The 958,053-nt window shown below is 36.3% G+C and overlaps 2 protein-coding genes, 1 long non-coding RNA gene and 2 pseudogenes across 35 annotated transcripts; 2 read left to right on the top strand and 3 right to left on the bottom strand.

Annotated features, from left to right (window-relative positions):
* Window positions 1–761: 761 nt before the first annotated feature.
* VPS13B (vacuolar protein sorting 13 homolog B) lies at window positions 762–778,300 on the bottom strand. 22 transcript variants are annotated; one of them, XM_005613228.4, is made up of 62 exons: window positions 778,009–778,300; window positions 777,395–777,573; window positions 761,170–761,313; window positions 735,778–735,898; window positions 724,362–724,529; window positions 717,949–718,130; window positions 714,205–714,379; window positions 706,579–706,847; window positions 703,618–703,713; window positions 703,014–703,136; window positions 702,410–702,547; window positions 701,386–701,473; window positions 687,754–687,945; window positions 682,552–682,721; window positions 679,175–679,369; window positions 671,914–672,038; window positions 635,742–635,923; window positions 560,845–560,979; window positions 559,895–560,068; window positions 459,959–460,068; window positions 448,126–448,273; window positions 418,824–418,951; window positions 408,634–408,868; window positions 368,528–368,748; window positions 349,472–349,672; window positions 336,763–336,934; window positions 336,116–336,230; window positions 334,344–334,410; window positions 330,006–330,414; window positions 319,825–319,936; window positions 279,223–279,426; window positions 267,739–267,865; window positions 265,536–265,679; window positions 209,253–209,940; window positions 188,336–188,473; window positions 172,340–172,735; window positions 154,985–155,187; window positions 152,379–152,586; window positions 145,548–145,732; window positions 101,930–102,126; window positions 92,734–92,915; window positions 91,123–91,472; window positions 85,753–85,914; window positions 60,411–60,566; window positions 51,789–52,052; window positions 51,024–51,107; window positions 50,671–50,846; window positions 50,031–50,201; window positions 49,479–49,680; window positions 48,164–48,352; window positions 45,136–45,282; window positions 42,866–43,149; window positions 40,582–40,709; window positions 40,168–40,367; window positions 26,740–26,858; window positions 22,506–23,308; window positions 18,261–18,437; window positions 16,090–16,260; window positions 9,463–9,639; window positions 7,202–7,304; window positions 6,505–6,754; window positions 762–2,592 (listed from the first exon to the last, which is right to left on the bottom strand). In XM_005613228.4, the coding sequence occupies exons 2-62, from the start codon at window positions 777,539–777,541 to the stop codon at window positions 2,344–2,346; spliced, it is 11,976 nt and encodes a 3,991-aa protein (XP_005613285.2). In that variant the 5' UTR covers window positions 777,542–777,573; window positions 778,009–778,300; the 3' UTR covers window positions 762–2,343. The 22 variants fall into 22 exon arrangements, 18 of the variants coding, with proteins under 18 accessions (XP_005613285.2, XP_070078494.1, XP_023504956.1 ...); XM_070222393.1 differs by having other exon boundaries at window positions 172,340–172,732; XM_023649188.2 differs by lacking the exon at window positions 334,344–334,410 and adding an exon at window positions 333,652–333,793.
* Window positions 509,493–511,829, top strand: LOC102148453 (aconitate hydratase, mitochondrial-like; annotated as a pseudogene).
* An 8-nt stretch (window positions 778,301–778,308) lies between the features above and the next one.
* LOC102147517 (uncharacterized) lies at window positions 778,309–802,466 on the top strand. Of its 4 annotated transcripts, XR_011421648.1 has the most exons (5): window positions 778,309–778,544; window positions 778,975–779,172; window positions 780,936–781,129; window positions 787,155–787,254; window positions 787,336–787,606. It is a non-coding gene; the product is annotated as an uncharacterized lncRNA (long non-coding RNA). The 4 variants fall into 4 exon arrangements; XR_011421650.1 differs by lacking the exons at window positions 787,155–787,254; window positions 787,336–787,606 and adding an exon at window positions 802,246–802,466; XR_011421649.1 differs by lacking the exon at window positions 787,155–787,254.
* Window positions 802,467–831,959: 29,493 nt separating this feature from the next.
* Window positions 831,960–832,695, bottom strand: LOC102147470 (bcl-2-like protein 13; annotated as a pseudogene).
* A 12,334-nt stretch (window positions 832,696–845,029) lies between these two features.
* On the bottom strand, window positions 845,030–852,835 carry OSR2 (odd-skipped related transciption factor 2). 9 transcript variants are annotated; one of them, XM_070222388.1, is made up of 5 exons: window positions 852,381–852,751; window positions 849,591–849,727; window positions 847,523–848,291; window positions 846,361–846,460; window positions 845,030–845,528 (listed from the first exon to the last, which is right to left on the bottom strand). In XM_070222388.1, the coding sequence occupies exons 3-5, from the start codon at window positions 848,176–848,178 to the stop codon at window positions 845,454–845,456; spliced, it is 831 nt and encodes a 276-aa protein (XP_070078489.1). In that variant the 5' UTR covers window positions 848,179–848,291; window positions 849,591–849,727; window positions 852,381–852,751; the 3' UTR covers window positions 845,030–845,453. The 9 variants fall into 9 exon arrangements, with proteins under 9 accessions (XP_070078489.1, XP_023504525.1, XP_023504527.1 ...); XM_023648757.2 differs by having other exon boundaries at window positions 845,030–845,610; window positions 852,381–852,735; XM_023648759.2 differs by lacking the exon at window positions 849,591–849,727 and having other exon boundaries at window positions 852,381–852,835.
* Between the last annotated feature and the right edge of the window lie 105,218 nt (window positions 852,836–958,053).

The following is a 958,053-nucleotide window of genomic DNA, read 5'->3' as shown; positions in this document are numbered from 1 at the left end:
TGGATTTAAGGCCTGCATGAGCCTACATGACTGCAGTCATCCCTTGGTATCCACAGGGGATTGGTTCCAGGACATCCCCCCCCCATACAAGAATCCAAGGATGCTCAAGTCCCTTAAACCTCCATATTGACACATTCCCCATCTGCAGATTCAACCAGCATAATCAACACAGGACATAATCCTTGGGCGTCACCATCACCGTTTGGTAGTTCTGCTCGATCAACCACCAGACAGATATAATAGATAATTGAAATTTAAGGATCTTTACTCAGTATTGCTTTACTAAAGAGTATGTATATGCATTTGCATTTCGGAATATGTATCTATCTAGTCCAGAAAAAACTGTTACTTAACTGGAATTAAGTAATGTCTACTAATGACCAACAGAGTATAGTAACTAACTAACTTTTTTTAGAGGAGGTCTTAGGACCTTTATTAATTATGCTTTTTTTTTGTTGAGATCAAAGTGATACCACTGAGAGCTTTAAAAATGGTTTATTTTAGGGGCTGGCCCTGTGGTGCAGGAGTTAGGTTCGCACGCTCTGCTTAGGTGGCCTGGGGTTGGCTGTTGGACCCTAGGTGCAGATGTATGCACCGCTTATTGAGCCATGCTGTGGCAGGCATCCCACGTATAAAGTGGAGAAAGATGGGCATGGATGTTAGCTCAGGGCCAGTCTTCCTCAGCAAAAAGAGGGGATTGGTGGCAGATGTTAGCTCAGGGCTAATCTTCCTTTAAAAAAAATTATTTTAGGCACAGCTAATTTAATCACTGATTGTCACTTTATTATTAGGATAACAAAAGCTGTTTCTTACCCTTTTTAACTCGTGCAAAATTCTTGAGTCCCAGTAAATAATGTCAGCTGTATTACACTCAGGTATCACTGAAAAACTGCATTTAAAAACCCTTGGTGACAATACACGTTTATGTGTGATAATTTAAGAATTTCTTTTATTTTAAGCAGTTTTATATAATAATAATTCTTAGAAGTAGTATGCAAAATTGCCATAAAAGAAGAATTAGTACATATTTACATTCTTAAAAGTAGTTACTCTTGAGGTTAGTTGACAAAACTGTCACTTTCCTAAATGAGTATGACACAACAAACTAATGGAGGAACCATTTCTTCATATTCAGCCTGAGTTGTCCATTAAGTCTTGCTTTCCAGAAACAATTATGCAGAGACTTCTTATACCCAATGACATGTGAGGCATAAAGATCAGTGGGCATGTGAAATGAATTTTCTTAGCATCTCACAATTGTAGGTTAGTTATAGGTTGCAGGCCCAAGTTTGGATGTAATCAGTAAAAATGTGTTTTAATAGGAGTATGAGGAGACATTTACTGAATATTAAGGATGATATCTGGTGACCCAGGGTGTTAAGCCAAACCCATCCTTAAATGCAAAATTATATCAGACACTGGGAGTATGTTTGTACTTTATCAAGTCAATTCAGCCAAAAAAAGTATTCGGACGGGTTCACTCTTAAGATCAATGCTGGGGTTCTTGACTCCCCTCCAGTGCACCAGGGCAGTATGAATTCTGCTCTACCCCTTCCACGAGGGAGTGTCAAAGTGAGTTCCTAGTAGTGTTTGTTTTGTTTATGAAACTAAAGAAACTCACCTGAGCTCTTTGGGTTTGTTTTCATCAGCAGACACAAAAGATTTACTCCAAGCTTGCCTAATAAAGCCTAAACTGGAAAAACATTTTTCCAGCGTGTACATGAACAGTCATCAGAATGTCCTGTAAATTTTCAGTAAAACGCAGACTTTAAACTATGAATATACATAGCAGCTTTCACTTAAAGAACAGCATCACATTAAAGTAACAAATTCAATAGGTTAAAAACAACAAAATCGTAAACATTTAATTTCATTTAAAGAATCTGAACCTTTGCAGACAAGGGTATTACTGGAAAGATGATGTCTTAGCCTGAAAACAGATATATCTGGGAATGAAGTTTTAATCTGTCTCTCTATTCTAAGGTCTTGACCACATTTTGCATTAGAGCAGAGAGTTAACGGATCCTAATTGTAGTTGAAATGTTAGCAAATATAGAGCCAAAAGGAATGCATTTTCTATGTGTGAGAAGACTACAACATATAGGATTCTATTAACCATTGTCCCCAAATGGGAAAGGAACAAGTTTTTAATCACTCCGTTATAAATTATCTCCTTAGTTTCAGGGAGAAGGAAGAATCTGAATTTTAGAAGAGGCTAGAAAATTACTCTACCTACAGCTGTAGATAAGTGTTGGCCTTGCGTCCATATTACATGTTAGAACTAGTTAGGTTTCTCTTTCAAAAATAAATTGCACAAGCAGGAATCAATACCTTAGAGGGGACTCAAGGGAACCCTTTCCTCAGGGCTTTATTTTTCACCATGGTAAATTTACTGATGAAGACTTGAGCAAAATGTGGATCAACCATGTAATGGTATGTTTTCATGGTGGAGGGGAGAGGTTCCACAGCCACCACAGGACATGGTGTCTGCATGGAGGAACAGCTGGGGGCCAGGTGACATGATGTCTTTGTGACGTAGTCTACAAGTCTGTTGTACTGTTGTTCTGACAGTCTCTCTCGGGCTCCATCCACCTGGTATGCAAAAATAAAGATTGTTTAGTTGCCAAACCATGAGAAGGAGACGTCTGTAACAAACTAACTTATTCTTTATCTTTTGCCTTGATACATTTGTACATTATGCCTTTTAGGTATCTAATAAAGCCATTTTATCTAAAACAGTGCTTTTATTTTCTTCTGAACTGTGGCAGTGATAACTGCAACTTCAGCAGTATAACAAAAGCTCTGCATGAGAATGTTAGGACAGCCTCCTCTGAATAAGCTTTTGCTGTTGTGTAAAATTCCCATGTTTGAAGTTGATGATTTGATAACACTTTACTCAACTATTAAAACATCTGTCACTGCTCTTTACTAACCAGCCCAGGAACAAAGGAGAAAAGCGTCTTTCCCTTGCCTAAATCTAATCAACATTAAACTCAGCACCCTGAAATAAAAGCTCTCTTTCCTGCTTCCTCAGACCTCTTCAGACAGAACCTCTTCAGTTGGATAGGAAAAAAGTGGAGAAGAGCAGCTCCTTCAAACTAGTGGCTTTGGACAGAGCATTAAAAAAAAAAAAAACCTTTTGAACTGTAACATTTTCTGTTTTTATAAATACTAGGATTTAAAGCCAGAAGAAATAAATAAAAAAAACTGGGCAGAGGAAGGGGAAATTTTTATGGAAAAAAAGGGAGGATGCAAAGTACATTTATGGTTCATAAAAGTCTGGCTCATCTTCAGTGGAACTCAAACAGGAGAACTGAGATATACTACCTAACTTCTTAAGTGAGATTTTCTGAGAAAGCACCCATCAAAGGCAGTTGGAGCTATAAATTCTTCCCACCCTGAAATTCTGTAGCTATCTAGTGTGTAGATCAAGTGGAGTGGGAAGTTTCTAATGTAAGCCACTGGATCTGTGGGAATCAGGTAGCCACTGACCTTTCAGTGGTCTTTACCTACCAAATGTTGGCAAGACCACTCCGGAAGAATTATAAACATTTCAACGAGTAGTAATATAAGGAATTTCTATGTATTTCTGTAGGGCACAGAAACAATGCAGCCAAAAGCACCTTAAAAGCTGCAGAAAGCCAGAGGGATGGTAAAGACACAGAAAAGGGGCCTGCCAGAGGAATGAGGGCATCTGTTCGAGTTCGGGTCTCATATTTTTAAGCTTGGGAAAGAAAATAAAGGCCCCCAAAGTATTCACTGACAGATGAAAGCTGTGCACCACCAGGCAAAAGCCAGAGCTCTGATGATATCATTTGATGGGGTCAGGATTCAGCTGGAAAGCTTTGAATACACAGAAAATCTTAATTGCTCCTCCTGAACAGCAGCACAGGAAAGCCTGTGTTGTGAAAGGAACCTGGCCAAGGAATAAATTGACCTTCTGACTCATTTTGAGCCTCTCATAAGGGATTTCAATAATGTGCCAGGCATATTAAGCAATTATTACCCTAAAAATGGCTACATTTAACCAAGAAAAGCAAACGCTAATTTAAAAATATCTGAATCCTGCCATATTTGAATATACTGAATGATGTCATCTACAAATTAGTTCCTTCCAAAATTCAAAGGAGCCGTGTTTCCTAGCATCTAAAGCAAAAAACAAGAAAAGCCATTTTATATAAAAATCTTAAAATACTGTTCTTAGTTTTCCCTGAAAGACAGCAGGTAGGCTTCTTAACCCAGCTTTATGTCTGAGGATTAGGTCGGTATGCACTGACATGAGCATGCAATTGAGGGGAATTCACTGTCAAGCAGGGTCCTTGCATGACACCTCCCCCCCCCCCCCCATTTTGAAAATACATTGGATTACAGCCCTTTTAAGGAATGGTTTACTGTCTCAAACAAAAGAAATATGCATTTTGTTCTGCAGCTTGGGTATCCTTTGGGGTGAGTGGCAGAGGTTAGGGTTTGGACACAGGACTGAGTGGGCAGCTGTTTCTTATGAGGAGTCGAGGGGAGAGGAATAGTGGAATAGATGTAGAGAAAGAATTTGGAGGCTGAAGGCATACTGATATCCACCCTTTCTGTCCAGTGCCAGGTGCTCCTGTGAACGTTCAATATCTGTCTCTAATAGCTACCCTGCTCTCAGTCATCTTTTCCTCTCTGATTTAACCATCCCTTAATTCCAACCCTTTGTTATCCCTGAAACAACGGAAAACCAGTGTTGAGCATGATGTCCAGAGTATCAGTGCTTCTGCCTCTAACTCAGGGATCCTATGGTCTCAGTTAGCCTTGCCAACTTCTAGGGGTAGTGACTCCAGCTATCATCTTAACCCCTAGAGAAACTGAAGTCTGTTCCCCTCCAGCTATGATAATTCTCCACAGTACCCTCCTCAAACAGAAAAGCCAAAGAGAGAAGGATTGCAATTGAAGACAGTGGAGACAGTTTAACAGCAAAAGATGAATCTCTAGTCTCAACTAAGATCTCAAGTATTTTCCAAGCAGCTAAGGAATAATGGTCACAGATATTCCTCAGGGCCTTGGAAGTTTCTCTAAGGACCAAGGACTTGAAGATAATGATACTATCCCTTGCCAAATCTTGTAGCCAGATCACTGCTGCTTTATTGTTAACTGGATCAGAAGATTTTGGCAGATCTAATAAAGGCAGCCTGGACATCTGACCTCCGTTTATTCCCAGAAAGTCATCAACTTGAAGAGGCAGTGTAGTCCTAGTGCCAAGCCCCAGCTTAAAGCCTGACTGATTATGATCCAAGAAACTAGGGAAATCTCGGAGTTGTTGTGGTTGGCTGCCTTCCATCTTCTCAGATAATTTTACCCAAACAGTGGTGTGAGGGAGATGCAGGCTCCCATAACCAGGAAGGAAATAAAGGAGAAATGGGCAGGACCTGCTGGAGGCAGGTTTGCTGTCCTTTCCTGGGGCCACTCAGTCCCGAGGTTAGCACCAGCAGGCTCCAGCTTGCCAGGGATCCATCTTGCCGTGTGGGAAATGACGTTTGTTTCTGAAGTCAACACTGCCCGTTCAGAAGATCAACTGCCCGTTGATGAGGCAGTTACTGGGGAGGCAGGGACAAAGAGCAATTTTCCAGTGGGCACACCTGCTTACCGTGGGATAGAGTGCAGGAAGCGGTGCCACTCTTTTCAGGGCTCACCTTTGACCCCTGACAGCATGCCCCATCTGAGCATCCGTTCTACATCAACTTGTGTGTGGCCAGGAGCCAGCAGTCGGCACATCTCAGAAGCCATGTGGCCAGGGAGCTGTCTCAAGAGCCTAAGCAGCATCCCCAGGAGGTACCCTCTGGTACTTAGGGGATGGGAACCTGTCCATGGGAAAGGGAACATAGAGCCACACAGAATACAGGGCAGTGGGTAGGAGAGAGATCTGTTCACAAAACTTGGACCCCTGAAGTCTCAGGGGCTGGGAATGGCAGAGGCAGTGGGTTAGACCTCCTGATTTGTGAACTTTCAAAGGTCCAGCCTACTGCCTGTGCCTTGTTTCACTTGACACCCCTCACTTCTATGGTGGTCCTCTCCTATACTCCCAGACTGCTGCGGGCACTCTCAGGCCTCGTGTAGCCATGGGCCTGCTTTGTGAGTAGTTGCATGGAATTGCTGCCTTTGTCCTGGCTCTTGTACAGACCTACTTGTTTTGGAGCTCTACTGTCCTGTCCTGTCCACTCTAGCACTGCAGCCCATGATAACCAAGCCTTGTTCAATTCATACGGTTGCTTAGCCCCAGGCTGTGGGTCCATCTAGCTTACTGCTGGGCTCTCCTGTGGAAGGTTCACATGAACACCTATGTAAGGACTTCACAACCCCTTTCTGCAATGGCCCTCTCACCTCCCATACTCTTTTCTCTGGTAGCCCTCCTGGTCTCTGGCAGCCACTCCAGAGGCTGCAGGCTCATAAATGCCTGGTACCAGTGGTTGGCCTGCATCTTGACCTTACCAGCAGCTAGCCTTGGTCACCCCATTTTCTGAAATGTACCTCCACATCACATGCCACTCTTGGCTGCTTGAGCTGTACGATGAGCAGGTTGTTTTGCTTGCTGTCCTGGGCACAGTCGATCTCCGTGATGGGAAAGGCCTGCTGCTGTGTATCCTCGCTGACACTCACCACGAAGAGCACTTCCGATGTCAGCAGCAAGCACCCTTCGTGCTCCTGGCCTGAGCCCCTCACCAGAACCACATCCAGGGCCATGTGGACTTCTGGTCTGCCCAGAGACTGTAGCATTTTCCTGTTTCAAAGGAGAAAAGTAAGACCAGGAGCCAGCTTGGAAAAGATAGTCACATATCAGTGCTCACTGTTTGTACCAGGGGTTGGGGCAATCCTACACAAAGCTCCCCAAGGGCAAAGGGCCCTCACCAATCTGATTATTAATTTTAGCTTGAAATGTAATTGTCACTTTAATTATCAAATGCTCATTCCAAGGGAACGTCTGCCAATGTGCATCCTTCCCTGAGTGGCACACATGGGGCAAGGGAGTTCTGCTGCCAGTCCCAGATCTGGGGATGGCAGGCAGCCTTTCCTTGGCTCTAGGATGCCCTTGTGCTGCCTGAGATGCTGAAAATGGCTGCTCCTCTTGGGCTTCCCTGGAAGCATGACCTCTTAGCTTGAGAGCAAGCCAGGCCCTGTTAACATACAGTGTGCATGTACGGTTGACAAGCATCTAGATAAATTTTACCAGACATATTTGACATGGCCATTCAGAGCCTGGTCAGCAGGTAGATCACTTGGCTGATAGCGCTGTTTAGGAAGCTGAGAAAGTCCGGCTCCGTGTAGAATACCTGTGGTAAGAGAAGTAAGGGAGTTTTACTAGTTGCTTTCTGGAAAACAGTTCCATGCTATAGTGATGTCATCTGCTTAGAGCCATCCATAAACTGTTACAGATCCAAAATGATGTCATGTCTTTGGAAGCAAGTATATAGATAATTATTAAACATTGCAATGCTCTTAACCCTGGTGATCTTACTTTAGCTACAAACTGAAATATGAATGAGCTACAGTTCAAGCATAGACTGGCAATTAGAGAAAGCATAATGCTCCTGGGAGTAATTGGTCCTGAGCAACAGTTTACACATCATTGATAATTTATGTGACAAAAAAGTCAAGATTGTTAGTTGACTTCCTTGCTTAATATTACAATACTTCTGTATCTGTGCTGTGGCTGGTCAAATAATGAAAAATACAACACACACAGAAACACACAAAGGCACAAGTTTTGCCTAGATACATTATTTAAGTGACTTAATCCAGCTGTTAAAAATGAATCCAAATACATTTATGAGCACTCTTGGGGCCTCTGGTTTATTACATGCTCTCCCTGGTGCCAGCACCAAATGAGGGCACCAAGCAGCAGCCATGCAGGCCTCCAAAGAGACTCTCCAGAACCAAAGATGGTACAGCATGTGTGCTTTCTGAGGGCTTGTAAATGTTTATAAATGAAGCACAGTCATTAGACTAAGAGTTAGTGGTTTGTAAAACCTTCAGTGTAGTAGTAAAAGTTTTACAAGAATGATGGAAACCAACGAGGCCATGTGAAGCTCTGTTCTGAGAAGCTCTTACACAAGGGAGCGTGCCCCAGCCCTGGGAAACACACCGCGAGGGACAACGGCATTTCCAAAACTAAAGGAATTTATGAAGTATGACTTGACTTCACTGGAGTCAATAGCAAAAGGAATACTGTTTTTATTGATGTGTAAGCATTTGATAAAGGAGCATTTAACTTCGTCCACTTACAAGTTATAGCAGTTCTTTTAGTCAGTTTCCCTCTGAGTGAAAATGTCATTCACAGAAGGAGAGAGAGAGAGAAATGGGGAGGGAGGAGGCGAGGGGAAAAGCGAAGAGGAACACATGTTCATGTCTGTGTGGTCTCTCATAACCTCTCCGGATGGTTGCCTGAGTGTGGGCATTCATCTCCCGCTCTCTTCCTTTCAGACACTATTTTTATGCCCTGATCTGGCTGCCTCTTGTCAGATCTGCTGAGGTGTTGGATGCCTGCAGTGAAATGTACCCCACAGACTTTATGGCCAGATGCAGATGCAGAGCGCTCACATGTCTGACAAACGGGAGGGCTCTCCTGTAGTTTGCAGTACTAGCTAGACAGCCTGCTTTGTGACCAAAATGATGACACTGATTTTAGGTAATAAGGTAACAATTCCAGTTACCTGTTTATTTAAAATCACCTTAATGTGCTCAGCCAAGAATGCAGAAAATAAGCATGGGAAGAGGTGCTTCCTTTCACACCCACCCATTACTCCTGTGCACACCCACGCTTGGGGAGCGATCCTGGCACTCTGTCTATTTGGGGAAAGGGTTTTCGGTTGCAGATCATGCACCTTTGCTGCCACTGGCCAGGAGACTCGGCCTGGCTGTATCCGCAGCATGGAGTCTGCAGGTGAGAAAGCCACGCCAAACACAAAGCTATGTGGGCAAGTGTGTGCACACCCACATACACACACACATGCATGCTCCTCTCTTTCTCTCATTTTGTCCAAATACATACACGCTGTCATTTAAAGATAGCTTCCTGCCTTATAACCTAGTTTTCCTTTCAAATTGCTCACCAGAAAAAGTAGTAATTCTATTCTCTGCTTCGATATATTCTACATATTGCCCTCAACCTCTAATGGGTTATCTTTCATTAAATTGTTATTAAATGTACTGTAAAAAGATTCTGTGACATACGTATACTGAAATTACTAATTGATTTCCTGGTTCTATAATTTTATTATTATAATTTATTATTAGCACAATTCTACTTTTTGTGTAAATAAGCAGGAGGAGGTGAGAAAGATAGCTATTTATCTATTTATAGATTTATCCATTTTATTTTTCACTCCTTTGCCATGTGAAGGGCTACACTATCTTTGGGAATCGTTGGTATAATAATGCAAATTAACTGGTGATGTCTGAGTTGGCCTGACAGGATTTTCACTGACTCACCGTAGCCAGTCTGTGACACAAACTCAGCAGCTCCTCCGATGGGCTTTGTGAACACCCCCATGATTCCTTTCCCCACGCCTGAGATAACACCCTTGGCCTTGTGTCGTGCTGAAGCATGAGCCTCAGATGTTTTCTGGAAGTTCTGCATTGGTTGATCGACTATACCAGCAATTGCACCTGAAAAACAAAAAACCCCAGTAAGGACTGAGGCTTAAAATTCTGAGAAAGTGAAAATCTTCAATCTGGAACACAGTTTTATTTGGATTGAAAATGAAACTCCAGCCTCATTGTAAAGTTCTTTACTATACATGTATTTACCAATTATCTAAGTACACTGAGGGCTCTTTAAGGCAGTCATTTATTTTCTTCATCAAAGCACAATGTTCGGGCTGGGTTTGGTCCATCACAGTCAGGATCTGTAAAGTTCAGCTCAGAATGTAATAAACATGTCAGACTACTCCAAAGTGACATCCACACACCTTTCTCCCCAAACCAGGCAACACAGTTTAGGAAAGAGAGTAACAATTCCTTAGGAGGAGAGAGAGCCTGCTCAGCCTAATAAATTTTCACTGAATCAGGAGGATGAAAATACTGGAAGGGAGTAGCCCCTTTCTGGGTTCTCTCTTTTAATAATAATAAGATCAATTATTTAAGAACAGTTTAATATTAATAATTATTTAATAAAAAGTGGTGATATAGTCATTATTTCTATTATAGCTAATTTATTTTGAGTGCTTACTATGTACTGGTGACTGTGCTAAGAGCTTTACTTGTATGAGATCATTAATCCTCATAATCCTAAAAGTCAGGCATGATTTTTATCCTCAGTTCCCAGATAAGGCCACTGAGGCACAGAGAAGTTAAGGAGTTTTTCCCAAGGTCACGCAGCTGTCCTATGCTTGAGCCGGGATTTCAGTCTTGGGAGTCAGAGTCACAGCCTAGCTCTTAACCACCAAGCTATTCACTGATTCTGTTTATAAAATAGGCTCTTCCCTTTGCAAGTCTTGGAAAAACTTCCTTCTCTTTCACTTCAACTAAAGTTTGGCCACTTACTCTTCACTTGAGAACAGCTACAAAACCCTGCCTCACCACTCTCTGCTCTAACGGCGTTCTGGAGGGGCAGCCAGGTCATATACTGAGTGTAGGGTGAATCCCTCAGCCTCTTTTGTGGGTCCATCCTCCTTGCTCCTCTCACTCTGAGGGGCCAATGATGAGATCTAGTAAAGGCCCCACCAGTCCTATTTTTTTCCCATGATGGAGTAACTCTAACTCAGTAAGAGGTAAAAATTTCATTACAATTCTTGATAGAATTCTTTGTTTTCAACTCAGACCTGCTGGAATTAATGAAAATGCACAGTCCCCCTGGTAGAAATTTTAGTATATGTCAAATCTCATTATTCCAAATGCCACTAACTCAAAGTCTCTGGGGTAAACGGAGATTTCCAGGCCTCAGTTAATGACCTGCTAATTTCAAGCAATATTCCATTGAACAAAATCCAGTAAAACAAAAGGCCAGTTCCTTGAGGTCAATTGTAAAGGGAATGTTCTTCATGGATTCCATTCCTCTAAGATTGACAGAGCCATTTAAGTTTATGGATTGACAGATTAAGAATGATCTGAGGCAACAGGTCTGTTTCCCAGCCTAGACCAACGCTTCCCAAACCTAAGAAATGATGTGGGAGATGGAGGAAGCTGCTCACAGCCGGCCCTGGCACCCTGCTCTCAAGGGCTGGGGAGTGCTGCTTCAGTGCCTCCAGGACACCTAGTCTTGGCACTCAGGCTGGGGAGCTCACCTTGCGTTTTCAGCCTGAGGAATCTGAGCTCTGCTCTCCCCATCTATAAGATCGGGAGTCAGAGAGCTGAGAAGTGTACAGGGAACCAGCCACACTGGGGTGGTGGCTGCCATCAGTGCTTGAGAGAGGCAAGAACCCTGGTGTCTTCTCAGCAAATCATTTCACAGCAGACATTCAAAGTGAATAGCATCAAACCAAAGAATAAAGCTTTTGTGGTTTCATTATCTGATTTCTTCGAAAGGTCTCCATGCTTAAGAGTAGAAAAACAGGGGTAAATAATTACAAATTCACCAATAAATTAAGTTATTGCCTGTATTTCTGGCAGAAATGTCTTTCTCAAGTACAGATTTCTATTAAATCTATTAAAATTGAGTTGGGGGGGCAGTGGTTAGGTCTTTGAGAGTCTACCATTTCCCTTTAATAGGCCAGGCCTAACCTGAACAAGGAACATGGAGCCTTCACGGCTGTGACTGTCCACACAGGACTCTGACTTCCGGCTGCCTAACTGCAAACAGGTATCGCGGTGAAGCTCCCCTTTGATCTTCCACTTTCTCCAGCCACCGGCCACAGTGAAGGCTCAGTTACTGTGGCTTTGATAGATAAACTATTGGGGCAGCCTGAAAAGTGGAAAGCCTGAAGCCCATGACAAGGTGTCAGGTTCTAAGAGGGAGAGAAGGAGCTGTCAGATCACACACCCTCGCCCACACCAGACCCTGGAGGGGGGAAAGCTGGCCCGTCACACACACCGGCACCTCACTGGTCACCAGGTGTGCGCTGGGGAACAGAGGCTGTGAGAGACTAACAGCCATTTCATGGTGTCTGCAGCCGTGCCGAGAGAGGCAGCTTCTTTAGGGCTCAGAAGGCTCTCTTCTTCAGTATAATCCAGCTAAATCCCTCAACTGGTAAATTATTTACTGTCATATACTCAAACTCTGCTCTAAGGCTTTAAGTAGTGGAAACCGATCCCAAAACTTGTATGTTGGCGTCAGGCCCATAGGGTGGGCGGCCACATGGAGACGGCTGTGATGTGATGAAGTGAGGCAGGAAGGAAAAGCATGCCTCAGCGGGGAGTCTCCATGGACTCTCCGTGTGCCGGGTGAGGGAGAAGTCGGGGAGGCGTTTCCCTTCGTGCCCTTCAGTTGAGGAGGAAGTCTTTCTTTGTGAAGCAAGGGACCTAAAAGGGCCTTTCCTCACTTCTTCCCTCACTTGCTCCCCAGCCTCAGGCAAAAACACTGGGACACTGATCTGTGAAAGCTCCTGCCTGGGTGGCTCTTTTGGTGCTGCCCTTACGACATGGTGTGATTTTTTATTTTGGGCACCTTTTTTTTATCACAATAGCAGAGGCGCAGGCCTAAGCTGGGACACCACTCACAGCTCACCATTCCAGAGACAAATGAGACCCACAGAATGTATTAGGTATTCCAGCTCAAGCCTAGCTTTTTTTGATCAGAACAGATTAGCAAAAATTATTAGGAAGCACTTCTGTTATTCCTGAATTCCCTACTAACTGCAAACCATTCTGCTAATGGCTGAAAGTGGTATCAGGGGACTACTTATAGCTCTGCACTTACTCACTTGAGGGCAACTGTCCTGATTCACCTGGTCAAGGCCTATTTTGTTAGGATTCCCAATGGCATACCAAGAGTGGCCGTGAAGACAGGGTGTGGCTGCTGGGAAATCTAGCAATGCTTCATAAGTCAGGCAGCAGCCCAAAAGAAGCGTGGGTCAGAGAAGCAAGTTCTGACGTCCTGCCTTTGGTATTCACGAGAGAGAAGTCACTTCTGGGAGGGAACGTGGACTATAGCCATGACATGGAGCTCATATCCTCTCTCAGCAGACCCAGGGTGTAGTAGAAAGTGGGGGTGTTTGGGGAACGGATCTGGTAAATGTGGGCAAGGCTGATGCCAATTCTGCAGGCTAAGCAGAATTTTTCCAAAATCTACTGCTTTCCAAAAACTGTTGTGGAGCTCATCCAAGAGCCTCTGCGGCATCCGTCTGCCAGCCGGCACTTCTCCTTGCTGACCTGGGCCAATGTGGCTGGGCATGGCAGCTCAAGACTTCCTTTGATTTTCGAGTGCCTCATAACGCTCCACAACGTCCCCATGAGAGGCAAGAAGGCCCCCAAACCCATAAACATTGTGGGAAATGTATTTTTCCTACTCTGGAACTTTCAATTGTTCTGTCTCCCTACATCCTGATTGTTTCCAGGCTTGGAGTGTGGAGAGGCCCAGCATCTTGTCCTGGCTGGAGGTCTGACCAGGGCGTCACTTAACCTCATCCATGCCTAGGGTTTGAAGGCCAAATAAGATGACATATGTGAAAATGCTTTGTCAACCTGAAATGTTCTTTAAATGTATTTTTACTAACTGAGTTGTTAATGTTTCTTTCTTGTAAAGGAAGAAACTGAGGAGCTAGCATTTTGATTTCACTAAGCGTGGGTTTCAAACTGTTGTATGATAATAGCTCTAACTTCAATTAGGCACTTAAGTGCATTTAGCCTTTTAAACACCATTTCTGGGGGATGGATCGAATGATGATGAATCTACACTTTCCCAGATGAGAGGACTGGGTTGGTCCTACTCTTCCTTCTCTTCTTCCTGACACAGATCAGGTAGTTCTAGGACCAGACATTTGAGATGACCCAGAGATTACGTGGGATAGAGACAGTTCTCGAACTCTCAGAGAAAAGGAAGCTGGTTTAGGCCAACCTGAGTCTAAGGATCACAGAAGTGGACATGCGGCTCAGGTGTGCTGCTGGGATGGAGTTCCTGGGGGCCCAGAGTCAGGCCAGCGTTTGCAGGTGCAGTCAGGACACACTGAGGAGGGATTTACATTACCCCAGAACTCCCAGGTTTTTGGAAATTACCAGAGATGCAGAAAGACTCGCTGAGCCCACTGCAGTAGACAGACTAAATGATTCCCTTGCATAGATGAGGATGTACAAGACACAATGACTATAGCAAAGATCGAAGCTTTATGACTTTTTACCCTGGCTAACAACAGGAGTCATGCTCAAAACGGCAACATCACAAAGGCAGAATCATGGCTCCTCACACAACTGATTTCTACCATCAGGCACAATTTGATACAGTGGAAACTGGGTAGTGGGTGTGGGCTTTTCTGGGTGGGAAGAGAATGGGTTAGTCAGGATGGAAACAGCCACATGCAAGCCAGCTCAGGTCTCCTCTGCTGAGCAACTGTAAGCTCCAAGAAGAACTTGCATGGAGGGAAGGAAGCTCTCCTGCCCAGAGTGGAGGGCATGTAAGCCCATAATTCGTAGCAAAAAGAGGTTCCACAGTCCCTAAACAATGACCTGAGGCCTCCACGATAACCTCATTGTCACTTCCGGTGGTTAGAGCAACTTAACCCATTGGACTAAAACTAAAGGAAAAATGCTCCTGCCATTGCTCACATGTCACTCTTTGCTGGGACACTCTGAAATCAGGCAACTCTTATAGTTCCTTTGCTATCATAATATAATAATGAGAGGTGCTGTTTACTAAACATGGACGCTATGTGCAGCACACTACCGACCATCATTACTTCCAATAATGGTATCACCAGCTCTACTTTACAAAACAGAAACCCAGGTTCAGAGAAGATAAGGACTCGCCTGATGTCACAAAGAAAGGACCTGGACACCCTAGCCTGGGGTCTGCTGGCTCCTGAGGAATGCGGCCCCCCTACATGACCTTCCCCAGAGCAGTGACCATTGCTTTGGGGGTTTTTCCTTTATCCAGCAGTTCCATCCCAGGTCATTAGGTTCCCAATTTCCATGCATTATCAAATGACAGTGCCCCACACCACCGAATGTTATGACAAACAATTTCTAGTAACTTAACGTGAACTTGTAACATCTTACTACTTCCTCTCTGAGCCTCAGCTGCCTGCTCTGCGAGTTGAGGGTTATGTATAGAACTGCAGACTCGAAAGAGGACAAATCCTTTCAAGCTCATCTTTTCTGACCTCTACTCTCCCTGCTTTGGGGCACTTTGATCTCTAAGAGATGCATACTCCTTCAGATGCTCGGCAGGCATGCTGCCAAGCAATACAGTTTTAAATTCCTTTGCAAACAAATAAACAAAAGATACCCTTGAAAATCCTGCTCTGCAAAATTTCAGCTCTGAAGCTTCCTTTTTATAGACTTTTCCAGAGCAATCTATTTTTTAAACATTTGTAATATTTGTAAATATCCACAGCAATCTTCATCTCTAACTATACTACCTGGCTGCACGACAAACGATAATTACTCTGAGTCATGCTGATCCAGCACTCTTAAAAAAATAAAAGGAAAAAGTGGGCTCCTCACTGAAGTTTACGTGACATTTGCACATTGCTCAAGTGCTTCTCAAACAAAAGCAAGCGGCCGCAGCGTCTGTGAGTGAAGGGCAAGTGCTGCAGGTTTGCCTGTTGCTCACTTTCATGAGCAAACAGCTGTATGTCGCTGCCTCATGTTGACACCCCCACACTCAGGGGTCTGCCTATGGAATGATGCTTTTTTAGAGAGCCATGCTGAGGCCAGAGATACGTTTGTACTAGAAGCAATGGAAAGGCAGAACACAGGCATTTGTGCAGGGGAGCCTCCTACCAGGCTGGTCCTGGGATGGCCCCTGTCATAGCTGCACAGTGGCTCTAGAAGGGGGCTCCTGTTCCAGGGCCTTATGGATTCAGGAACTAGAGCGAGTGCCTTATCCTCTCTGAGCCTCACCTTTGTCTGCAGAAAGGATGTAAACTTCACAACCACCCCCAGTCCTGGGAGCCTGCACACCTGGGCCTGCCTGCAGAGCCAGAGTGCAGACAGATGTGAGTGCACAGGTCCCCGGCAGCCCCTTACCAAGCAGGCTGATGCCCAGCCGGGACAGGCCCTGTCGGAGCCCCTCGCCCAGGCTCTCTGGGAGCTGCCGCCGCCACTCCTCCTGCCGGTTGTAGTGCTCCTCATCCAGGGAGAGCCGGTCCATGTTCCGGGCCAGGCTTGTGGCCAAGTTGGTGATGGAGGTGAGGGTACCTGAGGGCACAAGAACATGTGGGTGGGTTGGCCTCCTGGTCACATACATGGTGGACCCCAGGGGAGTGAACCCTGGGGGGCGGTGGGGGAGGGGAAAAGGGTAGTGGAAGCCCATCTGTGCCTTCTGGACATGCCTAGGTGGTGAGTGATGGTGGCTTCCTCTTGGAAAGTTTGAAGCAACAGCCTTAAGAAAATGAGGTGAAGATTAGCATTTGCTCATGAGGGTGATGGCACTCCTCAAAAAGGGTATGATAAGAATCTCTGTCACCAGAAAAATGCTTAGAGTTTCACAAGAAACTGTCATTCACTACCATTTGATTGTCAAGGCTTGGCTAAAACAGTTAGTTTTGAAATCCTCATTAAGGCCCAGTTTTGAAGGTTAAAATTTTCCTGCTCTGATTTTAAAGGTTAAGGTTATGTTGCTGAATTTTTGACAGATTGTAAAGAAATGTTTCCACTTTAGGAATAAAGTTTACTCCCTCCTTATCACTCCAGTCATAGTAAAGGGAGACACTAAACTTTATCATTTGACATTCCGAGAAAATAATTATTGTGCCACAGCGATCACGTGCAATTTCAATGTTCAGGATGTTAACTGAAAAAAGTGAGGATGATAAAGGGAATAAATCATGAGAAAGCCATGAGTCTGTCTGGGTTTCCTAAGAAAGGCTATTTCAGAATCTTGCTCAAGACAGTCCTAATCTCCTCTAGCAAGTCTGCATTGGTCTCCACGAAGCCAAACTGGACAGCGGCGATGCACACATCCTGAAGCTAAGGAATTAGCTCCTCTGTTGCTGGAGGTCTAGCTCCAAGAAGAAACAGAAGATGTCATTTTTGCAGCTGTATCTTTATCAGTAATCTAAAAAGAAAAAAAAAATCATGCGCACACACACACACACACCAACCAAAGAGATTTTTTAAGAGAAGGAGAGAACAAGTGTAAAAAACATTCAGTCAGTCAGTATGCTACAATTACCACTGGAGTTCAAGTTAGCAGGTGTTGGGTGTATTATTTTAAAATAAAAACAACAGAACCACAAAGATTCAAGTGTCAAGAGTGAGAAATCCACCAGTGACTCATCTGAGTTCCTGCAGCTCAGCTCACAGGCCTCCTGGACGACTGGGGCTCGGGGGAGAGGTCCTGTCACTGTCCATAGAATTTGGTTTATTGCTCTTGCTGTTCTCTTGCCAGGCCCCATCTCTGGATCATGGTCTCATATTTCAAGCTCAAGTCTTCTTTTGAGCCTTCTAGAGACTTCTATAACCTGCCCACTCATCACAGAGTTGCAGCACTGTTGACAGTAAAAAGCTTTTTATGGGGGAGAAGCCCTTTGCCCTGTTTTCCCTGCCTCCTGCTGAGAAGAAAAAGGGACTCAGATGGCCCTTGTTAGTTCTCGAGTCACTGCCAACCTGACCAAAATATCGTCAAGCAAACACACGGATAAAAATGAAAACATTCTCCTTCTTGCGGGCAGCAGTTTGGCTTCTGTGCCTGATGACCTAGCTGGGCCACAAGATGGCACTGTTTACGTGGCGTGCAACAGAAAAGTTGGCTGTTTCACCTCCAACTCGGCTTCCATGTCAAAATGTATCCATATCCTTACAAAAGTTATGACAACTGTATCTACATTAAAAAAATATATGATGAGGCAACACAGTGTAGGGTTTCTGATGTTTAGCAGAAGTCCTGAACACCTTTAATATTTCTGTATTTATCACATGGACTAACAGTTGAGCCAATCCTTGTTTTCCCCGTGGGAGGTTTAAAGTTCTGAAGTTTCTGAAACATTTTCACACACTACAGCCTGGAGTGATCTGTTTAAAACATAAGACATTATATATGAGCTTTGTTATAAATCCAACATTTCACTGCAATTTAGCCAAACAAAGCTCAAGGCAAACTTAATGCATTTAAAACTTTAACACATTCTTTAAAAATAAAAAATAAGACAGGGAAGAAACGAAAATAAGGCATCATTACAAGGAAACAAAATAGCTACCTTTGGAAATGTGCTTTACAAATGATGTTGTCCCTCTGGAAACGCCACTCACAAAGGCTCCCGGGCCTCGCGTCAGCCCCTCATACGGAAGCCTGAAGAAGTCAGCGATCCCATTCCCGATGCTTCGCACCAGACTTGCCGGGCTGCCAAGGATTTCCAGAGATCCAACCACCCAGCCTGTAACGGACCAAAGGGAAAGGCTTCCTCATCCCTTGAATACAGCACTTTCAACATTTGGGAAAAGTGGCCCATTTTCCCTGCAATTCATTTTTCACACTAGAATTGAGAACGTAATAAGCTTCTTTGGAGCAAAATATGGGAAATAACTCATTCACTGTGAATTCATAAACGGCAAACTTTCATACTTTGTAAATCAAAGTGATCCTTTTGGCAGCTTCACAAATAGCTTTAATATGATTTTCCTGCCTGCTTCCCATATTCCTGCTAAAAGGGACCCGTGTACCGGGGGATGCACATTCCCATCTGCCCAAGGAAAGGTGGTCCCTTAGGCTGCAGGTGTTTCTAGGCTGGGAAGTTACCCTCAAAACTTCCTTGGGGCAGTGGGGGCACCAGGATGAGGAGGAGATGCTTGGTCAGGGGAGGAGGGCAGATGCTAAATGGGGTGTTGCAAAGAGGATGCAAAGTTCTGACAAGGATGGAGGAGTTATTTTTAATCTTTCCCAATCCTACCAAGCTGAGTGCTTCTCTTTGGAGCAAAGCTGGAGCCAGACAAACATCTCCCCCTCAACCCCAGTTTCAGTTGTGTAAACATCGGGACATGGACACACTGATTAGGCTGGTGAGAGGACAGTGTTCCCTGAGAAGGTCCCAGGAGGGGAGCTTGGATCTGGTTTCCTATTGTAGCTGGAGTTTGCCAGGAGCTGGCCTGCTCAGTGGCCTGGTTGCCATGTGTACTGCCTCGTGGGAACGTGGCTGTGGTGTGGATTCCAGCAGTGGCTTCCCTTCGCCTTCCTCCCCAGGGTGGGGCTTGGGGCTCTTGGCCCAGATGCCTGGAGGTGCAGGCCAGGGCCAAAGGCTAAGGTGAGGAGGACTGCCAACAGGCGACTTCCTCCCGGAACCCACTGAGCTCTCCAGCCTGGGGCTGAGAGCACTCTAATGGCGAGGCCGTGGGGACAGGACCCATGTGGGAGCCAACTCTCCTTCACCAGCAGGTTCTTGGAGTACAGGCCTGTGACAGAGATCCCCAGTCAAGTCACTGATCCCAGGGGACTGGGAAGGCCTGGGTGCAAGAGCTATGCCAGCACCCTGAAGGTTCTCAGGCCCAGCCCTTGTAAAGAGTGACATTCTTAAATTTTGAGCTCACCTCCCTTCTCTGATAGGATGATATCATCATCAGGATGATAACACTAGGGTTTAGAATAAAAGAGGGAATAACTTCCAGAAGGTGAAGATTATAAATGGGAGGGCCTATGGGTGCCTGGCATTTAACTTATTTAATTGTCACAAGAACTGTGCAAGGGAAGTACTATTACCTCCCTTCAAATAATTTCAGGTTAGCTAATGAGTGAGCCCCTCCCTGGGGTCAGCGACGGTACCGGGCATGCTCCTGACATGGTGTTAACGCTGTCTCCACCGTCTCGCAGGCAGGCAGGAAGGAGGAGATCATCTCCCTGCTGGTCAAGACATGTGGGCTGGGTTTCCAACCCAGCTGACTTGATTCCAAAGCCACCCCCCTACCCCCGTCATGTTTTCTGTGAGTCCAGGCTGCAGCAAGTAGGCAATGTACCCTGGAAGGTTGTGGAATATTCTTCCTTGGAGGACCCACTCTGGAGGTAAAGAAATAGCAGATTCTATTTAGCTTAAAATAGTTGTAAGGTTTGCTTGGAGGCAGAAGTTTGGTCCAGAAACATCTTAATTCCCCTTCATTCCAAAGATTCCATATAGAGATAAAGAGAGGAGAGTAGCTACTGCCAGGCAAAGACCGCTCTACAATGCGCCCATTCAGGCAGAACGAGCAGAAACCACCCCGCCCGGTGATGCAGCTCGCCCCTGCCACGTGAGGGTGGGCTCAGGATCTCTCAGCTTGGGGCCACTGGCTGATGGGAGGCCTATGCGTGGACTAGAGCGACTTCTCAGTGGCATCTGAGCTGGCCAGAAATGGGCCCAAAGTAACTGAGGGCACTCCTTTTTAAATTATTTTCCTCCAAAAGCAAATATATCTTTTGCTTGCTTCTTTGGAAATTTTGTTGAAAAGGGGTGTTTGTCTGACTTCCCATCAAACTGAGACTTGTGGATAGAGAGAGACCCCAGGAAATTATAAAGCCCACATTCTTTTGTTCAAATAGGGTTAGTTCCTCATTTCTAATTACTTTACTATTTCTTTGTTTTTAAAAACTCTTCAAGGTGACTCCACAAACTTCCCTAGAAATGATGTCAGGGTATTTTGAGCCTCCCAGTCAGGAACCTTATAACCAAGTCCAGTGGGTTCATCCTGACCCACAGGAGATGCAGATGCAACTTGATCACCCCCAGGCCAGCCCTCTCTCTTTCTCCACAAGAGTACTAGTACACCGTGGGCCGGTAACCTCCTACCATCTTCCCATTTCCAACTCTTTCAATCACCACTTTCCTCCAGATAACCTTCAGACTGTCCACAGATATTTAGCGACAGAATTCCCAACAGGTTCTAAAAACTTGGCCCTCTAAATTAGAATTTCTTGTCTCAGCATATAATAAGGTTGGGACAACAGCTTAGAGGATTTTTAGGTGGATTACAAAAAATCCAAACAGAATGTTCTTGTGAAAGCTCATTAAAAACATAAAACAAAACAAAGAAAGATCGTTTTTAGCACACAGGCTGCAGGGACGTGGTTCGCTGGTGCCACAGTTGGAGCTTCTCTGCCAGCTCATTACACAGTGGGTGCTCCCACACCTCAGCGCTGTGCGGTGCTGGGTGGGGCCTCTTCCCCCCAGGCCCCAGATCAGAGCTCAGTAACCTGCATGCCTGCTTCTCGTGTTAAAAGCAAAAACTGCCTGAAAGGGCAAGTTTCTGGAGTTGTTTATAAATATACCCATCTATTAAATGTGAAATGTTAACTGCTTATTTTTAAATGATTTCTTAGCAAGAGGGAAATATTTTCTTTATTGTTGTGCAAGCTATCAAAACAGTTCCGGCAGGGTGCTCTCTGAATCTTGTCATATTCAGTTAAGAGTTCGGGTAGCCCTATTAACTCTATGAATTACATTACAGAGAAAATGTAATCTTACCCATATGGCAACAACATGGGTCATTTGCTGCTACAATGTTAATCATATATGGGAATTCATTCACCAAATACAATGTTACAAAGGCTCTCTCCTTTTACTTTCAGAAAGTAAGACTTGTTTTTTACCAGAAAGGGCCCACAAGACCAACTCTGGCTGCTGTTCCTTACTTGAATTCATGGGAACATGAGGAGCCGCTTTATCAAATTGAAACTGCTTTAGAGTGAATTCAGGTCAGGAATGCGTTTTTTGAAGCCTTACCTTAGAGTATTCTGAGACAACTTGGTCCTCAACACTCAATCTTTAGCGCACAGGACTCCTCATACATTTTGCACACATATTCAAACCACCCCCTGCAGACTTTTCCAGCTCAGGTCTGTGGAGAGGCTGAGACACCGACAGCCTTCTCTCAGCAATCTGTCTAGACAGGCAGGGCCGCACTGGGTAGGTAGAAGGCTCTTTATGCATCTTATGAGCACACAAATCCTCTGAATTTCTCACCTACAGCTATTCATGGCCTGTAATGAAGAAAGCTAACAACCTAGGACTGGATTTCTTTTAGGCTCAGGGGCTCAGGGCCTGGGCTGGTTTTCCTGGCTGCACCAGAGAGCTAACATAAAGCCTTGTACCTGCAAGGAGCTAAAGAAGTGTTTGCTAAATGGAATTAAAATTCTAAGTTACCTAACAGTGAATATAACAGCTACTATTGCTTGGTTATTTATTAAGTGCCAAGTAGAATGCAGGGTACTTTACATACTTTCATTTCGCCTTCTCCAAATTAAAACCCATTTTATAGATAAGGACACTGAGACGTGGGGAGGTTCGGTAATGCTGTCAGCCTTATAGTCAGCAGTGGCAGAGCCTAGATTTAAATCCATTGCTGTCTAATGACAAAGCCCATGTTCTTCACCTCTCACCATATTACTTCCCTATGAATTGAAGTCAATAAGGTACTACCCCGAAGTATTTCCTTTTTGCCCAGGCCCTAGCTCATCACAGACCCTTAGCTTGTGTCCTCACCTGCTCTGAAAAGAGCCCCAGCAGCATAGTGCATCGCCAGGGCATGGACGAGCTGCCTGGCCGTGGTGAAGATGGGGCCTCTTTCAAACACCGAGAAGGACAGCGGAGTGTGGTCGGAGGCTATGTACAGCTTGAGGGAAGCATGGATGCTCACGAGGAGATTCACCGGCTGTATGACCAGCTTCCGTAACTTCACAGGATTCACCAAGGCCATCGCGTGCTGTCTGACCTGCATGGGCAACACCTGTTTGCCACCTGAGAGCACTGTGGGGTGACCAGCCGGGTTGCTGTTAGGAAGGTAAGTCTCAAACAAAGTTTTGATGTAGTACACAAACGTATCTTCCACGTATAACCGGGCAGGTTTCAATTCAAAACTGAACTCGTTAATATCAAATAAGCTCCTGCTCTCAGTTAAGGTGAGGCGAAGTTTGATAAAACAGTTTTCCTTGTATTCTTCCAAATCTTTGCTAGATATAAGGAGACTCTGCATTTTGGAACACTGGGTAGGTTCTGTTTTTTCTCCCTGGCAGACCAAGACAGCAAAGTGGAAATTGGACCTGTTATATAGCTGGTTATCCAACTGGAGGTCCCCACAGTAGACCTCCACACAGTAAAGCTGAAAGAGGGCTGCAGCTGTCTCTTCCCCAAGGAGGTGACCAGCCACTGGGGCCATTTGGAGAAAAACATTATCCAGTGTGAGTCTCAGAAGTTCAGATGATGCTTTGTGGTGGGTGAGGTCATCAAACACTGCCAGGCTCAACTGAGTGATGAACATTTTAAACGTCACAGTCTTCTCCAGAGTTCTAGAGGAGAAAGAGAAAAGACCATTAGTCTCCCCCTGCTTTTCTTTCTTTCCTTTTTTTTTTGATGACAGTGCCTTACTAAGCAACTCCTGATGTCCCTTCAGATTCTCAAGGAAACAAATAAGAACTCAACTTTCAGTACATCGTGTATGGACAGAGCCAGTCACACTCCAACAGTATTGGGAAATGTTCCCACTGGGACCATTACAAGTTCTTGCCACGTTTATGTGTTTCCCTTACCAACACTAGATTTTTACTGCAAAATCCCCCAAGTTTTTTGTGCACTAATTCTCTATCATGATCATCACAGAGCAGAAAGACATAATAAAATAACCAAGCCTCCTTAAATGGAAAAAGTAAAGCTAGCAGAAGAAAATCAGCAGGAACTCCCACCACAATGGCCCACTTACCAGCATCTCCGCCCCTGTGCTCTGCTCTCCCAACATTTCTAGGGCTCAACTGCCTGTGAACCCCTCTATTGTGCACTGCATCACTCTGCTCTCACCTCCTCAAGGTCATCACTCCAGCAATTCACCTCTCTTCTACATCATCATTGTTTTAGTCATTACTAGCAGCTTATAAACATGCTGTTATTGCTCCTACTTAAAAAAAACCCCCTTGTAACTCTACTTTGTCCTCTCGCTACCATTCATTTTTCTGATCCCCTTTACATAAAAACTCCAAAGCATTTTCTATACACTTTGCCTCCTATTCCTCTCCTTTCATTCTCTCTTAACCTTGCTCCAAGCAGGCTTCTGCCCCCCACCAGTTTACCAAAGCAACTCTTGTCAAAGCCACCAGTGACTTCCATGTGGCTAAATCCAATGGTGGATTTTCAGTTTGTGGCTCACCTGATCTACAATGGCATTTTGACACTGTCGATAACTCCCTCCTCCTGGAAACACTTTCTTTGCACACTCTCTCAGCTCTTCTACCTCTGGTCACTCATCCTCAGTCACTCAGGAGTCTCCCCCCTCTTCTCCCAGATCTCTTAAAGTTAAGGTGCCCTTGGTCCTCTTCTCTTCCCATCTCCACTCACTCTCCTTGGAGATCTCATCCAGTCTCATGGCTTGACATACCATCTATATGCTGACGGCATATGACATAGTACCATAATGTACCATAAATATACCTTCCACAGTCACATAATTAACCTGGAACTCCCCCTGAACTCCAATCTTACACCTCTAACTGCCAATCCACATGGTCACTTGTATGTCTAAAAGACATTTCAACTTGCCAGGTCTGTAATCAAACTCTTGATCTTACCCCTAAACCTACATATGGCCTTTCCCATCTCTGTTAAGGGCAACCACATCCTACCAGTTGCTTAGACCAAAAATTTTGGAGTCTTCCTGGATGCCTCTATTTTCACCCCTTATCCAATGTGTCAGGGAAGTCTCATTGGCTTTTCCTGAAAAGGCTATCCAGGATCTGACCATTTCTTACCACTTCCACTGATATCACTATAATCTAAGCCATCAGCATCTCTAGTGAGAATAACTGTAATAATCTCCTAACTAGTCTCCTTACTTCTACCTTGCTTCTTTACAATCTACTTCAGCAAAGCAGCCAACAATCTTCTCAAAATTCAGGTCAGGTCATGTAACTTCTCCACTTAAAATGCTCCAATGACTTCCTCATTTCACTCAGAATGAAAACTAAGCTCTACACAATGTGTCCCCTCCTTCCAGCCTTCCCTTTTGACCTCAGGTACTACTGCTTCCACTTTCACTTACCTCATTTTGCCCACAGCTGCCTTTTCCCTGCTCCTCCAATATGCCAGGCACACTGCTTCATACCTTTGAAGTGGCTGTGCCCTCTGTCTGCAAAGCTCTTCCTCCAGATTATTAACCCTCTGCTGCTTTCAAGTCTGTGCTCAAATGTCAATTTCTTGGTGAGGCTTACCTATACCTGTCTTTTTAAAACTGTGCTCTCTCTGTCCCTATGCCCTGGCACTCCTGATCCTTCTTACTGGGATCTATTTTTCTATTTGCAGAATACCAACCTCTTTTATATTTTATTATGATAAAATACATTTAGATTTATGATGCACCATAAAATTTCCTTTTTTTATTATTTTTGTTCTCTGTCCTCCCATTCCACACTTAGGAGAATGTGAGCATGGATTTTGGTCTTTTTATTCACTGATGTATTATCCCCAGAACAGTACCTGGCATCCAGGAAACACTTGAAAAGCGTGTGTTGAATAAACGAATTGAGGAAGTACAAGGAACTAATGAGCCTTCTCCACTTCTACTGCTCAGTGTGCAGTCTGTTGCTGTTGTCATCAACGATACCCTACTAATGCCCTCGATAAAATGTTTCTAAAATGGTTGTGTAGGCTTGAAATTTTGTCTTATGCAATTTAAATTTAGTCTCCAATTTTGTTATACTATTAGTGTTTTACAAACACTTCTGGGCAAAGAAAACATTCTACTCAACCTTGTTTGAAACGTTATAAATTCAAATTAATAATAATTTGGCATGGTCCAGATTAATGAGTTCCTAACCATATATGAGAAGCAAGGAACTTTTTTTAAAAAAGGGCTTAGATAGCCCTTTTTTTAGCTCTCTACCCACATCTATTAACAATTTTGTTTCTTTCTTTTCTTTTTAGTCTTATTTCTAGGAAAGTTTTCTGTGTATGTGTGTGAGAATGTGCATGCATATATGTATTTATGTGGGTGTGTATGTATATATGACACATAACTAGGATCATATTTACATATTCCACTTTATATTGTTTGCTTTATTTTAGATTTATCATATGCATTTTTGCTGTATATGATGTATATGATGGAACATTACTGTTAATTTGATAAGCAATATCTTATTTAAATTTGCATTTTCTTGATTACTTGTATTTCCTCTTCCTAGAATTTTCTGTTGATGTCTTTTGCCCTTAGTTTATTTTTGGAAGGAAGGGTTATCTTCATATTATTCCTACTGAATTATACGAGTTCTTTTGAATTAAGGATATTAACTCTTTGGTTCATGTTTGTAAAACCTGATGGCAACAGTCAGGTTGAAGGGGGAAAAATGTGGCTCTAATAAGTGAATTTATTGTTGATGTAGCTCTAATTTTTAAGTCTAATTACTAATTACTAGGTTGTCATGTGGATACAGAAGTATTAATTTGCATTTCATGCTAATGATAATGTATAATTCTAAGATGCATGTCTTAGTTCGTAAATCAGTTTGTTAAACTTACCACAGAAGAACTGGAAGAGGTACCCACGGAAGATGATATATTGCTAAATATTATAGGTATGATTTAATGTGAATAACCATATCCTGATAGATTACACGATAGTTAACCCAAAGCTTTAATGGATACGTAGGGATGACAAAGAATGGTAAATAGTAGGTTTACAACTTTATAATGAGAAAGCTTACTATACTGCTACTGGGATAATAATTAAACCCACCTGTTGGTATTGGTTAAAAGGGGTCCTGCTTTTCCTTCTGGGGCCACAGTGATGAAGACTGTGCCACAGTGATGGCCAATGTCCACATATACATAGCCAAAGCCAGTCAGGAACACAACCTGCAAAACAACATTCAAAATCCGATTTTGAAAATCGAAAAGAAGTAAAAAACACTACTGAAATGGTTAACTTCAAATGTCTCAAGTTCTGATTCAATACCACAAACACTTCCTGGTTATATTTCTTTATATCCATGTGTACAGGCTATTCAGCTGACTTGAAATGAAAAAAAAAGAAAGAAAGAAAGATCAAATCCAGATTTCTCAATATCCAGCTGTAAGGTTCATAGGAAAAAAAAAATGATGGATGACGGGGCATGAGTGTCTTCATTCTCTGCTTCTCTGGAATTGGCAAGTAACTCTGCATGGGCTGGAGCCCAGCCATGGGCCAGCTTTATGTCTGCATGTGAATCTCTGTGGGAAAAAACTCTAAAACTCAGGACTTGAAATGCAATGTGCAAAAAACTTTCAGGCTCTTGAGTGTTGACTTACTACCACGAGGATGCCCTTCTGTGCTGGGGACACAAAAACACACCCAAAAACCTACCAACAAGATGTATTATAATCCAGGGCACTCACATCACTTGTAACAGGAACATCAGATAGCTTCATTTGCTTGGAGTCAAAATTAATTTTTCTACCATGAGAAGGTAGACTAAGACCTAAAAGCACTTCTATCTCAGAAGCCAAGTGCCAGGCCAGCAGAACAGATGTCCTTTCACCATTAAATACCCATGTTGCTTAAATGGAGAAATATTTGAAAACAGAACAGAACTATTTGAAAAACAGCTCCAAGAACATCGTGTTCACAGCCAACATTACCTGAGGGTAGGGGCAATAACCTCCTTAGGTTTGGGAACGTTGACTCTGAGCATTTGCAATATCAATTCAGTCCAAGTCTGGGTGCTTTATTATTATTAGGACAGCAAATAAAAGAAGAAAGACTGAAATTCCTGCATGAAGGAACAAAGCTAGGTGCCTGCTTGACAGGTAGTGAATGTATTTGCATTCTGAGCATACTAAGAGGTACCAGAAGGAGTGTACACAGAACCACAGGAGAGAGTTACAGACTCAAATTTGGATGAGACTTTGAAGTCACTGGGCTGTTTTCTTAAACAATAGCTCTTCCTTCAGAAATCCTGACCAACTTCAGCATCCGGGGCACCTGGATGTTATCTCTGCCTCCTCCCTCTCCTCACCCTCTGCAGCCCAGCAACCATTAGATCCTCCAGCTCTGCCGGCTCTTCCACTAGTGGCTTCTTTTTCTTTCCACAGCCACTGCTCTAGCGTAGGCCCCTGTCTGCCACTCAGTACTCCCTGTGCCTCAAATACAACTTTTCTCCATAAAGTCCTTTCAAAATCCAATGTTTCTTTGCATATACGGCTTAAGGACACCTTATTCCATGAAGGTATTCTATAATTTTTCTATTCCTTTCCTTGGCTTGATACCTACACCTACATTCCAAAGTACTTTAACCATATTTCTACTTGATCACAAATTGTACTGTTCATCTTATAGTCACCTATTTATATATCTGACTCAATCACTAGATTGTCAACTTCTTGAGGGCAGGAGTGGAGTCAATTTGTACTCTCTATGGACGTATTTCCTAAATGGACTGCTTTGCAAAAATATCTGTTTCAAAAAACTCTGTATCCTGAATCTGCCCTATTTGTTCCAAGGTAAGAAGTGAACTTGACTATGATAAAATTCAGAATGCAGCCAACTTGAAAAATGGCTTAGCTCATGAATCTAAAACAAACTGGTATTCTTTGAGGAACATTCACATTTATGAAAGCCATTATTTTGTATGATATGTAAAGTAAGTCAATTGGTCTTTTACTAGGCTTACAGACACGGGATTATTCACTCGGCACAAATCTTTTAAAGGCCCTATGCTCCCATATATATTCCCTTCTCTCAATGACTGTCCATACTTCAGTGTGTACCCCAGGATTTTAGCAGAGTGTTAAAAACCAGAACTACCACCCCTCAAAGGAGGGAAGGAGGGGATCAGAAGAGGGAAATATTTATTTTCTGCTCATTCTCAAAGTAATCTTCAGACATTACGAAAGGAGGATACTTGTACTTTCTAAGATAGTAAAAATAAGCCAAGTTGATGGTTTCTGTTGACTGCTCAAGGGATTGTGAAAGAAAGCAAATTAATCTAAATCTTTAAGGTACTTCTTCTGCCCAAAAACCTAGACTCTGGAGAGAAAGTTTTGCTGGGTCCCTTTCACTCACCACTAGAATGGAAGAAACACAGATTGTAAGTCTTGGAGCCTATCATTGTCTCTTCACATATAGAGCAACAACTCACAACACCAAGCCTTGTGTACAGCGGCTCTAGGGATTAGGGAGTTAGGAACCTACGTGCCAGAGAAATTAGGCACCAATACCCAGGTCTCCCAGAAGTTTAAAGTAAATCCTTGTTTTGGTCTGATGGTTTGAACATTCAATCATTCAATTACTCAATACTCAAAGAGTACTTACAAAGAGTCAGTCACTGTATTAGGCACCGAGAAGATATAACCATACCCTCAAGTTGCTCACAGCTCAGCTGGTGAAAAAGCCAAGTGTGCAAATAATAGTAAATAACTAACAGTTCCAGGGCAGAGATATATAAAATGCTCCTCCCTCTTAGTGTACCAACCATCACGGTCTCTGAATAAGCTCATGAGGGCGATAGTTTTGTGCCCATTTTCTTCAGTACTTATAACCAGTGCCTGGTACTCAGTAAAGATCTAAATGGACATCATCTCAATGTGGGTCCTGTGGTAAAGACTTCTAGTGTCCACTCATGTCTAGCTGCCCTCTCCTTCCAAGCACAGGGCAGGATTATACTCCTCATCCCATTGCAGTTAGGTATGGCCACATGACTAGTTTTGGTCAATGGGCTAAAGGCAGAACTGACATGTGCTACTTCTGAGCCAAAGCATAAAAGAGCCAGCTTTCTTTCCTTGCTGCAGAGACTGAATAAAGGCTTTATGATCCAGATCAATGGTGGACTAAATATGATCTGCTGCTCGTTACTGTAAATAAAGTTTTATTAGAACGTAGCTACACATTTCTTTATATATTGTCTCTGTCTAATAGCAGAGTTGAGAAGTTGTGACAGAGACTGTATGGCCTGCAAAGCTTAAAATATTTACTATCTAGATACTAAAGAAAAAGTTTGCCGACTCCTGCTCTAGATGGTCATGACAGATTGTTACGCAATCAGGGAACTGCTCATCCCAGTATCCATTCCCTTGTTTAGGCCCTTCCTATACTGACACAAGAGCTTGGCTATGTGACTTTCTTCAGATAACGGGGTATTAGCAAACATAAGGCAAGAAGAAGCTTGATAAAGCTTCTTGGGTTTGCCCTCTTGCTACCATGTGAGGAAGCCTGGTCTAGCCTTCTTAAGGAGGAAAGATCACATGGCAAGAGAATTGCCCAGACTTCATCCCTCAGCCTACTTTCCAGCTGAAAGCAGCTGCATAAGTGATCCCAGACTCATCCTGCAGAAAAATCACCCAACCAAACCCTCAGAATCACGAGAAGTTAATTATTGTTGTTTCAAGCCTCTAGGTTTTGGGATGGTTTGTTACAATGGGGCAAATAGAACATGATGGAGCTTCCATCAATCTGGGTCCTTGAATGACCATGTAGAACAGAGCCCCCAAATGACAAAGACTGGGCACATAGCATGAACAAGAAGTAAATTCTAGAATTATGACAGGCAGAATAATCTAGCCTGTACTAGCCAATACAGATATTGGTAATAGGAGCAGGGTTCTAGCAAAAACCTAAAATATGAGCCCTTGGCTTAACAATCAGGCAGTAGAAACTGATACTGAAAACTAAAAAAAAGAAAATTCATGTTATGAAGTAGCAAGACATTTAGTAAAACCGTTGTCTGGGATTACTTGGGAGGTAGATCATAAACCAAATAAATTTGTAGGTCTGGAAGATGAGGTTTGGAAACAAAATATTAGTAGTGTGTTTTGGTTGCTGTTGGCTGTGTCTGGCAATGTATTATGAAGAAGAAGTGAGCTCAGGGAAAAGTTGGGCCAGTGTGCAATAAAAATGAAAGAGAATAGAGAGATTCCAGAAATTCAGGGCCTTGCAAACTTAGAAATGCTTTTAAACCCCAAACAGCAAGAGATAAAATTTAGTCTTCAAACATGAAGATAGATTAATACTCAGCCTTAGGGATATATATAGGCATTACACTCTCTGATAAAACTTCTTAATTGTTAAAGTGACTCAGGAAAATATTTAGATTAAGAGTATAACTTTCCCACAGAAGCCCTCTTAAATCCAGAAAGAGGTAAGGAAGCAAGATAGCACAGAAATATGTCTCAAAAAAGGACCATGGATGTGGTTATTAGTACCTGGAATTCTCTGGAATCAAATAAATAAGAAGTCTACTGAGTTTCTGAGAAATTACTACTGCCCAATAAACTCATGAACCTAGACTAAAAGAGACTGTCATTATTTGAGACTCAACATAAGCTTCAATTGCAGCCAAGGAAGATCTCTGAGGGAGATCCAGGAACTAGAAGAATAATGGTAAGAGAGCTCTTCCAAGAGCAGAACAGGGGTCGGAGACTTCATTGCTTCCAGAGTATAGACCCCGCAGGATGCACCCAGAAAAAACTGCAGAATTTTTATGGAAGAGAGGCTGCTCTATGTGTCTCATTCTTCCTCTTTCCAATTTGGAGGGGCTATTACTGCTATCCCATCCATTAACATGGCGAGGAGATAGGGAGCAGATGAGTTCATAGGTTTCCAGATGGAAAGAAGTCAGGTCCAGACTAAGAGACGAACACTCAGAAGTACTGGATTTCCAGTGCGCTGTGTTGACTGGTTAGGACCCTGGGAAGGAGATTTGTTTGTTGTGTGTATAGTTCGAAAAAGAATGAATGAAATGACTGATGGCTATGGGGATTTTTCCTTTTTTGAGTTGTTTGTTATTGCAGGAGGAGCTAGCCAGTCCTGATCAATGCGGTCATTTAGTTATTTTTTACTTTCTTCACTTCACACTGGCAGTGTGGGGGTGTGTGTGGAAGGCTATAGGCAACATATAGTCAGACACTTGCTGCTTTAACCATAAAACATTTGGGGGATACTCCATTTTGCCATTTGTGTCTGTGTTAGAGCACTTTGATCAGTAAGACTTCCCCTTACATATGTGGGTATAGAATACCATTTGAGGCCAAAGTCCTGCCTTCCCCTTCCACACTGTCTTTTACTACAATTACAAGTAAAAAACACCTTAATATAACATGTGCTCTTCTGTATATTCAGTTATCTTTATTAAAATGATTAGTTATCGGGGCCAGCCCAGTGGTGTAGGGGTTAAGTTTACACACTCTGCTTCAGTGGCCCAGGATTCATTGGTTCAGATCCCAGGTGCAGACCTACACAGTGCTTAAGCCATGCTGTGGTGGCATGCCACATACAAAACAGAGGAAGACTGGCACAGATGTTAGCTCAGTGCCAATCTTTGTCACACAAAAAAATTATAAATAAAAATAAAATGATTAGTTATCATATTTATGTTCAACAAATAATATTTTAAAAATTACACCAGTTTAATTTTACTGTGTAAATAAGTTACAAGGTGACATAGGAAATAATTGAAAGTACTCCTGAAAGTCTGTCTCTCTTGCTTTCTTTCCCTCTTTCTGCTCCCCCCCGCCCCCCTCCCCCCTGCCAAATAGGATACATGTGACAATCCAGGGATAATAAAGAAAGAGTTATAATGCAGCCCAGCATTGCAGCTGAGTTAAACTCAAATCACAGGTATCCCTGTTATTAAAAGTCTTTAAGCTGTCCCCTCCTCCAATTTTAACTGATTCCCTCTTCAAATGGGCTCCAATTCCCATTATGGTACCTCTTGCTGGGCTTCTCTCTCCAACTCTCTTTCTTCTACCTGACTCATTTTGCCCCCACCTTAAATTTTCACTTCCTTTCTTGATGGTTAATTCTGTGTCAACTTGACTGGCCACGGGGTGCCCAGATTCAAACACTCTTTCTGGATGTGTCTGTGAGGGTATTTCCAGATGAGATTAGCATTTGAGTTGGTGGACTCAGTAGACTGCTCTCCCCAATGTGAGTGGGCATTATCCAATCCGTTGAGGGCCTGAATAGAACAAAGCGGGGAAGAAGGAAGAATTTGCCCCTTTTTTTCCTGTATCACTGTTTGAGCTGGGACATTTCATCTTGTCTTCTCCTGCCCTTGGAACGGAATTTATACTATCAGCTCCTCTGGTTCTCAGGCCTTTGGACTGGGACTGACTTGCACTATGGCTTTCCTGGGTCTCCAGCTTGTCTACAGCATATCATGGGACGTCTCAGCCTCCATCAATTGATCTGAAGATATGCTAATTAAGCATCGTATTTGTTCTGCTGACTTTTGGCTAAAAATCAAAAAACATTTCAGTTCCTATTTTGGGAAGGAATAAATTTGAAATTTACTACTTATATCTGCAGACTCAGCAGTTTGTAAAATAATATCTTAAGAAGAAAAACCATGATATGGAAGAATTCAAGACTTAGACTTTGAAGGGAAAAAGAGATTTCCATGTGTGCTATGGGATTGAACCCTAACCTGTAGAGGGAGTAATATGTAGCCTGCTTGGTCTCAGGGAGTGGTCTGTTTTAAGCAGTCTACTGGACTAGAGAACCTTTTCTGGGCTGGACTCTGTGTTTTAGTAATCACTTTGGTGATAGTGGTGGAGATAGACTTGAGGGTGGAGAGGCTGACAACAGAGACACACTTTAAGGGGCTACCACTAAAATCTAGGAGAGGGATGACAAATAAAAGGCCTGAAGTAGACCCTGGTCAGAGAGAAGGGGTAGATACAGAGACATTTCTGAGGAATCTCTCCCAGAACTTGGTGACTTACTGGATGTGAGGGTGAAGAGAGAGAAAGGAAGGCAGTGGGATGCAGTCAGAAAAGAAAGGCTTCGAAGCAAGACCGTTGGGTTTGAATCCCAGGTCCACTTGCTCTGTGTAAGTTCACCTCTTTGAGCTTCAGATAGCATCTGCCTTTAAGGGATACGATAGGACTAATGACAATATTTGTAGAGGACTGGACATAAAGCAGGCATTCAATATGAATTTATATCAATATTATGTAAAGTTTTTACACTGGGAAAATGGTGATGACATTAACTGAAGTAGAGACTCTAGGAGAAGCTGGCTCAGGGAATAGAAAAGGATCACTTTGATTTCAGTGTGTTGAGTTTGAGATGATCATAGATCTTTCGGGTGGAGATGTCTGGTGGGAAGCTGGAAACACAAATTTGGAGTTTGGGAGGGATGTGGGGACCAGAGATACATCTCTGGGGGTGAATGGGTGATAGCTGGTAGCTAAAGCTATTAGATGAATTAGATCTCCCAGAAAGGAAGAGAAAGGAGATGAATTTCTAAGATGACCAAGTTAGAAAAGGTTGGATAAGGATGAAAAGAAAATAGCAGATATTCTGGATGTAATTCTTCCCTCTGTACATTTACTGAAAAATATTTTAGGGGAATCCCTAAACACAGCACGTTCTCTTTAAGCATTAACGCTCAGTGTTACTTCTGTCTGATCTGCACCAAATGGACTGATTACATATTTAAGTCCTGGTTCATCAAGGCACTTACCAAAGTGTCTCATGACATTCTTGTAAGCAAGATAAGAAATATCTTATCCAGTATAGTTTAAAAAGTGCTTTTAGATGCATTTTCTTATTTAAGAAATGTAGAGTTTGGTGTGTTAGTGGCTGACTGAACCCACGCATTAGGGAAGTGTTTAGTGATTCACTACAGCACGTAGACCTTGGACTTGTCCTGTTCAACATGTTATTAACGACTTGGATGAATAAGTAGAATGCATGCTTACCACATCTACAGATGACGTAAAGCTACCAGGGAGGGATACTTCATATGTTGGATGACAGCATCACAAATTTTTTTTAAAAAGTGATTCCAACTAGCTGGACTAGGCCAATAGCAACAAGATTTAATTTATTGGGGATAAATGTAAAGTCCTGTCATAGGGTTCAAAAAGTCAACTGTACAGCAAATCATATGATAAAGATGTGGGGGATGTTGTTGACCACAGTTCTATAATAACAAAGTCTCAACTCGTTAATAAAATGCTAACTCAATCTTCTACTTTATTAATGCAAGCATAGGGAAGTAATAGCTGGTTAGACCACATTTAGAATACTATGTGTAATTCCGGCTGCCAGATTTTTAAAAGGGAACATAACACACTAGAGTGCTCAGACAAGGGTAACTTGGTGATGGGTCTGGAAATCACATTTACTGAAGGAATGATTCAAGGAACTAGAAATGTTTGGCCCAGATAAGGGAACACTTGGAGAAGATGTTGAAGCTGCCTTCATGTAATTGTAATATTGCTGTATTAAAGGGGAAGTAAATAATCTATGATGCCTCAGAGGGCAAAACAAGGATGAATGAGTGGATGCTACAGAGGGAGATATGAGCAGAAACTTTCTGATAGTCACTGCTGGAATAAGCCATGACTATGACACTGGGAGTCTTCTGAGGTGAGACGTCATGGGACTCTTGCACAAGGTAAAGGGGGAAATTAGAAAACCTCTTCTAACCTGTGCTTTCATGAACTTCCAGGTAGCAATATTTGTAGCTAGGGCGGGACTGCAAAGGCCAGACAGTGACCCAGCTTGGTGTAGGAAAAACAAGACTGGGCCATGTGTGAGCAGATCCAGGTGCCAGCTTGATCTTACTTAGTTATAAAAGACCCAGCTGATCACTCTTTATGCCTCAATCCCCTCATCAGTAAAAGAAACACGAAAATTATTGCCCTATCTTAGAATTTTTGAGGTGATCAGGGGCTCTATCTTATGACTTACTACACTTGAGTGCATTTATTTAGTCACTCAGGTCCTTGAAGGCAGGAATTAGGCCTTATTCAGGGCAAAGGGTTTGGCCCTTGATAGGCCCTCAATAAAAGTTTGTTGAATAAATGAACGCAAGAATGGAGACTGTGGCTGTGAAAGCACTTTGTAAGTGGTACAAAGCTAATACAAACATGGACTGTCATTCCCCAGCCCCGCCACACCCCCTACATTATTTGAGATGAAAACTTCAATGACAATGACCCCACTGAACACTTCTGCTAAGAGTCAAAGATCATGAGAATTTACTGGATCTTTTTAGAAGAGAATTCACCTGCAAAGGGATAATTTTAATTTGCTTTTTGGGGTTCAAACAGCTCATTCTTATTGCTATTTCAATGGCTCAGAAATTGCTTTTCATAAACAATTCAATGACTTCCCATGGCTCTTAAGATAAAAACAAAATCCTTGATTGGAGATACAGGATCTTGCCAGGTTTGGCCTTGAATTACCTCACTAGTGTCCTCTCCTACCCTCTTTTCCTTCATCTGGCACTATGGCCACACTGGCCTTTAGATCCTCAAAAGGACCATGATCCCTCTCTGAGCACCAAAGTTTCAAATATGTTGCTCTTTCTGCCAAGAAAAATCTCCCACTCTCTTGTCTACTTAATGCCTGTTCCTCCTTGAAGGCGTAGATGCCAGGTCTCATACCAAGAAACACAACCTTTGGCCTCTCAAACTAGTCTGCTGTACACTCTAACAACACAAGTGTGTCTTTCCTTCATAGCTCTTATCAGAGTTCACAATAATACAATGACCTATATGATTACTTTCACTATCTCCTCCTCACATAATCTCCTTGAGGGCAAGAGCAGTGTTTCACATTGTTCACTATATTTTATGGAGTCCCAGCACTAAGTTATAATGTCTGGCACAGATTATAAACTCAGTAAGTATTTGTTGATTGAATAAGTAAAGTGTGCTTCACAATGTTTATATTAGTTAAATAGTAACTACTATGTTTTTATCTTTTTGTTTTGAATTTTTCATAAGAATGTTGCCTAACTTTGATAAAAATAAGGCTTCTGACTACCAGAAATTGAAATCCCATACACTATAACAGGATTCTAAACTATTTCCCTGATAGGATCAAAATTATGACTTAAAATGAACAATGTAAGCTTATTTTTTATGCCTCACTTATTTATTGACAATTTTTTCCTCCCTACAGTCAGGCTACCACCCACTGTCAAATCATGGATAAGAGTACCAGCTACCACTTCAGGGCCTCTGGCTGAGATGTCTTCTAACCAGATGCAGGCCAGGGACACAACCCCAGAAAATCCATACCAACTTTACAATCAGAATTTTGTGATTCTTACATGCTATCAGGTCTTCCCAATAACTCTTGATCCAAAGAAAACTTCTTTGTGTGATTATAAGGTTATTTTGTGCATATTCCCTCTCATATTCCATTTCAAAATTATATAACATGACACCTGTCCTATTTATAAAATCGAGGCAAGGGGTATATCTATGGCTGACAAAAGCTAAAGGAGTTTTCTTCCTTGTGGCATAATAGGGATTTTACGATGTTTTAAGTCTACTTTTTTAGGTGAGCTTTGAAATTCACATCTCGTGCCTCAGACCCAGGGCTGAGGAAAGGCTCCTGGCAGACAAACTCACTCCTACAGGAGGTGCTTCCTTTCATCAGAGGACACAGCTCCCTTCACTCCCCAGTGATTTATATGTCCTGGTGTATTACTGAGAAGATGTCGATGAGGGTCTGAAACAAATCTTCCTCCAGAATAGGAAGTAAACCATGGTCTGCAGGACATATGGCACACAGCTCCTCCAAGATTAATGGGAACATGAGATTTTGCTGGGTCCTCAGATGAGGGATGATAAAGGTGTTGGAAAGAGTAACTCCCCTTAGCTTTGAAGTATTCCTGACTACAGAGATTTGAAGAAATTTAGAGTGAATGGGAATCCCCCACATAAGGTTTGGCAGGCAGAATGCCTGTGGTAAAGAATTCCCTAGACATATATAAGCACGGTTTCAAAAATCTTCACACTGATGCAGGAGAGTTCAGGGACGCTTGAGAAGCTTGCAATATTTATTTGTAAATTAGTATTGGAGACCAGGAACATCTCCTGAGGCTACACAGATCCATGAGATTTTCATTGTTCATTAAATGAGCACTGCGGATGGAAATCATACCCCTGGATAGTTTGGGACCACTACAAATGCAGGTCTCCAAGGTGAGCGTGGCCCCCAGGCCGCTGGGCCATTCTTGTACCTGTGCCTGGCCATGTCCTTCACCTGTTTCCAGAGCTACTGTTCTCCCCAGGCCCCCACCCCTTTCCCTCCCTCTCTTATAGATGATTCATTCCATGCTTCACAATAAACTTAAAGCCACTGAGTATCAATTCACGCAATTTTCCAGCCCTATCCCTCCAAACATCTCTACCTACACCTGTGCCCATCTCCACCTCTTTTCTACTGTCAGACAAGAGGACGTGGCCCTTCTGTTCAAGCAGAATTACACTCCTTGTGCCTTGGATTTGTCTCTCTGGGCAACTCCCTGACTGACTCCTTTCCTACAGTATATAAGTAACTTCCTCCCCACTGATCTCATTTGCTTCATGGCCACACTCCTTGAAAGAACAATTCTCACTTGTTCCTCCACTTCCTCACTTCCATTCACTCTGAACTTGTAATTTAATTGTTACCTTGCTTCCGTCTTTCCACCATCTGACAGCCTGTAAACTTTCTCTTTCAGGGGCTTCCACATTTCGACCCTGCCCAGGTCCTTTCCCTCCCACTCTGCTCGTTCCTTCTCAGTCTCTCTTACTGCAATATTTACTTACATGTTGGAGTTTCCCAAGGTTAGGCCTGGGACCCTTCTTTCTTCTTTTACATGATCTCTCTTAGTAACCTACCTTCTCATTCATTCATTCAGTCATTTATTTATTCATTTGATATCTATTAAGATCTTACTGTGTTGACAGGCACTCTGCTGTAGGCTGAGGATGAATAAGGCTGGTATCTGAGTGCCAGGAATCTTGACTTGGTAGGAAATCATTTAAAGAAATAAGTGCAATTAAATATCACTAATATTCTATGAGTATGTAGAGGGTCCCAGGGGTGGGGAGGAGACTTCACAGGAGTGAAAAGAGAGACTCTCGTGAGAGCTGAGAAAGAACGTGCCAGCATTACTGGGGAAGAAGGGAGGAATCCCAGGTAAGGCAGTAGCATTCAGAGCACAGGCTTTGGAATTGGGTAGGTCTGGATAAAACCCTAGTTCCTTCTCTTATAATATATGGGAATATATTAGGCCATGTTACATCTGGAGGTCTCAGTTTTCACTTCTATCACATAGAGATGATAGACTTATCTTGTATGGCTGTTGTCAAGGTTAGAGAAGAATGACTGTAAAGTGCTCAGCACAATGCCTGGCATATAGTTAAGTGATCATTAAATGACAGTCGTTATTATTACTATAAATATATTTATAAATTTAATATGTGTGTTGTAGCCAATACAATGGGACCTATTTCACAGGCTTGTTGTGAAGATCAAATGAACTAATAGATGTGAAAGAACATTGAAAAAGTACAGAACAACATTATTCAGCCATAAAATGGAATGAAGTTCTGATACACGCTACGACATGGATGAACCCTGAAAATATTACACTAAGTGAAATAAGCCAGACACAAAAGGACAACTATTGTTTGATTCCACGTATATGAGGTGCTTAGAATAGGCAAATTCAGAGCCAGAAAGTATAATAGAAGTTACCAGAGGTTGAGTGGAGGGGAGAATGGGGAGTTATTGCTTAACGGGTACAGAGTTTCTGTTTGGGATGACGAAATAGATCGTGGTGACGGCTGTACGACACTGTGAATGTACTCAATACCACTGAATCATACACTTAAAAATGGTAAATTTTACCTACACAGAAATGAAGTGCTAGGTTCAACAAAAATAATACCACTAACATCCAGAGTAAGACAGAGACAAATCAGAACATTTAATCTGTTCAAGTTTTTAAAATTGTACTTATATTTCTAGAGTTCTATGTACTACTAGTACAAGTATATATATTTTAAAATTAGTAAACTTTCAAAAGATAGCATTACTCTAAGGTTGGTATTATGATTGTCCTAAAATCTGGACAGACTACCTTCTATACAGAGAAGTCTAACAATTTTATTTTGTTTTTGAGCTTGGATTAGACCCAAGATGAGCTTGCTTTTACCAAGTGCTCCTCTCTAGTAAACAGTTGTATAGTATACTTTGGAGATACATACTTGTGTTTGAGAATTTCTAACATAATGAGGACATTATGGATAATATAAAAATGGATACACACGAACCCTTGCAAAGAGACAAAAAGTTCAGCATTTAGAAAACTATGCTTAAAAACAGACAATCAGCAAAATTTTAGAAAAGGGAGTTTTTCTGTGGGCCTTGGCAGGACACACATGGCTCACTGACCTGTGTTCCCTGATTATTGATGTCAATGGCATCACTCCACTCAGTTGTTATTTCATCCAGCAATTCTACTCTCAAAAGGAGGCTAGGAAGTAAGTCTCTGGTCTTGCAGTCTGGATAACTGGAAATCTGATGATACAGTTCATGATGAATTGAGCACTCAGAAGGAATTTTTCTGCAATAAACCTCAAACTTTGGAATATCTAAAATTAAAAAAAAAGGCATATACAAACTTAGGCCTTGAAGACAAAGACTTAGGAATATTAAACATAATGTGGCAAGAGAAACTTCTCAAAGAGGGATGAATAATACTTTTATTTAAACATTCTTCATAGGATCACAGGTAACTACTGAATCAAAAATCTCGGGAAAAAACATAGGTTTTGTATTATTTAAATTAAATGCTATAAAATATACCTCTAATATTTTCCCTTATAAGTATTGTTACTGGACATCTGTTGTGGAAAATTATTCGAGGACTAGGGTCTTCTGAGAGGGTTAAATAAATCACTCCAAAATGTTCTTGATATGTCAGTGCAATGGCCCTAGAAGAGAATCAGATTAAATGACAGAAATGGTTTAGAAAAAAATGAATGCTTTCTCTCATGGTACATGCTTATTTAGGTTTGCAATATTCAGAACCCTATGACAGCTTCTCTTTCACAGATCAGAAGAAACGTTTTCCAGAGAAAGGAGACCATCCTCTCATCTACTAACTGCTATATACTAATTATATGGTTTACTGATTTTTTCCAACAATATAACATATATTTATCAAAAAATATTCAAAAAGTGGGGAAATTATTTAAAAGAAAATAAAGCATAACTTCTACTACTCAGAGAGAGTTACAGCTAACCTGTGCTAACTTTTCCTCCTGCTGTTTTTCCCTCTATGCATATGTGCCTTAAACTCTTCAGATAGGGTGCCTTCTTCCTCAAAAGTGCTTGATAAATTTTGGCAAAGGAGGAGCTGATGTGCTTTTAGAAGGACTACTAGAGAATTTGGGTACTTGCTCTTTTTTTATTCTAAAGGCTTATAATGTTTGTTGTTAATTTTCACAAGATCATCATTCTTTACAGGATCTCCATTTTGACTACCAAGAACAAACCTGTATTGTTTGGCATTAGAAAAACTGCTATCTAGGCACAGGCTGCCCTTTACAATGGAGAGAGAGAAATTTTCCAATTCAGACCAATAGACTGCCAAATAATATTCCATATCAAAGCCGGAAAAACAAATTCTCTCTGAAGTTTCAATTACATGGACTGATTGTTCCAATTAATCAAGCAGATTAGGTATTTGCCAAACATGGCCCTCAGTTTAAAATGCTGATTAAAAAGGGTCAATGAAGCACTAAAGAATTTCTCATTCACCATTTATCCTGTTCACCAGTGTGAGTCCTTCCCAAAGACTGTATCTGTCTGAAATGTCAAAGTGAACTGTCCATTAGCATTTGGAGAAATCACATTCATCATATCATCAATGTACACTATTGGGCTGAGGGGAGAAGAGAGGAGGAGATGGGACAGTAGGAAGTGAATTCACTTTCAGAATGCAGTCCTTGGATTAACACCAAAGTTGTTTCCCCAGCCTAATTTTGAAAGAGCTGGGCAAGCCACCCTTAGAGAATTTCTTTTCGATAGCCAAGAAAGCTGGGGGCCAGGACTAACATATGGTGCTTTCAATCTAATAACTAGCTTAATGTTTATAGATAAGATTAAATTATATTAATGAAATCCTGTCCTATAATTCTTAGAATTTTAAACATAATTTCCAAATGAAATTTTATTTTAAATTTTGTCTTTCAGTTTTAAAACTAAGTTTTGTTTTTTAGACATAGGTTCACATCACTTTGAAAAATACTTCCTTAAACTCACCACACTTAAACTCTCCAATCAGAATATAGGGATAACCACTTCTCTCCAGAGTTAGGGATAAAAAGTGTATAAAATCAGGGATGTTTGTGAATGTTGTGAAAGAAGAGAGATGCGTGTAGCAAACAAACCCTTACGATAATGTTATCTTTTAAAACATTACTATTAGAAATCTCTGTATACATCAGCACGTCAGGATGGCTAAAATCTCAAATGAAACCTATAAATTCATAATCACGAGAATAAGGTACTTCTCATAACATCACAATATGTTTTCTATTGCACTTTTTACATATACCATAAATAAGGTATTCCTGACAGCTACAGAAAGGATATACTGCATGCAAAACAACCACAAAATTAAAAGTCCAGTATGAACAAACCATTACATGTCTCTGGCTTGATTCTGTGGTTGTTACTTGCATAACTGGTAATTGGTAATTGGAGTAACTTGCATGAAGGAACAGCCACAGAATAGAGTCTTCTGTGACTTGTGTTTATCTAAGTTATCTCTCTTAATGACTTTTTGAGAAAAACTCCATTTTGAAGTAAAAGTAAAATATGGGGGGAAAAAAGGTTTTCCAACTTAACTCTCTCATATTTTAACCCTTACTTCTTATCATCTGACAACGGCTAAGAAATCGTAAAAGAAAGGTAACCTTTTTATTACTATATATCGCTGCTATTCTACAGTCCAAACATCATCTTTTTCCCCCAATATATGCTGCACAAGAGAAAATCTCATCAGTAGTACACTGGGGCAACCCATATGTGATCATAACATTTGCCCAATTGTATACAATATCCTAAGCCATTAAAAATGTACCTGGTACAGAATCCATTTCCCCTACAATTCCTGAAGGGCACTGCCACACTCTGTCTGGGAAACTCTTGTCTAACTATAGCTGGCAGGCTCCAGCACTGCGAGCTGTCGGCACCTGCAGTAGGAGAAAACGCCAGCAGGATCTGTTTTTGAAGCAGAGATGCATCCAGTGGTGACTGACTGATGTCAGGCATTAAGTCCCAGCAAGGAAGGGAGCTGGATTTCACAGCAGGCTGCTCACCACCGGGGCAAATGCTGAAAGTAGCACTGTCTGGAACGTGAAAACACTGAAAAAAGAAAAGACAATATAGAGAGAGAACATTCACTGCAGTAATACAGAGAAGTCAAGCTTTTTAAAGTACAACTTCTATCAAGCCATAACTATGTATTCTCAGGAGGTGGCCAGGTGGGGGACATGAGAATATTAGAAATCCTGTTCCCATGAGAAAGCCCTAATGACACAATTATAAGCAGTGAGAGCAGGGTCTGCTTTTTTAGGCATAATGAAACATGATAGTGCTGAGGTGGTTTAAAAGGTGATGCAAAGTTCTCAATATCCCTCAGGTATCACAAAACCCTAGATGCTGAAGGGGTAGAAATGCCATGTGTTGGAGAGGGAGTCCTCTTGGGCAGGTATGGCTGAACTGAAAGGTTGCAGCACCCTGGGGAACCTTGGGAAGAGGAGATCTGATTGGGATATGGAACTCAGAAGACTAAATTTGTTGAAGGCCCATCCTGAGGAAGGAGGAAACTCTGATCCCAACTTTCAGCTGGAATTCCACCTGGTTTCTAACACCTTAGGGAGTGTCAGAATTTGAGACTTAAAAAGGACCTTTAGAGACAGTTTACTTGAACCTCCTCTTTCACAGCTAAGGAAGCTGATTTCCAGAGAGCTGATGACTTGTCCAAAATCAGAAAGCCAGTGAGTGGCAAAGCCCAGGCAGAAGCCAGGCCTCCTGCCTCCTGTTTAGTGTGTTTCCCACTGCCTCACACAGTCTTCCTAAGAGGCTAGGGATTCTCATGTCTTTAAAAAATTCCCTGAAGCAGGTCAGGGCTGAAACAGTGGACACTCCTCGGCTGCAGGGAAGAACATGGGCCTTCCCCTTCTCTCCAGGAAGCCGAGGAAATGAGGAGTTCATTGTGATGCTGGTGTTGTGGTGGCTGCTGGCGACTATCATTTCCTGAAAGCCTAGCCTTTTAACTCATATTTTCTCATTTAATCTTCACCAAAAACCTGCAAGAATACAAAATTATACCCATTTTCAGATGAGGAAACGTCAGTGTGGAAAGCCCTGACCCAGTGTCTCAGGAAGCCCCCCGGTGGGGAGAAGCAGAACTATCAGGACACATGCTGATTCTCTGTTGGGTCCTCACTACGAGGCAAACACTGTTGACCTGCGTTTCCCAACTGCGTACTGCTGGTCACCTATTTATTTTATTAATACTTCAATGAACCAAGATGAAATTCTACTGTTCTGACATTTTTGTAAATACTACAATGCACTCTAAGTTCAGAAGAATGAGATTTTTATCCTATTTTATTGTTCTAATGTAATTTTGGGGGGGTGAGAGTAAGGGATAACAATAAACACAGACAAAGTGAAAGAAAGATAATACTTTCCTATATGAGAGTTTCAATAGCATAAAACAATAGCATCACTTAGCATATTCTGTTTTGAAGTCCTTTTAAAATATCTCCTTACTCTCTCAAAATTTAACGGTTCACTTTAATTGTATAAAGAACTGAACCAAAAATCCTTCTTGGATTCATTTTCCGTGTATTCTGCCATTGAGATGTTAATATAAATCAGCTGGTACATTTTCATATTACTCTCCTTGTGGACACAGAGCTCAATGCTCCCAGATCTGTGGCTCAGTTGGGGCTGAGCTTTCTGTCCACGTGGCTCCTCCAGGCACCTCTGCCTGTGAGGCAGATGTTCTTTTCCACGAGACTTGAGACTCAAGAACCAGTCCTCAGGACCACTTCCCTTTGGTTTAGTGAGCATGCTGCAGCCTCTGAGCAGATGGAGTGCAGGCAGCACTAACCCAGCACTGTGTCAGGATCTGCTGCTTTGTAGAATTTCTGCTCATTAGTTACCTTGGAAGTGCTGATGATGACATCCATGGTTTTAATTAAACCAAAAATAAATGAATTTCTCTTTACCTATATTCAGTGTTAGCTTTTTATTTGTTCTAGGTTAGAAAAAGTTTATGCTATTTATTGTTCATGTATCAAAACTTACGAAAAATCAGTCATGTTATGAATTGCTTACCTCCTTTCCAGAATGGGGTTTGGAGACAGATAACTGTGGTTTATAAAATATTTGATATGGAGTATTATTGACTATTGTAGTCTTGTCTTCAATCTGAATAATTTGTATACCTTGCTGTACCATGGAGGAAATGCAGAATTGACACAACTGCAAGACAATTGATGACAGAGTAATTTTTAAAATATTATAAGGCATATAAAAACCTCTTCATTACACAACTAAAAATATACAACTATGCACTGGGGGGATTTGGGGAGAAAAAGCCAAAAAAAAAAAAGAAGATTGGCAACAGTTGTTAGCTTAGGTGCCAATCTTTAAAAAAAAAAAAAAACCTCTTTATTTTTCTTTATTTTTCAATGTATTTATTATTTTTATTACACACACACACACACACACATATATATATATATATTTTGTTTTTGAGGGAGATTAGCCCTGAGCTAGTATCCACTGCCAATCCTCCTCTTTTTGCTGAGGAAGACTGACCCTGAGCTAACATCCGTGCCCATCTTCCTCTATTTTATATGTGGGATGCATGCCACAGCATGGCTTGATAAGCACTGTGTAGGTCTGCATCCGGGATCCAAACCAGCAAACCCCAGGCTGCCAAAAGGGAATGTGTGAACTGAACTGCTGCGCCACCTGGCCGGCCCATAGAGAAAAAAAAAAAAACCTCTTGATTACTTTTAAAAGGTCATTTTATCTATTAGTTTGCTCAGGACAGTACCAATTTTACTTCTTGTTTCAGAGTACTCAAAGTCCCCTTTCAGTCTCAAAAATGTCCTAACCCCTAAACGGGGCCACTATTTACTCTACAACAGGGTACTTTACAAAGAAGTTACTTTCACTGTTACTCTAGAGTAACAGAGACTTGTTTTCAAGTTATTTAACCAATTCTCTCACAAAATACTTATCTATAAAGCACTTATAATGTAAACAGATGCCAATCTTTTTTTTTCAACATAAAGAATTCTGTTAAGCATTCCTCCTCCTCTTTCTCATGCTCATCACGGCAGCTATCTCACTGAATGTCTAATATAGACTGAGGCGAGTTCTGAGAACTTCAACAATGATGATGACGATGAAGAAAACAATAATGATGGACCCTCATATATTGCTTTCTCATGCTCCACATGTGTTAAGTGTCTCATGCATATTAACTCACAGAATCCTCACAACACCCAAATGGGGTAGCTACTATGACCCCCATTTTACAGAAGGTGAAAATGAGGCACAAAAAGCTTAAGTAACTTGCCCAAGGTCATAAAGATAAAGCAAAGTATAGTTGGGGTTGGAAATCACGCAGTCTGGTTCTATGGTGCTGCTGTTTATCACTAATATGTATTATCTCATTACCTTACCACGTTACAGGAGGAACTGATGCTTAGAGAAGATATTACTCCCCTAAAGATACCCATCTAGTAAGTGGTAATGTCAGGTCAGCAGTTCTCAAAGTGTGGTCTGGGGACTCTTGGGTGAGGGGTCTTTGAGATCCTTTCATGGGGTCCAAAGGTCAAAACTATTTTTATAATAATAATAAGATGCTATTTGTCTTTTTCACTCTAATTCTCTCATGAGTGTACAGTGGCGTTTTCCAGAGGTTATATGATATATGATGTCATCGTTCTCACAGCTAATGGAATGTATGTTTATCTATTCTTGTATTTTAAAAGTTTTTCGTTTTAATTTCTAATTTGATAAATATCAATAGATACAACCCACATTAAAAAAAAAAAAGGTTTTCGGAGGTCCTCAATAATTTTTAAGAGTATAAAGGGACTCTGAGACTAAAAAGTCTAAGACTCACTACTAAAGAATAATGAGATATAAATATATAATAATATATACATTTTCCAACAGTTCATTCATTCATTCACAAACATTTATTCAGCACTTGCTGTGGCCACTTGTGAGGTGTTGGAGGTATAGGCTGTTTGTATATCATAACATTCTTTCCAGGTTTTGATGGTAGTTCTCAACTTACAACTATTCAACTTTGGGTGATTCACAAAGAGCTTACAGCTCTTTGCCATTTATACCCATGTTACAGTATTTTGGCCAGCAGAGCATAAACATGTGTTGCCCAGACAACTTTGAGGAAATGGATACCAGCCTTGAATACTAAAGAAAGATCAACTTCTTTGTATCAGAGAAATTTATTTTTAAAAAGTCACCAAATGACCCTAACTTTTCTTAAGAGGTTCTTCAAAGATGCCTGTCAAAATCTAACTTCTCCCCAGAGAAAGGCCATTCTGAATTATACTACTCTGATGTCATATCCCTTCTTTTTCTGATTTGGGACAGTTAAAATAATGAAGCTATTACTAAGCACAGCATGAGACCTCTACATGGTACACTATGATATTGTACTTTCATACATACAGTTTAATGTGATTTGTTACTATATTATTCAGCTTAATTGGTTTTCATAGACTTCAGAAAAGATTTATGCTGAAAAGCACACACCATTCATATTAGTTAAATAACTGATTATGTTTTTTGTATTCCTATCTTTAAAAACATGGGTACCAGTCCCCTGTTCAAACATACAACTCCCTCTTTATAACACTGGTTCTATGGGAAAATCAGAATTGATCCACATCATTTTGCTCAGGATGCCCTTTCCAGGAACATAAACTTTGCTGCAGGAGTCTTTGTCTTTTTACCCAGTGCTCAGAATGTTAGCAACTCTACTTCCTGCTCTTAAAAAAGGAGGCCAAGTATAATTTGTGGATATTTTGGAATAAGTTCATTTTTCCCCTCACCTATGATATATCAAGTGACTGCTGAGTGTTTTGAAATAGAGCCGTTATTGGATAAATTATGTGACACAGCTTTTGTCACTGTTAAAGGGAAAAAAACCCCCTGTAAAACAGAGAGGTCTCAGAAATCATGTGTTTCACTGTTATAAATTGTCTAGAACAAGTAATACCAAAAAGGGATTAAAAAAGAAAAGGGTAGATTCATTTTATATAGGTTGAGGGGATGGTATGCTATTTCTTCCGAGCCACAGAGACTTTGAGCCTACCTTCTGATGGCCTGGGAAAGCACCAAGTCTTATTTCGGCATCAACAAACCCTTCTTCGTCCAATGACACAACTTCACCATTACCTCCATCTTTCCACTTTGGAGATGTCAGGTTATGGACCAGTTTAATTGCTACTGACTTGTGCACAGTGTTGGTATTTGCCCAGTATATTCCAATTTGAAAAGCTTCCTGGAAAAATAATGTTTCAATTATGAAATATTTTTCTTAACTTTGATATTTTTACCTCAATTCACAGGAAATTTTTAAAATATTCTATAATAGGTCTACTTAGGCAACCAAATCTATTATTATTATTTTTTGTAATGGCAATATATATTTTATTTTAGACCCAAAAGTTTCCTTTGATTCACAATAGAACTCATATTTATGGAAGGGGGAACAAAAACAAACCCCAACTGTGACTACTCTGTAAATACCAAAGATTTAAAAACTAAGTTTCATTTCATTTGACAAAAGAATAATATGCAACATTAGGTCCATGTAGGTCAACATTCCAGTTCCATAAGGTAACATCATCTGATTATTTTTTTAAAAAAAGGAAAAATACAATTGAATAAAGATGTTTATGAACTGGAGCTCAAAAAAAGACTCTCAAATTATTCTATATCAGGAAAACATTTTGTGTAGGAGTTCCTTGTACTCTATTTTCTTATAGATTTATGTGTCTTCTTAAAATGAGCCAGGCTTATCAAGAAAATTCTCTTATGATGGAATATAAAATCTTCCTGTGAAATTTTGCTTTGCAATTAGGTTTCCCCCTTGAGTCAGTAATGATTCCATGTCGTTATTATTAACAACTGGGTAGACATCATGATTATGGACATCCATCCAAGTTCACATATAAAGGAAAGAAGGCCCTGACAAAAATGGTTGCTCAGAAATCCTCAATTCTTACCCATCTTGCAGATCTCAGAGAATTTCTGTAGGAACCACAAAAATATCTAGGAGATGGGTAAGCACAAAATATGGATGGCTCTACAACCTTACTATATCCTGAGTAGACCGGTCCTAATGCACGTCAAATATCCTGTATACAATGGAAATGAGAATGTAACTAGTACAAGTTACTGAATTTAACAATAACTCAAACGTGAATACTGCTGATGGGCAAAAGGAAAAAAAGACATCTGAAATGTCTTTGAATATCAAAGAACATTCCATACCCCTTACATATGCATCTAAGAGGACAGTTTTCCACAACTGATTCATTCTGTTAAGAACATAAATGCAACCTCAGAATAAAAGCTCGTTGTTGAAAGAAAAGAATTCATATTAGTTAAAAAAATTATAATACCTGAAAATTAGGAGGGATAATAATTTTGCCAGCAGGAACCTGCAGAACAATCTTCTCTCCTTCAAATAGCCAGAGGTCCCACTTGGACAGATTGATAAGCAGGGCCCAGGGTAGAAGTTCTATCAACAAGGTTCTAACATATGGCTTCCAGACTGACAGCTTCACTCGCATTGGGCTATCCCACTGACTCAGCTGTTCATTCCTGTTCAAATAGCACATCCAAGAGACTCAATAAAATATGATAACTTCAGTATTCATGAAATATGTTTAAGGATTCCACACATACCACGCTCCTATCTGACACCTCTTCACACCAGAGTCATCTAATGCTGAATGTGCATCCAGGGGAAAGAACTTTTCATGCAATTATGTTCTAGATTATGAGTAAAGCAATCCAACATCTACTAGATGGTAAAAGGTCAGAATCTGATATAACATACAAATATCTTCTTTTTTTAACCACTTTTTATGGTAGCTAACATTTTTGTGAATCGTCATTTATTTCTTAATATTGAGAAATGTTTGTAGAAAAATAATGCTGGAGAACATTACCTGTCATAATCCTTTTTATTATAGGGCCATATGGGTTGAAGGGACTTTTCCGGCCCATAGAATTCATCCAGGATCTGATTAACTGTGCCCCTAGGATGTATCTTAGTGGCTATTTGCTTAATGAGGGATGTTGAGATGGGAACGGCACAATGTGAAGGATCTTCTTCTTCTCTAGGAAATGGAAAGAAAAAAAAAAGAATAAATATTAGACTTCTAAAGTGGTCTACAATTTATTGAAAAAATCTGACTACAAATGTATTATAGACCGATACTTTTTTGAGATTGAGTCCACTTTTGGTGACTTAAACACAGTTTTTGGATCTGGGCCCTGGCTTTTCCCCTTTTTCCCCATTTCTCCCCACCAAGCTTGGGTGAGATTTCTGTTCATCTCTTCTTCCACAAAAGAAATTGTGCGAATTACATTTTCTGATGATCTCTCTTGTTTATTTCTAAGCTTAATGAAAGAGGCTGAATTTTATCTAAAACTATAGAAGCGAATACTAGGCAGGGCAATTAAAAAATAACATTCTCATAAGATACGTCATACAAAAAAAACTCTATCCTCCCCCTCCCCCTCAATAGTACAAGGTTACTTTTCTACTGAATTTCTCTTAGGAAAATGTAAGGACTGTTTCAGTACCTTGCTTGAAATGTCAGGTGATGTACAAGGTCAGGTTCTATGTTTTGCAGTGGTTTTTCCTGCCCTTTTCCTGGAATAATTTGTGTTTCACTCAATCCCAGACTCCTTTTCTCCAAATGTATGATAATGGGGTCTGGAAGATGACTCCTCATGATAAAAAGAGGGCTGAACACAATCTATAAAAATAAAAAGACAGAACAACTTTCATATTTGCTCTGTTGCAGTATTCCAGCTGTTTGAAGCTGAAACAAACTTGTAATAAATCTCTTCCCTGGGTCACTCTGACCTTAATTTATTTCAGAACAGGAAGGGTCAGGGTCATATACCATATTTTAGGATTGGAAAGCACTCACCATTCGTTGTTGCACTTGAGAGTTGGGTTCTAAAGTCAAAACTGTGCACCAGACATAAATAATGGAACTGTTTGAAGTTGGCACCTGCACATGATAAAGAAAAGGGTCCTATTAAATACTAAACAGTTTACTAATTAATCAAAATAAGGCACAGATACAGTATCAGTTTAGAGGATTAAAAAGTTTGAAGTTATAGAAAAAAGCCATTAAAAAAAAGAATAACTAAGCAAAAACAGACTTCATTATGGCATAAAGTGAATGTATAATGAGTCAATGGGGCCAGTTCTTTCCATAAAGACAAAAGGATTTGTATGAGGAAAAACTGATACAAGACTGAGTGGGAGAATGACAGAGAGGATCTGATCATTAAGGGAACAAAAGTGATGATAGTGGAGATTAAGGAAGAGATAAAAAAGTAACAGACCATCACAAAAATTCACAAGTGAGGATGACTTCCTTCACCACTGCCCTCACCCCCCCAAGCCCTGGTGCATCAGAATCTTTTTCAAGATATAGCTTGCCTCCTTCTGGGAAGGACAGTATCTTGGCTATAAGAACTACTGGAACTGATACAACCGTGTTGTCATGGGATAGGGAGGTAACAGTTTCAGAAATAATGTTCAAAGCCTTTTCATACCATTTCAGGTCTCCTCTCTTTTGTATATATCACATTTTAATAAATTAAGTGCTGTACTGAATAAAGAACATAATCAGAAATTTTTAATTTTAAAGCTGCTCTATTCTAGACTGTGCTACTTCTCATACCTGAATGACAATGCTATACTCAGGGGCTTTGGATTCCAGGCACACGTCTCTTGACCAATCTTCATCTCCTTTGGCCTTCACACACAACTCTGTCAGTTCACTGTTTTCTAGTATGTATGAAGGCAATTTCTGTTTGGCTGTGAGGCAGTCAAAATGTTCTCGAACCACAGCTTGTCCATCTTGACCAAAGTAATGCTGAACAACTTTTAGTTCTATGCTTTGAGACAAGTAACTACAGATGATCTGTCTTCCACAAATGATAATCTAATAGATAAAATAAATAAGGTTTCATCAATTCAGAATTCACAAGTTGGGAATTGTGCAAACAGAGTAAACTATGTTGATTTCAATGGAAAGAAAATGAAGTCATTAGCTTATTTAGAGAGTGCAAGAAGAAAAAGAGGCTTGGAAGGAGAGGAGGGATTTTGCTCTGGTCATGTTGAATTTGCAGTATTCAAAGGACAGACACACAGGCAGAGTCCGTGCCCACCTAGAAATTACTGGTCATGTGTTTGAGAGCGAAGGTGCGGCTAGAAATAAAAGCCTTGCAAATGTGCACAGACAGAAGATAGTTTACCTGGAAGAGAGGGTGGAGGTTCAAACCCAGCAACTGAGTAACACTTCAGGGGCAGAGGAAGGGTGAGAAGCCAGAGAAGAAGGGGTGAAGGAGTCTGGAGGTGAATCAGGAGAAGGTGTTGCTGAAGCCATAAGAGAAAAGACTGACCAGGAGGGGTGAACTACCAGTATCAAATAATGTAGCAGTCAAAAAGGATGGGGATGGAAAACGAGACTTCATCTCTCAAAGCCAAGAGGACAATAGTGATCAATTTATTTCCTGAAGCTGATTTCCAAGGGTTTATCGCACACTTACACAATAAGAGGTCTCTACATAAACTGATAATACAAACAAATTTTAACTTGGATATCTAACTATATTTTATTTTATTCAGCTTTTTCTTACAGTGTGGAAGCATGTATCTTTATAAAACACACAGAATTATCCATTAAACCCAGGAATTATCCAATTTTTTATCCAGCTAAGAGTATAGTTCATAGAGGCATTAAGAAGTATCTCTTAAATTGGTTGAAATTGAAAAGATAATGCAAAATTTATTCTCATGCAATAAATACTTTTAGAAAGCAAATCCTTCTGTAATATGAATATTCACCATGATTGGGGAAAATAGGACGTTCACATCTGGATTTCCTTATTTGTAATATTTTTCTGATGATAAAATAAAAATAACTAATATATATATATATAATATATTTACAGGTCTAAGCATGTGATGGTTAATTTTCTGTGTCAACTTGAAGGGGCCACGGGATGCACAGATACTTGGTCAAACATTATTCTGGGTGTGTCTGTGAGGGTGTTTCTGGATGAGATTAACATTTGAATTGGTAGACTGAGTAAAGCTGACTGCCCTCCCTGATGTGAGTGGCACTCATCCTATCAACTGAAGACCTGAATAGAACAAAGAGACTGAGTAAGAGAGAACTCCTGCCTAATTGCTTGAGCTGGGACATTGGTCTTTCCCAGCCTTTGGACTCAGACTGAAACATCAGGTCTTACTGGATCTCTAGCTTACTGGCTTTTGAACTGGAACTACACATCAGCTCTTCTGGGTCTCCAACTTGCAGATGGCAGATCTTGGGACTTCTCAGCCTCTATAATTGTTTGAGCCAATTTATAATAAATCTCTCCCTCTCCTTCTCTATGTACACATATGTGTGTGTGTGTGTATATATATATATGGTATACACACCCCCACACATCCCACTGGTTCTGTTTCTTTGGAGAACTCTGACTAATACAGAGCATTTTCACAAATTAACTCTTTTAATCTCACGGCAATGTTATAAAACTGGTGCTACTATGATTCCTTGTCTTAACAAGGGGAAAATAGGCACAAAAATATTGAATAACTTGCCCAATGATACCCAGACTGTCTGGCCCAGAGTCTGTGTTGATATCACCCTGACAGTCTGTCTCTCATTAAATTAATACCTACTAATTAAGAAAACTTAGAAATCATAAAAAAGAGAATAAAGTCTGCCCTTCATAAGATAAATGTGGCAGACACCACTGGTTCCATTCCAAATAGCTGGTCCTTTCTTTTCCCTTGCTATTAAAAACTCTGATTTGGTTTAGGTCTCAAAAAGCAGCAAAGTACCCTGGGAAGGTGGACACTGCCCCTGGCTCCCAGAGGCTGTACTATAACTGGTACAAGCTAATTTTGGTAATTCCATTTCCCTTTTGCCAATGATTAGTTTAGGGGTGAACATGGAACTCTGTTTTGGCTAATAATATGAAAAGGGAAGACTGTTAAAAGGCTCTGGGATAGATTTTACTCCTTGATAATAAGGGAGACAATTTGAGAATAAAAAGCCCTCCTTCCTTTCTCTCATGGCAGATGTTATGAAAGGATATATATATCCTTTTGCAGCCGTCTTGAAACCAGGAAGGCAAATCTAAGAGGATGGCAGAGAAGCAGATATAGCACTGAGTTGCATGACTAACCAACACCAAACCTGCCTTCTTCCTTCTTGTTAGGAGATAGTAAATGTAAAATAGGAATAATAATAGCATCTGCCTCATTAACTTGCTATGAAGATTAAAAAGCCCAATTTGTAACTTGAAGCTGAAAGCATCCTAAATGAAATATTTTCCTATATCATTAAGAATACTTTGTAATCCTCATTTTTAACACATCTTTACACAAATAAATATTAATAACTATTTATGAATGAACTATGATTTACCCAAAACAAACCTGCTACATTGATAGATCAAAAATTGTCATTGTTGTTTCAACTTGCATTATTTGAATAGTGAGGTTTAGCATTTTATCAAAGATTTATTTTCCAATGATCTATTCTTTTGAATTTTCTTTAGAAGGAACACATGTATAAAAATCAAGCTGTGCTTAACTGTTATATTTCCCCTAGATACTCTGGCCATTATCATCTTTAAAAACAACGTTTTCACAATAACAAAAGTCAACCAAACTATGAGTCCTAAATTAGCAGCAAGCTTTTCTTTAGTATATGCTAAGGGTTACTAGACACTCAAGATAAGTCTTACCATGCCAGAGCATCGCCTAAATTTAAATAAACATTTGGAAGCTCTGAGGCAGTACTTCACTCTGTTCTGACTCTGGATATGCCCACTCCTCTTGCTTCAAAACCTTTGGGCCCCATGAGATTTAGAAGAGAATTTTGCTGTCTCTCACAGAAACCACAGAATCTGTGCAACCATCTGGGACTCACTTTGTTTAAAGACAAAGATCCTCTTGGTGGGTTTTTATAGTTTCATTTTCAACTAAAAATCCTGTTAAATAGGTTTTCAAATTTGATAAAAAGAAAACCCTTAAAAGTGGCCAGGGAGGGAAGGCTACTTAGATGAAGGAAAATCCAAAATGGCTACTTCCTCAGAGTGGTGCTCTTCATGGCTGCTCCCACGTAGGGTTCAGTGAGAACCATGTCTGCTTTTCTTCAAAGTGGCAACACTCACAATACCTTTATTTTGAAAATTATGGTTAGAATTTCAAGATTAATTTATCAGTTGAAGACAGCTACTTAATTTTTTCTAATGTAGGGTTTCTCTTTAATACATATTTCCAGGTTTCACACTAATTCCTCTCTTTCCCCAAAGCCACAAAGATGTGTATTGAAGATTTCCACATATGATTTTACTTAGCAGGTTTCAGAACTCTTATTAGATCAGTGCCAAGAGTAGTAGTGATATTAAAGAATAACTCCAGAGCACCAGATGCACTGGAAAATGATACCTTAACCATGATTAAAAGTGTATGTATAAAGATACAAAAATATATATATATATACATACATATATACATTTAAGTTTTTAGAGTGGTACAGCTTTCTTCAGTGAAGAGATGGGAAACATGGAAGCAAATACCTGTACATGAGTAGTTGTATAATGTACAAAATTCCTGAGAAATTTTATATGTGATCAATTTTCATTCAATTGGAGAAATGAGAGAGGTATAGGAAAGGCAGGGTACAGATAACCAAACGTCATTGTTCACATGAGCTTTAGCCAATTCTCCACTATCCAGGGGCATACTACTGTGGTTAAAGTACATCAGGGAGCTGCACACATTCACTTCCCCAAATGGGGCTTGGTAATTAATTAGGCAGCTGTGGTTTATTGCAAATTTCCAGGCCCAGGTGGGGTAGAAGGAAAGAAGCCAAGATATGAGGGAGGCAGAAATCCATGAAGCTCTTCTGGAAGCTTGGTTCCTGTCTTCCTTCCTATCCTGACTTGTTGAGGAGATCCTATGTCTCTGATGTACTCTAACTGGAGCTAATCTGAATATTAGTTAATCTACCCTGACAATAAAAAATTAAACCCAATTCAAAAGACATTATAAATTTTTGCTTGTGTGTGTGTGTGAGAGAGAGAGAGCGACAGAGAGAGAAAGACAGACACAGGAAGGGGAAAGAGAGAGAGATGAGAGACTAAATATCACTGACTACAAAGGTTTTTCACAGCTTGGATACATGTGGCAGTTGTCTTGAAGCTGGCATGGCGGCCTGCTAAACCTTTCACTATTACCTGCATTCAGTATACAGCACTTTCCGTTTGCTTCATTCTAGTTTAACTGAATTGCTGTTTCTCTGTTCCACTTTTCAGTACTCTGCTAAGGTTTCAAATGGCCCTAATATAGAGCTCAATCTCATTTGACTAGGACAAGAAATGCTAAAACTCACAATATGAATTGTGTATGTGCCTTCCATGATAGTGGGAATGAAAAATGGACTTTCCCAGCTCTTGTGGGAGAAGAGGACACTTCCTTTTAGAAAGGTAAATACAATGTGAGGGCCACTTATGCTGCTATTATTGCTCTTCAAATAGTCCTTTCCTCTTTGGCTAGATTCTACCTATTACTTTTTTTTAAGAGTATTTATTATAAATAGGGTAGAAGCAGTGAAAAATGTGAGAGGCAGTCCCTATAGAAAAGGATTATTAACATTCAACAGTACAAATAACATTTGGAAGAATCCTGAAAGTGATTTGGCACCAGATGCCTTAAAATCTGTGTATTTGACAATAACAGAGAGGAAGATTAAAAAGATTCCTTAAACTTGCAATGTATGGAAATTTTTTGTTTTGGTCCTGCTCTGAACCCCTCTTTACAAAATCAAGATTTAAAAAAGAATGCTAATGGTTTGAAAAACTCAGAAATTCAGCAGAAGTTTTGGGACAAATACATATTTAGTTATTTGAAAGATTAGTGTAGCCCTAACAAGAATTTGGTGAGAAAAAACTATGAATTTTGGTTAAAGAATAAAATACATCTTTTCAGTTGGGGAATATGCATCAAGCACTGCAAAAACACTCATATCCTTTGCTCAATAATTAAATTTCATAGCAAGTTATTTTAAGGACAGATTCAGAAATTGGGACATATATTTATACACAACGATGTTTATTTAAGGATTTACTATAGCAACAGATTAGAAATTATCTAAAAGCCCAACAAGGGAACGTCTGAATGTGTTTCAATATACCATATGGTAGATTATTATGTAACCATTAAAAGGATAATTTCAGGAAGTTTAGATACCATGAGAAGATAAGCATTATACAGTGTTAAGTGAACACAACAAGTTGAAAAACATTTCAAGTAGGTTAAAAAAATATCTGCATAGAAAAAAAGAGTAGAAAAAGCACACAAAACTAACAATAGTATTTATTTTTGGGTGGCAGAATTAAGGGTAATTTTTATTTTCTTCATTAGACTTCTCTGTGTTTTCAGAAATATTTTATAACAATTAACAAAAATAATAGTAAACTAATATTTATTGGGTGTTTTCTTTTACAAAAGGAATATGAAGCATGGAAAGGTTAAGAAATTTATTTAAGATCATATAGGTAATAAGTACTAGGGCTGGGAAATATTTTACAATCAGAAAAAAAAGGTAACATTTTGTGATAATTAAAAAAAAATTTTTGCCCACCACTAACTCTTTCCATTTATGGTATACTGTTGCAATGTATAATATCTGATCAGGAACACAATATATATTAATTTATTCCTGAAACTTAATATCATTCCTTGAAAATAGATAATATCTGTGCAAAAATGAGGCCCCATTGTTGTTACACAAAGAAGTCCAACAAGTGTTAGTCATGTCCGGGAATATTTCATTATTGTACTTGTAACTAAAGTTTATTGGGTTATGATAGTGGGCCAGGCAGACTGCAAGCACTTTACACATTCAAACTCATTTAACCCTCACACTAACTTGGTGAGAAAGGCATTATTACTATCCTGATTTTACCTATGAGGAAAATGATTCACAAAGGTTAAATAACTTGCTGAAGATTACACAGCTAGCAAGGGGATAGAGCCAGTTGCCCATGATCTTTACCATATGACTTACCATGAAAACCATTTCTCCATGGAAGGACTCCGCCATTCTACTAATTGGTAAATGTTCTAGCAACCACATGCAAAAGAGTGGAATAAATTGGCAAAGTTTAGACCAGAGCTATGGCAGTCAAAGTGCGGCCCCTGGAACAGCAGCATCACCATCCCTTGAGAACTTGTTAGAAATACAAATTATCACGTAACACCCAAGACCTACTGGATCTGGAATTCTGGGGGTGGGACCCAGAAATCTGTGTTTTAACAAGCCCTCAAGAGGATTCTGATATACGTTCGAGTTTGAGAAAAACCACTGGCCTAGAGAGAAGAAAACTAAAGGGAAACATCCTAGCTTCCCTCATGTTTTTGAAGGGCTGTAACATAGAGGAGTAGAGGCCTCACAATAAGTGGTTGTGTGCTTGTTGTGTACATTTCACAAGTTCTGAGGAATCGTAAAAACTGGGTGAATGGTGATAGATTTTAGCTCAAAATTAGGAGAGAACTTCATTAAGAGCTGGAAGTAATCAACAACGGAAGGGGCTGCCATGTGAGGGAATGAGCCTCTCATCTGGAGTATTGAAACAGATGCTGAGTGACCATTTCTCAGGCATGCTGTTGAATGGGAAGGTAGATAAGACATTCTTGAAAGACCATGAGTGACAGAATCAGAAAAACAGCATGTATTAACTGGCAGATATCTATTTAGAGCATATCCATGTAAGAGAGTTCTGAGGGCAGATGGCAGTCAGTGATACTTCTTGTTCTTATGACTTTCCAGCTCAAAGCTCACACTAGCTAGGCTGGTCCCCTCATGAGTCCTTGAGTACGACCCATTTGTCCCACATTTATATCTTTGTTTATGCTATACTGCTACTTGGAATGCCCTCTCTTAATCCAAATTCTACTTTTTCCTAAGCTTAGTTCAAGTCATATTTTCTTAGTGAAACCTCTAAATTCCCTTCACATTTACTGTCAATTGTATAATCTTGGGTTTATATAAATTTACAATTTAAGAGCAAAGACTGTGTCACATACTTAGTGTCTTTCATTTTACCCTGTTCCACTGCAGGCAAAAACCAAATACTTAGAGGAATGGTCAGTTGATTAGGAAGACTCATAAGCTTCTTTTCTGAGACTCCTCTGCTGTAGTTCTCCTTTCACTTGCGTTGCCCACAATAATGAGAACATGAAGTCCAGCTCCCTGATTAGGTGCAGACCAAGAATGCACATGGTACGGGTCCTACTGTTCACCTCACCAGTTGCTTCCTGTTTGTTCTGGCATACAGCAATGGAGTAGCCCCTGCTGCTCCATACGGAAAGCTCTCCTTTTCCTTTTCCAGGGACCAAGTGCTGTTTCTATCATGTCCTCAGTTCACATAAACTCTGAATAGACTGTTACAATCCAGATGCAGATGTGTATGTTAAAACTCTTATGACAAATCCAGCTATTATGTGTGCAGGGAAGCCAGTTTTCAGATTTTAATACTTCCTTTTTTTCCCTACTTTTGTCATATGCTCCACGCTTGAAAAACATCTTTTAAAAACCACATTTTCACATCTTAAGAACACAAAAAAAGCGTCAGATACTTTTTTTCCCCTTTGCAGTCTTAGAACTTCAAAAACAGCCAAAAGGAAGTTTTATAAAATACGTAAAAATATGTGCTGAGAGCTGAGGTTTTATATGCCAAGAGTTAGACTGCAGCGAATTTTTACTGCAGTTAATATTAACTCCTAGGAAAAGAAAAGCTTGCTGGAGACCCAGGCCCACTCCGTCATGGGTGAGTATAACACTTTCTCACGGATTATTCTCACATGCATGAGAACCTCCTCCTGGTTATCCGCTGTTGGATTATCCAGAGTCCCCACCATCCTTTGCTTCTTTTCCTTTTCAATAAAGGCCTTTTGGCCATTTCACAGCTCGTTAGCACCTCCACCAGAAGGTAGGTGGTGACAGGGAGAAGAGGTGAAACTAAAATCAGTAAATTTTACTGCTCGTTAGCAGCTCTTGTAAAAGATGTGGGACAAGGGATTTGAAGCCATCGTGATCATCAGGATCATCAATAAGCTCTACTAAGTGCTCATGTGCATGGTAGTAGTAGGCATATCTAGTCATACCACTGTAATTTTTATTATTAATTATTTTCATTTCTTTAAGTGTCCCTTCCGTTAACTACATCAAATAATTAAGTGTTGTCCAAGTTGTGAACACAAAGGAACGTACCTGTTTTTGCACTCCACTGAGTTGCTGAACCTTGATGATGAGTGAAGCAGTTCGACCCTTGTATTGAATAGTTCTAATAAAAGTCCCAGCATGGTCCACACTGAAGGGCTCTGACCAACGCCAGTTGCCCCAACCTTCAATACAGATGTGTAACAGCTGGAGAGAGAAACAATAATCGTCATAATGCCAAAAGTGCCAACAAAAATTTAGTCCTAAAATGAAAGTCTCATTGCTGGAAAACCTTCCGATTTGTAATATTTAGCATCTGTTTTCTTTCTAACCTGCATTATTCATCCACTTCCAGCCTATTCAACCAGGCTAAGAATAGCAAATATGCCACATAGAGTCAATGTGATTTTCCAGATTGTATTTTTAAACCTTCTTAAAAATAAGTGTCCTATCAAATGGTAAAAGGCCTGTTAAACATTTGGGAAAAGATCATTTCATTCATCTGGAGGACAAGAAAGTTGAAAAGTAAGAAAAAACCTTGGTCTTGGCTGTTAGTTTATTCCTTCTTATGAGAAGACAGTAATTAAAGTTAAATTTGGTTTGTGGCATTATTTTTGACCCTAAATTGCCATTCTTCATGTTTTGTTTCAATAAAGAACAAAATAGCAATTTGAGAATGTAGTTCATTTAATATATTTTCCTTATGAGCTCATACATCAAATTAGAAATACCTTCAACATGTTGAATGTACAAGAAAATGTCTTTGTTCTTTGTAGTTTTTTCCCCCACTTATTGTAACTTTTACCAGTTGAGTAACGTGATTCATATTCATATTTAACCATATAGAATTGCCACTGTTGGTAATATTTGGATTTCTTTCGCGGTCATCAAATATTTCCTCTTTCCACTTCTCCCAACTAACTGCAACTAAGAAAATCAGTTTAACTGAACAAGTATTCCAAAACAACATAATAATTACTGCTTCTTTAGGACACATGTTTAAATAAAAATAAACAGTGTTTATACAATTACTAAGTATAAGGAAATAAAACTGATATTTTAGGAAAAATATTTATATGATACAAAACATACTTTCCTTCATATCATATATAATTTTTTAGAAGAGCTAACTAAAGGCTAATTGTATGAAACATTTTTCCAATTAAGAGAATCAATAAAACTGAAAATGTTCTGTAAGGGCTATCATAATAGGTCCTTAAAATAAATACATTAAGAATTTACATGGGAATTGCCATAATAATAAAAGTCTTTTGATGGAAAGATTATTTTTTAGTTTTAGCATTAGGAGGAGCACTTATAAAGTGTTTAAATTTAAAAATTTCCCAAGGTCATTGGTTACCACAATATGATTTTTCATGCATAATTAAGGGAGGGCTTTTTTCAATTTTTAAATATCTTAATAAAATATTTTTTAAAAACCTCCTAACTCATCTCTGTGTTTTTAATATAGCCCCATTCCAGTATAGCCCCCTCCACATAATTGCCAGTGATCCTATGAAATCAAAAGGCTACCATTCAGATGACTTCCAAAAAGAAAGCTAATGACTAAAAAACAAAACAAATACAAAAAGCATACTGGACAGCAAATACCTTTAGGGAAAATTTGGTCTTATATGCACTCTACAAGATAAAAGCATCAGTATATCTTTGATGTTTAAATATCAGTTATAGGAAAAAAAAAACACTAGCGGTGTTTGGAATCATTTCAGTTTTTTTGTAGCAGCCATTGGGAATAAAGCTCAGGGCACAGACAAAACTAAAAGAAACAAGAAAGTTGTTTTCTTTAGAGAGACTAGTAGCTGGGAGTGACAAAAAAATAATGAGGCAAGGTATTTAAGGTCAAGCTCAGCTATATTTTTCCTGAAAATTCCATAGCCTCTAAAGAAAGTTTAAATATACACAATGTAATTTGAATTGAGGAGTGTTCACATTTGCATATGAGCTCAGTTTTAAGTAGCTGCTCACACTGTGTAGATAGCTTTTAATGACTGAATGCCACCAAGGAATATGCTGTCAGGTTTCAGTTGGCAGCTATTTGTTCTCAGAATGTTGGTGCAGATATTTTCTTTGAATTATGAAAATTCAGATAACTTGTTCACATAGAAAAGTTAAGTGGGAGAAAAACATAACTTCTCCCCACATGCATCATCAGTTGAGTATTTTCATTCTTTGGTCTACTGTTAAAAAGCATCTAAATATCATTGGCAATTAGATGTATATAATTTATTAGGAAAGGCATCATATTCCTAAGAGAGGAAATCTACCAAAAGGAATTCAGGAGGCGCAGCAGTACTTGGTCTTTCTCATGGTGTAACTGATTCAGGCACTAGACAGCCGTGCTCAGGCACCATGGACATCAAGTGAGGCTGGGAAGTTTTGTTCTTACTGGACCCACTGACTAAATTTCACTGCCACAGCTTCTGAAAAGTTTTTATTTAATAACAAACACTCATATCTATTTTCATTTCTATGTCAAAGGCATGAAAGTGTGAAATTTGTGTTGGACTACCTGATCATAATGAGATTTCTTTCTATCATTCATCCAATATATTTTTATTACTCAGGTACTACAAGGAAGGCACTATGCTAGGCGGAAACAAGGAAGAAGAGTTGTTCTTTGCCCCACAAGGAGTTTAAGATTTTATATGGAAACTGAGATGTGCAAATAGCTAACAAGGCATTAGGAGAGGTACAAAAGTGATACTGGAGTCTAGAGAAGGGAGGGCTTGTTCTAGGCTGCTGTGATGAGGAAAGATTTATGAAGCAGTTGAGTTCAGAGTTTGGGCAGGAGTTCAACTGGCAAAGAGATGACCCCTCATTTCTGGGCCAAAGTGGCAATCTGAGATGTGAAAGTTTGAAGGTATGCTTGGGGCAAAGTTAATAGTCTCGACTGGTTGGAGAAAAGGGAATAGGAAAAAAGAAGTGAGGGATAAGGTCAGATGATAGATCTAGATTGTGGCCAGCCCTGCTTTACTAAGCTAAGTCATTGTGCTTCATTCAGGAATTAGTGGGTAGCCACTGAAGCCTTCTGTCTAGGCAAGCGATGTGTTGAAAGGATGGTCTTAAGAGTGGAGTTTGGAGGTGGGAGGACAACTGCAATAGTCAGGCTGAGAGGTAAAGTGGGCCAGAAAAATGGGGGGGAGGAAGCAATGGGCTTAGCCCAAAATCACTATCCCTTCGCCTGGAGCCCAAGGTATTTTTATATTCCTTATCAATTTGGAAATTTTCTTTCCCTCTTTTCTATTAAGTTTCTCTTACTGACTCACTTCCTTTACCATCTTTTCCATTAAGGCTTTTCATTCTCCTTAGCCTACTTAACTGGTGCCTAATATCTTCCACTGGGGGAAAAAAGTCAAATAGGAACCGCTCTTGTTCGAACTTTTCAATGGGAACTGAACCTAAGTAATAAGGCAGGTTGTACAGTGGCCACACTTGTTGGAAGATCCCAAGGGGCTACATTTTCTTTTTCTCCAGCAGACCCCCCCAGTGCTGCAGTGGCAGCCAGACTAAATTTGTAGTTTTTCCACTGAAGATCTCAAATGGGAGCATATACAGCTTTCCATTCATTTTTTTTCAATACAAAATAAAACTAAATTACTCATCAGGGGATTTGGGATCAGCTCTCAGGACCACCCACAGACAGATCCAAAGAGAGAATTCCTGATTTGATATATTACAAAGGAAAGAAAAACAAGATGAAATCTAGGAAAACAGGGTACAATAAGGAAGAGAAAGTGATGGTTAAGAAATTAAAAAAAATTGTATCTTAAATATAAATGAAGGTACCAGATCCTTTTCTGTTAACTTTATTTCACTACTCATTTTAAAACTGTTATCAAGATTATTTCTACCTATACAACCATAAATTAAAAATTTGTCTTCAGATTCACATGCATTTTTTTGCATTTCATAATAATTTACTGTGCAATAATATGTAATGTTCTAAAAAAGAAACTGAAAATTTAAATAACTTCAAAAAATTTCCCATTCCATTGTATTCTTTGTAGAAATTTTAGGAGTTCTAAAAAATAAACATGCAATCCAAGTGAAATAACTACTGAATATATGTATATATTAATATACATTAATATTTATCTGTTATGCATTACCATACATATTAAAGCTTAGGCACCATATTTATTTTTTAAATTTCTAAAATTATCACTATATCCCAAGAGCCCAGTGCATAGGAGGCATTCAATACTTGTTGAATAAATGAATTAGGATTATTAAAAATTAACCCAAAGTTGATATTCAAAAATTTCAGTGGTTGTATTTCTGCAGAAAATAGCATAAAATGAGTATCAAATCCAAATATTTAGGAACAATTCCTATTTTGAATGATCTTTCAACACAGGAGATTTGCTTTATTTATGCAGATAATGATACTAAATTAAACTACAAATTAATGTAATCCCTTAGAGCCATAATTCAGACATTGCAATATTGATATTAAGGCATAAAGCAGACCTCAAATGATATACTAGGTAACCATCATGAGTGCAAATTCAGTTAAAATATTAAAAAAAAATTCTTGTCTATCTGGAAAGCTATAGACCAAATTAAACAGATCAAAGTTAAACTGCTATTTTGGAATGCATAATTGGAACTGATAGTACATTTTATACCAATAAATTAACATAAAAATAAAATGAAATATGTCATCATGATTGTTTTTTCAAAGCAGTTGAATTTCAGGATGTTCAGAGTATCTGAAATAATGTAAAAAGCAAGTAGAAAAATCTCTAGATAATGGCCAATGCTTGGTGTCACCTTGATTCACTTCTGGATCTCTTAGGACCCTACATATCCTTTCACATTTATAGAATACAATCTTGCACCTAAAAGAATGGTAAAGTGGAAAAAATCAAACAATTATTTTCTAGTGGATAACTTGGACTCTTTGATGCAGCGTATTCTGAAAGAAAAAAGGAGAAAGAGAAAGAAAGCTTTCCAAATCAATCTTTCAGGAGGTGATAGAATGGAGGCTTTACTGTCATCACACAAGTGTCGGGCAGTTTATTCATCCACAAAATATGCATGCTTGTAGGTTTCCCCTCAAGACTGTGTGAATTCAATGAAGGCCACAAATACTGCACAGTCAGCATAAAACAACCTCTTAGAAAAGAAGGAAACCTGGCGCACTTACAAAGTGTTAGTTAGAAGGAAAATTGTAGCTGGAGAGTAATCCTTGTATCAAAAATCTTAGTTTCAGATATTCATTAACTCATCAATTCTACATAGGAATTTATTCCAAGGCAATAATTATAGATATGTGCAAAGATTCACCTAGATGTATGCTTATTCCAGCACTGATTTAGTAGTGAAAATTTGGCATTACCAGGATATTGGTCAAATAAAATACAGTAAAACAATAAGAGCTATCAGTTATTATACATACACTCTGTGCCAAGCACTGGGCTAAGTGCTTTTTATATATTTCCTTGTTTATTCCTTACAACAATCTTACAAGCTAGATACTTTTGTGTCATTTTATAGATGAAAAAACTGAGTTACAGAGAGGTTGAGTGACCTGTTCAGGGCTATGGTGCTGGGGAGGGCAAGGTATAAGTTTTGAACTGAGGTCTGTTTACTCAGACCCTCTATTCTTAACCACACTTATACTGTAAAATCCTCTCAAGCCACTGAAAAAAAATCCCGGGACAAAAAAGCGTTAACAGTATTAGTTAGCAATAGATTAACTAAAAAAAAAAGCAGACTACAAAAAGATACGTAGGTATATATCCCAACTTTTGTACAATGAACAAAAAGTATATATGCCTATTCTTAAGGGAGAAAATGGCTAGAAATATGCCAGAATGCTAACAGCGGTTATCTTCGGGTTACAGATTATGTGTTTTGTTTCCTTTTTGTGTGTAAGTTTTGTGTGCTTTTATGTAATTTCCAAATTTCATACTATAAATATGTATTATTTTGCAATCAGGTAAAAATTAATATTACTAAAATGAGAAGTATCTAATAGAAGACATACAGCACTTGCTTTTCAAATAAAAAGAAATACATTTCTGTTTTAAAAACTCAAATTCAGTCTGCTGCATGAAATCTCCCCATATGTCCCAGGCAGTGGCACAGCTTTCCCATGTGCATTGCTGGCACATTCCTAAAAGGGGGACAGATCCTCAGTTCGTCTCTGTAGCCTCACCGCTCCTTGCACAGGATCTGGCTTGCTATATTACTTATTCACATGATTCTTGGAGCAGTTTAATGTAATTATTTGAGACTTTTTCCTAGGGCAATAATTTTTTTTTTCAATTTAGCAAATATTTTTAGGGTCTACATCTATTAAATGTTTACCATAAGCCAACTAACGATACTACACATAGTGGATATAGAGACAACTGGGACACATTACTTGCACTGAAAATTCTCACAACATAGTGGAAGAAACAGATATTTAACAAGAAAGTTATACTGCAAAATTTTATGAGAGGAAGAAAAAAACTGTTGTAGGACTCCAGACGTATTCTGCTTAGGGAAGTTAAAAGATTGACCAGAGGACATATTTTACTTATTCCCAAAAAATAACATGAAAAAAGGCACATTGAAATAGAGTAAAAGACATAGGGGACTGTGATTTCTGATAAAAGCAGGTGACAGCCTAACTTGGAGTCATTCTTTCCGTACAAAATTAATGTCTACAAAGCACACTGATTCCATTACAAAGACAAGTCGTAGCAGCAAGCTCTGGCTTCAAATCATTTGTGCAAATAGCTTCTCATCAACGTAATTTGGAAGATTAACTTTATATTATGAACGCATTAGCTTACATGATTCTAATAGCTTTGATCATAACCCAAATGGAACTTATTGAATTTTGATCCTGGCAAGGAAAGAGTCATACTGCAATAAAACCACTGTTTCGGATGTCAGATCTTGGTCTTGGGGAGCCAAGAGCCATATGTATAGATTCTTAGGGATGAGGAGAGGTGAGAGTTAGGGAGGGGACCTGCCCTAGACAGAGTGGTACAGAAAGGGAGGTTGAAGAGGCAGGGAACTCTTAGGTTAGTACCTGCCATTTCCCTTTGGAGCGTCAATCATCAATAAACAGCAGGGACTGAAGGGTTAAAGACATCAAAACAAAGTATCTGACAATTGTTGGGCTGTTTGAAATAATGCTATTCACTACCTCTCTGGTCTTTCTACATCTATTCAGAGATAATAGCTTGTAGGAAACAAAAGATTCCAGCAGCAGCCACTGTTTTTTTATGAGTGGTCATCACAAGACAAACATCATAGATGAACTTTCTTCAGGAAAAACAAACAACAAAAACAGTAGCTGTGAACAAAAGAAACTAGTTTTCTTGGATTTTGACAGTTTGGGATAGCCGAGAAGCATGAAAGGATGCAGGAGAAGCTTTCACCTCTGTATCATTGAGAAATATTAGGAAATGCCAGCTAAAAAATGGGAAGTGAAATAGGAACTGACTTTATCATCCTGCCCGGTAGCTGGGGATACGAGAATAAAAATCTCACCATTCCTCAAGTGATAATAGAGTCTAACCAAGGGCAATCCTTGTAATATAATCATTAATAAACAGCAAAAATGATATGAAAATGAGCCATGAGACCTATGAAAAAACACTGCAAAGAAAAGGAAAGAGAATATCATGTTAAAAAAAGAGGGAAAGTGGGGCTGGCCCCGTGGCCGAGTGGTTAAGTTCGCGCGCTCCGCTGCAGGCGGCCCAGTGTTTCGGCGGTTCGAATCCTGGGTGCGGACATGGCACTGCTCGTCAGACCACGCTGAGGCAGCGTCCCACATGCCACAACTAGAGGAACCCACAACGAAGAATACACAACTATGTACCGGGGGGCTTTGGAGAGAAAAAGGAAAAAATAAAATCTTTAAAAAAAAAAAAAAAAAAAAAAAGAGGGAAAGAAGCGCTGGCCCTGTGGCCGAGTGGTTAAGCTTGCGTGCTCCGCTGCAGGTGGCCCAGTGTTTCATTGGTTCGAATCCTGGGCGCAGACATGGCACTGCTCATCAAACCATGCTGAGGCAGCGTCCCATATGCCACAACTAGAAGGACCCACAACTAAGAGTATACAACTATGTACCGGGGGGCTTTGGGGAGAAAAAGGAAAAAAATAAAATCTTTAAAAAAAAAAAAAAGGGGAAGAAGAGACTAGTTAATGTAAGCACACTGTTGCAGAATTCAGGAAAAAAGTCTCAGGAAAGTTTTTCATTTTCTCTAAAAATACATGATTTCTATAAAACTGTAGAAAAATATAGAGAGGAAAGAACAGTCTGCTATAAACAGAAAACAGCCTGAGGTTAAAAAAAACTAGATGATAGAAAAAGGGAATTAGATAAGAAATAAATGCAAAGAAACTGAAAATGCATTGGCAGAATAGCAATCTACACTGATGGAAATAGAGCAAGTATGAATAACTGTTACAGGATAAAAACTTGAAAACCTTTACAATTATGCAGAACAAAAAGACAACTAGATGAAGAAACATGGGAGAAAATGTCATAGGTATGAAAGAAAAACAACATACATATAATCAATATAAAAAAGAAACAATGTCATTCATATCTTATAAGTGTTCATAGTTTTAAAACAGTGCATTGTGTCTTTTCACCATATAGTTTATGATACATCATTTGAATTTCTATGGGCAAACTGGATGTTGAATCTTACACATTTCTAGCAAAGATTAAGGCTTAAAATGTTTCAATATATCTATAATCAAGTCATAGAATCATTTTAAAATTAAAAAAGATTTATTTTTCATAAATAACTATGAACAGACATCTGAAGTCAAGAATTAATTTATGGTTTTTCACTGTTCAGGCATTAGTCTCTGTTCAATCTCTGGCTGAAATTTACATACTTAGAGAAAAATAATTTAAAAAGAAGCAAGAGTAGTATGAAGAGTATGGCACTTTTGACTTACACATTATCTACAAAACAATGGGATGCTTAATAGGTATTCTTTGCTAAAAAATTATCTAAATCTAAATTATCTAAATTAGGGAAAAATAATTTACTTCACAAAAGTTTTTGCAGAAAGATTTAATGAGCAAATTCTCTCATATATTAAAACATATAATTTTATGCATAACTTTTTTGGAACATATCAATCACGAAATCAGATATAAATGCATACAGCAAAAAAAGTATGAAATGATATATAGGCTTGTTTTAAAGAGATCATTTCACTACTACACATATCTATTATTTTCATGCTTCTAAAGGGTGTGGGCTTACCTATATTTAAATGACACGTGGCTGAAAAAACATGAGCTGTGATATTAACAGCTGCCTTACGTCTAGAATTGTGTAACAGTCTTTGGGACTGTTCACCTTTGATACTATCACCAAGAGTTGAAAAGTGAAAATTCAGAGAGATTTGATATGTATGTGTATGTGTGTGTATAGAAAAGGATGGTCTGTCTATAAAATATGAAATAATTCATATTTCTTTTTAAATAATTAAGTAAGATAAATAAAAACTTTAACTGCTTAATTGAGTTCCACTAACAGCCAGGAGACTTTGGTGCTGTGTAGACACACTCTCCTGACAGCATGATAGTCCATGGTCATCATGTTTTTGGTTGGACCCAACTCTTCAATGGAAGAGATAAAAGTATGTTGGATGGAAATAATAAAGCAACTGGAGACACTCTTTGATAGTCATTCAGATTTGGAAAAATATTCTGAGTTTGTAAGCCAAATTGTCAGGTTTTGTTTGTTTGAAAAACAATTTTGACTAAACACAAATATAAATAATAGAGAAACCTAACCAAAGTTTGAATAAAATTTTTTTTTAAATTGTTCTCACATGTAACGTTCATCATTGAGCAAAATTTAGTTGAATGTAAAACAGAAGACACGCCAACACGTATCCTAAGAAGAAATCAAATAGTTTTATGCAATCTTTAATTTATTTTTAGTCATTATGGCAATTTAGACAATTATAATTGTTATCCCTAATTTTTAATTAGAAAAAAAGAAGTCAACAGATAGATATAAAAGAAATCCACAATTTTTACAGTTATTTATTTTCATTTAACTAAACTGCCTTGCCATACTAAGAAAACATTTTTGTAAAGGTTAAATAAAGTATTTCATGGCAACCGCTGCTTCTTAGGGCCTGTATAACAAGAAACATGACCCAGCCAAAGTTGTGCAAGTTGGTTTTCTTTCCCAGTAAGGGAATGTGGTATCTAAGACCTTGTCCTAACTCATTTTATCCCCAAGTGTAAGTCAAGCAAGTCAAATATGAACTAATGCCTGAAGGGAAGTCCCTGACTCCAAAAGTATGGATTATTTCACATTTATCTTAAAATCTGCTCTCAGAGTTCTTAAAATTCACTAACTTGGCAAGTGAGGAATTATCATGAGAAATGAAATAATTTCATAACTATGAAGTCATCCAACATTCCATGCATCTGACACTCATTGGGCTTGGCCATGTCTTGGGCATTATTCTGACCTTTAGATAATAAGTTCTTCAATATCCTGTTCAGCATGGAAATAATTTAAAAAGTGCCACAGTATAATAGGTATGCCATTGTCTTTAATAGAGCTAATGCTTTTGTTTCACAGACTTGCGGTAATAGGTTATGATTAAAGATAATCACATTATGTACACTGAAATCTTTATAACATTCTTAATCAGTATTTCCCATTACTTAAAAATGGCAAAATACCATGCTTTAATGGTCCAGCTGCATTCTCTTTCTCCAAGTACTCCGTATTAAAAATCACATTTAAAATTAGTTCAGTAAAGGACCTTTATGTTTAGACATCAAGAATTCACATTTGCAAAGCACTGGCTTGTGAAAAGCTTTTGAGTGTCTTGTAAAAAGCTTAAGGAATCTTCAGTATATTTTCCTCCAAAGCTATATTCCAATATCTAAAATTTATTGCCAGAGGAGGGACAGAGAGACCATTAGCAGCACCAGCAGCATTCCTCTGGGTGCTTCATAGCTGAAATAATCCCCAGTCACTCCCTTTCATTCAGGTTTGTAGAAAACTCCAGAAATCAGCCCTGGGACTGGGTAAAGTGCTCTATCACAATCCTTTCTTTGCCATTTCTTGTGAAAGACTTAAAAAGTCTTAACCAGGTCACATTGCAAACTGTTTTTAAAAAGAAATTTTGCAATATACAGGAAAAAGAAAACTCAATTCCAAACTTCTGCCTCTCATTTAAATAGAGAAAACGTATTTCCCAACAGAAAATGAAGAAATTCCAAATATGCTCTATCCACTAGATACTTAATGACCGAAACTGTTAGGGCCCCATTTACTTCTACTGGTGACTTTATAAGGCACTATAAGCTTCCTCAGAGAATGCTAAGTTTCTTGGAATCTCTCACGAAACTAAAAATATTTTAAAAGAGAAAGGTAAAGGGACCAAGTCTACAGTCTACTATTTTGCTGTTTCAATTACTGCTTAAAACTGAAATAACAATGCAGTTAATAGAGACTGGACAGTAGGTCCTGGGTATTCAAATGGAGTCAGTGTTTACAGAATATTTTGGATTAAAAATCCTTGCCAGATGGTCCCAAGAACTGTTTACCTCACTGTTGACTTTAGCTATCTTAATGTCAGCAACAATAAAAGAAGCTTGTTATTGCCACTGGGGAGCAAAGACATACAATCCTTCCTCCCCAAATGGAATTGCTAGTTGCAGACAGCTGTGATCTACACAATACTAAGGGTGATATTGTTGGTTTCTGGGAATGTATTTTCATGATTAAAGAAAGAGACAGTATATGGCAAACTTAACTTCAATGATGTCTACTTTTTTTTTTTTGAGGAAGATTAACCCTACGCTAACTGTTGCCAATTCTCCTCTTTCTGCTGAGGAAGACTGGTCCTGAGCTAACATCCGTGCCCATCTTACTCTACTTTCTATGTGGGATGCTTACCACAGCATGGCCTGTCAAGTGGTGCCATGTCTGCACCCGGGATCCGAACTGGTGAACCCCAGGCCGCGGAAGTGGAACGTGTGCATTTAACTGCTGCACCACTGGGCCGGCCCCGATGTCTACTTTAAATCAATAATATTTGGTAATTGTATGATGTACTTTCAGTTTATGATAGTAAGAATTTTTCACAGTTAAACAAGTGTGAAGAGTTGGACACACATCTGGATCTGAAAGTTGGTCTCATGTGAAGTATACTGCTAATCCCATCTTGTAGCATTCTCCTATTTTATAACAGTTTTCATTAGAGGCCATCAGGCGGCCAAAGGCGTGGAGAGATGGAGGCCAGAAGCTACTCTTAATTAAGATGCCAACTGTATTGACAGTATACTGAAAAATACATTTTTGAGATCAGAGGACCTTTTTCTGTGTCTATATAGTATACACAATAACATCCAACATCATGCAGAGAATACTGTTTATAATTTCCATATTATTAAAATAATTAAGTTTTTAAATTTATCTTCTTGAGAAATGCCAGAAACGTTACGAGAAATCTCAACATTTACTCAGTGAACATTTATCAAATGCCTATTATGAATAAGATGCAGGATTAGGGGCTGGCCCGGTGGCGCAGTGGTTAAGTGCGCACGTTCCGCTTCTCGGCGGCCTGGGGTTCGCTGGTTTGGATCTTGGGTGTGGACATGGCACTGCTTGGCACGCCATGCTTTGGTAGGCGTCCCACATAGAAAGTAGAGGAAGATGGGCACGGATGTTAGCTCAGGGCCAGGCTTCCTCAGGAAAAAAGAGGAGGACTGGCAGTAGTTAGCTCAGGGCTAATCTTCCTCAAAAGAAAAAAAAAAGATACAGGACTAGACATGGTAGAAAACTACTTGTTTAAAATCCCCTACTCTTTTTTCTTCCTTTTACTTTCAGCAAATACCCACTACAGCCTCATCTACATTCACACTCATCCTCTTTCTTTCTCTCCTATCTCAAAGAACGAGGTTGCAAATGGCCACAAATTATCTCAGCAACTCTCACCAAGAGGTAAAATCTAGTTTCTTATCCTTTCTGGGCTAGCCTACGGGAGAAGTCGCATGGAAGAGAACCAAGAGTACCCTGGCCAACAGCCTGGCAGCTACCAAATATGTAGGTGAGGCCATCTTGGACCACTCAGCCCCAGCCTCAAGAGTGAGCCCAGCTGGGTCTGCCAGAAGAACCTCCTAACTGAGAGCACCTGCATCTCTGACCAACAGAGTCATGAGCTAATAATTTTTTTTTTTTAAGTCATCAACTTTTGGGGTAGTTTGTTAAGCAGCAATAGATATCTGGTATAAACCTCTTCTCATTCAGGGTCAATGCTTCTACCTGCAATCTGGATTCCTTTCTCTTCTCCCCTTCTAAGATCCTATGCCATTAATCATTATTCCTCCCCTCTGCATCATTATCTCTGCTACTTATTTCTTCTCATATATAAACATGTCTACGTTTCTTCCATTTAAAACCCTTGCTAGACCCTGCAGCTTTCTCTAGCTAACATCCAATCAAGATTCAAAAAGTAAAATTCATGTTCATTTTCTCCATTTCCTCACCTCCCATTCATTTTTCAACTCACTTCAATCTGGCTTCTATCCCTGTCTTGCCCCCCAAAATGCTTTCCTTGAGGTATCAGTGAACTCTCAATTGCCAAATACAATGTTCTCTTCAGTTCTTGTCTCACTCAATCTTCTTAAGGCATCTGACATCACTGATCATTCTGTCCCTCTAGATATACTCCTTTCTTGGCTTTTAGAACACTATTATGTCCTAGTTTTCCTGCTGTGTGTTAGTTTTCCTCATAACTCTTATTCCTCTTCAACAGATCCCATTCCTCAGCCTAACCCCTAAATTCTAACTATTAGTCCTTATGGTAGCCTGCCTTCAAGGTAGCCCCAATGATTTTGCCTCCCGTTCTCTGTGCCTTTGTGTAGTTCCCTCCCACACTGAATAGGGCTTATCTGTGTAACCACTAGGATATTACAGACATGACAGTGAATGACTTCTAAGCCTAGGTAATGAAAGACACTGTGGCTTCTGTCTTATGCTATCTTGGGTCACTTGATCTGGGGGAAGCCAGCTGCTATGTCACGAGAATACTCAAACAACTCTATGAAGAGATCTTTGTAGCAAGGAGCTGAGGCCTCCTGCCAAGAGCCACGTGAGTGAACCATTTTGTAAATGGATCTTCCAGCTCAGTCAGGCCTTTACAGCTCCAACTGATGTCTTTACCACAGCCTTATCAAAGACTCTGAGCTACAGCCACCCAGTTAAACCACTCCTGAAATTCCTGGCTAATGAAACTGAGATAATAAATGTTTGTTGTTTTATCTACTCAAGTTTTGGGGTAATTTGTTAATCAGCAATATGTAATTAACAGAGATTTTGCTATCTGCAAGTGGGATGCTACTGTAACAAAAGCCTAAAATGTGGGAGGGGCTTTTGAGCAGACAACTGGGCAGGAGACTTGAGGAGAGTGTTAGTGAATGTCTAAGGTGCTTCAAAAGATAATAATAGAAACTTAGATGGCCTTAGATGAGGCTGCCAGTGAGAAGTGAGGAAAATGTTACTGGAAACTGGAAGAAAGGGGATCCTTGTTAAGTAGTAGCAGAGAGTTTAGCAACACTATAACCTCTGTTATAGTAACATGGAAAGTAGAAAATGTGCCTAATAAACTATGTGATTTAGCTAAGGAGATTTCCAGGCAGTGTTGATGTGCTTCCTGGCTTCTATCTGCTGCTTATATTAAAGTCCAAGATGCGCGCTATAAGATTAAGGAAGGATTTTTAGACAAAAAGGAGCCAGGACTTGCTAGTTTTGAAAATTCCTAGCCTTTCAGATGGCAAATGATGCTAAAATCAAGAAATGGATTTCAGGCAAAGATCAAATCCAAGAGATAGCCAGGAAAGCTGGGTTTAGGGATGAACCTAGGGATGTGGCTGTAAAATCTTTTGTAAAGATCTCAGAAAGATCTAAGCTGGTGTCTCAGTAAACTATTCAAACAACAGGGCTTCTAAGACATTTAAGGGTGATGTCCCTCAGCAGTGTCAGCAGAATCCCAAAGAAGAGAAGGAATTATCTTGAAGATGTACATGGGTGTGATTTTGTCTACTGTAGTGAACCTCAATAAGACTAACGAGAGATCCACAAAGTTGTTTAAAGAGTTACATTGGCAGAAACACTGCCAACTTATACTGAAAGAGACAAAGATAGCACAAAATGTAGATGCCTTTGGACCTTCAAAATTCTACTGGTAGAAAGCAAGCTGAGAAAACTATAAAGTGCAAACAAAGAATACTTTTTATGGAAAAGGATAGATGATTCAGAGGCTTGAACCAAGCGTCCAAAGCCATGAGCCACAGAGAATTATTCCCAAGCAGGAGTATGAATGATTATTAATCAATAAACTTCCAACATTTATCTGATTAGATTTCAGAATTTCTATGGAGCAGTAACTTCTACACGTCTCTCATTTTCTCCTTATGTGAATGAGTGTTCACAGGAGTTATCCTATGCCTGTACCACCATTGTACATTGTTCTGCAGTGAGAGATAACTAATAAAATCTTCTTCTCTTAGCATTCTCTCCTTAGGCATTCTTATCTATTCCTACTGCTACCTAGGCACTGATGATAGGTCAAATTTTTACCTCCAGGCCAGACTATTCTTTTGAGCTCTAGACACTTACATTCAATTTACCTATTCTACATAACCACTTGGATGTCTGATTAGAAAGGGAAAAAGGAGGGAAAGGAATCTTTGGTTATGGAGAGCCAAGTTCTTTACTAGGCACTTTATACATGTTATTTCATGGAATATTCACAATAATCTCTTAATTTTGTGGAAGAGGAAGCTGAAGCTCCAAGTGATTAAGAAACTGTGCAGTCTTACACAGATAACAAACCTTAAGAGTGAAACCCAGGTATTTATGGCTTCAAATTTGTGCTTTTTTCTAATACATCATCCTTCCTGCCCTCCAAAGTTACCTAAAATTCAATGTGTCCAAAATGGAATTTAGGATCACTGTGGTGTGCTCGCACATCCTCCCTTTTGTCTCAAAAACATTGCCCTTCCATTCACTTCCCTGTCTTGGCCAATAGTAACACTATCAACTTGTCCCCTAAGTCTGAAACCTCAGAGTCAAACTAGGCCCTTCTCTTCCATGATCAATAACCAAATCCTGGTGATTACAACCTTCTAAATATCTTCCAAACAGATCTCTCCCAATCTAAACCTCTCAGCACTTTTAAGATTTTGTTCCACTGTCTTCTAGTCTCCATTATATCTAAAGAGCAGTTAGTAGTCATTTAAATCATTGTTTCTCCTATAGTTTTCCTCCGGCTGCTTTCAAGATTTTCTCTTTATCTTTGGTTTTTAATAGTTTCATTATGATGTGTCTGGGTATGAGTTTCCTTGAAACACCTGTTTGGAATCTTCTGAGCTTCTTGGGTCTGAAAATTCCTCCCTTTCACAAAATTTGGGAAGTTTTCTGGGATTATTTACTTTTTTTTGGCTCTATTCTCTCTCTCCCCTCTCATTCTTGGTTTGCAATTACTTATATATTATAGACTATTTGAAATTGTCCCACAGGTCCTTGTGTTCTATGTATTTTGTCTCTGCAGTTCTATTCATTGTGTTTGAACCTTTTTTTCTCTTTCTTCTTCAGATTGGGTGATTTCTATTGATTTATCTTCAAGTTTGCTAACTTTTTTTCTTCTGTCATGTTGTATTACATTTTTACTGCTGAGTAACAAATTACCACAAATTTAGCAGCTTAAAACAACACATGTTTACTATCTCACAGTGCCTGTGGGTCAGGAGTCCAAGCACAGCTTAGCTGGGTCATCTGCTCAGGGTCCCAAAAGACTGCAATTGAGCTGTCAGCTGGGCTGCAGCCTTATCTGGAGGCTCGACTTGGGAAGAATCTACTTCCAAGCTCACTCAGGTTGTTGGCAGAATTTATTGCCCTGTGGCTATATGATGAAGGCTCTGACTTCTTAATGACTGGTGCTGGCAGCCACCTACACGCCCTGGGATTTCCTACAGCTCCCTGTCCTATGGCCCTGTTCATAGGAGGTCACAAGATGGTTATTTGCTTGTTCAAGGACAGTAGGAGTGTATCTGTCTCTCCTCACAAAAGGGTCCAGTCCCTCTTTTAGGGCTTTTACCTGATTAACTTAGGCCCACTCAGGAATTTCTCTCTTTTGATTAACTCATAATCAACTAGATTGGGATCCTAATTACATCTGTAAAATCTCTTTACTTTTACCATAGTTACTTTAAAGTATATGTCTAATAATTCATATGTTAATTATCTTTCCCTTGAAATTCAGTAATTTTTTTTATAGACTTCTGAGATCTGTCAAGTAATTTAGGGTTATATTGTGGACACTGTAAATGTTAAGTTGTGGAGACTGTAGATTCTCTTATAATTGCTCCATAGTGTTAACGTTTCTGACTTAACAGGTAATTAACTTGTTTAGATTCAAACCGAAAACTCTCACACCTGCGTGAGTGGCAGCTCAGATTAGTTCAGTTCTTTAAGCCTTGGGTACAAGCTGCTTTCATTTTGTCTCACGTATATGTGGTTCAGTAATCAGAAGACAGTTGGGCCAAATTTAAACATATTATCTTTCCACTGTCTGGCTTTCCCTTTTCCAAAGTTTTCTTCTACTCTCTAGCAGCCTTGGTTGCTTGAGCTCTTTCCCCTGGTGCCTCGGGCCAGAAAGATGATGGCCACTGCTGCACTGCTACCACTACAGTTGCCCTCAAGGCAAAGCCACAAAAAGTGGGGAATTCACTTGGTGCAGATCACTTACTCAAAGTTTCAATTCTCCAACAAAATCTGCCTGCCTTTGTTCAGTCTCCAGAGGTAGTTGTTTTTGTGTTTTACTCAGAATTTATAGCTGTTATTCACAGAAAGATCAGTTTGTCAGGCATTTACACCACACTATGACTTCTACTCTGTCTTGGGTCAGTTACTATCACCTCTCTCACTCCTGGACTATGCAGCAGTGCCTATGCTACTCTCTGCTTGTATTCTCAATCTCCTCTAGACTGTCTTTTCAACTACATCAAAGAAATCTTTCCAAAATGCAACTGTGATCCTGTGACTCCTCTACTTAAAACCCTTCAGTAGCCAAAAGCTGCCCTATCACATATAGGAATATCTCCTCAAAATGGATTGCCAGGTTATTCAGAACATACCTCCTCCAAACACTGGTGGGCCATAGCGGGCTTGGACTTGTTTATGAAAAAGAATTGCTAAATATTCAGAACTTTTGCAAGCTGGTTGTTAAATCATTGGTAGCTTGAAATCAGCTATGGTGGGAGTATTTACACCAGGATAATTGGCTAACCCTACAAATCAAGGCTTCCCCACCACCACCAAAGAGCCAGTTTACTAGCACACACCACTTCAGCATGGCATGCGATTTTTATGCCTGAGTTATTCTGAACAAAACCTGAATTCCCTTAAACGTGACAAGCTGTTTATCGGTCTATGTATCTATCTACATATGTATCTTTCTCTCTCTCCCCCTGGTTCTGCCTTGTGTGCTTCTTCCACTATTGTCCTCTAGCCCAACTTCTACTCATCCTTCAAACCCAGTCTCTGTGGAAAGCCAACTTTGACCTCTCTAGGTATGTAGTTTAACCTGCCTTTGTGTTACCATTACCTCAAGACAGCATTAAAACTGCTTACCACACCACAAGAGCCCTCAAGGCCTTGTGTACTTTCCCCTGTTGCAGGTCCATAGATGTACTCTACATTGTAGCCAAAGTGGTCAAGTTGTCCTACCATGCCATGTTGTTTCATGCCTCTGTGGCTTTCACATATGTTGGTTCCCTTCTCTGGAACACCACACCTACTCTCACTTCATTGGCCTAACTCTTATTTAAACATTAAAATTCAAAACAAACATCTCTTCCACCGGGAAGCCTTGCCAGATTCCCAACCTCATGTTAGATTTAGAAACATTTTCTTTGAGTTCCATTAAGACTTTGTCCATATCCAGATGGAACTGATTTTACTTCCTGACTCTCTTGCTTTTCTTCCCTATGGCCAGTGTTTTAATTCAGTTACCCATCATTTCTCCCTGTTTTGAACTACTGCAATAATATCCTGATGGATACTGATCATGTCTATGATAATCTGTTACTTTTCTGACTCTCCCATTAGATATAAGTTCCTTAGAAGAATGTACATATTTAATTACACACAGTAGGTCACAATGAATGAACATTTATTGATTAAAAATGAATGGGGGGGGGGGCTGGCCCCGTGGCCGAGTGGTTAAGTTCATATGCTCCGCTGCAGCCGGCCCAGTGTTTTGTTGGTTCGAATCCTGGGTGCGGACATGGCACTGCTCATCAAACGACGCTGAGGCAGTGTCCCACATGCTACAACTAGAAGGACCCACAACGAAGAATATACAACTATGTACCAGGGGGCTTTGGGGAGAAAAAGGAAAAAATAAAATCTTTAAAAAAAAAAATGAATGGGAGGGAAGGAGAGTAAATAAGCAGCTAGAGAGAAATAATGGCAGACAGGAGGGCTTGTGGACTGAGTCAGGCTTTGAATGCCAGATAATTTGGATATATTTAATAGATAATGGAGGAGGCTGTGAAGATTTTTGGACAGGAAAGTGTAATAATTAAAACACTATTTAGGAAAATTACTCGAGATATAGTATGCAAGATAGAGAGGGGCAAAGCTGTAATTAAGAGAATAATTGAGAAAAACTATTGTAATAGTTCATATGATAAGTAAAAAAGATAACCATTCTTGCTATATCATTACACTTGCCACTATTCTACTTAGCATTTCAAATTCCTGTCTTTCAGTCTGTATATAAATTGTTTCAGGGTTTTTACTTAACTTCTTTCCAATTTAATAATCCATATCCCTTATTTTAAAAAGTTGAGAAGTATATAAACATGTAATCAAGTAGAAAAATATCACCTTAACCCACCACTAAGAGGCAACCACTGGTAACATTCTGACATATCTCCTTCTCATATTTTTCTATGCATTTGTTCTTATTGTTAAAATCATTATATATATGTATATATATATATATATATATATATAAAAAATGCTTTTCTAATTGATATGTGGTGGCACTTCCCTTTTCTATGTCAAAATTTAAAGGTCCCATAATAATTCATCTTACACATATGCCAGATTTTACTTAACTATTTCCTTAAAAGTGAGTATATTGGTTTTTAACTTTTTGATAGTATAAATACAATTTTGATAAATATTTTTGTGCATAAACCTTTGTTTTAATTTGGATTGTTTCCTGAGAGTGGATTACTAGTAGGAGATTTACTGGTTCAAAGGCTATGACCATTTTAATAGCTTTGATGCTTCATATCAAATTGCTTTCTAGAAATGAAGGATCAATCCCACTGCACCTTCAGTGCGTAAGAGTGTTGTTTCACTTGCCCTTTCTAAACAAACTGTAACGTGTATGCCATGTGCCATATAACAGCAGAGGCAAATGCTTGACAAATTTATCAGTTTGAACAGTTTTGCCAACACAGAATATTTCCTTGCCTCCATAAGTCTGCTTTTAAATTTTTAAAATTGTGACTGTGGCAAAAGGAATGTGCTGTTTCTCCAGAGACATGTGCACACATGCATTATCTAAATGGATATGGAAAGAGTGGTAACTGAGTAAGAATTACAGTCTAGTTAATGGAACTGACAACTGGCTGGAATTATCATAAGATAGGTAGATACTCAAAACCCGTTACTTTCCCTTTAGACAAGAGGAAAAATGATCAGATCTCACTTAAAACATTTTTACATTAAAAAGAGAACTGGAGAACTTTCTGTTTACATAGGCCCACAACGAGTACAAAAAAAATATTTTACTGTTATGTGGTGAGTACGGGTTGATTATATTAGTGTTAGGTTTAAACTATTACCTGTCATTTCTTAACTTGTGAAACATTTTACCAAGTTTCAAGTGATAGGAATACCACTTAGATCAGAGGGAAAAAATTTTAATATCAAACCTTTAGTCTCTTGAATTTTGTTAATTGAGAGATCTTAAAGCAGGGGTTAGCAAACAATTGCTTGTGGGCCAAATTTGGTGCACTGCTTATTTTTGTATAGCCTGTGAGCTAAGAACGGCTTTTATATGCTTAAATGGCTAAAAGAAATCAAAAGAAGATTACTATTTCATGACATGTGAAAATTACTGAAATTCAAATTTCATTGTCTATAAAGTTATTTTATTTTTATTATTTTTAAAATACAGTGGGAAGTCTTTTTTTAAAAAATTTTTTTTAAAGATTGGCACCTGAGCTAACATCTGTTGCCAGTCTTGTCTTTTTTTTTCCTTCTTCCCAAAGCCCACCAGTACATAGTTGTATATTCTAGCTGTAGATCCTTCTGGTTGTGCTATGTGGGATGCTGTCTCAACACGGCCTGATGAGCAGAGCCATGTCTGCACCCAGGATCTGAACTGGCGAAACCCTGGGCCATCGATGCAGAGTCCAAACTTACCCCCTCGGCCACGGGGCCGGCCCCTGTCTATGAAGTTCTACTGGGACACAGTTGCACTCATTCATGATGGCTGCTTGTGTGCAGAGTGGAACAGCTGTGAGAGAGACTGTAAGTCCCTAAAAGCCTCAAATATCTGCTCTCTGGCCCTACACAGAAAAAGGATGCCAACCTCTGCGTTAAAGGAATGTATGACATATTTTTCTTCACTAAATCTGATTTCTTTAATGACTATTTCCCAGATACTCAGCTGCTCTACAAAATTAATTCTTACCCTGTTACATTTTGCACTTTTAAATATCTGCCATTTTTCACGAGCTTATGGAACTTCCTATTATATCCATTTTGGAGAACTATTTTCTTGTTTTCTATATGGGCTCTGCCTAGAGCCCATTTTCACCTTGCTTGATGATTTGATTACAAAAATTAAGTCACTGGTAGGTAGAATTCTGCAACTCTAAAAAAAATGCATAATCTACGAATTGTACATGCTTTGAGGGTAAAAGCAAATGTAATTCCTTACATACAAGTTAGAGGCATTCCTATTTCAAGCAGTTTAATTAGCCAACAGTGCTCTCTATTAACCAGAAAGTTAACTTGAACAGCCTGTAAACAAATCCTACTAGTTGATGGAAGTGTCACTATGTTTGGTTTGGCTAAATTAAATAAAACTTCCCTGACTCTCCGCTGCACATACTGCCCATATTCTGGGGAAAGATTCCATAAACTCAAATTTCCAGTCTTTAGATTCAACTTCAGATAATGTGAAGCACTTCTTTGAAGACCAGTCCCTTGCTGGTTATTGTTCTCATCCAACCTGATCTTAAGTCTACTGAATTGGAATATTTAAGAACTCTTTGTCGTGGCATATATGACTGTGTAGCTGAATATGTTCAATTATTGCCTAGGAAATAGTTTTGTTCTCCCTTTGTTTGTTTAGGCAAGCAACTGTTGTGGGATATCCAGCATTTGAAGTGATTCTACCTCAGAGCATGTGTTAGAAACTATAAGGAGAGTTTATAACTTTTCAATTCTAAAAGATTTTTCAGCTTTGGATTTCTGGAATTGGTTGTGTCCATGTTTCTTCCCATCCTGTTGGGACTTACTGTTGTTAGCAACCTCCTGTGTGGTTCTAAGATATGTTGACCTCTTTGAAACCTTTCCAGGTGTCATTGCCACTTTCTTGATCTCTGCAATATAAGCTACATTGTTTAGTGGAGTTAAGTTCTATGAACTTTAGAAATCCTCCCTGAGACTATGAATTGACTAACACCCAAGGTAGCATAAACACGCAGACACAAATGTTCCTAAAGCCCAGCCTGCTGGGCAGTGCAGGATATGACTTGGAGTCTGGAAAAAAGAACAGTTTGCTCACTTGTGAGTCTATGACTACCTCCAGGTGCAGTTTGAAGCTAAGTGGCTAGTTTTTTGATCCTTAGATGTAACCTCTCATTAGAACACAGCAGAATTTGCAATTGTGGATACAAGGAATTCCACAAAGACCCTCTGGGCCCATTAAGACTCTGGCTTCAGAAGGTTCTGAAACACACTTCCTTCAGCATATGTAGCTATAGTAAAGAGACACTGTTTTTTACAAATTTGACCTAAGTTTTAGCCTAAAGAATATAATGACTACAGTTCATCTTAAAACTTATATCCAGAGGATGCAATTACAGATTAAAAAGAAAAAAATAAAGTTTAACAGATACCTTTCTTATGTTTCTAGTTTGTCATTAAAATGTTCTTATTGTTTTTGGTAATATAGTTAAGGCTTTGCAAGGGTTCATACTTGGACTCAGAATCTCATATCAGTCTAGGTTTAAATGTGGAGTATTATATTAGTGATTTCTCAGCCCTTCTCTCAAAACCTCATGGGTTGGCTATTCTTACAGACAAATCAAGCTGCCAAAACCTAGGAGAGTTTGACAATGTTGTGGAAATAACACTATATTGAGAATCAGAAGATACAGAATTCAGTCTCAACTCTACCAGTATCTTAGCTTAACATTTCTATTTGTCTCCTTATCTATAAAATATGCACAACAAATAATACAAATCACACAGGGATATTGTGAAAACAAAACTAGTAGTAATACAAAAAGACCTTGAAAAAGTGAAAAAGAGTATAAATATGAAGGGTGTTGTGGTGGCAGTGCTCGTCCATTCTTTCCTGTTGATCTCCTTCCCACTCAGAAACTGTATGTCTACAACATGAAGACTACTGTTCCTCCACACCCCTAAGCCAGCTGTGCTTATGATCACTCTTCCCATCTTGGCTCCAGTGTCCAGGGAATCTTGAGGGTCACTGAGGGCCATGTAGTCTATGCATCTTAAAATGACTGTGAGGGGAGTTAAGCTTCCTCAGCTTTGCTTTCTTTTGCTAAGGTCTTATGTGTGAATGGGTGAGGTGGCTACAGGCACAGTGTATGATTACACCTTAGAGCAGCTTCTCAGAGGTTTCTTTCCTGTCACTAACAGTTCATTGCTGGGAATGCAATTACCATGGACACATTTCAAAGATCTGAAAGGCTATACAAGTATTAATACAGGTTGTCTCTGGGTGGTTGGAATTATAGGTGGTCTTTTTTTTTTTTTTTTTGGTCTGTATATTTGTAGGTTCTCACTTTTGCAATTAAAAAGAAAAAATAACAAAGAAAAACTTAATTTTGAAACAAACAAACAGCCCTTTAACTATGTTAGAAGGGGCATACAACCAAACGACTTAACAACTCTCTAACATGGAAATTTCTCAAGAGGAAAATTAGAAAATAAGGGCAAGTCATTTACTCCAGAAATATGACTGCAATATTATATAAAAGAGAAATTTTTGTAAGAACTTTTATTAAAAAAGGATTTATGTAGTTTTAATGTCCTGTCAGATTAACTAGAATTAAATAAATATACCTAAATAAGAAGAATTGCACTGTATCTACTTTTCCAAATTTTTTACTAATCGTGTGGCAATACGATGGAAAAAGCAAGTAAAAAATCAGAATCTAGCTATGGAAAAAAAAGAAAGACAAGAGGGAGTCTGAGGGTATAACATATTCTGAAGCTGGTCAATAGAGCGGATGGGAAAACTTGTTCTCTAATCTAATGACTTTCTTATAATCACAAGCAGACAGTAGTTTCCTTATTACCCAGAGTTTTAGAAATACATTATTCTTGAGAATACTTCCTAGGATTTCTTTCACTCATTTGAGACCACAACTTTGTATTTAATTCGTATTATTCCTGCCGGGCACATCCCTCTAATCATTCCCATCTAAAGTGACAGGAAAATGGAATTATATTACTTGGAAAACACACATCCTTTGGTATATCTTTTCCCAGTGCTCCTTTGGGCATATCTTGTCATTGTAATCACATCATCACAGATCTTGAGCTGTCCCTGACTTTGAATTTCCAGCAGCTAGTAGTACCTGCCTGGCACAGAGTATGTACACAGAAAAAATCTGAAAAAACGAATGAATAATACCCAACACATAATGCTTACAGTACATCAAGCACTATTCTAGTGCCTTATATGTATTAACTCATTTAGTTGTCACAACCCTAAGAAACAGGTACTATTATCATCCCCATTTTGAAGAGAAACTGAAGCACAGAAAGCAAAGCAAACTTACACAGAGCCAGAATCCAAGCCTATGTACTTGGACTTTAGAGTCCAACCTCATAACCAGCACACCATGTAGCCTCAACAGCACCCAAGCTACACAGGAGAATGTTCCCTTTCAAGAAAGGCATGGGTGCACTGTGTTTCTATCTCTAAACATTTCTGGGTTTCTGTCAGATGTAGCTACACTGTGTGGTTCCTTGGGAGACTTAAAAAGAGAAATAACTGGACACAGGCACACAAATGCAGAATAACTGAATCCCCAATCTTAACAATTGCTGTGTTTGTAAGGCTGTTTCTTTTATACCTGTGGGGATTTGTGCGAGCGCCAGCTGTACTGGTGACCGTGGAGACTCGCCAGCAGAATATTTTCATCAGTATCCACCTGGCCAAACCGCAGTGTCTCCTGTGTGTCATTACAGATCACAAAATGGCTGAAGACCAACTCCTCTACCTCAGGGCATTTGTTCTGAAAGAAAAAGAATATGAAAGCCAATGTGCATCAGATTAATTGCAAGATGTTTGGCAGCTGTCTGCCCAGTGGCGATTGTTACAACAGAGAAACACACTAAAAGATCTGTTGTCATTAGCTCTGGTATACAAACTATTCTATACTTCCAGGATAAGCACAGAAAATACCTTAAAGAGATCTGAAATGTTCCAAGAATATGTTTTGATTTATACTCCTGCAAAATAAATCACACACATGGAAGAGTAAAAGAACAATGAGATCCCTCAAACTTTTAACATTTTAAAATGAATTAACATGCTACAAAGAATGCTGTACTGGGTAGTGCATGTTTTTGAGCAGAGTACTGGAGGCTAGAATTACCATGTTCCCGGTCTTCTAAACTCAACAATCAGGACCAATTACCAAAGCCACAGCTTGTACCCTACAGAAAGTAAGGATCACTTAGGTAATACATCCCCAGATCCCTTAAGGGGGAGGGGGTGTGTGTGTAAATCTGCTCAGGGAGAGATGTAAATAAAACCATAACTTTCCCTCTATTGTTAAGAAGCTGAACACAGAAAACAGATCAACTGCAGAGTCAGTGTAAGCCAAGTTGCAGTTTTCAAGAGAAATAATGTTAGTTGAAAAACGGTTGTTGGTGTCTATTTCAGCTAATAGTCATCAAGCAGCTAATGTCTTCCGTTAATCTGCTAAAGCTCAACAAATTAGTAATACATTCTTGTGTTGATATCTCCTTCTCTACTTAATGGTGTCTCCATCGGCTGCTGTTATATCAAAACACTGGCAAGTGACAGAGCATTTCTGTGCTTACTCTTTTATCACTCTGGTTAGGTTATGACTTAAAAATCGATAAACATATTTGTGGTAAACTAAATGAATAGCTAAATAAACGATTAACTTGAGAATGCAAGAAAAAAAATCTTAATTAGCCAATCAATTGGCAGACAATGGGAGGTAATATGCAAGTGATGCTTCTCCAGTTGGCTTCCACTTGGCTGTGGATCTAAATAATGCAATGCCTCACTCCATTGTTAGCCATTTTACTGAGGGGAGGGAGAATAAAAGGAACTATCACTTATGAGCATGGTAATTTAAGTGATTATGAGGCCTGAAGCCAAGAAGTCTATGGATGAACATACCTAGACCAACACCAGACTTAGAACCTCATCTAGAACAGTTATCTCGGGAGGCAGAATTTGCTTCTAATTTATCAGAAGGCCTCCAAAGTGGGTGGGAAGTGCTCCGTGGTTGAAGTTGGGATAGAGACCTTGAAAGACTTCATTTTTCCAGCATCCCATGAGGACTTCTAAACCCTCTCTCTATCATCCATCTATTCTCGTCAAACCTCTCTATTCTCACAGAGCGGAACCTTGCACGCTAATCACAAGCGTCTCTGGCCAAGTGAGACCAAAGCAATTATAGCCAACAATTACCTGTTGTCTAACATAATCGTCTCTGTTGTGGCTTTTAATCATGAGCTGAATTCAAAACTTGACTGCCGGCAGGTTTTAGAAGTTCTGCCTGATCTGGCCCCTGCCACATCTTGAGCCACTCTCCACCTGCTCACCACACTCCGGCTCTGCCAGCCTTTTTCAGCTCCTCCAATACTACACTGGCCCCTTTCAACTCATCCAATACATCAAACTCTTTCCTGCCTCAGTGCCTTTCCTCTGATTGGACCTCTTTTCATCCATGCCTGACTAATTTCTTTCTACTCTGTTTTCAGTTCACTTCCTCAGAGTAGCCTTCTGAGATCCTCCCCAGACAAGGTTAGGTGCCCCTATTTTATGCTCACATAACACTTTATATTTCACCTTCACAGCACTATCCCTACTGGGACTAAGTAATTATTTATATGATTATGGGTTCAGTATTGTCTCCGTCATTAGACTCTGTGCTGCATAAAGGCAGGAACCAGGTATGTGTTATTTACAACTTGAATCTCCAGTAATCAGCATAATGCCTGATGTGTAACTACTCAATAAACACTTAGGAAATAAATAAATGAGTAAATTTAATTTTTAAAATTATAACTGTAATATATGTTCACAGTAGAAAAATTAGAAAGTACTGAAAGCATGGACTTTATTTTTTAAAAGTCTCTAATTTTACACTGTGAGATAACTGCTATTAAGACATTTTGGTGAATTTTCTTCCAACAATTTTTCTCTTGTGAGTATCCTGCCTGTTCTTATTGTAGTCTATCCTATTGAATTCTATCTTATATATCTTATATATTTAAAGGTTTGTAAACCTTCAATCAAATTGGAGTCACAGCATATAATTAGTTTTGATGAAATTTTTCCATTAGTATTATATAATCAACATAGACTGCTCTTCTTATAAACATTTTTCTCTCCTATAGGTCCAAGAATACAAACGTGAAGAAGGGGATACGATTCCAAACTCCCACTTAGATAGACATCCTGAGATTAAAATTCAGTTTTCATAATGAATTGGGATCAATCTGCTGGTAACACAGAGGTTAAGTTACCAGATGGGGCTTGAGTAGAAAAAAAAATCGTATTACTTTCTTCAACTCTAAAAATTGACCTTTAATAAATGATGAGGGTTTTAGGAAAAAATGTAAATGAAAGAACACAAGGGGGTTGTTTACATTTTTCTGAAGAATACTCAAAGTCCTCAGGGAACTGTTTCCCTCCTGCTCCTTCATCTGTGGAGTTCATTAGAACTGTTGTAAGTTTAAGCATTTCTTGGAATGTCTAAATGTTGCTATACTATAAAAAAATTCATACACATATTATATGACATCATGTAGGCTAAACCTCAGAAAGCTCACTCAGATTTGTAATTAAAGGACGGCTTATTTAAATTTAAGATTCATGCTGAGTGTTGCAATTAAACATATATATCATTTTGGTGTAAGATAAAACACATGAGCATAACCTTGATTTTTAAGTAAAAATTTCCATTAAATGCTATTTTGTCCAAATGTGGGAATGTGACATAGAAATATAAAGCAAACTGTAAGAGCCATCTTGGGTCCTTAATCTGGTTTCACAAAACATTAATCATTTACAAAAGAGAGAAAAAAGTCTATAGCCAGAAAAATCAGACAATGATGAAGGCTCTGTCAATCTTGAACTCGTGACCTAAAGGTGAAAGGCCAAACTGTTTTATGCTTCAACTGTCTGCTCCATTCACACTGAATACAAATGACTTGTCTCAGATGTGAACCCAATAAAAAGTATGTGGAGAACTCAAATAACTTATCCTGCTTATTAAATTCATATTTCTCATTGGGAACAATTTTACTGTATATGAGCATTATACACACAATAAAATCCAAGCTTGGAAAACTAAGCTTCTCCTCTAAAGGGGATAAACCACATTCAGAACATCTTAGAAACAAGAACTTAATAACATTCTGTAAGCCCACTGTAATGTTAAATGTCCTCTAATTTCAAAGTAGTGCATTTTTGTATTTACTTTAGAATACATAGGGTTAGATGCCTACTACATTAAAACTTGGTGGCAAGTACCCTTGACATGGGAGGAAACAAGAAAATTACAGCAACAATTACAGAAGTATATCCTCTTGTGGCTCATGTTAACATTGCCAAATCCCTGTATAAATCAGAACCAACTATTCATAGAATGTACCTGTCAGCAATATGCTACGTGACATATGGCTCTACTTAATCAAATATACAATTCCATTTTTAAAAAAACTTAGAATATTCCTTCAAGGCACTGTGTTAGCCAGTCAGTCATTCACACTCTGATGTGGTTAAAACATTTAAATATTTATGCACCGTATTTTATTTATATGTATAGCTGTGTCTAAGAGAATACTTTTACCCTGGGAGGAAACTGGTATTTCTGAAGGCCATTTTGCAGTAGTTGCTACACATGAGTCCTCTTATAATGGCCCTGATACCAGGACAAAAATATCCTGGGCTTAAGTGCTCTATCAATGACTCTTTTATATTTTCTAGGTTTGTTTTTTATTAAATGCATTGTCCAAAATATGACAAAAAACAGAAATTGGAGCCATGGAGGTTTTTTTCACATTGCTATTCAAACCAGCTGCAAAGATTTAGATCACACTAGCTCTTATTCTACGCATGTCCTTTGCAACAAGAAAACCATGGAATGCCCTTAAAAAAGAATTTTAAAATATAAAACAGATGTGTTATCTTTTTTCCCTTTGCTATTGCAGTGCCATGTTAGGTAATTAATTCCTTAGTCTAGTATAGGTCTTCACGCATATAAAGAAAAGAGTTTATTCCCATAAAAATTCCTCAGTTAGAGAATCCAAGCCCCTCCTCCACTCCACTGCCACTGTCCCCACATGAGGTCAGTGTGGGATGAAGGACCATTTCTCTTGGTGAGCCAGCCAGCTTCACACAAATGCATGTAACACACACAACATGTGGGGAAAGGTCTTGGCTTAAATAGCAACACAATACTATGGAAATACACTATTCTACTGAAAATCATTAAGGGAAGCAGAAGTGATTTGTTGTTAAATCTCTGAGCATATTATTATCCAAACATTCTGTGAAATTATTTTCATGACAGTGTACATGGACAGGTTCCTCATTTTAAATATGCTGTTCAGCATAGACTTATATTTCATCTCTTTTTTGATATGGTTAATTTCTGACAAGAGATAAAAGTAAAAAATTATTAATCAAGAGTCTTTAACTGATTAAAAAAATTCATTATCAAGTGCTTTTTAGTGAATCACAATGGCAGAATGGTAGTAAGGGGAAAGACTAAGACGATATGTGCTCACATATTTCCTCTCACTGCTTTTTCTCTTTGAAAAGACGAAATGCTTATTTTCAGAAAGGCTCACATAGGTTCTTCGTTTCTGCAGCGGATGCTTAGACAATCCGATCCATAGCTAAGTTCAAGCTTTGGCAAACTAAAGCCATAATACTTGGAAAAAATTTCTGGGAATATGTTACTTTCCACACAGATGTGGTACATTAGTCACAAAAATGTGGGCATGATCTCCAATGCCTGTGTAGAGAACCCATATTCTCCAAAGTTTTTAAAAATAACATGCATCACTTCGCCAAAACAGAGAAGGTCCCAAATATTATGGTGCCCATCAAATTCTTCATTCCCTCACCTTTTTGTTTGTGCTTAACTTATTACTAGAAGTGATAACATAGAGTGCCTAGTAAAAGATCACACGCAGACAAACTGTAAACCATTCTAGAATGTTCATACCTGTTGCCAAGCTTGTATTGCAGTGTTTAGAGAATGAACTACGTGTTGCCCAAAGTTTACAAATACAGACTCAACCATGATGGTGCAGTCAAGCAGCTTTTCTACTGCATCGCTGGAAACCGCAATCTGTCCAAAGATGCTGAAGGGTTTCACCATGCTTTGCATTGTAAGATTTCTGCATTCCAGAAGTTTACAGTCTGCTTGAGCTGAGAATCGGATCTCCTGACAGACAGAACTATTATTCCACTGTCGAAGATACATGTGTGGTTCTCTGAAGGAAATAATCATGTATTCCAGTTCAGATGGCATATTTTTATCAGAAATAAATGGCTGTAGGTGTTGCGGTGGAGCTGTTGAGAAAACAAAAGGAAAACAGCAATTGAGATGAGCCAATACTTTATGGAAATAAAGAGATGACATTTAAATCATTAAACTTTTTGGTTACTGAATTTGATATTTGCTGTTTAATAAATTCAAACATTCTCTTTAAGATATTACAATATCTGAATCACCATTTTACATTTGCAAACAAAACTGTTTTGTTCAGTCAGCAGGTCTCTTAAACATATATTGTCCAAAGGTTACATTCACTTTCACAGACAAAAATTTGATCACAGGAGACAACATATAAAATGACGAGGAGGTAAATATCTAAGGAGAGTTTTATAGAAGTGCTCTGTATCTACCAACCAAATCACAAAAACAAAAACATGACTCAAATAGAGTTAGAAAAAAGCAGGTTAAACTCCATTTTTGCTGAAAAGGCAAGATGCTTAACAGCAGCTGTGTTTAGTTTTAATCTGATTTTTTTCCCTTTTTCCATTACGTGTAGGTTGAAAACCTAATACCTGAATCAAAACGTATTAACTAGAAAAGGCTCAGCACAGACTTTTAGGAATGATTTTTCATGTAACATTAGTAAATTCATAAAAGGCTACTCTTGGTGTGTGGAACAATTTAATCTTCTACCTTACAAACTTGTAAAAATGCTAGTCCTTTAAATTATTGGCAAATTTGCCTATCTTTAGTAGAAGGTAGTCGTACTTTTGAAATCAGGTAATATCAACTACTTTTGGAATCTATTGCCATTAATGTGATGGCTCAGAATACAGAACAAAAACAGACACATTTCTTTCAAAAAGATCATAATTGGAACAACAGTAAAACCTGCAATTTTGTAACTTCCTTGAAAATTCTCATTGGGAAGCATGTAGAATCATGTCAGTTCAATACAACTGGTAACCCATATAATAAGTCCACAGCATGGTTCAAAAATAAGGGGTGCATCTGTTATACGAAATCAACTTGTGAATAACTTTGCCAGTGCTCGTTGTTACAGGAAATGAATGCTGCTTCTAAAAATTTCCACGGCCATATGGGTGTGAGTGGTGATTAGTAGTGAAGGAGCTTTGGGTGGGGAAAGTGATTAGCAACCATGGAACTTTGAGACATCACTAATATTGTAAAACACAGAATAGAAACCCCTCCAAGCCTTTTTACTTCCTGAAATTAAATTATCTGGGTAAAAATTGATGAATTGTGTCTGAGAACACTCAAGACAAAACACTAAGTATTAAGTGGACGTTATTTTGATACTAAAATAAAGAGTACCTGTGCCTAGTTGGTCAAGGTGATGACAAAGATGAAACTCCAGGTGAGCAAACTGGAAGGAAATGCAAAGAGATGGGACAAACCATGGGGTAAAACAGGAGTCGACTCTGGTACAGGCAGCCAGGGCTGTGGGAGTTACAAGTTGGTCACAAGCGCTTTGAGAACCAGATTCACTTGCAGAACTATGGGAAATAAATAATAAAAGAAGTTCAATAACCTGAATTTCCCAATATATAAGTGAAATCTCTTTCTATAAGAGTTTTTAAAGCTGGCACCCACAATCCTATAGTCAATATGTTATCATCAAATCTTCTATATTTACTCACATAAACTAGTTGTTTTTAAAAATTAGGTTCATGTTGATTGTTTTCTATAAGTTATTAGCAGAAAAATTTTGAAAGATTCCTCAAACCCCAAGCCATGTTGACCTACCTCCAACCCAATTTTCTTCCACCCACATCTCACGTACAGACAACTTGTTCTCATATCAGTTTAAGACCAACACAATTCAGAGCATGATTCTGCTGGTCAAAAAACTCAATACTTTCAGCGTCACCGTAAATGTTTCACTTTTGTTTTACTTCTCCAGATTGTCCATATCCATATTTCCATATGAATTGGTCAATACTCTTTATGAACGCCCAGTGAATACTGTACGAGGTGCCATAAAAGTTATGACCATGTCCAGAAGAACCAAGGTCCCATGGGCAATTACACTGCATAGGTCCTCTTTTCACTTGCCCACCCTCTTAACACCATTTTATACAATATCTGATTAAATGGAATAATGAAGGAATTCACAGGAGGGGGGAAGTTTGTACCTGGTGGCTACTGGTGTGCATGAGAAACATGCTACCTAGTTTCCTTGCTTCAGTGCTAGTAGAAGCATGAGAGCTGGGGATTGGGAGGGGGCAAGGTATATATCCTGGTGACTATAGATCACTGAACAAATGCTGCCCTATTTCCCCTCAGCATCCTTCACCCTCTTCTTTCCAAATCTGAAATTTGCTCTGACTCCCAAATCCTTGAGGAGCCTAGAGAAGAAACACTGTAATTTACAGTACCATAGGGAGAACTATGACAGGAAAAACTAAAGAAATAAATCCTAGGTTTTCACAGAACTCACAGTCTAACTGGTGATATAAAATATGTAGACATTTAGAAACATTATAAAACAGAACAACCACGCAGGAATAGGAAAATTGGAAGGGCTGCCAGAGGGGAAACATTAAGAGGTACTCAGAATGGTGTGGGGTGAATCATGGGAGGTTCTCACAGTGCGAATCTTCAGCTGAGTTTAGAAAGAAGTTGTGAAAAGGCTGGTGAAAATGAAAGCTAGGAGCATTCCAACATGTTTACTGAGTGTTTAACTTGAAAGAGTTTAGTTTTGTGGTAGTATTTACTGCAATGTTAGTAAATCTCCATCACATACAAAGAAAACACAAACTCTGGTGCAGTATGTTATTGACTAAACGCTATGTGCAAAACTGCAGCTAAGCATAGTCTTAAAACTTTCTATAAATGGACATACTAATCCAAATAGCTTTCTAGGAATTTCTGTGGAGTTACAAATAAAAGATTTCATTGGCAAGGTAAAAGTTAAAGCTTGCATTTATTCAGAAAGAGCAAAATGTATTAGTTGCACATGTGTTTTACACATATGAATTCTTTTTCTTATACTACTTTAAGAAGTTGTTAGAAATATGGTACAGTGTTAGCCAAGATGTTATTAAAAAGCCAGGTAAGGGTTCTATGAGATCAGTTCTAAAACAGCGAGTACAAAATTTGAGGTATTTATCTGAAGCATTTTTCTTGCCAACTACGATTTTTGACACTCTTGAGAGTTTCCAAAATTTATTTTTCTCTCTCTTGAGAGTAGCAGATACCATATCATATTAAAAAAGGTTGCTAAAACATCATGAGTTTGTGCTGCCAACTTTATTTGTAACAAATAGATTAATTCTTCATTTTTCCTAAATTAAATGCACAAATAAAAGGTTAAAAAGAGTATTTTTAGGTATATATAGTAACTCCCAACATACTCAAGTGGTCAGCAATACTCTTTCAATCTTGAAATCCTGACTACAATGGTTAGTAGGTTAATCCATATTTAAAAATTTAGACTTTTATATAAAAACTGGAGTTATATCAAAATAAAAATTCCTTAAATACAAAAGTAACATGGTATATATAATCTGACTATCCTTAAACTATCTTTTGAATCACTAAAATTACAGAGTTTAAAAAATTTTTTATTATTTTTTTTTACGGGAAGCTTAGCCCTGAGCTAATATCTGTTGCCAAACTTCCTATTTTTGCCTGAGGAAGATTGTCACTCAGCTAACATCTGTGCCAATCTTCCTCTATTTATGTGGGATGCCGCCACAGCATGGCTTGATGAGCAGTGCTAGGTCTGTGCCTGGGATCTGAACCTATGAACCCTGGCTGCCTAAGCAGAGCACATGAACTTAACCACTATGCCACCGGGCTGGCCCCCAAATTATAGTTTTTTGATACTTAACTTAATTTGATCATCATTAGATACTACAAAAGTAGTATACATATGTTTACCTTTTACATAAGGATTAAAAAGATCTAATTGGATTAGAGCTAAACAGTCATAAATATGAGAGTGATGACTCTGCTAGGGACACTTATGGAAGCTGCATGTGTGTAATTTCCTCACTTAAGTACAATGGAGTTTGCTTTGATTGAGATATCAAAAGGAAAAACATAATTTATGAGATGTGCATTAAGCAGAAAGAGGAAAGTAAAAATGGCTCCTAGGAGCAACACCTGTCAAATAGCAGTACACAGAACTCAAGATTCAGTAGTTAGGTCACATATCAATAAGTTCCTAATAGAAATTCAAATTTTTAGAATAGTGGAAATATCCTGAAAAGTGGAAAGTATGGCAGGAGTTTTACATATCCATACTTTCATTTTACCTAAAGCATACTTATCAAATGTCCTGAGTCAACTGCAGAGAGGTATCAATTCTTAAAACAAGGAGTGTTTTAGTTAGTCTAGATCTTGATTGACCCATAGGCTTTACAGGGACCCAGGCATAATGCTTAAAGATTCACCCCCGGATGTCATTCTGTGGTGAACTCCTAAAGCACTGCAGGTATTCAACAAGGATCTGACTTGTTGATGAAGGCTTGAGTTTTTCTCTGGACTCTTCTGTGGTAATAAGAGTTTTATAATATAGTATAGCATACCATAGAGATTAAGCAGAGGATGACTAGGGTGAGAGAACCAGAAGAAAACACTTGCACTGCTCTCACTTATATTGCAATCGTGGGCAGGTTATTTCATCTGGCTAAATATTAGTTTTCTCATCTGTAAAATGAGTATAGTAATTGGACCTATTTTTTGAGTATTAAATGAGATACTGCAAACAATCTACTTAGCACAATGTCTAGCACTCCATAATAAAATCCCATCCCTCTTTTTCTGGCTGGCAAACAGAATACACCATACTGGTTACATAATTTACGTTAATTGTTGGTGATTACCTTTAGCACCCAAGAGGGACTTCACAATATCGCACTGACTCTCACCTCAGGGTGGCATTGTCTCTCGGCACTGGTTCACCTAAACTCTCTCCTGCCTAGTAAACAACGCTGCTTTGTCCACCCTGGGAGAGTGCCGTGCGGGTGAACAGACTGGCAAGACGGTGCGCCTGCTGCACCAAGTTCTCTCAACTTTTTAATTAATTAATTAATTATTTTAAAGATTTTATTTTTCCTTTTTCTCCCCAAAGCCCCCAGTACATAGTTGCATATTTTTAGTTGTGGATCCTTCTAGTTGTGGCACGTGGGATGCTGCCTCAGCGTGGCTTGATGAGTGGTGCCATGCCCACGCCCAGGATCCGAACTGGCAAAACCCTGGGCCACCGCAGCAGAACGCATGAACTTAATCACTTGGCCACGGGCCGGCCTCTGTCTTAACTTTTTAGAATCACCATTTTGTAAATGTTTTAACTCTAACCCCAAATAAGAAATAGACTTTTATCGTAATCTAGTACACACACTAAACGGGGCAGGGGTTACTGTAAATATGACACACTCTGATATTTTAAAAATTGTGGTAAAATATACATAAAATAAAATTTGCTATTTTAACCCATTACAAGTGTAGAGTTCAGTGGCATTAAGTACACTTAACAGTGTTGTGCAACTATCAACACAATTGATCTCCGGAATTTTTTTATCTTTCCAAACTGAAACTCCATACCCATTAAACAATAACTCCCCGTTCCCCTCTCGCTCGGCCCCTGGCAACCACCATTCTGCTTTGCCTCTATAAATTTGGCTACTCTTGGTATCTCATGTAAGTGGAGTTACACAATATTTGTCCTTTTCACACTGATAATTTCTATTTTTTTTAAAAAAATTCTAGCTGCAACTTGCTACATTGATATCATGACCCACTAATGGGTTGCAATCTGAGGTTTAAAAAACAGGCTTAAGTGGGCCCTCAGGTAAAACACTCCTTTATATATGACTTTAAAAAACAGAGACAGAGAAGGAGAAATCTCCCATGGTTCAGAGAATAAGTGCCATAACAAAGAGACTTCATTAATACCATCAGCCTAGAACTTTAGGTGAGACTTGAGGAAGGCTCAGTACTTTGGGGAATGTGTATGGGGAGAAGGACCACCTGGCAAAAGACTAACTCTCTGGAGGGGTTGTTCTATAGAGTTCAATCACCAACTAAAAGGAAACAGTAAGAGGCTTCAAAAAGACACTTGGGGAAAAACACAAGAATCCCTTCTACCCTAGGGGGAGAAGGCAAAAACTCACATTTAGCCCTAGGAAAGAATTTTCTGGATAAATCCTGGATTATATCATTGTATGACTAGAAAGATAGGTGACAAAGTGGTTCCAAATGTCAAGATTTCTATCTGAATGGTTTATGAAAGTCAAAAGATTTTAAAAAATGGTACCCAACAAATTTGGGTACATCTAAAAGTGCAGATCCCAGTATTCAAATGGAGGGGAACAATATCTGGAGGCCAGAATCACCTTCTGGTAAGAGAAGGTTCAACCAGTGAGAGAAAAGAAAGATGGTCCAGGGACTTGACCATCACAACGCTCTTTATCTGATCCTTCCACTGTCTCTAGACGCAAGAATCAAGGCTTTGGGAAATGAAAAGTGTCTGCTCTTCAAAAAAAAGCTGTGGACCACTGTCTCAAAGACAACCAAATATGAGCAATGACTCCTTTTATAGCATCTTTAGGGAGTAGGAGAAATTTTTTTTTTTTGGCACATACAAAGATGAAACTACTCCAAAAAACTCACCAGGGTTTCAAATTTCATTGTATGAAGAAAAAGCCATATACTCTTAAGCCACTTCTCTTTCCAGGATGCCTTCTTCCACGAACCAGCATTTTGGGGGAGGGGATAAAAAGTCCCTAGAAGCAATCTGCTCTCAGATGTTTAATGTTGTGAGAAAATGATAATGCAATATGGACAACAAACCACTAAAGACTTGGCACAGGCGAATAGAGCTTAGCATTGTCATCAAACCCCTTGTAATAAAGATTAACTGGACATATATATATCAAGATCTGCACAGTAACTATTGTGCTACATGATAATTTGCCTGTAATTTGGGTGACTTTACATAGTCACCTACTTCTGAAGTTAGCCATTTGGGGTGAGGTTAAGAGAGGGAAACAAAGTAGAAAGTTGTTCTGGTATTTCACAAGACATCTGATTGATACCAGACCCAGGGAACCTAGCAGGGTGGCCCGAAGACTGAGGGTTGGGCCCAATACTCTGTTTCCCTTTTTTTCCTCCTAGGGCTAGTCACTGGGTAAGAAACTATAAATTCCAAATACAGTGAGTGCTTGCTGGCTATCTTCTGCCTGCTCTCTAGATCTACTTTCTACCCTTCCCCATTTTCTTCTCTGCCACTGGACAGTGTCAACAAGCTGCTTTGTGCTCTGACCTGTCCTTTGGTTCAGCCAGTGGGAAGTACTCACCAGAGATTAGAAGGTGGGAGGAGAGTGGGGTAAGGATATGTATTCCCCTGGCTCCTTCTTGGCCATATCTCTGTACATTGCTGTGTCCCTTCAGCAAAAGCAGCTACAATTACCCACTCTGAGTTACTTTTGGTAATGGCTCTATCATCTGGCTCCTTCAGGCCTAAGAATGGGATGGTTCCCCAGGCTTCCTAGCCCCAGGGTACTGAACCATCCCTTAACCCTGCCCACACTTTTCTAAATAGTTCTTTCATTAAATTCTTCTCAACTACCCAGTTTGAGTGTGCTGTTTCTTGTCAGGACCTAACTGATAAACGGGGTTTATTTAGGCTTTGGCAATAAGCAATGGGTGGAGGCAAATATACATATGGTGAGACTAAAGATAAATAGCTGAAATGGATATCCTGATCAGGGCTTATATGTTGTATCTCTTGCCTCCAGTCTACTGCACAGCAAACAGAAGTCTCCTATAGGTCAATACTGTTGTAGAAATTAAGCTTGAAGTTACTCAACTTCAAATGCTACCTTCAAAAAAACATAATCATTACCAATCATTCATGTTCATATGATCAAGCAAACCATTAGTTAAAGATGGTAGAAAGTAATTATTACAAATACACAGGGACTGAATTAAAGATAACACACCTGTATGGGATAAACAGGCCAGGGTTTAAGAGAAGACTGAATCTTTTGTCTCCAGTCTTTTCTATTGAAGGCTACCTGCCACCCCTTGGACTAGTTAGCATCCTATTCTTAAGCAAGACCTCAGATTAGAAATCAATTTCTCAAGGCCAAATAGTTACTTGGCGATAAAGCTAGGACTTAAACCTAGGTCTCCTAACTTGAAATTCTCTATTACATAGTGCTTCTATTTACTTACACACAGTGATGCTATTACTACTCAGCTCCCCACACTGTTGCAACTTTATGCCAATTACGGGCAATATGTTCCGTTTGTTTTTTTTAAGATTAAACTTCATGGGACTTAATTTTATGAGCTTTCTTTCAGTAATATATAACAGTCTGATACATATCCTTCTCAAACTAATGAGACGACTAGTTATGATAAGACAATCTCTAATCATAAAAGTGTCAGGTTTTTGTCCAGTTCTAGATTTCTCATGACAGAATATGCTAAAGCTAACTGTAGCAGTTTTCTTTCTGCATGAAATGTTGACATTATCAAATCACTGATGTTTTCTTTCAAGAAATTGGATGAAATTTATTTACTGTCCCTTTTGAAAAATGTCTTAATAGTATTTATTTATGTTGACTTTTAAACCAACTCTTTAAATTTACTTCCATTAATATCAATTTCTACACGAAAAATGACTAATGTCAAACAATTTAAAGCAAGATCAATTGGGAAATATTAGGTAAATGGAAAAATCCCAGGTGAAGACAAAAGATCTGTGATTACAATGTCAAAAGCTTGGTGAAAAATTGCCTGAATTTGATTGTCGGCATAAATTTCCATTCCCTAAAGGTTCCACATTTCTGTAGTGCTAAGCTTACCACAAAAGTAATTTTTATGAATGTTTCAGATTCAGAAGAATTAACTTTGTCTAAAATGCTTCTTTCAATGATGAAAATGTATTCTTTCATAATTAGAATCGAGAAATGATTTCTAACTCGATACTATTAATGAAATTCAGATTTTAAAAAATAAATTTCATTAGCCATAGCTCTATTTTCTGAGATTTCCTGGTTTCTGATTAGGTAATCTATATCAAGAATAGGCAATCTTTCTATCTATCTGCTAACTCATCACAGGATGGGTGTTCTTTTCATTGCTGCATTACATATAGATAAAATCAAGATCCCACTTCTCTAATATATTAATTGTATACTACTAGATAACATACTAGGAAGGCAATTATTTTTAAAGAGTCCAAATGATCTAGAAATAGAATATATAAAGTATAAAACATATTATTAAGCATACAAAGTAATCAACGAAAAAGACTGTGAGGCTACAGGCTAAAATGTTGACAGACGTTATCTCAGTATGGTATGATTATGGGTGGTGTTATTTTCTTTATTTCCCAAATGTTCTCCAATGAACACATATTATTGATAAATAAAAAAAAAAGCATTCACAGCTATTTATAACATACAGTTGGAATCAGAACACAAAATGGTGTGCTATGATTATAACCTTGAAAAGGCATACAATAATGGGCAAACATAAAGGTAACATAGAAAAGAAATAGTTGATTTACAGGGTGTTGGAATGGTGGATGTGTTTTTTCTCTTGTTAGTCTGAGAATGTTGTTTGGGGAAAAAAAAGGAGAGATTATATAAAAAGAATAAGATAATGCTAAAGCCAACTCATCAGGAGAATCTGAAGGTAAGACACTGAAAGTGATGGATAGCAAGATGGGCACAGGCCCGCAGTATGCATAATATATGACAAGAGAATATTGTTCTACTGATTGTGATTTAGTATCTTCTAATATCTGGATGTTTGTCTTTTAAAGTTTTCTTTAAACCATGTAAGAAGGAAATATCTCCAAAATTTAGAATGAGATAATTCAATTTATTAACCTTTCTTTAAATGCCCCAGGGCTATCATTACATGTATTGATTACTGTGTCATTAAGAGTCTATTGAGGTGTGTATGGCTCTTTTCTTCTATAGTTTTTGGTTCAGGATGACTGAACTTTTTTTGTGGTTTGTATTTTGCACTTTTTTCTTTTTATATTTATTTATTTATTTATTTTTTTAAGGAAGATTAGCCCTGAGCTAACTACTGCCAGTCCTCCTTCTTTTGCTGAGGAAGCCTGTCCCTGAGCTAACATCCGTACCCATCTTCCTCTACTTTATACGTGGGATGCCTACCACAGCATGGCGTGCCAAGTGGTGCCATGTCCGCACCCAGGATCCGAACCAGCGAACCCCGGGCCGCCGAGAAGGGGAATGTGTGAACTTAACCACTGCACCACCGGGCCGGCCCCCCTCTTTTTATATTTAAGCAGCAAGTTCGTAGTGGGGGCTCACAGGGCCGTATTATGAGTAAAACACAGGACTTTTAGTATACAGACTTTGAAACATGAGCTTCTGTCTTGTTTCCTGGTTATTATCTGTTCAGACAGATGCAGCTACTCGGCAGCGGAGAGAGAGCTAAGTGAGGGTCACTAGATGAGATGACTTGATGACTGTTTCCTAGAACAGTGTCACTATTTCATTTTTCACTAAGTTACCTTTGGTCATCAGCTCCATTTTGACTGCTGTTCAAGACAATTCTCCAAAGATCCGAGGATACTAGTTTCTTCTGGTCATTCACAAGATTGACATCTGGCAATTGCAGTTCACAAACTTTACTTTCAGACAGACTAAATTCTTGAAATGCAACAAAAATCTTCTGGAGTTCATCCCAGTATTCCAAACTACAAGGAATCTATATTAAAATAAAGAAGATTTTAGAAATTGCAAACAGAAACTATGTTCCTATATTTGTTGAAATGCAAATTAAATCTTCATAAAAGTTATAACATTAATTAGACTTTTAAAATGGAATAAGGTTATAAAAGTAGTTTAGAATTTCTTTCCACAGTTATACTCATCCTGTTTACCTACTTTATTTTAAAAGATCCATTCAAAAAAATAAATAAAAACATAAAAGACCGATTCAAGAATAATATGTAAAAACAGTCAGGAAAGTTTGTAAATAAAAGAGAAACAATGGGGAACAAATTCTACCAGGTGTTAAGTGTATTATAAAGCTACTGCAATTAAATGATAAGGTTGGAGTAGTAACACACAAATAGATTAGTAAGACTAGAATAAAAAAATAGTATAAGGGGCCAGCCTGGGGGCACAGCGGTTAAGTTCGCGCGTTCCACTTTGGTGGCCCAGGGTTTGCCGGTTCAGATCCTGGGTGCAAACCTATGTACTGTTTGTCTTGCCATGCTGTGGTGGGCATCCCATATATAAAGTAGAGGAAGAAGGGCACAGATGTTAGCTCAGGGTCAGTCTTCCTCAGCAAAAAAAGAGGAGGATTGGCAGCACATGTTAGCTCAGGGCTAATCGTCCTTAAAAAAAAAAAAAAGTATAAGATCTAAGTACACATAAATTTTAGTATGTTATGAAGGTGGTATTTCAAACAAGTAGGGAAAAGGTGGGAAAAGAGGTTGCAGGAACTGGATAACCATTTGGTAAAATCAAAGTGAGTCCTTACATCATTCCTACATGAAAGTAAATTCCAAAAGGATCAAAACGTTAAAGGCTAAAAACTGAAAGCATAAAAGAAAAAATCAGTTAATATTTTTATCATAATAGGGCAGCCCTTTCTTTGTATGGCATGAAACCCACGTATGGGAAAAAAAAATCCCACAACTGACAAAATCATATTTAAAAAAAAAAGGAGGGCCAGCCCTTTGGCCTAGTGATTAAGTTTGGCACGCTCTGCTTTGGTGGCCCAGGTTCAGTTCCCAAGCACAGACCTACACCACTTGTCAGCTGTCATGCTGCGGTGGCAACCCACATACAATATAGAGGAAGACTGGCACAGACGTTAGCTCAGGGCCAATCTTCCTCAGCACACACACATACACACAGAAGGAAAATTAGGATAAGACAGGTAACGTTAAATGATAGATCTAGGAATAATTGTTGTGATAGCAGACAGCTCTTAACAAATCAATGAGAAAAAGGTAACCATATAGAAAAATAAGCAAAAACAGTTGTTGGAAGAGGCAATTAGCCATGGACCCTGCATGTCCCTGCATGTTCCTGCTAGGTAAGCAAAGGATGCAGGGCTCTGAAAGCTGTTAACTGGGGCCATTTCTCAGGTTGTGTTTGCAGAGAGCAGCCTTGAGGGATGAGGTCCCTCCAGGACAAAGAGCAGACTTGCTCTAAAAGAGGTGGATTTGACAAGCTCTATGTTCCTCAGCTGTGTCATTTCCCCTGGAGGCCCTTCTGCATCACCTCATGGGACCTGGGAGCAAGAGGAACCAATGCAAACATGATGCCCATGCTGCTTGCCTTGCCATGAGCAATAACGTTTTTTGTTTCTGAACCAAGAGTCTTATGTCTTCTGCCAGTGCCCATGAAATGCTAACAGGCTAATTTATTAGTTTCCAAAAGGTAAAATCCCAGACTCCGACAACAATTAGTTCAGAAAAGAAATATAACCAGACAGTAAACATGAAAAGATCTTCAACTTCACTAAAACAAAGAAATTCAAATTAAAGCAATAATGTAGTATTTTTGTTTATTAATCTAGCAGTTTTAAAAGACTGACAATTCCAATTTCTGTATAGGTGTGGGAAAAAGCATGTTTACCCAATATTTTTGGAGGGTAATTTGGCACTATCTATTGAATGCTTGGAAGTATACATCTAAGAATGTTTTACAGAGATTCCAATGCCAGTGTGTGTGTGTTTGTGCATATTTACTTCAGCAAGAAATTGGTAACAACTCAAATATCCATCAATAGGGGATCAGTTAAATACAGCATGCAGATCTATAGAATGGACTATTGTACAACCATTAAAACGAATAAGGAATAGCTATATATACTAACACAAAAGACAACCAAAATTTATTACTAAATTTAAAAACGTAAGCTTTAAAATAGAACATGTGAGCTGATCCCATTTGTCTTAAAAAGAAAAAAAAAAAAAAAAAGACTGGGCTCAGAGGCATCTGCTTTTTTGGGAAGCATTCCCCAATTACCATCCTTAAAGCTTATCCCTGCCTCTCTTGTGTCACTTCCATATCTAATAAATTCCTCTATCGTAGAACTAATTACACTTTGCAATTGCTTATTTACATGTTTGCCTCCTTTAGCTGACCCAGAGGTCCCTGAGGCAAAAATGGCACATTATTCTTAGCATCGCACACAGTTTTAGGGACATAATAAGATCTTGATAAAAAGCTCCCTGAATGAATAGATTTCTCCTTAACTCTTCTTTCCTAAAAAAGTGATTCTTAATCTTTCAATGGGAATAAATTTTACCTCCACCTATAACAAAGTTTCTTTTCTTTAAACAGGGACTTGAACATCCATATGTAGAGAGATGCTAGATAGAAGAAAGGGGAACAAAATGGACATGCATAAGAGGCTAACAGTGTGATGAAATAAAAGCATATGTTCTGGTTAGTGATAAGGACAAGTAACACATAATATTCCACTTTTGGCCACATTTCTTGAAATTCTCTCTCTTCTTGCTTTCTATGATATACTTTTTTCTAACTTTCCTTTCTCTGGGTCTTTGTTCCTATATTCTCTTTCAGCCTGAAATACCCATACATTCTCTAGTTTCTCATTGTCTCATGTTTAAATCTTTCCCATTTATCAAGGTCCAAATGAAATACCACCTTTCTTTGAGCCTTTTCAACTTCCCAGATGGGAAAATTCTCTCCCTTTTCTGAACTCCAATAGTTTTTTGAAATGGGAATCTGTTTCATAGCTCTTATCACTGTATACCTCACGTTACAGTTATTTCTATACATGACATCTTTCTTAGTAGACACATTCCTTGAGGGAATGATTTCCATTTGGCTAAGCTTTGGATTTTCAAAGCACCTGGCAAAGTGTATACAGAGAGTGTTCAAAAAAAGTCGCTGAATGAATGAATGAATAATTCATGAATGAATGAACGAATATACACATACTGGGTGATTCAGCCCATTTACGGCACATTAAAAATTCTCCACAAAGAAATATACAAGATGAAAGCATGAACTTTGCAGTTAGACCTAATGGGTTTCAAATCCTAGTTCCATTAGCTATGAGTTCTTGGGCAAATTAATTTCTCTAACATCAGTTCCCGTTATCTCTAAAAAGGGGATGATAACAGAACTACTCTCATGAACTGTTGTAAGGATTAAATGAGACGTTTTGTTTCATTTAAAATCACATAGCAAAAGCTTAAGAAATGTTAGCTACTAATTATTTATCCTTCTCATGCTCAAAGAACACTTCTGAAGCTGGAAGTTGTTACCAGAATCAGGAAGGTTGTGATAGAGTTCTGCTTGTTAGATTTCTTAACAACGGGTTGGACTTGTGGGACGAAAATAATAAACCTTGAACCTGGACGTTCAGGAACATTGTAATATAGTTTAATATGGTTTTGTGCTGCATACCTATTAAAATGTGGCCTGCTCCCATGTTGGCTATGACTTGAGAGAGAAAAGAGTATCTCATTGTTTAACTCCTCTCTTGACTGCCAGTGAGTTCAGTCCTTTGGATGAGGACACTCATAACCAGAGGTAGATAAGATATGGGAAGTGGGATAAGACATATAAGAATATAAAAATCTCAGTGGAAGAGGGCAAATGAGTTTAGAAAAAGTGTATTTAAATACCTATTTTTTTTTGTAATACAAATAACAGAATGTAAATTCAAAATTATCTTCTTGGTCGAGAGGTTACACAGAAAATAGAGCGAAAAAATACTTGTTTCTGGTATTGTCTCCAGAAGTTCTCCATTAAAATTAATATGAAATAGCTTATGAAAATTATCCGTCACACTGGAAAGCAGAGTGGGGCTCTTGAGGAAAAAGTACTAGTAAATTTTGATTTACAAGGCGAGGGTTGGAATAGGTCCATAATATAAGGCAATCCAAGCTGCGAACCATTGTGGGAAGCCATTACACAGTTTAAGGGCAACGAAAGTGGACTGTACCAACACTGGGGCTTAGGGAAGGAGGAACTGAAGGAGTTCAAAAGGACAGATTTGGAAAAAAGCCAAATCAAAACTTTATTTGGTTCACAACGTTGTGTGAGGTGTGTTCTGTGGTTATATACTTCAATTGGAACATTCCAGGCTACTCTGAAAATTCAGAAAGCAATAGAAAACTAGTATAGAAGTACATCCCAAAACATAGTCAGTTATATGTTTGTCAGGATTTTCCTTTATACACCTTCTTTTCCTTGGTTAATAAAGGAGTATTAATAAATTCACTCCAAATAAAACTTCTCTTGAAAAAATTTTAAATTGTATGACTGTAAGTGTGTTTGCAAACGTTACATATTAATCCTTTCCCCATTATAAGAATATATTTGACTTAAAAACTTCAAAAGAAAAGCTAATAATAACACTGAGTGCAATTAGTATTTAGTCAATTGTCCATTCAAATGTACATTGAGCCATCAATTTATAAAAAATATAGATATGATCTGTTTTTTTTTAGATTGATACCTAACAACTGTTGCCAATCTTCTTTTTTTCCCTGCTTTTTCTCCCCAAGTCCCCCCAGTACATAGTTGTATATTTTAGTTGTGGGTCCTTCTAGTTGTGGCATGGGGGACGCCACCTCAGCATGGCCTGATGAGCGGTGCCATGTCCACATCCAGGATCCGAACCTGTGAAACCCTGGGCCGCCAAAGCGAAGTGCGCGAACTTAACCATTCGGTCATGGGGCCGGCCCTGATATAATCTTTATATATTCTTATTTCTCCATCATAAAAAAATATTGTTGGTATTGCACTCAGGATAAAATCTTGATTCTGACACTTAAATCACTGCTCTACAACCTTGAGCAACTTATTTAATGACTGAGCCTCAAGTCTCTCATTTGTGAAATGCGGGTAATTAAAACTATATTGTTTTTAGGCTGCGTTAAGGATTTTGGACTTTATCTTAATGTCAGTGGGATATCTTTGAAGTGTTTTAAGCAAAAAAATAATACAGTCAAATTTATCTTTTTAAAAGCTTTCGGATACTGTAGAGAAAGGACTAAAAGGGGCAAGCATGGATGTGAAAAGACCAATTAGGAGCCTAGTGCAGTGGTTTAAGCTAGAAGTGTAAATGGCTTAGAGTATGGCTGGTGTCAGTAGAGAGGTATGTAGGAGATTCTTGGGACATAAAAACTTGTTAACTGATCAGAAACGAGAGGGAGGTGTCAAGGATGACTCCCAGGTTTCTAGCCTGAGCAACTGTTTGGATGCTGATGTCATTTACTGGGATGGGTAAGAATGATTTGTCTTGCTGGGGAGTAGGTTTGTGGTATGTGTGGGGTAGAGGAGGGTAGATCATGAGTTCATTTTTAGACAAGATGAGTTGGAGGCACCAATGAGCCATCCAACTGAAAATCTTGAGTAAGGAGTTGGCTATTCTGGAGAGTGGGAGAGGAAGTTAACCGTGTTGATACATAGCTATAGGTTTGTCTAGTTTTTGTCAGGAGAGTGTAATGGAAGGACAAAGAGCAATGAAGTTTAGGGTAATTATTTGCAAAAGGGTGTTTTAAATGATGAATTAATAATATAAACTGGCTAAAAGGGGATGTGAAAACAGAGTAAGCTGATGGATATGGAGAAAAAAGAGAACTATAGGTCTACATATAGTTAATAAATGACTATAGTGGGGCTTGTTGAGTAAGCAGGCTAGAGAGACTGAGAGAGTGTGAGGGAGATTAGGATGCTGGAATGAATGATTTAAGAGGCAGAGCAGTTTTGGATGATGACAAGGTCCAGGGCTTGTGTGGAGACATGAGTAGTTAGATGCAGTGGAGGTGAAGATCAGTAGTGTAAAGAGATCAAGCTGGGGTTTTGGCTGGGTCATTTACGTGGATGTTGATGGCAGTGAAGAAAAACGCTGGAAACCATGAGCCAAAGGCTTCTGAAATGAGGGAAAGTGGCCAAAAAGTTAGTAGATGGCCACAACAAAGAGAGGTGAGGATGATATAATTAGATGGAGTGAGTCTCAAAGAAGCAGGAGGGTTTTACAGGAGGGTAGATGGTAAATGGCATTGGTGAGCAAGAAGAACATCTCATCTCCTGTCCTTGAGGTAAAAGGGATGTAAGAGAATAAACAGCCTCCATCTCAGAGGGTTAAAATGGCGCAGAGTTCCAGGAGACAGCAGGATTTCATTTAAGGTTAAAGGGGTAAAGGAAATGCTTGAAGATGAGGTTGAGGTTTAGGGGAGTTCACTAATCACAGAGCAGGTGTTCCAGAGGGCTCAGTGGAAGGGTTCGGGAGGTAGAGGAGGAAGGTTTGTGAGAGGAGGAAAAAGGGATACAAATCAGTATCTAGACAAGAGAGGATAAATCTTATAGTTTGGGTAGTGACTAGGAAAGAGGGAAGCGAAGCATGTGTTGGAATTTAGTCCTAGTTTAGGAGGGGTAGGGACAATGGTTGTGGTTCTAACTTAAGTAGCCTACTGCTCCTTCCTGAGGCCTGATTTACATTCTGTGTGTTTTCTGACAAGTATCCTTAAAGAACTCCAGCTATATCTCCAATAAACTCATAGCACAGAGTCCTGTATGTGGCATATGCTTAATAAAGTTTTAAAATTAATGAATGAAGATGAGTGCTGAAAAGACAACGATCTTACCTTCTTTAACAGTCTTCTATTAAAAAAATATCTTGTTTTATATACTAAGTCCTTCCTTCAAATTATTTTACATTCACTTCCACTTTTAACAAACTTTGCATTAGCTTCACTTTCAGTTAGAAGCTGACATTGCCCAGCTAATCTCTAGCTTAGCAGTAACATCATTAAACTAAAAATCTAATGCAGTCATATTGTGCTTCATATGGTAGCAATTAGTTATTCTCAAGGAATAACTCTGAACTCTATTTTGTGTGATCTATTTAAAATAACTTTATTACATGCTCTTACGTTTGAAAGAGATGATGTGAATGATCTTTAGTTACATATCTATAACTGAGGATTTATTATTAATGCCTGCACTGAATAACTTGAAGGAAAGATAACTATTCCAAGAAAGTCTGGTTAGCAAAAAATAGTTTATAAAGCCTGAATATCTAGTACTGAGTCATGGGAAGTGGGAACAAGTAAATTGGTTTCATTGGAAAACATTCCACATGTAACACATGGTACATTTCAAACGACTGTCAAGATTATATATATTTTTATTACATTTTGTTTTCCTATCCATTATTTGACAGGACTTAAAAAAATTAGCCAGCCATACATAATAAACTGTACTCTAGGCATATGTGGTCTTTGTATATGAATGTATTTTAGGTTGTATATCTGCCAGTTGGTAAGAGCATATGTATTTTTGCATTTAAAATGTTATTTCACAATTTGTTTCCATTTAATGGCTAATTTGGGAAGATTTGCATGTGTGTTGGCCATTTAAAAATATTTTTGGTACAAAGAATATTCTGGCACTTAATTTGTTTTTATTACTTAACAGTACTGCCAAGACTATTAGCAGAGTTGCAAGTGCCCATCTGTCCTCATAGATAAATAGCTCTGATTTCTCTGTGCAGGGGCTGCTGATGCTGGGCCATTGCCTCTTTGTCCTGTCAGTCCTGTAAACAATGCAAAAAAAGGAACACTGAGGAAGTGTTTTCCCTGTACTATGAGCATAATAAAGAGCCGGTAGGTAGGGAGAGGAGAGATCTAGCAAGAGATATATTCTATCAGTCAGCTTCAATTGTCCTTTCCTATATGACAAAATAGAGGCAGGGTAGCTTACTGTAGGGCTAGTTAGTGAGTACAAAGCTACAGCTTCCATTCAGGACTAAGTTATTAAAGTCTGGTTACAGCAGAGGATGCCATCTTTATCACTCCTCCCATCACACTTCCAGATTTCCCAGGATGCCAAATCAACAGGTAAGTATAGTAGTGGGGGAAGAACAGCTGCTTTCCCACAATCACCCATGTTTTTTGGATCAGCAGTAATAACAGCACTGATGGTAGCTGTGGTAGAAGAAACTATCTTGTGAATAGGCCTTTACAATTTATAAAGATTTTTCTTATACATTACCTTAGTGAGGAGAATATTATTTCCATTTTACAGATACATTAACTGTGCTTCAGAGAAGTTAGGTAATGTTTCCAAGATTATACATTCAGTAAGTGTAACCTTTTGGCTATAAATCCTATGCTCTTTAAGCTAATTACCTTTAGATTTAAAAATATAAACATAGCCCATAATGTGTCATTTACAATTTCCAGTTCCAGTTTCTTTAAAGTGAATTCTCAGGAAGAAATCTGAATGCAGAATACAGTTTGATCTTTACCATTTATCCCAGCCATGTACAGTTAGTTAATTTGGGAAATTTTTGGTTTAGCAGCCTTTTTCTTTTAGCACTTTGAAAATGTTATCTCTCTCCCTCTGGCCTGCATCATTGCTGATGAGAAATCGGCTGTTAATCTTATTGCATATTTCTTACATATGATGAGTCAGTTCTCTCTAGTTGCATTCAAAATTGTCTTTTGACAGTTTGATTGTGTTTGGTGTGGAAATCTTTGAGTTTATTCTACTTGGAGCTCACTGAGCTTCTTGGATGTGTAGATTAATGTTTTTCATCAAATTTGGAAAGTGTTCAGCCATTATTTCTTCAAATATTCTTTCTTCCTCTTTCTCTTTCTCCTCTCCTTCTAGGACTCCTGTCATGCATATATTGATATACTTGATGGTATTCCAGAGGTCTCTGAGCCTCTGTTTATTTGTGTTCATTCTTTTTCTTTCTGTTCTTCAGACTCAGTATTCTCAATTGACCTATCTTTAAGCTTACTGATTCTTTCCTCCACCTGTTCAAATCTGCTGTTGAGCCTCTCTAGTGAATTTTTTATTGTGGTTATTAGATTTTTCAACTCTGGGACTTCTATTTAGTTATTTTTTCTTTATAATTTCTATCTATTGATATTCTCTATTTGGTGAGATGTCATTCTCTTATTTCTCTTTAGTTCTTTAGACACGGCCTTCCTTAGATTCTTTGGACAAATTTCAAATAGGTGGTTAAAGTCTTTTTCCAGTAAAGTTAACATCTGGGCTTCTCAGGAATAGTTTCTAGTGATTGCTTTTTTCCTTTCTATGGGCCATACATTCTTGTTTCTTTGCATATCTCATACTTTTTTTGTTGAAAACTGGACATTTTAAAAAGACATATTTTAGGAGTGATGTCAGTGACATGGCAGATTGAGCTCACCCAGGACTCCATCCCCTCCAAGTTACAACCAAAAACAGCAACCGCTTTCCAACCAAAAACAAAATCCTAAGAACAGAAATTGTCAGAGACCCACAGCAGCCAAACGATGGAGGGCGGAGAGGCTCAAGCCCTTGCAGAGCTGGGACAGGATAAGAGAGAACTTCACTCCCTCCCCTAGAGACTGGGATTGCTGCCGCAGGTGAGGCAAGGAGTTGGGGAGGGGCCAGGTGTCCTCGGGATCATCCAGGACTCCCACTGCCCATGCAGTGGAAACCCTCTAACGGAGGAAAGCTTTCGCGTGGCAGGACCCCATCAAGCCAGGGCCCCAGGAAACCAGAGAGTGAGAGCTGATCAGAATCCAGGTCGGCGCTTGAGAGAAAGTGTCCCTTCTCCCTCAACCCACGCGGCGTGCCGCCATCGCAGCAGAAGGTGGAGGGCTTAGAACGCATGGTTCTCGATCCCCATCTAGTGGCAGCAATCTGTAACTGCAACTGAATAACAGTATCATGTGCAAAAACCGCTCCTCTACCATCCAGCAATTTATAAAAGCTCGAATCCTCAAGGAAAACAATAAAAACACAGAAGTATGTCCTGAGGACTTGGAAATAGGTAAACTAAGTGAAAATGAGTTCAGAAAAGCTATCATCGAAAAACTCAATGAGGTAAAGGGAAATACAGAGAAACAAGTCAACGAGTTCTGGAGTTACTTTGCAAAAGAGATTGAAACTATAAAGAAGAATCAATCAGAAATACTAGAGATGAAAAATACAATGGGCCAGATAAAAAAGAATAGGGAGTCCCTGAATGCCCGTGTAGACACCATAGAGGAGAAAATTAGCATAATTAAAGATAGACAGGCTGAATGGCTCCAGACAGAGGAAGAAAGAGAACTAAGAATTAAAAACACTGAAGAAAATCTCTGAGAAATAGCTGACTCAATGAGAAAATGCAACTTAAGAATAATCAGAATTCCTGAGGGCGTGGAAAAGGAAAATGGAGCAGAAAGTGTGCTCAACAAATTATAGAAGAGAACTTCCCAAACCTAGGGATTGAGAGAGAAATGTCTGTGGAGGAAGCTTTCAGATTTCCTAGATTTGTCAACGTAAAAAGACCTACTGCAAGGCACATAGTAGTAAAAATGGAAAAATGAAGGACAGAGAAAGAATACTCAGAGCAGCCAGGCAGAAGAAAATAACCTACAAAGGAACCCCATCAGACTTTCAGTGGATTTTTCTACAGAAGCCTTACAAGCTAGGAGAGATTGGAATGACATATTCAAAACTTTAAAGGATAAAAATCTTCAGCCAAGAATACTCTATCCAGCAAAAATACCCTTCAGATATGAGGGAGAAATTAATCTTTTCCAGACAAACAAAAGCTAAGGGACTTCGTAGCCACAAGACCTCCACTACAAGAAATCCTCAAGAAGGCTCTCATACCTGAAAAAAGAAAAAAAGGGAGAAAGGGGTCACAAAACACAGACTAGGGAGACAGACAGATAGAATCAGAATAGGATAGCAAATATTTAACTATAGCATTAGGATAAAGGGAAGGAAATCAGCAAAGCAAAGACACTCTTATCACTCTAACCACAAACTCACAACACAAGTTGGAATAAGAGATGAAAATAATAATTTAGGAGGTAAGGAGGAAAGGGACTGAATCAGTCTAGGCTAAGGAAGTAAGAGACCACCAGAAAATGGACTATGTTATACACGAGATTCTGAATAAAAACTTCAGGGTAGCCACTAAACTAAAAAACAGAACAGAGACACAAAACATAAATAAGGAAAAATCTAAGAAACCCAGCATAAGAAATTGCAGAAGTCAATGGGTAGGCTAAAACACACAGGACAAGAAACAAAGGAAACACAGGAAAACCACAAAATGAGCAAGAGAATGATAGCATTATGCCCTCATGCATCAATAATCACCCTCAATGTAAAAGGGTTGAACTCTCCAATAAAAAGACACAGAGTGGCAAAATGGATTAAAGAACAACATTCAACAATTTCTTGCCTCCAGGAAACACACGTCAGCTCCAAGGACAAAGACAGGCTCAGAGTGAAAGGGTGGAAGACAATACTCCAAGCTGATAGCAAACAAAAGAAAGCAGGTGTCGCAATACTTATATCAGGCAAAGCAGACTTCAAGATAAGGCAGGTAAAGAGAGATAGAGGGCCAATATATAATGAACAAAGGGACACTTCATCAAGAAGAAATAATGCTTATAAATATCTATGCAGCACCCAACACAGGAGCACCAAAGTTCATAAAGCAACTATTAACAAACCTAAAAGGAGATATCAAAAATAACACAATAATAGTAGGAGACATCAACACCCCACTCACATCAATGGACAGATCATTCAGACAGAAAATCAACAAAGAAACAGTGGAGCTAAATGAAAAGCTAAAACAGTTGGACTTAATAGACATATATAGAACACTCCATGCCAAAACAGCAGAATACACATTCTTCTCAAGTGTACATGGAACATTCTCAAGGGTAGACCATATGTTGGGAAATAAGGCAAGCCTCTACAAATTTAAAAAAATTGAAATAATAACAAGTATCTTCTCTGATCATAATGCTATAAAGCTAGAAATTAATTACAAGAAAAAAGCTGAGAAAGGCAAAAGGATGTGGAGACTAAACAATATGCTATTGAACAAGCAATGGATCATTGAAGAAATTAAAGAAGAAATCAAAAAATACCTGGAGACAAATGAAAATGATAACAAGCCATACCAACTCATATGGGATACAGTAAAAGCTGTATTAAGAGGAAAATTCATCGCAATACAGGCACATCTTAACAAACAAGAAAAGTCCCAAATAAACAATCTTAAACTACAACTAACTGAACTAGAGAAAGAAGAACAAACAAAGCCCAAAGTCAGCAGAAGGAGAGAAATAATATAAATCAGAGCAGAAATAAATGCTATGGAAAGAAAAAAGGCAGTAGAAAGGGTCAATGAAACAAAGAGCTTGTTCTTTGAGAAGATAAATAAAATTGACAAACCCCTAGCCAGACTTACAAAGAAAAAAAGAGAGAAAGCTCAAATAAACAAAATCAGAAATGGAAGAGGAGAAATAACAACAGACTCTGCAGAAATACAACAGATTATAAGAGAACACTATGAAAACTATATGCAAGCAAAATGGATAGCCTAGAGGAAATGGATAAATTCTTGGACTCCTACAATCTCCCAAAGCTTAGTCAAGAAGAAGCAGACAATTTGAACAGACCAATCACAAGGACAGAGATTGAAACAGCAATCAAAAGCATCCCAAAGAATAAAACTCCAGGACCAGATGGCTTTCCTGGGGAATTCTACCAATCTTTCAGAGACGATTTAATACCTATCCTTTTCAAGCTATTCCAAAAAATTAGGGAGGATTGAACACTTCCTAACACATTCTATGAGGCCAACATCATGCTGATACCAAAGCCTGACAAGGACAGCACGAAAAAGGAGAACTACAGGCCAATATCACTGATGAACATAGATGCAAAAATTCTCAACAAAATTTTGGCAACCTGAATTCATCAATTCATCAAAAGGATCATACATCATGATCAAGTGGGATTCAGACCATGGGCACAGGGATGGTTTAACGTCCGCAAATCAATCAATGTGATACACCACATCAACAAACTGAGGAATAAAAACCACATGATCATCTGAATAGATGCAGAGAAAGCATTTGACAAGATCCAACAGCCATTTATGATAAAACTCTGAACAAAATGAGGACAGGAGGGAACTACCTCAACATAATAAAGGCCATATATGACAAACCCACAGCCAACATCATACTCAATGGGAAAAAATGAGCGCCATCCCCCTGAAAACAGGAACAAGACAAGGATGCCCTCTATCACCACTCTTATTTAACATAGTACTCAAGGTCTCGGCCAGAGCAATTAGGCAAGAAAACGGAATAAAAGGAATCCAAATAGGGAGGGAAGAAGTGAAACTCTCACTGTTTGCAGACGACATGATCTTATATATAGGAAACCCCGAAGAATCCATTGGAAAACTTTTAGAAGTAATCAACCACTACAGCAAAGTTGCAGGGTATAAAATCAATTTACATAAATCAGTAGCATTTCTATACTGTAATAACGAACTAACAGAAAAAGAACTCAAGAACACAATACCATTCACAATTGCAACAAAAAGAATAAAATACCTTGGAATGAATTTAACTAAGGAAGTGAAAGACCTATAGAACGAAAATTACAAGGCTTTTCTGAAAGAAATGGATGATGACATAAAGAGATGGAAATACATTCCATGTACATGGATTGGAAGAATAAACATAGTTAAAATGTCCATTCTACCTAAAGCAATCTACAGATTCAATGCCATCCCAATCAGAATCCCACTGATATTCTTTATAGAAATAGAATAAAGAATCCTAAAATTCATATGGGGCAACAAAAGACCCCGAATTGCTAAAGCAATCCTGAGAAAGAAGAACAAAGCTGGAGGCATCACAATCCCTGATTTCAAAACATACTACAAAGCTACAGTAATCAAAACAGCATGGTACTGGTACAAAAACAGGTGCACAGATCAATGGAACGGAATTGAAAGCCCAGAAATAAAACCACACATTTATGGACAGCTAATCTTCGACAAAGGAGCTGAGGGCGTACAATGGAGAAAAGAAAGTCTTTTCAACAAATGGTGCTGAGAAAACTGGAAAGCCACATGTAAAAGAATGAAAATTGACCATTCTTTTTCACCATTCACCAGAATAAATTCAAAGTGGATCAAAGACCTAAAGCTGAGACCTGAAACCATAAGCCTTCTAGAAGAAAATGTAGGCAGTACACTCTTTGGCATCAGTATTAAAAGGATCTTTTCAGACACCATGTCTTCTCAGATAAGGAAAACAATAGAAAGAATAAACAAATGGGACTTCATCAGACTAAAGAGCTTCTTCAAGGCAAAGGAAAACAGGATTGAAACAAAAAAACAACCCACTAACTGGGAAAAAATATTTTCAAGTCACACATCAGACAAAGGCTTAATATCCATAATATATAAAGAACTCTCACAACTCAACAACAAAAAATCAAACAACCCGATCAAAAAATGGGCTGGAGACATGAACAGCCATTTCTCCAAAGAAGATATATGGATGGCCAATAGGCCCATGGAAAGATGTTCATTATCACTCATCATGAGGGAAATGCAAATCAAAACTACACTAAGGTGTCACCTTACACCCATTAGAATGACAAAAATAACTAAAACTAATAGTAACAAATGTTGGAGAGGTTGTGGAGAAAAAGAAACCCTCATACACTGCTGGTGGGAATGCAAACTGGTGCAGCCACTATGGAAAGCAGTACGGAGATTCCTCAAAAAATTAAAAATAGAACTACCACGCGACCCAGCTATCCCACTACTGGGTATCTATCCACAGAGCTTGAAGTCAGCAATTCCAAAAGTCCCATGCACCCCAATGATCATTGCAGCATTATTTACAATAGCCAAGATGTGGAAGCAACCTAAGTGCCCATCAACAGATGAATGGATAAAGAAGATGTGGTACATATATACAATGGAATACTACTCAGCCACAAAACAGAACAAAATCGTCCCATTTGCAACAACATGGATGGACCTTGAGGGAATTATGTTAAGTGAAATAAGCCAGATAGAGAAGGACAATCTCTGTATGACTCCACTCATATGAGGAATTTAAAAATGTAGACAAAGAGAACAGATTAGTGGCTACCAGGGGAAAGGTGGGGTGGGGGTGGGCACAAAGGCTGAAGGGGTGCACCGAGAACACGACTGACAGACAATAATATACAACTGAAATTTCACAAGCTGGTAACCTATCATTAACTCAATAAAAAAGACACATTTTATTCTATTAATGAATATTAACTATATTAGTATTATTGTATTATTAATAAATAATGGCAAATGTGGAAATCAGATTCTTTCCCTTCCCCAGGGCTTCTTCTTGTTGCTGTCTGTTGTAGTCGTTGTTTGTTTAGTAACTTTTATGAACTAATTCTAAAAAGTATGTATTCTTTGTTGTGTGGCAACTGAAGTCTCTACTCTGTGAGCTTAGTGGTCAATTAATGATTAGACAGAGATTTCCTTAAAAGTCTGAAAGCAATAAGCCCCCCCCAGTCTTTGCTGAGGGGTTCTCTGTGCCTGTTGAGGCATGCCTTCAACTCTGCCTTCGCCTTCCCCTTCATGCTTGCGCAGAGCCTTAAGTCAGCCAGAGAGCATAGAGCCTCCTTAGGTCAATCTTGAGCACGTGCAAAGTCCAGGGCAAGTGAATAGCCCTATGCATGTGCATGTCCTTCTAGTTTCCCAGGAATCTGGTGGAGCTTTTCAAAGCCTCTGTGGACATCTCATTCTCCAGCTTTTCCTTTTAAGCTTTACATTTAGCTTAAAAGTTTATCCATTATCCACTGCCTCAGGCAGCCTTAAAATTAATCAATGTCCTTGAATTCTTTCTGACATACACCCCTGAGGGGATGGCTTTTCACACTGGAACATTCCTAGTTGTTAACTTCTGAAAGAGTAATTGTGAAACTCTTATTTTGTTAAGAGAAAATTACTTTACCTCATTAACCAAGTAAAAGTATACACTGCATTTATAACAATGTCAAGATGGTAATAAGACCAAATATATTCCCCAGTAGGGAATGCACTGGCAAGATTAGAAGTAAACAGTTTGAAGAGTTTTTAATAATGACTGGAAGAAAGTAGGTGAGTGGATAGTTAAAACATAAAAAGTGAAGTGCGAGCATGAAATAGTGGATTGACGGGTGACTGAAGGAGACAATGTACACGTAGAAATTAGGATACACGAAGAGCAATATAAACATTAAAACCTAATAAGTGAAATAAATAGCTTTGCCTCTCTACAATACAGAAGAGATTTCTATTTACAATTGTGATTGGCCTTAACTGTCCTTTTAAACATGAAGAACATTTCTTACAATCAGTTATTTATAATTACAACAGGAGAAACATATTCAACACACAGAACAAATTCAATTAAGACGTTTCAGTAGTTAATAATTAAAAATAAAATGTATTCTGATAATGGCATTTGTTGCTTTTTTGTGTGTTTCTACTTCAAAGTATAAATCTACCATTTAATAAGGACATGAAATACAAATGTGTTTACAGTCTCAAGTGTTTTAGCTTATATTATTACTTCTTTTTATATATATATTTTGAGTTGATTTTGAGGATGGAAAATAAAAGCTTCTATACATTTTCAACTAATAGAAGTCATACCAAAAAAACCCCAAAACTGAAAATATTGGAACCAGTTGAGAAACCACAAGCATTCAAATGCAGGAAATCATGATTTTATAACATTTTAATGTGATCTACTCTTGGGAAACACAGTTAACCAAAGCCTATTTCTGTACAGGAAATATTCCAGCATACAGTTGTAATACATTGTGGTGAAGGGGTACAGCTGCAGATTTTTCACCTGTAATGCCCCACTGGTATTGTGGCTTACTGCATTGCATCAAGACTGCCTTCCTGTCCGGAAAACCCTCTAAGTACAAACAAGACTCTAAGTCCAGATTTTATTTTCCCTTGGTATCAGAATATGGTAATTTAAGAGCCCTGAGAAATACTTTTTAGGCTTTAAAAGGAAATACGTAACATTCTTTTATTAGGATCTATGTTTGGGTTGGTTTCTCAAAAAACAACATCTGACCCAGTTATCTTATCAATTAATCAAGCTACCAAGTTTCAAGTAAATGCAGGTGTGTAATATGACATCTTTCAAGATAATATTTTCCCTTAAAGAGAAATAATAAAAATACCTTAAGAAGTTCTGAGTCAAAACTAACTTAGAGTAGGGACAACTTTACTACTTTATGGTTTCTTTTAATGAGACTACAAACCCTAAACTAAATATTGTGTTCTAGTCTCATTTCTAACTATTCAGGTATTTACTCATTTGTATGAAAGAGTCAAATGTATATGGTATACTGCAAAGAACACTAACTGGGAATCAGGGAGAGCTTAACTATAGTCTAAATTTAGTTACCAACTAATTTTGTCACTTTGAGGTGAAGTCACTTAACCAATCTGAGCCTCAATTTTCTTTTCCACAAAAAATTAGGAGGATGGGATAAGATTACTCCAGCTCTTTCCAACTCTAAAGTGTTATACAAATATACATTATGCTTTTTTTAAAGTCCATATTTTAGGAAGAGAGTTTATATTTTAAAGTGCATACTACACACCAAGATTTATATTATTTTATTTAATCTTAATGGTAATTCTGTAATTAGTAAGAATATATCTATTTTACAGATGAGGACAATAAAGCTCAGTCAGCAGCATTAAACAACTTTCTAAGGGTCTCAATGACAACAGGTTATAGAGCCTGGACTGTTGGATTCTAGAATCCAGGGAGCTCATCCACTTCATTATACTGACTTTCATATTTTTTAGTAAGCTGATTGTGGCAGGGTTTCAAAAGTATGCAACCTGACAAGTATTGTTCATAAACCAAATACTTATAATGCGATAATTTGCTATATGATTGTTTTAAAACTAAAAAAGTTTAAAATACAGGGGCTGGCCCCATGGCCGAGTGGTTAAGTTCGCGCGCTCCACTGCAGGCAGCCCAGTGTTTCGTTGGTTTGAATCCTGGGCGTGAACGTGGCACTGCTCATCAAACCATGCTGAGGCAGCGTCCCACATGCCACAACTAGAAGGACCCACAATGAAGAATATACAACTATGTACCAGGGGGCTTTGGGAAGAAAAAGGAAAAAAAATAAAATCTTTAAAAAAAAAAAAAGTTTAAAATACAGAAATAACTGACAACAGCTCTTAACAACTCTTTATAATAAGAAGGAGAACTATAGTACAGATAGGGTAACCCTTAATAGTTGAGAAGAAGTCAATAGAAATTACAGAATAACTTAAAAATCTGAAAATATTTTAGAACACAAAGCAAGTTTATCATATTTTATAAAGGCTGTCATAAAGTTAAATGTTTAGACTAGATCAGGGGTCAATCAACTTTTTCTGTAAAGGGCTAGACACCAAACACTTGGGGCTTTGTGTGCTATGTGCTCTGTGTTCTAACCACTTGACTTTGCCTATCATTGCATGTAGATAATACCTAAATGTATGCCTGTGTTCCAATAAAATTTTACTTAGAAAAACAGGTGGTGGGCTGGATTTGGCCTGCAGGATGTAGTTTGCTGATGCCTTAACTAGATGAAAAGTGTTACCCCTTTAGAGGCCCTTTACAGACTATGTCTATTGGGAGATAATTCTCCATGGGTCTATCACATTTTCACACATCTTAGGTTAAAGGGCATTGTTTTTGTTTCAGACTATCTTTTCAAAAATATATGTACAGGAAACAACTACGGAAGACAGAGAGAGTGTCTTCCTACAAAGAAAAGAGCAGGCATGCTTATTGCCCATTATAAAAGATTCAGGTTCCTCAAGTTCAGGGTTCCTTCCCTGTAATGTAACTCACTGTGTGTGCAAGTCTCACCGGGTTCTCTTCTTGTCACCCTAAGGGAACTGAGGATTGGGGAACTGGCACACATGTAGACACTCTGTTGGAGGTAATAAACTATCCTTCATCTATGATCAAGAACTCTCATATTATCTATCAGCATCCACAAGATTGTGGCAGGTTAAGTTGTTAACTTGCAAATGGGGTAAAATTCACGTTCTTCACAACTTTTGACAATATCCATACTTTATTTAATACATATTTTAAATGTAACATGTATATCACACACATATATAAATGTATGTATATGAATGAGATTATTTAGCTTATTGATTATACTTAATTTATACACCAAATATTTATTGTTTCTATGGTAAGGGCAAGCTAGGGATACAATGGTCAGCAAGATAGACAGACATGGTTCCTGACTTCACGGAACTTACAAATAATACATAAATAGTTACGTACCTGGCATTGCCAGAAACTATTTAAAGTTTTTTAAAAAAGTATACATATATTTTTCACCAATTACTCCATACTTTTCTGTAAATTTGAATCTATCTTTATAGTTCAAATTAATGTGGCTTAACAACTTACCAGGAGAAGAGTTCATTTTCGCAAAGCATAAGTCCATAATTTCATACTATCTTTTCACCAAATCTTCTATAGAGCTGCTAATACATAGGCAAGAGTGACTCATGTGATTGTGACTGTGATTGAGGTATGATGGAAGGACAATTATTTGTAGGCAGATAACAGGAGGAAAAAAGAAGAAAAAGTATGAAAAATTAAGCCTGCCTAATCAGGCTCTGAGTAAGGGGCAGACTGTATAGTGTAGTTTTCAAAACAGTAACCTTGGTTGAGCTCTGGTATTCTGGATAAGCGTCCTAGGAGAATAAATTTCAGTGTGGTAAAAATGAAATTGTATGCAAATTCTATTAATATTCCTAAGGAATTAGCTCCTAATTCTGGCCCCTCCCCACCTCCGCAGACTAACCTTCTATTTTTATATACAGAGGCCTTTAGCTGCCATCAGTTTGTCTCCACCAGTGCTTCTTGAAATCTCATCCATCTTTCAAAACTATTCTTTTCACCTCCTCCCAGAAAAACAAACAAAACAAATCTAACAAAAAGACTCTCTCTAATCATCCAAATTAGAAGTGATTTCTCTTCTGAACTCCCCAAACACACACGGCTCAAACTGTTCTTATGGCGCTTAGTAACATTATCTTCTGTTGTCATTATCTGTGCGTATCTGTGTCTACGAAACTCCAGCTTTGTAACTCTCTACCTCTCCTCAATGGAACCCTATGCAGAATAAGCATTAATCCCAGCTGCTACTCTCTTTCTTTAAACCTCTTAACAGAAATATTGAAAGAGTCTCCTTGTCTTCAGCCTGCTCATTCAGTAGGCTTTACAGGTCTACAAAGCAGATCATGACAGCACTATGTAAAGCCCAGACTACAACGAATATGCAGGCAGGGCCTTACTTTGGCAATTACCTTTAGGAGAGTCAAAATGCATTAAGCTAATCTTATTCTATTTCATTTTAAGCTTTCACACAGTCACAGTCAACATCCACTAAGTAATATGTTAGGCACTGGAAATCAAAGATAAATATCATACAAACTCTGCCTTCAAGATGCCCAAAGTGAAGGAGTGAATCAGTAATATAACAGGCCCAGGGTAATATGGGGGTCCTAAAGAGGGGTAACTTTTCCAGCCTGGGTGGAAACAGACGATATCAGGGAAGGCTTCCTGGAGGAAGGGTCAAGAAATGAACATATAAAAACAACAAATTCATACAGGTACAAGATGTGTTTTATCTTTTCAGGATTCAACTTAAGGCCCTCCCTACATTGCAAATATTAAATTATGAATGAATACAAAATACATACCATTAAACTAAATGTTAACTGTCATATTTCCAAATATACATAAATCCAACTGATAAGAATAAGCATGTAATTGGCACACACCATTGTGGAGTATCCATTTTAAAAAATATATAAGATGTATTTGAATATAAACTTGAAAATCAGGAAACATTATTTTTGTCATTATGTATATAATTAAGTGTTCACAAAACATAAAACTATTTGGAATTTCAAAATATATGTTCAAATCTGATAAAGCAAACATGAATAAAGTGTATAGTTTCCAAAGATAATCATATTCTCAAATGACCACCTCAACACTGTAGCCTCAAAGAGGAATGCAAAAGAAAAGTAGTCAGGCACATCTATGACACATATCCTTACAAGGAAACATGAATGTCTTTGACATTGATTATAACTCTTTTCCTATTATCTGTCATGTCAAATTTGCCTGAAATAATGACGTACAGTAGTTTAATGCCAATCACTTTTAACCTTATACTTCCCTGATTTACCATTAAGAACTGCCACAGGGTGTTAGAAAACATGTCTATTTACCTACTAACTGAACATATCAAACCACAGCTCTGTTCATGTGGTTTGTTTTCAGGTTTCAGGTGGCTAAGGAAACAAAGAAGGCTCTCACAGATATCTATAATTTTCTAAGTCTTGCAAAATCATCTCTTAGAAGATCTACAGAGAAGCAAATTTCCTGGGCTGGAATGACTGGCTCTTTCTTCATGAATTTGCAGATAGAATTTCTGGCTTTACTGACTACCATTATTTGGTGGTGACCTATGTCCTGTTAAGCGAATCATCATGTAGAAAGAATGTAATGTGGAAAAGATGAGTTTTGGGAGTGCTTTTTAGACAATTTAGTTAAATTCATAACATATCATAGATTAGAATAAAAGCCACAGACACCTAATTTGTTGTTTAGGGGTACATTACAGACTTTATGTGGCAAATTTTTCTCTTGGGATTCATAGAAAGAAAAAAATAAAAATGTAAAATAGAAAACTAAGAAATAGTACGAGCAGGGGTTAAAAAATACCCAACAACCAGTTTTGCCCATAGATCAGTTTTTATATTCACACAGAATGATCAGGAACCTTCTTGGGTGTTCCCTACTCTGATCCTCTTCCCCTGACCCTGTTGCCCAAGGGAAAGAAGTATTCTTGGAACATGTCATGCTTCAAAAAGTAAAAAAACACAAGGAACAAATTCTTTTATATTCCCCAATATACGCAATTCTTAAAAATTTAGTAAGCAATGAAAATAAATAGCATTAATTTTAGAGACTTTTCCACCAAAAATAACATAAAATATGTTTTAGGGCTAAAAATTATAAACATTTCTGCTATATCTTATATAATTATTCAATATTTTAAAGATTTTGACTTTCATTTATAATTCTTGATATGCAAAAACTGACAATTCCAAAGAGCATCAGAATGATTTTATTCCTGAATGAAAAATATAGGATTATAGATTCTCTAAAAGGTACAATCTGGCACAGGTCTGAGGAGCTGAGAGCTGGTTTGTGTTTCCTTGAATGTAATGAACTATGATTTTCTTTTCAAATATATGTCCTCAACCACAGGACTTTATTGTACCTCAACTGAATCTGTGGATTAATAGTTTGACCTAAGTATTCAAAAAAAATTCTTCTGGCTAAAAGCCAAATTCAAAACTTTTTTTTTGGTACAACATATCTATTTCTAACTTCTGGCCTGCTTCTCCCTTTGGACCTCATCCCTGACAGACATCTGTATTTTGTAACTTTTCCTACATTCTGGCTCTGAAGACACTCTGAGTTTTGGCCCAATAATCCTTTTCAGTTTGAAATCATTAGCGTGAGAATCACAGGACTGGAAAGGACTTTGGGAGGTCATATAGACATCAACTTGTTTCTCTGGATAAGACTAACTCCAAACAATGAAGACAAATTATATTCAAAGACTTGTAGAGGAGATCTCAAGATTTCTCTTATCAACATGGTAGTGCTTAGCATGCCTCACTATTAGAAAATGCTTTATGATATAGTTTTCATTTTATAAAAATGTCATTTGGCAGATATGACTTTCTATAAATGAACTACCATATAGCTTATATTTTTGGTCCATTAAAGGGATATTTAAGACTTAAGTAAATTATTTGCTGGGCTCCAATGCTCCAGAATTGAGAGAAGGCAAGTACTTAGCTATATGACATTAACATCACTTTATCACAGTAATACAAAAGCTACAAATGTTGTTACTCTCATTAGTTTTGAGTTACATCTCAATTCGGTCTTTAGTTTTAGGATGTACGTTGGGGAAATTGCTGACAAACCATGGTACACATCAATGGATGCTAAAACCAATGTGTCAAAGGTTAATGGAGGACTTTTCATGATAGATCAGACTGACACCACCTGATCAATTTTAATATTGCTAAAAGTAAAATAAGCAGACAGCATGTGCCTCCTGTTGTGATGCAACAGGAAAAATATTGTGTCATTTGGGGAGTATTTTTGTTTTTTAAAAAGCACAATTCAAATCTAATCAAGCCTTCATATCAACTACTAGATTACAGAAAATATGAGGGATAGAGGAAAATGTTAAACACTATTATAAGGATAAAGTGAGCCAAAATTCAGAATGCAGGAAATTCTACAGTTCAAATGATCTAATTTCTTCAATAAATAAATGACATAGGTGAGGAAAAAAGAGAAGGAACTGTTATAGAGTAAAAGAGACTTAAGAACCATATTTATCAAATGTAATGTGTGAACCTTAGTGGGATCTTGATTCAAATAAATCAACTCTAAAAAAATATTTTTGAGACGATGGGGAGAATAAAATATAGACTATTATATGATATTAAAGAATTATTATTAATTTGTTGGCTATGATAGATATTAAAAATATGTTTAAAAATATTTACCTGTTAGCAATGCTGACTGAAGTATTACGGGTGAGATAATATGTATCTGGGACTTCCTTTAAAATACTCCAGAGAAACAATAACAGCATCAACAGAAAGTGGTGAGGGGAACAGATGTAACAATGACATCAGGATACTGATAATTACTAAAGACGTGTGAGAGACACACAAAATTTATTATACCGGTCTCTCTGCTTTTTTATATTTGAAATTTTTCAGGACAGAAACTTAGAATTTTTTTCAAGGGGAATCATCAGATTTTTTTCCCCAAATAAAACTGATTAAATGATAGAAGTCTTTGTTAGAAATAATAGCATATCAATCAAGAAAATTTTTAAAAATTGCTTGAAGTTTCCTTCAAAATTAGTTTGAGAAATTTTAGAAGGTGGAGCTCATATAAAACAAATAATTGCAATGAAGCCATGCACATAACTTAGAAAAGGCCAGATTTGTATGGAATAAAAAAAAGGAAAAAGGGAAAAAAGAGAGCTAAAAAAGCACCATCAAGGGAGAAAATATTTTGAAGGCATATATCTGATAAGGGGTTAATATCCAAAATGCATAAAGAACTCATACAACTCAATAGCAAAAAACCAAACAACCTGATTAAAATATAGGCAGTAGATCTGACTAGACATTTTTCCAAAGAAGACATACAGATGGCCAACAGATACATGAAATGATGCTCAACATCACTAATCATCAGGGAAATGCAAATCAAAACCACAATGAGGTATTACCTCACACCAGTTAGAATGGCTACTACAAAAAAGACAAGAAATAAGTGTTGGTGAGGATGTGGAGAAAAGGGAAGCCTTGTGCACTGTTGGTGGAAATGTAAATTGATGCAACTACTATGGGAAACAGCATGAAGGTTCTTCAAAAAATTAAAATAGAACTACCATATGATTTAGCAATTGCACTTCTGGTTATTTATCTGAAGAAAATGAAAACACTAACTCAAAAAGATATAGGCATGACCAAAGACATGGTCATTGTAGCATTATTTACAATAGCCAAGATACAAAGACAACCTAAGTATTCATTGATAGATGAATGGATAAAGAAGATGTGGCATATATATATATATATATATATATATATGGAATATTATTCAGCCATAAAAAGAATGAAATCTTGCCATTTGTGACAACATGAGGGCATTATACTAAGTGAAATAAGTCAGACAGAGAAAGACAAATACCACATGATCTCACTCATATGCGGAAACTAAAACAAAACAAAACAAAACCAGCTTCACAGATCAGAAAACAGATGAGTGGCTGCCAGAGGAGGTGGGTGGGGGTGGGCAAAATTGATGAAGGGGGTCAAAAGGTACAAACTTTCAGTTATAAAATAAATAAGTCATGGGAATGTAATGTATAGCATAGCAAAAATTTTCCTTGTAACTATGTATGCTGATGGATGTTAACTAGACTTATCGTGCTGATCATGTCACAATACATACAAATATCAAAGTGTTATATTGTATACTTAACACTAATATAATTTATACGTCAATTATACCTCAATAAAAAATGCCATCACCAATAGATATGATAAAAATGATATACTTTAGTATACTCACAATATATACTTGAATAATTGCTTGATAGACTGAGGTTCTTTGCCTTCCCATTAGATGACGGCGCTGACACTAGTTATTTGGTTATTTTATTGGTCTATGTTGACTATATTAATATGATGGTATTTCTGAAGGTCTATTTTATACTCGATGGCAAAAAAACTAGTGAAGATTTTCAACATAGAATATGAATGTTAAAGAGATCAAGGTATTGCTTGGGGAAAAATGTAAGGTTGCGTGTCTAGATGGAGCTCTATCTACAACAGGCTAAACAGTGGCAAAGTTGATTCTTCAAGACCATTTTTTAATTTGAATATACTAAAATACACTATAACAATCATTAAAAGTACCTTACATTAAATTTCCTCTGAATTTTCTTATTGTGTTCAATACAAAAAGATAAAAAATTCAGTAATTTGAGTACTCATCTTTTTAGATAAATTTTTAATGAAATAGGAAGCAACTTTGAAAGTTTACTATTTTACACAGATGTGCTATGACTTAGAAAAAGATACTGGTCAATGTTCATAATTGACTTTTCCTGATGGAGAACAAAAGGATGTCACGATAAAGGGTAAAAATATGGGTAAAATTAATGGAATCACTGCTTATTTATTTTTTTTCCTAAAGATTCGCACCTGAGCTAACAACTGTTGCCAATCTTCTTTTTTTTTCTCCCCAAATCCCCCCAGTACACAGTTGTATATTTTAGCTGTGAGTCCTTCTAGTTGTGGGATGTGGGACGCTGCCTCAACATGGCCTAATGGGTGGTGCCATGTCCGTGCCCAGGATCCGAACCCTGGGCCGACGAAGCGCAGCGCGTGAACTTAACCACTCGGCCATGGGGCCTGTCCCTCACTGCTTATTTTTAAAGAATTGTTCAAAGTTGGCTTATGTAGCAAACGTTTTTCTAAGGCTAAATATTTTTCAATCAACAAATGTGAGATAAAACCGTGAATGCACTTTATGTAGATTTCAAGATCACTAGAGTAAAACCAAGTTTGAAAGCTGTGTTAAAACTGGTTGTGGTGAAAATGAATCCTTTGAGAATCTTGGTTCAGCTTACATATAGCAAGACTCACAAAAGTAAAGGACAACCACATCAGTCATGTTTCTTCACTGAAAATGCCCTTCGATGAATATTATTTCCCTGAAATAGTTAAAAGAGGCTGTCTCCTGTATTACACATTGAATAAGTAACCATTCTGGTTCAATGTATGATACAAGAGAACTGTTAACAAGAAAACACACTTATCAAAATTTCTTCTAATAGTAGCTTGAAACCAACATATTATTTAGCTGCTTTGGCAGCACTGTGAGTATTTCTACTTAGTGATTCACCACCATGTGGTTGATAAAGCAGTGAAAAAATGGTTGTCATCTACAGTTACTTATTTACATAAGTCTAGGCTTTCAAAACATCATGACACCAAGATAGAGAAAACTGCCTGACACATACTTTGGTTTAGATTGATTTTATAAAATGCAAGAGGATTTCTCCCATTAACTAATAGAATTGGTAATGAGATAGACAGAATACTCTTTTGTAACAGTAAAACTAATAAAAATGCATTATAGAATAGATATAGAATTTGGATGGAAAACGAGGTGATTTCAAAAAACGTTTGTGCTCAAAGGAGGCTGCTGCTTTGGATCATATCCACAGAAAGGCAAAATTTAAGAAACACTGATTATATGTGAAAGCATTTTTCACGAAGAACATCTTCAATAGGACACCCTGAAGTACCTCAGATTCAATATGACATAGACTTTTTTTCATCAGTCTACAAGTATATATCCTTCCCTGTAGTTAAGAATGTAGGTTCTGGAATCAGAATGCCTAAGATTCTTGGCTTTACTATTTAGTAGTGGTATGCCCTTGGGGAAATTATTTCAGCTCTTTGAGCCTTAGTTTCCTCATCTGTAAAATGTGAACGACAACAGTTTTTGTAGCATTGTGAATATTAAGTGAGCTAATCATATGATGCTCTTAGCACAATGGCTGGCACTAAGTTAGGAAACAATATATGAGGGAAAAAAAGGTAAAAAATTACCTCTTCTAATCCTGAAACCTTGGGTCTTTGCCCAAGTTTGTTTTTTGTCCTTGGTAGACTACCATTTATCAAGGTTTGTTGGCTAGTATACAACAGCATATGGATATAGGCCAAACCTTCATTAAGGCCTTGTCATTGTCATCTTGTGACCTTTTGTAAAAAATTGACATCTTGCCTTAATTTTTTCTATCTCTAAGGAACGAATCTTACCACTTAACTCTACTTATAAGCTCTCCTACCAATAACTTCCTCCATAGAATCATATAAGCTAAATTAACAACTTCTTTTCTAATTCTTAACTTCTTTCCATCTTTCAATTCCTTCCACAAATACTTACTGAGCAACTACTGTGTTCAGTCTCTAGACAACTGAGAAACATTGATGAACAAGGGATGAGGCTCCTGTTCTTACGGGACTTACAGTCTAGTGAGGATGTCAAACAATGAAGCCTAATGTGATGCAAACGTGGAATCCAAGAAGTGGACAGGTCATTGGAGGAGAAAGGCTTTGCCATGGTGTCCTGGTGACTAAAATTTCTCTCCAAGTCAACAGTGACCTCAAGGTCGTCAAATTCACAGCTCTCTATTTTCCCAGTCCACAATATACTCTGTCTGTTTGTAGCCATGATGCTGCTGAGTTCCTCAAGCTTCCTAAAGTTTTCACTATGCCTGGATTTGCTGACACTGTACTCTTCTGAGCCTTTCTCTCTGACCACTCCCTTTGTTGATTCCTGTATGAGTTTCCTACGGCTTCCGTACCAAATTATCACAAACTTGGGGCTTTAAAACAATAGAAACTTATTCTCTTACAGTTCTAAAGGATAGAAATCCAAAATCAAGATGTCAGCAGGGCCATGCTCCTCTGAAGGCTCTAGGGAATCCTGCCTTGCCTCTTCCGAGCTTCTGGCAGCTCTTGGCAATCCCTGGCTTTCCTTGGCAGGTAGCTGTATCCTTTCACTCTCTGCCTCTGTCTTTTCCCCTATGTGTCTTTGTCTCTGTCCAGATTACTCTCTTCTTATAAGGATACAAGCCATTGGATTATGGATCATCCTAATCTAATATGACCTCACAGTAACTTAATTACAGTTGCAAAGACCCTATTTCCACATAAAGTCACATTCTAATGTTCTGAGTGGAAATGAATTATGGGGGGACAACTATTCAACTCACCAGAATTCCTTATCTACTATTTAATTACTGAACGTAGTGAGATTCCTCATGGTTCTATTCTCAGTTCTCTTATCTTTGAACTCTTCACTCTCTCTGAGAGTGAGTTCTCTCTATTCTACTTTCATGGCTTCAATTTTTACTTCTATGAAGATGATTCCCAAAACCATTTTTTAAATAACCTGACCCTTTTCTGAATTGTCAGCCTATATTTCCAAACTTGTGGTAGGCATTTCATAATGATTATTCCTCTAAAATCTTAATTTGTAAGTGTTCAGTGCAGAACTTAGTATCTCTTCCACACAACCTGATTACCTCATGTTTTCTCTGACATTTCCAGTTTCCCTTAATGGTGGTTCATCTATCCAGTCACCTAGGCTAGGGGCACAGAGTCATTTAATTTTCCCTTCTTATCATCCCCATTCAAGCATTGAAATCTATTTATTTTACCTCCAGATGTCTCTCTCTTACATTCATTTCCTTGTTCCCTTTGCAACTTTCATTCTCATTGTGCTGAGTAATAGTGCTCTGAATAGGTCTCCATACAGTTGACCTATAGTATCCTCTAATTCATCCTTCCTTCTATAATCAGCCATGGTTGTTGCTCAGCCCAATAACTTTAATGACTACCCTCACAGCATAAAGTGCTTATGGAATAAAGCCCAAATGTCTCAGTGTCACATTTAAAATCCCCCACTATCTGGCTTTAAGCCTACTTTTCAAGCTCATAACTATTATACAGTCATGTGCCATATAACGACATTTCAATCAACAACAGACCTCATATATGACGGTGATCCCATAAGAATTAGGACCAGATAGCCCAGGTGTGTAGTAAGCTATACCATCTAGGTTTGTGTAACTACACTTTGTGATGTTCGCACAACAATGAAATCACCTAATGACGCATTTCTCAGAATGTATCTCCATCGTTAAATGACGCACGACTGTATTAACTTCCTTCTCTGAACTTCCATGAACACTTATTGTACAATACTGGGTGATGGTTGCCTATGTATTTGTTTCATGAAGCTTGGATTGTAAGCTCTTTGAGATAATGCCTGTAAGAACACCTTGTTAATAGTATTAATCATCATCATTACCTTTTGGTCCTTCCCCTCAAGTTTGCAGGACAGAACTAAGTAAAGCGGGTAAGGATTCAAAAAGTGCTAACACCCAAATGTCCAACAACTGATGAATGGTAAGTAAGTAAACTGTGGTATATCCATACAATAAAATATTATTTGACAAAAAAAAAGGAATGAAATACTGATCCATGACATAACATGGGTGAACTTTGAAAACATCATGCTAAATAACAGAAGCCAGTCACAAAAGACCACAAATTATATGATTCCATTCATATGAAATGTCCAGAATAGGTAAATGTATACAGACAGAAAATAAATTCGTAGTTGCTTAGGGCTGGGGGAGGGGGTACTGGGGGTGATAGCTAAAGGGTACCAGGTTTCTTTCTGAGATGATGGAAGTGTTCTGAAATTGATTGTGGTGATGACTGCACAACTCTGTGAATATACTAAAAACCACTGAACTGTACCCTTTAAATGGGAGAATTGTATGATATGTGAATTGTATCTCAATAAAGCTGCTAAAGGAGTGCTAATAGCATAAGAGAACAAAGATTCTTAATTTTGATGTAGCATTTGAAGATGTTGCTACAAAACATTTAAGGTTCTCAAGTTTGATTTTTTTCCTAACTAGGAGTTGAATACAAAGATTGGGAGGCATGTATCCTTGAAAATATATGACAAAATGAAGTTTTCAGATCAATGCCTTTATGAAGAGCATGGGTAAAGGGATAAAGAATTTCTTGTAATCAAAACTCAGTTTTTCTCCAACTTCAAAATCTAGAGCAGAACAAGAGGCAAATTGGCACCTGGAGACGATAAGCACTTCAAGGAAAGTAATAACTGATAACATTTATAAAGCACTAACTATGTGCTAGTCACTGTTCAAAGGGTTCTGTACACCTAGCAATCATGTTTTCTTCCCAAGAATTTAAAGAGGTATGAACTATTATTTTTTATTTATTTATTTTTTTTTGGTGAGGCACATTGTCCCTGAGCTAACATCTTCCTCATTTTTTTTGTATGTGCCTCAGCATGGCTTGATAAGCAGTGTGTAGGTCCACGCCCGGGATCCAAACCCTTGACCCCAGGCCACTGAAGCAGAGTGCACAAACTTAACCACTATGCCACTGGGCTGGCCACAGATGAACTATTATTATGCCTAATTTACAGATGAGAAAGCTGAAGCACAGAGAAGGTAAGTATCTTGCCTGAGGTCACCCAGCAGACCCTGGATCTGGACTCAGAGACTTTAGTCCAGAATCTTTGCTTTAACAACTGGGCTATATTGCCTCTCTGTACTTCATGTTTCTCCTTCTATTTGTTACTCTCTTCAACAATGTAGCTTTCAAGAAATAACTTACACATCATGAATAATGGTTTTTACTGTGACTCTCATGGGGAAAATACTTCACTCATGGAGGAGAATAACTCACAAAAAGATGATCATAGACCATCAATTCATACTTACCATCCTTTCATTTTTTTTGTACCCCAAACATTTTTAATACTGAGCAATAAACATCAAACACATTGAATTCTAAGCACAGTTTCTTTGTTTCCAGAAAGAAATGTCCCCCCCCCCTTTTTAATACAAGAGTGTTTAATAGGAAAAGAGAAATAGGCTAATAAAATTTCTACCACCAAATAAAGTGACAGGACAAAAATGACTTCAGTATTCTTCCAGTTTGCAAACGTTTTCCATTTACTTTAAAAGCATGTCTTATTGACAGATTCCTTCCCCACCTCTTACTTTTTTGAAGGGCAAAGAATGCTAGCATTTCAAACTATTTACTTATTTATATTTCAGAAATCTCATTTGCTTTTTAAGTTTTCTCTGCGAATTCTGCTTCAGCATACCATTCACTAATGACTAGAAAGTGAGTTCTCTGACTGCATCATAGGCTAAATGACGAATTTCACAGGCAGGCAGGGAGCAGAAATGGGTCACAGCAGAGACTGTGGACACTAGCTCTTTGGGAGCCCCTGGCTGTGAGGCCAGCAGAGACTGCTAGCCGTTTCCCAATAGCTCTCCTTCCCTTCTGCCTCAGCAAATGAGTCCCAATTTCCCCTTTAACTAAGCGTATCCGTGAGACACAATTCTCAACTCTGGATGTTGGCAGCAGTGTGCAGGGTGTGGATTCCAAGAAATATCCTTAAAGGGTGGGGGTATGCTCTTTTTTGGTCCCTTCCTCTTTCCACGGCTAGAATGGGGATAAGATGCTTGAAGCTTGTGCTGCCATCTTGGACCATGAAGGAAAAGCAAATGCTGGGGACAGCAGAGCAGCAGGAAGCAAGAAGGTATCCGGGCCCTCACGACTTTGAAGACCATACTTACAGTCCTAGACCGTCTACCTTCAGACTGTTCTCATGTGTGACAGGAAAAGAAACTTCTGTTTTGTTTAAGCTGCTGTTATTTTGTAGTTTCTGTCTCTCATATCTGAACCTAGTCTCAATTGACACAGAGCTCAGTAGCTCTGGCAGCGTTTCTTGCATTGTTGGGATTCTTCATCAAAGATCCATAAATAGTTTCCAGGAATCTGTAAACTTCTTTCAATTTTAAGTTAATCTTGTGTGCATTCGTCCACTTTTCTGGGAGAAGAGGCCCATGGCAACTCATTTAACTTTTCAGATCGTCAGCTTGCTTGTCTGTAATAGGGGAGAACAACACTCATCTCTGCAGAGTTGATTTCAGGAGTAGGTATAACCTGGATACAGGGGTGGCATAGTGAATAGTGCCTAGCATAAGAGGCACTCCTCCTGATTTCCAGAATTTTGTAACCAGTCTCATCATACTTCCCATTGAGCTTAAATCCAGCACTCAGCTGTGACTTCTCTTACTCCCTCTCATAAAATTACCATATTAGCTGTCAGGAGCATAAATTTTTCCTCTACAAAGTCTCCTTCATTCATTTCTTTTTACCCCTCCCCACCCCCTACCTCCAGCTTACAGGCTTTGTCGTCTCCTCTCTGAGACTCCTAACAGGTCCTGAAGTCCTGGCCTGCCAACGGTTCTCCAGTGTCCATCAAACGAAATACAAACTTCATACTATAAAAGTAATCAACGTAGCAAAACACAGAAGAAAAAATTATGGACTCATACAAACCTAGGTTTGAGTCACGTTTTACCTCTCTCCTTGCTTTGCGATCTTCGGAAAATTATATACCTTTTTAGAACTTGAGTTACCTTAGCTCTAAAGTAGAGATAATGGTACCTACTACACAGGATTATAGTGAGGATAGAAGAGACATGACATATAAAAGGGTAAGTTTGGTGCCTGGCACATACTAGGTGCTCAATAAATGTGTTACCTTCTTCTTTCCCTCCATGAAATGGATGCAGACTAAAAAAGCCGTGTCGGTGGCTTATCACTCTTCCGTTCATCCCTTACTTGTATAACCTGTACTAGTCAAACAAGATTATTTGCCACTTCCCAGACATATGTTCTGTCTTCTCTTCTTCAGTTCTGAAATTTTGCTCAGACTGATTTTTTCTTCATATACCCTTTGCCCCCATCTTATCTGTTGAAATTCCACTCAACATTCAAGAATCCCCTCAATTGTCATCTCCTCCATGAAGCCTTTTTCTGCTGTGTCCAGTAAGATGTACACTTTCCTTGTTTAAAAAGGCATTCTCTGTGTGCCTTCTGTGGAACTTCACAGCCTGCCTTGCCTTAGTTTGTGTACTGGTTATCTCTTGTAAAAACTATAGGTGCCTTAAGAGCAGAACTAGAGCCCTATCCACCTTTGTATCTCCCATGGCCCCAGCCCAGGTCCTTTAACCTCAAAATTCTCAGGCAGAGCTCTTTTCAATATAGTCCTAGATCCTTTTTTCATACTTTTACAACACTAAGAAGACAGAATGATTAAAAGTGTATTCAGGGAATACTCTATTTTAGGCTTCCCTTCATTGTCCAAAAAAGGAGGCAATGGCTTCTGGACACAAAACACTTAGTAGTTGATCCAGCATTGTTACCCATCATTCAAAACCATTTATTCTTGTGTCCATTGGGTACATAGGACTTCTTCCTTTCCTGTATTTCCTAAGAGTCTGGCCCTGCCTCTTACTTCTCCAAAGCTCCCAAGACTTCTTTTTCTTTTCTGCATTTCAACAGCAATGAATCTCGTATCTGGCTCTGAGCACTTCTCCTACAGATGATGGATAGGAGCAAAGCCTTCTGGGACACATTAGTACAGCTGCCAGTGGGCAGGAGGTACTTATAAAATAAAAAGGCTCAGGATTCTGGGAACATATTTGCAGCTATAAGTGAACCAACTAACACAGCTGAAAAGAAACACCCAAGAATACTTTTTATTCTGTTTAAGCTGTGCATGGAAGAGGCATATTATATTGGTTTGCAAGTCACTCTCAGAAGGATTTTCTTTCTGTAGTGTCAGCATGTGCTAATATCATAATCTTTGCCTATCAGGTCCATGTGCTTTAGAATTATAGGAAGCTTGTAAAGTCAAGTTTAAAACAGCAAAAGTCTAGTTTTTAATTTATTGGGTAATATCGAGTATTACTATCTGACTTGGAACATTTTTCCAAGTAATTATGAAAAAGAATAAAATCAGCACAACTATAAGGTTCAATGAAACTTTAGCCCATGAGAAGACAAAATTTATTAGAAAACTAAACACAATTAAATCACCACTAAGCTACAGACATTAAGTATCACACTGTAAACAATTTCAAAAATAGAAAATTATTTTATATGTAAAGCTCTCATGTATTTATAGAATCTGTGAAGTTGCTAATATGCTATACTGTCATTGCATTAAAAAGGAGGCACTGACCAAGAAAGGTATTGATTTTAAGCATCTTGGGGACAAGAAAATATCTCATATGTGTCAGCAAGACATAGGAGCTTGCCTAACCTATATTTTGGGAGGATGCTTGGGGAGGACAACGAGAAGATTTAAAAAGTGATATGAGGCTTTTATCCAGATGCAGACAGGCTTTGATGTGCAGAGAGGAACAGCTATGCAAGATATTAGCAAAGGGAAAAGCTGGAAGAACCATAGCAAAAAGGACCAAATTTTTTTAGTGAACCAGTCTTTCTAGAGACTCTCTGACTGTGTTGATTCTTCTCCAAAAGCACAGACCATATACAAAAGGCTTCCCTCTTGGAAGAGCAGAATACGCTGTGCAGACCTTCAGAGTCAGGCCAGAAGGAAGCAGCTGACACTGTGAGGCCAGTACTGACCATGTTTGGTTAAGCTTGCCAGGGTGGAAAACGAGAGCAGTAAGAGAGGTAAGATACAGAATGGATCCTTTTGGGGGTATCTGCAAAGCTCACAGTGACCCCTAACTCACAGCCATGTTGGTGAATGTGACTCCACCCGATAGCCATGGTTGAATGGGCCTAGAGCATCTGACACCACGCTAGGTCAATCAGGAATGCGGAACTGAACTGGAGGTTGGACTTGTAAATGTGACTCTGGGAGCTCTGGGAGTTGTAGAGAGACTACCGGGTGGCCTGAGAAGTGGGGGTGGGGATGGGAGGTGGGGGCGGTTTGGGCGCAAAGCTAATCTATTGAAAAGGAAGAGTAAAATGAATATGGAGAAAGAAGCAAAGAAAAGAGATAGTAAGTACTCTCCTTGGTTCCTATCTTCCATTCCTGGCCCCGTCCTTCTAGAGGCCCAGCTGCATTTTGCCCTTGGCCTCTAGAACTCCCCACTGGATCTTGATACTACATCTCTGTATTTTTTGCTAAGCCAGCTTCAATGGGGTTTCTGCCACCTGCAACCTAGAGGACATACTGACATACCACCTCAGAGGCCACTGACTGTGTAGCTGTGGGAACGTGGTGTCTCTTATAGCAGCTGTTCTCAGTTGTTGGAAACATTCCATTAATCACATCCAGAGCCAGCATTCATCACAGTTATTATGACATTAACAGACTATAAACACAAAAAACACCTTTCTCAGAAAACAGGGCTTTCTTGGTCTAATACACAGTAGGATCCAGGTTCTTTGATCAATTTATAGAATTACGATGATGATGATAATGATAGCAGCTACCATTTATTAAGTGTCCTAATAATAATTTACTAAGACTTTAACTATGTAAGGCACTATGCTAGGTGCTTTACATACATTATCTCTACTCCTTACAACTCTTCAAGAGAGTGAGAGGAGAATTTTGTTCGGAAAGAACTTTGTTGATGCGTTGCACAACAGAGATATCATCTGGGAAAGGCCAGCATTCTGGGAAGGCAGGTAGCCACAAGAGGGTACTTAGTGTGATGGCTTCACCATGATTCAAGATCTTACTGTTGGTCTTACAGTCTCAAAAAATTTCCATGGTGTCCTAGCACTGAGTAGACTTAGGAATGCTGAGTCATGCAACAAAGTTCACTAGAGATTGATATATAAACCAGATGCCAAGCTATTAATTTACCATGAGATATAAAACCGCCAAGCAGCGTGGATACTGGTACTGGGCTGAGCAGTGTATGATACTTTCTCAATTGACAGACTGCATTGGCAGTCAAACTATTAGAAGGTTTTTTGGTTGTTTAGATGATTTTAACGTTAGACACAGAGATCTGACAGCTGCTACATTCATCTTCATAAAAGGGATTTAACTACCAGGTGAACCAGATATTTGGACACCACTTCTTTGGATGCTGCCAGGAGGGCTTCTGCCAATAAATGCTTCCGTGACCCTCCTAGGTTTCTAGAGCTGACCGGTTCTCCTTGTGAAGGAAACATTCTTTCTTTAGATATCTTAATATTCAGTCTGTCTTGTGTGTCGATGAGTCCTTTCATTTATTTAAGATTATTTTGCATATCTCTGGTCTGATTAATTATTTCATGATTTAACAGTTTGACGTAAAAGGATAATTTTATTTTCCTTCTTTCCATATTTCTCAATATAGTAGCTCACTATCACCCAAATGTAGCATCAACAATATTATCCCAATGTTTTACAATTAGGGTAAAGAACATAGGATTTGGAGTCAGAAAGACCTAGGATGAAATTCTGGCTCTCCTTTTTTAAGTGTTATGACTCAAGATCAGTTAATTTCTTTTGGCCTCAGTTTCCCCCTTATAAAATGAAGATAATGCCTACTTCACAGAATAAAGTGAGATTTAATGAGGTTATGCATGCAAAGCACCTAGCACAGGGCTGGGTGTAAAACACAAAGACGATTGCAACACATTAGAGCAAAAATAACAGATCTCAACCATTTAGATTCTCTTTGGTTTCCAAGTATGCAATTTTTTGTTCATTCTTCTTCCAATGTGGTTTCACTTTGATTTTTATAATCATATTAATGTTATTTTAAAAACTAGTTTCCTTGACTTTTGAACTGGATAAACAAAAGTGAATTAGTCTTGAGTGCACTGATTTCTTTGGCTTACTGTTCTCCTTCTCCACCAGAAATAAACAAATGACACAGTTTGCTTTTGTCTTTTTTCTTCCTGTTATCCTTGTGAAGATGTCTTTTTAAGGACTCTAGTCATGATTTTTTCATATTAAGAAATCTTCACCAAATTCTGAAGCTTAAAAATGCTTTTGTAACTGAGAGAGTGCTATGAAATCATACAGTTTTAGTAACAAATTTCTTTTTTTTCCAATTAATTCAACTTACTCTTCAGATGTCAGAATTCCCCAAGTTACATGATTCCTCCTAAATAAATATATATTCATATCTTAATATACACTCAGCTATTCTATCTTATGAGTTTGCATATGCAATTATGCCCTCTCTTTTCAAATAGATTATAACTCTCAAGGGCTGCTCTGTGGCTGAGTGGTTAAGTTTGTGTGCTCTGCTTCAGCAGCCTGGGGTTCACTGGTTCGGATCCCAGGTGTGGACTTACACACTGCTCATCAAGCCATGCTGTGGCAGCATCCCACACAGAAGAACTAGAATGACCTACAACTAGGATATAAAACGATGTACTGGGGCTTTGGGGAGAAAAAAACAAAAAAGAGGAAGATTGGCAACAGATGTCAGCTTAGGGCCAAGCTTCCTCACCAAAAAAAGCATACTTAAAAAAAAAAGACTCTAATTCCATGAAACTTAAGTCCTGATGAGTATGTCCAGGGTCTGAAAATCCAGCCTGCCTTGTAACCTTCATCATCTGCCAACTTTAAAAACAAAACCCAAAAAACCTTATAAGAGTAGGAACAGATCTATTTCTTTATATCCTCACTGTCTATACATTGTAGTACCCTACAGTGACACTGAGAAGTATCCTACACGGATATTGATATTGAGAAAATATTCAATAATTATTTGCTGATGAGAAATGCTATGAAGTGGAAATAAAAATAACAGATATGTTTCTCTCTTCATAGGTTAACTTACATTTTATGAAGGTGTAGATCTGATTTTTTGTAATGTAAAGTTTTGTGAACCTGTGTTAACTTTTCCCTAAATTACTTAAACATTTTCTTTCCTGACTTCAACAACAGGAATTTTATGTACACCCTAGATATTTCTTGCATTAGAGAAATTCCTGACTTTAAGTCTTATATCCTTCCTTTTAGTCCATATAGTAGGTTATTTAACTTTGCTCCCCATCTGTTTATATTGCTTCAGTGATCCCAATCTATTCAGTGTTTGCCTTGAATTGTAATGCTCAAGCCTTATACTCTTCAGATCCTTGGGGAAGGATGATATTTAGTTTGGCCTATTATCACATACCAAATGAAGATATCTAAAAATTTAGTGCAATATACGAATTAAAACAAGAATAATATAGTATTGAGAGAACAAGACCAAGCACCATGACAGATCTGTGTGAGAATTAAAATATCCATTATCAATTCTACGACAAAGGATGGATTAAAATTTTATAATCTGGGAACATAGCTATTTCTAAAATGGAATCCTCCATAGGGAGTGTACACAATAGGATGAGGAGAGGGGAAAATCTGGGATGTGCCAAACACAGTGCCAGAAATTTCTTATATTTAAACTCATTTAAAGCACACAACATTCCTTCTAGGTTAATGGCATTATTCTACTTTACAGATCCAAATTTTATTGACATCTAAATATACTACCAACACTTAAAATTTAACATAATAAAATTATAAACTGACCACAAAATAAGCTCCTTTTGATTTCTATGAACATTAACTTAAGGGTCTTTATTCAGAAGCCATGGTTAGTTTAATATTATAGACACGTTTTCCAAATTTTTCAGTACAATTGCAAAATAAACCCCATAAAATATGGGGAGCCTGTTTATAAATCCCATTACTAATCATGGAAAGATATATAAGCAGACAAATTTGAGGGTTCTGTATAAGTGAACTCTATACGGTCAGTTTTTTATGAACCAAATGGTCCTGAAGGAAAAAGTTATCCAAACTCAATTCTGTTTTTAGGACTGAAATCAAGGAGATCAACTTATCTTTGTATTTAAGAACTAGCCTCTGACTAGGGGGCAGTGGGCTTGGCAGAATATTCAATGATCTCACCAAGAGCCCGTGTAACGTAATGACATTAGATGGTGTATTTATGTTAGATAATATTACTGAAGCATAACACAATGCATCCTGACATAATTCAGTTTGTAAAACCAAAACTCATTCAATAGTGTCATAAAATAATGACAAACAGTTTTGAATAATACAAAATAGGAACATGGACATTCATGCATTCATTCATTCATTCAGTATACTGAGTATTTCCACTTCAGTAGATACCGTAAGGGACATAATGAAAAACTACATATGATCATTTCCTTTGGAAATCTAGAGTCTAAGGGGGAGACAAGATATGGACACATAGATAAAATGTGAGGAATAAAGTGAGAAATAGCATAAAAGTGGTGCTATGAAGTGCTGTTATAGGACTTCAGAGGAAGGCAATATCATATTTGGAGACAGTGTCTGGGAAAGGCTTCATGAAATAGATGGCATTTGAGCTGTTTGGAAGTGTGGATAGGATTTCAGCAGAGAAGAGAGAGATTCAACTGAAGAGGGAGTGGTATGGAAGTGGGATGTCATAGGCTGGCTTGGGGAATGCTGAATAGGCCAGTTTAACTAAAGCATAGATCATGTATAAGGGAGTGAAAGGCAAAACTGGGTTAGGGGTTGGGAAGGTTATGCAGGGCCCTCAAGGTCAGTCTAGTAGGGTGATAGAACCACTGAAGGTTTTTCTCAGGGAAGTGATACAATCTACTAGTTCCTTTAAGAATTTATTAGGATAGATTGGAAGGAAGAGATTGAAGAATGGAATTCCATTTAGGAGGCTCTTTTAGCAGTCCAGGCACTAGCTTGTGTAGGTGGAGCACAGAGGAGGAAATTAACATTTATTAAGAATGCACTATGTGTAAGGCATTTGATTGATTTAGCTATAATACTTCATCTAATTCTTGCAACAACTCTGAAAGGTAAACAACATTAACTCCAGTGTTCACTTGAGGACATTAAGGCTCAAGAGATCAGTTTGCCTAAGTTCACTGAGTCAGTAAAATAAAAAGGGGAGGGGAGAAGTCAGCAGCTGAGACTTCAAAGTCTACATTATCCGCACTAAACCATGTTGATAAAGGGCCTTCTTTTCATAAGCTCCCTGCTATTCAGGATAAGCAGTTCAATATTTTAGCTCTGCCTCTGGTATAGACCTAGAGATAATCACATCTAGCGGGAGAACGAGTCTGACAACAGAGAGGTTCTCCTTGAAAGCTGAAATTAGGGGGACTCTTCTACCCCCAACCAACCAGAGAAACTTCCCTGCTAGAGTGAGAGCTTCTCATCAGTGGACAGTGTCTCACCTGTATCTGAATCCCCAGGAGCAAGCCCACGGTCTGGCACTGCAAGTGCTCAAAAAAAACCAGCTGTTGTATTGAATCAAACCTGTGATTCATGCAACATATCTTCTGTTCTCAACAAGCTCCAAGGAAACAAAATAGTTTGTATGGTTCTAAGATTGTGACCCAGAGAGTTATTTCCACAGATGGGGCTCACCTCAACCCCTGGGACAAATTCTGCTCCTAGTCAGGGGAAAACAAGGATTGAACCAGGAGTTCAGCAGCACGGCAACCTTCTGCCAGTCCTGCTCTGTTCTTTCATCCCAGTTGTCGATTCCAGGTGTTTCTTCTCACCACTGGGATCAAGCTCTCCCTTTCAATTCACAGTAGGTACAACCCTGTCTTTCTTGTTAGGCCAGTATCCCAGCCTTTGAACTCTGCCCACACCTAGCTCCTATTTCTCCAACAAGATATGAAACATAGCAGGACCTCTCTGACACCAACTCTTTGCTGTTGAAACCTGCCAGGCTTCCTTCATGCAGTGCTTTGCTTATGTGCCAAGTCCACTGTCTAGGCCCCAGGGACTGTCCCAGATCTCTTGGACTACTCCAGCAGGTCTGTAGAGTCATCACACACCAGCTCTCTCTGGTCCAGCCTGTGCTTCCTCTTCATGAAAAGAGTTTTGACAATGGTCATCATAGGAGTGATAGTATACTCATACTTATGTAGTACTTGCTATGTGCCAGGCATTGTTCTATGTGTCTTACAAATATTAATTCCTATAATCATCACATTATTAATATCCTCATTTTATTGATTAAAAAAAGCAAAACAAAAAACCTGAGACTGAGGGATTAAGTTACATTTTTAAGGTGACAAAGTTTGCAAGAGGCAGAGCCAGAATTTGAACCCAGGCATTCTGGCTATAGTTCATTCTCTCAACCACTATATTCTCTGCCTCTCCAACAGCAGTGAGAAGATAAAGAACATGTCACTAGTGAATGTACTTACCATTTTAAATGTCCTATTTAATACATCTAGCATAATACTGACATTAGTAGTTAGTTATTAGACTTATGTTAAATGTATTAACATGTACCTATAAGTCTGAACCCCAAAATCAGAAAGAAGCCCTTACATGATGCTCAAACACTGATATATGAGTATCTTCATGTTGACTGAAAATACTACAGATGTTCTGCATTTAGGCAAGTCTAATAAGACAAGGAGTCAAAGATACTGTTATTTTACTTAGCAAAAATAATCCAAGAATATTGGTAGAGAAGATAATCATGAACATGATCTTGATAGGTTGGGAAACAACTCTGAGAATTTAAGAATCAAAGTAGATTTGCCGTGAGAGTAGACCTTAAAAGTTTTCATCACAAGAAAAAAAAAAGACTATTGACATTTGGCAAATTGGATAGTTCTGCACACTCTAGTTCACTTGACAAAATGACACATTTTATTGTTATCAATCCAGAAGGTAAACATCTGATTAAATATATTATGATAAGAAATTGAAACAAGAATTAAATAAGACTATAATTATACCTATGTTAATGTGCATCTTGGATTCTTCTGATTTCTATTATTACTCTAAATTATTAAGTATAAAGCACTAATTAAAAAAAAATTGGTGAACATCTCTACATACCAGGTGCTGGAGATAAGTGATCAAGACATAGAAGAAGGTTATTTTCTAACAGTAGAGAGACAAAGACCATAAGCAAGTAGTAAATAAACACATGGCATAATTCTGAATAGTGCTAAGAGCTATGAAGAAAGTAAAACAAGGTAATGCAATACAAAATAAAGTAGTGGTAGTGAGCGAGCAAGGATATGATGTGTGAGCTAGTACCTGACTGAAAAAGATAAGGGGCAGAGCAAGAGAAATGACTTTGAACTGGTATGCACAAGGAGAAAAAGGAGGATGGTGTGGCTAGAGTACAGTGAGAAATGGGGAGACTGGCATGAGATCAAGTCAGAGAGGTGGGCAGGGCAAGGTCATAGGTCCTTGTAGGCCACAGCAAGATATTTGAATTTCGTTCTTTCTAAGTATAAGAGGAAGCCATTGTCAGGTTTTAAGTTAGGAAAGTGATGTGACCTCATCTCCATTTTTAGAAGACCGCTTTAGCTGCTATTTGAAAAATGCATTACAGGGAGTCAAGAAGGGAATCATAGAGACCACTTAGGAAGCTACTGTGGTAGGGAATAGAAGATGGTGGCTTGGACTCAAGTTGTACCAGAAAAAACAGAGAGAAGTAGATGGAATAGGGAGATATTTTGGAGGTAGAACTGACAAGACTTGTTGATGAATTAGATGTGGGGAGTTAGGGAAAGACAGCAATCAGGAATGACTCCTAGGCTTTGAGTGGATAGCTGTGTGATATAGTAACAGATGGAAGACTGAGAGCAAAACAAATTTTAGGAGAAATTCAGATCCATAGAATATTAACAAGTAGAAGGACAATATACCAATACCTCCAACGACATTTACATCAAACTCAGGGAAATGAAAAGAAACAAACTTTCACAAAATCATATGGAATATGATCACTGGTTAGATGGTTCTCCTATCAGCCTACCTCAAGACCCCAGACCATTTTCAGCTCTGGAAATCAAAGGAAAACTCAGGCCATTCTGGCCTTCTGTGGATATTTTATTTCATAGAGCACTTCTAGAAATGCTGTGTGAGCACTCAAAAAATGTGTGGTAGGTACTCAAAAAAAAAAAAAAAGGTACCGAATGACACCTGTTTGTTCCATTACAGTTAGAGCCCATGTAACCTATCTACAACAGGAGTAAGAGTAGAATTGAGAACTCTCAAAATTGCCATGTACCATGAATCTGAATTACGTTATTTCCATATTTTAAAATTTCTGTTGTGTGTGTGTATGTATGCACGCATATGTACATATGTGCGTATTTCTCTCTAATACTACTGATGGGAAAAATAAGTATGCTCCAAATATTTTTCCTAGTATATAATCAGCGCTTTCCCACAATGTTTTTATTTTAAATGAATAGTCATTACATACCTGTAGCATATCACCAAGGTCTGCTGTGCTAATATCTGGATCTTCTGTGGTGTTGAAGGGCACCGGAGTTATTCGTACAAGGGTGAGCACTCTTGGTTCTGGATATCTCCATAACATCATCCCTGGGCTATCTTCAGTTTCATTGTAAAACAAAACTTCATAGACACCAGGCATTTTCAAAGGTTCTGTTAAATGAAAATACCGTTAACTGTATGCTTTTGAAGGAGAACATGTTGCTTTATTACAACAAGAAAAAATTAGGAGGATAAAAGAAAAGATCATGAGGCTGGACCCAAGGCCGAGTGGTTAAGTTCGTGTGCTCCACTTTGGCGGCTCAGGGTTTCTCTGGTTCAGATCCTGGGCGCGGACATGGCACCACTCATCAGGCCATGCTGAGGTGGCGTCCCACAGAGCACACCCAGAGGCACTCACAACTAGAATACACAACTATGTACCGGGAGCTTTGGGGAGAAAAAGAAGAAAAAAAGGAAAAGAATATAAAGAAGCTGGTTGATCATTTTATATGGTTTGAGACAAGAACAAACTAAGAATTCTCCCTTATGAGACTGAATGGTAATGTATTATTTTTTTTAATTGAGGTAACACTGGTTTATAACATTATATAGATTTCAGGTGTACACCATTATAATTTGACTTACATATACATTACATCAAATTCACCACCAAAAGTCTAGTTTCCATCCATCACTGTACAAATGACCTTCTTAACTCATTTTGTCATCCTCCTATCCCCATTCCCCTTGGGTAACCAGTCTGTTCTCTGTATCTATGTGTTTGTTTGTTGTTATCGTCTACATATGAGTTGACGCATATGGTATTTATCTTTCTCTGTCTGACTTATTTAACTTAGCATAATACCCTCAAGGTCCGTCTATGTTGTTGCAAATGGTAAAGTTTCATCTTTTCATGGCTGAGTAGTATTCCATTATGTACATAAACCATATCTTCTTTATCCATTCATCCATCAATGGGCACTTAGGTTGTTTCCATGTGTTGGCCATTGGAAATAATGCCACATTGAACATAGGAGTGCATATCTCTTTTCAAATTAGTGTTTTCATATTCTTTGGATAAATACCCAGCAGTGGAATAGCTGGATCATAAGGTAGTTCTATTCTTAATTTTCTGAAGAATCTCCATACTGTTTTCCATAGTGGGTGCACCAATTTACATTCTCACCAGCAGTGTCTGAGGGTTCCCTTTTTCCCACATCCGACCCAACACTTGTTATTTCTTGTATTTGTAGTTAACAGCCATTCTGCCAGGAATGAGGTGATAATCTCACTGTGGTTTTGCCTTGAATTTCCCTAATAAATAGTGTGTTGAACATCTTTTCATGTGCCTGTTGGCGATCTGGATATCTTCTTTGGAAGAATGTCTATTCAGATCCTCTGCTCATTCTTTTGGTTGTTAAGTTATATGAGTTCTTATATATTTTAGATATTAATCCCTTATTGTATGTATGATTTGCAAATATCTGCTCATAATTGGTAGCTTGTCTTTTTGTTTTGTTGATGGTTTCCTTTGCTGTGCAGAAGCTTTTTAGTTTGATGTAGTCTGATTTGTTTATTTTTGCTTTTGTTTCCTTTGCCTGAGGAGTCATACTCAAAAAGATATTGCTAAGACTGATATGAAAGGGCATACTGCCTGTGTTTTCTTCTAAGAGTTTTATGGTTTCAGGTCTTACATTCAAGTCTTTAATCCATTTTGAGTTAATTTTTGTGTATGGTGTAACATAGTAGTCTAATTTCATTCTTTTGCATGTGGCTGTCCAGTTTTCCCAACACCATTTATTGAAGAGACTTTGCTTTCTCCACCGTATGTTCTTGCCTCCTTTTTTCAAAATTAGCTATCTATATATATATGTGGGTTTGTTTCTGGGTGTTTGATTCTTTTTGGTTGATCTGTGTTTTTTCTGCCAATATCATGCTGCTTTGATTACTATGACTTTGTAGTGTATTTTGAAATCAGGGAGTGTGATAGCCCCAGCTTCGTTTTGTTTTCTCAGAACTGCTTTGGCTATTCAGGGTCTTTTGTCCATACAAATCTTAGAACTCTTTGTTCTATTTCTGTGAAAAATGTCATTGGGATTTTGATAGGGATTGCATTGAAACTGTACATTGCTTTAGGTAATATGGACATTTTTAACTATGTTAATTCTTCCAATCCATGAGCATGGAATGTCTTCCCTTTTCTTTGAGTCTTCCTTGATCTCTTTCAATAATACCTTATAGTTTTCAGTGTACAGATCTTTCACTTCCTTGGTTAAATTTATTCCTAGGTTTTTTATTCTTTTTGTTGCAACTGTAAATGGGATTGTTTTCTTAATTTCTCTTTCTGCTAGTTTGTGGTTACTGCCCAGAAACGCAACTGATTTTTGTGTGTTGATTTTGAACCCTGCAACTTTACTGTATTCGTTTATTATTCCCAATAGTTCTTTGGTGGATTCTCTAGGGTTTTCTACATATAAAATCACGTCATCTGCAAATGGTGACAGCTTTACCTTTTCTTTTACACTCTGGATGCCTTTTATTTCTTTTTCTGTCTAACTGCTCTGGCTAGGACTTCCAATACTATGTTGAATCAGAGTGGTTAGAGTGGGCATCCTTGTTTTGTTCCTGTTCTTAGAGGGTTAGCTTTCAGTTTTGCACCATTGAGTACGACGTTGGCTGTGGGTCTGTCATAAGTGGCCTTTATTATGTTGAGGTACTTTCCTTCTATACCCATTTTATTCAGAGTTTTTGATCATAAATGACTGTTGAATCTTGCCAAATGCTTTCTCTGCATCTATTGAGATGATCATACAATTTTGGTATTTCATTTTGTTAATGTGGCATATGATATTGATTGGTTTGCAGATGTTGAACCATCTCTGCATCACTGGGATAAATTCCACTTGATCATGGTGCATGACCCTTTTAATGTATTGTTGTATTCAGTTTGCTAGTATTTTGTTAAAGATTTTTGCTGTATTTTATCAGTGATATTGGCCTGTAATTTTCTTTTTGTGTGTTGTCCTTGTCTGGTTTGCGTATAGTTAATGTTGGCTTTATGAGTTAGAAGGCATCCTCTCCTCTTCAATTTTTTGGAAGAGTTTGAGAGGATAGGTATTAGATCTTCTTTGAATGTTTGGCAGAATTCATCAGAGAAGTCATCTGGTCCTGTACTTTTGTTTTTTGGGAGGTGTTTGATTACCATTTCAATCTCCTTAACAGTGATTGGTCTATTCAGATTCTCTATTTCTTCTTGATCTAGTTTTGGAAGGTTGTATGATTATAAGAATTTATCCATTTTATTCTAGGTTATCTAATTTGTTGGTGTACAGCTTTTCATAGTAGTCTCTTATAATCTTTTGTATTTCTATGGTATCTGTTGTAATTTCTCCTCTTTTGTTTCTGATTTTATTTATTTGAGCCTCCACTCTTTTTTTCTTAGTGAATCTAGATAAAGGTTGTCAATTTTGTTCATCTTTTCAAAGAACAAGCTTTTAGTTTCTATTGTCTTTTTAGTCTCTATTTCATTTATTTCTACTCTGATTTTTATTATTTCCTTCTTTCTACTGACTTTGGGCTTTGTTTATTCTTTTTTGTGCAACGTTAGATTGTTTATTTGAGATTTTTCTTATTTCTTAAGGTAGGCCTGTATTGCTATGTACTTCCCTTATAGCACCACTTTAGCTGCAGCCCATAGATTTTGGCATGTCATATTTTCATTTATCTCCAGGTATTTTTTTGATTTCTCCTTTGATTTCTTCGTTAACCCCAATAGTTGTTCAGTAGCATGTTGTTTAGTCTCCACATATTTGTGACTTATCCAGCTGTCTTCTTATAGTTGAATTCTAGTTTCATACCTCTGTGGTTGAAAAAGCTGCTTAATATGATTTCAATCTTCTTAAATTTATTGAGACTTGTTTCATGACCTCATGTGATCCATCCTGAAGAATGTTCCATGTGTACTTGAAAAGAATATGTATTCTTCAGTTTTTGAATGGAATTTTCTGTATATATCTCTATTAAGTCCATTTGCTCTAATGTGTCATATAAGGCCATTGTTTCCCTACGGATTTTCTGTCTAGATGATCTCTTCATTGATGTAAGTTGCGTATACTTATTGTATTACTGTCAATTTCTCCTTTTATGTCTGTTGATATTTGCTTTATATATTTGGGTGCTCCTATGTTAGCTGCATACATATTTATGAATGCTATATTCCTTTTTTGGATTATCCCTTTATCATTATGTAATGTCCTTCTTTGTCTTTTGTTACAATCTTTGTTTTCAAGTCTATTTTGCCTGATTTGAGTATCGCTACCCAGCTTTCTTTTTGTTTCCATTTGCATGGAATATATTTTTCCATCCTTTCACTTTCAGTCTCTGTGTGTCTTTAGATTTGAAGTGAGTCTCTCATAGGCAGCATATAGATGGGTCTTGTTTTTTTAATCCATTCAGCAACCTCATGTCTTTTGTTTGAAGCATCTAGTCCATTTACATTTTAAATAATTATTTATAGGTATATATTTATTGCCATTTTGTCAGTTGTTTTCTGTTTTTTTTTTTGTAGTTCTTCTCTATTCCTTTCTTCTTTTCTCGGTCTCTTCCCTTGTGGTTTGGTGGTTTTCTTTAGTGTTATATTTGGGTTCCTTTCTCTTTATTTTTTGTGTATCTATTGTGGGTTTTTGGTTTAGGGTTACCATGAGGTTCACATATATCAACCTATATATATATATAGCAGTCTATTTTAAGGTGATAGTTGCTTAAGTTCAAAGGCATTCTAAAACCACTACACTTTTACTCCTCCCTCCCACATTTTATGTTTTTGATTCATATTTTACATCTTTTTATTTTGTATATCCTTTAACCACTTATTGTAGTTATAGTTAATTTTACTAGCTTTGTCTTTCAACGTTCATATTGGCTTTTTAGTGGCGATCTATTGCCTTTACTTAATATTTGCTTTTACCAGTGATATTTTTTCTTTCACATATTTTCTTATTCCTAGTTATGGCCTTTTCTTTCCCACTTAAAGAAGACCCTTTAACATTTCTTTTAAGGCCGGTTTAGTGATGAATTTCTTTAGTTTTTACTTGTCTGGGAAACTCAATCTCTCCTTAAATTCTGAATGATAACCTTGACGAGTAGAGTATTCTTGGTTGTAAATTTTTTCCTTTCAGCACTTTAAACATATCATGCCACTATCTTACGGCCTACAAAGTTTCCACTGAAAAATCAGCTGGTAGGCCTATGGGTTCCTTTGTATATGACTTGTTTTTCTCTTGCTCCCTTTAAGATTCTGTCTTTATTTTTAACTTTTGCCATTTTAATTATATCTTGGTGTGAATCTCTTCAAGTTCATCTTGTTTGGGACACTCTGTGCTTCCTGGACCTGGATGTTTGTTTCCTTCCTCAAGTTAGGGAAGTTTTCAGGCATTATTCCTTCAAATAAGTTTCCCGCCCCTTTCTCTCGCTTCTCCTTTGGGACTCATACAGTGCTAATGTTACTGCGTTTGATGCTGTCTCAGAGTTCCCTTAAACCGTCCTCATTTTCTAAAATTCTTTTTTCTTTTTGCTGTTCTGACTGGGTGATTTCCACTATTTTGTCTATTCTTCCTTATCATCTAACATCTGTTATTCATTCCTTTTAGCATAGTTTTCATTTCAGTTATTGTATTTTTCAGCTCTGATTGGTTCTTTCTTATATTTTCTAATTCTTTGTTGAAGTTCTCACTGTGTTCCTCCATTCTTCTCCCGAGTTTGCTGAGCATTTTTATGATCATTACTTTGAACTCTTTGTCAGGTAAATTACTTATCTCCATTTCACTATGGTTTTTGTTTTCTGGAGCTTTATCTTGTTCTTTTGTTTGGAACATATTCTTCGATCTTTTCATTTTGTTGGACTTTCTGTGTTTGTTTCTATGAATTAGGCAAAACAGCTAACTCTCCCACTCTTGAAGGAGTGGCCTTGTGTGGGAGGATCCCCTGTGTAGACTGCATGTTATGGGTGGCTTTGGCAGAACAGCTTTAGCTGGAGTGGGGCCCCAATCAGGGAGTCCCAGGCTGCTTGATGCCTGGGGATGTCCCAGCAGTGCAGCTGGAGTGGGGCACTGGCAGGAGATTCCCAGGCCCCTGGGTGGCTGGGGGTGCCCCAGCGCAGGGGCTGGAGCTGGACTGGGCAATGGCTGGGGTCTGTGCCTGGGGGTGTGCTGGGGCAGCCTTAGTAGGCTGGCAGTATCTGGACCATGCTCCCACCCTTGCTCTCAAGGTGGAGGGGGGATGCAAAGAACGGCGCCCACCAGCACTTCACTCCAGAGAGAGTGCTAGTAGTTACCTGCTCATTCAGCTAATATTCTAGGGTTAGTAAATGGATTTCCTGCCTGTAGAGTCTAGGTGCCCTTTAAATCACAGGTTTTTCACTGTGCCCCAGAGCAGGCAAGCTTGTGCACAGCCCCTCAGTGTTATCCCTCCCTACAGCAGGTCATCAGCATTGGGGGTGGGTGCCTTCAATACCATGTCTCTGTGTCTCCTACCCATTTTTATGTGGTCTCTCTATGTGCAGAATCATTTTAACCATCCCTCAGCTCTTCTTCAGGAGGAAGTGCTCTATCCCTAGGTGTAGATCCAGTGTGTTCTGAGAGGAGGTGAGTTTGGGGTCTTCCTACACCAGCGTCTTGGAGCCTCTGACAATGAACTATTTCTGTACTGCAGGTATTAATGTACTTTTCAAGTGATCTTAATGTGTTACCATTTAATGACTGTGCAGTTAAAACAAACACACATGCACACACACACTCATACTGAAGCTGTTGCTACTCACCAGCATCTTGTATATACTGAAATAGACCTGTCCGTAGGTCATCTGAGCTTTGCTCACTTTTAAACGTCAGAGTCTTTTCCATAGGAGATGGCATTTGTGGCACTGCTTCACAAGTTTGTACTTCAAAGTTTTGCTCTTCATTAAGGTATCCACTGAGTAATTCATGTAGAAGAACTAAACAATTCAAATGTTCTTGACCCCAGAAAACCTTTAAAATCATATGAAAAATTTTAGTGGCTTTTAAATACAAATATTTCATGAGGATAATTAGGTACAATCATATTTGAATTACTGCAAGACTGTAATTACATTCAGTTTAATTACTGACAATAACTAAATTATAATTTCTAAGAAGTAATCGACCTGTGGGATAAAATTCTATTACTTGAGTAAATATATAAAAATAAAAAAATCAATTACATCATAGACTGTGTGAATAACAGTCAATTTTAAAAGCTGAACAGTGATGAAATTATGTTGATGTGAAGTAATGTTTATGAATTAACTTAGGTAAGAGGGAAAAGAATACCTATTATGGTCTGAGAGAAGGCAATGAAGATCCTCCAGACCAAAATATTTATAAAATAACAATAATCACCTTGTGGAATAGCTTCCTACATTTTGTCATGGGATTAAATAAACATGTCTTGATTACATGGTTCCTTTCTTTGCACTTTTACTCTTCAGAGAGAAAGAGAGGGAAGATGCTCAATGAACATGAATTTAGAAGGCTCTCAACTTCTGTGTTTAGTGAGAATGTGCCAGCACACAGTTTTCCACAGCCCTTGAGAATCAATTGTACAGTAGCTACAACAGAGTTTCACTAAAAGGCCTTGGTGTTTCCTCTAACAGAGAAAAAGTTCTGCATGGGAAGAATGTTAGTCTCTAACAGAAGTATGACCGGTGGGTATTAATGATTAATGTCAGAAGACTCAAAATTTCAGTAATGCTAAATTTCTCTGAATATATTGGATAAAGGCAATACAATCTTTACGTCTAAGAGAAACAGAAAAGAAAAAAAGGAATATATGGAGGCAGAAAAAAATAACTCTATACTTTGTGGGTAAGTTTTAAACCCTAAGCTTAGATCCTACTCTCTGGAATTAAGGCATCTCAGAAATGAAGGTAAGAGATATGGTACTAAATCTACTTTTATTCTCATTAATCTTATTTTTATTGGATCCTGAAAAAATAGAGATGGGTGAAAAGTCAAGCTGGGGAATGGAACACTGCTCCAGCCTTTAAATTGTCAAGAGACAGTCAGTGACTGAATAATATAGAGATGATATACTTTGTTTTTTCTCTTACTGTTGTTTTTAATGTAGCATTACTTTGCTGCATTGGAAAAATGATAATATGACTAATATTCTTGATAAAACAACACGATACCATATGCTTCTTGTTAAATGTATGAAGATTTCTGATAGATGCCAAAAATCTCCAAAGCAATACAAAGCAATAAATTATTAGGATACCCCCACATCTAGCTCTGTGTCAGTAAGAAAATTGGTAAAAAAACTTGACGCAACACAACTTTTAGATGAAAAGAAGAAACTTATATATAACATGTATCCATTATTAAAAAATTAGTTGTTTCCATTTTCTACAACTGTGAATTTCTCAAGTTTTTTGGGTTCATGTCAAATTTGGGGGACATTAAATCATATAAAGAATACAGTCACATCTATCCAAATAGAAAATTATCAAGAAATAAGTTGGATACTCTCACACATTCCATACTTGGGTGTAAATCAAATGCATAAAAGGTTGCAATGTGATCATATGTCAAGTGTGTCTTCAAACATCACAATATCTAAGGAATCTGCCATTAGGAAATTGTTCTTATACATTACTGATGACACTGTGCTTGAGACAGACTGACTGCTTTGTAACTAGAAAAGTCTATACATTAGAAAAGGTTTAATGACCCAGCAATTCCACTCCTAGTCATATATCCAAGAGGAATGAAAACACAGGTCCACATAAAAAACTCGTACACAAATATTCATGGCAGTATTATTCATAATAGCCCAAAGTGGAAAGAACAAAAATGTCCATCAATTGATGAATGGATAAATAAAATGTGGTATATCCATACAATGGAATATTTAGCCATAAAAAAGAATGAAGTACTGGCACCTGCTAAAACATGGACGAACCTTGAAAACACTATGCTAAGTGAAAGAAGCCAGTCACAAAAGAGGACTTATTGTATGATTCCATTTACATGAAATATCCAGAACAGTCAACTACGTAGAGACAGAAAATAGACTGGAGAGGAGACTAAAGGATAATGGGGAGCAAATGCGAATGGGTACAGGGTTCTGTAGGGGGGTGTGTGTGTGTGAAAAATGTTCTAAAATGGATTATAGTGACGATCACATAATTCTGTAAAAACTGAAAAATCATTGAATCATATACTTTAAGTGAATTTTATGGTATATGAATTGCATTTCAATAAAGCTGTTAAAAACAGTTTAATAAGACAGCAATCTGACAATATCCTTTCTTACCACATCATAATTTAAAATTTAGTGAAACAGTTCAAAAAATGAACAAAGGCGAGTTAAAAACTTATGGGAAAAATGCAGCCAATCCCCACAGACCTGTAGCAGACCTCCTCTTAAATCGATGGATATTTTTGGTATGGACTGTTCTGGGCCTGGATTGCCACTGTGTTTACACCATTTAGCTTCCAGATTGGCAGTAGCACAACATGGTCCTAGGAGAATTCGACTTCTTTCTTTGAGACTTGTTTTAAGGAGAAAATCATTTATGCTGAGTAGAAATGATGACCCAAGAATTATGCCTGAGGAAAAAAAAGAAATGGAGAGAGGTACATAACTCCTCCTTGTCAAAAAACTATATTTAGACAAGAACTATCTATACTTTTTAAGAGCATTAGTTTACCCTTTGTCAGAGTCTTTTTCAGTTGGCTTTTCCCCACAGTTTTATGCCATTTCTATAGAATTCTAGATATGAAGCAGGTATACCTCATTCACATTCCTAACAAAGCAATATTTGCCAAAACATTATGACTTTCCATGTGTGAGCATTTTAAGTTTTATGAGTAGAGACATTTTCATTAAATTGTGCAAGTTTTTCAAACAACTACATTAAGAATAAGAACAGCTGCTTCATTTGTCTATTGTTAACATGACGGGAAAGGGCAATTTTCTGTGATTTCTTACAGTAAGAGAGTATAGTATATTACTTTGCTACACGCTCAAGTTTTTGACTGGCTCATGTTAAAATTCAAAACAATCAAAATATATAACATGTGTTTTCTAAAAATTTTAGTTTAATCCAAACTTCACACATCATAACCACTTGAAGTTTACAAAGTCTTAAAAACAGATAGTGGCAGCTTAGATTTATGAGAAAAACTATATGCTATAGTTCAAAGTAAATATACTCATGAAAGGAATACACTTTAAAATGTAGGTTTTCTTTTGAACTTAAACTAGAAGTGCAGATCAAAACCTTTTCATAAAACCAATGGCACACTTTAAGATATTTGGATGCAAAGTTAGAGTGGTGGCTTAATTTTCCCCTAAGGACCTCATATTCCGAATTGTCATTGTGAATATTGAATTTCACCAGACCACGTTTGCAATGCCCATGGCTTATTTTTCTAATGATATTTGACCCTTAAAAGAGATGAAAGATTAAGAAACACCTTAGGCCCACAGTATACATGTTTCAAAGTATAGTACCCACATTGACTTTTCAACTTGGTGAAGACTTGAAAACTTCATATATGTTGTATATTCCTACTGCAGAAATAAGATGCATTACTTCTAATCTTCCACAGTGACATCACACCCCCAAAAGGGTTTGGGCTGACTTTTGTTAAAAATTTTGATGGTGAAAATCAGTTTCTTAAATTTTTTCATCAAATATATTGTAGCACTAAGACTTCCATTTCATTCACACAATTTTCTTGATTCAAGGCTACACTTCACTTAGACTAAAAAAAAAAAAAATAAACAGAAAATAGAAGAATAGAAACAGACCCCAAATACCCAAGAATCAAAAATCATCTTTATTAATGGAGTTTAGAACTTAAGTCATAACTTCCTGACTTAACTGCATTACATTTTCTGAAATATTTACTTCTCAACACTAAACATCTGCTAAATGAAACATGCCAATTCATTATTCAGAAATTTGCCGTAATAGGATTATAAGAGTATAGGATTAACCCAGTACAATCATCCAGCAAATTAGCATTAGGGGAATGTCAGGATTGCATCACCCTTTAATCTCAAATACATGCATCTTCATACTACCCTATAACAAAATACTCAATTATCTGGTGGTAATTTTAATATGAACATCCTATTGGTCACTAATACACAGTGTTTAATACCAAAGGCCTCCTAGGTTGCTTATCTTATTTAATGTTTACCATTATCTTGTCAGGCACCCAGATTGAAAAATCTTGAGGCTCTCTTTAGGGGCTCTTACTTTCTTGGATATATTTACAAGATTTATCAATTTCTCTATCATTCTACCCAACTCCATTATTTTATTTTTTTTTTTTGGAATTTTTTTTTTTTCCTTTTTCTCCCCAAAGCCCCCCGGTACATAGTTGTGTCTTCTTCGTTGTGGGTCCTTTCTAGTTGTGGCATGTGGGACGCTGCCTCAGCGTGGTTTGATGAGCAGTGCCATGTCCGTGCCCAGGATTCGAACCAACGAAACACTGGGCCGCCTGCAGCGGAGCGCGCGAACTTAACCACTTGGCCACGGGGCCAGCCCCCAACTCCATTATTTTAAAACATCAAAGAAGAGAGACCTTAGTAATCTAAGTGATTGAAAGGAAAGACCACATCATCTTCAAGCTCCAACAGACTGTGAGCATCCTGGAGGCAAGGACCATCTTCTTCCGTATAGTACTGAGCACAATAGTAGCTATTCAGGACATATCTCACTGAACTGAATCAACAATTTAGAATCTGATCCTATTTTCAGCTGTCTCAATATATTTCTAGATAGCTAAAAAAGTGCTTAAGTCTTTGCCATTCTTCATTTTGCATCACTATGTCACAGAATAATAAGGCTGGATAGAAGAGACCTTAGAAGCCATCCCAAGTCCCCTTCCTCTAAAAAGTCACACAAAAACCTTTTTATTTTGAAATAACACTAGACCTACCTAAAAGTTGCAAAAATATACAGAGTTCTCATATACCCTTCAGCTATGTAACCATAGTACAAATATTGAAATCAGGAAATTCACATTGATATAATACTATTAAGTAATCTACTGATCTTATTTGTCATTTTCTCCACTGAGGTTCTTTTTCTGGTCGAGGAGCCAACCTAGAATCCCCACTGAATTTAGTTATCAAGTCTCCTTAGTCTTCTATAATCTGTGACAGACCCTCCAGCTTTGTCTTTCATGACCCTCATACTCTCGAATAGTCCAGGTCAATTATTTTGCAGCATGTCTCTAAATTTGGGTTTATCTGATGTTTTCTCATTAGAATGAGGTTATGCATTTTTGGCAAGAGTACCAGAGAAGTGATGCCCTTCTCAATGCATTATATCAGAGTAAGAGATATGCATGTTTTATTATCGGCAATATTAACTCTGATGGCACGGCTAAAGTTATGTCTGCCAGGTTTCACCACTGTAAAGTTATTTTTCCGTTTGTAAATATCTTGTGGGGAGATATTTGGAGACCATGCAAGTATCCTCTGTACATCAAACTTTTACCCACTAATGTTAGCATCCATCAATGGTTGTTGCCTACAACGATTATTAGTGTGGTGTGTGATAATGCTGATTTCCTATTTCTCACGTTCTTCTACATCTATTAATTAGTATTCTATGGTACATTAAAAATCATGAATTCATACTGATGCTTCTGGTTCTAATCCAACACCACAGGGTGGTTTCCAGCTTTCTGCCTTTCCTTATTTGTAATCTCTTCCTACCTTACCAAGTACCCCTTCTGATGTGTTGATTTCTAATCATCCCTAAAACATCACTTTGAAGCAAATGGTAAAAATTAAAGCAAAATAACTAAGACAGACATAAAGGACAACTTTATGGAAGCAAATGTAATTATCTATCAAAGAAAAGACTATCAAAAGAAAGGGCTGACTCCCTAGAAGTCTCGTTAAGGATGCGTTTGACAACATTTTGTCGGGAGCATAGAGATGAATGAGATTACCTTTCTCACTCTACAGCAGCTTTCATTTATACAAAGAAATTTGTAAGCATATGATAAAATCTTCTTTGTAGAAGTAATTTAATACATACAGAATTTGGATCTTACTAGATATTTCTACTATGCAGGAACTACTTCAAAATACTGATATTGTACTGTCTAAATTAGTTTCTGAAGTTTTGCCTAAAAAAGACTAGTACTGGAATGGCAAAATTTGCATCATTATACTTTATGAATATTCCTCAGAAAGTGCCCATCTCTTCTCAAAGAATAATTTAACTAGGGTTTATGGGAGGATCTTCTTAAACTCCCAAAAGTTATATAATTAGAAGCATTTATTGACTGGGGTGAGGAGGGATGTAAGAAAAAAATTCTAGACTTGAATTATTACAAAAACAAATATAGAAATGTTGATAGCTTTTGTGTCACTGTATACACTGTTTAACACATGGACATTTCCCTCCTGTCATACAAATCCTATTCTATTCTTTTCTTTCTTTTTTTTTTTTTTTTTGAAGATTAGCCCTGAGCTAACATCCGCCACCAATCCTCCTCTTTTTGCCGAGGAAGACTGGCCCTGAACTAACATCCATGCCCATCTTACTCTACTTTATATGTGGGACATCTGCTACAGCATGGCTTGAGAAGTGGTGCACAAGTCTGCATCCAGGATCTGAACCTGTGAACCCTGGGCAGGCTGGCTTCCAAATCCTAATCTTTTTTCCTTGGGTAGAGAGAATAGGATACCTCAAATTCTTGGGAGAGTAAAGATAAAGGTGGGGACTGAAAGCTCCAGAAAATGGCCTAGAATTAGGAAACCAATGGTCAGGCCAACATTTGGGGGCCTGGAACAAGAACAAGAAAGAAAGTGGGTCAGACTCAGGTGAGCACTGGGAGGGCAGGAGGAGGCACAATGTACCTGAGATACAAAGAGCTTGCACTTGCAGCAGGCACTGACCCAACTATGGCTATCTTCCAGCAACAGCAGAATCTAAAAGACTGGTTTTCCAGTAAATAGACTAGTAAGGCTGAGAACTTGCCATACTTCCCAGATTTTCATGTTTGATACTCTCTGGAGTTTGATTTGGCTTAGGAATGAGCACGAGATCCAATGAAAGCCAGTGAGGTACAATAATGCTTTGGGAAAGTGACTTTTCCTCTTGCTCCCTGGTTTTGAAGTTAAGAAAATGAAGGTACTAGAGCTGCTTGCAGCTACCCTGAAGAGCCTGAGGCTCAAGCTGTGTAATACAGAAGGAAGATCTAATGGATTCTGCCATGGCTAAGGACAGCACTGGTCCCAAGCTTTTCACTTACATGAGTTAAATCAGTGTAGGTTGGATTTTCTACCATTTATGATCCAAAGCATCCCAATTAATATACATTCTCTAACTAAAGGGATTTCCAAGGGCAATCCTCAGTCTTCTATCTACAACCCCCACCCTCCAATCTCTTATCTCTGTGAACTTCTCTACTTTCACTGCTTCAAGGGTAATTTTTTTATGACAGTATCCATAAGCACACCTAATTTCTTAACCAAGTGCCACTCCCACGCCTCTGTCTATAAGGAAATCTGGATATCTTGGATCACCTCCAGCTTAATATTTATGCATGCATGTATTCATTATTTGACCAACATTTACTGGTTATCTATCATATACTAGGAACAAAAAGGTAAAGTGAATAATACGTAATTTTCTTTCACATCAGATTTTTCCCTGGCAACCGTTAGCCTCAAGTTATAAGATCTCAGTAAATACTAGGGGAAAAGAAAAGACAACCAACAACATTTATAATATTAACTCTGTTAAGCAAGTGAGCTGTTGAAAAACATGAACACTTCCCTGTTACCATACAAATCCTATTCTTTTTTTTTTATTCACTTTATGTGCTGTCATTTGTTTCACTCTAATCAAGTATTTAATTGAGCACCTATGTGTAAGTCACCTTTCATTTTTTCTTTTCTTTCCCCTTTCATTCTTTTTCCCAATAGCCTACCCCTCACTCTAGTCTTACCTTTTCTAATCCTTTTACAGTTTGTACTTGCCTATAACTTAGGTCTACCAGCATTGATCATGGGCTAGTTTAAACACATAGGTGGCATTGAGAAATTAAGATGCTACCAGTTGGCAGTGAGGAGAAAGGAACAGGCACTGCCTGTAGGCATTAAGGAAACACATGACCTATAGAGATAAATGTGCCCTGCCTGGTCTCTTTTGTTCCCTTTCTTTCCTTTTGTGCCATACACCTACAAGGAAATTAGGGGTGGTTCATTTTTGAGACTTACACAAATAACTGAACTCATCCCCTAGTGCCTACCTGCCCACTACAGTTGCTACACACACCAGTCTGCTGTGGCTTTGCTCCTCAATGAGGGGATCCAGATATCTGTGGCACCAAAGTAAGGATCACTCCCAAGTAACAGGTTTTAAGTTTGAAATAGAGTATCCATTTCCTTTTGAACATTTCCTACTACATTTTTAAAAAGCTACAACAAAATAATAGAAAAACATGTTAGTTCAAATGGTTTTAATCTTGGTGTAAATGACCAGCAATAAGAGATTATGGTGGTCACTTAATAATAAAGGGTAGTGATGAATTTCACAAAGGGTCATTTACAAATGATAAACCAAACTTTACACTTTTACCACAAAATATGAAAATAATCCCTGGGACTCATGACAGGGTTATTAATTCTCCTTTCCCCTTTCTTTCACTCTGTGAGAAGCTGGCCTATGGGACATCATCCCCTCCTTTTAGTTTTTTTCGTGAGGAAACATACTAAATATCTTCCTTGGGATAAAATGAATCTTACCTTTATATATCACCACACACATAAACCCAGGGCCACAGAGAATACTCAGAGTTCATGTAAGCTGGATACTTATACATTCAAAATCCAGTATAAATGGCAATAGAAAACGAGTTAAGACTTGTGTTCTTCTTCTTCCTAATGGACTAATGCACTGTTGGACAAAAGTACTACAAATGAAAATTATAAAGAGCTATCTTCTTAGCACTGGAACATTGGAAAAGGTTGAATAATTTTGTGAAGTTTTATCTCTATGTGTGTATATGCATTGCAAATATGACAAAATGTTTACATTTGTTCTAGCTGGTGAGAATACAGGCATTTGATATGTTATCCTTTACATTTTCTTTACTTTTAATTTTTCCCCTAAATTTCCAAAAATAAGAAGGAGAGAAGAAAGAAAAAAATTCAAGAAATATGCTGTGAAAGTGTAAGATTTAAATGTTCACTTAAACTTTAAAAGTATGAATATGTATTATTAAAGTTATTTACTCAATCACTCATCAGGTTACTTTTTAAAAACTTTAATTTTGAAATAATTTTAGGCTTTCAGCAAAGTTGATATCCTCACCCATCTTCCCTTAATGTTAACAACTTACATAAACTATAGTATGATTCCCAAAAGCCAATAAATTAACATTGATATACTACTACTAATTTATAGACTTTATTTGAATTTCACCAATTTCTCTCCTCATGTCCTTTTCCAGTTCCAGGATCTAATCCAGGACTCCACATTGAATTTAGTGATTGTGTGATCAGGTCATTTTGACCAAGTATATAAACTGTTCTCTCTACCTCCTTCCATTCAACACACTGCTTTTCTGTGGATTTTTCCACTGGCCTCTTTCAAAAATCTGTGTTTATATTTTTAACTTCAGCTTTAGCAAACTAATGGCAGATATTTAATTAAACTAAATGAGGTGTAGCAACATTGAGAAGCAATTTCAGAGACAACTAGGTGATACACAGAAAAAATCTTGCTTTGCATACTGACGTAATTTTCAGTGAGTGTAAAAATTTATATCAAGGAATAAATAGTTTCATGACCATTAAAGTACTCTTACAGAAGACTAATAAATGCAAACCACTTGTTTTGGAGAATATTTACAAAATGCTGCCAGTCCTACATCATCAGTTTCTACTAGACCCTTAGTAAAGCTCCTACTCTCTGCATGCTGACTGTGCAAAATGCAATCTAAATCATGCTTCTGTATGTCATTAGAAAGAGTACTCAATGATGACATATGCTAGCAAAGCACATCCAGGTATTTTCTTATCCAGCTGGAAACAATCTAAGACTACTAGAAAATCAGCAAGCATGTGTTAGATACATTCACAAGTCAATTTGCCTAACAGTGAAACATCAAGATGCCTCAAAAAGTGAGGAAGAAAAAATTTTTATAAGTATGATCCATAAAGAGATGACCAGAAATATTTCCATTTCTAGTTCCTTCAATTAATTATGTTGAAGCACATAAAAATGGCACTTGGATATTTTAACCATGAAAAAAAACTTATCTTTCTCTCCTTGATCAGAATACGTCAGTTGATCAGATCCTATTTACACTCTATTTTGTAATAAGCCTATATAGTTGTATCTATTCCTACAGTAAAGTAAAATATAGGACAAGATTAACATATGGAACAAACCATAACAAAACTATCAGAGAACAACATGGATATCGATGTTTAAGCTGAAAGGGAGGACAGCGCTCCCCAACAAATTTACTGAAAAGTCTAGTTGTCAAATGAGAGCCCAGTTGGGTGATCCACCTGCTAACACGTGTCCCTTCTCTAAAGCACCTAATGATTTCTCATAGGTGAGATTTCCAGTCTCCAGGAACTCTTATCCACTTCTCAAGGTGAGACCCATAGTCCAATCCAAACCTCTTCTTTTGGACATAAGAAAATGAGAAGTATCAGGAATAGGATTTTTTTTTCTTTCACAGAAAGAAAGGGAGAATTACTCATGAAAGATGAAAATGGCTACTGAGTTGGCTATTTATACTTATACTTGGCCCTTGTCTGGGAAGGGTATTTTTTAAGAAGAGTTTTAAAACTCTTGGATCCTAGAAAAACTAAACTAAAAATACCAAACAGTGACTGAGGATATGCTTTGCCTCTTTCTTCCCCTCCAATATGCCACCGTACTTACTGTTATTACAGTTGTGTCAGTTTATTGGAAAAATAAAACTTGATTGGCTCTTGCGGCTATGTTTAAATAAAAAAATCAGACTGGCAGATCTGACTGTGCATATTGGAAAGTGTATCACAACCTTCCTACAGAGGAAAGAACAACAGTAAATACATACTTCAAAAGTTTCTTAGATGGATACAGTAGCTGCTTAATTTAATTACACGAGGAAACTGCAGATAAATCTATCCTTATTTTAAGTCACATGGATAGAAGAATTGGTATAAACTTAAACAATGATGAAAGCAAAATGACTTGCTAACAAGTAATTTACTGCAATGGCTTAGAAACAAGTCTTGATCTACTCAATCCAGGGTTTTTGTTTTTAAAGGAAGATTAGCCCTGAGCTAACATCTGCTGCCAACCCTCCTCTTTTTGCTGAGGAAGACTGGCCCTGAGCTAACATCCGTGCCCATCTTCCTCTACTTTATACGTGGGACGCCTACCACAGCATGGCCCGCCAAGTGGTGTCATGTCCGCATCCGAAGCGGCGAACCCCAGGCCACCGAAGCGGAATGTGAGAACTTAATTGCTGTGCCACCGGGCCGGCCCAATCCAGGATTTTTAAGATTGGTATAACAGAAAGACCAGAAGCCAGAAGATATGTGGTATAGTCCCCTCCCTATCCTTGCTCAGAATATCTCTGGGCAAAAGCACTTAATCTCTCCACCCTTAACTCAATCAGGGAGTTGGGACTAGCTCAGAGGGCCTCAACCCAGGGTTCTTTGACACGTAGGGAGTCCCACATAGTAATAATGTTCCAGGAGGCATTTTCAGTATTTCAAAGAGCCAGAAAGAAATCATGAATTTGTCTGAGACAGGGCTGGGGAGGCATACTAAAGCTTTTATTTGGGGTTATAGTCATATTAAGTTGTGTAGTCATATTAGCTATCTAATCCTAAATGCAGTGTGTTTGGATCATGAGGTCCATGAGAGAAAAGGATAAAAAATGTTCTTGATAAAGAAAAGCATGATCCTTAAGACAGTTTTCAGCTCTAAAACTTAGTGATCTATAACCTCAGTCTCATAGGGTATGACTGAGTTGGGAGAGGAAGAGGGAGGAAGATATAAAAAGACCAATATTTACTGAGGAATTTAATACATAAATTTGTGCCATGGAATGTGTAGGGTACTCTGCATATATTATCTCACCTAATCCTCTCAACAGCCCTGAGAATTAAGTATTTTTGCCTTCATTTTGGAAATGAGTTATGTGGTAACTTTTACCACAATCAACTGCCAGTAAGTAGCTGGGCTGGGATTCAGATTCTGTCTGCCTCCTTCCAGCACCAATGCTTTAGAAAAACTATTGCTATTAGTTAGTTCTTAGTAATTTCATTTTTCCAATTGGTGACAGAGTTGTGAATAAATGCTTTTTCCTGTCCCCAGCTGTCTTGCACAGCCTCAGTATGTTATGCCAACATAGCCTTCAGGTCCAGGGGCCCAGCCAGAGAGGAAAAGAACATCTAAGATGTGTCTTCAGTCACTCATCACTGACAGGGTTGCTTTGCCAGAAACTTTCCTAGCAAATAGCCTCTGGCTGATATGGATGAGAGGGCAATTTGCTGTGATCACAGGCAAAACTAAATGCTGTCATAAATTAAGTAAAGTGGGGAACAGAGATCTACTTCTAACCTTCTCTTTTTCTGCAGTCCCAGTGCTGGGGGCTACAACAATTCTTGTCCACTTTCCCTAATACTAACCTATAAGGTGCTATCATCAGGATACAGAGGAGAAACTATTAAGAAAAAGACCTCTAGTATTTAATTACTAGGACTGGAAACTTTCTTCTCCAATGGCACTTTGCACAGTGAGGTATCTTCATGTTAACTGATAGCATTTTTGTTGTCTCAAAGGTCTTTTCCTCTCCTGCCCAAGGAACACTCTGTTTTAATATGTGTATATGTGAAATTTTTATCAGTTGTCCTTTTTCTCCCCTGAATGTATCTGAAACTAGAGAAATGGTTCTTTACCATACCTTTGTTAAAACTAGGAGAAGAAATAAAAAGAACTGACTTTTTTCTAGTACGTAAGACACACAAAGTCCAGTGCAATGATACACAATTCTAAAATATATAACCCAAGGCCAAAAGTTTTCTAGTAGTTTAGATTAAGTTTGGAATTTGGTAACTAAAAACAATATGGAGAAACAGACTAATTTAGATAAAGACAAGATCTGAAGGCAGATATACTTGGAAGAGCATAATAACTGTAGTGGATTTCTCATTAGAAGGGAACAGAGGCTTATGAAGACTTCAAATTCCCCAGGAGAACCATATTTACACAATTAACAATTCTTTTGTTGAAAACAAGCTTTCATTATTGCATGTGGACACACGTGGGCTGTGTAAAAATATAAGAGATGAGTAACACACGTAAACAGAAAGTAATGATCTTAAACAGGCCAAATCCTTGAACTCGTCATTAATAAATGTCTCTCCTGTATTCAGCTACCCGGGCTGCTGGGAGCCTGTTTTCTTCAAGTACTTCAAACACTGAAATCCAGGAACATTTATTATTTTAATCCATCACAGGCAGTGCTTGATTTAACTTTATTGGTTGTGGTGGTGGTAGTAGTTATAAGTGGGGGTACAGCAATGTTCTTTTACACATCATTTCAAAAGGGCTTAATTATATTTTATAGTGTGGGCCAGGAATTCTGCTTGTTTTTTGTCTAACAAGGTTCAAATGGAGTTCAGGTCAGTGATGAATCAGAAGAAAAAGTCAGAGATGGTTATCTCTCTGAGATGAGCTCATCTCCCTCTACGAAAGGCTGGGCAGGTACACCATGTTCACTACACCACAGCGCAGGAGAGCGCTCTCACAGCCTAAGGTGGTTGATTTTTAGATGATTTTTACTTTTCATGCAGCCTAGACATTAACACATCTGAAATTCAACCTAGTGGTTATCTTCTAAATTTCCGAAATTACCATCTTACGTATTTTAAAGGCTTCCCATTGGAATCCAAAACAGATATAGTAACTACACAGCACTGAAACAAAAAATGTACATGAAGAACAATAATCACATAACAGACATTTAAAAAATTGCATAAACCCTTTATCTCAGAAAAATTTAAATATCCCAAATGCAAGATGTAGAAAACTGAATTAACATAATTTAGTTAAATGAAAGAATAAGTGACTACGTAAACATGGTGTGAGCACATATTTCTACCAGTGGGGTTTTTTTAAACCTTCATAATATTTTACCTCTGTTTTTGAGGATGTGAAAAAAGATCATTTCTAAGATATTAGTATTAATATTGCTTATTATTGTCCTAACTTCTATCTAATCATGTATTCAATAACAATCACAGCAAAAAGAATAAAACTTATATGTTGGAATTTCTTCTTCACTGCATACGATTTCTAAGAAGAATAATACAGCAGAATTACTCCCCAAGTGAGTACCTTAAACATTTATGGGATTTATTTCCAACTATAATAGAGAAATAACACGGGACATTATTTTGAAAAAAAAAGTTAGTAGAATTTTACTTTTTCTACTTATTTCCCATTCAATTTTTAGAACTTCCTATTCCACTTTTTTTTTAATACCTCAATAGTCCACCAGATAGAAAAATATCACTGTTGAAAAACATCAAGTGATCTACGGGCAATTTAAGAGTGAAAAAAGAAGGGCATGCCAGTTCATCAGTAGCAACTTTGGACCTTGTTATAAAGTAATAGGAGGGAATCTGACCAGGATTAATAGTGGTACTCAGTTCTGGGATGAGGGGTGTCATGTTTCACGGACTCTAGGCCATCTGTTCTGCCTGCCTACATTTTACTTCTGCAAAACTATAAACCCACCTCTACCTCTGGGACTACAGAAAGGCATTAGAATTCCTCTGCTTTTCATTATCACAAGATTCAGTAACTCATTTCATTGTCAAGATAATCGCCTTTTACTCTTTCTTTTGCGCTTGCAGGGTATGCCAAAATGACAAATAAAATCCCAGATGTTACACACCCAATGAGGTCTCCACCTTTCCTTGAGTGTTGGGTTTAAGCTACTTGGGACACAGTGTCAAAAATGACAAGACCCTAAGGCCCACACCCAATATTCATTAAGGTTTGTTAGTGATTTGTATAGCTGTCTACAAGCTGTACTTCCACTTCAATCCTCAGTGGCTGCTTAAAAGTTAAAGTTTGTCCTCTGGCTTTAACTGTCAAAGAATTCATTTCCTATTGTTCAGGCATTGGAAAGAGACCCTATTTCTTCTAAAAGTAACAGAAGTCTTTGGGGTGTTGTAAATGGCTTGTTATTGCAACATATTATTTTAGGTAGTCATATCTAATTTAATGTTTTATTTCCCCTTAGGCTTACTTGCATTTCTGCAGCATCCAACAGCTATGACAACGCCTTAAGAAATTTTTCTCAGGAGATCCAGTTAACTATGGAATGAAAAGCTGGAGCTCCACTTTGTATCAATTAACGACCTGGTTTCACTTTCCAGTACATGAAAAGGAACTTTAGGTTCTTTACATTTTATTGGTCCTGAATTTGGTGTACATGAGAAGAGGCATTTGTATATGTGAAAAATAATGTGGTTATGCCTTCTTGCTCTCTACTTTTGTTTATACACAAAGATAAGTACATCTGGATCACAGAGGCTTGGGTAGTGAAAGTTATTTAAACCACAGCTCTCTGACTAGAAGGAGTTCAACTTATTGTTTTCTGCATGGATGAAAAGTCCCCTAAGTCCCTATAAAAAGGGAATCCTTGCAACTTTTTCCCAATTCTGATTAACATGCCAGTCAAGATGGCCTCACTTAGGCTCTTCCTCCAACCCTCTGTGACACCTAACTTGCTCATATCCCATTTCCCTTTTCCTTTTCCACATAGAGGTGCTAATCTAAGTGCCCCTGAGAAACAGCACAGCAGCCTAAAGTACACCTATTTCACAGCCTAAATTGTGTACCCTTGTTTGCCGAAATCTAAGGAGTGCCGCCCTGATAGAGCCATAATTTACTCTGACAAGGGGAGCTAAAGTCTGCAGCTCACTCCCCACCCTGCCTGTGGAAAGTGCTACACTGCTAGTTCAGAATTTATAGCTACACACTTATGGTTTCTCCAACGACATACTTCAAACAGCAAAAAAGATTGTGTTGCATGTGTATGTGGGGGTGAAGGGGTTATTTTTAAAAAGAACATACTACAGAAAGGGACGGATTTAATGGATAGCAAAAGAAATATTATCTGCCTTAAAATGTTTCAGAAAATAAGATATAATTTCTAAATGAGATTAATTTTGTTATTAAAAGCACAATCATAAGGTTTCTTGCAATATTATGCCAACTTTAAAAATATAAGCATTGCTGTCTACTAAAATCAGAACTTTAGAACCATTTTACCAAAGACATATGGGAGAACGTAAGTATTCTAGCAGAAATACAAGTTGGGTTATTATAAGTCACTGTTATACTAGCATCTGCAGAGTGGAATTAAATAAAAAACCACGTCCCTTGAAACTCTCATAGTTTAGGGTCGCAGAATAGTACAGGAAGCTAAGAAGAACTTGTAGACTCTTTCTTTAAGTAAAAAATATTTAACCATTTTGTTTCAAATGATGAAAACATTTCCGCAATAATCTGTTTATATTTAGCTGTAAAAACCAGTAAATAAATATGAAAGCATTTCAGATTTAAATGTATTGACAATGTCTTAGGAAGAAAATTAACTTTCTCCTTTTACTCTTTTATTATTCCCTTTTCCCATACACTTCTCGTAAGCTAATGACAGTTTAGATAATAAAAAATATACTCATTAGGCGAACTCAAATATTTTTTGTACCTTTCGGAACTGAGGAAACATGCCTACAACACATTCCCAATTGTGTTTCTCTAAATATTACTTAGAACATAGATTCTTCTAGCATTACAAATCTATTTCAGCTCCTAAATTAAAACTCATCTGGAAAGGGCCATTTTACCCTGTTTATATAACATTGTCACATAAAGAGTGTTAAAAAAAATATTTCACTAAAAATAGCTTGCGTAAGTTAGGGATTAGAGTAGTTTCTGCTGCTATAATTGTGCCTTTGTAGTTTTTTCCATGATGTTTTTGCACAGTGTTTTGGACTGTGTTTATTAAAGTCAGCACATCAAAAAGGATCAAAGAGAAAGTAAGTGAGAACCAAAGAAACCCCAAGTGTGTTGTCTCATTGGGGAGTTATGCAGATTCGCATAAACAAGTGCAAATTGTTGAGGTTTTAATGAAAATTTTCTACAATTATTTTATCTTGAGTCATTCTATACAACAACATCTGTACAGCAGATGGCTATACTGTACCAAGGCAATGCTCCTTTTTCTTTCTCTGTTTAATAGTACATCTGAGATGACTACTTTTGTCACTGTGCTCAATTTGGTTCAGCAAATAATCTGAAAAGTGCAGCTGCTGCAGATGGTCACAATAGTTATATAAACTGTAAAATCAAAGACACAGTTAAGTATTTCTGTATTAGATTCAAACGGTAAAAATCTGACATTAGGTCCGTTGAGCTCAAAGATATACTATAAAATTTTTGGTTGAATCCAGAATGTTGCCACTTGAAAGACACAAAAAGAAATATGACTACTGGTAGGAGGTTTCTTTGCAGGGGGTGGAAATACTTTTTACCAGTTACCAAAAACACACCTTGAACATACATTTGCATATACTTCATCTAAGTTGCAAAGCATACATTTTTAAGATTCAACTGTACAATGAAATTAATGCTCAAAGCTTAAATTATATTTTACTTTTACAAAGTTTTGCTTAGTTAAAATTTATTTTTGAAAATTATGTAGTAATCTCTCAATTACAATTTCTTAGAAATCAGCCTTCAGCAATAACTAGAACTTAACACAATCTTATTTCACTTAATTATAATTTTTTATTATTATTTTGCTGACTTTATCTTCTTAAACTGAGCAATGTAGAAATGTAGAGAAAACAGATTTGGTGTTCACCATGCTCTCATAATAAAATTGTTCCTATTAAATGGCTAATTTCAACTTGATTTGTTGACACAACCATTTTAGAATGTTTGCTGGACCCTACGCATTTGAGTTGTATAAAGTATATCTTAGTCAAAGCTATAGTTTCTATTTCTGTGTTTAACTAGATTTAAGAGCATAATTGTAAAAGGACTAAGACCAAGAAGTTTTTCTAGCACGAACAGAAAAAAAAGTTACAAAAACAGAATAAGTCTACTACCATGTATAGCTCAGTGAGAGGATTTTAATTATATTTTAGAGATGTTTAATGAGGACAGACACCATTAAAAGTGGATAAAATATGAGTGGTAAATGAATAAAACAAGAAATGAGGATGAAAAAAGAAAAGGGCCTAGAATTGAGTACAGTACACTTAAATCCTTTCATTCTGTTTAACCTTTTCCTGCTATGATTAAGATACAACTAGAAAGGCATGGGAACCGGCCCAGTGTTGTCTGGGTAGCAATTTATTTGTGGATAAATCAGACATTGTAGCCTCCAGTGTTTTACAGGCTTTCATGTCCCACGGACCTTACATTTTTCATTTCTAACTTTTAAGACAATAAAAAAAAATACAGTGCTTTTAGCTGGCTTGGTCACAAATATTTCTAGTGAGAAAGAAATAGTCTATTTTTTGGCCTAAAATTCATACTTCTTGACTATAAACTTTTTCTTTCTCTCTTAAACTACTGTGACCAAGCTGGCTACTTGGAACAAAGCTACAGTCTCCAGCTGCCACTTAATTACTTTTTAGTAAGCAACTAAGTTGCAATAGTTTCAGGATTTACTTTATCCCCTGTACTACCCACCTCTAGCCCCAATTCTTTCCTGCAAATTAAAGTGGAAAAAAATTTTCCCTTTTGCTTTTACTTTCAAAGTAAAATTTCTGGCATTGTGCCCTGAACTTTTACAGTAGCAGTTTCTGTGATTGAAAATTGTTATTTCCCTCCTGAACCTTGTCTTTTCTCTTCTCCTTCTCATATTCCTTCTGCCTACCCTTTTCGATTCAGTGTGAAAAAGCACGTAACAATTTAGCTATGGTAACAAAGAGGAAAATGAAGATGTCACTGCCTGTTAATTTCTCACCTCTCCACCAATCAACAACATTCAGTTTGGAGGGTCCACACCTCTCCTTGCTAGGCTGGCACAGAAGCACAGCCTTTTCTTGCCAGCTCTTGCTGCCTGATAATCCTCAATGGCATTGTCCTAGAAAAGCTGAACCTTGGCTTTTATTACACTTTGTGCAGCATGCCTGCCACCAGAGCAATTTTTCTTTTTAAAATAATTAGTAACCAGTGACTTAATTTAGTGCATCGGAATCACCTGTAGGGCTTGTTGGACACAGATTTCTGGGCTCCATGCCCAGAGTTTCTGATTCAGTAGGTCAGCGTAGGGTCTGAGAATTTGCATTTCTAACAAGTTCCCAGGTGATGCTGATGTTGTTGGTTCTGAGACCACACTTTGAGAACCATTGCTCTAAAGGTTCACAAAACTTGATACTCCATTGTTTCAGTACAGCAATTTTAGGTGAAAAGAAATTTAGGAATGAACAGTTCTACAGACATTTGTAGGAAGACATTTGAAGAGGTAGATAGAACAGTTTACTTTCAGGCATTAAAATAGGCTCAAAGGACTGTTATAAAATGATCTCTTAAAGTCACAAACCAGAAATGTCCTCATCTCTAATGGCCCTTAAAACTTTTAACCTCTACATAATATAAATCTTCAAAATTACACATTTCCAGTTGTTAACAAGTCATATCGTCATCTCCCTCTCCCCTTTTCTGTGACTTACCAGGTACTTTCTGTGCTGCTTTGACGTTAAGGCTTCCATGGAGGGTTGATAAAGATGCTAACAGGCATGGTTTATTAGGATGAGGGACAGTTTCCATGGAGACCACAATCTGAGTAGTATGGACAGAAATTTTTTGAAAGCAGGAAACAGTTCTCCACACGTTTTCTTGAAATGGAATCTTTTGTGCTCCATCACCATGAACTTTAGGTTTAGACAACTTTCCACGGTAACATTTGGAGGCTGGTAACTCATCCTTATTCAGCATGGTGTATGACAGGGCCGAAGTCTCTTTGTTGTGTACACTTTTTATCTTTTTTAAAAAATGGTTTATCTGATCCAGCTTAGTAAAACTCAGGTTTGCTTTCAAAGGCTTTGATATATCCAAGTTGATGTCTGCTATAGAATTGAAAAAGAGAAGAAAATCATTGAAGCTCTCTTATCGAATATAAGCCTTTACTTCCCTGTCAAGCTCCTATTTAAGTTTCCCAACACCTGTATTATGGACTCATTAGGATGCCAGATGTTGTAATTCTTTTACTCATCACCTAACTATTCTTTCCATGTAAATTACTTGAAGAAATACTTTCCCTTTACTACTTACATGACTTCATTCCCATCTCAATCCATGTGACTGTCAGTTTCTGATAGAGCAAAAGCCACACTTGGACATTTACTTCTGCCCTCCCACCTTGAGGCAAAATCAAATAACCTTTCCAGTTTGTTACTGGAACTGGCTTTCTTTCTTCTAAGGTAAAAGTACTTCCCCTAGTATCTAGCACAGTGTTTGACACAAATATCGGTATTTATAAATATTTGTCCAACCGACTAATTGAAGTAGCCTCCCCTACCACTCTCTGATCAAGTATATGTAGAAAATGTTTTCCCTTTGTGACTTGCTAAAAATCAGAAAGGTCCCTATATCTTTACCTACATTTGCATTGATAAAATTCAAATACCTCATCCAACATAACATGGGTAAAATGAGATTTCTTAAAATCTGCAATGTTCCCTGCTCCCCATATTTTTTAAACAGGAAAAAGTACCCTAACTTAAAGGAATTATTATTTTAAACATCTCATTGACATATTAACTCACATACCATACAATTTACCTATTTGAAGTGTACAATTCAATGGTTTTTAGTATACAAACAAGATTGTGCAATCACCACCAGTATTTAACGCCAGAACATTATTATCACCACAAGAAGAAATCTTACACCACTTAGGGGTCACTCCCCACCCACTTCAGACAACCAGTAATCTAATTTCTGTCTCTATAGATTTGCCTAGTCTGGACATTTCATATAAATGGAATCATAAGATATGTGGCCTTTTGTGTCTGGTTTCTTTGTTAGCATAATAAAAGTTTTTAAGGTTCATTCCTGTTGAAACACGTATCATCAGTACTTCATTCCTTTTTGTCATTGAATACTACTCCATCACATGGATATACCACATTTTGTTTATCCATTATCAGTTTCTAGACATCTGGGTTGTTTCCACTTTTTAGCTATTATGAATGATGCTGCTATGAACATTCATGTGCAGATTTTTATGTGAACATGTTTTCAATTCTCTTAGGTATTTACCTAGCAGTGGGCTTCCGGAGTCACATTTGATATAGCCATCCTAGCGGGTATGAAGTGGTGTCCTATAGTGATTTTGATTTTGACTTCTCTAATGACTAACAATGTTGAGCATTTTTCATGTGCTTATTGGCCATGTGTATATACATATATTCTTGGAGAAATGTCTATTCACATTCTTTGCTCATTTTTAAATTGTGTTGTCTTTTTATTATTGAATTGTATGAATTCTTTATATATCCTGGATACAAGTCCCTATCAGAGATAGGATTTGCAAATATTTCTTCCCATTCTGTGGATTATCTTTTCAGTTTTTTTGATGGTATAATTTGGAGCATAAAAGATCTTAATTTTTGTGAAATCTAATATATCTACTACTTTGCTTGTGCTTTTCGTGTCATATCAAGAAACAATTGCTTAACTCAAGGTCACAAAGTTTTACACCTATGTTTTCTTTTATGAGTTTTATAGTTTTACCTCTTACATTTAGGTGTATGATGATTCTTAATTAACTTCTGTGTATTGTGTGAGGTAGGGGTCCAACTTCATTCTTTTGCATGGGGATATCCAATTATATCAGCACAATTTGTTGAAAGGCACTTTTTAAATTTTTTTTTATTGAGGTTATGATAGTTTAAACCTTGTGAAATTTCAGTTGTACATTATTATTTGTCAGTCATATTATAGGTGCACCACTTCACCTTTGTGCCCACTCCCCACTCCCCTTTCCCCTGGTAACCCCTAATCTGTTCTCTTTGTTCATGTGTTTCTTTATCTTCTACATATGAGTGGAGTCATACAGAGATTGTCTTTCTCTATCTGGCTTATTTCGCTTAACATAATAGAAAGGTATTATTTTTGACTTGTAGAATTTGGGGTACTGAAAGAGGCTGGCGGGAAAAATATTTTAGAGAAATTGAATGGTTCAAACAACCCACACATTTACCTGTTTTGCCTACATACCCTTTTATGTGGCCTTCCAAATTCTGTGGCCTCAGAGAAAATAACACCACCTTATACTACAATAATAAAAAAGGAACCATCTTAACAGATGATAGCAACAACAGAAAAACAAAACAAAGCTAAAGCTAAAAAAGAAACAAAAAAGCTAAAGCTAAAAAAGCTTTAGCTTTTAGCTTGAAGCTAAAAAAGAAAATTATTTCAATCACTTTGTCGTACGAAAGACAGGATAGTTTTTTCCATTCCATTTCATTATTCTTTACCCTCACATGTGTTTCTCAAAAGGATAAAAGGGCTTGCGTGTGTCCATGGCTCTTCTAAGTAGGGAAGCCCACTTTAGGCCTAAGTGTTAAATAACTGTGTTTACTTTCCACTCTCCGTAGCCCCTCCAATAAGGGAGTAGAACATTTATACTAATACCTTTATTGGTGAAATCAGGGTGGCCCCTTCCGTAGAAGGTGAAAAAGATGGAATGTTACTCCTAAATATTAGGGAAGCCACAGATAATCCTGATCTTATTAATATCAAACATTGTGATCTAATTAATATCAAATAAAAATTAGGGTCTTTAACAGCTAGACTAGAGTCAGTTAAGTCAGTAAAACTCAAAGCACAAGTTAGTTTGGCACCATCCAAAGTAGTTTAATTACAAGAGAGAATATATTCTATTATATGACTTGGCTTGTATTACAAAATAAATTTTTAAAATAAGGTTCCTTTTTACCAGTAGAGGTCAAATGCTGATAATTCAGAAAAAGAAATGTGTACTAAAAATCAAATCATATTGGTGAATTTCAACCATGGATCTATTTAAGTTATTAATCTTATCCTACCAAATGTAATTTCTTTGAATAGTCTGAAATCAGAAAGATCCATTTCCCAAAGCTACATCAAGGAGAGCTCACGATATTTATTCAGTACAAGTCTAATACCTCAAAATGGAGACAGCAAATACGTAATTAATTACAGTTGCCTGTCTTGTTCTGTCTTTCAGAGTCATGAATCTCTATTAGGCCACTAGTTTGTACATGCATAATGATTAACCAGGACTCAACACATTTTAGGAATAAGAAAATCTGAAGCAATTTCTTGGATCTCCCTTTCTTGTACAGTTTATCCCAAAGAGTGTCAGTGTGATTTTAAACTTTAATAACTTCAGAAGTATAAATGCTACAGAATTATTCTAAAAATAATTTGAAACTTTAATTATTTAAATTTCTTATACATTACTTTTGTTTCATGAATTTGAAATGTGACTTTTTAATGTTAATTTTTTGGGATTTGGTTTCTGGATGACTCTTTCTCAGACAAGTAGATTGGTAAAGGAAGTCGTCTTATTTGGATGCTTCAGTCACTTTCCTGTGGAGTTATGTCAAAACTGTTATGCATGCATCAAAACTTCATTCTTTGGGTGATTTTAAACCTAGGAGTACAAATTCAATCACTCAGTCACTGAACAGCAGCTGATGAAAGGTTTTAAAAAGTTCAAAAATCTAGTAGAGCTATATACTTAGCACAAGACAAGTGTTAACTTTTATAAGATACAAATTGATATTAAAACATTCAAATAATTTACCTTTTAAATGTTTTCTTGTACGTTTGTTTGCATATAGTGCAACCTCTGTGTAACGTGCTCTCCACACAGCCACAGAGTCCCTCACTCCCTCTCCCCTAGAGCTAGAGTGTTGAGCCACATTCCTTGCAGAACACATCCTATTCTATGTGTAAACTGAAGATCTGGGGCAGTCTCCTTTGGGTAAGTTGGACAATACTATATGCCAAGAGCCCAAAAAGCGAGTTGAAACAAGGCTATACTGTAATACTACGTATTCGTTTCAAAAGTACCAGGTCGATGGGCCAGCCTGGTGGCATAGTGGTTGAGTTCGCATGCTCTGCTTTGGCGGCTGGCCCCGGGGACCTACATACCACTCATCAAGCTATGCTGAGGCAACATCCCACATACAAAATACAGTAAGATTGGCAGAGATGTTAGCCCAGCAACAATCTTCCTCAGCAAAAAAAACAAGGAAGATTGGCAACAGATGCTAGCTCAGAGCCAATCTTCCTCACTTAAAAAAAAAAAAAATGTACCAGGTACATCAAGAGACAGGAAGCATGCACCAGAATGAGAAACATTACAAATGAAACAGTGTCCTTTATTTGCTGCATGAAGTCCATTAATATGTGCAAATCCTTCAACTAAAATCATGAAGTCATTTGTCACATCTGATAAGTCAACATATCTGTACTACTACTTTTATTATCCAGCATCTCTAGACTTTCCCATCCTTGAGCTAGCCAGGCACTGTTTTTGGCAGAAAATTAGTACCTTTATTGTAAATATTTTCAGTCTCATAACGATAGGAAGGTTATTTTTATAAATGGGAAAAATTATGCAACAAAAAAACTCTGGCATTTTTAAATATAAAAAATAAAAATAAAAATTGAGCAATGTATTTTCTGGTCTTCTTTTATGCTTTTAAAAATAATGATGAAAAACCTTAACCTTATTATTAAGATGAAAACATTAAAGAAATAAACTAGAAAAGTTTTATTCAATAGAGACAAGTGGGAGCTATATAAAATAATGTCTTACAAGAACTGGAAATACATGGATAAAGAACCAGGCATAGATTGTTAATATGGATTTAGTCCGATTATTATCAGATTCTTATTTTAAAGGGTTCAGACTTTTTTCATAATCCTCACTGAACTTTAATAAAGGGATGATTTTCAAAGTTTAGATTTTAAGAATATGCAGTAATAGAGAATCTCCCAGCTGAGTCACCTATTTCTCTGCCAGATCTAATTTCTCACCATCCCCAGAACATATTCTGTATCTTTAAGTTACCAAGTAAACACTGCCTGTCAATTATTAGATTCTAATTACCCTTCAAAACTTTCAGAACAGTACCAGGAAACAGAATGATGGAATGACTATTGAGTTAAAAGGAAATTAGATAAATACAAATAAATTACACTTATTTTATGTCCCCATCACCCTAGGAGATGACTTAATAGTCAAAGAAAAAGAATCATATTGTAGTAATGAAATCAGAGAGGGAATTCAAGCCCCAGAGGTGATTCCCCTAAGTTTATGTTAATGCACACCTTGTAGGGGACGAGACATCAACTGGAAAAGTTTCCTGAAAACTGTTCCAGCTATTTTCTCATTTACAATGTTCCAACTTTACTTGACCCATTAGTCATCATATTACTTACTTTCATAATGTATTTTGAAATCTATTACCAAAAACCCAATGGATTCAATATGGCTTGTTATACCCAAATCATAACATTTATGAAAGAAAACTTCTTTGTTAAGTGTTTCTTCCTTTGGAATTTTATTTGTAAGAGACAAAAAATTTTTTAGACAAGGAAGGCTTGCTAGGAAAACAGTCAGTGGCTACGGGTGGCTATGTATAGACACAGGAATGATGGCGTTCCCCACCCCCCACCGGCTGCCCAACCTTGGAGAAGTAAACGCAAAACACAGAACAAATCTACAATCAAGCTTGACTTGACGCATTATAGTAAGTCTAGTAAAAAAAAATCTTTTTATTATTAGGTATAGTACATTTTTTTCTTTTATTCAGTAATTCAAATTCGGATTTTTGTTACAGTGTCCAAGTAAAGGTATTCATGATGACGGCCAGTAGAGACTGAGTATTCACAGGTTTGAGAGCTAGAAAGCCTGGAAAGTTGCCCATGACAATGAGATCAACACGTTCTCATTGAAGGTGTGAAGTGTAAAGACCTCAGTGGTAGGGGACATGAGTGCTAATTAACAATGGTGTACCAAGTGGAACTGGGTATAAGCTGTCCCACCTGCTGCTGAGGCTCAGCGCCATGAACCGACACAAACCCTTGACTGGGTCAGCCAGTAGCAGTTCATGGTGCTTATCTCTGGGATTTGGGCATCATCAATAACTAGCATAATTAGTCATGCACATATTCTTATGATCAAGCATTGATTTTTTTGACTACATTGTATCCCCCAAAATCACAGCATAAAAGTTCTGATTATAGGGTAATTGTACCGGTTTTCTAAAATGAATGTACTGAACTGAACTCATCTAAATGAGCTTTTCTTCTAAGTAGTCATCATAGAAGGCTAAGTACATTCCACTGGTCCAACAATTTTGGCAGCGTTTTTGGTGCCTATGTCCTCCTTTTCTGGCTATTCTCAATGGCATATACTCATTCTTGGTTGGAGACAGTGGATCCAATTTTTGGCAACAGTCAAATGTTTTTTGAGATAAGGAAGCAAGGATTCCAGAGTGAGGGAAAATTAAAAACACGGAGAAGCCAATTTACAGAGCCTCCCACTGCCAACGATGAGACAATTTGAGCATTATTAAAAATAATGAGTTCAAAACAATATCAAACAACAACTAACTGACCACCATTCGAATATGCTAGAAAACAACTCATCTTTTTCCAGCTTTACTGAGGTATAACTGACAAATGAAATTGTAAGATATTTAAAGTGGACACTGTGATGATACATGCATACATTGTGAAAAAATTGCTCCCACCTAGAAAACCAACTCATTTTTCAAAATAGGTAAATAAAGAGAAAGAATTAAGTTATCCTACCATTCTTAGATGACCAGTATTACTGAGTAAACAGGCAGGAGATGAGGGAATATTTTTCTTTATAGAAGTATTCTAGCTAATATATGAAACAGGAATACTAGAATTAAAATATTACTGTTTTCAACCTCCAATGAATTTAGGCATTGAGCATCAACAGCTGTTAACATCACAAAAAGGGACCTTCAGAAATTCTGTGCCTCCTGATGGAACAATACAAAACCTTAACAGTCTTGCTAAAAACAAAACAAAACCAAAAAACAAACCTGAATAGATTAAGCCAACTACCAATTCATATGTAGGAAATATAGAGAACAGGGGCACAGACAAAATCCAAACTGTGGTAAACTCTATGGGGTAAACGATCTGGTTTCTTCAATAAATTACAAGAGATGAAAAAAGATAAGGAGGGGAAACCTATTGATTAAAAGAAACTTGAAAGACATATCAACCAAAAGTGATGCATAGACCTTATCTGGCTCCCAGGTCCAAAAAAAAACCATGCATACAAACACCCACACTTCCACACATGTTATGATATTCATTGAGATCACTGGAAATTTGAACACTGGGTATTTGGTGATATTGAAGAATTTTTAGGTTTAGGTTTGATAATAGTATTGTAGTTATGTTTTTAAATGTTATCTTTTAGAGATACATATTGAAATATTACAGATGATATAATATAATGCATGGGATTTGCTTCAACATAATACAGGAGGTGAGGAAGTAGGACAGGGGCATATAAGAAACAATATTGCCATAAGCTGACAATTGTTTAAGCAGGAGGTTCCATATAATATTCAGTCTACTTTTGTATATATTTAAAATTTTCCAGTTTTGTCTTCCCAATATCTACCAGATCTTTTACTTCTGTCACCATTCCCTGATCCAACTTACCATTACCTCTTACCAGTACAACGGCAATATTCTCCCAATTGGTCCCTTGCATCTACTCTATCCCCTCTTATTTATTCTCCATCATGCAACTAGAATCATCTTTTCAAAATGCAAATATAACCATATCAGCGCACACACACACTTCCCCCACTCCTCCACCACATACATGTCCTGTGTAAAGGTCCTCAATGGTTCCCTATCACTCTTAAGGCAAAAATCCTAAAATCCTTTATTATGGCCAGCAAGGCCTGGCCTATGCCTCTCTCTACAGCCTCAGCTCATACCACTGTTCCTTCATTCTTCCCTGTTTTCACTTCCTTCAATGTGCCATGATCCTTCTCCCTACAGCGTCTTTTGCACACATTCTCCCAGAAACCTACCCTCCCGTCCAAGGTTAACTCCTTTTCATCCTGTGCAATTCAGCTCAAGTGTCAGTTACTCAGAGAAGCTTCCCTAACTCTCTACTCCTTTATGAATCCACAGAAATTCATGACACTTATATTAACTTACATTACATATTACTTTGTGCGACTATTTGGTAATCAAATTCTGTCTTTTTCACTAGACTGTGTACATTTCTTCAGAGAAGCAACCATCTATCTTTTGCTCAACACCGTATTTCCAGTGCTTAGAACAACACTTGTAAAGTGGTAATTGCTCATAAATACTTGTTGTGAAAATAAATGAAAAGTTCCATTGGGAATTATAGCCATCATTTTAGAACTTGAAGGCATCTTAGAATACTCTTATGTTATAGAAGAAAACATGGAAGCTTAATGAAGTACAATGATCTTACTTAGGATCGCTTACTTGGTGACACCCAAGCCTGGATCGTCCACATGACATAAGATTACAGAGAGTCTTGAGGGCTGCGGAGAGCTCTGTCTTGACAAACTGAGGGAGGTGAGTGGTCAAGATTATATGAGTTTGGTAGGGGAGGCTAATTTAGCAACGGCATAAGGGACAGGATTATTGAGTAAAGGAGAATCTGAAATGAGGCTGCCAGTAGGCAGGCTGAGGAAGTAATCAAGGCATACTAAACCAGGGAGGTAGTATACATAATGGAGAACCATTTCAAAGGAAAAACTGAAAGGACCTGGAATAAAAAGAAGGATGAATCGAAGGTGATAGTAAAATTGTGAGGACATGATTGGAATAATGTTGCTATCACTAACACATGTAAAAAAATGGGGTGAATAAGGAGAGGGGAGAAAAATGGTTTAATTTAATGTGAGTGTGTTGAATTTTACATAACTAAACATATCTAATAGGCAGAAGGAGAAATGGCCCTGGAGTTGGATAAGTCAAAACTAGAGCTAGACATTTGGGAGTTGTTAGCAGAAAAGAGACAGCTGAGGTTACTGTTTGTACAGAGATATGAACAGAAGGCTCAAGACTGTGTCCTTGGGAAGGCAAAGGGCTAGAAAGTCAGGGAAAGGAGAGCTGTATGCAAGCACAAAGGTGGGAAGTTAGAGTTAGGAGAAGCCAGATAATCTTCTTTGTCTCTTCTACCTCAGCCTACTCTATGTTCACAGAAAGACACCGCCCAATTGCCTTCATTTTCTTCTGTAGAGGAAACAATTCTGACAGAATTAGACCACGTGAAGAAATAAAGAATCTAAATAACTGCCAGAACACTGACTTCCCTGCAGCAGACTTTCTGCTGGCCTCTTACCGTCTCGCCACGCCCGCAAACCAGCTTCTCTAACTCTTTGGGTCCTTGTACTTAGGCAAGTGTAGTCCCCTGGAGGCACCACCATCAGCCAGACCTTCAAAGAAGGTTTAAAGTCCCTTCATTCTACAGTGCTAGAAAGTAATGAGTATGGCTTACTGATTCGACAATGACAAATTTGGTATTAAAATCAGGTTGTTACCTGAATAAAAAAGTTTATTAAAAAATAAATTAGTTGGGGCCGGCCTGGTGGTATAGTGGCGAAGTTCGTGTACTCTGCTTCTGCAGCCTGGGGTTTGGAGGTTCACACCCCAGGTCCGGACCTATGCACCGGCCAACAAGCCACACTATGGTGGCATGCCACATAAAATAGAGGAAGACTGGCACAGATGTTAGCTCAGTGACAATCTTCCTAAGCAAAAAGAGGAAGATGGGCAACAGATTTTAGCTCAGGGCCAATCTTCCTCAAACACACACAAAAAGCTAGTTAAAAATCATCCATTTCTCATTTCTTCCAAAAATATGTTATAATTGAAAAAATAAGGTTGAAATAATGAAAGCCTTTCCCGCATTTTAAAATTCTTGGTCCATTCCCTATTTGACATCCTGACATCAACTTTACTGATTCATGTTGATAAATCATGGAGAAAATAAACTATGATAATGTAATGCTGACACTGCAAATTGGAACCCATAAAACTCAGGAAATGTAAAAATCAAGGTTCTTACAGTTTTATAACCTAGTTTACATTTCTTAAATGTAGAAGATAGCCTGGTAGGATGGCTATAAAACTGAATTAAGACAGAGACAGGACTCTATGATTAGGGTATGGGACTTGGCCTTATTTCTGAGAAGAAAAGAGGCAAAGGTTAACTAGTGGGGCAACATTGTGATAAATAAATTCATTATAATTAGCTTCTTAAGATGCTTTCATTCACTTTGAATCTTCTTGCATTTAAAAACTGTATAACTTATTCCTCATTTTCCACTCCAGAGAATGTCAGGAGGTATTTGGGTCATTTTTTTCAGGTATCTTAATTCTCCTGAACCAATCACCTTCAAGATATGCCTGAATTAATCCCCACTGAGTAATGAATTCAGTAATAGAGCATAATAGCAGAGTTCACCAAGAAAAGTAAAAACTTTAAAAAATACACATATCTGGCAGTAAACAACTTAAAATTTCTACATTATATTCATATAAATAAATATATTTGAATGGTGTGTTATTGTATCTGAGGTGTATTTGTGTGTGTGTGTGTGTGTGTGTGTGTGTGTGTGTGAGGAAGATTGGTCCTGAGCTTACATCTGTTGCCAATCTTCTTCTTTTTGCTTGAGGAAGATTGTCCTTGAACTACATCGGTGCCAATCTTCTTCTATTTTGTACTCGGGATGCTGCCACAGTGTGGCTTGAGGAGCTATGTGTAGGTCTGTGCCCATGATCTGAACCTGAGAACCCCGGGCCGCCAAAGCATAGTATGCGAACTCAACCACTACAACACCAGGCTGGCCTCATATCTGTTTTTTAAAGTAATGCTTTATTTAGGTATATATTTTCATTCAAATCAAGATGCTTGTGGAAATGGGATATTCTAGGATACTGAGGGTTTTTTTTTTCTTGTGAGGAAGATTGGCCCTGAGCTAATATCTATTGCCAAACTTTTTCTTTTTGGCTTGAGGAAGATTGTCACTGAGCTAATATCTGTGCCAATCCTCTATTTTGTATGTGGGATGCCGCCAGAGCCTGGCTTGATGAGTGGTGTGTAGGTCCGCTCCTAGGATCTGAAGCTGTGAACCCTGGGCCACTGAAGCAGAGCGTGTGAATGTAACCACTATGCCACCAGGCCAGCCCAGGAATTTTTTTTTTAAAGCAATTTTATTTTTTAAAGATTTTATTCCTTTCCTTTTCTCCCCCCAAAACCTCCCGGTACATAGCTGTACATTCTCCGTTGTGGGTCCTTGTAGCCGTGGCATGTGGGACGCTATCCCAGCATGGCCCGATGAGCAGCGCCATGTCCACGTCCAAGACCTGAACCAACGAAACACCAGGCCACCTGCAGCAGAGCGCGCGAACCCAACCACTCAGCCACGGAGCCAACCCCCAGCCCAGGAATTTTTAAAAGTAAAAAGAATTAAAATCATTGCAACCTATAAGACAGTAAGTTAATTTATAAAATATAAGAAGAAAACAGTATTCAAAATAGGATTACAGCAATTAAAAGTCAAATAAATTTTTAAAATGAAAACCAAAATCAGAGATGAAAGCCATCCAAAGGTAGAATGAAATCAGAAAAACTGAAAACTACATATGTAAATTAATGAACAGGTTAAACAAGGAGAAACTAAAGAAATGATTTTATTAACAGAAAAAAAATATCAGTGGCTTTGTGTTTCAACCAGAGACACAAAGTATACTAAAAGAAATGTGAAATTGCAGTTATAACTTTGTTTGATATAACCACATTACTTAAATTATATGAGGATTGTGTTATGCTAATTAATTTATAATAAAACATAAATGATGTGGGAATGTTCTCCCAATTTGGCATATTTTTTTCTTTGTTGTCATTTAAATGTCATTTCATGGCTACAATGACAGTGTTCAAAAATACATCTGCAAAGGAACAATGAAAAAATACCAGGGAGCTCAAACGTTTTTGCAAATGACCCTGAGTTAATTAGAAAAATCTGCACCCTTCCCAGTTCTTCTTCTCACGTGTCAATTCTCATTAAATTTAAAAAAAAAATTCTCATTTCAAAGTTAAGAAATCCTATGGTTAACAAAACTTTTAAACTGGGATCAAGTGGGCACATTCCTACATCTCTGTATGATGTCATACCAACCAGTTCACAGCTGAATTTGAATTTGCAAGAAGTATGAATGATTTTTCAATCTACGAAGTATCTGATCTAATGCTAATTTTTTCTCTATAGGCTGACTGTGCTGGGAACAGGTGGCCCTGCTTTCAATTATGGAGGGCTAGCATGCCAGTGTGAGGCCTGGATTAGTTCATCTTCTCACGGGGAATTTTCCTCGGTTGGGAATGGATTTATTATGGCTTCACACATGGAATAGAGCTCATGTCAGCTGAGGGCAGTGACACATCATATGATTCAAATTAACCTGCTGTGGACTGTTCCACAGGGCTTAGATTGTGTATTAAAATGACGACATTTTAAAAACAGCTTGAAAGAAACCAGGATTGCTGAATTGCAATGGTTCCAATTTGTTCCAACTAATCTATCACCTGCTGGAGATATTATTCTAGTGGGTTTCTGGTAGCTGCTGTTTTCCAGGTTTCTCCAAGCCACTGACCTTGCTAATGGGTACAATTCTTGCCTCTGAAGGAAGGGGGTGGAAGTTGAGAGAACTTTGAAGGGGTTTTTGATGTAGAAGTTGGGACCTACCATTTGCTCTAAGGTACTATTAAGTGAACAGATGAAACAAGGGAACACTCAAGAACTTTGAATTATTTTTCCAAAAACAAATGCTAAAGAGCAGAATTTGTATCACCTTGTTTAGGTAAAATAATTCCTGAAAAATAATTCTGAAAGGCTGAATTCAAAAGCTATTAAGTTTGCACTTTTATGAAGAAAATTTAAGATTAGGTAATTATAATCAGTATTTCCTCTACTCTTCATGGTCGCAACTTTTATTGTTACCGCAGTCTTAATTCAAGAGCAAAAAGGTAATCAATGAAAATATACTATTTTAGAGATGTAGCATAAAACATTCTTTGGGAATGATACTTAGATAAGATGTGCATATAGTTTAAATTAATGGTAGCAAAAGATTCTTAATACTGCATGGAAGTTAGAAGCATTATTTGCAATACTAAAAAAGTCTCTTTATTTTTCAAAGGAAAGGAATAGTATTGGGGAATACTATAAAGCTGAAGTTTGTGCCCCCAAAATACCTGCAGTTTGGCTCTCACTAACTGTAGCTACTGGTGTTAAGAAAATCATATATATATATTTTCATGTATGAGCCATATAAAACCTTGGTAGAAAAAGTTTAGTCCCCAGACCAATAGCATCCACTTCACCTTGGAGCTTGTTAGAAATGTAGACTTCCACCCCTACTTTCTAGAACTATTAAATCACGTTTGCATTTTAACAAGCTCCCCAGAGAAGCTTCACATACACACTCAAGTTTGAGAAGCACTGCTGTAAAATACTACTTCAATTCATTTATTTAAAAGTTTGAATCTCTAGGTAGATTTATCACTATTATTTAATGAACATAAAATTAGAAATGGCATATATGTAATTTCCAATTTAAAAAAGTATAAGAAACACAAAGGTACAACTATTTAAAAAATCACATTTCTACTATATAGTCATATTAAATGCTAGAATTATAAACACCTAATTTTTCTTTCATTCCTTGACATTTCTCTTAAATTCAACTTATTTGGTTGCCATGAAAATATGGTACACAACTTATCAATGATTTGCAGATCCCATCCCTTTTAAAAACAAATCAATCAAATATAAACTAAAAGAGAACTTTCTAGCCAGAGTAAGTGAAAGACTTCCAAAACACAAAAGAAATGTGAAACTAGAAAAGAGAAATAAGAGGTAAACCCAAGTTTCCCTGTCACATCTCCATGAACGAACCATGTGTTCTTAACCTATTTCATCCATTCTAACATGTTCAGTCTTTACATGTGAACAACTCTGAAGTCAGGAAGTATCCTACAACTGATGTAAGAAGATGCACTGTCTCATAGTTTAAATAGCAGCTATTTTTTCTTTTTTCTGAGTGGTACATAAATGTTTTTTCCTACAATAGATGGTGGCTTGGATTCAGTGAAATATGGTACTTCACATCACTAACCAAGTAATGGGACTCTTACTCCACTCAATCCATCCATTATCTCATTCCAAAGGCTTCTTCCAACATTAATGACTCCCTTAGCCTTCATCATCAGCTTCTCGCTTTCCTTTGAGTCTTTACAACTATGTCTGGATAATTATTATGATTAGAAATAGTTCATACTTCTATACCTTTTAAATCCCAGCATTGGAGAAACATGCTTAAGAAGATCTGGGCCCCCGTAAAAGGGCCAGTGTAGGTGGCTTCAGACTCCGTGTACTCCAGCCTTGACGATGACCACCTTCTCCATGTGTAGTCGTGGATCATAAGCACATTGGCATGCCACGGCACACAAACTTAACCAGGTCCACATACGAATATTTTTCACTCATCAAAATTCATGCCTTGCAAAGTATTGTTAGAGATCTTAAGACAGTGTAACATCATTGTTTTAAATTTTTAATGAAGAAACTAGCATTCCTTTTATGAGTAATATATTCTAAAGTACTATAAGTATAAAATAACAAAAGAAAAAGTGAAATGTAGTAATTTCTGTTAAATAAATAGCTAAGATCTCACTGAGGTGAGGAAAGAATAATAAAGAGGAGAGGACGAGGAAGATGAGATGAAGGAAAATAAACAGAGCAGGAAAAAGAAAGCGGAGGAAGAAGATAAGGAGAGGAGAGGAAAAACCTTGTGTGATGCTAAAATTAGTGTAGTACAAAAGTGACCTAGGTCTTTGGAGTCATAAAGACCTAGGTTTGAATGGTTCCTCTGCCACTACGACCTTGGGTAATTTACCTCACTTTTCTAAGTCTTAGCTTCCTCATTCATAAAATAGGGATAATTATAGTGCCCACTCCTTGGATCTATATGAGTACGTAAAGCACTTAGTACCTGGGACACAATTAGCATTCAATACATTTTGATATCTGTATTTATCTATCAAACCGAGTGTTGGTGTATCTCAAACACTTTGCTAAGCATTTGAAATAAGTGTATTTATCTATCTAATCAAATCTATCTACAGATACTATCTATTGGATGTATATCATGTATCACCTATCCATCCATTCATCCCATCCATCCACCCACCCACCCATTCATTTTATTCTCTTCACTTATAGGTAAGGAGACTGATGTACAGGAGATTAGATCAACTGCCTAAGATCACACAGTCAATTAGCAGAAAAGGTAAAAATAAAATCTTGGGTCTTTGGCTTACAGTCAATTATCTTTAAGTGATAACTACTTTTTGTAAGACTAAAGGTAATTTTAATGCATATTAATATTTTCCTTTTGATCTCTGGAGTGGGCAGCCTGAGAAGAGTACACTTCTGGAAAAAAATGAACTGTTCGTTTTCGGCAGGGAATGTCAAGATTACTAACAGACTCTATGTACGTGTTAATATACTCACATGAAAAAAAATGTATGCACATTTGAATTATCACTCTCTTACCTGGTCCATTAAGAAAGTCTTTAATTTGTAGCATTACAAGGGAAGGTGGAATACCACTTTTGCTGTCTATTTCTCCAGGCACCGTCTGCAGCCAAACTGTGCAGTAATCAAGGGCTTCAGGCAGAGTCTTCCCAGGATCTGAAGTGACAAAATTGAAATTAAAAATGTCAATTACATCACAACATCTCATTTTGGTGTAAGATAAAAAAGAGGAAAAATTATCATATGTGACCTTCATTGATTCATTTGTTTGTACACATACAGTACACAAGCACTTGTGTGGAGAAAGAGAAGCTCTCTCTGTACAAGGTGGAACGATGAAACCATGTTTTCCAGAACCAGGCCAAAAAGGAAAAGACATTTCAAATCTTGTAACATCTTTGAGTGAAGGTAAAGCTTCCGTACTCTGAACTGCTGACTGTTAACAGTTGAATAGTTGGATTTTTTTTTAATGGGGTGTTGGAAACAAATTAAAGAAAAAAAGGGCAACCTTTTCAGCTTTAGAAAAGGCATATACATGTTCAAAGATGCAGTGGATTAGTAGTACTTACGGGCTATTTGATCTGTTTCAGAGTTTTACTGACATTACAATCACTTTTTACCACTAGGCTTTGGAATTGAACTTCAGTAGCTTTCCCATAACCTTTAATGATAAAAATTGGTCAATCTTTTAACAGTCTCAATCATGACTAAAACTTGACTTTTTTCTGTTTTGACTTTTTATATTAAATACTGTGTAGTTTTTTACTTTTTTCTGGTTAATACTGTATATTTTTTTAAAAGTATTTTTTAGCTATTGGTGATGGCAAATGGAATTTGCTTTTTAATGCTTAGAAACCCATAGTTTTTATTGAAATAGCTCTTTAAATAAAAATGATCGCTGTATCTTGGCATATAACATAGAAGGTTTTTTTAAAACTTCTAAATATTTATAGTTTTCTTTAGTTTCAAAATTGTTTTTCTCTCTGTGTTTTAATGGCCTCTGAATGTCAATTTTATAGGGATGTTCTTGCCATGGAGTCCATCTACTCTATTTTCAGTTGATTTGAAACGTGTTATTAAAGTGTTATTTATTTTAGGTTTTACTGATTGGATTACTTTCAAGAATAGCATTTACATGTAGTGTATTATATTCAACATATGGTTATACAGTATTACTGTCATATGTGAACCGGGCATATAAATTTTGCCTTGGAATTTGTATTTCTTGACCTTATCATGTGATCTTTATGAAATTTGGCACATATGAACCCTTATGTGATTTCAAAGAAAATATTGAAAGCAATTGATCGTGACGTTAGATCTATGTGGTAAAGATCAAACACTAGGCTAGTGCATTCTTTTCTTTTTATATGATCAGTGAATTTAAAGCAGTGAGAATATGCATAGTAGATCCATTACATTGTAACGCTACACTATTCTTTCACATATAATAGTCAAGTCTGGTGAAAGGATGGCTAAAGTCTGTTTGGTAGGATCTATAATCAGCTTGTAGGAGCTACATAACCAGACAGCCAGGACCTGACTGGTTATTTCTAGGGTCTCACCTATTTAGCCATCATCGAGAAGCTGTTATTATTAAGTAAATGGTACCGTGCCAGACCTATAAAAGGGACATAATTCTTCATTTTGAGGAGACTACATACAATCTAGAGAGAGAACAGTGATCTAACAGAGAAAACAGATATAAGTGATGTAAATAAGTAATGAACAGAAATGAATTAAATTGATATAGAAATATTAATGTGTAAAAAACTGGCAAGTATAACTTAGGATAAGTAAAACAAGTTATAGGAATCACATATTCAAACTTTTATGACAGAAAGTGGATATCATTAATATATAAAGAGTTCATATAATCAATATAGATACTAATAGAAAAATGGGTAGAGGGTAGAATGAGCAATTATTAAATGAAGAAAATTAATAAAAAAGAAGTAATTAATAAATGAAGAAAAACAAATGGCATATAAACATTTAAAATATAAACACTGAGACACTAAATCTTAGCAATAATCAAAGAGAAAAACCTTTTACAATAAGAATTTTTCACCTATCAGGCTGAGAGTAAAAGATTGATAATGCCTGTGTAACACACATACACACATTGTAGAATTGTTTATCAGAGCAAAAAGTAGAAAACAACCTAGATGTCTATCAACAGATTAACAGAACCAAGACAATTTATATGTATTGACATAATAAGATAGGCATCTTATATTGTTAACAGTAAAAAACAAAGCAGGTTAAGCATCTTTTCATTTATTGGCCATTTAGAACTCTTCCACAAAATATTTCTTTACTCATTTTTAATGTGTTTTAACCAGATTCTGATGCTTTTTGCATGCATACTTTTTTATAGATGTGGTAAAAAATCTATTAACTTTTATTTTATGGATTTATCCCTAGCTGACTATATATTTTCCTATAGTTTCTTGAAGCATTTTTAAGATTGTGTTTTCACCATAAGCTGTTTAATCTTTCTGGGGAATATTGTTTTATGAAAAATAAGAAAAATCTGCTCAGCCTATTAGTCAAGCATATACAAATTAAAACAAGAAATACAATATTTCATTCATCAGATTAGCATAAATCAGAAATATTGATAATATTTTGTATGGGGAAGGAAGAGGAGAGACAGATCCTCCCATGTATGGTGGATAAAAGTGGAAATACAGTATTTTTGCATGGGTAGGACAGAGGGTTGAAAATGAGTATCTACCAAAATTCTAAATATCCATGACCTTATAATCAGAAAGGCCATATGTAGGACTCTATCTTTAAGGAATACTTAAGAATACATAGATAAATGCCCAAAGAAGTTGACTGCAGCATCATTTGAAATATTAAAAATCTGGGAAAAATAAAACTAAATATCCATCTATAGAGAAATGGTAACATAAATTATAACTATACTAGAATACTACGCTACTGATAAAAGGGACTGAATTTGATATACTGATATCGAACTTCAAAATATCTTGTTAAGTGAATAAAACAAAGAAATAGGACATTAGGATTAATAAATTCAAACATAAAACAAATCTATCTGCAAACATACATACATATACACATTTTTTTTTTTAAGTAATAGCGGATGACCATCTTTAGAATGATCCTAAGCACATACTGACATATGGATCTATAATATATTCAGACCTGAAGAAAAAATAGGACTACACACCAAGCATTTACAAAAATTAAAATAAAGGGAGAGAAAAAAAGCACTTCAAAGGATATTTGATTTCTTACCTTCATCAAAGTATAGACTAGGGGAGCAGAAAATTCTGATAATGTGAATGAGAGTTTTCCAAGTAGGGGAGATAGGTTTTGTGCAGCTTGCCTCCTTTTTGGTAGAAGTTAGAGGGCCTGGCCATCTGGCCCCCCACCTAGGAGTCTGCACTGGGGCAATTACAGGGGAATATGACATAACAGAGATAAAATAGACAGGCAATAGTAAGAAGCTGAAGAGGAATTAGGAATTAAAGAAAATGTAAAAGTCTAGGAAATCTATCCAAGGAAGTCAAAATTTCAATGACTATTTCCCAAGAAAATATTACTAGTGTAACGATATTATTGGTTTAATATTACTACACAATTGGTTTAAAATGTTCAGCTATGTTTATAAGGCTGACAGAACAAAATAACTGAAATCAGGAATATCCAGGAAAATACAGATTGTATGGTTGATGAATATCAAATGTATGACACACTAGTGGCTACGCCCCCAGTTTTAGCTAAAATTTCTTTGGATACGCCTGTAGTCACTGTGGTTAGATGAAGCAGCAGTAGTAGCAAAAAGGTTATGTCAGAATCCCAGAAAAATAGCTCAGGTGTGCAAGTTACTATTCAGTCCCTTATGCTCCAATAGTTAGAAGATGAGGGGCATGACCTCTAGACTTTCTGTACTGTCTTCAATTTAACTCCTCCTTACTTCCATCATCAGGTCTAGAAAATAGAATTCATATTACACATTCCTCAGGGTCAATACAGCTGGGAAAGCACCAGAAAAACTAAAACTAAAGGAGCCTGTAAATATAATATAAATGAATTGACAAATAGGGATGACTGTTTCATACTGGAAGCTCCTTCAGACTTTGCTAGCTTTCTTCTCCATACTTATCAAACACCTACTTGAGTAGAGGAAGTTCCCAAAAAGAATAAGCTCCCACTCATGTTGATAAGCACATTTATGCTCTTGTCTCTAAGCCTAAAAAACAGGAGAAAGTTTTGTCTTGTTAGGAGTAACAGCGTGGGAAATGGGTCAGAACAAATGACAAACTGCTCATAGCCATGAATCTTTTTCAAAGTCAGTTAGAATTCACTTCATTAAGACACTGGTACTGACAAAGTTATAATATTTGTTTTTCTTCAAGGTTGACCTGGCCTCCAAAAGAAAATACTTCATTATATCACATCACAAGGAATATCCAAAGACAAGATTCAGAAAGTCTCAAGTCTGTTCCCAGATGGATCAAGGTATTATTGGCTTTCATAGAGACTTGATTCAGACTGTATTCTTTGTGCCTGTAGATTACTTTGTTCTTCTTCAAAAAACTTTCATTTCACTTAACTGCTTGGGAGATCTTCCTTTGAATCTGATAAAAGTGGTCTTTGTATTGCTGCTCATTATTATTATTTTTTAACTCTTAGCAAATATCCACAGAGTTAAGTATGTCTTTGCTTAACATTTGAATTATATAAAATATAACATGATTCACTGTGGCCAACTCAAAATGTAACTTTGAAAATGAACTCGTTTACTTGTTTTGCAATCCTCTACTGAAGAAATTTATTTTCCAAGCTCATATGGAACAGCTGAATGCTACATATTTTGTAAGCTTTCTTACTATTCTGCTTTGTTCTACTATGTGACAGGGTATTTCTTTTTTTTAAAACTAAGTTGAATTTTTACTAAGGTCCCAATGAGAAGACATTTTCCCACAGATTTCACTGATAACTTTCTCATTTTACGATTGATATAACACTGAATATATAACGAAGTCCAGTTACTTTTATGTCAGGTACTTCTAAGTGCTTCCCATCTTAGAACCAAAATATTTTCATTTCTTTTGCCAAATGAATAAAGAACTTTGAATTCTAAAAAGCCTAGTCCATAAGAATCTGTTTATTTGAAAGCTAAATATCTATTATAAAGTGGATGAGAGGAAGACCGTAAACACACCACTTTCTTCCTCACTCTTCCCTCTCTTCTCTAACAGTTACTTTTATCAAGCACAAGTTTACAAAGGAGTTGATAATTTGTGCCTTTTTCTGCTTTCTCTTGGCCACTTTTGTGCTCAAGAATACTTCTACACGTGGATTGGTTAAGGAAGGTCAGAAAGAAGAGTTAGCCCAAAAGTTATTTTCCCTGGCAGTTCTAGGCAAAGCTTTTGCTTTGGAAGATGCAAGTTAACTAAAGTCACAGTGTTTTTGACCCTTTGATTCAATTTTCTCATAATACCCTTGTCTTTTACATTTCTGTGGAAAATGAGTGCTTACTTAAATATGGAGCAACGCCAAGGAAACAAAATTTTCCCATGATGGAGAGTTCTTGTAAACTTGGGTTACTGGAAAAAATCTTATTAATTGAAATTTGGGGGATGAGCCCTGAAAAATAAACTTTTGATTAACTAGATTTTGGTGCACCTCATTTTAACCATGTATTCTTCAGTGAGCAAATAGTTTGTCATCTTGTGAAACAGTTTGTCACTGACCCAGGATTTACCAAACACACCTTTACTTTCATGGTGCTTTCTCACATTTCGTTATATAGGAGAGTTTATACCAGTTTATAACACAGGAGAAAATGCAGGGTAACGAAAAGAACACAGACTTTGGAGGTAGACAGATCTGGGTATAAGAAATGATTCCTTTTACTGGGGAAATTTAATTTTAACCTCACTGAGTCCCAGTTTCTTTATTTCCAAAATGTGGATAATAAACTAAATTGTGGGGCTGTTGAGCATATTATATCAGATAATATGTGTAATATGGTTTGTATGGGACATGTAATGGTATGAGTTCAATAGGCAGTTAGTATTTGTTTCTTAAACACAAACTCTGAACAAAATAGGAGTATGTGTATGTGGTATGTCTTTCAAGAGTCTACTCTTCCTAGTTTTCTGGTTTTGTTTTTTAATTAAAAAAAATCTTTTTTATTGCCAATCTAAAATAAGAGGAATATAATATAAAAGGTAAAAAATAAGAACCTTTGCTTATTAATGAAAATTATACCCAATTTTGATTTTAAAAACTAGTAAGTTTATTTATATTTAATTTTTAAAATAGTAATTATTGAGGCTTGAAATAGTAGTCAACAAATTTTACTTCCCTATTAAATACTTCTGGCTGGGGAGAAATTATAGACCAGATAACTTACCTGCACTTCGATTCTGATAATTATCAAAATTATATTTTTACCTTCTTTCCCGTCCCTTAGAAATATTTGGCCTACATACGAATCAAGGAAGTAAGTAATCTGCAAGCCAAAGCAGGCTCCTTTCCATTTTTTAAACTAGAAGTTAGAGGAGAGACTCCTTTTACAAAGGTGTTTGGGTATATCAACCTTTATATAAAGAAGAGACTGAAATGACACTTTAAAATAGTCTACAAGAAAACATGGTGAGTTTATCAGGATTTCAATTTCACACAGCTTTCTCTTTTAAGGAAGATCAAGCCAAGTTCACAGCTAGCCAGAGGAGAGAGGGAGAAACTACTTAAAGAGGAATCAGGGCAGCAGGTGAGGGCTTAGATACTCCCTACTCTCCCTTCCTCTCACTTCACTGACAAGATGTTCCTAGATGGTCCTTCAGCTTCATCCTTCTATGCCCAGCCAAGAATACAAAAAGGTATTTCTTAATAAAGCCTGAATAAAATTTAAAGAAAAGCATTTTGAGAGGATTTATTGTACTTAGGTCTATTTGCCTCTATCTATGAAACTGCTATTGTTAAAGCTCCCAAGGGGCTTCTTTGGGAAGCCATGGTTGTGATTGGTTTCGTCTATGCTCAATGGCTGGAAGTGTAACTCCTGCAATGAGAGGTCGATATCAGGACAGTCACCTTCTGATCTCCAGATACGTAAAAGGCAAAGCTACAGGCCTACTGGGTTTCTTATATTTTTCTATATTTCTTTTACGATCCTTAGTTTAAACGGCTTTTTCTTTTTCTTTTTTTTTTTCAGTGTAGCCATGGAAGCAAATGTAGTTCCATGAGGCCCCTACAATGTCTGAAAATTACATCATGAAGGAGCCCAGATCCATAAAATACAGTAACAATTCATTGTCAGGACAGCAAAATCAACCAAGAAACCAATTCTAAGTTGCCCTGGATGCAAGGTAAATACCACCATCTCCTTATTGATATTCAGGCATTTGGCTAACTCCATAAGCATTTTTTCCCATGCTATGTACCCTTCACCTCATAAGATGGGATGGGAAGGGGAAGAGGAGATTTTCTGGTCTGAAGTCCCAAGCCTGGAGCCTATAGAAAGAGGAAGAGGAAAGGATTAACGTGGCTGCTGGGATGTGTGATCATCAGTGTTGGCTGGCTCTTACTTTTAGAAGCAAGTCTTCTATATCTTGCTACAAGGAAGTGCATTCTTTCTACTTAATGAGGCTAACCAGCAGATAATATGTGAAATATTATTTCAATGAATTCTTTTACATTTATCTTCTATGCTGTTCTATGGTGTTCTTGATCTCTTTCCTATTTGGTTGTTTTCATGTTAAATTCTAATGTAGGTTTCAGATATTTTACAGGACACCATTTGACTAAGATTCAGTACAAGTAAACACAGGATGCTGTCCAATAAAAAAAAAAATGTAGTTATATATATCTAAGGAAAATTTACTTAATCCCAATTGTAAGCCTCTTCTCTGCTCTGAGCAAAGTCTGGGTTCTGTAACATTGAAAGCCAACTCAGTGGCTTTAGATGATTCCTCCCATTTTTCATTCATTTTAAATAAATGCTGATGATTAAAATGTGTCAAAAGGGCCAGGGCACTAATCTCTTCCTCACGTCCAAAAAGGAAGATCAATTAACCTCTCCCTTCTGCTACTAATAACTACAGAAGTCCCAACTTACAGTTGAATAATATTTCATAGTTCCAAGGCATTTCATAATGTTACCTCATTTGGAGCTCAGATTAAACCATTAAACTACAAAGACCAGATATTATTAAACCCATTTTAGAGATAAGGAAACTAAAGCACCAAAAAATTTAGTTATTCACATTAAAAGTCTTGACATTATAGCCAAAACTAAAACTCAAAATTTCTGACTTCCATTCCAATACCCTTCCCCACACGTTAATTCCCCCTACTGGCTGGGCCACTTCTTATTTGACCTTCTCACCACAACTCTCCCTGAGCAATGCACTAGAGTGCCTCTCATTTAAGACCTACTTACTTGCTGATTCCTGTCAAAGTAATAATTTCATTTTACATTATTGGCCAGCAAGAAATGTTCCCAGCAGCTAAATTTTCAGATAAATGTTCAAGTTGTGATCATTATGACATTAAAGTCACAGGTTAATTCTAAGCCTTTCCAGGGACATTAGCAAAACCTTTAATTCTAAAGAGAAATGTAATTCAATCCTTCTCTTAAAGTCACAATAACTAAATGAAATCAAGATATGATTTATGAGGTGTAAGAAGCCAGTTTATGATTTTCCAACTGTTGGTTTACTCAAATGTCTTTGGCACATTTTCTGTAGACCTATTCATGAAAGGGTAAAGAAGCCAATTTCTGTAACTGAAACTTTTCAAACTACACAATAGCTATAATTGCATTGAAATGATGTGAATTTTTTTACATGACAAGCTGATTACAACCGTTACTTTAAAATTGGCTTAAAGAGATTAATGATGATAAAAAGCAACAACAACAATATTAACATTCACTGAGCCCTGCGCTACACAGTTAGCTAAGAGCTTCATATACATCATTTAATTCTCACAGCAACCCCAGGAGACTGCTACCCATATTATCCTCATATGATAGATAAGGAATTGAAGCTTAGAGAGATTAAATAAGTTGCCCAAGGTCACACAGCTGTAAGTAGCAGACCTGGGATTAGAACTCAGGACTGACTGACTCCAAATCTTGAGTTCTTATTGAACTCTAGTCCATGTTTGCCTCTTAATTGGACCTTAAGTCATATCTGTAACATTTACAAAACATTAAAATCGAGAAAGTGTCCCAAACTAGAGATATTATCTCATGGATGTTTCTGTCCTATATAGATGTGTATTATTAACTGCTTTTTTAGTACGATAAGTTCTAATCAACTTTAATTTCTATATTTTTGTCTAGCTGATGCTCAAGAAATTACAATAAGGTAAAGAAGTTGCAAGAGGCAGAAGCAATTGTTTGAAATCGGTTTATTAGTTCCTAGCACACAGTAATGAGTAATAAGATACTGGACTAACTGTGTACTGAGGAAATACGGGGGTTAGTTAAATTCCCTCAGAATCGTTCAACTCCATCACAATTGACCAGATGGTACAGTCATTTCTTCAAAAACAAACAAAAAGCCCCAAACAAACAAGAAGAAAAACGACTTTTTGAGACTGCCTTGGGCTGCATAGTCAGGATATGAGGCAATTTCAAATCTGGACTCCATTACCTTAAACAAAACAAATACCAATTTTTAAATATTTATAAACACAACTAATACGACTATGTTAAAAACAACTACATACATCTTTATTTAAATGAGAATTGCCAATAATACAGCTGCTACATATAAAGGTGCTGGCAGAAGATCTCATTCCTGTTAGAGGTTGCTCCAGGTGAGAAAGGCATAGAAAAGCCCATTGCCACATTATTTTAGTATTTTAAGAAGAAACCTGTTAACTCACAGACGTATTATCTACCTGGACTAGATGGAAAATAATTTATATGTTATTAATATTAATAGTCACAAAAAATTCAAGTTGATAATTTAGTCTTTAAATAATCTGCCATTTTTTAAATTAAAGAGAGTAAAACAAAGCACTATAGATACACTTACAAGTATAGCTGGCATAATTTAAGATCACTAAATTATACAGATTGGAAATCACACTTTATTAATAACACTTTCAAAATTATGAGCAACTGTCATCATTTTTACTTTGCTTCAGGTTTCTAAAAAAGATGTAAAAATAGGTATAAATATAGATTCCATTTATCATCTATTTTGGGTAGCATTTCATATAGAATTCCAGTTTTTTAATATACATGCATATAAATGGTATATATAATACACACACATATGTATATATATATCAGTCACATGTGCTGAGAAGGCAGATTGACATGAGGGACAACGAGTTTCACAGCATTTCCCCTTCTAATTTGATTTTATAATATATGAAAGGATATCCCCAAGGAAGACAGAGAGAGAATGCTATTACCACCCTTTGAGTATTTGGGCATGTTCGTTGCTTAATGCTGACACGGGCAGAATCAAGTTAATGCCGACAACTCCCTGGGAGCAGTAATTATTCATTACAATATATTTAACTGATCTGTGCTCATAGATGTAAAGATACTAAAGTAACAGTTTCGGAGGAAATCCTGTATTAAGTTTCTCAAAAAACCATGTCTCGGCTAATGGACTAGAAAACATTTTTATTACTTTAAAACTGCAGGATTTCTGGTGCCAGCCAAAATTGGAATAAGCTCACTGCAGCCTAACTCTCATCCTGCTTACAATTAAAAACTCGAGAAAAAACACAAAAAACAAATGCCTGAGGACTCAGAAGTAAACAAGAACAATGCGGACTGGGGAGGTGAGTCAAACTTGCAAATATGACCCACACAGTGGTGAGTTTCCCATTTTGTTTTATTTTATATTTCCTCTTTTCTCTTATAACTTTGACTTGAGAATGAATCCTAAGTTGTGGTACACAGTGAAGGCAAGAAGAGCCAAAAGTCCAACAGAAACCCTGCCTGGGAAATAAGGCCCCTGTGTTTTAAGAGTGTAGGGGAGGGCCAGGCCAGGTTGCCTAGTGGTTAAGTTTGGCATGCTCTGCTTTGGTGGCTCGGGTTCGATTCCTGGGAATGGACCTACACCATTTGTCTGTCAGTGGCCATGGTTTGGCGTGGCTCACATACAAAAAGAGGAGGGTTGGCAACACATGTTAGCTCAGGGTGAATCCTCCTCAGCCAAAAAAAAAAGAAAAAAAAAATGTGTGGGGGAAAACTGCTTTTTCTTTTTTTTTTTTTCCTGGTTTTTCCCCAAGAATGGACTCAATGTGTGTGTGTGTGTATGTGTGTGTGTGTAATGACAGGTAGTACAGTGGCTGTGCTGTGGTGGCAGTGACACAAGCATTTAAGACTTTAAGCAGGTGTTACAACTGTTTCCTGAGGTAAAGGTGAAAATGCCTGAAATGAATGGAAATATAGAAGTTCTCAGAAGAGAAATGAAAACTACAAAAAAGACAAATGGAAATTTTAGAACTGAAAAATTCAACAGAAATTATTCAATATGAAGAATAGAGGGGAAAAAAGAAAAACAAAGGAATTTTAGAGATCTGTGGTACAATATAAAAAAGTTTAACACTGGAGTCCCAAAAGGAGAGAAGAAAGATTGGTGCAGAAAAAATATTAAAAGAAATAGCCAAAAATTTAATAAATTTAGTTTTAAAAAACCCATATATTTACAGAGCCAGGAAGTTCAGGGAACCTCAAACAGGATAAATTCAAATAAACCAAGTTCAGACACATCATTATCGACCTACAAAAAATCAAAGATAAAGAAAAAGATCTTGAAAGCAGCTAGAGAAAAACAACACGTTACATACATGCAAACAAGGATTGGAATTGTCATGGATTTCTCATCAGAAAGCGCAAAGAATAAAAAACAGTGGAACAATATCTTTAAAGTGCTGAAAGAAATGTCAATCCAGAATTCTCCATAAAGCAAGAATATCCTTCAGAAATGAGAGAGATGGAAAAAAACACCTTTCAGATGATAGAAAACTAAGAGAATTCATTGCCAGCAGGCCTTCTCTAAGAAATGCTAAAGGAAGTTCTTAATGCTGCAGGAAAATGTACCAGAGGAAAACCTAGAACTTCAGAAATGAAGATGAGCTCTGGACATGGTAGATACTTGGGAAATATAAAAGACTAGGTTTTTCCCTCTCCAATTCTTTAAAATATGTAAGATTATTGAAACAAAGATCAAAATTTTATCTGGTAGGGTTTTCAATATATGTAGATATAATATATACAATAATTATGACATAAATAGGGAAGGATAATGGGACCAACATGACTGTAAGGCTACATTTTACTTTACGTGATAAAATATTACTGCTAAATGGACTGTGAAATATTAGGCATATACATTCAAAACCCCAAAGCAACCACTAAAATACATTACAAATAGCCAAAATGCAAATCGATAAAATAAACAGAATACTAAAAATTATTCTGAATGACAGCTAGAGCTCAATCCACTACTAATAAAAAAAAATAAATTTGAAGAGTAGTCCTATTTCATTCCTCTATACTCAGGCAGTTTTCCATAAACCATTCCATACAACTGACACTAAGCTTTTCTAAATTGCTTCAATGGAAGTAGAAGTTACAGGTTTTACTTTACACATTTCAGTGTTTCACAGCCCTCCATTTCATGAAGATCCATACTCTGCTAAACTTTCATCATTAATCACCGTAAGTAAAATATTAAATGAGGAGAGGTGCCTGAGGGCAGAAACTGGGTCAGATTACTGTTTCCTCAGCATCTTGAACATGTCTGACGAATAGCTGCTGTTCAAATGGAATGAATGAGTATTCCCAAAGATTGTCTGAATGAAAGCACAATAGGGATAAGAGGTTCATTCTAAAATAATGCCAAGTTGATTGTACAAGACAGGAGGGTAAGTGTGATTTTAAAAACCATGTTGATTAATTTAAAGTAGTCAGCTTGAGATATTACACCATATTCCAATAATGCTCAAAGGATTTCTAGTATTTGCTTTCAGGGTCTTCACTGCAGTTTCCTGAATATGCCAAAGGAAACCAAATCTTCATAATTTAATGTTAAAAATATTTCCATCTTTCTAGATTCACCCATAGCCACGCTTTAACACTAAATAAAGTAAATGACCAAGTGGCTCTTACCATTTTTAGGACCCTAATGAATTAGAGCATCAAAGTTTCTGAGATAAGCAGGGCCTTAGAGGTTTCCCGTGTATGAATTCTTTTTTAACATTCTTACTGGTTCCTTTACTAATTAATGAGTTTAATAAAATCTTTGACATGTTTATCTTATTTTTATATAAGAATTAAGATTTTTTTTGAAAACTATCCTCTGAATAGGATGTCTTTTCAAAGAGAGAAACAAAAATCCTTTGTTTACTTTTTGTTATATATGATTTCCATACAAAGGAACATGAGCACATGTAATAATGGTTTATGACTTGCATAGACAACAGTAAACAACTACAAGTCACGTTGTACTAGAAATTTTTTTTCAATAAAATGTTTTTCTCCTCTCAAAAATACAATCCATTATCTCTATAACAACCTCAGGCGCATGTGAAATGATGAATTAAGGCAATCATTGAGATGCACACATATGCTAAAACTAGTATTGGTTGGCTGCCACTTGAATTACCTTACAGAAAAGGACTAATTTTAGTATCAAGACAAAAAGTATGAACACTGCAGAAGGACATAATATGTCACTTATTTCACTTTTAACTTATGATGCCTTTAACTTTTCCTTGATCTTTCTTAGAAAGTTAGCTTCATGGCAATGCCCCTTTTTCATCTCTCCAGTTAAGACATTGCAATGACTTCTCTGTCACTTTAGAATCCAGAAATGGAACTGGCCACCTCCAGCTTATTGCTCCTCATCCTCATGAATATTAACATTATAGCCATTCATATTTTACTCTTTTTCTTACTCACACATTTACTATTTCAGGGCTTCAAAAGAATCCTGGATATGGAACAGTGCTTTCCTCAGGACGGAAAAGTGCTACATGAAGTGTTTCTGCGTAAATAAATTGGTAATGGGACTTGAATAGTTCATTCAGGTGGACCAATTTAAAACAGAAGTCTCCCAGATCAGTTTTCAAAAAAATAACTTCATTAACATTTAATAAAATTTATGTATTTAAAACATTGAATAAACTAATTAGTGCTCCACTAGAAGATCAAAAGAAAAGTTGCATCTTTAAAAGAAGTCGAAATAATTTTTTTTTTTGGCGAGGAAAATTGGCCCTGAGCTAACATTGGTTGCTAATCTTCCTCCTTTTGCTTGAGTAAGATTATCCCTGAGCTAACATCTGTGACAATTTCCTCTGTTTTGTATGTGGGACACCATCACAGCATGGCTTGATGAGCAGTGTGTAGGTCTGTGCCCGGGATCTGAACTTGCAAACCCCAGGCCACCAAAGCGGAGAATGTGAACTTAACCACTAGGCCACTGGGCTGGCCCCAAAATACATTTTAATCTGATAAGGTAGTGGCTTACAAATGTCAACTCCCTGAGGACAAAGCAGTATAGTTTAAATATTTTTAGAAAGGTGAGTGTGCAGAGATGAATTCCAAATTACAGAAAGATAAAACTTTATACTAAAATTACCTATTTCAATAATAAGAGGGTAATGGATATACACACACAAAACAAGAGATTAGATATGATTTAAAAAACATAAAATGTGGGAGGAGGGGAGTGAAAAAGCAGAGCTTTAAGAAAGAGGTCAAGCTAAAGAGTCTATCGACTCAATATAGACTGTTATATACATAGAATATTATATAGGATCCTCACGGTAATCACAAATCAGAAACCTATAATAAGTAAGAAAATGAGTAAGACAAAAGAAATCAAAGATATTACTAAAGAAAGCCATCAAACCACAAGGGAAGAGAGCAAGAGAAAAAGAAAGGAAAAGAGAAGAACTACTAAAGCACCCAGAAAAAACAGTAACAAAATGGCAATAAACACATATTTATCAATAGCTACTTTAAATGTCAATGGACTAAATGCTCCAATCAAAAGGAATAGGGTGGCCAATTGGATGAAAAAACAAGAACCCATATATATGCTGCATACAAGAGACACACTTCAGACTTTAAGATACTCACAAGCCGAAAGTAAAAGGATGGAAAAAAATACACCATGCAAATAGCAAAGAAAAGAAAGCAGGGGTAGCAATACTTATATCAGACAAAATAGACTTTGAAACAAAAAGTGTAACAAGAGGCAAAGAAGGGCACTACATAATGATAAAGGGAACAATACAGCAAGAAGGTATAACACTTGTAAATATCTATGCACCCAACATAGGAGCACCTAAATATATAAAGCAATTATTAACAGACATAAAAGGAGAAATAGACAGTAACACAATAATAGTAGGAGACTTTAACACTCCACTTACACCAGTGGATCCAAACAGAAGATCAATAAGGAAACACTGGCCTTAAACGACGCGTTTGACCAGATAGACTTAGTGGATATATATGGAACATTCCATCTAAAAACCACAGAATACACATTCTTTTCAAATACACATGGAACATTCTCCAGGATGGATCACATATTAGCCCACAAAATGAGTCTCAATAAATTTAAGAAGATTGAAATAATACCATGCATCTTTTCTGACCACAAAGGTATGAAACTAGAAATCAACTACAGGAAGAAAACCAGAAAAGCCACAAAAATGTGGAGATTAAACAAAATGCTACTGAACAATGATTGGGTCAATGAAGAACTCAAAGGAGAAATCAAAAAATCCTGGAGACAAATGAAAATGAAAATATGACATGCCAAAATCTATGGGATACAGCAAAAGTTGTTTGGAAGTTTATAGCAATTCAGGTCTACCTCAACAAAGAAGAAAAATCCCAAATAAAGAATCTAACAGCGCATCTAAAGGTATTGGAAAAAGAAGATCAAAGCAAGACCAAAATCAGCAGAAAGAAGGGAATAATAAAAATCAGAGCAGAAATAAACAAAATAGAGACTAATGAAACAATAGAAAGAATTAATGAAACCAAGAGCTGGTTCTTTGAAAAGATAAACAAAATTGACAAACCCTTAGCTAGACTCACCAAGAAAAAAAAGAGAGAAGGCTCAAAGAAATAAAATCAGAAGAAGAGGAAAAATTACAATGGACACCTCAGACATACAAAAGATAATAAGAGAATACTATGAAAAGCTATACACCAACAAATTGGATAATCTAGCAGAAATGGATAAATTCTTAGAAACATAGAACCTTCCAAAACTGGACCAAGAAGAAGTAGAAAATTTGAATAGACCAATCACCAGTAAGGAGATCAAAACAGCAATCAAAACCTCCCAAAAAATAAAAGTCCAGGACCAGATGGCTTCCCTGGTGAAGTCTACCAAACATTCAAAGAAGACTTAATACCTATCCTTCTCAAACTCTTCCAAAAAATTGAAGAGGAGGGGAGGCTTCCTAACTCATTCTACGAAGCCAACATTATTCTGATATCAAAACCAGACGACGACAACACAAAAAAAGAAAATTACAGGCCAATATCACTGATGAACAGCGATGCAAAAATCCTCAACAGAATAATAGTAAATTGAATACAACACTACATTAAAAAGATCAAACATCATGATCAAGTGGGTTTCATTTCAGGGATGCAGTGAAGGTTCAACATTCACAAATCTATCAATGTGATACATCACATTAATAAAATGAATAATAAAAATCACATGATCATATCAATAGACGCAGAGAGAGCATTTGACAAGATACAACACCCATTTATGACAAAAACTCTAAATAAAATGGGTATAGAAGGAAAATACCTCAACATAATAAAGGCCATATATGACAAACCCCACAGCTAATATCATTCTCAATGGAGAAAAACTGAAAGCTATCCTGCTAAGAACAGGAACTAGACAAGGATGCCCACTGTCACGACTCTTATTTAACATAGTATTGGAAGTCCTAGCCAGAGCAATCAGGCAAGAAAAGAAATAAAAGGGATCCACATTGGAAAAGAAGAAGTGAAACTGTCACTCTTTGCATGATTTTATATATAGAAAACCAGAATGGCTATAATTAACAAGACAGGAAACAACAAGTGTTGGAGAGGATGTGGAGAGAAGGGAACCCTTGTAGACTGCTGGTGGGAGTGCAAACTGGTGCAGAATCCACTAAAAAACTTTTAGAAATAACAAATGAATACAGTCAAATTGCGGGATACAAAATCAACATACAAAAATTGGTTGCGTTTATATACACTAATAACGAAGTAGCAGAAAGAGAAATTAAGAATACAATCCCATTTACAATTGCAACAAAAAGAATAAAATACCTGGGAATAAACTTAACCAAAGAGGTGAAAGATCTGTACATGGAAAATTACAAAACATTGTTGAAGAAAACACAAAGAAATGGAAAGAGATTCTGTGCTCTTGGATTGGAAAATTAACATAGTCAAAATGTCCATACTTCCTAAAGCAATCTATAGATTCAACGCAATCCATATCAAAGTTCCAACAACATGTTTCACAGAAACAGAACAAAGAATCCTAAAATTTATATGGAACAACAAAAGACCCCAAATAGCCAAAGGAATTCTGAGGAAAGAGAACAAAGCTGGAGGTATCACACTCCCTGATTTCAAAATATACTACAAAGCCAGAGTAACCAAAACAGCATGGTACTGGCACAAAAACAGACACACAGATCAATGGGACAGAATCAAGAGCCCAGAAATAAACCCACACATTTATGGACAGCTAATATTCGACAAGGGAGCCAAGAACATACAATGGAGAAAGGAGAGTCTCTTATATAAATGGTGTTGGGAAAACTGGACAGCCACATGCAAAAGAATGAAGGTAGACCATTCCCTTACACCATGCACAAAAATCAACTCAAAATGGATGAAAGACTTGAATGTAAGACCCGAAACCATGAAACTTCTAGAAGAAAACATAAGCAGTACGCTCTTTGACATTGGTCTTAGCAGCATATTTTCAAGTACCATGTCTGACTGGGCAAGGGAAACAAACAAACAAAATGAACAAATAGGACTACATCAAACTAAAAAGCTTCTGCACAGCAAAGGAAACCATCAACAAAACGAAAAGACAACCTAACAATTGGGAGAAGATATGGCAAACCATATCTCAGATAAGGTGTTATTATCCAAAATATACAAAGAACTCATACAGCTCAACAACAAGAAAACCAACAAACCAATTAGGAAATGGACAAAATATTTGAACAGAGATTTCCCCAAAGAAGATATATGCATGGCCAACAGGCATAGCAAAAGATGCTCAACATCATTAGCTGTCAGGGAAATGCCAATCAAAACTACAATGAGCTATCACCTCAATCTGGTCAGAATGGCTATAATTAACAAGACAGGAAACAACAAGTGTTGGAGAGGATGTGGAGAGAAGGGAACCCTTGTAGACTGCTGGTGGGAGTGCAAACTGGTGCAGCCACTATGGAAAGCAGTATGCAGTATCCTCAGGAAATTAAGAATAGATCTACCATATGATTCCACTGCTGGGTATTTATCCAAAGAACTTGAAAACACAAATGCATAAAGATACATGCGCCCCTATGTTCACTGCAGCATTATTCACAACAGCCAAGACTTGGAAGCAACCTAGGTGCCCATCAAGGGACGAATGGATACAGAAGATGTGGTATATATACACAATGGAATACTACTCAGCCATAAGAAATGATGAAATCTGGCCATTTGTGACAACATGGATGGACCTTGAGGGTATTATGCTAAGTGAAATACGTCAGAGAGAGAAAGTCGTGTATCATATGATCTCACTCATAAGTAGAAGACAAAAACAATGACAAACAAACACATAGGAACGGAGACTGGATTGGTGGTTACCATAGGGGAAGGGGGGAGGGGGGAGGGCAAAAGGGGTGATTAGGCTCACATGCGAGGTGATGGAGTATAATTAGTTTTTGGGTGGTGAACATGATGTAATCTACACAGAATTCGAAATATATTACAATGTACATCTGAAAGCTATATAATGTTATAATCCAATGTTACTGCAATAAAACAAATAAATAAATATTTAAAAAAAAGAAAGTATGTAATCCTTTTTCCTTCCACATGTAATCCTCTATATTGAATCTGGCCCATTGCTTTCACTCTAAGTTTCATCTACTGAAATTAGGTTCCACATTGGTCTACAAAGAAGGATTTTTTATTAAACAAAAGTACTTTATTATTTCAATCTAGGAAATGATTATAATTCAAATACGCATCTTTCACATGAGCCCTGATAACTTTGCTGAACTTCATATCAATATTTCTTAATAGAGGCCACTGAAGCCACCCACGTATAAAGTGACTGCAGCCAAAAGAACTTAAAGAGGGGTTTGGAATTAAGATTTGTTCTCCCAATCCTGCACCTAGTTTTGGCCAATGCTAAGCAGACCCTGTAACAGTTATCAGGTATACAGCCATGAGTCCTTCAATCACATAACATCAACTACCTCAGCACCACTCCCATCTCCAGTGCTCCTAAAGTACCTATTTTATTGCAGGCACTGATAAATGAGAACATGTTTGGGGAAGGGAGGCAGTGGTTACTGGTAAATATTTAACTCTCAGAATAGGAGAGCTGGCTGATAGCATTTGCCAATATCTGTGGCGTAAATATTCACACTATGGCCAATTTAAACTACCAGTGGTTTAACAGCTGTCTTTCAAAGTTCTTAAAAATTTAACAGTTGGCTCTTGAGAGTCAGTGTGAGCCAGTTCCAGCACACCAATGGAGACAGGGCCAGCAGGCAGTCTAGGAGGTAACCCCAGGTTACTCCTCCTCAGCAACTGGCCAGTTACTCCTTTCTAAAGCACAAGACTTGCAGTATACCTCAGCAAGAGCCAAGGGCTCCTTTGATCCTACTTCCTTAGGCTAAATCCTGATCCTCACACCTGCCACCTACTCTCCAGGAGTCTGCTGTGTAAAATGGTTCTCCTTAATGCCAAGAATGAACCAGCCTGACTTCCAGATTGGACAAATTCTCCAAATGCCTCATTGCTGGCTTCCATCTGCTAGGTGGGATCACCTGATAGCAATTAAATGCCTGCATTATACCTGAGCTTGCTAGGGCCGGCTGCCAATGCCAAGTCTTAGATGACCCATCTATCCTCTGCAGTCTTTCTGGCCAAATCTCTAATTCTCCACTAACTCAGGGAAAAGGTCTCTATCCTTTGTTTGACCCTGTTTCCATTAGCCCTTGTTACTTAATAGCTAGTATGTCTTAAATCTGAACCCCTGATCACTTTCCTAGTCTCAGAAGAAGTTCAATAGAATTAGTATAATGGATGCTCTCTGGTTATAAGGAACGTATGGGTGGGGCAACAAGAGTCAGTTGGCCAATACCACTAATAAATGTGTTTGTTGTAGATGTATAAAAATCTTTACATCATCTTACTTTACTAATAAACCTTCTCAAATACATTTAGTATCATGCTCCTACAGCAAGATGATTAAATCAAAAGAATATCGAAACAAACTTCATTTTCTAAAGTTTTTATTTTTTTAATCTAAATTGCTAATGCATAAACCTGGAAAGTATACCTATGGGCCAATAATATGAAAAAAAGCTTTGCTTCCCAATCATTGGAAATTGTTAAGCATTTCTATTGTCCAGAAAGAGTCCCTGTTTCATTCAGCTCCTGAAAAAAAAAAATATTCAGAGGCACGGTAAAAATGCTAAGGCTAAACCTTGATACATTTCAAACATTTACTTAAACACGATTCAGCTGTGGGACATGAACTTTACATATTTACATATTCTATACAGAAAAGAAGGCTTGTCTGGTCTGCCAGCTGTTTTCTGTTTGACCAATCTTGAAACTTCGGGAATAACATTTAATATGTAGTAATAATTATTAGCATTCCAGTAAATTTGCTCTTACCTGTGCATTTGTAGTCAGAGGCGACCCCTTTAAGCACAGCATCAAAAATGGATATTTCCACTCGTTGCTTTCTGTGATGACAACTCAGAAGCAAAGAAGGTTGGGACACAATAAAGTACAAAAACGGTTCTAGCTGCAAGTCACCAGTTCCTCTTCGTCCAGGCTGCCGAACAATCGTTATACCAAGTGCTTGTCTAGCAGATGACCTTGTGGATGCATGAAGACTTTGAAGAGAGATGACCCCTAATTTTTTCCCTGAAGGAAAAGATACGCTACTGCTTAAGAGATCTTCTGCTGTTACCGTGGAAATACATGCCTGGCTGGGCTTAGCAACATCTGCATCAACTTCTGGGAGATTTAACGAACTCTTGCCTATTTTTTCGTTATCCTTCTGTTCTTGTGATTTCGACTTGGGCAAGGCTGTACAGGAATAGGTCATTAGTGAGATTCTACTTGCAGTAATAAATATGTCAAAAGGAATAAAATTCAGATTTTTTACAATTGATGATTGGCGTGAAGGACGGGCAATGCGATGCTGACTGGTACCACTGTGCTGCTCTATTTGCACTATTCTGATTTTAACGCTGTCACTGCCAATTCCACTATCTTGAGCACCACTGTACCGAGATGAGGTTTCAGCCATGCTTCCATCAAACGTATCCATTTTTTTCTGTTCTTGCTTAGAAATCTGTAAGGAAAAATTATATTTTAAACTAGTTACATTCCCAGTATTACTGTATAAATGATGTTATGCAAATATGTTAAAAATGGGTCTAGTATAACCTGTAACACGGTAATCATAAAAACAAAGTAGGTGCCCATTCAAGAAAATTATTCATATTAAAATGCCAAGGAAATACTTGAGAAAAAGCATCAAATGTGCATTTCTTTTTAAAATTTTTTTAAAGATTTTATTTTTACTTTTTTCTCCTAAAGCCCCCAGGTACATAGTTGCGTATTTTTAGTTGTGGGTCCTTCTAGTTGTGGTATGTGGGATGCCGCCTCAGCATGGCTTGATGAGTGGTGCCATGTCCGCGCCCAGGATTCAAACTGGTGAAACCCTGGGCCGCTGAAGCACAGTGCGCGAACTCAACCACTCAGCCACGGAGCTGACCCCTCAAATGTGCATTTCTATCTTTAAAATTACTTTTGAGTGTCCGACTTTCTTTGGACTAATACAAAGTAATGTATAATTTAAAAAATGCCTCTTTAAAGAATTATACTAATTAGCATTCTTTACAGTGATTTTCCAAGTAGTACAATAAACTGTTTCCAAATCATGATTACTATTAGTTGAAATTATATTTTAAGTAGGAGTAGTTTACATTGTTTACCTTTATCATTATAAAATTGATTTTCAGGTTTTGGATAGTAAGAAAGAGAAGGAAAACTCAGTAGTCCTAAATTATGAAGGACAAAGAAAAGTAATCTAAAATAATTGTATGCCATTCAAACTGATGTTTATTTTCCTCTACTACAATAGGTTTGAAACAACGGTAAATGTAAGTGATCAAGCAAAACATAAGTAATTAAAGTCCTTGAAGGTGGATTTTTCCTTTGTACACTAAAGGCTATTAGTTCTCAAAATTTCCCATCAATGACTCCCTATGTAGAGAACAAAGAACAACGTGGTAGCAGTGGAAGTTATGATCATTTTGGCAGCACAACTCCACAATCTCCAGTTTGATTCTTTGGTCTCCCCCTTTCTTAGGTCTCCTAACCATCAGTTTGCTATTTAAGACCTAGATCTTTCACTTGTTTTTTTCTTGAAGTAGTAACACAGATTCACTAAAGAAACCAAGGAAACTCTGAGAAAAAACCAAAATCCCCCCAACTCCCATCTTATCACCAAACATAATCAATGGTAATATTTTAGTGCATTTCCTTTTAGTCTTTTTTATCTACCTGCACATAGGTTCCCTCCGCCCTCACCCCTTTATGGTTATAATCATACTGTAGAGACAAATCTGTAACCCTTTTTACATACTAATATACTCTTCATAAATGTCATTTTAAAAAGATGTATAATATTTCATTTAGTGTTAGAAACAATTTTTTCAGCTATTTCCATATAATTGGACATTCAAATTTTTAATTTTTGCCAACAAACATCTATGACAAACATCTAATAATATTTCCTTAGGACAGGCTCCTAGAAGTGGAATTACTAGGTAAATGGTATGAAAAAGTTTAAGGTTATGGAAAATCTCCAACACCTTTCCAAAAATGCTACACTAATTTTATATTACCACCAGCAACGGAAAAATATTCCCCAAAGTACTAGGTATTGCTTATCATTTTTCAGGCTCTTCCTTAATTTGGTTGGTAAATATAGTATCATTTTCTCACATGCTACAAATTATTATAGGTTTCTTGTGAAAGTGTTAAAGGACTGTTAAATAATTCAAGACAATGATCTGTCATTAAAATTTTTCAAATAACATTTGTTAATTGATTTAAAGTTGTTGAGGAAGATACATTGTTGTTAGAAAAATCCATCATTAGCTATTTGAAACAAAAACAACTTGTCTGTGTTCTGTGAAGATACCACCTTTTTTAAAACACCTCTATCTATACTATACCACTTCCCTGCCTGGAGCACCCCTTCTGAGCTTGCTGTAGCTGGCAACCATTTAGCTATCTATCAAAACTCAGAACCATTTAGCTATCTATCAAAACTCAGAACAAACGAACTCTGAGAAGTGTTCTCTCACTCTTTTACTTCTTGGTGATCCTAGTACTTTACTCATACTTCTATTTTAGTATGTTTTATTTTCTATAAAATGTTTTGTGGTGGTAGTATCAGATAGTGTTAAAATAACCTATAGCCTTTGGAGTCAGACAGAGATGGGGTCAAGTCTAACACTTTCTAATTGTATCATTTTGGACAAATTAAACCTCTTGAAGGCTACATAATCTCACGTATAAAATACAGATAATAAATCCAACCTGAAAGGGTTAGTATGAGGATTCAATGAACTAATCTACCTAAAGAAGTCAGCACAGTGCCTGACATATAGTAAATACCCCAAAATGGGCAGCTGTTATGTGTGTCTCTTTTACCAGTTGAAGGGCTGCTGGAGGTACTGGGCCATATCATTTTGCTTCTGAGTATCACTAAAGAGTAGTGTAGTGCCTGCTACACTGAAGAGAAGTTCCATAAATGTTTGATGATATGTTAGTTTCTGATACAACATTAAACGAAAAAAATTGCTCTGCAGACTAGAAATACACGATTGCTAATGTGTAAATATACATGGACACAGACTTCCCCGTATACTGTACTCTTTAAGGTCTTTCGAGACACATGCATGGACTTTTTACTGATCTGCATCCTCCACCTTGGGGGCTTGATCACACTTCAAGCAATTCTCTCAGTCTCTGATGGGTTCTCATCCTCACATTGGGAACATTAATACCCAACCCACAGAGTTCCTGCAGCATCAAATTAGTTAACGTATTGAACACACACAGTAGGCACTCAACAAAGGGTAAGTTAAAGAAAGAAGTCACGTTCTCTGTGAAGACTTCTTCAACCCTTCCACATGGTGCTAGTCTTTCCAGCTTCTGTGCTTTTATAACAAACTAATATTATTATAGCATTTTCACACTGTGCTCTGTCTCAGAGATTGCGAGCAACTGAAGATTAAAAAAATAAGATACCACTGAGTATGTTTATTATTTGCCAAACATTGTTAGCACATTACACACATTTTCTTTACTAAGTGTGGCAGTCTTTTCAAGGGAGTACTGTTACCTCCATTTTATAGCTGAAGAAACTGAAGCTTGGAGAGATTAAACAACAGGTCCAAGGTCAGACAGCTAGTAGGCTATGGGTAAGAGGGAATGCCATTACTGTTCCTAGCACACATTATACCGCTTGTTATATAGTAGATTTCAATAACTGTGTGCTGACTGAATAAATGAATAAACATATTTAATTTAAAAATTCAGTAAAATAAATTAAGGCAATTATCAAAATGACAGTTTAATTTTAAAGCTTTCAGTTATTCCTATTATAAAAATTTCAAATATACCTCCAAATCTATTACCAACTAGGAATTATCAAGTAATATGTGAAAAAATAATAAAATCAAGTACAGAAGTAGTCTAGGATTTATTGCTCACATTTTGAGGCATTATAAACTAAATATCTGTATACAGCATAACTAAAAAAATCCTTTAGGTTGAGTTCAATGGCAAAGCTCAAATCAAGAACTCAACTAGTTTTATTCTCTCAATCAGTAGAGGCAACCACAATTAACTATATGAGACTATATTTTACACGCACGGAGCATTATATTTTCTTCTGATTTACATATTTGTATTTAAAATCTAGCCTCTCCTTCTTTGAAGTGAATTGTTTCCCCCTTTGGTGTTAATGTGACAAAACCAAATACCTGTAGGTAAAGATAAAGAGATTTAGTTGTCCAGCCCTATTCCTTGTTGAGAGTGACACATTAGACTCTAGTGAATGTCAAGTGGCCCAATTTTGAGATATAAATAACCAGCAGGGGCAGGATGGCAGCTATCAGCTCAGGTCATGTGGGTTACTGAACAGAAGTCAGATGGTAACTAATTCTAGTCACTACTGAGCAGAATGGAATTTGAATCAATGACCCAGAGATGAAAGACTCTGACCCTTACTGAAAGGAAAAACAAAACAAAACAACTTTCCCCACACTAGAAAACTAAATTCTAAAAATTGGGTTAAAAGCAAACATTTCCTCCACTTTTCTAAGCTTCCACACTATTCGTAGAACTGAAATAAATAAGCTGGTGATTTTTCAGACATATTAAAAACCCACTGGTTTGTCACCAGTCTACTGCAGATTCATCTATTATATTGAAGAGTATCTGGCCTGCTATTGAGAGAAGTTTTATAATTAATTATATGTGCTAAACTCTAAACTTGGGCATCAATTTACTATTCCTTTGTGGAAAGAAAAGTTCACAAAGTACAAACTCTGAAAATAACTTTTGCTTTATTACTGTCCAAGGGGACTAATCATTTAAGTTGTCAAAATAGCAGTGTCTGCTAGCTCTTAGTGACTGCAGAAGAAACGTGTATCTCTGGTCAGTGCTGTTACATCAGCTCTCCTACTCTTTACCTAACTCATTTAAAATGAACAATAAAAGTTTTCTTTAATTAGCTACTGGTGTGCATTAACATGATCATGATTAAACCATAAAAACCAACTGTACATTACTCTGGTCCCCTCTTCCATATGTTTTAAATTATTCTGTTTGAAAATGTACTTTGCGTCCCTTTTAAAAGTTTGACCTTCTCCTTTCAGAGAATTAAATGCATATTACTGTAGTGAAGAAGATAATGTTTCAGACCTCCAGGCATATATTAAACACACTGGCAGCACTTGAGACAAAATGCTTTACTTATTAGATACTTCCTATTCTAAACAGTGTCATCAAAGGCTAAAAACAAAATCCATATAAAAGCTGCACAATGCTTCCACACAGAACCTGTGCCAAAATCCCTGTACTTTCCAACTAATGAGGAAAGGATGTGTACTCTTAACATATGAATGTAAGATTTTCCAAGCATTCACTTTAGGAAACTGGGCTATTGATTCCATATGGGTTATGTTAAAAGAAACTGTATTGGTAAAATAACCTTTAAGATATCTGGCATGATAACTATAATTAAACAATATTCAAAAGACTAAAACAAAAGGGAATTTGGTTCCACAATGGCTAATTAAAATAAAATGAAAAAACACACCATGCCATCTATCAAGATAAATTGTTATTGTTTAAGACCTATTTAAATACTGTTAAAATATACTTTTAGATAAAATCTGAAAGAGCGGGAAAAATATTTGTGGCTTAAAAATGGATAGTTTGGTGAAGAAAAAAGTTTAGGACTCTGAAATTTTATGCAGAGATAACAGCTTTAAAGCCTTGAGCACAACCAGATGGTACGTAAATCAGAGGAATTCTACAGTTTCACTATCAATGAGTTTCAATATGAGAAGGTTTTCAATAGCTAGGAAAACATGTCAAGTTGATAGTTTACTTCTTAGATCATTTCAGCGCATTTTCCCATCCTTTCACAGCCATGTATGGCACAGATAGAGCCACCACGGAAAAGGCGCTGAAAGCCGTACTAGTAGCTAGGGAACTGTAGCTAATTCCTCCTTTGAATGTATCGAGATAGGTAAATTTACTAGCTCACCCTGGAGTCTGGTAAGAACCAAAGTATTTCAGGAGTTGTGGCTAAAACCACACTTGAATATGTGACAATACCAAAGATGCATTAAAATAATTTCAAATGACATTAATTAGACATCCTTCAGTAGCATTTTAGAATGGAGAAAGATAAACTTGATTGATTGAAACTTCTTGTTTGGCCATATCAACATTTTTATGAGTACATGAAAAAGTCATTCTCATTAATAAAAATGCTGCAAATAAATGGCTATTTAAATTTTAAAGAAAAATACGTGGAAACCAACCTCTTGAGAATTAGCAAGGGCTAAAACAAATACAATTTTTGTTTTGATGGCTGACAACAAAGGATAATTCAGCATTTATTCCAGTATGTTAATTCACATGATTTCTTTTAATTTCTCTGTCTTTTTAAGGAAACCTTAACTATACACCAAACATGAACATATCTGCATATTTTTCCATCCTCTTATCATAATTATGGTTATATAACAGCAACACCGAAGTAATATTTCCAATGTGCAACAGTTATACTGTAACCTTGATCAAAATATCTTCTGCCAATCATGAGATCCTTTTTCATATCTTATAAATTATGGAAAAGTGTGAAACCACAAAATCAAAGTGACAATCACATCTGTATATCACTGTGACATTTATTCTAATTTTTTACTGCTCTTGCAAAAATGTAGTAGTGTTTTCAAAGGACGTCTTCTCTATCTCACAAAATTAAATACAATAAAAAAATTGGCTACAGTATTTTAATGGTTTCACATATTGGAATTACAAAGGAGAATTTTTATAAATGAAAAAATTACATGCCTCATTGATTAAACATTTGCAAACATACTTGTCTAGCTGTATCTTTTATAAGTTTGGTTTTGGGGATGGGGTGTGGTGGTACTGCTGGGAGAGGGTGTTGTTTGCCTTTAGCAGAGACACATTCTACACTGGAAGCTTTACATAAATAGCAAATTGTTGTAACAACCAGAAACAATTTCAATAGATAATTTAATCAAGTAAACAAAAAAAGTATATTTTTAAGTCTCAAATATTCAGTGATTTCAGCATTACGCTTCATAAACTTTTATCATTTTATGCATGAATTACCACTGTCAGTGATCTGTTAGGTAAAACTTATCTAAGTACATTAAGTTAAATAAAAAACATCATAAAGAACAAATTGACTTCGATATGAAACATCTCCTTCAGTGTCAGCAATCCATTATTTTTTATTTAAAAAACGAACTTGAACAAGCACTGTATGCCTTTGGGTATTACAGATACAGACTGCTAGAAAACAAGGCCTTTTTATATTTTATTCTCTAAGCCAAATGTTATACAAGATCCCACACAATATAATTGTTCCCAGTTGGATGGCAAAAAAAGTTTTCACAAGACTGCAGTAATTATGCAAAAGAGCAGAACTAATGATACCCATCACTGCTTAACAGATAGAACGGTAAAGAGAACTATAGTTTCAAGTTTTCCCTTTCATGAAGTTACTTTCCGGCTCTTTGAAGTAACAGTGTGAGGCCACCACTGCCTGCTAAGTATCAGTTCAAATATTCACATTTCAAGAGCAGTGCTAACTGCAATAAAAGCAGCCTGGAGAGAGTTTAGGCAAGATTGTGTTTTACTGTAGTCCGTATTTGGTCTACTGTTCTCATTTGGGTGGCAAATTACAAAGAGAGACCAGTTCTAGTGCTAAACTGACTATTACACCTCGATCATTATCAGTGTATGTTTCAATATGAGAAACCAAACAAAAAGAATAATACACACCAACCTTCCCACACAAGTAAGTTCAGATCCTACTTACTGAGATTTTATCTGTAGTTTTGACCTTTAGACTTTTGTGTCTGTCTGTCCTTTGATACATATATGATTTCACAGCATAAGCTTATTTTCAAGGGTTTCTAAATTCATGGAAAAAAATTAGTTCCAGGCAAAACTTTGCATACAAGGTCTTAACTCAGAAACAGTTCTCATTCTTTCCCCCTTTCTTTTTCAACGTTGCTCATATATAAAATCGGAAGAGGTTGGTCATTTTTGTTCAAGGACACTAAATCTAATTGATTTATACTAACTTCCGAGTTTAAGTTTGACTTGTTAGCTTTTTTGTAATGAATTCAGTTTTAAAAAAATAAAACTTGACACACTCCAGGAACTTGGATCTTAATCAAAACAGATGCCTCTACATCAGAAACAACAACCTGCTTTGAAATGGCCATGATGTTCATTCTTAAAAAGTGGCTACTGTGTGTACAAGGTAACTACTCTTCATACTGATGAAATCCAAGGTTCATTCCACTGATGTCAATGTGGAAACCATTTTGTCTCATGGCTGCTTGAAGATTTTCAATAGGATTAAATCAGCTCCAAGTCCTCATTATAACAGGGTTTACAATTGTGTCTGAGTTGGAGTCTGTTTCTCATAGAATTTTACTAAGAGACTGACTTAGATTGGCTCCTTAGAGCTAGCCTGATTTTACTAGAAACAACTGTATCGCATCAGCCACTCTCATAAACTTGCCGTAAGATTGAATCAGCCCTGACCCTGAAGCAGATGAAAGTTTACCAAGGCTATGCATTCTCTGTAAGAGTCACAGAAAAATTTGCGTTTAGTTTCTGCAGCAATGCAGAAGCAGAATATGCTGATTACTATTCCAGTGGGCCTTCGCGTTGCAACTATGAACCTGATATTCTGATAAGAAAACTACAGCTGAACTTGGAGAAATTTCTATCGATAAAAATACAAACAAATCCTTATTTGATTATTTTATTCCTCATATCACATATGTTCTTTTAAAGAGACTATGTAGGGTTTATGGAAATGAATCAAGAACACGCTTTAAAAACTAATTTTTCCCTAATATTCAGTGCAAGTTGAAAAATAATGAAAATGACTTAAGTATATCCATAATTATGCAGTAGCTGGTTTTCACTGGCAAACAGAATATACTTATTTAACAAAAACACTGAGCTGATTTTCATTATTATATATTTTATTTACTAAATCTAAACAAACCTGGTTCAGTTAACGGTAAATTCTCTTCAAAGTAAACCTGAATCTAAGCATTCTCTACTATGTATCTGATTTTATTGAAGTCCATCAAGACATTACAGAATAGAGGGTCATTTACAAACTTTTATTGACTACCCTTGAACTTCACGTGGAGATCAAATTCAAACTGAAATAAAGCTACATACTGATTCTCTGTGTGTCACATGTTATCAATACCTTAATGATGCAATGGGCTTGAAATGCAAAATGGTCAAGAAGTTAGCGAGAAACATTTGTTTCTGCCCTGCAGCCAATTCTTCTTCTCCATTAGAAGAACTTTGTTCTTCTCTACTACTCCATAAAAATAATCACTAGGCCAAAATGACCTTCCACACAAACTGCTTTGATCATGTCAACCCTCTCTCTTCAGTCCTTAGAAATTTGAAGTATTCTCTAAATCAGGTAAATATCTCTAATAGCAGCTCTGGTCAGCTAGCCCTACAACTTCAGTAAATTTTCATGTGCTGATATGCCCCAAATAATTCTTGCTGGTCTAAGAAAGCAACTTTCTGAGTATTAATGAAGGTAATCCAACCTATACCTTAAGAATATTCTTGGTCACATAGGACTGCTCGAATAAAAGTTTAAGTCAGAAAGAAAATGTAGATTAGCTCCTCCTAAATATCAAGCATCATCTCTACAAACATTAAAATAGTAACCACGTCTGAAAACTCCTGAGAAGACTTTCTCAAAAAGCTATGAATGAGAAAATAAATTTTAATCATAGCTGGTATGTGATTACTAGCTGATCTTATCAGAACGTCTCTTGTTAACACTAAATTTTAGAAGATCACATTCACAAGTGTCATCAAATTAGCATTATTAAAGAGAAGAGTTCTTACCCTTTAAAACTTACATCTCTCTAAACTAAATAAGGAGTAAAGTTTCATTTTTTAAATGATATTATTTTTAAGGTAACATTTTCAGTCAAGTATGGTTAATGTTTGGACTTTAGCTATAATAATTTTATTGGGATAAAATATTTCTTAAGCTTCTTAAAGACAGAGCCAATGTCAAAATTGCTGAGCAAAATATGGAATAAAATTTTATTTCACATTATCCATTCATACAACAAATTCTTACTGAGCATCTACTATGTTCTAGGCACTCGCTGGAGATATAGCAGAAACAAAGCCTTTGCCTTCATGGAATTTACATTCTAGTGGGGAAGTCACACGGTAATTTTTGTTTGTTTGTTTTTGGTGAGGAAGAATGGCCCTGAGCTAACAGCTGTTGCCAATCTTCCTCTTTTTTTTTTTCTCCCTAAAGCCCCAGAACATAGTTCTATATCCTAGTTGTAAGTCCTTCTAGTTCTTCTATATGGGATGCTGCCACAGCATGGCTTGATGAGTGGTGTGTAGTGCATGCTCAGGATCCAAAGCTGTGAACCCCGGGCCACCAAAGTAGAGTGTGTGAACTTAACCACTACACCATGGGGCCGGCCCTTAGACAATAAAATTTTATATAACACATACACACATACAAACCATTTTTACCGATGAATTGGATGTGTTATAGAGAAAGACAGAAGTAAAAAGTGATTTTTGAGTTTTGTGGCCTGAGCAGCTACAAGAATGGAGAAAGATGATTTTCCAGGCTATGCAAACAGCTTCCCAATCTGTCTATGTGTTATGCCAATGCTTTACTGATCTTTCTTTCCAATCTTTGCCTGTTTTTTTTTCTGCTTTTTCTCTCCAAATCTCCCCAATACATAGTTGTATATTTTAGTTGTGGGTCCTTCTAGCTGTGGCATATGGGACGCAGCCTCAACGTGGCCCAACGAGTGGTGCCATGTTTGCGCCCAGGATTGGAACCAGTGAAACCTTGGGCCGCCTCAGCGGAGTGCGTGAACTTAACCACTGGGCCATGGCACCGGCCCCCAATCTTTGCCTGTTTTCTGAAGAATCATAAATAACCACAGTGATCTTCACATAGAGAGATGATGACACTCACCACGATACTCAATTTTAAAAGACTCTCTAGTTCAATTATGATGTCTTCCTAGTTCCTCCAGCAAGCCAAACCCCCAATCAGCTAAGATCCATTCAAGTGAGGTCTATGATTAATGATGGTTTTCTGGGGCTGGGGCTAGGCCTCATTCTAAACAAACACTTGGAGAACAGAGAAATGGGGCCAAGACATGGAGTCATGCCACATCTCCAGAAAATCAAATGAATGAGACAGAATATTTCTTGGGAGGATTTTGGCCCTGGAACAGCTAAGATTGACAGAATACTGTGAGTTGAGCTGGAATGGGAAAAAGGACAGGATTGGGCTCTTACAAGACCTTCACAGCTCTAATTGCTACTGAGCATTTCTATTTGGATGTTCCATTACCAACATCACCACCCAAAGCATCACCATAATATTTTAAAATATCTTTTCCCAAAAATAACACCTCTGGGGCCAGCCCGGTGGCATAGTAGTTAAGTTCATAGGCTTTGCTTTGGTGGCCTGGGGTTCATGGGTTTGGATCCCAGGTGCAGATCTATATATAGATCTATATATATAGCTATGCTTCATGAGCGTCCCACATACAAAATAGAGAAGACTGGTACAGATGTTAGCGCACAGACAATTTTCCTTAACCAAAAGAGGAAGACTGACAACAGATATTAGCTCAGGACCAATCTTCCTCACCAAAAAATTAAAAAAAAAAAAACACCTCCACATCTTAACTTTTTATTTATGTGTTCCCTCTCAAAAGGCTCAAACATTAAATATACCTTCCTAGTCCCTACCGAGTACTGCTGGTCATTCCTTCATTTCATTATTACTCTTGCTCTTTCTTTCGTATTTTCTATTCTTACTGACCCTTTCCATTCTTCATTGGCTGATTACCAGAGTTCCTTAATTAGTATCTTTCACTGGTCTCTTTCTTTCCTAACCTATCCCATACAGCACTGCCAGGTTACTCTTCTCAAAACACTTTCAATATTTACTTACAAACATTTGTCCCACTAGAATGTAAGGTCCATGAAAACAGAGACTTTTGAGTATTTTGTGTTTCTACTTTATCACCAGCACCCGAAACAGTGCTTGGTACCTAGTAGGCACTCAATAAATATTTAACGAATGAGTTACGGATGGAACAAATGAACTGAATCATTTGCAAGGTGCTCATTTAGGTCCCTGGGTGGCAGAGCGGATAGAAAGATTAGTTAAAGTTGCCTGCCTTCTAGGTTAGAGATACTTATTTACTAAAGATGCTTTCAGGACACATCTGAACCAGGACTGAAAGAAGCCAGGATCTAAACTTGTTGAAACGGCAGTAAGGACCCTGAGGCTGAGGGAAACACATAAATGAAACAGAGACACAAGACAAAAAAACAGTATGGGTAAACGTACGGAAAAGGAAATGTCCCATTTGGCTCAAACAAAAGATGTATTAATGGGAATAGTGGAAGACTAGGTTGAAAAGGCAGGATAAAGGAAGATTCTAGGTGGCCGGTTAAGAAATTTGAACTCTTAGTTTTAGGCCAGTTTTCCTCAAAGCAGAGCTGCTTGACCACCTGAATGAGAATCCCACTTACTGGATGCTAAGAATGTGTCAGGTACTTTGCTATCTGCACTTAGTATATGTTAGGCACTTTTCCATATCAACTCATTTAATCCTCGGAACAACTCTATAAAGTAGGTACTATTATCCCCATTTTAAGATAAAGATACTAAGGCTCAGAGAAATTAAGTAACTTGTTCAAAATCACACAGCTAGTAAATGGTGAAGTTGGGATCTGAACATTAGCAATATGATTCCAGAGCTCATTTTAAAATCACAACTACATAGTCTCTATCTCAGAACATTATTTGTTTCTTTCACAGCCCTTACTACAATTTGAAATTTTAAAAATTTGTTGTTGTTGTTGTTAATATATATCTTCCTACTAGATGGCAAGATCCATAATTGTGGGGACTAGTTAATTTTGTTCACTGCTACATACCTAGTGCTGGGCACATCGTAGATGCCTCAGAAATATATGCTTTGTAGATAAATAAGCGAATGAAAAAATAAGAAAAAAGAACAGGAGAAAGGAGTAGAGGAGTAAAGAAACAGATACCATTATGAATATCTAAGGGACTAGGAAAGTTTTTTATTACTGCATATTTCAGACAGATGGCTTCCCAGAGAAAGCCTTCATCAGTATATGAATGTAGTTTGAAATGCTGAAAGGAAAAATCCATTTGCAAGGTGCTGGGACCAGGTGTCTCTATTTCAGCAATCACTGTATTCAAGGACAGGAAGCAGAGCCTGGAGAAAGAGCACTACACCAGGGAACTGAAGACCTGGCTGAGGGCCACAGTTTCCACTAAGTCACACCTGTGTGCAGCTACGTGGGGGAAAAACTCTTTGTTCACAGCTTTCCTTTTGTCGACATGAAGTTAAAATGGAGTAATCTAGGCCAAATTCAAATTCTCAGTTCAATGCATCAGAATCATGGCTTATTAGAGCTGGAAGAGGTTCTGGAGCTCATTGTTTCCAGAGATTTTCAAGCTACTTTTTAGATGGGGTACAGCGTAAAGGGCAGGTGGGGGAGTGGGGATTTACAATATATAAAACAGATAAAAGCAAAGTTGCCATAGGATGTTTGTGTCATGAATGTGTATGCACGTGATTTGAGGGCCACAAAGCTCAAATCTGCTACAGGTTCCACCACTTCTTGATATAATTTTTAACTATATGCTTTCTTGAGATAATAATTCACATACCAAATAATTAATCTATTTAAAGTGTACAAATCAATGTTTTTTGGCATATTTACAGAGTTGTGCAACCGCCACCACAATCAATTTTAGAATATTTTTATCACTCCCCAAAGAAACCCCATACCCATTAGCAGTCACTTTCCTTCACTACCTCACTTTCCTCCCTCTCCACCAGCCCCTAGCAACCATTAATCTACTTTCTTTCTCTCTATATTTGCCTATTCTAGACATTTCATATAAATGGAATCATACAATATGTGGCCTTTTGTGACTGGCTTCTTTCACTTTGCACAATGTTTGCAAGCTTCATCTATGTTGTAGCATGCATTAGTACTGCATTCCTTTTAATGCTGAGTAATATTCCATTCTATAGATATACTATATTTTATTTCTTCATGCATTAATTGATGGACATTTGGGTTGCTTCCACTTTTTAGCGATTATGCAAAGTGCTGCTTTAAATATTCAAGTACAAGTTTTTGTGTGTACATATGTTTTCATTTCTCTTCATTATATACCTAGCAGTGGAATTAATGGGTTAGATATAACTCTATGTTTAATCTTTTGAGGAACTGCCAGACTGTTTTCTGAAACAGCCTCAACAGTTTACGTTCCCACCAAGCGTATGAAGGTTCCAATTTCTCCACATCTTCATCAACACTTGTTATTATCTGTCTTTATCATCACAGTCATCCTAGTGGGTGTGAAATGGTATCTCATGGTGATGCTGATTTGCAGTTCCCTGATGGCTAATGATATTGATAATCTTTTCTCATATTCATCAGCCATTTGTATATCTTCTTTGGAATCTATTCATATCTGTTGCCCATTTTTAAACTGTCTTTTTATTATTGTCTATTTATTATTGACATGTATTATTTATATATTCTAGATAAAAGCCCCTTAACAGACACATAATTTGAAAATATTTTCACTCGTTCTGTGGGTTGTCTTTTCACTTTCTTAATTTTGATGAAGTTCTATTAATTAATTAATTAAATTGCTTGTGCTTTTTGTGTCATATCTAAGAAATCATTGTCTAATTTAAGGTCACAAAAATTTACTCCTATGTTTTCTTCTAAGAGTTTCATAGTTTTGGCTCTTACATCTAGGTCTTGATGTATTTTGTGTTAATTTTTGTATATAGTGCATGATAGTATTTTCTTCTAATCCTTTTTTTCTATAAGGTTGATATTAATTTCTCCTCTTTTATTTCAAATTTTAATAATTTGAATCTTCTTTTTCTTGGCCAATCTAGCTAAGGGTTTGTCAATTTTGCTGATCTTTTCAAAGAACCAGGTTTATGGTTGTGTTGAGTTCTTCTACTGTTTTTCTATTTCCCGTTGACATTTTACAGAGGCCTTAGAAAAAGTTAAGCGTTTGGGGGTGAAGCAATAGCAGTTTCCTACCCATCCCTCCATTCAAATGATCACCTGTCTGGGATGGCCTAAGACAGTCCAATGTCACACCTATTGTCTTATTTATTATTAGTGTCCAGTGTTACTCTCAAAATTTTCCTGTTCAGATGATAAATTACATGGTCACTCTACCAAGATCCCTGGTCCGAAACAGGATTTCCTATAGGTTCTATTCAGCTTCCTCCAAGCCCCTTCTGTTTGAGTGTTCCTTGTGGTTCTGGCCTCAGGTATAAAATAAATTTAAAAAGTGAAATAAGGACAATATAAACATCAGATCAAAGAATCAATACACTTGACAATCCCTTGCCATCAGATTGGTAGGAAAAAGAAGCTTTTTGAGAATGCTCACAAACTAAGAAAAAAGTAAAAGAGTTAGTCTTCATTTGTGTCTCTCTCTTACTCTGTTCTCTTATTCTTTTATAAACAAGTAAAAACTGTGGTAGAGATAGTAGGGAAATATTCCCAAGAACTGTTGTGGATAAAGCAGCTTGTGATGGGTTACTGACTTTCCCACGGGGCAGGGCTCTGTATTGTATTCTCCAACTATGCCTGTGCACACACTCTTCCTCAATGAAGATGGCATGCTCTAGCACAATGCCTCTATTGAAGGGGAAGGAATATCCCTTCCCTCAAAAGAGAGGTTCCAGGTCCAAGGGCTTTTTAAAAAAAAAAAGGGACCACACCACTTCCTTTTGCTACCCACCTCCAACATCCTAACCAGTGTACCCAAATCTATCAGATGCCAATACTTCACTTTCTCTTCTATCTGTCTGTTCCCCATTCTGCTCCAGACACGTACTCTTCCAAAGAGCAGGAGACGGTTCTGGGATTCCACCTACTTCAGCACCTGTGCTTCTCCTAACACAGCTCAAGCACACATGAAAACAAACAAATACATTGTACCAATTATTGAGGTATACTTCATTCAAAAAGGGAGTCAGGGAATCGTACATTCAATATTTCTAGAAGTATCCTGCACTGACCAGGGAGAATTAAACATATTTTAATATACTTTGAGTTCTAAAATCTTTTTTTTGTACTTTATTAGTCTAGAAATCTGATCTGTTTTGTTGGCCTGATTATTGCATGTTACTCACGAAATTCCATTTCATTTTAACCAAACGTGCTTATTTTTTCTCTGCTATATTGGTCTGTAGATTTTATTTGACGGAGGATATTTTAGAAACTGCAGGTTTAAAACACTTTACGAGAGTTCATCTGTTAATAAGAATTTGGTTGATATCAAAGTTAAATCATAATGAAAAATCTGGTAGGTTCAAGGTTTTCACTGGAAAAAAATACTCATTAAAAGTCACGGAAAAATATCACTGCTGTTTTTGGAAATAAAACACAATGATGAAACAAAGCTTCCTTAACAATGTAAAGACAGTGGGACAGTGACTCAAGGCCCTGGCAGCTATTTTATTTTGATACTTAATGTAGTTCACAGAATACCAGTTGACTTTATTCTTAGGAACACATTTAAAAATGGCAGTGATGGATTTTCAGGCCTGGTTACACCTACCAGGAAAATGACGCAACCATTATTCACCTCTTCCAACTATGGTTTTTACTGGCATCTTCTATGAGTTACACTTTGGCACTCTTCTAAACATCATCAGGCCGCAAGCTTAGTCTAAATCAAATATTTTTACAAACTAAACAACCCAGTGCTAAAAACTACCCGAGTTACAAAGACCTAATGCTGTTTCCGTTCTAAAGAATGGCCTATTTTATAGGGGAAAAAGTGCTTACTACATTAAAAGGGAAATGGAACTTTAACCCAAAAGAACTGGGCTGGCCAGAGTATTAGAAAAACACTGTTAGGACCAAACTGCACTGGCCACCAACTGACACACATAACCCACTAGTGACCTTTTCCAATCTCTGTATCTCATGATCCCATATAATGGATTGCCTAAGCAAGTTAGTTCATTCAGAATAAGGTCAGTTAAGTCAGCTTTATACAGAAAAAAATTCTGTTTCATAGCCTACACACCCTAATTCTGGCTAACACTCTTGCAAATGCAAGGCACTATTCACATTATTATTGCAAAAGAACAATTCCAAGTCCTAGTGCACGTCCTACTGATGACAGGTGAGTTGCATGTCCTACTGATGATAGGTGAGTAGCATTATCTCCACAGGTGCAAAGTATCTGATTTGCAACACGCTGAGGGAATATGTGAAAGCAACGCTGGCAAGCTAACCTAACAAATCAGTGAAAATATTTTCTACATTAAATATACATATACTAAAGCATACTCTTTGTAGTTGCTGCAAGTTTCAACTTGAAATTAGTTACATAGTGCCTGGCACATAATAGGTATATTGAAAGATATGTGAATGAATAAATGCAGATTATCTGGTTCCCTTACTGATGTGCGAAAGCCATATAATGGCAAGTGCTATATAAGTAATATTTAGGAAGCCACAAGCAATTTCATTATACATCTCCTTTCCCTTTAAAAACCATGACCATTAGTCTTTACTTGAGCAGTTTTCTAACTGGACTAACTCTGTTCAACTCTATTGTCTCTCTCACTTCTATCACGTCTATCGGTAGTTTTATCACATAGAGCCTTATGTGGGTCAACTGCTGTCGGAAACAGCATAGTTTTACCTCCTCAATAACTGTCAAGTCTTTGCTTAGAGGCATTCATTAAATATATCCATTGTTTATTCATTTAACAAATTGGTACTGACCTCCTACTACGTGCCCAGAAATTTTAGGCACTGGGGATATATCAGTGAAGCAAAAATGAAAACAAAACAAACTCCAGAAACTTGCCCTTGTGGAGCCTATATTCCGAGAAAGTGGGAGAAGTAATAAACAGAAAAAATAAGTAAATCATACATGCAAGTAAATCACAAGTGGTATGAGAAAAACAGGAGCAGGTTAAAGGAGACCAGGAGTTCTGAGGAAGGACTGCAATTTTAAATAGGGTAGTCATGGCAGGCCTCATTAAGGAGGAGATATTTGAGTAAGGACTGAGGAGCTGCTGGGAAAGAGCCCCTGCAAAGGCCTGGTCACAGGAATCATGCCAGTGACGCTCAAGAAACAGCAAAGAGGCCAGTGTGGCTGAAGCAAAGTAAGCAATGGGGAGTGCAGTAGGATGGGAAATCAGAGAGAAAGGGAGGGGCCAGATCTTATAGGACCTGGTAAGATGTCTTTGTAAAGACTTTGGCGTTTCTCTGAGAGAAATAGGAGCCAGTGAAGAAAGCTTTCGAGGAGACGACAGAATCATTTAGCTTAGGTTTAAAAGGATCACTCTGGCTGCTGTGTTGAGAATATGAGGCAGGGAGAACAGGGTGCAAAAAGGAGATGAGTCAGGAGGCTACCTACTTAGTAGTAATCCAGGTGAGAGATGATGGTGGCTTGGGCCAGGGCAAAACAGTGAAGGTGGTGAGAAGTTGAATTCTGGATATATTTTGAAGGTAGAGCCAACAGGGTTTCCTGACAGATTAGATGTGACGTATAATAGAAAAAGAGGTGAGCATGACTTCATAAATCTTCATAAATCTTGCTTTAGCAACTGGAAAAATGGGAGTTGTCAATGACTGACATGAACAAAGACTATGGGTGGAACAAGTTTGGAGGAGGAGAAAGATCAGGAGTTCCATTTTGAACACGTTAACCTTACACAACGAAATGCCATAATCCTTACATTACAATCTCAGTTCATTCTCCATCATACATTTATTTGTAGATTAAAAATAAATCCATGGCCCTTTATTTTTTAGGCATTCTAGCTAGAATTGTCTTGGAGATCTCATATTAAATAGCTTTTATTGTTTAGAGCCAACATTTCTCTCACTGCAGTAGCTGGAAATTCTAGTCTACCAAATAAGAATTAAGAAAAGTTCCTGCCTGTCTTTCACTTACTAAAAACAAATGTGTTTATAGCTTCTGGTTCCCTAGATTCAAGAACAATTTGGGCAGAATAAAATGGCTCTGGAATTAGAATAAGAAGATCTGTAGGTCGAACTTTGGCTCTTCCACTTACCTATGATGGGAACTAATATCTTTGGATCTCACTGATGACAACATAGAATGGAGAAAATATCTACCTTATAGGAATGGTGTGAGATTAAATGATTCAAGTGAAAAAGTTTCAAGGATTGTAGAGTTATACTAATGTTAGAACCTAATAATATTATTGTCCATAGCTTGCCAAAAAATTGGGACATGACTTTTCTATTGTTTTTGCTCATTCATTTATTCACTCATGCATCTCAACGTCTTACAAAAGGGAATGAATGTAGATAAAAGATCTTTGAATAATCTCTTAACAAACTGCTGAAAGACTTCTGAGAAGGTTTTTCACCTTTTTCACCCCATGCCCTTCTAAGAGCTGCCTAGACAATGGTTACAAAAATGACATCTTATAGGTCTAATTCCACTATAATGAGTTTTGCAAGAAAACATTCACTAAACTGAAAACAAAAAGCCCTTGCAAAGGAATAGGAGGCAGCATGGTAAAGCAGAAACAGCAACGAAAAGTGGGCCATGTTATATGTTACTAGAAGAGTCAACTGGACTGTTTCAACGTACTGGGGTCAGAACAGAGCAGGCTCTTAAGATATAACCTGTAGGAGACGAGACTGATGACACATGGCAGGAGAGTGAAAAGAGAGGGTGGTGGAGATTAATGTCAAGGTCTTGGCCTTGACTACTGTCATTTTATTTTGTAAGAATTATGGCCTGCCCTTGATGGCCCTTCAATTTTATTTATGGAGAAGGGAGGGTATGGTGGTAATTTTTCTCAACCATATTACCACATTGCAGGGAGACTGGGAATTCTGTTGCCAAAGGAAGGTAGGTGCCCAATTTTTGGAGGTAAAGTCTAGGTTTCTTATGAATCTTACTGAGTTAGTAACAGAACAGGCTAGTGTACTCTTAAACAAACAACAAAACTGCATGGGAAATAATCTCAAACTTTTAACAGCTTTTCCCTAACTAACTGACGGAGTCTGGAAGACCTATGAGGATCCCTTAGTAATTCTTTCTCCACTATGCTCTCAGATACAATTTATTATGGTGTTTCTTGCTGTGTACCATAATTTACTAATGGGAGTAGCTCCTGACATAAGGTGTGAGCTCTCTCAGGGTTGGGAAGATATTTATTCATCCTTGTAAACACAGATGTAAACATCTGGCATAGACATAACAGAGAGTTAATAAAAGTCACTTTGCTGATTCTCCTTCTCTGTACTGCTTTCCTCCAACCCCTTTATTTCTGAATGGTTAACTCCAGAGCTCTTTTAGTGAGACCTCACATGTACTTCATTATCCTTTTGTGTTACAGGCTTCTCACACAAAATGGTTAATGCCAAGCAGTTTCATGGCAGGACACTCAGTATTTCAGACCATGTATTTCCTCATAAAGAAATGGAATGCTTGAGATGTAAGAGGACAGTCTCATTCCAGCAGCAATTTACCAAAACTGTCATTTAGGTTATACTAGTGCTGTCATGAGAAGAGGAATTTTGGCTTCTAGTTCTTCTGAGTCATCCTTAGTGGTTTTTATTGCAACACTGTCATTCTTATAAATTCATTTTTTTTTAACATCATCATTAAAATATTCAAACACAAAAAAAGATGAAAGAATTTTATGGTAAGTATCTATATACCTACCATCTAGATTCTCTAATGAACATTTTCTTATTCACTTGTTTTAATAACTATCTAGGGATGGAATGGGTCTCAGCAGGAAAAAAAGGCACTTTTATTTCACTTACTGTTTACAATCCAAAAAATTAACAAAAATGTTATTAACAACCATACTTATTTATCGAGTCCTTATGTGCCAAGCCCCTTACCTACATTATGTTTAGTCATTACAAAATTCCTACAGGGAAACTGAGGCTTAGAGGGTTAAAGAACCTGGCCAAGTGCCAGAGAAAGTCTCTGAAAGCTCAACTTACACCAAAACTCTCAATTGTTAATATTCCAGGCTAATCCTAAAAGCCAAAAGAGGAAAAAACCAAAACAAAATCAAAGAATTGAAATAGACATTGGTCACCTGCCCATGATCCATTCTAATTTTCCCCATTCTAAGAGAAATCTCATTTTTCACAAGCCCCCTCAGCCCATCCTGTGTGTCTCAGAGAAAGTTAACCCCAGTCCTAGGATCCAGGGGCATAACAGGTCCCTTTCTGTGATTGGTTCAGAAATTTAGGTCTAAGCCAACCAGAGTGGAACTGTATAAATCATAGGGCTTGGTTCAGGAATGGGCATGTAACCCAATTTGGTCTAATAATTCATGGAAAGAAATTTTCTCAGGGTTTCTGAGGAAAAGCTTCCTCACCCCTATAAGCTAGCTTTGGGAAACAAATGGATGCCATGAAGTGCAGACATGTAGCTAGGAACTATTATAGCCACAATGCCACATGAGGAAAGCAGTTTAAGGATGAAGCCAAGGAGAGCATAGGAGAGGAAGTAAAGAGAAAAGAAGCTGTATTAGACTGAGATAACTCTCAAGTCTCCCCTAAGTCTGGAGTTCAAGTTATGAGAGCCAATAAATTTCCTCACTGTATAATACTCTTTAGGTTTTCTGTCATTTACAGCCATAGACATCATAGCTAATAGGGAAAACCAGTCAAAAGAATAACCCTTTAAAGAAAAAATTAATAGCTAAAAGAGTACACAGTTAAAGAGCTATATGCACAGAGCTGTATGAAGGATCCACTGAGTTGAGGAGGCTGCAGTGAATAGTAAGTTTTCCGTGGAAATTCATTCCCAACGTTGGGTTTAGCAACAGCAGCAGCAGCAGTTTCCTGAAGTTGTTCATGCACAAAACTCTTAGGCCTTTCTTGAAGTGGAGACTTTGTATTTCCATCAAAGATTATAAAGGAATGAATTCTAGTCAGACTTGAAAAAGTCTAGATGAGTTCTTGCCAGCAACCCCCCACATGCAGCCAACCCCTCTATCACCTAATCCCAAGACTTTTCCTTCTGCTTTTGGGACTACAATTAACTAGGGGTCAACGGACCTAGGTTCTAGTTCAGGTTCTATCTGATTAACCTTGTCATTTGCCTTTCTAGGTTTCAGTTTCCAAACCTAAAAATTCCTGGGATTATTCTGAGGAGCAACTGATACAAGACTTGTGAAATACAAACAGGAGAAATTATTATTAAGGAAATATAATATGTTAGCTACTTCTCATTAGTATAAGAGTTTTTTATCAGCCACTATTAAATAAGAAAAAATACTAAGGAGATTGCCAAAATAACATGCAGTGGAAGAAGTAAATCACTTTCTCTTTGCCTTTTCTCAGCAGGTTGGCAGATGGTGCTGATGGAGCAAAGTGCAGTTCTCCAAGGAGCTATGTTATTAAGGTTATAACTAATATTTACTACATTGGAAAGCAAAGTGCAGCTTACCAAGATGGGTACATTGTTGGGGAACACAGCATCAGAAATAACACAGTGCAACAGCTGAGAGATCATGGATCAGCTGCCAGGAGTGAGTATAAAGTTGGTAACCAACAAAAGTGGGAGAGGAGAGGTAATGGACGATACATTTCTTCTGCTTAACAATTTTGCCTGCACTGGGACTGGCACTATTTATTTACTTTCCCTTCTTAAAACAACAAATCCTAGCAGAAATGAGGGAAGAAAAGTTGTTTATAAATCTTTCAATGTGATTGATATACAAGTACAGGCTCATATAGTCCTCCTGTTTCTTATAGGAGTTAAACCCAACTCTATCCAAAGCAAGTTACGTGTTAAAAAAAAAATCTAGGTTTTACTATTTCAAAGCAATATTATTTGTAGATATACAAATATCTAGATATCAACCTTCATTTTTAGTCTCAAAATAGATCAAATACGTGAGGAATCATTTTTGAGATATAGGAAAGATGTAATACTTCACTCCAAATTTATTTACCCATCCAAGTTGTCAAATCTTATGACTCTTCAACTGCTATTTGTATGTATCTGTGTTGAAGTTATTTTTTAAAATTTAACTTATCATAATCTGCCTTCAAGTAATTTATACCACTTTGCATACAGTCTAAGAAACTTACAACAGTAGACTTCCATTCCTCTTCATTCAGCTTTGTGTCATTGTTGTCATACGTTTTACTTCCACATATGTTATAAACCCCCTACTACACTGTTATTATTTTTGCTTCAAATAATCATCTGTCTTTGAAAGAGATTTAAAAAGTGAGGGGGGAAATCTTTTAGAGTCACCCACATGGTTATTATCTCCAGTGGTTTCATTCTTTTGTGGAGAGACAGATTTCTACTTGGCTAAAGAACTTCCCTTAACATTCTCTGCAGTTCAGGTCCGCCAGCGATGAATTAGTTCAGCTTATATGTATGTCTGAAAAAACCATTATATTGCCTCAGTTTTTAATTTTTTATTTATTTATTTTGGGTGAGGAAGACTGGCCCCGAGCTAACATCTGTGCCCATCTTCCTCTACTTTGTGTGTGGGATGCTGCCACAGCATGGCTTGACAAACGGTGCATGGGTCTGCACCTGGGATCCAAACCCGTGAACTCCAGGCAACCCAAGCATAATGTGTGAACTTAACAACTATACCACTGGGCCAACCCTATGCCTCAGTTCTTTAAAAGATATTTTGTCTAGATGTAGAATTCTAGGTTGGCACGTTTTGTTTTTCTGTGCTTCAAAGATGCTGCTCCACTGTCTTTTGGCTTGCATTTTCAACAAGAAGTTTGCTGTCCTTATTATCTTTGTGTCTTTTTTTTCCTCTGGCTACTGTAAAGATTGTTTCTTTATCAGCGGTTTTAAGCAACTTGATGATGGTACAGTTTTCTTCATGTTTCTGGTATTTAGGATTTATGAACTTCTTGGATTTCTCAGGTTTATGGTTTTCATCAAATTTGGAAAATGTTCAGACACTATTTCTTCAAAATGTTTTTTCTTTCTCTGCCTTTTGGGTATCACAATTACACATCTACTAGGCTAATTGAAGTTTCTCACAGTTTATGATGCGGTTCCTTTTTTTTCTCTCCCCTTTTACTGTGTGTTTTATTTTAGATAGTTTCTATTGCTATGTCTTAAAGATCATTAATATTTCTTTCTATGTACCTAATCTGCTGTAAATTCCATTTATTTTAGTTTTTTATTTCCAATATTGTACTTTTCATCTCTAGAAGTTCAATTTTTAAGATATCTTTCATGTTTTTCTTCAGTGTGTTCATGCTTTCCTTTACCACCTTGTACAGATGACATAAGCTATAATAACTCTTTTAATGCCTGTCTATAAATTTTATCACCTTTGCCATTTCTGGGTCTATCTGTATTGACTAATTTTTCTCATTATGGGTCATATTTTCTTGCTTGTTTTCATGTTTTTTTTTTTTTTGGTGAGGAAGATTGTCGCTAACATCTGTGCTAATCTTCCTCTATTTTATGGGGGATGCTGCCACAGCATAGCTTGACAAGTAGTACTAGGTCCATGCCTGGGATCTGAACCTGCAAACCCCAGGCCACCGAAGTGGAGTGTGTGAACCCAACCACTATACCACCGGGCTGGCCCCATGCCTCATTTTTTAACGGATGCTAGATATTATTAATTTAATTTTAATTGAAGGAAGGTATTTCTGTATGCTTCTAAGTATGGATATTTTAAAAAACATTTCTTTACATATTTGTGCTGGGATGCACAAATATTACATTACTTGGAAATAGTTTGATCTTTTAGTTCTTGCTTTTAAACTTTTGTGGATGGGACTAGAGCTGTGTTAGACTGTGGCTAATTTTTCACCACTACTGGGGCACATATCCTTTGGAGTACTTTACTTGCTGCCCCATGTACTGTGAGATTTTCAACTGTGGCTGGTGGGAAACAGAAAATTCCTAGCCCAGTATGGGCTCCAAGGAGTGTTTACCCTGGTCCTTTCCAGCGGTCATCCCCAACCTCAGGTAGTTTCCTCACATTCACACTCTGATCAGCACTCAGCTGAAGATTCTCCACTGGATTTAACATCTCCAAGCTCGCATAGTCTTATGAGCTCTCTCTTTTTCTCTCTGTCTCTGTCCACCTCCATTCTACCTGTGCAACTCTTTCCCTCCAGTATCTGTTCTGTGAATTCTGGCTATCTTGGCTTTCCTAAATTCTCAACTCTGTTTCCTCAGGGAGACAGCTGGGCTCTGTTTGGGTTCCTTCACTTTCTGTACCATGGTGTGGAAACTCTCCTGGCTTACAGGGCTTATCTCCTTTGATCTCTTTCTCTCAGAGGTCACTGTCCTGAGCTGCCAGTTGTCCAATGACTCAAAGCTGTTTTTCATGTATTTTGTCCAGGCTTTCAGTTACTTAAGGAAGGAGAGTAAGTCTGGTCCCTTTTACTCCATTGTGGCTAGAAGATGAAAACAGAAGTCCTCCCTTTTTTAAAAAAATGTAGTGGTACTAGTGCTAAGAAAGAACTTGAATCAAGAGGTTCAAGGAAAAAATACATATTACAAAATATACCAAAATGTGGTTTTGTCCTTAGTGCTCCATTTATGGAGCATCTGCTATGCAATACCACTACAGGTAGAAGATTTTTTCTTTTAACTTAGTTTTCAGGATAGAAAAGGGTACCCCAAGTGTGAGGTTTTAGAAATACCGGGAATCTTTACTCCAGTGACTGAAGCAGCCACAGAAGTTTCTCTACTTTTATAGTTCGGATGAGTAATGAAAATTTTCCCTTAAATAACTGAAATTCCTTCTTAAGATTCTTTATAGTTTCACTCCACCTATATAGTGTTTTCATGCTCTGAAAAGCCAAATATGGGCTGAAACAAAAATATGATGCTTCTTTCCTTTTACCAACTGTCTGTAGCTTTTGTCTTACCAAATGGAGGCTGAAAATAAGGCATCTGTGCTATTGGGGAATACAAAACACTTGAAAAACTAACATAGTATTTTGTTTACCCTGATTATCCAATTTTGCCTTATTAAAAAAAGAGTGCCAGTCTTCAGTAAATTAATTCAATAGCTAGGTGCAAATAAAATTATACTGGCTCACTTTTTATTTTGGATGGATGGATGTACGGACAAATGGATACATGAACAGATATATGATAAGGCAGAGGAGAATCTGGAAGGAAATATATGAAAATATTCTAATAGTTTTCCAGGGGAGGTAAAATTATAGGTCATAGTTTCTTTTTTAAATTCCCTGAATTTTCAACATTGAAATATACTGTGCTGGTTGTTGTTTCAATAAAGAAGAATTATCCTTTAAAACTCTCATTGCCAAATTTTATTTTAACGAGCCATTTCAGTGTACAGATTTTACCTGTTTTATTTCCAATAAATACTTGTTAAATAAATTTAAATTATATTATGTGTTTATATATATTACATGTATATGTACATATATAAATTATTTAGTTAATCTACTTTCTATAATGCATTTGAGCACTTAATATGTACTTATATTAGGGGCTGGCCCAGTGGCTGAGTGGTTAAGTTTACATGCTCCGCTGCAGCGGCCCAGGGTTTTGGGGGTTCGGATCCTGGGTGAGGACACGGCATCGCTCATCAGGCCATGCTGAGGTGGCGTCCCACACAGCACAACCAGAGGCACTCACAACCAGAATCTACAACTATGTACTGGGGGGCTCTGGGGAGAAGAATTAAAAAAAAAAAAAGAGTGGCAACAGTTGTTAGCTAAGGTGCCAATCTTAAAAAAAATACATATATATACATTTTTATATATAAATATAAACACATATTGAAATAGTATGCTTTGTAAATACATATTGAAATAGTATGCTTTGTAAATACTTTATAAATGATAACATTATACATAAACACTTTAAGCATAACTTTATACATAAAAACCCTATATTTCTAATTATTGCTTAAGTTATTTTCTTGGAAGCAAAATTACTAGACAAAAATATGAGAATTTTACTGCTCTTGATACACTACTAAAATACATTCTAAAAAGTTTGTACCAATTGATATTATCACTTGTAAGGCATGATTATTAGTTAGATCAAATAGCTTTTTTATATATTTACTACCTACTTTTATTCCCTCTTGCTTTTGCATATCTTTTACCCATTTTTCTATTGGGGTCATGACGGATGTTTATAGTTATATGAACTCTATAAAGAATGCTATTAACCCTTTATCATACTGTTTGTCTATTTCTTTCCATGCAGGATTTCTGGTTTTCCTCAAATGTTAGGCTCGTTGATTAGAGAAGAGTGTTCCTTGGACTCAGAGCACCTAGACTCTAGTTCTGCATCTGTCCTCAGTAGCTGTAATAATTTTTAATTTGTAATCTCAGTGTCAATGTCTTCATCTGTAAATAGAGCATTAAATTAAATATTTAAGGGTTCTTCTAGTTCAAAGATTCTAAGAGTTTAAGAATAACAATAATTCTCAGGGTAGTTTTAATAATTAAATTAGTCTAATAAAATTTTCTCTGAAATAGAATGTGATTGATGGTGCAGCTGCGACTCTATGCAGCACTGAACACATGAGCTAACGTGTTTATGAAATATCATTTTTTTAATGAAATATCATTTTTGAATGACTGGAACGTGCTAGATCGTATCCAATCACTCAAACTAAAAAACTTGATTATCTTTGACTCATCTGTCCATCAACCTTCACATATTTAAAATATCACCAAGTCCCTGAAAATCTGTTCTTTGTTACTTTTACTTCTTTTCTTTTCTTGCTTCCTCTAGTCTAATCATGGCCCTTATAATCCTGAATAAACAACAGCAACAACTCTAATGGCAGCAGGTAACATGACCAAGTGTTTAGTATAGGTACCATTTCAAGTGCTTTAAACATATTATCTTATTTCACCCCTACAAGAACAAATTACATCCCAGTTTATAGATGAGAAAATTTAGGCACATAAATATACAGATGAGAAAATTTAGGAATCTGCTAGTAAGTGGCAGAATGAGAATTTAAGGCCAGGCAGTCTGACTCTAGCGGTTGGGCCCTTCGCAATAATTAGTACTGCTTCTGGTAGAGACTATAGTTGCCTTGTAACTGGGTCTTCTTGTTTGTTGTCACTCCTGAAATGCACACTTCACACCTGGGCAGAGGGAACTTTAGAAAACACATATTCCTATGCACCTCTCCGTTCCTCCCATCACACTATCCTCAGAATGAAGTCCAACCCTTTTAGCATTATATTACAGCCCTTTCTACTCTGAAGGCCACTTTTCCTCCAGCCTATCTCTCCTGTCCCATCTATCTTATTTCTCAACAATGTCCAGCTACATCTGGCATTCTTACATCTTCTTGTTCACACTGTTCTCTCTTCCTGTAATATCCTCCCTCACAGTTTCTGCTGAGGAGATGTCTATTTATCCTTCAAAGTCCACCCCAAGTGTCACTTCTTCTTACAAGTTTTAGCCCGGCAGCTCTTCCACCCCTATAAGCAGAACTGATTGCTTCTTTCTCTCTGCTCCTCATCCTTTTTTTCATACATCTATTATTCACTATCCTGTAAGTTTTTTAAATTCTCCAACTAGCTAGCACACTCCTTTAATATATGGCACTATAGATGTAAAATAAACACTTTTTGAATGAAGTAAATGTCCACAGATTGGATCTCAGCATCCCCAAATATAGAATCTTCCTCTTCCCAGAAAAAGAGTAGAAAATTCCAACTAGCTTTTGGATAAAATATAGTAAAAGAACACAGCAGTTTAAACTTGGTTGGTGATAATCACCTGGGAAATTTATTAAACTAATGATTCCTGGGGCCCTCTCCAGACCTACTGAATCAGAATCTCTAGAGATTTTTAACCAGTTTTCATGAGCACCTCTGGTGATTATCATTATCAAGTTTAGAAAACACCTATTTACACATATACATATATGTATTAAGTATAATATACGTATATTAGCATCAAATAAAAAACAAGGACAATAGAAAATTGAAAAGAAGTTGGACTTTTAGAATGAATCAGAATAATGTTCTAAAAATAATCACTGAATTCTAGAACTGAAGGGGGCTTTCATTTCATTTATCATTGCTTCCTTGCCTTAACTCTCCCATTTTATACAGGAGGAAACTAAAGCCCACAGTGGTAAAGTGAAATGACCAAGATTCTGTCCCTAGTGGTGAAGCAAATTTTACACCAATTTCCCTGCTGGCTAATTCAGATTTATTTCCATAATATCACAGTGTGCAAGCTCCAATTTAGTTTAGATTTATGGAAAAATCCAGAGGAAATTTAGAAAATTATCAATTGTAAACTGCCTAAACATACTTAAGTGTATATTTTTTCTTATCAAAGGAATAAACCTTTGAAAAAACTTTTAAATTAACCTAAGGTAGCAAATTCCAGCAGTGATAACTACTACAACATTTGAGAGGTATCTACCAAGAGTCAAGCTTACGTGTTTTTGTTTTTGTTTTAATCACATAATTCACCTAGGCCTCACCATAAGATTAAGAATTAAGGAGAATTATTCCAAATGAAGAAACAGGCTCAGAGAAATCAAACAGTTTGTCTACTTTCAAAGCCAATAAGTGGTTGTGCCAGGATTTGAACCCAGTTTTTCTGACTGTAGAATGCTTTTGGCATTATGCTGTATTACTTCGTTTAGAAGATGACTAATAATATAATTACTAATATAATAAAAGGACTAATTATTGAATTGAAACAAAAGCAAATTTCAATAGATCTAAAAAACATCCTGATATTGATTTTGGCAAGCAAGAATTTTACAATGAAACTTAGTAAAGGCATCTGCCTTTTTTTCTAGACTATCACTTCACTATGAGACAAAATAAAATAAATTTATATGTAATACAAACAATGAAAGCACAAAGTTCTGTTTTAAATAATCAAGCTATTTTTAAATGATCTGGATCAAGTCCAAATCCCCATATAACACTCAGGTTAAAATCACCCTAGCCCATGAGACTTCTTTCCCATATCGAAACACTTTTAAAAGAATAATAATTTAAAACAAGATAAAAGATTCTTTATGGAGTTATTTTTCTCTAGTGAACTCATATTAGCCTACAAAGACTTAAGTGATCTCTAAGTGTAAATCTATGTATTCCCTTGAATTTGTCATTTAATTTACTCTTGTTTATGTGATTGAGGAAGAGTAGAAATTAAGTAAGTACTAAAAGGCTCCCATATACATACAGACAAAGCCAATATTTTCTTGGGTCTTTTTTTCTAGGACAAAAAGTGGTTTGTTCAGAGTATATACTTTTTGATAGGATGCCAACATGTTAAAATAAACCGTATCCAGCTTTACATTTACATAACCTATCATTCAGGTCCTGAGGTGCTTTGACATCCATGGTACTTTACCACCAAACAGTATGAAGGCATGGAAACATTTTCACCTTTAAATTACGCTCCAGGCTACCAACCAGCCCATGCAACAAAACATATTAAGCACTTAGTAGATAAAAGGAATTATGCTGTCTCCTGCTTGATAGACAGAGTGAAGTAAAGATGCTGCTCCTGCCAGCATTTTCAGTCTTGTCTGAATGAAAAAGGAGATGGGTGAATGGATAGATAGTCAGAGAAGAATGTAAGTAAACAAACAAATAATAATTGTTGCCCTCATTGCCTCAAAAAACTGCTAGTCTATTAAGAGGAGAACATCAATTTAGAAAAACATGAATTTATCACCAATTATTGGCCTGGTTCTATGCAAGGCACCAGCAATGCTGAAATAAATACGGTAATGTTTATTATCCCCCAAATTAAAATAGGGTCTCTACCCTTCAGAAATACCTGCAAGGTATAACACACAGTGCTATACATTTCGAGACACTCGAAGATGAATCAGACTTTGAGCCCGTCTTCAAAAAGAGGTTGCAGGGTAGTAAATGATCTTCTTCACTAAAAATAATTATAGACAGGTGTAAAGAGTAAAGAGGTTTAAGAAATAAACATTTAAAAAATATATGGGTTCAGGTAGAAACTGGAAGGATCTGGGAATATAAGTGATATTTAAGCTTGGCCTTGAAGGCCAGATAAGATGACAACAGCTGCAGATTTAGGAGGAGAGGCAGAAAATCTCAAATAAATATCAGGATAAAGGAATGATGATAGGAAAATAGGGAGTGCACTCAGGAAGCAGGAGGTAGAACAAGTTGTCTACCTACATGTGGGTGAGCCCCTTTGTGTGTGAGACTGTTACACTCACGGAAGGACTGGGAGCATCCCTGGCCCCAGCACTCTAAAGCCAGGTTGTGGATCCTTAGTAACTCTGACAACCTCAAATATTTCCAAACAACTCTATCTCTACCCCAAATGAGAACTACACAGGTTCCATTGTAGGAAAGATAAAGCAAGACAGATAAGCTGGAGCCTTCGGTATCAGGTTGAGTTCTTATTTAATTCAGTAGGCAAAGGGAAAGCACCAAAGGTTTTCAAACAAAGGAGTCGTATGACCCTAAATAAACTTCAGGATAATTACACCTGGCTGCTGTGTATATTGGACTGGCTTAAAATGTGATAGAAGGCAGAGTCAGTTAGAAGGATATTTAGTATTGTTGCACAGGAGTAAGGGTCATGTGGCTGGAAATGAGGCAATGAATAAGAGAGATTTTATTTCATTATTATCATTGCCATAGACATTATCATTTACTGAGCACTTCTATGTACCAAGAATTTTGCTGAGCACTTTACTTTCTCATTTATCCTCACAACAAGGCCCTAAAAGCCCCCAGAACAAAAAGTGACCGTCAAAAAATTATGAAAAGCTAAGACCTTCTACTCTTATTCCTATTTTATAGATGTGGAAATTGAAGTTTAAAGAAGTTAAGAAACATGCCCACGGACATGATTAGTAAGTGGTAAAGCTAGGATAAGGAATTCAGACTGCTAGCCCAATGGCAAATGCAGCAAGTCCTTTGGACACACAATCTAGGTTAGAATCTGAGCTTCATCACTTACCAATTATATGATCTTGGGAAAATAACTTTAAAAAAATATGAGCCTCAGTTTCCCCTTTTGAAAAATGGGAATAAGAACAGTACCTATATTTTATGGGGTTATAGAGAGAACTGAGATAATGCTCATATAGTACTCACCATACTTAGCTAATAATAAGTATATAATGAGCAACTGTCATCATCACCATTTTTATTATTTTGAGTTCTTAGATAAGGACTCCTAAAATTCTTACACATCACATGTTATCTTTCCTCCATTTATATTTCGTATGGAAAAATTCAATCAAACTCATTCTATAAGAACATTTTTCTAAAACGAAAAGAAATTTTAAGTTTATAGAAAGGCTAGGAGACTTTCCAGTCCATTTTTCTAGTGTTACAATAGAAACTAAAGTCAGATGATGCTAAGAAACTGACTTAGAAAATTAAAAAACATCCACCACAAAACAATTCCTGCTCTCAAACAGAAGACTGCTTAGAAGACTGCTTAGAGAGTCAAAAGCATGTTTGAGGGTAGTGAAATTACTCCTATGACAAATAAATATATGTCAGTGATTACCAAACCCAAAGCTCTTTTTTTCAGTCTTATTATTCTTAGTAATATAAGTATCTTTCTAATGTAAGAATTTAAGAATTAAATGAGATAATGAATATAATAACACAGTATAGTACCTGGCACATGGTAAGTACGTAATGAATATTATCTATTGCTATTATCTTCATCATCACTACTGATAACATGCGATCCTTGAGAATTTTAAGATATACAAATATGCATTTTAAAAGTCTTCCCAGTAGCATCATTTCTGCCAAAATACAACACAAATAAGGCACTGACAAAAATCAATCGGATTTCAACCAGCTAATAAAATATTTACACGCAATTTATTTGATGTTTATTATATTTTATATTGAAAGTTAACTTGTAGCTTTTTATATAACTAATTCATTCAGCTTATTGCAAAATGTCTTAAGTATATTTGCAGTAGTAAGAGGTTTTATAATTAAAGGTACACCTCATTCTTAAAATATTTCTTTAATCTGTTTAAATGAATTCATTTCCCATCGAACATGGTTAGACTGTCAGCATAATTCATATCCAATTTTTAACCTAGGAGTATTTTTCCAGCTTAAGATATAACTGACATTATCACATTGTGTAAGTTTAAGGTGAACAATTAGAGGATTTGATACACACACATATATAATGAAATGATTACCACAATAAAGTTAGTTATCACCTCACATAGTTATCAATTTTTTGTGTGTAATGAGAACACTTAAGATCTACTCTTAGCAACTTTGTAGTATACAATATAATATTGTTATCTATAGTCACCATGCTGTACATTAGAGCTCCAGAACTTACTCATTTAATAACTGTAAGTTTTGTATCCTTTGACCACCATCACCCACTCCTCCCAAACCTCTTCTAAGAGTATTTATATAATCCCTTTTCAAGCCTGAAAGACGATTATCTGAAGATTATTCAATATGACAAACAAATTAAGCCTACACTTTGGACTTTACTAAAGTATCATGATATTCACATAGATATGCCAGTAAAGTAGCCTATAAAAGCTAAAGTACTGGTGTTAACAATCAGAAGGCTTGGATTTCAACTTAAAATGTACAGCAAGTTAACTGGTCAGCCTTAGGCAAATAAATAAAAACTGATTTCCAATGTTTCCCCATTTTAAAATGATGGTGAAGATTATTTACTTTCTGAATTTCTTTAAATTATGAAACTACTAAAAGTAGTTCAGATAGGAGAAAAAAATTTAAAAAACAGTATATTCCCAAATAACAAAAATATATTTGTTTCTGGCCAAAATGACATATGATTTTTTTATTAATCTTAACATTTCTGGGAAATACTTTTTGAGACAGAAACAGTTCTGGGCAGTGTCTGAGCAGCAGTACTCAAAGTGTGGTCCACAGATACGTCAAGGTCTCAGAGACCCTATCAAGAACCCCTAAGGTCAAACTAATTTTTTAATAACACTAAGACATAATTTGTCTTTTTCACCATGTTGACATTTGCGACGATGGTGCAAAAGCAATGAGAGCCTTAGCATGAATCCACAGTAGCACCAAAATGAACTATACACTTACAGTTCTCCACCATACACTTAGAGTAAAAAATGCATCAAATGAGTTTCAGGTAAGAATGTTCTTGATAAAATAGTAAAGTGATTAATTTTATTAAATCTTGACCACTGAATAGATATCTTTTTAACATTCAGTGTTGACAAAATGGGAAGCGGGTGTAAAGCACTTCTGCTGCATACCACAGAAGGACAGCTGTATTGAGAAAAAGCAGATATGCAACTGAATTGCAAGTTATACTAGTTGATTTCTTTATGAAAAAATATTTTTATGTGAAGTAGTGACTGACAAAATTATGGTTATTCAGAATTGGATATTTCACAAATATTTTATCTAACATAAACTATAACTTCAAGGAAAACAATAGACAGTATTTATTGCCAATGACAAAATTTAAACGTTCAAGCAAAAATTAGCATTTTGGAAAACCTGTATTTGCTATCATGAACCTGACAACTTCTTGATATTTAGGCTTTTCTGATGAGATCAGCAGTAATATTAGCCAATGTGAGTTTTGATGTTATGTAACAAAATGTGTCAACTTTTGGAAGATCTGCATAGCTAAGTAGACAAATATTTTCCAAATGACCAACGTATGATGTTACAAAATCAAGCACGGGTAAAAGATTCATTATGAAAAGTCTAGACAAACCAATGAATTGTAACATTACAGAATAAGAAAAGTCCATTGTTATGGTTTCAAATTTCACATTGTAACTCACCTCTTAAGAAATTACCATGGTTAAACTTAGAGTTACCATATGATCCAGCAATTGCACTCCTAGGTATATTCTCAAGACAAATGAAAATACCCACAAAAAAAGTGCATGTGAGTGTTTATAGCAGCACTATTCATAATAGCCAAAAAGTGGAAACAACCCAAAGGTTCATCAACTGAATAATCGATTTTTAAAAATGTGGCGTATGTCTATAAAGTGGAATATTATTTAATAGTAAAAAAGAAATGAAGCACTATTACAGGCTAAAATATAGATGAATGATATAAACATTATGTGAAGTAAAAGGAGCCAGTTATAAAGGACCACATACAGTCTGATTCTATTTATATAAAACGTCCTGAATTGACAAATCTGTAGAGAAAGAAAGATTAGTGGTTGCCTGGGTCTGCAGCGGATGGGAGAATTGGGAGGTGATAGCTAAGGGGTGCAAGATTTCTTTTGGGGTGAAGAAAATCTTCTAAAATTGAGTGTGGTAGTGGTTACACAATTCTAAATATAGTAAGAGCCATGATTTGTATATTTTAAATGGGTTAATTGTACAATATGTGGATTATATCTAAAAAAACCTGTTAAAAATATAAAGTCAAGGGGCCAGCCAGGTGGCATGATGGTTAAGTTCACGTGCTCTGCTTCAGTGGCCCAGGGTTCACATGTTTGGATCCCAGGTACAGACCTACACATTGGTTATCAAGCCATGCTGTGGTGGCATCCCATATACAAAGTAGAGGAAGACTGGCACGGATGTTAGTTCAGGGACTATCTTCCTCACAAAATAACTAACTAACTAACTAAATAAATAAATAAAGTAGATAAAAAAAGAAACATTGTATACCAAAGAAGAATACCTACAATTATCTTAAAGGTTATTAAAATACTCCTTTTCTGACTACATACCTGTGTGAGGCTGGATTTTTCTTCCTATATTTCAACCAAAACAACATATTGCAAAAGTTTGAATACAGAAGTAGATATGAGAACCTAGCTGTCTTCCACTAAGCCACACATTAAAGAGATTTACAAAAAATAAGGCAATGAGAGTAAACACTTTTGTTTTGGAAAATATAGTTATTTTCATAAAAACTATTACTTTAAGTCAAGGGCAAACTGCTACAACAGCCTAATACTAACTTCAAAATTCAAACTGGATATACAATAAGTGATCTCTAACACTTTTCTCTGTACCATGTCTTCTCCCAACAGATACACTTAGGCTTTTTATTGTGTTTGACTCTGGACAAGATGCCTAGATTTGTCTGAGTTTGGTAGCTCACGCTGGCTTTTTGTTCATAAGACTATCATTTGTCATTATCATTCAGTGGAAAGAAGACAGAGACTATACTCCTATGTTGTTGTGTTAGGCAGAATAATGGCCCCCTGAAGATGTCCACGTCCTAACCCCCAGAACCTGTGAATATGTTACCTTACATGGCAAAAGGGACTTTACAGAAGTGATTAAGGTTACAGATCTTGAAATGGGGAGATTATGCTGGAGTATCTGGATGGGCCCAATCTAATCACATGAGTTCTTAAGAACTGACAATTGTTCCTTGCTGAGGTTAGAGAGAGATACAATGACACAAGAAAGGCCATAGAGATGTGATGTAAGGATCTGATCGACCATTGTTGGCATTGGAGATGGAGGGAAGAGACTATGAGCCGTGGAATGCAGGAGGCTTCTAGAAGCTAGAAAAGGCAAGGAAATGGATCCTTCCCTAAGACCTCCAGAAACAAACAGCATGGCTACCACTGAAGGTCATTCTTGGGCTTTCCCTCAGGTCACCAAAAATACCAATGAACAACTAGAAAGGGAGGTGAAGGCCAACTAGTATAGTCCACATCTCTCATTTTGCAGATGAAGATGCTAAAGCTCTAAGAGACTAAAGAAATGCTTGGCACATAAGAGATTAACTACAGTTGCAATCCATACTATTAATTGATTCTTACAATTTTTGAGTGTTAAAGGGACATCAATTCTCTTTATAATATATATCCTAAATGAAGGAGGATAGACAAATCTCTTGTACAGAATTCCAAATGATTTATGTAGATACTCGCTCCTCAACATCAGACAAATCCAAATTAAAGGACATTCTAAAAAACACCTGACCAGTACTCCTCAAAACTATTAAGGCCATCAAAAACAAGAAAAATATAAGAAACTAGAGTCAAAAGGAGCCTATGAAGACATAACAAATGTAATAACAACTCAATGGGACCCTGGAACAGAAAAAGGACACTAGTAAAATGTTCTTAGTAAAACTGAAAAAATCTGAATAAAGTATAGACTTTAGTCAATAATCACGTATCAATATTGGCTCATTTGTTGTGACAAATATACTATACTAATATAAGATATTAATAATAGGTAAAACTGGGTGCAGGCTATATGGGAATTCTCCATACTACTTTTGCAACTTTTCTGTCTATCTAAAACTATTTAAAATTAAAAACTTATTTAAAAACATCTATACATTCTAAAAATCAGTAAAACCTTTAAACAATTTAGTAGTATCGGAATCTCCCTTTTTTTTTGACTGCCAGGATGTTAAGAGCTAAATCTGAGGTTCAGGCTGTGTCGCCTGAATTTATGTTGTGTTTTTGTCCCTCTGGTCTTAATTTTTAGAAATTTTTATATTTTACCATTATTTATGGGCATCCTTTTAGATTCCAGTCTATATTTACTAGGTAAAAAATTAAAATTTAAAGATAATAAGCAGCTTCTTGTCCCCCATCTCAAATTTCTGAGCCCTATACTGTTCCTTAATAGATGTCCTTACATCCTATTTTATGGAGTAAAAAATCATCAAACGGGCACCTCCTCAACTCCCTATTACTAAACTCTTGAATCTACTTGCATCTGTGACTATCCTTTCTTTCTTCCCTTCTGTTACATTAGAAGAGATGTCCTTCATGCTAATGTCAACTCCTCTGCCTTTTATTCATGGAATATTACTTTCTCATCATTTGGGGAATGTTACCCTACTGATTTTTCCTTCTCATCCCAATATATTTCAACCTCTGTTCCAACTGAATCCTTCTCATTGACATTTAAACATGCTTGTCTTTTCTATATTTAAAAATAAAACCAATAAACAAATAATAACCTTCTCTTGAACCTTTAAAAAGACAACAGTTTGGTCCAACATTTTTATTTGGGGGCATAAATGAAATACTGAGCTGATGAAGAGTCAAGAAGGTGCAAAGTGCAGGGAGTTCCCAATCTGTGGCCTTCAAATTCGGGAATCCTTGATGCTGATAAGCAAACATGTAGCAGGAGAGTCACTGCCTTTGTTATCCAATTTAGAACAGCTGGGTAAAGAGCGATCTAGAGCACTATCCTTCAACACGTGCACTGAGATGAACCAGCTCATTTATCATATTTTTACTCAGAAAGGATAATAATGAATTAGTTACAACCTATTTTCCTAGGGCTTTCCTCCTTATATACATCCTTTCAAATAAGTGCAGTTAGCCCATTATTGGTTTTCCTCCTCTTCTTTCCTAAATCAATGCTTCAAATTAGGCTCTCATCATGTGCATTACTGCTAGAGCTTCCAGTGGTCTCCCTACCTGATCTGTCAGCCACTATTCCAAATGTGAATCTATCATCTCATGCTCTTGTTTTAGATCCTTCGATGGCTTACTACTCCAATACAATAAAAGGTAAATTTTATATAAGAACAATTAAGGTCTTGTATAAACTAGTTTTTGCTTAATTCTCCTGTGAAACACCCATATCCATACCAGTTAGGTCACTGAACTACCTCTAACAGTTCTTCTAACCAATACATTCTCAGGGTGGGGGAGTAGGGAAATAGCCTGGCTTTGGCACTTATGAACTATATAACCTTGGGCAAATTACGGGACTTTCTTTAGACTCAGTTTCTCTATCTGTACAATCTGAAAAACAGCCCCCAACTCAGAGGGTTATTGTGAGGACTAAAGGAGTTAAACTATATAAAACACTTAGACCACCTGGCACACACTGAGTGCTCAGTAAGTGTTAGCTGGTGTTAAAGATTCTGGGTAGCTACCTCAGTAATAGACACTCTGACATTAATGGAAATCACTGTTGCCAGGGGACTTTTGCGTCTTTTAGAGGTGTGATACTGAATGGTCAAACATTTTTTTAGGTCAGGTTTACTGGACTATATGGAAATAATAAAATTCACTCTTTAAAAATGTACAGTTGGATGGGCTTTGACAAATGCGTACAGTTGTGTAACCACCACCACAATCAAGACATAGAATATGCCCATCTCTCCAGTGTACTTTTGTGTCTTCCAAAGGTGCATTACTGAATTGATCAATTTTTAGAAAGAAAGGTGGTAGCCACCTAATGGCACATTTGCTTAAGTCTAGGAATCTTAAAAAATACAGAAGGAAGATTATTGGGCTTAGACTTTGGTGTTTATTTTATATACCCCCATATTCTGTGAGAGGAGTTTTAGTCACTTGCTGCAGAAAACCTTTGATGAAGAGCCAAAGTTCTAGAAGTAAGCAATTTAAAAATATATGAAATCTTAGATGAGAATTATATACATTCCCAAGGCTCTTATGTTAATATTTTTTAAAAGTTGATTCTTTTATGTAATAGTAACTGAAAACCCAGAAGTTTGCCTCTTAGAAAATTACCAACTGTCAGATAGGAAACCCAGTAAACCATGGGTCCTCAGTTATTTTGAACAGCCAACTCATCTATTATATTTTTGCTGAGAAAATATAATAATGAATTAGTTATGAACTATTTTCCTAGAACTTTCATCCTTATATACAAGCATTTTTGTTGGTCACAAGGAATATGGTATTAAAAGACAGCACTGGAAATTTGAGAAAAATAGGTAAGAAAGGAGCAGTTATGGAAGAGCCAGAATTCAAGGTCAGAGAGAAGACTTATGACTTACCACGGACAAGAAGTATAAATATAGAAGAAAGATTGGGGAGGCCTGGGGAGAACAGATGAGAGGGGACAGCAGTCTTGAGAGGACAGGAGCTGACTAAAGACGGAGATGTAGCTGGAGCTAAGGGGGTTTTACCTGTTCTGACCAGCTTGATTGTAACATTATTTTTTTTTTAATGTAACTATCATGCTTCGTAGACAGTGGATATAGTACTTTATGTAGTTCTTTATTCTTTAGAAAGTTGTAGAGAAGCCAAATACAATAAACAATAGTGAAAAGTCTGGGGAAATAGAAACCTTACTTTGCTGGAAATATCCATTACTTTAGAAATATTGAAGAAACATGGAATAAGTACTGCATATTTTATGATAGCTAAAGTAAATTTTTTGTAAGTGAGATTTTTTTGTAAGTGAGATTTATATATATAAAAATATATAATTTTTAGCTATTAATGAGAGTATAAGAACAGATACCAAGCATGCCTGGGACAGGTTACCAAGTGAGTCATTACCAGAGACGAACGGAAAGGAGAGAAAGGAAGTGCCTAAAACCAAGTGGTTAAGTGGAGGAGGAGCAGGAAGGAGAGAAGGCAAAGGAAGAAATGCTCAATTAGTGCTATAAGTTGTCCACATTCTTCTCCAGGATATGTAGTATGTGGATCAAAGAACTCCCACTTTCAGATCATCAATGATGTGGTTCTATTCTTTGCCCCTAAAAATATGGTTTTTATTTTGCTACAAAAGTTTTATTTATTCTAAAACACTGATTTGAAAATGAGCATGTGTTACTCCTTACATACAAGACCTCTGTAAGCAGGCTTAATAAGATGATTACTTGCTATTCAGGAATAACAGGGTAATTACTGTAACCAAATGAACATAACCCAGGGCAAACTTAGCCCTCTCACACTTCTATTTAGTCAATTTTAAAAGTGTGTCATTGGTTTTTTTTTTTTTTTTTTTTTTTAAGTAGGATTGTAGCTTCTGGAAACAATGGGTTATATTACACGCTACAGATATTTCAAATCCTAACAGATAATCTGATACTATATTAGAATACAATATATTCTATTAGAGTAGAGGAAAATGTAACTATGATTTTTATGTTTGAATATCATATACCTACTACCAACGTGTGAGTAAAACTGAGAGGTTCAGTCTAAAATGGATCTGAGCTTCAAAGCACACCTAAGTCATGCTTTAGTTCAATTAACTTCAACTCCTCTCCATTGCCTACCTACTTAAACAAAACATTTCATACTAGTATTCAAAGCCATGTATAGTATGCACCCAACCTGTCTCCATCAAACATACAGTTAATCATCAATTTCTTCCAAATTTTTTGAAGTATATGTTGCATACATCTTTTCTATTTCTTGAACAGAAATGGGAATTTCTATGACTTAAGGAATCCATTTATTAATTCACACTGCATGCATTTATTCAGAATCAAATTCTATTGTGCATATAGCACTTTTCCTAGGTTTTATCACTTTCATTTTAGAATACTCTACGTGCCCATATCAATGAGGATTGTGTTTGGCCTTATGTAATAGAAAGCCAAATATTAATGGCTTAACAATTTGCTTATTTTCCTCATATAACCTAAATTCCAGGGCTGGTTGCAGCGGCTCCATGATGTCACTCACATCACAAGATCATTTTATCTATCCACTTTGCTATCCTAAGTATGCGGCTTTTGTCTTCATGTTTGTCATCACATGGTTGCAAGTGGCCAGTCACTTCCATAATTGTTATTCCAAGAAGGAAAAGGAAGATAGTGAAGACTTTCCCAGAAATTTGTAGAAACACCTCTTTATATCTCATTGACTAGAACTGTGTCAAGGGAATTGGATGATGTCAGACTCTCCATCTTTCAGCTTTGATTATTTCTGTGAGTTCAACTCTTTCTCTTTTTTAACACAGACTGGTTTTCTTTATGTGATAGTGGTGAAGGAGAAGAGTGGGGTATAGTCACAGAAAGCTTCAGTATGACAATATCTAAACTTAATGATCCACAGGAAAGAGAGTTTATTCTTCTCAGTGTCTTCACATGAAATACTCCTTGCCTAAGTAGTGTGTCCATATCTGAACCAATAACTGGGTCGGGGGATGGAGTACAATGACTGGACAGGCCTGTGTCTCATGACTACCCTGTAATAGGAATCCCCATCGAAACCACATAGAATAGGAGAATGTTGTTTAGCCAAAGGAAGGGCAGTTCTATTATCAGATGAAAAGGGTTAGAACACGGGGCAACGACAATATTTGTCCTGATAGCAGCACTGAACAATTTACAAAGCTAACATTATTTCTGCCATATTATACGGTACAGAACTTTAGGTTCTAATTGAGGACATGTTCAAAGTATTGAAGAGAGAGCCAAAGCTGCTTTCTGAGGAATATCCTAGCTTTGGCTACCAGGTAACCCTGAAGTCTCTGTAGTTGAGGCTGTCAGTTGTAACTCAATATTCATTATCCCCTTCTTTCATAGTAAAATAATTTTTAGTGGGGCACATAGCCATGTATTAGAAAGAGTACACTTCTCAGCCTCCCTTGCAGGTAGGGTTGACCACATGACTAACTTCAGGCTAATGGAAAGTGAACATAACTGATGTACACCACTAGTTGTGTGTATATATATATATAGTGTGTGTGTGTGTGTACATACTGATCTAGCTCCAATTATTTGTTTATTATTGCCTATCTTCCTCATCAAACATATGAGCACTAGAGCACGAAAGCAGAAACTTCATCTCTCTTGTTTAATTCTGTCACCCTAGTATCCGTAATAGTGTTTGACACATAAGAAGGGTTCAGTATTTAACTGAGTAAATAAATAGGTCACTCTTCTCTGCCTATTCAATTCCAACTTGTCTGTGAAGCTAGATCTCTGACCACCTGGCCTACAGTCTTTTCCTCCTATTCTAAATAGTTTGTATAGCACTAATTTTCCACAGAGCATATTTAACACTTTTCATTTACTGCTCAGAGTTCTTAGTTATAAATTCATTTGTCTAGGTTTTACTTCTCACCCAGATTATAAAATTCTAGAGGGCAGGATCACAGTGAATCTATTTTTCATACCTCTGTCAGTCTGTAGCCAGTATATCTGGTATATAGTAAGCCCTCAGTGAAAACTGCTGAGTAAGAGTAGGAAAGACAGTTGAATAGTGCCTTAATGCATTCACTGGATTTCTGGTCAAGAAATCTATATGAGATAAACATCGGCAAGACTGGAAAATTAAATTTTTTATTGTTTTCTTGATGTTTAGCATCTATCTTGAGGCAACTATTACATGTTTCTCTCTAAGCATAAGCTTGTTTATCAGGAGAAAATAATACTATTTTTAACATTTACAAGGCCTAATGAAAACTCAGACAGGTATGACAGTTCAATGTACCTAAGAAGTCTTTCTCTTCGAGAGGATAAATGGTAAAATACTTAACATCTTTTCCAGGTCTAGATTTTACTTCAAGGTATTTCCTCACAGACTCTCGTCCACTTAAGACTCTGCTTGAATCTATATTTTATTGGAGCCTGTGTTTATTGCCTGGTTACATGTAGTTGATCCATGTGTCACTGAAGGGAAACAAATACCCAGCATAGCAACACCGATGGAAAGTCACCACATGCACATTGTCCAAAATTCCCAACTCCTTTTATAAATATAGAAATATGTAACCTCTGATACAGCCTCTCCTATTCATGCCTACCTCAAGATAGAAAGCATTGAGATAGACCAGAACATCAGCATCCCTCTCCCATACCAGTTTCATTTCCTGCTTTCAAACTTTATTCCCACTCATATGTGTTCTCAGGGTATACTTTGCCTACTTTCCTCATCTCTCCAAAAAACATCTCTACTACACCATGACTTAAAGTCCCTTCCCCTCTTCTTTACTCTCAAGTTCCTAGTTCCAATTATTTGTAGCAATCCTTAGGTTAGTCACATATGCCCTGCAAGAATTTTTCACCATCAACTAAAAACAAGAATTTCCATTCCTAAAATGAAGCACAATTCCAAAGGAGATTATTTCCAAGCTAAAAAATAATAATATCACCAAAAAAAGCAACCTCCACCACTGCTCCATAGGGCACACACTCAATCACAGTTCATAGCAATAAAATACAACATATTCTATTCTATTTCATAGCAAACTGTAAAAACACCCAAGCACACTATAATAGTCATGTATAATAAACACTATTACAACATTTTCCTATACTCTTATACTATTTCTATATAGGAACTCAAAATCCTTAGTATTTTAGAATGGTAGGACAAAGATATTGAAAATTTTACGAATTTATATTGATTAAAAAACACTACTTAACTTGATATCCTCTAATTTCTCCAACACTCTTTACATTAACCTCAAAAATCACAATATTCTTTCATCTGGCTCTTTTGTGTCAAGTGTGCAACAGGTCTAGAAACCTACCCATCAGTCGAGACTAGAGAAGGCTAAAAGAAGATATGAGGAAAAACGGTTCCGAGGTGAAAAATAGAGTTGACATTATTTTATAAGTTTCAAAGTGTGAAAAATTAAATTGCTGGGTATTATGTAGAGTCATTGGTAGGCATTGAAAATGAGGTAGAGAGAAAGAGAGAAGCAGTAGAGATTAAAAAGAAACTGAGCAAATAAAGAATGTGGCAATGATTAACTTCAGGAAAAGCAAGAGTATAAAAGACAGGAAATATAATCACATATTACCTGACTAAGCAATGAACAATATTTACACAGTCTTTATAATGAAAACAATTTATATTGACTTAAAAAATATGATACAAGGAGCTGGCCTGGTGGTAGTGGTTAAGTTCGCATGCTCCACTTTGGCACCCAGAGGTTCGTGGGTTCGCATCACAGGTGTGGATCTACACACTGCTCACCAAGCCATGCTGTAGTGATGTCCCACATACAAAATAGAGGAAGACTGGCATGGATGTTAGCTCAGGGACAATCTTCCTCAAGCAAAAAGAGGAAGACTGGCAACAGATGTTAGCTCAGGGCCAATCTTTCTGCCCCCCAAAAAGAAAAAAAAAATGACACATGAATGAGTGGAAGGGAAGTGTAAAAGAGATGGAATCCTCATCTACAATAAATATCAAGTTAATAGGTAATAATAAAATAAATAAATCAAGAGAGAGTAGTCTATTCATTTCACTCAGAAGTATGGCGTTAACTCCCAGAAGCAGCAATGGCTGGGTAGAATTAGGCGGGAGTATTAGAGGACTGATACTATTTTGATATATTTAGTTGAACAACATTAGCAACATTTGGTTGTTAAAATTCATGTATTACTTTGATAAAGATAACATTACATTATAAAAAACAAATTAACCATTTCAAGTTAACAGGCTAGTTTTAGTATGTTATCTATATTGTTTATGATTTTACAGATTTCAGACAAATTGCTCACCTTTAATATTCTCAGTTTAAATCACTCATACTTTAAAAATTTTACACAAATTATCATTCTTTATATTGTATTTTTTTGTGTGACTGCAACTGAAATAAAATGATACAAAGGTAGGATTTCTTGCTTGTTTTGTTTTTGAACAATTCCTTATAATGTTCTGCATACCAATAGCTGTAGGACAACTTACAATGATTTTTAGTTTTCTTTTCTTATCATATAAAAGTGGCTTGCATGATTACCCCATAAACAAACTTACACAAATTAAAACTCCTTAACTCTTTATTTATTCACATTCTCTTTCAAAAGTTTCCTGACATTTATTAGTACATGTAACTAAACTATCTCTCTTGTTAATTCTTATTGCATGAACGTTATGATTATATTATGAATAACTACTTTCATATAATTGGGCTTTATGGAACCAAGACCATCTTGTAAGAAGGTAAAGAATCTTCTAAAGAATAAACCAACTGTGTCAATCACCACAGCCCTGCTCAACACTGGGAAAGAAATCAAGGATGAGTAGTGGAACTCTATTTTTGGAGAGAAGTTAGAATTGTACATTTGGATTTGAGTATGAAGTTATCTAGGAGGGTGACTCCCACCTCATGTAAATGACAGGGAACTAAGATGTAAGAAATCCAAATGACATTCCTGTTGTACTCAAACTATAGAGCCAGATGTTGTAATAGAGACATGAACTACAAAACGGAATATGGAAAGAAATGTACTTTGTAATACGGAACGCATTTTGGCTTTTTGATTATTAAATGTGTATTTCTCTTATTTACTTTCTCTATACATATCATGTATAGAGAAACAGAATATGTATAGAGAAACAAGAAAAGGTTAATGTAAAAGGGGGAACTGAATATTCTGGGAGCCAGCAATCACAGAAGACATAGTACTTGGAGACACTGAAAATCAAAGAATACGAATAAATGCTGCTTGATCCAGTGTCTTTATCCCATCTAGAGTACATTTATCTGAGCAAAAATATTGGGAAACTTATAATCAACATGGGAGGCAATGTGCCTAAACCACCAGCTGGTCATTTTGTTACCTGAAGTGCTTGTATTCTAGCTATGCACTTGAAAGTTTCATTATGTGTTAGTTGTCCATATAATTAAAATTAATATTAAATGGGTCTAGTAATAGTCCTTAGTTTGTTCCATTGTTTTCACTTTCATTTCCAAAGATCTGCCCATCTTCCTTCCCCTTTGCTTATGGTGTAGACATGTTTCCTGTACTAACAAAAATCCCCCTATCGCATTCCGGAATAATTTTTAAAATTAACCTTTCAAATGAAACCCTTGTCAAAGATAGTATGAAAATATTGACACCATCCAAAGGAAGCAGAAGAAAAGAACTACTAAGAATTAGAGGAGAATCATTGAAACTGAAAACAGAAAATCAATGAAAACAAAAGCTGATTCCTTAAAAGAATCAATAATAAGGTCTGGCCTGTTGGCATAGTTACTAAGTTTGTGTGGTCTGCTTTGGAGGCCCAGGATCGTGGGTTTGGATCCTGGGCATGGACCTACACAGCACTAATCAAGCCACGCTGTGGTAGCATCCCACATGCAGAATGGAGGAAGACTGGCACAGATGTTAGCTCAGGGATAATCTTACTCAAGCAAAAAGAGGAAGACTGACACCATAGGTTAGCTCAGGGCCAATCTAACTCAACAACAACAACAACAAAAGATCAATAATACTGATATGCCTCTAACTGGGTTAACTAAAAAAAAAAAAAAAGAAGAAATCAAATTACTAATATCAAAAATGAAAGAGAGGACATTACTACAGATCCTATGGAAATTAAAAGGATAATAAATATTATGAACAAGTGTATTCCCACAATTTTGATAAGCATTTCAAGGAAAGGGACCCAATTCCTTGAAAGACACAATCTGACAAAACTCACACAAGAAGAAATATGGGATCTAAATAGGGCTATATCTATTAAAGAAATTGAATGAATCAATAACCTGCCAAAACAGAAAGCGTCAGCCCTAAGAAGGTTCACTGGTGAATTCTAGCAAACATTTAAGGAAGAAATTATAACAATTCTCTACAATCTCTTTCAGAGGATAGAAGCAGAGGGAATACTTCCTAACTCATTTTATGAAGCCAGCATTACTCTAACATGAAAACTGGAGAAACACATTACAAGAAGAGGAAACTACATAGATATACACACAACATTCCATCCAAAAACTGCAGAATACACATTCTTTTCAAATGCACATGGAACATTCTCCAGGACTGATTACATATTAGGACACAAAACAAGTCTCAATAAATTTAAGGAGATTGAAATAATACCAAGCTTCTTTTGTGACCACAATGATATGAAACTAGAAATCAACTACAGAAAGAAAACCAGAAAAGCCACAAATATGTAGAGATTAAACAAAATGCTACCGAATGATTGGGTCAACAAAGAAATCAAAGGAGAAATCAAAAAACACCTGGAGACAAATGAAAATGAAAATATGACATGCCAAAATCTGTGAGATACAGCAAAAGGGGTTCTAAGAGGGAAGTTTATAGCAATACAGGCCTACCTCCAACAAACAAGAAAAACCTCAAGTAAACAATCTAACAGTGCACCTAAAGAAACTGGAGAAAGAACAAACAAAGCCCAAAATCAGTAGAAGGAAGGAAATAACAAAATCGGAGCAAAAATAAATCAAACAGAGACAAATAAAACAATAGAAAAATATCAATGAAACCAAGAGCTGGTTCTTTGAAAAGATAAACAACACTGACAAACCTTTAGCTAGACTCACCAGGAAAGAAAAGAGAGGAGGCTCAAATAAATAAAATCAGAAATGAAAGAGGAGAAATTACAATGGACACCTCAGAAATACAAAAGATTTTAAGAGAATACTAAAAAATGTTATACATCAACAAATTGAACAATCTAGAGGAAATGGATAAATCCTTAGAAACATACAACCTTCTGAAAGTGAATCAAGAAGAAATAGAGAATGTGAATAGACCAATCAACGGTAAGGAGATCAAAACAGTAATCAAAAACCTCCCTCAAAATAAAAGTCCAGGAACAGACTGCTTGCCTGGTGAATTCCACCAAACTTTCAAAGAAGACTTAATACCTATCCTTCTCAAACTGTTCCAAAAATTGAAGAGGAGGGGAGGCTTGCTAAATTCAGTCTACTAAGCTACCATTACCCTGATAGCAAAACCAGACAAGGACAACACACACAAAAGAAAATTACAGGCAAATATCACTGATGAACAACGATGCAAAAATCTTCAACAAAATACCAGCAAATCGAATACACTAATACATTAAAAATATTATACACCATGATCAAGTGGGATTTATTAAAGGGATGCAGGGATGGTTCAACATCCATGAATCAATCAATGTGATACATCACATTAACAAAATGAAGAATAAAAATCATATGATCATCTCAATAGATGCAGAGAAAATATTTGACAAGACAAAGCATCCATTTATGATAAAAAGTCTGAATAAAATGGGCATGGAAGGAATGTACCTTAACATAATAAAGGCCATATATGAAAAACCCACAGCTAATATCATTCTCAATGGAGAAAAACTGAAAGCTATCCTGCTAAGAACAGGACCAGACAAGGATGCCCACTTTCACCACTCTTATTTAACACAGTATTGGAAGGCTTAGCCAAAGCAATTGGGCAAGAAAAAGAAATAAAAGAGATCCAAATTGGAAAGGAAGAAGGGAACCTGTTACTATTTGCACAAGACAGGATTTTACATATAGAAAACCCTAAAGAATCCACTAAAAAACTTTTAGAAATAATAAATGAATATGGTAAAGTTGCAGGATACCAAATCAACATACAAAAATCAGTTGTGTTTCTGTACACTAGCAATGAAGTAGCAGAAAGAGAAATTAAGAATACAATCTCATTTACAATTGTAACAAAAAGATTAAAATAGCTATGAATAAACTTAACCAAAGAGGTAAAAGTTTTGTACACTGAAAACTCTAAAACATTGTTGAAGGAAATTGAAGAAGACACAAAGAAATGGAAAGAGATTCTGTGCTCTTGGATTGGACAAACTAACATAGTTATAATGTCCATACTTCCTAAAGCAATCTATAGATTCAATGCAATCCCTATCAAAGTTCCAACAACATTTTTCACAGAAACAGAACAAAGAATCCCAAAATTTATATAGAACAACAAAAGAGCCCAAATAGCCAAAGGAATCCTAAAGAACAAAGCTGGAGGTATCACACTCCGTGATTTCAAAATATACTACAAAGCCACAGTAACCAAAACACCATGGTACTGGCACAAAAACAGACACACAGATCAATGGAACAGAATCGAAAGCCCAGAAACAAACCCACAGATCTATGGACAGCTAATTTTTGACAAGGGAGCCAAGAACATACAATGGAGAAAGGAAGATCCCTTCGATAAATGGTGTTGGGAAAACTGGACACCACGTACAAAAGAATGAAAGTAGACCATTATCTTACACCATATACACAAATTAACTCAAAATGCATTAAATACTTGAATGTAAGACCTGAAACCATGAACCTTTTAGAAGAAACCATATATCTTATAAGTGGTTAATATCCAAAATATACAAAGAACTCATATATCTCAACAACAACAAAAAAACTAACAACCCAATTAAAAAATGGGCAAAAGATCTGAACAGACATTTCTCCAAAGAAGATATACAGATGGCCAACAGGCACATGAAGAGATATTCAACATCATCGACTATCAGGGAAATGCAAATCAAAACTACAATGAGGTATCACCTCACTCCCATCAGAATGCCTACAATTACCAAGACAGGAAACAAGTGTTGGAGAGGATGTGGAGAGAAGGGAACTCTCAGGCACTGCTGGTGGGAGTGCAAATTGGTGCAGCCACTATGGAAAACACTATTCTCAAAAATTTAAGAATAGAACTACTATACGATCCAGCTATTCCACTGCTGGTTATGTATCCAAAGAACATGAAAATACGAATCTGTAAAGATACATGCATCCTTATGTTCATCACAGCATTATTCACAATAGCCAAGACTTGGAAGCAACCTAGATGCCCATCAGGGGACTAATGGATAAAGAAGATGTGGTATATATAATACAATGGAATATTAGCCATAAGAAATGAGGAAATCCAGCCACTTGTGACAACATGGATGGACCTCCAGAGTATTATGCTAAGCGACACAAGTCAGAGGGAGAAAGTCAAATACCGTGTGATCTCATTCATAAGTAGAAGATTAAAACAAGTACAAACAATCACATAAAGAGCGAGATTGGATTGGTAGTTACCAGAGGGGAAGGAGGGGGAGGAAGTGAAAGGCCTGATTAGGCACATGAGTTTGATGATCGATTGTAATTAGTCTTTGGGTGGTAAACATGATGTAATCTAGACAGAAATCGAAATATAATGATGTACTCCTGAAATTTAAACAATGTTATAAACAAATGTTACCACAATGAAAAATAAAAACAAATTAAAAAAAAGAAAAGGAAACTACAGACAAATATCCTTCATGAACATAAATGAAAAATATTTAACAAAATACTAGTAAATATAATCCAAAATGTATAAAAAGAATTATACACCACTACCAAGTGGGATTTATTCCATGCATGCAAGGCTGATTTAACATTCAAATATCAATTAAAGTAACCATCACATCAAGAGACTAAAAGAGAAAAATTACATGGTCTTATCAATAGATGCAGAAAAAGCATTTGACAAAATCCAAACCCATTCATGAAAATAACCCTCAGTAAACCAGGAATAGAGGGGAACTTACTCAGCTTGATAAACATCATCTACAAAAAATCTACAGCGAAAAACTCAAAGCTGCCCCACTAAAATCAGGTAGAAGGCAAGGATGTCCTCTCCCACCACTAGTTTTTAACAACATACTGAAAGTCCTTGCTGATACAGTAAGTCAAGCAAAGGAAATAAAAGTATACATATTGAGAACGAAGACATGAAACTATCTTTGTTCACAGATGACATGACTGCCTACATAGAAAATCTGAAAGAATCGACATAAAAACTCCTGGAATGAATAAGAAATTATAGCAAGGTTGCAGGATATAAAGTTAATATACAAAAGTCAATTGCTTTCCTATATACCAACAATGAAGGAGTTGAATTTGAAATTAAAAACACAATACCATTTACATTAGCACACCAAAAAAAGAAATACATAAATCTAACAAAATATGTACAAGATCTACGTAAGGAAAACTACAAAATTCTGATGAATAGACTCAAAGAAGAACTAAATAAATGGAAAGCTATTCTATGTTTAGGGACAGGAAGACACAATATTGTTAAGACGTCACTTCTTTCCAATTTGATCTGTGGATTCAATTCAATCCCAATCAAAATCCCAGGATATTATTTAATGGATATTGCCAAATGAAATCTAAAGTTTATAGGAAGTGGCAAAAGACCCAGGATAGCCTATACAACATTGAAGGAGAAGAACGAAGCTGGAGGACTGACATTACCAGATTTCTGGAGTTACTATAATGCTATAGTAATCAAGACAGTGTGGTACTGGAGACAGAACAGAGAAATAGATAAATGGAACACAACAGAGAGCCCAGAAATAGACCCGCATAAATACAGTCAACTATCTTTGACAAAGGAGCAAAGGGAATAGAATGAAGCAAAAGACAGTCTCTTCAACAAATGGTGCTGGAACAACTGGATACCCACATGCAAAAAAAAATGTATCTACACATAGACTTTACCCCCTTCACCAAAATGAACTCAAAATGGACCATTGACTTAAATGTAAAACACAAAGCTATAAAACTCTGAGAAGATAACATAGGACAAAACCTAGATAATCTGATATGATGATGCCTTTTCAGATACAACACCAAAGACATGATCAATGAAAGAAATAACTGATAAACTGGACTTCACTACTGAAATTAAAAACTTCTGCGAAAGACGTATCAAGAGAATTAGAAGACAAGACTGGGAGAAAATATTTGCAAAAGACACATTTGATAAAGGAATGTTGTCTGTCCAAAATATACAAAGAACTCTTAAGACTCAACCATAAGGAAACAAACAACCCGATTAAAAAAATGGGCCAAAGACCTTTATAGCACCTCACCAAAGAAGATATACTGAAGGCAAATAAGCATGTGAAAAGATGCTCCAAATCATATGGCATCAGGGAAATGCAAATTAAAACAAGAGATACCATTACACATCTATTAGAATGGCTAAAATCTGGACACTGACAACACCAATTGCTAGCAGATGTGGAGCAACAGGAACTCTCATTCATTGCTGGTGGGAATGCAAAACGGTACAAGCCAGTTTCGAAGACAGTTTGGTAGTTTCTTACAAAACTAAACAAACGCTTACCATATGATCCAGCAATCACACTCCTTGGTGTTTGCCCAAAGGAACTGAAAACTTATACGTACACAAAAATCTGCACATGGATGTTTAAAGCAGCTTTATTCATAATTGGCAAAACTTGGAAGCAAGCAAGATGTCCTTCAGTATGTGAATGGATAAAAAACTGGTACATCCAGACAATGGAATGTTATTCAGTGCTAAAAAGAAATGAGCTATCAAGCCATGAAAAGCTATGGAGAAATATTAAGGGCATATTACTAAGTGAAAGAAACCAATCGGAAAAGGCTACATACTATATGATTCCAACTGTATGACATTCCGGAAAAGGCACAAATAAGAAGACAGTAACAAGATCATTAGTTGCCAGGGGTGGAGAGTAGGGGGAGATGAATAGGCAGAGCACAGAGGATTTCTAGGACAGTAAAAATACTTTGTATGATATTGTTACGAGGGATATATCATTATACATTTGTCCAAACCCATAGAATATACACCAAAAGTGAACCCCAAGGTAAAGTATGGACTTTAGATGATTATGACGTGTTAATATAGATTCATCTTTGGTAAAAAATGTACCATTCTGGTGAGTGATGTTGATAACGGGGGAGATATGCACGTGTTGGGACAAAGGGTATTTGGGAAATCTCTATACCCTCCTCTCAATTTTGTTGTACACCTAAAACTGGTCTAAAAAAATAAATTCTTAAAAAAATACTAACACCCTCAAAAGATAGCAATAAATATATATGATGTCTTCTTATTGAAATATGTTACATACCTACTGCCATCAATAAGTCAGATGGTAGGCTTAGAACAGATATGACATTTACTGGTCTGTAATTCAGAGTTCTTTCTAGATTCCTGATGAATGGGATTTCCATTATTATCATTCTTATGAAATAGTAGTTATTCATAATGTCAGAATATACATTTTTAAATAACACATACCCCTTCCTCCACTTCCCCAATAACTGAGCCATATTCAATTTTTCTATTCTTTAAATTCTCAAATAGAATTAAAACAAAATTATAGCAGTGTGATTGCTTTAAAGATAACCACAAGTGAAAGGGATTAAGACGCACAAACTTCTAGTTATAAAATAAATAAGTCATGGGGATGCAATGTACAGCATAAGGAATATAATCAATAATATTATAACAACTTTGTTTGGTGAAAGATAGTAACTAGACTTATCGTGGTGATCATTTTGTAATGTAGACCTGAAACTAATATAATATTGTATGTAAATTATACTTCAATTAAAAATAAATAAATGAATAAAGGTAACCAGCTATTTCCAAATATATCATGACTTATTATAAGCAGCATATTCTACAGTTAAAATGTCTTTATGTTCTTAGACTATCAGATGTAAGTTCTGCTAATCATTTATGAATGGAAAATTATTCCTCCAGTTCACTGATGGTCTTTTTGTAATACTGAAATTTTCACAGACATACCTCACTGAGGCTGGGGATAGGGCCAAATTGTCCTCCCTCATTAGAATCTGTACTGTTTTTTTTAAATTGTGGTAAATTGCACATAAAATAAAATTTACCATCTTAACCATTTTTCAGCGTATTGTGTATACTGTTAATATCATCTCCAAGAAGAAACAAAGGGTCGCAGACACATTTTTTAAAACAGCAAAAACAGTGCCTAGCTCATTTATGGAACTCTGAGGGATCACTCAACATTCAGGTAGGGGTTGTTAGTAATCTAACTCTGAGTGTCCCTTTATTTACTGAAATCAGCTCCTACTAATAGGCATTAGAAGTAGGTAGGTAAATAGTTAACAATCAATTTGCTAAGTTGTATAAATTCCTAAAATGCACCAGAAATCTATGATTTAGATTTCAGTGAGGTGAGAGATTCATAAAATTGGCACAAATAATATAGGAATGTAAAATACTGTTTCCAACCCAACTTACTCCAAGGACTTCATCGAAAATGCCATGGGGAATTATTTTTTGCTGTGCTTATTTTTATGTCACATAATTGTATTCTTATGAATTGTCTAAAGTATATTGGGAAAAAGATGATATTTTGGAGACTATATAGCTCTATAGTCCTTTTAAAGATTTTATTTTTTTTTCCCTTTTCTCCCCAAAGCCCCCCAGTACATAGTTGTATGTTCTTCGTTGTGGGTCCTTCTAGTTGTGGCATGCGGGACGCTGCCTCAGCGTGGCCTGATGAGCAGTGCCATGTCCGCGCCCAGGATTCGAACCAACGAAACACTGGGCCGCCTGCAGCGGAGTGCGCGAACCCACCACTTGGCCACGGGGCCAGCCCCTCTATAGTCCTTTTAAAAAAGATACTGAGCAAACAGAAATCATGGATGGTAAAAGATAGCTAGTTAGAGGATCTTCATTTATGAAAGTTAAGAGCTTTATCATTTTTAAATAATTTTTTTAAAATAAAGAAGATTGAGAAACTATTGTAAAAGTTATGGCACATGAACTGTGGCAGAATGGAAAGAGCATTGACTTGAAAAACTTAAAATCCCAGATCCACCATTTTTTAGATATATATATACGATTTCAGGCAGGTCACTTACCATCTCTGAGAGCCCAAAGATCCTAATCTGTAAAATGGTGTTAATTCCCATATCTACTTCACAGGGCTGTTGTGATAACATGCTTGAAGATATATGAGTTAACTTACATAAAAATACCTGGCACACTGCCTATCATCAAGTGGCTCTCAGTGAATATCTCTTTCTTCTCAATAAACAGAACTTAGAGTCTTCTGCATAACTCAGGACAAAATAAAAGCAACGTCGTTTTCATAGATAAATGGTTTCTTTACTTGAGTTTTTATAAAAGGTTTACTCTAAGTACAGATACGTTTACAGAAGTAGGAAAACAACAAGCAAAGAAAACATATCTTGAGAAGCATCTAACAAGCAGCTTTCTTTGTTTCACGCTGACATGCTTTGTAGTTACAATGCAGGCTTCCAGTGAACACTGGATTAAAATTAAAATTCTAGGCAGTCATTCAACTTTACAGTTGTGTCCATTCTTCACTGAGCATGGGAAACGAATGCCTTAGAAGTTATTTATTGAAGATATCCCCATAGTACTCTTACAAAGTTCACTTTCAAAAGAGGCCCTATCCCTGTTAAGTAACTGAGTGAAAGCTAGACCAGGTTTCTTGCATTACTTTAAAAATTGCAGCAGGCTAATAAAATCATGTTTTTAACAGAGGCTTTTCTGAGGGTAGGCTACAGCAGTTTTGCAAAGGTGCATGATAAATTATAGGAAAAGAGACCAAAGAAATTTCAAAAATAAAGAACACCAATCCAAAATGACTTATGACCATACTTTGAACAAAATTAAATGTAGAATAACTAGCAAAAAGCATTTAATTTAACTATGGTTTTCCTATAATGAATGTGAAGTTGGCACTAATGCAGCAAGCCTAATCAAAATCAGGTAATAGTTACCTCTGTGGCCTTGCTTGATGGTTCCAGTCCAGTCATGTTTGCTACTATTAACTGATGTAAGAGTTGAACTTGAGCCACACTTAGGAAGAAGTCCAGGTTTGTGGTTATATTCACTTCCAAGGAATGGCCACACACTAAAATCTCCTGAAAGGAAAAAAAGGTTGAATACAGATAAAGAAACATGATAGCCATTAGACAATAATTATCATTCTTACTTATTTGACCTTTACTATGTCGATGAATTCTCCTGAGACTCAAGTTCATATGTTAATGAGAATAGCAGAAATGGTGAGCACAGCCCCTCGACATAGTTTTATGGATTCATTTAATAAACATTTATGAGGGCCTGTTGTGCACCAGGCCATGTGCTAGCTACAGAGCAACAAATTAACAGTAAGAATTTTTCACCATTTCATATATATTTGGCTTTTGTATATCTCAAACTACTATCATTGTTTCAATATGTACGGGATGATGTAATTCTTTAACATTATCTTGATCACTCATTTAAACTAATAAATATTTACTGAGCATCTTCTAAGTACCATGCACTAGAGTGCTAGGAATATCACAAAGAATAAGGTTGGCCTTAAAGGACGCTCTTAAGGAGGTTACAATCTAGTTGTGCAGACAGATGGAAACAGGCAACTCTAGGCAGGCAATTACAATCACAAGTGGTGTGGCCTGAGTATTCTCCAGAGGACATACTCCAAATGATTTATGACAAACTAGAGTGCTGAAGCCAAAGATAGCTAGACTAATTAATTTCACTTCTTCAAACTGCTAAAATCTTGGCAGCATTAGGTAGATGTCCACTACTTAACTGGTGCTGTTCTGCATAACTGAGTCACTTGAACACTCATGTTGGAAAACCACTCAGAGAAGCAAAACAGAGATAAAAAACAATCCAGAAGCTTCACTTAATAAGCAGAAGTCCTGCCTCTTGTCGTGAAGCTCATGTGGACAATGTTCAAATGCTTTGAAACGTCCAACAAACCTTCTCCTCGTCATCCAAGGGAATGGATTTAAGGAGACTTACGACTGGTCCAAATACTAACTACAAAGCTTAGAGCAGCTTTTAATAAAGCCATAAAGAACAGCATGTTGGAAATGATTATCCTCATTTTTTGGATAAATAACTTTTCCCCAACAAGTTCCCTGAACTTACTCGTGATAGGTAGAATTCTTATTTTATTCCTCAAGTAACGATGAAAAGGAATATATATGTGTATTTTAAACCAATTGTGTTACTAAGTAACTGTAAGATATTAGTAGACAATTTTTATACACCTTTTGTGGATATCTAAGATACCACGCCTAACCTAACTTTCCCTATAGGGTTATTATAAACATCAAATAAGATAACAAATACAAAAACACTGTTTTTTAAAAATTCAGAAAAGGAATGTAAAGTTTTATCAGATTGGATTAATACATTAATCTTTACCTAATTTTTCTGAACTTTTCATAACAACCGCCTATAACTCTGTGAATAATAAAAAAAGTTTGTGATTTTTAGCATAATAAATTTCCATGAAGAATAATTTTTAAGTAATGATGGACCACATTATTATTACATTTCTATTCTAGGCAGGCATGGAGGCAGAATACCATAGTGATCAGACTTGAAACCTGGAACCACTAGAAACTGGCCAGTAACATTGGTCAAGTTACTTAATCTCTTTTCATCTCAGTTTCCTCAACTATAAAATATGGCTACTAATGATATCCATCTCACAATGATGTTGTGAAGACTAAATAAGGTAATCTACGTAGAACTCTCTATGTAAGGTAATCCACATGAGAACTGTGAGTATTATTGTTGCTTTCATTATAAAGAGGTTTTAGAGGTTAGGAGTGTATCGTCTGGAGCCAGACCAGTTGGGTCCCTACCATGGTACTTACTACTTGTGAAAATTTGGACAAGTTATTTGGGTTAGCCTCTTCATGTTTCAGTTTCCTCATCTATAAAATGAGGATAGTAGGAGAAGCTAATAGGATTATTATGAGGATTAAATGCAGTATCACATGAAAAGCAAAAACTGAACAATACTGGAAAGTGCTGAATTATTAGTTATAATAGTAACTTATTAATAATAAACTAACTTGATAACCTGTGCACCGAAACTATGACAACCCCTAACATACAAAGAGAAGGTGCTCCATTATTTAGACCAAAATGAAACTTAAATTAAATTCTAACCTCAGTCTGCAGATTTTCTGGAGAAATTATTTTGGTGAAAGTGATGGCAGGTGCTCCAGTTATTCGGACAGAAAAATCTGTTAAAATGGGAGTCAAAATTGCTCTTCTTTCTTGATGTCGCCGTATGCTAAAATATAAAGTACAAAATTATTAGCCAGTTCATTTTTTTCAAGGATAATTTTCATTAAATTTGTACAAATCTTTGTACTACAAACAGGTATGACAAAATTACATTATTACTTTGAGAGTGCCTATTTGTACATTTACAGTCATAATTTCGTAACTTTAGCTCTTAACTTCAGATTTCTGGAAGACAGCAAAAACATCACTGAGAAATTCAGATGTAATTAATCCATTTCATATTAGTAGCATCCTAGGGACCTTCCAACAAATTACTTTGTCTGTTTTTAATTCCTTTTGTTCTCGTAAATAGTTTAGTATCTCTTTTGTTACCAACAATAATTTTACTATTTTGTGATAATTTTTAATTTTCTATCTCTAATATTTCTGACCTTCTACTTGACAATCGACATTTTTCCAATCTCATTAGGTTCACAAATGTACTGTCTTTATAGTTAGTGAAATGGCTTTTGTGACTTTAATACTGAATGCTTCTTCACAAAACCCTGTATGTGAAGTAAGGATCATTACTAGCCCCACATTACCTATGGGGAAATGAGGTTCAGGACAGGGCTAAGGCTACCCAGTGGGAACAAAGGTTCCAGAATTGGGCCTCCGGGACAAGTTGATACCAGAGCAGCATTTGGCCTCTACTTTAATTCTTCTTTATACATTCTCACCTTTGAGCAGCTATTTAGCATAATATTTCTACTCTACATTCAAAGTTGCTAATTGCTAATAATTTCAGAGGACATATTGCATACATGGTAGAAGATGAAATTGGGAAACATCAGAGAGAAGTCAAAGCTTGTGCTAGTGCAAATCTTCAAGTCTATTATCCACATTCTTAGTTTCATTTTATAAAATAATATGGTTCTATGCTTTACTAGCAAGCTATACCTCAAAAGTTTCTTGGAACCATTAATTTAATATTCCTTATAAATATGTCCCTATTAATCCCTTATATTCTAAAATGATAAAGTTGAGATCAGAAAATTGGCATAAGTTATCTCATCAAGAAGCCCAGATAAAACTCAAGACTTTCTATATCCCTGTTTACCAGAGTAGTCCAGTGAGTACTAATATCTTTTGCTGAACTTTGTAATGAGCAGAGCTTTACATGGTGTCTGCCAAAAAAGCAAATTGGATCATCTGTGACACGTAAGTATTGGATTTCAAGAAAGTCAATTTTAAAGAATTAAGAGATCTGGTGAATAGAGGGTAAGAGGAAGAAGTATTAAAATCTATGAATACAGAGGAAGGGCTGAGATCCTAAGAGAGACCATAATTACAGCCTAATAGCTCAAATTCCATAAAATGACCAATGTGAGAAACATGTAACATCTCATATGCTCTCATAGGGAGTGCTAAAATATATGATGTCTTAAAAATACCTTAAAATGGAAAAGATGGCAGGGAACCAAATAAAAGAAAACATTAACTAAAGCACTGATGGGGAAAAAAAAGCACTCATCCATATCATATTCTTTCCCCATTATGTGATGAATTAAATCAATAACACCACATGTGAAAGCTCTATGACCTTAGAAATTAAAAAAAAAATTAATAAGTCAACAGTACTATAAACTTATAACTTATCTGGTACATACTGCTAACTTTTCTTTCGTATTAGCTCTGAATAGCACTTGGGGTGATGATACGTACTGTTAAAACCATTAAAATTTTTTGTAGATTCAAATATTTCCAAGGATGAATTCAAAAGAAAGAAAAAATAAACATTGAAGAAATAGCTACAACAAGAACTAAATTCTGCCAATATTTTACTAGATAATAGTCTACGGTTTAAAATAACAAAAGAAGGAAGTAAAACTCAAAGTATTAACTGACACTATTAATGATTTCAGGGTCTTAGCCACTCTCAGTAAACCAAGGGAATTGATTTTTAAGATACTGAGACAGCAAGCTAATCCTTATACCCCTGATAGAGAAGGATGTTGAAATGAGCTGCCTACCTAGATCTGGGGCCGTTAAACGGCTGGAAAAACATCTTCCTATCTGCAAAGCGGAAGAACAAGAAAGTTTGTCTGTCTTGGCAAGGGAGCTAGTTCAAAAAACAGAGATCTCCTTGGAAAATTTAAAATAATGAGAAATCCCCCTTTGTGTGTTTGGTAGCTATAATTTATATTACCTGTGATGGTCTAGAAATAACCATTTTGACTTATATAAAAGTTGCAACAGACCTTTCATAACCCTGTGGCATTCTCAGGGACAAAGACCACAGAAGACAAGCTCCTAAGCACAGATTATTTTATATTACCCTCCCCCCGAAATAATTCTTTATTAGCAAGAGGAGAGTTCAACTCCATTATAGAAATCATTACCAAGAAGTTTGGATAATGGGAATACCACATATGGACAATATAATAAATTTGTTTAAAACCATTAAAGACATATAGATTGGAATAAAAACACACAGAACTTCTAGAAATGAAAAATATAGTTACTAAAATTGAAGTGCATAATAGTTGGATAAACAACATTTTAGATACACCTTAATAAAAAATAAGTAAACTTGGAATACAGATTTGAGAAAATTCCTAGAAGTGAATTTTAAAATGGAAAGTTTAAAAGAAATGAGACACAGAAGGGCAAGTCTGACATTTAATTGGCATTCCAAAATGTGAGAACAGAAAGTAAGGAAAAGGGACAGGATTAAAGAGATCATGGCTCAGAATTCTCCAGAACTGATGAAATATGGGAATTCACAGATTCAGCAAGCACAATAAGTCCTGGTTCAGATAAATACAATAAAATCCACAATTAGACATATCTTGGTGAAACAGCTGATGACCTATGATGAATAAAAGATATTAAAATTAGCTAGAAAAAACATTATCTATAGCACGTTAAGGCATAAGAGGTTAGGAGATCTGTGGAAGAAATATTTTTCTGATATACTCTAAAATAACAACAATTTAAGGTATCTCTACATTGCCCATAGAAACAAAGAAACGGTACAGTGATTTGCACCTATCACCTAACATGGAAGATTAAATGCATAGAAACTTATTAAACACTCTTTGAAGATTAAAAAAACACTGAAAATCCTAAGGTGCTAATGAACTAACAGAAAAGTAATCATATGTGTTAACAAAGCTATTCTGCTACGCTTTGGGAGGAGTAGATTATAAATAAGGAAAGGTATAGTTCTCTGAAACTGTTACTAAGCAAGAAGGTGTAGGTAAATGCCACACACACTTATGAAAATATATGTTTCGGAAGGCCGCGGTCATTTTTCTTGGGCTCAGCATATATATGCTAAGGTTCTTCTGCCCATCTTCCATACATTTTGGCATGACTTTGTGGGAAATATTAAAGCAGTGTAAGAAGGCTACTTTAAAAATTGCACATTATGAAAAACTGGAAGTAGGAATAATGGTGCTAAGGTTTCCAAAATATTCCACCAAAAAGACAGAATAAAAAGTGCTAGACGGTCTGTGTGTGCACCTAACATTCCTTATGTAACATGAAGACTTTCTTGGTATGGTATTACAGCTGAGCTTCAGATAGAAGATACTTGACCAGAAGAAACTTAAGACTTGTGGTAATCAACTGAGATAATCCCTTTCAGAGGATATTCCTAAATAGGAAAAACAGTAATATTCACAAACATTTATTATAAACAATCTGCTATTTGGAAAATTATTATAATTTGATTAACTATGACTATTTATTTTGATTTACTCCTCCTATTTTTAGATAGACAGTCATAAGGATAATTTGAATTCTATAGTAACTTTAAAAATCAAATATTTAGTTTCAAGTTTAAACCTATTTTTCCCCCAAGAGGAACACTATCCAGTGACTTTCTAATGCAATTAAAATGACATCCAAATTCCCTTTGACCAATAAGACCAGTCATAATTTAGTCCTTCTCTACCCAAAACTTCATCTATTATTTCTCTCCTGCCAGCCAGGTATGATCCTTAAATGTGCTAAACTTATTCCTACTCAAGGGTCTTTGCTCTGCCCAGAACCCTCTTGGCAGAAAGACTCCATGAGTATTTGCATGGTTAGCTCCTCCTTGTCACTCAAGTATTAGAAGAGTCCTTACCTGAGACCTAATTAAGAAAATCTCCCAGTTACCCATATCACACTATACTGTCATATCGTTTCCATAAATTTATCACTCTGAAATTTTGAGAACATGGACTGAGTGTCCACCATTATGGCAGGCCTTTTGCTGGGTGCTGGGAATACAATGGCAAAGACGGATGCATGGATCTCAGTTTGCAGAAAAAATAACTAAACAAAAAATCCTAAGGTAGGACAAGTATAATGATAAGGAAAGTACAGAGAGGTATGGAAATGTTTGATAGAGGACATAATCTTTTATCAAGGTTCTAAACTTACCCAAGAAATTAATTTGTAAAAACATATAAATCTATGAACAATGCTACAAGAACTACAACTTGAAATAACGATGATTTTTAAGGTACATTTAAATAAAATGCTAGTGCAAATTTAGATCAGCAAAATTAAATAACGTTAAAATATTCTCATTATTTTAAAAAAATTCAAAACAAAAAATCTCTCCCAAAAAACAAACAAACCCAAACTATGGTTAATGGTATATCTGTGATGGAGATCACAGGTGCTACCTTTATTACAGCCTCTAAAAGAAAGTCTTACGGGCGTATCTATATTGAAATATCAACTCAGTTGAACTGAGATGGTCAATGGATAATAGCTTTGGTTACAGTTTCCAGTTGTTTATATCTATAGTCTGGAACTCCTGCATCTAATTCTACTTAATAGCTCTTTTTCCAAAGAAAAACTTCAAAATGCAGTTCATGGAAGAGGAGAAACCAGGGGAATTGCTGAAAGTTCCTCAGAGAAAGGACATTCAGAAATTGCATGTTGAGAATATATACACAAATCCACCAAGGGACAGATGGTCAGAAAATTTACTCCATTTTTAAAGCTGTGATAACAGGTATTGATGTATCAGGCAAAGTGCTCAGAGATTTATACAGGATAATATATAAAAGTTACGTATTGTATACATACTTTTAAGTAAATTTTGATATAATCTTCTTTGGGGGCCAGCCCCGTGGCCGAGTGGTTGTTAGTGCGCTCCACTTTGGCGGCCTGGGGTTCTCCAGTTTGGACCCTGGGCGTGGACCTATGCACAGTTCATCAAGCCATCTGTGGCGGCATCCCACATAGAAGAACTAGTATGACTTACAACTAGAATATACAACTATTTACTGGGGCTTTGGGGAAAAAGAAGGAAAACAAGAGGAAGATTGGCAAGCGATGTTAGCTCAGGGCTGATCTTCTTCACCAAAAAGAAAAACACCTAGTTTGGCTCCTTCTGTTAAAAATAAAATGTTGAAGAAGGGTAACCTGGCTATTTAGGGCTTGGTCAGTTGGGTTTGGATCAATCAGGGCATTATTATCTATACTGATATATTTATAACAATTATGATGTTATGCGCTATAAGAAGACCGCAAAGTAACTGAAGATATGGGAGGCCTCAGAGTGGTATATATAATTTGGTACATGTCATATCAAAATATTTAAACAAATAAGCTGTAATTATTTCTTTGACAATAAAGTCTGAAAGATAAATTACCCACGGAAATCAAAAATAGACAGTAATAGGGACAAATAAAAGTACTGTGATAAAAACTAAATTATTTATTTTTCAAGTGTAGTTTTCAAGTCCATTCAAGTTATATCTTTAAATATTACAAACAAGAAAGTTATATTAATATTAACTTGGAGAATTAAAGCGTACTGGCATTTTCAGGAAATTACAAGATAAACTTTCCACCACTTCCCTGCACACACACACAAATCACTAATCATTATGTAAAACAGCAATAGTGATTTGAAAGTGTAACCTGCATATAGCAGTACAGGTTATTTTAGTTCTCAGCACTTCATTTCTTCTGATTATAAAATAAACTCAGATGTGGTAAAAATGATTGCTAAGAGAAAAAGAAAAAAAGGTATTAATTAACAACGAACTTTAGCATAAGTGCAAGGGTTCAGAGCATTGAGTAGAAACAAAAAGTAGTAGATTAAGAGGAAGCAAACCAGGCTTCTATTCTTAGGTCTATTTTCAAGACACATTGGACAAGCCAAAAACCCGCCTCAAACTTAGTTTTTGTAGTGGTTTTGTTCTATAGCAACTTGCTAAGGATGGTTCAGAGTTTAGAGAGAAATTTGCATGAGATTTGGAAGGTGGAAGGGAAATAGTGGCTAATATTCTCTGAAAGTCATGCTGTTTAAATTCAGTGAAATCCTGATGCAGAGATGCTGGAAGATTCCAGCTTGCCCTCACTCTTCCCAGCTCTGTGACCAGTTCTTCACCTGGCTGATCAACAGCAACTGCAGGTTCACCCTCAGACACAGAGCAACAGCCTCCCATGGACTTCTCTACCAGCCTCCTACGATCCCTCCAGCTGGACGTGTCTGGCTTCCCAGATTCCCGAGGAAGCTACAAATTTTTTACCCAGGTCACCTGGTCAAGAGAATTTGGTAGTGACATCTCTCTAATCCACCACCTCCCTCCTTTAGATCCTTACTTCCCAGCTTATTCCATAATTGAATAAGGTCTTATTCCTAAAATAAACCCCTTATACTACAATACTTACAGTGGTTCTGCTGGCCTGACTAAGCCCTGATATATTTCCTCAGCTGAAAAATTAAGGGATTGGAAGAAGACCTAAAGTTATAAAATTTGATGATTCTTTATGCTTAACTTCCCTGCTCCCCCTGCTCGAGCATATACACAGAAACACATGATGATTAAACACAAAATTTGAGTAATGTACCCAGGAAAAATGAATGAAAACCATTACAAAGGCTGCCATTTAATACTGGTCAGGGGAGGGAGCAAATTGTTCTTCACTGTGTATCTTTTGAATTTTACCTGCAATACCTATTGAAAAACAAAAATATATTAAGGTTCTGTTTATATTTCTGTCAAGATTAATCAACAGAACTAAGCTACATAAGGTCTCAAATTTCTCCTCTTCATTTGAACGAATCTCTCCCAGAAACACATTTGGACACATGATTTGCTAGCTCTACTTAATCATCTAATCATTCAATCTCACATTAATTCACCCAAATCTTTATTAAGTACCTATTATGTACCAAGCATATCACGTGCTGGGTATTCAAGTGAATAAAACACACAATTTTTTTATACTCCTAGCCTTTGGATTTATTGCTTTCTTAGTTCAAAATGCTCCCTCTCCTGCCACTCATACTCTGTGGAAACAAATTCAGAAGCTACGTTCTCTGTAAAACCTTCCCTGAAAACCCAGCCATAGAGTTAATCATTCATTTCTTTCTTTAAATTCTCTATTTTGTACCTATGTTGATTTTAGATTATTGTTCTCTTCATGTGTCTGTCACATCTATTAACATGAGATGTCCTATGTGCACAAGAATGCGTTTATTCTGATTTTGAGGGTTTCTTCTTTAATCCTAAGTATCCTGTATTTATGTCTATCATAGCACTTTCCACATTGCACTCTAACAGTTAATTAATTACTGTCTCTTTTGATTGGATGCTGTGCTCTGTAAGGGATAGGCACATATCAGAAATTATTTTGTTTTGTTTCTCTACTGTAAAGGCATTTCATGGCATATACTGAACATTCAGAAGTCTCCTGACTTTCAACAAAGGTGCTAAGACCATTCAATGGTGAAAAAACAATCTCTTCAACAAATGGTGCTGGAATAACTGGATATCCACAAGCAAAAGAATGTAACCGGACTTTTACCTCATACCATATACAAAAACAAACAAAAAAAGCAGACACAAAAATCCTCGAAATGGATCAACAACCTAACTATAAGAGCTAAGCCCATAAAACTCTTAGAATAAAACAGGTAAATATCTTCACGACCTTGGATTTGGCAATAGATTCTTAGATATGATACCAAAAGCACAGGAAACAAGAAAAAATAGATCAATTAGACTTCATCAAAATTAAAAACTTGTGCATCAAACATCATTATCAAGAAAATGAGACGATCATTTATATATCATATATCTGATGGGGTATAGTACCCAGAATAAATAAAGACCTTCAAATCTTCAACAAAAAGACAAACAACTCAATTAAACAATGGGCAAAAGACTTGAATAAATATTTTTACAAAGAAGATATACAAATGGCCAACAAGCCCATGAAGAGTCGCTCAGTATCAGTTATCACAATGGAAATACAAATCAAAATGACACCCAGTAGGATGGCTATAGTCAAAAAAATGGAAAATAAGTATTGGTGAGAATGTGGAGAAATAGTTCAGCTGCTGAGGAAAACAGTTTGGCAGCTCCTCAAAGTTAAACATTAAATTACCAGATGACCCTGTAATTCTACTTTTAGGTATATATCCCAAATACCTGAAAACAAGTACCTGTACACAAATGTCCACAGAAACCAAAAGTGGAAACAGCTCAAATGTCCAACAGATGAATGGATAAACAAACTGTGGTATGTACATACAATGGAATATTATCCAGCAATAAAAAAGAATGAAGAACTGATACATGCTACAAGGTAGATAAACGTCCAAAACACTATGTTAAGTGAATGAGCCAGACACAAAAGGTCATATATTATATGATTCCATTTATAAGAAATATCCAGAATAGGTAAATCCATGGAGACAGAAAGCTCACTGGAGGTTGCCAGGGGCCATGAGGGGCTGGGAGGGGATGTGGACAAACTGCTTAGTGAGGAAGAGGTTTTACTTTGGGGTGAGTAAAATGTTTTGGAACAAGATAGAGGTGGTGGTTATAGAAGTGGTGGTTACATAACATTATGAATGTACAAAATGCCACTAAACTGTTCATGTTAAACGGCTAATTTTGTGTGAATTTCAACTCAATCAATTATTAAACACGCACGCAAACTATTTATTAAATAAATTAATGAATAAATAGGAGAGATATAGCTGAGTTAAGCCCAGATGATCATAAAATTTCCTAGGAAAATAAGGCTCATCATCTTTGTTGATGATGGAATTTGTAGTTCTTAAGAAATGATGACCTATAAGTTTTGCAAGCTGGTACTTCCTAAATCTGAAAACTGAGTGAAGTGGAGGAAATGAGGGGACTTGATCCTGGCTGATATCATGTGATGTCTGGAGATCAGGACTTGAGTAGTGGATGTGTGGTGTGCATCCAGATGCTTCCCTCAGGGCCAAATCACCACTCATCGCAGCTGCCAGGACTATTGCCTGCTGATGGCTCGATAATTGCATCCTGCTCCTGAAACGTACCTTGGCCACCGGTGGGAGATTTGTCACCCAAATTTATACCCTTTCCTCAGGGGCACATTTGATCACTTGTCAATGAAGGGCTATGCTAATATATTTTATCATAAAAGTGCTTTGCGTTAGGGATAAGTTGCTGGACAGAATGGTGATGATCTCTGCCCTCAGGACCCAGACAGAGTATACAGACAAATTAAATATGCTAAGTGATACAATAAGAGCACACAGATGGGAAACCTAAGCTACTCGGTGGTTATTCAGAGAAGACTTCCTGGAAAACGTGATGTCTACTCTGAGATTTGATGAATGATAAAAGTTAGGCAAATGAAAACAGTGGGTTAAAGAGTTCCAGGCAAAGAGAAGATCATATACAAAGGCCTACTAGCAAGCAGTGAATCATATCTGCAGGAAGCTAAAAGAAGCTTATAATGAATAAAGCACATGTTAGAAAAGAATGTGGGTACTTGAAGAAGAATCTTTTAAGGAGTACAAACTACCACTTAGCACTTGGTTTCAGGCAAGTTATTTACCTTGTCTATGTCTTAGCATGTATAATTAGGGAAAACAGTTCTTACCTCATAACATTATTGTGAAAATCAAGTTAAATAAGTCAGGTAAAGTGATAAGTATTATATAATCTATTGTTAAAGTTGTTGCTATTATTAGCGCCAAGATGTGGTACATACAGCCAGCCATGGTGGGGTAGTGGTTAAGATTCAGGGCTCTCACTGCTCTGGCCTGAGTTTGTTTCCCAGTCAGGGAACCACACCACCCATCTGTCAGTTGTCATCCTGTTGTGGCTTTGTGTTGCTGTAATGCTGAATGCTATGCCACTGGTATCTCCAATTCCAGGAGGGTCACTTATAGTGGACAGCTTTTCAGCAGAGCTTCCAGACTCAGGCAGACTAGGAAGAAGGACCTGGCCACCCACTTGTGGAAAGATTGGTCATGAAAACCCTATGAAAAGAAGGGGAGCACTGTCTGATATAGTGCTGGAAGGTAAGAGGATGGGGTTAAAAGACTAGGCAGGGTTGTGCTCTGCTGTACACAGGGTCACCAGGAGTTGGAATCAACTCGATGGCACTAAACAACAACAAATGGATAAACACAGTTTTGGTGGTAAAAGGGCAGAACCCCAAAGCAATCAGCATTGTGAAAGGCATATAATAAAGTCTACATACAATGTTTTAAAGAAATCCAATCAACAAACCACCATGGTGTTATAAGCAACAGATGCTACTGAATCTTATAAAGAAAAAAAAAGGATTAAAAATAATTAACTCTTCCTTAAAATAATAAAGATCTCCAATTTTACAATATAAAAGTATCTTTAGGGGCTGGCCCTGTGATGCAGTGGTTAAGTTCATGCACTCTACTTCAGTGGCCCGGAGTTCATGGGTTCTGATCCCAGGAATGGACTTATGCAAAGCTCATCGAGCCATGCTGTGGCAGCGTCCCACAAACAAAAAAGAGGAAGATTGGCAACAGATGTTAGCTCACGGCCAATCTTCCTCACCGCCCCCTCCCCTGCCCCCAAAGTACCTTTAATTCCTAGTACCTTCATTCTAGCAAACAATCCTAATTCACTGATGAGAACCATGAATAGCCTGGGTAAGATGGCAGCAGCCCTTTACAAATATTATAGTTCACATTCAAGACTAATTCCTTTAAAAATGTTCTCTGTGAATATAGCTGCTTTTAGTTAAAGTAAACTAAAAAAATCCCAGAGCCTTTGTTACTTTTCTCTTCTTTATAAGTAGAAAAGAGAGATTAAAAAAAATCTGACCTTGAATACAATGCATTTCAAGGGAAAAATGTGACTGTATCCTTAACTAGAAGAGGAACCTTTCATCAAATAGCAAGCTTTTCAAAAAAAATGCTGACATAATCTTAAATTTGTAATAATTAAGGTGTAACAGTGGTAAGACTAGCAGGTTTCCAAGTAAAACCACCAGCTATAATTACAAAATATATTTTATGTTTGACATGAAATGCAGAAGCAATACCAAAACACTTAGGTTGCAAAAGATTATATCACCTCCTGTTCTGGCAATGAAATATTAGAAAGTGTAGAAAGTTTCTCAGTCATTACTCACCTGCTGGCCATATTCCATTCAAGGGCTGGATTTTGAGAATTTCTTTCACTCTCTGTTAGCACCCCTCCTGTGCCACTTTCCTTCTCTGGTTTTAGTTGATCCCATTGTGCAGTACCAATATTGATGGACTGCAGGTCTATTTGGTATTGTCTATCTTCAATTTCTGATCCAGGGTCTCGAAGAATTCCTAGGTTCAAGGCTCTCCTGTAAAAGCAGTGAAAAAAAGTAAATAGATTATAAATAAATATTCCATGTTTATTTTGTTCACTAACATAGTATAATTACCGTTTTTTTCTTTGAATTACTGAAGAATAAACTGGGTTAATCAAATCTATGAAAATTACCACATATTATGACTTGAAAATGTATCCAAAACTTATCACTTACAGTAATCTATACTATAATGATTTCTTGTGGTGTCCTCAGCATTGTACTGTCTTTCTAAGTACTTTCACATACATGATTTCAATCCTTGAGGTGCTGTGAGGTTCTATTATCATCTCCATTTTTACTAAACAGTAAATAATTCAGAGAGGTTGAAAGATTTAGCCAAAGTTACGGAGCTAGTATGTGACAAACAAAACTATAACTTAAATCCAGGTTTTCTGACTCAAAACCTAGTCTTCTTTCCAATGCTAATCACCGATCTTCCTCAGTCCTTTGCTGTCTTGTTAGGAAAGGTGATAGAGCCTTGTTAAACTATTTCACTCCCCTACCCCTTGTCTTTGGTTCTTTATATAAACCAACTGTCACATAGACTAAATTTTTGAGAAGACTACATTGTTTACTGATGTATAAACACAGTGATGATTACTGGCCCACATAGAGTTGGAACGTTGATCTTCCTAGACCCAAGGCTATGCAGATGAATAAAATTAGCAGTAGCTTAAAGCTAAATTAGAGAAAGTAAATGGTTAAATTTTTAATGAATCTTTTAGAATGAAAATAGCAAGGTGGTATGGTATGGTAGTAAGAACAGCATTCAGAGTTCTGGAGCCAGATAAACCTAAGTTTGTGCAAGTTTGGGAACTTTTTACAAAGTTCATTAATGCTTTAAAGTGAGTTATCAAAAGGATACTAATATTTGGCTATGAAAGATTCAATCAACACAAAAATTGAAATAACACAGAAGATAAAAATAGTTTTACTAGTGGAGATACTGAAAAAAGCTACAATTGCAGATATTAGAAAAAATACAATTAAATTACTTATATCAACTGAACACTAATGAAACTAATTAGTCAGGGGGGTTAACTAACTAACCTAATTAGTTTGGGTCCCAGTGTGAAAACTACAGAAAGAGGTAAGAATCTGATTAAGACTAGGCTTTGGCTAACCAAGCAGTGTAAGTCAGACCATATGCAGAGTCTGGCCAAATACTGATGGAAGGTGGAAGACTATTGACACTCAAGATGGCAGATGTCTGGGCCAACGCTCAGGAATGGATATGGCATGCATTGGGCCAGGCAAGGTGAGGACTGAGGCTAACAAATTCAAGTGAAGAGGGGAGCAGGGAGAGGACTGGAATTGAATGAGCAGACAACTGAGGTGGGGAAGTATCAGAGGGAGTCAAAATAAGGTAACAGGGAAACAAACAAGCATTGGTCAAGAAGACATAGTAGGAGCCAGAGAAACAGAGACAGATGAATTCTCATTATTCCTAAGATAACAGCTGAACCTGGTTTTCTTTTTCTCTTTTCTAACTCAGAAAAACTACAGTCTAGGAATGGGTATGCAAAGAAAGGTGGCCTAAAGAATTACATGAGCCCAAGAATTGCATTAGAAATAGGGGCCATAAAATTGAACCATTTCAATTTGCCCTAATGAAGATAAAGAAAACAGAAATGAATGACGGTGCAGGTGGGAGGGAGAAACATTTTGAGTGTCCCTATTTTGGGAGAATGCTCTCATTTCATTTGAATATTGATGTAATTCTGCTGATTCTTAAAAGCCCAGCTCAAACTTCACTTTCTATGAAGCCTTTACTGACCACCCTTTTTCCAAACTCCCTCTCTCCCAAATCGGTGCTCTTAGGGTCTCTCTATACGTATAAGTCCAATAACTTGTCACTCCTTCCCAATATACCATAAATTTCTTTGAGTTGAGAACTAACTCTCCTATCAAGCAATCAGTAAACTCTGTTTCAATTCACTGATTTGAACTGACACAAGTGGAGAACCTATCTGCTCACAGCAAAAAGAACACACAGTCTTTAAACAGGAAATTTTTGATTCAGGTCCACATAAATTCTGACACACAGCAAACATCTTAGACAGTGGTGGCCTAGCCTATATTCCTAGATTACTATTCCCCATATAAAAGTTATGTTTACTTATTTAAAACTAGGCAATGCTTTCTACCTTTTAAACAAATTCCCTAAACACATTTTTAAGGTGAACTAGAATACTTTAAGAACCTTAAAGGAAGGAAAAGTATGTTTGGAAATATAATTAGCGTTATATCAAAAGGCAAACAAAGCAATTTAACCCAGGATTAACATCAGTCTTTCCATTTCCCTTGGCACATGGAGAAACTGCATAATCACAAGATTACAACCACAAAAACGCGGAGTTTCATCAGAGTTTTTCATTTAGGCTTGAAATTCCCCATATTTTGTCTTGGCCTTAAGTTGAGCTATATTCCTCCTATCATCTATCTGTGGAAAACATGACTTCCCATAGGCTCTTCCCTATGCAAAAGGAGTTTGTATATTGAGCAATAGCCAGATACTTCTAAACATGCTAATTTTAAAATTTCAAACTTTCTAAAAATCAAAATTGGATTTTCTTTTCTCTTTTTGTTTGCTTTTGAAATTAAATTATATATTTGCCTTTTTAACCTGACTTGAAAGATCAGAGAAATTTATAATAGTTGGGTGTATAAATCCAACTTAAAAGTTAATTGCAAAACCATTTAAATCTGAGTTGTAGAAAACAGGATAAGATTATAGCAAAAAATTCATGTGAGCTTTGGTCTCAGACTTTCCAATGATTATGAGCTTGGGGAAATTATTTAACTTCTCTGTGTTTTAGTTATTTCAATATTAAGATTAGAATAGAGACAAATAAAATATATGTCTAAAATTAAACTATTCATAAAGAGGCCCATTATAAATTGTATGACCATTCCTGAATTACATTATCTTACATGGTTCCGTATGAAAAGCATATCTAATCACGAACTAATCATAGGTGCACAGGCACCAAGATAAAACAAAGTTCACTTTTCTAATTACAAAAAAACTATAATGAAAACCATAAAGATAAATGTTCTTTAACATGTCCAGAGTCAACTGTTTCCAAAACATGGCATATTAGAAACCTTGAATGAACCTTCTGACTGAAACAACTAAAAGGCTTGGAAAAAACTTAAAATACCTTTTTAAACACATCTAAGAGCTGGCACCAGAGAAGAGAAACTGCAAAATCCCCCCAAAAAAGTAAAACCAGGAACACTAATAAATAGGCAGCCGTCAAAGCCAGTTTTTGCTCTTAAGTGTTCTGCTGAATCCTGCAGACACTGATTTTCTGCTCTGATAACTCCACAGGAGGAGATAAAGCTCAAGGCCCACCCAAGGTGATGAATCTACTCAATAGGAGACCCTGCATGTAAAGTGGGGTCATGAAGGGCTACCTCAGCAGTGAATGGGTGAAGTAAAAACAGTGCTAGTAGGGAGCCTTTTGGTGGTAGAACAGTTCTGTATCTTGATGGTGATGGCATTACATGAATCTACATATGTGGTAAAATTGCACAGAACTATACACACAAACACAAATGAGTGCATGTAAAACTGGTGAAATTTGAATATGCTGTGGATAGTAATGATGTCAATTTCCTGGTTTTGATATCGTGCTACAGTTATGCAAGAAATTATGCAAGACCTGAAACCATAAAACTCCTAGAAGAAAACACAGGCGGTAAGCTCCTTGACATGAGTCTTGGCAATGAGTTTTTGGATTTGACACCAAAAGTAAAATCAACAAAAGCAAAAAGAAACAAATGGGACTACAGTGACCTAAAAAGCTTCTGTTTCGCAAAGCAAACCATCAATAAAATGAAAAGGCAACCTCTGGAATACAAGAAAATATTTGCAAACCATATATCTGATAAGGGGTTATATCCAAAATATACAAGGAACTCATACAATTCAATAGCAAAACAACCAAACAACCCAGTTAAAAGATGGGCAAAGGATCTGAAGAGACATTTTGCCAAAGACATATAAATGGCCAACAGGTACATGAAAAAGTGTGTAACATCACTAATAGAAAATGCTAATCAAAACCACAATGACATAGGACCTTAAACTGTTAGGATGTCTCTTAGCAAAAAGACAAGAGATAACGAATGCTGGCAAAGATGTAGAGAAAATGGAACCCCTTACACAACTGGTGGAATATAAACTGGTATAGCCATTATGGAAAACAGTATGGAGGTTCCTCAAGAAATTAAAAATAGAACTACCATGTGATCCACCAATCCCACTTCTGGGTATATATCCAAAGGAAACAAAGCACTATCTTGAAGGGTCATCTATAGTCCAATGTTAATTGCAGCATATTCACAATAGCCAAGGTATGGGAAGAACAATGGTGTCCTTGGGCAGATGAATATATAAGAAAATGTGGTGCATGTGTGTGTATATATAACGGAATATTATTCAGCCTTAGAAAAGAAGGAAATCCTGTCATTTGTGACAATGTGGATGAACCTGGAGGGCATTTCACTAAGTGAAATAAGCCAAAGAAAGACAAATACTGCATAGTATCACTTATACGTGGAATCTAAAAAAAACGTCAAAACTCATAGAAACAGAAAACAGAAAAGTGGTTGCCAGAGACTGAGAGGTGGGGGAAATAGGGAGAGGCTGATAAAAGGGTACAAACTTTCAGTTATAAGATGAGTACGATCTGAGGCTCTAATGTAAAACATGGTGACTAGAACTGATAACACTGTATTGTGTAACTGAAATTTGCTAAGAGAATAGAATTCAAACATTTTCACCAAGAAAAAAAAGGTAAATATGTGAGGTGAGGTGATGAATGTGATAATTAACTTGATGGGGGAAATCCTTTCACATGTATATGTATATCAAGTCATCATGTTGTACACTTTAAATATCTTACAGTTTTGTCAATTATACCTCAATAAAGCTGGAAAAAAAGTTATATTGAGGGCAACTAGGTAGAGGGCACAATGGACTTCCATTTATATATTTATATATTTGCAACTTCCTGTGAATGTGTAAGTATCTCAGATTAAAAATTTTTTTTAAAAATGCCTTTCTAATGCCCATGCAGAAAGGGACAAGGTAACTTACCAAGTTATCTATCTTGACCTTTGCCTTAGCAATGAGTGAAGAGGAAAAAGAAAATCCCCCAATGATTTTGCAATCTCAAGGTATCACGTGGGGTTTGAGTTTCAAATCTGGTATGAAATCTGGAGAGGTAGATAGTGCCACCAGATGACAGGTAAAAGCAAAGGTAAAAGAAAATTCTCCTGAGATGAACTCAATTTCCACTCAAAGAATTTCTGAAGATTAAGTTCCAAGCAAAATGAGAGACTAACAGACAAAATTCATAATTCACACAAGATAATATAGCATCCTGAGTGAGACACAGCAGAAACAACAGACAGAAGAAATAGATCCTCAAGACTTCACAAACTGGCTTAGCACAAATGAAATACAAAATACTTGTTTGAAAGTTAAAAAAAAATCTTCAAACTACGAGCAGGACCAAAGAAGATATACAGATGGCAAATAAGCATACGAAAAGATGTTCCACATCAGGTATTAATAGGGAAATGCAAACTAAAACAACAAGAGATACCACTGAATATCTATTAGAATGGCCAAAATCTGGACCACTGACAACACCAAATGCTGGTGAGGACGTGGAGCAACAGGAACTCTCATTCATTGCCAGTGGGAATGCAAAATGGTACAGCCATTTTGGAAAACAATTTGGTGGTTTCTTACAAAACTAAACATACTCTTACCATATAACCCAGCAATTGTACTCCTTGGCATTTATTCAAAAAAGTTGAAAACTTATGTCCATACAAAAACCTGCACACAGATGTTTCTTGCAGCTTTATTTATAAGTGGCAAAACTTGGAAGCAAGCCAGATGTCCTTCAGTATGTGAATGGATAAATAAACTGTGGTGCATCCAGACAATGGAATATTATTCAGCATGAAAAAAAATGCTATCAAGCCAAGAAAAAACATGGAGGAACTTTAAAGACATATTACTAGGTGAAAAAAGCCAATCTGAAAAAGTTACATACTGTATAATTTCAACTATATGTCATTCTGGAAAAAGTAAAATTAAGGAGACAGTAAAAAGATCAGTGGTTGTCAGGGGTTGGTCAGGGGAAAGGATGAATAGGCACAGCTAAGAGGATTTTAAGGTCAGTAAAAATACTCTATATGATACTATAATGATGGATACATGTCCTACTTTTCCAAAGCTACAGAATGTATAATACCAAGAGTGAACCCTGAGGTAAACTATGGACTTCGGTGATTATGATGTGTCAATGCAGGTTCATCAATTGTAAAAATGTACTACTATGGTGGGGAATGTTGATAATACAGAGGCTATGTACGTGTGGGGAAGGAGGCATAAGGGAAATCTCTGTCCCTTCCCCTCAATTTTGTTGTAAATCTATAACTGATTTAAAAAAAAAAAGTCTTTCAAAGAAAATATAAGCAGAGATCAAGATTTTAATAAGAACCACATAAAACTACAAATGAGAACAGAATTATTTACACTTAAAACTCAAGCAGACTAAACTTAACTGAAAAGATAATTAGCTAACTGAAAGAAAGATCCAAAGAAATCCAGAGTGTAATCCAAAGTGACAAAGAAATATTGTAGATGAAAGAGAACCAAAATACATGGAGGACAGAGGGAGAAAGTCTAAACTATACCTAATTGGAGATTTCAGGGAGATAATACAGTGAATGGGGAGGAGGCACTATTTGAAGAGATAATGTTATTCTACAATTGTTGAAAAATGCCACACCTTAGATCCAGGTAGCCTGAAGAATCCCAAGAATTAACGATAAGGAAGAAATTGCTAAATATGTGGGTAAAGCTAAACAAAAATTATCTTTAAATATTAAATGATGCCAAAATTGTGAGGAGAAAACAAGCTAAAAATAAGACACTGGACAATGATATACATAAAATAGAGGACCACGTAATTTCAGGTAAAGTGTTCTAAAGTCCTCATATTCTGGAGGAGGAAAACAAAGATATTGATTAACTTCAGACTTTAAGTAAGCACATTAAAATAGCTAGAGTAACTACTAAAGTAACAGACACTGAACATACAGCTTTTAAATAAATACAATAAAAATTAGAATGCAAGAAAAGAAAAAAATTTTTTAAAGTTGGAAGAATAACATAATAAAAAGAATAAATCCAAATGTAACTATAATCATAGTAAATATAAATGATTCAAACTGTTTGGTTAAAAGATAAAACTATGAGAATGGATTTAACAAATCACAGTTTTATTGTTTTTTATGAAACGCACCTAAAACTTAAGTGCACAGGAAGATTAGGAGTCAACAAATGGAAAAATATATACTAGGCAAATTGCCAAAAGACAGTTGGAGTAGTCATAGTGATATTTGACAACATAGACTTCAGGAAAAAAATTATTAAAATAGAGTTACTACCTGAATATAAAAGATCCAATTCGCCTACAAGTTAAGACAATCCTAAATTTATCTGTAATTATAACATAATCTCGAAACATATAAAAGAAAAACTGACAGATCTACAAGGAGAAATTGACAAACATATCATTCATGGTGGAAAATTTTAACTCACCTCCCTCAGTAACGGATTAACTAAGCACATCAAAAAAAGGATATATAAAATGTGAAAAAGATAATAAATATGAGGAAATGGACATTTATAGAACACAGTATCCAACAACTGGAGAATATATATTTTTCTTAAGTACATAGGAACATTTATAAAAATTGGTCACCTGATAAGCAATAAAGCTAGCCTCAACACATTTCAGTGAGTTAGTATCCTGTAGACTATATCCTCTGAGCATAATACAATTAAGTTCGATATTTTATTTAAAAAGAGAACTTGCAAAACTGCCCATTTTCAGAAATCTAGAAACATACTCCTAAGTTAGTCACTCACTGGTTAAAAAAAATCATAGTAAAAATTAAGAAATACTTAACAACAAAATGTTATGCATTAAAGGTTGTGGGATGCAGTTAAAGTGACACTTAGAGGGGAATTCATTGTCTAAAATGTTTGTTTTAGTAAATAAAAGAAAGGTTCAAAATAATAGGCTAAACATAAAAAAGGCAGAATAAACTCAAAAAAAAAAGGAAAGGAAATAAGAGCAGAAATTAATGAAATAAAAATGACAGAGAACATCAACAAAGCCAAAAATAGACAATCCTCCAGCATTCAAGGGAAAAAAAAAAAGAGATAAAGATAGAAGGCCTAATAAACTATATTTGCAATAAAAAAAGGAAATATTAAGTATGATGCTGTGGAGACTGAACAGATAATAAGAGGCTATCAGGAAGATTTATAGGAACAAAGATTTTACAATTTATTGTGGAAAAAAATCTCTCCTATACTTACCACTGTTCCTAGAAGACATTTCTTATCCTTTTCACCATGGGATTAATAGAAAAGCTGTCCTCTCATTTCTTCCACCAAATATAACATCACTTCTCCTTTTATAGCTCTTTTTCTACATAAAAATGACTATTTAAAAACTATACTCTGACAGTATAAAACTGTTGGCAATATAACAACTGGTGAAAAGCAACCAAGTTCTTCCCTATTCCTTGCCTCAGTCAAGACTATGAAAACTATATTGCTCTCTCTAAATAGTCCTTTCTCCAAGGAGCTAACTTGCATCCCTTCAAAGGATATTTGGTGGGCACTGCACGCTAGGCCTCATGGTGACAGGCCTTAGGGATACTGGGTCCCTGTGTAGTCCCTGCCCTCATACAGTTTACTCACAGGCAATTGCAAAACAGTTCAACTATACAAGGTTAGGTATAGAAAGCAATTGGAAGCACACAGTAGGGACACCTAACCCAGATCTGGAGAGCCCAGGAAAGAAGAAGCAATGTTTAAAAGAGTTCAAAAAAGCCCAATCTCATTTCATACAATGAAGAAAGTATTTAGGCAGGGAAAAATGGGTTCAAAGGCCCAAAGGTATGAGAGAACAGCACATCCAGAAAACTTGAAGAGGCTCTAAATGGTTGGCATGAAGAGAGGCATGGAAGGAAATACAGCCATAAGCCTAGTAAGGCTTCAAGCCAAAGACAGGCCCTTCTTCACAGTGTCAGAGGCCCACACTAGGCCAAGCCTCTGGGGGTGAAGGGGTGTGGCCCACAGCTCAGGTTCATCTGGCAAATTAGCATTTTCTCCTCTGCCAAAAAGGTTACAGAAATTAGGTAGGCAGCACAGTAGTCAAGAGTGAAGAAAGAACTTTATGACTTCAGTGAGGACCAAAATGCCTAATATTAACAACGTCCACCTTAAAAAATACAATGAAAATATCTTAACAATAAGAAAAGCTTTACATTGTTTCATTTCCTAACTAAATTTTTCCTAGAAATGTTTGATATCACAAGCAGCAATCAAATTTTCTTGTCTCAAATTCTCTACTTCTAAAAGCTCTATGAACTTCGCTCTCCCTCCTTACTGCAGTCTTTAAAACCTTTTAGCAATTCAAATCAGGAAAGGGGGTGAGTGAAGATACCCATAACTTCCTTACCATTAACACAAAAAGCTGCTTTATTGGCTAAAATGTAGGAGTTATAATTGTAATTGCTTTGCCCTTCCGAAACTCATCTCCCATAGCATTTGAACCATTCAGCAGGTGGTGTAGGAGGAAAAACTAAAGTCTGCAAGAGTTGGTCAATAATATAATCATAAGGAACCAAAGAAGACTTTAAGTATATAACAGGAAACATAGCTTTAATGTTTTCCTTTTTAAATTGATTTAGTCTGGGTCAGGCCTTTTGTATGTTTACGTAAGGAACAGCTCATGTTGAACCATTTACTGCTCACTGCTGAACAGGCATATCTCGGAAACTCACTGTAAAGAAGTAAAATTCATTACTTACAGCTCAATTGAGATCTACAAAATGTTAAACAAGCCAGAAAATAGGAATGTAAAAAGAAGTAAAATTTATATGTCTTGATTAAATTAAATGTCTACACTTTTATTAGCTGAGTCTCCAAAAGTGACAGTAATTTTGAAAGTAAAATACGGCAGTGGATACAAAGGGTTGACCATTAGGCTGAGACCTAATGCCGATTTCCATGACCAATGACTTAGGGCAGGGTTCTCATCTTAGAGTGCAGAAGAATCACCTGGGGAGCTTGTTAAAAATGTTAAATTCCACTTGCAGAGATTCTGATTCTGCAGGTCTAGACTATGGCTGAGGAATATGCCCACTCCCTTATTTGTTTTTTTAATCTAAACTAGCAACCTTATGAATTCTAAAAACTGCTTTCTGATACTTAGAGCGTCACATCTCTTTGATTTGGAACATCATATCTCTGCTATCCAAACTGAGGGTAGCAGGGAGAAGGACGAGTAAATCTAGGGCTATTTCACTTATGAAACAGAGAAATTAATACTTGTCCAGCCTCCTTCACTGAGATGTTTAGAGGAAGAATCTCTCCTATTCAAGGCGAAGATCTTTGTTAATTCACTTCACCCTTGAAGGCTGGGTCAGTGTCCGTTTTCTCATCTCCATGTACTTAGCCACAGGCTTGGCACATGGTGGGTTTTTATACATGAAAGTTGAATAAATAACAAACATTCTTCTTTATTCCCTTCACTTCCCTTGGGGACTTTACTCAATTACTTTTTCTTTTCATAAGACCCTGCATCCCCCTCTAGCTACCACCTTTTCTGTCACATTCCCTTTTAACCAGAAGCTTACTTTTCTCGCAGTTTCTACTTCCTCACAATTTATTTTCTCCTCTTACCAAGAAAAACCAGGTGTCATTCCTACTTCTCCGCTGAGATTCTCCTGGAAAAGATCTCCAATTAATTTTCTAATTACTAGATCCAATGGATGATTTTTCAGTCATTAACTCGCCTGACGTTTCCGGGCATTTGACAATTCAAAATGGCAGTATTAACATGCTAGTGAATAGCACAGACTGCCCATTTAGCCTCGCTGGATCCATAATTCTAGCTGTCCACCTACCACTGAGAGCCTTCTAGGAAATTAAAGTTTTAATGCTTCATTTTATTCATCCTAAAAGTGAAGTCACTGAGGGGAGTCAAATGAGTTAGTGCATGCAAAGCAGTATCTGACACAAAGTAAATGATTAATATATTTGAAGCTATTATTATCACAATCATTTCCTTTTTTTTTTTTGAGGAAGACTAGCCCTGAGCTAACATCTGCTGCCAATCCTCCTCGTTTTGCTGAGGAAGCCTGGCCCTGAGCTAACATCCGTGCCCATTTTCCTCTACTTTATATGTGGGATGCCTACCACAGCACGGCGTGCCAAGCAGTGCCATGTCCGCACCCGGGATCCGAACCGGTGAATCCTGGGCCAGCAAGAAGCGGAACGTGAGCACTTAACCACTGTGCCAGCGGGCCAGCCCCTCACAATCTTGCTCATTCTTGAAATTTTCCTCCTTGAGCTTGTGTGGCTCTACACTTCCTCAACTGTCCTTCTTTGATCCCCTTTAAAAAATTCCTTTGTTCACCCCTTTAATATTAGTGATCTTCAGGGCTTCATCTTCAGTTTTATTTTATGCTTTATATGCATTAAGTTGCACAACTGATTCACAAATGCCAGTATATGTACTTCTCAATTATATCTCCAATGAAGGAGATAGGTTTCCTAGGATTCCCTTACATTTTCTGGCCCAGTCCATTCCATGATGAATGGCACACATCTGCAAGACAGTTGGTTACCATTAAGGTTCCATGTTCAAGGACAATGCAGCATAATAACACTGTATTAAGAGCATGAATTTTAATGTCACAATTATACTCAAATTCTGGTTCTACCACTTATAACCTTTGTACCTTGGAGAAGTCAACTAATTCAATGCATATCAGGTTCCTCCATAAGGGATAATGGTACGTAGTTACATAGGTTTTCTTTGGGAGTAAATGTGGTAACTTTAGTCAACAAGCTTAGTATCTCTAAAATGACACCTGGTTAGTGTTATTACTACACTGGATAAGAAAGAGGCTGACTTGCCTGCTTTTGGACTGAATCCAATGGTCTTACTCTGTACTATAAAATCCAAAAGTACACTGAGGATACAGAGACTTCATTCTAAATAAATGGGCCCTATAATAAATACTTGAGTTGAAACAGAACATTATGTAAGAAAATGGTCTCTCTATATTTCTAGTCTAAGTGATAAATTAATACTAAAGCATTCATCATATATTTCACATTCTCAAAAGAAAGTTTATAAAAGTAAAGTAGCAAAAATAGTTATCCAATTATTAAATTATTTTATAAGAATTTCATACCTTCCAGAAACTAAAATTAATTTTTAATTAATACAAACTTTTCAATAAACAAGCAATTTTACATTAAATGGTTTAGGATGGGGCAATAATAAAACTCACCAATTTTTCAGTTATACAAATATTAAATGGTTCATGTGTACAAATCTACATGAGTATAAAGTAATAATGACATAGCAGTATTTACCAATTCTTTCCTTTTTGATGGCTGAATTATAGGCAATTTGATTAGAATATAAAATAGTCATCTCTTTCTGCTTGAAAATTCTCAAAATCTTCTCACTGGTTAACCAAATAAGAAACTAGATTTTCATAGCCTATCTTCAGGAAACAGGAGCTTTGAAAAAGTTTTTTTTTCTTCAGCAAACAGTCACAGACTTGAGATGGTAAGTCCTCATTTGCTCATTAATGTTATAAATGGGGTAATATTTGCAAGATGATTGAAGAAGATATAGCGTATACAATGTATGGTCAGTGTGAAAAGTATACCAAACTATAACAAACAACTGTCATCTCATTAGAAATATGTTCAAAAGAAATGTACTAACTGAATATGCACTGTATTGAAAAGTTTGTTGATGTGATCAAAGAAACCATGTGTGGTCTCAAAGAAATTACTGAGAAACAGACGTATTAGAATATGGAGACATGGAAATGCTATTTCAGTTTTGTAAAAAATTTCATTATGATGTTAATCTTCACTTATCAGAAAGTTTTTGAGAGCTTAGAATAAAAAGTAGTATGTATTAGGAGTCATATGAATTAACTAAGAATAAATCAAGCCAAACCAAAACCATTTCACTTTTTGGTTGTATTACCATGATAACAAATGAGAAAACAGCATCAATATTATGGAAATTGATAATATAAGATACGTATATGACTAAGTTAAGATACTTTATTATAATAGAGAAATACGAACTTGAAGAAAACATAGTAAAATGGATTTAGAGCTGGTTTAATACCAGATCCAAGTATTATCTATTTGAAGTCAGGTCTCTAGTAACATGCCAGAGGATTTGGCTCTATTCAATAGTTTTTATCATTAATTCAAATGAATTCATATAAATCAGTCTCACTAGATTTGCAGATGACAAAGTTGGGAAGTACAGCTAAGATGGTGAATGAGAGAATCAGGATTCTACAATCTAAAATATTGGAACAAAGAGTCAAAACTAATAAGATGAAATTTAACAGGAACAAATGCAAAATTCCACATGTAGGTTCAAATAGCCAACTCTATAAGCATAGAATGTGAAAGAGATGGCTTGACAACACTTCACATTAAAAAAGAAGGATAATGACAACAAAAGAAGCCTAGAAAAGGCAGGCTCCCTCATGAGAAAGAAAAGAACTATCAAAAGCATTGTCAAAAGTCATTTCCATTTTTAGCCTTTAAATTTTTAAATAACATAACACACCCCGCAACACATAGTATAAAGTTTCACAGGATTAGGCAATCTCTTCCTTATTACACTAATAAAATAGGCCAATTCTCAAATACTATTCTTTCATTAATATTCCACCATTATGTTTTAGAATGAGTGCATTTTATTTGCATAGACTTCAAATAATAATACATAGTAATTCATTGACAAAATGGGATCACAGAGATTTTTTCAAATTATTTTAACAATATATTACAGGTGTGTTTACATAAAATCCTCATGGATTTCTAAAACAAGCAAGTACTTGGCGTAAAAGTTAACTTCTTATATATATTAGAGTCCAGAATGGTCTCACTTAGCAGTGAACTTTATTGCAATTCCCACATAGGTGACTTTGAAAGACTAACTGTAAATTTAGTAAAACCCCTGCATTCTTTAGGTTTCTGAAGATGGTGATAAAATAAATAGATCAAATTTATAATGTGTCCTTATTGAGAGATTGTCAGACCTCCTACCTGCTTCTAATGTTTCTGTAACATATCTTTGGCACCACTCCTGATTTAGGATTCTTCTATAAAATCTACCATGGCTGCAAGTCAACTCCTATTATATAAATCATGAACCACCCAGACTTTATTCCAACTGTGCTAGCATCCGTTCTCATTCAGCTGTTTTTTTCATATCTTTAGTTTTTCTCATTTCATTTACTCCAAGCAACTGGTTTTGGTAGTTAACAGTCTCCTTATTCATTTCCAAATCCAGTTTGAGTATCCTATTTGAAGATTGCTATGAAATTCTCTTAGTGTTTGTACATTCCCTCTTTTTATACTTAGCAATCAATACTCATCATCTCCTACTCCTAAATTATGTTTACAAAAAAGACTTCCTTTCAGAAATTATCAGTTAAATCAGGATTCAGAATTGGCTCCCTTTTATTCAAAATCTCAGCTAAAGATTGTCAGCAATAATAATGGTATTTAAACACAATGGTGAGTAATTAAAAATGAGGTGTTAAAAGACTATTTAATGACTTGGAGGAAAAAATGTTTATAGTGTATCATTAAACAGGAAAGGCAGATTCTTTTTAATTTTCAAAATACCTTCTATAATAAGAAAAAACACTATAACTCTATAAAAGTATTTATAAAATGCAAATTGCAGCTGAATTAGTTGGACTACATGTACACTAGTCCTAATTCTAAATTCCCTGGGAAAATTTTAATAAAATTTTACCAAAGATATCTCCCTTTATCTTTTACCAAATTTATTTTTATTTAGTATTTCTCTAATTTAAACTTTTTTCTTTTTAATTACATTCTTTTATTCCACATTTCAATTCTCCTACCAAGTATAAAGTGCTTTGTAATGCAAAATACATAAATATACACATGATAGTAATATTAATACTACTACTTTAAATTTGTATACAGTTTAATGGTTTGCAAAAAACTTTCCTATATCATCTCAGGTAAATCACCACCCATAGGGTGCATTAGGTAGACTCCATTTTACAAATGCTGACGCTTTAGGTAAGGAGGTTGAGAAACAACCAGAGTTCAAACTGGAAACCACCCCTTCTGACTACAAATTCAGTCCTGTCTTGTCTCTTGTCTACACTTAACAATACGAGAACTGGTTTTCAAAATAAAACATAAGATTATACTTTATTAAAATGTATATGTGTGATACATAGTTGGGTAAAAAATGGAGAGATTGCAAATTAAACTTAATAAAGATAATATTTCGGAGAGTGCAGACTAGAGTGGATTTAAAATAAGAAATTTGATAACTTTAGATTTGGTACATTACAAGTCAACTCCTTTGTTAAAAAAATGAATCACTTTATATAGTTTATAATGTATAGAGTTGCTTCAGATCCACAAATATTTCAAAATTGGTCAAAAAGAATGGGGACCAGAAGTCAAATTTACATACAATAATCATTAACTCTGTTTATTTGTAAAGGAAAATAGTAGTTTTTAAAAATGCAGCAATAGTTCAGGAAATCTCAATTCAGGGTGATAAACATATGAATATCTCAACATGTAAAATAATCAGAATAAAGATGGTTTCTTTAAGCAAAGGAACCAATCAAGAATGTTATGGTGTTAAAAATATGAATATCTCAACATGCAAAATAATCAGAATAAAGATGGTTTCTTTAAGCAAACGAACCAATTAAGAATATTCTAGTCAGCAGTAAGTACATAGTATAACATTTGATTTAAAAATTTGGTATATTTTCTCTATGGTACATATAGTAGGGTAGTGTTTGTCTATCACCATACATTAGAGGGCACATATCTATATATCTAATTATATTAGGGCATCACAGTATTAAATTATTGCCTCCAGTTGTAGAGAGCAAATATTTTTCCTAAAGGGTCTTCCACTCACATCCAGTCATAAGACAATCCTGATTGTAGCGTCTAATACAACAGTATTAATGTTAAGTGTCTGCCAGAATGTAAAGCAATGACAACTCTCACACTCTGCTATTGGGAATGTAAATCTGATAGAATCATTTTGGAGAACCAATTGGTGACAACTAGCAGTGCTGAAGGTACGCATAACCTGACTTAGCAATTCCACTCCTATATATATCCCCTATAGCCATGTTGACCAATACAATAGCCACCAGCTACATGTGTCTATTGAAAATTAAGTCACTTAAAATTCAATACAATTAAAAACAGTTTAGTTCCTTAGTCACAGTAGTCACAGTTTTAGTGTTCAATAGACACAGTTGGCTAGTGGTTACTGTACTGGATGGTACAGATATAAAACATTTCCAACATCGCGGGAAATTCTTTTGTAAAGCACTGCTGTAGAGAAACTATTATATATGTCTACAAGGAGAATGTTGAATATTCATTTTAACACTATATGTGATAGGGAAAAATTAAAAACTTAAATGTCCATTAATAGAAGGAAAGATAAATAACCTACTATATTCATGCAGTGCACTACTAAATAGCAGTAACAATCTACAAATGGGGTTATGAATACCCCAGTGATGAGTCTTAAATGCACAAGATAGAGTTAAAAAAGCAAGTTGAAAAACAGAGATAGCTGGTAGGTATAGGATGTATTTTCTTATTCTCTACATTGTTCTGATACAGTTGTTTTAATAAAAAGGCTAAGAAGGATTAGAATGTAGTGGTTCTCAAGCTAGCTCTGTGATCATGGGCAACACTGATCTTCATCTTTCTGCTATAAAATGTGAATAATAGTACCAAGTAGTCCCTAGAGCTGTAGCAAAATCTGAAGGAGGTAAGATATGTGAAAGTACTCTGTAAACTAGAAAATGCTATGCAAATGTTAAACAGTATTTAAAAAGGGCTTAAAACTACAAACTGAAAATTATCTGGGAATTTTAACTGATATTACCTCTTGGGATAAGGTAGAAAACGTTTTTTTGCGCTACATAAAAAATTACAATTTTTTTAGTTTGTAATATTTTACCTATTTAGTTTTGCATAAGCAAGGACTAGAGGTGGAATCCTTTCCTCAATTTAATCAATATAGTAGAGCTAGACTAAGTAATTATTCCAAAAATATTCATCAATTATAATAATTATGACAGCTAATACAAATAGGTATTCAGTAAATATTTCTGAATACTTCTATGTGCCAGTCCAGTTCTAAATACTCTACATGCAATAACTTACATAATCCTCATAACGACCCTATGAGGTAGGTAGTATTATCCCTACATTCAGATACGGAAATTTAGGTAGTCAAGTATCTTGTGTTGGCCAAGGTCATTTGGCTATTGAGCAGGAAGGCTGGAACTTGGATCCAGGCAGCTTGGTACCAGAATCTGTGCTCTTTAAGTATGCCTGGCACTATATTTAATCCCCCTCACAAAAAATTGAAACTTGATAAAAAATGCTCAGGACCTCCCCATTCACCCAGGCAACAAAGTACAAATTCTTTAACCAGGAATTCAAAGCTTCCACAATCTGATCTCAATCACTTTTCCCCTCCTCTCTCATTATGCCCCTTTAATCATTTCTCTGATACAGAGAGAAGCCTGCTCAGGTCTCCAAATGTACCTGCCTCTCTTCATTGACCCCTTCTTACCCTGCACCTTGCAAATTTGCTACAATTCAACATATCCTTCAAGGGTCTTACCCAGTTCTAACTCTTCTATTGAGATTCCATCTGGCTACCACAGCCCCAAAAGACTTCTATGAGAAAAATCTCCCTTACCTAACATCTACAATCAAGATGTGATTAATTACATGGGTACGAATTAGGATACTCCTATGATTCTAAATAGCAATGCTATGACAAAAATTCTGAGGATATCCCTGTCAATAATAAATGTACTTACTGTCAAGCCATGTGCTAACTGTCTTCCAAGGTTTGGTATTAGAATTTTCCTCTTTTGAAAACTTTCCCCTACGGAAACTTCATCTCGTGAGATGATGTTCTAGAAAGACCTCCATTAAATCTAGGATTGAACACCATCCAGATTTCCAGAAATAATTAAGTTTAAAAGATTATACAGTACTATAGATAATAATTCCAAACAGTATTTTATCCACGCAATCAGGAATTAATGAAGCTGAAAATAAATCACCACCTATTTCACTCAGGAAGTGAAACCCTCATGCCATTCCAAATACAAAAATATTTTTCTTCTTCAGGGTAATAAGAACATAAAAATCTCTCCCCCTATCTTATTCTCCAAAGTATGGAGATTTTTATTTATTTATTTATTTATTTATTTTGGTGAGGAAGACTGGCCCTGAGCTACCATCTGTTGCCAATCTTCTTTTTGCTTGAGGAAGATGTCCATGAGCTAACATCTGTGCCAATCTTCTTCTATTTTGCATGTGGGACATTGCCACAGCATGGCTTGATGAGTGGTGTGTAGGTCCATGCCCAGGATCTGAACCTATGAACCTGGGACACTGAAGTGGAGTGCGCAAACTCAACCACTATGCCACTGGGCTGGCCCCCAAGATATTTTTATTTACTTTGGGCATCAATGTCTTAACATGGCAAGAAATATAAAAATATGGGGATAATAAATGCAATATGCTATACTTAATAGTATACCAAAAGTTAAGCATCATGCCATAATAAGTGTTTACTTTAGAAAGCAAAATATAAATTACTTGACCAAAATATTTGTTATACTGTTTATTCTACTAATAAATTTTATAAAAGCTTTAATTGATACCAGAGAACAATATTCTTTTATAATTTTAAAATCAGATAATTAACATTAGTATGCAGTATAGTTTCTAAGTACCTTATCCCTCGACATTTTGTCAGCTATAATTAAAACAGAAAAGACAAAAGAGAAAATTAAGGCAACATATAAACAATCTAACAATGTACATTTGGCACCTTTTATAAACAAAATAATGACTACAAAATATATTTAAACTTTTGTATTTATGCTTCTATGCCATGGCATTTTAAGAAAATAACTTTGTAATAGAAAAAAAACTGTTGAGTAATAGCAGAGACAAACATATAAAAGTATAGTTATTCAAAATAGAGACTCAAGACCACAGTAAAAATTCAAAGAACAATTACATAATTTTTAGATTTTGGTGACAAAATAAATATAAAAACAAAAAAGTTTTTGTAGCATTCAAAGGGAATACAAAGAAATTGATTTAGATAAAATAAAATTTTATTTTACCTATGAATTCTTCAAATTCAAAAACTGAGTTCTGAAAAAGCCATGGTCAAAAGTGGGAGAAGAGCCAGCAAATATCTTCCCAATAAAACTGAGACATGAAAGCAGTAGGAAAAAAGAGATATTTTTCACACCTTAGCATGTGTGTCGAGGCAAAAGCATTCAAAATAAAATTTATGAACTGAGAAATAATGAGGTCAAACAGCTGTTAAAGAGATGCTACAAAAATGACTCCCAACTTAGCTAGTGATGAATTTTAAATCTCTTCTCTTTGTGAGAACACCATAAAGCATTCCTTAAAAATACAACTGTTTATAGAATTAAAGATGTGTTTTCTGCTTTAGAGTACCAAAAAGAAGACACAATATACCTTCACTAGGAGTGGCTGCTTCTCATAAGAGGAGGCATATTATACTTACTTCTAACCATCTTTTCTATCGCCAATTCCTCTAACAATTATCTACTACATTTATTCATTACATAGGTTTTCTTTTTTACGTATAAATACTTCCTTCTCCGAATGTTCACACTATTTGCTATTCATATTTTGTGTGTATTAATAAAATATACTTTAACAGAGTTTTCATTCAATATTAAGACATTTTTGAATTACACATGCTGTATATCTATATCTTAACATGTTGCAAAAAATGCAAGAGAATGTACAGAAAATTATTGCACTTTTTTGTTAAAGGCCAACTGAATAATTGTCTACAAATTACTGGTGAAAGTTCTTAGTTATTTAAAAAATTTTTTTCACTTTGTACACTGTTATGCTTACAATATAATTATGATTATTTTGACCTTAAATATTAACATCATAAGCCATGACCTGAAAATGAGTGAAGCTATAGTGAGAGTAACTTTAACTTACAAAACTAGTGAAATATTTTCTTATAAGGTGAAATAAATGCAGATGCTATATTAATGCACTAAGAATATAAAAAAAAAATTCAGTGAGCTCTTCCTTTATATTTTAAATGTACCTTATATTTTTTTACCTAGAGAAAATGATGTTTAAAAAACCAACCAATTAATATACTTTAAGTATAATTATAAAGATGATTTAATTATGTTTCATGATGGTAAAGACTGAATATTTTTATCACCAGTGCAGCCCTACATCTAGCAAATAGCTGGTAAATGGTAAGCATTCACAAATATTTTTGAGGAAATAAATGATATAATAAGACTGATTTACTATGTAACGAAGAAGGACAACATTATTTCACTATTACAGAAAAAGGCTGTTTGGAAGCTAGCACATGCTTGTAGTCTTAGTCAAATTAATGTATTAAAGATTAATTCAGCATCAGCACTGAACAGAGATGAAAGACAAACACTGAAAATATCCAGTTAGTCATATGAGAGGAAAAGATGAAACTGGTTCCTCAAATGAATAGACAAAATAACTCAACATTCACCGCATACACACACCACAATAGCGCGTGTATTTCCTTAGAACCACCACTGTCGAGTGCTTAATGACTAACGGGTGAGCTAATGAAGTCATACTAAAAAAAATTTTAAAACATTCACAAAGTAAATATAAAGGTCATAGAAAAGATGAATATGAAAGAATAAAGGACCTATTTTCACATATTTTACACTGAGTAGATAGGAAAAAACTCTAAAAATTTAATACAGTATCTGAAGACTTAAAGATATCATGAATACAAAACTGCCATTTTTTCTACTTTTTACAACTGCAATTACAGAATTCAAATTTTCAGACTAATTCAAATTAGTCTGAAAAATCTAGAAAATATCTACAGAGAAAAACAACTTCTCGTAGACTGATAATCACAGGTAACCTTTGACAGTTTGGTGTGTAACCATCGAAGCTATTTTCTGTTCACACGTAAACATGTACAAAGATAAGATCATACTATACATGCAGTTTTTAAAACCCTTTTGTTCATATTTCAAGTTAATAAATAGGCACACATATCACCTCTGTGATGGTTGCTTAGAATTTCACTGTATGGATATACCATTATTATATTAACCGATCCTCTATGGCTGAGCATTTAGATTGTCATCAAATCTTTGCCATTATATATAATCAGCCACTATTGCTCATTTACGTTTAAAAAACAGCCTAAACGTATAGTAGTTTAGCACTTTGCTTTTGACTATGTGATCTTAGAATAGTAAAGAACATGTGTAATCGTCAACTTTGTTTCATCAAAGGTATATAATATTGCTGATAGCTTTTGTCAATACTTACTGCCTTTAAGACTCACACAGCCTGGAAAACTACACTGTAAAGCTAGTTTCCACCTTGAACTATATATGCCCACAGGAGACTGTGGGAAGAAAACGCTGATTTAAAAACCAGGTATACAAGGTAAAGTGAGGGAACCTAAAGAGCATCTACCTACAGTAACGTTAGTATTGGCAGTCTCTAAACACTGAATCAGCTCCTTCATGAAGAGTCACAGTCTCTAGGAGGACTATCCAATTACGAAAAATAAATATTTTAATGAAAATAAAGGCTGCTATTTAAAAGAAAACAGTATCCTTAATTATAATAATGCTGCTAGGTATAGTTAATGACCCTATACATTAAGGAAGGTCGAACTTTAATGACCTGGACCACACCAGGGTCACAATTGGTAGCAGAACATTGATCAACATATAAAAGCCACTGAACACATGAAAGGAATTACAGTACATCACACATCAAACATTTTGGCCTGGTGCTTCCTTCCTCTAATCCTCCTGGCAGGAAATGCTCTACGTATCCTTTGAGGTGACCAGACACATTTAAAAGTAGTCCCTGGTTAAAAAAGCTTGTGGATACTGCAGTTTTCTCCAAAGAGGAGAGCAACTTCTGCTCAGCACTGCTGCACTACATGTCTACTTGCAGCACAGAAACGGAGCTCCACTGCTGAGGTACTGTAACCGCATACGGCACTTTCTTCTCTGAAGGGTTCAAGAAGTATAGAAGATAAATCTGGAAAATATGTTTTCACGTTTGATATGACATAATATCAGGTAAACTAACCCAGAAATGTTATAGATTTAACTACTTTATTATAGATATACGTAAGCAAAGTTAAAATTATATAAGTAAACATGTTTTGACCTACACTACTCCGTAAGTTAGCTTTTCACCAGAATATATTTATGGCACTAAGAATAAATTTTAAAAGAGTCTCTTTTTAATATGCCCATCCTTCAGCTGGAAAAAGTACAAATGATTCTAGCACACTATTCAAAATGAAGGCTGCTAAATTTTTGAGGATGAATTGTTTTCAAATAAAATAATTAAATGAGGTTGTAAAAAATTAGTGAGAGATTCAGATTGAAGGATAACTTTCCCAGGAGAATATTTGTTGTGATATGAACTAGAATAAAAAAAATCAAAACATACCAGATTTTATTGTTTTATTCTATAGGATAAATATGTTTCCAGCATAATTTGACACTGTTTACCAGAATGACAGAATATTAAGTACTGTTTATTTCACTAATATCTATTCTGCCATCAAACTGAACAAATGACATTGCAATTCTATAATTCCATGCGTGTTATTTCTTTCCTAGTTTTTGGATAACTCTTAAAGTTTAGTGGTACTATACCTCAGTTTTATCAGGTGTTCTTTAAAATCACCTGGAAATACTGAGGTTGCGTTTCACTGAACATGAGCTTCGTGACTTCTGTTCATAACTTAAATGACTGGGAATGTGTTCACTGCCACAGACATGCTGTCCACAGTGTGTTTGATAAGCTGACATGGGACAGGGACTCTTTTCACTGTTGTGTCAGTTTATCAAACCCATACCTGGACGACTGTCAGTTCAGTTAGAGGACAATGGAGTCCTGGAATACAAAGTGTTATTTCCCTTTGAGAAGCTAAGTACTCACATAATGTACAAACACCACATATATACGTATATGACAATATGACCTAAATAACTGTAGTAATACATAAAATTTATGGAAATTGGTTCCAAAGCTCAGACTATAACCACAGTTATTAAGATATAAGCTAGGAATTTGTCTAATACATAGAGATGTGTATTAATGAAATTTTTAATCTTCATATATGGAGTTTTAACTTTTTCCTCATATTCATTAGAAATTTACATGGAAATTGTATAGCGGATGAACATACTATTTGATATTAAGGGATGACCAACTGAGGTTAGAAATTGCACTTTAATTCTGATCAAATTCATTTATATTTTGAATCGTATAAGATTTAACATTGGCACCGAAATTATGTCAAGTAGACTTATAGATGATAAATTACACTAAGAAAAGAGTTTTCACAACTTAAAAATTCATTTTAACATTTAGTTATGTCAAAACAAATCCACGGTTTTAGAGGTCAGAATAGTGGTTATCTCTGGAGTGCAGGGTACTGGTTGGGTTGGGAATGAGGACGATTTCTGGGGTGCTGGGTGGTGGTAACATGGCTATATAGATACATAAAAGTTCACTGAGCTGTAATACAAATAATTAATGCACTTCCTGGTATGTAAGTTGTAACTCAATGAAAAAATTAAAAGATACGAAAAAAATACAAACCAGAAAAAATCGCTATGTGCTGATTTGATTTTTATCTATTTTTGCAATCACATTTGTATTTTTCATCACCTTTGTCAATGTGGAATGATTTTCAGGTATCTAGTTTTTGCTCAAAGCTCACTGTTAAAAATGATGGGCGAGAAAAGTATTTCAGATTAAGGAAACGTGTCTTCAACACAGAGGACACGTGGTCTCCAAACAGAGGATAAGTATTTCTAGCACATAAAATAGGTAAAACTGTCCTATTTTTGGAGAGTGACCTCAGGAGACACAGAATAAAGATATAAAGATAAGTATGTATATTTTATAGCTATTGTTTAAATTGGCACTTCAGAAAATAATAATTTACTTGACTTCATGCAAAAAACCAAGGACCTTTTTGTTAGTAGCATCTTATTAGTGGTCAGGAAGTACTCTTACACAGTGTGTGGAGGTAACATTATTAATCATACATATTAAATGAATGCAGAGATGCTTGCTTCCTATCTTGCTTTCTGATTAGCTTCTATATTTGTGAAGGGGATGACAAGGGCTTGGCTGAAAAGAGACACCAGTCAACAAAGGGTAAAATGGGTCTTTCTCAGATTGCAATTACAAAGTCAACACTGCAGCTCACACTAATTTTCTTAAATTCAAAGCAGGTTAAACATTTTTTGTCCATCCGTCTGTCCGTCCGTCCGTCCGTCCGTCCATCCATCCATCCATCCACCCCCCTCTCCACCCATCCATCTCTCTCTCTTGTTTAATCCTTTTAGGATGATGAGTAGGGCACCTTATACAAATAACTATAAGAATAAACATGCAGGTTACTCTTTAGTTACAATATTTAATTTTCGTTATGAATGAGAAAAAACAATTTTTCCTTTACTTCAGACACTTAAGAGAGTAGCACAATGTTTTACTATTTCTTAAAGAGTTGTCTTGTTTGTCAGCTCTGGTGAACAGCCATTATATTCCGGAAACTCTGGAGATGTATCTTAAAGGTACACTATGCTTTCTCTCACTTGTCTGTAAGTCCAGAGGTGTTTAGATAATAATTTCACATAATGTTAGTGCCTCAACGAAAACACACAATCAGGAATGCATATAATATTACATATCTAGCATAGTTTATACAACCAGAACATTTTTGAAGGAAGTATAAGATAGGTTTTCCAAGTTCACAATAAAAACTATTCTCTTATTCTGCAGCTTCTTTCCAACATGAACTTCTAGAGGGAAGCATCAAAAATATCAATAAAAAGAGTTAAGTACTTTTAATATAACATTCCAAAATTTATGACAGTAGAACTTATAGTCATTTTCAACATTGTTATTGAGGTAGTTTTTGGCAGCAAACAGAAACACATTCATGGAAACCTACATCCTGCTACAGGAAGCCGCAAAAGACGCAGTTACTTTGGTGAGGGCCAAATATAAATCCAAAGCCTTCACACTAGATCAGCTGAAGAACATGACAAGGACCAAAAGTCGGCCAATAGTATTTTCAAACAAAGCTTTTAGGCAAGTTACTCTAAACGCCTACTATCCCAATCTCTCTGATTTGCTAACAGGGAGTTATGTGAAACCAACACTAAGCATTATAGGATTAAGGACATAAAGTCACTAGATATGAAACATACCTTGCCAAAAACCAACACAATGGTTATTTTGAGAACATTTATACAGAAAGAAATTTAGGAAGAAACTAAAGGTCAGAAGGAGGAGAGTATAGTTTTGTGGAGATTTGTAGACTTTAATCTTTACAATGTATCTGGAAACTATAGAGCTCAGTGTTAAAGTAGATGACAAGCTAGGTTTTAAGAGAAACTGCAAAAATATAGAGACGAGAATTGCCATACTTTGAACTACATATGCATCAGGAATAAAGAAAGGCTATTATTAATATTTACAGAAAAAGAATAATCTTCCTGTTTTTAAGATAAATTTTCAAAGCATACATGCACAATTGTTAATGATTTAAGCTCATCTGTGAAAGGATGCTAATTTCATCTATGAATTTCTATTGTTCATATGCTTCAATTACCAATTGTTTGAGCCTATATATATTGTTGAAGTATACACATGAAACAATATAAAAAATTAGGCAATCTCAACCATGAATTTCACCGGTCACATCAATTAAATGTTAGTATATACTGGTAACATTAACCCTTTGAGAAGTCAGGACAACCATTAGGAGATTAAAAATTAGAAAAAGATACTGCCAAAGTTTTAATGTATGAAATAATTTTGTTATTTGAAAATATCTATATCTTGGATTGCATCAAGGTTGATTTATTTCAAACCTGAAACAAGATACTTGTTTCCTGATTTATAGTAAACTATGATTTAAAAAATCTCAGTAAATTGACTCTACATCAAAGTCAATAAAAAAAATTAAAAGACATTTTATAGCGGTTTAAAAAAATCCTACTTAGTTTAACAAGCATTCAGTAAAGCTTCCATTTAGGAAATGTGCATTTTTTATGTTGAACATTCACGCTACTGAAATATTAGTCATAAAGTGAATTTTTAAAATGAAACTAAATTTTCTCATCAACTATATAAGAACAAAGCATGTTTTTGCACTCTCCCTGTGACTCATGGTGTCACATCAGGCTCACAGTGAGAAATGGAGAACAATCCCTGTTGCAAAAGATGCCCATAAAAAGGCAAGAACCAGGTAGAAAACAAATTCTGTATATAATGCTAGAAGAATTCTACTAATGCAAGTCTTGTAAGAGTGAAAATGAATCAGCTTTAACTTTTATAACTCTTTAAAGGTAAAATTCCATGAATTAAACTGCCCCAGACAGGGTACACCTGTCAGAAGATTCATTTATAGAAGATGTCTTTAAAAAGTTTGCCAAAATTACCACGGACTTTTTATATTTTAAGAGAATAAAATTCTCTATGGAAAAAACCTGAAACCCAATACTAGATTCAAATCTATTAAGTACTGAATGCACTAAAAAGGATTAGCAAATGTCTGCAAAAAAGAAATGGCTGAAAAATTCAACTGACAAAGTTCCTAAAGAGCTATGGGATAAATTAGTCACAGATAAAATCCCAAAAGCGACATCAGAAGACCCACAAATATTTGGCACGAACCGAAAACTATATGCAGAAGTTGACAAACATCCAATTACAAGAAGGATATAATTCTCTCAAGCAAAAGATGAAAATTAAAAAACTTTGTAATTAAAAATACTATAAAAGAAAAAAGTTCCGTTTTGAATATTCTAAAATTCTTTTAACACATAAAAGATTTTGAAAAAAATATGAAGTAAATTTTGTCACAATCACTACTTTATTTTTAAATCTTTTAGAGCAGATATTAAAAGATTTTGAGAATTCTTAGACAATATGACAGAGTAATGCTATAGGGAGTCAACATACAATCTTAAATGGCTTCCAAATTTACATCTAACTCTATATGCCTATTTTCAGATACATAGCTTAAACACAATAGTTCTCAACTGTGCAGGATTAGGGAGAAAAAGTCCAAGTTACCAGAAAGTTTCATAACAGGCTTATATTCAATTTTGACATAATTTTGGTGTATGAAAAATACATGTAAACAAATAATGCTTAGTTGTTTGAAAATAAAATCAGTATCTTCTTCAACACAATTTAGAGAAAAATAATGATATGTAAGAACACTCCGGGAAAAATAGAAATATAACAAAGAAATTTTAACTTATCTCCTTTTCTTTCATAACTTTGAGATAGGACTAGAGTAATAACTAAATTATAATAAAGTAAAAAGAGGAAGAGCTTTATAAATATTCATATTTGATAATTATTTAAAATATCTCTTAGGAAATAAAAATCACAAAAGTACACTGAGATATTAATGAGACAAATCTGTTAACATTTGTTTATAATAGCTGAAGAATATTTAAAATAAATATTTAATATAATATTTAATATTTATTAATCAGACAAATCTATGTTAATATTTATATCTGGTCATGACTGACTTTGGAGCTTATAATAGATGTGAGAAGAAGCTTGATGACAGTCAAAATCATTAGCTAGGGATCTATTTTCTGCAGATTAAATGCAGTTATTAAGTATATCCTAATGCGAAAATTCTTTTAAAATATATTGTATGTTTAAGTACCCTCAAAGACCAACGAACTCAAACACTAGAATTATGAATTTTCACCATAAATTATGACTCTGATGTCTACAATATTAAGTTCACCCAAGCTTAGAATATTTTAGGGAACCTAAGGAAACTAAAATTGGTACCTGACAGTTCAAGTTATTCACTGTTAATAAGAATGTTGTTAGAAAAAAAAAAATCTAACATATAAACAGTAATAAAATGTAATGGAACAAATGTGAAACTTCAGAAAACGTAAGTTTCAAACAATGTTATATGTTATATACTGGTTAACTGTAAGTTCGTTAAATTAAAACCAGTCTGTCTTACAAGAAACTCAGTTACAAGCAGGAAGATGTAGTGATAAAGAGCATAGGCAATGGGAACTGGTTCCATCACTTATTTTATGTATAACCCAGGAGAAATTATTTAATGTCTATAGATTCAGGTTTTGTTTCTAAAATACAGATAATCATAATACCTGACTCTTAGGTTATCATGAGGTAAACACTGTGAAAGCATCAAGTAGAATCCTTGACACAGAGGAAGCACTCAAGACGTTAGCTTTTACTGCTGCTGCTACTACCACTACTATACTGCAATTGCAGAAAGGTAAGTCAGACACTGGTATAGAAGGCCAAAGAAAAGGGATATTACTTTTAAGTAAAATGGCTATGAAAGGTTTCAAAAAGAGAGCAAGAGTTAAGTGAAACATTAAAAGACAGATGTTATTCTTATGAATTTTTTTAAATTAATAATGTTGAACACCAAAGAATAAGATTTTTAAAAGATCCCTAACTTCACCAATGTAAAGTTTTTATAACAAAAAAAAAGGCTGAGCTGCAAGAAAGCTGTATTTCAAAAAAGTTGAAAATGCATATACAAACAGGGCCATAGAAAAAGAACATACAAAGAATTACTGGGACAAACAAAATATTTAACTTGAACAAGTGTCTTATGTAAGAAAGCAATTGGTGATAAGATTTGAAGCATATATTGAGGTCAGATCACAGAGAAAGATGCATGTTGGGTTAAAAGGTTTTGTCATGTTAAAAATTAAGCACTTTGACAGATGTTGAACAGAGAGTTGCTATCATCAAATAATGTTTTAAAGTGGTACATTTAAGCCAAAATGCCTACAATACTTTAATTCACACAGTAGTGTTGAATTGTGAATTATATGGCCTTTACAATTCAAACGGTAACAAAGAACACTTTAGCTATAATAATCTCAGTTTCCTATTGGTACTGATACATTTGTTTCTCAAGGAACACCCCAGTAGATATCTCAGTGAAGGAAATAACTGAGTTTCCTTTTATAGTTTCTCAGGTATGATAATTGTTTTGAAGTCTGGGAAGTCTTGGTCACAGTACGTTCTACAAAAGTTTTTGTTTTCATGGAGCCTTTTATTAATGGAGAATATTTTGTTGGTTAGAAACAAAAAAGTAGTCTTTAAATAGTCTTTTGATCTATGCCGTCTAAAACCATTAGTTCAAAAACAGGCAAACATTTCTGAACACGATGACACTGAAGGATGCCCACCATGTATTACTGAGTTAAAACAAATGCAAATTGCAGAACACTATGTAGAGTACAATCCTATTATTTAAGACAGAGACAGTCACACACACACCCCACAAAGAAAAATGGTCTAAATGAGTGTCAACCTAATTATTAACAACAGTCATAGCGTAAGGAAGTGCCTGGCACCGAGGGTAAGCCCTGGTAGGGAGAGGAATTCTATTTTCTATGCACATACTTTGGTACTATTTAATTTTTAAAAAATGAACATGACTACACTTTTATTTAAAAAAATCTTAGTAATATGGGTTTATTAATAGATTAAAATAAAGTTAGATTTATTATAAAAAAGGTGTCATTCTACCAATTTACTTATAATTTTTTAAAATCTTATTTTAACTTTTCGTATTTTAACTTGATAACAAGATGAGTGAATAATTATAAACTAAATTGTAAACAATATTTTTTAAAACTTGGATTATAAAAAGAATTTTACAAAATAGACCATTAAAATGTACTTAAAAAGCAATGCATTTACTTAAATACACTCCCGAATAATTAATGTTAACATTTTCACTCACTCTGGTACTTTTAAAAAGAAAAAAATTTGAACAGAAATGAAGTTTTCTCTATTCCCTCTTGTGAAAACTGAAAATTTGGATGGAACTTCTGGAATCATTCTTTCCTCTTATAATAATTTTCAGAAGACATAGGATGCAACACTGTAAGGACACTTACAATAAAAATGGAACCACAAAAAAGTTTAGAGTGCAAGTTCATAACTTCTGATTTTGCTTATTTCATCCATCTAAACATTGTGTGAGGCGTTGTAGAGAAAGCACGCATTATTATGATCTGGAATCTATCAGAACTTCACAATGTAATTTCACTGACTCAAATGATGTGGTTGAGGTCTTGAGTTCCATGAAGGGAGGTAGCATAAGTTCTAGTCAAAAATAAATATCTATCATTAGTATTTAGTACATTGTAGGCACTCAATAAATATGTGCTGAATAACTGAAATAATTAATGTATACTTAATAAACAAATGAATTAATGCATATATGCACATATGCAATGGAATGGCATAAATGTCTCAAAGATCCCTACAGTTCTAACGGCTGATATAGGGCTATTTATTCTATTTCTCATATAAAAAGCCATTTTTAGGAAATCATTTAAAACAATGAAAATCAAGTCACACTACTTATAGATAGTATTCAGGATCACAGTCAATGAAATTTTTAGACAAGTCTTAGGAATAGAAATAATACAAATCCAAGGTAATCTTCAGATAGCAATTATACTGTAAAATAGCTTATGGTCTTCAATAAATAGAAACAACCATAAACACTGTAGTTAATGAGCTGCAGATGATGCACCAGCATTTGTATAACATAAAGTTTCTAAAAAGTATATAAATCATTTACATAAAAGTGTAATCAAATTTATTAGGTTCTTAATATGCTTAAGTTAAAAACATATTTAAACATTTTAATTTTACTTTTTTATAATCCCTATTTTAATTTCCTTAAATCAGTCTATGAAGGAACACTTTCAACATAGGTAATTTAAAAAAATTTGCCTTTATACCTTTTATCCTTAATTGTTTCTCTGCTTCTTTTTTAGCTTGAGACAAGAACCTGAATCATCTCTCAGGAGAAGAGGTTGTGTAAGATAAAGGAAAATCAGGTCAGATTGTGCTTCAGAACTATGGTATAAGTCAGGGAAATGGTTGAACACATCATTGAATAGGAGACTCTCAGACTGAAGTGAAAGGAAACAGAGAGATCATCTTGTCCAGGAATTAGAGTTGTAAGCTACGTAAATCAGTAACAAGGAGGAGGCAGGTAAAGAGGGTAGAGGGTTAAAAGAGGGGCTAATGATGATATATAGCTGAGCATAAACAACGAATAAATAATATGGTGTATATGACATATTTCACTGTTTTCTAGTGGATCAGATGCTTTTGAGAGTAATAAAGTACAAATTCACATAAGGTTTTAGTAAGTTAACAGAACTTTTATTATTTTACATTTTCTGAATCATAGATTCCAAAAGTAGCAACCACTATGATCTAAAAGTTTATGAAAAATCTGAACTTAAAAAAAAGATTCCTCTGAGGACGATCTTGTTAGGAAGGGGGAAAGCCTGGGAAAGGAGGATACTCTCTTTTTGTCCTATCCTTTTACAATGTTTGGATTTTTAGCATTAAAATTTACTAGCATTTTTAATTAATTAATTTAATTAATATTTTTATATAAAATCTTCTCTTTTAAAAAGGTTTGGAGGGGGCTGGCCCAGTGGCATAGTGGTTAAGTTCGCATGCTCTGCTGTGTTGGCCCAGGGTTCCTCCGTTCAAATCCTGGGCATAGACCTACACACCACTTATCAAGCCATGCTGTGGCAGTGTCCCACATACAAAATAGAGGAAGATTGGCACTGATGTTAGCTCAGTGACAATCTTCTTCAAGCACAAAGAGGAAGACGGGAAACAGATGTTAGCTCAGGGCCAATCTTCCTCACCAAAAATAAATAAATAAAAAGGCTTGGCAACCAATGATCTAATCTGCTACACATGGTGTGGTCCTTCACCCAGCACATCAGTATCACTCAGTATCAGTGTTCATACCCAATCACTCAAGAGGTTGGTAGAAATGCAGAATTTCAAGCCTCCTCCCAGATCTCCCAAGTCAAAACTTGCATTTTTACAAATCCCCAGGTGACCTGTACACATATGAAATTTAAGAAGCACTGATTTAATTCAACATAAATCACAACCCCCTCTAAACCTTCTAAGTGGGTTTCAGCCTCTGCTACAACAGTGATGAGCAGCTCACCACCTCCTGAGATAGTCAACATTTTCAAAAAGAAACTCCTGCTATCCACCTGCCCAACTCCCCAAAAAACCCTCCCAGTTTTCCTTCCCTCAGTTAATTTCTTCCTTCCATTTGCTCAGGCCAAACAACTGAATTATCCTTATCTCCTTTGTCTCAAACCCCACATGCAATCCATGTGCAAATTCTCTTGGCTCTACCTCTAAAATATTTCCAGAATCTGACCACTTCTCATCACCTCTACAGCCACTACCCTGGGCCAAACCACCATCACCTCCTGCCAAGATTATTGCAATAGTCACAAACCTTTGCCTTTCCCTGCCTGCAGTTTATTCTTTACGTCTTGGCCTGAACTATCTGCCTAAATATAAATTGAGTCATGCCATTTCTCTGCTCAAATTCTCTGAGGGCTTCTCATTTGATGAAAAAATCAACCCCTCAATAATCAAAAGAATTTCGTATCACATATTTGGTTAAGTCAAATAGTAGAAATAATCCTTAACATGACACTTTTAGAGATCAATAGGAAACTCCCATTTGTTCTTCTGAACTATGACTCCCTTTGTTTTTAAGTGCATATCTCACCTCTTTTCAAATGTATATCTTTAGTCCCTCCTGTTGATCCCTTCATTTCTTTATGCGGGTAGATATTTAGTAAACAACAAAAGCATTACTCCAAAATTATGCATGTGTGGATTATTTTCCCCCACCACTACATCTCACTTAAAATAAGAGCCAAGGTCCTCACAAAGGCCTACAAGGCTCCTCCACAAAGTCTCTTACCTCACAGCCTACTACATTTCCCTTGGCACATACTGCTTCAGCTGCCACTGGCTTCTTTTGCACACTTGCTTCAGGATCCTTGTGCTTTCTCAGTGAGGTGTCCTCTCTTATTAGGCCATGTTATCCACCTCTAACTCCCCATTTTCTATCCTGCTGTGTTGCCTCCATAGCACTTATTGCATTCTAATATACCTGAATATTTATTTATTTGTAATTGTCTTTCTCCCCCATCAAAAGCAAAAAGTTCCATGACAGCAAGGATTTTTGTCTTGTTCACTGATGTACACTCAATACCTAGAATAGTACCTGGTGACCAGCAGCTTCTCAATAAACATTTGTTCAACAATGAATAATGAACCAATAGCCTCTTTTATTATTAGACTTTTATAATTTGACAGATCTTCATTCTATGGAGCTCCAATTAGTGTCAATGTAATATCCACTAATTTAATGGTTTAATAAGCTACTGTTAGCTTCAGAAGGAATGAAGCTATTCCCTATGACACATGATAGGCCAAGTATTTGAAGAATGGTCCCAGGTCCCCTAGGAGTTTTCTCACAGTCAAAATTTAAGATCTTCAGTTATTTTAGTCTTACTATTGTTCCTTCAAAGGTAATATGTCTTTTTTTACTGGCTGTATTTAAGATTTTTCTCTTAATTTTTTTTTTGCTGAGTAAGATTACTCCTGAGCTAACATCTGATGCCAATCTTCCCCTTTTTTTGCTTGAGGAAGAATAGCCCTGAGCTAACATCTGTACCAGTCTTCCTCTATTTTGTATGTGGGTTGCTGCCACAACATGGCTGACAAGTGGTGTAGGTCTGAGCCAGGGATCCAAACCAGCAAACCCTGGCTGCTGAAACAGAGTGTGCCAAATTTAACCACTAGGCCATGGGGCCAGCCCCTAATGCAATTTTTTTAAATCAAAATGTAAAACTTTATTAAGGATAAAAGATTCTCTTCTTTTCTGAGTACTGTCTTAGCCTTAAAACCTGTGTTGGTGGAAGCAGATATTTTTGCATTCTCTGTTTGCTTAGCATCCCCCATCAGCCCATCAGGGAGGAGTCTCTTTATCTTTGATTTTCAATAATTTGACCACCTTGTGTTTAGATGTAGTTTTCTTTGCACTTATTTTGCTTGGATTGAGAACAGGATACTGAGCTTCCTGAGTCTGCCAGTTAATGGCTATGGTTAATTTTAGATAAGTCTCAAGGGCTATCTCTTTAACGATTCCTTTTGTTCCACTCTATCCTTCTTCTACTCCTTGAATTCTCATTACACATATGTTAGACCATTTGACAGTGCCCCACATATTTTTATGTTTGTTCTCCTCCTTGTTCCTTTCTTTCTTTTCTACTCTTTTTTTCCCCTCTCTGTGCTTCAGTTTGGGTAATTACTCTTCAGCTATCTCTAAGCTCACTAATTCCATCTTCTGCTTTGTCCATCTGCTATTATGGCTATCCAATGAGTCCTTAATTTCAGATATTGTATTATTCAGATTTAGAGTTTATTTTAAATAGAGCCCATTTTAATGAAATCCTCCATCTTTTAACAGTTTTCTTTAAAATATTAATAACAGTTATTTCAAATTCCTGTCTACTAATTCCAACATCTCAGTCATCTGTGAATCTTTTTCTACTAGCTAAATTTTCTCCTGATAATGGGTCAAATTTTCCTGCTTCTTTGATATCTTATAATATTTTATTATATATCAAACATCATGTATAAAAAGACTAAGAAAATAGAATGTTATTTTCTCCCAGAGAAGGCACACCTTTTCCTGCCAGGCAGAACGGGTAAGGGGTGCATCATTTCAATCTAGTTAGAAATTGAGGTAGGCTGGGATTTGCAACTTTCATTAAAACTCAATTCACCTTTGGTTTCAAATGTCTCAAGAATGAAACTTGACGTGTTTGTTGCAGGCTTCTTTGTTCAACAGAAATATAACACCAATCACAAATGTGAGCCACCTATGTAAATTAAAATTTGCTAGTAGTTACATTGAAAAAAGGTTTAAAAAACAGTGGAAAATGGTCGTAATAACATATTTAATTGAATTTATCTAAAATATTGTCATTGCAATGTATAATTGATATAAAGATTATTAAAGATATTTTACCTTGTTTTCTTCCCAGTTCATCAAAATCCTGTGTATACTTTATACTTATAGAACATCTCAGTTTGGACTAGCCACATTTCAAAAGCACAACAGCTACAAGTAGGGAGCGGCTACGGTATTGAACAGTGCATCTCTAGCATGGCTTTATCTTTTAAGGAATGTGAAACTTTGAGAAACTCAACTTCTTCTTGTCAGCTTAACTTCCTCTCCTCACCCAACACTCAGAAAAAGCACTATGGAGAACTGACTGTATGCTTGACGCTCTTCCAGATTCAAATATGTCACTCATCACTCTCAATATGTCACTCACCACATGACTGATAAAATGTCTCTTGATTTCTCCTTCCCACAACAAAATCCCTCTGCTTATAGCCAGACAAAGCAAATATCCAGAGTTGAAAGAGCACCCAGTCTCCACTCACCTAGGAAGGGTATTTCTCTCTCTGGAATTTAACTCCTCTGGACCTCTTTGTGACACCAACCTTTGATTTTTTTTTTTTTTTAAATCAGCTTTATTGAGATCTAAGTGACATCTCATAAAATTTACCCTTTTGAGGTATACAATTCAGTGTTTTTTGGTATATTCTCATTGTACTCACTATACATCATTCATTGTATAATTACGCACTGTACATCTCATTGTACATCACTACTATCTAATTGCAGAACATTTTTATCTCCCCCAAAAGAAATCCTATGTCATTAGTAGTCATTCTTCTTTCCTTTCCTAGCAACCACTGCTCTACTTTCTATCTCTATAGGTTTGTCCATTATGAACATTTCATATAAATGGAATCATATAATATGCGGCTTTTTATGTCTGGCTTCTTTCATTTTGCATGTTTCCAAGGTTGATCCATGTATATTTGATTCCTTTCTATGGCAGAATAATATTCTATTGTATTGGGTACACCACATTTTGTTTAGCCATTTACCACCTGATGAACCTTTGAGCAGTTGTCACTTCTTGGCTATTATGAATAACACTGCTATAAACATTGGTGTACGTGCTTTTATGTGGACATATGTTTTCAATTCTCCTTGGGAACATACCTAAGAATAGAATTGCTGCATCATATAGTAACTCTATGAGGAATTGCCAAACAGTTTTCCATATCATCTGCACCATTTTACATTCCCACTAGAAATGTATGAGGTTCCAATTTCTCCACATCTGTTGTCTTTTTGATTATAGCCATTCTAGCAGGTGTAGTTTTGCCTTGCATTTCCCTAATGACTAATTGGGTTGAACATCTTTACACACACTTACTGGCCATGTTTATATTTTCTTTGGATACATATCTATTCAAATTCTTTGCCCAGTTGTCCTATTATTGAGTCGTAAGTATTCTTAACATATTCTGGATACAAGTCTCTTAGCAGATTTGTGATTTGTAAATATTTTCTCACATCCTGTAGATTGCCACTTTCTTGATAGAGTCCTTTGCAACACAAAAGTTTATAATTTTGATAAAATCCAATTTATCTATTTTTCTTTTGTCTCCTGTGCTTTTAGTGTCATTTTTAAGAAACCATTACCTAGTTCAAGGTCACAAAGATTTACTCCTATGTTTTCTGCTATAAGTTTCAGAATTTTGGCTTTCATATTTAGGTCTCTGATCCATTTTGAGTTACTTTTTGTGTATGGTGTCAGGTAAGGGTCCAGCTTCATGTGCATATCAAGTAGTCTGACAAGCATCTGTTGAAAAGATTACTTTTTACCAAGGAATTATCTTGGCTCCTTTATCAAAAACCAATTGATAATAAATGTGATGGTTTATTTCTGAATTCTCAATTCTATCCTTTGATCTATATGCCTATCTTTATGCCAGTACTCCACTCTCTTGATTACTATTATTCTGCCATAAGTTTTGAAATCAGGAAGTATAAGTCCTCCAACGTTGTTCTTCTTTTTCAAGATTATTTTGGTATTCTGGATCCCTTGAATTTCCATATGAATTTTAGGATAAGTTTGCCAATTTCTGCAAAGAAGCTAGGCTGGAATTTGTACGGAGATTCTGTTGACTCTGTAGATCATTTTGAGAAGCACTGCCAACTAACAATACTAAGTCTTTTGATACATGTACATAGGGTATGATTCTATGTATTTAGATCTTCTTCAATTTCCTTCACCAATGTTTTGCAGTTTTCAGAGTGTAAGTTTTATACTTCTTTTGGTGAATTTATTCATAAGTATTTAATTCTTTTTGATGCTATTATAAATGGAATTGTTTTCTTAATTTCACTTTTAGATTGTTCATGGCTCATTGTTATTGTGAACTGATTTTTAAATAGTGATTTTGTATCCTGCAACCTTGTTGAACTTGTCTATTTGCCCAATAATTTTTCAGCGAATTTCTTATGATTGTCTATATACAAGATCATGTCATCTGCAAAAAGACAGTTTTATTTCTTCTTTACAATCTGGTTGTTGTTTATTTTATTTTCTTGCCTAACTACCCTGGCTAGAACCTCCAGTATACTGCTGAATAGAAGTGGTGAGAGCAGATATCCTTGTTTTGTTCCTGCTCATAGGGGAAAACCATCCAGTCTTTCACCATCAACTATGTTAGCTGTGGGTTTTTTATGAATGCCACTTATCAGAAGAAGAAGGTAGAAGAAACTAGAAAAACCAACAGAGAAGAAACACAAAGAGCAGACTAAAAGAAAGAGGAAGTAAAACATATGGAAAGGGGGGCCGACCTGGTGGCACAGCAGTTAAGTTCGTGCGCTCTGCTTTGGTGGCTGGGGGTTCACCAGTTCAGATCCCGGGTGCAGATCCACACACTGCTTATCAGGCCATGCTGAGCAGGCATCCCACATATAAAAAGTAGAGGAAGATGGGCATAGATAGTAGCTCAGGGCTAATCTTCCTCAAAAAAACCCAACAAAACAAAACATGGAAAGGGAGCAGGACAGTGAAATGACTAAACTGCATAACCAGGGGGAAATTAGAAAAATGAATTTAAAAAGAACTCTGAAAGGAATTAATAAGAAACAGATTCGGAAATGCTCTGCCATTAGTTAAGTATATGCTTTTGGCAAAACATGTAAAAATTCTGTGTGCCTTGGTGTTGTCAGTTAAAAAAAGAAAAGGCTGGCCCCGTGGCCGAGTGGTTAAGTTCACGCGCTCCGCTGCAGGCAGCCCAGTGTTTCATTGGTTCAAATCCTGGGCGTGGACATGGCACTGCTCGTTGGGCCATGCTGAGGTGGCGTCCCACATGCCACAAATGGAAGGACCCACAATGAAGAATATACAACTACGTACCAGGGTGCTTTGGGGAGAAAAAGGAAAAAAAATAAAAACCTTGAAAAAAAAAAAAGAAAAGACATTTATTCTATAAACACACAGTACTTCTTATATACTTTTTGTGTTCATATTTTTATGTGTTTTGTGTAAGGCAGGATGTGAGACACTGAAGATCTATAGACAAAATACATGATTTTCTTTACACTTAATTTACTCTTTGGCATTATATTTCTATATTCTATAAAATAAATCAAACAAAGTAGTTAGAGAAGGAAATAAAATAGGGAAAGAAGGTAAAAAGTAAAGAAAAACATAGAAAATAGGTAAAGAATGAAAGAAGACACAGAAAGGGAAGGAAAAACTAGTTACAAAGAAAACAGGGAAAGTAAATAAGAAGAGAGACTGAGAAAAAAAGTTCAGGAAGGGAGCAGGGAAGGAAGCAATGCCAGCAGGAATATGAGAGCCACAGCTCCACAAATGACTGCTGAAGAGGCAGAGAGTGGAAAGGACAGAGGAGGAAAAGAAGTCTCAGTGGTTCACTTTATTGATGGTGATAGGCTTTTTTAATATGAAACATATTTCTTTCACCAAAAGTGAAAGAGCACCCTCTTTGAGGACCACTATTTCTGAAGTGAAAAGAAAAGATAAATATACCTGAAAGAATTTCCAAATGTTAGAAAATTAAATTATTTTCATCCAGAAAGGATTCTACTGTAATCTTTTCCCTGGATACTGAGGGAATCAGAAGATCTGAATTCTGGCTCTATCTTTATTTGATTAGAGACAACTACTCTTTTAGATCTTCAGTTTCCTAATCTAAAAATAAGGAAGTTGGATTACATAATTCCTAAAGCCTCCTACACTTCTGACATCTAAGATTTTACATAAGCTAGCAAAATAAAAACTTATTTAAGGGATAAATACTATAAGCTACCAAAAAAATTAATATGAGAAAGAGTATGATATATAATTCACAGGAAAAAATATAAACTCAAATATCAGAAAAATTTGAAAAAATAAAATCCCCAGGTCCACTTAAAGTAAAAATAGCTGTCACCCTCTAGGTGGTAAATGCATTAAAAAAATCATAATCTCTTCCTAGCAGCAACATCTATTAGAGAACAGTAGGAATTTATTTTTTAAAAGAGTGAGCCTACGACATCTGAAAAACAGACTAGCACAAAGAATAAGATACTTGTTCATCTGTATTTTTGCGACTCTTCTCACTTGGTTTATTTGCAACTGTACTTTTTTGTCTGGCAGCAGTGCCAACTTCAGTATGAATGATATATTATTTTTATCATGTTGATTACATATGTTCACCAGTCCAGTTGTCCATGTATGCTTGGTGTGGTTTGCAAATACTTGGTGACAAAATCCAGAGCGTGGCATTTTCACAGAAAGTGTTTACTGTGAAATTTCTACTTAGAAGTTTTGCTTTTCTTTACAGCTTTGATCCACATGACATGCACAGTTCTACATTTCAAATAACAGCTTATAGTTAAATTAAGAAAATGCTTCAATTTGCTAGAACACGAATATAGTAGGATATGGTAGTGCTAGAGAGAACCTCATTTTCTTACGTGATTAGAGATTTGGTCAAATTTAAAGTCTGCTAAAATTTTCCAAACTGTGCTTCTTCAGTTTTATGGTGACTTGTTACTTACATTCTGTTATTCATCAACACTTCACAGAAATACTTGATTTGTCTGAATGAATTTAAAAACCCACAACTGAAGAAAATCAGAAAAACCTGGTTTTAAATATCAAAAGATTCCGAATGAAAACTATTTCTACAGGCCACATTAAGCAAGTTTTATTGATCAGTGTACTTCTTTGCAGGATGAAATTGTTGCAAGATTGAGCTTAAGAAAATAAACTTACTGGTAAATATCTTTCCTGAGGACAGATCTGCCGAGGGGATTGTCAGCCTGGGGAGCCATAGCAACAGAGCCAATCTTCAAAACCATGGTGTCTTCTTTTGCTGCCTGATTAACTGTAACAAAAGAAATAGATTTATGAGGTATACAGTGGATCTGTGTGTAACTTCATGCACAAGGAGATCTTTGAGTAATGCGGTAAAGACATAAAAGATAAGACTAATAAATGGGGAGAAGGAAAAAATTGTTTAAAATAAATATATTTGATGATTTTCTTAACTATTTCCTTTATATCCCATTAAGTAGTTTTTTCTTATACACAATTAAAATGGCAATAAAAATAACTCCACCCGAACATTAAAATATCTAATATTAAACATATGTAAGTAGTACTGAAGTGGTATGTTTATCTAATTTCATAATGCTTTACTGCTGCATCTTTCTCTCAAGTGATTTTCAGCCCTGAGTTTTTAACACTGCACTGCTGCCTATATATACATATTAAAGGATACCACAAAGTCAGCAACAAATTCTCAAAGCCACTTAAATTTACAGGATTAATAATAACTAAATACAACACACACACACACACACACACAGGATAGGAGTATAAGCTGTAACTTGTCAGAAAATCCAAAACAAATATAATGCCTACAATAATTTAATAATTTCTACCATGAAATTGCTTGAGAAATACTAATTTCACACCTGTCTAAAAGTTCTACCTCCTAACGCAATCTAAAACTAAGGTAAGCAATCTCAGAAAAGAATAGAAGGTAAAAAGTTACATCAATCAATTCTAATTCTCTGTACTAAATAAAACAATATTTTACCATAACATTCATCTTATAAAGTTCAATAATTTTTCTATAAGTCACTGGCTAATTCAATGTCTTTTCTAAGGACTGTTTAGAATGGACTGGGGTTCTTGATAGCTCCATTAATATAGATTAAATTTTACTCTCTCTCCTACAATAGATGATTCTACGGTAGTAGCTGTTTAAAATTGTTTAAAAATTGTAAACAATGTACAACTTTCGGGATTTTAAAGAAAACATATACTAAAACTCATAATTTCTCTCAAGGAACTATTATCTGCCACAAATGGAACAGAAAAGGACTGGCTGCAAGACCTCAGGAATATCCTGAACAGAACATGCCTACAAAGGTACACAATCCATATTTCCCAAACTGTGGTGCCCAAAGAATGCAAAAGCTAAGAGATTATTTCCAGCTGCTTCAGCAGTACACTCAGTATGGTCTGACTTAGATTAGTCTAAAAAAGAAAGTCAGAATTAACAAAATCAGAAAAAGCAAAAAGAAAGATATTCAGTGAGGAAAAGAAGGAACCAGAGTAAGACGTACATAAAGGGAGTGGAAAAGGGCAGGGGGCTGGGGGAGGAAGGACAGCAAAAGGGGGAAAAAGAGATGAGCTATCATTGTAAATATTAGCATGTGGATGCCACAATAAAGACAGTACTTTTAAATGTCCACAGCAAAAAAAGATCAAATAGAAAACTACTTCTTATGCAGCTGCACTATTTTCAAATGACTAGAGGTCTGGCTTGATTATAGGTCCTTATACTATGAACATTGTTTACATTTCACAGATCTTGCATTTTATGCCAAGCTTATCAAATAGTTCCATGTGGGTAAAACCTCTGATTAAGCAGCAGGCATCAATTAAATCAATAAATAGTAAGCCTGGAGAATAGACCATACCACAAAAGTGCAATTAGTGTACTTGCTAAGTGTCCTTCCAGGCTACAGATACTACCCACCATATGAAAGTCTGAAATATAATAGAAACACTACAGTAAATGAGGTACATATGGAAGAAAAATGACGTACTTGGTGTTACATACAAAGCCAGACCCAAGAACAGAATTCTGTTTCTGCTAGAGCCAAAAATGTTCTCACTAGATTACACTGACTATGAAGTTATAATTTTAAAAAAATCACTTAATGTAGATCATTTACAAACTAAATTAAAATAATCAATTTTATTATAGAAAGTATTCAGCTTATCAAAACGTATCTTTGAGATATAAGAAAAAGTAATAAAAATATGTATTTATACAAGAAAGTGCCTTGAGTCATTTCTTCAGTTACTTTATGGTTGGAAAAAAACAAGCTTCCTTTTTTGGTTTATTTCACCTGCATTTAATAGTCGGACCATATGAGGAAATGTTCCCTCTAAGAAGCATTTTCAACACGAAAATGAATGCCTTCCTTCTTTGTTTTAACTGTATTTAAAAAAATTAAGCCTCACGAGGAACTACTCATTCTAGAAGCAAATCTAAAAAACAGTCCTCTATTCTGAAATAAATAGCTTAAGCTAGAAGTAAAACACCTGTAGATTCAGAATCTTGATAATAATTGCACATAACGCAAACAATACTCAAGTTGAAAACCAGACTTTCAGGACACTTCTTTAAATAAAATATTAGAATGTCAAATATATTTTTCTTATCGTTATTAACTAAATTTTACACAAGAACTATTAAAAACTTTTACATTTAATGTAACATGAAATATAAGTCTGAACGATTTTATTTTTGGGGGAGGGCAAGACGGTGCTGTATTGAAAATGAAAAGACTATAAGCAACTTTGAAATTTTAAGCTTATATAAGTAACCAAAAACTTAAATAAAGAACAGAATTTTCATGCAATAATTGTCAGATAATGTAAGACTGTTGCTTATAACAAAGTTTTCTTAAATCCAACATGAAATAAAAGTGTTTTGGAGACTTCAACTTTCCTTTCCTTTAAGATTCTCAATAATAACTCGATATAGTAAAATATCTAAAGTCTCAGGTTATTTGAACTTGCCACTGTGCAATCTTCTACTTTCACAAAGCTGTAACTGTAGACACAGTCCTACATAAAGCTATTAACAAAAGGTTTTATTATTTATTGCCATATTTGCAGTTGAAGACAGGAAGAAGGTTCATAAATGTGTAATCTAATGACTGTTACATATATTGATGGGAAATACAGTTGCATCTAGTTTTCCAATCATCTCTGACCTACAGGCACAAATTGTTTGGAGTTATTTTATAATACAGTTTATTCTGAGAAGTAAGACATAGCAACATTTAGCCATGCTATCATACTCATTAAGACAACTTAAAAATACATTTTCAGTTTAATCTGATAAAAATATCACTCAAGTAAACTTTGCAGAGTCTTACTGGAGTAAAATGAATACTATGGTTTTGACTCTTACTAAATCTTACTGGAGTCATTTAAGTAATCATATTTATTTCTAATGGAATTGCTCCTTCAATTATGTTTTTCTTATTTAATCATATTATATATTTTAAAATGTATTAAATGGCAACATTTAATCTTCTATATAAAATATACATTTAAAAATTTGTCTATACGTTGAAATGGTTAAAATGGTGAATTTTATGTTATATGAATTTTACTGCCAAAAATAATTTTTCATAGGTGAATTATGATCATTTCAATTAAGAGTAGCAATGATCAAAGATCAAGTGTTAAAAAAATCTAACACAATAGGGGCTGGCCCTGTGGCCGAGTGGTTAAGTTCACACGCTCTGCTGCAGGCGGCCCAGGGTTTCGTTGGTTCGAACCCTGGGCGCGGACATGGCACTGCTCATCAGGCCACGCTGGGGTGGCGTCCCACATGCCACAACTAGAGGGACCCACAACAAAGAATATACAACTATGTACCATAGGGCTTTGGGGAGAAAAAGGAAAAAATAAAATCTTGAAAAAAAAAAAAATCTAACACAATATAATGTGCCAAAACTTTTGAATTTTTAGCATGCATCTTTGTATTTTATGGACAAGCACACATTCTGGCAATTCATAACATCTCAGATAGACATATAGATACCAAAGTATAGGTATAAGTAAAGATATATACATGTAGATATAAAAATAGACATAGACTGACTGACACACACAGGCAGAGGGCAAAAAAACAAAATGAAAAGATGTATGCAATACAATGTAGGTAAGACAAAAGGCTTAATACCCAAAGAGCTCTTATTAATTGATAAGAAAAAGACGAGCAGCTCCTTAAAAAGAGTGCACTTTTCATTATGAGACAGACAAAAGACCAAAAAGTTTGATAAACTTCTGTTAGGATGAGAGTGAGGAATCAGTATAAACTGGTGCAGCCATTTAAAAGTGCAATTAGACATCCCCTAATATTTGAAAGCTACATGCCCTTTGATCTAGCAGTCCTTATGCCAGGAATTTATTCTATACATATAATCACCCAAGTCAGGAGAAATACGACTAAAAAGGGGTTTATGGCAAAAGTGTTCATATAAGCAAAGGATTAAAATTAATAGAAATGTGGCAAACTGTATTTTCCACAGATGGCTATAACAATATCTCCCCATCCCATATGCTTGCATTCAAGGTGATCTACTTAGGAAGTACTCAGGCAATTGAATTTTGGAATTATACCTTAAAAATCCCATCACAACCACCACCAAAACAGGGGGGAAAAACAGCTTTAAAAATAAGATAGCAAGGGGCTGGCCCCATGGCATAGTGGTTAAGTTTGGTGCACTTCACTTTGGCAGCCCAGGTTCATGGGTTCAGATCCCCGGCTTGGACCTACACCACTTGTCAGCAATGCTGTGGCAGCGAACCACATATAAACTGAAGGAAGACTGGCACAGATGTTAGCTCAGGGCTAATCTTCCTCAAGCAAAAAAAAAAAAAAAAAAAGAGGAAGATTGGCAATGGATGTTAGCTCAGGGCTAAACTTCCTCAGCAAAAGAAAAAAAAAAAAGATAGCAAACGGCCGGAAATATTTTTGCAATTATAATCAATTGGGGGATCTTCCTAGTTATAGCAGCCAAATGGGAAATTTAAAACAACATCAACAAAACTATGTGCTTTGTGTATAATACAATAAGCCAAAAACAATAAACAAACAAACCAACACACACACACACACAGAAGAAATAAAGTGGTTTTTTTCTTTCCCTTTTCTCCAATAGCCAGATTCTTACTCCTGCTGACATGTACACAAATCAATGAAGCACGGAACCTGTTTCAATAAGCCACTGCTGAGTATGATAGACAAATAAAACTAGAGTTAACCAATGAACCTCTGACCTCATTACAGAGGTGCTCAGGTACTCAGGGTACAGGTGGTACCACTGCTCTTCTCATTGAATAATGCCTGCACATTAGTGTTGTTCAGAAAATACCACAAATCCTGCCCTAGGCAAAATGGCTTGCAAGCAGATTGATGGTTCCTCACAAACAGAATTCTACACATAGAATTATCATATGACCCAACACTACTACTCCTAAGTATATACCCAAAAGAACTGAAAACGAGCTTGAATAGACACTTATATGCTAGTGTTCATAGCAGCATTACTCATAATAGCCAATCCAAAGGTAGACACAATCCAAATGTCTGACAGATGAATGGATAAACAAAATGTGGTACATCCGTACAATGGAATATTATTTAGCCATAAAAAGGAATGCAGTTCTGATATGTGCTACAACATGGATGGATCCTGAAAACATTATGCTAAGAGAAATAAACCAGATACAATGGGACAAATATTGTATGACTCACTTATATGAAATATCTAGAAAAGACAAATTCATAAAGACAGAAAGTAGATTAGAGGTTACCAAGAACTAGGGGGAGTTATTGCTCAATGGGTATGGAGTTTCTGTTTGGGATGATGGAAACGTTTAGAAATAGATAGTGATGATGGTTGCACAACATTGTAAATGTAATCTCTGCTATTAATGTACATTTAAAAATGATTAAAAAAATATACATTTGTTATATATATTTTACCACAATAAAAATAATGGGGGAAAAAGACTTTCGATTCAGTATTTGAGACATTGTACATTTTATAGGCAAATTCTGCCTTAAAGGACACATTTAACACCATAAATAACATCCTTCTAGTGATGCCACCTAAGGGCTACGACACTGACACGGATTGTGAAAATAAGTTAGTCACATAAGTTTTTCTCACACATATGGCCAATCTCAAGAATTTCATTCAAAGGAGTTCTGCAATGAAAATCTAACTAAAATGAAAGAGGAGTTTTCCCAGCACCATTTACTGAAGAGACTTTTCCCATGGTATGTTCCTGGCTGCTTTGTCGATGATTAGCTGTCCATAAATGTGTGGGTTTATTTCTGGGCTCTCAATTCTGTATGTCTGTTTTTATGCCAGTAGCCATGCTGTTTTGATTACTACAGCTTTACAGTATTATTTTGAAATCAGGAAATGTGATGCCACTAGCCGCCTTCTTTTTTCTAAGATTGCTTTGGTTATTTGGGGTCTTTTGTTGGAGACAATGCAGAAAAAAGGGAACTCTCACACACTGCTGGTGGGAATGTAAATCAGTGCAGTCACTATGGAAAACAGTATCGAGATTCCTAAAAATTAAAAATAGAACTACCATATGATCCAGCTGTTTCACTTCTGGGTATTTAACCGAAGAATACAAAAACACTAATTTGAAACAATACATACACTCCTATGTTCATTGCATCACTATCCACAATAGCCAAGACTTGGAAACAACCTAAGTGCCCTTGATAGATGAATAGGTAAAGAAGATGTGGTATATACACAATGGAACACTACTCAGCTATAATAAAAGATAAAACCTTGCCATCTGGGACAACACAGATTTAACTTGAGGGTATCATGCTAAGCAAAATAAGTCAGATGGAGAAAGCCAAATACAATATGATCTCACTCATCTGGAAGATAAAAAAACAACAGAAACACACACAAAGATACAAAGATTAGACTGGTGTTTACCGCAGGGGAAGAGGGTGGGAGGAGGGTAAAAGGGGTAAAGGGGCGGATGGTAACTAGACTTTTGGTGGTGAACATGATATAGCCTACATAAAAGTCAAAACATTGATGTACACCTGAAATTTATATAATGTTATAAACCAATATCACCCCAATATAAAATAAATTAATTAATTTAAAAAATGAAAGAATACTTCACTGTAAAAATGTCCCCTCTACTAAAAAATACTAGTCAAAGACAACAGAAGTATTCTGCATATCAAATAGATAAAATATTGTAGTATAAATGAGCAAATTTTGAATGCACATCAAATACCTACATTGAGGAACAGCTATGTCTGATTCAGGAAGATTTGCCAGTATAAACACTACTGTATACCTATTGAAAAGTCAGAGCTGACTGGCTCATGTAGGGAAAGCAACATACTGATATTGCTTTATATTGTAGACCCAACTTTAAAACTTAATAAGTGGGAGATGAAGCATATATATTTGTTGTTTTCTTTTTACTTGTATTTGTGACCAATATTGATATTTCATGGTGTGAAATTTAAGGTGTGTAACCTTAAATTAAAACAGTAGAGGGGATATTAAAGAAAAAAGGACTCAACTTAGGGTTAAACAATTACTGTCTAAAGACAATTAAGTCATATAATTTGAGGATCATTTGTAATTCCTGAACACTTCCATATTACTACAAAAGCACAATCAGAGATGTTGCCTTTCTTTCTGATCTGTCTGCAAGATCTTTCCCTGTCTTTTCATAGAGCATTCTCCCTGTATTTTCCTCCACCTCACCCTAACCTCTCACTTCCAATATCACTTTGTTTCTTATGTTTCAATGAAATTTTGGCCTTAGCAATTATTTACAATCAAATGAAAATAATTAGAAAATTATGGAATGGAGAACATAAAATATATGTTACAAGGAATTTTCAGGAAATCACAAAAGCTTACTAACATATCTTATTTTAATGAAATTACAGGAACTCACTCTATTTAGGAAAATGAATGCTTTTATTCCAACCAGAGAGATGTTTATGGAAAATATCTTGGTTAAAAAACAGAATTTTTAAAATATAGATATCATAAGCTTTTGTTTATTCTTATTTTTCTCTAGATACAAAATATCTGTAATTTTAATGGAAAAAGTTACAGATAACACAATATGATGTTTTTCAAATGTGATGTACTACCCTAATTCTTTTCCCAACATAAAAAACTTTCCATAATAAAGCCGAACTGCTTCTGTTTCCATAGTGTTTTCCCCCTATTCTCAGCTGGAAGATCAAAAAGATGGTTTGAAAATCTCAGTGACCTTATGCGTCTGTTCCTCTTCTCTTATGGTTATGAGAAAATGTTGACTCTCAAACTGGTTCACAGAGAACTATATTGCATAAAAATGTAGGTTTCTTTTTTTACCCTATGTAACTTTAATATGTCATATTACCTAAATATTAGATATTTATATAATAAAGGATAATAAGGAAAAAGCATAAAGTTCATTGGCTCTGCAATGAATATGTAGCCTCTTTTCTGGTTAGTGGTTTGTCTCTCATGTCACTTGTAATTGCTCGATAAAGACTAACTCTTTATTCTCTACCATTCATGTGTTTCCACAAACTATCTGAACAGATGAAAACAACTGTGTAGTGCTGTCAGAATATAGCATATGCAGAGAATACTAATTTCGCATCTCAAAGTAATCAATTTTATGACAGTCTCTAGCAAAAATTAGAATGAAAAGAACAGGAACTGGTTTGTATTGAGAATTCATAAGTATAACACACTGAATTTATCTCTAGACATCTTGATAACTAAGGACTACAAAACTCTACAAAAATTTCTTATTTAAAGAAATGTTAAAAAAGAGAACCATTACTTTGAATAAAGCTTAATTATTGATAATATTAAACAGAATACCTTCCCTAATCAAGATCATCTGTCTACGGGAGACAGAACAAGAGACAGACTAGACTGAGAAGAAAGAGAATAGAACCAGGTGCTTTTCTTTTGTTATTTACCATCACTGACCATTCAACGTCTTCTTCCTCCACATCATAACTAAAAGAAAAAAGTTATGCTGTTTTCATGAGTCAGTCATAATCATCTATCCCTCAAATATCCATTCTCTCTTCTCTCTCAAATTCACAGGCACTAATTTATTAGCTGGGTACACTACCACATAGGTAAACATTGTTACTCAGCCTCTCTTACTAAGTTTTGGCCAGTGAGGTGTTAAGCAGTAGTGAAATGTGAGACTTCCAGAAATTCTACTTGAAAAGAAAGGGCACAACCTTCTCCTGGTAAGACCTCCATTTGCTGAGAGCTTACTACGGGACTGGCACCACGCACATAGTCTTCAGGTAGTCATCACTTGAAAGTAAGCTATCAGTAAGGCCTACTACCAAGCTAGTTACTACTATTATCGATTTATACATAAAAACTTAGATTAACTTGCTCAAGATTTCACAGTTCATAACTGGTAAAGCTGGGATTTGAACTTAGGTCTGCGTAACTCCAAAGTCTATATCATTAACTACTCTGCTATAACCTCACTTAAAATTCTTTTTTTCTTTTTTTTTTTTTTAACAGAGTAAGCCTCTGCTTTATTTTTATTTTTTGAGGAAGATTAGCCCTGAGCTAACTACTGCCAGTCCTCCTCTTGTTTGCTGTGGAAGCCTGGCCCTGAGCTAACATCCGTGCCCATATTCCTCTACTTTATATGTGGGACACCTACCACAGCATGGTGTCCCAAGTGGTGCCATGTCTGCAGCCAGGATCCAAACCGGCGAGCCTCGGGCTGCCGAGAAGCGGAATGAGTGAACTTAACCACTGCGCCACGGGGCCGGCCCCTTAAAATTCTTAAAGTTCTTCATTTTTTTATAGCATATGGAAAACTAAAATTTTAAAAGTCACTCTTGTAGATGGAGGCAGTGGCATTATCAATTTGCCTCATTTTAAAACCTAGAATAATTTCAGAGGACACTGAAAAGCCTGGAAGAAGCCACAGGAGCCTTGATGTATAGACTAATTTTTTAAACTAATTTTTAATTACCTTAGGTATACAGAACCCAACATATGAATTTAATAAAACAAAAGACAGAAAGAATAAGGTTTATTAGCAAAAACCCTGAAGAAAAAAATCTCATATTTCTTACTCCAGTAACTGAGTCAGAAACATACCCAATATTCTGACATAACTACTAAAGATTTAGTTGTAGAATGACTACAACATATTTGCTCTTCCTAAAACACATGAAACTGAAACTACAACCAGCTATCATAGTAAAAAAAGAAAAAAAAGGAGAAAGAAAGAAAACTAAGATCTCTAGAAGAAAGTTACTTAAAATCAGACCAAAAAAATTATGAAGACAATACCTTCAATACTTGGCTGCATTTCTTCTGTTTTTGGAACAAAAATTCTGATTATGCTTGTGTTGATATAAATCAAGGGTAAATTGCGTGAAGTCAGTGTATGGGTCCTCATGGGCTGACCAGGAGATTTTGTTTTCTCCTTTTGGGTCCTTGGTAGTTTTGCTTGAAATATACTTGCAATGGCATTAAGTAAAGGAAAACAAAGGACAATATCAAAAGCTTGTGCTGAAAGAAGAATTTCATGAAGAAAATGAGGGGAACCATCCATTAAACTCTCAGATAATTTATGAAAACTTCTTCGTTCATTTCTTGATATTAACTTGTGGCGGACATTTTTTGTTACGGCTTTTGTATATGTCAAAGAGAGAAATCCATGCTGCTGATGAGCGCCATCTAGAAGTTTTGCAGTTGTCTGTTCCAGAAAAAGGAAATGACAATACACATTTCATTAAAAAAAGAAAAAAACAACTATTTGAAAGCAGAAATGATTTCAGTTGGTAGTATAACCTTTTATTATATCTACACCTCTTAATGACTACAATACTGATGAATTCTGCAGATGGGGCAAAAGCTTCTAAGACTGTTAGAATGACTAAACTGTAAGTCAGGAATCCTGAGTTCTAGATCCTGAGAGAGGTAATTAACCTCTCTGTGCCTGTTTCTATGATCTACCTTTTCTGCAAAATTCAGAATTAGGAACAGATCATCGTTAGATTTTATCTTTTCATTTTTCATAATTTTCCATTAAGAGTACCAATATGCTGTCATAATATGGGTCACAGAGAGTTGCTTAAGCAGGTGAAATTGAAATAACCATGTTACGTATTTTCATTTGTGAAGCCCATAAAAAGAGCCTCATTGATACCATACTCTGATAACTGAACTATTTAATGCATGTTTCTTGGAAACGGTAACATGACATAAAACTAAAACGTGACTTTCAGAACTTTCCTATTTTCAGTGGCTATCATAATTATCAAGTCTCCTAAAAATCACATTCCTTGGATTTAATGCTTGATTAATATACACACAACATCTGATTAAGACTAAAAACTGTATCATTGTAATTTCAATATTTCTGACAAAACTTGTCTAATTAACTCTCATACCCCAATTGCACAGTATAAACAAATTATGGTAAGACCGTATACTTGTAAGATTAAATTAAAATGCATACTTTTTATTGCTCAACACATGAAAAGGATAGCTTTTGAAAAAAGTTTTCCAGAACCAATTTTATGTGCATAAAATTCTATTTTGCAAATTACTCAACACAAACTTAGAGTAAAGTTGTTATACTCCACATTCCCAACCCCTCTTCCCAAGGCCTGATAAAGTTTTTTAGTTATTAGGGTTCAAAGAATGATATTAAGAAAGGAAGTGAACTGGGGCTGGCCCCGTGGCCGAGCGGTTAAGTTCGCCCGCGCCGTTGCAGGCGGCCCAGTGTTTCGTTAGTTCGAATCCTGGGCGCGGACATGGCACTGCTCATCAAGCCTTGCTGAGGCAGCATCCCACATGCCACAACTGGAAGGACCCACAACGAAGAATATACAACTATGTACCAGGGGGCTTTGGGGAGAAAAAGGAAAAAAAATAAAATTAAAAAAAAAAAAGGAAGTGAACTGAGGGAAAAAAAAGAAGGAAATATAGTCACATAAACAGGCAAAAAGTGAGAGGTGGCAAAGCAGCAAGGGGTCTGAGCCTACACTGTCCCATTACTAGTAAACCTCTTTTGCTTCCATTTTCTTCCTCTTATGTTATTGCCTATTGCCCAATGACATGGTGGGAAGAAAAAAGTATGCCATTCAGCTATCACTGTTCATTTTGTTTTTAATCTGAACTTTACAATGAAGAAAGCTAAGATAAAATTTACCTTCGTATTTGTTCTTTTTTAAAAAGTTAACTTTCTGACCGTTAAAAAAAAACTTGGAAAGTAGGCATTAAATAGATGTGCAATATAATCATTTTTCATATAATTATCCTGCCTTCAGAATGTATTTTATTGTTTCCAACTTTCTCACTGCCTCTCATCTGATTTCCCTTTCACTTTGCTTTCTACACTCAACACAAAAGGACACATGGTAAAGCAAGAAAAAGTGCTCCCAGTCTTATCACCACGTTGCTGCAACAGCGGATGGAGAAGGGTGGCTATGGTCTGGCCCCAGCAGAAGAGGCCACAGCAACACTGTCTGTCTCTAGGTGCGCAAACTGGACTTTGGGGAAGGGAGTGGAATCAATCACTAATCTAAATAACCCAACTCAAATCTTCATTAATGGTAACACTTGAATGCCGGAAGTAGTATAAAAGGGGTTTCAATGTATAAATGTTTTGATTTGGAAAAAATATTTTTAAATATATTGAATGTTGGTACTCCTGAAAGGTAAACTCCCATGAGAGAAAGTTTGTTTGTTCATCCCTCACTCCCTTAATATAAGGGGAAAGAAGTGAAATGAATGGATACCAGCTGGAGTTTAGATAATATAAATATTACTTTTTATGAGGTAATAAAGAATCTTTTGTACTATTTAAAATAAAGAGTTAGAAAAAAGCTGATAATAAAAGAAATGTTAGTAAAACAAAAAAACGTAGAAAAATTGCTGAAGAAAAATTTTAAAAAGCAATAATAATTTTGGGGTTTTTCACAAATAATGTTAAAATTGAGAATGTTTCTCATGGACACTAATGAACATTCAAAGAGAAGAAAATAAGTCTAAACAGAACTTCCACTGACATAAAAGCCACATTTAGAGACATCTTTTTCCAGACAAGGCTAGAAAAAATTCAGAAATCAAATCAGAAACTAGCACTTGCTATGCAAATACTATAATAAACATTAAATCTAGGAACACAATTATTTAAAATAATTGGGTAATTTTTATAATGCTAGAGATATATGTCTCAAATTCCTTTTGAGCTATAAAAAAGAATAGATAAATAATAGTTCACACATGCTGAGAAAATATCTAATAATGTTTGCAATGATTTAATAAATTAAGAGAATCGCTATTACTGTTGTGACATGTCCTTGATATTTTAAAATTACATGCATTTTTATTGACTTTAAGAATGGCACTTAAAAGAATTAGCTTAATAACGCGTTCAGATATATTGTACCATTAGAAAAAACAAAGCTCTAAACTTCTAAAAGCCACTGCTGTACAGTAGTAGTGCTCATCTTGTATCCACTCAATGACAGATGTACAGCCTTGTCTAGATTCAAGAGGGCACCAAATAAGATACTTTGAATTAGTTGTTAGAAGGAAATGGAATAGAAAAAAAAAAAGGCAATCTAAGTAAGATTCATAAAAGGAATGACAAAAGCAGCATGGTCAACTCTTGATCATTCAATACACGCACAATTTAAAAACGCTATATTTAACGTCGCACTTTGATTTTCTTATGCTGACGGTAAAATTAGTTTGTGTTCACAAAACCAGAGTGACAAATAGCATACGCAAGTAACCCAGAAACAAATTAGAGTACAGTGGAAAACCAGTCTATAATTTAAAAATTCATTATAGTTCATTTACAAAGTGGATGATACAGAGGAAGATGAAAATCAAGAGTTGACTCTATGGATAGTTCAATTCCGTCTCTGGGTTCTTGTTAATGGGAGTTCTGTAGCATAATTTAAAAATGATTTCTTACAGAAGGAAAGAAGCCAGAGCAATTACTGAAAGGGTCCTGCTTGCTGATGGGTCGAACCAACAAGGTGCGTCTGTTCAGCTTGTCAGTACAGGAAAGGAAGACACCTCCACATTGCCCCAGAGACCAACACTCTTCCCCAAGGCTTGAGGTGATGGACAGGAGCAAAGAAGGTGAAAAGACAAAAAGCAATAAAAGCCATAAGCAAAAAACTCTAGATAGTTTTAATTTTGCTCAAGTTTGCATAGGTTTAGGTTTGAGCCACTGCAGGTATGGCCTCTGTTGGGAATATCTTCTGCAAAAGCATTGTTAATGGAAGTAAACAAAAAATAATTGCTTTCAGTGTAAAATGACTACACTAGTTTATGATAAAGGACAACCCACATGAACTCACTTATGAATGGAAAAACTGCTAAAAAGTCAACATAATACATTAATGATAAAGTATAATAACAAAAGAAATCCTACCTTTGCCTTTTTGAAACATGTATTTAATTGCTATATAGGAAAATGGTTACAAAACACAAGCAGCTTAAAGAAATAAATAGTTTTATTTTATTAAGTAATTTTGGAAGTATAAGTCAAAAAGAATTTATTATGAGCTCTAATTCTTGTAACCATTAGTCCTATTGCATGAAAGAACAAAAATAAACAGTTTATATTTCCAAAAAGCATAATTACTAAATGAATCTCACCACAGGTTTTTCCTTGCACTGTAGAAATACTCCTTCAAAATGTCCTGACTGCCAACCTTCCCCTGGCCTGGAAAACATAAGTTCACCTTATCTGTTCTCTTCAATTTTTCTGAATTAAAAAATTGAGCATATAAAACTATTTCAAATAGTTATGATGTAAACAACACCACACTAAACTAAAACATGCATCTGACAATGCAATCAATGGAACCATTTACATTAGCACTAAACCCTGGTAGTTCTGCATGGAAGTGTTTGTCTTAATGGTAAATTGTATATTTAATTTTTTGTTTAATTCTGTCTTACCCATGAGACTATGAGGTCCACAAGGGCACAATTTATGTCTATTTCTGTTAAACACTATATCCCCAGGGCTTAGTGTAGTGCTTGGCACATAATACTCAATAAATATTTTGATTAAATGAATGAATAAATAATTATCCAATATTTAAAACTTACATAAACTTAACAGTAAAGTCACTGATGATCTAGAACACAGATTGTAATATTCACATCATCAAGAAATTAGTTCATCTACAATGTAATATTCATATATCACTTGCAAGGATCATTTTGAATATAGACATACACCATTCAAAACAAACTAAAGAGCTAAACATTCCATTATCAAAAATCAATTAATGGTCCACTGTTAATACAACAAAATCAATTATCATATGCTTGGTAAGATAAGACTATTACAATAGGTCTTAATATATATGCAGCAAAATATTTTGAACTTCACGATTATGACAATTTTTTGGCTGTGACAGATTTGATATTTACTGACACAAGCAATATGATATATGCAATAAAGGATAAAAATTCAAATGTTTTTAATGTAGAATTAGAAGCCTTTTTTAAATAAAAAAAAGACTGTTTTTAGGGTATATAATGCATCACTAAAGGTACAGATACATACGTGCATCCGCTGGCACTCAATAAATAATTGTTGAATGAATATTATGAATCCAGAAAGAAATGAACTTTAAGGCTCTTTCTATGCCAAAATAGTATGAAGTTAAAAATACGATGCCATTTAAAAAACAATTTTTAAAAAGTATGTGTGAGTTTTACGGTATGTGAATTATATTTCAATTAAAAAAACTCCAAGGTAGTATTATAAAGCAAAAAACCCAAAAAGTATTTGTGTTTTTATTTGGGAAAAATTAATGACAAAATTGCTATATAGCTTTGTAAAAATATCTAAAACTTTACTTTTTTACTACCATTACTTGTTGTTATAAACAAATCACATTTGCTTATAATCATACTTTTGATAGAAATTTATTAGAGATGAAAAAATACGGTTCTAGGAACATTCACCACACGTATATCAATCATCTGTGAGATAAGAAAGTCTGCAAAGTGCAAAGAGACAGAGATGTTGCTCCATTTCAACCTATGTTATACTGGCATAGGGAGTAGATGGCGAGCCTACAACAAAAACCAAAGCCATCAACCGTGTTCCAGGCATCTTAGCAAATATACAACGTTTGTAACAAATTGTGGGAGATGATTAGTAAAAGTAGCTGATTATCATTTAATATGGCGTTGTGGATATTTATGAACAGATTTGCCACCTTATAAAACAAAGCATTATATTCCATATATAAATGTATACCAAATAGAATTAATCAATTTATCTGTTAAGAACTCTGGGAATAAGTATAGTATTTTTTAAAAATAATTAATCAAATTAAAATATAAAAATTCTTATATAGGCTTTGTTCAAAGAAAATATAGCTTTTCCCATATTAATTATTATTTACCTGCTTCTATAGTGATCAATATTGAAACTTTCTACTTTACATTTCACTTTGGTATACACATCCTGGACATCTATGGATGCACTGAGATCTTCTAGTTCACTGACCATACAAAGCTCTGCAAGAAGAAGCAACATTAATACCAACATAGGGCCTACAATCAATATTAAAACTTTCCATTTTACATTTCATGTTGGCATATATATCCTTGACATCTACAAAGGGACTGAGACTTTCTATTCATTAACCACATAAGATTCTACAAGAATAAGCAAAATTGATATCAATATGGGCCTCACAATTAAGATAGGATACCTATTTCAAGACAGGGGAAATTCTAGTTAATATGTGAAATGCTATATCTGATAGTCAACAAACTCTGCAGTACTTTTAGTGACAATGATATAATGCATCAATATGACCAGTGAAGAAATTAGCTCATGGCTTTTGGAATGAATTTTAATACAAACAAGACAAAATTTAGGTATTACGTGTAACATGCTGGTATTGCCAAGAGAAATCACTTGAATTAGATCTAATGTTTACTTAATTTAAATGACAATGATAAATAAAACTAAGTCTACTATATCTTCTAAAAATAGTCTTTAATATTTTTATCTTTTCAGTAGAGAAGACAAGTCATCCTGTACCTGTGCCTTTATTTTCAGGATCTGGAGCAAAGAGCTTTATAGTAATTTTGGGGAGCACCCACTGCATCCACAGACTAACACGTCCACTGGATCCACCAATGTTACTTGTAGTTTGTTCCAAGGTAACAGAATCTGAGAATGGTGAATCATCACCTGCTTGTACAGAATCTCCCTGGGTTGAGAAAAAACAACAATACAACACTTTGTAACTTAAAGAAAAACAAATAAAAAATTATAATTTAAAATGTGCAATTATTACTTATAGCTTCTCTATATTATACATGCTAATCATATAAATGTTTATGCTAATACATACTGCTAATAATATAAACATATACTAAACAAATGGTTTTTATGGTTACAACATACGTGCCATCTCAATTTCCTCTGAAAGTACATAAGATCCAGAACAAGTTAGGGTCACACCAACGAGTATTTCCTTCTAGAGTAGGGTCTGCAAACTATAGCCAAGGGCCAAATGCGGCTCCATTTTTGGAAATAAAGTTTTACTAGATCACAGCCATGTCCATTATTTTGTCTGTGGCTGCTATTTCGCAGGGTTGAGTAGTGCCTATAGAGATGCTACGGTTCACAAAGCCTAAAATATTTACCACCCTGCCATTTACAGAAAAGTTTGTCTATTTCTGTAGAGTATTTACGTATGAATGTATAATAACCATAGAAAAGTGATTAGCATAATTAGCATGGTTGAAGAAATAGCAAAAACATTCATCATGCCTCATATATTTTAATATAAAGACATTAAAAAATTAGTAGATTTGATAATAGATTTTTAAAGTTATTTGTGAGGTTAAAAGTCTCTTAATTAGAGGTACAGAGCATGAGCCTATTCAATTCAACAAATCCCTACTGAATTCTGGATATGTACAAGGTCCTAAATTTGGTACTAATAAACTTTCTGTAAAAGATTTGTTGGGTTGTTTTTTTACCTTTTCAGGGCTTTTAGTGGCCTGGGGAAAAATAAATCCTGATTTGGAGTGGAATAGCTTTAGTCTCAAAGGCAGGAAGAGATGGTGCCAGAGATAGTGATCACTCACTCATGTATTCTGCACTTCTAGGATTAGCTACCAAGTATTTGGGATTTTAAAATGCCAAACTTTGCTATCTATTTAAGACTCCCAAAAATCTTGGAAGCCTAAACCCATTCCCTGAGAACTGACCAAATTAACTACAGCATGCTTATTTCTTTAAAAGATGGGTATATGTATTTAAACATAAATTATATGTACTTAAGCTTAGTCTGGTGGGTAGCAAGATGTACCAGGTTAAAGACTTCAGACACTAGCCACGTGACTTAAGCTCTCAGCGTTTGTTTTTTCTTCTAAAACGATTATCATAATGATGTTTATCTCTTAAGAGCTGTTAAGATTAAATAAGAATAAGAATGCAAAGTGGTTACACACAATAAATAATTCATAAATAGTAGGTATAATTATCACCATCAAGGTGAACCACTACTTAGAAATTGTACACTAACGTTCTTACAGAATTTGGTGTCTTATTACCTTTTGACTTTCTCATTTTGTCATCTAACTTTAACACATTTTCCTTTGCCATATATTCTCAATTTCTAACTTCTAACTTCTTCTATGTTAAGGCATCATGACCAGCAGTCAACAGTCAGAACAAAACATCCCTTAAAATTTAATAGAAAACAATACAACATGGTCACTATACCATTTTGTATGGATAGTTTCTCAGAGTAGAAGCCACTAATCTCTTAGCCTATTCATGAGCCTGGTACCTAAAAGCAGGCAACATAAGTAAAGCCTCATACAAAACAAAATAAAAAACCCTGCTCTGATTACCACAGACATACTATCTAGACTGAATATACTTGAATAGGTACATTCAGTTCCTATATTAAGTTTTTACCTTGACCTCAGTTTTACATCTTTCAATCAGAAGAAGATTTAATTTCCTTGAATCCTCAGAGGGAGAACAAACAGGGAAGATTTTCACAAAACAAGGCAAGTATTTATTGTTGAAATTCTTAGGTACTAAGCACAGCAAAGCAATAGTGTCCTGTGATTGACTGCAACAGAAAATTATACACTTAAACCTGAAGATAGTACAGTTCTTCCTTGTTCTAATTACATCAAGCAAACTACATCACAAGCTCACTGCCTGTGATGTTTTCACATAAATGCTTCTCCAAAATAAGTGGTCCTAAATCTGCTATAATTGAAATTCCTAGAATTTGTGAAGCTATAAAAATTCCAGGTTTTTGGTTAGCTGTCTAAAGTAATACAACATCTAATGAAAAGCACAAACTAATCCCAGAAAAGGATGCATTTTACGAAGTAAAATTCAATAAAAGACAACATAATATAGTAAGTGTGCCTTTCTTTATGAATAGGTTCTTGGGCAGAAGCATTTATAAATTAAATTCTCCCTCCAACAGTGGGAAGGAGCTTAAGTCACGTGGCTAGTGTCTGAAGTCTTTAACCTGGTACATTTTTCTGCAGAGAAAACAGCAACTCAAATCAATGAGACTTCAATTTTTAACACTATTAGCTATATTCAGTAGGAATGCTAAGAAAACTGTGGCTTCAAATTTAGTCTTAAGTAAGCACTCCTGAGAAAACATTTTGCTCTCCTTCTTCATGCAGTTTCAAGTTTCATTTTAGGTTTACAACATTTGGTGTGGTGTTGTTAAATATGTTTGTACATTAATTTTCTGCTCTATTTCCAAAGCTATAGCAAAAATCAAGCCAGAATTGGAGATGCTGAACTATTTTCCCATACCTCTTTATGCCAAGTTCTAAAATATACAATTCAATTCTTTCGCCATTTTGTTGCAAATTGACCAAAATATTGAGTTTATTTTCCTAGCTGAATTTATCTTTGTTCATCTGGAAGAGCAAACACTTCAGCCCTTCATCCTTGGCCTGCTTCAGAGCTCAGGGATGATCACAGTTTTGGCCACATTGCTACTCTCCCTTATCAAAATAACTCCAGCGTTCTTGTCCAATCACAAAACTTCCCAAAGGGCTAAACACTTCCACCACTGTTTGTACTTAAGTCAACAGTAACAAGTGGCCTGCTGCGGTTTCCACTACCTTTACTCTCACTATTTCAGTACAAGGGCGGGAAAAATGATTAACTGTTTCTAAGCTCAGTACTTAAGCCTCTCACTCATATTTCCCCCTCTATCACCACCCAGATTCGTACTCAGGAAATTAAAAGCTGTATTCACTGAAAAGTATGGAGCTTCCTATCAACATGCTGACATGAAAAGAATTACTCATAGTTTAAATTATAAACATCCAAGGATCATATAAGCAAATAATTATCTTCTACTTAATACAAACAATTGTTGAGAGGGTGCTTTTTAAAACTATAGTCATTTGTAGCAAATTCTTTTTAGTTGAAACAGTTTAAAAATAATAGCTTTGAACCAACTCAGCAAGAAAAACAATACTTTACATAGCATATGTTTCAAAATTTTCATGAACTTTTTTAAAGGCTAATATTAATTAACAATTTAAAAAATTCAAAATTTCAGTGGTTCCCAGATATATAATTGACATAAAAAAAAGCACCACAAATGTAAAGTAACCTCAGATTAATAGGATATATTTACACAATAAAAACATTTGAATTTTAAAAACAAAATCAAGTAAGCCAATAATTGAGAACTAGAGAAATTTTATGATATGACTATCTTGAAACAGGAAAAGCATTACAAACAAAATATTTTGTTGATTGGTATTTGAAAGTAAACAATAACCTTCATTTCTCTAACCTACTTTGAAATATCTTTGTTCTTTCAACAGCTATTCAATTGATTAGATGACAATCTAAATGCCAAGATTTCCACATTTTGAATAAAAGTTTCTTTCTAAATGTTGAAGATAAAACCATTTAAAGACAAATATTAAATGAAATAGTCTATTTTCAGGAGGAGGTATAAAATTATTATAAGACATTTAAAATAGTAACTAAGTAAAAAGTTCAAAGTAAATTTACTTTCTAAAGGATCGTTTAGAATAATAATTTGAGGTAGATTACTGCTTAGGTTAACTACCCTTGAATAACTGAAAAACTGACAAAAGTTTTGCTATAGCAGTTCATGCCAAACAACTTCTTAGTCTAATATTCACCTTTTTTTATTGAGATATAATATAATATATAATATATTATAATATATAATGTATTATAATATATAATGTATTATAACATTATATATAATATATAATGATATAATATAACATTACATTTGTTTCAGGTATAGAACATAGTGATTCAATATTTGTATATATTCTAAAATGATCACCATAATAAGTCTACTTAACATCCATTGCCACACAGTTACAAATTATTTTTTCTTGTGATGAGAACTTTTAAGATCTACTCTGTTAGCAACTTTTAAAAGTACAATACAGTATTATTAACTATAGTCATCATACTGTACAGTACACCCTCATGACTCATTTATTTTATAATAAAGTCTGTATCTTTTGACCATTTTCACTCATTTTGCCCACCCCCCATCCCCCAATATTCACTTACAATTTCACTGAAAATTAATGGATTTTAAACAATTACTGGACACTAAGAAATGAACCACTTTATGCTGGATTTTTTTGAGAACTAGTACGCCAAAAGCAACTTTAATTTCTAAATCAATAAAGACCAAGGCAAATTTTGCCTGGAAAATAAGATTCCAAATATTGGGGGTTAATCTGTCAATTTTTACCTTAGGTTGAGCTGTAAATCAATATTCTAGCTTTCACTCAGCATTTCAGATTTTTCTAAAGCTTTAAAATTATTTCCTACACCAATAATGCTATGAATAAGGATGGCAATATTAAACATATTATTCATATATACGAGAATGCTAAAATGCAAAAATGCTAAATGGTTTGCCTATAATCACAACTAAGCTGGAAGGACTTAATTTCACGAGGGCGATATAGCCACCCATAATAACTGCCCTTTCTATATCAGCTTTATGGAAACTACCGAAAATCCAGAAGTTCAGAATATCATTTTATGTAATTACAACAGCTTCCCAAAGTCTCACAGTTTATGAATTTGCCCTGAAATGGAAGTACGTGAATGTGCATATATTTGTGTATGTGTATTATGTTTGTTTTGTTTATGTGTTATGAAAACAAATCATTAGGTGTTATGAAAACAAATGTTAGTGCTTTCAAAGATAGTTTTTATTGTTGGGCTGTCCTGTAAACAAAATAACATAAAAATTTTAATGAACACAATTATATAATGCTTCGCTTTCCTGAATATCAACCTGAGAACAAATATTTAACAACCTTAACTAGCTGAAATACAGTGGAGTTCTTCAGTGTACTTCAGCGTACAGGTAAAGTCTTATTTATCTCTGGGCCCATGATAACAACTTGCGTGGCAGAGACAGCATTGTGTATACCAAAATTTTTGCTCCTCCTTCCATACAACAGAGAATTGTCTCTGGGAAGCAACAATCCAGTTATGGGCTAAATTTCCCAGCCCATAACTGGATATATATATATATATACACACATATCCATGCCCCAATTCAAATATTATAAATTCTTCTAAGGATAAAGGCCTGTGTCTTAAATGCTTACATTTTTTAAAAAGCTGAACATGATTAAGCTATGTGTCCAATTTAAGAAATTAGAAAAACAACAAAATAAACCTGAGAAAAAAACATTATATATCTTAGTAGACTAAGATAGACGGGAAAACAGTTACCCTTGAGACTTTTTAAACAGAACTCTGTGGTACATGTAGGTTTGAGGGCTTGATTTTATACTGCTGTAATGTTTCAAAATACTTATAGCTATGAAATTAACAGGAAAGGGGTCCCAAGATAGTGACGATAGCCCCTGGAGTCCCTCAGAGAAGCAAACACATAAAATCTCTTTGGATAACCAGGCCATCAATCACTATGTGAGAGTCTCATAGATAAAGTTCCACTAATGAACAACTCCCAATATAAAATTATGTAACATATAAGGAAACAATCTACTATGAGCAAGAGTTAAGAACACCACAAACAGTAGGTCTCAAGAAATTCAGATAACAGATCTGATAAAAAATATAAAATAATTATGTTTAAAACAGTTAAAGATATAAAAACAAACCAAAAATATAAACTCAAATATAGTTTTATGTATTTCCATCAAAATGTATTTGTAGTGATTTAATAAACATACACATTTCTATGTCCTGCACCACAACGAATCAGATTAAATTTAATCACAATGTGAGTTGATAGTCCCAAATCATTTAACAACCATATATTCAAGAACAATATGTTTAAAATCTACTCTGTACCAAGCACTGTACTGGCTGCTTAAATTAGGGTTATCCTTTGATAATAAGGATAACAGATGAGGGATGGTGGTGGAAAGTTTAAATTTCATATCCAGTATGGCATTGAAGCAATATAATCATTACCTGACACCTTTACGTTTGAGCCAATGGAAACCACTCAGTCTAAATCATTTTACTTCTAACATGTTATGTTTGACTTCACATGTTTTTCAGATGAAAAACAAAGGGCATAAAAATACAACTAATATGGAAATAGAAAAAAGCAATAAGGGATCAATTTTTCATCTCTTGCTATTTGTACAAAATTTATTAGAGCTGAAACAGTGCTAGAAGTTTTCCTTCACACAAAAATTTTGTCAAGAGAGAAATTTATATTCAACTTAAAAATACTGCCTAATATTTTAAAAATTAAGTGGCACATTTACTCAGCATAGTACTAGAAGTCCTAGCAAGAGCCATTAGGAAAGAAAAACATAAAAGGCATCCACGTTGGAAATGAAGTAAAACATCTCTGTTCACAGAGAATTGACCTTATATGTAGAAAACCCTTAAGATTCCACAAAAAAACTGTCCGAACTAACAAATGAATTCAGCAAACTTTCAGGATACAAAACTACAGGCAAATATCAGTTGTGTTTATACACACTAACACTGAACAATTCAAAAAGGAAATTAATAAAACAATTCTATTTACAACAGCTTCAAAAAGAATGAAATACCTAAGAATAAACTTAAGAAAGGAAGTGAAAGACTTGTATGTTGCAAACTACAAAATATTGCTAAAAGAAATTACAGAACACGTAAATAGATAAGAAGATGTCCCATGTTCATGGATCAGAAGATTTAATATTAAGATAGAGAGTTATCATTCAATCCGTAGAGAAGTTCAGTTAGGGAAGATGAAAAAGTTTTGGAGATGGATGATGGTGATGGTTGCAAAACAATGTGAATGTACTTAATGACACGGAATAGTACACTTAAAAATGATTACAAGGGCAGTTTTACGTTGTGTATATTTTACCACAATTAAAAAATGGACATAAAAAGTTAACTAAAACATAAAATCATAATTGCACAGTAACAAAAATATGTTATATTTATTTAGCATCTATAATAAATATGTTCATTAGTTTTATTTGATATAGATTGGGAGTGGGATTCAAATCTTTATTTTATCATTAAGTATTATTTTGTCAATGAGTAATATAAAATTCTCTTTCTTGGAATACAGCAATACTAGTGTTAGAGTTGGGAGCAGGATCAAGGTGCTTGCCTGTATTCCCTTTACATTAATTACACGAGTGTCCTTTGTCCATCCGGTCCTTACCATTCATTCTCCTCCTTTTCTAATAATCTTCTAATTTAAAACTTGTTCCATATCCAAATAACACCTAAACCAACCCCCTCCAATTTAGATGAGATATGTGTTATACCCAAGTGCCGTTTCAGTTAGAATTACCTTGTTGATTACCATAGGAATATATAATGACTGTGAGAATTTTCATATGAAATGTATACTTTTCCAGAGAGGAAAACAGGAAGAAACACTTGACATCTCATTTTATGATGACAGTATATTCTTGATGCCAAAATATAACAAAGGTATGGGAAAGAAAAGTTAAAGACCAGTATCGCTCATAACTATAGATGCCAAAATCCTAAATAAAATGTTAGCAAATACAATCCAGCAAGAAATAAAATGGAAAATATATCACAACCAAGTTGGGTTTGTTCTAGAAATGCCAGATCGGCTTAACATTTGAAAATCAATCAACGTAATTAGCTATATTAAAAGAATAAAGGAGAAAAAACAACCAAATAATTATCTCAATTGAATAAAAAGTATCAAGTATTGAAGAATACATCTATTATAAAAGGGGCAAGACCGCTTAAAAGAAAACTAAAATCTTATTGAAATTAAAGGACACAAATAAATGGAAGGATATACCACCTTCACAGGGTATATGGGCAAATTGTTACATACATAGTTAATATTTGTACTAACATATTGAGATGGATATTAATATTATCCCCATTTTTACAAATGATGAAGCTATGGCAAAGAAGTTAAATAATGTGATCATAAGTTGCAAAGATAAAAACTCAAGTTGTCTGACTCCAGAGTCACTTCCACAGCTCCATTAACTTAGAATCACCCTAGGATAAGTTGGCCCAGTCCCTACTTTTTGCGACATTAACTCCAATTTACTATGTTTCACCTTTCTAGTACATAAAATGCCGATGCTGGTCTAAATGATCTCTCCAACAACTCCTTTCAATAATATAGCTGTAAGTTGATGAAATTAAGGGAAACATCTTTGCTCATTTGTCAAACTCTGCAAAATTATTATACTAAGGCAGAGGAAGGCAATTCTTAGGGCTGATAAAAGAGTCTATGACAAGGAGTTGGGGAGTAGCAGACACAATTTAGCTATTATTTCACAGGAGGAAAAAAAAATACACCTTAGAGAAAATAAACTACTAACATTTCATTTTTCTGTTTGAAAGGTTACTATGGAAACCAAACACACTACTCTGATTTTCCCTTTTCTCCCTTTGGTACCCACATTCTCTGCCAAAACTTTGAAATATGCTTGAACACATTTGGGGATAATATTAACTGTCACTCTGCTTCTAGACCATCCACACTAGTACTAAGCAAATCACACTAAAATGACAGACAGTGCTCTTCTGAGTCAGAAAATCAGCACTGAATAAATTATCTTGAAAGACTCTGGATTCACTTTCTTCCTCTTACCCTGTAGTTTTTATACCAAATACTTCGGTTATCAACATATTTCAAGAGGTAAAGAAAAATTAAAATAGAATTTCTGGTATTACATTAATTTTGAAATGAGTTGTCAGGCACAAGTCATATTAGATGCATATAATTTCTTCAGGGCAAAATTATTTCATTAAAAGTTACTCAACCCCTGTACACCAATGTTCACAGCAGCATTATTCATTATAGCTTAAAGGTGGAAACCCAGATGACCATTAACAGATCAATGGGTAAAGAAAATACGCTATATACATATAACAGAATATTAATCAGACATAAATTCTGATACATGCTATTACATGAATGAACCTTAAAAACATTGCGCTAAGGGAAATAAGCCAGACACAAAAAGGACAAATATGCTATGATTCCTTTTATGTAAGATATCCAGAATAGGCAAATTCATAGGGACAGAAAGTACATTAGAAGTTACCAGGGACAGGGATGAGAGAATGGATGGATGGTGAGTCTTTGTTTAACACGTACAGAGTTTTGGTTTGAAATAATGAAAAAATTCTGGAAGTGGATAGCAGTTACTTGCACAACACTGTGAATATACTTAACATCACTGAGCTGTACATTTAAAAATGGTTAAAATGGTAAATTTTATGTTACTTATATTTTACTACAAAAAAAAAATCACCAAAAAAACCTTAATTAATGGTATTGAGAACCTAATATAATATGTACAAGGCAGAGTGAGCAAAACAAAGACTGATTCAACAGTCAAAAGACTAGTTCTTAGTACTCAATGATGTTAAAGAAATTTTAATTCAGGCAACATGGCAAACTAAGCTGAAATGAACATTTTCCTTTTCTACTACAAAAGCACAGAAATTCTGGATAAAATATAATAAGAATTTCTTTTAATACATTAAAGTGCTGTCTATCTTCTCTTTGGCCTTGTAGATCTACTCTCCACCCTTTACCACCCCACCTTCTGTACCTGAGAGGCTAACCAGTATGAACAATTTATACAAATACTCTTGCCCTCTGGTTTCCGGTTGGTTTCAGCTAATGAGGAACAGTGGCAGGAGACAGGAAGGAGGGAGAAGAATGAAGTCAGGGTATTTACTCCCTGTTCTGATAATTCCCTTCCCACCTTTAAGCCTATTGGTAGCAAGAACATCCTAGTGTTACCAGTTCCAGGTACCCTACTATCTCCTGTGGTTTCCCTTTTCGGTCAACACGTTTGCCCTTTTATTAAACTCTCCTAAAACTGCCCAATTTGAGAATGTCATCTTTTTCTGATTAATAGCATAGCCAAATTTGAAATACATAAAGGCAAATCTCGAGGTGTCAGAAATGAAAAGAGAAATGAAAAGGAAACACAGTCAGGGTTAATGAGTAGAAACTGAGTCCAGGTGGCAAACAGAGGTGTCAAACTCAAGTAAGGGTTTAGAGGTCAGCAAAGACATTTGAACACTCACTTAGGGGCTTGAGATAAGGCTTAGAGCCTGAGTTAAAGAGCCCTTTGCATGAGAGCCATAAAGAGCTGCTTCTTCAGCAAAAGAGACAATCCACATAAGGCTTCATCAGACTGAAGAATGCCATGGATGCCTTCCAGATAGGGCACCAAAGTAGGGAGGGAACAAGAAAGGAAAACACCAACCTCTCTCTCCTCTCACACTCTAATCTCCTGTTTTTATTACCCACTGATTGAAGTCAAGTAGATTAGAAATAGCTAAAGGAAGAGTTTATAAAATGGAATAAAGAAAGGGAATTGAAGAAATAACCTGCAAAGAAAACAGAGAGAGTTAATGAGAATGGAAAAAAAGAGGGAGGGGGGCAGAAAAAAGAGCAAAACAAAAAAGCAGTCCAAAGACATGGAAAGAGAAAACGAGACAGGGACAACACTAGGATTTATTCAGAACTGAGTAGAGTAGTCGGTCACACGTGCCACAGCTTTCACAAAGTACCAAAGTACTTCACAAAGTGTATTCTGTGTAATATTAATATGTAGGTCATGAAAAAACGGTCTTTGGTTAAATAAGTTTGGAAACTACTGTATTCAATACAGTTAAATGGTTTTCTTTATGGCAGCAGCTTTTTACTCTAACAACATTAGGAATCTCCAAGAAAGAATTCACTGCTTTTATCCTAGCAGGGGTATGCCTCAATGACTTCATAAGGGCACATTTCTGGATTCCCCACCTTTGTCTCATTTAGGAGAAGAAAAAAAGTAATCCCATCACTTAGGTCACTGTATTTCTTAAGATCTGGAATGAGCAGGGATAGAAAAGGAGGTCAAAGAGATCTACAACGTATGTTGAAGCCTCAAAGCAAGTAAAAAACAACTGCCCTTTTAACTGAGTTTGTTTGCCTTTACTCATTTGTAAGAAAAAAAAGTTAACATCCTTTTTACTGGATTCTTTTTGCCATTCTGTATTTGTTTCCAGAGGAAATTATGCCTTCATGCAAAAACAAAAACAGAACTTCTACTTCCATCGATTATAGTAGTTCTCAGAGGTGAAAGTTCAGTCCCTTAGGGTGTGTTCTGGAAATGTATTAGGGTGTCTTTGGTTGACTCAATAATCGGGTGTCACTACTAGCATTTAAGGGTTAGGAGTTAAGGAACCAAGTGGTCCTATGATGAATAGGACAATCTTGAAAAATGAAGATTATCTCACATATTCACATAGATGAAAATCCTGTTTATAAATATTTGGGCATAAAACTGAATTTTAAATTAAATCTAAACATAATTTTTTTTGGCATTTCTGCATGGTTTTATTATACACTGAGTGTTCCAGAAATACAAGCACTGAAATAAAAGGAAGATTGAATTTTGTTTTGTTTGAAACTTTACCAAGAGTTTGCCACTATTTCAGAAAATCACACCACCACCAACAATACCACTTGGGGTATTTAACAGGCCTGCACAAGTCTATTTGTATCAGTCACATTCACAGTAATTATATTCACCTGACTACTTCATTATATCTTCTAAGGCAGTCATGCCTGAGCATTTATATATTGAAATATACATTATTAAATCTTAAATTACTTTCCTTTTATCTTTATACTTTAAGACATAGATCTTTGAAATTATATGTATCTAGGTTATATTATTTTTTATTTTCATTTCAGAGTAGTAAAGGAGGCATTACAAAATACTTGTTATAAAAAAGGGGCACTGGCATGTGGTGTGATGTTACAGTGTTAAAAATGAAAAGAAAGGCTTTTATAATCAGAAGGAAGGAAGAAGACTTTGAGTCCAACAGGACTGAAAAGAACTAATCTAAAGAAAACAATAACACTCTGGTTCAAAAAACGGGTAGAGGCAAAGAGGGTAGGGGAAGGAGGAACATGAGCCACTTTTTCACTCAGCTTCTAAGTTTCCATACTTCTGAGGAAACATACCTTTACTGTGTCTCAGTTTTTACTATTTCACAGAATCCCACTGTCCTGAACTACCCCACTACCTACTGAAAGTGATTAAAATACTTGGTAATAAAGGTAACAGTAATACACAGCCACTGCTACCACAGTTCCTCATGAGCCTTCTGACCCTGCCAGCTTCCAGAGGTGAGGTCATCCTTGTTTTCAATCCTAATACGGAATTCTGTGGTATACATCACTCTTCACGTGGTAACAGAATGCTGCAGAAACACTTACCTCAGTCGTAGTTCCAATGTCAGCAGATGGGCTGCATGTGCTGGTGTCTGGAGGAGCTGTGCCGACACTGCTTCTAACCGGAGAACCAGGGATAGGCCCTGCCAAGGCCTCTGGATAGGCTGAAGGACTGAGACTGCCTCTCTTCTGAATCTTATTCCAGACCTTATTCATGTTATCAGTTAGTTCATATAAGAGCTGCACCTGAGCAGAAGGGAACAAAAGGGAAAATAAGTTTTTCAACTTCTAGTCACAATTGACTAAAATACTAAATGTGAGAAAATTAAAACAACTCTTGGCAAACAAGAATATATATGGGAAAAAATCTATCAGTGTATCAGTGATCATGATATTACATCATGATTTATAATGTACAATACATAATTATTATATATTACATATATAATTATTACATACATGATGAGGAATATTTTATCATGACACTATGATACTGATGAGATATACAGAGAAAAAGAATTCATATAATGAATTTACAATTTTAAGTATTTTATCATTTGAATTTGAAATAGATATGAATTTATTCACACTTGAAATTTGTCACATATTTACAGTGTGATATTTCATAAGCAATTTAGCATTTCTGTGGGAAAATAATGCTAATATGATAATATTTCTAATATAACATTACTATGGGACAGTAGACTTCTTTTAATATGAATAATAAAACAAACACAAAGAAATGCCTCAAACAGAGGTCAGGATCAAAATTATAAGTCAAATATATCCTAGTAAATATGATTATTTAGTTACATATGACATAATTACCATTCTTATTTACAAATGATTTAAACATTTAAATTCTATTTTTCTGAGGAATAAATGTGAAACTGGATTTATTACTCAGCAAAATAAAGTGAAAAAGAATGATACAGAATATCAGACTTTTTTATAGATAAAGAACATAAACCATTCAACCTACTATTCCCCTCAGATTTGTCATTCCAATATTCAGAGAAAAAACTATTTAACTTGCTACATTGTTTGACTAAGTTCTAAGATATTTACACAAGATTTCATAAATAAGCATTAATCATGGAAATTGTATGACAACATATTGCCATATACTGTATAAAACAAGCCCAGGAAAAAAATGCAAACACAATATATAAGCAAATCCACAGCTGGATACCATATTCTGCTTGCCATTAAAAAAAAAAAGTGAAATTCTCATATTTATAAGAAGTTTCAGCCCCAGGATACATCCAGATGATAAAGCTGGCTTCTTATGTGGGCAGAACAGATGCATAAAAACACTGTTGTCAATCCTTACTTGATAGAAAACAGTACTTGGGTTACAGTTTTCTCATGCTTTTTGTGTGATGAAGTCTCAAATCTCAGGTTATAGTTCTTTTGATTAAAAAGAAAAATCTAATGGCTAGAAATCTTAGAAAAAACTTCTTAGAAAAATTTTAGTTCAAATTCTTTTGTCCTTCATAATCATCAATAAGTTCTCTCTGAAAAGAAACAATTTTATTGTAAGCCAAATTTTTTAAAAAGGTTATTTTACTTTTTCTTAAACAACTAGAACTGACACATAAAGGAAGCACAAACCAAAGAAAACAGGTTCTAAATATTGCTAAGAGCATAAGGTTTATTTACTTAAGAGAACTGATGATCTTATTGTCACTACTTCTGATTTTCTTTAATTGTTACCATTGAATAATTGTGTATGAATATCACCAAGCACATGTGTATTTAACATGCCAAGCAAACAGTGACACAAACTTTAAATACATTTTAATTTTCACAGAAGAAAGTTGCTATTGCAGAATGCAGACTTCCCAAATACAGAGGTTTAAAAAAATAAGGCAAACAATTTGAAGATAAATGTCCAACTCTTAGCCTTCAAGCTGTACTGAAAACTATGCCAACTAAAGTCACAATTAGCTACCACTACAGATCTCATAAAATGTCTAAAATTAAAAAGCCTAACCATACCAAGTGTACTGGCGAGGATGTAGAACAACTGAAACTCTCATTTACTGCTGATTTGTTGTTAGTGCTGTTGGGTTGATTTTGACTCCTGGCGACCCTCTGTACAGCAGCATGGAACTCTGCCCAGTCCTTTTTTGTGCCATCCTTTCATCTTCCAGCACTGTACCAGATAAAGCTCCATTGCTATTCATAGGATTTTCATGGCTAATTTTTCAGAAATGAGTAGCCAGGTCCTTCTTCCTAGTCTGGAAGCTCTGCTGAAACCTGTCCACTATGGGAGCACCCAGCTGGTATTTGAAATACCAGTAGCACAGCTTTCCAGCATCATAGCAACATGCAGCTGCCATAGTATGACAACCAACAGTAACTGCTGATCGGAATGCAAAATTTAAACCTAACATATGATCCAGTCATTTCACTCCTGTTTCCCCAAGAAAAATGAAAGTCTGCGTACACAAAGACCTGTATACAAATACTTATAGCAGATTCATTTGTAATAGTCTAAAACTAAAAATATATTTCAAATGTTCATCAATTAGTGGATGACCAATTTATAGTATATCCATACAACAGAATGATACTTAGCAATATAAAGAAACAAACTATGGATTCATGCAAAAACAAAGATTAATCTCTAATTATGTTGAATAAAAGAAGCTGGGCAAAAAGAGAAAGACAGAGAATATAACTGTATGATTCCATTTATAAAGAATCCTAGCAAATGAAAACTAACCTATAATGACAGAATGAGTGGTTCCCTGGGATGGAAAGGAGGAATGAAAGGGAGGATTACTAAGAGGAACAAAGAAACTTTTGAGGAGGATGGATTTATGCATTATGTGGGGGATGGTTTCATTTCATGGATGTACATATGCCAAACTTTATCAAATTAGGTAATTTAAATATGCGCAGTCTATTATATTTAAGTATGACCCAATAAAACTTACAAAAAACTCTAAAAAATGAATATCTTGTAAGATAGCTTTATGTGGATTATATATGAAGGCGACTAAATATAAATGATATTTTGAACATCAAATATTGATAGAATACCAAAAAAACATAACATTTTATTGTTTAAAAATTAATTTCAAAAACATTTTCTCATTTAATCTATGACCAATCAGAAAGGAGACTTAATTGGACTGGAGAAGCCAAGATAAACCTCAAGAAGATACATTCCTAAAGGATGGACAGGATTTAGGCAGGTGCAAAATGTCACTCCAGTCATAACAATAGCAAGAGCAAAAGCTAAGAGCAGGAAATGATCAAGCCATCATGTAGAGACAATGAAAAGTCCTATCAAGTTAGGGAGGAAGAACTCGTTTTGCAGGATATTATGAGAGTGAGTCAGAAAAGTAATCATAAAGGTAGAGCGGAAGAAGAAAGACCATGGATATACAATGTCAATGGAAACCAAGGAGGAATGGAATTTCAACAAGCAATTACTGATCCGTGTTGAAGAGTGCAAAGAGCTCTAAGTGAATATGAATTTACAAAGGCTATTTCATTTGGCAGGCTGCTTGTTAGGAAACATTAAAACTCAGTTCCAGAAGAAAGAGTTTTTGCCAAAAAAATAAAAACCCCAAACAACTTTTCATATAGTCTATTTACACTTACCACGTCTAATTTGGTTTAAAAGATAAAAATGAAAATCAGCAGCTCAGAGAAATTAAAACTGAGAGAGTGGTGCAAGAATACAAATCCAGTTGTCTCTGAACTCAGTGCTTGTGGTCTTAAGACAATAATGCCAAATTCCTTTGCCTTGGTGAAAACTAAACAAAACTTACAGCAATAAAAACTATAAATAAATGGATAGGAAAGGAGCATAAAACCCTCTCTTTCTCTAGTTCCACACACTTAAAACCCAAAAATGCAAAGACAGTTTTATGTTCCTGGGAATGCCTTTTCGGAGGACAAAATATATCAACTTATTGGCTGAGGGAAAACTGAAATTTTATTATATTAAAGAGAGAATTTTACAGGCTCATTTAATTTTGGAAGGAATACAGTTTTTAAGTTCTGAGAGACTAGTGTCTAAAGGCATGAAAGGGAATTGGGTAACTTTGGTAAAACAGTTAAGATGAAGGAAGAGTTGATGGAAATGACTCCAGGGAACAAGAACTGTGAATATTCAACCAGGTTAAATATTTATAGTGTCTAAGGCCCTTGAATGGCAATGAGTTCTAGGAAGCAACATAGTAGTTTTGGTCTCCATAGTTGATACAAAGACCTGCAACAATGTCTCACATGACAATGACTTGGCTCCGGGCCTGCCCTACAGATTGAGCTTACATCTCAAATATGTAAACTACTTGAGGGCTCTGTATCTGAGCAATAATGAACCAAATTAATTAAAGTACAAGGGTCAACCCTTCTGATGTCACTCTAATGGAAAAACAAAAGAATGGTATTTAAGTAGAAATTATTTCCCTAAAATGGAATCAAGAAATTTATATACTGGCTGCAATCGAAAGTCCACAAAGCTTCTGATTGTATATGAAAAATTTAGGGGGTAGATACATTGTTCTGGGGAAAAGGCTCAGAGCTTTTATCAGATTCTCAAAGAAGGCCATGGAACACAAAAGGACAAGATGTATTGTCCTTCACAAAAACACAAAAAACAAAACAAAAAAACAGGGGTTAGTGAGCAACCACTCACAAGAAAGAAGTTTATTTTGAGTCATTAATCTTAAAAGACAAAATAAAAATAAGGAAATTTTAAGATCCTATATGCACATGGAAGTTCGTATTTTAGAGGCCCACGATAGTCTTTTTTTTTTTGAGGAAGATTAGCCCTGAGCTAACTGCTGCCAATCCTCCTCTTTTTGCTGAGGAAGACTGACCCTGAGCTAACATCTGTGTCCATCTTCCTCTACTTTATATGTGGGACGTCTGCCACAGCATGGCTTGCCAAACAGTGCCATGTCCGCACCCAGGATCTGAACCGGTGAACCCTGGGCCCCCAAAGTGGAACGTGAGAACTTAACTGCTGCGCCACTGGGCCGGCCCCCCACGATAGTCTTTTTGTAAGGTAGGACACCCCAAAAACAAAAAGAGACATATAGATTTCACTAAGAAACATTAAACATTTTGTCAAAAGATGCCATAAAGTTTAAAGGCAACCCTGTATCTGTAATACAGCTATTTGCTTTTTAGAGTATAAGGGAAGCTCTTCAAATTGCTAAGAAATTTAATAGAAAATTGGGCAGACATGACTTATTGTCAATTCACAAAAGAGCAAATTCAATGGCCAATAAGCATTTGAAAAGATGCTCAAACATCTGGTTTCACTTCCCTTAAGCATGAAGGACCTCCTTTAGGAATTCTTGAGTGCACTTCTACTGGTGATAGATTCTTCTATGTAAAAATGTCTTCATTTAGTCTTCATTCATAAAAGCTACATTTTTTGTAAATTTAGAATTCTGGTCAGGAGACTTTTTCCCCCCACAATTTAAAGAAACTGCTATTCTGATCTCTAAAGTTTCTTATGAGATGTAAGCTAATAATCAAATCTAGATTCTCTCGCATGTAATGTGTCATTTTTCTCATGATACTTTGAAGATTTGCTCTTTATCTGTGGCTTTCAACAGTTGGATTATGATGTGTGTAGGCACGGCCTTCTTTGTGTGTTTATCTTATTCATCTTTGTTTCCCTCATCTCCGGCTGATAAGTACTACACAACAAATCTTTGCTGAATTCACTTGGGGAAAAACAATCAAGTCATCATTTGTTATTTTGACAGAATCCGGCGGGAGTCTAGAAGCAGAGGCTAAAGCAACCACTCACAAGAAAGATTTATTTGGAGTTTCATGTTTTATCTTTAAAATTTAGGTTAATCTGGCACACAAGGATATTAACTCCTTACCAAATCTTTGAGTACACATGGATTCTTCAAAGTGCTATATTGTTCTGTGGCTTCCTATCCCTTCAGGAATACCACTACATTCTACCAAGGAATTCATTCAATTTGCAAGAGGGTCTCATCTCACATTTTATATGAGTCAATCTAAACTAAGAAAATGACATTCATATAACATTTCAGAGTTTACAAAGTATTTTTCTAAATATTTCACTTAAACTTCCCAACAACCTTGTGATCAACTTTGGTTATAGCAGCTGGTAATAATTTAACAGAAGTTGGTTTATGAGGACGTCTCAAGAAGATAAAGTACAATTAAGTGAACAGGTAAGAATTTATTACATTTTGGGTGAAAAGGGATTCTCGGGGCATGAGGTTCACTCAGCCTTGGTTTAATTCTCAAAAAAGGTCCTTATTATATGTGGAGCAGCAGCAGTGAGGCCTTGGGAGGTAGGTGTTGGAGGAAAGGCTAAAAGTAGAGAGCAGACACAAGAAAATAACCAGGCTCAACATAAGCTCTATCTTTGTGAAGACTTTGCTTAGAACTAGTTTATATTTAAACAACAACAAGAAAATCTGACCTTAGTTCCAAACAAGGTAGATATTGGAATACAATTCCATAGAAATCACAATACTGTTGAGTATCTCAAAGGAAAAGAAAAATTGTTTTTAAAAATTAATAGAGTCCCAGGCTAAAACATTCACGGCTCCAGAATTTATTTTCAGCTGGGATAGCTATGGATAACCAGAACATGAGGAGTAGCACAATCCGCCCAAGGCTATAGTGATCTTTCATAAATCCCTAAAATAGAAGGTCTCTGGTAGAGAACCCCAAGCAGCAGTTAGCTGTCTGTTAGAGGGATTGCACTACTACTGCTAAATATAAACCAGGAATAAAAAACTTCTATTATCTCCCGAAGTTTCTTCTTATCACTTTATAGTCAGTCCTTCCCATCACTCCCTGATCCTCCTCTCTCCTTGTCCTGCCTCCAGGCAACAAGGAACCAGCTTTCTGTCACAAGGTAGTAGTTTGCATATTCTAGCATTTTATAGAAATAGAATTACACAGTAAGCAGTCTCTTCTGTCTGGGTTCCTTCACTCAGCATAACGATTGCAATATTCATCCCTGATGTGGCATTTTATCAATAATTCAGACCTTTTTACGGCTGAGTAGTATTACATTATATGAACAGGCCATAATTTGTCTAATTATTCACCTATTGATGAACATTTGGGTTGTGTTCAGTTTTTAGCTATACAACTAAAGCTGCTAAAACACATCTGTGTAAACGTTTCTGCATGGACATAAACTTTTGTTTCTCTGAGAAAATACTTAGGAAGGAATAGCTGGGTTGTATGGTGAGTGTGTGTTGTTCTTTTTCAGAAATTTCCAAATTGTTTCCAAAGTTGTTGTGTAATTATTACTTTCCTACCAGCAGTATACAAGGAGTTCCAGTTGGTTCCCAATACTCAGTCTATTTTATTTTAGCCAATCTAATAGGTGTACAGTGGTATGTCTTCATGTTTTAGTTTGTTTTTCCCTGATGAGTAATAATGTTGAGTATCTTTTCATGTGCTCATTGACCAGTCACATATCTTGTGGGATGAATGTCTGTTCAGATCTTTTTTCCATTATCTATCTTCACGTCATTTTACTTATGGTTTTTGTCTTCATGTTATCGAGTAGAAGGAATTCTTTAAATATTCTGGACAACAGTTTGATAAATGTGTTGCAAATACTTTCTCCAAGTGTCTGACTTTCTGCTACCTTAATGTGACTTTCAAAGAGAAAATGGTTTTAAACTTGGTTATGCCCAATATAAAGAGCAATTTAGGGAGAGCTGTCATCTTAACAATATTGAGGCTTCCAATCTATGAACAGGTGTAACTCTCCAGTTAGGCGTTCTTTAAGTTCTCTTAGCAATGCTTCGTGATTTTCAGGGTAGAGATATCGGACATCTTTTGTTAGATTCATTTGTTTATGTTTCTTGGCACCAACATAAATGTAACTGATTTCATGCCATTTTCCAATTGCTTGCTGCTAGTATATAAAAATACAATTGATTTTATACATTAATCTTATTTCCTGCAAGCTTGATAAGTATATTAGTTCTAGTAACAGCTTCTTAGATTCCTCTAGAATTTTTTTTTTTTTGAGGAAGATTAGCCCTGAGCTAACTACTGCCAGTCCTCCGCTTTTTTTTTTTTTTTTTTCCCCGAGGAAGCCTGGCCCTGAGCTAACACCCATGCCCATCTTCCTCTACTTTATATGTGGGATGCCTGCCACAGCATAGCGTGCCAAGCAGCCATGTCCGCACCTGGGATTCAAACGGGTGAACCCCGGGTGCTGAGACGCAGAACATGCGAACTTAACTGCTGCGCCACCAGGCCGGCCCCTAGAACTTTCTATAAAGTATTTTGATACATGCATATAGGAACAGTTTTACTTCTTTTCTTATCTTTATGCCTTTTATTTAATTTTCTTGGTTTATTGAAATGGCTAGGATGTCCAGTATGATATAGAACAGGTGGTGAAAGCAGGTATTCTGGGCTTTTTCCTGATCTCAGTAGGAAACAATTCAGTATTTCACCAGCAAGTATGGTATTTGGTTTCTCATATATGTCCTTTGTCAGTTTGAAAAAGTTCTCTAATACTTGTAATTCGCTGAGAGATTTTATTACAAATGGGTGTTAAATTTTGTCAAATGTTTTACCTGCATCTATTGAGATTACGATATTTTTTTCTGTTGTTTTTATTTCTATGATGGATTACATGATTTTTTAATATTAAACCAACCTCCATTTCTAAGATGAATCCTACTATTATCATTTTTATTTATTGTTATATTGATTTGCTAACATTTGATTAAGAATTTTGACACCTACTTTCATGAGGGATATTGATTTCTAATTCCTTCTGTAAAGTCTTTTTCAGGATTTGGTAATAGGATTACGCTGGCTTCATAAAACAAGTTGGGCAGGAATCTTTCAGTCTTTATTTCTGGGGAAAAAAATGTTAAAATTTTCTATTATTTTTTTCCTTGAGTATTTGATAGAATTCACCCATCTGGGCCTAAAGTTTTCTTTACATTCAATTTCTTCAGAAGATATATAGGACTATGAGATTTTGTATTCCTTCTCATATGATTTTTTGCAGTTGTTTTTCAATAAAAATCTCTATTTCACCTAAACTATTGCATTTCTTGGCATAAATTTGTTCATTATTCTCTTATTATACTTTTAATGTCTGTGGGATCTGCAGTGATAACCCCTGTCATTCCAGATATTGGTGATTTGTATTTCTCTCTTTTTTTTTTTTGAGGACGATTAGCCCTGAGCTAACATACACTGCCAATCCTCCTCTTTGTTTGCTGAAGAAGAGTGACCCTGAGCTAACATCTGCGCCCATTTGCCTCTATTTTATATGTGGGATGCCTGCCACAGCATGGCTTGATAAGTGGTGCATAGGTCTGCACCCAGGATCCAAACTGGTGAACCCTGGGCCGACGAAGCAGAGCACGTGAACTTAACCGCTAAGCCACTGGGCAAGCCCCTCTCTCTCTTTTTTCACTGTTCCAGTCATCTCTGCTCTTATATTCATTACCTTCTTCCTTTTATTTACTTTGAGTTTACCTTGTTCTCTTCTTAGCTTCCTAAAGTAGAGCCTTAAGATCTTTCTTTCTTTCTAATATAAGCATTTAAAATTGTTTCCCTCTAAATACTACTTTAGCTGTGCCACTTTTTTAATTGTCATTCAAACAAAATATTTTCTGATTTCCAAGTAATTTTGTATTTGATTCACAGATTTAGAAGCATGTTGTTTAATGTCCCGATATTTATAATTTTTCTAGTTAATTTATCATTGATTTTAATATAATTTGACTGTGGTTAAGTAATACACTTTATTGATTTTGATCCCTCTTAAGCATAACGAGACCATGTACACCTGAATAAAATGTGCATTTCATGGTTGTTGGTTATAGTGTTCTATAAACGCCAACTAGATAAAGGTGACTTCATAGTATTTTTCATATCTTCTATGTTGTTGTTAGTGCTGTTGATTCCGACTCCTAGTGACCCTGTGTACAGCAGAGTGGAACTCAGCCAGGTCTTTTTGCGCCATTTTCTCACCTTCCAGTGCTATATCAGACAATGCTCTGCTGCTATTCATAGGGTTTCATGGCCAACTTCTTCAGAAGTGGGTGGCCAGCTAGGTCCTTCTTCCTGGTCTGACTTAGTCTGGAAGCTCTGCTGAAACCTGTCCACTACGGGTGACTCTGCTGGTATCTGAAATACCAGTGGCATAACTTTTAGCATTATAGCAACATGCAGCTGCCACACTATGACAACTGACAGATGAGTAGCATATGGTTTCCCTTACTGAGAAACCCAGGCCAGGTGGTGAAAGCACAGAATCTCAACCACTAGACCACCAGGGCTGGCATCTTTTATATCTCCAATTATTTATTTATTTTTCCAGTTATTTTATCAATTGCTGAGAAAGGTGTTAAAAAATTTCCTACTATGACTGTTATTATCTACTTTTTTCAGATCTTTTATATCTCCAATTTTTTATTTTTCATCTAGTTGTTTTATAATCAGACAGGGATGGTATAAAAATTTCCTACTATGATTGAATAGAATTATCTATTTTTTTCTTCTGTCCATTTCTGTTTCATGTCCCTTTTTATCTCTGGTAATACCTTTTTCTTTATGTCTATTTTATTTGACATTAAAATAAGCAAGTGCAGCCTTCTTATACAAACTGTTTCCACAATATATTTTTTTCCTATGCATTTATTTATATTCTGTTCCTTTACATTTCAGGTGTTTCTCTTTTATGTAGTCTTGCTTTTTTCCCCGCTTCATAAATTGTTGCCTTGTAATAGTAGTATTTAAACAAGGGGTCAGCAAACACTTTCCGTAAAGGGTCAGATAGTAAATATTCTAAGCTTTGTGAGCCATATTATTCTCTGTTGCTGCTACTTAGTTCTGCAGTTGTAGTACGACAGCAACCTTAGAAAACATGCAAACAATGGACTGACTCAATTTGGCCCACAAGCCTCGGTTTGCTGACTCCTGCTCTAAACACTCCTAGTTAAGATCACCAACATTTAATGTAATCGCTGATAAAGCTGGCTCAGCCCTACCATTTTATTTTTTCTTTCTATTTCTACCCTGTTTTTTGTAATTCTGTTACCATTTCTTGACTTTAGATTATTTGATTATTTTTTAGTATTTCATTTTAACTTATCTATTGTATTTTTGGCTATATCTCTTTGTATTTTTGCTATATTTACTATATTTACTCTTTGTGTTTTATTTTTAGTAGTTATTCTAGGAGATTATAATATTTATAGAAAAACTTTTACAGTCTAATTAGAGTTTAAACTGTAACACTTCAGACGGTATTTAGAAATCTGGCGACCATGTAGGTACCTTTAAGGAATCTCTCGCTAACATTAATGATATAGTTATCTTGTATATTAAATCTAGTTACATTGAAAGCTCCAGAAGACAATGTTTTCTATTTTGCTTTCCACAGCCATACATAATTTTTTTATTGAGGCATAAATGACATATAACATCATATTGGTTTTGGTTATACAACATATGACTTGATATTTGTGTACACTGCAAAATGATCACCACAATAAAGTCTAGTTACCATCCATCATCATACAACGTTAACTTTTAGGATTTACTCTCTTGGCAAATTTCAAGTATGCTCTAAAATATTATTGACTATAATCACCATGCTGTATATTACATTCCTAGGACTTACTTATTTTACAACAGTAAGCTTCTACCTCTTGATCTCCTTCACCCATTTCGTCCAATCCCCAACCCCCATCCCCTCTGGCAAGCACCATTATGTTCTCTGTATCTAAGATTCTGGTTTTGTTTTGTCTTTCTTTTTACATTCCACACATAGGTGAAATCATACAGTATTTGTCTTTCTCTGTCTCACTTATTTCACTTAGCAGAATTCCCTCAAGGTCCATGCATGTTGTTGCAAATGGCAAGATTTCATTCTTTTTATGGCGGAGTAGTATTCCATTACGTATATACATTTTGTGTGTGTACATATACGTGTGTGTGTGTGTATATATATACATTCTGTATACATATATATACATTTATATGTATATATACATACACACTCTAAATCTTCTTATCTGTTTTTCCATCAATGCACACAGGTTATTTCTGTATCTGGGCTATTGTAAATAATGCTACAATGAACATGCGTGTGTATGTGTTTTTTAGAATTAGTGTTTTTATATTCTTCAGAGAAATACATAGAAGTAGAATTGCTGGATCATATGACAGTTCTATTTTTAACTTTTTGAGAAACCTCCATACAGTTTTCCATATTGACTGCACCAATTTACATTCCCACCCACAGTGCATGAGTATCACCTTTTCTTCATATTCTTGTCAACACGCTGTTTCTTGTCTTTTTGACAACGGCCATTCTAGGAGGCTTCAGGTGACATCTCATTGTGGTTTTGATGATGATTAGCAATGTTGAGCATTTTTGTGTGTCTGTTGGCCACCTGTAAGTCTTCTTTGGGAAATGTCTATTCAGATCGTCTACCCTTTTTTGGGCTTGATTGTTTTTTTGCAATTAAGTTTTATGGGTGCTTTATATATTTTGGTGGGCTTTATATATTTTGGATATTAAGCCCTTATTGGATACATGATTTGCAAATATTTTCTCCCATTCGGTAGGTTGTCTTTTTATTTTATTGATGGTTTCCTTTGCTGTACAGAAACTTTTTAGTTTGATGTAGTCCCACTTGTTTATTTTTGGTTTTGTTGCCTCTGCTTTTGGAGTCAAATCCAAAACTTAAATGCCAAGACCCATGTCAAGTAGCTTATTGCCTATGTTTTCTTCTAGGAGTTTTATGGTTTCAGGTCTTACATTCCAGTCTAATCCATTTTGAGTCAATTTCTGTATATGGTGAAAAATTTTTTCATTCTTTTGCATGTGGCTGTCCAGTTTTCCCAACACCACTTATTGAAGATACCATCCTTTCCCCACTGTTTATCTTGGCTCCTCTGTCATAAATTAATTGACCATATATGCATGGGTTTACTTCTGGGTTCTCTATTATGTTCCATTGATTTCTGTGTCTGTTTTTATGACAATGCCATACTGTTTTGATTACTAAAGCTTCATAACATAGTTTGAAATCAGAGAGTGTGATGCCTCCAGCTTTGTTCATCTTTCTCAAGATTGCTTTGGCTATTCAGCTATGTATTGTGGTTCCATAGAAATTTTAAAATTGTTTGTTCTATTTCTGTGATAAATGTCATTGAAATTTTGATAGGAGTTGCATTGAATCTGTATATTCCTTTGGGAAACATGGACATTTTAACAACATTAATTGTTCCAAATCATGAGCATGGAGTTTCTTTCCATTTTTCTGTGCCTTCTTCAATTTCATTCATCAATGACTACACTTTTTGGTGTACAAGTCTTTCACCTCCTTGGTTAAATTTATTCCTAGGTATTTTATTCTCTTTGATACGATTGTAAGTGGGATTGTTTTCTTAATTTCTCAGATGATTCACTGCTAGTGTATAGAAACACAACCAATTTTTGTATATTGATTTTGTACCCTGCCACTTTATTGAATTTGTTTATTTGTCTTAACACGTTTTTGGCAGAGTCTTTAGTATTTTCTATATACAGAATCATGTCATCCATAAATAGCGACAGTTTTACTTCTTCCTTTTTTCTTGTTTAATTGCTCTGGCAAGAACTTGCAAGACTATGTTCGATAGAAGTTGGGAGTAGGCATCCCTGTCTTCTTCATGATCTTAGAGGGACAGCTTTCAGCTTTTCACCATTGAGTATGATGTTAGCTGTGGGCTTGTCGTATATGGCTTCTATTATGTTGAGGTACATTCCCCCTATTCCAATTGTGTTGAGAGCTTTTATCATAAAGGGATGTTGAATTTTGTCAAGTGCTTTTTCTGCATCTATTGAGATGATCTTATGATTTTTATCCTTCATTTTGCTAGTGTGGTATATGACATTGATTGATTTGCAGAGGTTGAACCACCCTTGCATCCCTAAATCTCACTTGATTGTGGTGTATGATCCTTTTAACATATTGTTGAATTCGGTTTGTTAATATTTTGTTGAGGATTTTTGCATCTATGTTCTTCAGGGATATTGACCAGTAATTTTTTTTTATGTCCTTTTCTGATTTTAGTATCAGGGTAATGCTGGCCTTGTAAAATAAGTTTGGAAGCATTCACTCTTCTTCAATTTTTGTGGAAGAGTTTGAGAAGGATAGGTATTAAATCTTCTTTGAATGTTTGGTAGAATTCACCAGTGTAGCCGTCTGGTCCTGGATTTTTATTTGTGGGGAGGTTTTTGATTACTGATTCAATCTCTTTACTAGCAATTGGTCTGTTCAGATTTTCTACTTCTTCCTGATTCAGTCTTGGAAGATTCTAAGATTCCAAAAATTTATTCATTACTTCTAGGTTGTCCAAGTGGGTGCTGTATAATTGTTCACCGTAGTCTTCTCACTTTTGGATTTGGTTGTTCTTTTTCTAGTTCCTTTGAGTATAAAGTTAGATTGTTAATTTGAGATTTTCCTTGTTTCTTCAGGTAGGCCTGTGCTGCTATGAACTTTCCTCTTAGAACTGCTTTTGCTGCATCTCAGATTTTGGTAAGTCATATTTCCATTTTCATTTGTTTCTAGGTCTTTTTGATTTTTCCTTTAATTTCTTCATTGACCCAATGGTTGTTCAGTCGCATGTGGTTTAATCTCCACATATCTGATTTTTCTAGTTTTGATATTGTAATTGACTTCAAGTTTCATACCACTGTTGTCAGAAAAGATGCTTTATATGATTTCAATCTTCTTAAATTTACTGAGACTTGTTTTGTAGCCTAACATGTAACCTATCCTGGAGAAGGTTCCAGGTATACCTGAGAAGAATGTGTATTCTGCTGCTTTTGGATGAAATGTTCTACATTTACATATTAAATACATCTGGTCTAATGTGTTGTTTAAGGCTGATGTTTCCTTATTGATTTTCTGTCTGGATAATCTATCCGTTGATGGAGCCTATAGTTGTCTTTCCAACTTTTACAGTCCTATGGAGCCCAAGAATGCAAGTCCCCTTGGCCCACGGGGCCAGGTGATCAAGGAGTGTCTCCCTGTGTGTAATGCATAGCCTCCTGGCTTTAGAGAGGCAGCTGGAGAGTGTAGGGAGTGAGGCATACTTGCCAGCTTCAGAGGGGAGTGGGAAAATGTCTGGACTGTGTATGTCCACCAGCTTTAGCAAGAGACTAGGAGGATGCCATGGCCACTTGCACTTGCTAGTCTTACTTTAGCAAGGCAGTGGGAAGGTGTCATGTTTGCACACACTTGCCTGTGCTAGGAGGGTAGAGGGAGAGTGCACAAATGATGTCCACTAGTGCCTCAGTCCTCAGAGAGTCCAAACTGTTCCCTGCTCCTCCAGCAGATGTTTTAATACTAGCAAGTGAATCTCTTTCACATATAGTCTAGGTGCTTTTCAAACTGTTGCTTTTGTGCTGTGTCCCAGGGCAAGTGAGACCACATGCGAGCCATTTAAAAGGAGAATCTCAGTTCCCTATTGCCCTTTGTGTCCTTTGGATGTAAACCATATTTATTTTCTAAACCAGACAATTTGGGGGCTCATCCCTCTAGTGCAAATCACAAGGGTTAGGGTGACTGATGTAGGGCAAAAACTCCTTGTTCCTCTAGGAGAAGCTCTGGACTTCTGAGATCCCTCCCTATTGTGAGGTGCTATGCTAGGGATGGGGTTTTGGTGAGACTGCATCTCTGCCTCTCCTATCTCAATGTGGTCCTTTTATTTGTTGTTGCAGAGGAGCAGTTTGACTAATTTTCAGTTCTATTTCAGACGGAATTGTCCCATATGTAGTTGTAGATTTGGTGTGCCCATGGGAGGAGGTGAGTTCAGGCTAAGACACCATCTTAGACAGCTCCCCACTCATACATATCTTTTTTAATAGTTTTTTAAAGAAAACTTACCAAGCTATTCACCATTTCTATTAGTTTTCCTTTTTTTTTGAAGATACAAGTTTTCATCTGGTATCATTCTCCTTTATCCTGAAAACTTCCTTTAGTATTTCTTGTGAAACACAGCTGGTCATGACAAATTCTCTTAGTTTCCCTTCATCTACAGTGTCTTCATTTCACTGTGATTTCTGTGGGATATCTTCACTGTCTTGACATTTATTTTCTGTTAGCATTTTAAAGATATTGTTCCAATGTCTTCCTCTATGGCTTTTAATGAGAAATCTGCACTCATTCAAATGATCGTAAACCTATGTATCGTGTCTTCTTGTAGCTGCTTTCAAGATTTTTAAAAAGTTATCTTTGGTTTTCAGTATTTTAAGCACAATGTGCTGAAGAATGTTTTTGTTTGAGTTTATACTCAAAGATAAATATGCTTTGGATTCAGTGAACTTCTTGAATATGTAAAAGCCTATCTTTTTCTGCAAATTTGGGAAGTTTTCTGCAAATATTTGTTCACCTTTTTTGCCCCAATCTTTTTCTTGTTTCCTTCTGGAACTCCAATTATACATATGTTAGAGTATTTTGTTCTCACAGCTGCTGAGACTCTTGCCATTTTTAAAATACCTTTCTTTCTCTCTGTTTTTCAAATTCAGTAATTTCTATGCTCTATGTTCAAGCTCAGTGACTCTTTCTTCTGTCATATGCAGGCCACCACTAACCCCATATGGCATGGTATTTTTCTTTCAGGTATTGTATTTTCAAATCTGAAATTCCATTTCATTCTCTTTATACTTATTATTTCCCTATTGAGAATTCTTATCTTTTTCATTCAGCGTGCTTTCCTTTACACCCCACGAAAAAAATTATAGGAGCTACTTTAAAGTCTTATTTGTAATTCAATTACAGTCATTTGTCACTTAATGATGGGGATATGTTCTGAGATACACGTCATTAGGTGATTCTGTTGTTGTGTGAATATCATAGAGTGTACTTACACAAACCTAGTTGGTACAGTCTACTACATACCTAGGCTATATGGTACTAATCTTATGCGACCACTGCCACATATGCTGTCTGTTGTTGACTGAAACTTTGTTATGTGGCACATGACTGTATTTTAAAACAAACTGGGAATGTTCATTTTGTAGTTAGCTTTTGCTTTTTTCCCCCAGAGTGTATAGAAATAATCAGTGGGATGGATGGGCTGAGGTGGGCTTCAGCTGTTATGTTAGAACTGGATTTCTTATGCTTTCCTTTCTAACAACTTCTGTGACAAAGGGTCAAAAGAAAGTGAATCTAATTTCTCTGCAATCTTTTTGACAGAGCTGCCATACAAGGGTATCATAATCTGGGTGTCTTAAAACAACAGAAATTTACTGTTTCACGGTTCTAGGGTTTAGAGTCCATAATCAAGGTATCAGCAGAGCCATGTTCTCTCTGAGACTCTTGAATAGAATCCTTTATTGCCTCTCTTCCTGGCTTCTGGTGGTAGCTAGCAATCCTTGTATTCTTTGGTTTGAAGCTGGATCAGTTCAATTTCTGCCTCCATCTTCACATGACACTCTGTGTGTCTTCACATCTACTTCCTTCTGTGTGTGTCTGCATCCAAAGTTCCCCTTTTCATAAGGATATCAGTCACATTAGATTAGGGATCACCCTAATGGCCCCACTTTAACTTGATTACCTCTGTAATGACCCTGTTACCAAATAAATCACATCCTGAGATACTGGGGATTAGGAACTCAACATATCTTTTGAGAGGGACACAATTTAATCCATAACAGTTTCCCTTCCTCTTGGAAATGTTTTTCAGCAACCATCAGCAGCAGCATTCAGAGAATAATCTAAGAGAGAGTAAGTCATTTCAAGATTATCCTCTTTTATACCACTATGCGTCATAAGAGAAAGGTAAATGGCCATTAAACTGGAATATTAATATTGTTCAAAAGTATTTACTACTAATTATAAAAGAAATGATTTTTATAATAGAGGACAAGCTTTCAGATGTTACAACAGTGTTCATTTAATGTAGCTGCCTCATCATAATTCTAATTATATGCATTTTTACAATAAGGCCATCCCCAATATATTAGCAGGTCCAATCTTTTCACAATGAACAAACATATACTAAAATTAAACCAAACTGCATAGTATACAATAGGGGGAAGAGGCAAACAGAAAAGGAGAAAGAATAAAGATGGTAAGGAGGCTCTATAAAATATGGAATAGTATTTGAACCAACTTGAAAAAATACATTTTAAAAACTACCTTGTAACCACTAATGCTGGGATAAATACAGATTATCAACATTGACCTGTCAGATTTAATAATATTCTAAAAAGTACTGTTTTAAAAATATAATTTCGAATAGTATTCAACATTGACCATCTATGTAGAAAATATACTACAGTCTGCTTAAGGTCAGAGAAACAAGTATTTAATTGTACGTGATTAATAATTTGTACAAAATTATTAGGTGATCTGAATTCATATTAAATTGTAAAACTGCAGAATACAACATGTTTGGCTTATACCAACTGAAATGTTATACAATTAACAAAATGCCTTTTTAAATAGCAAACAGCACTATTTTTAAAAAAATATTACATGTTGAGCAAAAGAAGTTCTGAGAGACAATCTGAATGGAAATTACATCTGATCACTTACACAGACTCTTCCAGTCTGACAGGAAAGCAGTTCTTCAGCATTTAAAAAACTCTACATCTGCAACTGATTTCATTCCATCGGTCAAAAGATGCATTTATACTGCCACCATTACATTTTCAGAAGAGTTTAAAGATTCTATTTTTTTCCTTTTTCTCCCCAAAGCCCCCTGGTACATAGTTGTATATTCTTAGTTGTGGGTCCTTCTAGTTGTGGCATGTGGGACGCTGCCTCAGCGTGGTTTGATGAGCAGTGCCATGTCTGCGCCCAGGATTCGAACCAACAAAACACTGAGCCGCTTGCAGTGGAGCGTGCGAACTTAACCACTCAGCCACGGGGCCAGCCCCCCTTCAGAAGAGTTTAAATTACAAAACTTGAGAGAGCTTCAAAGCAATTCTTAATCTAACCATTCTGATCTTGATGGCACTGTTCAAAATAACTTAGGACACTTAATAGAAGAGAAATCCTGCAACAAAATGGATAACAATTGTTCTTAAATCACATCATTTTAAATTTCCTTTCAAATATCAAATGTACCAACCTGCGGGTTCGAGCATTTTATCTCAAGTGACTCCAGGTCAACATGGAGGCAAACAACAAATGAATGTCTTGTATCAGGTCCTGTAGCAAGTAGTTTTTGAGAGGTAACAGCTAGTGTAGAGGTGCAACCCATAGGTTCCACTAGGCAAAGTGTCACCTGTTTTCCAAAAAGGGTATATACGCTGAAATGATGCAAGCTGACAGTCCAAGGAAAAGCATCACCTGATGAAGGGAATGAAGGGGGTAGGAAAGCACAGATATAAAGATTCAGTTCATTGTCACTTGATACTAAGTTGTCTATTGTCTAAATTTGAAATATAAAACATTTAATATGGCATCATAAAAAGTGAAGATAGTATCCCAGAGACCAATGTGCTAAAAAATTTACATACTACTTAAAAGCTATCTTTGAAAAATGTTTATATTTGTGTTTATTATAATATACTACTATATCAATAATTATGTATATTATAAAAATACAGAAATAGAAATTAAGGAAATGACATAAAATATAAATAGAAGTTCTAGCTTTCTCTTCCCGTACTCTAGTGGGTTGTGCTGTGCAACTGCTGGGGATGTGTGCAGTACACCTTGCAGACCATAGAAAATGTGTTAAATTAGGAAAATGCAACAATCTTTGTATGGACTGAAGGTGACCACAAATCTGAGTGAAGAATGAGACAGGAAAAGAATAAACAATCTACTATGGTCTGTTGGACCACCTGCACCAGAATCCTCTGAGTACTTATGTAAAATACAGATTCTTGGTTTCTACTTCAGAACTACTTAATCCGAACCTCTGGTGGTAAAACCCAGGATGCATTTCGGTCTTCCCTTGGTGATTCCTATGTATAATATGTTATTTTCAAATAAGTATACTTGATTAAAAAAATCACTCATAAATTTCAGGATTAAAAGCAATATTCTTTTCCTCCTTTATAAATTTATTAGAGATGAATTCATTAATATAAATTTATGAGCTAAAACCATCTTATGTTTTCTGGCTATCGATAAAGTACTTTGCGAAATAATTTTTAAAACCATACTCCATATTACAATACAGTAAACATTTACTATTGGGAAGCCAATTTGATGGAAAATATGTTCCTATGACTTATATTTTGACTTTGCAACTCTAGTAGCACTTATCAGTATAGACTGTACAGTATCAACTTCTTTTTAAGTAAGTTTTTTTTAAGTTCTTTTTAAGTAAGCTACTTTTTAAGTAACTCAATTATTTTAAAACAAATGAAAATATTTATTTATTTTCTAATTAGAGAGGTACTAGTACCGTACTGAAGATAATTCAGAAAACGTAACATACGAAAAGGTCAAAACCAGTCATAATCTACCTTTCACCCTGCCACTCACGATAATAAGCACTATACATTGTGTATTTCCTTGAAGTCTTTTTTTTTCCCCCTGTAGTTTTGGACATGCCCTCACAGAATCAGAACCAGGATCACATTGTACTTTTAGCTTCACATTATTTTTCAGGAACAAAAAAAATATCAAATAAATTACTAAGTGGGTCATACTACAAATATATATATTAAAGAAATCTAAAAATGCATTTGAATTGTGAATGGTGATACTTAGTGGGTACAAGGTAGAGTATCATAAATTCCAAAATTCAAAATGTCTTGACCAAATATAGTTAATAAAATCAAAACAGAAACTTTGAAATTGAGACTTGAATAACAGAATCAATCTAGCTACATAGTAGTCCACAATAACTTGACTGGAAACAATGAAAACTGCATAATTATATGTGGTCAGCATTGTGGTACTCTGTCTGTTTTAAGACAAAATATTTTGCCCCCAAGAAAGAATGACAAACTTTAAATCATCTGTAACTAATTCTAAGATTATTTTTAAACCTACACAAAGTTCCATGCTATTTACAAAACAAAGGCTTTGCCAAATTGGTCTTAAAATATTTTGGAATGATTTCAGGTTACATATTTTAAAACTGGTAGTGAGCTATATACATAGTTCTGCAAATTTTATGTTATCCAAGAAATGCTAAATGGTGGTTAGGCTGGATGAAGAGCACCAGATTTAAATTTGTTAAATTAAAAAAAAAATCACAAATAATGTTGGTACTATCTCAGATACGTGTCTCTGCTGCTTCTTTGTAATCACACCAACAAACTGAAATTGGGTATATCATATTCTAAGTGTTGAAAAGAACCTCTTAAGGTAATATTTTTATGTCCATTTACTTAGCATGCAGACTGTTTTAAAAAGCACATTCTACCTAGAAGACAAGATCTTAACAAGTAATGACAAAAATTCTCAGAATTAATCATTATGAAAAAAATTACCAAAACACAGCAAATCATTAACTACATACTCTTTTCAAGTACCTATCAACATACATGAGCTCAAAACAAAATAAAAACACCTTATCTCCTGGTAATATAATGTTCTGGGGACTTCCTAAAATATGCTCGGGCATGCATGACAGGCTAGAACAGGCTAGAACTATGTACTATTCTGAGAGCTTGAAGATTAGTAGTTTTACTCTAATTGGAAAGTTCTAATGCTGTAACATGGAGTTGTTTATTTTAGAGAAACTATTTATTCCGGGCAGAATTCAGAAAGTTTCAGATTCTCTAAAGAACAAAAATAAAAACAAAGCAAGGAGACTGACAACTCCACTTGTGAACCCTCTACACTATCAAGAGAAAAGAACATCAATAAAATAATTCTCAAGAAAATGATAACCAAACACTGCTGTAACTCAGATGAAATAATGTGCAACAGAGCGAATATGACAGAGCTTTGGGACAAAATGAGCAAATAAAGAAAATTCAGTAAGACTATGCTGCATGTGTCAACAACGGAGGGAGGGACTTCATTAGCTAATATTAACTCACAACTGAGTGAAATTTTAAAAAATGTATAGTGTGGATTTCCTTACATGTTACTGATTTTGTACAACACTAGAAGCAGAACATAAATCACTGGTCAATATTGGAGATACTGTCCCTCAGTTTTCTTTGCCTTTATAGCCTTAGTCATTAAATGTCTTTAGAAACAAACAAAAAAGTGCCTTTCTCTTCTCACTAATATTTTCCCCTCATGTTCCACAATCCAGTATGACTCAGGCAGGGTTTTATTTCAAATACGAATTAGTGTAACCAGGAATATTTTACCACCTATTACAAGAGTTAACACTTTGAGACAGATATACTGTATTCTACAAATACAAATGACCCAAAATTGCTGACATTGTTTCCCCAAACCACTCAGCACTTAATTGATTTAAAGATAGCTAAGATAAAGGGTTCTTTAATTCTAAGTGATATTAATTAAGTAATGGGTACTTTCAAGGAATTAAGGCATTCAAAATAATGTAAAGTGTAATCAATTTTCCTGACAGCTGAAATGCCTAAAAGAGAGGAAAATGAAAATGAGCAACCTATAGTTTTATTTGCTCTGTAACCACAATTCTACATTTGGAACAAAATACTGCTTTGTGTTAGCAAATGTGAAATGTATTGCATGTATAAAACTTAGCAATTGTGACAAAAATAATGGATAATTGATTTCAAACTTGTGAAGTATTTTCTTCACATCTAGAAACATAAGTATTTACTGCTAAAACTACTGTTCACTTCTGAAAGTTATTACTGGTTTAATCATAACTTAATCATCAAAATTTCATTATTGCATAAAGAAATATAAGCTAGTTTTTAAGATTCTCTGAAACTTATTATTTCAATTATAAACAATGCAAAACTAGAACATTTATTGCTTTAAAAACTAGAAGGGACCTCAAAGAATAGCACTATCCTTCAAGGAATTAAGGTATTAATAACCACTTTACACTTTTGAAAGAGATGTCAACATTATAACAATGCAGGACTTATTTAGGGTCATATGGTCAGCTAGCAAGAAACACTTTTGGTTTCTATAGGTTGTCTTAGGACTATTACAATTCCACATATTTTTTAAAGGAACTTCCCATTAATTAGTATCACTCCTCACCTTGCCTAAACTATTATATGAAACTTCTACACAATTAATAAAACATTATCATAACCAGGAGGAGGGAGAGTGAAAGGGGGTAAAGGGCACATATATATGGTGACGGATGGAGACTAGACTATTGGTGGTGAACATATGTAGTCTATACAGAAGTTGAAATATAATGTTGTACACCTGAAATTTACACGTTATAAACCAACGTGACATCAATAAAAAAATTAAATTAAATTAAAAAGAAAACATTATCATAAAAATACTTCTTGTTTTCACAGCTCAGTGATATATGAGTTATAACTAGGAAAAGAAAACATAGGGTATTTTAAATATTTCTATTTAAAAATGCTGTTTGTTTTTGTTTTTTGATTATGTACCTTAGCTTTTTCTTAAATAACTGAACAGCAAAATTGTCCCTTGTTAAGCTATGTAATTGAATATGTATTTTATAAACATGTCAAACTTTAATAACAGATAAAAAACATGCTTAAGACACTAATCCCTTTCCAAAACAATTTCAGCTATACACATTACATTTGTAACAGTAATAAAAATACTTACAAATGTTTGCTACAAAAACATCCTACATATTAAATAGATTTAATCATTTTTCTTAAATGCATTTTTAACATGCTGCATTTTCTATGCAACACAGTACATGTAGTCATTTTAGTCAATTTGAGTCAACTCTATTACCTTCCAAGATTTCTAACAAAAGAATTGTTTATAGCTGTTCAATGAAACTCAGGATTAACTAATGACATAAAAGCTTTGCAATGTTAATTCTCCTAATAAATGAGTATTCTTTAGGAATAAAAGATATACATTTGTACATTCATTTTATATTATTGACAGACAATACTAATTTACTCAAGTTTATAAATTAATTTATTGAGTGCATCAGAACACTATGACACTGCCTGGTACAGAAAAATGAGCCTGGATTTTGCATCAGGTAGATCTGGGTAATAAGCGTAGCTTTACCTGTTCTTTAGTGTTAGGGGAGAAATGCTTATTCCTAAATCCTCTGCTTTTCCACATGAAGTCTTTAGCCATTTCAGGCCTTTTCTGTCAGCAAGAATTAAGTGGAATATTTCATTATGGTGAAAGAACCAACTTAGTGACAAAACGAAAAAGATAGGAACAAAGAGTAAAGCAAAAAGTAAAAAGTAAAGCTGTGATGAGTTTCATTTTTTCATTATTTGGTTTTATTACTTAAAGAAGATATTTGAAAGGTAGGAAGTTCATGGATGGCCCTAGGGCTCTTTCAGTTCATGAAACTATTCCAAATTCTAAATGAAGGAGTTTGAATTAATGAATTCTACTTCCTGAAAACCTCATCTAGATGGGAATTGGATGGGAGGAAACCTGAGTTCTGGAGATCATGTCTATCTATAACTTAGGAAAAGTGTGGTTTCATGCCCTGGGGTTCAGATGACCACTTCAAAGAATTCTAACGCTGACAAGTGTTACCTGAAAATTAGGAATGAGCAATTAGGAATTAAGAAAAAAGCAGTTTTTGGTATTGAAGATTCCTGCTGCTCTGTAACACAAGATTCTATCCTATTATCAATGCCATATGATGGACAGTCTAGGCCAAACAGTACCTGGGCATATAAGAAAGAAGCCAGGTAATAATCTTATAGATTTGTAAGTCATCAGTGAAAAACTGATAGCTAAAACATAAGTATAGATAAGTCCAGGGGAGCTATAAATATGAACACCTATATTTAAGGAAAGGGCGGAGGAAAAGGAGCTCACAAAGGATATTCAGAAGTGGCCATGATCCACAGAAAACAAACCAAAGAGAATGGTTATCCAGAAGTTAAGAAAGAATCTCAAGAAGGAATCAACCAACAATGCCAAGGATTAAAAGGTTTCCATTGAATTTGGCATCTAAGAGGTGTGTTTTGTAACTTAATATGATGAAAAGAAATGTTAGCCTTTTTATATGTCAACCAAGGGTTACATAAAGAGGTTATAATTGAGGAAGCAAGCTCCTTAAAAACACAATACACAGCATAGAGTATATATTCAATATATATTTGTTTTATGAAGGAAGGAGGGAAGGGAGGAAGGAAGATGAATGAATGAATAGTAAAACGGCTGGGTCCTAAGCACTGGAAGCAGAATAAAGACTACTTCCATTAAGGTAGATTCATTTGTTCAACAAATATTTACTAAGATAAAAACTATGCTAGAGATTATTCTAGGAACTAGGGATAGAACAGTAAATAATATAAACTCACTATTCTCAAGGACCTTGCATTTTAGTTGTGGAAAGAAATAAATTAATAATTAAATGATACATAGTATGTTCAAAGTGCACTGAACAACAATTAAGCAGGGTAATGGAACAGGTGATACTATCATTTTAAGAGAGATAGTCCAGTAAAGCCCTTCTGATAAAATTATAGTCTGCAGAGCCGTAAGCCATGAGGCTATTAGGAAGAAAAGTGTTCTAGAAGGGCAAGAGTAAGCACAAAGGTCCTGCAGTGGGAACATGCTTGGATGGGACATTGTCAATGCCTTGTTAAAGTAATAAGGAGGTTGTATGTGGAGTAGAAGAAATAACAGATAACCTTGAGGAAAGAGATGCAAGTTTATAATAGCTATTATGAATTGAAAGACACCAAAGGAATTATAAAAAGCTTATGAAATTACCAATGAGGCCAGAAGTAATTTTTTCCAAAAAATTGTCAGAAACTTCAGAGAAGCTCAGATGTCAAATAGTTGGAATGATCCAAGACTGCATTTCATTCCCAGAAACTGAGAACCCATGAGAGTATGTAACTATACATTTGTCTTATTAATTATACACAGACTGTGTACTAGACAGTGATTAAAACTCTAATTGCCCTCCACACTCACAGTCTTCTTCTGTAAAAAGCAGTCATTGGTAATTCTCTTTGCATAAGTCACAATGCATTGTGTTGTCTGACTCTTAATGGGGCCAAACTAAGGAGATAATGAAATGCAACCACCTCCAGGCTAAATACGAAGAAAATTAGTAGCCTATGAAGTGGCTTGACAAAAGAAGAGAACCTGGGAGTTAGGACCAAGATGGCGGCATGAGTAGTCTTCTTTGTCTCTCCCCCTTCGAATCTACAACTAATTGGACATTCATCGCTTCACAAAAGGATATCTATATAGCATCTCAGGATGCCTGAGAGACCCGTGCTACTATGCATCGGAAGGCGGACGGACTTCACCCCGGGAAGAGGTGGAGATAGGTGAAAACTCTCTGACCCCAACCCTTGAACAGCCTAGTACCTGCAAGCGGCTTTCTTCCAGCGGATGCCCCCAGAACATCGCCACACACCAAGGGCAGAAGGGTGCGCACACCAGAGGAGCGACGGTGGAAGGAGGTGACAACAGCCCTACCTAAGCCCCCTGGGATTACACCTAAGCCCAGGGGGAAACTCCACAGTTCCACACCAGAGGCGGCAGGGAAAACCTCTACTCGCCATTAGCAGAGAGGCCCCACCCAGCATCCACAACGCCGGGAGTCTCCCGGAGAGAATCCCGAATGGGGGAGCAGCCCGCCAGCTGCTGCCGCTGGCCTCACAGACTGCAGCTGTCACCCGGTCAGGGCATGGGGCTACCGGAGAGCTCCTGGGAGAGGACTGGGGCTGGGTGGAGTTCCAGCGGATGGCTCCGCGGCCCAGGGGGAAACTTCAGGCTTCCATCCTGGCAGCAGGCAAAGCCTCTACCTGCCATTAGCAGAGAGGCCCCACCCAGCATCCACAACACAGAGAGGCTCCTGGAGAGAATCCCAAATGGGGCAGCAGCCCGCCAGCTGCTGCCGCCGGTCTCACAGACTGTGGCCGTCACCTGGTCGGGGCACAGGGCTACCGGAGATCTCCTGGGAGAGGACTGGGGCTGGGAGGAGTTACAGCGGCCAGATCCACGGCCCAGGGGGAAACTTGAGGCTTCCGTCCCAGAAGCAGGCAAGGCCTCTACCTGCCATTAGCGAAGAGGCCCCGCCCAGCATTCAGAACACCAGGAGGGTCCCAAAGAGGAGAATCCCAGGCAGGGCAGCAGGCGGCCAGCTGCCACTGAGCTCACAGTCTCCGGCTGTCCCCCAGACAGGGCAAGGGGCTCCCACAGATCCTGGGGGAGAGGACTGGGGCTGAGTGGAGTTCCAGCAGCCAAGCTCCATGGCCCAGGGGGAAACTCTACAGTCTCACAGCAGCCTCAGCGAAAACCTCTGCACAGCACTAGTAGACAGCCCCCGCCCGGCAACCACAAGGCTGGAAGACCCTGGGACAAAAGTAGCATAGCTAGGTGAGGTAACCACAGACTGCAGAAGATGCCCATAGCTCTGCTGTGACCTATAGTGGACAAGTGAGATTTTGTGGGTGCCGACTGTGACAGAACTGCAAATATAGGTGATCCTACCCATGGCTGCTGGGAAAGCCTATAATACTGCTGCAGAACCTAAGGAGGGAGCATGTCTAGCTGGTCTGCAAAAGTAGGCATCAGCAGCCTGAAGCCCCCTTGTGACTGCCCCCACAGCTGAAGAGGGACCCCACAGGACCACTGTGACTACGAGGAGGGACCCAGGCCCAGTTAGCAACAGCTCATAGGGTTCATGGTCAGTGCAGTATAAACAGCTGTTCCCCCACCAGACCAGTAGAAACAAGTGGAAGCAGTAACTAAACTCTATCTCTATGCGGAGGCACAAATCTACCCCATCAAGCAATATGAAAAAATATATTAAATCTCCAGAACAGAAGGAAAATGACAAATACCCAGAAAATAATCCCAAAGACAATGAAATATATAACCTAAATGGTGATGAATTCAAAACAGCCACCATTAAAAAACTCAATGAGTTGAAAGAGAATTCAGCTAGACAACTCAACGAGTTCAGGAGCTATGTCACAAAAGAGTTTGATACCATAAAGAAGAACCAAACAGAAATACTGGAAATGAAGAACACAATAGAGAAGATTAAGAAAAATCTAGACGCACTGAACAGTAGGGCTGATAATATGGAGGAAAGAATTAGCAATTTGGAAGACAGGAATATAGAAATGCTGCAGGCAGAGGAGGAGAGAGAACTAAGACTAAAAAGAAATGAAGAAACTCTCCGAGAATTATCTGACTCAATTAGGAAATGCAACGTAAGGATTATAGGTATACCAGAGGGAGAAGAGAAGGAGAAGGAGGCAGAAAGCCTGTTCAATGAAATAATGGCTGAGAACTTCCCACACCTGGGGAGAGAGATGGAACTTCATGTGACAGAAGCCAATAGATCTCCAAACTTTATCAATGCAAGAAGACCAACCGCAAGGCATATAGTAGTGAAGCTAGCAAAGGTCATCGACAAGGAGAAAATACTAAGGGCAGCCAGGGAGAAGAAAATAGCCTACAAAGGAACCCCGATAAGGCTATCAGCAGATTTCTCAGCAGAAACTTTACAGGCTAAAAGAGAGTGGAATGATATATTCAAAACTCTGAAGGACAAAAACCTGCAGCCAAGAATACTCTACCCAGCAAAAATATCCTTTAAATACGATGGAGAAATAAAAACTTTCCCAGCTAAGCAAAAATTAAGGGAGTTCATTGCCATAAAACCTCCTCTTGAAGACATGCTCAGGAAAATCCTCATACCTGAAAAATAAAAAAAAAGAAAAAAAGCAAAGGGGCTACAAAACCAAGAGCAAAGGAGATAAAGAGAAGGACAATAACAGAAAGTAGAAGCTCTCCATCAGAACAGGTTAGCAAAAGTCAAATAAAACATTAAAGATTAAAGGAAGAGAAACAGCAAGAATAAATATAACCCTGTCATTTGAACCACAAACTCACAACACAAGAAGGGGAAAAAAAAAATCTGACAGTAACAACCTAGAAGGGGAAGAGAAAAGGAATAGAAGGTTTTAATTTAAGGAAATAAGAGGCTATCAGAAAACAGACTATCTCATCTATGAGATGTTCTATACTAACCATATGGTAACCACTAAACAAATAACAAGAATAAAGACACAAATTACAAATAAGAAGACACCCAATACAGAAATTTACATGCCTGAATTAGTAATCCAAAAACCAAGGGACGAGAAACAAAGGAAATGCAAGAGAACCGGAAAACAAGAGATAAAATGACAGCGGTAGGCCCCCACATTTTAATAATCACTCTAAATGTAAATGGATTGAACTCTCCAATCAAAAGACACAGCGTGGCAGGATGGATCAAAGAACAAGACCCAATAATATGCTGGCTCCAGGAAACAAACCTCAGCCCCAAAGACAAACACAGACTCAGAGTGAAGGGATGGAAGACAATACTTCAAGCTAATAATGAACAAAAGAAAGCAGGTGTCGCTATACTAATATCAAAGTAGACTTCAAAGTAAAACAGATAAAGAAAGACAAAGAGGGACAGTACATAATGATAAAAGGGACACTCCACCAAGATGACATAACACTTATAAATATATATGCACCCAACACAGGAGCAGCAAAATTTGTAAAGCAACTCTTAACAGAACTAAAAGGAGACATCAACAACAATACAATAATAGCAGGGGACCTCAATACCCCATTAACACCAATGGATAGATCATCCAGACAGAAAATAAACAAGGAAATTATATAATTAAATGAAAAATTAGGCCAGATGGACTTAATAGATAACACTTCATCCTAAAACAGCAGGTTACACATTCTTCTCAAGTGCACATGGAACATTCTCATGGATAGACCATATCTTGGGAAACAAAGCAAGCATCAATAAATACAAGAGAGTTGAAATAATATCAAGCATCTCTTCTGATCCTACTGCTAAGAAACTAGAAATCAACTACAAGAATAAAGCAGGGAAAGGTGCAAAAATGTGGAGACTAAACAACACGCTACTGAACAAACAATGGATTATTGAAGATATTAAAGAAGAAATCAAATATTATCTGGAGACAAATGAAAAAGAAAACATGCCATACCAACTCCTTTGGGATGCAGCAAAAGCAGTCCCAAGAGGGAAATTCATTGCAATACAGGCTCACCTCATTAAACAAGAAAAATCTCACATAAGCAACCACAAACAACACCTAACAGAATTAGGAAAAAGAAGAACAAACAAAGCCCAAAGTCAGTAGAAGGAGAGAAATAATAAAAATTCGAGCAGAAATAAATGATACTGAAACAAAAAAGACAGTAGAATGGATCAACGAAACAAAGAGTTGGTTCTTTGAAAAAATTAACAAAATTGACAAACCCTTAGCCAGACTCACTAAGAAAAGAAGAGAGAAATCTCAAATAAATAAAATTAGGAATGAGAGAGGAGAAATCACAGCCGATACCAAAGAAATACAAGGGATCATAAGAGAATACTACGAAAAACTATATGCCAACAAACTGAACAACCTAGAAGAAATGGACAACTTCCTAGACTCTTACAACCTCCCCAAAGTGAAGCAGGAAGAAATTGAGAATCTGAATAGCCCAATCACAATTAAAGAAATAGAAACAGTAATCAAAAACCGCCCCTAAAATAAGAGTCCAGGACCAGACGGTTTCTCTGGAGAATTCTACCAAACACTCAAAGAAGACTTAATACCTATCCTTCTCAAACTATTCCAGAAAATTGAGGAAGATGGAGCACTCCCTAACACATTCTATGAAGCCAACATCACTCTGATCCCCAAACCTGACAAAGGACAACACAAAGAAGGAAAACTACAGGCCGATATCACTGATGAACATAGATGCAAAAATCCTCAACAAAATTCTGGCAAACCGAATACAGCAATACATCAAAAAGATTATACACTATGATCAAGTGGGATTTATACCAGGGACACAGGGATGGTTCAACATTCGCAAATCAATCAACGTGATACACTACCTTAACAAAATGAGAAACAAAAACCAAATGATCATCTCAATAGATGCAGAGAAAGCATTTGACAAGATCCAACAGCCATTTATGATAAAAACCCTCAATAAAATGGGTATAGAAGGAAAGTACCTCAACATATTAAAGGCCATATATGACAAACCCACAGCCAACATCATACTCAATGGACAAAAACTGAAAGCCTTCCCTCTGAGAACAGGAAAAGGCAAGGGTGCCCGCTTTCACCACTCCTATTCAACATACTACTGGAGGTGTTGGCCAGAGCAATTCAGCAAGAAAAAGAAATAAAAGGAATCCAAATAGGCAATGAAGAAGTAAAACTCTCACTGTTTGCACACGACATGATCTTATATATAGAAAACCCCAAAGAATCCATAGGAAAACTATTAGAAACAATCAACAGCTATAGCAAAGTTGCAGGATATAAAATCAACATACATAAATCAGTAGCATTTCTATACACTAACAATAAACTAACAGATAAAGAACTCAAGAACTCAATCCCATTCACAATTGCAACAAAAAGAATAAAATATGTTGGGATAAATTTAACCAAGGAAGTGAAAGATTTATACAATGAAAACTACAAGACTTTCTTGAAAGAAATTGATGACGACATAAAGAGATAGAAAGACATTCCATGCACATGGGTTGGAAGAATAAACATAGTTAAAATGTCCATACTACCTAAAGCAATCTACAAATTCAAAGCTATCCCAATCAGAATCCCAATGACATTCTTTACAGAAATTGAACAAAGAATCCTAAAATTCATATGGGGCAACAAAAGACGGCGAATTGCTAAAGCAATCCTGTGTAAGAAAAACAAAGCCGGAGGCATCACAATCCCTGATTTCAAAACATACTACAAAGCTACAGTAATCAAAACAGCATGGTACTGGTATAAAAACAGGTGCACAGATCAATGGAACAGAATCGAAAGCCCAGAAATAAAACCACACATCTATGGACAGCTAATCTTTGACAACGGAGCTGAGGGCCTACAATGGAGAAAAGAAAGTCTCTTTAACAAATGGTGCTGGGAAAACTGGACAGCCACATGTAAAAGATTGAAAATTGACCATTCTTTTTCACCACTCACCAAAATAAACTCAAAATGGATCAAAGACCTAAAGATTAGGCTGAAACAATAAGTCTTCTAGAAGAGAATATAGGCAGTACACTCTTTGACATCAGTTTCCAAAGAATCTTTTTGGACACCATAACTCCTCAGATGAGGGAAACAATAGAAAGAATAAACAAATGGGACTTCATCAGACTAAAGAGCTTCTTCAAGGCAAGGGAAAACAGGATTGAAACAAAAAAACAGCTCACGAATTGGGAAAAAATATTTACAAGCTACTTATCCAACAAAGGGTTAATCTCCATAATATATAAAGAGGTGACACAGCTCAACAACAGAAAACCAAACAACCCGATCAAAAATGAGCAGAGGACATAAACAGAAATTTCTCCAAAGAAGATATAAGGATGGCCAATGGAAACATGAAAAGATGCTCATCATCACTAACCATTAGGGAAATGCAAATCAAAACTACACTAAGATATCACCTTACACTCAAAATATCCAAAACCAAGAGTGACAAATGTTGGAGAGGTTGTGGAGAAAAAGGAACCCTCATACACTGTTGGTGGGAATGCAAACTGGTGCAGCCACTATGGAAAACAGTATGGAGGTTTCTCAAAAAGTTAAAAATAGAAATTCCATATGACCCAGCCATCCCACTACTGGGTATCTATCCTAAGAACCTGAAATCAGCAATTCCAAGAGTCCCATGCACCCCTATGTTCATCGCAGCATTATTTACAATAGCCAAGACGTGGAAGCAACCTAAGTGCCCAGCAACTGATGATTGGATAAAGAAGATATGGTATATACACACAATGGAATACTACTCAGCCATAAAAAGGACAAAATCGTCCCATTCGTATCAACATGGATGGACCTTGAGGGTATTATGTTAAGTGAAATAAGCCAGACAGAGAAAGACAAACTCTGCATGACTCCACTCATAGGTGGTAGTTAACATAGACAAGGAAAACTGATCGCTGGTTACGACGGAAAAGGGGGGGGTAGGGGGAGGGCACAAAGGGTGAAGTGGTGTTCCCACAACATGACTAACAATAATGTACTGAAATCTCACAAGGCTGTAATCTATCACAACCTTAATTAAAAAAAAAAAAAAAAAGGAAGAGAACCTGTGTGAGATTTGCAGTTATAGTCAAATGAGGAGGTTAACAAATCCTCTTCCCAAAAATAAACCATAAAGCTGGGCATAGTTGATTTAAAAAACAAAACAAAATATTTCAGCACTGTGTAAAGCAAAGAAGGGAATACAACCATCTAAAAACCATTTATGCTTAAAAAACTACTGAACTTTGGGTAAGAAGAGTTAGAGTCTGTGATATTCTTGCATGAGGCCACACCTATCTTCTCAAGAGATTGCTCAGTATGGAGGTTCTAACAGGGCAAGGAAGATCACAAGGACTGGAAGCATTGCTGCCATGGTCATAGAAAAGTCACTTGTGTGGTGAACAACAACCACATCAGCAGTGCTGTCAGTGAAATGATGATCTCAGCTTGGTTGAACAGGAAGAGCCAACAACTCTACTAGCCTGAGACTGTGGATGTGATTGGGGCAATCATTTTTCTGACTGACATGGCACACATGCACAGGGGACGCAGAAGAACTGAGTTATCAGATACTCCTGAGTAACCTTGAGACTGCACATATGTACAGAGGATGTGTGGAAGGGCTCAGAGGAAAGTAAAAGTGTGGCAGATTTGAAAATGGCCAGAACACTGAATGCACAGTTTTATACAATAGAGATCCATCAGTAGAGGATAAAAGCCTTACTTGAAAACAACCTCTGTTCAAATTTTGGCTTAATACTAAGACAAGACGACACAGGAGTGATACCTAAGAAGTCAGGGTTAAAAATAAAACCAAGAATAATAGGAACAAAACAAAATGGAGCAGAGACATCACTGGTCACACAGTTGGGAAGAAACAGATTTAGCCTAAGGAAGTCACCATACAAAGAAGTAAACAGGTGCTGGCCCCGTGGCCGAGTGGTAAAGTTCGCACGTTCTGCTTCGGCAGCCCAGGGTTTTGCCAGTTTGGATCCTGGGCACGAACATGGCACCACTTATCAGGCCATGCTGAGGCGGCATCCCACATGCCACAACTAGAAGGACTCACAACTAAAATATACAACTACGTACTGGGGGGATTTGAGGGGAGAAGAATGAAACAAAAAAAAGGGAGATTGGCAACAGTTGTTAGCTCAGGTGCCAATCTTAAAAAAAAAAAAAGAAGTAAACAGACATAAAAGAACAACAACCTATAGGGGAAAAAAAATATATGCACTTAAAATGTTCAATATTTTAAAAAATTTAGACATATAAAGAAACAAGAAAGTGTGCTCTATTTCAGAAAAGGGAAAAACGTAGTCAATAGAAACTTTGAGTGTCCACAGATGTTGGATGCAGCACAACAAAAAACTGCAATGAAGCTATTATAAATGTATTCAAAGAATTAAAGAAAAAACCATTTTTAAAAATTAAAGGAAAGTATGATAACAATGAATCAACAAATAATCTCATAAGAAAGAAAATTAGAAAAGAAACAAATCAAATTTTAAAGTCAAAAAGTACAATGAATGAAATGAAAAATTTAGTAAGTAGCTCAACAGCAGACTCAACATGGCATAAGAAAAAAAATCAATGAACCTGAAGACAGATCAATAAAAATTATCCAACCTGAAAAACAAAAAGAAAAACTAACAGAGACACAGAAACTTGAAGAACAAGATCAATGTACTAACATAAATGTAATGGAAGTCCCAGAAGGAGAGGAGAGAGAAGAGCAGAAAAATATTTGAAGAAATAATGGCTGAAAAATCCCCAAATTCATAAATAATATTAATACTTACATCCAAGCAGCTTAACCAAGCTTAAAGAGAATGAATACTAAGACATAAATACCTAGATACATTATAGTTGAATTGTTGAAAGCTAAAGAACAAGAGAATATCTTGAAAGCAGAAAAAGAAAACTAATTCATCACATACAGTAGAAAAGTAATATGTTTAAAAGCTAACTTTTATGTGAAATAATGGAGTTGATAAGTCAGTAGGAAAGCACATTGAAATACATGAAAGGAAAAAATAAACTATCCACAAAGAATTCTATACCCAGAAAGACTATATTCCAAATATTAAGGTAAAATAAAAACATTCTCAGATAAACAAGGACTGAGAATTCACTGCTAGCAAAGCTGCCTTATGAGAAATATTAACATCCTACAGGTGGTAATTCAAACACACAGAAAGAAATGAAGATCACTTGATATGACAAATATTTGGGTTAATATAAAAGAGTCTATAAGTGTGTTATTTCTCATTTCTTCTCTTAAGTACTTTAAAAGGAAATTGATTATATAAAGCAATAAATATAACTGTATTGTTGGGTTATGATATATAGAGATGTAATATATGTATGAATTAGAAGGGGGTAGAGAAAAGAACTATGCTAGAACAAATTTTCTATCATTTGCCAGAATTAAGTTAGAATATATCTGATGTAGAGTGTAACAAATTTAGATGCGTAATATAATCCCTAGAGGCATCACTTACAAAATATATAACAAAAAAATCAGTAAAAGAAATGAAATGCTACACCAAAATACACATTTAAAACAAAGGACATAGTAAATGAGAAACAGAAGAATAAAAAACACAAGAGACAGAAATAGCTAATGACCAATTTAATTCAAACATATCAATATTACATGAAATATAGATACTCTGAACACTTCAGGTTAAGAATAAGAGATTGTTAGACTACATAAAAAGGCAAGATCTAACTAAAGACTGTCTAAATGAGAAACACCTTCATCCTAAAAGACAACTATGTTTAAGTAAAAGGATAGAAAAGATATACCATAAAAACTATAACCATAAAAAGCTGGAGTAGCTATAACAAACAGATAAAAAAGATACAAAAAAATTAAGTATTATAGAGACAAAGAGGGACAATTCATAATGGCAACAGGGTCAACACTTTAGAAAGGTATAACAATTAAGTGTACATATACATCTAACAACAGAGCTTCAAAACATACAAAGCAAAAATTCACAGAATTTAAAGAAAAAATAGACAACCAAACAATAATACTTGAGTATTTCAATACTCCACTTTCAATAATAGATAGAATAACTAGACAGAAAGTCAGTATGGCTATAGAAGAGGTGAGTAACAATATCATCCAACTCTAAAATATATAGAATGTTGCACCCAACTATGGCAGAATACACATTCAAGCACATATGGAACATTCTTCCAAATAGATCATACACTAGACTATAAAGTAAGTCTTAATAAATTTAAAAGGATTAAAGTCATACAATCTATGTTCTAAACCACAAGGGAATTAGATCAGAAAACAGAAACAAAAAGAAATCTGTAGAATTTTCAAATATTTGGATTTAAACTATACACTTGTAAATAACCCAGGGGCCAGAGAAGAAATCATAAGGAAAATTATAAAATATTGTGAGTAAATGAAAATAAAAACATATGAAAGTCTCTGGGATGCAGTTAAAGCAGTATTTAAAGAGAAATTTATAGTATTAAATGCCTATATCATACAAGAATAAATTTCTCAAATCAGTAACTGAAATTTTTCCCTGAAGAAACTAGAAAAAAATAAGATGAAACTAAAACAAAGCAAGCAGAAAAAAAAAAATAAAGATTAGGGCAAAAATTAATGAAACAAAAAGCAGAAAAATAGGAAAAAAATCAATGAAACTACAAATTGGTTCGATGAATAGATCAGCAACCTGACAACACTTTAGGTAGGCTAACCTTGAATAAAGGAGAGAAGCCACAAATACCAAAATCAGGAATGAAAGAAGGAATATTACTATCAACCCCAGCGAAATTAAAAAAGATTAAAAGGCAGTATTATGAACAACACTATACGTCCCAACAAATTAGACAACTTAGATGAATGGATAATTTTAAATTTAAGTTGACATTATTATTGGGGAGATGATGTTAAAGGGAACAGACTTGCAACTAGAAGATGAATAAGTTCTGGAGATCTAAAGCACAGCACAGTGATTATAATCCACAATATTGCACTGTATATCTCAAAGTTGCTAAGAGACTAGATCTGAAATATTCTTGCCACAATAAAGAAATAATTATGTGATATGTCAATTATATTTCAATAAAATAAACAAATTTCCTCTAATGAGAACGTTACCTTGGTATCATTTGAAAATCAAATTTTTAAGATCTTAAGACAATATAAATTACATAGTTTATTTAAAAAGATGATCAGGAAAAATACGACAGCCTATCAGATCTGTCATATTGGTTTTTGTTTTTAAAATAAGTGTGTGGTGGGAGATGGGAAATGCAAAATTGATTAACAGGAAATAAATAACGTAAGGTTCCTTTTCCAGCCTTTAAAAATCACAGACTCCACAGATAAACAGCTGATGGAGCAGGCCAGATGTGAGCTACCAAGAGAATCATGTCTACAGCAACTGCATTAACTACGTTTAGGCAGTTCAACAGCTTAATTTCATGTGTAATACAGATATGATAGCTTCCATGAGATTTATTTAAAAACAACATCATCACCAAGAACAAATCTGAAGCTCTTTTCTGAGCTTCCTCTTTTCCCCAAGAAATCTCATTTACATATGGTTTAAGGTTTAAATTCAAAGGCATTGGGTAAAACTGGAAATAAACTATTGCAGTAGTACCTCCCCATCTTTCAGAACAAGTGGAAATTATGATTATCAAATTATGATATCAAAAAAATCTAAAATGGAACAATACATATGAACTACTAAAATGAATCAGAATTATATGGAAAAATAGTCCTGATGTTTTTCATAGATGCTCAACAATTTTCACCTCAGTTTCTATTAAAACTCACTAAATCCAACAACAGCAAAGTTTCAATTTATAAACAATCTCAATATTCCATTTCTGTCAAAATATTTTATTAAAGTTGCAGATAACTCTTTCAAAGAAGAAAAAACAAACCTCTGTTAAGCAATGTAGAAATCCATCTGCTCAGAGGTGTAAGCTGGATGTAGCAAATTATATCTGCAAGCCTCACTACAAGTGTTTCCTAATGAAACTCAAGATGTTGATTTTTACTCAAAACCCTACACAGATTGAATCTGGCTATATTAGAGTATATTAGAGATCATCTCTCCTCTTCCATGGCAATTGAAATCAGATGACACATTTCAACAAACGGTTCCTCATTGTGAACTTTAGAAGTCCAAGTTCAGTACACAAGGAGCCTCAAATCCATCTTGCTCATCCTATTGATCACCTTTGTAATGATGGTTGGCTTTCTTTTTTCCATGTTTTACATATCATAATGACTAGGAATTCTTTTTCAATTGTTTATGAACCTGAAGATAAGTCAAAAGTTGACCTTTTCATTTTTAAGTTTTTTCTCCTATAGTAACCAACAACTACTTACTGAAGAGTATACTCTATAATTATTTAGTGAGCTCTAATTGTACCATGAATTGTGCTAGATGACAGGAATAGAACACTGAACTAGACAGATATGTTTCCTGCCCTTTTCACTCTACTAAGGGAATGTGCTGCTAAACCAAAATTATTATCGGGCTAAGGGCAGTGAAAGTGATGAGTCAAGTACAGTGAGAACAGAGAACAGGGGGATGTGGCATGTGAAATACCCTGAAGCCTGAAGGATAAAAAGGAGAAGGAAGCCTAGAGAGGAGCTCAAGAAGGAGGAAGTCACATTTGTATCATATGCTAAAGCTTTGTGATAGGACAGAGCTGTGCTCGTTCAAGGAACACAGAAAAGGCTACTGGGGCTGGAGTTGGCAACAGTTAGCAGTGGGGAGAGTGGCAGAAAGTAAGGCTGGAGAGGTGGGTAGGGCCAACTCATTCAGGATCTTGCTGGTCACGTTAAGGAATATTTACTTACTTACTTACTTATTTATTTATTTATTTATTTAGCTGAGGAAGATTCACACTGAGCTAACATCCACTGCCAATTTTGCTGTTTTTGGTATGTGAGGTGCCACCACACCATGGCCACTGACAGACAAGTGGTGTTAAGTCCATGCCTGGGAACCGAACTCAGGCCACTGAGGTGCAGTGGGCTGAACTTAAACACTAGGCCACTAGGGCTGGCCCTGGTCATGTAAAGGATTTTAAAATTTACCCAAAGATTGATGGGAAGCCATGAAAGGGATTTCAGTCAAAAATAACTAAATTATTCCACCTGACAAATGGAGAAGAATTTGAAATTCCTTTGGTCAGGAGATCAAAGAGGGACAAAACAGAGCCTGGGAGAGAAACCTCTTCTGGCAGTGTTGCTAAGTAAGAATTTTAAAGCACAAAAATGTCTAAGAGACTAATAGAGATTTAAACATTGTTTGATACAGGGTGTCCCAGTACCACGTTTGCCCTTAGTAGGAAATCTTCAGCAAACTCTACTTTATTCTTTAATGCTATTATGTAACTGGATACTATAAGACAATTAAAAGAAGTGAAGAATTTTAAGTCTATTTCAGAGATAGGGTCCCATACATGGTTCCAGGAACACAGCAGCAGAAGAAACCAGGAAGGAAAACTCTATCTGGAAAACAGCAGAGACTGGAAGCCAGGCCATAGAATTTGGAAGTCCTACTCAGATATCAGTAACTGTAAGCTTTTACTGAGCACTTGTCATTTACTGAGCACTTGTCATCTGACAGACACTTTTTAAAGTGCTCATACATTAACTGATTTAATCCTCACAACCTTTTCAAAAAGATATTAAGTTTGTTTATGGCACTATCCCCCTCAATAGCTTGTAAAATACGAGAGAGGAGGCACCACCTATCTGTCTGGTTCAAATCTGTATTCTCTGTGTCTGTTACATGGCAAGTGCTCAATACATATTTGTTGAATAAATGGGACAGATATGGAGACAGACGGAAGATGAGGAAATAAGAAAAGAGTCTGGAGCTAGACAGCAAGGAGAGATGATTGATGAAAAAGTCAGCCTAGGTTTTAGGAATTAAAAAAAATAGATATCTTCAAAATGCTGTGCCAAGTAACTCCCTCATCTATAAAGATGCACATTATGTTTCAAGGCTTACTAGAGTTAACTTTATGTCTCTTTTGGATGTCTTAGAACATTGAGAAAGCTTTAAGGCACCAGGAAAAAGGTCTCATTTTACTTTTACCCTGGTTGCATTTTAATGATAATCCTAAATTGAAGAAGACACGAATAAATGGAAAGATACTCTGTGCTCATGGGTTAGAAGAATTAATACTCTTAAAACATCAATAGCACCCAAAGCAATCAACAGAGTCAATGCAGTTCCTATCAAATTTCCAATGGCATTTTTCACAGAAATAGAATAAGCAAGTCTAAATTTTATATGGAACCACAAAGGACCCCAAATAGCCAAAGCAATCTTGAGAAAGAAAAATAAAGCTGGATGCATCATACTTCCTGATTTCAAACTACATCAGAAAGCTACAGTAACCAAAGCAGTATGGTATTAGCATAAAAACAGACACATAGATCAATGGAACAGAGAGTCCAGAAATAAACCCATGCATACAAGGTCAATTAATTTACGACAAAGAAGCCAAGAATACACAACGGGAAAAGGACAGTCTCCTCAATAAATTGTGTTTGGAAAAGTGGACAGCTACATGCAAAAGAATGACACTAGAACCCTATGTTACTCCATACACAAAAATCAACTCAAAATGGATTAAAGATTTGAACATAAACCCTGAAACCATAAGACTCCTACAAGAAAATGTAGAGGGAAAGCTCCTTGACGTTGGCCTTGGCGACCACTTTTTCATCAAATTTTTTGATTTGACACCAAAAGCAAAGGAAATAAAAGCAAAAATAAACACATACAGCTAAATAAAACTAAAAACCTTCTGCAAAGCAAAGGAAACAATCAACAAAGTGAAAAGGCAACCTGTGGAATGGAAGAAAATACTTTCAAATCATGAAACTAATAATGGGTTAATACCCAAAATATAGAGAGAACTCATACAACTCAATAGCAAAAAGCCAAACAATTCAACTAAAAAATGGGCAGAGGATCTGCATAGACACTTTTCCAAAGACAACATACAAAGGGTCAACAGGTATATGAAAGGATGCTCAACATCACTAGTTATCAAGAAAATGCAAATCAAAACCACGAGATTATCACCTCACACTTGTTAGGATGGTTATTATCAAAAAGACAAGAAATAACATGTGTTGGCAAAGACACGCAGAAAACGGAACCCTTGTGCACTGTTGGTGGGAATGTAAATTTGTGCAGCCGCTAAGGAAAACAGTATGGAAGTTCTTCAAAAAGTTAAAAGTACAGAGCAACATGGTGGAGTGAGCAGTTTTCTTTGTCTCTCCTTCTTCGAACTACAACTAATTGAACATTCATTGATCAACAAAGGATACCCACACAGCACCTCAGGATGCCTGAGAGACCCATGCTACTATACATCAGAAGGTGGATGGACTACACCCAAGGAAAAGGTGGAGATAGGTGAAAACTCCCTGGACCCCAGACAGCCTAGTACCTGCAAGCGACTCTCCCCCAGCTAACATGCTCATAGCAGCACCACGGGACCAAGGGTGGGTGTGTGCATCAGTGGTGTGACTGGAAACAGATGACTACAGCCCTCAGGCCCCCACGATTGCTCCTTAGTCCACTGGGAAAATCCATGGTCCCACAGCAGCCACAGGGAATCTCTGGTTGGCCCTAGTGGAGAGGCCCCGCGCTCCAAACACAAAGGCTGGGTGGCCCTGGGGCAGAAGTGGCTTGGTCAGTTGAGCAACCCACTGGCTGCATTAAACACGCACAGCCCTGCTGTGGCCTGGAGGGGGTAAGTGAGATCCAGCAGGACCATGCAAGTGGGTGGAGACAACCTGGAGCCCCCCGTGACTGCTCCTTGGTCCAGGGGAAAATCCATGGTCCCACAACAGCTACAGGGAAAGTCTCTGGTTGGGCCTAGCAGAGAGGCCCTGCCCTCCAAACACAAAGGATGGGAGGCCCTAGGGCAGAAGTGGCTAGGCCAGTTGAGCAACTCGCCTGCTGCATTAAACACACACAGCCCTGCTGCGGCTCCAAGCGGGCAAGCGAGACCAGTGTGAGTGGGTAGTGACAATCCTGAGCCCCAGTGTGACCGCTCCTTAGGTCAGGGGGAAAATCCATGGCCCCACAGCGGCCACAGGGAAAGACTCCGAGACTCTGATTGGCCTTAGTGGAGAGGCCCTGCACACCAAGCACAAAGGCTGGGCGATCTAAGAGCAGAAGGGGTGTGGCTGAGTGAGCTAACCAATGGCTGCATTAGGTACCCATAGCTCTGCTGTGGCCCAGAGTGGACAAGTGAGATCCTGCGGGACCTGACGGTGGCAGAGATACGAGTCTAGGTGAATCAGCTCAGCTCCTGGCTGCAGTGAAAGCCCATAACACTGCTGCAGACCCTAAGGAGGGAGTGTGTCTTGGTGGTGTGTGAGAGCAAGCACCAGCAACCCGAAGTCCCCTTGATATTATTCCCACAGCTGACAGGAGATCTCACAGTGCCACTGTGATCCCAAGGACAGGCCCAGGATCAGTCAGGAACAGCTGACAGTGATCCTGGTTGGTGTAGATTACAAGCTCCTGCCTCCTCCCCCCACAGTGGAAGCGAACCAAAGCAGTAATCAAACTCTATCTCTATGGAGAGGCACAAGTCCTCACCATCAAGCAGCATGAAACAATAGATTAAATCTCCAGAACAGAACAAAAATGACAAGTACCCAGAAAACAATTCCAAAGACACAGAAATATACAACCTAAATGACAAAGAATTCAAAATAGCCATCATTAAAAAGCTCAGTGAGTTAAAAGAGAATCCAGATAGACAACAAGTTCAAGAGCTACATCACAAAAGAGCTGCATACTATAAAGAAGAAACAATCAGAAATGTTGGAATGAAAAAGACAATGGAGGAGACTAAGAAAAATCTGGACTCTCTGCACAATAGGGCTGATAATATGGAGGACAGAATTAGCAATTTGGAGGATAGGAATAGATAAATGCTTCAGATAGAGGAGCAGAGAGAACTAAGACTAAAAAGAAATAAAGAAACTCTCCAAGAAATATCCGACTCAACTAGGAAATGCAACATAAGGATTATAGGATCCCAGAGGGAGACAGGAAGGAGAAGGGGGCAGAAAGCCTGTTCAAAGAAATAATGGCTGAGAACTTCCCAAACCTGGGGAAAAAGATGTAAATCCATGTGACAGAAGCTAATAGATCTCCAAACTTTATCAATGTAAAAATACCAACCCCAAGGCATATAGCAGTGAAGCTTGCAAAAGTCAACAACAAAGAGAAAATATTAAGGGCAGCAAGCCAGAAGAAAATAACCTAGAAAGGAACCCCCAACAGATTGTCAGAAGATTTCTCAGCAGATACCCTACAGGCTAGGAGAGTGGAATGATATATTCAAAACTCTGAAGGACAAAAACTAGCAGCCAAGAATACTCTATCCAGTGAAAATATCCTTCAAATATGATGGAGATATAGAAAATTTCCCAGATAAACAAAAGTTAAGGGAGTTCACTGCCACAAGACACCCCTACAAGAAATGCTCAGGAAGACCCTCATACTTGAAAGAAAAAAAAAAGGAAAGGGGTTACAAAACCCAGAGCAAAGAAGATAAGCAGAAAGACAAAAGCAGAAAATTGTAGCTCTCCTTCAGAACAGGTTAGCAAATGCTTAAGTATAACATTAAAGAAAAAGGAAGAGAAACACCATGAATAAATATAATCTTGTGATTTTAACCACAAACTCACAACACAGGAAAGAAAGAAAAAAAAGGATCTAACAATAACAACCTCAAAGGGGAAAAGGGACGGGATGGAACAGCTTAATCTAAGGAAATAAAAGGCTATCAGAAAATGGACTACCTCATCTATGAGATGTTTTATACAAACCACATGGTAACCAATAAACAAATAACTAGAATAGACACACAAATTATGAATACGAAGAAAACCAACATAGAAAACTACCTACCTGAATAGGTAGTCCAAAATTCATGGGACGAGAAAGAAAGGAAATGCATGAGAATGGGAAAACAAGTGATAAAAAGGAACATTAGGCCCCCACATTTCAATAATCACTCTAAATGTAAATGGATTGAACTCTCCAATCAAAAGACACAGAGTGGCAGGATGGACTAAAGAACAAGACCCAACAATATGCTGCCTTCAGGAAACACACTTTAGTCCCAAAGACAAACACAAACTCAGAGTGAAGGGATGGAAGACAATACTCCAAGCTAATAGTCAACATAATCAAGCAGGTGTCACCATACTTATATCAGACAAAGCGGACTTCAAGGAAAAACAGGGAAAGAGAGACAAAGAGGGGCAGTATACAATGATAAAAGTGGCATTCCACCAAGAAGAGATAACACTTCTAAATATATATGCACCCAACAGAGGAGCACCAAAGTACGTAAAGCAACTATTAACAAACCTAAAAGGAGATATCAACAACAAGACAATAATAGTAGGGGACCTCAACATCCCACTAACACCAATGGATAGATCTTCCAGACAGAAAGTCAACAAGGAAATTGTAGAATTAAATGAAAAACTAGACCACATGGACTAAATAGATATATATGGAAGACTCCATCCAAAAACAGCAGGTTACACATTCTTCTCAAGTGCACATAGAACATTGTGAAGGACAGACCATATGTTGGGAAACAAAGTAAACCTCAACAAATTCAAGAGGATTGGAATAATATCAAGCATCTCTTCTGGCCATAATGCTATGAAACTAGAAAGCAATTACAAGAATAAAGGTGGGAAAGAGGCAAAGATGTGGAGATTAAATAATATGCTAATGAAAAACCAGTGGATCATTGAAGAAATTAAAGGAGAAATCAAACATTATCTGGAGACAAATGAAAATGATAACATGTCATACCAACTCAGCTGGGATGCAGCAAAAGCAGTCCTAAGAGGGAAATTCATCACAATACAGGTTTACCTCAATCAACAAGAAAAATCTCAGATAAGCAATCTCAAACTACACATAACAGAATTAGAAAAAGAAGAACAAACAAAACCCAAAGTCAGTAGAAGGAGGGAAATAATAAAAATTAGAGCAGAAATAAATGAAACGGAAACAAAAACGACATTAGAAAGGATCAATGAAACAAGAGTGGGTTCTTTGAGAAGATAAAATTGACAAACCCTTAGCCAGACTCACTAAGAAAAAAAGAGAGAAGATTTGAATAAATAAAATTAGAAATGAAAGAGGAGAAATCACAATGGACACCACAGAAATAGAAAGAATTATAAGAGAATACTATGAAAAACTGTATGTCAACAAATTGGACAACCTAGAAGAAATAGGCAAGTTCTTAGACTCTTACAACTTCCCAAAACTGAATCAGTAAGAAATAGAGAATCTGAATCTACCAATCACAAGAGATTGAAACAGTAATCAAAAACCTCCCCTAAAATAAAAGTCCAGGACCAGATGGCTTCTCTGGAGAATTCTACCAAACACTCAAAGAAGATTTAATATCTATTTTTCTCAAACTATTCCAGAAAATTGAGGAAGATGGAGCACTTCCTAACACATTCTACAAAGCCAACATCACCCTGTTCCCAAAACCAGACAAGGACAACACAAAGAAGGAAAACTACAGGCCGATATCACTGATGAACATAGATGCAAAAATCCTCAACAAAATTTTGGCAAACTGAATACAGCAACACATTAAAAAGATCGTACACCATGACCAAGTGGGATTTATACCAGAGACACAGGGATGGTTCAACATCCACAAGTCAATCAATGTGATACAACACATTAACAAAATGAGAAACAAAAACCACATGATCATCTCAATAGACACAGATAAAGCATTTGACAAGATCCAACATCCATTTATGATAAAAACTTTCAATAAAATAGGTATAGAAGGAAAGTACTTCAACATAATAAAGCCCATATATGACAAACCCACAGCCAACATCATACTCAATGGGGAAAAACTGAACACCACCCCTGTGAGAACAGGAACAAGACAAGGCTGTCCACTCTCATCACTCATATTAAACACAGTACTGGAGGTTTTGGCCAGAGCAATTAGGCAGGAAAAAGAAATAAAAGGAATCCAAATATGCAGTGAAAAGTGAAACTCTCACTGTTTGCAGAGGTCATGATCTTATATCCAGAAAAACCCCAAAGAATCCATTGGAAAACTATTAGAAATAATCAACAACTACAGCAAAGTTGCAGGGTATAAAACCAACTTACATAAATCAGTGGCATTTCTATAGTCTAACAACTAACAGAAAGAGAACTCATGAACACAACCCCATTCACAACTGCAACAAAAAGAATAAAACATCTTGGAATAAATTTAACCAAGAGAGTGAAAGATCTATACAATGAAAACTACAGGACTTTCCCGAAAGAAATTGATGATGACACAAAGAGAGGGAAAGACATTCCATGCACATGGATTGGAAGAATAAACATGGTTAAAATGTCCATACTACCTAAAGCAATCTACAGATTCAACATATCCCAATCAGAATCCCAATGACATTCTTCACACAAATAGAACAAAGAATCCTAAAATTCATATGGGGCAACAAAAGACCCCAAATTGCTAAAGCAATCCTGAGAAAAAAAGAACAAAGCTGAAGGCATCACAATCTCTGACTTCAAAACATACTACAAAGCTACAGTAATCAAAACACCATGGAACTGGTACAAAAACAGGTGCACAGATCAATGGAACAGAATTGAAAGCACAAAAATAAACCACACATCTATGGACAGCTAATTTTCAAAAAACGAGCTCAGAATGGAGAAAGGAAAGTCTCTTCAACAAATGGTGTTGGGAAAACTGGACAGCCCCATGTAAAAGAATGAAAATCGACCATTCTTTCATGCCATTCACAAAAATAAACTCAAAATGGATCAAAGACTTAAAGGTAAGACCTTAAAGACTTCTATAAGAAAATATAGGCAGTACACTCTTTGACATCAGTCTTAAAAGGATCTTTTCAGACACCATGTCTTCTCAGACAAGGGAAACAATAGAAAGAACAAACAAGTGGGACTTCATCAGACTAAAGAGCTTCTTCAAGGCAAGGGAAAACAGGATTGAAACAAAAAAACAACCCACCAATTGGGAAAAAATATTTGCAAATCATATATCCAACAAAAGGTTAATCTCCATAATATACAAAGAGTTCACACAACTCAACAACAAAAAAATTAAACAACCTGGTCAAAAAATGGGCAGGGAACATGAATAGACATTTCTCCAAAGAAGATATACGGATGGCCAATAGGAACATGAAGAGATGCTCATTGTCACTGATCATCAGGGAAATGCAAATAAAAACTACACTAAGATATCACCTTACACACATTAGAATGGCTAAAATAACAAAAACAAAAAATAGCAAATGTTGGAGAGGTTGTGGAGAAAAAGGAACCCTCATACCCTGCTGGTAGGAATGCCAATTGGTGCAGCCACTGTGGAAAACAGTATGGAGATTCTTCAAAAGATTAAAAATAGAAACACCATATGACCCAGCCATCCCACTACTGGGTGTCTATCCAAAGAATTTGAAATCAGCAATTCAAAAAGACCACGAATGTTCATTGCAGCATTATTTATAATAGTCAAACCTGGAAGCAACCTTAGTGCCCATCAACTGATGACTGGATAAAGAAGATATGGTATATATATATATATACAATGGAATGCTACTCAGCCAGAAAAAAGGATAAAATTGCCCCATTCACAACATGGATGGACCTTGAGGGTATTATGTTGAGTGAAATAAGCCAGATAGAGAAAGAAAATCTCTGTATGACTCCACTCATATTTGGAAATTAAACACGTGGACAAAGAGAACAGATTAGTGGTTACCAAGGGAAAGGGGGGGTGGGCACAAAGGGTGAAGTGGTGCACCTACAATATGACTGACAAATAATAATGTACATCTGAAATTTCACAAGGTTGTAAACTATCATAATCTCAATAAAAAGTAAAAAAAAAAGACTGTGAAACTAAAAAAAAAAAAAAAAGTTAAAAATAGAACTACCATATGATCCAGCAATTCCACTTCTGGGTATATATCTCACAGAAATGAAATCACTATCTCAAAGAGATATCTGAACCCCCATGTTCATGCAGCATTATTTACAGTAGCCAAAACACAGAAACAACCTAAGTGTCCACTGTTGAATGAATGGACAAAGAAAATGTCATACACACACACACACGTGCACGTGCGTGTGCATGTGTGCATACACTGGAATATTATTTATCCATAAAAAAGAAGGAAATCCTCCCATTTGGGACAACATGGATGGACCTTGAGGGTATTATGCTAAGTCAGACAAAGACAAATACTATATAATCTCACTTACATGTGGAATCTAAAAAAAACCAAACTCAGATACAGACACCAGATTCGTGGTTGCTAGAAGCAGTAGCTGAGGGCGTCAGCAAAATGGCTGAAGGTGGTCAAAGGGTACAAATTTGTAGAAAGAAGATAAATAGGTTGTGGAAATGTAATGTACAGCATGGTGACCAAAGTTAACAATATTGCATCATATATTTGAATGTTGCTAAAAGAGGAGATCTTAAAAGTTCTCATCATGAGAAAAAAATTTGTAATTGTGTGTCATAATGGATTTTAACTAAAGTTATTGTAGTAATCATTTTGCAATATATACATATATCAAATCATCATGTTGTACACCTAAAACTAATAAATGTTATATGTCAATTATAACTCAATAAAACTGGAAAATATCATAATCCTGAGTAATTATTTAAAAGGTTAGATTTTGTGCCATATTTCCTGTTTAAGAAGGCAAAGAAATATCTACTATATATGTTGTATATATGTATGTATATACACATACAATATAGTAAAATATTTCCATAAAAATAAAAGGTTTGAAGTATAAAACCTTAGTATATAGGAAACTTTATTCTTTGTAGTTTATTCCATCACGAATCTAAATAAGTGCTTTCAATAAATTATGGTTTTAACAGGAATTTACAACTCCAGAGTGATAACCAAGCAATACCAAAAATAAAGAGCAAGAGAAAAATAATTTCACGGGAGTTGTGAGGACAAGTCAAAAAAAAAAGACAAAGAAATAAAAGCAAGCTTTAATTGAAAACATGGTCTTCATAACCACCAGAGTCAAACGGAATTAATATAAAAATTTTAATTAAAAGTCAAAGTTGTTTTCTATAGTAGGATATAGACAATGAGTCATTAAATTCCATTCTTGCTTAAACTCTCCTGCCTTGGTTTCTGTTGCTTGCAACCAAAGAATATCAAGGCATATTTACATCTGAATACCATCCTCTCTCTGCTGTCTTTCTCAAATAATTTTTTAAAAAACACTGTAGATTTGTTGTGTCAATTCTTCATTTTCTCTTTAGTCCTTAAGTTACCATTATCTGACTTGTGTTGACATCATTCTTCTGAAAGTATTATGATAAGAAACCAATCACCTAAAATTGTCAAATTCCTTTCACACCTTTAAGTCCTTATCTTATTGGGCATCTCTGCTATATTTAAGATGATCTAATCATTTGCCTTCCAAGATATTATTTCCTCATGGCTTTTCCTTTATTTCCACTACCTTTTATTTTAATTTTTTTCTTTTTAGGAAGATTAGCCCTGAGCTAATATCTGTGCCCATCTTCCTCCATTTTATATGTGGGACGCCTGCCACAGCATGGCTTGATAAGCAGTGTGTAGGTCCACGCCCAGGATCCGAACCAGTGAATCCCGGGCCCAGAAGAAGAATGTGCAAACTTAACTAGTGCGCCACCAGGCTAGCCCTACCCTACCTTTTATTTGCAGTTTCTATCACAGATTATTCCTTTCCTTCTCATCCAATAAACATTAGTGTTCCCCCCCTTTTCTATCTGGATTTCACTTATTTCTCACTATATAAGTGACGTTAGGAGATCACATCTTTTCTCCTGGTTTGTCCTGCTGTCATGATGTATCTCTAACAATGATCCTTCTTTTGAGCTCTAGACCCATATAAGCAACAGCTCATTAGATAATTTTACCTGAATGTCCCACAAGCACTTCACAATATGTTCCAACCTAAATTTGTCCTTCTCACCTTCCACAACAAAAACTGACCCTCTTTCTTAACTCATACTAACAACATTAACTATATAAATGTCTACATAGACCTCCAAGTTAGGAACCATGGAGCTATTCTACACATTTATTTCTCCTCTACTATCCATAACTAATCCAGTGACAAAGTTTTGCCAATTTTTTCTTAACTGTTTCTTTATTCTTCCCAGTATCTTCATCCCTATCATCACTACCCTGCTTTTTTTAATTTTTTATATTTTATTCTCTGTTTTGAGGAAGATTAGCCCCGAGCTAATATCCACTGCCAATCCTCTTTCTGCTGAGGAAGACTGGCCCTGAGATAACATCTATGCCCATCTTCCTCTACTTTTTTGTGGGACACCTGCCACCACGTGGCTTGCCAAGCTGTGCACAGGTCCGCCCCCCGGGATCTGGGATCTGAACCAGCAAACCCTGGGCTGCTGAAGTGGAACGTGTGAACTTAACCACTGCGCCACCCTGCTGTCCCCCATCATGCTCCTGGTTTTGACAGTCACGTTTCTTTACAACTATAAGAGCTAATCATAATACCTAATTAATTTCCTTGCGTCTAGTTTTCCTACCTTCCCCTATGTTCCCTGCCCCCGCCACCAAATCCATCTTCTATATTTATCAAAAAACATTTACTGAACAAAAATGAGCTACATATAAAACAATATTATCAGAGAAGGAGACTAGAAAGGAGTACAATGGGATGGTAGTATGGACTTGGGCATATTTCATATCTGGTTGAACATAAACGACTGAAGATATTTGTCTACGTTCTAAAACCAGCAAAATGACAGTGAGAAAGTGAAAAAGCATTATAGGGGCCGGCCTGGTGGCCCAGTGGTTAAGTTCGCACGTTCTGCTTCTCGGCTCGGGGGCTCACTGTTTCGGATCCGGGTGTGGACCTGTGTACCGCTTGTCAAGCCATGCTGTGGTAGGCATCCCACACATAAAGCAGAGGAAGATGGGCACAGATGTTACCTCAGGGTCAGTCTTCCTCAGCAAAAAAGAGGTGGATTGGTGGCAGATGTTAGCTCAGGGCTAACCTTCCCCAAAAGGAAATAAAAACCATTATAAATGAAAAAGGACTATGACAACAGGAGAGAACATGACAGCAGATAAGAAATACCACAAAATTTTTAAACATGAAAAGATAATAGATTCACAGCGAGTGACTGAGGCCCAGAGAGGTAAGCTATAAAAGATCGATCTGATTCATGGCATCCATTCTCAATAGGTTCTAATACTCAAGTATGTTTGAAAAAGACCATGCAAAGTGACACTGAAACCAGCAGGACTAGTTGAAAACTGATAAAATGAATAAATAAACCTTCAGATTCTTTCTCCATCTATGCACAGGTGTAAAGACAAAGAGTAAACTGCTCTTTACACATATGCATCAATTACTCAAATATTTTTACAAACAACCTTTAATATGAATAAAAAAATTAAATTTCATTCCTTCATTAGAAGTTAATATCTATAATTTTTAATACATAAAGAAGATTTAAATATCTTGAAATAATCTTTCCTCAGGTAAGGTTTGGCCAATGAAAAGAACCATAACGTTAAAAAATTGTTTCTACTTTAGGTTTCAATGTTGATTATACAGTCACTCTATATTCTCCTAGGGAGTATGAAAAATAGACTTTAGAAGCTTCTATTTGAATCTAGCTCTCTCCATCTGGTATGCAATTTTTTAAAAAGTTTAAAACAAACTTTTGCTATGCTAACTCAGTTTTAGAAGAAAAACTTCAGAGAATATAACATCGTATGCTTTAAAGATGGAGACTTCTGTAGTTCTTAAGTCATTCATAATGTATTTGAAAAACAAGATGAGAATAAAATAACTTATCATATGAAAAGGACAAACAGTAGAAGTTGGCATGAGTGTTTTAGGAATAAGAGAGATTTTAAATGAATATTGAAGAAATAAAGAATAGTAGGGCAGTATATGTTAGTCCTTTCATAAAGTCCATTAGAAAAAAGGAGGTATAATCATATCACAACATCTTTAAATCACTGAGGGATTCTATTTCCAGCAACATGGTAGAGTTAGTGTCCTGAATGACCCTTGTAATAAAAACAAATAAAAATGATGAATATATTTATAAAATGTTTATATATAACACATATTATGAATAAATTTTATATAGATTGGTTAACACACACACGATATCTTCTTAAATTCATTAATGACTAATGATTAAATTCATTAATCTGGTGAAATTAAACATCCTTGTTCACAACTAAGGCTGATAAAAGATAAAGCCCTAGGCCTATTAGCGGTGTAGAACCTAACAGAAAATAAGGCTCATGTGCAAATGGCTACAATATGAAGGGTGAGGGTAACGTAAGGGTAAACTAGAAACAAAACTGCCCTGTTTTTCCCCTGCCTACATAACCCTACCATAAACTCTACCAGAAAACTGAACACTGAACGGAAGAACAAAAATACTCATAACCACAAGCCAGGACTCATACGAAGCTGTAACTTGAATTTTATTATCTGAGTGGCATAAAAACCTCTAACCAACAATTTAGTTTCAAATGGTCCTAAAGTGGTAATTCTCCCAATATGTCAGAAGTAAATTGAAATGTGCACAGGAGGAATCTTTTGGTCTTCGAAAAATTTCTAGAGAGACATTGCCAAGGAAAGTAAGTAGACGCGCCACCGCCCCCCGCCCCCAAAAGGAAGGAACAAAGAAACAAAAATTGCACAAGGAATACGAGGCATAGTAGGCAAAAGTCAGCAGGAATTAGACAATAATATAAAATAAACGATTCATCTATCAAGAAAAAGAAGCCCTGAAAATTATTAGTAAAAAGTAAGGAGTTTCAGAAATCAATCAAAGTGAAAAGAATATCATAAGTAAAATTTTTAACTTAATACAGGGGCCAGCCCTGTGGCATAGTGATTAAGTCCGGCACGGTCTGCTTCAGTGGCCCAGGGTTGCAGGCTTGAATCTCAGGTGTGGACATATACCACTCATTAAGCCATTTTGTGGCCGCAACACACATGCAAAATAGAGGAAGACTGGCACAGATGTTAGCTCAGAGCTAATCTTCCTCAGCAAAAACCCCCAAAAAGTAACATATAAAGTATTATAAAAGTTAAAAACGAGGAAAATTAATTTATGGATTTAGATGTCAAGTTTGCCTCTAAAGAAACAGTGGTTAGCAAGGGGCCAGAGAAAATCTCCTGGGTACTGATGATATTCTTGATCTTGATTCAGATGCTGGAAACACAGGTGGGTTTATTTCATAAAATGTATTAATCTGTACACTAAGAGTAGTGCAGTTTTCTGTACAATGTATTAGAATTCTATAAAGCTTATTAAAAAAATTCAATTAACTTTAACAGCATATTAGACTCAATTAAAAAAAAATAAATGAATTGGAGGATCCAATTAAAGAAACCGCTCAGAATGTAAGTCAGCAAGTTGAAGAAAAAAAATACAAAAGCACAAGAAGAGACCAAAAAAATACAGTGAAAAAGCAAAAAGGTCTAACGTACATAGAAAGAAGGCGGCAGAGGCAATATCTGGAGATAATGCCAAAAAAAGATGCAGAACTCATAAAAGACACCAGTACTAAACCTTTAATAGACAAAGATCAAACAGATTCTTAAAGCTGCCAGAGAGAAAGGCAAAAAAACTTTATGGAAACACAAACTAACAGTGGATCTCTCAAAAGGACAATGAAAAGCAAGAGTTAGCACAACAGTATCTTTAATGGGCCAAACAAAAATAACTACCAACAAGAAATTGTATACCCAGCAAAATATCTTTCGAAAGGGAAGGCAAAATAAAGACATTTTCAAATAAACAAGTCTGCTAACAGACTTCATCACAAAAAGGCAGAAGGAAAATAATTTGAGATAGAAGAAAGGATTGAGCTGTGAGAAGGAATGACTAGTAAGGCACTAATATATGAATCAGCAAATATGGTCCATGACCAAAACCAGTGGACTATCAGATTTTGTGAATAAAGTTCTACTGGAATACAGTCACACGCATTCACTGATATACTGTCTATGGCTGCTTCTGCACTACAAAGTAGAATTGAGTAGTTGTGACGGAAACCATATAGCTGATAAAACTGAAAATATTTACTATCTGGCCCTTTACTGAATAACTTGTCCAAACCTTGCCCTAGTTACATATATGCAATATATCAACAATATAAATAAGCAATTATTTTTTAAATGATAATATCTTATGAAGTGTAAAGAATAAAAGATAGAATTACATATACAATAATAATAACTGGTTAATCTGGAGAGGATGATTAAAGTATTTTAAGGCTTACAGCCAGAGCAATCAAGCAAGGAAAAGAAATAAAAGGGATCTAAATTAGAAAAGAAGTGAAACAGTCATTATTTGTAGATGAGATTTTTTTTTAAAAGATTTTATTTTTTCCTTTTTCTCCCCAAGTCTCACCAGTACATAGTTGTATATTCTTCGTTGTGGGTCCTTCTAGTTGTGGCATGTGGGACACTGCCTCAGCGTGGCTTGGTGAGCAGTGCCATGTCCACGCCCAGGATTCGAACCAACGAAACACTGGGCCACCTGTACCAGAGCATGCGAACTTAACCACTCGACCATGGGGCCAGCCCCAGATGTGATTTTATATACATAGAAACTTTTCAAAAGAACAAATGAATAGAGGATACAAAGTCAACATACAAAAATCAATTGAGTTTCTATACACTAACAACAAAGAGGCAGAAAGAGAAATTAAAATACAATCCTATTTACAATTGCAACAAAAAGAATAAAATACCTAGGAATAAACTTAACCAAAGAGGGGAAAGATCTGCACACTGAAAACTATAAAAGATTGTTGAAAGAAACTGAAGTAGACACAAAGAAATGGAAAGATATTCTGTCTCTTAGACTGGAAGAATTAACATAGTTAAAATGTCCATACTTCCCAAAGCAATCTACAGATTCAATGATATCCCTATCAACGTTTCAATGACATTTTTCACAGAAATAGAACAAAAAATCCTAAAATGTATATGGAACAACAAAAGACCACAAATAACCAAAGCAATCCTGAGAAAAAGGAACAAAGATGGAGGTATCACACTCCCTGATCTCAAAATATACTACAAAGCCATACTAACCAAAACAGCATGGTGCTGGCACAAAAACAGACACACAGATCAACGGAACAGAATCGAGAGCCCAGAAATAAACGCACACGTCTATGAACAGCTAATTTCGACAAGGAGCCAAGAACATACAATGGAGAAAGGAAAGTCTTTTCGATAAATGGTGTTGTGAAAACTGGACAGCCACATCCAAAAGAATGAAAGCAGACCATTACCTTACACCATACACAAAAATTAACTCAAAATGGATTAAAGACTTGTACATAAGAACTGAAACCATGAAACTTGTAGAAGAAAACATAGGCAGTAGACTCTTCAATATGGGTCTTAACACCATATTTTCAAGTACCATGCCTGTTTGGGCAAGAGAAACAATATAAAACATAAACAAATGGGACTACAGCAAACGAAAAAACTTCTTAACAGCAAAGGAAACCATAAACAAAACAAAAAGACAACCTAAGAATTGGGAGAAGATATTTGCAAATCATACATCAGATAACAGGTTACTATCCAAAATATACAAAGAACTCATACACCTCAACAACAAAAAAACTAACAATCCAATTAAAAAATGGACAAAAGATCTAAGCAGATATTTCTCCAAAGATATACAGATGGACAACAGGCAAGTGAAAGGGTGTTCAACATCATTAACTATCAGAGAAATGCAAATCAAAACAACAATAAGATAGCACCTCACTCCCATGAGAATGGCTATAATTAACAAGACAGGAAACAAAAGTGTTAGAGAGGATATGGAGAGAAGGGAATCCTCATACACTGCTGGTGAGAGTGCAAGATGGTGCAGCCACTATGGAAAACAGTATGGAGACTCCTCAAAAAATTAAGAACAGATCTACCATATGATCCAACTATTCCGTGGCTGGGTATTTATCCAAAGAACATGAAAACGCAAATGCATAAAGATACATGTACCCATATGTTCAGTGCAGCATTATTCACAATAGCCAAGACTTGGAACCAACCTAGGTGCCCATCAAGAGACAAATGGATAAAGATGTGGTATATACACACAATGGAACACTACTTGGCTGTAAGAAAGAATGAAATCCAGCCTTTTATGACAATATGGATGGACCTTGAGGGTATTATGCTAAGTGAAATAAGTCAGAGGGAGAAAGTCAAATATGATCTCACTTATAAGTAGAAGATACAAACAACGACAAACAACCACATAAAGACAGAGATTGGATTGGTGGTTAACAGAGGGGAAGAGAGGAGCAGGGAGGGCAAAAGTGGTGATTTAGGCACATGTGTGTAGTGATGGATGGTCATTAGTCTTTGGGTGGTGAACATGATGTAATCTATGCAGAAATCAAAATATACAACGATGTACACCTGAGATTTATATAATGTTATAAACCAATGTTACCGCAATAAAAAAAATAATAATAACTGGTTAATCTGGAGAGGATAATTAAAGTCTTTTAAGGCTTGTGTGCTGTTCAGGAGCAGAGTAAATAAAGTAAATGTGCATCTTAATATTTCCAGGACCAGAGTTTATTTTGTGGAAAGAGCATTAATTTCTAAAACTAAAAAAAACAGAATAGTGAGTAATTTCCAATATAGCAGGGGAAAAACTGGAATTAAAAATATACTATGAAAGAAACAATCAAGATAATGAAAAGATAACCCGTAGAATGGGAGAAAAAAATTTGCAAATCACATTTCTAATAAGGGTCTAATATCCAGAATATATAAAGAATTTCTACAACTCAACAAGAGGAAGACAAATAACCCAACTAAAAATTGGGCGAAGGATTTGAGTAGAAAAAGAAAATACAAAATAAGGTCCATAAACGGCCAACGAGCACATGAAAAGATGCTCAACATCATTAGACATACAGGAAATTCAAAACAAAACTAAAAGATACCACGTCAAACCCACTGGGATGGTTAGAATCAAACGACAGACAAAAACATATAGTGACACAGATGTGCATAAATTATAACCTTCATACATTGACGTAGGACTGTAAAATGGCAAGGACATTTTGGAAAACAATCTGTTAATTCCTCAAAATCCTAACCACAGAGTTACCACATGACCCAAAATCTCTACTCCTAGGTATATATCTAAGAGACATTAAAACATACATCCATGAAAAACATGCACAGGAATGATCATAGCAGCATTATTCAAAAAAGCCAAAAAGTGGAAATGACTGAAATGTCCATCAACTGATGAATGGATAAAGAAAATGTGGTATATCCACAAAATGGATTATTATTCAGCCATAAAAAGGAATGAAGACATACATGCTATAATAAAAATCAACCTTGAAAATACTGTGGTTAAGTGAAAGAAGGCAGTCATGAAAGACCACATATTGTGGTATTCCATTCATATGAAATATGTAGAATAGGCAAATTCATAAAGAGAGGAAGATTACTGGTTACTAGGGGCTGAGGAGAAGGGGGAATGAGGAGTAACTGCTAACAGTCTAACAATTGTTTGAAGGGCAACAAATAAAACCAGTCTAACATTTAATAGTGGTGATGGTTGCACAAAACTGTAAATATACTAAAAGTTATCTAATCGTATATCTTAAAAGGAAGAATTTTATAATATACAAGTTAGATCCTAAAAAGTTACTATACAAATATTGAGTTTTAACAAAAAATCAAGGTAGAGACCATTTTAATCTCACAAAAATTATTCCAAAGTTAAAACAACAAAAAAAGAGGGAGAACCCCTCAGCTCACTTTATGAGGTCAGCATATCCTTAATATGATACACAGTGCAATTGTGATAATAAAGAATTCCCTATAACCAAAAGTGAATAGCAAAAAATGGATATGTCCAATATGCTAGAGAAAGGATCCTTGCACCAAGGATCACACAAGAAGAATTCTAAGTAAGTTCCTTCCAAACCTTAGAATTCTACGATTTTATGATAATGTTATTCATATTATTAAATATTAATATTAATTTCTGGCAGTAAAATCACGTTTACTTCTGACAAATCTAGGAAAACTAGATTTCAATGTAAATTTCAACACAGAGAAAAGGAGAGAGAAATAAACATAAAGCCAAAGTTAAGAGTTGTGCAGACTGTATCTGCTTTTCAATAACAGTGTGCAATAATCTGAATGATATCAGGATTCAAATACTTACATCATAATAATATGAACAAGGTGTTGACCTGTTTAGCACTGTCAAAAATTTGAGCCTTGTTATTAAAATATAGATTCACATTATTTATTTTGCGACTCAAAACTTCTCCAGGTTCACATATTGTTTGAAATGAATATGTCAAAGTTCAAAAGGGTATGAATTTGCAACTGAAAACACTGCAATATTAGAAATCAAGTATATATATTAAAGAAAGAGTCATGGCTCCAGTTTTCACATAATTACTTACTTTATTTAAATAAATGAGAAATCTAGAAATATACTATGCTTGATGTAAATAATATAATTATTTGATTATTTATATACGTTATAATACATCCACTCATAACTCAAGTGGCTTAAATTAAAATCTACATATAATTCTTCGTTCAGCCTAATACAAACATCTGAACCCAACTTTCTTCCAAACAATTTTATCTATGTTTAGCATTTTAGTAATTGTTCTATGTTGCACATGATCTTTTATAGATAGTCTTCATTTATATACAGATATGAATATGATTAAAAGGTGTGGATGTCAATAAACAGCATCACTTAGTTCACTTACATTTAGGTCTCTCCTTTTAGATCTACTTTGTGGATCACTTAGTTCATTTTCATGTAGAGCTTTCAAGGAGAAGACTGATTTACAGATGCATTGGCATATTATTAATAGTAAAACTATCAATACAAAATATAATAACCACAGGAAGAATTTTTTTAAATGTACCTTCTTCAAGAATGGGTCGTGGGATGACAAAAGGAATCTCCTGCAGGGGTTCCATATACTTGTGGCCAGCACTAATAATCTTTATTTGAGGCAAACAGAGGACAAGTGTTCCTGGCATGCTGGTTTGTCCGTGGTACCAGCTTCTCACTGTTCCAGGAATGTCACCAGATACAATTGTACTCGGGGAAGGCAGGCTATTGTTTGGAATGAAGACACAACAAGATTGTACTTCAAGCTAGAAAAGAAAAGCAGAATTAAAATATTTCGATCAGACTTCATTTGAGAGTAAACATACCCTCAAATACTTAATATCTTTACGAGAACAAACAGGCAAGCCAAAAAAGAAAATGTCCCATACTTGTGTCTCTACGAGTTACTTTTACCAAAGAACACAACAAATACTTTAAAAGGTGTTGTTTCTTGCTATGAATTTGATCAAAAGAGCACAGTGACTTGAGAAGAAAACATATCTGCCTTTCCATAGTTCTTTCCAAGAAATAGGATTGAGTTAGAAAATGTGCTGGCAAAACAAGGTGAGAAAATCCTCCTCCTTTCGCAGTTCATTAGATTTTGTTAACACCAGCTAAGGCCTTAGAACTGACTAGCATTTTATTGCCTTTCCTTAAAAAAAAAAAAAAAAAAAAAAAGCAAAACAAAAAAACCCCATAAACAGCTATTTCCACACGAATTTGGATCTTCCTTTTTCACCTTATAGACTAAAATAGAAGAAAAAAATGTTTAACATGTTCAGATTATATCTCTAGACAAACAGTAAAGGAGAACATGTTTATGTTACCTACTTTCTCTTTTTTATATACATGTATATTAAGATTTAAATGTGTATGTGTATGTGTGAATATATATACATATATACAAGGTTCGCTGTATTTAAACAGATGTATGGTAATGAAGGTAATTCAGAAGACAAAAATCAGTGTTATTCCTTGCTTTTATCATGCTTCAAATTATTACCTAAATTGTGGTTTCATGCGAAAGTTTTATGTTTCCCTATCCCCAGTGTAATAACTTAGGTTGCCAGGCCCTTACAGAGTTAAAATAAGACTACTCAAGACCAAATCAAAAACTGAATCCATTAAGAGTTCTTAGTTCAAAACCAATGTAGGTTAAAGTCTATTAGTCTTCGTTGGCTTTTACAAGGTAACAGTCTATACCTGGCTAGTAAAGTGCCCAAACAGCCTACCACACTTGAATTATTTTTAAAAAAATAAGAAATATTTGGCATACAAACGTATTATGTGAAAGTGTAATAAAAACTAAAATTTGTTTGCCTGATAAATGCTTGGATATTCTAGCAAACTATATTCCTTAGTGAGACCTTAATACGTAACAGGTCTGGAATTCCTTGAAACAATAAATAATTTGCCAGCCGTATAAATAAGCAACTATTCATCTTTGCTTCAACATGGCTCTGCATAGACAAACTTCTGAATTCAGTGAAAATAATCTAAGTAAAATTCTGCAAAAATAAATACACTGGTTCATAGAGTATGAACTCACTTTTTAGTTCTACAATTTTATCTCGCAGCTTAGATAATTTAAGCATGTATACGCTAAAAAATTCATTGATCTAAGGTCACAACATTTTAAAATTCTGAAATAGAAGTGTCTATTGTCTTAGGTGTATTACAATTATGTTTTCAAATATTTAACATAATTCATTAGTGATGTTCAAGTGCACAACTTAAAGTGGCACCTTGAGAGCATGGTTTTAAGGTCAAACTATGAAGAGTCATATTTAACATTTCATGTAGGTATTGATCCTATGTTGAAAAATGCTTTCAACAATGTGAGGTAATTAGTTTAATATGCCACAATTGAGAAGGAAATTTAAATTGCGTGAAAATTTGATAATATATTCCAAAATTCCACTAATTCTGAAATAACTTCATCAAGTTTAAACGACCTGAGCAATGTATACCGAATCAACACTGTATTAGCCTGAGATATATAACAAGTCTAAAAAATAAACTTTCTAAAATATGATATATGCTGAGAGGATTCCTTTAATGATAAGAACCAAAACATATACATAATCCAAATTGCTCAAACTTATTATAATGTTACACCTATTATATATAAAGCTATCATATAAATCGTTTTACACTTTTAAAATGACTGTTAAACTGTATGTCTAAAATTGTGGTTTTAATGTAAAATGTTGAGTGATTTATGTAAGTGAATATAAATCTGCAGCAGTAAATTTTGCATTAATGCACGGATCTGACAATCCAAGGGAAAGAAAATGAAGTAATCTGCCAGTAAGAAGTCCTCCAATCGGGGGTCAGATCATGTTCATGGAAACCATCTGGTTGGGACCCTCTGAGCCACACCAAACACAAATGATCTTTTAAAAAAATATCCTATTCATTAATGCATCACAGCTGCACTGAGTGTTACTTCATTTTTCCATGGCAACATCCTTTCTGTTTCAAGGATCTAATTTCAGTTTTGGTAGCAACATGTTCTTTTGCCAATATTGAACACATTCATGTGTTAAAGTGAAGGGATTATTACAAATTCTTGAAGTAGAACCACCTCTATTTTGATTCCTATTAGGTCAAGGGTTACATATCTAAGTGAGATATACTAAGGATAAACCAATAAAGTAGAAATTATTTGGTGTTCTTATTTTAATAAATGAAAAGATTGTCACGCATTTTTTTTTCTGAAGTTTCAAGTGCCATTTGAAAAGCTATGTGCCGTTGTGTTCCCTCCGTGCCCCATATGTAAGGTTTGGTAAACTGGGATTTTTCTAATTTGGGGACTCTCTACCTGTAATCACAACTCAGTTAAAAAGAAGAGACTAAGATAGGTTTCTTTTATACATTAATATAAGCATTTTAACTAGCCCACTGTCTATCATATAGAACACTTCATAAAAAAATGCTTTAAAATGTTGTACCACATTTTCTGCCCTTTTAAATAAGGTTGCTATTTCCTATTCCCAAATAACATGTTTTCCTTTTTTTAAAACTTGAAACTTTAATGATAATTACACTATTTTGCAAAATTTCTACAGAATGAAATGTTCTCTGTATCAATGTATTTTATTCTTCAGGAAACAGTTTCAAATAAAATTTTAAAATGAGGAAACACTGCAGGTTGCATTTTCATTCATTTTTCTTTTCTTCATGCATTCTTTAATGTCTACCATGAACTGAGCTGAAAGTCAGGAATACAGAGACAAAAGACATAATCTTAGTGCTTAAAAAACGTGAAACAAAAGGGTTTTGAAATACTAATAGCCTTACAGAATTTTCACTAGAACATAAGGTCTATAATGCCAGACACTTTGCCTATTTTGTTCACTCTACAGTCTTAGGACATAGTACAGTACCTAGCATGTAGTAGGTACTAAATAAACAATTATTAAATAAATGATGTTAATAAAAATAATTGTTTAATGCGTGTTGTTCAGCATTTCATTCCACGGAGACAAATTAGTAGGGTAATTAATGAAATTGACTTGTCAGCTAGATGGGTTCAATTCCAGCTGTGGAACCTCTGACAAGTTACTTAATCTCTCCATGAGTTCAGTTTCCTGATCTGTAAATGGGGGAAAACTGGCTTTGACATTAAGATGTAACACATTAACTGCCGCCTAAATGTTTGCTAAATAAATAAAGTCAGTAAACATACACTGACTATCTATTATATGCCAGATCCAAACATTAGCCCTCATGGATTTATAAAAGATATTCACAGTCCTTTTATTGAAAAATGCTACTGCTTATGGTTTAATGACCTGTGTATACAGAGCCCACCAAAACAAGCACTATATTAATTGCACTATAAAATATGTCCCAAATCACAGTTTTCCTATGCTACAAATTCTCAATACATTATGAAATATATTATGAAAACAGTTTAGCTATCTTCACATGTAGTAGAAATCTAAAGATACTCAATTTAGGGCATTAGTTAAAAACCTCAGAAGTAAACCTTGGTTCTCTTCTTTTCCAGAGTAAGTGTTATAAATCTCCACGCTTTCCCCATAAAAACTTGTCAAGGGAAGACACGAAAAAATTCCTAGATTTGTATTCCAGACTTCCTCCTTCTAAAAACTACCATGATATTGCTGTCACTTTCTCAATGTCTATAAATAAAAACATGGTCCTATGTGCAAAATTTTAAGCATTAAATGTAAATAATTACATTTACAATTAAGGTGATTGACAGTTGCTCTGTGTAGCCTGAAATGTCTGTTCTTCAGAAGACTTCAGAAACTACAACAGGGGCCGGCCCAGTGGCGTATTGGTTAAGTTTGCACACTCGGCTTCAGTGGCCCAGGGTTTGCTGGTTCAGATCCTGGGTACAGACCTACACACGGCTCATCAAGCCATGCTGAGGCAGCATCCCACATAGAAGAACCAGAATGACCTACAACTAGGATATACAACAATGTACTGGGGCTTTGGGGAGAAAAAAGAAAAAGAGGAAGGTTAGCAACAGATGTTAGCTCAGAGCCCATCTTCCTCATCAAAAAAAAAAAAAGAGAGAGAGAGAGAAACTATAACAAACACCCAGGAAATGCCACTGGACAGCAACATGATCTTGAATGTAAAAGACAAGAAAACTGAGTTTGGCCAAAACCAGGGTAACACTCTCCTTTACTAGTGAATTCCAGGCCAGAGTATTCCTATTTTGTCAACTGCATGCCATGGCCAAGTACGTGCTTCTGAAATAAAAACGTAGCTTTTTGAAGTTTAATAGACAGGATCTTTGTTGATAAGAGAAAAGCTGCAAAGAATAATGGAGATTATGCTAATCTATTGTGAAAAGGCCCCCACACCAAGTTCATATTAAAAAAAATTGTTCAAGACTACATATAGTACTATAAAATAATCCATTACAAAGAAGTGTGGAAGTTCCTTTTTCTATTGAAAACAGGTTATAGCAAATACTGTCTATGTCCTTATGCAATGGTAGTCTTTCTATCATAAGTGAAAAAGAAAATGGACTTAGCAAATACCAACTTTGGCTCCAAAATCAACTTTCCAGAAACTCTGATTCTAAACACATTTACCTGCTCAAACTTCCACTAAAAGAATAATCCTTTGATGGCTTTAAGTTATGATGTTCTGTTTCATCTGACGGCAACTTCAGGTTTTTCTGTTTTACATTTTGGTTCATAAAACATCTTGGAAAATGGAAACTAGTTTTAAAAAAACTCAATTTTAGGGCCTAGATTTTAATCATTTATTCAGAACGTAGTTTTATCTTGAAACTTTTTCAGAATACATTAACATCTGGAAATGTTTAAATATATAGCATGTATAACACAGGATTGGGACTAAAGGTGAGGCAAGCAAGGTGCCTAGATAATATTTAAAATAAGCTATACAAAGATGAATCATTTAGTACTAGTGTAATCATGTATTAATTTATACTCAATATGCTTAGTCAAATGAGGAACATCAGACTAGACTGTACACTTAAAAATGGTTAAGATGGTAAACTTTATGAGTATTTTACCACAACTAAAAATAAAAAAAGAGGGGCTGGCCCAGTGGTGTAGTGGTTAAATTGGTGCACTCCACTTCAGCGGCCAAGGGTTTGTGGGTTCAGATCCTGGGCACAGACCCACACACCGCTCCTCAAGCCATGTTGTGGCAGTGTCCCACATACAAAATAGAGGAAGATTGGCAACAGATGTTAGCTCAGGGCCAATCTTCCTCACCAAAAACATTTTTAAAAAAATAAAAGAAGAAAGAAGAAACAAATTAGGAACATCAGTATCTCTACTTATAACTAATCTATAATGTCATATAAGATTAAGTTCACTGTTGGTAATAAAGCTAATGAAGGTACTGCATCATTATAAAACAAGCAAAAGAACCAAAAGAATCACATAAGAATGCCAGAATTGGAAATAGCCTCAAACATTATTTAATCTAACCATTTCACATAGCAGATTAGTGAAGTAAAGTCCATAGTTAACATGCAGTTTTGATACTGCTGACCATTGGCTCCTTGAAATTCTATACATCTTGGCTTCCATGAACTCCCCAGCCTTTCCTCCTATATTTTGGATAACTCCATTACAGTTTCCTTCCAGGACACTTTCTCTTCTACTAACCACTTGAGAAATGGTATTCCCTTTGCCCACTGCTCTTTCAACTTAATATGTTTTTTTTTTTAAAGAAGATTAGCCCTGAGCTAACATCCACCATCAGTCCTCCTCTCTTCACTGAGAAAGGGTGGTCCTGAGCTAACATCCGTGCCTATCTTCTTCTACTTTATATGTAGGATGCCTGCCACAGCATGGCTTGATAAGTGGTGTGTAGGTCCGTGCCCAGGATCTGAACCCACAAACCCCAGGCCACCAAAGCGGAGCACACGAACTTAACTGCTACGCCAAGGGGCTGGCCACTTAAGATACTTTTTGAACGACCCATTCATAAAATGTCTTATGTCACTTGGAATCTTAAATTGGAAGATTTTCCTAGAGCTGTCAAATACTCACGTAACCTAATACTATTTTCTCATCTCGTTACACAACTATTCAAAATGATATCAATAAAAGGTAATTACACTAAATTAGTCCATTTGTTTTGTGAAATGGATAAAAGAGAATGAGGTTACTTTTAATATAACTATTAATATCATCATGAAGTAACATTTAGGACCAAAGTAAACTTCAAACTGCTAAATATTCTTGATAGCTATTATATTCTAAATAATGCTATGATGTCATCTAGTTCTTGTACAAATCAATAAATAGTAATCAAGGATAGTACCTAAATTCATCATGAACCAGGCAGTGTATACCCTGGAAATCCTTCAAGTAAATGGCATTTACCTTGATATCCCCATTTCTCTTTTGGATCTTAAGAGTTTTCTAAAAGATGTCTCTAAGAGACGTTCCCCACAAGATGCTTCACAGAATGGCTGTTTGCCTTTTTCCTGCTAGATCAAAAGAACTATTATGTTTCTTTTGTCTTCTTAGTATCTAGCATGATATATAAATAAAACTAAGTGCTGAATGTGAGAATGGATAAAAGAATAATAAATGGGGGGAAAACAGCATTCTGTAATGCATTACTACATAACTAGCAGTTTTAAAAAATAAACAAGCTTACACTAGGGTATTAAAAGGTTAACATGCTTATGATTATTCAGTAAACACGTATATTTTAACAGGATGTTTTTAGAAATGTGATATTTGTCAGAAAGGATATAAGGAATTTCAGAAAGCCAAGGAGGGTATATTAAAGGGCAGTGGGGCTTTGGAGCAATCCCTTAAATGATAGTCTACATTATTCATCAACTCCAGGACTATCCCTGAGGAAAGTACAAGGCAATTAATTTTAAAAAGACACATAAGCTCCAAGAGATCTGCTATATCCACTAGAGTAGAACTTTTATATATATTTCATGCATATGAAATGAATGAATGCTACAGAAGCTTATTTTGGTATCAAAGCATTTTCACTAGAATAGAGAAGGAAAATAGCGCAAAAGAAGAAAGGAATTCTGTTGCTTAGAAGACAAAGCTGTAAATAAGTTAGCTTTGTCAAAAAAGGGCAAATTTTGTGTTAAGAGGTTAGACATCAAAATTCACGGGAGATACTGTCCATTAAGATCTATTTTAGAATAAATAAGTCTCAGAAAAGACACAAAGAAAAATATACCCTCCTGCCAAAGTTCTTAGTTCCAATTTAGTGAAACCAAAATACCACAAACTCCTGAATACAGCTGGCTTAAGGCAAGGTGCTAAAGAAAAGCACGATATATAAGGTAATATGCTAGAGAGAGATCTGATAATATTTGCATTATCCCTTTTTCCATAAACATTATTTGTGTCAAGCCATAATTCAGAACTTCAGATTGTACTATAATCAGATAAATTCATTATTATTTATGCAATCATTAGAGTAGAAACACGTGCTCTTAAGTAGTTACTCATCCTAACTACTTACTAATCACTTTAGTATTTACGTTATTGATACTAAATACACCACAAATTACCTCTTTCTAGATGATTACTAAAATAATATACAATAAGCTGATGGGTAGTATTCATCATTTCTTTTATTGGTGACTTCAATGGTAGAAACAGAATGCATTAAATCAGTAAAATGAGAAGAGTGCATAGGTCAGTAAGGAATTATGTAGAAACACAAGAAATAAGAAAGAAAACTTCTCAAATTTATGTTCTTGTGACCACACATTAGAATAAACCAAGAATACAGACTGAGTTTAATGAAATTGAGAAAGAGAATACAACTGAGAATTACCCATGTACCATTCTCATTCCCATGAATAATGGGTCTCCCCTGAGATTAAAAATTTTATCATAAGAAAAGCTACAAGCAATGAAGTGAATAAATATAAATAGTCATCAGGAGCACAAACACACATAATCTAGTTAGCTCTACCACGAAGGAGGGCATGGGTAAGTGTTTAGAGGAGGACTGAGTGATACACAAGGAAAACCATCATAAGGAGACAGAGTTTTATATAGATTAAAGAGACTAACACTGAACATAAATGTTTAGCAACATCTTGAAAGTACTGTGTATTTTCTGCTTCTACAATCACAGACAATGTAAAGGCACTAAATGTTCCTGCATTCATGTTGTCTCATCTGTCCTATCTGATGCCCCCACAGCATAAAAGGAAACGCTACAGGAGGAGGATAGGTGAGTCAACACAAGCAACAATAGGGTAATATTAATAGTAAAAGGCCTCATCCTGACTGAGATTGGTGAGACACAGCTGGTATCTGTGAAAAAGTCATATTTCCGGCCAACTAAGAGTTAAAACAACAACAAAAGAATGACAAGACATGCTCTCTGTCTCCCACTCTTAATTTTCTTATAAGCTGCCTGCTCAGAAAAGACAAGCTGTAAAGGAATGCCAAAATCCAGGTTACTGACTCTTGTATTAGACAGCATGTATTAGTCAATTAATCACATTCACTGACTGATACTAAGCAACTAGAGCTGTTTGTAGATATATTTCTAAAAACTGTCTTTGTTCTGTCTTTTTTTTACTGAGGAAGATTTGCCCTGAGCTAACATCTGTTGCCAATCTTCCTCTTTTTGCTTGACAAAGATTCACCCTGAGCTAACATCTGTGCCAGTCTTCCTCTACTTTGTATGTGGGTCACTGCTTCAGCGTGGCCGGCAACAAGCAGTATAGGTCCATGCCTGGGAACCAGACCCAAGGTGCCAAAGAAGAGCACACCAAACTTAAGCACGAGGCCATGGAGCTGACCCCTAAAAACTGTTTTTGACAGGTAAGTGTTCATTATACTGATCACACTATATTATAGCCATGCATAAGATGTCTATATCTGTCTGTATTAATTTTCTATGTTGTGTAACAAATTATCACCAATATAGCAGGTAAAAACAGTACATATGTATTATCTTGCAGTTCCTGTCGATAAAGTATCCTAGCATAATTTGTACATCATCTACCTTGCTCTTGTTCTTAAAGTGGGAGCAACTTTCCTTCACAATTTTCTACAACTTAAACAGAAGTGAAAGGCTCCAGTACTGAGATATTACTGTCCGGTACAGACAAAATTCTATAAAGATGCCTCTAATATCAGTCTTTTACATCATATTTCAAAGAGGAAAAATTCTACACAAAAACTTAAAACTTAAAAATTGCTGAGTTACTTTTACCTAAATCCTATGAAATTAGATAAGCATTTAATTGTGTATTTTCATCAGGTAAAATATGATTGGGGAGGAGGGTAATTCAATAAGATTAAATTATGTGTACTTTAAAGTGAAAATAAGTGTGAAGAAAATTTAATAACAATAAAATAATTTTCATATTTAATTTGTGATTAGGTATGGAAAATAAGTAAGTAGATAATCCTTTTAATTCCAACTAAGATTTTATCTCAGCAGTGAGAGAAAAATGTGAATTATATGGTGAACATTTAAAATCTTTTAAATAATGCTTAAAAGAAACAAAAAGTAGAATTAATTTTTTTAATTCAAGGAACATCTCAAAATTTGTGTATTTTTATAACTATATCAGGAATAGCATATAATATGTTTCATATAATTTTGTTAATAATATACAAAGTGCACCAACAGTTTTCATCTAAATTATGGAAATGAGATAGTATACATGCATGTTACTAGTGAGAAAATTAGAAAGGATGATAGAAATTAAAACCATGATATTTTTAACTTTTATTTTACCTGCAGTGTGAGACTCTTTACCGCATTCCATATTACTCCAATAAATTCTTTCATTCTTTCTTCAGGACTTCTACCTCCTTCAGATATATTCAGCATGGCTTTAACAGGAACTGACAATGGTCTGGATTCTAAGTATGAGAAGAACTAGTTATTTAACAGAAATGTACCTTAGAGTTTCACAAATATATACAGAAAATATTTTCAAGACTATTTCTTTCCTCGCTTAAAATTAAAACTTTTATATGAGATTATAAAATATCATATTACATTGTTTTATCTTACACAATTACTGATAAGCAAAACTAATCTGTTAAAAGTCAGGAGCGCACTGGTTACTCTTGTCAGGGATAAGTGATTGGGAAGTGGATTTGTGGAGCAAAAGTAATGTTCTCCATGTTCACTTTGTGAAAATTCATTATGTTGTAACCTAACAATCAGTCCATTTCTCAGCATAAAGTTAATACCTCAATAAAAATTTTACTTGAAAAAAAGGAAATTCATCTACAAAGCACTTGATTCATCCAAAATTGATAGGAAATGGGTTTTCTCATATGTGAATTTTCCTGATAACAAAAGCTGATGTAAACAATTTCTCAATTTTAAAAACTGATTTTGATGGTACCCAAAAGAAATATGTCATTACATAAAAGAAAAAGTTATACAGTAAAAAAATCAAATTTTAAATTCCATTCTCTACTGTATTTATTAAAAATTTTGCTAATTTAAAACAAACTAGAAAATTAATTTTATAATGTAAAATCCTGCCACAGTTCTTAGTTGCAATTTAGTGAAACCAACAATCATTTCTTAGGCATGCACCAACCAACTTGATATCACCTTATTCCTTCATTTCTGTGCCATGGAAAAAGCACAGTACCAGAAGTCAACTTGAATTAATACTCTAGCTGTGCCACTTGCCATATGATCTGGGGAAAGCAATTCAATCCAAGTAACAGAAGTTTATAATACTTCTATCTAAAGTCAAGAATACTATTCACTTCAAATGTTTTAATGTACACAAAAACAGTTCATGAAAGTACTTCAAATACAAGGAATAGTGATCATAAAAATTAACTGATTATAATGTATAGAAACAAACTTGAAGGTTACTAGATCTGAAACACAGTTACCCTCCTCTTCTACCACAATCAACCTATTGCTTTTGTTCTACCTTAAATGCCATTTCCTCTGAGAAATGGTCACTGATTTCCCTAAATTAGACTTGGTCCTTCCTCTCTAATCTCACAGAATTTTGACATAATTCTGTATAATATATTTAATTCTTCATGGTATAATATTAAACATTTGAATATTTGTCTCTCCAAAAGTAACAGCAGACCATAGTGATATGGTACAGCAGTAAGTGGGAGTGGTTAATGGTGGACCTTGAAGATACATTCTGGGTTCTACCTCCTACTAATCTTACTCTTCCAATAAGAAATAACCTTTATGTACGTATTTATTAACATAACACCAATTAGACAGAGTTGACTGAAAAAGCCTAAAGCTAGAGACCCCAAGACACAGAATTAAATGACTATATTTTTTGTCTGTACATATCAATCAATGATTTATATCAGACCATTCCTTCACCTTCTTATGGTAGAACTGGAACCTGGTAACAATTACTCAATGACAGTATGTCAAAAACCTCTGTTCTTATTTTGAAGATTTGAGTAATAATGTCATTGGTTAAATGATAACTTCTACAGTATGCATGAACCAATGGTACCAAATACTGACATTTGATATCGAATGGCTTATGTTCTTGAAGTTCAAGATTCTCACAATAACAGGGTTACTTCATGATATGCAAGAACCAAAAAACATCTGTTCAGCTACAATAATAAAATTCAGTTCTCATAGTAAGTGCTTCTCAGAATTAAGTCCTTTCTATTTCAGGTTTTTAACATCTGCTGTGTAAAAGCTTATAGAGGTGCTATCGTAAAAACAGGTCCAGTTTAGTCCTTGGTCAATAGGGAGGATAACTTCTAATAGGAGAGTAACAAAAAAAAATTCCTATAGCAATTTTTCCTTTAAACATAAGACTTCTAACAATAAATTTATATGTTTATGCACTTTATTCAGTATAGTGCTGACACCAGGATAGTATTCATTTCACTGAAAGGACAATTCAGGTTTACTTTGTCTTTTTATTTCATGTAGCACCTTGAAATAATATAGTATTGATAAGTAAATATTAGTCGAATCAATCAATCACTATCTTTTAAAAAAGAAAAAAAGTCATATGTGTACCTTCTTAAAACCATTCCTTAACAGCACATTATTTGACATTTTTTTTAATGAGTTAATGATAGGTTACAATCTTGCGAAATTTCAGTTGTACATTAATGTTTGTCATTCGTGTTGTAGGTGCACCACTTCACCCTTTGTGCCCACCCCCCACCCCACCTTTCCCCTGGCATCCACTAAACTGTTCTTAGTCCATAATTTTAAATTCCTCATGTGAGCGGAGTCATACACAGATCATCCTTCTCTAGCTGGCTTATTTCACTTAACATAATTCACTCAAGGTCCATCCACGTTATTGCAAATGGAATGATTTTGTTCTGTTTTGCAGCTGAGTAGTATTCCATTGTATATATGTACCACATCTTCTTTATCCATTCGTCTGTTGATGGCCACTTAGGTTGCTTCCACGTCTTGGTTATTGTAAATAATGCTGCAATGAACATTGGGGTGCATAGGATATTTGGGATTGCTGACTTCAAGCTCTCTGGATAAATACTCAGTAGTGGGATGGCTGGATCGTATGGTAGTTCTATTTTTAGTTTTTTGAGGAATCTCCATACTGTTTTCCATAGTGGCTGCACCAGTTTGCATGCCCACCAGCAGTGTATGAGGGTTCCTTTTTCTCCGCAACCTCTCCAACATTTGTTACTATTAGTTTTAGATATTTTTGTCATTCTAACGAGTGTAAGGTGATATCTCAGTGTAGTTTTGATTTGCATTTCCCTGATGATCAGCGATGATGAGCATCTTTTCATGTGCCTATTGGCCATCTGGATATCTTCTTTGGAGAAATGTCTGTTCATGTCTCCAGCCCATTTTTTGATTGGGTTGTTTGATGTTTTGTGGTTGAGTTGTGAGAGTTTTTTATATATTATGGATATTAAGCCTTTGTCAGATATATGACTTGCAAATATTTTTTCCCAGTTAGTGGGTTGTTTTTTTGTTTCAATCCTGTTTTCATTTGCCTTGAAGAAGCTCTTTAGTCTGATGAAGTCCAATTTGTTTATTCTTTCTATTGTTTCCCTTCTCTGAGAAGGCATGTCTGAAAAGATCCTTTTAAGACTGATGTCAAAGAGTGTACTGCCTTCGTTTTCTTCCAGAAGCCTTATAGTTTCAGGTCTCACCTTTAGGTCTTTGATCCATTTTGAGTTTATTTTGGTGAATGGTGAAAAAGAATGGTCAATTTTCATTCTTTTACATGTGGCTTTCCAGTTTTCCCAGCACCATTTGCTGAAAAGACTTTCTTTTCTCCATTGTATGCCCTCAGCTCCTTTGTCAAAGATAAGCTGTCCATAGATGTGTGGTTTTATTTCTGGGCTTTCAATTCTGTTCCATTGATCTGTGCACCTGTTTTTGTACCAGTACCATGCTGTTTTGATGACTGTAGCTTTGTAGTATGTTTTGAAGTCAGGGATTGTGATGCCTCCCGTTTTGTTCTTTTTTCTCAGGACTGCTTTAGCAATTCGGGGTCTTTTGTTGCCCCATATGAATTTTAGGATTCTTTGTTCTAATTCTGTAAAGAATGTCATTGGGATTCTGATTGGGATGGCGTTGAATCTGTAGATTGCTTTACGTAGAATGGACATTTTAACTATGTTTATTCTTCCAATCCATGTACATGGAATGTCTTTCTATCTCCTTATGTCGTCATCCCATTCTCTCAGAAAGGCCTTGTAATTTTCATTATATAGGTCCTTCACTTCCCTAGTTAAATTTACCCCAAGGTATTTTATTCTTTTTTTGCGATTGTGAATTGTATTGTATTCTTGAGTTCTTTTTCTGTTGGTTCATTACTGGAGTATAGAAATGCTACTGATTTATGCAAATTGATTTTGTACCCTGCAACTTTGCTGTAGCTGTTGATTACTTCTAACAGTTTTCCAGTGGATTCTTTGGGGTTTTCTATATGTAAGATCATGTCGTCTGCAAACAGCGAGAGTTTCACTTCTTCCCTCCCTATTTGGATTCCTTTCATTCCTTTTTCTTGCCTGATTGCTCTGGCCAGGACCTCCAGTACTGTGTTAAATAAGAGTGGTGATAGAGGGCATCCTTGTCTCGTTCCTGTTTTCAGGGGGATGGTGTTCAGTTTTTGCCCATTGAGTATGATGTTGGCTATGGGTTTGTCGTATATGGCCTTTATTATGTTGAGGTAGTTTCCCTCTACGCCCATTTTGTTCATAGTTTTCATCATAAATGGCTGTTGGATCTTGTCAAATGCCTTCTCTGCATCTATTGAGATGATCATGTGGTTTTTATTCCTCAGTTTGTTGATGTGCTGTACCACATTGATTGATTTGCGGATGTTGAACCATCCCTGTGTCCTTGGTATGAATCCCACCTGATCATGATGTATGAATCTTTTGATGTATTGCTGAATTCTGGTTGCCAAAATTTTGTTTAGAATTTTTGCATCTATATTCATCAGTGATACTGGCCTGTAGTTCTCTTTTTTCGTGGTGTCCTTGTCCGGTTTTGGTATCAGCGTGATGTTGGCCTCATAGAATGTGTTAGGAAGTGTTCCATCTTCCCTAATTTTTTGGAATAGCTTGAAAAGGATAGGTATTAAATCCTCTCTGAAAGTTTGGTAGAATTCCCCAGGAAAGCCATCTGGTCCTGAGGTTTTATTCTTTGGGATGTTTTTGATTGCTGTTTCAATCTCTTTCCTTGTGATTGGTCTGTTCAAATTGTCTGCCTCTTCTTGAGTGAGCTTTGGGAGATTGTAGGAGTCCAAGAATTTATCCATTTCCTCTAGGTTATCCATTCTGTTGGCATATAGTTTTTCGTAGTATTCTCTTATAATCTGTTGTATTTCCGCAGAGTCTGTTGTTATTTCTCCTCGCTCATTTCTGATTTTGTTTATTTGAGCTTTCTCCCTTTTTTTCTTTGTAAGTCTGGCCAGTGGTTTGTCAATTTTATTTATCTTCTCAAAAAACCAGCTCTTTGTCTCATTGATCCTTTCTACTGCCTTTTTCGTTTCAATAGTATTTATTTCTGCTCTGATTTTTATTAATTCTCTCCTTCTGCTGACTTGGGCTTTATCTGTTCTTTTTTCTCTAGTTCAGTTACGTGTACTTTAAGATTGCTTATTTGGGATTTTTCTTGTTTGTTAAGATGTGCCTGTATTACGATGAATTTTCCTCTTAATACAGCTTTTGCTGTATCCCATATGAGTTGGTATGGCATGCCATCATTTTCATTTGTTTCCAGGTATTTTTTTATTTCTTCTTTAATTTCTTCAATGATCCGTAGCTTGTTCAGTAGTGTGTTGTCTTTGTGCCTTTCTCAGCTTTTTTCTTGTAATTAATTTCTAGCCTTATAGCACTATGATCGGAGAAGATGCTGGTTATTATTCCAATTTTTTAAATTTGTAGAGGCATGCCTTGTTTCCCAACATATGGTCTATCCTTGAGAATGTTCCATGTGCACTTAAGAAGAATGTGTATTCAGCTGTTTTAGGGTGAAGTGATCTATATATGTCTATTAAGTCCAATTGTTTTAGTGTTTCATTTAACTCCACTATTTCCTTGTTGATTTTCTGTCTGGATGATCTGTCCATTGATGTGAGTGGGGTGTTGAGGTCCCCTACTATTATTGTGTTGTTTTTAACATCTTCCTTTAGGTCTGTTAATAATTGCTTTATGAATCTTGGTGCTCCTGTGTTGGGTGCATAGATGTTTATAAGCGTTATTTCTTCTTGATGAAGTGTCCCTTTGATCATTATATATTGTCCCTCTGTGTCTCTCTTTACCTGTCTTATTTTGAAATCCACTTGGTCTGATATAAGAATTGAAACACTTGCCTTTTTTTCCTTGCTATTAGCTTGAAGTATTGTCCTCCACCCCTTCACCCTGAGCCTGTGGTTTGTCCTTGGGGCTGAGGTGTGTTTCTTGGAGGCAACAAATTGTTGGATATTGTTCTTTAATCCATTTTGCCACTCTGTGTCTTTTTATTGGAGAGTTCAATCCGTTCACATTGAGAGTGATTATTTATGCATGTGGACTTAATGCTGTCAATCTGTCGCTCATTATCTTGTTTTCCTGTGTTTCTTTTCCTGTGTGCTTTAGACTACCCATTTAATACTGCAATTTCTTATGCTGGGTTTCTTAGATTTTTCCTTATTTATGATTTGTGACTCTGTTCTGTACTTTATTTTAGTGTCTACCTTGAAGTTTCTATTTAGAATCTTGTGTATAATATAGTCTATTCTCTGGTGGTCTCTTACTTACTTGACCAATACTGATTTAGACCCTTTGCTCTTCCCCTCCTAAATAATTATTTTCATTTCATATTCCAACTCGTCTTATTAATTGGTAGTTAGAGTGATAAGATCATCCTTGCTTTTGTAGTTTCCTTACCTTTACCCTAATGCTATAGTTGAATATTTGCTATCCTGTTCTGGTTCTACCCATCGGTCTCCCTAGTCTGTGGATTGTGACCCCTTTCTCCCTTTTTTCTTTTTTCAGGTATGAGAGACTTCTTGAGGATTTCTTGTAGTAGAGGGCTTTTAGTTACAAATTCCCTTAACTTTTGTTTGTCTGGAAAAGATTTAATTTCTCCCTCATATCTGAAGGAAATTCTTGCTGGATAGAGTATTCTTGGCTGAAGCTTTTTATCTTTTAAAGCTTTGAATATGTCACTCCATTCTCTCCTAGCTTGTAAGGTTTCTGTAGAGAAATCCGCTGACAGTCTGATAGGGGCTCCTTTAAAGGTTATTCTCTTCTTTTTTCGTACTTCCCTGAGTATTCTTTCCTTATCTTTCCTTCTTGCCAATTTTACTACTATGTGCCTTACAGTAGGTCTTTTTACATTGGCAAATCTAGGAGATCTGAAATCTTCCTTTACGCACATTTCTGTGTCTGTCCCTAGATTTGGGAAGTTCTCTTCAATAATATCGTTAAGCACACTTTCTGCTCCATTTTCCTTTTCCATATTCTTGGGAATTCCTATGATCCTTATGTTCTTACTCCTCATTGAATCCACTATCTCTTGGAGATTTTCCTCGTTTTTTTAATTCTTAGTTCTCTTTCTTCCTCTGTCTGGAGCCACTCAGCCTGTCTTTCTTCAATTATGTTAATTTGCTCTTCTATGGTGTCTACATGGGCATTCAGGGAATCCGTATTCTTTTTTATCTGGTCCATTGTGTTTTTCATCTCAAGTAATTCTGTTTGATTCTTCTTTATGATTTCAATCTCTTTTGTGAAGTAACTCCAGAACGTGGCTTGTTTCTCTATCTTTCTCTCTACCTCATTGAGTATTTTTATTATAGTTGCTCTGAACTCATAATCACTGTTTACCTAATTCCAAGTCCTCAGGACTTAATTCTAGGTTTTTATTGTTCTCCTTCTGGTCTGGGGCTTTTATAAATTGCTGGATGGTAGAGGAGCAGTTTTTTCGCATGGTGGTAGAATTCGGTTGCAGTTACAGACTGTAGCCACCAGATGGTGGTCGAGAGCCACATGTTATGAGCTCTCTGCCTTCAGGCAAGATGGCTGCGCCCAGTGGCTTTGCCGGGAGGGAGGGCCTGCTATTCTCCAGCGCTGATCTGGATTCAGATCAGTTCTGTTCTCTGGTCTCCCGAGGCCCTGGGTTTATGGGGTCCCCACGGCCGGAAGCTTTCCCCGCATAAGCGGGTTTCCACTGAACCAGCAGCAGGAGTCCTGGATGATCCCCGGTCGCGTGGCCACTTCCTCGCTCCTTCCCAACCCATGCAGCAGCAATCGCAGACTCTAGGGGAGGGAACGATGTTCTCTCCTACCGTTCCAGCGCCTCTGAGGCCGGAAGTAAGGTTTATGATCTCTGCCTTCTTGGTATTGTAGGTCTCTAACGTGTCGGCATTAGATTTATTCTCTGAAATTCAGTTTTTCCAATCCTTTGTTGTATTTTGGAAGGGAGAGAATCCCGGGTCAGCTCACCCCGCCATTTTGCTCCACCCCTTCTATTTGACATTTTTTTTAAAAAATGTACCTTGTGTAAAGTACACATTTATGGCTTATGTTTTTGAAATTGTCAGTAATCACCAAGAAGAAAAGTGTGCCAATCTTTATTTCTCTTTTATATTCATGGGAAATCAAGCTGTTCAGCCATGTATTCATAGCCAAGACAACATAATGCCAGAGGCCAGGTGCCTTAACCAAAGTTGAATTACCTAAAAGGAAACTTAAACAATAAAAATAAAAAACCTGAGAATAGGCCTTGCAAATTCAAGTTGTAGATCATCCTGGAGAACCAGCATGCTTTAAACAATCATAGGCAAAGAGAGAAGACGACTATCAAAAAGAGCTCATAAGAGAAATTGAGGCTTACTAAGAGATAAAGAGTTGTAAGCTTGGGAAAGAGAGAAATGATTTAGTGGGATCTGAAGCAGAGCTATAGAGTAGTTTCATCGCAAGTTTTCAGAAGCTATAAACTGAGTGGTGGACCCTAGGCTGTGTAGAAAGGCATACTTTCTCAGGTTTTGTGCAGGCATCTGAAGGAGAAAGAAGGGTAAAGCCCTTGAAGAGAAACCAGGCCTTGGCATGAGTGGTATGCACCATCATATTTCATGATCTTGTTTACAAAGATGTCATAAAAGACTAGGATAAAGTGTTACTTGTTCATGGGCTTAAGGTGTTCTCTTGCCAATGTATGGTATATTTTTTGAAACACTTTTATTACAGAATTAATAAATGTTAATAGGGAAAAATCAGAGAATTCTGCTCACCAAAAAAGGAAGGAAGGAAGGAAGGGAGGAAAGGAGGGAGAAAGGCAGGGAGAAAGGGAGGAAGAGAGGAAAGAAGCTAAGGAGGGAGGAAGGCAGAAAATATCTCAATTTCAACATGCAAAACAATCATTCAAAAACTACTTATGGAAAACCTACTATGTTTTAGAGTCCATATTAGGAAGTGGGAGTTCCATGGTGAACAAAATACACATGGTCTCAGTCCTCATGGAGCTTACAAATATATGTGCAAAACTTTAAGATTTAAAAAACAAAACAAAAAACTCTCTAGTGGTAGAATTTCAGACACCACTGGGATAAATACTTTTAATAAAGTTTCCTCAAAGCATGAACTAGGAAGCAGGAAAGCTAGGTACTGTTTTTTATTCTACCAATTCAGGATATGTGATCTTAGAATCATTTCAGCTATTCAGGTTTCCATTTTCTCATCCATGACTTCCAGAAGGTAAACATTAAAGGCTGCCTAAATCTCACTGGAAAACCATGGGCTGGGGCGGGGATTAGACTGTCTCTTAAGCAAGTATAAAGATGAAGAAGGAAGAAGAGAAAAAAAGAGAGAGAGGGATCACTGATCCATCTCATTGTAAGTAGTAAAGCAAAGATATGAATGTCTCCAGAATCTACCCTTCAGGTTATATATAGATTACCACATTGACCCACTGAGACCATTAACATTCTTCCACCCTGGCCTCAATTCCAAAATAAAACAACAACAAAAAGTTTGAACTTCCCTAACTTTCTTAGTGTGTGTACACCCACAACCAACACTATCCACCACCAGAAATCACAGCACAGGGCAGACTAAGAGCTAAAGCTCTTCCAGATAATGTCATAAGGTCTTGGACGAGCATCAAGAATTTTTAGGTTGAAAGAGGTAGTCTTTCTGCATATAGCTGCAACTCTTGCCCAGACTGGTAGTGTTTTCCACATATTTTACACCCAGGACTAAGGTTCAATAAAAAGATCAAATTATTCAAAGTTCAACTCTAAAATAATGAAGCTGATTTTCACGTAGTACTTTGAAACTAGTGTCGATATTTTGTTCACCATTCACAGGTACCTTCACACTGTTTCCCCTTCTGCAGGTAAGTCCTTACCAGAACTTCGGTCTTTATACTTATAAGAGTTCAGAGAGAAACTGAAGATGAGCTGACCAGGGGGATTATAGAAAAATGAATTTTAAAAGGTGGTTAATCAGATTGCTGCTAGAATTTGAACCTTCACATATATTTTGGAAAGTGAAAGGAGAAAAAAGGGAAGAGAGAAGGGGAAGGAAGGTGGAAAGGAATCTTCATCAAAAACTCAAAAATTTTATTCAATGTCCATTTACTAAATACCAGGGCACTGTAGTAAGGTCTGAAAAAAATGACACAATCCCTGTCCTCCAAGAGCTTACAATCTAGGAGGGAGACACAGACTTAATTAAATAATATGATTATCATAGAGTATGATGAATGCTACACTATAAAATATTCTCGGAACACAAGACTGACTTAATTCAATCAAGTATCAGCAGGAAAGCCTTCACAAAGGAAGTGACACAGAATTGGGTTGGGGTGGAATTCTTAAATCAAAGGAGGAAGGAATTGCAGGCAGAGAGAACAGAGGCACAAAGTGCATGTCAAATAGTTTGGTGTTAGCGAAGTATACTGTACATCAAATGAAACTAGTATACTAGAGGTAGTGCTGGAAAGGTAAGTTAAGGCCCAGTTGTGAAAGACCATAAATATCATGCTGAGAAACATAAAGTTTATCCTGAAGATACCAAGAAAATGGTGGAAAGTTTTAAGCAGGGAAGTGTAATAAAATTTTGACTTTATAAGTGAAAATTCTGATGTTAACAAAGAATATATCATTGGAAAAGGGAGAGAGTAAAAATATAAGACCAGGGGCTGGCCTGGTGGCTCAGAGGTTAAGTTCGCACGTTCTGCCCAGGTTCACCAGTTCAGATGCCAGCTGCGGACCTACACACCGCTTATCAGGCCATGTTGTGGCAGGCATCCCACATATACAGTGGAGTAATATGGACACGAACGTTAGCTCAGGGCCATTCTTCCTCAGCAAAAAGAGGAGGATTGGCGGCAGATGTTAGCTCATGGCTAATCTTCCTCAAAAAATAAATAAATAAATAAATACATAAATAGATAAATAAATAAATAAAATACGACCAATTAGGAGCTGTTTTGCTAACACCCCAAACTCTTCTCATTTTATTTGATTGCTGGTACAGAAGTTGTCAGTTGATCTATTATGACCACAGTACATAGTCTGAATATTAACATAAATAAATTCATGAAATGTATTTATTTGATCTGCATTTGATCCTTTTTCCTTTAAGTGGAGAGCAGGAAAAATAAGTTCTGATCCTTGACTAATCTGTGGGGGTCCTGCAGTGCAAAGAAAAAAACTCCAGGCCTAAAAATGTCATTATTCTTTTGTCTGGTGACTTAGGTTGGCATATATAATTGCAATCATTTTAAGTACCCACAAGTACTAACTTTAATTATTTATTGAATAGATCACTTAAGTTTCATTTCTTCAAATTTGTTTCAAATACTCAGAGAGAAAGAGATCAATTCAGGTTCCCACTTCTAAAGATACTTCCAGCATTCCACTCTCACTGCCTGAGAGAAGGGATGATGCCAGAGAACCCAGTAAACAAGGGTCAGCTTCTTTTCTCAATATCCTCCCCCTGAAAAACAGACACAACTCTAGGCAACCCTGAATTGACTTTCATTACTCTACTTCTTTAATCCAGCAGAATTGAGGATCAAAAATAAATTCTGTATCTCTGCTACAGAAAAATAAAGGTACATTTTGCACACCTGATTATAGACTGAGAATTGTACCTGATACACATACATATATTATAAAATTGGAATAATACTATACAACCTGAGTGATCCTGGAAAGACCATGTCCCTCCTGCCCCCAACACTTAGAGCTTTGCTACCTAAATCTGCCTGACAAACTCCAGGGTTAATACCTTCACACCCTTTATCTCCATTTACACCAGCCACCAGGAAAAGCAAAAATTTCTAAGAACACTCCTTATCATCCAGACTCTTATCACCAAAAAGATCTGTACAATCCCTATGTAACTCCATGTCTTATTCCACAATAACACTGAAATCTCTTCCCATTCTGCCCTCTAGAATACATGATACATCATTAGCAAAATCTCCTGTATCTTCCTAAAACTTTTCCCTGAATTTACTCTTCATCTTCTTGTTCTAAGCAATCTGAGGACACTGCTTTCTGCGGAGTCCACTTAAGTAGCTGATGTTTTCTCTCCCATAACCCTGCACAGAATTGCACCTGGAAGCGGGGTATATGGCTTCCCTGATCCTCGTTGCCATCTCCAGTCTATTTTTCTACCTCCTCCCTAAAAAAAGAGCTTCATTTTGAATTTCATGTCATCCAAGAAACACACCCATCATCCCATCTTATTGCAAAAATCTATCTGATCCTGAGGTCAGCACTTTCACACTTTCATTCTTTGAAAATTTTTAGTTCCTGGATCACTGTCACTCTGTAAGTCCGACAATAATGCCCATGAAACAGTTCTCCTGCTCCCCTATATTACCCAGTCTGTGGCTAGGCAAGACAGTGTGAATGATTCTCAACAATAAAATGTGACCTAAACTGAGGTGGTGCTTCTAAGTTTTGGGGACAAGTAAGAGCAGGTGTGCTTTTCTCATTTATCTTTCTCTTTGTTTATCTACTGGCTGGAATGCAGAACATCCAGATCAGTAGTATGACTAAATGGAAAGTGCCTGAGTTACTGACTGGAGGAGAGGTACCGAAATGTGAATACAACAATGGATTTTCCTTGAACAAGAAATGAATTCTATTGTGTAAACTCTCTTCTTAGATGATCTCACTCAATGTCATGGCTTTAAGTAAACTCTACATGGTGACAATTCCCAGGGAAGAGTCTGAATCTATCCTCTAAACTTCAGACTATTTGTCCAACTATCCACTCAACATCTCCATTTAATAGGAATCTGAAACTTAACATGGCCAAAGCAAAACTGAAGTCTCCATCTGCCCCTACACCTTGTCTTTTATATTCCTTCCTGTCTCAGTATATAGCAAATCTACCTTTCCAATTGCTCAGGTGAAAAAACCCAATCCTTCTCTCTCTCACAGCACCCATCCAGACAATTGGCATAATTTGATTGGCTCTATCTCAAAATACATCCTGAATTTGACCATGATTCCTCTAGTGATACTATCCTAGTCCAGGTCACCAATATTACAGGCATACATTATGGCAACAGCCACGTGGCAACTGGTCTAGCTGTTTCTATACTTTCCTCCCTAGAGTCCATTTTCAACACAGCACCCAGAGTGATAAATACTGTTAAAATAGCCCAAAAAAGCCATATCTCTCCTCCTACCAAAACTTTTCTATGGCATCCCATCTGACTCACTTTTATTGGTCAAAGTCCTTACAATGGCCTAGAAGCCCCTACAGGATCTGGTTTCCCCATTGTCTTTTGGACTTCCCCTTCCATCCCTTTTCCCAGTGCTCTTTCTGCTCCATCCAGGTTGTCCTCCTTGCTGTTCCCTGAAGGCAAGAATACTGGCAAAAAAACTAGGCTGAGGAACACAGTAGAAGAGTAATCACATCCCTCTACCTTTCTTTCAATCCTCCATTTCCTCGAGTCTATAGGAGACACACAAGGATTTAGGTAATTGCAGCAAAGTAGGAATAAAGGCAGACAGATGCCAATTTGTGAATTTTACTATATTGCTATTCTTCCATTCAGTTGGTGTGGCTTGGAAAACCTTAATTTTCGATGAGTAAAGGAAAATGCTGGCCTCTTCCAAGCCTTACAAGCTATGGAGAAGCTGCTTAGTTCAATTCAGTAAGCATTACTGAGTGCCTACTTATGCTAGGACCTAGGGAAACAAAGAGGTATAAGACTGGGGTCACGTCTTCGAGGAGCTTACATTCAAAAGCGGGAACTGCATGAGTAACAGATTTACTAAATGGATAGGTCGCAAAGACCTGTTTTAGAAAATTTTATCATAATGTGGAGTGTAATAATTGTAGAAGCATTGTCTTATAGTGACTTTCACTCTTTTCTAAACAACATATGTATAGCTATGGAAAAGAAGCTATTACTCATTCAAATCCTAATAATGATTTTTGGTATCACTGGAAAGAAATATAAACATACCTCTTGCAAAAGGTAAGGGGAAAAAAGGGTCGATTTTCAGGTTCAAAAATAATCTAAATCTGTACTTTTTTCTCCCCATTCCATGGCCACCAATCTGTTGAAAATCTGCATCACTATAGAGTAACTCACTTTTCTGCAAAGGGTCTTCCTCTTTCAGATCCATCCTACAGACTACTCTCAACCATAGGATACTATTTAAGAATGAAGAGCATCTAAGATAGAAAACCTAAGTTCCCTATCTGGTTTTCAAAGCCCTGTATACTCTGGTCTTGCCTCTCTGAATCTGTTCAGCTTTGTTTTCTACTACTTCTACTAAAGAAACTCCACTCCAATTCAATGTCTTCCCTCTACTGTTCCCATCCAAGTAAACTGCTCCCTCTTGACTACTGCCAATCCTATTTAAGATCTACCTCAAGTTGTACCTCTTCAATGAAAACTTTTCCAATTCCTAAAGTCTATAGTAATTGCTCCTTTCCCTAAATTTTCCTCAGTTCTATAATGCCTACCACACTGCACACTACTTTTTTTCTCCTCAGTTAGAACTAAAGCCCATCAGAACAGAGCTATGTCATGTCATATACTATTTTCAATTTCTCAAAGCACTTAGTACAGAGTTAAGAACACTGCAAGAACTCAAGGTTATATTTACTGCTTATCTGACTAAAGATAAAATTCTACCTCAATATCCTGGGTTGTACTTGGACTATTATCATAATTCAATATTTTAAAACACACCTAAATGTCTAACATAGCAGGAATACCCTGAAAGATTATGTGTACCAATTTAAAATGTACCACAAGCTGCTAACTTCTCCTAAACATTTGATCAATATCCCTGGGAAATCTGGACAGATACGAAAAGTTAGAGATCAAATTAAATCAATTAGAGGACAAGAGGCAAAAAAGGTGAAGAAATGTGATTGTTAAACCTCTAAATAAAAATAACAGGAGAGAAAAAGGTTTTATTCATTTGTGCAAAACTTATTTATTACATATTTGCTCAAGACCAACAACAGTTGTTAGATCCTGGGAATACAAAAGTGAGCAGTCAGATATAGTCCTTGACAAACATTCTAGACAAAGAGGCAGAAAAAAAGAATGGAAAACAATGATAAAAAGACAGGTGCTAAGGCAGAGAATCCTGGGGGGCGGTACAGGCCTATTTTAGAAAGACTGAATAGGGAAGGTTTCTTTACCAAAAGAGGAACATCTAAACTAAGACTTGGACTATAAAAAGTACATAGCTATGAAAAGAGCAATAGAACAAGTAGAAACAGCATATGCAAGACTCTAGGCAACAAAAAGCATGGAGTGTGTGAAGAAATGAAAGAGGATAAGTGTAAGGAAAAATGATATAAATAGAATGAAAGAAACTGACAGACCAGCTAGATCGAGTCAAACTTTGTAGGCCTCGGTAAGAAGTTTGGATTTTATCTTGGGTCCAAAAAGAAGTCACTAAAGCATTTTAAACAGGGAATAAAATGATCCAATTTAGAGTTTTAATAAGATGACTCTTGCTGTCATCTGGACAATGTATTAGGATAACTGATATCAGAGATGAGATAATTTGGAAATAACATCAGTGAGACTAGTTAGGATACCCTTACATTACTCTCTACTAGAAAATTATGTGATTCTGTCTAGGGATGCAGCATACAAACAGACTGAAAGAAAAAGATTCAAGATATAACTTGAAGGCAGAATGGACAGGAAAAGGAGACTAAGAATGAATCTTAGGTTTCAGTCTTGAGCAAACAGTCAACAGTGGTGGGGAGAGAGGTACACAGGTGTGCTGATTTGATACATGTTAGGCTTGAGCAGCCTGTAAGATACCTAAACAGAGATGTCTACGCAATTGGATATGAGATACCTCTAAAAGAAAAAATAAATGACTGGTATAACAAAGCATGTCATAAATCTATCTTATTATATAGCCATGAATGGAAATATTGGGTTTTAAGATAGCTTTAAAATGATTAAGATCAAACAGAGAAAAGAAAGATAAAATTATCCGGCAGGGTTAGGAGCTAACAGATAAAATAAGCTTCACCTCGCTTAAAGCCTATAGCTTTCCTTTTAAAATGCAAACATGGGGCCAGCCTGGTGGCGCAGCAGTTAAGTTTGTATGTTCCGCTTTGGCGGCCCAGGGTTCTCTGGTTCAGATCCTGGGCGCGGACGTGGCACTGCTTGGTAAGCCATGCTGTGGTAGGCGTCCCACATATAAAGTAGAGGAAGATGGGCACGGATGTTAGCTCAGGGCCAGTCTTCCTCAGCAAAAAGAGGAGGATTGCCAGTAGTTAGCTCAGGACTAATCTTCCTCAAAAAAAAAAAAAAAAAGCAAACACATAAAAAATGTGCACTTTACTTTCTATCTGAATTGTATTTTATCATTTTATAAAACTTTCACATATTTTATTTGTCTTATTATAAGACTTATAAGTCTTTTAATAATAAGACAAATCTGTGAGATATTATTGGATATACTTATTAACATTTTATAAATGAAGAAACTGTGGCTGTCTGAGGTTAGCCTGACATGAAAATGCAGATAGGGTCAAAACCTAGGTTTTTCGGTCCCTAGTTTACTGGTTTTTCTATCAGACTTTCCTAATTCTTGATCCATATTTTACACTGATCATTATTTTTGGCAACTTTATTTGGCAATATAAATTTAAATAACTTGAAGAAAAGAGACTTTTACATAGTAATACTATTTTTAAATTTCTGGAGTTTAGATAATATATAAAACTTTAAGTAACCTACAATAACGTCTGAGACTTTTCATCAAAATACAAACTACATTTGATACTATCATCCTGAAGCGCCTTGGGAAATAATGGCTTTTGGATTCTGCAAGTCAGCGTGACATGGCATGCAAAATTGTATCTCATGCTGAGCCAACCAGGAAAATATATGTCATCACTATGTGACATTCAGAATTTCATCTGGAAACTATAATCTTATTCTGACTGCTAAAGGGGGTGGGGGATGTGGGGAACGCTGCATATAAAACAATTTGGTTGAATTTTTGCTGAATTATTGCCAGTTCGTATAAAAACTAGAATAACTTACTTATTTCCAAAGAAAAATTCTATATTCCAAAGCCTTTCAATGTACTTATTAATATCACAATGTTTTTCTCAAAGAACTCTAAAATTAACTGACATATTTTAAACCATGTTATGATAACTCAAATTAATGAACCTCTAGAAAAAATTCTTATAATAAAACAAAGTTACAAAATTAATAAGTGTAAAGCAGAAGTGTTTTGCTCAAAATTGTATGCAACAAAAACACCTCCTAATTCCTTTCCCCCAACTGAACAAACTCTAGGTCAAGAAACAAACAGACAAAAATCTGTTGTAAAATCTGCAATCTGTCTTATGCACCCCATGTCTTTCTCTTCTAGATTCTTTTTCCCTCTGCCTTCTAGTTCATGTGTGTAATACTTTCATAATCCATTTACCTTACTCCTATCAAAATATAAATGTGTAAATGTAATTTAGTCTAAGTGTTATATAATCAACATGTTGTGTTTTAAACCTGCTGTGACTAATTGTAAAATGAAAACTTATTAGACATAATCAGGAATAGCTGACTGACTCTCAAAAACTATCCCCAGGAGCCATGCTTCTGCTATCCCTACATTTTCTGGTATCACATCTCACGCCCCTGAACACAGAGGTGGATACATAATCCAACCCAGGCTGTCATTGGGCTAATCATAGTAACTAACCTCCCTGGTCACAGTGATTGTCTGCGATATACACACGATCCAAGACAGGCCAAACAAAATCCTTCTCAGATATGTTTTCAACAGATAATGCACCAGATCTCTTTCTCTTTGATCACAGAGAGTTAAAAATGTGAGTCTAGAGGTACCACAGCCATGTACACTGCTAAGTCAAGAAACCTGTGTTCAGTAAGAGAAAGTTGAAAAGACAACACAAAAAGACAAGAGTCTTGATGATGTGGAGTCTTTGGTTCTAAGTCATTCCAAAGAAAAGATCTATCTTTGCCTTTTTTTACCATTTTGACTATGGGAATCAATAAATATTCCTTTTTTTTAAACTTAAAATCATTTGAATACAGTTTCTATTTCTTCTGATCAGAGAGGCCTTTCTAATTCAGAAATGTAATCTTCCCTAGTAAAGGAATCACATATCAACTAGGGGGAAAATCAGGGAATATATTAGTAGCTGTACCTGCTCAGCCCTCACAATACCGTTACACAGCCTGTATAGGCTCCAAAACGCCCCCAAATGTTTTAAGCATATCATGGTGCTTCCCAATTTCCCAGGCTTACTTCCTCAAGAACTGTTCAACTTTAGTGCCTGCCTAGCTCACCTGGCTCTCATTCCTTCCATTACCATATTCGCTGGTCATTATCCCAAGGACTCTCTTGCCTGAGCCTGCATATTTGGAAATGCTATTAATATTTTATTCTTCTAATCTTTTCTCCACCTCAGATTTCTTAAGTTGCATTACCCAATATCTTCCTCAGTTTAACCTGGCTTTTTGGGACCCTCCTACCTGGGCCCTATATGAGGGTCTTTCTCTAGGTAACCCTAAGCTTCCAGATAACATCCCAGTACAGCAGTGACCTCCAGAAAAGTAGTGAACAAAACTACAAGACTATCCATCGAGCTGTTGGGACAAATATGAGATTTTTTACTTTTATTCAAAAATGAGAAAAGACACAGTTTGTTAATGTTTAGTAGAGTAGAATGACATTGAGGCCCTTCTCCATGTCAGAAGGCCACAGATAATACTATGGTAAGTATCCTGAAAGAAGAGCAGACAGTCAATAATAAGAAGGAACTGGAGGGGCCCTTCGCTCTTCCATTTGTTTCCAGTTAACTGCAGCATATTACAATTTACATAGACACAGTTAATCAGATTATCTTCTACTTTTAACTGAATTAATCCTCACAATTTGGATACACACTTTTAAAAGATTCCTGTAAAAAACACATACCCAAACATATGGATTAAAGATACTACTAATTTATTTAAAAGAAAAAGGCAACACCTTTCCATTAATTTGGAAGAATATCTTATTGATATAAGGAATATGGAAATTTACTAGCCTGATGTCAACAAGACCTTTGAAAAATGGATGGGATTGAAAAATTAAGTCCCCTGAGTGCATCAATTATGCCCTTTCCCCTCTTAGATCTACATATCTCAGTGAGGTGGCTTTTCAATTATGATAGCCACTAAAATCAACTATTGAAATAAACTTAAGTACTAAACCTTTAAGATATCATGACAAAGTATTAAACTGTATTTTAAAAATGAGGCGCAATAATTTATTCTCACTGAAACATTGATATGATTAAAATTGTCAGAATAAGATTTCACTGTTAATAAAATTAAAAGTATTTTGCATGCTTTATAATATATTAATATAGTGACACACATATTTAACGCATAAATCAATAAATGATAGACTACAGAAGCTTACTCAAAAATTTTTACTGATAAGAATACACTAAGAAAAAAGATTGAAGACTACTACTTTGAAGATTAACTATTTTCAAATAGTTTGTGTTCTCTGTACTTGTAATTCATTCTCTCTCACTATTAAGTAATACCTTTAAAAAAATGTGAGCCTGCCTCAGCTGTGCTCAAGGAAACCAAAAACAGTGGTTATGTTTTTTTTTCCTTTGTTTTGTTTTGTTTTGTTTTCATCCAGGCTTGGGCTAAGACATCTAATAAGGGGAAGGAGTGAGATAGTGGTACAGTAATAAAAGAAGAATAACTCCAACAGGATGTAGAATTTAAAAGTAATTTCTCAACATTAAAATAATTTACCTTGCAAAGCTACCTCCACTGAGAAAATTCAGTCAAGTCTATATACTAATTTCAAAGCAAAATGAGAGTAAAATTTGAACATGTTAAAAGAAACCATACATAAATAATTTTATGCTGGGGCTGGCCTAGTGGTTACGTTTGCATGCTCCACTTCAGTGGCCTGGGGTTCGTGGGTTTGGATCCTGGGTGTGGACCTACACATTGCTCATTAAGCAATGCTAAGGTGGCGTCTCACACAGAAGAACTAGAAGGACTTACAACTAGGATATACAAGTATGTACTAGGGCTTTGGGGAGGGGAAAAAAAACAAAAACAGGAAGGTTGGCAAGAGATGTTAGCTCAGAGCCAATCTTCCTCACCAAGAAAAAGAAAAAAACACAAAAGCATACCTTTAAAAATAAATAAATAAATAAATATTCTGCTTTGCAGTCCTAGAGAAATAAAAAACGAGCAAGGAGGTACAGGAATAAGAATTTTTTTTTAATTAAATATGAAATAATTACTGGTCTAATTCTAGGGAATTAAGGTTCCAAGAAGAAAAGATATTACATACATGCTATACAAATTGTAGTGTATTTAAAAATAAAAATCATCCCACAACTAGAAGGACCTGGAAATAAGATATACAACTGTGTACAGGGGGGGTTTGGGGAGATAAAGCAGAAAAAAAAATAAAAATCAATAAACCTAGTTTGCTTAACAAACTGAACACATCCTTGGAATTAATCAACAAACTAACTGTAAGACATTCTGCCAGACAAACTGGGAGACACTAAAAAAGTATAAATTACATTTCTTTATGACCTCATGATTTACTTGAGGGGTCTTCATATGAACACTAGCAATACAAGAAATTCAGGTATGTGGTAGAGCCAAGCGAGTACTGCAATTATCAGACATGCCAATAAAAGATTCTCATCCAATGATCTAGGGATGTTTCATGAAACAAACAAAAAAATCAGTGTTAAACTCTGGTCTATGGCTACAACCATGCAGCCTATGGCTAATACATCAAATGATCATCCGGCATCTGTTGAAATCCTTTAGAAAACTAAGTTTAGAAATGTTGTCTGACTATAAATTATGTTCATTGCCCAGAACAGTGTAGAAACAAATTATAAGATAATTTAAATATTAAGTATCATTTTAAGCTCTGTAGACTGCTAGTACTTTTTCCCATAAATTTTAGGTTTAGAAATAAAAATAATTTTCTTATAAAGTACAAAAAAGAAAAAGCAATTTATTAAATCTATATTTCCATTAAGTTCTCTGATTACTTTCTGAATATTTTCAAATTTTTAAATTTTAGACAGACTTCATTAGACATACTTCATTTTATTTTAAACCTTTTTCTATTCCAAAGGGGAAAATATTTTCTAAACCACATTTTATCCCTGAGAGAATAAAACCAATTGCATATTATGCATTAGTGTCTACTCTCATGCTTTAATATTTTCTACTGAAATTAAATATCTAATCACAAAGGAATGGAATTTTATGTTAAACTACATGATTAAAGTGAACAACTTCGAATATACATAAATCCACAAAAAATGTATTTCTTGTACATAATACTAATTCCACATTGTAATTAGGAACATACCTGCTCAACATCCAAATTTAATCAAATTAAGGATGCTTAAACATTTTTAGATGAGTAACTATATTGGTGTGAACTATTTTACTTACAACCCACAATTCTTAAAAATTAAGAAATACATCAGTGCCTTTAGGAGCAACTATTACTAGCAAAAATCGGAAATCTCCCTACTTAAAACCATCCCACAATTTATACTGCCTGTGGTAGAACGATTTTTTTAAAGACTTGGAATTTCAAACTTGGAGTAACATGTTAAACTGATTAAAAAATATAAAAACAACCCTGAAGGTAAAGTGTAATGTCATGTCTTGCTTTCTTAAAAGGAACATATTCCTTGTACATGAAAAACAAGGGGCTTGCTTTGAAAAAATTATACATTTCCTAATCTCTTACATTCTCTGAAACAGTGCAAGGCAAACAATACTCATCCTGCATAAACACTTGTTTACACAGAGAAAATTAACTCAACTGACCTATAACGGTACATACTTTTATCTTCTTACCTCTAACTCAAAGAAAGAGGCAATTCTCCTGTTAAATCTTAGACCTGTTTATAAGATCTTATATTCTGCTTCACCTGTGATCTCACTGTATAAATTATCTCCAATTTTATTGTATCTCCAAGTTTTCCTTCTCTCTTCTTTACCTCTCTACAGCTATTGACATACCCAAGTGTCTGTACAGTCAAATTTCTTGAAAGAGTGATGCACACAGGCTTGTCTCTATGTGCTCAACTCCCATTTATTCCCCAACAATTAAAGCTCCTCTAGCCAAGTGACCTTGCCAACTGAAGTTTTTCAGCCTCATTGTCCATGATGACTCTACAGCATATCATACAGTTACCCACCCTCATTTTGAAACTCTTTTCAATTGTGTCATACGTATAGTACACATGTTCCCTTGTTGCCTACTTTTCAGAATGACGCTTCTCAATCTCCTCCATTGCTTCCTTCTCCTTACTCTTTACAGAAAAAGTTACTCAGAATTAAATTTGGGGCTTTCTTCTCGTCTTGCTGTGTATGGTCTCCCTGAGACATCACGCACTCTGTGGTTCTGACTATGATCCATATGCTGAAGACTCCCAAACCTGTGTCTCCCATTGTGAAAAATCTAAGCCACACCAGAGACGTGAAAACACTTTGACCAGCTTGGTCTTCTGACATCCCCACTTAAAAGGAAAATTTTTATTTCCTAATTTACTTCCAAAACTCAGCTTGTGACATTCCATTTTAAGTTACTGTAGCAGAGATTGTTAAATAACCGCTAATATCCACTCTCTCCTTTTTTCTTAGAACCCACACGTTTTGACTAGACATATGGACTTAAAGATTAGAGACTACATTACTGAGACCCTATACAGTTAAATATGATAAAGTGACTAGCTGCTGGCGGAGGGTTTATAAGTAAAAGTGCGCAACTTCTGTACAGTTTTTAAAGAGCCAGGGAATTCCCTTTTCTTTACTCATTTCTGCTCACTGAAATGCAAATATGATAAACTGTTGAAGCACCCACTGTGGATCATGAGGCAAGCCTGGCAACAGAGGCCAGTAATAGCACAGTAAAAATGTACCTGATCTTAGAGGACCGTAACTCCTTGGGGTGCCTACCCTAAGCTTTCACATGAGAGACAAAAAGCAATTCCATCTTGTTTAAACCACTGTTATCAGGAGTTTTCTAATATTTTTAGCCAAATGTAACTCAATCTTAAATATTATAGCTACATTATTGAACTCTTCCTTAGCTTAAAAGTACTATATTTTGAAATGAGGTCAGAAAAAAATGCAATTAGAAATAGTCTACCTAATAACCTAAGTGCATTGTCAAAAGAAAGATTCTCTCAAAGGAAAAAAAAAGTCTGAAACCTTTCACTATCTGTAGTATAAACAAAGTCCTTTTTAAAATTTAAGGATTTCTCATATTTAATTCTCTTTGAGAACTAAATAAGAGAGAATTTCCATATGTCTGACCAAAAATTTAAACACCTGAAACATCATAATTTTTTTTATTTTGTTAGAAGCAGCAATGACTCTGGGATATATTTAAGGATATATAAGAAAAGAAAAAATATGTCAATAGTACTGGTTCACTTTTGAGTTTCATACAGAAACTTAACTGCATCATCAAAGTGACACCCAAACAAAGTGTCAGAACCTTTCGTGTTCATCGCAAAGGTTAGGGGTGGCCCAGTACAGCCATGTTGGTAGCTCTAATGCAAAATTCTTCGCTATCTTAGTCCTGTGGGACTCAACTGAAAATTTAGAACAATTCCTTGACCAAAAAAAAGACAGTGAAGTTGGCTGGTTATATATTAGATATTAGAGGGGAAATAACAGATAACTGAATTTGTATAGACTTGATTTTTAGAGCTGTTTATGCCACTAAGGAATGAAAGAAGGCAACTAATAATCACAGAATTACTACAATAATCTGGAATTTTCATTTAAAAATAATCTCATTAAGTATTTTTTAACCTTGGCTAAGTTGCTTGACCTCTTTTTGACTCAATCTCCTTAGTTATAAAGTGAAGGGATTTAATTAGATAGTTTATTCCTAGAAATACGTGTGCGTGTGTGTGTGTGTGTGCGTGTGTGTGCGTGTGCATGCACGCGCGTAATTCCATATAATTTTTCTACAGATATTCACATGGCTCACTCCCTCACCTGCTTCAAGTGTCTGGTCAAATATGAACTTGCAGTGAGACCTACCCTGACTACCCTAATTAATTATCATCCCACAGTTCACTAAAGCTCTGTACATTGTTTTCCCTTTATTCTCTTTGTGTTTCATTTTGGCAAGTTTCTTTTTTGTTTTTAAAGACTGGCACCTGAGCTAGTTGTATATTTTAGCTGTGGGTGCTTCTAGTTGTGACATGTGGGATGCTGCCTCAACATGGCCTGATGAGTGGTGCCATGTCCGCACCCAGTCTCCGAACTGGTGAAACCCTGGGACGCCAAAGCAGAGTGGGTGAACCACTTGGCCACAGGGCCGGACCCCTCATTTTGGCAAGTTTCTATCTCTTCATCTTCAAGTTTATTGATTTCTTCTTCTGCAGTGTCTACTCTACTGCTAATTCCACCCAGTGAGTTTCTCATTTCAGATATTATATTTTTCATCTCTAGAGTTGGGCTTCGATCTTTTTTATATCTTCCATTTCTCTCCAGAATGTATTCATCTTTCCTTAAATACCCGAACATAGTTTAAGCCTATTCTAATGTTCAAGTATTTAATATACCTGACAATTCTATGTTATTTCTCAGTATATTTCTATTGGCTAGTTTTTCTTCTGGTCAAGGTTTCCTGAATCCTTGTATACCTAATAGTTTTTGACTGAATGCTTGACTTAAGTTGTTACATGTCTACATCTTGTTGTATTTCTCGTAATAGTGTTAGGCTTCATTTTGCCAGCAGTTAACTTACTCACTGTTTTGGTTCCTTCAGAGGCTTTTTTTAACCTTGTTTACAGCAGGTCTGGGGTAGCCCTTACTCTACGGACAGTTTAGCTCCACTACTGAGGCATGCCCTTTCTGGGGTCTCTGCTGAATGTTCTGAATCCTCAATGGGAATTTTATAGTATGGACAGTAGGAATCTGAATCCCTTCCAGTCCCTGTTTTGCTGTGTAGTTTTTCTCTCTGGAACTTTGTCCCATAATTCCTAGTCATCTCTCTGCTTTCTTATACTTCAATCTTTCTGCCTCCCTGAACTTCAATTCAGTAAGACAGCTGAGCTTACCTTGACATATCCCACCCTGCTCTGTGGTCTGGAATGTGCCTTCAGCCAGAAAGCCAGGGCAATCCTAGGGCTCAACTCACTTGTTTCCGTTCTTTGAGGGATTACAGTCCTGCACTGCATATTGTCCAATGTCTTGAAACTTTTTTTTCTCTCATACATTTTGATCAGTTTGTTAGTTATTTGCATCAGGAATATAAATCTAGTCCCTGTTACTCCATCATGGTCAGAAGCTAAAGTTCCATACTTTTAATCTGGGGCATTATCTACTAAAATTTACATCATTAATCATCACGTTTTTTATTATCTTGGTAGTATTTGAGGAGTCAAATTAAAAAGCCTTCTATTATTTTAGCTGTGTACTTATAATGCTTTAGACTTTAAAAATAATATATAAACATGTAAGATAAAAATGGCTACTACTTTTTAAAGAGCTATCACTTACGGAGTATCCGGCTTTTTAAAGTTTTCATCTCCATTACAGACATTTTCATCGAGTTCCAAATTAATGTTCTTAACATTTCCAAAACATAGGGTAAACAGATGTTATAGCTTTTAGAGGTTTCCTTGTTTTGAAGGATATACAGATTCCCTAGATGATTATTTAGAATTTCACATGATAATATATTATCTTCATGTAAAACATGCTTTTATTCTGGCTTAGCCTGCCCTATGTGCCTGTATCACTGAAATAGTGTTGTTCTGCTGTCGACACATTCCCAGCCATCATGCACATGTTCTCCCTGCAACCACCTACTTAACACTGTTTAATTGAGACTGGAAGAGGAAGATGCCTGCTTCGTGTTGAATAATTAAAAAGAAAAATCAAGCCCAGTGCAGTATCACCAAGCCTTGGTTTTCATGTGTCAAAAATACTACATATGGGGCCGGCTGTGTGGCCAAGTGGTTAAGTTTGCGAGCTCCGCTGCGACGGCCCAGGGTTCAGATCCTGGGCACCGACATGGCACCGCTCTTCAGGCCACGTTGAGGCGCATCCCACATCCGACAACTAGAAGGACCTGCAACTAAGATATACAACTATGTACAGGGGGAGTTTGGGGAGATAAAGCAGAAAAAAAAAAATACTACATAACTTGTTGGGGATGAACTTCAGACTAACATTGGACCTTAAGTTAACAATATAAAAATAAAAAATTATTTTAATAAGAATTCAGGCATAAATTAACACTAATATTTCTCCACTGTAAGTTCAGTTAAAAAATTAAAATATGCATTTCACAATAATATGAATATACTTAATACTACTGAATTGTACACTTAAAAGGGTTATGATGGTAAAAGTGAAACAAAAACAACAAAAAACATGGGTAAAAGGCTGTGAATACCTTACCAAATTCCTTACAGTTTATCATGCAGTGTAAATAATAATTAAAACAGGGATAACTACATTTAGAAGTAAGTACAAATTCAGAGGACTCATAAAACATTTTTCAAATTAAAACCAAAACAGAAACTGTATAGTCTAATAAAAAATAAAACAAATTTTCAAAACAATTCTAAGTACAGAAAATGGTTAGCAAAGATCATTCTCAAGAAAAGAGAGCACTACCACCTATGTTTCCAGACAAGTGAAAATGGTGGGCATCCAAGGGGGAAGATATGTAAGTCATAAAGAATAAATTCTGCACTCAGGGCTTTTTACCTTCTATAAATCTTACAGTCCCCAAACAAGGTAAGCACAGGCATTAGTCTGATAACCGTTCATTGTTATGCTAGCTTGAGTGAGAATTTATATTTGGTGAAATAACTTATTTCTTACCTAGAAAGAGAATACATATAGGGTATGTAACCTAAGGGCTCTAGAGATGGGGAAACTCTTAAAACAGAAAAAGCAAATATCTACAAGTCAACAGCAAAAAACACAGTTCACATTTGTAATTTGAAATAAAGAACAATTTGTTATTTGTATATGTCTTCATAGTTTATAATGTAATAATTAGTGACGGGAAATTATGTTTTCAGGTTTTAATACTTTCCTCAATATAAAATTAATATTAATTTCTTATAAAAAATGGGAAAGTATAGGAAAGCAAAATAAATCTCAGATCTTAATTGATATCATTTGCGAATTGATATGTAATTGTTATGAGATATGAATTTATATATAAAACTTCTCAAGTGTACCAAATACATTCTAAAATGTATGATCTTATTTTCTATAGTTCTATGCCATACAATTTCATTTAAATCATAAACATCTCCTGTCATCTTTACTCATTCTTAAGAATTACTTTAAATCAATTATCAAGTACAATTTAAAGAAAAGGACTAAAGAGTAAAGCAGAAGGTCAGAATATGCGGTTAATATACATATTGAGATTAAATTTATTTTAATCAATTGACAGTTGGTGGATATTTATTTTATTTTATTTACAGGTGATCTTTTAAACCTCTTTATGTAAATTACCAGTTCAAAAAATCTGAAGTCTGAAACTCTAGTATAGTATCTAAAGGAAATAATATCTAATTTTATACTAAAAACTCAATACAAGTTACAGATCATCTTCCTATGATACAAAAACTAAGCATAGGCATTTTTGTTAACTGATAAAATCTCAACAAAGTAAAAGGCTTGTGGATGCTGACAGGTGGAAGTCTAATGATTCCACAAAATAAACATAGCACCACATTTTAGGAAAAGTAAGAGCAGAGAAGAATAATAGTTATGTATAAAACTCCAGGGGCCGGCCTGGTGGCGCAGCAGTTAAGTGCACACGTTCCATTTCAGCAGCCCAGGGTTTGCCAGTTCAAATCACAGGTGGGAACATGGCACTGCTTGGCAAGCCATCCTGTGGTAGGCGTCCCACATATAAACTAGAGGAAGTTGGGCAGAGAGTTAGCTCAGGGCCAGTCTTCCTCAGCAAAAAGAGGAGGATTGGCAGGTGTTAGCTCAGGGCTAGTCTTCCTCCAAAAAAACCAAATAAAATTAAAAAAAAAAAAACTCCACAAAAACTTATGTTAGCATTTTTATTGCTGCTATTGTTAAATATGGTAAGGAAATAATACCAAGTTTTCCTCTAAATCACAAATTTTAGTTGGAACTTCCTTATGATCATATTTTAAATTCCTTAGGGAAGGGATTATGTCTTAATATTTCTACCCTCAATATCAATTACAACAGAGTCTTGCCCATTAAAAACAATTAATAAGTGATTTTTGATTTACTGAAAATATAAAACCTTTTTCAATATGGTTGGGAATATATGAGTTATACGAAATAAAGCTGAACATCTAAGGAAAAATATAAAATCAACTGAAGGTAAGTGGCCCATCATCACAAACATTAGAAGTTAAAGAGAAGAACACCACTTAAAGTGAAATCATAAAGTATTTTTTTATTACACAAAAACAAATAAAAGAAATTGTCTTATGGAAGAATATTTATGTTCTATATTTGCACAGATGATCTAGCTGAGAAAATGAGAGAAGGGGGAGGAAAGAAGATTGAGATGTATTGTGGTTTGCCAGAATTCACTTTAAGAAAGAAGATACTATTAGCAGACATTCTTCATGGGTCTCTTGTGTTTTTGTACGTCTTTCAAGTAGAGACAGTGAATGCCTTTGTTCTCAATTGTGTTTTCAAGGGTATTGACAGTGTACAGCCTCAGAAGGTAGAGATACTGTCCTCCTCCTGAGCAAAGGGCAAGTTTACTTTCAGTCTTGCCAGGTACATATAGTGTACCTTATGCTTTCTACCCATTACGTTTAAAAGGTTCAAGTTCTCTAAATTGAGGGCTCCTCTCCTGTAAGAGTATCACCTGGCCCTCTTCATGCCACCCTGTGGGAATCAGGCTTAGGGTAGGGACAAAAGAAAACGCTAATACTCATTACTGCTAATGCTGTAGATAATGAAGTCCTTTGTCTCCATTCTGGGAGTCTCGTGTCTTTGGCCAGCACTCATGAAATTGTGGCCTGGCTAACTTGTTAGCTTAAAGGCAGGTTAAAATCACAGACCCTTTAGAGTTCTTGACACTTACCTGTTACTGTTTTTGTTTTTACAGGGCTGCTGGCATATTCAGAGGCCTGATATGACTGTTGCTTTGCCAAGGGTGCACTTCCAATGGACACCTCATCGTCTTTCCTTCTGCTAATTGGCATCACAAGAGGAACAGCTATCACAGGCTGCTGGAAAAAGTCAAATGAAAAACTGAATTATTTAATTTCTTAAGCAGTGAAGATTAAACATGGCATCACTGAGGAAAGTCCTTCAGAAGTTGGAGTTGAGGCTTTATTATTTTAAAGCAATGAAAGAATGAATGAAGGCTCTCTAGCCTTCTCCATCTCTGTCTCTCTCACACACACACTCACATAGGGAAGCTTAATTCAATTTTAAATTACAATTGTATATGAAAACCAAGAGAGCTTGGAAATAATTAAAATTTAACATAAATTTTACTAAGAAGTATAAAGATAATATGTTACGGACAAATCAAAACTAAAATTGACTTTGAAAATTATGATTACTAGAAAATAAAAAGTTATGCTTATAAAATGATATTTTTAGGAGGCTGGTTAGCTTAGTTGGTTAGACTGTGGTACTGTTAAAATGACATTTTTAGCAACATACTTCTAGCAACTGATTATGTACATGTTAATATGGACAGTCCAATTTTTGTTAAGAATTACTAAAAATCTCTATATTTTATCTGACATAGTGATATCCACAGCATATTTGGAAAGCACAGGAAAATATCTATAGTTATAGAAAGCTGGAAAACATGATCCTATATTGAATGCATGAGTGCTGAACTGGACAATAAAGCAGCTCTTTCATCTTTATTCACGGAAATAAAGTGTGATGTTACTGCTGATAACACCCAATACAATCTTGTCAGATTTTTGGCAAAAAAAATAAACAGGTATTTTTAAGTTTGCTACACGATCAAAGATCAATGTTGAACTGAGTAGAAAACAGTCATCAAATGTTGGGTTTTAGCCACAAATTGAGAAGGAAATTACAGCTGGGGTAACAATAGATGATAACTATTATACAGCTGCATCAGATGATGAATCTGGAGGGGGCTGGTCAGGCAGCAGCCTGGTGTAATGTTACCCTCAGCAGCACAACAACCACAGTTTTAGAGACCTAACTTTAAGCCTCACCCAACTTATAATACATATTTAATATTATTTAGATTATGAAACAATTTCAATTAGAATATGTGTACATTACATAATTAAGTAATATAATCAATCAAGTTATGAGCTAGAGGGGAAAAGGCATATTATTTTACAAGTTGCTACTTAGCCTGAGTAAAATGACAAGAAAGTTGATAAGAAAATAACAAGATTGGGAGTGGGCGGAGCAAAATGGCAGGGTGAGCTGACCCGGGATTCTCTCCCCTCCAAAATACAACAAAAGATTGGAAGAACTGAATTTCAGAGAATAAACATAATGCCAGCTCGTTAGAGACATACAATACCAAGAAGGCGGAGATCATAACCTTGCTTACACCCTCGGAGGCGCTGGAACGGTAGGAGAGAACATCACTCCCTCCCCTAGAGTCTGCGATAGCTGCGGCGTGGGTCGGGAAGGAGCGGGGGAGGGGCCGTGTGACCGGGGGATCATCCAGGACTCCTGCCGCTGATTCAGTGGAGACCCGCTGATGGGGGAAAGCTTCCGTCCCAGGGACCCTATAAATCAAGGGCCTTGGGAGACCAGAGAACAGAACTGATCTGAACCCAGACCTGTGAGAGTGAGTAACAGCCCCTCCCCCCCAGCAAAGCCAGTGGGCACAGCCATCTTGCCCCAAGGTGGAGAGCTAACACGCTGCTCTCGACCCCCATCTAGTGGCGACAGGCTGTAACTGCAACGGAATTCTACCACCATGAGAAAAAACCGCTCCTCTACCATCCAGCAATTTATAAAAGCCCCAGACCAGAAGGAAACCAATAAAAATACAGAATTGAGACCTGAGGACTTGGAATTAGGTAAACTAAGTGATAATGAATTCAGAGCAGCTATAATCAGAAAACTCAATGAGGTAGAGAGAAAGATAGAGAAGCAAGCCAAGTTCTGGAGTTACTTCACAAAAGAGATTGAAATCATAAAGAAGAATCAAACAGAATTACTTGAGATGAAAAACACAATGGACCAGATAGAATACAGATTCCCTGAATGCCCGTATAGACAACATAGAGGAGAAAATTAGCATAATCGAGGACAGACAGTCTGAATGGCACCAGACAGAGGAAGAAAGAGAACTAACAATTAAAAAAAATGAGGAAAATCTCACAGAGATAATGGATTCAATGAGGAGTAAGAACATAAGGATCATAGGAATTCCCGAGAATATGGAAAAGGAAAATGGAGCACAAAGTGTACTTAACAAAATTATTGAAGAGAACTTCCCAAATCTAGGGATCAATGGAGAAATGTGTGTAGAGGAGGGTTTTAGATCTCCTAGATTTGTCAATGTAAAAAGACCTACCGCAAGGGACATCGTAGTAAAGTTGGCAAATAGGAATGATAAGGAGAGAATACTCAGGGAAGTAAGGAAAAAAAAGTGAATAACCTATAAAGGGGCCCCGATCAGACTGTCAGTGGATTTCTCTACAGAAACCTGACAAGCTAGGAGAGAATGGAGTTATATATTCAAAGCTTTGAAGGATAAAAACCTTCAGCCAAGAATACTCTATCCAGCAAGAATTTCCTTCAGATATGAGGGAGAAATTAAATCTTTTCCAGACAAACAAAAGTTAAGGGAATTTGTAACTAAAAGCCCTCCATTACAAGAAATCCTCAAGAAGGGTCTCATACTTGAAAAAAGAAAGAAGGGAGAAAGGGGACACAATCCACAGACTAGGGAGACCGATGGATAGAACCAGAACAGGATAGCAAATATTCAATTATAGCATTAGGGTAAAAGTAAGGAAACTACCAAAACAAGGACGATCTTAGCACTCTAACTACAAATTAATAAGCTGAGTTGGAATAAAAAATGAAAATAATTATTTAGGAGGGGAAGAGCAAAGGGTCTAAATCAGTATTGTTCAAGTAGGTAAGAGACCACCAGAGAATAGACTATATTTTACACAAGATTCTAAATACAAACTTCAAGGTAGACACTAAAATAAAGTACAGAACAGAGTCACAAATCATAGATAGGGAAAAATCTAAGAAACCCAGCATAAGAAATTGCAGTATTAAATGGGTAGTCTAAAGCACACAGGAAAAGAAACACAGGAAAACAAGATAATGAGCGACAGATTGACAGCATTAAGTCCACATACATCGATAATCACTATCAATGTGAACGGATTGAACTCTCCAATAAAAAGACACACAGTGGCAAAATGGATTAAAGAACAAGATCCAACAATTTGTTGCCTCCAGGAAACACACCTCAGCCCCAAGGACAAACCACAGGCTCAGGGTGAAGGTGTGGAGGACAATACTTCAAGCAAACAGCAAGGAAAAAAAGGCAGGTGTTGCAATTCTCATATCAGACCAAGTGGATTTCAAAATAAGACAGGTAAAGAGAGACACAGAGGGACAATATATAATGATCAAAGGGACACTTCATCAAGAAGAAATAACGCTTATAAACATCTATGCACCCAACACAAGAGCACCAAGATTCATAAAGCAATTATTAACAGACCTAAAGGAAGATGTTAAAAACAACACAATAATAGTAGGGGACCTCAACACCCCACTCACATCAATGGACAGATCATCCAGACAGAAAATCAACAAAGAAATAGTGGAGTTAAATGAAAAACTAAAACAATTGGACTTAATAGACATAAATAGGTCACTCCACAATGAAAGTGCTGAATACACATTCTTCTCAAGTGCACATGGAACATTCTCTAGGATAGACCATATGTTGGGAAACAAGTCGAGCCTCTACAAATTTAAAAAAATTGAAATAATAACAAGCATCTTCTCAGATCATAGTGCTATAAGGCTAGAAATTAATTACAAGAAAAAAGGTGAGAAAGGCACAAAGATCTGGAGACTAAACAACACACTACTGAACAAGCTACGGATCATTGAAGAAATTAAAGAAGAAATAAAAAAATACCTGGAAACAAATGAAAATGATGGCATGCCATACCAACTCATATGGGATACAGCAAAAGCTGTATTAAGAGGAAAATTCATCGCAATACAGGCACATCTTAATAAACAAGAAAAATCCCAAATAAGCAACCTTAAAACACACCTAAGTGAACTAGAGAAAAAAGAACACATGAAGCCCAAAGTCAGCAGAAGGAGAGAATTAATAAAAATCAGAGCAGAAATAAAAACTATTGAAACAAAAAAGATAGTATAAACGATCAATGAGACAAAGAGCTGGTTTTTTGAGAAGATAAATAAAATTGACAAACCCCTAGCCAGACTTACAAAGAAAAAAAGGGAGAAAGCTCAAATAAACAAAATCAGAAATGAGGGGGGAGAAATAACAACAGACTCTGCAGAAATACAACGGATTATAAGAGAATACTACGAAAAACTATATGCCAACAGAATGATAACCTGGAGGAAATGGATAAATTCTTGAACTCCTACAATCTCCCAAAGCTCACTCAAGAAGAGGCAGACAATTTGAAGAGACCAATCACAAGGAAAGAGATTGAAACAGCAATCAAAAACATCCCAAAGCATAAAACCCCAGGACCAGATGGCTTTCCTGAGGAATTCTACCAAACTTTCAGAGAGGATTTAATACCTATCCTTTTCAAGCTATTCCAAAAAATTAGGGAAGATGGAACACTTCCTAACACATTCTATGAGGCCAACATCACGCTGATACCAAAACCGGACAAGGACAACACGAAAAAAGAGAACTACAGGCCAGTATCACTGATGAACATAGATGCAAAAATTCTAAACAAAATTTTGGCAACCAGAATTCAGCAATTCATCAAAAGAATCAGACATCATGATCAGCTGGGATTCATACCAGGGACACAGGGATGGTTCAACATCCGCAAATCAATCAACATGATACACCACATCAACAAACTGAGGAATAAAAACCACATGATCATCTCAATAGATGCAGAGAAGGCATTTGACAAGATCCAACAGCCATTTATGATAAAAACTATGAACAAAATGGGCATAGAGGGAAACTACCTCAACATAATAAAGGCCATATACGACAAACCCATAGCCAACATCATACTCAATGGGCAAAAACTGAATGCCATCCCCCTGAAATCAGGAACGAGACAAGGATGCCCTCTATCACCACTCTTATTTAACACAGTACTGGAGGTCCTGGCCAGAGCAATCAGGCAAGAAAAAGGAATGAAAGGAATCCAAATAGGGAGGGAAGAAGTGAAACTCTCGCTGTTTGCAGACGACATGATCTTACATATAGAAAACCCCAAAGAATCCACTGGAAAACTGTTAGAAGTAATCAACAGCTACAGCAAAGTTGCAGGGTACAAAATCAATTTGCATAAATCAGTAGCATTTCTATACTCCAGTAATGAACCAACAGAAAAAGAACTCAAGAATACAATACAATTCACAATCGCAAAAAAAGAATAAAATACCTTGGGGTAAATTTAACTAGGGAAGTGAAGGACCTATATAATGAAAATTACAAGGCCTTTCTGAGAGAATTGGACGACGACATAAGGAGATGGAAAGACATTCCATGTATATGGATTGGAAGAATAAACATAGTTAAAGTGTCCGTTCTACCTAAAGCAATCTACAGATTCAACGCCATCCCAATCAGAATCCCACTGACATTCTTTACAGAATTAGAACAAAGAATCCTAAAATTCATATGGGGCAACAAAAGACCCCGAATTGCTAAAGCAATCCTTAGAAAAAAGAACAAAACGGGAGGCATCACAATCCCTGACTTCAAAACATACTACAAAGCTACAGTCATCAAAACAGCATGGTACTGGTACAAAAACAGGTGCACAGATCAATGGAACAGAATTGAAAGCCCAGAAATAAAACCACACATCTATGGACAGCTTATCTTTGACAAAGGAGCTGAGGGCATACAATGGAGAAAAGAAAGTCTTTTCAACAAATGGTGCTGGGAAAACTGGAAAGCCACATGTAAAAGAATGAAAATTGACCATTCTTTTTCACCATTCACCAAAATAAACTCAAAATGGATCAAAGACCTAAAGGTGAGACCTGAAACCATAAGGCTTCTGGAAGAAAACGAAGGCAGTACACTCTTTGACATCAGTCTTAAAAGGATCTTTTCGGACACCATGCCTTCTCAGAGAAGGGAAACAATAGAAAGAATAAACAAATGGGACTTCATCAGATTAAAGAGCTTCTTCAAGGCAAATGAAAACAGGATTGAAACAAAAAAACAACCCACTAACTGGGAAAAAATATTTGCAAGTCATATATCTGACAAAGGCTTAATATCCATAATATATAAAGAACTCTCACAACTCAACCACAAAACATCAAACAACCCAATCAAAAAATGGGCTGGAGACATGAACAGACATTTCTCCAAAGAAGATATCCAGATGGCCAATAGGCACATGAAAAGATGCTCATCATCGCTGATCATCAGGGAAATGCAAATCAAAACTACACTAAGATATCACCTTACACTCGTTAGAATGACAAAAATATCTAAAACTAATAGTAACAAATGTTGGAGAGGTTGTGGAGAAAAAGGAACCCTCATACATTGCTGGTGGGCATGCAAACTGGTGCAGCCACTATGGAAAACAGTATGGAGATTCCTCAAAAAACTAAAAATAGAACTACCATACGATCCAGCCATCCCACTACTGAGTATTTATCCAAAGAGCTTGAAGTCAGCAATCCCAAATGTCCTGTGCACCCCAATGTTCATTGCAGCATTATTTACAATAACCAAGACGTGGAAGCAACCTAAGTGTCCAGCAACAGACGAATGGATAAAGAAGATGTGGTACATATATACAATGGAATACTACTCAGCTGCAAAACAGAACAAAATCATTCCATTTGCAATAACATGGATGGACCTTGAGGGAATTATGTTAAGTGAAATAAGCCAGCAAGAGAAAGATGATCTGTGTATGACTCCACTCATATGAGGAATTTAAAATTATGGACCAAGAATAGTTTAGTGGATACCAGGGGAAAGGTGGGGTGGGGGGTGGGCACAAAGGCTGAAGTGGTGCACCTACAACATGACTGACAAACATTAATGTACAACTGAAATTTCACAAGATTGTAACCTATCAATAACTCAATAAAAAAAATTGAAGAAAAAAAAAGAAAATAACAAGATTAAATGTATTGTACAAACCTTCACAATGCAGAATATCTGCTTTTATATTAAATAGTCAAACTGATAATATTTATACAATTTGAAACAGGAAATAGTATTTAAGTCCTACATGAGAAATGCAGAGCATAATCTAAGTTTTGATTCATTTAACTTCCTCATCTATAAAATAAGGGAGTTGAGATGTCTACTAGAAATCCCCTTTATGCTGTATCATTTAGTGATTCCATAATCCCTTAAATTTCTTGGCCATCATTTATAAACCTAGAACATGACCACGCACTCTACGAAATTAGAACCAAGTTCAGGATCAAAACTAAATTACAGAAAAATTATGTGCTGCATAGTGTGATACTGAATTCAAGCACAACGGTGGAAAGATGAGATTAATGAAAGCAATGATATTGACAATACCCAACAACAAACAAACAAACAAAATCTCCCTTTTGATGGCTCAAACTCTGGGTGCATTTTCACATAGGTAAAAAAACACAACAAAAACAAACAGAAACCCTTTCTAACAAGAGATCAAGGACCTCAAACGTCTTCTACAGAGTTGTATTCCAAATACTTACAATGGTGTCCAACAGATCCTTGATAAATATTTGCTGAATGATTGCTAATATAGGTGCTACGTGTCAGGCATGAAGAGATACTGCACGAAGAGGAAGATGAGTGATTCCCTCCACTTTTCTGGAAATATGTTTACTCCAGCCAAAAACATCAAAATAAGCAGTATTCATATTTAGCAACCTCCCATTGCTCTGTTTACATTCTTCCACCTTTTGGTGCTGGATATTCTCTCAAATTTCAGTTAATCTCTAGCCCAAATGTGTCCTGTCCCATGATTCTCAAGTACCTAAAGCCTTTGGTCCCTCTTCCTATAAAATTTTCAATCCTTTAATTTATTATTAATTTAATAAATGTAAAAATACAGAAAATTATAAAGAATAAAACAACATCCATATTTTCATTAGGACTAATACTTACTGGCTATCAACATTTTATCATATTTGCTTTTTTAAAAAAAGGAGATAAAGTATTGCAGATAAAGATAAAATTCCCTCTGACTGCCAACCAACTGCACGTTCCTCCCAGTCAACCACTATTACATTACTGATACAATCCTTCAAATTGATTTTCAACACCTATATTTAGTTACACATATTGCATATATGCATTTATTTTTTTTTTTTTTGAGGAAGATTAGCCCTGAACTAACATCTGCTGCCAATCCTTTTCTTTTTGCTGAGGAAGGCTGGCCCTGAGCTAACATCCGTGCCCATCTTCCTCTACTTTATACATGGGATGCCTACCACAACATGGCTTGCCAAACGGTGCCATGTCCATACCCGGGATCTGAACTGGCAAACGCTGGGCCACTGAAGCAGAACGTGCGCACTTAACCGCTGCACCAGTGGGCCGGCCCCTACGTTTATTTATTTTAAGGGTGGTTTTGGAAAAATACACATAGACACTCATATTGCACATATCCTTGGGAAATTGGTTTTTGTATGAAATATAATTTTGAGATATCCATATTAAGACCTATTGTATACTTTTTAACAATAAAGTATTACATCATGTGACTATGCCATGCTTTACCCACTTCAATAGAGACAGTAATGTAGGTTGTCTCTAATTTTATACTATCACAATGACAGGCTTGTACATGACTCGTTATGCTCATGAGTGTCACTCTAAGGGAACAGCTACATCAAAAAGTGGGATTTGGCGGTCATAGGGTATTATGCTCATTTTCAATTTTATTAGGTATTGCGAAATTTCTCAATTTTCACTTACAACAGTAGTATATGAGTTCATCCATTTTCTACATTTTCATCACTACTGAATATTGGCATTTTTTCACACGACAGATTTTAAAAGTGAAGATGATTAGTCATGAATTGATAAGTATTGAAGCTAGGTGACAAGGTCACAAGGTTCAACTATACTATTCTTCCAATTTCCATGTTAAAGAAAATGTAAGACTAAAGTGGTAGATTACAGACTTTTAAAAAGTATATTTTTGAGATATGCTGAACTATAGTAAAATAGTAATACTATACAGTGCTGATGAAAATGTAAACTGTACACCAATTCTAGAAGCAAACTGGCAATATAACAAAGGCCTTAAAATATGCTAAACTACACGCGTTGAACTACTAATTACACTTTTAAAAATAATTCTAAGTGAATAATTAAAGGAAAAGTACAAAGATGTAGCTATGAAGATCTTTACCCCAATATTATTGTAACTCTGGATGAGCAGGATTATGGGTATTTGTTAGTTTGTCTTTTAAATAAAGCTACTACTTTGGAAGTTATAAACATATATTTAATTTTAAAGTAATTATAAAACAATATAATAAAAAAATTAAAAATAATCTTTGAAAGTGCTTGCTATCAGTCAAAAGAATGTTTAATTTACTTAAGGTGCTAGAATACTATTTAACCTTCAGGGATATCTATGGTGTACTGGAGATAAATGCATCACTTATAAAATAACCAGTGAAGACCTTACAATACAATGGAATATGATTCAGCCATAAAAAAAAAAAGAAGAAAATCTTGCCACTGGCAACAACATGGATGGACGCTGAAGTCACTATGATAAGTGAAATAAGTCAGACAAAGATAAATACCATATGATCTCACTTATATGTGGAATCTAAACAAAACAAAAAAGCCAAACACAGAGACACAGAGAACAGATGGGTGGTTGCCAGAGGCAGAGGGTGGGAGAAATGGGTGAAGAGGGTCAAAAGTAAAAACTTCTAGTTATAAAATAAATAAGTTATGGGATGTAATGTACAGCATGATGACTATAGGTAATAATGCTATATTGTATGTTTGAAAATTGCTAAGAGTAAATCTTAAAAGTTCTCAACAGAAGGAAAGAAATGTGTAACTATGTGTGGTGATGAATTTGATCTAGACATTGTGGTGATCATTTTGCAATATATACAAATATCAAATCATTATGTTGCAGACCTGAAACTAATATAACATTATATGTCAATTATATCTCAATAAGGAAAAAGAAATTTACAACTAAAATGTTTTTCAAATGGTCCCTGCCACTAGTCTTACTTCCCCATCACTCACACTCTACATTCTGCTAGAGTAAACTTTCTAAAATCCAAATCTATTTATATCAGTTTCCTGTACTTCCTCTTTACCCTTCAGGATAAAGTATCAAACACTTAGCACCATAAATAAAATCTTTTATAAATTGGTTTCTAATTTCTATCAGTTTCTAAAGGACTCTTGCCTCTAGTCTGGAAAAACTGAAGGTCCCTTTCTTGTCAAGTGTTTGCATATTCTTTGCCTCTGCTCACACACTTCAGTCTAGAACAACCTTCCCTGTCTGGCTTACTCCTATGATGCTCAGCTCAACTGTCAATTCCTCTTTTTAACACTCTTATCTGCTTGTGAGAACTCCTCCTCCTTTTTGTTTCCATATAATCCTATACATACATCTAATGTAGCAATTACTAAGAACGGCATTACTATATTCCTTCATATTCTCAAATACGCTAAATACCTCTAGAGGGAAGGATATTCTCAACCATGAGTTTTATTTCTGTAGCCCCAGTATCTAGCATATTGCCTCATATTCTGTATCTACTTGATAAAAAGGAAGGAAGGAGTGGGGGAGGGATGGCAGGAGTTTCAAATTAAATTAGGAGAAAGTGAAGAAAAAACCTTTAAAACATGCTCCTTGAGACATGGGTTGTAGTTTTTGGACAATTTTTTATATTCTTATGTAATTATATAATTGTGTATTTTTCTCCTATCAACTAGCTTAAATTTACTTAGCAAAAAAGATATAATGCTATTCCAAGTAGAATATTACAAAACCACAATTAAGACAATGGGAAAATGCAATTCAATATAGCATAAATTTGGCCTTAAAAATTCTTAGTTCTGCCGTTTACTACATATATGACAACAGGTAAGTAAATCTCAATAAGCATCAGTTTCTTCATCTTTAAGATGGGAATAATAAACCCATCTATCAGAATTACATTTAAGTGACATGACGTAGAGAATTATATTTAAGTATTCTAGAAAGTACAGTTAGTTACTTTTTATTTTGTAATTTATATTCTTTTAAACTAACAAATACCCCAACTCTCTTGCACCAACAGTCCCAATCCCAGAGTTAGGCACACAAAGCACATCCGTTGAATAAACTTAAAGATGAAGAGGAAATATAGAGATAATAAAAATGAAAGCTAACATTTACTAAGTAATTCTTACGTATCAAATACTCTGAGAACAAACATGTTGGTACTATGAGGGAAAACAGGCCAGTGAACCAGGACTATTTAAACTAGGCCGTCTTTTGGATCTCCTTTACAAGCAATTGTACAGAAAGCCCTTTAATAGTCAATGAAACTCTACTTTGAGCTACAATTTCTTGTACAGAAATTAAGGAATAGAACTGCTTGAAAGGGCAGAGTGGGGGACCAAAAAATTTTAGCACATCTAAAAATAAAATCAATAGAAGAAATATATAACTCTAATAAATGAGAAAAGGATTTTTTCATTTAGAGAATAAATTATAAAAATTTCTCACCTGCTGCATATGTCTATTGGTTCGTTTCTGAGGCTGATAAATGAGCCAAGTGTATAAGACTGGATCAATATTAACTGCTAGTCCTTGTACACTACAAAGAAGTACGGCACCTAAAAAACAAGATTTTAAATTCTTATAATTCGTCATTAAAAATAATAAGCTTGATGTCACTTCAAACCAATTAGGATAGCTATAATAAAAAAGACAACAACAAGTGTTGACAAGGATTTGGAGGAACTCAAAGCCTCATACATTGCTGGTGGGAATATAAAATCGTGCAAATACTTTGGAAAATGGATTGGCATTTCCTCAAAAAGCAAAACATACAATATAACCCAACAATTCTATTCCTAAGTATATACCAAAAGAACTGAAATCATATGTCCACACAAAATCTTGCACATAAATTTTCAGAGCATTATTCATAAAAAAAGTGGGAAGAACATGAATGTCCATGAACAATATGAACTGTCCATGGGTAAACAACATGTAGTCATAGAATGCAAACTTATCTGTAAAAAGGAATGAAGTATGGATACACGCTACAACATGGATAAACCTTGAAAATAAGCTAAGTGAAAGAAGCTAGTGACAGAAAACCACATATTGTATGATTCCACTTACATGAAATGGCCACAACAGGCAAAACCATAGAGGAGAAAAGATAGACTGGTGGATGCCAGGGACTGGCGGGAGGGAAGAATGGAAAATAACTGCTAATAGATGTGCAGTTCTTTTGGGAGTGATGAAAATTTTCTGGAATTAGAAAATGGTGACCGTTGTACACCCTGGCAAACACATTAAAAACCACTCAATTATGCACTTTAAAGTAATAAATTTTTTTGAATGTGAATTGTATCTCATCAAAAGTGCATTCATCTTTTAAAAATAGGACTAAGCTTAATTTTTTTAACTTTTTATTGAGATTATGATAGTTTACAACCTTGTGAAATTTCAGTTGTACATTATTGTTTGTCAGTCGTGTTGTAGGTGCACCACTTCACCCTTTGTGCCCACCTCAACCCTCCCTTTCCTCTGGTAGCCACCAATTTGTTCTCTTTGTCTAGATGTTCAACTTCCACATAGGAGTAGAGTCATACAGAGATTGTTTTTCTCTATCTGGCTGTAATAAGTTTAATTTTTTAAGCAAATAGCAATTTCTATACTTGCCATAAGAACGGAGTATTATCTTCCTTTTGTTTCTATTACAAAACTAATTCATGATGTGAAAGGAAACATTGTTATAACCACTCAACGAATCATTGTAAATTACAGCTTTAAATGTTAGAAAGCAAAGGGAGAGAGCTGCCTAGAGGAAATGCAGGCTAACATTCTGACATAAAACACAAAGCTGAAGTGTAACAAGTTGCAATTCCATCCTACTAAAATGTTTTTGTCCCTCTCTAATAAAAAGCAGCTATCATAGAACTTAACTAAGGCAGACTATCCCATTCTTAATTTATACGCAGGTTACGTATATCCATAAGTAAGTTTTTGGATTTCTACATATATTTTTGATAAAAATATTATTGGCACCACCAGGATGTATGGAATATGAAGGGAGGGGTATTTGCCAGTTTTTCTCTCAATTATATCTCCAGGATCTAGAAAAGTATCTGTTGCATGGTAGGAGATGAAAAAAAAATTCAGAATAAATGGTAGATACGTTCTCAGGTTAGCTGAAAAAAGCCCATTTGTTCTATAATATTGCAGATTATTTAAACAATTAGTAAAATTAGCATTAATACCAGATCCTATGAAAAGTGAACTACACAGAGATGGAGGTAGAAGGATGGAAGAGAAGAAAGAGAAAAAGAAACTTCCCCTTTTCTCAAATCTTTGCACAGAATTTTCAAACAAGTGAAACCATGTATACTCCTATTCCACCTTACAGTGCTCCTTCTCTCAGGGACCCAGATCAGTACAGGTTCCTATGCAGAATGCTAAGATAACATAAGCAATCCCTCCTTCATGTACCAATGCATGTGCTGGTGAGCAATGATTTGCTCAAATACATAACAGCAGGGATGATGGGGAATACAAGATGATTGCAAAAGAGGAGTCATAATTGAAGTCGACTGGAAAATAGAATTTAGCATATATTTTAAATATATATATTTTCCTATAATAGAACACAAATTCCTCATAAGAATTTAAATTCTTCTATTTCTCAAATACCACTAGTGTACAGAATAAAGGCTTAAAAATGCTATGTTATATTAAGGGAAATAAAATTGAACCTTCCCAAAATAATATCCAGTTTTTAAACAATTCTAGCAGCTCTCCACAAACCAACAAAAATACAGTATTACAGTATGCAGCAAGAGTTAACTTGAAAGGTGTTCTTGTTTTATAAGACCTCATTCTCTCCAAAAATGTTATTAGGTAAGAAATAGAATTTGTCTCCAAACATGAAAAAGTATTTATTAAAACCTTTTTATTTTAAAGAAATAAGTTGCACACATTTAAATGGAGAGTTTTAAAAATTTATTTAAATTCAAGAATATATAATTCAATCTTAAAGGTTAAAAGGCTTTTCTAAAATCGATGCAGAAATGAAATTCCAATTAGATTTAAACTACTATGGACTGTTTCCTGCCACATGAGCCCACTGTAATAGAATTTGTTTTATAATTAACATCACATAAATATTAAAGACACCACAAATAATATATGATTAACAATAAATAATGCCTTCCACCAAAAGAAGGAATTACAAAAAGAAAGAAGACACTGGGATCCTGAAGACAAAGGATCCAACACAGGAGGAAAATGATGGGAATCCCCAAGACAACAACAATTAATTAGGGACAGGTATAGGGAAAACCTAGTAACAACAAACACAATTATGAAATACAGGAAAACTAACGTTATAAAGGAAAGGATAACTGATCATAAAATACAACATGACTGTGCCATGAACAACATATATAGACAGACTATGTCAATTCTGAAAAAATAAATGAGTTAATCAAAGTTATGATATAAAAATATTGGGACTATACGTATATAAAGAATGTGTGATGGGAGCTGGAAAAGGTAAGGTTTGGCCAATTGTCATTTTCCACAGTAAGACATCAATAAACAATGCTCCAAGATGAACAATCAAGAAGGAGTAAGAAAAGCTATGTTATTTAAAAATACGGAAGTAAATACCAAAATAATTACTGAAAAGATGTGAAACTAGCCATCTCTTGAAGATGGAACATTATAAAACAGGTGCAGTTGCTTTGAGGAAGAATATAATTAGGATTCTCAAACTAAGGACAACAGAAAAGAGAGGCAGATGAGTCTTAGATTTTCTTGCTGAGGAATATCCCTCTAGCTGCTAGCAAAAAGCAGAAAATTTTCTCTTTGAAAAAGTCTCCAATTAATTGTCATGTGACAGCCACAAATGAAGATCTGTGAATGGTTCCCATAACAAAAAATCAGCAAGCAGTGCAGAAGGCAAGCTACATTAAGTGAGAGTCCAAAAAATCAACAAACAATAAATTTCGACCTTCAAACACTGGAAATATTTGAACACAGAACACAAAACAAACATGTATAAAATCTTTAAAACACAAAAGTATAAAAGCATGAAAACGAGCACACAAGGAGAAAGAATCAGCAAAGAACATATTTTAAAGAAAAATGGAAATTATAGAAATGACATTTAATTGTTCAAGTAAAAAACTCATCAAACAGGTTAAAAACAGCAGATTAGATATAGTAGAAGAGAAAATTAGTGAAATGGAATAAGCAGAATTAGATAACTTAGAATACATCTGAGATAGAAAAATGAAAGTACACTATTAAAATGAGACTAAGAGATATCAGAACTGAGTATGAACACCAAACATATGTCTAATTAGATTCTAGAGGGAGATACTAAGGAATGCAGACGAGGTAATACTGTGAAAAAGATAACAGCTGAGAATTTTACAGAATTGTTGAAAGAGAGCAAGCATCAAACCCAAGACTCCCAACAAATCCAAACTTCATAATTAAAAATAAACCTATATTAAGCAAAAAAAACCCAAAAGCTACAAAACACTTAAAAGAAAGAGAAGATGAGAAAAGCACTCCAAATGAAAAGAAAGATCACCTATGGAATAAAAAAGGAAATAAACTGACACTCAACTCCTTAGCAAATAGTCAATGGTATTCATTATATGATTTTACTTCAAAACGTACATAGATATTACACATATTCTTTTGTATGTACCAAGTTTTATATTTAAAAAATAATAAAAAGAAATTAAATGGATTTTTTTAAAATAAATCAGAACAAGTTTTGCTCTATTATTAAATATCTCAAGTCCAAGCCCCAATTTTTTTTCAGTCACAATGAAAAATACACATAACATCTATATAAACAAAGCACTATATGAATTTAGAAGCATGCAAACTGAAAAAGACAAAAGTAAACTAAGAAATTACAGACATTCTCCATTTGGGGGAAGTTATTATAAAAGATTTTTCAGATGTGCCAAAAACTAAAAGTGTTGACTAAATTTTTAAAAACCTTCTCAGTAAGTTATCATTACACCTTTTTAACTGAAATTTTAGAGAAAGAAAAAGGAAAACAAATGTAACAAATATGTTCACATAGAAAACCTAATCTTAAAAGCCTTATTTTATTATAATACAGTTAAAAAGTATTCACAAACATTCCTATTAACTTATATAATTACATTATTCCAAATATGACTAAGTGACTTATAGCCAGGCTTAAACTTTATGAATGTTAAATAGGTGATCAAAGAGAATAATCTTAATTTAACATCAATTCAGTTGAAATTATAATTTAGAGATAGTGTTCTTTTAAATTACAATTTAGAGATAGTGTTCTTTTAAATTTAAAGGGATATTTTCATATTATACTCAATTTAAGAGACACAGCCTTTAAAAATAACACAAGATCTGACATATAAGCATGTAATTAGTCTGATACTGAGTTGACTCAAAACAGATCCCCCACAAATAACTAAATTTTCGCAAAAATATTATTCTGTTCAATTTTAGCTGGGAGACAACTAATGAGAAAATTGTACTTTACTTCTCTGTTCACTGCCAAAATGGGTCACTTATCCACATTCCACTCAGGCTTCACCAATTAGTTAAACCAAGGCATTACAGTCATTTGCAGTTAAATCCCAAGCTAAAGAATGAGAACTGAAATTGGGGTTAGAGAAAAAGTTGCAGAGCATTAAAATTAAACATACATGCTTCTCATCACCTATAGAAATCTTGTCAACCGATGAGATTGTCTTGTAAAATATCAAGTCATAAACAGGAAAAAGTGCCCTGCACTTTATCTTGAACCAATGAATGAGATAAGAAACACAGACATATTAATCTTCATGTGAGTAGCTAAAACTCACTATTTTTCTATTATGCAGTTATAGTAAAGTAAGAAGTTTTTAGATTCGTATAGTTCTTAAGAAAATATTTGCTATTTTTATTTTTAAGAATAATTTCAAGAATTTTGGCTAAACAGTTAAGTAAACAAAAAAGGAAGAATCAATATTTCAAAAACAATGGTGGAGAATAAAGGAAAGACACAGTAATCAGAGGCTAAGAAATAACAGAGCAGAGATGAGCTGACAACTATTGGCAACTTTAACAAAGGTAATCGTCAAATTTAGTATAAATGACTCTGATTTTTAGGTATGTGTGTACGGGAGCTCATGTTACTTAATTAACAATTACTTCCCCTTCTCTTAGGATATAGAAAATCACAAGAGAATTCTATTCCATCATAACAACAAGAACAAGCCATATAACCTATCGAAGCTTTTCAATTCATCAGACAGCAGTGTTCACAAAGAAACCTAATGAATGAAAATACTAAAAGTGAAAAGTCCCTCACAGGAGAGAAGGAATGAATAGAGGCTTTCATTCTTGGCACAGCAGTAGGAGGAGAAGAAAGCTGATAAGAAGAAAACAAGTGAACTTTTAACAAATGTTTAAAGACATTTTGGGGGCTGGCCTGACAGCTTAAAATCTTTGAGAACCCTAGACACAAGAGGAGTCCACTCACCTTCATCTCTTTTCAACAAGCCTCCATCAAACGCTCACGAGATGACAGGAGACAGGACTGGATGAGTAAAACCCCTCTGAGCTGGAGGCACATGGAGCCTGATGAAGTCTGAGTGTAAAGAAGGAGAACTGAAAGCAATCTCACGAGGCACTCTTAAGTTTTCTGTGAGCACCAAGCAGGGCAATCTGTGACTAGGAGAGGGGAAGAGAAACTAAGAAAGATCCCTCCATAAGGACAGGTGAACAAGGCCTGCTGAAGTCTGAGGGTAGGTCAGGTGAACTGAGAGAAAATCACGAACCATACTAAAGGAAAGATTCTGACCCTGCTGTCCAAAAAATTCGAAGGCTGCAGTAACTTAATATAAGCAAGCAAGAAGCAGACCCAGCTCAACCACCCAACAGAAAGCAAAGGCCAGATTCAACTCAACTATTCCAATAACATGACAAAAGAAGAGGTATGCCCTTTTGTGAACATAAACATTATTTACCATAGGCTTTATTATACTTTTTACACACAATGTCTCGTATTCAATAAAAAAAATTATGAAACATACAGTAAAACAAGAACTGACTCATTATCAAAAGAGACAAGAGTCAATAGAACTAGTCCCAAAGGTGATGCAAATATTGGAATTATCAAACAGGGATGATAAAACAACTCTGATAAACATGCTAAAGAACATAGTGAAAAAGTTAGGCCACAAGCATGAGCTGAAGAGAAAGTGTAGCAAAGAGACAGAAACTATTATCAAGAGCCAAATGGAAATAAAAGAACTTTAAAAATACACTATCAGAGGTGAAAAAGTCTTTCAAGAACTCTTTCCAAAACTGATGAATGTTATCAACTGACAGATTAAAAAAACTCAGGAAATTCCAAGAAGAATAAATAAAAAGAAAACTAGATGTAGACACATCACGATCAAAATGTAGAAAACCAAAGGTAGAAAAAGTTTTGAAATTACCCAGAGCAAAAAGAGACACAATACATATAAAGGAACCATGATAACGATAACTTCTCACCAGAAATAATGGTGGTCAAAATACTATGGAATGACATCTTTAAAGTGCTAAATAAAAAAACAACCTAGATTTCTATATCCATTGAAAATATCCTTTAAAAATGAAGGCAAAATAAAACCAACAAAAACAATTTGTCTCCAAAGACGTGTACTACTAGAAATTATTAGACAAGTGCTAAATTCAGGCCAAAAGAAAATTATACCAAATAGAAACTCAATTCTAGAAAAGGAATTGAAGGACACCAGAAAGAGTAAATACATCGGTAAATAAAGAGGACTTCCTAAAAATATTCTTTCTTTCTTCCTTACTGTATACATACAGTCACAGTTTTAAATATATATAGGCATATATATGTGTATTTTTTAAATCTCTTTAAAAACACTCTTGACTGTTTAAAGTAAAAATAACTACAATGTAATATAGGGTTCATATTGCATATACAAGTAAAATACATGCCCACAGAGAAGAAAGAACAGGATGGTGGTAACTTGAAGTAAAATAGTGTAACAATGTATTCATCTTATTTTTTAGCTCATCAATTCCTTCCCTGTCCTCTGAACTTGCCATTTTACTGTCAAGCCCAATTCAGATCTGACACAAAATATTTACTAAATACCTATTTATATACTTTCTTCTTTCCATCTATCCAAATTCTGCACATCCTTTGATTCAAATTAGCCTCCACCATTAAGACTTCCTACTACCATTGATCTTTCCATTCTCTGGCCAACTACAATACTGAGTATTACAGAATTCATTTTAGCTACTGACTCAGTTTAGTTTTCTCAGTAAATAAGAATGTCATCAACTAAGAATAAGAATGACAGAGGACGTTATGAGTGCTTTAGGAAACTGCAGAATGTGCGAAATAGTGACATTGTTTTACAACATTAAAGACCCATCTGTGCTCCTTGGTCACGAATTCAAAGGGAGTCAACTCATACTGGTTGAGTACTTTTTTCCAGTCCAGTTCAGGCACAGAGAGGGCAGAAGATTTGGATTTCAACAAGGCTGTGTGCTTCTTGATTTTTTCCTGCTGTTGTTCTTTCTTCTCCCCAGATCAAATAGTTAATCAGTTTTATCAGATATTAAGTTAATAATTAGTCTCTTTCTACCTTACCCATGTGTATTATTTGTTAGTTGGCCCAGAATACACAAATGAGATTTAATGGTAACTCCAAACCATAAGTGTCACTAATTAATACTTTGTGCTGTTTCAAAGTTTTCTCCTCTAACTTTATATTCATGACATAAAACCTAAAACCATAAAGATAATTATACACAGCTTTGACAATGAAAAGCTTAATTAGAACTTCTAAATGATAAAAGATAACAAACACAATTAAAGCAAAAAGTCAGACTAGAAGAAAATATTAGAAAAACACATAACAAAGATAATATTCATGGCATAGGATGATCTCCTAAAACTTACTAAGAAAAAAAATATACACTCAAGGGCAAACAATATAACTAGACAAATCACAGAATAAATACAACCAGCTTTCACTAATGCTCAGCATCACTAGGAGCCAAATAAGTGCAAACTAAAACAATAAGATAATTTTTCAGTGATAGATTAACAAAAGCTTAAACGAATGAAATTCTACTAGATTAACAAAAGCTTAAATGAATGAAATTCTACTACTGATAAGGCTATGAAGGATAAAGCACTCTTAGGCTCTGCTGAAAGAAGTGGAAATTGGTACAATCTTTTTGAAGGCCATTTTGGAATTACCTATTAAAATTTTAAGTACACAACTCAATGACCCAGCAATTTTAGTTCTTGTAATCCTACAGTAACACTCATAGATGCTTTTAAAGGTATATGGACAAAGATGCTCATTTGTAGCACTATTTACAGTAAAAATATGTAAGTAACATCAGCATATATGGTCAAATTATGATAATTTATTTAATGGAACACCATTCAGCTATTAAATGATGAAGTAGAGATGTACGTAATGACACAAAAATAAGTGCAGAATAGCATATTTAAAGTGAAAAAAGTAAAGTGCAGATACAAGTGTACTGCACAGAAATTTCAGGTATAACAGGTATGTATGTATATTTTAACATAAAATATGCTTATATACAATATACATGTATATTTACACATAAAATAGTGATATGTCTGAGTGTATGTGGGTGAATATACAAATGATAATACTATAGAAAAAGATGTGCAAGTATATGAGTGATGCTGGATACAAGGTAGAACAAACATATCACTTAATGATTTAAAAACATTACTATATTATTATTTATATTCTAAAATCAAGAAACTATTTCAAGCAGTTTTCCTGATCAGAATTTTGAATTTCAATGAAAACTTTGATTCATATAAGAAACTAAAGCAAATACTTTATTCATCACAAAGAAAAATCATTTAGAAAATTACCAGATCTCATAAAAGTCTTTTATTTATCTTTATTTGTTACTGTTCTTTATTCAGAATCCTCATCCCAGTGATCCTGCACCAAATCAGTATGAACAAATCTAGGATCCATAACTAAAAAATAATTTTTAAAACAAATTCTTCAATTTAAACTGAACTTAGTTTTATAGGAAAATATAATCAAAACATAGATTAAAACTCAACATTAATCTTACTTATAATAGTTATTACTAATTGACTCATATCACAGTAAAATATTTTCTGTCTAATATTATGATACTCATAATTCCAAATATTTCTATATATCTTTTGCAAATAGGCCCCAAACTCACATATATATCTCAAATGTATTTGCATATATCAAATAACTTAAGGCTCTGAGCATTGTAAAGACACTGTAAACAATATGACAGAATTACGTTTTGAATTAACGATGCATAAAATAAGAACTGATGTACAATAATTTGGAATAAACCAGTATTTAGTTTGGTTTAACTAACTTAAAGCCAGTACTAACAATCTCTAATCATGCTTAATTCTAAATACTTAATTTATAATGTACTAAGCATTTTAATTTTGCTGACTATATGAATTTCCACATATGGCTTAAATTTTAAGCACACAGAGTAAAGGATCATATGCATGTATTTTTCTTTATAGATTCTAGCAGGAAGCTTAATAAATGTTTTTTATTATAATGATCCTTAAAATGAAATGGAAGAAGAATCTTCAGTCATTCACACTAGACGGTATCTGTGGTTTTTAAATACCACATACTAGTAGAGGTGGGAAAGGACTCTTTCAAAACCATGATAATATTCAACAGACTAACTAGGAGATAGAATATACATTTTGACTTAAGTATGAAATCTTCAAATACTAAAATTTTTACTACTAATAATAAATCTTAACTTGGAAATTAAAAGTAATGCTTTTTTAATCAAGACCAGACAAGCATGCATTTTCTGATACTTAACATCATTACTTCTCATTTCATCTGAGATCTCATATCATAAATCATAGGATAGATTTCTAGCATTCCTAACTTGAGAATACTGCCCTCCATTCCACCAGTCATCCTTCTCCAACCAAGTTATTTCATTCAATTTTTCAAAAATTAAGGTTGTTTTAATACAAGAATCCTAGGATCACTGCATTCCAAAAAAAAAAAAAAAAAATTTAGAAAACTGCTTTTCTGAATGTACCCAAAAAAAAGCAAACAAAAAACACCCATTATTTATGTTTTTCACAAGTAAACTGAAACTAAAATGACTTTTTCCCCTAATGTGGCTTGCCTTTGTGGGGGGAAAACTGATGGCTGAGGCAAAAAATAAAACTGCATGTTTAATTCACCTCACTTACTATTTTCCAAAAATACTTACTAGAGCACCTGATGATTATCGAGAATCTTACTCTACTTGCACCATATAGAACACCGTAAAGAGGAACAGATCTCTGAAACATGCCAATGCTTTATTCTACCTGATCACGGTTCCAGTTTTTCACATCCTTCCTCTGTAACACAGGCACAAAACACTATAAGATACATGTATATCGAAGAGCAGGCTATACTAAGCCTATGCAGAGTTCTCAAGGTTACGAAGTTTACATGAGTTGACAATTAGTTGACAAAGTCAGAGGCTTTAAAACTCAAAGAGTCTGGTTTCCGAACAGCATCCAGTATTAAACCAAATTCATGGCTGCAACTATTAAAAGGGTTAAGAAGTTATTACCATTCCCAGAGTTCAAATTAGATTAGAGTCTTCTGTAACATCAAAGACTAATATGGAGCAACCATACAGAATATAGAACATGAAGAAAGTTAATGAATTACTGCTATAGCTATTAAAACCAATCACAATTATATGCTTATTAATTTCTACCTTACTTTAAAAAATAACAATGGAGCTTTAAGTGACATGTGATTTAAAATTATTTTAAAGTTTGTCAAATTTATTTAATTTTAAAACTCCTGGACATACAGTTTTAAAGGGTTAAAGCCAAATAATACCAAGGCATAATTAATAGTATAACACAGGCTTCAGTCCACAAACTGTGAGATATTTTTGTAAAATTTTTTTAATAAATAAAGTATTTTGGAATACAGCCATGCTCATTTATTTACATTGTCTATAGCTGTTTTTGCACTGAAACAGGAGAACTGAGTAGTCCCCACAGACATTATATGGAGCACAGCCTCAAATACATCCTACCTGAGCTTCTTAAGAAAAAGTTTGCAGGGGCCAGCCCAGTGGCATGGTGGTTAAGTTTGTGCACTCTGCTTTGGTGGCTGGGGTTTGCTGGTTCCGATCCTGGGTGCAGACCTACACAGTGCTCATCAAGCCATGCTGTGGTGGCACCCCACATAGAAGGACTTAGAACTAGGATATATAACTACGTACTGGGACTTTGGGGAGGAAAAAATAAATGAAAAAAAGAAAAAGAAAAAGTTTGCAGACCCATGGTAGGAGTTTAAATTAACATAATAGTTTTGCATACAAATTTGGTAATAAAAAGTTACTACTTTTTAACTAGTTAATTTCATTTCCAAAAATCTATACTAAAGAAATACAGGAGTTGCTTAATATTAAGAATTTCATGTATAGTTATTTATAATAGAAAATATTTGAAAGGCTCTATCTCCAAAAATTAGGAATGGTTAAGCAAACTATGATGTATTTAAGCGATAAAATAGTACATAATCTTTAAAATGATGGTTATGAAGGCTATGTGATAATGGGAAAATTCTTATGATATAAACAAAAATTTTAAATAAAATTTAATACAAGGTAAAATAAAAGCAGAGAAAAAGCTAGAAGGATAAATGAAAAAATTTTAATGGTTTGTGATTGTGTTAAATTTTTTCTCCTGCTTTCTAGACTTTTTAACTTTCCAAATTTTACTTATTAAAGATACAATTACTTTTATAAGAAAAACTTAAAACAACATATATAAACATCTAGAGTTTTCACGTGTTTAGGTGATAAATCAGATTATGTTACTCCTCTGCTTAAAGACTGCCTTACCAATCCTGTTTGAATTAAATCTAAAGTTCCTCTCACAGCCGACAAAGCCATGTCCATCTGACTCACCTCTCTCTGCAGTCTCATCTCTTGCACTCTCCCTCTGGCAACTGTACTCCAGCTACCCTTGAACACATCGAATTTTTTGCTATTCCTTCAGTCACCTCTCTGTTATCCCTCACAGAGGCCTATCTCTGACTGCCCTATTAAATTAGGTTTTTCCACTATATTTTTCATCACAATACCTTTGTTTTTTATTTAACATTTATGACTATATATTTTATTTACTCATCATCTACCTCCACAGACGGAATGTAAGCTCATGACTTCAGGGACCAACTCTCTACTGTTCACATATGTCCAATTCCAAGCACAGTGTTTGGTACATGGAAAATACTAAATGTTATGAATAAATAAATTATTACATTTATCTTTAATCTTTCAAGCACTTATTATAAAATGTAGCTTCATTTCATCCAGAAGCATTTATTTGAAAACCTGCTTCAAATCAAAGAATACTCCAAATACTTCTCAATATAAGACACATTTTGATTACTCATAACAAATAGATGTTTCCTGGCCTGGCTTCCAATATTCCAATGTGATACTATTTCACATATGCTCTTTGTGTTTAGCTTTTTAACTGACTATATAAATATAGGATAGAGACATTTTATAGTCAACAAAGAAGTAGGAAGAAGAAAATATTTTTAATCAATATTTACACTTTGCTATAGATGAGACTCCCAATATTTGAAGACTTAAATCCCACCTGTTTCAACATGTCTGTCTATACTGTAGCCACAAGAAGATGGTATCCAAAACAAGTTTATTTTCTAAAAATATAGTAATTGGCATCACATTCTATATACACTTTCGCTTTGATGTTTTATGATGAGCCTTTTCCTGTGTCATTTTTAGTGGATAGCTATTGATTTTTATTCTCTAGCATTCCTTTCTCCTATCTCAGATACGTCTAATTCTCCACTTGAGCCTAATTGTCTCTTCTTCCAGCAGTTGCAGTGGTGACCAGTTCTACGCAGGTTCTCATCAACTCTATACAAGGCCAAACTAACAGAGCCTAGACTTGTGCCCATCCAACATGTCTTTTGCCTCTGGACCTGGAGTCCCCCAGCTGACTCCTGTGATATGGAACAGTAATACCTCACTCAGTGTCCACAAATACATGCATGAGCTGGGTGAGCAGCAAAGTTAGCACCCTGAGGAGTGGAACCTCGACCAATGGAATATGGAGCTAGCGGAAACGATCTTTCCCAGAAAGAACTGTCCTGGGAATTAGTGTTGGGCCAACTAGATGATACACATCTCTATATAGCTCTCACTCCTTTCCTAACTCATAACCTTAATCCTGAGACTACAATCCCTAATAATAGTCACATAAGCCTTTCTCTTAGGCTATGCTTTCTGAGAAACCCAAGACACTCCTCTTTTGTTTCTTTTGGCAAAAGCACTCCAGTTGCCTTTGGGTAATTATCACACTTCCCCTGAAACCACATATGTAGTTTAATGGGATTATCAATTGAGGTGTTCTATACTTCCCTGACAAAGGATATGCATGTGACTGAAACCAGGTATATTAAATTGATCTTAAATTGCCTATTTAAATCTATGTCTATTACACTTTTACCTCACGCATTTAATTTGGTCAACACCACCCTCTCTCCTTCCCTCCCTCCTTTTCTTCCATTCTTTAGGTATCATTTACAGACCTAATATGTACAAGATACTGTACTAGGTACTCAAGGTGCAGAGATAAAAAAACAAATAGAACTCTTAAGATGTTCAGGATTCTTGTAGAGATGGGGTGGGAAAGAGGGAGAATAAAAAACTAACAACTATAAAAAAGGGGAAAAGTAACAGTTTTAGAAATATGGAAAAAAGAAGAATAAATGTTTCAAAATAAGAGGGAAAGCTACACAGTACACGTGATTTCTATGTGGAATTCTAAACAAGGAGTAGGATTCGGCCAACTGGACAAGAAGCTGGAAAGGACATTCCAGGAACAGAGACCAAGTTGTGCAAAAATATGTATAAGAAAGAATATGGTATATCTAGGAATATACAAGTAGTTTAAAAAGGCTGGAGCTGAAGATATGTAGAGCGCATGACTAGATCATGAATGCCCATTCTAAGGAGTGAATATTCTATTCTGAGGGTGTTAAATACCACTGAAGACTTTCAAGCTGGAGAAAGTGGTGCATTTAAGAAAGATCAAAATGAATGGAGCACAGACTAAGGACAGGGGGTTGAAGGCAAAATAGGTAAACAATACTATTTGGTAACACTACTTTTCGTATTAGTCAGGCATTCAGGACATAAACCACAAAGGCATACCTCAGACAGTAAAAGTCAGATAGAAATATTTTACTTGAGAGATAGAAATAACATTTCATAACTAAATTAGATGTCAGACACAGGAAAGACTGGTTTGAGCGACTTAGAGGATATCATGGTACAATTATTGATGAAATGGACTAAAATAAGAAATGGGTTTGAAAAGAAAGATGAAGACAGCAATTTGGAAAATGGCGAATTCGGGTGTCTATAGGACACCAAGGTAAAGACATTTATTAGCAGTCAAAATATATAAGGTAATATTTTTTGTGGGACTCGTGGGGCTAAAATTGTAATTGAACTAGAGAGAAGGAAGAGTTATATTAATCAAATTACAATCATAAAGTAAAATAAAAATAGACACAAATTTAAATATGCTACAATAAACAATTAAAGTAATGAATACATATATTCATATATAGAAATGAACATGTATATAGAGCTAAGACTGTGGCCAAAGAAAAAAATAACCTAGGGACTATATTCACCAAGAAAATGAGATGGCTATGGACAGAACACCAAAAGAAAAGAGAAATTTGAAAAGGAAATTAAAGAATGCTCTGAAAGATAGAATCAGGACACAAAAAAATCAAGACATACCATATCTCTTTTTCTTCAGCATTTAAAGGGAATAGTCCAAAGCACCAAATGCTGATCAAATCAAGCTTTCAAAAACATTTGATTTTATGCATATAACAACAGTCTTACTGAGGTTTTATTTCTGTTGGTTCTCTTTCCTCTAAACTAATGTCATTGTTCTCAGGTAAACTCTTATAATAAACAGTGGCAAGTGGCTGCAATACAGTTCACGATTATAACCTACTTACTTGGAAACACAGTGGTAGCTTCCCTTTCCCAATAATTTCAACAGAAGCCTTGGAAATAAATCTCCTTGGACTGGTTTAGTTCTTATGATCATCCCTGAAGCAATCACTCCAAAAAAGGAACAAAATAGGACTTCCAGGCATGACTCACAGGTTCAGTCCTAGAACTATCCTGTGAAATCAATCTCACCTGACTTGTATGGTCTAGAGCTATTATCAGATAACAGAGCTATTATCAGAACAGGCAAAAACAAAAGAAACGTCAAATGACATCTAATAGTCAGTACAGTAACTGATCATGATACTGTTATTATTTTAAATTTGATAACTTTTTAATTTAATATAACATCAAACTTCAGTGTCACAAAAACAGCGCAAAGAACTCCAAAACACCCTTCAACCAAATCCCCCAATTGTCTAAATTTGGACCCAATTGCTTTGCACACACCAATGCACACACACATCTGTGTATGTGTGTGCCTGCATGTGCGTGTGTAGAATCTTTTACTGATCCATTTTGAGGGTACATGGTGTCCATTAACCTCTAAATATGTCAGCATGTATTTACTAAGAACAAGGACATGCTCTTACATAAACGTTGTGATTTTGAAAAAACGTTGTGAATAATTTTAAAATTTTTCCTAATATTGAAAGCTTCTTAATTAGAAAGAAAAAAATGTCCATCTCACAAAATCTCTTAATATTCCTGGAAAGAAGAGATAGTTCCATTACAAATAAAGAGAAAATGCAACATCACTAAAACAATCTAAGTATTCTCATTCCATTTCTTTTAAAACATGTGATTTTCATTATTGAGAATGTTTCAGTTCTTGCCAGTAGTCATTGAAGAGATTCAAATTTCATTTAGAAAGTTCTCCACTCCCAGGTGAATAATAATCAATGTCCACAATCCCCGACAAAGTAAACCAATTGATTACACATCCTCCCCCACCCCCTACACCTACAGAGTCAGCCAAGTCTGGCCAGTAGAATGCCAAAGCACTAATGTTTAACATCCAAGATGGTGACGGTACATGGAAAAATAACATGAATTCTTCACATGAATCTCAGCAGAGTTCATTTGAATTTGGCATACTCCAAGCCTCATTTTCTCCATTTTAAAGATGAAAGGGTTCCACAACAGGCCAAGATAGAGTAACAAGACCAAATTTACCCTCCTTTTTGAAACAACCAAAATATTAGGAAGAAAAATATATGAAACAAAGGTACGCAAGACACTGGATATCAAGCATCAAAGGACTGTAGACCTTGACATATGAAAACAAATGAGGTAAGCCCTACAATTGTGCCAGCTTACTGCCTTGAGAGAATTTCCAGGATATGGTGCAGAAAGAGTAACCAAGCAAAGCCCAGCACTCTCTCCAAGTAGACGAGACAAAGCTGAGACTACAAGGAGATCAGAGAGGCTGAAGTTCTCAGGTAAGGGTACCAAAGAGGAGAGACAGCTGCAGAGATAGAGAACTCCATAGACCTTCAAAGGGTCTCCTCAAGTATCCAAGAAAGAGAAGAAAGAGGAATAGATAAACAAATGGCCAATAAACACATGAAAAACTGCTCAACATCATTAATCATCAGGGAAATGCAAATCAAAACCACAAAGTAGTACCACTTCACACTCACTAGGACGGCTATACTCATTAAAAAAACCCAGAAAATAACAAATGTTGGCTAAGATGTGGAAAAACTGCAACCCTAGTACACTGCTGGTGGACATACAAAATGGTTCAGCTGCTGTGGCACCAATTTGGAGGTCCCACAAAGAAATAAACATAGACTTACCATATGACCCAGGAATTCCACTCCTAGGTATATTCCCCAAATAACTGAAAACAGGTAGTCAAACCAATATATGTATACACGTTTAGAACAGCACTATTTACAAGTACAAAAAGGTGGAAACAATTCAGATGTCCATAACAGATGAACGGATAAACAAATAGAGGTACACACATACAATGGAATATTATTTGGCCACAAATATTATTTGATATATACGACAATGTGAACAAACCTTGAAAACATGCTAAGCGAAAAGAAACCAGACCAAAAAGGTCACGTATTTCAAGAGGGAAATGAGGAGGAACCAGACAACAAGAAAGAGAAGCACTCAGAGAAACAGAAACCAAGAGAAGAAGCAAATGGAAAAAAGTATTCAAGGAACAAAGAGTGACAAACTTTGTTAAATACTGCTTCCAAGTCAGATAAAATGAGCATAGTGAACTGCCAATTGAATATAACAATGTTTGGATCACTAGTAACCTGGACAAGAGCAGTTTTAATCTAGCTGGAGGAGCAAAAGACTGACTGGAGTGAATGCAGAAGCAAGAGGAGAAGCAATGGAGACACAAGGTAGAGACAATTCTTTCGACAGGTTTTACTATAGAGGACAAAGAAACACAGTGGTAGCTGGTGAGGGGAAAGTGGGATCCAAGGAAAGTTTTATTTCATTTTTTTAAGATGGGAGAAAAAAACAGCATGTTTATAGACTGGAGGGATTGATCAAGCAAAGAGGGCAAAGTGAATGATACAAGGGAAAGAGTACAGATTTAAAGAAGTGAAGTCCTTGAGTAGGGAGAAGAGATGGGATGTAGTGAACAAGCTTTAGATGAGAGCACGGCTATTTCACCTATAGTCACAGTTAGGAAGGAAAAGTACTGGTATAGATACTGAGAGGTAGGTAAAGGTGGTTGTGTGCATATAGGAGAGTCTCTTCTTATCACTCTTTTCAGAGAAGTAGGAAACAAAGTCATCATCCATGAAATGGCTTTGAAAGATCTAAGAATTAGGATGGGAGAGGATTTGAAGAGAGGATAAAGTGAGAAAGAGTGGTTTAAAATGCAGTGCTTCACAGGGGCCGGCCCAGTGGCATAGCGGTTAAGTTCATATGCTCAACTTTGGCAGTCCAGGGTTCGCGTGTTTGGATCCTGGGCACAGGCCTCCACACAGCTTGCTGAGCCATGCTGCGGCAGCATCTGACATACAAAAGAAGATTGGCATGGATGTTAGCTGAGGTACAATCTTCCTCAAGCAAAAAGAGGAAGATGGGGAACAGATGATAGCACCGGATCAATCTTCCTCACCAAAAACAAAAAACAAAAAAAAGGACAGTGCTTCTCAGAGATTTCTGGGAAGACAGCAGCATAGGAGGACTCTGAACTCACCTCCCACAGACACAACAAATTTACATCCATCCTTGGAACAATTCTGCCTGAGAGAGAACTGGAACCTGGACAGAAAGAATCCTCACAACAAGGGACATCTCTGACTGAGGTGGAAGAGGCAGAAATACCTTTCTAGAAAGGAAAAAGGCACATTCTACTTGTGATGTTTCATGGCCAGGAGCAATCCCAAGGTAGGAAGGTTTTCCTGGAAGAGCAGAGGAACTGACAAGGAGAGCTTTGCCACAATAAGCAGCTTTTGAACTCAGCACAACTGAGATGAGTGTCATAATATCTGGCTTTGCTGGCTATTAAAAACAAGGGGAAAGGCCAGCCCCAGTGGCGCAGTGGTTAAGTTTGGCATGCTACACTTCAGCACTCCAGGTTCAGTTCCCAGGTGCGTACCTACACCACCTATCCATCAGTGGCCATGCTGTGGAGGCGACTCCCATACAAAAAGAGGAAGACTGGCAGCAGATGTTAGCTGGGGGTGAATCTTCCTTAGGAAAAAAAAATAAATAAAATGAGGAATATCCCCAGAAAAGCTCTCAAACATATGAGAAAGAAAAGCCTGCTGTTAAAGGGACCAAACACAAATACACCTGTTCTGGAAAAGAACACAATCAACAGAAAGAGGGGCCAGCTAGGTGGCATAGCAGTTAAGTTCGCACACTCCACTTCAGCAGCCCAGGGTTCACCGGTTAAGATCCCAGGTGCTGACCTACAGACTGATTATCAAGCCATGCTGTGGCAGGCATCCCACATATAAAACAGAGGAGGATGGGCACAGATGTTAGCCCAGGGCCACTCTTCCTCAGCAAAAAAGAGGAGGGTTGGTGGAGAATATTAGCTCAGGGCTAATCTTCCTTAAAAAGAAAAAATCACCAGAAAGACGCATAGTCCTTTGATGAAACCTACAGCCAAGAATATTCTACACAGCAAGGTTATCATTCAGAATGGAAGGAGAGATAAAGAGTTTCCAGACAAGCAAAAATTAAAAAGAGTTTATCAACAATAAATCAGCCTTACAAGAAATGTTAAAGGGACATATTTGAGTGGAAAAGAAAAGACTACAAAGAGGAATAAGAAAAGTATGAAAAAATAAAATAAAATCATTGGTAAAGGCAAATATACAGTAAAGGTAGCAGATTAACCACCTATCAAGCTAATATGAAGGTCAAAAGACAAAAGTATTAAAATTATCTATTTCCATAAAAGGTTCATGGATACACACAGACACAAAAGAAGTTAAAATTTGATATCAAAAACATAAAATGTGGTGGGGGGGAGTAAAAGAGTAGAGCTTTTAGCAAGAGGTAAAACTTAAGAGACTATAAACTTAATATAGTTTGCTATTTACATAGGTTATTATATATGAACCTCACAGTAATCACAAACCAGAAACTTGTAATAAATACACAAAAACTTAAGAGAGAGGAACCAAAACAATACTAAAGACAGTCATCAAATGACAAAGGAAGGGAACAAGAGAAGAAGAAAGGAAGACAAAAAACTATGAAAACACCAGGAAAAAAATGTTAGAATATGGCTATAAGTACATACTTATCAATAGCCACTTTAAATGTCAATGCACTAAATGCTTCAATCAAAAAACATAGGGTGGCTGATTGGATAAAAAAACAAGATGTACATATACACTGCATACAACAGACAAATTTCAGACCTAAAGACCCTCACAAACTGAAAGTAAAGAGATGGAAGAAGATACTAGATGCATATGGAAATGAAAAGGAAACTGAGGTAGCAATACTTACCACACAAAATAGACTTTAAAACAAAAACTATAACAAGCGATAAAGACGGTCAGTACGTAATGATAAAGGGAACAATACAACAAGATGATATAACACTTGCAAATATCTATGCATCAAACATAGGAGCACTTAAATATATAAAGCAATTATTAACAGACATAAAAGAAGAAGTAAACAGTAAAAAAATAATAGTAGGGGACTTAAATACTCTACTTTCATGAATGGATAGATCATCCAAACAGAAGATCAATAAGCAAACATTAAACTTAAATGACACATTAGACCAGATGGACTTAGTAGATATATACAAAACATTCCATCCAAAATGCACAGAAGGGCCGGCTCCGTGGCTGAGTGGTTAAGTTGGCGCACTCTGCTGCGGCAGCCCAGGGTTCGGATCCTGGATGCGGACATGGCACCGCACGTCAGGCCACGTTGAGGCGGTGTCCCACATCCCACAACTAGAAGGATGTGCAACTAAGATATACAACTGTGTACAGGGGGGGTTGGGGGAGATAAAGCAGAAAAAAAAAAAAAAAGATTGGCAACAGTTGTTAGCCCAGGTGCCAATCTTTAAAAAAAAAAAAAAAAAAACGCACAGAACACACATTCTTTTCGAATGCTCATGGAATATTCAGCAGGATAGATTACATATTAGGCCACAAAACAAGTCTCAATAAATTTCAGAAGACTGAAATAATACCAAGCATCATTTCTAAGCACAATGTTATGAAAGTAGAAATCAATTACAAGAAGACAATTGGAAAAATACGTGGAGATTAAACAAAATGCTACTGAACAACTATCGGGCCAACAAAGAAGTCAAAGGAGGCATCAATAAAATACCTGGAAACAAATGAAAATGAAAACACAACATGCCAAAATTTATGGGACACAGTAAAAGGAGTGTTAAGAGGGAACTTTATAGCAACACAAGCCTAGCTCAACAAAGAAGAAAGATCTCAAATAAACAATTGAACAGTGCCCCTAAAGGAACTATAAAAAGAAGAACAAAGCCCAAAATCAGTAATGGAAGGAAATAATAAAATCCAAGGCAGAAATAAATGAAAAAGAGACTAACAAGCAACAGAAAAAAATCAGCGAACCTAAGGGCTGGTTCTTTGAAAAGTAAACAAAATTGACAGACTTTCAGGTAGATTCACATACACACAAATAAAGCAAGAAGGCTTGAAAAAGTAAAAACAGAAAGGAAAGAGGAGAAATTACAACAGACACCTCAGAAATACAAAAGATTATAAGAGAATACTATGAAAACCTACATGCCAACAAACTGGCTAATCTAGAAGAAATAGATAAATTCTTAGAATCATACAACCTTTCAAAACTGAATCAAGAAGAAACAGAGAATCTATTTCTCGATCACCAGTAAGGAGATTGAAATAGTAATCAAAAACCTCCCCAAAAGTAAAAGTCCAGGACCAGATGGCTTCTCTAGTGGAGTCTACCAAACACTCAAAGAAGGCTTAATACCTAGACTTCTCAAACTCTTCTAAAATACTGAAGAGGAAGCTTCCTAACTCATTCTATGAGGCCAACATTACCCTAACACCAAAACCAGACAAGGACAACACAAAAAAGAAAATTACAGGCCAGTAGTACTGATGAATATTGATGCAAAGAAAACACTAGCAAATTGAATACAACAATACATTAAAAAGATCATATACCATGATCAAGTGGGATTTATTCCAAGGATGCAGGGATGGTTTAACATCCACAAATCAATGTGATATAACACATTAACAAAAATAAGGGGGAAAAAATCACATGATCATCTCAATAGATGCAGAGAAAGCATTCAAGAAGACACAGCAACCATTTATGATTAAAACTCCAAATAAAATGGGTATAGAAGGAAAGTACCTCAACATAATAAAGGTCATATATGACATAATCCACAGCTAATATCATACTCAAAGGAGAAAAACTGAAAGCTATCCCTCTAAGCACAGGAAGCAGACAAGGATGCCCACTGTCACCACTCTTATGTAACACAATATTGGAAGTCCTAGCCAGAGAAATCAGGCAAGAAAAAGAAATAAAAGGGATCCAAACTGGAGAGGAAGAAGTAAAACCGCCACTATTTGTAGACGACATGATTTTATTTATATATAGAAATTTATATATAGAAAACCCTAAAGAATCCACCATAAAACTATCAGAAATAATAAATAAATACAGTAAAGTTGTAGGATACAAAATCAACATATAAAAAGCAGTTGTGCTTCTATGCACTAACAATGAAGTAGCAGAAAGAGAAATTAAGAACATAATCCCATTTACAATTGTAACAAAAAGAACAAAATATCTAGGAGTAAATTTAACAAAAGAGGTAAAAGACCTGTACACTGAAAACTATAAAACATTGTTGAAAGAAATCGAAGAAGACACAAAGAAACAGAAAGAAATTGCATGTTCTCGGACTGGAAGAATTAACATAGTTAAAATATCCATACTTCCTAAAGCAATCTACAGATTCAATGCCATCCCTATCAAAGTTCCAATGACATTTTTCACAGAAATAGAACAAAGAATCCTAAAATTTATATGGAACAACAAAAGACCACAAATAGCCAAAGCAATCCTGAGAAAAAAGAACAAAGCTGGAGGTATCACACTCACTGATTTCAAAATATACTACAAAGCTATAGTAACCAAAACAGCATGGTACTGACACAAAAACAGACACAAAGATCACACACAATGGAACAAAATCGAGAGCTCAGAAATAAACCCACACATCTAAGAACAGCTAATTTGTGACAAGGGAGCCAAGAACATACAATGGAGAAAGGAAAGTCTCTTCAATAAATGGTGTTGGGAAAACTGTGCAGCCACATGCAAAACAATGAAAGTACCATTATCTTATATCATATACAAAAATTATCTTGAAATGGATTAAAGACTTAAAAAGAAGACCTGAAAACATGAGACGTCTAGAAGAAAACTAGGCAGTATGCTCTTTGACATCAATCTTAGCAGTGTATTTTTAAATACCATGTCTGACCAGGCAAGGCAAACAAAAGCAAAAATAAACAAATGGAACTATATCAAACTACCAAGCTTCTGCACAGCAAAGAAAACCATCAACGAAATGAAAAGACAACCTAATAAATGGAAGAAGATATTTGTAAATCATGTCTTATAAGGGGTTAATATCTAAAATCTATAAAGAACTCATACATCTCTACAACAAAAAGACAAACAATCCAATTAAAAAATAGGCAAAAGATGTGAACAGACATTTTTCCAAAAAAGATATACAGATGGCCAACAGGCACATGAAAAGATGTTCAACATCACTAATCACTAGGGAAATGCAAATGAAAACTACAATGAGATATCACCTCACACCCTTCAGAATGGCTATAATTAACAAGACAAGAATTAACAAGTGCTGGAGAGGATGTGGAGAAAAGGGAACTCTCATACACTCCTGGTGGTAATGTAAACTGATGACGCCACGATGGAAAACAGTATTGAGATTCCTCAAAAAATTAAAATAGAACTACCACATGATCCAGCTATTCCACTGCTGGGTATTGATCGAAAGAAAATAAAATCACAAATGTGTAAAGATATATGCAACCCTGTGTTCACTGTAGCATTATTCACAATAGCCAAGAGTTGGAAACAACCTAAGTGCCCCATCAAGGGACAAATGGATAAAGAAGATATGATGCATATACACAATGGAATACTAGTCAGCTATACAAAAAGATAAAATCTTGCCATTTGCAACATAGATGCACCTTAAAGGTATTATGCTAAGTGAAATAAGTCAAATGGAGAAAGTCAAATACCATATGATCTCAATCATAAATAGAAGATAAAAACAAAAACAACAAACAAAGACATAGATACAGAGATTAGACTGGTGGTTACCAGAGGGGAAGAGGGGAAGGAGGAGGACAAACAGGGTGACTGGGCACATGTAGTATGGTGATGGATTGTCATTAGTCTTTGGGTGGTGAACATGATGAATCCACACAGAAGTTGAAATATAATGTTGTACACCTGAAATTTATATAATGTTATAAACCAATGTTACCTCAATTAAATAATACATAAAATAGATAAAGACAGTGCTTCTGAAACTTGAAGGTGCATAAGAATCACCTGGGGAATTTTATTAAAATACAGATTGTGATTCTATAGCTCTAATTAGTGGAACCTGAAATGGTGCATTTCTAACCAGCTCTCAGATGATGCTAGTGCTCTGCTCCAAAGTGACCACACCTGGAGTAGCAAGGGTCTGTAGAGCACAGGACAGATAAATGATTTAGAGAACAAAAGGATGATTGCCAATAAGCAGTAAGAGCCTGCTTTTAGGACAGTGGTCATGAAATTACCAGTAAGATCAGTCAACAGGACTATGTATTTTTCTGATCTCAAAAAGTTATTTTGTTGCCTGGGACAATAAGGATCTCACCTTAAACTGCTGTTGTTTTTATCATTATATCTCAATGCAAAAAAAGGGTAATCAAGCTATGGTTCTTATGATCTTCTTGAAGGTTGCAAAATAAAAATAGTAGCACTGTTCACGTACTAGGCACTACTCTAAACACTTCTAAGACTTTATCTCATTAATTTTAACAACTCAAGGAAGTAGGTTATACATTAAACTCATTTTACTAGATGTTAAAATTGAGCCCTGGAAAAATGAACTAACATGTGTAAGATCATAAAAGCAAATAAGCTTAGTAGATAGGATTCATAACCAAATGTGTTTGACTACAAAGCCCTACACTTATAACTTTTGTTCTATAATACCTCTCAAAGAAGTTCTCTCTCTTCAGAGTACCCACTAATGGCTTTTTATAAAACATGTAATTCATGTAAATATCCTATTCTCCCCATACCCCTTAATGTCTCAGTCTTATTATTTCTTCCATTTATACTTAAATTTTACTGGAACCTTTTTTCATTGCCGTCTTTTAACTTTATGACTATTCACATTATTTTCTATCATCTAATGCTATACAGCAGGCCGTGACTAGATGTTTATTAGTTATCATAAAGAATGAAAAAAGACAGTGATAGGACTTTTCCTATTTTGGAGTCAGAATAAAGTGAAAGTCAATATCTACTTACTTTGAGCTAAAAACCTACATTTAAACAGTCTGTTATACTATAATTTGTTTCTTTAGAGCAAACTAGCTTAATTGTGACTGGTAAATAGGCAATGATATCAGCCAACACATATAACCATAAGGTTGTGCTATGTTGTATTGACTCAGATACAGCTTTTCTCAGCATATTTTGAAGCTATCAGCTTTCTCACAATTAAAGCTTTTGCAATATCTTAAGGAAAAGGCTGAACATCTCATAAAAGTGCTTTCCTTCCATGCAAGTAGTGACTGATTCACGGGATTCATGAATCACTACACATCCCATATGTCAAGCTATCTGAAGATGGGAGTGCAAATTAAGAAGATACTAACACATTTACCCTATGTTTAAAAAAAACTGATGAAAAAGTCCATACACTGGTTCATATTTTTTTCATTTTAATGAAACTGATCACTCTTAAAGGCAAATTTCCTCAAAGATCTACATCTCAAACAAATCATGAGCCCAGGATTTAAGGCCAACCTGACAATGATGCTGACTGCAACTGCCAGAGGAGATTTAACTGTGCTAGTATTTTTACTAAAAATGCTATTGTTTTTCTTAGTATTCTGGTTATAAAGTTCCATATGTTTTGAGTAGTAACTGTTTCTAACTCCATTTTCCCTATAAGCTCTGTTAATTTTATGTGCCAAATGCAAGGATTTTCAGGAATGGCATTATTGGAGAAATGCTTGTAATATAGAAAGCCTTTACAATCACACACACACACATATGTATGTGTGTGTATGGGATACCATTCACAGGATCTTCTCACAAAGTTTCAATGCATATCTTATTTTAATAATTGTGACCTATTAATTTTGTACTGCTTATAAGCTTAAGTATATACATATATATGCATATGTGTATATACACATAAATACAGAGAGAGAGAAAAAAGCGAAGTAAGAAGGGGGAAGGTGGGCAAGAGGACACTTATCATGTACCTGGCACTCTCCTAAGCCTGACTGTGACTCATCTACTTCAAAAGGGTATAAAAAAAAAAAAAAAAATCACCTAGAGTGATAACTTTAGAGACCTAATGATTTGATGATAGAAATAGTCTTAGCAGAAAATAATGATATATAATGCCACTAGAACTCTTGAATGGGTCATAGGAAAAACCCAGTTTACATTAAATGCCCCTCTTTATTCATACTACAGAACTAATGGAGACTTCCTAATTTACATGAGCCCATTCTTCCCTTACTTAACTATTATATTGAAGCTGTCCTCAGTCATTAAATCATTACTTCAATCAATATTCCTGAGGCACCTACTATAACAGGAACTGAAGGTAAAAAGACAAATTAACACAGAATCACTGCCCTTATCAATATTTATTTAGTAGAGACCCGGAGGTAAATAAATAAGAAAAGAAATGCCCTAGACACATACAAAATTTATAGAAACACTGAGGGGCAAGAGGCTTTGGAGTCAAAAGTGAAGGTCTGGATGTGACACTGATACCGACATATCACTGACCATAGCATTTCACTACAGATTCTCAAATGTAAAATGAGACTAACATGATCTAATTTAGAGCTGTTATAAAGACTGAATGAGACAATATTTATAAAATGCCCATTCACAATAGAAACTTATAAACTGAAAGCTGTTGCAATCATCACCATCATCATTATAATATCTTAGAGATGAAATTAGATGAAGAACTAAGAATAGTTCTGTCTTTAGATTTCCTAGAACTAGAAATATCATTTAACAGCACCAAAAGTTTGTTGAATTATCTGGCTAAGATAACCAATCCTACAAAACGGTCTTCTAAGAGATAGATCTAAGGGAAGAAAGATTCGGCATCCTGTCGGGGAGATGATACAGCGATCTGACAGGCATATTCAAGAAATGAAAATCTAGTAGAGTTACAATGATAGACAATAGTGAGGTGTACCTTAATCAAACAGGCCTTTGTAGGAGGTCTTTGAGAACCCTGGCTTCTACATATATGCCTAAAGAGAGCCACGCCAAATAGCACACCCGTTTTCCATTTATGTATGTCTTCATGACAGTTGACAGAGAGAGAACCACTCTGTCCCTAACTGCTAATATCTGAGTAGGATTAATTCTGCACATTAGGCACCCAGTGTAAAAAAACTCATTTATCTAATAACCCAAGGAGGCAAGACTGATAATTATGTGTGACATTATTCTCCAACTGCTGTCTTAATTAGGATCAGAACACTTAACAGTTGCACCAAAGTACAACTCTGATATCCCTCATTTATGGGAGATAATGTCTCTGATGCTGTCTGAAGACTGTCCTGCTCTCACGTGTTTCTACTCTAAGAAAGGGGTCAGTAAATCAAGTCTGCAGGCCAAAATCAGCCTATTGTCTGTTTTTATACAGATTACAAGCTAAGAAAGACTTTTATATTTTTAAATAATTGAAAAGGATCAAAAGAATGATATTGCATGATGTGAAGATTACATTAAATTCAAATTTGAGTGTCTATAGATAAAGTTTTATTGAAACACAGCCACATTCTTTCATTTACATATTGTCTACAGCTGCTTTCCTGCTACAACAACAGAATTAAGGAATTGAAACAAAAATGTATGGTCTGCAAAGCCTAAAATATTTATTATTGGGCCTTTTATAAAAAGTTGGCCAAATCTTGATATAAGACAATGTATGAGAGGTATGGCTGCAAGCCTCAATACTGAGAACCACTGAATGCCTATCAGTTTCATAATAGAGTAATAAGTGTCTAATGGCGTTTTCAATAAGACTTTGTCTGGTAAGATCACTCAGAAGTCTGTTTCTGGTGATAATACCAGTAACAGCCATTTTTACTAAGAGCTTATTATTAAATGCCAGGTATTATCATCTTCATTTTACAGATGAGGAAACTGAAGATCATTTAGAGGTGGTAACTTGTTCAAGTTTACTATTGCTAGTAAGTCAATCTGAATACTGTCTCCACCAAAGCCCATGGGTGCAAACAATACTGCCTGGAAGAAGACTAAAGAGAATAAAAGAATTGGAAATAATGATCCCCTTCAAAAGAAAATAACTTTCCACAGTGAAATGGATTATCAAATAATAAACACTCTACAGAAACCAATGCCCTAAGAGGAAGGGATAATTGATCCAAGAAAACCTTGTGAAAGTGGCTAACAACTTATTTCCCTGGCTTCTGTCAATGGTACCACAATTCTCTCAATTTTCCAAGTTATGTAATAGACCACCTACACTACCTTCTGTTCTTGTCAGTAGATCATATTCAAACAGGCATAAATCCATGAAAAAAGTATAATTAAAAAACATTATATGTCTTTATTCTAAAATTATGCCCCTCCTATTTTTAAAATGTTAGCATGTCCTTTGTTTTTATGAAATGAAGGGAATTCTAAATAGTGAAGATTTTTAAAATTTCTGTACCTGACAAAATAAAGTTAGTATTCAAAAAAGGACAACAGGAGTGATGTCAGCATCATGGTGGAGTGAGTTGTTCCCTTAGTCTCTCCCCTTTAAGTTACAATGGACATTCATTAACCAGCAGAGGATTTCCTGCACAGCAAAACAGGACATCTGAGAGATCCATGCAGCTAAACATCTGAAGGTATGAGGACTGGATCCCCGGGAAGGCAGTGGAACTAGATGAGAGCACCCCTCCACCTTCCAGATGGCAATGAGCTAGGTCACAGATCCTCACACAGTAGCTGGCATGACTGTAAGAGGAGGCAAAAATAGCCCAGTCTCTGCAAATGCCTTGGGAATTACAGCCTCACCTGCAGAAGGGCCCATCAAGCTGCAGCAACCCCACTGGTCGGAACACTCTACACCGAGTGGCAGCAGCTCAGCCCCTGCAAAGGCACCCGCCAACTGAGCACAGCACAGGCAAGAAGGTGCCCCACCTGCTCAGAAGGCACCCCTGGCCTGCAAAGCACAGCAACCCACAGGAACAACCAAGTGGGAGCTCAGCCTCTTCATGGGCACCCCTCGTCTCTAGTGCAGCACAGGCAAGAAGGCATACAGGAGCCCATGGGATCCATGGAGTGGTGGCTCAGCTGCCACGTAGGCGCCCTTCCCACCTAGCGTGCAGCAGCTCACCCTGTCCCCTCTCAAGTACAGAGCCTTGGCCTATGTTTCCTGACACACCTGCCCATTACAGAGGCCCTGACCTCATGAGCACAACCTGTAGAGTAGCTACAGCCAGCCAGGGCAAACAAAGAATATCCCTACCCACTCAACTTTCAGCAGACAGGGTGGGATCAGAAAACACATCTCCTGCTCCCCAAAGTAGTGACAGTTGGAATCTGCAATCTGATACTACCACAGATACGTTAGCCAAGGATCAATTTATCAAACAATATGAAGAACTACAGTAACACTTCAGATTGGAATGAAAATGACAAGTCTCCAGAAACAAATCCTAAAGTCACAGACGCTTAAAATCTACATGACAGAGAATTCAAAACAGTTGTCATAAAGAAACTCAAGTTAAAAGAAAACTCAGAAAAACAGTTCAATGAGCTCAGGAATAAAATTAATGAGCAGAAGGAATACTTCACCAAAGAGACTGAAACTTGAAAAAAACAAATAGAAATTCTAGGTATGAACATCACAATTAATGAGATAAAAAATAATTTAGAAACCATAAAAAATAGAACTTATGGAGGACAGAATTAGTGAATTAGAGGACACAAACACAGAAATGTTTCAGGTAGAGGAGAGAGAACCAACATTTTAAAAATAAAGAAATTCTTTGAGAAATATCCGACTCAATTAGGAAAAGCAATATAAAGATTATACGTATTCCAGACAGAGGAGAATGGGAGAAAGAAGCAGAGAGCTTGTTCAAGCAAATAATAGCTGAGAAATCCCCAAACATGAGGAAAGAACTGGACTTACAAGCACATGAAGCCAATATAACTCCTAAATACATCAATGCAAAAAGACCTTCTCCAAGGCATATAATATTAAAACTGGCGAAAGTCAATGACAAAAAATATTAAGGCCAGGAAAGCAGAAGAAAAAGAACTGCAAAGGAACTCTAATCAAACTTTCAGCAGATTTCTCAGTAGAAACCTTACAGCCTAGGAGACAATGGAATGATATATTCAAAAGACTGAAAGAAAAAACTTTCAGCCAAGAATACTCTATCCAGGGAAATTATCCTTTGGATATGATGGAGAAATAAAAGCTTTCCCAGACAAACAAAAGCAGAGGGAGTTCATTGCCAGTAGATCCCCCTTATAAGAAATGATGTAGGAAGCCCTCCTAAGAGAAACAAAAAGGCAAAAGTTTACAAAGCTTTGAGCAAGGAGATAAATAGATAAACAGAACCAGAAAACTACAGCTCTCTACCAGATAAGGTTAGTAAACACTTAATTATAAAAGATAAAGGGAAGGAAAGCATCGAAAATAACTATAAACACTTCAGTTAGGCCACAAGCTCACAACACAGAAAAGAATTTGTGACAACAATAATTAGAAAGAGAAAAGGAGAGGGATGAAGTCTGCTTAGGCTAATGCAGATAAGAGGCTATAAGAAAACCGACTGTCTCATCTATGAGATCTTTTATACAAACCTCAGGATGACCACTAAATAAAAAATGAGAATATAGTGACGACTCATAAATAAAGAGAAAACAGAATAACATCACAGAGAACCAACAAACTGAAATTGCAGTCAGAAATACAAGGGAAGAGAAACAATGGAAATTTAGAACAGGAAAAAGATAAAATGGCAGTATGAAGCCCTCATATATCAATAATCACTCTAAATATAAACAGATTGAATTCTCCAATAAAAGACACAGAGTGGCTGGATGGATTAAAACACAAGACCCAACAATATGCTGCCTCCAGGAAACACATCTCAGCTCTCAAGACAAATATAGGTTCAGAGGGAAGGGATGGAAGATGGTACTCCAAGCAAATGGTAAGCAAAAGAAAGCAGGTGTCACCATACTTATATTGGACAAAGCAGACTTCAAGATAAAAAAGACAGTAAGAGACAAATAGGGGCAGTATATAATGATAAAAAGGACATTCCACCAAGAGGAAATAACACAAGAATATATATGTCCCTAACACAGGAGCACCAAAGTATATAAAGCAACTACTAACACACCTAAACGCAGAAATTCACAGCAAGACAATAATAGTAGGAGACCTCAACACCCCATTTATATCAATGACTAGATGATCCAGGCAGAAAGTCAACAAGGAAACACTGGCATTAAATGAAACACTAGAATAGATGGACTTGATAGATATAGATACAACATTCCATCAAAGAAAGCAGAATACACATGCTTCTCAAGTGCACATGGAACATTCTCAAAGACAGACCATACATTGGGAAACAAGGTAAGCCTCAATAAAGTTAAGACAACTGGACATCATAGCAAGAATCTTTTCTGACCAAAATGCTATGAAACTAAAAAAAACTACAAGAAAAAAGCTAGGAAAGTCACAAATACGCAGAGAATAAACAACATGCTAGTGAACAACAATGGGATCGATGAAGAAATCAAAGGAGAAATAAAAAAACGCCTTTAGACAAATGAAAAAGAAAATACAACATACCAACTCTTATGGAACACAGCAAAAGCAGTCCTAAGAGGGAAATTTATAGCAATATAGGCCACCTCAATAAACAAAAAAAAACCTCAAACAAGTAATCTTAAACTACACCTAATAGAACTAAAAGAAGAAGAACAAAGCCCAAAGCAGGCTTTGTTTTCTTTTCTTTGGCAGCAAAAGGAGGAAAATAATAAAAATTAGAGCAGAAATAAATGAAATAGAGACTTAGAAAACAGTACAAAGGATCACTAAAACTAAGAGCTGATCCTTTGAGAAGATAAACTAAATTGACAAACCCTTAGCCAGACTCACTAAGAAAAAAAGAGAGAAGGCTCAAATAAATGAAATTAGAAGTGAAAGAGGAGAAACGACAATGGATACCACAGAAATACAAAACATTATAAAAGAATAACATGAAAAACAATATGCCAACAAACTGGACAACCTAGAAGAAATGGATAAATTCTTAGATACTTACAACCTCCCAAATCTGAATCAAGAAGAAATAGAGAATCTGAAAAGACCAATCACAAGGAGCAGATTGAAACAGTAATCAAAAACCTCCTAAAAAACAAAAATCCGGGACCAGGTGGCTTCTCTGGAGAACTCTACCAAACATTTAAAGAAGATTTAACACCTACCCTTCTTGAACTCTTCCTAAATATTGAAGAAGATGGAACAATTCCTAACTCATTCTATGAGGTCATTATTAACCTGATACCAAAGTCAGACAAGGACAACACAAAGAAGGAAAATTACGGGCCAATATCAGTGATGAACATCAATACAAAATTCTCAAGAAAATACTGGCAAATCAAATACAGCAATACATTAAAAGGATCCACATAATGGTCAAGTGGGATTTATACCAGGGACACAGAGATGGTTCAACATATGCAAATCAATGTGATACACCACATCAACAAAATGAGGAATAAAAATCACATGATCATCTCAATAGGTGCAAAGAAAGCATCTGACAATATCCAAAATACATTTATGTTAAAAAAAACTCTCAAATAAAACGGGTATAGAAGGAAAGTACCTCAGCATAATAATGGCCATGTATGAGAAACCCACAGACAACACCATACTTAACAGTGAAAAACTGAAAGCCATCCTTCTGAGAACAGGAACAAGACAAGGGTGCCCACTCTCACCACTCCTATTTAACATAGTACTTGAAGTTTTGGCCAGAGAAATTAGGCAAGAAAAAGAAATAAAAGGTATCCAAATTGGGAAGGAAGAAGTGAACTTCTCACTGTTTGCAGAAGACATGACTCTATATAGAGAAACCCCTAAAGAATCTATTGGAAAACTATTATAAATAATCTACAACTACAGCAAAGTTGCAGGGTACAAAATCAATTTACAATAATCAATTGCATTTCTATACTCTTAATAATGAACTAACAGAAGGAGAACTCAAGAATAATTCCATTTACAATCCCAACAAAAAGAATGAGATATCTAGGGATAAATTTAATCAAGGAGGTGAAAGACTTATACAATGAAAACTATAAGACATTACTGAAAGAAATCAAAGATGACATAAAGAAATGGAAAGATATTCCATGCACATGGACTGGATGAATAAACATAGTTAAAATGTCCATATTACCTAAAGCAATCTACAGATTTGATGCAGTCTCAATCAGAATACCAGTGACATTCTTCATGGAAATAGAAAAATTCTTTTCTATCTAAATTTTTCTACCCAAAATTGATATGGAACAACCATAAACGGCAAGTAGCCAAAGCAATCCTGAGAAAAAAAAACAACAAAGCTGGAGGCATCACAATCCCTGACTTTAAAATATACTAAAAAGCTATACTAATCAAAACAACATGGTACTGGCACAAAAACAGACACAAAGATCAATGGAACAGAATTGAAAGCCCAGAAATAAAACCACACATGTACAGAAAACTAATCTTCGACAAAGGTGCCAACACCATACAACGGAGAAAGGAAAGTCTCTTTAATAAATGCTGTTGGGAAAACTAGAGAGCCACATGCAAAAGAATGAAAGTAGACCATTATCTATGCCACATACAAAATTAACTAAAAATGGATTAACAACTTGAAGGTAAGACGTGAAACCATAAAACTCCCATAAAAAACATAGGTAGTATATGCTTTGACGTTGGTCTTAGCAGCATCTTTTCAAATACCATGGCTACTCAAGCAAGCAAAGTAAAAGAAAAAATAAACAAATAGGACTACATCAGGGGGCTGGCCCAGTGGCAAAGCGGTTAAGTGCACACGTTCCGCTTTGGCGGCCCGGGGTTCACCAGTTCTAAGCCCAGGTGCAGACATGGCAACGCTTGGCAAGCCATGCTGTGGTGGGCGTCCCACATATAAAGTAGAGGAAGTTGGGCACGGATGTTAGCTCAGGGCCAGTCTTCCTGAGCAAAAAGAGGAAGATTGGCAGCAGATGTTAGCTCAGGGCTAATCTTCCTCAAAAAAAAAAAAAAAAAAAAAAAAAGAGACTACATCAGATTAAAAAGCTTCTGCAAGGCAAAGGAAACTATGAAGAAAACGAAAAGACAACCCACCAACGGGGGGAAATATTTGCAAATCATATATCCGATAAGGGGTTAATTTCCAAAATATATAAAGAACTCATACAACTCAACAACAACAAAAAAAACAACCCAGTCAAAAAATGGGCAGAGGATGTGAACAGACATTTTTCCAAAGAAGACATACAGATGACCAATGGGCACATGAAAAGATGTTCAACATCACTAATTACTAGGGAAATGCAAATCAAAACTACAAAGAGATATCACCTCATGCCCTTCAAAATGGCTATAATTAACAAGTCAAGAAATAACAAGTGCTGGAGCGAATGCAGAAAAAAGAGAACCCTCGTACACTGCTGGTGGGAATGCAAACTGGGGCAGCCACTACGGAAAACAGTATGGAGATTTCTCAAAAAATTAAAAATAGAAATACCATGTGACACATATATCCCACTAGTGGGTATTTTTCCAAAGAACATGAAATCAACAATTCAAAGAGATTTATGCACCCCTATGTTCATTGCAGCATTATTCACAATAGCCAAGACATGGAAGCAATCTACATGCTGGTCAACTGATGAATGGATAAAGAAGATGTGGTATGGATATACAATAGAATACTACTCAACTATGAAAAAAGACAAAATCATCCCATTTGCAACAACATGGATAGACCTTGAGGGTATTATGTTAAGTGAAATACTCCAGACAAAGAAAGACAAACACCATATGATTTCACTCATATGTGGAGGATAAACATATGGATAAAGAGAACAGATTAGTGGTTACCAGAGGGGAAGAGGGCAGGGTGGGTGAAAGGCATAAAGGGGCACATATGTACGGTGACACATAAAAATTAGACTATTGGTGGTCAACATGATGCAGTCTATATAGAAACTGATACATAATAATGTACACCTGAAATTACACACTGTTATAAACCAATATGACCTCAATAAATTAAGTGGAAAAAAATTCTATAATAAAACAATATAAAGCTACATTAATTAAGAATTCAGCATTGTCTTAGTTATAATACCTACAAGTTTACAGCATAATGTTTTGAAAGAAAAAAACTTTTTCCTTTGTAATCAAGCGATACTAATGCAAGGTTTTCGTTGTACACTGATTCGTAACCTAGAGGACACACTTTTCAATTAGACTGAGCACACTGCTTACTGCTATGTGGTTAATCCATGTATTGAATTAGACAAATTCTATTTAAGTCTACACGTAAGCTGTTCTTTAATTTTTATTACAAATATTCAAGGTTGAGCAATACAGTCAACTTTGGAAATTTACATTTTTTTTAAAGTGCACATTTTTTAACTACATGGAAGACTCAGGATATGTGGTATATTTTCCTTTATTGTCTAAAATAAAAAATGTCTTCATTATGATATGCATATTATTGTGCTTACTATTCTTTATATTTGTCCATCACCATTAACACTGAATTCTTTTTTAGAAATTACATAGAACTCATAATCCTGAATATAACTGATATATTTTGCTTTCCAGTCAAATTAGAAAAACCTAAAATTATTCTAATGAAGAATAAAATTAAAGAACCATGTGTTTGAATTATAAAAGTATAAAATTAACCCTTGAAAGAAAATTAATACTGACTTTTATGAAAATGTGGCTTTTAAAAGTCAATGTTATTTTATATGACTACAAAATTTTGTTCAAGAAATACTAAAAATGTATTTTAAGGTTATTTGCAAAGAACTATATTTTAAAAATCAGTTTACATACTGTATTACAACAGCAATCAAGACAAAATTCAACAAAATATTTGTTTCTAAAATAATTTTAAAATACGAAAGGACTTATTTTACAATAATCTTATTAATTCAGAGGAAAACAAAGTAATTATCTTCCAGAGTAGTCTCAAATATTATTCCTACACTTTTAAAGCTATCTTGGTATATATGCCTAAGAATTTGAAGCATGTAAGTCAATTATTACCATAATAGTCAAGATCTGAAATTGAAAATCTTATGGAAATGTGAAGAGTTCAACAGTAAACAGTGACCAATGATCAGAATGTGTATGTGCTCTGGAAAGATAAAGACAAAATTGAGGTCTTCCTTATTTTTCCTTTCCTGATTATCAAGATGTGTGTAATAATGTCAGGGCACTAAAAGTAAATGGCAGGGTATGGCAGACACCACAAGGTGGTGCTAATATCCTCTCATAACTGGCTGGATAGACCAATGCTGCTAGCTAGTCTTCAGAAGTGGCCTAAGGTGAAACTATGCAACCCACAAGGTAGATACCCAACTATAACATTCTCTCGTGTAAGAGAAAAAGCAAACCAAAAACAATTTTGGGATGTTTGATTATTTGTTGTAGAAAAAAATGTTTGAATTTATAATTCTCTAGAATTAACATTTGGTTTGCATCAACATTCTTCTCATGTAGTTACAATATTTTACATGAAAAGAAGGTAACTCTATAAGCAACTGTCTTCACACTACTGTCAGACGAAATGATCAATTTACACTCAATGAGTAAACTACCATCATGACAAATCAAGACTTCTTTATCTGGTACAAGTGATAATAAAACAGTCCAATATTATGAAACCTATATTTATACTGCCAAAATCTGTTTCCCAGATTAACATCTTACTCATTTCTTTATACTTACTCATATTCTGAATGTAATATACTCTTAGGGAAACACGTTAGTGTATCCTACAATTCAGGTTCTAAAGGCACTAAACCAACTGCTAGAGGCATCTTTCCTTGGGTTGATTTTAGTCTCTGTCAGACAGACACACAGATGGATGAATGAATGACTGTATGGAGGGAGGAAGGGAGGGGAGGAGAAAGGAAGGAGGGAAGGAAAGAAGGAAAGAAAGAAGAAGGAAAGAGAAAGAGAGAAGGGTGGGGAGGGAGGAAGTGGTCTTGCTCTAGAAATACAACAGCAATTGCATTTGTTGAGAGTTGCTCAGAGTGTTAATATACATACATATTAACTATACGTAATACATATAAACTATATATATGTATAATATATTAATTATATATAATATAATACATATCACTTCTATATGTGCCCAGTGCATATATATTTATGTTGTATGTATATGTGTGTCCGTATATGTATATATTCATATATATAATAACATTTAATCTTCAAAACAAATAACCCCTATTTTACCAATGTCCAAATTAGAGAGGTAAAGACAGTTGCCCAAGGTCACATAAGGACTATCTGACTTCAAAGCCTCTTTCCACAATGTCATAAAATAATCATGCTAATATTGATGAGGATAGCTAGTATACACTGAGTGGCAACTATGTGCCAAGCAATGTGTTAAGCATTTTATATCTATTTTCTCAGTTAATACACATGACAATCCTAAAAGGTATTATTTTCTTCATTACAGATGAGAAACTGAGGCACAGAGAGCCTGAATGACTTTCCCAAGGTCCTACAACTATCAAGTGGTAAAGCTGAGATTCAAATCTAAGCAATGTGGCTGTAATAAGTCTGCCACTTAACATAACCACTTCACAATATTGTCACTCATAAAATACACAACTATCTCCTTTGGAAGTAAAATAAATGGCTATTTAATGAGGAGTAAAAAACAAAACCAAAAAACTTTAAGCATATAGAATGAATAAAAATGCTATAGCAGACACCACGGAAAGAGACCTCAAAGAGCTTGAAACCTAGATAGAAATGTACAGTTCATTAACTTGAAAGATATAATAGTTACAAACCACAAAATAAGATAGTAGAAAAGGTAAAATGATTACCAATGACTAAAGAAAAGAAAATAAGATACTATAAAGGGTAAAATATGATAAATTACAAACAATAGCTGACGTAAGATTTAAAAAAATAAGCAATCACTTCAGATACAGCAGGTTGGGAAAGTCACTAGAAAAAAGATAGATTTTAACTGAATCTTTACAGAGAGATAGGTTTCAACAGGTGGAGGAGGAGGAAGAAAGGGCATCTGAACAGTTTAGTGAGGGATCAGTGAAAGTGTGGACTCGGGAAAGTGCAAATTGGTGGTCAGGAGTTGATGAATGTGACCAAATATGGCTTTGAAGTCAGAAAAAATTAACTTAGAAAACCTGAATGGGCTTTATTCTTCCACAGTCCTCGAAGCCTAAAGATGAATAACTATATCTGTTTCTAGCTAGTTAATTACATTTTCTATAATATATATTTCAAGAAGTGAAAAGGAACTGGATTTCAAACTACATGAAGAACCAATCCAAAGGAAATTGGCTGATTGTGACAGAAAGGAAAAGAAGAAATACAGCAATGAAAGAACAAAAGGGGAAAATGTTGAAGAACTTTTTCAACCAATTTGCAATTTATAAAATATTCAACAGCAACACTAGAGATTCTCTAAGGTATTTAATTTTAAGTTACACCTCTGTATAGTACATGTAGTAAAATTATAATATAAAACTAAGACATCTTTTAAAATTACTTCATTATTAAAAGATAGGTAAAAGTATTTGATTTCTTTTGGGGAGGATAAGGGAAAACTTAATCTGTATAGTGCTCATGAAAAACTCCTAAATATACCAATTCATTTAAACCTCAGAATACCCTAAGAGAAGTTACACCACAGAAGAAGGAACACAGTCACAGAAGTATAGTGACTAAGCCTAATTTATATTATACCTGAAAGTGCTAAGATTCAAACCCAGTTTTTCAGACTTCAACCTGAAAATTCTTTTTCACTGGAACTATTAGGTCTCTATTTTCATTATAATAAAACTTATAGTGTAAACAAGTAAAGTTTCTGAAAATTATGGGCAGTATTACTTGGACCAGATACACTGATATTACATGGGTAGCATACCTTCACCCAACAAATATTGAGCGCCAATCATAGGCCAAGCACTGTTCTAGGCTCTAAAGATACAGTAGGTAGTAAAGAAATAAACAAAAAGGCAGGCACACAAGAAAACATCAGATAGCGGTAAGTATAATGAAAAGAATTATAATACTGTAATAGGAAAGAGAGCGACTGGGTGACTCCTTAATATTGGGTGGTCATGAAGACCTCTCGGTGAAACCGACATGTAAGCTGACATAGAGCCAACCACATGCAAAGCAATATGACAAACATTCCAAACAGAAGGCACGGCTAGAACAATAGCCCTAAACGGAAACACAAATACAGTGCAGCCAAAACATAGTGGGAAAGGGGTAGCATGGTAGATTAAGTCAGAAAGGTAGGTATGGGATTTTGAAGTTAGGAAAAATAGTTGGAACTTTCTGTTCTCAACACGAAAAGAGAGGGTAGGGAATAACATAAGCTTATGTATATTACAGAAGAAAAACATCACTCTGAATGCGATGTAAAGAATACAGCAAAGCAAGGTTGGAAGCAGAGACACCAATTAGAGTTAAAGTAGTCTAGCAGTTTGTATTTTTTTATAAAGATTGGCAGCTGAGCTAACAACTTGCCAATCTTTTTTTAGTTTGTTTCTCCCCAAATCCCCCCCAGTAGATAGTTGTATATTTTAGTTGTGGGTCCTTCTAGTTGTGACATGTGGGATGCCGCCTCAACATGGCCTGATGAGTGGTGCTATGTCCACGCCCAGGATCCGAACCGGGGAAACCCTGGGCCGCCATAGCGGAGCGCACAAATTTAACCACTCTGCCACGGGGCCAGCCGCCAGTCTAGCAGTTTTTAACCTTCTCCCCACCCCAAATACCTGAGGGAAATTACACTCTCCAACAAACAACAGCAATGGAAAGGCGGTTCTGATAAAACTCCTTGCCCTTGTTCGGAGGTTCTATTCTAGGACTATGGGCAGCATTCTTCTACTGCACACTATCCAACTTCCCTTCTTCCAAAACTAGACATTTTTTCCTTTCTTTGTTCTATTCTTTTTCCTTTTCTCCTGCCTAGGATAAAAGTCCACTCTGGATGCTACTCATTCGGAGGTGGATTTCTGTCTCAAAAGATTATTGACATTGCCTGAATTAAACATCTTGATACTTTAAATAAAACTTTGATCTGGATAGAGGCAACTAAAAAGACATTTCCACAAATAAACAGATTTCTGAACAATATGATTTGGCCTATATTAAAAAACTCTAAAGATAATCTAGACTACAATAGGCAATTTCCATTAAAAAATCCAATTTTGACATGCTTTCTGAATGTAGGGAAATTTTTATACAGTTTGAGAATAAACATTTAAAGATATTCAAATTCCTAGCATGTGAACACACAAAAAACATCTATGGAAAATTAAGGCCACTCTCTGGAATCTGATGAAATGTCCAATTTTAGTTTAAGTTTCATTTCTGTGTATTTTGGGATATTTCTTCTCCATTGTTTAGAAAGCACAGACTTTGAAATACAAAAGGGAAAAAAAGGCCTGGAGTAACAAGCTCATAATGATTTCCCCCCAAAGTTATAAGTTTTCAATTAAGACTGACAATTAAAATTAATTTCTCAACTTAACCAAATGACTCCCAAAACTGTCTGAGTCTCGGAAAGCAATCTGTGCTGCTATTTTTATTCCTCTAAAAAAGAATTCTTCATCATTACGGCATGTTGGAAAATTAGAAAATAAAACAGTAAGTTGAAATGACTTAAGTCACATCTCATTTTCTCAGAGAAACAAGGGTAATACATAGGAAGTTATTTTCTTAATCATGGATCTTTATTAATTTTGGAAATCAATATCATCAAATGTAATCAATTATTAGTGACACTCCTATATTCTACAAAATAAAGATTTTTAGAATTGAAAAAACAACCACATAAAATCATAGATAATATTACACAATAATATAGTGTACTCACGAAAGTTCTTATCTTGTCTTTCATAATTGTTTTAACTGTACAAATCATTAAGAAGCCTTCCTCAAGGATATGGAGTCCAGGACTTATTTGGAAATACATTCAATCACTTTTTAAAAAGAGACTTTGGAGGAGACTTAGGTCAATTAAATGGAACGACATGAGACAGATCCAGGATGCCTCTACTGCTATCATTTCTTAACAAGTGATAACATTAGCAAACAAGTGCTGTGCATTCTATTGTTTTGAAAGAAGCTTGCTATATTAAGAACGCATCTCCTCAAAATGAGCAATTCAACTTACACCTGAGGTATGCCTGCCTTTAAAATCATTTTTAATCTTTATTTGTCCTAAAATTCATCTTTTAACCCCTCACTACATTCTGCTTTACAATGTCAAAGGACTAGAGTACTGAGGTTATTTCTTATAACTTTGCTTGATTAAAATGCTTGACTATATAAGCTTCTATCAGGCAATTTTCCTTAGCATACTCAATAGAACCGCTTTTCCATTTTATCAGTTTTTTTTCCCCAGGACTGATACATGTGCGACTATCAAAAACAAAGGTTTTTTGTTTGTCTGGTTTTTTAGCTTTTAAGTAAATTCATTAGAACTTAGAATTTGGAAGAAAAAGCATTTAATTAAGTTATGCTCTTACTGCATAAAATTTTTAGAATTTGCCTTTAGGAATTTCTTAAAAGAAAAATCTGCTCTTCAATCACATAAAAAGTAACTCTCTTTTACTTCTTAGCCAAAGCCCAAGTTTTCTCGGTCACATACAATTTTTCCTTTCATCTTTTTAAATTTAGCTTCTTTCTTATTACTTATTTCTTGGAATAGCCTCTATGGAGATATTTATGAACCAAGAGATTTTTGTGCTGAGGAGGAAGGCTGCAGAAGCAAACTAAGGTTGGGAATAAGGTGGTGGAACTCTTCAGAAGACACTGGATGAGATCATTTCATTTGTGTAAAGCCTGCCTACCTCTCAGTAACAGAATTACAGCATGGTATATAACCTGTCACCTTCTATACATCTGAAATTATGGGAAACAAAATTACTTAAGGGGAAGACTGCCTGTAATCTAATGGTATAACTTGGAAATCAGTGGTTTTAAAGTAGGGAGGTAAATTCATTTTAATAGTCCCTACTCTATTTCCTTTATAAATGTTTGGGAATGCCAAGATTCCACAGAAAGAAGGTAGGAAAAAAATAATCCATCTGAGATAACAGAAGCATGATGAATAATAACCTTACATTAAAATAAGTTAAGATCAGCTGAGCTCCCTATGAAGACGAACCGATCCCCCTAGTCAGAATTGACCATTCCCTCTTCCACACTCCCAAGAATATTTTCATCCCTTATAATACTACCACACTGATTTGTAATAAAACATGTCTATGTCTCTTTTCCCTCTAGAGATTAAGATATTTGATGACTTTTTCGATCTTTTTTTCTTTTTTAAACTTTATTTTTCCTTTTTCTTCCCAAAGCCCCCTGGTACACAGTTGTGTATTTTTAGTTGTGGGTCCTTCTAGTTGTGGCATGTGGGATGCTGCCTCAGCATGGCCTGACGAGCGGTGCCACGACCGCGCCCAGCATCCGAACCGTGAAACCCTCGGCCGCCAAAGCGGAGCAGTGAACTTAAACCACTCAGCCACAGGGCCGGCCCCTGATGACTTTTTCAACCCCACCCTTACAACAGGACTCATATGTAACAAAGGTTAACTGAACAACCATCATATGCCAGTTTCCTTGAAAACTCACATTTAATGGGAATAAATATTTAAACAAGTCATTAAAGTACGTGTGATATTATGAAGTACACATATAAATAAGATGCTATGCAATTTTAGAGAAATATGACAGAGGAAACTGCTAAGTCTCCTAGGGAGTGGCCATGTTCTAAGAGAGAGAATGTTTAATCTGGGTCTAAAAAGTTCAGTCAGTATTTACTAGACTAAAAAGAAATTTCAGAAAGAAAAGTGAGCAAACTCAAAGATACCAACGCACTAAAACACACACATGATTCAGAAAAGGAACCATGAATGTAAACTAGACAAGAGGTGGAAGGTGATGCCTCCCTTAAGTTAAGTTTAAACTTAAGTCTTGCGGGCAATAGGGATCCATAGAAGATTCTGAAGCAAAGGAGTTTACCTGATTAGAATCTGTGTGGGAGGATGGATAAATAAGTGAAACAGGTTGATTAACTGGAGACAGAGAAACTCAACAAAAGGCTACAAATACTATAGAATAAACAAGAGAATGAATACATTTAGGATTCATTAGTTAACAAATGGTCTTATTTAAGAACAGTATTTTCAAATCAAGAATCTATTTTTCCAATAGAATAAATTATTAAAAGTAGAGATGTCTCCCTGGGAAAAGTTGAGAAGAGACCTTCAACTTTTTATTTTATATTTACCATGATCATAGTTCTCTTTTTTCAAGAATACTGAAATATTTCATAATTTAAAAAACTAATTTAAAATTGGATCTATTTGAACATGAATAGAACTACTGGATAACCAAAGTAATTTCAAAATATGTAATTCTTAAAAAGACATTCATATTACAATCTGTTAATCCACCTACCTCCATATATAATTTCACTTTGAGAAAACTCTCCAGGTGATTTGATTTTAATTGCTAACCTGCCTTTCTAGATAACTATTTTAAAATTTGTATTAGCTTGCTATTATTTTTAATTGCATCTACTGTGCAATCAGAAACCCAGATGTAATCCTTAATATTTCCCTCTTGGTGACTGCCATACATCATCACTAAACATTGAGAATTTTAGCTCCTAAATAATCCTCAAATTTTCTACTCCTCTCCGTCTTCAGCCTCCCTAACAAGATCAAACTCCTAGTTATCTTTCACACGAACTACTACCATATCCCAACACCACCAGTACTGAGCCCTTCAATGGCTTCACATTGCTTTAAGGATGAAAATATGACTCCCTACAAGGAGTACAAATCTCAGCAACATGGCCCCTTCCTTTCTCTCCAGCTTCATCTTGCACTATTCTCCCTCTTGCTCTCTCCCCTTCAGTTTCTCCTACTCACCGGATCACCCCTCAGACATCATTCTGTTAGAAAGCTATCCTCTTGGGAATGGGGAGAGACTGCCTATGGAGTTTCTTTTTGGGGTGATAAAAATGTCCTAAAATTAGACAATCATGATGGTCACATAACCTTGTGAATATACCAAAAACCACTGAATGGTACACTTTAAAAGGGTGTGCAACCATCACGACTGTATATGAATTACATCTCAATAAAAGTAAACACACACACACAAAAAGAAAGCTATCCTGTTTACCTAGTTAACACCTATACTAACTTCTTCACATCCAGACTCAAACTTCACTTCTTCAGGAAAGCTTTCTGATTTTCCAAACCAAGTCAAATCCTCCTATTATATAATCTCATAACATTATGATTCTTTCTTCTGTGACACTATTGCAATTTCAATTTCATATTTATTTGTGTGATTACTTGTCCTTTCCACCTGTAAGCTAAATAAGAGTATCAGAAATATTTGTGATCCTCTGTATCTTTACACTTCAACCAAAATTTGTTAAACAAATGTATGAACAATAAAAAAAAAATACATGCATGCCGCAATATATTAAAACAATAGAGAGAGCATAAAGAAAGAATTCAAAATCTTCCTTCCTTCCTCTAGTCAACAAAAATAATAACTATTAACACTCTGCTGTGTTCTTGGAGACTTTTTTCCAGAATTATAGGAAAGTATGTATCTACAACTATACTTTTCACAAAAATTGAATCATATTTAGGGCTGCCAGATTTAGCAAATGAAATACAGGATGCCCAGCTAAATTCAAATTTCAGATGAACAATGAGAATTTCTTTTAATACAGGTATGTATCAAACATTACTTGTTCTTTATCTGAAATTCAAATTTAATTAGGCATCCTGTATTTTATCTGGCAACTCTAATCATATAACATACATTATTCTGCATTTGATATTCTCCATTATGGATTTTACATTCTGTGTCAGATATATTCAAAAGAGGTACTGAGTTGTATCTCCAACAAGAAACTATTAGTCTAAGTAATAATAAGAAGAAATTAAAAAAATGCTATATTCAAGTATGAAAAGTGTCTCACATCCTCTAAAAATAAATTTCTGCTCTCCTTTTCATCAGACAGAAAATAATCTATTTTAAGTATGAAAAACTGGCAAGATTTGAGAGTTGCAAATTTTCTCTAAACAACATTCAAAGATGGGCTTTTGGCAGAATGATGTCATCCTATGAAAAAACTCCTCTAATTCAACTTCATGTGCACTTCAAAATACTTAAACTATAGATTAACATTTTATCATTAAAATTATGGGAGAAATACAAATAATTTATACTTAAGAACAAAACATTCTATGAATAACTGAAAAAATAAAGGCATTTTTCAGAAGCTTCCACACTACAAGTAGTAGATCATGATGATTATACTTTATTATTCCATGACGATAAAATGATATGGCCATTCTTACATCATTTAAAGCAAATTTTAAAATGTGTAATGCCAAGCCTAGTTCTCTGATCAAAATCAGCTTATTTGAATTTTAGAACAGAGAGTTGTTTTAAATGGTTCCATAGGTGAAATAGCATCATCTAATTTATGTCTGTGGTGTTTAGCACTGCAGAAGTAAAACAAATAACTTCTGCACGTCATCTTAAAAAGTTTATTTTCGTGATCGCCTTATTTAGCAATATGATTTCATCTATAATCAGAAATGTGGTATGCTAAACATGGGCTAGAAACAGGGTTTATTTTGCTAGCAACTTAAAAACATAAGTCCATTTATTTGTTAAATTATACTTCAATAATGCTGAGGGAAAAAGCACACAAGGCCATAAAATTAATCTTAGTAACACATAGAGAAATCTTATGACATGCAACTCAAAGGCATTATAGTTCAAGTTTTACCACAGTTAGGTCAGTAGATTATAACAATAAAATGACAATTGTCTGGTATAAGCAATAGCACCAGTTCAGCCAACCCAAACTTACTGAAATGAACAGAAGCAAGTTATATCATGATCTGAACAATATTTCCTAACTTATAAATGGAGTTATTTAAAAATGAGACTTAAAACTTAAAAAATTATTGAAATTTTTGCACATGTGTATAAGGAGACATGTACAAGAATGTTTACAAGAGCGCTATTTGTGATAATTTTAAAAAATGGAAACAATTAGTAAAAGAAAAATGAAAACACTGTGGTACATTTATATAATGGAATAATATAAGCAGAGAAAATGAATGAACTACAGTTACACAGCTATGAGATATACATCATAAGATGAAAAAAGGAAATGAAATTGGAGAAAGAATGTAAATGGCAGGACACCTATAACAGCTAATTCTTGATACGTGACACACCACCTCAAAACTAAGAAGCTTAAGACAGCTATCATTATTAGCTTATTATTCTTGAGGTCACCCATTTGAGGTTGCCCCAGATGAAAGGTCCTCGTGATAGCCTTGGGTGATCTCAACTGACGGTGACCCTGACATGTGCAGTCAGTTGCCAGGTCAGCTGGCATCTTAACTCTCAATATGTTTTCCCATATTCTAGCGCAAATTTGTTCACATGGTGGTGCCAGAGTTCCAAATGCAGCAGAAAAGCAAGCTCTAAAATGCAAGTCTTTTCAAACCTCTGTTCTGTTATTTGCTACTGTCTTTTTGGCCGTGGCAAGTCACATGCCCAAGACAAATTAAAGGGATAAGGAAAGAGACTACACTTTAAGGGAGGATATATAATGTGACACTGCAAGAGTCACAGGAAGCAGAGAAATTTCTATCAATTCTTCTACTCTACCACAATATCACTTCTAAAATGCTAAATCATGCAAAATAACACTACGTATATGTATTGTTGAATGAAAAATACATATATACACACATACCAAAAGTATGAAAATATGCATAGTAATGGTAAATGCCAGGTTCTGGATGGTGACTATCTCTTGGTTTGGAGAAGGGAAATGAGAAAATGGAAAAATATAGAAGGAGCTTTAACTACATTTGTAGTTTTTCATTTCATTAGCGGAAAAAAGGGTTTATGGGTGTTCTTATAAAATAAATTGTTATGCCTTTTAGCGTATCTAAATTCATAGGAAAAAATAACAAAGGAATTAAAAGAGAATTCCCAGAAAATAAGGGTATTGTAAAGGGCCTTCAACATGTTACCAAACATAGAATGCAAAATACAATCTGGCATAAATTTTTAAAAGCCCAGTGAATTGGAGGATCAATTTTACATTATTTGCATAATCAGAAAAAGCAGAAAAACATTGAAATAAAAAGTAATTGGATTGGTAACTCTGGTATGTGGTAGGAAGTAAAAAAAAAAAACTGGTAAAAGATATATATGTTCAACACAGATTACAAAATACCCATTTAGATATTGCAGAAACAGACTTGCCAAAACTTTCAATAACAGCATTATTAAATGTAGACTACAACATAATAATGTTTGGATTAATTAAAGAATTAAAAGATGGAATGCAAACCTTAAGAATCAAATACAGGGGCTGGCCCTGTGGCTCCGTGGTTAAGGTCGCATGCTCTGCTTTGGCGGCCCAGGGTTTGCTGGTTCAGGTCCTGGGCACAGAACTGGCACCACTCATCAGGCCATGCTGAGGCAGTGGCCCACACAGCAGAACCAGAAGGGCATACAACTAGAATGTACAACTATGTACTGGGGAAACTTGGGGGAGAATAAGAAAGAAAAAAAAAGATTGGCAACAGATGTTAGCTCAGATGCCAATCTTTAAAAAAAAAAAAACAATCTAAAAATACTAAAGAGCTAAAAGAGGTTCAAAATGAACTGTTTTAAAAAACATATTCACTGAAATTACAAGCACAGTGGATAAGTTAAATAGCAATTATACAAGAAAGAATTAGTGAACCCAAAAAGATACCAAAAGAAATCACTGTGTAACACAAAAGGAAAAAGAGATTAAAAATATTAAAGAGGAGGGGCTGGCCCCGTGGCTGAGTGGTTAAGTTCGCGTGCTCCGCTGCAGGCGGCCCAGTGTTTCGTTGGTTCGAGTCCTGGGCGCGGACATGGCACTGCTCATCAAACCACGCTGAGGCAGCGTCCCACATGCCACAACTAGAAGGACCCACAACGAAGACTATGCAACTATGTACCGGGGGGAGCTTTGGAGAGAAAAAGGAAAAAATAAAATCTTAAAAAAAAAAAAAAAAAAAATTAAAGAGGAGTGCAGAGACAAGAATGATGGAATGATAGGATCCAACATACGTTTTATTAAAGTTTCAGAAGGAGAGAAGAGGGAGAGAGGACTATTTGAGGAAATAACAGCTGAGAATTTTCCAGAATTGATGAAAGACGGAAATTCTCAGATTCTGGCAAAAAAATGATTCCCAAGTCAGAGAAATAAAATAAAAACCACAACTAGATGAATTGGGCTTAAATTACATAAAATAAATATAAACAAAAAGATACAAAGGCAAGTAGAGAGAACAGAGAAATTAACTAAAAAGGAAGGACAATTAAACTAACAGCAGACTTCTCAAATGAAAAAAGAAAGTAACTATTAAGGCAGATTTTAATATCCAGATAAACTATCAATCAAGTCTGAAATAATGATAAATTAAATAAGGCAAAACTTTCTAGACAGCTTTCTAGAAAAAGTAAACATCAAAACTAACTCAACAAAAAGTAGGAAGTATAAATATCCTAAACCTATTAGAGGAATTGAAACAGTAGTCTAAAACTCTTTCTAAAAGGACAAGGAGGAGGGGAAGGAGAAGGAAGAGGGGGAAAGGGCAGAGGAGGCTACAGTGGTGGAAAGGAAGAAGCACAAAGATAAGTTTTTTTAAAAAAGGAAGGAAAGAGGGAGAGAAGGTAAGAATGGTAGGAGGAAAAGTGAGAGGGAAGGGGAGGACCAAATAGTTCTAAGGAAAATTCCATGACAGTTTTAAAGATCATTCCTATCTTTTACAAACTCTTCTAGAAAGAAAATTTTTTTTACCATGTAAGTTAACTTTCAAGCACTATGTTAGCTACCTTTCACAAAATTTGACATACACCATTTCATTATCATTTAATAATATAAAAATAAATTAAATCATGACTAAGATAGCCTTGTTGCAGGACTGCAAATATACTTTAGTAATAGAAATTCCTTAACCTGATTAAGGTATTTGCCAGATAGATACTTATCACATCATATTTAATATAATAAAATATCACAACTAATGAGGAAACATTAGGATTTCTTTTAATCATGCAAAATAGAAGATGCTGACCATCACCACTATCCATGCTAAAGATCTTAGCCAGTGAATTAAAACACAAAAAAGAAATAAAAAATATTAAAATTATATGCATAGGGCATGATAAAATGGACACTCACACACACACTCACATACACATAAGAGAAAACACAGACAAGGTTGGTAAAGTTTCAATTAAAATCCAAATACATATTCTCCTGGAACTTGAAAACTTAACTTAAAAAAAACATATATGTAAGATGTGACCTCATCTTTGTGAGTCCACAAAATAATGCCTAAAATTGGCCTGGCCACAGAAAGCCCTGAGTGTGCTGCCATTGCCATCAGTCCTGTGCTAAGAGGACAAGGTGGCCATGAGCCAATTTGAGCCCAACAAGTACATCCACTCTGACCTGATACAGAAGAACACTAATGCTGTTCACAAACGACTGAACTGGTTCCTCATCCTCTCAAGAAGACTGTGTATGGAAACCTAGATGACCCCAGCCAACTAGGAGATTGAGTGGGGCAAGATATATCTGTGGCTGCAGCCCAACTACAAAGCTATGCAGGATGTCATGGCCAATATGGTCATGATGCAGTTCATCAACGGCGGGGTGCCCAAAATGGCTATGCCATCTACCATCCACTGTAACCATGTGATCAAGGCCCAGCTTAAGGGAGAGAAGGATCTATGTCAGGCCAAAGTGTATAACTTCCTGGCAAGTGAAGCTTCCAAGTATAGCATGGGCTTCTGGAGACCTGGATCTGGAATCATTCACCTTATCATTTTGGAAAACTATGCATAGCCTGGGATTCTTCTGATTAGCACTTACTCTCACATCTCCAATAGTGTGGCCTGCAGGGCATCTGCATTGGAATTGGGGGTGCTGAAGCTGTGGATGGCAAGTTTGGGATTCCTGAGAAGTTAAATTCCCCAAGGTGACTAGTGTGAAGCTGATGGGTACACTCTCTGTCTAGACCTCACCCACACATGTGATCCTGAAAGTGGCAGGCATCCTTGCTGTAAAAAGCGGTATGAATGCTATTTGGAGTTCTATGGGCCCGGTGTAGACTCCGTCTCCTACACTGCCATGATGACAATTTGCAACATGGGCACAGAAATTGGGGTCATCAGTGTTCTTTTACAAGCACAGAATGAGGAAATATCTGAGGAAGACCAGGCAAAGAGACATGGCCAATTTGGCATATAAAATCAAAATTGCGGTGATCCTGAACCTGGCTGCCATTATAACCAACTGATTGAAATTAACCTCAATAAGATGAAGCAGCATGTTAATGAGCCCTTTATCCTGACTGGCCCACTCTAGAGCAGAAGTGGATACTGTGACAGAGAAGGAAGAATAGCCTCTGGACATCCAAGAGGTCTGACCAGCAGCTGCACCAACTCAAGCTATAAGGACATGGGGTGTTCAGCCTGTGTGGCCAAGCAGGGCTGGCTCACAGGCTCAAGTTAACGTCCCAGTTCACCACTGCACTGGGATCTGAGCAGATCTACACCACTATTGAGCAGGATGTGGGTAGCACTGTCTAAGCCAACGCCTGTGGCCACCATATTGGCTGGTAGAACAGAAAGGACATCAACGAGAGGGAGAACACAATCGTCACCTCCTACAACAAGAACTTCACAGGCCACAACAATATGAAGCCTAAGATCTATACCTTCATCACATCCCCAGAGACTGTCACAAACCTGGCTATTCCTGGTGCCCTCAAGTTCAACCCGGAGACTGACTTCCAGACAGGCAAGAATGGCAAGAAGTTCAAGCTGGAGGCTCTAGATGCAGATGAGCTTCCCTTAGTGGAGTTCAACCCTGGGGAAGGCCATCTACCAGCACCCTCTCCTCAAGGACAGCAGTGGGCAGGGGGTGGATGTGAGCCCCACCAGCCAGGGCATGCAGCTCCTAGAGCCTTTTGACAAGTGGATGGCAAAGACCTGGATGACCTATAGATCCTTATAAAGGTCAAAGCACAGGGGCTGGCCCTGTGGTGAAGTCGTTAAATTCAGCACATTCCACTTTGGCAGCTTGGGTTCGTGGGTTCGGATCCCGGGCGCCAACCCACATCACTCATCAGCCACACCATGGCATCAACCTACATATAAAGCACAGGAAGACTGGCACAGATGTTAGCTCAGGGCTAATCTTCCTTGGCAAAAAAAAGAAAAAGAAAAAGAAAGGTGAAAGGACGGTATACCTCTGACCACATCTTGACCGCCAGTACCTGGCTCTTCTGCGGACACCTGGACAACATCTCTAACAGTCTGCTTACTGGTGCCATCAACATCAAAAAAGAACAAGGCTAACTCCATGTGCAACATCGTCACCCAGGAGCTTTGTCCTCTACCTGACACTCCCCACTACTACAAGAAACATGGCATCAGATGTGTCATGATCAGGCACGAGAACCATGGCAAGAAAATAAACTGTGTATTCATAAAAGAGATTACTACATGGCAGTTAAATGATCAAACAAGAGTTAAAGGAATAAAAACTTATTGAATAAAGAGGGCAATTTTCAAAAAGCAAAAACAAACAAATCAAAACATGCAAAACAATATGAAACAAATATTTTTTAAATGATACATATATATATTAAAAGTATAAAGTTATATGACGGGACAGGAACAATGATCACTAACTTTAGAACAATGGCCAACTCTGATATGGTAGAGAGGGAGAAGAATATGACTAGAAGAGAGAAAACGGAGGCTTAAAATATATTTGTAATGATTTTGATTTAAAGCTGGGATACGCAATATATTATTCTCTCTTTGTATGTCTGATATATTTCATAATGAAAAGAAAAAGGAATAACCATTGATCTATTACAGATAGAGTAGAATAATATATGTCTTCTGGTCATGGGTCTCATTATTAATCAAAGGTATTAAAATGCTATCATGGTAACAATCTAGATCAATTGTTACAAAGTAATGGAACACCAGACCTTCAAAAATGATAAAATTCTGCAATACAGAAGTTTGAAAATCATTATCAGGAGACATTGGATTTCAAAATAATGTTTCCATGGGAAACTATAAATATCATAAGGTAACAAAATAATTTGGCATGTTATTAATTTCATTTACTAGCTCTAAATTTGACCTCATTTTTTTTTTGTTTTTTAAAGATTGGCACCTGGGCTAACAACTGTTGCCAATCTTCCCTTTTATTTTCTCCCCCAAAGACTGGCACCTGGGGTAACAACTGTTGCCAATCTTTTTTTTTTTCTGCTTTTATCTCCCCAACCCCACCCCCCCCCCCCCCCCGTACACAGTTGTATATCTTAGTTGCACGTCCTTCTAGTTGTGGGATGTGGGACGCCGCCCCAACGTGGCCTGACGAACTGTGCCATGTCTGCGTCCAGGATCTGAACCCTGGGCCACCGCAGCAGAGCGAGCGAACTTAACCACTCAGCCATGGAGCCGGCCCCCAACCTCATTTTTATATTCTAAGCAAAATAAAAAGCTTAAATATAAAGTACATAGAATAGGTATTTTTTAACACATGAATCATATCTTCAAAACTATCAATTCTTGTAACCGAAATCTTTTTTTCACTAAATATAATTATAAATTTGAAATACAAGTATATCCTAATAGAAAAATATTCTGTAGGTGCTCTAACAGATTATGAAATAAACAATTAGGAGAGGAAGAAAATACAATGTAGTCAGGCAAGAAATAAGTAGAAAACCTACTGAGGAAAACTAAAGACCTAAATAAATGGAGAGAGATACTACATTCAGGGATGAAAGACTCAATATTGTCAAGGTGTCAGTTTCTCCCCAAGTTCATCTACAGATTCAGTGAAATCCCAATCAAAATCTAACAGTGTTTTAAACAGAAACTGACAAGTTGACTCTAAAATTTACATAGCAAACAAAGAACTTAGAATAACCAAAACAATCTTCAAAAAGGACAAAGTTAGAGGACTCACACTATCTGATTTCAAGATTCAGGATACAGCTACAGCAAACAAGACCAAGAGTACTGGTATAAACATAGATAAATCATGAAACAGAATAGACATTACAGAAACAGATCCACAAATATAATGTCAACTGATTCTCAACAAAGATGCCAATGCAACTCAGTGAGGAAAAAAAGAAGTTTTTTCAACAAATGGTGCTTTAACAACTGGTTAAACAAATGGGGGGAAAAAAATCCCAAACCTTGATCCCTACTAAACACTATTCATAAAAATCAATTTAAGATGTGTCACAGGAGCCGGCCCAGTGGTGCAGCGGTTAAGTGTGCACGTTCCACTTTGGCAGCCCAGGGTTCACCAGTTCAGATCCCGGGTGTGGACATGGCACCATGTGGCAAGCCATGCTGTGGCAGGTGTTCCACATATAAAGTAGAGGAAGATGGGCAAGGATGTTAGCTCAGGGCCAGTCTTCCTCAGCAAAAAGCTAAGGACTGGCAGCAGATGTTAGCTCAGGGCTAAACTTCCTCAAAAAAAAAAAAAACATCATGGACCCAAAAATAAAAGCTAACCTAGAAAATTTTAGAGGAAATTATAGAAGACTATCATAGATTTCTTAGAAAATCTAAAGCACAAACAGCACTAATTATTTAAAATACTGATATATCTGAGTTCATCAAAATTTTAACACTTATGAAAATAAAAAACAAGGCCAGACTAGGAAAAAGTTTTTCCACACATATATCTGACATATCCAGAACATATAAGGAACTCTTACAACTCAATAAAAAGACAAACTACCAATATAAAACAGGCAAAAGACTAGAACAAACATTTCACAAAAGAAGGTATCAAATGCCAAAAAGTACGTGAAAGATTAATATTATTAGTTATCAGATTAAAACAAGTTAAAATCAGAATGACATACCATTTTTCAATTACTAGAACAGATAAAGTCAAAATGATTACACCAAATATTGACAATGATATAAATGTAACAACTGTAACTCGCATACATTGTTGGTGGGAGTGTTACATCACAAAACCACATTGGTAAAAAGTTCCCTTTCTTGCATGAAATAGCCATTTTATGAAAAGACTAATGAGGTACCTGTAAATCTTAACCTTACTGATTTCTGATTTGTCTATTTCCTTGCAAATATTTGAGACTTGTTAAAATAATCTTTTAATCCAATCATCTCAGGTTTAAAATTTAGCCATTTCCTCTGTGAATCACAATACAATACTAGAAAAAGGGTAAGTCACAGGCTATTATTTAAGTGATCCAATGAGTCTTTACGTTGAGTTTCACATAATTTCATATGTCAAAATATAAGATGGGACAAATTTCTTCCACTTGATTTATCAACGTTGTTGAAACTCAATTAAATATAGAACTTTGTTAACGGACAAGAAACAAAGCTCCATTCTAATATAGGTTGTTTGTTGGAGTTGTCAAAATGCTCCTATAAAGATCTCCAAACTTCTAAAAAATGACTGTGAAATTAGGTTTCAAATACTTAATAATCACTGTTTTTGTTTAGTCCTCCCAAAGGGGTCAAAATGTAGTAAGAAATACATAAATGAAGACTTGTTAGCAAAAGAATCAGGAAAAAAGGGTAAGATATTCTAATTTTGCCTTTTAATTACCTAATTGTAGAGCACAAGGAAAAGTATATAGCTTCTTATCTCAAAATTATTTCTAAGATGACTTAACAAAAATCTCACATAGGCTTTAGGATGTTAACTTTTTTTGCCTTAAAAAAATCATTTTAAATAAAAAAAAAACCCTTAAATAAAATGGAATTTAAACTACATATACTGTGTTAATTATTCCTGTCCCCTAAATTGTTAAAGTTACCCTTGTGGTGAGCTCAAACATTGACAATTTCTTGTCAATCACCTATAAAAATGTCATAAGATCACTCAATGTATTCTTCTGCCTCATGTACACATGCAATACTTTAAATGAAATTACATTATTTCTATAGCAGCTTTCATATTTCATTTCCATCCTTAAATTAAACAATTTAATCTACATAAAACAAACTTCACTAAAGTCAAAAGGCATTAAGAACTTTGTGTTGGATTTGTACAAAAACGCACAAATACAATCCAGATGTTTTATATGTTAATAACATAATCAACTCTTACAGATTTTATTTCTTAATTTTCTAGCAAAGTATCACTTTTTAGCAATTCAGAATTTTAAAATTCATATTTCAATATAACTACTAGTGCCATTTATGCTAATGAGAGCATAAATCTATTCAAACAGAGAAGTTCCTCATAAATCTTAGCGGCCCTATAGCTGTAAACTGCAAGATTCTAGAATTAGGCCACAAATAATGTTGCTACATAGTCTGACAGTTCTATTGTTATTTAGCACCCATTGTTGTAATTTCTGTGGTAAATGACTAGCTTGCAATGCAATGGTAAAAATCGCTGCTTAAAATGAACAAAGTTGATCACTACAATAGGTTCAACCAACATCCTATTGTAATCATTCCACAATATATGTAAATCAAACTATCATGCTGCATGCCTTAAACTTATACAGTGATGTAAGTCAATTATTTCTCAATAAAACTGAGGAAAAAATGAACAAAGTTGATCCCTGAAGTAAAGTTTTCAGGGCACTTTACAGAACTAATCCATGACCAAAAAACAGCTAAGTAAATTGTTAGCACTTTTCACTTAAGTTTAATTTTTCTTCTGTTGGCCTTATCCCCTGTCACAAACTACATAAATAAGAGTTTAGCGGAAACATCTATCCTTATTCCGAAACAATATTAAAAACATTAGAGGAAGTACAGTGGATGTGCAGTAAAATAATCTATGATTAAAGAATCTGAAGGAGCATTTTTAATATATATGAGAATGAAAGCTGAAAAGTAATTGCAACAATCTTTACCAGGAATAATATGAATCTTCTTTAAGAGAATGAACTCCACCAAATACTTTAATTCAATACAGGACTAAATAGTCCTAAATTGCTTGAATACAAGGGGGAAAAAGAATAAATTTTTGACTAATGGCTTTTAGATACTAAAAGAAAGTTACCATGGGAACTTGGAGACTCTGTGAAAGCCACTAAAAAACAAGATAGTGATGGTCTCAGTCCTATTTGGGGACAATGACTAGGTCAATTAACTTCTTAAGGTAGCCCCTCATACCACTATGATTTCCTTCTAACTCCTTCACTTTTCAACCCAGCACTCAATGTAGGGATAAAGGAGAAAATACTTAAGAAGTACAATTAATTCAGACTGAGGGTAGGGGTAAGGGTAGAAAGAGGAAAAGACAACAGGAGGAATAATGCTTGTGTCCAGGGGTAAGAAATAAGTATTTTAAGTGACGCTCACAAAGTGCAATACTATTCTTTGACTTTGTTTACTCAGTACTTGATTAAATTCCCCAAATTTAATTCTTCTTTCTCTTCCAAAGCCCCAGCTTCAAATTAAGAAGTTGATTAAACATACACACAAACGCCGTAACTGGTCCCTGACTAGGACTTCATATTTTCTATGAATGGCAATAATAATACAATAATGAGGGCAATACTCTTATTGTTTAGTATTCCAATGTGACCAAAAAGTTTTGATAAGGGGTACTTTGACTTTTATAAAACAATTCTAATACAGTGCATTCTGAAAAAGTAGCCCCAAGAAACTACTCCAAATAATATGTTCATATTTTAAACTCTTTTCTAAAATCCTAGGGAAACTCTTCTAAACAGGCATCTCTTAATGGGTTAACATAAATTACAGAATAAAACATACACACTAAAGAAGTGGTTCTCAAACGGAGGTGATTTTTTTGGCATTACCTGGAAACATTTTTGGTTGTCACAACTTGGAGGGTACTACTGGTATCTAATGGGTACAGATTAGGGATGTTGCAAAACATCCTAAAATGCACAAGACAGTCCCCTAGAAAAAGTCCAAAATGTCATTAGAGCCGCTGTCAAAAAAAATTTTTTGCTCTAAAGGAACACTGAAGGTTAGTAAATTATTTACTGTTAGAATTTCTGTGTTGTAGTTTGTTATCAGAATCTGTCAAGATGATAAGAAAGACTATTCAGTGAAATCCCAGAGGGAGTATTGTCATGGCACAGAACAGGAAGGCAAAAATCACTGAGAATGCTTAGTGGTTATGTTTAACGTAATCTACTGCAGCTGATGGCTCAGAAAGAAATAAGCTGCTTTAAAACTGAATTGCAAAATTGCAAAAAGATCAATTTTATTTATAATCTGAAACTAATAGAGTTTCCCCCCTTAAAGTACATGGATTTCCTTGAACCACTGACAACACGCACTGGATGTCACAGCAAAAAATACAGACATAAAGTTTTGATCAGCATTCTGTAAGGTGATTTTGTCAAACAAGATATATATAGAGATCATACTGTCCTTCCAGAATACCTTAAAAATATATCTTTTCAAAATTAGTTGTTCATTTTACTAAAACACATGCATGGAAATAGCATACATTCTAATTCACAGTAGTTGCTTAAGTAATGCTTATTGAAATGAATGTTTAAAACAATATGCCCAAAATGAAAATACAGGGTTTAGACCTCTCAAAAAATGCCAAGAATTAAAATTTCACTATGTTTCACATAAAAACTGGTAAGGTAATACTTCACAAGTAGAAAAGTCCTACAATCCAAGAACAGCCAAACTGTTAGAAATCATCCTGAGCTGATCCTCTCAAAGGAGGGTATTTAAACTCCTAGGCACACACAATGATAAGCCAAGGAGTACTCAAAGTGACAAAATAGAGACTGTAATTTTAAGTCAGGAGCAACCTAACCTATTAATTAAACAGAATGGCAAAGGTAGTAAATCCTTTGCAGTAACCTACCACCCCACCAGTGCCATTCCACTGGATTGTTTATTTTGGACTTCCTTCCCTCCACCCTTCAGAGGTTCTAGATTACCTAACAATGACCACTTGGTTTACTGTATACCAATCCATTCTCACTGCTGTGTTCCCTCCTCTGTTTGGGATTTGTATCTGGTTAAAAGCATGAGCACTGCTATTAAACTTCCTAGATTAAAGTATTTATCCATAACTGACTAGCTATAATTTGACCTCAGGTAAGTTAATTAGCTTCTATGTGCCATAGTTTTCTCATCTGAAAAAAAAGAAGAGTGGGCATACCTCACAGGATAGTTGTGATATTTACATAATCTAACATATGCAAAAAGCATGGGATGGTGTCTGGAACACAGTAGTGCTCAATAATAACTACTTGTTGTTGTTCAAAAAAGAACTGAATCAATTTAGAAAAATTTAATTTCAAGTAGAACATTTGGTGGATCTATGTCAACCTAAGCTAGAACTATATTTCTTAAAATTCTCTTCTCTGGACAGCTCAAAGTTGGCCTTGGCTACCAAAGATGTTTTCAGCAAGACTTGGAAGGTGGAAGTGGAGTAGCAGCCATATTCTTTTCATACCCAGAATGTCAGCATGGTATGAGGTGATACTGCTGTTCATGCATGTTGCTGCTTATCTGCTGGCCCACCTAGTTGACACAAGTAGCAGCCAGCCTCGTAGCAACACCTGCTTTTGCCAAATCTCCTTCAACTTTTCTGACTCCTGAGTCTGGAGCATTATTCATTGTTAGCTTTGTGATGAAGGATGCTATATTCTCTCACGAGATACCTACATCATCAAAGTTGGAAATAGCGTGAGACCAAGTTCCACTAACCCTCACAGGTTCCCGTTTGGCCTTGCTTCCCCCCTCACTTCATGTCCATCTTCCCTTCTTGACTTTCTGCCTTGCTAACTTCAAATAACACTACCAAACACAGAAGAAACAATTCCCACAACTGAGTATGAAGAAATCTCTATAATAAAACTCTTACATGTATATCTCCTAGTGGTCTGCTTCTCTGACTAAACCTTGACTGATACAGAATTTCTTCAAGATGCATTTTTGTATTCTTTGAGAATATTCAATATAAATCAAGAAAAACAGGATGGATAAAACTCATAAGAAGTGTTAACCACAGACAGTAAATTAACTAATATCTTATGAGATACAGGTAGAATTCACAAAGTGTGAGTAAGCAAGCAGCTTATGAAACATACGTAGGATTCAAAAAATGTATTAAATATACATAGTAAATCAGTAATCTGTAAGGACGAGGGGAGAGAAACATAAACATTGCATGCAGCAGGACGCAGGTAGTTTGATCTGTCTTGCTTGCATTCTATCCTCAGTGTGCTGACTGTCTTTCTCTCTTTCCTCTTGCTTCTCACTTGTGTTGTGATTAATCTTGATTGCGCTCTGATGCAAATTTTTGCCTTTACTTGACTTACAACCTGCTTTAGAGAGTTAGTGATTTATTGACTATCTTGGAAGTAAGTCCACGACACGCAGTATTTTAAGGTGAAACTGTAGTGCGAGGATTTTGTTAACCTGACACTTTATGAAAAGATTAAGTATACACTGTAAGACCCTACTTATGTAAACAGTCTAACCACCAAGTTTCTAAAAAGTTTGATATGTCTCTTTCATAAAATAGGGGAGGAAATCAAAAATAAACACAGCCATGACTTTTTTGTTCCTCTTTATTTCTCAAGGGGTCTACTACTATTACAGAAGATACAAATTTATCAGCCAATCCTTAAAACATATTTATACCAACTTAATTTATAGTATGTGAAGCTCAACATGTATTTAGGATCAACAAAATCAAAATAGAAAGGTTCAGTACTGATATTACACCACAGCGAGGGGGCCAGCCCCATGGCTGAATGGTTAAGTTCGCGTGCTCTGCTGCAGCGGCCCAGGGTTTCGCCGGTTCGAATCCTGGGCACAGACACGGCACCGCTCATCAGACTATGCTGAGGCGGCATCCCATATGCCACAACTAGAAGGACCCACAACTAAGAATATACACTATGTACCAGGGGGCTTTGGGGAGAAAAAGGAAAAAATTTTAAAAAAAGAAATTATACCACAGCAAGAGACACAATTAAAAGAAAAGTCCATATCAACTAAGAGTGTTTAATATTATCTAGAAGATGGTAATTTCTTCAAAGAAATTTAAGGCAGTGAAACAAAGTGTTTATATAAGTATTGAGCCCTTTACAGGATCCCTGGTTCCTCTCCAGTAGCCACTCTCCTCTTCTTCCTTCTGAATAGAATCCCCTTTATTCAGAAACGAAAAAGTTAGTGCAACCTCCACTCCAAGTCCAAGCTTGTCATGGTAATTCCATCCCCCTCGACTGGTCCAAGAACCAGAACTAAAGCCAATCAATATACAGCATTTCATGGCAATTGTTCCTGATTCAAAGGTGGGTATGAGGCCTAAGATGTCCCAATCACACTGAATGAAAGAAGTTTTTATTCCACAGAAAGAAAACAGTATCTGTTTCTGTCTATCTAGCATACACATGATGTTAATTTAAATTAACAGAAGTTTCTTATATTCAAGGTAATGGTTCTTAAAAAAATTAAGACTTTGTAAGAAAATTATTAAAGGTACTAAAGCAAAATTTATCTGGAAAACATGAGCTATTTCAAATAATTGAGACAATATTACTTTTTATAACTAAGGATACAGTTAATACATCAAGTTTAAAGACTCCACCAATTTCCATCTTGAAAGAGAAATCCCAAATAAAAAGATCACTATTCTTTAATAATATTTGCATTTCTAGTGATTGACAAACTTCAAAATTCAAATTGAATTGGGCTGACTCAATTTCACACTGTTGCCATTTTACCCAATTATGTTGATTATAATGCTGTATTGCTTCTTATTAAAGACACTAGCAGGGGCCAGCCCCAGTGGCCTAGTGGTTAAGTTCAGCATGCTCCACTTTGGCAGCCAGGGTTTGGTCCTAGGTATGGACCTACACCAGTCTGTTAGTGGCCATGCTTTGCTGGTGGCCCACATACTAAAAATAGAGGAAGATTAGCACAGATGTTAGCACAGGGTGGAGATTCCTCAGTGAAAAAAAAGACACCATCAAGTATAACATTACTTCATATGTGCATAGAATTGGAACACCCCAGAAGTATACCTTTGTGTAAGATTAAAGACAAATAAGCCCTTCTGGTTGATGGGAATAGCAACAAAACTCATGAATTAACCTTTGCCCTGGGTGAAAGGTGGGGGACAAAACCTCCCCAAAGAATTTAAACAACTCAATACTCACACAGTTAAGGCAGTCTAAATTCACACTAACAGTAAAGTCCAAATATCATCTAACAGATAACTTAATTCAAAATGGTGTCAGGTTGATGGTATCTGAGATGACTGGCAGAAGCAAACATGAACTCCCTCTCTAAGATCAGGACTTCAGCTAAGGCCAAGAGTAGTAGCAAAAGGCCATTTATTTTAAGATGCAGGCTAATTTCAGAAACGTTAAAACTGGGGGGGAAAATGTACCTCAGAATTGACAAAAGATGCTATAAATTAAATATGATAAATGATATATTTTAAAGAGAATAATAAATACATGAAATTTAATTATAAATATGGGGAGGAGCCCATAAAAATATTTTTTAATTACTGCAACATGTAGTTTTAAATCTGGCTGCTGATGAAATCACTCTCTCCATACATTCAAAACAAACCTTTTGAAATACATGAATTTCTAATACATCCATCCGAATCTTCGTTTTAACCATCTTAACACTTTAACACATGGCTAAAAGCAGCTTAATTTTTATCCTATTTGTTCTTCTCTTTGTAATCTTAAGATTCTGGCCACAGAAGAGAGTAAAGCCTTAGGCATTTATTTGTATATAATTTAATTGTACTATACTTTCGAGATGTCCACTAATCAGAATGTATTGCATATCAGAAAATTTTAATATCTTAAGTTCTTTTTCAACTCTTACAAGTAATATTTTTGTCAAACTGTCAACTTCCATTTTGAGCAAAATTACTTTCACAGTCTAATCTTAACCAATGGGGTAGAAAGAAATTCTGCCTTATTCCAAATTATTTAAGTTTATCATAAACTATTTACTTACTCAACAACTGGAAACATTCACATACCAGAAGAAGACATTGTCTTACCTCTCGTGAAGCTTAGAAGCTAGTTGGAAACAAGATATACATCTCAAACATTAAACGTGAATAACACAAGTTTATTCATCGAATTTATATACTGAGTACCTGTTACATATGTCAGGAAACATGTAGTCTTTTCAACCAGGGTTCCTCATTTGAACCATAAAACACAGAAAATTACTTGGGTAATTATTTTCTCAATTCTTCGAGATGTGGTACATAATTATTATTCTAGATGCACAGGATAAAAGGGATCCCAGAAGAGAATGGATGAGAAGGAAAAGTGATGAGTAAGATATAGATACATATATTTGTGTGTGAGTGTATGTGTGTGGGTGTGTGTGAGGAAGACTGGCCCTGAGCTAACATCTCTTGCTAATCTTCCTCTTTTATTTGCTTGAGGAAGACTGTCACTGAGCTAACATCTGTGCCAATCTTCCTCTATTTTATGTGGGATGCCACCACAGTGTGGTTTGACAAGCAGTGCTAGCTCTGGGCCGGCCCCAGAGTAAGATGTATTTTTTGTTTATAATAAACAAGTGGCAAAGATAAATAATTAAACCAGTCATTAAGGTACAACTATGGAAACATACAGTAATGGCCCCCAAAAGCCATTTCCTATGGGGAACAAATAAATAATTTAATGAGGGCAAAAAATCCAAATAAAGAAAATATTATTTTTGTTGAGATAGAAAGACCTTGAAAAGAACGCATGATTTAAATATTTGAAAGTAGATACAGAGGGATAATATAAAAAGTATTATAAGAGTTGATAGGCATTGGTATAAAGACCTAACCAGGAAATTGGCTGATACTTCAAAGTCGATAGACCTGTTTCCTACCAAAAGCAACCCTTTCTCGATGAGGAACTAACATCTTGATTAGGTCCTTGCCAATCATGTAAAATCATGCTGTTAAGAGAACTCAATCACAACTCTCCCTCACCCTCAAGATAGCAGATTTATGTTGATTGAAATTTTAACCTGAGCCATACAGACAGACAGATCAGAATTACTCTGTTAAGGTTTCTCTTAACAATAAATTTTACGAAACTGCCTTTGAGAGGTAGGCTAAAGTGTCAATACTTTTTAGCCTAGAAGGTAATATTTTGAAGAACAAACAAAGTAGTTAAACAGTTTATTTCACTACATTAGATAATACATGAGCAGTTGCAAAGACTGAAATATTTGGATTTCATCTGATAGACAATAGGGAATCTCTGTGGGGTTTCACACAAAATCATTTGGCAATTTATACAGCATAAAATAAGAAAGAAGGCAAAATTAACAAGAGAACATTCAAACTATCCAAACCATTCTGTGATTAATGCTGCCCATCTAGTCTAAAATATGGGAGGTGGGAATAAACAGCAAGAGATAAATTTAAAAGAAACTTAAAAAAAATTTAAGACCTGTTGACTAATTAAATAAGCAGTAAAGGAGAGAATAGATAAAACATACGTCATTAGCCATTTGAGAAGAACAATACTAGTTTACATGTTCAGGACCTAAATGAAAATGAGAATGGTTAAAACAATGTTTCAGATTTGATATCTTAATAGCTTATCTAGTGGAGGGAGAAAGTCTTTAATTAAATGTAAAATATCAAAACATAAGAAAACAATTATTTTTAAAACCACTTATAATCTCTGCAACTAGAGATAATTCTACAAAACTGATTCTATTATGGTAACAAGTTTCAAAAATTCCCCTCAACCTATAAACAACCATTTCTCTTCTTTAGAATAAAAGATTCAAGGTAATCTACACCCTTTTGCTCATCACTGGAAATACATGAGCAGAAAAACTGAAAATATATTTTAAAACTAATACGCTTTCAAATTAAATAGCAGCTGAATATATAGCTTTAAAACTTTCTTAGGAGCAGAACCGATTTTTCAAACAGAATCTTTCAGGGTAGTCCAACAAACAAATCAGAAAAAAAAAAGTTGCTCTTATGGAAGCTAGAAATGAGAGTCCAGAAACCCACCCTAATGGCAACTCTAAAAAACCTTTGGGCTCTGCAGAACACAGTTTTAAAATAAAATTAAATGGAAAAGAGAACCGTGTATCACTTTGGTCCAGTGAAATAAAATCCGCACAACTAACACTAAATTAAATTAGTTATCTTATTGACAGATTGAGATATACAAGTGAAATAGGCAGTACTTAAAAACTGAATGGAATAAAAAGGCTAATATTTGGTTAAAAGAGAAGGCACTCAATAATTATTTACTTCAACAGCTTGAGAAAGTAAAAAATTATCATGAGAGATTATACTTGCTTAACTTTAATAACTTTCCCATGTTCATACTGATGCTTGGTTTCTAAGCCTAAATTTCAGAAAAACGGTTTGATCAACTGCTGAGTTAAAAGATCTCCTACTGCTTTTGTCTTTTAGTCTCCTACTGTCTACAAGGACCTCCCCCAAGAATCATGGAGTACGAACTATAGGATTGCTCATGTCTGGTTGCTTGTCTCCCAGCCTGCACTCATTACTTCACCCCATTAACATTCCATGCTGGGAGTCCTTTGCCAGTTTTATGAGGCGAAACCACAAAATGTCAGGTTAACCAAATCCTCACACAGCAATTTCACCTTGAAATACTGCCTGTCAAGGACTTGCTTCCAAGATATTCAATAAATCACTAACTCTATAAAGCAGGTTGTAAGTCAAATAAAGGCCAAAATTTGCATCAGAGCGCAATCAAGATTAATCACAACACAAGCTGATGATTTAGAACTACAACCTAAGGGGGAGAGAGAGTACAGCAGTATGATTTCAAGTGTACCTGGTAGCCTATGTCAGTTTTTAGTTGCGCTTACAGTTATACTTACCTCTCTATTATAACCATTTCCAACCATTCAGATACCTAATTTGAGACAGTATGTCATAGAGAGCTTTGGAGACATGAATATACTGGCTCAATTCTTGGTTCTGCCACTTACTATGTGTCTTTCAGATGGTTAATACCCTCCCAAGCTTGTTTTCTCAACGTAAAAATAAAGCAAGTAATTCTTTATTCATAGGGATATTCTTGTTTTAAAAAGATGTAAGACAAAAGCACTAAGCACAGAGCCTGATAATAGTAATTATAATAAATGTTCAGTAATAGTAATAATAATAAATGTTTAATAATTGCTAGTTATCTTCCCTCTATCCTTTGTAGAGACAGAAAATTGCCAACTTTAGTACGAGTTACTGTTCAAACTCTCTACACTCTCTAAGGAGATCATAAGTAATAAATCTCACCTCTGCATGTACAGTCATGGAGTTAAGAAAGTCAGGGTGGGTAGGAAAGGGAAAAAGAAAGTGAAACGGACAGTTTGTGGCATACACATAAGTGAAAATACACCCATTAAACACATCCACCTGCACTCCTTTATCCTTTGCCCAACAGAAACAACAGAGTATGAACCATCTGAGCTGATGCTTATTGTCATTGCTAGTATTTGGCTCTCAGGACAATTTTAAACCATGTCAGATAACTATGTTCTAAGCAAGATCTTAAGTAGAACAGCCCATGCTTGAATATATCTTTACACTCTCTTGTTGACCATGCTACAGACCTTCTGAAGAAGCTTCACAGTAGACTTTAACTACTCTCAGACTGCCAAAATGAACAGAAATTAATCCCAGTGAAACCTGAAACCTACATTCTATTCTGGGCTGGAGTTAGTTACCAAAGAGCTCCCTCATTAAATATTTACTGGACAATTACTGAGTACCAGGCATACAGCTTTCTCAGAAAATTTCTCAGAATTGTCATCAAGACTTGGAGAGGATGACCACTTTTTCAGGTCTGAAACTGTCTCTACCAGAAAAATGCATAGGAAAGGCAGGGACCCAAACCAAACAATTTGTATAGTCTAGGGAACTGACATGAGAGCAGGTCAAGTACACACTGTCCAACACTAGTTTCCTAAAGCAAAGTTAACTCGTACTCTGATTCTGTTCCATCCTTTTCTGATAAAAAAATTATTTCTATAGGTCATGTTAATGACCTTTGTGACTTAGTACAGGGTGCAGAGGATAACAAACATCAGGGTGAACTATCAAGGAATTAAGACAAAAATGTTTAAGAACCATTGCTGTAGGTTTTCCACATGTCCTCATTACCATCCTAATAATTATCACTATTCCTTTTCTTTGAATAGATTCCAATTTCTCCAAATCCCTTTGTAAATGCAGATAACAAACAGAACAGGGAAAGGAACCAACATAGGACTTTTCCAATAGCTAAAGCCTTTGCCTATTTATGCTTCTTGCCTCCAGTAAAAAATACACAAATCTTTGACACAAATGTGGATTCCATTCAAATTAAATTCTCAATTCAAAGAATTAAATGAGCATTCATGTTCTCAATTTCATAAACAAAACAAATTTAAAGGAAAATTGCTTAATATTAAAAATTCAATTAAGACATTGTAATCATTGTCCACTAGACTAATATGACCAAAAACCATGACCAATCCTCAAATTAAAAATTTACTTTAGATTTTTTTTTTTTTTGGGTCTCTTTTTTCTCCCCAAAGTCCCCCAGTACATAGTTGTATATTCTTCATTGTGGGTCCTTCTAGTTGTGGTATGTGGGACGCTGCCTCAGCGTGGTTTGATGAGCAGTACCACGTCCGCGCCCAGAATTCGAACCAACGAAACACTGCGCCACCTGCAGCAGAGTGCGCGAACTTAACCACTTGGCCACGGGGCCAGGCCCTAAAAATTTACTTTAATTGTTCTCTTCTGTTCTCTTCAGTAAAGATTTGGAGACCTTTTTTTATGCAAATTTACATTTATAAATCCAGATCAACATAAACAGCAGCAGCATAGTCTTGGGTCCTCAAAACCTCAAAAGACAGAGTCTCTCCTCAGGAATAAACTGTTACCTTTATTAAGTGAAAACACTAGTGATCAAGTTAAAACTCTAAATTGAACACTTCAATTTGATCTTATTAACTGAATATATTTTAAGAGAGCACCTATACATTTTAGTGGTGTAGGAGATCTCAAGCATCTCACAAAAAAAGATAGTTATTTTGCTCTATACTATTAGTAAAGAGCAGTAACAACAAACGGCTCTAAGATAAGAACAAAGTTTTATAAATAAAGACAAAAGCAAAGAAACCAACAACCAGGTCTCTCATAGAATCACACAACTAAAGGAACACACAGTCTTTGGACACAGGCAAATAGGCCCTGATTTTATTGTGTTTTCCAACACTTGAGGGCAGCCTGTTTGGCTTCCTACAATAATGTAACACAGAAGGCAAAGAGAGCTTCCTAGGAATTTACTCTTTGATCAGCAACTCAAAGAATACAAAAGTCTCACCTTCTTTCCTGCATATTCAAAAGAGATCTAAGAAGTCTAGAAATCTCTTGCATTGAAAAGAGGAGAAATGAGATTGAATAAAATTAATTATGTATTATGGCTGTCTTAATCCTTTTGCTATCCCACATCACATGTCTTGTATGACAGAAGTTAAATGAATGGTCCATAACCTTACTAAACAAAAAAAGTTATTTGCAAGTAAAACAAAATTATAAATGCTTTCAAATGAAAATTTTAAATTTACCATTTCAGCACTGGAAACGAAGAAAAAGTTTATCTGATATATGTGTAATAGAGAATAGATTAAAAAAAATTTTTAACTTTTTACAGGAAAAAAAACATGGTCATTAATATAGTCATCAATCTTAATTATTTAAGCAGATTCAAAAAATTGTGCATAAAAGAATCTTCAGTTTTTAAGATAACCTAAAACCATCTGAACCAATCTGAATTATAATCAGATAGGTTTTCAGCAATTTTATAGAATGCTTCAGAATTAGACTTTGAGAATGGAGTCTGTAACCGACAATAGTTACTTGTGGAAGTGACTGAATGTTTATTTAAAGAGGACAATTTGTTAAATCACATGAATGCTAAACATTTATTTAGTTTTAAAGATTTCAGCACTCACTGGCTCAGAACCAAACTTAAACTCTGAATAATCAAAGGCCAAGAGCAAGCAGATTTGCAAAAGCAGCAATGCTTGACCTAAAGGTGAGCTGGTGGAATAAAAGGGAGAAAAAACAGAAAAATTTAGCTTTTTCACACTGTAAATGTCAAAGCAAAGTGACTGCTTTAAAAATTTTTGTTCATAATCATCATTATATATTTAGGTGAGTTGCAATTTTAATAAACATTTACTTGAGGAAAACCTCAATAGTTGTTAAGATTCACCATTCTATAAAATGTTGAGCAGCATTTGCAAATTAAATGCTTCCTCTTTTAAATAAATTGTATGGCAATTTAAAAAGGAAGACTAGGGGTCCCTTCCAACATTTTCAAAGTAATTAGTCTCATTAAAATTGCCAGAAGTAATTATTCTATCTTAGTCTATTAGTAAATGGTTTGAATTGACTAAGATGAAAGTTAAACAAGTCAAATAACAGGACAAAGATAGCAAATATTTACTGAGAAAACACAAAGTGTAAACTTTAGTTGGCCAAAATCACAGAAGGAGGAAACAGAGGGTTGAAAAAGAGGAAGAAATTATTGATGCTATATTTTTAAAAATCTATGTAACAGAAAAACTATTAGAAATAATCAACAACTACAGCAAAGTAGCAGGGTATAAAATTAACGTGCATAAATCAGTAGCATTTCTATACACTAACAATAAACTAACAGAAAAAGAACTCAAGAACTCTATCCCATTCACAATCGCAACGAAAAGAATAAAATACCTTGGGATAAACTTAACCAAGGAAGTGAAGGATCTATACAATGAAAACTACAAGACTTTCTTGAAAGAAATAGGCGATGACATAAAGAGATGGAAAAACATTCCTTGTACATGGATTGGAAGAATAAACATAGTTAAAATGTCCATACTACCTAAAGCAATATACAGATTCAATGCTATCCCAATCAGAATCCCAAGAACATTCTTCACAGAAATTGAACAAACAATCCTAAAATTCATATGGGGGAACAAAATTCCGCGAATTGCTAAAGCAATCCTGAGCAAGAAAAACAAAGCCGGCGGAATCACAATCCCCGATTTCAAAACATACTACAAAGCTACAGTGATCAAAACAGCATGGTACTGGTACAAAAACAGGTCCACAGATCAATGGAACAGAATTGAAAGCCCAGAGATAAAACCACACATCTATGGACAGCTAATCTTCGACAAAGGAGCAGAGGGCCTACAATGGAGAAAAGAAAGTCTCTTCAACAAATGGTGCTGGGAAAACTGGACAGCCACATGCAAAAGATTGAAAATTGACCAGTCTTTTTCACCACACACCAAAATAAACTCAAAATGGATCAAAGACCTAAAGATTAGGCCTGAGACAATAAGTCTTTTGGAAGAGAATATAGGCAGTACACTCTTTGACATCAGTTTCAAAAGAATCTTTTCGGACACTGCAACTCCTCAGCTGAGGGAAACAATAGAACGAATAAACAAATGGGACTTCATCAGACTAAAGAGCTTCTTCAAGGCAAGGCAAAACAGAATTGAAACAAAAAAACAGCTCACTAATTGGGAAAAAATATTTACAAGCCACTTATCCGACAAAGGGTTAATCTCCATAATATACAAAGAACTCACACTGCTTAACAACAAAAAAACAAACAACCCGATCAAAAAATGGGCAGAGGACATGAACAGACATTTCTCAAAAGAAGATATGAATATGGCCAATAGACACATGAAAAGATGTTCATCATCGCTAATCATCAGGGAAATGCAAATCAAAACTACACTAAGATATCACCTTACCCCCGTTAGATTGGCAAAAACATCCAAAACCAAGAACGACAAATGTTGGAGAGGTTGTGGAGAAAGAGGAACCCTCATACACTGTTGGTGGGAATGCAAACTGGTACAGCCACTATGGAAAACAGTATGGAGATTTCTCAAAAAGTTAAAAATAGAAATACCCTATGACCCAGCCATCCCATTACTGTGTATCTATCCTAAGAACCTGATAACAGATATCTCAAGAGTCCGTTGCACCCCTATGTTCATTGCAGCATTATTTACAATAGCCAAGACGTGGAAACAGCCTACATGCCCAGAAACTGATGACTGGATAAAGAAGATGTGGTATATATACACAATGGAATACTACTCAGCCATAAAAAAAGACGAAATTGGCCCATTCACAACAACGTGGATGGACCTCAAGGGCATTATGTTAAGCGAAATAAGTCAGTCAGAGAAAGACGATCTCTATATGACTCCACTCATAGGTGGAAATTAGTATATTGAGAAGGAGATCTGATCGGTGGTTACCAGGGAAAAGGGGGGGTGGGGGGAGGGTACGAAGGGGGAAGTGGTGTACCCACAACATGACTAACAAAAATGTACAACTGAAATCTCACAAGCTTGTAATCTATCATAACATTAATAAAAAAAAAAAAAAAAACCAAAAAAAAAAAAAAAATCTATGTAACAAAGATCAGGATTAACAAGGGAAGGAAGGTCCTTAGTTTTTTACCACAATCCCAACTAATACCCTGACATTAGCAAAGCAACATAAATAAATAAGAAAAACATTAGGATTCTGAGAAAGGAACAGCTTACTGATGTAGACCCTTATCCTACAGGTCTCTTTCAAACAGAAAGAAAACTATCATATTTTTAATTTAATACTCTCTGGGACATTGGAGGCCATAATCCTAAAGAGCTAGCATTCTCAGCTAAGATTCACAAGTTACAAAACAGGAGAGAAAAGACACAGATGACAGTCCTGGTCTCTATAATAAGCAATCACTCTCTCACATACTTTTAATATTGGAACATAATGTGACACACAAGAGTTAAATAATAGTAAGAGTAAGCAAGTATTTATTAAATGCCTACTAGTATTGGACAATAAAGCGGTGAATAAAAAAGAGTTCCATCCCACATGAAGCAAGTGTCAGGTACCTAAAATATATAATAATATTTTATCTACTCAACAAGTCTGTAAAATATTATCTTCCCAGTTTTACAGAAAGGAAACTGAGGCTATGAAAGGTTAACTAACTTACCCAACATCACAAGGTCAATAAGAAGTCAGTAAGCAGAAGAACTTAGAATTGAACCCAAGACTGTGACTCCTGCCTACACCTGTGCTCTTTGTCCTAGAACCAGCAGCTTCTATATGAGAGTTGCACCACCCTCTAGAGGTATTTTTGTAAATCATCTTTCTGGTTGTCACAATGATTAGGTGACACTACTGACATTAGACATCAACTAAGAATGTTAAAGTTGTTCAATACTCAAAACAGTCCCTGCACAACAAAGAATGGTTCTGCATCCTTCACAATTTTCAAATACCCTGCCAGACATTCATGAGTGAAAAATTTGTCCATAACTACTTGAACCTAGAATCGAACTCCATTTTACATCTAAACACACAGTGGTTTTCACCCACTTCAATAAACCCCAAAGTTCCAGAAATTTAGCTATTAAGAATATCGGAGAAATATTATGAATCATTGAGAATTTGACCAAGAGCTATTTATCATTTCATAAAATCACATCACTCATGGATACTGCATTTGAGTATTTGCACTGCCAATTTATCAGACATGTAAGCAGGCAAGATAGGTAATTGTGCAGAGGTGGCAGGCTCAATGTCTTACCTGAGCACTTCATCATGTCTTCTAGTCATCAAATTACACTCTAAATATTGAAAATATATGTTTCTATTATAAATTTCTGTCCTCTTATTTCTCCCTTACTATGATTATGGCATTAGATTGCTTTCTTCATAAGTAATCAGCTTAAAAAGGTATATTAACTATGAATTTCATATTGAGATAGTAAAAGACCATTAGAAAATAAATGTTTTAGAGAGGAGCACTAGATTTGAGAGGGTTGAGAACCACTACACTATATCATTGTGCCCCTAACTGTGAGACTATCCAGGCTATATCCTTGGCCTTAATATAACACAACTGAAACCAACCCAATTATAAGATTCAACTCTACTCATGAAGACTTTCATATAGGTTACTCTTGATGGCAGGATTTCCTTATATTGAACTAAAGTTCCTTAATCTACAAATTCAAATTTGTTTATTCTTTTCTTTCTCTTAAAATAAGATTACTATGCAGGACAGGAATAGCTACACCAGAAGTACCATTTGGAGGCTATATTTTATCATTGAAATTTATTTATCAATAGCTCTCTTTTATTTACTATATTTCCCAGTAAGCTCAATGAATGTTGGTTCAAAGAATGATAACTGATTCTTTGTTCATGTATGTTCACAAACTGAATAATCCAATACATCAACCATTTTATAAATGTTTTCTGCTTATCATTTTTTGATTCAGTATATAGAGTCAATATTACTCCCATCCAATAGGAAAATTCACAAAAAGAAGGCTTAATTTGCAAAGATAGTAAATTAGAGCAGGTATCCAATGGCATTAGTTTAATATCTGAGTTTGAAAACTAAAATTAAGGTTTAAAATGTTAATTGTTAATTCAAGTTTTCCAAGGATACCTAATTTTCCTAACATAAAACACAATAGTTGTTTGGAAAATAGGAAACAGGTATCCTCTACTAGCTTATGTACTGTATGGACTACACAGTACCTTGACGCATGCACCTAGATTCATGACAAAACTCTTTTAAAAGAATGAGTTGGATAATTCTTGCCCCACTGCAAATCCTTTTTAATAGTGAACAAGCCCTCCAATACCTCTCACCTCAAAGATAAGACAAAGATGCCACTGGTTATATAATAACTGAACGCTTCAGCTTCTCTAGACCTTTTTCTAAAGTTCAGGTCAAGGGCTGCTCACTAAATGATTATGCAAGATATAACACTATGTTGGACTGTCAGATCTAGGATAATGGTCAAAGAGGTCTTCCTTATAAATATGGCAAGCAATACAGCAGATGAATTGATTACCACTTTTAGCCACAAAAGATGGCCCTACAAAGTCCATTCTATACCACCTGTGAAGTACCTCCAAGGGTATGTACCATTTCCTGTTGCCTACATGCAGTTGTTTTTCAGTTACATCACTGCCCCTACATTTCATTATATCTAAGACATTATTAGTTATAAGACTCAGAATTATTTAATGTATCACTAAATAAGAAAAAAATTCCCAACAAAAGTCTAATAGGAAAGTCCTGCATAAAGTTGATACATCAAAGCTGTCAGTGTAATGAGAAATAAGAAATAAGCCACACCAAGCAGAAAGGTAACTTGTTTGACTTAAGCTTTACATTGGGTAGAGAAACAAATAAAAATCTTTGGGAATTTGAACCATCAGCTGATATTCATTTAGATTTGCCGTCTGAATCCACATTATCAATGAAGTCCAAAAAATTCTCAAGCAGATAATTTAACTTATGGTAGTCTCAAGTTCTAGTGACACCAGATGAGCAACAGAAGCAAACAGATATCCTCTCTGATAGAACTTGACCTCAATTCAGGCCATCAGCAACTGTAAGATATCACTGACTATGCAAGAACTCCTAATTTCAGAGATGTTAAGATATGGAAAATTACAAAACTAATAATCAACGAACTAGCATAGAAATGCTTTCAGAATTAACAAAACAAATGAAATTATACTTAGGGAATAGAACAAAAAGGATTCAGTATCTCAATACTTTCAAAGAAGAAAAAAACACAAAGTTTTCAAATGAGGCAAAAAAAAACAGTTTCCAGCTGGGGATTACAGCTTCTTGCTCATAAACTGGAAGCACCTCTTTCTTAAGGAGGACTTGAAGTAAGTTTCAAAACTTTTCTTTGCTTTTACATGTGTCACTAAAATTATATAACTGCACAAGCTGTAAAGCCCAAGGATAGTAATTACTAATATTTTAAAAGAGCCGAACTAACTGAAAAGTTAATATTTTCAAATATAGTTAAAAAGGAAATTTAAAGCTTAATCCCATTACCTCTGATGTCAAATAAATAATACAAACATATATAGACATATACATACAGATATATGGAACCCTGAATTAGTGTCACTCTTTATCAAAACATTAAAGATGACAGGTGAATTTTTGTATGCTCTTTGATGTTAACCAGATTCAGATTCACAATTTTATCAGTACTGAATCCATTAGTACCTCTTTGACAGATCCATAAGAAAGTATACTTTTTACTCATATACTAATACTTGTTTAATTGAGTTAATTAATCACAGCCTAACCAAAATATCTCAAACAGACCTCACACAGCATTCAAAGTGTAGCTTGAAATCTAACCCTCCCTCCCTTTCTTTAAACTAGCTTGGGGGATGAAGTCAATAAATTGCCAATTAATAACATACTTGCTTTGATGATTCTTCAGTAATTTACTGTCATCCCACTTCATAAATTTTTTAGTAAAAGTTCTGGGATTTCAAAAAAGATATCGTTTCCATGGGAAAACTCAGTTTAAGAATTTTCTGCTGCCAATAAACCAATAAGACAAACTAGCTGATAATCCTCCCACACTATACTGTGTAAGTATAAGCACTCAACCAGTGAAAGTTTAATTTGTTCCGCCAATGGCACAGAAAACTACTCAAATATATTCACTAAATAGATCTGAACATTAGTCTCTTGCTTTGGGGTAAGGCCTAGGTTAAACTAGGTTGTTCACAGGCAAAAACAAATAGTCTTGAACCTAGTAGTGTCAGTGCAATAAACATAACTAGTATCCCACTACCAGAGCCAAAGTGCTCTGCTCTTTATATGCTCTATCAATTTCTAATGAGAATTCATTGCTACGCAAGGCCAGCCTCCCCCAAACAGCATTCTCTTCTCACTTAAAAGTCAGATACCCCTAAACAATGAAGGCATATAACCCCTACCACACTAGCCTTGCTGGCACTCTAGATATCACTTTTACCTCCTGTTCACATAGTCCTGACCTCTGTATAATTAGATTCTTGGTCTCTTAACTAACTCTCAGGGAAAACTCCCTAACTGACATATTTATCCTGTCCACCCAGGTCTCTGGCCTCTTATCCTGTGAATGACACATTCCTGTCTTCATGCCCTCCAAGCACTAGTCCTCCTAACCAATTTGCCAAATGCCCTTAAATCAGCTCACTGAACCTACTTCACATTGATTACAATGAGTATGCAAAAAACGGGGGGAAACTTTTATATTTCTAGTTATCTGATAAAACAAAAATAAATAGTATTAATAAAATAAAACATTTAGAACTAAAAAGAGTGCTGCCGTAAGCAGGTTAAGTGAGAGGCAGGCACTTTTTGACATAGTGACTAGTACAAACAAGAAAGAAGACAAGAGTCAGGCCTGTTTGCCTAGTGGTTAAGTTAGGCAGGCTCCACTTCGGCAGCCCAGGTTGTTCCTGGGCACAGACCTACACCACTCTGTCAGTGGCCATGTGTGCCAGAGGCACACACACTAAAAAATAGAGGAAGACTGGCATGGATGTTATCTCAGGGTGAATCTTCCTCGGAAGAAAAAAAACAAAGAAAGAAGACAAAACCAAACAGTTATCGCCAAAGTAGTAAATACATAAGAGGAAGAAACTAGCAGAATGACTAATGTCAAATAGGTAAAAGCTTGGATTTCAGTCCATTTCCTTATTTTTGCCTTTTAAGAATAATTATTAACAATTAATTCTCATTCTTTACCATTAAATACAGGTTTACCATGTGACTGTCACCAAAGATTTGGTTCTCATTCAAAACCATTTATTAATTCAACAAACTTTTATTGAACACCAACCATACGTCTAAAACCAAATATTAAGCATTCAAAGATAGATAAGAAATAGTCTCTGTATTTGAGCTGCTCACAATTTAGTGGAAGACACTGACAAAAATTAATCATCAAATTTTGATAAGCGCTTTAATAAAATATTCAAAAGAGGTTATAGAATGCAGAGAAGCAAACATGAGGGACACCTAATTTGTCTTGGGAAGGAAATTTGCAAATGAATTTACAATGGAAATAATGCTTCAGTCAAAAAGCATGGTAATGTTTCAGCTTAATAGTGGAGAGGAGAAAAGCAGGGAGCTTCCTATGCACTGAAATTTGTATACATGAATGGAAATGGTAAGAGAGAATGGCATGTTCATGGAATTGAAAATAGTTCCACATAGTGGGAGGATAGTGTGCATATGATAACACTACAAATGCTACATGGTAGCACAAATTTAACACTTTATTTTTACAGAACTGATTGGAACTATCCAAAGCTGGGCACACTATATCAATTTCTTTTCATTGGGTATGATGCTTTATTCCATTTAAGAAAAAGTTTTCTTTTAAAGCAATCACATTTCCCAACAGAAAATATGAACTTCATCAAAATTTTCCTTCTTTCCTTATATCTGAATATCCTCTGATAGGAAAGTAATTTCTGATAAACCAGAAAATAAAGATTACTTTATTTCTGTTTTTTGGGTTCCAGTCACAAACTTTTGCCATTACAATAACTACTAACATTTTTATGTGCCAAATCTTATTCTAAAGGCTTTACTCACATGAATTCACTTAATCTTCATGCAAATTCTATGAGACAGATACCATTATTATTCCCATCTTACCAAAAAGATAACAAAGTTACTGATGAGTCCAGAAACTTGCCTATGATCACAGACGTAATATGTAGTGGAGCCAGGAAACAGTCTGATTTCAAAGTTCATGCTTTTAACCACTATACTATGCCATCTGTCATAAATGATATTATTCTAACAAAGTATTATTATGCAAACATTTAAATTTATTCAGAAGCTGTGGAGAACTACAGATAGAAACAAATAAGTGGATATGAATGTAAGTGAAAAAGCAGATCTCCTTAGCGTGACTTCTGTAGTATAAATTTCCTTTCAGACACTGAACCACACCCTGCACTAACTAGTCACACAAAATAAATAAGCATGCTAAAGATGCATTGTGGGGGGCTAAGCACAGGACTTCTGAAGCTGCTTCAAAATCTTGTTATTACTGGAATTTCACTTTTGGATTTACTGATCCTAGCATGAACCAGCCTTTAAAATATTTGAAATATTCTTCATTCCTAATGTCACCTCAATTCCTTTAATGGTGGTATCACTATAGAGACAATATAGCGGGTTAGTTACAAAGTTAAGGCACAGTATGAATTACAGGGAAATCTGAACCATATGAGAAATGTGTGCCTATTGCCTCTAGCATCAATTTTGTGAAATAATGACGCTTTATCTCTTCTCTTTCTCAATTGCTTAAACAACAAAGTAAGACCTTTTCATCATGTTACTCAGGTAACAAAATTGCTACTGGTATTTAGCATCAAAATGCTGAAGTGCTAATCTGCAGCACTAGGGATTGCCCTAGTAATCTGGCTAGAGAGCATAAGGCAATAGCTAGATAACTCTAGTAAGAGGCATAAAATTCAACATCTTCAAAACCCTGAATGATGACTTGATAGCAGCCTGGGTGCAGCAGAAAATCTGGATGGCCCTGCTTTCTTAGACCGAGTCCCCTTAGAGACAGCCGAAGCAAGGAGCTATAGAGAGACAGAACTACAACAGAAGCCCTCTAATTTGACAGTACGAGTACTGTCTCAGTTAATGGGGAAAAAAAACAAAGTGAGAAATCATAAGAATACATCTATACCCTAAACATTTTCTTTAAAAATAAGACACAAATGCATATTCACTCACTGATCTTTTTTTTTTCTTTTTAAAGATTTTATTTTTTTTCCTTTTTCTTCCAAAGCCCCTCGGTACGCAGTTGTATATTTTTCAGTTGTGGGTCCTTCTAGCTGTGGCACGTGGGATGCCGCCTCAGCATGGCTTGATTAGTGGTGCCATGTCCGCAGCCAGGATTCAAACTGGTGAAACCCTGGGCTGCCAAAGCAGAACATGCGCACTTAACCACTCGGCCAAGGGGCTGGTCCCCACTAATCTTTTGATGTAGATACGGCCAACAACTTCGAATTCAAGTTCTGCCTCATCTTACATAACCACCTTTAATGGATCATCTACAATAACTACTTTCAACTTTTCAAAAAATAGAGGAAATTGCTGTTCCACAGTTACTGTGAGGATACAATGAGACAGTACCCTTAAAACAGTGCCCGCCACAAATGAGCACCCAGTAAAAGCTAACATTTTCATTACATGCCCAGAACTTAATTTACAAAAAATGACACCTATATTAATTCATCTGATCTTTTAAATAACCCTATGAGGGAAACTAGTATTTATTAATATTCCCATTTCCCAAATGAGAGTACCTAAGATACACAGTACATAAGTGACAAATATCCAATAAATGATACAGCTGAGACTTGAATCCTGCTCGAGAGTAATGCAGGCAATCCCTCTTGAATAGCTAAGTGAAGGAAAAGGAGAACTAGTGAGGGAACACAGGAAGACTCACCACATCTCCCAGTAAATGCCCTTGTACAACTAACACCAAGGCTGGAAGGAACAAAGCAGTAAGGACCTGGAAAACTGTAATCTTAACCAAACATGTATTGGGGCTGGTCACAGACTGACTTGGGGTTATAGCAATAACTTTAAGCTCCTACCCATTGAGTTCAGAAAGGTCTAAGCAGATGTTAAGGAATCATTGGTTTAGGATACAGAAGACACCCCACATAGCAATGTTACTATGTTGCAGTTGCACGCTTTTACAGTATTTACTCTACAACCAATGTTTTCTTGAGAAATATATTTTTGTAAAACTGACAAATTATTTTTCAAAAGTTGACAGGAAATTATCTAGAATAAGTGAACTACTGTTTATCAAAGAGCAAACTAATGCCATATGTGCTATTCACTCAGGTTTAACCAGAAATAAAGCAGCCCAGGTCGTTATTTCGAAACTGGAGATAAGAAAAGGACATATGAAACAAACAAGGGCATATGAACTAATATTATGCTGGAGGGGAGCCCAGTACGACTGTGCTCACCCTTGGCTTTACAGACAGACACACACACACACAATGGTTTGCACAAAGGGGTCTAAATAAGGCAGCTGTAGGGAAGGACATCAAAAGATAGGATTAGAAAGAAAGATATTCAAAGATTTAGAAACATACACACGTCCCATTTGTAAATAAAACTTTTCTTTGTGGCACATGCTCCTTTTAGATGAGCAGGTTGTAGTTATACAATCATATATCAAAAGACAGTAAAGTATACTACTTAGCTCGTGTTGATCATAAATTTATTTTTTTATATGTAAGGATAGACAAAGAATCTTTTCTTTGAAAGCACAATAGAACAATAAACAAGTGAAACATAAATTCATATTAAGTGTGGATTCATTCTGCTGATGAAAATAAAAATACTAGTAGTAACAAAAAAATTATTTGCCAAACTGCACTAAGTATTTCACATACATAATTTCATATAAGCCTACAAAAACTTAAGTGGTAGGTGCTAGCTCTTTACCTTGGCTACCTTTAATCTCTAAAACAAACCCTATAAGGCAGTGGATTTGTTTTACAAATTTTACAGATGAGAAAATGAGACTTGGAGATTTAAGTAAATTTCTCAAATCACAAAGACAGTTAAAGCCAATAGTTATTTGAAAACAGGTTTGCCTGATTCCAAAGTCTAATCGCTTTCTCCTAAATAGTGTTAAGCAAACGAAATTGAAGAAATGATTTGTGAAATAATTTTGAGAGTAGAATTAAAGCATTAAAACCTTCTAGGAAAAATAAACTTACATGTCAATGACTGAGCTATTCTCATGACATCTCAGAAATTTCCAAGTAAAGAGAACCTTACTTTTAAACTAAAATGTATTAATTATGATACACACAGGAAAGACCCATTTTAATTCTCTACAAAGTTAACCATTTGCGTTTTAAAATTTGTAGTTATACTTGTTTAACAAGAATTAAGTAATTGAAAAATAAACTTTAATGGTTCTCAAGTGCAAAACAACACAGCAAAACATGCTTTAATAATTTATTTTGTTAGGCAAGTTCACAAAGATGAATGTTAACAAAATTGTTCACATCACTTTTAATATTAGTAAAAAATAAGAAAAATCCTAATATCCACTAATAATAATATCCACTGAGAAGACACTTATATTCATTTCAATGTAGGCACACAACAGAAGGGTACAGTGTCATTTAAAATTAGGATGAAAAGCTGTATTCATTAGCATACAAAGATGGCTTTAATACACTGGGGAGTGAGAAAGCAGTTATATAAGAGAATGTATGGTATGAAATCATTCATGTACGATTGTATATTTATATATCTAAGCACAGAAAAATTATCTGAAAGGATGTTCGCCGCAATATTAACACTAGTTAATCTTTAGGTCATAGTATATCAGGTGAATGCTAATACTTCTGTATATTTTTCTGCTTTGCTTGAATTTTTGCATTAAGCATTTATCATAACAAGAATAAAAGCGTATTCTCATTTTGGAAAAAGAAAAAAGAAGAATGAATCAGTACATAATTTTACATATTATTCAATATGAACATGGTGAGTAATGATGTCTGTTATGTAAACCCTTAGAAACCTAGGTAATCCGTACACCGATTTTTTAAAAAAACCTGTTTAACAACAAAAATAGCTGGGAAAGTCTCCAAATTTTCCCAAAACAAATTTACAAAGACAAATTTACAAGTTTATTAAAAATTTATGGGTACTAGAACAACATATGCTCTTCATACCCTTGACTTGGTCTGGCACAGAAATGCTATGTGCACATGTAATATCTGAATACATAATTAAAAGAGTCACAAAAAAGGCAAGTGAATCAACTCTAAACCTATTTTTAGTCTTAATAAATAATTACACTCTGCACATATATCAGTGTTTTGTTCCTTTTATTTTAACATGATTTATGACCACTCAGATTCTTCCTCTTTCAAATTCAGAACAGGTCCCTTCCGATCATAAAAATCTATTAATGAACCTTTTTTATAACACATTTAAAAGTACACTTCTCTCATTACCTCTTTTCCAAGTACACTGTTCATAGGTATATTATTAATCTATGCATGAAGTTACTACATAAGTAAAAAACTACAAATGTATTAACAATGTACTAAATCCTGGTATATCTCCATAATTCTTTTTCTATGGCTTAGTTATGAATATCTGTGAAATCTCAGTATGTCGCCAGCATAATGTCTCTAAATATATGATCATTAATTGTTTGTCAGTGAGGATGCTATCTTATACTTTTACCATGAGAAATATTTTTAACACATCAACTTAAAAAAAGAAACTAGTCAAATATGGTATCATCAATACTGCCTACAGCAATTAACCAGCCACATGGTGCTTTCCTCAATTTTACTTCCATCCTTCTAATGCTGTGATAATACACCAATTTTATTAGAATAATAATTTTACTGTCACCTGCCTGAAAATCACTGCAATAAATAATAACAGTAATATTAATGAACATATTCACTTGGTTCATGATGTGACTGGTGACCTCTTTATACAATGGACAATCAATATAAAAGTATTCTGTGCCTGGTATTACACTTATTTAATAGATTGAGAAACAATCAAAGTGAGATCAAGTGATTTATACAAAGATTGAGTTCCAGAGTTAAAATTAGAATTCAAGAGTAGCAGGCTGGAAGTTACAGACACATTTCTTCCTTCATAACATGAATCTTTTCTCAGTTATGCTCTATTATTTCATGACATTTCCTAAAAATCCTCTTTGGACATCAAAATGGTAGAGAAAATAAACAAGAAGCACAAATAATTAGTTGCTTTCTTTATAAGTAGTTGTGATTCAGAATAAACCACAGCCTATATTTTAGGAAAAATATAAAAAGTTTGCACATGAATCGATTTAATATATAAAATTTACCCCAGAACAGCAATATGTGGAGCATCATATTTTGTGACCCTTAGACATAAACACATTTTAGACTTCATTTAAAGAAGACAAATGAATTTCTATTATATATAGAAATTAGTTTATATTTTTAGTGATCTCAGCATATGCAATAAACTTAAGCAAAGTAAGTCTATGTGTTTAATTTTTGTAAATTTAAATATACAATATCTAAACACGATCTTTTAAGCTATAAACTTCAGAGGCTTACTTCAGAGGCTATAATCATTAAAAGTAATGGACAAAGCTGTTCAGTAATTAAATTGATCACACCTCCCTGAAGGCCAAAAACCTAGTGGATGACAACAGAACTCAACATTTTCCAGCTGCTGGGGAGTCAAGGCTTTCAACATTCGGATGTGTGCAGGCATCTTATTTTCCCAGGATTTCAAAGTACACATGCAGGCTGCTGTTCAGCTATTATAAATGAGTAATTCAAGTAGGGCATGGCTGCTTCTTGTCTTAACTTGATAAAGACGTTTCACTCTAAATGCATCAACAGTTAGGTTAAGTCATCCTTTCACAGGCTGACTGAGACTTACTTATGCCATGCTTTGTTAACAATGAATCGAATAAAAACAGGTTTATTAACATGTGCATCTGTTTTTCTAAGGCTAAAAATCAAGTTCTACTTAATAATTAACTCCAAGCTAAACCACATAAACTAAATACAATCTAACAATCCCAATATTTATTTTAATTTTAAAAATTTGGCTTAGAAAACAAAAGCAGTAATAACAAGTATTCCAAATATTTTATATTTTACATCACATTGTAAAATTTTAAAATTTAATACAATTTTCTGATTACACTTATCTGAAAATACTGAAATATTTTGAAGCGAAACTACCTTAACATAAACATGTACTAATTGCTTTTCAAAAACAATTATACAATTTATACTTTTACAACAATATGAACTTGAACTAATAATTACTAAACATTTAAAACAAAATAATATAAGCCAATTGAAAGTATTTGCAATGCTTAAATACTAAGAATTTCCAACTCAAATAGAGTCTTTTATCATTTCAGGCTTAAATATCAATGCTTCTCTGAGAAAACTTTCCAGAAACATTCAAGCCTCCCTTCTTCTATTGAAATTAATCTCGCCCCTCCATTTTCAGATAGAAGTACTTTTCCCCCAATCAAATATAGCATTTGTTAAAGCTAAGCTGGTTTCTAGAATTAGCTGTATGTGTATACTGCTCAATGGGGACCTGCATTGAATACCCTTTTACACCAGCCTCTAGCAGTGTCATGCCTGCAGCTAGCAGCCAATAAATAAAATTAAATAGAATTCACTGAACTGAATAATCAACGATTTGGTGTCTGAATTTCTCCAGTCTTTGCTCTTTGTTGTAATGGTAAAGAGCATAAGTTCCAGAGTCAAACCAACTGGGTTCTATTTAAAACACTTAGAATAATACCTGGCACATAGGAAGAACTAGAAAAATATTAATATTATACTGATTGCCTCTATCACCCTAAATAAAACTGGCTTCTTATTCCTTTGTTTTTCATCTCAGTGAAAGGCATTCCACTGTGTACCCAGCTCTCCAAACCAGAACACTGGGTACTTGCCTCTGTGCCCTTTCTCTTAGCCATCATATTTAATTAACCATCAATCCTGTTGATTCTAACACACTACAATCCCACAAATTTGTGTAATTCCCTCCATTGACATTATCATTTTTTTCACTGCAACATGCTCCTACCTGATCTTCCTGACTCCATCCGGTCTTTTACCCTCATCCACACTGCTGCCTAAGCTGGTTTCCAAATCATAAATACGAGGATAGAAACTTTCAATTGCTCCATTTGGAACTCAGTACAAAACTTTTAAAATGACTTTCAAGGCCTTTCATAATCTGAGGGGGCTTGCTGATCTCATCAGGCATTAACTCTTATCATGTTCCCATTCCATTCTAAACTGCAGGTGTACAGAACTTATTTGCAGTTTCCCCAAACCTGACCCATTGATCTCCTCTAGCTCATAATAGAGGTCTCAGACATCTGGGACGTGACTGATTCCAGGAATCCTTTCCCAAGTCTGGGTAAAGGGTTTCCTTCAATGTGAACCCATGCTACCTTGTTTTATGGCAACATTTTAACTATCTTTTGGTTATCTGCTTACCTATATGTCTCCCTCAATGAACTGTAAACTGATTGATAAGTAAAACGGTCTTTTCTATCTTTATATCCCAAGGTTCTAGCGCAAAAAAAATAAGTGCTGAATGAATGAAGGTAACTACCAGGTTACCTGAAAAGGGTAAAGACTTAAAAGAATATACATAATGCAAACAACAACAGACAAGAAGAGTCAGTCTTACCTCTTCCATTCACTAGCTGCTTGACTCTGATGACAACATTTGACCAGCTGTAAAACATTTGCTTTATTCTTTTCTTCTGAACTAGAAATGACCTTGAAAGTCTCTCCTTCTTAAAATATTTGTATTCTTCTACACAGGATTAGTAATTACAACAAAACCTTATTTTAAGGATAAATGGTAATTGATGATTTAATAATATCAAATTGATTTTTTCTTAAACTTTTACCCAATAACTGCTAGTTTAATGTTGCCTATTCTTTCTTCCCTCTTTCCTCTCCATTCAGTGGCTGCCCATAATCCTGTCAGAGGGTTTTAGATGCATCATGTCCTTTCTTCCCCCAAAGATGATTCACTAAGCTCTGCCTGCCTTTCATCATCTATAACTCATTATTTCAGAAAATTTCATGCCCACATATATAAATGAATACTCTTTAAATTCTTGACTTTACTTCTCCTGTCCCTCTGTCAACTCTTATCCAATCACCTCAAGAAAATGTTCTGTTTCTCTGCTTGAGTCCAGAAGTAACCCTAATCATAGCAAAAAATCATAAGTACTGCTTGAATGAAGAAAAAAGGAGCTATTTGGAAATGAGAGTAAAAACAAGAAACAGCAGCATTATTATCAACCTCTAATGTCCTGGAAATGCCAACAAATATCTCTAAGTGTCTCTAAAAGTATCTCTTTACTATTCCATTCTCCAAAGTCTACTTTTATCTGAAGTAGAATAATTTCACATATTAAGTTTATTGATTTTTTACTTATTCTTCCATTAAAGTACTATTTTTTTACTTATTCTTCCATTAAAGTACTATTTCTAACATATTACCCCTTATTAGTTTTCATTTAAAATTTAGCGTATTTCAACTTCATTGTGAGTTCAACAAAAAAAGAATTTTATCAGTTGGCTTTGGATTTTAACTGTGACAATTCTTTGTTCCTACATAAAAATGCATTCAAATATTCAAAGAACTAACTTTCAAGTGAACACTTAAATCAAAACTCATTGAAGGTTTTCTGTTTTGTACTATTCCAAATAGTTGACCAATGATAAAATAAAATTTCAAACTATATTTTGAAAAGACATATTTTAATTATAAATAGAAAACAAATTAAAGGAAAAATAAAGTCTTTTTTTTTTAAAGATTGGCACCTGAGCTAACAACTCTTGCCAAAATATTTTTTTTTCTTTCTGCTTTTTCTCCCCAAATCCACCCAGCACACAGTTGCACACTCTAGTTGTGGGTCCTTCTAGTTGTGGCATGTGGGACGCCGCCTCAATGTGGCCCAATGAGTGGTGCCATGTCCGAGCCTAGGATCCGAACCAGCAAAACCCTGGGCCGCCACAGTGGAGTGCACAAACCTAACCACTCGGCCATGGGGCTGGCCCCAATAAAGTCATTTTAAATATTTTAGTCACTAGACTAACACTATCTAAGGAGAAAGGAAAATTATGCTATCTTGAAATCTGATATTTTATTCAGATATGCACTAAGACCCCAAACAACTTTAAAAACTAAGCTGTAGATTCTGTGGCTTTCAGGACATATGTGTTTTCAAAGTGAAATTTTATTTAAATATTAAAGGTTATATAAGAATTATTGTACAAGAATGCCTACTTGTGCTCAAAATAACCATAATAATCCATAAATAACTTAGTTAAAAATAAGTATTTTGGAAAAGAAATAGTTAAAAATGTTTATATTTGCAGAAAATATCAAATACCACAGAAGAGTAAAAATATGAAGGGGAAATGACTCATTCCATCAAGCACTGATAATCACTGTTAAAAAGGAATTTCTTGGGGCCAGCCAGGTGGTATACTGGTTAAGTTTGAGCACTCTGCTTCAGCGGCCTGGGGTTCATGGGTTTGGATCCCAAGCATGGACCTACACACCCACTCATCAAACCATGCTGTGGTGGTGTCCCACATAAAAAATTGAGGAAGATTAGCACAGATGTTAGCTCAGCAACAATCTTTCCCAAGCAAAAAGAGAAGATTGGCAACAGATGTTAAACTCAGGGCCAATCTCCCTCATCAAAAAAGGGAAAGTAATTTCTCAAAATAAAAAGTAATTTTTCCATGAATACATAAATATATATTAAATATACATTCATACACATACATTGAAATTTTGTAAAACTAGAATATTAGATGTAAGTTTATATTTTTATTTTTTCACACAAGCTTTTAATATGAACTTTTCCTATGATATATATTTTCTATTGGCTGATTTAAAAAATGCTCTTCCTATGAATATACACTAATTTATTTTATAATTTGTCTATTATTGGACAAAGATGATTTGTGATTATTATAAATAAGCTGACATGAATACCCTTACATTTTAAATAAAAGCCTTTAAATGCATCTCGTGTTATTCCTTTAGGATATAGTCTTGAAAGTGGGATTACAAAGAATGACCACTCCTAAGGTCTTTAATAAATTTTGCCAAGCTGATCTCTACAGAGTTTGTACTGATTAAAAGTCCCACCAGACTTTTCTGAAAGTGCTTATCTCATAAATTCCTCAGCTTTTAGTTTTATAATTTCTTAAATATCAATTTCACAGATAAAAATTCTTCCTTATTATTGTTTTAATATTCATTACTTTGACTACTTGTTAGTTTGAATTTTTTTATGTGTTTTTGATCATTTATATTTTTTACTTTTGCCTCCTTTGGCCTTTTTCCTGTGATGTATTTTTATTTTTGTTTCTATAATTGAGTTCTAGACAACTTTGTCTACTATATTCTTGCAAATACTTTCACGGTATTTTAGAATTCCATCTTTTAAGTGGAAAAAAATCAGGTAAGATGTAACTTTTACATTTGAAGGAAAGCTTCTAATAGTTTAGCTAATACTACATAAAGCATTTAATTCTTGTAAGAAATATAATAAATTATCCACTAAAATAAAAATGTCATAATCAAGAAAATGTTACTTTTGTGAGGTTTGGGAACACCTCTTTCTTGTGTGTACCTAAAGCAGTGCCTGATATAGAGTAGGTATTTAAATACTTGTTGTATGAATACTTTTCCCAGGAAAGCTTTTTTTAAGTTACAACACATTATTTACTTAAAAACCAGGTTAGAACATTTTATTTATTTACTCAATAAAAAACAAAAAGGCTTTTTCTGGAAAGTTGTAGATACTGACAAAGCACCTGGCTAAAGGGAACTTAATATCACAAGATTTCAAAAGTTAAACTCAAGGTCTACAGAAATTAGCCCAGAATTATTCAGCAATCAATACCTCCTTCAGACATGAGGAAACTGTTACTTCATCACTGCCCTCTGCCGGTGGTATTATTTCCCTCTAATTTTCCCTCCATGTACTGAATCTCTGTCTCACAAAATTACTTCTGACCTGCCACTATATTTAAACCAACCACAGCTAAAAATAGCCTTACCATCTGGAACTTAGTAAGGTTTATAGGAAAAAAAATTGTGCTTCAATGGAAAGTTCTGCATTGTTTAGAGTACACCCTTCCAGGTTATGAGAGATTCTAGGGGAACTCTGCACCTTTCATTGTCTTTGAGCTATCTTACAAATCTGTAAGTCGTAGATAACTGATAGCAAGGCAGAGTAATTCTTGACTATAGATGCAAATAAATTCTGTCAGGTATAAATTCAATTGACTTCCCTTCCGCACTGTAGAAGAGGCTGGTTTTGAGTCCAGTTCCAAGTTTGTTACAGTATTACTGGTCTATAAATGTCTTTTTGTGTGTGTGTGTGTGAGAAAGATTGGCCCTGAGCTAACACCCACCAATCTTCCTCTTTTTGCTTGAGGAAGATGGCCCCTGAGCTAACATCTATGCGAATCGTCCTCTATTTTTCATGTGGGACACTGCCACAGCACGGCTTGATGAGTGGTGTGTAGGTCTGTGCCAGGGATCTGAACCTGCAAACCCTGGGCCACTGGAGTGGAAGGCATGAACTTAACCACTACGTCACCGGGCTGACCCCAATGCGCCCATTTTTTTTAATTCTCCTTTGATCTGGTTGTAATATCTGCCTGGCTCTCTCACTGATAAAGATGTTACTAATTTTTAACATTTGTCTATTTTGTATCTGTAAGAGCAATGATTTTACTTTTTTCTTTAAATTATTCCTTATCAGGCTGAAGTCAGAGTACATTTTTCGTCCAGAGATCAATTGAGAAATAAAATGATATGGGCCTGTAGACAATAGGGCTATGCCCAAATGACAAAAATCATTTTCTTTGAGTCATCCTGTATCTACCAAATACTTATCATGTGCTTGTCATGACTCCCTGCCCTTAGGAACTCCTAGTTTCATGGGGAAGGAATCTATAAATAGGACTGTTTGCCATGTGATATGGTGAAAGTGCTGTGGTACTCCTTAGAAGGGAGTAATCACTTGGGAAGGGAGAAGAAAGGAAAGGGAGGATGAGGAGGAAGAGAAGGGAGAGGAGTAAGGTCGAAAGTCAGAGGAAGGTGAAAATAAAACAAACAAAAACACTCTCAAAAAAGTGTTTAAACTCTTACATGTTAATGGACAACTGACTCACATCGTTTATTTACAAAACAAAGCAATGGCACAAGGATAATTCCTATGTACACTATACTGACTAAAAGGGAATGCAAAACCTATCAAGTTTCTTCTGGAAGAGATAAAACAATTAGGGAAAGAGTCAGGTAGCCAAGACTGATATGAATTCCACTCATAAGCGTCTTGTAAATCAACTGCTACTGGTTCAGTAAGGCTTCTACTTCTCTTTTGGCCCATATGACAGCTACTATACAGCCAACTTCAAAATCTGGACAGGAAATGCAAAAATAAAAACTCAGAAGACGTATCATTTTCTAAAATAGAAAACAAACTGAAGCAATAACGGTAGTTTTTTGATCCATACAAAACTATACAAAACATTACATATTTTATGGTGAAGTTCACTTGAAGCCCATTACAATCTGAAATACTTCTTGTATAATAATTTACTATTGACAAATAAGCTACTACTTACTTACTTACTTTGAATATAAATTTCCTTTTACTATAAAAACAGTATATATAAAAAAAAAAGCAAAAATTTTGGCCTTGTGCTATAAATGAGGGAAACAACTGGGTCACCCACAAGGCTCAAGAGATTTCTCCCATTGGCTCGCTTCCAGAATCTGGGACCTTTCAAAGGAGCAAGCTAAGTAATTTCCTGTTGCTATTGAAACTGTTCTTGACTCCTAGCATCATGGCATTCAGGACAAAATCTAACCTGGAAGGAGGTTAGATTCTGGGACTAGGTAAAGGATTTGCTCCTAGTTTCAGAACTGCATATCCACAGGTTTATAGAGTTAACTTGAAGAAAAACTGAAAGTGGATAGGGATCAGTTAACACATAGAGAACGAGGTAGGAAAGGAAAGGACTCAAGAGAAAAACCTTCAGTTTTGAATGAAAAAAATGATTAATATAGGGAGTATTTTGGACGGAGTAATTAACACCTAAAGTTTACATTCTCTTTTATAGTTACAGTGTACCTGAGGGTAGAGTATTTATATAACAATCGGAGCAATCCATAAGAATATTCTCATTTTACAGGTGAGAAACCAATATTCACAGAGGTTGATTTGTTTAAAGTAATATAGCTTATAATGGATAAAGTTGAACTCAGAATATAAGCCTTTTCATCATTCATTCATTCAGCCTTGGTGTTTATATGCCTATCTCCTCAATATATTAGAAGTTTCTTTACAGAAGAGACTTTGATGTATCATTATATTTCTACACAAAGAAAACTTGCAATAAATATTTGTTAAATGAACGAATAAATGAATGATCGTACTAAAAAAAAGTGGCAATAAAAATATTAGAATGGCTGAGAAATACTGAAAAGTATTCATTTACTTAAATAAAGATGAATTTGAGAATAAACCACAACACAAAGTAACCTCATGATCTGGAAAACAAAAAATGTTTCAATATGTATCTGCGTTAATATATATGAATATGTTTTATATATCTGTAAATTCCCTTAATTACTATTCTACGTAGAAATTTATATTTCTTGTACTTGAAGACATTGTGCTACGTTATTACAAGATATTTATTATTTAAACTTCTTCCCAAAAAATTATAATCGAAATGCACTTGGCAAATATTTTACCGAACCTTTTGTGTGCGTATGTGTATGTCTAAACGGAAATAAAAACAAATAAATAAAAAAAAATTTTGAACTAATTGGTAGGACAAGAAATTCTCTGTGCTACAAATGCAAAGTTCTCAAAAGGCTATGTCCTGGTAACCATCATAATCTTTTAGAAATTGTTTACATTATGATTAAAAATCACTTTGCTCCTATATTCCCAGAACTAGTTCGTATGGTAAAGAGATCAGTAAACTTACTTTTATGCGTAACATCTTTAACATTTGCTCCCCTTTCTGTGCTTGTGATTAAATGTAACATTTTGAAATCCCAAAGTTCTGAGAAAAACATAAATCCTTGTCTCACAGCTGCTGTTTGACTCTGGAAACACATGCATTTTCTTTTCAAGCATCTAACATCAAAACTCCCAAAGGGCTTGGACTGGAGAACACCTGCATCTCTTCATTTAGTTCCAATAACAGAGCCTAAACTCCAAAATTACAAAAATAGACTCTCTGTTCAGCTGTAGTTACATTTTGCCCCTAATTCCCGTGAACAAAAATGCTAGGAGCATGAAATCATTCAGGCAAGCTCTGTCATCAAGAGGATAAGATTTTTTGCACCAGAAGCCCAGTGGGAACATGATAGAAAACTGGCAACAATTACAGATAAAGTATATAGTCAAGTCCTCAGGGAGGAGAAAGGAAATGTAATAAGATAGATGGGTATAATTTTTACACATTTATGCCCAAACCACAAATGTGAATTGTCTTTAATTGCTACAATATATAAGCATTCTTATTCATGCATCCTGTCAAAAATACGAAAAACATAACTTCAAGGCAATTCCCTTAATTCTACATTATGAAGAGAATTTTTCTGAACAAAAAACATTTCCCATAATTTAAAATTTACAATCTAAAATACGGTTCCCATTTTAAAAACTCCTTAACAATTCATATTCCAACCAACCAACTCTGAATGGTGAAATAAGAGTGTGTGCGTTAGCTGGTCTGTTTTAATGAAGAGAATTAGCCCCCAATTTAACTATGAATTTTCAGACAGTAGAACTATAACTCTGACTTTCCTTGCCAATAATGATCAAAAGTTGCCTATATTTGATGGATAAAATATAAAATAACTTTTACTATATGACAATTCAGTAAAGTTAAAAACTTCGTATTTCTGAAACTGATTACCCCAGGGAATAGGAAGATTGACTTAAATTGTATTATATTTAAATGACATTTTAAGAAGAATACTTATTTTACATTATTTTAAAATAACATCATAATCACATAATTCTATTTTTCTAGTCTTAGGAAGAAAAAGTTACTTTAAGTTTTATTTATTAAAAGCAAATACAGCACATTCATCTTATTTGCACAAGCAACTACAGCCAAACAGATACCTTAAAAGATACCTTCTTTATTATTGGTGGACCAAAATCAATTAGATGAAATTTCATAGGAATAAGTGTGAAGTTCTTCAAGTAAATTCATAAACTAATGTAGACATATAAAATATGCAAAACTGTCTTAAGAGTAGTTTATGTCAAAAAGAACTCTGGTTTCCAGTGGCACATAAGCTCAAAACAAATAGTAACTAAATAGGAGTTCACTACTCAAATCTGGGAAATACACTCTGTACTTTGTGCTATGCAGAAGATTGTGGTAAATTTTAAAAGAGACGTTTTCAAACATGTAGTGGAAGTAATCAGTACGGCAATGCATCTGAAGACAAATCACATGGGAAATGACTAAATCTATTATGTTTAGCCTGGACTATTCAGTTTTTTAAAAAAAACACTTTTGAGGAACATCTACCATATACAAGGGAGAAAAAAGGAGCAATAGAGCTAGTTCTAAAATTTACAGCATTAAGAGAAACGCAGCACCATTAATTGAAATAGTGAGCAATAGAATACAAAATGGGGTAGGGGAGATTACATTGAGCTTCGTTGTAAACGTGTTAGGCACCGGTAAAACATCCATAGGGAAACAGTCAAGAAGTGGCTGAAATCTGGAATCTGGATTTCAAAAGAAAATAAATGTACACAGAGATATAAACATACGGTTGGTTGCTACAAACAGGACTGCTGATTAGATCATCCTAATAGTAAAAAGAGGACCAAGAACATAATCTCAGGAACAATGTATATTTAAGGCACAAAGGAAATAAATGTAGGGTAGTCCCCCTTATCTGAGGTTTTGCTTTCTGTGGTTTCAGTTTCTGGCAGTCAACCATGGTCCGAAAATATTAAATGGAAAATTACAGAAATAAACAATTTATAAATTTTAAATTGCATGTCATTCTGAACAGCATGATGAAATCTCACACCATCCCACTCCATCCCAACAGGGACATGAATCATCCTTTTGTCCAGCCCATCCACTTAGTCACAGATAACCATCAGTAATCAGTTCGACTGTCATAGTGTTGCCATGCTTGTGCTCAAGTAGCCCTTATTTTACGTAATAACGGCCCCAAAGCTCAAGAGCAGTGATGCTGGCAATTCCAATATGCCAAAGAGAAGATGGAGTCCTTCCTTTAAGTGAGACGGTGAAAGTTCTCAACTTAAGAAAAAAATCATACACTGAGGTTGCTAAGATCTATGGTAACTTTCATTACAGTACATTGTTATAACTGTTCTATTTTATTATTAGCTATTCTTGTTAATCTCTTACTGTGCCTAATTTACAAATTAAACTTTATCACAGATATGTATATACAGGAAAAATAGTATATACAGGGTTTGGTACTATCCACAGTTGCAGGCATCTACAGGGGGTCTTGGAAAGTATCCCTCATGAATAAGGGGGGACTACTGTATTTGAGGAAGGAAATGAAGATGGTTCAGCAAGGAGAACCAAGAAACTACATTGTTCTGGTGTCAATAATTGTGAACCTAAGATTTTACTCTATCACAGTTTCATGAATGATATAGAAGACAGCAGACTCCTGAGTCAGAGACAAAGGACTTTATTACTCATGGCATAGCAAGCAGTATGAGTATCAGCATATTGGCATCAGTTCCCTTTGCCCCCAAGTTCCACAGAGGTGACGACAAAGATGTATCCAATGGATGCCTGCACATGCAGTAGGATGTATAATAAGAGATGAACTCTGAGTTGAGGAACCAAATTTTTTACAAAGGGCAGTAAGCATGCCTTTTATTGGCTCCAGAGGGACAGTAGATTTATCTTCCAAGTCTGTTCACCATACAAATTTCCTTGAAAAGACAGTCCAGAACAAAGGGCAGTCAGTGCCTCTATTCACAAGATGAAAGCCCTATAGAGAGTGATCTTAAAACTTGGAGGCCAAGAGAGACTAAAGTTTCAACAGGAAAGGTATGGTTATACAGTAAATGCCAAAGACTAAAGAGGATGAACACTGAGAAAAGGAAATAAAATTAAGAAACATAAGAAAGTAATAAGTTTTATCAGGTATATTTAGGGCTAATATATTATTTCACATCACTTACAAGACTAAAACCAGACCAAGAAATGGAAAGTTACAGTCCAACAAATAGAGGATCTAACAGTAATTAGAACTGTCTAACAAAGAAAGATACTGGTAGATATTGTCTCCAATGGAAGATATGTACATAAGGGGAAGAAACACAGGGAGAGGAAGGAGAAGGTGGCTAACACATATTAAGGACTTACTCTTTATCTGTCAAACACCTGCATACCTTTGACCATCTGTCATAAATGTTCATTTATTCATTCATTCAACAAACAATTTCTCAAGCATGCCCTGTGTCAGGCAATGTTAGGCCCTAGAGATAAAATGATAAGCAACCAGTGACTAACTCTACCCTCCTGGAACTCACTGTCAAGTGGTGAAGATAGACAGTATTCAAATCACACAGCTATATAAATAAACACTGTCATTAAATGCTATGAAAGAAGAGCACAGTGAACTATGAACATGAATGTAACAGAGGTACTTAATCAAATTGGGTGGTGGGTGATAGGGTAAAGGAAGGTTTCCTTAAAGAGGTAGTAGATGAGCTAAGAGCTTAAGACTAAGCAGGAATTAAACAGGGATAAGGTAAAATGGTAAGGATAGTTGTAAGAATCCTAGTCAGAAAAGAACAAGATATGCAAAAGTATAACCATCATAGAGAAAATGAAAGGTGGTCAAGAGATTTGTAGCACACTGAGAGAGGGAGACATATAAAAAGGACTCCGAAGACTGGCTTAGAAATTGAAATGGAGGGCCTCTAAGTTCCTTTGATTCTAAGTTTATAGTACTTTGTGATCATTCCATATTCCTAAATAGCAGACCTCCCGAAATTTATTTATACATTAATACCAGGATTAACAGAGACTCAGAACTTTTTAACAAGCAGAACATGCTATAAATCATAGGCAAAATATAGCTTATGAAGAAGAGCCAAAGTCTATACTTAAAAGGGAAGAAAAATGTTTAGAACCCATTTTAAAATATTTTACATATCAGTTATAGTCACCCAGTGCTCCTATCTCTGAAGGAGCCAAAGAAGCATCTAGTTTCTCTATTTGACCCCTAATACCTACATAAGTATAAGAAATAGAAGCATCAATAAATGGTTCCCACGAATAGTAACAATGAATACAGAACATGGGCTGGCACACTGAAGGCTCCCACAAGAGCCTTCAGCTACTTCATTGTAATCAGAGTCAGTCAAGTAGAGAATGCAATCAAGGAGGGGAGAGGAAAAAATGCAAAGGGAGTTGCTGTGATTCCAAACACAAAGCAATGCTGTGACATCATGAAAGTGTGGCTCTTTTCACAGTGCTTAATATGAAGAAAGGAAGGAGCTCCTCATAGTTAAGGGCTTTTAGGGCTGGGGGATGCAATGTTTAGCAATATGGACCGTAAGTTTAAGAGACAACGTGATAAATAGCCTAGGACTGTGGGAAAATGTTATACAGTTAGAAGCCCCAGGTTCAAGTTCAGAGTCTGACTTGCTGGGCAACTGGACAAGTTCTGGGCCTCTATTTCCTCCTCTGTAAGACAGAAATAACATTTGCTCTGTTGGAAATGGTCTTGTTTTCTAAACAAATAAAAGAATTTATATGTAAGTGATCTTTAAATTGTAAAATACTATTTTTATAATGATTTTTACTAATGCCATTAATATTTCTCTCAGTCACATTAATACATAATTCCTATTAACAAAGCTGTCCATTCCCTCACATTCTGCAGTCAGAGTCAAAAAACTCTGCCTCTTTATCTAACTGAGCTTCTCTCAAAACTCACTTCCTAAATGACTTCTATATAATATTCACAACATTTGCTGGTCCCCAGTTTTAATCTCCCACCTTCGGTTTGGGAGCATACGCACAAAGCCAGCTGTCTTCCACATGTCATGCCCTGATATTCAGAAGCCAGTTAGAACGATCACTAAACTCCTCTGAAACACACAATTTGCCTCAAATCACTTAGCTGATCACTTACTACTCTACATTCCAATACTTCCCATTCAAATTCTATAAACCTATGAAAAACGTTCATTAACAACTTCATCTGGATATCTGTTTGAAGAAAAGGCAATAGGGATTATTTGTGCTTCCCTTTAATTGTTCATCTAGGATTTAATTACCCAGCATCATTTTTATTAAACATCAGGAAAGACTCTTGTTCTCTGTCATTTCCCTTCAGTGCTCCAGTCTCAAAACGAAAGAAAAGTAAATGTAATCATCACTCACTGGCTCATTCATTCACTAAATATTTGTTGATAGCCTACTATATGTGAGATATTGTTCTAGATACTAGGAATACAGCAGTGAGCAAAAAAGACAAAAATTCCTGCCCCAATGAAGCATAAATTCTAATAGCAGGAAAAAAAATCAACAAGATAAATCAGTAATATATATAGTATGATAGACTGTGATAAGTACTAAGAAAAACTAAAGAGTAGAGAAATAAGAAATATGTGTGAATGTGTGTGTGCATGTGCATGTGTGCAAGAAAGAGAAAAAAAATTATATACAGTGGCAAGGAAAGTACTTGCTCAAAGGACGATATTTCAGTAAAGTGTTGAAGGATTGTTACGAATTGTTTCATTTAAAATTCATTTGTTTATAATTTGTCTATACCATCAGTCATACATACACACACACACACACACACACACACACACACACACACACACACAAACATCTCCACTTTAAATCTTGTTACAGGAACATAAGATTAATCAGTATTATTTTAAAACTGGCTTTAAAAACATAATACATATGAGCTCTCTCATAACCATATCATAAATACCATATCATAAATTCCTAAACCATGAATGTGGGTGGCAGTTCAAGGTGGATGGAAAATTTAAATTTAAAAATGCCCTAAAGTATGTGAATGTAGTTTAAGTAAAAACACATTACAACTTAGGATTAAAACATACCCAAAGGAATATTTTCAAAGCACCAAATACATGATCATATTAAAATTTTACACACAAATCCATAAACATACCACTAAACGTAACACTAATGTTGAAGATTAGGTGAATTTCCTTAACAGCAAGAAAAAACGTAAAACTTTATCCTAGAAATATCACAGGTATAATTTTTTTTATAATTGGTTACTTTAAGGCCCATATAAAAGGTTAAGAAATGCAAACATATTTTTGTGACCCTAGAAATGCATTTAAATTACAAAGAATAATATGAATATTGTTATAAGAAAGATCAGATTATTGTTTAAACAAGCTAGACTCATTAATTCATTCTGTGTACATCGCAAAACAAAAAAATGAGACTGTAGAATTTAAGAATATGTAGTAGATTCAAATAAGCTTAGTTATTTCTTAGGTGTCAAAATTCTAACCAGACACTTTGGTCATTTTAGGAACATTTTAATGATGTGATGATTTGAAGACAAAACCTACCAAAAACTACTATATGGATAATTACACAATGGAGTTTACCAAACAACATATTAAAGGAATATGATTAAACAGCCATTAACAAAAGCATGATATTTATTTAATCAACAATCCCTTCTCTCTAAAACAAGGGTAGGCAAACTACATAGGCTGAATCTGGCCCACCTCCTATTTTTGTGAGTAAAATTTTATTGGAACACAGTCACCTCCATTCATTTACATATTGTCTATAGCTGTTTGTGTGCTATCACAGCAGAACTGAATAGTTAACACAGAGACCGCATGGCTCACAAAGCCTAAAACATTAGTTATCTTGCTCTTTATTAAAATGTTTACCAACCACTACCTTAAAAGATTGGTAAGGGGCCAGGCAGGTGGTGCAGTGGTTAAGTTCGTGCATTCCACTTTGGCTGGTGGCCCCGGGGTTCACCTGGGTGTGGACCTAGGTACTGCTCATCAAGCCATGCTGTGACAGACATCCCACATATAAAGTAGAGGAAGATGGGCACAGATGCTGGCGGATGTTAGCTCAGGGCCAATCTTCCTCAAAAAAAAAAAAAGATTGGTAAAATCTTTTTCTTTCTTTCTTTCTTTTTTCGTGAGGAAGATTGGCCCTGAGCTAACATCCAGGCCAGTCTTCCTCTACTTTGTATATGGGATGCTGCCACAGAATGGCTTGATGAGCAGCACGTAGGTCTGTACCCAGGATCCGAACCCACGAATCCCAGGCCGCTGAAGCAGAGTGCATGAACTTAACCACTACACCACAGGGCCAGCCCCAAAAGATTGCTAAAATCTTTTACCCATAGTCACAGTCTTAGTCCGTTAACATTTGAAACCACTTCCTCACTGGCCAATTAATTCTAAAGAAAAAAAATCAGACCCCTTTCCCTTTTAAGAAACCTGTAAATAGCCATCTTATTTCTAGCCTCAGTGAAGGACCATCTTGGCTTTACTAACCTCATACTGACTAGGAAACTCATTGCTGGTATTGGTCTCTACTTGCCGTACATTTTTTACTCTTCCTTGATCCTTCTGGTATCTCCTCTCAACATGAGAGGTGTGGCTCTGCTATTAGGGTGTGAAACAAAATGAGACAGATTCTAGGCAAAGTGCTATTAGATAAAAATATAACTCTAAAAAGTAGCATCTTGACCTCAGAGTTGTCTTGGTTCCACCATCAACATCTTTTCTTTTTTGCAAAACTACAGAAGGCCCAAATATCTAATTTTAATAAAGCAAACTGTGGGTCACAAGGTGCTACTATTCCAAGAAAAATATTTTCTCTTTCCAATGTTTTAAATTTCTTTTACTCCTTTCTATGTATTACATGATACAGTATATTTTAAAACTCAGTTGGATTTGGTAGATATGAATCTCAGATTGTTATACATACAACAAAATTATCTCTCATAATTAATAAATACCTCTCATAATTAATTATAATAAAATAGGGGCTGGCCCAGTGGCACAGCAGTTAAGTTCACACGTTCTGCTTCGGTTGCCTGGGATTCACCAGTTTGGATCCCTGGTGTGGACCTACACACTGCTAGTCAAGACATGCTGTGGCAAGCATCCTACATATAAAGTAGAGAAAGATGGGCACGGATGTTAGCTGAGGGCCAGTCTTCCTCAGCAAAAAGAGGAGGATTGGCAGCAGATGTTAACTCAGGGCTAATCTTCCTCAAAGAAAAAAGAATAATAAAATAAAATCACTATTGTTTGTAAACAAACGTCCATTTATCAAAAATGATACAAAAATGCTTCATTTGACTTCCCAAAGGGCACAACTCCAGAGATTATCCCAATGGATACAAATTGTTTAAAAAAAAAAAAAAAAAAAAAGGAAGAAAAAAAAAGTCCAATTTTAAAAGCCTTACTGGAAAAGGAAATGCAAAATAAATGAATAATGATAAGTTTGTACTTACCGGAATTGTGGCAGTAGTCCATATACTGTGGAACTTGGACTGTGAAGGCTAACAAATCTGGAGCTAAGAGAGATTCTGGCTTTCTACTCTCATTGAGCCACTTGCTGCTATGAAGATCTTTAGTGTCAGAGGGACCCTGAAGCAATGGAATCAACTTCTCTTTTCCACTATCACCTGAAGAGAAACATTTAGGAAAAAAATCATAAAATAAAATATAGGAGTAACTTGAGGAAGCTTGATCTTAAAATATTTTACTAACATTATAATATTTCAACTATATTTGGTAATTTTAGCTGTACATTTAGCTATAGTCTAAAGAGTATGACTGATAAAATTAAAAGCACTTTAACTCTTAAGAAATTAAGCTTTAGTATCTAGCTAATGAATGTACCACATGTTCAGAAAAGCTTATAAAAGGAAACAACATGAACACACTGTATTCTAAACATTCAAGGGAATCTATACCTCTTTAAACTTATCTAGAAATTTAGTTTTGCCCTGGAAAAAATTAAATTACAAATAGTTTAAGAAAAATATTATGAAATAAAGTTTTCGTAGAAAGGTGAAGTCAATTACAACCTTAAATTGAAAAACAGCTGGGTTTTCTGTTTATTATACTAACAATATTTTAATTTAATTGTTAAGTGTCATATATATCTATATCTCCTATTCCCCAAAAAAGTATGAGAATAAACTTTCCTTTAATTTTTATCCCTCATAACCACTCTTAAAATCATGCAGTTTTTTTTCTTAAATACAAATCAATTTACTAAAGTAAAGAAGTATCATCCTGCCACAATTAAAATTTTTTTTAGTAAAATAAAAAAATTTAAAACCTCTGATTCATAGGAACAATGAGTAAATTCTTGTTTCAGTAACGCTCCTTGTAAAACGCAAGGCCAATTCTCCTATACAGGCAATAAAGTTTTACACGGTCCAGCTGCACATACCTGGGGCTTTGGCACCAATTTTTATTGATCCCAGGGTCCCAGAGGCACATCTGACCAACGACGTGCTGCAGTACTTCAGCTCCACGTTCTGGACTGAGCCCTCAAGAGTTGGCAGCGGATTCTTAGATTTCACACCTAATAAAAGAAAACTGCAAATGTACTAGCCGATTGAATTTAAATAATTTTTATACTCCTTCACCAAGGCATTTAAACTTAATTATACTTTAATTATCTACCTCAGATGTTCTTACAGTATTTGTGTTAGGTTTCATAGTTTAGTGTTTAGGAGGTGAAAGGATGCAATTTTAAAAGAAATGGGCTAAACTCTCATAACTATATTTATGCAGTCAGCTCTTCATTAGTCAAGCTCAAGAAATAAAAGTAAATATTTTAAACAAATATTTGCTTAAAAAACAGGAGACTTTAAAAAATATTTGGTTTTAGAATATAGAATAAGATTTTCATTTCTGAAACAAATTTAACTTATAAATTGAGTTTCATTTAGGCAGAGACATTTAATTTAAACAGTAAACTTCTTAAATAAACAGATCCCTCAAAACATCTTGGTCAGGTAGAGTGGGGAGAGAGAAACAAGATAGCTCGAAACAGCTCCTAAGGTTAAAATACAATAGCTTATAAGCAAAACTGACATGCCACATATAGATAAAAGTCAAAGGGATTCTATATCAATTAACCAAAAAAGTGAATACTAACGTCTCTACTCCATGCTACTTGCTGAAGAACATAAAAGCACAGAAGGGAACAATTACCATGAAATAAATGGTAGGGAAATTTAATTCAAAAGGGAGAAATTCATTTTGGCCCTGGAGAGTAGGTGACAATTAAACAGGCAGAGAAACCTTAAGAACATTATACCCACAATATTGCGAATCACTAAAATGATAATGACGACGATGAAGAACTCTAATCAACTAACATTTACTGAGGACATACTATGTGTTATGCATGTTATTTCATTCAATCCTCACAACAGGCCTATAGTAAAGATGTATATTATCCTCATTTTCAGATTAGGATACATGGATTAGAAGAGTTACGTAATTTTCTTTTTTTTTTTGGAAGATTAGCCCTGAGCTAACTGCTGCCAATCCTCTTCTTTTTGTTGAGGAAGACTGGCCCTGAGCTAACATCCATGCCCATCTTCCTCCACTTTATATGTGAGACTCCTACTACAGTATGGCGTGCCAAGCGGTGCCATGTACACACCCAGGATCTGAACCGGCAAACCCTGGGCCACCAAGAAGCAGAACGTTCAAACTTAACCGCTGCACCCCTGGGCTGGCCCCAAGTTACATAATTTTTACTCAAAATCCTACAGTTAGCAATCAAAGAGTTAGAGTGTTTAACACAATGTGACCCCATCACAGAACACTGTACAACTCATTTTGCCTATATTCGTACATCTACCAACATAATTTCCCTTCTTTTACCCATTCCACACTTTGATCAAATATATACTATCCTTCATATTTGAAACTCCTTTCAGCAAAACTACATGTGAATAATTAAGAAAACCATAAACTATGATAGCTATATTAAACATTATTAGGAAATCTTTGATCTAAACTTTAGTGTGCTCAAGAAGCCCCATAATCCTCCAAGAGTCTTCCTGAGTTGTGGCCCAGGAATCTGCAGCCTGGTTAAATGGTTTGCAAACGGTTAGAGGACATCATCTTAAGACACCTTCTCACACAGTAAGCCTTACTTCAGAAGGACCTACTATTAATTTACTAATTTCCATTTGGCTGTTATACAAACCTGTATTCATTGGTTAATATTTTCCAACATTCACTACTTAGGTTGTTTCCATTTGAAGTGGTATCCGTTATCCTCAGAGTAGGAGTCTAAAATGTGTATTTTACATTTTTATATATTTTTCTATGTTTTTATCAAATTCTCAAAATCCCTAACTCAAAAAACTTAAGAGGCAGTATCTCAGAAAATTTGAGGATGCCAACAATACTTATACAAACATAGTAGTAGTAATAATAGTAGTAGCAGTGATACTAGTTATCATAGCACTAGCTATCAATGAGCACTTACCAAGTGCCATGCACTATGTCTAGTTTGTTATTTTATTTATTCATCACATGGGGAAAAAAAAACCCAAGGTGGTAATTACTATTCCCATTTTACAAACGGGAAAACCAAGACTTAGAGAAATAAGGATTTTGCCCAAGGCTCAAGTTAGAAAGTGGCAAGGCCTGGATCACATTTCTTCTTATAAGAAAGGAAGCTGAGCTATCCTACACCTACTGAGGTTGCAAGAAATTACCATCAGTCGGTAATTTACCCTGCTCCGATCATTATGTTAGATGATGATGTTGTTAGTGCCGTCAAGTTGATTCTGACTCCTAGCGACCCTGTGTACAGCAGAGTGGAAAGCTCCGGGCAGTCTTTTTGCCCCATCCTCTCACCTTCTGGCACTTTGTATCAGACAATGCTTCACTGCTATTCATAGGGTTTTCATGGCCAATTTGTTCTGAAGTGAGTGACCAGGTCCTTCTTCCTAGTCTGTCTTAGCCTGGAAGCTCCACTGAAATCTATCCATCATGGGTGACCCCGCTGATATTTCAAATACGGGTGGCACAGCTTTCAGCAACACGCAGCCACCACAGTATGACAACTGACACACAGGTGGTATAAAACCTGAGCCTCAGCAGTGAGAGTGCCAAATCCTAACCACTAGACCACTAGGGCTAGCTATCATTAGATGAGGACAGGGACACAAACTGGAGTACTATATTCCCCTAGCCCTCAAGTCCCTCAGTCAGACTCTCATTCTATGCCAATTTTTCAAAAAATATAAAGAGCCTACACAGCAGTCAGCAGACAAGAGCTACTGAAAGATGCTCTCAAGGGTTGCTGATAGTGTTCAGAACCAAAAGAATTGAATTAGTTTTTGGTAGGTGCAAAAAGCAAAAGAATATAAATAGGTCAAAATGGCTTTGCTTTTAAATTATTTTATAGCACTGCTCTTTTACAGTTTAAAAAGTTTGGGACTCTATCGTGAATCACAAATAGTAGGTCTGTGTTAATATCTAATGAATGCTATATATAAGACTCTTCTCAGAAGAAGTTGCCTGAAACTTCTTCTAATAAAAATCTCATATCCTTAAATAAAGCATCTTGGTTTAGACTAATACTATCAAGAACTTAGTTCACATTTTTATGATCACTACATTTCTCATATATTTTAAAACTTGTTTTAATAACTACAACGTCATTACACATAATTTCTTCAGAAATTCTTTATAAAGTAATTAGTTTTTAATGCCACAAGCTCAGATTTTAAAAAAATTATAGTTATCTCTTGATAAATTTCAACAAGATTGGTACCATATTATTTTTTACTAGTAAAAGTAATATTGGTACCATAAACTATGGACTTTGGGTGATTATGATGTGTCAACATAGGTTCACCAATTTTAACAAATGTACCACTCTGGTGGGGGATATTAATTTTGGGGGAGGCTCGAAGGTATAGGGGCAGAAGATATAAGGAATATCTCTGAATTTTCCCTTCAATTTTGCTGTGAACCTAAAACTTCTCTAAAAACAACAAAGCATTTATAAAAAAACAATCTTGTTTACTTCCCACTCCACCTTCAAACCAAAATTTGTAAAGCACCCCACACATAAGCACTAGGAAGGGAGAGAGGAGAGGTGTCTTGGCAATACACAACTCAGGGCACCACTCGCATTGTGCTCTACATGAAAGCTGCTTTCTGAGACTGTGAAAGGAAATTTCCTGTTAGGGACACAACATGGAGAAACAAAAAGAGCAATTGCTCTGAAACTAAAAAAGCATGGCTTTGGCTATAGGCTACATTAAGTATCTAGTAAGTAGGTAGCTTAAGGCAAGCTAGTATTTAGTATTGTTACATGTGGAGGCCAAAATACTGTAAACACTGTAGCTACTGTTTAAGGTATTTAACTCTGAGAAATCAGCTGAACTTTATACAGAACTTAATTTAGAGAAGAGGTGGAATATTTTGGTAAGAGGTACACTCAGCTGACATGAGTCAATAGGACCATTACAAGGCATTGACAATATCTTACATTTGAAATGATGCCTTTACAAAGCATTGTTACAAATATTTACTCAAATCTTGCTGTTACAGTCCACTAGAGGAAGAGAAAAGGGAATCCCTAAGGCACTGCAGTTGAAATACAATTTAACATTGTACACACTATCGATGGAATAATTTAAAAGAATTTTTGTGTTACAATTTAATATGAAATAATGTACTGCTATTTCTTCTCCTTGTAGTACTTTTCTGAAAAATATCAACTCCTAACAAATATTCTTAGCCCTATGGTGCACCATTAACCCTAATTCTTTTTCCACCAACTTTCTTCCCTGCCATAATTCTTCCATCCTCACTGAGACCTTAACCCTCAACATCTACTCTCCAGTGTTCAGTCATCAACTTATGATCACTCCTATAATTACCATGTACAAATTAAAAGACAAACTAATGAGAATGACCTGTACATCTGTGTGGAAGTAAAAGATTAAGGAGTCAAACCATATGTAAGTGTACCTTTGTTCCTTCCTTAACCACCACCAAAAGACTGTTAAGAAAAATTTTTAGGGCTCTAAACCAATAAATAAATAAAAATGAAAAGACAAAAGCTGAATGTGCAGCTCTCGAAGAGGCAGGAGCTGTCATAAAAATTTTGGAGGATGGATATTTGATGAACAAGTAGCAATGAGATGACTTAGTAGAACACAGAAAAGTGTCCGTGAGTAAACTAAGAAGCAAGTTGATCTTCAGTAAGCCCTGGAAAGATAAGATTTAAAGAAAACAGGCAGATCAGAGGGCATGAATGCAGATGAGGCTAAAAAGATGAGTAACTGAAACTCCAATGACCACAGATCCTTTGCCTCAATCCATGCAGCCATGCAACTATCCCACACTCATCCTGGCAAAAGACTGAGGGATTCACTCTGGAGAGGTTAAAGCAGAAGGACTTTGGACTAAGGGATACAACCAAAGAAGAGGGTGCAAGCTAAAACATGGGAGATTATCTAAAAAATCTATACAGAGTATATGTACTGGAAAGAAGATCTCCTTTTCTTTTACTCTCTAAGAACTCTGTACTTCCAAGAAGGAAATGGAAGGATTTCCTTCTGCTGAAACTGGCCACTCCAAGAAAAGGGAACCAGAGATACTGATAACTGATAATCCCCCAGCAAAAAATGGGTTAGTGCCCAATTTCACGACACCAGTCATTCAACAAGCTCCAGCATTACACACAGGTTCCAACTAGTTATTTAGTATTTTATTCTACAATATGAAGGATCATCAGATATTAGGTAGAAATCTCTAATATGAAAGGTTGAGATTAAAAAAACCACACACATACACACACAGAAAAGGACATTGGGATAAAGAGACAATGTCAGGAAGAGAAAACTTAAAATAATAATAATTACTACCTTCAGGGAGACTACAGAAGAACAGGATGATCAGTTAAAATTTTAAAAGAACAAACAATAGCTCTTAGAAATTAAAAACATGATGTTAATTCTTAAATTAATAAGAAGATTGGAAAATAAAGTTGGGAACTCCACCATAAATTAAAACAAAAAATCTCAAGAGATTGAAAATGGGAGAGAAATAACAGTAAAATGAAAGGATCGACCTAAACAATAAAATATCTGAAAACCAAAAGTTCTACAAAGAACTTTTGAAAATGGAGAAAATAATCAGAGAAATAATTCAAGATTTCCCCAAACTGAAGAATAAGACTTTCAAATTAACAGGTTATACCATATATCCAGCACAACAAATGAAAAAACATACACATAGAAGCCCACCACCTGAACATCAGGACTAAACAGAAGCTCCTAAAAGCTTCTGAGATTAAAAAACAAACAGATACATAAAAACAGAAATATGTCACATATAAACAAACAGAATGGCATCAAACTCCTCAAGAGCAATACTGGAAACAATAAGACAAAAAAGCAACACTTTTAAATTCTCTAGGAAAACAATTCCCAATCTACAAATCTATATACATGCCAAACCATCAATCACATATGAAGGTAGAATAAAAATTCATTCAGACACGCCAGACCTGAAAAATGTTTACTTCCTGTCCGGGAAAGATAATTAGAGAAATTGTGCTCCACCAAAAAGAAGGAGTAAATCAGTGAAGAATAACATATGTGATCTAAGAAACAAGGGGTCCAACCTAAGAGAAAAGGGAATTCCGAGGACAATGATAAAGGAAAACTTTAAGACATTTCTATAGTAGGATTAGAAGCAAATGGAGATTGAAACAGGAGGAAAGTGCACTAAAAGAATAATGATTACAGAAATTAAAACTAATTATCTCATGGATTAGAACATATTGAGAGAATACATGCTTCCGTAAGCGTTTTGGCGAATTAATTAATAATAAGTACCTAGAACACTAATCAAACCAAAAAACTCAGTTATTAACTCCAAGAATAAAAGTTGCATAAGAAAAACATATTTAATGATAGTATATTATTATTAATACATACGTGGTCATAATGTATGAATATTAAATATTAAGCAAACCTTAATGTTAAGCAAAAATTGTGAGATATTAGATGATTTGGGAGACTAAAGATAGAGATAGCGAGTGTTGGCCCTAAAAGCTAAATCCTCTGTGGTAAGCAGAATAATGTCCCTCCCCACAAAGATGTCCACATCCTAATGCTAGGACCTGTGAACAGGTTACCTTACATGGCAAAGGAGAATTACGTTGGAGATGGAATTAAGATTGCTAATCAGCTGATCTGAAATAGGGAAATTATCCTGTATTATCCCGGTGGACCCAATGTAATCACCAGGGTTCTTAAAGAAAGAGGCAGAAGAAGAGAGAGAAAGATGTGTAGTGACAGAAGCACTGTCCGAGAAATGCTATGCTGCTGGCTTTGAAGATGGAGGATTAGGGCCACTGGCCAAGGAATGCAGGTGGCCTCTAGAAGGTGGGAAAGGCAAAAAAACAGATTCTCTCCTATAAAATTCAAAAAGGAACACAGCCATGCTGACATCTTGATTTTAGTATGAGTCTCATTTCAGACTTCTAAACTGTAGAACTGTAAGAAAATAAATTTATGTTGTTTTAAGGCACTACTTGTGGTAGTAGAAAGTATGTAAATAATATCTAAACACGGAAGATAAGAAAATTGCACTATAAGCATTTCACTTAAAAATTTGCAGGTAAATATCTAAGAATGTGCTGAAAATAACTGTCTCTACAAAAGCAGTGAAGATGACAGGGGCCCAGAGGACTGCCCTTTTTTGTTGCAAGCCTTTCAAAACTATCATTTAATAAAATAAAACAAACATCATTCAGGACACTCAAGCAGCCAAGATCATGCTACAGACACAAAAATAATAAAGTCACAGGATAATGAACCAATGATAAAATTTTCTGAAAGAGGGAAGAGGTAAATTCTTTTAAAATACACAGTGAAGGGACAGCCATCTTAGCAAAGTTATTAAGGAACATTTAGACAAAATAACAATAGTGAAGAGCTTCCAAACAGTTGATATTATAGTAAAAAGTAAGCATTATCCTTTCAGGGGAAGAATAAAGGGAGAAAGTGAAATGAGAGGAAGATTGATCACATAAGAAGAAAATGGAAGTCTGAACAAGAGAAGCTGGGTAGGCAAGGACAAATAAGATAGGCATACCAAGAAAACAGGTTAGTTCTAAAACTCAGTAAGTGACAACGACTGCAAATGGCTCCCTCTAATAAGACAAGCAAATAGAAGATAGCAAACTGTAAAAGGTAGTGGTTGTTTTGTTATTGTTGATGCTGATAAACAATTTTGTTGTTTTCAACATGGAAAAGCAAATGAACTACCATTTTAGGGTTGAGTTAAGCCAAAATATCTGGGGAAAAAATCACAATATTTTCAACAGAATCTAAAATTGAACTATAACCAATTAAACATCATGAAATAAAAAGTAATCTCAGAAGTGTGGCTCACAGTGATAACTGACAGAATTGAACTTTAAATATTCACAAGGAACAAAACACAAAGTCTTCTATAGCAAGACCTTACTTTTCATAGTTCCACCCTCACTTGCCTCTCAGCAATCCCTGTCCACGTTGCTGTAAATACCAGCCAAAATAGAGTCAACAAGCATTTACTAACCAAGATGTATCTACAGAGCTCCTTCTCTGTTAACTTTTTTTAACATCAACAGTGGCAAATAAATATTTGAAAAATAAAGACTCAGATTCATACTGATAGAATGATAAAAAGAGATGCCTTAATTTAAAGCAACATATTCTGCCACCTAGTTTATGACAACTCTTGATATATAGATTAACAAAATAACATTTGCTTCTAACTCTAAATTTCTGTGAATCAGAGTCTGATTTCTACATGTCTTTGTCATACTAACCACGTACATTCTTGGAAGACTAATTTGTGTTATTAAGAATTAACCTGCTCCTCTTCAAGCTTGCTTACTTAACTTTGATAGCTGTATGTTATGATCACAGGTGTGGAAATTTGGACATTTCTAGGTAGTATCAGGAACTAGAACAATAAATCTTTTCATTTGGGAGGGGCAGAGCGTGGTTAAAATACTGAAGAACCTGCAACTTCCGGATATAGTCTGAGAAGAAGATCAGTAACTCATTTTAGTTGGAAAGGGGAGGGTTACAGTCTAGTGATTGTAAGCGGTTAAAAGAAGAGAATTCCAGATAGCTCAGCACACTGCCTCAAATATAACAGATGTTCAAGAAGAAATAATTTTCTTTATCCTTCACATCTTCATTACCAAGTATGGGAAACTAAATAACTAACATCAATATTGGCAGATCATGTTACCAATTTCTTTTCCCTTGGGCTGCTTTTAAAGGTTTATATTTGTCTTTAGCACACTGGGGTTTCACTTAGAGAAACTACTTAGAGATTTACCTTAGGGATCTACTTAGAGATTTAGGTTTATTTTTCCTGTTAGGGATTTATTATTGTTTTTTCTTTAATGTTTTAATATTTATATTTTTAAGATTGGCACCTGAGCCAATATCTGTTGCAAATCTTCTTTCCTCCTCCTCCCCCTCCCCGTCCTCCTCTTCCTTCTTCGCCAAAGGCCCCAGTATATAGTTGTATATTCTAGTTGTAGGTCCTTTTGGTTGTGCTATGTGGGGCACCGCCTCACCACGGCCTGATGAGCGATGCCACGTCTGCGCCCAGGATCCGAACCTGCGAAACCCTGGTTGGCCGAAGCAAAGCGCACAAACTTAACCACTCAGCCACAGAGCCAGCCCAGGACTTATTATTCTTAAGTCTGAAGACTTGCATCTTGCATCAGTTTTGTGGAGTAAAAACAGTCTGTAAATATTGCCTCTCTCCTAGATTCTCATTCTGAGAGTCTTATTAGACATACAAAGAATCAATTCATTCTAGTGTCCAGATATACTGATCTGTATTTCACATTTTCATCTCTATTTTCAGTGCTACATTCAGTATAATTTCTTTATGTCCATCTGCAAGTTCACTAACAGTGTCTTTGGCTGTGTCTAATCTGCTATTTAATCTACTCAATGACTTCTGACTGGTTCCAAAGATATTTTTCTTTTTCACATTCTCTAGTCTCTATTGATAATATCTGTCCCTCTCTCATAATTTCAACTCCATCTTTTGCTTCTTTAATAATTTTAAACAGTCATTTTATACTCTGCTGATAACTATATTATCTGAAATTCTAGGAGTCTACAACGGCCATTGGAGGTCTCTGCTAACTCTTGCTCTTGGTGGATTATTTCCAAGTTCTGGGTAATTTTGGATTCTGAGTTTACATTTCTCAAGGCTTTCTTTTTCAAATATATTGCCAGAGTTGAAGGTATATGTCACAACAAATACCTATGTTTACTACTAGATATCCAGAGATGTAACCGGTCCACCCAGGATCAAATTTTAAGATAATTTATTGGTTTGATGGTTCCTAGACCATGAAAGAAATTACAATCTGAGCGATGAGAGGACTGTGGTGACAAATTCTAAGGGAATGCAGCCCTCACCCTCGTCATCAAGACCAAAGCAAAGAAGCTTCTTTGTCAAATTAAGAGGAGGGCAGGTTTTTGAAACAGTTCACCTTCCACTAGTCCTTAGAAGTTACGAGCTTAGAGAAATGGAGCATCACTTCTCAATTCCTCTCTTCTTGTTCTCACCCTTTTTTGGTAACTAAAAGCCAAGACCAAAGATAACTGAGGTTGCCAGAGCCCACTACAGCTAAAGCTTGAGGGCCTGCTTACCACTCTGGTTTTCGGTTTCCTCCTTGTTTTGGACTTTGTTTTTTGTTTTCTTGCAGGTTCAGCAATTCACTTAGAACTATACGAGTTATATACTATCCAGCATGAATGTTTATAGAGGAAAGGTTTTCAGGTTAACTAGTATGCCATGCAGCCAGGCAGAGAAGTCATGTCATGCTATGCTATATGTTTCTTAAGTAAATGTAGCTTATGAATGAATTTTCTCCTCCCTAACATTTCATCCATCAAAGACAAAGAAGCAACAAGTATTTTTTTATGTTAAGCAAAGCAGAGTATACGGAGATATTAAACACATTATGAACCCCAAAGTGTACTTAACTACATTGCTTCAGGTACCTTACAGAGTAATCATGAGCATTGAAATGATAAATGGACAGTGGTTAACAGACCATTTGGCATGTAAGCATTCAGTAAGTGTTAGCTAATATATTCTCATTATTGTCATTATTATTATAAACAACAGAAGCTCATATTGGGGAAGTTCAATTTACATATATTAAGAAGTAATAAGGGAGTTTACTGAAAGATACAATAAACATTAAACCTTTATTCTAGTATAAACTCTGCCATCAAATAGCTGTGTAATTTTGGATTTAAAAGCTCTGTGGCTCAGTTTCTTCATCTGAAAAAAGTGTATGGTTGGACTTGATTATGACTAAGATCTCTTTTAGCTCTAAAAGCCAATGATTAGCTGCAGTGGAAGGAGATTAAATACTACATGATCAGATACAGAAAAATGGCCCTTGAAGGAAGCAATATTGTCACATACCATTAGTTCTTTTTTAAAGGCAAAGAAAACTTAAATTAACCAAATGAAGCAGTTATTATGTCTTTGTAACTATGGTAGAAAAAGAATAGAGATTCAGTAAAGTCAATTAGTGACTTTAGTGAAAGATAAAAAAAATTAAAGGAATAACTATAAATCTGTTTACAAACTGATATTGCAAGGATAACTTTTGAAATCTTTTTATATCTCCCCCTAGCCTTTAGAGCTATAATACCAGGTGAAGAATGATAATTATTTCTTTGTGACAAAAATTAGAAAGTAGTGCAATATTAAAGTATTTTTTCCCTGCATATAAAAGTTCTTGGTTGAAATAAAACAACATCTAATTACTAATTATGATAACTTAGTATTAGCCCCATACATGAACTTAAAAAAATAATACTTAGGATAAGATATGAAAATAAGATGCTTAGCAAAAACAGAGTCCCTGCTTCTTAGATTAGGTAGTTTCATAACACATATGGGAAGGAAATATATGAAACTTAATTCTCAGTAATAACCACTGGTACAAATATGCGAAGAAGGACTACCATGTAAAAGTTGTACTATATGAAACCCTATATTCTGACAGCTAAAGTGGGAAAGGGGAAGAGGAAGGCATCACTCTTAGGCACTAAATTAAGCAAAAAACAGAGCAACTATGTAGACTTTATGGCAAAAATGAAATGAGATCACTTAAAAATACCACACAGGAAGTCTAGAGTCTATTTTAAAATAGCTTATTGCAAACCCAAGAGGGAAATTGTGGCAGAGATTTTTAAAAAAATTTTTTTAACGTGGATAAGGATGCTAAATGAAGCCATAGTGGTCACAGTAAAAGGCAAACTATCTTTTAAATAAAGGAAGCATCGTGTATGTCTATGTGTGTGTGCACATGTGTGTGTGTTTAGAGGGAGTTGGTAAAGGGCACACTAGAATAAAAATAAAACAGCATTCACTCACTCTGCACAGGACAAGATCACTCTTCTTTCCTTAGTTTAATTCACATTCTGCCATAAGGCACTCTCAATTCTACCACAAGGTAAAATTGCCAACCTAATTATTTGACCACTATGAAACCTTGACTCTGACTGCATGCAACCAAGATTCAGTCTCGCTACTTCAATCACTGACCTCCAACAATCCATGACAAAAATCAAAGGCCCACTGCATATATCTCTGGACTGTTTCTCAGTGTGGAGAGCTACTGTCCTGGTTTAAAGATGCAAGTTTTTGTCTACACTTAAGCATGATCATCTGTTGATGGTCCCGGTCCCTCGTGCATACACTAACTTTGATGTCTCATTCTTTCACTCACTTATTCATTAAGTTTTTACTATACACTACTATATACCAAGCACAATCTGGGGCTCTAGGGGCGAACAACACTGATTCAAGCTCTTCTCTCATGAAGTCCACAATAATTACTTATGGGTCATTAAACCAGTAACTACATAAATATGTACCTACTTAACATTGTGAAAAATGTCAAAAAACAGAAGCACAGAGTGCTATGAAAATATAAGGAAGGGAGAGATTGAACTAGTCTGGGGAGTCTAAAGAAAACATCACTTAAGCTATGACAAAGCAGTTAGCCAAAGGAAGGAACTGGGAAGAATGTTTCACACTCAAGGAATATTGTCTCTACCAAGACACAATGTCACAACCCAGGATAGCTAACAGATGGCCAGTGTGGACATCATTCACTCAAACGGTCATATACCAAAGTTTCATTTTTATAAAGGTAATAATAATAATAGGTGAGGTCACTGACTATTTAGTACACAAAACCTGTTGGGAAAAGTTATTGTGTGGCCCTCTTTGATACTTTAACATGTCTTTATTTATTTATTTATTTATTTTTTTTAAGATTGGCACCTGAGCTAACATCCATCGTCAATCTTTTTTTTTCTTCTTCTTCTTCTTCCCCTCAAAGCCCCCCAGTACACAGTTGTATATTTTATTTGTAGGTCCTTCTGAGTCTGCTACGTGGGACGCCACCTCAGCATGGCTTGATGAGCAGTGCTAGGTCTGCGCCCAGGATCCTAACCAGAGAAACCTTGGGCTGCCAAAGCAGAGCGTGTGAGTTTAACCACTTGGCAACAGGACCAGCCCCATGTTTTTATTTTGTTTGTATAAAAATTGACAGAGTGCAGCCCAAGACTTTAGTTTACAGAAACCTTCAAAATTTATTTACCAAATACACTATGAGTTTAATGAATCATTTAATAAAGCACTCAGATATCTGTTGAATGAATAAATAAATCCATAAATCAGTGAATGGTAAAGAATACAAAAGAAGGGGGCCAGCTCGGAGGCCGAGTGGTTAAGTTCATGTGCTCTGCTTCAGCAGCCCAGGATCTCGCCAGTTCGAATCCTGGGTACGGACATGGCACCGCTGGTCAACCCATGCTAAGGCGGCATCCCACATGCCACAACTAGAAGGACCCACAACTATGTACTGGGGCCTTTGGGAGAAAAAGGAAAAATAAAACCTTAAAACAAAAAAAAAAAATACAAAAGCAAATTCACATAAGAGGAAATATAGATAATAAAGAGATATATGACAAAAGATCAATTTTGCTGTAACTAAAGGAAAGTGATTTAAAGGAAAAGTGAAGCATCATTTATATGTACAATCTACAATATTTAACGTTTTTGAGGCTTTATTAAAAGTCATTAGCCTTCATCACCAGTTATATTACATATTCATGGAATGATTTGGGAAAGCAACAATACTATATGTTATTTTTAAAAGTTTATAATCCATCACCAAGTTATTCAGTCCTACGAATTCATTTCAAAGAAATAACCAAAAAAAAGGGGAAAAAATGCTTATAGCAATATTAATTACACCAGCAAAAATCACAAAACACTTTAAATGTCACAGACGAGGAGAATGGTTAGGTGCATTATGAAATATCAGCATCTTATTATTATTAAAAACCTGTTACTTGATGTTTATGTAAAAAGCACAAAAAATGTATTTATTAAGAAATATTAAATCAAAGAACAGAACATAAATGGTATATGCAATATGGTTACAACTATGTGAAAACTACACATTGAAAAATATTAGAAATTATAAATAAATTGTCATTAATATAGAAAAATAAAATTTTGTAAAACTTCATATATAATCTAAAAATTGACTTACTAATAGTTTGGAAACTTAAATACTATTATATAATAAGGTTTCACATTAAAGACTAAAGACAAAGAATGTTCTGTAATCACTGTAGGTAGAATCAGGAGGCAACAACAAAAACTCCCCATTAATTTTGGTATATACATCCAGACTTATAAATGAAACAAAAAAGGACAAACAGAGTATGCTCTATAAATTTAAAAATAACACTAAGCTTTTCCAATAAATCACCCAAATATAAAAATAAAATGGAGTAATATCTGAAGACTCTAATATATTTAAAAGATATGTGCAAGGAGAGGAAGAATAGAAATGATAATGCAATATATACACAAACTGAGCTCCAAATTATTCACAAGTCGGTGCAAGCCACATCCCTAAAAAACAAATGCTGTTAGTACAGCCAAATTCAGAGTAAGATACCATTTCAGGTAGCTTAGGTATGGTTAAGCTAAGAAATAATAGTATCAAAAAACAGAAGACTACTCAAAGTCACAGTCACCCTTACTCTAATCACAGAGAAACGTAATTAAGATTTTTAAAAACCCACTTTTTCTCAATTTGATGTAGAAATAAACTAGGTCCACTTCCAGGAAGACAGGGTAGACTCTTCCGTATTTCTCAAGCTAACTACAACTAAAAACCCAACATTATGTATAAAAAAAAAAGGCAAATCTGATGGGGGAAAGAAGGCAAACCAGTTAGGGACCTCAGGCACCAAAGAAAGACACAAGGGTGAGGTGCATAGGTTTTGTTTTTGCCTAATATATCCCAGACTTAAAGCTGAAGAAGCCAGAAATCCAAAAAGGCCAACAGGTACAGACATAAAAAGTCCCAACAAAAGCCAGTTCTCCCTAGCCAAAGGACCTAAAAGAGGCATTCCAGTAAGACACAAAATTTTTAGACAATAACTGTTCTACTCCATGCAAAAAGTACACAGAAAACTGTGGTCATACCCCAACCAACACCAGCAAAGATCAGCAGGAAGCCTAGACTTCCACCTTCAACATGCTCTAATAACGAACCCCAATACCCACACTCAGCTAGTTGACGAGGCTGAATAGAGAACCTGGACTTCCAACCCAACCTGGCAGTAAGGAGACACCCCTCAACCTTCCAGCTGGGGTGGTGTCAAAGGAGGCCTAGTGGAGAGTCAGGACCTTCACCAACCCCCAGCAATAATGAGCCACGACCCCACCATCACCACCATGGTGTCAGCAGAGACCTCGTGGGGAACAGTAATGAGGCAATATAACCACCTCAAGCCAGGGAGGTATCAATGGAGGTCTAAATGAGAGCAAGAATTTCCACCACTGGGCCAGAAGTCACAAGGAACCCCTGCCCTTTAATACAATGGAAGCCAAGCGGAAAATCTGGACTTTCACCTCTACCTGGCAGTAACAAGGGTGCATGTTCCCTTCCACTGCTGGGGCATTATCAGATGAAGCCAGATAAAACAGAAGGTTTAAATAGGATCCAGAGTCTCAAAAAACAATATCCAAAATATCCAGATTTCAATCAAAAATCACTAATCATACGAAAAATCAAGATCCCAAACTGAATGAAAAAACACAATTAATAGATGCCACTGAGATGAAAGAGATCTTAGAACTATCTGAAAAAGACTTTTATTTTTTTTAATTTTTAATTTAATTGCAGCAACATTGGATTATAACATCATATAGCTTTCAGATGTACATCGTAATATATTTCAAGTCTGTGTAGATTACATCATGTTCACCACCCAAAGACTAATTATAGTCCATCATCTCACATGTGAGCCTAATCACCCCTTTTGTCCTCCCCCCTTTCCCCTATGGTAACCACCAATCCAATCTCCATTGCTATGTGTTTGTTTCTTGTTGTTTTTATTTTCTACTTATGGGTGAAATTATACAGTCTTGGACTTTCTCCCTCTGACTAATTTCACTAAGCATAATACCCTCAAGGACCATCCATGTTGTCACAAATGGCCAGATTTCATCATTTCTTATGGCTGAGTAGTACTCCATTGTGCATATATAACACATCTTCTTTATCCATTCATCCCTTGATGAGCACGTAGGTTGCTTCCAAGTCTTGGCTATTGTGTATAATGCTGTAATGAACACAGGGGTGCATGTATCTTTATGCTTTTGCGTTTTCAAGTTCTTTGGGTAAATATCCAGCAGCAGGATAGCTGGATCATATGGTAGATCTATTCTTAATTCTCTGAGGAAGCTCCATACTGCTTTCCATAGTGGCTGCACCAGTTTGCACTCCCACCAGCAGTGTACAAGGGTTCCCTTTTCTCCACATCCTCTCCAACATTTGTTGTTTCCTGTCTTGTTAATTATAACCATTCTGACCAGGGTGAGGTGATACCTCATTGTAGTTTTGATTTGCATTTCCCTGATAGCTAATGATGTTGAGCATCTTTTCATACGCCTGTTGGCCATCCGTATATCTTCTTTGGAGAAATCTCTGTTCCGATCTTTTGCCCATTTTTTAATTGGACTGTTGGTTTTTTGATGTTGAGCTGTATGTGTTCTTTATATATTTTGGATATTAACCCTTTATCTGACATATGGTTTGCAAATATCTTCTCCCATTTGTTAGGTTGTCTTTTTGTTTTGTTGACAGTTTCCTTTGTTGTGTAGAAGCTTTTTAGTTTGATGTAGTCCCATTTGTTCATTTTTTCTTTTGTTTCCCTTGCCCGGTCAGACATGGGACTTGAAAATATGCTGCAAAGACAGATGTCAAAGAGCATACTGCCTATGTTTTCTTCTAGAAGTTTCATGGTTTCGGGTCTTAGATTCAAGTCTTTAATCCGTTTTGAGTTGATTTTGTGCATGTTGTAAGGGAATGATCTACTTTCATTCTTTTGCATGTGGCTGTCCAGTTTTCCCAGCACCATTTATTGAAGAGACTTTCCTTCCTCCATCACATGCTCTTGGCTCCCTTGTCGAATATTAGCTGTCCATAAACATGTGGGTTTATTTCTGGGCTCTCCATTCTGTTCCATTGATCTATGTGTCTGTTTTTGTGCCAGTACCATGCTGTTTCGGTTACTCTGGCTTTGTAGTATATTTTGAAATCAGGGAGTGTGATACCTTCAGCTTTGTTCTTTTTTCTCAGGATTCCTTTGGCTATTCAGGGTCTTTTGTTGTTCCACATAAATTTTAGGATTCTTTGTTCTGTTTCTGTGAAAAATGTTGTTGGAACTTTGATAGGGATTGCGTTGAATCTATAGATTGCTTTAGGAAGTATGGACATTTTGACTATGTTAATTCTTCCCATCCAAGACCATGGAATATCCTTCCATTTCTTTGTGTCTTTGATTTCTTTCAACAATGTTTTGTAGTTTTCGGTGTACAGATCTTTCATCTCTTTGGTTAAGTTTATTCCTAGGTATTTTATTCTTCTTGTTACAATTGTAAATGGGACTGTATTCCTAATTTCTCTTTCTGCTACTTCGTTGTTAGTGTATAGAAACACAACCAATTTTTGTATGTTGATTTTGTATCCTGCAACTTGACTATATTCATTTATTGTTTCTAAAAGTTTTTTAGTGGATTCTTTAGGGTTTTCTATATATAAAATCATGTCGTCTGCAAAGAGTGACAGTTCAAATACAACGATACATTAAAAAGATCACACATCATGATCAAATGGGTTTCATTCCAAGGATTCAGGGATGGTTCAACATCCGCAAATCTATCAATGTGATATACCATATTAACGAAATAAAGAATAAAAATCACATGATCATCTCAATAGATTCAGAGAAAGCATTTGACAAAATACAGCATCCATTTATGATAGAAACGCTAAATAAAATGTGTATAGAAGGAAAATACCTCAACATAATAAAGGCCATATATGACAAACCCACAGCAAATATCACCCTCAATGGAGAAAAACTGAAAGCTATCCCTCTAAGAACAGGAACCAAACAAGGATGCCCACTGTCACCACTCCTATTTAACATAGTATTAGAAGTCCTAGCCAGAGCAGTCAGGCAAGAAAAAGAAATAAAAGGGATCCATATTGGAAATGAAAAAGACTTTTAAAGAGTCATCATAAAAATGTTTCAATAAGCAATTATAGGCAAGCTTGAAACAAATGAAAACAGAAAGATTTAGCAAAGAAATAGGAAGTTAGGGTAAGAGAAGAAGAGGAGGAAGAGGATAAAGAAGAAGAAAAAGACATAACAAGGAACCAAATAGAAATTTTAGAATTGGAAGATGCAATAACAGATATAAGAAAGTCAATGGATGGGTTCGATGGAATGGAAAAGACAAAGGAAAGAATCACTAAAGTGGAAGACAGAACAACAGGAATTATCCAATCTGAACTTAGAGAAAATAGAAAAAAAAATGAACAGAATCTCAGATATCACTGGGAGCATAACAAAAGATCTAACATTCACGTCATCAGAATCCCAGAAGCACAGGAGAAAGGTGTGGCTGAAAAAGTACTCGAAGAAATAATGGCTAAAATCTTCCCAAATTAGGCAAAAGACATAAACCTGAAGATTTAGAAGCTGAGCTAACCTCAAAGAGACTACTCAAAGAAATCAAAACACAGTATAGACAAATTTCTGAAAACTAAAGACAGAGAAAAACTCTTGAAAGGAGCAGAAGAGAAATGACACCTTAGCAATACAGGAAAAACAATTCAAATGACAGCAGATTTTTCATTAGAAACCATAAAGTTGAGTAGAAAGTGGCACAAAATTTTTCAAATGCTGAAAATATCCTTCAGGATTTGAGGGGAAAACCAGATGAAGGAAAACTAAGAAAATGTGTAATACTTTGATAAGTATTTAACTTAATGGAAGTTTTAGGTTTGGAACTTTTACTCCAAAAGAAATGAACTTTTAGGTAGCAGGCTTACCCTAAAAGAATAGTTGAAGTAATTTCTCCGAACAGAAAGGATAAAATAAACTCTGGAATATTAGAAAAAAAGAAAGAATACAATAAGTAAAAATAGGGTAAACATAGACTTTTTTCAAGTTTTCTAAACTATGTTTCATGTTGAAGCAAAAATAAGAATATCTGATGTGGTTCACAAGACACATAGAGGAAATATTTAAGACAATTATAAACAGAAGAAGGTAAAGAAACAAAGGTATTTATGGTTTCTATATATAACGAACTGGAAAAACGATGATACCAGTAGACTGTAATAAGTTAAATTTATGAAATGTAAACTTAAAACAATCACTAAAAAAGCTTCACAACAAGACACATACAAAACTACACATAAATCAAAATAGAATTCTAAATAATGTTCAGGTAACCAACAAGAAGGCAGAAAAAGAAAACAGAAATTAAAAACAGAGAGATAAAATAGAAAGCAAGAACTAAAAATTAAAATGGCAGACTTATGGCATACCATACCAACAGTTACAATAAATGTAAATAGTCTAAATCCAGCAATTAAAAGACAAGATTGGCAGACTGGATTAAAAATATGACCCAAATATATGTTGTTTACAAGAAACTCACTTCAAATATAATTATGTAGGCCAAGTTGAAAGCAAAAGTATAGAAGAAAGCTTGTTGTTAGTGCTGATGAGTTCATTCTGACTCCTAGTGACCGTGTGTACAGCAGAGCAGAACCCTGCCTAGTCTTTTTGCACCATCTTCTCTTCTTCCAGTGCTATTTCAGAAAAAGCTCTGCTGCCATTCATAAGGTTTTCAAGGCCAATTTTTTCAGAAGTAGGTGGCCAGGTCCTTCTTCCTAGGCTGTCTAGCCTGGAAGCTCCACTGGAACCTGTCCACCATGGGTGACCCTCCTGATATTCGAAATACCAGTGGCATAGCTTTCAGCATCACAGCAACATGCATCCACCAAAGTACGACAATGGTGAGCTGGTTCCATGACCAGAAAACAAACCTGGGCCAGGGCAGTGAGACCACTGAATCTTAACCACTAGACCACTAGGGCTGGCTAGAGAAAAAGGCAGATTCTACAAATTTTAATCAAAAGAAAGCAGACCATAGTAAGATATCACTTCACACCAACTAGAACAGCTATTAAAAAGAGAGAGACAATAACAAGTATTGGCAAGGATATGGAGAAATTGGAACTCTCACCCATTGCTAGTAGGAATGCAAAATGGTGCAGCGGCTGTGGAAAACAATTTGGCAGTTCCTCAAAAAGTTAAACACAGAGATACTACATGACCTGGGGACTTCCACTCCTAGTTAAATACTGAAAATATGAGTCCACACAAAAGCTTATACAAGGATGTTTATAACAGCATTGTTCTTAGTAGTCAAAAAGTGGAAAGAACTCAAATGTCCACAAACTGATGAACGGATAAACAAAATGTAGTATACCAATATTATGGAATACTATTCAGCAATAAAAAGAAGTACTGATACATGCTACATGTATGATCCTTGAAAACATCACGCTAACTGAAATAAGTCAGATAAAAAAGGTCACATATTGCACGATTCCACTCAGAGGAAATATCGAGAATAGGTGCATCCATAGAGACACAAAGCAGATTACTGGTTGCCAGGGGTTAGGCTTAAGTGGAAATGGAGAGTGACTAATAAATAGATATGGGTTTCTTTTTGGGTAAAAGAAAATGTTCTAAAACTAGACAATGGTGATCATTGCACAACTTTATGAATATAATAAAAACTCCTGAATTGCACACTTTAAAATGGTTAAGTGATAAACATTTTGTTATGTGAATTTAATCTCAATTTTTTTAAAAAGCAGGAATGGTTATTTTAACATCAGAAAAAGTAGACTTAAGAGAAAAGAAAATTACCAGAGTAGATACTCCACAAAGGCATAGCAATCCTAAAAGTGCACAGAACTAATAACATAGCTGCAAAAGCCATAGCTCCTAGCTGATAAAAAGAAATCAACAAATCTACAATTCTAGTTGGAGACTTCAATACCTCACTCAGCAATTGACAAAAAAATTAGACAAATTATCAACAAAGATATAGAAGAGGTCAAAAACACTAGCAACCAATAACCTCTTCTCAGTATTACAAAACTACAACAGAATATACAGTCTTTTCAAGTGTCTACAGAACATATAACAAGATAGAGGATATTATTCTGGGACGTAAATGAACGTCAACAAATTTAAAAGAACTGAAGTCAAGAGAGTTTGTTCTCTGACCACAATAGACTCAAATTGGAAATCAGTAAGAAAAAGATAACAAGAAAATCTCCAAATACTTAGAAATTAAACATACCTAAATATTCCACAAGTCAAAGATGAATACTCAAGGGAAATTAAAAAAAAATACACTGAACTGAATAAAAATACAACATATCAAAATTTGTGGAACACAACTAAAGCAGTACAGAGAGGAAATTTTATAGGACTAAATGCACACGTTAGAAAAGTAAAAGTCTCAAGTCACTAATCTAGGCTCTCACCTAAAAAACATATAAAAAGAGCAAAATAAACCTAAAGCAGTCAGAGGAAGGACATAATCAAGATAGCAGAAATCAATTAAATTTATTGAAACTGCTTTTTTTAAAAAAATCAATAAAATTGACAAACTTTTAGCAAGACGAGCAAAGAAAAAAAACAGAGAGAATTCATAAATTGCCAATATCAGGAATGAAAGGGGATACCACTACAGACTCTGCAGACATCAAAGGGTAAATAAGGAAAACAATTCTGCTCACAGAATTTGACAACTTTGATGATATGAAGCAACATATCAAGAAAAAACAAAAACACTTCCAAAAAAGTAAATCTCCAGCAACAAATGGAGAATTATACCAAATCTTTAAAGAGGAATTAATAGCCCTCCTACACAATCTCTTCCAGGACACAGAAGAGGAAGAAACACTTCCCGTTTCATTCTATGAAGCTAGAATTACCCTGATTCCAAAACAAAGACACTACAAATAAGGAAAACTACATACAAATATTCCTCATCAATATACATGTAAAAACACAAAATATTAGAAAATGTAATTCAGCAATGAGTTTGTGTGTGTATAAATATAAATAATACACCAGGACAAGCAGGGTTTACTCCAGGAACAGATATTTAGTTCAATAGGAGAAAATCAATGTAATCCACCATATTATCTATCAATGCAGAAAATGCATTTGACAAAATTCAACTTACTCATGATAAAGACTTTGAATGAAGCAGGAATAGAGAGGAACTTCCTTAACATGAGAAAGAGTATCTACAAAAACACCCAAAGCTACTTGATGGTGAAAGACTGAATGCTTTCACACTAAGATTGGGATAAAGCCAAGGATGTCAGCTCTCAGTGCTGGTACTCAACACAATGCTGGAAGTTCCAGCCCATGCAATAAAACAAGAAAGAGAAGTGGGAATTACACAGATGGAAAAGAAAAAAAAACAAAGAACGCTATCCCTCTGTGCAGTTGACATAATTTTGTATAAAGCCCAAAGAATCTTTTAAAAAACTTTTAGAACTAGTAAGTGAGTTTAGTAAGGTTGCAGGAAATAAAATAAAACTTTTAAAAGTCAGTGTATTCATATATACTAGTAATGAATATATGTGCACACTAAAATTAAAAGTACAGTATCATTTACAATCACTGAAAAAAATGAGATAGGAGTAAAGTTAATAAAACACATACAGAACTTATATGCTGAAAACTATAAAATGCTGATGAAAGAAATCAACAAAGATCTTCATAAATGAAAAGATATAGAATGTTCATAGATGAGAAGATTCAACACAACAAAGATTTTTTTGTAGATATAGGCAATATTTTTCTAAAACATTTATGGAAAAACAAAGGAACTAGAACATCGAACAACAATTCCAAAAAAAGAAGAAAGTGGAGTCAGTCCACCTAATTTTAAGACTTATTATACAGATACAGTAATCAAGACTATAAAGCACTGATGGAAGAATAAACACAAAGATCAGAGGAAAAGAATGGAGAACCCAGAAACAGACACACAAATATGCCAAATAACTTTGATACAGCTGCAAATACAAGTAAATGAAAGAAAGAGAGCGTTTTCAACAAACGGTGCTGGACTAGGTAGACATCCACGGGCAAAAAAATGAAGCTCAACTTGGGTCTAACATTTCATAAGAAAATAAGTCAAAATGAATCACGGACTTAAATGCAAATGTAAAACTACAAACATTCAGAAAAAAGACAGGAGAAAAATCTTTGGAATATAGGGCAAGACAAAGAGTTCCTTAAATTAACAACAGACGCACGATCCACAAAAGAAAAATTGTGCCCGCATCAAAATTAAAAATTTTGCTTTGTGCAACATCCTGTTAAGAGGATGAAAAGGAAAGCTACAGATTGAGAAAATACATCTGTAAACTACATACCTGACAAAGGACTAGTATTTAAAACATATAAAAAACTCTCAACACTCAAGAGTAAAAACACAAACAACTCAATTAGAAAATGGGCTAAAAACATAAACAGCCATTTCACTGAGGGGATAGACAGATAGCAACTAAGCATCTAAAAAAATATTCATGGGGCCGGCCCCATGGCCTAGTGGTTAGGTTCACACCCTCCGCTTTGGCGGCCCAGGGTTTCGCCAATTCAGATCCTGGGCGCAGACATGATACCACTCATCAGGCCATGCTGAGGCAGCGTCCCACATAGCACAAACAGAGGCACTCACAACTAGAATATACGACTATGTACTGGGGGACTTTGGGGAGAAGAAGAAGAAGAAAAAAAAGATTGCCAACAGATGTTAGCTCAGGTGCCAATCTTTAAAAAAAAATACAAATGCAGCATTCAAGTTAATAAAAGATAAAAAGATATTCAACATTATTTGTATTGCCATAAGGGAAATGCAAATTACAACCACAATGAGATATCACTATACACCTATCTAACAAGCTAAAATAAAACACAGTGACAAAATCATATGCTGGTGAGTATGTGGAGAAAATGGATCACTCATACACTGCTGACGGGAATACAAAATGGTTCAGCCATTCCTGAAAACAGTTTGGGAGTTTCTTTCAAAACTAAACACGCAACTACCATAGAGGCCAGCAACTACACTCCTGGATTTTTATCCTAGAGAAATAAAAACTTATGTTCACACAAAAACCGGTAAACAAAATGCTTATAGCAGCTTTATTAGCAATAGCCAAAAACTGGAAACAACCCATAAGTCTTTCAACAGATACACGGCTAAACAAACTGTGATATATGTATACCATGGAAGACGATGCAGCAATAAAAATAAACAAACTATTACACACCACAATTGATAGATCTCCAGAGAATTGTGCTGAGAGAAAAAAGCCAATCCCAAACCATCACATATTATGATTCCTTTCACATAGTATGTCCAGAAGAGGCAAATCCACAGAAAGAGAAAGCAGATTAGAGGTTACTAGGGGGTGGGGCAGATGAGGGGCAACTGGGGAGTGATTACTTAAAGGGTATGGGGATTTTTAATGAGTTATGAAAAGGTTTTTAAACCACAGAGTGTTGGCAGTTACATCACATTGTAAATACACTAAATACAATTGAATTGTACACATTAAAATAGTTAACTGTATGTCATGAGAACTTCACCTCTAATACAGAGAGAAAGAAAGGAGAAGAGAGAGAATTCAATCAATCTACAGCACGATTAAAAAGAAAACCCACTGGTTCACATATTTAAAACTCAAAACAAATCTGAGCAACACCTATTTTTTACCCTTTCAATCTCCCTTTTGGGTCATGTTTATGAAAATTCATTTGTGGAAGAATGTTGTGTTTAAACTATAAACAGGTGCCTGTTCTAAAAATTGAAGGGAAGAAATATATAGGCACTTGTATATGTAGGTGGGACCACAATAAACCTTTATGGACTAATTAATATACTTTTTAATTCTTCATGATGTTCATCAACTAATTGCAGAGCTATCTTAAAAAGAGTTATTTTACATTCCAAAGGTTTATCCAATCTTAATGCCTATAAAATACTCCATAGTTCTTGGAGTACAAATACTGAAAACTACAAAGAAATATTATTTAAGAAGTTCTTCAAAAATATCTTTAAATGTATATATGTATCTTAAAAAGAAATTCTGGTAAGTGGCATTTCTTGACCATTAACAAAGAAAAACTAGAAAACTATTCATGTGCCCCTGAAAACAATTTTTCATAACCAAGTCACAGACAAATTTCATATACTATACAATGCTTATCGTGACAGGTTATTACACCAAGAGAATATTAACCTTCAATCCCTGAATGATTAAAAAAATGTCTGCAAGAATACTTTTAGCCTCTTTATCTGGTCAAAGCACGAGAAGCTGAGTAGTGTCTGTACAAACCAATCATTTCACCAGCAGTTTTATATTTCTTTAAAGCCTCATATAAAAAGCACCTGCCTAAAGTGAGTAATGGAGTTTTATATTCATTGCACTTAGGAACAGCGTATGTAACCTATTCCGTTTTCCTCCCTTGTGGAATATATTTCAGCTTATATTGCACAACACATTACCAATGCATATAAAGACTCTCTGATCAGCCATTTGGACTGCAGTCAGCAACCTGCCTGAGTGCCTCATTTTTTTTCCTTGCTCTAAATAACATACTCACTTCATTCAACAACTCAAATGAAAAAATCTTTTTAAAATGGTGATCCTAACTTTCTTAATAAATATATAACACATGTACGTGTACTAACCATATTTGGCTAACAAATACTGAGACACAATCCTTGAACAAAATTTCTGCAGAAATAGTTGAAAACTAGTTGGACACCTCATTCCAGGGGAAGAAAACAAAAGCTATGTCTATTCTCTCCTGAGCAACCTACAATTAAAAAATTATTGTAACTACACTAGCAACAAATACTAATTTCGACCCATTAAAGGCCTAGAAGTAGGGCAAAACTATTGGCATAAATACCCCAGTCAACGCCAAGACTTCCTGAAATAGGAAAGAAGGCAAATTTTAAAAAGAGTAATGATGAAAATGTGGTATGCTATTCTGTAGCTGAGATAGACCCAAAAATTAAGTATAACTGATAAAAAGAGTAACGAAGATTGAAGGGAATTAAAGAAATAGAAAAGATTAGGAGATTTGCCATAATCATAAAATTATGGCTTTTTAATATTGTAAAATACTACAGTATCTATTTTAACACATGGTAATATTACATATCAATGAAGAAAAAACAAATAACTGAAAGTGTGCAAGGGAAAAGCTCCATGCTGCCCCTTGCTGGTACCCTCATGCAATGACCTAAGGCCAATAGCTAGCATCAATTAATGAACCATTACTTAGACCCAACTTTGCAAAATTAACTACATTTAGCACTGAGGTATTCAAAGAGCTATAAAATACAGTGCCTGCTATCCTATAGCTCACAATCCATTAGGAAAGAAATAAAAAAGATAATAAAAAATCTAGCTAATTCAGCAATAGATTACATCAAATACTAACATGAAATCTAGGAAACCGGCAAAACTGTGATAATCAGAGCTCAAACCTAAAGCAGAGGTTGGCAAACTTTTCCTGGAAAGGGCCAGATAGCAAATATTTTAGGCTTTGTAAGCCATAAGGTCTCTCTGGCACTTATTCAACTCCATAGCTGTAGTACAGTAGAGCCATAGACAATAACTAAACAAATAACCGTGGGCATGTACCAGTGAAAAGCAGGTAGTGGGATAGATTTGGCTAGTGGGCCATGCGTTGTCAATCTCCGTTCTAGAGCAGCTATTCTCAACCCTGGATCCACATTAGATTGACATAAACAGTTGTTGTTGGTTTTTTTTTAATGACCAACATCCAGGCCCCACCCTTAGATATTTCAAAATAAGAGGTCTGGTGTAGAGCCTGCACATCAGTGCACTTTAAAAGCTCTAACTACTGTTCTAGAGACAGAGAGGTTTTGAAATGAGAAACCTTCAGAACCTCAAGTTAAGGCTTGTATTCTTACAATTTTTGTGTTCTATAAACTTTGGGCCTAAGAACGGAGAGAAAGAGGAACAATGCTGGGCCAGTCTGGAGACCAAGAGGCTTATATTCACAAAATAATCTGGCATTAAAAATCAATGATATTTGAATCAAAGACATATCTGCACTCTCATGTCCACTGCAGAATTACTTACAACAGTCAAGATCTGGAAACAGCCTAAGTGTCTATCAATAGATAATTGGATAAAGAAGATGGGGTATATATATACAATGGAATATTATTCAGCCATAAGAAAAGGAAATCCTGCCATTTGCAACAACATGGATAGACCTCGAGGGCATTATGCTAAGTGAAATAAACCAGACAGAGAAAGAGAAATACTGCCTGGTATCACTCATCTGTAGAATCTAAAAGAAAGTCAAACTCAGAAACAGAGACTAAAAAAGTGGTTGCCAGGAGTTGGAGGGTGGGGAAAATAGGGAGAAGTTGGTAAAAGGGTACAAACTTGTAGCTGTAAGCTGAATAAGGTCTGAGGATCTAACGTGGTAACTCTAGGTGATAACACTGTATTGTATAACTGAAATTTGCAAAGAGTTGAATTTAAATGTTCTCATGCGTGTGTGATTAATTAATCCTTTCACAAGGTATACATACATCAAATCCTCACAATTTTCAAATATACGATATGTCAAATGTTACTATTTTATTTCAATTATACCTCAGTAAAGTTCAAAAACTGACATTTGAAAAATATCTACAATCAAGAATAATTTCTTAGTGTTAAGTAAACTGAAATAAGAAAAATTAAAATATTCACATCCCTTCATTTTTTTCTGTACTCAAAAATTAAATCAGAATTGTTCTAATTTCTAAAGTCAAGGTCTTTGGCAAGTAAGTAGAGAAAATCAGCAAAGTGGACTCTGAAATTTACAGAACCAATTATAAACTCATTCTGATTAGTTACTGAGTTCTTACAGCATTCAAGGCATGATGAAAAATGCTTAGGAAGCACCCAGGAGCAAGACAAACATATTCCCTCTCCTTGGGATATTTAAATTCTAGCAGAAATTAGCTAAGGCTTATTGAACCTTTAAATATGTTCAAGGCACCATGCACAATGCTTCACATTATTTTTTCCGAAATATCACAAAAACAACATGAGTTAGATAAATAGTGCTATCATCACTGAAAAACTGAGGATTTGGGAGGTTAAGTAACTTGTCCAAGGTCACACAATATGACCGAACTGGGACTTAAACCCAGTTTGACACTGAAGACTATATTCTTAAACACTATGTTCAAAGATTCATTATCCATTAAAAACAATCACAATACTAAAGTGATTGTGAAACAAGAGAGAAAGCACAAGAGACCCAGAGAACAAGAGAGAATAAATCAGTCACATTAATTTACAGTTGTTCTCTATATCACAGACATCAGTTCTGGTAGACAATAACAAAGAAGGACTAATCTTTGACATCTCATATGCTACACACACATGCAGACGTGTGCACGCACACATATATTTTAAATATTTGAATGTCTGTACATACCTTCTCCAGCAGTCTTCCATGATAAAGTATTCATAAAGTTAATGTAATATAGTCCTTCTTCCTATTTATTTTAGTGAGTAAGCACTCATACTGACAAGTAATACACTGCTGATTTAGGATCTTGTGAGACAGTTTACCAATTTTGAGATACATGGATAAAATGATGAATATTGTTAATGCTATTGTGGAACAATCTTCTAAAATGTGACTATCTTACAGATAGATTAAGAAATCTTTCAGAGTCATACTCTAGTAACTCCCAGGAAAATAAAATGTGAGGATAACTTTTTTAAATGCATAAATCCTTGAAAATTTCTTTCTCCATAAGAATGTTTGTTCTGTAACCATGATAGATCCTTATGTACTGAAAAGTGTGATATATCTGGCATATGCTACTTTTAAAACCTACCTTAATAAAGTTTCAAGGGAAACACTAAATCTATGAGAAAAGCAAGTTATAACATTCACAAATTAACAAATAACTCTAGAAATCAAAATACTTATTATAAAAACTGTATGGGTTCAAGTTTCATTGTTTTTTTAATATCAGTAATTCTTAATGCAACTTGAAACATTTATAATCTTGTAAGTTTCAAAGAATTATTTTATAACTTGGCTTAATTTGTGAGAAAATAGCTTATATGAATATGCCAGTTGTACTTCTTTGGAAAGACAAATGTAAACCTATTTAGTGATCTGATTTTCTCTTTCATCTTGTCTCCAGTTTCTGTGTAGATTTATAATGTTCATTGTTTCCAATTTTAACAAATCACCTAATGGCAGAAAGGAAAATATGTTAACCTTGGAATTATTTGCAGTTGGAGAAATCCCTTTTGTCTGGCCCATACAGGGCCTGCAATCTGTTTTAAACACAGATTGTCTGTCTTTCGTCTGACAGCCACCAAGCTGCACAAATTACTTTCTGCCTGTTCACCTGTTTGCAGCTGCGTCTGTAAGCTAAAGATTCTGCAGTTTGACTTGAGCAACCACTTCAGGATTGATGACATGTGCTGCTGATAAAGTGAGCAATTTGAAGAAATTACTGGCTATAGTTATTGAAAGACATCTGGGCATGAGCTGAGAACTAGAGCCTTCAATCATGTGCTTGCAACCTGCAGTGGCGGCAGCCGTGTTTGAAGTGATACCCTACTAAAAAGAAGTTGGCCCTGGCACTAAATAACCAAGCAAAGTATGGAACATAATCTCTCAAATGAGTAATAAAAGGTTCTGTCTTGTAGCTGTAAAAATTTGAGGTTTGGTTCTTTCTTTAAAATATTCTTTGAGAAAAAATATAACGCAACAATTAATCTTTCCTCTTTTTATTCTCTTCTGAGTTAACTTTACATAAATCTCTTCTTTCCTATGTAATTAATTTATTTCAAACTACTACTACTACTACTGCTATAAAAAAAAGTCAACGTTTATTGAATACCTACTACACGCTCTACACTCTAACCCTAAAATGAGCTTTATGTCTATCATGTTAGCAATACTCACATCAACTTTACTAAACCAGAATTACTATTCTCTATCTCCGGTGGAAAAACTAAAGCTCCAGGATACTAGCCTAATGTCACACAACTGTAAGTAGCAAAGCTAGGGTTTGCCTCTGCCCTGATCGAGAGCTCATTCAACTATACTAACTGCCTTTCTGCTCTGCCTTTTTCTGGAATTTTCTGGTCTCTTGATATACTTCGGATGTGTGATTAAGTATACATTTTGCCAGAACCATTCTCTCTCTCAAATTAGCCTTTAGGAGATGTGGTTTCTATTCCACCTTTCTGTCTCATTATATAAAACTTATTCTAAATCAAGCTGTCTTTATGAATTAAGAAGCCTGACTCAATCAAAATTCATACTTTTAAGGCTAGGCGACAATGCTAAAAGTGCAGAACTTTCCTATATTTGTTGAAATCAGATGACAGTAAAATCTCAAGTAAAATTATGCCGGAAATAATAGCAAATGCACATCCTTTTATGAAGAAATAATGTCTTTCATTGAAGAAAACAAAATCTTGCCTGCTAAGGTGCTACTTAATTAAAAAAAAGGTATTATCAAAAATATTTACCAGTTTGATGTTATCAATAACAATGAATAATGGGTAATTAGTAAGGCATAAAAAACATTAGCACAAATATAATCAAATAAGGAACTATAAGAAGGCAGTTTTAGAAATACAAAGTTGGAACAAACTTATAACTTTACATCAATGCCAGATGAAGAATCAATTAATATATTTAGACGTACATGTGGGGAACACATTTAGTGTGTTTCAAATGCAAAATTGGATGGAAGATTATAGGTCAAAATATTTATAGCATCATTAAATTTTTCTAATTAAAATTAATATGATTTTGGATAAGCACTTGAACTCCTTCTCTCCACTTGCAAATATTTATAAACCTGTACAGACCAAGTAGAGTGAGGTAAAAACCATTAGGAAATCATAGGTAAAGCAAAAACAAATATAACCATCCAGATAACCATTTCTCATTGTGCAACGTCCAAAAATTCTTAATTTGTACACATATATCAAATATAGTAAAAGTCAATACTTGTGAAAATAGTTCAATTGAAACATGCCTATTAATACCAGAAACTATATACTGAGAAAATTCATTAGCTAGTAAGCTGATAGTTCTTAGAGAAAATGACTATATCAAATACTAATCAAAAGAAGAATTCCAACTCTACAAGAAGTCTGCAGTTAAGTAAAAGATATGAGAAGTCTAATTTGCAAATATTAATTTGAAAATCAATTTTCCAACTATCAAATCATTCTTCTTCCTTAGGGTGGACACATTAAATAAAATGGATTTCTTCATTTGGTTACAGGAGATATGCAAGGAAACAAAAGAAAATTGCCTCTTTCAAAGGTTCCTTTAAACAAATGGCTTTTCTATTATTTTTATGTTCATGTTTAAATTTCCACAACCTTGGAAAATATTATCCCTGTAAATACTGCTATTTCTTTTAGAGAAAATTTAAATACTTTGGTAAAAATGCTACCCAAAATATACTATCACTTCAAATTGCTAAAATTAAGTATACTGAAAAAATAGAAAGGCTAAAGCCATCAAGTTAAGTAACTACATAAACTTGGCTTTCATATTTCAGTATTCATAAATTGGATTAAACACAGACTCGATTGACTCTAGCCACAAAAGAGGATATATACCATTGATTATCATAAATCAAGCCTTTAGTTATTTATATAATGATATAGCAATAACATTCTTCCACACAAAGATAATAGTCAAAAAATACCATCTATGTCACTATCCCCTTTCCTAGTCATGTCATGAGTTCATATTTTTAACAGCACCTTTTATTTTAAAAAACCTAAATCGTGAGAACATTCTTATGTACCACTTCATAACTTTGACACAAAGTACGTATAAAAAGATTAGACTTTATTTGGTATAAAATCAGTTGGCAGTTTTACATCTGTGCATGCAACATAAATACACCAGCTGGCATCTCAAGCACACACACATATGGACTTCAAAACAGAAACTTCCTTATTTGCAACACTGCCAGGGTAATTTTGTATCCTCTGCATACTACAGCTATTTGTCAGGCCCCTGCAGGTGTGCAATGCACATAAACACACAGCTGTAGTCCAGCAAGCCAAGTGTTCCATCAAACACATAAAGGGAGACCTCAGCAGTTGGATTCGTCATCTCTACAACAGGTCCAGGGAGAACAATATGGGTTAGTATTTTTGGAAAAAGCATGGATGGGAAATTTATGATTATGCTAGTCTTACCAAATAACTGGTGGATTGTGTCATTTTTAAAGCAATGCCTACTTATTAAGCTTTTGTTAGGATAGCTGGAGAAAAGTGAAATTTGTTTTTCAGTTTTTAAATATAAGCAATAATCTATAAATTAGTTTACAGAGTACAAAATGTGAAAAGGCTTTCAAATTCACCTTTGGTTTTGAGAAGTTGTTGCAATTGCATGCCTCAGCTATAATATTTACAAATCATAATCAGTATACCTCAAAATATTTCTATATTACATTTTATTGTATTTATAATTATACATTTCAATTCATATACATTTAAAATGAACTTGCCAATGCAAATTATTTTGTTCAAAATTATGTATGACAACTTTTAACTCTCAAAAGTTACATGCTATCTTAAACTTGAAACAAATACTTAATTCTAAAATATGATATAAAAGTACATTAACCTACAAATGCTTAGCAAAATCAATGAAAATATAAGACAGGATCACTTTGCAATCATGCGAAAGCTCCCAACCAAATTAAATGTGACCTTATTAATATTCTTTAAAATAGCAGGTAAGCACTTCAGGCAATTGATAATTATGACTATTTTAACCACATTTCCCCCTAAATGCTCAAAGTCCACCTGGCAGTTGACAAAACATGAAAGATAACTTAGAAAATGAGCTTGAATGCATTATGCCTAATATACTAATCTTCAGTGAACTTGAGGTCAAAGAGTTAGTAATCAAGAAACACTAGCAGTCTCTGACATCAGGGGATTCATGTTTTATTGTATCTGGAAGGTATAAAGGTACTTAAAAATTATGTTAGTCTGATACAAATCCCACCCTTCTACGTGAAGCCTAACTTTATTAAGTACTACTCAACTTTAGTTGAGCCACAAAAATAGGATATAGATATAAAGTAGGAAAAGATAAAGTAGGGGGAAGGAGTGAAGGGCTTATACTTATTTAATTAGATTCCTTTAAAGTAAATTATCTCATGTCTTATTTTGTTCTTTTATGTAAGTATATATAGGAAATATTTAGAATTAAACCTGGATCCCCATATTACTGATGGGTCCCTGAGGTGTGATTCATAGCTCTTTAAAGCTTTCTAGTAGCCTTAAATGCTCTAGGTTAGATCCAGCTGAGTTTTGATTCTGAACTTCAGAATGTCTTTATCGGCAATCTGTCTCAAACATTTACATCAGTGTCTTCTGACCCAAAATACTGTCATCGAGAAAGGTGTCAAATGGTAAGGGTGAGTAGAATATCTTGGCCTTTAATGTCCACAATAAAACACATTTAAAATAAATTTTAGTTAACAGTTTCTGTTCCAGTTATTTATTGCTATGGAAATACTCCAAAACCTAATGGCTTAAAACAACAATCTGTTTTTATCTCTTACAGTTTTGTGGATTTTCTGGACTCCTCTTGGTGGTTCTTGCTCGGGTCTCTCTCATGCAGCTGCAGTCAGATGGTGACTGGGGCTGGAATCATCTTAAGTCTCAAATGAGCTACAGATCCAAGATAGTTTCATCACTCATATGTCAGATCCCTCAGCTGAGATGACTGGGAACAGCTGGAAGCTAGATAAGCATCTCTCTCTCTCCTCCATACATTAGCCTCTCTATGTGCCTAGCTTGGGCTTCCTCACAATATGACAGTCTCAGGGACACTGGACTTCTTACATGGTGGCTAGCTTCACCCAGAGCAAATATTCCAAGTGACTCAAGCAGAAGCTACAAAGATTTTTAACACCCAGCCTCAGAAGTCATACAGTATCACCTCACCACAATCTACCAGTCAAAAGCAAGTCATCACCTAGCCCAAACTCAAGGGGATGAGCCTACAGAATGATATAAATACTGAGAAGCATGACTCATGGCCACCTTTGGAGACTAGCTACCTCAGGATAGTAATAATATCATTTTTAAAAAGACTTTTCTACTTTTTGCTAGCAATTAATCTGTTAATGATTTAATTTTTTGTAATTATTTTCCTATTTACTAGTGATATAAATATGCATGGATTTGATTATAAACTACAGTCACTAAGGGATAGCAAGGTATGATACACATTTCATTTTTTCAAGGTGGTTACACTGACTCCTTAGAAATTAAATCTTTACCCCAAACTAATCCTGTTTATATTTTTAAACATCCAAATACAAACACTGGAAGTTTGCCCTCTACAAAAATGATCAATCTTTAAGAGTTTAAAATATTCACTACCACCCAATATTGAAAAGTTTGTCATTTACCTAAATGAATTATATCTCCCTTGCTTAAAAGTACTATACTTATTAAATAATTACTAGGACTTTTTAGAGACTTCTTAAAGAAAATGAATTGGGAGTCAGACGGATCAGGATTAATTATAACAGAGAGAAACAGCCAGCTATCTACACACACATACCACACATGCACAGACAACACACACACAAAACCACAATGGGCATAATACTCTTGTTTATGGAAGGTTAACAGCAATTCTTGTAATGACAAGAGCCAAATAAAAGGATACATTTCCCCATACAATTAGAAAGAATTTTCAAGAGACAGTAGAATAAGGGGGAGAACAGGAAAAAAAAAAAAAAGAGGAATCTTTAAAGTTTTTGTCTATTTGACATGGGGATATTTTACCCTCTTCCCATTTAAAAAATACTAAAGAAAATAAAAAGGCATAACTCTCCATAATTACATGGATTTTTTTTTTTTTGAGGAAGATTAGCCCTGAGCTAACATCTGCTGCCAATCCTCCTCTTTTTGCTGAGGAAGACTGGCCCTAAGCTAACATACGTGCCCATCTTCCTTTAGTTTATATGTGGGATGCCTACCACAGCATGGCTTGCCAAGCGGTGCCATGTCCATACCCAGGAGCCTAACCAGCAAACCCTGGGCCGCCAAAGCAGAATGTGAGAACTTAACCACTGCACCACCAGGCCAGCCCCTACATGGATTTTTTAAAGTTTATAAAGAAGTGGGCCTAACATACTCCATTCTCCATCTCATTCATGCCCTACACTTTCCCAAGAGGTAACAACTAGCACTTATTTTATATGCAAAAACTTTTTCCCCACAAAACTATCAATCTACCTACCTATCTGACCTACCTACATATCCATTTAACAATAGACACGCGTGCGCACATGCATGCACACACATAATGAATACACACATCCTTCTCTTAAAAATAAAGGTGTTGTGGTGCTGTACAAATTGATCTGCAACTTACTTTTTACTTAGAACCTATCAACCTATCCTACATATTTTAATTGATGACTGATATTAAGTCGCACAGCATAATATTGCATAGCATAGATATATAGTATACTCATACAACAGCATCAATGAATCACATAAACATTCTGTTGAAAGAAAGAAACCAGATACAAAAGAGTATATACTGCATAAAACCACTTATGTAAATTTCAAAAATAGGCAAGACTCACCTATGGTAATAGAAATCAGAACAAGAACTGCCTACAGGACTGACTTCCAAGGGGGCATAAAGAAACTTCCTGATATTGAGTCTGAAAAACTGAAATTATTTCTGGTCCTAAGACATTGAATAAGACCATGTATCAACAGACCATTTAATATCTCTGCTTCTTTTTCTTCAACTGCAAATAAATTAACTCTCTCAAAATACTAAGTCATTATGTTCCACATTTGGAAACAGTAGAGGAAACTGAGGTTCTGAGACGTCAAGAACTTAACCAAAGTCCCATGACTAATCAGGCAGAAACCACATCTAGAACTCAAGCTTTCTCAGTCCTAATTGAGAGCTATCGTTCCTTTATCTTTTAATAGTGTACTTTCTAGATTGTATTACAAATTTTACTGGAAGTTTTCAGCTGTTCTCTCTAAGCAAAAGCAGTAGAAAAAAACCAAAGATAAATCTACGTTTAAAACTTACGGGTCTTAAAAGAAAGAATACCTATAAATTAGGAACTTGAAATTACTCTACAAAATCTTCCTCCTGAGGTAAGAATAAACCTTAGCTGCTTACAACACAATTGACGTAATGAATTGAAAAAACTCGATAATGAGAAAAAACAGTTAGAAAGTTCTGTTTCAATTTATCACACTGATAATGTTTTGATGGTAGACTTATGGATGATTTTTACTTCATCCTATATGTTTTCTATTAATTCCCATATTCTGCAATCTATTTTTGTAATAAAAAGGTATATAAAATGTTATATATCTTATAAAGGAAATTCATGAAACTGAAATACACATTCTCTTTGACCTAAAATCCCACATTTTAGATCCACCTTATAGAAATAAAAACAAAAATATGTAGATACTTATATGCAAAGTTATCTGTTGCACAATGATGAGTAGTGGCAAAAAGGAGTAAACATCCTAAATGTTCATCAAAAGGGGAATGACTCTATAATAGTATTCCTATACTATAAAATAGTATGCAGCTATTAAGAAGAACAAGTTATATTTGTACTATTATGCTGGAATAGTAATCATAACATGGTATTAAGTGATAAGGGCAGATTCCAGAATATGCATACAATCTCACTGAAATACCCATACATACTCAACACAAATCTACAAATGTGTTTATTTCTGTACAAGCATAGAGAAAATGAGGGAGGGGAGAAGAAATGGAAAGGAAATTAACTTTTTAAAAAATACCTCTTTACATATCCATAAATTGCTTCACAAGTTAAAGTGAACGTGTATTACGTTTTTAACTTAATAGAAAATTTAAAGATAAAAAAGAAAATGTCTAAGCTTTGTATCTTTTACAAGCAATATATAATCAAAGAATAACCAAGATTAAAAAGTAAGTTATTCTCTTACAAAGTCAGTTAGGGAAATAATGTACTATATTACAACTTTTTTTATTGATTATTCTTAAAAAACCAAATTGACAGTTTATCACAGAAGTTAAGATATACTTACTATCAGGATATGGCATAGGTGGAATGCCAGAAACACCCAAGTAAACTATACAGTTAAATAAAGATAAATTATTATTACTTCTATTATTCAGATTATTGAACATTTTAGACATTAATAATAATATTATTCATTATTTTTCCACAGACTATAATAAACAAAACTGCTTATAACACAGTTTATTTTGCAAAGTTGGTAACACACAGTATGAGTATAAAGTAATTTGACTGATTTTATCAATCCATATATAAAGCCTCATGCATTCAAATAAGTAACATCCCATTTAATGTACCTTCTAGCTTTCAAAATTCATGACAGAATGGATTTAACTGCTCAAAAGAACTTCAGATTTATATAGATTGTATCAGTCCTGCCACTAAATGGTCAGGAGAGTAATAGTCAATCACTAGTATCAAAATCATCTGGATGCCTATTAAAAGTCAGATGCAAAGGCCTTGCCTATGAAATAAGATGGGCCTGACAACCCGCATTTGAGCAGCACCTCCAAGTGATTCTGATGCAGATCAAAGTTTGAGATATTTTCTCCCTGAGTTGAATTTTTTGAGAGGAAGAGAAATGTATTGTAAAATCCTAAAAACAAGTTTTATCACAGAACAAATATATCTAAAACATACTGTTATCATTCACAAGACTAAGCAAATCATTATAGAACAGCAAATAGCCACCACAAGGCACATTACGTGTCCTGTAAATAATGCTATACATTCATCAATACCCAGTTAATCTTAGTGCTTAAGTTAACTGTTTTAATTCTTTTCATTTTACTACGAAGTGAAATAAGATAAACTGGCCAATAACTATCAATATTAATATGAAGCATCTGCACACTTTAGACTCTGTTTAGATTTTTCATATGAAATTAATTTCTTATGAAATTTTAATTTTTTCCAATATAAATTTTATTATAGTCTAACATCCTCTCACTTCTTTTTTATTCTACTAAAAAAGTGCCAGAATACACAGAAGGAAAAATTTCTACGAAAATTTAATCTATTTTTACCAGCTACCAAGTCCAGATTCATGCATCCTTCAAAACTCAGTACAAGCATCATATTTGCACCTAACCTTGCCTCATGGCCACTTGTTCTCCCCCTCTCCCCACCAGGCTGGCCTAAAAGGTAATATTTAAATATTTAATGAATGTTTCCTAAATTTAAAAACTGGTAAATACTAGAACCAGAACCCAAGCATTGATTTTATGCTAACCACAGACATCGTCTTTTCCCACAAAAACTATCTTAAACTCATTTAGGGAAATGGATAATTAAATAAGGAATTACAGTAAAATGTGATAGGTACTATGACAGGAGAAGTATAGGGTACTTTAAATATATAAAAAGGAGCCCCTGGACTGATCTAGAGAAATGAGACTAAAACATAAAGTAAACCAGAAAAAGGAGTGAGGGTAGAGTGAATTGGAGTACTCCGGGCAATGAAAAAACATGAGCCACGAACCCAAGGAAAGAACTAAGACTGTTTACAAGGGCTATTATAGAAGCTCAGTCGGAGTGGAACCTATTGGAGGATGGGTGTGAGATTGACAGGAGACGAAACTGGAGAAATGGGGACCATTAAGAGTTTTGTAAGAGGTTTAGCCATTCCTAAGTAAAAAATAATGATCACCCAAAACTTCATAGTGTAGTCAAGGAACAGAAATATTTCCTAAATTACAGGCATACCTCAGAGATGTCACAGGTTCGGTTCCAGACCAGCACAATAACGCAAGTCACATCAATTAGCTGGTTTCCCAGTGCATATAAAAATTATGTTTACACTATAGTGTAGTCTATTAAATGTGCAATCACATTATGTCTAAAAAAACAATGTATATACCTAATTAAAAAATACTTTATTGGGGGCGTGGGGGCCGGTCCTCTAGCCAAGTGATTAAAGTTCCATGCTTTGGTGGCCCAGGTTCGCAAATTCGGTTCCTGGGCGCGGACTTACACATCATTCATGAAGCCATGCTGAGATGGCATCCCATATACAAAAAATAGAATAATGTTGGCCCAGATGTTATCTCAGAGACAATCTTCCTCAAGCAAAAAGAGGAAGATTGGCAACAGATGTTAGCTCATGACCAATCTTCCTTACAAAAAAAAATACTTTATTGCTAAAAAATGCTAACCATCATCTTTAAGCCTTCAATGAGTTGTAATCTTTTGCTGGTAAAGGGTCTTGTCTCAATACTGATGACTGCTGACTGATCAGGGTGGTGACTGCTGAAGTCTGGGGTGGCTGTGGCAATTTCTTAAAGTAAAACAACAAGGAAGCTTGCCACATAGATTGACTCTTCATTTCACACATGATTTCTTTGTAGCATGCAATGATGTTTGGTACAATTTTACCCACAGAAGAACTCCTTTGAAAATTGAAATCAATCCTCTCAAACCCTGCTGCTGCTTTATTAACCAAGTTTATGTAATATTCAAATCCCTTGCTGTCATTTCAACAATCTTCACAGTATCTTCGCCAAGAGCAGGTTCCATCTTAAGAAACCACTTTCTTCTACACATCCATAAGAAGCAACTCCTCATCCATGAAAGTTTTATCATGAGATTGCAGGAATTCAGAGACATCTTCAGGCTCCAATTTTAATTCTAGCTCGTTTGCTATTTGCACCACATCTACAGTTCCTTCTCCACTCGAGTCTTGAGTCCCTAAAAGTCATCCATGAGGGGTGGAATCCACTTCTTCCAATCTCCTGTGAATGTTGATAGTTGGATCTCTTCCTATGAATCACAAATACTCTTAAGGGCATCTAGAATAATGAATCCTTTCCCGAAGGTTTTCAATTTACTTTGCCTAGATCCATCAGAGGAATCACTATTTATGGCGGCTATAGCCTTACGAAATGCATTTTCTTAAGTAATAAGACTCGAAAGTTGATGATATTCCTTGATCCATAGGCTGCAGAATGGATGTTGTGTTAGTCAGCATGAAAACAACTTTAATCTCAATGTACATCTCCATCAGAGCTCTGAGGTGACTAGGTGCACTGTCAATGAGCAGTAATATTTCGAAAGGAATCTTTTTTTCTGAAGAGTAGGTCTCCACAGTGGGCTTAAAATATTCAGTGAGCCATGTTAGAAACAGATGCACTGTCATTCACGCTTTGTTGTTCCATTTATAGAGCACAGGAAGAGGAGATTTAGCATAATTCTTAAGGGCCCTAGGATTTTTGGAATGGTAAATAAATGAGCATTGGCTTCAACTTAGTCACCAGCTACATTAGCCCCTAACAAGAGACTCAGCCAGTCCTTTGAAGCTCTGAAGCCAGGCACTGACTTCTCCTCTCTAGCTATGAAAGTCCTAAATGGTATCTTCTTGCAATATAAGGCTATTTTGTCCACTGAAAATCTGTGGTTTAGTGGAGCCGCTTTCATGAATTATCTGAGCTAGATCTTCTGGATAACTTGCTGCAGCTTCTACATCAGCACTTGCTTCTTCACCTTGCACTTTTATGTTATGGGGATGGTTTCTTTCCTTTAACCTCATGAACCAACCTCTGCTAGCTTCAAACTTTTCCTCTGCAGCTTCCTCACCTCTATCAGCCTTCATAAAATTGAAGAGTTAGGACCTTGCTCTGGATTAGGCTTTGGCTTAAGGGAATGTGGGTGTTTTGAACCTCTATCCAGACCACTAAAACTTTCTCCATATCAGCAATAAGGCTGTTTCACTTTCTTACCATTTTTGTGTTGACTGGAGTAGCACTTTTAATTTCCTTCAAGAACTTTTCCTTTGCATCCACAACCTGGCTAACTGGCACAAGAGGCCTAACTTTTGGCTTATCTTGGCTTTCAACGTGCCTTCCTCACTAAGCTTGATCATTCTAGCTTTTGATTTAAAGTGAGAGATACACATCTCTTCCTTTCACTTGAACACTTAGAGGTCATTATAAGGTTATTAATTGGCCTAATTTCAATATTGTTATGTCTCAGGGAACAGGGAAGCCCGAGGAGAGGGGGAGAGATGGAGGGAAGGCCAGTCGGTGGAGCAGTCAGAACACACACAACATTTACCAATTCAGTTCACTGTCTTATATAGTGTGTTTTGTGGTGCTCCAAAACAACTACAATAGTAACATCAAAGATCACTGGTCACAGATCACCATAACAGATATAATAATAACGAAAAAGTCTGAAATATTGCGAGAATTACCAAAATGTGACATAGATATGAAGTAAGCAAATGCTGTTGGAAAAATGGTGCCTACAGACTTGCTCAACGCAGGGTTGCCACAAACCTTCAATTTGCAAAAAAATAGTATCGGCAAAGCTTGTAACTCCATATCCCTATAGTGTAGCCTATAGTCCAAAGACATTCGTGGTATTTTTCTGTTTTAATCATGACTTTTTATTAAATATTTATTTATTCAATTCTCATTTCTCACTGACAATACATTTTCATGTCCTGTTTTTCTATTTGCCAAAATAAACCTACGAACCCGGTCGCTTACACCCACAATTTTCACCGAAGACCTCAATTGTTAACCTTCCATTGGCAACATACTGAAAGCTAATGGTGATAGAACGTCAGTTATATCCTCTATTTTCATAGCAATTTTTAAAGTTCTTATCAAGCAATCCAAAAAGCACCTGTAAAAGCAAACACTAAACATTTAAGGGCAAAAGAAATTACCATCAGGTATCTCATTTACTCCAAAAGTTAAAATATGGTTATAGAACTGAAATTTTTTATAAAACTGCTAAGACAGTTGACACAGCACTATGAAATGGTAAGAATTTCCAGAATATTCTACACATAAGAAATGCCATTCTTTCTTCTCCATTCTCCACTTGTCTTCTTTTAGCAATATAGACTATTTTATAGGGTAAATGTAATAGATCATGATGATCATTGCTGACAGTAGCTAGAAACAAATCCTCTAATTCATCTGCTCTCTGCTTCAGCAAACATGGTAAAATCATTACAGTCTCATACTTAAAAGTCATTAAGAACAGATTTTAGAAATTCCACTGAATTGGTATCAACAAATGAACTATATATTAGACTTATTATTAAAGCAAAATCCATGAGAACTGTTTTCCAGACCTTAGATAATGCCTCTAAGACTCATTTGGCTAAAGAAAGTGGATGAAAAACAGTAGTGCTTTGAAGCATCAGCCAGTAAATGCCACTGTGGTTTACCATGAGTGGGATGTACACCATATCAGACCAAAGTTAATTATATTAAACCAGTTCTTGTATTGTTAATATGTGTCCTGTATTACTTATTTAAATACTACACAGCTGCTTTTAAACTTTAAAGTCTCCATCCCCCACAGATAGTAAACACTATTGTGTTTAATCTATTGGTAACGGAATCAATAAATGATTACCACAGTGTTCTACTGTAGCAAAAACAAAAAGGCAAAATTTTGTTTTATTTATGTATCACCCTCTATTTCATAGTAAGTGGTTTTAATAATTCTATCTTACAAAAGAACTGAGAGTAAATATTGCATGCATTGACCTAAGGGGAACACGAAATAACACATATAGAAAACGTTTACATGGTAGTATTCTTTGTGTAGAAATTACATTGGAAAGTACTTCAGTTTCTTTTTTTAATGTGGATTTAACGTGATGCATTACTTAGATAAGAAGAAAAATATTTGGCAAGGTTCTGATTGTACATGTTGAAACCTGTAAGAAATCCTTCAAATTCTATACATAATATTCAAACTACTGAGTTATTAATTAAAATAGAAACTAGTCTTTGAAAAACTTTGGGATAAAAATGCAAGATTTTGATGTTAAAAATCCTTTCTTCTAAAATTACCCAACATTCTATATACTTTGGGTAAACTGATAAAGGTTAGGCACACAGAAGGCAAAAAAAAAAGGATTTTACTACTCTCCTATATTATTAAAATATAGCATACTACTCAGCTGTGGCCAAAGCCAAAAATCATCATAATATCATGAATTTCTGGAATATAAGAGTAAATATACATTCTAATAAAAAAAGTAATTATCATTATAAGTTTTTATTAAGCATCTTAAGAGCTGACTTTTAATTTGACAGTACGGTACACAAACGCTTTCCCACCTATTGTTAGCTGCTAGGTTATTTCTGTAGTCTACAGTCTACACATTTGCAATACTAAATAACTGCTCAATTCCAACTGAAGTAGATGGGAGAACAAGACTTTTTTTTGGCTAATATTACTGTTGCTGATGTTTCTACCAAGTTATTAAGTTTTCCTTCCTCTATAATAATAATTAATTTAAAACCTCCATAGGAATGGTAATAAAGTATTCTTGTAAAAGTCTTTAATTTTGACTGGGAAAATACAATTTGTTCTAGATATCTCATTTTTCTCTAACACTTTCTTCTTTTCATCATTCTCTATATTTTTTATATTTGAATCAAAGATTCTTTTCTTAGGTATTATTGAACATCATTTTGAGTTATCCCTTCTCAACCATTCTAATTTCTGCCTTTAATTCAACCTTATAAAATATGAAGAATTCCCATACAGGAGCTTATCTTGAGAGACCTGTTGCTAAAATAAAATTAAATAACTAGAAAATGAATACAATTTTAAAGTTTTATTAATGCTAGCACATTAAACAATTCTATAGATTCTACAAAGAATGAGAATATAACCCAACCTCTATTAATGTCTTTTATTTTTATTTAAATGTTTAAGAACATTTTTAACTTAAAAAAATTATAAAGACCTTCATAAAGCTATCCAACTAAGGTATTCTGTTAATATTTATGTTAACTATCAATTTCTTTACCCAATCACTGAACTTTTGAAATAATAATTACTTTTGTACATAAAATTAACAGCTTTTACAACTATTGGTATTTCTAGTATTTTACTCTTGTAATAATAAATACTTATACTTCAAGTCACTGACAGAATTTCAATACATAAAACCTATGAGGAAATGCTCATTCTCAGTTACACAGAGAATGCTTACCTGTAACTGAAAGTTAAAAATGACACAATAATAAATCCAAGTGACGTGCCTCACTTATTAAACTGATCCTGTTAGGCTATTAGATATGATCATAAGCATTTTTACACATAAATTCAAGGATGCCAGAAATGTCACTGAAGTGGCTATTCTGCTTTTCAATCTCTCAAAGGCTGAGGCCAGAGCTGAAGCCAAAAAGCAGATTTTAGATGAATCTGTACTTTCATATATCACTAATAAAGTAATCATCACATTTAAAGTAACAGTAAAAACTGCAACAATTTTCATTTATAGAACAGTCATGGTATGCCAGACATTCTATATTACTTCAGTTACTTCTCACTACAGACCTGTAAAGCAGGTACTACTGGGCTTCCTCATTCTATAGAGAAGGAAATTAAGTCTTAAAGAGGTAAAGAGACTTGCCTAAGTCACATGGTTAATAAATGGTGAGGCCAAGGTTCAAACTTTAGCATTGAAAAGACGTTTCTCAGAATGGGAACTTAATTTTCAGTAAACAATACAAAAGCCTCAAATAAGAGTCATAGATAACCAAAATCATTCTCAATCAGGAAAGTCACTATTTGGGTGGAGACAGAGTCCTGAAAATTCCTTTGGGAAGAGGGCAAACTTCTGATCTCAAGAAAAATAAGAGCAGTTCTGGAAGCCAGCAACGTGCAGGTCTCTGATGTATGCAAGAAACCTGGGATCTTTAAATTTTGTCCTGCACTACACCAGAGAGCTGAATGGATTCAGTGAGGGACTAGTTAAACTTTAAAGACTCGCAACACATTCTCATGAAGGGTTTTAAATGCCTAAATAAAATTCCTACAAAGAAGTTTACCTGCTTTTTTCAGAGCTAAGAATAGGCCAAAACCCAAAAAAGTTCTATAAAGTCCACTAAAAATTAAAATGTGGTTCTTGCAATTGAGTAATGAATAGTTACTAAAAACAAAGGAATTGATTAATGAGTTACTATAGAAACATGGGACATGGGTAAAATAGACTCTGATAATGGAATTGACATACATGTGTATGTGTGTGTATTTTTTTCTGCAGATGTTATACTATTGCCAGCAATGTAAAAGAATTCTCCAAGTGACTACATAGTATATCCTAAGTCAGAAGTCAAATCATATTTGCATTGTGACTATTAAATGTGGAAACTGGTAAGCAGGAGCAAACTTTCAAACCATAAAGTCAACTGGTGTCACTCCTCTGGCTAACACCCTCCAATAAGCTCCCATTGCAACTAGAATAAAATCTCAAGTCCTTACTGTGGCTTGCAAGGCTCTCGTGCTCCCATCAAACTCTCTGACCTCATTTCCCTTCTTCTCTCTCTCTCATCCTCTCCCTCTCTCTTTTTCAGAACTCTCCAAAGTGGCCTTTCTTTCTCTCCTCTTTGCCAAGCTGTTGCCTATAACAGAGCAACCCAAAGTTCCTTTAGTTTGGAATATTCTTCCTCCAGATCTTTGCCCTACATGAGAACAGGGACATATCTGCTTTGCTCACATCACCCATGCCCAGCATTATTCCTAGCACATAGTAAGTGTTCAGTGATATTTATTGACCGACTAAATGAATGAATCATTAGTATCATCCCAAGGTCCATGCCACTCAGATTTCTTATGGCAGACACATTATTATGCCCTTAGAACACCCTTCAACAAAGGACACACTTTCCATCTGCAAGGAATGTGATTAGCTGACAGCCTCCAGCTGTTAGCTTCTTTAGAATTTGCCTCAGCTTTCCACCCAAGGACATGCTCCTCTCAGGGAAGCCCACAGCCAATTCCCGAGTAATGGTGGCAGAAAGGCCTAGTCACTTCCACCCAGTGTAGGACTCCTCCAACAACCTTTGTTCCACAGGTCCCTGTTGGGTTGGCAGAGACTTTGTCAAGTCGGCTTCACAGTGTGATGACTGCTCTGACCAATCCTACTCCCACTCTTTTCTTTTCACAGTTTACTCCCCAGTAAACTGCATTCCTAACTCCATCTCAGTATCTGATTCCGGGAGAACCCCCACCCAGAACTGTTTCCATTCAAAAATCACTCCTTATGCCTAAAAATTAAAATGGCCATTTTTTTTCTTTTCAAAATAATTTTGAGAGCCACCATTTAGGATCCCTTTCTCCTTAAAATCACAGAGGGTCTGTGATGCAAGTATCTCCAAAGTCACCTGGTCCAGCTTCCCTCTTTGTTTTTTTTTTTAGGAAGATTGCCCTGAGCTAACATCTGTTGAAAATGGCCATTTTTAACAGTGCACAGAGCATTCATTATACATCAAGAATCTGATTAAACAGCTACCACCACCCTCATTCCCCATAAACATTCATGCACACACACACACTACCCCAAACTCCTAACCACACAGCACTTAGTAGATCCTTTCTTTATTTATATGTGTCTTAATTCAAATGTTACATCCTCTGTGAAGCCTTCAAATAGAATCAACTGCTCATTTTTTGTGGCTCCCTTTGAACACCTAGTGATGAGGATTTTTAGGCTGCTTAATTTTAAAACGGTTTATGATGAGGATCTTTAGGCCGGTTACTTTTAAAACTGCAGATGAGAAGCAGGCTCGGAGGACTGGAATTTTGCCTGCCCTTTTGAGAGACTTTTGCGTTTGTGAAGGAAGGGGGGATGACCTTGTAGGGACCTGAAATTGGCCACCCCAGGATGTGTCTCTTTGGCATCGGGACTGTTTGGGGCTGATTGCTTTTGATAACAGGGACAGGGAAGGAGGCTCTGGGGAATGGAACTTGCCCTTGTTGGGACACATTTACATTTGTAAGGTAAATCTCTATCTGTAAAAGATGCCTCTCTCTCTGTACCAGGGAGAAGAAGGGAGATGACCTTGTCCCTAGAAACTCTTAATGGGGAAGGCAAGAACTTAAGCTGGTTGCTGTGTGGCAATCTCATGTAACTGATATACGGGGGTGGCTTCTAACCTCTCTAAGCTTTACTTAATCCGATTTGATTCTTGTCTAAAAGTCATGGGATCACCCAATGACCAGACCCCACCTGCACTGATACCATTTTAACTTTTTTCATGTTCTTTCCTTTGTCTTGTAAAGAGATGAATCACATACCTATGCCTTAAATTTAGCTCTAACCCTCAACTTGGGGGAGCAGAAGCTCTGACTGCCCATGGCCCCTGTCCCCATGCTATTCTATACTATTCTCTAAATAAAAGAGCACTACTGCCAGATCTTAAGAGTCTAAGAAATCTTTCTTTCAACTCCTCAGCTCACCGACCCCGCACCATTAGCAGTACCTACCATACTATATTATAATTATGTTTTATATGTCTGTTTCCCTACTATGGATGGAGCTCCTTCAATCTGTGCCTGCCATATTAATAACCCCAAGAGCCTTATAATGCACCTGGTTCAAGTAAGATGTTCTATAAATTTCTGATGAAGAAAGGAAATGAACTAAAATAAGAGTAATTTTTTTAAAAAACACCTTAAAAACATATGATTTTTACATAGTTTTATCTGTAAGGTTGAGTAGCTAGGGCCAGCATATTCAAGCCCCAAATATTCACATATTCTAAAAATAAAATAACTCTTCTTAGTGAATAAACTTCATTTTGTTTTCAAGAGTCAGTTATTAATGTTAAAATTGAACAACTAGTAGGCAATTTAGAGGCCTACTCACATTTTGAACTTTTTAAGACACTACCTTATAAGTAACATATTAGCTACGAAGGAAAAATGAAGCACTGGTTTTTACAACTCATTAAATTTCTTTTCAACTTCATATAATCTGTCAGTTCTCAATTACACCCTCCTGGGACAAAAATAAGGCCAAACATTCCTAGCATATATGCATAAAATAAAACTAAATCATGAAAAACACACAGAATAAAGTGTCTACTAAAAAAGCATTTTATTTTTATTTTGAGAATTGTTTAACACCAATGTTGTTAAGCCATACTAATTTTTTTTTTAATTCAGGGAATTAAAATGGGCAAGCAGCATTTTTCCTCTACTGAGTAATCAAAGAATAGGTGAACAATTTAAAAATCCTAGTACTTTAAAGGAAGGCTAAGCCTCCCATAGGAAATAAAAGTGGAAATGAGTCCAAGGGAGAAAATGGCTTGGTTCCACACCCTTAAAATTGCCTACAGCAAGGCATCAAAAAATAAAATAAAATAAGCCCCTAGAGTCTGGGTCAGCAGCATAGTGTTACAACTTAAGCATTGGGTCATCAGTGGCAATGGTAGCCTGATTAAGGGGTGAGGTAATATATTTACTTACTGCAGTAAGGAACTGTGTAACAGTAACACCAACAGTATAAAGAGTTCTTATGTGGACATCATATACAAAGAAATACTACAAACATCTGCTTATATATATGTGTTTTTTTTTTTGGAAGAATAGCCCTGAGCTAACATCCACTGCCACTCCTCTTCTTTTTGCTGAGGAAGGTAGGCCCTGAGCTAACCACTTTGCCCATCCTCCTCTATTTTATATGTGGGATGCCTGCCACAGCATGGCTTGATAAGCGGTGCATAGGTCCATGCCCAGGATCCGAACTGGCAAACACCTGGCTACCAAAGCGGAGCACATGAACTCAACTACTACGCCACCAGGCCAGCCCCCATCTCTTATATTTTAATATTGAAATACAAAACATACCAGGACAACAGTTTAAATAATGAAATAAACACAGATAAACTACGTTCTAAATACTAATAGTTCAACTTACTAAAAAAACTGAAGTTCATTCAGCAATCTATTAACTATATTTTCCAAGAAAAAAAATACTTTTCATTACTCGTTAAAATCTGATCGCAATTGAAACAACCTTCCTCTAATATAAGGGATAAAAGCAAATATACAATGCTAATATGGAAAAAGGTAATTTTTCAAGTAATGAAGCCACTCTCAACTATAAATAACAAAATTTGTTAAACTTATGTCATTAATAGGTAACTTTAACATTGATTTGTCTTTATATTTAACAGGCAGCTCCAATCAGTGAAGCAAATGTGTATGAATTATATTATGCATATTACTGTTGAAAGCTCTCAGAAAATCTATTTTGCAATTAAACAAGAAAAAAATCAGGGAGGAGAAGAGACTTCCCACATTTGTGTTTCCAGTGCCTGGCACAAAGAGTAGCATACAACAGCACCCCCTATGTTTACTAAAAGCAAAAATTAATGACTATCCTAAGGTCAGTTTTTTTGGTAAGGATAAAAAATTTCTTCAAAAGGAGAAAATATTATCAGTACCAATAATCTTGATTTCTGAAAAACACTATACCTATCCTATAACATATATTCTGGGAAAGACTGATACTAAGAATCACTACCCAATGGATGATTTCCAAGAATCAAAGAAAGTGTACCTACCTTTGATTCAATATTTCTTAGGATATTTTTGCAGGGAAAAGAACTTTTAAAAATATTAACATGTGTGAAGATGCAAAATGCTTTATTTAATATAAACAATTATTAATCACCTAAATTCCAAGTGTTAATGAATTCCCAAAAAATTAATTCAGTAGAATATTTAATAATTCAATTTAAAAACACTTTGAGGCATATATTAAATATCTGGCATCATGTTAGACAGCATACTCTAGGAATATAAAAGATCTAATACACCTAACTCAAACCAAAAGATATAAAGCTTCACTTAAAGGAAAAGTAGTTAAGCAGACAAGAGGAGGAAACACTTATTAGGGTAGGAAAGGTGTTCCAGGCAGATGCAAGCAATATTATGTGCACCAGCAAGAAGGTATGAGAGAGTATGTGTGTTTGGGAACCCAGAAGTTCAAAACAGCTAACGGAAGAGGTTTGAAGAAAGTTTCCAGAGATAAGTCTGAGAGATCGTGAAATAATCTTGCACTGACATGCAAAGAAGTTCCAATTTTATCTTGAAGACAAAAGGGAAACCACTGAAGGACATAATCAGAATTCCATTTTATAAAGATTACTGAGACTGCAATGGAGAGAAAGAATTGGAAAAGAACAAGAGAGGACTGGGAGATCACTTGGTAAGATACTACAACAATCCCATTTGGAAATAAAGACATGGTAACACAAAGTAGAGGCCAGAGGTCACGAAGATTTAAGAGGAAAAATTGACAAAACATGATGACTCCCAGGTGTTTTGCATAAGATACTGAATGAGTGGCGATACCATTAGCCATGATTAGAGGCAAAAAAAAAGCTAAGTTTCATTTTGAATAGAGTATGTTTTAGAAACTTTGACATATCCAAATGAATGTATCAGTCTCAGGAAGAGGTTCTGAGCTAGAAAATTAAATGAAGTAGTTGTCAGTGTATAGGTGGCAGCTGAAGACACAGAGGCGGAAGAGATTACTCCAAGTACTGCCTCAAGGTCAAGGAGAAAGGAGAAAGGAGATGAGCCCACAAATCAAGAAAACAGTTCTCTGTATATCAAATACGTAGTCAAGGAAGATAAAAACTACAAAATATACACTGATTCAGCATCAAAGCTAAGTGGAAAGGCAACAGATATCATTCTAAGTTACTACTCTGTGAAGGAAAAGAAAAAGATAAAATGAGAGATTGAGAGAGACTTAGAATCTAAGGAAATTTTCTTTGTATACTTTTCACAATGGGAGAGACAAAAGTATGTGACCACCAAAAAGAAAAATATTTTAATGTCACGTTATAAAAGAAAAGCATAACATAAAATGGTATATACATAATAAAGAGAGCAATGTAAAGCTTCACATACAAGGACATGGGTTAGAAGGACACACGGAAAATTAAAAACAGCCTTATTATACTCGTGGTATTTTTTTCCTTTTACGAGTTCCGTTAATGCTGTCCTAAGCTTTTATAATTTAAAAATGAATAAAAAGAGAATAACCACTCTATACATCTCCTCACCAAATCCCATCTTAATGTTAAAATAATTAATTAGAGATGGATAGCCTTATGATTAATAATTTAATGAAAAACATAAATGTGATTCAATCCTAATTTTCTAGTAATTATCTAATTCTAAAATGTGCATTCCTAAAAGTGATCTGGTCGTTTCAAAACATACCAGTTCTATAAGACTTCCATGTCTCACTAAACTTGGAAAATATGAGGCAAATGACATATTAACTTGAACAATCATAAAAATGTTTAGAAAGTAAAAGGCTCATTTAACGAAAAAAACTTAGAAATGTTTCCATATGTTTCTATGAAGTATTCTTTCCCCACTAAATGAACACATTCAAGATTTTGTTTCTGGCTTTGTTTCAGAAAAAAACCCATCTGCATAGTACAGCACTTACAAGTACATCGCAGTCATGCAACAGTTATGTCACAGCTCATATATCAAATAAAAATCACATTCAAGCCCACACAACCTCACAGACCCAAAGTCTTCCTTTCTATTAGGAGTATTCCTGAGAGAGCTTTCATTGCACCTCGCCGCTGATGTCACATGACTTTTGTTAGGAAGTTAAATCCTGAAACTAAAATATCAAACAGTTTGGAGTACAGTTGTGAATGATCTAAAACACCAACTTTCTCCAGTTATAAACTATGAATATTTCCTTTTCACAGAAACAGGTGCAGAAGTGGTGAAAAAACTGTTACTATACTTGACCATACTGTGATTTTTTTTAATAAATGATTATTTTATTACATTAAAGATGATTAAATGGTGCCTCATTTAATACTTAGAATAACCTTGATAGATATTTTGAATGCATCTCTATTTAATTCCATATGCGTATATGGAAATATATTCATTATAGATTAAAAATATTTTATTACCTAAAGCAGTTTCATAAACTTCATGTATTTGTGTACCAACGTGATTACTGCTACCCTATCCATGTACCATTTGTACTATTATTTACTTAGTAAAGTAAAGAAGCAGCAGTATTGTACAATGGCTAGCTGTCAGAACACACGGATTGTGCTCTCCCGCTTACTAGAGCTATAACCAATCATCTCTCTGTGCTTCAGTTCATTTGTGCAATGAGAATAAGTATCTTCTTCTCAAAACAGTTGTGAGGATTAAAGGACTCAATAGATAGCAAGCATTAGAAGAGTACTTGGCACAGAGCAAGCACTAAGTAAGTAATTAGCTAATAGTATTACTAATTTTCTTTAAATTTACCCACAATTTTTTAATTTTACTTCATGATAAATTTATTTCACGAGCAAACTCTTATTCTACTACTATCTTAAGCAATAATATCTGAAATCATGTGTATAATGTTGGATATATTTTTTCCTAATACTCAGTAAAATAAATAATTTTCATAGTTAAAAACAAAGTTTCCAACATCCTACTTAAATTATCTCCAATTTCAACAGTGATACTGCACCAACAATGAACACTTAATTATATAAGGGCCATCTTTTATAGCAGACATAAAAACTATGTGCCCCAGAAAAAAATTAAAAATCCATAAAGAAAATGGAAACATTTAAATAACTGACATCCTATGACAAGTACATTGCTAGGTATTACAAGAAAAATACACCATGCTTTCTGTAGGGAAAAAGTATTAGAAAACAAATAAATAATGCAATGTCATTCAATGAATAACTGTCATCCTGTTCCATTCTAGTTTCAGAGATTTAAAAATTCCACTGGTTCTTCTTTCCATCAAACTGAATTCCTCCTAGTTTTAGCTCATTTCTTTCCTCTATAGAATTAGAAAACCCTGTTACCTTTCATAAAATCATGAAATAATCCAAGATATATTTTATCATTGCTGTCAATATAATTAGTAATAGTAGCCACCAATTATCAAGCCAGGCACTGTGATGCATGTAATTCATCACCACAAAACCATGAAAAATGTATTATCAACCATATTTTACAATTAAGAAACCGAAACTTCAAGAATCTAAGCAATATGCCTAAGCTCTCAGAACTAGGAGACAATGTGAAAGAGGGGGATGCATGGGAGCAGAATTTAAACCATAAGGCCCTGACTATTCTACAGTGAATTAGCAGACAAACAGGAACTGTCCTTCAAAGTATTTATAGGCTAACTACAACAACGTTTCATTGATCAAAACATTTTTGGTACTCCTCATTTACAACCACATCTGTGGCCTATAAGTCATTCTTCTGAATTGCCCCAATGATGACAAATCTTGATCATTTGAGGGATGACTGAATGTTCGAAAGAAATAAATACCACTCACGGTGAAAGGTGAGTGACGCTGAATCTCAACAAAGCTTTATATTCTAACACAAGGAAGGTTCTAGATACATACTCAAAATCGCATTTTGTTTCTCTCTCTGACACTCAGTCTTTAAAAGAAAAGAAAGTGTGTATTTAAAGTTAAGGTACTCCTCATGTTTGCTAAATTGACTACAAAAACAATTCCAAAGAAGTTTTAAAAATCTGTGAACAGGGCAATGTCTAGGATTGGAAAGCAATGGCCAAAAGAATTACTTAGAAAAGCAAGAGTCATTTGGATATACAAGTTTTGTTTTCAGTGTAACAGAATAAGCTTCAAAGATATTCTTTAGAGAATCATCATTAAAGCCTCTCTTTGACTTTAAAAAACTGTAACATTTTCCTCATTTCATAATTTTCTTCTTCTTCAAATAGCTTATCTGAAAACTGTTTGGTATTTTTAAAAATATTTTCTAATGTGTAATCAGCAATACTGCTCAAAATTCTGATTAGTAAAGAATAAAATTAAGAGTTTCTCAGTTCTTCCTGGTGAATCTTTCAATTTAGAATCAATCCAAAATCATGTTAGCTCGCTTACCAATGTACTGACTCATGTTCAAGCTACAGATTCATATTCCCTAGGTGTCCAGTATAACCCATAAGTTTTCTTGTTTATTCCAATAAAATGTTTGCTTTCTAATTTTATTATTTTTAATCCAAAGCACATTTTAATCTTTTATAATTCTTCCTGGTCTTAGAGATTCACTTTGTATGAATAACAGCTCTGACCAACTAGGGATAACACTTAGTTTATAAATATTTGTCATTCCTTCCTCCATGACATCAATATAAACAAACAGAAATGGATCTAAGTGAAATACCAAGTAATATATCTCCGATGAAAATGCCAAAGCATCAGTAATCATACTTTGCAGAAGACAATGATATGCATTTCTTAGGACTTATATTGCTCAGAAACAGAAATCCAACTTAAGCTGGCTTAAACAAAAAGCTGGGATGAATTAGCTTATAGAATACAAAGAAGGGATGAAAATCCAGTGTTGACATGGAAAAGACAAGGCCTCAGAGACAACTGGTACCTGAGTCTCAGAAAACTCCAGAATTCTGTTTCCTTGTCTCTTTAGATCACTTTAATTCTCTGCAGACCTGATTTCTCATCATGGCAGAAAACATAAACAATGATAACTCCCAATTTCTACATTTTACGTGTTTTGCCTTTAAAAAAAACTAAACTCATTTTCTCTGGTTCCAAGTTCAAAAATCCCAGAGAAGGATTCTGAATGGCCCAATGTGGACTTGTGGACTTTTAACTCACAGGTAGGCACCACAACTGACTCAGCTTGGGTAAGGTGCCTCCCCTAGTCAAATGAAAACAGCCAATTAAAGAGCATATCAGGCTTGGGTTTTGCAGCATTTTGGATTTACATGAAAAAGTGGCAGCTACCCCTTGGGGGGAACCTTAACCTCTACTCTACCACTTGAAGCAAAGCTGCAGGCTGAATGGGGCATTTGATGCAGAGAGGCTCCCCGGTTCCCCAAAACGCCTGGATCTGATGCACTGATAGTTCAACTAACCTGAAACATAATGGTGTCCACTCTGCTACTGCTGCTGTTCAACCTCAGCTACAGCAATGTGTAAACAACCTCAGTGGGCTGAATTCAAGGCCATTCTCATAATTCAGCCTAATACTCCCCTTGACAAATCTTGTTTTAATTTACTGACCCTTGGGCTGTTGCCAATGGCATGGCTGTTTGATCTGCCACTTGGAAAACTACAGACTGAGAGACTAAAGACTAAAGATCAGGGGCCACAAACTACAGTAACATGTTGCTTAACGATGGCGATATGTTCTGAAAAATGCAGCATTAGGCAATTTAGTCGTTGCGCGAACATGATAGAGTGTACTTACAAAAACCTAGATGGTATAGCCTACTACACACCTAGATTATATGATACAAATCTTATGGGACCACCGTCATATATGTGGTCTGTCATTGACCAAAACGTCATTGTGCGGCACACGACTGTATAGAAAAAAGAAACTATGGGGAAAAAAACTGTAGAAAAAAATCACAACCGATCAAATCATCTAGGTTACTCACGCTGATGCCCACAGCAGGGGCCCTTTCTCTGATCAAACCAACTGAAATCAAACTGCACCACCCAGATTGCCACCACTGCTGCCTGCATCCATCATTTTATCAAACATAGCAAAACATCCATTACAGATTGGGCATAAAGTAAAGGACTCTGTTTCTGATGCAGAGGTTGCCAGAGAATGGCCAACTCATGACTACCGAAAGTCAACCAGTTTATAATGTGGTGAAGAAGACCGCATTGCACTTGGCATTGTCACCTCACCTGTCTAGCCTACTCCGGGCAAACTCACTACATCTGATCTTTAACCCCTACCTTCCATTCAGTCTCATCAGCTAACTCTGGTCACACCAATGTGGACATCAAAATTAAGCTGTTACATATTTTTGGCCTTTTGAGACCATTTACCAGCTAACAATGGTGTGCCTTCTATTATAAAGGGCACACAACAGGTCAAAAGTTGGAATATTTGATGGACATTCCATGCTCCCCATCAAATCCATAGGCATCTAATAATGTTGCCTAGCACTTGAATCGCCTCCTAATAAATCAACTCAAAGAGATTTCTGACACTACCTCTCACTTTCTTTTGGTCCACATAACTCAGTGAAGTAGTAGGGTACTAAATGCAGCTATCCTAACAAAGGATTCATCTCCTCTTGGCTCCCTCCAAGGTAATGGTCAGGAAAAAAGCAGTGGGGATTATCAAGATCAGGGGTCAGAAAACATTTCCCATAAAGTGCCAGAAAGTAAACATTTTAGGCTTTGTGGGCTACATATGATCTCTGTCACATTCTTCTTCTTGTTTTCAACCTTAAAAATTGTAAAACACAGTGTTAGCTGGTGCACTATATAAGAACAGCCACAGGCGAGATTTGGCCTGGGAACTTTAGTTTGCCAATCTCTAGTATATACTTACTTTGAAACCTCAGGATTCTATTCTGACCATTTCTGAGCAGGATGCACCTTACTTTCCCCTAACAGCTATCCCAACCAAGCATAATTAGCATACCTTCCAGGTAGCAGCCCAGCCAAAGGAAACCCAGGATTCAAATGGTCCAGTCACCAGGATTCTCTTATTGGACTGATATGATCCTGGATCAGGAGTTGGCAAATATTTTACGAAAAAGACTAGATACTAAGTGTTGTAAGCTTTGTGAATCAAAGGATCTCTACTGCAACTAGTCAAATCCAGCATCATGGTGCCAACGCAGCCACAGACAATAAGTAAACAAATGGGTACAATTAGATTTGGCCTAAAGCAAGCCTAGTAGCTTTCTTTTTCTGTTGTGCATTTTTTGGTTTTTTTCTTTGGTAATAACAGCAGCTCTATTTCTATCCTGGAAGGACTTGCCTAGAAAAGGAGTCAACTCATATATCTTTTATAATAGTAAGGCTCATAAGTTTCATATTTGTGTTCTTTTGTATTCTGAGATTGAACACTATATTATTAAGAATAAAGGAAATAAAAACACCCACATACACTATAGCTGAAAAGTATAAACTAAAAACTACATATAATCAATTTGTCTCAAATTAAAAATACTTGGGGCTGGCCCCATGACATAGTGGCAAGCTCCGCTTCAGCAGCCCAGGTTCATAGGTTGGATCCTGGGTGTGGACCTACACCACTCATCAGCCATGCTGTGGTGGTGACCCACATATAAAGTGGAAGAAGACTGGCACAGATGTTAGCTCAGGGCTAATCTCCCTCAACCAAAAGAAGAGGAAGATTGGCAACAGATGTTAGCTCAGAGATAATCTTCCTCAGCCCCCCCCAAAAAAACATACTATTGAATACCTGGTATGTGGTAAGCCACATGCCAGAGATCTGAAAGTATATTATCTCATTTAATCCTCCAAATCACCTTCTGAGATACTATCACTACCAGATCTGGAAATTAAGATTCAAACATGCTGTCTTCTTGAGCTTATTTCTTAATGTCTCTGTGCCCTAGTTTCCTCATCTGGAAAAAGGGAATAACAATTGTATATCTAAGAAAAGAGTTATTCTAAGGATTAAATGAATTAATATATATAAAACACTTAGAAAATTGCTAGGCACACATTAATCACTTGTATATTAGCAATTATCATTATTATAAATATTATTAAAGGTGTTATACATGGACTACTACATTTTAATAAACCTGCCAAGTGACCCCTTATTATTGTTTTGATCATTTACATAAATGGTGGAAAAAGTAAGTAGCAAATTTTGTGTCAATTTTGCCCCCAAACTAATTCCATTACAATATTTTTAAAAACCTCAAGTGTTCTTTTTCAGTTAGTTACTTTTTCTTGATAAGAGCCAAACGTTTAAACTCGTAAGACCCCACACTAAGGTAAAACATCTATGTCTCACGTTCTAGCAAGTGCTAATAGAAATATAATTTAAGCCACATATATAATTTAAAATTTTGTAGTAACCACATTAAAAAAGTAAAACTAGACAAATTAATTTTAATATTTTAATTTAACCAAATATATCTGTTATCATCTAATATTTAATTGATGCAAAAAAATTAATATTTTACATTCTTTTGTTTTATAATGTGTTTGACCCCAGTAAGTATTTTATACTTATAGCCATCTCAGTTCAGACTAGCCACATGTAAATACTCAATAGCCACATGTGGCTTCCAGCAACTACCATACTGGACAGCACAACTCTAGAGTTATTAGATACATGATTCTCAAAAATGTTATACAAATTTTAATCTCTCCCTCCCTCCTCCTCCTTTTCCTCCTCCTCCCCCTCCTCCAGCACTCTACTTTCCTCCCCCACTCAAATTCTAATTCATTCATTCATGTTATGTGCTGAGAATATATTCCTCTGAAAAAGGAGAGAGGCAAGTAAACAATCTTAACACAGTTGAAAAGTGATCAGGGAGCAGCTACCCTAAGAGATCTAGGGGGAGAAGGTAGTGAGGTACAGAGAGATGAAATCCAAATTAAAACACAAAAGATAAGTGGGGATAAGACAAGCAAAAAAAAAGGAAATGACATGACAGGCAAAGAGAATAAAAATGGTATAACCCCTGAAGTAGAAGAAAGGTTGGTGTATTTGAAAAGAAGAATGAAGATCAACGTGGCTTAAGCATAGTAAACAAGCAGGCATTCAAATTTTCCCTAGGAGGGTATAAAAAAAAAATCTTAGAATAAAGGATTGGTAGCTGTCCACCTAAAACTCATTCCCCTTTCTTAGTTATTAACAGAACTCTAACTGTGTTCAGAGTAGGAATATATCTATCTAAAAATAAAAGGCTAAAAAGCACATATTGTTACCTAACATAAATATTGTTTTAAGAACTGTGCAGAAAAGACTTAACAATAGCAAGCCTAAGGCAGCTATCCTTAGAAAGGCCCACTTAGAAAGTTGGCCCTTGACTGGCAGCATCTGGGAAACTGGCTTGCCTCCATCCTCTAACTGATAAGATGTGCTTAGACTTTTGTACAAAAAATTTGGTTTACACTAAACATCTACTTTTCTTCTAGGAGTCTGGAATTTTGGTATGTGCTAGGCAGAGGTTGCTTACATGATCAGCCCCTAATAAAAACCTGGGCATTGAATCACTAATGGACTTTCCTGGGCAGAAACAGGACATGTTACTGTATTTTTTGTTGCTGGAGAAAAGAGCACGCTCAAGTTTATCCCCTTACAGGAGGTAAGGGGCATAAGGAAGCTTGTGTATGGATTTCTCCAAACTACCTGTGTCTTCTCACCTCATGATCTGATATGTATCCTTACTACCTTGGTATATAAATCTTACCCATGAGTACAACCATATGCTGAGTCCACTGAGTTCTTCTAGAGAATCTCCAAATGTAGGGGTCTTGGGGACCCCAGACATGAGAACCCAAATAACAATTCTATTTTAACAATTTTTCATAGGTAACTTAAATCACAGTATTTTCTTACTAACAATTATCTCTCATAATTTAATTAGATCCTTTATTCTAAGTGGTTGACTTTGCTCATTCACTAGCAAAGACAGATCTCCTAGCTCCCATCCAATATACTGCAGACAGTATCAGAGTGGGGGGAAAAAGGGGGGTAATCTTAAGAACTGCTAGAATTTGTAAACCATTTAACATTCTGAATGTTCACCACAAAAAAAGGAGACATACAAACACTTGTCATCTTTACACATTCTCCAAAGTAAATATTAGCTTACTTGTTGTTAGGGATATAGCAGGGGACTAAATGAGACATGGTAACTGCCCTTGTGGAACCTATTTTCTACATAAAGAGGGATCCTCTGAGGAACTAACATTTGAACTGGGCTCTGAAGGATAAGTTGATATAAACAGGTGAAATAGAGTGAAAAAAGCATTGCAGAAACATGGAATAGCTTGAGAACAGCCCTAAGAGGAAAAGCAGCACAGTTCTTCAGAGAAGCTGAAAGGTTAATGGAATACAGAGCCAGATTTGAGTCTTTATCCTACAATTAACAGGAAGTCAATGAAGAGTGTGTGCTATGATCACATCTGAATTTTTCAAGCTCACTCTGGTACACGGCAGACAATGGATTGGAAGGGGAAAAATAAATCATGGAGTTGCCCTAGAGAGATAAAGTAAAGATGGAGAGAAACGGAAGTATTGTAAAAACATTTAGAAAATAAATTTGATAATACTTGGTAATTGATTTACTATGGGTATGTGATTAAACACAAGTAAAAAGTGTCAATTACCATTATCGCTTAATCCTATCTATTTCAGATGAGACACTTTCATTTAACAAAATGATGGTTAAAAAAATGAAAAAAAGTTAACAACGATGATTATCTAAAGTCCAGGATCTCTTCTGCCAAGCATTTAATTAAGTGAACTGAAAAATTACATTGAAATCACATGAATAAATATGCTAATTTTTTCAGAAAATCTCTAAAACATGAAAAGTACAATGTTTTAAATAGGCACCAAATGAGAAGTACACAGCTATAAATTATACCAGATGTTGGCAAAATTTTTCTGGTAAAGGGCCAGATAGTAAATATTTTTGGATTTGGTCTCTGTTGCAACTACTCAGTCCTGCCATTGTAGGTCAAAAGCAGCCATAGACAATATTTAAAGGAAGAAGTATAGTTATGTTCCAATAAAATTTTATTTAATGAAACAAGTAGTGAGTCAGATTTGCCAACCTCTGACCTAGGAAATGGGAAAAATGCAAAAGTTGAGACAAGTGGTCAGATCAGACACCTGTCCAATAAGAAACAATGCAGTAGGTATCCCAGCGGGTAAATGTAGTATAATCAATAATTACCTTTAAAAAAAAAGGTAAAATGTAAAATGGGAAGTCAGCAGGTAGATGCCTTTAAGTAGGTCTAACAACAGTTAGTACGGAGTGCCACATCCACAGGGCTGAAATTAAAGAAAAGCTTCCAAAATCTATGGCAGTCTGGAAAGGGAAATTCATGATCTTGGTTTCTGATGAGACAGGAAATGTGGCCCAGAAGAACAAACAGGAATCCAGCATCTGAAATGGAGTTTAACATGGCAGCATGGTCAACTCAAGTAGCTCAATCAACAGAGCTAAGGCACTCGGTCAAAGAAAAATTAACTACAAAGTTGAGTAGATATTCCTGGGTTACCTGGATGTCTATTTCTTAAATCATCCCCAGATTAATGATAGGATCAGACCCAGACCCAGAGCCTGAGGGAGGGCTGAAAAAACAGGCAGAGATCAAGTGGTTCCAGGTGTAGACAAGAGTAAGGTAGGTATGGAGTATCAAGGAGACTCTTAGAGAAATGGAGAATCACTAAAAAAAAAAGTGACTACTTCTTATGGGAAAAGATCTACAAAAGCAGGTAAAGTCAAACAGGGAAGAAATTATTAGCTATTTTACTGATGAGTTCTGCTTTCCAATTTACAAATCATATTAACCTAAGATCACATGAAATTTTCTGTTTTCTTCTCATAGTCAATTAACTTTTAATAAAATAAAATAAAGCCATTTCTAATTACTTACTAATAAATATTTTTGTCTGAGGACTATCTATTACTTACTTTTGACATTAAAATCTGGAGCAAATGTTATTGTATTTGATAATTAAAACCAATGACATTGAATTTATTTTAATTGAATATTTCCAATACATTTTTAATCCAGTTATTACGATTAAGTAGTAATAACTGAAAGATACTTCATAAAATGTGTCTAAACAGTATGATCTATTACAGCACACTAGATTTTATCAGGAAAACCTCAGTACAAAAGTAACTACACTGTAGAATGACATGTGTAAACAAATATTAAATACTACATTTCCCAGGTAGACTGACAGATCTTTGAAAACAGGGTCCAAATCTAGGGGTTATTAGGTACTAAATATCTGTTGAACTAGCTGAAGTATTAAACAAAATGATATCACAAAGAGGAAAATAATTCTGCTTGGGTGAATGAAAGTAGTATTTGCAGAGGAAATACTAAAGCTAAAATTACCATCATATTTCAAATAGGAAAGAGGTAATCAATCAGCGTTTTTTTGCGGGGGGTTTTGGTTGGTCTGTTTGTTTGTTTGTTTTGCAAAGGCAAGGAAATATGAAGAACAAGGCATGCGAGATTTGATTTAGCCAGAGGTGAGGCGGGGGAGGGCCCAGGTCCTAAAGGACCATGTCAGGTCCTTTAGGTCGTTTAAGTTTATCCCTAGGGCAATGGGGAGCCACTGACAATTCTTAAGGAGAAAAGTGATGGGATCCCTCTTGCCTTCTTGGTGCAGAGCTTGGCAGGAACATCATCTAAAGGATGAAGGGCTTCAGGGGAAGGGGGGCAACAGAGCATGAGGCCACCTCCCCAGGAGTCTTCCAACCCCAATCCACTGATCTGCTCCCAGCCGCAATCCCACCACCAGGGTCTGCCACGGTCTTGTCAAGGGGCCCCATAGGACATGATTTCGGTTACTCAACTTGCTCAATGTCTTACTGAACCAAGGCCCTAATTTATATGGAACCACAAAAGACAGTGAATAGCCAAAGCAACCCTGAGAGAGAAGAACAAAGCAGGAGGCATCACACTTCCTGATTTCAAGCTATACTATAAAGCTATAGTAATCAAAACAGCATGGTACTGGCAAAAAACAGACACATAGGCCAATGGAACAGAATCGAGAGCCCAGAAATAAACCCATCCATATATGGTCAACTAATATTTGGCAAGGTAGCCTAGAATACTCAATGGGTTAAAGATAGCCTCTTCAATAAATGATGCTGGGAAAATTGGATAGTCACATGTAAAAGAATAAAACTAGACCCCTATCTTACACCACTCATAAAAATTAACTCAAAATGGATTAAAGACTTAATTGTAAGACCTGAAACCATAAAACTCCTAGAAGAAAACTTAGGGGGGCAGAAAGTTCCTTGACATGGATCTTGGCAACAATTTTTTGGATATAAAACCTCAAATAAAAGCAACAAAATCAAAAACAAGTGGGACTACATCAAACTAAAAAGGTTCTGCACAGCAAAAGAAATAACCAACAAAATGAAGAGGCAACCTACAGAATGGGAGAAAATACTTGCATGTCATCTATCTGATAAGGGGTTAATAATGAAAATATATAAAGAACTCATACAACTCACCAGCAGAAAAACAAACAATCCAAATTAAAAAATGGGCAAAGGACCTGAAGAGACATTTTTCCAAAGATGTACAACTGCCAATAGGTACATGAAAAGGTGCTCAACATCTCTAATCATTAGGGAATTGCAATCAAAACCAAAAGGAGATAGCACCTCACACCTGTTAGAATGGCTATCATCAAAAAACAATAGATAACAAATGCCGGCAAGAATGTGCAGAAGAGGGAAACCTTGTGCACTGTTGGTGAGATTGTAAATTGGTACAGCCACTTTGGAAAACAGTATGGAAGTTCCTCAAAAAAATAAAAATGGAACTACCATATGCTCCAGCAATTCCACTTCTGGGTATATACCCAAAGGAAACAAAATCCCTATGTCAAAGAGGTATCTGCACTCCCATGTTCACTGCAGTATTATTTACAATAGCCAAGACATAGGAAGAACCTAAGTGGACATCAACAGATGAATGGATGAAAAAAATGTGACATATGTATACAGTCATGTATCACTTCATGATGGGGAAACATTCCGAGAAATGTGTCTTTAGGCCACTTTGCCATTGTCCGAACACCATAGAGTGTACTTACACAAACCCAGGTGGTTTAGCCTACTACACATTCAAGCTATATGGTACTAATCTTTTGGGACTATCATCACATATGCAGTCCGTCATTGATAGAAACATCATTATGCAGTGTGTGACTGTATACAACACAATATTAGTCAGCCACAAAAAAAGAAGGAAACCTTGCCATTTGCAACATGGATGGACCTTGAGGGCATTATCCTAAGTGAAGTAAGTCAAACAGAGAAAGAGAAATACCATTTGGTCTCTTTCATATATGGAATCTGCAAAAAACAAAGAAAAAACACACCAAACTCATAGAAAAGGAGATCAGATTTGTGGTTATCAGAGGTGGGGTTTGGGAGGGTGGGCGGTATTGGATGAAGATGGTCAAAATGTACAAACTCCCAGTTAAGAGATAAATAAGTACTGGAGAAGTAATGTACAACATGACAATAGTTAACCCTCCTGTATGGTGTATTTGAAAGTTGCTAAGAGTAAATCTTAAAAGTTCTCATCACAGGGAAAAAAATATTTTTTTTTCTATCTATATGAGGTGATGGATGTTAACTAAACTTACTGTGGTAATCATTTTGCAATATAAGTTAAGTCATTATGCTGTACACCTTAAACTTATACAGTGCTATGTGCCAATTACATCTCAATAAAACTGAAAGAAAAAGTAAAATTAAATGAGAGGAAAAAAATCACTGTACTAGCATATTAACAGAGAAGTCCCATAGCCTTCATACATCATACAAGCATATCTCTAAAATTACCTTTTATGTGATAAAGTTAGTCCTTTCTGCATCTGCTGACTAAAGATAGTCATCTAATTCGTTCTATGGCAGTGGCTGTCACACCTTATAATCTAGGCAACAAGGATGAGAGTAAGGGTAAGAACCAATGGGCCTGTGGGAAATGGAGAGATCTGTCTGGTAGGTTTCCACAACCAAGCACCAACTTCCTGTCACTTAGTCACCTGAGACAGTTCTCACATATACTCTTAATTTCCTAGCCCAAAGAATGCCATACCTATAGGAAAGACAGTTAAGCATTAAGTTTTATTTTTTAAGTCCTTATCACATTGAACTTTATTATTCAAATTCCAGACATTCAATTTTCAAACAGTTTCAGGAATGCTCTATGTCTAACATCAGGGCACTGAATGTGACTTGTATAATATGTGTACACACAAACACTGTAAAAACAACTTGAGATCTAACCCAGGGAAATCCAATGGTGGCCAAGATGGAAATACACTAAGAATAATGTAGAGTGCTACTGAAGTATATCCCAAGAGAATGTAGCTCAATAAGAGGTGAGTCTCAGAACACCACGGTTAATAAAAGAATTCTGTGACTGAAGGATTAGAGGTGAGGTGCATAAATTTCCTAGTGTAAAATGAGCTTCTCTGTTTAGGAAAATTACTCATAGGATAGGGAACGCTGATTCCAAAACATATATGTACAAGTGAGACTAAATAAAGCAAATGGGATTCTGGTGGAGTATTCATCTGCCCTCTTCTTTTTATTCACTTAAACATACAGACCATCTAATTTATTACTCAGGATTGTGCTCATATTCAGAAAACATCTAGCACATTCTTAATTCATTAAACTACAAAGAAAAATGAATGACTATGCTTGTGGCTATTCTTTTCTTAATAATTATCACATATATTGTAAATAAGCTCAATACCTTGACATGAATTCAAGTGAAATGGATCTTTAAATTCAACAAACATTCATATTACACAAAATTCAAATAAGGGTACTTTAAATCTCAAGATTTGCAAAAGTAATATCTTTTTACTCCAATTTAAATGTCAAGAAATTTGATTGGTAGTTCTTAATGCAAAATCTAACTCAACTCATTTTTACTTTTAGACAAGGACAGATTTATAGTTAATGCCTCTATCTGGAAAGAAAATTTTATAACAGCTCAAAAATATATATTTTAGAATATATTAGAGGTGTTTTTCGAATGTGGGGAAAAAAAGTAGTTTAAAAACAGAGGAATATAAAAAGCACATTACAATACCTCAATCTTTTTCCTAAATGGTTAAAGAACTATTCCACAACTCCAAAACCCTTTTTATATGCACACCTGGGAAGAATACCAAATCCGTAACTTTGCTCAGAGTTACACTGATGTGGTTTTAGACCAGATGTTTAAATGTTACAGTATGTACATTTTCTTTCCCTCTTCTAAGGCAGAAGTAAAGTAAGAGGAATATTTGACTTCACTCCACAAGAGACCTATTTAATAGTTTGGCGGTTATGTAAGTAAAGGTAGCTTGGCTAAGTCAATGTTGACGACATACAGAACGACATGATCCTAATGAGTTGGAAAATATTGGCTCTCACGAGAATAAACCAGATGCTACTGAGCTGAGAAAGCTACTGTATTATTGAATTTCATTTTTATGAGGTAAAATTTATTATTCAACCATTAAGGTATCCCACATGAAATCTTGCATAAAATACTTTTACAGTTACATTCTGGAAAGTAGACTTTTATTTTAACATTAAGACATCACTTAAATGAGGGATTCAAATATCCATTTGATCACCTTCAGCACAGATTTTAAAGTAATTTCCCTGCAAATACCAGATTAATGAAACTAGACTGTCAACAAAACAATGAACTACCTAACAAGGAAAAAGTGGTAGCAAGTCCTGTTTTCTTGAGCAAAGACCATGTGTGACTTTGTATTTTATCTTCTGGCAAAACAACAAGGGTTAGAATTTCTCAGGTTTGAGAACTATCAGAAAAATGAACAACAAAAACATGTAATTCGATAGTCCCGATTAATAATATATATTTAGTCCAAACTTTAACCTCTCCGCTTTATTCTTTATAATTTATTATTTTAAATGAAATTTCCAATATTTGCTATTCTTTCAATACATAATTTCTAATGAAGTAGCAAACTTTAATTATCTTACTCTGTTTCTGGTCCCATTCACCAGAGAGGTAGTTTGAAGTAGCAGAAATAATAGTAAGAGAAAGGTCCAAAGACCTGGCTTCAAAAGCCACCTTAATCAGTGACTATCTGAGGGATGATATTTAAGAAAAACGCTAAATTGTTCTGAGCATAAATTTTCACATATATAACACAGGATATATAACCTGCCAACATCAATACTACTGGTAAAAAGCCAGTGAAATTAATGCAAGAGAAACATCAACCTTAAAAAGGTGAGCCAATTTAGACTATTCAAGTAAGCTTCATGGATATTTGTATTATCCCATTGCATTGCAACATCCATTTATAGGTCTGTTGCCCCACTCCCCGTTGGAATCCCTAGCAGAAGAGAGGTATATGGTACAACATAGGTTTCTGCAAACCTGGTGTGGCCCCTTATAAACAGCTATATTAAAGGGGCACGATGCACAGTTTCTTCAATAAGTCCAAACAACTAGACCTAACCAATGTCTTGAATTTTGTTCTTCTCTCATCACATTTGCTACTCATTATCCTATTTACCTTCTTGCCTTACCACTTGAATTTATCTTTGCCCTATATCTTCTCAGCTAAAAGAAGATCACTGAGACTCCAATTCTGACAGAGGTGAGCTCAGTCTCCAAGAAACTCATACCCTAGAACCACCTCCATAGGTGATAACCCCATATGTATGATTCCAGCAGGATTCTATATTCAGGAGAGGAACAACAAATCAACTCCACAAACAATACTATATTTGGCACTCAAGAGGAATTCTATGAGTAGCTATAAAGATATTATCACCATTTTACAGATGAGAAAGGTAACTGAAATTCAATGAAACAAACAGAGCTTCCTTTAGACTTGTAACTAGTTACTAACAGAATTTCCACACTACAATTCAATCCTCTTTCCTAAATTTCCATAGTTAAAAAGGGAAAATAATCTTATTAACTGACAGAGATAGCAAGACATTCATGAATCATACCAATATCTACATGTAACACACAGATTAATAAAGTTCAGTGCACAAAAATAAATCTAAATGAAGCATTAGCATAGAAGATTTTTATAATTTTTCTAATATCTTTTAATTTTAGTTTTATTTTCGCCAGAGCCAAGGAAGAAAAAGTCAACACTGCAGCTTTAAAGAACATGTAATGTAATTCAATATTCACATAAATATTCTCTTAAAGCTTCTTAGATAAACTCAGTCACAAATAGAAACTAATAATGGATTCAAACAAAAATTATCTCAGTTTTGTGACATTTTTATAACAGTTTATTAAAGAAAACATCTTTTCTTCCTAAAGGCATTTTGTAGTTTTGATGCTTGAAATTAAACTTGATATCACATTTCTGAAGCACCATTTTTAATCCAACATTTAGATTGAGAAGACTGAAGCACAAAGTTGTTGCATATTCTGTTTTAAGACTCAATGAAATCCAATGACCTAACATTACTTGATTTTATATACACAGAGCTGTTTAATAGCTTCAGTTATTAAAAGGAAAAAATAAAGTAAAATAAATATGTATTTTAAAAAACTAATCAAGTTAATGAAATAGTGAAATAATTCTGTACCTGTAAAACAAGAATAGAAGATCTTTCTGTGCATAGTTTTCCTTATATAAAAATGTAGCATAAATAGGACATATATAAAACTTAACTGTCAAATTAATTTATTTCCTTTGAATGGCAAAATTATTTAATTATTTCACAACTTGATATTGGTCACTCTTCACTAAGTCTTGTGTTATTATAATCCACGAATCAATAACCATGTTTTCTTGGATATCAAGATTTCAAAATAAACATTTTTCACATTTAAAATTTTACAGGAGTGTCTTATGCTTTACATGTACATGTATTTTGCCAGTCACCTTGTGCCATCCCCCTGCTAGAACATCTAAAATGGCATAAAAATCAATGCTGCACCTTCCAGCTAAGGAATTTTAGAATTTGAAAAGCACATTATAATTATTTATTATCAAATTCTTTTAGTTCTCTTTCCTTGGAGAAAGACTAGATTTTCTCCTTTTTGTTATTCAGGCATTTCTCACATGCTCTCAGTTTCTAAAACTCAAATATTCAAGAAGCAATTGCACAGAATTTTAATTCCTATTCTCACCAATAAAAAAAATTGGAGTAATACCTATATTTACTAACAATGTACACCTTTCATGTTTATAAATATAATAAACAATACTTTCTCTTACTATATTATATACATTCTATTTGATTCTTTTCAGATACTTAATAGTAATGAAGTTGATCTCAAATCCCACTCATAAGTCACAACCCACAATTAATAAAACAGTAAAATAGGAACTCAATTATAAATGAATTTTTCTAAAAATATCAAAAATTAGTAACAGTTCAGTCCAGATAGAACAGTGTTGTTTTGTTGGTAGCAGAGGTAACAGATACAGAAATTTCTTATTTGCAAGCAGAACAGGCATGGATAAAACAAAGATGAAAAGAGAAAGGAAGAATGAATCTGGAAGGTCAGCATCACTGAAATTGTTGGCCTTGGGAATCAAGTTGAGTAATAAGAGTAGGAAGGATTCTGTTATACAAAAAAATCTGAAAATGGGGCCAGCCCCATGGCGTAGTGGTTAAGTTTGCACAGTCTGCTTTGGCAGCCCAGGGTTCATGGGTTCGGATCCCGGGCATGGACCTACGTATCACCATCAAGCCATGCTGTGTCAGAGTCCCACATACAAAATAGAGGAAGGCTCACACAGATGTTAGTTCAGGGACAACCTTCCTCAAACAAAAGGAGGAAGATTGGCAAGAGATGCTAGCTCAGGGCCAATCTTCCTCATCAAAAAAAAAAAAGTTTGAAAAATTAAAAGGGTTAAAATTAATGATGAAGACCAAGAATCAGTAACAAAGACTAAACAAACCATTTCTAAGTGATAACAAAGTCCAATGTAAAGATGTACTTGAGGCTACAATTTAGGAACAAATTAGACAAAAAGTCATCACCAGGAAAGTGAAAAGACAACCCACAGAATTGCAGAAATCATTTGCAAACCAAATATCTGATAAGAGCTATGTATCTAGAATATAGAGAGAATTCTCACAACAACAAAAAAAAGATAAACAGGCCAATTAAAAAATGAACAAAGGGCTTAGATATATAAATAGCAAATAAGCACATGAAAAGATGCTCAACATCATTAGCCATGAGGGAAATGCAAATCCAAACCACAATGAGACACCACTTCACACCCACTTGGATGGCTAGAACCAAAAAGACAAGTAAAAACAGCATGTTGAGGATGTAGAAAAACTGGAACCCTCCTACACTGCAGGTGGGAATATACAATGGTGCAGCTGCTTTGGAAAACAGCCTGGCAATTCTTCAAAAGGTTAAATATAGTTACCATATGACCCAGCAATTCTACTCCCAGACACACACCCAAGAGAAATAAAAGCATATGCCTACCCAAAAACTTATACATGAATGTTTATAGCAGCATTATTCATAACTGTCAAAAGAATAAACAACCCAAACGTCCGTCAACTCATGAACGGATGAATACAATGTGGTATATACATACAACGGAATACTACCTGACAATAAAAAGAAATCAAGTACTGATACATGCTATGATATGGATGAACTTAGAAAACAGTATGCTAAGTAAAAGAACTCAGTCACAAAGGATTGTATTTTACATGATCCACTTAAATGAAATGCCCAGAACAGGCAAATCCATAGAAACAAAAAGCAAAATTAGTGTTTGCCTAGGGCTGGGGAGATGGAAGACTTGGGGAGTGATAGCTAAAGAATGTGGAACTTCCTTTTTTAGGGTAATGAAAATATTCTAAAATTGTGGTGATGGATACAGAACTCTGAATATAGTACAAGCTAAATACTGTGTACCTGAAAAGGATGAATTGTTTCGTACGTGAATTATATCTCAATGAAGCTGTTTTTTAAAAAAAGATTGGACAGAAGGAATGGGAAGGAAGAGGGAGATCAAGATAAAGCATTCCTGGCATGCAGGAGGGGGATAAACCTAGGCAAGCATAAATGTGAAAAAGAATGTAATTTTTTTTCAGGAACAAGTAGACCACAATTAGTACAGTGTTTAGTCTAAAGGAAAAGACTGATGTTCACTTGCGTTAAAGAACTAGTTATCAAAGAAAAGAGGATAATGCAGGAGAGTGTTATCAAATCAGAATTATGTTCAACAGAGACAGAGGGAAATGCCAGTAAGGTAAAGAATATGAGAAAACTGGATGCTGTGGGTTAGTAACTATCAATAATAAGACAGCAAGAACTAGAAAGGTAGGCTAGAGGCACAAGATTATGATGGAAGGTGAGGCAGGAACATTGAAGAGAAGTGTTTGGCTTACAGTCAATTGCAGAATAGAAGAATAATGGTTCTTGTTCCACACAATATCAGAATAGAAGTCTGAGAGGTCCAAGAATGTACATAGTCTGAATAATCACTTCATTAATGCAGTAAATGAGAACTAGGTATAATGTAAAGCAAAGGATCACATGCTTAAACCAAACATATTAAACAAAGCTTAACAGAGTTGAGTATCGTCTATTGACATCCCATAGATGGAAGATAATAAAATGCTGTAACCTTACACCTTAAATATATACTTCTTGCATCTTAAGACAGAAAATTTGAAGACACAACACTATAAGCACTCTACTAAGAAGAAAACAAACAGAATGATTTGTGGGGAGCAAAAACAGATAAGAAAATTGGACGGTTGGAAAGTTGGCTTATTTTTAAAAAGGCCCTAATCCGCTAAAAATTAGTTCACTAATTTTAGGTTTCTCAATAATAGAACATCAGGTTATGAATCACTTAATCTGTGGTTACTTGTCTGGTCCATTTTTTTAATATGTGTGGCAGCATTCTGTTAGGACAGAATATTTCCAGAATAAAAAATTTTAAATAAAATGTTTTTTCATAGCACAGTCCATTTGATAAATTTAGAAGAGGAAATATGGAATTTCCGGGCTATCTAAGCCAGTTGGGTAAAACAAAAATTTAAAATAAGGAAAGACAGATTAATATTGTGAGACAGTAAACCAAAAGAACTCTGAAGAGAACATCACAGGAAACAGAAATTTGACAAATAAACAAAAAAATGAACTAGATAATTTCAGACAGTGATAAATGCTATTGCCAATGAAGGCCTCACTAAAGGCCTTATGGATGAGGATCTGAAAAAAGAATTTATATAATAACTCCACATAAAACAATGGCCATATGAATGGCAATAATATAATGTCTTGGTCCATTCAGGCTGCTATAACAAAATACTACAGACTAGGTAGCTATAAACAACACAAATTTATTTCTTATAGTTCTGGAGACTGGAAGTCTAAGATCAGGATGCCAGCATAATCAGGTTCTGGTGAGAACCTCTTCTGGGTTGCAGACTGCCAACTTCTCTATGGGTCCTCAGATGGTGGAAGGGGCAAGGAAGCTCTCTCTGGCCTCTTTTTATAAACAAATTTTTCTCATTCATAAGGACTCCACCCTCATGATCTAATCACCTCCCAAAGGCCTCATGTCCTAATACCATCACATTGGGCAACAGAATTTCAATACATGAATTTTGGGGGAGTACAAACATTCATATCATAGCACATAATTTACTCTACTTAAATATTCATCAATTAAAAAGTTTTTTTGGGGGGCCAGCCCAGTGACATAGTGGTTAAGTTCACATGCTATGCTTTGGTGGCCCAGTGTTTGCAGGTTCAGATCCCAGGCATGGACCTACACACCACTCATCAAACCATGCTGTGGCAGCATCCCGCATATAAAACAGAGGAAGACTGGCACAGATGTGAGCTCAGCAACAACCTTCTTCAAGCAAAAAGAAGACTGGCAACAGATGTTAGCTCAGGGTCAATCTTCCTCGCCAAAAAAAAAAAAAGAAGTTTTTTGAATGAGATAAAAAATTCACATAACATAAAATTCACCCTTTTAACGTGTACAATTAAGTGGAATTTAGCATATTCAGAAGTGTAAAAACATCACCACTATCTAATTCCAGAACATTTTCATCACCCAAAAGAAACTCATATCCATTAGCAGTCACTCCTCATTACTCCTTTTTCCCAGAATCAGGCAACCATTAATCTACTTTGTATCTCTATGGATTTGCCTGTTCTAATCATTTCATATAAATGAAATCATAACATGTGACTTTTCTGCACCTGATTTCTTTCACTTAGCACACTGTTTTCAAGGTTCATCCATACTGTAGCTATCAGTACTTCATTCCTTTTTATGTCTTAATAGTCTATTGTACACATATAACACGTTCTGTTTATGCTTTCATCAGTTAGCAGACATTCGAGTTGTTTCCACCTTTTGGCTATTGAGAATAATTCCATGCGATCTCCTTTATATGTGGAATCTAAAAAAGTTGAATTCATAGAAGCAGAGAGTAGAACAGTGGTTACAGAGGCAGGGAGGTGGGGGAAACGAGAAACGCTGGAAATTTGCTAAGAGAGTAGATTTCAAGTGCTCTCACTACAAAAAAAAAAAGGTAATTATGTGAGGAGATACATGTTAATTAGCTTGACTGCAGTAATCATTTCACTATGAATATCAAAACATCATGTTGCATACCTTAAAAATAAAAATTTCTGTAAAAAAATAAACACGCTAAATGCAAAGAGAAAAAAAGAATAATGCTATGAACATTCAGGTACATGATTTTGTGTGAGGACATAGACTTTCAATTCTTGGGTGTATAACTAAGAGTAAAATTGCTGGGTCAGAAAATAACTCTACATTTTACTTTTTGAAGAACTACCAAATTGTTTTCCAAAGCAACATCAGTTATTTTTCAAGTTAGTAATTCAATGAATATACAAATTCCAAACAAGTAGAAAGAGAAAAATGAAATAAGAAATAATAGCAATTTTTTAAAGTAGCATATCTAAAACAGTATAAAAGAAAACAAAACAGTTAGATGATAGAAACAAAGGCAAAAAACAACAATCACACTAATATAAATGGATTGAATTTACTAGCTAAAAGGCAGATTATAAAACCTGACCTAAAATATCCACTTATATTGCTATTTCCAAGACATATACTTAAAGCATAAAAACAGACAGGTTTTAATTAAAGTAATGCAAAAGGAAGTAAAGGCAAATACCAACCAAAAGAAAGTTAATTGTAACTATGTTAATATAAAAAAAAATAGATGTCAAAAGATTATCTGAGGGATAGACTCACTATATGTAATAAAAGAATTCAAAAAGTGAATATAAATATTTATACGTATATTTTTATACATACACTAAAATTTGCATACTATTTCCGGGGATTCAGAAAATTCAAAGCCCTTTCATAAGCCCCAAGTTAAGAGCCTCTAGGCTAACAAAACACTTGTCTTATTCTTTATAGAATCCTAAAACTTGACACAAAATAACTATAAAATTTTACATTCATCACTGGGTATACCAAATAAAAAGACTAGTTATAATGCACGTTTTTAGAATTTATAATATATTCCCCATAGTAAGGTATGAAATTAAAATCTTCAAAAGCATCATATATGAGAACAAAAAAAAACAATGATTTTAATAGACAAATGAAGTAGAAGATAAAAATGTTATTTTAAGCATGATTACACTTAATAAAAAATATATCCTTCTCTTAAAAATTATTTTGTTACTAAGTAACATGATTATTTTGAACTGAAACAACTACAAAAAGCAAGCCTTCTGTAAGTTTTTTTGTTTACATGCAAAATAAGTGAAAAGATGAAGACACTATCTCTTATACTGGCATCAAAGCAGATTTTTTATTTTTAGTAATTCATTCATTCAGGGTATAAGAGTAATGTTTTCCACACAAAAAGGATAATTTGCTTACCAAGTCTTAAAGTATTATGATCAAGAATTTTATTTCACTTTATCAGCATAATCAAATATACTGTATTTACACTTGACTTGGTTATCATTTCAAACATACACATTGATACCGTCAAAAGTTATCCATGTAAGGCCAAATGGTCAATTGTACAAGGAGTTGGTGGAAAATAATCTCCTCCAACTGTAAAATACATCCAGAAATTGGTAGTGGGGAACAAAACTGAATAGTTTAACTCATATCCTGGATTTTACCCGGGAGCTATAAAAATCCACTCTCACAAAAATATACTACAATTTAAGTCGGGCATGCTATAAATATGAACTTGAATGAAAAAATATTAGTCACCTCTAATAAGAATTTTCCATGTACCTGTCAAGAAGGCTGTTCTCTTACCTACAGTTTGGAAAACTTCATTCATCAAAGCTTCATTCACTGCTGAAGAGCTGACATTTCCAATATGAGACCAACTTTGACATATTGCTTGCAGCAGAAGCGTCTGTGCTCTTGTAGCTTGAATTGTGAGATTTGGAAGTTCAAATATACCCTCAGTTACAGAAATCTGAGATCTTTTGGTCCTGCATAACATAACAGAAAGAATAATAATAGAGTAAACAGCATTTACAAACAACAACATATAAAATGAATTAGTTTGCAAGGGGAGAAATATTTTAAAATAAAATTACCTCAAGTAGATATGCAGTTCTACTAATTTTAAATAAGTTTCACCATTTCAGAATAGTGAATAATGAAATATACAATAATAAATTACAATAATACAAAATACAGAACACAAAAAATAATAAAAAATAAAGACAAACTAGAATAATGTCCATGCATACACAATTATATACATATATTCTGCTCAAGCTATTACACTTTTCCAATCAAGTCAATCACCAAAAATAACAATGAAAATAATACTAGTTAACACTTAAAGAGAAATCACTAGTAGATCTGCATTGTTCTAAATGTCTTGTATTTATTAACTCACTGAATCCTGGCATAATACTCTTTGAGTGAGGTATTATCATTACCTTCATTTTTCAGATAGGGAAACTAATACACAAAGAGAGAAATTAACATATCAAATATCATACAAGTAACAAGTAAGAAACAAAAAATCAGAAATTTAAGTCCAGGCAATCTGATCCAGAATCCTCTATCCTATACTTCCTCTCTCATGAGTACTTATGAAGTATTTACATTACACTCAGGTTCCTACTTGACAGTAACACAGAACAATGATTTTTACAATCTCTGCCCTGGAAGATCTAATTCATTGACTCCTTATTCATCTGGTTCTGTCTCTCAAAGAGGTGCCTTACCTAAATTTTCCAAAAAGCAAAGCTTCAAAGAAAGGAAACATTTAAATGTCTGTGAGCAACAAGTTGACAGTAAAGATTAATGAAATATGCAAGATAATGTGGACAAAGAAAAACAAGAGACAGGAAAAAGAAATATCAGGATGCTACTATAGTAGATTCAGTCACCTCGCTCTTACCCCAACCTGTAAACCTCCAACTTTTACCGTTTTTCCAACCATATCCACACAGAGAGTATTGGACATCTCTTATATATCACTTCAAAAGCCTTTCAACCCCACCTCTTATTCCAGCCACTGCCATGGAGGCCAATTCAATGCAGATTTTCACTAGCATTGCCTAAGCCACTGTACACCATGAGACTCTAATTGGAACTATTTTGTGTTCATGTATGCAAAATCAGGACATATAGGAATAAATGCTTCTCTCGTTTTGCTTTCCTGGCTGACAACTTTGAGATGCATTTCGTAAGCCTCTTGGAAAGGTCCCAGGAGATCGAGGATAAGGAAGGGAAAAAAGACCGGAATAATTGGAAAAAGCCTTAACGAGCTTTGGGACAATATCAAGCAACCTCAAACATGTGTAACCGAAGTTCCAGAAGAGAGGAGTGAAAAAGTGGAACTGAGAAATATTTAAGGAAATAATGGCCAAAATTTTTCTCAATTTGAAGAAAACTATAAACTCAAAGATCTAAGAAGTTCAACAAACCCCAAACAGAAGAAACTTAAAACCATACCAAAGGCACAATCAAATTGCTGAAAACCAGTGTTAAAGAGAAAAATTCTTAAAAGCAGACAGACGGTAGAAAAATACACTCCATAGAAAGAAACACAGATGAAAGCAGACTTCTCATCAGAAATCATGCACAATAGAAAACAACAGAATAAGGTTATTGAAATGATGAAGCAAACAAGAAAAACTGTCAATGTAGAATTCAAAATTTAGAAAAAATATCTTTCAAAACTGTAGGCAAAATAAAGGCTTTTCCAGACTAAAAGCTGGGAATTTCTCACCAGCATACATGCACTACAAAAAATGTTAAAGAAAATTATTCAAGCTAAATAAATGTGATATCAGATAGAAGTCTTTGTGAATCTACACAAAGAAATGTCAAGAGTGCCTGGAATGGGTATGAGTGCATTTTATAAAAAACAAAAGGAGACATTCTTTCTCAGTATCTCCAAAGACATTTAAAGAGTAACTGATTAAGGCAAAAAATAATACACTTTGGGGCTCAAAACACATGTAAAAGTAAAACAGATAACAATAGAATAAAGAACAGAAGGGAAGAAAGGAGAAGGATACTACTAGGAAATTCTTACACAATGTGTGAAGTGGCATAATATTATTTGAAGGTAACTGTGATAACGTAAAAGATGTAAACTCTAAACTTTAGAACTAAAGCCATAAAACAAAAAGGTAGAGCTAATAAAGGGAACAGCGGAGACAGAATGGAATCATAAGAAATATTCAATCCAAAAGAAGTTAGGAAAAGAAAAAAAGGGAACAAAGAACAGATGGGACAATTAGAAAACAAATAGGAAGATGAAAGTCTTAAGCTCAAAAATATAAATAATTACATTAAATGTCAAAAGTCTAAGAATATTGGTTAAAGGCAGAGATTATTAGATTGCATTAAAAAACCAAGACCCAACTATATTCTATCAATAAGAAACCCACTTTAAACATAAAGAAAATAGGTTAAAAATAAGGGATGGAAAAAAATATCCCTTGTAAATCTAATCAAAAAAGAGTATATGTTAATATCAGACAAAGTAGACTTTAGAACAAGGAATTTTACCAGGGATAAACAGAGACGTTGCATTATGATAAAAGGATTAGTTAGGTTTCTATGCACTACAGGCCTTCAAAATATATAAATCAAAATAACACATAACTGAAAATAGAAACATAAAGAAAAAGTGAGTAATGATAAAAAAGACAATACAATCAACTTGGCCTAATTGACATTTATAGCACACCCCTCCCATCAGCAGCAAAATACACATTTATCAAGGCAGACTACATTCTGGGTCACAAAAACAAGTCTCAATAAAATGAAAAGGACTGAAATCATACAGACTATATGTTCTGATCACAATGTAATTAAACTACAAACTAATAAAAGGTATTTGTTAAATCATCAAATATTTGTTAATTAAAGAAAACATAACTCAAAATACAGTCAGAAACAGTAGATAAAATTCAGATAGTCACACAAAATGAAATTTTTGAAAAATTATAGTTATTTTACAAAAGGATATTAATATATAAATAATGTGATACACTCTATTAACAAAATGAGAAATACAAATCACATGATCAGCTCAATAGACACAGAGAAAGCATTTGCCAAGATCCAACAGCCGTTTATGACAAAAACTCCCAATGAAATGGATATAGAAGGAAAGTACCTCAACATAATAAAGGCCATGTGACAAACCCACAGCCAACATCATACTCAACAGTGAAAAACTGAAAGCCATCCTTCTGAGAACAGGAACAAGACAAGGGTACACTCTTGCCACTCCTATTCAACATAGCACTGGAGGTTTTGGCCACAGCAGTTAGGCAAGAAAAGGAAATAAAAGGTATCCAAATTAGAAAGGAAGAAATGAAACTCTCACTGCTTGCAGATGACATGATTCAATATATAGAAAACCCTAAAGAATCTATCAGAAAACTATTAGTTTACTTACAAAAATCAGTTGCATTTCTATACTCTAATAACGAACAAGCAGAAAGAGAACTTAAGATAGAATCTCATCTATAATTGCAACAAACAAAAGAAAATATCGAGGAATAAATTTAACCAAGGAGGTGAAAGACCCATATACTGAAAACCATAAGACATTATTGAAAGAAATTGAAGATGACATAAAGAAACGGAAAGATATTCCATGCACATGGATTGGAAGAATAAACATATTTTAAAAGTCCATATTACCTACAGCAATCTACAGATTCAACGCAATCCCAATCATAATCCCAATCACATTCTTCACAGAAATAGAACAAAGAATCCTAAAATTTATATGGAACAACAAAAGACCCCAAATAGCCAAAGCAATCCTGAGAAAAAAGGACAAAGCTGGAGACATCACAATCCCTGACTTCAAAATATACTACAAAGCTATAGTAATCAAAACAGCATGGTACTGGTACAAAAACAGACACACAGATCAATGGAAGAGAATTCAAAGCCCAGAAATAAAACCACATATCTGTGGACAGCTAATCTTCCACAAAGGAGCTAACAATATAATATGGAGAAAGGAAAGTCTCTTCAATAAACGGTCCTGGGAAAACTGGACAGCCACATGCAAAAGAATGAAAGTAGATCACTTACACCATACACAAAATTTAACTCAAAAGGGATTAAAGACTTGAAGGTAAGACCTGAAACCATAACATTCCTAGAAGAAAACACAGGCAGTACACTCTTTGACATTGGTCTTAGTAGCATCTTTTCGAATACCATGTCCTTTCAGGCATGGGAAACAAAAGAAAAAGTAAACAAACGGGACTATGTCAGATGAAAGAGCTTCTGCAAGGCAAAGGAAACCATGAACAAAACAAAAAGACAACACACCAACCGGGAGAAAATATTTGCAAATCATATATCCGATAAGGAGTTAATCTCCAAAATATGTGAAGAACTCAGACACCTCAACAACATAAAAAGCAAACAACCTGATCAAAAAATGGACAGAGGATATGAACAGACATTTTTCCAAAGAAGATACACAGATGACCAATGGGCACATGAAAAGATGTTCAAGATCACTAATCATTAGGGAAATGCAAATCAAAACTACAATGAGATATCACCTTACACCTCTTAGAATGGCTATTATCACCAAGACAAAATATTAAAAATGTTGGAAAGGATATAGAGAAAAGGGAACCCTCATACACTGCTGGTGGGAATGTAAACTGGTATAGCCACTGTGTAAAGAGTATGGAGATTTCTCACAAAATTAAAAATAGAAATACCATATGATTCAGCTATACAACTACTGGGTATTATTTATCCAAAGAACTTGAAATCAACAATTCAAAGAGACTTATGCACCCCTATGTTCACTGCAGCATTATTCACAATAGCCAAGACATGGAAGCAACCCAAGTGCCCATCAACTGATGAAAAGATAAAGAAGATGTGGTATATTTATACATATACAATGGAATACTACTCAACCATAAAAATAGACAAAATCATCCCATTTGCAACAACATGGATAGACCTTGAGGGTATTAGGTTAAGCGAAATAAGCCACACAGAGAAAGACAAACAACACTTGATTTCACTCATATGTGGAATAAACATGGACAAAGATAACAGATCAGTGGTTACCAGAGGGGAAGTGGGGTGGGGGGTGGGCAAAAGGGGTAAAAAGGGGCACATATGTATGGTGACAGATAAAAATTAGACTATTGGTGGTAAGCACAACGCAGTCTATACAGAATACTAATAAATAATAATGTACACCTGAAATTTCACAATGTTATAAACCATTATAACCTCAATAATTCAAAAAAGAAAAGAAAAGGACATGGATATAGACGACAGCAAAGGGTAATCTAAAATATATACAATCAATGTTCCTAGAGAAGACAGCAAAACGAATAGAAAAGAAATAGTATATAGAAATACCTAACAAAATAAATCTTCCCTAACATAAAGACTTAAATATACACACAAAATGCACAATGCATATAGAAAACATTAAGAATCATCATTATCCTAATAACGTTATACCAAGAAAGACAAAGAAAAAAGTTCTATGAGCAGTTACTCAGATAAAGTAATGTGGAGGTACCAGGATTTCTCCAGAATTCCCCCTACTTTCTATTAACTCCCTAACCTGTCCACTACAGTCTAGTAAAAACAATCAACATGTGTATACAACTCAGCATTAGAAGAATATAAAGGGATTTCAAGCATTGGCCCTATATAGTTGAGATACTGATAGAGTCTCATGCCAATTAGTTACCTTTGTATTTTCCAAGCATGCTTTTATTTCAGTCATCTTTCTAGTCAATTGGCTCCTTTTCTAGCCATTGGTAGTACAGCCAGGACCACCTTGCTAATAAACCTAATATCCCTCAAAGTCTAGACTGGGTTTTTACTTTGCAGTTCCTAGGTCTATAAAAAATGAGCTGTAATGTGCTGTGACTTTAACTTTATAGGTCCCAGATTAGGCCTAATTGTCTTCAAGCTTCATGTTGAAGCTGTTCTCTAGAAAATCTATAAAATCAGCAAATATTTATTAACTGCCTACTCTGTAGCAGTCATGTACTGGCTACTTAGGAAATATCTTAGCCATTTTAAGCTATCAATAAACAAAACAGAAAAAGTAAAACCTCAGTGTCCTCATAAAGCTTACATTATAACAAGGAGGGGAGGAAGATAAAAATCAATAAATACACTAAGTAAGTAAATAAATTATATAATAGCAAGTTAGAAGACAAATGCTACTGGAAATAGAAAAAGTAGAACATGGAATAGGGTCTGTGGAAGAGGGGGAAATTTCATATCCAGTGGGTAGATCGTATTAAAAGGATACATTTAATTCCAAGCAAAACTTGAGCAGGCTCGAAGGAGATAAGAGACAGCTATGTGAGTATCTCTGGAAAGTGACTCAGGCAGATGGAACAGTCTGTGAAAAGGTCCTGAGGTAGAACTGGGCCTGGTAAGTCCAAGCAATGGCAAGAAGGCCAGTGTGGCCGCAGCGGTTTGATAATAACCTAATTCACTAATTCACTTGGTTTTCCATGCATTCCACCCACAACAAACATCTGAACAGGGTTTACACAGCCTTCATCCGCGATTCCATCTAAGTCAAACTCCACAGGATTCAATTTCCCAAATTTATTTATATGTTTAAATCTCTTATCTTTTTCCCTACTTTCAGAGTTTTTCACTTAAGGTATGGGATGTAGGACACAAAATTTTAAAAATATAAGTTCCACTTTTGGCTAAATCATTTATTTGTTTTATGCTTTTTTTAAAAAAATTACATAACTTTTCTGAGCTTCACCTTCCTCTTTAAAAAACAAGTGTAATAACCCCTTCCCAATCTACCACAGATGACTACAGTGAAAAACAATTACACTGAATATTTAAAGCTTAATAGATACAAGGTTCTTTGCTAGAATCTGAAAAGAAAGGAAGTGTCTTCATACTCAAAGAATTCGGAGGCCAGTTGTGAGACAAAGTAAACCGATAATTATAATTTAACATAGTAAGTGCTAAAACAATATTATGTAGAGGTTCCTGTGAGATACACTGAGCAGAGTGAGGAAAAAATGCAGTTATATAATTAAGTTGAATCCTGAAGAACAAATATGAATCATTTCAGGAAAAAAAATTTTATAAATCCTTTAAGGAAAAAAAAGATAACAATATAAAAATGTTCCAAGAACATAAATAGGAAACTCACAGAATATGAAAACAGAAATGACCCATAAACATGAAAGACTCTAAACCTCATCAGCAAAAAAGGAAAATTCAAATTCTAACAACATATGATTCTTAACCTCTCTCAGATTAGCAAAACCTCTCAGCCTCTAACTCATCTTGAAGGAGCCTATCTGAAAGGAATTCTCATGTAAATCTGAAAGAATATTTAATACAATGACAGTGTCTGCAGCATTATTTAAAACAGCCTTAACCTGAGACGATCTCATTGTTGAATAAATTCTGGTACCTTGACTTCATGCAAAACTACTCAGATTTTAAAAGAATGTAGGTAGATGAAACTACCGACATGAAAGGATACCATGAAATATGGATGAGTAAAAATATATATTGTTGCATTATGATATGGTCCAACGTAATGGCAGGAAGTGGTGGGTTACCCACACATAAAAGTATGTCTGCATTGTGTTTGTATGTCAAGATAAAAGTTCTGGATAGAACTATTCTTAGTAATCATTCCTGGAAGACGAGACTAGGATGACTTTTATGTGATCTTTTCCCTTTTTTCCCTATATAAATGTCTGTATTGTTTTGCTTGGTCCTTTGAGAAATCTCTATTATTTTTTGAGAAATCTATACTATCATTTTTACAAAACATTTTAAGAAACTGCAATATTTTAAGAATGAACTAAGGAAACCAGAAACTATGTCAAATTAATTCCATAAAGCATATAAAAATGTTAAGGTAAGATAATCAGCATTATCAACGTATCCAACTACTTTCCCTCCCTGCTCTGAGACTGGAATATCAAATGATTTCTTACTTCTTTGAAATAAACTTCATTTAAAACCTCCCTATAGAGGAACAACGTGAGCAAAATTGACAGAGTAAAGGTACCCCAAAAGTCTGTGCCTCCATAAAAGCAACACAAAAGCTGGAAAAAAACTGTCAAGAATTAACTTTTTCAGAATTCTGAAAACTAATAACCAAAAGCCTGCAGCAAAGGGGAATGCTTAATTAAAAAAAAGAAGACAAAGGGGCCCACCCAGTGGCATAGTGGTTATGTTCGCACACTCCACTTTGGTGGCCTAGAGTTCACTGGTTCAGATCCCAAGCGTGGGCCTACACACCGCTCATCAAACCACACTGTGGCAGATGTCCCACATACAAAACAGAGGCAGATGGGCACAGATTTAGCTCAGCGACAATCTTCCTCAAGCAAAAAGAGGAAGATTGGCAGCAGACGTTAGCTCAGAGCCAATCTTCCTCACCAAAAAACCCCAAAAGAACAAAAAACAAAAAGGCAAAAAAACCCCAAGCTGACTCTCAGTAGGAGCAATAAGCTCTGTGGCATTTTCATTTACCCATGCTGCATCCCCTGCCCCCACAGCTCAGCAGTGGGCTGAATAGCCCACATTCTCAGTACAGGTAGCAGTAACAGAAAAAGCAAAACAGACCTTATTCACAAGGAACCATGGTAGTATGTTTTGACCTGTCTGCTGGCTACCTAGAACACGTGCTTTCTCTCTCGTAATTCAGAACTTTCCCAATACTAAAACAACTACCCAGAAGCATTTGTAAAACACATTTACAGGTGAATGTATTGCTTAGTCCTTGCTGCCTGGAACAATGGACAAGAGAAGGGGCAAAAGGCAGACTAACCAAAATCTTGGAAGGAAAGTCTGGAAAATGATAACTTTGGGGAACAAAACTGTTGAAATGATCCAAAATCTTCCTGGGAATACAGAAAGCCATACACATGCTCAGGGAGCACTTGCAGAGGAAAGAACAGAGAAAGGCCTTAAGCTTTTACCTCTGGCTAATTTTTAGTGTCTGCACAACAAGAAAAAGAGGCAGAGTCTGCACAACAACAAAAGAAGCCGGTAAACTGCCTGGTTGAGTTTTGAAGGCATTCTCTATCAGAAATCATGGAGACAATGCAGCTGTGGGATGAAATATTCAAAGTGCTGAAAGAAAGAATTGTCGATCAATAATTATAATTCTGGCAAAACTGTCCTTCAAAAATGAAGTAGAAATCTCCAAAGAATGAAAAGTTCAGGACCAGAAGGCTTCACTGGTGAATTCTACCAAACATTTAAAGAAGAATAAATACAAACCCTTTTCAAATTCTTGCAAAAAAAAAAGAGGAGGGAATCCTTCCTAATTCCTTCCATAAAGCCAGTTTTGATACCAAAGTTTTGAAACCAAAACCAGAGAAAGACAACACAAGAAAACTACAGAACAATACCCCTTGTGAACAAAAATGCAAAAATCCTCAGTAAAATACCAGCAAATCAATTTCAAAAGAATATTAAAAGCATTATACACCATGACAACTGGAATTTATCCCAGAAATGAAACAGTGGCTCAATGTAAGAAAATCAATCAATGCAATACACCATATCTATGGAATGAAGCGGGGGAAAAAGCATGTTCATCTCAACTGACACAGAAAAAGCACTGACAAAATTGAATACTCTTTCATGATAAAAACACTAGACATACTAAGAACATACTAAGAATAATAAGAACTTCCTCACTATGATATAGAACATTTATGAAAAACACATGAAATCATCCTCAGTGGTGAAAGACTGAAAGCTTTGCAAGATCAGGAAGAAGAAAAGGATGTCTGCTCTTGACATTCTATTCAACACTGTGGTAGAGGTTCCAGCCAAGAAATCAGACAAGAAAAATAAGTCCAAGGCCTTCAGACTGCAGAGGAAGAAGTAAAGCTATCGCTGCTCACAGACAACATGATCTTATACACTAAAAACCCTAAAGAAAGCACACACACAAAACACTACTAAAGGTAATAAACAAGTTCAACTAAGTTGCAAGATACAAAGAAATTACAGAAAAATCAGTTTCATATCTATATACACTTACAGTGAACAATCTAAAAAGGAAATTAAGAAAATAACTCCAAATACAATAACAAAAAGAACACTTAGGAAAAACTGAACAAAGAAGTGTAAGACTTTTACAATGAAAACTACCAAACATTGTTGAAAGAAATTAGAGAGCTAAATAAATAATAAGACATCCTATGCTTATGAACTGAAAAATTTAATATTACTAACATGGCAATACTCCCCAAATTGATCTATAGATTCAATAAAATCCCTATCAAAATTCCAGCTATTTTGAATAAATGAAGAAACTAATCCTAAAGTTTATGTGGACTTGCAAGGGACCCTGAATAGACAAAATAATCTTGAAAAAGAAGAACAAAGTTGGAAGACTCACACTTCCCAATTTCAAAACTTACTGCTAAGGTACAGTAATCAAAGCATATCATACTAGCATAAAGAAACACACATAAATCAGTGCACTAGAACTGAGAGTCTAGAAATAAACCCATACATCTACGGTCAATTGATTTCTGATAAGGGTGTCAAGACCAATCAATGAGAAATGAATAGTCTTTTGAACAAATAGTTTTGGAACAATTAGATATCCAAATACAAAGGAATGAGTTTGGACCTCTACTTCATACCATACACCAAAATTAACGCAAAATTGACCAAAAACTTAAAACTATAAAACTCTCAGCAAAAGATAAAGAAGATACACAAATGACCAACAAGCACATGAAAAGATACTCAATATCATTAAGGAAATGAAAATCAAAACCACAATGAGATACCACTCACTTCACATCTAATCAGATGGCTTTAATAAAAGGAAAAAAAAACAAAACAGCAAGTGTTAGCAAAGATGGGGAGGAGCTGGAATCCTCATACATTGGAAGTAGGAATGTGCAATGGTACAGCTACTGTGTAAAACAATTTGCCAATTCATCAAACAGATAAACAGAAAGTTACTATATGACCAGCCAACTATATTGCTAGGTATATACCCAAAAGAATTAAAAACACATTCATATAAAAGCTTACACATGCATAAATCACAGCAGCATTATTCTTAACAGCCAAAAAGCAGACACAACTCAATTGTACAACTTTATGAATGGATAAACAAAATGTGGTAAATATTATTCAGCCATAAAAAGGAATGAAGTACTAATACATGCTACAACATGAATGAACCTTGAAAACATGCTAAGTCAAAGAAGCCAGGCAGAAAATGCTACATATTTTATGATTCTGTTTATATGAAATGTTCAGAATCATAGATAGAGACAAGGTTTCTTTTTAGGAGTTTTGAAAAAGTTCTGGGATTAGATAGTGATAACTGCACAACAATGTGAATATACTAAAAACCAGTGAGTTGTACAGTTTAAAGTAATTAAAATGGTGACTTTTACGGTATGTGGATTTTATCTCAATTAAAACAAAATATCTTCCCAAAGTATTCAGAACTCCATTCCTAGGAATACTGGTCCAAGTGACTAACCATTGCCTTCTCTCACTCAAAAATATTAAAACAATAAAAATAAAATCCTAGGATCACTCGTCTCTCTTAATTAGCATGTCAGGTAATTTAAATATACAGTTGCACATTAAGACATCTGCCACCTTGTCCATACAACTTTCAAATATTTAATAGCAATATGTGGCTCCACGTAGATTTATCCTTCAATCCACAATCCTGGTCATATTTTACCATAAAACAAAAGGAGTGGAATGAACAGACCAGGAAATAAATATGCAATGAATAAAAGATTCTTTAAACCAAACAGGTAAAATAGTACAGAACAAAAAAGACAGGAGGAAAAACAAATCGGACCAAACTCATAAATTTATATTTCATTATCATTATTGTTTCCTTTCACTTTTCCAACATTGCAGCCAAATCATTTTCTTTTTTTTATTAAGGGTTTAAAAATTGAGAGGTAGTTCTCTACTATGTTCTCAAATTTCTGTTCAAAATTCGTGACCAAAAAAAATCAGCTTATTAGTAGTGATAGTAAGTAAAGAAAACAGACATTTGGAACACCTACAGTATAAAAATGTACAGTTAACCTAGCCACTCTATCTTCAGCCAGATACTCTGTGGCATATAGGAAGTCCTATGGTATAGCAAGAGCCATGTTCTTATAACTATGGCAATAATTATTTATAAAGTCAAACTATAGTCAGGATTCTTTTTATAAGTGGGTCTTTACTATCTCATAACAAATTCAGCTACTGTATATGGTACTGTAACTTTCATGCAATCATATGTCACATAAAATAGTTCCCAAATGGATAACAAAGACTTGAATAAAAACTTAAACATATGCAAATTCAAAAAGATTAATTTATTCTACATTTTAATAATGCCCAAGGGTAGGGGGCAATTCTCTCCTTCAGATTCAATTTAATTTAACATCAAAGGAAATAATTCCCTTTGTACAGAAGCCAGAATTCAATAATAAACAAGTAAATTCTATCATACACATAGGACATATTTTTGTGGTTTTTCTCTTCCAGCTGTAACTGACTACAAATAAAAGTACATTTTATTACACTTCTGTTAAGTACTCCAGCAGCATTTGAACTAAAATAAACCATTTTACAACGATTTGGTAATAGGTTGTAGCTTACATAACGTATCTGTTAGTGAAATGATACCAAAGAAGAGGATTTTTCTTTCTCTTCTTTTTGTCAATTTGGAAATAGTTCCAACAGGTTAACACGTATAGGAAATAATAAAGACCTTTGTATCCAGTTCATCAAACCATAACATTATACCATATTTGCTCAGAAATTTTTAAATAGATAAATAGTTTTTACAACTTTATTTAAGCTATTTGGGGGGCTTGTTAAAATGTCAATGAAAATGCACAATAAAAGTATAATTTTCCTTGTGATTTATACCACTACAAATTTATTTAAACTTTGTTTAAAATAAAACAGCTCAATAAAATTCATACTAAAAACATCTAACTACTTCTGGACTTACCTACTTTTTTTGAAATATCACTATTCCTACATTTTAACAATTAAGATGGTAAAAATAAAATAATTTCTTTGACAAATGCCTATTTCACATATCCAGAAGTTCTAGTCTGAACATATGTTCATTTTACAGAATAGATTTTAAAACTATCAATTCAAACATTTCTCTAGGGAAAAATAAATCCCAATGTAACTAGTGGGATAAACAACTCATTAAAACTCAACTTGGACAAACTCCAGGATAAATTTAAGGAAACAGAAACAAGCAGGTCTTGATTGTGTAGTAGCAAAGACTAAAAATGAATATGCCCTAATTAACAAATACTTTAAAAGACTCTGCTTGTACCATCTGCTGACAAATTATAATACAGACCTGATGAAGTTTCTAAACCAGTCTGGAATTTCTATAAAGAAAATTCTTCCTTCAAATTTTTAAATAATAAACATGAAAATGGTTCTTACTACTCAATGCAAAGGAGTTAACTTAAACTATCCGATCGTGTTCATAGGAATAGCATAAAATTTTTGCCATACATACACTTGAGGAACAGCCTTCCATTCTTTTAAAATCAACACACCTCACAGCAATTGAAAGAATATCCTCAACAACAGCTGGATCTAAAGATTTATATAAAGTCCCCAAATGCAAAGTTTAAACCTACAAATTGGTTCCAAAAATGTATTTTTGTTATTACTCATATCCTGTACAGTTAAATGAGATTAGATCACTTTTTCCAAAATAAAATGAGTACAAAACTTCACTAACTCAACGTAGAAATGGAAGCAATTTAAAAAGCTAAGAAAGTTGCATTTAGTTCTGTATACGACTCTTTAACTTATGCAATTCATCAATACTCAATGAAAAGAAAAAAAATTTTTAATTGAATGGTAGATAAAATGAAAGGCTAAAAACCCTCTTTTCTCGTTCAGATCCCACTCCACTACCCACAGATAACCACTTTTTATGAGTTTAGCATACACACCTACAGACCTGTCTATTAATTTTATGCATTCATAGGTACACATAATTTTAACGGATATGTATATGTATGTGTATATATGTCTACAGCCTGCTTTTTATGACTAAATGACATATCTTAGAGATCATCACTATCTTTCCACATCAGTACACATGCTTCTACATTGGTCCTTTGCATGTATGCTTGATATTATACTGTTTGAATAAAGTTTTACATTCATCAGCACTGTATCAGAATACTCCTTTCTCAACATCCCCACCAGTATTAACTATTATATGTTTTAATTACAATGATTTTAGCATTTGTAAATAGCTGTAAAATACAAACTATATACTGTTATGTTGAGATATAAAAATATTTCACTATTTTTCAAATTTCTAAAATAAATAATATTGTTCAAACTTAAACATCAGACAACAGATAGAGAAAATGGGAAGTAAAACTTGCCTATCACTAAAATAAAAATATAATGAATATCTTGATTATTATAACATATAAAGTCCAAAATCTTATAATGAACTATGGGTGGGAGCAAATAAACAAAATATAAAAGGAGCAAAATGTTGTCCCTTCATTTATCTCATCATCTCCTAAAGAAGTTACTCAATATAGATAATTTATCTACGTAAGGAAAAATGTTTACCTAGTCAGGAAAAAAGACAGAGGAAGTGTGTTTATGCAATATATTTTATATTTGTACTAAATAACATTCATATAATTTTGAGAATTCTGCTTAGGAAAATCACTAAAATTTTAGCTCAATTTCAGTAATTAATTATTAAAGTCACTGGCTTTTCCTTTGGCCAAGAGCACATTTTACATGTATTATATAAGTAAACAGGAGACAGATTTGGTTGTCAAAAAAAAGTATACAATCTAAAACCTCATCAATCAGACAACCAAAAAACATGAAATCGCAGAAGTAATTACCAGCTGCATGTCAATAAAGACTTCTGCCTACCACAGATTCAAAGTTTTGAAGATAAATGTCTTCTATAGAAAAAGAAATGGTCCTTACGGAGCTTAAAGTAAAAAGAATGGAAAAAGCTACTAAATAATCACATGAACCAGTGTAAAATCATTTGTATGAAAAGTACAGTGAAAAGCAGGAACAATATCCCATAGAAGAATATTTTAGGGAGATACGACCTGGACAGAGCAAGTAGCAATTGAGCCAATATCTGAGGGGTCAGTAAAGATTTTATTTAGGCTACTGACTAGTGAAACAATACGGTGAAAGACTTAGCTGAAAGAAGACAAACTGAAAAAAGGCAAGAAGGTGGGATAGGGAGAAAGATATTCAGATGAATCTATACAGCCAAGAAGGGGCCAGACCATGGAGGGCATTGCAGAATGTTTTAAAGATTTTAATCTTTACTGTAAAATCTATGAGAAGCAAAGTATTTTAGGCAGGAGAAGGGCATAATTAGAACCATCTTCCAAAACCAAACCAACCAAACAAACTGGCTGCAGATGTATAAGATAGCTGGTAATTAAGAACACCTCTCTAAATACATAGAGAATCAAGGAAGAAAAGCAAAGACCACATCTTATTCATATTGAAACTCAAAAGCCTATAACACAACAGTTTTCACATGAGAGGGCCAAAAAAGTATTTTTAAAACAAATGAACGACTCACTAACATATTGAAACTTGAAAAATACTAAGTCTTAACAGATTCATCTAGGAAACTGGTAATATTTTTTGAAGTTATAACTCATAATGAAGAATACAGGCAAAGTTATTATCAAGAACTCGAGAACAGTTACCAACATACAATTAACGGCTCTGTCAAGAACTAATTAAAAGATGTCTACAACAAGTGACTACATCTCTCTAGATCCACCATATCATCTTCCCTAATCCTCCATTTCCACATCCATAAAATAGAGATGATAATAATATCTGACTTGTTTATTCCAAAGGTTGTTTGTGAGGTTCAAATAAATCCCTGTACGTAATGGAATTAGTTAAGTACAAAATGCTAGACGAGAGCATATGCTTTCTTAGAGATTTCCAAGAGATGTTTTCCTTAGCCATTTCATCTGAAACTAAATATGCACTGCATGATCTTTTGAATATGGAGATCTCCAATGATTATTTGTTCCTAAATTTCACGTTAATTTATTAAAAAGAGATTAAATCAAAGGAGAGGGGGTGGAGCAAAATGGCGGGGTGAGCTGACCCGGGATTCTCTCCCCTCCAAAATACAACAAAAGACGGGAAGAACTGAATTTCAGAGAATAAACATAATGCCAGCTCGTTAGACACCTACAATACCAAGAAGGTGGAGATCATAAACCTTGCTTGCACCCTCGGAGGTGCTGGAAAGGTAGGAGAGCACATTGCTCCCTCCCCTAGAGTCTGCAAACGCTGCGGCGTGGGTCGGGAAGGAGCGGGAGAGGGGCCGCGCGACCGGGGGACCATCCAGGACTCCTGCCGCTGATTCAGTGGAGACCCGCTGACGGGGGGAAAGCGTCCGTCCGCAGGGACCCCATAAATCAAGGGCCTTGGGAGACCAGAGAACAGAACTGATCTGAACCCAGACCAGCACGTGTGAGTATTACCCCTCCCCCACAGCAAAGCCAGTGGCCACAGCCATCTTGCCCCAAGGCAGAGAGCTCATAACACGCGGCTCTTGACCCCCATCTAGTGGCGACAGGCTGTAACTGCAACTGAATTCTACCACCATGTGAAAAAACCACTCCTCTACCATCCAGCAATTTATAAAAGCCCCAGACCAGAAGGAAAACAATAAAAACATAGAATTGAGTCCTGAGGACTTGGAATTAGGTAAACTAAGTGATACTGAGTTCAGAGCAGCTATAATCAAAAAACTCAATGAGGTAGAGAGAAAGATAGAGAAACAAGCCGAGTTCTGGAGTTACTTCACAAAAGAGATTGAAATCATAAAGAAGAATCAAACAGAATTACTTGAGATGAAAAACACAATGGACCAGGTAAAACAGAATATGGATTCCCTGAATGCCCGTGTAGACAACATAGAGGACCAAATTAGCATAATCGAAGACAGACAGGCTGAATGGTGCCAGACAGAGGAAGAAAGACAACTAAGAATCAAAAAAAATGAGGAAAATCTCCGAGAGATAATGGATTCAATGAGGAGTAAGAACATAGGGATCACAGGAATTCCCAAGAATATGGAAAAGGAAAATGGAGCACAAAGTGTGCTTAACGAAATTATTGAAGACAACTTCCCAAATCTAGGGATCGACGGAGAAATGTGTGTAGAGGAGGTTTTAGGTCTCCTAGGTTTGTCAATGTAAAAAGACCTACTGCAAGGCACATAGTAGTAAACTTGGCAAAAAGGAAAGATAAGGAAAGAATATTCAGGGAAGTAAGAAAAAAAAGCAGAATAACCTATAAAGGAGCCCCTATCAGACTGTCAGCGGATTTCTCTACAGAAACCCTACAAGCTAGGAGAGAAGAGAGTGACATAGTCAAAGCTTTAAAAGATAAAAAGCTTCAGCCAAGAATACTCTATCCAGCAAGAATTTCCTTCAGATATGAGGGAGAAATTAAATCTTTTCCAGACAAACAAAAGTTAAGGGAATTTGTAACCAAAAGCCCTCCATTACAAGAAGTCCTCAAAAAGGCTCTCATACCTGAAAAAAGAAAAAAGGGAGAGAGGGAACACAATCCACAGACTAGGGAGACCGATGGATAGAACCAGAACAGGATAGCAAATATTCAATTATAGCATTAGGGTAAAGGTAAGGAAACTACCAAAACAAGGACGATCTTAGCACTCTAACTACCGATTAATAAGACGAGTTGGAATACAAAATGAAAATAATTATTTAGGAGGGGAAGAGCAAAGGGTCTAAATCAGTATTGGTCAAGTAAGTAAGAGACCAGCAGAGAATAGACTATATTATACACGAGATTCTAAATACAAACTTCAAGGTAGACACTAAAATAAAGTACAGAACAGAGTCACAAAACATAAATAAAGAAAAATCTGAGAAACCCAGCATAAGAAACTGCAGTATTAAATGGTAGTCTAAAGCAAACAGGAAAAGAAACACAGGAAAACAAGATAATGAGCAACAGACTGACAGCACTAAGACCGCATGCATCAATAATCACTCTCAATGTGAACAGATTGAACTCTCCAATAAAAAGACACACAGTGGCAAAACGGATTAAAGAACGAGATCCAACAATTTGTTGCCTCCAGGAAACACACCTCAGCCCCAAGGACAAACACAGACTCAGGGTGAACGGGTGGAGGACAATACTTCAAGCAAATAGCAAGGAAAAAAAGGCAGGTGTTGCAATTCTCATATCAGACCAAGTGGATTTCAGAATAAGACAGGTAAAGAGAGACACAGAGGGACAATATATAATGATCAAAGGGACACTTCATCAAGAAGAAATAACGCTGAGAAATATCTATGCACCCAACACAGGAGCACCAAGATTCATAAAGCAACTATTAACAGACCTAAAGGAAGATGTTAAAAACAACACAATAATAGTAGGGGACCTCAACACCCCACTCACATCAATGGACAGATCATCCAGACAGAAAATCAACAAGGAAATAGTGGAGCTGAATTAAAAACTAAAAGAATTAGAATTAATAGACATATATAGATCACTCCACCCTGAAAGAGCTGAATACACATTCTTCTCAAGTGCACATGGAACATTCTCTAGGATAGACCATATGTTGGGAAACAAGGCAAGCCTCTACAAATTTAAAAAAATTGAAATAATAACAAGCATCTTCTCAGATCATAGTGCTATAAGGCTAGAAATTAATTACAAAAAAAAAAGCTGAGAAAGGAACAAAGATGTGGAGACTAAACAACACACTACTGAACAAGCTACGGATCATTGAAGAAATTAAAGAAGAAATAAAAAAATACCTGGAAACAAATGAAAATGATAACATGCCATACCAACTCATATGGGATACAGCAAAAGCTGTATTAAGAGGAAAATTCATCGCAATACAGGCACATCTTAACAAGCAAGAAAAATCCCAAATAAGCAACCTTAAAGCACACATAAATGAACTAGAGAAAAAAGAACACATGAAGCCCAAAGTCAGCAGAAGGAGAGAATTAATAAAAATCAGAGCAGAAATAAATACTATTGAAACGAAAAAGGCAGTAGAAAGGATCAATGAGACAAAGAGCTGGTTTTTTGAGAAGATAAATAAAATTGACAAACCACTAGCCAGACTTACAAAGAAAAAAAGGGAGAAAGCTCAAATAAACAAAATCAGAAATGAGCAAGGAGAAATAACAACAGACTCTGCAGAAATAGAACAGATTATAAGAGAATACTACAAAAAACTATATGCCAACAGAATGGATAACCTAGAGGAAATGGATAAATTCTTGGACTCCTACAATCCCCCAAAGCTCACTCAAGAAGAGGCAGACAATTTGAAGAGACCAATCACAAGGAAAGAGATTGAAACAGCAATCAAGAGCATCCCAAAAAATAAAACCCCAGGACCAGATGGCTTTCCTGAGGAATTCTACCAAACTTTCAGAGAGGATTTAATACCTATCCTTTTCAAGCTATTCCAAAAAATTAGGGAAGATGGAACACTTCCTAACACATTCTATGAGGCCAACATCACGCTGATACCAAAACCGGACAAGGACAACACGAAAAAAGAGAACTACAGGCCAGTATCACTGATGAACATAGATGCAAAAATTCTAAACAAAATTTTGGCAACAAGAATTCAGCAATTCATCAAAAGATTCATACATCATGATCAGCTGGGATTAATACCAGGGACACAGGGATGGTTCAACATCCGCAAATCAATCAACATGATACACCACATCAACAAACTGAGGAATAAAAACCACATGATCATCTCAATAGATGCAGAGAAGGCATTTGACAAGATGCAACAGCCATTTATGATAAAAACTATGAACAAAATGGGCATAGAGGGAAACTACCTCAACATAATAAAGGCCATATACAACAAACCCATAGCCAACATCATACTCAATGGGCAAAAACTGAACGCCATCCCCCTGAAAACAGGAATGAGACAAGGATGCCCTCTATCACCACTCTTATTTAACATAGTACTGGAGGTCCTGGCCAGAGCAATCAGGCAAGAAAAAGGAATAAAAGGAATCCAAATAGGGAGGGAAGAAGTGAAACTCTCGCTGTTTGCAGACGACATGATCTTACATATAGAAAACCCCAGAGAATCCACTGGAAAACTGTTAGAAGTAATCAACAGCTACAGCAAAGTTGCAGGGTACAAAATCAATTTGCATAAATCAGTAGCATTTCTATACTCCAGTAATGAACCAACAGAAAAAGAACTCAAGAATACAATATCATTCACAATCGCAACAAAAAGAATAAAATACCTTGGGGTAAATTTAACTAAGGAAGTGAAGGACCTATATAATGAAAATTACAAGGCCTTTCTGAGAGAATTGGATGATGACATAAGGAGATGGAAAGACATTCCATGTACATGGATTGGAAGGCTAAACATAGTTAAAATGTCCGTTCTACCGAAAGCAATCTACAGATTCAACGCCATCCCAATCAGAATCCCAATGACATTCTTTACAGAATTAGAACAAAGAATCCTAAAATTCATATGGGGCAACAAAAGACCCCGAATTGCTAAAGCAATCCTGAGAAAAAAGAACAAAACGGGAGGCATCACAATCCCTGACTTCAAAACATACTACAAAGCTACAGTCATCAAAACAGCATGGTACTGGTACAAAAACAGGTGCACAGATCAATGGGACAGAATTGAAAGCCCAGAAATAAAACCACACATCTATGGACAGCTTATCTTTGACAAAGGAGCTGAGGGCATACAATGGAGAAAAGAAAGTCTTTTCAACAAATGGTGCTGGGAAAACTGGAAAGCCACATGTAAAAGAATGAAAATTGACCATTCTTTTTCACCATTCACCAAAATAAACTCAAAATGGATCAAAGACCTAAAGGTGAGACCTGAAACCATAAGGCTTCTGGAAGAAAACGTAGGCAGTACACTCTTCGACATCAGTATTAAAAGGATCTTTTTGGACACCATGCCTTCTCAGAGAAGGGAAACAATAGAAAGAATAAACAAATGGGACTTCATCAGATTAAAGAGCTTCTTCAAGGCAAATGAAAACAGGATTGAAACAAAAAAACAGCCCACTAACTGGGAAAAAATATTTGCAAGTCATATATCTGACAAAGGCTTAATATCCATAATATATAAAGAACTCTCACAACTCAACCACAAAACATCAAACAACCCAATCAAAAAATGGGCTGGAGACATGAACAGACATTTCTCCAAAGACGATATACTGATGGCCAATAGGGCACATGAAAAGATGCTCATCATCGCTGATCATCAGGGAAATGCAAATCAAAACTACACTAAGCTATCACCTTACACCCGTTAGAATGACAAAAATATCTAAAACTAATAGCAACAAATGTTGGAGAGGTTGCGGAGAAAAAGGAACCCTCATACACTTCTGGTGGGAATGCAAACTGGTGCAGTCATTATGGAAAACAGTATGGAGATTCCTCAAAAAATTAAAAATAGAACTACCATACCATCCAGCCATCCCACTACTGGGTATTTAGCCAAAGAGCTTGAAGTCAGCAATCCCAAAAGTCCCATGCACCCCAATGTTTATTGCAGCACTGTTTACAATAGCCAAGATATGGAAGCAACCTAAGTGTCCAGTAACAGACGAATGGATAGAGAAGATGTGGTACATATATACAATGGAATACTACTCAGCTACAAAACAGAACAAAATCATTCCATTTGCAATAACATGGATGGACCTTGAGAGAATTATGTTAAGTGAAATAAGCCAGCGAGAGAAGGATAATCTGTGTATGACTCCACTCATATGAGGAATTTAAAATTACGGACTAAGAACAGTTTAGTGGATACCAGGGGAAAGGTGGGGTGGGGGGTGGGCACAAAAGGTGAAGTGGTGCACCTACAACATGACTGACAAACATTAATGTACAACTGAAATTTCACAAGATTGTAACCTATCAATAACTCAATAAAAAAAAAATCAGTGACACAAGCATCAAAAAAGAAAAAAAAGAGATTAAATCATCAAATACAATTAAGTAAGAAATTCAGAGGCAATGATAAAAAAAAAATCTTAAGCTAAATTTAGTGATTTCTAACCAAGACATTTCCCTTTTAATAAATATACTAGTAACTTAGAAATTTTTTTGAATATACTGAAGTTTCAGTTCCCAAAAAATAGTGAAATAGATGTATTTAAAAGATACTGTCACTAGAATAAAACATTATCACAGGATAATATTCTTCCACTATTGTACACAGACAAAAGTAAATACTGAGAAAAAAAATTAGTATAATTCTTCTCACAGAAAGAGACATAGGTCTTATAATAATATTCTCCAATATTCAAAAACAGATGTAAAGGCAAAAATCTAAGACTGAATTATAAATGTTCTTTTGGGTACCACTAAACTATTTTACTAAATTTAAAACTTTTAACGAGGGAAATAGATGGATCATATTTGCCTATACAACTTCACGCCCAACTGTTCATAAAATTGCTCGTGGAAAATATCAAATTTTCCAAAATCAAAATCAAAGAAAATCTTCTGTTCTCATTGGACCAACACTGTCTCTGGTTGTTAACATGTCACTTGCTCTTCCTGCCCTTACTAAAAAAATCAAAGGGAAAAATCTAACTGATATAAAGATAGATGCAATAGTTGTGTTCTTCACATCTTTTTTTTTTTTTTAAAGATTTTATTTTTTCCTTTTTCTCCCCAAAGCCCCCCAGTACACAGTTGTATATTCTTTGTTGTGTGTCCTTCTAGTTGTGGCATGTGGGACGCTGCCTCAGCGTGGCTTGATGAGCAGTGCCATGTCCGCGCCCAGGATTTGAACCAACGAAACACTGGGTCGCCTGCAGCGGAGCGCGCGAACTTAACCACTCGGCCACGGGGCCAGCCCCTTCACATCTTTTTAATTCCATACACATACACACTCTATAAAAAACTATAAAAATAGGTATTTTTCAACCAGTCATTTATTTAAACACATTATAAAATCAGAACCAAAACATGATGAAAAACAAAAATTGGTAGGACTATTAATATATACAAAAATTGGTCACTCTTTCTAGGGAATTTTTTTCAAACAATGCACTAATATTCTAAATAAATGTACTTTATTAGTAAAATATAAAAGCATTAGTAATACAATGATTGACAATATTTATAATTTCATAACTGAATATTTTTACCTACAGTGTGGCAAAGTGTTGAAAGTAACCAAACTAAATCCCAAAAGAGCACAACTAGAGACTTTAAAAGTTAGTACTAAGAGACAAATAGAACATCTGAGAAAAACATGTTTAGAACCACTATTATTCATATAAAGATTATTTATGAGGTATTATTTCTTTAAAATTTTAAAATATAAGTGTTATTGAAAAATCATTCAATCAAGACAAATTCACAGAAAAATCAATAACACATTTGGGAGGAAAACATCGTTAATCAAAATAAAGCCTAGGGGCTGGTCCAGTGGTGCAACAGTTAAGTTCGCACGTTCTGCTTCTCGGTGGCCCGGGGTTCCCCAGTTTCGATCCCGGGTGCCGACAAGGCAGCGCTTGGCAAAAGCCATGCTGTGGTAGGCGTCCCACATATAAAGTAGGGGAAGATGGGCATGGATGTTAGCTCAGGGCCAGTCTTCCTCAGCAAAAAGAGGAGGATTGGCAGTAGTTAGCTCAGTGCTAATCTTCCTCAAAAAAACAAAAAAAAATAAAGCCTAGATTAATTTCTATTCTATATTTCCCAACTCTCAAAAAGAAATATAAATTTAAATAGATATATATGCATTTATATATTAAAACTATTCTTCCTGATATGAACAAACTGGTATTTCAGACTTGGAATACAATTTAGGTAAAATTTTCACCTTGATACAAATACAAGGCTGTAAATAAATTAATCAAATTAAATAAAATGCAAAGAACCACAGTAAAATAAGCTTTTAAAAAATGTTACGTTAATCTTGTTTAAGAGTTAGACCTCTAATGCTTGTTGTCACAAGATACATTAGAGTCCTACGATATCTCACGTTAAAATTACATTTCTATTTTCCTATTTTTATTACTTTTTAAACTATCTTTTAAAAAAGTTACCTAAGCAAAAGACGCTCAATAAAATAAAATGAAAATATGTTAATGTGTGTATATAAAATGTAGTTACAAAATCTTTTATTATGCAACCGAAAATACTACATGCCTCAGCCCTGTAGGTGAAAGAAATCCCAGAAGCCCTAGTGAAGAGAACCAGTCATCTGATGTGTTTGGGTGAAGGATGGAACAACAACACAAGGAATAGTAGGTTGCTAGCTAACAAGCTGCCAAGCAGTCATTCCTTGCTCACCCTACAACTGGGGAATCGAGATAGGCATTACCTTTACCAGGGGCCAAATCCCCTCACCAAGAGCTGACACACTCCAGGAGGATGGAAAGAGACTGATTGCAATGGGACAAGAGAGAAATTTGGGGGGGCAACAGAAATGTTCTATATCTTGATTCTGTTTTTTGGTTTTTTTTTTCAGGGAAAGATTTGCCCTGAGCTAACATGTGTTGCCATTCTTCCTCTTTTTCTTTTTTCCCTCCCCAAAGCCCCAGTACTTGGTTGTATATCCTAGTTGTAAGTTGTTCTAGTTCTTCTATGTGAGCCGCCACCACAGCATGGCAACTGACAGACAGGTGGTGTGGTTCTGGGACTGGGAAGTGAACCCAGGCCACCAAAGCAGTAAGCGCCAAACTTTAACCACTAGGCCATCAGGGTTGGCTCTCTATATCTTGATTTTGATGGGGGCTCTACGACTGCATATACCTGTCAAAAATCATTGAGTTGTACACATAAAATTGTTAAATTTTGCTATATTTAAATTATACTCTAATTTTAAAATGAAAACAGTGTTACTGAAAACACTGGTATAATTCATATAATAAACCATTATGGAGAACTTGATAAACCACATTCTACACAACTTTAAAGTACTATGAAAGCTTGCTATTGTTATATAGCACTTTCAGGTGTAGCCAAGCCATTAAGTACTCTTGTCATTTTTTAAATTATTCATAGGATTTTATGAGAATAAAATAAGAACACTTTGAGAAATAAATTAAATATAAAAAATTAAGTATGCACCTTGAAACATTATTCCTCTCAAAAAAAATAGTAATGAGAAAGAACACTGTAAGACTAAAGAAACAAACATCTAGAAGAAGAAACCCCAAAGGCACTCATATATCTCAATATTTGCATTTATTAGGATGAATTAAAATTGAAGATATTCAAGAATGGTACATCCAACATATTTCTCTTCAGATGCTAGAATATAAGAGAATACTTGCTTTAGAATATTAAAGCTTCATTTGTTAAAAAATTAGATTAACAAAAAAGGAAACTGAGTTTGGGCACTTTAGCTACCTTTTCTTCCTTAAACATTAATATGATTGAATATATCTGTTCTTTTTCTAAAGTCTTCAAAATTTAAGTTAGCTTGTCTAAAAATGTTTACAGAATTAATTAAATTCTAGTTCTGTTCATTTTAATTAACATTTACTAAAAACCAACTATATGCAATATCCTGGAGCACAAATGCAAATGTGAAAAATAAAACTAGTCAAGCTGCAAAAATGATAAAGTCCTATAAAGATAAGACTAGACATTTCCAAAACGAGTTAATTTATCAAAGATTTAAATTTCAAAAAAGGCCCAGTACCAGCTACTCATCTTCCTGAGAAAGGCAGATAAGTCTAGAGTTAAATTCTGTTTAAATGAGTTTTAATACCAATAATCATAGAGCAAGAAGGAGCTCAAACACCATTCCCACCCCTCTAATTTCTCAAAAATTATGGCAAAAGCTTATGTCTATTTGAGGTTGAAGAAGGGGCTAATGACATAAAAGGATATTCTTAGAACATCCTAAGACACAGTTACAGCAGCAAATGTAACAAGATTTGGAAACCCCTCATGCAACTCTGGAATTTAAACATCTCTGGATAGGATTAAGGATAGTTATTTGTAAGCATGAATACATTTACTCCATTAAGGAAAGCCACACACAGACGTAGAATAAAAAAACAAATTAGCTACTAATACATGCTATGTCAAGGATGAACCTCAAAAACACTATGCTAAGTAAAGAAGCAAAACACAGGGTACCACATACTGTATGATTCTACTTATATGCCATAAAACATAAGTTTACAAAGAAAATAAAGTAGTGGCTCCCTGGGGCTAGAAATGGAAATTAACTGTAAATGGTCATAAAGGATCTTATTGGGGGAATGAAAATGTTCTAAAACTGATTTACAGTAACAGTCGCATCACTGAGTAAAGTTACTAGAAAACATTGAATTGTACACTTGGGCGAATTTTATGGTACATAAAGTATACCTTAATAAAGCTGTTTATAAAAAAATACATACAAGTTAGCAAAGCTATTCCTATGGAAGAATGTCTAAGGACACAAACTTAACACCAACTTATAATAACACTCCCTCATCAATGGCGGAAGGGACTGCTAATCTTGGGTCTTGATTCAGACAGACAGATCTAAAAGTGAATTCCAACTTCACTATTTATTATATGTTTAAGCATCAATAAGTTAAGACAAAGATATGCATAAAATGGGTATAACAGTATCTCTCTCATAAGGTTATTAAGAAGATTAAACGAGATAATGCACGTAAGATTCCTAGCACTATTCCTGGCAAACATATGCTATTACTATTACTAATATTAATCCTGTATTATTAAAACTCTCCTCACAAATTTCTCATATGTCACGTACAGAAGTTGAAAAATAATTCTGTTCATGGGTTTTTAAAATATAACTTACATGCAAGTTAGAAATATAAGTATTTCTCAATGAATATAAAGAGTTAACCTCTATAAATATTGGAGATTGTAATACATGTTAAAGTAACCGCCGAGAAGTCAGTCTTTAGAAAAGCTTACATTAAGTCCAGAATTACCAAGTATGTTCTATAAAATCATTCAACAATAACTAGAAAACGTTTTCAAAAATCTGGAAAATCAAACAATAATATATTTAATTGATTTATTCAGTGAATTTTCATTAATCTGTAGGAACCTATATTTCAGTTCCTAGCACTTGGCATATAGTAGACAGTCATCACATATCTGTGGAACAGATCTGAACGAATGAACAAAGAAGAATCTCAAGTGTGTGAAAAGGCTGACAAATATAGTTGAAAAAACTCACTGGAGTTTAAAAAACAAAAATTGAAACTGACTGGAGAACACTCTTCACAAAATTAAAGAAAATATGCACCTGGTCTATTCTGGTCATCCTCCTCTGCTTTAATCATCCTAAGAAGTATACAAAAGAAGAATAAAGTATGACAGTTAGAAGACTAAAACAGAAAGTATGAGCAAAACAAAAAAAGGTTCTAAGCAATACGCAAGGAAATGCCTGATTAATAATGGAAAGATAGTTTCATTAACAAGACAGGGCAAGTGTGCCCCAAGTCACACAACACACAGTCCCATAAGATGGAAACTAAGTTACATCATGCACAGAGCCATCTGGTTTTTGGTCCACTGTTGTATGCCTGACCTGAGATTACAACTCAAACAAAAATTTCACATCTTAATAGACAGCAATACTAGTAAGGCCTAACCATTTGCTTTAAAAAGTTTGGTTTAAACTGAACTAATTTGCTACAAAGGGAGTTATTACAATATAAAAGGGAAAAAAATACTTCAATAACTTATCCAAATCAAAAGAAAAAGCTGGTAAGAGAACAGTTTGCACTATGAACTTTCCAAATCAAATTTACTATATGATGTAATGGAGAAATTGACCAAGATGGGATATTCTCATTTTGATCATGCTTAACCACCTCTAATGTGTAGGCTAAGGAGATAAAATAAAGCATGCGTATTTTGTCTCAAGGCAGTAAAATCTGGACTTAACATCCCACCCTTAGAGTCTCACAAGATAGCACATTCTTACACGTCCAATCTAAAGCTTTGGGTGGGCAAAAAAGAGCATTTTTTAAGGAAATTCTAGTTCAGGCATGAAATGGATATATGAATTGAGCCAAAAACAAATTAAGATTGCTGTTTTTCTCACTCTCAACTGCCCCTAAGCTTCTTTAAAAGATCTATAACTTTTTAAGAACTATAGAGCCATTTGATTGAAACAAGGCCACACTTTCAGAAATCATTCACACACTTTGATAAATGAATCATTCTTTGATTCATCTATCTTTGAAGTAGAAATGTGCACCAGTAGTGTATGTCAGTTTCAAGAGAATGTGACTGAACTAAAAAGCAAAAAATGCTGACTTTTTCAGACTAACATATGAATCCCAGTCTATCCTGAAATGTCTAGCTATGCGACCATACACAGAACAGTGTTCATATCTGCTTCTATTTGTTAAAATATATTTTCTTTCATCAGATTGTTAAAATTAATGTTAACATCTATCATTAGAAAAATAATCTTGTAACCAGAACAATAAGTGCCTGGGCTGAATCGATTTACCACTTAATACCCCAAGAGTTATATTTCAGTATTCTCTTAGATTTCAAATTGAATATCAGTGAGCACTAGGCCTATGATAGTATATTTTTAATGAATAATGCTTCCAAAAATAATTTTAGATTCCTTTAGTATTACTGCTTTTTTAAAAAAATCCCATTTTCAAATAATTAATAAGCACTATTGCTAATAACAAAAAGGTGACAAAGCCAATATGTACATGGACTTCAAAACATATATATATATAAATCAGCCCAGATGTATGGGGACCATGAGGTGTTTACAAATTCATGTCACTTTCTAATGTTTCCGAAACCTTCTATGTCCTCCTAAAGTCTATCCTGAATAAAACAAAAGAACCAGGTGAATGGTCATTTTATTTAATTGGTTGTTCATCTGCTTTAATTTTTATTCTATTAAGTAGTATTGAACTTCTCTATAATCTAAATACTGTCAAGTACTATATCTAGCCTCTGAAGAGTTTAACAGATATGTATTTTTAAAACATGTTTAAAATGAGAAGAAAATTAAGCAGGAAAATATTTCCCTATACTGTAGAAAGTCACAAAATCTTTCTGCAGAAAAACAATCTCTTATAAGTCAGCCATCCCTGTAAACAGCAAAACAAAAACTACTGTGAAGATAAACTTGTAAGCAATCCGAAGAATTTTAACAAACTTGCCTTTCTCTTCCTCTCCAAATGAAGGAGAAATATTATAAACATGCACTTGACCACTTTTTTCATGCTCAAGCTATACAAATGTTTTAGAAAAACTGTGTCAAATCTAAAGGATAACTACTTCAAACAAACAGCAAAAAATATAAAAGAGGTACACTCAGATTCTGGCTTTGGAGTTAGATTAAGATAGAGAGACAACATTAAAAAGCAATGTGGTCCCACGGAATTGGAGAAAAAACTTGCAAATCATACACATAATAAGGAATTAATATATAGAATATATAAGGAACACCCACAACTCAACAAAAACAATCCAATTTAAAAATAGGCAAGGGACTCAAATATATATTTCTCCAAAGGAGACACATAAATGGCCAATAAGTACTTGAAAAGATGCTCAACATCTCTAATCATTAGAGAACTACGAATCAAAACCACAATGAGACACCATTCCATAATCGTTAGGATGGCTATTATCAAAAAAAACAAAATAACAACTGTTAGTAAGGATGTAGAAAAACTGGAACCCTTATGCATTGTTGGTGAGAATGTAAAATGGTACAGCTGCTGTGGAAAACAGAATGATGGTTTCTCAGAAAACTAAACATAGAATTACCATATGATGCAGCAATTCCACCTCTAGGTGTATATCCAAAAGAATTAAAAGCAGGGACTTGGACAGATATTTGTACACCCATGTTCATAGCAGCACTAGTCCCAACGGCTAAAAAGTGGAAACAACCCAAATGTCCACTGATGGATGAACGGATGAACAAAATGTGGTATATACATACAATGGAATGTTATCCAACCTTCAAAAGGAATGAAATAAGGGAAAGAGGGAAGAAAGTGAAGAAGGGGAGGAGGGAGGGAGAAGGGGAGGAGGAATTCTGATATACCCTACAGCATGGATGAATTCTGAAAACTTTACGCTAAGTGAAATGAGCCTGACACAAAAGGACAAATATTGAATGATTCCACTTATATGAGGTACCTAGAATAGTCAAATTCATAGAGAAAGAAAGTAAAACAGCAGTTCTGAGAGGGTGAAGGTAGGGAGTAATGGAGATTTATTCTTTTAAGGGGTACAGGATATAAAATATATGGAAATGAATAGTGGTGACAGTAGCACAACAATGTGAAGTAACTAATGCCACTGAATTGTACATTTCAAAATGGTTAAAATGGTAAATTTTATATTATGTATATTTTACCACAATAAAATAATAATAATAATTTTTAAGGCATTGTGGTACAGTTGAAGGAGCCCTGAATCAAGAAAATGAGGATCAAATTGAGGCACTGCTACTAATCAGTATGCCCTTAGGTAAGTAATTTGACCTCTACAATAAAAAGATTGTAATAGATGATGTCAGTGTTTCTTTTCAGTTCAAAACATTCATGAAAGGACATTCCATATGCCAGATGAACCAAAGCTGAAAATCAGGCTGTTGCCACTCAAGTGAAGAGAATTAACATCCCAGTTAAGTCTTACCAGTTTTAAGAGTTTCTGTTAAAGAGAATGTTAATCATAAAAGCAGACAGCTGAAAATAAACATAGCTTTGGAAACAAGGGAATTAAAAAGATCTATTTCCAGGAGGATTAAAGACACCCAACTCTATGTTCCTGAGGCCTCAAACTGTGGAGTTATAAAGGAGAGGGCAGTTGAGCAAACATCATTCTGAGCCCTGTGGGGTGGGTTACTTATTGCTAATAAACAAACATTACTGGCAATTTTGTTAGACTTGAAGGGCCTAGCTTCCATTAAAGCTGAAAGCATTTACTCTGGTGTCATTCTGAGCTAGGGCAGAAAAACGGCTGCTTCAGTTTCTGTTTCAGGCAGGCAAAACGATCAGTATCTACCTCACCTCACCTTTAGACACCACACCATGCCACGAGCCTACTAGCACCAAATCCTATATTTCCTAATTAACACAATTCAAACACAGATTCCACAAAAGCATCTTCCTCCCACAAATGAACTGTTCAATAACTTCACTAGTCAAAAATCAAGCTGGCACCATGCTAAGTAGGGAATGGATACTCAGAGGGATCCCTCAATCTTGTAAAGAAAGATGTATTTTCCCACATTCCTATGAGCATGAAAATGGCTCACGAAACATATAAGCAATAATTATGAAAGAGAAGAAACATGAAAGCAGATTTTAATTCAATAGAAGAAGGAACTTTAGAGCTGCCCAACAATGAAGCTGGCTGCCTCACAAACTAGCTAACTTCCTGTCAATAAAATGTGGATAAATGCCTATAAATCAAAGATGTCTTAGACTCAGAAATTGAGGTAACACCTAAGAGTCCACCTAACACTGTATCTACAATTTTATGAGAGCAGCATCACAATAACATCCATATACTATTAACTGATACTACGAGAGTTCAGATTTATTAGCTGTACCATCATATAATTAGCTTCTCAATACATGGAAATCCACTTTTACTATAAGGCAAGAAGCACACTGAACCCTCAAAAATGATTAACAAAAGATAATGTACGCCTTCACTCCTTCAGGTAAGAAAGTGATCAAGGGTTTTAGAATCAGTTAACCCTCCATCAGAATCCCTGTCCAGCCACTGTGTGACTTTGGACAAGTTATGTAACCTCTCTGAGTTTTAGTTTTATAGGAAGGAATACTATCTTACCCCACAGGGTTGTTATGAAAACTTAAACTACCTAATACTGTATAAAAAAAGTACAACACCCTCTTTCAAATCCTACCCATTCTTTAATAACCTGCTTTAAAAAGTTACCTTCTTCATGTTCTCTGTGACTTTCTAAGCCAAAGTAATTTTTCTCTGAACTTCCAAAGTATGTTGCATATCTCTATGAAAAGGATCACATCTTTGAACCCTCAATTATAGAAGAAAGTGAACTTGAGACAGACTATGGTTGCAGTTTAACAAGCTTCATCAGGAAGAAATGGGGTTAATGAATACTCGATCAACTGGTTTAACTATTTTTAACTATTCATATTAAAAAGCTTAGACATCCTTATTCATGTACGAGTCCAAATTCCTCCCCCACTGTATCCACTCACAGATCCAATGGACTAACTCTGACTTTATTCAGACAATATTATGTATCCCCTAGAAGCCTCCACACCCCAACCAACCTCTTGTTCCCTGGATATCTATCTGATTCAGCCAGTCAAGCCCAATTCTAATGTCACTTCTTCTCTGAAGCCATCCCAAATTTTCTACTTTCTTTAAACTAACAGGATATTCCACTTAAGCCTCAACTTGGTGAAGACAACTATTTTCATATATGTCTAGTGTCCTCCTCCTCCTCCACTAGACTGTAAGTTTTCGTGGTCAGGGAATGTCTCTCACCCTCACTGCATTCTACTTTATTATTCCCCCAATCCCAACACTGAGCACAACGCCTATCAAAATAAAGAAAATCAAAAAATATTTCATGACTAACATCTAATCTCCCCTAACACAACTGAAGCTTCTTAAGGAAAAGGGAAAATGCCAGGGAAAATGCCAAAGGAATAAAAAAGAAATTCACATAAACTTCAGGTACTTATTTTTAAATTAAAATTGCACATCAAAAATGTATAAATTGTCAATGTTCATATAATAGAATACCAGATAGTGACAAAAGCGAACAATCTAAAAACGTCATTCTACACTATAAATGAATCTCACACTGTTTTCAGTGACAGAAGCAGTCAAAAAGAAATATATCTTGTGTGATTCCATTTATATTAAATCTAAGAACAGAAAAAACTGTATCTATGCTACCAGAAATCACAATAATAGTTAACCTTGGAGGAGGGTGAATGAGAGAAGCTTTTGGGATGCTACTCTTTTCTTGATCTTTCCAGTTGGTTACCAAAAGTTTAGTTCAGTTATGAAATATCATAATATATGCACTTTTCTATAAGATATTACTATTTCAACTAAAAATATAAGAAACAGAGTTAAAATATTTATCATTTCTCTGTTCTGAAAAAAAATGTTAAATGCAACAATATATCTAGAAGCCTAAAAGCATTACCACTGTGGAAATTCTAAAAATAACTATCAACAGGAGACCAATGTTTAATTCTGCTGGTGATAATAAGGTTATAATACGTTCTTACTCTTTAACCAATCCCTTTACTGCCCCTTTTTAAAACAACTTCTTACTAAAAAAAGAGAGGTAAATTAAAATTTAAATTAATTGCTTAAGATTTCTTGTGTCTTTCCCACCATATCCTACATATTTCAATCCTGTTCTAAGGGACTAAAAGAACTAAATGTTAACCTGATGTAAAATAATGAGGAATAAAAAGTCTTTGAAAAGTTTATGTTTGAAAACTGTGTAATACAGAATGAAAGATAAAATATAACCAAAATATTTTGAAAGAATAAATTCTAAGAAACTGGATTGTAGTAATATAATAGCTTGCTCAGTGAGGCTAAAATATATTAATAGAAACATTTAAATGTGAGAAAAATAATTTATTTTCAATGTTACTTAAACTACGTATTTTTAAAAATTTGTTAGCAAATCTGATTAAAGTATGTTAGTTTGCTCAATTTAGAAATACTTTTAAACAAAAAGTATAAACTAATTTGCTGATTTATATAAAATCTAAAATCTAGATTTTCATTGTTAACTCAAACATACCAACTAAAATTTTTTTCCAATGTGCTATAAAATGTCTTTTTGAAAAGCTGTGGACTGTAATTACTATACTCTTCTCATTATTGAATGAAATATATACATAGCATCAAGAAACTCTGGAATGTGAATTTTAAAAATCCAAAGGAAACAGCTTGTATAATTTGAGGAAGGGAGAGACCATGAATGGGAACAGAGTTGACATTTAATGACATAACCATAGTGCCTTACTAAAATAATCCTCACTCACTGCATGGGTTAAATAAAATTCTCAGTTCTCAAGTGATTTTGATTTAATTAAAGTGCTATATAATGTATTTTATCTAGTATTTTATTCATTTAACTAGATACATCTCAATTTCTTGAGTTTTGTATTTATTTAGAGTCACAATTTAGAGTCACTAGGAATGGATTAATTATAGTTTACTTTCTATTTATTAAGGAAAACAATTTAAAGAAACTATTTTCAAAGCAATACACTTCTGTAAAGTATAGCAAAAATATCTGAAATAATGCAGAAGTGGTCTTAACTACAAAAGAGCAAATCATATCCAAATAAATATTAGAATTCTGTGATCTCATGCTTTTAGTATTTAATTGGAATATTTTCTTTTAGATGTTAGCAGACATATTTTAAATCACATTTGACAATATTTATAGTAAGGCTTAGACATCCTTAAAATAAGCCTTGCCTATATAAATATTCAATTCTTTTCATATGAAGGCTATAATTCATTTTGGAAATTTTGGCTTTTTGTTTTTAAAAAAGTATTAAGCATTTTCTATAGTAAACTGTACTGTTTCCAATAAAATTTCAGTGTCATGAATGACAAGTAAATCAGCACATAACTGAGATAACAGTATTCACAAATATCTATTAAAGTTGATAGTGACATATCAACTGGGACATATCCCATGGTATTACTTAATAGATCAGAAAATAAAACTTGGCTCAAATGCAACATCCTATGTATACACAAAGAAAAAGGTAAAAAGTGAATCTCTACACAACATAATAACATACGGATGACTAAGGACAAAATTAAGCATATCAAGAGAAATTAAGAATAATCATTTAAATAATGGTTTCATTTTACATAATAACTGGTTCCAAAACTTAACTGCAACTTCTGTATTTTTTAATTTTCTAGATCAAAAGGCAAACTTCTTGGAAAATGTGAACATTTACTTTACAAATTTCATTTTAAAATGTGTATATTACTAAAGGAAAGTATTTTTAGCAGAAGAAGTACTTTAAAAAATATCTATTTCCTGAAATTTATATTGCTTTACATAAATAACTAATGGAAAACATCCTGTAAAAATAAGGTTTGCTAATTAGGATGAGAAAGCAAAAGTATATTCCAAATAATTAAATCTACATTTTAAAATGGAGAAATATTTCACTAGAATACACTTTAATATATTTAAACCTTATTATATGTATTTAAATAATGATTTCTTTAATATATTAAAAGTATTGCTTTCAACTAAAAGAAAGGTATGATTAGTAACTATTGGCTTTCTTTCTATAAATCTCTTTGAATTTAAGGAAATATGACCCATAAATAAAGTAACTCAATACTGAACAAAAATAAGAACTATAATCAATTTCTTCCAAAATGCAGCCATTATACATAGACTTGTCAAATATTCTAAATCTATGTCATGGGTATATTTTTCTCAGTAGCTATGAATACACATAAAATTGTTATTTAGGTAATAAATACTTTGGCCTTGATATTAATTTGTAACTTTTAAAAAAATCTTTGTCTGTATCCTCTCAAAAAGGAAAAAAGAGGCATTTGCCCTCACAGTTCCTATTACAGTATGAGGCAGAAACATTTTACTATATCTCCAACATGGGTTAACAGTTATTACTCCAATAACAGTTATTACTATCACAAAAGATTCTGTGACTTCAGACATTAAAAAGAGATTTTCAGTGTCTAAGTAAAAGACAATATAACATCAGATATTTTTCTAAGGTTTTGCATTAAACTAACACACTGGCATGAGACAGATACAATTGGTCTTTTCCCCTCCTAAGATAATAAACGAAAATTACCAAAAACCATATTTTGACATAATACTTACCAGCATGCGGGTAGTTTCAGAAGTTTACCATAAAGAGCAGTGCTGAAAGAGGGAATAATCGGGACAGGTAAGGAGTAAGATCCCCTACAATCCAAAGACGTCAGTCCTGCCTGGAAACCAAATATCTGAAACAAAAAGAAAAGATCCAAATGTTCACAGAGACAAAATTTTAATAAGCACAGGATGAAATACGTCAGTTTCAATTTGCTCTACAACAGCTGCACACTAAATATGTTCCAATGCCTTTTACCACTTCCCAAACATGAGCATTTTCTTTTATTCAATTTGACATTAACTAAATCAGAATTAAGAGATTTAAACATACAGTATTTCTTTCACATCCCAGAAAGATCATTGCTTTTTTTTTACTAACTTTATGTTTCACATTTTATTTGTATACATAATTCTCATTTAGTGTTTCGTCTGCTAAAACACACATATTTTATTTTAATATAAGCCAACTACATTATATACATTGTAGATACTAACTTTAATAAATTACTGTTAATATTATTTTATGCCTAAAAGAACACTCAGTACAACAAGAAAAATCTTTAAAACGTATTTTACCCTCAACTAACATTACACACACGAAGAAAGATATCCAAATATATCCTAAAATGTTACATCTTTTCCCTTTCTTTCATGAAAACAATTGTAGGGCTGAGGTTTTTCACCCCAGGAAATTTGGTACATGGCATAAATTACTCTGCATATGTTTATACTTAAAATGAGCAGATTACACTCAAAAATTTTACAAGCATTCCCTGAAATTCCTGAACACTGTATTTGCCTTAGTAGGAAGAATAAACATAACATCACACTTTATATGAAACATTGCAGAGAACTGAATATGATATTTCTGTTCCAATTATTTCCAATAAGGTAGAAGATAAACATCTCAAACAGGAAACACTAACACACAGGGATACAAAAAAAAGGAGATACTGTTTTCCAACAACATGCAAAAGCAGCTCAACCTCAACATTTATCTCTCATTATTATTTTTTATTTCTTGAATTTATAAAACACTGACTTTCCTATCTCCAGGATTAATATTAACTTCCAGTTCTACAGTGAAACATACTGAAAATTTCACAGTCACTAATTTTCAAAGCAAAATACTTCCATTTAATAAATACAAACTAATGATCAATTTCTTAGAAAGTATTAAGCTACTTCCAAATGGTTTCAACAAGCTATTATGCCCCTATCATTCATCAAACTGATAATGTTAAATCCTTTCCTCTAAAGTCAGTTTTTAGTGAACAAATAATTTTGTGGAAATAAGACATTAGTTAGAATTATATATTTTCAGACAAAATTGCATTTCAAAGAACCTACCTACCTAATTACTATCAAGAAAAATGAAAGTGATATACTTATTAATTCCTATCAGTTCTGCTATTAACCAAGTGGCAGGAAATACAGAATTGAGAGGAAAAAGAAAAAAATCTAAAAACATGTTTCTGATACTTTAATGGTTGATCTTAAAAATTAAGTTATTCCACATTTATTCTCTTTGAAGATTTGTTATGAGCAATACTCTATAAAAAGAACTTCCGGGCATTCTGAAATGTGCAATTTCAGCATTTCATATTTCCTCTCAAAGGCCCATTATCTTAAAAATTCTGAAATTTACAATTATTAATACCACTCAATATAAAACATGATTATTAAAACAATGCCCAACCTCCAAGTTTTTCTAAAGTATGAATAAAGGTAATATTTTATCATATAGGATTATCTACCTTCAACTAAGCACCCTCTCAAGCCACTTTCTAATATTCTATAAAATTCTCCAACAATATAATCACAGACACTATCATTAACTGTACTCAGATGGAAATTGGGTGTAGAGGAGATCCCCTGCTGGTTGTTTGCAGAACTGCAAAGGACTTTGGGGAAATTGCATATCATTCTGTAATTTTTTTTAAACTTTTACTAAATTTACATGTTGTCCCAAGATGCTTCTAAGAGAACAAAGAAGTACAAAGTATAATGAAAGATGTCCTATCTACCACATCAAAAATAATTATTTCAAAATAACCAATTTTCAGCTCTCTCTTTTCAACTACAGCAATGAGATACACAGATTTACAACACCTATATAATCTAAAAACTTGTCAACAGCCCTTAGCCAAGATTACAAATACTTGATCTAGAAAAAGAAAAACCAGCACAATATGAATTTAGGTGCTTTTACCAAGGATAGTTCATATAATCAGAAATAGAATAAAAGTACACTGCAAACTGACGGTCTGAAGCAGTAAGAATGTATGAAGCAGTAACTACTAATATAAATTTTAGCCAAAGCAAATGTCAACTTGAACAAGATGACTTACACATTATATTAAATAAAAAGTTAAACGTGTAGTGCCGCCTTTAAAAAATCCAATTAGAAAACAATAAAAATAAGTACATCATCTATATTTTAACACATTACAACAAATGTTCTTGAATTAACATCTCAAACAGATGAAGCCATAGTAGATTTAGAAACATAAAACAACTTAGTTCTAATAAATTTTTAATAAAAATTAGTTTGCAAAGTTAGGATTTGCAATGGTAGAAAGACAAAAACTATAAAAAGCACAAACCGTAAAACAACAATGAAAACACATAATTGTGATGTAAAATAAATCATTTTATGCTGTTGCCATTATAAGACACTCAGTATAACAGTATAACCACATCCTAAAGATGTGTCCTTTTCTTAAAAGAACAAAAAAAAATCAAGCATTACTTTCATGTAAAAAATTAATCTGTATACAGTAACATATTGGAACATACAAAAATTGAAGAAAGAATTATTCTAACTGCAATTCTACAGCATAATAATGAACATTTTAGAAAGAAAAAGCCATCAAGGGAAAAGGATGGAACCGATCTAGTTGATAAAAATTTAGAATTTCAGAGCTAAAACTGCTTTGAGATTATTTAACTAAATCACCTCATTTCACATATGGGAAAAATGAAGTATAAAAAGGATAAAGAACTTCCTCAAAATTACATATTGCTAGAACAGCAATATCATGCTTCATTTGATTTAGAGCTCATCCATTAGCTCACAATTTTTCACTCTGCCTTGCTTCCTTCCTCCATTTCCTCCTTCTTCTCTCCAAAAAAGTAAGGTTGATTCTCTCTACTTATTCTTAAAGAAAAAACAGACAAACAATCTTTCTCACCACCACCTCTCCTCCAACCATCAGTAAAATTCTACTTCTCACCTTGATCAGCAAACATCTTGAAAGAGTAACCTGGAGAATGCTACATTTTTTTTCATTGTCTAGGCATTCCTTAAACCTTCTAAATCTAGTTTCTGTTCGTGTATCCATTAAAACAAAAAGAAACTCTGGACTGAAACTGATACTTACATTCTTTTCTTATGGAAAGAAATTAAGTATTTTCTCTTGATTTTTTTTTCACTAACAATTTAAGCGAGGAAACAATAAATAATAAACGATTTTTCCATCACCCAGAATTTTCAAAATATGAATACTGTGATTCCGTCACCTATACTTTTAAAGAAATAAAACCCTCCAGAATACATAAGGAATGCTTACAGCTGAACAATAAAAAGACAAATAACTCAATTTAAAAATAGGCAAAAGATCTGAATAGCTATTTCTCAAAAAAAGATGTATAAGTGTCCAATAAGCACATGAAAAAAATGCTCAATATCATTAGTCTTTTTGGAAACATGAATCAAAACCACGAGATAGATACCACTTAACAACCACTAATATAACCAAAATCAAAAACACAAACAAAAACAAGTGTTAGTGAGGATATAGAGAAATAAGAATCCTCATTTGCTGCTAGTGGGACAGCAAAACAATGTAATAATCCCTTTGGAAAAAAGTTTGGCAGTTCCTAAAAATGTTAAAAATAGAGTTACCATATGACCAGGCAACTCCACACTTGTGTCCACACAAAAACCTAATCACAAATGTTTGTAGCTATATTAATTCACAAGAGCCAAAAAGTGGAAACAACACAAATGTCCATCAACAGATAAAGAGAGAAACAAAATACAATATATTCATACAATGGAATATTATTATTAATATGGAATATCAAAAGGAATAAAGTACTGATACATGCTACAACACGAATGAACCTTGCAAATATTACTAGTGAAAGAAGTCAGTCAAAAAAGACCGTATGTTGTATGATTCCATTTATATGAAATGTCCAGAATAGGCAAATACATAGAGACAAAGTAGACCAGTGGTTGCAAGGGGCAGGAGGAGAGGAGTAAATGGGGAGTGAATGCTAATGGTAGAGAGTTTCCTGTTAGGGTGATAAAAAAGTTATGAAAGTAGATCGTGGTGATGGCTGCATTAACTCTGTGAAAATATTAAAAGTCACTAATTCTATTGTTCATAAAAGGTGAATTTATGGTATATAAATTATCTCAGTAAAGTTGTTATTTAAAAAATAAAAAGCCTTACAACATAGCTAAAGTCTATTTTAACCATGACCCTCACACTAGTCCTACTGGGCCAACCTCAACCATGTCCAGACCACATAAATCCACTTTCAGCAGTTTAGAATGTATCTTATCCATTTGTTATACAAGTATAGACCCTTTCTTATCTGGGAACAATCTTTAGCATTATTATGTTTTCTTAATTTACATAAATGGCATAATACTATATATACACCATTATGCTTCCTGGTATTCCCACCAAAAATTATGTTGTAGAGAGCTATCCATGTAAGCATAGATAGACCTCTAGTTGTATACATCTCCTTATGCAAAAATTTCTCTGGGGCAGAGATCAGCAAATTATAGCCCAGAGGTCAAATTCTATCATGGTCTGTTTTTGTATTGTCTACAAGCTAAGAATAATTTTGACATATGAACATTTATAATCAATTTGATGCTAGGGAATACTAAGTTGGAACCCCAATGAGGTGAAATATTATCCCAAGAAAAAGAATACCACTCTTCTGATTAGTAAAACTGTATTACAAAAAATGAGTACTCTATTATATTTTGAATCTCATCAACTCAAATGATACCAATTTATACACCCACCAACTGTGTATGAAAGGACCATTCCTCCAAATCTCCAGGGAAAATTGTTTACTTGAGGTCAAAAATTGCCAAATCTAAAAAATCCAAAGGGCTTTGATTCTACTACAACCTTCTTCATCTCTCTGAAGCATGTGCCATAGCTGAGCCTTGAAGTAACAAGGCCTTAAATTTACAAATACTTTTATAGTTTAAAGGTATTTTCACTAACTTATTTTCTACATATGTTTCAAACACCAGATGCTTTGCAATGCCTTAGCTACTTGATGCCATACATATTCAAAGGATGAGTTTGGCAGTTAAATAAAGAGAACTTGGTTAAGATATATGAAAGTTCACCTGCATGTTTTCTTCACATATCCATGACAACTCTCTTACATAATAAATTTCATTACATGAAATAGGAACTACATATTATTTCATCGTATCATCAATACAGTCAAATTTAGGCACACAAAATTAAAACTTGAGCATTTGTTTGAGTATTCAACTGAAAATTACTTAGGGTCCAATACTCCACACACACATGAAGTAGACATTTAAATCCTCTACTATTCCCACTCTGTCCAACACCTAACTTCCTGGGACATTTAACGTGCCCATTATAGCAACAGTCAAACTAACCAAAATATAAAAGACAACTAGACAGCATGTGTAGCAAAAGTCCTTTTCCCAAAACATAACTTTATTGGGACTACACTGTAACTAACTTTGACATTACCCTGGAAATTTAAGTGAGCTTTTAACATGCTAACAAATAGTAGTGGTAAACAACTATTCCAATAACTTTTATGTCAGTATGGATGACAACCATATTGGTGACCAACAGCTTTGGTGACCATTCTCCTTGAGGATGGGGTATGCCCTATTCATCTTTAATGCTGAGTGTCTGCAATATGGAAAGAACTTAATATTTGCCAAATTGATGAATCCTACCTGAGTAGAATATCTTGGAAAGATTAGTGAACTGCCTAAAATTAGACCTGTTTCAACAAAACAAGGCATATATCTTAACATTACAATCTGATATTCAAGTTGCATCAACATTAAAAAAAAAAATACACCTCAGTGTACTAATTGTGGTAATGAATTAAAAAACATAAGTGTAAAATATTATCTAAATATCTAGCTTTCAAAAATATCTTCTGGTACTCTCCACACGACATAAAACACTATGACAGATCATTATAATAACAGCCTAATGAATCACACTTCCCTGTGTCCACACCCCTTTGAAACATCATACTGTCACTCCTCCATCCTCTTAAAAATGGGCTTTGCATGGACATCTAGGAAAACATGTTCTAATACCCTACATGGTTCAAAAGCAGTCAAATTTTAACATCTTAAAAACCCCTGGAGACGATCTAAACTGGTATTTCCTTTTACTTTACAAATAAGCAAATAGATAAGAACTTTAAAACATCAAACAATAAAGTATGAACTAATAAACTCAGGAGTCTATTTTTGGAGTCCTCTAATTTTTTAGTACTTTACATAAAATTTAGTGCATTTTCAGTACTTATTCTCGAATTCAACTTTGTATAGTTGCCTTTAGTCCATAAAACAATTTGATTAGGTATACACTGTCTCTATGTAGACTACACACTTGTGTTTGCTTAGCAAAAATACTTATTACTCAACATTTGAGTTTATCTTTTTGTATGTAGCTATACTGGGATGTATTATTTATTTAAAACAAAAGATATGGAAGAGTGAGTAAAGCCTCCAATAATTAACTTTACATAACGTGATTTAAAGCAATAAGAGAGTTTTCCCTTTGTATCAAGAAATTAACATGAATTCAATAAGAGGAAAGTGACTAAAAAGCAGATGTGTTAAACTCTTTATAAAACATTGTCTCACATAAACATTCACCTCAAAGAAATCAGGAGTCTTTTAAAGCTTCCTTATAAACTACGTGCTTTTCATACTGCTTATAAATATCATCATGGATGATACATAAAATCTTCAAAAATTATAATTACCATTATCTTAGAAATAGCAAGCTATTAATCCCAAATAATTGAAGAAATATCTTTAAAATAGATACTTTTATTTATTTTAATTATAATGAGTATCTCTCTCATATTTTACTTAAATCTCACCATATGGGGTACTAATTCTGTGAAATTACAACTCCAGGATAAAAGAGATCTATTTAATTCTCCCAAAGCCAACCAAACACTAATGAACAAGAAAATTCACTTTTCATACCTTAAGGTAGCAGTGTGCATAGCAATAATGAAGCAGATTATCAGAAGGTTGAGTAAGGCTGCTGACCACACGCACCAACTGTTCAGCATACATTGGAACAGAATGTTCCAGATTAATTTTATCCACCAATATCTGAATAGATGGCAAAGGCCGAAGAGACTGGAAGTTTGTAGTATTCATGAAGTTACTTGAATTCTGGAAAATAACAGTGTTCACTTTATACTTTAGGAGAACAGTGACTGATGTGCAATGCCCTCTATACAAGCTTCAGACTGGCACATTTTGTAGCGATAGCAAACCAATCTAGAAATGATGCCTTTATGTGGGACTCTATTACCACAACCAAATACAAACAGCTTCTGCATATTTTTTAAGTATGTTCCAGATTTCAAAGAATGCATATTTACTGCACAATTATCACTGCCTTTTTAGCTAAAGCTTTTTATTTCTTCAATCAACTAGAATAGTGTCTTTGTGTGCCTCAGTACATTTTCTTAAACTCAATCATTCCAAAAAAATTTCCTAGATAATCTCAGAGCCAGCCACCCTTTATCTTCTTTCCTTTAACTCACATTTAGATGACTAATAGACTAAATGCACCACTCCAGACAGTTTCAAGATACTCACAAAAAGCAAAGTTTGCAGGATAAAAAAATTTCTGATCCATATCACATCTACTAAGATACATGCTAAAGGTTCATAAAGTCCTAAGAATTTCAAGGTGGGCTTGATATTTTCAGTGTTACAGAACATTCCTAAACTTCCAAATAAATGCTTCAAAATAAACTCCCTTAAAATGCCATACCTGTAGTTCTCAATGAGGAACAGTATGACCTTCCATCCAGAAGTACATAAAAATATGTGGAAAGAGCAGTTTCTTTGGGGTTTTTTTGCCTGTCTTTCATTGTCACAATAATTGGGGAACAGTACTAGCCTTTAGCAAGAATTAGCTGAAGATGGTAAATCCTACATAATACTTCTCCAGCCCCAAAAGACAACAATGCCATTATTGAGAAACACTGTGCCTAAAATTGACTAAGCTGAATATATAATCCTGCTTTTTTGACTCCTTATTAGCAATTTTTAAACCACCACTTATTAACCAATTACTTTACTTTTTTAAGAGACTTTATTTTGGATTATTGAGGTACAACACATAGTAGAACACATAAATTTTAACTGTAGAGCTCAAAAAATTTTTACTTCTGTAACCATCAGGCATTTCAAGCTGAAGGCTATGAAGGCCTAGAAGGCTATGCCCCTTTTCAGAAAATGCTGAATCCCCACCAGCAGGAACCAATATTCTCTCTTCAATCACCATAGATTAATTTTGTCTGTTCTTGAACTTCATGTAAATAGAATCATACAGTATATTCTCACATCTCCCTGCTTTCATTTAACTTAACATCTGGGAGAATTACCAATGTTGTTCATTCTTTGAGCTGACACTTTTGTCTTTATGAAGTGGCTCTCTTTATTTCTAATAATACTTTTTTTTTTTAAGCAAGGCCTGTACCTGGTTTTTGTTGTTTTGCTTTTTTTTTAAGATTGACACCTGAGCTAACATCTGTTGCCAATCTTTTTTCCCCCTCCTCAAAGCCTCCCAGTACATAGTTGCATATTCTAGTTGTAGGTCCTTCTGGTTGTGCTATGTGGGACGCCGCCTCAGCATGGTTTGATGAACAGTGCCATGTCCGTGCCCAGGATCCAAACTGGCGAAACACTGGGCCACTGAAGTGGAGCACGTGAACTTAACCACTCGACCATGGGGCTGGCCCCTCTAACAGTACTTCTTGTCCTAAGCTCTCTAGTTTCTGGTATTAAAATAGTCACGCTATCTTACCTTTGATTAGTACTTAAATTGCATATCTTTTTCTATGCTTTTACTTTTAACCTGTGCCATAGTTTTCCATTCCAGAATTTCATTTGGTTCCTTTTTCATGGATTGAAGTGTCTTTTAAAATCTTCTACCTTTTTGTCTCTTTCTTGAACTTATTAATCACAGTTACTTTAAAGTTCATGTCTAATGCTGACATAATTTTTATTTTCTCCACTGAAATTTTCCCCAGATGATCTCTTAACCCAGCAACGCAATAATTATGAGTGGCCCATAGAGGGTAAATATACAAAATGAAACTACTGCATCATAGTCAACTCCCTGCCATACTTCCATAAGTTCATGTTATCTAAAGTTAGGACAGTTTTTACTTCTATAATCTTCATCATTATGCAGATATCAAAAGAAATATTACCAAAAAAATACTAAATTAAGGAGACAATACCCTATATGTATACAACAAAGTCAGAAAGCAATACATTGTATATGAACCTTAAACAAATATTAAGCATCTAGTAAGTCCTCATTAACAATAACAGCAGTAACCACTGGGTTCCTAATATGGGCAAAACGGTTTACATGCATTATCTCATTGAATATTCAAAATAATTCCAGAAGCTAGGTACTGTAGGGGACTGCTCTGTGCCAGCACCCTGACAATCTTACACAAATCCATTTAGACCACCAAAGGCAAGGCCCAACCACAGCAGACCTAATTCTTGGTAGAACATCCTTGTGATACTCTCAGGGGAAGATAAGTGCTCTTGTGAGGAGCTGCTAAAAGACCATTTCTGACCCACCATCTCATTTTGAGGGAGGCTGCTATGAGACATCTTCTCATTAGCATCCCTCATGCAGGTGAGATATGGGGCTTTCAACCCACCCATCTTAGAGTACAGCTGTAGGCTATATAACTGCTTAGGTGCAGTGTGGAATTGAATCCTCGCCAACAAGGTACCCTACCATATGTATTGCATGTCATTTGGCCTTGGGTTGTCCTGAAAGGGACATGGCGAGCTGACACCATTACCAATTTGCTTTTGCTGTCTATGTAAAACTATCTGAATCTATCTGGGTTTCTTGCTTCTTTACTGGCTGAATCTGTCAGCCCACTTGAAAAATATAATTTTCTTTTGTTTTTCAGAAAAGGAAAACAAGGCTTAGGGATATAATGCAAGGTATCATAAGGTGTCTAGTTAGTATACGGTCTGACCTGTAGGCCCATGCTCTTCAACATTTCTTTACACAGCCTTAGTTTGAGGTTATTTTACTTAAAAATATATTTTTATACATGTTTATATGTTATATAATAATAATACAAAATTTATAAATCATATCTTTATATAATTTTATATACTATAAATATAAATAAATATAAATTATTTTCTAAGAATTAACAATCATAGTTACATTGCTTTAACTTCATCACAGATAACTATATAAGCAGATATCCTTTTACTTAATCACATTCCTCTTATAATATCATAGAACCAACAAATATGCATAGATGAGAAAACAAGTAGTAAATTGCAAAATATACCTTATCTCCCATAATGACAGGTAGCAAATGATCTAGCAAGTTGAACTCAGCCATGAAAATCGTGCAGGTGCATTTAAGGAGAGTAACACTTGTATGTCGAGTAGGAATATATTCCTCCAAAGATGCCACTTCTTCAGGATTCAGTATTGTTTCATTTTCATACTTAATATCTAAAATGAAATGATGAAAATTTAATGAAAAATTATTTTTAAACAATTCACTTTATTTTTTAAAATTTTTCCTACTTCTCCCCAAAGTCCTCAGTACACAGTTGTACATTTTAGTTGTCAGTACTTCTAATTGGCTTGATGAGCAGTGCTAGATCCGTGCCCAGGATTCAAACCGGTGAAACCTTGGGCTGCTAAAGAAGAGTGCACGAACTTAACCCACCTGACCATAGGGCTGGCCCCAATAATTCACTTTCTTAAATAACCTAAAAACTAATTAATTGGTTCCCCAAATTTTAAGGTCAAATTCTATTTTTTTCAACAATGAAGCAGTTGTAAAACAATGTGTTACCTTTAACAGATACAAATTACACCACTCCAGAATGTATATGTATGTCTTTACTATACAAAAATACACATTTTCTATTTTTAAATATTCTAAAGAAATTCCTAATCTTTTTCATTAAAAGAATAATAGATTCTGTTCATACAAATACCACTAAAGTAATGTAAAAGCAAGCCACAGACTGGGAGGAAATATTTGCCACAGATAGATAAGATATATAGATATAGATATCTCCACAAAGAACTTGGACCCACAGCATTTAAAAAAACAAAATTTAAAACTTCTTAAAAATCAATAATAAATAATTCAATTTTAAAAAAATGGGTAAAAAAAACCTTAAACAAGCAAAAGATAATATATCCAAATGGCCAAAAATTATATCAAAAGATAATTAACATCACTAGGCATCAGATAACTACAAATAAAGTCACAATGTGATAACACTACAGACCCACTGGAATGGCTAAAATAAAAAAGACTAAGAATATTAAATGTTGACAAGCATGTAGACCAAACATCAGCAAACTTTTTCTATGAAGAGCCATAAAGAAAATATTTTAGGCTTTGTGGGCCAAATAGTCTTTGTCACAATTACTCAACTCTGCCACTGTAGTACAAAAGCAGCCACAAACAACACATAACTGAATGAGCACGACTATGTTCCAATAAAACTTTATCTATGAAAACTGAAAATTAAATTTCATATAGTTTTCATGTGTCACAAAATATGATTCTTCTTTGTATTTTTTTCAAACTATTTATAATGCAAAACCCATTATCAGCTCATCAGCTGTGCAAAAAGAGGCAGTGAGTCTTGGTTTGCCAAGTGCTGGTCAAGAGCAAGTAAACTCTCCTACATTGCTGATAGGAGAGTAAAGTGGTTTGGGAGAATAAAGTGGTTCAATCACTTTGGAAAACAGTTTGGAAATATCTACTACAGGTAAACATCTGCAATCCTTTTACCTAAGCGATTCCAGTCTTAAATATCCAAAAGAAATGGTACATATGTTTACCAAAAGGCATTTACTAGATTGTTTGTAGCAACACTACCACAATAACTAACAACTAGAAGCCAACCAAATATTCATCAACAGTAAAATGGATAAATAAGTTATGGTATATTCACACCATGGGATACTACACAACGAGAATGAATCTCATAAACATAATGTAAGCTAAAGCCAGAGACCTAAGACTACATACTATGTGATTCCATTTGCATGAATTCTAAAATAAGCAAAACTAAATCTGTGATATTAGAAGTAAGGAGAGTGGCTAGCCTGGAGGTCAGAGTAGTAACCAAAAGAGGGCACAAAGGGGAGTTCTGAAGTGCTGGTAAGGTTCCATTTCTTCAACAGTTAGTTACATAGATGTGGTTAAGTTTGCAAAATTCACAGAACTATACCCTTAGGTTTTGTGTGCTTTCCAATATGCATATTAGACTTCAGTAAATAGTTAAAAAAAAAAAAAAGAGTAGAGCAGAACTGCTAACTGAAGATTTAATACATACGCACCCATATATATGTATATATGTATGTACAGGAGCTCTCACTTTGCACAGTTCTGATATGCATGAATTTCAGTTATCTTCTTTTAGTTAAAAAATGCCAGTTCCCAAAAAACACAGTTCAAATATCAGTTACCACAGTATAATAACTGTAAATAACTGCATGAAGTGCAAACTTCGCTGCTAGTTCTTCAGTCCCAAAATCATTACATAAGTAAGAGCTGAGCATCACAATCAGTGACCAATCATGTCACTTCTTTCAAAGTCTGTCAGGTTTGGTTACTGGTTACTAGTATCTGTTATTTAGTTCATGCATAGACAGCAAAGCATGTACTAGTTGAACTGGCTCCTTGTTTAGTGGTGATAAACTCATGTGACGTTTTACAAAAATGGATAATTCAAACAGAGAATTGGCAATCAAAGATGAAAGTGCAGCAAAGAAATAAAACTGCTAATGCTGGAAGTGAAATTCTAAACAAACATAAACGGAGTTACAGAAGAAACAGCTGACCATGGGAATATAAACACTGCACCTCTGGAGAGACTCTCGATATGCAGCCAGGGAAACATAGTAAAGATAAACTTATCAATGTAGGTGAGGAAAGTGGTTGTGACAAAAAGGATGAAGCTGTCTCAGAGGAAGCGATGCAAGCCAAATACTTCCTATTAAAGGAACTCTCAGAGGTTTTCACGCATTGAAAGTGTATAGGATGAAATGTTGGAATCTGATCCAAACTTAGGAGTATGACAATTTGTCAAAGCATGGGAAAGACACCCTCACTCCATGATGTAAGTTATATGAGGAGACAAGAACTATTCAAGCTACTCGATAAATTTTTTACAAAGAAATAAAACCTTTAACTTTTTACTATTCCTTTTACTATTATTTTCATTTCTATATACATTTATATCAAGAGTAAGAGGAGTTTTTAGTGTTTTGACAAAAATATCGAAAAGTGTGGAACAACTGCAATTTGTCCCTCTGAATATCATCACTTTGCATAATTTCAGCTTGCACATTTTTATGGTCCCTAACTACCATGCAAAGTGAAAAGTGCCTATATATTAAAGTCAGTTAACAATAGTTTCTTTATATATATCACATTTTTGACATGAGAAACTGCTTCAAATAAAAATTCATGTTATATGTTGGACTCTGACATGAGAAAAACAAATTATGCACTGTTTTTTGTGTAAACATAAATTTTCATTTTTCTGGGATAAAAGCCCAGGAGTACAGTTGCTGGGTTATATGGCAGTTGCATGTCTAGTTTTCAAAGAAACTACCAAACTGTTTTCAGGAGTGGCTGTACCATTTCACATTCCCACCAGCAATGAATGAGTGATCCAGTTTCTTCACATTCTTCCCAACATTTGGTGTTGTCACTGTTTTTTATTTTAGCCATTCTGTACGTACCATTCTAGCACTTACAGGAGTGTCTGGCATGGAGTACGCATTCAAGCAAGGTGCAAAAAATGAATGCATGGGGGCCGGCCCTGTGGTGGAGTGGTTAAGTTTGCACACTCTGCTTCGGCAGCCCAGGGTTTCACGGGTTCAAATCCTGGGCACGGACATAGCACCGCTCATCAAGCCATGCTAAGGCGGGATCCCACATGCCACAACTAGAAGGACCCACAACTAAAAATGTACAACTATGTACGGGGGGGCTTTGGGGAGAAAAAGGAAAAATAAAATCTTAAAAAAAAAAAATGAATGTATGAACATGTCAAGCACTTATTATGCACTACCCACTCTGTTACATGTTTTTATATGCAATAACCTTTAGGAGGTCCTATTAGTGTATCATTAAGAATAATGGTAAATTTTCTGTGACAAAAATAAAATAAAAGAAGATTCAACAAAAACAGCAGCTTATTTCTCTTTCACATAATCTGAGTCTAAAGGCTCCAGATCTGACATGGTGCTTCTACACTACCTAAGACCTAGGTTCTTTCTATCTTGCTGCTGTGTCATCCTCAGAATGCAGTTTTCATCTCAGGGTCTAAGATGAGACCCTGTCTCCCGTCCTGTCATTATAATTGCTTTCCAGCCATTATAATGCGGGAAGTGGAGGAGAAGGTATGCTCTTTTCCTTTTAAAGTCATGGCCCAAAAATTCACATTAAGTTCTGCTCCCATCACAGTAGCCAGAACCTAGTCATATGACTCTACTTGGGATGTGTATTCTTTATTCCCATGATGAAAATTTCTATCATGGAAATTTCTATTACTATAAGAGAAGAATGGATATTAGGGAGACAACCATTCCTGTCACAATAATTAAACTTGTTATACAGATAGAGAAATGAAAAATCAGTTATGTTAGTTAAACTTCCTAAGGTCAATAAGAAGTGGGGAGTCAGAATTCAAACCACAGTCTGACCACATAGGCTGAGTTACCATCCTATTCTCCCTCATTATGCTATCATGTCCTACTCTACAGGACTTTATTGCATAAAAAAGGAATTTGCATTTTATGAAACTGTGATAACCAAATCTTCATACCATGAAGAAAAAAATTAGTTGTACACCAAATTCTTTTTTACCAGTAAGACCTAAGTTTTCTTGAATGTTAAATTTGTATGTTTAGAGCCCATCTTCATGGGGTTCATGTCTCCTCCTTAGAATCCACTAAGGTGGAAAAATGGTCATATTTCAAGAGTATATATTAGAAAAAGTATCAAAAAGGTGTGACAATAAAATACTGCCGGTACTGGGCCCGGCCCTGTGGCCAAGTGGTTAAAGTTCAGCATCAGTTAGCTGGGTTCGCAGGTTCAGATCCTGGGCGCAGACCTACTTCACATATCAGTCAAACTGTAGAGGTGTCCCACATATAAAAGAATAGACGAGGATTGGCACGGATGTTAGCTCAGGGCTAATCTTCCTCAAACCAAAAAGAAGAGGATTGGCAATAGATGTTGGCTCAGGGCAGCTCTTTCTCAGAAAATACTGACAATACTGGCAAATAGCTTCTAAATCTTGATCTCTCCCATAACTTCCACACACAAGTTTACTCTCCCATAACTTCCACACACAAGCTTATTCTTTATATTAACAACTAAATACATGAAAGTCAGACAGGCAAAATATACTACAAAGTATAAGTTGGCAAAATACAACAAATTGGATTATATACTTATTCAAATCAACTGGTAAGAGATTCAAAATTAAGCCAAACAGACCTGGTTTTAGCCTGCTATATGGTTCATATTCATGTTCCAAGGCACAAACAATCATTTTCAAAATTCTGTGTACTGCACTGCTATCCAAGCGAAAATCAAGAGGACCTATAACAAGGCTTTTGGTAGACCTCTCCTGAACGGTTCCTAAATCTTCACTTTTCCCTGAAGAAAAGTCTTGTTGATTTGCAGAACCTACAAGAAGCCAAATTTTATGTTAATATTTTAAGCATCAATCAGACATACCAAGCATATATTTTAATATTACTCTTTTCTCATCTTTTCAGCTTTTAGCTTAATGCCTTAAAACCAATCCACCATCAGCTGGATACACAGAATCCTGCCAATCTATATTTTTCTCTCTGCAGATGAGAAGATATTATCAACAAAAAACAATTATTCCTATTATCCATTTAATGTTATAAGAAGTGCTATACAATTGAAATGGTCATTGTCGGAAAATTATTCTGTAAAATCTAATTGTTTAATATTCAATAATTCTATACACAATGCTATTAAGTTGACTTGGAAGAGGAACACTGGAGGAAGTTACACTTTACTACTATTTTATCTTAAAGTTCCACAGAAAAATCGATTGTTTAAAATTACATGTTCATAGGGTGCCTTGAGAATTTCATAATGACCACGAAAGTGAAGAGCAGGTATTATCTTCTTTGAACTTTTTCCAGAATTAAACTATTATGGCCGCGCTCCATGGTGCAGAACCCAAGTTCTTCAATCCCTTATCTGCCCATATATTGAAGAGAAACCAAGGCTATCTTCTAACGGAAATCTTGGCCCTACCTACAGGTATTTCTCCTTATCTAATATGGACACTCTATATTAGAGACATGGTTTTAATACATAAATCTACTACTATAATTGACAACATACAGTAATTTTTAATTCTTAAGCCATTTTGTTTACTTAAACAAAAGCAGAAAAGCAAGGCTTTCCAGCATTTAATAACTTTAGAATCTAGGAAGGCCCAATTAAACACAAAAATTCTATATCTAGACCTTCTAACAACTTTTTCAGAAATATATTTCCTTCATTTCAAACAAAAGAGTTCAGTTCAATTTTTAGTCTTGATACAACAGACAAAAAAATAAATTTATTATTCATATATTCTTAACAAGATTACCATACACAGACTTAAATATCCTACCAAATAAAACAAAGTTAATCTTATACATATTTTATGACGCACATAAATAACACTCAGTTGCATTAGAAATCGGGTATAAATAATGTACCATTCACACAAAACAACGTTACTTTCCACAGCTAAACCAGGCATTTTTAGAGTTACCTGTTAGGATACAGTAACTTGAAAACAAGAACTTCAGGTGCAAATCACAACATTCAAAAAGAAGGAAAATGCCCTGCTTTGAATCCTGTAGGGGCTTATCAGTCTTCCTAAACAAATGCCACTTTATAAGAAGACCTTTCTTTTAGATGTCAAATTGTCTCTAAAATAATAAAAGCCTACGGGGCTTCTATTTTTTTCCACAGATAATGCAACTTAATTATAATGCAGTTTAAATTTAGATGCCACTGGCTTGTCAAATGAAATATTGCAACTGGCTTTAGCCATGTCTTTTCAGCAAGGTATATCTACTCGTGCCCACCCTTAACATGTTTAATCACTCCAGCCCCCTGAATGTTTGACTGCTCTTATTAAGAGTCAGGACAATATCCAGGTAGCCTAATAAAAAGGAAGGACTTGTCAGTCTCCCCAGGACAACGAGAGACAAAAGAACCTACACTGCCCATATCCCCCTGTACTTTTATACCTACCAATAGAAAATTATTCTTCTTCCTATCTGAAGAAGAAACCTGAAAGCTATCAAAACAACTCCACCAACCATGTGTGCTGTCACTGTGCAAGGAAGTCTGCTTTCATTGGTGAGAAACTATATATCCCTAGTTTTCCTCTTTGACTAGAGATTTCTCTCTCCCATTGGTTCTCATTAAAGTTTGCTTGTATAACTTAGACATTATGAGTCTGAGTGTCTGTATAAAACTCATAGCTTTAAAGAAAAAAAGAGCCTGCTTTAGTTCTATTCCAGGAACTAGAAAGTTAATCCTTAAACAGAATAAGGTAAGAATCAAGAATCCTTCTATTCCAGTATTCCCCTAAATTGACACCAACTCTCTCCCCAGACATCCAGATTCAAAAGGGCAACGACACCCAGATTCAAAAGGGCAATGAACCATGATACCCCTCTCTCATCTTTTTACTCAATCCAATAACTGAATTGTTTCAATCTGATCTCTTTTTATGTCTCTAAAAATCTTCCTATTGTGGATTACATTTTCAGCTATCTACTTTAGGTCCATAAAAACATTTGCAATGACTTCCTAAATAAAAAGACTAGAAAAGTAATAGTTAGAACAATAGCAAATATTTAAAGTTATATTAATAAGAACTATTTCAATTCCTTTTTTTTTTTTTTTAAAGATTTTATTTTTTCCTTTTTCTCCCCAAAGCCCCCCGGTACATAGTTGTGTATTCTTCGTTGTGGGTTCTTCTAGTTGTGGCATGTGGGATGCTGCCTCAGCGTGGTCTGATGAGCAGTGCCATGTCTGCGCCCAGGATTCGAACTAACAAAACACTGGGCCGCCTGCAGTGGAGCACGCAAACTTAACCACTCGGCCACGGGGCCAGCCCCCTCAATTCCATTTTTAAAACATGGTTTGAGTGCTTTCAAGTAGGATAACAAAAACAAAACAATTATCAGAAGATGTTTATCAATATCAAGCACTAGCACAGAAAATTTAACTAAATTTTAATTTATATGCCATTTTATAATGTGAGTAAAGCACTATATCACTTATCACAACAAAAATAAATAATACAAGCTCTTTTTCTTAATGCATTTACTAGTTTCTTACATTAATTAGGATACTATCATGAACTTAAAACACAGCAATCAAATCTTTCAAAATTTCAGAATTCACTACAAACTTTGTGAAATTATTAGTTTAATATGCTTTTAAATACTTAGATAAAACTTAGGGCACTTTTTGATAATTTGGTCTATGGAAACAAATAAATGTCAAGTCACAACAAGCCAAGAATTTTAGATAAAATATTTCTTTAAAGTATTTCAAATAAACCTCTTATAAAATTTGAAAATACCTCTCTCAGGTTCATAAACACTAAAACTACTACAAATTTCTTGTTTCAGGTAATCAAGAAAGAAGAAAATCTTAACACAGTAGTTATGAATGCAGGCTGAAGAGTTAGAGTGGCTGGGTTCAAATCCCACATAATACGTGTGTGATCTTGGCCAAGTTACTTAACCTGTACAGGACTGGCTGATTCCTCAGCTATAACATGGAAATAATGTTATCTATCTAATAGGGTTATTATGAGGATTAAATAAGCTAGTATACATAAAATACCTAGAAGAGCGCCTTGCAGTTAAAACCATTCCATAAATATTAGCTATTATCACATCACTATCACTGTATTACAAGTGAATATAGATTCACAATGAGAAACACATATGAACACAGCTACCTAAGAGCAGGCAAGGAATAACTGAACTGATTATTGAGAGAAAGAATGAATACATTTTTAAAGTACATGTGACATTCACAATTTAAATTAACGATGGAATTTTATTATTTTCTCAAAAAAAATTATCTGCTTGCACAATTGAGAAAGTAGATGTGTAAGTCATGAAACAAAAGCAAGAAAGGGATTAACACAAATCTCAGAATAGCAGTTTCCCCTAGGGAGGGAGGGAGGAGAGTGTGATAGAAAAGGAACACACAGGGGCCACCCCAGTGGCACAGCGGTTAAGTTTGCATGTTCTGCTTCTCGGCAGCCCAGGGTTCACCAGTTCGGATCCCGGGTGCGGACATGGCCCCACTTGGCAAAAGCCATGCTGTGGTAGGCATCCCACATATAAAGTAGAGGAAGATGGGCACAGATGTTAGCTCAGGGCCAGTCTTCCTCAGCAAAAAATGAGGAGGATTGGCAGTAGTTAGCTCAGGGCTAATCTTCCTCAAAAAAAAAAAGAAAAAAAGGAAAAGAAACACACAGGAGGCTTATCAGATGCTGACATTGTCTTATTTCTTGGCTTGTGTAGAGAATACATAGGTGTTTATAACTTTTTGTTATTCTGTACGTAAATATATAGAACTTGTCTGTTTGTATGTTATGATCTAACATCTTGTCAAAAAAAACCTTAAGGACTAAGATATATACGAGATTGTATACTATTCACAGAAATGGAAAATGTGATAAACTTAAAAGCTAAGCTATCAGCCTCTCAGATAGAAAATATATAAGCATCCTAGCAAATGTAAATCATCTTTCTATCATTTAAAAAGCGTAGAAGCAGGAGAGATCTCATCCAGATGGCAGCATAGGCATACTCTGAACTCACCTCCTCCCAAGAACACAACCAGGTTACAACTATTCTTGGAAAAATTACCCTGAAGAGAACACTGAAAACTGGACAAAAAGAACCGCCATAACAAGGGACAGTCCTGACTGAGGTGGAAGAGGCAGAAATTCCTTCTGGAGAGAAAGAAAGCCACCTTTGTGAGCCACGGAGCTTCACAGCCAGCCAGGCAGGAGCCACGCTAAGGTACACAGCCCCCGCTGGAGAAGTGGGGACCTTAGCAGGGGCACATTACCACTATAAGTATCCTTCAGACTCAGCACAACTAAGACGACTGTCCTACTATCTGGCTTGGCTGGCTATTAAGTGCAATGGGAATACCCCCAGAAAAGGTATCAGATGAAAGCTGATAACATTCGGCTCTTAGAGGGCCCATGCACAAATTCATTGGTCTCAGAGAGCAACCTAAAATCACCAGAAAGAAGGCTGCACAGGCCTTTGGTGAAAAGAGACTCACCGGGTAGGCTCTGAGTGCATACCAGTGAGAGGTGAGACCTCTCCAGAGACTGAAACATTGATGGCGGCTATTGTAGTGATGTAGAACAGCCATGCTGACACAGATGCTGGCAGACAACATTGAAGTTCTTCCCCTTCCAACAGACCATGTTGGCTCAGGGGTCTGCCACATCAAATAGAGCACAGATTTAATCCAGTTCAGCCAGGGCAGGCAGCCTGCCATAGGGACCAGCCCCACCCAACAGCAAGCCCTCAGGCTACCTGTCGGCCTGCATAGACTGGGTGCCTTGATCCTCTACAGGTAGGCAAGTGTGTCTGTCCCTGTGGGGCAGGGCCTGTGTGAGGAGGAGGTGAACTGTGGGAGGTGTTGGTGGAGAGGTGGGGGCCTCTGCAGTGGGACAACGGGGTAGACTCCATGCGGTCAGGAAGTGTGCACAGACCAGAGTGTGCTGATGGTGTGTGTGGACCTGTGGGGGGTGGGGTTTATCAGCAGCAGAACACCTGTGCTTCACAAACAGCACAAATAGGATTGACGCCACGTTCCATATCCTGAAACAATTGGGTGCTCCTGTGTCTAGGGCCAACGCAATTCAGCTGCAACCCTAAGAGAGCTGACAACAGCCTTGCAGACCTGAGGTTACAGCAACTGTAAGCACCTGAGCCTAGCAACCAACTCCACTGGGTAACTACCCAGTTAACAGGAAAACTGCAACACAAGTATGCTATTATAGACTTTGTAGACGATGGTACTGGGGCTCGCCAAACCTGATTTATGAACAGCTGGCCAGGGAGGGAAAGACTAGACTCCTTGGGTACCTGCAGTAAGAGCAACTCTGCACCAGCAGAAGGACACAAGTTAGCCCACGGGGTCACTCCTGGGTCATTTGGACTGGTGACAAGAGGAAAGCACATTGCTGGGCTTCAAAAGGCATCTCTTACATAAGGCCACTTCTCCAAGATCAGGAGACATAGGTGACTCACCTAATACATAGATATAAGCACAGAGAAAGAGGCATAATGAGGAGGCAAAGGAATACACTGCAAGCAAGGGAACAGGACAAAACCCCAGAAAAAGAACTAAATGGGAGAAAAATAAGCAATGCAGACGACAAAGAGTTCAAACAAAAACTCATAAGGATGCGCAACAATATTGGGAGAAGACTGGATGAACACAGTGAGAAAGTCAACAAAGACTTAGAAAATATAAAAAAGAACCAATCAGAAATGAAGAATACCATACTGGAAATGCAAAATTCACTAGGGGGACTCAATAGCAGAGCAGATGATACAGAAGAAGAGATCAGCAAGCTGTAAGAAAGACTAGAGGAAGTCACACAAGCTGAACAGATAAAAGAAAAAAGAATTAAAAAGAATGAGAACAGTCTAAGGGGACTCTGGGACAATATCAAGTGCACTAACATTCGTATTATAGGTGTCCCAGAAAGAGAAGACAGATATAAAGGGGCAGAGAATCTATTTGAAGAAATAATAACTGAATACTTTCCTAATCTAAAGAAGGAAAGAGACATCCAAGTACAGGAAGCACAGAGAGCACCAAACAATATAATCCCAAAGATACATTATATTTAAAATGTCCAAAACTAAAGATAAAGAGAGAATCCTAAAAGCAGCAAGGGAAAGGCAACAAGTAACATACAATGGAAAGTCCATAAACCTATCAGCAGACTTCTCAGGCAAAACTCTACAGGCTAGAAGAGAGTGGCATGACATATTTCAAGTGCTGAAAGGAAAAAACCTACAACCAAGAATACTCTATTCAGCAAGGTTATCATTCAGAATGGAAAGAGAGATAAAGAGCCTCCCAGACAAGCAAAAATTAAAGGAGTTTATCACCAAGAAACCAGTTCTACAAGAAATGCTGAAGGGACTTATTTAAGTGGGAAGAAGACCACAAATAAGGATAATAAAGTTATCAAAAAAGAAAAAAACAGGCAATAAAATTACTGGTAAAGGCAAAAATACAGTAAAGGTAGCAGATCAACCATCTATGAAGATAATATGAAGGTTAAAAGACAAAAGGACCAAAATTACCCATTTCAATGATAAGAGGGTAATGGATAGACACACACAAAACAAGAGATTAGATATGATTTTGAAAACATAAAATGTGGGAGGAGGGGAGTAAAGAGTAGAGCTTTTAAAAAGAGGTCAAGCTCAAGAGACTATCAACTCAATACAGACTGCTATATAGGTAGAATTATTATACAGGAAACTCAAGGTAATCAAAAACCAGAAACCTTTAATAAGTAAACAAATAAGTAAGAGGGAAAAAATGAAATATATTACTAAAGAAAGCCATCAAACCACAAGGGAAGACAGCAAGAGAAGAAGAAAGGAGCAGAGAAGAACTACTAAAACACACAGAACAAAAGTAACGAAATGGCAATAAATACATATTTATCAACATCTATTTTAAAGGTCAATGGAATAAATCCTCCAATCAAAAGACATAGGGTGGTCGACTGAATAAAGAAACAATACCCACATATATGCTGCATACAAGAGACACACTTCAGACCTAAAGATACTCACAAATTTCAAGTGAAAGGATGGAAAAAGATACTCGATGCAAATGGCGAAGAAAAGAAAGCGGAGGCAGCAATACTTATATCAAACAAAATAGACTGTAAAACAAAAACTGTAACAAGAGACAAAGAAAGGCACTTCATAATGATAAAGGGAACAATCCAAAAAGAGGATATAACACTTGTAAATATCTATGCACTCAACACAGGAGCACCTAAATATATAAATCAATTATTAACAGACATAAAAGGAGAAATCTACACCAACACAATAATAGTAGGGGATTTTAACACCTGACTTACACCTATGGATAGATCATCCAAACAGAAGATCAACAAGGAAACAACGGCCTTAAATGACACATTAGACCAGTTGGACTTAGTAAATATATGTAGAACATTCCATCCAAAAACCACAGAATACACATTCTTTTCAAATGTACATGGAATATTCTCCAGGACTGATCACATATTAGGTCACAAAGCAAGTCTCAATAAATTTAAGAAGATCGAAATAATACCAAGCATCTTTTCTGACCACAAAAGAGTGAAACCAGAAATCAACTATGGGAATAAAATAAGAAAAGCCACAATTATGTGGAAATTAAACAAAATGCTACTAACAACAATTGGAGTCAATGAAGAAATCAAAGGAGAAATCAGAAATTACCTGGAGACACATGATAGTGAAAATATCACTTGCCAAAATCTATAGGATACAGCAAAAGTGGTTCTAGGAGGGAATTTTATAGCAATTCAGGCCTACTTCAGCAAGCAGGCAAACTCCCAAATAAACAATCTAATAGAGCATCTAAAGGAACTGGAAAAAGAAGAACAAAGCCCAAAATCAGCGGAAGAAAGGAAATAATAAAAATCAGAGCAGAAATAAATGAAATAGAGACTAAAAAAAATTAGAAAAAATTAATAAAATCAAGAGTGGATTCATTGAAAAGATAAATGAAAGTGACAAGCCTTTAGGTAAACTCACCAAGAAAAAAAGAGATAAGGATTAAATAAATAACATCAGAAGTGAAAGAGGAGAAATTGCAATGGACACCTCAGAAATACAAAAGTTTATAAGAGAAGACTATGAAAAGCTATACACCAACAAACTAGATAATCTAGAAGAAATGGATAAATTCTTAGAATCATACAACCTGCCACAACTGGATCAAGAAGAAGTGGAGAATATGAATAAACCAATCGCCAGTAAGGAGATTGAAACAGTAAACAAAAACCTCCCAAAAAATAAAAGTCCAGGAACAGATGGCTTCCCTGGTGAATTCTACCAAACATTTAAAGGAGACTTAATACCTATCTTTCTCAAACTGTTCCAAAAAATTGAAGAGGAAGGGAAGCTTCCCAACTCATTCTACCAAGCCAAGATTATCCTGATACCAAAACCAGACAAGGACAACACAAAGAAAATTACAGGCCAATATCACTGATGAACATCAATGCAAAAATCCTCAACAATACTAGCAAATCAAATACAATACATTAAAAACATCATACATCATGGTCGACTGGGTTTCATTCCAGGGATGCAGGGATGGTTCAACATCCACAAATCAATCAACTTGATACACTACATTAACAAAATGAAGAACAAAAATCACATGATCATCTCAATAGATGCAGAGAAAGCATTTGACAAGATACAGCACCCACTTATGATGACAACTCTAAATAAAATGGGTATAGAAGGAAAAGACCTCAACATAATAAAGGCCATATATGACAAACCCACAGCTAATATCATTCTCAATGAAGAAAAACTGAAAGCTATCCCTCTAAGAACAGGACCAGACAAGGATGCCCATTTTCACCACTCTTATTTAACACAGTATTGGAAGTCCTAGGCAGAACAATCGGGCAAGAAAAAGAAATAAAAGGGATCCATAGTGGAAAAGAAAAAGTCAAACTGTCATTATTGGCAGACGATATGATTTTATATATAGAACACCCTAAAGAAACCACTAAAAACCTTTAAGAAATAATAAATGAAAACAGTCAAGTCACAGGATACAAAATCAAGATACAAAAGACAGTTGTGCTTCCATACACTAACAACAAAGTAACAGAAAGAGAAATTAAGAATACAATTCCATTTACAATTGCAACAAAAAGAATAAAATATCCAGGGATAAACTTAACCAAAGAGGAGAAAGATCTGTACACCAATAACTGTAAAACACTGTTGAAAGAAATTGAAGACACAAAGAAATGGAAAGATATTCTGTGCTCTTGGATGGGAAGAATTAACATTGCTAAAATGTCCATACTTCCTAAAGCAATCTAGACATTCAACGCAATCCCTACCAAAGTTCCAACAACAGTTTTCAGAGAAATAGAACAAAGAATCCTAAAATTGATATAGAACAACACAAGACCCCAAATAGTCCAAGGAATCCTGAGGAAAAAGATCAAAGCTGGAGGTATCACACTCTCTGATTCCAAAATATATTACAAAGCTATAGTAACCAAATAGCATGGTACTGGTACAAAAACAGACACACAGAACAATGGAACAGAATCAAGAGCCCAGAAATAAACCCACACATATATGGATAGCTAATTTTCAACAAGTGAGCCAGGAGCATGCAATGGAGAAAGAAGAGTCTCTTCAATAAATGGTGTTGGGAAAACTGGACAGCCATACGCAAAAGAATGAAAGTAGGCCATTATCTTAGACCATGTACAAAAATTAACTCAAAATGGGTTAAAGACTTGAATGTAAGACCTTAAACCATAAAATGTCTAGAAGGAAAAATAGGCAGTACATTCTTTCACATTGGTCTTAGGAGCATATTTTCAAGTACCATGTCTGACTAGGCAAGGGAAACAAAAGAAAAAATAAACAGATGGGACTATCAAACTAAAAAGCTTCTGCACAGCAAGGGAAACCATCAACAAAACGAAAAGACAACCTAACAAAAGGGAGAAGATATTTGCAAACCATGTATCAGATAAGGGGTTAATATCCAAAATATACAAGGAACTCATCCATCTCAACAACAAAAAAACCAATAACCCAATTAAAAGATGGACAAAAGGTCTGAACAGACATTTCTGTGAAGAAGATATACGGATGACCAACAGGCATATGAAAACATGTTCAACGTCATTAACTCTCAGGAAAATGCAAATCAAAACTACAATGAGATATCAACTCACTCCCATCAGAATGGCTATAAGTAACAAGGCGGGAAACAACAGGTGTTGGAGAGGATGTGGAGAGATAGGAACCCTTGTACACTGTTGGTGGGAGTGCAAACTGGTGCAGCCACTATGGAAAACAGTATGGAGTTTCCTCAGAAAATTAAGAATAGATCTACCACATGATCCAGCTATTCCTCTGCTGGTTATTTATCCAAAGAACTTGAAAACACAAATGCGTAAAGACACATGCACCCCTATGTTCATTGCAGCATTATTCACAATAGCCAAGAGTTGGAAGCAACCTAGGTGTCCATCAAGGGATGAATGGATAAAGAAAATGTGGTATATATACACAATGGAATACTACTCAACCATAATAAATGATGGGGCTGGCCCAGCAACGCAGCGGTTAAGTTCGCACGTTCCGCTTCTCGGCAGCCTGGGGTTCACCAGTTCGGATCTCGGGTGCGGACATGGCACTGCTTGGCACACCACGCTGTAGTAGGCATCCCACATATAAAGTACAGGAAGATGGGCATGGATGTTAGCTCAGGGCCAAGCTTCCTTAGCAAAAAGAGGAGGACTGGCAGTAGTTAGCTCAGGGCTATCCTTCCTCAAAAAAAAAAAAAGAAAGAAAAGAAATGATGAAATCCAGCCATTTGTGACAACATGGATGGACCTCAAGGATATTACGCTGAGTGAAATAAGTCAGAGGGAGAAAGTCAGATACTGTATGATCTCACTCATAAGTAGAAGATAAAAACAATGACAAACACACACATAGCAACAGAGATTGGATTGGTGGTTACCAGAGGGGAAGGTGGGAAGAAGGAGGGCAAAAGAGATGATTAGGCACAAGTGTGGTGATAGATTGTAATTAGTCTTTGGGTGGTGAACAGGATGTAACCTACACAGAATTCGAAATAAATTAAGATGTACACCTAATAAAATAAAATAAAATTCAAGAAAAAATAAATTTTAAAAAACAAATATAGAAGGTGCTTAAATCCATGGAAAAGAATGAGATTACTTCAGGAAAGAGTTTAGGAAAAGAAGGGAATCCAAGGTTTGATCAGTGAGAACGCCAACATTTAGAAATCCATTACAAAACTGGTGCAGCCACTAAGGAAAGGAGTATGAAGATTCCTCAAAAAATTAAGAATAGAACTGTTATATGATCCAGCTATTCTACTTCCAGGTAGTTATCCAAAGAGCATGAAAACATGAATGTGTAAAGACGTTTGCATTCTTATGTTCACTGCAGCATTATTCACAATAGCCAAGAACTGGAAACAACCTTAAGTGCCCAGTAATGGATGAATGGATAAAGAAGATGTAGTACATGTATACAATGGACTAATATTCAGCCATAAAAAAGATGAAATCTTGCCATTTGGAACAACATGGACGGACCTTGAGGGTATTACTCTAAGCGAAATAACTGAGATGGAGAAAGTCAAATATTGTATGATTTCACTCGTAAGTAGAAGATAAAAACAACAACAACAACAAACACACAGATACAGAGATTAGATTGGTAGTTACCAGAGGGGAAATGGGGAGGGAGGAGGGAGAAAGAGGTAGTAGGACATGTGTACAGTAACAAATGGTAGGTAGTTTTTGGGTGATGAACACGACATAGTCTACACAGAAATTGAAATATAATGATGTACACCTGAAATTTATATAATGTTATAAACCAGTGTTACTTCAATAAAAAAGAAAAAAATTTACAAAAAAGAAGGAAGCAGCAAATTTCTTCTCTTTTTTCTCTTTTTATCTAAAAAAACTTAATGATCCTTCAAGGTCAACTCTTCTGTAAAGTCTTCAACCACACAGACAAAAGTAGTCACTGTCTTACCTGTACCTCTCTTAGCTCTCTATTAATACTACTGTTCTTAATGTGATGTATCATAATCATTTATTTAAGTGCACAGTTAAACATTACTTATTGGTTTCTTGAGAAATGCTTTGGTGGTCTTTGCATTCACAGTAGCTACCTCATCACCTAAAACATAGTAATCATTTATTAAAATATTAAAAATTAACAAAAAATGGCAAACCTATTTCACTAAGTTTTCAATATGAAAAAAGATTGGAATAATAAGCACAACATAGTACACTGATGTGCACATAAAATATCAAATAGTCAAGTTTTTGAAAACATCATTTGATTGCTAACATAATAAAATAAGGATAAAACATGTAATAAAATAATAAAAGACTCTATGTTCATATCCAGCCTTGGTGGTTAAGATTTGGTGCTCTCACTGAGACCTGGGTTTGTTTCCTGGTTATGGAACCACTCCACCCATCTGTCAGTTGTCATACTGCGGCAGTTGTGTGTTGCTGTGATGCTGAAAGCTATGCCATCAGTATTTCAAATACCAGCAGAGTCACCTATGGTGGACTTTCATGGGAGCTTCGAGACTAAGACAGACTAAGAATAAGAACCTGGCCACCCACTTTCGAAAAAGCTGGCCATGAAAGCCCTATGAACAGCAGCGCAGCATTGTCTGATACAGCACCAGAAGGTGAGAGGATGGGGCAAAAAGACTGGGCAAGGTTCTGCTCTGCTGTACACAGGGTTGCTAGAAGTCAGAATTGACTCCACAGCACTAACAAAACTGTGTCCATAGTTTCCAGAAGAATTTATTTCCACTTTTCTGCTTGAAACAACAAACTCTTTTTTTAATAAAAAGATCTACATGACTTTCAAAATGTATTTAATAAAGAAAAGGAAAAGTTTATGCTTTTTGACAACTTAACGTAATATGAAATTTGATGTAGCACAATTTTAATATTTGGTACATATTAGAACTAATATGATTAGATAAAATGCCTTTTCAATCAGCCACACAAAGAAAGGATTAAAAGTGTCCAGAATCTAAGGAAATTCTAACATGACATTAAAATTAAACCATAACTCAAAGTAACAGAAGGTAAATCTGATGCAACACAGCACAACAAGTCAAGGACCAACTGATTCTGAAGAAGCCTTTGTTTCTGTTGTTCAAGGAAAAGCAAACATAAAGGAAAGAAACAAGTACCTTTGCAACCGTTATTCTCCATCGTATACAAGTAATCCATATAAAAAGCCCCAAACCTCTGCATTCCAGCTATCTCAGTGTATGTCTCCTGCCAACAAAGCAAAGCAAACAGAACACATATTGGATAGAAGACACTTTTGAGTGTAAAACCTGATAGGTCAAGAATCAGATACACATCCTTACGCAGAATGTGTACCAACTCAAAGGATTATCAAAACAAAAGAACGTAGGTTATTCAAAGAATTCACTTCTAAGCAAAGGTAATGTTACCTCTACTATAGACCACACAAAAGGACATCCATAATTCTACTAGACATTCTGACTACTTCATCAATAATGTCCAGTTAATGAATACCTATAATGGAGTAGGATTATACACTCCTGACGTTTATCACCATCACAAAACTGTCTAATAATGTATACTCTCAAATAGAGTTAATCCTTAAATATTTAAGTAGACTTATGAAACAAACACTAATATATACTAAAAGATCTGAAATGTATGATAGTTATGCAGGTCAAAATTAAATTCTTTACTTTCAACTATAAACCTAAGTCTGTAGTGAAAAGACTTAAAATGTAAATTATTTATTCTATTATACTAATCTTCAGGTACATTTTTTCAGTTTTTAAATTTATTCCATAAAAAGTTCATTAATATAATCTTACATGAAAAATTTAAATAATACCAAGACATATACATAGTAAAATGTGAAATTCTTCATCTCTTCCCATAGAAGTAACTGGAATTAAGAGAGATAACTCTATGTTTCTTCCATGACTATTTCAAAAGTAGAGAATGCATACACAAACTAACTATGGTTACATGCTATAGAAAAGTAGAGAACTTGTGCATTCCTCAAACCTCTAGATGTAGAAGCTGGATGAAAATACTCCAAACGTTTGAATAAACAACTAGCACTCAGAATATATTATTTGAGAAGAAAGATGGCAATCATAGGTATTCACATGAAGTGTCTCCCCATCACAGCCTAGAATTTGGCTCCAATTTATATTCTCTCACCTTATGATGAGCTGCATCCAAGATAAATTCTGCACGAGTACCATTATTTTCTGGGCTTCGGTAATCAAACAACGAATTTGTAAGGTATGTCAAACCTTTCATACTCAAATTTTCACCACAAATGAAGAAACAGGCTTCCTGAAAATGAATGCAAAATTTCTGAACAGGAGGAAAAATCATTAGATTGTTAAAGAAAATAAAATCTTGGTTTTATAACACCCATTCAGTAGTCCATAGAAATCACTACAACTTGAAGTCCTGTAAAAAGACAAGGAATGCTGTCTCCATTTTCACTGCCTATTTTGGCAAAGAACATTTTAACAAACCAAAAAGGAACTCCAAGTAGCTGCCATAAACAAGAAAGAAGAACATTTATGAATTGGAAAGTATTTGAAACTACTGTCCAGGTGTTAAGTGCTACCAACTTTCTAAATTCCCCTAAGCTCTATAATTTCTTACAGGGGAAAACAGTAAAGTTCCTCTCTGAAGCCAAAGATATATGAAATCTAACAGATTTTTTGGTAAGGTTAAACACTTCAATAAGTACTTCATTATCCCCGCATTCTATCCAAAAAAGGGAGGAAAAGGGGAAATTTTGACTTACAGTTTCACTTCGACTCATATTCTCTTCAAAATCTTTGACACCCATAATTCCTTTAAGGCACATGGCTCTGCAACCTACAAAACCAATCTGGCAATCAAAGAAAGGCTCTCCCATCATAAGGGCCTATAAGAGAAAGGAAACATTAGAACTAAGAACTTGAATTTCATAAAAATGTTACAGGCCCTCCTTTTAGAATTTCTAAAGTCGAAACATCTTCAGGATTATGGCCTTTGCAAATTTATTCTCCTAAGATTATAAGCCCTATTAAGGTAAGAAACATCTTACTTGTCTCCATATCCTCACATCTTTGTATCCTCAATGACCAGCACTTCATGAAACATTAATTCACACAAACATATGAATGCACATATGAAACATACGAACATAGGAAAGTTAAATGAAAGAACAAATTGATGTTGCATATTACTGTAAAACCTTTGTTAACGGAATAATTATTTCAACCAATGCTACTGACCACTAAAATACAAATATAAAACTATAAATACATTTTCAAACATAGTAATGATAAAAAACTGTTTATTAAATATTAATTTTAAAGACCATTCAAAAGTTTAAAAATATATGTTCAATGTTGAAAGATTACCTCAACTGTAGTTCCTTCTTGTTCCCAACACAATACTTCTTTAGATTTGACTTTCTGAGGGCTGTAATAACTACTCTCAGCTTGCATTTCAGTAAGCTAAGAGACAACATAAGAATATTAAGAAAGTCAAATTAGTATTAAATGGCAATAAACTGTCATTATTATGATGAATTGATGGAAACAAGGCCAAGTTTAAGATGCCGGAAAATTAATTACTAAGCAGGAAAACAGGTGCAACAAAAACAGCTGTAACAGATTATCCATGGTATAAAAGTTGAATACACTAGTCTAAGCTGATATAGAGAATTTAAATCCCACCTTATTTTATTTAACTACTTTTTCTTAACAACATTGCTTTAAAAAGTGAAAGCTGTGTAGCTATAACAGACTCATAGTCATAAAATGGCTCAAATATCCTGCCAAAAATTTACATATGTTTTAACCTCATCTCATTTTTCTATCCACTAATATATTCAGCCAGGTTTAGTTTAATCATTTCAAAGTAATCAAACAGAAAACTGTGAAGAAAACACAAATAGATTCAACAAAACTTTTTCTAGTTCTGAGGGGAGTAGCTTCACGAGTGTTTACTTACAAAGTATGCATCTTGTATTTCTCATAGATTCATTCAATAATGCAAATATTGAGTGTCTGCGAGATAAAAGTACTAATCTAGACGCTGACAAAAAAAAAATTCTTGCTCCTCTGAAGCTTACAACGTATTATTTGTATGTATCCAAAAATTAGATAATTTAAATTATTTTTAGAAGATACTTTTCTAAATGCAATGTGGTATCCTGGTTTGGATCATGTTACAGAAAAAGGACATTATGAAAAACTCAATTAAAGTCTGGAATTTAAAAGTAATCCACCAGTGCTGGCTTCCTAGTTTTGACAAATGACAGTGTAAGACATTAACAATATGGGATACTGGGTAAGTAGTATATGTGAACTCTCTGCACTATGTTTGCAACTTTTCTGTAAATCTAAAACTATTCCAAAATAAAGATGTTATTTTTTAAAAAAAGGTATTCTGCCCATGTTTGCTATGATTCAGCAACCCTTATTCTTATGAAATGGATATATTCTTCAAACTTAAATAAAAAGTCAAAGATCACATTTTTAAAAAAACAATAACTTGGGTTAAATACAACTTATTGAACTGAAAAGTTATAATTTTAAGCATGATAATCTCTTTATACTGAGAATCAACTAATTATTCTCATTTTTTCTAACAGTTTTTTATATAAGCTCTATTTCTTGGATGCTTCTAGAAGTAGTGCACACAATGTTGCTGTTTTAAAGAACAACTCTATAATCTAAAATGCTACAGTAAAATTGAGTATTTTAAACTTGATCACCCCTCAGCTGTCTACAATTATTGTAGAGAAAAAGCAATTAATTGATTAAAAGGACTCAGGCATTACAAGAATAATTTTCAACATTATTGAAAAATGCTACATATAATTTGGCATGATTTTGTTGGATTGGTATCAACTGTTCAGAATGCTAATGCAGAAACCTGACCTTATTTTCTGACCAAAATACGAACCACAAATTAATTCCATACATTCTTCAAATCCAAGCTGAACAATGAATTCTAATGTTTTCCTCCTAAATATCAACATATTTCCCTTAGAGAAATCTTAGAGAGATCTAAATGTTTCAAATTTTTAAAAAGATGTATTAACTAATGACACGGTTTTACAATTTATGGACCTCTCCCAACTGTATTATCTCTCTGACCTGATTTTGTACTACTTCCACACTAGCTCACTTTGCTCTGACCCCACTGGCCTCCTTGCTATTCCTTGAACTTTTGGAGCCTTTATATTTTCTATTTCTAGAATGTTCATTACCACGTATCTACAAAGCTTCCTCTTTCACTGGTCTTTGCTTCAATATCCCCTTCCTATTCAGGCTTTCCCCGATCACCCAACTTTAAATTGCATAATCCCCTCCCCTCTAGTGGTGGCATCCACTATTCCTCTTCCCTCTCTATTTTTTCTACACAGCCTTTGGTACCAATGGGTATACTATATATCTCATTTGTTTATAATAACAATTTATGTTTTAAGAGGCAGGGCTTTATATCTGATCTGTTCACTGTGATATCTCTAGAGACAGAACAGTGCCTAGCACATAGATGGTATTAATATACATTTGTTGATGAATTAGATACTGTTCAGGAATATTACATGTGTAGTAATACTATCGTAAAAAGCCAAGGAATAAATAACCCCAAATTAAAGTTGGAGTGTATTTGAGGGGCAGAGAAGACAATATATAATCAAAGAACAACACATAAGGGGTAGCAAAGTACTAGTAATTTTATATTTCTGAAAATAAAAGGGTAATAAAAAAAACTTTATTAATCTTTAACCTGAAAATAACTATTACATAATCTCTTTTGAGCATATATTTTACACGCATTGTTGACAGAGGAAGTGGTCAAAGTAGGTTATGCAATGCTGAAAAACAGAGCTAGATGAGGATCTGGATAAGAAACTGGACTGTCTTAAAGAGTGAAAGAGAGGTGAGGAAAGAGAGAAGCTGTATACGAACAACCCTTTAAAGAAATTCTGTAATGAAAGAGAGGACAGAGATGAAACAGTAGCCGGAGGGGTGTATGAATTCACAGGAGATTTTTAATGTGCATTTCTTTTTTGATGGAAATATTAAGGCATCTTTGTATGCCAATTGAAAGATCAAGTAGGGAGAGAAAAACTTTCCGTGAAGCTGATAAAAAATGAAAGTAGAGAAAGCCTTAAGAAGATAGGAAGAGATCAGAATTCAAAGATTTCAGATGAGGGGACATATAATTTTATAAAGTAATGACCGTAAGACTCTATCTTACATCTACTGAGCAAAAAACAATTTTTAAGCTAGATCCTTACTAGAAATCAAAATTTAAGCATTAAAGTTCAGAGAGACATGAACAGCAAGAAAAAGGAAACCTACTTTGAAAGTCACAGTTGCCTTTGTACAATAAAATCCTATAGAAACAATAGGATCCTTCAACGTCTGTGCTTTTTGCTGATGTGTGGTTGATGTAGGATCATTCCCAAGGTGGTCTTCCTCACCATCATCATAACTCACAATTGCAGGCACAAATGACCAGGCCCATGATACCCATCCCTGTGGCTGCTCATCCTCTTGCTGTGAATATAGCTCTTGTCCTTTGTACTGAGAAGGATACTGCATATCTATTCTTGTTTCATCTTCAGCACCTATCAATCAAAATAAAGTCATTTTAAATAAATCAAGAGGATTTAACTAAGAGGAAAATTAGGAACATAAATTCTATAAAAATGTTTCTCCCACCTCCTTCTTTCTACATATAAAGTATGAACAAATCACACATTTGGTTGTTATTTAGCATTACCACTTTCAAGTGTCTATACGTTGGACTGTGTCAATCTCCTTTCATAGGCCATAATTAAGGTTATATGGGGAGCAGTTTATCACACAATTTTAAATGTATCTGATAAACACAAGAATAAATTCATTCCTTAGCATTTTACTCATTAATTTTAAAAATTTACACCAAAGAAACCACCTCCCAAAAACAGGGCTAAAGTGATGAAAAACTGACTTTTCTCAGAAACATACCATCAGAAAGATCCAAGAAAAGTTCTTGATTTCATGATGCACCCAAGGGAGAAAGAGAATAGCAAGTGCTCCTAGGCAAAATGCACCCCCTCAAAAAAAGAATTAGCCCAAAGGATGAAAGTAAATATTATAATAAAACTATTTTTATATATAGTTAAGAAAAACAATAGTGTTGGGGACTCTTTCTTATTGGGAGGTGACATAAATTAGTATCTTTCCTAGTCTATAGATAAAGAAGTTATAGCAAAGAACTTTTATTTGGTTACAAAATTGCAGACTAAGGATTTAAATTCCAACCACTCATTTCATCTTTGTAAAAACAAACTCCATCAGAATTCCTTAACATTATTCTAATGATACAAACAAAAGAGGCATATGATCATGGAATTTAGGGAAAAAATAACTTTTTAAAAAATTCAAGGTATAAGTGGTCTCTAGTAGATTAAGGCATATCTACTCTTCAGTGATAAATCTATAAACCACATATTCTATTAAATATTATCCTCATTCAGATCCACTTCTAGGTTTTCTGGCTAGAAAAACTTCATAACTTTTTTAATCTTTATGACAGAAGACTCTTGGAACATCCTACACTTACAGGTTACAACACATGGCCATTTACCTTCTTTCGTCTGGTAAGGAAAAGACTTTATAAGTAGAAATTAGAGTAACTGGTACTAAACTATAGTACCAACAGACCTCAGCCATCTTACTTCAAAATAAATTGTAAAGGTTACAAATCCAGAAAATTGTTTACATAATCTTTATATCTTGCTGTTTAACCATAAACATAGAAGATTCTATTGGGGAATAAATAAAGCCTATTATTAACCGTCCCTAGTAAGAGCTCGAATTGGACATGATTAGTGAATATCATCTTGGTTATAAAACAAGAACTCAGGTCACCTCAACCCAAGAAGCAGCGTCCAAGCTGGGTCCATAGAGCTGGACTCTGGACCCCTTGTCTAAATCATTAAAACAGAAGGGGTATCCACTGCTTCATCTTTTGAAACAAAAGAAAGAAACATCACTAAGAGAGGTCTGAGAAACTGATCACTATAATTTATACTTAATATTAATTAAAAAGAGGGGTTTTGATGAAAGATGCTTTAAAAGTTCCAAATCTTTGTTCACTGCCTTGTAAAAAGAATGAACTAGGGCCTGGAAAATAAAAAAGCATTTCCTTGATCTCTGGTCAGAATTTCCTAAAATACTCTTTTCCTTTGGAACAGTGCATCTTAATCTGGGGCCCTTTAATAGAATTCAGGAACTCCATGAATTTCATTGGAAAAATATATGTTAAGTACTTAACTAAAATGTAGCATTCTTTTAATTATGAATGTAGATAACAAACCACAGTTGCATCAGCAGTACCTTCAACTCTAAAACCTACAGAAATCACAAATAAATCAAATAACAGCTGTGAAGCTATCTCAAAATAGCATCTACACACATTACATATACTGTGAAACTATGAGAGCTATTAGAATTCCTGCTATTTCATTATGTAATGTGTTAACATAGAAGCACATATAAAACAAAAATAAAAAAATACATGAAATAATGGTTTTCAGACACTGGATATCAGGCTATGGAGACCAGTGAGTCCAGAGAAATGGAAAACAAGAGAAGTGAGCTCTATGATTGCCCCAGCTTACTCCCTGGAATGAGTTCCTAAGCCACAGCCAAGAAAGAGGGAATCCAAGAAGAGCTCAGCAGACTCCTTATATGAGAAGACAGGAGTGAATCCAGGTAACCTAAGGTGCCTAGAGTTTGCAGGGCAGAGCAGCAAACAAGAAAGACTTGCTCAGAGAGAGCACTCCTGAGATCTGTAGAGGATCCTGCACCAGTCCTCAGCTGAGTATTAATCAGTTTCATGTAAGGAAACTACTGAAGCCATGAAAAGAACCACCACAAAGGAGCAAAGGGACAATCCCTAAGACTCAGAATTTGGAATAGTCTGAGTCCCCACCAGCAAACAAGAAAGAAACCTTTAATTCACAGGGCACCTGGCAAAGTACTCAAAAGGATAATTGTCTCTGTAGTGAGACACAACTGGGCTTAACCTAATGGTTGCTCTGATCCCATCTGAAAAACCTCTAAAGCAAGACAAGTTAATTAAATTGTTTCCAAGTAACTAAACTGTTTGCTAGAATACAAAAACATCCAGCACCCACAAGATAAAATTCACAATGTCTAGCATCGAATTAAAAATTATCAGGCATGTAAAGAAGCAGGAAAATACAACACGGAATAAAGAAAAAAGTTAGTATATAGAAAAAGACCTAGGAATGACACAGTTCATAGCATTAGTAAGGAGGACATAAAACAGCTACAGAAACAAAATGCAATATTCAAGAAAGCATAAACAAGGAGAGATATGACAGATATACATTTTAAAAAATCCAAATTGAAGGTCTAGAGAGGAAAAATACAGTATTCGAGATGAAATATAAACCAGATGGGATTAATAGCAGATTAGATACACAAGATTAGTGAACTTGAATAGAAATAGAAACTATCAAAAATGAAACACAGAAAAGGAAAAAGAAAAAAAAATGAACAGAGCATCAGAGAGCTCTGTTAAACTTCAAGCAGCCTAATATATATGTAATTGGAGTCCCCATAGGAGGAGAGAGAGGAACTGAAAAAGATATTTGAAGAAATAATGCCCCCAACTTTTCTAAGTATATATGAAAACAACCCACAGACCTAAAAACCTTAATGTATTCCAAGCACAAGTAACATGAAGAAAAGACACGAAGGCATATCAAAATTAGGATGCTTAAAATCTTCTACAAAGAGGTTCACAGGGTTTACCAGAGTGTCAAAGGACTCCACAGCACAAACAATAAAAGGTTAAGGATTCCTGCTTTAGAGAGATGATAAAAGTAACTCAGACTTCTCTGGAAGCAAATAGTGGAGCTGCTTCCTCCCTTTTTTAATACACACAAAAAATGACCTTCTTAGATCACAGAAAGCAATAGCCATACAGGAAAAATTTGAAAGTCACCTTTCATCAAAATTTAAAACTTTGGTCAAGAGACACTTATTAAAAAATGAAACAGGCAAGTCACAGACTGGCAAAAAATATTCCCAAAACTTGTATATGACAAAGCACTTGAATTCAGAATATATAAAGAACTACAAATCAGGAATGAAACCAAAAAAAGGTTTAAAAATAGGCAAGTATTTAACATATACTTCACAAAGGTAGATATATTAATAACCACATGAAAAAGTTCGAAATAATTTCTTATCAGGGAAATGCAAATTAAAACCACAATGAGATACCACAACGTGTCTACCAGAATGGCAAAAAGTAACAAAAAGACTGACAACACCAAATGTTGGTAAGGATGTGGAGCAATTAGAACTCTCATACATTATTGATGGGAATGTAAAATGGCACAACCACTTTGGAAAAAAGGAGGAGTAGTTTCTTTAAGAAAAAAAACTAAGCACACAATTCCACTCTTAAGTATTTACCCAAGAGAAAGAATAGCACATGTATACAAGACACTTGTAGAATAATGTTCAAAAGAGCTTTATTCATAATAGCCAAAACTGGAAATAGTCCAAGCATCCATCAATAGGAGAATGGCTAAATAAACTATGGTATATTCATACAATGTACCTAGCAATAAAAAGGAAAGAACTACTGATATATGCAACAACACAGATGAGTCCCCAAAATATTATGCCTTTAGGGCAGCGAAAATACTCTGTATGATACCATAATGATGAATACATGTCATTATACATTTGTCCAAACCCACAGAATGTACAACACCAAGAGTAAGCCATAAACTATGGCCTATGGGTGATAAAGATGTGTCAATGTAGGTTCATCAATTGTAACAAATGTACAACTCTAGAGGGGATGCTGACAATGGGAAAAGGCTATGCATGTGCAAGGGCAGGGAGTATATGCGAAATCTCTGTACCCACCCTTCAATTTTGCTTTGAACCTACAACTGTTCTAAAAAAATAAAGTCTTAAAGTTTAAAAAAATCAAAAGTAAAAAAAAACATTATGCTGGCACTGGCCCCGTGGCCATGTGGTTAATAAGTTCACGCGCTCTGCTTCAAGGCCCAGGGTTCACCGGTTCTGATCCTGAGCACGGACCTACACACCGCTCATCAAGCCATGCTATGGCAGCATCCCACAGAGAAGAACTAGAATGACTTACAACCAGGATATACAACTACATACTGGGGGTTGGGGAGAAAAAAAAAAACAAAGAGGAAGATTGGCAACAGATGTTAGCTTAGGGCCAATCTTCTCCACCAAAACAGCATACCTTAAAAATAAAATAAAATTAATGTTAGCTATTAATATAAAAAGAAAAAAATATTATGCTTAATGAAAGAATCCTTTCACAAGAAGTACATACTGTATGATTCCATTTATATGAAATTCTAGAATCAGCAAAACTAATCTACGGTTTCTACAAAAAATCAGAACAGTGTTTTCCTGAGTGCAAGGAGATGGGGAATGACTGGAAAGGGTCATGAGAGAATTTTTTGAGATGTTAATGATCTATAACTTGATGGTATTTTATATGACACAAGTGCATGCATTTCTCAAAACATGTTGAATAGTATACTTAAGATTTATGCATTTCACTTTGTAAATTTAACCTTCAAAAAAATAAAAAGAACTATTAATAAATATAAACTCCAGTTAACAATATGTTGCTGAACTCCAGGTGAAGTGTACTGATATCTGCAACTTACTTTGAAAAGCATCAAAAACACTGGTTGAACTGATGAAGAGAGAGATGTTAGACGAACAAAAATAGGATAAAGCAAATGTAACAAAGTATAAATTGTAAAATCTAGATGATGAGCATGTGGGTGTCCACTGTATAACACTTTCAACTTTTCTATATACTTAATTTGTCATCTGGAAAAAACTGAATTTAGCACCTTACATGTGCTAGGTTTTGTTTTAGGTATTATATATTGCTTTGTCTCAGGAGTTCATTGCCTAACATGAATTCACTGTCTAACATGATATAAAGGTATGTTTTATACCTACATATGCTTATTAATGTTCCCTAAGCTTTTTTTTAAGGTGAGAAAATTTTTTAATAAGCTATAATTGAAACACTATAAAATTTGGTCTTTATAAACATTTTATTTTTCCTTTTTCTCCCCAAAGCCCCCCCACTACATAGTTGTGAATTTTTAGTTGTGGGTCCTTCTAGTTGCAGCATGTGGGATGCCTCCTCAGCGTGGCCTGATGAGCAGTGCCATGTCTGTGCCCAGGATTTGAACTGGCGAAAACGTGGGCCACCACAGCAGAGCACACGAACTTAACCACAGCCACAGGGCCAACCCCTTTTTTTTTCACTAAAGATTTTTAAATTTGGTCTTCAAAAGTAAAGAATTCAGTGGTTTTTAATATACTTATAAAATTGTGCAACTATCATCACTATCTAATTTTAGAACATTTTCATCACTCCAAAAAGAAAACTTCTACCCACCAGCAGTCACTTCCTATTCCCTCCTCCCTTCTGACACTGGTTACTATTCTACTTTCTGCTTCTACAGAATAGCCTATTTTGGACATTTCATATAAATGGAATCATACAATGAGTTCATTTTTGACTGGATGCTTTCATTTAAGATGTTTTCAAAGTTCATCATGTTGTAGCATATATCAGTATTTCATTCCTTTGTATGGCTGAATAATATTCCAACGTACAAACATACCAGAATTGTTTATCCATTCATCAGCTGACAAACATTTAGCACTTTTCAGTTATTACGAATTATGCTGCCATGAACATTTACATACTAGTTTTCATGTGGACATTTATTATCAATTCTCTTGTATATATACCTAGGAGTGAAACTGCTGGGTCATATAGCAACTCAGGTTCAACTTTTTGAGGACCTAGATTGTTTTCCAATTTACTATACCATTTTACATCCCCAAGCAACACATATGAGTTCCAATTTCTCCAGATCCTTGCCAACACTTGTTACTTTTGTGTCTTTTTGATTTTAGCCATGCAAGTGGCTGTGAAGTGGTATCTCATTGTGGTTTTGATTCACACTCCCCCTCATGACTAACGATTTTGAGCATCTTTTTACATGCTTTTTGGCCATTTGTGTATCTTTTTTGGATAAATGTCTATTCAGGTCTTTTGTCCACTTTTCAATTGGGTTATTTGTTCCTACATTTTAAATGCCCTTCTCTAAAGACTCTATGGAAATTCTCCTCTCCAAATTCTTCCTGAATCTCAGGCCCAATGACAAGTCAAAGTCAATCATTCCTTTCATCATCTTTCTACTTCAGATCATTCACATCTATTTAATCAAATATCCTATCATTCTACCATACATCATAATTAATTAACTGTTCACATCTCTGTCCATTCCATTGTATCTCAAGATTTTATGGAAAGAAAACACATCTTTTTATCTCTTAATTTTCCCACAATACCAACAGTACTGTCTTAAATACAGTAGGCTTTAGTAAAAGTACAATGAATTGAGCAACTGAAGTTAACCAACCAGGTATCCTTCAATGAAGCATATAGTTAATTAGTTAAGTATAATTAATTATAGTTGTTAATTAAAATTACATATAATAAAGTATTAAGTACACATAATTCAATTAATTAGTTATAATAACTCAGTGATGCTTTGCAGAAAAATTACCAAAAGTATAATTTACCAGGAAATCTTGAGGTTACACTCCCTCAATGTTTATATAACATACATTCTGAACATTTATACCTACTAGTAATATTATTTTTCACATGCACAAAAAAGAATATCAGAATAGTATCCAGCATGTAGAAAATAAAAAAATCAAAGTAGCATCAAACAACCAAAATAAAATCATCCCATCACATTAGAATACTGCAAAACTAAATCTAATCTGTTTTTTTAATTTTCACAATGGTGAAAATACTTTATAAGAACAATAGTTCTAAAATAAAGTTTTTGTTATATTTACCTGTAATGTTTCCTAACATATCTTTATTGTGACAGGGAGGATCTTCTGTTTCTCCATCTTTACAGTTGCCTATTTCACCATAGTAAAGAGCAATCCCAAGCTGCATAATACGGATAAACATAGGCAGCTGTTGATCTGTGATAGAAAGTTTCAAACTCTCTACTAATGTATGAATCTGTATTTTGAAAAAACAAAAACATGAACAAAAGCATGTTCAAAGACAGTACCTTTTAACACAAGTAGAGAAATGTTAAAAGTTTTAAAATGGAATAAAACAGTAATGTCCCAAACATTCCTAATATTTAAGCCAAAATAATAGTTTACTCTAAAATCTTAAGAATTAAAATAAATTTTGCTATGATGATCAACAAACTTTAGAGAGAAATTATACTAAGCCAAATTATACAAATGCAAACAGAAACAATAATGAAAAGATATAGTCACACCAAATCTCTAGGCAACCTTTCCATAAAGTTATGTAACCTAAATACCCACTCTATAACATTAAGAATATGATAGTATTCACCCACAAAGCAGAAAGATCTCTGTCACAACCAAGAATAAAGTTTCATGATGTCATTTTAGTAAAACTTTAATCACTATTTCCAGCTTTACTAAACAAAAAGAATACATACACATCCTAAAAACATATGTTAAGTGGGAAATTACTAACATTATAACTATGGAAGTATGGGAATAATAAACTTTTTATTGTCAAATATGGAAAACCACATGGAATATATGTTCAGGAAAGTTTTTAAAACAAATTTTAAATAAAAGATTTAAACATGTCATAAAATTTATAACACGAATCAATAATAAGAAAGAAGTAAGATTAACTACTAGCAAATAGGATACATAGCAGGCAATCAAAGTTCTCCTTACAGAAAGAGACATCAATGGAATATAAACACAGCCTCAATGTAATGTTTTCCTGCTGTTATATAAACATGGAATAAAACCAATTAAGCCATAAAGTCAAGTGTCTTGGAAGGTTTATTTTGACTATCTGGTATTTGAGTGTCTATGAAACACGAAAAAGAAGTAATGGCAGTCATCATATTTTTAGGGTTAAAGGCACAAAAAGTTGTATTTGAAGGGGAAGAAAGTTATATTGTGGGGAAAGGGTGTAAAATGCCATAATCAAATATGAATACAGGTTTCCTAAAAGTGACATAAAAATCATACACTAAATAGACCGTGAAGAGGTAAGAAAATTGGAGGAGGAAGGAAGTGAGGGAAGGAGTGTGCAGTGCAAGCTTACCAAGCTCTTCTTAACTTGAGATTTCTCTGCCACATCCTTTTAAATATTGTGTGGCACCAAAAGTACCAGTAATAAACAGTCTTAGCAAAACCAATGACAAAGAATCAACCCTTTATATATATACACACATACATATATATAAAATTATATACACAAACACATACATATCTTTAAAATGTATGATAGTTTTATATATGATATATATATATGTATGTATATCTACAATACCTTTAAAATAAGATTAATTCCCAACAGAACAATGGGCAAAGAACCTGAATGGATTTTTCAAAGAAAAAATGGCCAGTAAACATATTTTCAAAAATCTAACTTCACTAATAAGCAACAAAGTGTTAACTAAAATATATACAATCGTGTCAGTTAACAACGGAGATACAGTCTGAGAGATGCATCATTAGGGTGATTTCATCCTATGTGACCGTCATAGAGTGTACTTACACAAACCCAGATGGCATAGCCTGCAATGGACCTAGGTTAATGGTAGTAATCTCAGGGGACCACGGTATAAGTGGTTCATTGCTGACTGAAACATCATGATGCAGCACATGATTGCATTATATTTCGCTCAACGAGTTGGCAATTTTTTGAACACGATCCTATTTAAGGATAGGAAGAATATAATACAGGCACTCCCCTAAATGTTCATGAGCAAGTACACTGGTTAAAATTTTCTGGAACCAATTCTGCAATACAGATCACAGGCCTTAAAAAAGTTTAAACACACTAATAAAAAATTTGCAATTACAAAAATCTTTCCTAAGGAATTAACCAGAGATATGGTCAAAGATTTATATGCAGACTTTCATTCCTCTGAAAAACTGTAAAAAAAAAAAAAAAAAAGGAAATTTTCAAAAATAGGGGAAATATGAAATAAATTATGTACCCATGTGATCTATATCTCAGATGACACAATCTCTAAGACATGTTTATTTCTCACAAAAGATAGAAAATTATAAAAAGCCTACCTAAATATAAATAAATAAATTCAAAAATCCCACTTAGACGAACATACTTGACAGTTTGCTTAAACAAATAATTACGGTATCTGGAACATTTTGGGAAATTCCCTGCCTTTAAGGCAATCAATGAGGTTAACCATGTCCATTTAGTACATATTTTCTAGGACTAGGAGTTGAAAGAAAGATAAGTCTATCTCAAAATGGCAAATCTTACATCACAACGGTATTAATAAAAAAACTTAAAATTGGTTTTCAGTTGAACATAATGGTATCTTATATTTGGTGATTACCAGAGTCAAAAACCATAAGTCAACAAGCTTATTTATATTAAGGTGCTTTTTACAATGAAATGTCACAGCTAATCAATTTTAAGAACACAAACCTATAAGACAACACTAAGTTTTCAAGTTCATTTATTTTTACTTTCCTCTAATTTAGCCACATCCTAGAACGTATAATTAAATTTATACTACTGATCAATATGATTATTTTATATAGTAAGGCTTAAATGTGTCCATTACTTGTTTTCAAAATATATCTTGAACTTACCCTTAACATTCCTCAACTTTACTAGCAGATTCAGAGCTAAAGAAGGAAAGCAAGCCCATTATCCTGAGACAGAGGCATCAATATTGTTGAATTAATACTCTTCCATGCTTATCTTTGCCAATTCAAAGCTAATTCAAACAGCCACAGTAGCCAATATCAGTGTTAGGGCCAACTTTTCTATTACAGAACGTTAGTATTGAAAGTATGTAATTCAACAATAAAAATTCATTCTGCATTAAAAGTTATTTAACAAGACTGCAAGTGACTGTGTGAATTCTTTTTCAAAGATAGATGTTTAGAAAACTGTTATGTAATAAAGAACACAAGATTTACACTTAGAGACTAACTTTACACACTGAAAATATATACCAATACCTTGGAGAACAACAAATTTTCACATGTATCAAAAGACATTACCTGAAAAACTCCCATGGTCTAAGATTTTAAGTGCATTTTGAAACCACAGATCAAAAGTTAAAATTTCCTGAACCAATACACTAAGATATTAGGTTAGCAAATTAAGCCTTAAAAAGTTATCTAAGAAACAGAAGGGACAATAACTATAGTTATCAGATCATGCTAAACAAATTACAAGGGTTAAAATATAGATGGATATTCAGTCCACTGTGGGTATAAATATACTTTTTTATATGATCTCTTCTAATCACTTGAAGAAAAAAAAACACTAATAAACAGTTGGACAAACTAAAAAGGAAACTACAGTCACAGAAAAAAACAGTTGTCCCAAAAATATCTCTACTAGAATACATAAGTTATAAATATAATAATAAACACAGTACAAGTTGTAAATATAAATAAAACCTTTTTATAAAAACTAACGGTATATATATCTGAGGTTATGTCTTCTTTGTTTTTAATAATGATTAGCATACACAAGAGCCAATAAACAAAATAGAGACACGAAACTCAACTACTAGAAAAAGAAACACCTACTTTAATAACAGACGGCATCTTGGAATTTAGGTTATCATACGTAAAATGCAGACGAGTTCTGAAGGAACATTTGTACAATAAAGGATCTTGGTAAAATTCTATTTTACCACTAGCATTTCGTTTATCAAGGCAAACTGTACAGTCGGAAAAATTGATAACCTTTCTCAGCACCAGATCAGTTGCTAAAAAGAAAAGAAAAACATTTTAAGTAAAAAGTAAAGTTAGAGAAAAAAGGCAACTATTATTTATTAGTACAAAAATTAATAGAAACAATAACAAAAATAAGATTAATAGAGCATTTAATACATGATGCTGGAACCTAAGCAGAGAACTTCTCATTGATTATATCATTTAAATCTTCCAACAACCTTATGAAATAGACACCATAATTCCCATTTTATGTATGAAGAATCAAATAGAAGCCAAAGAAATGAAGTAGTTTGCCCTCAATTTGGTTGACACCTACCTACAGATTTAAGACAAACTTTATGAAAAATTTCACAACATTTTGCTCTGCAAGGAGATATTAAATAACAATAAAATGAAATTCTTGAGAAACCAAATTAAAAATAACATTATGAGTAATCGTCACTCATTTAATATTTATTTTACACTAAAAAACTTACTGCTACTCTCTAAACCTGCACTCTCCAATATGGTAGTCACCTGTGATATGTAGCTACTTAATATTATATATGAATTAATTAAAATTATATAAAAATAGAATTTCAGGTCCTTGGTTGCAATAGCCACATTTCAACCGCTCAATAGCCATATGTGGCTAGTGGCTATAGTACTGGACAGTAAATAAAACATTTCCATCACTGCAGAAAATTCAAGTGGACAGCACTGCTCTAAATGAAAAACTAATGAAGAAAGTACCAAATTAACAATAACAGTATAAAGTTTGGTGGGTTTTTTTTTCCTTCTTCTCCCCAAAGACCCCCGATACACAGTTGTATATTCTGGTTGTGAGTGCCTCTGGTTGTGCCATGTGGGACGCCACCTCAGCATGGCTTGATGAGCAGTGCCATGCCGGCGCCCAGGATCCGAACTGGTGAAACCCTGGGCCGCCGAAGCAGAGCACGCGAACTTAACCACTCGGCCGTGGGGCCAGCCCTTGAAGTTTGTTTTTAAGATAAGAATAAAAATGCTAGTAAAGTAGCAAACTAGAAAATGAGATCTTTAGCAAATGAGTAGTCTTATTCCTAACTAATAAGCAATTTCTAGGTAAATAACAGGCCCAAATATACTTGGTCAGTGATTTTAAGTTATCAGCTACCCACATGTTATGGCCATGGGAATCTTCAAATCAATAACATACGCTTTAACCCATTCTTTGATAACACTATTTCTGAGTATATCCTGGCAACCTCTAATTAATTCAACCTTAATTTTCGTTTTTTGCATTTGAGTTTTTAAGTAGTAAAAATTAAAGCATATGTACATGTGTGGAAACAGTAAAGTTTTATTAGCAAAAAAGTTTCAAATTTCTTACTGGAAAAAATACACAAACTTACCATATTATTTCATTTTACACAGTATATAAACAAATGATTTAGCTACTGATATTATATAGATGTACACAAGTTAAAGAAATTATAATAGTAGGACTAGAAATGAAAAAAACCCACTAGATGCTTCCTTACCTCTCTTTATGATAATGTTATAATTTACTGAGTATTTGCTATTAGACACTACACTAAGTCTTTTACTTCCATGATCTCTTATAATATTTATATGGCTCTGTTTAAAAGATGTGAAAACTAAGGCACAGTAAGGGTGAATAATCTTTCTAATGTTAGACAGTTTATAAAGAACAGAGTTGTAATTCAAATTCTATCAGCCTTACTCCAGAGTGCATGTTCTTAGTCATTATGCTACAAACATAAAGCAGTCATATTTTAAGGAAATTCTGGAAAATTATTATTCGGTAAGAGAGAAAATTATTAAGCTTTGAAAACATTTTTTCTTAAAAACTATTATAACAGCAATTACCTTTTAAAAACTTACAAAGTGAATTCTAGTTCTGGTACTTACTTTAAATAATGTGCTGCAATTTAATCTATTAAATGGGGATAATAATTATCTCTACCTAACAAGCACTCTGGAAAATGATTTGCCATTATTTTGAAAGTGTGAACATTTGCATATCTTCCTATCTAACAAACCCACTCCTAAGCATATGTCCTAGAAAAACACTTACACTATCACAATCTTTGATTTCAAAATATACTGCAAACCTATAGTAATCAAAACAGCATGGTACTGGCACAAAAACAGAAACACAGATCAATGGAACAGAATTAAGAGCCCAGAAAAAAACCCACACATCTATGGACAGCTAATTTTCAACAAGGGAGCCAAGAATATACAATGGAAAAAGGAAAGTCTCTCCAATAAACGGTGTTGGGAAAGCTGGACAGCCACATGCAAAAGAATGAAAGTAGGCCATTATCTTACACCATACACAAAAATTAACTCAAAATAGATTAAAGACTTGAATTTAAGACCTGAAACCAAGAAACTTCTAGAAGAAAACATAGGCAGTATGCTCTTCAACATCAGTCTTAGCAGCATATTTTCAAATACCATGTCTGCCCGGGCAAGGGACACAATAGAAAAAAACAAACAAATGAGACTACATCAAACTGAAAAGCTTCTGCACAGCAAAGGAAATCATCAACAAAACAAAAAGACAACCTAACAACTGGGAGATGATATTTGCAAACCATATATCTGATAAGGGGTTAATATCCAAAATATACGAAGAACTCATACATCTCAACAACAACAAAAACCTAACTCAATTAAAAAGCGGACAAAAGATCTGAACAGACATTTCTCCACAGAAAATATACAGATGGCCAACAAGCACATCACTAATTATCAGGAAAATGCAAATCAAAACTACAATCAGATATCACCTCACACCTGCCCATGAGAATGGTTATAATTAACAAGACAGTAAACAAGTGTTGGAGAGGATGTGGAAAAAAGGGAACTTTCATACACTATTGGTGGAAGCACAAACTGGTGCAGCCACTATGGAAAATGGTATGGAAATTCCTCAAAAAATTAAGAATAGAACTACCATATGATCCAGATATTCCACTGCTGGGTATTTACCCAAAGAACATGAAAACACAGATGTATAAACATATACACACCCCTATGTTCATTGCAGCATTATTCACAATAGCCAAGACTTGGAAGCAACCTAGGTGTCCATCAAGGGACGAATGGATAAAGAAGATGAGGTATATATACACAATGGAATACTACTCAGCCATAAAAATCGATGAAATCTGGCCATTTGTGACAACATGGATGGACCTTGTGGATATTATGCCAAGCAAAATCAGTCAGAGGGAGAAAGTCAAATACCATATGATCTCATTCATAAACAGAAGATAACAACAACAACAAACAAACACATAGAGACAGAGATTGGATTGGTGGTTACCAGAGGGGAGGAGGAGAGGGAGGAGGGTGAAAGGGGGTGATTAGGCACACGTGTATGGTGATAGACGGTAATTAGTTTTTGGGTGGTGAACATGATGTAATCTACACAGGAACTGAAATATAATGATGTTCACCTGAAATTTATATAATGTTATAAACCAATCTTACCACAACAAAAATAAAATTAATTTAAAAAGCACACATACACATCAAAAGATATGTACAAAAAGATTCACAACAGCACTGTTTGTAATAGTAAAAATCTGGAAACATCCCAAATACCCATCATCAGGAGAATAGATAAGTTTTGGCATATTTAAACAGTATAATATTATTCATAAGTAAAACTCAGTGATCTACAACTACATGCAACAATATGGAAAAATATTAAAAGCATAATATTGATTGAAAACAGCAAATCAAAATCAAATCAAAAATCAAAAGACAACATAGAGAATACTATTTTTATAAAGCTCAAAAGCATATGTAGCTAAATATATTATTTATGTATACATTCACACTTGATAAAACTTTTTTATTGAGGTAAAATTCACGTAACATAAAATAACCAATTTAAAGTGTACAACAGAGTGGAATTTAATACACTGACACTGTGTAACCATTACCACAACCAACTTAAAACTTTCTCATCACTCAAAAAAGAAACTTCATATTCTTTAGCTATACCCCTCCATTCCCCTCATTGCCTTCTCCCTTCCCCAGTTCCTAAGCAATCACTAATCTACTTTCTGTCTGTGAAGATTTGCCTATTCTGCACAATTCATATAAATGGAATCATACAATATACACCTTCTGTGTCTAGCTTCTTTCACTCAGCTAATGTTTTCAAGGTTTATCCATGTTGTAGCATGTATCAGTACCTCATTCCCTTTTAGAGTACAACTTTTCTTTCAGCAATTGAATAACAAACAACATTTAATATAATAGTTCATTCTAAGAGGAAACAAGAAGATGGGATACGAAAAAGCACATTGATGACAGTAAACTACTAATAATGTTCCAGGTACTCAGAGGGTTGTTTTCTAACAAATATATCTTACAAAACTCCCTTTGTAAATATCAAATGTTGCATTAAAATTTAATAAAAGGGAAAACAGTCTCTACCTCAGAACGTTAAAGTATTAAAAGAAGATAATTAACATAAAAAACATAGCATCAGGCCCAGCAGTTAACAAGTACTCAATAAATGGAAGATACTATTTTTTGCTGTCTTTATTACTACTATCATCATGAGCTTTCATGTGCTATAATACTGGATTCTCATAAATACATTGATAGGTTGGCAGTAATAATAATTCACATATGACTCACCCAAGGTTGCACTAGGTTAATGGTAGAGGAAAAATTCGAACCAAGATCCCTTAACTCTGAATCCAAGACTCTTTCTAATTTTACTATGAATAATTTCCCAAAATATTATACAGTACTTCTACATTAACACTATAAATAAAATTCCTTCCCCTAAAATGTCAACTTATTTTATTGGATTTTTTTTAAAGATTGGCACCTGAACTAACATCTGTTGCCAATCCTCCTCTCTCCCCCTCTTCCTCCTCCTTAATTTCACTTTGCTTTCTTTTAACTAGACTTAACATTAGTAAGTAAATATACGACTAAATGAATGAGAAAGATTATCACTTTATGAGAATGTGACAAAATGAATGTAAATGACAATAATAGCTGCTCATTTTCTGAGCAATGACTATGTACAGGACACTTTTATAAGTTCTTTCAATGCATTAATATATTTAATAAAATAATTCTATAAGGTAGCTCCTATTTTATCCCTATTTTACAAATGAAGAAACTGAGAAACAGTGAAGTGAAGTAACTCACATCTCCACTAAGTGGGAGAGCCAGGATTCAAACTCAGGTAGTCTAATTTTAGTGCTAGCACTTTTAGCAAATACTACCATGACAAACCACAGATAAAAGGTGCTCAAAATAGTCTTCTTGCTATATTTTCCAAAAATATCTACTCCTTACTCTATCAGAACATGTATCAACAAACGTTATGACTTATTTAATATCTCTTCTAACAAAACTAAGAAGCAGTGTCTATTTCTTTCACAGCTGCATTTTCAATGCTTAGCACAGTGCCTACCATATAGAACATAATAAAATAGTAATAAATAAACGGTAGCTATTAAAATTATATTACTACTTAACAGTTCTTTTAATATAAGCAGAATGAGAATGCAGTATGTAATAGTTAAGAGAGGTTCAGGATTACCCAAAAGTCCCAAATACATTCTAGGATATACGAACCTAAATCAGATATACTGTTTTGCCATTGCTGAGCTATGCAAAAGCAACATGTTCCCTTTCCTCTTTCAAAAACATTAAAAATCTTAACTAAATATTACTTAATTTTTATTGCTACAATCCATAATATCGTGAAATATTATATATCACATTTGACACAACCATGTGATATATAAGAAAGAATAAAAATAAAGAATGTGAGGGGCTGGCCCCGTGGCCGAGTGGTTAAGTTCGCGCGCTCCGCTGCAGGCAGCCCAGTGTTTCGTTGGTTCGAATCCTGGGCGCGGACATGGCACTGCTCATCAGACCACGGTGAGGCAGCGTCCCACATGTCACAACTAGAAGAACCCACAACAAAGAATACACAACTATGTACCGGGGGGCTTTGGGGAGAAAAAGGAAAAAATAAAATCTTTAAAAAATAAAAATAAAAAAAAAAATAAAGAATGTGAAGAAAGAAGTCTGGGATTTCTTAATCTGAGGGTCTACTAACCTACTGTAATTGTGCGCTACATTTTATATACGTGCATTTTTCCAGGCTGAAAGCTTTATAAAGGTTTCATGAGATTTATCAAAGAGCCAGTTGGCCCAAAAAAGGTTTAGAATCCAAGACAAACGTTTCAATAATGGAAAAATCTATACTATTCTTGACATTTACTCACCAGAAATATCCATAAATGCACGATCCCATAATTCACCGACTGTATAGCATTCTGCAGAAGTGATGTTGACTGAAAGAACAATATCATCTTCAACGTATTTTAATATGAGATTATTTATAACAATATTTACATTATTTACAACTCTTCTAATCAGACTCTGCACATAACCTACAAAATAGAAAAAAAATTCAATTAGCCACAAGTCTGTCAATACATAATTATTTCTTAAAAAGTTACTGAACATTTTATGATGTTCATGTATGTGAACAATGTATGATGTTCAATGTATGTGAAAGGTATATATTATTTAGCATATTTTGCAAAGACGAAACTAAGATTCAGATAGATAAATAGGCTTGCCAAAGTGACAAAGCTAATAAGTAGCAGATCTAGCCCAACAAAAACCATTACCAAGAACTTCTATATAATGAAGTGTTCATGTACTAAGAGAAACCATAAAGACCTTACCTTTTTAATAACATAATACTAGATCCCATTCAATGATTATCCTATACTATAAGTACTTTGTCTGGTTTCTGCCTATTTTCTAAACATTTTCCCAAATGAAACAATGTTACTATATGCTGATTATACAATATATTAGAAAAATAGCTTCTTTAAGCTTCTTTTTGAACCAGCTGCCATCTTCTCTTCCTACTTTAAATAGCCATAAAAATATTCAAAAGTTAGGCCTAGAGGAAGAAAGATAGGAGAAACGTGACCATCATAATGGATACAACTATGTCCACTTACTAATATATAATCCTGAAACAGGGTAGAGGAGAGAATATGAATGAGAAAGATATGTAGACAGAAAGAATTAAAGAAGAGGCAAACAACACAATGAAGAAGACAGGAAAAAAAAGTATGAAAGGAAAGAGAACAGTTTTATAAAAGCATAAGGAGAACACAGGAAATAAGAAAGACAGAAATAATTATTTTTTTTAAAAAACTCAAAACAAGAAAAGTAATTAGTGAACACTACTTTTCTCCATAGCTTGCCTAGAATCACCAAAAATTTTCTTTTAATTTCATGCTACTATAGAATACTCTGTAATCTCAGAAGTTTGTCACATAATAAATGTGTATATAGATACATTATTGAGGAATTTAATTGAAAATATAAGTAAAACTAAACACAAACAGCATTAAAAAAGATATGAGAGAAAAAGATTAAAAACTCCACTTTATTCAAATGCATTTTCCACTATAAAACCTATTTAAAAACTAAAACTTTAGCTATCTCATGAAATAACAATCTGCTTGTATTCTTTAAACCAGAATTTTACTGGACAACACAGAATCAACTTCTGTCAGCAACTGACATTGTTAACACCTACACTAAAGCCTGCTAGGAGAAAGCTTATTTAAATCTCTTCAATCATACCGTGTTTGCAAAAACCAACCCTTTCCTTCATTCCCAAGGGATACAAATAGGAAAGAAACATAAAACAACTAAATTCAAGTTTTTCTCATATATGGAAACTATTAGCAACTTTGAGAGTGCCAATTTATCATATGCTATAAAATTAACATGCAAAATATCAATAAATTTAAGGTAACAAATATTCTTACGAGAGTAGATGCTAAAATAATGCTTAAACTTCCACAAGAAATTTTAAGTATCAAAATTTTCAAACTTAGAATGTATATTCCTCATACATGCTATTATTACTCAATTCAGATCTTAAAAATAAAAATAAACATCCCGTTTCTAAGAAGCAACATGACTAATATTGGTTTTCCTATTTCTGAAAAACCTGTCACCAATAGGGAATTCATTAAAAACCTCTTAAGAGTTCATGAGTTTTTATTATCTTCAAAATAAAAAATAAACTCTCAAAGATAGAACTGGAGAAAAGCTATAATACAAAGTAATAGAAACATAATACTGTAAATGTATATTAACTGACAAAACAATGGATTTTTCATCTTTTTAATATTTTCCTTCAATTTCTCATTATAAAACTGACATGCCAGCTGAGATGAATCAGTCAATTCACCAAAATAAAAGAATCAAAAACATAAAAGAACTACTCCTATAAGAAGACTATTTATGTTTCCTTATTAAAAATTCAATGCCAAAGTAACAATGACTAACCAATGGAATAAATAAATGATACACTATCTCTTTAATCCCTCATAATGATTTAGTTCTAAGTGAGCTACAGAAGAGTGTCAAACAGCATATCAAATAGTTCTCATTCACTCCAAATTTAGAGATTCTCTGAGAGTATGTTCAAAGGACATAACAGTAACCCAGTCTATTCCACAAGCATCTGCAATTGCAAGGTCACTCTGGGCATAAGAACCTAGAAGATGTCATATTAGATAACTCTAAAACAACAGTCTGTTACTAGTCAATCTTTCCAGAAATTTCTATCTTTATCCAACCCTCTCCCACCCACAAACCCCATTCCTCTAAACACATACATTTATGCCCACAGGGCCATATAAAACATTATTAATTTTCATTAACTTTGCTCATGTTCTTCCTTCTGTTTAGAATACTATTTGTCCATTCTCCCTTCTTGTTCAGGCCCAGTATGAATGTCTTCTCTCCTATATCCTCTTCTCCAACATCCCCCATCCTACACATAAACATTAAAGGAGACAGTCTCTACCACTTTTCTTGGGCTCATCTCCCTACTGCCATTTGTACATGTTTAGGTATACTTACCTTCTCCGTTAAACTATGAATTCCTACAGGGCAGAGATTATATCTTATTTCTCTGATATTCTTTTCTTTTATTCAGGTAAAATTGGTATATAACATTATAGAAGTTCAAGTGTACAACATTATAATTCAACATCTGTAAACACTATAAAATGTCAGCACCAAAAGTCTAGTTACCATCCATCACCATACAATTAACCTCCTTCACCCATTTCATTCACCCCACAACCCTTCTCCCTTCTTGGTAACCACCAATCTGTTCCCTGTATCTGAGTTTATTTTAGTTTTGTTTTGTTCTGCTTTTTTTTTTTTTAGATTCCACATATGAGTGAAATCATTCGGTATTTGTATTTTTCTCTGACTTATTTCACTTAGCATAATACCCTCAAGGTCCATCCATCTTGTTGTAAATTGCAAGATTTCATTCTTTTTTATGGCTGAGTAGTATTCCACTACATATATATACCATATCTTCTTTATCCATTCATCCATTGATAGACACTAAGGTTGTTTCCATATCTTGGCTCTTGTAAACAAGACTGCAATGAACATACGAGTGCACGTATCTTTTGGAACTAGTGTTTTCATATTCTTTATATAAATACTCGGAAGTGGAATTGTTGGATCATATGGTAGTTTCAGTCTTAACTTTTTGAGCAATCTCCATACTGTTTTCCACAGTGGCTGCACCAATTTACATTCCCACCAGCAGTGTACAAGAGTTCTCTTTTCTCCGGCTCCTCTCCAACACTTGATATTTCTTGTCTTCTTGATAGCCATTCTGACAAGTGTAAGGTGATATGTCATTGTGGTTTTGATCTGCATTTCCCTAACAATTAGTGATGCTGAACATCTTTTCATGTGCCTGTTGGCCATCTGTATGTCTTCTTTAGAAAAATGCCTATTCAGATTCTCGGCCCATTTTTATTGGGTTGTTTGCTTTCTGTTGTTGAATTGTACGAGTTCTTTATCTAGTTTGGATATTAACCCTATTATTGGATATATGATTTGCAAAAATCTTCTCCCATTCACTAGGTTGGCTTTTTGTTTTAATGAGGTTTCCTTCGCTGTGCAGAAGCTTTTTAGTTTGATGTAGTCTTACCTGTTTATTTTCGCTTTTGTTTCCCTTGCCTTTGGAGTCACATCCACAAAAACATTACTAAGAACGATGTTAAGGAGCTTATTGCCTATGTTTTCTTCTAGGTATTTTATGGTTTCAGGTTTTACATTCAAGTCTTTAATCCATTTTGAGTTAATTTTGGGGTATAGTGTAAGATAACAGTCTAGTTTCATTCTGTGCCTGTGACTGTCCAGTTTTCCCAACACCATTTATTGAAGAGACTGTCCTTTCTCCATTGCCTATTCTTAGCTCCTCTGTCAAAAATTAATTATCCATATATGTGTAGGTTTATTTCTGGACTCTCAACTCTGTTCTATTGATCTGTGTGTCTGTTTTTATGCCAATATCATACTGTTTTGATTACTACAGCTTTGTAGTAAAGTTTGAAAGCAAGGAGCATGATACCTCCAGCTTTGTTTTTTTCCTCAAGATTGCTTTGGTTGTTTGAGATCTTTTCTGGTTCCATATAAATTTTAGGATTATTTGTTCCATTTCTGTGAAAAATGCCACAGGAATTTTGATGGGGATTGTTGCATTAAATCTGTCAATTGCTTTGGGTGGTATGGACATTTTAATAATATTCTTAAATTAGATAGCATGTATCAAACAATTTTGGTTACAAAGAGACAACATCTGCAATCAATTTATCCTGATGTGGTCACTAGGAAGCTAAGTTGCTCAAAATCAGAAATTTCATGGTTGATGACTTGGTTACAGTACCTAAAAATGAACTGGTCAAGCCTTTGGTATAAAATTTATTTGGGGGTTATAAAGCATCAAATAGGCAACTTATGCTCAAATAGTTAAAGGAAAAGTAAGTTCTTTATAATGTTCTTGCCTTTTTTGGAAGATTGAAATTATTTCAAAATAAAACTTTTTTAAAAGGTTAAGAAGAGAATAAGGATTTTTTATTGTCAGTGTGGTAGAGAGGTTCAACAAAACATGAATTAAAAAAGCATCCATCAGATCTGGTAACTAGACAGTAACTTAGAGCAGTTACTGTAGGAGGTAAAAAAAAATAACTGCGAGTTGAGGATAGTCAATATCAGTATTATCATTTAAGATGGTCACAAAAGTTCTAAACAACTAAATAGGGGTAAAAAAGGAAATATAAGTACTGACAAGGAGAATACAAAATTATCATTACACGAAGATAACTATATTTTGTATATAAAAAACCTAAAAGATGCAACTGAAAAATACTGAATATTCATTAGCTAATAAAATGTAAAAATTAGCTTTCCTACATAAAGCGCTGGAAAGAGAATAAAATGGCAAAATATGGCAATCCCAATTAGCAATAAAATATATGATAACACTTTTCATCTATAACAGTTTCAAAGATCCAGTTTTGGGATTATTTTTGTCTGCTTGATCTACATTTCAAATAAATGTTTTTTAATAAGAAGAAACAGCATTGGACCAAAAATGTGCTTGGAAGAAACTACTGTTAAACTTTTCACAGGGTAATTTGGCGATCCATGCCAAAATCTTAAAATTACTTATAAATTTTAATTCTATAAATTGGTAAGAATTTCTCCTAAGGAAATAAACAGAAGTGTGTACAAAGATTTACCTACCAGTATGTTTGTTAAAGCATTTTACACAAAACTGAAAATGAAACATAACCCAAACATCAAACAAAAAGGGCTTGGTTAAATAAACTATGGAAGAGTTATATAATGTCATACACATCAATCATTAAAATAACAATGTAAAAAATATTAATGTGCTAGAAATATATTCTGAACATTAAATAAAAGGTTCAAGTTACAAAAGAAAATGTACATGTGGATGTGTATGCACACATGCGTCCACAAAAAAAACAGTCTCTAAAAAGTTGTACATCAAAATGTTAACAAGCTCCAGTTCTGGGTAAGACACACTTAGTGCCACTGTCTTTCCCACTGAATGTAGCCATAAAACCTGGAAAGAATATATGGAGCAGCTATTTCAGGACTCTGAAAAGTAAATAGTAGGCCTGAAAGGGAAACAGAAGAATGAAAATCAGAGCTTACCAAGATAAAACAAAAAATAAAACTGAATGATTCAAACATATCATTAATTACATCCTATTTAATTGTATTGTGGTCAGAGAGGAGGGTCTTTATGATAGTGATTCTTCAAAATTTGTCAAGACTTCCTTTTTGACCAAGTCTTTTTCAACGTCTATAGATATCCAATGTATGCATCAAAAGAATGTACACTGTCTTATCTGATAGGTCCAGTTTTACATGTATCTACCAAAACAATCTTGTTAATTTTGATATTCAAAGATCCAGTTTTGGGATTTTTTTTGTCTGCTTGATCTATCACATTTCAAAGCTAGGTTGTAGATGCATACAATGTCATCATATATTTTTTGGAGAATTCTACCTTTTATTATAATTTAGTATCAACTACATATGTCCATTAATGCATTTTCCGTAAGTTTTATTTTGCCTGATTTGTATGCTACAAATACAGACTTTTATTTTTGGCTGTAACATCCATTGTCAATCCTCCTCTTTTTTGTTTGAGGAAGATTAGCCCTGAGCTAACATCTGTGCCAATCTTCCTCTATTTTTTTGTATGTGGGACACCGCCACAGCACAGCTGGTGAATGGAGTAAGTCTGTGCCTGGGATCTAAACCTACAAACCTGGGCCACCAAAGCAGAGCACACAGAACTTTAACCATTTGGCCACTGGGCCAGGCCCCAGACTTATTTTTGAATAGTATTTGTCTGTTACACCATTTCCCATCCTTTCACTTTTAATCTTTCTTGCCTCTTCGTTTTACTTGTGTGTGTTGGAAGCCATACACACCTAGACATAACCACTCCTTCATTTTAGCAACTGAAAAACATCACTTGTGTTTTCTTAGAACTCCTCCTTGCTCTGGCTTTGCACTGGTAGTAGTTTACAAAGTCTCCTACACTTTAAATCTTTGAAAGCAAAGACAGCCTCCAATGAGCTGCTCCAGCATACTCTCATTCACACAGCAATAAAGATTTAGGGAATCGAACAGCTGCTTCCACTAAGCAATATTTTCAAATTCAGTCTAATTAGAATGAAATAAAGGTTCTCCAATTATCACCTTTTCTGTAATAAAATATAAACGTTAGATATCTTGAAGGCTATTGACAAAATAATAGTTTGAAGCATAACCTACTTTTAAAAGAATCAATATATTAATGAGAAAGAACACCTGTATGGCAGAAATGGCTAGCTATCCATCAATATTTTGCGCTTCTTCCAGAATGAAGAATTGTTACTGAGATATGACTATAAGCCATACATAATGTTCATGCAAATAGGTTTCCTCAATAAAATTTGAGAAGAGTAGGTATCACTTCCAGCCAGGGGGCAGGAAGTAGATAGGTCTTCTCTAGGCTCTCCTCCTGAAAAGGCTGAAAGTAGTAAAATTCAAAGTCTGGCTTAGAGGATAGCAGAGCCTCAAGATAAAAGAAGCCTGGGCTCCTGGTAGAAAATTGTCTTTGGACTGGTACATCAAGAAAACATAACACTTTTGCTGTGTAAATCCACTGAAATTTAGAGGTTAATGTGTTCACCAGTCAACAATAACTTAACTTACACAATTTGTCACATTATTCACATTATTATTTTTAAAAATATTTTCCAGAAACTGTTAATAGAAGATGTTCAAACAATAAACACAAAAATAATGATGTGAAACATGCTATGCATTTGTTTTTCATTTGCAACAAGGTCTTCTCTACTCTTAAATGTTCCAGAAAGGAACAACTGGATAGCTTTAAATTCTATGTTCCCCACTCAGGCAAACAGAAAGGAAATGATTGTGCTATCTTCTATAACAATACATTGCCATTTTGGCTCAGGTTCTTGAACACTTGATACATTATAAACATTCTTAAATTAGCTGATATACTCCCCAACTATTATTAAACTTCCTTCAAGAGATTTTTCAGAAAACCAAGCCATAACAGGTTAAGATGGCAAGCATTTAAGCATACACACACACACCACACACACAAACTATATCTTCCATTTCATATTCAATATTTTCTGCAGAAAACAAAATTTTGAGTAAATGACTACTACTAATTTAATAATGTCTCTCCTCATGTATACCAAAAAAATCTGAGTTTCCATTTTCTCACCCACAAAATGTGGGCTAGATCAGAGGCTTAGCTGGGACCTGCAGATGGACTTCAGCCGGTATGTGAATACCCTAAAATAATATTCAAATTTTGAATTTGCATATATGGGTCTGTAACTTTTTCAACAGATTTTCAAGGGTCTATGTCCAAAAAAGACAGTTAGATCAGAAAATCTGAAGTAACTTCTTAGACATTTCAATGACTCTATAACTCTGATTATCAAAGTCTGAAGAAAACACTGTGATTTTGTGCAGTTCAGTTTTTGTGCAGTGCAGTAAATTATAAGTGCCTATTGTGAACCAGACATTATATTAGATCAGAGGCTCGCAAAATGAGGCCCGTGCCATCCGTTTTCATAAATAAAGCTTTATTGGAACAGCCTTGTACATTATTTATCATTTATGGTTGATTTCACACTACATCAGAAGAATGGAATAGCTGCAACAGAAAATATATGGCTTGCAAAGCCTAAAATATTTAATAACTGGCCCTTTACAGAAAATGTTTACTGATCTTTATACTAGATGATGAAGATCAAAGATGACTAAGTCATAACTTCAGACCCAGTGGGCAACATAGTTTTCAGTTTGTCTATACCCTAAATATGTCCACTAATTGTGTATGTGTGTATACATACATATACATATATATGTATACATATATTCTGAGTAAAAGGGCAAGGAGAAGAAAATGAAAAACATAATTATATGACAAGACCAAGAAAGAGGAAGCTATGCAATAGAACGCAAAATTTCTCTCTAAGCTTCCTAGCAAACAAGAAAAGTAGGATTTTTTTTTAATGGTAACTACTAAATAAGAAAAAACATATCAGTTAATTAAGAGACCTTGAATAAGTTAAAGGACAATACCCTCTAAAGCCATTTTAGAGAAAATGCAGAAGCTGCTCACAAAGGGCTGCTTCCGATAATGACCTTCAACAAGAGCCCAAGGCTATTCACTTCAGAGAGCACAGAACTGAATAATACAGGTATCTAACTTAGAAGTAATCTTGCTTTACAGAGAGATCAAGTGCAGAGAATACTGAGGAAAGCATGAATAAATAAGGAAATCAATCAAACATCCTTAAACTTTCTCTCTGAATAGGAACTGTCAGCATATCGTACAGGATGTGCTAAGGCCACAATTCATAACTGTTATTAGTAGCAGTAATTGAAGATCCTGGCCTATACATCGTTAACTGAAAGAAAATGCGTATGCTTCAGTCAGATTCAAACTCTTTTGATCCCTCTCCCAGGAAGAAATATTACATTATAACCCAGCACAAATGCACATAAACACATATACATATACAAGTTTCGTGAAATATTGCTAACCTTTACTACATGCCATATGCTATGAAGTTTCCTATTCTATGCTATATATTTTTTAAATGCTTGCCATGACTCAACTAAATTGCTTTCACAACGCACTCAACGCAGTCAAGATCCACAATCTGAGAAAGACTGTTCTGCATACCAAGAATTGAGATTGCAAAGAGGATATTAGATATCTACCTGAATTCTCTTTCTATCAGAGAACCACTCATCCTTCAAGGGTGTAGGACAAACAACTATTGGCAACACCAAAACTTTTCTCAAAAAGCATCTCTAGATCTATGGAAATGTTCAAACTCCAAAACTGTAACCACAGCTCCTAGAAGAAAAAACTTTGCCCTAGAAAATTTGAGAGCAAGAATTCATCTCTACCATGAAAGAACCTTAATATGGTTCCCAGGCAGGACAAGGTTGACAGAAACGAGTCCTCAAATAACCATATAAGTTAACCTTTAAATAAAATGATTTACCATTATCCAACTGGATTCTCAAATTATTCCTTTTTTTTTCTTTTGGCAAGATTAAGTTTAGCTGCTCTGCCTCCCAGTAATTGCCCAACAAGTTCAGTTACTTCCTAAAGCAACTCCTTAACTGTGATTTATGTCAGCATAAAAGAGGATATGAGTCCTCCTGCTGGGTAAGGCAGAAAAGCAGATGTTAATCCAAAAGCTACCTCAACTAGTTCAGGTAGAACACAGCTCTGTTTTATACCACTAAAAATAAGATGTTTTATGTTACATTTATGTTTTATGTCCTAAAAATAGGCCAATTCTCCCAATTCTGAATATCAGTGTAAATTCTAATACAGTCTCTAAAGAATCATTAAAAGTCTGGGACCTGTTTAAGTACACGCAGGTTAGCCCATAGAAGATTTTTATCTGTGAAATTAACAACTGACAAAAGCTTTAAATTTTTCTTAAACAAGTTCTTTCTTTAGAGGAAAAAAACGTAACAAGACAACAGTTAAACCCAAAACTGATGACTCTTTGCCAGGATATTGATGGAGAGAGTTCTATACAATGAGCTGATGTAAGAAGTTTTGAGGGGACATGTAGTCAGAAATTCGAAGGGGGAAAGGAGTTGCCTATTTAATAAATAAAAACATTACAGTTTAATTTACAGTTTAATTCACCAGAGATATTTCCCAAAGGAGTTAATTAGTAAGAAAAACTTTAGAAAGTTCTGGAACCATCATACTACTCTAAGCAGAATCAGAAACTTTCAGAAGTAAAATATCTTCTTCTGGCACCTTCTCCAGCTATAGCAATTAATCTATTCTAAAGCCAAAGGGATTACAGAGACCTGTTGGGTAAAGTTTCAAAGAATACAAAGCATCAGCATTAACATCACTATAACACTAGTTAAAAATATTCAATTCAAATGTAACTTAGAACATATATTTGAGGGAGGAGGGCTATGAAATGTTATACTAACCCTAGCCTCTTACAAGTAAAGTAGATGGTGCCAAAAGACTCTCAAATATTAACTAGGTTAAAACCAGCAGAAAACCTACAAAAATTTGATGCAGAAAACAAGTGTATACCAATGTCAACTACACCTCAGAAAAAGGAAGTAACTGACAAATAAAATCAAAAGAGAAGTGACTGATAATTCCTAACTCTACAAAAGCAGCTATACACTTTGGCCACAGAGCTGACACATAACGATCACTGGTTTTTCATCATTAAATATTTACCAAGGAAATGTTATTTCTAAGCCACAACTGTTTGGGGTAAATAAAAATTTCAGGAAATGAAAGAGGAGAGACAGTCTCTCCCACTTAAAAAATTCTGTGATTCTGTTAGTGAATTTTATAGTTTCCAGAAACTCAGAACCCTCTAATGTCTTTCCTCTGTTTATCAAGAAGTAAACGGAACAAAAAGACTATGAGTGGGAAATTACAATCAAGTCTTTGCTTGGAGAGGATGTAAGAAAGAAACTTAAGGAACAACCTGCTGCAAAAGAGCATCACAATGTGAAGCAGACATTTGTGAGGGATCTGGACTCAATGTGTTCTGATGTCATGCAGCAAATGCCCATGCACATACAGTTTAAATATTTTATGACCCTACAGAATACTGAAAGTGTATATTCTACAACGGGCTATAAACAAGGATTAATAACAATTGAAATTTTGGCTTTATCAATCCCATTAGAAGTTACCTGGTGGTAAATCAGGATCTGTGGGAGCAGCCTGCTGAATTCTTCGGGGTTTTACTGATGATTTCGTGTTCTCTGTAGTACTACGGTTGGTAGAATTAGAACCACAGCTTTCATGGTCATCCTATTTTCATTTTAAACAAAGAAAAGAAAAGCATCAATCACCATTCAAGGATTAGGAAAAGTTTTGTTAAACATATGCAGTTTACAGTTACTAAATGTGATTAGATAGACTCTTCTAATTTTTTTAGCTCTAGAAATCTATATAACCACACAATCTTCATAATTTGCATTCTCAAACAGCATTTTAAAAGTAACTAGTAGTTTAAAATCACAAATTCTTCCTTTCTTTAGTTGGTATCAAAATAAACCACTTAATAATGTCCAAAAAATTCTTATATAAGGATTCAGCAAAAGACTAATTAATTGAAGCTTTTAAACACTTTCCGTCTCTATCTGAATGCAAAATAAATGGAAAGGGTCTTAATTTTCCCCTATTTGTTGTTTATATGTTAAGACCCTCACTATTTTATGAATTAAATTAAGAATATAGCTGTCGTCTTAATCATCTTTAATGATTAACCTTAATTATCCTTAGAATCTTTTGCATCCTATTTAACAATATTTATTGAATTGAGTATTCAGATTAGATATAAGGTTTAATTGGGTTTTGACATGGATAATACAGAAACTTCAACAAATCATACACATTTTTGAAACTTATTCCTTTATACAATGTATGCGAGTACTCTTTTCCTACCTTGATTCAACAAATGTTTATATAATGTGCCTACATGCTAACTGCTGGATTTACAAAGGCAAATAAGATACAACACTTTTCCTCAAGGATTTCATAATCTATTAAAAACCTATATAACCAGTTCTACAAGAGTACTTTTTGTTGGTTTTTAAGTAATAGGAGAACAAAGAGTCATTCTATTTGGAAGAACTAGAGAGGTCAGGCCCTTAAAACTCAGTGTAGAAATGTTTTAGGTTAAGACTGTAGGAAAAATCAGGGAAAAACTAAAAACAAAAGGAAAACAGTATAAATGTATGTAGCACATACAAGGAGTGATGATTAGTCAAATAAAGCCAGAGTATACAAGGTTTAAGATGGAAGAACAATACCAAAAATTAAAGGTATGTACCAGTTCAATAAAAATGGAGTAACATTAAGAACTATAGAGATGTTCTGTCTTCATTCCAGTTGACACGTTTCAAGATTTGGTAATTAGGAGGAGGATGTCAATAACCTACAAGAAAGGAGATTTCTGTAATTCCACTACAGGACAGGGGTGGGAGCAGTAAATGAGTAGTTCAAAGAGTGAATGAGAAGTTAAGGCAGGCGCCAGCCTGGTGGTGCAGCTAAGTGCGCACATTCCACTTCAGCGGCCCGGGGTTCGCCGGTTCGGATCCCGGGTGTGGACATGGCACTGCTCGACAAAAGCCATGCTGTGGTAGGCGTCCCACATATACAGTAGAGGAAGATGGGTGTGGGTGTTAGCTCAGGGCCAGTCTTCCTCAGCAAAAAGAGGAGGACTGGCAGCAGATGTTAGCTCAGGACTAATCTTCCTCAAAAAAAAGAAGTTAAGGTAGATAAGCATACATTGCTCTTTCAAGAAGACAGGTATTACAAGGAGGAAATAGATGGCGTAGTAAAATGAAGTGAAAGCATCTGGCTTCTTCTTATTCCTTTTTTTGGGATAAAAGAGAACATTTTGTTTGAAGGAAAGATGCACATGAGGAGGGAGAGATCAAAGATACCAACACAAAGGGTAATTGATGGTGTACTGTGTTAATCAATAATAAAATTATTTTATAATATTTTCAAGAATGGTGATAAATTTAGTTTTTCTATTTTATATATTTGAAGAGAAAACTTCAAGAATAAATAAGAAGGATAACCACTAAATTTACCAATCTAATGGGGTACTAGAGGCAAATAAAATGATAAGACCTCCTTTAGAAAACAAAAATTCTTATTCGATACCACATTAAGAGAATTATACAATAAAAGATGATCTTTTACAGGATAGCATGGCTTCAGATGCTAGTGATATATTAACAAAAGGAAAAATTTCTGTTTGAAACTGCATTACAAGAAAGAAGTAAAAGTTTGCTGTGATAAACAACAAAATTTTCGCATGAACTTATGAGATATTAAGTTAACGCAAAACAAACTTCACAGTGTTTCATTCCACAAAATAATTTCACTATTTAATCTTTATAATGACATCTTCTGTTACTTAGAGGGATGTTACAGTCTCTAAATACTAAAAGACTACTACTGTGAATAAAATCTTACTGTAATAACTTTTAGTTCAACTTGCATCCTTAAAAATGTCTGTAGTCATACACTTCTGCACGTTAACATTAAAAGCACACTATTAATTTTCCAAACATATGGGTGTCTCAAAAGCCCAGAAGTAAAACATGTTCATTAAAGAGATGTGAAAAAGTTCCAAGTGAACTGCCAAAACTAGCATAATTATGAAAATATTCAACCCTGAAATCACATACTGTATATAGATTATAATGATGTCATCATAAACATTCCAGCCAAAACGCGCTAAAACTACTGCAGTCCAATAAATCTGGCATACACGAGATGACAAACATTTTAAAGCAAAAGAAAGAACAAGTTATTTTTATTTTCAAAAAGTTATTTTTATTTTCAAAAAGTTAGCAAAAAAGGATAAAGTATATAGACTACATATTAGTTTTCAAATAGTTAAAAAAAGCAGTGAATAAAGCTTCCCTACAAACTACATGATTTTATTATTTCAAAGAAAAGCTAAATAACTTGATTTGCTTAAAATTTATAATAAACCTGAAACTTTAGTATGCTTTAAAAATGAGCATTAATCATGGTACTCATAGGAATATATACTATGGAACAAACATTACCAAATGTGTAAACACTTCTTTCTTAATTATGGTTAGGAAATTACGGTTGCATATATCTTATAATTAGAAAATAATCCTTCTGATAATTCGAACTTGTTTTCATTTCAATGACATTTTAATTGTATCAATTACAAGTGGGCTTCCATTCAAATCCTCCCCCAACTAAATTAAATGAAAAGCAAGAATTATGATATTTACTATTGAAACTAGAATTACTTCCATCACTAGTTTGAATTCATCATCTGCTTTAACCACTATGCATCACTTCGGACTACATCTTACTCCATTGAAACCCTCTAATTTCTAACAAAAGAAACTCTGTTCTCAAAAATACTAGTTAAAATGTTTTCAGATAATTTTTAACCTCAAACACACTACAGTTATATCTTTCTTATTTAGACTGCAATTTTTCCAAAATGTCTAGTAAGTATATTTCATGGCAAAAGAATGTTTCCTCTTGGGGACTGTAGAGCTATTTCTGAAAAATACTGCCCTTTGCTCCTCAAGAAACAAGCAACAATGTCATTCCTTACAAAAGTTCCTAACAGAGGGAAAATGTGACAAACGCTGTATGTAAATAGATCCATTACTTTCATACTGACAGATCACATGATCATGCTGCCACTTTTCACCTTAGCCCTAATAGGGCTAGTCAGGTAAAACCTGAAAACCACCAACTCCCAGATTCACAATGGTAGGACAAAACTTAAAACAGGTAACCAAATCATTCCAAGTCCTTGTTTAAAAACAGATAAAGAGGTTAAAACGCAAGAAAGAATTGAAGGAGAGAAACTGAAAGATGGAACTAATAAGTGATGTCATCTATGCTCTTCAGCCTTGTGGCACCAAACTTGGCAAGAGAAAAGGACTAGGCTCACCTGGCAGCTCTGGTCACCAAAAGCTCCTGAAACAGAGGGCCTTGGAAATGAACTGCTACAAAGCTCTTAGGGACAGTCACCTCTATCTCCTCCAGTAGCAAGTAGAATGGCTACTGTCAGATGCAATAAAGAATCTCTAACAGTAACACTGTACTTCCAAGAGTCAGAGACCCAAATAAAGTCACCAATGCAGAGGCACACTTAGAGAACACCAGAGTGAGCCAGGGAAAATACACTCATTAGTTTTCATGGTAAAAATGGAAATTTCTGGCTCACCTCTACAATGACGACAATATTAATAAACTTAATTTTAGTCATTTTAAAAAAAAGCCAAGCATGTTTAAGTGAAGGAGGGATGTGTATGCCCCAAATCTCTTCACACATCAACTTTAGCCCACAGCGGAGACTACTTCCATTTTCTCTCCCATCAAGTATGAGGATAAGGGGTTATGATAGGCTGGGGAAAAAGAGAAGAGAGTTGATGTTCCCTTGCATTCTTTTACCTGACCCTCCCAAAAGGAGGAATAGCTCACCAGACAGGCCAAAGTTGAATATTCATTAGGCTATATTTTAATAATGAAAGAGATCACTGTATTAACCGTAAACACCTGTGTGGTGGGGCCATTCTTCCATCTCTGAGATTCACGCTATTCAGTAAAAAGGAACAGTCATTTTCCTCAGATGACGCAATCATTAGCCATCTCTCTTCTGCCTTTTCATACACATAGCCACCTGAAGCAGGATACTGCCCCAGCCAGAGAACAATCAAACTATGCCACATAACAGCAACACACGTTAGAAAAAATTTGTTCTTTATTAGTGCCTATGACATCACTTTCCCTTGTATCAGTAGTTGGATATCATATTGCCAACCTCTCTTCTTCCTCTCTTCTTAAACTACTAGATTGAAGTGGTTAGATCCATTCTTAGATTTGGTAGGTGCAATAGGCAGAAATTAAAGGAGGAAAGAACGAAAGTATATACAGAGGCATTCTGTCCTAAGCCACATTATACCATCTAATTTTTACTAGAATTCACTGGAGGGAATTGGGTGCTCAAACAGATTACGAAAACTGTACTTTGTTTTCTTATATAACTTCCCTCAGCAAGGAATATCTGATCAAAGAAAAGTATGTGTTAGGTACTTTGACAGAAAATAAGTAGTCTAAATAGATGGTACCTTTATCCAGGTACTCTATTAACCTACTTGAGGAATACTGTATACACAAAAATATTAAGAGTAAGTTAGTCAGCAATTATGTATGTCACAAAGAAACAACAGTGACCTTCATTGAGCACTTACATATGCCAAGCCTCAAGTATTTTAAGGATGAGGTAATTAGGGCGTAAGAGGTTCCATAGTCTAAAAGAGAGGAAGTGACAGAGCTGGGATGAACACCCAGATCTGTCTGACTAAAAAACCCCTCCTATAATCGAAAGAAGAAGGAAAGCAGGGAGAAAGGGAAGGAAGAAAAAAGGCAAGGAGGGAGGAAAAAGAGACAAAGAAAAAAAAATTTTTATTTGTAGCACTTCCAGTGGGTCAGCTGCTAGACATTACACTCATATCTTAGTCCTTTTAACAATGCTATGAATTAGACACTATTCCCATGCAAGAGTATTCCCATTTAAAGATGAGGAAACTATTCAAACAACCCGATCAAAAAATGGGCTGGAGACATGAACAGACATTTCTCCAAAGAAGATATCCGGATGGCCAATAGGTACATGAAAAGATGCTCATCATCGCTGATCATCAGGGAAAGGCAAATCAAAACTACACTAAGATATCACCTTACACCCATTAGAATGACAAAAATATCTAAAACTAATAGTAACAAATGTTGGAGAGGTTGTGAAGAAAAAGGAACCCTCATACACTGTTGGTGGGAATGCAAACTGGTACAGCCACTATGGAAAACAGTATGGAGATTTCTCAAAAAGTTAAAAATAGAAATACCCTATGACTCAGCCATCCCATTACTGGGTATCTATCCTAAGAACCTGATATCAGATATCTCAAGAGTCCGTTGCACCCCTATGTTCATTGCAGCATTATTTACAATAGCCAAGACGTGGAACCAGCCTACATGCCCAGAAACTAATGATTGGATAAAGAAGATGTGGTATATATACACAATGGAATACTACTCAGCCATAAAAAAAGACGAAATTGGCCCATTCACAACAATGTGGATGGACCTCGAGGGTATTATGTTAAGCGAAATAAGTCAGTCAGAGAAAGACGAACTCTATATGACTCCACTCATAGGTGGAAATTAGTATATTGAGAAGGAGATCTGATTGGTGGTCACCAGGGAAAAGGGGGGGTGGGGGGAGGGTACGGAGGGGGAAGTGGTGTACCCACAACATGACTAACAAAAATGTACAACTGAAATCTCACAAGGTTGTAATCTATCATAACATTAATAAAAAAAAAAAAAAAAAAATTAAAAATATATATAATAAATTTATTTTTCAGAGCCCACACTCCTTAACAGTTTAAATTCTGTCTCACTTGTATATAAGAATAATGATAATTTATTTAGTTTCTTAAAGCTATATCTAATCTCTTATTGGCTTCTCTTTTTGAGGCATATGAAAATCCTCTATTAATGTGAACTACTTAATAGAGAGAACCCTAAATGTTAAATAACATTTTCCCCTTTTTGTGGCTTTGCCATTCACATTATATATATTAGAACAATTTTATTTATAGTCCACTATGATATTTATCTTCCCTATAAAACAAATAAAATTCAGAGGCAAATCATGGTTCTACTATAAGATACTGAAGCTGAAAATGAGATCTAATTTGGGGGGATGTTTGCATTTAGACAAGTTGAGGCAAATAATAAGACATGCCAGGAGAGCTCAACAGCACACTGTTGGAGATACAAGCCTAGACTTTAGGAAGAGTTCAAAAACTAAGGAGTACTGATCATCATAAGCTCCTTTCCATATGCAGATGCACAAAATAACCATCCACACCAACCAATATTCACTCCTTAAAATTATTCCATCTTTCAGGGCCAGCCCAGTGGGATAGTGGTTAAGTTCATGTGCTCTGCTTCAGCGGCCCAGGGTTCACAGGTTTGGATCCCGGGCACAGATCTGTGCACCATTCATCAAGCCATGCTGAGGTGGCATCCTATATACAAAATAGAGGAAGACTGGTACAGATGTTAGCTCAGAGACAATCTTCCTCAAACAAAAAGAGAAAGATTGGCAACAGATGTTAGCTTAGTCTTCTTCAACAACAAAAAAATTATTCCATCTTTGGAAAATGTGAGAAATTTAATTCTTCTCCAAAAAGATAACAAATCTGAATGTTATCATGTTTACAATCATTATTTATTAGCAATACTAATAGATTACTACCAAAGTTTGAAAGAACAGTTCTTTTAGGGTGGTGAGGGAAGAAGCCAGATTACCTGGAATAAGTGGATGTTGAGTAAACTGATAAGATTCAATTAAGTCTGGATAGAAAAAAGGACCTGAAGATAGTAAAGTAGTATGAAGGTGGTACAGGGTCAAGAAAAGCACCTGCTAATATTCAAGATACTGTGCACAGTGCAGTGCAGGAGTTAAAAGTTGATAACTGTGGGAGAAGAAAGTGTCCTCAACTTCAGAACATTGATTATTTATAAAGGAATTTTTTTTAAGTAAACAAATAAGTCATACTGTAAAATAATATTCTGAGTAAGTAACTATTATTGGTACAAACAATACAAGAAGCTTTATGTTCATTGTTCATAATCATCACAAACATCCTATAAGATATTGTCATTCTCATTTAACAAATGATGAAAATAAAGTTCCTGAGGATAAATACATTATCTAAAGTGAAAATGTGACAAATAATATTGGAGAGTTTGTTAACAAAGCATTGAAAGAATTCAGAAAAGGAAGCATTTTAAGCTGTTTTTATTTCTCTCACTAACATCCTTACATCTTCTAACAGTTGGCCATCTTTCTCTCATTCCAACTCCTGCTACTTCTTTTGAATACAAAGTAGATACAGCTGCTATCAGAAAAGTCCTAGCAATAAGCAGATGAGCAGGAATTACTCCAAAGGTTAAATCCAGAAATCAAAATTCTTAAGCAAAGAAAGTAGCAAAGACTTTTTTCAAACAAACAAAGCTGAAAGAATTTGTAGCAAGATGAAATTCCAGGACTACAAAAAATATTAAAGGAAGTTCTTCAAGCTGAAGTAAAATGCTACTAGATGAAAAACTTCGATCTATAAAAAGAAATGAAGAGTGCCATAAATAACTATGTGGGTAAATACAAAGATACTTTTTCATTTCTTAAAAATTAGTTGTTCAAAGCAATCATAATAATAATAATAATAACATAGTGTGAGTTTGTAACATATATAAAAGACATAACAATATTAGCACATTAGCAGGGGATAAAAAGAAGCATACTGTTGTAAGCATACTGAAGTAAAGGATAATACTTAGATCATCCATTAAGCGGTATATTATTATTTGAAAGCAGACAATGATAAGTGAAACACACATATTGTCAATCCTAGAACCACCACTACAAAATAAATAGGTATAGCAAATAAACCAATAATGAAAAAAAATGGACTACTAAAATATACTCAACTAACACAAAAAAAGTCAAGAAAAGAAGAAAAAAGGAAAAAAATTAGATGGGACAAGAAAAGAAGAAAAAGGAAAAAAATTAGATGGGACAAATAGAAAATAAAAAGACATTAGACTTAATCATATTAAAAATTACATAAAATCTAAATAATCTAAAACACTCCAATTAACAGGCAGAATTTGTCAGATTAGAAAAACCCAACTATAATCTGTCTACAGAAAACTCAGTTTACATGTAGACTCAGTACAGTTTCAAAACACTATTACCCCAAGCTTCAAAAGGAAAATCACAACAAAATGAACAAGTTCAAGAAAAAAGAAAATTAGCAGTATCTAATCATCAAAACACAAATCAGAGAACTACTGCATTTTATGGATTGAAAGGAAACGAATAGAGCTTGTAAACCAAACAGAAATAAAAAAACTAGAAGTTCAGTCTGTGTTCTTCATCATCTTTAATGCCAGATAACACATTTGGGACGCCTAAAGGGGAAAAGAAAACTTGTAACCACCAGCAAGCTGCAAAGTCTCAAACCAGTATTTTTTTTCTGTTTGCGGTATTTGGACACATAAATTATAGCATCCACAGCATTGAACACTATAATTAAGGTTATACTGGCACTTCTAATATTACAACCCCATATTTTCATTCATTCAAAACATTCTTAGAAAGTTCTTCAAGAAACTAAAAGACTTCCTTACTTGTCTCACTCCAAATGTGACTTTTCATCTTCCTAAGATAGAAGAGCTATGAGAGAAGAAAAATATCTTTTCCAGCTCAAGAAAAACACCTTTCCAAGGGTAAAACAAACACAACAGAATCCCTCAGAAACATCCAAGATGGCAAACAAGAATTGAAACTTCCTCAATAACTTTAAAAAAAAAGTTAACCAAAAATCCAAGTTTATGCCAAGTTTGGTTTTCACATGGCAAAAAAATTGAAGCTTATACATGACATAATAAAAGATTCGACGATTTAAATCAATATATGTGTTTTTTAAAGAAATAGATCTTTGTAACATATGTAATCTTCCCAATAGCTAACTAAAAAGAGTCCTCTTTCAACTACTTCTGACTGAGAGGATGTAGACACAGGTAGAAGTTCAAGAAACTATGATTTCTTTTGTTCCCAAACTTTTAAGGCATAGCATACAGTTTGAAATAAATTTACCTTCATTTTCATCCATCTACAAGTTCTCTGTTCGTGGTTTCTGGGTTTTTATTTCCTTTTCAATAATGTTTTAAATTACTCAAGTTACTTGAGCTCAAAAACAAACCTAAATCGAAAACAAAATATATCACCTTCTGATGGTTCTAAGGCTATAAACAATATTTCTAAGCTAAAATGAAAATCATAAACCACTTGTGACATATCAAATTTTCCTTAAAACAATCAAAAGGAGAGAAAGGTTTTGTCTCTCTCATTAGCTCCTAATTGTCAGTATTTAGGACAGTACTATGGCACTCAGTAAAGATCTGTGGAACAAATGAACTTTTCAACTTTTCCTCCAAATAAAGGAAATTAAGCACTAGAATGATAACTTTGTATGTGGCTTACCCATAATGAATAATGCCCACTTCATACACTAATCTTCAGTGAGATCTAATTATTAATTATGTTAGCATATGATGAGCTTGACAGACAAGTCTTTAATCTCTAAAAAGAATCTAAATTAACAGCAGCATAATCCACCCCAATTGTCCTAAACCCAAATTCCAGAAGTTATGCTAGAACTTCCTCTCCGCATTTCCTCCAGAAGCTCTTCCCTGCTCCACATGCCCACTGCCAATGACTTAGTTCCATCTAGGCCCATAATTTTTCTCCTAGGAATAAGGTAAAGTGAACCTAAGTAATTATCTAAAATCACCTCCTCCATTCTATTCCTCTACTCTGAAAAACCAGTCAACTTCCTAAATTACAAATTCAAGCAAGTTGCTTTACTACCTTAAAACAATTCAATGGCTCTCTACTCTCTACACAAGTGGTCCTCAAATGTTTTCATCTAAGGCCCTTTTATCCTCTTAAAAACTACTGAGAGGAGTGGCGTCAGCATCAGGGGGGAGTGAGCTTGCCCAGGACTCTCTCCCCTCCAACATACAACAAAAAGGAGCAACCATATTCCAACAGAAAATATCCTAAAAGCACAGGTATCCATGAAGAGTCACGGCAGCAACACGAGGGAGGGCAGAGAGGCTGGAGCCCCCCTCAGAGGAGATGCAACTGGGTAAGAGAGAACTTCACTCCCTCCCTGTGGTGGCGATCCCTAAAGACTGGGATCGCCACCACAGGAGGCTCCATGAGGGAAGGTGCAGTGGAGGGGTCGCACATCTGTGGGATCACCCAGGACTCCCTAGGTCCCTTGCAGCCTAGAGGGAAGCCCTCTAATGGCGCAAAAGCCTTCAGGCCGGGTGACCTCATCAAGCCAAGACCTCAGGAGACCAGATAGTGAGAAGTGATCAGGAAACCCGGGACTGCACACAGGAGAAAGTGCCCCTTCTCCAACCTGTGCCACATCACGCCATCTTGGCTGAAGGCAGAGAGCACAGAATATGCAGCTCTTGAGCCCCATCCAGTGACAACAGGCTGTAACTGCATCACAACGGGAAAACCCCATTCTTCCAGCATCAGGCAATTCACCAACTCTCCAGAACAGAAGGAAAACAATAAATACACAGAATTCAGTCCTGAGGACTCAGAAATAAGTAAACTAAATGACAATGAATTCAAAACAGCTATCGTTACAAAACTCAATGAGGTGAAAGAGAACATAGAGAAACAATTCAACAAGTTCAGGAGCTACTTCACAAAAGAGATTGAAACTATAAAGAATCAATCCGAAATACTAGAGATGAAAGACACAATGGAAGAGATAAAACAAAATGCAGATTCCCTGAACGTTCGCATGGACACCACAGATGAGCGAATCAGCATAATCGAAGATAGACATGTTGAATTGCTCCAGACAGGAGGAGAGAGAATTGAGCCTAAAAAGAAATGAAGAAAGTATCCAAGAAATATCCGACTCAATGAGGAAATGCAACATCAGAATTATAGGTATTCAAGAAGGTTAAGAGAAGGAGAATGGAACAGAAAGCGTGCTCAAAAAAATAATAGCAGAGAACTTCCCAAATCTAAGGAATAAGAGGGAAATGTGTGTAGAGGAAGCTTTCAGATCTCCTAGATTTGGGAATGTAAAAAGACCTACTGCAAGGCATATAGTAGTTAAACTGGCAAAAATGAATGACAAAGAAAGAATATTCAGGGCAGCAAGGCAGAAGAAAATAACCTACAAAGGAACCCCTGTCAGACTTTCAGCAGGTTTCTCTGCAGAAACCTTACAAGCCAGGTGAGAATGGAATGACATATTCAGAACTTTAAAAGATAAAAATCTTCAGCAAAAAATACTCTATCCAGCAAAAATATCCTTCAGATATGAGGGATAAATTAAATCTTTCCCAGACAAACAAAAGCTAAGTGACTTGACAGTCACGAGACCCCCACTACAAGAAGTCCTCAAAAAGGCCCTCATACCTGAAAAAAGAAAAAAAAGGAGAAAGGGGTCACAAAACACAAAGTAAGGAGACTAATAGATAGACACAATCAGAATAGGATAGCAAATATTCAACTATAGCATTAGGCTAAAGGGAAGGAAAACACCAAAATCAAAGACAGTCTTGTCACTAGAAGTACAAACTCAAAACATAAGTTGGAATCAGATATGAGAATAACAACTTAGGAGGGGAGGAGGATAGGGACTGAACCAGTTTAAACTAAGGAAATAAGAGGCCATCATAAAATGGACTATGTTATGTACGAGATTCTGAATACAAACTTCAGGGTAGCCACTAAACTAAAAAGTAGAACAGAGACACAAAAAATAAATAAGGAAAAAAACAAAGAAACACAGCATAAAAAAAACTGCATAATTCAATGGGTAGACCAAAACACACAGGACAAGAAACAAAGGAAATGTACAAAAACCAGAAAACAAGTGATATACTGACAGCATTAAGCCTTCATATATCACTAATCATGCTCAATGTAAAGGGATTGAACTCTCCAATAAAAAGACACAGAGTGGCAAGATGGATTAGAGAACAAGATTCAACAATGTGTTGCCTCCAGGAAACAAATCTCTGCTCCAATGACAAGTACAGGCTCAGAGTCAAGGGGTGGAAGACGATACTTCAAGCTAATGGCAAACAAAAGAAAGCAGAGGTCGCAATACTTATACCAGAGAAAGTAGACTTCAAGATAACGTAGGTAAAGAGAGACAAAGAGGGGCAATATATAATGATCAAAGGGACACTCCATCAAGAAGAAACAATGCTTATAAATATCAATGCACCCAACACAGGAGCCCCAAAGTTCATAAGCAACTATTAACAAACCTAAAAGAAGACATTAAAAACAACACAATAATAGTAGGGGACCTCAACACCCCACTCACATCATTGGACAGATCACCCAGATAGAAAATCAACAAGGAAACAGTGGAATTAAATGAAAGGCTAAAACAGTTGGACTTAATAGACGCCTATAGAACACTGCATCCAAAAACAGCAGAATACCCATTTTTCTCAAGTGCACATGGAACATTCTCAAGGATAGACTATACGTTGGGAAACAAGGCAAGCCTCTATAAATTTTAAAAAATTGAAATAATAACAAGCATCTTCTCTGATCATAATGCTATAAAGCTAGAAATTAATTACAAGAAAAAAGCTGAGAAAGGGACAAAAAAGTGGAGACTAAACAATATGCTATTGAACAAGCAATGGATCACTGAAGAAATTAAAGAAGAAATCAAAAAATATCTGGAGACAAATGAAAATGATAACATGCCATATCACTTCATATGGGATATAACAAAAGCTGTATTAAGAGGTAAATTCATCGCAATACCGGCACATCTTAACAAACAAGAAAAATCCCAAATAAGCAATCTCAACTGAAGTAGAAAAAGAAGGACAAAGCCCAAAGTCAGCAGAAGGAAAGAAATAATAAAAATCAGAGCAGAAATAAAAGCTATTGAAACAAAAAATGAAGTAGAAAGGATCAATGAAACAAACACCTGGTTCTTTGAGAAGATAAATAAAATTGACAAATCCTTAGCCAGACTTACAAAGAAAAAGCTCAAATAAACAAAATCAGAAATGAAAGAGGAGAAATAACAACAGACTCCACAGAAACACAGCTGATTATAAGAGAATACTACAAAAAACCATATGCCAACAAAATGGATAACCTAGAGGAAATGGATAAATTCTTAGACTCTTACAACCTCCCAAAGCTGAGTCAAGAAGAAACAAACAATCTGAACAGACCAATCACAAGGAAAGAGATTGAAACAGCAATCAAGAGCATCCCAAAGAATAAAACCCCAGGACCAGATGGCTTTCCTGGGGAATTCTACCAAACTTTCAGAGAGGATTTAATACCTATCCTTTTCAAGCTATTCCAAAAAATTAGGGAGGATGGAACACTTCCTAAAACATTCTACGAGGCCAACATCACTCTGATACCAAAGCCTGACAAGGACAGCAGAAAAAAGGAGAACTATAAGCCAATATCAGTGATGAACAGAGATGCAAAAATTCTCAACAAAATTTTGGCAACCCGAATTCAGCAATACATCAAAAGGATCATACATCATGATCAAATGGGATCCCTACCAGGGACACAGAGATGATTCAACATCTGCAAATCAATCAACACGATACACCACATCAACAAATTGAGGAATAAAAACCACATGATCACCTCAATAGATGCAGAGAAAGCACTTGACAAGATCCAACAGCCATTTATGATAAAAACTCTGAACAAAATAGGGATAGAGGGAAATTACCTCAACATAATAAAGGCCATATATGACAAAACCACAGCCAATATCATACTCAATGGGCAAAAACTGAGCACCATCCCCCTGAGAATGGGAACAAGACAAGGATGAACAGTATCACCACTCTTATTCAACATAGTACTGGAGGTTTTGGCCAGAGCAATTAGGCAAGAGAAAGGAATAAAAGGAATCCGAATAGAGAGTGAAGAGGTGACACTCTCACTGTTCGCAGATATGATCTTACACATAGAAAACCCAAAAACATCCATTGGAAAACTAAAAGAAATAATTAACAGCTACAGTAAAGTTGCAGGGTACAGAATCTACCTACAAAAATTAGTTGCTTTTCTACACTCCAATAACAAACTTACAGAAAGACAACTCAAAAATATAATTCCATTTGCAATTGCAACTAAAATAATAAAAGTACCTAGGAATAAATTTAACCAAGGAGGTGAAGGACTTATACAAAGAAAACTATAAGACACTACTGAGGGAAACTGATAATGACTTAAACAGATGGAAAGAGATTACTTGCTCATGGATTGGAAGAATAAACATAGTTAAAAAGTCCATACTACCCAAAGCAATCTACAGATTCAATGCAATCCCTATCAGAATCCCAATGACATTCTTCATGGAAATAGAGCAAAGAATACTAAAATTGGGGCAATCAAAGACCCCGAATTGCGAAGGCAATCCTGAGAAAAAAGAACAAAGCTGGAGGCATCACAATCCCTGACTTCAAAATGTACTACAAAGCCAGAGTGACCAAAACAGCATGGTATTGTTACAAAAACATGCACACATATCAATGGAAGAGAACTGAGAGCCCAGAAATAAACCCACACATCTATGGACAACTAATTTTCAACAAGGGAGCCAAGAAAATACAATGGAGAACGGAAAGTCTCTTCAATAATTCATGTTGTGATAACTGCACAGCCACATGCAAAAGAATGAAGGTAGGCCACTATCTCACACCAGACACAAAAACAAACTCAAAATGGATCAAAGACTTGAAGATATGACCTGAAACTATAAAATTCCTGGAAGATAATATTGGCAGTACACTCTCTGACATCAAACTAAAAAGGATCTTTTCAAATACCATGTCCTCTCAGACAAGGGAAACAAAAGAAAAAATAAACAAGTAGGAATTCATCAGACTAAAGAGTTTCTGCAACGCAAAAGAAACTAGGATCAAAACAAAGAGACAACCGACCAACTGGGAGAAAATATTTGCAAATCATATATCTGACAAGGTGTTAATCTCCATAATATATAAGGATCTCACACAAATGAACAATAAAAAAGCAAACAACTCGATCAAAAAGTGGGCAGAGGAGATGAACAGACATTTTTCCAAAGAAGATACAGAGATGGCCAATAAACACACGAAAGGATGTTCAACGTCACTAATCATCAGGTAAATGCAAATCAAAACTATACTAAGATACCACCTTACACCTGTTAAAATGGCTATAATCACTAAAACTAAAAATAACAAATGTTGGGGAGGGTGTGGAGAGAAGGGAACTCTCACACACTGCTGGTGGGAATGCAAACTGGTGCAACCACTAGGGAAAACAGTATGGAGATTCCTCAAAAAACTAAAAATAGACCTACCACATGACCTAGCTATCCCACTACTGGGTATCTACCCAAACAATTTGAAATCAACAATCCAAAGTAACATATGCACCCCTACGTTCATTGCAGCACTATTCACAATAGCCAAGACATGTAAGCAACCCAAGTGCCCATGGACTGATGATTGGATAAAGAAGATGTGGTGTATATATATATATATATATATACACACACACACACACACACAATGGAATACTACTCAACCAGAAAAAAAGACAAATTCATCCCATTTACAATAACACGGAACGAGTTAGAGGGAATTATGCTAAGCGAAATAAGCCAGACTGAGAAAGACAAACACCATATGATTTCACTCATATGTGGAATATAAACAAGTACTAGGACAAAGAAAACACTTCAGTGGTTGCCAGGGAAAGGGGCGTGGGGGGGGCCCTGGGGGTGAAGGGGAGCACTTATGTGGTCACAGTCAAGAAATAATGTACAACTGAAATCTCACATTGATGTAAACTATTATGAACTCAATAAAAAAAAATTTTAAATAAAAAAAACTACTGAGAGCCCCAAAGACCTTTTGTACATGTGGATTATATCCACCCATATTTACCATATGATGAAAAAGAAGAAAAAAGTTTAAATATATATCTTATGTATATATTCTTTTGTAATTATTTTAAAACAAGAAACCCAGGGGGCCAGCCCCGTGGCCGAGTGGTTAAGTTTGCACATTCTGCTTGGGTGGCCCAGAGTTGCACTGGTTCATATCCTGGGCGCAGACATGGTACCTCTCATTAGGCCATGCTGAGGTGGCATCCCACATGCCACAACTAGAAGGACCCACAACTAAAACATACAGCTATGTACTGGGGGACTTGGGGAGAAAAAATGCAGGGAAAAAAACAAAGATTGGCAACAGCTGTTAGCTCAGCTGCCAATGTAAAAAAAAAAAAAAAAATCCATTATGTTATAAATATTTACAAATAAGTTATAAAATGTTAAGTTTTCATGTTTTATGAAAAATAGCTATATTTTCCAAAACAAAAAGAAAATTAGTAAAAAGAATGGAATTATTTTACATTTTTAAAAACCTGGTCTAATAGATAGCTGGATTTCTCATATCTGTTTCTGCCTTCAATCTGTTGCAATATCATACATCAAGTAGCTTCTGAAAAATTCCACTCTACACTCATGAGAGAATGATGGTGAAAAAAGTACATCATGTCTAATACTATTATTATAGGAATAGTTTTAACCTTGTGAATACCCTGAAAAAACCTGGGAAACTCTGAGGGACTTCAGATCATACTTTGAGAACCACTAGATAACAATAAATTTCAAACTCTCTTATGAGTTGCACAAAAGTTCACGATCTGAGAAAATTACTGAACTAAAAAGGAAACAGATTTGAGGAAATTATCCACAGTACAGCACAAAGAGACAGAGATATAGAATATAAAAGGTTAGGGATGTGAAGGATAGACTGAGGTCCAACATACGTGCAAATGGAGTTTTAGAAGGCAAGAAGAGGCAGAATAAGACTAAATTAACATTCAAAGATAAAGTGGGGATTTCTCAGAAGTAATCAAAAACATAAATCCATAGATACAGGAAACAGAATAAATCCCAAGAAGGATAACAAAAAAGAAATTCACTCCTAGAGGCACTACTGTGAAACTCAAGAACACCAAGGACTAAAAACAAAATATCTTAAATACAAATAGAAAAAATATACCTACATTTTACAATAAAAAGACAACATCACTAACAGACAAAAACCTCAAGAGCAAAAACAGAACCAATTCAATAGCGGAATAATAATTCCAAAGTACTAAGAGAAAATAACCGCCAACCTGATGTAACCAAATTAACTATCATTCAAAGACTGAGAGAGAAATAAAGATGTTTTAGACAAATCAAAACTTAATGTACCAATTACTAGTAAGAGGATTGAATCAGTAATCAAAAACCTCCCAACAAACATACATCCAGGATCAGATGGCTTCACTGGTGAATTCTAACAAACATTCAAAGAAGAATACCAATCCTTCTCAAACTCTTCCAAAAAGAGAGAAGAGAAGGGAACACTTCCAAACTCATTTTATGAGGTCAGCATTACCCTGATACCAAAACCAGACAAGGATGACACAAGAAAACAAATTATAAGCCAACATGTTCATCAATATCCTTGATGAACATAGATGTGAAAATCCTCAACAAAATATAAGCAAACTGAATTCAACAATACATTAAAAGGATTATACAGCATGACCAAGTGGAATCTACTCCAGGGATACAAGGATGGTTCAACATGAGTAAATCAATGTGATACACCATATTCACAAAATGAAGGATAAAAGTCATTGATCATCTCAATAGATGCAGAAAAAGCATTTGACAAACTCAACATCCATTTATGATAAAAACTCCAACAAAGTGGGTAGAGAGGGAATGTACCTCAACATAATAAAGACCACATATGACAAGCCCACAGCTAACGGCATATACAATGGTGAAAAGCTGAAAGCTTTTCCTCTAAGATTAGAACAAGACAAGGATGCCAACTCTTACAACTTTTATTCAACATAGTATTCTAAGTCGTACCCAGAGCAACAGGCAAGGAAAAGAAAAGGAATAAAATTGGAAAGGAATAAGCAAAATTACCTGTTTGCAGATGACATTATCTTAGATATAGAAAACCCTAAAGACTCTGACAAAAAAACTGTTAAAACTAATAAATTCAGTAAAATTATAGAATACAAAATCAATATACAAAAATCGATTGCATTTCTATGCACCAATAACTATCGGAATTTACATTTACAATAGCATCAAACAATAAAATATTGTTTAATTTTATAGTAATAAATTGAACCAAGGAAGTAAAAGATCTGTAGACTGAAAACTATGACATTGATGAAAGAAATAGATGAAGACACAAATAAATGGAAAGACATCTCATTTTCTTGGATTGAAAGAATTAATGTGTTAAAATGTACAATACTACCCAAAGTGATCTACAGAGTCAATGCAATTCCTATCAAAATTCCAACGACCCTTTTCACTAAATAGGAAAAACACCTCTAAAATTTATATGAAACCATATAATACAATACAATTCAAATAGCCAAAGCAATCTTAAGAAAGAGGAACAAGGCTGGAGGCATCACACTTCCTGATTTCAAACTGTATTACAAAGCCACAGTAATCAAAACAGTATGGTACCGGAACATGGATCAATGGAACAGAATTGAGAACCCAGAAATAAACTTACACATACATGGTCAACTAATCTTTGACAAGGGCACCAAGAACACACAATGTTTCAAGAAAGGATAGCCTCTTCAATAAATGGTGCTGACAAAACTGGATATCCACATGCAAAAAAACGAAACTGGACTCTTATCTTCACTCTTCACAAAAATTAACCTAAAACGGATTAAAGACTTAAATGTAAGACCCAAAACTACTAGAATAAAACACAGGGAAAAAGCTCCTTGACATCGGTCTTGCAATGATATTTTGGATATGACACCAAAAGCATAAGCAACAAAACCAAAAGAAAAAACAAGTGGGACTCCATCATATTAAAAAGCTTCCACATAGCAAAGGAAACTATCAACAAAATGAAAAATTAACCTATGGAATGGGAGAATATATTTGCAAACCATGTATCTGATAGGAGCTTAATATCTAAAACATAAACTCATAAACTCAACAGCAAAAAGCAATCCAATTTAAAAATGCACAAAGGGAAGGAATAAACTTTTTTCTAAAGAAGATATACAAATGGCCAACAATTACCTGAAAAAATGCTGAACATCCCTAATTATGAAGGAATGCAAATCAAAACCACAATGAGCTATCACCCCACACTTGTTAAGATGGCTATTATCAAATAGACAAGAGTTAACAAATGCTGGAAAAAGGAAACTACCATATTATCTAGCAATCCTTGGATATATATCCAAAGGAAACAATATCACTATCACAAAGAGGTATGTGCACTTCCATATCCATTGCAGCATCATTCACAATAGCCTAGATATGGACACAATCTAAATGTCCACTGATGGATGAATGGATAAAGAAAATGTGGTATATACATATACAAAGGAATATTCTTCAGCTATGAAAAAGAAAGAAATCCTGCCATTTTCAACAATGTAGATGAAACTGGAGAACAATATGCTGAGTGAAATAAGCCACACAAAGACAAATTCTTATGGTATCACTTACATGTGGAATCTGAAAAAAAAGTCAAACTCATAGAAACAGAGCAGAATGAATGGTGGCTGCCAGAGCCTGAAGGAAATACACAATATAGGTCAAAGGGTACAAACTGTCAGTTATAAAATTAATAAACAGGATCTAATGTACAGCAAGGTGACTATAGTTAATAATGCTGTGTTGACACTTGAAATTTGCTAAGATAGTAGATCTTAAGCATTCTCACACACAAAAAAAGTAACTGAGGTGATAGATGTATTAATCAACTTGATGGTGTGAATCCTTTCACAAGGTATACTTATATCAAATCACCATGTTCTATACTTTAAATATATACAATTTGTCAATTACACCTCAATAAACATGGAAAAAATAAAAATAAGTTAAAAAAGAAACACAACCAATAACAAATATATATACACATATATATACATATATAAGTAAATAAAATGTTTCACCCCAGAGTGAAACTCAAAAGTATCTATTTCTCTACTACAACATCTCAAAACAGACTTAGAAGGTAATCTCAGGTATTTTTAAAATTAAACATACTTTGGAAGATTCAAGATACACAATAAAAATAGACTAGGGCTCTGAACCACCTTAATGCTTGCTGCACCTGACTAAACTGAATACTTCACTTATTAGAAGAGTTTGGTACAAATCCATTAAGTGCAAGTAAATTCAAGATCAGATTCACATATTTAAAACTTCTTCACCAAAATGCATAATATTATATCATACAGAAACGGTGATTTGGTTTATTCTTTTCTCAGCTGAGGATGTAAAGGGACATTTACAACCACTACTATCCCTTCTCTAGTACTGTATGTTACTTGGTTTTGATACCGTACAACTTCTCTTTCCACGCCTCTATCTGGCCCACTACCAGGGCAGATTACTTACTAAACACTGTCAGGGACTTCTGGCTCCCTTTCTGCAGAATGCTTCATTCACCTTCTCTACACAAAAGGTCAGATGGCCCACTTGCCAACCCTATTTCATCATTCCAGTTACAATACTAAAAACAAGAACTCAAACTTAAGGCCTGAAATTTATAGGCAGAAGATATAGCCAATGGCTGGAAATTATTTAACCACACACTCCATCTAAGACATTCTTCCACTACATCAAAATGATATGAAATTATTATAACTAATTTTATTAACAATTAGGTAGCTTTTCTGACTGCTACAAAGGAAAAAGACCCAGGGTATTCATGCTCTTCACAACATAAAGTGTTTCCCTAGTAGGAGTAAAGACAATACCCACAATTTATAGGGAATTCTATTTCTCACTATTTATATGAAGAGGCTACAGACAGAATCTAAACTATGTTATCTGCTACCAGGATCACCAGCATCAGTAACCTGTACCCGTGGAAGTGAGGGAATCAATAACAGCACAATAAATTCCACAGACTAAGTCAGCTTTTCTGAGCCCCACCTGAATTTCTGAAAAGGTAGCTGTCTCAGTCTGTTTGGGCTGCTGTAACAAAATACCACAGATTAGGTAGCTTATAGACAACAGAAATTTATTTCTCCCAGTTCTGGAGGCTGAGAAGTCCAAGATCAAGGTGCCAGCATGGTCTGATGAGGGCCTTTTCCTGGTTCATAGCTGGTGCCCTTACACCATGTCCTCACATGTCAGACAGGGCTAGGGATCTCTCTGGAGACTCCTTTATAGGGCAGTAATTCCATTCATGAAGGCTCCACTCTCAGGACTTAAGTATCTCCCAAAGACCCCACCTTCTAATACCATCATCTTTGGGGATTAGGATTTCAACACATGAATCTCAGAAGGACACACTCAAACCATAGCAGCAGTCAATCAGATTAATCCACCCTCATTTAAGAGAATGAGAGAGTTTAAAAAAAAAGCCGCATAAATATTGTTAACAGTCCTACCAACACCTCCTTGAGCATAGCGGTGCTCAAGCTTCAGTGAGAGGATATGATACTTCTCTATTATCTCTGAGGCTACCGAAGCCAATAATGGATTTCCATAGCACATAAAAAGTACATACATTTAAAAGTACATACAGTAACAAAAAGCTTAGTTCTTTATCTCAAGTTGTAATGGTAGTTTAAATTTTGGTTTAGGTTCAAAAGATTTTTTTAATTTTTTATGAATAATAAATATTACTTCTACAAACAGCCTTGCAAGTGGTTACATCTATTAAGTCAAAAGATTTTAAAAGTTTAGTTTTTCATAGTACAAAGACCAGAGTAAATACGTACTTTAAAAACAAATTTACTACTCTCTTTAGGTTGAAGAAGCTTTTTCCAAGACTTATTAACACAAGGAGCAGAGAAAGCATATACAATCAGAGAATAAAAGAACTACGTAGCAAATTTTGCTGTATTTTACAAATGAGGCCCACAGAGGCTGAACAAGCAAAACTGCCCAAAGAGAGGCACACACAGTTAAATGCAAGTTACTGGTAATGTTTTTGTTCTTGAGCTGTGTGCTGGGTCCACAAGTATTTATTAGAATAGACTAGAGCAGACTTAACTAGCTAAATAAATAAGTCAGACCTGGACAACTGGTGATGGTGTGTCATTAATTAAATACTGTATCTGAAGTCCAAAAGAGAAAACACAGTTCACCAGTAACTAATCTGTAGGATCTGAAGGTAGGTATTATGACTGACATAGATATGCCTCTCAGCGTAAATCCCAAACAGTTAATACATATTTTCTGAGTGAAATATCAACGTAGTAAAAATAATTCAGGGGCCGGTTCAGTGGCACAGCAGTTAAGTTCGCACACCCTGCTACAGCGGCCTGAGGTTCATGGGTTTGTAGGCCAGGCATGGACCTACACACCACTCATCAAGCCATGCTGTGGCGGTGTACCACATATACAATAGAAGAAGACTGGCACAGATGTTAGCTTGGGGATAATCTTCCTCAAGCAAAAAAGAGGAAGACTGGCAAAAGATGTTAGCTTGGGGCCAATCTTCCTCACCAAAAAAACAAAAAACAAAAACCAAAAATTTAGAGTGAACATCAAGGTAGCCGTTAATAACCCAACACAACTTGGTCAGCTTCTCATTGAAAAAAATCTCAATAATTAAAACTGATTATAAAGACATGTTAAGGCTGCATATTCTAACTATTATCACTAGAGTCACACTCAAATCCTTATAAATCTAAGTATCTTTCACAGCAAAGATTATACAAATATCTTAGCAATGCTTTTCAGTGCTTTAAAGAGTAGGAAATCAACAACATTGGTATAATTAAATTGAACTTTGCAAATTAGGCATGTCTTCTTATCAAGGCATTTAGCAATACTGTGTTTTTGTAATGATCTTTTCTGAATTAAACCTCAGATTTCTAACTTTTAAACTGTACTTTATTACATTCTCATATATTAACAGTATTATTTTTAACAGATTCATATTTATAACTCTAAAAGGCTTTATTTAACCTACCATCCCACACTAGTTTTGAGAAAATAAGTCTTTTCTTCATTGTGATTCTATAATGTAGTAACTTGAAACAATTTAATTCAAATATGAGTTTATTCAGTTTTACTAGTACACATATAATTTTTTAACATACAATTTTTTAACTTAATTTCCTACTTAACAAATCAAAGCTTAAAATAGGAAAATAAACTGTTTAAAAATGTGTTTCATCTATAATGTTCTTATTGAAAAATTAATTCCAATCACTAACATAAACCTAAGTATTACTCTCCAGGGCTGTATACTGCTGAATAATTTGTCCAAATGTCAACTGCAATTTTCGAAAATCCCTTCTACCTCAAAATTTTAAACATCTGTAAAAAATACTTGTTTTGAGAGTGGTTTACATTCATGACACTTGACCTTTTGCTGTACACACCACAAAATTCAAGTCTCAAATACCATGCAAGCAGGAAATCTGATCATTCCTGCAGTAGCCATCTGCATGGTCCAATATTAAGTATTAGTTCTCGGTTGCACTAAGTCATGTGTTACAAATCTTTTTCTGCAGCCTCTATAATTAGTTGTAATTTGCCTCTTTTAAAATGTGTTTCTTATGGGACATCTGGCCTTGAAACTTCACCTTCCCATTGAAAAAATACTTAATGTCTGGATTTTTTTCTCCTAATATAGAGCACTGCATGGGGGGTATAACCAAGTCCAGACTTTTAAAAAAATAATTTCCAAGAACACATGATGATTAAGAACCATTTAAGTATTATCAAAGATAAGTGTAAAATAAAACTTAGTCGCAATATTACTATCTAAAGATTTTTAAATCAATCTCCCAAATATTTAAAGTTCACAAAATAAATTTTCATGAGAATGTAGCACTAGTCTACTGACTTACAGGAACTCCATTAGTTAAGACAAATTAGACAATACATGTTTAGAATCAAAGATTTCATAAAAGGAAAAAACAGATTTGATCCCAGTGGGATGATGTGACACTCAAAAGTATTGACTTAAAACAGGAAATGATTTTAACAATTCACTAATAACTTTAATTTCACAGAGATTGAAGTTACATTTAGGATACACTAAAACTGCCTTAAGGTTCTTATGAAAATAATCAATTTACTAATACTCATCAATTCAACTGGTTCTAGAAAGACTTCCTTAAACTGAAAGTTAAATGTGGGCTAAGGAAAAAGTAATAAAAATGAAAGAGATACTTCTTTTCTGCAAGATGAAAGTGGAAAAATTCATCACAATATGCAGCCGTCCAGAACTATTTGCTTCCTAGATTAGAAAATTTTTTGTAGAAACTCCTTAAAATCAATATTACGCTTTTACAAAAAACACTAACAAGAAATGTACGACGAGGCAGAGAAGAAATAAATAAGTTAGGAAAAAATCACTTTCTGATGCCAAAACTTCAAAGGCAACAATGAAATTTGGTATAAAGGTAAATTCAACATATTTTAATCTCCCAAAAAATAACTCGAGAAATGTTCACTTCATTTAGAAACGTCATGTAAATAAAAAATCATGCAGGTCCTTTGCAAAAATTTAAAAATCTTCACCTGAAAATTGGACAGTCAGGCCCCACTTCTAGTGGATATAGGTAATAACCACTCTACATGATCACTATTATAGGGCTACGATCAGATTAAGTAAAATTAGTATCAAAATATTCTTTAGGATGTTTTATCCAAATTTAAGAACTCCCTTTTGTAATTAATTATGCTACTTTAATAGGCATGTAAAAATAGCAAGTATACAAGCTAAGATTTACTTACGTAAAAGTTGACATACCCCAGAAGTTAAAGAAATATCAAATACTAAAAACGATTAAAATTGGTTAACATAAACAACTAAGCTCAATAATTTCCTACCTGTATTCCATCTTTAAGTTTCAAAATACATTCCATTGTATTGATGGTAATTACCACTGCTTCCGAACCCAGTTTTGTCCAAGGTACATGGATCCTCAACTCATGAATATGTCCACTTAAAAAGGTGAATGGTAATTTCAATTCCTTAAAACACAAAATATTAAAATAAAAGTTAGTATTTAATATTTTTTCATCATAATATCCAAATTACTTCCTTAAAAGAAAAATGAAATTCTTAATACAAAAATATTTGGGGAATTATTGTTCATCAAAAAGTAGCATCAAATAATTTGTTAAACTACAAAAACTTATTGTGCAAGTTACATTTAATAAGCCTTAGTTTCTTACTTTGCTGAATGGAAATAATATATGATGTCTGGTACATAATAAAGGCTCAGATATGGTACTGGTAGTAGTAGTCACAGTAGGCAGCAGCAGTACTTGAGATAACTAAATGGTATATTGTTCAAAATCTCCACCTAAAAATATGTATTTAAAATGTGTTTTAAACTAACAGGATAGTAAGGCAAATTGAAAGGAGGGCTGAATTGGAGATAGAAGAATGACCTGACAAAACAAAAATTGCCCAACCTTGAAAAAAAACTTATTGAGCTTTACCTAATTAAAGATTGTACCTGGATCTATTTGGTCATAAATTTTAAATGTTTTCTGACTGGTTTCCATTATTATTAGGAGGTTAGAAATGAAAACATAAACGTCACCACAATCACCTTATTCTAATTTGTTTCACTTTCAGATAAAAATTTTTGTTACAAATCAACAAAGGAAGAAAAAAATAAAATGTATTTAGATTACATTTCAATAACATTCTTACAGTTGTTATAACTCAGTGAAAGTTAAGACAAATAGTAAGCTTATTCATTCATTCAACAATCACCCACCTACTTGGTTTAGCAACATAGTAGCAAGATAGCTAAACATACATGGTAGTATGACAAAGTGGTTAAGATCAATAACTCTCTGAGCCAGCCCTGGTGGCCTAGTGGTTAAGTTCAGCGTGTTCTGCTTCAGCGGCCTGGGTTTGATTCCCCAGCATGGACCTACACCGCTCTGTTATCAGCCATGCTGTACTGGCAGCCTACATATTAAAAAACAGAGGAAGACTGGCACAGATGTAGGCTCAGGGCGAATCTTCCTCAACAACAACAACAACAAAACATCAATAACTCTGGAATCCCAGCAGACACGGATTTAAATCCGACCTCTGCTACTTACTACCATAATGACACTGGGTAAGTTGTTTAACCTATCTGTGCCTCAGTTTCTTTATCTGTAAAATCTGGATAATAATAGTATCTTTGAGAATTGAATTAATTTATATAAAGTGCTTAGAATAGTGTCTTCCTTAAAGAGCAATCAATATAAAGATGCTATTATTATTATTATTAAAAACATGTATCATATATGTCTTCACAAGTTTTTGTTCGTTTTTGAGGAAGATTAGCCCTGAGCTAATATCCACCACCAATCCTCCTCCTCTTGCCGAGGAAGACTGGCCCTGAGCTCACATCCGTGCCCATCTTCCTCTACTTTATACATGGGATACCTACCACTTGCCAAGCGATGCCATGTCCACACCCTGGATCCAAATCAGTGAACCCCAGGCCGCCAAAGCGCAACGTGCAAAATTAACTGCTGCACTACTGGGCTGGCCCCTTCACAAGTTTTTTTAAAAAAGGGCAGAATACTACAAATCTATTTCTACTATTCTATTCTAATGGAATGTCACAATTCTTAAATTTTATTTAATATTACATTATTACATTATTACATACATTATTATTACATCAATTTTAAAGATGCAGTAATTTCTTCAGGCATTAATCAACTGAGACAGATTATATTTTGATCAGTGTCTATAACAAAGACAACATTTACCGGGCACTTACTATGTACTAGCCACTATTCTAAGCACTTCATCTTCATGCAATTATTTAATCCTTGTAAGAATCCCAAAAGGTAAATATTATTATTATACCCATTTTACAGACGAAGAACCTGAGACATAGAAAGGTCAAGTAACTTTGCCAAGTGAATCATCTAGGAAAGCCAGAACCCCAAACTGGAAAGTATAATGCCCAAGTCCTTGCTCTTAACCACAATTACACTACATCTACACTTTCGTTACAGGTATTGAATATGTTTCCATTGGTTATGCATCTATTTGGACAATTAGCCAATGACATTCCACCTCTACCACCCTCTGACTTGTGTAACAATGATACCTTTGTGAAATGTCTACCAAATTTCTAGTCTATGGGCACAAACTGGATTTTCTCAAGAAGTTAAAAGACATCTGAATCAAACTCAAGAACTTCGTATCAGCAGAATGCTACTAACCATCTGAACTACTAACTAAACACTAACACAAGAGGTATCATTCTATAGTAGAAGACGGAATTTTGAAGCACACAGCTCATGTTGGAGATCCAGTTAAAGTTCAACACTTATTAATCACCTGAGTATAAGCAACATCATTTCTATTTTCTCATCACAGAGTTGTTGTGACAAACAAATGAGAGGAAATTTACACCTTGTAAAAGGCAAAACACAAATGTTGACTGTTAAAATAAACGGATCATTCTTTAAGTAACCACAAATGATTTTTCATTCCTTTTCCTTCTCAGAATATGTTGTACAACTTAAAAATATTTTATTCACCTGAAATTATTCAGAAGTACATTGTGAAAAATGTATCCCTAAAACCAGAATATCTATGGCTCCACAAAGGATATTAGTTGAAAAGAATTTAGGAAGGTTGAATTGCTCTCAAAAATCTAACTCTAAGCAAGCTATTACAAAATATTCTAACATGGAAAAAAGGGATACTTTAAAAATGAATATAACAGGCAACAAAAGCAAAAATAAACAAACAGGACTACATCAACCTAAAAACTTCCGCACAGCAAAGAATACATTCAACAGAGTGAAAAGGCAACCTACAATGGAAGAAAATATTTGCAAACCATATATCCGATAAGGGGTTAAAATCTAGAATATATAAAGAACTACTACAACTCAACAACAACAAAAACATCCAATTTAAAAATGGGTAAATGACTTGAATAGACATGTACAAATGACCAACAAGCATATGAAAAGATTCTCAACATCACTAATCAACAGAGAAACGCAAATCAAAACACAATGACATCTCATCTTACATCTGTCAGAATGGCTACTATCAAAAAAACAAAATAGAAAGTAACAGGTGTTGGCAACTTTATGGAAAAACTGGAACGCTTGTGCACTGTTGGTGAAAATGTAAACTGGTGCAGTAGCTAGAGAAAACAGTATGGAGGTTCCTCAAACAATTAAAAACAGAATTAGCATACGATCTAGCAATCTCAGTTCAGGATATGTACTAAAAGGAATTGAAAGCAGGATTTTGAAAAGATTATTGCACAACCATGTTCATTGCAGCATTATTCACAATAGTCAAGAGGTGGAAGAAGGGGCCGGCCCCGTGGCCAAGTGGTTAAGTTCGTGCACTCCATTGCAGCGGCCCAGGGTTTTGCCAGTTTGGATCATGGGCACGGACATAGCACCGCTCATTAAGCCATGCTGAGGCAGCATCCCACATGCCACAACTAGAAGGACTAGAACTAAAAATACATGACTATGTATTGGGGGGCTTTGGGGAGAAAAAGAAAAAATAAAATATTTTAAAAAAAAAAGAGGTGGAAGCAGCCTAAATGTTCACTGAAAGATAAATGGATAAAGAAAATGCGGTATATAAACACAATCAAATATTATTCAGTCTTTTAAAAGAAGGAAATTCTGTGATATGCTACAACATGGATGAACCTTGAGGCCATTACGCTACGTGAAATAAACTAGTCACAAAAAGACAAATATTGCATGATTCCACTTATGTAAGGTATCTAAAGCAGTCAAATTCTTAGAAACAGTAAGTAGAACGGTGGTTGTCAGGGGCTAGGGAAAGAGGGTAAAAGGGAGTAGTTGTTCATGGGTATAGAGTTTAAGTTTTGGAAGATGAAAAAGTTCTAGAGATATACTGACCAATAATGTGCACAGAGTTAACACTTACTGTACACTTAAAAATGGTTAAGGAGCTGGCCCCGTGGCCAAGTGGTTAAGTTCGCATGCTCCGCTGTGGTGGCCCAGGGTTTCGCCAGTTCAAATCCTGGGCATGGACATGGCACCACTCATCAAGCCATGCTGAGGCGCCATCCCATATGCCACAACTAGAAGGACCCACAACTAAAAATACATGACTATGTATCTGGGGGCTTTGGGGAGAAAAAGAAAAAATAAAATCTTTAAAAAAAAAAAATTGGCTAAGATGGTAAATTTTATGTTATGTGCTTTTGACCACAAAATAAAAATGAATACAGGACAGGACCTCAAGAATTCTGAGTTAGGAGGTTGGCAAATCCTCTCCCCAAAAAGCAATGACAAAACTAGACAAAGTTTTCAAAAACAAAAGAAATCTCATGGGCAATAAGGGAAGGCTAGCCTGAGGTCACAATATTGGTTGGTGCAAGCAGCAAAACATCAGACCAGCCAGAAAGTTAACAGAGAGATCCAGAGAACAAGACAGCCAAAGACAGATTTGTTATAACCTCACACATCCCTGGTAGCGTGGAAAACTATATACATGTCCCAGGTTGTGCTTGCTTAGAAGACACTGGAGAGGGCCCTAACAAGCTACTCATTCGTGGTTGACCAAGAGGCTTTGTAAACACAGTAAGCAAAACAATGGATCACACTTGTAAACACCCTGAACTTTGAAAGCATCATCTAGTACATGTATATATCCCATGCCAAGCAGTAGAAGCCTTACTTGTTCAAAGGTGTAAACAACCTCTAATCAATCACTGACTGATGGCTAAGTTATAGTGACCCAGGGGTAATCTCTGGAATGCTAGGCCTAAAAACAGAAAGAATTTGGGGGGAAAAACAAAAGAGCACAGACATCAGAGGCCACACACTACAAGGGAAATAGACACCACAAATTTAATCTAGGCAAGTTACTAAACAAATAAATCAGCAACAACAACAACCATCCCCTGGAAGGAGGAAATCAGAATTCAGAGTTGCTACAATATATTACCCAAAATGTCAAGTTTTCAACCAAAAATTATGAAACATGGAAAGCGTACAAAGTAATCAATAGAAACGACCTCTGAGGGTGCACAAATGCAGGACTTAGTACACAGACTTCAAAATATCTATGATTAATTTTTTTTTAGGAAGATTAGCCCTGAGCTAACATCTGTGCCAATCCTCTTCTATTTTGTATGTGGGTCGCCGCCACAACATGGCTGACGAGTGGCACAGATTCATGCCAGGAATCCAAAGCCACGAACCCAGGCCACCAAAGTAGAGCGCACTGAACTTAACCACTAAGCCACAAGGCCAGCCCTCATAAATATTTTTAAAGAAATAAAGGAAATCATATGTAAATAAAAGAACATATGATAACAACATATGTTACCATATGTCAACAACAATGATTCACCCAAGAGAAAATATCAATAATAAGATAGAAATTACAAAAAAGAACTAAATAGAAATTTTGGAATTGAAAAGTACAATAAATGAAACGAAAAATTCACTAAAAGATGAACATCAGATTTGAGCAGGCAGAAGAAACAATCAGCAAATCCATGCCCAGACTCATAGTAAAAATGTTGAAAGCCAGGGAAGAAAAGAAAATCTTGAAAGCAGAAACAGAAAATCAACTTGTCGTGTACAAGGAAACTTTAGGAGATTAACAGCTAACTTCTCATTACAAACAATAAAGGCAAGAAGGTAGTGAGATGGCATATTCAAATAACAAAAAAAATAACTGTCAATCAAAAATTCTATCTCCAGCAAAAATATCCTTCAAAAATGAAGGTATACTCAAATAATCAAAGACTAAGATAATTCATTACTAATACAATACTAAAAGAAGTTCTTCACGCTGAAAGGAAGTAATACCAGATGGTAACTGAAATCCATACAAAAAGTACCAATGAAAGTAGATAATTATTAAAGGACAGTACAAATGTATTTTCTTCGCCTTTTCCCTTCTAACTGACTTAAAAGGCAATTACATAAAACATAATTATAAAATTGTAATGTGGGGCTTACAATATAAACATTCAATATGTGTGACAATAACAGCACAAAGCAGGGGGAAGAAACGGAGCTATAGTAGAGAAAATTTCTGTAGTTTAATGAAATAAAGTTAGAAATAATTTCAAATAGACTGATAAATTTAGATGCATATTGTAATCTTTTGAGCAAACAGTAAGAAAATAACTCAAAAATAATTTGAAAATCAAAGGAATTAAAATAAAACACCAGAAAATATCTACCTAATATAAAAGTAGGCAGTAAAAGCTTACGAGAGGAACAAAAAAGACATGAGACACATAGAAAATACCAAAATGGTAAATAGAAATCCAACCATAAGAATAAAAACATTAAATGTGAATGGATTAAATACTCCAATCAAAAGGTAAAGACTGTCAAACTAGATTTCAGAAACTAACAAGATCCAATTATATGCTCTCTACAACAGACATACTTTAGATTCAAAAACACAAATAAGTTAAAAATAAAAAGATTAAAAAAAATTTTTTTTTAATTTTTAAAGATGTATCTTTTTTCTGTATAGATACAGAGAACAGACTGGTAGTTGCCAGAGGCATTAGGTGGAGGGGTGGGCAAAATGGGTGAAGGGGGTCAAAAGGTACAAACTTCCAGTTATAAAATACATGAGTCATGGGGATGTAATGTACAGCATGGTGACTATAGTTAATAATACAGTATTGCATATTTGAAAGTTGCTAAAAGAGTAAATCTTAAAAGTTCTCGTCACAAGACAAAAACAAATTTTTTTAACTATGTTTGGTTACAGATGTCTAACTGTGGTGATCGTTTTACAATATACAGTCATGTGTCACTTAACAGGGATACATTCGGAGAAATGCATTGTTAGGCAATTTCATCGTTGTGCAAACAACACAGAGTATACTTATATAAGTCTAGATGGTATAGCCTACTACACATCTAGGCTATACGGTACTAATCTTATGGGACCACCCTCGTACATGTGGTTTGTCATTGACTGAAATGTCATTATGTAGCACATAACTGTATACAAATATCAAATCATGTTGTATACCTAAAACTAATATAATGCTATACGTCAATTACAGCAACAAAAGAAAAATGAGATCGCAGCAAGTCATGTGATCCAGTTTCTTGCCTTAAATACTTTAAATCACCACATTTTCTTGTTATTTAGAGAAAAGATATAGGATACTATTTTAGGCATAGATGGAATTTTAATTTCTATGATCTTACTTTCCAGGAGTATTTTCCTCTACATGCTTTTCAAATGATTGTTCTCCAATGCAAATAAGCAGCAATTAAAAATAATTTATCCCAGTCATAGGTTGAAATTACAATTAACAAGATGAAATTTGAAAGAGGTAGCTGAAGCTATATAACATGCCTGTAAAACTTTCAAACAGTATGGTACTAGGCTTGAAGAAACACAAGGCAAAAGTGGTAAGATAGGGGCTGGCCCCGTGGCCGAGTGGTTAAGTTCGCACGCTCCGCTGCAGGCGGCACAGTGTTTCGTTAGTTCGAATCCTGGGCGCGGACATGGCACTGCTCATCAGACCACGCTGAGGCAGCGTCCCACATGCCACAACTAGAAGAACCCACAACGAAGAATAAACAACTATGTACCGGGGGGCTTTGGGGAGAAAAAGGAAAAAATAAAATCTTTAAAAAAAAAAAAGTGGTAAGATAGTTAAAAACACAGTGTACTGAGGAAAAAAAGTATCGTGCAAACAGTAACCATTAGGAGAGCTGAAGTAATTATATTATTATCAGACAAAATAGACTTTAAGGAAAAAAATGTTACTAAGATAACACAGGACACTTTATAATGATAAAAGGGTCAACTGAAGAAGAAAATATAAAACATATGAGCACAGCAACGGAGCCCCAAAATACATAAATCAAAAATTGATAAAAGTGAAAAGAGAAATAGACAATTCAACAATAATCATGGAGACTTTAATACCTCCCTTATCATAATGAATAGAACAATATAAAGAAAACCAACAAAGTTACAGACTGAACAATATTATCAACCAATGAGACCTGACATCTAATAAACCACTCTATCCAACAACTGCAAAAATACACAGTCATCACAAGGAAAACCAGAAAACACTTGAACCCAATGCAAATGAAAATGCAACACAGAAAAATTCATGGGATGCAGCTACAGAAATTTATAAGTGTAAATCCCTACAATAGAAAAGAAGAAATATTCCTCAAATCAATAAACAAGCTCCTACCTGAAGACAGTAGAAAACAAACTAAAACCAACTAAACAAAAGCCTAACCCAAACTAAACAAGCAAAAACAAGGACCACAATACCAAAAAGAGGTTGGGAAGGGGGAGGGCACTTGTGGTCAAACTGTAGTAAGATTGTACAGGAAACAGTAAAGGACTAATTTAAGGTAGACTCTAATAAGTCAAATACGCATTTTGTAATCTTTAGAGAGCAACTGAAGTAATTTTTAAGGGTATAATTTAAAAAACTTTAAGGCAGTAAGAACCACTAGAGTGAAAGAGGGCCACATTTCAAAATAATTTTAAGTATATTCAACAATTAAGTTATCACAGTATTAAATTTGTATGTACTTAATAAAGTAATTTCAAGATATACAAAGCGAAAGTTGATAAAACTGAAAAAGTAGACAAATCCACAATCATAGTTGAAGACATTAACACACCTCCCTTATTAATTGATGGAACAAACAATGAAAATCCCTTTGGGTTTACAAGATTTGAAGGACTCCTAACGAATGTGAATTAATTGACATTTATGGACGAATACAACAACTGAAGAATACACATTTTTTATCAATTTCACATGGAATATTACAAAAATAGACCATATACTGAGTCATAAATTATGATGGATCGAAATCACACAATGTGCTGACCACAATGGAATTAAATTGGAAATCACTAACAAAGATAATTAGCAATTCCCCAAATGTTTGCAAATTAAGCAACACACTTCTAAATAACCCAAGGATCAAAAAAGAAATAAAAATGGGAATAAAAATTTTTCAAACTGAATAATAATGGAAAGACAACATATAAAATTCTGTATGATAAAGCTAAACAGGTGGTTAAAGAAATGTAGCATTAAATGCATATATCTGAGCAGAAAAAGGTTGAAAATAAAATCAATGACCTAAGCTTCCAGCTCAGGAAGCTAGAGAAAAAAACAGCAAAGCAAATTCAAAGAAAGTAGAAGGAAAGAAAAGATAAAAATGAGAGCAAAAACATATGACAAAGAAAGCAAAAACAGAAAAAAAAAACCTCAACAAAGTCGGTTCTTCGCAAATATTAATAAAATTAATAAAACCCTAGTAATATTGATGAAGAAAATACAAATTAATATCAGCAATGAAAAGAGGATATCACAGCAAAATAAGTCAACTTTAAAATGAACAAAAAAATCCAACTTTAGGCTTTCAATATGACAATTGAGAGCAGGGACAAGCAAACTTTTTCAGTAAGGGCCAGACAGTAAATATTTGAGGCTTTTGCAAACCATCTAGCCTCTGTGCCAGCTACTCAACTCTGCCGTTTTAGTTTGCAAGAGGAGCCAGTGACAACATGTAAACAAATGAGGATAGCTGTGCTCCAATAAAATTTTATTTATAAAAGTAGGCCCAGGCCATTGTTTGCTAGTCCCTGATTTTGAGGAAATGGAGAAACTCCTTGAAAAATATAACTAACCAAAACTAAAAAAATAAGAAAAATCCAAATAGTTCTATATCTGTTAAAGAAATTAAATCAGGAATTAAAAACTTTACAACTAAGAAAACTCCTGATCCACATGAATTCACAATTAATTTTTCCTAACATTTAAAAAACTAACAAAAAAAGAAAGTTGGAAATTTCACACTTCCTGATTTCAAAACTTATTACAAAATTACAGTAATCAAAACAATGTGATACTGACATAAAGAGAGGCATACACACCAATGGAATAGTACTGAGAGCCCAAAACAAACCCTCACTTCTAAAGCGAATTGATTTTAGAGAAGGGTGCCAAGACCATTCAATGGGAAAGGACAGTCTTCAACAAACAGTGTTGGGAAAACTGGATATCCACATGCAAAAACAAATGAAGCTGGATTCTTATGCCATATACAAAAATTAACTCAAAATGGATCAAAGACCTAAATGTAAGAGCTAAAACTACAAAACTCCCAGAAGAAAACATAGGGGAAAAGATTCATGACATTGGATTTGGCAATGATTTCTTGGAGCTAACACCAAAAAGCCCAGGTATCAAAAGAAAAAATTGGTAGGCTGGACTTCACCAAAATTTAAGACTTTTGTTCATCAAAGGACATCATCAGAGTGGAAAGGCAACCCACGATGGGAGAAAGTATTTAGAAATCATATCTGATAAGGGATTGATATCCAGAATATATAAATAACTCCCACGGCTCAATAATTAAAACAACAACCCTATCAAAAAAACGGGCAAAGCTGCACCAGGCCCGGTGGCCTAGTGGTTAAGTTCGGCACGCTCCACTTCGGCGGCCCAGGTTCAGTTCCTGGGCACAGACCTACACCACTCTGTCATTGGCCATGCTGGGGCAGTGGCTCACATACAAAAAGAGGAAGATTGGCAACGGATGTTTGCTCGGGGCCAATCTTCCTCAGGGAAAAAAAAAACGCAAAGGACTTTAAACAGATATTTCTCCAAAGATAAAGAAAATAAACAAATGGCCAATAAGCACACGACAAGATGCTCAACATCACCAATCATCAGGGAAAAGCAAATTAAAACCACAATGAGATAGCATTTCACATGCATTAGGATGGCAATAATCAAAAAAACAAAAAATAACAAGTATTGGTAAGGACATAGAGCAATTAAACTCTTGTGCATTGCTGGTAGGAATGTAAAACGGTGCAGCCTCTGTGGAAAACAATATAGCAAATCCTCAAAAAATTAAACAGAAGTATCATACAATCTAGTAATTCCACTTTTTGGTGTATAACCAAGAACCGAATGCAAGGATCCAAACAGATATTTGTACACCCATGCACATAGCACATCATTCACAATGGTCAAAGGGTGGAAGCAACCCAAACGTGCATAGCCAGATGAAGGGATAAACAAAATGTGATATATACACACAATGGAATATTATTCAGCCTTAAAAAGGAAGGAAATTCTGACACACGCTACAACGTGGATGAACCCTGAACACATTGTACTAAGTAAAATAAGTCACAAAAGAATAAATATCGTATGTTTCCACTGAACCCTGAACACATTGTACTAAGTAAAATAAGTCACAAAAGTCACAAAAGAATAAATATCGTATGTTTCCACTTATATAAGGTACTAAAATAGTCAAATTCATAGAGACATAAACCAGAATGGTGGCTGCCAGGGGTGAGGGGGAAAGAATAAGGAGCTTGTGTTGAATGGATACAGAGTTTCAATTTAGGAAATTGAAAAAGTTCCAGAGATGGATGGTGGGGATGGCTGCACAACAATGTAAATGTAATCAATGACACAGATCTGTACAATAAAAAATGGTTAAAATGGTACATAGCTAATTTTCGACAAAGGAGCCAAGAACATACAACATACAACAGAGAAAGGAAAGTCTCTTCAATAAATGGTGCTGGGAAATCTGGACAGCCACATGCAAAAGAATGAAAGTAGACCATTATCTTAAACCACACACAGAAATTAACACAAAATGGAAAAAAGACTTGAATGTAAGACCTGAAACCATAAAACTCCTAGAAGAAAACACAGGCAGTAAGCTCTCTGACATCAGTCTTAGCAGTATCTTTTTGAATATCAGGTCTCTCTCGGCAAGGGAAACAAAAGAAAAAACAAAGAAATGGGACTACATCAAACTAAAAAGCTTCTGCAAGGCAAAGGAAACCATCAACAAAATGAAAAGACAATGTAGCAATTGGGAGAAAATATTTGGAAATCATATATCCAATAAGGAGTTAATATTCAAAAGATATAAAGAACTCATACAACTCAACAACAAAAAAAACTGGATCAAATAATGGGCAGAGGATATGAACAGACATTTTTCCAAAGAAGATATACAGATGGTGAATAGGCACATGAAAAGATGTTCAACATTGCTAATTATTAATGAAACGCAAATCAATACCACAATGAGATGTCACTTCACACCCTTCAGAATGCTATTGCTAAAAAGATAAGAAAAAACAAGTGCTGGAGAGGATGTGGAGAAAAAAGAACCCTCACACTGCTGGTGGGGGTGTAAATTGGTACAGACACTATGAAAAACAGTATGGAGATTCCTCAAAAAATTAAAAATAGAAATAGCATATGATCCAGGTATTTCACTTCTGGGTATTTATCCAAAGAACATGAAAACACTAACACAAAAAGATATATACACACCTTTATGTTCACTGCAGCATTATTCACAGTACCTAAGACTTGGAAGCAACCTAAGTGCCCATCAACAGATGAATGGATAAAGACGTAGTATATATACACAATGGTATTACTCAGCCATAAAAAAAGACAAAATCTTGGGCCAGCCTGGTGGCGTAGTGGTAAAATTCACACACTCTGCTTCAGGGGCCCAGGATTTGCAGGTTTGGATCCCAGGCGCGGACCTACATACCACTTATCAAGTCATGCTGTGGTGGCGTCCTATATACAAAAAATAGAAGAGGACTGGCACAGATGTTAGCTCAGGGACAATCTTCCTCAAGCAAAAAGAGAAAGGTTGGCAACAGCTGTTAGCTCAGAGCCAATCTTCCTGACCAAAAAAAAAAAAAAAGAAGACAAAATCTTGCCATTTGTGACAACATGGACAGACCTTAAGGGTATCAGGCTAAGCGAAATAAGTCAGACAGAGAAAGACAATTACTGTATGACTTCATTCCCACATGCAAGATAAACACATAGATATGGAGACCAGATTGGTGGTTACCAGAGGGGAAGGGGGCGGGAGGAGGGCAAAAAGGGTAAATGGGCACATGTGTTCAGTGACAGATGGAAATTGGACTTTTGGTGGTGAACACCATCGAGTCTATACAGAAGTCAAAATATGATGCAGACTTGAAATTTATAGCGTTATAAACCAATGTGAAATCAATTTAAAAAATGGTTAAAATGGCAAATTTTATGTTATGTATATTTTACCACAATAAAAAAAAAGAAAGAAAACTAATAATACCAATCTTATACAAACTCTTCCAGGGATTATAAAAAGACAATATACTTCACAAATAAGGTAATGAGGCCAACTTATCTATGACAACCAAAACCTGATAAAGACATTATAAGAAAAGAATATCACAGGCAAGTATCACTTATAAACATAGATGTAACAGAACTAAACAAAAACTTAAATCAAACTAAACCATATATAAAAAGGATAATAATAAGAGGAGTTTATTCCAGGAATGCAAACTCCATCTGAAAACTGAATATAATTCACCACATTAACAAAATGCACTATCAACTCATTAAATGTAATATTTGATAAAATTCAACATCCATTCATGATTTTACAAACTTCTTGGTAAACCCCGAATTGAAGAACCTTTCCTTAACTCAATAAAGAATATTTACAGCAAACAACATACTTAATGATAAAATATTGAGTGCTTTCCCACGAAAGTTGGGAACAAAATATAATGTCTATTCTCAAGATCTCTACTCCACGGTGCAATAACAAAAGAAAAAGAAATAAAAGGTCCAAGAACTAGAAAGAAAGATGAAAAATTGTCATTATTTGTAGATAACATGATTGTGTATGTAGACAATCCAAAAGAATCCACCAAAAAGTATTAGACAAGTTAGAGAGACCACTGGGTGGAAGGTCAATATACTAAAATCAACTGTATTACTATGTACTGGTAACAATTAGAAAATAAAATTTTTAAAAAATAAATAATGCTGCTTATAACATAAAAAAAAGAGAGATATAAAATGAATAAATATGTAAAAACCCTCTCTGAAAACTTCAAATCACTAATGAGAGAAATTAGAGACCTAAAAATACAGAAAGCAACGTCCTATACATGGGTTGAAAAACTCAATACTATGTCAACACAACATACATTAATATGTTAATTCGTCCCAAATTAATCTATGGATTCAATCTAACCTCAATAAAAATTAAATAGGTTTCTCTTTTTTGGAGAAATTAATTCCAAAATTTATAAGCTGTAATTAAAATGTACATAGAAGTGCAAAGAACCTACAATAGTTGTGACAACGTTGAAGGAAAAAAGATCAAAGTTGTACAAATTACACTATGAGATATTGAGGCATCGTAAAAGACAATATAGTAGTGACACAAGACTAGACAGATAGACCACATGCATATGACAACCTGATTTACAATAAAGACTTGCTGCAATGCAGTAGGCAAAGAGCAGTTCAACAAATGGTGTGGATCAACTGAGTATCAATGGAAAAAATGAATCTCGATTCTGCTTCACATGTGCAGAAAAATTAACTTTAGATGAATCACAGAATAAAACCTCAAAGAAAACACAGGAGAATGTCTTTAAGTCCTTGGAGTAAGCGAAGATTTCTTAAACAAGATACAAAAAGTACTAACCATAAAGGAAAAGATTGATAAACTGGACCACAATAAAATTATGAACTTCTAGGGCCAGCCCACTGGCATAGCAGTTAAGTTCGTGCACTCCACTTCAGGAGAACTCTCATATATAGTTGGTAAGAATGTAAACTGGTACAACCACTCCAGAAAATTATTTGGCAGTATCCATTAAAGTAAACATATGCCTCCCTCCTAGGAATACACCTAAGGGAACCTAATACCTATGTCCACCAAAATACATGTTTAAGAATATTCATAAGAGCTTTCTTCGTAATAGCCAAAAGTAGAAACAATCCAAATGTACATCAAATGTATATTTAGGAAAATAAATAACTAAATTGTGAATCTTTATACAATGGAATACTACAAGGCAATACAAAGAACAAACCACCCCTCATGCAACAACATGGGTTAATCTCAGCCATAATGTTGAACGAAAGAAGCCAGACACAATTTATTCCAATTTATTTAAGGTTAAAGAACAGGTAAAATTTACCTATGTTGACATAAGTCAGAACAGCAGTCACTTGTGTTAGGGGTGAGGTACCCGTTACAAAGGGGGCACAGGGAAGCCATTTGGGGTACAGGAAATATTCTGTTTCTTAATCTGGATAGTGGTTTCACAGGTGTATACATATATAAAAATTGAGCTGTATACTTAAGATTTGTGCTCATTAAAAAAATGAAAATATTAAGATAATTAACCTTGGAGAGAGGAAGGGGGAGGATCCAAGAGTTATTATTTCTTAGTAGTAACTAAGTGTTAACTATTATTCAATAGAGGAACCAGTGGAATATAACTAAAGATTATTGATAACTCTCACCATCAGATTAAGTCTTACCTTATCTCCTAAAAAGCAGTTTGGTCTCTGACTCTTCTGAGTTTCCAAAGATAATTTTTGTATCCTCAAGCCTTACAGAGTTGCCTGGCATATGTTAATAATAAATGTACTAAATGAATTAACAAGTATATGAACTTTGAAGTTACAGTTCATTTGTATCAGACCATTCTCATGTTAAAAGAAAGAAAAGAAACTAAAAAGAAGTGATTAAGAAAAGTTTTCAATCTTGTTGGCATTCACCAATCTGTGTCTACTCAGCACTCAGGACGCCATGGGCAATGCCAATCTTTCCTAAGAGTCAGAACTTTCCTCAAGATCTGACCTTGCTCTCTTTCGGACTCCTCCATTCGCTAAAGAGGAGAACGGCAATGTAATATTTTCCAGCATAATAGAGAATCTTAGCAACGTAAATTAGCATATTCGGTAATACTTAAGAATTGAGTAAATAGGCTGAACAATTCTGACAACAACGAAATTGTTTTTCTATCTGTTGAGACAACTTTTGGGAAGCCGATTCTAACAAACTAGTAACAAACCATAACAAAATTCTGTGAAGAAAGGTCTCTAGTTTCAGGGTAGCCCAAAATACGTTAGCAGAAAAACTAGGTTTTTAAAGCATAAAGTCAAAGTGTAGGAAACAACAGATTACTTCTAAACAAGCTGAAAATGTTTCCAGTGACAGCTACGCAGCTTACCTGTTCCAGCACATCCAACTTTAACTCGAGCTTGCTGAGAACCACGTCTCCACCCCATAGTGAAAGCTGTAGATCTGATGGCTTTAAGTTCTTGATGTAGCGATTCACGTAGCTCATTAAAATTGGAGTAACATATGACTCCAGCATCTTTTAAGGCGCAGAGGAGTCAAAGTCAGAAGCTGAAGGGGGTAAAGATAGAAATATTAGAAGTAATTGAGTCGGTGGTGCAGCGAAGGAAAAAACATTTCTCAGGAGGGGTTGAAGAGGCGGAAAAGCAACAGTCCCCACCAAAGTGGCCGCTCGCCTCCTCCCAGAAGCAGAGAAAACTCAAGCGGATTCTCAGCTCCAGATACGACTTTCTCCTAGTACAACTCCCCTCAACTCGTCTGGCTACGAGTGGGAGGAAGAGGTGGTGATCTGAAGACAGCGGGTCCCCTGGAGTGGGAGAATGAAGCGAGCGGGCTCCCCTTTGGCCACCGCACCCCTTCACCAGCCTAGCCGCCCCACGAGGCCCTCGCCTCCCAGAACCCAGCCGGATCTACCACCATAAAACCAGAATCAGAAGCAGGCCGGCTCCCGCCTCCCGCCGTACTGTATCTTCGACTGACACTCACGCCAAAGAGTACCGTGGCGTCCCCTCCACCTCCGGGTACCTGGCCCCCGCCCCAAGCAGCGGCGCAGCTCCTGTACGGAGCCACTTCCGGGTGCGCCTCACTCTGTGCTCAAAACAAACTGTCCCTCCACCGCCACCACTCGACTCCACAGCAAGGAGTTCTGCGGCTGGAGAAGCCACTCGGGGCCCCTTAGATCTAGGAGGAGACCTCTTAGGCCTGGCTAGCCTGCGTCTCCGCTCGACCCCACCGGTAGTTAGGACAAAGCTCTAGGAAGTGCCTCGGAGAGGTGGGCGGACCGGTAAAGTGGGGACACCGCAGATCCGGAAGTGGCGCTGTGGAGAGAGAGTGCCTGCGGGTGGAGAAAGGTCCACTCGGGTGGAAAGCACCGAGGGCCCCAGGTCCAATGAGGAGGAAGAAAGAAGGTCCTAATATTTAAACGCCTGAAAAACAAGTGGTTATTGTTTTTCTTGGGAAATGGAAGGCCTGGAAAGCGGAACTTGGGTTCAGTGGGCCGGGCAATAGCAATAAGGCGGCAGGTAGGAAAAGCGAGGGGTGGGAGCAGGGGGCAGACTTTAGATTTAGATCCGAGGTTCGCTTGCTGGAGGAAGGCTGAATGTGGAAAGAGAAATTGAAGGGATTAGCATGTGTCTTTTAGGGGGATGCGTTTTGACCAAACTTGTGGTCAGCCTCTCGCGTTATTTTACTTTGGCGAAGCAGTGGTTAAGTATTCCCAAGTATACTGATACCAAATGGGGAAGGAATGGTGAAAGAGAAGATGGTGGAGAACCATTGGATTACAGTCTGATAGGGGATTTCAGAAAAGCGACAGGTATATTGGAAGAAGGAAATGACACTCCTAGAGACAAAGTGAAAAATAGCTGCTAAGGAATGAATTTAGAGTTTTAAGAGTCAGTGTTGGTTTTCTTAGGCTGACATTAATGTATAAAATATTTCCTTTTCTTTTAGTAAATTGCAACCAAAGTCAAGAAACTCAAGCTCCTAATTTCGGGAAAATATACACTGGGTTTAAAGGAATAGCATAGGACATGCTGCCTAATTTTTGACCAGTATCTCTTATTTTTGGTAACCTCTGAAGAAAACACCTACTACTTCGTTTTGAAAATAGACTTTCCTTGTGAAGCTATTAAAATGCTCACTCACGGAGTAAGTTGCATTTAATTGAAAATGCTTCATAAATTCCTAAACCTCTTTCCTGGAATTCAAGTCATGATTTCTTGAAAGAGTTTTAGAAAATGTGATAGAAAAGAAGCATAAGTGAGGATGCCAAGGTGTTTAGATTTATTTCGGTAATGAAAACAATAACTAAATGCCCTCCCCCCACCCCCACATCCCCACCCCCGCAAAAACAAAGAAACAGAAGCAGGGGCAAGATAAGGTTTCCCGCGTTCTAGTTTGGAGGCCGGGTTCACAGGTTCAGATCCCTGGCACGGATTCACTCCACTCATTGGCCATGCTATGGAAGCATCCTACATAGAAAAAATAGAAGAGGATTGGCACAGATGTTAGCTCAGGGCTAATCTTCCTCAAGTAAAAAAAAGAAGATTGGCAATGGATGTTAGCTCAGGAAGAATCTTCCTCACCAAAAAGAATAAAAATGAATAAAAAATAAAAAAGAGAGAAGCAGCTTATTGCTAAATCAGAGCAACTGTCCCCTCACAAAAAAAGCCTTAATGAATAAACCAAGTAATTTGGGTGTTATGAAAATCTACTAAATTGGCCAAGTAAATTAAGTAATTTCTTAGTTATCTGCTTCATCGGAAAAGCAAACAGGTTGAAGCTATGACTCAGAAGATTTAATTCATGTAAGAGAATGATTCCTCTAATTGTATGAAAGCTTTAGGTGGTCTAGAACAGGAGCCCCTAGTCTTGCTATTTTTCTAGAAAAAGAAAAAGGGCCTAGTCTTATTTGTGTGGCAATTTAATAAGAACAGTGTATTAAGATAAATTAGGCAGATATCTAAATTAAACAGATTTTTTACTATGATTTATAAACAAAATAATCATAGAATGCTAAACATTTTTTGCTCTAGTATGCCATTTTTCTCGTGGAGCTAACAAAACAATTGCCAAATTTCTGCCTTGGGAAAATTATTTTGGCACTGGTTTGTTTGGTTTTAAGAGTCAAAAAATAGTGATTTTTAGCGTGTTTTTTGTGCCCTGTTCTATAAGCAGTCAAGATAAATTTAATTCCTTTTCACTGTTTCATTCATTGCTTATGGTTTTTTTAATGTCAAATGAGTGGCCTTTTCCAAATCTCCTACTTTTATATGTCTTTTTATTATAAGATTTTTACCCCCCAAAAAACAATTTTAACCTTCTCAAGGAGTCTTTGAGACAGGTTGGTTATATAGGCAATAGTTCTTCAGAGTCAGGTGAAGTTTTTTGCTTTTCTTTGTTAATAAAGTTTATTTAGAGCAGTGTAGGTTCACAGCAAAATTGAGCTGAAAGTACAGAGTTCCCATAAACTCTGTCTCCACACACACACACACACACACACACCCTTCCCCATTATTAACATCTCCCACCACAGTGGCACATGTATTACTATTGATGAACCTACATTAACACATCATTATCACCCAAAGCCCATAGTTTACATTAGGGTTCACTCTTGGTGTTGTACATTCTGTGGATTTTGACAAATACGTAATGACATACATCCACCATATACAGAATCGTGTCACTGCCCTAAATATCTCCTATGCATATTCATCCCTCCTTCCCTACCTCCACCCTCTGGCAACTACTGAACTTTTTACTGTCTCCATAGTTTTGCCTTTTGCAGAATGTCATAGAGTTGGAATCACATGGTGTATAGCCTTTTGAAATTGGCTTCTTTCACTTAGTAATATGCACTTAAGTTTCCTCCATGTCTTTTCATGGATTGATAGTTCTTTTCTTTTTAGCACTGAATAAAATTCCATTCTATGGATGTACCACAGTTTATCCATTCACCTATTTGACGGACATCTTGGTTGATTCCAAGTTTGGACAATTATAAATAAAGCTGCTATAAATATCCACGTGCAGGTTTTTGTATGGACATAAATTTTCATCTCATTTGGGTAAATACCAAGGAGCGCAACTGCTGAATCTTAAGGTAAGAGAATGTGTAGTTTTGTAGCAAACCACCAAACTGTCTTCCAAAATGGCTGTACCCTTTTGCATTGCCACAAGCAATGAAGGAGAGTTCCTTTTGCTCCTTATCCTTGCCAGCATTTTGTGTTGTCAGTGTTCCAGATTTTGGCCATTCTAATAGATTTGTACTAGTATCTCATTGTTGTTTTAATTTGCAATTCTCTAATGACATATGACGTTGAACATCTTTTCATATACTTACTTGCCAGCTGTCTATCTTCTTTGGTATGTTGTCTATTCACATGTTTTGCCCATATTATAATCAGGTTGTTCATTTTCTTACTGTTGAGTGCTGAGTTCTTTGTATGTTTTGTATAAAAGTGTTTTATCAGATGTGTGTTTTGCAAATATTTTCTCTTAGTCTAGTTTGTCTTCTCATTCTCTTGAGATTGTCTTTTGCAAAGCAGAAGTTTTTACTTTTAATGAAGTCCAGCTTATCAATTGTTTTTTCATAGATCATGTCTTTTGTATCTAAAAAAAGTCTTCAGCCTAACCAAGGTCATCTAGGTTTTCTCCTGTTATCTTCTAGGAGTTTTATCATTTTGTGTTTTACATTTAGGTCTATAATGCATTTTGAGTTAATTTTTGTGAAGGGTCTAAGGTTTGTGCCTAGATTAGTTTTTTTTTTTGCATGTGGATGTCCAGTTACTCTGCACCATTTGTTGAAAAGATTATCTTTGCTCCATTGTATTGCCCTTTTTTCTTTATCAAAGATCAATTGACTGTATTTATATGCATCTGTTTCTCCTAGCAGTTCTATTAGTTTTTGCCTTATATAGTTTACTGTTTTATTGTTAGGTGTGTATACACATTAAGATTTGTTGTCTTCTCAGAGAATTGACTACTTTATCATTATGTAATGCCCTTTTTTATCCTGGTAATTTTCCTTGCTTTGAAGTCTGCTCTGTCTGAAATTAATATAGCTGCTCCTACTTTCTTTTGGTTAGTGTTAGCATGGTATATTTTTCTCCATTCATTTACTTTTTTTTTTTCTGGTGAGGAAGGTTAGCCCTGAGCTAACATCCACTGCCAGTCCTCTTTTTTGCTGAGAAAGATTGGTCCTGAGCTAACATCTGTGGCTATCCTCCTCCATTTTATATATGGGACGCCTGCCACAGCATGGCTTGATAAGCAGTGTGGAGGTCCACACCCAGGATCCGAACCTGTGAACCCCAGGCCACTGAAGTGGAGTGCGCAAACTTAACCACTACACCATTGGGCCGGCCCCATCCATCCATTTACTTTTAATCTATATGTATCTATATATTTAAAATGGGTTTCTTATAGACAACATACAGTTGGGTCTTGTTTTCTGATCCACAATAGAGGGGCGTGGAGTTGGATATTCCCTTCCCCCATGTGGAAGGCCAAAGGGAGTTGGACTTGTGTATTTCTCCTCCCCAAGGTAGATTAGGCTCTGGTAAAATACCTTCTCTTAAGGACAGGTCTTGTTAAGAAGAACAAATTACTCTGATTATTTCAAAATGGCTCCTTTTCCTCTCCCTCTTCCAGAAACACAAGGGAATCTTTCTCTGGTATTCACTGTGAGGACCTAGTAAAGGTCCTAGAAATAAAACTCACAAAAATATGGGGAACTCCCTCTGCCTGGGTCCCCCTGGAGTTTTTAACTCTCAGACTTGTCCACACTGAGCCTTCAGCAATTTGTCAGTTAAAAATTTATGTTTTCCTACCCTGGCATTGGTTCCTAGGAGATTTCTGCTCATGGGTTTCTGCTGTGGTAAGTTGTGATTCTCTTTTTTCACCTGTCTCTCCAATTTGGGGAGCAGTGTTTTGCCCTGTGATCTCACTTCTCTGATGGACCTAAGAAGAGCTGATATTTCAGTTTGTTCAGCTTTTTACTTGTTGTTAAGACAGAGTGGCAACTTCCAAGCTACTTATATACTAGACCAGAAACCAAAAGTCTCAGGTGAAGTTTGTAGATACTTGAGTGGTGTTTAAAAGATTGATAAAGCTAGAGAAAGACTCCTTTAATTTATTTTTTTATTAATGTGTAGTGTATGTGACATCTTCAAATACAGGGACTTGTATTCCTAGCACCTTGCGTATCGTGTGTTTCTTAATAGTTTGTGGCAGTGATTGACTTTAACAATTATTCAATAAATCTGTTTTCCTTTTCTTCTTGTGAACATGGTTAGATTATTATTCAGGTTCTCTGACAGTCAGGGATTGTCAAGTAACTGCATTCTGACCACCTGAATGTGGATAGATGTGATTTAGTTACAGGCCTGGCTCATAAAAGGCTTCCACACAACAGCCTTACTCTTTCCCCCATCACCAAGCTAGAGAAATTGAATGCAACAGAGGACTCCAAGGTCCAAGGGGATGCCAAGGACAAAGAAATAGGAGACTGAGTCTTTGAATTACTGCCTGGAGGAACACAAACTGCTGATTAGTAATATCCTTTAGAATTTTGCATGATTGAAAAACAAACTGTTTACATCATTGAGATTCAGGGGTTTATCTGTTACAGCAGGAAGTGTTAATTTAACTAACGCATAGGTAAATAGATAATAGACATGAGCTGAACTTAATCTATTCAACTTTGTTATATTAGGAACATTGAAATTGTAACTTGGTTTACTCATTATATTATCATTCTTTGATTAAATTTTAAAATTTTATTGATTAAATTTTAATAGAACTTAGCTAGACGATCACTGAATTACTCATTGAATACTCTTTACATGTTATACCTCATATTTTTTATGACAAAAGGTATGGCAAGATGAGGAAGCTCAGACATGGAAAGGTTAAGTGAAGGTTAAGGTTAAGTATGACCTATAGTCACAGCAAATCAACCCAATGCTTATGACTTCAAGTCTCCATTTTCCCCCTTTTGAGAAGGAAAAAAGAAACAGAAAAGAAAAAACCATTAATTACTATAATAATAGAACAACAAAGGAAGTTTTCTGTGTTTAGAGTAATACATATAAAGAAGCTGCACAAAACACTTCTGACTAGCTTCCTAAAGAGTTACAGCACATAAAGATTTTTAATGTAGCCTCAGAGTTAACTGTAAATAAGTCTCTGTAAAGTCATAAAGGTGTTATCTCACTATGAAAGCTGGGCACAGCGTAGTTGTAAGAAGTCCAATTGGTAGGATATCAATAATAATTATGGTTGCTAAAAGTTATTTAAATATATTAGTTTCGTATTCTGAATTTATTCATTAAATCAGACACTTTTTGAGTGCCCACTATGTGGTATACACCATGCTAAACAGCTTCTTTCTACATGGAAGAAGCTTCCTACATGGAAGAAGCTCAGTTTCCTTGGGATCACAGATATAAATGACTAATTAAAATATTGTGTGATTGAGTGAAATATGTACAAAGTGCGGTGGGACATGAAAAAAATCATTTAGAACTATGTGAGAAAATCAGTCAAGGCCCAAGAGGGGAGTTACCAGCTACAGATAATTTCTAACGTTACCTCCTATTAAAGTGCTGTGATTCTCCAGAATGTCAGACTAGGAGAACTAGGCAGAGTTTAACTTCTACCCAACTGCAAAACAATGTACTTTTTCCATTGACTTAAGTCTTTCAAAGGAAATCAGGACCTCCTTTTTTGTAATTCTCACTAAAATAAATGGATGCTAACACAAGTGGAATGCCCTGGTTTAAGACCCCATCTGGAGACAGAAACAGTCCTACAAGCCTCTACTAGATAAAAATAAATTGGAGGGATAGGCAGGTACACCAATGGGACTGAATAGAGAGCCCAGAAATAAACCTCCTCATTTATGGAATCTTAATATATGACAGAAGTAGCATTACAAATCAGTGGGAAAGGGTTTGCATATATCAATAATTAGCACTGGGACAATTAATATCCATATGGAAGAAAATTAAAATTAGATTCCTACCTCAGACCTAGGAAGGAATCCAAGTTTTATAGGGCCTGAAATTTATAATTTGAGGATACCTATTTAAGAAAAACAAAACATTTTACATTTGCAAAATTTTATAAAAACATACAACCCATATTGAACACATTACTTGGGCTTCTCCCAAGGCCTTAGAAATGGTTTGTGAAAGTACTGGTCCCTGCCGCTTAAACTTGATTAGGTTCCTGGTGAATCTACCTCTGTTCACAACCACTACAAAAATAAATTCCAGTTGGATTAAAAACTAAAAGTGAGAGCGAGAATTTTTTAATTTATAGAAAATTTATAGGAGAAAAATTGTTATTCCTTAGACAGAAAGGATTTTTTAAATAAGACAAAAATACATAAAGAGGACAAACTGTAAAGGAAAAGTTTAGTAAGTCTTATACATTAAAAATAAAGAAGTTGTTTATTAAAGAACATGCTGAAGTAAAATACAAGCCACAGACTGGGTGAAAACATTTGCGATATATCTTAGTTGACAAAAGGTTAGAACACGGATTTTATAATGAACTATAAATTAATGAGTTAAAGACAATCCAATAGAAAAATGGGCAGTTCATAAGAGAGGAAACCCAAATATCTAACAATCACAAGAAAACATTCTTCACTAATATTTAGAGGAATGCAATTTAAAACAATAACTTGCTATTTCTTACCCATCAGATTAAAAACATTTTTAATGTGTGATGTCAATGATATGGAATGATTGGAACTAGTATACTGGTAGTGAAAACTCCACATGGAGAGGAATCTAGCAATATCAAGCGTAGTTGAAGATAAATATACTCTAGCAATTCCACTCATAAGTATAAAGTCCCGCATATGTGCACAAGGAGACATGTTTAACAGTATTTTGCAGCATTGTTTGTGGGAATAAAACAGTAGAAACAATTGAAATATCAACAGGAGAAATGGTTAAACTGTGGTGTATTCATATAATGAAATGTTATAGTAATAAAACTGAATGAGTTAGAACTATGACTTTCAAATGTTTTACCGACAGTTAGAAATATAGTTTATACCATGGCTCGATATTCATAGAGAGAGAGATCCCTCACAAAACTATACTTAAATTGAGTACATGTGATATATTCTATTTTCTCTGTTATTCTTTTTCTTTTTTTTTCTAAAGTAGTTCACGACCTACCAAATTGACACTATGAGCTACTAATGGTTTGCAATTCACCGTCTGAAAAAACACTCAACAAAGTTACACATTTACCAACATTAATAAATCTGAAAAACATAATATTGAGAAAAAATAAGTAACAGAGTAAATATAGCATATCATATATATATAGTGTGTGTGTATATATATATATATACACACATATATATATATATACACACACCCACAAGCATCACTTAATAACAGGGATACATTCTGGGAAATGCGTTGTTAGGAGATTTCATTGTTATGCAAACATCATAGAGTGTACTTACACAAACCTAGATGGTACAGCCTACTACATACCTAGGGTATAGGGTACTAATGTTATAGGACCACCGTCATATATGCAGTCCATCATTGACTGAAATGTCATTATGTGGCACATGATTGTACATGCATATACATATGTACATATTATATGCCATTCCAATAAATGCTATATATTGTGATAGCCACATATATATTTAGCAATAGTATTAAATACTTTCATGACAAAGATAAACACCAAATTCAGGATAGTAGTTATCTCTGAAGAAAAAGAAATAAAAGAATAAAACAGAGGAAGGGAATACAGGGTACTTCAACTATATCTGTAATGTTTTATTTCTTATAAAATAAGGCAAAATATTAATATTTGATAGAGTTAGGTGGTGGGTAAATAGGTGCTTTGTGTTTTTATATATGTACAAAATACTTGATAACAAAAAATTAATCAATTAGACCAATATTTCTCAACTTTATATCACACCTTCAAGGAATCATAAATCCCACTTTTTCCAAGAAGTCATTTATGTATTTATAGACATTTTATTATCTTAATCATTTATGGTAAGTTTTAAAGACAGAAAGTTTTAGTCATATTTTAGGGGGTATCTTAAGGATCTTTTTGTTCTCCTATTTTCCCAGGCTATATTAATAGTGATACTAAATAGTGGGCTGAATTGTGCCCCAGCGAAAGATAAGGCCACATCCTAATCCAGAGAACCTGTGGCTATTACCTTATAAGGTAAAAGATTGAAAACTACCTTAAATGGCAAAATATGTGATTAAGAATTTTCAGAGGAAGAGCCTCTCCTGGATTTTCTAGGTGGACCCTAAATCCAGTGACAAGTGTTCTTATAAGAGTGAGACAAAGGAAGATAACAGACAGAAAAGGAGGAGGCAGTGTGACCACAGAGGCAGAGACTGGAGTGATGCAGCTATGAGTCAAGAAATGCCAAGAGCCTCCAGAAGCTGGAAGAGGCAGAAACTGATTCCTCCTCTACAGCCTCCAGAGGGACTGCAGCCCTGCTGACGCCTTGATTTCAGACTTCTGGCCTCCAAAACTACAGGAGAATAAATTTTGTTGTTTTAAGCCACCCAGTTTGTAGTAATTTGTTACAGCAGCCACAGGAAACTAATACACTAGGTCAGATTGGCAGGGGAGATATTCTTCATGTAACATGAAGATTAACCCTGAGCTAGCAGAAGAACATGAATTAAGATCCTTATCTTGAATGGCCAAAAGACTTAAGACAGAAACCCAATGGGGACTCTTTTACAGAGAGAGTCTAGATATCTCTCCATGAGGTCAGGATTTTATGATAACTGAATAATTGAAACATTTCTTTACCTGGGGTGGACCCGATACTTTAGGAAAAAAACTGAGGGGAAATAGATTTGGTGTGATAATTTTATAGGAAACCAGAAACCTGGTTAGGGGGATGAGGGCTGAAAACTTTTCTTTCCTAAGTCAGCAACATCAGAAACATTCTTAAAATCTTCTGTGCAGATTTCTTTGTTGGTTGCAGTGGTTTTAAAATATGTCCACAAATTCTTTAATAGTACCCCCTTTTAAAAGGTGGAGCCTAATTCCCCTCCCTTTGAGTATGGGTTGTATTTAGTGACTCACTTTTAAAAAAAAAAGCAAGGAGGCAAAAGGGACAATGTGCGACATCTGAAATATGACATACAAGGCATTGTGACTTCTTCCATCCTCTTTCACTTGGGTTATTCTCTCTAGGAGAAGCCAGCTGCCATGGCAAGAGAATACTCAAGCTACACTAGGGAAAAGTCCACATGGCAAGAAACAGGCTTTCTGTCAACAGCAAGGAAGGGACTGGGCTTGTCTGTCAACAGTCAGCCTTAAGATGACAGCAGGCCCTGGCTGATATTTTAACTGCAACCTCATGAGAGACCCTGAGCCAGAACCAGCCAGCTAAGCTGCTCCTGGATTCCTAAACCATAGGAGAAATCATGAGAGAATAAATATTTATTATTTTAAACTGCTAGATTTGGAGGCAATTTCTTACACAATAGATAACTAATACATTTATGCACCTTCCAAATAAAGTGCCACTTTTGTTCAGGATGGCTTAATATAATGAATATCCCAATTATCCCATAAAGCACTAGAAGTTGTTATGTAATAAATAATTCATAATATCACTATTGTCACATAGTGAGCTTAATAATAATGTTATTTGTTGAGTATTTAACATGTACTGTGAATTTTAGTGAGAAAACTTAGACAGCCTTTGAGTACCATGCCTAATACCACATAGCTGTTAAGAGGAATAGCCAGTGTTTGAATCTATGTCTCTCTGAATACACATCCCATGCTCTTAACTATTATTCTCTTACTCTGCAAGACCTTCAAATTTTTGAAAACTTCTATCTGCATTTAGTCCTTTCATTTCTAGACTATCTCAAGTTCCTTCACTCTTCCTTTCTCAGTCTCTTACTATCCTAATCTACTTCCTCTGAATGCACTTAAGATTGACAATGTTCCACTTAACATTTAGTCCCTAGAATTTAAAGTAATAATGTGATATGATCAGTACAAGTACCATAAGATTGTTACTTCTCATTATCTACAAAATCTATTCATAAATGAAGCCAGAGTTCATTAGCTACATCACACCCTTAAGTTGTATTAAGAATACAATCAACTAAAACTTGCAAGTCTTCCACATGAACTATGGCCATATGAAAGTTTCCTTCTTTGTCTACATGGAAACCTTTAATTTAATAAAGACACTGCTAAGAAAATGTAAATGCAACCACAAACTGAAATACTTTTAATACATGTATCCTACAAAGGAGTTTTATCCAGAATATATTGAGAACTCCCACCCCTCAGTCTCAATAATAATGAAAAACAGGAGCTGGCCCCATGGCTGAGTGGTTAAAGGTCTGTGCTCTTGGCTTCAGCAGCCCAGATTCACAGGTTTGGATCCCAGGTGTGGACTTGCTCTGCTCATCACCCATGCTGTGGAGGCATCCCACAAACAAAATGGAGGAAGATTGGCACAGATGTTAGCTCAGGGCTAACCTTCTGCAAGCAAAAGAAAAAGGAAGATTGGCAATGAATGTTAGCTCAGGGCAAAACTTCCTCACCAAAACAATAATTAAATAATGAAAAACAAAAACCAATTTAAAAATGGGCAAAAGATTTGAACATGTACTTCACCAAAGAAGATTATGGATAACAAATTAGCACATGAAAAGATGCTCAACATCATTAATCATTAGTAAAATGCAGTATAAAACTACAATGAGATACCACTATACACACACTAAAATGGCTAAAATTAAAAAGACTGATCATACCAAATGTTGGTAAGGATGTAGGATAGAACTCTCAAACACTGCTAGTAGGAATGTAAAATGATATAACAGTTGTCTATTGTTGGAATGGCTATTGTTTTTCATTGTTGGAAACAATTTGGCAGTTTCCTAAAAAAGTTAAACATACACCTACCATACAACCCAAGCATTCTACTCCTAGACATTTAACAAAGAGAAATGAAAGGATAAGTCCACAAAAAGATTTGTACAAAAATACTGAAACAGGGTCATTCGTAATAGCTAAAAAGGTAGGACAAAAAATCCAAATATCCATCAACAGGTAAATGGATAAACAAGATGTGATATAGACATATAATGGAATACTACTCAGCAATAAAGTGAGGAACTGCTGATACATGCAACAACATGAGAGAAAATCAAAATAATTATGCTGAGCGAAAGAAACCAGACAAAAAGAGAACTATTGTGTTATTCCACTGATATAAAATTCTAGAAAATGAGAACTAACATTTAGTGACAGAAACCAGATCAGTGGGTGCGGGCAGACCAGGTTGTAGAGTTGAATGGGATTACAAAAGGGCAAGTGGAAACTTTTGAAGGTGATGAAAATATTTGTTTTCTTAATTATGGATATAAATTCATAGATTTATATATATTTCAAAACTCAAATTTTAAATATATGCAGTTCATAGTATATCAGTTATATATAAATATGTCTGTTTTTAAAATAGAAATGAGTTAGATCTATATATACTAGCCTAGAAGGTATCCACAATGTCATAGTAACATTACTCATAAGAGCCAAAAAGTGAAAGCAATCCAAATGTCCATCCACTGATGGATGGATAAATAAAATGTAGTATACCAATAAAAGTAATGAAGTACTGATATATGCAATGTGCATGCCCAGAGCCTGATGCATGCTAAGAAAAGACCTGAGTAGACCCTAAGCTTGCACCTCTGGCTGATCTTTAGGTTTGCACAAGCAGGAAGTGAAAGCTAAGGCAGAATCATAGGTGGGCTGTCCAAGCATTGAAGGATTGCCTCTGCTCACAGCCAATCTGCAAAAATAGACTATGTTTTTTTCTTTTTGGCTCCAGGCACTTAAGGAAATCTCTGTAAGGACTGGCTGACCAATGAGATAATGCAACAGAGACTTAGGTAACCATACACAAATAAGAAATACAGTCTTTGCAAAAACAGTATGGGAAAGTCACTAGACAAATGGATGACTACAGCCCTCAACAAGCAACAACAAAAAACTCTGGGGAAAGGGAGAATATGATTTCCAGAGTTAATAATATTCAAAATGTTCAGTTTTTCACAAAAAATACTAAGGTATACAAAGAAACAGTTAAGTATGGCCCATTCACAGGAAAAAAGTGACAGAAACCATCCCTGAGGAAGCACAGACACTGGACATACTAGGCAAAGACTTTAAATCAACTGTCTTAAATATACTTAGAGAGCTAAAAGATATAATGGGGAAAGAACTAAAGAAAAGCAGGAGAACAATATATGAATAAATAGAGAATATCAATAGAGAGAAATTATAAAAAGAAACCAATTAGAAATTCTGGAGCTAAAAGTACAATAGATAAAATTCACTAGTGGAGTTCAAGATCAGACTTGAATAGGCAGAATAAAGATCTGCAAACTTGAATATAAGACAATTGAAATTATCTGGTCTGAGGTGCAGAAAGAAAAAAAGAATGAAAAAAATCAACAGAGCCAAAGGGGACATATTGTGGGACACATTAAGTACCTCATTATTGTGGGAGTCCCAGAAGAAGAGAGAGAAAGGGGCATAAAAAATATTTGAAGAAATCATGGCCAAAAACTTCTCAAATTTAATGAAATACATGAATCCACACATCCAAGAAGCTCAACAATCTATAAGTAGGATAAAGTCGAAGAGATTCACACCAGGACACATTATAATAAAACTGTCAAAAAACAAAGAGAGACTCAGCAAGCAGCAGGAGAAAAGTGACTTGACATGTACAAGGGCTCCTCAAGAAGATTAACAGTCTATTTCTCACCATAAACCATGGTGGCCAGAAGGCAGTGAGATGACATATTTAAAGTGCTCAAAGGAAAAACATTGCCAACCAAAAATTTTATATCTGGCAAAACTATTCTTCAAAAATGGAGGAATTAAGACGTTCCCAGATAAACAAAAGCTGAGGGAGTTTGTTGCTAGTAAACCAGCCCTACAAGAAATGCTGAAAGGACTCCTTCAGGATGAAATGAAAGGACATTAAACAATAACTCAAAGCCATATACAGAAAGAAAGAATGCCAGGAGAGGTAACTACATAGATAAATATAAAAGCTAATATTATGGTATTTCTGGTTTGTAACTCTTTTTTTATTTCTTATGTGATTTAAATGACAAATGTATAAAACAATATTTATAAATATATGTTAATGGACAATAATGTATAAAGATATGATTTTTTTAATATTCACAACATAAAATGGGAAGACAAAGATGTATAGTAGCAGAGTTTCTATGTGCTTTTGAAGCTAAATTGGTATAAATTCAAACTAGATTGTTATAAATTTAAAATGTTAACTGTAATCTCCAGGATAACTGCTAAAAAAGTAACCACAAAATAGACTTTAAAAAAACGGAGGGGGGCTGGCCCCATGGCCGAGTGGTTAAGTTCACACACTCCGCTGCAGCGGCCCAGGGTTTCATCAGTTCAGATCCTGGGTGTGGACATGGCACTGCTCATCAGGCCATGTTGAGGTGGCGTCCCACATGCCACAACTAGAAGGACCTGCAACTAAGATATACAACTACATACCAGGGAGATTTGGGGAGATAAAGCAGGAAAAAAAAAAAGATTGGCAACAGTTGTTAGCTCAGGTGCCAATCTTTAAAAAAAAAATGGAAGGGGGGTCGGCCTGGTGGTGCAGTGGTAAGGTCATGCACTCTGCTTTGGCAGCTCAGGGTTTGCCAGTTTGGATCCTGGGCATGGACCTGCACACCATTCATCAAGTCAAGCTGAGGTGGTGTCCCACATACAAAATAGAGGAAGATTGGCATAGATGTTAGCTCAGTGGCAATCTTCCTCACCAAAAAATAAATAAATAAAGGAAGAGAGTCAGAAAATACAATAAAAAAATCAATTAAACACACATGAAGGCAGTATTAAAGAAATTGAAGATCAAAACATATATGACATTAAAGAAACAAATAGCAAAATGACGGAAGAAAGACCATCTTTATCAGTAACCACCTTAAATGTAAGTGGATTAAATTCACAAATTAAAAGACAAGGATTTGCAGAATGGGTTTTAAAAAAAGCACAATCCAACTATTTGCTTTCTATAAGAGACTCACTTTAGATCCACAGACACAAATAGGTTAAAAGTGAAAAATGGAAAAAGATATTCCATGCAAATTAAAAGAGAGTTTGAATGGCTATACTAATCTCAGACAAAATAGACTTTAAGTCAAAACTGGTACAAGAGACAAAGATGAATATTATACATTGATTCAAGGATCAATTGATCAAGAATATATAATAATTACTTCCCTGCAAAACAGCAAAAGCAGGTGTTCATGAATGGGAAGACTTAATATCGTTAATATTATTAATATTGTTAAGATGACAAAAACCACCCAAAGCAATATACAAATTCAATATAATACCTATCAAAATCTCAATGGCATTTTTGCAGGAATGGAAAAGTCCATCCTAAAATTTGTGTAGAATTTCAAGGTACCCAGAACGGCCAAAACAATCTTGAAAAGGAACAAAGTTGGAGGGCTCTCACTTCCTGATTTCAAAATATGTTATAAAGCTACAGTAATCAAAACAGTGTGGTACTGGCATAAGGAAGACATACAGACGAAGGAAATAGAATCAAGAGCCCAGAAGTAAACTTCCACATCTATGGTTAATTGATTTTCGACAAGAATGCCAAGACTACTCAATGGGGAAAGAATAGTCTTTTCAACAAATCATGCTGAGAAAACTGGATATCCCCATGCAAATAATTGGAGTTAGACCCCTATCTCAAACCATGTACAAAAATTAGCTCAGAATGGATCAAAGATTTAAATTTAAGAGCTAAAGGATAAAAATCCTAGAAGAAAACAGAAACAAATCTACATGGCCTTGGATTTGACAATGGTTTCTTAAATATGGCACAAGAAACACAGGTAAAAAAAGAGAAATACATAAATGGCACTTCATTAAAATTTAAAATTTTTGTGCATAAAGGAACACTATCGAGGAAATTGAAAGACAACCCAGAGGATAGGGGCAGATATTTGCAAATCATATATCTGATAACGATTTAGCACCCAGAATACAGAAAGAATGCTTACAACTCAACAGCAAAAAGATAAACAACCCAATTTAAAAATGGGCAAAGGACTTGAATAGATATTTCTCCAAAGAAGATATACAAATGGCCAATAAGCACATGAAAAAATGCTCAACATCATTAATTGTAAGGAAAAGGCAAATCAAAACCATAAGGAGATACCACTTTACAACAATTAGGATAGCTATAATTTTTAAAAAGTAAAATAACAAATATTGATGAGTATATGGAGAAATTAGAACACTTGTACATTGCTGGTGGGAATGCAATATAGTGCAACTACTGTGGAAAACAGTATGGCAACTTTTTCAAAAAATTAAACAAGGAATTACCATATGATTGAGCAATTCCACTCCTAGGTAGATACCTAAAACAACTGAAAACAGAAACTCAAACAGAAACTTTTATACCTATATTCATAGCAGTATTGATCACAATAGTTAAAAGATGGAAGCAACCCAAATGTCTTTCCACATATGAATGGATAAACAAAATGTGGTATATACATACAATGAAATATTATTCAGCCATAAAAAACGACATGCTGACACATGCTACATGGATGAACCTCAAAAATATTATGCTAAGTGAAAGAACACAAAGGTCACATGATGTACGATTCCATTTATTATACATATCCAGAATAGGTAAGTACATAGAAATAGAAAGCAGATTCGTGGTTGCCAGGAGCTGAGGGAGTGAGGAATAGGAAATGACTGCTTAATGGATATGAGGTTTTCTTTTGGGGTGATGAAAATGTTTTTGAACTAGAGATGATGTCTGCATGACTGTTAATGTACTAAGTTTCACTGAATTGTACACTTTAAAATGATTAATTCTATGTTATGTGAACTTCACCTCAATAAAAAAGAATATACATTACACTTGTAATATAAAACTAATAAAAGAACTTTAAAAAATACATACTGAATTAGAGTTGGAGATATCAGTATGAACTCCTGTTTAGCTTAATATAGATACAGTTGACTACATAAATATTTATAGATATATGTATGTACATGGGCTGGTATGCACTTATATATTTCCTTGCTTTGTCAGTTGAGAGGGCCCAGATGCAATGATACACCAGAAGCAACAATCATATCTAGTGCCCAGCTCCTGGTTTCTAACACCATTCTCCAGTAAAAGGACCCAGAGCTCCTTGGAGACCTGACTGATTTTAGGACTCAAGCAGAAAATATACAAGATGAGCCTGGAGCATCTTGTAGTGCCAGAGAGTAAGAAGTGGTACACATACGCACACACATGCATGCACGCCCGCACACATACACACACACGCAGAGTGATAGGGGTATGTCTAAAGGGCATAGGAGCCAGTTGCAAGAGCTCCCGATGACCAAAGCTGGAAAAATTTGAGCAAAGATCTAAAAAGTAGTACTGGATTATAACCCAAAGCATAAATAAATATCTTTGAGTCCATACTGATTTTAATAAATAATTGAATAAATTAATGAGGAAGAAGAGACAAATCTCCTTTGCAGAATTGCAAATAATGAATGCATATTCTCCATCCTCAAGAAGTTGGAGCTTAACTCTTCACTCCTTAAGTGTGAGCTGCACCTAGTGAATTCTTCCAAGGAGTATAGTATGAAAGGTGAAAAGGGCTGGAAGAGAGTAACTTTAGAGTGGAAAAACCTGGCAGACACTACCAACTGATTAATGTCAACATCAAGAAGTGATGTCATGTTGATAGTAGGTACCCTTGATACAATTGATGAAACTAGCACTTTATCTCTGTGGTTTTTCTCCAAAAAAAAACCCATAATCAGTCTAATCATGAGGAAAACATCAGACAAATCCAAAATGAGGAACATTCTACAAAATACCTGACAGTATTCCTCAAAACTGTCAAAATCATTGAAAACAAGGAAAGTCTAAGAAACTGTCATAACCAAGAGGAGCATAAGGAGACATGGCAACAAAATATAATGTGGGATCCTAATGGAATATTGAAACAGAAAAAGGACATTAGGTAAAAAGTAAGGAAATTGGAAAAGATATGGACTTTAGTTAAAAATAATGCACCAATATGGGTTCACTGATAGTAACAAATGTACCATATTAATGTACGATGTTAATAATAGGGGAAACTGGGTGCGGGATATATGAGAACTCTCTGAACTATCTTCAGAATTTTCCTGTAAATCTAAAACTGTTCTAAAAAATAAATATATATGTATATAATTATTTAGGACAATATTTAACACAGATGGGAAGCACATTAGACTTAGAGATCTGAGTCCCAAGCCCGACTCTACCTATGATTGGCTTTATGATTTCAGTAAGTCACTTTAAATCTCTAGACATTAGTTTAGTTACCTTATATTTCACAGACTGAGAGACATGAAGTCTCTTTAAAGTCTAAAACTCTATGAATCCATGATTCTATTACTGCATTAATTCAGTTATACCTGAAAAGAGCACATGGGAAAATGAAGCAGCATTTAAATTATTTCTTAATGCTCAATAAAACTTCAAGTTCGCTAAAATAAGAATGATTTTTTAAAACCTACCATTTCCTTATAATAACTCAAATGTTATCACACAGAACTTATGAGGCTGTGCAAAGTGAAGGCAGAACTCAGTAACTAAAGACGGTGAAAGCTTCTTATAAATTACCTCACTATGTCACAGAATTTATTTTATTTACACTTATATCATCCCTCATTGATATGTAATTTTTGTACATAGGAGGTGCACAATTTTTTCCATATTATTTTGAAAACCTATAATGTAATATTTTACTCTCCTGATGTTAGAATTATTTGAGGACCCTTAATTAATATTAGTGTTCATTAACTGGTCCCAGTTTTCCTGAAAAAAAATCCCACATTTTTTAAGATTAGCATTTCACCAAAAGTATTTAATACATTAACTTTGTAAATGAAAAGTTTATTTGAGAGAAATAATCAAATTTAGGATAAGGGCATCTTCCACAGACGTTACATACTAGTAAACATACCATCAGAAAAATTTGAGGGGAAAACATTTTGTCTAATATGCATGTATGCCAAATCAAAGTAAAAATTTTTTTTTCAGTAACAACTAAGTAACTTATAAAAGTTCATTCTCAGGCCTGCTACCTGTGATAAGTCTGACCTCATGAGATGCCCATACGGTGTATATTAGATTAAAATATTTGATTTCTTATTCACTCTGACAATAATATAACAACAACAAGACTCTGAGGCTTACTTTGGCCTGAAAGTTCAAGGATATGATAACCCTATAACCTGAAGTATACAATAATATTTACCAGGTTTTTCTTACTTTTTATATGAAAGGTAGGCACAACATGCCTTTCTCATATTTGAAATTACCATAACTAATAAAGGAAAATAATAAAGCAACCAGAGGTTAACTATAGCTTTATATATAATTATAACAATTTCTTCTACTACTAAAATTTTTAGCATAGAAAAAGCATCACAAATAACACTATATCAAATACTCTTGGGGAAAAAGGAAACATCATCATATTTTATTATTTAGCATGTGACCCAAAAAATTACCTTCCTTGAGCTTCCAATAAAATGAAGTCCAAACCCCAAAGTACCTCTCATCTCTCTGAATAAAAGTTTTAAAGTTATCATATTTTCTTAGATTAAAAGCTTTTAAGAGGTAAAAATTGCATTTGTGTTTTTTCTCTATACGCTTCTACATTTAAAATACTATTTTTGCTAGATTTTACCTGACAAAATAATTTCATTTTGTATCTTCCAAAGCATAAACACTTTTAAAGTTTTGTTAATATTCTCATGGCAACATCAAAATTTAAGGAACTCTTTTTATAATCAAGGAGTGCTAGTAATACTTGTTTTGCTAGGTTTGCAAACTTTTCTTCATATTATTTGCTCTTCCGTCTCCAGCCTTTAGTTTTAGTGTATTTTAAATTTCTTCAAAATGGTGGAATGAAAGGAAGTAATGTGTGTATACGTTAAAATTTTAAGTATCCCTCTCCTTAACCTACCAAAGTAAACTTTCGTCAAGGCATTTTGTACTAATAGTATTTTACATAGAAAAAATGGTAGGGCAACAATAATATGACACCCTTCAAATGTACTTTGAACTGTGTTGGTTTAGTGTCAGTTATTGACTACCTGAGTTGAGGAACCCCGGCCCATATCAGTAACAGCCGGTAAAAACTACATAGTACATTTAACATCAAAAACACAACCCAGGGATCACTATCATTACTTATTGATAGGAAGGAAGATTGCACAGAGAGATGATGTCTTCAATAGTGGATTGCGTTTGGTGAAAAGAAAATTAAAATTTTAAATAGTAAATCCAAAAGCCATTCCTTTCAAGGGAAGTTTAACGTAGTGTTTCCTCCTTTCAGAATCCTTTCATCATTACAAGAGTTGTTTTCTGGTTCAGATCTTGCTTACCTCCTTTTTAAAGTTATTCCTGAAAACATTAGCCCTAGATGAGCTAGTTTCAGATGGCTTATTTACCTGCTCATAGATTTTATATGCCACCTGCTTTTGCTTTTTCTACAGATGCAAAGTCAACCTCTGGGGCAAAATTCCGCCTTTCTCTTTCTGCCACACAAGTGGTAAATAACATTACCCAATAAATTTTAGCATTTCCCCAAATGTGTAGGATACAAAAAATGTATTCATTCGTGTGAGATATAAAAATGTACACTCACACTTCTGAAATCAACAGCCAGCCATTTCACACTTGGGCCAAAGGCAAACAAACATAATTCTCAGTGGCAGCTGGACAGCATTCCAAGCTGCCACCACATTAATTAACTCACCTCAATCAGATTCCACTTCAACTTGCACAGCTTGCTGCCAGGACGTCTAGCAATAAATTGTTAGGTTAAATACTGAGCAAGGTAGGGAAATAGCATATGGTATGTTGTTATAGAGGGTGGGATACTCTTGTTTAACACTAGTAGCAGGATTTTCCGTTTACTTTTTGTTGTCTCTTGTTTGATTTGAAAAAAAAGGAGTACATATTCTTGTTGATAAATGATCTTGCTTGTCTTATTGTGATGGGAAATGGGAAGGTAACAAGATAAAATCCCTTTGTCCACAGCTTCTGTAGTTGATAGTCTCTAAATTTCAAGGCAGCAGCTTACTTAGAAACTACTGGGAACCCACTAATGGTAAATTATGGGTACTAAATTTAAGGAGAATGTCAGGGAACAAAGAACTCAGATAAGTTCCCTTTTCATTGAGGACTATTAGGAATTTACAAATAAATACAAACTACTTATAGTTGGAAAAACTCTAACCTAGGAATCAAAAGATTTGACTCATTGAGTTTCTGCCTCTGACTGGCTGTGTCACTTTTGCCAAGTCATTTGACCTTTCTGACATTATTTCTTCATCTGTAATTCTAAGCAGTTTGACCAGATGAGTGGTTCCCAAAACTTAATGTACATATCAGTTTAAGGAGATTGTTGAAAATGCCGATTCTTGGATGCCACCCTTAGGAATTGAAATTTATTAACTTTGATGTGGAGCCCAAGAGACTGCATTTGCAATAAGCCAGAAATTCTGCAGATAGAGAATCCACATTTTGAGAAAAAGTAGACTATATATTGACATCTAAGATCCCCCGCCTCTGACTATGCATTATTTTACTTACCAGTCCACATCACTGCTTTTATAACTTGTGTGATTTTGGAAAGAGGTATAATTGAGAGTGTTGATTCAGGACTTACTCTGTATGAGCTAGTTCAAATACCTAGTGAGAAAGACTGAAAACATCAGAATATGACTACCAAAGTCATGTAAGAATTTGCCGGGGGTTGTGGGATAGGTGATGGGGTGATAGCTGATTGGCTACTCCCCCTAAAAATCCTGCCTGTATATATAGGAAGACCCCAAATCTAGACAAAGAAAAACATTGAAAGCCATCCTGCAGATCAGCCTTATTTATACTCTTTATCACTTACCCAGCAGAAGTCTTTCTTTGCTCTAAATGTGTTGTAACAGATGCTCACTTCATTTATTTTGTTTCTTGAGTATCTGGTGCATTCTGCTTCTATTTTAAATGCTAGAAATCAGAAAAATATTTTGTACTTGTTTGCAAGACTATAAAAGGCTGGGAACTTTTGGAAACCTCCTTCCTCCTATCTTCTGGGACATGATTTGATAAGGAAAGGAAAAGGCTCTTACTAGTATACACTTTGAGTTTATTTCAAATAGTGGTATGGATTTATACTAAATCATGTATCTTCTTCCATCTGATCCCTCTTATGGCCAGCAGAGAGCTATCCCATAAGACAGTGTTCTGGAGATAGCCTTAAATTAGGAAAAGAGCAACCTAGGCCTTGCTCAACGTGTTACAACCTCAGCAGACTTGAAGCCTCAAAAACAGAATTCATTACTTCACTACTTGAAACTGTGAAATCACCTTTGTTGTTAGTTTCTGTCAATGGAGCACGTAAAAAGGCAATGCAGTGTTTGCTGTACTATTCAATCTGCACAGAAGAGACCTGATTCTCTTAGATTTATTCAGTTCCTGCCAAGCTACTCCAATCACCACAAAAATGCCCAATTTCTAATAACGTTCCTTAGCATATGGGTGGATGGTCTCTCATTGATCTTTGTATTCTCCTCAGCTACTAAAATCAAGCTCTTTACTTAGTAGATGCTCAATAAGGGAACGTTGGGTTGAAGTTATTCTGGCAGAGGAAGTATTGAATCCTGTTGCAGACTTCTTCATCCCCTGCAGGTGGTGCTGGGAGACAGGTTCTTTATTTGTTTGCTTATTTAATCATAATTATCTGGGCTAGACAAGGTGTTCTCAGTACTTAGTTTAAAGCTGTTGTAATTATCTAAATTTCTTCCTCCTCTTCACTCTGGTTAGAGTCACAGAGGAGAACAAAAGAGACTGAAAACAGTGATGCAAGTGAAGAGAAGAGAGACATTAAGATAGTTAATGGTGTCTCCCTGGCCAGGAAGGATTCTCTGGGGCTTTAGAGGAAAGAGACTTTGTATACTTGTACTTTCCAAAAGAGAACATATATTCAGGAAATTATTCTACAGTAGTTTCTATGTCCCAGGATCTACTGTATTAACTCTAGTACTGTATTTGTCATCCCTGTACTTTTAGTATTTCTCACCATGGTTAGATATGACAGGTTGTTGGTATTTGGGACTTCACCGTTTAAGATTTCCTGTCCATCCCACAACCTGTCCACCACATCTCCCAGTCAGAGTTAGCTGGCCTCTCTTCTGTGTTCCTCCAGTTTAAGGAAATTATTACTAATCTGTTTAATATCTGAATTTCCCTCTTTTTTTCCTTTTTTTTTTTTTGAGGAAGATTAGCCCTGAGCTAACTACTGCCAGTCCTCCTCTTTTTGCTGAGGAAGACTGGCCCTGAGCTAACATCCATGCCCATCTTCCTCTGCTTTGTATGTGGGACGCCTACCATAGCATGGCTTTTGCCAAGCAGTGCCATGTCCACACCCGGGATCTGAACAGACAAACCCTGGGCCACCGAGAAGTGGAACTTAGTAACTTACCCACTGTGCCACCGGGCCAGCCCTGAATTTCCCTCTTAATTGAGAGCTGCTAAAGGGTAGAGATTGTGTCTTTATCATTTTTGTCTCACAAGTTCTTACCTTGAAGCTTGGAATGTAGCAGATACTAAATAAATTGAACAAATAAAGCAATCAATAAACCAATCAGAATATTACCTGCCATATAACTTAGTATTGCCTGGAACCAAGTAGGCATTTCTCTTCTGTCACTCCTGCCCTGAAGCTTTCTGAAACCAAAAATAGAGGTCAGTAACTAGTCATAAATAAGGAAGCTTATTTTTTTTAATTGGCATAATGTGACTCCCCCAACCTACATTTCTAGGCCTATCTCTCCCACCTCCCCCGTATGAATCTTCCACAACTGCCAGATTGGTCTGCTCACTCTCTCTGATAGGCCTTCTGCCTTCCCACCTCTGAGACTATGCCATCCCCTCTATTTTGCCCTCTGTCTATTTTAATCAGTAATTCTCAAAGTGGTTCTCAGGGGACGCACAACATCAACACTATGTTCATAATAATACTAAGATGCTGTTTGCGTTTTCATTCTCTCTCACAGCATACGGTGGAGTCTTCCAGAGGCTATATGACGTGTAATATCACAACAGAAGCAGATATGAGAACCCAGCGGTCTTCTGTTAAACCACATATTAAAATACAAAATGTAAAACAATAGCACTTGCCTCACTAAATGGCTGTGTTTTGGAAAATATAGTTATTTTTCATAAAAATGTTTATGTTAACATGCAATTTATTTTAAAATAAATTACTAAATATTTTTAAATTTTCTCAATTTTAATTTCTAATATGCTAAATACAGATAGATGTAATCCATATAAAACAAAAGCTCTTTGGGGTCCTCAATACTTTTGAAGAGTATTCTAAAAGGGTCCTAGAGCCAAAGAGTCTGACACTGCTGATCTAGATCTTCCATGTCCTTAAAGTCCAAATGAAAACCTTCCTCCTAATGAGCTTTTTGACCACTGCAACCAGAGAGGATCTCCTTCTCTGTCTAATCTGAATACTCAGGGCGCTTATACATTTATGGGTTTTTTGCACCATCACCTAATACAGAGCTTGTGCCAAAAAGGAATTAATATCATTATACTGATTAAGAACGATAATTAAAGGGGCATGTTGGTTAACTTTACGTGCTCCACTTCGGTGGCCCAGGGTTTGTGGGTTCGGATCCCTGGCATGGACCTGCACACTGCTCATCAAGGCATACTGTGGTGGTATCCCACACACAAAAAGATAGAGGAAGATTGGCACAGATGTTAGCCCAGGGACAATCTTCCTCAAGCAAAAAGAGGAAGATTGGCAACAGATGTTATCTCAGGGCCAATCGTCCTCACAAGAAGAAAAGAAAGAAAAAGATGAAACAAAAAATTAGAAATTAGAAACATTAAATTCACCCACAATGCCATCATCCTGAGGTAACAAGCACTAACATTTTAGTGTATCTATCTCCAGTCCTCTCCTATATATATTTTTTCTCACTAAATTTAAGTTATACTGAACAAACTATTATTTTTATATACTGTTTTCTAAGATGCTTTTTGTTTCTTGTCCTTACCATCATCTGGTGTCATATGGGGGATTTAAAGAGACTGGTAATGTTTATTTTAATAAGTGGGTGGGAGATACATATGTATTCATTCTATTTTTTTCTTTAAATTAAATATATATATTCTCTTGTATCAAGGACAACTTTATAATAAATGATTTTCATAATAAATGAATTTTAAAAATAATATATGATGAATATTTTTCTATGTCATTAGTACTCATTACCTTACTTAACTCTATAATAGGCCATTATATAATATACCTTCTAGGATTTATTTAAGCTATGTTTAACCCTACTGTTAGGCATTGAAATTATCCTAATTTTTAAAAACTACAAATAATGTTTGGATTTTCTCCCTTCTATATACATTTTGCATGCATCTCTGATGATTTCTTTAGATTACAAGGTCAAGAGATATGAACAGTTTTAAGACATTCAATCCAAAGATACAATCATCTTTTGATGCCACTTCTGCTTTCTCACTAAAAGAAAAACAAAACTGTGATTTAGGAGAAAAGAAAAGAGTTTTAGAGGTAGTGAGAGAAAGCTGGGAAAGCCTATGGAAGGAGGAAAACTCATAGAGAAAAATTGCTGCTGACAAGAAGAGAAGGGGAGAAGAGCAGGAGGCATGAATAGAGTGGAAGAATGCTGACACAGGCATAAAACAACACACTAAAGAGCTCTTGGAGTCGGGCAGGTTTGGATTTAAACCAGCTCATCCATTAATTATCTTTTGGACCTTAGGCAAGTTACGTATCTTCTCTAACCCCCATTTCCTTATCTGTAAATGTGAAAAGCAAGAGCTCAGCAAATAATGGGCACATAATAAAAGTTCGTTTCCTTCTGAGGAAATAGAGTAAAAGGTGGAGAGAGCACGGTGGGTGGGTGGGGGGGGGGGAATGGAAATGAAAAAAATAAATAACTGAATATATGGAAAAACAAAACTTAAAGAAAATAAAATTTCATTTCACAAATTGCTACTTTTGTAAAACATTCTGATGTAACATTAATGATGAAATAGGGAAATGAAAGAAGCCAAAGCCATACATAAGTGTATGGCTTGAAAGGAATGAAAATTTGCCTATGAGAGGAGAAAAGTGGATTAATATGTGATAACAAATAAAAAGAATGCCAGATCTAAAAAAAATCAAAAGTTGACTCAAAATATCTGTAGAATGTTTTTGGCTTGTATTTGCTGCTTAATAAAATCCTTGTTGTAATTTAAAGAAAAGATGAGTAAAAAGGAAATTATGATTTGGAGTACTTTATATTCATGAAACTATTTTTAAAATTGGAAACAAATTGGAAATTGGAAGTAAATCAGCTCCAATACGCTTTTTTTTTTCTTTTAGTGAGGCAGATTGGCCCTGAGCTAACATCTGTGCTAATCTTCCTCTATTTTGCATGTGGGATGCCACCACAGCATGGCTTGATGAGCAGTGAGTAGGTCCACACCTGGGATCCAAACCTCAGAACCCTGGGCCACCAAAGCAGAGTGCATGAACTCAACCACTATGCCATGGAGCTGGCCCCATCCAACACTCATTATTTTGACTGACCTTGAGCCCCTGAAGGCCTACATTTTATACCTGTGCTTCTGCATGCATGCACACACTTTATCTTTCTCTTCTATCAAGTGAAGAAGCAGGTGGCATCCAAAAGTGGCCTTTTACCACTCTACTTTCTGTTACTTAACTTCTGGTCTTTGGTTTCTCTTTCACAAGCTAAAGATACTACTTGGAGTTAAGAATCTCCTCGTTCTTGAATTTCCCTAGCTGGACTAGAAATCTTGAGAAAACAGGTTCTCTTTTTCTCATGAAGTTTTTTGCCACTTCATGCTTCTAACAGTGCCAAGAATGTCTTGAGACATTTTCTTTGGCTTTTCCACTAGAAAATCTAAATAGAACCTGTCTGCTCGGAGGTACAAGCACATCACCGAAAATTTAATATGACTGAAAGAGAAAGTCAATCAAATTTTAAATGTTTTATTTTAATTAAAGGTAAAGATGAATCAGTTTTTATTTACTCTGCAGTAATGCATTTCTACTGTTTTTAATGGCTAGCTTAGTTTTAGATCCATGGAACTCTCACCTCTATGGGTGGTGGAAAATTCACTGTAATTGGTTTCCTCATTTGACTCCTTTTGGAGGAGGGTGCTACAGATTAGGGTGATAGTGGCTTTTCACATAGCAAAATTTCTTTAGGCACCAACCAAGAAACATTAAAATGTTATATAAAAACATATCATATACTTTAGTTGAAGACAGTAATCTACAAAATGGGATAATAAACAAATAGTTGAAATAAAGAATGGGGGACAATTAAAGGCGATTTTAATCCCAATCTAACAGAAGCACTAAGTGGGGTTAGATCACGCTTCTGATTTACTCTGGACTGCTCAGACTATCCGTTAATCTCTTCTCCTCCCACTCAGCAACAATATCTTCCAGGCAATTTTTCCTTGGCTTCTCACTTTTCTAATATTCATTTCCCCAGAACTCTGAAGTAATTGGGGATTCACAATAGAGACTAGTTAAAAATCTGTGCACATATTCAAGATCATTTCAGAGTCCTTAAGTCAAATTAGTTTATTTACCTCATTCCTTCCTTTACCCTTGCCCTTTAACTTCCTCCCTTTGGTAATTCCCTCAACTCTTAACACCAATGCACAGACTTCAATTTAACAAAATTGTTTGATTACATCCTCATAATGGTGAAATTCTTAGATGGTGATTAGTATGTAAAATTTCTGGCTCTCAGTTTTACAAAAATGTTAACCAGGTCTTAGAGAGTCTCAGAAAATATAATGAAAGAATCTTACAAAAGGCGCCAATTAGTCTATACTAAAATTCTTAACGTGTACAGAGTTAGCACCATTCATTGTCTTTTCTGTCCTTAGATTATAAGTCCCTTGAGGATAATGATAGTATGCTTTTAACATGTCCAATTCTCTTAAATATATCAAATACATTGAGTTTTTCGGGCCACAAAGATATTTTTGATACAAAACTTTGCATCTCTCTAAAAGGAAGAAATATAATCAGCGTTATATGTTATGGATCAGCTGATTATGGATAATATCTTCCTTACACCCAAAACCAAATAGCTTAGACCTGCACTGTCCAAACATGGTAGCCACTAGCCACATATGGCTATTTAAATTTAAATTTTAATTAATTAAAATTAAATAAAATTATAATTCAGTTCCTCAGCAACACTAGCCACATTTCAAATGCTCGATAGCCGCATGTAGCTATTAACTACCATATTGGACAGCACAGACAGAACATTTACATCATCACAGGAAGTTTTGTTGAACAACACTGGTCTAGATGAATTAAATATAGCATCAGATAATAATCTGTATAATTATTAGCCAGTCATAAACAAATTTTAACTATATCTAAAAAGGTAATTATTTCTCTCTTACAACAACATGATAAAATGACTTCACATGCTCCTAATGAGGTAGGTGAAAAAATAGTGTTAATTGAACAATGTAGCAAAATGCACTGTAGAATTGTTTTACTCACATAAATTATAGAACATTTCTTACTTTCACACTTCGTGTTATAAATAAATTGACAAGTGAATGTGTACCCTACAAAATGTATATGAGTCTCATTCATTTTAAAATGCTTATTTCCTGGGCCAGGCCTGGTAGCCTAGTGGTTAAGTTCAGCATGCTCCACTTCTGCAGCCCAGTTCAGTTCCCTGGGCAGGGAACTAGACAACTCATCTGTCGGTGGCCATGCTGTGGCAGAGGCTCACATACAAAAAGAGGAAGATTGATAACAGATGTTAGTTCAGGGTGAATCTTCCTTAACAAAAAGGGGAGGATTGGCAACAGATATTATCTTAGGGTGAATCTTCCTTAGCAAAAAAAAAAAAAAAAAAAAAAGGAAAAGCTTACTTCCCATGAATTCCAGGGAAATCCTTCTCCCAGAAATATATGGGGAATGAGTCAAGTTCTATGAGAATGGATGGAAGTAGAGATTAACATTAATATTCTTTCTTGAATGTGTTTAAATTCTGCTGTCTTTTAAAAATTTTTTGAGAGGTTAAACTTCACGAACTATAGAAATGTAAAAAAATGGCTTGATGAAAGCAACTTTTTTCCTATTGCCATCTTTCCAAGACCATGGACAGTCAGAGCATTCCAATATATCTCCTTCCAAAGGCTTTTGGAGAATGGCTATAGACTGAGGTTGTGCTGGAGCTAGAATAAGCTAGCTGTATTTTTCTTTCTGTTGTCAGCATACACTGGGACATACACTTGCTACACAGAGGTTATAATTTCTAAAATGATATGAGAGTTTATTACTCATGCCAAAAACAGTCCAAGTCAGACAGTTCCACAAAGCAAACAGAAAATTCTCTTGATATAGAATTTTCAGGGTGTAGTGCGTGGCTTACCCTCTCATTGTGAATGGATTCAGAATAGGAAAAAGTTAGAAGTTTAGGCTATTGGATCAGTTCCCTTCTATCAGTAAGGCTATCAGAAACCTATAAAGTGCTTTTGTGTTTGGCATAGTTTGCTCTTTTGTCAGCACCTTTCACAGCATATTCAACTTTTTTTACACAGAGTTGAGAAAAGTTCAGTTCAACAGATATTTTTACAGTACTTTCAGTCACAAAGCCGACTACACTTTAGCCCATGCCCTCAAAGAGCTCATTCTCCAATGAATGTTAGCAATGGACAAAGAGGTCAGTGCTATGACAGAGTTAAGCAAAGACTGCAATGGAAAAATCATGTGACTAGGTAGTAAGGTCTCCTAGAAGTAATGATATCTAAGCAGAGTCTTGAAAGATAAAAGTCTTTCTTCCTGTGAGAAAGAGAAAAAAACTTAGGCAAGGAAGAACATAAGCCAAGGCACAGAGACGAGAAAACAGCATAGTAAATTCTGGGAATTATGTGTAGTCCCAAATTGCCAAAATAAGTGTCGGGGAGGTAGGTGGGGGCTAGATCATTATATTCAATGCTAAGATTAATTTTCTCCTGTAGGTGATGGGAAGTTAATAAATGGTTTCTAAGGAGGAGTGATCTGTTCATTGTTGTGCTTTAGATGGATCACTTTGTTAGACTCTGGAAAACATACTGATAACGATATGGAAGGGGTAGACCTGAGAAATGTTAGGAATAAAGAGAGCATGACCTAGGGGGATTAAAAGAGACTCCAAGTAATTTTTTAAAGTAGTAATAATTGAAGAATGAAATAAAAGGAAAACTAAATATGGAGAGAGTCAAGATTTTCAGGAAGGGATTTTTTTTTGGTTTGGTTTGGTTGGTTGCTTGGTCAGTTTTTACTGGCTCTTCTATGAAAGATAAAGTAACTAGAGAACAGAAATGGGAAGATACAATACAAAAATTTTGGAAGAAATTTTCACATGAAAAATAAAGAAATAAAGCACTGATAGTACAGTCAGAAAAATCCAGATAATGAATCTGAGCAAAACAAAAGTCAAGTACTAACCTGTACCAAGGAAACACAACACACAAAGATCTTCATTAATGATACAGATCTGAGGAGCAGACAGCCATTCTCCTGGTTAAGGAGATGATGTAATTATACTGAAGGAAATAGAAATACATGAAAAATTAACATGTTTAAGAAGTCAGCAAATAAGTAGGTGAAAACATAAGTTAACTCAAAATTAAGCCCTAGATCTCTATGTCTCCAAGAGCTGTGGTATTCAAACCTCAATCTACTGGAAGCATTGTTGTTGTAGTTTTTTTCTATAAATCAATGCCGTAAAACTTCTCTTGCTTTTAAAGTCAGGTACTTTAAAGAGGAGGAAAAAATTTATTTGACTTAAAAATAAATAGAATTTCTTAAAATAGGACTGTATGGTTTCCTGCCTTCAAAACATTCATGACATGCATAGCAAGGGTTTGGACAAGTATTTTTACTGCTCTTGTAGATGCTCCAACAACATATCACACATACACAAGCACACAAAAATTTTTCAAAACTGTTTAATTACTTATTCTTCCAAAATGAACAGATTAATGACAGAAAGAATGAAAAGAAAGTGGTGCTGAATAGGAAATGTAATGTGCAGGAACTGGAAGCAAAATCTTTTCTTGTTCTTTCGAAAACACAGCCGAAAAACTTAGGCTGATGTTGGATTATTTGTGCACAAACAGTTCCTGACTCGTTCACCAAGTGAAACACAAGTTGCAAATGTTTTTCTACCCTTCTTCTAACATTTTGGGAAGGTCCCTGAAAAGAAAAAAAATCTTAATTTAATTAAATCACATACACACACAGCAACACACTTTTTTGCCTCTTAAGGAAGAGTTTAAAAGTATTTGAATAACTTCCATGTATGTAGTTTTGAATTGCAAAAGTATAAATTATCTTTAATGTTTAAAGAAAGGAGACTTCAGCCACATCATAATGGGGTCACATTTTTTGATAGAAAATACAATAAAACAAATAATAATTTGAAAAAAATATGAAGGAAGCCATAGAAATATTATAAATAAGTAAAATATAATTACTTGTATGAAATCTAAATTGTTAAGTTTAAATTGCTTTTGTACCTTTTTATTTTCAATTGGCTAAAATTTCCCCCTGTGAGTAAAATATCTATTCTTATAAAAAATAATGCAATATAAATTGTATTTATCTAAAACAAAATATAATTAATCAAAATTGTATAATTCAAAGCAATTGCTATTACTCAAATAACCAGATGTCCTGTTATAACATGGTTATATACTGAATAATTCAAATAGTCATAACTCAGAATATTCAATCCCACAAAATAACTATCAAATTAAATAATTACTTTGAAATTTTTATTTTTAATTATCCATTTATAAATTTTAACTTTTATATGTAAAAACTTATAAAATGACAAGTAGGTATTAAAAAAAGTCCAATAAATCAGACTTTGGGGAGGAGGAGTATTCCAGTTAACAGAACCAAAAAAATGAGAAGCATGAAGAATAGATTTACAAAATAGCATTATTAGACTCTATTAAATTTTAAAATGTGACAAATAAAATAATTGAAATTTACAAGTACATATGTAAGGTTAAATAACGTTAACAGCAGCCACCATTATTAAGTGCTTACTCTGTATTAAGCACTATACTGGTCATTTTACATACATCATCTTGTTAGATCACAACCATTCATGAAGGCCTCACTAACCATTTATACATGTAGAATACTTTTAAATTTTCAAAGAACATTCTTATAATTATCTGATATGCTCTTCACATTACATTATGAAATAGACAAAAGACAAAAGCAATTTTAGCCCTATGTAAATCACAGATAAGAAAATAAAAGGACATAGAGATTAATATCACTGAATTAGTAAAAAAAACAGAATTACAGACTTAGTTTTCTAATTTCTAACCCCAATTCATTATCCACTTGATAACACTAATATCAGAGAGACTCAGTGATCCTAAACTTTTTAGGAAATAGCTTAAAGTTAATCGGCAAGCATTCAATGAGTTTCCATATTGTATAAAGCACAGAAGTATTTGTGTGATACAAAAAGAAACAGAAAAAGAAAGGAAATAGAAAGAAAGAAAGGGAGGAAGAGAAGTTTCCATTGAAGAACTTAGTATCTGGCTGAGAAGAAAATATTAACTTTTAGAATAATTACAAAATAACATATCATTAAGTGCAAAGTAACATTGTGAAAATTCTCCGATCTATTGATGTAATTTAACCCTGCTAAAATCTGATGGTAACAGAATATGTATCTTTTATTTATTTGGATTAATCCCGGAAAATTTTGTTTAACCTAATTCTTTGGCTAAACAGAAACTATATTATACAAATTATTATAACAAAGAAAAAGGTCCATAGCTGAAAAATACCAGGCAATCTTTCAGTAATTTCTGTTCTAATAATATTAGTTATAATAGAATTGTATTTGAGTAAAACTTATAAGGAACCAAAATATTTGTCAAAATTCCCTTAAAAAGTTATTAATGAGTATGAAAGGAAAAGTTTAAATTACTAATGACCATACTTAAAATAAAAATTAAATAAACATTTCTATGGGAATAAAACTTTGTGCTATTAGAAGACAAAAAGAAAAAAATGTGATTTATACACAAATAGTATGGCTCAGAGTATTGTTTGAAGAATGGTAATAAAGAACAAGCTAAACAACATTTACAAGATGTAGATCTTATTTTTTGGAAAAATAACACCTAATCAAAGTTAAGCTTCACACACACACACACACACACACACACACATAAAAGCAGTTAGGAGAAAGTCACTGTATCATTGTGAGTTGATAGTTTCAAGATAAAAATTATTAGAAGAATGAATACTGAGTTTAAAATTGTGGTGTCCAAAAAAAATACAAGTCAGCACTTGATTCCACAATGTCTTACAGAGAACCAACACGTTGTTATTGTGGGATTTTTTAAGTGTATGGTGACTTTTGCCTCTTCTCATATATGTTTTACCTTCATCTTCTAACTACTAATAATTGTCTTCTAATCTCTTTCAACAGTTTCATGCAGCTGCCTAGACAAACCTCACATTTCTGAAACTAGACCAAGAAAAAAGCATTCAACAAACATTATTTGAGTACCATCTATGTGCTTGGCACAGACCTAGGCACTGGGGAATAAAAGTTAAATAGAACATAGTAACTGCCCTCCGAAAAGAGTTTAGCTCAAACTTTTCACACTTCAGTTTATGACCTTTTATGATTCAATTTAGTGGGTTTCTGACCAACTATTTTAAAAAAATAAAATAGAACAGAATTTTAAAAAACTCATTGTGTAGCACATGTAGTAAGGTAAGCATTGTTGCATGAAAGTTTTGTTTCAGTTACCTATATGTGCATATGGGTACGGAGTCACACTGCAAAATTTATTTCATACTGTGGACCACAGTCAAAGTTTGAAAAAAACCTTTGTTTAGGAAAATACCTACAAGAAATTTTCACAAAATGGTTCATTCTATAAAGATGGTAACTTCAAATGTTCTCGTCTAAATTAACTGACAAGACTGAATAAAAGTCTTATAGAACAGATAGTCAAGCACCAGCAATGTCCCTTTTTGAAAAATGTTATCTTTATTTAGATCTCCTTTGTTAAAATGTTCACCAGTCAATCACAATGCTATGCAGTCTCAACCAAATATTTTTGCCATTAGTTAATACAACATAAAGTGAAATGAATATGATACTTCTCTAACATGTTTGGAACTCAGAAGAGGAGTTTTGGGGATATAGTTATATTATCCTTGATGATATTCAATTGGAAACATTGCTCTCTGAGTTGATTTGTAAGGGTCACACATTTTCTTCAAAAATGGTAAACCACGTTCATATTAATCAAGGAGTGCATGGTATCAAAATATTTACATTAGGAAATTCTAAGTAATTTAAATAATCCCAACAAAAGGTTGAATAGCCAGTTATACTACACTTTTAGAGCCTGATTCATTCCACCTAAACATATCTAAGCTCCACAGAGCTTATGTTTACTTACTTTTTTAACTATTTAAACTCTTACTAAATCCTAGACAACTTGAAGTCCGAGAACACATCTTATTCAATGCTTTGCAGTTACATAGTGTTTAAATGACTATTGTTGAACGTACTGTTGATATTAATTTCTTTTGTGTTTTCATTTTACCAAAATATCTGAATCAATATTGCAGATACATTCAGATCTCTCTCTCTAGAGAGAGAGAGATTCCCTGGAAAATCTAAATCCATATGACCTATGCCTTTGTAATCCTTAAATAATTAAGTCCAGTAAATGTTAATGGCACTTATTTTGTCCTAGCAAATACAGACACAGACCTAAATTACAGAATAGGAGAGTTTTAAGGTCACATGATTCTACCCTTTTTAAAGATGGAAATTGGATCTCAGAGAGGTTCAGTGATTTGCATAAAGTTATCCAGATAATCTGTGCAAAGCTAGAAGAGAACTCAGATCTTATGATTCCTAGTGGTATTCTTTCCACTATAACACACACTTCTTTTTGGTCTGCCTCCACTGCAATCTTTTGTTTTTTTAATTCTATACCATAAGCAAAACACTTCCTCGGTAATCTGAGGATTTACAAAATTAAGACAATCCTTGGCACTGAGGTACTTAAAACACAGACACACATTCAGAGATTTATAGGGAATTAATTTTTGGCAAACTACTATAATAATTCAATTCAAACCTCATATCCTCTGAAAAGTCATCTATGACCACTCCAGACTAAAACACTGTCTCTCTATGGTAGTAGAAAGAGCGCTAGACAAGCAACACAAAACCAGGATTTGTGTTGAAAAATTATTTTTGAATTTCAAAATACTAATTTGTAAAAGAGGAAGAGGGTGCAGGGGTAAAGGATCTTCAAAGGCCCCTTTCAGATCTAAGGTACAAGCAACAGTTGTCTGCACCAATCCATTCCAACCCAACACTTTACATCAAAGCCATCCACTTATGCAGCATAGGGTTGCAGATCTATCCTCCCTGGTTGTGGCAACTGTCCAGGACTGTCATCTTACCTTTAACTCCTCCTTCTATTCCAGTGTCTCTCTGTCTCCTTTTTCATGCCACCTCTTATCCCTTGATCACTGAACTTGGTTTCTCTGGTTTTGATCCTCAGTGCTCTCTAAAAGACTTGCTTTGTACAGACCCTCTGGCTCTTCTTATGCCTGGACATGTCAGGAAAACATTCCCATGTCATCTGCCTCTGGCCCCTGGGATTCAAGAGTGAATACTTGCCCATTGCAGGGGCACCCAGTAGAGACGATCTTTCAGGCAATTTTCTAAGTACTGATTTGAGATATTTCTACTGTTATTATATTAGCGTTATTTAAATATTTTATCATTTAACTTTTTGTATGTTATACAGATCCACAATCTCCAAACTCTTGAGGTCAGATGTATTTGGAAGTCAGAATTTTTCAGACTTTGAAAGGTAGTATAGTAATAATATATACCACGTAAAATATAACACCACCATAATCAAAAGCATTAATATTTCTGAAGTGAAACATGAATATTCCTCTTAAGTGGAATAAATGAAGACAATAAATAACTTCACACAAGTTCAACTCAGGTTTTTCTGCCAAATGAGTTAATCTTGGGTTAGATTTTACTGCCAAATACATTACCAAAAAAATAACAAAATAAGTTTTCTGGAATTTTTGAATTTCAGAATTATACATAAAAGATTGTGGATCTAATAAATAATGTGGACCTTAGTATGACTGCAGATATTAATAGGGGCAGAGATCATGCATTTTAATTCTTCACATTTTTAGAAAAGTGCCTTGCACAACACTCAATAAAACCACTTCGTGTTTATTTGAAGAATTCTTCACTGAGTGCATATCATGTGCCAAAACTATACTCAGGAGTTTGAAGCATTAAAAAATCTTATAATACATAGAACCTTCCCTCTGGGGCATTATAGTCCTAAGAGGAATAAAAGATAAAACAAATGTTAAAGTGAAATTCTGTGATTAAGCACCAAAATTAGTGATTCAGGAAATAAGGAGGTCAGAATTAGGAGTAGTAAGTTTAAATGTGAAAACCATAATTTAGTTTAACAGTCAGGAGCTATCAATATCTGACAACTGTCAAAGTTGGCATAATGATTTACAGTCTGGAGAGGAAGTAGTGTGTAATTCGGTAAGAGAATTCTATTAGTCACAAAAGGTTATGCTGAAAATCACCATAACTTTTTGCTTTAGATATGTGAATTTTCAGGCAGAGTTTCATTCACACTGATTTGAGAAATGGACACTTATAGGGATGACTTTACAGACTTAAAAATGTAGGAGCGTGAGACCGTGGAGAATCAGCACCATACCACTACACAGAACTGCCCTAGATGAGACAACCTAATTCTGTGCAAAGAGGAAATTATTTTTGATAAAATGAAGTTTCAACTCAACTTGGTTTTTTTGTCAATTGGGCCTAGTTTGAAAGGGGTGGTAGATTCTGGTAAAAGTTAGTATCTTCTTGAGCCAAGAACAAACCGGAGAGGAATGAGATACATGAACTCAGACCACACATTATTTGTAAATCACTAGGCAACTTTAAAGATACAAGTGATCTAATAATTGATTGTAATATATTAAATATATTTTTATGATAGAATTTACCTGGCATCTCTTAAAACAAAATGTTAAATATTCCTCAAAGGTGATAAATATTATGATGTTTATTTTATAGATGAAAACCTCAAACCTGGTGACATTGAAAGGCTAAAGTTCAATTAGATAATCAGTACGTTATAATAAGTTTTAAATACAAGAACTTTAACTCCAACTTCACTGAATTAACCACCACCAGTAACCAAAGCTAGACAAAGCAATTTGAAAATTCAATGACCTTTTTCCCCAATTTATACAATTACCTTAAGTAGTCAACGAAGTAAAAAATGACATTGATTTGTTCACAAAAACACTTCTGAAGGCTTACTTGTCAATTCTTTCAGTCTCTGGAACAGAAGTTCCAGTCTCTGGAACTAGGAATAAGCAAGTTATCAGACAAAGGTAAAGTTCTTTCTTGTCATATCCCTTACATAGATGATTTTCCCGTACGTAGTCTTAAAGTAGTGAAATTCCAGCGTGAAATTTACGAACCAAATAATGATCACTTGTTTTAGTGATCTGATTATGACAAAGAAAAATTATCTTTGTGTTATGATCCTCTTTAGGAAGCTGAATTTATTATCTGATATCAAGTGAATTGTGAAGTATTTTTAGATTTTCTTCTATTGATTGAAGAAAAGGAAACATCCTAGCTGTCTAAATGGGAAGAACAACATGGCAAAGACTGTTACTGGTAAAAGTGAAAGGAAGCCTATAAGTGATATCAGATGACATCTTCTATGGGGTTATTTTAGTGGTGATATCCTCTGACATTTTCTATGGGGTTATTTGAGGTGAGTGTGACATTTTTTTAATGAAAAGATTAGGAAGTTGCCCTAAAAGAGCCTTATATAATGTATAAGGCCAAGGAACATATGGATAAAGTGTTGCTAGAGAAGTGTAAGTATGACTCTTTATGTAGTAAATGAAGGTTAAACATTAACAGCTGGTCCAGGGAAAATGAAGAGGGAAAAAAAGGTAAGCTGTCTGTTTTAGGCTGGTTTTTCACTAACCAGTAAGTATCTTTACCTGTTTTCTATTTCAAGTCATCTGCCCAAAATATGTACATTTCAAAGTTTAAGGAAATAAACATTTTTTTTCTTTTCAATAATTTTGTTTCTTCTTTTTCTGAGGAAGATTCTCCCTGAGCCAACATCCATGCCAATCTTCCTCTATTTTGTATGTGGGTCGCTTCCACAGCGTGGCTGGCAGTGGTGTAGGTCCGTGCCCAGCATCCCAACTGTGAGCCGCCAGCCAAAGCGGAGTGCACGGAATGTAACCACTAAGCCACCAAGTGGCCTGGAAATAAATTTTTAAAAGTTGCTTTCATTTAGTTAAATTAACCAAAAAAGACATTTTAGGACTGTGACTTTAAATCTTAAGCTGCATAGGATTTTTTTCCTTTTTAAGAAAGAAGTACTATTTTAGCTGTAAATGTATTACACTACTGCATTTTAAGGACTCATAATTTGTACTTTTATATGATAAATCTTAGACTAGAAACCCCCTCTCACACACCCCTCCCACTTGAAAGCTATGTCACAACTTTGCTTCTGTATTCTCTGGCTCAAAATACATTCATTTGGTTCAGGGACACCAAGTCTTCCATGCAATTTGAAAACCAAGATATTACTAGTTGCTGGTTACTCCGGTTGCGTGGCAGAGTTAACTGAATTAAATGTAAGAACCAAATGTCTCAACAAATTTACTATTGAATACTATTCCGAAAAGCCAGCTTGCAGTGCTCATTCTGCAAGGGTATGGAATAAATTTCAGTCAATAAGTATATCAATACCTGGTACACTTCTGGTAACAGTGTATATTTAAAATTACTGGTGTGAAAGCCAAGAATTTTCCACTGAGACCAAATCATATCCTCCCCTTAAGACCAAATCATTTCCAACTTTGGAAGCAGAATAAATCAAGCTAAGAAGCTCTTTTGCCTCAAATTGTTTTCTAGGGGTAAAAAGTAGTTGCTTATGACTCAGTTTTTTAAAAATCTTGCTATTAAACTGCTGATTTCTTTCTAGAGCTAAAAAGAAATTACCATAAAAACACCAAATGTTAATCAGCCCTCCATCTTTGAAAATATATGCAATGATCTTGTCATAGCATACTTCTCTGCTTTTTATTTATAGTCTGGTGAAGAAGTAGTGTATAATGTAATTTGGTAAATAAATTCTATTAGTCATCCCTATAACTTTTGCTCTAGGAATATGGTTAATGTTAAAAGTTGCAGTAACTATAATATTAAATACTGGTTTTATGTCATAAAGTAAAAAATTGTAAACTATCTCTAATGAAAATAATTATGACCAAGATTGAGAATGTAACTTATTTTGCTAGGGCAAATTTATATTTGCTTATAAATTTTACCATAAAACTTATAATCAAGTTATAAAAATTCATATTGGATAGTACCTGTGGACATTTTGGGTTTTATTCACTTAGTTAAACATTAATAGAACACCTGGTACAAGGCATTATGCTAGGTAAGGTGTCTTAACCCACAAGAAGCTTACAATCTAGGAAGCACGATAAAAACATGTACACAAATAGGAAGCAATTGGAATAGATGAATGCTGTAAATGAGAGACACACAAAGCACCGCAAGAATTTACAGGTGGAAGAGATTAGAGAAGGACTTCACAGAAGATGTAGCATCTGAGTCAGGCTTTGATCATTTATTTATCACATATTTATTATACCCACTAAATTCCAAGCATATGTAAGGTACTAAGGATACATCTATTAACAAGATGGATAAACATATTCTCTGCACTCATGGAATTTGTAGTCCAGTGAGATATGTATTCCAAAAACTAAACAAAAATAACACTCTAACTTATATAAAACCAACAAAACATGAAAATAGTAGGAGGGGTATTGCAGAATTAAGCCTATTTAACACAGAGGGTATTTAAGTGTTGGTTAACCCAACTGTTTGACTCTGAATTTTTGCTACATTTCAGTCACTCACACCTCTGTTCTGTCTTTACTGAAGTAACATAGATCAGCCAATAATCTAGATGGAGGAATTTGAAAGAAACTTTGATTAGGAAGTGTAAAAACATGTGTTTAAAGTGTACCATTTAAAAAGTAAACGTATAAACAAAGAAATGTCTACCCATATCTGGGGTCTGAGTCCAAGCTCTGCCACAAACTAGCTTCGTGAACTTGAGGCCACCACTGTGAGCCTCAGTTACCCCAATTGTAAAACCAACAAAACGGTATCTACTTCAGAAGTTATATTCTGAGAATTAAATGGGATAAATGAATCATAAAGCATTTTATAAGTTACAAAAATCTACAGAGAGTAAGATAATGTGATTATTATATATTTAGCTTACCATAGAATTTTACTACTTACCTATCTAACGTAATCTTTACAAAATAAAAAGAACTATTCTATTTAACCAGGGTTTATTTTATGTCTACTTTGAGGTTAACCTGTTTAAAGAAGAGGTAGAATCCCAGTATCAAAAACTTGCACATCAAGTTGAAGCACTGTATTTAAGCAAAACTGCGAAGGACTGTCTAGCCAGGTAACAATTCGCATCTGTTTAAACCATAATCTCTTCCTTTTCCCAAAAATTTATGCAGAGTTTAATATCCTGAGGTACTGAAATAGTTATCTGTTAGCTAGAACAGCATCACTTCCAAATCACACTACCATAAAACAAATGATAGTCTTTTTGAAATAGAAACTTTGTTTGGAAATTAGTTCTTCCATGACTAATCATTAACAGAGTATAAAATGGCTCTTTATATTCCAGGCATTTTAGTCATTTTGCATTTATAATCACTACTGAATAATTTCCAAAATGGCATAAATCACTTTTGAAAACCAAAGTCCAGGAGTGCCAGCTTCTATCAGGAGGCCAATCTCTCTGAGGCTGAAAATACATATAGAATAAGTCATCACTATTTAACCTGTTCATTAGTCACACTATTTATACAGAACTCTAGAGTCTAAATTGGCCATATATATAATGGGTTCAGGGACTTCCCTTTATTTGTTTTTTGAGGAAGATTAGGCCTGAGCTAACATCTGCTGCCAGTCCTCCTCTTTTTTTGCTGAGGAAGACTGGCCCTGAGCTAACATCCATGCCCATCCTCCTCTACTTTATATGTCGGATGCCTACCACAGCATGGCTTGACAAGCAGTGCTTAAGTCCACACCCAGGATCAGAACCAGCGAACCGGGCCACCGAAGTGGAACGTGGGAACTTAACCTCTGCACCACCAGGCCGGCCTGCCTGTCTATTTCTGACCCGAGTTTTCAGAAGACTATTTACTGGTATGATTTGGTCCTATGCTTAAGTATGATGATAAATTAGACAATACATTTCATTTTTGCATAACTGCTCCAATTCCAGTGGATTCACTAATGATTCACAGTACACTGTATACTCACACATAATAGGAATTTTATAGTTTGATAAAGGCCATCATAAACACAATATTTTTATAATTATATTGGAATTTCAATCATATATTGGAATTACTTCCTTGTTCCTGTTACTGATATGTGGTCCAATAGCAATAAACAAAAATAGTCTTCTATAAACCTTTATTTCAATAAGACTTTGAACCCAACCCTACGCATTTGTGTGTCTTATAAAAGCGTTAGATCCTTAGGATCTTTAACAAAGGGCAGTGACAGACGATCCCTTTATAGATAGTCAAGAATTAGAATTTCTGCCGTACATCTCCCTTTTAAAACGGTCAGCAAATCTGAAATTTTACGATTTTCTACTTTTCAGCCTCTTTCACTGACATTTCATCCTCTAACTCAACACACACACCACATGCATTTTAAAGAGGAGAGGCAGGAAATGAAGAAGGCGAAGACCTGAATCGGATCGCTCAACTACCAGAGCCCTGTCCCAGGATGCGAAAACGCCACCCCTAAAATCCTTTAAATCTTAACTCATCCGCACAGCGCCTCCTGCCGGTCCCGAAGGCCGCCGCTGGCGGCGGGTCCCGAGGGCGCGGAGAAGGGCGGCCTCCGGGGACGGCGCCGCCCGCCCCGACTTTGCTCTCCTCCCGGGGGGACAGCAGGCGCTCTCTGGCCCGGGCTGCGCACGGAGAGCGAGCAGGCGCGAGCGGCCTCAACCGGGAGCAAGAGCCCGACGACGGGCCAGGCGGCCGAGCTCCCACCTGGAGCTGGAGCAGGGGCCCTAAACGGCCGTCTGCGCGCCAGTTATCCCGTCAGCCCGCCGCTCCGGCCAGGGCGAGGAGCCGGCACGCAGCGGCCTCCGCCTGGCCTTAGCTGCGCCCACCAACGTCAGGCCCGCGGCCTCCCCGGTCCACCCCAAACGCCTCGCCGACGGCGCTCCGCGGCCCGTTCGCTCTGCTGGCCGTCCGCGGCCGGCCCAGCCCTCGCTCCCTCAGCCTGGCGACGGTGCCCCGGCTGCCAGCCCGCCCTGAGGGCCGAGTGAGGGCGCTGCTACTGCCCCAGCCTGCCATAGGGGACCACCCATGCCAAGGGTTCAGGGATTTCCTGAGCCCTAGCAGCCGCGAGCCGTCGATATTCCTGTCCGAGTCTTATCTCTTCTCTGCAGCCTCCTCGGGGGCACTGCCGGGCGCGTTCGCTTTTGAATCTCCCAACGCGCTTATCACCGAGTAAACAAACAGAAGTAGCTCAAGCAAGTGCTAACTGACAGGAGGAACCAGCTCCCGACCCGGTCTCCGGCCGGCGTGTCCGCAGAGCTCGAGCGTTTCTCCAAGAGCTGGGGCCAGCGCCCAGCGTCGCCGCAGGCCTTCCTTTGCCGGCCCGGCTGACCCGGCGCCGAGACGCGGGCACCAGCGTTCGCCTGGCTTCGGGTGTTCGCGCCGCGCGGAAAGCCGTCGAGGAGGGCCGACTGGGCCCGGGCGGGAGACTGTCGGGCCCCAGACTCGGCGCGCGCCGGCGAGCGTGGGGGTCGCGCCGCTCGGCTGAGAGGCCGCGGTGTGAGTGGCGGTCACCGCTGCTTCCTGGGCGCGTTCTTTGGGGGCTCGAGAGACTCTTCTAATGGAAGAGGGCAGCGAGGAGAAGCCTCCTGGACCCGAACTAGGCCTCTCCCGCACCTTCATCTCCTCGCCTACCGCCCCCACCCCCGGCAGCCTAGGATCTCCTCTTCGTCCTTCCCGCACCCCGACCCTGTTCTCCTCCTTGCCGTCTCTCCCTCCTCTTGTCCGCACCTCTCCTCCCTCCCCTGTCTCTCCCCTAGGCCTCTCCCTCTCCTCCTCCCCTTTTCTCCCCTCTAACCCTCTCCGCTGCCCGCCTCGCGCCTCCTCCCCCTTCGCCGCGGGCTCTCCCCCGCCTCCCGCGTGCAAATGGCCCCGGGCGCTCTCCTTAGACCTGTTTGAGCCCTCACCACCTTATAACCGAATAGTCTCTTCGTCTATATGGAAATAAACTGTGCCCGCATATGAGACCAGTTTCATCCTTTTTACCTACAGTACCTAATACGGTTTCTGGTATATAAGAGGCTCTGTCTAAATATGAAACTCTTGAAAGGAATGGATCTCCGCGAGCGGGAGTTTTCCGCCGTTGGTCAAGTCGAAAGTTCTCTTTCGCCGTCGGTGAAACAGGAGAGTTCCACCTCGGTTGTAAGACAAGAGCATCCATTCTGTTGATCTCTGACCCGGGCACCGCCCGGGCTCTGGAGCTTCAAAGACAGGGCCAGGCTGCCTCTTGGAAGTGGCGCGCGGGCTGTGAGAGCCTGGGGACGGGGTCGAGGCTCGTGAGGCGCCCCATGCTCGAGCAGGGCGCGCCCGCGAGTCTTCCCCCGGGAGGCCGCGGGGGGCGGCGAACGCCCAGGCCCGCCGGACCTGCGCCCGGACCTCCACCCGAGCCCCGAAGGAAGCGGAGAGCTGGCGCTCGAAGGGCAGGCCAGCCCGGCTCTCCGCAGACTTTTCCTTCTCGCCGGTTCCCGGACGTTGTCTCGCACCAGGCGCCGGAGTAGGGCGCGCCTCCAGGTTGCTCAGTTGTGCTCCCCCAAGACGCTGCCCTGGCTTTCCTTCTACGCGTCAACTCATTCTTGGGAGAAAGACCCGAGAGGAACAGCGGCTCTGTCCAGCCCGAGGCCCGTGGTGTCTGCGGGCCTGGAGTCCCTTGGCAACTTTTCATACTCTCCCAAGGGCAAAATATAGAAAGCCGCGTCCGAGCCTGCGCGTCAACCACGTGGCTTCTCTCTGCTGTGTTAGTGTGTTAACCTTATATATGATTTTTTAAAATTGTATATAACATGCATTATATATCATTAATATATTCTTACCCATTACCCGGGCTTGCATAAACCGAAATGTATTCACTGTGGCCACAAGTAGAGAGGGTCTTCAAGGAAAACAAGACTGCTAAGACTGCAATGGGGTCGGGGGACAGGGCCACAATACAACTCTTGCACTCAACTAGTTAAGTGGCTATGGGCAAGTAACTAACTCCTTCTTTCCCTTCATTTCATCGTTTACTAAATAAAGTTGGTAAGCTATCTGATTCCTATGGTCTTTTTCCAATGTAGAGACTCTCTCCCACAAAGAGGTTTTTAAAAAAATTCAGTTAGCTTTTGAATTACTAGTTGGTTTTGCTTTTCTTCTTTTTAACCCTTGTTATCTCAATTACATTCAGAGAAGAAGAGGTGGGAAACAGCCTAAAATTAAAAAGGAGTAAAATTCAGAGAAGTCTGAAAAAATGCAGAAAGAGAAAGCAAAGAGATCAATTGATGTAATTTTTAAAATATCCAATTTTCCCAGTGAAAATAAAACCAAACGGAGCCCTTTAGGGCACAGCCTCCGGTTCAGGTTTACAAAGAAGCACTGAAGCTCAAGTTTGCAGAGGGCAAGGTATGTATTGGCTTGGTAGGTACCAGTCACACTACGTCATCTCCCTAGGCTGCCAAATGGATGCTCTGGGTCTTAATTGCTTGTTCCATCAGGTGAGTCTAAAAACTGTTGTGTCTTAATGTTCCTAGGGTAAATGGTGTAACCCGGCTGTAAGTAAAATGAGGAAGAAACAACTGAGAGGGGAACAGAGAAATGAGATTTAAGGAATCTCCAGCAACATGCCACCTTAACTGAAAACCCTGCTTTTCTTTTAGCTTCTTAGGTTTACACACAACATAGTCAAGGATTAAAAACTCTCTTCCTTTTTCAAACACATAGAAATAAAGAGTATAATCATGGTCACCAGTAGCTGAGGGTGGGAGAAATGGCAAGATGTTGGGCCAAGGATACAAACTTCCAGTTATAAGATGAATACGTTTTGAGGATCTAATGTAGAGCATGGTGACTACGGTAAATGATACTGTATCAAACATTTGAAAGTTATGAAGAGAGTACATTCTAAACATGCACACCTCTGGAATAAAATGGTGATTATGTGAGGTGATGGATGTGTTAACTAACCTTATTGTGGTAATCATTTTGCACATATATCAAATCATAACACTGCACACCTACTCAATGTTATGTTAATTTATCTTAATAGATCTGGGAAAAGATGAAAGAAAATGTATAACTTGTAGATTTGAAAAAAAAAACCACCACTCTTCCTGAATTCACTCCTTCACTAACCAACAGTCTGCATCTGTTATGAGCTAGGCACTAGGGGATAGATGCTAGGCAAGTTATATTGAGCAAACTTTAGGGTTCAGTTTACAGACTAGTAAGACAGACGTGTTGTTTGAAAAGTGCTGTACATAACAATACCTGGGTGTCATGGGATCATTAAGAAGAAACACCAGAGTCAGGATCAAGGAAAGGCTCTCCAGAGGAGAGCCCCTTAAGCTGAACTTTAAGGAAAAGGTTGAAAGGGGGCAGTTGGGTGAAGGGGAACAATGGATGGGCATCCAAAGGACATGCCCAAAGGCCCAAGGCTAGAAATAGCTTCCTTTAGAGAAGGTTAAGTAATCTTTTAAAGCAGAAACAAATGGTAAAAATGAAAAATAAAGGAATAGTGAAATACAGCTAAAGAAGCATTATCTTGAAGGGCCTTGTGTACTGAATTTGAACTTTATCCTGAAAGCTATGGAAAGCTCTTGAAAGATTTGAAGTGGGAAATAAATGATACAACTTACTTTTTACAAAGATAATTTTGACAGTAATGTTGAGGACACATAGGAGGGTTGGGTGGATTGTAGGGAAACCGGTTAGAAGACTACTGAAGTAATGCCTGATAGAAGTGATGAGAGTCTGAATTTAGGCAGTGATAGTGGCTGTAGAAGTGAAATTGAGGGAGGATAGGAAGAGAGGGAAGGACTGATACAAGAGATAATAAAAGGAGATTTGAGAGAACCTGATGACTAATTCGGTGTGACGGATAAGTGAAAATGAGGAGTAGAGAAAGATTCCTAGGCTTCTAGCTTAGGTATCTGGAGATTTGATGATGCCACTTACTGAGAGAGAAGCCAAGATTGGAACAGAAAGATGATGTGCTCAGTTTGGGACATGTTGAGCTTGGTGTGTCTGTGAGACATCCAAGTGGAGATGTCAGATGAATGGATATCTGGGTCTGGAGTTCAGCAGCGGTCTAGGCTGAAGGTAAATATTTAGAAGTCACCAGCATAAAAATAGTAGCTGAAACCCTGAGTTTGGTGAAGTAATTCAAGGAGAATGCTTAGTTAAAAAATAAATTTAGGAAACACCAATTTACCAGGCCATCAGAGGAAGAGGAAGCCTTGAAAGATACTAAGAAGGAATAGCCAGAAAGGCAGAAGGAAAATATAATAATAAGCACCACTTTGGGGATACATATTATCTTCTAGTCAGTGGCCTGGGATCTTAATGCACATTATTTTATTGAGTCCTTACAGCAACCTAGAAGATAGATGGTTTCAAACAGAAAAACTTAAATTCCCGGGGCGACCCCATGGCTGAGGGGTTAAGCTCCCACATTGTACTTTGGCGGCCCAGGGTTTCACCGGTTCGGATCCTGGGCGCAGACAGAGGACCGCTCATCAGGCCACGCTGAGGCCGCATCCCACATAGCACAACCAGAAGCACTCACAACTAGAATATACAACAATGTACTGGGGGGCTTTGGGGAGAAGAAGGAAAAAAAAGAAGAAAATTGGCAACAGATGTTAGCTCAGGTGCCAATCTTTAAAAAAAAAGAAAAAGAGAAAGAAAAACTTAAGTTCTGAGAAGTCAAGTAATTTGACTAAAGTACATTCAGCCTCTGGAGTCAGGTTAAACCTAGATTGAAATTCCATTTCCCAGTAGCTATGAGATGAATGCAAATACTTTATCTCTCTGAATCTCGATTTCCTCATCCGTGAAATAGAACTAAAATAGAACCTACCTCTGAGGGTTGTCGTGAAGATTAGATGAGACAGTGTATGTAAAATGCCTGGCACAGAGTGGGCACTTGATACCTGAGAGTTATTATCCTTATTAGTAACCATAACCACATATCACTATGTTAATTTGAGTGGTTACTGTCTCTTCTTTAGCTTTTTGGCCCAAACATAGACTTCAAATTCTCACCTAAGGTCCTTAGTGCATAACTGAGACTAAAGTATTACAACAAGCGTTTGCTAATGACTTGGACATAACCAGATGGAAATGAACACAGAGACAGATAATCTGAAAGTGTATCACTTCGTCTTAGGATCCCATACAGGGGTACCACCTTCCTGCTTAGCCCCTGAGATAAGCCATTTTTCCCATACGACCATGGAGCATCCTCAAACAGTCAATATAACTTGAAGTTGAGTAAGAGTGTGATCACACAAGGAATCAGAAGTTCTTGCTCAACTCCAAGACCCACCCTCCAAGATCCTGTTATCTATCTGAGGACTGCCACTTCCAGATGATTGATATGAGAGATGCCTACTTTCTCCAGAGAGGGTTGTGTCTACCTCTAGGAGTGTGGCCTTATACTATGGCCTCAACAGTACAGCTTTATTAGAATACAACAAAATAAGCCCAACATTCATATAAGGGTTACACTCTTTTCATAATTCCTAGAAATGATGAGACTTCTTATATGAACTCTTAATTTTTCATGACCCTTAGGCCTTCCGCTGCACAAAAGTCACTCTGATAAAGCCAGAAACTGACAATAGTCCAAATACAACAAAAAGACATATAGCAAAAGGGATCTACCAGAATGATAGTAAGAGAAAGATTTTGTTGGTATAATTGAGAAAGAACCACAAATTTATGTTTTCAAAAGTAAAAGATGTAAGTAGATGTAGAAATGAATAAATTATTGCTCAGCGTTCACTCATGTGTTTTTAATCCTGTAATATGATTAGGTATTTCAAAGTATAGAGACTTTTGATCATGGCTTTAGTACAATTCATAATGGCAGTTCTTTTATTTGTTTCTTCACACTTGTTTCAAGGAATGTAGAGACATATTCTGCCCTAGGGCTTCAGTAGGTTTACTTCTAAATTGAGGATCTTACGCAGATTTTTTGAGAGCTAGGCACAGAGCTTCAGTAATCAAGAGCCCCCAGACTGTGGTCCAATTTGCCCATTCTAAAAGCTATCTCCGTTAACCATTTTAATGGTAACAGTTAGCTGTGAAGCATAGAAAATCTGAAATATATTTCATTGACCCTCAGCATCCATTTTTCATGGGAAATTATCCTCTTTAGGTTAAGAATTATAATGGCATCTGTCAGAATGGCAATGTCTCCCCCCCCCCCAAAAAAAGAAGAGAGTTGTGGTCAGAGCTGTATGGGAAATGCTGAGTTATACTTTGTTAATTAGGTCTTTTTACTACTGGGCTTCTCAGAGGCCTTAACTGTACATGTGCATTGTGAAGTTTCAAGTGTATTTGACTACAAAATCCTTTTTGTCTCAGAGAGTCTAAAGAGACTTTTGTGTCATGGATTATACTTTAAAGAAAACTATTTGCCACTACTATCTGATCATTACTAGGATAGCATACTTCCATTGGAGACAGTCATATAAATGCTATCTCATCATTGAAATCACATTCACTTCCTCAGTCCTCCTTAACCCCTCCCTTCCTCCCTCACTGGCAAGAGAACCTTCTACATACTGCCGTAGAAGCCAACACACATCGGGGTCATAAAATATTTATTTCTTTATTCATGTTTTTCATTTTCTTTATTTTTCTCTCATACTAGACCAATACAGTGCCTAACACACGGAGATACTCAAATATTTGTTGAACAGCTATCAAATGAATCAGAAGTATATGGAAAAATACATAAATTAAATCAGAGGAATTTCTTGGTTATCTGTAACCAAGGGTTACACGCCTTAGGGTCCGTGCTTCATCAGACCTCAGGTTGAAAGATAAAAAGGACCACCCCGCCACCTCCCCAAACCCCCCCTCCCCCGCACCGACACACCCACTAGGCAAACACCTATTCCATATTCTTCTGTCCAGGCAACCTTAATCATTACCAAGAGCTTCTGTGAGTGGAACCATAGCTGTGTAATTCCATTGGATTGTTTCCATAAGGTTTTAGCTCAAGAGAGAAAACATGAGTAGGGAAAAGGAGTCCTTAATTACATCTTAAAAATATGATCAAAAGCAACATTTAAGAAAAGTGTTTCCAGGGAAGAGCTGAGGATGACACTCAGTTTGTAATAATTCATTTTCCCAAACCTCAGAACGTGTGATCAAAGCTGATATACATTATCTCAGGCTTGATATCAGGGTGGCTCATTTTTTTTCCTTACTTTTTTTGAAGTTATTATCTGGATGAATATATAGATGAGGAAAAGCCAAACCTGGGCCAGCCTCTGAGAGTCCTGTTGCCTAATCTGTAATAATGCCTTTTTTTTTTTTAAATGAAGACGCTGTGGCTTTCGGCATTTTGAATTCTATCACGCGATTCAGGCTCTTTTTAATCAAGATAGGGATATAGCATGTTAGAACTTGCAAGAGGATGACAATGGAACCTCCTCGTTAAATGTGAGGAGGTTATAAATAGATTAGTTATTAGGCAAATTAGTGGATGCAAATAATCTTAACAACCTCTGTGCTCAATACTGAGATCACTCAGTTAATCCGGGCCAGGGATTTAAAAGACTCATACCCAGTATGGCTTCAGCTCTAGCCAGTTAATCCTCCTTCCTACCACACCACCAGCGGAGGAATTAAAACTATGAAGCTCCTAATTCCTTCTTCCTCCTCTCATAAAGTATGCTAACATTGATTCATTGGTAATGGTTGTCAGATCTCCCAGGAAGACTGAAAATTTAATAAATTCACTGGCGTATTTGGATGAGAGAGATGAAAACTTCCTAGTCTAGAATCCAAAGAAGAATAAGCAATATATTTTTCTGAGGACCTGACAATATGGTGACACCATTCCCTAACAATTCTAAACATTTTACAGAGTTCAACTCAAACATCTCATCTGTTTATATAAGAGGAATTCTCCTCCCCCTCCCCCAAGTTTACAGGTTAGAGAAAGTAGAGGACAGGACTGAGACCAATCATTAGAAGGTGCAACAAGGTGGATTTTTGATTGAGCATAAGATTTCTCTAACTTTCAGAGTTATCTAACAATGGAACCTGTGATTTCACAATATACTGAATGCACTTCCCATTAGTAATATTATATGAAGGATGGACAAAGATATTTCTGAATTTCCTTCCAAGACGTAACTATTCTTGAAGCATAATGAAGATTATAACTTTGAGAATATGCTAGCTGTCTTGACTAGCAAACTAACGTCCCATCGGCTCTGGTCCTTACCTTCTTTAATAAGTAATGTTCCTTCTTCATTGGTTCTGAGAACCTGAGAGGAAAGTAGGATTGAAATGTAGAAAAAACAACACACCTCCTGAGCAACTAAAACACTTTGAACTACATAGTCGCTGTTGCATACTTTAAACAATGTAAAAAAGTTGCTCTCTGTTTCCAAAAGGAGGAACCACATTGGAATAAATACTCTTTGGTTACCAGAACTGTGAGATCCCTCTCATGAGAAGAAAGCTGACTGGGAATCATGATATTACTCCACAAAACTAATCTTCAACTTCTATCTAATAATAGTCTTCTAAGAAAGGATAAAAAATGAATTTTTAATCTGATGCTTTCCAAGCCTGTTACTTGTGTATTTCTAATTGTTATTTCTAATATCAAAGAATAAGATTTTTTTATAACTTTAAATTGGCTCCTGATTATTTTAGGCACAGGTTAAATTCTTCTAGTCCTTAAGTCCTATACCAACATATATGACTTGACTCTATCAATTGTACTTTAACTTTTTTTTTTTTTTAACATTTATTTATTTACATGACAGCCACAGTGCTAGAAGCTTTCACATAATCTGTATTTGGATAAATAGTTCTAGGACAGTGAGTTATCAGAGGAGTTTAAATTATTCATTTATTGGAAGGCTTCAGAGAATTTGTAAAGCTAAATAGTGCATGTAAGAGTAATTATAATAATGATAAGTATCTAGGGATCATTTTGCAGTTTATATCTTTCAAAACACCTGCACATAAATTCCTTTGCTTTATTCTTTTTTTTCTTCTGTTTCACTGTTTTCTGTTTTTTCCTTTTTGGTGTTTTGTTTGTTCTTTAGGTAATTTTATTACATATTTCAAGATCTAAAAAGTAACTTGTTACATTCACTAAGATAAATCTGAGATGACTTGTACCAAGCATGTGTGTCCTGCATAACGGCACTGTGATCCTCACATGTGAGAAGACAGTTCCACTCCGCTTTAGGGAAGAGATCAGTCAGATAAAAGAAAATTATGCTGATTCTCAACTAGCACATACTGATTAAGATCACTTTGGTTTATCACTTTGGTATTTGGACTGTGAAGAGTTCAGCAAAGAAGGCTCCATTCTTGAACTCTGAAAGCTAAACTAGAATCTCCAGGGTAGCCTCAAGAAATTCAGGCTTCTCTTTTCCTACTTTTTATTTCAATGATATTTAGGAGACTTTCTGTATTTAATGAGTTATGATTCAATCGGTCTATAAGCCCAAGTTTGAAAATTCTTACCACATAACAAGAGACTTAAGAAGGGCTGGTTGATAAGTTAGAAGACTGAGGCTGGGTACTGGTAAAACACACTAGCCCAGGTTATAGACAGTGACCACCCAGCAACAGATGCTGGCAGTAAGTAATCATAAACTCAGTAGGGTGGCAAACACAAAAGGCCACAAGAGACCTCAATAGGTCATCTAAGCCATCCTCCTGCTTCTAAATGAGACAAATACCTTTCTCTAGCCAGAGTTACTTGCTCTTGTACTCACAGGCAGGGAACCCTAGATATCTTTTATATTTATTTTTTTTGGAAGATTCCTAAAGGTAGCACCTTTACAAGGTGGAGCTGTAGGAAGCATCAGGGACTTGACAGGTACAGAGTGAGGGCTCTCCCATGGGATCTTAGAAGGAAACTGGGGATGAAGAGGAGCAGTGTAGTACCTGAGAGGCAGCTGAGACACAGGGGGGAGCACCCTCACATTAAAGGACTAAGAAGACGGGGAAGAAAAGAAGCGCCAAAAAGGAATGGCTGCAAAACACAGCATCTTCATCAGGAAAGATGAAATTCCAAGGGCAGGAACAAGTCAGTAGCTGAGGAGCCCACAGCTAAGCCCTCTTGCCTGGGAATTTCTATCCCAGATTCTCCTAAATTAACGCTCTCCCTCTAAAGCTGTGGCTTTCAAGTGGGAACAGTTTTACCCCCAGGGGACATTTGGCAATGTTGGGAGACATTTTTGGTTGTCACAAGTAGGGGAAGGGTGCTACTGGTATTTAGTGGGTAGAGGCCAGGGATGTTGCTAAACATTCTACAATACATGAGACAGGCTCCTGCAATAAAGAATTATCAAGATGTCATTAATGCCAAGGTTGAGAAACCCTATTCTAGAAGGAGTACTTTACTCATAAGATTCTGAATCTAGCATGATTCAAGGCCCTTTGGAACTTACAATCAGACAAACGTGAACACCCTCTACCTCAAGCCCTGATATGTGGACCAATCCACTGCCTTGTTGAGCAGAAGTCCCCAGTTATCCCAGAGTGTTGTACAAATGTCCGATCAGTTGCTGGTGGTTCAAATTCAGTCAGTACAACTAAAACTTTACATCTTTTTTGTCTTCTTTCTCTTCTGAGAAATTTCTGTCTTACTCAGAGCCAGTCCTACCCCAACTACCACTGCCAGAATGGCAACAGTGGCAGCCCCTCCAAACAGTAGTATAGACTTGCCCTCAAACAATGGGATGGCCTTCTCTTCTCTAGCAGTGGAGGTCTCTTCTGTGAGACACTCTTTTCTTTCATTTATCTCCTCTCCACTCAGCAGCGTTTTTGTGAGTTGCAGCGGGAGGGGATCACCTCCTCCTCTAGTTCAATATGTTGAATTGTTGCTACTTTCAGCTCTTCTTCATCAAGTTCCGTGAACAAAGATATTGCAGGGCTGATTTTCTCAACTGCAATCATTTCTGTCTTGGGTTTCCTTGTCTCCAGCATGCAAATGTCAGGACTAGATGAATTATCCTCACTCTTCTCTCCAGCCCTATTGCTATCTAAGCTTTTGACTTCTTTAAGATCCATTGCAATCTGCTGCCAGGACTCAGGACCTAGGGACACTGGTAGGCTTTTCTGTGTGCCAACTCTTGCTGGCTGACAGTGAAACAGGTAAGCTCTCTGATTGCCAAAAAGTGGTCATAGTTGGAGACTCTGGAGGACTGACTTGTCCAGAGTTGTCACTGGGCAGGATGTAAGTGTCATTCCTACCTTCTGCAACGATTCCAGGATATTCCTCCTCCTCTGACTCAAAATTAAAGACAGTGCCCCAGCCACTTTGCTGAATAATGTACTATGCTACATAGTCCTCCAGATACATCACATCAAACTGCAGCATGGCACACAAAGGTTCTTGATGAGGTCTTGTCAACTCCAAAAGCATTTGTCTAGCAAAATCAGAGACACCAAAATCTTACTCCAGCCACTGGCATGAAATGTGGTCTCCAGTGTACATTCCTGATATGCCTGATATGTCACTGGTTGGCTGAGGAGCATTAGCAGCTCCTCATGTGGAGCCTCTTTCAGTTCCTGCAACACTTTTTCTTGAAGATGAGTCAAGCAATCTTCTACTGAGCTTTCTGGGTTAGCAAGGTTCAAAACTGGAGATGTGTGACTGGGTCAAAGCCTGTGCTAGTGAAGGCTTCAGAAATTTCTTTGTCCAGAGATTTTAGCTCTTATTCAATTTCAGTTTTAACTTTTAATAAAACTTCTTGATCAGAGATTGTGAAGCTACATCTTGTTGAACTCCTTGGGGTGAGGAAAGACGTGGCTCTTGCAGCTTCTCCTGAGAGAAGACTCCCAAGTAGCTGAGAACAACATACTTTGTACTTTCATGCTAGTGAAACCCTAGAGGCACAGTAGTAGAAGATGCCATTGATTTGGCTGGCAGAGCAAGAAGGCCTACTTACAGATGAGTAAGACCTGGCCCTGGCCTTGGCCCCGGCCCCAGAAGAAGTAAAAAAGGCGGTGGCGGCGGTTGTTTCTGACAGGGTGCAACAGCGGTGGCGGCTGCTTTCACCCTGCCCTAATCTACCTCCGCCGCCATGTTGGAGGGTGAGGTCCGCCCTGGCGTGTTTCCATCATCACCCGCGTGGGGGCAGCCCAGGTCTGTTTTCTGTTTTTTAAAATAGCAGCTTTATTGAGATATAATTCATATACTATGGCCTATACTCATTCTTAACCTTGTTTAAATACTAAGAGAGAAACTTTATGCTAAAAAACAGAAAAAGCCTGAAATTTAAAACAAGCAACTCTTCAGGAGTCCATGTTTCACTAATATTTAAATTTACGTATGTTTTTAGGACAGATTGAAAAGAAGACAATATTTTGAGGCAAAGTTAGAGAGAAAGACAAAGTTTGAGAAGAGAATAAAGGCATCTAAAAAATAATATAAGAAAGGAGAGGTTGATGATATACAGTATACATATCAAGGGAGCGCAGGGGGACAGGGGAGTATGAAGCCAGGAAACTAAGTTTAGTTTAGTGAATATCAAAAGGGCTGATCAGGGCTTTTGAGAGAGGATGGGAAAGATGAAAAGACTAGCCAAGTTAATTTGGAAACAAGCCAGGTTCACTTATAGTAAGCTAAAGAACTGTCTGAGAAAGGTAATTCAAGAAGGTGACCAAAGTCAGCTTGGTACATAAGGAGCAAAGATAAATCAAAATAGACTGATGTCTGAAGTTTAACTCAAGGGAAAAAAGAACTTGTATATGTTTTTGTCATATAACACAAAGACAAGTGGCAGACAGACTTAATCAAAGATTCATCCTGTGTTTCTGCATTCTGTATTTTGATTCCAGTCTGAAGCAGACAATTCACCATGAAAACCATGAGGTAGATTCTCCCTGAGCTAACATCTGTGCCAGTCTTCCTCTATTTTGTATGTGGGATGCCTCCACAGCATGGCTGGTGAGTGTAGTAGGTTGCACCCTGGCCGTAAATCCCGTGAACCAGGGCCACTGAAGCTGAGCGCAGGGAACTTTAACCACCAGGCTAGGGGTCACTCCCCTACATAATCTATTTTTAAAGCCAAATGTAATTATAGGATCCAGTTAAAATAATGCTTTTAAAAAATCACATGTAGGGCCAGCCTGGGTGGTCTAGTGGTTAAGTTCAGCCCACTCTGCTTTGGGGCCCCCTGGTCGGTGCCCTGTGGGGACCTACACCACTCTGTTAGCTGCCATGCTATGCTGGTAGCCCACATACTGAAAACTAAAAGAAGACTGGCACAGATGTTAGCTCCTGGTGAGTCTTCCTCAGCAAGAAAAAAAAAATCACATGCAGAGAATAAATGATGTATTGTATATGAACTTAAAACATGACCTTTTAAATTTTACCAACTGTGCCAAATATAAATGTAGCTAGAGTTAGTATAATGATGATCAGTTTATTTGGTATTCACTTTAAATGTTACAAAACTTAAAAACACCCAGTGGATTTTTCACGTCAGAATTTATTTTGCTTAGAGTTCTTTATAAAAAAAAAAGAAATTGCTGTTTTTACTTAAAGTGGATTTGAGTCACAATATAAATTAATTCATGCCACTTTACTATATTTAAAGCATAATTAAACAACTAAACAAATAATATTACTACTACTACTACTAAATGTAATGGAAAATTTTCAAGCTACTTTGTTTTTTACCACTTTGTGCTACCAATACAACATATTTTCACTTTTCAACCAAATTACTCTATGTTTTTATTACAAATAATCAGTCATGTTACTTTTGTTAAACCTGGTTGGATAATAGTATGTATGCAGGTAAATTTAGTCAGAATTGAGATTTCATAGATTACCAAAGTTCTAATCATTTGCTAATATTTAAAATTAGTTTACCTTATTAGCGTTTTAAAAGTTATGTACATTTATGTGCATTATGTACTCTTAGTAAAAAGAGAAATTTAAAACTCTGCTCATTTAGATATTTTGAAAATTTTAAGATACCTAAATATGTATGAAAATAAACCAATATTTCTTAACCTCTTTTGAATCACAGATGTCTCTGAAAATCTGATGAAAGCTACAGCTTCCTCTTTCCAGGAAAAAAAAATCCACATGTGTATATGCACGTGAAATTTTTCTTACAATTTCACAGAGTTTATGGACTCTCTGAGGTCTGCCTATGGACTCACTAGAAGTCCGTGAACTCTGGGTTAAGAACCTCTGCAATAAACCCACACTTTGCTTTGGCAAGATGGCAAACTTACCATTAGAAAATATGACTTTTTAAGCTTTCATTCTTTAGGGGCATGTATCTGAAAGGAATGATTGAAAAAAACCTCCCTAGAAAATTTTGGCTCAGTTATCCCTCCTGTTTAGCCTTAAAATGAGGACCAATTTCCTTTGGGTCAAACCCCAAACTCTTAGTGTCTTGACTTTCTAAATGCTTGACAACTATAGACACTTTAATGAAATCCAAATGGGTGAAATTCAACACTTCATTCTGATGCTCTTTACAGATGTTCTTAATAAGGACACTGGAGAAATCCTTAGAAGCCTAGCTTCACACATCAGCCAAGGGAAGAAAGAATTCATTGGAAAATGAAGATAATAAGTAATTCCAGAGTGTTCCTGTACCAGTCAATATTGAGCACTTACAACATAAACCTATAATCAACTTTGTAGGGAAGTATGTAGTGCACAGGGGCAAAGTCTGCTGATAGACTCCTGGGTAGCAAGAGTGTTAGACCATACTACCTTCTGATGTTGAATATTTAAATTCTGCTCAGAATAATTTTACCCATAAGGACTTCATTTGTACAGGTGACAATTTTTTAAAATGAATATAGGAAGAAGAAGCTGAAACAATCACCTTTGGCTAACATAATATTAAAACAATTATTTTAATAGACAGAAATGAAGACAATTACTTTAGTAGAAACTTCATAAATGCTAGAATGCTATAGTAGAATGGATATCATAACACCATCTAGGTAGATTAGGTCACCATAATCATTTTGTTCTTCTGCTCCATTTTCTTGCCAACAGTGGATAAAAGCTCACCTGAAATCTGTCTTCAAAGCTCTGAATAGAATAGTTGCAGTCTGGGAAATTATTTCCCTGAACATTCTTTAAGACCATCTGGAGAGAAGGGTTTGCACACTTATGTGGACATAAAAGCTTACATTAAACATTTTTATCAATGAATTTGCAACTTTGAAGGTGAAAAAATGCTCCATTCTTCTGACAAGATATTGGTATTACTAGGCCCTTTTCTTACAATTTTCAAGATTAGTGTTGGCTTTAGAAGAATGTGTGGAAGTGAGGCGCGTTAACCTGAAAGGAAAGATCAGAAAGAAAGGTACTCAAGATTTTGCACTAGATTAGTCAGAGTTCTAAATTCTGGTCCAGAACCTGTCACTCTTATTTCTACAGAGCCTTAGGCAATTCTACTTCACCCTACTCCTACTCCCCCATTCATCTGTTTCTTCATCCATGAAGTAAAGATAATGTTAACCTACCTAAAAAGAAAATTGTGTAAATTTAATGTCATGTTCAACATAGTCTAATAATTTTATTTTTAAAGATTTTATTTTTTTGCTTTTTCTCCCCAAAGCCCCCCGGTACATAGTTGTATATTCTTCGTTGTGGGTCCTTCTAGTTGTGGCATGTGGGACGCTGCCTCAGCGTGGTTTGATGAGCAGTGCCATGTCCACGCCCAGGATTCGAACCAATGAAACACTGGGCTGCCTGCAGCGGAGCGTGCGAACTTAACCACTCGGCCACAGGGCCAGCCCTTAGTCTAATAATTTTAAAGCTTATTTTGTTAAGTTTTAACGTTTGATAAATTTGTACCTTTTGCCTTATATATTAAATTAGAGATGGCTACAAAACAAGTGACACATTATCAATGTGTTTGTGCCTAATACCATCAACAATTAGAATAACATGAAGTTAGGAAGTGACCAGGGGAAAATAGAAGTATGTGGGAAGGCAGAGAGGGAAAGCAAGGTTCTAGAACTGGCTTGCATCTTGGAAAAAAATCACTTAACGTTTCTTCACCTCAATTGCCTCATCCTCAAATGGAATGAAATCCTCTGTGTGGTCCTTATTAATATATGTTTTTGTATATTTACATGTTTATTTTTTAATTTGGCCTCTTTTCAGTAGAATGTAAGCTCCAAGAGTGTAAAGAACATGTCTCTGGTATACCAGTGTATCTCGTGCATCACAGAGTAGCTGCTCATTAAATATCCAATAGTAGATAGTTCCTAAAGTCCCTTTCAACCCTAAAATATGATTCTTTTTTGAAAAAAAGGTTTATTATGGAAAATCTCCAAAGCATATAAAAAGTATAGAAACCAATATAATAAACACGCTTACACGCATCACTCAGTTTTGTCAAGTCTTAGCAATTTCTATATTTGCTTTAGATATGTTTTAAGAAATGAAATATCAGAAATGCAACTGAAGTCCTCCCTCAAAGTGTACCACTCTCTAATTTCTTTCCTATTTTTCCCCAAGGTAGCTACTATCCAGACCTTGGTGTTTATTATTTCCAATAAAATTTTATACTTTTACTACATTTATATAAACTACACATTGGCTTCAGACTTTACGTAAATGATATATACTTATCATTCTGCAACTTGCTGGGGTTTTTTTTCACACAACATTATGTGGTTGAGATTAATCCATGCTGAAACATTTAATGCTAATTCATTTTAACTACTATTCCATTGTGTGAATATTCAAGATCTATTTATCCATTATTCTGTTAGTGGACATTTATATTCCTTTGAGTTTTCTCTAATATAAACAATATTTCAAACAATATTCTTGCCCAAGTCTCCTTCTGCAGATGTGCTTGAGTTTCTCTTGTGGAATTGCTGGGTCGAAGGGATATATATCTTCAACTTCACTAGTATAAGCCACAATACTGATTCACTTGCCTCTATTTCTATGGAGATAGTTGGTCAAGTTATTTCCTTTCCCCCTTTTTTTTGAAGAAGAAATGAAGTGTTAATCAAGTTGACAAGTGCATGATCTTTCTATTTCTAACCTTTCATAGAAATGAGGAAGAATCCTTATAGAAGTCAAGAAGATTAGTATAAAATAAAAACTTTCAGGTGGATCTAGATCAGAACCATATAAAAACACGACCATGCCCTGTCATCGCATTATGATATTTACAACACAGCACTGTCGATATGTGATGTTGCAAAAACATGGTGCCACCTGGTAAATATTGCAGCGCCCTGTGAATAAGTCCCTCTGAGAGATTACAGCTATGACCCAGTTAACAAGTGAAATAATTTTTAGGATATAGAAGCACTGACTTTTTAGACCATAGCAAAATAATGGGAAATGTTAAATTCTGATCCATAACACCAATTGGACTACTGTCTTAACGTTGTTCTTAAATAGGCAAAATATCAATTAGTTTAACTTGATGTTCCAAATGCTGGATCTTGTGCAATTCATTTAGCCTTGAATTTCAGATGATCTATTTGGAAAGGTTAGGTTATGGGAAAAGTTTCTCAGTCTCACTCTCTACAATTAAACAACTACTATATTTCACTAGATATTTTTTCCTCATTCAATAAATATTAAAATATAATAAAGACTGTGAGAGCATGTGTATTATCTACTTAATATAGTTTTTTTCCCCTAGATTTTCTTGTTTAGATAAAAGATGTAGGGCAGGAACAGTACAGTTTCGCTGGGAAGTTAACCTTGGGTAAATAGACAGGGGCTATTACATTCTATCTTGTCAATGATCCATGGATAATGGGTCACCAGGGGATTTAAGAACTGTATCTTTCAGTTCTTGCCAGGAAGGTATATCAGTGTGCACTGACGTGAACCATAATATGACACACCTTGAAGAATCTTTAAAACCCTCAGGCACTCTCTTAGCTGCTGTCATGAAGATAGGGGACTAAAGGTTGTCAGTTAAAAATAGCGTTTTGTAAATAACTTCAGGAACAGAATGATTTTCCCACTTCTTCATGTTAAATTCTATTGGAAAGAATTAATCCTCAGGTTTAAAAGTCCTTAGAGGGTTTTTTTCCTATTACCTTAGAGGAATATCTATTTATGTTGATACAAGAAAATAAACCCAATATATATATATTGTTTTATTAAGTGAGGGGGGAGAAAATTGCAAAATAGTATTATAATATGATCCTGTAAGTGTGTGTATGTTTTTAAGTGTACACTTATATTTGCATATCCACATCAAAATGTCTAGAAAGACATACCAAAAATGTTAATTGGGGCTACCTCTGGGAAATGAAATTAAGAGGGTCATTAATGAAGAAGGGAGAAATAAGAGACTTTTACTTTATACACTTATTGTTTGAATTTTTTATAATAAGCATGATTGTTATCATCTAAAAAATAATAAAGAAATACATTTACTTTTTAATTTAAAAATATTGCTTTTAATCAGCAGTCTTCTAAAGAGCCTCTAAAATTTTAATAGTTTTAGGAAAATAGATGATAAGACAGTTTTAAATAAAGATTAATTAGTAAAATCGTTAATAAATCCCAAAACATTTATTTTTACTGAGTTTATAAAATTTCTTATTGGAGAGAATTGATATGATTTCTTACTGTTTTCTAGTTTTTGTGAAGTCAACAATACTTATCTAACAAAGCATTTATGCTTACCTCACTGAGAACCATAACTGTTACAAGCTAGAGAAGACCTTATTATGTTGCGCAAATTCTCATTTTACAGATGAGAAACTGAGTTTTGGAGATGTTAGAGGTCTTGTCTGTAAACAGTTCCAGAGCTTAAAAAAAATTAAATCCCTCTTCTGACTTTATGTCCATGGCTCTTTCATCACAAAATGGCCTCCTCCTCTGAAATTTTAGTATAATAATAATATAAAGAATCTAAAAATCAATTTCTTTTAGCTCTAATCTTAAAACCAGCATACACCCACACCTCCTTATGTAAAGCATAACTCATAGCAAATTAATGTTCTTCACACAGAAGCTGAAGTAACAAGTTATTTGGTGACAATATTTCAATCTACAAATTGAAAAGAGAATTATTTTTCCCTCTATGATTTTCTCATCTTAATCAATTATTACATTCTCTTCCTTCTCCTACCTCTTTAAATTAGTGAGTGGATTAAGAGAACAAAGAAATAAAATAGCAAAGCCAAAGATGTCTATTAAGGAGAAAAATCGAATTTGGGGATAGCAATAATAGAAAATAAAAGTAGATGGAGAGACTATTGAAGATAGTGAAAACCAAGACAGAGGAAGATTTGACAACTTCAAGGACAGTGAGTAATTAAGCAAAGAAAAGTGGGTTGAGATTTGTTTCATGTTTATTATGGTAGGCACATAGTAAATGGCTGATGGATAAGATAAAGGGAATGTTGGTGTCAAAGGCTAATGCAGAAGTTCTCAGTCTCCACTACACGTAAGAACTACCTGAAGTGTTTGCTTAAAATACAGAGTCCTGAGTCTTTATCACTAGGAATTCCAATTCACCCACAGGATTAGGGAGAGCCCAGAAATTAGTACATTGGATAATTCTAATGATCAGGCCTGGAGGAACACTCAGCTAGAATTATTGAAGCTCCTAAAAGGGAGAAAATGAAGAACCAGGGTGCAGAAACCTAGGGAAGAGAAAATATAGGAAAAGATTTGGATAGAAATCAAGGAAGAAAGAAAAAGAAACTGAAAAGTAAAGATGTAACTAAATTAAAGGAGTGGTTTAGAGGAAGCATGAAGGTATCTGTGGGTGTGTGTGAACAGAGATAAGCAAATACTATTTAGAGGCAATGCAGCAAGATGAAAAATAAAAATATTGAGGAAATTAGGCTTTATCTTTAATTTAAAAAGGAATGGTTATTAACTTTTTCCTTTATAAAAGTAACAAATGCTCATTGTGGAAGAGTTGAAAAATGAAAAAAGGAGAAGAAAAATGTACCCTTAATTTGTTACTCATGAATAGTTGCTATTAACGTTTTGGTATATTTTCTGCTAGTCTTTGTTTCTGTTTAGGTTTTTGAAGGTTTTGTTTGTTTATATAGTTTGGATAATACTGTATATGCCATTAAATATCTTGCTTTTAAAACATAAGCATCTCCTAACATAAGGTTATTAATGGAAACTTCATTTTTAACATCTGCTTAATATTCACAGTAGTCAGTTCTCCTTGCTCCCTTGCTAACAGAACCCAGGTTTTCTCAGGCAGTCAAGGGCTTCAGGGAAACCTGGCTCCATTTACAAGCATAGAAGGTGAATTTTATTTATTCTAAGTCAGCTATGGTATAATTCTATTCTCCTTGGCAGTAATTAGCTGAGGAAGAAGCAACTGACCTAATTCTGGCCAATAAGATATTAGGGCAAGTCTACAGGTCGGATTTATGGAAGAGATTCTTAGTTCTTAAAAAGTGGTACAAGGAAGAGATAACTCTTTTTTTTTTGTTTTGCCTATGGAACGCGTGTGAGAAGGAAGCACTAGAGCTGATGGTTGGAGCTGTTGCAGCCATTTTGTGGCCATGAAGGCAGCCAGTCTACACACTGAAGATGAAAGAGGAAAGTAGGAAGAACTGGGCTGTGGATGATTTTATCACTCCAGTTAGTTACACATCCCTGGCTCTACCTTGAGACTTCTTGTTATGTTAGAAAATAAATTCCCTATTGTTTAAGCCCCTTTTAGTCAGGTTTTCTCTTTATTGCAGTAGAAAGCATCTAACAGATACAGCATTATAATATACCTAACAATTTTCCTCTTTTAGGCTATTTGTGTTACTTACAGTTTTTCACTATCACTATTTTTTGCCTTGGATAGTTTCAAGAAAAAAGTTACCGCAGCTTAGATAATAATGTAATTTCTTTTGGGGGGCAGGGGAACAAGCAACAAAGAAAAGAAACAGGAATGAACTTGAACTATCTCAGGTCATCAAAGCTGAATCATTCTGAATCTCCACTCCCTTTATTGCTCATTGCTGTCAGCAGAGGTGGTTATCAGTGGCAAGTTACATTTCAGAATGAAAAATTGTGAAATACAATCTCAATATAACACACTAATAAAGGTGAGCACAAATAGTCCACCTAAAAACAAAAGCCATTCCTGTTTACAGTGTGTTAGATGGTTTTGTCAACTTTTTCTCTTTCTGTATTACAGTAATTTTAAAATTACTTTGGTAGTAAGAAAGGCAGCCCCTTATGCCATGGTGATATCCTCCTTGTGTTAAAATTTCATACGTAGATTCTATACTGTGTTTAATCCACAGGTATCGAGTCTATCATGTTGACAATATTCAAGAACTCATGTTTCTCCAATGCTTTCCAGAGATAGGTTGCCCCTCCAGAATGAAAACCAGGGCGAGGGTGCCTGATTGAACAGGAATTAAGTTAAGAGTTTCAAATGTCTATGTAACATCTGGTAAATGAAAAGTAGGAGAAACTCTCAATAACTGCCTCTGATTTCATCGCTAGTAGTAGTTAGGCCTATTTATAATTTGAGATTTTAGATTTGTTTACCTTTTAAATATTTAGTTGTCTTAGAGTCAAATTTTGGAAAGTTTCCTTATGTACGAGAGGAGATACCTGTGCAAAATAGCAATTTTAATTACTACAACTATAAAGCTTGTGTACTACAATAACCTACATTTCAATATTAGTATCAAAAGGTGCACCTAACACACATTCATAATTTACCTTAACAATTGATTACAGTGAAATTCATTTTTAGAAATTATTTTTAAGATCCCACACATTGATTACAAAATGAGATTAAAGTCACAGCTCAATCCTTAACTGTTGTTTGTGAAGTTCTTCAGTAATGTGGTTATGACTCGTGATACTTCCCACTCCTGGTCTCTGGCCAGGAGTATTGATTCATGAGTTGACTATGGTAGAGGGTGTAAGGAAAACACAGGCTAATCTAAAACTCAAATAATGACTCTTCTCTAAACCAAAAAAACAAAAAACGAAACCCAGCAGATCAATTTCATAAGATACAAGATATCATTTTCCCTATGATGTCTCATAAGTTTGTCTCATGTCAGACTCACTTCCTGCATACTTGGACATTCTAAAAAAGAAGAAAAACAAAACTCATAATTTGGAGAGGAACCCACTATACGAAAGTTCACCTGAGAGCATGAAGAGCGTGGAAAGAGTCTACTCTGAGGCTAGATCCTTTCTGATTCTACGTGGACACTGGATTTAAGAGTCCAGATTGAGGGGAGCTGTTAAATTAAGCCCTGTCATAGATTTTTAAATTATCTACGTAGTCAAGATTCCAAAAATGTGCCACTAGATATGAAAGACAGAAACTGATCATGAAAATCATTGGAACCTAGCACGGGGCTTGGCACATGAAAAGCACATAATAAGCATTTATTAAATCAATGACTACATAAATAAATTATAAATAAATTAACCTTAACTTTTGAAATAGTGTGTATGTGGGAAGACGAACTGCTTTCTCCATTTTCTTTTCTGTTTTTCCTCATTTGCTTCCTATTGCTATTTTTTCAACTAAAATAAATGGAGAGAAACAGTGTTCTGGTTATTTCCTTTTATATATCCCTGTGACAGGGACCTCAAGGATATGCCTGAGCTTGATAGCGAGCAAGGGTCATTCTTTGATAATCTGACTCAACCCTGTGCGATGGAACTGTGACACTTGTAGTCTGTTGGGATGGGTGGGGCAGCAAGACTCACTACATGGAAAAAGCCTGCAGCATTAGGGGAGCTCTAGGGACAGTCAATGTGTAACCCTGCCCTAAAGTATTCAAATCTTCTGTGCCAATGTGGGCAGGATCTTGAGGGAGTAGGGGTAGGGAGGTCACTGAGTTAATTCTGTACAAGCAAAAGAAAACAACAGTTTTGTTCCTCTAAATACCATACACATATGCACCCCCGCACTCCACCCCTGCCCCCTCTCCTCTGTGAAACCTTTGGGCCCATCCATGGTGGGAAATGCATTTGTGTGAGCATTGGACACACGGGCTTGGTTAGTGGACATTTTGCTGGAGAGAATTGATCTCTCGTGAGAAGCAGAAGAGACTTCCAGCCAGCTGCCCTGAGAACAGAGTAAGCAGTGAGTCTGGAACACTTTTTGGAACTTCCTCATAAATTGTATTGAACATGCACTGGTGAAAAATTTCTAATCTAGACCTCAAATCTCTACCTAACCTTCTGAAGGATTCTAAGGTACAAACATAGGACATGTTGCCTGGTATCACCTTGAAGATGAAGCACACCATCCCCACACAAGTATACAAAAGAAAAAAATCTGACAATACCTAATTCACCCTGTTGTTCAGTATTAAAGTTTGTGAGAATCTCCTGGGCTACTGGGCCACAGGTTCCTCTGATGTTCCCTCTTTAACTTCAATTATTTCCCTTCCAGGATCTGCAGAGTACTACTGTTTATCTGTATCCAAAGCTTTCCACCCAAATCCTACACAGGGTTGTCATTACACTAGTGTCATATTCCCCAGGAACCACTTGGGAAAGGTAGAAATGCCTCAGAAGGTGACAACATATTTGCCATGAGCTCTGTACACAGAGTAACCTATACTTCTGGCATTTTCCTAGGGACAAAAGGCCAACCAGTGACGGAAACCTGGCTAGTGACCTAACTCAATTTTCTTTGCAGAGAAATCTGACCTTCTAGAAGAAAGGATCTCCACCCTTGGAAAGAAATATTTTGTGCAAACAGAGCTAAGCAGTTTCACCTTTCTCCTCTTGTGTCCCATCTTCCGAAGATTGGACCTTCCTGCACTGTTCTAGGAGGATTTTAGACTTTTCCCCTGAAGGCAGGATAAAATCCCTGTCTATAGTGATAAATCATAGTGTTCAAAGTCTAATGGTATGAGAAGTTGCCCATCATAAACTTTGACAATGGGTCAAGGACTTTTAAAAAATGAAGTGGTGAGAAGTTCTCTTCTCTTCTTTTTTCTTATGTTTCCTCCCACCTTGTGCTTTCAAGTGGATCAGTACTGGAGTTGCATGTTATTAATAATGATTATTATATTGCTTTTATCTGAAGGAATAACACACAAGGAACTATAATAAACAAAAGGGGGTAAAGCCTCAGGGGTATCAATTTTAATATCTTAGAAAAACAAAAAGACAGTACAATCATCCAATTCAAAAAAACTGAGAAGTCTTATTTTGATACCCTAGGGATAAAGAATTCCCTTCCATATCAAATATTTTAGAGGCATCCCACTCTTCCAGGATCCAGATGAAAAATAGAAGTTAAATAGCAAGACACTTTTGTGGAAGTGTTGAAACAGACAAGAAAAAGTTTTATTTTGAAAATACAGTCTTTAAAAATAAATTTGGCTTCCATTTTCCATATCTAGGTGCATCCAACAAGATACGAAAACAAAACAAAGACCCACGACACTATGTACAGAGCTCTAAAATGAGCTGTGAATATCTACAAGAAACTAGCATATGCTCTTGGTGAAGGGATGTACTGTGTGGCTTTCTACAGTCCCCAGTCCTTGGGAAGAATTAACTCCCTGCAGCTGCAGGTGCGGCTGCAGCAGGGGAAGCGCTGGGGTCAGTGAAGGATTGGGGGTGGAACCCCCGGTGGGGGCGGGGGCAGGCGAGGAGAGGTGTCTGGGGAGGGGAGCAGCGGCGGCACGGGACAGATCCTGGGCTTCTCTAGAAGTCCTGCCGCGGAGTGTGAGTCAGGCTGTGCCGCCGCAGATCACAGTTTCGCCTGAACACTTTGCCGCACTGCTCGCAGCTGTAGGGCTTGATGTCTGTATGGGTGAGAAGGTGAGTTTTCAGATTACTTCTCTGATTAAAGGTTCTTCCACATGTGGGACATTTGTGTGGAGATTCCTGTTCAGATGTGAAGCAAGCAAAGGATTAATCCTTCACACCACTGCACCTTTCTCAATAGTTTCTGTCTTATCGGTATCACAAGCGTTAACATAATATCAGCACGACAACAAAAGAGGACTTGCAGGAACAAATCTGTGCTGCCAGTCCTCCAATCACGAAAACACACGCGCAGACACACACAGAGGCCCCATTACCCCGATAGCTGCCGGTGGCCACTGTGGTGGGCTTTGTGATTTCCAGCTCTTTACATTTCATCACCATGTCACAGGCAGGAAAAGGAGGAAGGAAAAACTCTAATCCTCTCTTAAGGAACGACATTCTCCCGGGTAATAAGGCTCCTCTTTGCTGGAAAATTAAACTATTCCTCAATGTTCTGAAAACTACAAATTATGAGGCCCCTGGGAGAGAGATCGTATGGGATTTCACCATGCCTCTATTATCAAAATTACCTTTATTTCCTCCCAAACATGAAAGCTTTAAATGCAGGGCAGGTGAAAAAAATAATAATTCTAAAATTAGGATTTAGAATAAAGAGAGTGGCCTGTTCTTTAAGAAAAATATTAAAATGTTTATGTTAAATAAGATTAATTTTATGTATGACAAAAACTCAAGAGAGCTGCTTTCCCCACCTAGAAAACGTCTAAATGGAGCCTTTTAAGAGAAAGACCCTGCCATTGAACACCTTTTGTAGAGCAAAAATGATAAAACAGAACCAGTAACTGTTTTTAAACAAGAAAACAAACTTACCTGCATATGTAAAGTTTTGTGAACTGCGAGAGTTCTAGACTGACAAAATCCTTTCCCACACTCCTGACATTTGAAGGGTTTCTCTTTGGAATGGATATACCTGAAAATCAGTAGAAGGCTTCATTGAAATAGCTTTAAAACCACGGTGAGGAGTTTCTCTTGACAATTACTCAAAATGAAGTCGTGAAAGGACAAAAGAAACAGGATTCCCATTATTTATGATTTTAGACTGCATTTTTTTCGCTGTATAATTCTGTTTCTGGTTAACCTCAAGTAACTGACTCTTCAAAACATTCACCGGACGCCGGCTGTGTCTACACTTGATCGCCCTCTGCGGCGTACTCTGGAGCTCGAAATCGCTCCGAACGAGCCCTTCCTGGTCTCTAAGGTTTTCTCTGGGATTTAAACTGGCCAAATCAGGATGTAAGGCAAGGCTGAGTTTAGGGGGACTGATTTTAGCGAATCCCTTAACAGCCGCGGAGGATCGGTACAGAAGTCCCCCCGGGGGAACAGCAAGTAGAGTCCGGAGAGAACATACCCCCACCCCCACTCCTGGGAAGTTTTTACCGGGTGAAAACACTTACGCTACAGTATTTTTTCAATGGTCGTTTATTAATGCAGAGTTTAAGGTCATGGAGGGGAGGCGGGAAGTTGCTTCTAAATTCAGTGATCTCAAGACCCACGCAAATAACTTTAAAACAAGGGTTGCCATGGCAGGCTCTGGGGCGCACCTGGGGATGGGGTGGTGGGGAACGGAAGGAACGCGGCGCAGATGGCCGGTGTAGATTTCCAGAAACGGTCTGAGCGCAGCCAGGACCGGGACCGCAGTGGGAAGGTCTTCGGGGTCCCTCGGCTTTACCTGCGCCACCCCGCAACGGCAACCCGGAGGAAACTGGGAAACAGATTCCAGGACCGAGGCCAACTCAGATTTTAACTGCTTAAGGATGGGGAAAGGCCTTCCTGCGTCCCAAACAAGAACGCAGCGGGGGCAGGTTGAGTAGAAAGGTAAATATTGGGGGTTAGTTGTTGCTGGCTCGGAGGGCCTTTGGGGGTATATGCTAGTTCAGAGGGGATTTTAGTGACACTTGGAATGTCTATCAGGACTCAGTATTCTGGAGAAATTCTCCTTCCTTTCTCCGGCCAACCTCTTTCTCCACCTCACCTGTGATCCCGCAGATGATCTTGCCTCCGGAAGGCCTTGTGGCAGATGTCACACGTGTATGGCCTCTCGTCCGTGTGGGTCCTCTCGTGGATGAGTAAGTTGTAGGATTTGGTAAAGTGTCTGCCGCAAAACTTGCAGATAAACTCTTTTTTCGTTTTGGAGGGCAACCTCCCTCGGGAGGGCTTTCTGTCCGGAGTCAATTTACTGAGGCCCGAGATGGGGCTACCCAGCCCCGGGCTCAGCTTGGTCAGGTCTCCCATCTTAGGGGGGTCTTCTTGCGTGGCGGCCACGGCCAAGTTGGCAAAGTCAAAACGCGGCCGGTCCTTGTGCAGGGCTGGGATGACGTGGGCAATGGCTCCCTGCTTGGGGTGGAAGAGGTGGGTGGTAAAGGGCAGAGCCGGGAAAGGGAAGCGCGCGTCTACGAGGCCCTGCGCCGCCGCCATCTCGGTGATGGTGGACCGGGTGATCTCGTGCACGTTGGGGTACCCCAGCGTCCAGTGGTTCATGTGCATGGTCTGCACGGCGCTGAGACCGTACAGGCCCTGCAGGTGGTCCACTGCGGCAGGGAAGGTGTTCACGGCCTGTAGGAAGGAGTAATTGGTGAGCTGCAGCGACGGGTGGAGCGGGATGGGCGCTGGCAGAGCCTTGCTCCCCATTTTCCGGGGCGCTGGGGGGCGAAGGGAGCCGCCCCTTTCTTCCAGGACTCAGAGGCGGGTGGGCGTGGGGCTCCGGCGAAAACCCAAAGAGACAACAGCACGCAGAGAGAACCCTAAAAATGGCAGGGGGAGAGAGGGAGAGTCGTGACTATTCCCAAGCCGGCCTGGTCCGCCCCTTGGCGCCGGCGCAGGGTTACCACACCTTCCTTCTAAGTCCTCCTCCCTACCCTGCTCCGGGGTCCCCAAAAGGAATGGTGAGGAAACTGCGTAGCGCCCGCCCAATGAGTCCTCGCCGAGATCGGCTCCGGGGCCAGGGTGTCAGGCAGGGCAGGAAGTAGTCCCCTGGCGAGCGGGGCGCCCCTGCGGCTCCTCTGGGCGCCCACGGAAAGGTCGGATTCCGGGCACGCACGGAGCGGAAGACCCGGCCTGGGGAGAAAGACCCGAGCAGGGGGTTCCGGTACAGACAGCACCCAGTCCAGCCGACCCACCCACACCCTGTCCGGCGAAGCTCGACCAACCGCTGCAGCCCACGACGCCAACACCCGCAGGCCGGGGACCGCGCTTCTACAGCCGCGGCGCCTCAGAGCTCCCCGCGGAATGACGGGGCGTGGGTCCGGGGCTTGAGGGCCGGGCTCAGCCCCTGTGCGGCGGCTCCTCACGCTGCGTCCCGAGCTGGCTGCCCTGCCCTGCGGCCGCCTTTCCCGCGTTTACCCTGGCCATGCCGGGGGTGCCTGAGCGCAGCCGGGCGCGCTTCGTGCTCCTGGGCCGAGGGCCCTCGGAGGGACCCGCCTCGCCCCGCGCTGACCTCGGAGGTTTTCTTTTTCCTTCCTCTGCCCCAGTGCCATTTATCAGCGGTGACGGGCCGCAGGAAAGAAAAGTGACACCTCGGGGGCCGGGTTCGGCCTGGAATCGCCCCCTCCTCCTTCCCAGGGGCCATCCCCTCCTACCCCCCACCAAGATCCCTTCCAGATGGTTCAGGCTGCCGGAGGGGTGGGGGGGCGGGGAGTGAGCGGAGAACGTCCATGAGGCCAGAACCCCTTCTCCCAAACTGAGTGCCAAGCTCTCCGGAGGCCCGAGAGGCTTCCTGACCTGGCACCAGGAGCGGCTTCTACACTGGGGAGGCCCCAGGACTAGAGAAGACAGGAAAGGAGAGAAGAGAGGGCTCCCTGGGGAGAGAAAGGGAAGGAGCAGCAGCGGAACCGCAGCGGGCCGGGTACAGTGCGGCCCAGCCGGCCTGGAGGAAGCTTGTTTATCTGCCTGGAGGTGTGTGCGGCGGCGCTCCTGCCACTGGGAAGCCCGGCGCGGGGTCTGCGGCCTGGGCCTAAGCAGGGCTCACGCACTCTCCTCTCCCCGCGCCCCCAGTGGCAACACAGGGGTCTGCTTTCAGACTCAGGCTCCCCAGGGCACCTCACCTGCATTCTGAGTGGGCCCACCTTCTCTGTCTGCTAGCCCTTTTCAGCAGCGGGTTCTGCCAGCTCGGCGGGCCTGGGCCTTCCCTCTCTCTGAGGGCGGCTCCTCCAGGTGCGAGACTCACAGCTAAGCGCTTTCCCTGGAGAGGGGCAGACAGGCCAGCCTGAGCCATCAACCTTTAAGCCTGGCTTTTGAACACAGCAGGAAGGTGGGAGTTTGTCCAGCCTTCCCTCCCCACCCACCCTTTTCTGAGCCTGAATTTTCTTCTCTAGGGTGTTGTGAAGTGTCGCCTGTGGCTCCATCTGAGGGTAGACTTAAGGGCCTGCGTTAATGACACAGCGCTCTGGCAAGGCAGAATCTGGCTGCCTCCGTGAGGCCCACACCTTCCCTCCCTCCCCCTCTGTTAGGAAAGGCTCGGAGACAGGGATTTATTAATGAACCGCTTCTGCCTGGTGGTATGCGGTCTGGGAGTTCAGGCCGGGAGTTAATGAGAGGTGTGTAAGAGTCAGAGGGTCTTAGACCATTCAACCGAGACTGTAAACCTCCATTAGTAATAAACTTTCCCACCACAAATCACGATTCATTTTTGTTCAGTGGCAACAAGCCCTCTGCTAAAGAGGACCAAAAAAGGATTCTACTAACATCCCTGGTAATCTATTTGATTATTTCCTCTTCCATTGAGAATAATAAATTACACCTTTATTTCCTTCTTTTTGCATAATGAGGCTTTTACAGAGACTCAAAATATTCTTTTTCCCCTAGTGTTAAGAAGCAGCCTCCCCCATAGAGAGGAAACTGAAATTACTATTTGGGTGTATTCCCAGACTAGATTTCTTAGAAATAAATACAGGAGGCAAAGTACAACTCCCACCAAGTGGTGTGGGTGTGGGTGTGGGTGTGTGTGGGGGGTGTTGTCAATTGAAGGAATACCATGACCTGTGATTTTGATTCCAAATGCACAAAGTGAACTCTGCCATAAAGGTTACATATTAATTCTTCCAGCAGCAAGTTGAGTGCCATCTTCCTTCCCTTTTCTCCCAAAGATTTATAACACAAAAATTAGCCACTCTATTATAATTCAGCTTCATGGTGGCACAGAAGTGCTATTTCATAGCATATATTTGTGTTAATTTGCAGGACAGATAGTTTCTTCACAGAGGAAAAGCAAACCACTGGTAACTTCTGAAACCCTTTTACAAACAGAACAACACTAAATACCCACCAAACACTTTTGCCATAAATAATAAGGGAGTTTAGATTTCCACTCTCCCACTGAGTTGCTGGAGATATGTGTCAAAAGATATCTTAAGTCAATGCAGAGATCTAAAGTACTTTCGTTTTGACTAGAGTTGAGCATGTAGTTCCTATACTCAGTTGCAGGCAGTAAGAGCCATCACCATCTGCTGTCATTTCTCCACCATCCCATTTCGGACCATTGGTTACTTTTAATTTTGCAAGGAAAGAAACTTAAACCAATGAAAAGACATAAATATATCAGTGGAGCAGAAACTAGTTTTCTTTCATCAGTCTTCTTCAACAGGAATTTCTAGGCATGCACAGAAGTTTCGTAAAATTTAGTTCACTGGCTGTCAAGAAGTGAGATGTGTACATACTAATTTCAGTTCAGTGAAGATTTCAAAACATTGGAGAAAAAAGTTACGTGGTAATTTGATAAAGAATTTGGCTCTTTAGTAATGGTATTATTACACTGAATTATCTAAAAATAATATACAGTCAGGGATCATCTGCTAAAACCTGTGCTGGTGTCTGAGAGAAATGACGGATGGATCGATATGCTCGCTGAATTTCAGCCCAAGCCACAGTGGAATTTTACATAAATCAGAGAGCAATAGTCCAAGTGGATCTAAGGAGATCATTTTTAAAAACAAATGAAAATGGCCAGACTGGATCAGGTGAACAGAGAAAACCGCCGCTAAGTTCCTGCCCCTTCGCAGCGCCTCTGCCTTCCCAAGGAGTTAATTAAATTAAGATGCCTTCTGCATAATCTGGGTTCTGTTTCTTTCTGCTCCCTCGCTCCCCCAGCGTGAGTAATTTTTTTGTTCTGCTCGGGACTGCAGTTTGTTTAGCAGAGAAAGTAGCTGTCTGCGCCGTTAAGCTCCGGGAAAGGCCAGCCCTCTTTTGTTCTCTGCTAACAGGTAGGGAAACAGATCCAGCGCTCCCTCCACAAACACCTTCTTCTCCCTCCTTGTTCCTACAACCGCAATTCCTTTCTCTGTCGCTATTTCTCGGGAGTCCAAGGGTTTAAACCCTGTGGGAATTTGCCTTTTGCCCTCTTCTCCAGGACTGGAGGGTGGGAGGAAAATCAAAAGGCCTGCACAAAGTTGGAGAGTTACCTAGGATTGAACTATTATTTCCCTCTTGAAACGCGCTGGCTTGGCAAGCACTGTGCGTCCCGGCCCGTCCGCACTGCGCTGCCGCGGCTGCCCCCGGACTGGGGGACCAGGAATTCTATGGCAGGGTCCGAAACACAATGGGGTTTGTGGAGTTTTATTTCAGCGTCCGTCGATCAGCTGAATGCTTAGATTAAATGTTGCGAAACAAAACTAAAAACAGTACATAAAAGCGTGTGTCGTTGGGCGGTTAGCTGAGACTTGCGTGCCTGGGATCCGATACAGTGAGAAACACAATGCCTCGGGATTGCATCCCTACGATTTCTTTTCACTATTTCTGAACTTGTGGCACGCTGGATCGAGAATCTGAGCGCCCCCTGAAACCCCTGCACCCCTCCTTCCTTAGGGCGGCTGCAGCCCCTTCCCAGAGCGGACACTCACCTCCTGCGGAAAGGTCCGCCTGGGCAGCGCCTCTCAGACCCGGTCCAGGCAGTGAGGCGCACAGCTTGGAAAGGTCATTGGATCCACGCCGGGCAAACTTCTTTTTCCGCGCGGAGTCCCGGGAGCTGCGGACATGATCTGGAGGACGACGAGGAGCAAAACCAGAGCCTTCGTCCGAGTCTGTGGACGTGGATTGTGTAACGACCCGCAGTGCTTGCAGCCTGCGCTCAGCGATCGCCCGGGACCCCACGCCTCCGCAAGACTCTGGCCGCCGACTCCGGGTGAGGTCGGAGCCTGCAGCCTCGCAGGGCCATCACCCTCCAGCAGCGAGCGCGCCGAGCTCTGTCCCCGCCCGCGTCCCTCCCCAGGCTGCTCGCCGCCGGGAGTCCAGGGCTTTAGTAGCGGCCCCGCCTCCCCTTCGGGCGGGCGTCCCGCGGCGGAGCCTGGCCTTCTGCGCCTTGGCTCCGCCTCCGCGCCCGGCGCCCGCTAATGGTCCGCTCTGTTTACTCGTGTTTAGATAGCAACTGAGTCTTAAAGGCACAGGTTTGCTCGAGGTTTCCCTGCTACAGAGACAGAGCCAAAGTTGACTCAGTTCAAAACTCACACACAAACACAACGTCACCCCCTTCCTTCTTGGTGCCACTTTTCCTTATAGTGTTAGGACAACTGGTTCTCTGCCTCCCGAAGACTCCGCAGAGAAACCCAAAGGGCATTTTGTAGTTTCACTTGGCGCACTCGCTGGGTTAATTTCCACAGCTTAACACATTTAACGTAACCATCTTTTTCTTAGGGTAAAATCAATCAGTTCTAGATTGTATCCTCCAGCATATATTTTAAAAGACCCCTTTAGGGCCGGCCGGTGGCGCAGCGGTTAGATTCGCACATTCCGCTTCTTGGTAGCCCGGGGTTCTCGGGTTAGGATCCTGGGTGCAGACATGGCACCGCTTGGCACGCCATGCTGTGGTAGGCGTCCCACATATAAAGTAGAGGAAGATGGACACGGATATTAGCTCAGGGCCAGGCTTCCTCAGCAAAAAAGAGGACTGGCAGTAGTTAGCTGAGGGCTAATCTTCCTCCAAAAAAAAAAAAAGACACTTTTAAAAGACAGTTTTGTACATACTTTTGGTCCAATTATGACTATATGTGTCGTCTGCTTTCGCCTGCTGTTGTCAAGCCGGTTTGTTTATAGAGGTGACAATTGACTAGTTTCGTAATTACTGCAAAGACATCTGTGGACTGTCCCAGCAGAAATTTGTTCCAATATTTAAGCTTTAATGAGCCAATGTAGATTTCATAAGCAGTTAACCAACTTGGTTGAAGAGGTGGTCATCTGCAACCCATTGGCAAGCAATAAAGCATCCATCTGGAATGGGTGAAGAATAATCATTTTAAAAATTCAGGAAAATACGATTCTAGCTTCTCAAAACATGAACATCTTCATTCCTAGTAAAAGCAGAGTTCATTGATCCGTTGCCAGGAAACTTAATTGAATCTGAAGTGTAGTGATACATTTTTCAGGTTCTTCTAAAAGTTTGGTCCTGTGTGAGCGTACTTGCAGAACGCACTTCAGCTACTCTGGAAGTAGGGTGACCGAGTGACAGAAAGGAATAACACACGCTCATTTTAAACAGCCTTTTCCTAGAAGACATATTCGTGAGCAACCCTGAGCAAAACGCCCTTCGTCCCAGACGAGACGCCAGAGGGGATTTGGCTTGGCCCTCCGCCCCCCCAGCAAGTCCTCCCTTTGAGGGGCGCAGATCTTGCAGCCAAGAGGCTGTATAATTCAAAAGTATTCCGCCAAAAGGTGGCTTTGGATGTGCCGCCCCGAAGGACAATTAAAATAATCTCCATCGTGAACAAATATAAGTGGACAAATATAAGCAGAAGGCTAAAAACTGTCAAAAGGTTATTAACCAGTGATTGGGGAGCCAGGTAGAAGCTACGAGATATTATTTTATTAAGATAAAATTCCTTCTATTTGATTTATGCTGAAGTGTATAGAATTTTTCGTTCCTTTGGTAAAACATAATTCAGGGATAGCAGATCTTTTCCTTTCCTTCTAATTTCAAATTCGCAAAGATTAAAGAGTGAGTTTGGAACGGAGACCAGTGTTTAATATCCTTCATTATTTAACTGCTTCAAAGTAGATTTGACAAGCATGGAAGTAGCAGAATGCCTAAGAGTTCAAGGGTTTTAAAAAGACATTTTCCCTAGTGGGATCTACAGGGGTGGTTTCATTTTAGCGCTCAGTCCTGAGCCCCAGCTACGGGGATGCTTGCGGTCCCCTCTCTCTAACCGCCTCATTCCTTCCGCAGCTTTTCTCAATTTGGAAGATTTGGAGGGAACTTTCTCTTCTTTCAGACCTCCAGGACACACAGTCCCGGGGTGGTGACCTGAAGAGTTGTTCCTACGCTTCGTATTTCCTTTTCATCAAAGTGGGGGCAACTCCCGAGCGGCGGGCTTCACACCTTCCCACCCTGTGTGTGCGCGTGTGTATATATGTTGTGTGCGGAACCGCCTGCTTTTCTCGCAGGGTGGACGGAATTTCCAACCACCTACGAGCTGAGCCCTCTTTCCGCAAACCTCCTGAGCCCAGGTTTTTCCATAAACGTGTTTACTTCGCCCACCCCAGCCTCCGAAGTTCCACAGTGGAGTCTGGGCCACGCTGGCCCGAGCGCTGCGGTCTTTGAAAGGTAGGGAAGAGTCGGCGAGCTCCAGGCTTTGGGGGAAGCCGCGTGGCCGGGCAGCCCCTCGGCAGAGTCCAAGCCTGGCTGCTGCAGAGGGCAGGTGCGTGCCCCACGGCCAAAGGGAGACCCAGGCTGAGCGCGGCGCGGCGTTGCATGCAGTGCTCTCACGGCGCCTCAGCGACCGCCCGGGAGGGACCGTTGAGTTTCTCCACCCTCAGCCCAGGAAACTTCCCTTGCCTACGCTGGCGTCTAGAGCGCACGCATTGTGGGGGCCCACCTAGGAACAGCACAGTCGGTCGGACACCCCGGGCGCCAACGGCCGGCATGGAAGACAGGCCACTGGGCCCACGGCGAGTTGCGGGGTCTGGGTGTGAGGAGAGGGAAGTCCCAGAGCCTACAGGACCCAGCTGCGCTCAGGGCACTGAGTCTGTGCTCAGCTGTCCCACTCCCAGTGCGCCATCCGAGAGCTGCGCTGCTGGTTCACTCGGACATTTCCGCCGACTCGGTCATCTGCTTCCTCGCGGCTCTGGGCTTTCGACACCAAGGACGCTTCCAGGGAAATGGCTAACACACTGACGAGGGCGCGCGAGCAGTTGCTACCCAAACTCGAACCGCCGAAAGTTTATTACCCTGGAGGACCGGATGAAGATCTGGGAGAAGAAACGCGGAGGAGCTGGAGGAGGAGGGGGCCCGCAGCGTAGGCCCTTTCCCCGCCGGCCCACCCAGAGGGCTCTGCCAGTTAAGCAGCGAGCAGGTGTCAGACAGACTTTCCCTGGAGTTGAACCCGAGCCTCTCCCACTCTGTGCTGCGGATATCCTAAAATCTTTTACCCTGTAGGATACAAATGATGGAAATGCCATCTTTTCTCAGGAATCCCAGCTGCCGTTACCTCTGAGGACTCGAGTCCCTTCTCCCCAGCTTTCCCCTGCTTCTGCAGGACGGGGACATTTTGCATTTGAACTTCCCGCACTGTTTGCGGCTTCGCTGGAGCCCGGAGGAGTCGGGAGCCCAGCTATTCTCTGGGCGCGTGCACTCCAGTCCAGGAGTAGCGAGGAAGCCCACGAAAACCTAGGGGAGGATCGCGGGCACTGGGGTCAGAACTGACAGTGCTGAGGCAGGGGCCAAAAGACTAAGAATTTTGTCTTTTGAAAAAGTATGTTGGAGTCGACGCTCTACACAGGGATGGGCTAGGAAGAGAAAGCGCAGCCGCGGGCGGGAGCTCAGCGGCCCGCGGGAAGAGCCGCAGCGCCCCCTGGAGGCACCGACCGAGCACTGCGTGCGCGGGCGCGGGGGGCGGTCACTCCGGAGGCTGCTCCCAGGTGTGAGTGCACAGCCGCGAGTGACCCTGCCGGCCGCTGGGTTCCTTTCGCTTTAACCCCGGCCCCTTTGCTGCGGAGAAGAATCGTGTGTGTGGCAGGGGTGCTGGGGAGAGGGTCTGGGCCTGTTGTCAGGGCCAATAAGCAGCACCAACCCCACCGCTGAGGCCTTTGTACGCACCCCACGCTGTGGTCCCCCAGCGGCTCCTCTCCTGGAGGGTTTTTCTAAGACGCATTTTCCGACTCACGACGCGGCTCAGGGCGGCTCTGACTTCCGCAGGGTAGGGCAAAGACGCTAGTTCTGACCCCAGCGCAGGGAGTTCGCGGGCAGTCCGGTGCTGCTCCACTCAGATTCCAAGGCCTTGGACCTTGTCCCTGCGGGAGAAACGAGAGGTTTCTCAGGGGACCGCATTCGGAAGGGCTGTCCCACTCCCCACGACTTACCTCTCACCCCACCCCAGCATTTGACGCCCTGTCAGGAATGGATCCCTGCCCCGGCTGTGCTCTCCTTAAGCCTGAGAGCGGCAAGAGGCGCGTCGCGAGGCGCGCGGGTGGCGCGGGAGCCTCCCCGGGGCTGGGGAGCCTGAGGTCTACCCCTTGCCTCCAGCCGGCCAATCCCCCGGCCGAGCCACCTCCAGAGTTGGGCCCAGCCGGACAGCCTCAGGCCCCCGAGGCCGGCCTAGCCTGGTCGGTTCTTCCTTGAGGTCAGGGAGCGGGTGAGAAGGGCGTGTGGGGCCCAATGGCGCTCTCCCTGTGTCTGCGCCCCTCGCTCTGCTTCATTCCGCTGGAGGCCGCAGCGGGCGCCCCTCCAGCCACCAGCGTGCCGGGCACCGAGTCGCCGGGAAAGGGCAGATGCCAGTGGAGGCCGAACACCGGGTCGGAGGGTTAGCTACGTGGCTATGGCCAGGTTGGGCAAGCCCAGGGGCAGACCCTCTCGTGAGCCCGGGTCCGTCTGGGTTTGGCTTTCCCAAGAGAGGCCTTGGGCCGCTGCAGCAGCGAGGCCCAGAGCTGACTCGAGGCCGCCCGGCGATCCGTCAGCCCCTCGCGAGTCGCGGGATGCCGCGGCGGCGCTGGAGCGGGAGCGCTGCCCGTTCCTTCACGCCGCCCCGCGTCTCGGGGGGTCTCAGGATGGCGCCAGCAGCGACGGCGAGCTGGCTCTGGCAGGTGCCGGGCGCGGGCTCCCAGGGTGCGCCGGGACCCGCGCGCTTTCGCCTTCAGTGCCCCTGGAGAAGCAGATGTCTTGCGGTTTGCCTCGCCAGAGAGAGCCGGGTCAATTCCTGTGCTCCCCCATCAAAGGACAGCTTGAATTCAAGGTGCGTTTCTAACGGAGCCCTTTCGTGTCGGTGACTAGGAAGACGGGGCTTTACAGAAGACATCAGCGGCAGGCTACGAGACCCAGGCGCCTCCCAGGAGGGAGGGTCCTGCGGATGGTGCCCCTCTGGCGCAGCTCCACCTGCCCAGCGTGGGACTGCCTCAGTGCCCGCGCTCCGAAAAGATCATCCTCAGAAAAGACTAGGGCAGAGTCTGCAAACCTATTTTTATTGGGCTTTCACTTTTAAAAAAATTACTTGCCAACGCTTAAACATCGGGAAAATTCAAACGAAAATCTTGATTTCCAATGAGCTCCTGTTCCTTCGCGGCAGTGAGCTAGCCGTAGCTGAGCAACTTTGCTCTCCCTCCTCTGCGGTCTGTTGTAAAAATGCCGGGCCTTGGATTGCCTTGGAGTTTCCAATTCTCTTTGCGGGGGTCGTTTCTCTGGGAAGCTGAGATCGGTCCGGAGTTCCCTCTAAAGCAGAAGTTCTTAAAATGTATTCCAATGGCATTAGCAACGTCTGGAACTTGTTAGAAATGCAGATTCTCTGGCCCCACCTCCTGAGTCGGAAACTCTGGGAGAAGGGACCGGCGATCTGCGTTTGAACAAGCCCTCCAGGTGATTCTGATGCACGCTTAAGTTTGAGAACCATTGATCCAGATCAAATTGACTTTTGGGGCAATCGCGGGCGGGCGAGATTTATCTTTCCGGCTCTCTTCCTCCCTTCCTCCCTCCCTTCTTCTCTCCCTCTCCCTTCCCACCAGAGAATGCAGGCATAAACTTCTGGCCTAGGACAGCTAATTCATTCATTCACTCATTCATTCATTCACTCGCTCTCTCATTCATCTGACCTTCCAGAGGCACCTCCCAAGTCCTCGGAGAAGTGCTGAGGATCCCTAGGTGAGCCAGGCGCGACTCCCTTCAAGGAGTCAGGTCAGGATGTATCGGGAAGAGCTGGGGCGGGGAGGGGGTAGAGAAAACAGTACAGGTGCCTTCCCGTTTCATGGCCAGTTTTGTTCTTTGTTTTGTTTTGGTTTTGGTTATTAATATAATCCAATAATAGATCTGATCTGATTTCAGGAAATGTCCCTGTTAGGGACCAAACTGGAGTATCGCACCGGAAACTTCACAGTTTCTGACCTTTGGGAACCCTGGACTCTCTTCCTTGCCCAGGCTGATGTTCTTCTCTTCCTATTTTCACCACATTCTAGGGATTCTGTGTGGCTGCTGCATACACTTCCATGCAAACCTCGACACGTACTGCCCACACCCTCCCTCTCCTCCCCGCACTGGGTCAGAGTGCGTGGCACCAGCGGTGAGGGAGTGTCACAATCATGTCACATTCGGCAGCATCGTGTTTGGACTGAGGCTGGAAGCCTCTGTGCCCTTGGATTTCCCTGAGGCTGCGCAGGATGCTCTTAGGACGGCGGAAAGTCACACGCATGTTCCACTCACCGACTGCGCTCGCTGGCTCTCACCGTCTCCCATCTTGCATCCCGCTGCCGCAACCAACCGAGCTCCCCGAGGTCAGCTGTACCCGGGCATTGACGTCGTGATTCTCCACCTGCGGATTTATCACCTTGAGATTGAGTCAAATCTCCTTATCTTTCACTTGGGAGTACAAGAACAGTCTATTTTTCCCCCTCACAGTGTATCTAAAAATCCGAGTGAAACTCGCACTTTCTAGTTTTCTTATGCCAAATCAACCTCTCTTAATCTTTCACTTTGTACTTTCTCTCCAAAATCTTGACTTGAACATCTGTCCTCGGCCAGTCAAAGAGCCGCCTCCACTGGACCATTTGCTTCTGCAAGATTTTCTGGTCGTGGGCAGTGAGAACGATAGAAGGCACTTTGCCGCACAGGCAGAGTGGCAGGTTCCTCAAAAGTTGGACTCAACTAGAAATCTCTTGTTGGTATCTATTTTCAGATTCAGAAAAAAGGTTTCATTTTAGTGAACAAGTGCAGGGAAGACACAAAGAAAAGCAAATTTTCATATTGACCATGGTCATAAATTGTATAAAAGCACTCAGCTCCACTTGAAAAAAGAGTTGCTATTTTAATATAAACTTTTCTTATGGGGATTTTCAAAATATAAAACATATAATGGTCAGGAACATGATAATCTCTTTACAACCTGTGATCATATTTTTTAACAGGATTTTGCTTTCCAGTGCAGATGGTTTGACGTAGTAACATTCAAAGCAGCCAGCACTCAGTTAGGAAATGCCAAGGCCAATACTTGAATGCAGATACACGTTTTAACAAAAGAAAATGTATATTCCTGTAGCTGTTTGCCTGTGAATATTCCCCAGAGGATTAATACACTATTCTTGAATCTAATCCAAGTTGGCAAACTCTCTAAAAAGTCTGTGAGGTGTCAACCCTAAGGCACATAGAATTCCTTGTCACCAAATATTTTTGAGTATCTACCATGTACCAGGTATTAGACTATTGTGTTAGTGTTTGAGACCTTAAACTTTCATCTTGACTTGAGTGTGGGGGCAAGGACAAGGAAGGTGGGATTTTAAGGTTGGTTTCCTCCGGTTTTGTTAAATTGTTAAAGTATTTGTACTTAATAGCAATCTTTAAATCTTTAAAATATTTATTGAACTCGCTCTTACATTTTTAGGTATTTTTACAAGTAAAGGAGAGAAAGTCAGTGTTTAAGCCAACTCGTTTATTGGAAAATGAATGCCAGCACAGGCTTAACTTTTGGCTTTCCAACTGGAAGACCTTAATATCATGACAACATTTTATAATAGTGTTATTTCCATCATGCCAGGTGATAATTTCACCATAGATTCCTTATGATTGGTGACCATAGCCCACTCAAGCCTGTTTTCACCTCCTGATTCCATAAGGAGCCATAACAAGAAAAAAAACCTTCTTCCTCTGGCACCCTTGCTGAAAGGAGGGGTAAAGGAAGTGCCAAGCAGCTAGGCTGATCCTCTTCTCATTGTTCCTTGGGAGAACTTGGAACAGGACCAGCTCAGATCCAGCTCGCTTCAGAGAATCCATGTCTTACAAGGAGTGATGAGCTCTATTGTCTTTGCCTCTAATCCCAAAACACAGACAACTTCAATGGATCTGGAGACACACAGATATAAGGAGCCGAGAGGCCCCATTCTACTCTTAACTCATGCACTGTGTCACAGTGCCTAGGCACACTGCATATCTTAGCTACATACTCCATTTTTACAGGGTTTAACCCCTCTTCCCATGTCCTCTCCCTCTATACCTTCCCCAGCCCATGCCTGGCAAGTGGGCCTGCCTCCAGGAACCAGACTGGGCGGATGCTATCATGTCAGGACACCTGGCAGCAGTGTTTCTAACGTGTGTGAGACCATGGTTGCCTTTTCCTTTCCCTGGAAAAGTACACAAAGTGCAAGTTGTCTTCCAGGCTGTGAGGCACACATCCAAATGCCCTATGTGGTGGGCCCTCCCAGGCCCAGGAGAGTGTGGAGGAGAACACAAGTGTGTCATATGGGTGTGTTCACCAGTCCTGCTCCCCTCTGCCTCATCCTTGACCACATTCTCTTGACAGGCCATATGGCCTGGAACTGACCTGGAATGTATTAAGAGCATTGTCTTGTAAAACCCTTGCAAAGCAAGGGAGCAATGGCAGAGTGGGATTTAAGACTTGTTAATTCATTTAACATGTATTTATTGAGGATCTTTAGTATGGTAGGCCATGTGGTAGGTACTAAGGATACACCAATGAATAAAGAGCTATGGTCTAGTGAGAAGACAGACAAGTAAATAGGCAATTATGATACAGTATGAATCAGAAAACCTGGATCCAAGATCTCTCGTTAATAATCTATTATCTTGGGCAAGTCATGCCGCTTGTTGGAGTCTTGGTTTCTGAATTTGCAAATTAAGGATATTCTGAGGGTTAAATGACATGGATGCATATTGATGCTTTAAGTAATTATGATTCTTTCTTACCTATTTACAGGAACTGACCTCCCACACCTCCAAGGACTTGGAGAGGAGACCAAGGGGAAGAAATTTGACTCCGTGCCTAGTATCTAGTGGTCTAGAGTACATACATTAAGTCACTGCAACAAATATTTCAAGAGAAAAAGTCTGTCATCTGCCTTGATGGTAAGACTTTTATCAAGAGAAAATATCTACATTTTCACTGTTTACTGAAAAGTAGGAATACTCTACTGTGCATTATATTCTGTTGTACTCTGTTGTTTTATTTTACAGCAATTAGAGAAGACATGGAGTAGATCTATGATGAATAGATTTTTTAAGTTTCAAAGCCATTATTTTGGATGTTATTCTCCAGTGAAACAACGATGGAATTAATTTTGGGATGTCATTGACATATGAGGTCTTAAGGGAAGGAAATCATATCAGTTAGAATACAATTGAGCTGTATCAGAAAATCCAAAATAACAGTTTAAACAACAGAGAAGTTGATTTGTCTCACACATAAACATAGGCAAGCCAGAGTTAATATGGCGAATAGCTCCTTGATTATCAGGCACTTGGGCTTCTTCTAGTTGTTTGACCAACATCAAGAAATGACTTTCACCTTGTAGTCCAAGGTGGCAGCATTCTAACCAGCAGCAAGCCCCCTCCATTCCAGCCCCCTCTCTTTAAGGAGACTCCACAGAAACCAGAACCTAGTGTCATAGCCATATGCAGCTGCAAGGAGGACTGGGTAATGTAGTCTTTACTCTGGATGGCCTTAGGCCCAGCTAAAATTCAGGCTTCTAAAGAAGAGAATGGGTATTAAGGGGTGACCAACAGTCTCTCTCATAGGAACTTGAATTGGTGAACACTATCCAGAACCAATGAATCTTTTATGTGTTGGCACCATAATCATTGTCATTGGTTCTGGATAGTGTTCACTGTTCCCTTTGCTGCTTTTATGGGTTTTAAGCACTATATGCAGTGGCAGGACTCTGTTTTGGAACCCCTCAGCATATTGCTACTACTTGCCCACTCTTAGTTGTGGCTGCTGGTATGTGACTTTCTGCTTAGATTGGGGAGGTGTGAGCAAAGAAGGTGGGTGAGTCTGAGAGACAAGAGATGTCAGGAGCCTGCCTGGGGAAGATCTTCTTCTGGACTGTGGGGAATACCACTTGTACCATGTGGCAGCAATCCCTTCATGAGATTGGTCCTAGGGTGTCAAGCAGGCCTCATGAGTGGGTCTTCTGGAGGAGTACTTCATTGTTTTCCTTGAAAGATGGGATGAGAAATACGACAGAACATATTAGAGGAATAGTGGAAGCCCTGGGTTCTTCCTGGGTCTTTCACCATGTAAAGCAGGCTTGGAGGGCAACTGCAGAAGCTGGAATCTACCTTGCTACAGCCTTGGCAGGTAAAGGCTGCAGCAAAAATGTGCAGCCCAGGTTGCCCTGAGGGGCAGAATCAAAACTATAAGCAGACTCCCTACATACAGCAGAGAAAGCCCTGCTCAGCTAGAGCCCAAGGACAATCTCCAAAGATAAGTGTGGAGAGACTTAATTACCATTTAAAGTTGTCCTGGACTGACCTTTCTGTGCAGTAAACTTTGCTTCTGAACCTTATCTTGTGTTAGTACTTATAGGCTCCATTCTCCCCTCCAAGCCTATGAGGATACTCAGCTACAAACATGGCCTTTGAGGTGTAGAAGGAGGGGGGTGGGAAGGACCTGTGGATCCCCAGTCTCCCCTGGGATCCCCCTTCAGGATGCTGCTTGGCTTGGGACAAGTCTGAGCATGGAGGTTACATGCAGAGCATTAATGCCAATGTGTGGGGAGAAGGATTCTTTCTCTGCCGGAACATCTGGAGTGACACTGAGGACATACTTATACACATTTACACGAGCCCCGGGGGATTCCCATGCCTGAGAGAACTGGCTAGATAGTTCCTATTACACATTTATTTCCTTAAAGGAAGTATTTTATATTCTACCCTGTAATTCAATTCCTTTGGCTCTCCACCATGCTAAAAAGCAAAAGAACATATAGTCCAAACAATTTTTAAAATCAAGTTTTTTTCCCTCCAGATAGTAAATGTTCACAATTCGTGCAGCTTTTACACACATCTGTAAGCTATGACTTGTTTATACCAGCTCTTACAATATTTTAAAAATAAAGTATAATGTTTTTCAGTCTGTATACAATAGCATTTTCTTTTACCAACCCCCCACATACAAACGTATTTCTCTCTTTTAGGATGTAATTACATGTCTAAATAATAATGTATACAATTGATGTTTAGGAAGGGCATGTATGTTTTACAGCAAACATACCAAAAGGATGTAAGATGCTCATGTTGATTCTTTAAAATATAGTAACTAATAATCTGCAGAGTTAGGAAAGGCCACCAAAGTTGATTTGACCCTATTCTATGTGCTGGGGTTAGAGGATTGAGGATCATGGAATGAGAAAGCATTTTAGACACAACATAATCCATTCCTGTCGTTTTACCTACGTGGTCACAGAAGCTCAGGAGGGAAGTAATTTTCTCAAGCTAGCTGACTTCTCCACAACCCTGATTGTGGAACTCCTGATTTCAAGAGAGGGCTCTTTCTGTTATACCTTGAAATCTCATCTAGACTGAAGTTGGAATTTCCCTCCAGGAAAAGATGTTGACTTGATCCCAGCCACTTGCTGTGCCATACCAAGAGCCTCTGATACCAGAACTCCAGCCTCAGCTACTCTCCAGGGCTTAGCTTTTCAAAGTGTGGTCAGAGGACCAGCAGCATTGGCCTCACCTGGGGGCTGGTTAGAAATGAAGCCAGACCTACTGAAAGAGAATCTTCCATTTTAACAAGACTCCTAGGTGATTGACCTATAGATTAAATCTGGAAGAACTGCTCCAGGTCACTGTGCCTCTACTGCTAGATTGTTTTCTTAAGGACCCATGTAATGATTTTCCTCTGATGCATTAAGAACCTATAATGGCTTCCTACTGCTTACCTGTTCCTACATAAATGTTTTTAAAGTCCAATCTCAATCTATCTACTAAACCTAAAAGTACAGTTTGCCTTGGTCATACACTAGACTTTCTCTATAGGTGGATCTGGGAATCAAGATATTTAAAGATCTCCCCAGGTGATTAGCCTTCATGGGTCCTTAAATTTGCTGTTTGAGAAGGATTGATCCAAAATATTGCTTTGGCATAATTTAGAATAGGTAAATCTTGGAAACCAGCAAGCACTTCATGCTACCTTGTTTTTCTCAGATGCCAAATCACAAAAGCTTTTTTTCTACTGACTATATTTTCTCTCCTATTTCTTTCCCTTTCATTGGCTTCTCACTTGCTCCCAATTTGAGAAAATAAACTTGGCTTGATTTCCAAATTTCCTTTTCCACTTCTCTCTGTTAATCGTTATTATTAACAGAAGCCAACTATCCTAGAAATCCATTTGAACCATTCTGAGATCCAGTCACTGGGTTGATCTTGCTGCCATATCTGATATTCCAATGATTGCCAGGATTGATTTGGCTAATCTGGCTTGCTAAGTGCAAGTGTCCACTGATCTCATCATTCTATTACAGTCCTTCCTGAAGTTGTGCTGCTTTGGTCAAAGGGAACAACATTTCCAGAGTGAGTCAAGGCTAAATCAATTAATGAGTTCCACTTTTGGAGTAAAAGAAAGCACTTAACCACAGTTCCCAGCTCTGAACTTGCACTAACAGATTCCAGGAAAGGGGATTGTCGTGTACACTAGAGTGTAATCTAGTTCAGTGTCACTATTTTGTTCTGACAGGCTCCTTTCTTACAAGGCAATGAGTTAAGGTGGGGCCAGTCAACAAAGTTTTTCGAACTTATAAAAGGCTGTTACCAAAATCCAGGGCCTCTGCTGGCTGTTCACGGTTACCTCATCACAACAGTGATGTTATCTGCTGAGTATCTGGGCTTACCACTGACCACAGCAGAGGCATGGGCATTATTTGCTCAAATGATTTTCTTCTCCTTCCTTCTCCTGTTTTTTTTTTAAGTTAAATATGTGACAGATGGATCAGGTTCGGGCAGGGTCGGCGTGAAGGTGATTATTCCACTGAGTACAATGTGTACTTTTTCAGCATTGTACTACTTCCATAAAGTCGACTTTATGAACTGTATGCTTGCGTTTTTGTTTTCTGACTTATTGTTCTCTATTCTACATTTGTTCTATTAATTTGATAGTATATGGTTTCAGCCAAACATTTGTTCCAAATTCTGCCAGAGTAAGGGGAAATTTCCAGACAAAACTCTGTCCAGGAACCTTCCTAAGCAATCAGAACTTCTTCAACCCATCCCCCAGCCAGCACTATCTTCTCAGGGGCCTTCAGGAGCTGAATGGGTCAATAGTTGGAACCCAGCTCAGCTCACTTCAAGATACCTAGTCTCTCTGTGAAAAGGCACATACACAGGCAATTCTGCAACCAGCTCAGAAGCAGAAACATGGGTCAGACAGAAGCAGTAGGTTAGGACCCAGATCTGAGCGTTGAGAAATGAAGCACAAAAACTTGTTGGGTCAGCTCCTTCTTTCTTGGGCTGAGCATTTTCCTTCAGGCGCTGCGCAGGTCCATTCACCCCAGAATGACATTCGCATTCCACTCAAGTAGTCTGCTTTTGTAATTCCCTGGGGTTTTCTTGAGTATAGAGGTCACTGTCTCTGACAATTAAGCTTTAAAGTTAATTCCCAAGATAAATAGAGCAAATTGACACCACTTTGATTGTAATTTTTCTTGCTTCAAACTCTAAAGGACAACCGCGACCCAGCTGCCAGATTTGGTTCCTGGAAATTCAAGCAACACAGGCATTTTATTTTCTACCTTTCTAAATGAGGCAATTTACGGCTGTCAGCAACAACAAAATCCATGTAAACATCTTAATTCTGCATTTTTTGCTTGCATTTCTGGGAGAACAGAGAATCATTGTTTCCATTTTTTTTTAAAGCTATGTAAGTAGTGGTTTCTTTTTAAACTAGAACGATAGAGAACTGTAATCTTTTTAATTCAGACCTTGCAGCAGAAAAGCTAGCTTACTTGTAAGCTGTGTTATTCAGTAACACACTCTGCATGGAACAGGGAAAGTAAATAACTGAACGCATACTTTATAATTACACGCAGGGGGAATTCAAAGCTGCAGTGCTGGGCTGGAGTCTGGGGGCCTGGAGCAGCAGCTGCAGTTTCTGGCTTCTCCCTCACATGCTGAGGGCATGGCAGAGAACAGGAACCTAGAGGTCCCAGCAGGAACCCCAGGAAGGAGGGGAGTTGAGATGCACTGGGCAGAAAGTAAAGGATCTCTCACTCTGAGCCTCAGCTAGCAGGAAAATAATTAGGATTTTGTAGAAAAAAATGTGAGCCTACATAAGGACTCTAGAGATTTACTCTATCAGTTCCTAGACAGTGTTCAGGGCACCTGAAGAGTTTAATAATTTTGCTGAGGAAAAAAGATTCCATTGTCAAATAAGTTTGAGAAAGGTTGTATACTCCCCTATTGGAGAATCAAAACTCACATTAGCATAACCAAAGCTCTGAGATGTCAGTCTTACAGCAAAGACTTCTGTTTAATCTGGTCTTCCCCACTCCCATTTGGTTTCTAAAGTTCTTTCTGGCTCAAATTTCTACAGCTTCTTGCTGAGCAATCACTTTCTGCTTCTCAAGTTAGTTCATGCAAGGACAGAGAAAATTGTGATAATTAATTTGATTTTAAAAATTGGATTAGAGCACATGAAAAAATTATAGGAATTTAAATATTCTTGTTGTCAATGCAAACTAAGAGCCTGGCACACTTTAATTATACCAAACTGATCTTATTGCCATGCAGGTACTCATGAGCTGTGTGACACTGGGCATTCACATACCCTTGGTTTCTCCAGTTTCAATGTTTGAATTAAAAATCTTTTCCTGCCCTAACGCTTGTGTATGTGTGGGAATATTGATTAGAGATTCTTCTTCCAATAGTTCGTCCAGTGGTTAAACCCTTCCCTACTCGTTCCACCACAGAATCTGTTAATTAGAAAAGTAATACCAGTTATTGCAGAATCTCTGGAAAACCAAGAAGAGAAGAGAAGAGTAGTGTCTGGTTCATGAGCACTTACTACGGATCAGACACTGTTGTGAGAGCTTCACCTGTATTAGCAGCCCCAGGCCAAAGCATACCAAGGCACACGGCTCAGCAAGCCCAGGACCCTAGGAAGGCCACTTTAGTCAAAGGTGGAACATATATTAAATCTATCTAGCTATTCTTTTTTTTCCTTTTTCTCCCCAAAGCCCCCCTGGTACATAGTTGTATATTCTTTGTTGTGGACCCTTCTAGTTGTGGCATGTGGGATGCTGCCCCAGCGTGGTTTGAGGAGCAGTGCCATGTCTGCGGCCAGGATTCGAACCAACGAAACACTGGGTCGCCTGCAGCAGAGCGCGCGAACTTAACCACTCGGCCACGGGGCCAGCCCCTCTAGCTTTTCTTGAGGGACCAACCAACCAACCAATCGCCCAATGCCCCAACCGTTTTTTTTTTTTTTTAAGGAAGATTAGCCCTGAGCTAACATCTGCTGCCAATCCTCCTCTTTTTGCTGAGGAAGATTGGCCCTGAGCTAACATCTGTGCCCATCTTCCTCTATTTTATACGTGGGATGCCTGCCACAGCATGGCTTGACAAGCGGTGCGTAGGTCTGCACCCAGGATCTGAACCTGTGAACCCTGGGCCGCTGAAGCAGAACGTGTGAACTTAACCGCTGTGCCACTGGGCTGGCCCCTGCCCCCCAACCTTTTAAAGGGGGAGTGTAGGTGTATTTCAAAGCACAAGTATTGCAATTATCTTGCTTTTCAGAGTTCACAAATGTGGCATTTATGAGTTCAACCAGTATTCTACAGGTTATTCGCAGTGTGCTATAAACCCAGGCATTGATAAGGCAGATCAAACATTTCTCCTGGTGAGATGATAGTCTTGTATTGCTTAACTTTAGACATCTTTCCAAGGGCCAGTGGACTGTGTCTGGGGAGGGACAGTCAATATGTTTACAGACCATCACTGCGGCAGGGCACACGGATAACGTGAGGACAACTGGAGCCATGGGATGTCACAACAATTGTATACATGTTGTAGGATGCCAAACTGTTTTTAATATCCTCACTCATTTCTTCCACTCTATTCTTTCCAGCGCATACTGAAGTACTCTACAGGTAAGCCGTTATTAGTCAGGATTCTTATTTGCAAATGAGAAAAACCTTAAGTTTAAGTAATAAAGGGAGTTTACTAGTCCATGTGACTGAAAAGTCCATGGGTTGAATAGCTTCAGGCACACCTAGATTCAGGAACTCAAGCAATGTTATGAGGACCTCTTTCTCACTCCTTTTCATAATATATGGCCTCATTCTCCTCCTCTGTAGACAATTCCTACCATGAAGCCTGGGAAGATGGTCATTTGTTACATAATCCTTACAGTTACAACTCCAGAGAAAGCAAGTATGTCTTTCCTTGCATATCAATAGCCCAAACTCTGGGACAAAACTGCCTAGTTATATAGTCTGTCTCTACCACCTAGCTTTGTGATCTTAGACAAATTACTCTATCTTTGTCTCCGTTCCTTTATCTGTAAAGGGGAGATAGCAACATTACTGTAGTGAATTGATATGAAGATTAAACAAGATGATACATCTGAAGCATTTAGAGCAGTCCCTGGCACATGGTAAGCATGCAATAATTTCTAGCAGTAGGAGAAGACCTTCAATAGAAGATTTGGCTCAGCTTGTGCCATATGCCTATCTCTGGATAAATCTCTGTGGGAGGGGGAATGAAGTAATCTGATTGGCTAGACCTGAGTCACGTTCCCACTCTTGTGCATGAGGGGGCAATACCACAATCTCATTGAATCATAGAGAAGTCAACTGTTGGGCAGACAAATAACGCATGTCCACTACAGGTTCAACACCTGGTCTAATCCTGACCAGGACAGGAAAGAAACAAGTAGCCTTAGCCCTGCCCTCCAGTGTGATTTGGAATGAAGTTGAATTGTCAGCATGATCTCACATTCAAAGGCTGAGCCCTGGGCCTAATGTACCCCTAAAGTGGAAGCATCATCTTTTACTCCCTCAGAACTGGGCCCATCTAGATGTTCTGATTCCAGCTTGATAGCTCCTCGGTTACCCAGCCTAAAGCTCCTAGCTCTGTATATAACTAGGACACACTGTGAACTTCATTTTGCTTGGCTGTGGCCCTTAGACAGCATGGTCTGGATTCTGGTCCTGTGACTCCTGTAGTTCTAACTGACACCCACACTACTACCCACTGCAACCTCTCAGCACCTTGCCTTACCTACTAGTTTGGACCAGCTGGTACTGACTACACCTAAGCTTGCTGTATCCTATTAGATACCCTGGGGTCCATTTCCTTGTGGTTTCACCTCTGCCCTCCACTCCTTCCGTGTTGCCCTAAATCCCAAAATGTGTTGGCCCCATTTTAACAAGATCAGGCTATGCCTTATTTCTCAATGGCCTTGCTTTTACAACTATATTTGTGTGCTGTCTCTTCTCTGCTGGTCATTCTTTCAGGGCTCTGGCTCCTATTCAAAAACCTCTTCCCATGTTCTCAGCGATATTACTGGGTAAGATAATTTTTAAAGTTTTCCCGAGTCTCCATAAATGGCATCTTGGGTAGAGTGGAAAGTTCCAGATTCTTTATATATGCATTAACAGACAACTAGTTCTGTAGCTGGCTAATAACTTACATTTCCGTGTCAGTGAATAGGTATTTATTTTACAATTAATGATTCTCCAAATATAAGAACTTCTAAAGAGCAGATAAAAGCAGCTGCAAATGTGATCTTGGAATAAATATCAAGAAAGGAAACAAGCAGCCCGCAGAGTTCCAGCTGCTCTCCCCACAGTGCTTATCAGCGTTCTTATGGTCAGGCACATTTTGAAGTTGGAAGGCACATTTCCAACAGCTCTTGCCCTTATACATGGTTCTTGAAATATCACAGACATTCTGGTTCCTGTCAAAATTGTAGTCACTGTCACCAAAATTATTCGTTTCCTCCTCACTCTCTGTTCTCCCTCTGGCCCCTCTTGGGCATCTGTGTCTTCCATCCTGATGCTCAAGATGACAAATCCTAATTGTGGGGAGGCTGTGACACTACATACTTTAATACGAGCTGAGTGGAGCCAAGGTTAGCCTGTGATTTATGCGCTCATTCTACTCACTGGGACAAGCAAGGCTTCCTTAATTCCATACCTTTAATCCTTGCCTCCTCCAAACCAATCACATTTTCGTCTTATTGTTGCAGCTGCACTGAGTTCCTTGAAACTAAACTGCAGTTTTCCAGGGATGGTAATTCCATCTTCCCGAGCTGATTCAAAGATTAAACAGAGTGTTTTAGAGATTGCGTTCTCAGGAAGCAGCGAGGGCAATCAAAAAGTGGTGTTTGAGCCAACAACAATACAAATTTCAGATGGAAAGAGGGACCAAAAAAATCTTTAAAATTAGATGCATTTGAATGAGTTTAGACTTTTGACATTGAAGGCTATGAGACTGCCTTCAATACCAAAAAATGCAAAGGATTTTGTATCACTATTGCCTCAAAACCTGAGTCCCTCAGATAAACGAGTGAGTGAAGCATACAGTACAGGAAACAGTTTTCTCTGCAGTTCTGCTGCCAATCTGCTCTATGATCTTGAGAGAGTTAGTGAATTTTTTGCAGAATATTCATGTTTCTCTCTTTAAATTTTTGATGTGTCTTTTCATGTCTTGTAATACCACAAATCTGGCTGCCTTAATTTAGCAGTTTTTAATTGAAAGACAAATGACTACTATCACTAAGACTGCCAGAAGAATTAGGATTATTGAACCAAAAGATTGATGAAAATTTTGTCTTAAGGATTGGCAGGCTGACGCACAGAGAAAATTGGCGATCGGAATCTCATGGATGACTTTGGAGAGCATGCACTCTCTCCAGCCAATCTGACTTTCTTGTGGCTACCCTGGAAAATGTTTGAACTTTAGCAATATCATTCTCATTGCAGGACAACCTTCCAGAAGGAATCTATCTAGCTTTGAATAATTAGTATGCGCAGTTTCTCTCCAGGTCTCCTCCTTTGTTCCTTCCCATCACATCAAAATCAGAGGATTTTGTCCTTTTCCTTCTGATTGGAATCATATTGTGTCCCATACCAGCAACAGTCTTGAGGCATTTTATGGGCACAGGGCCCATCCTTTGGGAAAAACTGTCCCAGATTCCACACCCCTAAGGGAAGAGAAAGTTGGGTTTATCCCCATTCCTCTGAACTCTCACAGTCTCTCATTGTCCCTACTATTTTCTGCAGACCTGACTTTTAATCCTGACTTTCCCTCTTTTTAGTTGTTTGACCTTGAGCAAATCAATCAAACTCTTCATTCCTCAGTACTGGCTTTTATAAGGACTGTTGCCTACATGGTATGACTTGAGGTTCTCATTCCCAAGTATAACCCCTACCTCTGTGGCCAAAATTCGGTTTACAGTGATTTATTCTTTTTTCTGTGCCCTTTTCTCATGGTCTTTTTTTTTTTTTTTTTTTTTTAATTTAAAGAATCCTGGCAAGAAACCCATTGATCCCTTAATAGACTGGTGCAAGGATGAAAATGGTGGCTTTCTGAGACATCTAGGCCTTTGAAAGAGGGAAAGTATGCATAAAAGAGAGCAAAGATCCCCCAAAACTAAATTGTACTGACTTCACAATTCTACCCAGGGCTGCCTGCTTACACAAACTTGTCATTTCTTTTTTGTGTGTATATAAAGTCTTTATATAACCAGTTAGGGTAAGAAGAAATTCAATTTAGCAGAGAAACAGAAGCAGATAATGTTTGTTTATTAACAAGGGAAGCAATCAGCCTTTGTTCACAAACTTATTAAACAGACAGGGCTTCTCCCTGCTGTCCAAATGGCAGTCTGAAGAAACAAGAGGTGGGAGGACTGCCAAGGGCGGGGAGCACTCTCCTTGAAGTTTTCAGGGGCAACAGCAGCATCCTTGTCTTCATGTTTCCCCGCTTTCTTAACATGAACTCTTTGGGCCCTGAAGCCTCCATGAACCTCTGAAGAAGCCCTTACAACTCTTTCAGAGTACCATGGACAGTTTTAGTGCTAGAGTTTTCCTTTTTTCTTATAATATGAATCTAAACAACTTCCAAAGGAAAAAAGATAAAAAGAACTGCTGGCTCAACATAAAACCATTGACATGCCTCCAGATTCTCTCCCATCATTGTCAATGTATACACATGTGTTTTTGCAAAGCTGTAATCTATGTGTACGGTTTTATGTTCTACTTTTTCATTTAATTTTATTCCTCATGTTCTGGTACTCCAGACTTAAAAATTTTAATGGCTATAAAGTATTCCATCTTGTTTGTAGACCTCAGGTTGCACGATCATTCATCCTCCTACTATGGGACTCTAGATAGTTTCAGCCCAGGGAGAATCTATCTTTGTTTGAGGAAATGTCCCTGGAGTTTCTTGGGCTGTTTTTGCAAGTAATGCTAGGTTTTAGGCTTGTTTTTATGATTTCTTCTGTCACAGTTCTCATTTTGTGTTTGTATGAGGATGTTATTTCTGGATGTGGTTGCTTTAAAAAATATATCATACTCATCGTCACCAGCTATCAGTGTATTTGTTCTGAAATGCAATCAATGCCTTCTCTAGAAAACAAACAATACAAGCATTTCCACCTGCTGATGGAAAATTTATTACACTTGTTCCACTTGGGCCTTGCTGAAGAATAGCATGAAAGGAAGAGAAATTGTATTGTAATTCCCACAAACTTAATCCCCAGACTTATTAACATAATATTTGCTTTTTTTCTGTTCTTTTTGTTATTTTAGACCTTCTTCTAACAGGGGTCATTGGTTGTAAGCTCACATAAATTTTGCTTCATTACAATTTGCGTTAGACATATTTAAGACCTTTCCATTTGATCACGGCTCCACATTTTTTTTTAATTTAAAAGTTCCAAACATCAAACATTTTGAAAACCCATGGATAGTACATATCCTAGTGCTCTAAATGAAATGACGTCAGCAAGCAGCCAGAGTTTGTCAATCCTCAGTGGAACCAATTTTAGCTAATTTCAAAGAAGAAAAATAGTTTCCATATTTCATAGAAAGGGCTCCACTAATAAACATAGTAGAGGAACAGTTACTTTTCTTCAAGCTTCAAGGACGGATGAGTATGTGTACATGAAGAAAAGAAGCAAACAGCATGCACTTGATAAGCCATAGTTTATAGAGATCAAAGAGTAAGGACGAAGAATCACAATAGTTTGTAACTGATACCTTATAAATACTATAACTCTAAAATTTCAACTAAGTAATATATTCTAACAACAGCCCTCACTCAGCAACCAGCAATGCCTTATACATAGCAGAAGCTAATAAATGAATTCCTGAATCACTTTTTATTCATTTCCTGATTCGTTAGTTCACTCATTCATTCATTCATTCATATTGAGCTCTTACTATGTACTAGGTTCTGAGCTATGTGCTTGGGAATAACAAGTTGAACAAAACCTAGTCTCTGTCCTATCTATCTAATGTGGGAGTTAGAAAAGTACCAGTGATGAAGTATTTGAATGTAGGTATTAGAAAATAGAATATGACTAATTGCGGCTCAAACGTTACAAACGTTTACATTATCTGGCTTAACAAGAAGGTTGGAGGAAGGTGGTTCCAGGGATGTTTCCATGAACCCAGGGACCCAGGTTATTTTTATGTTTCCATTCTACAATCCTTAGACGTTGCATTTTCCTCCCCATAATTATCATTATTGGTTGCAAGATGCCTGTCACAGTGTCTGGCTTTACAGTCTACATTCAGAGCAAGAAGAAAGGAGAAAGGGCAGCACCAGCAAGTTCTCTTCTTTTGTCTGACTTTTTCTTTTTTTTTTTAAATCAGGAAGCAAAATCCATCCCAGAATTACCCTGGCAAACTCCCCCTTATGCCTGGTTGGCCAGACCACTAGTTGCTAGGGAGACTTTCCAACCTCTAGGGTGGGAGAGAGAAAGGGAGAAAAGGTCTGGGAAGGGCTTCTGGATACCCAGCTAACAATGTTTGCCACAAGGAACCCAGTGCAGTATGAAATGCCTCTAGGCCCTCATAGCCTGTAGCAACTTGAAGATTCAGGATTCAACATATTCCTTCATTATATAAAGATTTATTTGAGGGTTTTCTCTGGGCCAGATCCTGAACACACAGCAGTGGATAGGACAGACACACTCCTGCCCTTGAAGAACTTAAAGTCTAGAAGGAAAAATAAATGGTAAACAAATAACTACAGTAAATATGATGAGTTTATCATCACATACTAATGACCCCATCAGGATTTAACACTAAATCCAATCTCACTAGGCCCCACTGATCTAAGAAGGACCTTACTAACTTGATATAGATGGGACTCTTTTAACTTGATACACTCACCTATTCACTCAACTGACCAACTCATTTTAAGGGTGTATTTCAAATACAAGTATTACAATTAGGCTTTTTTGCAGTTTCACAGGTATGCCCTTGCTCAGTGCTTTTGTATTCGACTGTTACCTCCCAGCTATTTACATTGTATTAGGAACCCAGGCACTGACAAGGCAGATGAACACGTTGTTAGGGGAGGTTGTAGCTTTTTGCAGTTTCAAGGCCCCTGTCATTCCAAGGACTAGAGGATGTCGCCAGGCAATGAGCATGGCTGCAGGCCAGCACAGGAGCCTGGGGACTTGCTCAGTGTATAGTGGTAACTTTTGGACAAACAGGAGCTGCTGCGAAAATCAGAAAGCAGAGCCCCAGCCCTGGGAAAAACCGTCAATGGACTTCACCAGGCCCAAACAACGGCTGGGCCACTTGTGGCAACATAAAAAGCCGACATCCCAACTGTGAGTAATGTGCTCTTGGCAGCTGTTAAAAGGGGTCTAAAACCCCACTGGCTCCCAGACCCAGCCGGACGGGCCAGGTGCAGCCTGACAGGAGAGCTGTGTTGACTCTAAAGGCCAAAGATGTTATTTTGAGGTTTCACTGTTTATGTCTCATTACTGCTAATTTCCATGAGTTTGCAGGCCTCTTTCTGACAACCCCATCTCTGGTGGAGAAATCCATCTACACATGAAGTCTATTCACTAACCTGCCCCTACTCCCAAGTTTTTGTTTGATGAGAATCATTTCTGGGAATACAACAATCTTCATGTGGAAGCTTCGTAAGCAATTTGAGTTTGGGTTTGCCGGTCCCTGTCCTCCGAAGTCTCTCACTGGATGTGAGCCAGGCTGGCTGGGCACACATTTAAACAAGGTTTACCTGCTACTTCCCCTCCCCTCAGCATGCTTGTAACTATTAAGACAGTGGCCTGTGCAAATACATAATATATTAGCTTTCTCTTACGCAGTTAGAAAATTCAGTGGTAAAGGATCAGATTAATAAGACCAAAAACCCCACAAAACATGAACGTGTAGGATAAAATTTGACAAGAAATGTGCAGGAAACAAGGACTCTCCTCCACTGGGGCACTTTTAGTCTGTTCCCCCTGCTCTGCCATTTGATTGTGTGGGCCCTCGTCCCACATGGCCCCTTCCTGGCCCTTGGTCCTACCTTCCTCTGCTCCTGACAAAGACATTTTTTTGTTATTTTATTATGGAAAATTCCAAAGATATACAAAGGAAATCTAATAGTATAATGAACCCTCATGTGCCCATCACATGCTGCTATTTCTACATCATCTGTATCTCTACTCTTCCTCCCCACTCCATTCTTATTTTTCTCACAGATTTTTTTCTCCTCAGTTTTACTGAGAAATAATTCGCATATATCACTGTGTAAGTTTAAAGTACACAGCATGATGGTTTAATTTACGTATTTTCTAAAATGATTACCACAATAGATTCAGCTAACATCTATCTTCTCACATAGATAGAATAAAGAAAAGAAAGAAGAAAGGAAACAAATTTTCTTCTTGTGACGAGTACTCTTAGGATTGATTCTCTTAACAACTTTCCTGTAGTCATCGTGTTTGACATTATATCCCTAGAATTTATTTATCTTATGTCTGGAAGTTTGTACCTGTTGACCACCTTCCTGCAATATCCTTTCCCCTCCTCTCCACCTCTGGTAACCAGAGTCTGATCTCTTTTTCTATGAGTTTGAGTTTCTTTAGATTCCACATATAACTGAGATCATACAGTATTTTGTCTTTCTCTGTCTGACTTATTTCACTCAGCACAATGCCTTCAAGGTCCATCTATGTTGTCATAAATAGTAGGATTTCATTGTTTTTTATGGCTGAATAATATTCCATTTTATTTATACCACAACTTCTTTGGCTGAATAATATTCCATTATATTTATACCACAACTTCTTTATCCATTTATCTATCCACAGACACTTAGGTTGTTTCCTTGGCTATTGTCAATAATGCTGTTGTAAACATGGGGTGCAGATATCTTTTTGAGTTAGTGTTTTCATTTTCTTTGGATATATTCCTAGAAGTTGGATTATTGGATTGTGTGGTAGATCTATTTTTAATTTTTTGAGGAACTTCTATACTGTTTTCCATAGTGGCTGTACCAATTTACAATCCCACCAACAGTGCACAAGTGTTCACTTTTCTCCATATCCCCACTATCATTTGTTATCTCTTGTCTTTTTGATGGTGGCCGTTCTAACAGTGCAAGGTAATATGTCACTGTGGTTTTAATTTGCATTTTCCTAATGACAAGTGATGCTGAGCATCTTTTTGTGTACCTGTTGGCCTTTCATATATCTTCTTTGGAGAAATGTTTCTTTAGGTCCTTTGCCCATTTTTTAAATTGAGTTATTTGGTTTTTTTGCTATTGAATTGTATGAGTTCTTTACAAATTTTGGATATTAATACCTTATTAGATATATGGTTTGCAAATATTTTTTCCCATTCTGTAGGTTGTCTTTTCACTTTGTGGATGGTTTCTTTTACTGTGCAGAAACGTTTTAGTTTGATGTAGTCCCATTTGTTTATTTTTGATTTTGTTGTTTGTGCTGTAGGTGTCATATCCAAAAATTCATTCCCAAGACCCATGTCAAGGAGCTTCTTTCCTATTTTTTCTTCTAGGAGTTTCACGGTTTCAGGTCTTACATTTAAGCCTTTAATCCATTTTAAGTTAATTTTTGTGAGTGGTATAAGATATAGGTCCAGTTTCATTCTTTAACACGTGAATATCCAATTATCCCAGCACCATTTATTGAAGAGACTGTCCTGTCTCCATTGAGTATTCTTGGCTCCCTTGTGAAATATTAATTGGCTATATATGCTTGGGTTTATTTCTGGGCTCCTAATTCTGTTCCATTGGTCTCTTTGTCTGTTTTTATGCCAGTATTGTTATGATTATTATAGCTTTATAGTATAGCTTGAAATCAGGAAGTGTGATGCCTCCTGCTTTGTTCTTCTTTCTCAGGATTTCTTTGGCTATTTGAGGTCTTGTGGTTCCATATAAGTTTTAGGAGTGTTGTTTTCTACTTCTGTAAAAAATGTCATTGGAATCTTGACAGGTATTGCATTGAATCTACAGATGGCTTTGGGTAGTATTGACATTTTAACAATATTAATTCTTCCAATCCATGAACATGAGATACCTTTCCATTTATTTGTCTTCTTCAATTTCTTTCACCAGCATCTTGTAGTTTTCAGAGTGGAGATCCTTCACCTACTTAGTTCAATTTATTCCTAAGTATTTTATTGTTTTTGATGCTGTTGTAAATGGGATCAATTTCTTTATTTCTTTTTCAGAAAATTCATTTTTAGTGTATTGAAACACTAATGGTTTTTATATATTAATTTTGTATCCTGCAACTTTACTGAATTTATTGATTAGATCTAACAGTTTTTTTGGTTTTTAGGATTTTCTACATATAAAATCATGTCATCTGTGAATAGAGATAATTTTACTTCTTCCTTTCCAACTCTGATACTTTTTATTTCTTTTTCTTGGCTGATTGTTGTAGCTAGCACCTCTCGTACTACGTTGAATAGAAGTGGTGAGATTGGGCACCCTTGCCTTGTTCCTAACCTTAGAAGAAAAGATTTCACCCTTTCACCATTGAGTATGATGTTAGTTGTGAGCTTGTCATATGTGGCCTTTATTATGTTGTGATATGTTCCTTCTATGCCTAATTTGTTGAGTTTTTATCATGAATAGATGTTGAATTTTGTCAAAAGCTTTTTCTGCATCTATTGAGATAATCATCTGATTCTTTTCTTAAATTCTATTAATGTGATGTAGCACATTGGTTTGCATATGTTGAACCATTCTTACATCCAGGGATAAATCCCACTTGATCATTATGAATGATCCTTTTAAAGTGCTGCTGAATTTGGTTTGTTAATATTTTATTGAGAATTTTTGCATCTATATTCATCAGGGATATTGGCCTATAGTTTTCTTTTCTACTAGTGTCCTTTTCTGGTTTTGGTGTCAGGACAATGCTGGCCTCGCAAAAGGAGTTTGGGAGTATTCCCTCCTCTTCAATTTTTTGTTAGCGTTTGAGAAAGATTGGTGTTAATTCTTCTTTAAATGTTTGGTAAAATTCATCAGTGAAGTACCTGGTCCTGGGCTTTTCTTCGCTGAGAGATTTTTGATTACTGATTCAATCTCCATATGGTAATTTGTCTATTCAGATTTTCTATTTTAGTCTCGGTAAGTTGTATGCTTCTAAGAATTTTTCCATTTCTTCTAGTTTGTACAGTTTGCTGGTGTATAGTTATTCATAGCAGCCTCTTATGATCCTTTGAATTTCCATACTATCAGTTGTAATGTCTCCTTTTTCATTTATAATTTTGTTGATTTGGGTCCTTTCTCTTTTTTCCTTAGTTAGTCTAGCTAAGGGTTTGTCAATTTTGTTTATCTTTTCAAAGAAATAGCTCTTAGTTTGGTTAATCTTTTCTATTGTTTGATCTCTATTCATTTATTTCAGCTCTAATCTTTACTATTTCCTTTCTTCTGTTAACTTTGGGCTCAGTTTGTTCTTGTTTTTCTAGTTCCTTAAGGCGTAGAGTCAGGTTGTTTATTTGGTATCTTTCTGGCTTCTTAATGTGGGCGTACATTGCTATGAACTTCCCTCTTAGTACTGCTTTTGTTGCTTTCCACAAGTTCTGGTATGCTGTGTTTCCATTTTTGTTTGTCTCAAGAAACTTTTTTATTTCCCCTTTAATTTCCTCTTTGATCCATTGGTTGTTCAAGAGAGTGTTGTTTAGTTATCATGTGTTCATGAATTTTCCAGTTTTCCTTTTGTTATTGATTTCTAGTTTCATGCCATTGTGGTCAGAGGAGATTATTGGTATGATCTCAATCTTCTTGAATTTGCTAAGACTTGTTTTGTGGTCTAACATATGGTCTACGTTAGAAAATTTTCCATATCCAATTGAGAGGAATGTGTATTCTGCTGTTGTTGGATAGAATGTTCTGTATGTGTCTGTTAGGTCCATTTGGCCTGTAGTGTTGTTCAAGTCTGCTATTTCTTTATTGATTCTCTGTATGATCTATCCATTCTTGAGAATGGGATATTAAAGTCCCCAACAATTATTGTATTATTGTTTATTTCTCATGTTAGCTCTGTTAGTTTTTGCTTTATATGTTTAGGTGCTTCAATGTTGGGCACATAAATATTTACAATTATTATATCTTCTTGATGTATTGACCCTTTTATCATTATATAATGACCTTCTTTGGGTTTTTTTGGTGTGGAAGATTGGCCCTGAGCTAACATCTGTTACCAATCTTCCTCTTTTTGCTTGAGGAAGATTGTTGCAGAGCTAACATCTGTGCCCATCTTCCTCTATTTTGTATGTGGGACACTGCCACAGCATGGCTTGATGAGTGGGTGTGTAGGTTTGCACCTGGGATCCAAATCCACAGACCTCAGGCTGCAGAAGCAGAGTGCATGAACCTAACCACTACACCAGCTGGCCAGCCCCTGATTTTCTTTTCTTTTCTTTTTTTTTTTACCATTTCTAGTTTAAAATCTATTTTGTCTGATATAAGTATAGTTACCCCTACTTTTTTCGGGTTATCCTTTGCTTGAAATGTCTTTGTCCATCCCTTGACTCTCACTCTATGTGGCTATCTTAAGGCTAAAGTGAGTCTCTTGTAGGTGGCATATTGTTGGATCTTGTTTTTTTTTTATCCATTGAGCCATTCTATGTCTTTTAATTGGAGAATTTAATCTGTTTACATTTGAAGTAATTATTGATAGGTAAGGATGTACTAATGCTATTTTGTTAATTGTTTTCTAGATGTTTTGTAGATTTGTTGTTCCTTATTTCTTATCCTGCTGTCTTTTTTTGTGTTTTGATGTCTTTTGGTATCAGTATGCTTTGACTTCTTTATTACTATAGGATTTTCCCCTGTGGTTACCATGAGGCTTACATAAAATATCTTAAACTTATAACGCTCTCTTTTAAACTGATAATGACTTAACTTCAGTAGAATCTGTAAACTTTACACTTTTACTTCTGCTCACATTTTAGGTTATTGCTGTTACAATTTACATGTTTTTTAATATTGTGTAGCTGATAACAGATTATTGTAATTACAGTTATTTTTACTGCATTCATTTTTTTATGAATTATGCACCATTGTTGCCATATTGCAGAATCTAACTATGACTATATATTTACCATCACCAGGGAGATTTACACTACTTTTTCATGTTTTTATGTTGTTAATTAGCATTCTTTTACTTCCACTCAGAGAACTCTCTTTAGCATATCTCATAAGGTAGGTCTGGTGGTAATGAACTCCCTCAGCTTTTATTTGTTTGGGAAAGCACTACCCCTCTTTTGTTTCTGAAGGACAGCTTCACTAGGTATAGAATTCTTGGTTGACAGTTATTTCCTTTCAATATTTTGAATGTGTCATACCATTCTCTCCTGGCCTAAAAAGTTTCTGTTGAGAAATCCGCCACTAGTCTTATGGGGATTCACTTGTATATAACTTCTCTGTTTTCTCTTGCTGCTCTTAAAATTCTTTCTTTGTCTTTGACTTTTGACAATTTAATTATAGTGTATCTCAGTGTAGCCCCATTTGGGCTAAACCTATTTGGGGTCCTTTGAGCCTCATAGATTTGGTTGTCCATGTTCCCCAGGTTTGGCAAGTTTTCAGCCTATTGCTTTACATACACTTTCTGTCTCTTTCTCTTTCTCTTCTTCTTCTGGAATTCCCATAATGTGAATATTGTTTCTTTTCATTGTGTCCCATAATTCCCAGAGGTTTTCTTCATTCTTTTTTTTTTTCTCCTCTGACTAGGTAATTTCCAATGTCTTATCCTTCAGGTTGCTAATTCTTTCTTCTGCATGGTTGAGTCTACTTTTAAAACTCTCTATTGAAGTCTTCAGTTCAGTTATTACATTTTTCAACTCTAAGATTTCTGTCTGTTTTTGTGGGGTTTTTTCATGGCTGCTATTTCCCTGTCAAACTTCTTGTTTTGTTCATGCATTATTTTCCAGGAGCTATCCTTAGCCTTGGTTATGTGTTAATCCCCCGCCTATGTGTAGTGGGGAAACACTCCACTCCCAGTACAGGCTTTGCTCGGAGGGTGAAGAGCTCTGTTCACCTGCCACTCAGTTTGAGCAACGCTGGGCTGCACAACTTCCAGGAGTTGCTGCCAGCCCTTCTGGTCAGATGGGTGGGGCTGTGATTCAACTCCCTGCCTGGGTATGGACAAACCAGGCTCTAGGTCCAGCAAAACTCCTCCTTTGAGGATCCAAATCAGGCAGATCTGCACCTTGCCACGTTCCCTGGTCAGAGTTCGCCCCTGATTTGAGTCTGCAGATGAGCAAAGCTGCTTGTTAGGATTACTACTTGGGTGTTGTAGGTATGAACTTCGTTTGCCAAGATCTATGTGCTGGTTGTTGCAAGTCCCTCCCCCCATCTCCATCATAGTCATATTTGCATTATTCAAGCCTCAGAGATTCTCCTGCAATTCCTATGGTGTGAGATCAGAGTAGGGGCTCCTGCAAAGTGACCCACAATGCTGGGAGTGGGGGGAGCAGAACTGTTTGTCTCCCCTGGGTTCTCTTTTCCCACTGGAAGAACTGGAGGCTCAAGGGAGACCTCTCTGCTTGGTGCTGTACTAGCCTGGAGGAAGAGCAATGCAGTCAATGTATAGCTGCTTCTTTTACCCTTCTAATGCAGTCTGTCTTGATCTCAGTGGTGCACAGCGGTGTTTCAGCTTCATCCTCATGTTCTAGGATTCCAGATTCTAGGATTCTAGGATTCAGTGGTGCCTTGTTCCTGAATAGCTGTTAGTTGTTCTTGTAAGGGGGAGCAAAATCAGGAAAAACCTATGTCACCATCTTGGTGATGTCAGAACCGTCTCACAGCTTTTTAAGGTAAAATTTACATGCATCGAAATGCACAGCTCTTAGCTGTACAAGTTTCACAAGTGGCTACACCACCCATGTAACTTGCGCTATACAACTTACATCAGTTCTTACACAATATAGAATTTCCATGTTCCCAGAAAGTTCTCTCATGTACCTTCCCAGTCAATTCCCCCAGGCAACCATTGTTCTGATTTTTTTTTAAACTCAGATTTTTTTGGCCTGTTTTAGAACTGACAAAGATTTTTCTGATCTGTGTCTTATCTCTGAACTCTACTCTCAGTTTTCTAAGACAAGAGCCAGCTTATCTGTTGAGACAATACACCCTCATCTACTGGTAGGTGCCGATGGATAGACTTGTCACCCCTCTTAAGTCAAATATTGGCATTTCACAGAAATCTTTAGAGATATAGACAATAGATCCAAAGGGTCCCGCTTCCAAGGTGAGGACTTGTGGCCAGCTGGGGTGGGAGAGATGTACCAGGGACCCCTCAACTCTTATCCCCTAGGGCCTGTTGTATATGCTGCTAGCCAGGGGAGAATATAGGATTTGTACACTGATACACAGGCACATCTTCTTGAGAAATCTTTGCTCATGCACTCTCTACTTCCTTTCACCATTACCGGGGTTTAGTCTCACTGTTTTAGGCCCATCTGCCTGAGCCAATCTTCCCTGATCCTTTCTTCTGTTTGGCTGTAACACTGCCACTGCCTCTTATTCTGAGGCCTGTTCTCACATGGCTGAAAGCAGCACCAGGCTCCCCTCCCCAAGTTCCAGTTGCCAAATTCTCTGCTGAGCCGTGAGTTTGAATATTGGAGACTACCACCCAAAACAAAGATTTGGATTTTTTTTTCCACAGTTGATATTAAGTTGTCTTCTCTGAGGTAAGACAGCTACCTTTTAATGCAGTTCCTGTTTTGATAGTTAACACTGTGCCTCAACAGAGAGGAAAGAATATTTAGTGAGCATCTATTATGTATCAGGCTCTCAGTCAGCTTCTAGGATAAGTTAGCAGCAAGATGTACCTCAAGTAGCTGGCTTTTGCAAGTCATTCAACAGGACTTTGACCCTTCAGATAAACTAGAGTTTGGCTTAACTAGGGGAGACTTGATAACTTTGCTACCATTATAGTTATAGTATGTTGAGCACCCACTATGGGCCAGGTGCTTCGTATACTTTATCTCTACTAGTGCTTTTGAGGGCAGCCATTTTAGAGGAAAAGGAGAAGGGAACAAACATTCCTGTATATCAATTTTACACCTGACATCCCAGCCTATGAAGTAAGTGCTATTCCTATCCCCTTTACAGATGGTGAAACTGAAGATTAAATGAGTTCATACAAGTAAGGTCCTTAGAACAGGACCTGCCCCATAGAAAGCACTGCACAAATATTTACTGTTACTATTATTAGGGAACTAATTTATTCAAGGTTTTATAGGTAGGAAGGAGCAAGGAAGGAGTCTTGAGCTGGTGGTCATGTCCCTACCACATTCTTCCAGGGGTGGTTTCTGAGTCCTCAGACCCAGAAGACATGGCCCTAAACTTGGGCTCAGTTCCAGGTATCTGGCAAGGAGTTGGTGGGATCTGGAATCTACATTGGGATAAAAGAGATTTCTGCCAAGATGGATGAGAAGTCTGCTTCTGGATTCTGCTCCCGGGAATGCAATCTGCATTGCTGTCCTCTTTAAAAAGGATATGTTGGTACATCTTCCAGTTGCTCAGAGTTCTAGTCAATTAGATGGCTGTTAAATCACAGATTTATCCACGGCATTGTCCATAGGAAATCAATTAATCTAAATATTTGTTAGGTGCCTATTATGTGTTGAGGTAATTAAACAGATTCTCTGAAATGTGCATACTTCAGCAGGTCTCTGAAATAATTCTCACCATGACCTGGATGCCATGGCTTCCATCTATTTTCCGACTTCATCTTGTTTCCCTCTCTGGTTTGCTCACTATGTTCCGCCACACCAGCTCTCTTCCTATTCCATCGAAACATCAAGATTATGTCCATCTTAGGACCTGTGCAGCTGCTCTTCTCAGCCGGGAATGCTCCTTCCCCAGACCTGTTCGTAGCTGGCTCCTTCCCATTGCTCAGTTCTCACCTCCAAAATCCCCATCCTCAGAGAGGCCTAACTAACCTAGAACCACTCCCATCTCCCCTCTACTTTTTTTTTTTTTAATTACTTTGCCCTATTTGTTTCCCACCTAGTAGTAATCCCAAACTGAAATGATCTTACAATTATTTAGGAAGCTACACAAGGGCCAGAGACTTTGGTCTGCTTATTCAATGCTGTATCCTTGGATCTAGAACAGTGATCTCAGTTAATATTTGTTGCATACCTGATACTTAATAATAATGCATTCCATTTGGACAATGCTTTGCTGCCACTCATAGTCATGTGGTCCTCCCAATAACCAGAGGAGACAGAAAGGGAAACTGAGTCTCAGTTCTGGAGACACTCTAGACATGGTACTGGTTCCCTATTTGCCTTTTAAAATGGTTTCCATCCTTCCCTGCATGCTCAGCCCTAGGCTGGAAGCTGAGGGTTTGACACTTTTTCTTTTTCTTTGATTATTTTATTGAGGTCGTAATGATTTATAACATTCTATAATTTCAGGTGTGCATTATCATATATCAGTTTCTGTATAGACTGCATCATGCTCACCACCAACAGTCTAGTTTTTATCCGACACCATACATTTGTGCCCTTTTACTCATTTTGCCCACCCCCACCCCCTTGACCTTTGGTAGCCATTAATCTGTTCTCCTTATCTATGTGTTTGTTTATCTTCCACACATGAGTGAAATCATACAGTATTTGTCTTTCTCTGTCTGGCTTATTTCATTTAACATAATACCCTCAAGGTCCATCCATGTTGTTGCAAATGGGACAATTTGTCTTTTTTATGGCTGAATAGTATTCCATTGTATACATACCACATCTTCATTATCCATTCATTGGTTGGCAGGCACTTGGGTTGCTTCCTCATCTTGGCTATTGTGAGTAATGCTGCAATGGACATAGAACACTCCCTTTATCCTGAGGAAACTTGCTCTCTGGAGCTTGTGCAGGTTTATGCTGCAGCAGGAGAAAAGAAAGGACATTTGAAACAGTGAAGGAAGATTCCTTGCAGAGCTTCCAGTGGGAGGTGTTAAAGCTGCTGCTCCTCTGTAGGTCTTTGAAACGGGAAAAATTTTCTTTTGTCTTTAACAGTTTCTGGAAAAGCTATCCTAAAGTAGAAGGAGGGGGTAAAATGGCCCTTTAATCCTTGATTTCTGTCACTAGTATAAGAAGTATGAGATATCATGTTGGCATTGGGAAGGGGGGTGTGTGTGTGTTTGCGGGTGGAGGTGGGTGCGACAGGGAGGGAACTGCTCCTTGGAGAAGAACTGGATGTGTATGTGCGTAGGGGTCAGGGGACATTTTCTCTGAGTGGTAGGTGTCCTGTGTGACAGAATGATGAATATGCCTTGTCTGTGCACATTTTTTATAAGACTTAGTTTTTAAAATCACACACACACATACACACACAATCAGTGTTGATTATTGCATTTCAAAAGGATTCCTCAAATGACAAAATAATTATTTTAATATCCAAATAACTTTTGATTACATTAGGTACTATGTCAGGCACTTTTACATGTGGTCTCTTATTCAAGCCTCACAACCACCCTTTGAGGAGGGGGTTTTCTCTGTACTATTCAGAGAGGAAACTGAAGCTCAGAGAGAGGGTTTAAGACCTTGCCTAAAGTTACACAGTAAGTGACAGAAATAAATTTGGACCTAAATCCAGCGCTTTTTATAAAATGTAATCCTAAATAGGAAATTGTCCTACAACATCAAAAATATGATTCCATTTAATGAAAGATTTATTTATCTTCAATTTTTCAAGACTTTTTCCTCCAATCAACCACTATTTATTGTCCTTGTGTCATATATCCATCTTTCAGGCACATATTCAGTGTCTCAGTTAGCTCTTATATGCCCCCGAGCATGTGATGCTTGCTCAATCATTCTGTTTTGAGGACCCATGTTTAGAAATCTATCCCACTGAAAGAGAGGTAAGGACAATTTGAAGGGATTAAAACAACCTGGCACAATTAATATGTCAATAGCAAGATGAAGTGCAAAGTTGAGTAATTTGGGCCTGTGTGAACAAACAAGTGAAATAATTCAAGCTCCTTACTTTGTGAGCAGTGTGTGTATGTGTGTGTGTGTATGCACACAAGCCTACCTTATGGATTTTTTAAAATTGGCATTAACTGAGTAATCAATCACCAAAATGATTTTCACCTTAATTTATTGGATTATCACAAGAATATTTAGATAGAAAGAAACTGAAGAAGCATAAAATTTCAATGCAGTTCTAGCCAGATAAATCCAGCCTTGGTATTTTTGAGATACAGAAATAGAGGCTGAAAGAGGCTCAGGGTCTCTCAGTAAAGAGAGACCCCAGGTAACAGCCTGAGGCTTCCAGCAGTGATTGCCGTGGAGGACTCTGCTCCCATCCTTGGACTTCTGTTTGCTCCTAAGGAGAGATATTCATTTGTGCCTGATGTGGAAGATTCTTTTCCTCAGGCTCAGTCACATTGTGATCTGGACAGGGATTTAGTTTAATGCCTGAGTGGGCAAATGTGGTGCAAGAGGCTTGACACTGAAATACCTATGTGAAAATCTCCTTACCTGGCATCTCCTTGGCGGCACTCAGATGCATGTGGACATCTCGTCCCAAGGAGTCTGGATGAAGACCAGAAGTCTTGCACGGCAAGTGTGGGTGTTGAATCAACACACCAGGCGATGACTCTCCAGGGACTCTTCTTTGAAGATTATGCAACTCCAGCTAAAAGATGGGCTTTTCTTACCAGCTTTATACACTGGATTGACTTTTTTAGAAACAAATAGCAGTTTTTCTACTCTCTCTCTGAATTTTTATTTCTTTGTTTCTGGCTAAGTAGTGTTTAGGGAAGGGAGAGAGATTTCTATTGGGCATGACAATGTTTTTCCAATTTTAGATTTAATTGGCAAGATACTTTCAGTTTGTGAAATATGAAAGAAGCATAAATCAAGTAAATATAGTATTGTACAATTTTAAAAAAAAGCTCTTATTTGTTTTTTAAAATACAAGAGATTCTTCCATTTAATCGTTATTTTTTGCACTTACTTGCCACCAAATTTTTTAATTAATTGAGTTTAAAAGATTGTCAAAACTCTTTCTTAGGATCTCACAGCCTGAGTTATCTGACTGAAGTTTTTACCATTTATTATGTTGCAAGTGGGTTGAGGTTCTTCTTTTCCCTTGGTCTCACAGTTCCAGGGAGAACACTTTATGAAAGTAACATTCCTGGTCTCTCTCTACCCTTCTAGCTCTAGTTTGTGTTTGGATATAGGAGCTGGGCATGTGTAGGTCAGCCCCTTTGGGCTTTACTTTCCTCTTTGCTCAGCAGCCTGCAGTAAGCATGTTCCCTGGTCTGTTCTCCACGTACTACTGGTAGCAGGGCACGTTCCATCCTGTCAAGAAAGCTTTTGGTTTTCTAGTTCTTCCTGTGACCAGGCAAATAAATTTAATTTGGGGGCAAAGTGTGAGTAAGTTCACTGCAGTTACAGATCCAAAGCCACATTCTCTAATCCAGCCTTACCAATAATCAAGATAAAAGTTTTAATCTTCAACTGACTCTTGTGTGTATCTCTCAGTTGGTTTCATACTCAGAAGGGGAAAAAGGAGCTTAGCTCTCTAAAACCTCAACAGGTATGATGTTGTAGAGGCAAATTCTTAGTTAATGTTTTTCTATAACTCATCTTTTTTGGACTGGGAGTAATTTTGTTGTTAATATTTCAACTTTAGATAGCACTACTATAAACAAATATGAATCATTTAGGATTAAACTTTGTTCTTTATTTTTTGTTTATTTTACTAGTTTTCATTAAAAAAAATACATGCCCATTAAATACAATTTGGAAAACAGGAAAAAGTAGAATCAATACTCTTAGAAGACCACCACTCAAAATATACTGACACCAACGTTATAGTATGTTTTCTTTAAGAATATTTTCTATGAATAACCCTTGTAGCTGCCTTAATTATTTTGTGAGGGAAGCTGCTGATATATCATTGATCACTCCAAGGGCAAAATCTTGACTTAACGATTGGTTGTGGTCTGCCTAATTTGTGTCTAACTAGAGAGCTTTTTAACTTAGAACTTCAAGATGACAACAAAGTAATTTGTTGAGAATGATCAAACCCACTCTTTGTAAAGAGAACTTTGTAAAGTTTACTTACAAGGTTATATGCAGAAAACCACAAAAAATGAACAATGGCATCTAACTCCAGTCCCTAGTTCTTCCTCACAAAGAATGGGTGATGACCTTTTCCAGTCTATGCTCACTCTAGCAGTCTGCAAAAGTGCTGGCTGCCTGCTGCCTTACTGTGTGTGTATGAGCATCACCAAGAAGCTCTGTGATGCTTCAACTCTGTCTCCTTTGCTGAGTGCGCTTGCCGACCACTAAGCTCTCCCGATGGGCTATGCTCTCCTTGGGGCTGCAAGCTCTCTGTCCAGTTCTCTGTCAGTTCTCTTGAGCACTGTAACCATAGGAGGACATCTTAAATGACTTTTGGTGGAAAGATTTATTTCCTCTGAAGTTTGAGTTGAAGGATACTCTCATAGGCAGAACATAGACTTCAGGAACACTTTCTGTGTTATATCATTTAACATTGTAATCTCCTACAACCCAGCAGCAATTGAGGGGAACTAACGATTAATCATTCAATAATGTGGGATGCATGAGGATAGGGCTTTATATAAAAACACAGGTGTAAATTATGCACTACTTACATCCAATAAAAGACAAGTTTTCCTGAAAAGTATTCCTCAGAAAAGAGAGAGCCTCCATATGTTCGAGTCCTTACAAAATCTATCATATTATAGAAAGCTCTTTCTTAGTTATTTTTGAATAACAGCATATTATTTGGGGAAGACATGTTAATTTAAAACAAAACTTCAGTCAATGCTACTTTTCCACGTTTATTGAGGTCACCAGCTGAAATCTTTAAAAGTTATTTAAAAAGTTAGTACGAAGTCAATAATTCATTCCTGAGTGTGGTGATTAATTTTATTTGTGGACTTGACTAGCTATGAGATGCCCAGATTAGGCACTGTTTCTGGGTGTGTCTGTGAGGGTGTTTCTGGATGAGATTAGCATTTGAATCAGTAGACTCAGCAATGTAGATTGCTCTCCCCAATGTAGATGAGCATCATGCAATCCATCGAGTAGAGCAAGAAGAGGAGAGAGAAAGAATTGCCCCCCCCCCCCCCCCCCCCGCCCCACCCCGCGCCCAGCCTCTCTCCTTGAGCTGGAACATCTCATCTCCTCTGCTCCTGCCCTCAGACTGGGATTTACGTCACAGGCTTCCCTGGTTCTCAGGCCTTCGTACTCTGACTGGATTACATCATGGCTTTTCCAGGTCTCCAGTTTGCAGTCCCACAGCAGATCGTGGTATTTTTCAGCCTCCGTCATCACCTGAGGCAATTCCTTATAATAAATCTCCTTTTATATCCTATTGGTTCTGTTCCTATGGGGAACCCTGACTAATACGTTGAGGTCATGACTGCACAATTGTAAGTGCTGGTTATATTTATAAGTAAGCCTTTTAAAGGTTACTTAAAGCACAAGCAGTTATATTAATGGATATTGCAAATACATACGTATGTGGAAAATTTTAAAAATCAAATATCCTACAACTCAACAATAAAATGACAAATAACCCAGTTGGAAATTGGCAAAGGACCTGAACAGGTATTTCTCCAGGGAATACATACAAATGGTCAATAAGCACATGAAAAGATGCTTGGCATGATTAATCATCAGGGAAACACAAATCAAAGCCACAGTGAGATATTCACACCAGTAGGATGGCTAGAATCAAAAAGTCAGATAACAACAAATGTCGGCGAGGATGTGGAGAATTGGAACCTTCGCATGCTGCTAATGGGAATGTAAAACAGTACCGCTGCTTGGGAGAACAGTCTGGCAGTTCCTCAAATCATTAAACACAGAGTTTCCATATGACCCAGAAATTCTACTCCTAGGTCCATGACCAAGAGAAATCAAAACATATGTCCACACTGAAACTTGTACACGTTTATAGAGGTGTAATTCATAATAGCCAGAAGGTGGAAACAATCCAAATGTCCATTAACTGATGAATGGATAAACAAGATGTTATATATCCATACAATGGAATATTATACGACCATAAAAAGAAACGAGGTAACGATGCATGCTAGAGCGTGGGTGAGCCTTAAAACTATTAAGCTAAGTGAAAGATGCCAGTCACAAAGGACCACGTATTAGATGATTCTATTTATATGAAAGTCCAGAACAGAGAAATCTATAGAATAGAGAGTAAATTAGTGGTTGCTTAGGTCTGGGGGAGGTGGTGGTGATAGCTAAAGGTTATGGATTTCTTTTCAAGGTGATGAAAATGTTCTATATTAGTGAATATACTAAAAAACACTGGATGGCACACTTTTTATTGGGGAGCGGTAGGGTATGAGAATTCTAACTCAACAAAAAGCAAATGAGTAAAAGAAATTCCACATCGTCTATCAATAAAACATACTTATCTACTGAAAAAAAAAGTCAACTGTCCTAATATTTTTCGAATTGGCTGTTTGTACCTTGTAATAAAATTCCCAGGGCCAAGAGCCAATCTAGAATAAAAAAGTAGCATGTCACAAAGAAGACAAAACAAAACAAAGTAACACAAATATACAAACCCTGTAGGTCACTGTTATCAGATGCTAGGGAACCAACTCATTATTTTGAATACTAATAAATAAAGAGAAAGAATCAAGCATTTATCCCACCTTTCCTATAGATTGCACCTTAGGATAATCAAAAGTTGATGAAAGTTTCTCCTTATAGAAGTATTCCAGTTAATAAATGAGGGAGGAATGGTAGATTATGATCATTTTGCATCCCTAATGAGACAGTGGATCCACGCATTGATGATCAATGGCTATAATATCATAAAAAGAAAGACGAAGCATGCTGTGCCTCCTGGCAAAAGTGCTCAGTGCCGTCTAGGAAATAGTCTTGCCATTGAACAAATACAGCATGAATGTGACAAAGCCTCTAGAGCCAACCACTAGATTCTAGAGTAAAGGGAACCAGAGAAGCATGTGATGTGATACTGTAGGGATGCAGTGAGCAAAAGTCCAGATGTGGGAACTCTAAAGGACACATCAGTGACTATACTGCATGAAAAGGAAAAAAGAGCCAGAGAAAGAGGGACATCTGTAGATTAAGAGAGAATTAAAAAACCTGTCAACCAAATGGAATGTCTGCACTTAGTCTGGATCCTGATTTAAACAACTTTATGAGACAATCAGGGAAATTTAACCACACTACATAGTTAATGATGTGAAGGAATTATTAACTTTTTTAGGTGCTGCAATGGTGTCGTGGTTATATTTTAAAAGGAACCTTTATCTTAGGAATACGTGTTGAAATATTTTTCAATAAAATGATGTGATATCTGAAATTTGCTTAAAAATCATCCAGGTAGGAGGGTATGGGGGAGTATAAACAAAACATTGGCTATGAGTTGCTAATTGTTGAGATTTCTATACACTTCAGTTTATGCTTGAAATTTTCTGTAATAAAAAATTTTTTAAAAAAGAAAAAAGTACTGTGTTGCAAACAATTTAGACAGAAGTGAAGGTGAGATGATCTGGAAAGTTGGTAGATATCCCTTTAGAGATGATGAAGACACCAATTTCAAACATGCCCCTAAAAAGTTTGAATAAAATTATGAGGGTGGAAACATGAGAGTGGAAACAAAATTTTCTTATCAATATATTTTCTATACATATGATTTTTGGGTATTTTAAACTAAGTTAATAAATTGAATATTATTAGAAGATATTTAAATATCTCATCTTTATTGCTAAAAGTTAACATATTCCAGTTTTCTGACCCTTGCTCCTAAAAACTCAGTTGTTTTAAAATATTCACTAGGATAATTTGGGATTGTGTAGTAGTCAAAATTGCCTTATATTCGGGCATATGTAATATATGCTATTATGCATTTTCCTTCAGTGCCTTCAATGTTGCAACCTAGCCGTTTCCCCATGGTTTTATGAAGTTGTGATAAATATAATTTTAATGACTGCATAATACAGTGGATATACTAGAGTTTATTGTTATTATTTATTGTTAGATATTTGATTGTACCTTGCTTTTCACTATTATAATTAATGTTGAGATAAAGTATTTTTGTATGAAAGCAATTTCTGTCATCATATTATTTCCTTACAATAGAGTTCCTGAGGTAGAATTAGAAGACAAAGGATACAAGTATTTTAAGATTTTTGATGCTTGCTTCTCAATTGTTTTTTGACAAGATTTTCTTTTTTTTTTTTAAACCAAATAACACTTTTGCCCTCAAAACATTAAAGGGCCAATTTCACCATCAGCACTAAGAAGTTTTATTTATTTATTTCATTTTGCCTATTGAAATAGATGAAAAAGTATATCTCATTGCTTTTTCAATGTATCTGATTACTTAATAAGGTAGAATATCCCCTTGTTTGTTTGTTTTATTCCAATTTTGTTAATTGTCATTTGGTATCATTTACCTATTTACCTACTGGTGAATGTAGTGTTTTTTGTTTTTATCTTTTTCTTTTTTTTGCTGAGGAAGATTAGCCCTGAGCTAACATCTGTTGCCAATCTTCCTCTTTTTGCTTGAGGAGGATTGTCACTGAGCTAACATCTGTGCCAATCTTCCTCTACTTTATGTGGGATGCCACCACAGTTGGCCTGATGAGCAGTGCTAGGTCCACACCTGGGATCCGAAACTGTGAACCCCAAGCCGCTGAAGTGGAGCGCATGAACTTAACCACTATGTCACTGGGCCAGCCCCAATCTTCCTCTTTTTTTGCTTGAGGAAGATTAGTCCTGAGCTAACATCTGTGCCAGTCTTCCTCCACTTTATATGTGGGTCACCGCCACAGCATGGCTGACAAGTGGTGTAGGTCCATGCCTAGGATATGAACCTGTGAACTCAGGCTGCCAAAGTGGAGTGCATGGAACTTAACTACTACACCATGGAGCTCACTCAAGTGTAGTGTTTTTCTTACTGATAGGCATAGATTATCTACCCCATAAAGATAAATATACTTATTTAACTAATATTAATTAAGCATCTACTACTAGGCTAAGCTCAGGAGATACAGTGATGAAAAAAGTGATCATGGTCTCTGCTCTCATGGAGCTTATATTTATGAGGGAGACAAATATTAAACAATTTTATATATCCATGTAACTAATTTTGGTAAGTGCTATGAAGAAAAAGTACAGAATGCAATGAGAAAGCATAACATAATAAAATAATTTAGATAAGGAATTAGGAAAAGCTCTCTCAGTGAGAAAGTAACAGTAAAGGTGAGTCCTGAAGGATGAGGAGGAGTTAGGCCATACATAGGGGAAAGCGTTACAGACAGAGGGAACCATATGTGCAAATGTCCTGAGGCAGGAAAGAGCTTAGAGTATTAAAGTCACTGAAGGAAAAATGGTATGACTGGAACACAAACAGCAATGGAGATGATGAAAGAGATTGTGCTGGAGAGGTAGGTAGAGTCCTTGTCACACAGGGCCTTTTAGGCTATGTTAGAGAGTTTGGATTAAGTGAAAGGCAGGATAACAGTAATTTAAGAGCCTAGGTTTTGGGGTTAGACTGACAGAGTTCAAATCCTAATTCTACTTCATTCTAGTTCCATTATTTTGAGCAAATTATTTAATGTCTCTAAGCCTCAATTTCCTTATCTGTAAAACAGGATGGTAATTACAGCATTGTGAAAATTAATTGAGATAACTTATGTAGGGTTCTTTGCACAGTGCCTGATACATTGGCTATTATTAAGTGCAATGGGAAGCTATTGAAATGTTTTGTGTAGAATAATGACACAGTTCCATTTATTATGTTTTTAAATGATCCCTGATTGCCACACAGAGGGCTCAGTAAGATTAGCTAGAAGACAAGGGGTGGACCAGGATGGTGACAGTGGGAGGCTGGATGAAATATTGTAAAAGAGGAATTTGGAGGTATTTGTGATAAATTGGACAAGAGTGGTAAGGGAAGAGGCAGGAGTCAAGGATGACTCCTAGGTTTCAGGACCTCCTGTGTGAACTATTATGCAGATGGGAGTGACTGAGATTTACTGAGAGAGGAACACTGGATGAAGGGACAATTTGGGAGTGTGATGTTTTGGACGTGTTAAGTTATAGATTTCTGAGACATCCAAGCAGAGATTTTTGTGTGCCGGGTACTGGATATATAGCTGTAGAGCACAAGAGAGGTCTGAGCTGGAGATGCCAATTTAGGAGTCACCAGGATGTAGACGATATTTCAAATCATGAAAATGGATTAGGTCACCTAGGGAGAAGGAAAGCTCAAAAAGAAGACAGGGCTTAGAGTCATGCCTTAAGGGACCCTGACTTCTAGAGGTCAAGAAAAGAGAAATGGCTGATAAAGGAGGGTGAGATAGAGAAGGAGGAGAAAGCCCAGGAGAGGATGACATCATGGAAGTCAAGAGAATAGAGTTTCAAGAACCAGGGAGTGCTCAACTGGGTGGAATGCTTCGGCAGTTTTCCTGGCACAGCCCCAGGCACTTCCTTGGAAGAGCAAAAATCATCCTGTGAGTTGAAGGGTGAGTGGAGTAAGGAAGAGGAGAGCACATGTGAAGTCAATCCTTTTGAGAAGGCCTAGGGTTGACCCTTTGTCCTCTTTACTGCCCATTCTTTCCCAGCTTGCCTATTAATGATTTATTTGACTCACAGCAGTTTCACATTTCTGTGTAGAGATCAGCCCTACTTTGAAAAGCTGAGGATTTCAGACAACTGAGAAGCTCTCACGGAACACATAAAGCTGCCCTGCCCTCCCCAGCTGCCTCCATCCCAGGCCGCAGGGGCCTCCGTCATCCCGAGGGAGCCAGCGTGGAATGAGGCTGCCATAAGGGAGCAGGTGGGCACAGCCCACACATCCCAGCAGTGACCAGATCTGCCCTGTGAGCTACCTGGGAATGGAATTTCAGCCTGGGAACCCCTGCTGCTCCTGCTGAGAAGGCATGATAGGCGGAGGCAGGCATGATGTGCAACGGAGGGCCTGGCCAGGCCTCCCCAACCACGCTCTCTCCTCTCTTTTTCTCTCCTTTTCTCCTCTCTCTCTCAAACCTATGTAATCTCTAAGCATATTTCTGTAAAGCCATTGATTAACTGAAAATGTGAAGTAACGCTGTTTGAATGGGGTAGGAGAGGAAGCTTAGAGAAGAGCCATAGTTAATAAAAGCTTACAGAGAATAATAAAAGCATAGGGGCTTATTTACGTATTATCTCACCTAATCCTCACAATAATCCTATGATGTAGGGATCATTATCCCCATTTTACAAATAAATAAACAGAAGCTTAGGGAGTTACGAAGCTTTCCTAAAATCACATGGTGATAAAATGGTGGAGCTGAGGATTCTATTCTAGGTTTCTCTCTTGGAGTCCAAACTTTCCATGACCATGCTACACCCTCTCATGACAACGAGGTCGAGAGAAAAATGTTCCATCTATTTGTAACTAGCATACATTGGAGCCTGTGTTTGAATCAGCTACACATTAGAGGGTTATAAAACACTTTTATCCCCTGTGTTCTCTTTACAATGCATTTTTTTGAATACTGAAAGAAGACTGTGTCATGTTTAAGGTCTTTGGATCCTAGGAAGCCTTTCCGGGGGTTGGTTTTATGCATTTGTGTAGTTTCCCTCTTCTTGGGTCTACTTCCTGTGTACTTTGCTACTGTGCAGAAAGGTTAAGTTACTGCTTAGTGAATGATAATGTAATCTTTCACTCATAATACACATTTCTTAGTGCTTTTTATGAGAATTGGCAGTGTTTGGTTAAATCACATAAAACATTTTAGAAAAAGAGAGAGGAGACTTTATGGAGCACTGGGTTTGTGCCATACCTGCCCAACCTTTTCCTACCTCGTTTTCTTTTCTTTTTTTGGACTTGTTTTCCATTGCACCTCTACTTTCATTTCTTTATGTTAATTGAGGTAACATTGATTTATAACATTGTGTAGATTTTAGGTGTACATCATTGTATTTTGCCTTTCATATAGACTACATCATGTTCACCACCAAAAGTCCAGCGTCCGTCTGTCACCATACATATGTGCCCTTTTACTCCTTTCACCCTTTCCCCACCTCCTTCCCCTCTGGTAACCACCAAACTATTCTCTGTATTTATGTGTTTGTTTGTTTATCTTCCACATATGAGTGAAGTCATGTATTTGTCTTTCTCCATATGACTTACTTCACGTAGCACAATACCCTCTAGGTCCATCCATGTTGTTGCATGTGGCAAGATTTCATAATTTTTTATGGCCAAGTAGTATTCCACTTCTCTTTTCATCCATTCATCCATTTATGGGCACTTAGGTTGTTTCCAATTCTTGGTTATTGTGAATAATGCTGCAGTAAATATAGGGGTGCATATATCTTTTTGAATTAGTGTTTTTGTGTTCTTTGGATAAATACCAAGCAGTGGAATAGCCAGACCACATGGTATTTCTATTTTCAATTTTTTGAGCTCTCCGTATTGTTTTCCACAGTGGCTGTTCCAATTTACATTCCCACCAGCAGTGTATAAGTGTTCCCTTTTTTATACATCTTTGTCAACACTTGTTATTTCTTGTCTTTTTAATAATAGCCATTCTGACAGGCATGAGGTGATATCTCATCGTGGTTTTAATTTGCGTTTAGTGATGTTGGACATTTTTTCGTGTGCCTTTTGGCCATCTGTATATCTTCTCTGGAGAAAGTCTGTTCAGATATTTGCAGGAGAGGGGAGCCCTTTCTAAACACAGGTCATATACCAAAGGCAATTACTATTTTTTTAATCTGCAAAAGATCCACTTGTCATGGTGAGATTCCCATGCCTCTCTCCAACACCATGATCCCAGGATGGTCGTATTTTGTGACCCATCAAGCCTTTTCTGAAAACAGTAGCCAAAACCAGTTCTTTCCTACATAAACTTGCCACAGTATTCCCTGGCTGAAACCAACCGTGATACCTTGGCTTCAGCTGATTTGACCAGAGATTGGTGTCCCAGCCAAATCATGTGTAAGCTGGATACGTGGGACGTTAACTGCCTTGGACAGAGTTTGCTGTGAAACTCTGCCTGGCTGGCAGAGTCTGCTGGATAGGGATAAACCGATTATGAGTTCACACAAAGAAGAGTGGTCAGTTGGGCTCTGTGTTGTTCTAGTTCTCCACCAGGCCTGGCATATGGCCACAGCTTGGAAGTCCAGGGACCCAAAATATAGGCAGGGACATGGAGGATGCCCTACATCCTTCTGATGGACCCCATTCCCACAAGCCAACCTGACAATCTGAGTGCTTCTTCTTCCAGCAAACTTGAAGAATGTCTTTCACATCAATCCTCAGAAATAATTTAATCAAGTCCCTTCCTAAAGATAAGTAAGACCAAGACCCAGAAGACAAAATGACCACATAGTAGTTAATTAGTAGCACTTGTGAGAGAGGAGCTCAGGTTTCCTATGTAGTACTTCAAGCTACAATGCTGCTGTATGTTTTGATACTCTGTGGTGATCATATAAGCATCCTTTAAAAGTGAGAAATTAATATTTACCTTTATATTCATTCATCCAGTGTGCATTTATTTAATACCTGCTAGGTGGCTAGAACTGAGCTAGGAATTGAGGGGAAATGGCTCACCCTCTAGCCATTTATGCTCTAACTGAGGAACCACATACATTAAACTATTATAGTTAAGTGATAATGTGAGTCTATAGAATGACAGAGTGAGAGCTGTATTTACTACAAGGGATAAAAACACATTTCTTTTTGTTGTTGTTGTTTTCTGTTTTATAATTTTTAATTAAAACTATTTTATTTAAAAACTTTTTAAATTTTTTGCTTTTGGGGGGTTAACAGTGGTTGACTGATGAAGCATGGAGAAGGATTGTGAAGTTACCACACTCAGTGGAAAGAATGGCTGATGGGATGGATTGGTAACGCCTGCTCAGCAGGTACTGGGAGCACATGTACTGTGTTGTCAGGTTTCTTGTGAAGGCGGATCAGTTTTACTTAAATGTGGACGCACAACATTACTGATGCAAGAAACAACCTGAGCAAAGACTTGAGAATGAGTGTGTGTGTTTGAAGGGTTGTGGGAAGACTGGCCTAAGCGAATCAAGAATGGGGGCAGATAATAGAATGACAAGTCAAAGTGTTTGATTTTACCCTGTGATAAGACCAGTGTTTGTGAAACCATGTGAAATGAAGTCACCAACTGAACTCCACAATTCATTAGGGACAGGGTGTGTTGGCAGGGTGAAGTCAGGGGTGGGGATCGAGTAGGGCAGGGCAGGTGAGATTCTGGCTGCCCCTCATCCTCCCTTACTTCCACAGCACAACACTGGTTTATCCATTTTTTTTTTTTTTTTTTAGGAAGATTAGCCCTGAGCTAACATCAGCCGCCAGTCCTCCTCTTTTTTGCTGAGGAAGATTGGCCCTGAGAGAACATCCACGCCCATCTTCCTCTACTTTATATGTGGGATGCCTGCCACAGCATGGCTTGATAAGTGATGCATAGGTCCACACCCGGGATCTGAACTGGCAAACCAGGGCCACTGAGATGGAGCATGCAAACTTAACTGCTGTGTCCCCAGGCTGGCCCCTGGTTTATCCACTTTTTATATTGGGATTTTGTGTAAGAAAATTTTTGCCTGAAAGAAATTGTTTCTTGCTTTAATAAAACAAGCTTGAAAAATCACTGCTATAAGCAAGGAGGGTCTCTGGAGGTTTTTTGCCCTGTGAATTTGATGCTTTAGGAAGATCAATGGGGTACTAGTTTGTAGACTGGATGCGAGAGGGGTATTAGAGTACCGTTGCATTTTTCAGTGTGAGGAGACAAAGGTCTGAATTAGGATTAGGGCAGTTGTACCAGTGCAATAGACGATTAAGAAGAACTATTTCAGAGGCAAAGCCAGGGAGGAAAAAGTAGTCTGCATCCAAGGAAATGATACATAAAATGAAATTGTGTTAATCTCGTTAATTTGGACTCTATCACATTAATTTATCTTCTAGACTATAAATTTTATGAGGGCAGGGATTATGTCTGTCTTGTCTCAGGATGGTGCCTGGAACATAGTAGGTGTTTAATAAATTTCTATTCCCTAATTTAAAAAAAAAAAGTCATATGTAAACATTAGGATGATTTCTACTGCAAATAGGAGAACTCTTGACCTCAAATTGGCTTAAACAATAAGGATGTTTATTAGACCAGGTCAGAGGTAGAGTAGGTTCCAGGCTCAGTGTAATCAGCAGCCGACTGATGTCGTTAAGGACCCAGGTTTTTTCCTTCTCTCCGTTCAGCACCCTTGGCATTAGCTTCATCTTAAGACCAATGCTCCTCATGCTGTAGGATGGCTGCCTGTAGTGATCAAGCCACATACTTCCCAGTTTAAGGACAGCAGAAGGGAAAGAGGAACTTTCTCCCAAACATAGACAGTAAATCCTTAGTTCCTATCCCCCTTCTCACTTAGTAATCACCAGAAGAATGCCTTATATTGATTGGCTTTGAGCTCGATCCTGTCTAACTCTGGGGCTGGTGCTAGGATCACTTCCTCTGAGTTCTAGGGGAGGGACATGAACAAAATTGGAGTCTACTAAAAAGAAATAAGGGAGAATGGGTACTGAACTGAGTACACTTATTACTCAATGTGTGGTTTGAGGACTAGCAGCCTCAGCATCTGGGAACTTGTTAGAAATGTAAAATCTTAGGGCTCACCTCAGGTCCACTGAACCCAGCATCTATATTTTAACAAAACTCCCCAGGTGATTCATATGCAAGTAACATTTGAGAAGTATTGCCCCATACCATACACTTTAATCCCTTCTAGAGCATTCGCCCGGCATATAGGGCAGACGAACTTCTACGTGTTCTTCAAACCCAGGTGTGAAGAATTAACTTCAGTGCTGTCACTGCCGAGCTCCCACGGCATTTTGTTCTTACCTCTATCATATGTCTTCATCCCATTGTATTATAATTAGTTGTTTAAATTATCTTAGAATCCCCAGCACCTCGCTTAGTACTTGGTACTAAAAGGTACTGAATGAGTTCCCATCCATTTATTTATTTGTTTAACAGATTTGTATTGAACACCTACAACATCTGGCACTATTCTGGGGAAACAACAATGAACAAAACAAAGTCCCTTCATGGATCTTAAGTTCGAGTTAGAAGAGAGAGGTATTTTAAAATATATTGTTTGTTACATATACTTGTAGAGTAAATTAATTAACAAATATTATTGAGCACTACCATGTGTTGTCTGTTGGTTGTCATACTATGCACGCTGCTGTGATGCTGAAAGCTATCCCACTGGTATTTCAAATACCAGCAGGGTTACCCATGGTGGACAGGTTTCAGAGGAGCTTCCAGAAGAGACAGACTAGGAAGAAGGACCTGGCCACCTATTTCCAAAAACATTGGCTATGAAAATCCTATGAATAGTAGGGCAGCATTGTCTGATATAGCACCAGAAGGTGAGAGGATGGAGCAAAAGACAGGGCAGGGTTTCACTCTGCTGCACATGGAGTCGCTAGGAGTCTAAATCGACTCGAGGGCACTAACAACGAACTGTATGAGGCACTGCTGCAGGCACTGGGATGACATCAGTGAATAAAAACAGATACAAATCCTTATCTTTGGTGGTGCTTACACTCCAGTGGAGATTGAAGAGAGATTGATACATAGTAAATAGATACTAAATTAGGTAGTATGTTAGACAGTGATAATTGCTATGAAACCAATGGAGCAGGTGAGGCGGAAAATCAAGAATGCTGGGGTCATGGCATTGCAATTTTAAATGAAGTAATCAAGGTGGGCCTCACTGAGGAGGTGGCAATTTACATTCTAGTGGGAGGAGTGGAGAATTCTGACGTGGCTGAGAGAACAGTGATATACTGGCAAAAGCAAGGACATTGCAGCTGTGGGTCAATTTTTTGGGGGAAAGGGCAAATTTTGAGTTAGTTTGGACTTATTGAATTGGGGCTTTTGGTGAGATATTCAAAGGAATATATCGTATAGACAATGAAAAATGTGAGCCTGGAGTCTGCTGGTAAGATCAGGGTGGATGTTTTAGATTTAGGCATCATTACTATGGTGCTTAAATCTAAAACTGAAAGCATGATATAGAACTGGTTCACCAAGGAAAGAATCCAGATGGAAAAAAAAAATCAGGAGCTCATGGCTGAGCCTTGGTTAATGCCCCTAATCATGGGCGAAAGGAAGATTTTTTTTCCCTTACCCAGAAACATCACTAAGTGATTGATTGAGGTCACTAGTAAAATAAACAAACAAACGAATTTTACATATTATCCTTCCTCTATACTGATCATAGATAAAAGAGTATACTTAGGAGGGAAATATATGAAGTATGGACTGGTAAAATTTTAATACTTCTTTGAAAGGCTGTGATAAGCAAAAAATTCGTCATAGCCACCTGTGCCTAGACAAGCTCAGTCAGATGGGCCAGGATGAAACGTTTGTTCAGTCTGCTCTGCCTTGCCCTTGCAGCTTCTTCATGGTGTAGGCCTGGGATTAGGCAGGCCAGTCCTGGATGAAGCCACTGGGCCAAGTGCAGGTGCCTCGATGTTCAACCTATGCCATGGAACTGACCTTTCATTGGTGGTGGCCTCAGGGATGCCGTCAGGGATGAAATTCAAGTTTGGTTGTTATTTTCTTTATACTCAGGAAGGGCCATTCTAACTTCTCCAATAGTATCTGTCCTTTCTGTCCCTCCCAGTGCCTTTCTCTCTTGCCTGATCATTGTCTGTATACTTTCCCCTGATTCTCCTGAGCCAATTCTGCCTTTATTTCATCAACTCTCTCAAACATATTCTCTGAGAGCTGTAGTAAAGAAAAACACACTAAAATGGGAATTCCCAATATTAGTATGTTAATAGAACATAAGACCTTTACTAGGATTCATTTGTTCATCTAGTCAACAAATATTTATTGAGCAACTATTATGTGACAAGCACTGTGCTAGGTCCTGGAAATACAGGAGTAAATAAGTGACAGTTCTGAATGTTCAAGAAATACATGGTCTAATTGGGAAAAAACTTAGGCGGCCAAATGGGTAAAGCTTACATAGTAAGAAAGTGCTACAATGGGGATAAATTTAGGGGTATGTAGTCTGTGGGGAAAGGGTAGAAAGTAGGAGGAGAGTTCTAAGCAGAAGGTACGACATGTACAAGCCCTGGAAACAAGACTGAAGGACCAAAAAAAGGTGAGTGTGCTGACTGGAGACAATGGCAAGAGATGGGCTTGGAGCAGTCAGCAAAGACCAGACCATGAGGGCCTTGGAAACCGTGTTAAGAAACTTGGACTTCATCCTGAGGGTCATGAAGGAATGAGCAAATGGTTTTAAGCTGGGACTGTCATAATCAGATGTGCATCTTAAAAAGATCACATTAGTTGCAGTGTGGAGAACAGACTGAAGGCACAGGGATAAGTCAGGAGGGAAGTATAATCACCCTGGCAGGAGTTGACAGTGACCTGAACTATAGTAATGTCAGAGGGAAGGAAGATAAAGGAACAGAGTCAAGAGCTACGTAGGAGGAATTTGTGATTGATTGAACGAGGTCAGAGAAGGAGAGGACTCAAGGATGATTCCTAAGTTTCTGACTGGGATGGAAGTACTCCTTAATGGCAGAATTGCAGGCATCCATGACCCAGGTCTGTAGCACAGCTACGTTTTGGATGGGGTGCATTCTTGTCACACTTAAAATCACTTCATGTAAACAGCTGCCTACTCCAAATATTTACCTTTAAGGATGGCTCTGGCACTCATTTTTACTTACTGGCCTAGGGAGCTCTTCTGTCGTGCTAGGACTGGAGTGTTTGTGTCCTGCGTGCTTCCAAAGTGTAACAAAGGACCACAGAGAGTATTTCCTAGAATTAGTCAAGTTATTGGCAATTTTCACCTAAATGATGACTTGAGTCCAACCCCCATCTCTCGCATTATGAAGTTTCACCTTTATGCAGTCTCTTTTCTCCTTGGATCCCATTTTTCCTACCTCCTGTTTATAGTGGAAGCAGTTGACAGCTGAAAGCCTTTTAACAGCATGCCACACTGAATTGAATCAGCTTTCTTTTACTATGGTTTATATCTGAGCAATGTGTATTACACACATATACAAATGACTTTATTTTAAAAAGTATGCATGGCTTACAAAATTTTTAACAAAATTCCAGGCAACCTAAATAGCAACTCATGATGTAAATAAATATATATATTAAGAGTGCTGTGGCACAGATATTTAGATCTTATACATCTAAAGGAATCTACCTAGAAATCATTAATTATCATTAAATATGTTTTATAAGTTCTCATTATAATTTATAATGTGACAAAGGATAGCTAATGTTGCACATAAAGAGTATTCAAACCATACATGAGAATACCTGACAAAGCAATGAGATATAAAAAAGAAAATAAATGCAACTGGTCTGCCTTAAGTGCTTTTTAAAAGACTTTCAGGAAAACTCCTGTGAGTGAATTAAGTCTCTGTTTCTCCTGGGGCTGCCAGCACCTTCTTTGGCCAATACAGCAGCTGCGCCATGCAATGCTGAGCTGCAAAAGACTCAGCACGTAGCTGTGGTTGCAGCCTCAGCCCTGGCAGGCTGACCTGCAGAGGCTCTGAGCTGGCACCTTTAAGAATCGTTAAGAAGTCAACTTTTTTGCTTGTGCAACAGTGTATAAGCCCATGTGCTTTCAGCAGTCCCTGTTAACTGAATAAAAAACATTTGCCGGTTGGACAACATGGCCATCTTTCAAATTAAGCTTCTCAGTTACTGGCATTGATAACTATGCTCAAGGCTAAGATAATAAAATGTGATCATTCTTTAGTTCAAGGACAAACACAATGAGGAGATGAGTGGCGATTAGAAGATGCATCTTTACCAAAATAATGCTTTATCTGTATATCTATGTTTTTAGATAATGGATTGTGTGAACCCTGGCCTAAACTCCTAAAGAGTTTCAAGTCTCTGGAATCAGAAAAAGACCAGTTTTATAGGTGTTTTCTTTTCTTCTTCAAGGGACTCTAGTTGCTGAATTATGTGTTGTACCAAGGTCCATGGAGAAAGAGGGTAGGTTTGTGAATTAGAAAGGTCCCATGAAAACTTCTATTTATGTGACCCCTGGTGGCTGGTGAGAGTGATTGGTGTACCTAAATAATCTTTCTTAAAGGCTAATTTCTTTATAATAACAGAATAGGAGATTGATGCATAGGGACTGGTTGGTGTTTTGGAAGATTCTATCGTTGTTTGCTGTCACATAGGCAAGGTAGATAGAAAAGTAAATAAATGGCTCTACATTCATTAATTCATCCCCCAAATAGTTTAACTAAAGGCTGCTGTGGCTATTTGGCTGCCCAATTTTGACTGCCTGTCTTAGGTTACAAAGGAGCTAAATAAAAAAGGAAAGGAGGGAAGAAATTCTTGGGTTGGGGATTTGAACAGAGGAATTATACCTCTGCCAGTGCAGAGACAATGACAAGGAGGAGCCAGTAGAGAAATGGGTATGAATCAGAATCATCTTGGCTTCTCTGTTCCTTGTCAGGTCAACTTGTCCCATTTTACTCCAGTGCTGATGAGAGCAGTGGAGTGGGAGCCACAATATCTGGGTTCTTTGTCCCAACACAACCACAGACTCACGGGGAGACTTTGCACAAATTGATTCTCCCTAAGCCTAAATTTCCTCACTGGGAAAATGAAAGTGTTGGGCCAGAAAGTGTCAGTTTCTGGATCTTCCTGAACTGGTTACTCTGCCCTTTACTCTTCCCAACACTGCTAGGGAAGGCTATGGTCTTCATTTCCACAGATACTGCTAGTTCAAAGCTTGCAGAAATTAGAATAAGTAGAAATCATTAACTGTGCCTGCTTCTCCCACAGATTTGGAATAGGCCATGTAGATCATCTAAGTCAGTGTTCTTAAAATGTGATCTGGGACCAGCAACATTGGCATCATCTGGGAACCTGTTAGAAATGCCCATTCTTGAGACTCTCTCCAGACCCACTGAATCAGAGATTGTGGGGGTGGAGTCTAGCAATCTGTGGTTAACCAGTCCTTCAGGTGATTCTGATGCATGCTAATGTTTCAATGAAACATAATGTACACATTGAGTGTAAAAAGCATTGTTCTGTTGCTCTGTTATGCTTTGCTGATCCTGCCATACTCTAATAGCTTGGTATTTTTATCTTTGAAAACACGTCCAAGGGCACTGGTGATAAGATGAGATTTGAAATGAGCTAAGTCAACTCCGTATGTCAAAAGGTCGTCACATTTAAACATTTCTATATATTTCTTGACAATTATAGAGTGGTTTAAAGTATAGCCCCAGGCCAGGCAAAGAGAATTCTGGGAAATGTAGTTTATGTATTTACTACAGGAGTGCTTTGTAAAGGTGGGGGTGGGTCGGGAGCTGTCTCCCTAGATAGGCATGAAGTTTTAGTTTTCCAGGGCACCCCAGACTTGGTGAAAGAGCCATTTCTGTTGTTGCTGGCAGCAGCCCCAGGTAAAAGCCCACTGCATTTTATCTTTGCATATTTGTTTGTTCTGCTTGTTGAACACTGGCTTTCATTCCCTCTTGTTCTGTAATTCAAAACTGACTTTATAATTAGGTCTGAAAAGAAATGGTTCCCAGGCAATTCCTTAGGAAACTGGTAAAGACAGTTGCATCCCCTTCGGCTTGTTTGGGTGTAACTTGTCTGAGAGGGCTGCAGGGTTGCTCTGTATGAAGTTCTATTGGGCTGACCTCTCTGTGTATTTGTAGCAGGAGGGGATGAGGGCTGAGTTCTGCTCTTGGGAACCTTATGTGGATGAGCAGAAGATGCTGGCAGACTTTTCTCTTTCATCTTTGGGCAGTAAACTCTTAATTGGTTCACGCATTTAAGCCCACTTGGCTCAAGTTTAGCTGTTTGGCTCCGAGGAAAAGGTTTAAAGGTTTGACTAGCTAAATTACAGGGGCTTTAAAGGACCACCTATAGAGCAGATCCAGAATGATTGTTGGTATGTTAATTCAAAGTTTCCCTTTTTGGGTATCATCCAATGGAGACTCAAGACATGCTAGTTAAGTTGCATACTTAAAAATTGGGGTTCAAATCCAAATTCTCAATAGAGAAAATTATGACTGCATTTGTGAATTCCTCTTCGCTTCAACATCCGGCTGTGGGACAATCGGGAGGTCTAGGGGGAGGAAGCAAGTCCAACCTGGCAGGACCTTGGACCCCCACTGCTGGATTCCCACCCCCCACCAGAGCAACTCCACTTTATCTGTTTTGGTTGTTTACATTTCCACTGAAGATTTCCTTTGGAGAAAATGTTTCACTGCTTTAAAAAGTTCAAAAACCACTGGTTTAGGCTAGAAGTATCCAGCCCAACCCTTGCCCTGTAAATCGAGTTAATCCACCTGTTGACCTACAAAGCAAGCCTCAAAATCTGGAGGCACTGGGGACCACCCTTTGTCAGTCCCCAGGCTCTCTACTTGCTTCAGCCCACCAGCTCAGACTGAAACCCACCTCTAGCTCCAGATTCAGTCATTGCTCTGATCCTCCACCAGCATGTGGATACTCAATTCTCCTGTCCTATTAAAGGCTTCTCCTGTGTGGCCTCACTCTGGTCTCCAGCTTCTGGCATCTAGTCAAATTGCCAAGTACCTGCCTCAAAGACAGGGAGGCCAGAGGAGGCCTCTTGAGCCGTACATTCTCCATAGCTGCTTGGCTTTGTGGTAATTTTCCAGACCTACATAATGTGGTGTTCTTCTTAGTGTCCTTGTCCAGAATGGAGTCACCTCTGCTAACTGCTCCTTGCCCTGCATTCATGTCTACTATTACATTTTCAGAGAAGCCAATTTCTAGCCTTCTACCAGAATTGAATCATTGGGTCCTTAGAATGTTTTATTACCACCAGTTTTGTGGTTGTCCCATTTTAAATAAGGAAATGGCAACCACTTGGGTGTCCTGCTTTTACTTGTTACCACCCACTATGACTGGCTCAGGGAAACAGTACAGGAGGAAGCATCACTTCAATGTCGGAAGCCATATTTTAACACCTCAAACTGGATGGCACTAAGGATGGTTCCTCAGTGCTACTGATGGATTACCTAAGAAACCGGAAGTCTTAGAAGGGTCTGGGTTTACCATTCAGAGCAAAAAGTTAGGCTTTGAAATCAGGAAGACTTGAGTTCTTATCCTGACTCCATCACTTTCCAGCTGGGTGACCTAGAGCACTCCTTCTTAGCCTCTAATTGCTCATCTGTAACTTGGGAGCGGTAATATCTATCTCATAGGATCATTGTAAAAATTAAGTGACAAGGTTTGTAAGTGTGTGGGGGTGTGTGTATCCTAGTATCACTTAGCATATAAGAGCATTAAACAAATATTTATTTTCTTCTCTCTTCCCTGAGCCCCTTCCACAGCACATAGTAGGTTCTCAAAAGTGCTACAACCATTGTTCAGCAGGTCTTAAGTTAGATCTGGAGGATTGTGTTCTGTGGTCCCCATTCTCTGTCTATAGGCCAATTTGATTTGGTTTCCCATTATGGTGATCAGTGGGTTCACTGGTAACTTTATTTTGTCTTACTAGTCCTTCAGGTTCATAACATTTTCCTATTGATAGTATTGATAGCTTCAGCTCTGTAGAATAGCAGATAATGATTTTTTAACTTTAAGTATAGTCATCAGTTACAAAGATTCCTTGCTTAAAAAACCTTATTGGCATCTCATTGCTTTTCCATTAAAGTCCAAAGTTTGACATGGCCTGTTGTACCTGCATTTTCTGGCCCTACCTCCTCTCAGCTTCATCTTGCTCTCTGCCTTCTATCACGTTCCTCAACTGTGCAGTGTCCCCTTTAGCTGAAGGGCGTCTGTACATGACACCTCTCTGCCTGGAATGCTATTCCTTGCCTGCTCCCTCCATCTCTTCTGACCCATGCAAACTTCATTTTCTGGGCCTCCTTTCCAAGTGGCTTCTAGCTGTATTTGGCCAGTGGAAAGCCCTGGCAGGTTCCAGCATCTGCAGACAGTCGTTTCCTCTGTGTCCCCAGCTCCACCACTAGCCCCGGTTCCTGGGCTCTATACTATGTCTCTTCAAGCCCTGAGGTGGCTGCAGCTTCCTGCTATTGCTAATCTCTGAGTTACTTCACCATCCTGTTTGCTCTTCACACCCTCATAACTGGTCTCCTAAATTAAATCCCCTCTATAATCTGTGTATGACTCCACTCATATGAGGAATTTAAAATTATGGACTAAGAACAGTTTAGTGGATACCAGGGGAAAGGTGGGGTGGGGGGTGGGCACAAAGGGTGAAGTGGTGCACCTACAAAATGACTGACAAACATTAATGTACAACTGAAATTTCACAAGATTGTAACTCAATAAAAATAAATAAATAAATTAATTAATTAATTAAATCCCCTCTAGTGAACTGCCTGGTATGGGCTTTGTTTTCTTATCTGAAACCTGATGATGAAATACCCATTCATTCTTTGAATCTCAGCTCAACTTTCACTTTCTTGAGGAAGCCTTTCCTGACCTCCCCTTCCACATTGAGCAGCAATTAGATCAAATCTCTCCTTACAATTTCATAACACTGTGTACCTCTCATATGTAGAACTTATCCTAGTTGTAACTTCACATTTATCTGTGACTGTTTGATTAATTTATCTCTGCTGTTAGAATATAAGCTTTATGAGGGCAGAGACCATGTTCTTTTTGGAGGTCATTATTATTTTCTCAGTACCTGAGACAGTATCTGGCACATATCATATGCTCATATCATATGTGATGCTGAGAACCATTGTTAAAAGAATTATTTTTGCCTGAAACCAGAAAGAATACTGCAATACCATCTACCAAGTTCCCTGTGTGGTTTGGCATGGCTTTGTAAAAGAAACTAAATAAATCTCAAACAATTGAACTACCCTATTAACAATGAGAAATGTGTTGGACAAATCGCCTATAACTCAGTTGTAACTGATCACATCATTGTGGAGAATGGCCTTAGGGACTTTAACAAGCTTCTCATAGTATACCAGAGCCTGATCTTGCCAAGGCTGTAAAATCGCTGAGTGATTAACAGAACCAAGACCAGGCTTGCCTCCTTGCCCCAGCACAGATGTGCTCTGATTTCAGGAGGACACCATTCATGTTTAACGGTGACTAAAGGAGGCTTCAGACCAAGAACTTACCAGTGACTAGTAACTGAAGGCAAACTTTCCCTTCTCTTAAAAGAGTAAAGATAGTGCTATCTTCAATATTTGTGGTGCTTCTTTGAATTTACATTTTAAGTTTTTAAATTTATTATAAAAGCAATGCATTTATTTGTAATAACCAAAAATTGGAAACAATTAAAACGTCCTTCTGTTGGGTGAATGGTTAGACAAACTGTTGTATACCATGGAATACAACTCAACTATAAAAAGGGAACAAACTATTGGTGTACACAACTTGGATGAATCTCAAGGGAATTACGCTGAATGAAAAAGAGCTAATATCAAAAGTTTCCATACTGTATGATTTAATTTATATAACAGTCTCAAAATGATAAAATTATAGAGATGGAGAACAGATAAGTGATTCCCAGGGGTTGGGAGTGAGGAGATGTGATTACAAAGGGGTAGCATGAGGGATTTGTGGTGATAGAACAGTTCTCTATATTGATCGTGGTGGTAGTTACACGAATCCACACGTGATAAAATTGCACAGAACTATAAGCACATACCCACAAGTGACTGCATATAAAACTGGTGAAATCTGAATAAGATCTGTGGAATATACCAACGTCAATTTCCTGACTTTGATATTATATTATAGTTAGGTTAGATTTTACCACTGGGGGAAGCTGGGTGAAATGTATGAAATTTATCTACTATTTTTGCAACTTTCTATGAATCTATAATTACTTCAAAATAAAGAGTTTCTTTTAAAAAAAAGCAATACAAAGGACTTCTAGTAAAACAACAGATTCCATATATATGTTTACCTTCACTTCCTTCTGAAATTCCCACTAAATGGATAGTAAAGGAATTTAAAAAAGCATAAACCTAAAGGTATACACACACATACATACACACACTAGAGTGTAAGAGACCATAGAAATCAAGAAATGACTATAACAATTTGGAAACTGGAAAACAAATGGACAAGAGAGAACTACTAACAGAGAAAGCTGACACCTAAGTAGTTGCAAAGAAGAAAGTCAATGAAGAGCAAGCAGGTTCTTTCCACTGAACCTCTGAAAATTTCAGGAATAGAAGATATCAGGCCTCTAAAGGCAGGGGGCAAGGAGGGCCTGAGAAACAGTGGAGATTAGTTGAAAATTTGTAGAAGAGGCATTAGCCCTCCAGATGGCCTCCTTAGACCTAAAAGTTATCTGACAGCATCTTCCTCCCACCTTCCCGCAGAAGGCAGGAGGTCCACCAATGAGGAGGTTAACTCACAGAGGCGTTAGTCCCGGGGATGCCAGGCACAGCTGCGGTGAGATGAAATGCATGCTGAAAACAAGAATCCAAGGTAGAGACTGCATATTAGACAGTAAGACAGCTCCCCAAACATGGCAGCTGAACTTGTGCATCCCATGTAGGAGATTGGAGAGTTCCTCTCTGGGGAAATTCAAGAGCTCAATCAGAAAGTTCTAGAGCTACTGACATTTGAGCATCACTCAGCAAAGAATGACTAGGTCTCTGCCCACTCACCATACAGTGAGCACACAAGCCAACAAACCCTGCCAGTACATAATCAGCTTTTGAGAGTCTCATTCCTAAATATGGAGGACATATAGCCAAGGGTTACCAGACATTTGAGGAAAGCTACTAACAAGAAAGACAAACGTTAAAGCAAATAAATAGAAAAAAACAAACACAGAGGCAGTAGGGACAATGCAGAAGGGCAGAAAAATAATTAAACAAAAAGGTAAATAATACCTTCGAAAAGATAAGAGAAGATAGTGGAACAGGAAAAAAGAACAGGTGGCTATGATAAAGGAATATCGAGAAATGATAAAATTTAAATTTCTTTACCAAAAACATATTCGGTAGAAAGATTAGAAGATGAGTTGAAATCTGTCAGCAGGTAGAATAAAAGAGTCGAAGAGCTATAGTTAGTAGTACTGTATTGTGTATCTGAAAGTTACTAGGAGAATAAATCTTAAAAGTCTTCATCACAAGGAAAAAAATTTTGTAACAACATATGATGACGGATATTAACTAGACTTATTGTGGTGACCATTTTGCAATATATACAAATATTTGAATCACTATGTTATATACCTGAAACTAATATCATTTTGTATGTCGATTATATCTAAATAAAAATAAATAAGAAAAATAAATTTATAGGAAAAAAGAGACAAAGAAATAGAAATTGGAGAGAGAGAAGAAAACTGGAGGGTCACACATGGCCCAGTTTCTTCAACAAATAAATGATATAGAAGAAAGGGGAGGTGGTGGAGGAAATGTTATAAATTAAGAGAGTTAGTAACCAAATGCAGTGTGGGCTTTGATATCCTGCCTTGAATTTCAAGTCAATTATGAAAAGGCATTTTAAAAAATAACCAGAGAAATAAGAACATGAACTGGGTATTATATGATATTAAGAAATCATTGACATTGTTGATGTGATGATAGTGTGTGTAGTTACATAAAAAAAGTCTATCTACTTGAGAAATATACTGACATATTTACAGGTAAAGTGAAATAATATCTTGGATTTGACTTAAAATATGCTTTTTTTAAAAAAATAAAATGTTAATTATTTAAAGTGGGTGATGGGCATATGGGGGTTTGCTTTCCTGTTCTCTCTACTTTTGTGCAGTTTTATAATTTCTGTAATAAAAAGGCTTTTTAAAGAGAAAAGAAAATTAGAGGATCAGATGAAAGTCAAACATCTGACTAATAGGAATTTAAGAAAGTGAGAGCAGAAAAAATAGAGAAAAAGAAATGATCAAATAAATAATTCAAGAAAATCTGCCAGAACTGAAGAACATGAATTTCCAAACAAAAAGAGTTCCTTGATTCAAGACTGGGAGAGGGAACATATAAGATGAATCTGGAACATCTGTTGTGACAGGAAACAAGGAAGCCCTTACAGATGATAGGGATACGTCAAAAGGAACTTTGTCTCAGTGGCCAAACCTGGGACTATTTGAGCATCAAAATGAATAATGACAGGGGTTGGCTTGGTGGCATAGAGGTTAAGTTCGCACTTTCTGCTTTGGCGGCCCAGGCAAGTTTGGATCCTGGGCACGGCCCTACGCACTGCTTGTCAAGCCATGCTGTGGCAGGCATCCCACATATAAAATAGAGGAAGATGGGCATGGATGTTAGCTCAGGGCCAGTCTTCCTCAAAAATAAGTAAATAAATAAAATAAATAAATATAGATATGGATTATAACCCATAGAATAAAATAAGAATTCATGATCTATACTGATATAACTAAATAATTGAATAAATAAATAGTGAGAAGGGAAAGTTCTTTTATATAGTAGAATTATAATTAATAAATGTAGAAGGAATGGTGGAAATGAAAAATCATTTTTTTCACTGATGAATTATTTATTTAAACAAGATAAAAACATCTCCACATTGTTACCTTTTATACAGAAAGTGGAACATTTCAAATATATTAGTTTTTCTCTTCTTGAACAGAATTCATTTCAATCTGGTTCTAGGAACTGCTTCTCATTTTAGGATTTACATTTTAGTAACACATATGCATCCATTACAGCCAAAAGACCATAATTGAATTTTGGGTAGTCATTCATTATCATCGTGACCATAGCAGCATATGGTAAAAACCCTCTGGCTCTTCCCACCTATCCTTTTTGAGCCAGTTCTGGACTTCTTTGTACTAGCCTCTTTCGTCAGCTTTATTATTATCTCCCTTAGTCAGAAATTTTTTGTCTCCATTATCTTTTTCATAAACTTTGATTACTCTGTGAACTACTGGAATGTCTCATCCTTCAACTTTAAAAACAACTATTTCACCAGCTCTAAAAGGTTGTCCCCAGAATTTGCTAGGAACAGTCTTCCCTGTGAAAGGCTGGCTCCATACAAGTATTGGCCAATACTGGTTTTGACTAATCATAGTTGCTTTCATAAGAATTTGATACAAATATCCCAAGCTGAACATAAAAAAGAAAAAAGAATTAGACAGAATGAGGACAGTCTAAGGGAACTCTGGGACAACATCAAGCGTGCTAACATTCACATTATAGGTGTCCCGGAAGGAGAAGAGAGAGACAAAGGGGCAGAAAATTTATTTGAAGTATTAATAGCTGAAAATTTTCCTAACTTAAAGAAGGAAACAGACATTCAAGTACAGGAAGCACAGAGAGCTCCAAACAAGATAAGCCCAAAGAGGCCCACACCAAGACACATTATAGTTAAAATGTCCAAAATTAAATGTAAAGAAAGAATTCTAAAAGTGGCAAGAGAAAGGCAACAAGTGGCATACAAAGGAAAGCCCATCAGGCTATCAGCGGACTTCTCAGCCAAAACCCTACAGGTGAGAAGAGAATGGCATGACATATTTAAAGTGCTAAAAGGAAAAAACCTACAGCCAAGAAGAATCTATCCATCAAGGTTGTCATTCAGAATGGAAGGAGAGATAAAGAGCTTCCCAGACAAACAAAAATTAAAAGAGTTTATCACTAAGAAACCAGTTCTACAAGAAATGCTGAAGGGACTTATTTAAGTGTGAAAGTGACGACCACAAATAAGGATAAAAAAATTATCAACCCCCCCTCAAGAAAACCAAGCAATAAAATCATTGGTAAAGGTAAAAATATAGTAAAGATAGCAGACCAACCACCTGTGAAGATAATATGAAGGTTAAAAGACAAAAGTACTAGAATTACCTATTTCAATGATAAGAGATAAGAGAGGAATGGATAGACACACACAAAACAAGAGATTAGATATGATTTCAAAAACAAAAAGCAGAAGGAGAGGAGCGAAAAAGTAGAGTTTTTGGAAAGAGGTCAAGCTAAAGAGTCTATCAACTCAATATAGACTGTTATATACATAGAACAGTATATAGGATACCCATGGTAATCACAAATCAGAAACCTGTAATAAGTAAGAAAATAAGTAAAACAAAAGAAATCAAACGTATTACTAAAGAAAGCCGTCAAACCACAAGGGAAGAGAGCAAGAGAAAAAGAAAGGAAAAGAAAAGAACTACTAAAACACCCAGAAAAAACAGTAACAAAATGGCAATAAACACATATTTATCAATAGCTACTTTAAATGTCAATGGACTAAATGCTCCAATCAAAAGGCATAGGGTGGCCAATTGGATAAAAAAACAAGACCCATATATGTGCTGCATATAAGAGACACACTTCAGACCTAAAGATGCTCACAAGCTGAAAGTGAAAGGATCGAACAAGATGTTCCATGCAAACGGCAAAGAAAAGAAAGTGGGGGTAGCAATACTTTTATCAGACAAAATAGACTTTAAAACAAAAGAATGGCTATAATTAACAAGACAGGAAACAACAGGTGTTGGAGAGGATGTGGAGAGAAGGGAACCCTTGTACACTGCTGGTGGGAGTGCAAACTGGTGCAGCCACTATGGAAAGCAGTGTGGAGTATCCTCACAAAATTTTAAAAAAGATCTACCATATGATCCATCTATTCTACTGCTGGGTATTTATCCAAAGAACTTGAAAACACAAATGCAGAAAGATACATGCACCCCTATGTTCATTGCAGCATTACTCACAATAGCCAAGACTTGGAAGCAACCTAGGTGCCCATGAAGGGACGAATGGATAAAGAAGATAAAGAAGATGTGGTATATATACGTAATGCAATACCACTCAGCCATAAGAAATGATGAAATCCGGCTGTTTGTGACAACATGGTTGGAACTTGAGGGTATTATGCTAAGCTAAATAAGTCAGAGGGAGAAAGTCAAATACTGTATGATCTCACTCATAAGTAGAAGATAAAAACAACAAAAAACACACAGCAACAGAGATTGGATTGGTGGTTACCATAGGGGAAGGGGAGAGCGGGGAGGGCAAATGGGGGCTTTAGGTACTGCAATAAAAAAAATAATTAAAAAAATAGGTAAAAGTTTAAGGAAAAAAAAAGAATTTGATACATATAAATTTACCAAGGAATACTATGCCTTTTATGATACTACTCTTTCCACAAATAGATTAAAAATTTACTAACACATTATATTACATTTTTACAAATTAGCTAGCAAGAAACAGCAAATTGATTTATCTTGCTTATGTTTTTAATGACATGTTATAAAATGAATACATTAATTAAATCATAATTATATCAATTTAATATTTTTTAGTAATCATATATAGTACTTTGCTGACAATGTTTCTCAGTGGTTTTTATAATACTTTTAGAATATGAATTAACACAGTAATATGAATTGAAAAATGAAGTCAAGCTTTTTTGAAAGTGAAAAGTGCGGATGGGTTTGACAAAAAGAACTAGCTCTTTATTTAGTAGATATTTTCCATAACTTGAACATGCTATATTTGGAGCTCCCAGTTTTGACAAAAATATATTTAAAGCACTTGTTAAGAACATTTTACCCCCCAAAAAAACTGAATTGGCTAAAGTGTAATGAAATTACGATTGATTTTTTTTGGAGTTTTCCTAACCCTAAGTCTAAAGGATTAAACACAATGCCTCTGGGTGGAAGAGCAGCGAGTGAGCGTGAACGGTTATTTAATGAGCCTTGGTAAAGTGTTTTTGGTAGATTTTCCAGAAATAGAGGAAGTGAGTGACTCTAGTGACTGGGTAACCAGCTTTTTTGTAAATTAGGAGATTTCCAATTCGATGCTTTCACCAGTCTGAAGGAGAACTTAGTCCAGTAGATAGATGATTAAACATAATTTTTGATGAAATATCGTTTTATGATTTTCAAAATATAACTTAGAAGGAATTCAAAACTTGATTGACAATGCAATAACAAAATTCCTTCTGTTACTACCAACTTTTAAAATGTGACAAGATTTCTCAGTGTTTACATTTATTAAAAAAAACAAAATAAGAAATAGAAGTGACATAAAACCCTGTTTTATTCCATCAATGTCATATTAATTCATGGATCATGAACTAATTGAAAAAATAAAGTCCCATTAATCTCACAAGAAACACATTCCTATTAAAAATTGTTTTTCATGTTTAGTGATTTTTAATAAAATATTGCATTATATTATATTATATTAATAGGAATTATAATATAATGATAACGATAAATCAGAAGAACAATTTTAACACCTGGAGAATTATGGTCACAGAAAACAAGATAAAATTTACAAATTCAATTTATGTTAATATTTTCATTACAGAGATGTATGATAAGGTAATTAATAAAAGTCTTTTAAACAGAAAATAAAAGACTACAATAGGATAAAATTCTGTGTGAGAATTAGGAGGAAAGGACAGATGTAAAATTTTCAATGTTAAAGAAGAGCTCGTTCAGGCTTTTGTCTTTGTTTTAATGCATGATATATAATAGCAACCAATCACTGTGCTATTTATATTATTTTAGATACATTTAAATTTGATGTGACCGTTTTATTTTAGAATGTTTATATTTACAATATTTCAAAAATTACATCTATTTCAACCACATAAACTTATAATAAAAAATTCCTTAAGGATATTGTGAGCAAAAAACAAACAAAACAACCTTGAATACCACTGTTCTAGGTGATTCTGATATGGATAACCATAGACTGGGTCTTAGGTCAGCTCCAACCATTTCTGAAATATTCCATGATGACGCATTCTAATTAGCTTCTCTTTGTTTGCCTTTATACACTGAGGGAGTAGATCTCCAAGTTCACCTATTATAGGTTCAAAATGTATCAATTCTTTAATTATATAGACCCAATGACAATTAACCCATCCACAGTCAGGGAAGGGGTGCTTGTACAAATACACTAATTTAGAACACCCATCTTTCTAAAAGAATTCTCTATCAATAGACATCTTTGCAATAAGTTTGGCTATGGTTTACTAACACCAGTTTGGGCGGGTCAGTCCACCCGGACCTCTGGGCCCAGTCTCTTCATCAGTAAAATTAGAGAATCAACTAGTTCTCTTAGGTTTCCTCCAGTTCTATAATTATTCTGTTTTATTACTGTGTCTTAAAAGTGTCTGGAGAGGCTGCCCGGTATCGCAGCGATTAAGTTCGCATGTTCCGCTTCATCTACCTGGATTCGCCTGTTCAGATCCCAGGTGCGGACATGGCACGGCTTGGCAAGCCATGCTATGGTAGGTATCCCACAGATGTTAGCTCAGGGCTAATCTTCCTCACAAAAGAAAAAGAAGTGTCTGGAAAACATTTAAAAAATAATACACAGTGGGGCCAGTCAGGTGGCGTAGTGGTTAAGTTCCTGCATTCTGCTTTGGCAGCCTGGGGTTCCCGGTTTGGATCTGGGGCACGGACCTAGGCACCGCTTATCAAGCCATGCTGTGGCAGGCGTCCCACATATAAAGTAGAGGAAGATGGGCACAGAAGTTAGCTCAAGGCCAATCTTCCTCAGAAATAATAATAATAATAATACATAGTAATTATTCCAATATCTTTTCAAGTTATTTTTCCACAAAACATGGAATGACTGAATTTATTAACATGGTATTAGAGCTAAATTTTAAAAAGTGAACTTAAGAATGAAAAGTCTAAAAAACCAGTTGAAAGCGCTGTTCTAACATCTTAAGCTCTGAAATTTGAAAAGTAGACTGTACAGTCTCCTGAGCTAGAACAGAAACAGTATGGAGGCTATCAGCCTGGCTGTTATTTTAAATTCTAGACCCGCAGTTGATAGAATTATAATCGCGCTATAAGTGCTGACCTAATACTGCTTTGTTATCAACATGCCCTTTTGTATTTAACTATGGGCAGCATGGTCATTACATAGCCTATACAAACTTTAAAAGAACTGTTTACTTTGAATCTCTAGTTATAACATATGGCAATACATGTTGTTTCAGAAACCTTTTGGAATAAATGCCATAGTCCTAAATCACAGTTATCTATCTAAGCAGAGTCATTCTAGCAAACAGAGTTTATGAAATGTGTAACAAATTCTTAGATAACATTACAAGGCTATGTTAGTGTTTTAATAGCATAGCCAGGATCTGTTTGTTCTGGGCAGACTAAAAGTTCTTTTATCTGTTCTGTGAGGAGTTGGCAGTTTACTCAAGGGCATTTCTAACTTTTCAAAATGCAAATTTTCAAGCGTATCGCCTACATTAAAAAATACATGTGTTTTTCTCTTTTAATCTGCACAACAGTTCTCTGCAACAGGCAGGGGTGCTGATGCTAGTCACATTTTAGAAGAAGCTGAAACAGAGAGAGCGTAAGACTTTCTCTTCTTCATAGCTTCTTAGAGACAATCGAGCAATGGACTTGACTGAGTCCTACTGGGAGGAAGTCATTGTCCCAGGCCTGGAAGCTATATATCCTGGCCTCAAGAGACTTTCCTTTAGATCCAGGAGACCAACATTTTTTTTTTTTTTAAGATTTTATTTTCTTCCTTTTTCTCCCCAAATCCCCCCAGTACATAGTTCTATATTCTTCGTTGTGGGTCTTTCTAGTTGTGGCATGTGGGACACTGCCTCAGTGTGGCTTGATGAACAGTGCCATGTCCGTGCCCAGGATTCGAACCAATGAAACACTGGGCTGCCTGCAGCAGAGTGCGCGAACTTAACCACTCGGCCACGGGGCCAGCCCCCAGGAGACCAACATTTTGAGGAGCTCAGCATGGAGAGAGTGTTCCCGTTGTCCTTCCCAACAGAAATGCCTCTCTGTTTCTCTTGCCTATGCTTTTGGTCTATTGTTGACATTCGTGGGCACTACTTTTCTAATGGCAGCCAGAGATCAGTGATGTCTTATTCCTGCGCAGACTCCAAATCTGGACTGTAGGAGCATTTCTCCCTAGTATGATCATATTATTTATCCTTTGAGATTAATTTGTTATGTTTCCTGCAGTAAGGAAACAAAAGATAAAAAAAAGAGAGAGAGAGGAACTTCTTCCTCTTGGTCCTTGACCTACTCCTCCAAGCAGCCTAGGTGGTGGTGCTGCTTTTTTTCCCTGGGGGAATTGAATTAAAAGCCTTGTCCTCACCCAACCCCCCAAACCCTAGGCTTCTAGAGGTGTTGGAGTTGGGTTGTCCAAGACGCAGAAGGACCCCAGGGGTTGGAGGGGGCTAAGTAGACCAGCTTCTCCCATGTTGGGCCCCAGAAAGGACTGGACTTCTGATGGGGATGGGGAACGGCAGTGCTGGAGACTAGAGTGAACTCAAAGAGCTATTGCCTTTGGTGCCACAATGGAAGTTTCCTATAGTTCTGCTTGGCAAGGAGGGTAGTAGAGAGAATAGAGCCACTTGCCTTTGAACAGACCCTGCAGACTTGGTCAATAAGTATCTGCCACTGTGGTGGCCTAAGAAATAGAGGCTCTTCCATTATTTTCTGGGCACCATTTATCCTACCCCACCCCTACTCTTGGACTATCCAAAGGAAGAGGAGAAAATTCATATCCATGATATTAAAGATGATACGTACTATTCAATGAGCATTTATCATATGTCTGGCACAGTGCTTATGTAGCAGGGCAATGTATGAAAAGTTTCATGTGGCAGAATAACTTGATTACAAAATTAACTATATCTTGTGTTCAAGGCTGTAGGCTCATCAGCAAAGAATGAGAGGAATTTTTCTATATCTCTTACAATGGAAGAGCCTTGGCATTGTATTCTGAAGCCTAGATTTCTTTTACCTTCTGGGAAGAGTCAAATGGCCTTTATTTATGAAGGTCTAAATCATAAGTGGACACCTAGAGGTTTGAGCTTCTGTGTTTTATTTGGCTTGAAAAATGTTCTAAGAGAATTCAAATTAAATGCCTACATTTAAAAAACAGGAGACTTTGAATTAAAAAATCTGAATTTCCAGCGCCTCTTGAAAATCAGAAGTTTAGTAACATTCTACCTGACTCTATGATGACAGGCAGTTGGAGCTGAGTTGGAGCTCCAACAGACAAAGATACTCTTCCGAGTTTTCCATAATCCCCAGTATGCCTGAATATCTTCTGTGGTACCCACTTCATTGAAGAATATACCTGCCTGGCTCCTATGGACATTGGAATTTTTGATCTCTTGTCTAGGTCTACTGAGGGAAAAAGAACTGGATAGTTCCAGATCAATGAGAGAGACTGGCCCAATACCAGAAGTGACTTCCTCAATTTGGACAAGAGGACAGGATCTAGGGCCTATTCATAAGTGCACGATGGGTATAAAGCCTTCTAAGTGTTTATTCTGAAAAATGTGTAGATCAAACACTCATTGAGCAATGGATAGTTGCCATGTATTGTTTTAAAATAAAAATTGGATCATACTATTTAAAGCTGATATTTTTAATTTATTGAATTATAGTAGTCCCTGCTTATCCACAGTTTCACTTTCCATGGTTTCAGTTACCTGAGGTCACTGCAGTCTGAAAATATTAAATGGAAAATTCCGGACATAAACAATTTACAGGTTTTAAATTGCATGCCATTCTGAGTAATGTGGTGAAATCTCATGCTGTCTCACTCCATCTCACCTGGGATGTGAATCGTCCCTTTGTCCAGCATATCCATGCTGTATCCACTACCCACCTGTTATTCACTTAAAGCCATTTGGGTTATCAGATTGACTATCATGGTATCACAGTACTTGTGTTAAAGTAACCCTTATTTTTTTTTTTTAAAGATTTTATTTTTTCCCTTTTCTCCCCAAAGCCCCCCAGTACATAGTTATATATTTCTCGTTGTGGGTTCTTCTAGTTGTGGTATGTGGGACGCTGCCTCAGCGTGGTTTGATGAGCAGTGCCATGTCCGCGCCCAGGATTCGAACCAACGAAACACTGGGCCGCCTGCAGCGGAGCGCGCGAACTTAACCACTCAACCACGGGGCCAGCCCCAAAGTAACCCTTATTTTACTTAATCATGACCCCAAAGCTCAAGAGTGGTGATGCTGGCAATTCACATATGCCAAAGAGAAGCCATAAAGTGCTTCCTTTAAGTGAAAAGGTGAAAGTTCTAGACTTAATAAGGAAAGAACAAAAATTGTATGCTGAGGTTGCTAAGATCTATGGTAAGAACAAAACTTCTATCTGTGAAATTGTAAGGGAGGAAAAAGAAATTTGTGCCAGTTTTGCTGTCACACCTCGAATATGTATGTAGAGTCATGCATCGATTAATGATGGGGATACATTCTGAGAAATGTGTTGTTAGGTGATTTTGTCTTGAGAACATCATAGAGCATACTTAAACAAACCTAGATGGTATAGCCTGCTATACACCTAGGCTATGTAGCACTAATCTTACGGACGACCCTTGTATAGGCGGTCTGTCATTGACAGAAGTGTTATGTGGCACATGACTATATAGGAAAAGACATAGTATATATAGAGTTCAATGCTATCCGTGGTTTCAGGCATCCACTGTGGGTCTTGGAATGTATCCCTTGTAAATAGAGGGGGACTACTGTATGTAAAAGAATCATAAACATCTTGATGGATAGTACAGGAACACTTCTGAATTAGATGGGAAACAATTTGTCTATTAGTTTCTGTGTCTGCTGTAACAAATTACCATCAACTTGGTGGCTTAACACAACCGAATTTTATTCTTTTACAGTTCTTGAGGCCAGAAGTCCAAAATCAAGGTATGGGCAGGGCTGCACTCACTCTGAGGGCTCTGGGGAGAACCCTCCCTTGCCTCTTCCAGCTCCTGGTGGCTGCAGGCATGACTTAGCTGTAGCTGCACAACTCCAGTCTCTATCTCTGTCTTCTCATGGCCTTCTCCGTGTGTCTCAAATCTCCCTCTGCCATTCTTTTATAAGGACACCTGTCATTGAATTTAAGGCCCACACAGATAATTCAGGATGATCTCATCTCGAGATCTTTAACTTAATTACATCTGCAAAGGCCCTTTTCCACACAAAGTCCCATTTACAGGTGGACATATCATTTTGGGGGCCACCATTTAACCCACTACACTTGGATAAAAAATTTTCTCCTTAAAATTTATTTTAAAAAAAGAGTGGTTGATTTAACTTTCTGGATCCTTTTTTATTTGGCTACGTGGTGGGAAGAACTGAGCTGAGGGCAGAACTCACTTTGAGTCACTGAGTGTCTCCGGGGGGCATGTAATAAAACGCTGACCACACACCTAAGAAACATGAACTGAGGGTTTAGCTCCCTGTGTTCTGCCATCCAGAGGAAGCGGTAGGGAAGTTGCGCACCAGGGTTAATGATCTCTCTCCCCAGGCTTGGGACTTGGATTACAAAACTCAGTTGAGGCTTCTTTGAGAGTTGAACAGTCTCCAGCAGGGCACTGTGCAAGAATTCTAAAAAGCTGACATCACTAAAAGGGGTTTTGTTTGGTAGTCAAGAAAGAGCTATTCTAACAGTCTCTTTTATTTATTCTGCCTCCAGGATTATGGATTGAAGGGTTAGGTGTGGTTGACACTTGCTTCCCTTTCACATTTCTGAAGTTACCCTGAGTATCTCAAAACTAGATTCCTAAAATATCCAGGTCCATGGAGCAATCTAAGGCTTTCACTGGTGATGAAGCCATGGTATGGTGCCCAGGAAGAGCCACCGCTCTTTGGATACGGTAGGCAAGACCCAGCAGAACCCTAAAGAGAACATTTCCTGCACCATCAAAAGAGTTACCATGATTTGGAATGCTATCGTAGTAGTTAACCTTTACCAGCTGCTCAGAATAGGCCTGGAACAGTGCTAGGCCCGGCACAGTGCTAGGCCCTTGGCGTGTATGACGTTTATTCTTTCATTTAAACTTTATAATAACCCTTGAGGCACATACTATTATTATCTCCACTTTATAAATGAGGAAACCAAGCACAGAGAACCTAAATACTTGCCCAAGCTTGGTAAGCAGCACAGGTGAGATTCAAAGCCAGCCAGGACAGCTGTACAGACTGTGCTCTCAACCTCTTTCTCTGCATTTCCTAATCTGTTTCTGGCAAAACTGTGAAGTGGTCAGGTTGTTGCCAGCATCCCTCCATCCCTCCCTCCTGTTCCCTTGGCTTCCTTTCTGAAGAAGGGTGGTGTGGTAGAAAAATATGGATTTTTTAGTCAGTCTGACCTGGGTTCAGATCCTGTCTATGTGAACCTTGACAGGCTAGATAGCCTCTCTAAGCCTCAGTCTCCTCCCTTTAAAATGCTGATTATAATAACTACTTTATAGGATTGTCATGTGAATTATATAATATAATGTAGTGGCTGCTGTGATGCGCTGCTCAGACCACACTTTCAGGACCAAGGCACTCTTCCTCTCCCTCCCCTGCTGCAAGGACGTTGCCTGTTGAGAGTTCACAGCTAAAGCCTCTTTCAGAAATTGCCTTCACCTGGAGGGAGTCAGTCACCCAAAATTATGCCCCTCCCCAGGGTCACCTGGCATCCAATAACTTATCAATTGTATGTGGAGAGGGCACAAAGGCCCAAGCCCTTACCCCAATTTAGGACAACTCTGAAGGACCATCCCAGTTCCAGAGGCTTCCCATAGAATAGGCTGATGCCTCTATTGCAACTGATCCTCACTCCACTTCTTCCTTTGCCCAATCCTGCTTCCCTTATCCCTCTGAGGTGTTGGTACTGAGATCACTTCCCAATGACCTCCATCCCAGAGTCTGTTTCCTGGAGACACTGATCTACAATAGGTGATGCTTGTACGATGTCTGACACATGGTGCATATTCAGTAAATTCTTTCCAGGGTTCCTACTCACTTCATGTACATCCTACAACAATGCATCACCACCTGAGAGCTTGTTGTGCCTCTGACTATCTCTGTTCCATCAAATTTAGCAATCCCTTGTCTCACTGCCACAGGGGAGCACTTTTTCAAAAGCTGAATAGTCATGGGACGATGTCTCTTTTCACCTGGGAGGGGAACATGTAGCCTTCTAGACTGCAGCAGTCACAGAGTGAGCCTGGTTCTAGGAGAGACCTAGTTACACCATGTAGGTAGCTGCCCACGGCCCCAGACGTAAAAGATTTTCAGTGAATGTTTGTTGTTGATGATGGAAGGCTGCTACTGACCCTGAAGAATGGACACTCAGTTTTCAGAATTCCAAACAGATGGAATTCAAAAACTCGACACAGACACTCTCTCAACAGTAAGTGCTTTGAGAACTCCACAACATTTGGAATTTCTGCGCCATCAGCAACATGCCTGAGAAATCCAAGCACTACAGCCTAAAAGCTACAGGAGAGAAATAGAGTAGAGAGCAGCAGGAACACACAGCCAGAGGGCACACGGTCCTGCACCCTGGGAACGTTGCTTGCAGAGCCTCTGACCACCCCAGGCTGGGGTATTGTGTGGCTAGGAGGGAGAGAGAGTCTGGGGCAGCCCTGTGCATTGTCCTATGAGCAGGCTCTGGGCTTTCAAAAAAGCTAGTGGGCTGTTCTACATGATGGTCACTGAAGCATAGTAACAGGGCCACGGTGGGCCTTGATACTTCATTGTATTACAAGGTAATATGAAGATGGACTTTGATGTCTAGAAGGATTCTCTATAGCCAATGGCACTGCCCTGCTGCTATAGTAAAGGCATTGTGGTATACCATTATTGGGGAATATCTCTGAGCAATGGCCTATGCTTTAAAAATAACTGATAAAAAAAAACTAATATGACACTGAAAAACTACTTAGTATTGCTTATGTTGGGAGGCAGAGAGGGGTCTCAAAAAGAACACAAGCTCTAGCACAAGATTGACCTGGTTTCAAATTGGGTTCACTTAGCAGTTGTATAATCTGATAACCTATTAACCTCATGGACCTGTTTCTTCGTCTGTCAAATGAACATAATTTTTCTTCCCACTGTTTATTGTCAGGATTCAATGAGAACACTCATTTCAAAGCTCTTCAATGTGAAATCCTACCCAAATAAAAGGTATTTGTATATTGCATGGAAACAGTGATATTTAAACATTCACTGGTCAACAATTTTGCATTCTCAGGAAATCTTCCTTAGGCAATGGAGTGGAAGTCTGTTGTTTTTGCTTGTTCTCTGGGTAAAAGAGCTCCTCTTCCCTGTGGGAAATTCATTTTGTGTGATTTGCGTGGCAATCCTCTAGCCACAAAGGGTGAGAACGTACATGTCCTTCTCCCCGCCATGTCAATTGGCCCAGGAATGAATTGACTCTATTTGGTTCATTAAGAGCCTTCTCTGGACTTTTCTGCCAGAGATATTGGGAAAGACTATTGCCTTTTGCTAGATTGCCAGATTGGTGGGATGTAAAGCTAGGGATATCAGAGAACATCTTGCACATGCTGCCGGCCTACCCAAGAGGTGGTGAAACTGACTCTCAAAAGAACCTGAGGCCCTGGTCCAGCCATGCCAGAAACTAGCTACACTCCTCCACTTCTCAGACATGGGAACCAAAAACATTCCTCTTTCTCTTAAGTTAGTTTGAATTGGGTGATTGTTACTTGAAACCAACAGAGTCCTGTATAATGCAGGACTTAATAAGTTAGGGGACTGGTATCAATAATACCCACCTATTTCCAGGGAGTCTAATATGTGTTGGAGTCTCCATTTCCTCACCTGTAGAATGAAGGGAAGAATATTTACTTTTCAAAACTCTTGTGTGAGCCAGCCCTCATGGTCTAGTGGTTAAAGTTTGGCACTCTCACTGCTTCAGTGGCCTGGGTTCATTTCCCAGTCTCAGAAGCACACCACCCGTCTGTCAGTTGCCATGCTGTGGCAGCAGCTCACATAGAAGAACTAGGAGCACTTATGACTAGGATATACAACCATGCACTGGGGCTTTGGGGAGAGAAAAAAAAAAGAGGAAGATTGGCAAAAAGATGTTAGCTCAGGGTGAATCTTCCTCTGCAAAAAAACAAAAAACTCTTATGAAGATTTGGTGAGAAAACATGTAAAATTCCTTCTTCAGAGTTCATGAAACATTAGTTACCCTGCATTGGGCATGGTGACTCTCTACGAGAATTTTTATGGCTACCTGACTTCATATGGATGTTTCTCACTTTGGGGAAAATATTTACTGTCATTTTGAATTCCTGGCTATCCTCTGAAGCAAATTTGCTTAGCAAAGCTTTTCCTTAGCTCTGCTTCAGCTCTGCTATGGACAGAACCAACCTCATCTCTGGGTGAGGAGTCAACCTCCTAAATATTTCTTTCTTTTTTTTTTTTTACTTTTTATTAAGATTATGATAGTTTACAACCTTGTGAAATTTCAGTTGTACATTATTGTCAGTCATGTTGTGGGTGTACCACTTCACCCTTTGTGCTCTCCTTCCACCCCCCCTTTCCCCTGGTAACCACCAATCAGTTCTCTCTGTCTACATGTTTAACTTCCACCTATGAGTGGAGTCATACAGAGTTCGTCTTTCTCTATCTGGCTTATTTCACTTAACATAATACCCTCAAGGTCCATCCATGTTATTGTGAATAGGACAATTTTATCTTTTTTTATGGCTGAGTAGTATTCCATTGTAGATATATACCATATCTTCTTTATACAATCCTCAGTTGATGGGCACTTAGGTTGCTTTCATGTCTTGGCTATTGTAAATAATGCTGCAGTGAACATAGGGGTGCATGGGACTTTTGGAATTGCTGATCTCAAGTTCTTTGGGTAGAAACCCAGTAGTGGGATGGCTGGGTCACACGGTATTTCTATTTTTAATGTTTTGAGAAATCTCCATACTGTTTTCCGTAGTGGCTGCACCAGTTTGCATTCCCACCAACAGAGTTTTCTCCACAACGTCTCCAACATTTGTCACTTTTTGGTTGTTTTTGCCATTATAACAGGTGTAAGGTGATATCCTAGTGTAGTTTTGATTTGCATTTCCCTGATGATTAGTGATGATGAGCATCTTTTCATGTGTCCTAAATATTTCTTTAATTGATGTTCCACCAGTCCTTCTTCATCTACTGGCTGGCACTTGGAATTTTTCCATCAGAGCTTCATAATTTAAAAAAATTTATTGAAATATGTTTGCAAAAATGTCACATATGATAACTGTGTGGTTCAATGAATTTCCGCAAACTCAACCCGCTCACGTAGCCATCACTCAAGTTAAGAAACAGAGAATTAGCAGCATCCCAGAAGCCTCCTCCACCTCTCCTATTCTAAGTCATTATCCCTCCAAAAGTAAACACTGTCCTGATTTCTAAGAGCACAGATTATTCTGCCTGTTTTTGTTCTTTATATAAATGGAATTGTCCAGGGCATACTCATTAGTATCCATGTTCTTTTGCTCAATATTATGTTTGTAAGATTCATTCATGTTGTTGAGTTAGTTATAGTTTTCCATTCTCATCACTGCATAGAATTTCATTGCACAATTTATTTATCCATTCTACTGTTAATGGGCATTCAGGTAGTTTTCATTTAGGAGATATGATGAATAGTATTGCTATGAACATGACTTTTGGCTGAACATATTAATGCATTTCTGTTGAATGTATACCTAAGAGAGGGATTGCTGAGTTGTCAAGTATGCTTTCATTCAGCCTTAATGGATACTATTCGTTTTCCAAGATGTTCCACATCTTTTATTGTAAGAATTTCTTACTGTTAGAAGTTATTATGAGGAGAATCAGGATGACATTGCAAGCTAGAGATAATCGAGCTATGCTTTCAAAATCTGAGGGAAATTTATTTTCAAGCTGGATTTTAATGGAAAAACTCACATTCAAAAGTGAATGTAGAATGTATATATTTGCAGAGATGTGAAGTGTGGCAAAGATTATCCTCCCTATAGTCATTCTCCTCTTCTTCTTTAGTAATAAATGCTGTATAGCTTCTATAGGTTCTCTGCAAAAGACTATATTTCTCACCCTTCCTTGAAACTAGCTATGACCATGTGACTAATTTCAAATGAGATCAGAACTAAAGTAATGCATAAAATTTCTGGGTCATGCCCTAAAGAGAAAGGAGCTTACCTTTTCTTCCCTTATTATGGCTGAAATGTAGGTGTAATGGAAGGCACTGAAGCAGCCAACATAGACCACAAAGAGCTAATTTTGAAGATGGAACTAGTGACAAGAGAGACTAAGCCAGGGTTCACTCTATTAGCCTGGGACTGCTTACACTCAGAGTGTTATGTGGAAGAAACAAGCTTCATCTTATTTAAGCCACTGTGATTTTGACCTTTGATGTAGCAGTTGAACCAGTATTTTACCTAAAATAAAAAATCTCAGAAAGTTTGCCTATTGTGCACTTTTCTCACAAAGGAAGCTATCATATGTTCTACCAACACAAAGAAATCACCAAGAGGAAACCATGAGATTTAGGAAGCAGGATTCAAAACAAGATAGAGACAATGGAAGTGCTCAGGAATTGAGTTTAATTGTATGAAACAGAAATTCTAAATTACCAGTGGCTTCAACAAGAAGGATTTTTCTCTCACCAAATGAGAGGGCCAGAAGACGGCAGCTCATGGCTGATATAGCTGCTCCGTAATGTCCTCAGGGACCTCGTCTTTTTTCTAGTTTCTGATTCTGCTATCCCTATGGTGTGCTTTTAATCCTCAGGTTTACAAGATTGTTGCTGGAATTTCATCCATTACTACCATGTTTTACACAGCAGGGAGGAGGAAGGATTGACAACAAAGTGGTACATGCCAGCTGAATGGGCCTTCTTTTAATGGAGCTTTCCTAGAAACCCCACCCAACAATTTACATTTTCATCTCATTGGCTGTAAATTAGGCACATGAGAATGTTATTTACAAAGAAGGCTAGGAAATATCGTTTGTTACCCACAACAAAATCAGGATATGTCCACCAAGGAAGAAAAGAAGAATAAACATTGCATAGGCAAATAGTTGTCTCTGCCACTATTACCTTGTACTTCCTTCCCAAAATGTTTAGCTTCCCTATAGATAGTGGGAATATGGGTGGCAATTGATTGTTTTAATTTTTTAAAAACTTTTGTGTACTAGTTGTTTTATAATAAGTGTGTTATTGTTCTAATCACCCATACAGAAATATAATAGTACCTAACTTTATTGATTACTTACCGCATGCTAGGCCTGCTCTAAACAGTTTATATTTTATGAATTCCTCAAAGCCCATCTTTGAGGTAGGTGTTACTGTTATTTCCATTATATAAATATGGAAACTGAGGCACAGGGAGGTTAACTGACTTGCCCAATGTCACCTATTTAGCAAGTGGTAGAGCCAGTGCTACAAACCAGGGAATCTAGCTGAGAGTCTGCCCTTCAGCTCAGTGTTGTACTGCCCCTCCTAAAAGGAAGCGAAACGAAGAGTATAAAAAGAGAAGGCAAGTGCTGCTAATAATGACTACACCATTCTTGCTGTTATTATCACAGAGACGAGAGCTGCCACTCCAGCATCCTTCATATTATCTTGATGTATTCTGTGTCAGGTGAGATCCTTCACTGGGGGCCTCTTGCACACACCACTAAAAGGAACATGCCCTCCTGAAATCAACTGTGTCCCCACCCAGGGGCAGCAGGCCTGGGCTCTGCTCATTTTAAAGTGCATTTGACACCCTTGGCAGCTCTGGCCATCATCAATAGCACTTAACATATTTCCAAGGAGTCTGGTATGTTTGGGAGTGCCTCCTTGCCTCAAACTAAATAGGCCAATCCACAGGGTTAGTGCCTGAATCTATGCTAGGCTGGTTTGAACCTGTTCCGTGTACATAAGAATGAAAAATATTAGACATCTGTCACTTCATCCAATTAAGTCCTACATTTAGTTTATTAACAGAACTGAGAGCCTAACATAGGTCACCTGACTCATTCTTGAGTAGATGCCATTTCAATGGATTTTGTGGTCCCTCTGATACCAGTATCCTTATTTCTGCCTTCTTCTTTCTTTAAATAATTGTGTTAACCAAAATCACATGAGCTGAAATTGCACTGACTGTAACTGGTGACATTCGAGTGTTCCAATGCCTCTGAAAAGTCCTGTTCAGTTTGGCATTGAGCCATCTCCAGATGGAAACCCATTTAAAAGCCCATTTTCCTGGCAAGAAACAATTGATGTGAACCTAAACTAATGTGATATTAAAGAGGCCTAGGAATTTGCATAGTTGAAGTTTGTTTGCTAGAATCTCAGGTCAGGCAGTGTAAGTGTTTTCTGTCTTTGAATGTACCATGAATTGATTTGAGGTTAACTTGGTTTAAATTCTGGCAAGTGGGGTTAGTGGTTCTTCTTTTTGGATTTCGTTATCAAAATTCTGGCAATAAATGATTTTAGCCCTATTATATTTTAACACTCCTGAAACTCGGGTCTGTTTCCTGCATTAAGAAGGGAGAAAATTCATTATTCTAGGGGTTCTGCCCTTTTTCTGCTTAGAATACTGTTTGGTATAATGCTAAATTTCATTTTTCACATATCTTTCTCGGTTGCCTAGTGAGAAGTACTGGATTCCCCCAGTGACCCCACTTTGTTCCCTCTTTCTCCTTAGGGTCTATGGACTCCCTGTGCCACCCAGACTGGACCTCTTGAGATACCCAGCCTTTCCCCTGAATTTGGGCCACAGGCTTCAGTGGGATAGACTATTACGCATTTGAGTCCAGTAGGCACTTTCACTTAAATTATCCAATTAAATCTCCACAACAAATCTCTTGGGCTGGCGTTCTTTCAGATAAGGCAACTGGGACTCCAAATAATTAGGCAATTTTCCTCAGGTCCCACAGTGAAGCCAGTCCGTGGACTTTGAACCTAAGTCCTTACGGCCCTCTCTGCTGTCTCCCTGAAACTATCAATTTGTTCTGATCCAAAAGATACAAGAGCCTCATTACTATCTCCTGCCTTACTATAAAGGTGGAATAGCTATAATCATCTACACAAAGTCATAGTAAGGTGCTGCTGTTCCCTCTTAACAGAGACCTCTTAAAGATTAAATACCCAAAGAAATGAGGCACTAATAACACACTGCAAGATAATTAACTATAAAGTGTTTCTTCTCCCAGGGCTCCTTGCATTTTCAGTGGGCAAAAGCTTAAGTCAAGTGAATGAAACTGAGACCTCAGTGAGTCCTGAGAAGTTTCCAGTGGAAAGGGGGTGGGTTTGATTGACCTTTCAGAGGTCATTCAAATGCTGCTATGTAAGAAGCGTAGCCTCCAGCCCTGGACAGTAGCCCCGTTGCTCACCCTTACTGCTACTTCTGCTCTGACAATAGAGCTTGATCTTAGCCCAAGGTCTGAACTTTCGTGTGTTTGTAGTAACCTTGTCCATGGTCCCTCTTCCTCAGCTTCCGATAACTAGCTCTTTCTGAAAATATAACTCATAACCTGTCATCTTTAACTCCTGTTTCATATTCAAAATAAAATTAATGTCTCATAAATCTGTGCACGCCTCATGTTATCATGTAATTGTTTACATGTTTTCTTTCTTCCACTGTGCTTGAAGGATCCTCCAAGGGAAGATCCAGGTCTTCCTCCAGACTTGTCTGTCTAACTTCTCCAGGCCCACTGAACTATAGCTGGTCTTTTTTATTTTTCTCAAACACACCAAACTCCTTCCCACCTCAGGACCTTTGCACTTGCCGTTCCCTCTGCTTAGAAAGCTCTTCCTGTACATCTTCCTGTGGGAGGCTCCTTCTCATTAACAGGTCTCAGGTCAGATGCTATCTCTCTGAGAGACTTTTCCTGACATCTCATGAAAAAGACACCAACCACCAGCTGTCTATCACATTCACTTGTTTTGTTTTCTTCATACCACTTATCTGTCTGATGTTATCAGGTTTATTTTGGTCCCTGAGGAAAAAAAAATCTATCTTAATTTCATGAAAACAGGGCTCCTGTCTTGTTCACTACTATATACTTAGCGCTTAGAACAACGGCTAACGCTTAGTAAGGAATAAATAAATATTGGTGTAACACATGAATGAAGAGTAGTACTCAATAAATGTTAATTGAATGAACGAGTAAATGTATGACAGTTTGGTTTCTCTTTTCTCTGAACACCCGCATCCACACCTTTCACATAGCAAGATTGCTGTCTCCTCTATACTGCACTTTTCCTGTTTCTCTGGATAGGAGCTCAAACAGGCAAGTACCCTGTTGAATTTATCTGTGTATCTTCCCTAGCACCCAGTAGACTGCTCTTCACATTGTAGTATCTCAGGAAATATCTGAGTCACTCTTTCCATTTTCTGGTATCTGACAGAGCCCAAGAAATTTTCAAATTTAGAGATTTTACTGGGCATTCTTTTCCAAAACATAATAGACGATTAAATCAGATTGGCCTAAGATTAATTCCTTGGGAAATGCCTCAATTTACATTTTCCACTTAATAATGTTCCTGGCCTATTACCTTGATATTGATGTTTTTATCCACAGTAAAGCCCTCTGCCTAATCCTAGGGTAACTCAATTAAGAAACAGCTATGGTGTGAAAAAATTTTTCCAAGAGTAAAATAAATTCATGATTTTCCCTTTCTCCACAAATTTATTTTCCTTCTGAAAGAATTTCATAGATTAGTCAAGCATGATTTCTTCTTAGACAAATCGAGTTGGCTTTTCTTTAATTGACAAATATTCAGTAATCCTATTTTTCATTCACATTTCCACTAATGAGTAGATATCTCCCTTTTAGAGGCTTGATGCCCTCCCACTGTCCTTCAGACTGGGCAAATAATGATTAAGCCTAAGACCTCAATTTTCAAGCTTTCTTTGCTAACATAGGAAGTAGGTACTAGAGAGCATTTTTAAAAAATCACCAGGTCTACCATATTATTTTCAAAAATTATTTTGTTATATGATTAAAAATTGTTGTCCGGAGCTGACCCCGTGGCCAAGTGGTTAAGTTCTCACGCTCTGCTTCAGGGGCCCAGGGTTTCGCTGGTTAGAATCCTGGGCGCGGACATGGCACCACTTATCAAGCCATGCTGAGGCGGTGTCCCACATGCCACAACTGGAAGGACCCACAACTAAAATATACAACTGTGTACCGGGGGGCTTTGGGGAGAAAAAGGAAAAATAAAATCTTTAAAAAGAAAATTGTTGTCCATGTGCACATTCAGTCACTGGTAAACTTGGGAAAAGTAGTAAAAAAATGATCTGATCATAATCATCATATTTCCCAGCCCCCATTTAAGTATTTCACACATTTTCTTTTTCTTTTCCTTTTCTCTGGTTTTGCCTCCTAATTAATTCTGTTTTCACCCTCCCATCCAGATATTGTTACGACTCCTTCATCAGGCTTCATATATATGTTTTTCCTTTTATTCCTAACTCAATAACTCTGTGTTTGAGTTTATAGTCAATGGTTGGTCTAGTAATGAATTTTAACTTGAAATACTCATTCAACCTCTACTTTATGGTCATTGATGTCACTCTTACAAGTTTTAAACGGACTTTAATGCATTATTCCTTTGTTAAGAACTTGAAATGCTAATAACTCTTAAAGAAGTTTAAACCCGTCTATTATTCTCTAGCATACTTGTCTAAACAATCTGAGCAAATAAAACATTTAATCTTTTTTCTTTGTTCTGCTCTCTGATGGACACTCAGTACTCTTGATTTGTTACTAAGGCAAATAAATCCACCTTTGAAAGACATGATGGTGCCGTGCTTGTGCTGAGAGTCAGAACTAGAAATTCTAAGCTCCCAAGGAACGATTTTAAAGACTGCTCCTCTAACTTTCATTGATTGCAAAATAAACAGATCCATGCAGCTAAACCTGCAGGAATCTGTACTAGGTGTTCAAAGCTTTTTAACATTTTAAAAAGTCATCAAATATACCCTTTGAGTACATTTGGTATTGTTTGCTTGTTTTTCTTTAACAACTTTATTGAGATATAATTCACAGACCATACAATTCACCCTTTAAAGTATACAATTCAGTGGTTTTTAGCACATTCATAGATGCATGCGACCATCACCACGGTAAATTTTAGAACATTTTCATCACCTCAAGAAGAAACTCCTTCTTATTTAACTATCTTTCTCCTCGCTCTCCATCCCCATCCCTCCCCAACTCCCACCTCTCACCTTGAGCAACCACTAATCTACCTTTTTTTTTTTTGGTGAGGAAGATTGTCCCTGAGCTAACATCTGTACCAATCTTCCTCCACTTCACATGTGGGACGCTACCACAGCATGGCTTGATGAGTGGTGTATAGGTCGGTGCCAGGGATCCAAACCCGCAAACCCTGGGCCACTGAAGTGGAGTGCATGAACACAGCCACTATGACACCAGGCTGGCCCCTGCTTTTTGCTTCTATATATTGCTCTATTGTGGACTTTCATATAAATAGAGTCATATAGTATGTGGTCTTTTGTGACTGATTTCTTTCACTTAGCATAATGCTGTCAAGATTCAGCTATGTTGTAGCAATGTATTAGTACTTTGTTCCTTTTTTTCTTTGTGGACAAATTTTTTTTTACAAAATTATGTTTTGTTAACATATAATAGGTTTATTATTTTTATTTTTTATTGACTTCATAATAGTTTACATCATTGTAAACTTTCAGTTGTACATTATTTCTTGTCTGTCACCACATAAGTGCTCCCTTTCACACTTTGTTCCTTTTTTGGCTGAATCATATTTCACTGCATGAATATACCACATTGTATTTATCCACTCGTCGGTTGATTGGCATTTGGGTTGTTTCCACCTTTTGGCTATTGTGAATATGCTGCTATAACATTTGTGTACAGTTTTCTGTGTGGACAGATATTTTCGTTTCTCCTTGGCATGTTCTTAGAAGTCAAATTTCTGGGTGATATAGTAATCCTATGTTAAATCATTTGAGGAACTGCTGAACTGTTTTCCAAAGTAGCTGCACCATTTTACGTTCCCACTAGCAGAGGGTTCTAATTTTTCTAAGTCCTTGCCAGCAACTGTTGTCTGACTTTTTGATTCTAGCCATCCTAGTTGGTGTGAAGTAGTATCTCACTGTGGCTTTGATTTGTGTTTTCCTGATAACTAAGGAAGTTGAGAATCTTTTCATGTGCTTATTGGCCATTAGTATCTCTCCTTTGTATAAAGGTCTATTCAGATCCTTTGCCCAATTTTAATAGTTTTTTTAATATTATTGAGTTGTGAGCGTTATTTATATATTCTAGATATAAGTCCCTTAGCACAAAAGTTTTAATTTTGATGCCATGCAGTTTATCTATTTTTCCTTTTGTTACTCTTTATTTTGGTGTCATAGCTAAAAAACCATGGCAAAATTAAGGTCATGAAGATATGCCCATATATTTTCTTCTAAGAGTCTATGGTTTTTGCACTTACATTTATGTTTCTGGCCCATCTTGAGTTAATTTTTAACACAGTGTGAAGTAAGTGTCCAACTTCATCCTTTGCATGTGGCTATCCAGTTGTCCCAGCACCATTTGTTGAGAAGACTATTTTTTCCTCATTGAGTGGTCTTGGTACCCTTGTCAAAAATCAGTTGACCATAGATATATGCGTTTCTGTCTAGACTGTCAGTTCTATTCCATTGATCTATATGTCTATCTTTGTACCCATGTCACATCATCTTGATTACTCTTGCTTTATAGTAAGTTTTGAAATTGAGAATGTGAGTCCTTCCACTTCATTTTTCCTTTTCAGAATTGTTTTAGCTGTTCTGGGTCCCTTGCAATTCCATATAAGTTTAGAATCAGCTTGTCAGTTTGTACAAAGAAATCATGTGGAATTCTGATAGGAACTGCATTGACTCTATCGATGAGTTTGGGGATTATTGACACCTTAATGTTAAGTTTTCTGATCCATGAAGATGGAGTGTTTTCCCATTTATTTAGATCTTCTTTAATTTCTTTCAAGAATATTTTTGGTTTTCAGAGCACTAGTTTTGCACTTCTTTTGTTAAATTTATTCCTAAGTATGTTATTCTTTTTGATGTTATCATAAATAGATTGTTTCTTTTTTCATTTTTGGATTGATCGTTGCAACTATAGAAATACAATTGATTTTTATATATTGATCTTGTGTGCTGCAACCTTAATGAACTCATTTATTAGTTCTAACAGTCTTTTGGTGGATCCCTTAGGATTTTCTATATGCAAGATTATGTCATCTGTGAATATAGATTTATTTTTTCCTTTCATCTGGATACCTTTTATTTTTTTTCTTGCATAGTTTCACCCATATTCATAAGAGATATTGTTTTATAGTTTTCTTTTGATGTGTTTGTCTGCTTTTGGTATCAGGGTAATATTGACCTCATAGAATGATTTGGGAAGTTCCCTTCGCTTCTGTGTTTTGGAAGAGTTTGCGGAGAATTGGTATTCATTCTTCATTGAATGTTTGGTAGAATTCAGTGGTGAAGACATCTGGGCCTGGGTTCTTCTTTGTGGGCATTTTTTTTTTTTTGATTACTGTTTTAATCTCGTCACTTGTTATAGTTCTATTCCAATTTTCTATTTCTTCTTGAGTCAGTTTTGGTAGTTTGTGTCTTTCTCTTGGTTCCTGATTCTCTGTCTGAGCTTCCCCACTTGATTATCTCTAAATGTTGGTGGCAGACGTGATAAATCTGCGTGAAGATTGTGAACCACAAATGAGTGTGGCTGGCTGCAAGGTATAAAAATCAATCAGGGATCAGCAACCTGTGAATCAAAAGAAGCCAGAATGTACATTAGCAGGGAAATCAGGACCAGCCATGAAACAGAGTCAGTGGGACGCCTGACCCCAGAGGGAGGATAAGAACTAAGAGATATGCAAATCTAGGAAGGGAAAACAGCAATAAAAGGAAAGGCAGACAAGGCTTAGGGAGAAGGGTCAGAGACCAGTAGCGAGGAAAGAGCCTAATGCCTAGTACTGAACCAACCTCAGCTTCAACCCAGGAAATGTTTTGAGCTTGTGGTGAAGGCAAAAACCACTCCCTAAGCTTAGTGCCCTGGGATTCAAAGATGCAGACATATGGGACTATCTGACCACATGGGGGGATGAGAGAAGAGGAGAATTGACATAAGGGGAGAATCCTAAAAAGATCTATATAATCTGCTCAAAATATACCCTAGAACCCGCCCCCTTATCTGTGACAGAGATTTCCCAAAGAGCACAATTGCTTTAATTTAATATTAGCATATATAATTTAAAATCCATTCTCAAACTATACATGACTATACCAAACAATGCACAATTAGACTGACATTTTATATGTCCCAGAAACAAGAAGTTATTTTCTCATATTTGGAATATAAAAGCTGAGCTTTTATTCCAAATTAATTCTCTTCCAAAAAGCATGAGTAACATGAGTCCATTAAATAAATAAAAGAAGTAAAATGGAAAATATTTTTGATCACATATTTGATTAAAATGTTTAGTATTGTGTATCTGGAAAACGATAATCCCTTGAGGAATACAAATTCCAAGTAAGATGGGGTTTATTTTAAAAGGAGAAAGCCACAGCTATGCTAATAATCTGTTTTAAGATTCTGAGGATAACATGAGACCCACAGTAGTATCTAACATAAACATATCAGGAGATTTGAGAGAAACATAACAAAAATAAACTGTAAAAATCACCCCTACAAAGTTTTTTATACCCTCTGCCCCTTTTAAAATCTGAAGGAAAGAATGAGAGCTCCTAGAAGAGTAGAAAAAGATGAAAAAAAGAATCAGACAAGTGAATTTGTGAACTATTTCCTTAAGTAAAGAACATACTAATAGATAGGTATAGAGATAGATTGATGATTTGATTTGTAATTAACTGAGTTAGGACTCTTTCAGTTGAAAGTCCAAAAAACCAACATAAATGAGCTTGGCTCCAAAGGTAACTTGTTGGTTCACATAGATGCAAAGTCTAAGAGATGACATGTAGCTAGATGCTATCCATCACTCTCTTGCTCTTTCTATCTCTTGGCTCTACCCTTTTCTCTTTCTCCTGCTCCTCTTACTCTCCCTCTCCCTTTCCCTCCCCCTCCCCCGTCTTCCTCCCCCTCCTTCCTCCCCTTCCTCCTCCTCTTTTTCTTTTCGCCCATGTTGCTTCGTTCTGCAGGTGGATTCTTCCATGTGGGTTGGGGAAGATAGCCTCTGACAAAAATGGGTTTTCATACACCTTGGAGCTAATTGTTTGTTCACTAAATTAATGAGCTAACAAACACACTTCAGACGAGCAGAGTTGTAGTAATATGGAAGGCAAGATAAAGGCCCAGAGGAAGGCTATCCCTGAAGACCTCTCTGACTGTGACTTCTGTCTTTTTAATCATGACTTCAGCACAAGAGCCTTTCTGCACAAGGGGCTTCTGCACATTGCCCGAGTATGAGAATGGCTTTAGTTCATTCAACATTCATCCACTCATCACATATTCTTAAGATCCTATTACATACGAGCTCTGGGGTACAGAGACAGATGAGGACCTTACCCTCATGGAAATTACATTTGAATAACCATGTGTGTTGGGGGTATTGCTTCCTTAGATAAGATGACCAGTGAATGCCTCTTTGAGAAGGTGACATCTAAACCACTACCTTAAAGATGAGGATTTAGCCATATGAAGATCACTTCCTGGGAGGGCTGAGAAAATCTTTGAAGAGATACCAGCTGAGTTTCTACCTTAATCACAAGAAGGAGCTGGGCATGTGAAGGTCATACACCTGCCACACACTTGTAATTGAGACCCTTACCGTCTCTCACTATTGTGGCTGCAATAACCTCTTGAACAATCCTCTTTTATTCTGAAGGGCCCTCTCCACATTACCATTAGCATTGCCATTCGGAAAATACAACTATAATCATGACACTCTTCTGTTTAAATCCTTCCACTACCCCCAGGATAAAATCTAACCCCTAAGGCACACAGCTGCAGTGTTATTTATGACCTGGCCCCTGTGTATCTCACCAACCTCATTCTTGCCACTCATCTTGCACTGTATGTCCCAGTCACACTGAACTCATCACTTTTCCTCTCTCATGAAATGCCCTTTCACCTCTTCATGCCTTTGCACATACTGTGCCTTGACCTGAAATTCCCTTCTTCTTTTGGTCGGCACTCCTTGTCCAATAAATACTCATTCTTTAAAGACACTGTGTTCTTTAGGAAACCTCCTGGCTGGGTTGGATGCCTGTGCTATGCACTTCCAAGCACCTTGAGCTTACCTTAATTATATCACTTTATTGTAATTTTCTGTTTATCTGTGGCCTCTTCTACTAGACAGTAATCTCTCTGAAGACAGGGTCCTTGTCCTAGCATAATATCCAGAGCAGAATAGACCCATAATAAATATTTTAAAACATAAATGATATTCTAAAAACTACACAGAAACCAAAAGTGCTAATTACAGACTTAACCTTTCAGAAAACTGAATAAATGATGTATGGGGCAAATTTGAAAAACTTTTTATAGAACATAGAGAAAATTGATAAAGAGTTAGAAGTAAAAATGATGACGTTAGTACAATAGATATAGAAACTGTATTGGACAGTTGCTTCTTTTCTGCCTTCCAGATGTATTTTTCCTATTAGAAACCTCTGGTCCTGGAGGGAGGTGTCAAGATGGCAGTGTAGGAGGACTCTGAACTCACCTCCTCCCATGGACACAACTAATTTACAACTACTCTGGGAAAAATTACCCCTTAGAGAAAACTGGAAACTGGATAAAAAGAACTCCTGCAACAGGGGACAGTCCTCACTGAGGGGGAAGAGGAAGAAATTCTTTTCTGGAGAGAAAGAAGGCACCTCTGTGAGCCACAGAGCTTCATGGCTGGCTGGGAACAATCCTAAGGTATGCAGCCTTCCTTGGAGGAGTGGGGGACCTGAGCAGGGGAGTGTAACCACTATAGGCATCCTTTGGACTCAGCACAACCTAAACAAGTCTCATAATATCTGGTTTTGCTGGCTACTAACAACAACAGGGAATACCCCCAGAAAAGCTATCAGACATAGAGGAAAAAAGCCAACTCTTAAAGGGCCCACATACAAAGTCACCCATTTTGGAAAGCAACCTAAAATCACCAGAAAGAAAGGTGTACAGTCCTTTGGTGAAAAGACACTCACTTGATGGGCTCTGGAGGCATCTTGGTGAGAGGTGAGACCGTTCCAGGGACTGAGACATTGACGGCAGCCATTATTGTGACCTAGTACAGGCATGCTGATTCAGATGCTGGCAGATACCATTGGAGTGCTTTCCCTAACCTGTTAGCTCAGGGTCTGCCCCACTCACTAGAGCACCAATTTAATCCAGCTTAGCCAGGGCAGGCAGCCTGCCACAGGGACTAGGCCCACCAAACAGCAAACCCTCAGGACAACTTGTGGGCCTGCACAGGCTGGGTGCCTGCATCCTCTGCAGCCAGGTGAGTCGGTCTGCCTCTGTAGGGCAGGGTATGCACAAGGAGGGGATGGAGTGTGTGGGGCCTCTGCAGTGGGGCGACTGGGTCTGCTTCAGGGAGTTGGGACAGATGCATAGGGCAGGACTGTGTTGACCAGGTGTGTGTGGCCCTGTGGAGGTGGAACTTGTCAGCTGTGGACTTGTGCTTCTCAAACAGCCACATAGGTGATCGACTCCACCTTCCAAAGGCCTGAAACAATTGGGTGCTCCCATGCCTGAGGCCAGCCCCACACAGGTGCAATCCTGACAGAGTTGACAGCAGCCTTGCAGGCCAGAGGCCCACAGCAATTGTAAGCCCCTGAGCCTAGAAACAAGCCATGCTGGGGACCTACTCACTTAACAGAAAAACTACAACAGGAATGTGCTAGTAGACCTTGTAGCCACCTGTACTGGGGCTCCCCATGCCCAAAAAAGTGACTAAAGGGTCTGTGGTAGCCACACACAGCTGAGAATTACAATCAGCTGGCTAGGGGTACAGCCTAGACTCCCTGGGCACCTGCAGCAAGAATAACCATGCCACAACAGAAGGACACATGTAGCCCACACAGGGCCACTCCCGGAACATTTGGAACTGGTGACCAGAGGAAAGCACGCTGCAGGGCCTCATAAGGCATCTCTTACATAAGGCCACCTCTCCAAGACCAGAAAATATAGCTCACTCACCTAATAAAAAGATATAAGCAGAGAAAAACAAGCAAAATAAGGAGGCAAAGAAATATGTTCCAAGCAAGGGAACAGGACAAAACTCAAAAAAAAGAACCAACTGAAACAGAAAGAAACAATCTAACTGACGAAGTGTTAGAACAAAAAGTCATAAGGATGCTCACTGATCTTGGGAGAAGAATGGATGAACTCAGTGAAAAGGTCAACAAAGAACTGGAAAATACAAAAAAGAACCAATTGGAAATGAAGAATACAAGAGAGGAAATGAAAAATTCACTAGAGGACTCAATAGCAGCGTAGATAATACAGAAGAACAGATCAGCAAGCTGGACGAAAGACTAGAGGAAATCACCCAAGCAGAATAGATGAAAGAAAAAAGAGTAAAAAAGAACAAGAATAGTCTAAGGGACCTCTAGGACAAGATCAGGACAACATTCATATTATAGGTGTCCCAGAAGGAGAAGAGATAGACAAAGGGGCAGAGAATCTATCTGAAGTAATAATAGCTGAAAACTTTCCTAACCTAAGGAAGGAAATAGACATCCAGGCACAGGAAGCACAGAGAGCACCAAAGAAAATAAACCCAAACAGGCCCACACCAAGACACATTATAATTAAAATGTCAAATATTAAAGATAAATAATCTTAAAAGCTGCAAGAGAAAGGCAACAAGTTACATACAGAGGAAACCCTATAAAGCTGTCAGCTGACTTCTCAGCAGAAACCTTACAGGCTAGAAGGGAGGGGCACAATATATTTAAAGTCCTGAAAGGAAAAAACCTACAGCCAAGTATACTCTAGCCAGCAAGATTATCCTTCAGAATGGAAAGAGGGATAAAGACTTTCCCAGGCAAGAAAAAATTAAAGAAGTTTATCACCAAGAAACCAGTTTTAAAAGAAATGTTAAAGGAACTTAAGTGGGAAAGAGAAGACTACAAATAGGAATAAGAAAACTATCCAAAAAAAAGGGAATAATATCACTCGTAAAGGCAAAAAATACAGTAAAGGTAACCATATGAAGATAATATGATGGTTAAAAGACAAAAGACTAAAATTACCTATTTCAATGATAAGAGGCTAATAGATACACACATACAAAAAAAGAGGTTAGATATGATATCAAAAACATAAAATGTGGGGGAGATATCAAGAATAATACAACAATAGTAGGGTATCTCAACACCCCACTTACACCAATGGATAGATCATCCAGATGGAAAGTCAACAAGGAAATTGTAGAATTAAATGAAAAACTAGACCAGATGGACTTAATAGATATATATAGAACACTCCATCCAAAAACAGCAGGTTACTCATTCTTCTCAAGTGCGCATGGAACATTCTCAAGGATAGACCATATCTTGGGAAACAAATCATGCTTAAATAAATTTAAGAGGATTTAAATAATATCAAGCATCTTTTCTAACCATAATGCTGTGAAACTAGAAATCAATTACAAGAAAAAAGCAGGGAAAGGGGCAAAGATGTGGAAATTAAACACCATGCTACTGAGCGACCAATGGATCATTAAAGAAATCAAAGGAGAAATCAAATATTATCTTGAGACAAATGAAAATGAAAGCACACCATATCAACTCATTTGGCAGGCAACAAAAGCAGTCCTAAGAAGGAAATTCATTGCAATACAGGCTCTCGTCAACAAACAGGAAAAATCTCAAATAAGCAATCTCAAACTACACCTAGCAGAATTAGAAAAAGAAGAACAAACAAAGCCCAAAGTGAGTAGAAGACAGTAAATACTAAAAACTAAAGCAGAAATAAGTGAAATTGAAACAAAAAATACAGTAGAAATGATCAAAGAAACAAAGAGATGGACCTTTGAGAAAATAAACAATTTGACGAACCCTTAGCCAGGCTCACTAAGGAAAAGAAGACTCAAATAAATAAAATTAGAATTGAAAGAGGAGAAATTACAATGGATACCACAGAAATACAAAACATTATAAGAGAATACCATGAAAAACTATATGCCAACAAATTGGATAACCTAGAAGAAATGGATAAATTCTTAGACTCTTACAACCTCCCAAAACTGAATCAAGAAGAAATAGAGAATCTGAATAGGCCAATCGCAAGTAAAGAGACTGAAACAGTAATCAAAAGCCTCCCCAAAAATAAAAGTCCAAGACCAGACAGCTTCTCTGGAGAATTCTACCAAACATTCAAAGAAGATTTAATATCTATCCTTCTGAAACCATTCCAGGAAATTGAGGAAGATGGAACACTTCCTAACACATTCTGCGAGGCCAAAATCACCCTGATACCAAAGCCAGACAAGAACAAGACAAAGAAGGAAAATTACAGGCCTATATTGATGATGAAGATAGATGCAAAAATCCTCAACAAAATATTGGCAAATTGAATACAGCAATACATTAAAAAGCTCATACATTACAATCAAGTGGGATTTATACCAGGGACACAGGGATGGTTCAACATCCACAAGTCAATCAATATGATACACTACATTAAGAAAATGAGGAACAAAAAACACATGATCATCTCAACAGATGCAGAGAAAGCATTTGACAAGATACAGCACTCACTTACGATAAAAACTCTGAATAAAATGGGTATAGGAGGAAAGTACCTCAACAGGACAAGGCCATATATGACAAACCCACAGCTAATATTTTCAATGGAGAAAAACTAAAAGCTATCCCTCTAAGAACAGGAACCAGATAAGGATGCCCACTGTCACCACTCTTATTTAACACAGCATTAGAAGTCCTAGCTAGAGCTATCACTCAAGAAAAAGAAATAAAAGGGATCTGAATTGGAAAGGGAGACATGAAACGGTCACAATTTGCAAATAACATGACTTTATATATAGAAAACTCTAAAGAATCCACCAAGAAACTTGTAGAAATGAGAAATGAATACAGTAAAGTTTAGGATAGAAAATCAGCATACAAGAATTAGTTGCATTTCTATATGCTAATAACAAAGTAGCAGAAAGAAAAATTAAGAATACAATCCCATTTACAATTGCAACAAAAAGAGTAAAATACCTAGGAATAAAGTTAACCAAAGAAGTGAAAGATCCATACACTGAAAACTGTAAAACATTGTTGAAAGAAATTGAAGAAGACACAAAGAAATGGAAAGATATTCCGTGCTCTTGGATTGGCAGGATTAACAGAGTTAAAATGTCCATACTTCCTAAAGCAATCTATAGATTCAGTGCCATCTCTATGAAGGTTCCAACAACATTTTTCACAGAAATAGAACAAAGAATCCTAAAATTTATATAGAACAACTTAAGACCCCAAATAGCTAAAGCAATCCTGAGAAAAAAGAACAAAGCTGGAGGTATCACATTCCCTGATTTCAAAATATACTACAAAGCTATAGTAACCGAAACAGCATGGTACTGGCACAAAAACAGACACACAGATCAATGGAAAGAGAATTGAGAGTCCAGAAATAATCCCTAACAACTATGGACAGCTAATTTTTGACAAGGGAGCCAAGAAAATACAGTGGAGAAAGGAAAGTTTCTTCAATAAATGGTGTTGGCAAAGCTGGACAGCCATATGCAAAATAACGAAAGTAGACCATTGTCTTACACCACACACAAAGATGAACTCAAAATGGATTAAAGATGCGAATGTAAGACCCGAAATCATGAACCTTCTAGAAGAAAATATAGGCAGTATGCTCTTTGACATCGGTCTTAGCAGCATGTTTTCAAGTACCATGTTTGACCGGGCAAGCGAAACAATAGAAAAAATAAACAAATGGGACTACATCAAACTAAAAAGCTTCTGCACAGCAAAGGAAACCATCAACAAAATGAAAAGACAGCCTAATAAGTGGGAGAAGATAGTTGCAAACCATGTATCTGATAAGGGGTTAATATTCAAAATTCATAAATAACTCATACATCTCGACACCAAAAAGCTAACAATGCAATTAAAAAATGGGCAAAGATATGAATACACATTTTTCCAAAGAAGATATACAGATGGCCAACAGGCACGTGAAAGAATGTTCAACATCATTAACTATCAGAGAAATGCAAGTCAAAACTACAAAGAGATATCACCTTACTCCTGTCAGAATGACTGTAATTAACAAGACAAGAAACAACAAGTGTTGGACAGGATGTGGAGAGAAGGGAATTCTCACACACTGCTAGTGGGAATGTGAAATGGTGCAGCCACTATGGAAAACAGTATGGAGATTCCTCAAAAAATTAAGAATACAACTACCATAAGATCAAGCTATTCCACTGCTGGGTATTTATCCAAAGAACATGAAAACACAAATGTGTAAAGATACATGCACCCCTATAATGACTGGAGCATTATTCACAATAGCCACGACTTGGAAGCAACCTAGGTGCCCATCAAGGGACGAATGGATAAAGAAGATGTGGTATATATACACAATGGAATACTACTCAGCCCTAAGAAACGATGAAATCCGGCCATTTGTGACAACATGGATGGACCTTGAGGGTGTTATGCTGAGTGAAATAAGTCAGAGGGAGAAAGTCAGATACCATATGATCTCACTCATAAGTAGAAGATAAAAACAATGACAAACAACCACATAGAGACAGAGATTGGATTGGTGGTTACCAGAGAGGAAGCGGGGAGTCAGGAGGGCACAAATAGGTGATTAGGCACATGTGTGTAGTGATGTATTGTAATTAGTTTTTGGGTGGAGAACATGATGTAATTTACACAGGCATCAAAATATAATGATGTACAGCTGAAATTTATATAACGTTATAAATCAATGTTACCATAATTAAAAAAATAATTTAAAAATTTTTTTAAAAAAGAAAAAGAAACCTCTCATCCCACACCTAGTATAGATATCAATCATTTGACTGCACCATCCCTGCTGTAGGAATGGGCATGTAACCCCAGCTGACCACCCTGTTCTCTTGGACCTGAAAATTAAACCAGGAATAGGAATACCGCTCACCCCCAGGAAAGTCATTTAGCATTCTTCTGAAGGGATGGCTAGGGATCCCTTTTGGAATTTCAAATCATGAGTTCCCAAGAGGGACTTTTGCTGACAAGTGCAGCAAGCCCACCTGAGAATTAAGCCAAAGTAAGAAAGTCTTGTTGAAAACTAGAGAGATGGCATCTGATTTACAATATTTGCACCTTTGTATCCAGCCGTATCTGAAGTCACATCTCACAATCAAACTTTCGAATTATGTGAGACCTCGCTTGCAATCATAAGATAAATATTGGTAACTGGAAGTGGAACACAGCAAGTGTCAGGCCCTAAAATATAGAAGTGGCTGAGTTGGGGTGCGATAAATGGGAAGGAGGATTCTTTTAGCTTCATCTGAGAACTGGACATCTGGGTTATAGGGTAGGCACAAATTAGACTGTCATCTATTGTATTTTGGAAATCTGATCATGTACTTCCTATGGCTAGTGCTTTAGCAGCTTGTAGGAAATGTCAAGATATTGGAGTTAATTAATGACTTTTTGATGCTTTTAATAAAATTAAGAAAAATATAGGCTTCATCAGACAGCTAAACATAGAGGTAGCATATGCTCCAGCAAGTCCACTCTTAGATATTCTAAAAGAAATGAAAACATATGTTCACATAAAAACTTGTACATGAATGTTTGTAGCAACATTATTTATAATAATCAGGAGGTGGAAACAACCTAAATGTCCATTAACTGATGAATGGGTAAACAAAATGTGGTATATACAGACAATAGGATATTATTCAGCAACAAAATTAAGTACCTAACGTGCTACAACATGGATGCACCTTGAAAACAAGCTAAGTGAAAGAAGGTGGTCACAAAGGACCACATAGTGTATAATTCCATTTATATGAAATGTGTGGAATAGGCAAATCTGTAGAGACAGGAAGTAGATTAGTAGTTACCAGGGGCTGGAAGGGGTGAGAGGATTGGGAGGTGAGGGCTAAGGAGATTGGAGTTTCTTTCTGGAGTAATGAAAATGTTCTAAAATTGATTATGCTGATGGATGTACACCTATGTGACTATACCAAGAGCCATTTATTTGTACACTAAATGGGTGAATTGTATGGTATGGAAATTATATCTCAATAAAACTGTTAAAAAAAATGCAGGCTCTAGCTTAAACAGCAAGCAGAAAGGGATTAGCATACACCTTTGCCGAGAGGCCCTTTCTGCGTATAACCAGTCATCTAAGATATCTGAGATTCAGCTAATCATGTGCCTTCGGAGAAGTCTAAGAACAGGAATCTCTACTTGAATGTGAAGCCAAAGTTGGTGAGAGTGAAGACAGGGAGGTGGCAAGTGCAGGGGAAGATGAGACTGACAAGGGTAGAAGTTTGACCCCTATGCCTCACCCAGAAACCTCCTGCTATTACTTCTCGGCCCGTCAAAGGTAAGAGTAATTCCACTACTAAGAGACAACTCCTGGAGATAGTCCAGAGAAAGACTGTGGGTCTTGGGGTGTTGGGTCATGTTTAGGGACAGAAGCTAGGAGGAATACAGTTAAACAAGGACTAGGGCAGAACATCAAAGTCTGTAGCAAAGAAAAAAAGCCCCTGGACTGGTTCAAGTTTCAAGAACCATGACCCTGTCAGATCTCCGGCTTTGGTTACTGGCCATGGAGTTGACAGTGTAAAAGAACTCATTCTGCTGCCAAAGCAGGTGTCTGCTCTTCCTTCCAGCAGGATAGATTATATACTACAGAGTGGTGTGGCTGCTGGAAGTTGGTTTCCCATTTTTAAATGTGAATTTTCTTGTAGTTTCCTGTTTTACCTCGTGTACTGAAATACCGAATATGTCGGAGATGGTTCTATTTCTTACTTATTGGTAGGTTGCTAGATGACGACTCATATCTGGACCCGAAATCCTGGACTTTAAAGCACAAAGTGGTGACTGGATGAGTTTGGGGATTTCTTCTTTTGGGGAGGAAGAAGGTGTATATTCATTTGTGGAAGAGAAATTTGTATTGCCACAGGGAGGAACATTTTAAAAATAAATGTAAAGAAATAAGTGTGTGAGTGTGTGTGTGTGTGTAGGATGCTGGGTAGTTTAGGCATGGAACATACCTTTTCTGTTATCTGACCAACTTATGGGCATATGACACATGCCCCTCCATACTCTGATTGGCCACAAATGCATTACATATTAAAGCCAATTAGAATCATTCTTCTGTGGAATTTGTATGGGTTCTGGGAGAGAAAATTCCTTTCTCATTGTAATAGCTTAAGTAACCGATAAGCTAGCAGCTATTGGAAGCTATTTTTGCTGCCATTTTCAGAGAACCTGCCAGAGAACAAAGTTAACACAGAGGAAAGTAAGCACCAAGAAGGCAAAGATTTACCTGTGTTTTGTTCATTACGGCATCCCCAGCACTAATAACAGTGTTGAGCACACAGTAGGTGTTCAATAAATGTTTATTGAGTGAATAAAATCAGGACTGAAAAACATGAAGAGAGAGAACAAACGCTGGTGACATGGTTTGAACTTCTGGTTTCAATTATGTCTAGAGCCAGCTCTACCCCTTGGACTTCTTGAGTACATTAGTCAATAAATTCCCTTCATTCTTTTAAATAGTGTGGCAGATATTGCAAATTGGCTCACTCAGTAAAACTCCAGCCCCATACTAACATGACTGTGTGAACATCAGAGGCTGGAGAACTAACGTCTTTGTTTCCCAGATATCTTTGTGATGAGGATTTCTGCACGTGATGTAGCCTCCACCAAATAGATGCATCTGAATGAGACCTGGAAGGGCTTGTGAGCACTGCGGAGTGGCTATTCTGGCAGCACAGAAGCAGAAGCATTTTGGTACTTTTGCAGCAGTTACAGCAGAAGCCCTGATGTCTGGTCAGTCCCTAGCTCTGTGTGACCAGGAGTGATGGCAGCAACTTCCCTGTCTAGCAGCTTTCCTGGCCATGACAGAGGCAACATGATCTTTATTTAACTCATCAGTGGTGCAGCAGCAGTAGCTTCGCTGAGGCAGATTTTGGTTGTAGCTTCAGGAGTTGTTCTGAAAGTCCAACCTGCTACTCCACGTCTTCCAGTTATTCTGTAGTAAGTTACTACTCCTCAGTAAGTCTCTCTGCTTAAACCGGCTAGGATGAATTCTGTTGCCTATAAGTGAACTCTGACAAATGTAGCTAATTTAAGTTGATTTTCTTTCAATAGCAACTGCAAGAGTCCAAATTACCTTTGTAGAAATTCTGAAGGTAAAAGTAAGAAAGAAGCAGAAATAATTAAACCATGAGATAACTTCCAAGTATATAAATGTAGAAAAATTGTATTATCAGTGGAAAAATATCCAACTGGCCTCAGACTCCTGCACAACACCAAATACCCTAAAACAATATCCATAGAAACTTGAGGGTAGGAATGCTGTCATTTATGTGTAATGTCTAAAGAATGGCATTCTCAGATATAAAAGATCTCAGAATCAGACCATCTGTATGTTCTGTCTGAAAAATTTCTCAGATGGGTTTGATTACATTGAGAAATTCATCAAAACTAAAGAACTACAAAATTGGAAAGTTGTCCAAAAAACTGCTGACATACGACAAAAGCAAGTACACGTATAAAAACAAAATTCATAAATATATCATAAAACAATGCAAAGCATAAAACAATTATGAAAGAAATATGTGGGGGTTTTTTATAGGAAAGCGTATATATTAGGGTTCTTTGCAAGCAATAGAAATGAACTCTAATTTAAAAGTAAAGAAAGGAATCTTTCAGAGGACTATGGGGTAGACACAAAATCAAAACAAAAACTAAGAGTCAAGTCTCAGGAAGGATAGGAACCCTGGACTTGCCCTGGCTTTTGTCAGGAGAAAGCAAAATGCTTCTGGCAGACTCTGCTTGGTAGAATGTAGAAAAGAGCATTTCCCAGCTCTGTAGCTGTATACTAGGGCCTGAGACTATAGCATTTCGCCTCATACACGTGTTGAACAGCGCTTGCCAGGAGGCCATTCACCAGGAGATCATGCTAGCAGTAATCCATTGCCATTCTTCAAGACTGTGTTGGAATACTTTCAGCCCCCTGTCAGACTTTCCCCTCACATCTCATTGGCCAGAATGGCATCATATTCCCACTCCTAAACCAATTAATGCAAGGAGAATGGAATTATTTAAATTTGGGGTTAGCCTAATTAAGATTCACCCTTGGATACTAGAGAGGAATTCAGTTTCCTTGAGGCGCATGGTTGTCTTATAACTTTAAAATAAAAAAGGCGTTGTGTTGAGCAAGTAAGAACAGCTGTTGGGTAGGCCACAAACTGTGGCATTAATATCTGAAATTCCCCTGGGGTATAGCATTGCCTTTGATTTACTATTCTAATTGGGAGAGGGAACTCCAGTCTCTTCCATTTGGTCCTTCCTACCATAATAATCAGAGAAAAAATCCGGGGATTGTTTCCAGTTGTTGAGAATTTTTTATCCAACACAGGAATTGGAAAAAATCCACAGAATAGGTGGGTTTAGAGTTTGACTGGGTCAAACTTTATTTATTTTACCTGATGCAGGTACGTCTTGACTCTGATAGGTAGGTCTCAGTGGATTTCTGTGTTCTAGAAATTGCTATTAGCTCAGAGCAACTATCTAAAAGTTTCCAAAAAGGCTTAATCATTTTTCTCATCCTAGGACACGGTTATCCTATTACATGGCCTTCAGGAATATCTAGGAGTAATAGTCAAGGAATGAACTTTTGCTCTTATAGCATGGTACCTGATCTCCCCTTTAAGCAAGATGCTGTGGATCTGTGGATTCAGCTCTGGAAATTGGATGAGGAGTTATGACTCTCTGTTGTCTCGGCTCAGGTCAGACCTTTACTCAACACATACAGGGTACTTTGGTTACACAAATTAAGTAAGACTTTAGTGGGAACCCTACGCTCAAATAGGCATAGCCAGAGATCTCTAAGAGTGAGATCATTCTTATTACCAAGCTGGTGTTCTTGCCTATTATGATCATGCAGAATTTGCCTCTGATTGTTGCGAGAGGCTATCTTACCTCTACAATCCCAAGATTCCCCTTTCCCAATTGAGACTAAAGAACACATTTCAGTTGCAATATTTCCCGCTAGCAATTTCCAACATTCAGAAAATAGTGAAGCATTTTTTTTTAAGATGCTGGCATTTCCCTCAGCACTGCAGATCTCAAGGGCTTGAGGAAGGGATAGTCATTCCAGTTCTTGGGGCAACAGGTTTGGGTATACAAGCAGGACGCTCACAATGGGTCTCTTCCAGCATTTCCATCTCAAGGGGTCTTTAATTTCCTTCCTGTATGTAAGCTAAGGGATTTTTGGCATCTCCACTTTCTTTAATGAGGGCCAGTGTTGGAGCCTGATTTGCCTTATCCAACCCAGTTAGACACCCAACTGCTTGAGCCAGCACTTTGACAGCACTTCTCATCAGTGCGTCTGTATTGACAAATTCAGCCCAATCTAAAATTATGTCTCATTCTTCTTGGTTGAACGTTTTCAAAATATATTCCCACAAAAATTTCACCAATAGTTTCTTTATTTAAAATAGTAAATCCCTGCAACCCTTGCAATGTAAAAGCCTTATCTTGGCAAAAGGAGAGTCCTGGCCAAATATCTGAGGCAGATGTTATCGCCTATTCATGTCTTTCATGTGCTCGCTGCAACATAGAGAATTGGAGGACTCATTGTATTTAAAGTGCTGGGAATGGTGTGGACAAAATCTGATAAGAGCATTCCCCTAAAACCCATTTTCCAGTAGTTCTCAAAAGAGTTGAGAGTAGAAAGTATCAAAATCACTTGAGGATCCTTTGCAAAATGTGCCTACTTGCCCCTACCTCCAGGAACAAATCAGAATGGTGGTGGAGGTTAGGGTAGGGAAATTATGCATATCATTACTCATAGAACTACTACTACACACCATCTTAATCATGAATATAGTATAAAGGAAGGGATAAATTTACCGTTTACAATTAATTGTAAGGAGGGTGACTCCTCTTACATTATAATAAATTTTGTTAATGTTTCCAGCTATTCTCTTCTCTTTAAGAGAATAGATGAAGTATACTCCTCCCACCCCCCAACCCCACCATTTTCTGAGTTATCCATATGACTTGGTTCAATGGAAGATGAGAGGAAGTGACAATATATTAAACTTTAAGAGGCAGTGTGTGTTTCTGCCAACTTGTTTGCTTTTCCCTCTGCTATGAGAATGGCATGTTTCTAATAGGGGCTGCTCTTTCAACCTGGTTCCCAGCTTGTGAATACCCATAGAACAGAGCTACAGCCACTGACAGATTCACGAACAATAAATAAATGCTTGTTTTTGGAAGCTATAGGGATTTCGAGTTTGTTTAATACTGCAGCAAATCTGACTAAGGTACATGAAATAATTTTTTTTTTTCTGGGTGAGCACCTTGATGGGTTTGATTAGATATTTAAAGTGACACCAAAGCTTGAGTTTAGGGGTATGAACTAGAGAGAGCTAAATTTCTTTGTATAAGAAAGTGGGAAAACTTTGTTTTATCTGATAGAGGGGGGATTGGCCAGGGAAATAAAATGGAGAAAGCAGAGGTCTAAGCAATGAAGCCAGAGACTAGAGATCCAAAAATTGTTAAAGGACCATTACAACAGCCAGAAATATCTAACTTGAGATTTTATGTTGTTTCTATTTTAGCTAAGTATACTACATATACAAGCCATATATGAGTGTGTTTTTGGTGGAAATCTAAGAAAAGGGTTGAGTTCCACATTTGGGTTAACTGTCCAGAACAGAAGGAGCAAGAAACAGCATGCTGAGTCTATCCCAGCTGACCCAATTAAGCAAAAGCAGACACTTGACGTTGAAGACCATGGGAATGTAAACCTGCTTGGAATTTGTTGAAATTACGAGGGTTTTACTCTCACAAACTGTGTGGTGGGCATTTATAACTATTTTTTCTAGATTTAAAGCCTAGATTTTAAATCTAGATTTGAAAATCCTAAATAAATATTAGTAGATCAATTCAAAGAACACTAAAATAATAATACACACTGACCAAGTAATATTTTTCCCAGGAATCTAAGAGTGTTTCAATATTAGGAAAGTTATTAGGATATCTTAAGGATAATTTTGAAAAACCCACTTGATCACTTAGTTGTTGTTGAATAACATTGGATAAATTAAATACTAATTTGTTTAAGGAAAAAAACTTCTTTAAAAAGTATAGAAGAAGGACACTTCTTTAATGTGATTTAAAAAAAATCTTTTGAATTGTCATCGTTATACTGTTTGGTGAGAAAACCCCCAATAACCTTCTTCTGGTAATTTTATCCAACATTAAAAGGCAGAAGATGGAAACAAGAATTGTAAATGTTAGAAAGTGATAACATTATTAGTATTTGTAGATAAAATAATTGAATACCTAGGAGATCTAAAAGGATTGTGAATAATATTAACAAGATAGGCCTACATAAATAAAATTGATAGCAATGGACACTCCATATTCCTTTTGGGAAAAACTAACCATTCAAAAAATGTCAAGACTTCCCAAATTCATTTATAGGTTTATTTCCAGTTTGCTTTCTTATTTGTTATTAGTTTGCTTTATTATTTGTTTTATTTCTGGGATTTGACAAAATGATTCTAAGGTTTGTTTGGAATAATAAACACTATAGTAGCAAAGAATAAGATGAAAAAGTTGAGCAATGAGGTGTAATTTATCCCATCAGAATTAAAATAGAATACAAATCCAAAAATGCGTAGTGGTGAGATGAAAGAACATGGACGTTGGATCCAGTAATTTTAGGTTTGAATTCCTGGCTCTGACACATTCTAGCTATGTAATCTTGGACAATTAACTAAATATCTTTAAGCAAAGGGTGAATTACAGACCCTAATGGTCCTACTCTCCAACCCAACCCCCACATTCACTTCCTTGCCATGGCCTCATCATGGAAGGAATATACTTCCTTCTCTCTTGGCATTGCGCTTGGCCATATGATTTGGTTTGGTCAGTGGCACGTAGGTGGGAGTAACAGTGTTTCAGTTCCAAGCCTGGCCCTTAAGAAGCCTCTTCAGCTCTGCTTGCCCCCCTGCAGCCCTCCAAGAGAAGAACTTCCCCTAGTGATCTGCTGCCCCTTCACCTTGGGCCCCACGGTGAATGAAAGTAGTGCACAGCTACCCTAGCTGCCCCACAGATCCTTGAGAATAAGTAATTGCTCTTTTAAGCTGTTGAGAATTAGCCAATAAAATGTATCAGTTATTTCTTAAGGAAGATTCTCAGGAGTGCCACAAACACTCCTGCTTATACCTTATTGGCCAGAATTTAGCCACATGGCCAACTCTAACTGCAAGAGAGGCTAGAAAATGTGCTCAGCTAAATGTGGTATTCTATTACTATGAAAGCAGGGGAGAATGGATTTGATGGGACAACTGGCAGTCTCAGCCTCTGGTGTGAATCCCTACTGATTTTTAATTGGGGTAAAATACACAAAACATAAAATTTACCATTGTAACCATTTTTAAGTGTACAGTTCAGTGGTAGTAAGTATATTCATAATGTTGTGCAACCATCAATCCCTATTGATATTTGAACGCATCTTCAAATATATACAATCACTTTTTTTAATAAATGAAATAATTCTGATTGTTCATCTATTAGCTTTTGTTTTCCACTTAACTAAGAGATCTTTCCGTATCAATAAAAATACAGTCACCTAATTTTTTAACAACTTTATATTTTCCATAATATAGCCATAACACAATTTATTTGACTATTTCCCTTTAGGTTATTTTCAGTTTTCTTCCTGATTCAAACAAAGCTAAAATGAAACTCTTGTATATCCATATTTGAGTATATGTGTAACTGTTTTTGTTGGAAAGATTCCTAGCAGTGAGATTGCTGGTTCAAAGCACATATGCATTTTTATTTCAAAAGATACTATAAAATTACCCTCCAAAAAGTCTTTAATAATTCATATCTCCAAGTGAGTATATGAAAAAATCTTTTGGAAAGCAATTTTTAACGTTAATATGCCAAAAGCTTTAAACTGCTCATGTTTCTTGTCCCATCAATTTTGTTTGTGGACATTTATCCCAGAAAATAATTCTAAAACACAAAATAAATTCTATACAAATATATGCATTGTAACATTATATATAACAGTGAAAAACTAGATACTACCTAAAATTTCAAAATAGAGCAAGTAAATTATTATAAAGCCCTGTGTAGCGATTACAACGATGATTACAAAGACTTAAGAACATGGAAAATGCTTATGATACAAGGTTACTTGAAAATGGCAAGATTTAATTAAAGGTTTAGCCAAAATGTTCAAAACCATTGTGTTTTGGATGTATACCTAGTGATATTACTTTCTTTTACTTACTTTACTATTTTCTATATTTCCCAGGTTTTCTTGAATGAAGATTATACTTTTCTAAAAGTACAATCTTTAAAAAGTATATTATAAAAATATTATAAAAGTATAACCTTAAAAAAAAGCATTTAATCATAGCATTTAGGAAAGTACTATGCACTTGTTAGGTATTCAATAACTTCTCTAATGACGATCCTTGAGGCATTTATAAAAAGGAATCAATTAAAAATACAACATAACAAACATCTTGGGCTCATCCTGGCATTATACATACAGATAGTTCTCATCTTAAGCAAAATTGTGAAGTAAGGAAAATTAGTTTTTGTTTTCCACCTTTCATGCCACCTTCCCTTCAACTCTCGGGGTTTATATTCTTTGTTCTGTTCCCAAAGGATCTTGCTTTATGCTGACTGCTACTGTGTGAACTGGTAATAGCATCCAGAGGTATTTGCATTTTTACAAGATCTGACACTTAGAAATAAGAAAATTCAGGGGCTGACCTGGTGGCAGAGTGGTTAAGTTCACACACTCCGCTTCAGTGGCCCAGGGTTTGTGGGTTTGGATCTTGGGCACGGACCTACACACCACTTGTAAAGCCATGCTGTGGTGGCGTCCCACACGCAAAATGGAGGAAGATTGGCACAGGTGTTAGCTCAGTGACAAACTTCCTCAAGTAAAGAGAGGAGAATTGGCAACAGATGTTAGCTCATGGTCCATCTTCCTCACCAAAAAAAAAGGAAAACTCATGGAAAGCTCTTAGCACAGAGTAAGTGTTGATGGTGACGGTAGTGCTGATATGGATGATGGTACTGACCATGGAGTAAAATGGGGATTTGTGGGGAGAAGTGATTATTCGCCATTATGACACAAAATATTTGGAGTATGCCGGGAATTTTCTTCTCTTTAAAGAAAAAAAGCTTATGATGGATCCATAGTCTGTGATAATACCAGAGATAACTATGATGATAACAATACTCAAACCCTTCTTAAATCTGTTTATATTTTCAACCTATGTGATTGCATGGATTGATGAATTCCTGTTATAAAACATTAGCACTTTCTTTTAGTAATATTAGTATTACCTCTTGAAGCTTGAAGGGACATCCTTTCCGGCTAATATTCTTATATTTGTGGAGTAAGTTTAAATTAACTCCATTCATATTTGATATTTGCCATAACTTTATAAATTAAAACATACGAGACTATTTATTTCCTCCTAGGCACCATGCCTAGAATTTGGTGCCCCCAGGTAAGTGGTTGAGCTTGGACACGGCTGCATGCCAAAGGCTGGGCTTCCTCCAGCTGTGGACAACTAAGGCTTACAGCCTAAACTCTTCCACAGCTATATTCTTTTCTATAAACATAACCACTCCCCAAACTTAGAATAAATATCAACTGGCTACTAATTACCAGCACTTAATTTTTAAGGAAAGATGAAATTTAACACGAATTAAAAAATTTGCCTAGCCTTAAGGCCATGTAGTGTCTTCCTGAAAACACTTCAATGGTATGGCAATCAAATCTAATTGTTTCTGTTTTAGTGCTTCACTAGATCTCTTCCTAGAGTCCAAAGACATTTGGAACTTACATACATTCCAAGTCTGAGTCTAGCTCTGTTTGTTTACATAATGCTTCCTGATAGAGCAAAACTTTG

The sequence above is a fragment of the Equus caballus genome, chromosome 9, assembly GCF_041296265.1.
Source record: "Equus caballus isolate H_3958 breed thoroughbred chromosome 9, TB-T2T, whole genome shotgun sequence".
NCBI classification, from domain to species: domain Eukaryota; kingdom Metazoa; phylum Chordata; class Mammalia; order Perissodactyla; family Equidae; genus Equus; species Equus caballus.
The sequence above is the reverse complement of the archived record's forward strand: the minus strand, read 5'-3'. Positions and strand labels throughout refer to the sequence as shown.

Excerpts from the sequence above, each read along its gene's own strand:
- VPS13B (XM_023649188.2), bottom strand. The coding sequence starts at position 777,541 with ATGCTGGAGTCATATGTTACTCCAATTTTAATGAGCTACGTGAATCGC. Across the intron at positions 718,131-724,361 it reads TGCATTTATGGATATTTCTG|CAACTGATCTGGTGCTGAGA; the intron begins GTGAGTAAATGT and ends TTTTCTTTTTAG. Across the intron at positions 319,937-330,005 it reads AATGCAGCCAAGTATTGAAG|TTAATCAGGCAGCAAAAGAA; the intron begins GTATTGTCTTCA and ends CTTTTGTTACAG.
- OSR2 (XM_023648756.2), bottom strand. The coding sequence starts at position 848,178 with ATGGGGAGCAAGGCTCTGCCAGCGCCCATCCCGCTCCACCCGTCGCTG. Across the intron at positions 846,461-847,522 it reads GATCATCTGCGGGATCACAG|GTATATCCATTCCAAAGAGA; the intron begins GTGAGGTGGAGA and ends ACTGATTTTCAG. Across the intron at positions 845,611-846,360 it reads ACAAAACTTTACATATGCAG|GAATCTCCACACAAATGTCC; the intron begins GTAAGTTTGTTT and ends ACATCTGAACAG.